Source organism: Lygodium microphyllum, chromosome 28, assembly GCF_053477565.2.
Source record: "Lygodium microphyllum isolate KBCC chromosome 28, Lygodium_microphyllum_v1.1.10, whole genome shotgun sequence".
Classification (NCBI taxonomy): domain Eukaryota; kingdom Viridiplantae; phylum Streptophyta; class Polypodiopsida; order Schizaeales; family Lygodiaceae; genus Lygodium; species Lygodium microphyllum.
This window is the reverse complement of record NC_141162.1, coordinates 105,692,810-106,846,242: the sequence shown is the minus strand read 5'-3', so window position 1 is coordinate 106,846,242 and position 1,153,433 is coordinate 105,692,810. Positions and strand designations below refer to the sequence as shown.

The 1,153,433-nt window shown below is 40.6% G+C and overlaps 2 protein-coding genes across 3 annotated transcripts; one reads left to right on the top strand and one right to left on the bottom strand.

The window, feature by feature from the left end:
* Positions 1–249,771: 249,771 nt before the first annotated feature.
* On the bottom strand, positions 249,772–253,028 carry LOC148011839 (uncharacterized). Its single transcript, XM_087670417.1, has 13 exons — positions 252,926–253,028; positions 252,669–252,761; positions 252,157–252,249; positions 251,704–252,068; positions 251,536–251,613; positions 251,352–251,444; positions 251,192–251,254; positions 251,043–251,105; positions 250,811–250,957; positions 250,689–250,745; positions 250,511–250,588; positions 250,370–250,429; positions 249,772–250,126 (listed from the first exon to the last, which is right to left on the bottom strand). Exons 1-13 carry the CDS (start codon positions 253,026–253,028, stop codon positions 249,857–249,859), a joined length of 1,563 nt encoding a protein of 520 aa, XP_087526543.1. The 3' UTR covers positions 249,772–249,856.
* A 525,476-nt stretch (positions 253,029–778,504) lies between these two features.
* Positions 778,505–785,268, top strand: LOC148011838 (putative methyltransferase PMT3). Of its 2 annotated transcripts, XM_087670960.1 has the most exons (9): positions 778,505–778,786; positions 779,199–779,270; positions 779,464–779,886; positions 779,985–780,149; positions 782,871–783,053; positions 783,299–783,893; positions 784,008–784,120; positions 784,202–784,422; positions 784,508–785,268. In XM_087670960.1, the coding sequence occupies exons 3-9, from the start codon at positions 779,533–779,535 to the stop codon at positions 784,821–784,823; spliced, it is 1,947 nt and encodes a 648-aa protein (XP_087527086.1). In that variant the 5' UTR covers positions 778,505–778,786; positions 779,199–779,270; positions 779,464–779,532; the 3' UTR covers positions 784,824–785,268. The 2 variants fall into 2 exon arrangements, with proteins under 2 accessions (XP_087527086.1, XP_087527087.1); XM_087670961.1 differs by lacking the exon at positions 779,199–779,270.
* The last annotated feature ends 368,165 nt before the right edge of the window (positions 785,269–1,153,433 follow it).

Here is a 1,153,433-nt window from a genome sequence, read left to right as displayed (position 1 = left end):
CAATAGGGGTTTCAGCGTGAACATAAGGTGGTTGTAAAATTGCAGGTCGTGACTGTTCTTGCTCTTGAGTCCTAGCATGAGGAGGGCTTACTTGTTGTCGAGGACCTCTGGAAGGGTGATCATATCTTCTAGGGTGAGGACAATTGTACATGCCATGTCCATTTTCTCCACAGTTGTAACACAACATCTCCCTTGCTTGTCACCGCATTTGTGGTCGATTCCCACCATTCCCCTCGATGGGTCTTCTTGAACCTTGCACAAGATTCACTCTCAAATCCTCTAGTTGATTAGTAAGATTGTTTATTTGTTGGATCATGTCTTCTTGACCTCTAACAAGGCCTGGTGCATTAGATACATTTGGGGGAACTTGAGAGGCCTCCATAGTTGTGATGTTGCTTCCCAAAACTGCTTGGCTAGCTTGGGCTTGGTAGAGAATCTTTCGATTCTTTTCCCTAGTGATTCTCAAAGCATCTTCAAAAGTGTTTGGAAATTTCACCTTTACCTTCTGCCTGAGCAAGGGGTACAAACCTGAAATAAATCGATCCTTTTGAAGGTAGTTTGGAGCTCTCTCACTAGGATTCAGTGAGTCTGACCACTGCCCCAAAAGCTTCAAAAACCCTTCCTCATAATTTGCATAACCATAAGGATCACTTTGATGGAGGGCCAAAAGTCGTTGCCATAACTCTTCAGCTGAGTTAGTTTGTTGAAATCTCTACAAGAAAGCTGCCTTCAATCCCTCCCATTCAGCTGAGTTAGTTTGTTGAAATCTCTGCAAGAAAGCTGCCTTCAATCCCTCCCATTCAGCTCTTTGGGCCGGATTTAGAGTTTGGAACCACATTCTAGCTTCTTCCTTGAGCACCAAAGGAAAAGCCCTCAACTTTAATGCTTCTCATCCCTCCTAGAGACAAGGAAGGCCATTTCAAGGTTGTCCAAAAAATCCATTGCACCCAAAGAAGCTTGGAAATGCCATGTTACCTTAATAGAGTACAAAGATGAACACATCTAGAATTAAGCTGTATTTTATGAGGGGAAGGATGAATGGGTTCACAGATGCATTGATTTCAGCAAGACATCTAGGCCCTAGTATGCTTCTAATAATGCCTTGGAATCTAAGCTTTGTGCTGGCTATAATATGCACAGTTTGCATAGCGAGAGGTTGGATTGGTCCATACAACTCGCTGTGATTCATGAGAAACTATTATAATAAAATAAAGACATGTAAATTGAAGGATGCATTGTAGTCTAGCATTGGGAAGATTATAGGTTCTGGTGATACATTAACTCGGATGTTTTTTACAGAGTGGAAGGTGTAGAAATTCGGGCCATTATTATTATTCATAAGTGGAGACTACTTAAGGGAGTAGAGGGAATGCACTTTCTTGAATTATAAAGGATTTTTCCCAGAGTGTTTCTTTCTAGAACCCACCAACTTTGCTATACAGAGAATTTGCTCACCAGTGATTGTTCTTGCCTTAGTGTGTCCATCCTCGGCAACATATATTCCATAAGGTGTGATGGCCACCTTTTCAACCACACCCAACCTTCGAGCTAGCAACAAATGAAGGTAGTCTCCATACTTTGCACCTCTACAAAACTCCACACCATTCATGTATAGTTGTCCTCCTTTGATGAGAATTAGGGCAGAGAGAGAGAGGGATTTGATGATTTGGAGACGAGGACCTCCCAAAAGAGCCTTCACTTTGTTTGCAAAACACTCACCACAATTATGAGAACCTAGCAATTGATAGCAACATGATTTTTTCCATTGTGAGATAATGGAATTTCTAAGGTGAACACCTTTTGCTCGCATACATGCCATCATCCGATAGGCATACTTCCTTTCTTGGGCTTCCTTGGAAGACCATTGTGGGAGTCGTGGACTTCAACTAGCTTCAAAAAGAGTTGGTGAAGACGTTGGAGAAGATCCAATTGGAGCACTGGTTGTAGAGGATGCACCACTATATATTATATCGTCCTGCATAAGGAGGTACAGAATTGTGGATGAGAATATTCTCAGTGGAGGAACCAATTTATGACGAAGGAAATTCGGTATGGCAGCCTCTATACTATGCCAAACTCCCTTCTACCACAAAGTGAATGAGGTAAGGGCACCACCTAGTCATGGAAGAGCAGATTAGGACGCTATGCAAGAGGGAGAGGAGCTTGTGAGGGAGAATAGAGGAAAACTAAGAGAGAGAGAGAGAGCGTGAGAGAGAGAGAGAGCGTGAGAGAGAGAGAGAGAGAGAGAGAGAGAGAGAGAACTACAAAAAATAGATGAATCAATAAAACTTAAGAGGACACAAGAGATGGAGAACCCTCAAGACATAACCAATATACACAATATGGACATCAATAGCATGGGCTTATTACACTATAGAGCATGCATAAGCTATAGTAAGGGAATGAACTGCATAAGCTCGTGAGAGAGAATGGGGAAGACTCAATAGGGCTGAAGAAGGCCTCTTGGCTCTCTCTTTTTCAAATTACAAGGGAGAAGGCCTCTTTATATAGGCCTGGAGGGTGTTTAGGGAGGCGGTTAAGATAGAATAGGAATTAACACCATCAAAGTTGCATTAAGGTGGTTCCACCAATGTTAAAGCTCCATTTAGATGTTTTGTTGACCCATTTTGTACTTAATCAAGTTCCATCATAGGTGAGTTGTCTCCATTCTCCCCCCCATAGATTAAGTCTAAGAGCTCTCCTATAAAAAAATATAGAGAATCTTCATAAAATAAGATCATATCTAGTAATAATGGAGAGAGAGTAGTGACAATTCATACATTACAACTATAATTAAGGATGATTTGAGGATGATTTACGAGGGAAATTCTAATGGTTTATTAGCTTGAGAGAGAGGAGAAGAGAGGGGAAAGGATTGGGAGTCTAATTAATGATGTTTTATGGAATTGTTAAGTGTGGGGAAGAAAGTGTGGGTGTGTATAAAATTGGGAGGTGGTCTTCACTGTAGTTGAAAAAATTTGGCATCCACCATTTTGGCCATATCTCCTGACTTGTAGATTCAAAAAATTATAAAAAAATACCAAACAAAACTTTACCTCACGGGCTACAACTTTCATGTTGAAAAGTTATTTTGGATCGGAGTGAAAGTATTTTTAAAAAATCTTACAAAATCATGTGCTTGATTTTTCTTCTACTAATGCTTCCAACAAGGGTCCCATTTGTTTGAATTATCATAAGGCTCCAAAGCCATGACATTATGATTCTCACACACCCTTTGGATGGCTCCATGTCTTTTCCTTTCACATTACACATTTTCCCTTCACCTTTCTCCATTGATCTTTACTCTTCACCCCCCCTTGGTAAACCGATCCATAAAATATTTCCATCCAGTGATTTCTTGGATTTCCGAAGAGGTTGTTCCCACCCTTTTGTTTATTTCAAACCTCCAAAATGTACAAAAAATCAACAAAGTGTTAGACAAATATTTGTTTGTGATTTTCTCGGATCACTTATCATTGCATGTATTTTTTGCCCATGATCTACAATGTAATGCATAGATCCTCAAGGTTACCCACTTTGATTAGTGTGAAGAAGTGAGCTAAAGAGAGGGAAAGAGGAGAGAGAAGACTGCAAAAGAGAGAGAAAGAGGGAGACGAGGAGAGAGATATACTAGAATAGGAAAGAGAAAGGCTGAAAAGAAGAAGAGAGATGGCTAGAAGCCATGAAAGGATAGGAGAAGCTAGAGAGAGACGAAGGAAAAATTTATATTTTTGTGTAAAATCGATTACATGTGCATGTGTCCTTTGCCCTTTTATATGTCCCTAATTCAGTTCTTTATGTTGTCGTGTCGGTATGCACAGACTATGTAAAAAAATCTAGAATGTGGCTTTCTTATTGATTTAGAATGTCATTTTAGATAATAGTGTTAGTGTCCATGGTTCAAAAATATTAGATTTTTTGGATAAGTTTCAGTCAATTTTTGATATTTTAGGTATTATCTCTTGTAAAAATCCATAAAACTATATACAACTTCTAGATTAGAATGACATGTAAAAGAAAGCATTTAGTTTTCAGCCAATTTGAAAGGATTTTATGTAAAAAGAATTATTAGCGAAATCGTACGACATGTGATTGCTGTTTTCAGGCAGTGAATAACACTCCAAAGTGGGAGATGAAGAAAGAGTAATATGGCATCATTCTGGCTAGGTGTCTTGGTATTTTATCCCCCTTTTCGAGCCAATGGAAGCATTAGATTGGTGATCTAAGCACTATAGAGGAAAGTATTATTTTATACATGTTTTTTTCTATTATATTTGTATCTTCTCATAATGCAGGAATAAATTGACATGCTTCATCTCTGTTAGTATTCTTCTACATTTTCTAATTCGTTTTGGGAGTATTATTCTATGTCTTCAATTTCTTTGAACCCCTTCTCTTTCGTCTACTCCTGGCCTTGAATCTACCTTCACCTTGCTATCTCTTACCCTCGTGGTGGACTCTTCACACCAAATGCACTGACATCGTGTTAGGGAAAGTTTATGCTCTCATCAGAGGTGAATTATGGAAGATATTTGGGTTGATTTGGGGTTGATATCTTCAGCCATATTCAGAGAATTAGCTACAACATTTTTTTTTTAATTCATTTCTTACTCTACAGAAGTCATCTTGTCAAAATATGCAAGTATTATGTGCCCCTATGGCAGGACAATGTTTGTAGATCATGCATAGATGCTTTGAGTTGAATTAAGAGGAGTCTTTTCTCTTATTTCTTGGCTCTGGTATCTTATTCTTATCAAGAACTCAATTTGAATCTCTCTTGAAGCAAGTCTCTTTGCCCTACAAGCCTTGTAGCTGAATCATAAGCTTTTGTCTCTAACAGTCTACATTGAATGTAATCATGCAAAGTTGATTCATGCTATGGCATCATGTATGAATGATGGGATGCAGAGTTGTTTATGATACATGATAGCATATTGTACTTGATTTTATAATTTGTGGTTGCTCTTATAGTCAAGAAAACAAGCTTGATTTCAGTTAGAGCTTATGAGATAATACTCTTGTGATCTTTGCTAAGAACATGCAGTTGCAAGCTCTGTTAACATATTCAAGAACTTGGCTTGAAACCTTCAACTCTTCTCTTATCTCTACCATCTCTGGAGTCTAATCTCTTGAGCCCCCATGCACTCTTCTCTCTCAAATCCCTGTGGTAATCTTCAACCCTACGTGTGTTGTGACATTGGTGAACCCGACGTGAAGGTTGGTGTAAGAGAACTCCAAGATGGGGGATTCTTCAGGAGATACTCTACAACAGTTGGTGCACATAGTGCAATAGACTCAGCAACAATAAATCCAAATGTTAAAACAACAACAACAAAGGCAATATAAAGAGAAGATTGATTCCACAACTATCAAGGACCTAGAGGAAGTTGGGTGCGAATTAAAACAATTTAATGGTCAAGATGTCTCTGTTTTCATTTGCTTTTATGTTGAGAAAATGCTCTTATTTGGTGTACCGCAACATACATGGAGTTACTATTTTACCAGACTAGCCAAGCATGGTCTTCAAGGAAGATTCCATGGTCATTTTTAGCAAGATGTGGATTGGGTTGCATTCAAAACAGCCCTACATGAAGAAATTTTCGTAGAAGACTCTGGAAAAAGTTTCACTGATTGGGTTGAGAAACCCAACAAAGATTTACCTACAACAGATTTATACCTTGAGTTTGAAAGTAAATTTGGACCGGGATTTGGACAACTTGATGCTGAAGACTAGCAAAGTATGGAAGGTAAAAAGATTGAATTATTCCTTAAGAAGGCTACAGATCCCACTTTGCAAGAGAAGCTTGCTGATCGCCTAGAAGATGCTACCTCCGCATTAGGAGTCAAGACTGCATGGATAGATGTTACTGATGTAGTTAACATGATTGCTTGAAGAGAGCGGATGCGACTCTACTTCAACTTCAACAACTCCATTGATGGAGCTTGTTCCACCTTCAAAATCCCCTATTCCGTTGACTAATCAACCAACTCTTTCTTCTTCTGTTCTTTCTAAAAATGATGTCATGGATGAAATCATTAAAAACATACATGACCTTCATCTGTATCTTACAGAAACTAGTTCCAAGGTGGAGAAGTTGGATATCAAAGTTGAAGAATGAGGATGATCATCAACTCAAAGACACACGAGAGAAGGCTTTAAGAGGCGTTGTATTTGCTGTGACAGCCAACAACATGACAAGAGGGAGTATTTTGACTTCCATGAGGCTGAAGCACAAAAGCTCTCCTTTGGAAAGACGGAAAAATTCATGCAGGTGAAACTAGTCTTCCACTGGAGCTAAATTTTGGCAATGGTGATGCAGCTACCTATGGGCTACAAATTGAACCAAATAAATTAAATTTGAAAGCAAGTAAAGCTAATGTGCAATCTAAAGTATGGATACATGCATTAGATCAACTGGAACGTGATAAAGTAGCCAAAGAAGAGTCAATGCATTTGAGGAAAAATTGGTTGGAAAGAACCAATAGATTCTTTTTCTGCCTTTACACATTTGGCTGACGTCAATCATAAAGAAGTCTTGATTAAAGAAAAGAGAAGATGAACCAGGGCCTTCCTTTTCTGGCCCTCTGAAACGGATAACTAAAAGAACACCTGAACAACCAAATCTTGTTGAAAATATACCCCAGATCAAGAGATGGAAGATGCGCCACAAACAAAGAAGACCGAAGGAAAGAAGAAAGGCAACTAGCCAGGCTACAAATTGCAGAGTCTGACATATAATTTGCAACCAATCTCAAACGATTCCTAGAAGTTTAGGAAAGTTACTATATATATATCCTCTACATCACGTGCATTCAAGGCCTATTTAAAAATATCCTTATCTATGATTTTTTAATGAATAAAACATAACCCTTTTCTATTCAATCTGTAAATAACCCCTTTATATTATACCCTTATGTATGTAAAAAATATAAAAAAATAGTATTTTAAAAATATCTTATTTTAAACCCACATGATGCACACATATATTCATGAGTAATTTACTTGAGCCTAGAAGAACGAATTCTCGAAAGCAAAAATGAATTCACCTTAGGCAAAAATCTTGGAATTGCGAAACGTGAATTCCATGATGTAATTATTAATGTAATCAAAAGAAAAAGACAATATATTGGTGATGATGTTGAAGAAACAGTGCATGGTTTTTTGAAAGCTCTTCGAGTTTTTGTGCAGGATGAAGAGAAGCTGACTTCACAAGGAATTCATCTTCAAGCAGTTAAATAATTAATTGCAGTAATTGAAGTTGAAGATAAAGAAAGCATGAATGCAAAAATTAAAGAAGTGAAAGCTGAAAATGTAATTTGGCAGTCCACCTCTCAAAAAGAAGGACATCTACAACACATGAATGAGGAGGAAGAGGCTCGATTCATTCCAAGCAGTCACTACTCCCATACGCATTGGGCAAGAGCAACAATGAAGACAGTCGTCAAAATTGGAGAAAAAGAAACACCATGTATTGCACTCTCTGAGATAAACGTCATGGCAAGGAGTCTCTATGAAAGCGGCGGCTGGCCCATAGATGTTGATCCAGGTTGGCAAATGAGAGCTGCAAACAACTCTTCTGGAGAGTTATATGCTACATATCCTAATGTGAAGGTAACTATTGGAGACATAAAAGACAAATTTCACTTTTTTTTCCAAGAATCTTGTAGTTACCCTATCATTCTTGGGAAACCTTGCATTTGTGAAGCCTACTTGGAAACAAAAGCTCTTGGTGATGGTTCTTTCTATGCTCGAATCCAAAGCAAGGATAATAAACGAGTTGTCCAATTTCTTACTATGTGTGTTAACCATCATCGAAACTGAGATCAAATGCATGATTACCCTGTGTCTCCTAATGCCTGAGAATTCAAGGGTTTTTGGGCTGCATTGCTATAAAAGGAGGCTATGGTAGTGTATCATGTAAATGCTAGAATATCAAGCTCCCGCTACTCTTCAGTCAGTCTATCTTTATGTGTGTGACCGACATTAATTGGATATAGCTATACACATGTGTGACATTCAATAAGTCGGTGTACTCAGTGACTTAACCCCACAGTTAGTCTTGGTTATTCATAACTATGAGTGTAGGTCTCTTTCAATTAGTATGATGAAAGAATAATGGAAGGAGAATAACAATGAAATGAGACTCATATTTTGCTCTACTCTTTCTCTCCCCCTCTCTTCATACATGGTATCAGAGCTTGAATGCATGAAGCCTGAAGGCTTGGCAGTTGCCATTTGACATCAAGACATCAGATCTAAAGAAAACATTATCAAAGGAGACTGTGCTTGCAGCGCGTTTTTTTGCAGAAGCTATATCTTGCTACATAAATGATTTTTGGAGAGACGGACCATGATGTTTGATCATTTCAACGTGGTCTACAACTTTGCTGAAGAAATTTTTTTCAAATTTCTCACAGATTTTGAGATATTCAACACAGACTTGTGCAGACTGGTTGTTTACTGCAGTAAACATCATGTGATTCTAGGGCACTTGTGGCTTTCATCCTAATAATGTATATACCTTATTATCATGCATTTGAGCATGATATTGGAGTGTTAAATGCTCAAATTTGGAGCTTATTTGTAGGATGGAAAAAGTGAATTGGTTGATGTCCTGGATTTGAAAACAATATACCTACAGGATTGAAGTATATGTGATGCTTATTTGGTACTGACAAATGCTTGGATCATACCACTTGAGTGGTAAATACTTTTTGGGATATTGTGAGTGCTGAAAGTCCAAAGTTTGGACTGATTTGTTGCTGGTTATACTAGTGTATTGACTAGTTATTGTCTACAAGAATGATACCTATCATCTTCACTTGACATACATGCAATATATTCTGACTAGTTGGACATGTATCAACTCCTACATAGAGTGGCAACTGAATGAGATGTTTTGGGGCTGTTTTGAGGTTTGAATACTCTTGTTTTAACACAAAGAATACTACTAATTATAGCAATGGCCTGGCTGTATTTGGTACTGCTGCTTGCATATAGTAGAAACATTGATACTTGTATAGACATACTTTGTTGCTGGGATGTTTTGCCACTACCATAGAATGTTTTGAACTAATTTGAGCTTGGTTTATGCTCAATGGACTATGTTTTTTCATTGTTGCAATACACTTTATAGCAAGCAGATTGCCAGAAAAACTATCCTAAATTGCAGGAAACTATCTTGAATAGCAAAAAACTGATCTTGAACTGTAGGAAAAGGAGTTAGATACTTACAGGTTGTATTGATGTCTGAAAAATTGAATGGGTTGGCTCTTACCTACCCATCCTCCAATCCTCACTAAGAGAACTAAAGAGGGGCACCACCTAGCCAAAGGGAGGATGGGCTAAGATATCCCTTTTCTCAAAGAGAATGGAAAGAACCAAGACACAACTTCACGAGAGACAATATATATACTAGACACCATATTAGAATATGAGAGAGAGAGAGAGAGAGAGAGAGAGAGGGAGACAAGAGGAGAAGAGGTAGAGGAAGCTTGCCATTATGTATTCATGGAATGAGAAGATGAGAAGAGAGGGAGACCAGAGGAGAAGAGGTAGAGGAAGCTTGCCATTATGCTACATAATAAAAGAAACTCACTCATAGCTTACCTCAAAGAGATGGACTAGCATGAGGGTATTCTAGAGTGCTCTCATGTGCTGTCATTGTCCCCTTTACATCTCCATGGGCTCCTTATATAGCCTCCATAAGGGATTAGATTAAGCTAATGTTTTTGTTTAACATAATCCTAGATTATGTGTGGCATCTTTAAAAACATGGAGAATAGTGGATGGAACAAGTCCCCACCTTGGTGATCATACAAGAAGCCAAGAGGGTGATGGTAGACAAAATAGAAAAAGGGAGCTAGATTACAAGAGGTGGGTTCCCAAAGCACATTATTATAATATATTTACAAGAAGGATAGAATGAAAAGTTGATGTGGTGAAAAAGAGAAGAAAATTACATGTAGCCTGTAATCTACGCCTTCGTAACTTCAAATCGGTGAAGAATCTGAAAACAGTTTCTTTTGCAACTCTATAGACCAAGTCGAAATTGATTAAGCCACGTGTGAATTTTCTTAAAATTTGCATTCCCTTGGGAGTTACTGAAATTATAAAAAACTACTTCCAAAAGCTACTTTGACTTTAGTTTCTTATATATATATATATATATATAAATACATATAAGAATATGACATAAGGGGTTCATGCTTGTAAGCTTTTATATGAGATCCAAATGACACCATGATGTGGATATTGACTTGTGTACAAGGGTGAGGTTTCCTCTAATGATAGTGATAGATTCCAAATCTTGGTGATGCAGGCGGAACCCATGTGTAGTTGGAGGCTAGTCCTTTGAAAAGTCTATGCACACACTCAACTCCTAGGTGTAATCCATTTCCATCTTCACTAAGATAACTATCCCTTTTACCCTTTACATCAACATCCCTCTAGAGTTATCATAACCATGAAGCAATGTAGCATACCTGGTGCTTGAAGAGTAAACCCAAAGTGATAAGATGTAGGGTTTAGGCTATGGGTAAGGCTCTTGATAGGGGTTTTAGCCAAATTTTGTGGTAGAAATCCCATTTGTAAATAACCTAGATCATTAGCCCTCCCCTTAAGCTAGAGGAATTAATGTCTCTAGCTTGCGAATGATGGTCCAATAGAGTAGGGAGGACAACACTCCCTCATTGGTGGCTCTTTGTCGAATGACTACTCCAAAGTGTCTCTATTTCTTTGAAAATAAGGTTTGAATTGCCATCCTTTACCCTTTTCTTGTAAACCCTCCCATCCATGTCACCTAGCTTATAACTGCCATTTGGATATCTCCTTATAACCATGAAAGGGCCTTTCCACTTGAACACAAGTTTAGCATCCTTTTTGTTATCAAAGTGGTTATCATAGCGTATCATAAGTGATCCTTCCCTTATGTGTTTGTTAGCTAGCTTCTTATTAAATGTCTTCCTCCTCTCTTCAGCCTGCATGGAATAGTGTTGGATTGCTACTTCTCTATCTAACTCCACCCTCTCTAGATCCAAGATCCTTTCCTCTAACTTCTTATCTTGATTCTTCTCTCGATCGGCTACTAAAACACGTAAGCTAGCCAGTTCTACCTCTATAGGAAGGAAAGCCTCTTGGCCATAAACAAGGTGAAATGGAGTATAGCCAAGCGAGGTCCTGAATGAAGTCCTATAGGCCCAAAGTGTTGCACCCAATTTTTTATCCCAGTGCTTGGGATGCATGTGTACTTGCTTGGTAATTATCTTACAAATCAGCCCATTCACCTTTTTGACCAAACCATTACACTGTGGGTAGTAGAGAGTAGAATGCATACGCTTGATTTTTAGCCTTCCCATTAGCTCCCCCACTAGATTGGCCCTAAAACCAGGACCCTGGTCAGAGATAATTTCTAAAGGTGTGCCAAAGCTACAAAAATTGTTTTCAAACACAAATTTTTCCACTTCTTGGGCTATGACCTTACTAGTTGCTGAAGCCTCTGCCCACCTCGTCATGTAGTCCACACCCATTATGATATATTCCTTGCCAGACTGAGTTCTTGGGAGTGGCCCTATTGCATCAATCCCCCATTTCTCAAATGGGCCATATATAGTTATGGGATTTTGTTCTTCATGCACTAGCTTCCTTGGTTTGGCCTTTTGGCAAGCATAAGAAGTATGGCGTCAATATTACACATCTCGATGTAGACTAGGCCACACAAAATCGGCTTGGAGAACCTTTCTACTGGTTATTTCTTGATGCAAAATGTCTGCCACAAACCCCCTCATGGCAGCTCTTAATCACATCCATAATCTCCTTTGTTGTTGGTACCCTTCTAAGTAGTGCATCCTTTCCTTTGCAATACAACACATCATTTAACACAATATTAGTGAGTTTGGGAATCTCCCAATTCCCATTTTTTGAATATTAAAAAGGTGGCACCCGGATAACATGCCCATAAGTTTCTCAAAACTATATGATGTGACCTATCATTGGAAAGGGCTTGAAAATTGGAATCTATTGAGCTATAGAGCGCTCAATTTGGAGTTATAGTGTTCAAGTTATGAAAAATCCAAAGATTTGACCATGTGTCCCAAACTTATGGAAAATTCCCATATTCCCCAATATGGTGTTATTTATCAAGCGGTATTTAGTGGCCTTAGTAGCCAACCACCTTTTCTCACTCTTACTCATATGTGTAGGTGCCTCACCATGCTCAAGAAAATAAAGCACATCTTGTAGTTGAAACTTACCCTGAAACAAGGGGAGCTTTAGTGCAATGATGCCCACCATTACTTCTTTCACTTTTTCAGCTGCTAGAGCATCTGTGTCGCCCTTTATATGCCTTTGCACAAAATAGATTTGGGCTTTCTGTAGCTTCCTCATGAGATTTTTAGCTTCTCTCATTTTCACGGCTAAGTTATCATTTTTACAAGCCCATATTCCTTTCATTTGCGTAACAATTAGCATAGAATCCCCAAAAACATTAAGTTAAGTGACACCATGTGAGAGACACCACCTCAAACCTAAAAGCAAGGCTTGATGTTTTGCCTCATTGTAGCTGATACCTTCTCCTTAAAGTTTTTCACCTTTGGGACTGAACACCACTATTCCTATTGCTACTCTGTCTTTAATACGCTTGTAGGCCCTATTAAAGTAGTGGGCATGGGCATTCTCCACTTGTGGTGGCGGGTCCACAAGGGGAGCAGTCTCCTCTTTTGCCTTTCCCTTCTCTTTTTTCTTCTTTAGATGGCATCTATGAGTCAAAAAGTTAGCTAGGCAAGCCCAAGTAGAGTCCTCCACCTTGAAGATATAGTCAAACTCTTGGAGTTGTATCACCCACTTAGCAATTCTAACTAAAACATCCGTGTGCTATAAGGCGTAGGGAAATGCTCTTCTGTCATGATCACTATGAACTACCTAGGGAGAAGATAAGGATGAAACTTTCTTACAGCAAAGATTAGAGACAAAACCATCACCTCCACCATCTTGTACCCTCATTCTGATGCTGTCATTACTCTGTTAGAAAAGTAAACCGGCCTCATCAGGCTATCTTTAGCATCCTTTTGTATTAGTACTGCCCCTAGAGCATATTCCCCAAAACTCAGGTTGACAAAAAACTCTTGATCCCAGCAAGGCTATAAAATTATGGGAAGGGTGATGAGAGCCTACTTCACCTCGTGAAACCACCTTTCACTTTCGTCACTCCACATGAGCTCCTCAGAGTGGGTCAACTGTTGTAGTGGAAACACTAATTGGGAGAGAATATGAATAAAACACCCCATATATCGCACTTTCTAAATGAAAGAGGTCATTTTCCTCACAAAAGATAGTGATGGCACCGCAAATAGGGCCTTAATTTTGTTTGGATCTGCTTCAATGCTCCTCTCACTTACAACATGCCCTAACAAAGTTACACTGCTTTCATGAATGTGATACTTCTCATGGTTTAGTTTCCTCCCCATTTATGCGAGGCGGTTGAAACCTTCATCCACATTCCCTAGATGTAGAGAACTATAAATACAAAAATCATCAATAAAGACCCTAGTGGACTTACCAAAATATGATTGGAAGAAATAATTCATGAATTGTTGGAAGGTAGATGGGACATTTGTTAATCCAAATGGCACTAGTTTGTAAGCAAAACACGCCCAATGTGTGATGAAGGTGTTCTTTTGTTGATCCTCCTCAGTTATTCGAGTCTAGAAATAACCTGAATACCCATCACAAATAGTGTATCTCTCATGCCCGGCCACCTCGTTGAGTATTTCATCCTGAAAGGGAAGAGAGAAGTGATCTCTCTTTGTTGCAACTTTTAACGGCTTGTAGTCCACACAAATCCGCCCTTTTCCATTCTTCTTGGGTGTTGCCACTATAAGTGAAACCCACTCCAAGTCACCTACTGGATAGATGAAATTTGCCTTCAAAAGTCATTGCACCTCAGTGAGTAGAGCATTTTGTTGAACTATTTCCAACCATCGTAGTTGCTGCACCACTATCCTTGCTCCATCTTTTAGATTAATGTGATATTGTACTGCTGTCATACCTGTGATGTGTTCATAATCAGAAATAAAAAGTGCAGTGTAATATTTCTGCTGAAAATATGTTACGAAGCCATGTGAATTCTCGGGCAAAAGACAAAGCTGGCATTGGGTCACGGACGGTGCGAATTTAAAACACGATGTATCATAATCTCCATTTGTAGGATCGAAACTATGGTTTAATATAACCGCATATTTCCATGTGGACCTCCTCTTGGAAGGAGGTCAAGAGGAAATTGAGAGGAAAAATTTTTAACCCCCCCTCCCCCCCCCGGCGGTATTTTAACCCTTAAGCTCTTCCCTTGGGCATCTTGAAACCCCCCCCCCCTCGTGTTTAAAGCTCATAAGCCCCCTTTTCCCCCTTAGCCCTTCCCATGCTTCCCGTGGGCTTTGAAACCCCCGTGTTTTATAAATTTCCTTAAGCCCTTTCCCTTGGACCTTGGGATTACTCCCCACCCCCCCCCCCTCGTGTTTAAACCCCTTAGCCCTTTCCTTGGCCTATGCAAAATACCCTTGGGGCTTTGTTTTTTTTTCCCCACTCTCAAAAGGAAAGAGAGTGTTGAGGGTCTTTTAACACCTCCCTTTCCCACTCAAAAACCCTCGTAAGGGATTCCACACCTTGTTATTCCCCGTTCGTGCGAGTCCTTACAAAGGCCATTAAGCCTTCCCCATGGCTTAATGAATCTTAGTCGTGAAAGATTTTGAAACACCCCTTTCAAACTCCCGACTCCAATGAGGAAGCCTTCCAAAACTGTTTTTCACGGACGGTGCAAGTTATTACAAAAGAGAGCCATGGTGGAATATCAAAAAGGAGTTGTAAAGCTCCTTCCACGTCAGAAATGCCTCCTAAGAAAGTCCAAGGCGCAGCTGTAGGAGTGTCGTCTCCTAGCATCCACGTGGACATCTCACCCCAAGCCCACGTTTTCTCCCTAATTTTTATTTGGTATTGTTGTAATCATGCAAGGTTAATTGTTAGAAATAGGATACATTTTTGTCTTAAATGCTCACAACGAACGAATTTAGTCATTAATACTTTCGATAAAATGAGCATAACAAAGGAAGCATAAATGCATCTCTAGCAAATAGCTTTACGCATTGAAATGAATTAAAAATTATATTTTTGTTCATTAAAATAGTATACTTCATTTAAGCCTAGAAGTATAAACTGCATATCACACTATTAACCGATATTCTCTTCGCAATGAATCATCATGGAAAGTGCAAGTCATGGAATGATTCTTACGATGCATAACTCTAGGCAAATTATCGTTATCAATTGCATAAAATATCAAGAAAAAGGTTGCTTTTTTAGCGTGAATTCTATTCGCAAGTTATAGGAAGATTAGTTGGAATTAACCTAATCTATGCCTGACCCTAAATCGGCAAGTTAGGGTTGAAAGAGAAATTTTTGCGTAGACAATGAGTCATGTGCTAATGAAATGATAACGTAGCTATCTTCTAGAGTTAAACAAAATGGCATAAACCTAAAAACCCCAGAGTACTCATTTAGAATGGGCTAAATAAATTAAATAGGAATTTAATACGTAACCTAATCGCTACATATTGCTAAAATTGAAACTCCTATACCCTAAATACTTGCCCACTTTCACCGAAACTTAGGGACAGTGAAACATATTTTGGAAGTGAGCTAGGGTTTGTCCCTAGGAATCTTACAAGATGGAACTTGGAAACCCTAGGACTAACGACGTTAGCCTAATGTAATCAGGAATAGATTGTTTCATGACTCCATTCAATGCGACACTTGTGCAACAAGTGTGGAGTCATATAATCTTGTGATTGGATCACAAGGAAATGGCCAAATTCTCGCAACGAGGATGGCAAGTCCTTATGCAAGTTATCTTGTAAGAGGATGAATAATCATCCCAATTTAGTATCTTTCTTGAGTAAAGAAGATTGATTGGAAACTAATGACCAGCCGATAAATTGAAATAACCAATGAACTTGAGGTTTGATCAAGTCAGGTTAATAGGGTACACCTTAACCCAAGATATAGGGAACCTTGCCAAGTTGCAAGTCATCCCGGATCGAGTGCTGAACGCATTCAAAAGGAAGGATTCATTTTCTTAGCAGTTTGCCAACAAAAACGATCAATGGAAATGTTTGCGCTTGCTACAAATTCTAGAGCACTACTTGGCTTTGTTTGATCAACGAATTAAAAGATAAATGGATATCTATACTTCAGGTTGAAGGCCTGAAGGTAGAGGTAGCTTCAGTTACCCCCAACTTCCTGCCTGACCCTAACCAAGGGGGTTGTTAACCGCGCCGGGTAAGTGGACCGAACCGGCTGCGAGAGGTCTCTCCGTTGAGCGCTACTTGGAGAAGGAGGACGCTTGGGTGCCAGGGGGGCTCTGGCCGTAAATCCCTCGCCTTCCGGGCCCTGCACAAGAGGCTAACGTGACTCGGGATTGGATCTCAAGGCCCGCATACTAGTCTACAGGCGAAAACTTGGATTAGTGATCCCTGTGGATTGCTGGATAGCCTTCGCGCGGATTGTGGATAAGCCTACGGGCTGGACTCTTTGTATTTCAAAGATAAATATGATAACTTGTTAATAAGGAACTTGTCTGATATTGTTTTTCTATGCCAAGTAATAAGATTACGTGAAGGAACTAGTGCCTAATGGGTTAATTAAAGAAGCTGGTTGTTACATGTCCAACTAATGTATTAGGTAATTAAATAACTAAAACAACCCGAGGAAAGTGCGGAGGATGGGCCATAGGTTCATCCTACGGATGGGTGGTCTCGGTTTGCAGGGAACTTTTCTCAAATTACGATGGACAGCAGGAAGATCGTCAAAGAACAGAACAACAAAAGCGTTGACCTAGAGTTATGACTGAACCCAATTTACGCTGTTTTGGGGGAACGGAATGGGACTATGCCTTATGGCAGAGAGGTTGAGCTTTGCATCCCTTTCGTTTCCCATTCTCCTTGAACCAAGTGCAACGTGAATTCACTTTGGACCTGGCGTTTCTGCGTAAAGTAGTTCGCTTGGGTTCGATGCTAGTTTCCGTTAGGAAATGACCAATAAGGAAAAGCCTAATTCAAGTCAATCCTAAGTGGGAACGGCCGGAATACTTCCGTTACGTGGCAGACGCGGAAAGCCCTAGATCGCAAACCTCGTAACATTCCATGGGAGTGCTGGGCAGAGCTTTCTAGACATCCTTTCCAATGGACTGCTAAGACGTGTCCTGAAGATACAAGTGGACACGTTACATGCAGAGTGACTTTATCACCACTTCCATGTAGGCTGCCTTTTCCTTAGCTGATAGATCCTTAGCCAACATTTTTTCTAACCTCTCCTTCTCGAGCTTTGGAAGCTGCTGCGGAATTTCACTACTAAAAGGCCTTTCAATGTAGTCCCCATCACTTCTAGAGAGCTTTCTTCCTCCTCATTAGAAGACTCGACCTCTGTCGTAGATTACCAATCCTCGTTGGAACTCTATTCATCAATGGTGGTCTCTAACACAAGATCCTTATGTCAGCCCTCTTTCATGTTGTAGATAGTGCTCTTTCATTTTTTTGCATCCCCTTCTGTGGCCTTAACTCTAAAGCCCATGTCTCCCAATCTTGTCATGCTTTCATTCCCATTAGCCATGGTCACCCAAGAATGAGTGGATAGCTGCCGTCCCTCTTCACTGGTATCACATACATGTCAAGCTCCAATTGCACTCCACGCACCTTTACCTTGAATCTCTTTATAACTCCCAAACAATTTACTACTACATTGTTAGCCATTTTGGCCCCAATTTTAGTAGTTTCACTTACCTCTAATCCCAAACGATGCATCAAATTTTCCATCATGACACAAATTTATACACCTCCATCCACATATATCTTTGATACTCTCTACCCATTGATTTTAGCTTCCACTAGAGGCACAATATCTTTCATCTTTCTAGCCTTGATTGCATTCACGTGTCTATTATTCAAGGGTCTAATGCTTACCATCTTAGACCTTTGTCATCGCACTATTGGAGATAGATGTAGTAATTGTGGCCATGAAATTTTTGGTCCTTGATCCCTCACATCAGCAAGCAAATCATAAGCTCTAGTACCTTTACCTAGGGAAAAATCATCTAGGTCAATACGTCAGTGTGAGCGAGCCTTTCTCTTTTTACTGTTGCGTGTATTTGTAGCTTTGAAGACTCTACCTCTTTTTCCATATTTTTAACCTCCTCTGGTGGTGTAGGCTCCATCCTCTCAATTCTACAGGCTTTCTTCACTGGCATTGTTAGCCTGTCCACAGGATACCTAGCTCTGGTAGACCTGCGCAAAGTAGGTTCACTCCAGGTGTTCTCAAAACATCCCTGGTCTTCCTTACTCCATGATGGGACCTAAAATGGGCCGGCACTGGCTCATGCACTAGCTGGACCTCTATCATGCACTCAACAACCCCACGACCTTGCGGCCAGGAGTGTGGATGACACATACATCATCTCCCTAAACATCTTGCGTTTGTATCACGTCTCTAGTCCAACTCTAACCCAATTAACACTCCTCAGAGGGAGTCCCTAGCACATTGCCAAATAGCACAAAGTAAAAACATAGGAGGCCCTCCCACGGCTGACTGCCGCTACCTCACTGCGACTCTCCTATACCTTGGGGATTGGCCCCTCAATGCGTCGCTAAACATATATAACACAATATCGCACACATTTCCACTCAAGGTACCGATTGCTCGTATCCAGGATTGTACCTTACCTCACTTTCTTTCCCCTAGACCCAACGCCTAGCCTACAGCTTAGGACAACCTGTCTCACTCAACGTTGGTCATGTCTCTAGAAAGCAATTGCCATGTATCCAGGAGGTATTGTCTGATACTTTTTATAATTTCATACTTCATGCAAATTGTGAATGTCCACGTACTCAAACAATGAAAAATCAGCATGATGCATATGTGAAAAACATTTCTTTCAATTGGCTCTCTTCATTCAGGCTACCATTGTACGGGCAAAGACAGGCGATAAGACTAGCCAAGAGAGGGAAGATCAGCCCCATGATCGGTTGTATGGGTTGCTTTCAGCCTGCATACTCCATCTCCATCATGAGAGGGCGCAAAAAATGGCCGCCATGTTACTCCACATTTTTTCTTCATCTCTCATTCTCTCTCCACGTTTTTTGCTTCATAAGGTGCATAAAATTTTAGAGAGAGTGTCCAAACTCAAAAGGCATGCCCAATTTTGGTCTCCCAAGTGTCCACCTTTCTATATCTTGACCATTTTGTGACCATTTTCCCGTCCTGGCTCCGATTCGAGCTCTGAAAAATCTTGGGCATCCGGCTTGACATCCCGCATTGGCCGGTAACTCCTGACAACCCGCACGGAACTCTAAAAATTATCAAAAATCAACTAGTGTCCCTCGGGTGCCTTTAAAGCACTTTCACGCTTAAAATCGTCCTAGGTCGAGCTGCCGCCTTCGACGTTGAATATTTTTCCCTTGATATTCGTAATTTTTAGCTATTTTTAAGCACTTCTCGGCATCAAAATTCCGCTCTCATTGGCGACCACGGGATAGGGCGACTCAGCCCGTCGAGTCCCACAATAGATCTGCACAAAACAACCAAAGGAAGCATCAAGCTGATACAAAATAGATACATATTAAACACAGCACAATGCTCACCCTACCCCCTGACAAAACCAAGGCATGACATCCACAAGGAGTAGGCCTAGCGTAATCTGACAAAAGATCCGAAGCTAGTCACTAACCAACTGCTCCAACACGGCCAAACTAAGAAGAACTGTTAAAGAGGTTGCCCTAAGTGGTGGTCTGAACTGCCTACCTAACTAAGAACAATACAACTAGGAGCTCCTACTAAGCGAGGACTCCTATAGCCTGATCAAGAAGTATTTTCTTTCAGCACATTTCTTCCTTCAGGTTTTTATTTTATTGACATACTCGGGCATGTAAAAAGAAGGGAGCTGAGCGTAGTGACCCAAGGAGAACAGAGCATCGGCCTCAGGTCCTGTCTCAGTACCCAAGAACCTACCAAGCCCTCGCAAGGTGACACTTAATCCTTTTCTGACGCTCACTTTTATTTTCGCTCCAACCTTCCTTAATTTCTTCTTTTCTAGCAAGATGCCATCCCTAGGAAGACAAAGCATCGGCCCTGGGTCTGACTGGTCGCCAGAAACCTACCAAGCCTTCGCTAGGCAATGATCAACTGTGTATAAAGTTTTGTTTCTTTTCTTTTATTTGATAGGGGTTAGAACCCCTTTTTACACACCTTTGTATATATTTATTGTCTTTAAGATATTCAGGGTTTCTTTCCTCGTATCATCTTTATTTTTCTTTTGGCAGGCTTCTCTAACTACCTCACAACTAACAAGAACTCCTAGAACAGCCGCCTAGCAGGCTAGCAGAATAGGGCCACTAGGACTTCCGTCCAAAACAGGTCTTTTGATGCTTGACAATGTCGTTACAGGAAGCAACAACTACTCAGACCTCCCTCAAACATATTGAACCTAAATCTCAAGACTTCATGCCATGGATGCTGGTCCCCAATAAGAAACAAAAAACCCCCTTAACAAGTACACAAACACATATAGCATAAAAACCACAGTACTCATAAAGGAAAGATATCACCTGGATAGGGCCACGAGAAGCTTCTGTGCAACAAAAGGGTCCTTCCAAGCTCTTCTTCAAACCTGTCTAGCACAAAACTAAAACACGAAAACATTAACCATACCTACAGTAACAGACAACTGGCCCTCTTGGCCTAATGAAATAAAACACTTCACTACAAAACTTAATCGGCCCTCTTGGCCTAACGAGATCTGGACGTAATATCCAAAGCAGCTAGCCTTCCTAGCTTAAAACTAGATAGGTCATTTTAGTCCACGTAATAGTGATGTCCTTGGCATATACATTACACTCTATCAGATTACCCAGGGTGCCAAGGATAGCATATCATAGGTCAACTAACCCCATGCTACTCATGCAAGTTAGCTAAAAGCTTGATCTTGTATGGTTTTCTTTTCTTATAATCTTCGAGTTTTGTAGAGCTACAAGTCCAAGCCTTTCCACAAATAACTCATCAATAAGACCAATCCCTTCTTGGGTACTATAAGCTGAATGAATGGCCTCAGTGGGCTCGCATGTCCCACATTTACTGTAATCTGAATAAACTGGTCATTCAAGCGGCTGAGTGGCTCCTTTGGGAGAAAGAATCATAGCTTTATACTCATTCAAACATCCCCTATTTGGATTTTCACATAAATCAGTGCGGCGACCCAAACTAGGTAGAACTTCAAGCCTAATCACATCACATGGGTGTATCCCAAGGCAGTGTATATGGTCAGATGTATATCCAATCTTACCCTCTTGGGGGTTCGACAAAATATATCCAGATGGGATCCTTGGCCTTGCATCCGACACTCTTGCCATACTTTTGGAGATTTTGGGTCTCCAAACCCATCTCACATTTCCCTTAATATTCTTGCATTCCCTCAATTTGCTGCACTGTTCTGATGAACTCAATGCAAACTTATCCCTATGGCCAAATGGCCTCACATCCTTATGACCTTTATGAAGCACAAGTGGACTTTTAGCACTTTGCATCCTTTTTACAAAAGTTTTTTTTACTTGCTTATGTCCATACTGCAAATTTTTTTCCATAAGAACCATGCTTTCACTGAAGGGAACAACATCCACCCGGAAGCACGATTCCGACACCAAAGGTCTCTCAAGAGCCTTACTAGCAACAAAATTAGAACCACATACAGAATGCTTATCAACACTCATAGGCCCATTGGTGCGATCCATATTTCCATCACAACTATCTCTCGTGGAAGTGTTGCAAGCCCTAATGGGACTTACATGGCTTGGAACCTGTTCACTGAGAGGCATGTTATTACTACTCATAGGATGGCCATTTTCTGCTTTGAGATTTTGGCCACCAAGGTTCCCCTCATAGGTTGCCTTGGTATCAACAAGCGAGTTGTATTCTTGCAGAAATGGTTGGAAGCTAAGATGCACTTGTACTAAGCAGGGAAAACTCCAAAAGTTTTCCCAACATCTCTGAATATGACCCTCATAATCAATGGCATGCATTTTTTCTTCCCTTAACGACTTAGGATTCCGCAATCCCACTTGGATTTGTGTATTAATCTCTAGGCCATTCAGAAAGAGCTCACATAGCACATCATTTGGTAGTGCACTGGCTCTTCTTGGCCAACGCCTAAGAGTCCTATCTAAGGCTCTAGCATACTCTGTAACAGAAAGATAAGACTCCTATCTAAACTGCATAAGCTGCCCTAAGACCTGAATCATAGGGAGTTGCTTTTCATACTCATCTAGAAATCTATCGCAAGACTCCTCAAATAATTTGATCCACCTTCTTGGGAGGCTCCAGTACCATTTCCTTCCCTCTCCCTTTAGGGTACTTGGGAATACGAGCATCCGATGTATATCGTCGAACCCACTTGCAATGCAAGTTAGGTCATATTCTCTTAAATGAATCATTGAATCCTCATCTAACAACCCATAAAACACTGGGAGATCCCTATAAAGAGGAGGAAATTTAGTACTTCCTTTTGGGATCAACACCGGGTCATTAAAATCATCATATTCACCATGATCTGGGTCCAGCCTCTTAGGATCTTTAACCTCTTCCATCCCCACCCTTTCCAGTGTAGGGGGTTAATATCCTCATTGACATCCCTTTCTGCCAACTCACTGAGTGGTCTAGGGAGTCCTATAAGTTTCAACATGTCATTTTGATCCCCTCTTAGAGGGTCTTCCATACCTTTCCCTTTAAAAGGAAAGTCCATAACGGGTTTATATAAGAGCTTTTGGTCCTTATCTACAGCCGATTTATCATTATCACTTCTTAAAACTTGGGAACCGTGCCTTTTAAGCAACGGTTTTCCCTTGACAACTAGGGCTTCTAACATCCTTGTGATACCTACTATGTCGTCATGGTGGCCCATTACACAGGATGTCTTAAGCACAAGCATATTACATCGTATATCAGCACTTTCCCATGGCATCATGACTTTAGCATGATGACCTCTGCTGATGCCATAACTACCCTAGTTTCCAACATGCTTGTTTCATGCCCTCTAGGTTGATGGATGGTTAAACATGATTTCTCTTGGGAAGAGACCACACCAAGGCGAACCTCGGCCCATGCCATCGTATTAGAGGATGGGGTAACCACTAATGGGCTACTCTTTTCATCACATAAATTATCTTCTGCAGAGGACTCATGCTCTACATAACTAACTAAGTCCATTAGTAAGTGTTGTATGGGAAAAGCCAAGTTTTTCCATCCTTGAACAAACCCTATTTTATGGATAATTTGGGGTCCCTTGAAACCCTAGATTCGAAAACCACCACTTATAGGCGGCTCCTGGCAAACACACCACTGATGGGACATAAAACGGGCCGACACAAGCTCATGCACTAGCCGGACCTCTATCATGCGCTCAACAATCCCATGGCCTCGCGGTCAGGAGCGTGGATGACACATACATCATCTTCCTAAACATCTTGCGTTTGTATCACGTCTCATAGTCCAACTCTAACCTAATTAACACTCCTCAGAGGGAGTCCCTAGCACATTGCCAAATAGCACAAAGTACAAACATAGGAGGTCCTCCCACGGCTGACTGCCGCTACCTCATTGCGACTCTCCTACACCTTGGGGATTGGCCTCTCGATGCGTCGCTAAACATATATAACACAATATCGCACACATTTCCACTCAAGGTACCGATTGATCGTATCCAGGATTGTACCTTACCTCACTTTCTTTCCCCTAGACCCAACGCCTAGCCTACAGCTTAGGACAACCTGTCTCACTCAACATTGGTCATGTCCCTAGAAAGCAATTGCCATGCATCCATGAGATATTGTCTGATACTTTTTATCATTTCATGCTTTATGAAAATTGTGAATGTCCATGTGCTGAAACAATGAAAAATCAGCATGGTGCATATGTGGAAAACATTTCTTTCAATGATTTTGACTATCGCTCATATGCGGCTTTGCATGAACCTAGCACCGAGAAACCCTCGTACTACTAGGTTCTTAATTCTTAAGTATCGACCAACCTAAATGGTATGCATAAAAACCAACAAGCTTTTCATCATTTCATTCAGCATTTAAACACCTTTTACACACTCTACCCCCTCACCCGTTTAGGTTGTGCATTATTGATCAGTTTAGGGTTCATTTCCATGTTTTTTGTTGTATGAAAAGCAATAAAAACTCACTAAACGGTCTTCATTGGACAAACATCTGTCATCCATTCTTCTTCTTCTTTTTCACCACATGAATTTGCCCTTAAAGGAGAGAGAAGGAGGAGAGAGAAAGACTAGAATTGGCTCTCTTCATTCAGGCCACCATTGTACGGGCAAAGATAGGTGATAAGACCAGCCAAGAGAGGGAAGATCAGCCCCATGATTGGTTGTATGGGTTGCTTTCAGTCTGCATACTCCATCTCCATCATGAGAGGGCGCAAAAAACGGCCGCCATGTTGCTCCACGTTTTTTCTTCATCCCTAATTCTCTCTACACGTTTTTTTCTTCATAAGGTGCATAAAATTTTAGAGAGGGGGTCCAAACTCAAAAGGCATGCCCAATTTTGGCCTCCCAAGTGTCTACCTTTTCATATCTTGACCATTTTGTGACCATTTTTCCGTTCTGGCTCCAATTCGAGCTCTGAAAAATCCTGGGCGTCCGGCTTGACATCCCACATTGGCCGCTAACTCTTGACAACCCGCAGGGAACTATGAAAAATTATAAAAAATCAACATATGTCGCTCGGGTGCCTTTAAAGCACTTTGACGCTTAAAATCGTCCTAGGTCGCGCCGCCGCCTTCGACGTTGAATATTTTTTCCTTGATATTCGTAATTTTTAGCTATTTTTAAGCACTTCTCGGCATCAAGATTCCACTCTCATTGGCGACCACGGGATAGGGCGACTAAGCCCGTCGAATACCACAATAGATCTGCACAAAACAACCAAAGGAAGCATCAAGCTGATACAAAATAGATACATATTAAACATAGCACAATGCTCACCCTACCCCCTGACAAAACCAAGGCATGACATCCACAAGGAGTAGGCCTAGCATAATCTGATAAAAGGTCCGAAGCTAGTCACTAACCAACTGCTCCAACACGGCCAAACTAAGAAGAACTGTTAAAGAGATTGCCCTAAGTGGTGGTCTGAACTGCCTACCTAACTAAGGACAACACAACTAGGAGCTCCTACTAGGCGAGGACTCCTATAGCCTGATCAAGAAGTATTTTCTTTCAGCACATTTCTTCTTTCAGGTTTTTATTTTATTGACATACTCGGGCATGTAAAAAGAAGGGAGCTGAGCGTAGTGACCCAAGGAGAACAGCGCATCGGCCTCAGGTCCTATCTCAGTACCCAAGGACCTACCAAGCCCTCTCAAGGTAACACTTAATCCTTTTCTAACGCCCACTTTTATTTTCGCTCCAACGTTCCTTAATTTCTTCTTTTCTAACAAGATGCCACCCCTAGGAAGACAAGGCATCGGCCCTGGGTCTGGTCGCCAGGAACCTACCAAGCCTTCGCTAGGCAATGATCAATTTCGTATAAAGTTTTGTTTCTTTTCTTTTATTTGATAGGGGTTAGAATCCCTTTTTACACACCTTTGTATATATTTATTGTCTTTAAGATATTCAGGGTTTCTTTCCTCGTATCATCTTTATTTTTCTTTTGGCAGGCTTCTCTAACTACCTCACAACTAACAAGAACTCCTAGAACAGCCGCCTAGCAGGCTAGCAGAATAGGGCCACTAGGACTTCCGTCTAAAACAGGTCTTTTGATGCTTGACAATGTCGTTACAAGAGGCAACAACTACTCAGACCTCCCTCAAACATACTGAACCTAAATCTCGAGACTTCATATCATGGACGCTGGTCCCCAATAAGAAATAAAAAACCCCCTTAACAAGTACACAAACACATATAGCATAAAAACCACAGTACTCATAAAGGAAAGATATCACCTGGATAGGGCTACGAGAAGCTTCCGCGCAACAAAAGGCTCCTTCCAAGCTCTTCTTCAAACCTGTCTAGCACAAAACTAAAACATGAAACCATTAACCGTACCTACACTAAACAGACAACTGGCCCTCTTGGCCTAATGAAATAAAACACTTCACTACAAAACTTAATCGGCTCTCTTGGCCTAACGAGATCTGGACGTAATATCCAAAGCAACTAGCCTTCCTAGCTTAAAACTACATAGGTCATTTTAGTCCACATAATAGTGATGTCCTTGGCATATACATCACACTCTATCAGACTACCCAGGGTGCCAAGGATAGCATATCATAGGTCAACTAACCCCATGCTACTCATGCAAGTTAACTAAAAGCTTGATCTTGTATGGTTTTTTTTTCTTATAATCTCCGGGTTTTGTAGAGCTACAAGTCCAAGCCTTTCCACAAATAACTCATCAATAAGACCGATCCCTTCTTGGGCACTATGAGCTGAATGAATGGCCTCAGTGGGCTCGCATGTCCCACATTTACTGTAATCTGAATAAACTGGTCGTTCAAGCGGTTGAGTGGCTCCTTTGGGAGAAAGAATCATAGCTTTATACTCATTCGAACCTCCCCTATTTGGGTTTTCACATAAATCAGTGCTGCGACCCAAACTAGGTAGAACTTCAAGCCTAAGCACATCACATGGGTGTATCCCAAGGCAGTGTATATGGTCCGATGTATATCCAATTTTACCCTCTTGGGGGTTCGACAAAATATATCCAGATGGGATCCTTGGCCTTGCATCCGACACTCTTGCCATACTTTTGGAGATTTTGGGTCTCCAAACCCATCTCACATTTCCCTTAATATTCTTGCATTCCCTCAATTTGCTGCACTGTTCTGATGAACTCAATGCAAACTTATCCCTATGGCCAAATGGCCTCACATCCTTATGACCTTTGTGAAGCACAGGTGGACTTTTAGAACTTTGCATCCTCTTTACAAAAGATGTTTTTACTTGCTTACGTCCATACTGCAAATTTTTTTCCATAAGACCCATGCTTTCACTGAAGGGAACAACATCCACTCGGAAGCATGATTCCGACACCAAAGGTCTCTCAAGAGCCTTACTAGCAACAAAATTAGAACCACACACAGAATGCTTAGCAATACTCATAGGCCCATTGGTGCGATCCATATTTCCATCACAACTATCTCTCGTGGAAGTGTTGCAAGCCCTAATGGAACTTACATGGCTTGGAACCGGTTCACTGAGAGGCATGTTATTACTACTCATAAGATGGCCATTTTCTGCTTTGAGATTTTGGCCACCAAGGTTCCCCTCATAGGTTGCCTTGGTATCAACAAGCGAGCTGTCTTCTTGCAGAAATGGTTGGAAGCTAAGATGCACTTGTACTGAGCGGGGAAAACTCCAAAAGTTTTCCCAACATCTCTGAATATGACCCTCATAATCAATGGCATGCATTTTTTCTTCCCTTAATGACTTAGGATTCCGCAATCCCACTTGGATTTGTGTATTAATCTCTAGGCCATTCAGAAAGAGCTTACATAGCACATCATTTGGTAGTGCACTGGCTCTTCTTGGCCAAAGCCTAAGAGTCCTATCAAAGTCTCTAGCATATTCTTTAACAGAAAGATAAGACTCCTGTCTAAACTGCATAAGCTGCCCTAAGACCTGAATCATAGGGAGTTTTTTTTTAATACTCATCTAGAAATCTATCGCAAGACTCCTCAAATGATTTGATCAACCCTCTTGGGAGGCTCCAGTACCATTTCCTTGCCTCTCCCTTTAGGGTACTTGGAAATACAAGCATCCGATGTATATCGTCGAACCCACTTGCAATGCAAGTTAGGTCATATTATCTTAAAAGAATCATTGGATCCTCATCTAGCAACCCATAAAACACTAGGAGATCCCTATAAAGAGGAGGACATTTAGTCCTTCCTTTTGGGATCAACATTGGGTCATTAAAATCTTCATATTCACCATGATGTGTGTCCAGCCTCTTAGGATCTTTAACCTCTTCCATCCCCACCCTTTCTGGTGTAGGGGGTTAATATCCTCATTGACATCCCTTTCTGCCAACTCAATGAGTGGTCTAGGGAGTCCTATAAGTTTCAACATGTCATTTTGATCCCCTCTTAGAGGGTCTTCCATACCTTTCCCTTTAAAAGGAAAGTCCATAACGGGTTTATATAAGAGCTTTTGGTCCTTATCTACAGCTGATTTATCATTACCACTTCTTAAAACTTGGGAACCGTGCCTTTTAAGCAACGGTTTTCCCTTGACAGCTAGGGCTTCTAACATCCTTGTGATGCCTACTATGTCGTCATGGTGGCCCATTACACAGGATGTCTTAACCATAAGCATATTCCATCGTATATTAGCACTTTCCCATGGCATCATGACTTTAGCATGATGACATGCTGATGCCATAACTGCCCTAGTTTCCAACATGCTTGTTTCATGCCCTCTAGGTTGATGGATGGTTAAACATGATTTCTCTTTGGTAGAGACCATACCAAGGCGAATCTTGGCCCATGCCATCGTATTAGAGGATGGGGTAACCACTAATGGGCTACTCTTTTCATCACATAAATTATCTTCTGCAGAGGACTCATGCTCTACATAACTAACTAAGTCCATTAGTAAGTTTTGTATGGGAAAAGCCAAGTTTTTCCATCCTTGAGAAACCCTATTTTATGGATAATTTAGGGTCCCTTGAAACCCTAGATTCGAAAACCACCACTTATAGGCGGCTCCCCGCAGACGCACCACTGATGGGATCTAAAACGGGCCGGCACTGGCTCATGCACTAGCCAGACCTCTATCATGCGCTCAACAACCCCACGGCCTCGCGGCCAGGAGCGCAGATGACATATACATCATCTTCCTAAACATCTTGCATTTGTATCACGTCTCGTAGTCCAACTCTAACCCAATTAACACTCGTCAGAGGGAGTCCCTAGCACATTGCCAAATAGCACAAAGTAAAAACATAGGAGGTCCTCCCACGGCTGAATGCCGCTACCTCACTGCGACTCTCCTACACCTTGGGGATTGGCCCCTCGATGCGTCGCTAAACATATATAACACAATATCGCACACATTTCCACTCAAGGTACCGATTGATCGTATCCAAGATTGTACCTTACCTCACTTTCTTTCCCCTAGACCCAACGCCTAGCCTACAGCTTAGGACAACCTGTCTCACTCAACGTTGGCCATGTCTCTAAAAAGCAATTGCCATGCATCCAGGAGGTATTGTCTGATACTTTTTATCATTTCATACTTCATGCAAATTGTGAATGTCCATGTGCTCAAAAAATGGAAAATCAACATGGTGTATATGTGGAAAACATTTCTTTCAATGATTTTGACTATCGCTCATATGTGGCGTTGCATGAACCTAGCACCGAGAAACCCTCGTGCTACTAGGTTCTTAATTCTTAAGTATCGACCAACCTAAATGGTATGCATAAAAACCAGTAAGATTTTCATCATTTCATTCAACATTTAAACACCTTTTACACACTCTACCCCCTCACCCATTTAGGTTCTGCATTATTGATCGGTTTAGGGTTCATTTCCATGTTTTTTGTTGTATGAAAAGCAATGAGAACACACTAAAACATAAAGGCAGGGCTGAACTGAGGCTAAACCTCATACATCAGACCCCCCATACATCCACAAACATGGTTCTTATTTTTCCTTAATTTTCGGCACTCAAAATCTATTTTTCCCCTATTTTTAATGGTTTTTCCCTATTTTTCTTGTATTTTTTGCAATATTAAATAACTGAAAATAAAAAATGAGTTGTGGGCTATGGCCCTTAGGTTCATTTGCAGAAAAAATACAAATTTAGTTGGTGTGCCTTATTATATTTGCCATTGATATATCAAAAACACCCAATTTCTCCATATTTTGCGTGTTTTACGGGTTTTACACCATTAATTTTAGTCACAACACTTATGATTTTCTGGTTGCATACTCCATCTCCATCATGAGAGGGCGCAAAAAACGGCCGCCATGTTGCTCCACGTTTTTTCTTCATCGCTCATTCTCTCTCCATGTTTTTTGCTTCATAAGGTGCATAAAATTTTAGAGAGGGGGTCCAAACTCAAAAGGTATGCCCAATTTTGGCCTCCCAAGTGTCCACCTTTTCATATCTTAACCATTTTGTGGCCATTTCCCCATCCTGGCTCCGATTCGAGCTCTGAAAAATATTGGGCGTCTGGCTTGACATTCCGCATTGCCCGGTGACTCTTGACAACCCGCACAATAGTCTGAAAAATTATCAAAAATCAACAAGTGTCGCTCGGGCGCCTTTAAAGCACTTTGACGCTTAAAATCGTCCTAGGTTGAGCCGCCGCCTTCGACGTTGAATATTTTTTCCTTGATATTCGTAATTTTTAGCTATTTTTAAGCACTTCTCGGTATCAAAATTTCGCTCTCACTTTAGGTGTAACAATAGAAGGAATACCTAACTCATCATCGATGCTCTGTTCTGAGCCACTGGATTCACGATCCACATAAGAGTGACCTGCATTCACATCAAACATGGGCTGATCTACCTTCTCTTTTCCTTTTCGTGAAACCTACATACCACTATCTGCATTGTTTTGAGAAGATTCTCCTGATCTCAATCTGCCTGTCTCCATGGCGAAGAATGTGAGCCACTGCTAGAGGACACTCAAGATCCACTAATATTTTGTGACTGCTGCTGTGAATTATGTGCAGCATTACCATTTTGTGCATCTACATCATCAATCACATTTACTGGTTTATATCAACTACTCATCTCATAAAAAACAACATCTCTGCTCACTGTAAACTTACGAGTAGAAGGGTTATAGCATCTATACCCTTTTTGCTGCAGAGAATAACCAATAAAGCTGCACTTCTTAGCTTTTGGATCCAACTTGGATCTCAATTCATCTAACACATGAACATAGGCAATGCAACCAAAAATTTTCAAATGAGAAATATCTGGTTTCCTACTAGTATAACTCTTCTCTGGAGTCATGCCATGTATTGCTGCAGTGGGAGTCCTGTTCATTATGTAGACTGCTGTAACAACTGCCTCAGCCTAGTAAAAATCTGGCAGGTCTTTTTCATTGAGCATGGCACGAGATATCTCTCCAATATGCCTGTTTTTTCTTTCTGCAATTCCATTTTGCTGTGGAGTATGACTCCATGAATATTGCTGCTTTATGCCATGCTCCTGCAAGAAACTTGCAAACTCATTTGAGAGGTACTCTCCCCCTCCATCTGACCTTAGGTATTCTATATGGCATGTTTCTTTTTCAACCATAGCTTTAAGAGTTTTGAAATGCCCAAAAACTTCACTTTTCTTTTTCATAAAATACACCCAAACTTTTCTACTATATTCATAAATAAAAGTGACAAAATAATGACAGCCTCCAAGAGATGCAGCTTTAGTAGTCCACATATAAGAGTGGATTAATTCCAATGGCTTCTTACTCTCTTGAACATGTCTAGGAAATGGTTTCCTTGCATGTTTTCCAAATTGACAGGCTTCACATACCTTATGCATTTCTAAAACCTTGAATTTAGGCAATCCTGCAACAATATTTTGGGCTTGCATTGACTTAAATCACTGTACATTAACATGACCAATGCGTTTATGCCAGATATCAATATCTGCAACTACACCGGTCCCGTGTGCAAACATTGCTGCACTCAATTCAGGCATGTCTGCATCCAACGTAAACATTCTGCCCTTCTTCTTTCCTTTTGCTATCAAGCGACCTTTATTTTTCATATCCTCAACAAAGCATCCATGAGAAATAAATCTGACCTGCAAGCCTTGCTCAACCATTTGACCAACAGAAACTAGGTTCTTGGTGATATTCGGGACATGAAATACATCCGACAGGTATTTCTTTTTCCCATCCTGCATAGACAAAGGAAATTTTCCAATCTGCACAATAGGATGTGTAGTATCATCACCAGTCTCTACAAATCCTGGTTTTTCCATTTCCCTTGCATCCTGCATCCATTCTACATGACCTGTCATGTGGTTTGATGCACCTGAGTCAACATACCACACATCGTTGCTTTCTTCTACACTTGTTACAAAATTGGTCATGTGCTGCACCATGAACAAATGCTCATTTCTGTCATCACCCTGTCTACTAGAAGATGCATAATTTCCTTGTTGCAATTTGCCATTCATGATGTCATTCTGCTTTTTATAGCAGTCTTTAGCCACATGACCCATTTTACCACAGTAGTAGCATTCAACATTGCTATTTGCATTTTGACCTCTTTGCTATCCACCACGACCTCTTTGGCTCCCCCTGCCTCTAGAGTTACCACATCCTCCTCCATAGGACTGGTTTTCTTGAGTTTGCTGCATATTCTGATTTCTACCACGACCTCCAGATCGGCCTCCTCTACCTCTGTCTCTACCTCTTCCAGCATTTGAGTAGAAGACAGCTTCTTTTGAAGTTCCTCCTGAAGAAGATGCACCACCATTTCTGTGCTCCTTAGAAATTAGAAGAGCAATCAACTCCTCAAAATCAGGAAATCTTTCACGGACGGAAATGGATGTTCGGAACTGTGCATAATTCTTTCCTAGACCATTCAAGGTCATAGAAACTAAATCATCATCTTCCACTGGCTACCCAATGGAAGCAAGTGCATCTGCAATCTTCTTCACCTTCATGTGGTAGTCATTGATGCTCATACTTTCTCTTTGCACATTATGCAACTCTTGCTTGAGCTGCATTTTCATGGCTTGCGTATTTGTGCTATACATTTTTGACAAAGTATCCCATGCCTCCTTTGGCGTACTTGCATCTTGAATATGCACAATCATAGAGTCTGAAATGCTGATAGACAGCCAATACATAACTTTCTTGGCTCTCTCATGTCATGCTTTAAATGCCTGCATTTGGTGCTGATTGGGAACATCAGGAAGAACTGGTTCTTCTTCATTTCCTGCAACGAATTTCCAATATCCTTTTCCCATAAGGAAATTTGTCATTCTAAACTTCCATGCTTGGAAGTTGTTCTTGTCAAGCTTTTCAGTGACAATCTGTGAAAGAGAATTAGATGCCATTACAGAACACTGCAAAAAATTATGTCACTGCAAAGAACACAGCTTCAACCTCACAAGGGCAAATCTCTAAAACTGACGAAAGTGGTATTTGACCACATAGTCACTTCCTAGTGATGATTTTGCATCAACAGGCAATAAGGATGATTCTGTAACTCCCAATGTCTCCATGCACAGGCATACGATGCAATTTCTACAGTAACTTTTCACCGATCTGTAGAACAGTGGTCGCACAGCATAAAACAGGGCCTTTTCGTGAGTGCGTACAAAAAACTTCCGCCTCCAAAACAAGCCCCGAAATGGCCTCAAATTAAAAAAACAGAGCAACCGAGGGCTAAAGCCCTCGCCCGTAGCATATACTGCCCTCTTGCTACATCGCGAAGGGTGTCTCAATCTGAGACAATTGACTCTTGTACTTTCCGGCTGTGCTACCTGCAGAGACTTGCTCCCAAAATAGAAAAATGAAAGCAACATTGGTCCTCTTACCAGAACACCGCGAACTTGGTTTCCTTTCTTGAGCTCCTTACCACGAACAAGGCTCTAATACCATGTCAAGATTGTGGGAGAGAAGGAAGGAGTCTCACTTGTAGCTTTCTTGCTTGCACAATGGGGGAATACACACAAAGGTGGAGGCTGAAAATAGTTTTCCTCTTCTTAGTTGTGTAAGCCAAAAATAACTCTAGTACATAGAAATAGAAGAACCCTATATATGGGTCTCAAACCAAACTCAACTAACTAAGGTGGCATACTAACTGAGCCACGAACTAGAGTAGATAAGGATAGCTGTCATCTAGCTATTATTCATGGGCGGTGTACCAACCGCATCTGCAACTGACAAGTCGGTGACATAAATGCACAACGGTCACCCTGGCATATCACAAGTGGAGCTCGATATCTCAACATGTGACAGGTCCACTTAGAATAGATTATGAGTTATCTAACAGTGAAAGTTTGGATAGTGAGTTGGGCATTTCGTCTATTATGATGCCTCGAGCAAGGCAGATTCATCATGTACCACCTCATGGGAGGCAAGCTCAGAGTGAGCCAGAGATACGAAGATCTGAGAGAGTCAAAAAACCAATTGACAGGTTTACATACATTGGTTATTCAGCCCGCCATTATGCATCTATGACTAGTGTGACAGGTTATAAAGAACCTACAAAGTTTGATGATGTAGTTACAGATGATAATTGTTGTGCTTCCATGGATGAGGAGTATGTAGCTCTGGCGGAAAATGAGACATGGGAATTGGTTGAGTTGCCTAAAGGCAAAGTCCTCATTGGCTGCAAGTGGGTGTACAAGGTTATGTGCAAGTTAGATGGTTCATTAGAATGTTATGAGGCCATGTTGGTTGCAAAAGGTTATGCACAACAATATGGCCTTGACTATGAGGAGACTTTTAGTCTGGTAGCTAAAATGGTAATAGTCAGAACTGTCATTGCTTTGTAGCATGCAAAGGATGGAAATTATGACAAATGAACATCAAGAATGCTTTCTTCAACAATGATTTGGTTGAGTAAGTATATATGGAGTAGCCTGAAGGCTATGTTCACCCGAACTTTCCTACACATGTATGTAAGCTGATAAAGGTTTTATATGGATTGAAAGATGCACCTAGAGCATGGAATGCTTGGATCAGCAGTTATTTACAGCAACATGAATTTAGATTGGGTGATGCAGATCACAGTCTATTCAGGAAGAAGACAAATCATAGATATGTGTTTCTAGTGGTTTATGTAGATAATCTTATCTCGAGATGATGAAGAGGGCATTGCTGAAATTAAATCATGTTTACAAGCTAAATTCAAAGTCAAAGACCTTGTTGAACTAAAGTATTTTCTTGGGATTTAGATAGTCTCTACGCCTCAAGGTATATGGCTGCTGTAGAAGTAGTATGCTCATGACATGTTACAGAAGTATGGTATGGGTGAATGCAAGCCTATGCAGACACCTCTTGATCGGAATGTCTAGCTACAAATTATTGTTGGGAATGACAAAGGGAATGTGATGATGTATTGATAGATGGTGGGTAGCTTGATATACTTGTCATCTTGACCTATGGTATGCAGTGGGGTTGATTAGTCAGTTCATGCAGAAGCCTTGCAAACCACATTTAGATGCAGTCACAAGGATTATGAGATATGTAAATGATACTACAGATTATAGGCTATTTTATGCATATGGAAAATCTCTTGACTTGACAAGGTTTACTAATGCTAATTGGGATGGTGCCTATAATAGGAGGTCAACCAATGGTTATGCATTTCGATTGGGCAACAGCAGTATGATCAGTGGGCAGAGTAAGAAAGAGCCTACAGCTACATTGCCTAGTACAAAAGCTAAGTAAAAAGGAGTTACCTTAATGGCTTGAAAAGTAATTTGGTTGATGAAACTGCTAAAAGACTTGGGAATATAGTTGGAAAGTAGAGTGAGATTGCATTGTGATAACCTCATGAGTGTTATGTTGGCGAGCAATCCTGTCTACCATGCTAGGTCCAAACATATTGAGGTTCACTATCATTTCATAAGAGAAATTGTTCTTATAGGGTAGATTGACTTGATTCATGTGAAAATTGAAGACCAGGTAGTAGATATATTTATCAAGTCTCTTCGTAAAGAAAAGTTCATATATTTTAAACAGTTACTTGGAGTTTATCAGATGGTTTGAGCTTGAGGGGGGAGTGTTAGAATATAAGGCTCCCGCTACTCTTCAATCAGTCTATCTTTATGTGTGTGACTGACATTAGTTGGATACAGCTTTACACATGTCTGACATTCAATAAGTCGGTGTAGTCACTGACTTAACCACAGTTAGTCTTGGTTAGTCATACCTATGTGTATAAGTCTCTTTTAGTTAGTATGATGGAAGAATAATGAAAGAATAACAACAATGAGCTAAGGCTCATCTTCCGCTTCACTCTATCTCTCTCCCTCTCTTCCAACACTTGTTAAAGAGTATAAAGAATTTGATACATCTATTTCTGTGAGAGCTTAATCCCCTGATTGGGATGAGCTGATTACTTTGTTGCTACATGAGGATGTTAACCTTGGGTTGAATACAGGTTCTAGTACATCTCAAAGCAGAGACACTATTCTTTACTCTAGCCAGCGTGGCAGAGGCGACAAAGATTGTGGTTCTTTTCAAGGTTGAGAAAACACTCGAAAGACTTATGGAGAGCATCAACAGAATGCCTCGCATGGCACAAACACACAAGGCCAACATGAATCTAGCGGCTTTAGAGGCAGGGAGAGATCACCCAATGGTAGAGGTGGTGGATCTGGTTCATGGCAGTCAAATGATCATTCAAGCAAAGATAAGGACTGTCATTACTACGACAGATATGGACACATTACAAAGGATTCTTACAAGAAGCATGAAGATATGAAGGCAAAGGGCCAACAGCATGGGCAGTATGCATCTTCTAGCGGTGCTCATGATGAGTAGGTTGATAGATTGTTTGCCATGTAGCATGTGTTTAAGAATGCATCTAATAGGAAGAATAGAGATGAGAAAGGGTACATTGATTCAGGGGCTTCAAATCATATGACACCCCATGGAAATTGGTTTGATGAGATGGTTGCAGGTTCACATGGTTATGTGTGTACTCCGAATGATACCCAACATGACATTCAACACATGGAAATTGTTCTGTTGTTGATGCTTGATTGCAAGAAAAAGAGCCTGCATGATGTACTACATGTACCTACAATAACCAAGAATCTTTTGTTAGTTGAACAGATGGAAAAACAGAATCTATAGATAAGATTCGATAGAGATGGATGCTTTGTTGAAGAATATGGTAATGGCTACGAATTGATTGCTAGAGGCCGAAGAGATGGCATAATGTTTACTCTTGATGCATCAATTCCAGAATTGAAAGCAACCATGTTAGCACATGATGATGATGCTATACGGGATGTTAAGATATGGCATAAGTGGATTGGCCATGTGAATGCACAAAAGTTGAAATTTAAGCAACAGAAGGAGATTGTGCTTGGACTATCTAAGTTCAAGTATGATGACTTTGGACGTGTATGTGATGCATGTCAGTTTGGAAAGTAAGCATGGTTTCCATTTATGAGACATGTATGTAATAGCTCATGACCCTTACAGTTGGTACATTCCGATATATGGGGTCCGTCTCATAATGCTTTGTTTGGTGGTGCTCATTACTATATATCCTTCATTGATGATTTCAACAGCAAGTACACTCGGCTTTACATACTGAAGCATAAGGATGATGTGTTTGATGCATTCGAGGACTTCAAGAAGCATGATAAAAATGAGTTGAGCTGTAAAATTTCATGTCTTAGATCAGATGGAGGTGGAGAATATGTCTCTAATTACTTTGACAGGTACCTTGCTAAACATGAGATCAGAAGACAGTTAACTTGCAGCTATACACTGCAACAAAATGGTGTAGAGAAAGGAAAATAGGGTACTGATGGAACCAACAAGAGCCATGCTGAATAAGAATAGTTTGCCAAATGGTTATTGGGCTGAAGTAGTAGTGACTGCTGTCTATGTGCTGAGAGTAGAACCCCTACAACAAGAATTCATGATGTAGCTCCATATGAGAGGTTGTATGGTCATAAGCCTGACATTTCACACTTGAAGGTATTTGGTAGCATTGCATATGTGCATGTGCATGATGAAAAGAGAAAGAAATTGGATCCTAAAGCTGTCAAGAGTGTGTTCATTTGTTATGCATAAGACATGAAAGCTTACAAGTATTATGTACCGTCTAATCATGAGACATTGATTAGCACAAATGTTGTTTTTGATGAGTTGGCATCATGGTATGGTAATCCTGTTGCACTGGCTACTAATGGATCAGCCAACACTAGTAATGCCTAAAATACACCTACAATGAGTACATCTAGGAGTGGGCCTATAGGTGATGGGTTACCTATAGTAAGTCCTTGGTGAGGACGCTTAGGGAGTCGTTCTCCTACATCCATTGACAAAGATATGTCAGTGAGGGGGAGATTGGATAAGGGAAAAGAAAATATGCTGGAGGATTTGTTAGGTCCACTTACAGCAGGTTATGAGTTATCAAATAGCGATAGTTTGAATAGTGAGTTGGGCATGAAGATATTTTGAGCTTTTTTTTAAAATTGTTTACTACTGACACATTGACTAAAATATATGCAGCTGCTCATATAGAAAATCACGCTTAAAATCAGACCATAGAAGTATGTACATTGGATTTTTATCAACCAATTGAAGAATTTGTTGAGTAGTAAGGCATTGGTTTACTCAATAAGGCTGAAGCACAAGTGGAGACAAAATACAAGACCGTAGATAAGAAAGTCAAGCCTATGGCAGTCCCACTGCCTCCTGAAAGAGAAGGATTGGATTGACTCCCTTTCCAAACATTGCGATGACATATTTGTTATAGAACTCCAAGCCTAGAATAACTTCAAAATCATCCACGGGGATTATTGAGTTGAGTTTTTCTTTCCATTTCCTAGCATCTACTTATACTACAAAGGCTTGTTTCACTTCCATGGCCTCTCCTTGTGTGAATGTTACTATTAATCCTTCTAAGGCCTTCAACAATTTCAATGCATGTTTGGATGTGCACTTCGATGTGATAAAGTTGTGTGTGGCCCTTGTGTCCACGATACTAGCTTAGTTCCCTTTGCTCACTCTACCCTTGATGAATAGGTGGTGGACTGCTACTACCCAGGTCGCCATGCATTAAGGTCATGAACTGATTGTCCCCACTCTTAGGTGGTCCATGCTTTCATCACTTCCACTTGGGATTTCTTGGATGCGCAAGGGTTGTGGTTCCTCTCCTCCATATGCACTAGTGGTTGCTTGAGTAAGTTACTCATGAATATATGTATGCATCACTTGGGTTCAAAATAATATATTTTTAAAATACCATTTTTATACATTTTTTACACACAAAAGGGTGTAATATAAAGGAGTTATTTAGTGATTGCATAGAAAAGGGATATGTTTTATTCATGAAAAATTCATAGAGAAAGATATTTATAAATAGGCCTTGAATGCACGTGATGTAGAGGATATACATATAGTAACTTCTCGAAGAGTGGTACTTGATGAGGCTATGTCTTCCATGGGACATATGTTTTGATACTGTGTTCCCCCGCATTTGAAACATTTGATCCCTGTGGTTGGTTGGGCCGGAAGGTCTCCACCATGGTGTATGTGATCCCGTGGGGCCATATGATGCAGTTGGGGTTGGCATGTAGTGGTTGTTTCCCCTTCTACCAACTCCTCCTCTTGGTACTAAGGCCGATTGTAATGCGGCTGGGGTTATGCTTGAGGTTTGGCTCTACGCCTCCGTGAATGGGTCTCTAGGAGCATTGTGTCTCGGGGTCCATAAATTGTTGTTGAATCTTTTCTGGTTCCCCTAGGCTGTCCTTCTACCTTCTAGATCCACTGGTCTTTCAGCCATTCTCATGGCTTCAACTAAGTTGGTTAGCTCCAGCCTCTCTACGTCTCTTTTAGCCCATTCTTGCATTCCAAATTCGTATCAATGTCCATGTTGGGTAGTTCCAATATTATTTGCCTGTACTTTGCTGACATACTCTTTCATCTTCCCTTGCATTTGCTTGAGGTTTCTCCATTAATCTCTCACTTTGAATTTCTCCATCTTTGGAATGAAGTAATCTTTGAGTTCCTCTTGGAGTTCTTCCTATGAAAAGATGGTGTGTCATTACTCCTTTTCCAATAGGTACCAAAACTAGCAGCATCCTCCTCCAAGTAGATTGTTGCTACCTCTCCTTTCCTATCTTTGGTGATCATGGCATACTTCAAGTATGTGTCCACTTTTGCGATCCATTTCTTTAGGACCAACTCGTCTCTCTCTCCTTTGTACTTGGTGGGTTGGGGCATCTTGAATTTACTGTTTCGCCTCCAGATTGATTCCAACATGCCTGACATGCCCTCCAACTGCCTCTCCAATCCACCTACCTTCCCCTCTTGGGTTACTTATCTCCATTCTGGCCCTCTACTCTTCTTCCTCTCTTCCATTGGTGGGATGGGTGCATTCTTTCTATCGTCCTAAATGTGGTCGGGGGGGAGTCGTGCCTCAACTTTTGGGGTTGTCGACACAAGGAACCAGCATTTCACATTGGGTAGTGGTTGTGCCGTAAGCTGAAAGTCACGTCACGTCTTCAGATGGTGGATGTGTCGAGGGTTGTCATGCCAAGGTCGACGCGACGTGGGGCATCGTGAAGAGGGGCGACACGACATGGGTTGTTTCGGCTTATTCTCTTTGGGACATTGGATCTTATCTCCTACTTTCGTAAGCACTCTTTCACTCCGAGCAAGAGTTTCTCTGATACCAAGTGTGATGTACATGCACTCGTTACTCACTCAACACAACATAGAAAGATAACACGATATGTGAGAGCAAAGTATACTCTTGTATTATTCAATCAAAGAAACGGTACAACATAGGCACATCCTAAGACTATACCCTCGTGATGTCGCACATAAAAAGGTTCACCAATGTGTAGAGGAAATCGCACATAGAGTGGAAACCAAGTAGGGCTCAGAGTCACTACTACTCTCTATATAGTTATTTTTGGCAACAACACCATGATATAGCTACAAAGCCCTTAAGGGGGGTTGATTTTGAAGAGCCTCCCACTTGGCAAAAAAAGAGATTTGCAAATGTTTAATGCAACCTTTTTTCCTTGGGATATAAAAGCAAAACTAAAAGACTTAATTTTGGGACCATCGTGCACTTGCAGGTTGCCATGTAGGTTGGTGCTAGGCTTGGTAGATTTGTCAATTATAAGATAGTAGCTTAGGTTTTCTCGGGCGAAATATAATATACACCTATATATTAAAAGGCCTGAACGTCTCTGCTTATTCGCGCTCTCGCTCTAGTAGTGTGCTATTCATCCCTCTCTTCTCTCTGTCACATCCTCCACATTATGGCGGTGGCTAGGACTACGTCGACGTACTCTTCCCCGATCAAGAACGCGGTCGCCTTCGCCCTGCTCTTGACGATCAGCAGTTGGCGCGGCTCAAACGCCCAGGATGGCCTGCCGCCAGGCGTGCAGCAGTCGAGTCCGATCAGTACCGTACCAGGCTTGAAGACGGACCAGGACTACTGTATCCTCAACGCTAAGATATGCCTCCAGCGCCTGTTTTGCATCTGCCTGGCGGATATCATCATCGACATCGTCCTGACGTTACTGCTGAGAAGGCCGATGTCGCAGGGAATGGAGGGGATAACGAAGGGATTGCAGGGGATGACGAGGGGAATGGGGTCGATCCCGAAGCTGGATGGAGTTCACGGCCCGGCAATAACAGTTCTGAATTCTGGTACTCGTGTACGCTTGTGTATGCGCCCCAATATGCATCTCTAATCCTTTTCTTCTTCTCATAGAATGATTGCGTTTTGGCCGTACAAAATTCCATTTGTAATATATGGTGGATTGTTTGTCGCTAATCCTTCAATATTATGATTAGCATTACATCACTGCTATCCTTGTGAAATATGACACGGCAGCAGGAGGAGGCTATCTTAACGTAAACGCGTCGTCAATATATAACTCCTCGGGCGCGCCTCCTGATCAAGAGTACTGGTGCGTGCCGCAGAGCTGGACACCAGACAACGTGCTAGAGGTGACCATGGACCTGCTATGCACACACGAGCCAGAGTACTGCGCCTCCAAGCTCTTCGCCGCAGACGGGCCCTGCGCCATCCCCGATCCCAGCAGCATCTCGAGCAGCAACGATCATAGTACTACTTCCACTGCCAAGGACAACAGCAACGACGTCAACGTCCTCACCGCGCCCAATCTCAGCAACAGTACTAGCACATCGTCGACTAGTCCTCGTAACAGCAGTAGTACCAGTACCAGTACTCGTTCTACTATTCCTGTTACTGCTGCTGCTGCTGGCACAGCTAATTCTACTAGCCTGCAAGTCGGTGATAATGATGATTATGATGAGCTGCTGCGATTGCGAGCGTCTTATGCCGTTAACTTGTACTGGCGGAACAAGCTCGGCGGGGAGCCCGCCGCATGCCAACAGTTCAACGCCGCTGCCGAGCTCGTGACAAAAGACCCGAGTAAGTACTGATTTACATTGCGCTACTGCGTATGTTCTATGCAGCGCATATCAATTACTCCATAACTATAAAGTATCGTCGTAGTGCTGGTCGAGGTGGTACTGGATAGTCGGCTTTCCTTCATCTCATGAGTCATCTGTCTTCATGTTTTTAATGGGGTCTAATTGTTGGACGCGTGCAGGTTCCGGCCAATGCAAGTTTCTACCAGGTCCTGCTAAAAATGAGTGATCCACCTCTTTTCTCTTTCTTGAGGCAAGGGCGCTTCTCCTTTTTGGTTTTTGTGGCTGCAGACGCTGCTCCGATCAGCTGAGCCTGGCATGGATCGAAGATTTCTCAGAATTTGACTCTTCCTTTTCTTTTCAATTTAAAGAAAGAAAGCACGCTTCGATGAATATGTGTAAGAATTTGACACTTTTCCAATTTTAAAAATAACTCTAGAAAAAACAAAACTTTCCATCGCGTGACTAATTCCTTCCTCTTGAAGCGCTCAATATTAGAATGCGATACTATATGATGCACACGATTCTTTTTCTATCAAGGGCTCTTGTAGTATGGAGAAGTGGAGAGAGAGAGAGAGAGAGGAGGAGGAGGAGGAGGAGGAGGAGAGCGGTTTTTACATTGTATGAATAAAGAATGGCAGATTATGTTTTTCCTTTGTTTATCTTATGTGTTGTTTTATATTTTAAATTCTGATATTCACCCATTGTGCATATATCTTGTGCGTAAAAAACGTAATGTGTGTGTAAGTGCTAATAAGAAGGTATTCTACATCTTTATATGTCATTATAATTATGTCGCTGCTAAACTTGCTTTGATGTTCTCCAAATTGGGTGAAATTAGATCTATGTGTTAGCAAACTTTCTTTAATGTTATTTAGCCACTTTAGTGCTTTATGGATTGAGTGTTATTCTCTTGAGTAAATATTTGATTCTTCCATCAGTAACAAAGGGAAACGTGTTGTGTTCCATGAATTACAAAAGAGAACTCCGAGGAGTTGACACAAGTTGAAATCTATTAATTGGAAATACCATTCAAATCCATGCTTTACTATAACCTCGGGTAAGTTACTAATGAATATATGTGTGCATCACGTGGGTCAAAATAATGTACTTTTAGAATACAATTTGTATATATATTTTTACATACAGAAGGGTGTAATATATAGGGGTTATTTACAAATTGAATAGAAAAGGGTTATGTTTTATTTAGAAAAAATTCATAGATAAGGATATTTATAAATAGGCCTTGAACGCACGTGATATAGACGATATACATATAGTAACTCCCCCGAGCTCTACGCTCTATGTCTCCCTCTTCTTCTATTTTTTCTCCCTTCTCATGTCTATCTCTTACAAACTCGAATCAAAGCTTAGGTCTTTTATGCATTTAGTTATCTCAATTTCTCCCTATCTGGTCTCCCAGTTCATCTCAAAAAATCCAAGAAGGTAGCAGGTACATCAAGTACATGGTAGGGACTTAAAGGCCTTTCGTATGGTGCAATGACTACCTTTAAAGGCTTTTATAGGTGTCTTGGACAAATTTGGTAGCACCTGGCAGAAATGCCAACTCATTGATCATTTTTCAGCCATGTTAAAAGCATTTTGGACAAAGAAGGCTAACATGGGTTGTAACTACTTTTGAAAGTCAAGGTCTGATGTTCCCTCTTCTCAAGCTTTTGCAAAGTTTTCATGGAGGCAACAAGCAAGGATCTCCTCTTTACCTCCAAACCATAGCCACTATAGGTCAATGAACTCATGAAGGAGCTTTCTCTTTTATTCACTATAGAGTTCATACTATTTATTTGAATTTGTAAGAAATTTAACAAAAAAAAAACCCCAAAGGCATCATTCCTTATTATGTTTGCTTTAAATATCAGTGAGAGGCTTGATCTAACATTTAGCAAGCTAAAGCTTCAAGATTAATCAGTGATTAAGCATTGTTCTTCTCTTTGAATCTTCTACAAACCCTAGCCATGGTAGCCATAAAAGATTGCTCACAAGCTTTGAAAATTTAGAGATTTCTTGGGGAGAACACTTCATTTTAGTCAATGGATTCACCTTTAGCAAGAGTTCTTGAAGAAATTGAAGACACTAGAGAAAATTTGGCTTGTGTGCATTTTCAATGGATCAGTCTCACATGGAATCAAAATTTTCCATAAACAAACATAACACATCAATTTTCTTATCTCAATTTCTTGAATATTGCTTGAGGCCAATGAATGAGTGAAGATTTATCATGAATTCAAACTCCCATTAGAAGTTACTCTAATCCACTCTTAGAATGAGCCTAATTAGAAGCCTCTTGCTTGTATTTATGGATTACTGTTAGGCTTGAATCATACCTAGGAAGGCTTAATTGAGGATGACTCTATCTTGTAAATTTTATTGTTAATCCTTAATCGAAGCTTGATTGCACTCTTGATAAATTTCATGAGAGAGACTAAATATATTATATGGATAGTAGGTCACTAGTCAAAGAGGTACTCTCTATCCAAATCCTTGTCTTATCCTATTGATCCTTTCAATTCCGATTGCATTTTAACAACTTTTGTTTTCATAAAGTAGTATGCCATTGCTTACCATAGTAATATTCTCACTAAGGGAAAGGTGGATGCTAGTGAGATAGTGGGACAAAAGAGTGGTGCCCCTCCCTCACTATTAAAGGTCTTGAAGGAGTGCATAATGTGATACAAGGAGGAGCTTTGCACATCCCCCATAATTGAGATGCCCTTGTAGAGAGCCTTTGCTTACTATTTTATCCCTTATATAGAGAATCTCATGGAGTATTATATATTCAAACTCTCTTGAAGATTTGAGAATCTTGAAGATTGAAATAGGGTCAAACATGACATTTTTAGGGTAATACAAGGTTTGTATAGATCATTACAAGGATACCAATCACTCTAGGAGGTGATACATAGGTGTTATAGGTTTCCACAAGTTCTATTGAAGTTTATATAGGATTTTGTGGCTCGGAATAACCTTTACAAGTCATCTACAACATAAAATAGGGCTTTTACAATTGTAGATAGGGTATAGAACTACACAGTTAAGGTTCAAATTTTTAATTGTGAATTTTTTTGTTGAAAACATATTCTATTGATGTACTCATGTGAATTTTTTTGTTGAAAACATATTCTATTGATGTACTCATATCAAAGAGAGAATTTAGGACTTCAATTTGAATTAGAAATACTTGCAATCAAAGTTGTTAAGCTAAGGATTCATCATTTTTTCTAAAAGGGGATAGTACAAGACTACAATACTATAATAAGCCAAGAAGGCAAGAGTGAGGCTAAATATGAGTATATACAGTAAATTAGAGATCCTAAACACACCCCATGGAACCTTTGAGAACATCTCAATGCAAGGAAAAATATGTTATCTCAACAATATCATATGTGAACATGAGACAAGACATGCTTATAGGCATGGTAAAACTACAATAAATATGGAGTAGTTGGTGTTGTATGGCACTCAAACGAAAACCTCTATACAAAAACTTATTCAGACGAATGTTGAAACCAAAGCCTCTGTAAACCAAAATCTTGAATCAAATTTCTACTCTGTGTCCTGAATTTTTCGAATGGATCTCATTTTGAATGGATAAAAAGGAAAATAAAGAGAAGGCTCAACCAAGCACTAATATGAGAGTTCCATTCTAGCAAAGAGGCATCCCAAATGGCCAATTGAGCATATAACTTGTGGTTCAAAAACATAACATGTATGTCGAATGCATTGATTATATGAAAGGACTCACTAGAATGTATTGATTGTTACATGACTTATGGATCTTGCTTTTTATTTGAGGGCTTTATGAGTGTAGAGAGAGAGAGAGAGAGAGAGAGAGAGAGAGAGTTGATGTATTGGAAATGCCTTCTATTCTAAATTTTGATTTTTTCTCACTTTGCATATGTATTGCATTTCAAAAACATACAACAATGCATATGTATGTGGTAAGTGGACATTGTACATCATTGTGTGGAATTATACCTATATGTTAGTAGACATAATTTAATATTATTCAAACTATATTTACATTTAGTTAAACAAATGTTGATGTTTGTTAAATACTCTAGTTGTTTACAGACTCAATGTTATTCTCTTTAATAGCACCTTTGGCTTAATAAAAGGATCTTGGATGTTATAACATTAACCTTTTGCTTGAAGGTCTTCATTTAACTTATAAAATCTTTTTAATGTGGGTTTAGATCTTAGCATAAACAATATAATCACAAAAGTTCAAATCTTGCTTTGTAAGATAGTTCCAATCAAGTACAAATTTAGTACGACTACTTAGAGTTGAGTTGAATTAGATAAAGTCATCATGCACCAACATAGTGATTATAAGTCTAGATGATGCCAATCCCCTTATCTAATTGGAAACCCCTAGTGTGTCCCTATCCATACCCTTTTTCCATAACAATAAAATAGTATATTGTGCTCATTGCTCATATGTATTGTGTCTCAAAAACTTAAAATAATGCATAGTTAGGTGGTAAGAAGACATTTTTCATCTTTACCTGAAATTGTAACTATGTTAGCAACCTACTTTAATGTTGTTCAAACTATATTTATATTTAGTTTAACAAATGTTGATGTTCATAAAACCTTCTAGTTGTTTATGGACTCAATGGTATTCTTTTTACTATCACATTTGGTTCTACACAAGGATCTATGATGTTATAACATTAACCTTTGGTTTGACGGCCTTTTTGAAACTTATAATATCATTTCTTATTATGTTTGATTTAAATATTAGTAGGAGGAAAAATCTAAACTTTAGTAAGCTAAAGCTTCAAGATCCATCAATGATTTAACCATTTTGAAGCTTCTCCAAACACTAGCCATGGTAGCGATAAAACATTTCTTGCAAGCTCTGAAACTTTAGTGATTTCTTGGGGGGAACACTTTAGTTTAGCGGGGGATTTATCTTTAGCAAGTATCCTTGAAGAAATTGAAGACATTAGAGAAAAATTGGCATGTGTGCATCATTGGCTCAATCTCACATGGAATCAAGATTCACCATAAATGGACATAATATGCCAATTTTCTTATCTCTAATTCTTGGATATTGATTTATTAGGCCTATCAACGAGTGAAGACTAATCATCTGCAAAGCTATAATGGCTATTGGAATGCATTATCAAGTGTTTGGAGCATTTAAGTCTTCTTCAAGTTCTTGAATGAGGTATTCTCTCCCTCATCCTTCTGTCGATATTCCTACACTTATTAAAAGAAATTAAAGAATTGAAACTCCCATCAAAACTTACTCTAACTCATTGTTAGAATCAACCTTTTATCCAAAATAGTAAATTAGAAGCCTCTTGGTAAAATTTATGGATTGCTATTGGTCTTGAATCATACCTAGGAAGGCTTGACTAAGGGTGATTCTATCTTGCAAATTTCATTGTTAATCCTTAATCCATGCTTGATTGAATTCTTGATAAATTTGATCAGAGAGACTAAACATATTGTATGGATAGAGAGCCACTAATCAAAGAGGTATTGTCTATCCCAATCCTTCCCTCATTTCATTAATCCTTTCAATTTCAACTACAATTTTAAAAGTTTTATTCTCATATAGTATGCCATTTCCATATTAGTGTACCCACCAAGGAGAAATGTGGATGCTTAGAGAGATAGTTGGGACAAGAGAGAGGTGCCCCTCCAGTATCAAAGATCCTAAAGGGATGTACAATCTTATCTAAGAGAAAACTTTCACCCCGCCCCCCCTCACGGCGAGCGGGGGGGTGGTTCAAAGTCCATGGAGAGAGCCTTTGCCTATTATTTTATCTCTCACGTAGGTACATCACATGAAGGATTGAAGATTCAAGCTCTCCTGAATATTTAGACTCTTGAAGATTGAATTGTGTCTTAGGGTAATACAAGGTTTGTAGATCATCATGTTGTTAGTGGCCTTCTTTTCTAATCAAAACCATCTTAGAAAAAAATTTATCAGCCTAAAAATTTAATGAAAAATATTGTAATACATATAGTATGTATTCCCTTTAAGAGATTTGTAATTAGATAAAAATTGTCAACTTTTCAAACAGCTCGAAATAATGTTATTGAGTGCTATTTTGATCAATTTTCATGTACTTTTGAGAATCCACTATTTGTAGGAAATGCATTTCCTCTTGAAACTTGTTCCAAATATTATACTCTACTATCTTAAAATGTTGGAAAAGTCCCATCCAATTTTGGTATCATATGCATATATTATTTTAAGTATAGTGAAATAGGACCTGAGCCACTAAAGTAGCTTGTAGCCACTTTTCTGGAAAATTACAAGACTAGTGTTTAGTGACAAAGAGATGGAAATGGATGTATATGACTAGGATCTATATTGTGGTAGATAAATTGAAAAAAGAAACTCACTTTACTCCTACAACGACTCAAATTTAAGCATCTCAAGTGGCAAGCTAATTCATGGAACATGTGTTCGAATTGAATGGGTTACCTCCAGCCCTTCTACAATATCAAAACTCCAAGTCCATAAGTAAGTTTTAGTAGAAAGTTTTTAACGACACGTGCAGGTAAATTTGTGACGCCAATAGCGATAGTAATAGGGAAAAAAATAATTGTGCCAGGGTAGTAAGCTGCCTTGCCACATATAGCACTGTGTGCTTTATTTGGGCCATACAAAATAGTTTTTGCACTGTGTACAATGCTCGTGAAAACAAAAACAAAGTGTACTGAAATCATAACACTGATACATGAAATAAATACATGATCGCATAATGAAAGCGACTGGTACAATCATGACAAGATATCACTACTACATAGAAAATGTCTTCACAGATCAAGCGACCAAAAAAGAAGGGTGTGTGAGCTCATCCCACCACAAAGGAGCATCGAACGGACTCTACAAAAAAAGAAACAACTACACATCAGTCCACTATACAATAATGCATTCTAATTAAACATGGTAACTACGAACAAGAAAGATGAGTGACTTACAGGGCCGCCGCGTCTATGCAATTGGTCGATTACGGCAATGAGACCGTGCCTCTTTACATATCGAGTCTCAAGGCTGGTCAGATCGCGATTTGTAATGGAGTACTGTAAAGAAAAAAAAATACTAACTCTTAGAAACATGATTGTCAGTACAAAGGATATTGCAAAAAAATAAGCAAGTAAAACAAAAGAAAAACTTATAAAGTCCTCCAGATATGTCCTGTGGCCACCACTCCCAAGATGATGGACCACTCCGGCCTCTAGTCATGCCCTCGCCGCCTCGCACTGCTGACTTCAACGTCTTGGAGAATCTATAGCCTCCTCCCTCAATCGATGCCAGTTGTTCGTGTCTAGCCACTTCCGCTTTGTAGCCCCACTCTTCAGTGCCTTGCGTGCATCCGATCGTCTATGTGACATATATGCACGCATGCAATCCATCATCCAGCTCGTAGAAAATCTATCTACTGTGGCTGGAACTAGAAACTCCTCATGCAAGGATGCTACTATATAGTCCTTGCTCCCCTCCAGTATGTTTTTCCAATGATCTAAGACGTTGTGCTGAAAAACTTATTCATGATGATGGCTCCTGACATATCATCGACAAGATAGGCATATCCCTCTAGGGTATGCCTAAGATGGGTCCTCTCCCACCTGCGTCTACGCTCCTGGGCATATCCAGGAGATCCCTGTACATCCGGTGTACTGACCCAGGTAGTATCTATTGGAGTAGCGCCCACAGGGATACCACCTGCAGACAGCTGAGCAAAAGCAAGAGTAACTGGAGTAGACATCTCCACAGGTGTGACAAATCCTGGAGGTGATGCAACTCTAGCAGAACGACGAGATGGAGACACCGCATCCATGCCTCCATAGCATCCACCTGAGCCACGCTCCCTAGAACCGCCACGAGAGCAAGGAGTCGCACCTGTATCCCATGCCAACCGTGGGCTCACTGCCTCGTATCTCTACAGCATCCCCCCGACCCTGAAGCACTCCCTCCCTCTGGCCCAAGTCTGCAGCATCAACCTCATCTGCTCGAAGTTGAAGTATCTGATCGCGCTGAAGTAGATCTAGTAGAGTGGCCTGATGATGTCTGAGAAAGCTCCTGGTCCGCCATGTCTCTGAATCTCGCCATCTGATCTGGAGACATGCATGTGAAGATATCCTGCAACTTCTCATCGCTCATCCCTCGACTCATCCTGAAAAGGTCACCTGCATAGACAAAAAATGATATTAGCATAATCAATTTAAATCATACAAAGCATGGTAATATAAATCCTAAAAAAATGATCTCACTTAAAATGCATATCTTATGTACCCTTATAAGCGATTGGTCAACGAATTGAGTAAGTGGATGCTCCAAGTATGAAGTATCATATGGGCCCATGTCAATCTCCTGACACAACTCCGCATACACTGGAAGGTCGATAGACATGTCACCACAAAAGGATGAGTCCACCTCATTTTCAAGACTCCTGTATTTCCATCATTGTTAGCCAATGCTGGCTCCTCTACATGCTTCAAGCTTTAGGTGGCCTCCACCACTTGCAATATCGACCCCTGTATTTGCATATTGTCCTCATCTATGCTCAGAACATCGGTTTGATCATATACTCTTGTACTTCGAGGAGCTAAAGGTATAACATACCACCATCGAGGTTGTCGGGGATTTGGATAGAAGATTACATGTTCACAAACACGTACAAGAGAGACTAAGCTATTGTAACATGTACCATGTCGTAATATAATTAACAAACAAATGAGTTCATGCACCTGTTCACAATGGGCCGGTAATACAAAGGTGTCGTGCAAATCTGTCCATTTTTTTTTTGGAATCTATTTCGAGAAATCCAAATGGACCTCGTTGAACTGTTGCTCCAGCTTCCTCAAGTACCACTTTGAACCACTGCACATTGAATAGTATCATGGAGAAGCTATACTAATCCACCATAACAATACTTTGCAAGTTTTCAAAATACTCCATCTCATCTATAACCGTGTTTGGATCCGTTGCTCGTCGTCGGCTCTCCTGCTCGAACCTTGCCATGATACCATAGTCCATTGTGGAGCGCATTTTATCAATATGCTCCACGCAAAAGTACCGTCCCTGTGAGCACGCTGCACTATATATTTTGTATTGTACATTGAAACACTCAAATTAGTTGTCACATATAAAATATAGATACAAAAAATCCTAAACACGTCATCACCTTTGGACTACATCCCCTCGAGAATTCCCACTCCTCCATTGAGACCTCCGCCCCTTCGCGAGACGCTGCGGTTAAAGCTGTAATATCCCGCGTTAAATGAATTAGTTAAATAGAAAAAAAAATTATTATTATTCCCCCCCTTATCCCTCCAGCCGACTGACGAGCTGGAGGGGGAGGGGAATAGAAGGAGATACTAGGCTCCTTGGTGGAGCCTGTGGAGGGAGGGAGGACATGCATGTCGACACGCAAGAAGAGAAGATCCCCCTCCCTCCACTATTTAAACGAGGGGAGGGGGCCGCTGTACAGGAGGTAGATGCTTCCGTGCTGCATGAAGAGTAAGGGAGGAAGCCGCAGACGTTGCCGCAGTGGAGAAGGCGCGGCTGGGAAAGCCATTAGCCGTCGGACTAGGGGGATGCCATCGCCTGTGGCATTGACAGCCGCCGCCATCCCTCATGCCATCATCCCTCTTCCACGACGTTCCATTATTTGACCCTCCCTCTTCCACGTTGGATCTGCCCACACCAGAAGCTTCTTTAAGAAGCTTCTAAGGGGGCTTAAGAAAGCCCCCTTCCCACTAAATCCCCCTAAGCCCTTATTACCCCCCCCCCCCCCCCCCCCCCCCGGGGTTTTAAATCCCCCTAAGGCCTTGTTTTTCCCCCCCCCGTCCCGGTATAATTCCCCCCCCTAAGCCTTGTTTTTCCCCCTCCGGATTTTAATCCCCCCAAAGCCCTTATTACCTCCCCCCCTGGGTTTAAATTTTCCCCCCCTTAAGCCCCCTTGTTTTCCCTCCCGGTTTTAATTTTCCCCCCTAAGCCCTTGGCCTTTTCCCCTCCTCATAGCTCTTTAGACTATTCAAGTCTCACCCATAGGCCTACTTTGTCCTTAGGCTACCTTGCAGACTTCCATTCTCTTGCATTAATTCCTTCACTCACTTTTTAGATCTCCTTGAGCAAGTGCTCTCTTAATTGAGCTTTGTGTTCTTAGTTTTATCAAACAAGCCGGTGTCCACACACTCCCATGTCCTAAAAATCCAATTCTTCATCATGGCCTCGTATGGTATTCCGTAAGGGAGAAATAGCCGTGAGATAAAAGATAGGGAGGGAAGTAGAGGGAGTGAAAAGAGGGAGTGAAGGAGGAAGAGTGGAGAAAAGGTAAAGGAAAAGGAAGGAGAAGACGGTGGAATTCCAAGAAGAAAAAGGAAAAGGCTATCTCACATTCGAACTACGATGCCGCCGAAGAAAGTCCAAGGTGTAGCTGCGGGAGGGTCATCTCCGGGTATCCATGTGGATATCTCACCTCAAAGCCAAGTTTTTCTTCTTGGTGTTAATTCGGTTTTAAGTTGATCATGCAAAGAAAAATTGTTAAGGATAGGAGTTAGCTTATGAATGACAATGTATACAAATTAGCTTTCTTCAAATTGCATCAAGCATTATAAAATTATAGGCAAGATTATCCATTTACTATAGTAATATATTCCTAAAGTGTAGAAATTATATCTTGCACCATTAGTCTTATTCCTTTCGCAACAAATCATGGTAAAATGGCTAAATTCATGAAAGGTTTCTTTCGATGCTCAAATTACTAGGGAGTTATCTTTGTTAGTTGCACATCTTAGCAAGGCAACTGTTGTTATTTGGCATGAGTTCATCTTTAAAGAAAACGGAAGTTAAATGTTAGGAATTAACAAGTATAAAAATTAGATATACGAACTCATTTGGAAAGAAAATGTAATGGGGAATTGCTGGATGACACTCTATTAACACTTTTCCCCTGCTATTTGAGGACTTGGGACTAATAAAGTGTGTATACACCAATTTCTCAGCTAGGCCTTTTTGTCCCAAGGAGTATTGTCGCTCTTTGTATCATCTTGGCATTATGCTATATGCCAAATTAAACTGTATTGATTGGGAAAGTTAATTGTCACAAGGATAGTAAAACCGTGACAAGACGAGTAAGATTACCTTCCAAAAGCTAACCGAACCAATCTAAACATAGAAACATTCATACCCTAAACACTTGACTACTTTTCTTACCGTAAGGACAATAATTTCATAAAGATAAGAAACTAGGGTTTGTCCCTAAATGAAGAAACCCTAGGCCTGACATACGTCAGCTTAAAGAATCTAAACAGATTATTCTATCACAGGACTTGTGCAACATGTATGAAATCATTTTGTGATTGATTCACAAGGAGAACAGGGGAAAAAAAAAAAAAAAATCTCATCAAGGACGGCAGATCCTTACGCAAGTTATCTTGCAAAAAGACGTAGTTTTGGATATCCTTCTAAATAAGGAAGGTTGTAAAATAGAAACTAGCATATCTAAGGTACCTTAGGGTTAACCAAGTTGGGTATGCCCTACACCGGAATATAAGGGATCTTGCCAAGTTACAAGACATCTTGTGAATGACTGTTGATACACTCAAAAAGGAAAGAACACTTCCTTAGCAGTTGCCATACAACTGGGTTGATTAATGGAAATGTTTGTGCTTGCTAGAGATTTTTAGGGCTCTGTTTGAATTATGAATTACAAATTAAATAAGTACCTATACTTTAGGTTAAAGGCCTGAAGGGAGAGGCAGTTTCAGTTACCCCCAACTGCCTGCCTGACCCTAACCAAGGGGGTTGTTGACCGCGCCGGGAACGTGGACCGAACCCACCACGAGAGGTCTTTGCGTTAAGCTCTACTTGGAGTAGGAGGACGCTTGGGTGCCAGGGGGGGCTCTGGCCGTAAATCCCTCGCCTTCCGGGTCTTGCACAAGAGGCTAACGTGACTCGGGATTGGATCTTGAGGCCCGCATACTAGTTGACGGGCGGAAGCTTGGAATAGTGATCCCTGGAGATTACTGGTTAGCCTTCAGGCAGATTATGGACAAGCCTACGGGCGGAACTTCTTGTATTTCAAAGATAAAATGATGAGATGTTAAAAGAACTTGCTTGATGTTGTTTTTATATGTCACGTGATAAGATTACGTGAAGAAACCAGTGCTTAACAAGATTAATTAAAGAAGCTGATTGTTATATGTCAAATTAATGTGTTAGATAATTACATAACTTAAACAAACCGAGGAAAGTGCGGAGGATGGGCCATGGGTCCGTCCTACGGTTGGGTGGTCCTGGTTAGCCGGGAACTTTTCTCAAAAATCTCGAAGAACAATGGAATGATCATCATCATAAAAAAGAATAATGAGAACGATGACCTAGAGTTACGTCTTACCCGATTTACGTTGTTTTAGGGGAACGAAATGGGACTATGCCTTATGGCAGAGAGGTTGAGCTTTGCATCCCTCTCGTTTCCCATTCTCCTTGAACCAAGTGCAGCGTGAATCCGCTTCGGACCTGGCGTTTCTGCGTAAAGTAGTTCGCTCGGGTCTGACGCTAGTTGTTGTTAGTTAATGACCCATTAGGAAAACCCTAATTCCGGTCGATCCTAAGTGGGAACGGCCAGGATACTTCCGCTACGTGGCAGACGCGGGAAGAACTAGATCGCAAAACCCGTAACATTCCATGGGACTGCCGGGCGGAGCTTTCTAGACATCCTTTCGGATGGATTGCTAAGACGTGTCCTGGATGATACTAGGGGACACGTTACAAAAGCTCCATGCAACCATCACGTTGACATGAACCATGACATCTCCTCCATGCCCTCGAGATATCGAATTGGTCGATGGTGCGTACTACGTCCTCTCGATCTTGCCTAGTGATCTAGTACTTGGCGAGCCACGTCTCCATAGAGGCATGGTGCAAAATACAAAAGCGATTAACCTTCTCCTTCATTGCAACATCCATTATTTTTTCTACCCCATTTCCAACCACCACATCTTCGATCCGTCTATCATCATCTTTCAGCGACCATAGCATTTTGTTGTTTGGATCCACCGTTGGTAGCCATTGTGAAATATGCACTAGAACCTCGGATACCAACCAACCTTCAGCCATGCTACCTTTTGGCCGAGCTCGTTGTCGCATAAAGCCTTTCAGGGTTTTCATCAAGCGCTCCAAAAAGAACATCCATCACGTATGGATAGGTCTACCAATCTCCACTTCGTCTACAAGATGCTGCATAAGAAGGTGGATTTGTATCATGAGCATGCTGGTAGGCAGGTAAGGCTGTCTCCACTGCTCCTTGCCTCGCGAATTCAATAGAGGACGTCTTAATCTCCTTCTTTGATCCATTGTACCAAAGTTGACAACCTGTAAATGGCCCCATGTATTTCTAGAGTAAGGCATCCTGCGATCGCGATCGGTAGTACAAATTGCCACAAATGAGAAAGCATTATAAACAATGGCTACACTCTATATATCAAAATACGCACGCCAATTACAATCCATTCATAGTACAAACCTGATATATCTTATGCTAGTCATGGGATTTTAGCCCTGATAATTGGTCGTCTTTAGAAAATGCAGACCTGAGAGAATGCATCATACCCGTCGGAGTGCGGATAGACTTGACTACTTGCTTCACAATGCACTCTTTTTTAGTGGATCAAATCCAAGGAGTGGGAGGTAGCTGCATGCGACCATTAGCACTCGACTGTGGCCAAAGCGCCTCTATCTTGCCTAACTCCTTCAAATCCATTCATGCCCCTATAGTGTCTCTCTTTCCTGTGATGTGGTCCCATAGCAAGCTTCCCACATTCTTGAAAATATGCATAGGATCCAACAAGTGGTTGATCTATAAGTGGATCCAATATGGCAACTCGTAGAAAACTGAGAACCGTCACATTCTATTTGGATGTGACTCCGCCTGGACTATTCTCACCTCATACTAGCTTGCGGCATTCTTACGTGTTGGAGGTCGTCCAAGAAAACCTTCCCTGAGTTCATGACCCTCTGGAAAGAAAGTGGTGTGTCCTTGATATATCATATTCTTCATGGTTCGTGACCTTTGGGAGTCTAACTGTGGCCCGCACAATGGACATACATGATAACCTGAGGTAACCAGACCTATTCCAACACCTCTATCCAGTGAATACAAACTTGAATGAGATAAAATATAGATATACGAGAACGAGAACAGAAGCCTATTTACTTGAGCACTCTTCGAATCTCAAAAAGTCATGCATCGTCCACATGAGAATGGCTCAAATATTGGCGGACCGTCGACCATCGCGCTTGCTCATATCTTGCACGGTGATCCCCTCCTCCCACAAAATCTTAAGCTCATCAATTAATGGACGAAGATACATGTCCATTTTTTTGACTTTGTAGCGGTCAAGGATGAGTAAGCTAAGGATGAGATGTCATTTCTTCGTAGAAAGCCATGGAGGGATATTGTAGTTGACAAGGACTATAGGCCACACACTGTAAGAAGTTGAGCGCAGACCGAATGGGTTCACGCCATCCATTGCAATACCGAGCCGAAGATTCCTTGACTCTCGGACAAAGCCTGGGAAGGTAGAGTCAATGTGGCTCCATGCGCGTAAATGCACTGATATTCGTTGAACTCCATCTATGGATCTATTTTGTGCATGCCACATTGTCAAGCTCGCCATGCTGGAAGTACAAAACATGTGTTTTATGCAGGGGATAAGCGAAAAGTGTTTGAGAACTTTTTGAGGGATGGTTTGCCCTTGCAAGTCCTGTCGATACCTGTGAGCACCACACTTTGGACATGTCTCCATAGTCTTGTATTCTCCTTGAAACAGTATGCAATCATTGATACATGCATGGATGCTGTTGTAGTCCACGTGCATCATCATGAGACTCAGGCATGGTATTTGTAGGTGGTAATATATGATATTTCAATAACTTGAATGAAAAAAAATCATAAAACACCTTGAAAAAGCACAAATATTTTTAATAATAGTGCCGAAAAGAAATCAATGAAGCGTACGTACAAGGTATCTGAACAAGTCGGTCACACTTGCATTGCTCCACCCGTATTTTGCTTGTACACTTAGGAGTGCAAGCAGTGTCTTCAGGCGAAATACTCGGCACTCATCATATAATGGTATGGATGCTTCCTCTCTAAGCAGATCAAAAGTCTCGACATCCATGGGAATCAATGCATCGATCATTGCCTCCATCCTAGGCTCCAAGATTGTAGGTAGGTCTGGAAGGCTGACTGTCTCCTCTAGTGTTGATGGTATAGATTGGGTAGTGTCTTCCAAGTGGTGGATTGGCTTATGCAAACTATCCATCGCACACCCAGAAAACTCTTCTAATTGGCTGCAAAGGGTGCACTCCTCCTTGGGATGAGACGTCACCTCCCTGGATAGAAAATTTGCCATCCACACCAAATCCTCTTGTATATGGCAGTCAATTAGCTTGCGAGTACAATGCATGATTGATATTAACTTTTCTTACCGTTTGTTGAAAATCCGCAATCACCTGATCAATGATCTCAGATTGAAACTTGCCAAAGCATCGTACGTGCTCTATAGACAATCGACATTTTCATCTAATTGCCAGCTTGCATTGAGAGCAAGGACATGAGACACACTGATTAAGATACACCTCGCGATTTTGAACAACAAGACCTTCATCGTTTTTCATATTGTCTACGTTATGACAAACAATTTATTCTGGTTATCATTCTTTTTTTCTTTCTTAAATTCTTCTCCTCTCCTTCCATCTCTCTCTCTTTTTCTCTTTATTTATTATGTTGTATGTTTATTCCCTCTCTCTCGTTCCTTCTTCTTTTTTCTCTTCCTCCCCCTCTCTCATTTTCTTTAAGGATCATAGCTACGACTACGATGAAGACCACGACCACGACTACTACTACGACTACGACCACGACAACGACCATGATCACGACCACAACCACGACCACGACCACAACCACGACCACGACTAAGACCATGTGTATGACTATGACGACCACGACCACGACTACGGCCACGACTATGACTACAACTATGACTACAACCACGACCACGACCACGACCACGATGACCATGACCACAACCATGACCATGTCCATGACCACGACCACGACCACGACCACGACCACGACCACGACCATGACCATGACCACGACCACGACCACGACCATGACTAAGACTACGACCATGATGATGACTACAACTATGATGACCACGACTACGACTACGACTATGAATACGAATACGACTACGACTACGACCACGACCATGACCACGACCACGACCACGACCACGACCACGACCACGACTACTTATATACAGAGAAAGAGAGAGACAAGAGTTAGGGAGAGAGTAAAGTTAGAGAAGAAGAGGAGAGAAGTGAGAGAGGTAGAAATAGAAAGAGAGATAGAGAGAGAAAAGAGATAGGGGGAGAGAGAAGGATTTAGGGAGAGTATAGAAAGAGAGAAAGAGGGAAGATTGAGGGAGAAAGAAGGGTTGAGAGAAGAGAGAGGAGAAAGAGAGAGAGATCTGACTAGAGCATTTGACACCCATAGCCAACACACTATGGAGAACACAAGCACAAATTGACATTGACTTATGGCAAGAAAATCCACTACAAAACAATAGTTATAATACTCGAGGTAGGATTTCAAAGTCTTACTGATTTCAATCGGTCATGGATGTCATACTATGGATAGGTTGCACTCACTAAGAATAGAATTGTTTTTTCTACCTCATCTTCTCTCCATCATCAATAGAATTCCCCTTTACCATTTACAACTCACCCACCTTCTCTCCATACTATTGCACACTACAATCTCTATGAGGGCATGAGATTGGGATCTCCACAGATACCAAAGCATGATCTCTAGCTTGATGATTGCATATATACTACTACTCATGGAAGAAACCTTAAAATAGTTATTATGCTCAAGTATATGCTTGCTAGAGCGGAAATTTGTTCCTAAGACTATTCTAAGGATGAAAGAGGGTTAATGATAAAAGAGTATCCTTCCTTGCAAGTGATATTATATTATATTTTTAGATTAAAATTGATAGTTGAATATGAGTTTCCTAAGAGATCTTGTGGTGATGAACATAAGGGACAATCTAGAAGTTATGTAGAAAAGAACCTTTATTACCTAGGCTACTCTTCACCTAATGTACTACCAGGACTAGTAACTTTAAATAATGTAAGATAAATAAAGTACAACGATATACTTGGGATGGAATTGTTTATCTTTAGTATTAGTTATTATTGTACTTAACATAATAAGGGTAAGTTATTGTGGATCGCATCTTCTTTTGCGAAGCATATGAATAATGTTGTTTTAGTTTTTTGTATTAGTCTTTTTAAGAAGAGATTGCTTTTTATGGAATATCCAAAGTTATTTTTGGATTTATGTTATGAAAAATGAATGTTTTTCTAACTGATAGGCTAATTGCCTTCGTTGTATACTTCTACAAAAGTTCTTGTGTCCTCATAGGTGGATATTTGGTTACACACTAAACCTCCCCCAAGGTTAGTGGCAAGATCCCTTCACCAAGGGGATAGTTAGAGCATGGTGGAGGCTAGGACAAGCCCCATGTATGAGAGGTCTCTTTGTAAGAAGGACATTATGCTAGGAGGCGCAAGTGTGCTAGGGTTCTCTAGCCATATATCCCTTAGGTTTGTTGAGGATCGGCCTAACCCTTATGAGCCTAGGATCAACTTATTGTAAGGTCTGATTTTCTTTTCTCTCTTTCTCTCCCTCTCTCACCCTCACCCTCTCTTTCTCTCTTTCCCTATTAGGTTTAATGATTTTTCTCTCTCCTCTCCCTCTCTCATTTCTTTTTCTCTCTCCTCTCCCTCTCTCATTTCCTTTTCTCTCTTCCTCTCCCTCTCTCATTTCCTCTCCCTCCCTCACCCTCACCCTCACCCTCTCCCTGTCTTTCTCTCTTTTTCTCTCTCCTCTCCTTCACTCATTTTTTCTCTCTCCTCTCTCTCTCTCATTTCCTTTTGCTCTCTTCCTCTCCCACTCTCATTTCTTCTCCCTCCCTCACCCTCTCCCTCTCTTTCTCTGTTCCCCTATTATGTTTAATGTTTTTCCTCTCTTTCTCTCTCCTCTCCCTCTCTCATTTCCTTTTCTCTCTTCCTCTCCCTCTCTCATTTCCTGTTCCTCCCTCACCCTCACCCTCTCTTTCTCTCTTTCCTTATTATGTTTAACATATTTTCTCTCGTTTTCTCTCTCCTCTCATTCTCTCATTTTTTTCTTTCTCCTCTCCCTCTCTCATTTCCTTTTGCTCTCTTACCTCTCCCTCTCTCATTTTGGTGCGCAGATCGGTCGCAGAATGCTCACGTAGTGAATCCCGGAAGGTCCCCAAGAACAATGAACTCTACCTTTTTGCACAAAAAACAATGTAAAAGCATAAACGACAAGAAGTAAGAGACCAATTGGGTTCAATCTCCCCCATGCCTTGTGTGAGCGCTTCACAAAGCATGTATTTTATGTATATTTCCATCTTCATGCTCAATAATAGCCCAATTTACAAAAATATGACAAGCTTTTAGCTTTTGAGTTTGCTTTCTACAAAAATAGGAAATAAAGCTAATGGACGGTGCCCATAGAGTCTGGCACGCCCAATCTCAATGTCCAAATAGAAATAACATATCCGTGTGCATAGGCACATACAAAATAATAATCAATAATTGATGTCTCAATAGACATAATAAAATATAGGCGTGGCGCCTATTAAAATATAATCCAAAGGTTGAATACTCGCTAGACTCCAATGCTTTCCTCCGCCACTGCTGCTATCTCTACACATCAACTGAAGCATTCACAATCGTTAGTAAAATAATACAATTAAACCGACAAAAGTGAATACCTAGCAGTCTTCAGCTACATAAATAAATCAACTGGTTAGAAATAAACCCTAACCTTAATTTATTACGAATGCGCACTCTAAACTCATAAACGTTTATTAATTTAATATGCATTTTGCGGAATCACCCGCTATGGAATCACCCATGTACACACTAAATTAATGAAACGCCCGAAAAGGACAGGCGTCCCCATCAACTTCTCGCACAAAGAATCCTCTTTGTGTATGAGCCCCGATCATCTAAGTTTACGGAATCCACCGTAAAACCTCACGGAATCCACCGTGGCACGGAATCCACCGTGGAATATGCCTCCTGGCATCATACCCAATCTCGGGCGAAGGCGGAGCTCCAGGAACGATCGAGCTCTGATACCACTGGTGCGCAGATCGGTCGCAGAATGCTCACGTAGTGAATCCCGGAAGGTCCCCAAGAACAATGAACTCTACCTTTTTGCACAAAAAACAATGTAAAAGCATGAACGACAAGAAGCAAGAGACCAATTGGGTTCAATCTCCCCCATGCCTTGTGTGAGCGCTTCACAAAGCATGTATTTTATGTATATTTCCATCTTCATGCTCAATAATAGCCAAATTTACAAAAATATGATAAGCTTTTAGCTTTTGAGTTTGCTTTCTACAAAAATAGGAAATAAAGCTAATGGACGGTGCCCATAGAGTCTGGCACGCCCAATCTCAATGTCCAAATAGAAATAACATATCTGTGCGCATAGGCACATACAAAATAATAATCAATAATCGATGTCTCAATAGACATAATAAAATATAGGCGTGGCGCCTATCAAAATATAACCCAAAAGTCGAATACTCGCTAGACTCCAATGCTTTCCTCCGCCACTGCTGCTATCTCTACACATCAACTGAAGCATTCACAATCGTTAGTAAAATAATACAATTAAACCGACAAAAGTGAATACCTAGCAGTCTTCAGCTACATAAATAAATCAACTGGTTAGAAATAAATCCTAACCTTAATTTATTCCGAGTGCACACTCTAAACTCATAAACGTTTATTAATTTAATATGCATTTTGCGGAATCACCCGCTATGGAATCACCCATGTACACACTAAATTAATGAAACGCCCGAAAAGGACAGGCGTCCCTATCAACTTCTCGCACAAAGAATCCTCTTTGTGTATGAGCCCCGATCATCTAAGTTTACGGAATCCACCGTAAAACCTCACGGAATCCACCGTGGCACAGAATCCACCGTGGAATATGCCTCCTGGCATCACATTTCTTCTCCCTCCCTCACTGTCACCCTCTCTTTCTCTCTTTCCCTATTATGTTTAATGTTATTTCTCTCTATTCCTCTCCCTCCCCCTCTTTTTCTCTCTCCCTCCCTCTCCCTCCCTTTCTCTCTTTCAATGTTTCCCTCTCCCTCCCTCTCCCTCTCCCTCTCCCTCTCCCTCTCTCATTTCCTCTCCCTCTCTCATTTCCCTACTATGTTTAATATCTCCCTCTCCCTCCCCCTCTCTTTCTCTCTCCCTCTCCGTCCCTCTTCCTTTCCCATTTCCTCCCTCTCTTATTTCCTCTCCCTCCCTCTCCCTCTCCCTCTCTTTCTCTCTCATTTCCTCTCCCTCTCTCAATACACACAAATTATACCAAAGACAAGTAAAAGAGAGAGACAAAACTCCCTCTCCCTCCGCCTCTCCCTCTCCCTCTCTTTCTCTCTCTCTCTCCCTCCCTTTCCCTCTCCCTCTCTCATTTCCTCTCCCTCTCACTCTCTTTCTCTCTCATTTCCTCTCCCTCTCTCAATACACATGGATTATACCAAAAACAAGTAAAAGAGAGAGAGAAAACACAAAAGCAAAGCAAGATCAATGTACAATGTACTCACCATAAAGACTCGAAGAAGGGTTTGGCGTCTCCTCTTCGCGACAGCAGCTCCTCTTCGCCCTCCGTACACCTCCTCCTCTTCTTGGTGAATGACGGCGGCGGCAGCGGTGGCGGTAGTGGCGGTAAGAAGCATTCTTTCTCTCCCTCTCAGCATGGCTCTCCCTGTTGCTCTCTCTTTCATGAATGCGCGAAAAATGACGCGCTCAAGTTTCGGCCCGCTTTTTTTTCTTTGGGTACTGTCGCTATTTGTCGTCGCAAATGCACGTCGCTATAGCCTCATATCCTTGTAGTGACTATAAGAAAATCTATATTGTATTCATCAAAAATCTTATTCAGAAAAGAGAATACTATGCACAACAAATCTTCACATAGCATCATAGAAAGAATCTCCCATGACTTTATCTTCAACAAAATTGATCACATTCTTCATATTCTTCTTAGAATCCATCAAAGAACCAAGAAAACAAAAAATAATGCTCCACTTTGAATGGAATTTCATCACATAGTATTCATCTTCAATGTCTTCATAGTCTTCATAGTCTTCCCTTGGGAAAGTTACTATATGTATATCATCTACGTCATCACATGTGTTCAATGCCTATTTATAAATATCCTTATCTGTGAATTTTCATGAATAAAATATAACCCTTTTCTATTCAATCTATAAATGATCCCTTTATATTACACCCTTTTGTATGTAAAAACTGTATAAAAATGCTATTTTGAAAGTACCTTATTTTGAATCCATGTGATGTACACATATATTCATGAGTAACTTACCCAAGAGTCTCCCTCAATCTCTCATATAGATAAAATGTTATTTAGCATAAAAAATGACTATCTCTCATACTTGATCTCTCACACACACATCCTCACTCAATACTACAATGAAATTACAATCAACAATCCTCAATAAACATCTCTTGGTCGTGGATACCCCTCCCAAGAGATATATCTTATATAAAGAGTCACTAGAGCCACTACAATGTCCCTTGAGAGCTCACTATCATTGTCATTGTAGTCTTCACTTCAAGTCTACTTCAGCTACTTCTTCTGTTTCTTTGAGCTATTTTGAGCTTGCATTATTTCTCATTCAATATTGCAAAACATTCCAAGATAAACATCTATACAAACAAACATTCACAGAGGCAGAAAAAACAAAAACAAAATAGAAACATAAGCTCTATAGAAGCTCAACAATAGAGGATCAATAGAAGGCATAAAAACCATAAAGCTTCAACCAAAGCCACTTCAAAACATCCAAAACCATTCAACCTGCTCTTAATCGATCCTCAAAAGAATTTTCCACTATCCCAATCTCACCAACAGAAAGACAACAAATTCATGAGGGCAACAAGAGGGGAAGGACAGGAGGGCTGTAGCAAGTACGGTAGCCAGCACAAAATGCACCGCAAATTGTGGGGGCTGCCTTGCAGGCCTTCTGGGATACAATCCCCCCACTCCACTACTTGATCTATTGCTTGTGAGGTCAGGAATAGTGTCTCAGGGTCCATTGATGCTGGGAAGCAACTTGAGGCAACAATCTCAAGTCAGATCTTGAAGGTTTTTAGGGGCTGGTAGCCATGGCAGCTTGCAAGAGAAGAGAGAGAAGAAGGGCTGGAGCAAAAAGTAACTGTGGTTATGCCCTCTTCCAACTCCTAGAACTCTAAACTTGGTCAAATATGTCTGAGTTTCTAGCCATAGCTCCTACTTGTGCAAAAAGCTGAGGTTAACTATAGTCCTTCTTATTGTATAGGTACTTGTAAGCTGAGTATTTAGGGTTTTTAAGATTTGAAAAGGAATAAAGGGGAAATGAGAAAATAATCAAAGCTTGAAGCTCTGATACCACTTGTAATATATGAAGCTGAGGGGAGATAGGAGAAGAGTTGAAGAGAGCAAAAAGAAACAGAAAGAAGACTAAAAGAGGAGATAGAAAGATTGAAAAGAGGAGAGAAGAAGGGAGGACACCATGGAAGCTGGAGATAAAGTTGAAGAGTATGTTCTTGATAATAACTTGTTGCCCTAATCTGGGACTCTTACACCTTATATACCTTGATTAGTTTGACTAGGTCTAAACCCTAGTCGATGCATGTGTATCCCACTTGCTACAACATATTTTTTCCTTCAAAACGACTTCTTCTGATGGTTTTTTCCCTAGTTATTTCATGACTTATCTAGTATATAAAGTCATGTCATACTCTTTGATACTTAACTTAATTAATATCATGCTTGTTCTTCACCTTCTTCATCTACCGATTGAGGCTTTTGTGAATTGTCTTATGGTTATGAAATCGATACGATCCTCAATGCATTAAATAGAATCGTGAATGCCAAATCAAATATAATATGGGAAAATTTATATGATCAAGCCCTCGTAATAATATTTACAAGGCATATTTTCTTTTTGTTGGCTGGGATCATTGAGACATTTTCTCATGTCGCGAACTGTGGAATTAATTTAATGTGAGGCTTGATATCAAGAAAATTATGTGTGGTCACTTATGTGACAGCTATATGAGTAATTTTGAAAATGCCTCAAGCCCGAATTCATTTCTTGATATGAAGCATTGTGGTGGGAATATTACACATTCCAAGTGTACAAGATGGCAGTGCATTGACTCATTATCTCCCACGCACTCAATGATAGCCACACATAAAGAGGGGAGTTCTAACTCGACAAGGAAGTTGGATTCTATGCCACATACCAAATGGAAACGTATCTGTCTTCTATAGTAGCCTTATAAGAGGTTCTGTACACCCGAAGGGACTCTTTTAGCTGATTGTCCCAATCACAAAATTGCGTAGCAATCGTTCGTATCAAGATCAAGTAAAGAATATGGTTGATAACTTTGACTTGGCCATTGGCTCTATGATAATAGAGTGTAGATTTGCAATGCAGATCTTGTAAATATCTATCAACTATTCTATAATATTATTTAGAAAATGAGTACCTCCATCACTTACGAGCTCTAAGGGACTAACAAAATGAGTGATGATATTCTCATACAGATTCAAGGTCACGATGCTTCTGTCATCTTATTTGAGAGCTTTATATTTACACCACTTAGTCATGTAATCCATAATACAGAACAAAATGTATATGTTCTTCTTTCTTCTAGTTGACGGAGAGGTGTAAGATGATCTAGACCTCCCTAATGCTTCCTTGTTTTTGGTTGAAATCATAACTCCCTAGTATGCAAACATAGCCAACCTCTTGGCCACTCAACAATATCCTCATGGCATCTCCAACCATGAGAAGAAGAAGCTTGTGTTGGAATGAGCCCCTTACACTCTATTCAATGGTGATCTATACAAGAGAGGCAAAGACGAAGTGATGTGGAGATGTGTTGCAAAAGATGAGATTGGGATTGTTCTAAAAGCATGCCATGACAAGCCGTGTGGGTGACACTTTGCAGAGAAGTAATAGCCAAAAAGGATCCGCTCATACGATACTAGTAGCCTACATTACACAAAGATTCCTATGACTATTATAAATGTTGTGATACTTATCAGAGGATGGAAAAACCTACCAAAACTAGTGCTATGCCACTATAGTCCATCCTTCCTCTAAAGACATTCAAGAAGTGGGGCATTGACTTTGTCAGCCCATTCATCACTCCAAGGGATATACATGAGGATATGTAGCTAGGACATGGGAGTGACTAGGTTTGGTAACCACTTCAATGTTGGACTTCTAGAAGATAAGGAGCCACCTCATCATTTGGTCTGTCACATCTACCTTATTCGTCAAGAAGGACAGCGCCTCATGGTCCACATAAAATTTGTAATGCATCGACAGCAAGTAGTGTTAAAACTTCTCCAAGGTAAACACCATTGTGAGGCACTCTAACTCCATCACTGCGCAGTTTCTTTCTCTCTATAAGTGACTTTTGAGCTTGCATAGTAGATAGTCTGATTGAGCTTCAAGGAGCCTTTTTGACATAAGGTTGTGCCTAACCCTTCTATAGATGCATCAGTGTGCATATGGAATTTCTTTGTCTGCAAGATGGGTACTTCAATCAGACACAGTTTCAGGGTATTGAAATATTCTTCACAATCAATGCTCCAAATAAACTCTACATCTGACCTCAGGAGCTTATGCAAGGTGGCTACTTTCATTGCAAACTGCATAATGAATTATATGTAATAGTACACATGGCCAAGAAATCCTCTCAATTATTTGAGGTTAGTTAGTGTTATTAGAGTTGCAATCTTCTCAATCTTAGGAGGGTTTATTGCTATCCCTTTTGCAAGGACAATGTGACCCAAAAGAACTCTTGAAGAGACTCTAAAGATGCATTTCTCAAGGTTGAGAGATCTCGTACTCTTGACATCTATCAAAAAGTGCTACTCTAGGTATCTTCAATCATCTCATGAATTAGGCTATAGACATACAAGTCATCTAGGTATACCTCAATGAAATCATGTTGGTGATTTTGGAATGCGACCATCATCACTCTTTAAAAGATAGCAAGGGTGTTACAGAAGCCCAAATGACATTACTTTGTAAGCATAGGTTCTCCATTTTGTCGTGAAGCTTGTTTTGGACTAATCATCTTCTGCAATTTGGACTTGATTATATCTGTTGAATCCATCCAAGAGGGAATGTAGCTCATTTTCTACCACTGTATCCAAAAATTGGTCCGTGAAAGGGATAGAAAAATTATAATTCTTTGACTTGGAGTTCAGCTTTCAAAAGTCAACTTATACTTGCAGCTTTCTATTATTCTTAGGTACTATCATGATGGAAAAAACCCATTCACTATTGGCCACTAGATAAATAAACTCAACTTTAAGGAGCTTCAACAATTTGGCTTTTAGCAAGGCTGAGTAATTTGAATTCATATAATTGAGTCTTTGCCTCACATGTATGGCATCAAGCTCAAGGTCGATGTGATGCTCACGCACCATGGGATTAATCCCCTTTAGATCTTTATATGACCATACAAATACATCCAAGTTCTCCTTTAGTAGGTCATTTAGGATCAACAACTCCTCTTTCTGAAAGATTGATACCCACCTTAGGTGATGCTTAGTACCATCTTTATCCACAAAAGTTGATTGCTTTTTACCTTCCACTTTGTGGATGAAGGTCCCACAGACTACTTCTGGGTATAAATCTTCTTCAAAAGAGTGGACTTCTCATTTAATGTTTGGCTAGAAGCGACTTCTTTCTTCCATGGGGGCTCAACTGACTCTTTGGGATGCTAAAATGGTATCATGGCTATTTTGAATTTTATGGGAGTGTAACGTGTCCACTTGTTATCTTCAGGACACGTCTTAGTAGTCCATCGGAAAGGATGTCTAGAAAGCTCCGCCCGGCACTCCCATGGAATGTCAGAGGTTTGCGATCTAGGACTTTCCGTGTCTACCACGTAGCGGAAGTATTCCGGACGTTCCCACTTAGGACCGACCTAAATTAGGGTTTTCCCTATTGGTCATTTCCTAACAACAACTAGCGTTGAACCCGAGCGAACTACTTTACGCAGAAATGCCAGGTCCCAAGCGGATTCATGCTGCACTTGGTTCGAGGAGAATGGGAAACGAGAGGCACGCGAAGCTCAACCTCTCTGCCATAAGGCATAGTCCCATTCCGTTCCCTTAAAATAGCATAAATCAGGATCAGTTATAACTCTAGGTCAATGCTCTTGTAGTTCGTGTTCTTTGAACGATCTTCCTGCTGTCCATCTTGATTGAGAAAAGTTCCCGGCCAATCGGGGCCATCCATCCGTAGGACAAACCTATGGCCACATCCATCGAAATTTCCTCAGGTTGTTTTAGTTATTTAATTACCTAACACATTTAGTCGGACATGTATCAATCAGCTTCCTTAATTAGCCCATTAGGCACTGGTTCCTTCACGTAATCATATCACTTGACATAGAAAAGCAATGTCAAACAAGTTCCTTTTTAACATGTTATCATATTTATCTTTGGAATACATAAAGTCCAGCCGTAGGATTATCCACAATCTACCCGAAGGCTATCCAACAATCCACAGGGATCACTAATCCCAGATTCCGCCCGTAGACTAGTATGTGGGCCTCGAGATCCAATCCCGAGTCATGTTAGCCTCTTGTGCAGGGCCTCGAAGGCAAGGGATTTACGGCCAGAGCCCCCCCTAGCACCCAAGCTCCCTCTTGCTCCACGTAGCGCTTAGGTATTCATGTATAACAAGCAATAAATATGTTAAACTGAGTTAAATTTGATTTATTTTGAAGGATAGTCTCAAAAATTGGGATTCCATTGAGCCATAGTCTCAATAATGGGGATTTTGCCCAGCTAAAGTCTTAGTAATTGGGTTTTCTATGAGCCATACTCTCAAAAATATCATCACAAAGTGGGTGTATATGATGTAGAGGGATTGAGACTAAGATTATTTGCAAAAAATATTAAGTACAATTGATTTTTTCAGTTTCCCAAGAATCAAGTGATTCTTACCTTCATCTTCTATAGTATTTCTTGTCTTTCTTTTTGTAATCTCTTCTTGCCTAGGAACTTGGTGTGGTCTTAGGTAAAACATGACAATTCTCTCAACATCTTTAGTTCTTTGGTGAACATGACGTAAAAGGCCTATACAAGAATTTTACAAGATGGGAGATGCATAGGTAATGCAAATGTATGTTATTCATGGAAAATAGACTAGTAATAACAGCACTTCAAGGGATTGCCTATGAACTGGGTCATTTTGATGGGTAAGAAATATCTAAATATGTTAGAACCTATTGCATCAAAATGGAATTACATGATATTTCAAAAAATCATATGATGAAGCACTTTTGTTGGATTGTGGTGAGTGAAATCCAGGAGTATTTTTAAGACATATAATTAGAATCTAATGCTAGGAAAACTTTGAGCAAGCTCTAAAATAAGATTATTTTATGATGGATCATCCAAAGAAAGAGGTGATCTAGAGTAAGCCTCTACAAGGTCTCAAGAATCAAGTTTAGTGAAAGTGTTACAAGAAATGTATGAGTTTCTATTGAAGACTATAGGAGTTTAAGAAAAAGAGCAAATAATATTGAAAGAGATGATTTGCAGGGATATAGGAATGATTGTACTAGATAAAGTTGAGGATCTTAGACATATTGAAAGGCAGGAGTTACATTTAAAGCTAGAATGACTTAAAGAAGATGCTTAATATGCTAAAGATATTGATGATTTGCTTGATGCTATAAATGTATTCTTGATAGATGCTTTGCCTGTAATATTCCCACTCGAAATATTACCAAACTTGACTTCTCGCACGCCGCGTGAAACCCTGTGCAAGGTTATCTTCCACATTGTAGTTCCCGGCAGTTTGATCCGTAACCCACACGTGCAAAAGCGGGACCCCTGCATTGGAAAATCGAGCCGGGGGGTTCAAATCCGCATAACCGCAGGGAAACACCCTCTTGGGAGGGGGATAAGTGGATAATGTTCAATTTAAATGCAATTTTCAAATCCGCATAACCGCAGGGAAACACCCTCTTGGGAGGCCATGCATTGCCCACGTGGGGGATCTTCTCTCCCCCCCTTGGGCTATTAAACCCCCCCTAGCCTTGGAGGAGGGAATGAAAAGGTTGCGTAGGAGTAGAAGAGTCTGAGAGATTGCCATCCAGGGAGTAGCTGCCACCTATTGTGTGAAGGGCCGCCGCCTGTCGTGGAGGGCGCCAAGTTAGCTACTAGCTGCCGATGCAACCACACTGCCGCCATTTTCCCTTGCCATGCCATCATCAGACATTTTAAGCTCCTCCCCAATCATTTACCTCACAAAGCTTCTTAGAAGCTTCTACGGGGGCTTCTATAAGCCCCATTCACACAAGCCATCCATAAGTCCATTCCCACTAGCCACCTTGGGTTTTTAAGGAATCCCATTTTTGGTGAAAGATTTTCCTGTGCACGGGGGGGGGGGGGGGGGGGGAGCCCCAACTTCCTTAAGGCCTGTCTCCGCGTGGCCACCCCAGGTGTTAAAAACCTTCCCTTAAAGCCCAATTCCCCTAAGTTTTTTCGAAAAGCTCCATTTCCATAGCTCCATTTCCGCAAGTTCTCATAAAGCCCCAATCCCATAAGTTTTTTTTCCCACAAGGCCTCCCATAAGCCTAAGTCTCACAAGCCTCGTCCTTTTAAAGATTCGAAGTTTGGGGAAGGTATCTCCTGTGTACGAGGGAGAAGGGAAAGATCTTGAGGTTGCTTACCAAGGCTGAGGAGATTCACCGATCGCGTAAGGGAAAAGGCAAACTGGAAGTCCATAATCACGCCTACGATGGCCCCCAAGAAGTCGCAAGGCGTGCCTGCAGGAGGTTCTTCTCCTAACATTCACGTGGACATCTCCCCGAGTCCACAAGTCCAGGTTTTTTTGAGTTTATTCTCACATAAAGAAATCGCTTAATTTCATAAGGAAGAATGCATTTTTGCGCTTATCATTAATGCATGTGGTAGCGATAAATGTACACTTGATAAATTATTTCTTTAAACGTTAGACAAGGTTGGTGCATGTCATGAAATTGCAACGTTTGCATTTTTAGAGTTGTCTGTCTTGGAGATTAGCTGCATGTTGCTAGTTTAGTGCATTCCCAATTTAATGAGTCTAAATGCCTATTACTTAGGGCAAAGGAATGAAATTGTTAAGTGCATTGGCGTGAAGGAAAGAAGTATCTTCATTTAGTCAATAATTCCCTTCGTTATGATTTGCATGAGGAAATTGTTAACTTCCATTTCATGGCATGAAAATGAACTCCGGTCTTGTAAGTTGCATGGAAAAAGGATGCTTGGAAATGGATTAAATCAATACTAGTCTTAGTGTCGCATGAACTTCATTTTTGAGGTTGTTGTATCTAAGGGTCGCATGTTACATATTCACAAACTTCATTTCGTCAAGTTGCATTTGGAAATGATTCTATGAGCTTGCATGGAATAGGTTAACTCTAGCTTTAATTGGCACGAATTTCATTTAACTACGTTGTAGATAGGAAATGATTGCATGTTGCACATTCGTCGTGCGCAAAAATTCATTCATCAAGAGTTGTATTTAGGGAAAGGTTGCATGGTTTATTAAAGCATGAAATTGTAAAGCTTAGAAAAAGAATTGCAGGCATGATTCTTGAATGTAAATTCTAGTAGGTCCTATGTAAGTTATTAAGCAAATTATCATGCGTTTTGATTTTAACAAGAAAGGTTAGAGTTATCAAATCTAGTGGTATGTAGCACCAATGAATCGCGTGTTTACGTGAATTGTGACATGTTGCAACTAGTTTTATCCTTTAGATCAAGTTAACATATCTAGGAATGGTTCGTCCTTGTCGCAAGACAAGTAGATCGAATTATCTAAATCACTAACGCGTAAGGGATTCGTATAGGCATGGTTCACTTGATACGATAAATACCCCAAGTGCTAACTAGGGTTTAGCACATTAAGGATTTGGCCTAGTTTCACACTTGTTGCCAAGTCAAAACCCTCATACCCAAAGGTCCTACCCATATTCACGCAATGTTGGGTCAATTAGATGCTCATGCAAGTAAGGATCTAGGGTTTCTACCCTAAGGATCATTCGTTCAAATGCTAAAACTCGGATTGAGTTGGAATCCCTAGGACCGAACGTTGTCGGCTAGTGCAACTAGAATTGGGTTGGGTAAGAAGACACCCTAAACCCTGCTTCTTGTCTAGAGATAATTTCGTAACCAGAAAACGCCGTTCAATGGGTGAAATGATCCCATGGAGTAGATGTGACACTTGTGCAACAAGTTGCAACGTCGCATGGTCTTGTGGTTTGATCACAAGAGAGTTTTGCCATTCCTTGGAAAGAGGTTGGCAGGTTCTTGCGCAAGTTTAACTTGCAAGAGGATGAGTAATCATTCTGTTACATCACCTTTCCTGGGGAAAGTTGCCAAGTTAAGGAAAGTTAGGTATTTGCTTGGAAGCAAAGGATCAATCAAGTTAGAGCAACATGGTCGCCACAATTTATTATCTTAGTTTAAGAAGCACTAAGGTGTTGGTTAATTTGGGTTAATAGGGTATGGCCCTAACCGAAGGACAAAAGGGTGAACAAACAAACCCTTGGGGATCTTTCTAGGTCACAATTGATCCTAGATTGAATGCTGGATGCATTCGGAGAGAAAGATTCACTCCTTAGCAGTTGGCCAAATAAACGACCACTGGTTTGATTGTGCTTGTAACAGTTTAGGAGCACTGTTTGCATTGTTTGCTCAAGGAACTAAAGGATGGAAAGATATTTAATGCTTCAGGTTGAAGGCCTGAAGGGAGAGGCAACTTCAGCTACCCCCGACTACTTGCCTGACCCTAATCAAGGGGGCTGTTAGCCACTCCGGGAACGTGGACCAAACCCGCCGCGTCAGGTCTCTTCGTTGGGCTCTACTTGGAGCAGGAGGACGCTTGGGTGCCAGGGGGCTCTGACCATAAATCCCTTGCCTTTCGGGCCCTACACAAGAGGCCAACATGACTCGGGATTGGATCTCGAGGCCTGCATACTAGTCTATGGGCGGAATATTGGATTAGTAATCCCTGTGGATTGCTGGATAGCCTTCGGGCAGATTATGGATTAGCATGCGGGCTGGACTTTATGGATGTATGCCAAAGATAAATAAGATAACCTGTTGAAAGGAACTTGTTTGAGATTTTTTTTCTATGTCAAGTGCTAAGATTACGTGAAAGAACCAATGTCTAACTGGCTAATTAAGGAAGCTGTTTGATGCATGTCCAACTAAATGTGGTAGGTAATTAGACAACTAAAGCAACCTTGAGGAATGTGCGGTGGATGTGGCAATGGGTCCGTCCTATGGATGGGTGGTCCTCCCCGGTTGGCCAGGAACTTTTCTCAATCGAAATGGATAGGAAGGAGCTCTTCTCAAAGGAAATGAACAGCAAGGGCGTTGACCTAGTGTTTAGGTTACTGGAATCCTGATTCATGCTGTTTTCGGGGAATGGAATGGGACTATGCCTTATGGGCAGAGAGGTTGAGCCTTGCATCCCTCTCGTTTCCCATTCTCCTTGAACCAAGTGTAGCATGAATCCGCTTCGTCCCTAGCGTTTCTGCATAGAGTAGTCCGCTTGGGGTTCGACGCTAGCTGTCGTTTAGGAAAGTGACCATTAGGGAAAACCCTGACTCAGGTCGGTCCTATGTGGGAACGGCTGGAATACTTCTGCTATGTGGTAGACGCGGAAAGTCCTAGATCGCAAACCCCATAACATTCCATGGGAGTGCCAGGCGGAGCTTTCTAGACTCTCTTTCTGATGGACTGCTAGGACGTGTCCTGCAAGGAAACAGGTGGACACGTTACATTGCCTGAAGCTGTAGAGGATACATTCCTTGTGAATAGAGATGTTATAATGACAATGAATGAAAAATATATAGAGAGAGTGGATATAAATGTTTATCTTGAAAATGAAAATGATATAATGACAATCAATACAACTAAGGCACAGTGATAGTACATGTTCATAATGCTTTGACTATGAGTGCATATGATATCTTGAGAGAGAATGTGGATGATGCTTTCATTGATTATGGAGCTTTGAAGGATGCATATGGTATTCAATCTATGCAAGCCAAAGAAAATGATTTTCAAGATATCACCCTACCACAAAACAAAGAGATATCTTATATCATGCATTTTTCTTCTTTATGGATGCTTCATATTAGAATGGAATGCTTTTATATGCATGATGATGAAGCAAACATGGATGTATGCTTTTTTATGCATGATGTTGTAGCAAAATTGAATATGTTTTATGGACCAAGACCATTTAAGCTAACTAAAAGAAGGATATGGGAAGCCTCAATGCTACCTTATGGTTCAAATGGAATTGCAAGTATGGAATGCTATGAAGTTTTGATAGATAACCACTATCATTTGATCTTGGTGGATCTAAGAATTTCTTGGAGTAGGATATAGATGGCTATATGAAATTTGGATTTCATTATCTTTCGATATCCTATGATTTGAGAGGGGTTACTTGGGTTAGTTGCATGATTTTGTGGATTTAAAGTATTTGGGTTTAAGTTCTACCATGATGCTCTTTATGACTTATCCAAGGTCACTATCTAGGTTTTTTATCCTAGAAACGTATCTATATGTTAATATGTATGCTTTTTTGGAGATGATTATTTGGCCTTTTGTTGTGGACGAGCTACATAGTGTGGAATATGCTTGTGGATGTGTAGATTTGGCTGGGCTAAATGTTGTGTGGCTATACACTCAATGAGAAAAAAGTAATGGAAAGACATGATACTTACAAAATACTTACTCATGAATATAGACTCAAAAAGAGCCTTGTAAGAAATTGATTAGAAATCCTTAATATTGAATTAGTCTCTCTTCAATGATCATGATTGCATGCCTTTTTATCCCCTAGTCTTCCTTCTAGCTCCACCCGCTTTTTGTGGTGGATCCTACTTAGAAAGGAGGGGATTCTCTCTTTCTTTTCACCTTATAACTAGCCCTTTCATCCTCCAAGTTGGAACTACCACTCTTTCAAAAGTTCTACATTAGTAAGTCAAATTTATTTTTATCCCCCAAAAATAAAATTTTTAAAATGGTCACAAAATTTGGATTTCTTTTTCTTAAAGGATGCCCAATATTATTGCAAGTTGAACTACTCATTTTCTATAAACTTTTTTGCATTAGAGTCTCTCTAAATTAGTCTATCCACCAAGAAGGTACTAGTACTCTTCCAAAAGTACCACATTATTAAGACCCTCAAAATAAGCTCATATTTTTTAATATCCACACATGTGATATGTAAGACTTTGTAGATGTAGTTATATAGCTACTTTATACTCCATTACTCAATTGCCACATTCGCAAGAGAGACTAATTTTGACCCTTAAAAATAGATTTTTTCTCTCCCTTCTCAAAACATAGTATGTTTCATATCTAGTGGTATCTAAACATATTATATATACATCGAAGCATTTTTCATGCTCTCTTTTATCCTCTAGCCTTTCCAGAGTAATATTATTCTATAAAAACTTAATCTACTATATTTTCTCTCCTTCTCTAATAGAACCACTCAGGAACATAAGCAATCACACAAGAGCCTGAGGGTGAGGGGGGTCTATCTTATAGAACATGTAAGATACCATATGAGTTCAAAAGAAAGGGTATTATATTTAATAAAATTTATGGTATTGTAATTACAAAATTATTTTTTTAGTTACAATTTGAAAAAAATCCATAAGTTTAGTAATGTAAAAGGGATCATCTTAAGGTCTTATAGCATGTAAAGAAATTGTATTTTTTAATATCCTTTGAATGCATGTTATATAGATGATTTCTTATAGCTGGACTCCTTGGACCTAAGAGAAAAGTGGATCTCCATGTTTATGTAGATGAAGAGTATGATATTGCAAATTTGCCTTATAACAAGTGTGGACTAGATGCAACAATTGCTTTTCAATATTTTTTAGATTTAAAAAAAAAAATTGATCTTCAGATGGATGGTTCCTTGTATCCTAGTGATTCTAGCACTAGGCTAAATCTACCTTTCAATTCCACTTTTTTGTTATTTACTTTTATTAAGGATGGTGGAAATGGTCTACTAGGTTATTGCAATTGCTTAGATGGAAATATTCATATATATCAACATTATCAATGTGTAACGTGTCCACTTGTATCTTCAGGTCACGTCTTAGCAGTCCATTGGAAAGGATGTCTAGAAAGCTCCGCTCGGCATTCCCATGGAATGTTACGGTGTTTGTGGTCTAGGGCTTTCCGCGTCTGCCATGTAGCAGAAGTATTCCGGCCGTTCCCACTTAGGATCGACCTGAATTAGGGTTTTCCTTATTGGTCATTTCCTAACGGCAACTAGTGTCGGACCCAAGCGAACTACTTTAGCAGAAACACCAGGTCCGAAGAGGATTCACCTTGCACTTGGTTCAAGGAGAATGGAAAACGAGAGGGATGCAAAGCTCAATCTCTCTGCCATAAGGCATAGTCCCATTCCGTTCCCCTAAAACAACGTAAATCGGGATCAATCATAACTCTAGGTCAACGCTTTTGTTGTTCTGTCCTTTGACGATCTTCCTGCTGTCCATCGTGATTTGAGAAAAGTTCTCGGCCAATTGGGACCACCCATCCATAGGACCTATGGCCCATCCTCCGCACTTTCCTCAGGTTGTTTTAGTTATTTAATTACCTAACACATTAGTTGGACATGTAACAATCAGCTTCTTTAATTAACCCGTTAGGCACTGGTTCTTTCACGTAATCTTATCACTTGACATAGAAAAACAATATCAGACTGTTACAACTATATATATCATCTCTCACTTGACTTGGGTCTCACCTATATATACTAACTCTATATCAATATGAATCATTCTTTGGGAGCATGTCTTGTGTATCTCTCTCGTACTCTCTCTCGCTCAAAACATGGTATCAGAGCTATGGATGCGTAGCAACAACAAGGAAGATAAGTTGTTTCATTGTTTATACTTGATTGAATTCTTTGCACAAGTGATGATTTGATACATGAACTTGTTCAAATTAGAAGTATTAGTTAATTTTGTCTTTAAAAACCACTTGTCAAAACCACTTGTCAAATCCTCTCAAAACCACTTGTCAATCGGAATTGTGTCCAAACCACTTGTCAATCGGAATTCTGGATCAAAAGTTATGATAGTTCAGGATTCAAGACAGCAATTCTGCTCGAATCTGCGATTCTTTATTTAAAACTGTAATTCTAATTATAGTTCGTTAATCCCCAATTATAGTTTGTTAATCGCTCGTCTTCGTTAATGATGTTGATTACGACAAGCAAACATATTGCTATTTTTAGCGATGTTTTATTATCGTTCACATTTTTTGCTCTACCAAAATATCACTTTTCTTATATGCGTCATCTCGTCTTGCACATTACGCCTCTCTATTTCGGGATTTCTTTTTAGTCACTCGATACTTTTCGTCGTTCTTACATGCATCTCCCTATTTTGATTGTCATGTGTCTCAACTACGCTCGTCTTGATCATGGTTTGCAGATTCTGTGATCTCATCTTATTTGTTTTCTCTCGACATACAGGCATGGCCAATTGCGTAATTGTTAATGGATATCCGTCTGGCCAACGTTCGGTTCCCTTCTTCCAAGGACAAGGCTTTCCTGGGTGGAAAGCAAAGATGATGCTAATTCTTGAAGGTGACAAATTATTTGATATTGTTTTGGGCGACCTCTCTTGCCCAGTTCAACCTATTGATGTGATGAATAACAATTCTGTGATTACTGATGGTCCATTATTTGAACAATGGAAAATTGATCATAGTGATTGGATTTGTCATGACAAAGCAGCTCATCGTTATATATTGTCTGCACTTCCTGACTCACTTATGTTGGATGTCTTTCATCTGGAAACCTCTCATGTTGTTTGGGAGTATCTTATCTCAACGTTTGAGAAGAAATCGATCACTGAAATTTTATATCTCCAAACTTGTTTGAAGAATCTTCAATATAAGGTTGGTACTTCTATGCACTCTCATATCGAGGCTTTTAAAGACATTATCAATCAGCTTGGTGCTACCGGCGCTCCTGTTGCTAAAAATCAGATTGTTACTCAACTTCTTTATACCATCAAAGATCCTTTATATGACAATATCATCACTATTTTGTTTAACAAGGATGATATCCACTTTGACAAAGCATATATATCTCTTATTGAATATTCTCAATGTCATGAGCATCATTTGGAAAAATTCTGATGCTATTTTGGTCACTCGCGAACAAAGGGATTTTGATGCTGCTTTTGTTTCTCGCAAGCGTCCCGCTTCACATTTTTAGCAAGGTGGACGCCCTAATCAAGGTAGTAAATTTTCTCGTCTTGCTTATCCTAACAAACATTGTTCTTATTGTGATAAGAAAGGCCATGTGGCTTCTGATTGCTGGGCACATCAATATGATGAGGAGCATGGAGTTACTACAAAGAAACCCAATCTCCTCATGCTATGAATTGGCATCCAGAATCTTTCCCACTGCATCCACAATCTCAGCCAACTTATCATCAGTAAGATCTCTAACATCATCCTGCATTTGAAATCGGCCTGTTTGGAAGGTTTTGTTCCACTAGCTGGCTATTATGTTTTTACATTTATCATTGATCTCCACAATAACAACAGCCTTCAAAATTATACCCAATTTGTGCAATGCCACTTCTTTCCCACCAAGGCTCAAGAATAAGGACAGAACTGTTAAACCTTGCTGATATAATTCTTTCAGTGGTGAAAGACTGTACGCAATAGTATTGACCTGAAATGAGTTTCCCAATGCATCATACCGATCCGAAAGGGTAGAGCAGCCTCAAGTGTGGTCACGATCATATCGAAGCACCAGCTCAATCTCATGGGGTTCAATTGGAGCAGCTTGGCCTAGGCTGACCCAAACCAAGTTCCATATTTTGCATGCCAGGACAATCTCATGTTGAAGATAAGAAGGTATCTTGCTTTCTTTGTGGGAAGAAAATATTTTTCTGATCAATCCACATATAGTGCTAGGGGCACCCCGTGTGTTTATGCAATTCAGCTTCTCTCTCAGATCCCATGGGGGCCAATACTTCCTTGTTTTCGGAAGCATCTCAAAGATTGTCATGGGAGCAGGGGGAAGGATCAACCTTCTTCCATCTACTGGAAGGTTATAAACATAACCACCTCAGCCTAAAGCATGCTGAAAAATATCTAGAGTCTGTGAACTCTGGATCTATGCCATTAAAATGCCGTTTGATGGTCTCCCACTCTGAATTGGAAACGTTCTCAACATTTTCAAAATAGAAAAAGGGAGGGCCTTCCATCAAACTATTCAATGGTTTTGGCTTACCTTTAAAAAAGCCAGGAATTCCAAACCCCATGCTCTTTTTGAACTTGAAGGGTGGGATAAAACGCTCGAGTCTTCACTGGCACTTTTATCCAAGTCTAGAGTAGGAGTAATGCTGATCTTTGTTTTAAGGCCCAAGTAAGTGTACCATAGCTTAAGGGCTCTTTCATCTACCCAGTATATTTTGCTACAGACACCTCGTGAAGGTCCAGCATGTCTAGTTATTTGAACACCTCGTGAGGGTCCAGTATGTCTAGTTTGATCTTTTATGTTTTACGACTAGTGCACATTATTCAATGCACTTTGGTGTGAGGGTAAACATCTTCGAACTCAACGTAAAGATGAAAAGAGAAATACCCAAGATTGTGGTGTCCTTGCTCACTTCGAGGATGCCAATGGTACTTCGAGTAATCATTAACTCTATTTTTTTAATTCAATGATTCAATGTGTATATTTCTTAATTCTATGGTTTTTATCATGCGCACACGTGCATGCTCAAGAATGAATTTTAGGTGGTTAAATAATTATTAAATTTGGTTTTTTAATTATGTGAATTTCAATTTTAGGTGGTTAAATAATTGTGCGTCTGCTGGCGCATCTATATTAGCGTCTATTTGCGCGGATACATAGACGCACAATTTGCGTCTATTTACACACACGTTTACACGCAGTTATAGACGCTATGATAGACGCACCCGACTTTGTGCGTCTAACATGCACGTCTATGCCTCGACGTTTCTGTTGTAGTGAATTGAGGGCAATTGTTATCCCACCCCGGGGGTATGATGCCAGGAGGCATATTTCACGGTGGATTCCATGCCACGGTGGATTCCGTAAATTTTGTTGACCGGGGCTCATACATAAAGTGGATTCTTTGTGCGAGAAGTTGATGGGGACGCCTTTGGGCGTTTCATTAATTTAGTGTGTACATGGGTGATTCCATAGCAGGTGATTCCGCAAAACACATATTAATTTATGAGTTTGGAGTACGCACTCGTGATAAATTAAGGTTAGGATTGATTTCTAACCAGTTGATTTATTTATGTAGCTGAAGACTGCTAGGTATAAAATAAGTTGATTACTAGATTAAAATAGTAGTTGATTTATTTATGTAGTTGATTACTAGATTAAAATAAGTCATAACTCGATACTAACATGAACGCTCACCTACAAAGCCAATAATTTTTATATCTAAAAATAGTAAAATGAAATGGCATCACCCTCAAACCCCTCAACTAAGAATAACATAAGAATGGAAAACCATGGAACCAAACAATACTTTAGCATTCTCACACTATAATAACTTTAAATGATAATGCTTTCCTAAATTGACATCTTCCTAATCTAATATGCAAGTTATTTCCATAGAGTGCAATGTGAAAGATCATGAATCCAAATATCAAGAAATCACTCCTTTTCAACACAAGTTTCTCTTTCTAATCTACTATATAGGCTACTTGCATAGAATGCTTAAAAGTAGAAGAAACCAAACTTGTTGTCTCCTTATTGTGAAGAGTTCACTAGTAGAATTCATGCTTATTTCATGTAGTCTTGGCGTCTCCCATTGTACTACAGATGCTTAAGTTGTCTTACCTTCACAATTTTATCCAAACACAACATCAACTAGTGGTTTTAGTACGCAACTCTCAAATTTATACTACAAGGATATAAGGGCATAGCGATGGGCAGTGCGACACATATTAGTGGCATCGCTATTTGCATCTAGTGACACAACTCAGAGAAATAAAAATTAGCAAAACCCAAGCATGGCATTTTTCCGCAAAGAGCAAAAGAGAGAGTGAAAGAGATCGTGCCTTTGGGAGGAAGAGGGAGAGGAAGAGAGAAAGAGAGAGAAGGAGAGCTTCTCATTGCTTTCACCACTACTATCAACATTCATGAAGAAGAGGAGGAAGTACACGAAGGAAGAAGAGGGGCCATCGTGAAGAGGAGACAAAGAATCCATCCTTGGGCATTTGTTTGTTTTTATTGAGAATGAGGTGCATTGAGGGAGAAAGAGAGGAAATGAGAGATGGAGAAGAAGAAAGGAAAAGAAAGAGAGAATGAGAGAGAGAGAGAGAGATAATAAACATGAAAGATAACAAAAGAAGAGAGAAAGAGAGAGAGGGAGGGAGAGAGTGAGAGAGGAGAATGAGTGAGAAACACGAGGGCGTGGAGAGAAACAAAGAGAGAGTTTCGCGAGATGCGGAAAAACCATCCTCCTCTTGGTTTGTTCTTGTTCTTTTTTTTTTGAGAATGAGATGCATTGAGGGAGAAAGAGAGGAATTGAGAGAGGGAGAAGAAGAAAGGAAAAGGAAGAGAGAATGAGAGAGAGAGAATAAACATGAAAGATAACAAAGAGAGAGAGAGAGAGAGAGAGAGAGAGAAAGGGAGAGGGAGAGAGAAGAATGAGTGAGAAAACAAGAGGGGGTGGAGAAAAACAAAAAGAGAGGTTGTCATCTCACGAAGAGAGAGAATAAACATGAAAGATAACTAAGAAATGGAAAAAGAGAGAGAGGGAGGGAGGGAGAGAGGACAATGACTGAGAAAACACGAGAGGGTGGAGAGAAACAAAGAGAGAGGCAACAAAAAGAAAGAGAGAGAGAGGAAGAAAGAGAAGGTGGAGAGAACATAAAAGGAAGAGTGCAAAGAAAGGTGCAAAAAAAGGGGGAGAAACAAATTAAGAAAGAAAAAGAGAATGAGAACAAAAACAATTATTTGTCGTAATGTAGAAAAAATGGAAAATGATGATGGTCATGATGCTCAAGATCACGAGGCATATCTTAATCAGCGTGTCCTGTGTCCTTGCTCTCAATGCAAGCTATATTAAATAAGACGAAAGCATCGCTTTTCTATAGAACATGGACGACACTTTGGCAAGTTTCAATCAAAGATCTTTGATTAGGAAATCTCAGACTTTGAGCAAATGGTAAGAAAAATGTGTATCAATCATACCTTATATTCACAAACTAATTGAATATCATATACAAAGACATTAGACATGGCCGTAAAATTTATACAAGGAGGTGACATCTCATCCTAAGGAGGAATGCACTTATTGCGGCCACTTATAAGATTTTGTGGGCATGCAATGGATGGAGTACTTGAGCCAAATCCACCACTTGGAAGTCACAACCCAGTCTATACCATCAATACTAGAGGAGACAGGTAGCCTTTCAGACTTTCCTATAATCTTGGATCCTGAGATGGAGGCAATGATCGATACATTGATACCCATGGATGCCAAGACATGGGATCCGCTAAGAGAGGAAGCATCCATACCATTATATGATGGGTGCCGAGTATCTTGCCTGAAGACGCTGCTTGCACTCCTAAGTATGCAAGCAAAATACAGGTGGAGCAATGCGAGTGTGACCGAGTTGTTCAGGTACCTTCTATGTACACTTCATTGATTTCTTTTATGATTTTTTAAAGGTTGCTAAAGTATCATATATTACCACTTGGAAATACCATGCCTATGTCTCGTGATGATGCATGACATGTTTTGCAAAAGCTTAGCATGGACTACCATAGCATCCATGCATGTGTCAAGGATTGCCTGCTCTTTGGAGGAGAGTATGAGACTATGGAGACATGTACAAAGTGGTGCTCGCACGTATCAACCTGACTTGCAAGGGCAAACTATCCCTGAAAAAGTTCTTAGATACTTTCCACTTATTCTGTGTATATGTCACATGTTTCGTATGTCGAGCATGGCCAGCTTGATAACGTGGCATGCATAGAATAGATCCACTGATGGAGTCCAATGAATATCAGTGAATTCACATGCATGAAGCCACATTGACTCTACCTTTTTAGGCTTTGCACGAGAGCCAAGGAATCTTTGGCTCGGTCTTGCTATGGATGTGCTCAACTTCTTACAATGTGTGGGATGTAGTCCTTGTTAACTACAACATCCCGCTGTGGCTTTCTACAAAGAAAGGATGCCTCATCCTTAGCTTGTTCATTTCTCACCACTAAAAAGTCAAGAATATGGACATTTATCTCCATTCATTAGTCGATGAGCTTAAGATTTTCTGGGAGAAGGTGGTCGACATGGAAAATATGAGCAAGTGCGATGGTTGACAATCCGCCAATATAGGAGCCATTCTGATGTGGACCATACATGACTTCCCGAGATTCAGGGAGTACTCAAGTAAGTAGGCTTCCGTTCTCATTGGTCATATCTATCATGGCTCATTAAAGTTTGTGATCACTAAATAGAGGTGATGGGGAAGGTTTGGTTACCTCAAGTTATCATGCAGCACCACAACAGAAACGAGGCGTAGACGCGCATGTTAGACGCGCAAAGTCGGGCATGTCTATCATTGCATCTATATGTGCGTGTAAAAAAACGTGTAAATAGATGCAAATTTTGCGTCTATATATCCGCGCATATAGACGCGAATATAAACGCGTTTGCAGACGCATAATTATTTAACCACCTGAAATTAGACTTAATATAATAAAAAAACCAGACTTAATAATTATTCACTACAACAGAAACGAGCGCGCATGTTAGACGCGCAAAGTCGGGTGCGTCTATATGTGCATGTAAAATTGCGTGTAAATAGACGCAAATTTTGCATCTATATATCCGCGCAAATAGACGCCAATATAGACGCGCCAACAGATGCACAATTATTTAACCACCTAAAATTGGAATTAATATAATTAAAAAACCAAGTTAATAATTATTTAACCACCTGAAATTGATTCTTGAGCATGCACGTGTGCGCATGATAAAAACCATAGAATTAAGAATACACATTGAATCATTGAATTAAAAAAATAGAGTTAATAATTACTTTTTCATTGCTCTCTAATGAATGACAGTTTCTCCAGTTGACAAGCCTGATATAAGTAATTAGCGGCAAGCAACAGAAACCTTACAATTAGTAGCAAGCATTGCAATATGTATCTCGTAATTTCTCTACTTGAAGATGATAAAAAATACTTCCTTTTTATTATGGAAAATTCAATTTAGCTTTAAACTTGACCATTGATTCTTGAGTATGCACGTTTGCGCATGATAAAAACCATAGAATTAAGAATACACATTGAATCATTAAGCAAATTAAGTATGTTACAGTGAATGATCCATGTCATCTTCAATGAGATCGGCCCTTGCTAAACTATCTACTTCTAGGTCTATATGTTACCAAGAGGTAACGAAACAAATAAGTCTATCCCACTATTAGATGTGTTGCTATATTGCTCAATAACTTCATCAATATCATCGACAATCACATTATTGTCTTCTTCTGCGTTTCCTTGAACATCCTCGCGAGGTTCATCTTGTACTATATCATGCATATCATCCATTATGGTGTCATCATGCACATCATCATTAATTGTTGGATTGTCATATGCTATCTCCATGTCGGTAATATTATCGTTTATTGGTTTTGAACGATTAGATATAGGGATGACATACCACCATCAGTTATTGTTTACCATTGGATGATACACAACCTGTATTTGAAAAACAAAAGCAAGAAACTTAAATACTTATTAAATTGTCTATATGTATCACATGTATACATATTAAAAAATTAGCCTTTGCATATATACCTGCTCGCATTGTTGAGGTTGTACTAATGTGTCATTCTTGTTTTGGTGAAATTTTGTAGAGTCAATGATTACAAAACCACTTGGATGATGTCTGATTGTGCAATGCTCACCATTTATTATCACTTCTTTAAACCACTTCACATCCAGTACATATATAAAGAATCGTTTGAAGTCAAGCTTCAGAATATCTTGGATCAAGCCACAATAACCTTCCATGGTACCATTGGCATCCTCGAAGTGGGCAAGGACACCACAATCTTGGATATTTCTCTTTTCATCTATACGTTGAGTTCGAAGATATTTACCCTCACACCAAAGTGCATTGAATAATGTGCACTAGTAGTAAAAGATAAAAGATCAAGCATGTCAATTATTTATATAAAATAAAACTTATAGAAACAAATTAATTGATAGTATGTCTCACCTTTGATAAGCAACCTCGTGTGTATTCCCACTCTTCTTGAGATATATTAATTTCCTCTTTTTCCATTCTCTCCATTTCCTCATGTAAACAATCTATATCAATATGACGTGGGAGCGCATTTAGATGATCTGGAAATGAGACATTACATCCATATCTAGTGCGAAATTCTTGTCTTTCACTTTTTCTTCTTGCCCTTGCTTCATTATATAGTGTCACCCATTTGCTCATTACATCACTATTGAGTACACAAAAACTATTTAACTTACGAAGTTCTTCTTTTGTTAGCACTTTACTCATTCCTTTTCCTTGAGGTACTATAGAGGTCATCCTCAAGTCTTCATCATCTTTCCATAGTCGTGGTTGAGAGGGATCCACTTCAGCAAGATATTCAGAGATATAAACAAACCAACCCTCAGCCATGCTTCCCTCATGCCGTGCTTTTTGCCCCACAAAATCTTTCAAGGTTTTCATGAAGAGCTCAAGAAAAAACATCCACCTTACATGAACTGCCCCACAAAGTGCGATCTCATCAATCAAACATACGAGTAAATGTAATTGAGTAGTCAAAATGGATCAAGGAAAAATTTCCTCCACCAAACAAACCACCTCAACAGATAATACACGAGCATCTTGCAATGTGTTTGGATCAATTTCCTTCGAGCTCACGTATCTATCAGGATGTATTTGAGAATTATTTATTTTTGTGTAGAAATTCAAAGATATATAATGAAAAAATACAATGTATACATACCTCACAAGCTCTCCCATCTTGTAAATGATATCACGTACATCTTTGGATACACAATGGGATATGCTAGTAGGAAGTACGAACTGAATGTAAGCAATATTCATAGATCAAATGATTAGTTAAGGAAAAAGTCATCATACCCCAAATTTTACACATAGTTACTCCAGTAATTACTATATTCATGGTTAGAGATACCCTTACTTGAATCATTTTGTGCCAATCGTAGGACTTCAAACAAGATAGTTGCTCCACACCTCTTTTATTTTTCTTTATGAAGGCTCCCTTGAGACATCTCATAGATCCTGTGGGTGTTTGAAAGCTATATATTTGTTCCTTCACTATTTTTTCCTCGTTCTTTGACAACATCCAAGGTGCATGGGGTAGCTCAATCTTTCCTCTGGGTCCAATGCGTGGCTAGGCTTGTCTCATGCGACCAATGTTACGTAAATCCTCCCTTACATTAACTGAATCACGAGCCCCTATCAAGTGATCCCATAATGTAGATACAACATTTTTGAATATGTGCATGGGATCCAACAGGTGATTGATCTTGAGTTCAGTCCAGTACGGAAGACGAAAAAATATAGAGAATCTAACAAACAAACAATATATTATATAAACATTTCATCATGCTAAATACTTTAAAGTTAATCGAGAGAAATGCACTTCTTACCGACTCATGCCAAGTGGAGGGTGGCTGTTGGCATTAATCCATCTCTCCTTCCAATATTGAATGGTTAGAGATGACTCCTAAGGGCACTGGAGCAGCAGGAACTGGTGGATTTACAACAGGAGGAGTAGGCTTAGGCCTAGAACTTGCAGCAGGGGTAGAAGTAGAGGTCTCCAAGGATTTTTCAGAAGCAGATCCTGTATTACGATGCAATCGTACCCTCCTACGCTGCTTCTTAATAAGAGCATTCATAGCATCAATGGCATGTCTCCACTCAGTCTTTAAACCTGAATCGGTAGCTTGATCTTCCAAAAGATCATCCAACTTTTCCTGTAAATCAGCATCAGCAGCTTGTAAAAATAATTCCACTTTTTGCATCTCCAAAGCTTGCTGCTTAGTTCCATCCAACTGATCATAACGACTCTCAAACTCTTGCAGAAGGGCGGTAATTGAAAGTCCCTTATTAGGCATAGAAACCCATGCAAAGAAATTCCTACGGTTCATAAGACCTGTATCCTCTAGGAAATATTCATCTTTTAATGCCTTCTTAAACTCTGCCCAACCAGCATGTGTTTCTTGAATTTGTGAAATTCGGACTTCAAGAGCGCGAACCACGATCCGCAAGAAGTAATGGCTCCAAACATCTTGAGAAACCCCAAAAAACTTCATCTTTTCTTCATACAAATGCAGGTAAGTTGAAACTTGTTGGCCGTTGAACTGCTTCATCTCCTGTTGGACAGCTTTCAAGGCATCCATGGCATCACTATCACGTTTCGCATGAGCTTTGCTGTGCTGCATATAGGTTGTAAATGACTGAAACAGATGCTTCATGACATTGTCATCTGTCATCTCTTCTTGTGAGTCTCCCATCTTGCTGAAAATTAACGCAGCACTTTCACGTCAGGTTCACCAGAAATGTCGTAGAGTTCATGCAAGAGCTGTAGAACACGGGGTTCAAGGTACAGCAAGGAAAGAGGCTAACAAGAAGATCTCAATAACTCAATATTTGATGCCAAGATCATTATATTTCTTGTCAAGTACATTACAAAAGAAGAGTCAAAATAAATGACAAAGCATGACAATCTGTCCACTGCTTTACAATAAGCGTATGAGCTTGGTTTTCAGGGCACCAAATAATTCAATCAGATTCAGGACTTAGTCATAAACAGCTTGTTCAAACTCTAGGTCCAATGGATAAATCTTCTGATAAGTGCATGCATAGGCTCCAGACATGTATACTGCTCAGGTCAGCAGAGCTGAAACCTATTGCAGAGAGATACAGTCCATAATGGCATAAAGGGCACACTCTTATATCCACTGCATCAAAACTGGTATCCATTTTCCTTGTTTGTATGGTATTCGCTATCCTGAAACGTCTGACACATTCCAAATCCACTCGATTCTTTAAGCTTAGCAACACAATCCCATACTGAGCAAGGAGGACTTGCCATACATTATCAACTGCATCATTCTTGTCTTGTAGACCATAGCATGCACTCCTTAGAGCTTGCTTCACAGCCTCTAATAGAAGCTTATCATGTGAAACATAGCTTTTACGTCTCTGTTCTTTGTTCAGCTTTACTGCATTCTACCCAAAGGGTAGCCAGTTAATAGACCCATTAGATCATTCACACCATTCAAAAATGAAAGACTGTCTGGACCTCTGAGTAGCTGAGATCACAATGTTCCGAGGGCAGAGATACTATGCCTCCTTTGTCTCACTCGTTTTTCCTCCTCCACCTCTTCTGCTGATTTCTCCTTTCTCAGTGATGAGTCCTGGATTTTAAGGGTAGTTCCGTTGATCAAGTAGGGAGGGTAGTCGTGATGTGGCATAAGATACAACAGTCAAAACAGCAAGGGTCAAAGATAGGCTATGGTGATCCGAGGAAATAAGGCGTAACAGAGAACAGAGACTGTCCACTCTGCACATCAGTATTTTTTCCAAAATTTTCTTGAATCCCTTCTGCCCAGATCATTGCGTGGATTCCATGTTTTACCTGTCCTCAAATCCCAGAGTTCTCTTAGCTTGCTCGTTGACTTTTCTGTTTCTCGCCCATGTCTGGGGAAGCCCTGTTCTCCTCAGAGACATCAACAATGGCCTCTACAGAGGTTGTACCTCTCGAAGACAGCAAGCCCCTGTAGTCGTCCATCCTTTGCTGATGATGGCCTCTACCCCTTCTATGGTCACAGCATCTTCACCTTCTTCGTTCTGCGTTGTCTCTTGCCGACTATCCTTCATCTTCACAGCTTTCATGTTCCATCTATGTTTTGTCCTTCTGCTTCATCTTCATAGTTTACCTCCCGGTCCCTCGTTGTTCATCATCCTTAGAGACAATACCATCTTTTTTTTAATGAAGTATTCATGATCTCTGAGCTCACCATCAACGTCTTCTATGTCGTCTGCTGCTTTATGTTGACTCCTTCTCTTGCTTTGAGCTTCAATTGAACTTCGTTATCCTCCTCATCCCCTCTCTGTTGCTGTTAGGACGCCACATAACAGTTCTTCTTGACAGACGCAGTAGACAATCCCATGCGGAGACAAGTTGTAGCTAGTCCTTAGGAAATCTCCAACTGTTCTTACGTCTTCAGCGTCAGACCATCGCAGCCTCCATCGCCCCTCCAATATCGAAGAGCTCCTCAATGCTTCATTCGTCAATTGCTGCAATGTCCTCCAATTAACTCTAGCTCTTCCTTTGCAACATGTTGCACCTCACTGGCTTCTCCATCCTCTGTTCTTGCTCTTCTCAGTCATAGCAGTGACTGAGCCTCCAAGCTCTTCTAACAATAGCGTCCGCATCATGCTTCCTTTTTGTCCTTCTTCAACTTCCACATATCAACTTTGTCTCATCCTCACGTTCCCGTCCTTCATTCAGCAGCACCTTCGTCCTCCATCACATAGCCAGGAAGTACCCATTGGAATCGATGCACCAGCTGCCTTGTAACTTCATAGACCTGCAAGCATAACATATGTGCTTTGTGCCGGGTGATTTTCTTCACGTTTTTCCAGAAAAGCTCTTTCACAGTTTTTCCCTTCCTTGCTTTTTCTTTCGGCTCTCCCCCTAAATTCCATAGCAATGCGTCCCTCTTGAATTTTGAGCACCCCCAATCTCAACTTAGCATTAATAAGGCTATTTTGAGGATACAAAGCTTTTGATCTTTCCTTCCAAATTTTGAAACAGAATGCCTTCTCTCAAAACAGTAGGCTCTATAGGCTTTTCTCCTAGATCTATCCGGATAATCGAAAGATTCTCTGTAAATGTCATTACCATCACAACCCCAAATTTTTAAAAACTTTGTACGAGTCTTCTTGTAGACATCCAAGAGTCCATTGAATTGACGTTCCCCTCCTTTCTTTGCAGTCTTAACTTCATTGGCATGGCGAATTCTAGCATAATCAAGGGAATACACAAGAAGGAGGGAAGAAGCAATCTTTAAGATAGCCGCAAAGACTCCTCCATTCAAAAAGTCTTCGGAAAAGGCATATGAACCCTTCTCCTCCATGGCAGATAAGGCTAATGGATCTTCTTCCAAAATGCTTTAGCCCGCATATTATGTTGACCTTGTTCACGTGCAACTTTTATCTTTATAGCTTAAATGCCGGCTTCTACAAAGCTTCCTTTGATTCCACGATTTCTTGCACTTTTCTTGGAGATCATCATTGAAATTAACAGCTTGATAATGCCCTTTGGCATCAGTTTTTCATATTTTTCTGACACACACACAACATGTATACAAACAGAAACACACACAAACACACACACACACAGGTGGAGTATATACATTGGATACAGGTACTGAAAATGACGGATTATCTTAATGCATCAATCACACACAATGAAACACACGCAAAAAGATAACATAGATGCACAACAAAAATGGAGGTGTTTACGGCTCGGATGTGCAGCAGCACGACACCGGGCTATGAGGATTCGATAGCCAGAGGAGGTATGTTTTTCTTACTTTCCTATTAAAAGTATAGCTAATTATAACTTTTTCTCCACCATGTCTACGTAAGCAACCTTGATATTTTGTGTGTGTAGGCGAACCCGGATGTGGAGCATAGCAAGGAGGGGGATAGCGACGCTAGTAGCCATGGTGGTACTAGCGAAGATGTTTCTTCTTCAGATTTGTAGAGGAGCACCATACCTCTTTTATGGACTTGTTTTCTTGTATATGTATGATCCATCTTTGAGCCTACTACTTGCGGCCACGCTTTAGGTCGCAAGCACTTAAACTTCCCATGTAAATGCTTTTGATTTATAATGAATACATGGACTTTTATTTTCAATTCTCGTGCTTTTAGATACATTGTCTTTTTTCCAAATGCACAATATGATGTATAGGAGGGGGAAAAAAAAGCCAGAGAGCATGTGGTTGCTCTGGTTTTTTTTTTTCCAGTTCTGTTTTGCGCGTCTATCCGTGCATCTAAATTGCAAAAAATGCACGTTTATACGCGCGTCTACAGTACTGAGTACACACGCTTATACACACGCTAGATAATTAAAATTTTAAAAAGAAATTAAATATTTTTTTAAAAAAACGAGATTTTTTGTTTTTCGTTCGCGTCTATGGGTGCTTGTAAAAGCGCATCTATAAGCGTGTCTATATGCCCGTCTAACTGCCAAATAGACGCACAAAATGAATTAAATAAATAGCAATTTTGGTTTATTATGCGCATCTATTCACGTGTGTATATATGCGTCTATTGCGCATCTATTTTTGCATGTAAATTCGTTCATACATGCGATTATAGACGCGACACGGTAGACGTGCAAATAGACGGGCGGATAGATGCGCCCGTAAGATTTTCTCTATATTCAAAAATCGCGTCTAAAAGTGCGTCTATGAGGCCTTTTTGTTGTAGTGATTTTTGCATTGCTCTCTAATGAATGGTTGTTCCTCCAATTGACAAGCCTGATATAAGTAATTAGTGGCAAGCAATGCAAGCGAAACAAACCTTATTATACAATTACTAGTAAGCATTGCATGTATCTCGTAATTTCTCTACTTGAAGATGATAAAAAATACTTCATTTTTATTATGAAAAATTCAATCTAGCTTTAAACTTGAATATTGATTCTTGAGTATGCACATGTGCGCATGATATTTTTCATAGAACTAAGAATACACATTGAATCATTAAGCGAATTAAGTATGTTACAGTGAATGATCCATCTCATCTTCAATGAGAACAGCCCTTGCTAAACTATCTACTTCTAGGTCTATGTTACCAAGAGGTAACGAAACAAATAAGTCTATCCCACTATCAGATGTGTTGCTATATTGCTCAATAATTTCATCATCATCAACCACATTATTGTCCTCTTCTGTGTTTCCTTGAACATCCTCGCGAGGTTCATCTTGTACTATATCACATATCACGCATATCATCCATTATGGTGTCATTATGTACATCATCATTAATTGTTGGATTGTCATCTGCTATCTCTATGTCGGTAATATTACCATATATTGGTTTTGAATTATTAGATATAGGGATGACATACTACCATCGGTTATTGTTTACCATTGGATGATACACAACCTGTGTTTGAAAAATAAAAGAAAGAAACTTAAATACTTATTATATTGTGTATATGGATCACATGTATATATATAAAAAAATTAGCTTTTACATATATGCATGCTCGCATTGTTGAGGTAGTGCTAATGTGTCATTCTTGTTTTGGTGAAATTTTGTAGAGTCAATGATTACAAAACCACTTAGATGACGTCTGATTGTGCAATGTGTCAAGATTGTGGGAGAGAAGGAAGGAGTCTCACTTGTAGCTTTCTTGCTTGCACAATGGGGGAATAAACACAAAGGTGGAGGCTGAAAACAGTTTTCCTCTTCTTAGTTGTGTAAGCCAAAAGAACTCTAGTACATAGAAATAGAAGAACCCTATATATGGGTCTCAAACCAAACTCAACTAACTAAGGTGGCATACTAATTGAGCCACAAACTAGAGTAGATAAGGATAGCTGCCATCTAGCTATTATTCATGGGCGGTGTACCAACCGCATCTGCAACTGACAAGTTGGTGACATAAATGCACAACGGTCACCCTGGCATATCACGAGTGGAGCTCGATATCTCAATACTCCCCATCAAGCTCAATCCCAATTCTTGCACACCAAGCAGGCCTCTGAACCTGTGCAGCTTCTCTATGCCCAATGCCTTCGTAAATATGTCAGCTACTTGATCCTCTGTGCTAACATAAACTAGATCAATAAGACCTAGTAAAACCCTCTCCCGCACATAGTGATAATGCACCTCAATGTGCTTTGTTCTAGCATGATAGACTGGGTTATTTGCCAAGTGTATACTACTCATGTTGTCACAATAAATGACAACTAGCCCATCTTTAGGCTGATGCATATCATAAAGTAGCTTATGCAACCAAGCTACCTCACATGCAGCCATTGTTGTGCCCCTGTACTCAGCCTCTGTGCTCGACAAGGCAACTGTAGGCTATTTCTTGCTGCTCCAAGTGACTGCAGCACTCCCAAAAGAGAACACATATCCACTGGTAGATCCTCTATCAGAAATACTACCAGCCCAATAAGCATCAGTGTATCCATGCAACTGTATCTGAACCCCAGTCTCATAAAGTAGTCCATACTGCAATGTGGACTTCACATACCTGAGTATGCGTCTAGCCGCATCCAAATGTAGTTTCCTTGGAGCCTGCATAAACTGACTTACCAATCCAACAGCATAGCTCAAATCTGGCCTGGTAATAGTCATATAAATCAAACTTCCTACTATGCGTCTGTACATAGCAGGGTCTTCCAGAAGCTCACCTGCATCTGCGCTCAGCTTCACATTCTACTCCAAAGGAACTGAAATAGGCTTACAGCCTGTCATCCCATATTTGGACATCATGTCCAATCCATACTGCCTCTGCAAGAGCCGTATCCCACTTGGTGATCTAATCACCTCAATTCCAAGAAATAACACAGCTCTCCCAAATCCTTCATCTCAAACTTTTGCTTCAATAGCATTTTCACATGAAGGATATCTTCATCACTGTCACCTGTCATAATCAAATCATCAACATAAATGACAAGTAGCATAATACCTTTCTCTGTTTTTCTCACATAAAGTGAGAAATCTGCCTTGGAAATCTGAAAGCCAATAGTGACAAGATACTGTCCTATCTTGTCAGACCATGCTCTAGGTGCTTTCTTCAAGCCATACAAGGCTTTCTTCAACCTGCAAACAAACTTAGGATGAACAGCATGCACATAATCTGGTGGCTGCTCCATATATACCTCTTCTTGCAAATCACCATGCAAGAAGGAATTCTTTACATCCATCTGATGTAAAGACCATTCCTTTGATGCAGCCATAGCAATGACTGCTCTTATGGTTGCCATCCTTGCAACTGGACTGAATGTTTCTTCATAATCAATGCCATATGTTTGTGCATACCCCTTGACTACTAATCTTGCCTTGTATCTGTTCACAGAACCATCTGCATTGTGCTTCACCTTATAAACCCACTTACAACCAATTGCATTCTTACCTTTAGGCAAAGGTACCAATTCCCATGTAGCATTTTCTTCCAAGGCATCCATTTCTTCATCCATGGCTTTCTCCCATTTTTCTTTTTCCATGGCTTGCTCAAAAGAAGCGGGTTCCGGTTCCTGTATCACTTTGACCATATAGGCATAGTGAATGGCTATAAATCCATCATATTTTAGCCTGACCACAGGATACCTAGCTCTGGTAGACCTGCGTAAAGTAGGTTCACTCCTAGGTGCTCTCAAAACATCCCTGGTCTTCCTTACTCCAGGTGTAACAATAGAAGGAATACCTAACTCATCATCAATGCTTTGTTCTGAGCCACTGGATTCACCATCCACATAAGAGTGACTTGCATTCATATCAAACATGGGCTGATCTACCTTCTCTTTTCCTTTTCGTGAAACCTGCATACCACTATCTGCATTGTTTTGAGAAGATTCTCCTGATCTCAATCTGCCTGTTCATGGCGAAGAATGTGAATCACTGCTAGAGGACACTCTAGGTCCACTAATATTTTGTGATTGCTGCTGTGAATTCTGTGTAGCATTACCATTTTGTGCATCTACATCATCAATCACATTTACTGGTTTATACCAACTACTCATCTCATCAAAGACAACATCTCTGCTCACTGTAAACTTACGAGTAGAAGGGTTATAACATCTATACCCTTTCTGCAGAGAGTAACCAATAAAGATACACTTCTTAGCTTTTGGATCCAACTTGGATCTCAAATCATCTGGCACATGAACATAGGCAATGCAACCAAAAATCTTCAAATGAGAAATATCTGGTTTTCTACCAGTATACCTCTCCTCTGGAGTCATCCCATGTATTGCTGCAGTGGGAGTCTTGTTCATTATGTAGACTGTTGTAGCAACTGCTTCAGCCTAGTAAAAATCTGGCAAGTCTTTTTCGTTGAGCATGGCACGAGATACCTCTCCAATATGCCTGTTTTTTCTTTTTGCAATTCCATTTTGTTGTGGGATATGACTGTATGAATATTGTTGCTTTATGCCATGCTCCTGCAGGGACCTTGCAAACTCATTTGAGAGGTACTCTCCCCCTCCATCTGACCTTAGGCATTTTTCCATCCACCACGACCTCTTTGGCTCCCCCTGCCTCTAGAGTTACCATGTCCTCCTCCATAGGACTAGTTTTCTTGAGTTTGCTACATATTCTGATTTCTACCACGGCCTCCAGATCGGCCTCCTCTACCTCTGCCTCTACCTCTTCCAGCATTTGAGTAGAAGACAACTTCTTTTGAAGTTCCTCCTGAAGAAGATGCACCACCATTTCTCTGCTCCTCAGAAATTAGAAGAGCAATCAACTTCTCAGGAAATCTTTCACGGACGGAAATGGATGTTCGAAACTGTGCATAATCCTTTTCTAGACCATTCAAGGTCACATAAACTAAATAATCATCTTCCACTGGCGACCCAATGGAAGCAAGTGCATCTGCAATCTTCTTCACCTTCATGTGGTAGTCATTGATGCTCATACTTTCTCTTTGCTTATTGTGCAACTCTTGCTTGAGCTGCATTTTCCTAGCTTGCGTATTTGTGCTATACATTTTTGAAAAAGTATCCCATGCCTCCTTTGGCATACTTGCATCTTGAATATGCACAATCATAGAGTCTGAAATGCTAATAGACAACCAGTACATAACTTTCCTGGCTCTCTCATGCCATGCTTTAAATGCCTACATTTGCTGTTTATTGGAAACATCAGGAAGAACTGGTTTTTCTTCATTTTCTACAACGAATTCCCAATATCCTTTTCCCATAAGGAAATTCGTCATTCTAAACTTCCATGCTTGGAAGTTATTCTTATCAAGCTTTTCAGTGACAATCTGTGAAAGAGAATCAGATGCCATTACAGAACACTATAAAAAATTCTGTCATTGCAAAGAACACAGCTTCAGCCTCACAAGGGCAAATCTGCAAAACTGACGAAAGTGGTATTTGACCACACAGTCACTTCCTAGTGACGATTTTGCATCAACAACAGGCAACAAGGATGATTCTGTAACTCCCAATGTCTCTGCGTACAAGCATACGATTCAATTTCTACAGTAACTTTTCACCGACCTGTAGAACAGTGGTCGCACAACATAAAACATGGCCTTTTCCTGAGTGCGTGCAGAAAACTTCCCCCTCCAAAAGAGGCCCCGAAATGGCCTTAAATAAAAAAAACAAAGCAACCAAGGCCTAAATCCCTATCTCGCAGCATATACTGCCCTCTTGCTACACCGCGAAGGGCGTCTCAATCTGAGACAATGCACTCTTGCACTTTCCGGCTGTGCTACCTGTAGAGACTTGCTCCCAAAACAGAAAAATGAAAGCAACACTAGTCCTCTTACCAGAACACCGCAAACTTGGTTTGCTTTCTTGAGCTCCTTACCATGAACAAGGCTCTGATACCATGTCAAGATTGTGGGAGAGAAGGAAGGAGTCTCACTTGTAGCTTTCTTGCTTGCACAATGGGAGAATACACACAAAGATGGAGGCTGAAAACAGTTTTCCTCTTCTTAGTTGTCTAAGCCAAAAGAACTCTAGTACATAGAAATAGAAGAACCCTATATATAGGTCTCAAACCAAACTCAACTAACTAAGGTGGCGTACTAACTGAGCCACGAACTAGAGTAGATAAGGATAGCTGTCATCTAGCTATTATTCATGGGCGGTGTACCAATCGCATCTGCAACTGACAAGTCGGTGACATAAATGCACAACGGTCACCTTGGCATATCACGAGTGGAGCTCGATATCTCGACACAATGCTCACTATTTGTTACCACTTCTTTAAACCACTTCACATCTAGTACATACATAAAGAATCTCTGAACTGAAGCTTCAGAATATCTTGGATCAAGCCACAATAACCTTCCATGGTACCATTGGCATTCTCGAAGTGAGCAAGGACATCACAATCTTGGGTATTTCTCTTTTAATGTATATGTTGAGTTTGAAGATGTTTACCCTCACACCAAATAGCATTGAATAATGTGCACTAGTAGTAAAAGATTAAGATCAAACATGTCAATTTATTATATAAAATATAACTAGAAACAAATTAATTGATAGTATGTCTCACCTTTGATAAGCAACCTCGTGTGTATTCCCACTCTTCTTGAGATATATTAATTTTCTCCACTTTTTCCATTCTCTCCATTTCCTCATGTAACCAACCTATATCATTATGACGTGGGAGCACATTTAGATGATCTGGAAATGAGACATTACGTCCATATCTGGTGCGAAATGCTTGTCTTTCCCTTTTTCTTCTTGCCTTTGCTTCATTATATAGTGTCACCCATTTGCTCATTACATCACTATTGAGCACACAAAAACTATTTAACTTACGAAGTTCTTCTTTTGTTAGCACTTTACTCATTCCTTTTCCTTGAGGTATTATAGAGGTCATCCTCAAGTCTTCATCGTCTTTCCATAGTCATGGTTGAGAGGGGTCCACTTCAGCAAGATATTCAGAGATATAAATAATGGATGATTGCACTAACCAACCCTCAGCCATACTTTCCTCAAGCCGTGCTTTTTGCCTCACAAAATCTTTCAATGTTTTCATGAAGCGCTCAAGAAAAAACATCCACCTTGCATGAACTGCCCCACAAAGTGTGATCTCATTAATCAAATGTACGAGTAAATGCAATTGACTAGTCAAAATGGACCGAGGAAAAATTTCCTCCACCAAACAAACCACCTCAACAGATAATACTCCAGCATCTCGCAATGTGTTTGGATCAATTTCGTTCGAGCTCACGTACCTATCTGGATGTATTTGACAATTGTTTATTTTTGTGTAGAAATTTAAAGATATATAATGAAAAAATACAATGTATACCCATCTCACAAGCTCTCCCATCTTGTAAATGATATCATGTGCATCTTTGGATACACAACGGGATATGCTAGTAGGAATTACGAATTGAATGTAAATAATATTCATAGATCAAATGATTAGTTGAGGAAAAAGTCATTATACCCCAAAGTTTGCACATAGTTATTCCACTAATTACTATATTCATGGTTAGAGATACCCTTCCTTAAATCATTTTGTGCCAATCGTGGGACTTCAAACTAGATAGTTGCTCCACACCTCTTTTCTTTTTCTTTATGAAGGCTCCCTTGAGACATCTCATGCATCCTGTGGGTGTTCGAAAGCTACATATTTGTTCCTTCACTATTTTTTTCCTCATTCTTTGACAACATCGAAGGTGCATGGGGTAGCTCAATCTTTCTTCTGGGTCCAATGCGTGGCCAGGCTCGTCTCATGCGACCAATGTTACGTAAATCCTCCCTTACATTGAATGAATCACGAGCCCCTATTAAGTGATCCCATAATGTAGATACAACATTTTTGAATATGTGCATGGGGTCCAACAAGTGATTGATTTTGAGTTCAATCCAATACGAAAGATGAAAAAATATAGAGAACCTAACAAACAAGCAATATATTATGTAAACAATTCATCATGCTAAATACTTTAAAGTCAATCGAAAGAAATATGCTTCTTACCGACTCATGCCGAGTGGAGGGTGGTTGTCGGCATTAATCCATCTCTCCTTCCAATCTCCAATGGTTAGAGATTGTGGAGTCATTCCATTAGTAGGGAGAACATATTTGGGATGGTCAATAGGAAGAAATCGATGATGATTGTCATAGATAACCTTCTTTAAACGTGCTGGCCTAGAGGAAACTAGAGAGGGACCACAAATAGGACATGCATGATATCCTGATGTGGTTAAACCTGAACAAACAAATGAATTAATAGCATGCAATTGATTCAAGTCTTGAATTTCAAATATAGAGTTATATACATGTACCTGAATACTCTCCATATCCTGGAAAGTCATGCATGGTCCATAACAACATGGCCATACACTGTATGATGTGCTTTTGATGCCAAATGGATTGATTCCATCCATACCTAAACCAAATCTCAAATTTCTTGGCTCTTCTTTGAAAACGGGCCACAAATTGTCTATATGTTGCCATGCCGGTGTGTCTGCAGGGATCCTCCATTTTTCATCACTTGAACGATGACTAGCATGCCATGATATGAACTTTCCAATAGACTTACACTTGAACATAAGTTGAATACGTGGAACAATCGGAAAATGTCACAAAACCTTACGAGGCACATCCATTGACTTCACAATATATGACAGATGATGGTTGATATGGGTGATGCAAAGAGTAGCCGAGACCAATCTACCGTTATTATCCTGGACCCATAGGTTAATTAGATAACATGTTATACGTACACCTCTTGCTATATATGTAGGAGGGATGGGTCATAGCCTTATGCATTTAGTTTAGGGTTGCGAGCCCTGTGGTTTTCCTCCTTGGGAAGGAGCATATTATTGTATATCTATACTCTTTCAGGGAGGGATATGTAGGTGCTATTCTGTTTGATCTCGTTAGGCCAAGAGGGCTAGTGTTGCGAGGTTTTGAATGCTTTATTTCATTAGGCCAGGAGGGCCGATCAGTTTTTATAGTTAAGTGTTTTATTTCATTAGGCCAAGAGGGCCAGTTGTATGTTTAGTACACGTGCGGTTAATGGTTTCTTGATTTAGTTTTGTGCTAGACAGGTTCGGAAGAAGAGCTTGGAAGGAGCCTTTGTTGCATGGAAGCTTCTCGTGGCCCTATCTAGGTGATATCTCTCCTTTATGAGTACCGTGTTTTTATGCTATATGTGTCTGTGTACTTGTTGGGGGATTTTCTTTTCTTGTTGGGGACCGGAGTCCAAGGCATGAAGTCCCAGGTTTCGGTTCAGTATGTTTGAGGGAGGTCTGAGTAGTCGTTGCCTCCTGTAAAGACATTGCTAGGCATCAAAAGACCTGTTTTAGAAGGGAGTCCTAGTGACCTTGTTCTGCTAGCCTGCTAGGCAGTCGTTCAAGGAGTTCTTCTTAGTTGTGAGGTAGTTAGAAAAGCCTACTAGAAGAAAAATAATTATAGTAGAAGGAAAGAAACCTTGAATATCCCAATCAACAATAAATATATACAGAGGTGTGTAAAAAGGGGTTCTACCCCCTATAAAAATAGAAAAGAAAAGAAAGGAAAATTTATGAGCAATTGATCATCGCCTTGCAAAGGCCTAGTAGGTTCGTAGGGACGAGTCAGACCCAGGGCCGATGCCTTGTCTTCCTAGGGGTGTCAAGAATCGCGTGGTGGGGGGACTTGCTCAAGATGCTACGCCGAACACACACAGAATGCACAAGGAGAAGCTCACTCAAGAGACAAGAAGAGAGATGGAGGCCAAAACGTTTTCTTGCTGATTTCTTCTTCTTCTTCCACACTCTTTACAATGTACACAAAGTATAGATAAGATACAACATAAAGGAAAGTGGCCTACTAAGTCAAACAATGCATAACCGACTACACTAGTCGACTGACGCTATAACTATGCCAGCTGTAAATAGGTGTAACAACCTAAATATAATAAGTAATGAGTCAATGGCCATGTGTGAGTCATAATGACCACCGACGTGCTAAGTGTAGACATGTGGACCCATCTAACCAGGCGGTCCATCATCAATGTCCGCATGTGTTGAGCTTGTCATCTTAACACTCCCCCTCAAGCTCAATTGTATCTCTGCAACTCCAAGTAACCTTCGAAACTTTTGAAGCTTCTCTGTACCCAATGCCTTCGTAAAGATTCAGCTATCTGATCCTGTGTGCTGACATACACCAAGTCAATCTCACCTGCTAGTATCTTTTCTCTCACAAAGTGGTAGTGTACCTCAATATGTTTTGTCCTGGCATGGAGCACATGGTTCCTAGCCAATTGTATACTACTCATGTTGTCACAATAAATGATAACTGGACCTTCCACCTGCATATCCAAATCAGCCATGAACTTTTATAGCCATACTACCTCACATGCTGCAACAACAACACCTCTATACTCAACCTCTGTACTCGACAAAGCAAATGTAGGTTGCTTTTTGCTGCTCCAAGCAACTGCTACACTACTAAGAGAGAACATGTATCCGTTGGTAGATCTTCTATCAGACATACTACCAGCCCAGTCTGCATCTGTGTATCCAAACACTTGTACATCTGTACCTGCCTTATAGAAAAGTCCATAATGTAATGTGGACTTCACGTATCTCAATATGCGTCTGACTGCATCAAAATGTGGCTTTCTAGGTACTTGCATAAACTGACTAACAAGACCAACAACGTAGCTCAAGTCTAGCCTTGTAATGGTCATGTAGATCAAACTCCCCATTATCCTCTTGAACATAGTAGGGTCTTCTATCTCATCCCCAACATCAGCACTCAACTTTACATTCTGCTCCAATGGAACTGAAAGTGGTTTGCATGCTGTCATACCATACTTGGACAACATATCCAAGCCATACTGTCTTTGGGACAACAATATACCATCATCACATCTGATCACCTCAATGCCAAGGAAGTACCTTAGCTCACCTAAATCCTTCATCTCAAACTTATTCTTCAAAAAATCCTTGACTTCAACAATCCCACTATCACTATCACCTGTAATAATCAAGTCACCCACATAGATGACTATGATGACCAAACCTGCATCTCCCTTTCTCACATAAAGTGAGTGATCAGCATTAGAAACATAAAAGCTAATATTGACAAGATACTCTCTGATTTTGTCAGACCATGGTCTAGGTGCTTGCTTGAGCCCATAGAGTGCCTTCTTCAACCTGCACATATACGTGGGATGCTCTAAATCTTCATAACCTGCTGGCTGATCCATATACACTTCTTCCTGCGAATCACCATGCAAGAAGGCATTCTTCACATCCATTTGCTGCAACCTCCAACCTTTGGCTGCTGCCAAAGCAATCATACATCTGACAGTTGCCATCCTAGCAACTGGACTGAAGGTTTGATCATAATCTATGCCATATGTTTGGGCATAGCCTTTTGCAACTAGCCTAGCTTTGTACCTACTAATAGAACCATCTGCATTGTGCTTAATCTTATAAACCCACTTACATCCAATAGATTTCTTTCCCTTCTGCAATGATACTAGATCCCAAGTCTTATTGGCCTCTAATACAGCCATCTCCTCATCCATTGCTGCATCCCAATGAGTATGATCAACAACATCCTCAAAACAAGTGGGCTCAACATCCTCAACTAGTTTCACCATATAAGCATAATGGTGAGCTGCAAAACCTTCAAAACCAAATCTTTTAACAAGGTATCTGACCCTACTAGATCTGCGTACCACCGGATCACTCAATGGAGCCTTTAGATTATTATGAGCCCTCTGTACACTTGGTGTCTTCACAGAAGGAATACCAAGCTCATCATCTAAGCTCTTTGAGCCATTGGAGTCTCCATCAAGAACTGCATCAATGCCATCTGACACTTTATTCTTTCCTTTGTCTTTACCTGTAGTGCTACTAGATGCACCTGAAGATGTAGAGGTACTCCTTAGTCTCCCAGACCAAGGACTACCAGATAATGTCTCTGGTCCACTAAGAGTCCGTGATTCTTGCTTTTCAGCTTGCACATGAGTGTCATGATCATCATCATCATCCAATGCATCACCACTAGATGCATACAAACTGCTCATTTCATCAAAGATGACATCCTTGCTCACTTTGAACTTACATGTGCTAGGGTTATAACAACGATACCCTTTCTACTCTAAAGAGTATCCAATAAAGACACACTTTTCAGCCTTTGGATCCAGTTTCTTCCGCAACTCATCTGGCACATGAACATACGCAATGCAGCCAAACACTTTCAAGTGTGAGACATCAGGCTTCTTACCTGTAAAACATTCTTCAGGAGTCATCCCATAAACTGCAGTTGTGGGAGTTCTGTTCATAATATAAACAGCAATATGAACAGCCTCAGACCAAACATGCTTAGGCATATTCTTTTCAGCCATCAAGGTGCGTGCAACTTCTGCAATATGCCTATTTTTCCTTTCTGCAACCCCATTTTGCTGTGGGGTATACCTGCATGTGAACTGTCTCTTTATCCCATGAGACCTCAGAAAATCACTGAACTCATTTGAGAGATACTCTCCCCCTCCATCTGACCTCAAGCACTTTACATTCAAGCATATTTCTCTTTCAACTGCAGCCTTGAAAGTTCTAAAGTGCTCAAATGCTTCACTCTTTTCCTTTATAAAATATACCCACTACTTTCTAGAACAATCATCAATGAATGTGACAAAGTATGAACTGCCTCCAAGAGATACATTTTCTGCAGGCTCCCAAATGTCTGTATGCACAACATCAAGAATATTTCTACTTACATCTCTGTCATGTGAAAAGGGTTGTCTTGCATGCTTACCAAAGTGACATGCTTCGCATACCTTATGAAATTCTGCAACTCTAAATGTAGGCAAACCTGTAACCAACCCTTTGGACTGCATTAATTTCAGCCTTTGTACATTTGCATGTCCTATGCATTTGTGCCAAATTTCAATATCTGCAACATTTTTTCCTTTAGCATACATAACAGCATTCATAGTAGGAATTCCAGCATCTAGAGTAAACATACGCCCAACTCTACTTCCCTTTGCAACTAACCTACACTTGTCATTGAAGTCTTCTACAAAGCAGCCCTTTGCATTAAATCTGAATTGCAGCCCTTGCTCTACCATCTGACCCACTGACACCAAGTTCTTTGTAATAGATGGCACATGTAATACATCTGAAAGACTCTTTGTCTTACCATCATGCAAGGAAAAGGGAACTTTTCCATTGTGTGAAATTGGGTGGCATGAATCATCACCCGTCTGCACATAACCTGTATTTTGCAAATTCTGCATCTCTCCAAACCATTCTGCATGGCTGGTCATATGATTGGATGCACCTAAATCAACATACCAAACATCATCATGTGTTCCCTTTCCTGTAACAGCATTCAACATATGCTGCATAACAAACAGACGTTCATTTTTGTCTTCATTCTGTCGTGAAGACGATGCATAGTCTCCTTGTTGCAACTTACCACTGCGAATATCATCTTTTTTAGCATAACATTGGGCTGCAATATGACCTGTTTTGCAACAGTGACACACAATACCAGAGTTGTTAGAACCTCTGTTCTACCATTCACCTCTTCTCTAAAGCTCCCCCTACCTCTAAAGTTACCATGACCTCCTGAAACCTACATATCGCCAAATTGCTGATTCAATTACCATGGCCTCTTGAAGAGAACTTGCCATGTCCCCTTTCTGAATTGGAGTAGAAAGCTTGGACCTGTTCACCACTTCTTTCAGATGTCTCACTCTGCATGTTGATCTCTTCAGTGATCATAAGGGAGACCAACTCATCGAAATCTGGGAATGGCTTTCTAACATATACGGAAGTTACAAAAGACTTCCAAGCCTTTTCATTGTTAAGTCCACCCAAGGTAGACGATACCAAATCATCATCATCAGGCATTGCATCAATCACTGCCAATGCATCTGCAATGCTCCTTACCTTCAGTGCATACTCATTGATAGACATCTTCCCTTTCTTCAATGTATTCAACTCTTGCTTGAGTTGAATCTTTCATGCCTTTGTATTTACAGAAAACATACTTTCAAGTATGGTCCAAGCTGCATATGAATTCTCTGCATTTCTAATATGTCCCAACATATTATTGTCAATTACTGTAAATAGCCAATACATGACCTTTTTATCTTTTGCATTCCATTCCTTCCATGCCTTTATCTCTTCTGCAGTTGGAGGATCACTCACCTCTGGCTCCTTTTCTTCACCTGAAACAAACTCGTAGAGGCTTTTTCCAATAAGGATATTCGTGACACAGAACTTCCATGATGGGTAGTTGTTCTTGTCGAGCTTCTCAATGATGGGGCTTCCACTGTTCTTTGCCATTATCACAAAACTAATACCAACAGCAAGCAAATCTTCTGCAACCTTCAACCTGTAGTGCACAACAATACACCAGACATCCTTTTTCACTATTTGCTCAACAATACATGTAATCTGCAACATGTTTGTAGATAAAACTTATGTTTGCTTCCTGCAAACACCTCAAGAATTATAGATTCGCAATCTGTAACCTGTACACCCGCTTTCGGTCAAAACAACCGAAATCACAGTGTACCCTGAAACTGCTGTCCGCAACCTTGCGGCTCTAAAACGGGGCCGGAAACGGCCTCAGATGCCCAAAATAACTTCGCGCACACCAAATCTCACTGCAATCTGAGATTTTTGCTCTGCCCTGCTTCCGGTGCCTCCACAGGCACTATCCAAGAGAAAGAGTGGAAGGATGGGAGAGCTTCTTACCCGTGGCTTGCTTGCTCGAACCTTGCTTCTTCTCCTTCACTTCAGCCTTCGAAATCAGCCTCTGGTACGGCTCTGATACCATGTCAAGAATCGCGTGGTGGGGGGACTTGCTCAAGACGCTGCACCGAACACACACAGAATGCACAAGGCGAAGCTCACTCAAGAGTCAAGAAGAGAGATGGAGGCCAAAACGTTTTCTTACTGATTTCTTCTTATTCTTCCACACTCTTTACAATGTACACAAAGTATAGATAAGATACAACATAAAGGAAAGTGGCCTACTAAGTCAAATAATGCATAACCGACTACACTAGTCGACTGGCACTATAACTATGCCAGTTGTTGTAAATAGGTGTAACAACCTAAATATAATAAGTAATGAGTCAGTGGTCATGTGTAAGTCATAATGATACCGACGTGCTAAGTGTAGACATGTGGATCCATCTAACCAGGCGGTCCATCATCAATGTCCGCATGTGTTGAGCTTGTCATCTCAACAAGGGGTAGCTTCTTGTTGGAAAAGAAGAAATTAAGGAAGGTTGGAGCGAAAAAAAAAGTGAGCATAAAAAAGGATTCAGTGTCGCCTTTTGAGGGCTTGGTAGGTTCTTGGGTACCGAGACAGGACCTGAGGCCAATGCCCTGTTCTCCTTGGGTCACTACGCTCAGCTCCCTCCTTTTTACATGCCCGAGTATGGAAGAATAAAACCCTAAAAGAAGAAGTGTGCTAAAAGGAAATACTTCTTGATCAGGCTATAGGAGTCCTCGCCTAGTAGGAGCTCCTGGTTATGTTGTCCTTAGTTAGGTAGGTAATTCAGACCACCACTTAGAGCGACCTCTTTGATAGTTCTTTTTAGTTTGGCCGTGTTGGAGCAGTCGGTTAGTGACTAGCTTCGGACCTTCTATCAGATTATGCTAGGCCTACTCCTTGTGGATGTCATGCCTTGGTTTTATCAGGGGGTAGGGTGAGCATTGTGCTGTGTTTAGTATGTATCTATTTTGTATCAGCTTGATGCTTCCTTTGGTTGTTTTGTGCTACTGTGGGATTTGATGGGCTGAGTCACCCTATCCCATGGTCGCCAATCAGAGTGGAATTTTGAGCTCAGGATGTGCCTAAAATTTGCCAAAAAATCTGAAATTAATGGAAAAAATATTCAACATCGAAGGCATCGGCTCCAGCTAGGACGATTTTAAGCACCAAGTGAAATAAGACTCTTAAAAGGCGCCCGAGCGACACTTGTTGATTTTTAATAATTTTTCAGACTGCCGTACGGATTTTCAGGAGTTGCAGACCAATGTGGGATATCAAGCCGGACACCCAGGATTTTTCAGAATTCGATTTGGAGCCCGGACGGGGAAATGGCCAACAAATGGGCAAGATTTGAAAATGTAAACTTATTTTTGGCCAAGTGGGAAGTGACCTTTGGGGGGAGTTGGAGCATTTCATGCAACATAAAAAGTGGGCATCAAATTGTGGGCAACATGGAGGAGTAGAAAAACGTGAAGAACTGGCGCCGAAAAATGCGCCCAATCTTGGGAGATCCATCATGCAGCCTGTGAGCAACCCCCCCAAGTGATCATGGGGCTTGACTACCTTCTCCCTACTGATCATATCGCCGCCTCTGGCTCGCATAATGATGGCGTGGATGAAGATTTCTGATTTTAGTCTTTTTCTCTCCTCCCTCCCTCTCCCTTAAGGGGTTATTCTTGTGTGGAAGAAGACAATGAAGAATGGTGGAGGAAAGCTTGTCCGAATGAGGCCAGATTGCTTCCGGATGGATGAAGGCTTGAAGAGTGCTGTTCTTGAAGATGCTGAGCATTAAATGCATGCTGGAAATCAATCCCATAATCAAGACCAAGAAACGGAGATCTGAAAATAAGCGGTAATGCTATTTTTATGCTATTTGCTTTATGAAACTTTGTTCATATGGGATGAAAGTTCATCATGATATTGTTTGCCATGAGTTTCAACTATTTGCAAACTGAAAATCAGAAAATATAAGGCTACATGGCCAGAATTAGTGTCAAAATACATGAAAAACACGTGTTTTAAGAGTAAAATTGGGTGTTTTGCTATACAAATGAGAAATATGATATGTCACACCAACTAAATGATGGACCTAAAAACGGGTCGGCACTGGCTCATGCACTAGCCGGACCTCGTCACTACGCACAAGACAACCCCTCGGCCTCGCGGCCAGGAGCGTCTATCAAAATCTTTGCCTTCCTAAACATTGCGTTTGTAATACATTGTAGTCCAACTGATCCTAGCCCACTACTCCTCAGAGGGAGTCCCTTTCACATAGCCAAAAGGCTCGAATCACATACACATGGGGTTCGTCCTACGGCTGAATGCCGTCAACCCTCTACGACTCTCCTACACCTTGGGGATTGGCCCCTCAGTGCGTCGCTCAACAAATAGACACATCGCACAAACGTCGCTCAAGGTACCACATAAGCTGTCTAGGAATGTACCATTGTCCTTACTTGATCTCCCCTTTAGGACCCGCATCTACCTACAGCATGGGTACCTCACTGCCTCTCATCGTAGGTCATGTTCTAATAAACCAATTGCAATGCATGTCTAGGAGCTGGTCACCGATACTCTTAAATTCTTTTCATGCTCTATGCATTTGGTGGATGTCTAGTGCTCAAACATTTAGCAAAACAGTATCGTGCACAAGTGCAAAAACATTCTTTTAATGGTTTCCAACTACCGTTCGTGCTTCGTTGCATAGGCCTAGCACCGAGGTGATCCTCGTGCTACTAAGCTCTTAAGTTTAATTATCCTCCGTCCTAAATGCTATACATAGAAATCAGCAACTTTTCCATCATTTCACACGGCAGTTAGACATATTTCAACTTCTCTACCCTTCCCCGTTTAAATATTGCATCGTTGCATAGATTTATAGGGTATTTTACCATCATTTTATGTGGAAAAAACAGAAAAAGACACACTAGAACAAGAAGGTGGGGTTGAACTGAGGCAAATCCTCATGCTTCAGTCCCCACAAACATTCACAAACATTGCTCTTATTTATCCTTATTTTTCGGAACCCAAAATGTATTTTTCCCCTATTTTTTAGGGTTTTTCCACCATTTTCTTGTATTTTGCCTTATTTTCCTGCATTATTTAATTGCTGAAAATTAAGAACAGGTTATGGGCTGTGGCCCTTAGTTCCTTCTTGCAGAAAAATGAAAGTTTATTTGATGTTCCTATTTACTTCCCCATTTTTTATGCCAAAAACCCCCATTTTCCCTTGTTTTTCCATGTTTTACGTGTTTTAGCATATTATATTGAACCACAAAATGCATATTTCTCTGATTTTTTTATTATGACCAGCAAGAATTCATAGAAAACAGTAACATGAACAATTTTTATCCCCCATAAACATCATTTCATCCATCAAAAGCCATAAAAGCTCAAATTTCCTTTGAAAATTTTAAATTACCGCTTATTTGTGTGTTTCGGGTTTCATGTCCATGGCTGCAAATTTGGAAATCAGCAGCACTTCATGTCCAGCATAATCACCAATCACCATTTCCAGCCCGTGGAGCAATCCGATCCATGCCGGACAAGCCTCCACCATTCTTTCTTCTTCCTTCTTCTTCCCACATGAACTTGCCTTTAGAAGAGAGAGAGGGAGGAGAGAGAAAGACTGAAATCAGAGATCTTCAAAGAGGGCATCATTCGACGGGCGAAGGGCGGCGAAATGATTGGCATCCAGGAGGGAATAAGGGGCAGTGATCAGTTGCAGGGGTTGTTTGCAGGCAGCATGATGCTCCTCCATCTCCATAGCGCATTTTTCAGCGCCTACAGCCATGCCTTCTCTCCACGATTTCATCTCCTCTCTCTTGCATGAAAAGTTTCATGCTACATTTAAATTTTGGGCTCCCAAGGGTCATGCCCATTTTGGCCAAACTTTGTCCACCTCTTCACATCTTGACCGGTTTCATGGCCATTTCCCCGTTCGGACTCGGAATCGAGCTCTGAAAAATCCTGGGCGTTCGGCTTAGCATCCCGCATTGGCCAGTAGCTCGTGTCAACCCGCATGACTGTTTGAAAAATTATGAAAAATCAACAAGTGTCGCTCGGGCACCTTTAAAGCACGTTGGCGCTTAAAATCGTCCTAGATCGAGCCGCCGCCTTTGACAGTGAATATTTTTCCCTTGATATTCATAATTTTTAGCTATTTTTAAGCACTTCCCGTCACCTAAATTCCGCTCTCATTGGCGACCACGGGATAGGGCGACACAGCCCGTCGAATCCACGAACATATCTGCACATAAACAACCAAAGAAGCATCAAACTGATACAAAACAATTATCATCATGAAACTCAGCACAATGCTCCCCCTACCCTTGGCAGAACCAAGGCATAACATCCACAAGGAGTAGGCCTAGCATCATCTAATAGAAGATCCGAAGTGAGTCACTAACCAACTGCTCCAACACAGCCAAACTAAAAAAACCTATCAAAGAGGCTGCCCTAAGTGGTAGTCTGCACTACTTACCAACTAAAGACAACACAACTAGGAGCTCCTACTAGGCGAGGACTCCTATAGCCTGATCAAGGAGTATTTTCTTGCAGTACATTTCTTCTTTTAGGGCTTTTATTGTATGAACATACTTGGGCATGTAAAAAGGAGGGAGCTGAGCGTAGTGACCCAAGGAGAAGAGGGTATCGGCCTCAGGACCTGTCTCGGTACCCAAGAACCTACCAAGCCCTCGCAAGGCGACACTTAATCCTTTTTTAATGCTCACTTTTATTTTCGCTCCAACCTTCCTTGTTTTGTCATCATTTTTTTTGTTCTAGCAAGAAGCCACCCCTAGGAAGACAAGGTATCGGCCCCGGGTCTGATTCGTCCCCAGGAACCTACCAGGCCTTCGCAAGGCAATGATCAACTGCTTATATATTTTCATTTCTTTTCTTTTCTTTGATAGGGGTTAGAACCCCTTTTTACACACCTTCGTATTTATATTCATCTTTTAGGATGTACAGAGTTTCTGGGCATCATCATTATTATCGTCCGGCAGGCTTCTCTAACTGCCTCACTACTAACAAGAACTCCTAGAACGGCTGCCTAGTAGGCTAGCACGACAGGGCCACTAGGACTTCCTTCTAAAACAGGTCTTTCAATGTCTAACAATGTCGTTGCAGGAGGCAATGACTACTCCGACCTCCCTCAAACATACTCAACCTAAACCTGGGACTTCATGCCTTGGTTGTCGGTCCCCAACAAAAAGTATCCCCTCGACAAGTACAAATACAAATATAACAGGAAAGAAAGATACTCGTAAAGGAGAGGTATCACCTGGATTGGCCACAAGAAGCTTCCATCGCAGCAAAGGCTCCTCCAAAGTCCACAAACCATGGAATCTGTCCAGCACAACACTTAAAACAAAAACCCGATTAAACACACCCACACTAGACAGGGAAATGGCCCTCTTGGCCTAATGAAATCAGACTTGACTTTGCTCCAAAACTGAATCGGCCCTCTTGGCCTAACAAAATCAAACAATATTATGCATAACATCCTCCTGGAAACAACTATGATAGACATCAAAGCACACTATTCCCAGGGACACAAAGGCTCGTAGCCCTAAACGAGGTGCATTAAATTATGACCCATCCCTCTTGCGTATATCGCAAGAGGTGTTCGCATCACATGTCGTCTAATCAGTCCATGGGTCCAAGATAATAAAGGCAGATGAGTCTCGCGTACCCTCTGCATCACCCAAATCAACCATCGTCTGCCAAAGAGGGCATGTTCAGAAAGCATATCCCACAAACGACCAGGTCCTGTCTCAGCATCAATAGATATATTGGGACAAGGGCCACAATTAAAGAAGAGGTCTTCTTCATACGAAAAATTAGCCAATGAATCAGCAAACTGATTCCAATTCCGTGGAATCAGCTGAAAAGACACTCTATCGAATTCGTCTAGCAGGGCTATGGCAGTATGATGGTACATACAAAGGATGGGGTTTCGTACCATGTACGTCCCATTGAGTTGATTTAAAACCAACAGAGAGTCCCCTTTTACCAACAACTGGCGGATACCACCCTTCTTTGCAATATTCAAACCCATGATCAGGGCTTTGTATTCGGCCATATTATTAGTAAAATTCACCCCGAGATAAGCAGCTAACTTCATGACAATGCGTCGTCGGGGGTCTCGGATGACAACTCCTACACTTCCTTTTTTACATGCACCCCTGGACGCCCCATCAAAGTACAAGGTGTACGTCCATAAAGGGTTTACATATCCCGCCATCTCGGACTCTACTCGTAATTATGGTAATCGAAATTCAGCATATTCAACGGGTGGACTGTAGGCTCCATCCCTCCATTATCATTGAATTCAACAGGGATACTCGTCAAAATTTGTAGGCAGTGATGGCAGAAGACCTTGATCTCCCAAATAAATGTCCCGCCTTCTTGCTCAATCACCTTGTATCCTTTGCTCCACCAAATGAGCTTTCCCTGATGATACCTCTGTTCTAAATATGGGTGTTCTAAATAAGGGATCAGACGACCCATCAACCTCTATCACGATTTCCTTGCAGATGTTTGATCGATCTCGCCTAGACCTGCAAGGCAGTCATAGCATTAGTGCAATCAGAAATAATAAGGTTTAATCTTATTAAGATTAACCTTATTTTTAAATTCTGTCCCCTCAAGGTCAGCTAACAAGACTGTGGATTTATTCTTTCCTATCCTAACGATCCTATAGGGCCCATCCCATTTGGGCTCTAGCTTGCCTGGAAATAATTCACGTCGTGCATCATAATACAGAACAAGCTGTCCTTTCTTAAAGGTGTATTTCTTGGCTTTGAGGTCGTGTAGCTGCTTCATTCGGCGCTTCGCCACTTCTTGGTGCAATAAGCTCTGCAACTTAAGCTCATCTAAATGTGCCAGTGTTGTCAAGCGCTCAAAAAGTGCATCTTTATCGCTCAAAGAATGATTGATGGCAAACCGAATGGTCGGCAGCTCAATTTCTAAAGGCAAGACACACTCCTCCCCATATACTAACTTGAACGGGGTATGGCCAGTGGCTCGTTTGAAAGTCGTATTATAAGCCCACACTGCCACGTATAACTTTTTATCCCAATCTCGTTTCTTTTCCGACACAATTTTGGACAGGATGCCCACAAGCTGCTTGTTGGTGCTTTCAACTTGCCCATTGGCTTGCGGATTATATGGGGTTGTCTTGTTATGCTTGATTTGCCACATCTCTGTCAAACCTTTGATCACCTTATTTAGGAAATGGGTTCCGCGGTCCGACACTAATTCTTTCGGCGGACCAAACCGGCATATTATCTGCTCTAAAAGGAAACTAGCAGTTTCTTTAGCATCATCTTTCCTTGTTGCACGTGCTTCTGACCACTTTGTGAAGTAGTCAGTTGCTACAATGATGTACCTCTTTTGTGTAGTCGACGACGGAGTAATAGGACCCACAAAGTCTATTCCCCACTTCTCAAATGGAAGTATCGCCATAATAGGGGTGAGTGGTCGTTTCCTATTCTCTCGACTATCATGTTGTTGACAAATATCACATCTCTTAACATACGCAAACGCATCCTGGAAGATGGCAGGCCACCAATAACCTGCTCTTAAAGCCTTTTTGCTGTAAGCCGTCCAGCAAAATGGCCACCGCAAGCAGAATCATGGCACTCTTCCAAAATGAATGGCACCTCGTCAGGCATCACACACCGGCGATAGATATCATCAACCCCTTGCCGATATAATGTACCTGCGATCAAAGCAAACTTTAATGCTTGCTGCTTAATTTTCCTTTTCTCAGCTTTAGATAATTCGGATCCAGCCTCTCCTGTTGATAAATAATGCGTTATTGCAGCATACCAGGAGGGAATAGATGCCGTGTCTATCTTAAATAACAACTCCATGTCACTACCTTCAGCCACAGATTCTTTCGGCTCCCCAAAGTCCACAAGACATTCCACGATGCCTTGCAACCTTGGTGGCTTACTCTTGATTTCATAATCAAATTCCTGCAAAGTGATTAACCACTTTGCTAAACGATCAGGCTGCTGTAGCTTATTCATCAATAATCGAAGTCCCTCTGCCTTCGTATAAAGCACGACTTTCTCATAGAGAATATAATGCCTGAATTTCTTGGTCCCAAAGACCATTGCTAGACACAATTTCTCCATGTAAGTATAGTTGATTTCGGATACCCCCAGCTTCCGACTAGCAAAAGCAATCGGGTGGTACCACTTCTCTTCCCAAATTTGGGCTAAACAGCAGCTGATACTATACATCGTGGCCGCTGAAAAGATATAAAACACCTCACCTCTTTTAGGTGCTTTTAAAACGGGTGCTCTTGCTAGCTCCTGTTTCACATCCTCGAATGCTACCTTACAAGGGTCACCCCATACAAACGAACAGCTAAAGGACAATAAATTTGTAAGCGGCAACGTTCTTTCTGCTAAGGCGTTGATGAATCTACGGTAGTAACCAACCGAAGACAGAAAGCTATGAACTTCCTTCGGAGTGCGTGGTGGACCCATGGCAACTATAACTTTAACCTTCTCGGGGTCTGTCGCAATTCCTACCGAACTGACCACATGACCTAGCAATAGTCCATAAGGTACTCCAAAAACACACTTCCGTGGGTTTAAGGCGATGCAGAATTGTCTACAGCACTCAAAGCATTTTCTTAAAATGATCAACTGCCTTTCTCTCACGGTGGCAGCCCCTAAGTCATCAATAAACACCTTCAACTCTTCAGGGGATATGTCACCGAATGTCTTATCTGCTGTTCGTTGCCACGAACCAGGCGTATTGCATAAACCAAAGGCCATCACATGGTACGCAAAAGTACCAAATACAGTGATAAAAGTTGTTTTCAACTTATCCTCTTCTGTAATTGCCATTTGGTTATATCCTGCAAAACAATCCATAAACGAATATATCTCCCTACCCGCTAATTGATCCAAAATCTGGTCAATAAATGGCAATGGGTAGTAGTCCTTAACTGTCTGCTTATTTAGCTCCCTAAAATCTACACATAATCGGATTTGATTATTCTTCTTCTTTCTAATCACAACTGGCGAACACCATTCCGTGTGTTGCACAGGAAAAATCAAACCCGCTTTTCGAAGCTTCTGTAACTCTTCAAACAGGCCGTCCCTCAATTCGAAAGGCATACGCCTTATTTTCTGTCGTACAGGACGACTGCCCTCTTTCAACGGAATTGTATGAACAGCAAGACTAGGAGGAATGCCTCTCAACTCATCATAACTCCAGGCAAAAATATCACGGAATTCCTAGATCAAGGCCGTATAGTCCTCCCTTTCTGCTGTGCTGAGCATAGAACCTAATTTGATTGGCCGCGAATCACCAAGCGTACCAAGGTCTAGCTCGATAACATCTGCATCTCTTATACGATCTTGGCCCTCTATCGGCTCATTCAAAGTGATCTGATAGATGTCCTCCGTGGTGGATCCCTCTTTGGACTCATCATTCGATGATGTCTCACTGCCAGATAAATCTTCTAATGTCTCCAATTCTGTAGAAGATAGAGGAGCTCTCTCACTCTGCGGGGACTCAGGATAAGCATCAACCACCACACGCTGGGCACCTCTGCCGAATATCAGTCGACCGGTAGGTATATCTACTTGGCAATCCGCTTGCAAGATCCAAGGTCGTCCGAGTAATACTTGGTAACTTGAACGGCCTGCAAAACGAATCACCCTAGAGTCCAACAGGCATTCTACATTTGCAACAGTGACATGGACCTTAGTAATGCAGCCTTCCGGCTGTCTCAAACTATCATCTGCCATTCTGAGAATTGTGGAGGTATCTTTCTGGATCGCAAGTCCCAACCTTTCCATCAGTTCAGAACTCATAATGTTAATAGATGATCCCGTGTCGACAATGGCATAATCTACTAATATCCCATCGACATAGGCTGCAACCATTGGGCAATGCTTCTCAGCATGCTCGAACCAGTCATCACTAACTCGCGCAATACCCAAAGGTTCTACAATATACCCAGTACGTAGGATCTTTCTAAATTCCTTACGTACTCCTGGGGAAAGCTTAATAAGCTGTAAAAGATTCACATCCGGTTTGACTTCACAAAGAGAGCTTGCCAAATCAAATTCATGATAGTTCGATAGAGCTCGCTTTTCACGCCAAACCTTCCGCTCTTTAGGTCACTGAACCGGCTTTAATGCCTCCTTTTTAACTTTCACCTTCCTCTTTGGTGGTTCCTCATCGGCTTTACTTTCTACAGGCTTCAAAGGTCCCCCTTCCATGGCAGGATCCAAAACTTGCGTTCCTTTGTCGCCTTGTTTAGGGTTTCCGTCGACAGGCTTATCCTTGTCGGCTTCTCTACCCTTTTGACCTCTTGTAAGAACAGCTCGTAAATTAGAGGTTTTAGCATCGTTAACACATACAGCCTCAATCAAACTAACCCCACTACCACTTGGTAGCTCCTCCACTGTAGTCTTTGGTCGTTGAAGTATTTGTTTAGGCCCATCTTCTCGCTGGGAATCATTTCCTTGGGCACGATGATTAACAGGCCCTGGTTGCCGACTTCCTCGCTGGAGGGAACTGATCTTACTCCAGCAAGTAGCTGCTAAATGGCCGGATTTTCCACAAATGTCGCACTTAACATTTGGGCAATTTCTTGGATAGTGCTGCCCGCCACACCATTTGCAACTAAACCTCGACGGTGCACCCTCCTCCGGGTATCTACTTCCTATCAAATTTTGTTGTTTTTTAAGGAAGTTGACATCAACGGCTATTTGCCGATACTGCTCCGTAATCATGTCGGTATAATGCTTCATCATGTCCTTAACCTCGCCAAGAACATTGGAAGAACTCGACTCATAGCCTTGGTCATTACCATGTCGTTCCATCGGCCTAACAATTCGATTAGGCACTGGTTGTTGAGCCACAGGTATGGTGTTAGAATTGACCGCCTGGCCTCCACCATTTGGAGCCATTTGACTGCCCGTAGGCATCGACATGCTACGGGGAGCTGGTAATAAAGGCACATTCTGCATCATGTTCCCTCTCCCATTAGGGTTAGCCATTGCTATCCCTTGGCCACTACTGCCATTGGCCATTGCCATATTATTTCCCAATACTAAACCCACGTTCGAATTGCCTCGAGAAGCATAGGCTGCTTGTAGTCGGGATTCCACCTCTTGTGCTCGTGTAATGGCAGTATCTATATCCCCCAAGGGAACACTACTCAACTGCAATTGGATGTTAAAGTCCAAACCATGTAGGAAATACTGCAATTGGGCAGCTGCGGGGATGGGAATAGAGGTGTCCAACTTACGGAAAACCTCTTTTATTTTCTTCGCATAAGCACGAATATCCTCGTGTGGTTCTTGGCGGGTCACGTTGAGTACACGCAACCAATATTGGGGGCAAACTCCCTTCGAAAAGCTCCATAAAATGCATCAATGTTCAATATGGTTCCGGCTTCTAACCCATGATACCATATAGCGGCTCTTCCTTTGAGAGTCATATTGAAGAACATCATTAAATGTCCTTCCTCTTGAATGCGACAGTTAAACATCAGCTTTTGAAACTTCCTAATGTGGAGTTCCGCATCTTCCTCAACTAACCCATTAAAAATGGGTAGCGGGTAACCTAGAGCCGGCAAATCCGTCGTTCCTGCTGGAATTGCAATAGGCTGCGCCATGACAAGGATTGGATTTGCACTAGGAATAGGGGACGGTGGGGTTACACTTCCCGTACTTGACGTGGACTGGCTTATAGAAGGAAGGGGAGCACTAGAGCTTCCACCTTCTCCTAGCTTACTGCTTGTGGCCCCAAGACCACTAGATCCACTCCCTCGTAAGGGTTCAGTGCCGCTACGCTTAGGAGAATATCTCCTAAAAATTTCAACACGTCACCTAGCTCTTTCGTCTCTTTCTTGCTTTTGGATTTCTGCTAGACCATGCTTATCAATAAATAACGGATCAATCTCTGTATCCTTTGGCATAAACTGCTAGTTGGTCCCTAAACAACCAGGATTCGAGAACCGCCACTTTTAAGCGGCTCCCGGCAGACGTACCACTGATGGACCTAAAAACGGGCTGGCACTGGCTCATGCACTAGCTGGACGTCGTCACTACGCACAAGACAACCCCTCGGCCTCGCGGCCAGGAGCGTCTATCAAAATCTCTGCCTTCCTAAACATTGCGTTTGTAATACGTTGTAGTCCAACTGATCCTAGCCCACTACTCCTCAGAGGGAGTCCCTTTCACATAGCCAAAAGGCTCGAATCACATACACATGGGGTTCCTCCTACGGCTGAATGCCGTCAACCCTCTGCGACTCTTCTACACCTTGGGGATTGGCCCCTCAGTGCGTCGCTCAACAAATAGACACATCGCACAAACGTCGCTCAAGGTACCACATAAGCGTGTCCAGGAATGTACCATTGTCCTTACTTGATCTCCCCTTTAGGACCCACGTCTACCTACAGCATGGGTACCTCACTGCCTCTCATCGTAGGTCATGTTCTAATAAACCAATTGCAATGCATGTCCAGGAGCTGGTCACCGATACTCTTAAATTCTTTTCATGCTCTATGCATTTGGTGGATGTCTAGTGCTCAAACATTTAGCAAAACAGTATCGTGCACAAGTGCAAAAACATTCTTTTAATGGTTTCCAACTACCGTTCGTGCTTCGTTGCATGGGCCTAGCACCGAGGTGATCCTCGTGCTACTAAGCTCTTAAGTTTAATTATCCTCCGTCCTAAATTCTATGCATAGAAATCAGCAACTTTTCCATCATTTCACACGGCAGTTAGACATATTTCAACTTCTCTACCCTTCCCCGTTTAAATATTGCGTCGTTGCATAGATTTATAGGGTATTTTATCATCATTTTATGTGGAAAAAAACAGAAAAAGACACACTAGAACAAGAAGGTGGGGTTGAACTGAGGCAAATCCTCATGCTTCAGTCCCCACAAACATTCACAAACATTTCTCTTATTTATCCTTATTTTTCGGAACCAAAAATGTATTTTTTCCCTATTTTTTAGGGTTTTACCACCATTTTCTTGTATTTTGCCTTATTTTCCTGCATTATTTAATTTCTGAAAATTAAGAACAGGTTATGGGCTGTGGCCCTTAGTTCCTTCTTGCAGAAAAATAAAAGTTTATTTGATGTTCCTATTTACTTTCCCATTTTTTATGCCAAAAACCCCCATTTTCCCTTGTTTTTCCATGTTTTACGTGTTTTTAGCATATTATATTGAACCACAAAATGCATATTTCTCTGATTTTTTGATTATGACCAGCAAGAATTCATAGAAAAAAGTAACATGAACAATTTTTATACCACATGAACAACATTTCATCCATCAAAAGCCATAAAAGCTCAAATTTCCTTTGAAAATTTTAAATTACCGCTTATTTGCGTGTTTCGGGTTTCATGTCCATGGCTGCAAATTTGGAAATCAGCAGCACTTCATGTCCAGCATAATCACCAATCACCATTTCCAGCCCGTGGAGCAATCCGATCCATGCCGGACAAGCCTCCACCATTCTTTCTTCTTCCTTCTTCTTCCCACATGAACTTGCCTTTAGAAGAGAGAGAGGGAGGAGAGAGAAAGACTGAAATCAGAGATCTTCAAAGAGGGCATCATTCGACGGGCGAAGGGCGGCGAAATGATTGGCATCCAGGAGGGAATAAGGGGCAGTGATCAGTTGCAGGGGTTGTTTGCAGGCAGCATGATGCTCCTCCATCTCCATAGCGCATTTTTCGGCGCCTACAGCCACGCCTTCTCTCCACGATTTCATCTCCTCTCTCTTGCATGAAAAGTTTCATGCTACATTTAAATTTTGGGCTCCCAAGGGTCATGCCCATTTTGGCCAAACTTTGTCCACCTCTTCGCATCTTGACCGGTTTCTTGGCCATTTCCCCGTCCGGACTCAGAATCGAGCTCTGAAAAATCCTGGGCGTCCGGCTTAGCATCCCGCATTGGCCAGTAGCTCGTGTCAACCCGCACGACTGTCTCAAAAAGTATGAAAAATCAACAAGTGTCGCTCGGGCGCCTTTAAAGCACGTTGGCGCTTAAAATCGTCCTAGATCGAGCCGCCGCCTTTGACAGTGAATATTTTTCCCTTGATATTCATAATTTTTAGCTATTTTTAAGCACTTCCCGTCACCTAAATTCCGCTCTCACTAAATCTGAGTTTTTGTTGTCAATGAACCTAAGGGACACAACCCACAATCAAATTTCATTTTTAGTCATTATTTATTAGAGAAAAATAGGGAAAATTACCCAAAAAAGAGAAAAATGGGTTTAAAATTAGGAAAAAATAGGAAATGGCCTGAGGAGAATTATATCTATGTTTGTGCAATGTATAACGATGGAAAAGCACGAGGTTGGCCTCGGTTTGTCCCCATTTCTATGTTTTGTGCGTATTTATCGGGTTTTTTTACAGGGAGAAATGCATAAAAACCCTATCTAACCGATCAATGATGCAAAATGCTAAGAGTTGGATGAAGAGGGGCTGAAACACCGAAAGATAAAGAAAAGATTTGATTTATGCATTGCAGTTGGCATATAGAAAACAATTTAAATAAAGAGGATGGTAGCATGAGCATATGGCTCGGTGCCTCCTTTCAACGTAGCACGCGCTAGTAAAATTCATGGAAAGAATGCTTTATGCACCATGCACGATGCTGATCTTTCTTTTGTCTGACCACATAGCCATACACGATTTGCATTAAGCATAATAATTAAAAGGTATCAGAAAAACCTCCTGGATGCATGGCACCTGTTTTTCTTAGGTTGTGATCCACGATGAGCGTGAGAGGATGTCCTAAGCTGTAGGTTAGCCGTTGGGTCCTAAGGGAAAAATGTAGTGAGGAATGGTACATCCTGGAACATAAAATATTGGTACCTTGAGAGGAGTTTTTGTTCGTTTGTGTTATATGTTTAGTAGTGCATCAAAGGGCCAATCCCTGCGATGTAGGAGAGCTGCAGTGGGGCTCTGACTATTAGTCGGTGGAGTGCCTCCTATGTGTGTGTGTCACGAGGCATTATGCTTATGTACCTTGGGATCTCCCTCCGAGGAGTTTAAGGAAAACGTTGGACTATAAACTATAAACACATAAATTAAGCTTTAGGGCAGCTTGTTCTTTAGCATTAGACTGATGCTCTTAGTCCACGAGGCCGTGAGGGTGTTTGTGTGTCATGAGTATCAGGTCCGGCTAGTGCTATAGCCAGTGCCGGCCCATTTTAGGTCCCATCAGCACCCGTAAGATTTTCTCTCAATTCAAAAATCACGTCTAAAAGTACGTCTAAGAGGACTTTTTGTTGTACTGTATGTCCATTGTGTAAGCCGCAATATAGAATCCTAAAGGTCACTAACCATGAAGAAGATGGCATATCAAGGACACACCTCTTTCTTGCCAGAGGATTATGAACTAAGGGAAGGTTTTCTTGAACGACCTACAGTACGAATGAACGCCCAAAGCTCTACAAGTTGAAATGGTTCACACAGAGTTTCCATATTTGACTCATACATAGACAATACATCATGTGGTTACGAAAATGGTATCGTAAATATCTTCAAGAATAGACAAGTAAATTGGTTTAAACCTTAACACCTAAAAACCGCGAGGGACTCGTTTAGGAAGGGTTAAATCAATGCAAAATATCTCAAGTGCTTACTGGGACTTAGCACGTTGAGGATGTGACCTAGTCGCTTTTATTGCCAAAACTAAAACTCTTAAACCTAAAGACTTTTCCACATTCACGGAATGTAGGGACAATGAGACATACTTGCGAGAGACGATCTAGGGTTTCTACCCTAAGGGTCACTCGCTAAGAAGATGAAACTCGGTTTGAATTTGGCACCTTAGGACCGACAATATCGGCCTAGGGCAATCAGGAATGGATTGTTATAAACCTTGTTTCCTATCTAATCATGAATTCATGATTAGAAGACGCCGTTGATGGGAAAAATAGTCCCATGGATTAGATGTGACACTCGTGCAACAAGTTGCAAAGTCACATGATCTTGTGATTTGATCACAAGGGAATGGCCAATTTCTTGAAATGAGATTAGCCAATGGCAATGATTGTGCTTGTAATAGTTTTGAGAGCATTGTTTTGCTTTGTTTGCTGAAAGAATTAAAGGATGAAAAGATATCTAATGCTTCAAGTTGAGGGCCTGAAGGGAGAGGCAGCTTCAGTTACCCCCGACTGCCTGCCTGACCCTAACCAAGGGGGTTGTTAACCGCACCAGGAAGGTGGACCAAACCCGCCGTGAGAGGTCTCTCTGTTGAGCACTACTTAGAGCAGGAGGACGCTTGGGTGCCAGAGGGGGCTCTGGCCGTAAATCCCTCGCCTTTCCGAGCCTGCACAAGAGGCCAACGTGACTCGGGATTGGATCTCGAGGCCCACATACTAGTCTATGGGCGGAATCTTGGATTAGTAATCCCTGTGGATTGTTGGATAGCCTTCGGGCGGATTATGGATAAGCCTACCGACTGGACTTTATAAATGTATTCCAAAGATAAATATGATAAGCTGTTGAAAAGAAACTTGTTTGACATTGCTTTTCTATGTCAAGTGCTATGATTACGTGAAGGAACTAGTGCCTAACGGGCTAATTAAGGAAGCTGATTGATGCATGCCCAACTAAATGTGGTAGGGAATTAGATAACTAAAACAACTAGAGGAAAGTGCGGTGGATGTGGCCATGGGTCCGTCCTACGGATGGGTGGTCCCAGTTGGCCGGGAACTTTTCTCAATCACGATGGACAGCAAGAAGATCATTCAAAGAATACGAACAGTAAGAGCATTGACCTAGAGTCTAAGTTATAATAATCCTGATTTACGCTGTTTTAGGGGAATGGAATGGGACTATGCCTTATGGCAGAGAGGTCGAGCCTTGCATCCATCTCGTTTCCCATTCTCCTTGAACCAACTGCAGCGTGAATCTGCTTCGGACCTAGCATTTCTACGTAAAGTAGTTCGCTCAAGTTCGACACTAGTTTCTGTTTAGGAAATGACCATTAGGGAAAACGCTGATTTTGTCCTCAATGATTTTATAGCTTTCATTATTTAACAGGCAAGGTATTGAGACTCTAGATAATAGTTCTCAAAGGGTTAGCTAAAGACCTTGAATCACAACAAAAGTCATTATACATTGTTAGAAACTCTTAAGGGACTTGCCATCTGCACTATCCCATTAGTAACATTGGCACCATCTTGTTTGCTTCAAGATAGCATAGATTGTAGCATGAGCAAATTGTAGTTGTTGGATGAGGTCCTTTTTGACATTGATGATACCAATTTAAATATTTTTCCTCATTGGAATCATATGGGCTTCATGGTTTCAATAGAGTAGCGATGACAATAAATCTTAAGTAAGGACCATAAAAATCCAACTCAAAGGATATTAGTCCTTAAATAGGTCTTCATCGCATCAACACTTTACTCCCTCACTTGTTAGAGACTTGCTAGGTCATCCCTCAAGGAAGTAGATGCCCCTTATAGAACCATTTAGTGGGTTAACGAAGACTACTTTGTGAAAATTCCAATAGTAGCATGGAGCACTTCCATCCTCCCAAAGGGGAAAGGTGAGCTTAGGCTCTCTAATTTACAAAATCTAGTGGATAAATGAGTAGTTAAGTGGGTAATTAGGAGTGTCTTCTAGTCACAAGAATATAAGGCTCATGTACCACATAGATGTGTGAAAAAATTTCACTTAAAGAGTGCCCCAAATTGAAAACAACCTATCTTTCATCCCAATTGCATTTGCAAACCTCCCTATTTTTTTTAAAAAAAACTACTCTCCTAACAAATGATATCTTAAAATCATGGTTCAAATTCAAAGGACACACTAACCCTACCCACACTCCCAACTCCCTCTTACTTGGGCTATCTCAGAATCCATTTGGTTAAATTGCAACAATATCCCTAGCCACCTACTCCCTTGAACCCATCAAGTATTTAGGAAAGACATATGATTGTGGGAGGATCTATGGGACTTCCAACAAGGAAAATGAATGGATAAAAGAACAATTGGACTACCTATAAGCTGAAAAGAGATGAATGCCAACTAATCATGGATAGAATAGCAATATGGCTCTCACATCACTATAACTCCATACAATAAAATTATCACCATTTTTGGAGCTTAGCTCAATGGAACTACATATTCATAACCTTATGGTCACCCAATTTTCTTCAAAAAATTTTACCCTCCTTTGGTTGATAGTCCATTAAGGGATTTGAATAGAGAGTGTACTCTTACACTTTGTGAGTTTTCAAGGAGTGTGGCATTGCCTATTTTATGTGGAAATGTCTTAATTTAAACTTCATGGTGCCCCTATATGTGATTTTAATGGCTTTTGTTGACATTATGAGGATGTGGCCTATTCATTTAATGCATAGCAGCATGATTAAGGCTTTAAGGCCTTTTTATGATTTAACTTTTCATGCAAGTTTCTACCTTTGATTTGTTCTTTTCTAAAAAAAGAAGATATATTTTCTATCTTTCATCCTCAATATCTTCAAATAGTTTTTACTTTGTACTTTTTTTTCACTTCAAACACCATATTGGAGAATTTGAAAATTTTCCAAGTCCTAATTTCAAATAAGTGATAAATATTTGACCAAATGGCTAAATCTTTATCCGTATTTGAAAGTGGGATTTGGGAAGGTAGCTTACATAGTATTTAGGGTAGACTCCACCTTTAAGTAAGACAACAAGATTTGACCATGTGGTCAAATAATAAAGGTATTAGAGGTTTCCAAAGTGCATGAAAATTCCCAAATTCCATAATATAGTGTTTTTAATGAACTTATAGTTTCTACCTATATTCATGTACACTTTTATGTGCAAATAGAATGTTTTTTTATAAGTTAAACCTTACCATTGACTTTATCTAAATATCTCAACCAACAATTTCATCCATGAATAGAATATACTTCTAAAAGATAAACCTTAATATTTTAAAATAAACACTACAAGGGAATGAACCAATTAACGACGGCCAGTTCCGATGAAAAATATTGGTGTCGCTATTTAAATCACTAATAGCACCACTATTATAGTTGCTATTAGCATCACTAATTTACATTTGTGATGCTATTAGTGACACTATCAATGATACAAATAGTGACATTTCTCTGAGAAAAAAAGGCATCAAGAACCTGAGCATGGCATTTGTGAAAGAGAATGAAAGAGAGAGTGATAGACCTCAAAGCCTTTGAGCAGGAGAGGGAGAGGGAAGGGGACAACTCATCATTGCCTCCACCGCCCGCTGCTGCCATCATATGCAAAAAAGAAGGAGAAAGGTTTTAAGGAGAAGGGAGGGAAGCTGTGAAAGGGAGATGCAATGGGTTTCATCTTCAAGCCTTTGAGGTAGGAACATTACCTCTTCTTTCTTTGTTTTTGTGTTTTCTTCTTTTCTTTCTTTGTTTTTTTGTGGAGAGATACATAGAGAGAGAAAGAGAGAGAGAAACAATGAGGGTGAGAGAGAGGGATGAGAGAAACAAAGAAAGACAGAGAGGGAAAGGAAGGGAGAGTGAAAGGAAGAGAGAGAAGAAAAGGGGGAGAGAGGGAGCTCCATGGAAAATAGAGAGAGGGAGAAGAAGAGGGATATAGAGAGATTAAGGGAGGGAGAGAGAGGGAGGGTGAGGGAGAGAAATAAAAGAGAGAGAGGGGGAGAGATAAATAAAGAGAGAGAAAGAGAGGGAAGGAAAGGGAGAGAGAAATGAAGAGAAAGAGAAGGAAGTAGGAGAAAAAGGATGGGAGAGGGAGGGAGAGACAAATAGAAAGATGGAGGAAAAGAGAAAAAATAGAGAGAGAGATATATATAGAGGGAGAGGAGAGAGTTTTAGAGAGATAGAGCGAGATAGAAAAAGAAATATGGAAGGAAAAAAGAAAAATAACAAGAGACAAAGGGAGGGAGAGGGAAATAAAGATGGAGGGAAAGAGCAAGATAAAGAGAGGGAGAGAGACCTTGCTTTCCATTTCTTTGTTTTTTAAGTTTCTTATTTTCTCTATTTACCTTTATTATGGAGAGATGAATGGAAAAGAAATAGAGAGAGAGGGGGACACAAATAGAGAGATGGAGGGAAATATAAGAATAAAGAATGAGAGAGAGTGAGAAAGAAAAGGAGAGAATAAAATGGGGGAGGAACGATTAGGGAAACAAATGCATAATATTGTCTATTGTAGCATAGAAAGAATGGAAAACACTGATGGTCGTGACATCCAAGATCTTGCAACATATCTCAATTAGTATGTCCCATATCCTTGCGCTCAACTGTGCTAACAATTTAATGAAAGTTTCACTTGTCTATAGACCACATGTGACGCTTCGACGAGTTTCAATTGGAAATCATTGAGTAAGAAATCTCAGACTTTGAGCTAATGGTTAGAAAGTAGTGTATACCAATCGTTCTTTACATTCATACTATAATTGAATATCTTATACAATAATATTAGTTGCGCCCTAAAAATATCTATAGAGAGGTGTCATTCCATCCCAAGGAATGCACCTATTGCGGCCCATAAGAAGAGTTCATGTGAGCATTCAATGGATGGAGTGCTTTAGTTGATCAAACCCCTTGGAGGAAACATCATTAACTACGACTTTGATACTAAAAGAGATAGTGAGCCTTTTGGACCTTCCACCAATCTTGGAGCCTGAGATGGAGGCAATGATCAATGCATTATTTCCCATGGATGCTGAGTCATCTAACCACTAAGAGAGAAGGCGTCCATACCTTTATATGATAGGTGGCAAGTATCTCACTAAAAGATGCTACTTGCACTCCTAAGTGTAGAGGCAAAGTATGGATAGAGTGATGCGAGTGTGATCGAGTTGTTCAGGTACATACTATACTCCTTTATCTTTGACTCCATTATTTAAATGGTTTTTATACTCTTCAAAGATGCTTGGGTTTTTGTTTCAAGTTGCTAAAATATCACATATTGCCACCTAGAAACATAATGCCAAAGTCTTATAATGATGCATGACTAGTGTTATGAAAACTTGGTATGGACTACAATAACATCCATGCATGTGTCAATGATTATGTATATTTTGAGGAGACTACAAGACTATGGAGACATGTTCAAAGTATGGTGCTTATAGGTATCAATAGGACTTGTAAGGGAAAACCGTCCCTTAGAGAAGATTCCCAGCTACTTTTCACTTATATCGTGTATATGTCACATCTTTCATATGTCAAGCATTGTGAACTTAATAATGTGCCATATCCAAAATAGATCCATAGATGGAGTCTAATGAATATCAATAGATTTATGCACATAGAGTCACATTGATCCTGCCTTTCCAGGCTTTGTATGAGAGCCAAGGAATCCTTGGCTTGATCTTGCTATGGATAGCATGAACTCACACTACAAGATATAGGCTTTATATCGACGTTTAAAGCGACGAAAATACAAACAAAAAAATTTGCCCCCGTAACGACGCTTTTTGCGACGCTGATAGCGACACTTTGCGATGCGCATAGCGATGGCAATAGTGACGCGAGCAGTAAATTTGCGACGCTAATAGCGACGGTAACATGGATTTAAAAAAATTTATGGCCTAGCACTCTGTGTTGTATGAGAGCCATACAAAATAGTTTCTGCACTACTGTATACAAAGCGCTTGCAAACAAAAAGAATGTATACTGAAATCATAAAACTAATACATGAAATAAATACATGATTGCATAAAAAGTGATTGGTACAATCATGATAGGATATCACTAATATATAGAAAATGTCTACATAGATCAGGCGACTAAAAATAAAGGTGTGTGAGCTCCAAGGATCCAAGGGCGAGCTACAAATCCTCATCCCCAGAAAGCTCGTCCCACCGCAAAGGAGCATCGAACGGACTCTGCAGAAAAAGAAACAACACATCAATCCACCATACAATAATGCACTCAAATATCTCATGGTAACTACGGACAAGAAAGATGAGTGACTTACAGGGCCGCCACATCTATACAATCGATCAATCAATGCGTTGAGACCGTGCCTCTTTGCATATCGAGTCTCAAGGCCTATCGGATCGTGATTTGTAATGGAGTGCTACAAAGAAAATAAAATGCTAACTGTTAGAAACATGATTGGCAGTACAAAGAATATTTCAAAAAAACAGACAAGCAAAACAAAATAAAAACTTAGAAAGTCCTCCAAATATGTCCTATGGCTGCCACTCCCAAGAAGATGGACCACTCCGGCCTCGAGTCGTGCACTCGCCACCTCGCACTGCTGACTCCAACGTCCTGGAGAATCTATAGCCTCCTCCCTCAGTCGGCGCCAGTCATCTGTATCTAACCACTTGGGATTTGCAGCCCCACTCTTGATTGCCTTGCGTGCGTTGGATCGTCTGTGTGACATGTATGCACGCATGCAATCCATCATCCAGCCCGTAGAGAATCTATCTACTGCGGCTGGCACCGGAAACTCCTCGTGCAAGGATGCTAATATGTAGTCCTTGCTCCCCTCCGGTATGTTCTTCCAATGATCCAGGACGTTATGCCGAAAAACTTGTTGGCATAACTCTCTTATGCGAGCCATCACCCTCCTCCCCTCATCATTCATGATGATGGCTCCTGACCTACTATCGACCAGATATCCATAATCCCTAGGAGTCTGCTTAAGATGGGTCCTCTCCCATCTGCGTCCACGCTCCTGGGCATATCCAGGAGACCCCTCTACATACGGTGTACCGATGGGGGTAATCTCTCTCGGAGTGGCACCTAAAGGGGTGGCACCTGGCTGATGGCTACGCAAAAGCCGGAGTAACTAGAGTAGACGTCCCCACAGGTGTGAAAAATCGTGGAGGTGACGCAGCTCCAGCCGAACGATGAGACAGAGACACCACATCCGTGTCTCCATAGCAGCATCCCCCTGATCCCGATGCACACCCTCCCTCTGGCCCAAGTCATGAGCGTTGAGATCATCTGCTCGAAGCCGAAGTATCCGATCACGCTGAAGCAGATCTAGAGAGCGCCTTGATGAAGAACAAGACAGCTCCTGGTCTGCCATCTCTTTGAATCTCGCGAGCTGACATGCGTGCAAAGATGTCTTGCAACTCCTCATCGCTCATCCCTTGACTCATCTTAAAAATGTCACCTGCACAGATAAAAAATGATGTTAGAATTATCAATTTAAATCATACAAAGCATAGTAATATAAATCATTTAAAAAAAATCTCTCTCAAAATACATATCTTATGTACCTTTATAAGAGATTGGTCAACGAATTGAGTAAGTGGATACTCCAAGTATGAAGTATCCTGTGGTCCCATGTTAATCTCCTGACACAACTGTGCATACACTGGAAGGTCGATAGACATGTCACCACAAAAGAATGAGTCTGCCTCATTCTCATAAAATTCTTAGACTCCTATATTTCCATCATTGTTAGCCGATGTTGGCTCCAAGCTTTCGACAGCCTCCACCCTTGCAATATCGACCCCTCTATTTGCATATTATCTTCATCTATGCTCGGAAAATCGCTTTGATCATATACTCTCGCACTTCGGGGAGTTGAAGGTATAACATACCACCATCGAGGTTGTCAGGGGTTTGGATAGAAGATTACCTGTTCACAAACATGTACAAGAGAGTTCAAACCATTGTGACATAAACCATGTCATAATACAATTAGCAAGCAAATGACTCCATGCACCTGTTCACAATGGGCCAGCAACACAAAGGTGTCGTGCAAATCCATCCATTTTTTTTCGGAATCTATTTCGAGAAATCCAGATGGACCTCGTCAAACTATTGCTCCAGCTCCTCCAAGTACCATTTTGAACCACTGCACATTGAATAGTATCATGGAGAAGCTACGGTAATCCACCGTAATAATACTTTGCAAGTTCCCAAAATACTCCATCTCATCCATAACCGTGTTTGGATCCGTTGCTCGTCGCCGGCTCTCTTGCTCGAACCTTGCCATGACACCACAGTCCATTGTGGAGCGCATTCTGTCCATACGCTCCACGCGAAAATGCCGTCCGCGCGACCACGCTGCACTATATATTTTGTACAGTACATTGAAACACTCAAATTTAAATATGTCGCATATAAATTTAGATACGAAAGATTCTAAACCCCTCATCACCTTTGGACTACATTCCCTCGAGAATTCCCACTCCTCCATTGAGACCTCTGTCCCTTAGCGAGATGTTGCGGTCAAGGCTCTATGCAACCATTGCGTTGACATAAACCGCGGCATCTCCTCCATGCCTTCGAGATATCGAATCAGTCGATGATGTGTACTACGTCGGAATTCAGCTCGCGCTTCCTCTCGATCTTGCCTTGCAATTTGGTACTTGGCGAGCCACGTCTCCATGGAGGCATGGTGCAACATATAAAAGCGATTCACCTTCTCTTCCATTGAGGCATCCATTCTTTTTTCTACCCCATTTCCAACCACCACATCTCCAGTTAGTTTATCATCAACCTTAAGCATCCATAACATTTCATTGTCTGGTTCCACCGTTGGTAGCCATTGTGAAATATGCACTAACGCCTCTGACACCAACCAACCTTCGGCCATGCTACCTTCTGGCCGAGCTCATTGTCGCACAAAGCCTTTCAGGGTTTTCATGAAGCACTCTAGGAAGAACATCCATCGCGTATGGACAGGTCCAGCAATCTCCACTTCGTCCACAAGATGCACAAGAAGGTGGATTTGTATCGTGAGCATGCTAGTGGGTAGGTATTTCTTAAAGAGACAGACCGTATCCACTGCTCCCTGCCTTGTAGATTCAATAGAGGACGTCTTAATCTCTTTCTTGAGATCCATTGCACCAAAGTCGACAACTTGTAAATGGCCCCGCGAATTTTTGGAGTAAGGCATCCTGCGATCGCGATCGGTAGGACAAACTGCCACAAATGAGAAAGCATTATGAATAATGGCCACTTTCCAAATTGCAAAAAGCCCATGCTAATTACAATCCATTCGTAGCACAAACCTGACATATCTTATGCCAATCATGGGATTTTAGCCCCGACAATTGGTCGTCTTTAGAAAATGCGGACTTGAGAGAACGCATCATACCCGTCGGAGTGCGGATAGACATGATTACTTGCTTCAAAATGCGCTCTTCTTTAGTGGATAAAACCCAAGGAGCGCGAGAAAGCTGCACCCGACCATCATCACTCGACTACGGCCAAAGCACCTCCATCTTACCTACCTCCTTCAAATCCATTCGTGCCCCTATAGTGTCTCTCTTTCTTGTGATGTGGTCCCATAGCAAGATGCCCACATTTTTGAAAATATGCATGGGATCCAACAAGTGGTTGACCTGTAAGTGGGTCCAATATGGCAACTCGTAGAAAATTGAGAACCGTCGCATTCCATTTGGATGTGATTCCACGTGGACCATTTTCATCTCGTACCAGCTTGCAGTGTCATACGTGTTGGAGGTCATCCAAGGAAACCTTCCCTGAGTTCATGCTCCTCCGACAAGAAAGCGGCGTGTCCTTCATATACCATCTTCTTCATGGTTCGTGACCTTCGGGAGTCTAACTGTGGCCCGTACAATGGACATGCATGATAACTTGAGGTAACCAGACCTGTTCCAACACCATGACCTAGTGAATACTTGATTGAATGAGATAAAATATAGATATTACCAGTGAGAACAGAGGCCTCCTCACCTAAGCACTCTCCCAATCCCGGAAAGTCATGCATCGTCCACATGAGAATGGCTCGAATATTGGCTGACCGCCGACCATCATGCCTGCTCATATCTTGCACAGTGACCCCCTCCTCCCACAAAATCTTAAGATCATCGACTAATGAACGAAGATACACGTCCATATTTTTTACTTTGTAGCTGCCTGGGACAAGCAAGCTAAGGATGAGATGTCCTTTCTTCGTAGAAAGCCATGGAGGGATGTTGTAGTTGACAAGGACTATAGGCCACACACTATAAGAAGTTGAGCACAGACCGAATGGGTTCATGCCATCCATTGTGCGACCAAGCCGAAGATTCCTTGGCTCTCGTGCAAAGCCTAGGAAGGTAGAGTCAATGTGGCTCCATGCGCGCGAATCCGCTGATATTCGTTGAACTCCATTTGTGGACCTATTCTGCACATGCCACGTTGTCAAGCTCGCCATGCCGGACGTACGAAACATGTGGTTTATTGAGCAGAAAGTATCTGAGAACTTTTTGAGGGATGGTTTGCCCTTGCAAGTCCTGTCGATACCTATGAGCACAACACTTTTGAGGGATGGTTTGCCCTTGCAAGTCCTGTCGATACCTATGAGCACCACAGTTTGGACATGTCTCCATAGTCTTGTATTCTCCTCGAAACAGTATGCAATCGTTGATACATGCATGGATGTTATTGTAATCCATGCCAAGCTTCCGTAAAACATGTCGTGCATCATCACAAGACTCAGGCATGGTATTTGCATGTGGTAATATACGATATTTCAATAACCTGAAAAAAATCATAAAACACCTTGAAAAAGCACAAATGTTTGTAATAATAGTGTGAAAAAAAAAATCAATGAAGCCTATGTGCAAGGTACCTGAATAACTCGGTCACACTCATATCGCTCCACCCGTATTTTGCTTGCACACTTAAGAGTACAAGCAGTGTCTTCAACCGAGATACTCGGCACCCATCATATAATGGTATGGATGCTTCCTCTCTAAGCAAATCAGAAGTCTTGACATCCATGGGAATCAATGCATCGATCATTGCCTCCATCTCAAGCTCCAAGATTGTAGGTAGGTCTGGAAAGTTGTCTGTCTCCTCTGACATTGACGGTTTAGATTGGCCTTGCGAGTGGTGGATTGGCTCTTGCACTCCATTCATCGCACGCCCACGAACTCTTCTAATTGGCCACAAAGGGTGCACTCCCCCTTGGGACGAGACATCACCTCCCTGGATAGAAAATTTTCCAACAAGACCCAATCTTATTGTATATGGTTTTCAATTAGCTTGCGAGTACAATGCATGATTGATATTAACTTCAAATTACCATTTGCTGAAAATCCGCAATCGCCTGATCAATGATCTTAGATTGAAACTCGCCAAATCATCGTATATGTTCTATAGACAATCAAAGTTTTCGTCTAATTGCCAACTTGCATTGAGAGCAAGGACATGGGACACGCTGATTAAGATAATCCTCGCGATCTTGAACAATAAGACCTTCTTCGTTTTCCATATTATCTACATTACAACAAACAATTTAATGACTTGTAATACAATTTGGGAAAACGAGGCTCAAATGGATAGCTTTATGGAGATGTATTGACCAATTCCATGTTTGTGTTTATCAGTTTTCTTGTTTATGAGAAGCATTAGCACTTAAGTTTTATGCTCAATGTCTAAAGAAAGCTCTTTGAAAATGTAGGTAATATATGTTTTTTTTAATGCAAACAAATTTTCATTTTTCCTGTGTTTTTTTGCAGATGTTGTATCCCGGTTCATCTAGCAATGACCCGGATTTGGATCGCATGAGTGATACATTAGCCTCATTTGGCAGGGGGGTCAATGCATTTTTTGGAGGTTTTCCTAGTAGGGAAGACTTCATGGGAGAGATCACTAGACACCTTGGCTGCTCTCCCACAGTGGACGAGGTGTTCAGTGTCATGTCTAGAACACCTCAGACGTCTTTGCCTAGCACTACTTCCCAAATTCCAATTGCAGGTACTCCACATGCAGGTACTCCATATGTAGGTACTCCACGTGCAGCACCTATACCTGCATCGGCTGAAGCACAAGCATCTACAGAAGCATGTACATCTGTAGAAGCATGTGGATCTAGCGAGGCAGAGGGTAGTCGACAGAGAGGGAGGAGGGAGAGTTGAGGGGGAGGACGAGGCTTGTGTGGGGGTTGCCTAGGAGGGTGGCAAGCGATCACCCTCACCAGTAGATCACGTAGAGGAGCTTGTATGCCAGTACTATAGAGTTACAGATACTGGTGGCATCTTCCATGATGATAAAGGAAGGGATGTAATGGCGTACATGAGGAGCGTCATACATGTGACATATAAAGATTGTTTCATTGCCTTCAAAAATCCGAAAAGCGGCTTGTGGCAGGAGGTGTTGAGGGTAGTCCATAGGAGGTACCCAAATCCTGAGGGTCAGCGATTCTCGGATGATTGGGGACGCACAAAAGTGAGGGATTTGCTTCACAACAAAAGATCCCACCTCATGACACGCGCCAGGGACTCACTGCGGAGGTAGGAGGAGGGGCATGGAGCCTATAGTCAACCACCTATGTGCCACCGCATAGAGTGGAAGAAAGCCAAGAAGAAAGCAACAGAGAAAGTGAAGAGTCGCCAGCATGCAGAGGCGCGACGGATCCAAATGGAAACAATGGGATTGTCACATTACAGATCGGGCGGCAGAGAGCCGTGGGAGGCAGAGTTTGTAAGTATATTTTGATTTCTAGTTTTTTAAAATTTATATTTCTTTCAATTCTTTATATAATTTGTTCTAATACATTGTGTCTCATAATTGTTTGTATATATCATAATTATTTTGCAAACTACTATCGTTGGTAGGATACCTACTCATAGAGAGGTAGGTTACCATCGAGGCCATAACCGCGCAGCCACATGGCTTCACTTCTATGAGGAGGGTCTCATCACTGAGGACCAATACAACCGGGCTATGAGGATTCGACAGCCAGAGGAGGTATGTTTTTCTTACTTTCCTATTAAAAGTACAGCTAATTATAACTTTTTCTCCACCATGTCTACGTAAGCAACCTTGATCTTTTGTGTGTGTAGGCGAACCCGGATGTGGAGCATAGCGAGGAGGGGGATAGCGACGCTAGTAGCCATGGTGGTAGTAGCAAAGATGTTTCTTCTTCAGAGTCATAGAGGAGCACCATACCTCCTCTATGGCCTTGTTTTCTTGTATATGTATAATCCATCTTTGAGCCTACTGCTTGCGGCCACGCTTTAGGTCGCAAGCACTTAAACTTCCCATGTAAATGCTTTTGATATATAATGAATACATGGACTTTTATGTTCAATTCTTGTGCTTTTAGATCCATTGTCTTTTTCCCAAATGCACAATCTGATGTATGGAAGGGGGGAAAAAAAAAACCAGAGAGCATGTGGTTACAAAGGCTCTTTGGTTTTTTTTTCCAGTTCTGTTTTGCGCGTCTATCCGCGCATCTAAATTGCAGTGTTTTGCGCGTCTATCCGCGCGTCTAAATTGCAGAAAATGCGCGTTTATAAGCGCATCTACAGTGCAGAGTACACACGCTTATACACGCGCTAGATAATTCGAATTTAAAAAAGAAATTAAATATATTTTTTAAAAAAAGGAAAAAAAATTTTGTTCACGTCTACAGGCGCTTGTAAAAGCGCGTCTATAAGCATGTCTATATGCCCGTCTAACTGCCAAATAGACGCGCTAATAGACACACAAAATGAATTAAATAAATAGCAATTTTGGTTTATTATGCATGTGTATTCACGCATGTATATGTGCGTCTATTGCGCATCTATTTTTGTGTGTAAATTTTTTTATACATGCGATTATAGACGTGACACGGTAGACGCGCAAATAGACGGGCGGATAGACGTGCCCTTAAGATTTTCTCTATATTCAAAAATCGCGTCTAAAAGTGCATCTATGAGGCCTTTTTGTTGTAGTGATTATTTTTTTCCCCCGTTAATTAAAATTTTGTCAATGTAATTACCCCCAAGCTCCTTTGCCAAATTTTCCCTTTTACAATCTCATGATTAAAGACCGTGGTCGCGAAGAAGAAAGCTATGAAGATCACAGAGGCAAGAGTTGTCAATAATGTTGCAGGCACAGTTACTACAAATGGAATGGTGAGTACGGAAATTACAAACGAAGCTGCAAATACCATCAACCAAGTACCCATCATGGATCCTCATGTACTATTTTTCTTAAATAAAAACAACTAGCAGGCCTTAATCCCATGAATAGATAAGAGAAGTTGCATGGGTAAAATAAGATTTTATTCAATTCTTGCATGTAATTTCTTTCAGGAATTCTTAACCACGAATTCCAAGGGGTAACTTAAGTCTGTAAAAGATGAACCTAAGTAAGTATGACAAAGGTACTACGTCCCTAAAAGATTTATTATTTGTAATTTTTTTTTGTATTGATCAAACAAATTCTCTGATGGGTAATCACAAAGGCTAATCCTCTATATATAAGAGACCTTGAGATGCAATTGCCAAATGATATTGTTCATAATGAACTAACCAAGATTTTCTTTTATGGCGGGCAAAGACCCACGAAACTCCAAGGGAGTTATCCTCAAGTATGAAATTCTTACTTAAATTCAATCCAAACTAATCCCCAAGGAAGAGGAAGTCTAGGATGGCTATTGGAAGGTATTGCCACTTATGCTAATTTGTCTCGAAGTTATTTTGCCACTCATACTGATTTGTCTCAAAGTTATTTTTCCACTTAAGCTGATTTGTCTTGAAGTTATTTTGCCACTTATGTTGAATTATCTTGAAGTTATCTTGCCACTTATGCTCGAAGTTATTTTTCCACTTATGCTAATTTGCCTCAATGTTATTATTTTTTGAAAGAAAAGATTTGTCCTGGAAATAAACTTGTTAAAAGATTATGTATAATGCATTCGAGACAAGATGTTTGTGATTGTAAGCTAGGTACTCATCTTTCCTAAAATCATCAGGCTAAAAGATTGATGACTAAGTACAGATCATCGATTGAGGTAGTATTTTGGTGATCACAAAACACTGACTAAGGCAGTGTTCTTGATGGTGCTAGACCTTTCCAAGGCTAGTGTGAATAAAACCTACTGCAAGGGGATTTTCTTTTTTTGATTCATGTTAGTAAGTTTAGACTAGTTGGGGAATGGAAGTTCCAATTTCAAAATTGTATCTCGAAGTTCCAATACTAGTTGGGGAATGGAACTTGGAGAGAATAATACTTTGAATAGAAAACATTGTAAATGTCATTTTTTTCTGAAAGGAACTATTAAGAAGTAATCTCTTAACTCTATTTTTGTGTCGTGAATGAAAGGCATGTAACAAATTTGTATCAGGAGATAATTCAAAGAATATATTTTTATATGTCGAATCTAAATTGGTAGGTAATTAGATAACTAAAATTACTCTCTCAAGGGAAGTGGGAGGACGGATCTAGACCTACGGCTAGGTGGTCTCAATAAGCCGAGAGCTTTCCTAAGAAGGAATAAAAATTGTACTTGATGGACCATTAGAAACCAGAATAACTAACTCGCATCACTTTAGAACCTACTAATATTAATTAATAGCTAGTAATAGATTTGACCACAAAAACTCAGGTCGATCCTCATGGGAGCGGCTGCCCAAAACTTCTACTACGGGGTAGACTCAAGCAAGCCTAGTTAGCAAACTCGGAGGGTTTTATCAAAATATCGGATGTCGCTTCCTAGGATATCTCTTGATGGGCTACTAAGAACATACTGTGAAGGAATAGCTCAGACGACACGTTACATTGGTACAATCCAGAGTTTCTTAAATGTATTGCAAAAAACCCTATAAGATCAACAAATCAAAGCATAGAAACTTGAAGAAGAATTGAAGAAATATAAAGACAAGGGAAAAGACATGGAAATAGACACAAAGAAAGCCAACCTTGGAGAAGGAGAATGCTTCATTAAAAACACTTTTGGAGCAAATGGAGAAGTCTAAGAACATTGCAAAAGCAAAGTTGCAAATATGGAAGAAAACTCCTATGGGTTATAAGGAAAGAAAACATCAATTACTTCCAATACTGTCACTATCCTTGAATGATAAGCATAGAAAAGACGTGTGTAAGCATTAAGACTCGTCATTTTCTATTGAAAGACAATCTTAATTTATTCCCCAAAAATGTCTATTTTTTCTCTGATGATGCTGGAGGCCAAGGTGAGGATCAACAAAAATGGATCTTCTAAAGGCATTCTTAAAATGAAAAGACCCTCAATATTGAGCCCTCTAGCTTGCTTCTTTAAATGAGATTCTGTGATACAAAGCTGAGGTTAGTCAACAAATCCATGTGTAATGTGTCCGGTCCTTGACATGTTTTAGTTTGATCCAAAAGATGCTGCTTGGCACTCCCACGGAATGTCACAAGATTTGTCGGTTAGCAACTTCCGAGTCTACTACGCAACAAAATGTATCGGCCAACCCCGTTAGGATCAACATGGATCTTACTGAGTTTCTAATGGCCAAGTCATTCTACAACCTTCTAGCATTCGGTTTTCAAACGATCTCTTTGCGTAGAGCATTTGAACAGAAGTGATCTTGTATGGTACTTGGTTCAAAGAGAATGGGAAACGAGAGGGATACATTGCTTGAGCTCTCTACCTGTAGGGTAAAGTCCCATTCTGATCCCCTAAAATGATATGAGCCAAGCTCTACATTATCTAAGGTCAATACGTCATCACGATTTGAATATTGAGAAGCCTCCCAGTTTTGGGACCACCCTACCATAGGACAAGCCCGTCAGGGGTTCCACCCACCCGCTTCCCTTGATAGCTTTAGTTTTATACTTACCTAAGGGCACATTAGTGGTAACACATACGAGCAACTTCCTTAAATAACATGTTAGTCACATGTTACTTTACGTAATTTTATGCATTGACATGAAAACAGTTCAAACAAATTCCTTGAAAAAAAACTTTATATTAAAATTTCAACTGAGATACAAATCCCGTCCATAGAACGATTTCCAAAATCCATAAGGATGCATCTTTTTTTCCTCCAAGTTTCCACCCTTGCACTAGTAATAGGGCCTTGAGAATCCATCTCGAGTCATGTAGACCATTTGAGTAGGACCTGGAGGCAGAGAATTTATAGCCAAAGTCCCCCCTCGCATCCAAGTGTCCTCCTATGATCAAACGAATCCACAAAGAGACCTCTCATGGCGGGTTCGGTCCACATTCCCATCATGGTTATTTCAAACCCCCTTGGACAAGGTTGGTGGCCAGCTGGGGGTGGCCTGGCATGCCCCTCCAAGAATTTAACTTGATTCTTTATACAAGATTCTTATGAGCTTAAGTCAAACAATCCTTACACAAATAGTGCTCCTAAAATTACAAGCACAAACAATAATGTTGATAAGTGCTTAGAACACCTGCTAAGGTGGAGTTTCTTTTTGAATGCTTAGCATTCAACCTTCGGATTTTTCTTGCTTTGGTGTAAACTACAATGGCCCACAGTGGGGGTAAGAAATACCCTTGTTTTGTCCCTCATTCTTATGCAATAAGAACAAGAATTTATGCAATTGGTCTTATATCCAATTAGCAACACCCATTAGTTTCGAGATGGTAAATTTTTCCTAGGCTCTATAGCTCATGGGTTGGGTTTTGGGCAAGATCTTTCAATTTCCCTCCAACCTCTACTGTAACACTTTTTTATCTATCTTGTGGTTGAATTCTTGGTTTGATACCGTCAAAAGGATAACCTAAGGAATTTTCCTCTTACATGCTAGCTTTAGTAGTACAAATTACAATGAAGATCACATCCTATGCACATTACAATCAAAATTATATGTGATATCAATAGAGACAAGATGCAAGATTTAACACCCTTGAGAGCAAATGCTTCTTATGTAATGTGCGATCCTTCATGCTTAATATGGAGATGCAAGCTCCCTTTTCTACACACATCTTGAGATGCCATTCATACAATAAATCAATTCTATAATTTTTCTAGGAATGCATCTTACAACCACAAGGTATTGGCACATACACTTAAGAGTGCAACTTTCTGAGTTTAAAGACGAAGATTTTTATCTCTTTCTATGAGTTACTTAATATATATATCTACCCTTTGTGTGCGGATTTATGCAGTCGTTGTTAGTTTTGCGGTTTTACGAGTGTGAATGACCTATGAATTATAGGTAGCTCTTCCACTAAAGTAACTCTAATCTCATGCACCAATTTATTCAAATCCATGCAATAAAACATGATTATTTCAATACAAGGAAGTGTGATATTTCGTAAGTCAAATCTTTTTTTTTCCCCTTTATCTACTATTTGCTATGTACAAAATATTATTGATAGCACTTGGTTATTCAACGACGTATTATCTACACCCGAACCCGAGTTGTTTTTTGTCGTACTGCCTTGACCGGTAAATCCGTTGGTGTTTGTGGGATTTTCATCGACGCAAGGCAATCTTTGCTTGGGGGCCATCCTAGGATACCCTTCCTACTAAGGATGAAGACTCAAACAATCTCTGATCAAGGCAACTTAAATATGCTCCTTGCGTGTGCGTCCTTGGTAGATGGCTTGCTCCTTACAAAAGATAGTGCCTGGTAAGGGGGGGCTTGGAAACTTCTAGAAGTTTTTTCTCTCTCTCTCTCTCTCTCTCTCTCTCTCTCTGTGCACGGCTTGACAAGGTGTGGGCACGGTATCACCTCATCCTAGGGGGGACTGGGTGAACAAAAATGACCCGCCGCCATGCAGCTGTCATTGCAAGCTGGGGGGGAAGGGATAGTGGGGGAAGGGGAGGGAGGTGGCACACGTGTGCCCCTCCTCCTCATTGTCATCATCATCTCCATTGTCATCGTCATCATCTTCTACCTCCTCTCCCTCCCACCAATCGGCAGCGTCAACAGAGGGAGGGGAGTAAAATAACTTTGAAATCATTTTAATTATATTAGGGTGAGGGAGATGGCACATGTGTGCCCCTTCTCCTCATTGTCATCATCATCTCCATCGTCATCGTCATCATCTTCTACCTCCGCTCCTTCCCACCAATTGGCGGTGTCAACAGGGGAGGGGAGTAAAACAATTTTGAAATCATTTTAATTATATTAGGGGGAGGGGTCCTATGGGACACGAAAAAGGGGGGTTATTACATCCTTTCCCCCTTAAGGGATCAAGATGTCCTCATCTCGAAAGGAATTGGGGGTATTGTTGGTCTAGAGTACTCTCATCAATCCATGTGGCATCTTCTTTTGGATAGTCCTTCCACTAGATAAGGTACTCTTTGAGAGTTCTACTCCTCAATCGCTTCTCTCGAATGTGTAGGATTCCATTTGTTAGAGCTCAAGGACTCCTTGGCTTGGCCTTACAACTTATTGATCATTGTGTACATGGCTAGGATTGGATATGTATTTCTTTAGCAGGCTAACATGAAATACATTGTGAACCTTTACATTCTAGGGGAGTTGGAGTTTGTAGGCTGTAATGTGCCCGCCCCTCAAATTGTGGGACACATCTTAGCAGCCCATCGAGATATCAATCTAGAAGATGGCACCCGGCACTCCCAAGGAATGACACTAGGTTTGCCAACTAGGGTCTCTCGAGTCTACCTCGCAACGGAACTTATCTGGCCATTCCTACTAGGATCGACCTGAAGTCCGAGTTCCTAGTAGTCGAGTCTTCCTAACAGCCTTCTAGCGTCAGTCTACAACTGCTCCACTTTGCGTAGATGCAACTGGACCAAAGCAGACTCAAACCGCACTTGGTTCAAAAAGAATGGGAAACGAGAGGGATGCATCACTCGACCTCTCTGCCCGTAGGGCATAGTCCCATTCCGGTCCCCTAAAACGGTATAAATCAGGCTTTAACTTACAAGTTCTAAGGTCCTTGTCTATCTAACATTCGCGTCAAATAAATTCCAGTGAGGAAAGCTCTCGGCTAACCGAGACCACCCTGTCATAAGATAGACCTGACAGACACATCCACCACGCTTCCCTCGGGGGTTGTTTTAGTTATCTAATTACCTACCACATTATGTTTGACACATTAAAGCATCTTCCTTAATTAACCCGTTAATCACAGGTTCCTTATATTTAGGGCACTGACACGAAGACAATATAAAAAAAGATCAAACACTTCCTTAACTTATTTTCAGATTAATGTTTGTCTCCTACCCATACAGGAGAATTAAGTGTCCCTTTCTGCCTCCGCAGAAATAATCCTTCCGTATCCTAGAATACCTCAAGTATCATGCCCAAAGGCTATCCCATCAATCTATAGGATTGCTGCTCCAAGTTCCGTATGTAGACTAGTACACGAGCCTCGAGATCCCATCTAGAGTCATGTCGGCCTCTTGTGTGGGATCTGGTGTCATGATGTTACGAGGACACAGTGTGAAAAAGTATGAAATGCATCATCATCAGACTTCTCTATTGATCTAGAGAGTCAATGTGATCTGAGCCATTAATACTAGTGTGAGTTGCATGGATTATCCAAAAATACTAGATTTTGGGATAATTTTAGTCTATTTTTTATATTATTTATTATAAAAATCCAAAAAAGTTAAAAAAAGCTTCTAGATTAGGATGGCATGCAAAAAGCTAGTTGCTTTTTTAGCTAATTAGGAGATTTTTTATAAAAAAGATAGATTCACAAAATCGCACGGGTCGCGATCACTGTAAACAGGCTGAAAACTGTAGATTGAACTGAAAGAGGAAGGAGTCATCTGGGAGATCCGTGCGCAGGTGTCATGGGGTTTTACCCCCCTTTCGGAGCCAAGGAAACCATCAGATTTGGGTTCCGGGCAGCAGAGAAAGAGTTGATAATTTTAATCTATTTTTTATATTATTTATTGTAAAAATTCAAAAAAGTTAGAAAAAGCTTCTAGATTAGGATGGCATGCAAAAAGCTAGTTGCTTTTTTAGCTAATTAGGAGATTTTTCATAAAAAAGACAGATTCACAAAATCGCATGGGTTGCGATCACTGTAAACAGGCTGAAAACTGCAGATTGAACTGAAAGAAGAAGAAGGAGTGAGCTGGGAGATTCGTGCGCAGGTGTCATGGGATTTTACCCCCCTTTCGGAGCCAACGAAACCATCAGATTTGGGTTCCGGGCAGTAGAGAAAGAGTTGATTTTTCTGATCCACGTTTTTGGTCTACGAAGGAGCTCTAGGAGAACTAATGCCTGGAGATTGCTTCTGAGTAGTGCAAAGGTTCCAGGTTCTTTCAATATATATTGATTAAATTCATTGTGATTTGTTTTTGTCGTGTTTACCACTTGGGTTTTCTCTATCTTCTCTTCCATCTCCTATCTCTACTTCCTTCTACTTCTTAGCCCTGGTGGATTCGACCTTTCGACAAAAACCCCTTCGACATTGGTGAACTCGATGTGAAAGGTCATCACAGAAGAAGGAAAGACAAGATGGGAGAATCTTTGAATACAATCTCCAGTGATGATTTGCAATAGTTGATGCAAAATATGAATATGCTTATGCAGGTACAACAACAACAACAGGTGATGCAAGCTTCAGCTCAAACAAAAAGTGTTGTGATGAATGCTTTGCAAGCAGTTGAGCGTGAGGTGAAGTTATTCAATGGCAGGAATGTATCTGCATATGTCCATACCTATGCTCAGAAGATTGAATTCTTTGGAGTGGCTCAATCTGCATGGATCCGGTATTTTGTATGTGCTACTGTTCATGAGCTAAAAGCATGGATTACTGAATGATACTTGCAGGATGCAGACTGGGTAGCCTTTAAGAAGACACTCAGTGAAGAATTTTACATTGAGGACACTAGTTTGATTATGCGCAAGACTTTTCAGGAGTGGGTTATACAACCCAATAAGGGTCTTGTGGCTACATAATTGTTAAGAGAATTTGAAAGTACATTTGAGCAGTTGGATCTTGCAGAACAACAAGCTCTTGCAAGTCAAAAAATTGAATTGTTTCTACAGGCAGTTGATCCTGAGCTTCAAGAGAAGCTTGATGATTTGCTAGAGGATCAGACTATAGAGATAGCTTTGAAAATAGAGTGGAGACATGTCAAGGAAGCTGTTATTGCGCTTGTGAAGAAGCATAGAAGAATAGAAAGATTGCATGTCTCTAGCTTGCCCACTATTAGGGTAAGACAGTTGAAGTATCCAGTAAGCCACCCGCTTCTATGGCTAACCCTATGGTTGTACCTGCTATTGTTCCCTCTGTTAGGGAAGATGTCTTAGATGATTGGTCAAAGGGATGCGGGATCTTCAATTGAAGGTTGCAAAATTGGATGAAAAAGGACAAGAGGAAAGGGGACAGGCAGTAGCCCTTAAGCCGGGAAAAAGATGTATGTGGTGTGACAGTTTGTAGCATGAGAGAAAGGATTGTGCTGCCTATCAAGAGGCCTTGGCACGACAGCTTATCTTTTGGAAAGATGGCAAGATCCATGCACAAGAAATGAGATTGCCTCTTGCTTTGAATTTTGGAAAGGGAGATATGCAGAAGTTGTTGGAAGACTTGGCTATCCGAAATGCTTATGCACTGGTACATGCTTCTACTTTTGGTTTAAAGTTGGATAGAATGCATGGCCAAGTGATGGTTGGTCCAAAGGCTGAGATATGGACACATGCTTTACATGTAGCTAAAAAGAGAAAGGTCACTGATAGTGAAATGTCTCATGCAAGGCAAGACATTCGTGGCATAACTGGTTGGGAATCACCGGTAGACGCATATTCAGTGTATGCATATTTAACAAAGGTGCAAAACACAGATGTACTCGTGGAAGAAAAATAAAAAAGAGATGAAGATATTGTAGGGACATCTAAAAGAATGACAAGAAGAAGTGTGGATCAGCCTAAAGCTGCAAATCAACCACCTCCTGAGTATGTTATGGAAGAGGTGAAGCAAAAATAGGATAACAAACAAGAAGCCAAAAAGAAGGGCAAGCAGCCAAGATATAAGTTGCAATCTAATATTGAGACAGCCACAGATCTTAAGAAGGTTCTTGAAGAACGGATCTTAAACGGTTGGGTGGAATTTACCGTGGGAGAGGTGCTTGGCATTGCCAAGTGAGAATCATGATGAGATCATTGACATAATTAAAAGGAAGCGTCAGTTTCTTGGTGATACCACTAGTGCATTGCTGCAATTTGAAGAAAAAACTGGTTTGTTGGGTATTCGGGCTGAATATGAGCATGAAGTAAGTACAGGATTATCTATGCATGATGCTACTAATCAGTGGACACCATGTGGAAAAGAGAAGAAAGTGGCTGAAAATGCATTGTCTTATAGCAATATGCATGGTGGAGTAAGGCAAATGCAACAATATGGAGAAGAGACTCTAGGATTTATTCCTCAAAGTCACTACACAAGAAATCATTGGGCTAGAGCTACCACTGAAAAACGGTAGTGAAAATCCTTATGTTGCTTTACTTGACAATGGGTCTGAGATAAATGCCATTGAGCGGGGATTGTATGAAAATGGTGCATGGCCTGTGGACACTGATTATGGTTGGCATATGAGGGCTGCAAATAATTCTTTAGAGCTGCATGTCCTAATGTAAAAGTGACGATTGGTGATATACAGGAAGAGCAACACTTCTTTGTGCAAGATAATTCCTCATATGTAGTGATTTTGGGACAACTCTATATTACAGGTGTGTGTATGGAAACAAAGGTTCTTGATGATGGTTCTGCTTATGCAAGAGTCAGAAGAAAGAATGGGAGAAAAGTAGTCCAATTTCTTACTATTTGTGTTAATCATCCTAGAAATCGTGATATGCTTCAAGAGTCTCCTTTGGTTCCCAATGCAAGTGAATTCAAAGACCTGGATTTTCATTAAGCACTGTTGTAATGCAGGGCTACAGTGGTGTTGTTCAGAGGGTGTACTCGCCTCTTGATGAAATGAAGCATGTATTTATTATTGGTAATTCTCAGTTTACAGCAAGCAGTTCATGTTAGTTTAAGCATATGGAAGCTATGTATAGGGCTGAATGCATATCTATGATTAAGAAACTGAGATCATTGGGCCTATTAGCTGAAAATGATGGCATTTCAAGCATCTTTTATGGGCTGAATATTAGTGACACTATGACTGAAATTTCAGCAACTATACATGCAGAAAATGAGGCTGAAAACAAAGTGTTGTCAGTATGTTCTTTGGATATGTATGATGTTATAGCATTGTTTGCTCAGCAGGAAGGATTACAATGGGCTGAAGCACTTGTGGAGACAAAGTATAAGACAATTGACAAAAAGGTGAAACCAATTGCTTTGCCACTTTCACCAGAGAGTGAGGGTATCTATGAAAAAGTTTCAAGGCAGCCAAGCTTACGGGATCCTAAAGATATAGGTCATCAGTTCAAATTTGAAACATTACAGGTATTGAAAGTTGGTGCAAAAGGGCTTCTTTTGCCTGCTGAGAGAAACTGTTTTATGCAAATGTTGGCTAGACATGGGAAGGCATTTGCATTTCAACCAAGTGAAATAGGTTGTGTGGATCCAAATGTTGTCTCTCCTATGGTCATATTTACTGTGCCACATGTACCATGGAACTTGAGGCCTATTCTAGTGCCTAAAGCTTACTTGCCAAAGCTGATGGATTTGTGAAATGAAAAGATTCCCATGAAGATCTTGGAGCCTTCTTCAACCCCGTACTCAAATCGTTGGTTTACTATGCCCAAAAAGAATGGGGCTTTGAGATTTATTCAAGACATGCAACTGGTCAATAAAGTGACCATAAGAAATGTGGGTGCAAGTCCTGTGGTTGATGAATTTGCAGAGGCTTTTGCACGCAGAGCGATCTATTCTTTGGGTGATCTTTACTCAGATTATGATCAGTTTCAGCTTGCAATTGAAAACAGGGATATCACAACCATGAAGATTCCTTTGGGGTTAGTACGGACGTGTACTCTCCCACAGGGTGCAACAAACTCAGTGGCACACATGACAAATGCTATGAATAGGGTACTCAGGGATTTTATACCATAATTGACTATGCCCTTCTTGGATGATGTTCCAATCAAAGGGTGTGTAGTGGATGAAAAGAATGAAGAGATGGATGCTCATGGATGCAGACAGTTTGTTGCAGATCATATTGTGGATTGTGAGAGGATTTTGACACGTCTAGAAGAGGTGCATTTAACTCTTTCTGGACAAAAGTCCGTCTTTGGAGTTGAAGAGGTTTTGATTGTTGGGCATATGTGTGGGTCTTATGGGCGAAGGCCATCACCAGCAAAAATAGATAGGATTGATAGAATGCGAGAAGTATACATGAATGTATCAGAGTACATGTGTGTTCTATTTGATATGGATTCCTCACTTTGCACATGCACCCGATGCCCTTTATCAGCTTCTAAGGAAAGGTCAGAAATTTCATTGGGAAAGGAAGCATTAGAAAGCAATGAAGAAATTGAAGCAACTCTTAAAAATTGCTCCTACGTTGAGAAAGGCTGACTATTCACATGGAAATCCTATCATTATTACTGTTGATACAAGCCCAATCGGGACTGGATGGGAAATTGGGCAAGATGATGAGGAAGGGCAAATATATGCAATACGCTTTTGTGCAAAAGTATTGACTGAATGGAATAGAAGATATCCACAGGTAAAAAGAGAATTATGGGAAATTGTGACAACCCTTAAATGTGATAAGGAGTATTTTATGGGTGCTGATGTAGTCATTGAAATCGATTGTTTGTCGGTATTGGGTATGATTACTAGTTGTGCTACCCCGGACATTGCTATGATCCGGTATTGGTGGCAAGGTATGTATAAGGATGTTGCTCACTTTGTGGAAACATGTACGACATGTAAAATGTATTCAACTGTGAGACATCGGGATGGATTTCAACCCACATATCCATTGTCTCTTCATTTTAAGTGGGTGGTGGATTTGGTCACAATGCCTACAGGCCTTTGGCAAATGAGGTATCTTGTGCTTGCTCATGAAGACTTGACTAATCAAGTGGAAGGGAGAGCTCTATGAACTAAGACAACAAATGCCGTATGTAATTTTCTCTTAGAAGAGATCTTTTGTCAATATGGCTGTGTGGGAAAAATTACAACAAATAGGGGTGAGTTGGATGCAGATGAAGCTCATGATTTCTTTGGACGGTTGGGGATAAAGCTTGCTTTAACTTCAGCCTATAACCCTAAAGGAAATGGAAAAAGTGAAAGAGGCCATCCACCTATTGTGAAGGCATTGGCAAAAGCATGTGGAGAGAAGATAAAAGAGTGGCCACGATTGCTCCCTTATGATTTGTGGGCTGACAGAACAACTCATAGTGCTGTTACAGGATATATGCCTGCAGAATTGATATATGGTCAACAACCCATCATGCTGATAGAAGAGATGACAGTCACATGGAGTGTGTTACCTTGGGAGGAGGAGTTGAATCGAGAGGAGTTTTTGGTCTTACGCATTAGACAGTTGGAATGAAAGTCAGAAGACATAGAGGCAGCAACTACAAAGTTAAGGGTAGCAAGGATACAAAACAAGAAACGGTTTGACAAAAGATATAGACTGAGACCAAGAACCATACAAGATGGGGATTGGGTATTGGTTTATGATAGCAATATAGATAACCAGCATAGTGCCATGCATAAAGTTTCCAAAAGATGGTTTGGACCCTATGTAACACAATATTAGTGAGTTTGGGAATCTCCCAATTCCCATTTTTTGAATACCAAAAAGGTGGCACCCGGATAATATATCCATAAGTTTCTCAAAACCTTATGATGTGACCTATCATTGGAAAGTTCTTGAAAAATGGAATCTATTGAGCTATAGAGCGCTTGATTTGGAGTTATAGTGTTCAAGTTATGACAAATCCAAAGATTTGACCATGTGTCCCAAACTTATGGAAAATTCCCATATTTCCCAATATGGTGTTATGTGGTAAGACAGGTGTTTGATAATGCTACTTATGCATTAAATGAGCTGGATGGGACAGCCAAAAAACTTTTGGTAGCAGGGAAAAAAAATTAAATTATTCAAAAGGAGCGAATCTACTATTTATGAGTTGCCAGAATTGGAAGAAAATAGTGGCCATGATACAGGGGCTAGCCCGGAAGATATGGAAAATGAAGAAGTAAAGGCTATGGTTGCAGAGGATGAGGAGGACTCAGAATCTGGTGACAACTAGGATTTTGGCACATACTAGAGGATGTGCAGGCTCAGAGGGGGTGGATGTCATGATGTTATGAGGACATAGTGTGAAAAAGTATGGAATGCATCATCATCCGACTTCTCTATTGATCTAGAGAGTCAACGTGATCTGAGCCATTAGTACTAGTGTGAGTTGCATGGATTATCCAAAAATACTAGATTTTTGGATAATTTTAGTCTATTTTTTATATTATTTAATGTAAAAATCCAAAAAAGTTAGAAAAAACTTCTAGATTAGGATGGTATGCAAAAAGCTAGTTGCTTTTTCAGCCAATTAGGAGATTTTTCATAAAAAAGACAGATTGATGAAATCGCGCGAGTCGCGATCGTTGTAAACAAGCTGAAAACTACACATTGAACTGAAAGAAGAAGGAGTAATCTGGGAGATCCGTGAGTAGGTGTCCTGGAGTTTTACCCCCCTTTTGAAGCCAACGGAGCCATCAGATTTGGGTTTTGGGCAGCAGAGAAAGAGCTGATTTTTCTGATCCACGTTTTTGGTCTACGAAGGAGCTCCAAGAGAACTAATGCCTGGACATTACTTCTGAGTAGTGCAAAGATTCCATGTTCTTTCAATACATATTGATTCAATTCATTGTGATTTTTTTTGTCGTGTCTACCACTTGGGTATTCTCTATCTTGTCTTACATCTCCTATCCCTACTTCCTTCTACTTCTGATCCCCTGTGGATTTGACATTTTGACAAAAACCCCTCCAACACCGGAGGCAAGGGATTTACAGCTAGAGCCTCCCCTGGCACCCAAGCGTCCTTTGCTCCAAGTAGCACCCATGGAGAGACCTCTCACGGCGGGTTAGTTCCATATACCTATCAAGATTGTGGGAGAGAAGGAAGGAGTCTCACTTGTAGCTTTCTTGCTTGCACAATGGGGGAATACACATAAAGGTGGAGGCTGAAAATAATTTTTCTCTTCTTAGTTGTGTAAGCCAAAAAAACTCTCGTACAAGGAAATAGAAGAACCCTATATATGGGTCTCAAACCAAACTCAACTAACTAAGGTGGCATACTAACTGAGCCACGAACTAGAGTAGATAAGGATAGCTATCATGTAGCTATTATTCATGGGCGGTGTACCAACCGCATCTGCACAACTGACACGTTGGTGACATAAATGCACAACGGTCACCCTGGCATATCACGAGTGGAGCTCGATATCTCAACACTCCCCCTCGAGCTCAATCCCAATTCCTGCACACCAAGCAGGTCTCTGAACTTGCACAGCTTCTCTGCGCCCAATGCCTTCGTGAATATGTCAGCTACCTGATCCTCTGTGCTGACATAAACTAGATCAATAAGACCTAGTAAAACCCTCTCCCGCACATAGTGATAATGCACCTCAATGTGCTTTGTTCTAGCATGATAGACTGGGTTATTTGCCAAGTGTATACTACTCATGTTGTCACAATAAATGACAACTGGCCCATCTGTAGACTGATGCATATCATAAAGTAGCTTATGCAACCAAGCTACCTCACATGCAGCCATTGTTGCACCCCTGTACTCAGCCTCTATGCTCGACAAGGCAACTGTAGGCTGTTTCTTGCTGCTCCAAGTGACTGCAGTACTCCCAAAAGAGAACACATATCCACTGGTAGATCGTCTATCAGAAATGCTACCAACCCAATCAGCATCAGTGTATCCATGCAACTGTATCTGAACCCCAGTCTCATAAAATAGTCCATACTGCAATGTGGACTTCACATACCTAAGTATGCGTCTAGCCGCATCCAAATGTGGTTTCCTTGGAGCCTGCATAAACTGACTTACCAATCCAAGAGCATAGCTCAAATCTGGCCTGGTAATAGTCATATAAATCAAGCTTCCTACTATGCGTCTGTACATAGTAGGGTCTTCCAGAAGCTCACCTGCATCTGCGCTCAGCTTCACATTCTGCTCCAAAGGAACTGAAATAGGCTTGCATCTTGTCATCCCATATTTGGACAGCATGTCCAATCCATACTGCCTCTGCAAGAGTTGTATCCCACTTGGTGATCTAATCACCTCAATGCCCAAGAAATAACGCAGCTCTCCCAAATCCTTCATCTCAAACTTCTGCTTCAATAGCATTTTCACATGAAGGATATCTTCATCACTGTCACCTGTCATAATCAAATCATCAACATAAATGACAAGTAGCATAATACCTTTCTCTGTTTTTCTCACATAGAGTGAGAAATCTGCCTTGGAAATCTGAAAGCCAATAGTGAGAAGATATTATCCTATCTTGTCAGACCATGCTCTAGGTGCTTGCTTCAAGCCATACAAGGCTTTCTTCAACCTGCAAACAAACTCAGGATGAACAGCATGCACATAACCTGGTGGCTGCTCCATATATACCTCTTCTTGCAAATCACCATGCAAGAAGGCATTCTTTACATCCATCTGATGTAAAGACCATTTCTTTGATGCAGCCATAGCAATGACTGCTCTTACGGTTGCCATCCTTGCAACCGGACTGAATGTTTTTTCATAGTCAATGCCATATGTTTGTGCATACCCCTTGACTACTAATCTTGCCTTGTATCTGTTCACAGAACCATCTGCATTGTGCTTCACCTTATAAACCTACTTACAGCCAATTGCATTCTTACCTTTAGGCAAAGGTACCAATTCCCATGTGGCATTTGCTTCCAAGGCATCCATTTCTTCATCCATGGCTTTCTCCCATTTTTCTTTTTCCATGGCTTGCTCAAAAGAAGTGGGCTCAGGTTCCTGTATCACTTTGACCATATATGCATAGTGAATGGCTGTAAATCCATCATATTTCAACCTATCCATAGGATACCTAGCTCTGGTAGACCTACGCAAAGTAGGCTCACTTCCAGGTGCTCTCAAAACATCCCTGGTCTTCCTTACTCCAGGTGTAACCATAGAGGGGATACCCAACTCATCATCAATGCTCTGTTCTGAGCCACTGGATTCACCATCTACGTAAGAGTGACCTGCATTCACATCAACCATGGGCTAATCAACCTTCTCTTTTCCTTTTCGTGATACCTGCATACCACTATCTGCATTTCTTTGAGAAGATTCTCCTGAACTCAATCTACCTGTCCATGGCGAAGAATATGAACCACTGCTAGAGGATACTCCGGGTCCACTAATATTTTGTGACTGCTGCTGTGAATTCTGTGCAGCATTACCATTTTGTACATCTACATCATCAATCACATTTACTGGTTTATACCAGCTACTCATCTCATCAAAAACAACATCTCTGCTCACTGTAAACTTACGAGTAGAAGGGTTATAGAATCTATACCCTTTTTGCTGCAGAGAGTAACCAATAAAGATGCACTTCTCAGCTTTTGGATCCAACTTGGATCTCAACTCATCTGGCACATGTACATAGGCAATGCAACCAAAAATTTTCAAATGAGAAATATATGGTTTCCTACCAGTATACCTCTCCTCTAGAGTCATCCCATGTATTGCTGCAGTGGGAGTCCTGTTCATTATGTAGACTGCTGTAGAAACTGCTTCAGCCCAATAAAAATCTGGCAGGTCTTTTTCATTGAGCATGGCACAAGATACCTCTCCAATATGTCTGTTTTTTCTTTCTGCAATTCCATTTTGGTGTGGGGTATGACTGCATGAATATTGCCGCTTTATGCCATACTCCTGCAATTATTTACAGGCCTGTTTCTTTTTCAACCATAGCTTTAAGAGTTTTGAAATGCCCAAAACTTCACTTTTCTTTTTCATAAAATACACCCAAACTTTTCTGCTATAGTCATCAATAAAAGTGACAAAATAATGACAGCCTCCAAGAGATGCAGCTTTAGTAGTCCACACATCAGAGTGGATTAATTCCAATGGCTTCTTACTCTCTTGAACATGTCTAGGAAATGGTTTCCTTGCCTGTTTTTCAAACTGACAGGCTTCACATACCTTATGCATTTCTGCAACCTTGAATCTAGGCAATCCTGCAACAATATTTTGGGCTTGCATTGATTTAAGTCGCTGTACATTAACATGATCAATGCGTTTATGCCAGATATCAATATCTGCAACTACACCGGTCCCATGTGCAAACATTGCTGCACTCAATTCAGACATGTCTGCATCCAACGTAAACATTCTGCCCTTCTTCTTTCCTTTTGCTATCAAGGGACCTTTATTTTTCATATCCTCAACAAAGCATCCATGAGGATTAAATCTGACTTGCAAGCCCTGCTTAACCATTTGACCAACAGAAACCAGATTCTTGGTGATATTCGGGACATGAAATACATCGGACATGTATTTCTTTTTCCCATCCTGCATAGACAAAGGAATTTTTCCAATCTGCACAATAGGATGTGCAGTATCATCACTAGTCTCCACAAATCCTGGTTTTTCCATTTTCCTTGCATCCTCCATCCATTCTGCATGACCTGTCATGTGGTTTGATGCACCTGAGTCAACATACCATACATCGTTGCTTTCTTCTGCACTTGTCACAGAATTGTTCATGTGCTGCACCATAAACAAATGCTCATTTTTGTCATCACCCTGTCTACTAGAAGATGCATAATTTCCTTGTTGCAGTTTTCCATTCATGATGTCATTCTGCTTTTTATAGCAGTCTTTAGCCATATGACCCATTTTACCACAGTAGTAGCATTCAACATTGCTGTTTGCATTTTGGCCTCTTTCCCATCCACCACGACCTCTTTGGCTCCCCCTGCCTCTAGAGTTACCACGTCCTCCTCCATAGGACTAGTTTTCTTAAGTTTGTTGCATATTCTAATTCCTACCACGGCCTCTAAATCGGCCTCCTCTACCTCTGCCTCTACCTCTTCCAGCATTTGAGTAGAAGACACCTTCTTTCGAAGTTCCTCCTGAAGAAGATGCACCACCATTTCTCTGTTTCTCAGAAATTAGAAGAGCAATCAACTCCTCAAAATCAGGAAATCTTTCACGAACTGAAATGGATGTCCGAAACTGTGCATAATCCTTTCCTAGACCATTCAAGGTCACATAAACTAAATCATCATCTTCCACTAGCGACCCAATGGAAGCAAGTGCATCTGCAATCTTCTTCACCTTCATGTGGTAGTCATTGATGCTCATACTTTCTCTTTGCACATTGTGCAACTCTTGCTTGAGCTGCATGTTCCGGCTTGCGTATTTGTGCTATACATTTTTGACAAAGTATCCCATGCCTCCTTTGGCATACTTGCATCCTGAATATGCACGATCATAGAGTCTGAAATACTGATAGACAGCCAGTACATAACTTTCCTAGCTCTCTCATGCCATGCTTTGAATGCCTGCATTTGTTGTTGATTGGGAACATCAGGAAGAACTGGTTCTTCTTCATTTCCTGCAACAAATTCCCAATATCCTTTTCCCATAAGGAAATTTATCATTCTAAACTTCCATGCTTGGAAGTTGTTCTTGTCAAGCTTTTCAGTGACAATCTGTGAGAGAGAATCAGACGCCATTACAGAACACTGCAAAAAATTCTGTCATTGCAAAGAACACAACTTCAGCTTTACAAGGGCAAATCTGCAAAACTGACGAAAGTGGTATTTGACCACACAGTCACTTCCTAGTGACGATTTTGCATCAACAGGCAACAAGGATGATTTTGTAACTCCCAATGTCTCTGCGCACAGGCATACAATGCAATTTCTACAGTAACTTTTCACCGACTTGTAGAACAGTGGCTGTACAGTATAAAACTGGGCCTTTTTCTGAGTGCGTGCAGAAAACTTTCGCCTCCAAAACAGGCCCCAAAATGGCCTCAAATCAAAAAAATAAGGTCGCGAAGGGCGTCTCAACCTGAGACAATGCACTCTTGCAATTTTCGGCTGTGCTACCTGCAGAGATCTGCTCCCAAAACAGAAAATGAAAGCAACATTGCTCCTCTTACCAGAACACCACGAGCTTGGCTTGCTTTCTTGAGCTCCTTACCACGAACAAGGCTCTGATACTATGTCAAGATTGTGGGAGAGAAGGAAGGAGTCTCACTTGTAGCTTTCTTGCTTGCACAATGGGGGAATACACACAAAGGTGGAGGCTGAAAATAGTTTTCCTCTTCTTAGTTGTATAAGCCAAAAAAACTCTCGTACAAGGAAATAGAAGAACCCTATATATGGGTCTCAAACCAACCTCAACTAACTAAGGTGGCATACTAACTGAGCCACGAACTAGAGTAGATAAGGATAGCTATCATGTAGCTATTATTCATGGGCGGTGTACCAACCGCATTTGCAACTGACACGTCGGTGACATAAATGCACAACGGTCACCCTGGCATATCACGAGTGGAGCTCGATATCTCAACAATACCCAGCGCGGCTATCGACCCCCTTGGATAGGGCCAGGCAGATAGTCGGAGGTAACTGTTCCTGCCTCTCCTTCCAGGATTTTTACCTGAAGCATTAGGTGTTTTTCCTTGAGTTAGTTCCTTGAGAAAAGGAGATCAAATAATGTACCTAAGTGTAGAATCACAAACATTTTGGAGGACGTTTGTACGACCAACTACTAAAGTGTGATTCCTTTTTCCTGGATGCTCCCAACATCCGATCCTGGATCGTTCGCGACTTGGTGAGATCCCAATAATCTCAAACAAGATCATGCAAGCAAATGTTCTTGGTAAGTTAACTTATTTTGACTTTCTCTTTCCCTTGGGTTTTACCTTATGGTATCTTAACCCTAACCCAAAGCATTAAATGGTTAACCAAGGCAATGGACATGCCTTTATTCGCAACCCGATCAAGGGTTTTTTATTCTTCCAATTCTAACCAAGCTCAGTTAATATACTTGGCAACGCAAGACTCCTCATCTAGGCCTTCAGAATACAGTCTAGATGTATGCGTCCCTTCCATGTCTCTTAGTGTGGTACTATGTAGAGTTTTCCAATCAACCTTACCCATCATGCACATGGTGTGTTTAGTATATTTGTACATCCTAAACGACCTTTAACTCTCTTCATACCTGGCAACGAATACTTGTTCCTAATGCACCGGATCACATGTGACTTGCTTATATGAGAGTCTAGGTTTTTATCCATCGATGTAATTGCATCTCACGAACAGAAACTATCATTTCATGTGTTTCTATTAATCATGATTGCGAAGCATGAATTCGAAATGACTATTCATGCACTGAACTGGTTTAGAAGCTATTATTTTATGTGAAATAATGCAAAAACCTTATCATTCCATGTGTAATCTTATCATTCATAACCTTATCATTCCAAAGTGAAATAATGCGAAAACCTTATCACTCCATACTCTACCATTTCATGCATGCAACCTAGCGCTTAGAGTAACAAAAAGTCCTAAGGCTTGTTCTTGTCCCATGCATGTAGTTACAGAATATGCTTAATCAACATTGATTTAAAAAAACATAGGATATTCAAAAAGAACCTGGGTTTGATTCGTGATCATAGGGGCATTTGTTGCGTTGGTCACTGAGCTCGCCTCTCCCGCATTTCCGGTACCAATGGTAGCTTTGGTACTTACACTTCCCACAACTCTCTTTGTGGGAGTCATTTCCATGTGGAGTTTGGATAGTCCGGTCCTTAATGGCCTTCAAGATGACCGACTCGGGAAGGAAAGGTCGTGGGAAGGGGTCCTTCTCCAATGAGGGATTGGCTTGAGTGTGGCTCCTCGAACCTTCACCACTCACCAACTCTCTCTCTCTTTCTCTCTCCCTCTCCTTCTTCTCTCCTTCTCCTTCTCTTCCTCTTCTTCTCTTCTCTCTCCCTCTCCTTCTTCTTCTCTCCTTCTACCTCTTCTTCTCTTCTTCTCTTTTCTCTCCCTCTCCTTCTTCTTCTCTCCTTCTCCTTCTCTCCCTCTTCCTCCTCTTCTTCTCTTCTCCCTCCCTCTCCTTCTTCTACTTCTCTTATCACGGGGGCAGTTGCCTGGCAAAACGAGGAGGGGGGAGGCGCAGATGCCTGCCAATGTCGAGGGGAGTGCCGTCTACTCACGTTAGAGGGGGGGATCTTGCCCTCCCTGTGGACCACCGGGGGGCCCTTTATAAGGCGAGGAGGGGGAGGCTATATGCCAAGTGGAGGGGAGGGCAACCATGGCATCCCCACTTGGCTACCATGGGGAGGAGGCGATGATCATGGCGATGTCGACTACAGTTAAGGTAAATTTTTTTCTTTTTTTTGAAAATTTAAAATTAGCTTTTTCCTTTTCACCTATCTCCCTCACCCTATAACCAACCTTTCCTACTAACTTATAACTTACTAACCTTACTCAATCAACTAACTCCTTCTAACGCAACTAACCGGTACTAACATATATATATATATATATATATATATATGTTTGAAAAGATCGAGTTCGATCGGGATGAATGCCAATAGATCTTCTCGAGATGGATTTAATCTTTAGGTTTCAACGTAATGTAGGGGACATTACATCCTCTCCCCCTTAGAAGAATCGAGATGTCCTCATCTCGAGAAAAACTGGGGGAGACAAGCACAATTTGGGCTTATAGCCTATGGGTTAAGACCCGCCATGCATCCGCTGTGCTACTCTTAATGTTTTATGTAGTGCACCCATATTATTTGAATTGACCATAGGTAGAAGAGTAGGATTTATTCTCAATTGTTTTACTTGTCGATTAAGCTTCTAGGAATTTTAGTCCTCCCAATAAGGTTTAGTGGGCTCTAGATCTTCCTCTTCATATGATCCGTCTATATATCCATAGACTGCACCTTTGTAGCTTCGTTTTCTTGGAGGCTCAAAATCTTCTGGACTTAGATCAGGGAAGTTTGCTTGAATGTGTCCTAGCTCATTACAATAGAAGCATTGACGGTAGGGACATCTCCTATGGATGTGCCCTATCTCTCTGCACGTATGGCATCTCTTATCCTAAACTCCATAGTCATCTGCAATTGCCCAATTTAAGTTCTTGGCTGATTGGATTCGCTCGGAGTAATGCATCTTGCAAGTCCGTTGGGCGCATTGATTCCAATCAAGTGTTTATGGGTGGATTCAACCCAACACAGAATTTTGACACCTGTTGTGTCATATCGATTGAAGGTGCATACTTTAGGAGTGAAACAAACTTCGAATAATATGCTTCAAGGGATAATCCTAGCTGCTTCAAGCCATAGAATTCATTCATCTTTTGTGTGTGGTAGGCAGGTGGCAAATATCTCCCTCGCACAGCTTCCTTAAGCTTATCCCAAGCGATTATCCCCTCCGAGATTGCTTGGTCTCTGCACCACTATTTCCACCAAAGTCTCGCTTCGTCTGTAAGCTTAAGTTTGGCGAGTATGGCTTGGTTAGCAGGTGCAGTTCCTGCTACCTCAAAATAGTCCTCCATGGACTCAATCCAGATCTCGACGTTGGCTTGAACAGTCCTTTCCTTGCCATCAAACTCGGGTGGCTTAATTTTTTTGAGAAGGAACTTCTTCTCATGCATGTTAGCATTCGTGGGTACAGAAGGTGCCTGACAATCAAGCCATACCACTTAGGTTATTTCTGTTTAGGATATGTCTATGAACCGAACATTAATCAATCATGTATCATTATGAATTTTTGCTCTGATACCAACTGTAACGTGTCCGCCTCTCAAATTGCGGGACATGTCTTAGCAACCCATCGAGAGATCAATCTAGAGGATGCTGCCCGACACTCCCAAGGAATGACACGGGGCTTGCCAACTAGGGTCTCTCGAGTCTGCTTCGCAACGGAACTTATCCAGTCGTTCCCACTAGGATTGACGTGAAGTCCGAGCTCCTAGCAGTCGAGTCTTCCTAACAGCCTTCTAGCATCGGTCTACAACTGCTCCACTTTGCGCAGATGCAACTGGACCAAAGCAGACTCAAATCGCACTTGGTTTAAAGAGAATGGGAAACGAGAGGGATGCATCGCTCGACCTCTTTGCCCATAGGGCATAGTCCCATTTTGGTCCCCTAAAACGGTATGAATCAGGCATTTAACTTACAAGTTCTAAGGTCCTTGTCTACCTAATGTTCGCGTCAAATAAATTCCATTGAGGAAAGCTCTCGACTAACTGAGACCACCCTGCCGTAGGATGGATTTGACGGTCACATCCACCACGCTTCCCTCGGGGTTGTTTTAGTTATCTAATTACCTACCACATTATGTTTGACACATAAAATCAGCTTCCTTAATTAACCTGTTAATCACAAGTTCGTTTACGTAATTTAGGGCACTGACACGAAGACAAGATAAAACAAGATCAAACACTTCCTTAACTTGTCTTGAGATTAATGTTTGTCTTCTGCCCATACAGGAGAATTAAGTGTCCCTTTGTGCCTTCGTAGAAATAATCCTTCCCTATCCCGGAATACCTCAAGTATTGTGCCCGAAGGCTATCCCAGCAATCTACAGGATTGCTGCTCCAAGTTCTGCCTGTGGACTAGTACCATGGGCCTCGAGATCCCATCTCGAGTCACATCGGTCTCTTGTGCGGGATCTAGAGGCAAGTGATTTACAGCAAGAGCCTCCCTTGGCACCCAAGCGTCCTCCCACTCCAAGCAGCATCCACAGAGAAACCTCTCGCAACGGGTTAGGTCCATATACCCAGTTCACCCCCTTGGATAGGGCCACGCAGACAGTTGGAGGTAACTGTTCTTGCCTCTCCCTCCAGCTTTTAACCTGAATCATTAAGTGTTTTTCCTTGAGTTAGTTCCTTGAGCAAAGGAAATCAAATAATATACCTAAGTGTACAATCACAAACATTTCGGAGGCCATTTGTATGACCAACCGCTAAGGTGTGATTCCTTTTTTCCCAGATGCTCTGAGCATCCGATCCTGGACCTTTTTCCTAGATGCTCCCAGCATCCGATCCTAGATCGTTCATGACTTGGTGAGATCCCAATAATCTCAAACAAGATCATGCAAGCAAATGTTCTTGGTAAGTTAACTTATTTTGACTTTCTCTTTCCCTTGGGTTTTACCTTATGGTATCTTACCCCTAACCCAAAGCATTAAATGGTCAACCAAGGCAACAAACATGCCTTTATTCGCAACCCGATCAAGGGTCTTTTATTCTTCCAGTTCTAACCAAGCTCAGTTAATACACTTTGCAATGCAAGTCTCCTCATCTAGGCCTTTAGGATACAGTCTAGATATATGCATCCCTTCCATCTCTCTTAGTGTGGTACTATGCAGAGTTTTCCAATCAACCTTACCCATCATGCACATGGCGTGTTTAGTATATTTGTACATCCTAAACGACCTTTAACTCTCTTCATACCTGGCAAGGAATACTTATTCCTCATGCACCGGATCACATGTGACTTGCTTATATGAGAGTCTAGGTTTTTATCCATCAGTGCAATTGCATCTTATGAATGGAAACTATCATTTCATGTGTTTCTATTAATCATGATTGTAAAGCATGAATTCTAAATGACAATTCATGCACTGAACTAGTTTAAAAGCTATTACTTTATGTGAAATAATGCAAAAACCTTATCATTCCATGTGTGTAAAGCTATCATTTCATGCATATAAACTTATGCGGACTCCATACTCTACCATTTCATGCATGCAACCTAGCGCTTAGAGTAACAAAAAGTCCTAAGGCTTGTTCTTGTCCCATGCATATAGTTATAAAATATTCTTAATCAACATTGATTAAAAGAAACCTAGGATATTCAAAAAGAAATTGGGTTTGATTCATGATCATAGGGGCATTTGTTGCATTGGTCGCTCCGCTCGCCTCTTGTGCATTTCCGGTGCCAATGGTAGCTTTGGCACTTACACTTCCCGCGACTCTCTTTTTGGGAGCCATTTCCACACGGAGTTTGGATAGTCCGGTCCTTAATGGCCTTCAAGGTGACCGGATCGAGAAGGAAAGATTGTGGGAAGGGGTCCTTTGCCAATGAGGGGTTGGCTTGAGTGTGGCTTCTTGAACCTTCACCACTCACCAACTCTCTCTCTCCCCCCCTCTCTCTCTCTCTCTTTCTGTCTCCCTCTCCTTCTTCTCTCCTTCTCCTTCTCTTCCTCTTCTACTCTTCTTTTCTTCTCTCTCCCTCTCCTTCTTCTTCTCTCCTTCTACCTCTTCTTCTCTTCTTGTCTTCTTCTCTTCTCTCTCCCTCTCCTTCTTCTTCTCTCCTTCTCCTTCTCTTCCTCTTCTTCTCTTCTCTCTTCCTCTCCTTCTTCTTCTCTCCTTTTCCTTCTCTCCATCTTCCTCCTCTTCTTCTCTTCTCCCTCCCTCTCGTTCTTCTACTTCTCTGATCACGAGGGCATTTGCCTGGTGAAACGAGGAGGGGGGGAGTAGATGCTTGCCGACGTCCAGGGGGTGCCGTCTGCTCAGGTCGGAGGGGGGGAGCTTGCCTGCCCTGCGGACCACCAGGGGGGCCCTTTAAAAGGTGAGGAGGGGGAGGCTATATGCCAGGTGGAGGGGTGGGTAGCCATACTGCCCCCCACTTGGCTACCATGGGGAGGAGGTGATGATCATGGCGACGTCGACTGTAGTCAAGGTAAGTTTTTTTTTTTGAAAATTTAAAATTAAGACTTTTCTTTTCACGTATCTCCCTTACCCTATTACTAACCTTTCCTACTAACTTATAACTTACTAACCTTACTCAATCAACTAATTCCTTCTAACACAACTAACCCGTACTAGCATATATATATATATATATATATATATATATATATATATATATATATATATATATATATATATATATGTTTGAAAAGATCGAGTTCGATCGGGATGAACGCCAATAGATCTTCTCGAGATGGTTTTAATCTTCGGGTCTCAACATAATGTAGGGGACATTACATAGGCATTGGGCCCTAGGCACTTGAGGATCTTGTACGGTCTACAATATCTTAGACTTAGCTTTTTAAACTCTCCCAATGATAAGGAGCTCTTCTTGTTTTCTTACATGAATAAAAACCATATCAACTTCTTTGAAGAGCTGCTCTTGTCTATTTAGATCCACATAGGTTTTCTACCTACCCTTGGCGGCTTTCATGTCTTGTCTGATGGCCTTGACCTGCTCATCCATTTCCTCTAGCATTTTCTTGGAAGCCTCTAACCTTAAGGTAGGATCTGAAAAATTCAATGGAGTATGAAAATCATGCCCACAAAATGCTTGAAAAGGTGTCATTTGAATGCTTTGCTGGTAAGAAGCATTATAGACGAACTCTACCAATGGTAGATATTGGATCCATTTCTTGAGTTCGCAGGGCAACAATATGCTCTAAGAATATCTTCAATGACTTGGTTGATTCTCTCCATTTGGCCATCGGTTTGAGGGTGATTGACAGATGATTTTTGATGTCGAGAAGTGCTTAAAAATAGCCAAAAAGTACGAATATCAAGGACAAAATAGACTTCATCAAAGGCGGCGGTGGCAATCAATAAAATTTTAAGCAGGAAGTCCCTAAAGTGCTAGTGCTAATCTTCATGGAGAATCAAATGATGGCAGATGGTAGAGCTGGAGTTTTCCTAGATGCAAAATGACGTCAGGAATCCAATGCAAGTGTCAGATCTCAATTCTGAGGTCATTTGATCCCCCATTTAATCCTCGCAAGGTTAGGGGTTGTGAAGCAGCTACTAGATTTTGAAACCGAGAAGAGCATGACAGGGCCGAGATTTGTAGATTTTGATGCCACGGAACCACCAGTCCAAATGGATCTTCAATCTGATGTCGTTTGCCCCTCCAAAAGCGAAAAAACCACTTACCGAAAGTGTGAAAGCAAAATGCATGAACTCGATAATTGGGGAGTAAGCCTTAAAGCTCTAATTAAGAGCCAAAATGCTCATAAAATGAAACGATGGAGGGGGGAGAGTGGGGGTGTCAGTTTTTTGCGCCCCATTTTTCCCCCAAATCTTATGAATTTCTGATCGGGTGAGGGAGAGGGAATCCTCTTGGCCCTAAAATGCTTCTATCCTTTGCCCTCCATCACCACAAATGGACCAAGGAATGATGCACTAAGTAAAGAGATAAAAAACTAGTATTTCTCTCTCCTCCCTCTCTCTCTTGTATAGAGGCAGTTCCTGTGCAAGAAATCAAGAAGAAGAGGGGCTGAAGAATGCTTGTCTGGCTATGATCGAATTGCTTCAAGATGAAGAGGAGGTTGAGGAAGGAGGTTTAGTATTGAAGAATGGTTGCTAGTCGGTCTGTGGGCTGCCCATAATAATTATTAAAAAACCCGCAACACGTAAGACACGCGGTATGCTCCAATTTTACAAAGAAATTTGATTGTTTTTTTTTTGTTTCATGGTCCAAATGTTGTTCATATGCGATCAATTTTTGTTTGAACCTTGTTTGCATCATGTTTGAGGGTTGTAACTATAGAAATACAGAACCCGTAATGATTTAGAGCCGTTATTAATTCTTTAAAACCCGTAAAATATCATTTTTAATGGAAATTAGTGGTTTTTTTTTTAATTTGAGTTGGAAAAAAGGAGTGGAAATGGGATAAACTCAGAGAAAATGTTAAGTTCTAGTCAAAATAATAAGCCAATACAAATAAATCAGAAACCACCTATTTTTTATGAATAATAAATAGGGAAAAATAGTAAAAAATAAAGAAAATTAGAGTTTTCGCACTCAAAAAATGTGGAAAAATAAGATTTATGTGCGTGAATGTTTAGAGAGGTTAAAGCATGCGGTTGAGCCTCAGTTTGGCCTCGTCCTTTGTGTTATAGTATGTGTTTACTGGTTTTTATATACAAAAATGATATAAAACAACCATTTATACCTATGCACCACAGCAACACCCAAACAGTGATGGGGGGGAGGAAGTTTGTGCGACAATCTAATTGCTAAAAAGATACAAATTCCAATTTCCCTCTTTGTGCATAACATTTTGGGATCGTTCCATAATTAAATATAGGCGACTAGTAGCACGGAAGCTCCAATGCTAGTCCCTAAATGTAATATATTAAAGATATAAATGAAGAAAAAAAAAATTCGCCCCACGGCGGCGTTTCGAGCTGGCGTGTGTGAGGGGGATGGAGGAGCCAGCAAGCTCCTCGTTGGAGCTTGCTTGGCTCCCTCGCCATGCATGATGACAGGTAAGGGGGGGATGATTCCTTCCCCTCCCTTATTTAAAGAGGGAGGGTCGCTCGGATAACAGAAAAGGAGGAAGAGGAGAAGAACATATACGCCGCCCTGCCCGATTTCTGCCGGCTGATGCTGCCGCCACCAGCTGCGGCTGCCGCCCATCACCTCCAACTTCCCTCCACAGCGCCACCATTAGACTCTCGTTGCCCCCCCCTCCCCCCCGCCAGATTATCTTTCCCCCCCCCCCCCCCCCCCCAACCCTCCTGCCACGTGATAAAGGAAGCTTCCTAAGGGGGGGGCTAATCAAGCCCCCTTTCACCCCCCTTATATCCCTTTTAACCTTTTCACCCCCCCCCCTCATAACTCTTTTTTTTCACAACCCCCTAAGCTTTTTTTTAATCCCCCGTGTCCCCATTACTTCTTTCTTTCCCCCCCTGGACCCCAAATCCAAACCATCATCATGGGCGCCGGATGTTGTCACGTGAGGAAAATATAAGGAAGGGAAGTAGAGAGAGAAGAAGAAAATAGTGGTGTGAAAGAAGTAGACCGTGAGAAAAAGATAAGGAAGGGAAGTAGAGAGGAGAGAAGAAGAAAATAGTGGTGTGAAAGAAGTAGAGGGTGGGAAAAGATAAAGAAGAGTAAGAAAGGAGTAAAAGAGGAAGAGTAGAGAAGGAATAGAGGGAGGTAGAAGGGTAAAAAGGGAGGGAAAAAAGAGGAGTGAAGGAGGAGGAGTAGGAAAGGAGAAGAAAAAAGTAGAGGAAGTGCAAGGAAAGATAATAATTTCCTTCTATACCTTTTACCCCAAGCCCAAAGTTCTCCAAGGGTTCATGTGGTTGCAAAACCACACTCGCCCATAAACTTTTTGCCAAGTATAGACCCTATAGGGCCTTCTTAGGCTTTGTTAATCTTTCCCTTTCCGAAGAATCTAAGAATCTAAAGGTCCTATCATTCCTTCTCGTGATCAACCATTCAAATGGCACCTTGCCTCGAAAGAGAATCGGTGGAAATCCGGAAGAAAGAGTAAAAGCTACCTTCACATTCGAACTGCGATGCCGCCTAAGAAAGTCCAAGGAGTAGCTGCGGGAGGGTCATCTCCCGATATCCATGTGGATATCTCACCCCAAAACCAGGTTTTTCTTATTGGCTTTAAATCGGTTTTAAGTCAATCATGCAAAGATAAATTGTTAGGGATAGGATATAATTGTCCGAGTTATTATAATGAAGGAGTTTAGCTTATAATGATAATGTATAGAACATAGTTTCCTTCTAATAGCATCATGCATTATAACGAATTACGAGCAATATTATCTATTTACTATAGTAGTATATTTCAGTTAAATCCTGAGGGTATAGAAATTGTATCTTGCACCATTAGTCCTATTCCTTTTTGCAACGAATCATTGTAACTGATTAAATTCATGAAAGGTTTCTTTCGTTGCTCAAATTACTAGGAAGTTATCATTGCTAATTTCACATCTTAGCAAGGGAAATGATTGTTATTTGGCATGAGTTCGTCTGCAAGGAAAAAGGAAGATTAAATTGAATTGTATCAACTGAAAAGTCAATTGTCACAAGGATAGCAAAACGGTGACAAGGCGATCAATATTACCTTCCAAAAGATAATCAAACCAATCTAAACTTAGAAATACCATGCTGAAGAGAAAAATATGCCTTGGAAATGATTTAAAGACCAAAGAAACGTTTATACCTTAAGCACTTGACTACTTTCCTTATTGTAGGGTCAATAAATTCGTAAAGATTAGGAACTAGGGTTTGTCCCTGAGGTTCTTAAAAAGAAACCCTGGGTTCGACATACATCAGCTTAAAGAAACTTAAACGAATTATTTCAACGCAGGACTTGCGCAGCAAGTATGAAGTCATGTAGTCTTGTGAACCAGTCACAAGATGAAAGGGTGAATAACCTCAACAAGGATGGCAGATCCTTACTCAAGTTATCTTGCAAACGGATGTATTCTTGGATATTCTTCTAAATAAGGAAAGTTATAAACCGGAAACTAAAGTATCTAATGAACTTTAAGGTTGACCAAGTTGGGTTAATAAGGTACGCCCTAACCTAGACTATAAAGGATCTCGCCAAGTTACAAGACACCTTGGGAACGAGTGCTGATACACTCAAAAGGAAAGAATAATTCCTTAGCAGTTTGCCAAACAATACGGTCGATTTTAATGGAAATGTTTGTGCTTGCTAGAGATTTTTTAGCACTGTTTGAATTATGAACTACAAATTAAATGAATACCTATACTTCAGGTTGAAGGCCTGAAGGGAGAGGCAGTTTCAGTTACTCCCAACTGCCTACCTAACCCTAATCAAGGGGGTTGTTGACCGCGCTGGGAACGTGGACCGAACCCGCCGTGAGAGGTCTCTCCGTTGAGATCTACTTGGAGTAGGAGGACGCTTGGGTGCCAGGGGGGCTCTGGACGTAAATCCCTCGCCTTCCGGGTCCTGCACAAGAGGCTAACGTGACTCGGGATTGGATCTTGAGGCCCGCATACTAGTCTACGGGCAGAAGCTTGGAATAGTGATCACTGTGGATTACTGGATAGCCTTCGGGCAGATTATGGACAAGCCTACGGGCGGAACTCCTTGTATTTCAAAGATAAAAATGATGATATGTTAATAAAGAACTTGTTTGATATTGTTTTTCTATGTCACATGATAAGATTACGTTGTCGTATTGCTGCGCATTCGAGGTGTGTAAACCACCCAAAAGTTGTGCATGGGATTTGGTACTTTGTACATATTTAGTTGTTGTGATTACATTTCTTCTCAGCGTATGAGTATTGATGCTCACATGAAGGGCTTCACTTCAGAAGTTTTTGTTAATAGCACACTTATTAGTATCAATGGTAAATGTGGTGCTTGTAGCCCTTGGTGGGCAACTCTCTTGTGGATATGTATGGGAAATTTGGCTCCCTTGCGGAAGCGCATCATGTTTTCAACAACTTACCCATTCGTGATGCAGTCTCTTGCCTCAGCTTTATGTTGGAAACAAACTGGTAGACATGTATGGCAGAAGTGGCTTACTTGCTGAAGCACACCGTGTCTTTGACATGCTGCCAGTTCATGATGTAATCTCATGGAATGCCTACATTTCAGGATACGTTGAACTTGGAGCTTGGGGGATTTCTTGAAATCTTTGTAGGATGACTGTTTGCAGGACTCATTGTTGGTGATATTGCAAATATATCAAATATTGAAGAAAGTTTCCTTTTATTTCTGATGAACAGGACAGTGGTGAAGGTTCGACATTATCCAGCTGCCAAGCATAGTCTTATTGCAGGATTCAGAGGGTCTAATAAAGGAAAAAGCAAAGCCATGGATGGCTATTTTTAAAAGGAGGCTTTGCCACGGATGGCTATTTTTTAAAAAGGAGGCTTTTTGGGGGGAAAAAAAACCTTGGAGATTCAGATACGCAGTTTTTTACTGGTTTTTGGGAACTTCATGAAGAAAAAGCTCGGCAATTGGGAAAGAAGGAAAGAAACCGCACAGAAACAGGGCACTCCGGGATCAACGAGGAGAGAAAAAGGGGATTGCTCTCGAATGCTAACTCTGATTTTTGTATGCCGTTATGACCCAATGTATTGTGGATTGGAGAGGCAGGCACAGGACGCTGTGATATGGTGGATTGTACCCTGGGAACGCATGTCATGATGCCTTAATTCCAGGATTGAGGAGATATACGGTACTACTGCTCAATGGGGAAAAAGGTCGACCTACGTGTCCTGAGTGCCTGACAGTGTATGGAACCATTGTTGGGACTCAACCGCCTGGAGAGATGCAAGTTGAGTACATCACATATGGTAGAAAGGCAGCTAAGTATGGTTTGGAAGGTTATGCGGACACAGATGTTATAAAAATTAGTTATTGTATTCCGAGTGGTATTCAGGGGGGCGGAGCCCTGTTCTCTCGGGGAGTTTTTGCTTTAAACCGTGGTGAACAGTAAGATTTGGGGGGATTCAACATCGGAGGTACAGGGCGCTGATCGAAAGAGGAAGCTGCAGAACTTCGCTAGAGTATGGAAGAATTATAAGTTGTAATTAAAGAGCGTGAGGTATCCGACAAGCTATGGAAATATAAGAAGAATGTCATACATGCTGAAGCCTTTCATCCATCTCTACGAACCAAAGCTTCGTTGAAATCACACAATCCGACTCTTTGCCAAGGCATGAAGATTACAGACAGAACAAGGTAGTCTCTGTTTCTATGATGCAATGGTGTTCGATAAAAAGATTACAGACAGAACAAGGTAGTCTCTGTTTCTATGATGCAATGGTGTTCGATAAAGACTGTACGCGATTACAAAGTAAGTGGAGTTGCTTCAATTCATCGGTTACGCCCAATGACAGTGCCAATGGATTGGCGTAATGGTTAAGAAGCCTAATGTACTATTTTAGGCACCGTTCATCTGTAAGGAGCTCCTGTAATACTTACTCATCTGAGGTTTGCACCTGATCGGCATCCTTATATCAGGTTCAGACGTTCAGGCATCGAATGTCCACGGTTTTCTGTCAACATTTCCAGCTTTGGCTCCAATTGTTATGGCGGATTAATCAGAGATTCCCCTCTTATGCAGCTTTGGTCCAAAAGGTTATGGTGGGTAATCCTTCGATTCTTCAGGATCCTTCTCTGCGCTTCTTCCAGAACTACCTCGAGAAACTTGATGCAAAAGTACTACCAGCTGCTTACTCCAAATTGAGTTCTGCTCTACACAACGATTTAAAGCTCACAGGTTGCTAAATCACAGCAATAAGGATGGATTCAGCTCTTCTTTAGAGTTTAGTACCGCCGCTTGTGCCAATCCTTCCTTTGTTGATGATGTTTCTTCAAAGGGAATATACACCCTCTCCCTCAGAATTTTCTTGCCTGAGTATGCTCTTCCACAGGAATATGGACACACAGGCTTAATTGGACACCTGCCCAAGGTTTTCAAGACTGTGAACTAAATATAATGCAGGGATTCAGCACAAGAGCTCACCTGAATGCACGTCATAGCAGCTATGGTGGTGTAGCTCAGGATATGGATGCACTGAGTGGTATGTAAAGAATAGGGCTTACTTCAACTCTTTAGTTTTTGCTTCATGCCAGGGAGTTTTATCCAACAAAGCCACCTTCAAACATGGAATGTGTAGAGAGTACTACAGAGAGTTTAAGTTATGTGCAGGATTCTTTCCTTGTTATGCATCCAGAGACTACAGTTTCTATGAGAGATGAGTAGATAGCTGAGATCACTCAGCAAGAGACAGAGTTTGCTATTGTATGACAACATATTGAGACATAGGCTGTGATTTTATGGTTTCCAAAGTTATTGAGGGCTGATATCTATCAGCGACAGAGTTGAAGACTGATATATATTGGTCAAGAGTTTCATAGATTGTCGAAATATTTAGCTGATTGAATAGTGGATTCTGCAGATTTTTCTGGCACAATATTAGTGCTTTTGCTGCTCTCAAATCCTCTCATCTTGCTTATTTGTATGATTGATCTTCTATCCTGAAATTAATCAAGGTCCTCTGTGGTTGCGACATTGCTTTCACAAACCCTTCGACATCTTTGGTGAACCCGACGTGAAAGCGTCGCAGAAATTTCAGGATGGGAGACACTTCAGCCTCTATTTCAGCTTCCTCTACAACTCCAGCTGCCTCTACTTCAGCTCCCTCAATGACTGCTGCGTCAAGTACTTCAATGGAGGATCTAAAACAGATTTTGCAGAATATGTCCATGTATATGCAGCTCCAAAATCAGCAAACACAAATGTATATGCAGCAGCAATAACAATTGCATCAACAACAGTTGTCTCAGCAAAGGCAACTCTATTCGGAGCAGGAGAATGCAAACAGCGCGACTAAGGCTATTGAAGCAGTTGAGAGTGAGAAGAAGCTATTTGACGAGCGTAATGTTTCAGCATATTTGAAGACATATGAGATCAAGATGGGGTTTTTTGGAGTTCCTGCTGGACTTATGAGTAAGTACTTCCTTCGTCTTGTCACACCTGCTTTGAGGACAAAGGTGACTGATTTATTTATTCAAAATACACATTGGCAAGATTTTAAGAAGGCTCTAAAAGAAGAATACTTCCTTGAGGACTTTGGTATGGCTACTCGGCGGTCATTTCGAGAGTGGGTCTACATGCCAAACAAAGGTCTTGCTGCTTCGGAGTTGATTCGAGAATTCGAAGAGAGGTATAGTCAGCTTGATGTCATTGAACAAAGAGCATTGGATGTTGAAAAAGTTGAGCTTTTCTTGCAAGCTGCAGATCCTGCTCTTCAAGAAGAATTGGGTGAGCTTCTTGAAGATCGCAAGAAGCCTATGGGTCTTAAAACTGATTGGCAGGATGCTCAGGATGCAGTCTCAACTTTGACCAAGAGGAGGATATGGAAGACTCGCCTACAGAATGGTTCCATGACACCTACACCATCATCAGCTCCTATGCCTACTTCTATCCCTATTATTTCTTCTCCTCCTCAGCCAGCTTCTTGGCCTATGCCAGTGCCTACTGTTTCTACTCCACCTATTCCTCCTGTTCCACGACCGATGCCTACACCTTCTGCTCCAAAACCATCTGCTCCATCGGTGCCTACTTCTCTTGATGACATAATCAAAGGTATCACAGATTTGACACTTGAGTCAGTCAAAGCGGAGTTGGTGGGTAAGTTGAAGGAGCAGTTTGCTTCAACTGCGCCTGCTACTTCTTCTAGTGCTCCTATTGCACCTAGGAGTGCTCCTAGTGCACCTAGGAGAGATCGGAGATGTATTTGGTGTGATAGTACGGAGCATCAGCATTGCAGGGATTGTGACTCTTTCCAGGATGCAAGGAGGCAGAATTTGGTATATTGGGGGCAAGATGGTAAGATTTGGTTGACTGAGTCAGGAGCTCCACTTGCTACCAACTTTGGTAAAGGTGGAATGAAGAAGTTAGTGGAGGACATGGCTGCGCGTACTTCTTATGTGACGGCTAGAGGTGATGCTTCTGCATATGGAGTACAGATTGAGAAGGGATCGGAGACTCAGTCCGCACTATGGACTTATGCTATGGAGACTGCAAACAAGGGAAAAATTCAGCAAACTGTTTTGACTAGCGCAGGCTCTAGCATCAGATCAGAGACAGGTTGGGACTCGCCTGTTGACAGGTATTCTATTTATGCTTATTTGGCTAAATCTCATGGTGCAGATGTATTTGTTGAGGAGAAGCGTAAGAGGGATGAAGAAAGTCCAAGTGCAGCTAAGAAGACTAGAGGGGGTGAGTTTGTTACTCCACCTACTGCAGGACCGTCTTCAAGACCAGGGCCAGATCGACAGATGGAGGATGCTCAAAAGAGAGAAAAGAGGCAAGAGCCTAGAGAGAGAAAGCAGCCAGGATTCAGATTGATGTCCGATATTGAGACATCTATAGACATGAAGAAAATCTTTAATGATAAGATACTTGGCAGTGAGGTGACTTTCACTATTTCTGAGATTTTGGGCATCTCAAAAAGAGAGTTTCAGGATCAGTTTCAGGAGGTCCTGAAGAGGAAAAGACATGCATTGGCTACCACTGATACACAGGGAGTTTTGATTGGAGAGTTGGATGAGGATGATGATGAGGTTATGGTTGATAATGCTTCTGTTTTGCCACAGGTAGAGAAGAGGGTTCAGCCTATGCATTATGCTGAAATTGATGAGCCTGTTTTGATACCGCGTAGTCACTTTTCGCGGAGCCATTGGGCTAGGGCAACTACAGAGACGATGGTAAAGATTGGAGAGAAACAGGTGCCTTATGTTGCATTGGTTGATCATGGTTCAGAGATTAATCTCATTGTTCGTGGAGTTTATGAAAGTAACAGATGGCCTATGGATGTAGAGCATGGGTGGCGTATGAGAGCCGCCAATAACACTGCAGGTGATTTATATGCTGCTTGCCCTAGTGTCAGGGTTTCTATTGGTGATGTAGAGGAGGATTTTCATTTCTTTGTGCAGGATTCATGCTCGTATCCCATAATTCTTGGACAGCCATTCATTACAGAGATGCGCATGGAAACAAAGGTCATGGATGATGGATCTGCTTATGCACGGATTCGCAGTAAAGATGGTATGAGAGCAGTTCAGTTTATGACTGTATGTGTGAACCATGTTAGAAACAGGGATACTCTCAGAGATGCACCCTTGCCCACTGTGAGGGATTCGGGTTTTCATTAGGTACCGCCGTTTCGCGAGACGACGGTGGTACAGAGGAGAGGAGATTGGAGTTCTCGCCTCCTGGCAGCAGTGTTTTCTCCTCCGGTTATGTTGGGATTTCAGCAAACAGTTCGATGAGCTATCAGAAGACTTCTAGATTGTCTAGAGCTGCCAGGCAGTATATATGCAGGAAGGAGAAAAATTTGAAAAATGCAGGAATTTTGGAGGATGATGAGCACATAGATGGTATATATGACAGTGTGATTTGTGCAGATACGATGTCAGAGATGGGAGATATACTGAAAACTGATATGCTGAATTGTCATGGTAATGTATTAGTGCAATCCCTGGACATGTTTCATGAAATTGCAGATTTTGTGTCACAAATTGAGTCAGAGGCTGAGGAAACTCAGCAAAGAGTGTTGAGTGCTGAAGAAATTCAGCAAACAGAGTTTCCAGCTGGTTATGATCAGCTTTCAGAGAGACAGAGGGCTGAAAATTTTCAGCCAACAGAGTTTACTGCTGAAATATTTCAGCATTCAGAGTTTGGGGCTGTTTCTATGCAGTCCATAGAGCAGAGGGCTGAGAATATTCAGCCATTGGAGTGCAGAATTGTTGATTTACAGCAAGGTTTATGTAATGCAGAAGAGCATCATGAAGTCAGGGTTGACACGAAATACAAAACTGTGGATAAGAAGGTGAAGCCGGTTGCTGTACCGCTTCCACCTGACAGTGATCAGCAAATAGAGAGAGCTGCTAAACAGCAAATTTTGAGGAATCCGGAGCATATTGGTCATAAATTTTCAGCAGAGACATTTGCTGAATTGAAAATTGGAAATGGTGATTTCTTGTTACCCATGGAGAAGCAATGCTTTCAGGAGATGCTTGAGCGTCATGGAAGGGGATTTGCTTTTGTCCCACATGAGATTGGATGTGTGAATCCTGATATTGTTGCTCCTATGGTCATTTTTACTATTCCTCATATTCCATGGAATCTCCGACCTATTCCAGTGCCTAAAGCACACTTGCCAAAGCTGATTGATTTATTGAATGAGAAAATCAGGATGGGAATCCTCGAGCCTTCATCTGCACCATACTCAAACAGGTGGTTTACAGTTCCAAAGAAGAATGGTACTCTTCGATTTATTCAGGACATGCAGCCAGTGAATAGAGTTACTATCAGGAATGTTGGTATAGGTCCAGTTGTGGATGAGTTTGCAGAGGCATTTGCTGGACGTGCCATCTATTCTTTGGGTGATTTGTATTCAGGTTATGATCAGTTTCAGCTGGCTTTGGAAAGCAGGGACATAACCACCATGAGAACTCCTATTGGGCTTGTCAGGATGTGTACCTTGCCTCAAGGTGCCACTAATTCTGTTGCGCATATGATGAATGCCATGCATAAGGTCCTTCCTGATTATATACCTCAGCTTACTATGCCTTTCTTGGATGATGTGCCCATTAAGGGGTGTGCAGAAGAAGAGAAGAATGAGAGCCTAAATGAGCAGGGATGCAGATACTTTGTGGCTGATCATATTTCAGCATGTGAGAAGATTTTGGCCAGGTTAGAAGAAGTGAACTTGACACTTTCAGGGCAAAAATCTGTTTTTGGAGTGAATGAGGTTGTCATTGTTGGGCATATGTGTGGATATTATGGCAGGAAACCTTCACCTGATAAGGTGAATGCTATAGGCAAGATTGCTGAGTATTGTTCTACTACTTCAGAGGTACGGAGATTCATTGGTGCTTGTGTGTTTTATATGATTTGGATACCTCATTTTGCACACATAGCAGATTGTTTGTATCAGCTGCTTCGAAAGGGGCAGAAATTTTATCGGGATGAGAGCCACACTAAAGCCATGCGGAAATTGAAGAAGTTATTGCAGAATGCTCCTACTCTCAGGAAAGCGGATTATAATTGTGATAGGCCTATTGTATTGACAGTTGACACTAGTCCAATTGGCATAGGTTGGGCTGTGGGTCAAGATGATGCAGATGGAAATAGGTATGCTATTCGGTTTGGGGCGAAAGTCCTAAACGAGAGATAGAGGAGATATCCGCAAATCAAGAGGGAGTTATTGGGGATTGTCACGGCTCTCAAATGTGACAAGGAGTACTTTATTGGAGCTCAGTTGTGGTAGAGACAGATTGCTTGCCATTGATTGGTATGATCACGAGTTGCTCTACTCCGGATATAGCTATGTTGAGATGGATTGCATACATCAAGTCGTTAAATCCGGAATTTAAACACATAGCAGGAAAGGATAATCCAGTGGCTGATATGTTGTCTAGAGCCAGGTATGATGATGAGGAGACTCTACTTGCAGAAGAGGATGATGCAGAAATTTCAGCCACTATGGTTGATCATGTTTGTCATATATTTGATATTATGGCTTTTACAGAAGAACTTTATGTTGGAGATTGGTTGCAGATCGGCAGGTACCTTAGTACACTAGACAAAAGAGATGAATGGACAGATGAAGAGTTTAAGAAGATCAGAAGGAAAGCCTATGGTTATTTTCTCAAGGATGGATTTCTTTGGAAGCATCCGAAGAAAAGAGGCGGATTACCTTTGCGGGTTGTCTGCAATCGAGAGACACAGTTACAGGTGATGAGGGAGTTTCATGAGAGTCCTTGGGCTGGTCATAGAGGAGTATGGGCTACTTATGAGAAAATCAAGGAGAAATATTGGTGGAAAGGCATGTATAGAGATGTTTCTCACTTTGTTGAGACTTGCAAAGACTGCCAGATGTATTCAGTAGTGCGTCATAGAGATGAGCTTCATCCGACTTATCCGCTATGCATTCATTATAAGTGGGTAGTTGATTTGGTTACCATGCGTATGGATCTATGGCAGATGAGATACATTGTTTTGGCTAGAGAGGATCTTACCAATCATGTTGAGGGCAGATCTTTGAGAACGAAGACCACTAGTGCAGTGTGTAAGTTCTTATTGGAGGAAATTTTCTGCAGGTATGGTTGTGTGGGTAAGATCACTGCGGATCGTGGTGAATTGGATGCAGATGAAGCTAGGGAGTTTTTCTCTCAGCTAGGAATCAAATTGGCTCTAACCACAACATACAATCCAGAGGGAAATGGGAAGAGTGAAAGAGGGCATCCGCCAATAGTGAAAGCATTAGCCAAAGCATGCAGAGGACGGATTGGAGATTAGCCGAGACTTCTACCATTTGCTTTGTGGGCTGATCGTACGACCCATAGTGTTACCACATGATATATGCCTGCAGAGTTGATGTATGGTCAGAAACCTGTTATGCCGATTGAGACTTGTGCTTTGACTTGGTCAGTTTTACCTTGGCAGGAGGATTTGACGAGAGAGGAGCTCTTAGCTCTTCGGATTCGACAGTTGGAGAGGAGACCTGAGGATATTCAGCTAGCTATTGACAGGTTGAAAGTTGCTAGACTAAGGAACCAGGACAGGTTTGATAGCAGGCATCGCTTGCGGCCTAGAGCAATAGAAGAGGGAGATTGGGTATTGGTCTTTGATAGCAGCCTTGAAAATCAGCATACTGCACTTCGGAAGATGGTGAAAAGATGGTTTGGGCCATACATAGTCAGACATGTCTTTGATAATGCAACATATGAGCTGACAGAATTGGATGGGACAGTGCTTAGAGTGCCTATTGCTGGGAAAAGAATCAAGATTTTCAAGAAAAGAGATGATGAGGATTATGCATTGGAAGAATTTTCGAGAGAAGAGCAACGACAAGAAACTCCAATGGAAGAGACAGATGATATGGCTGAAAATCTTGTTGATCTACCGGAAATGCATAACGAAGAGATTGATTTGTTTGTGGATCTTGATGATAATGATTATGGGTAGTTGGCCCATCCGGGGGATGCGCAGGATTAGAGGGGGTGGATGTCGTATTGCTGCGCATTCGAGGTGTGTAAACCACCCAAAAGTTGTGCATGGGATTTGGTACTTTGTACATATTTAGTTGTTGTGATTACATTTCTTCTCAGCGTATGAGTATTGATGCTCACATGAAGGGCTTCACTTCAAAAGTTTTTGTTAATAGCACACTTATTAGTATCTATGGTAAATGTGGTGCTTGTAGCCCTTGGTGGGCAACTCTCTTGTGGATATGTATGGGAAATTTGGCTCCCTTGCGGAAGCGCATCATGTTTTCAACAACTTACCCATTCGTGATGCAGTCTCTTGCCTCAGCTTTATGTTAGAAGCAAACTGGTAGACATGCATGGCAGAAGTGGCTTACTTGCTGAAGCACACCGTGTCTTTGACATGCTACCAGTTCATGATGTAATCTCATGGAATGCCTACATTTCAGGATACGTTGAACTTGGAGCTTGGGGGATTTCTTGAAATCTTTGTAGGATGACTGTTTGCAGGACTCATTGTTGGTGATATTGCAAATATATCAAATATTGAAGAAAGTTTCCTTTTATTTCTGATGAACAGGACAGTGGTGAAGGTTCGACATTATCCAGCTGCCAAGCACAGTCTTATTGCAGGATTCAGAGGGTCTAATAAAGGAAAAAGCAAAGCCATGGATGGCTATTTTTAAAAGGAGGCTTTGCTACGGATGGCTATTTTTGAAAAAGGAGGCTTTTTGGGGGAAAAAAAAACCTTGGAGATTCAGATACGCAGTTTTTTACTGGTTTTTGGGAACTTCATGAAGAAAAAGCTCGGCAATTGGGAAAGAAGGAAAGAAACCGCACAGAAACAGGGCACTCCGGGATCAACGAGGAGAGAAAAAGGGGATTGCTCTCGAATGCTAACTCTGATTTTTGTATGCCGTTATGACCCAATGTATTGTGGATTGGAGAGGCAGGCACAGGACGCTGTGATATGGTGGATTGTACCCTGGGAACGCATGTCATGATGCCTTAATTCGAGGATTGAGGAGATATATGGTACTACTGCTCAATGGGGAAAAAGGTCGACCTACGTGTCCTGAGTGTCTGACAGTGTATGGAACCATTGTTGGGACTCAACCGCCTGGAGAGATGCAAGTTGAGTACATCACATATGGTAGAAAGGTAGCTAAGTATGGTTTGGAAGGTTATGCGGACACAGATGTTATAAAAATTAGTTATTGTATTCCGAGTGGTATTCAGGGGGGCGGAGCCCTGTTCTCTCGGGGAGTTTTTGCTTTAAACCGTGGTGAATAGTAAGATTTGGGGGGATTCAACATCGGAGGTACAGGGCGCTGATCGAAAGAGGAAGCTGCAGAACTTCGCTGGAGTATGGGAGAATTATAAGTTGTAATTAAAGAGCGTGAGGTATCCGACAAGCTATGGAAATACAAGAAGAATGTCATACATGCTGAAGCCTTTTATCCATCTCTACGAACCAAAGCTTCGTTGAAATCACACAATCTGACTCTTTGCCAAGGCATGAAGATTACAGACAGAACAAGGTAGTCTCTGTTTCTATGATGCAATGGTGTTCGATAAAAAGATTACAGACAGAACAAGGTAGTCTCTATTTTTATGATGCAATGGTGTTCGATAAAGACTGTACGCGATTACAAAGTAAGTGGAGCTGCTTCAATTCATCGGTTACGCCCAATGACAGTGCCAATGGATTGGCGTAAAGGTTAAGAAGCCTAATGTACTATTTTAGGCACCGTTCATCTGTAAGGAGCTCCTGTAATACTTACTCATCTGAGGTTTGCACCTGATCGGCATCCTTATATCAGGTTCAGACGTTCAGGCATCGAATGTCCACGGTTTTCTGTCAACATTTCCAGCTTTGGCTCCAATTGTTATGGCGAATTAATCAGAGATTCCCCTCTTATGCAGCTTTGGTCCAAAAGGTTATGGTGGGTAATCCTTCGATTCTTCAGGATCCTTCTCTGCGCTTCTTCCAGAACTACCTCGAGAAACTTGATGCAAAAGTACTACCAGCTGCTTACTCCAAATTGAGTTCTGCTCTACACAACGATTTAAAGCTCACAAGTTGCTAAATCACAGCAATAAGGATGGATTCAGCTCTTCTTTAGAGTTCAGTACCGCCGCTTGTGCCAATCCTTCCTTTGTTGATGATGTTTCTTCAAAGGGAATATACACCCTCTCCCTCAGAATTTTCTTGCCTGAGTATGCTCTTCCACAGGAATATGGACACACAGGCTTAATTGGACACCTGCCCAAGGTTTTCAAGACTGTGAACTAAATATAATGCAGGGATTCAGCACAAGAGCTCACCTGAATGCACGTCATAGCAGCTATGGTGGTGTAGCTCAGGATATGGATGCACTGAGTGGTATGTAAAGAATAGGGCTTACTTCAACTCTTTAGTTTTTGCTTCATGCCAGGGAGTTTTATCCAACAAAGCCACCTTCAAACATGGAATGTGTAGAGAGTACTACAGAGAGTTTAAGTTATGTGCAGGATTCTTTCCTTGTTATGCATCCAGAGACTACAGTTTCTATGAGAGATGAGTAGATAGCTGAGATCACTCAGCAAGAGACAGAGTTTGCTATTGTATGACAACATATTGAGACATAGGCTGTGATTTTATGGTTTCCAAAGTTATTGAGGGCTGATATCTACCAGCGACAGAGTTGAAGACTGATATATATTGGTCAAGAGTTTCATAGATTGTCGAAATATTTAGCTGATTGAATAGTGGATTCTGCAGATTTTTCTGGCACAATATTAGTGCTTTTGCTGCTCTCAAATCCTCTCATCTTGCTTATTTGTATGATTGATCTTCTATCCTGAAATTAATCAAGGTCCTCTGTGGTTGCGACATTGCTTTCACAAACCCTTCGACAACGTGAAGGAACCAATGTTTAATGGATTAATTAAAGAAGCTGGTTATTACATGTCAAACTAATGTGTTAGATAATTACATAACTAAAACAAACCGAGAAAAGTGCGGAGGATGGGCCATAGGTCCGTCCTGCAGTTGGGTGGTCGCTGTTAGCCGGGAACTTTTCTCAAAGAACAGCGGGATGATCGTCAAAGAAAACGAATAACGGAAGCAATGACCTAGAGTTATGTCTTACCCGATTTACGTTATTTTAGGGGAATGGAATGGGACTATGCCTTATGGCAAAGAGGTTGAGCTTTGCATCCCTCTCGTTTCTCATTCTCCTTGAACCAAGTGCAGCGTGAATCCGCTTCGGACATGGCGTTTCTGCGTAAAGTAGTTCGCTCGGGTCCGACGCTAGTTGCTGTTAGTTAATGACCAATCAGGAAAACCCTAATTCCGGTCGATCCTAAGTGGGAACGGCCAGGATACTTCCGCTACGTGGTAGACGCGGGAAGACCTAGATCGCAAATCCCGCAACAATCCATGGGAGTGCCGGGCGGAGCTTTCTAGACATCCTTTCCGATGGGCTGCTAAGACGTGTCCTGGATGATACTAAGAGGACACGTTACAGTTGGTATCAGAGACGACCAACAACGGAATTGTCTTTATGAGATCTCAATAAAATGAAGTAAAGAAATTATTGCTGTCCAAACATTTTCTTACCTTCAATACTGTCTTGCAGAGTTACGAAGCGTGGAACAAGTTTTTGGTATTTCGGGTCATGTTTATGACTGCAATGCATTCTCCGCTTTATAGACAAAGAATTGGGATGATGAACATCCTGGAGCAGATTTATAATCCATCACCTCTATACATAGAACAAAGATGGATGGGGTCTTCTGGAATCTACTATATAGCCGCCCACCGGTTTGCTTATCTACAAACCAACCTAAAAAGGATCAAGTGGCTGGAAGACTTGAAAGTCATGAAGCTGTTCGTCTTTGTGGAAGCTCACGTAAATTCGACTTTACATATCCAGGGTCAGAAGGTTGAGATGAACTCATATGTATATGAGGAAGTAACCCGTGTAATCCCAGCCGACAGGATTAAAGTGTTGGGCCGCCATGAGAAGTATGGATTCCAACGGAAAGGGTATCCTGAACTTCCAATGACTTATCGATTCCTAAAGATCCATGACCCAAAACCCTATTATTACTCAGTTCCTATAGACAAATGCAATGCAACGTTGTTCTCCCCAAACTGAATGTAACAATTGGATTATCCTTACATGAAACATTGTATTCGAAAGGGCTATGCCCATGTAAATACAAATAAAGACTTCTTTTTATCAATATCTGGCTGTGGATAAGAGTTGTTAAAAAGTTAAGTAGTTACATTGTTTATGGGATAGCTGAACTAAAAATGAAAGATAAGCTAACGTCGATTATCATATAATAATGTTAAGAAAACCTTTATTCAGGCACAACCCCAGGTACAGGTTCCAAATTCGCCTCCTACATCAAGTACTGCAGTGATCCAGGAGAAGAAGTTCCTCCTCAAGCAGATAAAGCCACCTGAGTTTGACGGGAGAGGCAGATTCGTTCAGGCTGATGCTGAAATTTGGATTGAATCCATGGAGGATTACTTCGAAGCAGTCGGTACTGCACCAACCAATCAGGGTATGCTCGCCAAGTTAAAGCTCACCAGTGAAGCCAGACTTTGGTGGAAGCAATGGTGCGGGGATCAAGGGATCGCAGAGGGATCCATTACCTAGGAGAAGCTGAAGAAAGCCGTGTAGGGTAGATACTTACCACCTGCATATCGCACGCAGAAAATGAACGAGTTCTACGAGCTAAAACAGCTAGGGCTCACTCTTGACGCATACTACTCTAAATTTGTTTCACTTTTAAAGTATGCGCCACAGATGGACATGACACAGCAGGTGTCCAAATTTTGTACGGGATTAAATCCACCAGTAAATACCCGTCTCGAATCTATGCATCCATCAGATCTTCAGGATGCACTCATTCGAGTGGCGCCTATAATTCTGGAGGTGCAAGCTAGACCAAGGGGTAACAAAACTTGTTTTTATAATGACCCAAACAGAGGTGCATTCAGACCTCAAATGAAGAGAGTTCAAGGTCATAATCAGGGACAAAGAAAGAAAGCAAGAACAAATAACGTCAACAACTTTGTTCCTACTCAAGGTAATGGCTGAAACCTCCATTGTTTCTACTACAACGAACACCGGCACTTCAAGAGGCAATGTCCCAAGCTCAGCGGAGGGCATCGCCAAACGCCTTTCCAAGGAGCAGGCCGCGGTCAAGAAGCCACCACCCGTGGAAGAGGAAGAACTGCTTGCATTGCCAATAGGCAAAGATGCAAAGAAGAAGAAGAGGAAGATCCGACTATGGAAGCAGAATTCAAAAGAGCGACAGTCCATGCCGCTTTATACAAGAAAGGGCCGAATCGCCAGTTCTCGGTGATTCAGACACCGTCGGACTATCAAGGTAAAGGTTTCAAAACCTTGATTGATTGTGGCAGTACACATTCCTTTATCTCACCAGCATGTGCAAAAAGATTAGGAATAGCTACAGTAGAAGCACCTACCCTGCTTGTGGAATTGGCAAACGGTCGTGAGGTAACTTGTACCAGGCAAACTGCTAAGGTGGAATTCTTTCTGGGAGGAAAGAAGACTTCAGTCAAATTTAGAGTCATGAATTTAGGTATCCATGAGTGTCTACTCGGAATGGATTGGCTTAAGGCCAACGACGCCCACATTCACTGTGGAAAGGGTCAAGTTTCTTTTCAAAACTCTGAAAGGGAATTTTTTACAACTCAAGGTGAGGCAGGAGTGCCAAGAATTCAATTGGCCAAAGTATCTTGGATCATAAAAGGAGTCAGAAAAGGATTACCTCTTTACTTGATTAAACTCAATAAGTTAGATCAAAAGCAAGAGTCTCATGAAGGACCTTCTTGGCTAAAGGAATACGCTGACGTATTCCCTGAAGAATTGACTGAACTTCCGCCTCAAAGGGAAGTAGATCATGAGATTAGGTTAGTGCCTGGAGCTGCACCAATTGCAAAGAGACCTTATAGAATGTCCATACCAGAAGTAATAGAGTTGAAGGAACAACTCAAGCAACTGTTAGATCAGGGCTACATCCGGCCTAGCAATTCACCGTGGGGAGCTCCAGTACTATTCCAGAAAAAGAAAGATGGGACACTTCGACTATGTATTGATTACCAAGGGTTGAATCAATCAACAGTCAAGAACAAGTATCCTATTTCTAGAATAGATGAGCTTCTTGATCGTCTTCAAGGTGCAAAGATCTTCTCCAAGATTGATCTCAGGTCAGGTTACTATCAGATAAGGATCAGGGAAGAAGATATTCCAAAGACGGCCTTCAATACAAGATATGGGCACTTTGAGTTCCTGGTTATGTCATTCGGGCTTACGAATGCACCTGCTACCTTCAATAGATTAATGCAGGACATTTTTAGACCATATTTTGACTTCTTCGATGACACTTTAGTCTATTCTAAACAGGAAGAAGATCATGAATCTCAACTTCGAATTGTCCTTGAGACAATGAGGTCACATAAACTATATGCAAAAATGAAGAAGTGTGCATTCTTCAAGCGTCAGATTGAATATCTGGGATTCATAGTATCATCAGAAGGAATATCAGTAGACCCAGCCAAGGTCAGAGATGTGCTTGAATTGCCAACACCAGTATCTGTCAGAGAAATACACAGCTTTCTTGGATTGACAGGATGGTATAGGGTCTTCATTAAAAACTGTGCTTTGATTGCAGCACCTCTGATGGATTTACTAAAGAAGCAGACTTCCATTACATGGTCAACTCCCGAACAGAATAGCTTCGACAAATTGAAGCAAAGTTTGGTATCAACACCTACTCTAAAACTTCCTGACCTCAATAAAGAGTTCGAGGTAGTAACAGACGCTAGCATTCTTGCCTTGGGGTGTGTACTTATGCAGGAAGGTTATCCAGTAGCATACTCTTCAAGGAAATTGAAGAGTCATGAAAAGAATTATGCCATGCATGATCTGGAATTACTAGCTGTCATCCATGCCCTAAAGCTTTGGAGACACTACCTGTTGGGTAACAAGTTTACTCTAGTAACCGATCATAAGAGTCTCAAATGGATTTTTACCCAGAACGAGCTCAACATGAGGCAATGTCGGTGGATTGAAGTGTTGGAGGAATATGATTTTGAAATCAAGTACCGACCAGGAAAGGAGAATGTAGTTGCCGATGCACTCAGTCGCAAGGCATTCCTAAATTCCCTAATCTTGCAGAACCCATCAACGGCCAGATCTCTGGCTACAAAAGTATCTATGCCAAACAACCCTATACTTGAACTAGCTAGAGAGGAAGCATGCCATGATTTGGCCTACCAAACAATGCTAAAGGAAATATCTACCAAGGAGTAGAATCAAAAGTTGCAAGCTAAGTATCAGGAATTTTCCATTGATAATGGACTTGTCTACTACAGAACAAGGCTACGTATACCAGCAAGCCAGTCACTTAAGCAGAAGATAATATGGGAAGCTCATGATTCCCCTTTCGCAGGACATCCTGGCTATGCTAAGACTCTTAATGCAGTTAGAAAGAGCTATCATTGGGAGAGGCTTAAAGGTGACGTTCTCAAATATGTCACTGAGTGTTTGTCTTGCCAACGTATCAAAGCCAAACATGTCTTGATGCCAGGGAAACTGCAACAACCGCTTGACATCCCCCAAATGAAATGGGAATTCATCAGTATGGATTTTGTTGTAGGCTTACCCCAAGTCCAGGGAGGATACAACTCCATCATGGTTGTGGTTGACATGCTTACCAAGGTTGCACACCTGATTCCAGTAAACACAAGCTATAAAGCCTCCGACATTGCAAGATTTTTTATCAAGGAGATATTCAAGCTACATGGGTTACCTAGAAGAATCATTAGTGATCGAGATTCTCTCTTCACATCACACTTCTGGAGAGCTATCTTTGAAGCTATTGGGACTCAACTCTGTTTTAGCACCGCCTACCATCCCCAAACGGATGGCCAAACAGAGCGAGTAAATCAAGTCATCGAGGATATGCTTAGGGCATACTGCTGTCGAGAGCCGAAAAGGTGGATTCAATACTTGCCATTGGTTGAATTTGCCTACAATGCTTCTTACCAGCAGAGTATTCAGATGACTCCTTTCCAAGCATTTTATGGTCATGATTGTCGAAGTCCTCTAAACTTTTCTGATCTGACCCTAAGAGTTGAAGCATCAAGGCAGATGTTGGAAGACATGGATGACCAAATAAAGTCAATAAGACAAGACATACAAGCGGCCAAGGATAGACAAAAGGCATACGCAGATTTGAAGCGTAAAGAGAGAGTCTTCGAAGAAGGAGACATGGTCTTCATTCGCGTACGCCATAAAAAGAGTTCTCTATCCCTAGGAGATTGTAAGAAGCTAAGTCCAAGGTATTGTGGGCCGTACAAAATCCTCAAATGCCTAGGACCCAATGCTTATAGATTGCAACTCCTTGAGAACCTAAAGGTTCACAATGTATTCCATATCAGCCTATTGAAAAAATATGTACCCAACCCTAACCATGTACTTGATGACCAACAAATTGTAATGCCTAGTCAAGGAGTCCTTAAACTAAGGCCGGATAGGATCTTAGATGTTAGGGAGAGATAGTTAAGATCTAGAACCTTGAGAGAATGCCTCGTCCAATGGAAAGATTATTCCGAAGAGGATGCCACTTGGGTAGATGAAGGCAGTCTTAGCCATCAACATCCCCAGTTTATCTCGAGATGAGGACATCTCAATTCTTCTAAGGGGGAGAGAATGTAATATATTAAAGATATAAATGAAGAAATTTTTTTTTCTCCCCACGGCGGCGTTTCGAGCTGGCGTGTGTGAGGGGGATGGAGGAGCCAGCAACCTCCTCATTGGAGCTTGCTTGGCTCCCTCGCCATGCATGATGACAGGTAAGGGGGGGAGGATTCCCTCCCCTCCCCTATTTAAAGAGGGAGGGTCGCTTGGATAACAGAAAAGGAGGAAGAGGAGAAGAACGTATACGCCGCCCTGCCCGATTTTTGCCGGCTGATGCTGCCGCCACCAGTTGCCGCTGCCGCCCATCACCTCCAGCTTCCCTCCACAGCGCCACCGTTAGACTCTTGTTTCCCCCCCCGCCAGATTATCTTCCCCCCCCCCCCCTCATAACTCTTTTTTTTCACAACCATCTTTTTTTTAATCCCCCGTGTCCCCATTACTTCTTTCTTTCCCCCGCTGGACCCCAAATCCAAACCATCATCATGGGCCCCGGATGTTGTCCTGTGAGGAAAAGATAAGGAAGGGAAGTAGAGAGGAGAGAAGAAGAAAATAGTGGTGTGAAAGAAGTAGACCGTGAGAAAAAGATAAGGAAGGGAAGTAGAGAGGAGAGAAGAAGAAAATAGTGGTGTGAAAGAAGTAGAGGGTGGGAAAAGATAAAGAAGAGTAAGAAAGGAGTAAAAGAGGAAGAGTAGAGAAGGAATAGAGGGAGGTAGAAGGGTAAAAAGGGAGGGAAAAAAGAGGAGTGAAGGAGGAGGAGTAGGGAAGGAGAAGAAAAAAGTAGAGGAAGTGCAAGGAAAGGGATATTCTTCTAAATAAGGAAAGTTATAAACCGGAAACTAAAGTATCTAATGAACTTTAGGGTTGACCAAGTTGGGTTAATAAGGTACGCCCTAACCTGGACTATAAAGGATCTCGCCAAGTTACAAGACACCTTGGGAACGAGTGCTGATACACTCAAAAGGAAAGAATAATTCCTTAGCAGTTTGCCAAACAACACGGTCGATTTTAATGGAAATGTTTGTGCTTGCTAGAGATTTTTGAGCACTGTTTGAATTATGAATTACAAATTAAATGAATACCTATACTTCAGGTTGAAGGCCTGAAGGGAGAGGCAGTTTCAGTTACCCCCGACTGCCTACCTAACCTAACCAAGGGGGTTGTTGACCACACTGGGAACGTGGACTGAACCCGCCGCGAGAGGTCTCTCCGTTGAGCTCTACTTGGAGTAGGAGGACGCTTGGGTGCCAGGGGGGGCTCTGGCCATAAATCCCTCTCCTTCCTGGTCCTGCACAAGAGGCTAACATGACTCGGGATTGGATCTCGAGGCCGGCATACTAGTCTATGGGCAGAAGCTTGGAATAGTGATCACTATGGATTACTGGATAGCCTTCGGGCAGATTATGGACAAGCCTATGGGCGGAACTCCTTGTATTTCAAAGATAAAAATGATGATATGTTAATAAAGAACTTGTTTGATATTGTTTTTCTATGTCATGTGATAAGATTACGTGAAGGAACCAGTGTTTAACGGATTAATTAAAGAAGCTGGTTATTACATGTCAAACTAATGTGTTAGATAATTACATAACTAAAACAAACCGAGGAAAGTGCGGAGGATGGGCCATAGGTCCGTCCTGCGGTTGGGTGGTCCCGGTTAGCCGGGAACTTTTCTCAAAGAACAGCGGGATGATCGTCAAAGAAAATGAATAACAGAAGCAATGACCTAGAGTTATGTCTTACCCGATTTACGCTGTTTTAGGGGAACAGAATGGGACTATGCCTTATGGCAGAGAGGTTGAGCTTTGCATCCCTCTCGTTTCCCATTCTCCTTGAACCAAGTCCAGCGTGAATCCGCTTCGGACCTGGCGTTTCTGCATAAAGTAGTTCGCTCGGGTCCGACGCTAGTTGCTGTTAGTTAATGACCAATCAGGAAAACCCTAATTCCAGTCGATCCTAAGTGGGAACGGCCAGGATACTTCCGCTACGTGGCAGACACGGGAAGACCTAGATCGCAAATCCCGCAACAATCCATGGGAATGCCGGGCGGAGCTTTCTAGACATCCTTTCCGATGGGCTGCTAAGACGTGTCCTGGATGATACTAAGAAGACACGTTACACTAAAGCAGCGCAGCATGGAACACTTAGTTAAAATTCATGAAAGGGCTGTTTTTCGCATCTCACATGGCTGGTTTTTTAATCATAAAATGGTTGTGCACAATCGTCATACACCTTGCATCAAGCATGCTACGTGATGTCTCTTGGAATGCATTGCAATTGATTGATAAACTTTGACCAACGTTGAGAGGACAGGAAACCTAAGATGTAGGTTTAGACGGGTGCTTCCATGGGGGAAAGTTTTGTGAGGAAAATCAAAATCTCCTGGAACATTGAATTATGAAAGAGTGGAGTTGGTGCGAATGTTATATGTGTTAGCGACGCATCTTGGGGCCAATCCCTGAGGTGTAGGAGAGTCACAGTGGAGCCACAGCAATTAGCCGAGAGGTGATTCCCTATGTGTGTATGACGAGGCATTATGCCTATATGTTATGGGATCTCCCTATGAGGAGAAGGGAAGGTGAATGTTGGACTATATATTGGATATAAACGCAAAATCGTCATAAGCATTTAGTGCAAAGTGATTTTTAGACGCTCCTGGCCCGCGATGCCGTGTGGTGGGGTTGTCTGTCGAATGCATGAGGTTCGGCTAGTGCCATAGCTAGTGCCGACCCATTTTAGGTCCCATCAGTGGTGCATCTGCTGGGAGCTGCCTATAAGTGGCGGTCTCTGAATCTAGGTTGTAAAGGGACCTAAGTTTATAATTTCCATTAGGAGTATGCTGAGCTAACCATAAAATGGGATTCGTTCAAGGATGGAAAACCTTGGCTTTCCCTATACAAAACTTACTGATGGATTTAGTTAGCTATGTAAAGCATGATTCCTCTATAGAAGATAATTTAGGTGATGAGAAGAGTAACCAGTTAGTGTTATCCTATCCTCTAATGTGATGACATGGACTGAGATTCGCCTTGGTATGGTCTCTACCCAAGAGAAATCATGTATAACCATTTGTCAACCTAGAGGGCGTGGAACAAGTATGTTGGACGCTATGGTGGTCATGGCATCAACAAGTGATTATGCTAAAGCCGTAGTGCCATGGGAAAAACTTGACACACAGTGGAGTGTAGTTATGGGCTGAAACATCCCATGTGGTGGGGCATCATGCCAAAATTTTAAGTATCACAAGGATGTTAGAAGCCCTAGATATAAAGGGAAAACCTTTGCTTAAAAGACACGGTCCCCAGGTCCTAAGTGCTAAGGATAAGTTTGCTTTTGATGAGGGGTAGAAGCTCTTGGATAAAGCCATCATGGAATTGCCTAGGAAGGGGGCAACATATGGAAGATCCTCTAAGAAAGGATTGAAATGACATGCTAAGAGCTACAGGTCTCCCTAGACCACTTTATGAGTTGGCAGAAAGGGACATTAAGGATACTATTAACCTCCCTACACTAGTAAAGGTGGAAATGGAAGAGGTTGGAGACCCTAAGACACTAGAGTTGGGTTATGATTATGAGGATTTTAATGCCCTAGTCCCGAAGGAAAGGACTAAATGCCCTCCTCCTTATAAGGATCTCCTAGTGTTTCATGGGCTGGTTAATGAGGATCTGATGGTGCATTTATGAGAATACGGCCTAACTTGCCTTGCAATTGGGTTCAATGATATTCATCGGATGCTTGTATTAAGGGGGAGGCTAGAAAATGGTACTGGAGCCTCCCAAGGGGGTCTATTAAATCCTTTGAGGAGGTGAGTGATCGATTTTTAGATGAATATGAAAAGAATGTGTCTATGACCCAAGTTTTAGGACAGCTGATGCAGATTAGGCAAGAGTCCTATCCTTCTGTTAAAGAATATGCTAGAGCCTTTGATGATATTTTGAGGCTTTGGCCAAGAAGAGCTACTGCATTTCCAGGTGATGTGCTATGTGAGCTCTTTTTGAGTGGCTTAGAGATTAACATGCAAATCCAAGTGGGATTGCGAAATCCTAAGTCATTAAGTGAAGCAAAGATGCATGCCATTGATTATGAGGGACATATTCAAAGATGTTGTGAAAACTTTTGGAGTTTTTTCCACTCAGTACAAGTGCATCCTAGCTTCCAACCATTTCTACAAGGAGACAGCTCACTTGTTGATACCAAGGTAGCGTATGAGAGGAACCTTGGTAGCCAAAATCTCCAAGTAGAAAATAATAATAGTAGGGATAATATACCCTCTGGGGATAAAAAGATTCCAAGCCCAGTAAGTCCCATCAAAGCTTGCAACATTTCCATGAGAGGTAGTTATGACGGTGGAATTGATACAACCATTAGGTCTACAAGCTTAGGTGAGCATTCTATGAGTGGTTCTAGTTGTGCTTCTAGTAAGGCTCTTGAGAGACCTTTCCAATTTATAGATGAATCATGCTTTCAAGTAGATGCTATCCCTTTTAGTAAAAGCATGGTTCCTATGGCTAAGCAGTTGCAAAGTGGAGAAAGGAAAGGGAAGACAACTCATATGAAGAAGATGCAGCATGCCAAAGTTCCACCCATACTAAATAGAAGCCATAAGGCTGTGAGGCCATTTGGTAATGGTGATAAATCCACTATGAGTCAATTGGACCAATGTGGGTAGATGCGGCAGTCTAAGAATATAAAAAGGAATATGAGATGGGTTTGGAGGCCCAAAATCCCTAAAACTATTGTTGATGTGTCAGATGAAGGGCCAGGAATTGCATGTGGACATGCTTTGATGGATTCCCAAGAGGATGCGGCTAAAGGCCATAATGTGACATCTGACAATAGGGACCGCCGCCCTGAGATGCATCTATGTGATGGGTCTAGGCTTGAAGCTCTATCTAGTTTGGATCATATCATCGACATATGTAATGGTCCAATTAGAGAAGAGTTGAATGATCATAAATCCATGATTCTCCCTGTAGGAGGAGTTATTGGAAAGTTGGGACAAGCGATCCGTTTGAATGACAACCAAGAGGATGAGATATATCAACCTAATGGTGTCATTCATTCAGCTCATAGTACCCAAGAAGAGATAGGCATTATTACTGAGATATCAGTAGAAAGGCTTGGACTAGTGGATTTACAAAGAGCGTAGATCAAGCTTTTAACTAACACTCATGAGTAGCATGAGGCTAGTTCTCCTATTTTATGCTATCCTGATTAATTTGATAGGATGTGCTGTATATGCCAAGGAGATCATATATTGCATGGATTAGAATGAACTATCAATTTTAGGCCAAGAGGGCCAGTTAGTTTACAGTGAAATGCTTTATTTCTTTAGGCCAAGAGGGCCAGTTGTCTGTTTAGTATGAGTGCAGTTAATGGTTTCTTGTTTTAGTCCTGTGCTAGAGAGATTCAAAGAAGAGCGTGGACAGAGCCTTTGTCGTGTGGAAGCTTCTCGTGGCCCTATCTAGGTGATATCTCTCCTTTACGAGTGCCTGTTCTTTCACGTTATATGTATCTCTGTACTTGAAGGGGGCTTTCTTTCTTGTTAGGGATCGGCAATCAAGGCATGAAGTCCCAAGTTTAGGCTCTCTACGTCTGGGGGAGGTTTGAGTAGTCATTGCCTCCTGCAAGGCAATATTGTCAGGCATTGAAAGACCTGTTTTTGATGGGAGTTCTAGTGACCCTATTCTGCTGACCTGCTAGGGGGCCATTCTAGGAGTTCTTGCTAGTTGTGAGGCAGTTAGAGAAGCCTACTAAAATAATGATGGAAAGAGACAAAACCCTAAAGATCTGAAAGAAAATATATGAATATACGAAGGTGTGTAAAAAGGGGTTTTAACCATTGTAAAAATAACAAAAGGAAAGAAAGAAAAATCCTTGAGCTGTTGTTTATCGCCATGCGAAGGCTTGGTAGGTTCCTGGGAATGAGACAAGACCCGGGGCTGATGCCTTGTCTTCCTAGGGGTGACATCTTGCCATAAAAGAAGAAAATAAAAGAAGGTTGGAGCGAAAATAAAAGTGAGTGTTAGAAAAGGATTCAATGTCGCCTCACGAGGGCTTGATAGGTTCTTGGGTACCGACACAGAACCTCAAGCCGATGCCATGTTCTCCTTGGGTCACTACGCTCAGCTCCCTCCTTTTTACATGCCTGAGTATGGAAAAATAAAAACCTAAAAGAAGAGTAATGTGCTAAAAGAAACTATTTCTTGATCAGGCTATAGGAGTCCTTACCTAGGAGGAGCTCCTGGTTGAGTTGCCCTTAGTCAAGAAGGTAGGTCAGACCATCACTTAGGATGACCTCTTTGATAGTTTTTTTTAGCTTGGCTATGTGGGAGCATTTGGTTAGTGACTAGTTTCGGGCCTTCTATCAGATTATGCTGGGCCTACTCCTCGTGGATTTCATGCCTTGGTTTTGTCAAGGGGTAGGGTATGAGCTGTGATGTGTATATTTTTTATCAGCTTGACGCTCCTTTTTGTTGTTTATATGCAGATCTACTCGTGGGATTCAACAGGCTGAGTCGCCCTATCCCATGATCGCCAATGACAAATCATTTTTTATGCCAAAAAGTGCTTAAAAATAGCCAAAATTTATGAATATCAAGGGAAAATTAGACTTCATTGAAGGCGATGGTGGCAATCAGTACAATTTTAAGCAGCAAGTCCCTAAAGCGTTAGTGCTAATCTTTATTGAGAATCAAATGATGGCGGATGGCCGAGCTATATTTTTCCTAGATGCAAAATGACGTCAGGAATCCAATGCAAATGTCACATCTCAATTTCGAGGTGGTTTGATCCCTCATTTAATCCCTGCAAGGTTTGGGGTTATGAAGCAGCTACTAGATCTAGAAGCCGAGAAGAGCATGACAGGGCCCAAATTTGTAGGTTAGGATGCCACAGAACCACCCGTCCAGACAGATCTCGAATCCGATGTCGTTTTCCCCTCCAAAAGTAAAAAAACCACTTGCCAAAAGTGTGAAAGCAAAATGCATGAACTAGATAATTGGGGATTAAGCCTTAAAGCTCTAATTAAGAGTCAAAATGCTCACAAAATGAAACGATGGGGGGGAGGGGGGTGTCAATTTTTTACACCCCATTTTTCTCCCAAATCTCATGATTTTCTGATCGGTTGAGGGAGAGGGAATCCTCCTGGCCTTGAGAGCTTCTATCCTTCACCCTCCATCGCCATAAATGGATCAAGGCATGATGCATTGAGTAAAGAGATAAAAAACCAGTCTTTCTCTCTCCTGCATAGAGGCAATTCTTGTGTAAGAAATCAAGAAGAACAGGGGCTGAAGAATGCTTATCTGGTTGTGATCGGATTGCTTCAAGATGGAGAGGAGGCTGAGGAAAGAGGTTCAGCACTGAAGAATGGTTGCTAGTCAATCTGTGGGCTGCCCAGAATAATTATTCAAAAACCCGCAACACACAAGACACGCGGTATGCTCCAATTTTACAAAGAAATTTGATTGTTTTTGTTGTTTCATGGTCCAAATGTTGTTATTATGAGACAAATTTCTGTTTAAACCTTGTTTGCATCATGGTTGAGGGCTGTAACTACAGAAATATAGAAGCCGTAATGATTTAGAGCCGTTATTAATTTGTTAAAACCCGTAAAATGTCATTTTTAATGGAAATTAGTGGTTTTTTTAAATTTTGAGTTGGAGAAAAGGGATGGAAATGTGACAAAATAAGAGAAAATGTTAAGTTTTAGTCAAAATAATAAGCCAATACAAATAAATCAGAAAATACCTATTTTTCATGAGTAATAAATAGAGAAAAATAGTAAAAAATAGAGAAAATTAGATTTTTCGCGCTCAAAAAATATAGAAAAATAAGATTTATATGCGTGAATGTTTGGCAAGGTTAAAGCATGGGGTTAAGCCTCAGTTTGGCCTTTTTCTTTGTGTTATAGTATTTTTTATTATTTTTTACATACAAAAATGATAAAAACAACCATTTACACTTATGCACCGTAGCAACACCTAAACGGTGAGGAGAGGATGAAGTTTGTGCAACGATCGAATTGTTGAAAAGATACAAATTCTGATTTTCCGCTTTGTGCATAGCATTTAGGGATCATTCCATAATTAAATATAGGTGACTAGTAGCATGGAAGTTCTGGTGCTAGTTCCTAAAGCAGCGCAACATGTAATGCTTAGTTAAAATTCATGAAAGAGCAGTTTTTCACACCTCACATGGCTGTTTTCTTAAACATAAAATGGTTGTGCACAATCGTCATACACCTTGCATCAAGCATGTCACGTGGTATCTCCTAGAATGCATTGCAATTGATTGATAAACGTTGACCAATGCTGAGATTACAGGAAACCTAAGCTGTAGGTTTAGATGGGTGCTTCCATTGGGGAAAGTTTTGTGAGCAAAATCAAAATCTCCTAGAATGCTGAATTATGAAAGATGGAGTTTGTGCGAATGCTATATGTGTTAGTGATGCATCTTGGTGCTAATCCTCGAGGTGTAGGAGAGTCGTAGTGGAGCCACGACAGTTAGCTGACAGGTGCTTTCTGATGTGTATATTACAAGGCATTACGGCTATATGTTATGGGATCTCCCTCTGAGGAGAAGGAAAGGTGAATGTTGGACTACATATTGGATACAAATGCAAAATCATCATAAGCATTTAGTGCAAAGTGAGTTTTAGGCGCTCCTGGCCCGCGAGGCCGTGTGGTGGGGTTGTCTGTTGTATGCATGAGGTCTGGCTAGTGCCATAGCCAGTGCCGGCCCATTTTAGGTCCCATCAGTGATAGGTTGTACTAAAACAGAGTTGAGTCCCAATGGCCTCAAATATCCTTCTCCGGAAGTGAGATGTGAAGAGGGAGTCACAGTCACAAATGATCCTTCCGGGCAACCCATGGAGTCTAAATATCTCCTTAATAAATAATCTGGCATTATTTGAAGCTTTATAGTTTGTCTTGGTTGGAATGAGATGTTCAACCTTGGTGAGCATATCTACTATAACTATAATTTAATTGTATCCTCCTTGAGCTCAAGATAACCCAACAACAAGGCCCATGCTGATAAATTCCCACTTCATTTGAGGAATGTCAAGAGATTGTAGCTTCCCAGGCATCTTGACATGCTTTGCTTTAATGTGTTGGCAAGACAAATATTCCGTGACATATTTGAGTACATCTTCCTTAAGTCTTTCCTAATGGTGGCTCTTTCAGACCATGTTGAGGGTTTTAACATATCCAAGATGACTTGAAAAGGGGGAGTCATGTGCTTCCTAGAGTATTCTCTATTTGAGTTTCTTGCTTGAGAAAATGCATAATCTTGTCCTAAAATAGACAAGTCCCATATTGAATTAGAATTATTGATACTTGAGTTTGGGTTTTGGTCATTTTCCAAAATCTCCTTAATCATATTCAAATATTCTAGGTCATAGCTATCTTCCTCAGCTAATTCAAGGATAGGGTTACTAGGCATTGACACCATAGTTGCTAATGATTCCACCATTGAAGGTTCCTCCATAATAAGTGAATTGAGGAACGCCTTACGACTTAAGGCATCAACGACCACATTCTCTTTACCATGGCTATACTTGATCTCAAATTCATATTCTTGTAGAACCTCAATCCAACGATGTTGCCTCATATTGAGGTCAACCTAGATGAAGATCCATTTGAGAGTCTTGTGGTCCGTGACCAAAGAGAACTTGTTGCCAAGAAAATATTGTCGCCAAAGTTTGAGAGCATGAATAACTGCTAGCAACTCCAAGTCAAGAGTAGCATAATTCTTTTCATGGATTTTTAGCTTCCTTGAGGAATATGCTATAGGATGACCTCCTTCCATTAGTACACAACCTAGTGCAATTGAGCTAGCATTCTTGACAACTTCGAATTCCTTGCTCAAGTCATGGAGTTTTAAAATTGGTTTTGTTACTAAGCTATGCTCAAGTTGATCAAAACTTGATTTTTCAGTGAGTGTTCACACTATGGCAACCTACTTTTTTAGTAGATTTGTGATGGTTGTTGAAATTAAGGCATAGTCCTTAATGAAGATATTATGCCATCCTATTAGGCCAAGAAAACTATGCACTTCTTTGAAAATGGTTGCTAGAGGCCACTCTTGGACATCTTTAACCTTTGTAGGGTCTACAGAGATTTCTTCTTTTGACACAATAAACCTAAGATATTCGATCTGTCTCTTGAGAAAGGCACACTTTTTTCTCTTAGCATATAGCTTGTGTGTCCTCATGGTCTTAAGAATGATGTGAACTTAGGGCTCATGATCCTTCTCTTCCTTGGAATAAACCAAGGTGTTATCAAAGAAGACAAGTACAAAATCATCAAGATATGGTCAAAAAATGTCCTACATTAGCCTATTAAATGTAGCAGGGCATTATTCAATCCAAAGGACATTACTGTGATTTCAAAATGGCCATATCTAGTATTGAATGCCATCTTAAGAATATCCTCATCCTTGACAGGGATTTGGTAGTATCCTGACCTCAAATCAAATTTAAAGAAGATTTTTTCTCCCTACAATTGATCAAGTAACTCATCTATCCTTGGGATAGGATATTTATTCTTGATGGTTACTTGGTTCGGGTCTCTATAATCAATGCAAAGGCGAAGTGTACCATCCTTCCTCTTCTTGAACAAGACTAGAGCCCCCCAAGGAGAACTGCTGGGGCTTATGTACCCTTGGTCCAATAGCTGTTTAAGTTGTTCTTTTAACTCAATAGCTTTAGGAATGGACATCTTGTAGGGCCTCTTAGAAAATGGTGTAGCATGCGGCATCAACTTAATCTCATGGTCAACTTTCTAGCCGGTGGTAATTCTGTCAATTCCTCTGGGAATACATCCACATACTCTTTTAACCTTGACGATTCTTCATTGGAGTCCTCTACATGTTCCGGCTTCTTTAGCTTGATTAGATAGATGGGTGATCCTTTCCTTATCCCTTCAGCTATTCATGTTGCCTTGGTTAGCTGGATCTTTGGTTTAATAGCTTCTTCTTGAGTTGTAACTAACTCACCTTTAGGATTCTGAAAGGAAACTTGGTCCTTTCCACAATGGATGTGAGCATCATTGATGACTAGCCAATCCATCCCGAGTAGACACCCATGAAACCTTAGACTCATTACTCTAAACTTAATAGATGTGGACTCTTCTCCGTGTAGAAATTCCGCCTTAGCAATTTGTCTAGTGCAAGTAATTTCTCGCCTATTTGCTAATTTGACAAGAAAGGTAGGTGCAACTACAATGGCTATTCCCAACCTTCTTGCGCAAGCTAGTGAAATGAAAGAATGAGTACTACCACAGTTAATCAGGGTTTTGAATTTTTTACCTTGGTAATTTGATAGATTTTGGATCACTGAAAATTGGCAATTCGGCTTCTTTTTATGGAAAGAGGCATGAATTGATGCCCTCTCAATCTTAGCTTCCATGGACGTGTCTTCTTCTTCATTGATTTCCTTAATGCTTATATTGGAAGCTTTTGCCATTCCCATTGCTATGCGATAGTAGCCACAGGTAGCCGTGGCTTGCCCATTGAACATTCCTTGATGATGAATTTCACCAAGTTTGGGATACTCTCTTTTGAAGTGCCCAAGTTCCTTGCAGTAAAAACATTGCAGATTCTGCTCATTTCTTTGAGTGGGGACAAATTCAGTAACAGCATTTGCCTTCAGTTTCTTCCTTTGGCCTTGAATCTATCCTTGTGCCCTTTTAAATTGAGCCATCAACATCCCTAGATTTTGGTCTTTGTGAGACCAGGGTCTATTATTCCTAGATTTTGGTTGGACTTCTTGGGCAATGGGTTCCGCTCTTATCAATGCATCTTGTAAATACGAAGGACGCATTGATTCCAATCGATGTTCATTATGGTTTTAGCCCATCATAGAACTTAGAGACTTGTTGGGAAATACTCATTGTTGGGGCATATTTTAGCAAGGAGAAAAATTTTGAGAAGTACGGCTCCAGAGACAGGCCCAACAGTTTCAACTTAAAGAACTCATTCATCTTTTGAGTTTTGTATATAGGTGGCATGTACCTTTCCTGCACTACTTCTTTTAGCTTAACCCAAGTTACTGTGATTTCTGTGAGTGCTTGATCTTTATACCACTGCTTCCACTAGAGCCTAGCTTTACCGGTGAGTTTGAGCTTGGCAATCATAGCCTGGTTTGTAGGTGCTATTCTTGCTGCACTAAAGTAATCCTCCATGGATTCAATCCATACTTCAACATTGACTTCAATAGTCTTCCCTCAAATTCTGGTGGTTTTATTTATTTTAGAAGAAACTTCTTCTCTTGTGCCTCTGTCGGGGGCTTAGTGCGGGAATAGGGTTCTGATTTTACGTTTGGGGTTGTATCTGGTTCAATTTAAACTTTGTGTTAATATTTCATTTACACATCTCTTCATAACTTGTCTCAATGCACAAATTATTTTTCATCAATACTCTGCTAAACTTTATATTAAAATTTCAACTGAGATACAAATCTTGTCCATAGGACAATTCTAGCAATCCGTAAGGATGCATCTTATTTTTCTCCAAGTTTCCACCCTTGCACTAGTAGCATGGCCTCGAGAATCCATCTTGAGTCATGTAGACCATTTGAATAGGACCTGGATCTAGGGAAGTTATAGTCACAATCCCCCTTGGCATTCAAGCATCTTCCTATGATCAAACTAATCCAAGGAGAGCTCTCTCGTGCTGGGTTCGGTCCACATTCCTGTCATGGTTATTTAGAATCCCCTTGGACAGGGTTGGTGTTGGGTGTAAAGGCACCTTAGCCTAGCCACCCTTGTATTACTACACTGACAGTAACCACACTACTGCACATTGTAGGTAGCGGGGGCCCATCACCATCACTTTATTCTTTATTCTTTTAGTGATAGTTTGAATAAAGAAAGGCCCGGTCGCACATTGTGATTGTTGGAGTTCCCATTTGGTCTCTCTCTCTTTCTTACTCTTTTTCTACTGCCATAACTCTTCCAAGAAATCTTTGATCCTTCTCTCCCTTCAACTCGTATTAAAGCAAGGTTTCTCGAGCATTCCGACTTGGTTCATGAGTTCTTCAGCTTCCTATCAATTACCTACACTCATTGGGTCTCCTATCTATGACTTTTCCCTTCAAGAGGGAGCTCTTGGGGGTCCTTGACTACTCCCCCAACCTTGCCTCAGCCCTTCCAAAATCCCTAGATCAGTTTGGGCCTACTTCAGCCCTCCCTTGGCACTCATTGGCAGCTTGAAAACACTTCATTTGGCACTTGGGAACACCCCTTGATGCTTGACATTGGTTGCTATCATTGGCATTGATTTGTGGAAAGATTTACCTCAATCTTGAACTATTTTCCATAGTCCACAAGTAGCCATAAACAATGTTACATCAGCACTTTATGTTTATGCTTGGTTGGCATTGACTTTGGTTGCTCGGCTGGTCTCGAATGCTCCGTGAATGCTATGGGAATGTATGCTTATGATATGAGATGATTTTGGGGCTAAATCTACTCAGTCATTGACTGTTTTACACAGTACGTAGGTAGCCCAAAATGGGGCAGCCCTCTCTCATTACACTTATACTCATGCTACATAGTCATTTGATGCCCGATTATGCCTGGTTGGTGCATATACATATGGGAAAGTATGCCTATGGTTTGTCTATGTTTTTGAGCTTGGATTGAGCCACTAATTGCTCACTTTTGGATGTTTATTTGTTGTTGGAATATTCAAGGCTAAAGCTTATTTTCTTATGTTTGGATATGCCTGTTGGATTTTGGGCTATGTCTTGTATGTATAAATTGATGTAGTGACTCTCATGGATCGATATAGAGCTTGGATTTGCTCTCGAATCATTGGTTGAGCTTGAGCTTTCTTCACATAGCATTTGGATATTCATCTTTGACCTACTTATGGAATGTACTTTGCTTATGTCTGACCGGTCTTGCTACTACATACCCGTTACATTGTTTGGAGTTGGATGCTATTGGAGCCTTACATTGGCTTGACATTTTATTTCTTGGAGCTTACTTTTGGCTATTTCTTGACTTGCCAAAGTTACACTTTGGATGTACTTGATGTTTATGGATGCTATATATAGATGTTACACGGCCTATATGCTCATGACATCTTATTGATGCTTGATCTTTGATATTTTGGCACTGGTGCTATCATATGCCCTTGTTGAGCTTCTTTGCTTGATATTTAAGGCTTTTTTGCTAGTGGGAGCATCTTGATACGCTTGATAGAAATCAAGAAATACATTGAGTAGGCAGTTTATGCTATTTGAGCATTCAGATACTTGAGACTAGGATCTTCACTTGGATTTTGCATGCTTGATATGCGGTGGTCCTCAAGATGTACTTGGGATGATTTGGGATTTGCACTCCTTGAGCATACACCTCTTTGTGTCCAGACTTGCCAGTGTTGTGTACACTTTGCCCTATTACACAGGGGGTGTGCCGACTTTTTGACGGAATCATTTGACATGCTTGGGTGTTTTCTCGATGTCTATATGAGTGTCACATGATGATTTATGCCCGCTTTTGGATGCTAGTTATGCTTTGATAGTCCGTGGTTGACTTGGTGCATTCATTTTGCCTATAGTTTACTCTCATTGTACCTGGCTGTAATTTATTACAGCAAGCAGTTATGCATGGATAGACGTGGAATTTTCATAGTGAATCATCTTGATTTTATGTAACCTTTGATGGTACTTGGCGAGCAACACCATTAGCTATTAGTTTTTGTGGTCATTTTCCCTTGGTTTCCGTGGTATTTTGGTTATTTATAACAGAAAACAACAATTAGTTTTGAACTGTTTGCACTATTTTGGACTGCAGTATGACATCTTCTTCCACTGACAATGCTATAGCAGGTATTAGTGCAAAAATCATAGATCAAGCCACTAAGGATGCATGGCGAGCAGCTTGAAACTATGAGTGTTGACAAATAGGATGAGCTTGATGAGTTATGCAAGTGCACCCTCATCTTGTCTCTCACTGAATAGGTGCATTACAATGTGGTTGAGGAAGCACAGAGTGCTTGGCAGCTTTGGGATAAAATTATGTAATATTTCCACTCAAAAAATATTATTAAACTTGACTCCCCGCACACCGCATAAAACCTGTGCAAGGTTATCTCCCACATCGTAATTATTGGCAGCTTAATCCGTACCCCGCACACGCAAAAAAATGAGGCCTTTGCATTGTGAAATCGAGGCCAAGGTTGAAGACCGTAAAAACCCACGGGAGAATACCCTTTTTGAAGTGGCAAATTGGGATAATGATGAAATTTAAGTCAAAATTTTTTATTATTATCCCTTCCCCCAACCGATGCATGGCTGGAGGGGAGGGAGTGGGAGAAGGAGGGGAAGAGGTGGAGTGCATGGGGAGAGGAGAGTAGCATGAGAGCTCCACGTGTGTGGAGTCTCTCCCCCCCCCCCCTTAAGCACTATATAAACCCCCCTTAGCCTTGAGGGTAGGAAGGAACGGGAACACTGTTGTCGCCTGACCACCTGCCACCGTGCCATGGAGAGAGGAGGAGGGACTGCTGCGCCACCACCGTGAGAAACGCCGCCCCCACAGCGCGTGCCTGTTGCCGCCATTTTCCCCACAGCGCGTGCTTGCTGCCGCCATTTTCCCCTGCCGTTGTCCTAATCACCCCCCTCCCTCCCCGGTGTCAATCCTTCCCTCTTCCTAATCATTGGGACCACGTCGACTCTGTTCAAAAAAATCAGAAGCTTCTAATAAAGGGATAAGGCCCATAAGCCTTGTTCCTACGTGCCTTCCCCGATTTTAAAACCGGGTTCATAAAGCTCCTATTCCTACGTGAGGAGGAGGTATCGACCTACAGGCAGTCTCGGAGAGTGAGAGTAGAGGCTAGAAGGAATCCGCGGAGTTCAAGTCATCAACGATGGCTCCCAAGAAGACGCAAGGCGCACCTGCGGGAGGTTCCTCCCCGAACTTACACGTGGACATCACCGTGGATCCACAAGCCCAGGTTCCATGAATTTATTTCCACATAAAGAAATGCTTTAAGCACGCTTAATTCCATAGGGAGAATGCATTTTACACTTATCATTAAATCATGTAGTAGTGATAAAAGTACATTTGAGAAAGTATCTCTGTAAACGATAGATAAGGATTGGTGCATATCATGCAATTGGATCGTTTGCATCTCCAAAGTTATGAATGTAAATCACTTACTATGAACTTAGTCGCAAATTTCCTTGTTGTCATTTTCAAAGTGGAAGTCTAAAACCCATATTGCCTAGGGATAATGAGGAAATTGTTAAGTGCATTGGCTATGAAGAAAAAGAGTATCTTGCATTTAGTCAATAACTTTCTTGTTATGACTCGCATGGAAAGAATTGTTAACGTCTGTTGCATGGCATGAAAATGAAACAATGGACATTGCAAGTTGCATGCAAAAGATGCTTGGAAATGGATTAAGTCAACACTAGCCTTAGTTTTGCATGAACCTCATTCACGATGTTGTATCTAAGGGTTGCATGTTACATATTCGTAAATTTCATTTCATCAAGTTGCATTTAGAAAAGATTGCATGGCTTATCAAAGCATGGAATTCTAAAGCTAGACAAAAGGGTTGTAGGCATGATTCTTTGATGTAAACCCTAGTAGGTTTCACGCAAGTTATCATTTGTCGTGACTTTAGTAAGAAAAGTAAAGGGGTATTACATATTTTATAGAACATAGATGTAAAAAATCGTATACTTGCACGAAATGTGGTATCTAGCATCTGTTTACACCTTTAGAACAAGGTTAGCATCTCTAGGAAAGGATCGCCCTTGTCACAAGACAAGTAGATCAATTTTATCTAAATCACCTAAACCACAAGGGATTTGTATAGGCATAATTAGTAAACACGATAAACACCTCAAGTACTAGCTAGGGCTTGGCACATCAGAAATGCAGCATAGTATCGTACTTGGAAGCCAAGTCGAAGCCCTCAAACCCAAAGGTCCTACCCACATTCACGGAATGTTTGGGTCAATTGAACGCTCATGCAAACAACGATCTACGGTTTCTACCCTAAGGATCATTTGACTTAATTCTAAAACTCGGATTGAGTTTGCAAACCCTAGGACTTGTCGGCCTAGTACAATTAGGGTTGGGTTCGTAAGAAGACACCCCAAACCCTGCGTCTTGTCTAAAAAAAATTCCTTGACCAAGAAACGTCGTTCAATGGGTGAAATGATCCCATGGGATAGGTGCGACACTTATGCAACAAGTCGCAACGTCGCATGGCCTTGTGGTTTAATCACAAGATAGATTTGCCATTCCTTAGAATGAGGTTGGCAGGTTCTAGCGCAAGTCTAACTTGCAAGGGGATGAGTAGTCATCCTGCTACATCACCTTTCTTGGGCTGATTTGCCAAGTTAAGGGAAGTTATGTATTTGCTTGGTAAGCAAAGGATCAATCAAGTTAGAGTGACATGGTTGCCAGGATTTACTGTTAATTTATGAAACCTAAGGTGTTGGTTAAGTTGGGTTAACAGGGTATGACCCTAACCCAAGGATAAAAGGGTTAATAAACAAACCCTTGGGGATCTTGCCAAGTCAAAATTGATCCCGAATTGAATGCTGGATGCATTCGCAGAGAAGGATTCACTCCTTAGTAGTTGGCCAAAACAAACGACCATTGGATTGATTGTGCTTGTAACAGATAGGAGCACTGTTTGCATTGTTTGCTCAAGGAACTAAAAGATGGAAAGTTAATTAATCCTTCAGGTTGAAGGCCTGAAGGGAGAGGCAGCAAGCATCAGTTACCCCCAACTGTCTGCCTGACCCTAACCAAGGGGGTTGTTAGCCGCGCCAGGAACATGGACCAAACCTGTCGCGAGAGGTCTCTCCATTGGGCGCTACATAGAGCAAGAGGACGCTTGGGTGCCAGGGAGGGCTCTGGCCGTAAATCCCTTGCCTTCCAAGCCTTACACAAGAGGCCAATGCGACTCGGGATTGGATCTCGAGGTCCGCATACTAGTCTATGGGTGGAATCTTGGATTAGTAATCCCTGCAAATTGCTGGATAGCCTTCGGGTGGATTATGGATAGCCTTCAGGTGGATTATGGAATTAGCCTATGAGCTAGATTATATGGATGTATTCCAAATATAATAAGATAACCAGTTGAAAAGGAACTTGGTTGACACTGCTTTTCTATGTCAGTGCTAAGATTACGTGAAGGAATCGATGTCTAATTGGCTAATTAAGGAAGCTATTTTATGCGTGTCCAACTAAATGTGGTAGGTAATTGGACAAATAAAACAATCCTGAGGAAAGTGTAGTGGATGTGGCCATGGGTCCGTCCTACAGATGGGTGGTCCCGGTTGGCCGGGAACTTTTCTCAAACAAAATGGACAGTAGGGAACTTCGCTCAAAGGAAACAAACAGCAAGAAACGTTGACCTAGAATCTAGGTTACTAGAACCTGATTTATGTTGTTTTAGGGGAACGGAATGGGACTATGCCTTATGGACAGAGAGGTCGAGCTTTGCATCCCTCTCTTTTCCCATTCTCCTTGAACCAAGTGCAGCATGAATCCGCTTCGACCCTAACGTTTCTGCGTAAAGTAGTTCGCTTGGGGTTCGACGCTAACTGCCATTTTAGGAATTTTACCATTAGGGAAACCCTGATTTAGGTCGGTCCTAAGTGGGAACGACCAAAATACTTCCACTACGTGGTAGACTTGGGAAGACTAGATTGCAAGCCCTGTAACATTCCATGGGAGTGCCTGGTGGAGCTTTCTCGACTCTCTTCCCGATGGGCTGCTAAGACGTGTCCTACAAACAAATAGATGGACGCGTTACAAATTAAGAACCTCTATGACAAGAAAATTCCAGCAAGTCAAATGTATTGACTGAAGCAGCTTATGGACATGTGCATGAAGGAGAATATCACAATGTCTGCTCATTTGAGCTAGTTCCATGCTATTCTCAAGAACTTAACTTCATAGGGCATTACCTTTAATGATGAGGTTACTCTTGTTTTTTCTTGGGACTGTGAGTGAGTCATGGGATGTATTCCGCACTTCCTTATGTGCTCCTGCTACTATTTTGAACTTGCCTGATGTAGAGAGGTCTCTAAGAAGAGATCAATCGTAAGAACCTAGATGCCTCTCATACTTTGACTGTTAGAGGCAGAGATGGTAATGGAAAGAATGACTATGGGTATGGATGTGGCATAGACTCACAGAAGTCTAGGTCTAAGTCGTGTGGTAAGTTGCACAGCAAGTATGGTGCGAGAAATGCTAATGTGACATGTCATCATTCTAGCAAGAAGGGTCATATATGCCCACAGTGTCATGAGTTGTGCAATGAGAAGCACAAAGAGAAAAGGAAAGACAAAGTATAAGAAAATTCCTCTGATCGCATCATTATGCCTGTGAAATCCAATGTGAAAATCAAGGAGATAAATGCCATGCAAAGTGATGACTCTGATGGGGAGTACATACTTGTAGCTAGTACTTGTGCTGCTATGCCATTGATCGAGGTTCAGTCTATGTATGCATAGTGCTAGCTTTTGGATTTTGGTACTTTATTTCATATTACACCATGCCATGGAGTGGTTCCATTCCTACCGCACTGGTTCAATTCACTTGGGGGATGACAAGTCACTTGCTATTGTTGGCATTGGAGATGTACAACTATAGTTTTCTACTGGCGATAATTTTCTGTTACAGGATGTACATCATGTATCTATGCTTACATGCAGTCTTATGTTTGCAGGGCATCTTGATGATGTTGAGTTTCATGTTTCCAATATAGGATGTATGTCATGTACCTACGCTTATATGCAGCCTTATGTTTGCATATAGGGGCAGCTTAATGATGTTGGGTTTCATGTTTCATTTGGGGATTCTGCCTTGAAGATCACACATGCCAGACTTGTTCTTGCTAAAGGTGTCAAGGTTGGCAGCCTCTATCCTCTTGTAGTTGATGGGTCCTCTGTTGACCATGTTTTATCAAAACATGAATAGTCAAGGGACATGCATGGGTGAGCCCCTGGCATTAGTACATTCAAATGTCTATGGGCCAATGCCCTATTAGTCTATGGGTAGTGCAAAGTATTTTCTGAGGTTTTTTGATTATTTCTTGCATAAAGTCTGGGCTTATCACATCAAGCTTAAGTCAAATGTCTTGGCTATGTTTCAAAGATGGCATGCATTGGTTGAGAACCAGACTGTGCATAGGCTGAAATGCCTTAGGACTGACAATGGGGGAGAATATGTGTCATGTGTCTTTGAGTAGCTATGTGATGAGAGGGTTATTAAGCGTCAATTGACCACCCCCTATACCCCACCCCATAATGGTTTGGTTGAGCGGATGAATAGAACCATCTAGGAGTGTATACACAATATGATTAGCCATGCGGACCTACCATAGAGATTTTGGGCTAAGGCAATCAGTACAGTTGTGCATATCATAAAAAGATCACCTTCGATTGGTTTGGATTTCTAGGTTGTAGAGGAGATATGGAGTAGGAAACCTCCATCTTATGTGCATCTACTTGTGTGTGGATGTGAGGAATTCTGCCATGTGCCCACCAAGGACAAGCATAGTAAGCTTGATCCTAAGAGTGTCAAATGCATTTTCCTTAGCTATGGAGATTTAGGTGAAATGGATTACCACCTCTAGGATTCGTAGGCATGGAAAATCATTTGCAGTCATGATGTAGTCTTCCACAAAGACAAGATGCATAGGCAGCCTGAGAAGGTGGTCGAGATACACAAGGTTATATTCCAGGAGGAGCCACATGCTCTAGTACAACCTACACAACCAGATGGTCAGCTTATAGGAGTAGTTGGTACACATGGCCAGGGTGTTGGATAGGCAGTAGAGCATGTCATAAGAAAGTCTACTAGAGCTAGATGTCCACCTGATCGATTTGAGCCCTCGATGCATTATGTCTTGGTTACAAATGTAGGAGTGCCTCTCACCTATAATGAGGCTATGTGTAGGGGTGACAATCACTCTTGGGACAAGGCTATGCAGTTTGAGATGGACTCCTTGCATAAGAATATGACTTGGGATTCGGTTTCCTTACTTGTTGGCAAGAAGGCTCTGCCATGCAAGTGGGTGTACAAGCTAAAAAGTACCCATTTGACACCCCAAGCTAGCTTATAAGGCAAGACTTGTTGCTAAGGGTTTTAAGTAGGAGTATGGAGTTGACTTTGATGAAGTATTCTCTCATGTGGTCAAGATCACCACCCTACGCTTGGTTTTAGCCTTAGTCACACAGCTTCACTTGGACATGTATCAAATGGATGTCAAGACTGCATTTTTGAATGGGGATTTTCATGATGAGATACACATGGAGTATCCTAAGGGCTTTGCAGAACTTGGCAGGGAGCACATAGTGTGCAAGTTGAAGAAAAGTATTTATGGCTTGAAGCAGGCACCTAAGGAGTGGTTTCATAAGTTTGATGCCTTTATGCAGTCACAGGGCTATAGCAGAAATGCTATGGATCCGTGTCTTTACACTAAGAAAGCCCATGATGGCTCATTGCTTATTTTGGTACTTTATGTGGATGATATGCTGATATCAGGGAAAGCTCGTGATGAGCTGGATGCTCTTAAATCTCAGCTCTGAAGAAGAGCTTTGAGATGAAGGATTTGGGATAGGCCTCTCATATTCTTGGTATACACATTAAGCACAATAGGCATAAGAGACTACTCTACCTCTCACACAGGGAGTACATTCATAAAGTCCTTGAGCGTTTTTACATGTAGGATGTGAAGCCTATTGGATGTCCATTATCTTCTTATTTGAAGGTCTCATAGGCCGATTGCCCATAGAAAAATAAGCAGAGGACCCAGATGGCCAAGATTCCTTATGCATCATCCATGGGCACTTTGATGTATGCCATGATAGACACTCATCCAGATATTGCCTTTGCAATTGGTATTGTGGCATGCTATATAGCTACACCTAGAAATAAACATTGGGATGCCATGAAGGGTATCATGAGACACCTAAAAGGCACAACAAATATGTGTATTTGCTATGATAGCTAGGCTATAGGAGTTGTGGGCTATACAGACTCGGATTATGCAGGACATGCAGATAGTAGGAGATCCACTTTTGGCTATGTATTCACCTATGTTGGAGGTGTTGTCTCTTAGATGTCAAGGGTTCAAAAATGTATGGCTCTCTCTACCATTGAGGCTGATTATGTTGCAGCTATTGAGGCTTGCAAAAGGAGGCCATATGGTTAGGCCGTTTGGTTCATGACCTTGGGATTGATACTATATCTACACTGCTTCGGATTCTATGAGTGCTATTCAGCTAGCCAAGAATCCCGACTTCCATGTGAAGATGAAACACATTGAGGTGAGATATCACTTCATACGTGGGGTCGTGGAGGACAATTATGTTGACCTTGTTAAGATCTCCACTGACAAAAATCTTGCAGATCTACTCACAAAAAGCCTCACTATTGAGCGCTTTGCCTTCCTTAGGAGATTGATGGGCATTGGATGAGATGAAGTTTTTTCTCATCCTATTGTACATGTGTACATTGTATTGTCTTTTCTTTTTTTTCTTTTCACTCGTCATTGGGGAAGTTTTTTCTTCAAGTGGGAGATTATTGGGGGTAAAGGCACCTTTGCCTAGCGGCCCGTGTATTACTACACTGACAGTACCTGCACTACACACTGCAGGTGGCGGGTGCTCATCATCGTCACTTTATTATTTATTCTTTTAGTGATAGTTTGAATAAAGGAAGGCCCTCTCCCACATTGTGACTGTTGGATTTCCCATTTGATCTCTCTCTCTTTCTTGCTCTTGCTCTCCCTCCATAGCTCTTCCAAGCAAGCTTTGATCCTTCTCTCCTTTCAGTTGGCGTTTAGTTGGGGGTGGCCTGGCACGCCCCTCCAAGAATTTAACCTGATTCTTTATATAATATTATTATGAGATTTGATGAAACAATCCTTCCACAAGCAATGCTCCTAAAATTACAAGCACAAATAATAATGTGGACGAGTGCTCAGAACACCTGCTAAGGTGGAGTTCCTTTTTGAATGCTTAGCATTCAACCTTTGGATTTTTCTTGCTTTGGTGTCAATGACAATGGCCCACGGTGGGGGTAGGGAGTACCCTTATTCGTCCCTCATTCTTATGCATTAATCTTACATCCAATTAGTAACACCCATTAGTTTCCAGATGGTAAAATTTTCTTAGATTCTATAGTTCATGGGTTGGGTTTTTGGCAAGATCTTAGAGAATCCAATCTGAGATCTTCAAGGACCGTTTGAGAGTGGCTCTACCCGCTTTAGATTTCATTATAAATTTTCAACTCCCCTCCAGCCTCCACTGTAATGCTTTTTGATGTATCTTGTGGTTGAATTCTTGGTTTGATACCATCGAAAGGATGACCTAACAAATTTTCCTCTTGCACGCTAGTACAAATTACGATGAAGACCACATCTTATGCGTAGTACAATCAAAATTATATCTATGATATCAGGAGAATTGTGATGCAAGATCTAACACCCTTGAGAGAAAATGCTTCCTATGTAATGTGTGATCCTTCATGCTTAATATGGAGATGTAAGCGTTCTTTTCTAAACACGCCTTGAGATGCCATTCCTATAATAAATCAATTCTAGAATTTTTCTAGGAATGCATCTTACAACCATAAGGTATTGACCCATACACCTAAGAGTGCAACTTTATGAGTTCAAAGACAAACATTTTTATCTCTTCCTATGAGTTATTTAACACACATATCTACCCTTCGTGTGTGGATTTATGCAAGTGTTGTTACTTGTGTGGTTTTATGAGTGTGAATCACCTATGAATTAGAGGTAGCTCTTCTGTAGAAGTAACTTCAATCTCATGTCCCAATTTATTCAATTCCATGCAATAAAACATGATAATTTCAATACAAGGAAGTGTGATATTTTGTAAGTTGAATTCTCCCCCCCCCCCTCCCCCCTTTATCTACTATTTTCTATGTAGAAAGGATTATTGATAGCACCTGATTATTCAAGGATGTATTATCTACACCTGAACCTAAGTTGTTGTTTGTTGTCTCGCCTTTATCAAAAACTATGTTGGTGTTTGTGGAATTTCCATCGAGGCCGCTTGGGGGCCATCTTAGGATACCCTTCCTACTAAGGACAAAGACTTGAACAATCTCTGATCAACGAAACTTGAATCCACTCCTCACGCGTGCGTCCTTGGTAGATGGCTTGCTCCTTACGAAAGATAGTATGTGGGAACCCCTCTCAAGGGGGGGACTTGGAAACTTCTAGAAGTTTCTTCCCTCTCTCTCTCTCTCTCTCTCTACACGACTTGACAGGGGTTGGGCAAGGTATCACCTCATCGGGGGGGGGGGGGTATTTATAGGGAGGAGGAGTGGTATGGGGTGAGGGTGGCCTTCTTCCCACCCTCCACCTGGGTAGATAAAAATGGCCTGCTGCCATGCAGTTTTCATTGCGAGTTGAGAGGAAGGGATAATGGGGGAGGGGGAGGGAGGTGGCACATGTGTGCCCCTGCTCCTCATCGTCATCATCATCTCCATCATCATCATCGTCATCTTCTACTTCCCCTCCCTCCTACTAGTTGGTGATGTCGACATGGGGGAGTAAAAAAATTTGAAATAATTTTAATTATATTGGGGGGGGGTCCTATTGGACACGAAAAAGGAGGGGGGGATTTATTACACTATGGGGCCATATATGGTATGATAGGAACGATCATCCCATGGAAACAAATATTCATGAAGAAAATTGCATAAAACATCAATTTCCTTTGTAAAAATGGGATTACCGTTCTTTGCGGGTTGCGGGTTTTTATTTGCCATATCTCGGGACTGATTTCCAGTAGCCATTAATGCTCATGATAGTCCACAATTAGCAATCTTCATTCCTCTTGAACCGCGGAGCAATCCGGTCTTCATTGGACAAGCATCCGTCATCCATTCTTCTTCTTCTTCTTCATCAAAGACGGCAGATCCCTACGCAGGTTATCTTGCAAAAAGACGTATTTTTGGATATCCTTCTAAATAAGGAAAGTTGTAAACCAGAAACTAGCATATCTAAGGCACCTTAGGGTTAACCAAGTTGGGTATGCCCTACACCGGAATGTATGAGATCTTGCCAAGTTACAAGACACCTTGGGAACGAGTGCTGATACACTCAAAAAGGAAAGAACACTTCCTTAGCAGTTTGCCAAACAACTCGGTTGATTAACGGAAATGTTTGTGCTTGCTAGAGATTTTAGAGCTCTATTTGAATTATGAATTACAAATTAAATGAGTACCTATACTTCAGGTTAAAGGCCTGAAGGGAGAGGCAGCTTCAGTTACCCCCGACTGCCTGCCTGACCCTAACCAAGGGGGTTGTTGACCGCGCCGGGAACGTGGACCGAACCCGCCGCAAGAGGTCTCTCCGTTGAGTTCTACTTGGAGCAGGAGGACGCTTGGGTGCCAGGGGGGGCTCTGGCCATAAATTCCTCGCCTTCCGAGTCCTGCACAAGAGGCTAACGTGACTCGGGATTGGATCTCGAGGCCTGCATACTAGTTTACAGGTGGAAGCTTGGAATAGTGATCCCTGAGGATTACTGGATAGCCTTCGGGCGGATTATGGACAAGCCTATGGGCGGAACTCCTTGTATTTCAAAGATAAAATGATGAAATGTAAAGAAAGAACTTGCTTGATATTGTTTTTCTATGTCATGTGATAAGATTATGTGAAGGAACCAGTGCTTAACGGGTTAATTAAAGAAGCTGATTGTTATATGTCAAATTAATGTGTTAGATAATTATATAACTAAAACAAACCGAGGAAAGTGCGGAGGATGGGCCATGGGTCCGTCCTACGGTTGGGTGGTTCCGGTTAGCCGGGAACTTTTCTCAAAAATCTCGAAGAACAATAGAATGATCATCATCATAAAAAACGAATAACGAGAACGATGACCTAAAGTTACGTCTTACCCGATTTACGTTGTTTTAGGGGAACGGAATGGGACTATGCCTTATGGCAGAGAGGTTGAGCTTTGCATCCCTCTCGTTTCCCATTCTCCTTGAACCAAGTGCAGCGTGAATGCGCTTCGGACCTGGCGTTTCTGTGTAAAGTAGTTCACTCGGGTCTGACGCTAGTTGCTGTTAGCTAATGACCAAACAGGAAAACCCTAATTCCGGTCGATCCTAAGTGGGAAACGGCCAGGATACTTCTGCTACATGGCAGACACGGGAAGACCTAGATCGCAAAACCCATAACATTCCTTGGGAGTGCCGGGCGGAGTTTTCTAGACATCCTTTCCGATGGACTGCTAAGACGTGTCCTGGATGATACTAGGGGACACGTTACATCCACTCTCTCTATATATTTTGCATTCATTGTCATTATAACATCTCTATTCACAAGGAATGTATCCTCTATAGCTTCAGGTAAAGCATCTATCAAGAATACATCTATACCATCAAGTAATTCATCAGTAGCTTTAGCATACTGAGCATCTTCTTTAAGTCATTCTAGCTTTAAATGTAACTCATTAATTTCAATATGTCTGAGCTCCTCAACTGTATCCTACACAATCATTCCTATATCCCTGCAAATCATCTCTTTCGATATTATTCGCCCTTTTTCTTAAACTTCTATAACCTTCAATAGCAACTCATACATTTATTGTAATGGTTTCACTAAATTTGCTTCGTGAGACATTTTAGAGGCTCGCTCTAGATCACCTCTTTCTTTGGATCCATCATAAAATAATCTTATTTTAGAGCTTGCCCAAAGTTTTCCTAGCATCACATTCTAATTATATGTCTCAAAAATAGTCCTCGATTTCACTCACCACAATCAAACAAAAATGCTTCATCATATGATTTTTTGAAATATCATGTAATTCCATTTGTATGCAATAGGTTCTAACATATTTAGATATTTCCCTTGAAGTGCTTTTATTGCTAGTTTGTTTTCCATGAATAACATACATTTTCATTTCCTATGCATCTCCCATCTTGTAAAAATCTTACAGGCATTTTACATCATGTTCACCAAAGAACCAAAGATGTTGAGAGATTTGTCATGTTTGACCTAAGACCACACCAAGTTCATGGGTAATAAGAGATTACAAAAAGAGAGACAACAAATACTGTAGAAGGTGAAGGTAAGAATCACTTGATTCTTGGGAAACATAAAAAAATCAATAGTAATTTATATTTCTTGCAAAAATCTTAGTCTCAATCCCTCTACATCATAGACACCCACTTTGTGATGATATTTTTGAGAGTACGGCTTAGAGAAAACCCAAATACTGAGACTGTAGCTGAGCAAAATCCCCATTATTGAGACTATGGCTCAACAAAATCCCAATTTTTGAGACTATCCTTCAAAAGAAATCAAATTTAACTCAGCTTAACATATTTATTGTTTGTTATACATGAATACAAAGGATTAAACAATGTATTTATAGCTTGAAATCAAGCCCTTGAATAAGTATCAAATGTTCTAGTATCAAAATAGCCCAAATACATCAAAATACCCTATGTAGAGTAATACGAAAACTTTAATTAAAAAATCATAAAATATTTCCTTATTGTTTACGACACCATATATCCAAGAAGACTAAGTAAATGACATAGAATTATTAAGATAACAGTTGCAAACTCAGATCAAAGTGGACAAACCTATAAAAATTACCTTAAAACACTTGAAAATGCCACTTTTTTTAAAGCACATTACTTTTTAATATATTTAGGCTTGGAGGACTTATATCACTCAAAATAAATCCTTGCATGTGTTTAGATATACCCAGAGTTCTTACTAAGTTATGAGAGCTTAATAATGCAACTTAATTTTGAAAACTAAGTTCTAACTTGAGGAACACAATATTTGAAATACTTGTATGGATGTGTTTCCGTGAAATACTTGTATAGATGTGTTTTCCTTGCTTTTCCTTCACTAAACATATAGCCACATGATATCCATCCCCTCCAAACCTAGACTCCTTTGGCATGTGCCACAATATGTAGCCTGGTTAGGTAGAAATAACAAACACTCATCTCCCAATGAATAATGCATATCAACCTATGAATACCTCTAAGATCAAAACCCCAAATAGTAACCTTGCATAGGTCACAAACAACATAGCTTCCTCCTGGAATGTAAACTTAGAGAATTGACATCCATAAAATCATGTAGCTAGCCCAAATGCTCTCTCTTGCATCATGGGACATCGAAAGCTCATGAAATCCAAATCACATATAGCCATTTGTAACTTGGTTCAAGAAATTCATAGATCCACCAAGATTGAATGATAATGGCATTCCATCAAATTTTTGTAGCACCCCATAGCTTGTAATTCCATTAGATCATATGGTAACATTGAGGCTTCCCACATCCCTTTTACAATCACATGTGATCCATAAAATACATCTATATTTTACCCAATGTCAAGCATAGAAAATCATACATCCACATTTTCCCTATCATCATGCATATAAAATCATATGATACCAATATCAACCATCCATAAAGAAAGAAACTACATGTCGGATATTTTTATATTTTGTGAGCCTAGGAGAAAATCTAGAAAAGAATTTTATTTGGCTTGCACATATTAAATAACATATATTTCATCCTTCATAGCTATATCCTCAATCAAAGCATCATTCACATTCACTATCAAGGTATCATCTACTTTTATAGTCAAAGCATCATAAGATAATTTGAGGAGTCTTTGCTTACTTTTAGGATTTTGCACCATTCTCTATTATTATGAAGTATAGAACTCCAAGAGTTAGCTCTCTATATATGTTATTTAAGCTTAGTTTGTGAGACTTGTACCAATTTTTTTTTTTTCAAATGGAGCTCACACTTCTAAGGGTTGCAACTTGGGTCAAGAAATTTTGAATTTTAAGGCCTCTATTTTGAGTTTGATTGACTAGTTGGATACACTTTGTGATTTTGAAAGTCCATTTTGAATTTCCAAATGGTTGTATGTGGCTTCAAAGATGATAAAAAAAGATGTCTAACATGTGAGAAGCAAAACCATGGATATTTTTTGGGGAAAGCATGGGCTAATCTTAAAGGATTTAGAACAAGTAAATCTTCTATATCACATGTATCCAAGGGATTGTCTATGATCTTTTTCTAAATAAGATAGACTCCCTTTCTATTCAATCTATGAATAATCACTTTATATAGCATCTTTTTGTATGTAAAACATGTATGTGTATGCTACTTCAAAACACCCTTCTTTTGAATCCATGCGATATGCTTACATATTTATGACTAGACCACCCAACGGACTAATGTACAAGACTAGATTGAGTACTTCATACATTAAAAAAGAAAGAAGGAGTACTTTATGCATGTAAAAGCAAGAAGATAAAGATAAGCTTGAGATCATTATAGTATGTGGTTTCTATTGAGCCACGTTCTGTAATATTTCCACAAGAAATATTAATGAATTTTAAACCTTTACACACCCGCGCAAAAGCAGCTTAAAATATTCTCCCCGTGACTAGAAGAACCCTGGGCTAAATACCCCTCCTTCACACGTTAGTAAACCCCACCCGCACGGTGCATAAAGGGCCGCGGCTTGAAGACCGCAAAGCCGCGTGAGAACACCCTTCTTGGAAAAAGGGGCAATTGGATAATGGGTAAGATTAATGAATTTCTTTTTTAAAATTACCCCCTCCCCTCAGCCGATGCATGGTAGGGGGAGAGGGAGTGGGAGAGGAAGATGTAGTGGTGGAGTGCATGGGGAGAAGGGAAAAGGCATGAAAGCTCCACATGTGTGGACCTTCCCCCCCTCCCCCCCCTCAAAGGCTATAAAACCTCCCCCTTAGAGATTGGGGGGAGGCACGAAAAGAGAGAAAGAGGACGATTGATGTTGTTCTGTCATGGGAGCTGCCGCCATCGCTATCGCCATGCCACATAGTCCGCCTACAGCCGCCAGGCTGCCGCCCATACTGCCGTCATCACCCTCCTGTTTGTCGCCAATTTCCTCTTTCCAATCATTACCCCTCCCCTCCACGTCACAATCCATGAGAAGATTAAGAAGCTTCTAAAGGCAGGCTTCCATAAGCCTAGTGCATACGGCTTATCCCTTGGATTTAAAAACCCAAGCCTCTAAGGCCCTGATCCCGCGCAAGAGAGGAAGATTCGCGGACTGTGAGTCTCGAGGACACGCGAGTAACCAAGGAAAGCTACTGCAATAAAAAAATACGCTGCATAAATGGCCCCAAAACAAAAGATGCAAGGTGCACGTGCGGAAGTCTCGAACCCAAGTCTATGCATGGATATTCTTACAAGTTCCCATGCCCAGGTTCTACGAGTTTAATTCCACATAAAAGAAATGCATTAGGCATGTTAAATTTCATGGGAAGAATGCAGTTACGCATGTTTCAAATTCACGTAGCCTAGTTAAATTACATTTGGGAATTTATTCCCTTGGATGATTTACGAAAATTAGTTCATGTCATGCGATTGCGGTGCTTGCATTCCCAAGTTGAAATTCATAAGCGCATATTGCTTAAGGTTAAAAGATGAAAATTTTTAAATGCATCCTTGATTGTCCATGGAAAAGAACAAGCGTATATTGCATTTAGGCAATAACTTCCTCGTTGTGATTTGCATGAGAAAGTCGTTAATGCCAGTTAGATGTTGTCCAAAGAACTGCATAGCATGAAAATGAAACCATGGACTTGCATGTTGCATGCGAAAATGCTTGTAGAATGGATTAAGGTTGCATGTTATATATTCGTCATGCATGAACTTCATTCATCGAAGTTGTATCTAGAAAAGGTTGTATATCATATTAAAGCCTGAAATTCAATTGCATTAAACAGAAGGTTGTAGGCATAGTTCCTTGATGTAAATCTTTGTAGGTTTTATGCAAGTTATTCTCCAATTTGTCATTCGTCATGACTTTAGCAAGAAAAGAAAGGGTTATTGCAAACCTTATAGTACATAGAGGTAATGAATCACATATTTACAATTAATGTGATGTCTTGCAACTATTTACACCTTTAGAACAAGTTTAGCATCTCTAAGAAGAGATCATTTCTTGTCGCAAGACAAGTAGACCGATTTGGTTAGATCACTTGTGAGGGTATAACCCTCAAGGGATTCGTATAAGCATAACTAGTTTTAGTACAACGAACACCTCAAGTGCTAGCTAGGGTTTAGCACGTTAGAAATTCTGCCTAGTATCGCACTTGAATGCCAAGTCAAGAACTTTTGATCCCAAAGGATCCCACCCACATTCATGGAATGTTTGGGTTAATAACTCTATTATCTTCGAGATGGCATAGTTATGGATGTCCAACTTCTCCCCCACAATCTGGGTAATATTGTCTATCCTTTCTGCATTTGCCATGTTGTAGACCCTGTTTGGCTACTTGCAAACCATTTCTTATTAACAGTTGAGTTTCAGCTTGCAACTATTTATGATAGTTTTGAGCACTCTATGTGCTTAGACATTCAATTATTCCAGCCTAAAAATAGTGGTACATATACCTCCTGACACTTGGCAATCACCTAGGTATTGCAGCCTGCATGTACGGACTGCATTCAATGCAAAACCAGCATGTATTTGGGAAACCTGTTCATGTACAAACAAGAAGTCTATAGGCTGAAAAATGACAGTAACCGATAGCTCTTTTTGAGCTCAACACAGAGGGTATGTGCCCCAAGATCACTCACAACAGTTCAGAGTTATATCTTTGCATATGGGGTTCCAGACATATCAGTCTGACACTAAATGCAACATGAACTACAAGTACAAAAGCAAGGTATACTTGCTATAAATTTCAGTCAAGCATAAATAGTCAATGATAGTGTATTTCAGTCCACCAAACTCTTCAAAACATCATAGACATGTACCACCATACATGGGATCCAATACATGAGCCTGGCCACTTCCAAGTTGTCCCGTCTTCAAGAGAAATATTAGACAATGAGTTCAAACTTCATGATCATCCAATAGAGTGTCAAAGAATTTGTTTTCTGATCCAAATTTCAATTTCCAAGAGCATCCAATGCTCATGTCAGTCCTCAAACAATTTTGCAGACATATCCAATGTCATACATGTCATCAAGACCAACAAAAAAAACATGTAATCTTCCAGTGTAGATGAATGCTTATTATAGGCTATGAATGATAGTTTTCAGCCTATCAAGAACTCACAAATCTGAATTCTTTTGACACTGAACTTCAGTCTATAAGCATGGCATTCAATACATATGTCTTCTTTGCATGTATAGAAGCTCAAGTGATTTTTTTGGACATGTTTGAAGGCTCCAATCTCATGTCTGACATGCATGCATGCTATATGTACCCTGTATATAGCAGATAGTGAATATTTCTACACCTGAAAATAGTCCTTTCAGCTCATTGATGAGTCCCTAACAAAGTACCGACATGTCCAAGCTTTCAATAACCTCTCAAAGAGCATATGCAAGCTCTATATCAGTCTGTGAATGGTGTAAGTGATAGTTTGCAGACATTTATGATAGTAGTAGAACCAGGCGCAATAACGCAGGTAGTAGATCTGATGGCAACAGCATATGTTGATGATGATAATAAAGACGAGCACTTGCATGTGCTCAAGGGTGCTCCCCAAAGCTCCCACAAAAGCCTCAAACACTAACATGAAGCATAGACTCCATTTGACCAAAATGCATACCTTGTTGCACAAACAATGGCAGTCAATGGCAATCAACCCTCTTCACTTCAAGAACTTGTTTCTTCACTCCCGAACGCTTCACTCCACAGAGCCTAGTCATGGGTGCTCTGATACCATGTTCAAAGTCAGAGACAAAGACAGAGAGTTGGAGTGTAGAGCAGTGTGCTCTCTCTACCTTCATTATCCATTCTCACACATAACTAAAGTGAATAGTACAACCTAAGGTCTCAAGGACCATTCACACCAAAGACTACTAAGTCCTAAAACACTGACTTATTCAATGTCCGCATAGTGTGGTAGAGCTAGATATCCTAAGTGTCAAGTATAGTCATAACTGAAGACATATAGATGAGCTTGAAGTCTAACACTACGGAATATATCAATCTTCCACCTCATTATGTATTAGATACTCCTGGATTTAATAATGACATCCTCAATCGACTGTAGTGGACTTCACATGATTTTGTATAGGACCTGTATTTAATTGGCTTCTCATTCTTGGGGTCGTGGGAGACTTTTATAGCATGTTTGAACTCCTATCTTCAATTTTCTCGTGTTCATGCTCAATTTGAAGATACTTCTATACATCTTGCTACACATTTTTGTTGGTATCTTGCCTTCATATATCAACAGTAATTTGAACACTCAAAAGACCATTCCAAATTTGACAATAAATCCTAATGAGGATGTGTCTGTTGCTCAAATGAATGTGCTGTACTACTTTGCACAAGTGTTTCCTACTAGATTCATATCTTGTTGGAAAGGATGTGTTGTCTACAATTCCTTCATAGTGTACCTCTCCATTTTCTTGATGAAAGAAAAACCCTAGAACATCAAAAGCATAGCATGAAGTTTAAGAATAAATATCTTCATCCTATATAGCACTGGTCTAGTCTTTGGATGTATCGTCTTTTTAATGGAAGTTCTCCTTCTTTTTAGCTCTCTATTTTTGGGACTCGTGCCATTCAAACTACATTTTGTTGTGTATTTATGGGTGTTGTGTTCTATGTTCCATGATATGTGTACATGGTGTGTATATTATCCTTATCACGAGGAGATGATTAAGTTATTGTTAAAGAAGATTGAAGTTGATGACAAAGCTAGTTGGAGGTTGAAGTTAAAGATTGTCTAGATAACTATGTATTGCAATGCAGAAAAATCTCATATCCTTTACTAATTTATTTGATTCTAGTTTGGTATACTAAGGATTGATCTATACTTTAAGGTGTTGCCCTTTCATCAATATGTTTGCTAGATCTAGGTTCTTTTGAAGATTGATGGGATCAAGGTTGGTTCATGAATTCTAATTGAATGATGTTGAAGATAAAGTGATGAGCTAGTATTTTGAGCTTTTATTCTCCTTTTCTAAGGTCGTGAGGAGGCTCCCTGATTAAGTGTGGGGATATGTTTTTAAAATGACTATCTTTTTACATTTTTTAAATTGATTTTTCAATGGTTTTCTATTGATATGAGGGTGTTTTGATTGAATTTTGATGACTTTGGAAGTGTTTTGGGATAGTTTAATTATATTCGGGAGAGCCATGATTGTTTTTTGTTGAGACTTGATGTTTTGATAGGTTTTGTGATGAAATTGTTTTCTATATGTTGATGAGATTGGGATTGTGAAAAAGTCTCTTGAGGATTGATTGAAAGCAGGTTGAATGGTTTTGGATGGTTTAAAGTGATTTTGGTTGAAGCTATATGGTTTTTATGTCTTCTATTGATCCTTTGTTGTTGAGCTTCTGTAGAGCTTATGTGTCTATTCTGTTTTTGTTTTGTTTGCCTTTGTGAACGTTCTATTGGATAGATGTTTAGCTTGGAATGTTTTGCAATCTTGAACGAGAAAGAATGCAACCTCAAAATAGCTCAAGAAAACAGAAGAAGTAGCTGAAGAAGACTTGAAGTGAAGACTACAATGATAGTGATAGTAAGCTCTCAAGGGACATTGTAGTGGCTCTGGTGACTCTTCATATCAGATATACCTCTTGGGAGGCATATCCACGAGCAAGATAGGTTTATTAAGGATTTTTTATTGTAATTTCATTGTACTATTAAGTGAGGATATGTGTGTGAGAGATCAAGTATGAGAGATAGTCATTTTCTATGCTGAAAAACATTGTATCTATATGAGAGATTGAGGGAGACTATGAAGTCTATGAAGACATTGAAGATGAATACTATGTGATGAAATTCCATTCAAAGTGGAGAATTATTTTTTGTTTTTGTGGTTCTTTGATGGATTCTAAGAAGAATATGAAGAATGTGATCAATTTTGTTAAAGATAAAGTCATGGGAGATTCTTTCTATGATGCTATGTGAATATTTGTTGTACATGGTATTGTTTTTCCTGAATAAGCTTGTTGATGAATAAAATATAGATTTTCTTGTAGTAAGATCAGTGTTTCCTTGGTGTTCTCTCAAGAGCTCCAAATACTTTGATGTAGGCTTTTCACATTAGGTTGAGAGATTTGTCATGTCTGCCCTAAAACCACTAGGGTCATGGCAAGAAGATATTATATAAAAAAGACAAGAAATACTACATAAGATGAAGATAAGAATTAACTAACTCACAAGAAATTTAAAAGTTCCAACTGTGAATTACATTTTTTGTAAAGAAGCTTTGGTTTAATCTTTGTACATGACATGCATCTAGTTTACTATGGCTCGATAAAATCCCTTTTACTGAGATTATGGTTAATTAAAATTCCAATTTCTAAGACTATGATTAGCAAGAAATCCAATTTAAATCATCCCAAAAAGTATAAAAACAACCCACCCATATCAAAATGTCTTTTATAGAGCAATGTCATCCCTCTAAAACATTACAAAACCTTTCCTTTTTCTTCATGACAATATGCATCCAAGAAAACTAAATAATGATCATAGATTCTTTAATACAACAGTCATGTCCTGAGCATGGCTACAACTTGTTTCCCTTGTAACTTTCACATATGAACTCTAAATAGGGTTGTCCAATTACTAATTGAAGAAAAAAAACATGATTGACAAGCCAACATGGCGAGAATCATGGAAATTCCCTTAGCATAGCCAAAAATGATACTTTTTGAAAAAGTATGACTTTTTATATTTTTGGGCTTGGATGACTTGTAGCACTCAAGATAAATCCTTACATGTGTTCATCGAAAGTTCTCATTAAGTTAATAGAGCTTAATAGTGGAAATTTAGACTATTTCATGCTCTATTTGGCCACCATTTTGGGGATAGTATGCTATGTATGGAGCCAGTTTAGTCCCTATAAAACTAAAAACTTTGTACCAAAACTTACTTATGGACTTCGAGTTGTGATCCTGTAGAAGGACTTGAAGTAACCCATTCAACTTGAACACATGCTCCATGAATCAGCTTGCCACTTGACATGCTCAAATTTGAGTCTTTGTAGGAGTAAAGTGAGTTTCTTTTGTCAATTTATCTACCACAACCTAGATCCTAGTCATATATATCCATTTCCATCTCTTTGTCACTAAATACTAGTCTTGTGATTTCCTACAAAAGTGGCTACAAGCCACTTTAGTGGCTCAACTCCTATTTCACTATACTTAAAATAATATATGCATATGATACCAAAATTGGATGGGACATTTCCAACCTTGTAAGATAGTAGAGTAAAATATTTGGAACAAGTTTCAAGAGGAAATGCATTTCCTACAAAAAGTGGATTCTCAAAAGTACATGAAAATTGATCAAAACAACACTCAATAACATTATTTGAAGTTGTTTAAAAATTTGAACATTTTTATCTAAATACAAATCTCTTAATGGGAATACATACTATATGTATTACAATATTTTTCATTAAAGTTTTAGCCTGCTAAAAAAATTTCTAAGATGGTTTTGATTAGAAAAGGGCCTTATAGGCCATTGACAACAAGGTGATCTACAAACCCTATATTACCCTAAAGATGCCCTATTTGACACTATTCAATCCTCAAGAGTCTTAAATCTTCAAGAGAGCTTGAATCTTCAATCCTTCATGTGATGTACCTACGTGAGAGATAAAATAATAGGCAAAGACTCTCTACATGGACTTTGAACCACTCGAAGGGGGGGGGGTTTGAAAATTTCCTCTTAGATAAGGTTGTACATCCCTTCAAGGTCTTTGATAATGAGGGAGGGGTAGATCTTTCTTGTCCCAACTATCTCTCTAAGCATCCACATTTCTCGATGGGGATATTAATATGGAAATGGCATACTACTCTATGAAAATAAAACTTGTAAAATTGTAGTTGGAATTGAAAGGATTAATGGAATGAGGCAAGGATTGGGATAGACAATACCTCTTTGATCAATGACTCACTATCCATACAATATGTTTAGTCTCTCTGATCAAATTTATCAAGAATGCAATCAAGCATGGATTAAGGATTAACAATGAAATTTGCAAGATAGAATCACCCTTAATCAAGCCTTCCTAGGTATGATTCAAGACCAATAGTAATCCATAAATGCAACCAAGAGGCTTCTAATTTACTATTTTGGATAAAAGGCTCATTCTAACAATGAGTTAGAGTAAGTTTTGATGGGAGTTTCAATTCTTTAATTTCTTTTAATAAGTGTAGGAATCTGGAGGACAAAAGGATGAGGGAGAGAATACCTCATTCAAGAACTTAAAGAAGACTTAAATTCTCCAAACACTTGATAATGCATTCCGATAGCCATTATATCTTGACACATGATTAATCTTCACTTGTTGATAGGCCTAATAAATCCGTTTCCAAGAATTAGAGATAAGAAAATTGACATATTATGTCCGTTTATGGTGAATCTTGATTCCATGTGAGATTGAGCCAATGATGCACACATGCCAATTTTTCTCTAATGTCTTCAATTTCTTCAAGAATAATTGCTAAAGATAAATCCCTAGCTAAACTAAAGTGTTTTCCCCAAGAAATCACTAATTTTTTAGAGCTTGCAAGTTATCTTTTATGGCTACCATGGCTAGTGTTTGGAGAAGCTTCAAAGAGAAGAACAATGGTTAAATCACTAATGGATCTTGAAGTTTAAGCTTACTAAAGTTTAGATTTGTCCTCCTACTAATATTTAAATCAAACATAATATGAAATGATATTATAAGTTTAAAACAAGTCTTAAAACCAAAGGTTAATGTTATAACATCACAAAACCTTATTTAGAGCCAAAGGTGAGAGTTAAAAGAAGACCACTGATTCCATAAACAAATAGAAGGTTTTATAAACATCAACATTTGTTTAACTAAATATAAATATAGTTTGAAGAACATTAGAGTAGGTTGCTACCATAGTTACAATTTCAGGTAAAGATGAACAATGTCTTATTACCACCTAACTATGCATTATTCTAAGTTTCTGAAACACAATACATATGAACAATGAGCACAATATACTATTGTATTGTGATGGAAAAAGGGTATGGATAGGGAAACACTAGGAGTTTCCAATTAGATAAGGGGATTGACATCATCTAGACTTATAATCACTAAGTTGGTGCGTGATGACTTTATCTAATTCAACTCAAATGTAAGTAGTCGTACTAAAATTGTACTTGATTGGAACTATCTTACAAAGTAAGCTTTGAACTTATTACAAAGATTTTAAATGTTAAATGAAGACCTTCAAACAAAAGGTTAATGTTATAACATCCAAGATCCTTTTATTAAGCCAAAGGGGCTATTAAAGAGAATAACATTGAGTTTGTAAACAACTAGAGTATTTAACAAACATCAACATTTGTTTAACTAAATGTAAATATACTTTGAATAATATTAGATTATGTCTGCTAACATATAGAACATATAGATATAATTCCACACAATGATGTACAATGTCCACTTACCACCTAGATATGCATTGTCGTATGTTTTTGAAATCCAATACATATGCAAAGTGAGAAAAAATAAAAATTTAGAATAGAAGGCCTTTACAATACATCAACAAAATAAATTTGTAAAATCAAACCTCCCCCACTCTCTCTCTCTCTCTCTCTCTCTCTCTCTCTCTCTCTCTCTCTCTCTCTCTCTCTACACTCATAAAGTCCTCAAATAAAAATTAAGTGCCATAAGTCATGTAACAATCAATACATTCTAGTGAGCCCTTTCACACATAATCAATGCATTTCTACATACATGTTATGTTTTTGAAGCACAAGATATATGCTCAATTGGCTATTCGGGATGCCTCCTTGTTCAATAATATCTTGAGATTTTAATTTGATTGGCAAGAATGGAAGTCTCATATTAGTGCTTGACTAAGCCTTCTCTTTATTCTCCCTTTTATCCATTCAAAATGCGGTCCATTTGGAAAATTCAAGAAACATAGTGGAAATTTGATTCAAGAATTTGGTTTATAGAGGCTTTGGTTTTGACATTTGTCTCAATAAGTTTTTGTATAGAGGTTTTAGTTTGAGTGCCATACAACACCAACTACTCCATATTTATAGTAGTGTTTACCATGCCTATAAGCATGTCTTATCTCATGTTCACCTATGATATTTTTGAGATAATATATTTTTCCTTGCATTGAGATGTTATCAAAGGTTCATGGGGTGTGTTTAGGCTCTCTAATTTACTGTGTGTACTCATCTTTATCCTCACTCTTGCCTTCTTGGCTTATTATAGTATTGTAGTCTTGTAGTATCCCCTTTTAGAAAAAATGATAAATCCTTAGCTTGACAACTTTGATTTCAAGTATTTCTAATTCAAATTGAAGTCCTAAATTCTCTCTTTGAGATGAGTACATCAATAGAACATGTTTACAACAAAAAATTTCACAATAAAAAGCCACAAAATCCTATATGAACTTCAATAGAACTTGTGGAAACCTATAACACCTATGTATCACCTCCTAGAGTGAATGGTATCCTTGTAATGATCTATACAAATTACCTTGTATTACCCTAAAAATGTGATATTTGACCCGATTTCATTCTCCAAGATTCTCAAATCTTCAAGGGGGCTTGAATATATAATACTCCATGAGATTCTCTATATAAGGGATAAAATAGTAAACAAAGGCTCTCTACAAGGGCATCTCAAATATGGGGGATGTGAAAAGTTCCTCCTTGGATCACATTATGCACTCCTTCGAGACCTTTACATAGTAAGGGAGGGTCACCACTCTTTTGTCCCACTATCTTGCTAGCATCCACCTTTCCCTTAGTGAGAATATTACTATGGTAAGAAATGGCATACTACTTTACGAAAAGAAAAGTTGTTAAAATGCAATTGGAATTGAAAGGATAAATAGGATAAGACAAGGATTTGGATAGAGAGTACCTCTTTGACAAGTGACTCACTATCCATACAATGTACTTAGTCTCTCTCATCAAATTTATCAAGAGTGCAATCAAGCTTGGATTAAGGATTAACAATAAAATTTACAAGGTAGAATCACCCTTAATTAAGCCCTCCTAGGTATGATTCAAGCCTAATAGTAATCCATAAATACAAGCAAGAGGCTTCTAATTAGGCTTATTCTAAGAATGAATTAGAGTAACTTCTAATGGGAGTTTGAATTCATGATAAATCTTCACTCATTCATTGGCCTAAAGAAATATTCAAGAATTTGAGATAAGAAAATTGATATATTATGTTTGTTTATGGAAAATCTTGATTCCATGTGAAACTGATCCATTGATGCACACATGCCAATTCTTCTCTAGTGTCTTCAATTTCTTCAAGAATTCTTACTAAAGGTGAATCCATGGGCTAAAATGAAGTGTTCCCCCTAAGAAATCTCTAAAGTTTTCAGAGCTTGCAAGCAATCTTTTGTGGCTTCCACGGCCACGGTTTGTAGAAGATTCAAAGAGAAGAACAATGCTTAATCACTGATTAATCTTGAAGCTTTAGCTTGCTAAAGGTTAGATCAAGCCTCTTCCTGATATTTAAAGAAAACAAAATAAGGAATGATGCCTTTTAGGGTTTTTTTTTGTTAAATTGCTTACAAATTCAAATAAATAGTATGAACTCTATAGTGAATGAAAGGGAAAGCTTCTTGATGAGTTCATTGACCTAAAGTGGCTATGGTTTGGAGGGAAAGAGGAGATCGTTGTTGGTTGCCTCCATGAAAACTTTGTGAAAGCTTGAGAAGAGGGAACAAGAGACCTTGACTTTCAAAAGTAGTTACAACTTGTAGCTCTATTAACCCATGTTAGCCTTCTTTGTCCAAAATGCTTGTAACATGGCTAAAAAATGATCGATGGGTTTGCATTTCGGCCAGGTGCTGCAAAATTTATACAAGACTCCTATAAAAGCCTTTAAAGGTAGTCATTGCTCCATATGAAAGGCCTTTAACTCCCTACCATGTACTTGATGTACCTGCTACCTTCTTGGATTTTTTAAGATGAAATGGGAGACTAGATATGGAGAAATTGAGAAAATTAAATGCATAAAAAACCTAAGCTTTGATTTGAGTTTGTAAGAGACAGACGTGAGAAGGGAGAAAAAATAGAAGAAGAGGGAGACATGAAGCATAGAGCTCAGGGAAGTTACTATATGTATATCGTCTACATCACGTGCGTTCAAGGCCTATTTATAAATATCCTTATTTGTGAATTTTTTCTAAATAAAACATAACCCTTTTCTATTCAATTTGTAAATAACCCCTATGTATTACACCCTTCTGTATGTAAATTTTTTATAAAAATGGTATTTTAAAAATACTTTATTTTGAACCCACGTGATGCACACATATATTCATTAGTAACTTATTCGAGGTTATAGTAAAGCATGGATTTGAATGGTATTTCCAATTGATAGATTTCAACTTGTGTCAACTCCTCGGAGTACTTCTCTTTGGTAATTCATGGAACACAACACTTTTCCCTTTGTTACTGATGGAAGAATCAAATATTCCACTCAATAGAATAACATTCAATCCATAAAGCACTAAAGTGGCTAAAGAACATTAAAGAAAGTTTGCTAACACATAGATCTAATTTCACCCAATTTGAAGAACATCAAAACAAGTTTAGCAGCAACATAATTGTAATGACATATAAAGATGTAGAATACCTTCTTATTAGCACTTACACACACATTACGTTTTTGACGCACAAGATATATGCACAATGGGTGAAGATCAGATTTTAAAATATAAAACAACACATAAGATAAACAAAGGAAAAACATAATCTGCCATTCTTTATTCATACAATGTAAAAACCGCTCTCCTCCTCCTCCTCCTCCTCCTCTCTCTCTCTCTCCACTTCTCCATACTACAAGAGCCCTTGATAGAAAAAGAATCGTGTGCATCATATAGTATCGCATTCTAATATTGAGCGCTTCAAGAGGAAGGAATTAGTCACGCGATGGAAAGCTTTGTTTTTTCTAGAGTTATTTTTAAAATTGGAAAAGTGTCAAATTCTTACGCATATTCATCGAAGCGTGCTTTCTTTCTTTAAATTGAAAGAAAAGGAAGAGTCAAATTCTGAGAAATCTTCGATCCATGCCAGGCTCAGCTGATCGGAGCAGCGTCTGCAGCCACAAAAACCAAAAAGGAGAAGCGCCCTTGCCTCAAGAAAGAGAAAAGAGGTGGATCACTCATTTTTAGCAGGACCTGGTAGAAACTTGCATTGGCCGGAACCTGCACGCGTCCAACAATTAGACCCCATTAAAAACATGAAGACAGATGACTCATGAGATGAAGGAAAGCCGACTATCCAGTACAACCTCGACCAGCACTACGACGATACTTTATAGTTATGGAGTAATTGATATGCGCTGCATAGAACATACGCAGTAGCGCAATGTAAATCAGTACTTACTCGGGTCTTTTGTCACGAGCTCGGCAGCGGCGTTGAACTGTTGGCATGCGGCGGGCTCCCCGCCGAGCTTGTTCCGCCAGTACAAGTTAACGGCATAAGACGCTCGCAATCGCAGCAGCTCATCATAATCATCATTATCACCGACTTGCAGGCTAGTAGAATTAGCTGTACCAGCAGCAGCAGCAGTAACAGGAATAGTAGAACGAGTACTGGTACTGGTACTACTACTGTTACGAGGACTAGTCGACGATGTGCTAGTACTGTTGCTGAGATTGGGCGCGGTGAGGACGTTGACGTCGTTGCTGTTGTCCTTGGCAGTGGAAGTAGTACTATGATCGTTGCTGCTCGAGATGCTGCTGGGATCGGGGATGGCGCAGGGCCCGTCTGCGGCGAAGAGCTTGGAGGCGCAGTACTCTGGCTCGTGTGTGCACAGCAGGTCCATGGTCACCTCTAGCACGTTGTCTGGTGTCCAGCTCTGCGGCACGCACCAGTACTCTTGATCAGGAGGCGCGCCCGAGGAGTTATATATTGACGACGCGTTTACGTTAAGATAGCCTCCTCCTGCTGCCGTGTCATATTTCACAAGGATAACAGTAATGAAATGCTAATCATAATATTGAAGGATTAACGCAGCGACAAACAATCCACCATATATTACAAATGGAATTTTGTACGGCCAAAACGCAATCATTCTATGCGAAGAAGAAAAGGATTAGAGATGCATATTGGGGCGCATACACAAGCGTACACGAGTACCAGAATTCAGAACTGTTATTGCCGGGCCGTGAACTCCATCTAGCTTCGGGATCGACCCCATTCCCCTCGTCATCCCCTGCAATCCCTTCGTTATCCCCTCCATTCCCTGCGACATCGGCCTTCTCAGCAGTAACGTCAGGACGATGTCGATGATGATATCCGCCAGGCAGATGCAAAACAGGCGGTGGAGGCATATCTTAGCGTTGAGGATACAGTAGTCCTGATCCGTCTTCAAGCCTGGTACGGTACTGATCGGACTCGACTGCTGATCCTGGGCGTTTGAGCCGCGCCAACTGCTGATCGTCAAGAGCAGGGCGAAGGCGACCGCGTTCTTGATCGGGGAAGAGTACGTCGACGTAGCCCTAGCCACCGCCATAATGTGGAGGATGTGACACAGAGAGAGAGGGATGAATAGCACACTACTAGAGCGAGAGCGCGAATAAGCAGAGACGTTCAGGCCTTTTAATATATAGGTGTATATTATATTTCGCCCGAGAAAACCTACGCTACTATCTTATAATTGACAAATCTACCAGGCCTAGCTCCAACCCACATGGCAACTTGCAAGTGCACGATGCTCCCAAAATTAAGTCTTTTAGTTTTGCTTTTCTATCCCAAGGAAAAAAGGTTGCATTAAACATTTGCAAATCTCTTTTTTTGCCAAGTGCGAGGCTCTTCAAAATCAACCCCCCTTAAGGGCTTTGTAGCTATATCATGGTGTTGTTGTCAAAAATACCTATATAGAAAGTAGTAGTGACTCTGAGCCCTACTTGATTTCCACTCTATGTGCGATTTCCTCTACCCAATGGTGAACCTTTTTATGTGTGACGTCACGAGGGTGTACACACCATCATCTTTGTAGTGGTGGACTATTTTTCCAAGCAAGCTTACTTCATCCTTGCCAAGCCACCATTGAAATCCAAAGAGGTAGCCCACCTCTTCTTTCCACATGTGTTCAAGCTGCAAAGCCTACTATTAGCCATAGTGTCAGATAGAGATGGAAGTTTCATGCTTGACATGTGGAAGGAACTCTTCAAGGCCCTAGAAACACATTTGCGATTCTTATCATCCTTCCACCTTGAGACAAATTGGCAAACAGAGAGAGACAACCAAGGCATTGAAGACTATCTCAGGAGTTATGCCAGAGTGGACCAAAAGGATTGGGCCTTCTACCTCGATGTGTTGGAGTTCCACTACAATAGCTCCATCTACTCTGCCACATGTTACATACCCTTTGAATTGGCCACAGGAAAAGAATTCATCACCCCCCTTGCCTTAACATCTAGAGCAGCCAAAGATGAGAGATTAAAATATGGAGGATTTCTTGAAGAAATCTGGTGGCCAAACAAGCAAAGCCTAGAATAGAACAAAAACATCATGACAGAGCAAGCCAACAAAAAGAGAAAGACCATAATTTTCACCAAGGGCGACATGGTCCTACTGAGCTCTAAGAATATATCACTCCCAAGGAATATGAGCCCCAAATTCAATCACCGCTATTATGGACCCTACTATTTCACTAAAGTGCTGAATGAGGTCACCTACAAGCTTGACCTACTAGAAAGTATTTGTGTTCATAATGCCTTTCATGCTCAACTTCTGCACAGGTTCTATCCCAATAATCAATGGGAGCGGCACGTACCAATGCTCCATTCCAACGGCCCCTTCGAAGTAGAAGCATTCCTCCAGCATAAGGAACAAAACGGATACCCTAAGTATCTCACCAAGTGGGGTGGGTGTTGTCTCAAGGAAGCCACTTGGATTTTGGAAGCGGAGACGCGTGAACATGACAAAGACGCCTTCACCATCTAGCTCAAGGATAATCCCACCAATTTTTCAAATGCACCTTGATTCATCCCAAACAAATGACCCTCATCATAGGCCCACTGGCGCCTCCACTCCTCAAATGTAATTGAGTCTAGGGTGGACTCGTATGGTAACCTAAACAATAAACTCAAAGAGCCCCTACCAAGTCTAAATGGGCAGACACTAGCCAACTTTCTAGAAAAAGTTGTGATAAGACTCCCAAGTCCTAGTGTAGCAAACACTGGCTAGTTTGATAGTATAGACTGCTTTAAGACCCCACGAATGCCTCACCACAGCAGACAATGACCATCTTGTTAGCAAACGCTATGTTTAGACCTTAGATGAGTCAAATAAATGCTACCCTTAGATTTCCAAGGATAGTGATCTAGTAAGCGGGGGTGAGTGTAAGGGCTTTGTAGCTATACCATCGCATTGCTATTAGAAACACCTAGATATGGAGTAGTAGTGACTCTGAGCCCAACCACTACAACAAGCAGCAGTTATAGCGCGCTTGGTACACGCGCATAGTCGGGCGCATTTAATTGTGCTTATATAAGAGCGTGTATATAGATGCAATTAGTGCTCTATATACATGCACTTATAGACACGCTTTTAGATGCGCGCACAGACGCGCACTAAAATTTTAAAAATTTTTGAAAAATATTGCTGGTGTGTCATTCTTTTCAAAGTAGTCCCATCTTGTGTTTCTTTTGGGTTTTTTTTAATAGGCGCACGACAGAAAGAGAGGAGAAAGGAAGAGGCAAAGAAGAAAGGGTAAAGAGAGGAGGAAGCAAGAGGCAAAGAGAAAGGAGAGGGAGGAGAAGAAGGAGTTTGTAGCCCTGTCGCCGCCCATCACAACATCGATTCAAGGTGAGTCATTCTTCTTCTTCTTTCTCTCTCTCTCTCTCTCTCTTTCTCTCTCTCTCTCTCTCTATCCCTCCCTCCCTCCCTCTCTCTCTCTCTCTCTCTATCTTTGCTTTGAGTTGTATTTTGCTACCTTCTTAGCTTTTGGTATGTTTGTTGTGATGAGGAGAATAACCAAAGAGCAAGGGGATGGAGGAGAAGAAGGAGTTTGTAGTTGTGCCGCTGCCCATCACAACAAATATTCAAGGTGAGTCCTTCTTCTCTTGTCTGTCTCTCTCTCTCTCTCTCTCTCTTTACTCTAAGTTGTATTTTGGTTCCTCTTAGCTTTGGGTATGTTAGTTGTTGCTTGCTTTTTCTAGTTTTATTTTGTGCTTCACTGCTAATTCGCGTCTACAAGCGCATCTGATATACAAAGTAGACGTGCTTGTAGACGCGCAAGTGTTGAAGATCCATGAAACCTCCTAGGCTTTTTTGAGTTTTGTGGAGCTGGCGCATGTAAGAGAGCATTTGATCCACAGAGTAGATGCGCTCGCGTTAAACAACCACACCTCCTCTGAGTTTTTTTTGAGTTTTGTGGACCTGGCGCGTCTAGGAGCGCGTCTAGCCTGCAGTATACACGTACTAATAGACGCACAACTTTGTTGTGCAAAATATGCAAAAAGAGAGAGAGGGAGAGAGAGAGAGAGAGAGAGAGAGAGAGAGAGAGAGAGAGAGAGAAACATATAGAGAGATAAACTGATAGACATGTAGATAGAAATACTCACTACAATGCAATGGCACCTTAAGTGTAACAGATCCTTGCAGCGGATCCTAGCTTATAAAATCACTTTTTTTAAATGTATCAGCTACCTTGTAAAATTACTTATCTCTCACACTGGTACTACACAATCTTTGCAATGGACTTTTACGAGACGGGGCTCATCATAGATAAGGTATGTTTTGTTATTGCATGAGAAGTATGGCTAATATTCTTGAGTAATGTTCTTATGTTTTTCCCAAACACACAAAATTTGATGGGGGGGAGGGGGGGGGGAAGCCAGAGAGCATGTGGTTGCATGGCAACCACACGCTCTATGGTTTTTTTTTCATATACTGTTTTGCACGTCTATATTTGTGTCTAATTTGCAGGTGAAATCGCATCTATGTGTGCGTGTATATGCGCATCTATAACTGCATCTATATGAGCATCTATATTCGGGTGCATATGCGCGTGTAGTTTTTACTATAAGTGCACTTGTAGACGTGAAATTTTAGATACACTAGTAGACACAGTAATAAATGCACCCGACATTTTTAAACACAATTCAAATATTGCGTTTACAAGTGTGTCTATGGAGCCTTTATGTTGTACGCTTAGTTTCCACTGTACGTGTGATTCCCTATACCTAGTGGTGAACCCTCTTATGTGTAGCATCATGAGGGTATAGTCATGGGATGTGCCTATGTTGTATTGTTTCTTTGATTGAATAATACAAGAGTATACTTTGCTTTCACATATCATGTTACCTTTTTGTGCCATGTTGAGTGAGTAAGGAGTGCAGCTGTATCACATTTTACCATGCCCCCCCCACACACACACACACACTCTCTCTCTCCACACATGTCACATTGAACACGACACACGTGGTTGAAGGTCATGCACATAGCTTGAGGGGGTCAATATGTGTAAAAATGTCTATCACATGAGCTCAAAAAAGGGGATTGTAAAAATAGATAAGCTTACAAACATACATTCATAAAGTAAAATATTTTTAAATGTATATATTTATCTATAAAAGGGTGTTTAATCTCTCGAATGCATAGTTTTTACAAAATGATATTATTAATTTATAAAATTGGTATGAATGTTTTATAGAAGGATATGATGAACCACAACAAGTAAACATAACATCCTCATTTTTTAGGGTACTCTTTCCACTTTCCCAAGTCACAACCCTATGGAGTTTAGGTAAGTCTTACATTTCCATGCAATATTCAACTTAATAGTGTCAACATTGTAGGGTGATTTGACGTACATGAGATACGGCTTCTAATATCTCCTTTCATCCCTTAGTTAAATCATTAAAGCCCTCTCCCCCTCTATTATCCCATTCTTGTGATTACCCTATTCCTCCTCTTAAACATTGTAGGGTGATTAGACTTACATGAGATATGGCTTTTAATATGTCCTTTTATCCCTTAGTTAAATCATTAAAGCCCTCTCCCTCTCGATTACCCCATTCTTGTGATTACCCTATTCCTCCTCTTAAAATATCTCTACTCTCTCTTCTTAAATATTTTCTCGCTTTTCCTTGGTCTCTCTCCCCTAAATCTCCTCTCTCTTATATTAGAATCACTTCTCTCTCCTCCATAAATTCATCATGGGAATTTTCTCGGGTCATGGAAGTGCAAGGGGGGAGGGGGGGTGATATCTCAGAAAAAATCGGGCAAAAAGTGCATACATTATAGGTAGATCCCTGTAATTGCACTCCCTAAGCTTCAAAATAAGGTATGAGTAGGGTATGAGACATCTTTAGAACTAAGCAGAGTTAACATCTAATTGGTGAATTTGACATGGTTTGTGTTGAGAGATCGAGCTCCACTCGTGATATGCCAGGGTGATCGTTGTGCATGTATGTCACCGACGTGTTAGTTGCAGATGCGGTTGGTACACCGCCCATGAATAATAGCTAGATGACAGCTATCCTTATCTACTCTAGTTCGTGGCTCAGTTAGTATGCCACCTTAGTTATTTGAGTTTGGTTTGAGACCCATATATAGGGTTCTTCTATTTCTTTGTATTAGAGTTCTTTTGGCTTACACAACTAAGAAGAGGATAACTGTTTTTAGCCTCCACCTCTGTGTGTATTCCCCCATTGTGCAAGCAAGAAAGCTACAAGTGAGACTCCTTCCTTCTCTCCCACAATCTTGACAGTTTGTCTCCTTGGAATCTAAGTTGATGCTTTATAACCTTGTCAAAATAGGCAAAGTTTGCAAAAGAGCCTCATCTAGCAAGGGAAGAAGGCGAATAAACACAAGTGCTTCCATATAGGTCACAATAGTTTTGGGAAAGGAAATATTTTAATCTAAAATTTAAAACAAGACAACATGTATGAGAAAAGTTGTGCTTCCCAACAAATGCAAAACACCAAATGCTATTAACCCTACTGGCATCCTCGTTTCAACCAGTGCTAATAGGAGAGAGTAAAGGTTAAGATAACTCCATTATCCTTGAAAGAACATGGTGTGGCCCAACATTAATGGGGAGAGTGGTGTTTCAATATCCTCAAGCATTGTGTGTAACATAGACCTAACTATACTAGCAGGGTTAGGGTAAATTATAAAACACAATGTGTCTATGTGTATATGTCACGGGGAATTCACTAGTAATAATAAGGAGACGTCACTTGCGTGCAAGAAATATATGAAAATACCCCTTATCTACCCCCTATTTATGGGACCTTACCTTATAAAGTGTACATTTCTTCCCTTATATAACCTCCCTCCCTTACTTTCACGTGGTACTATACGATAAACCCTAGTGGACCCCTCAGGGTATATGTGCATACAAGTTAATGTGTAAGACATGTGTGTATGTATATTTGTGTGTGGACCAATGGCATAATTCAAGCAAGTCACACTACATACATAATAATGGTTACAAATATCAAAAGTCTAGTCCATACTCAATATGCAACTCGAGTTCCACGCTTGGGGAGGTCACTATGTATAAACCCTCGGTATCACATGCATTCAAGGCATGTTTATATATCCCTATGTAATCTATTCTGTGAAATTTTCTTATGCAACTTTTTAGAAATATTCATAAATCATGTGCTGTAAATTTAGTTTTTCAACTAAATAATTTAATAGATCCTTATGTAATAGATACAGAATACTAGTTTATTATAGAATTGATCACAAAGTAGGTCTCAAGGGTTCATAAAAATCTCTTAGTAGTTTTAGTGACTATACAAATATCTTCCTGTTATCTGACATCCAAAGGTAAATTTTAGATTTTTATTAATAAAAATAGGAACTTAAAATTAATTTAAACAACTCTTTAGGGTTGGTCAATTATGTTGATCCAACTACCTTTTGGCAACATAGTTGTGTGCATTGTCCACTATCCAACCACCTATTTATATGTGTAGCAGTCTCTTGCATAGCCACCCACAACTATGCACACCCAAAACAACATTGATGAGTCTCTTTGAGTGGTGCTGGAGACATAGCTAACTTGTGTCCTCTTTATATGTGTTTTACTTAGGGATTGACATACTATTGCTTGCCATTCCACAAGTTCTTAACAGAACATACACTATGATTAGTATTTTCATGAGTGGAGAGAGATTCCAATTTTTGTGCCTAACATAAGGGCAATTAGGACTGCTCTTGAGTTAGTTATCATAAGGCATGATACCAAAATGTCTTACTAAATACAATTGGCATATCATAGTGGAGGAATATCTATAGTTGTATTGCCCTTTCTACAATATAATAATTTCTAATAGTAATGCTAACAAGACCCATGACTCATTATGGAAGGGCATCCACTATGAATGAATCTGACTAGCTAATAAGAATTTCTCACTTATATGATAGTTAACGACCTCACTCAATGATTTACTTGGCTATTATGCATCATTCCCTACACTAAATATGATGCCAGGAGGTATATTTCACAGTGGATTCCGTGAGGTTTTATGGTGAATTCCGTAAACTTTGTTGACTGGGGCTCATACATAAAGTGGATTCTTTGTGCGAGAAGGTGATGGGGACACCTATCATTTTTGGGCGTTTCATTAATTTAGTGTGTACATGGGTGATTCCATAGCGGGTGATTCCGCAAAATACATATTAAATTAATAAACGTTTATGAGTTTAGAGTGTGCACTCGTGATAAATTAAGGTTAGGATTGATTTCTAACCAGTTGATTTATTTATGCAGCTGAAGACTGCTAGATATTCACTTTTGTTGGTTTAATTGTATTATTTTACTAACGATTGTGAATGCTTCAGTTGATGTGTAGAGATAGCAGTAGTGGCGGAGGAAAGCATTGGAAGATAGCATGTATTCGATTTGTCACTTATATTTTGATGGGCGCATACCTTAGGCATGGTGTCTATATTTTGTCGCGCCTATTTATTAAGGCGTTGGATATTTATTTATTATTTTGCATGTGCATGGGCGCATGATTATGATATTTGTATTTGGACATTGTATTGGGTATGCCTGACTCTTTGGGCGTCTGCCCATTAGCTTTATTTCTATTTTGTGCTAAAGCAAACTCAAAAGCCAAAAGCGTGCTATTTTGTAATTTGGGCTATTATTTGAGCTTGAAGATGAATAATACATAAAATACATGCTTTGTGGAGCGCTCACACAAGGCATGGGGGGAGATTGCACCCAATTGGTATCTTGTTCATGTCGTGCATGCTTTCTACCTTGAGTTTTGTGCAAAAAGTAGAGTTATTTTGTTCTTGGGGACCTTCCGGCATTCACTACGCGAGCATACAACGTCCGATTTGTGCATCAGTGGTATTAAAGCGAAGGTGAGATCGAGAGCTTCCAATCGCTACCCATCTTGTGTGAAGGCGGAGCTCCTCGAATGATCGAGCTCTACGGTCAGTCTCATCGCGAACGGTCAATACGGGTGGATTCCTGGCGGTCAAGAAATCGCTAAGGACCGGCTTGTAACGGCGGAGGACCACTCCTACATCCCTCTCTCCAAGTCGCCTTGTACAGAGAAAAGAGTAATTTCCATATCTTTCAGAAAGCTTCAAAGCATAAGTTTAAAGGTTAGAAAGCTTAGTGTTAAGCTTTAAGAAAATTAATTCCATAAAATCGTCATGGGGCGGCGTCAGTATACATCCGCCGTGATTTTTGCGGAGCAAAAACGCCCCCCCTTCCCTAAAATTCAATGTGGTGATCAGCTTAAGCTTGAAGCTTAATCCCATAAGTCAAAGTTACACAAATTTACAAAGTCTCCAAGTTCAGATTCTGCAAGTCTAAATTTACTTACCCAGCAAGTCAATTAAGCAACCAAAAGTCAGAACTGACTTGTGCCCAAAACTCCCATAAGGATTGTTCCTGCGTAGAAGCACCGAACTGCAAAGTTATTCCCTGGAAGGCTCTGTTCGCATACACAAACTTGTTGAACCAGTTTTAGCACACGCAGAAGGTCAAAACGCAGATTTTTCAAAGATTTCAAATCTCACAATTGCCAAAGACGAAGACCGTGAAAGCCCAACAAAAATATATAAGCCTTGTACACTCGATCTTGAGCTACGCTCATCCCGCTAATTGGATTTTGAGAGTGTGAGGTCTTTTGAAGTTTTGCAGGATGATGGAACAAAATATGGATGATTTAATGGCTGAAGGCGATCTTCCTGAACCTACGATGGAACAAAAGTTAGATTTAATTATGATGCAGTTGGATGAAGAATGAAGAGCTCGGCAAGCCTTGCAAGTTCAATTGGCCAATTTACAAAGATCGACTACCGACAAAGATGGACCACAACCTGAAGATCTTATCCGACGAACCATCGATGCGACTCTCGAGGCTCAATCCATCCGCAAAGAAACAAAGATAAGTAAAAGAAAATTCAAAATCCGTACTTTCAATGGTACTCGAGATGGAAAAACTGTTCTTGCATTCATCAGTCAGTTTGATGATTACTTTCATGACGAAACATACGTCGAAAAAGATAAAATCAAGTGTGTCACTAATCATTTAGTGGATAGAGCATCTCTTTGGTGGACTGTGGTTCGTAAGAGTATAGATTGTCCCACTACCTGGGAGAGTTTCAAGAAGAAGTTTATGCAGAATTTCCTTCCTCCACAATTCCATGAAAAAGCCATAAAGCAATGGGACCTTCTTCAGCAAAGAGATCGTGAACCTATTTCTCAGTACACTGAAGGCTTTTGGAATGCCTTACTCCAATTACGCATGCTTGAAGACGTACCTGAAGCGACTCACAAGCGCAAGTATATGTCTGGATTGCTTGGGCATTACTACGCTGAAGTCAATATGTTCAAGCATGCAACTCTTGAAGATGCAATTTCTCTAGCTCATGACACTGAAGACAAGTTTCGAGGAAGAGACAAGCATCCACACCAATTTCAAGCAAATGGTAACTATGGTTCTAAGCAATTCAATTCAAATTTTAGAAGATTCAATCAAGGTCGTTTTTCTTCATCATCTTTCCATAAGTCTTGGACAAAACCACCTGCTTTATCATCGAATATCAATCAAAACCCTAAGCCATCCTCACAGCCAAATCCTAATATTTCTAGACTTCCTGCCATTGCAAACAATGTATCTAAAGCCAAACCTATAGTGTGTTACAAATGCCATCAACCTGGACATCTAGCAGCCAATTGCTAATCGAAGAAGCCACCTGTCCATATCAACTATCTTGGAGCAATGGAAGATGAAGAACATGAAGAAATGCCTGACTTTACGGAAGATGAAGACGACATTACTACTCCTTCGGATACTTTATCAAGTATGCCAACTCCACATTCTTTGTTGACAATGAAATGTTTAGTGCATGGAAAAGAAAAGATCATTTTGCATGATGATGGTAGTACACATGATTTTATTTCTGCAAAGTTAGTGAAAGAATTGAAATTACAAACTGTTCCTAACCATTATCGCATTAAAGCAGCATTCTTAGGCACAAGGTATAATGGAACACAAGAGGTGCATGATTTAGAAATTCAAATTGGTGAATACACTGAAAGAATGAATTTTCTAGTTGCACCATTACAGTCCAGTGATATTATTTTAGGTATGCCTTGGCGTCATCAGTATAATCCTGATATAGATTATTCCACACATTCAATTAATATTCATTTTCAAGGAAAACACACTACATTGTATGGTATGCATGTATCTAATGCTTTTCCCCTGCTTACTCATACTCAAGCTAAATGTGCATTACGCAAAAGTAGTAAATCTTATCTAATTTGGGTGAATGAACTGCAAGATAAAGAAAAACATATGCACCCTAAGCATAAAGAATTCCTTGCACAATTTAAAGATTGTTTTGCTGAAGATCTATCACCTGGATTACCTCCTTCACGTCCTGAAGACCACAAAATAGATTTAATTCCTGGTATACAACCACCTTGTAAAGCACCATATAGGCATAACCAGATAGAGCAAAAAGAAATTCAAAATCAAGTTGGGGAATTATTAAATAGAGGATTGATTAGACCTAGTAGTTCTCCATTTGGTGCACCTATTTTGTTGGTAAATAAGAAGAAGAATACTTATCGTATGTGCATTGATTATCGTGCCCTAAATAAGGTTACTGTAAAGAATAGATATCCAATTCCTAGGGTAGATGATCTTATGGATAAACTACAAGGTTCTGCCATATTTAGCAAAATAGATCTTAAATCTGGTTATCATCAGGTGAGATTAGATAAATCTAACATATTTAAGACTGCATTTAGAACACAATTTGGTCCTTATGAATTTTTAGTGATGCCTTTTGGATTGACTAATGCACCTGCTACATTTAGTAGAATGATGAATCGTATATTTTTTAAATATCAGCATTGTGTTATTGTATTCTTTTGATGATATCTTGGTATTCAGTAAAAATGAGAAAGAACATTATGAACATCTATCTTTGGTTTTCAAGTTGTTGAAAGATAATCAATTGTATGCTAATCCGGAAAAGAGTGAGTTCTTTCAAATAGAAATTGAATATTTAGGTCATATTGGGTCATCAGAAGGTATTAAGGTTGACCGTAAGAAGATAGAAGCAATATTGAACTGGCATATACCTAAAAATGTGCATGAGTTACGTTCTTTTCTAGGTCTTGCTAGTTTTTACAGGAAATTTGTGCGAAATTTTTCATTACTTGCTTTGCCTTTGACAAAAATTTTAAAGAAAGTTATTGTTTATCATTGGTCTGATAATCAACAGAAATCTTTTGATTTATTGAAACATACATTAACCCACGCTCCTGTATTACAACTACCTGATTTTAATAGACCATTCTTTTTAGTAGTTACTGATGCTAGCGGATCTGGAATAGGAGCCGTACTTATGCAAGATAATCATCCCATAGCCTATTCTAGTTGTAAATTGAAACCCTCCGAACTTAAATATTCCACATATGATAAAGAATTATTAGCTGTGGTACAAGCTTTAAGACAATGGAAACATTATTTAATGGGTTCTGAGTTTATGATTAAGACTGATCAACAAAGTATTAGACATTTACTTAGTCAACCTTAAATATCTGACCGACATATCAAATGGGCAGCTTTTATTCAGAGTTTTCATCCCCTTATCCAATATCAACCAAGTAAAGAAAATGTAGTGGCCAATGCATTAAGTAGAAGACCAATCATTCATAATATTTCTGTCATATCATTTGATTCTCTAACTCCTATGAAAGATACTTATCATTAGGACATTACTTTTCATGGTGATTGGAATAAATTAGTTGGAAATAACTGGATTCCTATTGATTCACTATCTTACAATGATGGATTCATGTTTTATGAAAAGAGATTATGTGTTACAGTTCCATTTAGATCTTTTTTTTTGAATGAGATTCATTGTCCTCCATATCAAGGTCATAGAGGTATCATATCTACTTTGCGTACAGTGACTGAAGATTTTTATTAGCCACATATGGACACTGATGTGTCTAACTTTATTTCTGAATGTTTGATTTGTCAAAGAGTTAAGAGACATCATGGTAAAAAGTATGGATTACTTATGCCTTTATCTATTCCATCAAGACCATGGAAATAGATTTATTACTGGTTTACCTAATACTAAAGCTAACCATGATATGATTTGGACTGTAGTAAACAGGTTTAGTAAACAAGCATATTTCATTCCATGTAAGAAAACTTTAACAACATCTCAGGCAGCACAATTGTTTTTGAAAACTGTTAATTTCACTAATCATGGATTATCAAAAGTTATTATTTCTGATCGTGATTCTAGATTTTGTAACAACTTTTGGATTACTTCGTTTGCTAACCTAGGAACAAAGATTGATTTCTCATCTGCATTTCATCCTGAAACTAATGGACAAACAAAAGCCACTAACAGTACTATTTTAGATCTTTTACGTGCTTACACTATTTCTAAACCACAGACATGGGACACACATTTGCATTTACTACAGTTTGCATATAACAATACACCACACACATCTACAAAGAAAGCACCATTTGAAGTGATTTATGGTTATAGATTATCCACACATGTTGCATCTTTATCAAATAGAATTCAGAGTGCTGATGATATTGCTAGTATGCACGCTACTATTTTTGATGAGGTTAAAGACATGATTGCCAAAGCCCAGCAATCGTATACAAAACAAGTCAATAAGAAAAGACAAGCCATGAATTTCAAAGTTGATGACTATGTTTGGTTGAGAATAGAAAAACATAGATTACAAAGTGTAGATAAACACCCAGTTGTGAAATTAGCACCTAGATTCTATGGACCATTTAAGATCATTCACAAAATTAATGACAATGCATTCAAGTTAGAACTACCACCTCACTGGAAAATTCACAACACATTTCACATTAGTTTATTATGACCCTTTAGAGGCCAATTACCTGTACACCCTGTTTATGAAAACCCACCTTTGTTAGATGAAGAGACTGAAATCCTTGAACCTGAAGCTATCATAGATACTGATTTCATGACCATTAGAATTGGACGTAGATATTCTAGATATTTGGTCAAGTTTAAAAACTATCCTATTGAAGAGGCCCAATGGATGCACGCTAGAGACTTAAATGCTTTTCCCACTCTGTTAGTTCCACATTGAGCTAATAACAATCACTACAACAAAAAGGGTTCATAGACGTGCTTGTAGACGCAATATTTGAATTGTGAAAAAAAATGTCGGGCGCGTTTTATTAACGCGTGTATTTGCACGTCTACAAAATTGCGTCTAAAAGCGCGCTTATGATCAGCGTTACACGCACATATAGACGCACCTTTAGATGCGTGTATAAACGCGCTACGCAAATATATAATCATATTTTTTAAAAAGTGGACATATTCATATTGTGCATCTATACAAGCGTGTATCTACGCGTCTAAAACCGCATTTACTCTGAAAGTTTTTGACGAAAATAGACGCGCATTTATCCTGCAATTTAGACGCGCAAAACAGAGGTACGAAAAAAAAACCAGAGAGCATGTGGCCTGCAAGGCCACATGCTCTCTGGTTTTTTTCCCCCCATCAACATCAAATTGTATGCTTAGGGATAACAGAGAAAGATTATTTTGAAGATTGGATACTGAAAACAAAACAATGTATGTAGCACACAAAATTTCATATATATAGATAAAACGTTTTTACATTATGAGTTCTAGTGCTTCTGATGTCATGGTCGCAAGCACTAGCTGAAAGTAATACATATCAAAAATGAAAATTACAAGCCAAGGGGAGGCATGCATGCATGGGGCTCCTCTATATCTCCTCAGAAGAGGTATCATCATCGCTACCACCACCGCTGCCTATGCCGCTGCCGTTGCCGCCACCGCTACTGCTAGTCCCCTCTTCGCTATCCTCAACTGCATCAGGGTTCGCCTACACAAAGGATTAATGTATATAAATACCATTACAAACAATAAATTAGAGTTATCTATACTTTTCATGTAAAAAATAAAACATACCTCTTCTGGTGGTGGAATCCTCATGGCGCGATTATATTGCTCCTCCGTGATGAGTTCCTTCTCGTAGAAATGCTGCGAAGTGGACGCCCAGTTATGACCTCGATGGTAGCCTACCTCTCTAGGAGTAGGCATCCTACCAACGATATGATACTACAAAACAATTTGAACATATAACGTATTAAAACACACTACATAATGAAGTGAAATAAATTACAAAATTTAATTTAAAAAAAGAAATCAAATAATACTTACAAACTCAGCCTCCCATGACTCTCTGCCACTCGATCCATAATGCGACGATCCCATGGTTGCCATCTGGATACGCCGCGCCTCTGCATGCTGGCGACTTGTCATTTTCTCCGCTACTCTCTTCTTGGCCTCTTTCCACTCCTTGCGGTGGCAATTGGGTGGTTGGCCATATCCAGGGCGCCCCTGCTCTTGTCTCTGCAATGACTCCTTGGCACACGTCATAAGAGACCTCTTTTTATGAAGCGCGTCTCTCACCTTTGACCGTCCTCAATCATCTGAGAATCGTGAATTCTCGGGATTAGGGTACCTTTTATGTACTGCCTGCAGCACCTCTTGCCACAAACCATTTTTCTGGTGCTTTAAGGGAATCATGCAATCTTTGTATGTGGCATGCACGACACTCCTCAAGTAGGCTATCGCTTCCCTCCCCTCAAAGTCATGCAAGATACCACCAACATCAGTGATAGAGTAGTACATTTGTGGAGGCTCACCTCTCTCATTTTCCGGTGAGGGTGATTGAGAGCCACTACCTAGGCAACCCCCACAAAGCCCTCGACCTCCTCGTCCTCCCGCACCATTCTCCCTCCTCCCTCGACGTGCACTACCCTCTACCTCATTCAATACACGTGCTTCTGCAGATGCACGTGCTTTGACCGATCCATATACCTCAGTTGATCCCTGTGTAGGCAAAGATGTGATAGGTGTCCCAGATATCACACTGAAAACCTCATCTACAGTGGAAGGGTGATCAAGATAATTGGTCATCTCCCCCATGAATTGCTCCTTGTTGAATGGGGTGCTGGAGGATCCAGGATTCCATATCTACACAAGAAAAATCATATTACCCTGTGCAGATAAAACATATTACATGCAGCGTCTATGCCTACCTCTCTGTGTGCGTCTATACCTGCGTCTCTACCTGCATCTGTCAATGCGTCTATTTATGCGTCTATAGCTGCGTCTACACTGTCATCTGGATGCGCTGACAGATGCGCATAGTCGCACCATTTCTTCTTAAACTTGCTTTAAAAACAAAGCTAAAAAACCTCTATAGATGACAAGATCCAGCATGTGAAGAGAGAGAAGAGAGAGACAAACAAACAGGGAAACCAAACAAGATTGAGAGAGAGAAGAAGAACTCACCTTCTTTGCTTTTTCCAACCGGTGGCGGCGGCTAGGTTGCAAGCTCCTTGTCCTCCTTCTCCCTTCCCTTGGTAAGTTGCTTCAAGCTTGTTCTCTTCCTTGCTGTTTGGCTCTTCTTCTTTACTCTTTGGCTCTTCTTTCCTCCTGTCCTCTTTTTACTCTTATTTCCTTGCCTCATTGTCTTCATGAAGTGATAGATAGACACGAGTAGTGATGTCGAGCTCGAACTGCAGAAAACACGCAAAAAACACAGGAAAGCACAGGTTTGAAAAGAAATGCACAACTTTTTTTAAATTTTTCTATACTTGCGTGGCGCGTTTGTCAGCGCGTGTATATGCGCGTGTATATGCGCAGATAATTCCTGTTACACACGCGTACAGACGCGCAGAAACAATTTAAGAAATCAATGCATGCATTTAGGGAATCAATTGACCTATGTGGTGACATATATAACAAAGCTTGAGGATAAGAGATAACACATTGGCAAGTCAATTGGCACATATATATGTAGTGACTTACTAGACCATCCCACTTACAATTGCATATTATCCCACTTACGTATCAATAGGTGGATAAAGCACGAATGGTTTTTAGCAAGACAAAGATAATGCAATGAAGGTGTATATGAAAGAGATAGAGAAAGGCATAGTATCCATCAATCAATCAAAGATATGTGAGCTATAAGTGCATCCTGACATGATTGGAATAGCTTGCATATGCACAAGCCAACTGATTTACATCAATCTACTCATGCTATGAATTGGCATCCACAATCTTTCCCACTGCATCCACAATCTCAGCCAACTTATCATCAGTAAGATCTCTAACATCATCCTCCATTTGAAATCGGCCTGTTTGAAAGGTTTTGTTCCACTAGCTGGCTATTATGTTTTTACATTTATCATTGATCTGCACAATAACAACAGCCTTCAAAATTATACCCAATTTGTGCAATGCCACTTCTTTCCCACCAAGGCTCGAGAATAAGGACAGAACTGTTAAACCTTGCGAATATAATTCTTTCAGTGGTGAAAGACTGTACGCAATAGTATTGACCTGAAATGAGTTGCCCAATGCATCATACCGATCTGAAAGGGTAGAGCAGCCTCAAGTGTGGTCACGATCATATCCAAGCACCAACTCAATCTCATGGAGTTCAAGTGGAGCAGCTTGGCCTGGGCTGACCCAAACCAAGTTCCATATTTTGCATGCCAGGACAATCTCATGTTGAAGATAAGAAGGTATCTTGCTTTCTTTGTGGGAAGAAAATATTTTTCTGATCAATCCACATATAGTGCTAGGGGCACCCCATGTGTTTATGCAATTCAGCTTCTCTCTCGGATCCCATGGGGGCCAATACTTCTTTGTTTTCGGAAGCACCTCAAAGATTGTCATGGGAGCAGGGGGAAGGATCAACCTTCTTCCATCTACTGGAAGCTTATAAACATAACCACCTCACCCTAAAGCATGCTGAAAAATATCTAGAGTCTGTGAACTCTAGATCTATGCCATTAAAATGCCGTTTGATGGTCTCCCACTCTGAATTGGAAACGTTCTCAACATTTTCAAAATAGAAAAAGGGAGGGCCTTCCATCAAACTATTCAATGGTTTTGGCTTGCCTTTAAAAAATCCAAGAATTCCAAACCCCATGCTCTTTTTAAACTTGAAGGGTGGGATAAAACACTCGAGTCTTCATTGGCACTTTTATCCAAGTCTAGAGTAGGAGTAATGCTGATCTTTGTTTTAAGGCCCAAGTAAGTGTACCACAGCTTAAGGGCTCTTTCATCTACCCAATATATTTTGCTACAGACACCTCGTGAGGGTCCAGCATGTCTAGTTTGATCTTTTATCTTTTACAACTAGTGCACATTATTCAATGCACTTTGGTGTGAGGGTAAACATCTTCGAACTCAACGTAAACATGAAAAGAGAAATACCCAAGATTGTGGTGTCCTTGCTCACTTCGAGGATACCAATGGTACTTCGAGTAATCATTAACTCTATTTTTTTATAACGTGTCCACTAGAATCATCCAAGACACGTCTTAGCAGTCCATCAGAAAGGATGTCTAGAAAGCTCCGCCCGGCACTCCCATGGAATGTTACGGGATTTGCGATCTAGGTCTTCCCGCGTCTGCCACGTAGCGGAAGTATCCTGGCCATTCCCACTTAGGATCGACCGGAATTAGGGTTATCCTGATTGGTCATTATCTAACAGCAACTAGCGTCAGACTCGAGCGAATTTACTTTATGCAGAAACGCTAGGTCCGAAGCGAATTCTCGCTATACTTGGTTCAAGGAGAATGGAAAACGAGAGGGATGCAAGGCTCAACCTCTCTGCCATAAGGCATAGTCCCATTCCGTTCCCCTAAAACAGCGTAAATCGGGTAAGACGTAACTCTAGGTCATCGCTCGTTATTCCTTTTGATGATGATGATCATCCCGCTGTTCTTCGAGATTTTTGAGAAAAGTTCTCGGCTAACCGGGACCACCCAACCATAGGATGGACCCATGGCCTATCCTCCGCACTTTCCTCGGTTTGTTTTAGTTATGTAATTATCTAACACATTAATTTTACATATAACAATCAACTTCTTTAATTAATCATGTTAAGCATTGGTTCCTTCACGTAATCTTATCACGTGACATAGAAAAACAATATCAAGCAAGTTCTTTTTTAACATTTCATAATTTTATCTTTGAATACAAGGAGTTCCGCCCGTAGGCTTGTCCATAATCCGCCCGAAGACTATCCAGTAATCCACAGGGATCACTATTCCAAGCTTCCACCTGTAAACTAGTATGCGGGCCTCGAGATCCAATCCCGAGTCACGTTAGCCTCTTGTGCAAGACCCAGAAGGTGAGGGATTTACAGCCAGAGCCCCCCCTGGCACCCAAGCGTCCTCCTGCTCCAAGTAGAGCTCAACGGAGAGACCTCTCGTGGCGGGTTTGGTCCACGTTCCTGGCGCGGTCAACAACCCCCTTGGTTAGGGCCAGGCAGGTAGTTGGGGGTAACTAAAGCTGCCTCTCCCTTCAGGCCTTCAACCTGAAGCATTAGATATCTTTTCATCCTTTAGTTCCTTGAGTAAACAATGCAAACAGTGCTTTCTAAACTGTTACAAGCACAATCAATTCCAGTGGTCGTTTATTTGGCCAATTGCTAAGGAGTGAATCTTTCTCTCCGAATGCATCCAGCACTCGATCCGGGATCAATTGAGACTTGGCAAGATCCCCAAGGGTTTGTTGGTTAACCCCTTATGTCCTTGGGTTAAGGCCGTACCCTATTAACCCAGCTTAACGAATACCTTAAGTTCTATTGGCAGTAAATATGTTATTTCAATTTACTGGTTGGTCTTTTGCTTCCAAGCAATTATCTAATCCACTTATCTTGGTCACCTTTCCCAAGAAAGGTGTTATATCAGGATGACCACTCATTCTTTTTCAAGATAAACTTGCGCAAGAATCTGCCAATCTCATTTCGAGGAATTGGCCACTCCCTTATGGTCCACCCACAAGGTCATGCAACTCTGTAATTTGTTGCACAAGTGTCGCATCTAATCTATGGGACTTTTTTTCCCATCGAATGTCATCTTCTAATCACGAAATCATGATTAATAGGAAATATGGTTAGGGTGTCCTCATATCCAATACATTTTTTATTGCACTAGGCCAACCTTGTGGGTTCTAGGGTTCCAATTCAAACCGCGTTTCATCCTTTTAGCGAGCGACCCTTAGGGTAACAAACCCTAGATCGTTTCTCGCAAGTATGTCCTATTTTCGCTACATTCCGTGAATGTGGGCAAGTCTTTAGGATATGAGAGTTTCAACTTGGCAATAAGAACAACTAGGTTACATCCTCAATGTTCTAAATCCTAGTTAGCACTTGGGATATGTTGCTTTGATTTAACCTTTTGTAAGCGAGTCCCTCGCGGTTTTAGGTGTTTAGGGTAAACCAATTTACTTGTCTATTCTTGAAGATATTTACGATACCATTCTCATAATCACATGATTCATTGCCTACATATGATTAGATTTACCAACCCTAACTTTCCTGGTTAAGATCAAAGCGTAGGTTAAGTTACGGCATAATTTTCATTGACCCTTCTAGAACATGCATTTCATGATTTACGCTGCTAGGCTTTTGGGGTTTATGTTAAAATGGACCATGCAGCCTTTTCCTAATTTTATTTCTGAATGAATTATTCGTAGGCTAAATGAGTATTACCCAACTTTCGTAACTACTTACGTAATTGATTGAGATTTATGCCAAAAAAACTAGAGTTAACTTATTCTAGTTTACAATCCATGCCACACGCAAATTTATAGAATCATTTCTAGGCTCTTTTATTTTCTACGGGATTAATGACTTTCCCTAATGAATCATTCAATGAAGATTTGTCTAAAAATGCAACATGGGATTAATCTTTCCATGCCTAATCAAAGGTGCACTTTAATAATTTTTGACCTTATAAGGATAGGCAATAGGTGTTCTAGGCCGTCACTTTGACATGCACGCAAGGGAAACTACTAATAAGGTCATGAGATGCATAGATAATTTACGTTATTTTGTTCATCATGTTGGAAATACCAATGACCACTTCATGTCATGAGCTAATTATTCAAGTAGTCAATCTATTTCCAATTGCATTTAACTAGGCTATGTGAATTTGACATGCGTGGGTGCTTCCTAGTCCATGAATTTATCGTGCATGATGCCTTACTTTTGCGACGAATCAAAAATAGTAAAAACCTGGACTTGTGAACTCAGGGAGATATCCACGTGAATGTTAGGAGAAGAACCTCCTGCGGTTGCACCTTGTGGCTTTTTAGGGCCATCGCGAATTCGACCTTCTTGCCTTGGCCGCAGACTCATGATCTTGGCCCGTCTCCCTCGCACGCGCCATTCCTTTTTAGATTCAGCTTCCTTGACCGATTGCACCGGCTTTCGAAATCGTGATTTAGAAGGTTTTATAGGTTTCCTCCTCGAAGTAGAGATTTCACGATTAGGACTTTACAATCGTCAAAAATGACTTTGGGAAATCTAAGGGAAAGGGGAATTGGAAATCCTGGATATAATAAGGTTTCATAAAAAAGGATATAATGGTTTTAAAAAGGCTTGTGTGGGAAGGGTTTAAAAAAGAAAAGAACCGGGCTATGATAGGATTTAAAAGGGAATGCAAGGGGAAAAAGGGTGCTTTAAAAAAACCCGGGGGTAATAAGACCCGCCTGATAAGGCCTATGAAAGCCCAAGGAAGGTAGTTTTAAATGGGCTTTGTGAAAGGCTAAAAGGGCGAAAGGAAAGGGTTTAATTCTTAGGATATGTCAAACTTTAAGGGGACTTGGGTAGGAATTGCAAGAAGAAGGGGACTTACGTGGAAATTGTGAGGGTATGGGTGCTTAAATCCTGGTGGGGGGTATAAAACCCACTTAAAGAAGGGCTTAGGAAAGCCCACAGGAAGGGGGGCTTCCTAAGGGTCCTTGGAAGCTTCCCAAGAAGCTTCCAAGAAGCTTCTGGGAAAGCTTCTATAGGCATGATTTTTGCCACATGGGAGGAGAGAAGATGATTTATAAGGGCGGCTTGTGGCAGGCAGGGTTGAAATAATGGCGGCAGCGGTTCCTCAGCGGAAATCTTCCCTCCCTCACGGCGCACTTAAGGCTTCAGGCGGCGACTTGCTCCTTCTCGGCTTCCCTCAGAATGGCGGTGTCATGCTCTTAGCTCCCCTCCTTCCTTTCTTTCAAGCCTTCTCCCTCTCACACAAGGAACTTTCAATCGATCCCCATATAGGAAAAAAAGAGAATTCCCCATGGAATTCCCTAGTTGAAAATACATATAAGTGGGGAAAGTAAAAACTAGGGAAAATGGGACATTTCCTAGTGAGAATAAGTAGGGAATCACATAAGACCTTTTCTATGTAGGAAATATTTCCTACATAGGAAATTCCTATGTAGGAAATATTTCATACATAGGAAAACACAGAATTTTCTATGTAGGGAATAATTCCTATATAAGAGATATTCCATATATAGGAAAAAAATTCTAGATGTGATTCCCTAGGTACTCTCACTAGGAAATCTCTCATTTTTCCTATTTTTTACATTCCCTACTTATATGTACTTTCAACTAGGGAATTCCGTGGGAATTCTCTTTTTTCCTTATCAATTTATCTACTTTGCCCTTACTCTTAGACATGCTAATGTCAAACAAGAAATTACACAATAAATTTTTAACTAGAAATTTATATAGAGAATATCATCATTTCTAAGTAAGAATCAATAACATACATCTAATGATCAAAATAGATTAAACAAATTAAGACATCAACATCTACTTCTAGTAACCAAAAGAAAAATGAAAATACTTTTAAAGGAGCATAGAACTAAAAACTAATTAGCAACATGTGAGTCTTGAATGTTTTATCCCTTAAATCTCCAATATGTTCCAAAGTAATAAATGTTTGAGTAATTCCTCAAATCTCCAATATGTTGAAAAGCAATAAATTCTTAACTCAAAGTAGAAGTTATGCTAAAACTTCCACATCATCTAGACTAAGCACATTGCTATTTTTGTTTAATACAACTTTGCCATTTCCTAGTAGCCAATAAACAATCTCCTTAATCATATCATCACTTGTTGGCTTCTTTGTATCCTTAATCAAGACTCGAAAGCTAGCTTCAATCTTTTTGAGGTTCATGTATGTACTCTTTAAAGAAAAGTACATATCATGAATTGTAGGCACACCAAGATACTTCAAAAGTATGGTTTCCATGTTCTCTTTTGTCATATTAACCTGCATTGAATAACAAAAAGAGAATAAGTAACTTATTATACTATGTATAGATAATTAAATGACACGAATTATAATATGAAAAGCCATAAATTTAACTACATGACTATTATATATATATATATATATAAACTATAAAGCTACCCTTTAAGCATCATTTGAAATGTTAATCTCAAAGCTATAAATTCAACTACATGACTACAATTATATATATCTAATTAAAATATAAATTAACAATAAAGTTACCCTTTGAGTATCATTTGAAATGTTAATCTCAATGCCTTGGTTTGGGAGATCTTTAAATTCCTAATTCAAATCAAATAAAAAGATTAGATTATGCTTTTCATGTATGACATAAACCAAAATATAAACATTTACATCTAGCACCTTTGGTTCTTTTTCGTTGATACTGGTACCTCGTTTCATGCTCCTTTGTTGCAAAATATCCTTCATCTTCTCACTTGGCTAGTCAACACGTAAAATAAATAGTTATATAATAAATCATATCTTTAGTTATTCACTAAACTATAACGCTATTGTTCTTTCACAAACATATATCAAATACCTTCCTCTTTCTTTGACTTTTTCGAGATGTTTCATTAATGTCATCATCTGGATTAGCCTACATTCAAAAGTAAAATTAGTAATCACATTAAAAACATTTATATAGAAAAAAAAGTTACATACCTTATCATTGCTTGAACTATGGATACTTTGTTCCAGAGTTTCTTGACGTTTAGTTGAGTACATTATTTTGTCTAAACCATGTGACAATAAGTTTGAAAAGCTGGCACAATTTTCCATATCAAGTGTCTCATCTTCATTTTCAACATCCTACATTTTAAGCATGTAAAGGATAAGATACTATTAAGAACATGAATCATATGGTTAATCTTAAATTTAATATAAAGCAAAGAACCTCATCGGATGTATAACATTGAAATTCTTCAAAGCTCTTTTCTTCCTCCACGAACATATTCATCTATGGGAAATGAAAGTTAATGTATAAGTATTTGTATAAGAGACATTCTCAAAGAAAGTTATTAGATATGAGCTCAAAAGCATTACCTGCAAGGATAAATCTGTTTGCTTGTATTGTTGTCCTTCAAAGGAGCTACTTTCTTCAAGAGGCTACATCAACAAAATAAGATCATGTGTATACATCAAATGTCTCCAAAATATATGGAATCAGGTACAAAAATGATAAACATATAAGATTATAAGATACCTTTTTCAAACCTTGTTCATTCGCAATATCATCCATGCTAGGAATGTATACATCAAGTTGATTAGAATCAATAGTAGCAACATATGGTTCACTCTGCCATCAATAGACACCCCTAAATGAGTATGGGAGAAAAAGAGCCAATCCTACACTTATGATATCAAACTTATAAATCATATCATCTTACCATTGATGATGTTATGTCATTTGATACATTTTGAAGCTTATCTATATCATCCACTCCAAGAGATGTGGATAATTCCCTCTATATGTCATAAGATTAATAGTTCAATAACTAAGAATCTACACATCAAATATTAGGAAAGCCAATTAAAAAAAGTAACAATCAACTTACCTTCTTTAAAAAATCTTTTTTCTTCAAATACTTTCTTTCATCTTGCTTTGTACCCTTCCACCAGTCATATATGTCATTCTCTCTCCATATGTACTCACATCCAGTAAACTTCAATGGTAAAATGTCATGGTGATTCTCTGATATAATTTTCATGATATACTTTTTATCCGTATTTTTATAACGTAGATCATCTGGGTTTAAGGATTCAAACCACCTACGTACTCGATGATAATTTTCGAGCATGACAGTGTGTTGACTTTTAAAGTATTCAGCCAAGAGCTTTTTTCCATAAAGTCTACCCTCTTCTCTAAATTTCAACATGGGTGGCCGATAGATATCATCATATGATGGTATGCGTATCACTCCTATTGATACTCAAGTGATCAAATATCATTAGTTAGTATAACCATTTCAAAAAATGACTCATTATCAACATAAGAAAGCTGATAATACCTGATTCTTGGCTTGAAGAAGTGTTAAGGCAAGCAATCTCAATGTCTTCCTTTCTTACATTGTCTCTTGTGTCATCTTTAGTAACTTGTTTACCTATATATACATAGAGTTAACCAAAGCTCACGATAATACAAGGTTATGAAAATTTTCAATAACACAAAAGAAAGTAATTAGATATTGTGTATCAATTTGGGTCACCAAATTTGTACAAGTTTTTTATCCTTAAAGTTGGTACCTGCATCTTGACTTGAAGAAACATTATCGCAAGTAACCTCCTTATCTCCCTTTCTTACATTACCTCTTTTCCCACCTTTTGTTGTTCTTTTATCTATGTTTATATATATACACACAATTACTCAAAGTTTAAAGATATGAATAACTATGAACATTTTAAATTTGGCAAAGAGACTAATTAAAGCTAGTTAATCTCAAAATGAATCACCTAATAAAGCAAGATGTAATATATGTACAAATTTAAATTTTCAAAGTTTAGTAGAAATAAGGACATATACCTGTATCGTGATTTGAAGAGACATTAGGGCCAATGACATCCTTAGCTTTCATTGTTCCATTATCTCTTGTACCTGCATTTGTGATTTTGTTACCTTTATGTAAACATCAACAACCAAAGTTTAGAAACATAAGAGACTTATATTTTTTAAAAAGAAGTACTATATCAAACTAAATCACTTAATTCCTTAGCACTTGGATTAGAACACATAAAATAGTAATAAAATTAGGTATAAATTTAGTTATTAGAGTTAGTTACCTTTCACTTCTTCCACAACTGAATCCACAAGCCCAAGTAGTTTGGGATCCTCACTCATCATTTTTTTCAAAAGAGCCATCATCTCTAGATTAGAAGTCGACATGGCAAACCTACATAGGCATGGTAACAATAAGAAAGTATTTGCAATGTATATTTGAAAATGTATATCACATTAAGCAATACAAAACAAAAGACTTCAATAAACATACCGTCATAATGTTTGAAAATGTAAATTACATTAAGCAATACAAAACAAAAGACTTCAATAAACATACCGTCATAACATTGTTGCCTCATGCTCATGCGAACGCCACATAGTAGGTACAATCTTTCTTTTGTTGCCAATTGCAATTGCTTTTGTTTTGAGTACTTGCCATTGCTTTTTCGTGGATACACATAGCCACCAATCTTTCCAATCTTGATCCTCTATTCTCACTTTCCAAATATTTTCTTGCAAGTGTACATTAGTTAGCCATCCCACTTTTACTTGCTTCATTTCATAGTGTACTGCTCTTATAACCGCATATTTGAGGTCATTTGGCTCACATAAAGCATCTAGATGAGACTTCATATAGACAACATCATTTTCCTCTAGCCAAGGAGGAATGCAACCGATGCAACCTATCTTAATCAAACGTGACCTTGGTCTCAAATCTTTTGTCTCATATGCAATGATATTGTTTCCATGTTGAAGTGGAATAAATTTGTGTAACAATGATTGTATTGGTCTAATACAATCCCATGAAAATGGAACAAAACCATTTTGCAAGACACTCATACCTGTAGTGGTATCCACAACTAGACTTTCATGGCCACTTTCAACCACAATACATTGTCTGTAGTAATAAGCTCCAAAAAATAGTTTCACTTCACCATTGCATTCAAACGAAAAAAATGATGATATGCATGCTTTCCAATGGCCAACATCTATGTCCACTCTAGAGTCTTCATCGCATCTTACCACCACTTTATCTCCCACTTTATAAACTTCTCCCTTTAGAAAAACCTTTTTATATTCTGTCACTGTTTCCACCTCTATGTTGAAGCTATGATGAACATATCTCTTTTCTTCATTAGTTGCATCTCTGCGTCTTAACTTCTTTGCTCCTATGGTTATTCCCTTTGTTAGAGCTACTCTTTTGCATGCACAATCATTAGCCTTTTCTAAAAAACTCCATATTTCTTTTGCTTTCTCCACACATGATACATGCATGAGACCTGATGCATGCCATTCTGGACATTCATCGTACCTATTAGAATCCACTAAGTATCCATCAGGTGGTAGTAAAGCTTTGTGGAGTTCTCTTGTCATCCTTTGATACGGCATAAGTCTATCACGTTGGTCTTTTGTAATATGCATAAATATCCATGTAAAGAATCTTCGTCTTTGGTAGTTTGCATAAGAAATCTCATTATCTTTGTTATTTGTTTTGATATTGACATATACTGAGACCATACGCTCATAAATATAACACCAGAAAGCATCATGACTACCATGTCGAATAATGTCATCCAAGAATTCTCCAAAACCTACATTTAGTGAGGCAAGAAAATATATACGATTAAAGTGAAATATAATTGCTATATATATGAAAAAGTTAAGAAAATAAAAATTATTTATACCTGCAACATGTTCCAAAGGAGCTGAGTTTGATCCTAAGAGCTCCTCAGAGCTTACTCTCCATGAACCAAGCAATTCCCTCAAAGTGTCTATATTTTCTCTAGACCAACCATTGTCGCGAGTGTAGTTGTAAAAAGCATGAGCAATGTCTATCAGAATCAATCCTAGGTCATAGAACACCTTCGGAATACCTTCAATCTCACATAGTACATAAGGCAAACACCATTGAATCCACTTTTGATTTTCCTCAGCCTTGTAGCTCTCACAATACTTACTAGGATATCTTGGCCAGCGACCATAACGAATAGAGTATGGTGTTACTTTAGTGACACGATGTGTTGTCTCATCAATTTTTACTTTCATCCTATTATCCACAGTCCTTACTAGAGCACATATATATTTTGAGAACAAATTTAGAGCCAAAATATGCATGCAATCATAGACAAGGTCCAGGGATAAATCAAAGCCATAGAGTTCATATAGTCTCCACAAGCATGATCTACCAGAAAGTCCCGCATCTTTCAAAATCTCTTCTCTTTCTGCTTGGGTAAGAGCTCGCTCTGCCATAGTCAAAGAACTAAGCATTTCATTGGTTGATCTTTTTATTGGTCTATATCTCAACTGGAATCTATTTTGATCATAAAAGTAACGTCCTGAGCCCTCGCCCTCCAAAGTGGCTATTGCTTTGTCTCTATGACAAAACGATTGACCACCATCTTTGAAAGATCCAATCTTGCACTGAGCTGGATGGTCTCCAGTTACCATCATTAGCATAGCACGTGCAATGAATCTTCGACTAAGAGAATTTTCATGCTCAACAATCTGTGTGACTGGATAATTGAAGTCTACTTCAAATCCATCAACAAATAGACTTTCTAATTCATCTATCAATGGCTGCATGAATATGTGAAAGAGTTTACTAGAGCTTCCAATAACTTTTTTGCAACTGAATGGAATAAATAAAACCGGTATAACTCCAATAAGGAAGCTCTTTCCAACATTGAGAATTTTGATTTCAACAACTCCACAATTCTTTTGGGTTGTCTTTGAGGCTTGGAATCCATCCCAATGTAATAACAAGGCGAAATTGCGTGGATCACCCTATTTATCACAAAACACACCACATTTTAGTAACCTATATCAAATTTCATTTATATTAATTAAAAAGATGAGCATGATAATAAAGTGTACCTTACAAATCCTTTTGTATCCATGTATGTGAGTTCGACATGATTTGCAGATAAACTTGTAGGCACTCTCAATATCATCCCATGAATGATCAAGCAATGGCGACCTTTGGGTAGAAGGCCAAGCTGTATAGACTTGTTTGCAATGCATGTTATTACATATCAATGGAAGCTCAAAGTATGATTCAGGATTCCAAAAATCATTTACACTTTTGCATTTTGTACCATCCCAAAAATCATTTATTGTAGAATCACAAAGTGTATTCTCCTGTGTTAACCATTTGTTTTTATTTCTCCACATTTCCAACAATTCATGGCATAGAGTTCTACTTCTAGTTAGTAGACGCAATTGTTCTCTAATGGAGACATAGTCAAAAGAGAGCATATCTTTTCTCGGTAGAGAACACTTGGAACACTTTTCACAACATTGTGAACAATCACGCTTTAACTTCTTCCTTCCTCCTTTTCTGGTGTTACACAAGCATTCAATTGTGTCTCTAATGTAGTTATCCTCCTTGCTTGGCTGATAAAGCAATGGTGCATGAATAGAGCTCTCACTTCCTTGGCATACCCTGTAACGTTGGGAGTTAACCATACCTAGCCGTGTGAACATGATACCAAGTTTCTCCCAACAAGTAGGAATATTTATACCATTCAAGTCTCCATCCCATGTGTTAGGCATTTGCACTAGTAGTTTGGCCAAGCTTGGCATATATATATTGTCCATATGTGCTTGGGGGGGATTAGAGCTGACCATATCACCAAAAAGAATTTTAAGCATTTTATCTTGAAACTCAATTGAAGCTTGATGCTCATCCCAAAGTTCTTGCAATTGAATTATTCTTTGAATGATTTTGTCAAATAAAGATGGTTCAACATCATCCATCTCGAACGCTTCATGTTGTGGTTCCACCTCATTATCCTCCCTTTCGTCTAAATTGTCAATCTCATCTGATGGGTCATTATGGACCTCGTCTCCCATGTCATTATGCTCTAGTAGAATGTCATCTTGTGGTAGTCCTTGAGAGTCATGTAAACCAAGATTAGTAGCGAGACTCTTAAATCTTTCCTCAATTTTCATGTGTCTTGCATATGTTGAGTGAGGAACCATACGTCCACCTCCACAATATGTTCTGCATGTACACCACAAACGCCTGCGTCTAGGCAAAGAGTGAGATGATGGTTGATCCATAGGAGGGTTATGTTCACTCATAGGAACATCATTGTTAATAGAATTTTGACCTTCTTGATGAGCCAGAACTGATGAATGTATTATCCCATTCATATCCTTGCGACTGTGTGCATAGTAAGTTTGTCTAGTAACATTCTGATAACCAAGGGTTGAATGCCTACACTTATAATTGCACTGACATCTCCTTGAATCATTCATTATGGCTTCCTGAAACATAGACATAAATAAAAACTAATCAATCTATATATTAAAGTTACATATCAAAGGTGGAAGATTGATATGCTAAAGCATATAGAAAAGTTGATTTATACTTTAGAAAAGATAAATACTTCTCAATAAGTGTATGAAGGTTCATTGAATATGTGATTTAGACTTAATAAAAATAAAGATTCTCAAGAACTATACAAGTAAAGCACAACTATACCAAACATACAAGTAGGTTGATACATCTCAAAGAGAGTGTATCTCATATTATTAGATGCAAGAAAAGTGGATTTATTTAGGAAACTCCACCAAATAGAAAACTTGATGAGGAAAACTTGACTTACGATATAGATAAGCAAGGAATGTGAAGAGTTAGTAACCCAGGAGTAGACACCATATGAACAAAAGAAGAGTATCCCATGAAAGATTTACATAAAATCAAGAAAGACAAAAAGTGGATTGATGAAGGATGCACAAAATTAGGTCTCTAATAAGATGGGTATACAAGAAGCTACTAAAATCTCAAGTCTACAATGAAGATACTAGGATTTTTTACAACCCTAGAAAGAGTAAATCTAGTTACTCAAGGCAATCTCAAGCATAACTTTATATATGTGATATCATGTTTTATTGGTTCACAATACCTCTTATGCTATTAGGAGCTTCAGGATATGATAGATCCCTCACCCAACACTAAATGACTTGTAAGTGAGATGTGCCTTGTGCCATTGTACTTAAGATATCTAGGCAGATAGATAGGAAATACATAAATAGAGAAAGAGGCACATGAAGATAGAGAAAATATACATGCATTTGTGAAAGAGACCTCATGCTTGTACTAGCTTGATCAGCAAAAAGACATTAAATATTTATCAAAGCTAATCATTGTATACATTGTTAGAGACATTACTATAATCCTAGATATTAAAGCATTCTTAGAATAAATTAAAGTGATCTCAATATTAGAGACACAAAAAAAAATTGCATTATACTAGAGAGTTTGAGATGGCAAACCAAACACAAAAAGGAAGGTAGTGTCCCTGGGACTTAGTAGTCCGTCACAACAGTTATCCCTTTTGCGTGTGGTTTAACATCTTCATTCTCTGCACTCATTTAAAAGACAATGCCCTGAAATAGTCATCCACTTACTAATTGTTTATCTCTTGTTTGAAACTTCAAACCTAACTAGTGCGCTCTAAAGAAGCACATTAAACTTTTTAGAAGGTGTGGCCTTCTAGGTTTCCTAGACTAGACTTTTGCATTAATTACTCATCTACACAAGTCTATTGTGCTAATTATTACCCTCAATTCATTTGACATTCCTAATCTATTAATATTTGTTGTATGATTGAAACTTATCAAAACAAAGTTATATCTTATTAAAACAAAGTTATATTCATCGCAATCAAATAAAAAAAAATTAAACCTTGAAATGATCAACTATTGAAGCTATTGAAGCTATCGATCGCTTCTCTAAAGTTTCGATATTGGCTTCTCTAATCAAATCGATGAGTACCCCCTTCTCTACAAAAGCTACAACCAAGCCTATCGATCACTAATTGATCTCTAAACCTGATCTGAATCGACTCTGAACTGCTTGATCAAACAGATGACCCATTTGATGACATATTGGATACGTACGATGACGACGCTGAGGCGTAGGTGCAGCATCATAACTAGTGGTAGCTAGTGGCAGCGGCAGTGAGTACGGGAGCGGCAGTGATCATACGAATCATCAGGATAAGTCGAAGAAGCTTGCAGCAGGGGCGCCTTATGTGACGTTCTTGGCCGGGACGGACCACGTCTACGTTATACGTGAAGGGGGTACTACTGGTGCAGGCGCTGGCGAAGAGCCTGCGGCGGGTACTGAAGTCCGCGTACCCGCTGGTGGTGGCGGTGCTGGCGGACTTGCCCCTCGACCACCGCCAGCTCCTGATCCTCTGCCACGGCTGCCTCCTCCGCCCCATCGACCCCATTACCCCCCGTGCCTCCGTCCACTTCTCCGGCTTCGCCATGCCCCAGTACGCCGGCGCCGTTAACTACTGATCCAAGCTCCGCATCTGGTCGATCGTGAGACATAGCTCACATTTTTATGATCAGGGATTCGGATTTGGCCTTATCATAGGCGCAAATATTATATCACAGCCCCCGTCTGATCTCTCTCTCTCTCTCTCTCTCTCTCTCTCATCTTATATCACAGTCCCCCCTCCCTCTCTCTCTCTCTCATCTCTCTCCCCCGCCGCTCCCGTTCAATTAATTTCCCCTAATGCAGAATGATTCTAATAGTATGTTTGCTCGCAACTATACCGATTCATCAATCTGTCTTGTTTGCGAACAGTTCGAGGAATTCGAGAAGCTGGTGTACCTTGATGGCGCAGATTATCAGGAGCACAGCGCGGCGCAGTACAGAATATCCAGTAGCTTCTTGTCGAACAATACTTCGGCGTCGATCAGTTCCCTTCTTGTCGAACAGTCGGCCGGCAGTGCACACAGAAATTATATGGCGCAGAGGATCATGAGGAGTTATAATAACTGGACCGACTACAGCAGAGTATCACCGGAAACAATATACAGCAGAGTATGAGATCAGAGAGAAATCTGGATTATTATCATGCGAACGTGATCAATGTCGGCTGCATATGGTGGGATGGATTAACATATGCTTGTAACGGAATGGCAGGGAAAGGTCACGTTGCGTTATAACACGTCTTGTACCTCAAAATGAAGGGTCAAGTCTCCTTCAAAATGGCGGCAAAATGAACGTTGCCACCAACCCTGTGCATACATCCTAAAAGCACATTAAACGCCTTACGAATTTAATGAAATACATAATCTCTCCCCCTCACTCCTTGGTGACTCCCAGCTAATGTCCAATATCTAAAGAGGGACTCCTAGCTAATGATGACTTTAAAAAGTCTCTTAATGTTTCCTCCTAAGGCTTATCGTATAGTCTCTTAAAGTTTTTAGATTGGGTTGTTTATTTTAATAAATTAAAATGTTATAACTAATCCCACATGTTACTAGTAAAAACAGCTTGGGAAACCAAAAGAATAGGTAACTTTTAGTCCCTCTCTTAGGAAAGAAATTGCAACAAATATAGTTTGGTTTCCATTCATGATGTTGAATTCTTAACCTCACTGTTATTTTCAATCATTATTTATTGCTAGAATCATTTTCTTAAAGTCTCCTTAAGTTGTGCTAGTTATGACATCTTCTTTATATTTCAATTTTGTAGATTTAAGTCTAAAGATTTCTCAACCTCTTCTTTATAGCTCCATTTTCAATCATTATTTATTGCTATAATCATTTTCTTAAAGTCTCCTTAGCTTGTGCAAGGTATGACGTCTTCTTTATATTTCAAGTTTGTAGATTTAAGTCTAAAGATTTCCCAACATCTTGAACTTTAACAAAGTCTAGCCAGGTATAGAATGGTGCTTTGGGACTTTCGAGTATAAAGGTTTCCCAACCATGGAGAGACGTTGTTATGTTCTTTTGGCAACGTCTAGCTAGCCACTTAATTTTTTATTATATGCCTTGTGCCATTAATTGATTTAAAAACATATTTTTTTCTCTCTCTTCTTGCTTCTCTCTCTCTCTCTCTCTCTCTCAGTTAGATATCAAAAGGACATGGATAGCACCACTATAGGATCTTGGGATGAAGATGGCTTTCTATTGGGATCTTCTTTTCATGCTATTGGCAAGTTGCAAACCTCCTCACATCAATTAGAGATTGAGATTAGTATAGAGATTCACTCCCCATAGGAAAGTCAATGTCACATATGTCAACTAGAGTCATAGATTGAGGAGCACTATATCTACCATTTCACAATATACTATGAGATCTAAGGATGATTTCATTGTTTATTCAAAGATGCAATTGGATCACTATCAAGAGGATCATGGATTATATTGACCAGTGATGTCTAGACCACTATCAAGGATCATGGATTATACTAACAAATGATGTTTGGGCCTCTTTCTCCCAGAGATATGACGTTTTAGAGAGGCACTACTTAGGAGCAAAGCATTAGGTCGCCATAGTCCTACCTAGAGGCACCTTATAGATTTCTTTAGGAGTATCTAGAGGATCCCAAAGTAGTCCCTACCCCACTTTGCACCTAATGGAGGCATTGAGGACATCTTGACATTGCCATAGGCATAGCTCATACTTATACAAGGGGTTGTGATACATCAAGTGGTCTAGCTTGGCCAATTGAGGTGTCCCAGACCTCAACATAGGCACCAATGACACATGTAGAGGAGAATACATGGGAGTGTTATTACTGTGCTAAAGCAAGGTATCATACCCCTCAATCATGCCACCCATATATGAGCCAGTTAAACTCATTATAGATTTGACTATATAGTTTTTGTATGGCTATATAGATTTTCTTTCTCCTTTTACAGTTCTTGTACATTTGCATTACTACTACTAGCATGTTTTGGTTATAAATATTGGTTTCATCCATCATTTTTGGCCTCTTGTAAATGTTAATAAGGCATTTATTTTCATTTCTTTGTCTCCCTCCCTCCCTCCCTCCCTCCCTCCCTCTCTACCAAAAAATACACAAGAAAATATAAATCTTTTACTCTTTATAACCTACATTACCCTTAGGTTCATTAGTGTACCTCAGATGACCCAAAGAAGAGGGAAAATTAAAAAATCATGTAGGGTTTGTGGACTTACCTTCAAGCTTGATGGTATCAGATGAAAAGAGAAGAGAAATTGCCAACTATATATAGGTATATTTTACCAATGTTGGAATCATATCCATATAAGCACTAGGAAATTTTTAAATTGCATTGATGTAACATTGACACATGCACTTGTATGTACATGCAAAAATAGTGGCAGTGAATACTAGGGCTTCTTTTTGACATCCATATTAGTGTGCATATCTCTTGTAGTGTAGGAAAGGGTTAGAAACATATTAGCTTTCTTATGAAAGGTACAAAACTTAGAAAATTGTTACATACCTTTCTAAACTCTTTTTTCAAATTTAAAGGCGGACTCCTTCAAACGGCCTTTACAGGCCTCAAATTTGAAGAGTCACCAAACTTCTCATTTGAAAGGTCTAGAAGAGCTCCCCTTTAATTTTAAAAGAGAGATTGGAAAGTTATATAATAATTCTTCCAAGTTTATTATGTTTCATTGGAAGGGTAATGTATTTGTAACCATTCCTTTGTATGGAGCTGTGAGGGCATCACATTTCGAAGAAATATAGGTCTAATGTCTTACTACTATATTATTTATTTCCAGAGGGTTTTTCACGAACCTACCCCCTTTTCCAAACCTCCCTTCTTCAATCAAAATCCCCTCCCCTCCTCTCTTTCTCACGTGTATGTGTCTCTTTGGGTGTGAAGGGGGGACTCGTGGATGAAATTAAAACAAAGGTTGAATAATCTTTACAAAAGCCTTTCCTTTCTCTCGTCAACTGGAGCTGCCTCAAATTGCAATTGAAATATATGTTCCTCGTTGTTTTCTCATTTTTCTTATCCTCATCACCACCGTGATAGTCATCATCACCTTTTTCCTTACCTTCTCGAAACCATAATTATCAACTTGAATTGAGAAATAGAGAATTGTGATAAACATCATCTTTATCTTATGCTCATTGTACCTTTAATTCCCTATTACATAAAAGTAGGGTAGCTACAGCAATGACTGCATTTTATGGAGCAGCCTTGGAAAACTCCACCATGCTACAACCCTTCATCAGCGTAGTCGATCTCCTCTACCACTGTTACCCTGCTCAGTAACACATACCACTCCATCCAAATCTGTAGACCCCTCTATAACCACTCCTCTCTCTACTTGGTATTATATGTAAACTTAGGTTTTTAGCAACATAGCCGAGTTTAAAGAGGGAAAGATAAAGCTACAAGGGTGCCAATGAGTTTGAAGGAAACTATTATTATTTGGAGGAGGAGTTGCCTTGTATTCATGGAAGAGTGGACCACTTAGAGAGCATCCAAATTTGATATGCAAGAACAGGCACGTGAGAGACCAGAGAAGACAACCCTTGAGACTCAAGCCTAGAAGAGAGAATCAACTTCAAGCCTTAACACCTATAGTCCATAACATTTATTTTGAGAGCATGTTAGACCATTAATCTTTTACTACAAGAGTCAAATCATTTTTATCTTTTATCATAAAAATGTTAAAATATGTGTTCTTCTATCATACATAAGATTGGAATGATTTTAATTTACTCGTCATAATAAGGGTGATATTGAAGCTCTATAATGCCTATGATGGTTCATCTTGCCTTCTTTGGAAACTTATTGAAAGTGGAAACGTTTACATTACTCCATACGATGACAAAGTACATGTGAGAGTTTTGTTTTGTTGTGATGGAATATGGTGCACCTTTTTTTCAATTTATAAAGGACAATGCTAAGATATGCATAAAATTTGGTGCCTTTGAGACTTCATGTGGAACAATCTTTTGATCATACAATGAATAGTCCTTTCCTTGAGATGCATACAATGCTCTATACCTCATGTGGCAAATGTGATATATATCATGTGGTGATGTCTAGCTACTAGTTGGCTTATTGAGTTGTTGCCATGTCCAAAATTTCTTTTGGTTCAATCTTAAAAAAGAGAAAGATTAGTATCTTGAATTAAGAGAGTAATGACTCTTTACTTGAGGGATTGATTGCATGAAGAATATTGTGAGAATCAAGAACAACCTACTAGTTCTAGGTGTTTTGACTTGAGAATGTTCTTACATGCTTACAAAACCTAAGATAAGGAAGGTATCATCTAGAGTTTGAGTTGAGTCTAATAACATTAGATTCGGTAATAGAAGGATCCTCATTGGATAGAAAGATTTAAGACTACTTCTTGGAGGAGGGTTTAATTATCTATGTTGGTGGCTTAGGGTTGTAGCACTTGTCAGATATCCTCACAACTTGAAAAGGGATTTTGAGGGAGGTGAGATGTCTGTAAGAGTACTCCACCATTGGACAAAGGGAAAGTTCATATGAAGATTGTTTCCCCTTGAGCATGTAGTTGATGTTGCTAGTTTTATCATGTAAGTCTATCAACACCCAAGTCGATGTTGAGTGTAAATATGGTGAGTGGATGATAGAGCCGCTATAGGTCAAGCAACACTCGAGTTTTTAGCATAGTTGCAAAACTTTTGGGTAAGTTGCATGTTTCTCCCAAGGAGATTCCCTAAAAAATCATGAAAAAACTACTCATTTTCAAAAATTGGGTTCAATATTAACATGTGCTTTCTTTAAAAATCCCAAATCTAGTAGTTTTTTAATTATACTTTTTTTGTGATAAATATTGTTGGTAAATTGGATATTTTTAAGTAGTTTATATTCACACTAGTACATGGTTAACTATCAAGAGTTTTATCCATCACAAAACTATGCATTTTGTTTATCTTCACCTTAGTTTTAAACAAATTTTGATCTTAAAGCTGTCAACTATTTTGACCCCTTAAATAACTCTTTAGATATCCAATGGAGTTTCTACACTTGATATTTGGGATAATATTAATATATATTCTAGGATGTACATATTGATATATTAATACTTAGTAGTATTGCCTAATGAAAACAAGTATTGTATACTAAGTTTTCTGCATCTCAATGAGATACTGACTTTAAGATGCCATATGTGAAGTGAATGTAGTAATTTTTTAATAAGATATTAACTTACACTTATGAAAGTAAGTGCTACATAAGAATTTACCACATATTCTTTGCATGAGAACTTGATTCTAGACCATCAACACATTTATTTGATTTCATAAATAGGAATACCTCATACTGGATGACCCTCTAAATGGAAGTTATGCGGAATAATTGTCAAATGATTTACGAAGCTTTTGGGCACAAGATCCAAACTTGGTCTAGTTTATCAAATCATATTCACAAGATGAAACTTGCTCTACTTTTTCAAATCTCAACGCAAAAGTGGGCATCAATATTGCAAATCCAACAAAATTAATCGAGTTGATTAAAAAGGATTGCAATATTAAGGAGCTACAATGAACAATAAATAAAGGATTCAAATTTAATAAAATGCATCAAGGTAGATTGTAAGAATTGTATTAAATAATCTATATTTTCCAAGGAAAATTTCTCATACTGTGTAACTTTCCACTAAGTAATAGGGTTAAAGCTACATGGCTTATAATCATGTTGTGCACTATTTAAACGTATGTTACAAATATATAAACTCATAAACATGACGACCTACAACTTATAGAAAATATATGATTTCCAAATCTATGTAGGCTTGTTATAAGTTATACATCTATAAAGTACCTTTAATCACGTCATCCTTATAATTCCTTATGTAGGGATTTTCAAAGGAATGTGGGGAATGTTCTATATTCCCTATTATAAGATGTAGGGAAAGTAGGGACTTTCAAAGGAATGTAGGGAATGCTGTATATTCCCTGTTATAAGATGTAGGGAATGCGATTTCCTAGTTATAGATGGGGAATATGTACTTGTGTACATAGGAAATATTGGAGAATTTCCTATATTTCACCAAATTGCCTATGTGGGGAACGATTGAAAGTTCCTTGTGTCACTCGACTGGCAGAGTTATGCTTCCTCCTCCCTCCACGATGGTCTATGGCAGCCTCACGACACCCTTTGCTTCTCTACACTCCCGCCTTCTCACCCCTTAGAGGGATATTTATAGGAAGGGGGTAAGGCCTCCCCTCCCCCCCATGTGGTGCCTACATGTAGACCCTCCCCTCCACGTCTACACTCTCCCATTTTAGCACCATCCTCTTCCCTCAGCCACGCTTCGGTTGGGGGGAAGAGGATTTAAAAAAATTTGCATTAACTCCAATATTATCCTCTTGACCTTCTCCCAAGAGGAGGTTCTCATGAAAATATACGGTTTCATTAGACCATAGTCTCGATTCTACCAATGAAGATCATGACACATCGTGTTAAAGTTCGCATCGTCTGTGACCAAAATGTTGGCATTATCATTTGTCCGGGACTTCATACGGCCTCGTAATATTTTCAATAGAAATATTACATTTTTTAATTCAATGATTCAATGTGTATATTTTTTAATTCTATGGTTTTTATCATGCGCACACGTGCATGCTCAAGAATCAATTTTAGGTGGTTAAATAATTATTAAATTTGGTTTTTTAATTATGTGAATTTCAATTTTAGGTGGTTAAATAATTGTGCGTCTGTTGGCGCGTCTATATTAGCGTCTATTTGCGCCCATGCCTAAGGTATGCGCCCATCAAAATATAAGTGACAACTCGAATACACGCTATCCTCCAATGCTTTCCTCCGCCACTGCTGCTATCTCTACACATCAACTGAAGCATTCACAATCGTTAGTTAAATAATACAATTAAATCGACAAAAGTGAATACCTAGCAATCTTCAACTACATAAATAAATCAACTGGTTAGAAATCAATCCTAACCTTAATTTATTACGAGTGCGCACTCTAAACTCATAAATGTTTATTAATTTAATATGTATTTTGCGGAATCACCCGCTATGGAATCACCCATGTACACACTAAATTAATGAAACGCCCAAAAAGGATAGGCGACCCCATCAACTTCTCACACAAAGAATCCACTTTATGTATGAGCCCCGGTCAACAAAGTTTATGGAATCCTCCGTAAAACCTCACGGAATCCACCATGGCATGGAATCCATCGTGAAATATGCCTCCTGGCATCATACCCTCGGGGTGGGATAGCAATTGTCCTCAATTCACTACAACAGAAATGAGGCATAGACGTGCATGTTAGACGCGCAAAGTCGGGCGCGTCTATCATAGCGTCTATAACTGCGTGTAAACATGCGTGTAAATAGACGCGAATTGTGCGTCTATATATCCGCGCATATAGACACGAATATAAACGTGTTTACAGACGCATAATTATTTAATCACCTGAAATTAGACTTAATATAATATAAAAACCAGAGTTAATAATTATTCACTACAACAGAAACGAGTGCGCATGTTAGACGCGCAAAGTCGGGTGCATCTATCATTGCATCTATATGTGCATGTAAAAGTGCGTGTAAATAGACGCAAATTTTGCATCTATATATCTGCGCAAATAGACGCCAATATAGACGCGCCAGCAGATGCACAATTATTTAACCATCTAAAATTGGAATTAATATAATTAAAAAACCAAGTTAATAATTATTTAACCACCTGAAATTGATTCTTGAGCATGCACTTGTGCGCATGATAAAAACCATAGAATTAAGAATACACATTGAATCATTGAATTAAAAAAATAGAGTTAATAATTACTTTTTCATTTCTCTCTAATGAATGACAGTTCCTCCAGTTGACAAGCCTGATATAAGTAATTAGCGGCAAGCGACAGAAACCTTACAATTAGTAGCAAGCATTGCAATATGTATCTTGTAATTTCTCTACTTGAAGATGATAAAAAATACTTCCTTTTTATTATGGAAAATTCAATTTAGCTTTAAACTTGACCATTGATTCTTGAGTATGCACGTGTGCGCATGATAAAAACCATAGAATTAAGAATACACATTGAATCATTAAGCAAATTAAGTATGTTACAGTGAATGATCCATCTCATCTTCAATGAGATCGGCTAAACTATCTACTTCTAGGTCTATATGTTACCAAGAGGTAACGAAACAAATAAGTCTATCCCACTATCAGATGTGTTGCTATATTGCTCAATAACTTCATCAATATCATCGACAATCACATTATTGTCTTCTTCTGCATTTCCTTGAACATCCTCGCGAGGTTCATCTTGTAGTATATCACGCATATCATCCATAATGGTGTCATCATGCACATCATCATTAATTGTTGGATAGTCATATGCTATCTCCATGTCGGTAATATTATTGTTTATTGGTTTTGAATGATTAGATATAAGGATGACATACCACCATCGGTTATTGTTTACCATTGGATGATACATAACCTGTATTTGAAAAACAAAAGCAAGAAACTTAAATACTTATTAAATTGTCTATATATATCACATGTATACATATTAAAAAATTAGCCTTTACATATATACCAGCTCGCATTGTTGAGGTAGTACTAATGTGTCATTCTTGTTTTGGTGAAATTTTGTAGAGTCAATGATTACAAAACCACTTGGATGACGTCTGATTGTGCAATGCGCACCATTTGTTATCACTTCTTTAAACCACTTCACATCCAGTACATATATAAAGAATCGTCTGAAGTCAAGCTTCAGAATATCTTGGATCAAGCCACAATAACCTTCCATGGTACCATTGGCATCCTCGAAGTGGGCAAGGACACCACAATCTTGGGTATTTCTCTTTTCATCTATACGTTGAGTTCCAAGATGTTTACCCTCACACCAAAGTGCATTGAATAATGTGCACTAGTAGTAAAAGATAAAAGATCAAACATGTCAATTATTTATATAAAATAAAACTTATAGAAAAAAATTAATTGATAGTATGTCTCACCTTTGATAAGCAACCTCGTGTGTATTCCCACTCTTCTTGAGATATATTACTTTCCTTCTCTTTTTCCATTCTCTCCATTTCCTCATGTAACAAATCTATATCAATATGACGTGGGAGCGCATTTAGATGATCTGGAAATGAGACATTACGTCCATATCTAGTGCAAAATTCTTGTCTTTCGCTTTTTCTTCTTGCCCTTGCTTCATTATATAGTGTCACCCATTTGCTCATTACATCACTATTGAGCACACAAAAACTATTTAACTTACGAAGTTCTTCTTTTGTTAGCACTTTACTCATTCCTTTTCCTTGAGGTACTATAGAGGTCATCCTCAAGTCTTCATCATCTTTCCATAGTCCTGGTTGAGAGGGATCCACTTCAGCAAGATATTCAGAGATATAAACAAGGGATGATTGCACTAACCAACCCTCAGCCATGCTTCCTCAGGCCGTGCTTTTTTCCCCACAAAATCTTTCAAGGTTTTCATGAAGCGCTCAAGAAAAAACATCTACCTTACATGAACTGCCCCACAAAGTGCGATCTCATCAATCAAACATACGAGTAAATGTAATTGAGTAGTCAAAATGGATTAAGGAAAAATTTCCTCCACCAAACAAACCACCTCAATAGATAATACTCGAGCATCTTGCAATGTGTTTGGATCAATTTCCTTCGAGCTCACGTATCTATCAAGATGTATTTGAGAATTGTTTATTTTTGTGTAGAAACTCAAAGATATATAATGAAAAAATACAATGTATACATACCTCACAAGCTCTCCCATCTTGTAAATGATATCACGTACATCTTTGGATACACAATGGGATATGCTAGTAGGAAGTACGAAATGAATGTAAACAATATTCATAGATCAAATGATTAGTTGAGGAAAAAGTCATCATACCCCAAATTTTACACATAGTTACTCCACTAATTACTATATTCATGGTTAGAGATACCCTTACTTGAATCATTTTGTGCCAATCGTGGGACTTCAAACAAGATAGTTGCTCCACACCTCTTTTCTTTTTCTTTATGAAGGCTCCCTTGGGACATCTCATACATCCTGTGGGTGTTCGAAAGCTATATATTTGTTCCTTCACTATTTTTTCCTCGTTCTTTGACAACATCCAAGGTGCATGGGGTAGCTCAATCTTTCCTCTGGGTCCAATGCGTGGCTAGGCTTGTCTCATGCGACCAATGTTACGTAAATCCTCCCTTACATTAACTGAATCACGAGCCCCTATCAAGTGATCCCATAATGTAGATACAACATTTTTTAAATATGTGCATGGGGTCAAACAGGTGATTGATCTTGAGTTCAGTCCAGTACAGAAGACGAAAAAATATAGAGAATCTAACAAACAAACAATATATTATGTAAACAATTCATCATGCTAAATACTTTAAAGTCAATCGAGAGAAATCCACTTATTATCGACTCATGCCGAGTGGAGGGTGGCTGTCGGCATTAATCCATCTCTCCTTCCAATCTTGAATGGTTAGAGATTGTGGAGTCATTCCATTAGTAGGGAGAACATATTTGGGATGGTCAATAGGAAGAAATCGATGATGATTGTCGTAGATAACCTTCTTTAAACGTGCCGACTAGAGGAAGCTAGAGAGGGACCGCAAATAGGACATGCATGATACCCTGATGTGGTTAAACCTGAAAAAACAAGTGAATTAATAAAATGTAATTGATTCAAGTCTTGAATTTCAAATATAGAGTTATATACATGTTCCTGAATACTCTCCATATCTTGGAAAGTCATGCATGGTCCACAATAACATCGCCTTCAATGTGAAATCTCTAGAGGATCCAGATGCACTTGTAACTTGCACCTCAATACCTTCTCATAACATTTCTAACTCTTCAATCAAAGGCTTTAAGTAAATGTCCATGTTTTTTACCTTGTGCTTTCCAAGAATCAGAAGGGACAACATTACATGTCCCTTTTTAATTGCCATGGATGGAGGAATATTATAGTTCACCAATACCACTGGCCATACACTGTATGATGTGCTTTTGATGCCAAATGGATTGATTCCATCCATACCTAAACCAAATCTCAAATTTCTTGGCTCTTCTTTGAAAACGGGCCACAAATTATCTATATGTTGCCATGCCGGTGTGTCTGCAGGGATCCTCCATTTTCCATCACTTGAACGATGACTAGCATGCCATGACATGAGCTTTCCAATAGACTTACACTTGAACATAAGTTTTATACGTGGAACAATTGGAAAATGTCGCAAAACCTTACGAGGCACATCCATTGACTTCATCTCCACTTCGTATCTTGATTTGCCACAAACAGGACACTCTTGTGCAAACTCATGAATCCCACGAAATAAGACACAATCATTGACACATGCATGGATCTTGACATAATCGAGGCCTCCCAAAGATGTCAAGTAATGTCTTGCTTTCTCTCTCTTAGTTGGCAATTTGTTTCCTTTTGGAAGCATTTGATATAATAACCTACATGTATTTTTAAAAGTGAGTTAAAAAATCACCAACATATATTTCTGTCTGATTTCAAAATAGAACAATTAATATTATGATTCATAAGCCAAACTGAATTGATGCCTACTTCAATAACGCATCTAAACTGACATTACTCCATCCATAAATTGTTTGCAAATTAAGTATCTCGAGGGACGCACGAAGAACGGAGTACGTACAACCTTCATACAACGGAGTAGATGATGCTACTTATAGTGGATCATCTAGCTTCGTAGAGTGACCTTCTCGCTGAACCGGTTGCGAAAATAGATGGTGTACCATGTTGTCAAAAATCTCATCCTCTATGACTTAATGGGGCATTTCATGAGGGCTACTATCATGTCGTGAGTCTCTACTCTTCTTGAAGACTCTGCCTCCTCACGTCGACGTTTTGCAGCCTCTCGACGCCCGGGAGGGAGCATATGAGGATGTGGCACCGCATCCTGCTCAATCACAAAAGGGAGTTTCATGTACATTGATATATAATTCCCGTAACATAGACTAGCAATCTTAGTGGTAAAAAAAAAACAATGAATACCGGTTATTTTTCTTGGTCCCATTCTCCATACAAGCTGAAGTGTGACATTGCAATTCGACGTGCTCGAAAAATACACCCTCGACAATGATCACACATGCATTTAATTTTTCGTCGTAGCCATGCATCTCGATTATGAAGACGCAATGTTTCATCCTCACTTGAGGATGTGCTCATTGACTCATCAGCATGCACCGTACTAGGTGATGACGACGACATGATTAAACCTAATTCATGACATCATCAAAATATTTGTCATTCATATGTTTACATAAAAAATTAAAGCTAGCATATTAATTATTCTAAGATCTCAATTTTAAATACACAAAAATTATCATAAATACATTAAAACTTATGATAAGAAGTCACTATCAAAACTTATCTTAAAAACAAAAAATTATGATAAAGCCTAAATGCACGTCTATATCCGCGTTTACATACGCGTCTATATTAGCATCTATTTCCGCGTCTATGTTTGCGTCTATACTCGCGTCTACCTGAACAATAGATGCGCATATACACACAAAAATAGACGCACACGTCAAAATTCAAACCATACTTAAATCATTTCTTTTCAAACTGCGCCTTTCGTTTCCTGCGTTTTTTGCGGTTCTGAAGCTTGAGTTTAGCCAATATGCAGTCTCTTCATGCCTCACCTCCCCATGACTCACCTCTTCTTTCATTTCAAACACACAAGAAGGGAAAAAGAAAAGCCAAGGAGAGGAAGAAAGAGAGAACAAGAGAGAGGAGAACAAGAAGAAGCAGTAAGCAAGCATCAAGGGAGGGTAACTTACCAAGGAGAGGAAGCAGGAGAAGGAAAAAGCGCCACCACCCGCCACACCAAACACCCAAGGTGATTCTCTTCCTCTCTCTCGCTCTCTCTCTCTCTCTTTGTTTCTCTCTTTCTCTCTGCTCTGTCTCTGTATTAGGATTTTTGATTCCATTATGTATTGCATTTTGTAAATCATCCATGGCGGTCGTCGGACTAAAATCAGCCGACTGAGCGCGTCTGCTAGCGCTTCTACATTTCAGCGTAGACGCAGGTATAGACGCAAAAAAATGTTTCCTCTCATTACCTCTGAGGGCGCGTCTTAGAGCGTGTGTGCTGGTGCGTGTGTAGGTCAATCTGCACGCGATGATACACACGCGCACAGATTGACCTGGAATATGCGTCTGACAGTGCGTCTATACTGCATCTCAGATGCGAATATAGACACGCTGAATAGAAGGTTGACTTTAGGAGCGCGTCTGAGAGAGCGTCTAACCTGTAATTTAGACGCGGTTATATACGCGCCAGCTCTCCCAGCTCTGATAAAAAACAATATATTTTTGCAATGATGAATGCGACCAATCCCATGTTTGTGTTTATCAGTTTTCTTGTTTATGAGAAGCATTAGCACTTAAGTTTTATGCTCAATGTCTAAAGAAAGCTCTTTGAAAATGTAGGTAATATATGATTTTATGTATACAAACAAATTTGTCTTTTTCCTTCTTTTTTTTTTGCAGATGTCGTATCCTGGTTCATCTAGCAATGACCCGGATTTGGATCGCATGAATGATACATTGGCCTCGTTTGGCAGGGGGTCAATGCATTTTTTGGAGGTTTTCCTAGTAGGAAAGACTTCATGGGAGAGATTACCAGACACCTTGGCCGCTCTCCCATAGCGGACGAGGTGTTCAGTGTCATGTCTGGAACACCTCTGACGTCTTTGCCTAGCACTACTTCCCAAACTTTAATTGCAGGTACTCCATATGCAGGTACTCCACGTGCAGCACATGTGCGTGCATCGACTGAAGCACAAGCATCTGCAGAAGCATGTGTATCCAGCGAGGCAGAGGGTAGTCGATAGAGAGGGAGGAGGGAGAGTCGAGGGGGAGGACGAGGCTTGTGTGGGGGTTGCCTAGGAGGTGGCGAGTGATCACCCTCACCAGTAGATCACGTAGAGGAGCTTGTACACTAGTACTATAGAGTTACATATGCTGGTGGCATCTTCCATGATGATGAAGGAAGGGACGTAATGGCGTACATGAGGAGCGTCGTGCATGCGACATATAAAGATTGTTTCATTGCCTTCAAAAATCAGAAAAGTGGCTTGTGGCAGGAGGTGTTGAGGGCAGTCCATAGGAGGTACCCAAATCCTGAGGGTCAGTGATTCTCAGATGATTGGAGACGCACAAAAGTGAGGGATATGCTTCACAACAAAAGATCCCACCTCATGACACGTGCCAGGGACTCACTGCGGAGGCAGGAGGAGAGGCGTGGAGCCTATAGCCAACCACCTATGTGCCACCGCATAGAGTGGAAGAAAGCCAAGAAGAAAGGAGTAGAGAAAGTGAAGAGTCGCCAGCACGCAGAGGCGCGACGGATCCAAATGGAAACAATGGGATCGTCACATTATGGATCGGGCGGCAGAGAGTCGTGGGAGGCAGAGTTTGTAAGTATATTTTGATTTTTAATTTTTTAAAATTTATATTTCTTTCAATTATTTATATAATTTTCTCTAATATATTGTGTCTCATAATTGTTTGTATATATCATAATTGTTTTGCAGACTACTATCATTGGTAGGATACCTACTCCTAGAGAGGTAGGTTACCATCGAGGCCATAACCATGCAGCCACATGGCTTCACTTCTATGAGGAGGGTCTCATCACTGAGGACCAATACAACCGGGCTATGAGGATTCGACAGCCAGAGGAGGTATGTTTTTCTTACCGGGCTATGAGGATTCGACAGCCAGAGGAGGTATGTTTTTCTTACTTTCCTATTAAAAGTATAGCTGATTATAACTTTTTCTCCACCATGTCTACGTAAGCAACCTTGATCTTTTGTGTGTGTAGGCGAACTCGGATGTGGAGCATAGCGAGGAGGGGGATAGCGACGCTATTAGCCATGGTGGTACTAGCGAAGATGTTTCTTCTTCAGATTTGTAGAGGAGCACCATACCTCTTTTATGGCCTTGTTTTCTTGTATATGTATGATCCATCTTTGAGCCTACTACTCGCGGCCACGCTTTAGGTCGCAAGCACTTAAACTTCCCATGTAAATGCTTTTGATCTATAATGAATACATGGACTTTTATTTTCAATTCTCGTGCTTTTAGATCCATTGTCTTTTTCCCAAATGCACAATCTGATGTATGGGAGGGGAAAAAAAAAAACAAAGAGCATGTAGTTGCTCTGGGTTTTTTTTTCCAGTTCTGTTTTGCGTGTCTATTCATGTGTCTAAATTGCAAAAAATATGCGTTTATACGCGCGTCTACAGTGCAGAGTACACGCGCTTATACACGCGCTAGATAATTCAAATTTAAAAAGAAATTAAATATCTTTTTTTAAAAAAGGAGATTTTTTGTTTTTCGTTCGCATCTACGGGTGCTTGTAAAAGCGCGTCTATAAGCGTGTCTATATGCCCGTCTAACTACCAAATAAACACGCAAAATGAATTAAATAAATAGCAATTTTGATTTATTATGTGCATGTATTCACGCGTGTATATGTGGGTCTATTGTGCGTCTATTTTTGCATGTAAATTCATTCACACATGCGATTATAGACGCGACACGGTAGACGCGCAAATAGACGGCCGGATAGACGCGCCCGTAAGATTTTCTCTATATTCAAAAATCACGTCTAAAAGTGCGTCTATGAGGCCTTTTTGTTGTAGTGATTTTTGCATTGCTCTCTAATGAATGGTTGTTCCTCCAATTGACAAGCCTGATATAAGTAATTAGTGGCAAGCGACACAAGCGAAACAAACCTTATTATACAATTAGTAGTAAGCATTGCATGTATCTCGTAATTTCTCTACTTGAAGATGATAAAAAATACTTCCTTTTTATTATGAAAATTTCAATTTAGCTTTAAACTTGAATATTGATTCTTCAGTATGCACATGTGCGCATGATATTTTTCATAGAATTAAGAATACACATTGAATCATTAAGCGAATTAAGTATGTTACAGTGAATGATCCATCTCATCTTCAATGAGATCAGCCCTTGCTAAACTATCTACTTCTAGGTCTATGTTACCAAGAGGTAACGAAACAAATAAGTCTATCCCACTATCAGATGTGTTGCTATATTGCTCAATAACTTCATCATCATCAACCACATTATTGTCCTCTTCTGTGTTTCCTTGAACATCCTCGCGACGTTCATCTTGTACTATATCACGCATATCATCCATTATGGTGTCATCATGTACATCATCATTAATTGTTGGATTGTCATCTGCTATCTCTATGTCGGTAATATTACCGTATATTGGTTTTGAATTATTAGATATAGGGATGACATACTACCATCGGTTATTTTTTACCATTGGATGATACACAACGTGTGTTTGAAAAACAAAAGCAAGAAACTTAAATACTTATTATATTGTGTACATGGATCACATGTATATATATATAAAAATTAGATTTTACATATATACATGCTCGCATTGTTGAGGTAGTACTAATGTGTCATTCTTGTTTTGGTGAAATTTTGTAGAGTCAATGATTACAAAACCACTTAGATGACATCTGATTGTGCAATGTGTCAAGATTGTGGGAGAGAAGGAAGGAGTCTCACTCTTAGCTTTCTTGCTTGCACAATGGGAAAATACACACAAAGGTGGAGGCTAAAAATAGTTTTCCTCTTCTTAGTTGTGCAAGCCAAAAGAACTCTAGTACATAGAAATAGAAGAACCCTATATATGGGTCTCAAACCAAACTCAACTAACTAAGGTGGCATACTAACTGAGCCACAAACTAGAGTAGATAAGGATAGCTGTCATCTAGCTATTATTCATGGGTGGTGTACCAACCGCATCTGCAACTGACAAGTCGGTGACATAAATGCACAACGGTCACCCTGGCATATCACGAGTGGAGCTCGATATCTCAACACTCCCCCTCAAGTTCAATCCCAATTCCTGCACACCAAGCAGGTCTCTAAATCTGCACAGCTTCTCTATGCCCAATGCCTTCGTAAATATGTCAACTACCTGATCCTCTCTGCTGACATAAACTAGATCAATAAGACCTAGTAAAACCCTCTCCCGCACATAGTGATAATGCACCTCAATGTGCTTTGTTCTGGCATGATAGAGTGGGTTATTTGCCAAGTGTATACTACTCATGTTATCACAATAAATGACAATGGCCCATCTTTAGGTTGATGCATATCATAAAGTAGCTTATGCAACCAACCTACCTCACATGCAACCATTGCTGCGCCCCTGTACTTAGCCTCTGTGTGCTCGACAAGGAAACTGTAGGCTATTTCTTGCTGCTCCTAGTGACTGCAGTACTCCCAAAAGAGAACACATATCCACTGGTAGATCGTCTATCAGAAATACTACCAGCCCAATCAGCATCAGTGTATCCATGCAACTGTATCTGAACCCCAGTCTCATAAAGTAGTCCATACTGCAATGTGGACTTCACATACCTGAGTATGCATCTAGCCGCATCCAAATGCGGTTTCCTTGGAGCCTGCATAAACTGACTTACCAATCCAACAACATAGCTCAAATCTGGCCTGGTAATAGTCATATAAATCAAACTTCCTACTATGCGTCTGTACATAGTAGGGTCTTCCAGAAGCTCACCTGCATCTGCGCTCAGCTTCACATTCTGCTCCAAAGGAACTGAGATAGGCTTACAGCTTGTCATCCCATATTTGGACAGCATGTCCAATCCATACTGCCTCTGCAAGAGCCGTATCCCACATGGTGATCTAATCACCTCAATGCCCAAGAAATAACGCAGCTCTCCCAAATCCTTCATCTCAAACTTTTGCTTCAGTAGCATTTTCACATAAAGGATATCTTCATCACTGTCACTTGTCATAATCAAATCATCAACATAAATGACAAGTAGCATAATATCTTTCTCTATTTTTCTCACATAAAGTGAGAAATCTGCCTTGGAAATCTGAAAGCCAATAGTAACAAGATATTGTCCTATCTTGTCAGACCATGCTCTATGTGCTTTCTTCAAGCCATACAAGGCTTTCTTCAACCTGGAAACAAACTCAGGATGAACAGGATGCACATAACCTGATGGCTGCTCCATATATATCTCTTCTTGCAAATCACCATGCAAGAAGGTATTCTTTACATCCATCTGATGTAAAGACAATTCCTTTGATGCAGCCATAGCAATGACTGCTCTTATGGTTGCCATCCTTGCAACCGGATTGAATGTTTCTTCATGATCAATGCCATATTTTTGTGCATACCCCTTGACTACTAATATTGCCTTGTATCTGTTCACAGAACCATCTGCATTGTGCTTCACCTTATAAACCCACTTACAACCAATTGCATTCTTACCTTTAGGCAAAGGTACCAATTCCCATGTAACATTTTCTTCCAAGGCATCCATTTCTTCATCCATGGCTTTCTCCCATTTTTCTTTTCCCATGGCTTACTCAAAAAAAGTGGGTTCTGGTTCCTGTATCACTTTGACCATATAGGCATAGTGAATGGCTGTAAATCCCTCATATTTCAACCTGTCCACATGATACCTAGCTCTGATAGACCTACGCAAAGTAGGTTCACTCCCAGGTACTCTCAAAACATCCTTGGTCTTCCTTACTCCAGGTGTAACAATAGAAGGAATACCCAACTCATCATCAATGCTCTGTTCTGAGCCAGTGGATTCACCATCCACATAAGAATGACCTGCATTCATATCAAACATGGGCTGATCTACCTTCTCTTTTCCTTTTCGTGAAACCTGCATACCACTATCTGCATTGTTTTGAGAAGATTCTCCTAATCTCAATCTGCCTATCCATGGTGAAGAATGTGAATCACTACCAGAGGACACTCTAGGTCCACTAATATTTTGTGACTACTGCTGTGAATTCTGTGCAGCATTACCATTTTGTGCATCTACATCATCAATCACATTTACTGGTTTATACCAACTACTCATCTCATCAAAGACAACATCTCTGCTCATTGTAAACTTACGAGTAGAAGGGTTATAGCATCTATACCCTTTCTGCAGAGAGTAACCAATAAAGATGCACTTCTCAGCTTTTGGATCCAACTTGGATCTCAAATCATCTAGCACATGAACATAGGCAATGCAACCAAAAATCTTCAAATGAGAAATATCTGATTTCCTACCAGTATACATCTCCTCTGGAGTCATCCCATGTATTGCTGCAGTGGGAGTCCTGTTCATTATCTAGACTGCTGTAGCAACTGCTTCAGCCCAGTAAAAATCTGGTAAGTCTTTTTCGTTGAGCATGACACGAGATACCTCTCCGATATGCCTGTTTTTTCTTTCTGCAATTCCATTTTTTTGTGGGATATGACTGCATGAATATTGCTGCTTTATGCCATGCTCCTGCAGGAACCTTGCAAACTCATTTGAGAGGTACTCTCCCCCTCCATCTGACCTTAGGCATTTTACCATCCACCACAACCTCTTTGGCTCCCCTGCCTCTAGAGTTACCATGTCCTCCTCCATAGGACTGGTTTTCTTGAGTTTGCTACATATTCTTATTTCTACCACGGTCTCCAGATCGGCCTCCTCTACCTCTGCCTCTACCTCTTCCAAAATTTGAGTAAAAGACAACTTCTTTTGAAGTTCCTCCTAAAGAAGATGCACCACCATTTCTCTGCTCCTCAGAAATTAGAAGAGCAATCAACTCCTCAAAATCAGGAAATCTTTCACGGACGGAAATGGATGTTCGGAACTGTGCATAATCCTTTCCTAGACCATTCAAGGTCACATAAACTAAATCATCATCTTCCACTGGCGACCCAATGGAAGCAAGTGCATCTGCAATCTTCTTCACCTTCATGTGGTAGTCATTGATGCTCATACTTTCTCTTTGCACATTGTGCAACTCTTGCTTAAGTTGCATTTTCCTGGCTTGCGTATTTGTGCTATACATTTTTGACAAAGTATCCCATGCCTCCTTTGGCGTACTTGCATCTTGAATATGCATAATCATAGAGTCTGAAATGCTGATAGACAGCCAGTACATAACTTTCCTGGCTCTCTCATGCCATGCTTTAAATGCCTGCATTTGCTGTTGATTGGGAACATCAGGAAGAATTGATTCTTCTTCATTTTCTACAACGAATTCCCAATATCCTTTTTCCATAAGGAAATTCGTCATTCTAAACTTCCATGCTTGGAAGTTGTTCTTGTCAAGCTTTTCAGTGAGAATCTGTGAAAGAGAATGAGATGCCATTATAGAACACTATAAAAATTTCTGTCATTGCAAAGAACACAGCTTCAGCCTCACAAGGGCAAATCTGCAAAACTGACGAAAGTGGTATTTGACCACACAGTCACTTCCTAGTGATGATTTTGCATCAACAACAGGCAACAATGATGATTCTGTAACTCCCAATGTCTTTGCGCATAGGCATACGATGCAATATTTACAGTAACTTTTCACCGACCTGTAGAACAGTGGTCGCACAGCATAAAACAGGGCCTTTTTCTGAGTGCGTGCAGAAAACTTCCGCCTCCAAAAGAGGCCCCGAAATGGCCTCAAATAAAAAAAACAGAGCAACCAAGGCCTAAAGCCCTATCGCGCAGCATATACTGCCCTCTTGCTATACCGCGAAGGGCGTCTCAATCTGAGACAATGCACTCTTGCACTTTTCGGCTGTGCTACCTGCAGAGACTTGCTCCCAAAATAGAAAAATGAAAGCAACACTAGTCCTCTTACCAGAACACTGCAAACTTGGTTTGCTTTCTTGAGCTCCTTACCACGAACAAGGCTCTGATACCATGTCAAGATTGTGGGAGAGAAGGAAGGAGTCTCACTTATAGCTTTCTTGCTTGCACAATGGGAGAATACACACAAAGGTGGAGGCTGAAAACAGTTTTCCTCTTCTTAGTTGTGTAAGCCAAAAGAACTCTAGTACATAGAAATAGAAGAACCCTATATATGGGTCTCAAACCAAACTCAACTAACTAAGGTGGCATACTAACTGAGCCACAAACTAGAGTAGATAAGGATAGCTGTCATCTAGCTATTATTCATGGGCGGTGTACCAACCGCATCTGCAACTGACAAGTCGGTGACATAAATGCACAACGGTCACCCTGGCATATCACGAGTGGAGCTCAATATCTCAACACAATGCTCACTATTTGTTACCACTTCTTTAAACCACTTCACATCCAATACATATATAAAGAATCATTTGAACTGAAGCTTCAGAATATCTTGGATCAAGCCACAATAATCTTCCATGGTACCATTGGCATTCCCGAAGTGAGTAAGGACACCACAATCTTGGGTATTTCTCTTTTAATATATATGTTGAGTTCGAAGATGTTTATCCTCACACCAAATAGCATTGAATAATGTGCACTAGTAGTAAAAGATTAAGATCAAATATGTCAATTTATTATATAAAATATAACTAGAAACAAATTAATTAATAGTATGTCTCACCTTTGATAAGCAACCTCGTACGTATTCCCACTCTTCTTGAGATATATTAATTTCCTCCACTTTTTCCATTCTCTCCATTTCCTCATGTAACCAATCTATATCATTATGACGTGGGAGCACATTTAGATGATCTAGAAATGAGACATTACGTCCATACCTGGTGCGAAATGCTTGTCTTTCTCTTTTTCTTCTTGCCCTTGCTTCATTATATAGTGTCACCCATTTGCTCATTACATCACTATCGAGCACACAAAAACTATTTAACTTACGAAGTTCTTCTTTTGTTAGCACTTTACTCATTCCTTTTCCTTGAGGTATTATAGAGGTCATCCTCAAGTCTTCATCATCTTTCCATAGTCGTGGTTGAGAGGGGTCCACTTCAGCAAGATATTTATAACAAGGGATGATTGCACTAACCAACCCTCAGCCATACTTTCCTCAAGCCGTGCTTTTTGCCTCACAAAATCTTTCAAAGTTTTCATGAAGCACTCAAGAAAAAACATCCACCTTGCATGAACTGCCCCACGAAGTGCGATCTCATTAATCAAATGTACGAGTAAATGTAATTGACTAGTAAAAATGGACCGAGGAAAAATTTCCTCCACCAAACAAACCACCTCAACAGATAATACTCAAGCATCTCACAATGTGTTTGGATCAATTTCATTCGAGCTCACGTATCTGTCAAGATGTATTTGACAATTGTTTATTTTTGTGTAGAAATTTAAAGATATATAATGAAAAAATACAATGTATACACATCTCACAAGATCTCCCATCTTGTAAATGATATCATGTGCATCTTTGGATACACAACGGGATATGCTAGTAGGAATTACGAACTGAATGTAAATAATATTCATAGATCAAATGATTAGTTGAGGAAAAAGTCATCATACCCCAAAGTTTGCACATAGTTACTCCACTAATTACTATATTCATGGTTAGAGATACCCTTCCTTAAATCATTTTGTGCCAATCGTGGGACTTCAAACTAGATAGTTGCTCCACACCTCTTTTCTTTTTCTTTATGAAGGCTCCCTTGAGACATCTCATGCATCCTGTGGGTGTTCGAAAGCTACATATTTGTTCCTTCACTATTTTTTCCTCTTTATTTGACAACATCGAAGGTGCATGGGGTAGCTCAATCTTTCCTCTGGGTCCAATGCGTGGCTAGGCTCGTCTCATGCGACCAATGTTACGTAAATCCTCCCTTACATTGAATGAATCACGAGCCCCTATTAAGTGATCCCATAATGTAGATACAACATTTTTGAATATGTGCATGGGGTCCAAAAAGTGATTGATTTTGAGTTCAATCCAATACGAAAGACGAAAAAATATAGAGAACCTAACAAACAAGCAATATATTATGTAAACAATTCATCATGCTAAATACTTTAAAGTCAATCGAAAGAAATATGCTTCTTACCGACTCATGCCGAGTGGAGGGTGGCTGTCGGCATTAATCCATCTCTCCTTCCAATCTCGAATGGTTAGAGATTGTGGAGTCATTCCATTAGTAGGGAGAACATATTTGGGATGGTCAATAGGAAGAAATCGATGATGATTATAATAAATAACATTCTTTAAACGTGTCGGCCTAGAGAAAACTAGAGAGGGACCACAAATAGGACATGCATGATATCGTGATGTGGTTACACTTGAACAAATAAGTGAATTAATAGCATGCAATTGATTCAAGTCTTGAATTTCAAATATAGAGTTATATATATGTACCTGAACACTCTCCATATCCTGGAAAGTCATGCATGGTCCACAACAACATGGCCATACACTGTATGATGTGCTTTTGATGCCAAATGGATTGATTCCATCCATACCTAAACCAAATCTCAAATTTCTTGGCTCTTCTTTGAAAACGGGCCACAAATTGTCTATATGTTGCCATGCCCGTGTGTCTGCAGGGATCCTCCATTTTGTATCACTTGAACGATGACTAGCATGCCATGACATGAGCTTTCCAATAAACTTACACTTGAACATAAGTTGAATACGTGGAATAATCGGAAAATTTCACAAAACCTTATGAGGCACATCCATTGACTTCACAATATATGGCAGACGATGGTTGATATGGGTGATGCAAAGAGTAGCCGAGACCAATCTACCGTTATTATCCTAGATCCATAGGTTAATTAGATAACATGTTATGCGTACACCTCTTGCTATATATGCAGGAGGGATGGGTCATAGCCTTATGCATTTAGTTTAGGGTTGTAAGCCTTGTGGTTTTCCTCCTTGGGAAGGAGCATATTATTGTATATCTGTACTCTTTCAGGGAGGGATATGTAGGTGCTATTCTGTTTGATCTCGTTAGGCTAAGAGGGCTAGTGTTGCAAGGTTTTGAATGCTTTATTTCATTAGGCCAGGAGGGCCGATCAGTTTTTATAGTTAAGTGTTTTATTTCATTAGGCCAAGAGGGCTAGTTGTCTGTTTAGTACACGTGCGGTTAATGGTTTCTTGTTTTAGTTTTGTGCTAGACAGGTTCGGAAGAAGAGCTTGGAAGGAGCCTTTGTTGCATGGAAGCTTCTCGTGGCCCTATCTAGGTGATATCTCTCCTTTATGAGTACTGTGTTTTTATGCTATATGTGTCTGTGTACTTGTTGGGGGATTTTCTTTTCTTGTTGGGGAGACGGGAGTCCAAGGCATGAAGTCCCAGGTTTTGGTTCAATATGTTTGAGGGAGGTTTGAGTAGTCGTTGCCTCCTATAAAGACATTGCTAGGCATCAAATGACCTGTTTTAGAAGGGAGTCCTAGTGACCTTGTTCTGCTAGCCTGCTAGGCAGTCGTTCTAGGAGTTCTTCTTAGTTGTGAGGTAGTTAGAAAAGCCTGCTAGAAGAAAAATAATTATGGTAGAAGGAAAGAAACCTTGAATATCCCAATCAACAATAAATATATAAAAATAGAAAAGAAAAGAAAGGAAAATTTATGAGCAGTTGATCATCGCCTTGCAAAGGCCTAGTAGGTTCCTAGGTACGAGTCAGACCCGGGGCCGATGCCTTGTCTTCCTAGGGGTATCAAGAATCACGTGGTGGGGGGACTTGCTCAAGATGTTGCACGGAACACACACAGAATGCACAAGGAGAAGCTCACTCAAGAGACAAGAAGAGAGATGGAGGCCAAAACGTTTTCTTGCTGATTTTTTCTTATTCTTCCACAGTCTTTACAATGTACACAAAGTATAGGTAAGATACAATATAAAGGAAAGTGGCCTACTAAGTCAAACAATGCATAACCGACTACACTAGTCGATTGGCGCTATAACTATGCTAGCTATAAATAGGTGTAACAACCTAAATATAATAAGTAATGAGTCAGTGGCTATGTGTGAGTCATAATGACCACCGACGTGCTAAGTGTAGACATGTGGACCCATCTAACCAGGCGGTCCATCATCAATGTCCGTATGTGTTGAGCTTGTCATCTCAACACTCCCCCTCAAGCTTAACTGTATCTCTGCAACTCCAAGTAAGCTTCGAAACTTTTGAAGCTTCTATGTACCCAATTCCTTCGTAAAGATGTCAGCTATTTGATCCTCTGTGCTGACATACACCAAGTCAATCTCACCTGCTAGTATCTTTTCTCTCACAAAGTGGTAGTGTACCTCAATATGTTTTGTCCTGGAATGGAAGACAGGGTTCCTAGCCAACTGTATACTGCTCATGTTGTCACAATAAATGACAACTGGACCTTCTACCTGCATATCCAAATCAGCCATTAACTTTTGTAGCCATACTACCTCACATGCTGCAACAACAACACCTCTATACTCAGCCTCTGTACTCGACAAAGCAAATGTAGGTTGCTTTTTGCTGCTCCAAGCAACTGCTGCACTACCAAGAGAGAATATGTATCCGCTGGTAGATCTTCTATCAGACATACTACCAGCCCAATCTGCATCTGTGTATCCAAACACCTGTACATCTGTACCTGCCTCATAGAAAAGTCCATAATGTAATGTGGACTTCACATATCTCAATATGTGTCTGACTACATCCAAATGTGGCTTTCTAGGTACTTACATAAACTGACTCACAAGACTAACAGCGTAGCTCAAGTCTGGCCTTGTAATGGTCATGAAGATCAAACTCCCCACTATCCTCTTGAACATAGTAGGGTCTTCTATCTCATCCCCAACATCAACACTCAACTTTACATTCTGCTCCAATGGAACTGAAAGTGGTTTGCATGCTGTCATACCATACTTGGACAACATATCTAAGCCACACTGTCTTTGGGACAGCCATATACCATCATCACATCTGATCACCTCAATCCCAAGGAAGTACCTTAGCTCACCTAAATCCTTTATCTCAAACTTCTTCTTCAAAAAATCCTTGACTTTAACAATCCCACTATCACTATCACCTGTAATAATCAAGTCATCCACATAGATGACTATGATGACCAAACCTGCATCTCCCTTTCTCACATAAAGTGAGTGATCAGCATTAGAAACATAAAAGCTAATATTGACAAGATACTCTCTGATTTTGTCAGACCATGGTCTAGGTGCTTGCTTGAGCCCATAGAGTGCCTTCTTCAACTTGCACATATACGTGGGATGCTCTAAATCTTCATAACCTGTTGGCTGATCCATATACACTTCTTCCTGCGAATCACCATGCAAGAAGGCATTCTTCACATCCATTTGCTGCAACCTCCAACCTTTGGCTGCTGCCAAAGCAATCACACATCTGACAGTTGCCATCCTAGCAACTGGACTGAAGGTTTCATCATAATCTATGCCATATGTTTGGGCATAGCCTTTTGCAACCAGCCTAGCTTTGTACCTACTAATAGAACCATCTGCATTGTGCTTAATCTTAAGATGACATCCTTGCTCACTTTGAACTTACATGTGACAGGGTTATAACAATGATACCCTTTCTAGTCTAAAGAGTATCCAATAAAGACACACTTTTCAGCCTTTGGATCCATTTTCTTCCGCAACTCATTTGGCACATGAATATACGCAATGCAGCCAAACACTTTCAAGTGTGAGACATCAGGCTTCTTACTTGTAAAACATTCTTCAGGAGTCATCCCATGAACTACAGCTGTGGGAGTTCTGTTCATAATATAAACAGCAATATGAACAGCCTCAGACCAAAAATGCTTAGGCATATTCTTTTCAGCCATCAAGGCGCGTGCAACTTCTGCAATATGCCTATTTTTCCTTTCTGCAACCCCATTTTGCTGTGGGGTATACCTACATGTGAACTATCTCTTTATCCCATGAGACCTCAGAAAATCACTGAACTCATTCGAAAGGTATTCTCCCCCTCCATCTGACCTCAAGCACTTTACTTTTAAGCCTATTTCTCTTTCAACTGCAGCCTTGAAAGTTCTAAAGTGCTCAAACGCTTCACTCTTTTCCTTCATAAAATATACCCACAGCTTTCTAGAACAATCATCAATGAATGTGACAAAGTATGAACTGCCTCCAAGAGATACATTTTCTGCAGGCTCCCAAATGTGTGTATGCACAACATCAAGAATATTTCTGCTTACATCTCTGTCATGTGAAAAGGGTTGTCTTGCCTGCTTACCAAACTGACATGCTTCGCATACCTTATGAAATTCTGCAACTCTAAATGTAGGAAAACCTGTAACCAACCCTTTGGACTGCATTAATTTCAGCCTTTGTAGATTTGCATGTCCTATGCGTTTGTGCCAAATTTCAATATCTACAACAACACCTTTCCTTTAGCATACATAACAGCATTCATAGTAGGAATTCCAGCATCCAGAGTAAACATACGCCCAACTCTACTTTCCTTTGCAACTAACCTACACTTGTCATTGAAGTCTTCTACAAAGCAGCCCTTTGCATTAAATCTGACTTGCAGCCCTTGCTCTACCATCTGACCCACTGACACCAAGTTCTTGGTAATAGATGTCACATGTAATACATTTGAAAGACTCTTTGTCTTACCATCATGCAAGGACAAGGGAACTTTTCCAATGTGTGAAATTGGGTGGCATGAATCATCACCCGTCTGCACATAACCTGCATTTTGCAAATTCTGCATCTCTCCAAACCATTCTACATGGCTGGTCATATGATTGGATGCACCTGAATCAACATACCAAACATCATCATGTGTTCCCTTTCCTGTAACAGCATTCAACATATGCTGCATAACAAACAGACGTTCATTTTTGTCTTCATTCTGTCGTGAAGATGATACATAGTTTCCTTGCTGCAACTTACCACAGCGAATATCATCTTTCTTAGCATAACATTGGGCTGCAATATGACCTGTTTTGCCATAGTAGTGACACACAATACCAGAGTTGTTAGAACCTCTGTTTTGCCATCCACCTCTTCCACTAAAGCTCCCCTTGCCTCTAAAGTTACCATGACCTCCTGAAACCTACATATCTCCAAATTGCTGATTCAATCTATTTTGTTGGTTGTCACTACCACGTCCTGTACCACGGCCTCTTGAAGAGAACCTACCACGTCCCCTTCCTGAACTGGAGTAGAAAGCTTGGACCTACTCACCACTTCTTTCACATGTCTCACTCTGCATGTTGATCTCTTCAGTGATCATAAGGGAGACCAACTCATCGAAATCTAGGAATGGCTTTCTAACATATACGGAAGTTACAAAAGACTTCCAAGCCTTTTCATTGTTAAGTCCACCCAAGGTAGACGATACCAAATCATCATCATCGGGCATTGCATCAATCGCTGCCAATGCATCTGCAATGCTCCTTACCTTCAGTGCATACTCATTGATAGACATCTTCCCTTTCTTCAATGTATTCAACTCTTGCTTGAGTTGAATCTTTCGTTCCTTTGTATTTATAGAAAACATACTTTCAAGTATGGACCAAGCTACATATGAATTCTCTGCATTTCTAATATGTCCCAACATATTATTGTCAATTACTGCAAATAGCCAATACATGACCTTTTTATCTTTTGCATTCCATTCCTTCCGTGCCTTTATCTCTTCTGCAGTTGGAGGATCACTCACCTCTGGCTCCTTTTCTTCACCTGAAACAAACTCATAGATGACTTTTCCAATAAGAAAGTTCGTGACACAGAACTTCCATGATGGGTAGTTGTTCTTGTCGAGCTTCTCAATGATGGGGCTTCCACTATTCTCTGCCATTATCACAAAACTAATACCAACAGCAAGCAAATCTTCTGCAACCTTCGACCTGTAGTGCACAACAATACACCAGACAGCCTTTTTCACTATCTGCTCAACAATACATGTAATCTGCAACATATTTGTAGATAAAACTTATGTTTACTTCCTGCAAACACCTTAAGAATTACAGATTCACAATTTGTAACCTGTGCACCCACTTTCAGTCAAAACAGCCGAAATCACAGTGTACCTTGAAACTGTTGTCCGCAACCTTGCGGCTCTAAAACGGGGCCTGAAACGGCCTCAGATGCCCAAAATAACTTCGCGCACACCAAATCTCACTGCAATCTGAGATTTTTGCTCTGCCCTGCTTCCGGTGCCTCCACAGGCACTATCCAAGAGAAAGAGTGGAAGGATGGGATAGCTTCTTACCCGTGGCTTACTTGCTCGAACCTTGCTTCTTCTCCTTCACTTCAGCCTTCGAAATCAATCTCTCTCAGTAGTGCGGCTCTGATACCATGTCAAGAATCGCGTGTGGGGGGACTTGCTCAAGATGTTGCGCTGAATACACACAGAATGCACAAGGAGAAGCTCACTCAAGAGACAAGAAGAGAGATGGAGGCCAAAACGTTTTCTTGCTGATTTCTTCTTCTTCTTCTACACTCTTTACAATGTACACAAAGTATAGGTAAGATACAACATAAAGGAAAGTGGCCTACTAAGTCAAACAATCCATAACCGACTACACTAGTCGACTGATGCTATAACTATGCCAGCTGTAAATAGGTGTAACAACCTAAATATAATAAGTAATGAGTCAGTGGTCATGTGTGAGTCATAATGACCACCGACGTGCTAAGTGTAGACATGTGGACCCATCTAACCAGGTGGTCCATCATCAATTTCCGCATGTGTTGAGCTTGTCATCTCAACAAGGGGTAGCTTCTTGCTGGAAAAGAAGAAAGTAAGGAAGGTTGGAGCGAAAATAAAAGTGAGCATCAAAAAAGGATTCAGTGTCGCCTTGCGAGGGCTTGGTAGGTTCTTGGATACCGAGACAGGACTTGAGGCCGATGCCCTGTTCTCCTTGGGTCACTACGCTCAACTCCCTCCTTTTTACATGCCCGAGTATGGAAGAATAAAACCCTAAAAGAAGAAATGTGCTAAAAGAAAATACTTCTTGATCAGGCTATAGGAGTCCTCACCTAGTAGAAGCTCCTGGTTGTGTTGTCCTTAGTTAGGTAGGTAATTCAGACCACCACTTAGGGTGACCTCTTTGATAGTTCTTTTTAGTTTGGCCGTGTTGGAGCAGTCGGTTAGTGACTAGCTTCGGACCTTCTATCAGATTATGCTAGGCATACTCCTTGTGGATGTCATGCCTTGGTTTTGTCAGGGGGTAGAGTGAGCATTGTGCTATGTTTAGTATGTATCTATTTTGTATCAGCTTGATGCTTCCTTTGGTTATTTTGTGCTACTGTGGGATTCGATGGGCTGAGTCGCCCTATCCCATGGTCACCAATCAGAGCGGAATTTTGAGCTCGGGATGTGCCTAAAATTTGCCAAAAAATAAGGAATTAATGGAAAAAATATTCAACATTGAAGGCGGTAGCTCCAACTACGACGATTTTAAGCACCAAGTGAAATACGGCTCTTAAAAGGCGCCCGAGAGACACTTGTTGATTTCTAATAATTTTTTAGAATGCCGTACGGATTGTCAGGAGTTGCAAGACAATGCGGGATATCAAGTCGGACACCCAGGATTTTTTAGAATTCGATTTGGAGCCCGGACGGGGAAATGGCCAACAAATGGGCAAGATTTGAAAATGTGAACTTATTTTTGGCCAAGTGGGAAGTGACCTTTGGGGGGAGTTGGAGCATTTCATGCAACATAAAAAGTGGGCATCAAATCGTGGGCAACATGGAGGAGGAAAAAAACGTGAAGAACTGGCGCCGAAAAATGCGCCCAATCTTGGGAGATCCATCATGCATCCTGTGAGCAACCCCCCCAAGTGATCATGGGGCTTGACTACCTTCTCCCTGCTGATCATATCGCCGCCTCTGGCTCGCATAATGATGGCGTGGATGAAGATTTCTGATTTTAGTCTTTCTCTCTCCTCCCTCTCTCTCCCTTAAGGGGCTATTCTTGTGTGGAAGAAGACAATGAAGAATGGTGGAGGAAAGCTTGTCCGAATGAGGCCGGATTGCTTCCGAATAGATGAAGACTTGAAGAGTGATGTTCTTGAAGATGCTGATCATATCGCCACCTCTGGCTCGCATAATGATGGCGTGGATGAAGATTTCTGATTTTAGTCTTTCTCTCTCCTCCCTCTCTCTCCCTTAAGGGGCTATTCTTGTGTGGAAGAAGACAATGAAGAATGGTGGAGGAAAGCTTGTCCGAATGAGGCCGGATTGCTTCCGAATAGATGAAGACTTGAAGAGTGATGTTCTTGAAGATTCTGAGCATTAAATGCATGCTGAAAATCAATCCCGTAATCAAGACCAAGAAACGGAGATCTGAAAATAAGCAGTAATGCTATTTTTATAAAGAAAAATGATTTTTTTATGCTATTTGCTTTATGAAACTTTGTTCATATGGGATGAAACTTCATTATGATATTTTTTTCCATGAGTTTCAACTATTTGCAACCTGAAAATCAAAAAATATAAGGCTACATGGCCGGAATTAGTGTTAAAATACATGAAAAACACGTGTTTTAAGGGTAAAATTGGGTGTTTTGCTATACAAATGAGAAATATGATATGTCACACCAACTAAATCTGAGTTTTTGTTGTCAATGAACCTAAGGGCCACAACCCACAATCAACTTTTATTTTTAGTCATTATTTATTAAAGAAAAATAGGAAAAAATACCCAAAAAAGAAAAAAATAGGTTTAAAATTAGGGAAAAATAGGAAATGGGCTGAGGAAAATTATATCTATGTTTGTGCAATGTATAACAATGGCAAAGCACGAGGTTGGCCTCGGTTTTTCTCCATTTCTATATTTTGTGCGTATTTATCGGGTTTTTTTACAGGGAGAAATGCATAGAAACCCTATCTAACCGATCAATTATGCAAAATGCTAAGAGTTGGATGAAGAGGGGCTGAAACACCGAAAGATAAAGAAAATATTTGATTTATGCATTGCACTTGGCATATAGAAAACGGTTTAAATAAAGAGGATGCTAGCATGAGCATATGGCTCGGTGCCTCCTTTCAACACAGCACGCACTAGTAAAATTCATGGAAAGAATGCTTTATGCACCATGCACGATGCTGATGTTTCTTTTGTCTGAGCACATAGCCATACATGATTTGCATTAATCATAATAGTTAAAAGATATCAGAAAAACCTCCTGGATGCATGGCACCTGTTTTTCTTAGGTTGTGACCCACGATGAGTGGGAGAGGATGTCCTAAGCTATAGGTTAGCCGTTGGGTCCTAAGGGGAGAGTGTAGTGAGGAATGGTACATCTTGGAACATAAAATAATGGTACCTTGAGAGGAGTTTGTGTTCATTTGTGTTATATGTTTAGCAGTGCATCAAAGGGCCAATCCTTACGATGTAGGAGAGCTGCAGTAGGGCTCTAACTATTAGTCGGTGGAGTGCCTCCTATGTGTGTGTGTCACGAGGCGTTATGCCTATGTACTTTGGGATCTCCCTCCAAGGAGTTTAAGGGAAAAATTGGACTATAAACTATAAACGCATAAATTAAGCTTTAGGGCAGTTTGTCCTTTAGCATTAGACTGACGCTCTTGGTCCGCGAGGCCGTGAGGGTGTTTGTGTGTCATGAGCATGAGGTCCGGCTAGTGCTATAGCCAGTGCCGGCCCATTTTAGGTCCCATTAGCACCCGTAAGATTTTCTCTCAATTCAAAAATCACATTTAAAAGTGCGTCTAAGAGGACTTTTTGTTGTAGTGTATGTCCATTGTGTAAGCCACAATTAGAATCCTGAAGGTCACTAACCATGAAGAAGATGGCATATCAAGGACACACCTCTTTCTTGCCAGAGGATTATGAACTAAGGGAAGGTTTTCTTGAACGACCTACAGTACGAATGAACGCCCAAAGCTCTACAAGTTGAAATGGTTCACACGGAGTTTCCATATTTGACTCATACATAGACAATACATCATGTGGTTACGAAAATGGTATCGTAAATATCTTCAAGAATAGAAAAGTAAATTGATTTAAACCTAAACACCTAAAAACTGCGAGGGACTCGTTTAGGAAGGGTTAAATCAATGCAACATATCTCAAGTGCTCACTGGGACTTAGCACGTTGAGGACGTGACCTAGTTGCTTTTATTGCCAAAATTGAAACTCTTAAACCTAAAGACTTTTCCACATTCACGGAATGTAGGGAAAATAGGACATACTTGGGAGAGATGATCTAGGGTTTCTACCCTAAGGATCGCTCGCTAAGAAGATGAAACTCGGTTTGAATTTGGCACCTTAGGACCGATAATATCGGCCTAGGGCAATCAGGAATTGATTGTTATAAACCATGTTTCCTATCTAATCATGAATTCGTGATTAGAAGACGCCGTTGATGGGAAAAATAGTCCCATGGATTAGATGCGACATTCGTGCAACAAGTTGCAAAGTCGCATGATCTTGTGATTTGATCACAAGGGAATGGCCAATTCCTTGAAATGAGATTAGCAGATTCTTACGCAAGTTTATCTTGCAAGAGGATAATTAATCATCCTGATATAGTACCTTTCTTGGGTAAAGTGACCAAGATACATGGATTAGATATTTTCTTAGAAGCAAAAGATCAATCAGTAAATTGGAATAACTTAAGGTATTGATTAAGTTGGGTTAATAGGGTACGGCCCTAGCCCAAGGATATAAGGGTTAACAAACATACCCTTGGAAATCTTGCCAAGTCGCAATTGATCCCGGATCGAGTGTTGGATACATTCGAAAAGAAGGATTCACTTCTTAGCAATTGGCCAAATAACGACCAATGGCAATGATTGTGCTTGTAACAATTTTGAGAGCACTGTTTTGCTTTGTTTACTGAAAGAATTAAAGGATGAAAATATATCTAATGCTTCAAGTTAAAGGCCTGAAGGGAGAGGCAGCTTCAGTTACCCCCGACTGCCTGCCTGACCCTAACCAAGGGGGTTGTTAACCGCACCAGGAAGGTGGACCAAACCCGCCGTGAGAGGTCTCTCCATTGAGCACTACTTGGAGCAGGAGGACGCTTGGGTGCCAGAGGGGGCTCTGGCCATAAATCCCTCGCCTTTCTGAGCCTGCACAAGAGGCCAACGTGACTCGGGATTGGATCTCGAGGCCCACATACTAGTCTACAGGCGGAATCTTGGATTAGTAATCCCTGTGGATTTTTGGATAGCCTTCGAGCGGATTATGGATAAGCCTACCGGCTGGACTTTATTAATGTATTCCAAAGATAAATATGATAAGCTGTTGAAAAGAAACTTCTTTGACATTGTTTTTCTATGTCAAGTGCTATGATTACGTGAAGGAACCAGTGCCTAACGAGCTAATTAAGGAAGCTGATTGATGCATGTCCAACTAAATGTGGTAGGGAATTAGATAACTAAAACAACTAGAGGAAAGTGCAGTGGATATGGCCATGGGCCTGTCCTACGGATGGGTGGTCCCAGTTGGCCGGGAACTTTTCTCAATCACGATGGACAGCAAGAAGATCATTCAAAGAATACGAACAACAAGAGCGTTGGCCTAGAGTCTAAGTTATAATAATCCTGATTTACGCTGTTTTAGGGGAATGGAATGGGACTATGCCTTATGGCAGAGAGGTCGAGCCTTGCATCCCTCTCGTTTCCCATTCTCCTTGAACCAACTGCAGCGTGAATCTGCTTCGGACCTAGCATTTCTACGTAAAGTAGTTCGCTCGAGTTCGACACTAGTTGCCGTTTAGGAAATGACCATTAGGGAAAACCCTGATTCAGGTCAGTCCTAAGTGGAAACGGCTAGAATACTTCCACTACATGGGAGACACGGAAAGTCCTAGATCGCAAACCCCATGACATTCCATGGGAGTGCCGAGCGGAGCTTTCTAGACATCTTTTCCGATGGACTGCTAAGGCGTGTCCTGATGATAACAGGAGGATACGTGACAAAAGAAGTAGCCCACTCAAGTCAAAATAAAATTGGTATCATCAATGTCTAAAAGGACCTCATCTAACAACTACAATTTGCTCATGCTACAATCTATGCTATCTTGAAGCAAACAAGATGGTGCCAGTGCTGACTGATTCTTTGATCCCTTCTCAATCTGGACTCCATATGCAGAAGCATCTCCTCTAGCTGTCACATAAGAAGTACTTCATCGCATCAGCACTTTACTCCCTCACTTGTTAGAGACTTGCTAGGTCATCCCTCAAGGAAGTAGATGCCCTTTATAGAACCATTTAGTGGGTTAACGAAGACTACTTTGTGAAAATTCCAATAGTAGCATGGAGCACTTCCATCCTCCCAAAGGGGAAAGGTGAGCTTAGGCTCTCTAATTTACAAAATCTAGTGGATAAATGAGTAGTTAAGTGGGTAATTAGGAGTGTCTTCTAGTCACAAGAAGATAAGGCTCATGTACCACATAGATGTGTGAAAAAATTTCACTTAAAGAGTGCCCCAAATTGAAAAAAACCTATCTTTCATCCCAATTGCATTTGCAAACCTCCCTATTTTTTTAAAAAAATCTACTCTCCTAACAAATGATATCTTAAAATCATGGTTCAAATTCAAAGGACACACTAACCCTACCCACACTCCCAACTCCCTCTCACTTGGGCTATCTCAGAATCCATTTGGTTAAATTGCAACAATATCCCTAGCCACCTACTCCCTTGAACCCATCAAGTATTTAGGAAAGACATATGATTGTGGGAGGATCTATGGGACTTCCAACAAGGAAAATGAATGGATAAAAGAAAAATTGGACTGCCTATAAACTAAAAAGAGATGAATGCCAACTAATCATGGATAGAATAGCAATATGGCTCTCACATCACTATAACTCCATACAAGAAAATTATCACCATTTTTGGAGCTTAGCTCAATGGAACTACATGTTCATAACCTTATGGTCACCCAATTTTCTTCAAAAAAATATACCCTCCTTTGGTTGATAGTCCATTAAGGGATTTGAATAGAGAGTGTACTCTTACACTTTGTGAGTTTTCAAGGAGTGAGGCATTGCCTATTTTATGTGGAAATGTATCAATTTAAACTTCATGGTGCCCCTATATGTGATTTTAATGGCTTTTGTTGACATTCTGAGAATGTGGCCTATTCATTTAATGCATAACAGCATGATTAAGGCTTTAAGGCCTTTTTATCCTTTAAATTTTCATGCAAGTTTCTACCTTTGATTTGTTCTTTTCTAAAAAAAGAAGATATATTTTCTATCTTTCATCCTCAATATCTTCAAATAGTTTTTACTTGGTACTTTTTTTTTCACTTCAAACACCATATTGGAGAATTTGAAAATTTTCCAAGTACTAATTTCAAATAAGTGATAAATATTTGACCAAATGGCTAAATCTTTATCCGTATTTGAAAGTGGGATTTGGGAAGGTAGCTTACATAGTATTTAGGGTAGACTCCACCTTTAAGTAAGACAACAAGATTTGACCATGTAGTCAAATAATAAAGGTATTAGAGGTTTCCAAAGTGCATGAAAATTCCCAAATTCCATAATATAGTGTTTCAATGAACTTATAGTTTCTACCTATATTCATGTACACTTTTATGCGCAAATAGAATGTTTTTTTATAAGTTAAACCTTACCATTGACTTTATCTAAATATCTCAACCAACAATTTCATCCATGAATTGAATATAATTCTAAAAGATAAACCTTAATATTTTAAAATAAACACTACAAGGGAATGAACCAATTAACGACGGCCAGTTCCGATGAAAAATATTGGTGTCGTTATTTACATCACTAATAGCACCACTATTATAGTTGCTATTAGCATCACTAATTTACATTTGTGATGCTATTAGCGACACTATCAGTGATACAAATAGTGACATTTCTCTGAGAAAAAAAAGCATCAAGAACCTGAGCATGGCATTTGTGAAAGAGAATGAAAGAGAGAGTGATAGACCTCAAAGCCTTTGAGCAGGAGAGGGAGAGGGAAGGGGACAACTCATCATTGCCTCCAGTGCCCGCGCTGCTGCCACCGTATGCAAAAAAGAAGGAGAAAGGTGCAAAGGAGAAGGGAGGGAAGCTGTGAAAGGGAGATGCAATGGGTTTCATCTTAGAGCCTTTGAGGTAGGAACATTATCTCTTCTTTCTTTGTTTTTGTGTTTTCTTCTTTTCTTTCTTTGTTTTTTTGTGGAGAGATACATAGAGAGAGAAAGAGAGAGAGAAACAATGAGGGTGAGAGAGAGGGATGAGAGAAACAAAGAAAGACAGAGAGGGAAAGGAAGGGAGAGTGAAAGGAAGAGAGAGAAGAAAAGGGGGAGAGAGGGAGCTCCATGGAAAATAGAGAGAGGGAGAAGAAGAGGGATATAGAGAGATTAAGGGAGGGAGAGAGAGGGGTGAGAGATAAATAAAGAGAGAGAAAGAGAGGGAAGGAAAGAGAGAGAAATGAAGAGAAGGAAAGGGAGAGAGAAATGAAGAGAAAGAGAAGGAAGTAGGAGAAAAAGGATGGGAGAGGGAGGGAGAGACAAATAGAAAGATGGAGGAAAAGAGAAAAAATAGAGAGAGAGATATATATAGAGGGAGAGGAGAGAGTTTTAGAGAGATAGAGTGGGATAGAAAAAGAAATATGGAAGGAAAAAAGAAAAATAACGAGAGACAAAGGGAGGGAGAGGGAAATAGAGATGGAGGGAAAGAGCAAGATAAAGAGAGGGAGAGAGACCTTGCTTTCCATTTCTTTGTTTTTTAAGTTTCTTATTTTCTCTATTTACCTTTATTATGGAGAGATGAATGGAAAAGAAATAGAGAGAGAGGGGGACACAAATAGAGAGATGGAGGGAAATATAAGAATAAAGAATGAGAGAGAGTGAGAAAGAAAAGGAGAGAATAAAATGGGGGAGGAACGATTAGGGAAACAAATGCATAATATTTTCTATTGTAGCATAGAAAAAATGGAAAACACTGATGGTCGTGACATCCAAGATCTTGCAACATATCTCAATTAGTATGTCCCATATCCTTGCGCTCAACAGTGCTAACAATTTAATGAAAGTTTCACTTGTCTATAGACCACATGTGACACTTCGACGAGTTTCAATTGGAAATCATTGAGTAAGAAATCTCAGACTTTGAGCTAATGGTTAGAAAGTAGTGTATACCAATCGTTCTTTACATTCATACTATAATTGAATATCTTATACAATAATATTAGTTGCGCCCTAAAATTATCTATAGAGAGGTGTCATTCCATCCCAAGGAATGCACCTATTGCGGCCCATAAGAAGAGTTCATGTGAGCATTCAATGGATGGAGTGCTTGTGCTGATCAAACCCCTTGGAAGAAACATCATTAACTACGACTTTGATACTAAAAGAGATAGTGAGCCTTTTGGACCTTCCACCAATCTTGGAGCCTGAGATGGAGGCAATGATCAATGCATTATTGCCCATGGATGCTGATTCATCTAACCACTAAGAGAGGAGGTGTCCATACCTTTATATGATAGGTGGCAAGTATCTCACTAAAAGATGCTACTTGCACTCCTAAGTGTAGAGGCAAAGTATGGATAGAGTGATGCGAGTGTGATCGAGTTGTTCAGGTACATACTATACTCCTTTATCTTTGAATCCATTATTAAAATGGTTTTTATGCTCTTCAAAGATGCTTGGGTTTTTGTTTCAAGTTGCTAAAATATCACATATTGCCACCTAGAAACACAATGACAAAGTCTTATAATGATGCATGTCTAGTGTTATGAAAACTTGGTATGGACTACAATAACATCCATGCATGTGTCAATGATTATGTACTATTTCGAGGAGACTACAAGACTATGGAGACATGTCCAAAGTATGGTGCTCATAGGTATCGATAGGACTTGTAAGGGAAAACCGTCCCTTAGAGAAGATTCCCAGCTACTTTTCACTTATATCGTGTATATGTCACATCTTTTATATGTCAAGCATTGTGAACTTAATAATGTGCCATATCCAAAATAGATCCATAGATGGAGTCTAATGAATATCAATAGATTTATGCACATAGAGTCACATTGATCCCGCCTTTCCAGGCTTTGTATGAGAGCCAAGGAATCCTTGGCTTGATCTTGCTATGGATAGCATGAACTCACACTACAAGATATAGGCTTTATACCGACGTTTAAAGCGACGAAAATATAAACAACAAAATTTGCCCCCGTAACGACGCTTTTTGTGACGCTGATAGTGACACTTTGCGACGTGCATAGCGATGGCAATAGCAATGCGAGTAGTAAATTTGCGACGCTAATAGCGATGGTAACATGGATAAAAAAAATTTTGTGGCAGGGCGGCTTGTGTTGTATGAGAGCCATACAAAATAGTTTCTGCACTACTGTATACAAAGCGCTTGCAAACAAAAAGAATGGATACTGAAATCATAAAACTAATACATGAAATAAATACATGATCTCATAAAAAGCGATTGGTACAATCATGACAGGATATCACTAATATATAGAAAATGTCTACATAGATCAGGCGACTAAAAAATAAAGGTGTGTGAGCTCCAAGGATCCAAGGGCGAGCTACAAATCCTCGTCCCCCGAAAGCTCGTCCCACCACAAAGGAGCATCGAACGGACTCTGCAGAAAAAGAAACAACACATCAATCCACCATATAATAATGCATTCAAATATCTCATGGTAAATACAGACAAGAAATATGAGTGACTTACAGGGCCGCCGCGTCTATACAATTGGTCGATCAATGCATTGAGACCGTGCCTCTCTGCATATCGAGTCTCAAGGCCTATTGGATCGCGATTTGTAATGGAGTGCTGCAAAGAAAACAAAATGCTAACTGTTAGAAACATGATTGTCAGTACAAAAAATATTTCAAAAAAACAAACAAGCAAAACAAAAGAAAAACTTAGAAAGTCCTCCAAATATGTCCTATGGCCGCCACTCCCAAGAAGATGGACCACTCCGGCCTCCAATCGTGCCCTCGCTACCTCGCACTACTGACTCCAATGTCCTCGAGAATCTGTAGCCTCCTCCCTCAGTCGACGCAAGTCGTCTGCATCTAACCACTCGGGCTTTGCAGCCCCACTCTTGATTGCCTTACGTGCGTCGGATCATCTGTGTGACATGTATGCACGCATGCAATCCATCATCCAGCCCGTAGAGAATCTATCTACTACGGCTGGCATCAGAAACTCCTCGTGCAAGGATGCTAATATGTAGTCCTTGCTCCCCTCTGGTATGTTCTTCCAATGATCCAGGACGTTGTGCCGAAAAACTTGTTGGCACAACTCTCTCATGCGAGCCATCGTCCTCCTCCCCTCATCATTCATGATGATGGCTCCTGACCTACTATCGACCAGATATCCATAACCCCTAGGAGTGTGCCTAAGATGGGTCCTCTCCCATCTGCGTCCACGCTCCTGGGCATATCCAGGAGATCCCTCTGCATCCGGTGTACCGATGGGGGTAATCTCTCTCGGAGTGGCACCTAAAGGGGTGGCACCTGCTGATGGCTACGCAAAAGCCGGAGTAACTGGAGTAGATGTCCCCACAGGTGTGACAAATCCTGGAGGTGATGCAGCTCCAACTGAACAACAAGACGGAGACACCACATCCGTGTCTCCACAAAAGCATCCCCTGATCCCGATGCACACCCTCTCTCTGGCCCAAGTCGTGAGCGTTGAGATCGTTTGCTCGAAGCCGAAGTATCCGATCATGCTGAAGCAGATCTAGCAGAGCGCCTTGACGAAGAACAAGACAACTGTAATATTTCTGCTGAAAATATTACGAGGATGTGTAAAGTCTCGGGCATATGACAATGCCAACATTGTGGTCACGGACGATGCGGTCTTTAAATGGTACACTATCCATTGGCATAAACGAGACAAAAGTAAAAAAAAACTTGCTTATTTACATATGAAATTCCTCTTGGTAGGAGGCCAAAAGGATAATTGATGGATATATGGCTGTTTTTTTTTTTTAATTATTAGCCTTCTTCCCCCCAGCCAAAGGCCGTGCTGGAGGGAAGGGAGTGAGGCGCGGATGACTAAGCTCGTTGGTGGGGCTCGTGGAAGGGATAAGGGCCATGCAACTGGCCACGTAGAGAGAGAGGTCTCCTCTCCCTACCCTTTAAAAACCCCGTGTGGGGGGGGACTAAGGAGGCGAGGGGCATAACACTGCAGCTAAGAGGAGTCATGGAGAAGTTGAGAGGGTTGTGAGGCTGCTAAAGACCGTCCTGGAGAAGCAAAGAGGGCCGTGAGGCTGCTGAAGACCGTTGCAGAGTGGAGAAGGACAAAACGTTGCCGCCATCTGACAAAATGCCGCCGCCTGGCTCGTTTGGCCGCCGCCTGTAGACCTCCACGTCACCACGTTTCATGACCACACGTCCCCCCAGAAGCTTCCTAGAAGCTTCTTGGAAGCTTCTAAGGTATCTTTTTTTAAGCCCCCCTTTCCGTGGTCCATTTAAACCCCCTTCCCGTGGACCTTTTGTTATTGCCTTCTCAAGTGGGTTTTTATTACTTCCCGGTTTTCAAAAAAAAAAAACCATTGTCCATTTTCCCTTCTTGTGCGGTCTTACACCCCCTGGAATTAAGGTCTTTCCCCTTGCATCCTTGTGAATTAAGCCTTTTCCCCCCTTGGTCTCCCCATAAGTCATCTAGCCCGGGGTTTTTTAAGGCATTTTCATAGCATTTCCACAAGGCTAGTTAACCCCCGTTTCCTTTTAAATCCTCCCCTTGCATTCCACAAAGCCATTTTTTAAACCCTATCGTGGATTTCCCCCACACAAGTTTCTTAAAAGGCTCCCATGGCATTCCCACTCAAGCCATATTACCAAGTTTTAAACCCTCTTTCCATTGGTTCTCCTTAAGTTCACTCTAACCGACGGATTCAAAAACCATCTTTTCGATTGAATCTCCCACAAGTTTTTCTAACCGAATTAAAAGGGCCTTCCCTTTTGAACTCTCTGAAAGCCCAAAATTATTTCCCCTCTTAAGCTTGGAGAACAAAGCCTATAAAGCCTTCCAAAGCCCAATTCCGCAAGACGGTGCATCGGTCAAGGAAGCTGAATCTCAAAAGGAATTGCACGTGCAAGGGAGCCGGGCCAAGATCATAAGTCTACGGTCAAGGCAAGAAGGTCGAAGTCATGATGGCTCCTAAGAAGGCACAAGGCGCAACCGCAGGAGGATCATCTCCTAGCATTCATGTGGACATTTCACCAAATCCACAAGTCCAAGTTTTCTTCCTAATTTTAGTTTATGTCGAAGTATTGCAATTGTGCATGGATAATTTATGGAATTAGGATGCACTTTTATGAATGAAATACATTGGCTATTTTAAAGGAAATAACTCACGAATCAAGATTGGTCAATTGTATTTCTTTTAAGGAAATGAACGAAAGATGTTTATGCATTTTTAGCAAGTGGCTTCTGTGCATTGCAAAGTAACGAATCTAGAACAAACAACGATTATCATTTACAAAGTCGGAATTATTATAGTACACCTTTGACTATGCATGGAAAGATTAAATCACATGTCGCATTATTAGACGAATCTTTCTTAGTAATGATTCATTAAAGAAGATTGCTGACAACTGTGGGAATTCGCAAGGCATGGAAATGATTCTAGGGCTGCATGAAGTAGGTTAAACTCTAGTCAATTGGCATAAATCTCAATCAACTACGTAAGTAGTTAGAGAAAGGTTGTGTAATGCTCATTCAGCGTAGGAATATTTCATTCAGAAATGAAATTAAGGAAAGATTGCATGGTTCGTTTTAACAAAAAACCCTAAAAGCTTAGTAGCATGAATCATGAATGCATCAATGGAAATTATGTCGTAACTTAACATACGCTTTGATCTTAACAAGAAAATTTAGGAGTTGTAAATCTAATCATAGGTAAGCAATGAATCGTGTATGGTATCGTAATGCAACTAGTTTTTCTTCTCTTTGATCAAGACAATATCTTCATGAATAGACAAGGATAATGTTTTACCCTAAACACCTAAACCGCAAAGGACTTGCTTAGGACTGGTTAAATCGATGCAACATATCCTAAGTGCTAGCTAGGGTTTAGCACGTTGAGGACATGACCTAGTCGCACTTATTGCCAAGTTGAAACTCTTATACCCTAAAGACTTGCCCTCATTCACGGAATGTAGGGACAATAGGACACACTTGCGAGAAACGATCTAGGGTTTTTACCCTAAGGATCGCTCGCTAAAAGAATGAAACTCGATTTGGATTTGGACCTTTAGGACCGACAATATCGACCTAGTGCAATCAGGAACGGATTGTTATGAAGATACCCTAACCCTGTTTCGTATCTAATCATGATTTCGTGATTAGACAATGCCATTCGATGGATAAAATAGTCCCATGATTTTGATGCGACACTCACGCAATAGGTTGCAGAGTCGCATGATCTTGTGCTTTGATCAAAAGGGAATGGCCAATTCCTCGGAATGAGATTGGCAGATTCTTACGCAAGTTTATCTTGCAAGAGGAGAAATAATCGTCATGATATAGTACCTTTCTTGGGGAAAGTAACCAAGATACGAGGATTAGATATTTGCTTGGAAGCAAAAGACCAACTAGTAAATTGGAATAACATATTTACTGTTAATAGAACTTAAGGTATTGGTTAAGTTGGGTTAGTAGGGTACGGCCCTAACCCAAGGATATAGGGTTAACAAACACACCCTTGGGGATCTTGCCAAGTCGCAATTGATCCTGGATCGAGTGCTGGATGCATTCGGAGAGAAAGATTCACTCCTTAGCAATTGGCCAAATAAACGACCACTGGAATTGATTGTGCTTGTAACAGTTTAGAAAGAACTGTTTGCATTCTTTGCTCAAGGAACTAAAGGATGAAAAGATATCTAATGCTTCAGGTTGAAGGCCTGAAGGGAGAGGCAGCTTCAGTTACCCCCGACTGCCTACGTGACCCTAACCAAGGGGGTTGTTGACCGCACCGGGAACGTGGACCGAACCCACCATGAGAGGTCTCTCCGTTGAGTTCTACTTGGAGCAGGAGGACGCTTGGGTGCCAGGGGGGCTCTGGCCGTAAATCCCTCGCCTTGCGGGTCCTGCACAAGAGGCTAACGTGACTCGGGATTGGATCTCGAGGCCCGCATACTAGTTTACGGGCGGAAGCTTGGAGTAGTGATCCCTGTGGATTATTGGATAGCCCTCGTGCAGATTATGGACAAGTCTACGGGCGGAACTTCTTGTATTTCAAAGATAAAATGATGAAATGTTAAAAAAAGAACTTGCTTGATATTGTTTTCTATGTCACGTGATAAGATTACGTGAAGGAACCAATGCTTAACAGGATTAATTAAAGAAGCTGATTGTTATATGTAAAATTAATGTGTTAGATAATTACATAACTAAAACAAACCGAGGAAAGTGCGGAGGATGGACCATGGGTCCGTCCTACGGTTGGGTGGTCCCGGTTAGCTGGAAACTTTTCTCAAAAATCTCGAAGAACAGCGGAATGATCATCATCATCAAAACGAATAACGAGAGCGATGACCTAGAGTTACGTCTTACCCAATTTACGCTGTTTTAGGGGAACGGAATAGGGACTATGCCTTATGGCAGAGAGGTTGAGCCTTGCATCCCTCTCGTTTCCCATTCTCCTTGAACGAAGTGCAGCGTGAATCCGCTTCGGGCCTAGCATTTCTGCGTAAAGTAGTTCGCTCGGGTCTGACGCTAGTTGCTGTTAGCTAATGACCAAATCAGGAAAACCCTAATTCCGGTCGATCCTAAGTGGGAACGGCCAGGATACTTCCGCTACGAGCCAGACGCGGGAAGACCTAGATCACAAAACCTGTAACATTCCATGGGAGTGCCAGGCGGAGTTTTCTAGACATCCTTTCCGATGGACTGCTAAGACGTGTCCTGGTTGATACTAGGGGACACGTTACAGTTGGTATCAGAGCAAACCAACAAAGGACTTGTTTTTAAGAAATTTTAATAAGAAGAAGTAAAGAAAATGTTATTGTCCCAAACATTTCCTTACTTTCAATGCTGTCTTGCAAAATTATGAAGCATGGAACATGTTCTTAGTGTTCCGAGTCATGTTTATGACCGTGATGCATTCCACGGATTATCGACAAAAGGGTTGAGATGATGAACATCCTAGACCGCATTTACAATCCATCGCTTGTGTACGTGGAATGGAGATGGATGGGTGTTTCAGGGATCTATTACATAGCTGCCCATCGACCTGCGTACCTTCAAATTAACTTGAAGAGAATCAAGTGGATTGAGGATTTGAAGATCGTGAAGCTGTTCCTCTTTGTTGAGGCTCACGTAAAGGCGACCCTACAGGTCAGAGATCGAAGGGTTAACCAGAATAAGTATATGTACGGGGAAGTGATTCGAAGAATCCCTGCCGACCAAATCAAGGTGTTGGGACATCATGAGAAGAATGGATATCAAAGGAAAAGATACTCTAATCTTCCAATGAACTATTGATTCCTGAAAATCGATGACCCCAATCCGTACTACTACTCAGTTCCTGTAGCTGAATGCAACAACATCTTATTCTCCTCGAATTAATGTATCAACTTGTTCCGTGGCCCCAAGAAATAATTGTACCTCGAAAGGCTATGCCGATATGAATGGAATAAAACTCTTTTTTTAAATCAACGATTATCTTGACTGTGAATATTGATAACAAAGAAAAGTGACTTGATCATTTGGCTAAAAGCTGAAGTAGATATGTGATGTAATGTGGAATTCATACTAGGAGGAAAAGTCAACTTCGATCAGATTCGGGATCATGAACCTAGGTATCCATGAGTGTCTACTCGGAATGGATTGGCCTAAATCTAATGATGCCCACATTCATTGTGAAAAGGGCCAAGTTCTTTTCCAAACTCTGAAGGGAAATTGGTTACAAACTCCAGGTGAGGCTGGAAAGCCAAAAATTCAATTCACTAAAAGCATCTCGGATTAAAAAGGGAGTTAGAAAGGGACTACCTGTCTACTTAATTAAGCTCAATAAGTTAGGTTAGAAGCAGGAGTCTAGTGAAGAACCTTCATGGCTAAAGGTATACACGGATGTAATTCTGAAGAGTTAACAGAACTCCTGCTTCAAAGAGAAGTGGATCATGAGATCAAGCTAGTAATAGGAGCTGCGCCAATTGCGAAGAGACCCTATAGAATGTCTATACCGGAAGCAATTGAGCTGAAGGAACAACTCAAGCAACTGGTAGATCAGGGCTACATCCGTCCTAGCAGTTCACCATGGGAAGCACCAGTACGGTTCCGGAAAAAGAAAGATGGAACACGTCGACTATGTATTGATTACAGAGGGTTGAATCAATCAACAGTCAAGAACAAATATCATATTCCTAGAATAGATGAACTTCTTGATCGTCTTCAGGGTGCCAAGATCTTCTCCAAGATTATCTTATGTCTGGTTACTATCAGATAAGAATCAAGGAAGAAGATATCCCAAAGACGACCTTCAACACTAGATATGGACACTTTGAGTTCTAGTTATGTTATTAAGGGCTTACGAATGGGCCTGTCACCCTCAATAGGTTAATGCAGGATATCATTAGACTATATCTTGATAACTTCGTGCTCATCTTCTTCGATGCCACTCTAGTCTATTCCAAACAGGAAGGAGATCATGAACCCCAACTTCGGATTTCCCTTGAGACAATAAGGTCACACAAGCTGTATGCTAAGATGAAGAAATGTGCATTCCTCAAACATCAGATTGGTTATCTGGGATTCATCATATCAGCAGAAGGAATCTCAGTGGAGCCGGCCTAAGTCAGAAATGTTCTAGGATGGCCAAATACCAACAATTGGCAAAGAAATACGCAGCTTTCTTGGATTGACAAGAAGGTATAGGGTCTTCATAAAAAACTATGCTTTAATAGCAGCACCTTTGATGGATTTATTGAAGAAGCAAACATCTATTGCATGATCAACAGCTGAACAAACTAGCTTTGATAGATTGAAGTGAAGTTTGGTATCAGCACCTATCCTAAAACTTCCGGACCTCAGTAAGGAGTTCGAGGTAGTAACTGATGCTGGCACGCTTGCCTTAGGATGTGCGCTCATGCAGGAAGGTCATCCTATAGCATACTCTTCAAGGAAACTAAAGATCCATGAGAAGAATTATGCTACCCATGATCTAGAACTATTAGCTATCATCCATGCTCTAAAGCTTTGGAGACACTACATGTTGGGTAACAAGTTTAAACTAGTGACTGATCATAAAAGTATCAAGTGGATCTTTACCCAAAACGAGCTCAACATGAGACAACATTGGTGGATTGAAGTGCTGGAGGAGTACGATTTTGAAATCAAATATCAACCTGGAAAGGAGAATGTAGTTGCCGATGCACTCAATCGCAAGGCATTCCTTAATTCTCCAATCTTGCAAAATCCATCAACAGCTAGATCTCTAGCCACAAAGGTGTCCATACCAAACAACCCAATACTTGAGCTAGCTAGAGAGGAAGCATGCCATAATCCATCCTATCAAAAGATGCTTGATAAAAATGCCGAACATGTCAAAATGGGAATTCAAAGCCGAACATATCAAAGCCGAACATATCAAAGCCGAACATGTCAAAATGCCAGGAAAGTTACAACCACTCGACATTTCCTAAATAAAATGGGAATTCATCAGTATGGACTTTGTTGTTGGCCTACCCCAAGTTCAGGGAGGATACAACTCCATCATGGTTGTGGTTGACATGCTTACTAAGGTTGCACACCTTATTCCAGTAAATACAAACTATAAAGCCTCAGATATTTCAAGGTTGTTTATCAAGGAGATATTCAAGCTACATGGACTACCCAGAAGAATCATTAGTGATCATGATTCTCTCTTCACATCACACTTCTAGAGAGCTATATTTGAAGCCATTGGAACTCAACTATGTTTTAGTACAGCTTACCATCCCCAAACTAATAGCCAAACGGAGCGAGTCAATCAAGTCATCGAGGATATGCTAAGGGCACACTGCTGTCGTGAATCAAAAAGGTGGATTCAGTACTTATCTTTGGTTGAATTTGCCTACGATGCTTCTTACCAACAAAGCATTCAGATGACCCCTTTTCAAGCATTGTATGGTCATGATTATCGAAGTCCCCTAAACTTTTCAGATCCAACCTTGAGGATTGAAGCCTCTAGGAAGATGTTGGAAGAGATGGATGACCAAGTAAAGTCAATAAGACAGGACATCCAAGCCGCCAAGGATAGACAAAAGTCATACGCGGATTTGAAGCATCAAGATAGAATCTTCGAAGAAGGAGACATGTTCTTCATTCGCGTACGCCCAAAGAAGAGTTCCCTATCCTTAGGAGATTGCAAGAAGCTAAGCCCAAGGTATTGTGCACCATACAAGATCCTCAAGTGCCTAGGACCTAATGCTTATAGACTGCAACTCCCTAAGAACCTAAGGGTTCATAATGTATTCCATATCAGCCTATTGAAAAAGTATGTACCTAGCTAATCCTAACCATGTACTTGATGGCCAACAAGTTGTAATGCCTAGTCAAGGAGTCCTTGAACTACGGCCTGACAGGATCTTAGATGTTAGGGAGAGACAACTGAGATCCAGAACCTTGAGAGAATGCCTCGTCCAGTGGAAAGATTATCCTGAGGAGGATGCCACTTGGATAGATGAAAGCACTCTCAACCATCAATATTCCCAGTTTCTCTCGAGATGAGGACATCTCAATTCCTCCACTAAGGGGGAGAGAATGTAATATTTCTGCTGAAAATATTACGAGGATGTGTGAAGTCTCGGGCATATGACAATGCCAGCATTGTGGTCACGGACGATGCGGTCTTTAAATGGTACACTCTCCATTGGCATAAACGAGACAAAAGTAAAAAAAAAAACTTGGTTATTTACATATGAAATTCCTCTTGATAGGAGGCCAAAAGGATAATTGATGGATATATGGCTGTTTTTTTTAAAAAAAAATTCTTAGCCTTCTTCCCCCCAGCCAAAGGCCGTGCTGGAGGGAAGGGAGTGAGGCGCGGATGACTAAGCTCGTTGGTGGGGCTCGTGGAAGGGATAAGGGCCATGCAACTGGCCATGTAGAGAGAGCGGTCTCCTCTCCCTACCCTTTAAAAACCCCCTGTGGGGGGGGAGTAAGGAGGCGAGGGGCATAACGCTGCAGCTAAGAGGAGTCGTGGAGAAGTTGAGAGGGTTGTGAGGTTGCTGAAGACCGTCCTGGAGAAGCAAAGAGGGCCGTGAGGCTGCTGAAGACCGTTGCGGAGTGGAGAAGGACAAAACGCTGCCGCCATCTGACAAAAATGCCGCCGCCTGGCTCGTTTGGCCGCCACCTGTAGATCTCCACGTCGCCACGTTTCCCTTTCATGACCACACGTCCCCCCAGAAGCTTCCTAGAAGCTTCTTGGAAGCTTCTAAGGGATCTTTTTTTAAGACCCCCTTCCCGTGGTCCATTTAAACCCCCTTCCCGTGGACCTTTTGTTATTGCCTTCTCAAGTGGGTTTTTATTACTTCCCGGTTTTCAAAAAAAAAAAAACCTTGTCCATTTTCCCTTCTTGTGCGGTCTTACACCCCCCGAAATTAAGGTCTTTCCCCTTGCATCCTTGTGAATTAAGCCTTTCCCCCCTTGGTCTCCCCATAAGTCATCTAGCTTGGGGTTTTTTAAGGCCTTTTCATAGCATTTTCACAAGGCTAGTTAACCCCCGTTTCCTTTTAAATCCTCCCCTTGCATTCCACAAAGCCATTTTTTAAACCCTATCGTGGATTTCCCCCACACAAGTTTCTTAAAAGGCTCCCATGGCATTCCCACTCAAGCCATATTACCAAGTTTTAAACCCTCTTTCCATTGGTTCTCCTTAAGTTCACTCTAACCGACGGATTCAAAAACCATCTTTTCGATTGAATCTCCCACAAGTTTTTCTAACCGAATTAAAAGGGCCTTCCCTTTTGAACTCTCTGAAAGCCCAAAATTCTTTCCCCTCTTAAGCTTCGAGAACAAAGCCTATAAAGCCTTCCAAAGCCCAATTCCGCAAGACGGTGCATCGGTCAAGGAAGCCAAATCTCAAAAGGAATTGCGCGTGCAAGGGAGACGAGCCAAGATCATATGTCTACGGTCAAGGCAAGAAGGTCGAAGTCACGATGGCTCCTAAGAAGGCACAAGGCGCAATCGCAGGAGGATCATCTCCTAGCATTCATGTGGACATTTCACCAAATCCACAAGTCCAAGTTTTCTTCCTAATTTTAGTTTATGTCGAAGTATTGCAATTGTGCATGGATAATTTATGGAATTAGGATGCACTTTTATGAATGAAATACATTGGCTATTTTAAAGGAAATAACTCACGAATCAAGATTGGTCAATTGTATTTTTTTAAAGGAAATGAACGAAAGATGTTTATGCATTTTTAGCAAGTGGCTTCTATGCATTGCAAAGTAACGAATCTAGAACAAACAACGATTATCATTTACAAAGTCGGAATTATTATAGTATACCTTTGACTATGCATGGAAAGATTAAATCACATGTCGCATTATTAGATGAATCTTTCTTAGTAATGATTCATTAAAGAAGATTGCTGACAACTGTAGGAATTTGCAAGGCATGGAAATGATTCTAGGGCTGCATGAAGTAGGTTAAACTCTAGTCAATTGGCATAAATCTCAATCAACTACGTAAGTAGTTAGAGAAAGGTTGTGTAATGCTCATTCAGCGTAGGAATATTTCATTCAGAAATGAAATTAAGGAAAGATTGCATGGTTCGTTTTAACAAAAAACCCTAAAAGCTTAGTAGTATGAATCATGAATGCATCAATGGAAATTATGTCGTAACTTAACATAAGCTTTGATCTTAACAAGAAAATCTAGGAGTTGTAAATCTAATCATAGGTAAGCAATGAATCGTGTATGGTATCGTAATGCAACTAGTTTTTCTTCTCTTTGATCAAGACAATATCTTCATGAATAGACAAGGATAATGTTTTACCCTAAACACCTAAACCGCAAAGGACTTGCTTAGGACTGGTTAAATCGATGCAACATATCCTAAGTGCTAACTAGGGTTTAGCACGTTGAGGACATGACCTAGTCGCACTTATTGCCAAGTTGAAACTCTTATACCCTAAAGACTTGCCCTCATTCACGGAATGTAGGGACAATAGGACACACTTGCGAGAAACGATCTAGGGTTTTTACCCTAAGGATCGCTCGCTAAAAGAATGAAACTCGATTTGGATTTGGACCTTTAGGACCGACAATATCGACCTAGTGCAATCAGGAACGGATTGTTATGAAGATACCCTAACCCTGTTTCGTATCTAATCATGATTTCGTGATTAGACAATGCCATTTGATGGATAAAATAGTCCCATGATTTTGATGCGACACTCACGCAATAGGTTGCAGAGTCGCATGATCTTGTGATTTGATCAAAAGGGAATGGCCAATTCCTCAAAATGAGATTGGCAGATTCTTATGCAAGTTTATCTTGCAAGAGGAGAAATAATCGTCGTGATATAGTACCTTTCTTGGGGAAAGTAACCAAGATACGAGGATTAGATATTTGCTTGGAAGCAAAAGACCAATTAGTAAATTGGAATAACATATTTACTGTTAATAGAACTTAAGGTATTGGTTAGGTTGGGTTAGTAGGGTACGGCCCTAACCGAAGGATATAGGGTTAACAAACAAACCCTTGGGGATCTTGCCAAGTCGCAATTGATCCTGGATCGAGTGCTGGATGCATTCGGAGAGAAAGATTCACTCCTTAGCAATTGGCCAAATAAACGACCACTGGAATTGATTGTGCTTGTAACAGTTTAGAAAGCACTGTTTGCATTGTTTGCTCAAGGAACTAAAGGATGAAAAGATATCTAATGCTTAAGGTTGAAGGCCTGAAGGGAGAGGTGGCTTCAGTTAACCCCGACTGCCTGCCTGACCCTAACCAAGGGGGTTGTTAACCGCACCGGGAACGTGGACCGAACCCACTGCGAGAGGTCTCTCCGTTGAGTTCTACTTGGAGCAAGAGGACGCTTGGGTGCCAGGGGGGGCTCTGGCCGTAAATCCCTCACCTTCCGGGTCCTGCACAAGAGGCTAACGTCACTCGGGATTGGATCTCGAGGCCCGCATACTAGTTTACGGGCGGAAGCTTGGAATAGTGATCCCTGTGGATTACTGGATAGCCCTCGGGCAGATTATGGACAAACCTACGGGCGGAACTTCTTGTATTTCAAAGATAAAATGATAAAATGTTAAAAAAAAGAACTTGCTTGATATTTTTTTCTATGTCACGTGATAAGATTACGTGAAGGAACCAGTGCTTAACAGGATTAATTAAAGAAGCTGATTGTTATATGTAAAATTAATGTGTTAGATAATTACATAACTAAAACAAACCGAGGAAAGTGTGGAGGATGGACCATGGGTCCGTCCTACGGTTGGGTCGTCCCGGTTAGCCGGGAAATTTTCTCAAAAATCTCGAAGAACAGCGGAATGATCATCATCATCAAAACGAATAACGAGAGCGATGACCTAGAGTTACATATTACCCGATTTACGCTGTTTTAGGGGAATGGAATAGGGACTATGCCTTATGGCAGAGAGGTTGAGCCTTGCATCCCTCTCGTTTCCCATTCTCCTTGAACCAAGTGCAGCGTGAATCTGCTTCGGGCCTGGCATTTCTGCGTAAAGTAGTTCGCTCGGGTCTGACGCTAGTTGCTGTTAGCTAATGACTAAATTAGAAAAACCCTAATTCCGATCGATCCTAAGTGGGAACGGCCAGGATACTTCCGCTACATGGCAGACGAGGGAAGACCTAGATCGCAAAACCCGTAACATTCCATGGGAGTGCCGGGCGGAGTTTTCTAGACATCCTTTCCGATGGACTGCTAAGACGTGTCCTGGTTGATACTAGGGGACACGTTACAACAGCTCCTGGTCTGCCATCTCTCTGAATCTCGCGAGCTAGTCTGGAGACATGCGTGCGAAGATGTCTTGCAACTCCTCATCACTCATCCCTCGACTCATCTTGAGAATGTCACCTGCACAGATAAAAAATGATGTTAGAATTATCAATTTAAATCATACAAAGCGTAGCAATATAAATCATTTTTAAAAAATCTCTCTCAAAATACATATCTTATGTACCTTTATAAGAGATTGGTCAATGAATTGAGTAAGTGAATGCCCCAAATATGAAGTATCCTATGGTCCCATGTTAATCTCCTGACACAACTCTGCATACACTGGAAGGTCGATAGACATGTCACCACTAAAGAATGAGTCCGCCTCATTCTCAAAAAATTCTTGGACTCCTGTATTTCCATCATTGTTACCTGATGTTGGCTCCAAGCTTTCGACGGCCTCCACCCCTTGTAATATCGACCCCTCTATTTGCATATTATCTTCATCTATGCTCGGAAAATCGCTTTGATCATATACTCTCGCACTTCGAGGAGTTGAAGGTATAACATACCACCATCAAGGTTGTCAGGGGGTTTGGATAGAAGATTACCTGTTCACAAACATGTACAAGAGAGTTCAAACCATTGTGACATAAACCATGTCATAATACAATTAGCAAGCAAATGACTCCATGCACCTGTTCACAATGGGCCGGCAACACAAAGGTGTCGTGCAAATCCATCCATTTTTTTTCGAAATCTATTTCGAGAAATCCAGATGGACCTCGTCGAACTGTTGCTCTAGCTCCTCTAAGTACCACTTTGAGCCACTGCACATCAAATAGTATCATGGAGAAGCTACAGTAATCCACCGTAATAATACTTTGCAAGTTTCCAAAATACTCCATCTCATCCATAACCGTGTTTGGATTCGTTGCTCGTCACCGGCTCTCTTGCTCGAACCTTGCCATGACACCACAGTCCATTGTGGAGCGCATTCTGTCAATACGCTCCACGCGAAAATGCCGTCCGCGCGACCACGCTGCACTATATATTTTGTACTGTACATTGAAACACTCAAATTAGATGTCGCATATAAAATTTAGATACGATAGATTCTAAACCCCTCATCACCTTTGGACTACATCCCCTCGCGAATTCCCACTCCTCCATTGAGATCTCTATCCCTTTGCGAGATGCTGTGGTCAAGGCTCTATGCAACCATCGCGTTGACATAAACCGCGGCATCTCCTCCATGCCTTCGGGATATCGAATCAGTCGATGATGTGTACTACGTCGGAATTTAGCTAGCGCTTCCTCTTGATCTTGGCTTGCAATCTGATACTTGGCGAGTCACATCTCCGTGGAGGCATGGTGCAACATATAAAAGCGATTCACCTTCTCTTCCATTGAGGCATCCATTCTTTTTTCTACCCCATTTCCAACCACCACATCTCCAGTCAGTTTATCATCGACCTTCAGCGTCCATAACATTTCATTGTCTGGTTCCACCGTTGGTAGCCATTGTGAAATATGCACTAACGCCTCTGACACCAACCAACCTTCGACCATGCTACCTTCTGGCCGAGCTCATTGTCGCACAAAGCCTTTCAGGGTTTTCATGAAGCGCTCTAGGAAGAACATCCATCGCGTATGGACAGGTCCAGCAATCTCCACTTCGTCCACAAGATGCACAAGAAGGTGGATTTGTATCGTGAGCATGCTAGTGGGTAGGTATTTCTCAAAGAGACAGACCGTCTCCACTGCTCCCCGCCTTGCGGATTCAATAGAGGACATCTTAATCTCTTTCTGTGAGATCCATTGCACCAAAGTCGACAACTTGTAAATGGTCCCGCGAATTTTTGGAGTAAGGCATCCTGCGATCGCGATCGGTAGGACAAACTGCCACAAATGAGAAAGAATTATGAATAATGGTCACTTTCCAAATTGCAAAAAGCACACGCTAATTACAATCCATTCGTAGCACAAACCTGACATATCTTATGCCAATCATGGGATTTTAGCCCCGACAATTGGTCGTCTTTAGAAAATGCGGACCTGAGAGAACGCATCATACCCGTCGGAGTGCGGATAGACTTGATTACTTGCTTCACAATGCGCTCTTCTTAAGTGGATAAAACCCAAAGAGCGTGAGAAAGCTACACGCGACCATCAGCACTCGATTGCGGCCAAAGCACCTTCATCTTACCTACCGCCTTCAAATCCATTCGTGCCCCTATAGTGTCTCTCTTTCCTGTGATGTGGTCCCATAGCAAGATGCCCACATTCTTGAAAATATGCATGGGATCCAACAAGTGGTTGACCTGTAAGTGGGTCCAATATGGCAACTCGTAGAAAACTGAGAACCGTCGCATTCCATTTGGATGTGATTCCGCGTGGACCATTTTCAGCTCGTACCAGCTTGCAGTGTCATACGTGTTGGAGGTCGTCCAAAGAAACCTTCCCTGAGTTCATGCTCCTCCGACAAGAAAGTGGCGTGTCCTTGATATACCATCTTCTTCATGGTTCGTGACCTTAGGGAGTCTAACTGTGACCCGCACAATGGACATGCATGATAACTTGAGGTAACCAGACCTGTTCCAACAACACGACCTAGTGAATACTTGATTGAATGAGATAAAATATAGATATTACCAGCGAGAACGGAGGCCTCCTCACCTGAGCACTCTCTCGATCCCGAAAAGTCATGCGTCGTCCACATGAGAATGGCTCGAATATTGGCTGACCGGTCGACCATCACGCCTGCTCATATCTTGCACAGTGACCCCCTCCTCCCACAAAATCTTAAGCTCATCGACTAATGGACGAAGATACACGTCCATATTTTTTACTTTGTAGCTGCCTGGGACGAGCAAGCTAAGGATGAGATGTTCTTTCTTCATAGAAAGCCATGGAGGGATGTTGTAGTTGACAAGGACTATAGGCCACACACTATAAGAAGTTGAGCGCAGACCGAATGGGTTCATGCCATCCATTGCGCGACCAAGCCGAAGATTCCTTGGCTCTCGTACAAAGCTTGGGAAGGTAGAGTCAATGTGGCTCCATGCACACGAATCCGCTGATATTCGTTGAACTCCATCCGTGGACCTATTCTGCACATGCCACATTGTCAAGCTCGCCATGCCGGACGTACGAAATATGTGGTTTATGCGGGGGATGAGCAGAAAGTATCTGAGAACTTTTTGAGGGATGGTTTTCCCTTGCAAGTCCTGTCGATACCTGTGAGCACCACACTTTGGACATGTCTCCATAGTCTCGTATTCTCCTCGAAACAGTATGCAATCGTTGATACATACATGGATGTTATTGTAGTCCATGCCAAGCTTCCGTAAAACATGTCATGCATCATCACAAGACTCAGGCATGGTATTTGCATGTGGTAATATATGATATTTCAATAACCTGAAAAAAATCATAAAACACCTTGAAAAAGCACAAATGTTTGTAATAATAGTGTGAAAAAAAAAATCAATGAAGCCTATGTGCAAGGTACCTGAATAACTCGGTCACACTCATATCGCTCCACCCGTATTTTGCTGAGACACTTAAGAGTACAAGCAGTGTCTTCAACCGAGATACTCGGCACCCATCATTTAATGGTATGGATGCTTCCTCTCTAAGCAGATCAGAAGTCTCGACATCCATGGGAATCAATGCATCGATCATTGCCTCCATCTCAGGCTCCAAGATTGTAGGTAGGTCTGGAAGGTTGTTGACATTGACGGTATAGATTGGCCTTACGAGTGGTGGATTGGCTCCTGCACTCCATCTATCGCACGCCCACGAACTCTTCTAATTGGCCGCAAAGGGTGCACTCCCCCTTGGGACGAGACATCACCTCCCTGGATAGAAAATTTGCCAACAAGACCCGATCTTATTATATATGGTTTTCAATTATATTGCGAGTACAATGCATGATTGATATTAACTTCAAATTACCGTTTGCTAAAAATCCGCAATCGCCTGATCAATGATCTCAGATTGAAACTCGCCAAATCGTCGTACGTGTTCTATAGACAATCAAAGTTTTCGTCTAATTGCCAACTTTCATGAGAGCAAGGACATGGGACATGCTGATTAAGATACACCTCACGATCTTGAACAATAAGACCTTCTTCGTTTTCCATCTTATCTACATTACAACAAACAATTTAATGACTTGTAATACAATTTGGGAAAACGAGGCTCAAATGGATAGCTTTATGGAGATGTATGTCAGGTTGCAAGTTGACCATAAGCTCTTGCTTGAGAGGTTTTAGCCTCTGCAAGAGATTGAGAAGCAAATTTTGTAAAACATTGAGGTTGATATTGATGCATCCATGGTGTTGAAATCTAAACTTCAAGATATAAGAAATGCTTTACTGATTGATGTAAAGATACCATGCTCAAGGATTTGTTTATCTCGGTAGATAATTATTCATTAATGTTAAAAAAAAAAGCATTGGTTCATAAGGTTCATGAGTTGAAGACTAAATGTTTGGACTTGACTAAAAGATTGGATAATGCCTTAGATGCTAAAAGAAAAAGTGATGAATATGTTACTTCATCATTGCGACAAAAAGATTGGTGACAAGGATGCTATGATTAATGAAGTTCTTCACGAGGTGAATATAGAGTTGAAGGGGATGGAACACAATTCTTCTTTGGGATCTAGTGGTGATCAGTCAATTATTGAGGTGTCTTCTTGTATGGCCATTATACCTTATATACCTAGCTATGGTCTCTAGGTTATGTACTTTGAGTATCTTAGAGGGGCTCTACTAGGATACAACTACACTAGAGAGCTTTGAGTATAAGTAATCTTAGTCAACAAAATTTATGAGCATCATTGAGGATCTCTTAGTCTAATAATAAATCAGTCTTAACAAAAAGTATCTTACTAATGTGGTTTTTTTGTCCTAGGTCCATGTATAAAAATTAATGCCATCTATAAAATTTATCAACTATAGTTATAAAATTTGTTCCAATCAATTCTACTCATAGTCATAACATTTGAAGAAAATATCCTATGCTCAATTTAAGGGATTCTTCTTCTATAGCAATACTTTTGGGTTCATTTTGATGAAGTACCATAATGACCATTAGCTAGGGTATCATTTTCTTTTAGTCCTTCCATTGACTAGTTGGCATGATTACTAATTTGTTATGCCTATAAAGTTAATACAAAAACAAGGAATTATGCATATCACAATTAGATACCCTATTTGGACATTATGAAGGATATGACCAATTTTAAGCCATCTTAAAGAGTCACCAATGTACGTGGCCCATGGCAAAGCACATTGCATACCATTATCGATAAGTCTATTATCGTGCATCTTAAATCTCCTAATTAGACTTTATAAAGTGTATGACCAATTTTTAGCCCTCTTAAGGATTCGATGTAATGGTACCCATAAAAAAAGCAAAGTGCATACCATTATCATAATCATGGATATGTTATCGTTCCAATATATACACACACAAGTGGACTACATCTTGAGTAGACAAAAGCTATCCATTTGAGTAGACATACATCTCCATAAAGCTATCCATTTGAGTATACATCTCTTTCTCTTTCTCTCCCTCTCTCTCCCTCTCCCTCTCTTTGTCTCTCATTTTCTCTCCCTCTGACAATATATCCTAACACTCTCCAAAAGAAAAAGGGAGAGGGAGAGAGAGAATGCACTCTCCCTCCCTCTCCCTCTCCCTCTCCCTCTCCCTCTCTTTCTCTTTCTCTTCCTCTCTCATTTCCTTCCCCTCCCTCTCCCTCTCCCTTTCTTTCTCTTTCTCTTTCTCCCTCTCTCCCTCTCTTTCTCTCCCTCCCTCTCCCTTTCCCTCTCTTTCTCTCTCATTTCCTCTCCCTCTCACAATATATCCTAACACTCTCCAAAAGCAAAAGGAAAGGGAGAGAGAGAATGCACTCTCCCTCCCTCTCCCTCTCTTTCTCTTTCTCTCCCTCTCTCATTTCCTCCCCCTCCCTCTCCCTCTCCCTCTCTTTCTCTTTCTCTCCCTCTCTCTCCCTTTCCCTCTCTTTCTCTCTCATTTCCTCTCCTAAACAAGCAAAAGAGAAAGTGATTTAAACCTTAAACAAGCAAAGTTTCTCTCTCATTTCCTCTCCTAAACAAGCAAAAGAGAAAGTGATTTAAACCTTAAACAAGCAAAAGGGAGAGGGAGAGAGAGAATGCACTCTCCCTCCCTCTCCCTCTCCCTCTCCCTCTCTTTCTCTTTCTCTCCCTCTCTCATTTCCTCCCCCTCCCCCTCCTTCTCCCTCTCCCTCTCTTTCTCTTTCTCTCCCTCTCTCTCCCTCTCCCTCTCTTTCTCTCTCATTACCTCTCCTAAACAAGAAAAAGAGAAAGTGATTTAAACCTTAAACAGGCAAAAGAAGGAGAGAGGGAGACTCATCGATGAGATATGGCGAGTGTGGGGCGGCTCCTCTTTGCGATGAAGGCTCCTCCTCTCCTTCGCGAACAACGGTGGCGGCGGCGGCGATGGCAAGTCTTCTTCCTCTCCTTCTCTCATGACGGTCGCTCTCTCCCTCGCTCTCGCTCTCAAAACACAAAACGAGAAGACGCAAAATAAAGCCGCGCTCGGTTTCGGCCCGTTTTTTTCCCTGTGGACCGTCGCTATTTGCGTCGGTATTTGCGTCACCGAAAATAGCGACGCCGCTACCAGTTGTCACTAATCGCCGTTGCTATAAGCTCAAATCCTTGTAGTGTCATTTGGTCTTTGCTCAACTTTTTATAATTTGTATCATGTAGTCCTTGTAAACCATCACATCCCACCATGACTTTCTACAAAGAAAGGTTACTTGAGTCTTAGCTTGCTCTTTCTTGAGTGCTGTAAAGTCAAGAACACAAACATCTATCTCCATCCATTAGTTGATGAGCTTAAATTTTGTGAGATGAGAGGATTACTATGGAAGACATGAGCAAGTATATTCATTTATGGTCTGCTAATATACTAACCATTCTTATGTGGACCATGCATGACTTTCCAAGATTTGGGAAGTGAAAGGTAGATGGGATTTTATTCTCGTTTGCTGATATCTAAAATGGCTCATTCATGTTTGCATTGACTAGAGATAAGAATATTCTGACATGTTGCAAACTATGAAGAAGATGGTATATCAAGGACACACTACTTTCTTGCCGAAGGGCCATGAATTGAGGGAAGATTTTCTTAGACAATCTCCAACACAAATGAATGCCCAAAGTTGATATAAGTTGAAAATGGTCCATGAATAGTCACTTCCAAGTGAAATGCAATGGTTCTCAGTTTTCTATGACTTGCCATATTGGACCCACTTATTACAAATCAACCATTTATTGGATCTGATCCACATTTTCAAGATGTGGATAGCTTATTGTGAAACCATATCACAAGAAAGAGAGACATTATAGAGCACAAATGGATTTAACAAAATTTTTGTGAATTTGGAAAACTTTAATCAAGTCTGATTTTTTATTATTTAGAACATTGAAACTCAAAAAAATATGCCTTCAAGTCACCCAAAGTTACTATCTAATACATAATTGGAAATCTTATGAAAAATGGAATCTATCAAGCTATTGAACATCAAATTCAAAGCCATGATAAGAGAGTATAGCAAAGAGAAAGTTTTGATCAGAGTCCTAAAGTTATGGGAAATTTCCAAACTCACTAATAGCATGTTATTTGAAGGAGGTAGATAAGATGGAGGCACTATAGCACAGTCAATGAGCTCTAATGGTTGCTTGCAACTACTCATACTACTTTGGTCCTATCCACTAAAGAAAAGTGCATGGTGAAGCAAATCATTAGGTCTCCCTGACTGGTATGATGCATTCCCTCATGTGTGATTTTTCTAGATATGCTAGGTTTCTATTGACCTTGATAGCAAGTAGAATCAATATTTCACTATTTTATGTCGATTCGATGTTGGTAATGCTTTACATATTTGGCAATTCATATATTAATCACAATTATAGGGTATCTCACTCAAAAATATGTTCAACAATTTATAAGTTTTCAAATTTAGTACAAAATGGATCCTGATCACGATGTCATCTATTGAATCCACAAGGTGATGAGGAATGGAGACAATCTGTCTCTTTGAGAAGCACCTATCCATGAGCTTGTCCACGAGCATGCTCCATGATACAAATTTTCCTCCTAGTGCATCACATGGTGGATGACGTGGAAATTGTGGGACCCGTCCATACCCGATGAATATTCTACCTCAAGTAAGTTACTCATGAATATATGTGTGCATCACATGGGTCCAAAACAATGTATTCTTAAAATGCTATTTTTATATATTTTTTACATACAGAAGGATGTAATATAAAAGAGTTATTTATAGATTGAATAAAAAAGGGTTATATTTTATTCAAGAAAATTTAATAGATAATGACATTTATAAATAGGCCTTGAACACACGTGATGTAGATGATATACATATAGTAACTTTCCCGAGTGTTCTTCTTGGAGCACTTCATGAAAATCCTAAAGAACTTTGTGCTATAATGAGTTCATCCAGAAGAAAGCATGATTGAAGGAGGCTAGTATCAGAGGTATTAGTGCCTATTTTGGAGTGAATGCTGATGGTGGATTCAGATAGCAGTATGCTATGCACGTTGAAGGACAATGATAAACTAACAATAGATGTGGTGATTGGAAACATGATAGAAAAGAGGGTGGATGGTTCCATGAAAGTGAAAGTGAATCATTTTGTATGTTGCATCATGCATCCATGGAGAAGTGGCTTGATAGGTACAAGCAAGCCAAAAGAGAATGGGAGGGAGCACGATCAAAATTTCGACGCAGTATATGCCATCGACTGATTTGATATCCCAAGGGCATGGAGGAGATGCCGTGGTTTATGCCTATGAGATGGTTGCATGAAGCTTTGACTACACCTTTGTGCAAAGGGGTAGAGATCTCTAGGGAGAAGTGGGAATTATCGAGGAGATGTGGTCCAAAAGTGACTGCATGCTTTCTTTGCTGTCATGTCTAGATTTTATATATAGTAACTAATCTAGCCGTTTTGATATATAATATAAAATCTAAATACAACGTGGTCACATGGGCACTGTTGCACATCGACAAAATGTTCTCCAAAATATAGTAGATGAGATAGAGTATTTTGGCAACTTGCAAAGTATTATCTCAATGTATTACCATAGCTTCTCCATGATCATATTCAATGTTTAGTGCTTTAAATTGTTTTTGGAAGGTGTTAGTCGTTTGACAAAGGTCCATCTAGATTTTTGGCAGTAGATTCTAAGAAAAAATGAAAGAATTTGCACAACACATTTGTCTTACTAGGTCATTGTGAATAGGTGCATGATATTGTTTTAAAATTTTTCCATGACACAAAATGATCACTAATGTTGATTCACTCTTTGAGACACTTATATGTGATATTGAACAAGTAATATTCTATCTAAATCCCTAGCAACCTCGTCAATGGTATGTTGTGTTGTCAACACCTTGAAGTGTGTGAGTGTATGATGAAAGGAATGTTCCCAGCATGCAACTAGATGTTGTAGGGGGCAGAGGGCAAGAAGGGCTGGGAGTGTGTAGAGGAGATCGGCACAGGTAATGCAGACGAAGAGACAGAAGGCCAATAAATTTTCAAGAATGAAGTGGACTACTCTTTCTATGGAGACCTATGTATAAACCTTCCAACATTCACCAAAGAGCAATGCCAAGAGCTTGACATGGAGTTGTAGGCCCCTTCATAAATAAAAGTGAATTGTCTACCGTTACTCATACATGTGCTTTGCACCAAACATAATCTAACTTGTAACAAGAAAGTACATTTGTAGAGACCATTGTTGAGTCAAGTCAAGTCTATGTGGGTTTTGGGTTGCAAACTATGACTCATTGTGCATTAAAGGCATAATTTAACAATAAATTGTTGCTAATATCACCTACTAAAAGGAATTCATATAGTTCTCACCCATCCACATCATCGCACTATATATAGGTTGACGAACTGTGCTTATGGGATTAGAGTTTATAAGTCTTGTCAGTCCTTTTTGTGTCAATGGTCCGATCATGAGTCCATTAAGGTTTCTTTGCTTAAGTCACTGTTAGGGATATGGTGTGACTTTATTATATTTTATTTGGATTTCTTGATTATGGGGGATTCGAGTGCCTGTTTGTTTACATAACATGAAGCTATCAGTCACATGTGTACATAGGTCATGTTGAAATTTTATCATAGGCTGTGGTTTGCTTGGGGTCATGAGAGATGGATTTTAGATCCTGAAAAGCAACAAAAATATGCAAAAATATTTTACTCCAAGCAAGATTTGATCCTGGTTGGAAGCAACAGAGACGGATTTGCCAATTTTACAAGCTGCGAAAGACGGGATTTTAAAGTGGTTTTGAAGAGCAATTGTGGATTTTTCATAAGTTTTACAGGCACCTCATCATAATAGTGCAAGTGGCTAGCAGTGCGGGACCCTGAGTCAGGTAGGCAAAAATTTTTAGAACTCGATTTGGAAGTTGGACAGTGAAGATATGAGGCCGAACACTATAAAAGGCCAAAAGGGCCAAGAGTTTTAAAACTTTTGGGCATGCCTTTGGGGGGACCTTAGGCTCCCTATTTTTATTGTTTTGAGCAAAGGCGGGGGGGGCAGGGGGCATTTTTCAAATGGCGTGGCAGATGTAGTTAATGCCCCCTCCTTCACGCCATGATTTTTTGGTTGATGGCATGGTAGGGCAAAAAAAAAACCTCCACAAAGATTTGCAATGGATTCTTTGAATTTTTCACTCTTTAATGCCTGTCTTAGTTCACATAATGGCTGCTCGGATGCAAAGATCAAAACTGAGTCTTTCTCTCTCCTCCTCGTCTCTCCTCTAAGAGGCTGATCACACGCAAAGAATCATGAAGAAGAGGAGATGAAGGATGCTTGTCCCAGCATCAACCAACGGATTGCTACATGATCAAAAGGGCACTGAGAAGTGATGTCCAACATTGTTGGGGAATTGATGATGGGTCCATTGGCTGCCCTGAAACCATTTTTAATAGCGCGCAACACAGCTAAGCGGTATGCTCATTTTTTACAAAGGAAATTTTATTGTTTTGATGTTTGATGACTTAAATGATGTGCGCATGGAAAGAAAATTTATACCAATCATGTTTGGCATATGTTTGAGGGCTGCACATGATAAAATGTTGAACCCGTAGTTATGTTGAGATATCGAGCTCCACTCGTGATATGCTAGGGTGACCGTTGTGCATTTATGTCACCGACGTGTTAGTTGCAGATGCGGTTGGTACACCGCCCATGAATAATAGCTACATGATAGCTATTCTTATCTACTCTAGTTTGTGGCTCAGTTAGTATGCCACCTTAGTTAGTTGAGTTTGGTTTGAGACCCATATATAGGGTTCTTCTATTTCTTTGTATGAGAGTTCTTTTGGCTTACACAACTAAGAAGAGGAAAACAGTTTTCAGCCTCCATCCTTGTGTGTATTCCCCCATTGTGCAAGCAAGAAAGCTACAAGTGAGACTCCTTCCTTCTCTCCACAATCTTGACATGGTATCAGAGCCTTGTTCGTGGTAAGGAGCTCAAGAAAGCAAGCCAAGCTCGCGGTGTTTTGGTAAGCGGAGCAGTGTTGCTTTCATTTTCTGTGTTGGGAGCAGATCTCTGCAGGTAGCACAGCCGGAAATTGCAAGAGTGCATTGTCTCAGGTTGAGACGCCCTTCGTGGTGAAGCAAGAGGGCAGTATATGCTGCGGGTAAGGGCTTTAGCCCTTGCCGACCCTGTTTTTTTTATTTGAGGCCATTTCGGGGCCTGTTTTGAAGGCGGAAGTTTTCTGCACGCACTCAGGAAAAGGCCATGTTTTATGCTATGCGACCACTGTTCTACAGGTCGGTGAAAAGTTACCACAGAGATTGCATCGTATGCTTGTGTGCAGAGACATTGGGAGTTACAGAATCATCCCTATTGCTTGTTGATGCAAAATCATCACTAGGAAGTGACTGTGTGGTCAAATACCACTTTCGCCAGTTTTGCAGATTTGCCCTTGGGAGGGTGAAGCTGTGTTTTTTGCAGTGACAAAATTTTTTTGCAGTATTCTGTAATGGCATCTGATTCTCTCTCACAGATTGTCACTCAAAAGCTTGACAAGAACAACTTCCAAGCATGGAAGTTTAGAATGACGAATTTTCTTATGGGAAAAGGATATTGGGAATTTGTTGCAGGAAATGAAGAAGAACCAGTTCTTCCTGATGTTCCCAATCAACAGCAAATGCAGGCATTTAAAGCATGGCATGAGAGAGCCAGGAAAGTTATGTACTGGCTGTCTATCAGTATTTCAGACTCTATGATTATGCATATTCAGGATGCAAGTATGCGAAAGGAGGCATGAGATACTTTGTCAAAAATGTATCGCACAAATACGCAAGCCAGGAAAATGCAGCTCAAGCAAGAGTTACATAATGTGCAAAGAGAAAGTATGAGCATCAATGACTACCACATGAAGGTGAAGAAGATTGCAGATGCACTTGCTTCCATTGGGTCGCCAGTGGAAGATGATGATTTAGTTTCTGTGACCTTGAATGGTCTAGGAAAGGATTATGCACAGTTTCGGACATCCATTTCAGTTCGTGAAAGATTTCCTGATTTTGAGGAGTTGATTGCTCTTCTAATTTCTGAGGAGCAGAGAAACGGTGGTGCATCTTCTTCAGGAGGAACTTCAAAAGAAACTGTCTTCTACTCAAATGCTGGAAGAGGTAGAGGCAGAGGTAGAGGAGGCCGATTTGGAGGCCGTGGTAGAAATTAGAATATATAGCAAACTCAAGAAAACCAGTCCTATGGAGGAGGACGTGGTAACTCTAGAGGCAGGGGGAGCCAAAGAGGTCGTGGTGGATGGCAAAGAGGCCAAAATGCAAACAGCAATGTTGAATGCTACTACTGTGGTAAAATGGGTCATATGGCTAAAGACTGCTATAAAAAGCAGAATGACATCATGAATGGGAAATTGCAACAAGGGAATTATGCATCTTCTAGTAGACATGGTGATGACAGAAATGAGCATTTGTTTATGGTGCAACACTTGAACAATTCTGTGACAAGTGCAGAAGAAAGCAACGATGTGTGGTATGTTGACTCAGGTGCATCAAACCACATGATAGGTCATGCAGAATGGATGGAGGATGCAAGAAAAATGGAAAAACCAGGATTTTTGGAGACTGGTGATGATACTGCACATCCTATTGTGCAGATTGGAAAAATTCCTTTGTCTATGCAAGATGGGAAAAAGAAATACCTGTCCGATGTATTTCATGTCCCGAATATCACCAAGAATCTGGTTTCTGTTGGTCAAATGGTTGAGCAGGGCTTGCAGGTCAGATTTAATCCTCATGGATGCTTTGTTGAGGATATGAAAAATAAAGGTCGCTTGATAGCAAAAGGAAAGAAGAAGGGCAGAATGTTTACGTTGGATGCAAACATGTCTGAATTGAGTGCAGCAATGTTTGCATATGGGACCGGTGTAGTTGCAGATATTGATATCTGGCATAAACGCATTGGTCATGTTAATGTACAGCGACTTAAATCAATGCAGGCCCAAAATATTGTTGCAGGATTGCCTAAATTCAAGGTTGCAGAAATGCATAAGGTATGTGAAGCCTGTCAGTTTGGAAAACAGGCAAGGAAACCATTTCCTAGACATGTTCAAGAGAGTAAGAAGCCATTGGAATTAATCCACTCTGATGTGTGGACTACTAAAGCTGCGTCTCTTGGAGGCTGTTATTATTTTGTCACTTTTATTGATGACTATAGCAGAAAAGTTTGGGTGTATTTTATGAAGAAGAAAAGTGAAGTGTTTGGGCATTTCAAAACTCTTAAAGCTATGGTTGAAAAAGAAACAGGTCTGCAAATAAAATGCCTAAGCTCAGATGGAGGGGGAGAGTACCTCTCAAATGAGTTTGCAAGGTTCTTGTAGGAGCATGGCATAAAGCAGCAATATTCATGTAGTCATACCCCACAACAAAATGGAATTGCAGAAAGGAAAAATAGGCATATTGGAGAGGTATCTCGTGCCATGCTCAACGAAAAAGACTTGCCAGATTTTTACTAGGCTGAAGCAGTTGCTACAGCAGTCTACATAATGAATAGGACTCCCACTGCAGCAATACATGGGATGACTCCAGAGGAGAGGTATACTGGTAGGAAACCAGATATTTCTCATTTGAAAATTTTTGGTTGCATTGCCTATGTACATGTGCCAGATGAGTTGAGATCCAAGTTGGATCCAAAACCTGAGAAGTGCATCTTTATTGGTTACTCTCTGCAGCAGAAAGGGTATAGATGCTATAACCCTTCTACTCGTAAGTTTACAGTGAGCAGAGATATTGTTTTTGATGAGATGAGTAGCTGGTATAAACCAGTAAATGTGATTGATGATGTAGATGCACAAAATGATAATGCTGCACAGAATTCAAAGCAGCAGTCACAAAATATTAGTGGACTGGAGCGTCCTCTAGCAGTGGTTCACATTCTTCGCCATGGACAGGCAGATTGAGATCAGGAGAATCTTCTCAAAGCAATGCAGATAGTGGTATGCAGGTATCACGAAAAGGAAAAGAGAAGGTAGATCAGCCCATGTTTGATGTGAATGTAGCTCACTCTTTTGTGGATGGCGAATCTAGTGGCTCAGAACAGAGCATTGATGATGAGTTGGGTATTCCTTCTATTGTTACACCTGGAGTAAGGAAGACCAGGGATGTTTTGAGAGCACCTGGGAGTGAACCTATTTTGCGCAGGTCTACGAGAGCTAGGTATCCTGTGGATAGGCTGAAATATGATGGATTTACAGCCATTCACTATGCATATATGGTCAAAGTGATACAGGAACCAGAACCCACTTCTTTTGAGCAAGCCATGGGAAAAGAAAAATGGGAGAAAGCCATGGATGAAGAAATGGATGCCTTGGAAGCAAATGCTACATGGGAGTTAGTACCTTTGCCTAAAGGTAAGAATGCAATTGGCTGTAAGTGGGTTTATAAGGTGAAGCACAATGCAGATGGTTCTGTGAACAGATACAAGGCAAGATTAGTAGTCAAGGGGTATGCACAAACATATGGCATTGATTATGAAGAAACATTCAGTCCGGTTGCAAGGATGGCAACTGTAAGAGCAGTCATTGCTATGGCTGCATCAAATGGATGGTCTTTACATCAGATGGATGTAAAGAATGCCTTCTTGCATGGTGACTTGCAAGAAAAGGTCTATATGGAGCAGCCACCAGGTTATGTGCATGCTGTTCATTCTGAGTTTGTTTGCAGGTTGAAGAAAGCCTTGTATGGCTTGAAGCAAGCACCTAGAGCATGGTCTGACAAGATAGGACAGTATCTTGTCACTATTGGCTTTCAGATTTCCAAGGCAGATTTCTCACTTTATGTGAGAAAAACAGAGAAAGGTATTATGCTGCTTGTCATTTATGTTGATGATTTGATTATGACAGGTGACAGTGATGAAGATATCCTTCATGTGAAAATGCTATTGAAGCAAAAGTTTGAGATGAAGGATTTGGGAGAGCTGCGTTATTTCTTGGGCATTGAGGTGATTAGATCACCAAGTGGGATACAGCTCTTGCAGAGGCAGTATGGATTGGACATGCTGTCCAAATATGGGATGACAGGCTGTAAGCCTATTTCAGTTCCTTTGGAGCAGAATGTGAAGCTGAGCGCAGATGCAGGTGAGCTTCTGGAAGACCCTACTATGTACAGACACATAGTAGGAAGTTTGATTTATATGACTATTACCAGGCCAGATTTGAGCTATGTTGTTGGATTGGTAAGTCAGTTTATGCAGGCTCCAAGGAAACCGCATTTGGATGCAACTAGACGCATACTCAGGTATGTGAAGTCCACATTGCAGTATGGACTATTTTATGAGACTAGGGTTCAGATACAGTTACATGGATACACTGATGCTGATTGGGCTGGTAGTATTTCTGATAGACGATCTACCAATGGATATGTGTTCTCTTTTGGAAGTGCTGCAGTCACTTGGAGCGGCAAGAAACAGCCTACAGTTGCCTTGTCGAGCACAGAGGCAGAGTACAGGGGTGCAGCAATGGCTGCATGTGAGGTAGCTTGGTTGCATAAGCTACTTTATGATATGCATCAGCCTACAGATGGGCCAATTGTCATTTATTGTGACAACATGAGTAGTATACACTTGGCAAATAACCCAGTCTATCATGCTAGAACAAAGCACATTGAGGTGCATTATCACTATGTGCGAGAGAGGGTTTTACTAGGTCTTATTGATCTAGTTTATGTCAGCACATGCCATTTTCAACAGGCTGATGCAAGGTATTTTTTTACCATACCTTGACAACTTCATTCTCATCTTCTTTGATGATATCTTAATTTATTCCAAGAATGAAGTAGACCATGAACCACAACTATGAATAGTTCTTGAAACAATGAGGGCCCACAAATTGTATGCTAAAAAGAAGAAATGTGCTTTTTTCAAGAAGCAGATTGAATATCTAGGATTGTGGTCTTATGCAAGAAGGACATCCAAGAGCCTATGCTTTAAGAAAATTAAAGATCCGTGAAAGAAACTTTGCCACACATGATCTAGGATTACTTGTTGTAATTCATGCCTTTAAACTATGGAGACATTACCTCCTTGGTAATAGGTTTTCTCTAATCACTAATCATAAAAGCCTAAAGTGAATTTTTACTCAGTGAGATCTCAATATGAGACAATGCCGATGGATTGAGACCTTGCAAGAATTTGACTTGAAATCAAGTATAGACCAGCAAGGAGAATGTGATTGCAAATGCCCTAAGCTTTAAATCATTCCTTGTAGTGAAGGATCCAAGCTATCAAAACTTGTTAAGAGAAATTTCCTTCAAGGATTCAAATCCAAAACTCAAGACTAAGTATCAAGATTTTTCCATAAACGAGGAACTTGCCTAGCAAGCTAGAAACTCAAAAGAAAAATACTCTGGGAAGCTCACAATTTGCCATTTTTGGGTCATCCTGGTTATGTTGAGACTTTTAATACAGTCAGAAGAAGCTTCTACTAAGAAAGACTCAAGGGTGATGTGTTCAAATATGTCATTGAATGCCTAAACTGCCAATGAATTAAGGCCAAGTATGTCAAGTTGCCAGGAAAGCTCGAGCCACTTGACATCCCTCAAATGAAATGGGAGTATGTTAGCATTGACTTCATAGTTGGATTACCATCGGTAAAAGGAGGATATAACTCCATAATGGTAGTCATTGCTAATTTATTTATACATAAAATTATGGTATTTTTTAATTTACGTTTATTGACTGGTCATGTTAATTGAATTTTTTAAAATCAATTTTTTATCCCATATGAACTTCATTCCTCCCCAACCTGAAATAGAAGAGACCCTCATTTTCCCTCTTAAAAGGCGCATTTCAAGTTTAAAGTTATTTATTATGACCATGTATAACTTGTCAAGATTGTGGGAGAGAAGGAAGGAGTCTCACTTGTAGCTTTCTTGCTTGCACAATGGGGGAATACACACAAGGATGGAGGCTGAAAACAGTTTTCCTCTTCTTAGTTATGTAAGCCAAAAGAACTCTCATACAAAGAAATAGAAGAACCCTATATATGGGTCTCAAACCAAACTCAACTAACTAAGGTGGCATACTAACTGAGCCACAAACTAGAGTAGATAAGGATAGCTATCATGTAGCTATTATTCATGGGCGGTGTACCAACCGCATCTGCAACTAACACGTCGATGACATAAATGCACAACGGTCACCCTGGCATATCATGAGTGGAGCTCGATATCTCAACACTCCCCCTCGAGCTCAATCCCAATTCCTGCACACCAAGCAGGTTTCTGAACTTACGCAGCTTCTCTGCGCCCAATGCCTTCGTAAATATGTCAGCTACCTCAAATGACATTACAATAAACTCATAATGATCGGACCTTGTGCTAAAATCAGTTTTAGGGATATCTTCCTCCCTAATTCTTATTTGATAATATCCTGGATCTGAGATCAATCTTTGAAAAGACCTTTGCTCCCTGGAGTCAAGCAACTTATCTATCCTGGAGATTGAATATTTATTTTTCAATGTCACCTAGTTTAATCCATGGTAATCGATACAAAGGTGGAGTGTTCTATCTTTCTTTTTTTGAAATAAAACCGGGGCTCCCCATGGTGAATTTCTTGGCCGGATGTATCCTTGGTCTATTAGTTGCTTCAGTTATTCTTTTAGCTCAATGGCTTCACGAGTTGACATTCGGTAGGGTCGTTTGGTGATGGAGGTAGCACTTGGAATGAGTTGAATTTCATGATCTACTTCCCTTGCTAGTGGAAGCTCTGTCAGGTCTTTTGGAAAAATATCTGCATATTATTTTAGCCAAGATGGTTGATCCTTGGCTTCACTATCTTGCACGGTCTTGTTGAGTTTAATTAGATAGACAGATAATCCTTTCTTTATCCCTTTTATTATTCGGGAAGCTTTAGCCAGTTGAACCTTAAGGTTCCCTGCTTCTCCCTGAGTGGTTACTTATTCTACCTTTGAGTTCTGAAATGTGATTTGGTCCTTTTCATAAATGGATATGGGGATCATTTGGAATTAACGAATCCATACCTAGCAGACATTCGTAAGCCCTAAGTTTTATAATTCAGATGTTCATTTTGGAAGAATTGCCACCCAAGCTAAATTCGACCTTGCTAGTTTGTTATTTGATAGAACTTCTTTGCCTTTTTTAGCTCCATAAGCAATCTAGGTGTAAGATTAGTGTTTATGCCTAACCTTTTTGCACATTTTGGTGATACGAAAGAGTGGGTACTTCCACATTGATTAACATTTGAAAGGGCTTACCTAAATAATTCTCTTGTGTTTGAATTATTGAGAATTTGCGATTTGGACCCTTCTTATTGAGAGTGGAATGTACTTTGGGTCTTTCCATATCAAATTCCATTGTGGGATCTTTATCATTACTGACCTCCTTTAGGTTTATTCTAGCAACCTTTCCCCTGGCATCTTGTCTTTTTCCACGAAACTATAACCTTGGCTAAGCTTCAGGCATTGCCCCTTGAAATGTCATAGTTTCTTTCAATAGAAGCACCTTCGAGCCTCATTGCTCTTTCCTATGGGTATAAAATTTCGCACTGCATTTGATTTGGCTTTCTTCGTCCTGTTTGGTTGGTACTGCCCTTGGGCTCTTTTTGCATAACATTGGAAGTTTCCCTTATTTATCTAACTATTTTTGTTCCAAATTTTTTCATTTATTGGCCTTAGTTCAATCTCTTGAACTATTGGAGGTGCTCAAATCAATGCATCTTGTAAATTTGATTGTCTCATTGCTTCAATTCGCATATTTAGGGGTGGATTTAGACCATTGCAAAATTTGGATACTTGCTGTGAAACATCCATTTTCAATGCATATTTTAGAAGTGTTACAGATTTGGAGTAGTAGGCTTCTAATATTAGGATTAGCTGCTTTAGATTGAAGAACTCGTTCATCTTATAGGCTTGATATGTGGGCAAAAGATACCTAGCACATACCGGGTCCTTAATTTTGTCCCAAGTGATAGTGCCTTCGAGCATTCTTTGGTCATGGCACCACTATTTTCACCAAAGACGGGAATCTCATGTAAGTTTAAGTTTGAAAATCATGGCTTCATTTGAGGGTGCAATCCTCCAGTAGCAAAATAGTCTTCCATAGATTCTATCCATGTTTCTGCTTCAGTTTGAATGTCTCGACCTTTACCATCAAACTTTGGTAGCTTATACTGCATGCTTGAGAAGAAATTTCTTCTCTTGGGCTTCCATAGTATTGAGATACGAGGTGACCTTCTAAGGATTATGCAATTTTATGATCAATTTTCTTTCCGACCATATTCAGAAAAAAAATGTGTTTACTTGATTGCTCTACCTCATTAATTTGGGAAGGAAATTATGTACTACTTGTCCTTTTGATAATGATCAGGGTGGTTGATACTTCAAAAGAGAGTTTTGATCAGGAAAAAAAGTCTATCTACTATTTTTGATTTATCAAGGAGACAAACGAATGGAAAAAAATAATTCTTTACATCAATAGAAAGAGGATACATTATTTGAGTAGCTTGGGATCTCACATTGCGATACATCCATCGCATGGTAATTAGGGTTCTTGAGACTAGATATCTAGAAATCTATATTTTAGAGAAAGATTAGGTAATCCATCTTTATTGTAGTTATGACAATTATAGCATCCTACAACCATGACTCGATTAGCTGATATAACCCTTGTAACCTCCTCATAGATATACTGGTTTAGTTTGACATGTCACCCTCTAGTGAATATGTTTGAGTTTACTCTGGCCTCATAGAAGAGATAAATCTTGGCAATCTAAGGACTTCTATCCACCTTACTCTCTTTAAATTATTCTGGAGGTAAGCAAGACAATTTGTGTCAATGTAACAATACCCTCCGCTTAATATCCATCGCCTTTCATAATACATGAGTGAAGGATTGCATATCTGATCTAATATCTGTATCATCGAGTTTCTCTAGCTAAAGCTAGAGGAGTGCATTGCTGACATAAACATAACTTGGAAAATCAAGAATTGTTTCCAAGGTTCGTCTTTCTACAAGAAATCAATAACATATATCAATAAGAGAATATTTCACTATTTAAGAAAATTATATTTTTTTGCTATAAATATCACTAGTTTTATTTACTTGCATCGTCTCCTACATCAACTTGTGCTTTGATACCAACTATAACGTGCCACCCAAGCTATTCCTTAGTGGTATGTTCTTAGTACCTCATCAAGAGATATCCTAGGAAGCACTATCTAGGATCTTGATAACACCCTCCGAGTTTGCTAGCTAGGCTTGCTTGAGTCTACCCCGCACTGGAAGTTATGGCCGCTCCCAGGAGGATCGACCTGAGTTTTTTTTATCAAATCTATTACTAGTAGTTAATTAATATTAGCAAATTCTAAAGTGATGTGAGTCGATCTTTCTAGTTTCTAATGGTCCATCAAGTGCGATTTTTATTCCTTCTTAGGAAAGCTCTCGGCTTACCAAGACCACCAAGCCATAGGTCTGGATCTGCCATCCTCCCACTTCCGTTGAGAGAGTAGTTTTAGCTATCTAATTACCTACCACTTTAGGTTCAACATATAAAAACAACTTCTTTGAATGATCTCCTGATACAAATTTGTTACACACCTTTTATTCACAACACAAAATTAGAGTAAAGCAATTACTTCTTAATAGTTTCTTTCATTTAAAAAATGACATTTACAATGGTTTCTATTCAAAGTATTATTTTCTCCATGTTCCGTGTGACAACTAGTATTGGAACTTCCAAACACAATCTACAAATCGAAGGGTAGTTGGCAGTTTGTAAGAGCTTAAGGAGTTTATAACAAGAGCTGCATCGTATCCTCACCTCCTCCTGCCAACTAGAGTTCCTCTATGACAAGACCTTTCGTGTCATGATTGGTATAAACTCATTAACACGAAACAAAAAAAGAAAAAATCCTTGAAGTAGGTTTTATTCACGCTGGTCTTGGGGAGGTCTAGCGCCATCAAGAACATTGTCTCAGTCGGTGTTTGGTGTTTATCGGAATACTGCCTCAGTCGCGATCTGTACTCATTCATCCATCTTTTAGCCTTATGATTTTAGGAAAGATCAGTACCTAGCTTACAATAACAAACATCTTGTCTCAAATGCATTATACATAAACTTTTATCAATTTTATTTCCAAGACAAATACTTCCTTTCATAAAATAATAACATCGAGGAAAATTAGCATAAGTGGAAAAATAACTTCGAGCATAAGTGCCAAGATAAATTTGAGACAATTCAACGTAAGTGGCAAGATAACTTCTTCAAGACAAATCAACATAAGTGGCAATACCTTCCAATAGTCTTATTGGACTTCCTCTTTCTTGAAGATTAGTTTGGATTGAATTGAAGTAAGAATTTTATACTTTAGGATAACTCCCTTGGAGTTTCGTGGGTCGTTGCTTGCAATAAAAGAAAATCTTGGTTAGTTTAATTATGAACAATATCATTTGGCAATTGCATCTCAAGGTCTCTTATATACGGAGGATTAGCGTTCATGATTACCCATCAGAGATTTCATTTGATCAATTTTAAAAAAAACACAAATATTAAATCTTTTAGGGATGCAGTACCTTCCTCGTACTTGCTTAGGTTCATCTTGTATAGACCCAAGTTACCCCTTCGAATTCATGGTTAAGAATTCCTGAAAGAAATTATATGTAGGAATCGATTTAACATATGCAGCTTCTATTGCCCATTCATAGGATAAAGGAGTCCTAGCAGTTTTTATTTAAGAAAAATAGTGTGCGAGGATCCATGGCAAGTACTTGGTTGATGGTATTTGCGGCTTCGTTTGTAATTCCCATACTTGCCATTCTGTTTGAGTAATTCTGTCTGCAACGTTATTGGTAGCTCTTGCCTCCGAGACCTTCATAACTTTCTTCTTCAGGGCCATGGTTTTTAATTATGAGATTGCAAAAGGGGGAATTTGGCGAAGGATCTTGGGGCTAATTAGATTGATGGAGTTTTGATTTGACGGGGGGGGAAAAGAGATAACCAAGAATTTTGAGAAATCGAGAAGAGTCTTGATTCCATAGGGGGAAATAGGATAGAAGGGAGGGAGGAATTGAATTTGACAGCTCCCGAAGTATCCTCCTTGTCTTCTTGATGAGAAATTCCTATGCTCACGCTTCTCTTGGCCCACTCTATCTTTCTCTATACTCCTAAGAAGGGCCTCTCCCCTCTTACTCAAATTGCTCCCATGCCTCTTATTTATATCTAAATTAGAGAAGAAGGGTTGTGGCTAAGAAGAAGAGCTCTTTGTGGAGGGGATCTTGGCAAAATCAACAATCTGAAGCTCCAAGATGCCATCTGATGCTTAGACAAAAAATCAGATGGTTTGGTTGGCTCCAAAAGGGGGGTCAAACCCCAAGACACATGACGCCTCGAGGACACCTAACGCTTCACACTTAGTTAGAATTATTCCAGATCACTCCTTCTTCTTCTTCCTGTTCGGAGTGCTATTTGTTACCCATAAATTGCGATTGCGACGCACACGATTTTGCTAATCCTTCTTTTTGCATTAAATCTCTAAAACTGGCTAAAAAAGTCACTTGTTTTTTTTACATGACACCCTATTTTAGAAGTTTCCATAGCTTTTTAGGATACTTACAATAAATAATATCCAATATATAAAAAATATACTAGTTTTAACAAAAAATCTAGTAATTTTGAACCATCCATTCTATATACACTGACACTAATGACTAATATGGCTCATAACTCTTGTTCACGCAGTAACTTTCATTGACGGGTGGCTATAGTCCTTGTCAATCCGAAAAAGTCTCGGGTTACAATCCTCAGGTCTTTTTTCCTGAGATATTCTCTTCAATGATTTTAGAGTTCTTGAAGTCCATTTTGCGAGAAGTCGGTAAGATTGAAATTAAAGTGAGGATATCACAACCAAAGATTGATCAGTGTTATATAACATGCATTGATAATATTGATATATATGAATATTTCCATCTAAGCAATTGCAATAACCTAGTAGACCATTTCCACCATCCTTAATAAAAGTAAATAACAAAAAAGTGGAATTGAAAGGTAGATTTAGCCTAGTGCTAGGATCACTAGGATACAAGGAACCATCCATCTAAAGATCATTTTTTTTTTTAAATCTAAAAAATATTGAAAAGCAATTGTTGCATCTAGTCCACACTTGTTATAAGGGAAATTTGCAATATCATACTCTTCATCTACATAAACATGGAGATCCACTTTTCTCTTATGTCCAAGGAATCCAGCTATAAGAAATCATCTATATAGCATGCATTCAAAGGATATTAAAAAATACAATTTCTTTACATGCTATAAGACCTTAAGATGATCCCTTTTACATTACTAAACTTATGGATTTTTTTTCAAATTGTAACTAAAAAAATAACCATTTCTTTTGAACTCATATGGTATCTTACATGTTCTATAAGATAGACCTTCCTCGCCCTCGGGCTCTTGTGTGATTGCTTATGTTCCTAAGTGGTTCTATTGGAGAAGGAGAGAAAATGTAGTAGATTAAGTTTTTATAGAATAATATTACTTTAGAAGGGCTAGAGGATAAAAGAGAGCATGAAAAATGCTTCGATGTATATATAATATGTTTAGATACCACTAGATATGAAACATACTATGTTTTGAGAAGGGAGAGAAAAAGTCTATTTTTAAGGGTCAAATTTAGTCTCTCTTGCGAATGTGGCAATTGAGTAATGGAGTATAAAGTAGCTATGTAACTACATCTACAAAGTCCTACATATCACATGTGTGGATATTAAAAAATATGAGCTTATTTTGAGGGTCTTAATAATGTGGTACTTTTGGAAGAGTACTAGTGCCTTCTTGGTGGATAAACTAATTACAACTTGGAGGATGAAAGGGCTAGTTACAACTTGGAGGATGAAAGGGCTAGTTACAAGGTGAAAAGAAAAAGAGAATCCCCTCCTTTCTAAGTGGGATCCACCACAAAAAGCGGGTGGAGCTAGGAATGAAGGAAGACTAGGGGATAAAAAGGCATGCAATCATGATCATTGAAGAGAGACTAATTCAAGATTAAGGATTTCTAATCAATTTCTTACAAGGCTCTTTTTGAGCCTATATTCATGAGTAAGTATTTTGTAAGTATCATGCCTTTCCATTGCTTTTTTCTCATTGAGTGTATAGCCACACAACATTTAGCCCATCCAAATCTACACATCCACAAGCATATGCCACACTATGTAGCTCGTCTACAACAAAAGGCCAAATAATCATCTCCAAAAAAGCATACATATTAACATATAGATACCTTTCTAGGATCAAAAACCTAGATAGTGACCTTGCATAAGTCATAAAGAGCATCATGGTAGAACTTAAACTCAAATACTTTAAATCCACAAAATCATGCAACTAACCCAAGTAACCCCTCTCATATCATAGGATATCAAAAGATAATGAAATCCAAATTTCATATAGCCATCTATATCCTACTCCAAGAAATTCCTAGATCCACCAAGATCAAATGATAGTGGTTATCTATCAAAACTTCGTAGCATTCCATACTTGCAATTCCATTTGAACCATAAGGTATCATTGAGGCTTCCCATATCCTTCTTTTAGTTAGCTTAAATGGTCTTGGTCCATAAAACATATTCAACTTTGCTACAACATGATGCATAAAAAAGCATACATCCATGTTTGCTTCATCATCATGCATATAAAAGCATTCAATTCTAATATGAAGCATCCATAAAGAATAAAAATGCATGATATAAGATATCTCTTTGTTTTGTGCTAGGGTGATATCTTGAAAATCATTTTCTTTGTCTTGCATAGATTGAATACCATATGCATCCTTCAAAGCTCTATAATCAATGAAAGCATCATCCACATTCTCTCTCAAGTTATCATATGCACTCATAGTCAAAGCATTATCAATATGTACTATCACTGTGTCTTAGTTGTATTGATTGTCACTATATCATTTTCATTTTCGAGATAAACATTTATATCCACTTTCTCTATATATTTTTCATTCATTGCCATTATAACATCTCTATTCACAAGGAATGTATCCTCTACAACTTCAGGCAATGTAACATGTCCACCTTTTTCCTTGCAGGACACGTCCTAGCAGTCCATCGGAAAGAGAGTCTAGAAAGCACCGCCCAGCACTCCCATGGAATGTTACGGGGTTTGTGATCTAGGACTTTCCGCATCTGCCACGTAGCCGAAGTATTCCGGCCGTTCCCACTTAGGACCAACCTGAGTCAGGGTTTCCCCTAATGGTCACTTTCCTAAACGGCAGGTAGCGTCGAACCCCAAGCGAACTACTCTATGCAAAAGCGCTAGGGACGCAGTGGATTCATGCTACACTTGGTTCAACGAGAATGGGAAACGAGAGGGATGCAAGGCTCAACCTCTCTGCCCATAAGGCATAGTCCCATTCTGTTCCCCTAAAACAGCATGAATCAGGATTCCAGTAACCTAAACACTAGGTCAACGCCCTTGCTATTCATTTCCTTCGAGAAGAGCTCCTTGCTGTCCATTTCGATTGAGAAAAGTTCCTGGCCAACCGGGACCACCCATCCATAGGACGGACCCATGGCCACATCCACCACACTTTCTTCAAGGTTGCTTTAGTTGTCTAATTACCTACCACATTTAGTTGGACATCCATCAAATAGCTTCCTTAATTAGCCAGTTAGACATTGGTTCTTTCATGTAATCTTAGCACTTGACATAGAAAAACAATCTCAAACAAGTTCCTTTCAACAGGTTATCTTATTTATCTTTGGCATACATCCATAAAGTCCAGCCCACAGGCTAAATCTGTCCAAAGGCTATCCAGCAATCCACAAGGATTACTAATCCAAGATTCCGCCCATAGACTAGTATGCGGGCCTCAAGATCCAATCCCGAGTCACGTTGGCCTCTTGCGCAGGGCCCGAAAGGCAAGGGATTTATGGTCAGAGCCCCCCGGCACCCAAGCGTCCTCCTGCTCCAAGTAGAGCCCAGTAGAGAGACCTCATGTGGCGGGTTTGGTCCACGTTCCTGGCGTGGCTAACAATCCCCTTGGTTACAGTGAGGCAAGCAGTCGGGGGTAATTGAAGTTGCCTCTCCCTTCAGGCCTTCAACGTGAAGCATTAAATATCTTTCCATCCTTTAGTTCCTTGAGCAAACAATGCAAACAGTGCTCCTAAACTGTTACAAGCACAATCAAACCAGTGGTTGTTTATTTGGCCAACTGCTAAGGAGTGAATTCTTCTCCCCGAATGCATCTAGCATTCGATCCGGGATCAATTGTGACCTCGAAAGATCCCCAAGGGTTTGTTTGTTCACCCTTTTGTCCTTGGGTTAGGTCCATACCCTATTAACCCAAATTAACCAACACCTTAGTGCTTCTTAAACTAAGACAATAAATTGTGGCAACCATGTCGCTCTAACTTGATTGATCCTTTGCTTCCAAGCAAATACCTAACTTTACTTGACAACTTTCCCCAGGAAAGGTGATGTAACAGGATGATTACTTATCCTCTTGCAAGTTAAACTTGCGCAAAATCTTGCCAACCTCTTTCCAAGGAATGGCAAAACTGCCTTGTGATCAAACCACAAGACCATGCGACGTTGTAACTTGTTGCACAAGTGTCGCATTTACTCCATGGGATAATTTCACCCATTGAACGGTGTTTTCTGGTTACGGAATTATCTCTAGATGAGAAGCATGGTTTAGGATGTCTTCTTACCCAACCCAATTCTAGTTGCACTAGGCCGACAATGTTTGGTCCTAGGGATTCCAGCTCAATCCGAGTTTTAGCATTTGAACGAATGATCCTTAGGGTAGAAACCCTAGATCTTTACTTGCATGAGCGTCCAATTGACCCAACATTGCATGAATATGGGTAGGATCTTTGGGTATGAGGGTTTTGACTTGGCAACAAGTGCAAAACTAGGTCAAAACCTTAACGTGCTAAACCCTAGTTAGCACTTGGGGTATTTATCGTATCGATTGAACCATGCCTATACGAATCCCTTGCGGGTTAGGTGATTTAGATAATTCGATCTACTTGTCTTGCGACAAGGACGAACCATTCCTAGAGATGTTAACTTGATCTAAAGGAGAAAACTAGTTGCAACATGTCACAATTCACGTAAACATGTGATTCATTGCTCCTACGTACCACTAGATTTGCAATAACCCTAACCTTTCTTCTTAAAATCAAAACGCATGATAATTTGCAGAATAACTTACATAGGACCTACTAGGATTTACATTTAAGAATCATGCCTGCAATTCTTTTTCTAAGCTTTAGAATTTCATGCTTTAATAAACCATGCAACCTTTCCCGAAATACAACTCTTGATAAATGAATTTTTGCGCACGACGAATGTGCAACATGCAATCCTTTCCTAACTATAATGTAGTTAAATGAAATTCATGCCAATTAAAGCTAGAGTTAACCTATTCCTTGCAAGCTCATAGGATCATTTCCAAATGCAACTTGATGAAATGAATTTTGTGAATATGTAACATGCGACCCTTAGATACAACAACCTCAAAAATGAAGTTCATGCAACACTAAGACTAGTATTGATTTAATCCATTTCCAAGCATCCTTTTTCCATGCAACTTACAAGACCGGAGTTCATTTTCATGCCATGAAATGGAAAACATTTTCCTCATGTGAATCATAACGAAGGGAATTATTGACTAAATGCAAGATACTTCTTTCCTTCACGGCCAATGCACTTAACAATTTCATTCCTTTGCCCTAAGTAATAGGTGTTTAGACTCATCAAATTGGGAATGCACTAAAATAGCAACATGCAGCTAATCTTCAAGACGGAAAACTCTAGAAATGCAAACGTTCCAATTTCATGACATGCACCAACCTTGTCTAACGTTTAAAGAAATAATTTATCAAGTGTACATTTATCGCTACCACATGCATTAACAATAAGCGCAAAAATGCATTCTTCCTTATGAAATTAAGCGTGCCTAAAACATTTCTTTATGTGAGAATAAACTCGAAAAAACCTGGACTTGTGGGCTCGGGGGATGTCCACGTGAATGTTAGGAGAAGAACCTCCCACAGCCGTGCCTTGCGACTTCTTGGGGGTCATCGTAGGCGTGATTATGGACTTTCAATTTGCCCTTTTCCTTATGCGATTGGTGAATCTCCTCAGCCTTGGTAAGTAGCCTTAAGATCTTGCCCTTCTCCCTCGTACGCAAGAGATACCTTCCCCAAACTTCGGATCTTTAAAAGGCCAGGGCTTGTGAGACTTGGGCTTTTGGGAGGCCTTGTGGGAAAAAAAAATTATGGGATTAGGGCTTTACGAGAACTTGCGGGAATGGAGCTTTTCGAAAAAAATTATGGAAATGGGCCTTTAAGGGAAGGTTTTTAACACCTGGGGTGGCCACACGGAGACAGGCCTTAAGGAAGCTGGGAATCCCCCCTCCCGTGCGCAGGAAAATCTTCCACCAAAAATGGGGTTCCTTAAAAACCCGGGATGGCTAGTGGGAATGGACTTATGGATGGCTTGTGTGAATGGGGCTTATGGAAGCCCCTTTAGAAGCTTCTTAAAAGAAGCTTCTAAGAAGCTTCGTAAGGTAAATGATTGGGGAGGAGCTTAAAATGTCTGATGACGGCGTGGCAGGGGAAAATGGCGGCAACATGGCCGCATTGGCAGTTGGTGGCTAACTTGGCACCCTCCACGACAGGTGGTGGCCCTTCATGCACCATGACGGCAGCTACTCCCTGGATGAAAGCCTCTCAGACTCTTCTACTCCCACGCAGCCTTTTTGTTCCCTCCTCCAAGGCTAAGGGGAGGGGGAGGGGTTTATAGCCCAAGGGGAGGGAGAGAAGCTCCCCCACGTGGGCAATGCATGGCTCCCCCCCTCCCCCCCGCCTCATGCAGCCCACATCTCCAACCTAGCCCATCCCCTTCCCTCCAGCCATGCATCGGCTGGGGGGAATTTGCATTTAAATTTGAATTTAAATTGAACATTATCCACTTAGACCCCCTCCCAAGAGGGTGTTTCCCCGCGGTTATGCGGATTTGAACCCCGCGGCTCGATTTTCCAATGTGGAGGTCCCGTTTTTGCACGTGCGGGTAAGGATCAAGCTGACCGCAACTACAATGTGGAAGATAACCTTGCATAGGGTTTCATGCGGCGTGCGAGAAGTCAAGTTTGTAATATTTTGAGTCGGAATATTACATTCTCTCCCCCTTGGAGAAATCAAGATGTCCTCATCTCGAGAAGAACTGGGGGTATTGTTGGTTGAGAGTGCTTTCATCCATCCAAGTGACATCCTCCTCGGGATAATCTTTCCACTGAATGAGGCATTCTCTCAAGGTTCTGGATCTCAATTGTCTCTCCCTAACATCTAAGACCCTGTCAAGCCGTAGCTCAAGGACTCCTTGGCTAGGCATTACAACTTGTTGATCATCAAGTACATGGCTAGGATTAGGTACATACTTCTTCAGTAGGCTGATGTCGAATACATTATGAACCTTTAGGTTCTCAGGGAGTTGCAGTCTATAAGCATTGGGTCCTAGGCACTTGAGGATCTTGTAGGGTCCACAATACCTTGGGCTTAGCTTCTTGCAATCTCCTAAGGATAGGGAACTCTTCTTTGGGCGTACGCGAATGAAGACCATGTCTCCTTCATCGAAGGTTCTATCTTGACATTTCAAATCCGCGTATGCCTTTTGTCTATCCTTTGTGGCTTGGATGTCCTGTCTTATTGACTTCATTTGGTCATCCATCTCTTCCAGCATATGCCTTGAAGCTTCAACCCTCAAGGTTGGATCTGAGAAGTTTAAAGGACTTCGACAGTCATGCCCATACAATGCTTGGAAAGGGGTCATCTGAATACTTTGTTGGTAAGAAGCTAATGCTAGGAGGCATATTTCACAGTGGATTCCGTGCCACAGTGGATTCCGTGCCACAGTGGATTCTGTGAGGTTTTACGATGGATTCCGTAAACTTTGATGACCGGGGCTCATACACAAAGTGGATTCTTTGTGCGAGAACTTGATGGGGACGCCTGTCCTTTTCGCGCATTTTATTAATTTAGTGTGTACATGGATGATTCCATAGCGGGTGATTCTGCAAAATGCATATTAAATTAATAAACGTTTATGAGTTTAGAGTGCGCACTCGTAATAAATTAAGGTTAGGATTGATTTCTAGCCAGTTGATTTATTTATGTAGCTGAAGACTGCTAGGTATTCACTTTTGTCGGTTTAATTGTATTATTTTACTAACGATTGTGAATGCTTCAGTTGATGTGTAGAGATAGCAGCAGTGGCAGAGAAAAGCATTGGAGGATAGCGAGTATTCGATTTATCATTTATATTTTGATGGGCGCATACCTTAGGTATGGCGCCTATATTTTGTCGCACCTATTTATTGAGGCGTTGGATATTTATTTATTATTTTGTATGCGCATGGGTGCACGATTATGTTATTTGTACTTGGACATTGTATTGGGCATGCCACACTCTTTGGGCACCATCCATTAGCTTTATTCCTATTTTGTGCTAAAGCAAACTCAAAAGCTAAAAGCTTGCTATTTTGTAATTTGGGCTATTATTTGAGCTTGAAGATGAATAATACATAAAATACATGCTTTGTAGAGCGCTCACAGAAGGCATGGGGGGAGATTGCACCCAATTGGTCTCTGGTTCATGTCGTTCATTCTTTTTACATTGAATTTTGTGCAAAAAGTAGAGTTCTATTGTTCTTGGGGACCTTCCGGCATTCACTATGGGAGCATACAGCATCCGATCTGTGCACCAATGGTATCAGAGTAAAGCTGAGATCAAGAGCTTCCAATTGCTACCCATCTTATGCGAAGGCGGAACTCCTGGAACGATCGAGCTCTACGGTCAATCTCGTCACGAACGGTCGATATGGGCGGATTCCTGGCGATCAAGAACCTCTGTTTCCATCATCAGACTGCGAAGGACCAGCTTGCAGAGGCGGAGGACCAATCCTATGTCTTCTTCTTCAAGTCGTGGAGTTGCAGAGATAAGTTTCAAACTTGATATCTTTAAAGCTTTAAAATTTAAAGCTTAGAAAGCTTAAGAGAAGCTTAAAGCTTCAAAAATTTCATCGCGAGCTGTCTGAATATCTCTGAAAATTTCACCGCCTGAAGAAAAACGGCCCCCTCCCCATGATTTTGCCATTTTTGACTGATTAAGCCTAAAGTTTAATCACCTAAGCTCCAATCACATTAGTCCTCTCAATCCTGCAAGTCACACACAACCAATCAAATTCTGCAAGTCTATCAAGTCGAAGTTCTGCAAGTTACATAAAGCAACCAAGTTCTGCAAGTCTACAAACTCTACAAGTCACATAAGTCTGCAACTCTGCAAGTCAGACAAGTCATCTGAAGTCAAAACTGACTTTTGTTCAAAACTCATAGAAGGGTTGTTCTTGCGCAGAAACTCCGAACTGCAAAGTTATTCATTGGAAGGTACTCTACACATACACAGGTTTGCTGAAGCAATTTCAGCATATGAAGAAGGATAAAACACAGATTTTTCAAAGATTGCAAATCCCCAATAGTCGAAGACGAAGATTGTGAAAGCCACACCCAAAAACATATAAGCCTTGTATTCCTGATCTTGAGCTACGCTCATCCCGCTAACTTGATTTTGAGAGTGAGAGGTCTTTTGAGTTTTGCAGGATGAGGGAACCACATATGGATGATTTAATGGGTGAAGGCGACCTACCTGAACCTACGATGGAGCAAAAGTTAGACTTAATTATGATGCAGTTGGATGAAGAACGACGAGCTAGGCATGCATTGCAAGTTCAATTGGCTAATTTACAAAGATCGACTACCGACAAAGACGAACCTCAATCTGAAGATCTTATCCGACGTACCATCGACGCGACTCTCGAAGCTCAATCTATCCGCAAGGAATCAAAGATAAGTTAAAGAAATTTCAAATTCCGTACTTTCAATGGCACTCGAGAGGGAAAAACTGTTCTTGCATTCATTAGTCAGTTTGACGACTACTTTCATGAGGAAATCTATGCAGAAAAAGATAAAATCAAGTGTGTCACTAATCATTTAGTGGAAAGAGCATCTCTTTGGTGGACTATGGTACGCAAAAGTATAGATTGTCCCACTACCTGGGAGAATTTCAAGAAGAAGTTTATGCAGAATTTCCTTCCTCCACAATTCCATGAAAAAGCTATAAAGCAATGGGATCTTCTTCATCAACGGGATCGTGAGCCTATTCCTCAGTACACTGAACGCTTTTGGAATGCATTACTCTAGTTACGCATGCTTGAAGACATACCTGAAGCGACACACAAGCGCAAGTATATGTCTGGACTCCTTGGGCATTACTATGCTGAAGTTAACATGTTCAAGCCTACAACTCTTGAAGATGCAATTTCATTAGCTCATGACACTGAAGACAAGCTGCGAGGTAGAGACAGACGTCCACAGCAATTCCAAGTCAATGGTAACTATGGATCTAAGCAATTCAAATCCAATTTTAGAAGATTTAATCAAGGTCGTTTTCCTTCATCATCTTTGCGTAAGAATTGGGCAAAACCACCTGCTTTACCATCCAATATCAACCAAAACCCTAAGCCTATTCCACAGCCAAATCCTAATGTCCCTAGACTTCCTGCCATTGCAAACAATGTAACCAAAGCCAAGCCTATAGTATGTTATAAATGCCACCAGCCTAGACATCTAGCAGCAAATTGCCATTCGAAGAAGCCACCTGTCCATATCAACTACCTTGGAGCAATGGAAGATGACGAACATGAAGATATGCCTGATTTCATGGAAGATGAGGATGACATTACTACTCCTTCGGATACTTTACCAGGTATGCCAACTCCACATTCTTTATTGACTATGAAATGTTTAGTGCATGGAAAGGAAAAGATTATTTTGCATGATGACGGTAGTACTCATGATTTTATTTCTGCAAAGCTAGTAAAAGAATTGAAGTTACAGACTGTACCTACGCATTATCGTATCAAAGCAGCATTCTTAGGCAGTAGGTATAATGGTACACAAGAAGTGCATGATTTAGAAATTCAAATTGGTGAATACATTGAAAGAAGAAATTTTCTAGTTGTACCATTACAGTCCAGTGACATTATTTTAGGTATGCCTTGGCGTCATCAGCATAATCCTGATATAGATTATTCCACACATTCAATTAATATTAAATTTCAAGGAAAACATATTACATTGTATGGTATGCATGCATCTAATGCTTTTCCACTGCTTTCGCATACTCAAGCTAAACGTGCATTACGCAAAAGTAGAAAAATCCTATCTCATTTGGGCGAATGAACTGCAAGTTAAAGAAAATCATATGCACCCTAGGCATAAAGAATTTCTTGCACATTTTAAAGACTATTTTGCCGAAGATCTGCCAACTGGTTTACCTCCTTCACGTCTAGAAGACCATAAAATAGATTTGATTCCTGGTACACAACCACCTTGTAAAGCACCATATAGGCATAACCAGATAGAGCAAAAAGAAATTCAAAGTCAAGTTGAGGAATTACTAAATAGAGGATTGATTAGACCTAGTAGTTCTCCATTTGGTGCACCTGTTCTGTTAGTCAAGAAAAAGAATAATACCTATCGTATGTGCATTGACTATGGAGCTTTAAATAAGATCACTGTAAAGAATAGGTATCTAATTCCTAGAGTCGATGACCTTATGGATAAACTGCAAGGTTCTACCATATTTAGTAAAATAGACCTTAAGTCTGGTTATCATTAGGTGAGACTAGATAAGTCTGACATATTCAAGACTGCATTTAGGACACAGTTTGGTCATTATGAATTTTTAGTGATGCCTTTCGGATTGACTAATGCACCTGCTACATTTAGTAGAATGATGAATCGTATATTTTTAAAATATCAGTATTGTGTTATTGTCTTCTTTGATGATATTTTGGTGTTTAGTCAAAATGAGAAAGAACATTATGAGCATTTGTCATTGGTTTTCCAGTTATTAAAAGATAATCAACTGTATGCAAATCTGGAAAAGAGTGAATTCTTTAAAACAGAAATTGAGTATTTAGATCATATAGTATCATCTGATGGAATTAAGGTTGACCCTAAGAAAATAGATGCAATATTGAACTGGCCTGTACCTAAAAATGTGCATGAATTACGATCACCCTAGGTCTTGCTAGTTTCTATAGGAAGTTTATGCGTAATTTTTCATTACTTTCTTTACCATTGACTAAACTTCTGAAGAAAGGTATTGTTTATCATTGGTCCGATAATCAACAGAAATCCTTTGACTTATTGAAACATGCATTAACCCATGCTCCTGTCCTACAGTTGCCTGATTTTAATAGACCATTCTTTTTAGTAGTGACTGATGCTAGTGGATCAGGAATAGGAGCCGTACTTATGCAGGATTATCATCCTATAGCCTATTCTAGTTGTAAGCTGATGGATTCTGTGAGGTTTTACGGTGGATTCCGTAAACTATGATGACTGGGGCTCATACACAAAGTGGATTCTTTGTGCGAGAAGTTGATGGGGACGCTTGTTCTTTTCGGGCGTTTCATTAATTTAGTGTGTACATGGGTGATTCCATAGCGGGTGATTCCGCAAAATGCATATTAAATTAATAAACATTTATGAGTTTAGAGTGCGCACTCGTAATAAATTAAGGTTAGGATTGATTTCTAACCTGTTGATTTATTTATGTAGCTGAAGACTGCTAGGTATTCACTTTTGTTGGTTTAATTGTATTATTTTACTAACGATTGTGAATGCTTCAGTTGATGTGTAGAGATAGCAGCAGTGGCGGAGGAAAGCATTGGAGAATAGCGAGTATTCAATTTGTCATTTATATTTTGATGGGCGCATACCTTAGGCATGGCGCCTATATTTTGTCGCGCCTATTTATTGAGGCGTTGGATATTTATTTATTATTTTGTATGCGCATGGGTGCACGATTATGTTATTTGTACTTGGACATTGTATTGGGTATGCCAAACTCTTTGGGCACCGTCCATTAGCTTTATTCCTATTTTGTGCTAAAGCAAACTCAAAAGCTAAAAGCTTGCTATTTTGTAATTTGGGCTATTATTTGAGCTTGAAGATGAATAATACATAAAATACATGCTTTGTGGAGTGCTCACAGAAGGCATGGGGGGAGATTGCACCCAATTGGTCTCTAGTTCATGTCGTTCATGCTTTTTACATTGAATTTTGTGCAAAAAGTAGAGTTATATTTTTCTTGGGGACCTTCCGGCATTCACTACGCGAGTGTACAGCATCCGATCTGTGCACCAGAAGCATTGTAGGTAAACTCAACTAGTGGCAGGTATTGAATTCACCTTTTTGGTTCACGGCAGCAATGTGCCCTTAGCATATCCTCGATGACTTGGTTGACTCGCTCCGTTTGACCATCGGTTTGGGGATGGTAAGCTGTACTGAAACAGAGTTGAGTCTCAATGGCTTCAAAGATAGCTCTCCAGAAGTGTGATGTGAAGAGAGAATCACCATCACTAATGATTCTTCTGGGCAACCCATGTAACTTGAATATCTCCTTGATGAATAACCTTGCAATGTCTGAGGCTTTGTATAAGTTTGTCTTAAGAGGAATAAGGTGTGCAACCTTAGTAAGCATATCAACCACGACCATAATGGAGTTGTATCCTCCTTGAACTTGGGGTAGACCAACAACAAAGTCCATACTGATGAATTCCCATTTCATTTGGGGAATGTCAAGTGGTTGTAACTTTCCTGGCATTTTCACATGTTTGGCCTTAATCCATTGACAAGACAAACACTCAGTGACATATTTGAGAACATCACCTTTAAGCCTCTCCCAATAGTAGCTTTTCCTAACTGCATTGAGGGTCTTGGCATAGCTAGGATGTCCTGAGAAAGGGGAATCATGAGCTTCCCAAAGTATCTTCTGCTTGAGCGACTAGCTTGCCGGTATACATAATCTTGTTCTATAGTAGACAAGTCTACTACTGATAGAGAATTCATGATACTTAGCATGTAGCTTTTGGTCCTAATCCTTGATAGGGATCTCCCTTAGCATCTTTTGAAAGATTGGATCATGGCATGCTTCTTCTCTAGCTAGCTCAAGTATTGGGTTGTTTGGCATGGATACCTTTGTGGCTAGAGATCTAGCTGTTGATGGATTTTGCAAGGTTAGAGAATTAAGGAATGCCTTGCGATGACTGAGTGCATCAACAAATACATTCTCCTTTCCAGGCCGGTATTTGATTTCAAAATCATACTCCTCTAGCACTTCAATCCATCGATGTTGCCTCATGTTGAGCTCATTCTGGGTAAAGATCCACTTGAGACTTTTATGATCCGTCACTAGAGTAAACTTGTTACCCAACAGATAGTGTCTCCAAAGCTTCAGAGCATGGATGAGAGCTAACAGTTCTAGATCATGGGTAGCATAATTCTTCTCATGGCTCTTCAGTTTTCTTAAAGACTAAGCTATAGGATGACCTTCTTACATAAGCACACATCCTAAGGCAAGCATGCTGGTATTAGTTACTACTTCGAACTCCTTACTGAGATCCAGAAGTTTCCGGATAGGTGTTGATACCAAACTTTTCTTTAATCTATCAAAGCTAGATTGTTCGGCAATTGACCATGCAATCGATGTTTGCTTCTTCAGTAAATCCATTAGAGGTGCTGCAATCAAAGCATAGTCTTTGATAAAGACCCTGTACCATCATGTCAATCCAAGAAAACTGAGTATTTCTTTGACAGTTATTGGTAATTGGCCATTCTAGAACATCTCTGGATCCATTGAGATTCCTTCCGTTGATACAATGAATCCCGGATATTCAATCTGGCGTTTGAAGAATGCACACTTCTTCATCTTAGCATAAAGCTTGTGTTCCCTCATTGTCTCAAGGACAATGCGAAGTTGGGGTTCATGATCTTCATCTTGTTCGGAGTAGACTAGGGTATCATCGAAGAAGACGAGTATGAAGTCATCAAGATATGGCCTAAAGATATCTTGCATTAACATGTTGCAGGTGGCAGTGCATTCGTCAACCCAAATGACATGACTAGGAACTCAAAGTGTCCATATCTTGTGTTGAATGCCGTCTTTGGGATATCTTCTTCCTTTATCCTTATCTGATAGTATCCAGACTTGAGATCAATCTTGGAGAAGATCTTCGCACCTTGAAGACGGTCAAGAAGTTCATCTATTCTAGGAATAGGGTACTTATTCTTAATCGTTGATTGATTCAACCCTCTGTAATCAATACACAGTCGAAGCGTTCCATCTTTCTTCTTTTGGAATAACACTGGAGCTCCCCATGGTGAACTGCTAGGATGGACGTAGCCTTGATCTAATAGTTGCTTGAGTTGCTCCTTCAGCTCAATTGCTTCTAGGATGGACATTCTATAAGGCCTCTTTGCAATTGGCGCAGCTCCTGGCACTAGCTTGATCTCATGATCCACTTCTCTTTGAGGCGGAAGTTCTGGCAGCTCTTCAGGAAATACGTTTGCGTACTCCTTTAGCCGTGAAGGTTCTTCACTAGACTCCTGCTTCTGATCTAGCTTATGATGCTTAATCAAGTAGACAGGTAGTCCCTTTCTAACTCCCTTTATAATTTGAGATGCTTTGGCCAGTTGAATTTTCGGCTTTCCAACCTCTCCTTGAGTTGTAATTAATTCCCCTTTAGAGTTTCAAAAGGAAACTTGGCCCTTTCCACAATGAATGTGGGCATCATTAGGTTTAAGCCAGTCCATTCTGAGCAAACACTCATGGATACCTAGGTTCATGACCCTGAATCTGACCGAAGTAGACTTTCCTCCCAGAAAGAACTCCACCTTAGCAGTTTTCCTAGTACAAGTGACCTCACTGCCACAATCAATCAAGGTTTTGAAACCTTTACCTTGATAGTCCTATGGTGTCTGAATCACCAAAAACTGGCGATTCGGGCTTTTCTTGTGAAGGGCGGCATGGACTCTTGCCCTCTCGAACTTTGCTTCCATGGTCGGGTCTTCTTCTTCACACATTTCCCTGTTGGCAACACAGACGGTTCTTCCTCTGCCTCGAGTGGTGGCTCCTTGGCCACGTGCGTTTCCTTCGAAAGGTGCTTGACGTTGTCCTCCACCAAGTTTGGGACATTGCCTTTTGAAATGACCGGGCTCATTGCAGTGGAAACAACGGAGATTGTGGCCATTACCTTGGGTAGCGACAAAGTTATTGACCTTGTTGGTCCTCACTTTCTTTCTTTGTCCCCAGTTTTGACCTTGAACTCTCTTGGCTTAGGATCTATATGCTCCTCTGTTCTGATCATTATAAGACCAAGTTTTGTTACTTCTTGGCATGGCTTGCACTTCCTGAATTATGGGCGCAGCTCGAATGGTCAGTTTCCTAAACAACGACTAGCATCGAACCCCAAGCGAACTACTTTACGCAGAAACGCCAGTGATGAAGCAGATTCATACTGCACTTGGTTCAAGGAGAATGGAAAATGAGAGGGATGCAAGACTCAACCTCTCTGCCCATAAGGCATAGTCCCATTCCTTCCCCTAAAACAACATGAATCGGGATTCCAGTAACCTAAACACTAGTTTAGCACCCTTGCTATTCATTTCCTTCGAGAAGAGCTCCTTGTTGTTCATTTCGATTGAGAAAAGTTCCCGGCCAATCGGGACCACCCATCCATAGGACGGACCCATGGCCACATCCACCACACATTCCTCAAGGTTACTTTAGTTGTCTAATTACCCACCACATTTAGTTGGACATGCATCAAATAGCTTCCTTAATTAGCCAGTTAGACACTGGTTCTTTCACGTAATCTTAGCACTTCACATAGAAAAACAATCTCAAACAAGTTTCTTTCAACAGGTTATCTTATTTACCTTTGGCATACATCCATAAAGTCCAGCCCATAGGCTAATCCATATTCCGCCCAAAGGCTATCCAACAATCCATAGGAATTACTAATCCAAGATTCCACTTGTAGACTAGTATACGGGCCTCGAGATCCAATCCCGAGTCACGTTGGCCTCTTGTGCAGGGCCCGAAAGGCAAGGGATCTACGGCCAGAGTCCTCTGGCACCCAAGCATTCGGTCCACGTTTCCGGCGCGGTTAACAACCCCCCTGGTTAGGGTCAAGAAGGCAGTCGAGGATAATTGAAATTGTCTCTCCCTTTAGGCCTTCAACCTGAACCATTAAATATCTTTCCATCCTTTAGTTCCTTGAGCAAACAATGCAAATAGTGCTCCTAAACTATTACAAGCACAATCAAACCAGTGGTCGTTTATTTGGCCAACTACTAAGGAGTGAATCCTTCTCTCTGAATGCATCCAGCATTTGATCCGCGATCAATTGCGACCTGGCAAGATCCCCAAGGGTTTGTTTGTTCACCCTTTTGTCCTTGGGTTAGGGCTATACCCTATTAACCCAAATTAACCAACACCTTAGTGCTTCTTAAACTAAGACAGTAAATCGTGGTGACCATGTCGCTCTAACTTGATTGATCCTTTGCTTCCAAGCAAATACCTAACTTTCCTTAACTTGGATACTTTCCCTAGGAAAGGTGATGTAACAAGATGATTACTCATCATCTTGCAAGTTAAACTTGCACAAGAACCTGCCAACCTCTTTTGATCAAAAGAAATGCCAAAACTCTCTTGTGATCAAACCACAAGACCATGCGACGTTGCAACTTGTTACACAAGTGTCAATCTACTCCATGGGATCATTTCACCCATTGAACGGCATTTTCTAGTTATGGAACTATCTCTAGACGAGAAGCAGGGTTTAGGGTGTCTTCTTACCCAACCCAATTCTAGTTGCACTAGGCCGACAACTCCTGGGGATTCCAACTCAATCCAAGTTTTAGCATTTGAATGAATGATCCTTAGGGTAGAAACCCTAGATCTTTACTTGCATGAGCGTCCAATTGACCCAACATTGCGTGAATATGGGTAGGACCTTTGGGTATGAGGGTTTTGACTTGGCAACAAGTGAAAAACTAGGCCAAATCCTTAACGTGCTAAACCCTAGTTAGCACTTGGGGTATTTATCGTATCAAGTGAACCATGCCTATACAAATCCCTTGCACGTTAGGTGATTTAGATGATTCGATCTACTTGTCTTGCGATAAGAACGAACCATTCCTAGAGATGTTAACTTGATCTAAAGGAGAAAACTAGTTGCAACATGTCACAAATCACGTAAACACGCGATTCATTGCTGCTACGTACCACTAGATTTGCAATAACCCTAACCTTTCTTGTTAAAATCAAAACGCATGATAATTTGCAGAATAACTTACATAGGACCGACCAGGATTTACATTCAAGAATCATGCCTGCAATTCTTTTTCTAAGCTTTAGAATTTCATGCTTTAATAAACCATGCAACCTTTCCCTAAATACAACTCTTGATGAATGAAGTTTTGCGCACGACGAATGTGCAACATGCAATCATTTCCTATCTACAACATAGTTAAATGAAATTCATGCCAATTAAAGCTAGAATTAACCTATTCCATGCAAGCTCATAGAATCATTTCCAAATGCAACTTGACGAAATGAAGTTTGCGACTATGTAATATGCGACCCTTAGATACAACAACCTCAAAAATGAAGTTCATGCGACACTAAGACTAGTATTGATTTAATCCATTTCCAAGCATCCTTTTTCCATGCAACTTACAAGACCAGAGTTCATTTTCATGCCATGAAATGGAAGTTAACAATTTCCTCATGCAAATCATAATGAAGGGAATTATTGACTAAATGAAGATACTTCTTTCCTTCATGGCCAATGCACTTAACAATTTCATTCCTTTGCCCTAAGTAATAGGCGTTTAGACTCATTAAATTAGGAATGCACTAAAATAGCAACATGCAGCTAATCTCCAAGATGGACAACTCTAGAAATGCAAACGTTCCAATTTCATGGCATGCACCAACCTTCTCTAATGTTTAAAGAAATAATGTATCAAGTGTACATTTATCGCTACCACATGCATTAACGATAAGCGCAAAATGCATTCTTCCTTATGAAATTAAACGTGCCTAAAACATTTCTTTATGTGAGAATAAACTCAAAAAAACTGGACTTGTGGGCTCGAGGAGATGTCCACGTGAATGTTAGGAGAAGAACCTCCCACAGGCGCGCCTTGCGACTTCTGGGGGCCATCGTAGGCGTGATTATGGACTTCCGATTTGCCTTTTCCCTTACGCGATCGGTGAATCTCCTCAGCCTTGGTAAGCAGCCTCAAGATCTTTCCCTTCTCCCTCGTATGCAGGAGATGCCTTCCCCAAGCTTCGAATCTTTAAAAGGACGAGGCTTGTGAGACTTAGGCTTATGGGAGGCCTTATGGGAAAAAAACTTATGGGATTGGGGCTTTACGAGAACTTGCGAGAATGGAACTGCGGGAATGGAGCTGCGAAAATGGAGCTTTTCGAAAAAACTTATGGGAATTGGGCTTTAAGGAAAGGTTTTTAACAACCGAGGTGGCCACACGGAGACAGGCCTTAAGGAAGCTGGGACTTCCCCCCCCCATGCGCAGGAAAATCTTCCACCAAAAATGGGGTTCCTTAAAAACCCAGGATGGCTAGTGGGAATGGACTTGTGGATGGCTTGTGTGAATGGGGCATATGGAAGACCCCTTAGAAGCTTCTTAAAAGAAGCTTCGTAAGGTAAATGATTGGGGAGGAGCTTAAAATGTCTGATGATGGCATGGAAGGGGAAAATGGCGGCAGCGTGGCTGCATTGGCAGCTGGTGGCTAACTTGGCACCCTCCATGATAGGTGGCAGCCCTTCACGTACCACGACGACAGCTACTCCCTAGACGGCAGCCTCTCAGACTCTTCTACTCCCATGCAGCCTTTTTGTTCCCTCCTCCAAGGTTGGGGGGGGGGAGGGGTTTATAGCCCAAGGGGAGGGAGAGAAGCTCCCCCACGTGGGCAATGCATGGCTTCCCCCCTGCCCCGCCTCATGCAGTCCATATCTCCACCTAGCCCATCCCCTTCCCTCCAGCCACGCATCGGCTGGGGGAAATTAGCAAAAAAAATTGCAATTAAATTGAACATTATCCACTTATCCCCCTCCCAAGAGGGTGTTTCCCTGCGGTTATGCGGATTTGAACCCGCCGGATCGATTTTCCAATGCGGGGGTCTTGCTTTTGTACGTGCGGGTTAGGGATCAAACTCTCGGGGACTACAATGTGGAAGACAACCTTGCACAGGGTTTCACCGGCGTGCGGGAAGTCAAGTTTGGTAATATTTCGAGTGGGAATATTACAGGCAAAGCATCTATCAAGAATACATTTATAGCATCAAGAAAATCATCAATATCTTTAGCATATTAAGCATCTTCTTTAAGTCATTCTAGCTTTAAATGTAACTCATGCCTTTCAATATGTCTGAGATCCTCAACTTTATCTTGTACAATCATTCCTATATCCCTGCAAATCATCTCTTTCAATATTATTTACTCTTTTTCTTAAACTCCTATAACCTTCAATAGGAACTCATACATTTCTTGTAACACTTTCACTAAACCTGATTCTTGAGACCTTTTAGAGGCTTACTCTAGATCACCTCTTTCTTTGAATGATCCATCATAAAATAATCTTATTTTAGAGCTTTCTCAAAGTTTTCCTAGCATCAGATTCTAATTATATGTCTCAAAGATACTCCTTGATTGCACTCACCACAATCCAATAAAAATGCTTCATCATATGATTTTTTGAAATATCATGTAATTCCATTTTGATGCAATAGGTTCTAACATATTTAGATATTTCTTACACATCAAAATGACCCAGTTCATAGGCAATCCCTTGAAGTGCTGTTATTACTAGTCTATTTTCCATGAATAACATACATTTGCATTACCTATGCATCTCCCATCTTGTAAAATTCTTGTATAGGCCTTTTACATCATGTTCACCAAAGAACTAAAGATGTTGAGAGAATTGTCATGTTTTACCTCAGACCACACCAAGTTCCTAGGCAAGAAGAGATTACAATAAGAGAGACAAGAAATACTATAGAAGATGAAGGTAAGAATCACTTGATTCTTGGGAAACAAAAAAAAATCAATTGTACTTAATATTTTTTGCAAATAATCTTAGTCTCAATCCCTCTACATCATATACACCCACTTTGTGATGATATTTTTGAGAGTATGGCTCAGAGAAAACCCAATTACTAAGACTGTAGCTGGGCAAAATCCCCATTATTGAGACTATGGCTCAACGGAATCCCAATTTTTGAGACTATCCTTCAAAATAAATCAAATTTAACTCAGTTTAACATATTTATTGCTTGTTATACATGAATACAAAGGATTAAACAATGTGTTTATAGCTTGAAATCAAGCCCTTGAATAAGTATCAAATGTTCTAGTATCAAAATAGCCCAAATACATCAAAATATCCTAGTAAAACATCATAAAACATTTCCTTGTTGTTTATGACACCATATATCGAAGAAGACTAAGTAAATGACATAGAGTTTTTAAGATAATAGTTGCAAACTCATACCAAAGCGGACAAACCTATAAAAATTACCTTAGAACACTTGAAAATGCCACTTTTTTAAAAGCACGTTACTTTTTAATATCTTTAGGCTTGGAGGACTTATAGCACTCAAGATAACTCCTTGCATGTGTTTAGATATACCCAGAGTTCTTACTAAGTTATGAAAACTCAATAATGCAACTTAATTTCTTGCATAAGTCACAAACAACATAGCTTCCTCTTGGAATGTAAACCTAGAGAATTGGCATCAACACCATATTGGGGAATATGGAAAATTCCCATAAGTTTGGGATACGTGGTCAAATCTTTGGATTTGTCATAACTTGAACACTATAACTCCAAATCAAGTGCTCTATAGCTCAATAGATTCAATTTTTCAAGCGCTTTCCAATGATAGGTCACAGCATATGGTTTTGAGAAACTTATGGACATGTTATCCGTGTGCCACCTTTTTAGATTTGAAAAAATGGGAATTGGGAGATTCCCAAACTCCCTAATATTGTGTTCATCCATAAAATCATGTAGCTAATCCAAATGCTCTCTCTTGCATCATAAGACATCGAAAGCTCATGAAATCCAAATCACAAATAGCCATTTGTAACTTGGTTCAAGAAATTCATAGATCCACCAAGATTGAATGATAATGGTATTCCATCAAAATTTTATAGCACCCCATAGCTTGTAATTCCATTAGATCATATGGTAACATTGAGGCTTTCCACATCCCTTTTACAATCACACCTGATCCATAAAATACATCTATATTTTTCCGAATGTCAAGCATAGAAAAGCATACATCCACATTTTCCCTATCATCATGCATATAAAAATCATATGATCCCAATATCAAGCATCCATAAAGGAAGAAACTACATGCCGGATATTTTTATATTTTGTGAGCCTAGGAGGACATCAAGAAAAGAATTTTATTTGGCCAGCACAGATTAAATAACATATGTTGCATCCTTCATAGCTATATCCTCAATCAAAGCATCATTCACATTCACTATCAAGGTATCATTTGCTTTTATAGTCAAAGCATCATAATATAATTTTAGGAGTCTTTGCTTACTTTTAGGGTTTTAGTACCATTATCTATTATTATAAAGTATCGAACTCCAAGAGTTAGCTATCTAGATATGTTATTTAAGCTTACTTTTTGAGACTTGTACCAACAAATTTTTTTTCAAATGGAGCTCACACTTCTAAGGGTTGCAACTTGGGTCAAGCAATTTGGAATTTTAAGGCCTCTATTTTGAGTTTCACCGACTAGTTGGATACACTTCATGATTTTCAAAGTCCATTTTGAATTTCCAAATGGTTGTATGTGGCTTCAAAGATGATAAAAGAAGATGTCTAACATGTGAGAAGCAAAACCATGGATATTTCTTGGGGCAAGCATGGGCTAATCTCAAAGTATTTAAATTAAGTAAATCTTCTATATCACGTGTATCCAAGGCCTAGTTAAAAATATCATTGTCTATGATTTTTTTCTAAATAAGATAGATTCCCTTTCTATTCAATCTATGAATAATCACTTTATATAGCATCTTTTTGTATGTAAAACATGTATGTATATTCTACTTCGAAACTCCCTTCTTTTGAATCCATGCAATATGCTTACATATTTATGACTAAACCTCCCAAGGGACTAATGTACAAGACTAGATTGAGTACTTCATACATTCAAAAAGAAAGAAGGAGTACTTCATGCATGTAAAAGCAAGAAGATAAAGATAAGCTTGAGATCATTATAGTATATGGTTACTATTGAGCCACGTTCTTTAAATCTCATATTGCAAACAAAGGGTGATAAAGGATGAGATCAAATCTTTTTAAGGAAAAATATCCCTTCTTAATAGTAAAAAACAAATAAATAAGACTTGTACCAAAATATATTTGATAAAACCCATGCATGACTCTTTTTTACAAACACTCCATTTAAGAATGGTGATTAGGAGGTTGGCAATTAATCTACTTGAGGCTTTGAAGGTCAAGGTGAGCTAGTTAGAGATGGTTTTCTCACAACTAATGCAATTGCAAAACCTAGCGTAATTGTGGCCATACACATCTTGTGAGTCCACAATAGTACAACCTCAAGGGGCTTACTACATATATATCCTCTATATCACATGCGTTCAAGGCCTATTTATAAATATCCTTATTTGTGAAGTTTTCTTAAATAAAAAAGAACCCTTTTTTATTCAATCTCTAATAAGTAACTCCTTTATATGAAACCATTTTGTATGAAAATAGTATATGTAAAACCCCTTATTTGGAACCCACATGATACACACATGTATTCATGAGTGACCCTCTCGAGATTACAACATGAAGCTTCAAGAATAAGCATGGTGGGATTATTTTTCCAATTACTTTTATGAAGTATATCAATATGAGCTTGCATTGGTAGTTCCAATTGATATAAGCAGAGGGAAGACTTTAATAATGACTTGCAATTTTTCTATTAGCAAATCACCTATACATAAAAATTCCCATATTCACCCCATGAACGTAACAATACTATGAAGTTTATTCAAATCCCTTCTTCCACAACAAGATTAAAAAAGCATGGCTCTTGTCACCTTAATTTAGTTTCTGAAGAAAGGACAATGATGATTCACCTTTCCAACAAACACCAATCCAGCAACCCAAATAGAACTCAAATGGTTCCTATTATGTGATGTTCTCAGAGGCCTCCTCATAGAAGATGAGTTCTTGAGTCAAGAGATAAGTAACTCTCCCTATAATATACCCGAATCTAACTACGCATTCCGCATACGAATCTCCTCTTAGGTTAGGATAATAGCAATTTATTTATTTTTTAAATAATTCCTCTCTCCTCTAGCCGACTGGAGGAGAAGAGTTTAGCAAGGCCACTAAGCTCCTTGCTGGAGCTTCTAGGGTGGAGAATCCATGCGTATTGACGTGTGGGGAAGGGAGGATCCCCTCCCCTCACCTATTTAAATTGAGGATGGTGGGAGGATGAAAGGGCGTCGCTGTTGCCATAGAAACGAGAGGGTAGGAAGCCAATTAGCTGTTGCTGCCGTGGTCCTGAGAACAGAGGGAGGCCGCCAGAATTCTAGTGCCACCGAATCGAGGAACAGTTTCCGTAGCAGCACCACCACCACTGCAGTCCCCCCTGTACATCGGACGTCGTCATCTACCGCCCCTTCTCCTTCCACGTGGGGCTTCTGTAATATCCAGAAGCCTTGGAAGCTTCCAAGGTTGGATCTCCTACGCCCCCTTCCACATTAAACCCCCTCAAATCCTTCTTTCCGGCTCCCTCCTAGCCCTAGTTCATGTGGGCTTACTAAAGTACCCGCTGCCCGTGGGAATCCAAAGCCCCTTCTGTCAAGATTGTAGGAGAGAAGGAAGGAGTCTCACTTGTAGCTTTCTTGCTTGCACAATGGGGGAATACACACAAGGGTGGAGGCTGAAAACAATTTTCCTCTTCTTAGTTGTGTAAGCCAAAAGAACTCTCTTACAAAGAAATAGAAGAACCCTATATGGGTCTCAAAACCAAACTCAACTAACTAAGGTAGCATACTAACTGAGCCACGAACTAGAGTAGATAAGGATAGCTATCATGTAGCTATTATTCATCGACGGTGTACCAACCGCGTCTGCCAACTGACAAGTCGGTGACATAAGTACTCAACGGTCACCTTGGCGTATCACGAGTGGAGCTCGATATCTCAACACTCCCCCTCGAGCTCAATCCCAATTCCTGCACACCAAGCAGGTCTCTGAACTTGCGCAGCTTCTCTGCGCCCAATGCCTTCGTGAATATGTCAGCTACCTGATCCTCTGTGCTGACATAAACTAGATCAATAAGACCTAGTAAAACCCTCTCCCGCACATAGTGATAATGCACCTCAATGTGCTTTGTTCTAGCATGATAGACTGGGTTATTTGCCACATGTATACTGCTCATGTTGTCACAATAAATGACAACCGGCCCATCTGTAGGCTGATGCATATCATAAAGTAGCTTATGCAACCAAGCTACCTCACATGCAGCCATTGCTGCACCCCTGTACTCGGCCTCTGTGCTCGACAAGGCAACTGTAGGCTGTTTCTTGCTGCTCCAAGTGACTGCAGCACTCCCAAAAGAGAACACATATCCACTGGTAGATCGTCTATCAGAAATGCTACCAGCCCAATCAGCATTAGTGTATCCATGCAACTGTATCTGAACCCCAGTCTCATAAAATAGTCCATACTGCAATGTGGATTTCACATACCTGAGTATGCGTCTAGCCGCATCCAAATGCGGTTTCCTTGGAGCCTGCATAAACTGACTTACCAATCCAACAGCATAGCTCAAATCTGGCCTGGTAATAGTCATATAAATCAAACTTCCTACTATGCGTCTGTACATAGTAGGGTCTTCCAGAAGCTCACCTGCATCTGCGCTCAGCTTCACATTCTGCTCCAAAGGAACTGAAATAGGCTTACAGCCTGTCATCCCATATTTGGACAGCATGTCCAATCCATACTGCCTCTGCAAGAGCTCTATCCCACTTGGTGATCTAATCACCTCAATGCCCAAGAAATAACGCAGCTCTCCCAAATCCTTCATCTCAAACTTCTGCTTCAATAGCATTTTCACATGAAGGATATCTTCATCACTATCACCTGTCATAATCAAATCATCAACATAAATGACAAGTAGCATAATACCTTTCTCTATTTTTCTCACATAAATTGAGAAATCTGCCTTGGAAATCTGAAAGCCAATAGTGACAAGATACTGTCCTATCTTGTCAGACCATGCTCTAGGTGCTTGCTTCAAGCCATACAAGGCTTTCTTCAACCTGCAAACAAACTCAGGATGAACATCATGCACATAACCTGGTGGCTGCTCCATATAGACCTCTTCTTGCAAGTCACCATGCAAGAAGGCATTCTTTACATTCATTTGATGTAAAGACCATTCCTTTGATGCAGCCATAGCAATGACTGCTCTTACGGTTGCCATCCTTGCAACCGGACTGAATGTTTCTTCATAGTCAATGCCATATGTTTGTGCATACCCCTTGACTACTAATCTTGCCTTGTATCTGTTCACAGAACCATCTGCATTGTGCTTCACTTTATAAACCCACTTACAGCCAATTGCATTCTTACCTTTAGGCAAAGGTACCAATTCCCATGTAGCATTTGCTTCCAAGGCATCCATTTCTTCATCCATGGCTTTCTCCCATTTTTCTTTTCCCATGGCTTGCTCAAAAGAAGTGGGTTCTGGTTCATGTATCACTTTGACCATATATGCATAGTGAATGGCTGTAAATCCATCATATTTCAGCCTATCCACAGGATACACTACAAGGGAATGGGGCAATAGCGACGCCGATTAGCGACGGCGGATATCGGCGTCGCTATTGGCGTCACTATTGGCATTGCTATATGCGTCGCATTTGCGACGCAAATAGCGACGCATATAGCGACGCCAATAGCAATGCCGCAGGGAAAAAAAGCGCGGCCGAAACCAGAGCGCCGTTTTCATTTTCTTTTCTTCCCCTTTCGAGAGCGAGAGCGAGGGAGAGAGCCAGGGCTTTGTGAGAGAAGAGGAGGAAGAGACTTGCTGCCGCCGCCGCCGCCGCCACCGCCACCGTCGTTGTTCGCGAAGGAGAGGAGGAGCCCTTGTTGCAAAGAGAAGCCGCCCACGCTCGCCATATCTCATTGGTGAGTCTCCCTCTCTCTTTCTTTTACTTGTTGAAGGTTTAAATCGTTTATTTTTGTTTGTTTAGGAGAGGAAAAGAAAGAGAAGGAGAGGGAGAGGGAGAGAGAGGGAGAGAAAGAGAGGGAGAGGCAGAGAAAGAGAGTGAGAGTGCATTCTCTCTCTCTCTCTCCCTTTTGCTTGTTTAATGTTTAAATTACTTTCTTCTTTGCTTGTTTAGGAGAGGAAACGAGAGAGTAAGAGAGAAAGAGAGGGAGAGGGAGAGGGAGAGGGAAAGAAAGAGAAAGAAAGAGAAAGAGAAATAGAGGGAGAGGGAGAGGGAGGGGGAGGAAATAGGAGAGGGAGAGAAAGAGAAAGAGAGGGAGAAGGAGGGAGAGTGCATTCTCTCTCTCCCTCCCTCTCCCTTTTGCTTGTTTAATGTTTGAATCACTTTATTTTTTGCTTGTTTAGGAGAGGAAATGAGAGAGAAAGAGAGTGAGAGGGAGAGGAAGGGGAAGGAAATGAGAGAGGGATAGAAAGAGAAAGAGAGGGAGAGTGCATTGTATCTCTCCCTCTCCCTTTTGCTTGGAGGATGTTTAAATCACTTTATTTTTTGCTTGTTTAGGAAATGAGAGAGAAAGAGAGATAGAGAGGGAGAGGGAGAAAAAGAGAAAGAGAGGGAGAGGGAGAGGGAGAGGGAGAGGGAGGGGGAGGGGAAGGAAATGAGAGAGGGAGAGAAAGAGGGAGGGGGAGGGAGAGGGAGCGAGGGAGAGGGAGAGGGAGAAAGAGGGAGAAAGAGGGAGGGAGAGGGAGAGGGAGGAGGAGGGAGGAAATGAGAGAGGGAGAGAAAGAGAACGAGAGGGTGAGGGAGAGGGTGAGAGAAAGAGAGGAAGAGAGGGAGAGGGAGAGAAAGAGAGGGAGAGGGAAGGGAAGGAAATTTAAGATAATATACGTATTGATAATGGTATGCAATGTGCTTTGCATACGGCCACGTACTTCATCAAAATTAACCCAAAATTATTGTTATAGAAGAAGAAACCCTTAAATTGAGTATAGGATAATTTCTCTCAGGTCTTATGACTATGAGTAAAATTGGTTGAAATAAATTTTATTACTATAGTTATAAAATTTCATAGATGGCGCGCATTAATTTTAAAATGGATTACTTATACTCAAAGCCGAGATATAACAAAAAATTATCTACCGGGACAAACAAATCGTTGAGCATGATACAAGGCCGAGATATAACATCGGAAAATCTCTCGACTACTATATACAATGCAAGGTTTATGGTCAACTTGCAACTTGACGTACATCTCCATAAAGCTATCTATTTAAGCCTCGTTTGCTGTAATGTAGATAAGATGGCAAAGGAAGAAGGTCCTATTGTTCAAGACCGCGAGTCGTATCTTAATCAGCGTGTCCCATGTCCTTGCTCTCAATGCAAGTTGGCAATTAGACGAAAACGCCGATTGTCTATAGAACACGTACGACGATTTGGCGAGTTTCAATCTGAGATCATTGATCAGGCGATTGCAGATTTTCAGCAAACGGTAATTTGAAGTTAGCATTTTTCATGCATTGTACTCTCAAGCTAATTGAAAACCATACACAATAAGATTGGGTCTTGTTGGCAAATTTTGTATCCAGGGGGGTGATGTCTCGACCCAAGGGGGAGTGCACCCTTTGTGGCCAATTAGAAGAGTTCGTGGACGTGCGATGGATGGATGGCAGGAGCCAATCGACCACTCGCAAGGCCCATCTATATCGTCAATGCCAGAGGAGGCAGACAACCTTCCCGACTTGCCTACAATCTTGGAGCCTGAGATGGAGGCAATGATCGATGCATTGATTCCCATGGGTGTTGAGACATCTGACCCGCTTAGAGAGGAAGCATCCATACCATTATATGATGGGTGCCGAGTATCTCGGTTGAAGACAATGCTTGCACTCTTAAGTGTGCAAGCAAAATACGGTTGGAGCGATACGAGTGTGACTGAGTTATTCAGGTACCTTGCACACAGACTTCATTGTTTTTTCTTTAAACAGTATTATTGCAAACATGGTTGGATTTTTTAAGGTGTTTTATGATTTTTTCAGGTTATTGAAATATCATATATTGCCACCTGCAAACACCATGCCTGAGTCTCGTGATGATGCATGACATGTTTTACGGAAGCTTGGCATGGACTACAATAACATCCATGCATGTATCAATGACTGCATATTGTTTCGAGATGAATACGAGACTATGGAGACATGTCCAAAGTATGGTGCTCACAGGTATCGACAGGACTTGCAAGGGCAGACCATCCCTCAAAAAGTCCTCAGACACTTTCCGATCATCCACCGCATAAACCACATGTTTCGCACGTCTGCCATGGCAAGCTTGACAACGTGGCATGTGCAGAATAGGTCTACGGATGGAGTGCAACGAATATCAGCAGATTCGAGCGCATGGAGCCACATTGACTCTACCTTCCCAGGCTTTGCGCGAGAGCCAAGGAATCTTCGGCTCGGTCTCGCCATGGATGGTGTGAACCCATTCGGTCTGCGCTCGACTTCTTACAGTGTGTGGCCTATAGTGCTTGTCAACTACAACATTCCTCCATGGCTTTCTACGAAGAAAGGACATCTTATCCTTAGCTTGCTCGTCCCGGGCCGCTACAAAGTAAAAAATTTGGACGTGTATCTTCATCCATTAGTCGATGAGCTTAAGATTTTGTGGGAGGAGGGGGTCACGGTGCAAGATATGAGCAGGCGCGATGGTCGGCGGTCAGCCAACATTCGAGCCATTCTCATGTGGACGATGCATGACTTTCCGGGATTGGGAGAGTGCTCAGGTGAGCAGACCTTTGTTCACGCCGGCAATATCTATATTTTATTTCATTCAATCAAGTATTCACTAGGTCGTGGATCGCCTTGCAGGTCTCGTTACCTCAGGTTATCATGCATGTCCATTGTGTGGGCCACAGTTAGACTCCCGAAGGTCACCAACCATGAAGAAGATGGTATATCAAGGACATGCCACTTTCTTGCCGGAGGATCATGAACTCAGGGAAGGTTTTCTTGGACGACCTCCAGCACGTATGAATGCTGCAAGCTGGTACGAGCTGAAAATGGTAAACCCGGAATCACATCCAAATGGAATGCGACGGTTCTCAGTTTTCTACGAGTTGCCATATTGGACCCACTTACAGGTCAACCACTTGTTGGATCCCATGCATATTTTCAAAAATGTGGGCAGCTTGCTATGGGACCACATCACAGGAAAGAGAGACACTATAGGGTCACGAATGGATTTAAAGGAGGTAGGTAAGATGGAGGCGCTTTGGCCGCAGTCGAGTGCTGAAGGGGGAGTGCAGCTTCCTCGCGCTCCCTGGGTTTTGTCTACCAAAGAAGAGCGCATTGTGAAGCAAGTAATCAAGTCTATCCGCACTCCGAAGGGTATGATGCGTTCTCTCAGGTCCACATTTTCTAAAGATGACCAAATGTCTAGGCTAAAATCCCATGATTGGCATAAGATATGTCAGGTTTGTGAACAGAATGGATTTTAATTAGCGTGGACATTTTGAAATTTGAAAAGTGACCATTATTCTTAATGCTTTCTCATTTGTGGCAGTTTGTCCTACCGATCGCGATGGCGGGATGCCTTACTCCAGAAATTCGCGGGGCCATTTACAAGCTGTCGACTTTGGTGCAATGGATCTCACAGAAAGAGATTAAGACGTCCTCTATTGAATCCGCAAGGCGGGGAGCAGTTGAGACGGTCTGTCTCTTTGAGAAATACCTGCCCACTAGCATGCTCACGATACAAGTTCACCTTCTTGTGCATCTTGTGGACGAAGTGGAGATTGCTGGACCTGTCCATACGCGATGGATGTTCTTCCTGGAGCGCTTCATGAAAACCCTGAAAGGCTTTGTGCGACAACGAGCTCGTCCGGAAGGTAGCATGGCGGAAGGTTGGTTGGTGTCAGAGGCGTTGGTGCATATCTCACAATGGCTACCAATGGTGGAACCAGACAATGAAATGCTATGGACTCTCAAGGACGATGATAGGCTGACTGGAGATGTGGTGGTTGGAAATGGGGTAGAAAAAAGAATGGATGCCTCAATGGAAGAGAAGGTGAATCGCTTTTGTATGTTGCACCATGCCTCCATGGAGACGTGGCTCGCCAAGTACAAGATTGCAAGGCAAGATCGAGAGGAAGCGCGAGCTGAATTCTGACGCAGTACGCATCACCGACCGATTCGATATCCCGAAGGCATGGAGGAGATGCCGCGGTTTATGTCAACACGATGATTGCATGGAGCCTTGATCGCAGCATCCAGCGAAGGGACAGAGGTCTCAATGGAGGAGTGGGAGTTCTCGAGGGGATGTAGTCCAAAGGTAATGAGGGGTTTAGAATGTGTTGTATCTGAATTTGTTTGCTACATCTAATTTGAGTGTTTCAATGTGCAGTACAAAATATATAGTGCAGCCTGGTCGCGCGGACGGCATTTTCGGGTGGAGCGTATTGACAAAATGCGCTCCACAATGGACTGTGGTGTCATGGCAAGGTTTGAGCAAGAGAACCGGCGACGAGCAACGGATCCGAACACGGTTGTGGATGAGATGGAGTATTTTGGGAATTTGCAAAGTATTATTACGGTGGATTACCGTAGCTTCTCCATGATAATATTCGATGTGCAGTGGTTCAAAGTGGTACTTGGAGGAGTTGGCGCAACAGTTCGACGAGGTCCATCTGGATTTCTCGAAATAGATTCCGAAAAAAAATGGATGGATTTGCGCGACACCTTTGTGTTGCCGGCACATTGTGAACAGGTACAACTAGTCATTTGCTTGCTAATTGTAATACGACATGGTTTATGTCACAATGGTTTGAAGACGGTTTGTAAGTGTTTGTGAACAGGTAATCTTCTATCCAAATCCCCGACAACCTCGATGGTGGTATGTTATACCTTCAACTCCTCGAGGTGCGAGAGTATACGATCAAAGCGATGTTCCAGGCATAGACGAAGAAAATATGCAAATAGAGGGATCGAACTTACAAGGGGTGGAGGCCACCGCAAGCTTGGAGCCCGCATCGGCTAACAATGATGGAAATACAGAAGTCATAGAATTTTTTGAGAACGAGGCAGACTCGTTCTTTTGTGGTGACATGTCTATCGACCTTCCAGTGTATGCAGAGTTGTGTCAGGAGATTAATATGGGACCATAGAATACTTCATTCTTGGAGAATTATATTACTCAATTCGTTGTTTAGATCTTCCATAAAGGTAGATAAGATATGTATTTTAAGAGGGATTTTTCAAAAATGATTTATATTAATGTGCTTTCTATAGTTTAAATTGATTATTCTAACATTATTTTTTACCTGTGCAGGTATCGAAATTTTCAGGATGAGTCGAGGGATGAGCGATGAGGAGTTTCAGGAGATGATGGCACGTATGTCTCCAGATCAGCTCGCGAGATTCAGAGAGATAGCAGATCAGGAGCTATCTCGTTCTTCGTCAGGGCGCTCTGCTAGATCAGCTTCAGTGCGATCAGATGCTTCAGCTTCGAGCAGACGATCTCGACGCTCGCGACTTGGGACAGAGGGAGGGACTGCGACTGCAGGAGGATCAGGGGGGTGCTGCTGTGGAGACACGGACGCGGTGTCTCCGTCTCGTCGTTCAGCTGGAGCTCGGTCACCTCCAGGATTTGTCACACTTGTGGGGACGTCCACTCCAGTTACTCCGGCTTTTGCGCAGCCGTCGGCAGATGTCACGCCTTTTGGTGGCACTCCTTTTGGTGGCACCCCCTCCGGTGGCACTCCTTTTGGTGGCACCCCCTCTGGTGGCACCCCTTTGAGTGGCACTGCGGAAGAGGGTACCCCCATCGGTACACTGGATGTTCAGGGGTCTCCTGGATATGCCCAGGAGCGTGGACGGAGATGGGAGAGGGCCCATACGAGGCACACTCCTAGGGATTATGGATACCTAGTGGATGGCAGGTCAGGAGCCATCATCATGAATGATGAGGGGAGGAGGGTGATGGCTCGTATGAGGGAGTTGTGCCAACAAGTTTTTCGGCACAACGTCCTGGATCATTGGAGGAACATACCGGAGGGGAGCAAGGAGTACATAGTAGCATCCTTGCACGAGGAGTTCCCGGTGCCAGCCGCAGTGGATAGATTCTCTACGGGCTGGATGATGGATTGCATGCGTGCATATATGTCACATAGACGATCCAACGCACACAAGGCAATCAAGAGTGGGGCTCCAAAGCCCGAGTGGTTAGATGCAGATGACTGGCGCCGACTGAGGGAGGAGGCTACAAATTCGCCAGGACGTTGGAGTCAGCAGCGGGAGGCGACGAGGGCACGAATCGAGGCCGGATCGGTACGTCATCTTGGGAGTGGCGGCCACAGGACATATTTGGAGGACTTTGTAAGTTTCTCTTTTGTTTTGCTTATTTGTTTTTTTGAGATATTATTTGTACTGACAATCATGTTTCTAACAGTTAGCATTTTGTTTTCTTTGCAGCACTCCATTACAAATCGCGATCCGAAGGCCTTGAGACTCGATATGCAGAGAGGCACGGTCTCAGATCATTGATCGACCGATTGTACAGACGAGGCGGCCCAGTAAGTCACTCATCTTTCATGTCCGTAGTTACCATAAGATATTTGAATGCATTATTGTATGGTGGATTGATATGTTGTTTCTTTTTCTGCAGAATCCGTTTGATGCTCCTTTACAGCGGGAAGAGCTTTCGAGGGACGACGATTTGTAGCTCGCCCTTGGATCCTTAGCGCTCACATACCTTTAGTTTTTAGTCGCCCGATCTATGTAGACATTCTCTATGCATTAGTGATATTGTTTTATGATTGTACCAATCGCATTTTATGCGATATCATGTATTTATTTCATCTATCAATCAGGAGCTATCTCGTTCTTCGTCAGGGCGCTCTGCTAGATCAGCTTCAGTGCGATCAGATGCTTCAGCTTCGAGCAGACGATCTCGACGCTCGCGACTTGGGACAGAGGGAGGGACTGCGACTGCAGGAGGATCAGGGGGGTGCTGCTGTGGAGACACGGACGCGGTGTCTCCGTCTCGTCGTTCAGCTGGAGCTCGGTCACCTCCAGGATTTGTCACACTTGTGGGGACGTCCACTCCAGTTACTGCGGCTTTTGCGCAGCCGTCGGCAGATGTCACGCCTTTTGGTGGCACTCCTTTTGGTGGCACCCCCTCCGGTGGCACTCCTTTTGGTGGCACCCCCTCTGGTGGCACCCCTTTGAGTGGCACTGCGGAAGAGGGTACCCCCATCGGTACACTGGATGTTCAGGGGTCTCCTGGATATGCCCAGGAGCGTGGACGGAGATGGGAGAGGGCCCATACGAGGCACACTCCTAGGGATTATGGATACCTAGTGGATGGCAGGTCAGGAGCCATCATCATGAATGATGAGGGGAGGAGGGTGATGGCTCGTATGAGGGAGTTGTGCCAACAAGTTTTTCGGCACAACGTCCTGGATCATTGGAGGAACATACCGGAGGGGAGCAAGGAGTACATAGTAGCATCCTTGCACGAGGAGTTCCCGGTGCCAGCCGCAGTGGATAGATTCTCTACGGGCTGGATGATGGATTGCATGCGTGCATATATGTCACATAGACGATCCAACGCACACAAGGCAATCAAGAGTGGGGCTCCAAAGCCCGAGTGGTTAGATGCAGATGACTGGCGCCGACTGAGGGAGGAGGCTACAAATTCGCCAGGACGTTGGAGTCAGCAGCGGGAGGCGACGAGGGCACGAATCGAGGCCGGATCGGTACGTCATCTTGGGAGTGGCGGCCACAGGACATATTTGGAGGACTTTGTAAGTTTCTCTTTTGTTTTGCTTATTTGTTTTTTTGAGATATTATTTGTACTGACAATCATGTTTCTAACAGTTAGCATTTTGTTTTCTTTGCAGCACTCCATTACAAATCGCGATCCGAAGGCCTTGAGACTCGATATGCAGAGAGGCACGGTCTCAGATCATTGATCGACCGATTGTACAGACGAGGCGGCCCAGTAAGTCACTCATCTTTCATGTCCGTAGTTACCATAAGATATTTGAATGCATTATTGTATGGTGGATTGATATGTTGTTTCTTTTTCTGCAGAATCCGTTTGATGCTCCTTTACAGCGGGAAGAGCTTTCGAGGGACGACGATTTGTAGCTCGCCCTTGGATCCTTAGCGCTCACATACCTTTAGTTTTTAGTCGCCCGATCTATGTAGACATTCTCTATGCATTAGTGATATTGTTTTATGATTGTACCAATCGCATTTTATGCGATATCATGTATTTATTTCATCTATCAGTTTTATGATTTCAGTATACATTCTTCTTGTTTGCAAACGCTTTGTATGCAGCAGTGCAGAAACTATTTTGTATGGCTCTCATACAGCACACAGTGCTATATGTGGCAGGGCAGCTTGCTGCCCTGCCACAAATTTTTTTTTTCTCTGTTACCGTCGCTATTTGCGTCACAAATTTACTGCACGCGTCGCTATTGTCGTCGCTATCAGCGTCGCAAATTTCTGCAACCGTTGCTATATCCGTCGCATTTACGACGTAAATAGCGACGCATATAGCGACGATTCTATGGCGTTGTCAATAACGACGCTTTTTGCGACGACGGGGGCAAATTTTGTTGTTTGTATTTTCGTCGCTTTAAACGTCGCTATAAGGTCTATATCTTGTAGTGATACCTAGCTCTCGTAGACCTGCGCAAAGTAGGTTCACTCCCAGGTGCTCTCAAAACATCCCTGGTTTTCCTTACTCCAGGTGTAACAATAGAAGGAATGCCCAACTCATCATCAATGCTCTGTTCTGAGCCACTGGATTCACCATCCACATAAGAGTGACCTACACTCACATCAAACATGGGCTGATCAATCTTCTCTTTTCCTTTTCGTGATACCTGCATACCACTATCTGCATTGCTTTGAGAAGATTCTCCTGATCTCAATCTACCTGTCCATGGTGAAGAATGTGAACCACTGCTAGAGGATGCTCCAGGTCCACTAATATTTTGTGACTGCTGCTGTGAATTCTGTGCAGCATTACCATTTTGTGCATCTACATCATCAATCACATTTACTGGTTTATACCAACTACTCATCTCATCAAAAACAACATCTCTGCTCACTATAAACTTACGAGTAGAAGGGTTATAGCATCTATACCCTTTTTGCTGCAGAGAGTAACCAATAAAGATGCACTTCTCAGCTTTTGGATCCAACTTGGATCTCAACTCATCTGGCACATGTACATAGGCAATGCAATAAAAAAATTTCAAATGAGAAATATCTGGTTTCCTACCAGTATATCTCTCCTCTGGAGTCACCCCATGTATTGCTGCAGTGAGAGTCCTGTTCATTATATAGACTGTTGTAGCAACTGCTTCAGCCCAATAAAAATCTGACAGGTCTTTTTCATTGAGCATGGCACGAGATACCTCTCCAATATGCCTGTTTTTCCTTTCTGCAATTCCATTTTATTGTGGGGTATGACTGCATGAATATTGCTGCTTTATGCCATGCTCCTGCAGGAACCTTGCAAACTCATTTGAGAGGTACTCTCCCCCTCCATCTGACCTTAGGCATTTTATTTGCAGGCCTGTTTCTTTTTCAACCATAGCTTTAAGAGTTTTGAAATGCCCAAAAACTTCACTTTTCTTTTTCATAAAATACACCCAAACTTTTCTGCTATAGTCATCAATAAAACTGACAAAATAATGACAGCCTCCAAGAGATGCAGCTTTAGTAGTCCACACATCAGAGTGGATTAATTCCAATGGCTTCTTACTCTCTTGAACATGTCTAGGAAATGGTTTCCTTGCCTGTTTTCCAAACTGACAGGCTTCACATACCTTATGCATTTCTGCAACCTTGAATTTAGGCAATTCTGCAACAATGTTTTGGGCCTGCATTGATTTAAGTCGCTGTACATTAACATGACCAATGTGTTTATGCCAGATATCAATATCTGCAACTACACCGGTCCCATGTGCAAACATTGCTGCACTCAATTCAGGCATGTCTGCATCCAATGTAAACATTCTGCCCTTCTTCTTTCCTTTTGCTATCAAGCGACCTTTATTTTTCATATCATCAACAAAGCATCCATGAGGATTAAATCTGACCTGCAAGCCCTGCTCAACCATTTGACCAACAGAAACCAGATTCTTGGTGATATTCGGGACATGAAATACATCGGACAGGTATTTCTTTTTCCCATCCTGCATAGACAATGGAATTTTTCCAATCTGCACAATAGGATGTGCAGTATCATCACCAGTCTCCACAAATCCTGGTTTTTCCATTTTCCTTGCATCCTCCATCCATTCTGCATGACCTGTCATGTGGTTTGATGCACCTGAGTCAACATACCATACATCATTGCTTTCTTCTGCACTTGTCACAGAATTGTTCATGTGCTGCACCATGAACAAATCCTCATTTCTGTCATCACCCTGTCTACTAGAAGATGCATAATTTCCTTGTTGCAGTTTTCCATTCATGATGTCATTCTACTTTTTATAGCAGTCTTTAGCCATATGACCCATTTTACCACAGTAGTAGCATTCAACATTACTGTTTGCATTTTGACCTCTTTGCCATCCACCACGACCTCTTTGGCTCCCCCTGCCTCTAGAGTTACCACGTCCTCCTCCATAGGACTGGTTTTCTTGAGTTTGCTGCATATTCTGATTTCTACCACGGCCTCCAAATCGGCCTCCTCTACCTCTGCCTCTACCTCTTCCAGCATTTGAGTAGAAGACAGCTTCTTTTGAAGTTCCTCCTGAAGAAGATGCACCACCATTTCTCTGCTCCTCAGAAATTAGAAGAGCAATCAACTCCTCAAAATCAGGAAATCTTTCACGGACAGAAATGGATGTTCGAAACTGTGCATAATCCTTTCCTAGACCATTCAAGGTCACAGAAACTAAATCATCTTCCACTGGCGACCCAATGGAAGCAAGTGCATCTGCAATCTTCTTCACCTTCATGTGGTAGTCATTGATGCTCATATTTTCTCTTTGCACATTATGCAACTCTTGCTTGAGCTGCATTTTTCTGGCTTGAGTATTTGTACTATACATTTTTGACAAAGTATCCCATGCCTCCTTTGGCGTACTTGCATCCTGAATATGCACAATCATAGAGTCTGAAATACTGATAGACAGCCAATACATAACTTTCCTGGCTTTCTCATGCCATGCTTTAAATGCCTGCATTTGCTATTGATTGGGAATATCAGGAAGAACTGGTTCTTCTTCATTTCCTGCAACAAATTTCCAATATCCTTTTCCCATAAGGAAATTCATCATTCTAAACTTCCATGCTTGGAAGTTGTTCTTGTCAAGCTTTTCAGTGACAATCTGTGAGAGAGAATCAGATGCCATTACAGAATACTGCAAAAAATTCTGTCACTGCAAAAAACACAGCTTCACCCTCACAAGGGCAAATCTGCAAAACTGGCGAAAGTGGTATTTGACCACACAGCCACTTCCTAGTGACGATTTTGCATAAACAGGAACCAAGGATGATTCTGAAACTCCCAATGTCTCTGCGCACAAGCATACGATGCAATTTCTACAATAACTTTTCACCGACCTGTAGAACAGTGGTCGCACAACATAAAACAGGGTCTTTTCCTGAGTGCGTGCAGAAAACTTCCGCCTCCAAAACAGGCCCCGAAATGGCCTCAAATAAAAAAAACAGGGTCGCCGAGGGCTAAAGCCCTTGCCCGCAGCATATACTGCCCTCTTACTTCACCGCGAAGGGCGTCTCAACCTGAGACAATGCACTCCTGCAATTTTCGGCTGTGCTACCTGCAGAGATCTGCTCCCAAAACAGAAAATGAAAGCAACACTGCTCCTCTTACCAGACCACCGCGAGCTTGGCTTGCTTTCTTGAGCTCCTTACCACGAACAAGGCTCTGATACCATGTCAAGATTGTGGGAGAGAAGGAAGGAGTCTCACTTGTAGCTTTCTTGCTTGCACAATGGGGGAATACACACAAGGGTGGAGGCTGAAAACAGTTTTCCTCTTCTTAGTTGTGTAAGCCAAAAGAACTCTCTTACAAAGAAATAGAAGAACCCTATATGGGTCTGAAAACCAAACTCAACTAACTAAGGTGGCATACTAACTGAGCCACTAACTAGAGTAGACAAGGATAGCTATCATGTATCTATTATTCATCGGCGGTGTACCAACCGCGTCTGCAACTGACAAGTCGGTGACATAAGTACTCAACGATCACCCTGGAGTATCACGAGTGGAGCTCGATATCTCAACACCTTCATGTGCCTCTTCCATACTTTTCCCCCACACACGAGATCTCCTCTTAAGGGCTCTATAAGCCCCCTTTCCCCCCCAAATTTGCCTTGAAGGGTCTTCATGTGGTCCTTAAGCCCTTTTTTCCCCTTCATATAAAATTCCTCTTTAAGTCCCTTTTTTTTCCCCCATACAAAATCCACTGTTAAGGGTCTTTGACACCTTTTTCCCCCATACAAAAGCTCTCATAAGAGTCTTTTATACCTTTTATTTTCCCTTTTCCTGTGGGTCTTTAAAAGGCCATTAAGCCCTTTTCCATGGCTTTAATGGGCCTTACTTGCGGAGGATTTTAAAACACCTTTCCCCAGATTTAAACCCTTCCCATGGGTTTCTCCCCTCCTCCACAGAAATATTCCTTCAAAGGTCTTTTTATACCCTTTTGCCCCCTTTTTCAATCCGTTAAAAGTCCAGTTAATACCCCTTTTCCATGGGTCCTATCCGAGGCCTTTAAAAAGGCTCATTAAGCTTGTCTCTTTGGATTTCCTTCAACCTTCCAAATTAGCCCGAGTGCTAAACCCCCTTTCCATGTATCCAATTTGCACCAGAGCTTCTACAAAAGGAAGGGAAAAAAAAACATTCATAAGGGATAGTGGAATTACAAAGGGAGCTTTTGCAAAGCTGCATCCAAAACGAAAAGGCCACATTCGCGATGGCGCCTAAGAAAGCCCAAGGCGCAATCGCAGGAGGATCATCTCCTAGCATCCACGTGGACATCTCACCACAAGTCCAGGTTTTCCTTCCTAATTTTTATTTTACGTTGTTATAATTCAATTATGCGTGGATGATTTTTGGAGATAGGATGCATTGTTTGTCTTAAATACTTTGGTTAATTTTGAAAGAATTAGCTCACGTCGGAAGAGTTCGGCCATTAGTATTTTCAATAAAACGAACAAAATAAAGTGAGTAGAAAATTGATATGCATTTCTAGCAGGTAGTTTTATGCATTGCAATAAATTGAAATTTGATTAATCTCCATTTTTACAAAACGGAATTAAGATAGTGCATTTCGTTTAGGCATGGGAGTATAAATTGCATGTCGCATTACTAGGACATATCTTTTTTGCAATGAGTCATTATGGGAAGTGTTAATAATCCATAGGAAATTGCAAGGCATGAAATGATTCTTAAGTTGCATAACTCTAGTCAATTGGTATAAATATCGTTTTTTTAACTACATAATTATTAGAAAAGGCTGCATGATTTAGCATGAATCTTGTTCGCAAGTTATAGGATGATTAATTAGAAATAGGCTATAACCTAATCTATGCTTGATCTTAAACCGAAAAGTTAGGGTTTGAAAATCAACTTACGCGTAGACAATGAGTCATGTGGATTATGGAAATGATAGCGTAATTATCTTCAAGAATAGACAGGTTAAATTGACATAAACCTAAATACCAAAAAAACTGCAGAGTACTCGTTTAGAAAGGGGTTAATTCAATGCAACGTATCCCAAGGAACTGACTAGGGTTAGAACGGTAAAGATATTTACCTAGTCGCACGTATTGCCAAAACTGAAACCCCTATACCCTAAATACTTGCTCACATTCACGGAATGTAGGGACATTAGTACGTACTTGCAAGAAAAGATCTAGGATTTTCCTAAGGATCTCTCACTAAAAAGATGAAACTCGGAACCCTAGGACCGACAATGTCGGCCTAATGCAGTCAAGAACGGATTGTTATATCTAATCATGACACCATGATTAGAAGACACCGTTGATGAATAGAATGTTACAACCATATATATCATCTCTCACTTGACTTGGGTCTCACCTATATATACTAACTCTACATCAATATGAATCATTCTTTGGGAGGATGTCTTGTGTATCTCTCTCGTACTCTCTCTCTCTCTCAACATGGTATCAGAGCTTTGGATGCCTAGCAACAACAAGGAAGATAAGTTGTTTCATTGTTTATACTTGATTGAATTCTTTGCACAAGTGATGATTTGATACATGAACTTGTTCAAATTAGAAGTATTAGTTAATTTTGTCAAAACCGCTTGTCAATCAGAGTTCTGGATCAAAAGTTATGACAGTTCAGGATTCAAGACAACAATTTTGCTTGAATCTGCGATTCTTTATTTAAAACTATAATTCTAATTATAGTTTGTTAATCCCCAATTATAGTTCATTAATCCCTCGTCTTCGTTAATGATGTTGATTACAACAAGCAAACATCTTGCTATTTTTAGCGATGTTTTATTATCATTCATGTTCTTTGCTCGATCGAAATAGCACTTTTCTTATATGCATCATCTCGTCTTGCACGTTACGCCTCTCTATTTTGGGTTTTCTTTTTAGTCACTCAATACTTTTTGTCGTTCTTACATGCATCTCCCTATTTTGATTGTCATGCGTCTCAACTACACTCGTCTTGATCATGGTTTGCAGATTCTGCGATCCCATCTTATTTGTTTTCTCTCGACATACAGGCATGGCCAATTGCATAATTGTTAACGGATATCCGTCTGGCCAATGTTCGGTTCCCTTCTTCCAAGGACAAGGCTTTCCTGGGTGGAAAGCAAAGATGATGCTAATTCTTGAAGGTGATGAATTATTTGATATTGTTTTGGGAGACCTCTCTTGCCCAGTTCAACCTATTGATGTGATGAATAACAATTCTGTGATTACTGATGGTCCATTATTTGAATAATGGAAAATTGATCATACTGATTGGATTCGTCGTGACAAAGCGGCTCATCGTTATATATTGTTTGCACTTCCTGAGTCACTTATGTTGGATGTTTTTCATCTGGAAACCTCTCATGCTGTTTGGGAGTATCTTATCTCAACATTTGAGAAGAAATCGGTCACCAAAATTTTATATCTCCAAACTTGTTTGAAGAATCTTCAATATAAGGTCGGTACTTCTATGCACTCTCATATCGAGGCTTTTAAAGACATTATCAATCAGCTTGGTGCTGCCGACGCTCCTGTTGCTAAAAATCAGATTGTTACTCAACTTCTTCATACCATCAAAGATCCTTTATATGACAATATCATCACTATTTTGTCTAACAAGGATGATATCCACTTTGACAAAGCATGTATATCTCTTATTGAATATTCTCAACGTCATGAGCATCATTTGGAAAAATATGATGCTGTTTTGGTCACTCGTGAGCAAAGGGATTTTGATGCTACTTTTGTTGCTCGCAAGCGTCCCGCTTCACGTTTTCAGCAGGGTGGACACCCTAATCAAGGTAGTAAATCTTCTCGTCTTGCTTATCCTAACAAACATTGTTCTTATTGTGATAAGAAAGGCCATGTGGCTTCTGATTGCTGGGCACGTCAATATGATGAGGAGCATGGAGTTACTACAAAGCAACCTCGCTCATCCAAAAGTTTTCCTCCTTGTGATTATTGTGCACATACAGATCATCCATCTCATCATTGTTATAAACGCATATATGATGAAGAACATTCTCGAGCTTATATTGTTCAACAAACTACAACTGATGATGATCATACTCATCAGGAGCTCAATTTCGTCCATCATGATATCTCTCCAGAAAAGGTACTTCATGTTCATGATGGTTCTCTATTCATCGTTGATTCAGGTGCCACTGGAAACATGACATACCAATCGCAGTGGCTTCACAATTATCATTCTCTTCCTGTCAAGAAGTTTGTTTACCTTGCGGATGATACGACTTGTCAAGTCAAAGGAGTGGGTGATTTATATCTGGGGACTGTTTCATCCACTAGAATATTAAGAGGAGTTCTTCATGTTCCAGATTTGCAAAGAAATCTTCTTTCTGTTGCTTGTCTAGTTGATCTTGGTTTGTTTGTTGGCTTTGATTATAATCAATGTCGTATAGAGAAAGACGGGCATACTATAGCAGTGGCTCCTCGATATGGTAATCTATTTGAGCTATCATTGAACGATACAGTTGCAAATGTTGTTACTGCCCCTGGAGATGCAGATTGCAAATTATGGCATCAACGATTTGCACACTCCGATTTTGCCAAAATTCTTGATCTTCATCGTCATTGTCTTGTGCAAGGTATGGATCTTAAATCTCATCCACGTATGGGAATATGTGAGTACTTTGCACTTGGAAAACACCATCGTTCACCTTTCCACACTTCTACTTCATCACATTCCTGTGCTCTCTTGGATTTGGTTCATACCGATATTTGCGGTCCTTTTCCTGCCTCAAAGTCTCAATATCGATATTTTATAACTTTCATTGATGATTTCTCACGGTACACACATGTCTATCTTCTTCGACATAATTCTGAGGCTTTATCTATATTTAAACAATACAAGATAAGTGTGGAGCTTCAAACTGGATTCTCTATAAAGACGCTTCGCAGTGACAATGGCGGTGAATATGTATCCAATCTATTTGATGACTTCTGTAAGGATCAAGGTATTCAATGTGTAGGGGCTCGGGTTTTTCCCTTGTTCCCCCCAAGGGTTTTTTCACTCGCAGCCAGAGACCTTTGTTTGAGTGGGGATGTTACAACTATATATATCATCTCCCACTTGACTTGGGTCTCACCTATATATACTAACTCTACATCAATATGAATCATTCTTTGGGAGCATGTCTTGTGTATCTCTCTCGTACTCTCTCTCTCTCTCAACATAGAATAGTCCCATAGTTTAATGCGACACTTGTGCAACAAGTTGCAGAGTCGCATGATCTTGTGATTGGATCACAAGGGAATGGCCAATTCCTTGGAATGAGGTTGGCAGATTCTTACGCAAGTTATCTTGCAAGAGGACAAATAATCGTCCTAATATAGTATTTTTATGGGGTAAAGATAATTTCTTGGAAGCAAAGGACCAACCAATAAAATTAGAATAACATATGAACTTAAGGTATTGATCAAGTCGGGTTAATAGGGTACGCCCTAACCCAGGATATAGGGGATCATGCCAAACCACAATTGATCCCGGATCGAGTGTTGGATGCATTCGGAAAGAAGGATTTGCTCCTTAGCAGTTGGCCAAAAATAACGACCAATGGAATTGTTTGTGCTTGTAAAAAATTTTAAGAGCACTGTTTTGCTTTTTTTGATCAAAGAATTAAAGGATAAATGGATATCTAATGCTTCAGGTTGAATGCGTGAAGGGAGAGGTAGCTTCAGTTACCCCTGACTGCTTGCCTGGCCCTAACGAACGGGGTTGTTAACCGCGCCAGAAAGGTGGACCGAACCCCGAGAGGTCTCTCCGTTAAGCGCTACTTGGAGTAGGCGGACACTTGGGTGCCAGGGGGTGCTCTTGCCGTAAATCCCTCGCATTCCGGGCCCTGCACAAGAGGCTAACGTGACTCGGGATTGGATCTCTAGGCCCGCATACTAGTCTACGGATGGAATCTTGGATTAGTGATCCTTGTGGATTGCTGGATAGCCTTCGGGTAGATTGTGGATAAGCCTAGGGGCTGGACTTTATGTATTTCAAAGAAATATGATAACCTGTTAAAAAGGAACTTGTTTGACATTGCTTTTCTATGTCAAGTGATATGATTACATGAAGGAACCAGTGCCTAATGAGCTAATTAAGGAAGCTGATTGATACATGTCTGACTAAATGTGTTAGGTAATTAAATAACTAAAATAACCTGAGGAAAGTGCAGTGGATGTCGCCATAGGTCCGTCCTACAGATGGGTGGTCCCGGTTGGCCGGGAAATTTTCTCAATCAAGATAGATAGCAACAAGATTGTTCAAAGAACACGAACTACAAGAGCATTAACCTAGAGTTATAACTGATTCCGATTTACGTTGTTTTAGGGGAACGGAATGGGACTATGCCTTATGGCAGAGAGGTTGAGCTTTGCATCCCTCTCGTTTCCCATTCTCCTTGAACCAAGTGCAGCGTGAATTCGCTTCAACCTTGGCGTTTCTGAGTAAAGTAGTTCGCTCAGGTTCGACGCTAGTTGCCGTTAGGAAATGACCAATAGGAAAAACCCTAATTCAGGTCGGTCCTAAGTGGGAACGGTCGGAATACTTCCGCTACGTGGCAGACACGGAAAGTCCTAGATCGCGAACCCCGTGACATTCCATGGAAGTGCCGGGTGGAGCTTTTTAGATATCCTTTCCGATGGACTGCTAAGACATGTCCTGAAGATAACAAGTGGACACATTACAGTTGGTATCAGAGCGAACCAACAAAGGATTTGTTTTTATGAAATCTTAATAAGATGAAGTAAAGCAAATGTTGTTGTTTTGAACATTTCCTTACTTTCAATGCTGTCTTGCAGAATTACGAAGCATGGAACAAGTTCTTAGTGTTCCGAGTCATGTTTATGACTGCAATGCATTCACCAGATTATCGACAAAGGGTTGAGATGATAAACATCCTAGAACGTATCTATAATCCATCGCCTTTGTACATGGAACAAAGATGGATGGGTACCTCAGGAATCTACTATATAGCTGCCCATCGGTTTGCATACCTACAGACCAACGTAAAGAGGATCAAGTGCTTGGAAGACCTAAAAGTCGTGAAGCTATTCATTTTTGTGGAAGCTCACGTAAATTCAACTTTACATATTCGAGGTCGGAGGGTTGAACTGAACTCATATGTATATAAGGAAGTGACTCGTGTAATCCCCGCCGACAAAATTAAAGTATTGGGGCGCCATGAGAAGAATGGGTTCCAAAGAAAAGGATACCCTGAACTTCCAATGACTTACCGATTCCTGCAGATCCATGACCCAAAACCATACTATTATCCAGTTCCTGTAGATAAATGTAATACAACATTATTCTCCCCAAACTAAATGTAAAAAGTTGGCTTATCATTCTAAGACATGTTGTATTCCGAAAGGGCTATGCTTATATAAATACAATAAGACTTCCTTTTATTAATGTCTATTTGTGCATGAGAATTGATAAAAGTTAGTGGTTAGATTGCTTAATTGATAGCTGAAATCAAAATGAAATATAAATCATAACGATTATTGATTAATATAGAAACCTTTATCTAGGCGCAACCCCAGGTACAGAATCCCAGTTCGCCTCCTACATCAAGTACTTCTGTAATCCAGGAGAAAAAGTTTCTTCTCAAGCAGATTAAGCCGCCTGAATTTGACGGGAGAGACAGGTCCGTCCAAGCAGATGCTAAAATTCGAATTGAATCCATGGAGGATTACTTTGAAGCAGCCAGTACTGCCCCCGCCAACTAGGCTATGCTTGCCAAGCTAAAGCTCACCGGCGAAGCCAGGCTTTGGTGGAAACAATGGTGCAGAGATCAAGGAATCGCGGAAGGATCAGTTACTTGGGAGAAGTTGAAGAAAGCCATGCAAGGAAGATACTTACCACCTGCGTATCACACACAGAAAATGAATGAGTTCTACGAGCTAAAATAGCTGGGACTCACTCTCGACACATACTACTCCAAATTTGTCTCACTTCTTAAGTATGCGCCACAGATGGACATGACACAGTAGGTGTCAAAATTTTGTGCTGGTTTAAATCCACCAGTAAATACCCGTCTCGAATCTATGCATCCATTAGATCTTCAGAACGCACTCATTCGAGCTGCCCCTATAATTCAGGAGGTGCAGGCTAGACCAAGAGGTAACAAAACTTGGTCTTATAATGACCCAAACAGAGGAGTATTCAGGCCTTAAATGAAGAGAGTTCAAGGTCAAAATCAAGGACAAAGAAAAAAACCAAGAACTAATAACGTCAACAACTTTGTTCCTACTCAAAACAATGGCCAAAACCTCCGTTGTTTCCACTGCAACAAGCCCGGTCATTTCAAGAGGCAATGTCCCAAGCTTGGAGGGGGACATCGCTAAGCACCTTTCCAAGGAACGGGCCGTGGTCAGGGAGCCGCTACTCGAGGTAGATGAAGAACTGCCTGCGTTGCCAATAGGCAGATGTGCGAAGAAGAAGAAGATTGCAACCATGGAAGCAGAGTTTGAAAGGGCGACAGTCCATGCCGCTCTTCACAAGAAAGGGCCGAATCACCAGTTCTCGGTGATTCAGACACCGTCGGACTATCAAGGTAAAAGTTTCAAGACCTTGATTGATTGTGGTAGTACACATTCCTTTATCTCACCCGCTTGTGCAAAAAGATTAGGAATAGCCATAGTAGAAGCACCTATCTTGCTTGTGGAATTGGCAAATGGTCGTGAGGTTACTTGTACCAAGAAAACTGCTGAGGTGGAATTCCTTCTGGGAGGAAAGACGACTTCGGTCAAATTGAGAGTCATGAATTTAGGTATCCATGAGTGTCTACTCGGAATGGATTGGATGAAACCTAATGACGCCTACATTCATTGTGGAAAGGGCCAAGTTTCCTTTCGAAACTGTGAAAGGGAATTAGTCACAACTCAAGGAGAGATTGGAAGTCCAAAAATTAAATTGGCCAAGGCATCTCGGATTATAAAGGAAGTCAGAAAGGGACTACCTGTCTACTTAATTAAGCTCAACAAGTTAAATCTGAAGCAGGAGTCTAGTGAATGACCTTCAAGGCTAAAGGAATACATGAATGTATTTCCTGAAGAGTTGACAGAACTCCCGCCTCAAAGAGAAGTGGATCATGAGATTAAGCTAGTACCAGGAGCTGCGCCAATTGCAAAGAGACCTTATATGATGTCTTTACTGGAAGCAATTGAGTTGAAGGAACAACTCAAGCAACTGCTAGATCAAGGCTACATCCGTCCTAGCAGTTCACCATGGGGAGCTCCAGTACTGTTCCAGAAAAAGAAAGATGCAACGCTTCGACTATGTATTGATTATAGAGGGTTGAATCAATCAACTGTTAAGAACAAGTACCCTATTCCTAGAATAGATGAGCTTCTTGATCGTCTTCAGGGTGCGAAGATCTTCTCCAAAATTGATCTCAGGTCGGGTTACTATCAGATAAGGATCAAGGAAAAAGATATCCCCAAGATGGCCTTCAATACAAGATATGGACACTTTGAGTTCCTAGTTATGTCATTCAGGCTTACGAATGCACCTGCCACCTTTAGCAGGTTAATGCAATATATTTTTAGGCCATATCTTGATGACTTCATGCTCTTCTTCTTCAATGATGCTTTAGTATATTCTAAACAGGAAGAAGATCATGAACCCCAACTTCGGATTGTCCTTGAGACAATGAGGTCACATAAGCTATATGCTAAGATGAAGAAGTGTGCATTCTTCAAGCGTCAGATTGAATATCTGGGATTCATCGTATCAGCAGAAGGAATCTCAGTGGACCCAGCCAAGGTCAGAGATGTGCTAGAATGGCCAATACCAACATCTGTCAAAGAAATACGTAGCTTTCTTGGATTGACAGGATGGTATAGGATCTTCATAAAAAACTATGCTTTGATTGTAGCACCTCTGATGGACTTATTGAAGAAGCAAACATCCATTGCATGGTCAACTCCCAAACAAACTAGCTTCGATAGATTGAAGCAAAGTTTGGTATCAACACCTATCCTAAAGCTTCCAGATCTCAGTAGGGAGTTCGAGGTAGTAACTGACTGCAAGAGGGTCATCCTATAGCCTACTCTTCAAGGAAATTGAAGAGTCATGAGAAGAATTATACTACCCATGATCTGGAATTGTTAGTTGTCATCCATGCTCTAAAGCTTTGGAGACACTACCTATTGGGTGACAAGTTTACACTAGTAACTGACCATAAGAGTCTCAAGTGGATCTTTACCCAGAACGAGCTCAACATGAGGCAACATCGGTGGATTGAAGTGATGGAGGAGTATGACTTTGAAATCAAGTACCGACCAGGAAAAGAGAATGTAGTTGCTGATGCACTCAGTCACAAGGCATTCCTTAATTCTCTAATCTTGCAAAATCCATCAATGGCTAGATCTCTAACTACAAAAGTATCTATGCCAAACAATCCAATACTTGAGCTAGCTAGAAAGGAAGCATGCCATGACCCAACCTATCAAAAGATGCTAAGGGAGATCTCTATCAAGGATCAGGACCAAAAGATGTAGGTTAAGTATCATGAATTCTTTGTCAATAGTGGACTTGTCTACTATAGAACGAGGCTATGTATACCGGCAAGCCAATCACTTAAGTAGAAGATATTGTGGGAAGCTCATGATTCCCCTTTCTCAGGACATCCTGGCTATGCCAAGACTCTCAATGCAGTTAGGAAGAGCTACCATTGGGAGAGGCTTAAAGGTGACGTTCTCAAATATGTCATCGAGTGTTTGTCTTGTCAACATATCAAAGTCGAACATGTCAAAATGCCAAGGAAGTTGAAACCGCTTGACATTTCCCAAATGAAATGGGAATTCATCGGTATGGATTTTGTTGTTGGCTTACCCCAAGTTCAGGGGGGATACAACTCCATCATGGTTGTGGTTGACATGCTTACTAAGGTTGCGCACTTTATTCCAGTAAAGACAAACTATAGAGCATCAGACATTGCAAGATTGTTTATCAAGGAGATATTCAAGCTACATAGGCTACCCAGAAGAATCATTAGTGATCGTGATTCTCTCTTCACAGCACACTTCTGGAGAGCTATCTTTGAAGCCATTGGGACTCAACTCTGTTTTAGCACAGCTTATCATCCCCAAATTGATGGTCAATCAGAACGAGTCAATCAAGTCATTGAGGATATGCTTAGGGCATACTGTTGTCGTGAACCAAAAAGGCGGATTCAATACTTACCTTTGGTTGAATTTACCTAAAATGCTTCTTACCAACAAAGCATTCAGATGACCCCTTTCCAAGCATTGTATGGTCATGACTGTCGAAGTCCCCTAAACTTCTCACATCCAACCTTGAGGATTGAAGCTTCAAGACAGATGTTGGAAGAGATGGATGATCAAATAAAGTCAATAAGATAGGACATCCAAGCCGCTAACGATAGACAGAAGGCATACGCAGATTTGAAGCATCAAGATAGAATCTTCGAGGAAGGGGATATGGTCTTCATTCGTGTACATCCAAAGAAGAGTTCTCTATCCTTAGGAAATTGCAAGAAGCTAAGTCCGAGGTATTGTGGACCGTACAAGATCCTCAAGTGCCTAGGACCTAATGCTTATAGACTCCAACTCCATGAGAACCTAAAGGTTCATAATGTATTCCATATTAGCCTATTGAAGAATTATGTATCTAATCCAAACCATGTACTTGATGACCAACAAGTTGTAATGCCTACTCAAGGAATCCTTGAACTAAGGCCTGACAGGATCTTAGATGTTAGGGAGAGACAACTAAGATCCAGAACCTTGAGAGAATGCCTCGTCCAATGGAAAGATTATCCCGAGGAGGATGCCACTTGGATAAATGAAAGCTCTCTCAACCCATCAATATCCCCAGTTTATCTCGAGATAAGGACATCTTGATTCCTCCAAAGGGGAGAGAATGTAATATACCCGAATCTAACTATGCATTCCGCATATGAATCTCCTCTTAGGTTAGGATAATAGCGTTTTTATATATATAAATAATCCCTCTCTCCTCTAGTCGACTGTCGTGCTGGAGGGGAAGGGTTTAGCAAGGCCACTAAGCTCCTTGCTGGAGCTTCCAGGGGGAGAATCCATGCATATTGACGCATGGGGGAGGGAGGATCCCCTCCCTTTCACCTATTTAAATCGAGGATGGTGGGAGGATGCAAGGGCATCGCTGTTGCCATAGAAACGAGAGGGTAGGAAGCCAGTTAGTTGTCGCTGCGGTGGTTGTGAGAACAAAGGGAGGGCGTCAGAATTCTAGTGCCGTTGAATCGAGGAGCAGCTGTTGTAGCAGCACCACCACCGCTGCAGTCCGCCCTGTATGTCGGACGTCATTATCTACCGCCCCTTCTCCTTCCACGTGGGGCTTTTGTAATATCCAGAAGCCTTGGAAGCTTCTTGGAAGCTTCCAAGGTTGGGCCTCCTAAGCCCCCTTTCACATTAAACCCCCTCAAATCCTTCTTTCGGGCTCCCTCCTAGCCCTGGTTCATGTGGGCTTGCTAAAGCACCCCCTGCCCCTGGGAATCCAAAGCCCCTTCATGTGCCTGTTCCATACTTTTCCCCCACACATGAGATCTCCTCCTAAGGGCTTTATAAGCCCCCTTTCCCCCCCAAATTTGCCTTGAAGGGTCTTCATGTGGTCCTTAAGCCCTTTTTTCCCCTTCATACAAAATTCCTCTTTAAGCCCCTTTTTTTCCCCCCACACAAAATCCACTGTTAAGGGTCTTTGACACCTTTTTCCCCTATACAAAAGCCCTCGTAAGGGTCTTTTACACCTTTTATTTTCCCTTTTCCTGTGGGTCTTTAAAAGGCCATTAAGCCCTTTCCCGTGGCTTTAATGGGCCTTACTCGCGGAGGATTTTAAAACACCCTTCCCGGGATTTAAACCCTTCCCATGGGTTTCTCCCCTCCTCCACAGAAATATTCATTCAAAGGTCTTTTTATACCCTTTTTCCCCCTTTTTTAATCCATTAAAAGTCCAGTTAATACCCCTTTTCCATGGGTCCTATCCGAGGTATTTAAGAAGGCTCATTAAGCTTGTCTCTTTGGATTTCCTTCAACCTCCCAAATTAGCCCGAGTGCTAAACCCCCTTTCCGTGTATTCAATTTGCACCAGAGCTTCTACGAAAGGAAGAGAAAAAAAAACATTCATAAGGCACGGTGGAATCACAGAGGGAGTTTCCACAAAGCTGCATCCAAAACGGAAAGGCCACATTCACGATGGCTCCTAAGAAAGCCCAAGGTGCAACCGCAGGAGGATCGTCTCCTAGCATCCACATGGACATCTCACCACAAGTCCAGGTTTTCCTTCCTAATTTTTATTTTACGTTGTTATAATTCAATCATGCGTGGATGATTTTTGGAGATAGGATGTATTGTTCGTCTTAAATACTTTGGTTAATTTTGAAAGAATTAGCTCATGCTGGAAGAGTTCTGCCATTAGTATTTTCAATAAAACGAACAAAATAAAGTGAACAAAAAATTGATATGCATTTCTAGCAAGTAGTTTTATGTATTGCAATAAATTGAAATTGGATTAATGTCCATTTTTACAAAACGAAATTACGATAGTGCATTTCGTTTAGGCATGGGAGTATAAATTGCATGTTGCATTACTAACACATATCTTTTTTGCAATGAGTCATTATGGGAAGTGCTAATAATCCATAGGAAATTGCAAGGCATGAAATGATTCTTAAGTTGGATAACTCTAGTCAATTGGTATAAATATCGTTTTTTCAACTGCATAATTATTAGAAAAGGCTGCATGATTTAGCATAAACCTTGTTCGCAAGTTATAGGATGATTAATTGGAAATAGGCTATAACCTAATCTATGCTTGATCTTAAACCGAAAAGTTAGGGTTTGAAAATCAACTTACGCGTAGACAATGAGTCATGTGGATTATGGAAATGATAGCGTAATTATCTTCAAGAATAGACAGGTTAAATTGACATAAACCTAAATACCAAAACTACTGCAGAGTACTCGTTTAGAAAAGGGTTAATTCAATGCAACGTATCCCAAGGAATTGACTAGGGTTAGAACGGTAAAGACACTTACCTAGTCGCACGTATTGTCAAAACTGAAACCCCTATACCCTAAATACTTGCTCACATTCACGGAATGTAGGGACAGTAGTACGTACTTGCAAGAAAAGATCTAGGATTTTCCTAAGGATCTCTCACTAAAAAGATGAAAGTCGGAACCCTAGGACCGACAATGTCGGCCTAATGCAGTCAACAACGGATTGTTATATCTAATCATGACACCATGATTAGAAGACATCGTTGATGAATAGAATAGTCCCATAGTTTAATGCGACACCTGTGCAACAAGTTGCAAAGTTGCATGACCTTGTGATTGGATCACAAGGGAATGGCTAATTCCTTGGAATGAGGTTGGCAGATTCTTACGCAAGTTATCTTGCAAGAGGATGAATAATCGTCCTAATATATTATTTTTCTGGGGTAAAGATAATTGCTTGGAAGCAAAGGAACAACCAATAAAATTGAAATAATATATGAACTTAAGGTATTGATCAAATTGTGTTAATATGGTACGCCCTAACCCAGGATATAGGGGATCTTGCCAAACCACAATTGATCCCGGATCGAGTGCTGGATGCATTCGGAAAGTACGATTCGCTCCTTAGCAGTTGGCCAAAAATAACAACCAATGGAATTGTTTGTGCTTGTAAACAATTTTAAGAGCATTGTTTTGCTTTGTTTGATCAAAGAATTAAAGGATAAATGGATATCTAATGCTTCAGGTTGAAGGCCTGAAGGGAGAGGCAGCTTTAGTTACCTCCGATTGCCTCCCTGACCCTAACCAAGGGGGTTGTTAACCACGCTGGGAAGGTGAACCGAACCCACCGCGAGAGGTCTCTTCATTAAGTGCTACTTAGAGCAGGAGGATGCTTGGGTGCCAAGGGGGGCTCTGGCCATAAGTCCCTCGCCTTCTGGGCCTTGCACAAGAGGCTAACGTGACTCGAGATTGGATCTCGAGGCCTGCATACTAGTCTACGGGTGGAATCTTGGATTAGTGATCCCTGTGGATTGCTGGATAGCCTTCGGGTAGATTGTGGATAAGCCTACGGGCTGGACTTTATGTATTTCAAAGATAAATCTAAGGCTCTCAAATAAGATGACAGAAGCATCGTGACCTTGAATCTCTATGAGAATATCATCACTCATTTTGGTAGTCCCTTAGAGCCCGTAAGTGATGGAGGTACTCATTTTCTAAATAAGATTATAGAATAGTTGACAGAGATTTACAAGATCTGCATTGCAAATCTACACCCTATTATTGTAGAGCCAATGGCCAAGTCAAAGTTACCAACCATATTCTTTACTTGATCTTGATACGGACGATTACTACACATTTTTGTGATTGGGACAATCAGCTTAAAGAGTCTCTTCGGGTGTACAGAACCTCTTATAAGGCTACTATGGAAGACAGATACCTTTCCATTTGGTATGTGGCATAGAATCCAACTTCCTTTTTTGAGTCAGAACTCCCCTCTTTATGTGTGGCTATCATTGAGTGCATGGGAGATAACGAGTCAATGCAGTGCCATCTTGTACACTTGGAATATGTAGTATTCCCACTAGAGTGCTTCATATCAAGAAATGAATTCGGGCTTGAGGCATTTTCAAAATTACTCATAGAGTTGTCACATAGGTGATCACACATAATTTTCTTGATATCAAGCCTCACATTAAATCAATTCCACAATCTGCGACATGAGAAAATGCCTCAATGATCCCAGCTAACAAAAAGAAAAGATGCCTTGTAAATATTATTACGACGGCTTGATCATATAAATTTTTCCACGTTATATTTGATTTGGCATTCACGATTCTATTTAATGCATTGAGGATCGTATCGATTTCATAACCATAAGACAATTCACAAAAGCCTCAATCGGTAGATGAAGAAGGTGAAGAACAAGCATGATATTAATCAAGTTAAGTATCAAAGAGTATGACATGACTTAATATACTAGATAAGTCATGAAATAACTAGGGCAAAAACCACCAGAAGAAGTTGTTTTGAAGGAAAAAATATATTGTAGCAAGTGGGATACACATGCATCGACTAGGGTTTAGACCTAGTCACACTAATCAAGGTATATAAGGTGTAAGAGTCCCACATTAGGGCAAAAATTTATTATCAAGAACATACTCTTCAACTTCATCTCCAGCTTCCATGGTGTCCTCCCTTCTTCTCTCCTCTTTTCTATCTTTCTCTCTCCTCTTTTAATCTTCTTTCTTCTTCTTCTTGCTCTCTTCAACTCTTCTCCTCTCTCTCCTCAACTTCATATATTACAAGTGGTATCAGAGCTTCAAGCTTTGATTATTTTCTCATTTCCCCTTTATTCCTTTTCAAATCTTAAAAACCCTGAATACTCAGCTTACAAGTACCTATACAATAAGAATGACTGTAGTTAACCTCAGCTTTTTGGACAAGTAGGAGCTATGGCTGGAAACTCAGACATATTTGACCAAGTTTGGAGCTCTAGGAGTTGGAAGAGGGCATAACCCCAGTTACTTTTTGCTCCAGCCCTTCTTCTCTCTATTCTCTTGCAAGCTGCCATGCGTACCAACCCCTAAAAAGCTTCAAGATCTGACTTGAGATTATGGCTTCAAGTTTCTCTCCAGCATCAATGGACCCCGAGACACTATTCCTGACCTCACAAGCCAAAGATCAAGTAGTGGAGTGGAGGGATTGTTGCCCAGAAGGCCTACAAGGCAGCCCCCGCAATTTGTGGTGCATTTTGTGCTGGCTACCGTGCTTGCTACAGCCCTCCTATCCTTCCCCTCCTGCTACCCTGATGAATTTGTTTTCTTTCTGTTGATGAGATTGGGATAGTGGAAAATTCTTTTGAGGATCGATAGAGAGCAGGTTGAATGGTTTTGGATGTTTTGAAGTGGCTTTTGTTGAAGCTTTATGGTTTTTATGCCTTTTATTGATCCTCTGTTGTTGAGCTTCTGTAGAGCTTATGTTTCTATTTTGTTTTTGTTTCTTTTGCCTCTATGAATGTTTTTTTGTATAGATGTTTATCTTGGAATGTTTTGCAATATTGAATGAGAAAGAATGCAAGCTCAAATTAGCTCAAAGAAATAGAAGAAGTAGTTGAAGTAGACTTGAAGTGAAGACTACAATGACAACGATAGTGAGCTCTCAAGGGACATTGTAGTGGCTCTGGTGTGACTGATCTTTATATAAGATATATCTCTTGGGAGTGGTATCCACGACCAAGAGAGGTTTATTGAGGATTGTTGATTGTAATTTCATTGTAGTATTGAGTGAGGATGCGTGTGTGAGAGATCAAGTATGAGAGATAGTCGTTTTTTATGCTGAATAACATTGTATCTATATGAGAGATTGAGGGAGACTCTTGGGTAAGTTAGTCATGAATATATGTGTGCATCACATGGATTAAAAATAAGGTATTTTCAGAGGGAGAGGGAGGGAGAGGAAATGAGAGAGGGAGAGGGAGAGGGAGGGAGAGAGAGAGAGAAAGAGAGGGAGAGGGAGAGGGAAAGGGAGAGAAAATGAGAGAGGGAGAGGGAGTTTTCTCTCTCTCTTTTACTTGTTTTTGGTATAATTCGTGTGTATTGAGGGAGGGAGAGGAAATGAGAGAGAAAGAGAGGGAGAGGGAGAGGGAGGGAGAGGAAATGAGAGAGGGAGGAAATGGGAAAGGAAGAGGGACGAAGAGGGAGAGGGAGGGAGAGAGAAAGAGAGGGGGAGGGAGAGGGAGACATTAAACATAATAGGGAAATGAGAGAGGGAGAGGAAATGAGAGAGGGAGAGGGAGAGGGAGAGGGAGGGAGAGGGAAACATTGAAAGAGAGAAAGGGAGGGAGAGGGAGAGGGAGGAAGAGAGGGGGAGGGAGAGGAAAAGAGAGAAAAAACATTAAACATAATAGGGAAAGAGAGAAAGAGAGGGTGACAGTGAGGGAGGGAGAAGAAATGAGAGAGGGAGAGGGAGAGAGTAAAAAAGAGAGAATGAGAGGAGAGAGAAAAAGAGAGAAAAGATGTTAAACATAATAAGGAAAGAGAGAAAGAGAGGATGAGGGTGAGGGTGAGGGAGGGAGAGGAAATGAGAGAGGGAGAGGAAGAGAGAAAAGGAAATGAGAGAGGGAGAGGAGAGAGAAAAAGAGAGAAAAAACATTAAACATAACAGGGGAAGAGAGAAAGAGAGGGAGAGGGTGAGGGAGGGAGAAGAAATGAGAGAGGGAGAGGAAGAGAGCAAAAGGAAATGAGAGAGGGAGAGGAGAGAGAAAAAATGAGTGAAGGAGAGGAGAGGGAAAAAGAGAGAAAGAGAGGGAGAGGGTGAGGGTGAGGGTGAGGGTGAGGGTGAGGGAGGGAGAGGAAGAGAGAAAAGGAAATGAGAGAGGGAGAGAAGAGAGAAAAATCATTAAACCTAATAGGGAAAGAGAGAAAGAGAGGGTGAGGGTGAGGGAGGGAGAGGAAATGAGAGAGGGAGAGGAGAGAGAAAAATCATTAAACCTAATAGGTAAAGAGAGAAAGAGAGGGTGAGGGTGAGAGAGGGAGAGGAAATAAGAGTGGGAGAGAAAGAGAGAAAAGGAAATAAGACCTTACAATAAGCTGATCCTAGGCTCATAGGGGTTAGGCCGATCCTCAACAAACTTAAGGGATATATGGCTAGAGAACCCTAGCACACTTGGGCTTCCTAGTATAATGTCCTTCCTACAAAGAGACCTCTCATACATGGGGCTTGTCCTAGCCTCCACCACGCTCAAACTATCCCCTTGGTGAAGGGATCTCTCCACTAACCTTGGGGGAGGTTTAGTGTGTAACCAAATATCTATCTATGAGGACACAAGAACTTTTGTAGAATTATACAATGAAGGCAATCAGCCTATCAGTTAGAAAAACATTCATTTTTCATAACATAAATCCAAAATAACTTTTTATATTCCATAAAAATCAATCTCTTCTTAAAAAGATAAATACAAAAAACTAAAACAACATCATTCATATGCTTCACAAAAGAAGATGCGATCCACAATAACTTACCCTTGTTATGTTAAGTACAATAATAACTAGTACTAAAGATAAACAATTCCATCCCAAGTATATCATTGTACTTTATTTATCTTACATTATTTAAAGTTACTAGTCCTGGTAGCATATTAGGTGAAGAGTAGCCTAGCTAGTAAAGGTTCTTTTCTACATAACTTCTAGATTGTCCCTTATGTTCATCACCACAAGATCTCTTAGGAAACTCATATTCAATTATCAATTTTAATTAAAAAATATAATATAATATCACTTGCAAGGAAGGATACTCTTTTATCATTAACCCTCTTTCATCCTTAGAATAGTCTTAGGAACAAATTTCCGCTCTAACAAGCATATATTTGAGCATAATAACTATTTTAAGGTTTCTTCCATGAGGAGTAGTAGTATATATGCAACCATCAAGCTAGAGATCATGCTTTGGTATTTGTGGAGATCCCAATCTCATGCCCTCATAGAGATTGTAGTGTGCAATAGTATGGAGAGAAGGTGGGTGAGTTGTAAATGGTAAAGGGGAATTCTATTGATGATGGAGAGAAGATGAGGTAGAAAAGACAATTCTATTCTTAGTGAGTGCAACCTATCCATAGTATGACATCCATGACCGATTGAAATCAGTAAGACTTTGAAATCCTACCTCGAGTATTATAACTATTGTTTTGTGGTGGATATTCTTGCCATAATTCAATGTCAATTTGTGCTTGTGTTCTCCATGGTGTGTTGGCTATGGGTGTTAAATGCTCTAGTCAGATCTCTCTCTCTTTCTCCTCTTTCTTCTCTCAACCCTTCTTTCTCCCTCAATCTTCCCTCTTTCTCTCTTCCTATACTCTCTCTAAATCCTTCTCTCTCCCCATATCTCTTTTCTCTCTCTATCTCTCTTTCTATTTTTATCTCTCTCACTTCTCTCCTCTTCTTCTCTAACTTTACTCTCTCCCTAACTCTTATCTCTCCCTTTCTCTCTATATAAGTAGTCGTGGTCGTGGTCGTGGTTGTGGTCGTGGTTGTAGTCGTAGTCGTCGTCATGGTCGTGGTCGTGGTCATGGTCGTAGTCATACTCGTAGTCATGGTTGTGGTCATGGTCATGGTCATGATCGTGGTCGTCGTGGTCATGGTCATGGTCGTGATCGTGGTCGTGGTTGTAGTCGTCATGGTTGTGTGTAGTCGTACTTATAAGAGTACATAAGATATGCATTTTAAGTGAGATCATTTTTTTAGGATTTATATTGTCGTCCTTTGTATGATTTAAATTGATTATGCTAACATCATTTTTTGTCTATGCAGGTGACATTTTCAAGATGAGTCGAGGGATGAGCGATGAGGAGTTGTAGGATATCTTCACACGCATGTCTCTAGATCAGATGGTGAGATTCAGAGACATGGCAAACCAGGAGCTATCTCGGACATCATTAGGCCACTCTACTTGATCTACTTCGGTGCAGACAACGTTGATGCTTCAGACTTGGGCCAGAGGGAGGGAGTGCTTCAGGGTCAGGGGGATGCTGTAGAGATACAGAGGTAGTGAGCCTGCAGTCGGCATGGGATACAGGTGCGACTCCTTGCTCTCGTGGCGGTTCTAGGGAGCGTGGCTCAGGTGGATGCTATGGAGGCATGGATGCGGTGTCTCCGTCTCATCATTCTGCTGGAGTTGCATCACCTCCAGGATTTGTCACACGTGTGGAGACGTCTACTCCAGTTACTCTTGCTTTTGCTCAGCTGTCTGCAGGTGGCACCCCTACGGGCGCTACTCTGATAGATACTATCCGGGTCGGTACACCGGATGTACAGGGGTCTCCTGGATATGCCCAGGAGCGTGGACGCAGGTGGGAGAGGACCCATCTTAGGCATACCTTAGAGAGATATGCCAATCTTGTCGATGATATGTCAGGAGCCATCATTATGAATGATGAGGGGAGGAGGGTGATGGCTCGTATGAGAGAGTTGTGCCAATAAGTTTTTTGGCACAACGTCTTAGATCATTGGAGAAACATACCGGAGGTGAGCAATGACTATATAGTAGCATCCTTGCATGAGGAGTTTCTAGTTCCAGCCACAGTAGATAGATTTTCTATGAGCTCGATGATGGATTGCATGCGTGCATATATGTCACATAGACGATCGGATGCACGCAAGGCACTCAAGAGTGGGGCTGCAAAGCTCAAGTGGCTAGACATAGACGACTGGCACCGATTGAGGGAGGAGGCTATAGATTCTCCAGGATGTTGAAGTCAGCAGCGCGAGGCGGCGAGGGCACGACTAGAGGCCGGAGTGGTCCATCATCTTGGGAGTGGCGGCCACAGGACATATATATCTGGAGGACTCTATAAGTTTTTCTTTTGTTTTGCTTGCTTATTTTTTTGCAATATCCTTTGTACTGACAATCATGTTTCTAATAGTTAGTATTTTGTTTTCTTTGCAGTACTCCATTACAAATCGCGATCCGACCGGCTCTGAGACTCGATATGTAGAGAGGCACGGTCTCACTACATTGATCGACCAATTGTATAGATGCAGCGGCCCTGTGAGTCACTCATCTTTCTTGTCCGTAGTTACCATATCTAATTAGAATGCATTATTGTATAGTGGACTGATGTGTAGTTGTTTCTTTTTTTTGCAGAGTCCGTTCGATGCTCCTTTGTAGTGGGATGAGCTCACACACCCTTCTTTTTTGGTCGCTTGATCTGTGTAGACATTTTCTATGTAGTAGTGATATCTTGTCATGATTGTACCAGTCGATTTCATTATGCGATCATGTATTTATTTCGTGTATCAGTGTTATGATTTCAGTACACTTTGTTTTTGTTTTCACGAGCATTGTACAAAGTGTAGAAACTATTTTGTATGGCCCAAATAAAGCACACAATGCTATATATGGCAAGGCAGTTTGCTACCTTGGCACAAATTTTTTTTTCCTTGTTACCGTCGCTATTAGCATCGCAAATTTACCTGCATGTGTCGTTATTTGCGTCATTATTAGCGTCGCAAAGCATTGTTATCAGCATCGCTATTTGCGTCGGTATCAACATCTGATACTGATGCAAATAGCGATGGTGATAACGACGCTAATACCAACTGTTCTATGGCGTCGACAATAACGACACTTTTTACGACGACGGGGGCAAATTTTGTTATTTACATTTTCGTCACTTTTAACGTCAGTATAAGGCCTATATCTTGTAGTGAGTAAGATCCATGTTTCCTTGATGTTCTCTCGAGAGCTCCAAATACTGTGATGTAGGCTTTTCACATTAGGTTGAGAGATTTTCCATGTCTGCCCTAAAACCACTAGGGTCATGGAAATAAGATATTATACAAGAAAGAAAACAAATACTACATAAGATGAAGATAAGAATTGACTAACTCATCATAAGAAATTTAAAAGCTCCAATTGTAAATTACATGTTTTGTAAAGAAGCTTTGGTTTAATCTTTGTACATGACCTTCATCTAGTATACTATGGCTCGATGAAATCCCTTTTACTAAGATTATGGATCATTGAAATTCCAATTTCTAAGACTATGATTAGCAAGAAATCCAATCTATGTCATCCCAAAAAGTATTTAAACAACCCACCTATATCAAAATGTCTTTTATGGAGCAATATAATCCCTCTAAAACATTACAAAACCTTTCCTTTTTCTTAAAGACAATATGCATCCAAGAAAACTAAATAATGATCATACATTCTTTAATACAACAGGCATGTCCTGAGCTTTGTTTCAACTTTTTTCCCTTGTAACTTTCACATATGAACTCTGACTAGGGTTTTCCAATTACTCAAATTGAAGAAAACAAACATGATCGACAAGCCAACATGGTGAGAATCATGGAAATTCCCTTAGCGTAGGCAAAAATGATACTTTTTAAAAAATGTATAAATTTTTATATTTTTGGGCTTGGATGACTTGTAGCACTCAAGATAAATCCTTACATGTGTTTATCCAAAGTTCTCATTAAGTTAATTGAGCTTAATAGTGGAAACTTAGACTATTTCATGCTCTATTTGGCCACCATTTTGGGGATAGTATGCTATGTATGGAGCCAATTTAGTCCCTGTAAAACTAAAAACTTTGTACCAAAACTTACTTATGGACTTGGAGTTTTGATCTTGTAGAAGGGCTTGAGGTAACCCATTCAATTCGAACACATGTTCCATGAATTAGCTTGCCACTTGAGATGCTTAAATTTGAGTCTTTGTAGTTGTAAAGTGAGTTTCTTTTTTCAATTTATCTACCACAATATAGATCCTAGTCATATACATCCATTTCCATCTCTTTGTCACTAAACACTAGTCTTGTAATTTGCCAGAAAAGTGGCTACAAGCCACTTTAGTGGCTCAGGTCCTATTTCACTATATTTAAAATAATATATGCATATGATACCAAAATTGGATGGGACTTTTCCAACATTTTAAGATAGTAGAGTATAATATTTGAAACAAGTTTCAAGAGGAAATGCATTTCCTACAAATAGTGGATTCTCAAAAGTACATGAAAATTGATCAAAACAGCACTCAATAACATTATTTGGAGATGTTTGAAAAGTTGAAAATTTTTATCTAATTACAAATCTCTTAAAGGGAATACATACTATATGTATTACAATATTTTTCATTAAATTTTTAGCCTAATAAAAATTTTTCTAAGATGGTTTTGATTAGAAAAGGGCCTTATAGGCCACTAACAACATGATGATCTACAAACCCTATATTACCCTAAGAAACAATTCAACCTTCAAGAGTCTAAATATTCAAGAGAGCTTGAATCTTCAATCCTTCATGTGATGTACCTATGTGAGAGATAAAATAATAGGCAAAGGCTCTCTCCATGAACTTTGAACCCCCCCCCCCCCCCCCCCCCCCCGGCGCTCGCCGCAAGGGGTGGCGGGGTGAAATTTTTCTCTTAGATAAGATTGTACATCCCTTCAGGATCTTCGATACTGAGGGAGGGGCACCTCTCTCTTGTCCCAAACATCTCTCTAAGCATCCACATTTCTCCTTGGTGGGTACACTAATATGGAAATGGCATACTATATGAGAATAAAGCTTTTAAAATTGTAGTTGAAATTGAAAGGATTAATGAAATGAGGCAAGGATTGGGATAGACAATACCTCTTTGATTAGTGGCTCTCTATCCATACAATATGTTTAGTCTCTCTGATCAAATTTATCAAGAATGCAATCAAGCATGGATTAAGGATTAACAATGAAATTTGCAAGATAGAATCACCCTTAATCAAGCCTTCCTAGGTATGATTCAAGACCAATAGCAATCCATAAATGCAACCAAGAGGCTTCTAATTTACTGTTTTGGATAAAAGGCTGATTCTAACAATGAGTTAGAGTAAGTTTTGATGGGAGTTTCAATTCTTTAATTTCTTTTAATAAGTGTACGAATATCGACAGAAGGATGAGGGAGAGAATACCTCATTCAAGAACTTGAAGAAGACTTAAATGCTCCAAACACTTGATAATGCATTCCAAAAGCCATTATAGCTTTGCACATGATTAGTCTTCACTCATTGATAGGCCTAATAAATCAATATCCCAGAATTAGAGATAAGAAAATTGGCATATTATGTCCATTTATGGTGAATCTTGATTCCATGTGAGATTGAGCCAATGATGCACACATGCCAATTTTTCTCTAATGTCTTTAATTTCTTCAAGAATACTTGCTAAAGATAAATCCCCAACTAAACTAAAGTGTTTCCCCCAAGAAATCACTAAAGTTTCAGAGCTTGCAAGAAATCTTCTATCGCTACCATGGCTAGTGTTTGGAGAAGCTTCAAAATGGTTAAATCACTGATGGATGTTGAAGCTTTAGCTTACTAGAGTTTAGATTTTTCCTCCTACTAATATTTAAATCAAACATAATAAGAAATGATATTATAAGTTTCAAAAAGGCCATCAAACCAAAGGTTAATGTTATAACATCACAAATCCTTGTGTAGAACCAAATGTGATAGTAAAAAGAATACCATTGAGTCCATAAACAACTAGAAGGTTTTATGAACATCAACATTTGTTTAACTAAATATAAATATAGTTTGAACAACATTACAGTAGGTTGCTAACATAGTTACAATTTCAGGTAAAGATGAAAAATGTCTTCTTACCACCTAACTATGCATTATTTTATGTTTTTGAGACACAATAAGACACAATACATATGATCAATGAGCACAATATACTATTGTATTGTTATGGAAAAAGGGTATGGATAGGGACACACTAGGAGTTTCCAATTAGATAATGGGATTGGCATCATCTAGACTTATAATCACTATGTTGGTGCATGATGACTTTATCTAATTCCACTCAAATGTAAGTAGTCATACTAAATTTTGTACTTGATTGGAACTATCTTACAAAGCAAGATTTGAACTTTTGTGATTATATTGTTTATGCTAAGATCTAAACCCACATTACAAAGATTTTATAAGTTAAATGAAGACCTTCAAACAAAAGGTTAATGTTATAACATTCAAGATCCTTTTATTAAGCCAAAGGTGCTATTAAAAAGAATAACATTGAGTCTGTAAACAACTAGAGTATTCAACAAACATCAACATTTGTTTAACTAAATGTAAATATAGTTTGAATAATATTAAATTATGTCTACTAACATATAGGTATAATTCCACACAATAATGTACAATGTTCACTTACCACGTACACATGCATTGTCGTATGTTTTTGAAATGCAATACATATGCAAAGTGAGAAAAAATCAAAATTTAGAATAGAAGGCATTTCCAATACATCAACAAAATAAATTTGTAAAATCAACCCCCCCACACGCACTCTCTCTCATTCTCTCTCTCTCTCTCTCTCTCTCTCTCTCTCTCTCTCTCTCTCTCTCTCTCTATACACTCATAAAGCCCTCAAATAAAAAGCAAGATCCATAAGTCATGTAACAATCAATACATTCTAGTGAGTCCTTTCACATAATCAATGCATTCTACATACATGTTATGTTTTTGAACCACAAGATATATGCTCAATTGGCCATTTGGGATGCCTCTTTGGTAGAATGGAACTCTCATATTAGTGCTTTGTTGAGCCTTCTCTTTATTTTCCTTTTTATCCATTCAAAATGAGATCCAATCGAAAAATTCAAGACACAGAGTAGAAATTTGATTCAAGATTTTGGTTTACAGAGGCTTTGGTTTCAACATTCGTCACAATAAGTTTTTGTATAGAGGTTTTCATTTGAGTGCCATACAACACCAACTACTCCATATTTATTGTAGTTTTACCATGCCTATAAGCATGTCTTGTCTCATGTTCACATATGATATTGTTGAGATAACATATTTTTCCTTGCATTGAGATGTTCTCAAAGGTTCCATGGGGTGTGTTTAGGATCTTGAATTTACTGTGTATACTCATATCTAGCCTCACTCTTGCCTTCTTGGCTTATTATAGTATTGTAGTGTTGTACTATCCCAAATTGAAGTCCTAAATTCTCTCTTTGATATGAGTACATCAATAGAATATGTTTACAACAAAAAATTTCACAATTAAAAATTTCAACCTTAACTGTGTAGTTCTATACCCTATCTACAATTGTAAAAGTCCTATTTTATGTTGTAGATGACTTGTAAAGGTTATTCGGAGCCACAAAATCCTATATAAACTTCAATAGAACTTGTGGAAACCTGTAACACCTATGTATCACCTCCTAGAGTGATTGGTATCCTTGTAATGATCTATAAAAACCTTGTATTACCCTAAAAATGTCATGTTTGACCCTATTTCAATCTTCAAGATTCTCAAATCTTCAAGAGAGTTTGAATATATAATACTCCATGAGATTCTCTATATAAGGGATAAAATAGTAAGCAAAGGCTCTCTACAAGGGCATCTCAATTATGGGGGATGTGCAAAGCTCCTCCTTGTATCACATTGTGCACTCCTTCAAGGCCTTTAATAGTGAGGGAGGGGCACCACTCTTTTGTCCCACTATCTCACTAGCATCCACCTTTCCCTTAGTGAGAATATTACTATGGTAAGCAATGGCATACTACTTTATGAAAACAAAAGTTGTTAAAATGCAATCGGAATTGAAAGGATCAATAGGATAAGACAAGGATTTGGATAGAGAGTACCTCTTTGACTAGTGACTCACTATCCATATAATATATTTAGTCTCTCTCATGAAATTTATCAAGAGTGCAATCAAGCTTCGATTAAGGATTAGCAATAAAATTTACAAGATCGAGTCATCCTCAATTAAGCCTTCCTAGGTATGATTCAAGCCTAACAGTAATCCATAAATGCAAGCAAGAGGCTTCTAATTAGGCTCATTCTAAGAATGAATTAGAGTAACTTCTAATGGGAGTTTGAATTCATGATAAATCTTCACTCATTCATTGGCCTAAAGCAATATTCAAGAAATTGAGATAAGAAAATTGATGTGTTATGTTTGTTTATGGAAAATTTTGATTCCATGTGAGACTGATCCATTGAAAATGCACACAAGCCAATTTTTCTCTAGTGTCTTCAATTTCTTCAAGAATTCTTGGTAAAGGTGAATCCATCGGCTAAAATGAAGTGTTCTCCCCAAGAAATCTCTAAATTTTCAAAGCTTGTGAGCAATCTTTTATGGCTACCATGGCTAGGGTTTGTAGAAGATTCAAAGAGAAGAACAATGCTTAATCACTGATTAATCTTGAAGCTTTAGCTTGCTAAACGTTAGATCAAGCCTCTCACTGATATTTAAAGCAAACATAATAAGGAATGATGCCTTTTGGGGTTTTTTTTTTGTTAAGTTTCTTACAAATTCAAATAAATAGTATGAACTCTATAGTGAATAAAAGAGAAAGCTGCTTCATGAGTTCATTGACCTATAGTGGCTATGGTTTGGAGGGAAAGAGGAGATCCTTACTGGTTGCCTCCATGAAAACTTTGCGAAAGCTTGAGAAGAGGAAACATCAGACCTTGACTTTCAAAAGTAGTTACAACCCCTATATATTACACCCTTCTGTATGTAAAAATATATATAAAAATGGTATTTTAAAAATACCTTATTTTGACCCACGTGATGTACACATATATTCATTAGTAACTTACCCGAGGTTATAGTAAAGCATGGATTTGAATGGTATTTCCAATTGATAGATTTCAACTTGTGTCAACTCCTCGGAGTTCTCTTTTGTAATTCATGGAACACAACACGTTTCCCTTTGTTACTGATGGAAGAATCAAATATTTACTCAAGAGAATAACACTCAATCCATAAAGCACTAAAGTGGCTAAATAACATTAAAGAAAGTTTGCTAACACATAGATCTAATTTCACCCAATTTGGAGAACATCCAAGCAAGTTTAGCAGCGGCATAATTATAATGACATATAAAGATGTAGAATACCTTCTTATTAGCACTTACACACACATTACGTTTTTTACGCACAAGATATATGCACAATGGGTGAATATCAGAATTTAAAATATAAAACAACACATAAGATAAACAAAGGAAAAACATAATCTGCCATTCTTTATTCATACATGGTAAAAACCGCTCTCCTCCTCCTCCTCCTCCTCCTCCTATAACCTTGAAGTAGAATATAGCCAACCACACTGTCCATGGAAGGAAAACTTGACCTCATCAAATTAACCAAGTTAATTTACTTATACATTTCATAGATAAGAGATTTGTAGTTGGCTTGTTGGTACTGCAAAGTATCCTTACAGTGATCTATTTTAGTCACCAACAAGTGGACACACTGGCTAAAGATGATGAAAAGAGGACATGTGCACATTGGCTACATGTGGTCCACCTTATCTAAAATTATATGTGAGCTATAAGTGCACCTTGACATGATTGGAATAGCTTGCACATGCACAAGCCAATTGATTTACATCAATCTACTCATGCTATGAATTGGCATGCATGGCTAGGTTAACTGCACAACAAATGAGACATGTGAGTGTATTGATCAGTTCTTTCTCTCTCTCTCTCTATATATATATATATATGTATATATATATATATATATATATATATATATATATATATATATATTGCAAATGCACAAGTCAACCTTTGATCTATAAGTTTTAGCCATGGCTAGGTTAAGTGCACAATAGATGCAACATGTGCATATGTCAATCATTTATATGATAATTATGTCGTATATACATCCAATCATCATGCCCTATCCAATCACATTTGTGTAGGGCATGATTGGATGTATATAGGGCATGAAATCACATATATATAATTAGCTTTGAATGATTGGATGTATATTTGTAATACTCAGAAAGAAGTAAAGTTGGTAATGTATATCATGTCCTATACATGTATATCATGTCGTATATACATGTATATCATGTCCTAGCTTATGATCCAGGTGTAATTATGTCGTATATACATCCAATCATGCCCTATGCAATCATGCCCTATTCAAACAAATACTACCTGTTAAGAGGTTTGGTCATATTTAGGGACTTTATGAGAAATGAAAAATACGTGCGTTTATTTTCACATCTATAAGCACGTTTATAAATGCGGATATATAGACGGGTTCTTTATACTAGCGTGAATAGATGCATTGATACATGCGCTTATAAACGCGCCCGCTTTTTCGCTTGTACAGTGCGCGTCTATAGGGCCTTTCTCTTGTAGTGCTAGTTTACTATGGCTCGATGAAATCCCTTTTACTGAGATTATGGATCATTGAAATTCCAATTTCTAAGACTATGATTAGCAAGAAATCCAATTTAAATCATCCCAAAAATTATATAAAGAACCCACCTATATCAAAATGTCTTTTATAGAGCAATATCATCCCTCTAAAACATTACAAAACCTTTCCTTTTTCTTCAAGACAATATGCATCCAAGATAACTAAATAATGATCATTGATTCTTTAATACAATAGTCATGTCCTAAGCTTGGTTGCAACTTGTTTCCCTTGTAACTTTCACATATGAACTCTGACTAGGGTTGTCCAATTACTCAAATTGAAGAAAACAAACATGATCAACAAGCCAACATGGTGAGAATCATGGAAATTCCCTTAGCATAGCCAAAGATGATACTTTTTGAGAAATATATTACTTTTTATATTTTTGGGCTTGGATGACTTGTAGCACTCAAGATAAATCCTTACATGTGTTTATCCAAAGTTCTCATTAAGTTAATAGAGCTTAATAGTGGAAACTTAGACTATTTCATGCTCTATTTGGCCACCATTTTGGGGATACTAAGCTATGTATGGAGCCAATTTAGTCCCTATAAAACTAAAAACTTTGTACCAAAACTTATGGACTTGGAGTTTTGATCGTATAGAAGGGCTTGAGGTAACCCATTCAATTTTGAACACATGTTCCATGAATCAGCTTAAATTTGAGTCTTTGTAGGAGTAAAGTGAGTTTATTTTTTCAATTTATCTACCACAACATGATCCTAGTCATATACATCCATTTCCATCTCTTTGTCACTAAACACTAGTCTTGTAATTTGCCACAAAAGTGGCTATAAGCCACTTTAGTGGCTCAGGTCCTATTTCACTATACTTAAAATAATATATGCATATGATACCAAAATTGGATGGGACTTTTCCAAAATTTTAAGAGAGTAGAGTATAATATTTGGAACAAGTTTCAAGAGGAAATGCATTTCCTACAAAAAGTGGATTCTCAAAAGTACATGAAAATTGACCAAAACAACACTCAATAACATTATTTGGAGTTGTTTAAAAAGTTAATTTTTTTTATATAATTACAAATATCTTAATGGGAATACATACTATATGTATTACAATATTTTTCATTAAATTTTTAGCCTGATAAAAAAATTTCTAAGATGGTTTTGATTAGAAAAGGGGCTTATAGGCCACTGACAACAAGATGATCTACAAACCCTATATCACCCTAAAGATGCCCTATTTGACACAATTCAATCTTCAAGAGTCTTAAATATTCAAGAGAGCTTGAATATTCAATCCCTCATGTGATGTACCTACGTGAAAGATAAAATAATAGGCAAAGGCTCTCTCCATGGACTTTGAGCCAACCCCCCCGCCCATGAGAAATTCCTCTTAGATAATATTGTACATCCCTTTAGGATATTTGATATTGAGGGAGGGGCACCTCTCTCTTGTCCCAACTATCTCTCTAAGCATCCACATTTCTCCTTGGTGGGTATACTAATATGGAAATGACATACTATATGAGAATAAAACTTGTAAAATTGTAGTTGGAATTGAAAGGATTAATGGAATGAGGCAAGGATTGGGATAGACAATACCTCTTTGATTTGTGACTCTCTATCCATACAATATGTTTAGTCTCTCTGGTTAAATTTATCAAGAATGCAATCAAGCATGGATTAAGGATTAACAATGAAATTTGCAAGATAGAATCACCCTTAATCAAACCTTCCTAGGTATGATTCAAGACCAATAGCAATCCATAAATGCAACCAAGAGCGTTCCTAGGTATGATTCAAGACCAATAGCAATCCATAAATGCAACCAAGAGCCTTCCTAGGTATGATTCAAGACCAATAACAATCCATAAATGCAACCAAGAGGCTTCTAATTTACTGTTTTGGATAAAAGGCTCATTCTAACAATGAGTTAGAGTAAGTTTTGATGGGAGTTTCAATTCTTTAATTTCTTTTAATAAGTGTAGGAATATCGACAGAAGGATGAGGGAGAGAATACCTCATTCAAGAAGTTGAAGAAGACTTAAATGATCCAAACACTTGATAATTCATTCCGATAGCCATTATAGCTTGACACATGATTAATCTTCACCCGTTTATAGGCCTAATAAATCAATATCCAAGAATTAGAGATAAGAATATTAGCATATTATGTCCATTTATGGTGAATCTTGATTCCATGTGAGATTGAGCCAATGATGCACACATGCCAATTTTTCTCTAATGTATTCAATTTCTTCAAGAATACTTGCTAAAGATAAATCCCCAGCTAAACTAAAGTTTTCCCCCCAAGAAATCACTAAAGTTTCAGAGCTTGCAAGAAATCTTTTATGGCTACCATGGCTAGTGTTTGGAGAAGCTTCAAAGAGAAGAACAAAGGTTAAATCACTGATGGATCTTGAAGCTTTAGCTTAATAAAGGTTAGATCTGTCCTCCTACTACATTTAAATCAAACATAATAGGAAATGATATTATAAGTTTAAAAAAGGCCGTCAAACCAAAGGTTAATGTTATCACATCACAAATCGTTGTGTAGAGCCAAAGGTGATAGTAAAAAGAATACCATTGAGTGCATAAACAACTAGAAGGTTTTATGAACATCAACATTTGTTTAACTAAATATAAATATAGTTTGAACAACATTAAAGTAGGTTGCTAACATAGTTACAATTTCATGTAAAGATGAAAAATGTATTCTTACCACCTAACTATGCATTATCTTAAGTTTTTGAAACACAATACATATGAACAATGAGCACAATATACTATTGTATTGTTATGCAAAAAGGATATGGATAGGGACACACTAGGAGTTTCCAATTAGATAAGGGAATTGGCATCATCTAGACTTATAATCACTATGTTGGTGCAATGTTGGTGCATGATGACTTTATCTAATTCAACTCAAATGTAAGTAGTCGTAATAAATTTTTACTTCATTGGAACTATCTTACAAAGCAAGATTTGAGCTTTTGTGATTATATTGTTAATGCTAAGATCTAAACCCACATTACAAAGATTTTATAAGTTAAATGAAGACCTTCAAACAAAAGGTTAATGTTATAACATCCAAGATCCTTTTATTAAGCCAAAGGTGCTATTAAAGAGAATAACATTGAGTTTGTAAACAACTAGAGTATTTAACAAACATCAACATTTGTTTAACTAAATGTAAATATAGTTTGAATCATATTAAATTATGTCTGCTAACATATAGATATAATTCCACAAAATGATGTACAATGTCCACTTACCACCTAGATATGCATTGTCATATGTTTTTGAAATGCAATACATATGTAAAGTGAGAAAAAATAAAAATTTAGTATAGAAGGCATTTCCAATACAAAAATCAACCCCTCCTACACACACACACACACGCACACACACACTCTCTCTCCCTCCCTCCCTCCCTCCCTCCCTCCCTCCCTCCTCTCTCTCTCTCTCTCTCTCTCTCTCTCTCTCTCTCTCTCTCTCTCTCTCTCTCTCCACTCATAAAGCCCTCACATAAAAAGCAAGTTCCATAAGTCATGTAACAATCAATACATTCTAGTGAGTCCTTTCACATAATCAATGCATTCTACATACATGTTATGTTTTTGAACCATAAGATATATGATCAATTGGCTATTTGGGATACCTCTTTGCTAGAATGAAACTCTCATATTAGTGCTTGGTTGAGCCTTCTCTTTATTTTCCTTTTTATCCATTCAAAATGAGATCCATTCGAAAAATTCAGGACATAGAGTAGAAATTTGATTCAAGATTTTGGTTTATAGAGGCTTTGGTTTTGACATTCGTCTCAATAAGTTTTTGTTTAGAGGTTTTAGTTTTAGTGCCATACAACACCAACTACTCCATATTTATTGTAGTGTTTACCAAGCCTATAAGCATGTCTTGCCTCATGTTCACATATGACATTGTTGAGATAACATATTTTTCCTTGCATTGAGATGTTCTCAAAGGTTCCATGGGGTTTGTTTAGGATCTCTAATTTACTGTGCATACTCATATTTAGCCTCACTCTTGCCTTCTTGGCGTATTATAGTATTGTAGTCTTGTACTATCCCCTTTTAGAAAAAATGATAAATCCTTAGCTTAACAACTTTGATTGCAAGTATTTCTAATTCAAATTGAAGTCCTAAATTATCTCTTTAACATGAGTACATCAATAGAATATGTTTACAACAAAAAATTTCACAATTAAAAATTTAAACATTAACTGTGTAGTTCTATACCCTATCTACAATTGTAAAAGCCTTATTTTATGTTGTAGATGACTTGAAAAGGTTATTCCAAGCCACAAAATCCTATATGAACTTCAATAGAACTTGTGGAAACCTATAACACCTATGTATCACCTCCTAGAGTGAATGATATCCTTGTAATGATCTATACAAACCTTGTATTACCCAAAAAATGTCATGTTTGACCCTATTTCAATCTTCAAGATTCTCAAATCTTCAAGAGATCTTGAATATATAATACTCCATGAGACTCTCTATATAAGGGATAAAATAGTAAGCAAAGGCTCTCTACAAGGGCATCTCAATTATGGGGATGTGCAAAGCTCCTCCTTGGATCATGTTATGCACTTCTTCGGGACCTTTAATAGTGAGGGAGGGTCACCACTCTTTTCTCCCAATATCTTGCTCTAGCATCCACCTTTCCCTTAGTGAGAATATTACTATGGTAAGTAATGGCATACTACTTTACAAAAAGAAAAGTTGCTAAAATGCAAATGGAATTGAAAGGATCAATAGGATAAGACAAGGATTTGGATAGAGAGTACCTCTTTGACAAGTGACTCACTATCCATACAATATATTTAGTCTCTCTCATCAAATTTATCAAGAGTGCAATCAAGCTTGGATTAAGCATTAACAATAAAATTTACAAGGTAGAATCACCCTTAATTAATCCCTCCTAGGTATGATTCAAGCCTAGCAGTAATCCATAAATACAAGCAAGAGGCTTCTAATTAGGCTCATTCTAAGAATGAATTAGAGTAACTTCTAATGGGAGTTTGAATTCATGATAAATCTTCACTCATTCATTGGCCAAAAGAAATCTTGAAGAATTTGAGATAAGAAAATTGATATATTATGTTTGTTTATGGCAAATCTTGATTCCATGTGAGACTGATCAATTGATGCACACATGCCAAATCTTCTCTAGTGTCTTCAATTTCTTCAAGAATTCTTGCTAAAGGTGAATCCGTCAGCTAAAATGAAGTGTTCCCCCTAAGAAATCTCTAAACTTTCAGAGCTTGCAAGCAATCTTTTGTGGCTTCCACGGCTAGGGTTTGTAGAAGATTCAAAGAGAAGAACAATGCTTAATCACTGATTAATCTTGAAGGTTTAGCTTGCTAAAGGTTAGATCAAGCCTCTTATTGATATTTAAAGCAAACAAAATAAGGAATGATGCCTTTTAAGGTTTTTTTTTGTTAAATTGCTTACAAATTCAAATAAATAGTATGAACTCTACAGTGAATGAAAGGGAAAGCTTCTTGATGAGTTCATTGACCTATAGTGGCTATGGTTTGGAGGGAAAGAGGAGATCGTTGTTGGTTGCCTCCATGAAAACTTTGTGAAAGCTTGCGAAGAGGGAACAAGAGACCTTGACTTTCAAAAGTAGTTACAACTTGTAGCTCTATTAACCCATGTTAGCCTTCTTTGTCCAAAATACTTGTAACATGGCTAAAAAATGATCGATGAGTTTGCATTTCGGCTAGGTGCTGCAAAATTTGTACAAGACTCCTATAAAAAGCCTTTAAAGGTAGTCATTGCTCCATATGAAAGGCCTTTAACTCTCTAACATGTACTTGATGTACCTGCTACCTTCTTGGATTTTTTGAGATGAAATGGGAGACCAGATATGGAGAAACTAAGAAAAGTAAATGCATAAAAAACCTAAGATTTGATTCGAGTTTGTAAGAAACAGACGTGAGAAGGGAGAAAAAATAGAAGAAGAGGGAGACATAAAGCGTAGAGCTCAGGGAAGTTACTATATGTATATCGTCTACATCAAGTGTGTTCAAGGCCTATTTATAAATATCCTTATTTGTGAAATTTTTCTAAATAAAACATAACCCTTTTCTATTCAATTTGTAAATAACCCCTATATATTACACCCTTCTGTATGTAAATTTTTTATAAAAATGGTATTTTAAAAATACCTTATTTTGAACCCACGTGATGCACACATATATTCATTAGTAACTTATTCGAGGTTATAGTAAAGCATGGATTTGAATGGTATTTCCAATTGATAGATTTCAACTTGTGCCAACTCCTCGGAGTACTTCTCTTTGGTAATTCATGGAACACAACACTTTTCCCTTTGTTACTGATGGAAGAATCAAATATTCCACTCAATAGAATCACATTCAATCCATAAAGCACTAAACTGGCTAAAGAACATTAAAGAAAGTTTGCTTACACATAGATCTAATTTCACCCAATTTGAAGAACATCAAAACAAGTTTAGCAGCAACATAATTGTAATGACATATAAAGATGTAGAATACCTTCTTATTAGCACTTACACACACATTACGTTTTTGACGCACAAGATATATGCACAATGGGTGAAGATCAGATTTTAAAATATAAAACAACACATAAGATAAACAAAGGAAAAACATAATCTGCCATTCTTTATTCATACAATGTAAAAACCGCTCTCCTCCTCCTCCTCCTCCTCCTCCTCTCTCTCTCTCTCCACTTCTCCATACTACAAGAGCCCTTGATAGAAAAAGAATCGTGTGCATCATATAGTATCGCATTCTAATATTGAGCGCTTCAAGAGGAAGGAATTAGTCACGCGATGGAAAGCTTTGTTTTTTCTAGAGTTATTTTTAAAATTGGAAAAGTGTCAAATTCTTACACATATTCATCGAAGCGTGCTTTCTTTCTTTAAATTGAAAAGAAAAGGAAGAGTCAAATTCTGAGAAATCTTCGATCCATGCCAGGCTCAGCTGATCGGAGCAGCGTCTGCAGCCACAAAAACCAAAAAGGAGAAGCGCCCTTGCCTCAAGAAAGAGAAAAGAGGTGGATCACTCATTTTTAGCAGGACCTGGTAGAAACTTGCATTGGCCGGAACCTGCACGCGTCCAACAATTAGACTTCATTAAAAACATGAAGACAGATGACTCATGAGATGAAGGAAAGCCGACTATCCAGTACCACCTCGACCAGCACTACGAAGATACTTTATAGTTATGGAGTAATTGATATGCGCTGCATAGAACATATGCAGTAGCGCAATGTAAATCAGTACTTACTCGGGTCTTTTGTCACGAGCTCGGCAGCGGCGTTGAACTGTTGGCAATATGCGGCGGGCTCCCCGCCGAGCTTGTTCCGCCAGTACAAGTTAACGGCATAAGACGCTCGCAATCGCAGCAGCTCATCATAATCATCATTATCACCGACTTGCAGGCTAGTAGAATTAGCTGTGCCAGCAGCAGCAGCAGTAACAGGAATAGTAGAACGAGTACTGGTACTGGTACTACTACTGTTACGAGGACTAGTCGACGATGTGCTAGTACTGTTGCTGAGATTGGGCGCGGTGAGGACGTTGACGTCGTTGCTGTTGTCCTTGGCAGTGGAAGTAGTACTATGATCGTTGCTGCTCGAGATGCTGCTGGGATCGGGGATGGCGCAGGGCCCGTCTGCGGCGAAGAGCTTGGAGGCGCAGTACTCTGGCTTGTGTGTGCACAGCAGGTCCATGGTCACCTCTAGCACGTTGTCTGGTGTCCAGCTTTGCGGCACGCACCAGTACTCTTGATCAGGAGGCGCACCCGAGGAGTTATATATTGACGACGCGTTTACGTTAAGATAGCCTCCTCCTGCTCCCGTGTCATATTTCACAAGGATAACAGTAATGAAATGCTAATCATAATATTGAAGGATTAACGCAGCGACAAACAATCCACCATATATTACAAATGGAATTTTGTACGGCCAAAACGCAATCATTCTATGCGAAGAAGAAAAGGATTAGAGATGCATATTGGGGCGCATACACAAGCGTACACGAGTACCAGAATTCAGAACTGTTATTGCCGGGCCGTGAACTCCATCCAGCTTCGGGACCGACCCCATTCCCCTCGTCATCCCCTGCAATCCCTTCGTTATCCCCTCCATTCCCTGCGACATCGGCCTTCTCAGCAGTAACGTCAGGACGATGTCGATGATGATATCCGCAAGGCAGATGCAAAACAGGCGGTGGAGGCATATCTTGGCGTTGAAGATACAGTCGTCCTGGTCCGTCTTCAAGCCTGGTACGGTACTGATCGGACTCGACTGCTGCACGCCTGGCGGCAGGCCATCCTGGGCGTTTGAGCCGCGCCAACTGCTGATCGTCAAGAGCAGGGCGAAGGCGACCGCGTTCTTGATCGGGGAAGAGTACGTCGACGTAGCCCTCGCCACCGCCATAATGTGTCGGTGATAATGTGTCGGCGACACGACGTAGATCCAGTGTCCCAAAGAGAACAAGCTGAAACAACCTTCGTCGTGTCGCCGGCCCTCTTCACGATGCTCCACGTCGCGTCGACCCTGGCATGACAACCCTCGACACCATCCACCATCTGAAGACGTGGCGTGATTTCCTTGTGGCACAACCACTACCCAAGGTGAAATGCGGGTTCCTCGAGTCGGCAACCCCAAAAGTTGAGGCACGACTCCCCCCCAACCAGATGGAGGATGACAGAGAGAATGCACCCATCCCACCAATGGAAGAGAGGAAGAAGAGTAGAGGGCCAAAATGGAGATTAGTAACCCAAGAGGGGACGGTAGCTCGATTGGAGAGGCAGTTGGAGGGCATGTCAGGCATGTTGGAATCAATCTGGAGACGAAACGGTGAATTCAAGATGCCCCAACCCGCCAAGTACAAAGGAGAGACAGACGGGTTGGTCCTAAAGAAATGGATCGCAAAAGTGGACACATACTTGAAGTATGCCATGATCACCAAAGATAGGATGGGAGAGGTAGCAACAATCTACTTGGAGGAGGATGCTGCTAGTTTTGGTACCTATTGGAAAAGGAGTAATGACACACCATCTTTTCATAGGAAGAACTCCAAGAGGAACTCAAAGATTACTTCATTCCAAAGACGGAGAAATTCAAAGTGAGAGATTAATGGAGAAACCTCAAGCAAATGCAAGGGAAGATGAAAGAGTATGTCAGCAAAGTACAAGCAAATAATATTGGAACTACCCAACATGGACAATGATACCAATTTGGAATGCAAGAATGGGCTAAAAGAGACGTAGAGAGGCTGAAGCTAACCAACTTAGTTGAAGCCATGAGAATGACTGAAAGACTAGTGGATCTAGAAGGTAGAAGGACAGCCTAGGGGAACCAGAACAGATTCAACAACAATTTATGGACCCCGAGACCCAATGCTCCTAGAGACCCATTCAGGGAGGCGTAGAGCCAAACCTCAAGCATAACCCCAGCCGCGTCACAATCGGCCTTAGTACCAAGAGGAGGAGTTGGTAGAAGGGGAAACAACCACTACATGCCAACCCCAATTGCATCATATGGCCCCACGGGATCACATACACCATGGTGGAGACCTTCCGGCCCAACCAACCACATGGATCAAATGTTTCAAATGCGGGGGAACACACTATCAAAACATATGTCCCATGGAAGACATAGCCTCATCAAGTACCACTCTCCGAGAAGTTACTATATGTATATCCTCTACATCACATGCATTCAAGGCCTATTTATAAATATCTTTCTCTATGAATTTTTCATGAATAAAACATAACCCTTTTCTATGCAATCACTAAATAACTCCTTTATATTATACCCTTTTGTGTGTAAAAAATGTATAAAAATGGTATTTTAAAAATACATTATTTTGAACCCAAGTGATACACACATATATTCATGAGTAACTTACTCGAGCAACCACTGGTGCATATGGAGGAGAGGAACCACAACCCTTGCGCATCCAAGAAATCCCTAGTGGAACTGATGAAAGCATGGACCACCTAAGAGTGGGGATAGTCAGTTCGTGACCTTAATGCATGGCAACCTGGGTAGTAGCAGTCCACCACCTATTCATCAAGGGTAGAGTGAGCAAAGGGAACTAAGCTATTATCGTGGACATCGGGGCCACACACAACTTTATCACATTGGAGTGCACATCCAAACATGCATTGAAATTGTTGAAGGCCTTAAAAGGATTAACAGTAACATTCACACAAGGAGAGGCCAAGGAAGTGAAACAAGCCTTTGTAGTATAAGTAGATGCTAGGAAATGGAAAGAAAAACTCAACTTAATAATCCCCATGGATGATTTTGAAGTTATTCTAGGCTTGGAGTTCTATAATAAATATGTCATCTCAATGTTTGAAAAGGGAGTCAATGAGATGATACTAGATATGCAAGGAGAAGGCATCAAAGTATCCTATGAAAGAATGCAGCTACTAGGCAGGACACCAATCAAAGCTTAAATGAAAGAGAATAAGCCTAGAGTCTCATGCCAAATAGTGAAGTTAAGTCCAAACCAACTAGGAGTACCAACCCAAGCACCACCGTATCAAGTAAACCCTATTAGACCATGCATTGTGACATGCAATGCCTTCCAAGCAAGTGGAGAAATCAATTAAGCAAGGAGACATGGTTTATCTATGCATGATTCAACCCATTGAGCAGGAGGTCACCAAGAAGCCCAAACCCTAAACCAGTAACATAGAAGTGGCAGAAATACTTGAGGAGTTCAAGGATGTAGTGCAACTAGAGCTATCAAAGCGCCTACCAACCAAAAGGGACATGGATCACAAAATCGAGCTCATTCTAGGATCCACCCCATCGGCTAGAGCCCCTTATCATAGGAACCACATAGAACTCATGGAATTGAAGAAGTAGTTGCATAAATTATAAGAACAAGGTCTCATCCGCCCCAACAAATCATCCTTTTTTGATGCCCTAGTAATGTTCGTTAAAAAGAAGGATAGTAGGTGTAGACTATGTGCAGACCATAGAGCCCTTAATAAAATCACCATTTTAAAAACAATCCCATGCCCTTAGTGGAGGACATCTTAGAAAGGCTACATGGAGCCAAGTACTTTAGCCACATAGATCTTAGGTCAAGATACTATCAGATTCACATAGCAGAAATAGATATCCCCAAAATAGCTTTCTGCACCCGATATGGTAGTTTTGAATGGTTAGTCTTGTGATTTAGACTAAGTAATGGGCTAGGCACGTTTTGTGGCTTCATGGATGGAGTCTTTAGACTCAAAATAGATGTCTTTGTCATTATCTATATTGATGATCTCCGAGTATACAACAAAACCCTAGAAGAACATAGACAACGCTTACGCTTAGTTTTTGAGAAGCTGCGCCAACATAAGCTATATGCCAAACCAAAAAAAATGTGAGTTTGCAGTAAAAGAGTTAGAACTCCTAGGATTCATTGTAGGAGTAGTTGGTATCAAATCGGACCCTTAGAAAGTAGAAGCCATCCAAAAATGGCATGTATTGGAGACTGTGAGGGAACTGTAGGAGTTCCTCAGCTTCACAATATTCTATAGAAGGTTCAACAAGGATTTGAGCCTCATCACTGCACGTACATTATCCCACCTCACCAAAGAAGATAACACCTTTACATGGGGTAGCAAGCAACAAGATGCTTTTGAACAGATGAAGAAATGCATGAGTCAAATCTCTAACTTGAAAGTACCTAACTTCACCAAACCCTTTGAGATATCCATAGATACATCAGATTATGGCATTAGGGGTGTGTTGGTGTAAGAAGGCTACCCCACAGCTTATGAATCCAAGAAGTTCACATATGCTGAAACTAGATGGAGCACACATGAGAAGGAAATGCTTGTAGTAATCCACTGCCTTAGAAAATGGAAGCATTGTGTTCAAGACAAACACACAATAGTCTTCACCAACAACATCTCCCTCAAATAATTCCAATCCCAACCAAAGCTATTGGCCAAAAAAGCTCGCTCGCTAGACTTCCTACTGAATTTGACTTGGAGATCAAACACAAGCCATGCTCCACCAACAAGATAGCAGATACCTTGAGCTGTGAACATGATTAGTGAAGGAGGCTTTGGAACAGGACCAAGATATGCACAAAACTATACAAGATGTTGAAGTTGACAAGACACCGCATGGAATGTTTACCCTCAAGGAGGGAATCCGATTCGTAGGAAAGAGATTGTATATCCCCAACAATGTGGAGCTAAAGAAACTCGTCTTACATGAAATACATAATGGAAAACTAGGTGGATGCAAAGGATAGAGCAAAACACTTAAGGCCCTTAAGAAGAAACTCTTTTGGCCAAACATGAAAGAAGAAGTCATTGACTACATAAAGACATATCCTATGTGCCAACTTGTGAAGGCATCATGCTCTAAGCTAGCAAGCTTGTTCCAAATAAGGCCAATACCTAGCTACCCATGGGATGTAATCAGCATGGATTTCATTGTGGAGCTCCCCAAATCCCATGGTTACACCATCATCTTTGTAGTGGTGGACTATTTTTCCAAGCAAGTTCACTTCATCCTTGCCAATCCACGATTGAAATCCAAACAGGTAGCCCACCTCTTCTTTACAAATGTGTTCAAGCTGCAAAGCCTACCAGTAGCCATAGTGTTAGATAGAGATGGAAGATTCATGCGTGACATGTGGAAGGAACTCTTCAAGTCCCTAGAAACACATTTACGATTCTTATCATCCTTCCACCGTGAGACAAATTGGCAAACAGAGAGAGACAACCACGGCATTGAAGACTATCTTAGGAGTTACGCCGGAGTGGACCAAAAGGATTGGGCCTTGTACCTTGATGTGCTGGAGTTCCACTACAATAGCTCCATCCAATCTACCACATGTTACATACCCTTTGAATTGGACATAGGAAAAGAATTCGTCAACCCCATTTCCTTAACATCTAGATTAGCCAAAGTTGAGAGATTAAGATACTGAGGATTTCTTGAAGAAATGGAGCGATCGGAATCTAGTGGCCAAATAAGCAAAGCCTAGAATAGAACAAAAATGCCATGATAGAGCAAGCCAACAAAAAGAGAAATACCATACTTTTCACCAAGGGCAACATGGTCCTCCTGAGCTCCAAGAATATATCACTCCCAAGGAATATGATCCCCAAATTCAATCACCGCTACTATGGACCCTACTATTTCACTAAAGTGCTGAATGAGGTCACCTACAAGCTTGACCTACCAGAAAGTATTTGTGTTCATAATGCCTTTCACGCTCGACTTCTGCATAGGTTCTATCCCAATAATCAATGTGAGCGGCACGTACCAATGCTCCATTCCAACAGCCCCTTTGAAGTAGAAGCATTCCTCCAGCACGAGGAACAAAAAGGATACCCTAAGTATCTTACCAAGTGGGGTGGGTGTTGTCTCAAGGAAGCCACTTGGATTTTGGAAGCGGAGATGCATGAATGTGACAAAGACGCCTTCACCATCTAGCTCAAGGATAATCCCACGAATTCTTCAAATGCACCTTGAGTCATCCCAAACAAACGGCCCTCATCACACACCCACTGACGCCTCCACTCCTGAAATGTAATTGAGTCGAGGGTGGACTCGTACGGTAACTTAAACAGTAAACCCAAAGAGCCCCTACCAAGTCTAGATGGGCAGACACTAACCAACTTTCTAGAAAAAGCTATGATAAGTCTCCCAAGTCCTAGTGCAGTAGACACTAGCTAGTTTGATAGTATAGACTGTGTGTTGACCCCACGAATGCCTCACCACAACAGACAATGGCCAGCATGTTAGCAAAAGCTATGTTCAGACCTTGGATGAGTCAAATAAATGCTATCCTTAGATTTCCAAGGATAGCAAGCTAGTAAGCAAGGGTGAGTGTAAGGGCTTTGTAGCTATACCATCACATTGCTACTAGAAACACCTAGATATGGAGTAGTAGTGACTCTAAGCCTAGCTTGGTTTCCACTCTACATTGTTACGCGAGTGGTGATCGAGAGCAAGCCTCACTCATAACCCGATAACGAGATGTTAAGGAGCGCCGGTTGGGATAATTGACTTTGTTGGATGCACAAGACAACTTGAAAAATTCAAATATTTGATAATACACCACGAAAACAAAACAATAAAGAATTTCCTCTTATAGCTCAAACAACTAAAACCCTAATTCGGGTAGAGCATCATACAACCACAACTCAACAAAAAAATCCAACAATTTGAAAACAAACCAAGTGAAAAATATTCTCGCACCTTTACAACCATGATTCGACGCTCAGTGCTTTAACATCCAAAGGCTCCCGACTTTCAAATTAGCATGACAAAAGCTCACTCTAGTAAGCGACCCTCCTCTCTCCTCTCTCACAAAATACAATTATAATCAAGGGGGAAGGCCCTTAACTCTCCATTCTCATCTCCTTATATATTTTTTTATCCACACTCACACACATCAGGCTTTTTGCTTTCAGCTTTTTGGCTTTTGGCTTTTCTACTGCTTTTTACTATTTTCGTTTTTTTCTGCTTTATACCTGTTTGTAACTTGTTTGGATCATAATTTCGTCATTTGAACTCCAAATATAGTTGTTTGGGTACTCAAAACGATCGGAACACATTTGGTCGACAAGTCTATGCGGCAGAATTACAAAAATCAATCAAAATTGAGCAAAATTATTGATTTTCGTAAATTACATCATTTTTCTCCATCTTTTATCTTGGACGACTTATTCCCTTCCTTGGCCTATTGTTATTGTAATTGCACACACTTTCACCACACATGTTCTCTTTTTCTTCAAGAAATACTCACTCCTTTGATCCTTGAGTCTTCAAAATGAATATTCTTTGGATATGAACCTGTTTTTTTATGCAGTGTGCCCTAGCAGGAATATGGTTTTTTGAAATGAACTCCGTGCCCAATCATTCATGATTTGAAAAAACATGCAATATTGGATCCATGATATGCAATCAATCAATCTATGCTCACGCAAAAATAATGTATGCATTTGAAGAATTGTACCTAGTCTATCTACATGTGCCAGTGCGTCATGCAAGATGCAAAAAAAATTTCTTGATTAATTTAAAATTCATTATCCTCGCCTCTCAACTCTCATCAATAAGATATGATATACTCCACTCCACCCATCCAAAATCTTACAATCGCTGTAGAAAATGATGGCCCTCAAGATGTTGACCAGATAAGAACAATCCATGATCTCATAATTGGTGGCATCCTTCACGACCCTCGAACTCTCCCAACCACCTTACACTCTCAACCAGAGGTTCCTAACTTTGTGATGAGCATCCCAAATATTGTGTGTGCAAGAAATATGCATGCTCAATGACAGGTGCTCTCTCATGTGCACATGTATCTAAAATTTATTGCATATAGCTGCAACGGACCTCATGCCGTGCTAGTGCTCAATGATGGTGCAAAATGTACATAACCCCAACCCATGGCATGGAAGTATTTGATAGGAACAGGAGACAACCCCCGAGTGCAGTGCATCAACAAGTGCAACGTGAAGTGCTTATGAACCCATTATCCCCTGTGATGTGCAAAAGTCTCGACAAGAAAACATACCTAGCTCCTCAATGTTTAGTAGCTATTAGCAAACACAAGCTTCATCATGTTCAAAAAAATACCAAGCTCGACCAAGGCTATCAAGTTTCACACTCAACAAATCAAACAAAATGACAGAAGCAAATCCTAGGCTAAACAAACACAAGAAATCCAATTACGAAACAACAAAACAAACTGTCACGCAAACAACTAAGCTAGTAGAAATCAAATCTAACTATAGTTAGACTAGGGGTTTTCACTTTCAAAAAAATGCTTGACATAGTGTGATTCCCTATACCTAGTGGTAGATAACCCTCTTATGTGTGGCATCATGAGGGTGTAGTCATGGGATGTGCCTATATTGTATTGTTTCTTTGATTGAATAATACAAGTCTAGTATCCTTTTCTTTCACATATCATGTTACCTTTTTGTGCCATGTTGAGTGAGTAACGAGTGCAGCTGCATTACATTCCACCATCCTCCCCTCCCCCCCCTCCCCCCCCACACACACACACACTCTCTCTCTCCACACATGTCACATTGAACACGACACACGTGGTTGAAGGTCATACACATAGTAATCCGGGTTTTTTACAACCCGGATTATTACCACAAAATTTTGGCCAAAGCCCCTATCAAGAGCTTACCATATCACTTTGGGTTTACTCTTCAAGCACTAGGTATGCTACATTGCTTCTCGATTACGATAACTCTAACAAATGGGGGGAACAAGTTCTTAGAAGGCATGTCAATGTAAAGGGTCAAAGGGATGGTTATCTTAGTGAAGATGAAAATGGATTACACCTAGGAGTTGAGTGAATGCATAGATTTTTCAAAGGACTAGCCTCCAACTACACATGGGCTCCGGTCTGCATCACTAAGATTTGGAATCTATCACCATCATTAGAGGACACCTCACCCTAGCACACAAGTCAATATGCACATCATGGTGTCACTAAGATTTGGAATCTATCACCATCATTAGAGGACACCTCACCCTAGCACACAAGTCAATATGCACATCATGGTGTCATTTGGATCTTGCACAAAAGCTTACAAGCATGGACCCCTTTTGTCACATGCTTATATGTATTTATATACATATGGGGGACTAAAGTCAAAGCAGCTTTTGGAAGCCGTTTTTTATAATCTCAATAACTCCCAAGAAAAAGGGAATTTCAAGAAAATTCCCACGATGCCCGATCGGTTTCAACCTGGTCTACAAAGTTGCAGAAGAAACTTTTTTCAAATTCCTCACGGATTTGAAGTTACGAAGGCGCAGACTGCTGGCTACATGCAATTTGCTTCTCTCTTTCACCATATCAACTTTCCACTCTATCCTTCTTGTAAATATATTATAATAATGTGCTTTGGGCACCCACCTCTTGTAATCTAGCTCCATTTCTCTATTTTTTCTACCACCACCCTTGGCTTCTTGCATGATGACCAAGGTGGGGACTTGTCCCATCCACTACTCTCCATATTTTCAAAGATGCCATACATCATCTAGGATTATCTTAATCAAGAAGATTAGATTAATCTAATCCCTCATGGAGGCTATATAAAGAGCCCATGGAGAATGAAGGGAGGAGGAAGAACAATGACAAGTCCATGAGAGCACTGATGCCAGGAGGCATATTCCACGGTGGATTCCGTGCCACGGTGGATTCCGTGAGGTTTTACGGTGGATTCCGTAAACTTAGATGACCGGGGCTCATACACAAAGAGGATTCTTTGTGCGAGAAGTTGATGGGGACGCCTGTCCTTTTCGGGCGTTTTATTAATTTAGTGTGTACGTGGGTGATTCCATAGCGGGTGATTCCGCAAAATGCATATTAAATTAATAAACGTTTATGAGTTTAGAGTGCGCACTCGTAATAAATTAAGGTTAGGATTTATTTCTAACCAGTTGATTTATTTATGTAGCTGAAGACTGCTAGGTATTCACTTTTGTCGATTTAATTGTATTATTTTATTAACGATTGTGAATGCTTCAGTTGATGTGTAGAGATAGCAGCAGTGGCGGAGGAAAGCATTGGAGTCTAGCGAGTATTCGACCTTTGGATTATATTTTGATAGGCGCCACGCCTATATTTTGTTATGTCTATTGAGACATTGATTATTGATTATTATTTTGTATGCGCCGATGGGCACGGATATGTTATTTCTATTTGGACATTGAGATTGGGCATGCCAGACTCTATGGGCACCGTCCATTAGCTTTATTTTCCTATTTTTGTAGGAAGCAAACTCAAAAGCTAAAATCTTGTCATATTTTTGTAAATTGGGCTATTATTGAGCATGAAGATTGAAATATACATAAAATACATGCTTTGTGAAGCGCTCACACAAGGCATGGGGGAGATTGAACCCAATTTGTCTCTTGCTTCTTGTCGTGCATGCTTTTACATTGTTTTTTGTGCAAAAAGGTAGAGTTCATTATTCTTGGGGACCTTCCGGGATTCACTACGTGAGCATACTGCGTCCGATCTGCGCACCAGTGGTATCAGAGCGGAGCAGAGATCAAGAGCTTCCAATCGCTACCAATCTCGGGCGAAGGCGGAGCTCCAAGAACAAACGGGCTCTACAGTCAATCTCATCGCGAACCGTCGATACAGGCAGACTTCTGGCGATCAAGAACCCCTGTTTCTACTGTCAGATCACGAAGGACCAGGCTCTGCAGGCGGAGGACCACGCATCCATCTCCTTCATCAAGTCGTGGATAAACAGGGTAACCTCTTCTCAACAAGCTTCAAAGCTTAATTATAATAATCAATAAGCTTACTAGAAGCTTAACAAAGCTTCAAATTTTATCATCGACTGACCTGGAGGAGGTCCGAATTTTTCGCGCGGCGAAAAAAACGGCCCCCCCCACGAAAATCAGATGCCGCCATCATTAAGCTTACTAAGCTTAAGCTTAATCACTTAAGCTTAAGCCATTAAGTTCTCATCAAGTTGCACAAGTCAATCAAGTTGACAAACTCCAGGTCCTGCGCTGCAAAAGTCAAGTTTAGCAAGTCAATTGGAATCAAGTTCTGTAAGTTCTGCAAATCGGCCTAAGTTCAGCAAGTCAGCAACTCTGTAAGTCTGCTAAGTCTGTAACTCTGCAAGTCAGAACTGACTAGTGCTTAAAACTCCTAGAAGACTTGTTCCTATGAAAAAACTCTGAACTGGAAAGTTGTTCGTGGCGAAGTGTTCTACCTATCTACAAGTTCGTTGAAGTATTTTCAGCAAATGGAGACGGAAATATTGCAGATTTTCTGAAAATTGACAAAGAAATACCCAAAAATACATAGCCTTGTAACCCCGAATTTGAGCTACGCTCATCCCGCTAACCTGATTTTAAGTGAGAAAGGTTTATTGAGTTTTACAGGATGACTACCCCACATATGGATGATCCTATGACTGAAGACGACTTACCTGAGCCTACCATGGAACAAAAGCTGGATCTAATCATGTTACAATTGGAAGAAGAGCGAAGGGCTAGGCAAGCACTGCAAGCGCAATTGACAAAATTACAAAGAGCGTCCACCGACAAAGAAGAACCTCAAGCTGAAGATTTGATTCGACGTACCATCGACGCCACTCTTGAAGCACAAACCATTCGCAAGGAATCCAAGATAAGTAAACGAAGTTTCAAGTTTCGCACTTTCAATGGCATACGAGAAGGAAAGACTGTTTTATCATTCATTAGCCAGTTTGATGACTATTTCCATGAGGAAACTTATCCCGAAAAAGATAAAATCAAGTGTGTTACTAATCATCTGATAGACAGAGCATCACTTTGGTGGACTGTAGTACGCAAGAGCATAGAATGTCCTGCTACTTGGGAAGATTTCAAGAAGAAGTTCATGCAGAATTTCCTTCCATCGCAATTTCATGAGAAGGCTATCAAGCAATGGGATTTACTTCAACAACGGGATCCTGAGCCTATTCCACAATATACAGAGCGTTTTTGGAATGCACTCCTGCAGCTACGCATGCTTGAAGACGTACCAGAGATGACACATAAGCGGAAGTATATGTCTGGACTTCTTGGACATTACTACGCTGAAGTGAACATGTTCAAGCTTGCTACCCTTGAAGACGCCATCTCCTTAGCTCACGACACTGAAGATAAGTTACACGGAAGAGACAGACGACCACAGCAATTCCAAGCCAATGGTAATTATGGATCTAAACAATTCAATTCCAATTTTAGAAGGTTTAATCCAGGTCGTTTCTCATCACCATCTTTCCGCAACAATAGGGCTAGACCACCTGCATTACCATCCAATGTCAATCCAAATCCTAAGCCTATTCCACAAGCAAATCCAAATGTACCTAGACTTCCAGCCATTGCAAATAATGTAACCAAAGCCAAGCCAATAGTATGCTATAAGTGTCACCAGCCAGGGCATCTCGCAGCAAATTGTCATTCAAAGAAGCCACCAGCACATATCAACTACCTTGGAGCCATGGACAAAGATGAGCATGAGGATATGCCAGATTTCACTGAAGATGAGGATGATCCTACTACTACTTCCGATACTTTACCAAGTATGCCTACTTCACATTCATTGTTGACTATGAAATGTATGGTGCATGGAAAAGAAAGAACTATCTTGCATGATGACGGTAGTACTCATGACTTTATTTCAGTAAAATTGGTAAAGGAATTGAAATTACAGACTGTACCTACGCATTATCGCATAAAAGCTGCATTTTTAGGCACTAGGTACAATGGCACACAAGAAGTTCAAGATTTAGAAATTCAAATTGGTTCATATATTGAAAGAAGAAATTTCTTAGTTGTCCCATTACAGTCAAGCGACATTATTTTAGGAATGCCTTGGAGACACCAGCATAATCCAAATATAGATTATTCCACACACACAATGAATATTAATTTTCAAGGAAAATCTATTACATTATATGGTATGCATGCATCTCATATTTTTCCACTATTTTCGCATACTCAAGAAAAACGTGCACTACGCAAGAATACTAAATCATATCTCATTTGGGTGAATGAATTGCACGCAAAGGAAAATCATATGCACCCTAGGCATAAGGAATTTCTTGCATATTTTAAGGACTGTTTTGCAGAAGACCTACCACCAAGTTTACCACCTTCACGTCCAAAAGACCATAAGATTGATTTAATTCCTGGCACACAACCACCTTGCAAAGCACCATATAGGCACAATCAAATAGAGCAAAAAGAAATCCAGAGTCAAGTTGAAGAATTACTAAATAGAGGCTTAATTCGACCTAGCAGTTCTCCATTCGGTGCACCTGTACTCTTAGTCAAGAAAAAGAATAATACCTATCGTATGTGTATTGACTACCGAGCATTAAATAAGATCACTGTAAAGAATAGGTATCCTATACCTAGAGTTGATGACCTTATGGACAAACTGCAAGGATCTTCTATATTTAGTAAAATTGACCTTAAGTTTGGATATCATCAGGTGAGGCTAGATAGAACTGACATATTTAAGACTGCATTCAGAACACAGTTTGGCCATTACGAATTCTTAGTCATGCCATTCGGATTAACTAATGCACCTGCTACTTTCAGTAGAATGATGAACCGTATCTTTCTGAAATATCAGTATTGTGTGATTGTTTTCTTTGATGATATTTTGGTGTTTAGTCAAAGTGAAAAAGAGCATTATGAACATTTATCATTAGTTTTTCAATTACTGAAAGAAAACCAATTGTTTGCAAATCCTGAAAAGAGTGAATTCTTTAAGGCAGAAATAGAATATTTAGGACATATTGTATCAAAAGAAGGAATTAAAGTTGATCCTAAGAAAATTGATGCAATATTGCATTGGCCTGTTCCTAAAAATGTACATGAATTACGCTCATTCCTTGGTCTTGCTAGTTTCTATAGAAAGTTTGTACGTAATTTTTCATTACTTGCTTTACCATTAACCAAACTTCTTAAGAAAGGAATTGTTTATCAATGGACTGAAACTCAGCAGAAATCCTTTGACTTACTGAAAAGTGCATTAACTAATGCCCCTGTTCTACAATTGCCTGACTTTAATAGACCATTCTTTCTAGTTGTGACCGATGCTAGCGGATCAGGAATAGGAGCCGTACTAATGCAAGACAATCATCCAATAGCATATTCTAGTTCTAAGCTGAAACCCTCTGAGCTGAAATATTCCACTTATGACAAAGAACTATTAGCAGTTGTACAAGCATTAAAACAGTGGAAGCACTATTTAATGGGTTCAGAATTCATGATAAAGACTGATCAGCAAAGCATTAGACATCTACTTAGCCAACCCCAAATTTCTGACCGTCATATCAAATGGGCTTCCTTCATTCAAAGTTTTCATCCTATCATTCAATACCAACCTGGAAAAGAAAATGTAGTTGCTGATGCATTGAGTAGAAGACCTGCAATTCGTAATATTTCTATCATATCTTTTGATTCTTTGATTGCTATGAAAGATACATATCACCAAGATATTATTTTTCATTCTGATTGGCAAAAATTAGTTCAAAATAATTTCATTCCTATTGATTCATTGTCATATAATGATGGATTTATGTTTTTTGAAAAGAGACTGTGTGTTACTATTCCATTCGGATCTTTTGTTTTGAATGAAATTCATTGTCCCCCATATCAAGGTCATAGAGGTATCATATCTACATTACGCATGTTAACTGAAGATTTTTATTGGCCGCATATGGATGCAGATGTATCTAATTTCGTTTCTGAATGTTTGATTTGTCAAAGAATAAAAAGACATCATGGTAAACAGTATGGATTATTAATCCCTTTGTCTATTCCATCTAAACCTTGGGAACATATATCTATGGATTTCATTACTGGTTGACCAAATACTAAATCTAACCATGACATGATTTGGACAATTGTAGATAGATTTAGTAAGCAAGCATATTTCATTGCATGTAAGAAAACTTTAACAACATCACAAGCAGCACAATTATTTTTGAAAACTGTTTTTACTAACCATGGATTGCCAAAAGTGATTATTTCAGATCGTGATTCTAGATTTTGTAATAATTTTTGGATTACACTGTTTGCAAATCTAGGCACAAAGATTTTTTTTTCATCTGCATTTCATCCAGAAACAAATGGACAAACAGAAGCCACAAATAGTACCATTCTAGATCTTTTACGTGCATATACTATCTCTAAACCTCAGACATGGGACACTCATTTGCATTTATTACAGTTTGCATATAACAATATACCGCACACATCTACAAAGAAAGCACCTTTTGAAGTCATTTATGGATATAGATTATCTACACCTGTTGCATCTTTGTCTAATAGAAATCAGAGTGCTGATGATATCGCTACTATGCATAACAGTATTTTTGATGAGGTTAAGGATATGATTGCTAAAGCCCAACAATCATATACCAAACAAGCTAACAAGAAAAGACAAGCCATGAATTTCAAAGTTGATGATTATGTTTGGCTTAGAATAGAAAAGCGTAGACTGCAAAATGTAGATAGACATCCAGTTGTCAAATTAGCTCCTAGATTCTATGGACCATTTAGAATCATTCATAAGATTAATGATAATGCATTCAAGTTAGAATTGCCATCTCATTGGAAAATTCATAATACATTTCACATTAGTTTATTGAGACCCTTTAGAGGCCAATTACCTATCCACCCTGTTTATGAAAACCCACCTTTATTAGAGGAAGAGACTGAAATACTTGAACCAGAAGCCATCATAAACACTGACTACTTGACCACTAGAACTGGCCGAAGGTATTCTAGATATCTAGTAAAATTTAAGAACCATCCTGTAGAGGAAGCACAATGGATGCATGCTAGAGACTTAAATGCTTTCCCCACTCTGTTAGCTCCACATTGAGCTAATAGCAATTGAGGTCAATTGCTATCCCACCCCGGGGGTATGATGCTAGGAGGCATATTCCACGGTGGATTCCGTGCCACGGTGGATTCCGTGCCACGGTGGATTCCGTGAGGTTTTACGGTGGATTCTGTAAACTCAGATGACCGGGGCTCATACACAAAGAGGATTCTTTGTGCGAGAAGTTGATGGGGACGCTTGTCCTTTTCGGGCGTTTCATTAATTTAGTGTGTACGTGGGTGATTCCATAGCGGGTGATTCCGCAAAATGCATATTAAATTAATAAACGTTTATGAGTTTAGAGTGTGCACTCGTAATAAATTAAGGTTAGGATTTATTTCTAACCAATTGATTTATTTATGTAGCTGAAGACTGCTAGGTATTCACTTTTGTCGGTTTAATTGTATTATTTTATTAACGATTGTGAATGCTTCAGTTGATGTATAGAGATAGCAGCAGTGGCGGAGGAAAGCATTGGAGTCTAGCGAGTATTCGACCTTTGGATTATATTTTGATAGGCGCCACGCCTATATTTTGTTATGTCTATTGAGACATTGATTATTGATTATTATTTTGTATGCGCCTATGGGCACGGATATGTTATTTCTATTTGGACATTGAGATTGGGCGTGCCAGACTCTATGGGCACCGTCCATTAGCTTTATTTTCCTATTTTTGTAGGAAGCAAACTCAAAAGCTAAAATCTTGTCATATTTTTGTAAATTGGGCTATTATTGAGCATGAAGATTGAAATATACATAAAATACATGCTTTGTGAAGCGCTCACACAAGGCATGGGGGAGATTGAACCCAATTTGTCTCTTGCTTCTTGTCGTGCATGCTTTTACATTGTTTTTTGTGCAAAAAGGTAGAGTTCATTGTTCTTGGGGACCTTCCGCAATTCACTACGTGAGCATACTGCGTCCGATCTGCGCACCAAGCACTCTAGAATATCCTCATCTCCTTGAGGTAAGCTATGAGTAAGTTCTTTTATTATGTAGTATAATGGCAAGCTTCCTCTACCTTTTCTCCTATTATCTCCCTCTCTTCTCATCTTCTCATTCCATGTAGCATAATGGCAAGATTCCTTTATCTCTTCTTCTCTTGTCTCCCTCTCCTCTCATCTCCCTCTCTTCTATTCCAATATGGTGTCTAGTACATATATTCTCTCTTGTAAATTTGTGTCTTGGTTCTCTTGATTCTCTTTGAGAAAAGGGATGTCCTAGCCCATCCTCCCTTTGGCTAGGTGGTGCCCCTCTTTAGTTTTCTTAGTGAGGATTGGAGTTTGGATGGGTAAGAGGCAACCCGTTCATCATTTCAGCCCTCAATAGCTTGAGGGGGTCAATATGTATAAAAATGTCTATCACATGAGCTCAAAAAAGAGAATTGTAAAAATAGATAAGCTTACAAATATACATTCATAAAGTGAAATATTTTAAAATGTATATATTTATCTATAAAAGGGTGTTTAATCTCTCGAATGCATAGTTTTTACAAAATGATATTATTAATTTATAAAATTGGTATGAATGTTTTATAGAAGGATATGATGAACCACAACAAGTAAACATAACACCCTCATTTTTTAGGGTACTCTTTCCACTTTCCCAAGTCACAACCCTATGGACTTTAGGTAAGTCTTACATTTCCATGCAATATTCAACTTCATAGTGTCAACATTGTAGGGTGATTTGACGTACATGAGATACGGCTTCTAATATCTCCTTTCATCCCTTAGTTAAATCATTGAAGCCATCTCCCCCTTGATTACCCCATTCTTGTGATTACCCTATTCCTCCTCTTAAACATTGTAGGGTGATTTGACTTACATGAGATATGGCTTTTAATATGTCATTTCATCCCTTAGTTAAATCATTAAAGCCCTCTCCCTCTCAATAACCCCATTTTTGTGATTACCCTATTCCTCCTCTTAAAATATCTCTACTCTCTCTTCTTAAATATTTTCTCACTTTTCCTTGGTCTCTCTCCCCTAAATCTCCTCTCTCTTATATTAGAATCACTTCTCTCTCCTCCATAAATTCATCATGGGCATTTTCTCGGGTCATGGAAGTGCAATGGGGGAGGGGGGATATCTCCAAACAATTGGTCAAAAAGTGCATACATTATAGGTAGGTCCTTGTAATTGCACTCCCTAAGCTTCAAAATAAGGTATGAGTAGGGTATGAAACATCTTTAGAACTAAGCAGAGTTAACATCTAATTGGCGACATTTACATGGTTTGTCTCCTCAGAATCTAAGTTGATGCTTTATAACCTTGTCAAAATAGGCAAAGTTTGCAAAAGAGCCTCATCAAGGAAGGGAAGAAGTCGAATAAACACAAGTGCTTCCATATAGGTCACAATAGTTTTGGGAAAGGAAATATTTTAATCTAAAATTTAAAACAAGACAACATGTATGAGAAAAGTTGTGTTTCTCAACAAATGCAAAACACCAAATGCAATTAACCCTACTGGCATCCTCGTTTCAACCACTACTAATAGGGAAGTGTAAAGGTTAAGATAACTCCATTATCCTTGAAAGCACATGGTGTGACCCAACATTAATGGGGAGAGTGGTGTTTCAATATCCTCACGCCTTGTGTGTAACATAGACCTAACTATACTAGTAGGGTTAGGGTAAATTATAAAACACAATGAGTCTATGTGTATATGTCACAGGAAATTCATTAGTAATAATAAGGAGACGTCACTTGCGTGCAAGAAATATATAAAAATACCCCTTATCTACCCCCTATTAATGGGACCTTACCTTACAAAATGTACCTTCCTGTAACATGTCAACCTGTTCCCTTCAGGACACATCTTAGCAGTCCATCGGAAAGAGAGTCTAGAAAGCTCCGCTCGACACTCCCATGGAATGTTACATGGTTTGCGATCCAGGACTTTCCGCATCTGGCACGTAGCGGAAGTATTCTGGCCGTTCCCACTTAGGACCGACCTGAATCAGGGTTTCCCTAATGGTCACTTTCCTAAACGGCAGCTAGTGTCGAACCCTAAGTGAACTACTTTAAGCAAAAATGCGAAGGACGAAGCGGATTCAGGTTGCACTTGGTTCAAGGAGGATAGGAAATGAAAGGGATGCAAGGCTCAACCTCTCTGCCCATAAGGCATAGTCCCATTCCGTTCCCCTAAAACAACATAAATCGGGATTCTGGTAACCTAAACCCTAGGTCAATGCCATTGCTGTTCATTTCCGTTGAGAAGAGCTCCTCGCTATCCATTTTGATTGAGAAAAATTCCCGGCCAACTGGGACCACCCATCCATAGGACGGACCCATGGCCACATCCACCACACTTTTCTCAAGGTTGCTTTAGTTGTCTTATTAGGCTGATCCCCCTATGAAGATGAATACATATATTGAAGTAGACTTCCTACAGTTAGAATGACCAGCATAGTCTGCATCCATAAAGCCAATGATAGATGCCTCATTCTTACAAAAGTAAATAAACAAATGCTTTGTGCCCTTAAGGTATCTCATGATACCCTTCATTACTTCTCAATGTTTTTTTCAAGGATGTGCCATGTATCTATTAACCACTCCCATCGCAAATGCTATGTTACAACGTGTAGAAACCATAACATACATCAAGCTACCAACAACTAAAGCATACTAAATCTTGGCCATTTCTGCCTTTTCATCATCAGATGTAGAGCTATCCTCTACACGGAGTTTCACATATGGAGGCAATGGTTCACCAGTCACTTTATTCTCCTCCATATTGAAGCACTATGAAATCTTGGATACATGCTCATGTTGTGAGTGATAGATAGGGAAGACTCTTTGATTTGTTCCTAAGTATATGCATCCCAAGAATATGATTTGCCTCACCAAGATCCTTCATGTCAAAGCTACTATGTCAACTTTTTTTCAAGATGTCCAAAGCACGAACATCCTTACCTGTAATCAATATATCATCCATGTACAAAACCAAGAGAATAAGACTGTCATCTATTGCCTTCATGGTGTATAAGCAATCATCTACATGACTCTTTGTTGAACCCTTGAGATTGCATGAGTGTATCAAAATTATGATACCATTCTCATGATGCATGTTTTAGTCCATGCAAACTCTTTTTGAGTTTGCATACTGTATTATCTCTCCATTTTGCAACAAAACCCTCAGGCTACTGCATATAGATGTCATCATGTAGATCACTATGTAAGAAAGCAATCATTACATCCATTCCTATGAGTTCCATATCATCAAATGCAACCAAGACCAAGATGGTCTACAAACTGGTCATTTTGACTACAAGAAGAAGATTTCATTAAAATAAATTCCATGTTCCTACTTGCACCCCTTTGTAACAAGTCGTCCTATATACTTTGGCAAGGAAGAAGAAGTTACTTTCATTTTATAGACCTATTTGCATGGTAGTAATTTCTACCCTTTAGGAAAATGCACTGAATCCCAAGGGCCATTCTTATCTAAAGATTCCATCTTTGACAGCATAGCCTTATGCCATTTCTTATTGTCCTATCTATCCATTGCTTCCTTGAAGCATCACCATTCACCACAGTCTATCCTCACCATGACATAATCAACAACATATTGAGCTCTAGGAGCAAACTTATCTGGATGTCTTAAAGTTCGGGTTGACCTATGGACTAAAGGTTTAGGGTTTGGAAGCTATTGACCCTGCAAATCTACATTTATAGCTTGCCGTCGAGAAATTTCAACATGTTGTCCTATTGGTTTTGGCTATCCTAATTGCATGTTTTCCTACTAAGTCTGTGGTATATCATGGGTTACTCCTGTTTTATCATTTTTCGCATCATTCGCTACATTTTCAGGATCATTTATAGCAAGTATTTGTTGATGTCCAATAGTAATTATTTGCTATCCTACAAGTACCTCTTTCTAGAATACAACCCTTTTGACCTCCTCTATCTTTTGGGGTTGTTTATGCATGCAGTCTTGTCAAAAGATAACATCATTATTGCATAAAAATTTCATTTTCTTGGGATCCCATAATCTATATCCCATTTCACCCTCATTGCCATATCTTAGGAAAATGCATTTACAGGACTTTGGCTCGAGTTTATTGCATTTTCCTCGCAAATGTGTACAAATGCCTTGCATCTAAACACTCTTAAATGGGAATATGAATGTGGCTTTCCAACCACACTTCCTTAGGGACTCTCCTCCTAAAGACTTGTTTAGTGACCAATTTATCAAGTGTATAACCGTCATAACAACCTCTGTCCCCCAAAATCCATGAGAGAATGCAGGACGTGACAACATAGTATGGACCTTATTCTAAATCGTACACTTTGCAACACCATTTTGGGATGGATTATGAGGGGCAATGAGCTCCCTCTTTATCCCTTTATTGTCACAAAATTCCTAAAATAATTTAGACACATATTTGCCACCATTATTAGAGCAAAGACATTTTAATGTCTTATTAGTCATATTTTCTAACAAATGCTAAGAATTTCTTGAATTTATCCAAGGCTCCTTATGATAAATAGGATATACTCATGCTTTGTGTGTAACAAAAGTGATAAAGTACTTCTTTTCCCCTAGACACAACCATGGCATTTGACATACATTTGGATGTATGAACTTAGTAACAATGTTTCAATAAAATAGACTTTTTGTGTGATGTTTGAGCATGTTTACTATAGACACAATGATCACAATGGTCAAAATCAGCATATCTCAAATACAAAAAATAACTCAAACAAGAAATCACTTTCATTCTAGTTTGACTCATGTATCCCAATTTGCCATGCCATAAATAAATACTTTGTTGCTCGGTTATGGCGATTGCATGTCATGCACACAAGATACATGCAATGGATATAAAGTATTACTCTTAGAGCCTCTAGCAATGATTCTAGATCACTTACATATCTTCCATTTTCCATCTTCAAAAGTAGTGTGATAGCCATTGTCATCTAGCTACCCTATGCTTATCAGCTCTTCTTGAGGTAGGATAGATGCCTTACATGATGAAAGGTAAACACCAAACCATGCTAAAATTCCAATTGCACACTATCAATCCCTACAATATCACATTCATAGTTTTCCCCCAAATGGACAACACCATGGCTATCGTGATTGTAGTCAGAGAATTACTCATGATGTTGTGTTACATGGAATGAAGCACTTGAACCAAGAATCCAAGTGTGCATATCATTGCTGAAATCTACAATCAAATATTGTGTACTAAAAGAAGAAGCAAAGAGAATATCACTGCCACTGTCATTCTCATGACTGACTACATTGACTTTATCTATCTTGGCATTGCTCTTCTTTGTAGGTTGACTATCTTTTTTCTCATCCTTGCTATCCTCCATCTTTTTACCCTTCCTTTTTTCACTTATAGTAGTCACGCTTACAATTTTATTTCTTGCCAAAATGATGGCACTTTCCATCTTTCGCATGAGACTTGTTGCATCCTTTATTTAGATTTTCTCTTCTACTAGGATCTTCCTCTAGTATGCAATACACTAGAAGACTTGTTGCCTAGATTGTTTTGTCTATTCAGCTCTTCCATAAGAAAAGTGCTCTTCACATTGGAGTACATCAGCAGGACATTAGAGTTACTCATGATTGAGTTGAATGTATCCCAACTTTCAGCAAAGTGCATAGCAAGAAAGTGGCTTTGAACTCATCATCAATGTTAATTTTAAAAGAAACCAGCTACCTAATGATCAAGTTAAACTCATTGAGATGTACAGATATGGTTGTACCTTCCTTCATGTGAAGATTCATCAATTTCTTCATCCAATAAAACTTGCTAACAAAATTCTTTTGAGCATAGAACTCCTCAAGTCTAGTCCACATAGCATAGGAACAATCCAACTTCTCTATGTTGAACAACAAAGAGTCTAAAATCAAAAGCTCTATTGTAGAGCATGCAAGCTCATCTAGATCTTCCCAATCCTCTTTCTCTATGTCTACAGGTTGTACCCCCTTCGTCTTAATGGGCTTCACTTATTTATTCTCCACCAAGACATTGTAGTAGTGCTTCTGCCATATGGCAAAGTTATGTGCATCCTCAAGCTTCTTGATGTTCAAAAGGTTGTTGGTAGCTACCAACCATGATTACAACCCAAAGATGACACAAATGTTACCAAATACAAGTCCAATCTATCACATAAACGACCAAGATGAAATATGTGTACCAATCAGCAATATTTTTGAAATCTTTGGCTTACTACCACCTACTAATCATGTCCAAGCATAGCGAGGCATATGGGTTCAAAACCACACATCAATACATTACCAAATAGCATTATGGATAACACGTTTGCATGTAAGACTTGCTATATACAATATACATCATGAAAATCTCTACAAAAGTCGATATATTTCAACCCAAAATTAGGACACAAAGCATGTGCAATCATTGTCCAAGCATGTGCCAATGATTCAATATCAAATCAGTACTTGAAGACATGAATAGGAAGCATATAATATGTACCAAATTCTCTACTCAAATGTTGTACCTACAACCTTTAGTTTTACTATAGCCAATGACAATGTTGACAAGCCTAAATCTAAGCTCAAAACATCCCCATAATCAACTTTGAGTGCATAGCATCAATGGTAGACGTCAATGTATTGTAGAAAACACCCAAAATAGTAGCCATAAGCATTAGGCATAACATAATCCCTGTGAAATGCATTCAACCATGTGTATTCCAATATCTATATCACTATCAAACTTGAGCCAATGAATGCTCAAGATGGTGTCAAAATGATGGCCAAAAGCAACAGGAAACATCCCCAAAGTGTCGCAGGCATAAATAAGAATCATGTAGGCATCACCTCTGAGCATGAAACCTTCAGGAAAGGGGGTGCCTTATTTTACACAGCTTGTTTACTTGTAATTTCTAGCCACCAGTGACAGAGAGTGTGGAGCTCAAAGCTCAATGCCAAGTCAATGATCAATGCCAAGAACTAATGCTTCACATCCAAAAATTCAAAATATGATAACAAGTGCTCAATGAGTTGGCCAATGAAGAAGACACGCTATATTATTTGAAAATGAGTTACTATGTGCTCTAGTAGGAGCCTAAAATTAGGTGCAATGTGGTGTGAGTCAGCTAGGGTTGTTAATGGATAGAATTGAGCACTATTTAGTCCTTGGGTAGCTTGAATGGTTACCAAAGAACCTTCACACAAAGCCTCAATAGGCATATATAAAAATAGATGGGACAGCATTGACATTCAAAGGCTGGTCGCATTAAAATTTCTAGCCTCAAACAGACTGAAATCTCATTGATTCATAGCTTCTAATATTGAGGCCAATGCTAACTTGAATGGGCTCAATGCAATGCTTAACAATGCTCTGATGAGGCCTCAACAAGTCCTAATGAATCCTTGGATCAAGAAGAGATCAACTCATACCTCATATATGAGCTACCATGACTGTCAGTCCTGCATGTATTGAACTGTTTGCTAAAACATCAAGGAGCTTCTCTAGATTTCCTATTTTGATACCAATTTGAAGTGAAGGATTCAAGATGGAGATTCCTCTATGCTTCAATGGAGATGTGGTAGGTTGAGAGAGAAGAGAGGAAACACATCATGTGTGGGTACAATGACTTGTACCTCTAAAGGTTTTTTAAATAGATATATCAAACAGAGTACAATATTTGTAAAGGGTATGTTCACATGCGTGTAGTAGGGTGGAGGCAGGGTTGCACTTTGTTCCCAACATGAAGAAGCCAATGATGATTTGTAGTCCCATGGCATTGCTAGCACACTTTTCGTGCCCTCAACCATTCAGCCTAACACTTTTGGGAGACTCACTACTAACCTTGGAGCACAACTATTTTCCCATGATAGTCAATGAAGTTGTAGTATTAGGAAGCAAACCCTATGATTTTGGTTGTCTTAGCCTTTATATGTTTCTTAGTACCGTTAGGCATGCTCTTTAAGAAAAATCCTACTATTGAGACAACATTCAAGACTTGGATTAATGGAAGTGACTCAACCTTTCCTATTGTGGAGAACACGCAAAATCCTATGTCTAGCTCTCCACCTATCGTATCCTTGGTTATCTCGAAGTTGCCATATTCTTGGAGGGTACTAAATGACATGTGACTCTATCTATGGAAGCCCTGGGTGACTTCACGAGAAGAGGTATTATAGGAGCTAGTGTTTGTAACATGAATTAGACAATTCTTATGATGTGGGGAAACCCTTTGATTGAGCTTGTCCACTTTAATGTCACCATTGCCAATGGTTCTAAGGTGCACCCCTAGGTGTGTTAAAGGACGAGAAGGTGAAGATCACTAGTGTCAAGTTCTTTGTCATATTTTTGGTCATGTAAGGATTTGACTATGACCTCTTGCTTGGTTGACCCTTGATGCATAATGCAAGACTCATTAAAGATTGAGACAATAGTTTCGTCTTTTTAGGGAATACTACTTGTAGTTCTACTAGATTAGAGGCAGACTCTTGATTCTTTTGTTGGTCATTAGTCTTGACAAGGGCTTGACTAGGACAATTTTTAGTAGTGTAGCCTTTTCTTTTACATTGAATCTACAGAGAGGCTTGTAATCCATGGATCTTCTAGGGTTTGAACAATTTGGGGAGATGTGACTCTTCTTTTTACATCTGTAACACTCCACTTTTGATCTCTGTCCACCACCAAACTACCTTCCTTTGTAGCTTTGGGTGGGAAACCTCCTTGGACCAAAATTAGAGCCAAATTCTCTAAGACTCGGATGAATGTCATGAGTTGTGATATTAGATTTAGGTAGGTTGAACCTTGTTTCCTCATCTTTCTTCCATGTATGATACATCTCATTCAAAGAGTAGATGTCTTCTCTATGGTTCTTTCTTAGAAATTAAGAAAAGAATGCTCCAAGGCTAGTTGGCTTTTGGGTACATTCAATAGCCAAATTTCCTGGCTAACAGCACTATCCATACCAAATATTTGATTGCATCACATCTATTCCTACTCCTACAGTATTGGATATGCTAGCGGTATTCACTTTTAGTGTCTATAGTTATTTTGGGATCACATCCATAAGCTCTTTCTTCATGCTTGTGTAACTTAATTAGACAAGTAGTTCTTCAAATTTTCTCCTCCTGGAGCACTTGGATTATTTTGGTAAGTCTTGGTAATCTCGGCATAGGCTGTTTGGGTTGATGTAAAGGATCCTCTATTTTGATTGTAATTTGGAGCTCCTATTGGGGCTATTGGCTGTTGATTCCAATTGTTATGGTTCCACTATTATTGCTGATTTTCCATCAAGGAGGCCACTACTATTGTGGTTGGACCATTATTTGAGGCACTATGTGTGGCCACTTTGGATTTATTGCATTGTACTGAGGCATTGTTTGCATTTGAGGGTAGGGGTAGGAGACAATCCCTCGGATTAGGTTTGGTGAGTATATTATTCTTAGAATTGGAGGAAGTAGATGGACCCCTCTTCCTGAGATCATTGATATCCTTGCTTCAACTTCACCTTCCACTACAACTTGTAGATTAACTGGTCTTCTTAGCTTCACAAACTTACAAACTTCTAGTTGTAGAACTTTAGGAAAAACCCCCTTCTAAATGCAATCATTCAAGTAATGATTGGTCCATCTCTTTAGCATGAATTACATTCTAGAGAAATATGCTTCTACCCATCCTTGAGAGGATTGATTTATATTCATAAACTCCTCCTACATCCACTCTATGAAATCTTTGCACCCAAATTTAGTAAGAAAAACCACTTTTAGGTAGTCCCATGTGTTGAAAGTTCCTAGTACTTGTCTCTCATACCACTAAAATACAGCACCTTTGAAAGTGGCAGAAAATATTGTAAACCAATGCTCAGGGATTTTGACATTATTAGCTACATAGGCAACCGTGAACTTGGCTACATGAAGCTCGGGATCTTTTTATTCTCCCTTAAAGATTGGTAATAGGACTACATTTTTTGGCATGTAATCCACATTTCTAGGATAGATGTAGCTTGAAAGGGGACCTTGGTTAGCCATTGGGACTTTGGCAAAGAGTGCCACAAAGGTGTCAAAGGAAGCTTCTGCTACTAGCGTATTCTTGTCATTGATTTTTGCCTTCTCTCTTTTCACATGCCTCAGGATTTGTTCTCATGCTTACCTCTTTATTGCGTCATTCATCATGGATTTGGCTCCACCCAATTTGTTTGTGCTTTACAGAAGGGAAACCAAAGGGCTTTAGTCTTTGGAAGACTCTCTTACTAACATCTCTTCTACTTTTTGAAGAATACTTTGTCTACTAGCTTCCAGTGGGTTGCCAATTGGACAAACACAAGGTTGCAAGTACACCATACATCCCATGGATCCTTTTGCTGTGTATCCATGAACAAGTCCCAACTCTTTTCCTTCTTATTCTTTTGGAGCTCCACTGACCATGACTCATGAAGCTTCTTCATAATCTTCCACTTGATGATGTTTGGAAATTCTTCAATGAATTCAAAATCTTCCATTTATACTCATTATTTTTTCATCTACTTCTTCAATTTTTCTTGGGGAGGTTAAATATGTGTCTGTATCACGTGAGTTCAACATAAGGGATTTTTAAAATACCATTTTTACATCTTTTTTACATATAGAAGGGTTCCGCATAAAGGGGTTACTTACAGATTGAATAGAAAAGGATTAATTTTTATTAAGGAAAATTTCACAAATAAGGACACTTATAAATAGGCCTTGTGAGAATGTATGTGATATAGAGGGTATACATATAGTACTACTGAGGTTGGTTTTCAAGGAGATACTTAGCTAGAATGATACAACTCCCTGTAGCTTCCAAAGATAATGCCAATAGTTGCATAGAGTCTGCATGAAGGTAGTGATGTATTTTCACTATCCATGGATGAAATTCTTGTAGAAAATGTCTTTTGCAAATGGAAATATCTAACTCTTCAAGGATAGTAAGAACTCTATACTTTTTCATTGCTTTTCTTCATTTTCAATAGTGTTATTGCTTTCATTTTTAGCTTTTATGTTGGATCCTTGTTGTTGATGGCAATTTCCTTAGCAGCACAAAAAAAACATGGAGCTACAAGAGAAACACCAATAAAATGAAGAAAATATTACAATAAAATCCATCTTGTAGCAAGAAGCTAGCTCTTCATGCTTTAATCAACAACAAGAAGAAAGAGAACACCAAAAATAACAAATGTTCACACAATATCATAAAATGTATCTCCCACAGATTTATCACAAAAATTATTTAACATATATTTTATCTATTCATAGAAACAAAAAATAATATTGAACTTTGAATGGAATTCATCACATAGTATTCATATTTCATAATCTTTGTAGTCTTTCTCTCAATCTCTCTCATGTAGATATAATGTTTATTCATAGAAATTGGCTATCTCTTATATAAAATCTCTCTCATATATTATCTCTCTAAATAGTACCAAATAATAGCAAAGAATCACACTCAATAATTCTCTCTTGGTCGTGGATACATCTCCCAAAGAGGTATGTCTGATATGAAGAGACACCAAAGCCACTACAGTGTCCCTTGAGAGCTCCTCAATGTTCTCAATGTCACTTCAGTCTTCACTTCAAGTCTTCATTTTGGCTACTTCTTTTTCTTCTTTGAGCTATTAAAAGATTTCACTATTCTCTTTTCAAAATTGGAAATCATTCCCAAGATAAACATCCATCAAATAGAACACTTACAAAAGCAAATAGAAGACAATAAAAGGAATACAAAAACTCAATTGTACACCACATAAGGTCTATAAAAGGTATAAAATCCATATAGCTTAAACCAAAACCAAATCAACCCATCAAAAACCATCCAACACACTCTCCATCATTCTTCAAACTACTCATCTACAATCTGAACCTCTCAAATAGAAAGAAAATAGATCAAAACATGCCTATCAAAACCAAACAGACACACAACAAAACCTAATAGACCATCATGACTCAATCAAAAACCATCATGAGTTTCTCAAACACATTCATTGTAAACTAAATAATCAATCAATCATACCTTAGATCAATAAAAAATCACCCAAAATCCAAAAAAATAGCTACAAATTTAGTCATTTAAACCCTTAACACAATCTTTGCATTGCCATACAAGAGTGTTGGGAAGGCACTATTGCTTGAACCAACCACCTTGTGGAGTTGGAACTATTGACATAGTCAAGCTCTCGTCAGTCATCTACTACCTACCAGCATGATAGTCTGGTGTGTGTAGATGTCAATCATGTGTGTGTTCTTAATAAGTTGATACATGACTTAACCATCGTTAGGTAGTCGATGGGTAGTCAGTGTGGTCACTTAGACCTAGTTCATGTTGTGTGTTATTAAATTAGAAAAAAAAAGAATAATGAAGAATAAGTGTTTAGTTAACTCTGTGTTTCCTCCATCTCTCTGCCATTCTTCTAGCATGGTATCCGAGCCTCAGAGCTCACTGTTGCAGTGAGCAAGAGTTGGAAAGTTGGAGGTGGAAATTGACCTACATCATTAACATGAGGACTACCATTGCATCAATTCGAAAAGGTATGCATTTGTTGTGTGGCTTGCTCAAGGCATCCTAATAAAGATGTCCTCTATTGAATCCACAAGGTGAGGAGCAGTGGAGACAATCTGTCTCTTTGAGAAGTACCTATCCACAAGCTTGTCCACGAGCATGCTCAATGATACAAACTTGCATCCTGGTGCATCTCATGGTGGATGAAGTGGAGATTGTGGGACTCGTCCATACCCAATGAATGTTCTGCCTTGGGTAAGTTACTCATGAATATATGTGTGCATCACATGGGTCCAAAAGAAGGTATTTTTGAAATACTATTTTTATATAATTTTTACATATAAAAGGATGTAATATAAAAGGGTTATTTATAGATTGAATAAAAGAGGGTTATATTTTATTCAAGAAAATTTCATAGATAATGATATTTATAAATAGGCCTTGAACACATGTGATGTAGAGGATATACATATCATAACTTCCTGGAGTGTTCTTCTCGGAGTACTTCATGAAAATCCTGAAGAAATTTGTGCTATAATGAGTTCATCCAGAAGAAAGCATGGCTAAAGGAGGCTAGTATCAGAGGTATTAGTGCATATTTTGGAGTGGATGCTGATGGTGGATTCAGATAGCAGTATGCTATGCACATTGAAGGACAATGATAAACTGGCAATAGATGTGGTGATTGGAAACAAGATAGAAAAGGGGGTGGATGGTGCCATGGAAGTGAAAGTGAATTGTTTTGTATGTTGCATCATGCATCCATGGAGAAGTGACTTGGTAGGTACAAGCAAGCTAGAAAAGAATGGGAGGGAGCATGATCAAAATTTTGACACAGTATACGCCATCGACCGATTTGATATCCCAAGGGCATGGAGGAGATGCCATGGTTTATGCCTATGAGGTTGCTGCATGAAGCTTTGACTACAGCTTTGTGCAAAGGGGTAGAGATATCTAGGGAGAAGTGGGAATTATCGAGGAGATGTGGTTCAAAAGTGACTGCATGCTTTCTTTGTTGTCATGTCTAGATTTTATATATAGTAACAAATCTAGCTATTTCGATATATAATATAAAATCTACAATGCAACGTGGTCACATGGGCAATATTCTTGAGTTGAGCACATAGACAAAATGTGCTCCAAAATATAGTAGATGAGATAGAGTATTTTGGCAGCTTAGAAAGTATTATCTCAATGGATTACCATAGCTTCTCCATGATCATATTCAATGTATAGTGGTTTAAAGTGTTTTTGGAAGGAGTTGGACAATCGTTTGGCAAGGTCCATCTAGATTTTTGGTGGTAGATTCTAAGAAAAGATGAAACAATTTGCACAACACATTTGTCTTACTAGGTCATAGTGAGCAGGTGCATGATCTTTTTTTTTAAATTTTTCCATGACAGAAATGATCACTAATGTATATTCACTCTTTGAGACACTTATATGTGATATTGAACAAGTAATATTCTATCTAAATCCCTAGCAACCTTGTCAGTGGTATGTTGTGTTGTCAACATCTTGAAGTGTGTGAGTGTATGATGAAAGGAATGTTCCCATCATGCAGCTAGATGTTGCAGGGGGCAGAGGGCAGAGGGCAAGAAGGGTTGGGAGTGTGTAGAGGAGATAGGCACAGGTAATGTAGACGAAGAGACAAAAGGCCAAGAATTTTTCAAGAATGAAGTGGACTGCTCTTTCTATGGAGACCTATGTATAAACCTTCCAATATTCACCAAAGGGCAATGCCAAGAGCTTGACATGGAGCTATATACCCCTTCATAAATAAAAGTGAATTGCCTACCATTACTCATACATGTGCTTTGCACCAAACATAATCTAACTTGTAACAAGAAAGTACATTTTTAGAGACCATCGTTGAGTCAAATCAAGTCTATGTGGGTTTTGGGTTGCAAACTATGACTCATTATGCATTAAGGGCATAATTTAACAATAAATTGTTGCTAGTATCACCTACTAAAAGGAATTCATATAGTTCTCACCCATCCACATCATCGCACTATATATAGGTTGACGAACTGTGCTTATGGGGTTGGAGTTTATCAGTCTTGTCAGTCCTTTTTGTATCAGTGGTTCGATCATGAGTCCATTATGGTTTCTTTGCTTAAGTCAGTGTTAGGGATATGGTGTGAATTTATTATATTTTATTTTGATTTCTTGATTATGGGGGATTCGGGTGCCTATTTGTTTACATAACATGAAGTTGTCAGTCACGTGTGTGCGTAGGTCATGTTGAAATTTTTGTGTAGGCTGTGGTTTGCTTGGGGTTGTGAGAGATGGACTTTAGATCCTGAAAAAGCAACAAAAATATGCCAAAATATTTTACTCCAAGGTGGGAATTGATCCTCGTTGGAAGCAACAGAGGTGAATTTGCCAATTTTACAAGCCGCGGAAGATGGAATTTTAAAGTCATTTCGAAGAGCAATTGCGGATTTTTCATAAGTTTTCTAGGCACCTCATGAGAATAGTGCAAGTGGCTAGCACTGCAGGACCCTGAGTCAAGTAGGCAAAAATTTTGAGAACTCGATTTGAAAGCTGGACAGTGAAGATATGAGGTTGAACACTGTAAAACACAACATATTGGGGACTATGGAAATTTCCCATAAGTTTGGGACACATGGTCAAATATTTATATTAGTCATAACTTGAATGCTATACCTCCAACTCAAGCTCTCTATAGCTCAATAGATTTCATTTTTTAAGTGCTTTCCAACGATAGGTCACATCATATGGTTTTGAGAAACTTATGGGCATGTTATTCGGTGCCACCTTTTTAGTATTCAAAAAATGGGAATTGGGAGATTCCCAAACTCATTAATATTGTGTTAAAAGGCCAAAAGGGCCAAGAGTTTTAAAACTTTTGGGCATGCCTTTGGGGGCACCTTAGGCTTCCTATTTTTTTTGTTTAGTGCCGGGGGGGGGGGGGGGGGCGCTTAATAGTCCTGTGGGTGAAGGGAAATGGGGAAAGAAGGCCGGTGCTATCATGCGCAACATATCCAAGAACGGGGACCTCAGTCATGGCATTATTCACCATAGCTTGAGTGCACCCTAGATGGCAACAAAAGCAACTTGACCAGGATACGCTGACACACTTTTCTTGTATGATGTTGTGGCATTTGCATGTATGAGGTGCTTGCTTTGAATTGGATTTGGATTCCTTAAGGAGGATACTCCTAATTTCACTAGCTCTTTTATTCAATGACGAAAGCAATGGTGGAAGACCTTTTGGAGATTACAACAATGTCTGCATGTTGCGTGTGTAGCAAGAATGAAAGTAGCAATATCTAAAGCTCGTACCCAGTTTTCAGAAGCACAACTACAAAGCTAGTTGTAGGTGCTGGACACACAAGGAAAGAAGAAAATTATGGGGCTATAGATTAGCAAGGCACCACCAAGCTAGTAGCTATTCCTCTCAAAGCTCTAGCTTATGCACTCTCTGGCTAGATCTATAGCCACTTCTTTCATTTGAGCCAGTGAACTGTGATGAGTGGATGATCACCGCACCTCTAAGGTTGGCCTATCCCTAACACATGAGCCAAGAGTAGCAAAATTAGTAAGTAGAATCACACTGTATGCAGCAGCAGCATGTCACTAGCACATGTAGTATCAAGGGTAATTGGAGCCAAATATGCAACATGGATAGCATCATCAACAGTTTAGACTATTGTTCTTATTAAACATACGAGTTTTTTTGAACTAAGTACTATAATGCACTAAAGAAGATCTTCAAGACTCAAACTTCCTATGCTATTTGCATTTGTAGCTCCATCATGATCCGTTGTAGCTGTATGCAGAAGCAGAGTCATATGTAGGACCCTATAGGGACATTAATCTAATCATTACTGCTATTGCAGATTTACTATGGAGTCCTATAGACTATACACCTAGAGAGAGTAAGTGACAACTAGCAGCAATTGATGTGCTTTTAGAGGAGTTTTTTTGAGAGAACCAATTCTCACTAGTCAATTTTCCATCATCAACCCTACAATTGAGAATTCAAAGGGTCCATATCTGCTGCCACGTTTGAAGATCATCAACTTTGCAGTAGCTGAGTAGTCACACAATGTGAGGCCCACAAGGCTGTTCTTCAGACTTTGTGTCCTCCAGTTCTTCGTGCTTGACATAATCATGATCTGTTGTAATAGGAGCCACAAAACTTCCAGCAATAGCTTCTTGATAAAAAGGCTCTTTGGTAGTAACCTCTGCAGCATTGACAGCATCTAACTCTACATGTGGGATGCTCTTTAAGATGAAGGATGGGCAGATTGGTATGCAAATCTGATTTTCAGTAGTAACATTAGGGATCTTTTGATGCTCTGATGTGGCAAACAATATAGGTCAGTTGTTGCTGGTGCTAAGCTAAATCACATATGGGCAATTTTGATAACCAAAGCATTATACAATATGACTTTGGGCAACACCTAGGCTATGTACCTTGTCATGAGGGTGGATCATACTCCAATGCATTTGATCAGCAGTATGGCTATCATGGGCAGCATGATTATGGCCATTATGGACACCATGATTACGCTTACAAGCACTCCTTTATGCAGCAACATTGGTCAGCAACATGCATATGGAGATTCTTATGCAATGTAGGAGTAGCAAGCGAGTGATTATGACCAGCATCATGCCGATACCTATGCTCATGGACTTGTCACTCATCATATTTATGGTTAGCCTAGGATGCAATGACACCATTGTAGTCATGTTGGACAATCATCATGCAATCTTGGGAAGCATGTTTATGGGCAACAATATGGCCAAAGTTTTGGTAATATTCAGCAACAATTAGATGTAAATGAGCAGCAAGGCTATTATCACCATATGCAGTATGGGCAGCATAAGTATCATTATGAGCAGTAGCCACATTGGTATGACCCTCCATATGGATAGCCATATGGACAGCATGAGCATTATGGTCATGGGCAGCCATCTGTTGTACATGTATAGCAAGATGACTATGAGTAGCATGTCATAACTATTATTGAGCTGACCAATGGTGATGAGCATGTGTGTAGATTGCTATCTAAGGCTAAACGCATTAGACACCTTACTAGTGATACGATATGGGAACTTCATGTTGCGGGCTTATGCTATCGATGTGCTAAGCCGATATCTTGTGATCATCCAAACAAATGTATAGCACAAAATGCAAAACTCCTATTTGTATTTGAATATCATTATGCCAAGGATAGGACAGATCTTGCTGAAGACCATTTTGATGTGGGTCCAAAGCAAGATGAACTTTCATTCAAGAAAGAAGATCATGTAGATCTTAAAGATCATGTTCATATTACGGATCAAGAAAACATGTATTTTCAGGACACCCTTCAATCTATACACATGTCACATATAAGGGTTGATGCATTACACTTTTCAGCTTATGGAACCCCATGTGTTATTGACAGTATCCAAGCGCAGACTGAGCTTAATCATATGATGATTATGGTAGACTCGATGCAATAGCTAGTGGTACTAACCATTCTAGCCTTACTTGTGGATGGTAACCCAATGCATGGGATAACCACTTTCCATTTGACCCTCGTGGTAGTGTAGAGACCCACACTTGCATGGATGACCTGTATACTGGTGATGCTTACCATGCAGGTTATCCATTTGATCCCGGGGTTTGAAAAAAAGCTCTATCTACATCAACACTCCCCTGGTGCAATCCCCTCACCTTGAGGCGGCAACCTTGGCTGAAGGACAACTCAATTTGGGCCTGTTTTGTAGTAGACAGCCATTTATTTTTGAACAATTTTGGGTCTACATTAATTGCACCCATGCATGACCTACTTGGGCTGAAATTATACTCAACGAGCTCTGTTTTGACATGTGGAACATCTCATTTGGAGTTGCCCATGGCAAGTTATGATCAATTTTCCACTGTAGGCCTATTCGTGACATCATGTTGTCAAGTGTGGTCCAACCCTTCTTGTTTGGAATTGGTGCCTATCCTTGTACTGAGTTACCTTCTTCCCTCATGCTCACACTACATACATGCTCATAGGCCACTGTTCCACAAGAGTTCACCCCCCCCAACCCAGCCATACCAATACACCCTCTTTTTGTTTTCGAGGGCAAAAACCTTCTCGGTTGGGATGGAATGTAAAGAATGGGATTAGAGGGTCTTACATGGGGTTAACACGGGGTTAGCACATGCGAATACTTGGTTACATTGATGGGATATTCTATGCATTCTATGCAAGTAGCCTGTATAGTAGATTAGAAAGAGAAACTTGTGTTGAAAAGGAGTGATTTCTTGATATTTGGATTCATGATCTTTCACATTGCACTCTATGGAAATAACTTGCATATTAGATTAGGAAGATTTCAATTTAGGAAAGCATTATCATTTAAGGTAATTATAGTGTGAGAGTGCTAAAGAATTGTTTGGTTCCAAACAAGGGAAAAACCCGAGCCCCTACACATACCTACGATACAAAAATGATTTACTATAAAGCTTTCTTGAATACAATGATACATGCCTCAATCAGTGAGACAAGAACTTGGAACAATACCAAGTGCATGTCTTAATGAACTAAAGTGAGCTTCACTGAGAGCTTTTGTGAAGATGTGTGCAACCATTTGATCACTGGGACAATGCTCCACCATAATGGAACCTTTCTTGACTTCATGTCGAACATAATGATAATGAATAGCAATATGCTTTGATTTACTATGTTATATATAGTCTTTGGTAAGACTAATAGCACTTTGGTTGTCGCATCAAAGAGGTGTACTAGATGATGAAGGATGTCCTAAATCTGCAAGTAGTTGTCGAAGTCAAACTAGCTCGTGAGTTGCTAATGATGTAGCAACATATTCGGCCTCAGTTGTAGAAATTGCAACACATCGTTGTTTCTTACTGAACCAAGAAACCAAACATCCATTTACAAAGAAACAATTCCCACTTGTAGATCGCATGGATAAATGTGAACTTTCCCAATCAGTATCTATATATCCAATAAGGTCAAGAGAAGTTGAAGAAGATAAAGAAGAATCCTCTCGATGACGATAAATAAGACCAAACTCCTTAGTACCCTTGAGGTACTTAAGAATATGTTTTGCAGCACTCCAATGAATAGTGGAAGGGGAAGAAAGATACTGTCCCAAAAAGTTAGCTGCAAATAAAATATCTGGTCTTGTGCTTAAACCAATAAATTGAAGACAACCAACAAGATTAGCAAAAGGTTGATGAATGGCTGATTCTTTATTGCATGTTGTAGGTGTACCCTTGGTAGAGCTCGAAAGAATGGGAGTGTTGGCAGAGTGCGCATTTGTCAACCCAAACTTCTCAACAATATCATTAATAAACTTTGTCTAGCGAAGAAGAAGAATGCCTTTTTGTCAGTGTCGTTGAACTTGAATACCCAAACAAGAATGTATCTCACCAAGATCCACCATTTCAAATGCAGTCGATAAAAGCTTCTTCATAGCATCCAAGAAAGCAATATTATTTGACACAAGAATAGTATCATCAACATATAGAGCAAGAATAATAAAACATTTGTCCTCCCTTTTAATGGAAAGATTTGGGTCAGCAAAACATGCAACAACCTTTAGATGTGAGAAACTGATCAATCTTGATATACCAAGCACGAGAGGCTGGCTTCAATCCATATAATGCACGATGAAGCTGGCATACAAGATGCTCCTTTCCTGCAATCATAAAACCTTCAGGTTGCTCCATATAGATTTCTTCTTCAAGATCTCCATTGAGAAAAGCCGTTTTAACATCCATTTGGTGAATTTCTAGATCAAATAGTGTTGCAAAAGCTAAAAGCATACGAATACTTGTGGAACGCACAACGGGAGAAAATTTTTCTTCAAAATCTACTCTTGCAATCTGCGTGTAACCTTTTGCAACAAGTCGTGCTTTGAACTTATCAAACGAGCCATTAGCTTTGGTCTTGGTTTTATAAACCCATTTACATTTGATAGGAAGACGATTTGGGGGGAGTTCAGTAAGAATCCATGTACCTTTGGAGATTAAAGAATCGTACTCAGCTTGCATAGCTTCTTGCCATTGATCCCTTTGAGATGAATTGATAGCTTCCATATACGATATTGGATCCTCTTGGACAGACATAGCATCATCAAAGACATCATATTCAATAGAATAGAATCCATGCTCTATCTCAATAGGAAGATCGACATATATCTCCAAATTTTCATCAATCTTCTTTGAAACTACTAAGAGATTTTTATGAACCCTTGAGACCTACTTTGTGATCAATTCTATAATAAACTAGTATTTTATATCAATTACATAAGGATCTATTAAATTATTTAGTTGAAAAAGTAAATTTACAGCACATGATTTATGAATATTTCTACAAAGTTACATAAGGGTCAATAAAATTTCACAAAATAGATTACATAGGGATATATAAATAGGCCTTGAATGCATGTGATACCGAGGGTTTAAACATAGTGACCTCCCCAAGCGTGGAACTCGGGTTGCATATTGAGTATGGACTAGACTTTTGATATTTGTAACCATTATTATGTATGTAGTGTGACTTGCTTGAATTATTCCATTGGTCCACACACGAATATACATACACACATGCCTTACACATTAACTTGTATGCACATATATCCCGGGGGGTCTACTAGGGTTTATCGTATGGTACCACGTGACTGTAAGGGAGGGGGGTTATTTAAGGGAGGAAGTGTAATATTCCTGCTCATAAATATTGACTCCTCGCATGCCGCATAAACCCTATGCAAGGTTATCTTCCGCATTGTAATTGCCAGCAGTTTATTCCATAACCCACATGCGTGAAATCGGGACCTCTGCATTGGCAAATCGACCCGAGGGTTCAAATCCGCATAACCATGGGGAAACACCCTCTTGGGAGGGGCAAAATGAATAATAATAATGTAAAATATTTATGTTTATCCCTTTCCCCCAACCGATGCATGGCTAGACGAGAGGGAGTGAGGGGAGGGATGGCCAAGGTGGGAGTCGTGGCCTGCATGCACAGCCCATGTGGTGGAGCTCCCCTCTCCCCCCTTGGCCTATAAAAACCCTCCCTAGCCTTGGAGTTAAAAACAAAAAAAAAGTTATAATGCATTAAGCACGAGAACTTCATGGACTAGGAAACACCTATGCATATCAAATGCAATTGGAAATAAATCGACTATTTGAACAATTACTAGAATTAATTCATGACATGAAATTGGGTCATTGGTATTTTCAATATGATGAATGAAAAAACATAAATTGTCTATGCATCTCACGACCTTATCAATAGTTGCCCTTTCGTGCATTTTAAAGTGACGAGCCTAGAACACTTATTTCCTATCATTATAATGTTGAATTATTAAGTGCACCTTTGAGTAGACCTGGAAAGATTAATCGTAGGTCGCATTTTTAGAAAAATCTTCATTGTAATGATTCATTAGGGAAAGACGTTAACCCCCGTAGGAAATAGCAGAGCACAAAAATAATTCTATGAACTTGCGTGGGGCATGTGCTTGTAAATTGGAATAGGTTAACTCCAGCTTTGTTTGGCATGAGTTTCACTACGTTATAGTTAGCAAAGGATTGCATGTCGCACATTTGTCGTACGCAAAAAAAGAAAAATTTCATTCATCAAGAGTGGTATTTAGGGAAAGGCTGCATGGTTTATTAAAGCATGAAATCTTAAAAGCTTAGAAAAAGGATTGTGGGCATGATTCTTGAATGTAAGTCCTAGTAGGTTCAATGGAAGTTATTCTGAAATTTATCATGCAATTTGATTTTAACAAGAAAAGTTAGGGTTATTGAAAATTTAGTGGTACGTACAAGCAATGAATCGCGTGTTTATGTGAACTGTGAGATGTTGCAACTAGCTTTCTCATTTAGATCAAGTTAACTTCTCTAGGAATGGTTGGTCCTTGTCGCAAGACAAGTAGATCAAATTATCTAAATCACCTAACCTGCAAGGGATTTTCATAGGCATGGTTCAATCAATACGATAAATACCCCAAGTGCCAACTAGGGTTTAGCACGTTAAGGACTTGGCCTAGTTTCGCACTTGTTGCCAAGACGAAACCCTTGAACTGAAGGTCCTACCCACATTCGTGGAGTGTTGGGTCAATTGGACGCTCATGCTAATAACGATCTAGGGTTTCTACCCTAAGGATCATTCGTTCAAATGTTAAAACTCAGTTTGAGTTTGGAATCCCTAGGACCGAACGTTGTCGGCCTAGTGCAACTAGGAGTGGGGTTGGGTAAGAAGACAGCCTAAACCCTGCTTCTTGTCTAATCATAATTCCTTGACCAGAAAACACCATTCAATGGGTGAAATGATCCCTTGGAATAGATGCGACACTTGTGCAAAAAATTGCAACGTCGCATGGTCTTGTGGTTTGATCACAAGAGAGTTGCCATTCCTTGGAATGAGGTTGGAAGGTTCTTGCATAAGTTTAACTTGAAGAGGATGAGTAATCATCCTGTTATATCACCTTTCTTGGGAAGAATTTCCAAGTTAAGGGAAGTTAGGTATTTGTCTCGAAGCAAAGGATCAATCAATAATTTGGAGCGACATGGTCGCTAGGATTTACTGTTAATAAAATCTAAGGTATTGGTTAAGTTGGGTTAATAGGATATGGCCCTAGCCCAAGGAAAAAAGGGTCAACAAACAAACCCTTCGGGATCTTGCCAAGTCGCAATTGATCCCGGATCCAATGTTGGATTCATTCGTAGAGAAGGATTCACTCCTTAGTAGTTAGCCAAATAAACTACCACTGGAAATGATTGTGCTTGTAATCAGTTTAGGAGCATTGTTTGCATTGTTTGCTCAATGAACTAAAGTATGAAAATATATTTAATGCTTTAGGTTGAAGGCTTGAAGGGAGAGGCAGCTTCAGTTACCCCCGACTATCTGCCTGACCCTAACCAAGGGGGTTGTTAGCCATGCGGGGAACGTGGACAGAACCCACCGCGTGAGATCTCTCCGTTGAGCGCTACTTGGAGTAGGAGGACGCTTGGGTGCCAGGGGGGCTCTGCCCGTAAAAACCTCGCCTTCCAATCCCTGCACAAGAGGCCAACGTGACTCGTGATTGGATCTCGAGGCCCGCATATTAGTCTACGAGCAGAATCTTGGATTAGTAATCCCTGTGGATTGCTGAATAGCCTTCGGGCGGATTATGGATTCGCCTGTGGGCTGGACTTTATGGATGTATTCCAAAGATAAATATGATAACCTGTTGAAAGGAACTTGTTTAAGACTGTTTTTCTATGTCAGGTGTTAAGATAACGTGAAGGAACCAGTGTCTAACGAGCTAATTAAGGAAGCTGCTTGATGCATATCCAACTAGATGTGGTAGGTTATTAGACAACTAAAGCAACCCTGAGGAAAGTGCGGTGGATGTGGCCATGGGTCCATCGTACAAATGGGTGGTCCCAGTTGTCCGAGAACTTTTCTCAATCAAAATGGACAGCGAGGAGCTCTTCTCAAAGGAAATGAACAGCAAGGGCGCTAACCTAGGGTTTAGGTTACCAGAATCCCGATTTATGCTGTTTTAGGAGAATGAAATGGGACTATGCCTTATGGGCAGAGAGGTTGAGCCTTGCATCCCTCTCGTTTTCCATTCTCCTCGAACCAAGTGCAGCCTGAATCCGCTTCGTCCTTGGCCTTTCTTCTTAAAATAGTTCGCTTATGGTTCGACGCTTAGCTACCGTTTCGGAAAGTGACCATTAGGGGAAACCCTGATTCAGGTCGGTCCTAAGTGGAAACTTCTGGAATACTTTTGCTACGTGTCAGACGCGGAAAGTCCTAGATCGCAAACCCCGTAACATTCCGTGGGAGTGCCGGGCGGAGTTTTTTAGACTCTCTTTTCGATGGACTGCTAAGACGTGTCCTGAAGGGAACAGGTGGACACGTTAAAGTTGATATCAGAGCGAACCAACGAAGGATCTGTGTTTATAAGAAATCTTAATAAGAAGAAATAAAGCAAATGTTGCTGTTAAGAACATTTCCTTACTTTCAATGCTGTCTTGTAGAATTATGAAGCATGGAATAAATTCTTAGTGTTCCAAGTCATGTTTGTGACCGCGATGCATTTCTCAGATTATCGACGAAGGATCGATATGATGAACATCCTAGACCGTATTTATAATCCATTGCCTTTGTATGTGGAACGGAGGTGGGCAGGTGACTCAGGAATCTACTACATAGCTGCCTACCGGTTTGCGTACCTTCGAACCAACCTAAAGAGAATCAAGTGATTGGAGGATCTGAAGATCGTGAAGCTGTTCATTTTTGTTGAGGCTCACGTAAACACAACTTTACATGTCGAAGGTCGGAGGTTTGAGCTGAACTCATATGTATACAAGGAAGTGACCCACATAATCCCCGCCGATAGGATCAAGGTGTTGGGTCGCTACTACGAGAAGAATGGGTACCAAAGGAAAGGATACCCTAATCTTCCGATGACTTATCAATTCTTGAAGATACATGACCCAAAACCATACTATTATCTAGTTCCTATGGCTAAATGTAACACAACATTATTCTCCCCGAACTAATGTACCAGTTGCTCTACCATCCCAAGAAATATTGTACTCCGAAAGGGCTATGCCCATATGAATAAAATGAGACTTCTTTTTATCAATGTTTTTCTTGTCTATGAGAATTGATAAAAAGTTAAGTGGCTAGGTTTCTTGGCTGAAAGCTGAAGTGGGTATGAAATATAATCATAACGATTAGCGAGTTGTTAATGTTAAGAATCCTCTACCCAGGCACAACCCTAGGTACAGATTCCCAATCCGTCCCCTACATCAAGTATGGCTGTGATTCAGGAGAAGAAGTTTCTTCTCAAGCAGATCAAGCCGCCAGAATTCGACGGAAAAGGAAGGACGATCCAAGCTGATACTGAGATTTGGATAGAGTCCATGGAAGATTACTTTGAAGCGGCCGGTACTGCACCCACCAACCAAGCAATGCTCGCCAAGCTGAAGCTCATCGGTGAAGCCAGGCTTTGGTGGAAGCAATGGTGCAGAGATCAAGGGATCTCGAAAGGATCCGTTACCTGGGAAAAGCTGAAGAAAGCTGTGCAAGGAAGATTCTTACCAGTTGTGTATCGCACGCAGAAAATGAATGAGTTCTATGAGCTAAAACAGCTGGTTCTGACTCTTGATGCATACTACTCAAAATTCGTCTCAGTTCTAAAGTATGCACCACAAATGGATATGACACAATAAGTGTCAAAGTTTTATGCCGGTTTAAACCCACCTATGAATACCCGCCTTAAATCTATGCACCCAACAGATCTATAGGATGCACTCATTCGAGCTGCGCCCATAATTTAGGAGGTGCAGGCTAGGCCAAGAAGTAACAAGACTTGGTCTTATAATGATTAGAATAGAGGAGCATATAGGCCCCAAGTCAAGAGAGTTCAAGGTCAAAACCAGGGACAAAGAAAGAAAGCGAGGACCAATAATGTCAATAACTTTGTCCCTACCCAAAGTCATGGCCATAATCTCCGTTGTTTCCACTACAACGAGCCTAGTCGTTTCAAAAGGCAATGTCCCAAACTTGGCGGAGGACAACGTCAAGCTCCTTTCCAAGGAACCGCCCATGGCCAAGGAGCCGCCACCTGAGGCAGAGGAAGAACCATTTGTGTTGCCAACAGGGAAATGTGTGAAGAAGAAGACCCGACCATGGCAACAGAGTTTCAGAGGAAAACAGTCCATGCCGCCCTTCACAAGAAAGGCCTGAATCGCCAGTTTTTGGTGATTGAGACACCATCGGACTATCAAGGTAAAGGTTTCAAAACCTTGATTGATTGTGGCAGTATGCATTCCTTTATCTCATTAGCTTGTGCAAGAAGATTAGGAATAGCCATAGTAGAAGCATCTACCTTGCTTGTGGAATTAGCAAATGATCGTGAGGTCACTTGTACCAAACAAACTGCTAAGGTGGAATTCTTTCAGGGAGAAAAGTGGACTTCGGTCAGATTCAGGGTCATGAACCTAGGTATCCATGAGTGTTTTCTTGGAATGGATTGGCTTAAACCTAATGACACCCATATTCATTATGGAAAGGACTAAGTTTCCTTTCGAAAATCTGAAGGGGAATTGGTTACAACTCAAGGAGAGGCTGGAAAGCTGAAAATTCAACTAGCCAAAGCATCTCGGATTATAAAGGAACTACCAGTCTACTTGATTAAGCTTAATAAGCTAGATCAAAAGCAGAAGTATAGTGAAGGACCTTCATGGCTAAAGGAGTACACAGATATATTTCCTGAAGAGCTGATAGAACTTCTGCCTCAAAGGGAAGTGGATCATGAAATCAAGCTAGGGCTGAGAGCTCTGCTAATTGCAAAGAGGCCTTATAGAATGTCCATCTCAGAAGCAATTGAGCTGAAGGAGCAACTCAAGAAATTGTTAGACCAGGGCTACATCCATCCCAGCAATTCGCCATGGGGAGCTCCAGTGCTGTTCCAGAAGAAGAAAGATGGAACGCTTCGACTATGTATTGATTACACATGATTGAATCAATCAATGATTCAGAACAAGTACCCTATTCCTAGAATAGATGAACTTCTTGACCGTCTTCAAGGTGCGAAGATCTTCTTCAAGATTGATCTCAGGTCTGGTTACTATCAGATAAGGATCAAGGAAGAAGATATCCCAAAGATAGCCTTCAACACAAGATATGGACAGTTTGAGTTCCTAGTCATGTCATTCAGGTTGACGAATGCACCTGCCACCTTCAACAGGTTAATGCAGGATATCTTTAGGCCATATCTTGATGACTTTGTACTCGTCTTCTTCGACGGTACCTTAGTCTATTCCAATCAAGAAGAAGACCATGAACCCCAACTTCGGATTGTCCTTAGGACAATGAGGGCACACAAGCTTTATTCTAAGATGAAGAAGTGTCCATTCTTCAAATGTGAGATTGAATATCTGGGATTCATCGTATGAGCAAAAGGAATCTCAGTGGATCTGAGAGATGTTCTAAAATGACCAATACCAACAACTGTCAAAGAAATACGCAGTTTTCTTGGATTGACAAGATGGTATAGGATCTTCATAAAAAACTATGCTTTGATTGTAGCACCTCTGATGGATCTACTGAAGAAGCAAACATCCATTGCATGGTCAATTGCCGAACAATCTAGCTTTGATAGATTAAAGCAAAGTTTGGTATCAACACCTATCCTAAAACTTTCGGACCTCAGTAAGGAGTTCAAAGTAGTAACTGATGCTAGCACGCTTGCCTTAGGATGTGTGCTTATGCAAGAATGTCATCCTGTAGCATACTCTTCAAGAAAACTAAAGAGCCATGAGAAGAATTATGTTACCCATGATCTAGAGCTGTTAGCTATCATCCATGCTCTAAAGCTTTGGAGACACTACCTGTTGGGTAACAAGTTTACCCTAGTGACGGATCATAAAAGTCTCAAGTGGATCTTTACCCAGAACGAGCTCAACATGAGGCAACGTCAGTGGATTGAAGTGCTGGAGAAGTATGATTTTGAAATCAAGTACCGGCCTGGAAAGGAGAATGTGGTTGCTGATGCACTCAGTCGCAAGGCATTCCTTAATTCTCTAATCTTGCAAAATCCATCAACAGCTAGATCTCTAGCCACAAAGGTATCCATGCCAAACAACCCAATACTTGAGCTAGATAGAGAAGAAGCATGCCATGATACAACGTATCAAAAGATGCTAGAGGAGAACCCTATCAAGGATTAGGACCAAAAGCTACAAGCGAACTATCATGAATTCTCTATCAATAGTGGACTTGTCTACTATAGAACGAGATTATGTATACCGGCAAGACAATCGCTCAAGAAAAAGATACTTTGGGAAGCTCATGATTCCCCTTTCTCAGGACATCCTGGCTATGCCAAGACCCTCAATGCAGTTAGAAAGAGCTACTATTGGGAGAGGCTTAAAGGTGACGTTCTCAAATATATCATTGAGTGTTTGTCTTGTCAACGTATTAAAGCTGAACATGTCAAAATGCCAGGAAAGTTACAATCACTTGACATTCCCCAAATAAAATGGGATTTCATCAATATGGACTTTGTTGTTGGCCTACCCCAAGTTCAGGGAGGATACAACTCCATTATGGTTGTATTGATATGCTCACTAAGGTTGTGCACCTTATTCCTGTTAAGACAAATTATAAAGCCTCATACATTGCAAGATTGTTCATCAAGGAGATATTCAAGCTACATGGGTTGCCTAAAAGAATCATTAGTGATCGTGATTCTCTCTTCACATCACACTTCTAGAGAGCTATCTTTGAAGCCATTGAGACTCAAATCTGTTTTAGTATAGCTTACCATCCCCAAACCGATGGTCAAATGGGGAGAGTCAACCAAGTCATCGAGGATATACTAAGGGCACATTACTGCCAAGGTGGATTCAATACTTGCCATTGGTTGAGTTTGCCTACAATGCTTCTTACCAACAAAGTATTTAGATGACCCCTTTTCAAGCATTGTATGGGCACAACTGTTGAAGTCCTTTAAACTTCTCAGACCCAACCAGCTTGAGGGTTGAAGCTTAAAGGGAGATGCTGGAAGAGATGGATGACCAAATGAAGTCAATAAGACAGGACATCCAAGCCGCCAAGGATAGACAGAAGGTATACACAGATTTGAAACGTCAAGATAGAACCTTCAAGGAAGGAGACATGGTCTTCATTCGCGTATGCCCAAAGAAGAGTTCCCTATCTTTAGGAGATTGCAAGAAGCTAAGTCCAAAGTATTGTGGACCATACAAGATCCTCAAGTGCCTAGGACCCAACGCTTATAGACTGCAACTCCCTCAGAGCCTAAAGGTTCATAATGTATTCCATATTAGCCTACTAAAGAAGTATGTACCTAATCCTAGCCATGTACTTGATGACCAACAAGTTGTTATGCCTAGCCAAGGAGTCCTTGAGCTACGGCTTGACAAGATCTTAGATGTTAGGGAGAGACAATTGAGATCCAGAACCTTGAGAGAATGCCTCGTCCAGTGGAAAGATTATCCCAAGGAGGATGCCACTTGGATGGATGAAAGCACTCTAAACCAACAATACCCCCAGTTCTTCTCGAGATGAGGACATATCGATTCCTCCAAGGGGAGAGAATGTAATATTCCTGCTCGTAAATATTGACTCCCCGCACGCCGCGTAAACCTTGTGCAAGGTTATCTTCCGCATTGTAATTACAGGCAGTTTATTCCGTAACCCGCACGCATGAAATCGGGACCTCCGCATTGGCAAATCGAGCCGGGGGTTCAAATCCGCATAACCGCAAGGAAACACCCTCTTGGGAGGGGAAAAATGAATAATAATAATGCAAATTTTTTATGTTTATCCCTTTCCCCCAGCCGATGCATGGCTAGAGGACAGGGAGTGAGCAGAGGGATGGCCAAGGTGAGAGTTGTGGGCTGCATGCGCATGCTGCAATATGGATAGATTACCATCACATGTGAGTTGTTTTTGTGTTTGAGCGGTGGTGCCATTGGCAGCAGACTATGTTGTTTGGCAACAGTGGCCACGGGCTGCACCCCATGATTTGTGGAGTGGCTTGTGTTTGTTTGGCTGTGATATAGGCTGTTGACTGGCACATCCATTGTTGGCCATGTCTGCTGGTGGTCATCTGGTCCACACATGTCTACTTGCAGTTGCATTTCACTGGCACAACTAGCTGTGATTCTGGCTGATTTGGCAACTTGCCTTGTGTTGACCTGCGTTTTCAATTGTATGTGCATGTTGCATATACTGGCATTGTTGAGTGTTTACACCCCCTATTCATGCCTTTTTTGCATGGTAAGCATTTTGAAAATTACATGTTTATTTAGTTCTTTGAAGCTTGTTCCTTGTGGATCCCATTTGCAATTAGTTCTTGCACATGCTCCTTTTGTGTGTTTTTCACTTAAGGGATGGATATTTATATGCTTGTTGGGATATTTTTGCTTTTGATCTTTGAGTTGAAGTGCTTTTCTCCACTTCTCTCTCCTAGTACATACTACAAAACAACGTGCATTTATCACTTTCATTTCATGTGATTTCATGATCTTGGTTAGCTCCTAGGATCAATCTATCCCTCCCCTTTCGGTGGTTCCAAATGTGTATGGAAGGTTCACATGTTAGATCCACCAACAGACCTCAACAATCGGCAACAATCTATAGAAGGTTGGGCATTTTATGTGAACTATGCCCTTATGACCAAGATGATGGAGAATCAAGAACCTACCACTGTTTAAGAGGCTCTTTCATAGGACACCTTGTGCACAGCACCAAACTATGCAAGAGGATCTGAAACCAACCCTCCTTGGAGAGGGTGGTAATTCCCTGATTAAGCACTTAATTACAGCAATCAACAAATAAGCATAAATTGAAATGCACAATTTACCTTAATAATCTTGGACAATAGACACCCAGTTGGCCCCAAAACTGGTGCCCCTTTCAGTATTTCTTTAACTTTAATTGCTAATGGATTGAGTACAAGTTGAGATTCCACAATCTCCTTTGCTGATCCAAAAGCCCCTTGTTGTACATATAATCAACAAGAAATTTGGGCCAATTGCCCCTTGATTTTCACCCGAGAATTGCACAAATGGAACCACCAACTGGCCAAATGTTGCCCTAATTCACAATGGATAGCCTGGCATCTGAAATCTCTGTCAATTCCATGAATTTTAGATGTTGATTTCAGTGTACAATGTCTTCTCCTATTGGTATGGGTTCCAATGTGGCTACTAAACCCCAATTTCTGCAGAAATTTACAGTTTACAGCAAAGGAGGTGTATCACAAGGGTGTGAAATTTTGAGATGTTTTAATCATGCTGATAACATTTAATTAAGTTACTAATCAAATGTGCAAGGTTATTTAGCACGTGTGATGCACATGACAATTACTTGAGGCCTCGATTATGTCAAGATCCATGCATGTGTCAATGATTGTGTCTTATTTTGTGGGATTCATGAGTTCGCACGAGAGTGTCCTGTTTGTGGCGAATCAAGACACGAAGTGGAGATGAAGTCAATGGATGTGCCTCGTAAGGTTTTGCGGCATTTTCTGATTGTTCCACGTATAAAACTTATGTTCAAGTGGTAAGTCTATTGGAAAGCTCATGTCATGGCATGCTAGTCATCGTTCAAGTGATGGAAAATGGAGGATCCCTGCAGACACATCGGCATGGCAACATACAGATAATTTGTGGCCTGTTTTAGGGTGGCCTTACTTCTTGTTGGGCCATTGTAAATTGATGGTCACCGGCATCGATATTGAGAGCATCTCACTCCTATTCTATGTTCTCTCAAATGCTAAAGAAGTTGATACTAAAATTCTTTTAGAGCATACTTTCAAATTTAAGACCAATTGTAATGTCAATTACATTGACAATCGCATTCACTTATAGTTAGTAGACAAATGAATAATTACTACCTTCTTCCCTAAGGGAGCATGGTTTGACCTTTCTCAACCTTGCCCTACCTCTCATTTGTTGAGAATTTAGGCAATCACACCCAGTGTAGCCTCTTTGTATGGAGCAATTGTGTGCTAAGGATATACAGGTTTGCTAAATCCCATAAGCACAGTGGTGGAAAGTGCTTCCTACCCAAAATACTATAATGCATTGTACTTGCCTATCATTTGAATGCAATGTCGTGTACTTTTTTCCTTTCAAGTAGTGTCATTGTCTATACACACAAGATTGTGTTTATGAGTCCAAGCTTCCATCTTGGAACCTAATTCACTTGTGTGATAGTCATTGTCTCTAAGCCTATGTCATCATGAGCCTTGTCTTTCTCTTTCATCCTCCATAGCCATGCTCAAGATCCATGCTTTTCAACATGGTATTAGAGCCATGGTGAGCATGGCTCAAATCAATAAACCTCTCTTTCAGCCTCTCTCCACCTCAGCTCCAGCTCAAGTCCAGCTAATGAGCTCCTTTCTCACCTCCATCTTCATTCTTCCTTTCATGTTTGCCATAGCTGTCTCATTTTCATATGTTTCCATCCATATAGTCGCTCTCCCTCTACGCAATGCGATCTTCCTCGAGATCATAGGGCTTTTGATGCTTATTACCCAGACTGTCTCTACCTCAAATCTTTTCCCAAATGGTCCAACATATGAGCTGGAATTAGTGAAAAATTAGGGCCCGGGAGCCTGGCGCCCTTTTACAAGAGTTTTTAGAGTTTTTTGAGGTGCCTTCTATTTAAAATTGCGCTTTTGCCTCAACTTAGCTTTTAGGGGTCGCCTTTTTTCCCTTGCTCTTTTTCTATTCTTTTTCCACTTTTTGCTTTATATTTTTGCCATCTCGAACTGAGGTTAACACTAGTTGGTACGCTAAGGAAGACAAGGCATCGCCCCTAGGTCCTAACTCGTCCCCACGAACCTACCAGGCTTTTGCAAGGCAATAGTCAAATGCTTGTAGGAAGTTTCTTCCTTTTTCTTTTCCTTTTCTTATTGAGGGGCAAGCAACTTGAGCTTGCAGAGAGATGTGCTCGCTAGGGTTTTTGATGAGGCAATAAGGGTAGATGACCAGCTTAGGGAGAGAAGCACTAGAAACTTGAATTGAGATGGCTCTAGCCAAAGAACCATAGAGAAATCCACAACCTATAGCAAGAGATCAGCCAAGGGGGATCATTGCCCTAGGAGAGGTGGTGATCATGGGAGAGTATCTGCAACAGCGTAAATCGGGTAAGATGTAACTTTAGGTCATCGTTCTCGTTATTCGTTTTGATGATTTCCAATTGACATCCAGCAAATTATAACTCGGTATGACTTGAAACTAAAATGGAGCATCATGATAGACCAATTAAAGACATCATAGCCGATCTCGAGGAAGAGTAAAAGTTGGCAAGGAGACCACTGTAAGGCATAACTGCCTACAATCAAGAGCAAGAAGGGTGGTCCCAGTTAGCTAGGAACTTTTCTCAAATGATGAGATAATAAGACAATGAGGACCTAGAGACTTGCCGGTAGGAAAGGAACCCTGACCTCAGGTCGATCCCAAGTGGGAATAGATGGACTCTTCCACTCAGGGCAGACTCGGGAAGACCTAGATCGAAAACCCTATGTCATTCCCTGCGAGTGCCAGATGGTTGCTCCTATTCCAGGAGTTCGATTTTGAAGTGGTCACTAAGCCTGGACTCTACCCAACTTGTACATCCATTCCTCCAAGTCTGATGGTGAGGGAGATTTCCCATTGTACTTAGTGAGAAAAATCTTGTCACGTAGATCATGAGGGCCTTGCTACCCATAAAAACCTTACTATCCATACATCTCATGATGTCCATACATACCTTGCTTCCCATACATACCATGTGGTGAGTGAAGCAAGTCTTTGCAGTCCAAGTGGAAGCCGACAAGTGGAAAGCGAAACTCAACTTCTTAGTAATACCCATGGATGATTTTGAAGTGATATTAGGCTTGGAATTCTATGACAAGTATGTCATTGCAATGTTTGGTAAGGGTGTGAATGAAATGATGCTAGATATGCAAGGATCAAGTAATGTCTTGCTTGCTCTCTCTTAGTTGGCAATTTGTTTCCTTTTGGAAGAATTTGTGATAATAACCTACATATATTTTTAAAAGACCCATGGACCGCTTATTGCTTCAAGCGTTCGAAGCCGAGCACAAATGGCTACCTCTCACATAGCCGATGCGCCATCCACCATTTGTAAAAGAATAGATGGGTTTAGGCTTAAGGCGTAAGGCAAGAAAAGGGAAATAGGAAAAAGCTATGGTAGAGGGTAGTCCTTGTGACCCTCTCGTCCTGCCTGCTTGCTAGGCAGTTGTCCTAGGAGTCCTTGCTAGTGTGAGGCAGTTAGAGAAGCTTGCCAAAATATGAAGAGAAAAGCAAGTTTTGAATCTATCTTGAAATAAAAAATTACAGCTCTAGCTGTAAATCCCTTGCCTTCGGATCCCGTACAAGAGGCCGACGTGACTCGGGATGGGATCTTGAGGCCCGTGTACTAGTCTACGGGCATAACTTGGAACAGGGATCTTATAGATTGCTGGGACGGCCTTCGGGCATGAGATTGGATGTAATTCAGAATTATGATAAATAAAGAATAGATGCGTGAGAAAAAGATATCAAAACATAATGTGTTAGGTAATTATATAACTAAAGCAAATTGAGGAAAGTGAGGTGGACGTGACTCAGGTCCGTCCTATAGCACGAGAAATTCATGGATGAGGAAACACCTATGCATGTCAAATGCAATTGAAAATAAATCGACTATTTGAACAATTACTAGAATTAATTCATGACATGAAATTGGGTCATTGGTATTTTCAATATGATGAATGAAAAAACATAAATTGTCTATGCATCTCACGACCTTATCAGTAGTTTCCCTTTCGTGCATTTCAAAGTGACCAGCCTAGAACACTTATTGCCTATCATTATAATGTTGAATTATTAAGTGCACCTTTAACTAGAACTGGAAAGATTAAGCGTAGGTCGCATTTTTAGACAAATATTCATTGTGATGATTCATTAGGGAAAGACATTAACCCCCGTAGGAAATAGCAGAGCATGGAAATGATTCTATGAACTTGCGTGGGGCATGTGCTTGTAAATTGGAATAGGTTAGCTCCAGCTTTGTTTGGCATGAATTTCACTATGTTATAGTTAGGAAAGGATTGCATGTCGCACATTTGTCGTACGCAAAAAAAGAAAAATTTCATTCATCAAGAGTGGTATTTAGGGGGAAAGGCTGCATGGTTTATTAAAGCATGAAATCTTAAAAGCTTAGAAAAAGAATTGTGGTCATGATTCTTGAATGTAAGTCCTAGTAGGTTCAATGGAAGTTATTCTGAAATTTATCATACGATTTGATTTTAAAAAGAAAAGTTAGGGTTATTGTGAATTTAGCGGTACGTAGAAGCAATCAATCGCGTGTTTACATGAACTGTGAGATGCTGCAACTAGCTTTCTCATTTAGATCAAGTTAACTTCTCTAGGAATGGTTCGTCCTTGTCGCAAGACAAGTAGATTGAATTATCTAAATCACCTAACCCGCAAGGGATTCGCATAGGCATGGTTCAATCAATACGATAAATACCCCAAGTGCCAACCAGGGTTTAGCACATTAAGGACTCGGCCTAGTTTCGCACTTGTTGCCAAGACGAAACCCTTGAACCGAAGGTCCTACCCACATTCGCGGAGTGTTGGGTCAATTGGATACTCATGCTAATAACGATCTAGGGTTTCTACCCTAAGGATTATTCGTTCAAATGTTAAAACTCAGTTTGAGTTTGGAATCCCTAGGACCGAACGTTGTCAGCCTAATGCAATTAGGAGTGGGGTTGGGTAAGAAGATACCCTAAACCCTGCTTCTTGTCTAATTATAATTCCTTGGCCAGAAAACATCGTTCAATGGGTGAAATGATCCCTTGGAATAGATGCGACACTTGTGTAACAAATTGCAACGTCGCATGGTCTTGTGGTTTGATCACAAGAGAGTTGCCATTCCTTGGAATGAGGTTGACAGGTTCTTGCACAAGTTTAACTTGCAAGAGGATGAGTAGTCATCCTGTTATATCACCTTTCTTGGGAAAAATTGCCAAGTTAAGGGAAGTTAGGTATTTGCCTAGAAGCAAAGGATCAATCAATAATTTGGAGCGACATGGTCGCCAGGATTTACTATCACTACAATAGAAACGAGGCATAGACGCACATGTTAGATGCACAAAGTCGGGCGCGTCTATCATCGCGTCTGTATGTGTGTGTAAAAGAGTGTGTAAATAGACGTGAATTTTACGTCTATATATCCGTGCAAATAGACGCGTTTTCAGACGTGTACACTACAACAAGCAGCAGTTATAGATGCGCGCACAGACACGCACTAAAATTTTAAAAAAAATTTAAAAATATAGACGCAATCGCGCATCTATATTTGCGTCTAATTTGCAGGTGAAATCGCATCTATGTGCGCATGTATATGCGCAATGCGCATGTATATGCACATGTATATACGCATCTATAAGTGCATGTATATGCGCATCTATAAGCGCGCGTATATGCGCATCTATAAGTGTGTTTAATTGTGCATATATAAGCACGTCTATAGCAATTCGTGCTCTATATACGCGCGCTTATAGACGCGCTTATAGACGCGCGCACGGACGCGCACTAAAATTTTAAAAAATATTACTGGTGTGTCATTCTTTTCAAAGTAGTCCCATCTTGCGTTTCTTTTGGGTTTTTTTGACAGGCGCACGACACAAAGAGAGGAGAAAGGAAGAGGCAAAGAAGAAAGGGTAAAGAGATGAGGAAGCAAGAGGCAAAGAGAAAGGAGAGGGAGGAGAAGGAGTTTGTAGCCCTATTGCCGCCCATCAAAACACCGATTCAAGGTGAGTCCTTCTTCTTGTCTCCCTCACTCACTCACTCTCTCTCTCTCTCTCTCTCCCTCTCCCTCCCTCCATCCCTCTCTCTCTCTTTCTCTCTCTATCTTTGCTTTGAGTTGTATTTTGCTACCTTCTTAGCTTTTGGTATGTTTGTTGCGATGAGGAGAATAGCCAAAGAGCAAGGAGATGGAGGAGAAGAAGGAGTTTGTTGTTGTGTCGCTGCCCATCACAATAAATATTCAAGGTGAGCCCTTCTTTTCTTCTCTCTCTCTCTCTCTTCCTCTCTCTCTCTCTCTCTCTCTCTCTTCCTCTCTCTCTCTCTCTCTCTCTCTCTCTCTCTCTCTCTCTCTGTGTGTTTACTCTGAGTTGTATTTTGGTTCCTTCTTAGCTTTGGGCATGTTAGTTGTTGCTTGCTTTTCCTAGTTTTATTTTGTGCTTCACTGCTAATTCGCGTCTACAAGCGCGTCAGATATACAGAGTAGACGCTCTCATAGACGCGCAAGTATTGAAGACCCATAAAACCTCCTAGGTTTTTTTGAGTTTTGTGGACCTAGCGCGTATAAGAGTGCGTCTGATCCACAGAGTAGACGCGCATGTAGACGCACTTGCATTAAACAACCACATCTTCTTTGAGGTTTTTTTTTCATACATTGTTTTCCGCGTCTATAATCGCATCTATGTGCGCATGTATATGTGTGTGTATATGCACATCTATATATGCGTGTAGTTTTTACTATAAGCGCACTTGTAGACGTGAAATTGTAGACGCGCTAGTAGACGCGATAATAAACGTGCCCGACATTTTTAAACACAATTCAAATATTGCGTCTACAAGCGCGTCTATGGAGCCTTTTTATTGTAGCGTATTAATAAAACCTAAGGTATTGGTTAAGTTGGGTTAATAGGGTATGGCCCTAACCCAAGGACAAAAGGGTGAACAAAAAAACCCTTCGGGATCTTGCCAAGTCGCAATTGATCCCGGATCGAACCCCGAATGCATTCGGAGAGAAGGATTCACTCCTTAGCAGTTGGCCAAATAAACGACCATTGGAAATGATTGTGCTTGTAATCAGTTTAGGAGCATTGTTTGCATTGTTTGCTCAACGAACTAAAGTATGGAAATATATTTAATGCTTCATGTTGAAGGCCTGAAGGGAGAGGCAGCTTCAGTTACCCGCGACTGTCTGCTTGACCCTAACCAAGGGGGTTGTTAGCCACCCTGAGAACGTGGACCGAACCCGCCGCATGAGGTCTCTCCATTGAGCACTACATGGAGCAGGAGGACGCTTGGGTACCAAGGGGGGCTCTGGCCGTAAATCCCTCACCTTCTGGGCCCTACACAAGAGGCCAACGTGACTCGGGATTGGATCTCGAGGCCCGCATACTAGTCTATGGGCGGAATCTTGGATTAGTAATCCATGTGGATTGCTGGATAGCCTTCGAGAGGATTATGGATTAGCCTGCAGTCTGGACTTTATGGATATATTCCAAAGATAAATATGATAACCTATTGAAAGGAACTTGTTTGAGACTGTTTTTCTATATCAAGTGTTAAGATTACATGAAGAAACCAGTGTCTAACAGGCTAATTAAGGAAGCTGCTTGATGCATGTCCAATTAAATGTGGTAGGTAATTAGACAACTAAAGCAACCGTGAGAAAAGTGTGGTGGATGTGGCCATGGGTCCGTCCTATGGATGGGTGGTCCCAGTTGGCCGGGAACTTTTCTCAATCAAAATGGATAGCGAGGAGCTCTTCTCAAAGGAAATGAACAGCAATGGCATTGACCTAGGGTTTAGGTTACTAGAATCCCGATTTATGTTGTTTTAGGGGAACGGAATGGGACTATGCCTTATGGGCAGAGAGGTTGAGCCTTGCATCCCTTTCATTTCCTATTCTTCTTGAACCAAGTGCAACCTGAATCCGCTTCGTCCTTCGCGTTTCTGCTTAAAGTAGTTCACTTAGGGTTTGACGCTAGCTGCCGTTTAGGAAAGTGACCATTAGGGGAAACCCTGATTCAGGTCGGTCCTAAGTGGGAACGGCCAGAATACTTCCACTACGTGGCAGATGCGGAAAGTCCTGGATCGCAAACCGTATAACATTCCATGGGAGTGTCGAGCGGAGCTTTCTAGACTCTCTTTCCAATGGACTGCTAAGATGTGTCCTGAAGGGAACAAGTGGACACATTACAGGAAGGTACATTTTGTAAGGTAAGGTCCCATTAATAGGGGGTAGATAAGGGGTATTTTTATATATTTCTTGCACGCAAGTGACGTCTCCTTATTATTACTAATGAATTCCCTGTGACATATACACATAGACTCATTGTGTTTTATAATTTACCCTAACCCTACTAGTATAGTTAGGTCTATATTACACACAAGGCGTGAGGATATTGAAACACCACTCTCCCCATTAATGTTGGGTCACACCATGTGCTTTCAAGGATAATGGAGTTATCTTAACCTTTACACTTCCCTATTAGTAGTGGTTGAAACGAGGATGCCAGTAGGGTTAATTGCATTTGGTGTTTTGCATTTGTTGAGAAACACAACTTTTCTCATACATGTTGTCTTGTTTTAAATTTTAGATTAAAATATTTCCTTTCCCAAAACTATTGTGACCTATATGGAAGCACTTGTGTTTATTCGACTTCTTCCCTTCCTTGATGAGGCTCTTTTGCAAACTTTGCCTATTTTGACAAGGTTATAAAGCATCAACTTAGATTCTGAGGAGACAAACCATGTAAATGTCGCCAATTAGATGTTAACTCTGCTTAGTTCTAAAGATGTTTCATACCCTACTCATACCTTATTTTGAAGCTTAGGGAGTGCAATTACAGGGACCTACCTATAATGTATGCACTTTTTGACCAATTGTTTGGAGATATCCCCCCTCCCCCATTGCACTTCCATGACCCGAGAAAATGCCCATGATGAATTTATGGAGGAGAGAGAAGTGATTCTAATATAAGAGAGAGGAGATTTAGGGGAGAGAGACCAAGGAAAAGTGAGAAAATATTTAAGAAGAGAGAGTAGAGATATTTTAAGAGGAGGAATAGGGTAATCACAAAAATGGGGTTATTGAGAGGGAGAGGGCTTTAATGATTTAACTAAGGGATGAAATGACATATTAAAAGCCATATCTCATGTAAGTCAAATCACCCTACAATGTTTAAGAGGAGGAATAAGGTAATCACAAGAATGGGGTAATCAAGGGGGAGATGGCTTTAATGATTTAACTAAGGGATGAAAGGAGATATTAGAAGCCATATCTCATGTACTTCAAATCACCCTACAATGTTGACACTATGAAGTTGAATATTGCATGGAAATATAAGACTTACCTAAAGTCCATAGGGTTGTGACTTGGGAAAGTGGAAAGAGTACCCTAAAAAATGAGGGTGTTATGTTTACTTGTTGTGATTCATCATATCCTTCTATAAAACATTCATACCAATTTTATAAATTAATAATATCATTTTGTAAAAACTATGCATTCGAGAGATTAAACACCCTTTTATAGATAAATATATACATTTTAAAATATTTCACTTTATGAATGTATATTTGTAAGCTTATCTATTTTTACAATTCTCTTTTTTGAGCTCATGTGATAGACATTTTTATACATATTGACCCCCTCAAGCTATTGAGGGCTGAAATGATGAACGGGTTGCCTCTTACCCATCCAACCTCCAATCCTCACTAAGAGAACTAAAGAGGGGCACCACCTAGCCAAAGGGAGGATGGGCTAGGACATCCCTTTTCTCAAAGAGAATCAAGAGAACCAAGACACAAATTTACAAGAGAGAATATATGTACTAGACACCATATTGGAATACAAGAGAGAGAGATGAGAGTAGAGGGAGACAAGAGGAGAAGAGGTAAAGGAAGCTTGCCATTATGCTACATGGAATGAGAAGATGAGAAGAGAGGGAGATAATAGGAGAAAAGGTAGAGGAAGCTTGCCATTATACAACATAATAAAAGAACTTACTCATAGCTTACCTCAAAGAGATGAGGATATTCTAGAGTGCTCTCATGGACTTGTCATTGTCCTTCCTCCTCCTTTCATTCTCCATGGGCTCTTTATATAGCCTCCATGAGGGATTAGATTAATCTAATCTTCTTGATTAACATAATCCTAGATGATGTATGGCATCTTTGAAAATATGGAGAGTAGTAGATGGGACAAGTCCCCACCTTGGTCATCATGCAAGAAGCCAAGGGTGGTGGTAGACAAAATAGAGAAATTGAGCTAGATTACAAGAGGTGGGTGCCCAAAGCACATTATTATAATATATTTAGAAGAAGGATAGAGTGGAAAGTTGGTATGGTGAAATAGAGAAGCAAATTGCATGTAGCCAGCAGTCTGCGCCTTTGTAACTTCAAATCCGTGAGGAATTTGAAAAAAGTTTCTTCTGCAAATTTGTAGACCAGATCGAAACGATCGGGCATAGCGGGAATTTTCTTGAAATTCGCTTTTTCTTGGGAGTTATTGAGATTATAAAAAACGGCTTCCAAAAGCTGCTTTGACTTTAGTCCCCCATATGTATATAAATACATATAAGCATGTGACAAAAGGGGTCCATGCTTGTAAGCTTTTGTGCAAGATCCAAATGATACCATGATGTGGATATTGACTTGTGTGCTAGGGTGAGGTGTCCTCTAATGATGGTGATAGATTCCAAATCTTAGTGATGCAGACCAGAGCCCATGTGTAGTTGGAGGCTAGTCCTTTGAAAAATCTATGCATTCACTCAACTCCTAGGTGTAATCCATTTTCATCTTCACTAAGATAACCATCCCTTTGACCCTTTACATTGACATGCCTTCTAAGAACTTGTTCCCCCCATTTGTTAGAGTTATCGTAATCGAGAAGCAATGTAGCATACCTAGTGCTTGAAGAGTAAACCCAAAGTGATATGGTAAGCTCTTGATAGGGGCTTTGGCCAAAATTTTGTGGTAATAATCCGGGTTGTAAAAAACCCGGATCACTATGTGCATGATCTTCAACCACGTGTGTCGTGTTCAATGTGACATGTGTGGAGAGAGAGAGTGTGTGTGTGTGTGGGGGGAGAGGGGGGAGGGGAGGATAGTGGAATGTAATGCAGCTGCACTCATTACTCACTTAACATGGCATAAAAAGGTAACATGATATTGAAAGAAAAGTATACTAGACTTGTATTATTCAATCAAAGAAACAATACAATATAGGCACATCCCATGACTACACCCTCATGATGCCACACATAAGAGGGTTATCCACCACTAGGTATAGGGAATCACACTATGTCAAGCATTTTTTTGAAAGTGAAAACCCCTAGTCTAACTATAGTTAGATTTGATTTCTACTAGCTTAGTTGTTTACGTGACAGTTTGTTTTGTTGTTTCGTAATTGGATTTCTTGTGTTTGTTTAGCCTAGGATCTGCTTCTGTCATTTTGTTTGATTTGTTGAGTGTGAAACTTGATAGCCTTGGTCGAGCTTGGTATTTTTTTGAACAGGATGAAGCTTGTGTTTGCTAATAGCTACTAAACATTGAGGAGTTAGGTATGTTTTCTTGTCGAGACTTTTGCACATCACAGGGGATAATGGGTTCATAAGCACTTCACGTTGCACTTGTTGATGCACTGCACTCGGGGGTCGTCTCCTGTTCCTATCAAATACTTCCATGCCATGGGTTGGGGTTATGTACATTTTGCACCATCATTGAGCACTAGCACGGCATGAGGTCCGTTGCAGCTATATGCAATAAATTTTAGATGCATGCGCACATAAGAGAGCACCTGTCATTGAGCATGCATATTTCTTGCACACACAATATTTGGGATGCTCATCACAAAGTTAGGAACCTCTGGTTGAGAGTGTAAGGTGGTTGGGAGAGTTCGAGGGTCGTGAAGGATGCCACCAATTGTGAGATCATGGATTGTTCTTATGTGGTCAACATCTTGAGGGCCATCATTTTCTACAGCGATTGTAAGATTTTGGATGGGTGGAGTGGACTATATCATATCTTATTGATGAGAGTTGAGAGGTGAGGATAAGGAATTTTAAATTAATCAAGAATTTTTTTTTGCATCTTGCATGACGCACTGGCACATGTAGATAGACTAGGTACAATTCTTCAAATGCATACATTATTTTTGCGTGAGCATAGATTGATTGATTGCATATCATGGATCCAATATTGCATGTTTTTTCAAATCATGAATGATTGGGCACGGAGTTCATTTCAAAAAACCATATTCCTGCTAGGGCACACTGCATAAAAAAACAGGTTCATATCCAAAGAATATTCATTTTGAAGACTCAAGGATCAAAGAAAAAAGGTCGTACGTTTTACATCGTCAGTGAGTATTTCTTGAAGAAAAAGAGAACATGTGTGGTGAAAGTGTGTGCAATTACAATAACAATAGGCCAAGGAAGGGAATAAGTCGTCCAAGATAAAAGATGGAGAAAAATGATATAATTTACAAAAATCAATCATTTTGCTCAATTTTGATGGATTTTTGTAATTCTGCCCACGTAGACTTATCGACCAAATGTGTTCCGATCGTTTTGAGTATCCAAACAACTATATTTGGAGTTCAAATGACGAAATTATGATCTAAACAAGTTACAAACAGGTATAAAGCAGAAAAAAACGAAAATAGTAAAAAGCAGTAGAAAAGCCAAAAGCCAAAAAGCTGAAAGCAAAAAGCCTAATGTGTGTGAGTGTGGATAAAAAAATATATAAGGAGATGAGAATGGAGAGTTAAGGGCCTTCCCCCTTGATTATAATTGTATTTTGTGAGAGAGGAGAGAGGAGGGCCGCTTACTAGAGTGAGCTCTTGTCATGCTAATTTGAAAGTCGGAGCCTTTGGATGTTAAAGCACTGAGCGTCGAATCATGGTTGTTAAGGTGCGAGAATATTTTTCACTTGGTTTGTTTTCAAATTGTTGGATTTTTTTGTTGAGTTGTGGTTGTATGATGCTCTACTCGAATTAGGGTTTTAGTTGTTTGAGCTATAAGAGGAAATTCTTTATTGTTTTGTTTTCGTGGTGTATTATCAAATATTTGAATTTTTCAAGTTGTCTTGTGCATCCAAAAAAGTCAATTATCCCAACCGGTGCTCCTTAACGTCTCGTTATCGGGTTATGAGTGAGGCTTGCTCTCGATCACCACTCGCGTAACAATGTAGAGTGGAAACCAAGCTGGGCTTAGAGTCACTACTACTCCATATCTAGGTGTTTCTAGTAGCAATGTGATGGTATAGCTACAAAGCCCTTACACTCACCCTTGCTTGCTATCTTGCTATCCTTGGAAATCTAAGGATAGCATTTATTTGACTCATCCAAGGTCTGAACATAGCTTTTGCTAACATGCTGGCCATTGTCTATTGTGGTGAGGCATTCGTGGGGTCTTAACACAATCTATACTATCAAACTAACTAGTGTCTGCTGCACTAGGACTTGGGAGACTTATCATAGCTTTTTCTAGAAAGTTGGTTAGTGTCTGCCCATCTAGACTTGGTAGGGGCTCTTTGGGTTTACTGTTTAAGTTACCGTACGAGTCCACCCTCGACTCAATTACATTTCAGGAGTGGAGGCGTCAGTGGGCCTGTGATGAGGGCCGTTTGTTTGGGATGACTCAAGGTGCATTTGAAGAATTCGTGGGATTATCCTTGAGCTAGATGGTGAAGGCGTCTTTGTCACGTTCACGCATCTTCGCTTCCAAAATCCAAGTGGCTTCCTTGAGACAACACCCACCCCACTTGGTAAGATACTTAGGGTATCCTTTTTGTTCCTCGTGCTGGAGGAATGCTTCTACTTCAAAGGGGCTGTTGGAATGGAGCATTGGTACGTGCCGCTCCCATTGATTATTGGGATAGAACCTATGCAGAAGTCGAGCATGAAAGACATTATGAATACAAATACTTTCTGGTAGGTCAAGCTTGTAGGTGACCTCATTCAGCACTTTAGTGAAATAGTAGGGTCCATAGTAGCGGTGATTGAATTTGGGGATCATATTCCTTGGGAGTGACATATTCTTGGAGCTCAGTAGGACCATGTTGCCCTTGGTGAAAAGTATGGTATTTCTCTTTTTGTTGGCTTGCTCTATCATGGCATTTTTGTTCTATTCTAGGCTTTGCTTATTTGGCCACTAGATTCCGATCGCTCCATTTCTTCAAGAAATCCTCCGTATCTTAATCTCTCAACTTTGGCTAATCTAGATGTTAAGGAAATGGGGTTGACGAATTCTTTTCCTGTGGCCAATTCAAAGGGTATGTAACATGTGGTAGATTGGATGGAGCTATTGTAGTGGAACTCCAGCACATCAAGGTACAAGGCCCAATCCTTTTGGTCCACTCCGGCGTAACTCCTGAGATAGTCTTCAATGCCTTGGTTGTCTCTCTCTGTTTGCCAATTTGTCTCACGGTGGAAGGATGATAAGAATCGCAAATGTGTTTCTAGGGACTTGAAGAGTTCCTTCCACATGTCACGCATGAATCTTCCATCTCTATCTAACACTATGGCTACTGGTAGGCTTTGCAGCTTGAACACATTTGTAAAGAAGAGGTGGGCTACCTGTTTGGATTTCAATGGTGGCTTGGCAAGGATGAAGTGAACTTGCTTGGAAAAATAGTCCACCACTACAAAGATGATGGTGTAACCATGGGATTTGGGGAGCTCCACAATGAAATCCATGCTGATTACATCCCATGGGTAGCTAGGTATTGGCCTTAGTTGGAACAAGCTTGCTAGCTTAGAGCATGGTGCCTTCACAGGTTGGCACATAGGATGTGTCTTTATGTAGTCAATGAATTCTTCTTTCATGTTTGGCCAAAAGAGTTTCTTCTTAAGGGCCTTAAGTGTTTTGCTCTATCCTTTGCATCCACCTAGTTTTCCATTATGTATTTCATGTAAGACGAGTTTCTTTAGCTCCACATTGTTGGGGATATACAATCTCTTTCCTACGAATCAGATTCCCTCCTTGAGGGTAAACATTCCATGCGGTGTCTTGTCAACTTCAACATCTTGTATATTTTTGTGCATATCTTGGTCATGTTCCAAAGTCTCCTTCACTAATCATCTTTACAGCTCAAGGTATCTGCTATCTTGTTGGTGGAGCATGGCTTGTGTTTGATCTCCAAGTCAAATTCAATAAGAAGTCTAGCGAGCGAGCTTTTTTGGCCAATAGCTTTGGTTGGGATTGGAATTATTTGAGGGAGATGTTGTTGGTGAAGACTATTGTGTGTTTGTCTTGAACACAATGCTTCCATTTTCTAAGGCAGTGGATTACTACAAGCATTTCCTTCTCATGTGTGCTCCATCTAGTTTCAGCATATGTGAACTTCTTGGATTCATAAGCTGTGGGGTAGCCTTCTTACACCAACACACCCCTAATGCCATAATCTGATGTATCTATGGATATCTCAAAGGGTTTGGTGAAGTTAGGTACTTTCAAGTTAGGGATTTGACTCATACATTTCTTCATCTGTTCAAAAGCATCTTGTTGCTTGCTATCCCATGTAAAGGTGTTATCTTCTTTGGTGAGGTGGGATAGTGTACGTGCAGTGATGAGGCTCTAATCCTTGTTGAACCTTCTATACAATATTGTGAAGCTGAGGAACTCCTACAGTTCCCTCACAGTCTCCAATACATGCCATTTTTGGATTGCTTCTACTTTCTAAGGGTCCGATTTGATACCAACTACTCCTACAATGAATCCTAGGAGTTCTAACTCTTTTACTGCAAACTCACATTTTTTTTGGTTTGGCATATAGCTTATGTTGGCGCAGCTTCTCAAAAACTAAGCGTAAGCATTGTCTATGTTCTTCTAGGGTTTTGTTGTATACTAGGAGATCATCAATATAGATAATGACAGAGACATCTATTTCGAGTCTAAAGACTCCATCCATGAAGCCACAAAATGTGCCTAGCCCATTACTTAGTCTAAATCACAAGACTAACCATTCAAAACTACCATATCGGGTGCAGAAAGCTATTTTGGGGATATCTATTTCTGCTATGTGAATCTGATAGTATCTTGACCTAAGATCTATGTGGCTAAAGTACTTGGCTCCATGTAGCCTTTCTAAGATGTCCTCCACTAAGGGCATGGGATTGTTTTTTAAAATGGTGATTTTATTAAGGGCTCTATGGTCTGCACATATTCTACACCTACCATCCTTCTTTTTAATGAACAACACTAGGGCATCAACAAAGGATGATTTGTTGGGGCGGATGAAACCTTGTTCTTATAATTTATGCAACTACTTCTTCAATTCCATGAGTTCTATGTGGTTCCTATGATAAGGGGCTCTAGCCGATGGGGTAGATCCTAGAATGAGCTCGATTTTGTGATCCATGTCCCTTTTGGGCGGTAGGCGCTTTGATAGCTCTAGTTGCACCACATCCTTGAACTCCTCAAGTATTTCTGCCACTTCTATGTTACTGGTTTAGGGTTTGGGATTCTTGGTGACCTCCTGCTCAATGGGTTGAATCATGCATAGATAAACCATGTCTCCTTGCTTAATTGATTTCTCCACTTGCTTGGAAGGCATTGCATGTCACAATGCATGGTCTAATAGGGTTTACTTGATACGGTGGTGCTTGGGTTGGTACTCCTAGTTGGTTTGGACTTAACTTCACTATTTGGCATGAGACTCTAGGCTTATTCTCTTTCATTTAAGCTTTGATTGGTGTCCTGCCTAGTAGCTGCATTCTTTCATAGGATACTTTGATGCCTTCTCCTTGCATATCTAGTATCATCTCATTGACTCCCTTTTCAAACATTGAGATGACATATTTATTATAGAACTCCAAGCCTAGAATAACTTCAAAATCATCCATGGGGATTATTAAGTTGAGTTTTTTTCTTTCCATTTCCTAGTATCTACTTATACTACAAAGGCTTGTTTCACTTCCTTGGCCTCTCCTTGTGTGAATGTTACTGTTAATCCTTTTAAGGCCTTCAACAATTTCAATGCATGTTTGGATGTGCACTCCAATGTGATAAAGTTGTGTGTGGCCCCTATGTCCATGATAATAGCTTAGTTCCCTTTGCTCACTCTACCCTTGATGAATAGGTGGTGGACTGCTACTACCCAGGTTGCCATGCATTAAGGTCACAAACTGACTATCCCCACTCTTAGGTGGTCCATGCTTTCATAAGTTCCACTAGGGATTTCTTGGATGCGCAAGGGTTGTGGTTCCTCTCCTCCATATGCACCAGTGGTTGCTCGAGTAAGTTACTCATGAATATATGTGTGTATCACTTGGGTTCAAAATAATGTATTTTTAAAATACCATTTTTATACATTTTTTACACACAAAAGGGTATAATATAAAGGAGTTATTTAGTGATTGCATAGAAAAGGGTTATGTTTTATTCATAAAAATTTCATAGAGAAAGATATTTATAAATAGGCCTTGAATGCATGTGATGTAGAGGATATACATATAGTAACTTCTCGGAGAGTGGTACTTGATGAGGCTATGTCTTCCATGGGACATATGTTTTGATAGTGTGTTCCCCCGCATTTGAAACATTTGATCCATGTGGTTGGTTGGGTCGGAAGGTCTCCACCATGGTGTATGTGATCCCGTGGGGCCATATGATGCAATTGGGGTTGGCATGTAGTGGTTGTTTCCCCTTCTACCAACTCCTCCTCTTGGTACTAAGGCCGATTGTGACGCGGCTGGGGTTATGCTTGAGGTTTGGCTCTACGCCTCCCTGAATGGGTCTCTAGGAGCATTGGGTCTCGGGGTCCATAAATTGTTGTTGAATCTGTTCTGGTTCCCCTAGGCTGTCCTTCTACCTTCTAGATCCACTAGTCTTTCAGCCATTCTCATGGCTTCAACTAAGTTGGTTAGCTTCAGTCTCTCTACGTCTCTTTTAGCCCATTCTTGCATTCCAAATTGGTATCAGTGTCCATGTTGGGTAGTTCCAATATTATTTGCCTGTACTTTGCTGACATACTCTTTCATCTTCCCTTGCATTTGCTTGAGGTTTCTCCATTAATCTCTCACTTTGAATTTCTCCATCTTTGGAATGAAGTAATCTTTGAGTTCCTCTTGGAGTTCTTCCTATGAAAAGATGGTGTGTCATTACTCCTTTTCCAATAGGTACCAAAACTAGCAGCGTCCTCCTCCAAGTAGATTGTTGCTACCTCTCCCTTCCTATCTTTAGTGATCATGGCATACTTCAAGTATTTGTCCACTTTTGCGATCCATTTCTTTAGGACCAACCCGTCTCTCTCTCCTTTGTACTTGGCGGGTTGGGGCATCTTGAATTCACTGTTTCGTCTCCGGATTGATTCCAACATGCCTGACATGCCCTCCAACTGCCTCTCCAATCGAGCTACCGTCCCCTCTTGGGTTACTAATCTCCATTTTGGCCCTCTACTCTTCTTCCTCTCTTCCATTGGTGGGATGGGTGCATTCTCTCTGTCATCCTCCATCTGGTCGGGGGGGAGTCGTGCCTCAACTTTTGGGGTTGCCGACTCGAGGAACCCGCATTTCACCTTGGGTAGTGGTTGTGCCACAAGGAAGTCACATCACGTCTTCAGATGGTGGATGGTGTCGAGGGTTGTCATGCCAGGGTCGACGCGACGTGGGGCATCGTGAAGAGGGCCGGCGACACGACGTAGGTTGTTTCAGCTTGTTCTCTTTGGGACACTGGATCTTATCTCCTACTTTCGTAAGCACTCTTTCACTCCGAGCAAGAGTTTCTCTGATACCAAGTGTGATGCACCTGCACTCGTTACTCACTCAACACAACATAGAAAGGTAACACGATATGTGAGAGCAAAGTATACTCTTATATTATTCAATCAAAGAAACGGTACAACATAGGCACATCCTAAGACTACACCCTCGTGACGCCGCACATAAAAAGGTTCACCCACTGTGTAGTGGAAATTGCACATAGAGTGGAAACCAAGTAGGGCTCAGAGTCATTACTACTCTCTATATAGGTATTTTTGGCAACAACACCATGATATAGCTACAAAGCCCTTGAGGGGGGTTGATTTTGAAGAGCCTCGCACTTGGCAAAAAAAGAGCTTTGCAAATGTTTAATGCAACCTTTTTTCCTTGGGATAGAAAAGCAAAACTAAAAGACTTAATTTTGGGACCATCGTGCACTTGCAAGTTGCCATGTAGGTTGGTGCTAGGCTTGGTAGATTTGTCAATTATAAGATAGTAGCTTAGGTTTTCTGGGGCGAAATATAATATACACCTATATATTAAAAGGCCTGAACGTCTCTCCTTATTCGCGCTCTCGCTCTAGTAGTGTGCTATTCATCCCTCTCTTCTCTCTGTCACATCCTCCACATTATGGCGGTGGCGAGGGCTACGTCGACGTACTCTTCCCCGATCAAGAACGCGGTCGCCTTCGCCCTGCTCTTGACGATCAGCAGTTGGCGCGGCTCAAACGCCCAGGATGGCCTGCCGCCAGGCGTGCAGCAGTCGAGTCCGATCAGTACCGTACCAGGCTTGAAGACGGACCAGGACGACTGTATCTTCAACGCCAAGATATGCCTCCACCGCCTGTTTTGCATCTGCCTTGCGGATATCATCATCGACATCGTCCTGACGTTACTGCTGAGAAGGCCGATGTCGCAGGGAATGGAGGGGATAACGAAGGGATTGCAGGGGATGACGAGGGGAATGGGGTCGGTCCCGAAGCTGGATGGAGTTCACGGCCCGGCAATAACAGTTCTGAATTCTGGTACTCGTGTACGCTTGTGTATGCGCCCCAATATGCATCTCTAATCCTTTTCTTCTTCGCATAGAATGATTGCGTTTTGGCCGTACAAAATTCCATTTGTAATATATGGTGGATTGTTTGTCGCTGCGTTAATCCTTCAATATTATGATTAGCATTTCATTACTGTTATCCTTGTGAAATATGACACGGGAGCAGGAGGAGGCTATCTTAACGTAAACGCGTCGTCAATATATAACTCCTCAGGTGCGCCTCCTGATCAAGAGTACTGGTGCGTGCCGCAGAGCTGGACACCAGACAACGTGCTAGAGGTGACCATGGACCTGCTGTGCACACACGAGCCAGAGTACTGCGCCTCCAAGCTCTTCGCCGCAGACGGGCCCTGCGCCATCCCCGATCCCAGCAGCATCTCGAGCAGCAACGATCATAGTACTACTTCCACTGCCAAGGACAACAGCAACGACGTCAACGTCCTCACCGCGCCCAATCTCAGCAACAGTACTAGCACATCGTCGACTAGTCCTCGTAACAGTAGTAGTACCAGTACCAGTACTCGTTCTACTATTCCTGTTACTGCTGCTGCTGCTGGCACAGCTAATTCTACTAGCCTGCAAGTCGGTGATAATGATGATTATGATGAGCTGCTGCGATTGCGAGCGTCTTATGCCGTTAACTTGTACTGGCGGAACAAGCTCGGCGGGGAGCCCGCCGCATGCCAACAGTTCAACGCCGCTGCCGAGCTCGTGACAAAAGACCCGAGTAAGTACTGATTTACATTGCGCTACTGCATATGTTCTATGCAGCGCATATCAATTACTCCATAACTATAAAGTATCGTCGTAGTGCTGGTCGAGGTGGTACTGGATAGTCGGCTTTCCTTCATCTCATGAGTCATCTGTCTTCATGTTTTTAATGAAGTCTAATTGTTGGACGCGTGCAGGTTCCGGCCAATGCAAGTTTCTACCAGGTCCTGCTAAAAATGAGTGATCCACCTCTTTTCTCTTTCTTGAGGCAAGGGCGCTTCTCCTTTTTGGTTTTTGTGGCTGCAGACGCTGCTCCGATCAGCTGAGCCTGGCATGGATCGAAGATTTCTCAGAATTTGACTCTTCCTTTTCTTTTCAATTTAAAGAAAGAAAGCACGCTTCGATGAATATGTGTAAGAATTTGACACTTTTCCAATTTTAAAAATAACTCTAGAAAAAACAAAGCTTTCCATCGCGTGACTAATTCCTTCCTCTTGAAGCGCTCAATATTAGAATGCGATACTATATGATGCACACGATTCTTTTTCTATCAAGGGCTCTTGTAGTATGGAGAAGTGGAGAGAGAGAGAGAGGAGGAGGAGGAGGAGGAGAGCGGTTTTTACATTGTATGAATAAAGAATGGCAGATTATGTTTTTCCTTTGTTTATCTTATGTGTTGTTTTATATTTTAAAATCTGATCTTCACCCATTGTGCATATATCTTGTGCGTCAAAAACGTAATGTGTGTGTAAGTGCTAATAAGAAGGTATTCTACATCTTTATATGTCATTACAATTATGTTGCTGCCAAACTTGTTTTGATGTTCTTCAAATTGGGTGAAATTAGATCTATGTGTAAGCAAACTTTCTTTAATGTTCTTTAGCCAGTTTAGTGCTTTATGGATTGAATGTGATTCTATTGAGTGGAATATTTGATTCTTCCATCAGTAACAAAGGGAAAAGTGTTGTGTTCCATGAATTACCAAAGAGAAGTACTCCGAGGAGTTGACACAAGTTGAAATCTATCAATTGGAAATACCATTCAAATCTATGCTTTACTATAACCTCGAATAAGTTACTAATGAATATATGTGTGCATCACGTGGGTTCAAAATAAGGTATTTTTAAAATACCATTGTTATAAAAAATTTACATACAGAAGGATGTAATATATAGGGGTTATTTACAAATTGAATAGAAAAGGGTTATGTTTTATTTAGAAAAAATTCACAAATAAGGATATTTATAAATAGGCCTTGAACGCACGTGATGTAGACGATATACATATAGTAACTTCCCTGAGCTTTACGCTTCATGTCTCCCTCTTCTTCTATTTTTTCTCCCTTCTCACGTCTGTCTCTTACAAACTCGAATCAAATCTTAGGTTTTTTATGCATTTAGTTTTCTGAGTTTCTCCATATCTGGTCTCCCATTTCATCTCAAAAAACCCAAGAAGGTAGCAGGTACATCAAGTACATGGTAGAGAGTTAAAGGCCTTTCATATGGAGCAATGACTACCTTTAAAGGCTTTTTATAGGAGTCTTGTACAAATTTTGCAGCACCTAGCCGAAATGCCAACTCATCGATCATTTTTTAGCCATGTTACAAGTATTTTGGACAAAGAAGGCTAACATGGGTTAATAGAGCTACAAGTTGTAACTACTTTTGAAAGTCAAGGTCTCTTGTTCCCTCTTCGCAGGCTTTCACAAAGTTTTCATGGAGGCAACCAACAACGATCTCCTCTTTCCCTCCAAACCATAGCCACTATAGGTCAATGAACTCATCAAGAAGCTTTCCCTTTCATTCACTATAGAGTTCATACTATTTATTTGAATTTGTAAGCAATTTAACAAAAAAAAAACCTTAAAAGGCATCATTCCTTATTTTGTTTGCTTTAAATATCAATAAGAGGCTTGATCTAACCTTTAGCAAGCTAAACCTTCAAGATTAATCAGTGATTAAGCATTGTTCTTCTCTTTGAATCTTCTACAAACCCTAGCCGTGGAAGCTACAAAAGATTGCTTGCAAGCTCTGAAACTTTAGAGATTTCTTAGGGGGAACACTTCATTTTAGCCGACGGATTCACCTTTAGCAAGAATTCTTGAAGAAATTGAAGACACAAGAGAAGATTTGGCATGTGTGCATCAATTGATCAGTCTCACGTGGAATCAAGATTTGCCATAAACAAACATAATATATCAATTTTCTTATATCAAATTCTTGAAGTTTTCTTTAGGCCAATGAATGAGTGAAGATTTATCATGAATTCAAACTCCCATTAGAAGTTACTCTAATTCATTCTTAGAATGAGCCTAATTAGAAGCCTCTTGCTTGTATTTATGGATTACTGCTAGGCTTGAATCATACCTAGGAGGGATTAATTAAGGGTGATTCTACCTTGTAAATTTTATTGTTAATGCTTAATCCAAGCTTGATTGCACTCTTGATAAATTTGATGAGAGAGACTAAATATATTGTATGGATAGTGAGTCACTTGTCAAAGAGGTACTCTCTATCCAAATCCTTGTCTTATCCTATTGATCCTTTCAATTCCATTTGCATTTTAACAACTTTTCTTTTTGTAAAGTAGTATGCCATTACTTACCATAGTAATATTCTCACTAAGGGAAAGGTGGATGCTAGAGCAAGATATTGGGAGAAAAGAGTGGTGACCCTCCCTCACTATTAAAGGTCCCGAATAGATGCATAACATGATCCAAGGAGGAGCTTTGCACATCCCCCATAATTGAGATGCCCTTGTAGAGAGCCTTTGCTTACTATTTTATCCCTTATATAGAGAGTCTCATGGAGTATTATATATTTAAGATCTCTTGAAGATTTGAGAATCTTGAAGATTGAAATAGGGTCAAACATGACATTTTTAGGGTAATACAAGGTTTGTATAGATCATTACAAGGATATCATTCACTCTAGGAGGTGATACATAGGTGTTATAGGTTTCCACAAGTTCTATTGGAGTTCATATAGGATTTTGTGGCTTGGAATAACCTTTTCAAGTCATCTACAACATAAAATAAGGCTTTTACAATTGTAGATAGGGTATAGAACTACACAGTTAATGTTTAAATTTTTAATTGTGAAATTTTTTGTTGTAAACATATTCTATTGATGTACTCATGTTAAAGAGATAATTTAGGACTTCAATTTGAATTAGAAATACTTGCAATCAAAGTTGTTAAGCTAAGGATTTATCATTTTTTCTAAAAGGGGATAGTACAAGACTACAATACTATAATATGCCAAGAAGGCAAGAGTGAGGCTAAATATGAGTATGCAAGTAAATTAGAGATCCTAAACAAACCCCATGGAACCTTTGAGAACATCTCAATGCAAGGAAAAATATGTTATCTCAACAATGTCATATGTGAACATGAGGCAAGACATGCTTATAGGCTTGGTAAACACTACAATAAATATGGAGTAGTTGGTGTTGTATGGCACTCAAACTAAAACCTCTATACAAAAACTTATTGAGATGAATGTCAAAACCAAAGCCTCTATAAACCAAAATCTTGAAACAAATTTCTACTCTATGTCCTGAATTTTTCGAATGGATCTCATTTTGAATGGATAAAAAGGAAAATAAAGAGAAGGCTCAACCAAGCACTAATATGAGAGTTTCATTCTAGCAAATAGGTATCCCAAATAGCCAATTGATCATATATCTTGTGGTTCAAAAACATAACATGTATGTAGAATGCATTGATTATGTGAAAGGACTCACTAGAATGTATTGATTGTTACATGACTTATGGAACTTGCTTTTTATGTGAGGGCTTTATGAGTGTAGAGAGAGAGAGAGAGAGAGAGAGAGAGAGAGGAGGGAGGGAGGGAGGGAGTGAGGGAGAGAGAGAGTGTGTGTGTGCATGTGTGTGTAGGAGGGGTTGATTTTTGTATTGGAAATGCCTTCTATACTAAATTTTGATTTTTTCTCACTTTGCATATGTATTGCATTTCAAAAACATATGACAATGCATATCCAGGTGGTAAGTGGACATTGTACATCATTGTGTGGAATTATATCTATATGTTAGCAGACATAATTTAATATGATTCAAACTATATTTACATTTAGTTAAACAAATGTTGATGTTTGTTAAATACTCTAGTTGTTTACAAACTCAATGTTATTCTCTTTAATAGCACCTTTGGCTTAATAAAAGGATCTTGGATGTTATAACATTAACCTTTTGTTTGAAGGTCTTCATTTAACTTATAAAATCTTTGTAATGTGGGTTTAGATCTTAGCATTAACAATATAATCACAAACGTTCAAATCTTGCTTTGTAAGATAGTTCCAATGAAGTAAAAATTTATTACGACTACTTACATTTGAGTTGAATTAGATAAAGTCATCATGCACCAACATAGTGATTATAAGTCTAGATGATGCCAATTCCCTTATCTAATTGGAAACTCCTAGTGTGTCCCTATCCATACCCTTTTTCCATAACAATACAATAGTATATTGTGCTCATTGTTCATATGTATTGTGTTTCAAAAACTTAAGATAATGCATAGTTAGGTGGTAAGAATACATTTTTCATCTTTACATGAAATTGTAACTATGTTAGCGACCTACTTTAATGTTGTTCAAACTATATTTATATTTAGTTAAACAAATGTTGATGTTCATAAAACCTTCTAGTTGTTTATGCTCTCAATGGTAATCTTTTTACTATCACCTTTGGCTCTACACAACGATTTGTGATGTTATAACATTAACCTTTGGTTTGACGGCCTTTTTTAAACTTATAATATCATTTCGTATTATGTTTGATTTAAATATAGTAGGAGGACAGATCTAACCTTTATTAAGCTAAAGCTTCAAGGTCCATCAGTGATTTAACCTTTGTTCTTCTCTTTGAAGCTTCTCCAAACACTAGCCATGGTAGCCATAAAAGATTTCTTGCAAGCTCTGAAACTTTAGTGATTTCTTGGGGGGAACACTTTAGTTTAGCTGGGGATTTATCTTTAGCAAGTATTCTTGAAGAAATTGAATACATTAGAGAAAAATTGGCATGTGTGCATCATTGGCTCAATCTCACATGGAATCAAGATTCACCATAAATGGACATAATATGCTAATTTTCTTATCTCTAATTCTTGGATATTGATTTATTAGGCCTATAAACGGGTGAAGATTAATCATGTGTCAAGCTATAATGGCTATCGAAATGAATTATCAAGTGTTTGGATCATTTAAGCCTTCTTCAACTTCTTGAATGAGGTATTCTCTCCCTCATCCTTCTGTCGATATTCCTACACTTATTAAAAGAAATTAAAGAATTGAAACTCCCATCAAAACTTACTCTAACTCATTGTTAGAATGAGCCTTTTATCCAAAACAGTAAATTAGAAGCCTCTTGGTTGCATTTATGGATTGCTATTGGTCTTGAATCATACCTAGGAAGGCTCTTGGTTGCATTTATGGATTGCTATTGGTCTTGAATCATACCTAGGAAGGCTTTTGGTTGCATTTATGGATTGCTATTGGTCTTGAATCATACCTAGGAAGGCTTGATTAAGGGTGATTCTATCTTGCAAATTTCATTGTTAATCCTTAATCCATGCTTGATTGCATTCTTGATAAATTTAACCAGAGAGACTAAACATATTGTATGGATAGAGAGTCACAAATCAAAGAGGTATTGTCTATCCCAATCCTTGCCTCATTCCATTAATCCTTTCAACTCCAACTACAATTTTACAAGTTTTATTCTCATATAGTATGTCATTTCCATATTAGTATACCCACCAAGGAGAAATGTGGATGCTTAGAGAGATAGTTGGGACAAGAGAGAGGTGCCCCTCCCTCAATATCAAATATTCTAAAGGGATGTACAATCTTATCTAAGAGGAATTTCTCATGGGTGGGGGGGTTGGCTCAAAGTCCATGGAGAGAGCCTTTGCCTATTATTTTATCTTTCACGTAGGTACATCACATGAGGGATTGAATATTCAAGCTCTCTTGAATATTTAAGACTCTTGAAGATTGAATTGTGTCAAATAGGGCATCTTTAGGGTGATATAGGGTTTGTAGATCATCCTGTTGTCAGTGGCCTATAAGCCCCTTTTCTAATCAAAACCATCTTAGAAATTTTTTATCAGGCTAAAAATTTAATGAAAAATATTGTAATACATATAGTATGTATTTCCATTAAGATATTTGTAATTATATAAAAAAATTTAACTTTTTAAACAACTCCAAATAATGTTATTGAGTGTTGTTTTGATCAATTTTCATGTACTTTTGAGAATCCACATTTTGTAGGAAATGAATTTCCTCTTGAAACTTGTTCCAAATATTATACTCTACTCTCTTAAAATTTTGGAAAAGTCCCATCCAATTTTGGTATCATATGCATAAATTATTTTTAAGTATAGTGAAATAGGACCTGAGCCACTAAAGTGGCTTGTAGCCACTTTTGTGGCAAATTACAAGACTAGTGTTTAGTGACAAAGAGATGGAAATGGATGTATATGACTAGGATCATGTTGTGGTAGATAAATTGAAAAAAGAAACTCACTTTACTCCTACAAAGACTCAAATTTAAGCATCTCAAGTGGCAAGCTGATTCATGGAACATGTGTTCAAAATTGAATGGGTTACCTCAAGCCCTTCTATAGGATCAAAACTCCAAGTCCATAAGTTTTGGTACAAAGTTTTTAGTTTTATAGGGACTAAACTGGCACCATACATAGCTTACTATCCCCAAAATGGTGGCCAAATAGAGCATGAAATAGTCTAAGTTTCCACTATTAAGCTCTATTAACTTAATGAGAACTTTGGATAAACACATGTAAGGATTTATCCTGAGTGCTACAAGTCATCCAAGCCCAAAAATATAAAAAGTCATACATTTTTCAAAAAGTGTCATCTTTGGCTATGCTAAGGGAATTTCCATGATTCTCACCATGTTGGCTTGTTGATCATGTTTGTTTTCTTCAATTTGAGTAATTGGACAACCCTAGTCAGAGTTCATATGTGAAAGTTACAAGGGAAACAAGTTGCAACCAAGCTTAGGACATGACTATTGTATTAAAGAATCAATGATCATTATTTAGTTATCTTGGATGCATATTGTCTTGAAAAAAAAAGGAAAGGTTTTGTAATGTTTTAGAGGGATGATATTGCTCTATAAAAGACATTTTGATATAGGTGGGTTCTTTATATAATTTTTGGGATGATTTAAATTGGATTTCTTGCTAATCATAGTCTTACAAATTGGAATTTCAATGATCCATAATCTCAGTAAAAGGGATTTCATCGAGCCATAGTAAACTAGCACTACAAGATAAAGGCCCTATAGACACGCACTATACCCGCGAAAAAGCGGGCGCGTTTATAAGCGATGTCGAAGAGTTTTCGAAAGCAAAGTCGCAACCATAGAGGTTATTGAGCAATTCCAAGATAGAAGATCAATCAAGCTGAATTATTCTTATTTACTGTTGACTACTGTTGTAAATGTCCACATTGCAGCTCAGAAAAAGATCAATGGAATCAAGGATGATTATGTCATATAGAGCTGATGACATCCTTGTAAAAACAAATAGTTTAGAAGGTTGGCTCTTCTTTTTCATTCAGACAAGAATAAATTTTTCAGGAGCAGTGTTTGCTTTTAAAATGGTTGAAGAAGTGTCACAGATTTTTGTCAGACGAACAATAGAAATCAGTTCATGATTCTAAAAGGACAAAATAACATGTTTCTTCTAGCTTTGTGACTGCATACACATCTTGTCAAAGTGGATTTCTAGTAATATTGAGGTTCTCTGAACTGAAATGAATGCTGGAATCATCTTCAAATGACAGCCACAGTAATTCAGAAACATATCATCAATGAAGGATAGAATTCTCCGGCAATAGGGAAATCCTTATCTCTCATCTCCTGAGCTGCTACAGGATTAATCATGTTCTGCAAACAATATGCCAAAGCAACCACGTCTTCAAGAGGCCTCCAATGTTCCTCTACTTTGCTGGTGAATGACCCTTCCATTTACATTAGTCAGGCCAGTTCTGAGTTTTCAGGTACGACATGGAATGGCACATTGACTAGAACAACTGCATCCAACAAAGGATCTCTGAGCAATGAGTTTGTACTTCAGCTCGGAGATTTATAAGTAACCTCTTTCCAGTTGTCCGTATAATCAGCAAGATTCCTTTCCAGAGATTTGGCCCATATCACTAAGTAAAGTCCTCCAATAATCAGACCTTCCTAGATAGAGAATCTCTCCCAAAAAGATACATGCTAAGAGAGCTACAATGACAGTTTGCAAAGGTTGATAAGCAACTGTCATCACAGGGCCTCCTCTATGAGCTACCCAACTGTATAGTGTCAAGGCTACACCAGATGTGACGAATCCCCAATCAATGCACAACCAAAGAACTGCAAAAGCTTGCTGGCTGTAAGTTGTGGCCGTTTATTCTATTTCCTGGTTCAAACGAATCAGTGTCGCAATGCTTTAAAGAAGACGGCACGTACATTTCTCTGCGAAGAAGGCGAAAGGGGAGACAAGCAAGGCAGCGATAGCGTTTCAGTAAACGAGGAAGATGTACTTCCGAAGTTGCCTCTTTATTTTGGCACCATCTGATTCTTTCTTCTATCCTGATTCATGACTGTTATTATTGCCACAAATTCTCATCACAGCATATTAAGGCTTTGATTTCAAAAGGACAATTTTTGTGGCACTGATCAAGGCAGTGCAGTCAGGAACATAAAGCTCTCCATGGAAAACAAATGATTGCATGCCTGCCAGATCACAGCTTATTCTGCGTCAATTGAAAAATAAGCAAGGAAGAAAGTCAGCACATATAGAAAGGGAGGACGGACGTCCTGGCACCTCCAAAGCATTCCTTCCCTGCCCTTTTAGTAGTTATATATCTACTTTGCAAAGTTCACGTAGCTTGGGTCGTTTGCCGATTTTCTCCATCTAAAGTAGTCAAGTGTGGACCATCAGGGAAACCACCAAATCACAAATTCTTTGATCGAGACTTGCTCGTCTGGAGCTGTAATCGTGGATGTGTGGGAGGCAATAACAGAAAATGTGGTGAGCTATTTTCCATACTCGTTTCTCCACAACGTCCTCCAAACAAATCGAAGTAGCAGCAGCAACAGAAGTTGTGGATCAAGTGTTCCTCTGAAGTCATCGATCAAGCGTTCCTCCTCTACAACTACTGCTGTGGCTTCCTCCCTCGTGCAAATAACGACTTCGGTAGTCTATTTTTTTTCTGCAAGTCGTTCGCCTCCATCACTTCGATCACAACAGCAACCATCGACTTGATTTAGCTTTGTGCTTTCTTCCCTTCCGCTTCATCGTCCACTCCTTTCATCTTCGTCTTGCTCTCCTTTTAGCAATGTTGCAGAGCTCCTCCGCTACCTCTTCCTTCGAACCTCTGATTCCTCCTCTTCTAGTTGATGCATATTTTTCTTATCTTTCTTTGAACCTGCTTTGCCTTGGCGATTGCTGCTGAAGATGCTTTCCCTTGTGCGTGTGGTTTCGGTTCCTCCTCCAGACCGATTTGAGACAAAGCTCGCGCACTGTTGGGATGACAATGTCCACAAACGCCTGCTTCTCTGCCACCATACTCCACCTTATTCACCGATTGCAGAGCACTTTCCCCTGTTCTCCTCTCTGATTCAGCGCAGAGTATCATTCTCTTTTTTTTTTTCCTTTCTTTTTTAGACTCCTTGCTTTTCCCTCTTTCTTTTCGATTCAAAAAGCTCCCTTTTCAAAAATAGCCATTTGCTTTTCTTTCTTTTTTTAGACCCTGTTCCTCCTCCGAAATATAGGTTGAAGGATAAAAGAAAGCAAGCACTGTCACATGAGCACGGTCCAAACCAATCTTTTTGGATTGTCATTACATCACAAGATGGTGACCAAAGTGCCAGTCATTAATCAAATCATTATCCTTTGCATCAAAGCAATTTCTTAGTCACAACAGCATATACCAATGAACTTTGACAAGAAGCAGCAGAACCACGATATGACCAATTGGGTCACAAGTGAGGTTTTCTTCTATATCTTCCTCGGACTACCAGCTAACCCATTGGAAATGGTGGAGTCTGGCTCAAATACAGTCCAACCAAACAGCACAAGCTTGCATAGTTCCCTCTTCATCCAATTAGGGCGCACCATGACAAGTAGGGAGGAACAGATACAGGCCTACATGTATGGCATTCAAAACCAAACTGACTTCGTTCCCTTGTTCTGAAAGTCTGTCAAATACTTGATAAGCCTCATCCATTTGTAATTATTGGAAACATCCTCACAAAGCCCATAATCGGCATATCTTGAAATAAGTGTAGCCCATGAGGTTGCATCTCGGGTTACCAGTCTACCAAAATTCCTTATTCTTCTCTGTCTTCGGCATAGAATGAAAGAGCAAACATAACAACTAAGTATGTACAAAGTATTAAATCACACACATGACTTTTGGGTGGTTTACACACCTTGAATGCGCAGCAATACGACATCCACCCCCTCTAATCCTGCGCATCCTCCGGATGGGCCAACTACCCATGATCATTATCATCAAGATCCACAAACAAATCAATCTCTTCGTTATGCATTTCCAGTAGATCAACAAGATTATCAGCCATATCATCTGTCTCTTCCATTGGAGTTTCTTGTTGTTGCTCTTCTCTTGAAAATTCTTCAAATGCATAGTCCTCATCATCCCTTTTCTTGAAAATCTTGATTCTTTTTCCAGCAATAGGCACTCTAAGCACTGTCCCATCCAATTCTGTCAGCTCATATGTTGCATTATCAAAGACATGTCTGATTATGTATGGCCCAAACCATCTTTTCACCATCTTCCGAAGTGCAGTATGCTGATTTTCAAGACTGCTATCAAAGACCAATACCCAATCTCCTTCTTCTATTGCTCTTGGCCGCAAGCGATGCCTACTATCAAACCTGTCCTTATTCCTTAGTCTAGCAACTTTCAACCTGTCAATAGCTAGCTGAATATCCTCAGGTCTCCTCTCCAACTGTCGAATCCGAAGAGCTAAGAGCTCCTCTCTCGTCAAATCCTCCTGCCAAGGTAAAACTGACCAAGTCAAAGCACAAGTCTCAATCGGCATAACAGGTTTCTGACCATACATCAACTCTGCAGGCATATATCCTGTGGTAACACTATGAGTCATACGATCAGCCCATAAAGCAAATGGTAAAAGTCTTGGCCATTCTCCAATCCGTCCTCTGCATACTTTGGCTAATGCTTTCACTATCGGCGGATGCCCTCTTTCACTCTTTCCATTTCCCTCTGGATTGTATGCTGTGGTTAGAGCCAATTTGATTCCTAGCTGAGAGAAAAACTCCCTAGCTTCATCTGCATCTAATTCACCACGATCCGCAGTGATCTTACCCACACAACCATACCTGCAGAAAATTTCCTCCAATAAGAACTTACACACTGCACTAGTGGTCTTTGTTCTCAAAGATCTGCCCTCAACATGATTGGTAAGATCCTCTCTAGCCAAAACAATGTATCTCATCTGCCATAAACCCATAGGCATGGTAACCAAATCAACTACCCACTTATAATGAATGCATAGTGGATAGGTCGGATGAAGCTCATCTCTATGGTGCACTACTGAATACATCTGGCAGTCTCTGCAAGTCTCAACAAAGTGAGAAACATCTCTGTACATGCCTTTCCACCAATATTTCTCCTTGATTTTCTCATAAGTAGCCCATACTCCTCTATGACCAGCCCAAGGACTCTCATGAAACTCCCTCATCACCTGTAACTGTGTCTCTCTATTGCAAACAACCCGCAAAGGTAATCCGCCTCTTTTCTTCGGATGCTTCCAAAGAAATCCGTCCTTGAGAAAATAACCATAGGCTTTCCTTCTAATCTTCTTGAACTCTTCATCTGTCCATTCATCTCTTTTGCTTAGTGTACTAAGGTATCTGCCAATCTGCAACCAATCTCCAACATAGAGTTCTTCTGTGAAAGCCACAATATCATAAACATGACAAACATGATCAACCATAGTGGCTGAAATTTCTGCATCATCCTCTTCTGCAAGTAGTGTCTCCTCATCATCATATCTGGCTCTAGACAACATATCTGCCACTGGATTATCCTTCCCTGCTATGTGTTTAAATTCCGGATTTAATGACTTAATGTATGCAATCCATCTCAACATGGCTATATCCGGAGTAGAGCAACTCGTGATCATACCAATCAATGGCAAGCAATCTGTCTCTACCACAACTGAAGCTCCAATAAAGTACTCCTTGTCACATTTGAGAGCCGTGACAATTCCCAATAACTCCCTCTTGATTTGCGGATATCTCCTCTGTCTCTTGTTTAGGACTTTCGCCCCAAACCGAATAGCATACCTATTTCCATCTGCATCATCTTGACCCACAGCCCAACCTATGCCAATTGGACTAGTGTCAACTGTCAATACAATAGGTCTATCACAATTATAATCCGCTTTCCTGAGAGTAGGAGCATTCTGCAATAACTTCTTCAATTTCCGCATGGCTCTAGTGTGGCTCTCATCCCAATAAAATTTCTGCCCCTTTCGAAGCAGCTGATACAAACAATCTGCTACGTGTGCAAAATGAGGTATCCAAATCATATAAAACACACAAGCACCAATGAATCTCCGTATCTCTGAAGTAGTAGAACAATACTCTGCAATCTTGCCTATAGCATTCACCTTATCAGGTGAGGGTTTCCTGCCATAATATCCACACATATGCCCAACAATAACAACCTCATTCACTCCAAAAACAGATTTTTGCCCTGAAAGTGTCAAGTTCACTTCTTCTAACCTGGCCAAAATCTTCTCACATGCTGAAATATGATCAGCCACAAAGTATCTGCATCCCTGCTCATTTAGGCTCTCATTCTTCTCTTCTTCTGCACACCCCTTAATGGGCACATCATCCAAGAAAGGCATAGTAAGCTGAGGTATGTAATCACGAAGAACCTTATGCATGGCATTCATCATATGCGCAATAGAATTAGTGGCACCTTGAGGCAAGGTACACATCCTGACAAGCCCAATAGGAGTTCTCATGGTGGCTATGTCCCTGCTTTCCAAAGCCAGCTGAAACTGATCATAACCTGAATACAAATCACCCAAAGAATAGATGGCACGTCCAGCAAATGCCTCTGCAAACTCATCCACAACTGGACCTATACCAACATTCCTGATAGTAACTCTGTTCACTGGCTGCATGTCCTGAATAAATCGAAGAGTACCATTCTTCTTTGGAACTGTAAACCACCTGTTTGAGTATGGTGCAGATGAAGGCTCAAGGATTCCCATCCTGATTTTCTCATTCAATAAATCAATCAGCTTTGGCAAGTGTGCTTTAGGCACTGGAATAGGTCGGAGATTCCATGGGATATGAGGAATAGTAAAAATGACCATAGGAGCAACAATATCAGGATTCACACATCCAATCTCATGTGGGACAAAAGCAAATCCTCTTCCATGACGCTCAAGCATATCCTGAAAGCATTGCTTCTCTATGGGTAACAAGAAATCACCATTTCCAATTTTCAATTCAGCAAGTGTCTCTGCTGAAAACTTATGACCAATATGCTCAGGATTCCTTAAAATTTGCTGTTTAGCAGCCCTCTCTATTTGCTGATCACTGTCAGGTGGAAGCGGTACAGCAACCAGCTTCACCTTCTTATCCACAGTTTTGTATTTCGTGTCAACCCTGGCTTCATTATGCTCTTCTGCATTACATAAACCTTGCTGTAAATCAGCAATTCTGCACTCCAATGGCTGAATATTCTCAGCCCTCTGCTCTATGGACTGCATAGAAACAGCCCCAAACTCTGAATGCTGAAATATTTCAGCAGTAAACTCTGTTGGCTGAAAAATTTCAGCCCTCTGTCTCTCTGAAAGCTGATCATAACCAGCTGGAAACTCTGTTTGCTGAATTTCTTCAGCACTCAATACTCTTTGTTGAGTTATCTCAGCCTCTGACTCAATTTGTGACACAAAATCTGCAATTTCATGAAACATGTCCAGGGACTGCACTAATACATTACCATGACAATTCAGCATATCAGTTTTCAGCATATCTCCCATCTCTGCCATCGTATCTGCACAAATAGCTCATTGAACTGTTTGCTGAAATCCCAACATAACTGGAGGAGAAAACACTGCTGCCAGGAGGCGAGAACTCCAATCTCCTCTCCTCTGTACCACCATCGTCTCGCGAAACGGCGGTACCTAATGAAAACCCGAATCCCTCACAGTGGGCAAGGGTGCATCTCTGAGAGTATCTCTGTTTCTAACATGGTTCACACATACAGTCATAAACTAAACTGCTCTCATACCATCTTTACTGCGAATCCGTGCATAAGCAGATCCATCATCCATGACCTTTGTTTCCATACGCATCTCTGTAATGAATGGTTGTCCAAGAATTATGGGATACGAGCATGAATCCTGCACAAAGAAATGAAAATCCTCCTCTACATCACCAATAGAAACCTTGACACTAGGGCAAGCAGCATATAAATCACCTGCAGTGTTATTGGCGGCTCTCATACGCCACCCATGCTCTACATCCATAGGCCATCTGTTACTCTCATAAACTCCACGAACAATGAGATTAATCTCTGAACCATGATCAACCAATGCAACATAAGGCACTTGTTTTTCTCCAACCTTTACCATCGTCTCTGTAGTTGCCCTAGCCCAATGGCTCCGCGAAAAGTGACTACGCGGTATCATGACAGGCTCATCAATTTCAGCATAATGCATAGGCTGAACCCTCTTCTCTACCTGCGGCAAAACAGAAGCATTATCAACCATAACCTCATCATCATCCTCATCCAACTCTCCAATCAAAACTCCCTGTGAATGCATGTCTTTTCCTCTTCAGGACCTCCTGAAATTGATCCTGAAACTCTATTTTTGAGATGCCCAAAATCTCAGAAATAGTGAAAGTCACCTCACTGCCAAGTATCTTATCATTAAAGATTTTCTTCATGTCTGTAGATGTCTCAATATCGGACATCAATCTGAATCCTGGCTGCTTTCTCTCTCTAGGCTCTTGCCTCTTTTCTCTCTTTTGAGCATCCTCCATCTGTCGATCTGGCCCTGGTCTTGAAGACGGTCCTGTAGTAGGTGGAGAAACAAACTCACCCCCTCTAGTCTTCTTAGCTGCACTTGAATTTTCTTCATCCCTCTTACGCTTCTCCTCAACAAATACATCTGCACCATGAGATTTAGCCAAATAAGCATAAATAGAATACCTGTCAACAGGCGAGTCCCAACCTGTCTCTGATCTGATGCTAGAGCCTGCACTAGTCAAAACAGTTTGCTGAATTTTCCCCTTGTTTGCAGTCTCCATAGCATAAGGCCATAGTGCGGACTGAGTCTCTGATCCCTTCTCAATATGTACTCCATATGCAGAAGCATCACCTCTAGCTGTCACATAAGAAGTACGCGCAGCCATGTCCTCCACTAACTTCTTCATTCCACCTTTACCAAAGTTGGTAGCAAGTGGAGCTCCTGTTTCAGTCAACCAGATCTTACCATCTTGGCCCCAATATACCAAATTCTGCCTCCTTGCATCCTGGAAAGAGTCACAATCCCTGCAATGCTGATGCTCCGTACTATCACACCAAATACATCTTCGATCTCTCCTAGGAGCACTAGGAGCACTTCTAGGTGCAGTAGGAGCACTAGAAGAAGTAGTAGGCACAGTTGAAGCAAACTGCTCCTTCAACTTACCCACCAACTCCGCTTTGACTGACTCAAGTGTCAAATCTGTGATACCTTTAATTATGTCATCAAGAGAGGTAGGCACCGATGGAGCGGATGGTTTTGGAGCAGAAGGTGTAGGCATCGGTCGTGGAACAGGAGGAATAGGTGGAGTAGAAATAGCAGGCACTGGCATAGGCCAAGAAACTGGCTGAGGAGGAGAAGAAATAACAGGAATAGAAGTAGGCATAGGCGCTGATGATGGTGTAGGTGTCATGGAACCATTTTGTAGGCGAGTCTTCCATATCCTCCTCTTAGTCAAAGTCGAGACTGCATCCTGAGCATCCTGCCAATCATTTTTAAGACCCATAGGCTTCGTGCGATCTTCAAGAAGCTCATCCAATTCTTCTTGAAGAGCAGGATCTGCAGCTTGCAAGAAAAGCTCAACTTTTTCAACATCCAATGCTCTTTGTTCAATAGCATCAAGCTGACTATACCTCTCTTCGAATTCTCGTATCAACTCCGAAGCAGCGAGACCTTTGTTTGGCATGTAGACCCACTCTCGGAATGACCGCCGAGTAGCCATACCAAAGTCTTCAAGGAAGTATTATTCTTTCAAGGCCTTCTTAAAATCTTGCCAATGTGTATTTTGAATAAAAAGATCAGTCACTTTTGTCCTCAAAGCAGGTGTGACAAGACGAAGGAAGTACTTACTCATAAGTCCAGCAGGAACTCCAAAAAACCCCATCTTGATCTCATATGTCTTCAAATATGCTGAAACATTACGCCCATCAAATAGCTTCTTCTCACTCTCAACTGCTTCAATAGCCTTAGTCGCGCTGTTTGCATTCTCCTGCTCCGAATAGAGTTGCCTTTGCTGAGACAACTGCTGTTGATGCAATTGTTGTTGCTGCTGCATATACATTTGTGTTTGCTGATTTTGGAGCTGCATATACATGGACATATTCTGCAAAATCTGTTTTAGATCCTCCGTTGAAGTACTTGACGCAGCAGTCATTGATGGAGCTGAAGTAGAGGTAGCTGGAATTGTAGAGGAAGCTGAAATAGAGGCTGAAGTATCTCCCATCCTGAAATTTCTGCGACGCTTTCACGTCGGGTTCACCAAAGATGTCGAAGAGTTTTCGAAAGCAAAGTCGCAACCATAGAGGTTATTGAGCAATTCCAAGATAGAAGATCAATCAAGCTAAATTATTCTTATTTACTGCTGACTACTGTTGTAAATGTCCACATTGCAGCTCAGAAAAAGATCAATGGAATCAAGGTTGATTATGTCATATAGAGCTGATGACATCCTTGTAAAAACAAATAGTTTAGAAGGTTGGCTCTTCTTTTTCATTCAGACAAGAACAAATTTTTCAGGAGCAGTGTTTGCTTTTAAACTGGTTGAAGAAGTGTCACAGATTTTTGTCAGACGAACAATAGAAATCAGTTCATGATTCTAAAAGGACAAAATAGCATGTTTCTTCTAGCTTTGTGACTGCATATACATCTAGTCAAAGTGGATTTCTAGTAATATTGAGGTTCTCTGAACTGAAATGAATGTTGGAATCATCTTCAAATGACAGCCACAGTAATTCAGAAACATATAATCAATGAAGGATAGAATTCTCCGGCAATAGGGAAATCCTTATCTCTCATCTCCTGAGCTGCTACAGGATTAATCATGTTCTGCAAACAATATGCCAAAGCAACCACGTCTTCAAGAGGCCTCCAATGTTCCTCTACTTTGTTGGTGAATGACCCTTCCATTTACATTAGTCATGCTAGTTCTGAGTTTTCAAGTACGACATGGAATGGCACATTGACTAGAACAACTGCATCCAACAAAGGATCTGTGAGCAATGAGTTTGTACTTGAGCTCGGAGATTTATAAGTAACCTCTTTCCAGTTGTCCGTATAATTAGCAAGATTCCTTTCCAGAGATTTGGCCCATATCACTAAGTAAAGTCCTCCAATAATCAGACCTTCCTAGATAGAGAATCTCTCCCAAAAAGATACATGCTAAGAGAGCTACCATGACAGTTTGCAAAGGTTGATAAGCAACTGTCATCACAGGGCCTCCTCTATGAGCTACCCAACTGTATAGTGTCAAGGCTACACCAGATGTGACGAATCCCCAATCAATGCACAACCAAAGAACTGCAAAAGCTTGCTGGCTGTAAGTTGTGGCCGTTTATTCTATTTCCTGGTTCAAACGCATCAGTATCGCAATGCTTTAAAGAAGACGGCACGTACATTTCTCTGCGAAGAAGGCAAAAGGGGAGACAAGCAAGGCAGCGATAGCGTTTCAGTAAACGAGGAAGATGTACTTCCGAAGTTGCCTCTTTAGTTTGGCACCATCTGATTCTTTCTTCTATCCTGATTCATGACTGCTATTATTGCCACAAATTCTCATCACAGCATATTAAGGCTTTGATTTCAAAAGGACAATTTTTGTGGCACTGATCAAGGCAGTGCAGTCAGGAACATAAAGCTCTCCATGGAAAACAAATGATTGCATGCCTGCCAGATCACAGCTTATTCTGCGTCAATTGAAAAATAAGCAAGGAAGAAAGTCAGCACATATAGAAAGGGAGGACCGATGTCTTGGCACCTCCAAAGCATTCCTTCCCTGCCCTTTTAGTAGTCATATATCTACTTTGCAAAGTTCACGTAGCTTGGGTCGTTTGCCGATTTTCTCCATCTGAAGTAGTCAAGTGTGGACCATCAGGGAAACCACCAAATCACAAATTCTTTGATCGAGACTTGCTCGTCTGGAGCTGTAATCGTGGATGTGTGGGAGGCAATAACAGAAAATGTGGTGAGCTATTTTCCATACTCGTTTCTCCACAACGTCCTCCAAACAAATCGAAGTAGCAGCAGCAACAGAAGTTGTGGATCAAGTGTTCCTCTGAAGTCATCGATCAAGCGTTCCTCCTCTACAACTACTGATGTGGCTTCCTCCCTCGTGCAAATAACGACTTCGGTAGTCTATTTTTTTTCTGCAAGTCATTCGCCTCCATCACTTCGATCACAACAGCAACCATCAACTTGATTTAGCTTTGTGCTTTCTTCCCTTCCGCTTCATCGTCCACTCCTTTCATCTTCGTCTTGCTCTCCTTTTAGCAATGTTGCAGAGCTCCTCCGCTACCTCTTCCTTCGAACCTCTGATTCCTCCTCTTCTAGTTGATGCAGATTTTTCTTATCTTGCTTTGAACCTGCTTTGCCTTGGCGATTGCTGCTGAAGATGCTTTCCCTTGTGCGTGTGGTTTCGGTTCCTCCTCCAGACCGGTTTGAGACAAAGCTCGCGCACTGTTGGGATGACAATGTCCACAAACGCCTGCTTCTCTGCCACCATACTCCACCTTATTCACCGATTGCAGAGCACTTTCCCCTGTTCTCCTCTCTGATTCAGCGCAGAGTATCGTTCTCTTTTTTTTTTCCCTTCTTTTTTAGACTCCTTGCTTTTCCCTCTTTCTTTTCGATTCAAAAAGCTCCCTTTTCAAAAATAGCCATTTGCTTTTCTTCCTTTTTTTAGACCCTGTTCCTCCTCCGAAATATAGGTTGAAGGATAAAAGAAAGCAAGCACTGTCATATGAGCACGGTCCAAACCAATCTTTTTGGATTGTCATTACATCAGAAGATGGTGACCAAAGTGCCAGTCATTAATCAAATCATTATCCTTTGCATCAAAGCAATTTCTTAGTCACAACAGCATATACCAATGAACTTTGATAAGAAGCAGCAGAACCACGATATGACCAATTGGGTCACAAGTGAGGTTTTCTTCTATATCTTCCTCGGACTACCAGCTAACCCATTGGAAATGGTGGAGTCTGGCTCAAATACAGTCCAACCAAACAGCACAAGCTTGCATAGTTCCCTCTTCATCCAATTAGGGCGCACCATGACAAGTAGGGAGGAACAGATACAGGCCTACATGTATGGCATTCAAAACCAAACTAACTTCGTTCCCTTGTTCTGAAAGTCTGTCAAATACTTGATAAGCCTCATCCATTTGTAATTATTGGAAACATCCTCACAAAGCCCATAATCGGCATATCTTGAAATAAGTGTAGCCCATGAGGTTGCATCTCGGGTTACCAGTCTACCAAAATTCCTTATTCTTCTCCGTCTTCGGCATAGAATGAAAGAGCAAACATAACAACTAAGTATGTACAAAGTATTAAATCACACACATGACTTTTGGGTTGTTTACACACCTCGAATGCGCAGCAATACGACAGCGCGTGTATCAACGCGTCTATTCACGCTAGTATAAAGAACCCGTCTATATATCCGCGTTTATAAACGCGCTTATAGATGCGAAAATAAACACACATATTTTTCATTTCTCATAAAGTCCCTAAATATGACCAAACCTCTTAACAGGTAGTATTTGTTTGAATAGGGCATGATTGGATAGGGCATGATTGGATGTATATACGACATAATTACACCTGGATCATAAGCTAGGACATGATATACATGTATAGGATCATACAGACATGATATACATGTATATACGACATGATATACATGTATAGGGCATATACATATATAGGACATGATATACATTACCAACTTTACTTCTTTCTAAGTATTACAAATATACATCCAATCATTCAAAGATAATTATATATATGTGATTTCATGCCCTATATACATCCAATCATGCCCTACACAAATGTGATTGGATAGGGCATGATGATTGGATGTATATACGACATAATTATCATAGAAGTGATTGATATATGCACATGTTGCATCTATTGTGCACTTAACCTAGCCATGGCTAAAACTTATAGATCAAAGGTTGACTTGTGCATTTGCAATATATATATATATATATATATATATAGAGAGAGAGAGAGAGAACTGATCAATACACTCACATGTCTCATTTGTTGTGCACTTAACCTAGCCATGCATGCCAATTCATAGCATGAGTAGATTGATATAAATCAATTGGCTTGTGCATGTGCAAGCTATTTCAATCATGTCAAGGTGCACTTATAGCTCACATATAATTTTAGATAAGGTGGACCACATGTAGCCAATGTGCACATGTCCTCTTTTCATCATCTTTAGCCAGTGTGTCCACTTGTTGGTGACTAAAATAGATCATTGTAAGGATACTTTGCAGTACCAATAAGCCAACTACAAATCTCTTATCTATGAAATGTATAAGTAAATTAACTTGGTTATTTTGATGAGGTCAAGTTTTCCTTCCATGGACAGTGTGGTTGGCTATATTCTACTTCAAGGTTATAGGAGGAGGAGGAGGAGGAGGAGGAGGAGGAGGAGGAGGAGGAGGAGGAGGAGAGCGGTTTTTACCATGTATGAATAAAGAATGGCATATTATGTTTTTCCTTTGTTTATCTTATGTGTTGTTTTATATTTTAAATTCTGATATTCACCCATTGTGCATATATCTTGTGCGTAAAAAATCTAATGTGTGTGTAAGTGCTAATAAGAAGGTATTCTACATCTTTATATGTCATTATAATTATACCGCTGCTAAACTTGCTTTGATGTTCTCCAAATTGGGTGAAATTAGATCTATGTGTTAGCAAACTTTCTTTAATGTTATTTAGCCACTTTAGTGCTTTATGGATTGAGTGTTATTCTCTTGAGTAAATATTTGATTCTTCCATCAGTAACAAAGGGAAATGTGTTGTGTTCCATGAATTACAAAAGAGAACTCCGAGGAGTTGACACAAGTTGAAATCTATCAACTAGAAATACCATTCAAATCCATGCTTTACTATAACCTCGGGTAAGTTACTAATGAATATATGTGTGCATCACGTGGGTCAAAATAAGGTATTTTTAAAATACCATTTTTAGATATATTTTTACATATAGAAGGGTGTAATATATAGGGGTTGTAACTACTTTTGAAAGTCAAGGTCTGATGTTCCCTCTTCTCAAGCTTTCGCAAAGTTTTCATGGAGGCAACCAGCAAGGATCTCCTCTTTCCCTCCAAACCATAGCCACTATAGGTCAATGAACTCATGAAGCAGCCTTCTCTTTTATTCACTATAGAGTTCATACTATTTATTTGAATTTGTAAGAAATTTAACAAAAAAAAACCCCAAAAGGCATCATTCCTTATTATGTTTGCTTTAAATATCAGTGAGAGGCTTGATCTAACGTTTAGCAAGCTAAAGCTTCAAGATTAATCAGTGATTAAGCATTGTTTTTCTCTTTGAATCTTCTACAAACCCTAGCCATGGTAGCCATAAAAGATTGCTCACAAGCTTTGAAAATTTAGAGATTTCTTGGGGAGAACACTTCATTTTAGCCGATGGATTCACCTTTAGCAAGAATTCTTGAAGAAATTGAAGACACTAGAGAAAAATTGGCTTGTGTGCATTTTCAATGGATCAATCTCACATGGAATCAAAATTTTCCATAAACAAACATAACACATCAATTTTCTTATCTCAATTTCTTGAATATTGCTGTAGGCCAATGAATGAGTGAAGATTTATCATGAATTCAAACTCCCATTAGAAGTTACTCTAATTCATTCTTAGAATGAGCCTAATTAGAAGCCTCTTGCTTGCATTTATGGATTACTGTTAGGCTTGAATCATACCTAGGAAGGCTTAATTGAGGATGGCTCTATCTTGTAAATTTTATTGTTAATCCTTGATCGAAGCTTGATTGCACTCTTGATAAATTTCATGAGAGAGACTAAATATATTATATGGATAGTGAGTCACTAGTCAAAGGGGTACTCTCTATCCAAATCCTTGTCTTATCCTATTGATCCTTTCAATTCCGATTGCATTTTAACAACTTTTGTTTTCATAAAGTAGTATGCCATTGCTTACCATAGTAATATTCTCACTAAGGGAAAGGTGGATGCTAGTGAGATAGTGGGACAAAAGAGTGGTGCCCCTTGAAGGAGTGCATAATGTGATACAAGGAGGAGCTTTGCACATCCCCCATAATTGAGATGCCCTTGTAGAGAGCCTTTGCTTACTATTTTATCCCTTATATAGAGAATCTCATGGAGTATTATATATCCAAACTCTCTTGACAATTTGAGAATCTTGAAGATTGAAATAGGGTCAAACATGACATTTTTAGGGTAATACAAGGTTTTTATAGATCATTACAAGGATACCAATCACTCTAGGAGGTGATACATAGGTGTTATAGGTTTCCACAAGTTCTATTGAAGTTTATATAGGATTTTGTGGCTCGGAATAACCTTTACAAGTCATCTACAACATAAAATAGGACTTTTACAATTGTAGATAGGGTATAGAACTACACAGTTAAGGTTCAAATTTTTAATTGTGAAATTTTTTGTTGTAAACTTATTCTATTGATGTACTCATATCAAAGAGAGAATTTAGGACTTCAATTTGGGATAGTACAACACTACAATACTATAATAAGCCAAGAAGGCAAGAGTGAGGCTAAATATGAGTATACATAGTAAATTCGAGATCCTAAACACACCCCATGGAACCTTTGAGAACATCTCAATGCAAGGAAAAATATGTTATCTCAACAATATCATATGTGAACATGAGACAAGACATGCTTATAGGCATGGTTAAAACTACAATAAATATGGAGTAGTTGGTGTTGTATGGCACTCAAACGAAAAACTCTATACAGAAACTTATTGTGACGAATGTTGAAACCAAAGCCTCTATAAACCAAAATCTTGAATCAAATTTCTACTCTGTGTCTTGAATTTTTCGATTGGATCTCATTTTGAATGGATAAAAAGGAAAATAAAGAGAAGGCTCAACCAAGCACTAATATGAGAGTTCCATTCTACCAAAGAGGCATCCCAAATGGCCAATTGAGCATATATCTTGTGGTTCAAAAACATAACATGTATGTAGAATGCATTGATTATGTGAAAGGACTCACTAGAATGTATTGATTGTTACATGACTTATGGATCTTGCATTTTATTTGAGGGCTTTATGAGTGTAGAGAGAGAGAGAGAGAGAGAGAGAGAGAGAGAGAGAGAGAGAGAGAGAGAGAATGAGAGAGAGTGCGTGTGGGGGGGTTGACTTTACAAATTTATTTTGTTGATGTATTGGAAATGCCTTCTATACTAAATTTTGATTTTTTCTCACTTTGCATATGTATTGCATTTCAAAAACATACGACAATGCATATGTACGTGGTAAGTGAACATTGTACATCATTGTGTGGAATTATACCTATATGTTAGTAGACATAATTTAATATTATTCAAACTATATTTACATTTAGTTAAACAAATGTTGATGTTTGTTGAATACTCTAGTTGTTTACAGACTCAATGTTATTCTTTTTAATAGCACGTTTGGCTTAATAAAAGGATCTTGAATGTTATAACATTAACCTTTTGTTTGAAGGTCTTCATTTAACTTATAAAATCTTTGTAATGTGGGTTTAGATCTTAGAATAAACAATATAATCACAAACGTTCAAATCTTGCTTTGTAAGATAGTTCCAATCAAGTACAAATTTAGTATGACTACTTACATTTGAGTGGAATTAGATAAAGTCATCATGCACCAACATAGTGATTATAAGTCTAGATGATGCCAATCCCCTTATCTAATTGGAAACTCCTAGTGTATCCCTATTCATACCCTTTTTCCATAACAATACAATAGTATATTGTGCTCATTGATCATATGTATTGTGTCTCAAAAACATAAAATAATGCATAGTTAGGTGGTAAGAAGACATTTTTCATCTTTACCTGAAATTGTAACTATGTTAGCAACCTACTTTAATGTTGTTCAATCTATATTTATATTTAGTTAAACAAATGTTGATGTTCATAAAACCTTCTAATTGTTTATGGACTCAATGGTATTCTTTTTACTATCACATTTGGTTCTACATAAGGATTTGTGATGTTATAACATTAACCTTTGGTTTGACGGCCTTTTTGAAACTTATAATATCATTTCTTATTATGTTTGATTTAAATATTAGTAGGAGGAAAAATCTAAACTTTAGTAAGCTAAAGCTTCAACATCCATCAGTGATTTAACCATTTTGAAGCTTCTCCAAACACTAGCCATGGTAGCAATAAAAGATTTCTTGCAAGCTCTGAAACTTTAGTGATTTCTTGGGGGGAACACTTTTGTTTAGCGGGGGATCTATCTTTAGCAAGTATTCTTGAAGAAATTGAAGACATTAGAGAAAAATTGGCATGTGTGCATCATTGGCTCAATCTCATATGGAATCAAGATTCACCATAAATGCAGTGTCCACGATGGCATGCTCTACTAATATTCTATCCACGTATGCTCAAACCCTAGGGCAATGCTTTTCAGCACAATCAAACCAATCTTCTCCCACTCTAGCTATTCCCAAAGGTTCTACAATATACCCAATACGCAAGATCTTCTTGAATTCCTTGCATACTCCTGGAGACAGTTTAATCAATTGCAGGAGATTCATGTCTGGTTTAACTTCACAAAGAGAACTTGCTAAATCAAAGTCGTGGTAGTTAGCCAAAGTTCTCTTCTCTCGCCAAACCATTCTCTCCTTTGGTCTTTGGACTGGCTTTGGTGCCTCTTTTTTAACTTTTACCTTCTTTCTGGGCAATCCTTTATCCTTCTTGGGATCAGCTCAATTTTTCTTTGAGCTTCTATAAATTGATTTGTTGATCTTTTAGGGCTTTTTATAGGCATCTATTCATCTATGCATCATCAAAGATGCCTTGTACCTTGAGGTCTTTAATTTGAAAAGATACCTAATTTTGAAGATAATTTCAATATCCTCTACAACTACATGAGAGATATTAAAATTAGTCTACCATGCTGATGTGGCACTTAGGAGTAGTGGAGCATAAAGAAGGTATATAAGTACCTCTGCACAATCCCAAGTATCATATGTGTGGGTATTAAAAAATAGAGTTGATTTGGAGGGTCTTCAATGTAAAAAAGTGTATGGAAAATGAGTATTTCAACTTGAAATATGATTGGGTTCCTTTTGAGAAAAATAAACCTTTTCTTTTGAATTTTTAAAAAAGTTGTTTTTAGAAAAAAATTATTTTGTTTGTTGATGTGGTAGTTTTGAAAGAGTGGTGGTCCCTTCTTGGAGGATGAACTGATTTAGAGGGCCTTGATAGCAAATAAGTATATAGAAAATAAGTAGTGCAACTTGCAATATGATTGGGTACCTTTTAAGAAAAAAAAATCTAAATTTTGTAAAAAAATTTAAAAAGTTATTTTTTGGAACAAAAATGAATCCAAGTTGCTGATATGGCACTTTTAAAAGAGTGGTGGTTTCAACTTGGACGATGAAAAGGGCAAGTTACTAGGGTGACAAAAAGGAAGACCCCCTTCCTTTCTAGGTAGAATCCACCACAAAAAGTGGGTAGGGCTTAGGAATGTAGAGGGACCATGGGACCAAAAGGCATGCAATAATGACCATTTAAGAGGAGCTAATCCAAGATTAAGAAATCTTAATCAATTTCTTACAAGGCCCTTTTCGAGTTTATATTCCCCCTAATGGGCAATAGAGGTGTTCTTGATTATGCTATAGACAAGTGTTCAACATGGTTAAGTAGGTTGTGGAGCTTGTTGTTAGATATGATCAATGCCCCACCCTCATTAGGTGCTACCAATGATCCATGGTGCTCAAAGTTGTAAGGCCCCCATTATGAGGAGAAGCCAAATGTGAGCCCGGACATTGGTGGAGTCCTGACTTGTATATCAGATGAGGTCTATGTGACCGGATGGCAAAAAGGTGACCATTGTGGGTCTAATCTTTGGGTTAGACAGAGTGGTTAAGCTGGTAGCAGCTCGAGGCACATTGCATTGAGTTGCGTGGTAAGGGAGTTAAAAGGGGCCCCTATTGTGGGGTCCGGGGGCCGCGGAAGCGGCCCCTGGCTGGGGGGTCCCAGGGGGGCCAGCGGCCCCCCTGGCGGGGGTCCGGGGGCAGCGCCCCCGGCCCGATGGTAAAGGGAATATTCCCTGGAATATTCCCTGGCCGACTAGTGGAGGCTCATATGGTAGGTCGGTCAGCAGGCCGACCTAACGACCTTCGCGGGCTATAAAAGCTAAACCCCTTCGCAGCCATCTGACACTCATCTTTCACCCAGTCAGAGTTGTTGTTCCAGCTAGCCTTAAGCTCTTCACCTATCTTCTGTCTAGATCGCCATCTAAGCTTCATTCATTGGAAGCGCACGGGTGGACAGAGCCATCTTTGTATCAGTTGTTTGGAGTTAAAGAATTTTACTGATTCTCCTCTTATCTGTTGTGTACTCTCTATCTCTTTCTCAGATTCTGTTCGCTGCGCCGTGTAATATTTTACATGGTATCAGAGCCCAGGGGGCTCTAGAGATCGGAGAGCGTGCAAGAGGCAAAGGCTTCAACAGCAAAGAGAAACGATGTCGACTCCGGGAAGCAGTTCTGGCGCATCAGGAAGCGGTGCAGGAGGTGGTGCTGCTGTACCGGCTATTCAAACACTGAGGATTCGTCCACCAACCTTCAGCGAAGGCAAGTTAGATGGTACAAACTACACCTTGTGGAAGTTCAAAATTACTACTATCCTTGATTCTTATGAGCTTCTGGAGACTGTGCTGGGGACTGACGCAGAACCACAGCCTACCCCCGACCCATCAAATCCTAGTGTGATGATTCCTCCGAATGCAGATCTTCTACGAGCTTGGAAACGAAGGAATGCAGATGCATTGTGTGCCTTAGTTACAAGCTGTTCTGACAGTGTTTTGACTCTGATTCAGCATACAACCAAAGCGTCAGAGGCTTGGAATGTACTAAGGAGTCAGTATGAAACACGAAACCAAACAAGGATTCAAAACTTGGAGAATCAACTAGCAGCGGAGAAGTTTGCTGAAGGAGAGACGGTTGAAGCATTCATCACTCGGATTAAGAATCTGCGCGACCAGATGGCTGGCGCTGGGATACAAAAGACTAGCGAAGAGCTAGCTCGGAGGTGTCTTCGGATTTGTCCACAAAAGTTTGATGGACTAGTAACTGCCCTTAATACTCAGGTGAGACCTCAAGCTTTGACTTTTGAGGAGTTTTGTGCATTATTAATGGAGGAGGAGTTAAGGCTGAAAGCCCGAGAAGGAAGCAACAATGGAGATGCTGCATTCTCTGCCAATGCAAAAGGCAAAGGTGTTTCCTCCACCAAAAATGATGGTGACAAAAAGAAAAAGGGCGGCAAGAAGAAGTTTCAAGGAGAGTGCTTCTACTGTAAGAAGAAAGGACATGCAATTGCAGATTGTCGTGTCAAGAAGGCAGATGAAAAGAATGGTACCCTTAAAACTAAAGGGAAAGAGACAGCCAATACGGCTGAAGCAGAGTTGGAATTATTCATGGCGACCATTGAGGAAGTGTGCTCCTCGGCGCAAGAAGAATCTACCACTGACTCTTGGGTGTTGGATAGTGGGGCCTCCCGTCACATGACCAACAAGAAAGGTCTATACAGTTCTATGCAGCCTCTACAAGAATCCATCACTGTGACGGTTGGAAATGATGCTAAATGCCCTGCTGCGGGCACAGGTACTATTTCTTTTGTTGCTGCAAATGGTGAAGTCAAAAAGCTTTCAAATGTGTTGTATGTTCCCGAAATCAGGAGAAATCTCTTATCAGTTGCTGCCATAACTGATCTTGGTCATGAAGTGAGGTTCAAGAAGACAGGTGCAGAAATTATTGATAGTGCTGGCACAATTGTTGGCAAAGGAGAAAGAAGGAACAACCTGTATGAGCTAAGTGCTCTTACAGCCACCGCTGGAGTGGGCACAAGTAAGCTTTGGCATGAAAGGTTTGGACACATCGGATTTGCAGTATTGAAGGAGATGCAAAAGCAAGGTATGGTTGCTCACCTACCTACAATAACTGAATTGAAGGAACCATGTGAAGCTTGTATGATGGGCAAGCAACAGAGAAAGGCATTTCCACAAGAAAGCAAGAATAGAGCACATGCTCCTCTAGAGTTGGTGCATGCTGACTTGTGTGGTAAGATGCCTACACAGGCCTTGGGGGGATCTTCTTATTTTATGTTGATTGTCGATGACTACAGTAGGAAGATGTGGGTGTACTTCCTTCGTGATAAGGCTCAAGCTTTTGGTAAGTTTAAAGAATGGCTAATGCTTGTTGAGAATGAAACAGGGAAAAGTGTGAAGAAATTTAGAACAGATGGTGGTGGTGAGTTCAACTCAAAGGAGTTTGAAGGCTTTTGCAAGAGCAAAGGGATCAAGCGTCAATTGACGACGCCTCACACACCTCAGCAGAATGGTGTTGTGGAACGCAGGAATCGTACCATTGTGGAGATGGCAAGATGCATGCTAAAGGGCAAGGGATTGCCTAACCATTTTTGGGCTGAAGCTGTTAATACTGCAGTCTACATTCTAAATCGGAGCTACACAAAGGCTCTCAAGGGAAAAACACCTCATGAGGCTTACACTGGTAAGAAACCATCTGTTTCACATTTCAGAATTTTTGGATGTGAATGTTATGCACATGTTCCAGATGAGAAGAGAAACAAGTTACAACCAAAAAGCAGAAAATGTATCTTCTTGGGTTATAGTGATGAGCAGAAGGCTTACAAGTTATATGACCAAGAGGCAAAGAAGATCATCGCGAGCCGTGATGTGGTGTTCAAGGAGGAGCCGCATACAGTGGAGGAGGAGAAGGCAAGGTCTTCCACTTTATCATCAAGCGAAGAAGTAGTCCACTATGAACCTGTCCCGAGAGCTATCCCTATCCTTAAGGAGGAGGAAGCATCATCTTCAGATGATGAGGAAAAAGTTCACCAACCTGACATCACCCCACCGGAAAAGCCATTGCCGCGCTGGGTGAAGCAGCTCTATGACCACAATAATCCTATGCCTGCATCTGTTGAGGAGAAGGCAGACGGACCAAGGAGGTCTCAGAGAATAGAGGAGCAAAGGAGGGCTTCTGCTCACATAGTCAACATGGCCTTGATGGTTGAGATTATGAGAGAAGTAAAGGAGCCAACTGACTTAGAAGAAGCACTTGCAGATCCATCATGGAAGGCTGCTATGCAGGCGGAGTATGACAGCATAATGAAGAATGACACTTGGGAGCTAGTGGATCGGCCAGCAAAGCGGAAGATTATTGGCACCAAGTGGATCTGGAAGGTAAAGTACAAGGCTGATGGTACCTTAGAAAAGTACAAAGCTAGACTGGTTGCCCAAGGATTTTCACAAGTTGAAGGGTTTGATTTTCAAGAGTCATTTGCCCCAACTGCCAGAATGACCACTATTCGCACGGTACTTGCAGTGGCTGCCCACAAGAAGTGGCCAGTGTACCAAATGGATGTTAAGTCAGCGTTCTTAAATGGTGACCTCAAGGAGGAGGTGTACGTGGCTCAGCCACCAGGGTTTGAGGCCCCCCATTCTGAGAACAAAGTGTGTAAACTAAAGAAGGCATTGTATGGGCTGAAACAAGCCCCCAGAGCATGGTACCAGCGGATAGATAGGTTCTTTTTAAACCTAAACTTCAAAAGATGTGCCTCAGATGCTAACTTGTATGTTTACAGGGATGGTAAAAAGTCTGTAGTGATTGTCCTATATGTGGACGACCTTCTTATTACAGGTGACTATGAAGATATGATCAACCAAACTCGAAAGGCTTTGAGTTTTGAGTTTGAAATGACAGACTTGGGCTTGCTGCACTATTGTTTGGGGATTGAAGTCTGGCAAGAGCCAGGAAAGATCTTCATCTCTCAGAAGAAGTATGCATGGGAGATCTTGAAGGCATTTGGCATGACCGAGTGCAAGGAGATAGCTACACCTATGGAGGTGAATGTAAAGTTATCCGTTGAGGATACATCAGCACTAGCAGACATTGGGAGGTATAGGAGGTTGGTCGGCAGTCTAATCTACTTGTGTAACACCAGACCAGATATCAGTTTTGCTGTTGGTGTTTTGAGCAGGTTCTCAAACAAACCTCATGAGAGTCATTGGAATGCTGGGATGCGGGTGCTCAGATACTTGAAGAAAACTCTTGACTATGGTATCACATACAGTTTCGGAACTTCTCTTGTGGGGAACTGTGACTCAGATTGGGCAGGAGACATTGATTCCAGGAAGTCAGTTTCTGGTTATTGTTTCTCTTTGGGTTCAGGAATTTTCTCTTGGATTAGTAAGAAGCAACCAACAGTGGCATTGTCTTCTACCGAAGCAGAGTACAAGGCAGCTTGTTTTGCTGCATGTGAGGCCGTATGGTTGAGAAGGATTCTATGGCATATGGGAGTGCAGGATGAAGAACCAACTGTGCTGAGATGTGACAATCAGAGTTGCATCGCCATTGCCAAAAATCCAGTGTTTCATGCACGCACCAAACATATAGAGATCCAGTATCACTATGTGCGTGATTTGATGGAGGATGGGATAGTGGAATTGGTCTACTGTCCAACAGAGGAGAATGGAGCAGATATCTTCACCAAAGCACTTACGAAGGATCTGCTTCAAGTTCATCTTCAGAGACTTGGCATTGGGCCGAGGAGATAGTTCACCTATAGGTGGACATTGAGGGGGGGTGTTAGATATGATCAATGCCCCACCCTCATTAGGTGCTACCAATGATCCATGGTGCTCAAAGTTGTAAGGCCCCCATTATGAGGAGAAGCCAAATGTGAGCCCGGACATTGGTGGAGTCCTGACTTGTATATCAGATGAGGTCTATGTGACCGGATGGCAAAAAGGTGACCATTGTGGGTCTAATCTTTGGGTTAGACAGAGTGGTTAAGCTGGTAGCAGCTCGAGGCACATTGCATTGAGTTGCGTGGTAAGGGAGTTAAAAGGGGCCCCTATTGTGGGGTCCGGGGGCCGCGGAAGCGGCCCCTGGCTGGGGGGTCCCAGGGGGGCCAGCGGCCCCCCTGGCGGGGGTCCGGGGGCAGCGCCCCCGGCCCGATGGTAAAGGGAATATTCCCTGGAATATTCCCTGGCCGACTAGTGGAGGCTCATATGGTAGGTCGGTCAGCAGGCCGACCTAACGACCTTCGCGGGCTATAAAAGCTAAACCCCTTCGCAGCCATCTGACACTCATCTTTCACCCAGTCAGAGTTGTTGTTCCAGCTAGCCTTAAGCTCTTCACCTATCTTCTGTCTAGATCGCCATCTAAGCTTCATTCATTGGAAGCGCACGGGTGGACAGAGCCATCTTTGTATCAGTTGTTTGGAGTTAAAGAATTTTACTGATTCTCCTCTTATCTGTTGTGTACTCTCTATCTCTTTCTCAGATTCTGTTCGCTGCGCCGTGTAATATTTTACACTTGTTGACTCAGGATTGCACTTCATATCCCCAAAATTATGGTTTGCAATTTTTTTAATATATACCAAAACACTACCCGCATGAACCCCCTTTTAAGTAATGGGGATAATGATATAGCAATTTTGATAATTTCCTAAGGATAATGCAATTTCTTTTTTCTTATTCCCCTCCCCAGCCGACTGTTGTGCTGGAAGGGAAGGGGAATAGAAAGGATGCGGAAGCTCCTCGGTGGAGCTCGCAGGGTGATATGGCCATGCCCGTCGACATGTTAGGAGAGGGAGGATCCCCCTCCTCTCCCCTCCCCTATTTAAACAGAGGGGGGCTGCTGCCGTGAAGGAGGGAAGAGGAAGGAAGAAAAGCCGCCATGACACATGCTGAGTGTGAGAGGGGAAGGCCTTGAGAGAGAGGAGGACGGCTGCGGAGCTGCTAAAGGAGGATACGCCGCCGCAACCAGGCCATCTTCCGCCTTCATTCGTCGTTGACGTCGTCGTTGAAGCTTCCCCCTCCCACGTGGCGGAAGTTTTAGAAGCTTCCTGGGGGGGAAGCTTCTAAAGGGCTAGACAAGCTCCCTTCTTAGACCCTTACTTACAACCTTTAGAGTTACTTTTTCCTTGGAGTTTCCCCCTTAGGGTTTCCCCCCATAAAAGGTTACTCCAAATAACCTTTCCTTTTCCCCCCATGTTTTGTTAAAAATCCCCCTTAGGCCATGCAAAAATACCCCTTGGAACTCTCCCGCACCTTGTTTCTTTTCCCACACGTAAAAGAAAGAGTAATGTTAAGGGTCGTTTGACACCTTCCTTTTCCACTCAAAAAGCCTCGAGGGAGCCTTCTAAAACTACTTTCGACGGACGGTGCAAGGGAGCGACGGTGGAATTCCAAAGAGGAGTTGTAAAGCTGCTTCCACGTCTGAAATACTACAATTGCGATGCCTCCTAAGAAAGTCCAAGGTGCAGCCATGGGAGGGTCGTCTCCTAGCATCCACGTGGATATTTCACCCCAAGCCTAGGTTTTCCTTCCTAACTTTTATTTGATATTTTTCTAATTCAATCATGCAAGGTTAATTATTAGAAATAGGATATATTTTTGTCCTAGATACTCACAACGGAGGAACTTAGTCATCAATACTTTTAAATGAAACATGCAAATTAAGGAAAGTATAAACGCATTTCTAGCAAATAGCTTTATGCATTGAAATGAATTATAAACTAGATTATTATCCATTAAAATAATATACTTTGTTTAAGCCTAGATGTATAATCTACGTATTGCACTATTAACCCATATCCTCTTTGCAATGAATCATCACGGAAAGTGCAAGCATGAAATGATTCTTATGATGCAAAAAACTCTAGGAAAATATCGTTTGTCAACTGCATAAATTATCAAGTAAAAGGTTGCTTGTTTAGCATAAATTTTGTTCGCAAAGTATAGGAAGATTAGTTGGAATTAACATAACCTATGTCTGGCCTTAATCGATAAGTTAAGGTTAAAAAATTAATTTACGCATAGGCAACGAGTCATGTGGAAATGATCACGTAATTATTTTCTAGAGTTAACAAAATTGGTATGAACCTAAAACACCTAAACCGCGGAGTACTCATTTAGAAAGAGTTGAATTCCAAGAACTCACTAGGAAATTAACACGTGGCCTAATCGTTACATATCGCTAAAACTGAAACTCCTATACCTTAAATACTTGCCCACATTCACTAAATGTAGGGGACAGTGAAATGAAATTGGAAAGTGAGCTAGGGTTTGTCCCTAAGAATCTTACAAGATGAAACTTGGAAACCCTAGGTCTAACAACATCAGCCTAGTAACCCGAAACAAATTGTTTTGTGACTCCATTATAGTTCGATGCGACACTTGCGCAACAAGTGCGGAGTCATACGATCTTGTGATTGGATCACAAGGGAATGGCCAAATTCTCGCAATGAGGATGGCAAGTCCTTACGCAAGTTATCTTGCAAGAGGATGAATAATCATCCTAATTTAGTATCTTTCTTGAGTAAAGAAGATTGATTGGAAACTAAAGACTAGCCGATAAACTGAAGTAACCAATGAACTTAAGGTTTGACCAAGTTGGGTTAATAGGGTACGCCCTAACCCAGGATATAGGGGATCTTGCCAAGTTGCAAGTCATCCCGGATCGAGTGCTGGATGCATTCGAAAGGAAGGATTCATTCCTTAGCAGTTTGCCAACAAAAAAACGATCAATGGAAATGTTTGTGCTTGCTACAGATTTTAGAGCACTGTTTGGCTTTGTTTGATCAATAAATTAAAAGATAAATGGATATCTATACTTCAGGTTGAAGTCCTAAAGGGAGAGGCAGCTTCAGTTACCCCCGACTGCGTGCCTGACCCTAACCAAGGAGGTTATTAACCGTGCCGGTCATGTGGACCGAACCCGCCGCGAGAGGTCTCTCTGTTGAGCGCTACTTGGAGCAGGAGGACGCTTGGGTGCTAGAGGGGGCTCTGGCTGTAAATTCCTCACCTTCTGGGCCGTACACAAGAGGCTAACGTGACTCGGGATTGGATCTCGAGGCCCGCATACTAGTCTACGGGCAGAAACTTAGATTAGTGATCCTTGTGGATTGCTAGATAGCCTTCGGGCAGATTGTGGACAAGCCTATGGGTTGGATTTCTTTGTATTTCAACGATAAATATGATAACATGTTAATAAGAAACTTGTCTGATATTGTTTTTCTATCTCAAGTGATAAAATTACGTGAAGGAACCAGTGCCTAATGGGTTAATTAAAGAAGCTGGTTGTTACATGTCCAACTAATGTGTTAGGTAATTAAATAACTAAAACAACCTGAGGAAAGTGTGGAGGATGGGCCATAGGTCCATCCTACAGATGGGTGGTCCCGGTTGGCTGGGAACTTTTCTCAAATCACGATGGATAGCAGGAAGATCGTCAAAGAACACGAACAACAAAAGCATTGACCTAGAGTTATGATTGAACCCGATTTACGCTATTTTAGGGGAACGGAATGGGACTACGCCTTATGGCAGAGAGGTTGAGATTTGCATCCCTCTCGTTTCCCATTCTCCTTGAACCAAGTGCAGCGTGAATCCACTTTGGACCTGGCGTTTCTGTGTAAAGTAGTTCGCTTGGGTCCGATGCTAGTTGCCGTTAGGAAATGACCAATCAGGAAAACCCTAATTCAGGTTTGTCCTAAGTGGGAACGGTCGGAATACTTCCGCTACATGGCAGACGCGGAAAACCCTAAATCACAAACCCCGTAACATTCCATGGGAGTGCCGGGGACGGAGCTTTCTAGACATCCTTTCCGATGGACTGCTAAGACGTGTCCTGAAAAATACAAGTGAACACGTTACAATTTTGAAGGATATAAGAATAGCCAAATCTTTATTTCACATACCTTACATGGTAATTAAGATCTTAGAGTCAACATCCACATGGTTATAATTCTTGGGATGATTTCATATGCAAGGGGTCTTTATGCAAATGAGAGGAACAAAGGTCCAATTAAAAAGCTAATAGTAGCTTAGTCTTTCATGAACTTCATGGGGCCTCAAGCATGATGCCCTTAGAATCAAAAGGAAAGATTGAGAGGCTAAAGCTTAAGCTACTTTCTCAAAAAAAACCCTTGGATTAGTCTCTTGATGGAATTATTCAAGTTAGTGGCACATGATATCATGGAAAAGTTAGTGAAAATAATTGTCCAACTAGAAAATAGTAAATTTCATGGTGCAATATTGACAATATTTACCAACCATTCAATTGTACATGTTATTAGGAGGTCTTTGGTGTAGTTTAAGATGATCTAAAGTACGCTTGGTTTATTAGTATAAGTCATTCTACACTTCCATCAAGCATCTCTTTAGCACAATTGTGATTGCTAATGGTTTTTTCAAAAGGTTATTCAAGGATCAAAATATGAAGATTCATATGAAATTTTAAGAATCTTCAATCTATATTAAGAAGATGAAATGAGCCATTTAAGTATCATGAAGAAGCTCTTCAAGGATAGGTTTGATGATATCAGGACTAATCCAATGTCAAGAATGGGTTTTTCCAAGAAAACAAAACCACCAAGGTATATGCTAACACTACAAGATACATGCTTCCACTACAAGATACATGCCTCATATCGACGTTCAAAGCGACAAAATTGTTTTCATAAAAAATTGCCCATGTCCTCGCTAAATGCATCGGTATTAGCATCTTCATGGAATCGTTGGTATCACCATCGGTATTTGCATCGATCTGATGCAAATACTGAGGCTGATAGCAATGGCTTGTGATGCCAATAGTGACGCTAATAGTGACGGTTATAGAGAAAAAAAAATTGTGGCAGGGCAGCAAGCTACCCTACCACATGTAGTACTATGTGGTGTATTTACATTCTACAAATGGATTACATGTTAAGTGTACAATGGTCATCAAAATGAGTGTAAAATGTACTAGAACCCACAAGATTGAAACATAGAATAAATACAAGATCGTTGATGAAAACTCATGAAATCATGGCAAGATACAAACGATGATAATAACATAGTACATACAATATGCCTACATAAATCACATGACCAAAAAGAAAGAGGATGTGTACTCCACAAATCCAAGCACGAGCTAGAGATCCTCACCATCTGAAAGCTCATTCTGGTACAAATTAGTAAGACAAAACTACACATCAGTCCACCATACATAATGCATTTTAGTAAAAATAGTAACTACGAACAAGAAAGATGAGTGACTTACTGAGCCGCCGCATGCACATAGTCTATTGATCAATGCAATGAGAGCGTGTCTCTCTACATATCAAGTCTCTAAGCCAGTGGGATCGTGGTTTATAATGGAGTGCTATAAAGAAAATAAAATATAATTGTTAGAAACATGATTGTCAGTACAAGCGATATTGCAAAAAAGAAAGCAAGAAGACCAAAAGAGAAACTTACAAAGTCCTCTAGATAAGTCTTGTGGCTGCCACTCCCAAGATGATGGACCACTCCTGCCTCCAGTTGTACCCATGTTGCCTCTGGTTGCTTTCTCCAATGTCCCAAAGAATCTATAGCCTCCTCCTCCCTAAGTCTATGCCACTCATTTGCATTGAGCCACTCAGGCTTCAAGGTGCCACTCTTGAGTGCCTTGCATGCGTTGATCATCTATGTGACATGTATGCATGGATGCACTCCATCATCCAACTTGTTGGAAAACTCTCTGCTATGGTGAGTACTAGAAAATCTTCATGCAAGGATGCTACTATGTAGTCTTTGCTCCCCTTAGGTATGTTTTTCCAATGGTCTAAGACGTTGTGCCAAAAAACTTGTTGGCACAACTCTCTCATACGAGACATCACCCTCCTCTCCTCATCATTCATGATCAGGACTCTTGTTTTATCATCTACAAGGTATCCATACCCCTTTGGGGTATGTCTAAGATATGTCATCTCCGACCTAAGACCATGCTCCTGGGCATAACCAGGAGACTCCTTATACAACTGGTGTACCTGCGGGGGTGGTATCTCTCGGAGTAGCATCCATAGGGATGCCATCTATGGATGGCTGAGAAAAAGTTGTGGAGTCACTAGAGTAGATATCCCCATAGGTGTGACAAATGCTACAAGTGATGAAACTCCACCAGAACGACGAGATGGAGACATTACATTGGTGCCTCCACAACAACCACCTCAGCCACCCTCTCTTGAACCTACATGAGAGCAAGGAGTAGCACCTGTATCTCAAACTGACTGTGGGCTCACCACATCCACGTCTTCACAACATCCCCCAGAACCACTCCCTCCATCCTGCATCAAAATTTCAATTATGCTTTTTCCCGATCTTTCCTGGCTTACTTCTACCTAGTGGGTCATATCTCCATGGATGCATGGTGCAACATATAAAAATGATTCACTTTCTCCTCCTTTGTAGCATCCATCTTTTTTTCTGCCCATTTCCAACCATCACATATCCGGTCAGTCTATCATCATCCTTCAATGACCATAGCATACTGTTGTCTAAATCCACCATTAGTAGCCACTGTGAAATATGCACTAATGCCTCAAATACCAACCAATCTTCAACCATGCTACCTTTTGGCTAAGCTCATTGTCGCACAAAGCCTTTAAGGATTTTCATGAAGTGCTACAAGAAGATCATCCATCACGTATGGATAGGTCCCACAATCTCCACTTCATCTATAAGGTGCACGAGAAGATGGGTTTGTATCGTGAGCATGCTGGTGGGAAGATAATTCTCAAAGAGATAGACCATCTTCACTATTCCCTCCTTTGCGGATTCAATAAAGGATGTCTTGATATGCTTCTATGAGATCCACTGTACTAAATTTGACAAGTTGTAAATCGCCCCGCGTATTTCTGGAGTAAGGCATCCTACAATCACGATTGGTAGTAGAAACTGCCACAAATGAAGAAGCATTACGAACACTGACCAGACTCCAAATAGCAAAATACGGAGGCCACTTACAATCCATTCATAATACAAAACTGACATATCTTATACCAATCATTGGATTTTAGCCTTGATCGTTGGGCATCTTTGGAAAAAGTGGATCTAAGAGAATGCATCATACTCCTCAGAGTGTGGATAGACCTAATAATTTTCTTCACAATGCACTATTCTTTAGTAAACAAAACCCAAGGAGTGCGAGGTAGTTGCAAGCGACCATCAACACTCAACTGTGGCCAAAGTGTCTCCATCTTGCCTACCTCTTTTAAATCCATTTTTGCCCCTGTAGTGTCTCTCTTTCCTGTGATGTGGTCCCATAGTAAGCTATCCACATTCCTGAAAATATGTATGGGATCCAACAAGTGGTTGATCTATAAGTGGGTCCAATATGGCAACTCCATGTGAACCATTTTCAACTCGTATAACTTTGGGCGTTCATTTGTGCTATAGGTCGTCCAAGAAAACCTTCCCTTAGTTCATGATCCTCTGGCAAGAAAGAGGTGTGTCCTTGATATGCCATCTTCTTTATGGTTAGTGACCTTCAAGAGTCTAACTGTGGCTCACACAATGGACATGCATAATAATCTGAGGTAACCAAACCTGCCCCAACACCTCTACTTAGTGATCACAAACTTTAATGAGCTATGATAGATATGACTAATGAGAATGGAAGCCTACTTACGTGAGCACTCCCTGAATCTCAAAAAGTCATGCATGGTCCACATGAGAATGGCTTGTATATTGGTGGACTATCAACCATCGCACTTGCTCATATCTTCCACGTCGACCCCCTCCTCCCACAAAATCTTGAGCTCATTGACTAATGGATGGAGATAGATGTCCATATTCTTGACTTTGTAGCAGCGAGAAATGAACAAGCTAAGGATCAGGCGTCCTTTATTTGTAGAAAGCCACAGTGGGATATTGTAGTTAACAAGGACTACATGCCACACATTGTAAGAAGTTGAGCGGAGACCGAATGGGTTTAATCTATCCATAGCAAGATCGAGCCAAAGATTCCTTAGCTCTCGTGCAAAGCCTCAAAAGGTAGAGTCAATGTGGCTCCATGCTTGTGAATCCACTGATATTCGTTGGACTCCATTAGTGGATGTCAAGAATCACGTGGTGGGGGGACTTGCTCAAGAAGCTGCGCCGAATACACACAGAATGCACAAGGAGAAGCTCACTCAAGAGACAAGAAGAGAGATGGAGGCCAAAACATTTTCTTGCTGGTTTCTTCTTCTTCTTCCACCCTCTTTACAATGTACACAAAGTATAGATAAGATACAACATAAAGGAAAGTGGCCTAGTAAGTCAAACAATGCATAACCGACTACACTAGTCGACTGGCGCTATAACTATGCCAGCTGTAAATAGGTGTAACAACCTGAATATAATAAGTAATGAGTCAGTGGCCATGTGAGAGTCATAATGACCACCAACGTGCTAAGTGTAGACATGTGGACCCCATCTAACCAGGCGGTCCATCATCAATGTCCGCATGTGTTGAGCTTGTCATCTCAACACTCCCCCTCAAGCTCAACTGCATCTCTGCAACTCCAAGTAAGCTTCGAAACTTTTGAAGCTTCTTTGTACCCAATGTCTTCGTGAAGATGTCAGCTATCTGATCCTGTGTGCTGACATACACCAAGTCAATCTCACCTGCTAGTACCTTCTCTCTCACAAAGTGGTAGTGTACCTCAATATGTTTTGTCCTGGCATGGAACACAGGGTTCCTAGCCAACTGTATACTACTCATGTTGTCACAATAAATGACAACTGCACCTTCCACCTGCACATCTAAATCAGCCAATAACTTTTGTAGCCATACTACCTCACATGCTGCAACAGCAGCACCTCTATACTCAGCCTCTGTACTCAACAAAGCAACTATAGATTGCTTTTTGCTACTCCAAGCAACTACTGCACTATCAAGAGAGAACATGTATCCGCTGGTAGATCTTCTATCAGACATACTACCAGCCCAATCTGCATCTGTGTATCCAAACACCTGTACATCTGTACTTGCCTCATAGAAAAGTCCATAATGTAATGTGGACTTCACATATCTCAATATGCATCTGACTGCATGCAAATGTGGCTTTCTAGGTACTTGCATAAACTAACTCACAAGACCAACAACGTAGCTCAAGTCTGGCCTTGTAATGGTCATGTAGACCAAACTCCCCACTATCCTCCTGAACATAGTAGGGTCTTCTATCTCATCCCCAACATCAGCACTCAACTTTACATTCTGCTCCAATGGGACTGAAAGTGGTTTGCATGCTGTCATACCATACTTGGACAACATATCCAAGCCATACTGTCTTTGGGAGAGCCATATACCATCATCACATCTGATCACTTCAATGCCAAGGAAGTATCTTAACTCACCTAAATCCTTCATCTCAAACTTCTTCAAAAAATCCTTGACTTCAGCAATCCCACTATCACTATCACCTGTAATAATCAAGTCATCCACATAGATGACTATGATGACCAAACCTGCATCTCCCTTTCTCACATAAAGTGAGTAATCAGCATCAGAAACATAGAAGACAATATTGACAAGATACTCTCTGATCTTGTCAGACCATGCTCTAGGTGCTTGCTTGAGCCCATAGAGTGCCTTCTTCAACCTGCACACATACGTGGGATGCTCTAAATCTTCATAACTTGCTGGCTGATCCATATACACTTCTTCCTGCAAGTCACCATGCAAGAAGGCATTCTTCACATCCATTTGCTGCAACCTCCAACCTTTGGCTGCTGCCAAAGCAATTACACATCTGATAGTTGCCATCCTAGCAACTGGACTGAAGGTTTCATCATAATCTATGCCATATGTCTGGGCATAGCCTTTTGCAACCAGCCTAGCTTTGTATCTGCTAATAGAACCATCTGCATTGTGCTTAATCTTATAAACCCACTTACATCCAATAGCTTTCTTGCCCTTCGGCAATGATACTAGATCCCAAGTCTTATTGGCCTCTAATGCAGCCATCTCCTCATCCATTGCTGCATCCCAATGAGTATGACCAACAGCATCCTCAAAACAAGTGGGCTCAACATCCTCAACTAGTTTCACCATGTAAGCATAATGGTGAGCTGCATAACCTTCAAAACCAAATCTTTTAACAGGGTATCTCACCGTGCTAGACCTGCGTACCACTGGAACACTCAATGGAGTCTTTGCATTGATGCGTGCTCTCTGCACACCTGGAGTCCTCACTGAAGGAATGCCAAGCTCATCATCCAAGCTCTCTGAGCCACTGGAGTCTCCATCAAGCACTACATTAATTCCTTCTGACACTTTATTCTTTCCTTTGTCTTTACCTGTAGTGCTACTAGATGCACCTGAAGATGTAGAGGTACTCCTTTGTCTCCCAGACCAAGGACTACCAAATGATATCTCTGGTCCACTAAGAGTCTGTGATTCTTGCTTTTCAGCCTACACATGAGTGTCATGATCATCATCATCATCCAATGTATCACCACTAGATGCATACCAACTGCTCATTTCATCAAAGATGACATCCTTGCTCACTCTAAACTTACATGTGACAGGGTTATAACAGCAATACCCTTTCTGCTCTAAAGAGTATCCAATAAAGACACACTTTTCAACCTTTGGATCCAGTTTCTTTCGCAACTCATCTGGCACATGAACATACGCAATGCAGCCAAACACTTTCAAGTGAGACATCAGGCTTCTTACCTGTAAAACATTCTTCGGGGGTCATACCATGAACTGCAGCTGTGGGGGTTCTGTTCATAATATAAACAGCAGTACAGCCTCAGACCAAAAATGCTTAGGCATATTCTTTTCAGCCATCAAGGCACGTGTAACTTCTGCAATATGCATGTTTTTCCTTTCTGCAATCCCATTTTGTTGTGGGGTATACCTGCATGTGAACTGTCTCTTTATCCCATGAGACCTCAGAAAATCACTGAACTCATTCAAGAGGTACTCTCCCCCTCCATCTGACCTCAAGCACTTTACTTTCAAGCCTGTTTCTCTTTCAAGTGCAGCCTTGAAAGTTATAAAGTGCTCAAACACTTCACTCTTTTCCTTCATAAAATATACCCACAGCTTTCTAGAACAATCATCAATGAATGTGACAAAGTATGAACTGCCTCCAAGAGATACATTTTATGTAGGCCCCCAAATGTCTGTATGCACAACATCAAGGATATTTCTACTTACATCTCTGCCATGTGAAAAGGGTTGTCTTGCCTGCTTACCAAATTGACATGCTTCGCATACCTTATGAAATTTTGCAACTCTAAATGTAGGCAAACCTGTAACCAACCCTTTGGACTGCATTAATTTCAGCCTTTGTACATTTGCATGTCCAATGCGTTTGTGCCAAATTTCAATGTCTCCAACAACACCTTTTCCTTTGGCATACATAGCAGCATTCATAGTAGAAATTCCAACATCTAGAGTAAACATACGTCCAACTCTACTTCCCTTTGCAACTAACCTACACTTGTCATGGAAGTCTTCTACAAAGCAACCCTTTGCATGAAATCTGACTTGCAGCCCTTGCTCTACCATTTGACCGACTGACACCAAGTTCTTTGTAATAGATGGCACATGTAATACATCTGAAAGACCCTTTGTCTTACCATCATGCAAGGACAAGGGAACTTTTCCAACATGTGAAATTGGGTGGCATGAATCATCACCCGTTTGCACATAACCTGCATTTTGCAAATCCTGCATCTCTCCAAACCATTCTGCATGGCTGGTCATATGATTGGATGCACCTGAATCAACATACCAAACATCATCATGTGTTCCCTTTCCTGTAACAGCATTCAGCATATGCTGCATAACAAACAAACGTTCATTTTTGTCTTCATTCTGTCGTGAAGACGATACATAGTTTCCTTGCTGCAACTTACCATTGCGGATATCATCTTCCTTAGCATAACATTGGGCTGCAATATGACCTGTTTTGCCACAATAGTGACACACAATACCAGAGTTGTTAGAACATATGTTCTGCCATCCACCTCTTCCTCTAAAGCTCCCCCTGCCTCTAAAGTTACCATGACCTCCTGAAACATGCATATCTCCAAATTGCTGATTCAATCTATTTTGTTGGTTGTCACTACCACGTCCTGTACCAGGACCTCTTGAGGAGAACCTACCACGTCCCCTTCTTGAATTGGAGTAGAAAGCCTGGACCTGTTCACCACTTCTTTCAGATGTCTCACTCTGCATGTTGATCTCTTCAGTGATCATAAGGGAGACCAACTCATCAAAATCTGGAAATGGCTTTTTGACATATACAAAAGTTACAAAAGACTTCCAAGCCTTCTCATTGTTAAGTCCACCCAAGGTAGACGACACCAAATCATCATCATCGGGCATTGCATCAATCGCTGCCAATGCATCTGCAATACTCCTTACCTTCAGTGCATACTCATTGATAGACATCTTTCCTTTCTTCAATGTATTCAACTCTTGCTTGAGTTGAATCTTTCGTGCCTTTGTATTTACAAAAAACATACGTTTAAGTATGGTCCAAGCTACATATGAATTCTCTGCATTTCTAATATGTCCCAGTATATTATTGTCAATTACTGCAGACAACCAATACATGAGCTTCTTGTCTTTTGCATTCCATTCCTTCCCTGCCTTTGTCTCTTCTGCAGTTGGAGGATCACTCACCTCCGGCTCTTTTTCTTCACCTGAAACGAACTCGTAGAGGCCTTTTCCAATAAGGAAGTTCGTGACACGGAACTTCCATGAAGGGTAGTTGTTCTTATCGAGCTTCTCAATGATGGGGCTTCCACTATTCTCTGCCATTATCACAAGAACAATACCAAATATCAAGCAAATCTTCTGCAACCCTCAACATGTAGTGCACAGCAATACACCAGACAGCCTTTTTCACTGTCTGCTCAACAATATATGCAATCTGCAACCAGTTTGTAGATAAACCTTGTGTTTACTCTCTGGTAAATACCTTTGAACTTACAGATCTGAAATCTGTAACCTGCGCACCCACTTTCGGTCAATACAGTCGAAGTCACAGTGTACCCTGAAACTACTGTCCGCAACCTTGGGGCTCTAAAATGGAGCCTGAAACGGCCTCAGATGCCCAAAATAACTACGCATAATGCACAGCGCTCTTCGCGCACACCAAATCTCACTACAATCTGAGATTTTTGCTCGACCCTGCTTCCGGTGCCTCCACAGGCACTATCCAAGAGAGAGAGTGGAAGAATTAGAGAGCTTCTTACCCATGGCTTGCTTGCTCGAACCTTGCTTCTTCTCCTTCGCTTCAACCTTCGAAATCAGCCTCTCTCAGTGGCGCAGCTCTGATACCATGTCAAGAATGGGGGGATTTGCTCAAGATGCTGCACCAAACACACACAGAATGCACAAGGAGAAGCTCATTCAAGAGACAAGAAGAGAGATGGAGGCCAAAACGTTTTCTTTCTGGTTTCTTCTTCTTCTTCCACCCTCTTTACAATGTACACAAAGTATAGATAAGAGACAACATAAAGGAAAGTGGCCTACTAAGTCAAACAATGCATAACCGACTACACTAGTCGACTGGCGCTATAACTATGCCAGTTGTAAATAGGTGTAACAACCTGAATATAATAAGTAATCAGTCAGTGGCCATGTGAGAGTCATAATGACCACCAACGTGCTAAGTGTAGATGTGTGGACCCATCTAACCAGGCGGTCCATCATCAATGTCTGCATGTGTTGAGCTTGTCATCTCAACAATGGATCTATGCTATGCATGCCACGTTGTCAAGCTGGCCATGCTCGACGTATGAAACATATGACGTATACAGGGAATAAGTGGAAAGTGTCTAATAAATTTTTGAGGGATAGTTTTCCCTTGTAAGTCTGGTCGATACCTGCGAGCACCACACTTTGGACATGTCTCCATAGTCTCGTACTCTCCTCAAAATAGCACGCAATCGTTGACACATGCATGGGTGGTAGTCCATGCTAAGCTTTTGCAAAACATGTCGCGCACCATCACGAGACTCAAGCATGGTATTTCCAAGTGGTAATATATGATACTTTAGCAACCTAAAAGAAATCATAAACCACCTTGGAAAAGAATTTTTTTAAAAAATATTGGTACCTAAAAGAAATCAACGAAGTGTACATAGAAGGTACCTGAACAACTCGAACAGACTCGCATCTCTCTACTCGTATTTTGCTTGCATACTTAGGAGTGCAAGCAGCATCTTGAGGCAAGATACTCGACACCTATCATATAATGGTATAGATGCTTCCTCTCTTAGCGGATCAGATGTCTCGATATCCATTGGTATTAATGTATCGATCATTGCCTCCATCTCAGGCTTCAAGATTATAGGAAAATCTGAAAGGCTACCTGTCTCCTTTGGTATTAACAGTATAGATTGGGTCATGACTTCCAAGTGGTGGATTGGCTCAGACACTCCATCCATCGCATGCCCACAAAATCTTCTAGCTAGCCGCAATAGGTACATTCCTCCTTAGGATGAGACGTCACTTCCATGTATAAATTTTACAGCCATGTCTAATGTTATTGTATACGATATTCAATTAGTTTGTGAATATAAGGCATGATTGATACACATTTTTCTTACTGTTTGCTCAAATTTTGAGATCGCCTAATCAATGATCCCTAATTGAAACTCGCCAAAGTGTCGTATGTGTTCTATAGACAAGCGACGCTTTTGTCTGATTTTTAGCATACATTGAGGGCAAGGACACGGGACACACTGATTAAGATACGCCTCGTGATCTTGAACATAAGGACCATAATCATTTTCCATTTTTTCTACGTTACGATAAACAATTGGTTTTTGTTCTCATTCTCTTTTTCTTTCTTAATTTGTTTCTCCCCCTTTCTTTGCACCTTTCTTTGCGCTCTTCATTTTATGTTCTCTCCACCTTCTCTTTCTTTCTCTCTCTCTCTTTCTTTGATGCCTCTCTCTTTGTTTCTCTCCATCCCCTCATGTTTTCTCACTCATTCTCCTCTCTCCCTCCCTTCCTCTCTCTCTTTTTCCATTTATTGGTTATCTTTCATGTTTATTCTCTCTCTTCGTGAGACGACAAACCCTCTTTTTGTTTTTCTCCACCCCTCTTATTTTCTCACTCATTCTCCTCTCCCCCTTTCTCTCTCTCTCTCTCTCTCTCTCTCTCTCTCTTTCTGTCTTTCTTTGTTATCTTTAATGTTTATTCTCTCTCTCTCTCTTTCTTTCTCTCTCCCTTTCCTTTCTTCTTCTCCCTCTCTCCTTTTCTCTCTTTCTCCCTCAATGAACCTCATTCCCTTTCCTTTCTTTTCTTCTTCTCCCTCTCTCCTTTTCTCTCTTTCTCTCTCTCTCTTCCCTTTCCTTTCTTCTTCTCCCTCTCTCCTTTTTTCTCTTTCTCCCTCAATGAACCTCATTCTCAAAAAAAAAAAGAACAAACCAAGAGGAGGATGGTTTGTTCGCATCTCATGAAACCCTCTCTTTGTTTCTCTCCACACCCTCGTGTTTTCTCACTCATTCTTCTCTCTCCCTCCCTCCGTCTCTCTCTTTGTCTCTTTCTTTGTTATCTTTCATGTTTATTCTCTCTCTCTCTCTCTCTCTCTCTCTCTCTCTCTCTCTCTCTCCCCCTTTTCCTTTGATCTTATTCTCCCTCTCTCATTTCCTCTCTTTCTCTCTCAATGCACCTCATTCTCAATAAAAACAAACAAAAGAAAAGAAGAAAAATCAAGAACAAACCAAGAGGGAGCAATGTACTCACCACAAATGCCCGAGAATGGATTCTATCTCCTCTTTGCAACGGCCCCTCTTCTTCCTTCATGCACTTTCTCCTCTTCTTTGTGAATGGTGACAGCAGTGGCGATAGCAATGAGAAGCTCTCCTTCTATCTATTTCTCTCTTCCTCTTCCTCTCCCTCCCAAAGGCACGATCTCTTTCGCTGTCTCTTTTGCTCTTTGCAGTAAAATTCCATACTCGGGTTTCGTTTGCTTTTTTTTCTTTGAGTACTATCGCTAGATGCAAATAGCGATGCCGCTAATATGCTCCCAACTTCCTGTCGATATGCCCCTATATCCTTGTAGTAATTTGAGAGTTGCACACCAAAAACACCAGTTGATGTTGTATTTGGATAAAATTTTGAATATAAAACAACTTAAGCATCTGTAGTACAATGGGAGACACCAAGACTACATGAAATAAGCATGAATTTTACTAGTGAACTCTTCACAATAAGGAGACAACAAGGTTGGTTTCTACTATAACTTTTAAGCATTCTATGCAAGTAGTCTGTATAGTAGATTAGAAAGAGAAACTTGTGTTGAAACAGAGTGTTTTCTTCATATTTAGATTTATGATCTTTCACATTGCACTCTATAGAAATAGCTTGCATATTAGATTAGGAAGATTTCAATTCAGGAAAGCATTATCATTTAATGTTATTATAGTGTGAGAGTGCTAAAGTATTGTTTGGTTTCATGGTTTGCCATTCTTATGTTATTCTTAGTTGAGGGGTTTGAGGGTGATGCCAATTCATTTTACCATTTTTAGATATAAAAATTATTGGCTTTGTAGGTGAGCGTTCGTGTTAGTATCGATTTGTGACTTATTTTAATCTAGTAATCTTATTGTCCATTTGTGACTTACAGTAAACTAGCAAGAATTGGATAGTCAACAATTTGGTGCATCATTTGAAGGTATTTAGTATAGGGAATGATGCATACTAGCTAAGTAAATGATTGAGTGAGGGTGTTGCAGACCATCATATAAGTGAGAAATTCTTACTAGCTAGCCAGATTCATTCATAGTGAATGCCCTTCCATAACGAGTCATGGGTCTTGTTAGCATTACTATTAGAAATTATTTTATTGTAGAAAGGGTAATAAAACTATAGATATTCCTCCATTATGATATGCCAATTGTATTTAGTAAGACATTTTGGTATCATGCCTTGTGATAACTAACTCAAGAGCAGTCCTACTTGCCCATATGTTAGGCACCAGAAGTGGAATCTCTCTCCACTCATGAAAATACTAATCATAGTGTATGTTCTGTTAAGAACTTGTGGAATGGCAAGCGATAGTATGTCAATCCCTAAGTAAAACACAAAAAAAATAGGACACAAGTTAGCTATGTCTCCAACACCACTCAAAGAGACTCATCAATGTTGTTTTGGGTATGCATGGTTGTGGGTGGCTATGCAAGGGATTGCTACATATATAAATAGGTGGTTGGATAGTGGACGATGCAAACAACTATGTTGCCAAAAGGTAGTTGGATCAACATAATTGACCAACCCTAAAGAGTTGCAAAAAAATTTATTTTAAAATCCTAGTTTTATTAATAAAATCCCAAATTTCACCTTTGGATGTCAGATAACGTGAAGATATTTGTATAGTCACTAAAACTACTATAAACCCTCGAGACCTACTTTGTGATCAATTCTATAATAAACTAGTATTTTGTATCAATTACATAAGGATCTATTAAATTATTTAGTTGAAAAATTAAATTTATAGTACACGATTTATGAATATTTCCAAAAAGTTAAATAAGGGTTAAGAAAATTTCACAAAATAGATTACATAGGGATATATAAACATGCCTTGAATGCATGTGATATCGAGGGTTTATACATAATAGTGACCTCCCCAAGCATGGAACTCGGGTTGCATATTGAGTATAGAGTAGAATTTTGATATTTTTAACCATTATTATGTATGTAGTGCGACTTGCTTGAATTATGCCATTGGTCCACACACAAATATACATACACACATATCTTACACATTAACATGCATGCACATATACACATTGACACATCGTGTTTTATAATTTACCCTAACCCTGCTAGTATAGTTAGGTCTATGTTACACACAAGGCTTAGGGAGATTGAAACACCACTCTCCCCATTAATGTTGGGTCATGCCATGTGCTTTCAAGGATAATTGGTGCACAAATCGGATGCTGTAAGCGCGTGAAGTGAGCGTCAGAAGGTCCCCAAGAACAAAAGAACTCTACTTTTTGCACACAAATCAATGTAAGAAGCTTGCACAACATGAACAAGAGACCAATTGGGTGCAATCTCCCCCCATGCCTTGTGTGAGCGCTCCACAAAGCATGTATTTTATGTATTAGTCATCTTCAAGCTCAAATAATAGCCCAAATTACAAAATAGCACGCTTTAGCTTTTGAGTTTGCTTTTGTGCCAAACAGAAATAAAGCTAATGGGCACCCAATAAGTCAGGCATACCCAAATACAATGTCTAAATACAAATGTCTAAATCGTGCATCCATGCGCATACAAAAGTAATAAATAAATATCAAACGCCTTGATAAATACAAAATATAGGTGCCATGCCTAAGGTATACGCCGATCAAAATATTGACAATAACTCGAATACACGCTATCCTCCAATCTTTCCACTGCCACCGCTACTATCTCTACACATCAACTGAAGCATTCACAATCGTTAGTAAAATAATACAATTAAACCGACAAAAGTGAATACCTAGCAGTCTTCAGCTACATAAATTAATTAATTGGTTAGAAATCAATCCTAACCTTAATTTATCACGAGTGCGCACTCTAAACTCATAAATGTTTATTAATTAAATATGTATTTTGTGGAATCACCCGCTATGGAATCACCCATGTACACATAAAATTAACAAAATGCTCGAAAAGGATAGGCATCCCCATCGACTTCTCGCACAAAGAATCCACTTTGTGTATGAGCCCCGATAATAAAAGTTTACAGAATCCACCGTAAAGCCTCACGGAATCCACTGTGGCACGGAATCCACCGTGTAATATGCCTCCTGGCATCATACCCCCGGGGTGGGATAGCAATTGACCTCAATTGCTATTAGCGCAATGTGGAGCTAACAGAGTGGGGAAAGCATTTAAGTCTCTAGCGTGCATCCATTGGGCCTCTTCAACAGGATGGTTTTTAAACTTGATCGAATATCTAGAATATCTACGACCAGTTCTAGTGGTCATAAAGTCAATATCTATAATAGCTTCAGGCTCTAGGATTTCAGTCTCATTATCTAATAAAGGTGGGTTTTCATAGACAGGGTATACAGGTAATTGGCCTCTAAAGGGTCGTAATAAACTGATATGGAAGGTATTGTGAATTTTCCAATGTGGTGGTAGTTCTAGTTTAAATGCATTATCATTGATTTTGTGTATGATCTTGAATGGTCCATAGAATCTAGGTGCTAATTTCACAACTTCGTGTTTATCTACACTTTGTAATCTACGTTTTTCTATTCGTAACCAAACATAGTCATCAACTTTAAAATTCATAGCTTGTCTTTTCTTATTTTCTTGTTTTGTATATGATTGCTGGGCTTTGGCAATCATATCTTTAACTTCATCGAAAATAGTAGCGTGCATGTTAGCAATATCATCAGCAGTCTAAATTTTATTTGATAATGATGCAACAGGTGTATGCAATCTATATCCATAAATAACTTCAAATGGTGCTTTCTTTGTAGCTATGTGTGGTGTATTATTATATGCAAACTGAAGTAAATGTAGATGTGTATCCCATGTGTGTGGTTTTGAAATAGTGTAAGCACGTTATAGATCTAAAATAGTACTGTTAGTAGCTTCTGTTTGACCGTTTGTTTCAGGATGAAATGCAGATGAAAAATCAATCTTTGTTTCTAAGTTAGCAAACAAAGTAATCCAAAAATTATTACAGAATCTAGAATCAGGATCAGAAATAATAACTTTTGGTAAACCATGATTAGTAAAAACAGTTTTAAAAAACAATTGAGCTGCTTGAGATGTAGTTAAAGTTTTCTTGCATGGAATGAAATATGATTGTTTGCTAAACCTGTCTACAATAGTCCAAATCATATCATGGTTAGTGTTAGGTAAACCAATAATAAAATCCATAGAAATCTGTTCCCATGGTCGTGATGGAATAGATAATGGCATTAGTAAACCATACTGTTTACCATGATGTCTCTTAACTCTTTGACAAACTAAACATTCAGATACAAAGTTAGATACATCAGTGTCCATATGTTGCCAATAAAAATCTTCAGTCAATGTACGTAAAGTAGATATAATACCTCTATGACCTTGATATGGAGGACAATGAATCTCATGCAAAACAAAAGATCTAAATAGAACTGTAACACATAATCTCTTTTCATAAAACATGAATCCATTATTGTAAGATAGTGAATCAATAGGAATCCAATTATTTGCAACTAATTTATTCCAATTAGCTTGAAAAGTAATATCTTGATGATAAGTATCTTTCATAGGGATAAGGGAATCAAATGATATCACAGAAATATTATGAATTGTCGGTCTTCTACTTAAAGCGTTGGCTACAACATTCTCTTTTCCTGGTTGATATTGTATAAGGGGATGAAAACTTTGAATGAAAGCTGCCCATTTAATATGTCTGTCAGATATTTGGGGTTGACTAAGGAGATGTCTAATACTTTGTTGGTCAGTTTTAATCATAAACTCAGAACCCATTAAATAATGTTTCCATTGACGTAAGGCTTGTACTACAGTTAGTAATTCTTTATCATATGTAGAATATTTAAGTTCGGATGGTTTTAGTTTATAGCTAGAGTAGGCTATGGGATGATTATCTTGCATAAGTACGGCTCTTATTCCAGATCCACTAGCATCAGTAACTACTAAAAAGAATGGTCTATTGAAATCAGGTAGTTGTAATACAGGAGCATGGGTTAAAGCATGTTTCAATAAGTCAAAAGATTTTTGTTGATTATCAGTCCAGTTATAAACAATACCTTTCTTTAAAAGTTTAGTCAAAGGTAATGCAAGTAATGAGAATTTTCTCACAAACTTTCTATAAAAACTAGCAAGATCTAGAAAAGAACATAACTCATGCACATTTTTGGGTATGGGCCAATTTAAAATTGCTTCTATCTTTTTAGGGTCAACCTTAATACCTTCTGATGAAACAATATGACCTAGATATTCAATTTCTATTTGAAAGAATTCACTCTTTTCTGGATTAGCATATAATTGATTGTCTTTTAACAACTTGAAAACTAAAGACAGATGTTCATAATGCTCATTCTCATTTTTATTGAATATCAATATATCATCAAAGAATACTATAACACAATGCTTGATATTTCAGAAATATGTGATTCATCATTCGACTAAATGTAGCTAGTGCATTAGTTAATCCAAAAGACATGACTAGAAATTCATAGTGTCCAAATTGTGTTCTAAATGCAATTTTGAATATATCAGATTTATCCAATCTCACTTGATGATAACCAGATTTAAGATCTATCTTACTGAATATGGCAGATCCTTGTAGTTTATCCATAAGATCATCTATCCTAGGAATCGGTGTCGTATTGCTGCGCATTCGAGGTGTGAAAACCACCCAAAAGTCGTGTGTGTGATTTGATACTTTGTACATACTTAGTTGTTATATTTGCTCTTTTATTCTATGCTGAAGACGGAGAAGAACAAGGAGTTTTGGTAGATTGGTAACTCGAAATGCCATCTCATGGGCTACATTTATTTCAAGATATGTCGATTATGGGCTTCGTGAGGATGTTTCCAACATCTACAACTGGATGTACTATGTGTGAAATGGTAGTAGTATGGGCACAGAACCAATTGACCATGATGAGTCTGGAGAGCTTATCAAAGCGTATCTTAGCAAGATGTGCGAATGCCTTCAGTGTGATCAAGTTTCTTCTGTGCTCACAGTGACCTTTATGATAGGAGGGAACATTTTGATCTTACGCTTGAGTAATATATCTTGAAAGTTGGAGAGGGTAATGAAATGTAATGTGTTAGTGGGTTTATGGGTCTGGATGTTTCTTCAAAGTCTCTATGGATTTTTGGAGATGTTTTCATGGGCGCTTATCACACGGTTTTCGATTATGGAAAAACACGTGTAGGCTTTGCAAGGAAAGAGCTTTGTTTTGAATCGGAAAGGGGGGGAAAAAGATGATACTCTGTGGCTAATTAGAGGAGAGCCCAAAAAGGAGATGATTAACGGGAACAGAGGAGGAAAAATAGACGGATGAGGAGGAAAATAGAGAAAGGAGGGAAAAAAAAAGAAAAAACACGCAGGAAGTTGGGGAAGGGGGCTTTTCTCTGAAAAAGGATTGGAATCGAAAAGGATTTTTTTGGGGGAATAAGAAGATCATACATATGGTGCTCTGGGGAGAGATGGCGGAGAAGAAGACCGACAGAGCTGAAGAAGACGAGGGAGGAAGGCAAAAGGGGACGGCTACTATGGCAGAACGGGGAAGGAAGATAAGCAAAAGAAGAAGGGACATGGTACTCTGGAGGAGGACAGAGAGAGATGCCGATGGGGGAAATTCTGTAAGAGCCGGTTCGCTGATCATCAAAAACATGGCAAAAGCATACGAAATTGTGAATGATTGCTTATGGCATTATAGGGGAGGAAGGTTGCAGAGATGAGGCATCAAGAAGAAAGGTTGAAGATTGACGAAGAAGAGAGAGGTAAGGATTTAGAAGCCGTAGTTGAGGAAGGACCAAGGACTGGAAATCGGAGACGACGAGTCGAAGAGATCCTTCTGAAACAGTTGTATAGAACTGCCACACCTTCACAGACCAGCAAAATATCGAACGTTCGTCAGAGTCCTTCAAATACATTGATTGGGAGTACCGACATTAGGAACCAGTTCTCAAGCTTCTTGCAGAAGCCACATGGGAGCACTTGTCTGGGAAGGCGAGGCTAATCTAAGAGGGGAGAAGTCTGACGACGGGTGAGGAGGCTTCATCAATGAAAAATATTTCGGAATCCTGGACTCTGTTTTCCAAGATATACTGGCATTCGATGTTTCTGAATTGGCACCTTATGTATTTCAAATTCTGGCTCAGCTCAATGAAGTTCACAATCCACCACTTCTTGCAACTTAAAATCAAATAACGAAAAAGATTCTCTGTTCCTATCTCCTGCGGCCTTGAATTGAAAGAGAGAGGGGGCGGGGGCACCAAACACTCGTGGTGACGTCCCTGACGAACTATGATGCAAGAGGTATAAAAAGGTGGTTCATTGCTGAGAAAAGAAAAATGGTGGCTTCCTGTTCCGCAGATTTGTTCTGATGGTCTTTCTGGTAATGCCTGAAGACATCTAGAACAGCAGAGGGCATGCATGAACAAAATTTTGAAAGTTGCATTAGCAGTTAATACTCAAGTTCCCTCTGAGATGGAGGTGCTCTGTCCGGGTTATGGATGGCAAGACCATGTGTGAGAAACATTACTACCAGATCCAGAATAGATTACAAAGGTATTCTGCACAGAAGAAAGGTAAAAAACAGGTTGCCATGGGAGGCAACTATGGAGCTAGACAAGAGGGTGGAGTCCCTTTGAATGTTCAAAAGAATGCAGGGTATCCTGAATTATAACAGATTTGACCAACATATTATCAACTGTTCCATGCTCAGATGCAACAATCACATCAAGGAAGGAAAGTCCTGTTTCAGTGAGGGCAAGTCTTATAGATGTTGGCAGCTCAGTTCAGTATGAAGCATAAGAGAAAGGAAGGATAAATAGATGGTCTAACGAAGAAGGGAGGATGCTCATGCAAAGTGATGTCTTTAAATTAATCTTACCAAGTGCAAAGGAGATTGCGTTTGGACAGTGTACAAGAAGCTGAAACCATGAGAAACTATCTAGCAGAAATTGAAGCTGTAGCAACTGGCCTTTAGTCACATGTCAAGGAGCTAGAACTTTCAAATAGTGGATAGAGTGCTGCTCTGTGGAAGCGTGCATAAATAGAAGATTTAGTCAGAATCAACAAGTCCTTCTTGATAACATCTCATCCATATGCCGCTTTTTCACCCCATCTACTCCATCACCAAAACACATTAATTATTCTAACAGAGAAACACACATGATATATACTATGCAGAACTCTTCTATGTTTTTAAAGATGGTTCATTCAATACAAAGAATTCTATATGATCATGATCATTTTTTATCTTTCCAACTGATCAACATCACAGGAAGTTTTTGCAGTCATAACTGATTTGACTTCATTCTCTTGCTTGATCTTCTAGCCTGAAATTTATCAAGGACTTTTGAAGTTGCGACATTGCTTTCGAAACCCTTTGACATCTTTGGTGAACCCAACGTGAAAGCGTCGCGGAAATTTCAGGATGGGAGATACTTCAGCCTCTATTTCAGCTTCTTCTACAATTCCAGCTGCGTCTACTTCAGCTCCATCAATGACTGCTGCGTCAAGTACTTCAACGGAGGATCTAAAGCAGATTTTGCAGAATATGTCCATGTATATGCAGCTCCAAAATCAGCAAACACAATTGTATATGCAGCAGCAACAACAATTGCATCGACAGCAGTTGTCTCAGCAAAGGCAACTCTATTCGGAGCAGGAGAATGCAAACAGCGCGACTAAGGCTATTGAAGCAGTTGAGAATGAGAAGAAGTTATTTGACGGGCGCAATGTTTCAGCATATTTGAAGACATATGAGATCAAGATGGGGTTTTTTGGAGTTCCTGCTGGACTTATGAGTAAGTACTTCCTTCGTCTTGTCACACCTGCTTTGAGGACAAAAGTGACTGATCTTTTTATTCAAAATACACATTGGTAAGATTTTAAGAAGGCCTTGAAAGAAGAATACTTCCTTGAGGACTTTGGTATGGCTACTCGACGGTCATTCCGAGAGTGGGTCTACATGCCATAGCTGCTTCGGAGTTGATTCGAGAATTCGAAGAGAGGTTTAGTCAGCTTGATGCCATTGAACAAAGAGCATTGGATGTTGAAAAATTTGAGCTTTTCTTGCAGGCTGCAGATCCTGCTCTTCAAGAAGAATTGGGTGAGCTTCTTGAAGATCGCACGAAGCCTATGGGTCTTAAAACGGATTCGCAGGATGCTCAGGATGCAGTTTCGACTTTGACCAAGAGAAGGATATGGAAGACTCGCCTACAGAATGGTTCCATGACACCTACACCATCATCTGCTCCTATGCCTACTTCTATCCCTGTTATTTCTTCTCCTCCTCAGCCAGTTTCTTGGCCTATGCCAGTGCCTATTGTTGCCACTCCACCTATTCCTCCTGTTCCACGACCGATGCCTACACCTTCTGCTCCAAAACCATCCGCTCCATCGGTACCTACTTCTCTTGATGACATAATCAAAGGCATCACAGATTTGACACTGGAGTCAGTCAAAGCGGAGCTGGTGGGAAAGTTGAAGGAGCAGTTTGCTTTGACTGCACCTACTGCTTCTTCTAGCGCTCCTACTGCACCTAGGAGTGCTCCTAGTGCACCTAGGAGAGATCGGAGATGTATTTGGTGTGATAGTACGGAGCATCAGCATTGCAGGGATTGTGACTCTTTCCAGGATGCAAGGAGGAAGAATGTGGTATATTGGGGACAAGATGGTAAGATTTGGTTGACTGAGACAGGAGCTCCACTTGCTACCAACTTTGGTAAAGGTGGAATGAAGAAGTTAGTGGATGACATGGCTGCGCGTACTTCTTATGTGACAGCTAGAGGTGATGCTTCTACATATGGAGTACAGATTGAGAAGGGATCAGAGACTCAGTCTGCACTATGGACTTATGCTATGGAGACTGCAAACAAGGGGAAAATTCAGCAAACTGTTTTGACTATTGCAGGCTCTAGCATCAGATCAGAGACAGGTTGGGACTCGCCTGTTGACAGGTATTCTATTTATGCTTATTTGGCTAAGTCTCATGGTGCAGATGTACTTGTTGAGGAGAAGCGTAAGAGGGATGAAGAAAATCCAAGCGCAGCTAAGAAGACTAGAGGGGGTGAGTTTGTTACTCCACCTACTGCAGGACCGTCTTCAAGACGAGGGCCAGATCGACAAATGGAGGATGCTCAAAAGAGAGAAAAGAGGCAAGAGCCTAGAGAGAGAAAGCAGCCAGGATTCAGATTGATGTCCGATATTGAGACATCTACGGACATGAAGAAAATCTTTAATGATAAGATACTTGGCAGTGAGGTGACTTTCACTATTTCTGAGATTTTGGGCATCTCAAAAAGAGAGTTTCAGGATCAGTTTCAGGAGGTCTTGAAGAGGAAAAGACATGCATTGTCTACCACTGATACACAGGGAGTTCTGATTGGGGAGTTGGATGAGGATGAGGATGAGGTTATGGTTGATAATGCTTCTGTTTTTCCGCAGGTAGAGAAGAGGGTTCAGCCTATGCATTATGCTGAAATTGATGAGCCTGTCATGATACCGCGTAGTCACTTTTCGCGGAGCCATTGGGCTAGGGCAACTACAGAGACGATGGTAAAGATTGGAGAGAAACAGGTGCCTTATGTTGCATTGGTTGATCATGGTTCAGAGATTAATCTCATAGTTCGTGGAGTTTATGAGAGTAACAGATGGCCTATGGATGTAGAGCATGGGTGGCGTATGAGAGCCGCCAATAACACTGCAGGTGATTTGTGTGCTGCCTGTCCTAGTGTCAGGGTTTCTATTGGTGATGTAGAGGAGGATTTTCATTTCTTTGTGCAGGATTCATGCTCTTATCCCATAATTCTTGGTCAGCCATTCATTACAGAGATGCGCATGGAAACAAAGGTCATGGATGATGGATCTGCTTATGCACGGATTCGCAGTAAAGATGGTATGAGAGCAGTTCAGTTTATGACTGTATATGTGAACCATGTTAGAAACAGAGATACTCTCAGAGATGCACCTTTTCCCACTCTGAGGGATTCGGGTTTTCATTAGGTACCGCCGTTTCGCGAGACGACGGTGGTACAGAGGAGAGGAGATTGGAGTTCTCGCCTCCTGGCAGCAGTGTTTTCTCCTCCGGTTTTGTTGGGATTTCAGCAAACAGTTCGATGAGTTATCAGAAGACTTCTAGGTTGCCTAGAGCTGCCAGGCAGTATATATGCAGGAAGGAGAAAAATTTGAAAAATGCAGGAATTTTGGAGGATGATGAGCACATAGATGGGATGTATGACAGTGTGATTTGTGCAGATACGATGACAGAGATGGGAGATATGCTAAAAACTGATATGTTGAATTGTCATAGTAATGTATTAGTGCAGTCCCTGGACATGTTTCATGAAATTGCAGATTTTATGTCACAGATTGAGTCAGAGGCTGAGGTAACTCAGCAAAGAGTGTTGAGTGCTGAAGAAATTCAGCAAACAGAGTTTCCAGCTGGTTATGATCAGCTTTCAGAGAGACAGAGGGCTGAAAACTTTCAGCCAACAGAGTTTACTGCTGAAATATTTCAGCATTCAGAGTTTGGGGCTGTTCCTGTGCAGTCCATAGAGCAGAGGGCTGAGAATATTCAGCTATTGGAGTGCAGAATTGCTGATTTACAGCAAGGTTTATGTAATGCAGAAGAGCATAATGAAGCCAGGGTTGACACGAAATACAAAACTGTGGATAAGAAGGTGAAGCCGGTTGCTGTACCGCTTCCACCTGACAGTGATCAGCAAATAGAGAGGGCTGCTAAACAGCAAATTTTGAGAAATCCGGAGCATATTGGTCATAAATTTTCAGCAGAGACTCTTGCTGAATTGAAAATTGGAAATGGTGATTTCTTGTTACCCATAGAGAAGCAATGCTTTCAGGAGATGCTTGAGCGTCATGGAAGGGGATTTGCTTTTTTCCCACATGAGATTGGATGTGTGAATCCTGATATTGTTGCTCCTATGGTCATTTTTACTATTCCTCATATCCCATGGAATCTCCGACCTATTCCAGTGCCTAAAGCACACTTGCCAAAGCTGATTGATTTATTGAATGAGAAAATCAGGATGGGAATCCTTGAGCCTTCATCTGCACCATACTCAAACAGGTGGTTTACAGTTCCAAAGAAGAATGGTACTCTTCGATTTATTCAGGACATGCAGCCAGTGAACAGAGTTACTATCAGGAATGTTGGTATAGGTCCAGTTATGGATGAGTTTGAAGAGGCATTTGCTGGACGTGCCATCTATTCTTTGGGTGATTTGTATTCAGGATATGATCAGTTTCAGCTGGCTTTGGAAAGCAGGGACATAACCACCATGAGAACTCCTATTGGGCTTGTCAGGATGTGTACCTTGCCTCAAGGTGCCACTAAGTCTGTTGCGCATATGATGAATGCCATGCATAAGGTCCTTCGTGATTACATACCTCAGCTTACTATGCCTTTCTTGGATGATGTGCCCATTAAGGGGTGTGCAGAAGAAGAGAAGAATGAGAGCCTAAATGAGCAGGGATGCAGATACTTTGTGGCTGATCATATTTCAGCATGTGAGAAGATTTTGGCCAGGTTAGAAGAAGTGAACTTGACACTTTCAGGGCAAAAATCTGTTTTTGGAGTGAATGAGGTTGTCATTGTTGGGCATATGTGTGGATATTATGGCAAGAAACCCTCACCTGATAAGGTAAATGCTATAGGCAAGATTGCAGAGTATTGTTCTAGCACTTCAGAGGTACGGAGATTCATTGGAGCTTGTGTGTTTTATATCATTTGGATACCTCATTTTGCACACATAGCAGATTGTTTGTATCAGCTGCTTCGAAAGGGGCAGAAATTTTATTAGGATGAGAGCCACACTAGAGCTATGCGGAAATTGAAGAAGTTATTGCAGAATGCTCCTACTCTCAGGAAAGCAGACTATAATTGTGGAAGGCCTATTGTATTGACAGTTGACACTAGTCCAATTGGTATAGGTTGGGCTGTGGGTCAAGATGATGTAGATGGAAATAGGTATGCTATTCGGTTTGGGGCGAAAGTCCTAAACGAGAGACAGAGGAGATATCCGCAAATCAAGAGGGAGTTATTGGGGATTGTCACGGCTCTCAAATGTGACAAGGAGTACTTTATTGGAGCTTCAGTTGTGGTAGAGACAGATTGCTTGCCATTGATTGGTATGATTACGAGTTGCTCTACTCCGGATATAGCCATGTTGAGATGGATTGCATACATCAAGTCATTAAATCCGGAATTTAAACACATAGCAGGGAAAGATAATCCAGTGGCAGATATGTTGTCTAGAGCCAGATATGATGATGAGGAGACTCTACTTGCAGAAGAGGATGATGCAGAAATTTCAGTCACTATGGTTGATCATGTTTGTCATGTCTATGATATTGTGGCTTTTACAGAAGAACTCTATGTTGGAGATTGGTTGCAGATTGGCAGGTACCTTAGTACACTAAGCAAAAGAGATGAATGGATAGATGAAGAGTTCAAGAAGATCAGAAGGAAAGCCTATGGTTATTTTCTCAAGGACGGATTTCTTTGGAAGCATCCGAAGAAAAGAGGCGGATTACCTTTGCGGGTTGTCTACGATCGAGAGACACAGTTACAGGTGATGAGGGAGTTTCATGAGAGTCCTTGGGCTGGTCATAGAGGAGTGTGGGCTACTTATGAGAAAATCAAGGAGAAATATTGGTGGAAAGGCATGTATAGAGATGTTTCTCACTTTGTTGAGACTTGTAGAGACTGCCAGATGTATTCAGTAGTGCGTCATAGAGATGAGCTTCATCCGACCTATCCGCTATGCATTCATTATAAGTGGATAGTTGATTTGGTTACCATGCCTATGGGTCTATGGCAGATGAGGTACATTGTTTTGGCTAGAGAGGATCTTACCAATCATGTTGAGGGCAGATCTTTGAGAACGAAGACCACTAGTGCAGTGTGTAAGTTCTTATTGGAGGAAATTTTCTGCAAGTATGGTTGTGTGGGTAAGATCACTGCGGATCGTGGTGAATTGGATGCAGATGAAGCTAGGGAGTTTTTCTCTCAGCTAGGTATCAAGTTGGCTCTAACCACTGCATACAATCCAGAGGGAAATGGGAAGAGTGAAAGAGGGCATCCGCCGATAGTGAAAGCATTAGCCAAAGCATGCAGAGGACGGATTGGAGAATGGCCGAGACTTCTACCATTTGCTTTGTGGGCTGATCATACGACTCATAGTGTTACTACAGGATATATGTCTGCAGAGTTGATGTATGGTCAGAAACCTGTTATGCCGATTGAGACTTGTGCTTTGACTTGGTCAGTTTTACCTTGGCAGGAGGATTTGACGAGAGAGGAGCTCTTAGCTCTTCGGATTCGACAGTTGGAAAGGAGACCTGAGGATATTCAGCTAGCTATTGACAGGTTGAAGGTTGCTAGACTAAGGAACAAGGACAGGTTTGACAGCAGACATCGCTTGCGCCCTAGAGAAATAGAAGAGGGAGATTGGGTATTGGTCTTTGATAGTAGCCTTGAAAATCAGCATACTGCACTTCGGAAGATGGTGAAAAGATGGTTTGGGCCGTACATAGTCAGACATGTCTTTGATAATGCAACATATGAGCTGACTGAATTGGATGGGACAATGATTAGAGTGCCTATTGCTGGAAAAAGAATCAAGATTTTCAAGAAAAGAAATGATGAGGATTATGCATTGGAAGAATTTTCAAGAGAAGAGCAACGAGAAGAAACTCCAATGGAAGAGACAAATGATATGACAGATAATCTTGTTGATCTACCGGAAATGCATAATGAAGAGATTGATCTGTTTGTGGATCTTGATGATAATGATCATGGGTAGTTGGCCCATCCGGAGGATGCGTAGGATTAGAGGGGGTGGATGTCGTATTGCTGCGCATTCGAGGTGTGAAAACCACCCAAAAGTCGTGTGTGTGATTTGATACTTTGTACATACTTAGTTGTTATGTTTGCTCTTTTATTCTATGCTGAAGACGGAGAAGAACAAGGAGTTTTGGTAGATTGGTAACTCGAGATGCCATCTCATGGGCTACATTTATTTCAAGATATGTCGATTATGGGCTTCGTGAGGATGTTTCCAACATCTACAACTGGATGTACTATGTGTGAAATGGCAGTAGTATGGGCACAGAACCAATTGACCATGATGAGTCTTGAGAGCTTATCAAAGCGTATCTTAGCAAGATGTGCGAATGCCTTCAGTGTGATCAAGTTTCTTCCGTGCTCACAGTGACCTTTATGATAGGAGGGAACATTTTGATCTTACGCTTGAGTAATATATCTTGAAAGTTGGAGAGGGTAATGAAATGTAATGTGTTAGTGGGTTTATGGGTTTGGATGTTTCTTCAAAGCCTCTATGGATTTTTGGAGATGTTTTCATGGGCGCTTATCACACGGTTTTCGATTATGGAAAAACACGTGTAGGCTTTGCAAGGAAAGAGCTTTGTTTTGAATCGGAAAGGGGGGGAAAAAGATGATACTCTGTGGCTAATTAGAGGAGAGCCCAAAACGGAGATGATTAACGGGAACAGAGGAGGAAAAATAGATGGATGAGGAGGAAAATAGAGGAAGGAGGGAAAAAAAAAAGAAAAAACACGCAGGAAGTTGGGGAAGGGGGCTTTTCTCTGAAAAAGGATTGGAATCGAAAAGGATTGTTTTGGGGGAATAAGAAGATCATACATATGGTGCTCTGGGGAGAGATGGCGGAGAAGAAGACTGACAGCAGCTGAAGAAGACGAGGGAGGAAGGCAAAAGGGGATGGCTACTGTGGCAGAACGGGGAAGGAAGATAAGCAAAAGAAGAAGGGAGATGGTACTCTGGAGGAGGACAGAGAGAGACGCCGATGGGGGAAATTCTGTAAGAGCCGGTTCGCTGATCATCAAAAACATGGCAAAAGCATACGAAATTGCGAATGATTGCTTATGGCATTATAGGGGAGGAAGGTTGCAGAGATGAGGCATCAAGAAGAAAGGTTGAAGATTGACGAAGAAGAGAGAGGTAAGGATTTAGAAGCCGTAGTTGAGGAAGGACCAAGGACTGGAAATCGGAGACGACGAGTCGAAGAGATCCTTCTGAAACAGTTGTATAGAACTGCCACACCTTCACAGACCAGCAAAATATCGAACGTTCGTCAGAGTCCTTCAAATACATTGATTGGGAGTACCGACATTAGGAACCAGTTCTCAAGCTTCTTGCAGAAGCCACATGGGAGCACTTGTCTGGGAAGGCGAGGCTAATCTAAGAGGGGAGAAGTCTGACGACGGGTGAGGAGGCTTCATCAATGAAAAATATTTCGGAATCCTAGACTCTGTTTTCCAAGATATACTGGCATTCAATGTTTCTGAATTGGCACCTTATGTATTTCAAATTCTGGCTCAGCTCAATGAAGTTCACAATCCACCACTTCCTGCAACTTAAAATCAAATAACGAAAAAGATTCTCTGTTCCTATCTCCTGCGGCCTTGAATTGAAAGAGAGAGGGGGGGGGGCACCAAACACTCGTGGTGATGTCCCTGACGAACTGTGATGCAAGAGGTATAAAAAAGTGGTTCATTGCTGAGAAAAGAAAAATGGTGGCTTCCTGTTCCGCAGATTTGTTCTGATGGTCTTTCTGGTAATGCCTGAAGACATCTAGAACAGCAGAGGGCATGCATGAACAAAATTTTGAAAGTTGCATTAGCAGTTAATACTCAAGTTCCCTCTGAGATGGAGGTGCTCTGTCCGGGTTATGGATGGCAAGACCATGTGTGAGAAACATTACTACCAGCTCCAGAATAGATTACAAAGGTATTCTGCACAGAAGAAAGGTAAAAAACAGGTTGCCATGGGAGGCAACTATGGAGCTAGACAAGAGGGTGGAGTCCCTTTGAATGTTCAAAAGAATGCAGGGTATCCTGAATTATAACAGATTTGACCAACATATTATCAACTGTTCCATGCTCAGATGCAACAATCACATCAAGGAAGGAAAGTCCTATTTCAGTGAGGGCAAGTCTTATAGATGTTGGCAGCTCAGTTCAGTATGAAGCATAACAGAAAGGAAAGATAAATAGATGGTCTAACGAAGAAGGGAGGATGCTCATGCAAAGTGATGTCTTTAAATTAATCTTACCAAGTGCAAACGAGATTGCGTTTGGACAGTGTACAAGAAGCTGAAACCATGAGAAACTATCTAGCAGAAATTGAAGCTGTAGCAACTGGCCTTTAGTCACATGTCAAGGAGCTAGAACTTTCAAATAGTGGATAGTCCTTCTTGATAACATCTCATCCATATGCCGCTTTTTCACCCCATCTACTCCATCACCAAAACACATTAATTATTCTAACAGAGAAACACACATGATATATACTATGCAGAACTCTTCTATGTTTTTAAAGATGGTTCATTCAATACAAAGAATTCTATATGATCATGATCATTTTTTATCTTTCCAACTGATCAACATCACAGGAAGTTTTTGCAGTCATAACTGATTTAACTTCATTCTCTTGCTTGATCTTCTAGCCTGAAATTTATCAAGGACTTCTGAAGTTGCGACATTGCTTTCGAAACCCTTGGACATCGGATATATATTCTTAATAGTAATTTTATTTAGGGCACGATAATCAATGCACATGCGATAAGTATTATTTTTCTTCTTCACTAATAAAACAGGTGTGCCAAATGGAGAACTACATCTAGGTCTAATTAATCCTCTGTTAAGCAATTCTTCTATTTGATTTTGAATTTCTTTTTGTTTAATTTGGTTGTGCCTATATGGTTCTTTACATGGTGGTTGTGTACCAGGAATTAAATCTATTTTGTGATCTTCAGGACGTGACGGTGGTAGTCCAAGTGGTAAATCATCAGCAAAACAATCTTTAAATTGAGCAAGAAATTTTGTATGCCTAGGATGCATTTGTTTTTCTTTAGCTTGAAGTTCATTCACCCAAATTAAATAAGATTTGCTACTTTTACGTAATGCGCGTTTAGCTTGAGTACGAGTAAGCAGTGGAAAATTATTAGAAGCATGCATACCATGCAATGTGATTTGTTTTCCTTGAAAATAAATTTTAATTGAATGCGTAGAATAATCTATGTCAAGGTTATACTGATGACGCCAAGGCATTCCTAAAATAATATCACTAGACTGCAAATGTACAACTAGGAAATTCCTTCATTCAATATATTCACCAATTTTAATTTCTAAATTATGCACTTCTTGTGTTCCATTATATCTTGTGCCTAGGAATGCTGCTTTAATACGATAATGTGTAGAAACAGTTTGTAAATTCAATTCTTTAACTAACTTTGCAGAAATAAAATCATGTGTGCTACCATCATCATGCAAAATACTCTTTTCTTTACCATGCACAAAACATTTCATTGTCAACAAAGAATGTGGAGTTGGCATACCTGGCAAAGTATCTAAAGTAGTACCAATGTCATCATCATCTTCCGTAAAGTAAGGCATTTTCTCACGTTCTTCTTCCATTGCTCCAAGATAATTGATATGGATAGGTGGCTTTTTCAATTGACAATTGGCTGCTAGATGTCCATGTTGATGGCATTTGTAACAAACTATGGGTTTGGCTTTAGATACATTGTTGGTAATGGCAAGAAGTCTAGGAATATTGGGATTTAACTGTGAGGATGGCTTAGGGTTTGGATTGGTATTTGATAGCAAAGCAGGTGGTCGTGTCCAAGACTTACGGAATAAAGATGGAAGAAAACGACTTTGATTGGATCTTCAAAAATTTGAATTGAATTGCTTGGAACCATAGTTACCATTAGTTTGAAATTGTTGTGGACGCTTGTTTCTTCCGCGAATCTTGTCTTCAATGTCATGAGCCAAAGAAATTGCATCTTCAAGGGTTGTTGGCTTGAACATATTGACTTCAGCATAGTAATGTCCAAGTAAGCCAGACATAAACTTGCGTTTGTGAGTCGCTTCAAGTACATCTTCGAGCATGCGCAGTTGCAGTAGGGCATTCCAAAAACATTCAGTGTATTGGGAAATAGGTTCACGATCTCTTTGCTGTAGAAGATCCCATTGCTTAATGGCTTTTTCATGGAATTGAGGAGGAAGGAAATTCTGCAAAAACTTCTTTTGGAAACTCTCCCAAGTAGTGGGACAATCAATGCTCTTGCGAACCACAGTCCACCATAGAGATGCTCGATCGACTAAATGGTTAGTGACACATTTAATTTTGTCTTTCTCAGCATATGTCTCTTCATGAAAGTAATCGTCAAAGTGACTGATAAATGCAAGTACAGTCTTTCCATCTCGAGATCCATTGAAAGTACGAAATTTGAAGTTTCTTTTACTTATCTTTGTTTCTTTGCGGATGGATTGAGCTTCAAGCGTCGCATCGATGGTACATCATATAAGATCTTCGAGTTGCGGTCCATCTTTGTCAGTGGTAGATCGTTGTAAATTGGCCAATTGAACTTGTAAAGCTTGTTGGGCTCTTCGTTCTTCATCAAGCTGTATCATAATCAAATCCAATTTTTGTTCCATCGTTGGTTCGGGTAAATCACCTTCAGCCATAAAATCGTCCATATTTTGTTCCCTCATCCTTTAAAATCCAAAATACCTCACACTCTCGAAATCTGATTAGCGGGATGAGCGTAGCTCAAAGTTGGGTATACAAGGCTTATAAATTTTGTTTAGCTTTTACGGTCTTTGTCTTATGTGGTTGTGGTATTCGTTATCTTCGTAGAAGTTGCGTATAATCTTTGTATGACCTGCGTATGACCTTCTGCGTTTTCTGAAACTAGTTCAGCAAGTCTGCAAATAGGAACAGGGTCTTCCAGAGAGAAATTCTATGATTCTGTGCTTCTGTGTTGAACAGTCTTTATGGGTATAGTTGGATAAGTCTGTTTTGAACCTCTGTGACTTACAAAACTTGCAGGAGTAAGAGAACTTGGTGAACTTGAGTGATTAAGCTTTTTTTTAAAAGCTTAAGTGACTTAGGCTTTAGGAAAGAAACTGATCAGCGTCGCCGTTGGATTTTTGAGGGGGTCCATTTTTCACACCACCGTTGTTGACGAATACATGCCGCGTTACCAGTCGGACAGAATTCGTTTAAGTAAGCTTTGTAAAGCTTACTATTAAGCTTACTAATTAGCTTTATTTCAAAGCTTTTGAACTTTTGGATATGGAAGAAGAGCTTACTGTTAGTTTGGTTCAAAATGACTTGTAGAAGGAGATGTCTACGTGGTCCTCCACCTTCTCAGGCCGGTCCTTCGCGATCAGAGGATGTAAATAGGGGTTCTTGACTGCCAGGAAGTCACCGGTATTGACCGTTCGCGATGAGCTCAATCATTCCAGGAGCTCTGCCTTCACGCAAGATGGTAAGCGATTGGAAGCTCTCGATCTCAGCTTCGCTCTGACACCACTGGTGCACAGATCGGATGCCGTAAGCGCGCATAGTGAGCATCAGAAGGTCCCCAAGAACAAAATAACTCTACTTTTTGCACACAAATCAATGTAAGAAGCTTGCACAACATGAACAAGAGACCAATTGGGTGCAATCTCCCCCCATGCCTTATGTGAGCACTCCACAAACCATGTATTTTATGTATTAATCATCTTCAAGCTCAAATAATAGCCCAAATTACAAAATAGCACGCTTTAGCATTTGAGTTTGCTTTTGTGCCAAATAGAAATAAAGCTAATGGGCGCCCAAGAAGTCAAGTGTACCCAAATACAATGTCCAAATACAAATGTCTAAATCATGTGTCCATGTGCATACAAAAGTAATAAATAAATATCAAACACCTTGATAAATAGGCGCGACAAAATATAAGCGCCATGCCTAAGGTATACGCCCATCAAAATATTGACAGTAACTCGAATACACACTATCCTCCAATGCTTTCCACTGCCACCGCTGCTATCTCTACACATCAACTGAAGCATTCACAATCGTTAGTAAAATAATACAATTAAACCGACAAAAGTGAATACCTAGTAGTCTTCACCTACATAAATAAATTAATTGGTTAGAAATCAATCCTAATCTTAATTTATCACGAGTGTGCACTCTAAACTCATAAATGTTTATTAATTAAATATGTATTTTGTGTAATCACCCACTATGGAATCACCCATGTACACATAAAATTAACAAAACACTCGAAGAGGATAGGCGTCCCCATCGACTTCTCGCACAAAGAATCCACTTTGTGTATGAGCCCCAGTAATAAAAGTTTACGGAATCCACCGTAAAACCTCACGGAATCCACCATGTAATATGCCTCCTGGTATCAATAATGGAGTTATCTTAACCTTTACATTCCCCTATTAGCACTGGTTGAAACAAGGATGCCAGTAGGGTTAATAGCGTTTAATGTTTTGCATTTGTTGGGAAGCATAACTTTTTTCATACATGTTGTCTTGTTTTAAATTTTAGATTCAAAAATTTCCTTCCCCAAAACTATTGTGACCTATATGGAAGCACTTGTGTTTATTCGCCTTCTTCCCTTGCTTGATGAGGCTCTTTTGTAAACTTTTCCTATTTTGACAAGGTTATAAAGCATAAACTTAGATTCCAAGGAGAAAAACCATGTCAATGTTGTCAATTAGATGTTAAATCTGCCTAGTTCTAAAGATGTCTCATACCCTACTCGTACCTTATTTTGAAGCTTAGGGAGTGAAATTATAGGGACCTACCTATAATGTATGCACTTGTTGCCCAATTGTTTGGAGATATCCTCCCCCTCCCCCATTGCACTTCCATGACCCGAGAAAATACCCATGATGAATTTATGGAGGAGAGAGAAGTAATTCTAATATAAGAGAGAGGAGATTTAAGGGAGAGAAACTAAGTCAAAGTGAGAAAATATTTAAGAAGAGAGAGTAGAGAGATTTTAAGAGGAGGAAGAGGGTAATCACAAGAATGGGGTAATCAAGAGGGAGAGGGCTTTAATGATTCAACTAAGGGATGAAAGGAGATATTAAAAGTCATATCTCATGTAAGTCAAATCACCCTACAATGTTTAAGAGGAGGAAGAGGGTAATCACAAGAATGGGGTAATCGAGGGGGAGAGGGCTAAACTGATTTAACTAAGGGATGAAAGGAGATATTAGAAGCCGTATCTCATGTACATCATATCACCCTAAAATGTTGACACTATTAAGTTGAATAGTGCATGGAAATGTAAGACTTACCTCAATTCCATAGGGTTGTGACTTGGGAAAGTGGAAAGATTACCCTAAAAAATGAGGGTGTTATGTTTACTTGTTGTGGTTCATCATATCCTTCTATAAAACATTCATGCCAATTTTATAAATTAATAATATCCTTTTGTAAAACCTATGCATTCGAGAGATTAATCACCCTTCTATAAATAAATATGTAAATTTTAAAATATTTTACTTTATGAAAACATATTTGTAAGCTTATCTATTTTACATCCCCTTTTTTGAGCTCATATGATAGACATTTTTATACATATTGACCCCGTCAAGCTATGTGCATGACCTTCAACCACGTGTGTCATGTTCAATGTGACATGTGTGGAGAGAGAGAGAGAGAGAGAGAGGTGTGTATGTGTGTGTGTGTGTGGGGGGGGCGGGGAGGGGATGGTGGGATGTGATGCAACTGCACTCGTTACTCACTCAACATATTGGCACAAAAAGATAACACGATATGTGAGAGCAAGGTATACTCTTGTATTATTCAATCAAAGAAATGATACAACATAGGCACATCCCATGACTACACCCTCATTATGCCACACATAAGAGGGTTCACCACTAAGTATAGGGAATCACATGCAGAGTGGAAATCAAGCTAGGCTCAGAGTCACTACTACTCCATATATAGGTGTTTCTAGTAGCAATGCGATGGTATAGCTACAAAGCCCTTACACTCACCCCCACTTACTAGATTGCTATCCTTGGTAATCTAAGGGTAGCATTTATTTGACTCATCCAAGGTTTGAACATAGCTTTTGCTAACAAGCTGGCCATTTTCTATCATGGTGAGGCATTCGTGGGGTCTTAACACAGTCAATACTATCAAACTGGCCCCAGTGTCTACCGCACTAGGACTTGGGAGTCTTAACACAGCTTTCTCTAGGAAGTTGGTTAGTGTCTACCCATCTAGACTTGGTAGGGGCTCTTTGAGTGTATTGTTTAGGTTACCATATGAGTTCACCCTTGACTCAATTACATTTGAAGAGTGGAGGCGTTAGTGGGCTTGTGATGAGGGCCATTTGTTTGGGACGACTCAAGGGGCATTTGAAGAATTGGTGGGATTCTCCTTGAGCTAGATGGTGAAGGCGTCTTTGTCACTTTCACGCATCTCGACTTCCAAAATCCAAGTGGCTTCCTTGAGAAAACACCCACCCCACTTGGTGAGATACTTAGGGTATCCTTTTTGTTCCTTGCACTAGAGGAATGCTTCTACTTTGAAGGGGCTATTGGAATGGAGCATTGGTATGTGCCGCTCCATTGATTTTTGGGATAGAACCTATGCAAAAGTCGAGCATGAAAGGCATTATGAACAAAAATACTTTCTCATAGGTCAAGCTTGTAGATGACCTCATTCAGCACTTTAATGATACGATAGGATCCATAGTAGTGGTGATTGAATTTGGGGCTCATATTCCTTGGGAGTGACATATTCTTGGAGCTCACTAGGACCATGTTGCCCTTGGTTAAAAGTATGTTCTTTCTCTTTTTGTTGGCTTGCTCTGTCATGGTGTTTTTATTCTATTCTAGGCTTTGCTTGTTTAGCCATTGGATTCAGGTCTCTCCATTTCTTCAAGAATTCCTCCATATCTTAATCTCTCAGCTTTGGCTACTCCAGATGTTAAGGCAAGGGGGGTGATGAATTCTTTTCCTGTGGCCAATTCAAAGGGTGTGTAACATGTGGCAGAGTGGATGGAGCTATTGTAGTGGAACTCCAACACATCTAGGTACAAGGCCCAATCTTTTTGGTCCACTCAGGCGTAACTCTTAATATAGTCTTCAATGCCTTGGTTGTGTCAGGGTGGAAGGATGATAAGAATCACAAATGTGTTTCAGGGACTTGAAGAGTTCCTTCCACATGTCATGCATGAATCTTCCATCTCTATCTAACACTATGGCTAATGGAAGTCCATGTAGCTTGAACACATGTGTAAAGAAGAGGTGGGCTACCTCTTTGGATTTCAATGGTGGCTTAACAAGGATGAAGTGAGCTTGCTTGGAAAAACACTCAACCACTACAAAGATGATGGTGTAACCATGGGATTCGGGGAGCTCCACAATGAAATCCATGCTGATTACAGCCCATGGGTGACTTGGTACTGGCCTTGGTTGAAGCAAGCCTCATGGCTTAGAGCATGGTTCCTTCACAAGTTGGCACATAGGACATGTCTTGATGTAGTCAATGACTTCTTCTCTCATGTTTGGACAAAAGAGTTTCTTCCCAAGCCGGCCTTAAGTGTTTCGCTCAGTCCTTTGCATCCACCTATTTTTCCATCATGTATTTCATGTATGACGAGTTTCTTTAGCTCCACATTGTTGGGGATATACAATCTCTTTCCTATGAATCGGATTCCCTCCTCGAGGGTATACATTCCATGGGGTGTCTTGTCAACTTCCACATCTTGTATAGTCTTGTGCATGTCTTGGTCCTGTTCCATAGCCTCCTTCACTAATTCAAGGAAGTTGCTGCTACTAACCACATTGACTATGAAGTCAAATTCAACTATGAAGTCTAGTGAGAAAGCTTGTTTGGCCAATAGCTTTGGTTGGGATTTGAAGTATTTGAGGGAGATGTTGTCGGTGAAGACTGTTGTATGTTTATCTTGAACATAATGCTTCCATTTTCTAAGGCAGTGGATTACTACAAGCATTTCCTTCTCATGTGTGCTCCATCTAGTTTCAACATATGTGAACTTCTTGGATTGATAAGCTATGGGGTGGCCTTCTTGCACCAACACACCCCAATACCATAATCTGATGCATCCGTGGATATCTAAAAGGGTTTGGTGAAGCTAGGTATTCTCAAGATAGGGGTTTGACTCACGCATTTCTTCATCTATTCAAAATCATCTTGTTGCTCGCTACCCCATGTAAAGGTGTTATCTTCTTTGGTGAGGTGGGATAGTGGTGCGGTGATGAGGCTATAATCCTTGTTGAACCTTCTACAGAATATTGTGAAGCCGAGGAACTCCTACACTTCCCTCATAGTCTTCAATACAGGCCATTTTTGGACAGGTTCTACTTTCTTAGGGTCCAATTTGATACCAGCTACTCCTACAATGAATCCTAGGAATTCTAACTCTTTTACTACAAACTCACATTTTTCTAGTTTGGTATATAGCTTATGTTTGTGCAACTTCTAAAAAAATAAGCGTATGTGTTGTTTGTGTTATTCTAGGGTTTTGTTGTATACTAGGAGATCATGAATGTAGATAATGACAAAGACATCTATTTTGAGTCTAAAGGCTCCATCCATGAAGCTACAAAACGTGCCTGGTCCGTTACTTAGTTTGAATCACAAGACTAACCATTCAAAACTACCATATCGGGTGTAGAATGCTGGTTTGGGGATATCTTCTTCTGCTATGTGAATCTGATGGTATCTTGACCTAGGGTCTATGTGGCTAAAGTACTTGGCTTCATATAGCCTATCTAAGATATCCTCCACTAAGAGCATGGGATATTTGTTCTTTATGGTGATTTTATCAAGGGCCCTATAGTCTACACATAGTCTAAGCCTACCATCCTTCTTTTTAACAAACAATACTAGGGTACCAAAGGATGATTTGTTGGGGTGGATGAAACCTTGTTCTTCTAATTCATGCAGCTACTTCTTCAATTCCATGAGTTCTATGTGATTCATACAGTAAGGGGCTCTAGCCGGTGGGGTGGATCCTGGAATGAGTTTGATTTTTTGATCCACATCCCTTTTGGGTGGTAGGCCCTTTGGTAGCTCTACTTGCATTTATACATCCTTGAACTCCTCAAGTATTTCTATCACTTCCGTGTTGCTGGTTTAGGGTTTGGGCTTCTTGGTGACCTCCAGCTCAATGGGTCGAATCATGCATAGATAAACCATGTCTCCTTGCTTGATTGATTTCTCCACTTTCTTGGAAGGCATTGCATGTCATGATGTGTGGCCTAATAGGGTTCACTTGATACAGTGGTGCTTGGGTTGGTACTCCTAGTTGGTTTGGACTTAACTTCACTATTTGGCATGAGACTATAGGCTTATTCTCTTTCATTTGAGCTTTGATTGGTGTCCGGCCTAGCTACTACATTCTTTCCTAGATTACTTTGATGCCTTCTCCTTGCATATCTAGCATCATCTCATTGATTCCCTTTCCAAACATTGCGATGACATATTTGTCATAGAATTCCAAGCCTAGAATAACTTCAAAATCATCCACGGGGATTACTAAGGAGTTGAGTTTTTCTTTCCATTTCCTCGCATCTACTTGTACTGCAAAGACTTGTTTCACTTCCTTGGCCTCTCCTTGTGTGAATGTTACTGTTAATCCTTCTGGGGCCTTCAACAATTTCAACCCATGTTTGATTGTGCACTCAGATGTGATAAAGTTGTGTGTGGCCCTTGTGTCCACCATAATAGCTTAGTTCCCTTAGCTCACTCTTCCCTTGATGAATAGGTGGTGTGAATAGGTGGTGGACTGCTACTACCCGGGTTGCCATGCATTAAGGTCACGCATTGATTGTCCCCATTCTTGGGTGGTCCATGCTTTCATCACTTCCACTTGGGATTTCTTGGATGCGTGAGGGTTACGGTTCCTCTCCTCCATACACACTAGTGGCTGCTCGCGTGAGTTACTCATAAATATACGTGTGCATCACGTGGGTTCAAAATAATATATTTTTAAAATATCATTTTTATATATTTTTTACACTCAAAAGGGTGTAATAGAAAGGAAAAATTTATTGATTGCATAGAAAAGGGTTATGTTTTATTCATGAAAAATTCACAGAGAAAGATATTTATAAATAGGCCTTGAATGCACGTGATGTAGAGGATATACATATAGTAACTTCTTGGAGAGTGGTACTTGATGAGGCTATGTCTTCCATGGGGCATATGTTTTGATACTATGGTCCCCCGCATTTGAAACATTTGATCCCTATGGTTGGTTGGGCATGGGGGTCTCCACCATGATGTATGTGATCCCGTGGGGCCATATGATGCAGTTGGGTTGGCATGTAGTGCTTGTTTTCCCTTCTGCCAACTCCTCCTCTTGGTACTAAGGCCGATTGTGACGCGACTAGGGTTATGCTTGAGATTTGGCTCTGCACCTTCGTGAATGGTTCTCTAGGAGAATTGGGTCTCGAGGCCCATAAATTGTTGTTAAGGTTGGTGTTGAATCTGTTCTGGTTCCCCTGGGCTATCCTCTTACCTCTTAGATCCATCAGCCATTCTCATGGCTTCAGTTAAGTTGGTTAGTTCCTGCCTCTCTACGTCTCTTCTAGCCCATTCTTGCATTCCAAATTGGTGTCAATGTCCATGTTGGGTAGTTCCAGCATGATGATTTGCTTGTACTTTGCTAACATACTCTTTCATCTTCCCTTGCATTTTCACGAGGTTTCTCCATTCATCTCTCGCTTTGAATTTCTCCATCTTTGGAATGAAGTAATCTTTGAGTTCCTCTTGGAGTTCTTCCTATGAAAAGATGGTGTATCCCTGCTCCTTTTCCAATAGGTACCAAAACTAGCAGTGTCCTCCTCCGAGTAGATTGCAGCTACCTCTCCCTTCCTATCTTCGATGATCCTGACATACTTCAAGTATGTGTCCACTTTTGTGATCCATTTCTTTAGGACCAACCCATCTCTCTCTCATTTGTAATTGGCGGGTTGGGGCATCTTGAATTCGTCGTAGTCGTTTTCTAAATTATTATCCTCCTCTTCTCTATGGTTGTGTTTTTTATCCTTCTTCTTACTTCCGGTTTCTACTACCTTCTCCTTGTCTTTTCTGGTATCTTGCATCCTCCTAGAAGTTTCCTCTCTCCCTAATCTATCCATCTTCTCTTGTATTTTTTTCATTTTCTCTTCTTGTTGTTGTAACACCCACTCTCTATAGCCCTACTCCACTTCTAATTTTATTTTCCTTTCCTCGTCTTTTTCCTTCATCTGCATGTTCCTCAAGATTGACTCCAACATGCCTGACATGCCCTCCAATTGCCTCTCCAATCCGACTACCTTCTCCTCTTGGGCTACTGATCTCCATTCTAGCCCTCTACTCTTCTTTCTCTCTTCAATTGGTGGGATGAGTGCATTCTCTCCGTCGTCCTCCATGTGGTCGGGGGGAGTCGTGCCTTGGCTTTTGGGGTTGTCGACACGAGGAACCCACGTTTCGCCTTTGGGTGGTGGTTGTGCCGCAAGGAAGCCACGTCACGACTTCAGATGGTGGATGGTGTCAGGGGTTGTCATGCCGGGGTCAATGCGACATGGGGCATCGTGAAGAGGGGCAACACGACGTGGGTTGTTTCGGCTTGTTCTCTTTGGGGCACTGGATCTTATCTCCTGCTTTCGTGAGCACTCTTTCACTCTGAGCAAGAGTTTTTCTGATAGCAAGTGTGATGCACCTGCACCTGTTACTCACTCAATACATCATAGAAAGGTAACATGATATGTGAGAGCAAGGTATACTCTTATATTATTCAATCAAAGAAACAGTACAACATAGGCAAATCATAGGACTACACCCTTGTGATGCCACACATAAAATGGTGTGGTATAGGAAATCGCACGTAGAGTGGAAACCAAGTAGGGCTCAGAGTCACTACTACTCTCTATATAAGTATTTTTGGCAACAATGCCATGATATAGCTACAAAGCCCTTAAAGGGGGTTGATTTTGAAGAGCCTCGCACTTGGCAAAAAAAGAGATTTGCAAATGTTTAATGCAACCTTTTTTCCTTGGGATAGAAAAGCAAAACTAAATTTTGGGAACATCGTGCACTTGCAAGTTGCCATGTAGGTTGGTGCTAGGCCTGGTAGATTTGTCAATTAGTAGCATAGGTTTTCTCAGGCGAAATATAATATACACCTATATATCAAAAGGCCTGAACGTCTCTGCTTATTCGCGCTCTCGCTCTAGTAGTGTGCTATTCATCCCTCTCTCTCTGTGTGATCACATCCTCCACATTATGGTGGTGGCTAGCGCTACGTCGACGTACTCTTGCCCGATCAAGAACGCGATCGCCTTCGCCCTGCTCTTGACGATCGGCAGTTGGCGCGGCTCAAACGCCCAGGATGGCCTGCCGCCAGGCGTGCAGCAGTCGAGTCCGATCAGTACCGTACCAGGCTTGAAGACGGACCAGGACGACTGTATCTTCAACGCCAAGATATGCCTCCACCGCCTGTTTTGCATCTGCCTTGCGGATATCATCATCGACATCGTCCTGACGTTACTGCTGAGAAGGCCGATGTCGCAGGGAATGGAGGGGATAACGAAGGGATTGCAGGGGATGACGAAGGGAATGGGGTCGATCCCGAAGCTGGATGGAGTGCACGGCCCGGCAATAACAGTTCTGAATTCTGGTACTCGTGTACGCTTGTGTATGCGCCCCAATATGCATCTCTAATCCTTTTCTTCTTCGCATAGAATGATTGCGTTTTGGCCGTACAAAATTCCATTTGTAATATATGGTGGACTGTTTGTCGCTGCGTTAATCCTTCAATATTATGATTAGCATTTCATTACTGTTATCCTTGTGAAATATGACACGGCAGCAGGAGGAGGCTATCTTAACGTGAACGCGTCGTCAATATATAACTCCTCGGGCGCGCCTCCTGATCAAGAGTACTGGTGCGTGCCGCAGAGCTGGACACCAGACAACGTGCTAGAGGTGACCATGGACCTGCTGTGCACACACGAGCCAGAGTACTGCGCCTCCAAGCTCTTCGCCGCAGACGGGCCCTGCGCCATCCCCGATCCCAGCAGCATCTCGAACAGCAACGATCATAGTACTACTTCCACTGCCAAGGACAACAACAACGACGTCAACGTCCTCACCGCGCCCAATCTCAGCAACAATACTACTAGCACATCGTCGACTAGTCCTCGTAACAGTAGTAGTACCATTACCAGTACTCGTTCTACTATTCCTGTTACTGCTGCTGCTGCTGGTACAGCTAATTCTACTAGCCTGCAAGCCGGTGATAATGATGATTATGATGAGCTGCTGCGATTGGGAGCGTCTTATGCCGTTAACTTGTACTGGCGCAACAAGCTCGGCGGGGAGCCCGCCGCATGCCAACAGTTCAACGCCGCTGCCGAGCTCGTGACAAAAGACCCGAGTAAGTACTGATTTACATTGCGCTACTGCGTATGTTCTATGCAGCGCATATCAATTACTCCATAACTATAAAGTATCGTCGTAGTGCTGGTCGAGGTTGTACTGGATAGTCGGCTTTCCTTCATCTCATGAGTCATCTGTCTTCATGTTTTTAATGGGGTCTAATTGTTGGACGCGTGCAGGTTCCGGCCAATGCAAGTTTCTACCAGGTCCTGCTAAAAATGAGTGATCCACCTCTTTTCTCTTTCTTGAGGCAAGGGCGCTTCTCCTTTTTGGTTTTTGTGGCTGCAGACGCTGCTCCGATCAGCTGAGCCTGGCATGGATCGAAGATTTCTCAGAATTTGACTCTTCCTTTTCTTTTCAATTTAAAGAAAGAAAGCACGCTTCGATGAATATGTGTAAGAATTTGACACTTTTCCAATTTTAAAAATAACTCTAGAAAAAACAAAGCTTTCCATCGCGTGACTAATTCCTTCCTCTTGAAGCGCTCAATATTAGAATGCGATACTATATGATGCACACGATTCTTTTTCTATCAAGGGCTCTTGTAGTATGGAGAAGTGGAGAGAGAGAGAGAGAGAGAGAGGAGGAGGAGGAGGAGGAGGAGGAGGAGAGCGGTTTTTACATTGTATGAATAAAGAATGGCAGATTATGTTTTTCCTTTGTTTATCTTATGTGTTGTTTTTTATTTTAAATTCTGATCTTCACCCATTGTGCATATATCTTGTGCGTAAAAAACGTAATGTGTGTGTAAGTGCTAATAAGAAGGTATTCTACATCCTTATATGTCATTATTATTATGTTGTTGCTAAACTTGCTTTGATGTTATGGATTGAATGTTATTATATTGAGTGGAATATTTGATTCTTCCATCAGTAGCAAAGGGAAACGTGTTGTGTTCCATGAATTACCAAAGAGAAGTACTCCGAGGAGTTGACACAAGTTGAAATCTATCAATTGGAAATACCATTCAAATCCATGCTTTACTATAACCTCGGGTAAGTTACTAATGCATATATGTGTGCATCACATGGGTTCAAAATAAGGTATTTTTAAAATACTATTTTTATATATTTTTTACATACAGAAGGGTATAATATATAGGGGTTATTTACAAATTGAATAGAAAAGGGTTATGTTTTATTTAGAAAAAATTCACAAATAAGGATATTTATAAATAGGCCTTGAACGCACGTGATGTAGATGATATACATATAGTAACTTCCCTGAGCTCTATGCTTCATGTCTCCCTCTTCTTCTATTTTTTCTCCCTTCTCACGTCTGTCTCTTACAAACTCGAATCAAATCTTAGGTTTTTTATGCATTTAGTTTTCTCAGTTTCTCCATATCTGGTCTCCCATTTCATCTCAAAAAATCCAAGAAGGTAGCAGGTACATCAAATACATGGTAGGGAGTTAAAGGCCTTTCATATGGAGCAATGACTACCTTTAAAGGCTTTTTATAGGAGTCTTGTACAAATTTTGCAGCACCTAGCCGAAACGCAAACTCATCGATCATTTTTTAGCCATGTTACAAGTATTTTGGACAAAGAAGGCTAACATGGGTTAATAGAGCTACAAGTTGTAACTACTTTTGAAAGTCAAGGTCTCTTGTTCCCTCTTCGCAAGCTTTCACAAAGTTTTCATGGAGGCAACCAACAACGATCTCCTCTTTCCCTCCAAACCATAGCCACTATAGGTCAATGAACTCATCAAGAAGCTTTCCCTTTCATTCACTATAGAGTTCATACTATTTATTTGAATTTGTAAGCAATTTAACAAAAAAAAACCTTAAAAGGCATCATTCCTTATTTTGTTTGCATTAGGAGAAATATGGACTCTCTTTTTTGCCCCTTAAGGAGTGAATAAACAAATATAGGCCTAACCAATGAGAGAGCTGGGATTCCAGATTCATGTAACATGAATCTTCTAGGCATATCTTGGACCAAATCTTCCCTCAGCAATAAAATAAGGGAAAATGTGGGGAGTACAAAGTTGTCACTTCTTGGAACTTTGTGCCTCGAATTTTCATTTTCTTATTTTTTATGTTTGACTTTTCTTTTCTCCCCTTTTCAGTTTCCCCCTCTTTCTTAGGCGGAACTCAAATTTGTCATATCTCTTTCCCCGCTTCTTCTTTCCTGACGAAATTTTACAGCCTCACTGTTGCTTGCCCTGTCTGTAACCCTGTAAAATTTCATTTGCTTTGCACAAGCATAGAGAGAGTTTCATGTGTTTTATGAGAGAAGAGCTTGTTTTACCAAAGCCCTAAGATTCTCTTCACAAAACTCTACAGGTATATTTTTCTCTTCCATAGATGTTCTATGGTAAAGTTTTATCTCGTTTGGAGAAAACCTGTGCAAGTTATGTGCATTCTCTGACATGTAATTTCTTTTGTTTTGATGCTCTAGGAGTCTCTTACAGTCAAGAATAGTGATATTTTGAACACTCAACTTCTTCTTCAACATCTTAGGGTTTCTCTGTAAACAAAGTTATAGGTATATTGTCTTGTTTTTTTGTTGCTCCACTGTTAAATTTTATCTCGTTTAGACAAAATGTATACAAGTTACATGCATACTGAGCTTTCCTTTGTTTTTTTACTCCAAGAATCTCCGAGGGTGAAGAACAATGATTTATTAAGAACTCAACTTCTACAACATCTTTGGGATTTTGAACACTCAACTTCTTCTTCAACATCTTAGGGTTTCTCTGTAAACAAAGTTACAGGTATATTGTCTTGTTTTTTTGTTGCTCCACTGTTAAATTTTATCTCGTTTAGACAAAATGTATACAAGCTACATGCATACTGAGCTTTCCTTTGTTTTTTTACTCCAAGAATCTCCGAGGGTGAAGAACAATGATTTATTAAGAACTCAACTTTTACAACATCTTTGGGATTTTTTGCAGAGAAAGCCACAGGTATATTGCCATTTTTTACTACTGTTCTATGGTTAAATTTCAACGCATTTGGACAAACCCTATATAAGTTATATGTATGCGTTGACCCAAGATTTCTTTTGTTTTTGTACTGCAGGAATCTGTCAGTGAAGGAACAATGGTCTTACTATAAGTCAACTTCTTGTTCAACATATTTAGGGATCTTTGTGAAAGAAATTACAGGTACAATGTTTCTTTTTTAAATTGATCCATTTAAATTTAATTTCATTTGGAGAGAACATTTGCAAATTATACACATGTTGATAGGTAACTTTTGTATTTGGTTGTTACAGATGTCTTCACAGAGGAAAAATATCAGTAGCATACTTGCAGTGGAGGTCTTCAACAGGAAAGATAATGGTGGTAATTGGATTTGTGATAAGTATTATAAGTTGGATTGGATTTTGATGCACCCAAGTACTCGAGGGAGTTTCAAGGTCAAGCGCAAGGATGTTGCAAACCCTAGCAAACATTGGAAAGGTAGAATTCTAGAGTTCAAAAAAGTGTTTAATGGCACAAGTGCAGTAACAGAAGTGTTGATTCAACATGTTTATATGCATAAACAAATCTCTGTACACGACGAGAACAACATTGCAAATTATAAACAAAATAGTAAGTTGTTAAATTTTATCATTGATTATTCTTTTGTATCAGAGTTGTTTTTAAAAGTCTTTGCAGTATTCTAATTCAGTCTTGTTTGATTGACAGCTCTATATCCATCGACTTTGCATGAATGGCAGAATGTGGAATGTTTAAGCAACAAGATACATGTTTGGCATGAAGAGATAGGTTCTTTGATCTATGATAATACCTCTACAAGTCAACTTGCCACTCAAAATATCTTTTTTTATAATTTATTGTATGTGGTAGAAAGCCAGATATTGCAACATGTCCCATTCCCGCCACTGTCTAGTGGTGAATGGTTCATTGGTAGCTTGGAGTTGTTAGGAGCTTGCAAGTCGAAGATAAAATCCGACATCAATAGTGCTATGAAACCCACCACAGGCTCCAAAGATGTGCATCTTAGTTGGTTTATTCCATTCTCATTGTTTGCATATTTGTTTGGTTCATGTGATGTTTTGAAGAAAACAAAGATTACTTATCAATGCAAGTGTCCATCCGAGGAATGGATGAGTCAGCTATTGGGTGAGTCTTGGCAAGTCAAAAGAACATATTTTGATGAGACGATTGAGTGCAGGGTCAACCAATCTGATATTACATTCAGGTAAAACTTTTTTACTACTTTGCATACCTTGATTTAATTGACATAGATCTCGCTTAGATGAATTGTTATGTTAGTCGCATCGATCACTTACCATTATTTTTGTTTTTATTACAGGTATTTCATTGCTAGACAAACTCTGTGCGTTCGCTTTCGATATAGAAGATGGCGACTTTTGCGAGGGGAGTGGATCAGCTTGGATCAAGATATCCGAGATGACACATATACAACGCTCGTAGATGTGGTAATCTTGTGGAGTGGTCATAATCCTTTCGTAGTCAGCGCAGAGAGTCATTGGCCCATTTATTTTCTGAGACAAGAAATCCAATTAATGTCCAGTGAGCCCCTCTACAACTTCTATTTCAAGTTAGATAATAGAAAAGTCAGGACTCGTAGTGAGCAATCCATGACATGTAAACAATGTGCTTCTCCACATATCCTTGAGATAGTGGAATCCTTGTAAAAAAACTTTATAAAGAGCGAATACATACCTTTTTTGAACTTCTGAGTACTTTAAATTTTAGTTTACTGTGATCCAAGCGTGCGATAATACATACTGTAATTACTCAATCGTGCAGTTAAAAATCATAATTAAATTCCAGGTTAGAGGTCTATAATCTAGAGAATATTGTCTTTGCACAATGCTATATTGTAGCGCATCTCTGCTGCTCGTTTCTTACATTTTAATATTAAATTGGATCCAAAGGGAATTTCAAGGCCTTTTAGATTTATTTTCTTTAAAAAATTATATATTTTCTCTCGTTAGACTTGAATATACTCAGCGACCCAAACATATTCGAGGATATAATAATGTAGAACGAAGCGTTTGTCTGTATGAGTAATTTTAACAGTGACTTTAAAGTACTGAAATAAAGAAACTAAGGTAAGAGTTTTAATTTGAAACTTTAGAGTTAATAACTTTATAAAGAACCTTTATTTAAAACCCTAGACACATAAAAGCTATAACTCCAAACTCATTTTCACTTTCATTCTCCACTTCCCTACACTTGTGCTCTCATTCCTTCTCTCTTTGTGTGCCATGGCTACCACTCCCGCCTTCACCGCATGGATCAGTTCCACATGCTACGCGCACATAGGGGACCAGATATACCCTAGGTTTTGCGTGACCTTGAGTCTAGAGAGCTCGCTTTCCGCTGTAGACCCTGACTCTAGTATACTAGCATCGTTTTGTGATGCAGTGAACCCTCTCACTTGCTCTATTCCCGACTCCACTCTCAGGTGGGTTCCCATGGATTTTTTGTATAGTTTGTGTGCCGGATCCAGCCATGCAAAGGTGATAAGTCAAGCCGTGGTGCATGTGGGGCAACATCTCCGCGCTAGAGCAGTGCCCACCTCGTCACAGGACCACGTCACGATGGATCTCATTGAGAGGGATGCCGCCTTTGCCATATATGTTATGTGCACTGAGGTGTAAGAGGACAGTGACGAGGACATCGACGCACCCTCTCGGCCACTATTAGAGTACTTTGAGAGGGAGCCTGAGGAGATCACTCTCGATCTAAGTGTTGAGGTAGCACAGAGCTTGGCCATTGTGCACCCACCTCCCTGCCCTGATGAGATGCCCACGAGCGAAGAGCCACCCCTCTCTTCTCTCCATGCTATCACCATCGAGGGGGTGGAATATCTACTCATGCAGGATCTGCTAGAGTTGTTGGAGCTTAGGGAAGAAGAACTATACTGTATCATGGTGCGTGATGCACCTAGTGATTTCATAGATTTTGATTTACAGGATGCCCCACCACATGTTGATGAGGTGGCTCGTTATGATGGCATGAGCATCGATGACATCTCTGCCATTGTGAGCATCCAGGAGCAGATTGAGGATGCGGCGCCACAGTATCAGATCTCTGATGAGGAGTTCGAGCGGTTGTAGGAAAGCCTTTTTGGTCCTCGACCTGACTATGCAGTGCCTAGCCAGGAGAGAGACGAGGGCAGCCCAATGGCAGGAGCAGACCTGGATGCTCCATTACAGCGGCGGCAGATAGATGATGTAGAGAAGGTAATGTTCTCGGTTTCATATGAAACTTAACCAGTAGGGCCTCTAGGGCATCGGGAGCGCACACATGTGTTTTTGTCGGGATCGGGCCCCCAGATGTGCCCTGGCCCTCTAGGGCATCGGGAGCGCACACATGTGTTTTTATCGGGATCGGGCCCCCAGATGTGCCCTGGCCAGACTCTCGCGTCTGGGGGCCTGAATCGGCCAGGGCACATCTGGGGGCCTGAATCTGCAGATTCAGGCCCCCAGACGCGAGAGTCCGGCCAGGGCACATCTGGGGGCCCGATCCCGATAAAAACACATGTGTGCGCTCCCGATGCCCTAGAGGCCCTACTGGTGAAGTTTCATATGAATATGATTTATATATCTTCAGCACACTCCATCCATAGTGAGTCTGATACTGAACTTGTGTGTTGCAGGAGATTGTCTATATAGATGAGTTTTCATCTAGGCAAGGTGGCCAATCTGGTAGCCAAGGAAGGGTGCAAGACTCGGCATCCCCAGATGTGCCCTGGCCGATTCAGGCCCCCAGACGCGAGAGTCCGGCCAGGGCACATCTGGGGGCCCGATCCCGATAAAAACACATGTGTGCGCTCCTGATGCCCTAGAGGCCCTACTGGTGAAGTTTCATATGAATATGATTTATATATCTTCAGCACACTCCATCCATAGTGAGTCTGATACTGAACTTGTGTGTTGCAGGAGATTGTCTATATAGATGAGTTTTCATCTAGGCAAGGTGGCCAATCTGGTAGCCAAGGAAGGGTGCAAGACTCGGCATTGAAGGAGTACGTTGGGCAGCTTGTCAACGACATTATTGTATTTCATAAGACATGCTTCCCTGCTTTTGCCAAGAACTACTTGAAGTTGAGGGCACTAACAAAGGCTGGGCCCTTCAAGACCATCCCGACCAACTCCAGCCTGGAGAAAGTAGTGTTGCTTTGACGTTCGAAGCTACTCTACTTATTCACGAGTACTAAGTATGACCCACTTTTCTCCATGGTGGCCCGTGGCATGGTTGCTGGTGTTGAAGACCCCACTGTCATTAGACAGGAACTATTGGGGCAAAATGTATTGTTGCCTATGATCAAGAATAGCTCTGACCATGGGGAGCCTAGCTCGAAGAAGCCTAGGAGAGAATAGATGTACTTATTGCCTACTGATATTGCATCACTGATGTACTGCACTTTGTAATCTTCTCTTCAAGTAATGAAAACCGATGTTTGTTGGATTCGCGTGCAATGTATTTTGTGATACGTGTCATTTACTGTTGTTTTTTACTTGAATGTTACGTTTATTTGTCGAATTTATACGTAACACGATTCGTACCCTAAATTTAATACACAGTGCTTTATCGAATTCGTGCGCAACATGTATTTGTTCGAACGCATGTAACGATAACTCAACGATGTAAATAAAATAAATATCAAGCGACTAAACAAAAATAAGACGTGCCAAAAACTTTGTATTTGTATTAATAACAATTTTACATGGGGTCCATTACAACCAAGGCTTTACAAAATATCTTCAGAAGCTACATTCCATGTGCTTTTGAGTTGTACACCTCTATCCTTGCTGACCTCCACGAGGACTATCTTTCCATCGCCGAAAGAACCTGACTATCCACAGATCCCTGTCGGTGACGGTGACCCTCCTTGCATGCACCGCTGCATAGACTGTCTCCAAATAAGTCGATGAGGTAGGCTTCAGCAGCTTCTTGTAGTGTGAGGAGGGCCTGGGCAGTCCAGCGATCCGGTTGTTTCGCGGGTGATATATCTGGAAACTGGTCCTGTTGTTCCTGATCAGTATGCCCTCCATGATCTCCCGCACCAACTTCTGGAATGGAGCCTTCGGTATCAGGAGGTGAGTGGTCTTCTGGTAGTGGCGGATCTCGCGAAGAGCCACTATGCCTGGCTTCCATCGACGCTTGCGATGCTGGCGTCGTGGTGGTGGTGGTGGAGCTGGAGGACGTGGCTGTCGTATGGAATTTCCAGGGGGATATCTTCGGGCCGCTTGCTTGGTGCGTACCATGTCTTCTAGGAGAGAGAACTCAGAAATCAAAAGTGAAATGTGTAAAATGAGGTGAAACTTTAAACTTATAGCCAAACTTTTCAAAAACCCTAAAATTTCAATTAATGAATCCATGCTTAGGAAAAATATCACTAGTGCTCCGATTCACATGAAATTTTACCTGTAGGCTCCTCAAGGACACATCAACCACCCAAAATTTGGCCAACAGAAGCCTCTGGGTCACCTGTCCGGAGGCTCGCGTCTGGGGCCCTGAATCCCCAGGGCCCCAGACGCGAGCCTCCGGACAGGTGACCCAGAGGCTTCTGATGGGGCCAAATTTTTAATATAAATGAGTTTTTCTAATGCCCAGCATGAGGGTGAAGTTTCACCAGATTCCGATTTATAAATTTGACGGTTCAATCTTTTTTTGAAAATGCGTTAACTGCATTATACTGCACTGATAATGTATTGTCAACCTCGCAACAGTAGATTAAATGTACTGATAATGAGTGTGCGCAACTGCAGATTAAATGTATTGTCAACCTCGCAATGCGAAACATTGGAAACTTAAAAATTGACAAAAAATAAATCATGGGTAAAATGGAATATCGCATATCGGATATACTGTTGCCAAACCACTAAATATAGTAAGGATATAGTGCATCGGCCCATGTACAACCGATCACCGACGTGTACGTGGTTGCACATTGAATTTATCCTCAACAAAACTACTTACAAAATTGGAAACTTGAAAATTCACACAATGCGAAACATGGTCAAAATAGAATATCACATATTGGATTTAGCATTGCGAAACTATGAAATACACGGTAGATAGTGCATCGCACCAAGTACAACTAGAGCTAGGGAAAATTTAGCTCCATTTTGCAGGCTACTACTATCAAATACTTGAAGGTCTACTGGAAAGATAACCCAAAACTAAGCTCCTTACAATCTACAACCAAACCTTAGCTAAAAACATAGATCCAATTACAAGGTAGCTTCTCAAAGCATATTGTTGACATTAAGATTAAATGCATCCTTGTTATTGCGGATCCTGCGAACAAGAACCAGATCTATGGGCTTAATAGTGATACATCGGGCATGAATGGCTAAAAGTTGACCATCACTCATTAGATCAATCAAGTAGCTTTCAGCTGCTTCTTGGAGAGCAAGCAAGGCTTGGCTTGTCCATCGCCCCACATTCCTTGCCTGGTTCCTCGAAATGAACTTGTGATGATGCCTTGACTGTAGTAATGATACAACTCCCTATAACTTCCAAAGATAATGAGAATAGTTACAAAGAGTCAGCATCAAGGTAGTGATGTATTTTCACTATTAAGGGATGAAATTCTTGTAGAAAATGTCTTTCGCAAACAAAAATTTCTAACTCTTCAAGGGTAGTAAGAACTCTATACTTTTTCATTGCTTTTCTTGATTTTCAATAGTGCTACTGCTTTCATTTTCAGTCTTTGTGTTGGATGCTTGTTGTTGATGCCAATTTCCTCGGCAACACACAAAAAACATGGAGCTACAAGAGGAACACCAAGAAAATGAAGAAACTATTACAATAAAATCTATCTTGTCATAGAAATAAGCTAGGTCTTCATGCCTTAATCAACAATAAGAAGAAAGAGAACACCAAAAATAACAAATGTTCACACAATATCTTAAAATGTATCTCCCACAAATTTATTACAACAAGTCTTTAACATATATTTTATCTTCTTCATAGAAACTATAAAATAATTTTAAAAACACAAAATAATACTCAACTTTGGAGGTAATTCATCACATAATATCCATATTTCATAGTCTTTGTAGTCTTTCTCTCAATCTCTCTCGTGTAGATATAATATTTATTCATAGAAATTGGCAATCTCTCATATACAATCTCTCTCATATATTCTCTCTCTAAATAGTACCAAATAATAACAAAGAATCACACTCAATAGTTCTCTCTTGGTCGTGGATACATCTCCCAAGAGGTACATTTGATATGAAGAGGCACCAAAGCCACTATAGTGTCCCTTGAGAGCTCCTCAATGTTGTCAATGTCACTTCAATCTTCACTTCAAGTCTTCATTTTGGCTATTTCTTTTGCTTCTTTGAGCTATTAAGAGATTTCATTATTCTATTTTCAAGATTGGAAAGCATTCCCAATCTAAACATCCATCAAATAAAACACTTACGAAAGTAAATAGAAGTGTACACTACAAAAGGTCTACAGAAGGTATAAAATCCATATAACTTAAACCAAAACCAAATCAACCCATTAAAAACCATCCAACACACTCTCCATCATTCCTCAAACTACTCATCTACAATCTGAACCTCTCAAGTAGAAAGAAAATAGATCAAAACATGCCTATAAAAAACAAACAAACATACAACAAAATCTAATAGACCATCATGACTCAATCAAAAACTAGCATGAGTTTCTCAAACACATTCATTGTAAACTAAATAATCAATCAATCATACCTTAGATCAATCAAAAATCACCAAAAATACAAAAAAAATAGCTACAAATTTAGTCATTTAAACCCTTAACACAATCTTTGCATTGCAATACAAGAGTGTTGGGAAGGCACTTTTGCTTGAACCAACCAGCTTGTGGAGTTGGAACTATTGAGATAGTTAAGCTCTTGTCACTCATCTACTACCTACCAACATGATAGCCTAGTGTGTGTAGATGTCAATCATGTGTTTGTTCTTAATAATTCGGCACATGACTTAACCATAGTTAGGTAGTCGATGGTTAGTCAGTGTAGTCGCTTAGACCTAGTTCATGTTGTGTGTTGTTCAATTAGGAAAAAAAAGATAAATAATGAAGAACAAGAGTGCAGTTAACTCTATGTTGCCTCCATCTCTCTCCCATTCTTCTAGCATGGTACCAAAACCACAGAGCTCACCATCGCAGTGTGTAGGAATTGGAAAGCTAGAGGTGGAAATTGACCTACATCATTAACATGAGGACTACCATTGCATCAATTGGAAAAGGTATGCATTTTTTGTGTGGCTTTCTTAAGGCCTATTGAGGCATCAAATGGAGGATTCAATGGCTTGCAATGGAACTCAAGGAGTTAACTAAGTGATCAGCATCAATCGAAGAGTAGCAACATGTGTTTTTATCCAATGTGGACAACACCAATAGTAGCCTTAAATATGTGTGGACAGCACATGGAGAAGGTGCATATTCAAGCTGTTGACTACATGGAGTTTGTGGTTGACGCCATTCATAGTTACTGTAGAGTAACATGTGTGCAACAACTTGAGTATTTATGACTGAGTATTTTGCAAAAATCAACATGGACAACATGTAAAATGCGCAATTTTTTCCCTGAACTGTGAAGACAAATTCAATAAGTCAAATGAAGAGGGTGTCTTATTGAGATACTAAGGAGCAACAATGAATGTAACAAAGCAGTCCTAGTAGTGACGAGTAGACACTTGATCAGCGAAAGGTTGGTTGAAGACTACATTTGAAAAAAAAAACTTCAATTTTAGAAATGGCAAATGCTGAGAGGGGTGATAACATTACCCAAATAGTGGGTGAGAAATTAGACAACAATAACTATGCTGTTTGGAAGTTTCAAATGGAGAAGAACTTCTAATCGAAAAGGGCTATTGGGACTTAGTCACAGGTGTTTAGGCTAAACCCAAACTTCCAAACAAAAACTATATTACTAAACAGATATGGGAACATCGAGCATGGATGGAAAGATCTCGAAGAGTGTTTCATTGGTTATCTTTGTGCATCTCTGACGCAATTGTGCTTTGAATATTTTGATGTGATATTATGGCACGACCGCTAGTGCTTGCAAAATCCAACTAAAGAAGACGTTTAACACTATGGACAGGAAAGGTTGATGCATACAAGATTATGTGACTGAAATCAAGACTATTGTAGATTAGCCAACTCTACTAGGAGGATTTGATGAGTTTGATGATGAGGATTTAGTGGCTATTACCCTAAATGGTGTAGGACCTAAGTACAAATCTTTTGACAACTCTATATCAGTGCGAGTTGAGATGCCAGATTTCAATGAGCTTGTTCCATTGCTCATACATGAAGAATTTAAATTGGGGATACCTATACTGGATCAAGTAGCTCTAAAAGCAAATATGCAGTGTTCTATTCTAATCAATGACGTTGTGGCAGTCATGGAAGAGGGTTTTTTCATGGAAGAGGAACATAGCAGCATCTCAAAGTAGTAATGCCTAGAAAGGCCAAAATGCAAGAGGTAGCGAACATTTTAGAGCGAGGGGGAGATCCAGCCCTAGGGGCAGAGGATCTTGGCAATCGCAAGCACACTCAAGATAATTGGAATAAATATAAGGATTCTCACTACTATGGAAAGTATGGCCACATTCCAAAGAGTGCTAGAAGAAGCAAGCTAATCAAAAAGGCAAACAATAGGGACATATGCATCATTGAGTCATATAGAGGGTGTTTCCACTGGTAGAGTGTTTGCCATGATGCATGTTCGGAACCATGCGACTAAGGAGAATAAAATTGATGATGTCTGGTATATTGATTCTTGAGCTTCAAATCATATGACACCTCAGGGGGATTGATTTACAAAAATGGTTCTTGAAAAGAATGGATATGTGTGCATGGGAGATGACACTCAGCACAACATTGAGAATAAGGGGGTAGTACCATTGGTTATTCATGATGGGTAGAAGAAAAATTTGCATGATGTATTGCATGTACCCTCTATTACAAAATATTTCTTATCAATGGGATAGATGATAGAGAAAAACTTGCAAGTTTGCTTGAATAAGCATGATTGTTTTATAGAATAGTTTGGTAATGGTTGCAAACTCATTGCTCGAGACAATAGACATGGTAGAATATTCACTTTGGATGCTACATTACCTCAACTAAAATTAGCAATTTTTGTGCATGGTCAAGGCACTGTTAGAGACTTGGAAATATGGCACAAAAGGATTGTGCATGTAAATATTCAGTAACTACAAACTATGTAAAAAAAAGCAACTCATGATAGGTTTGCCAAAGTTTGCATACAGTCATGTGTGATGCATATGCCAATTTGGCAAACAATATTGCTTTTTGTTTGCAAAGTAAGCATGTTTGGAATAGCTTGAGGCCATTACAATTGACACATTTTGATGTACAGAGAGCAACCTATAATGCATCCCTTAGCGGATCCAAGTATTACATAACTTTCATACATGATTTCAGCAAGTATACTTGGGTGTATATCCTAAAACACAAGGATGAAGTGTTTGCTATGCTTAAAGATTTCAAGAGATAAGTTGAGAAGGATTTTTATTGCTTTATCTCATGTTGGAGATCCGATAGTGGTGGGGAATATGTATCTAATGAGTTTGATAGATACTTTGCCAAAAATGGCATTCACAAGCTCACATGCAATTACACTCCATAGCAGCAGCAGAATGAAGTGGCTGAAAGAAAGAATAGGGTGCTTATGGTGGAGATGGCTCATGTAATGCTAAATGAAAACAACATGCCACTAAAATATTGGGTTGAGGCTATCATGATATCCATGTATGTGCTAAATTGAACTCCCACTGTAGGTATCATGACATAACCTTGTACAAGAACTATGGGTACAAGCCAGACATTAATTACATGAAACTTTTTGGTTGCATTGTCTATGTTCATATCCCTAATGAGAAGAGAAAGAAATTGGATACCAAAACACACAGTGTGTGTTCATTGTTTATGCGTAGGAGAGGAAGGCATATAAATGTTATGATCCATCTACTAGAGAGACACTATTCAACAACAAAGATGTCATATTTGATGAAATGGCTTCTTGGTATGCATGATCTACTATTGTCCCTACTAATATGCCTTCAAAACATGGTTCTAATGTTGTTTTGCACTTGAGTGCTTCTTTGTCTAGGCCTATAGGTGACGTATCTTCCAATGTAACTCCATGGGCTAGCAGACTGAGATGTTTTGCATCACCATCCACTGACAACAATATGTAAGTAAGGGGGAGAAATGAGATAGAAAGCAGAGGAAAAGAAATAGTTTCTGATGATATTTTTGGTATGATGACTTCTAGTTATGATTTGGTCGATAGCCTTGATAGCAAACTTGGAATTCCATTTGTATATACTCCAGGTGTTGAGCAGAGCAAGTATGTTCCACCTCATGAAGGAGGGAAATCAAGCAGTGCTACATGGAAGTTGACACACTCATAGAGACCGAGATACCCAGTTGACCAACTCACATTCAGTGGATATTTTGCAAAGCATTATTCATACATGACTAAGGTCATGGAGTACAAAGAACCTACTACATTTGCTGAAGTTGTCATGGATAAGAACTGGTGCAAAGCCATGGATGAAGAAATGGCTACATTGGCAAAAAACCCAACTTGGGAGCTTGTTCCATTGCTAAAAGACAAGAAGACTATAGGCTATAAATGGGTATATAAAGTAAAATGCAAGTCTAATGGCAACATAGAGAGATACAAGGCCAGGTTGGTCCCCAAAGGATATGCTCAAAAATATGATTTAGATTATGAAGAAACTTTCAACCTTGTTGCCAAGATGGAAACCGTCAAAACTGTGATTGCATTGGCTACAACAAAGGGCTAGAAATTACAATAGATGGATATAAAGAATGTGTTCTTGAATGATGACTTGGAAGAGGATGTATTGATGGATCATCCTAAGGGGTATGTACACACGCAGTTTCCTAATTATGTCTGTAAGTAGAAGAAAACTCTTTCTGGGATGAAATAGGCTCCAAGCCTAGCATGCATGCATTAGCAGATACTTGTTGTAGAGTCTTAGTTTTATAGTTGGTAGGGTTAATCACCATTTTTTTAACTAAAAAAATAGATACAAGTTTGGTTTTGCGAGTTATTTATGTGGATGATCTCATTATTGTAGGTGATGATAACATTGGAATACATGCTCTGATGGCTATGCTAAAATCAAAGTTTGACATGAAAGATTTAGGTGAGCTGATATTTTTTTGGGCATTGAAGTGGTAAATTCAACCAATGGAATTTGGCTTATGTGCACAAACAGTACGCATTGGAAATGCTAAAAACGTATGGCATGATAGAGTGTCAAATACTTGATGCTTCTTTGGATCAGAATACCAAATTGGATGTAGACACTGGAGCTATGATTGCAGATGTTACTATGTACAAGCAGATGGTTGGAAGTTTGATACACTTGGCTATCACTCTAGTAGGCGTGATCGGAGCTATGCAGTTGGGCTTATTAGCCAGTTTATGCAAAAGCCCAAGAAACCACATTTGGAAAGAGTGAGGATAATGTGATATTTCAAGGCAACGGTAGACTATGGTTTGTTTTATGAGAAATATAACGACCTAAAGCTCATTGGTTACACTAATGCAAATTGGGCAAGATATCCTTATGATCACTAGTCTATACTATAGTGGGATGATTATCTAGAGTAGCAAGAAGCAACCGACTATTGCACTATCTAGTATTAAGGTAGAGTACAAAGGTGTTGCTTTAGCCACATGTGAGATTGCATGGTTGCATAAGTTGATGGCAGATTTGGATATGCAGGTGTAGTGGCTCTAGTAACATTATACTGTGATAACATTAGTGTACTTTTGGCAACAAATCCTGTTTACCATGCCAAAATGAAGCATGTAGAGGTGCACTATCATTTCATCTGTGAGATGGTACTTGCAGGAAAAGTTGATCTCCTGCATGTGAAGATAGATGATCAAATAGTGGATATCTTTACCAAGCCACCAGCTAATACTTTAGATAGCTACTTGGAATACAATACCTCACTTGAGCTTGAGGGGGAGTGTTGAGATAGTCAAGCTCCCAACACTCATCTACTACCTACTATCAAAATGACAGCCTGGTGTGTGTGTGTTGTAGCTGTCAATCATGTGTGTGTTCTTAATAAGTCAATACATGACTTAATCATAGTTAGGTAGTTGATGGTTAGTCAATGTGGTCACTTGACCTAGTTCATGTTGTATGTTATTCAATCAGAAAAAAAGAAGATGAATAATGAAGAACAAGAGTGCAACCAACTCTCTCTTTCCTCTATCTCTCTCCCATTCTTCTAACAAGAACACCTCACTAAAACTTGTCTTTTAGCCATAGATTCCCTTCTTGCTAAAAGGGCCTGATGTAAGTCTTGATTTGATAGCCATGCCCAAAACCATTCCTTTGATAAAGGTGACCTAGTGCTCTTGTACTCTCTTAAAGGCCATAAGCAAAAATTGAAACTCCAAGGCCTAGGACCATATTGCATTCTTCAAATGGGCAATGTTGATCTTGAGAGCCTAGAGAAGGCATTGGACAATGCCACAAGAAATCTTTCCAGCTTTAGTTTTCTCCACTTCTATTTTGTTAGCGATAAAAAAATATTCTCCTATTCAATCAGTAATGAATATATTTTGTGCTTGTCTTACAACTGTGAGACAAAATGGACAAGGTAAAATCATGTGCTTTATTTTTCTACAAGCCAATGAAGTTGCTATCATATGGTATATGGCATTATAGCCTTTTCGACTAACCTTGGCTATATCACATGGTATTTGAACTTCTTTCACAGATAAACTATTAAGAACATCTATAAGAGCCTCATTAAAAGGAGCAAGCTGGAGGGTTTGATGTGTTGAGGTTTTCTGAAAATTCCAATCATATACTTGTGTTTTGCAAATGGTTGCGTGCTTTAGAAGCTCCATTTGTTGATCCTTACCTTGGCCATTAGTATCATTGAAAAAGTTCGTAAGACAAAATATACATTTTTAGAAAATAAAGTAGATATAGATTGCCTTTCAATAGAAAATAATAAACCTTAATGATTGCATACGTCATTTCCACACTCCACCATTCAAGGATAGTAATAGCATTAATTGTAATGGATGCTTTATTTTCTTATAACCTATGGGAGTTTGCTTGCACCTTTGCAACCTTGCTTCTTCAATGTTCTCCTCTAAGGTTGAATTTCTTTGCATATTCTTTTCCATATCTTATCTCTTGTCCTTATATTGCTTCAATTTTTCTTCAAGCTTCTATAAATTGATTTGTTGATCTTGTAGGGCTTTTTATAGGTATCTCTTCATCTATGCATCATCAAAGATGCCTTGTACCTTGAGGTCTTTAATTTGAAAAGATTCCTGATTTTGAAGATAATTTCAATATCCTCTAGGACTACATGAGAGATATTAAAATTAGTCTACCATGCTGATGTGGCACTTAGGAGTAGTGGAGCATAAAGAAGGTATATAAGTACCTCTACACAGTCTCAAGTATCATATGTGTGGATATTAAAAAATAGAGCTGATTTGGAGGGTCTTCAATGCAAAAAAGTGTATGGAAAATGAGTATTTCAACTTGCAATATGATTCGATGCCTTTTGAGAAAAAGAATCCTATTTTTAATGAAAAAAATTTAATTTTTTTTTGGAAAAAAATAAATTTGATTTGTTGATGTGGTAATTTTAGAAGAGTGGTGGTCCCTTCATGGAGGATGAACTGATTTAGAGGGCCTTTATAGGAAACAAGTATACAGAAAATAAGTATTGCAACTTGCAATATGATTGGATACCTTTTAAGAAAAGAAACTCTAAATTTTGTGAACATTTTTAAAATTTTATTTTTTGGAACAAAAATAAATCCAAGCTGCTGATATGGTACTTTTGAAAGAGTGGTTTATATTCCCCCTAATGGGCAATAGAGGTGCCTCTCAAGAGTACAACATGATCCTTTAGGAATAAGCATGGTGGGATTATTTTCCAATTACTTTTATGATGTATGTCAATATGAGCTTGCATTGGTAGTTCCAATTGATATAAGCAGAGGGAAGACTTTAAGAACGACTTGCAACTTTTCTTATAGCAAATCATCTATACATAAAAATTTCCATGTTCACCCTATGAACATAACAGTACTATGAAGTTGTAACGTGTCCACTTGTATCTTCAAGACACGTCTTAGCAGTCCATCGGAAAGGATGTCTAGAAAGCTCCGCCCGGCACTCCCATGGAATATTACGGGGTTTGCGATCTAGGGCTTTCTGCGTCTGCCACATAGCAGAAGTATTCCGACCGTTCCCACTTAGGATCGACCTAAATTAGGGTTTTCCTTATTGGTCATTTCCTAACGGCAACTAGCGTCGGACCCAAGCGAACTACTTTACGTAGAAACGCCAGGTTCGAAGCAGATTCACGCTGCACTTGGTTCAAGGAGAATGGGAAACGAGAGGGATGCAAAGCTCAACCTCTCTGCCATAAGGTATAGTCCCATTCCGTTCCCCTAAAACAACGTAAATCGGGATCAATCATAACTCTAGGTCAACGCTTTTGTTGTTCGTATTCTTTGATGATCTTTCTGCTGTCCCTAGTGATTTAAGAAAAGTTCCCGGCTAACCGGGACCACCCATCCGTAGGACGGACCTATGGCCACATCCACGCACTTTCCTCCGGTTGTTTTAGTTATTTAATTACCTAACACATTAGTTGGACATGTAACAATCAGCTTTCTTAATTAACCCGTTAGGCACTGGTTCTTTCACGTAATCTTATCACTTGACATAGAAAAAGAATATCATATAAGTTTCTTATTAACAAGTTATCATATTTATCTTTGAAATACAAGAGTCCAGCCCATAGGCTTATGCACAATCCGCGCGAAGGCTATCCAGCAATCCACAGGGATCACTAATCCAAGTTTCCGCCCATAGACTAGTATGCGGGCCTCGAGATCCAATCCCGAGTCATGTTAGCCTCTTGTGCAGGGCCCGGAAGGCGAGGGATTTACGGCCAGAGCCCCCTCTGGAACCCAAGCATCCTCCTGCTCCAAGTAGCGCTCAACGGAGAGACCTCTTGTGGCGGGTTTGGTCCACTTTCCTAGTGCGGTTAACAACCCCCTTGATTAGGGTCAGGCAGGCAGACGGGGGTAACTGAAGCTGCCTCTCCCTTCACGCCTTCAACTTGAAGTATAGATATCCATTTATCTTTTAATTCATTGATCAAACAGAGCCAAACAATGCTCTAAAATCTATAGCAAGCACAAACATATCCATTGGTCAATTTTGTTGGCAAACTGCTAAGGAATGAATCCTTCCTTTCGAATGCGTCCAGCACTCGATCCGGGATGACTTGCAACTTGGCAAGATCCCCTATATCCTGGGTTAGGGCGTACCCTATTAACCTGACTTGGTCAAACCTTAAGTTCATTGGTTACTTCAGTTTATCGACTGGTCTTTAGTTTCCAATCAATCTTCTTTACTCAAGAAAGACTACTAAATTAGGATGATTATTCATCCTCTTGCAAGATAACTTGCGTAAGGATCTGCCAACCTCATTGCGAGAATTTGGCCATTCCCTTGTGATCCAATCACAAGATCATATGACTCCACACTTGTTGCACAATCGCATTGAATGGAGTCACGAAATAATCTCTTCCTGATTACATTAGGCTGATGTCGTTAGACCTAGGGTTTCCAAGTTCCATCTTGTAAGATTCTAAGGGACAACCCTAGCTTACTTTCCAAATATGTTTCACTGTCCCTATATTTCGGTGAAAGTGGGCAAGTATTTAGGGTATAGGAGTTTCAAGTTTAGCAATACGTAGCGATTAGGTTACGTATTAATTCCTAGTGAATTTCTTGGAATTTAACTCATTCTAAACAAGTACTCCGCGGTTTAGGTGTTTTAGGTTTATGCCAATTTGTTTAACTCTAGAACATAATTACGTTATCATTTTCACATGACTCGTTGTCTATGCGTAAATTGATTTTTCAACCCTAACTTATCGATTTGAGGTCAGGCCTAGGATAGGTTAAATTCCAACTAATCTTCCTATAACTTTGCGGACAAAAATTCATGCTAAACAAGCAACCTTTTACTTGATAATTTATGCAGTTTGACAAATGATAATTTCCTAGAGTTATGCATCGTAAGAATCATTTCATGCCTTGTACTTTCCACGATGATTCGTTGCGAAGAGGATATGGGTTAATAGTGCGATATGCAGTTTATACTTCTAGGCTTAAACGAAGTATACTATTTAAATGGATAATAATCTAATTTGTAATTCATTTCAATGCATAAAGCTATTTGCTAGAAATGTATTTATGCTTTCTTTATTTTGCATATTTTATTGAAAGTATTAATGACTAAGTTCCTTCTTCGTGAGCATTTAGGACAAAAATATATCCTATTTCTAACAATTAACCTTGCATGATTGAATTACAACAATACCAAATAAAAATTAGGAAGGAAAACCTGGGCCTGGGGTGAGATATCCACGGGATGCTGGGAGACGACCCTCCCGCATGCGCCTTGGACTTTCTTAGGAGGCATCGCAATTGTAGTCTTTCCGTCGTGGAAGTAGCTTTACAACTCCTCTTTGGAATTCCACCGTTGCTCCCTTTTTGCAATAACTTGCACCGTCCGTCGAAAGTAGTTTTAGAAGGCTCCCTCCTTGAAGTAGGGATTTCGAAAAAGGGGGTATTTCAAAATCTTTTGCGGATAAGACCCATTAAAGCCATGGGAGGGGCTTAATGGCCTTGTAAAGGCTCGCACAAACGGGGAATAGAAAGGTGTGGAATCCCTTACGAGGGCTTTTCTAGTGGGAAAGGGAGGTGTCAAAAGACCCTCAACACTCTATTTTCTTTTACGAGTGGGGGAAAAAGACAAAGCTCCAAGGGTATTTTGCATGGGGAAAGAAAAGGCTAAGGTAAAATTTTCTTGGGGAAAAAGTGGGCCTTATAGAATCTTAAGGGAGAAACTCCGAGGGGGGAACAAGGTAGCCTTAAAGGCTATGGGCCTAAGGGGGTTTTTTTTTTAAAAACACAGGGGAAGAAGGAAAGGCCCTTTTGAGTAACCTTTTATGGGGGGGAAAGTAGCCTTTAAAGGCTATACCTTTTGGAAGGAGGGAGAAGGCCTAAGGGCCCTTAAAGGCAAATTCAGAGGGAGGGGATAATCCTAAAAGCCATAGGAAGGGGGGCTAAGGGAAATTAAAACACGAGGGGGGGGTTTCAAGAGGCACAGGAATGGGGGCTTGGAAGGTTTTAAGACACGGGGGGTGGTAAGACCTTTTAAGGTCAATTTTTATTGGGGGGGGAAAAGGGGCTTATGAAACCCCTTAGAAGCTTCCCCTAGGAAGCTTCTGAAGCTTCAGCGCCACGTGGGAGGGGGAAACAAGGTATAGTTGAGAGCTTCGTGGCCAGCTCGCGGCCTATATGCAGCAGCACATGGCGTGCTCCTAATTGAAGAGGGAGAGAGAGAGAGATGGCACTCTGCCCGATCTCTGCCCTTGGTTAGCGTCATGGCGGCCCTCCCTCCTTTATCTTTTGCAGGGCGGCAACAGGGATAATGGCAGCGCCTCATTCCTTACCCCTTGCTTGTATTCCCCCATGGTTTAAATAGGGGAGGGGAGGGGGATCCTCCCTCTCATACGTGTCGATAGGCATGGCTCCAAGTGTGAGCAAGCTCCAACAAGGAGCTTGCTCAACATTCTATTCCCCTCCCCCCCTCCAGCACGACCGTCGGCTGGGGGGGGGAAGATAAGGAAAAAAAAAATCCATTATCCTTAGTAAATTGTCAAAAATGCTATATCATTATCCCCATTACTTAAAAAGGGGGTTCATGCATGATTTACAGTGTTTGGTATATTACAGAAGTTTATTGAAATCCCTTCTGCCACAACAAGATTAAAAAAGCATGACTCCCTTTTGAGATTGAGGATTCCATTTTTCATCAAATTTTGAAAATGTCCATTAGAATGTGTAATCTAATCATTAATTTTGAAAATGACCATCAAATTTGAATTTTTTGTAATAGAGTCTTGGTCAGTGCATGCTGCTTTTTCCTCTCTCTCTCTCATCTTATGACATCAATTTTCTAACAATGGAGATAAAGGCTTACCTCTCTCTCATCAATTTTCCTCTCTCTCTCTCTCTCTCATCTTATGACATCAATTTTCTAACAATGGAGATAAAGGCTTACCTCTCATTGTTGTTATAGCTAGTACTTGTGCAACTATAACTATTGTGCCAAGGCTTACACCACATAGTTGAATGTGTTTACCACTACTACGAACACATTGTAGAGCTTCATTGTGTAGCTTCTATATTTACTCATTGGGCATACCCATAAAAAATAGCTGGGATGTATTTCCAACCTTCATTCTTGAGTCATTAGGTATATGGATCAGCAACCTATGGGAAGCATTGTGCACCTTCTTTTTCCAACTATGCTAGATGTGCTTTAAAATGAAATGTGATTTTTCTTACCACTAGCTAGGCACCTAATAACAACTACTCCAAATTCTTTTTGTTGAAGTGGTGTTGTAGGTAAAGCTATTGAACCCAAAATTCCAAAACTAGAATTAGCTAAGTCTTCCACTCACCCATATGCTTCTCTTTCTTGTGTTGAGTAGCACATGTATCTCAAACCAACCATGGGCTCACCACATCCACGTCTCCGTAGCATCCCCCAAAACCACTCCCTCCGTCTGCCTAGAGCGTCGACCTCGTCTACTAGAAACCAAAGCATCAAAGCATGCCGATGTAGATCTAACGGAATGGCCTAATGGTGTTTAAAATATCATCAAAAGCCACCTCTATAGACAAAAAGTGTTGTTAGCATAATCAATATAAAGATTCAAGTAAGGCACGATAATATAACTCTGAAAAAAATGATGTTACTTAAAATTCATATTCTAGAGTACCCTTATAAGTGATTCATCAACAAATATGGTGGATGCTACAAGTATGATGTAGCCTATGGTCCCATGTCAATATCTTGGTACAACTTTACATACAACACTAGAAGGTCGATAGATAGGTCACCACAAAAGGATGAGTCCACCTCATTATCAAAGAATTCTTGGCCCCTTGCCTTTTCGTCATCGTTACCCGATTCTGTCTCCTCTACACACTCCAAGCCATCTTCGACCTCCACCCCTTGCAATATCAAACCCTCCATTTGCATATTGTCCTCATCTACGCTAGGAACATTGCTTTCATCATACACTCTTGCACTTCGGGGAGCTGAAGGCACAACATATGACCATTGAGGTTGTCGAGGGTTTAGATAGAAATTTACCTATTCAAAATCACATATGGAGAGATTCAACATTTGTGATATATACCATATCGTAATAAAATTTAAAAAAACAGTTCATGCACTTGTTTACAATGGTCCGGAAAGACAAAATGTCATGTAGATCTGCCCATATTTTTTCAAAATCTATTTTGAGGAATCCAGGTGGACCTCGTCGAATGGTTGCCCTGGCTCCTTTCAGTACCACTTTGAATCACTACACATCAAATATGATCATGGAGAAGCTATGGTAATCCACCGTGATAACACTTTGCAAGTTTCCAAAATACTCTATCTCATCTATAACGGTGTTTCGGTCTATGGCTCACCGTCGACTCTCTTGCTCAAACTTCTCCATGATGCCACAATCTGTTGTGAATCACATTTTGTCAATACGCTCAATGCAAAAATGTCGCTAGTACGACCACACTGCAGTATATATTTTGTATTGTACATTGAAACAGTTAGATTAGTTGTCACATTTAAAAACTAGATACGAAAGTTTATAAAAAATGTGGTCACCTTTGGACTACATCCCCTCGAGAATTCCCACTCAGTAGAGACCTCAACCATTTCGTAAGAGACTGTGATCAAAGCTCCATGTACCCATCACATAGACATAAACTATGGCATCTCCTCTATGCTCTCAGGATATCGAATCAGTTTATGGCGCATACTATGTTGAAATTTTGATCGTGCTTCTTCCCGATATTTTCTAGCTTGCTCGTACCTAGCGAGTCACATCTCCATAGATGCATGGTGCAAACATACAAAAACGATTCACTTTCTCCTCCATTGTAGCATCCATCCATTTTTCTACCCTATTTCCAACCACCATATCTTCGGTCAATCTATCATCATCCTTCAATGACCATAGCATACTGTTGTCTGAATCCACCATTGGTAGCCACTATGAAATATGCATTACCATCTCAGACACCAACCAACCTTCAACCATGCTACCTTTTGGCCGATCTCGTTGTCACACAAAGCCTTTAAGGGTTTTCATGAAGCACTCCAAGAAGAACATCCATCACCTATGGATAGGTCCCACAATCTCCACTTCATCTACAAGATGCACTAGAAGGTGGGTTTGTATCATGAGCATGCTGGTGGGAAGGTACTTCTCAAAGAGACAGACCATCTCTACTGCTCCCCACCTTGCGGATTCAATAGAGGATGTCTTGATCTGCTTCTATGAAATCCATTGCAAGCTGTAAATCACCCCACGTATTTTTGGAGTAAGGCATCCTACAATCGTGATTGGTAGTATAAACTGCCACAAATGAAGAAGCATTACTGACACCGACTAGACTCCAAATAGCAAAATACGGAGGCCACTTACAATCCATTCATAATACAAACCTGACATATCTTATGCCAATCATGGGATTTTAGCCCTGATTAGTTGATTGTCTTTAGAAAAAGTGAATCTGAGAGAATGCATCATATCCATCAGAGTGTGGATAAACCTGATAATTTGATTCACAATGTGCTCTTCTTTAGTGGACAAAACCCAAGGGGTAGGAGGTAGTTGCAAGCAACCATCAGTACTCAACTGTGGCCAAGGCGTCTCCATCTTGTCTACCTCGTTCAAATCCATTCGTGCCCCTACAATGTCTCTCTTTCCTGTGATGTGGTCCCATAGTAAGCTACCCACATTCTTGAAAATATGCATGGGATCCAACAAGTGGTTGATTTGTAAGTGGGTCCAATATGGCAACTCCATGTGGATCACTTTCAACTTGTACAGCTTTGGGCATTCATTTGTGCTCTAGGTCATCCAAGAAAACCTTCCCTCAATTCATGATCCTTCGGTAAGAAAGAGGTCTGTCCTTGATATACCATTTTCCTCATCTTTAGTGACCTTCAGGAGTCTAACTATGGCCCACACAATGGACATGCATGATAATTTGAGGTAACCAGACATGTCCCAACACCTCTATTTAGTGATCACAAACTTTAACAAGCTACGATAAATATGACCAACGAGAACAAAAGCCTACTTACCTGAGCACTCCTCGAATCCCAAAAAGTCATGCATGGTCCACATGAGAATGGCTCGTATATTGGCAGATTGTCGACTATCGCGCTTGCTCATATCTTCCATGGCGACCCCCTCCTTCCACAAAATCTTAAGCTCATTGACTAATGGAAAGAGATAGATGTCCATATTCTTGACTTTGTAGCATTAAGGAATGAACAAGCTAAGGATCAAGTGTCCTTTCTTCGTAGAAAGCCATGACGGATGTTGTAGTTAACAAGGACTACAGGCCACACACTGTAGAAAGTTGAGCAGAGACCAAATAGGTTTATGCCATCCATAGCAAGATTGAGCCAAAGATTCCTCGGCTCTTATGCAAAGCCTGGAAAGGTAGAGTCAATGTGGCTCCATGCACGTGAACCCGCTGATATTCATTGGACTCCATCACTGGATCTACTCTGAGCATGCCACTTTGTCAAGCTGGCCATGTTTGACATACGAAACATATGACGTATACGAGAAATAAGTGGAAAGTGTCTAAGAACTTTTTGAGGGATGGTTTTTCCTTGCAAGTCCTGTTGATACCTATGAGCACCACACTTTGGACATGTCTCCATAGTCTCGTACTCTCCTCGAAACAGCACGTAATCCTTGATACATGCATGGATACTGTGGTATTCCATGCTAAGCTTTCGCAAAACATGTCGCGTATCATCATGAGACTTAGGCATGATATTTTTAAGTGGTAATATATGATACTTTAGCAACGTGAAAAGAAATCATAAAACACCTTGAAAAAGCACAATTGTGTTTTATAATGATACCGAAAATAAATCAACAAAGCGTACGTAGAAGGTACCTGAATAACTCGATCACACTCCCATTTCTCCACCCGTATTTTTCTTGCACACTTAGGAGTGCAAGCAGGGTCTTCAGGCAAGATACTCGGCACCCATCATATAATGGTATAGATGCTTCCTCTCTTAGCAAATTAGATGTCTCGAAATCCATGGTATCAATGCGTCAATCATTGCCTCCATCTTAGGCTCCAAGATTATAGGAAAGTTTGAAAGGCTACTTGTCTCCTCTAGTATTGATGGTATAGACTAGGTCATGACTTCTAAGTGATGGATTGGCTCAGGCACTCCATCCATTGCATGCCCACGAAATCTTCTAACCCGTCGCAATAGGTACATTCCTCCTTGGGATGAGACGTCACCTCCCTATATGAATTTTACGGTCGCATCTAATATTTTGGTATATGATATTCAATTATTTTGCAAATATAAGGCATGATTGATACACATTTTTCTTACCGTTTGCTCAAAGTCGGAGATCACTTGATCAATGATCTCCGATTGAAACTCGCCGAAGCATTGTACATGTTCTATAGACAAGCGATGCTTTCGTCTGATTGCTAACTTGCATTGAGAGCAAGGACACGGGACACACTAATTAAGATACGCCTCGTGATCTTGAACATCACGACCATCATCATTTTCCATTTTTTCTACATTATGACAAACAATTGGTTTTTGTCTCATTCTCTTTTTCTTGCTTAATTTGTTTCTCCCTCTTTCTTTGCACTCTTCATTTCATGTTCTCTCCACCTTCTCCTTCTCTCTCTCTCTTTGTTGCCCCTCTCTTTGTTTCTCTCCACCCCCTCATGTTTTCTCACTCATTCTTCTCTCTCTCTCCCTCTCTCTCTCTCTCTTTTCCCATTTCTTGGTTATCTTTAATATTTATTCTCTCTTTTCATGAGACAACAAACCCTCTTTTTGTTTTTCTCCACCCCCTCGTGTTTTCTCACTCATTCTCCTCTCTCCCTTCCTCTCTCTCTCTCTCTCTCTCTCTCTCTCTCTCTCTCATCTTTCATGTTTATTTTCTCTCTCTCATTCTCTCTTCATTTTCCTTTCTTCTTCTCCCTCTCTCATTTCCTCTCTTTCTCCCTCAATGCACCTCATTCTCAAAAAAAAAAAGAACAAGAACAAACCAAGAGAAGGATGGTTTGTTCGTCTCCTCTTCGTCTCATGAAACCGTCTCTTTGTTTCTCTCCACCCCCTTATGTTTTCTCACTCATTCTCCTCTCTGATCCCTCCCCCCTCCCTCTCTTTCTCTCTTTCTTTGTTATCTTTCATTTTTATTCTCTCTCTCTCTCTCTCTCTCTCTCTCTCTCTCTCTCTCTCTCTCTCTCTCTCTCTCTCTCTCTCTCTCTCTCTTGTTATCTCGTCCTTTTCCTTTCTTCTTCTCCCTCTCTCATTTCCTCTCTTTCTCCCTCAATGCACCTCATTCTCAATATTTAAAAAAACAAAAGAAAAGAAGAAAAAAACAACAAACCAAGAGGGAGCAATGTACTCACCATAAACGTACGAGGATGGATTCATTGTCTCCTCTTCACAACGGTCCCTCTTTTTCCTTTGTGCACTTCCTCCTCTTCTTCGCGAACGCACGGTGGCAGTAGCAATGAGAAGCTCTCCTTCTCTGTCTTTCTCTCTTCCTCTCCCTCTCCCTCCCAAAGGTACAATCTATTTTTCTCTCTCTTTCACTCTGTGCGGCAAAATTCTGCACTCAGGATTCACCTGCTTTTTTTTTCTCTGAGTACTATCACTATACACAAATAGTGATGCCGCTAATATGCATCGCAATTGCCCGTCACTATGCCCCTTTATCCTTGTTGTGTAAATTCGAGAGTTGCATACCAAAAGTAACAGTTAATGTTGTGTTTTGATAAAATTATGAAGATAAGAAAACTTAAGCATCCGTAGTACGATGGGAGATGCCAAGACTACATGAAATAAGAAAAAGAGTGGTTTCTTGATATTTGGCTTCATAATCTTTAACATTGCACTCTATGGAAATAGCTTGCATATTAGATTAGGAAGATTTCAATTTAGGAAGGCTTTATCATTCAAAGTTATTATAGTGTGAGAGTGCTAAAGTATTGTTTGGTTCCATGGTTTACCATTCTTATGTTGCTCTTAGTTGAGGGGTCTGAGGGTGATGCCAATTCATTTTACTATTTTTAGATATAAAAATTGTTGGCTTTGTAGGTGAATGTTCATGTTAGTATCGAGTTGTGACTTATTTTAATCTAGTAATCTTATTTTCCATTTGTGACTTATTGTAAACTAGCAAGAATTGTATAGCCAACAATTTGGTGCATCGTTTGAAGGTATTTAGTGTAGGGAATGATGCATACTAGCCAAATAAATCATTGGGTGAGGGTATTGACCATCATATAAGTGAGAAATTCTTACTAGATAGCCAGATTCATTCATAGTGGATGCCCTTCCATAACAAGTCATGGGTCTTGTTAGCATTACTATTAGAAATTATTGTATTGTAGAAAGGGTAATACAACTATAGATATTCCTCCACTATGATATACCAATTATATTCAGTAAGACATTTTGGTATCATACCTTGTGACAACTAACTCAAGAGCAGTCCTAATTGCCCATATGTTAGGCAGACCAAAAGTGGAATCTCTCTCCACTCATGAAAATACTAATCATAGTGTATGTTCTGTTAAGAACTTGTGGAATGGCAAGTGATAGTATGCCAATCCCTAAGTAAAACACATACAAAGAGGACACAAGTTAGCTATGTCTCCAGCACCACTCAAAGAGACTCATCAAGGTTGTTTTGGGTGTGCATAGTTGTGGGTGGCTATGCAAGGGGTTGCTACACATATAAATAGGTGGTTGGATAGTGGACGATGCACACAACTATGTTGCCAAAAGGTAGTTTGATCAACATAATTGACCAACCCTAAAGATTTGCAAATAAATTTATTTTAAAATCCTAGTTTTATTAATAAAAATCCAAATTTTACCTTTTGGATGTCAAATAACACGAAAGTATTTGTATAGTCACTAAAACTACTAAGAGAATTTTATGAACCCTCAAGACCTACTTTGTGATCAATTCTATAATAAACTAGTATTTTGTATCAATTACATAAGGATCTATTAAATTATTTAGTTGAAAAAGTAAATTTATAGTACATGATTTATGAATAATGCTAAAAATTTACATAAGGGTCAAGAAAATTTCAAAAAATGGATTACATAGGGATATATAAACATGCCTTGAATTCATGTGATACCGAGGGTTTATACATAGTGGCCTCTCCAAGCGTGGAACTTGAGTTGCATATTGAGTATGGACTAGACTTTTGATATTTGTAACCATTATTATGTATGTAGTGTGACTTGCTTGAATTATGCCATTGGTCCACACAGAAATATACATATGCACATGTCTTACACATTGACATGCATGCACATAGGCACATTGTGTTTTATAATTTACCCTAACCCTACTATTATAGTTAGGGCCATGTTACACACAAGGTTCTTAACCTTTACATTCCCCTATTAGCACTGGTTGAAATAAGGATGCTAGTAGGGTTAATAGCATTTGGTGTTTTGCATTTGTTGGGAAGCACCACTTTTCTCATACATGTTCTCTTCTTTTAAATTTTAGATTCAAATATTCCCTTCGCTAGCACTATTGTGAGCTATATGGAAGCACTTGTGTTTGTTCGCCTTCTTCCCTTGCTTGACGAGGCTCTTTTGCAAACTTTGCCTATTTCGACAAGGTTATAAAGCATCAACTTAGATTCCAAGGAGACAAACCATGTCAATGTTGCCAATTATATGTTAACTCTACCTAGTTCTAAAGATGTCTCATACCCTATTTGTACCTTATTTTGAAGCTTAGGGAGTGAAAATATAGGGACCTACCTATAATGCATGCAATTTTTTCCTAGTTGTTTGGAGATATCCCCCATCCCCCATTGCACTTCCATGACTCGAGAAAATGCCCATGATGAATTTATGGAGGAGAGAGAAGTGACTCTAATATAAGAGAGAGGAGATTTAGGGGAGAGGGACTAAGGAAAAGTAAGAAAATATTTAAGAAGAGAGAGTAGAGAGATTTTAAGAGGAGGAAGAGGGTAAGCACAAGAATGGGGTAATCGAGAGGGAGAGGGCTTTAATGATTTAACTAAGGGATGAAAGGAGATATTAAAAGCCATATCTCATGTATGTCAAGTCACCCTACAATGTTTAAGAGGAGGAAGAGGGTAATCACAAGAATGGGGTAATCGAGGGGGAAAGGGCTTTAATGATTTAACTAAGGGATCAAAGGAGATATTAGAAGCCGTATCTCATGTATGTCAAATCACCCTACAATGTTGACACTATTAAGTTGAATAGTGCATGGAAATGTAAGACTTACCTCAACTCCATAGGGTTGTGACTTTGGAAAGTGGAAAGAGTACCCTAAAAAATAAGGGTGCTATGTTTACTTGTTGTGGTTCATCTTATCCTTCTATAAAACATTCATGCCAATTTTATAGATTAATAATATCCTTTTGTAAAAACTATGCATTCAAAAGCTTACACATCCTTCTATAAATAAATATTTAAATTTTAAAATATTTCACTTTATGAATGTATATTTGTAAGCTTATCTATTTTTACAATCCCCTTTTTTGAGCTCACGTGATAGACATTTTTATACATATTGACCCCCTCAAGCTACATGCATGACCTTCAACCATGTGTGTCATGTTCAATGTGACATGTGTGGAGAGAGAGAGAGAGAGATAAAGAGAGAGAGAGAGTGTGTGTGTGTGTATGTGTGTGTGGGGGGGGGAGGGGGGGATGGGGGGGGATGTGATGCAGTTGCACTCGTTACTCACTCAACATGGCACAAAAAGGTAACACGATAGGTGAGAGCAAGGTATAATCTTCTATTATTCAATCAAAGAAACAATACAACATAGGGACATCCTAGGACTACACCCTCATGATGCCCCACATAAGAGGGTTCACCACTAGGTATAGGGAATCACACGTTGTCATATTGCTGCGCATCTGAGGTGTGAAATCCACCCAAAAGTTGTGTGTGTGCGATTTGATACTTTGTACATACTTAGTCGTTATGTTTGCATTTTTATTCTGCGTGGGTAATATAGTAAAGAGGGGCTAGAAAAGGATACTGTTGTTGGCAGTGCATTGGTTGGTATATATGCCATGTGTGGTTTATTTGCAGAAGCACAAAAAGTGTTTGACAAGCATTGACTTTGTAGCATAATCTAGTGGAACATGTTAATTTCTGGATACATCCAACAAGGAGTTGTTGAGAAAGCACTTCAGTGTTTTGTTGAATTTTGAAAGCTTGTGGAATGACAAGAGCTATAAAAACGGGCCAAAAAGTACATGCTCAAATTATCGAAGGAGGTTTGCTAGTGAAAGAACTTTTTGTTGGCAATGCTATAGTCGACATATATGCCAGATGTGGCTTAGTTGCAAAGGTACAAGAAGTCTTTGACAAACTTCCAGTCCGAGAAGTGGCTACATGGAGTGTGCTAATACTAGGATATGTACAACAAGGTTATGCTGAAGAAGTAGTGAGTTTTTTTTGAACGGATGGCTATTTTCAAACGAAGGACTATTTTGAAAGAAGGTTTTTTGGGGGGAAAGAAGAAAGCGGAGAGGAAACAGGGAGCTCTACTGAGGAAAAAGGGGAAATTGAAGACGATCAATCAGAGGAGCAGCGATCAGATTGACAAAGAAGGGGCAATTTGTCTCCTCAGCAATTTGGGATCATCATGGCATCGTAGGCTAATCCACTAAGCAGCAACATCAGCTGAGTAAGCCACAAAAGCTCTCTACTTCAGCTTCTTTTATGCAGGCCTAGGGTTCATAATTTTGCGTCCCTCCTTCGATCGGAGGAAGGACGCTGAAGGAAATCAGAGAGAAGAGCAAGAGGAGATGTATGAGAGCTCAAAATGAAGAAGAAGATGAGAATGTTGCTATGAAATCTAGCAAAGGGTGGAGGAATCGGCAGTTTCATCGGACTGTGATGGCAGACTAAAGCTGTTGTAATATGTGAGGCAATCAAAAACCACACTCAGTTATGGGTGATGAAGAAGCTACGAATGAAGAAAAAGCATCATCAAAAGACTGCAACGACGGACGATACAGAGCTCGGCAGGACGGTTGGAACAAGCCAGAAGGTGGTGACGTTGACGACAAAGTGGCCCATGATGAATGTCTAACCAACAGAAGACAATGATGAGGTTCCAAAGAAGCAGAAGATCGAAAGTAAATAACAAATAGACAACAACCAAGCATAGCCCATTATTACGTTGTCTTGGATTCGAGCATGTGTCGTCTACTTGCTTCTCTTCTATCTTCTAGCAGGCCGCTTCTGTGAGCCTTTTGTATCTTTTGTCCTTTCGTTCAAGAATGGCACATGCAGTTTCCCATTCGCTGCTCTGCATCAGATGAAAAACACATTGCTGTTACAACATTCATAGCCATAGCCTTTTAACCTTCAGCCCAATCCCCATTTCAATTTAGGCGAGTCATGATTTTGGGGATATTGTCTCTATCCTTATACGTAAGGAATTCAAGCAGAACTTCAGCATCATAGCTTTTCTGGAGCACAGTAAAGAATTACAGCAGAACTTCAGCATCATAGATTTTCTGGAGCACAGTAAAGAATTACAACAGAACTTCAGCATCATAGCTTTTCTAGAGCACAGTACAACAAAGAAAAGGAGGAGACCTGCTGAAGGTTTGTTCAAAGGAAGGACTGTTAAAACTGACAGGACAGCAATTCTTTACTAAAAGAAAATTACACAGAGATAATGTTTTTGGTTACTCTGTTTTAACAACAGTAGACAGCAGCAAATAAGAACAGTTCACTCATGACTTGAGGGTACATTGAATGAAGTTTGAATGTGCTTGAATGATCTTTCATCTTGAAATTTATCAAGGTCTTCTGTAGACATGACTTTGCTTTCGAAAACCCTTCGACATCTTTGGAGCTGAAGGTTTGTTCAAAGGAAGGACTGTTAAAACTGACAGGACAGCAATTCTTTACTAAAAGAAAATTACACAGAGATATTGTTTTTGGTTACTCTGTTTTAACAACAGTAGACAGCAGCAAATAAGAACAGTTCACTCATGACTTGAGGGTACATTGAATGAAGTTTGAATGTGCTTGAATGATCTTTCATCTTGAAATTTATCAAGGTCTTCTGTAGACATGACTTTTCTTTCGAAAACCCTTCGACATCTTTGGTGAACCCGACGTGAAAGCGTCGCATACATTTCAGGATGGGAGACACTTCTGCATCCATTTTAGCCTCTTCTACGGTTCATGTTGTGTCTTCTACTTCAGCTCCATCATTGACTGCTGCTTCAAGTACTTCAACGGATTATCTAAAGCAAATTTTGCAGAATATGTCTATGTATATGCAGCTTCAAAATCAACAGACACAATTGTATATGCAGCAGCAGCAGCAATTGTATCAACAACAGTTGTCTCAGCAAAGGCAACTATATTCGGAGTAGGAGAATGCAATCAGCGTGACTAAGGCGATTGAAGCAGTTGAGAATGAGAAGAGGATATTTGATGGTCGTAATGTTTCAGCATATTTGAAGACATATGAGATCAAGATGGGATTTTTTGGAGTACCAGCTGGACTTATGAGTAAGTATTTCCTTCGTCTTGTCACACCCGCCTTAAGGGAAAAAGTGACTGATCTTTTTATTCAAAATTCGCATTGTCAAGATTTTAAGAAGGCCCTGAAAGAAAAGTATTTCCTTGAGGAATTTGGGATGGCTACACGGCGGTCATTCCGAGAGTGGGTCTACATGCCAAACAAAGGTCTAGCTGCTTCAAAGTAGATACAAGAATTTGAAGAGAGGTATAGTCAGCTTGATGCCATTGAACAAAGAGCATTGGATGTTGAGAAAGTTGAGCTTTTCTTGCAAGCTGCAGATCCTGCTCTTCAGGAAGAATTAGGAGAGCTTCTTGAGGATCGCACGAAGCCTATGGGTCTTAAAACGGATTGGCAAGATGCCCAGGATGCAGTCTCGACTTTGACCAAGAGGAGGATATGGAAGACCCGCCTACAGAATGGTTCTATGACACCGACACCGTCTCCTGCTCCTATGCCTACTTCTATCCCTGTTATTTCTTCTCTTCCTCAGCCAGTTTCTTGGCCTATGCCAGTGCCTACCGTTTCTACTCCTCCTATTCCTCCTGCTCCAAGACCGATGCCGGCTCCTTCTGCTCCAAAATCATCCGCTCCGTCGGTGCCTTCCTCTCTTGATGATATAATCAAAGGCATAACGGATTTGACACTAGAGTCAGTTAAAGCAGAATTGGTGGGAAAATTGAAAGAGCAGTTCGCTTCGACTGCACCTACTATTTCTTCTAGTGCTCCTATTGCACCTAGGAGTGCTCATAGTGTACCTAGGAGAGATCGAAGATGTATTTGGTGTGATAGTACAAATCATCAGCATTGCAGGGATTGTGAATCTTTTCAGGATGCAAGGAGGAAGAATTTGGTATTTTGGGGACAAGATGGTAAGATTTGGTTGACTGAAACAGGAGCTCCGCTTTTGTTACCAATTTTGGGAAAGGCGGAATGAAGAAGTTAGTGGATGACATGGCTGCGCGTACTTCTTATGTGGCAGCTAGAGGAGATGCTTCTGCATATGGAGTCCAGATTGAGAAAGGATCAGAGAATCAGTCGACATTATGGACTTATGCTATGGAGACGGCAAACAAGGGAAAAATTCAGCAAACTGTTTTGACTAGTGCAGGCTCTAGCATCATATCTTAGACAGGTTGGGATTCGCCTGTTGACAGGTACACTATTTATGCCTACTTGGCTAAGTCTCAAGGAGCAGATGTACTTGTTGAGGAGAAGCGTAAGAGGGATGAAGAAAATCCAAGTGTAGCTAAAAAGACTAGAGGGGGTGAGTTTGTTACTCCACCTACTATAGGACCGTCTTTGAGACCAGGGCCAGAACGACAGATGGAAGATGCTCAAAAGAAAGAGAAGAGGCAAGAGCCTAGAGAGAGAAAGCAGCCAGGGTTTAGATTGATGTTTGATATTGAGACATCTACGGACATGAAGAAAATCTTTAATGACAAGATACTTGGCAGTGAGGTGACTTTTACTATTTCTGAGGTTTTGGGCATCTCGAAAAGAGAGTTTCAAGATTAGTTCCAAGAGGTCCTGAACAGGAAAAGACATGCATTGCCTACTACTCATACACAAGGAGTTTTGATTGGGAAGTTGGATGAGGATGAGGATGAGGTTATGGTTGAGAATGCTTCTGTGTTTCCACAGATAGAGAAGAGGGTTCAACCTATGCATTATGCTGAAACTGATGAGCCTGTCTTGATACCGCGTAGTCACTTTTCGCGGAGTCATTGGGCTAGGGCAACTACAGAAACGATGGTAAAAATTGGAGAGAAACAGGTGCCTTATGTTGCTTTGGTGGATCATGGTTCAGAGATTAATCTCATAGTTCGTGGAGTTTATGAAAGTAACAAATGGCCTATGGATGTAGAGCATGGGTGGCATATGAGAGTCACCAACAACACTGCAGGTGATTTGTATGCTGCATGTCCCAATGTCAGGGTTTCTATTGGAGATGTAGAGGAGGATTTCCATTTCTTTGTGCAGGATTCATGCTCTTATCCCATAATTCTTGGACAGCCATTCATCACAGAGATGCGCATGGAGACAAAAGTAATGGATGATGGATCTGCTTATGCACGGATTCGCAGTAAAGATGGTATGAGAGCAGTTCAGTTTATGACTCTGTGTGTGAACCACGTAAGAAACAGGGATACTCTTAGAGATGCACCTTTGCCCACTGTGAGGGATTCGGGTTTTCATTAGGTACCGCTGTTTCGCGAGACGACGGTGGTACAGAGCAGAGGAGATTGGAGTTCTCGCCTCCTGGCAGCAGTGTTTTCTCCTCCAGTTTTGTTGGAATTTCAGCAACAAACAGTTCGATGAGTTATTAGAAGACTTCTAAGTTGCCTAGAGCTGCCAGGCAATACATATGCAGGAAGGAGAAAAATTTGAAAAATGCAGGTATTTTAGAGGATGATGAGCATATAGATGGGATGTATGATAGTATGATTTGTGCGGATACGATGACAGAGATGGAAAATATGCTGAAAACTGATATGCAGAGTTGTCACAGTAATGTATTAGTGCAATCCCTGGACATGTTTCATGAAATTACAAATTTTGTGTTACAAATAGAGTCAAAGGCTGAGGTGACTCAGCAAAAAGTATTGAGTGCTGAAGAAATTCAACAAATAGAGTTTCCGGCTGATTATGATCAGCTTACAGAGACACAGAGGGCTGAAAACTTTCAGCCAACAGAGTTTACTGCTGAAATATTTCAGCATCCAGAGTTTAGGGCTGTTTCTATGCAGTCCATAGAGCAGAGGGCTGAGGATATTCAACCACTGGAGTGCAGAATTACTGATTTATAGCAAGATTTGAGTAATGCAGAGGATCATAATGAAGCCAGGGTTGACATGAAATACAAAACTGTGGATAAGAAGGTGAAGCCGGTAGCTGTACCGCTTCCACCTGACAGTGATCAGCAAATAGAGAGGGCTGCCAAACAGCCAATTTTGAGGAATCCATAGCATATAGGCCATAAATTTTTAGCAGAGACTCTTGTTGCATTAAAAATTGGAAATGGTGATTTCTTGTTACCCACAGAGAAGAAATGCTTTCAAGAGATGCTTGAACGACATGGGAGGGGGTTTGCTTTTTTCCCGCATGAGATTGGATGTGTGAATCCAGATATTGTTGCTCCTATGGTGATCTTTACTATTCCTCATATTCCATGGAACCTTTGACCTATTCCAGTGCCTAATGCACACCTGCCAAAGCTGATTGATTTGTTGAATGAGAAAATCAGGATGGGAATCCTAGAGCCTTCATCTGCACCATACTCAAATAGGTGGTTTACGGTTCCAAATAAGAATGGTACTCTCCGATTTATACAGGATATGTAGCCAGTAAACAGAGTTACTATCAGGAATGTTGGTATAGGTCCAGTTGTGGATGAGTTTGCAGAAGCATTTGCTAGACATGGCATCTATTCTTTAGGTGATTTGTATTCAGGATATGATCAGTTCAGCTAGCTTTGGAAAGGAGGGACATAACCACTATGAGAACTCCTATTGGGCTTGTCAGGATGTGTACCTTGCCTCAAGGTGCCACTAATTCTGTTGCGCATATGATGAATGCCATGCATAAGGTCCTTCGTGATTACATACCTCAGCTTACCATGCCTTTCTTGGATGATGTGCCCATTAAGGGGTGTGCAGAAGAAGAGAAGAATGAGAGTCTAAATGAGCAGGGATGCAAATACTTTGTGGCTGATCATATTTCAGCTTGTGAGAAGATTTTGGCTAGGTTAGAAGAAGTGAACTTGACACTATCAGGGCAAAAATCCATTTTTGGAGTAAATGAGGTTGTCATTGTTGGACATATGTGTGGGTATTATGGCAGGAAACCCTCACTTGAGAAGGTGGATGCTATAAGCAAGATTACGGAGTATTGTTCTACCACTTCAGAGGTACGGAGATTCATTGGAGCTTGTGTGTTTTATATGATTTGGATACCCCATTTTGCACACATAGCAGATTGTTTATATCAGCTGCTTCTAAAGGGGCAGAAATTTTATTGGGATGAGAGCCACACTAGAGCCATGTGGAAATTGAAGAAGTTATTGCAGATTGCTCCTACTCTCAGGAAAGCGGATTATAATTGCAGAAGGCCTATTGTATTGACAGTTGACACTAGTCCAATTGGCATAGGTTGGGCTGTCGGTCAAGATGATGCATATGGAAACAGGTATGCTATTCAGTTTGGGGCAAAAGTCCTAAACGAGAGACAGAGGAGATATCCGCAAATCAAGAAGGAGTTACTGGGGATTGTTACGGCTCTCAAATGTGACAAGGAGTACTTTATTGGAGCTTTAGTTGTGGTAGAGACAGATTGCTTGCCATTGATAGGTATGATTACGAGTTGCTCTACTCCGAATATAGCTATGCTGAGATGGATTGCATACATCAAGTCATTAAATCCAGAATTTAAACACATAGCAGGGAAGGATAATCCAGTGGCAGATATGCTATCTAGAGCTAGATATGATGATGAGAAGACACTACTTGTTGCAGAAGAGGATGATGCAGAAATTTCAGCCGCTATGGTTGATCATGTTTGCCATGTCTATGATATTGTGGCTTTCATAGAAGAACTCTATGTTGGAGATTGGTTGCAGATTGGCAAGTATCTTAGTACACTAAGCAAAAGAGATGAATGGACAGATGAAGAGTTCAAGAAGATCAGAAGAAAATCCTATGGTTATTTTCTCAAGGACGGATTTCTTTGGAAGCATCCGAAGAAAAGAGGTGGATTACCCTTGCGGGTTGTCTGCGATAGAGAGACACGGTTACAGGTGATGAGGGAATTTCATGAGAGTCCTTGGGCTGGTCATAGAGGAGTGTGGGCTACTTATGAGAAAATCAAGGAGAAATATTGGTGGAAAGGCATGTATAGAGATGTTTCTCACTTTTTAGAGACTTGCAGAGACTGCCAGATGTATTCGGTAGTGCGTCATCGAGATGAGCTTCATCCGACCTATCCACTATGCATTCATTATAAGTGGGTAGTTGACTTGGTTACTATGCCTATGGGTCTATGGCAGATGAGGTATATTATTTTGGCTAGAGAGAATCTTACCAATCATGTTGAGGGCAGATCTTTGAGAACGAAGACCACTAGTGCAGTGTGTAAGTTCTTATTGGAAGAGATTTTCTGCAGGTATGGCTGTGTGGGTAAGATCACTGCAGATCGCGGTGAATTGGATGCAGATGAAGCTAGGGAGTTTTTCTCTCAACTAGGAATCAAGTTGGCTCCAACCACAGCATACAATCCAGAGGGAAATGGGAAGAGTGAAAGAGGACATCCGCCAATAGTGAAAGCATTAGCCAAAGCATACAGAGGACGGATTGGAGAATGGCCGAGACTTCTACCATTTGCTTTGTGGGCTGATCGTACGACTCACAGTGTTACCACATGATATATGCCCGCAGAGTTGATGTATGGTCAGAAACCGGTTATGCCGACTGAGACTTGTGCTTTGACTTGGTCAGTTTTACCTTGACAAGAGGATTTGACGAGAGAGGAGCTCTTAGCTCTTCGGATTCGACAGTTGGAGAGAAGACCAGAGGATATTCAGCTAGCTATTGACAGGTTGAAGGTTGCTAGACTAAGAAATAAGGACAGGTTTAACAGCAGGCATCGCTTGCGGCCTAGAGCAATAGAAGAGGGAGATTGGGTATTAGTCTTTGATAGCAGCCTTGAAAATCAGCATACTGCACTTCGGAAGATGGTGAAAAGATGGTTTGGACCATACATAGTCAGACATGTCTTTGACAATGCAACATATGAGCTGATAGAATTGGATGGGACAGTGCTTAGAGTGCCTATTGCAGGAAAAAGAATCAAGATTTTCAAGAAAAGAGATGATAAGGATTATGCCTTGGAGGAATTTGCAAGAGAAGAGCAACGAGAAGAAACTCCAATAGAAGAGACAGATGATATGATAGATAATCTTGTTGATATACCGGAAATACACAATGAAGAGATTGATCTGTTCGTGGATCTTGATGATAATGATCATGGGTAGTTGGCCCATCCGGAGGATGCGCAGGATTAGAGGGGGTGGATGTCGTATTGCTGCACATCCGAGGTGTGAAATCCACCCAAAAGTTGTGTGTGTGGGATTTGATACTTTGTACATACTTAGTCGTTATGTTTGCATTTTTATTCTGCGTGGGTAATATAGTAAAGAGGGGCTAGAAAAGGATACTATTGTTGGCAGTGCATTGGTTGGTATGTATGCCATGTGTGGTTTATTTGCAGAAGCACAAAAAGTGTTTGACAAGCATCGACTTTGTAGCATAATCTCGTGGAACATGTTAATTTCTGGATACATCCAATAGGGAGTTATTGAGAAAGCACTTCAATGTTTTGTTGCATTTTGAAAGCTTGTGGAATGACAAGAGCTATAAACACGAGCCAAAAAGTACATGCTCAGATTATCGAAGGAGGTTTGCTAGTGAAAGATCTTTTTGTTGGCAATGCTATAGTCGACATATATGCCAGATGTGGCTTAGTTGCAAAGGTACAAGAAGTCTTTGACAAACTTCCAGTTCGAGAAGTGGCTACATGGAGTGTGCTAATACTAGGATATGTACAACAAGGTTATGCTGAAGAAGTAGTGAGTTTTTTTTTGAACGGATGGCTATTTTTAAACGAATGACTATTTTTGAAAGAAGGTTTTTTGGGGGAAAGAAGAAAGCGGAGAGGAAATAGGGAGCTCTACTGAGGAAAAAGGGAAAATTGAAGGCGATCAATCGGAGGAGGAGTTCTGCAACTTTGGGAGGAGGGAGGATCGTCAAGAATTTCCCTAAGCAGCAATCAATTTGACAAAGAAGGGGTAATTCGTCTCCTCAGCAATTTGGGATCATCATGGCATCGTAGGCTAATCCGCTGAGCAGCAACATCAGAGCTGAGTAAGCCACAGAAGCTCTCTACTTCAGCTTCTTTTATGCAGGCCCAGGGTTCATAATTTTGCATCCCTCCTTCGATCGGAGGAAGGATGCTGAAGGAAATCGGAGAGAAGAGCAGGAGGAGATGTATGAGAGCTCAGAATGAAGAAGAAGACGAGAATGTTGCTATGAAATCTAGCAAAGGGTGGAGGAATCGGCAGTTTCATCGGACTGTGATGGCGGACTAAAGCTGTTGTAATATGTGAGGCAATCAAAAACCACACTCAGTTATGGGTGATGAAGAAGCTACGAATGAAGAAAAAGCATCATCAAAAGACTGCAACGACGGACGATACAGAGCTCGGCAGGACGGTTGGAACAAGCCAGAAGGTGGTGACGTTGACGACAAAGTGGCTCATGATGAACGACTGACCAACAGAAGACAATGATGAGGTTCCAAAGAAGCAGAAGATCGAAAGTAAATAACAAATAGACAACAACCAAGCACAGCCCATTATTACGTTGTCTTGGATTCGAGCATGTGTCGTCTGCTTGCTTCTCTTCTATCTTCTAGCAAGCCACTTCTGTGAGCCTTTTGTATCTTCTGTCCTTTCGTTCAAGAACGGCACATGCAGTTTCCCATTCGCTGCTCTGCATCAGATGAAAAACACATTGCTGTTACAACATTCATAGCCATAGCCTTTTAACCTTCAGCCCAATCCCCATTTCAATTTAGGCGAGTCATGATTTTGGGGATATTGTCTCTATCCTTATACGTAAGGAATTCAAGCAGAACTTCAGCATCATAGCTTTTCTGGAGCACAGTAAAGAATTACAGCAGAACTTCAGCATCATAGCTTTTCTGGAGCACAATAAAGAATTACAACAGAACTTCAACATCATAGCTTTTCTAGAGCACAGTACAACAAAGAAAAGGAGGAGACCTGCTGAAGGTTTGTTCAAAGGAAGGACTGTTAAAACTGACAGGACAGCAATTCTTTACTAAAAGAAAATTACACAGAGATACTGTTTTTGGTTACTCTGTTTTAACAACAGTAGACAGCAGCAAATAAGAACAGTTCACTCATGACTTGAGGGTACATTGAATGAAGTTTGAATGTGCTTGAATGATCTTTCATCTTGAAATTTATCAAGGTCTTCTGTAGACATGACTTTGCTTTCGAAAACCCTTCAATATCTTTAGAGCTGAAGGTTTTTTCAAAGGAAGGACTGTTAAAACTGACAGGACAGCAATTCTTTACTAAAAGAAAATTACACAAAGATACTGTTTTTGGTTACTCTGTTTTAACAACAGTAGACAACAGCAAATAAGAACAGTTCACTCATGACTTGAGGGTACATTGAATGAAGTTTGAATGTGCTTGAATGATCTTTCATCTTGAAATTTATCAAGGTCTTTTGTAGACACGACTTTGCTTTCGAAAACCCTTTGACAATGTAGAGTGGAAACCAAGCTGGGATCAAAGTCACTACTACTCCATATATAGGTGTTTCTAGTAGCAATGCTATGGTATAGCTTCAAAGCCCTTACACTCACCCTCGCTTACTGAATTGCTATCCTTGGCAATCTAAGGATAGCATTTATTTGACTTATCCAAGGTCTGAACTTAGATTTTGCTAACAAGCTGGCCATTGTCTGATGTGGTGAGGCATTCATGGGGTCTTAACGCAGTCTATACTATCAAACTGGCCAATGTCTACCTCATTAGGACTTGGGAGTCTTAACACAACTTTTTCTAGCAAGCTAGTTAGTGTCTACCCATCTAGACTTGGTAGGGGCTCTTTGAGTTTATTGTTTAGGTTACCATACGAGTCCACCCTCGACTCAATTACATTTGAGGAGTGGAGGTGTCAATGGGCGTGTGATGAGGGTTGTTTGTTTAGGATAACTCAAGGGGAATTTCAAGAATTGGTGGGATTATCCTTGAGCTAGATGGCAAAGGAGTCTTTGTCACATTCATGCGTCTCCACTTCTGAAATCCAAGTGGCTTCCTTGAGACAACACCCACCCCACTTGGTGAGATACTTAGGGTATTTCTTTTTTCTCAGTGCCAGAGGAATGCTTCTACTTTGAAGGGGCCTTTGGAATGGAGCATTGGTACGTGCGGATTCCATTGATTGTCAGGATAGAACATGTGCAGAAGTCGAACATGAAAGGCATTATACACACAAATACTTTTTGGTAGGTCAAGCTTGTAGGTGACTTCATTCAGCACTTTAGTGATATGTTGGGGCTCATATTCTTTGGGAGTGATATATTCTTGGAGCTCACTAGGACCATGTCGCCCTTGGTGAAAAGTATGGTCTTTCTCTTTTTGTTGGCTTACTCTGTTATGGTGTTTTTGTTATGTTCTAGGCTTTGCTTGGCTACTAAATTTGGGTCTCTCCATTTCTTCAAGAATTCCTCCGTATCTTAATCTCTCAGCTTTGGCTACTCTTGATGTTAAGGTAAGGGGGTTGATGAATTCTTTTCCTGTGGCCAATTCAAAGGGTATGTAACATGTGGAAAAGTGGATGGAGCTATTGTAGTGGAACTCTAGCACATCGAGGTACAAGGCCTAATCCTTTTGGTCCACTCGCGCATAACTCCCGAGATAGTCTTCAATGCATTGGTTGTCTTGCTCTGTTTGCCAATTTGTCTCGGGTGGAAGGATGATAAGAATCACAATTATGTTTCTAGGGTCATGAAGAGTTCCTTCCACATGTCACTCATGAATCTTCCATCTCTATCTAACACTATGGCTAAGGGTAGGCCATGTATCTTGAACACATGTTTAAAGAAGAGGCGGTTTACCTCTTTGGCTTTCAATGGTGGCATTAGGAAAAAAATGAACTCACAAATGGGCCTTTTAGCCCCCCTCTCTCCTCCTTAAAACAAGGAAAAGAGGAGAGAAGAATAGTAAAATAATGCTCCTCTCTCTCCACTTTTGCAATCTCATTTTGCCTTTTTTATATTATCTACAAAGATATACTCAGATTCCTACTCTCTCCTCATTGAAGAAGTCTTTTTCAACCAAATTTTATATTAAAAAAGGAGTTAGTTACGGGAGTGTGAGGCTTCGTTATCAATGCAAAATGATTAGTAGATACAAGGTAATTGATTTTTTAATTGAGAACAAGGAAAATGAAATTTTGGAAGTTCCTTTTAAGATATTTTGGGGATTTTTTAATCCTAGCTTTTGGTCAAAAAACAAACCAACTGGTCAAATTTCGTGTTTTTTGGAGATGTTTTTGGAGGCAAAATAGAAATATCTAAAATACGAAAAATCTTGGACATCCCTACCCTCTGAGCTATTTCCCCCCATATCTATACTCTCTCATGGCTCTATTGTGACCCCTTCTCTGTGTTTATGCAACCTTCATTGACAGAGTGAATTACTTACACCCTCCTTTCCCTTGGCACCTTTGTGCCCCTCTCTGTGCATCTCCACTCTACCTCTTGTGACAACCAAGTAGACTCCCCATTTCTATTAATAGTAAAATGAATATAGAAAAGAAGGAGCTGCATATTGAGGTAGAGATTGAATATGCCCCATTATTCAAAAGAACCCAGCGTACCAGTGTCAACCCTCAGGTTTTGCAGAGTTACAGACAAATTGGATTAAAACATGTGGATTTGTGGGTTGATGGGGGAATCTACCAATTTACCCCTTAAACAATAGACCTCCAACTTTCTCAGGAATCGCAAATTTGCTGAAGTATGTGTGCGAGGGTGAAAATGGGTTACTTGGTTATACTAGGCGGCTCAATGATCAGCCGTTCAAAGTATTTACAACTTGCCAGGCAACCATTAAAAATTGCCATGATGTGATCGTTGCACATCAATTTCATATACAACAGCTCATAGGAAAAGTGGTACAACTGAATGACACTATAATTCAACAAAACAATCAAATTATTTCAATGCAGGATATTATCCATGACATTCGTATCTCATATGAGGAGGAAAAGGCACAATTGGAAGACTTGAGAAAGATCAACAGCAAGCTAACACAGGAGTGCAAACGAAAGAAGAAGCCAATCAATGAGTTAATTGTGAATAGTGGCCAGTGGAAGCGACGTATCAAAGCATGTAAATTAGCTCAGAAAGAGAACCTACGTGAGGGTGAGATTGGATCGTGTATTAGTAGATTGCTGAAGGCAAGTATACTGGAAAACACTTTGAGCAATCGTAAGTTTAAGGCTCTGAAGGAAAAGGTGATTGAGTGCACATTAAAAGATGTGTCAAATGAGTTCTCAACTGTGGAAGCACAATCTATTTGTGACAGGGCGGACATTAGCACAACGAATTACTCAAAGATATTCAAAGGTGTGAAGGATGGGTTTGGTTGTGTGTTGAAGAGAAATAGAATCATGCCTCTTCCTCAACCTTCAAAGTTAATAGAGGCCCAACAGCAACTTAATATAAAGGTTTTGGAGTTGATAAGAGATCCCATGCATGCTCAATGTGTGGCAACACTAAAGGTTGAGAGCAAAAATGCATATGAGGTAAAGTTCACCAAACTCAATAATTACTATTTAGATTTGAACAAGGTGCAGTCGGCAATGGTAATGTACTACAATATGTCTATTGAGGAATATAATGGTAAATTACAGTTTGTTATAAAATTAGATGAAAGTGAGGTCGTCAAAGGAGTAAAGCTTGAAAGAGTTAGTGTAACTCTGATGAATAGAGCTCTACAATTCGACAAGAACAACCCAGGGAACTTTAGTGTTCAATCTAAGCGCCATGTGTGGTGGCTCACTGCATTTGAAGTTCCTAAGGAAAAATTTGAGGTATTGTAGCTATTCTTTATGCACATAAGCATTCCAAGCATCATCGATCGTCAGGAACATGGTGAGATGCTCTCAGTTGAAGGGTATGGTCAATGCTTGGTTAAATGGCATCTTGCAGGAGACTTGAAAACTTTAAAATGCATGTGTGGAATCTCCAATGGTGCAAATACAAAGAATCCATGCCTATATCTCTTGACAGAGATGGTGGAAGGAAAGGATAGAAAGAAGAACTGGCGAAAGGTGATAAGTGCTGCACCGACGCGTAATAGAGAAGATCCAACTTGGAAGCCCATCTTCAACATTTCCTTGGATCGTATTCACATTTGTTCATTGTATGCTTTTGTTAGAATCATGGAGAAACTTGTATATGAATACATTTTCTTTGCTTATAGGATGTAACCAGAAAAAGAAGCCATTGCAATGTGTAGGAATGTGGAGCGAGTGCTATCAGAAATTGGGCTACACAAGCATCAAGTGACGATTGAAAAAGATAAGAAGAGATCAGGAAAATCTGGTAACTTGCCAAAAAAGCCTTGCTTTGGAGGAGCAAAGGCTAGGAAGTTTCTCTCAGTACCCATCAATGAGGAAGGGAATGTCATGGTTCATAGGCCGCAGGACTACGATGGGTGGAAAAAGTTACATTTTGCAGTTCTTGATCGAAGTAATGGAGGAAAAACAAGATAAGATTTGGATAATCTTAACAAATTGGCTCCCTTACTTCACAAGATGGTGTTTAACAATGAAGATAAGTAAGAATTTATCAATGCTGTGCAGAGCTTCTACAAAAACATGGTGAAAGCATGGGGCAAAAGCTATATCACACATTACATGGTGCGTACAAAGTTAATATTTTAAAATTGTATGGACTGTATAAACTATTGAGCATAGTTTTACTCATGTGTTATATGTGTCTTTGTAGCATATCCTTGAGGCACATGGACCATACTTTGCAGAAAAGGTAAGCATTGGAATTTGATCCACACAAGGGATGGAAAATTCACATTGGACAACGTGTGGTGCATACCAAAGAAAAACTGATCATGGTGGAGGGGTGAATGGTAGCAATCCAATGATCCAATTGCTATCTTGGTGGTATAGGATTATAGTAGCAGATGAAACTAACTCTCGCAAAAGAGAGCAAATGAAAGTGCTGATGAATCGACTGCAGACATGATGGAATCACATCATGTCACTAAAAGAGTGTGGTATGAAGCCTCAAGTGCCAAATAAAACCATGCCAAGTGGCTAGAAACAAGGCTTTGACAAGGTAGCAAATGAGTTCGAAAAGAGCTAAGATAGTAAGATGAAAAATGTGAGTCAATGTGAATGCAATTCATAGTTTAAGAGATAAAGAGAGAGTGTGCAACTATGTGAATGAGTCTCACAGTTTAGGGTTATATAAAAGAGGGTTTCACTTTCTATCTTATTCATTGAGTTCTCACATTTCTTGTGCAGGAAATATGTGTAGGTCTAAGGCAGTTGCAAATAAGCTTCCGCTCAGAGCCCCATATCGTGTTCAACCCCTTGGAGCATCTACTAGCTCAGATACACCCCCTTCTCAACCTAATCCACCTTCCTCAAGTCACCCTCACAAGGGTCCTCCTCAGCATCCCCACAAGAAATGCAAGTGGAAGCCAGGTACAATGGCCTTGAGAGAAATTAGAAGGTATCAATACTATTTTGATCTCATCATTCCGAAGGCGAGCTTCTCGAGACTTGTTTGTGAGATTGTGCAAGACCTCTATCGCACAGAAAGCAGGAGGTGTTTTTTGGTACAAGGTCAGGATAGACCTGATCGCTTCTCAACAGAATGTCTTCATGCTCTACACTGTGCTGCAGAGGTCTTTTTAGTTCACTTGATGACTGATGCTTAATGTTGTGCAATACATGCGAAGCGCATCACTGTAACTCCCAAGGACTTCCAACTTGTAAGAAATCTTCAAGTAGTGAAGGATGCATTCATTCCAATGGAATGAACATAGTTTGCAATGTTATCTTTTTTGGCATAGTGCTATCCTCGTGCATTAGACATATGACTATGTCCCAGTGCAAAACTATTGTATGCACCCTTAAAATATGAATTAAAATTTTACACTTGTCCTTTGCTCTCAACTTTGACTGTGCATCTTCGCTGTATTTTCAATTCTTACTTACATTTTTTGTTAGCACTGTCAATTTCAATAGGAATAACATGCAAAAATTTACCATTTCTTGTTGTAGACTTTACTCCTAATGCCTGTGTATAGTTTATGTGGTGCGAAGTTTCTAAGGGCCAATAGTCGCAATGTAGATTTCTCAATTATCAATCCATCCATAATTTTGGTGTGGGATATTCTTAAGATACTAAACTGTATCGGAATGTGACGAAACTTCACCCACACACTCGTTGGGTGGCCAAGAGCCCTTTTTTTTTGGAAAAAAAAGTGCCTACAGACCCCTGGTCCGAAGTCTGGCTCATCTGGAGCCACTTTCCTGGGCAGAAAAGTGTTTTTAGATGCCAAACTTCGGACCAGGGGTTTGCAAGCACTTTTTTTTCAAAAAAAAATAATTTGGGCTCTTGGCCACCCAACAAGTGCACGTGTGAAGTTTCAATGCATTTCAATACAAGGTTATGGATTTACGATCACACAATGGACAGTGCGCATGAAGCTCCATTAATCGGATTTTGGGGTTTAAATGGGTTAAAAGTTCATTCTTCTTCTCATTTTTACATCTTGATTTCTTTGCTTCCTCCATTTTCACATCCCCAACCTACGTCTCTTCTCCATCTTGCCCTCCTTACATGGCACGAACCAAGCAAGCATGTCGCCATTTTGGCCCCGGGAAGACATCATGCCAAGGCACACCACCTAGAGCACAAGGTGGAGGCTTCTCAAGTGCAGCAATAACAGGTGCTCCCCGTAGAGCACAAGGACCACCACAAAAGAAGAGGAGATGTAAACCGGGCACTATCGCTCTTCGAAAGATAAGGAGAATCCAACGCGGATACAAGCTTCTCATCCCAAAAATTTCTTTTCATAAAGTTGTTCGAGAAGTCATGCAAGACTTGGAGCTAAAAGGGATGGGAAGATTTTGGGCACGAGTGTGGGATGGCCCACCAGCAAGAAGGTGGACTGCTGCAGCCATGGAGGTCCTACAAATCGCTGCAGAGGGGTTTCTCATCGACTTGTTCTATGATACACAGCTTGCAGCCATCCATGCAAAGCGTGTTACAATCACAGACAAAGATATGAACTTTATCATTCGGCTTCGACACGGTAAGGGGACCTCGCCATAGTTCACTAGATTAATGATGTAAGGTTTGTAATGGGTGTTACAGCACCATAACATCTTGGAAGCCCAAAATATTTTGTACTCTGCCACATTGTAATATTTATTTATATATACATAATATCTCGTGTGATGTGTACTGAATTCAAATAATTGAGTAAAGTTGTTTTGTTTTGTATCTTGAAATGCATCACTCTTAATTTTTGTTTAACGTACGAACGCATCAAAAGTAGTAATACCAACGCATCAAAAGTAGTAATACGTGTTGAATTATGTTAATATATGCGGATGCGTCATTCACGTACCACACATTATCGTCACACTTACACAATCGCAAGTGTAGTACTACGCGTTGAATTATGTTAACATATGCGAATGCATCAGTCACGTACCACACATTATCGTCACACTTATATGAACCGTACATTTATTTAATAAATATTTATTTGTAGGGACAAAGTAAAGTATCTTATATTCATCAAGAAAAATACATGTGATGGTTGTTAGTGATGGTAGATACAAAAAGTCGATAGCCAACAAGAGCTCTCAATTGTTCCTTGGCTTTTTCTTCAGTGGAGAGGAGGGGCTAGCTTCCGATGAAAATATAAGTTCCTTATTTGCTTCAAAAATGATGCGCTCCCCCTTCAGCTCTTTCTCCAGGAGAAGCGAATCTGACACTTTAGCGAGGTCGCCTAATGTTGCAAGCACACACATAGCTCCACCCCGTGTTTGATCAAACAAATAAAGAAGCTTTGACCGCTTGATTAGCACCACTTTCTCTAAGCTAGATGTCACAGGTATCGCTCGAAAAGGTCCAAACTTGGTCAAAGCTCGAATTTTCATAATTATTTCTTGCCCTCCTAGTGAGCAATTCTTATGGAAAACCACCAAATCTGTAACAAGGTTACCGATATACTCCTTAAGAGCTGAATCCTTGCATCAGTCCGCATGTCGAGCTCCTCCTTGCCTTGATGCAAAGTCATCTATATACAGTATGTCCTGAATGACAAAGTCAAATCAAACAATATATTTAGCGACTAACCTAGAGTTATCAAAAAGTGATAAAACTTGATGGTAGGGTGTGTCGGGTCCCCCGGAGTCCACCGGTGAAATCTTGGCAAAAAATGATGCCTACAACTACCCTTAGCGTCCGGGGCCGCTTTTTGGCCCATGAAATCTTGGCCAAAAATGATGCCTGTAGCTGCCCTATCCGAAGTCGGGCATCTGGGGCCACTTTTTCAGCCAGAAAGTAGCCCCAGATGCCAGACTTTGGATAGGGCAGCTCTGCAGGCATCATTTTTTTCCAAGATTTCACCGATGAACTCCGAGGGACCCAATGCACCCTACCATAGAAATCTCACCTTCTCCAGATCATCCTGTATCTTCATTTTCTCATGTGTCAAGGAAGCACCTCTTTGGGCAGAGGGATCTACAAACTCCTTGGTAGGAAGCTGGGGCCTTGGTTCGAACAAATCATGCTATAGTGCTTCAAATTCAACATCGGGCACAAGGTAATCTTCTTCAACTGAGGTTATATGCTTCTGTGTTGCTATGATCGCACTCACAGTATCTAAGCTTGTGCCATCATATCTTCCAATCTCTGCCATTGTTGGATGCACATCTGTGTAATCGTAATCGATCCAGTCTTCCATTGAATCCCTGACTAGGATAGAAAACAACTCTTCTTCCTTCATTTCCAAGTATTGTAGTACATCTGATAGAAGTATTGTACACCATCTACTTCAATGGGTGTCAAGGAGGCAAGGTTGAGTTTGTCGACTTGTGGCTGTTCTAAAGAAGATGGCACCATGAGAGCCAACCCTTGCTCTATCACCACTCAATGTTCCTCTTAAACATTTATGAGCTCTTCAATCGGTTCTTCTCCCGAGTATGTGATAGAAACAACTTGTGGAGTTATATCTTCATCGCTCTCCTCCTCTAGGGGTCTATCCAATGCAAGGAGGTAAATTGTCAATGCACAATCACACTCCATAAGGTCCAAAGGTGATGTACCTGGTGCACTTCCCATTGGAACAGTGCATACTCTATGTGAAGGATCCACATAGACAAGACACCTACTCACCACTTTTTGGTGATTCTTCCCTGCCTGAAATACCATGAGTTGTTTCAAAGGCACCCAAGTCATGTCGGATCCCTCGATGGAGTATGTGCATGTAGCAATGGTGCTCACAAAGTCTTCCAAAACCTGAAGGGGGGGATCCAACGATGAGAGCATGCTTTCAAGGTTGAAGTTCTTAGAGAAAACCTAGAATATCTCGTCACCCTGGTTGGCAAAGATAGTCTCGTGGATCCACTCATCAAAGTGTGCGCGAGCATCCATCATAGCAGGTAGGAGGGATGTGGTGGATATAAAGAGATGAAGAGAGAAAGTGTGAAATGAAACAATGAAACAAGAACTAAACTAGTTCTACCTTAAAAACCTTAAGTTTTAAACCATTAAGGGTTGTTCGCATACAACATTTAGTTATGGCTTTATTTACATCTTTGTAAAGTTTACATGCATATGTAAATGTGTTGATGTGGAAAGTGTGTAACAAGTGTATGATTTTGCATAAATACCATAATTTTTAAATATTGCAAGTTTGTAAGAGACAATATTCTATTGGCCAAAAAATCCAAAAATTTACAAGTGTTGGATATTACAACTTGTGGTGTTGGGATTTTTAGGGAGACTCTATAATTTCTAAAAGGTATGGAGCCACACACTTTCCGCTGGTAATAGTATCCTCAGCTCGGCTTCGAATTTTCCTACCTTCTAGTTTAAAATAGAAGCTAATAGGTGGATTCTGCATTAACATTGTAATTTCTTGGTGCATTATACTCAAGGGCCAATCATCCTCCATTTGCAACACTTATGGCTCACGGCCCTCACAAATGACAGTAACATCCACAGCTGCACGTTCACGCATGTCTTGATCAAGGCACAACCATTTACCCTTTAGCATCCTCCATTTAAGATAGTTGAACACTAGGCATAAAGTTTGTCGTGCGACAAAGTACTTGTAATTGGAAAGGAAAGTTACCCGATTCATCCCAAAGTAAGATAATAGTCAACTAAGAGAGAAAATTTTTACCTGAAAGCCATGTCCCTTGTTGTGACTCGACACTCCATTGTGTCAGGACTATGAGTTATTTTTTACATCCAAGTTTTGCCTAGAATCCTTGTTACATAGTCCTTTGATGTATTTTTTATGACGTGCGTGCTTTTGGTACATCTCAAACCCTTACATTCCTTGAACATGTGTGCAAAAATTGCAATTGGTTAGGATTCCCTCCTCAAGGGTATACATTCCATGCAATGTCTTGTCAACTTCCACATCTTGTATAATTTTGTGCATGTCTTGGTCGTGTTCCAAAGCCTCCTTCACTAATTTAAGGAAATTGCTAATGCTGACCACAATGACAGCTTTCAAATCATCTTTACAACTCAAGGCATCTGCTATCTTGTTGGTGGAGCATGGCTTGTGTTTGATCTCCAAGTCAAATTCAACTAGGAAGTCTAGCAAGCGAGCTTGTTTGGCCAATAGCTTTGGCTGGAATTGAAAGTATTTGAGGGAGATGTTGTCGGTGAAGACTACTATGTGTTTGTCTTGAACCTAATGCTTCCATTTTCTAAGGCAATGGATTACTACAAGAATTTCCTTCTCATGAGTGCTCCATCTAGTTTTAGCATATGTGAACTTCTTGGAGTCATAAGCTATGGGGTGGCCTTCTTGCACCAACACACCCCCAATGCCATAATCTGATGCATCTGTGGATATCTCAAAGGGTTTGGTGAAGTTAGGTACTCTCAAGATAGGGGTTTGACTCATGCATTTCTTCATCTACTCAAAAGCATCATGTTACTTGCTAGCCCATGTAAAGGTGTTATATTCTTTGGTGAGGTGGGATAGTGGTGTGGTGATGAGGCTATAATCCTTGTTGAACCTTCTACAGAATAGTATGAAGCCAAGGAAATCCTGCACTTCCCTCACAATTTTCAATATAAGTCATTTTTGGATGGCTTCTACTTTCTTGGGGTCCACTTTGATACCAACTGCTCCTATAATGAATCCTAGGAATTCTAACTCTTTTATTGCAAACTCGCATTTTTTTGGTTTGGTATATAGCTTATGTTGGCGTAGCTTCTCAAAAACTAAGCATAAGTGTTGTTTGTGTTCTTCTAGGGTTTTGTTGTATACTAGGAGATCATCAATGTAGATAATGACAAAGATATCTATTTCGGGTCTAAAGACTCCATCCATGAGACCAAAAAATGTGCCTAGCCAATTACTTAGTCTGAATCCCAAGACTAACCATTCAAAACTACCATATCAAGTGCAGAAAGATATTTTGGGGATATCTTCTTCTGCTATGTGAATTGGATGGTATCCTAACCTAAGGTCTATGTGGCTAAAGTAGTTGGCTCTATGTACCCCATCTAAGATATCCTCCACTAGGGGCATATTAAGGGCCCTATAGTCTACACATAGTCTAAGCCCACCATCCTTCTTTTTAATGAACAACACTAGGGCACCAAAGGGTGATTTGCTAGGGTGGATGAAACTTTGTTCTTCTAATTCATGCAGCTACTTCTTCAATTCCATGAGTTCTATGTGATTTGTACGATAAGGGGCTTCTTCCAGGATGAGAAGTCCTCAAGTATTTCTGCCACTTCTGTGTCACTAGTTTAGGGTTTGGGCTTCTTGGTGACCTCCTACTCAATGGGTCGAATCAGGCATAGATAAACCATGTCTCCTTGCTTAATTCATTTCTCCACTTACTTGGAAAGCATTGCATGTCATGATGCGTGGCCTAATAGGGTTCACTTGATATGATGGTGCTTGGGTTGGTACTCCTAGTTGGTTTGGACTTGACTTCATTATTTGGCATGAGACTCTAGGCTTATTCTCTTTCATTTGCACTTTGATTGGTATCCTGCCTGGCAACTGCATTCTTTCATAGGGTACTCTGACACCTTCTCCTTGTAGATCTAGCATCATCTCATTGACTCCCTTTCCAAACATTGCGATGAAATATTTTTCATAGAATTCCAAGCCTAAGATAACTTCAAAATCATCCATGGGGATTACTAAGAAGTTGAGTTTTTGTTTCCATTTCCCAACATCTACTTGTACTGCAAAGACTTGTTTCACTTCCTTGGCCTCTCCTTGTGCGAATGTTACTATCAATCCTTCTAGGGTCTTCAACAATTTCAACCCATGTTTGGCTATGCACTCCAATGTGATAAAGTTGTGGGTGGCCCATGTGTCCACCATAATAGCTTAATTCCCTTTGCTCACTTTGCCCTTGATGTATAGTTGGTGGACTGCTTCTACCCAAGCCGCCATGCATTAAGGTCGTGCACTGATTGTCCCCACTCTTGGGTGGTCCATGCTTTCATCACTTCCACCTGGGATTTCTTGGATGGGTGGAGGTTGCGGTTCCTCTGCTCCATACACACTAGTGGCTGCTCGGGTAAGTTACTCATGAATATATGTGTGCATCACGTGGACTCAAAGTAATGTATTTTTAAATTACCATTTTTATACATTTTTTACACATAAAAGGGTGTAATATAAATGAGTTATTTACAGATTGAATAGAAAAGGGTTGTGTTATTGATGAAAAATTCACAGAGAAACATATTTATAAATAGGCCTTGAATGCACGTGATGTAGAGGATATACATATAGTAACTTCTCGAAGAGTGGTACTTGATGAGGCTATGTCTTCCATGGGGCATATGTTTTGATAGTGTGGTCCCCCGCATTTGAAACATCTGATCCCTATGGTTGGTTGGGCCTGGGGGTCTCAACCATGGTGTCTGTGATCCCGTGTGGCCATATGATGCACTTGGGGTTGGCATGTAGTGGTTATTCCCCCATATGCCAACTCCTCCTCTTGGTACTAAGGCCGATTGTGATGCCAGCAGGGTTATGCTTGAGGTTTGCCTCTGCACCTTCGTGAATGGGTCTCTAGGAGCATTGGGTCTCGGGGTCCACGAATTGTTGTTGAGGTTGGTGTTGAATTTGTTATGGCTCCCCTGGGATGTCCTCCTGCCTTCTAGATCCACTAGTCTTTCAGCCATTCTCATGGCTTCAGCTAAGCTAGTTAGCTCTTGCCTCTCTACATCTCTTCTAGCCCATTCTTGCATTCCAAATTTGTGTCAATGTCCATGTTGGGTAGTTCCAGCATGAGTTGCCTGTACTTTGCTGACATACTCTTTCATCTTCCCTTGCATTTTCTTGTGATTTCTCCATTCATATCTCATTTTGAATTTCTCCATCTTTGGAATGAAGTAATCTTTGAGTTCCTCTTGGAGTTCTTTCCATGAAAAGATGGTGTGTCCTTGCTCCTATTCCAATAGGTACCAAAACTAGTAGCGTCCTCCTCCAAGTAGATTGATGCTATCTCTCCCTTCCTATCTTTGGGTGATCCTAGCATACTTCAAGTATGTGTCCACTTTTGCAATCCATTTCTTCAAGACCAACCCGTCTCTCTCTCCTTTATACTTAGCAGGTTGGGCATCTTGAATTCGCCATAGTTGTCTTCTAAACTGTTGCTATCCTCCTCTTCTCTATGGTTGTGTTTTTTGTCCTTTTTCTTACTTCCGGCATCTACTACCTTCTCCTTGTCTTTCTTATATCTTGCACCCTCCTAGAAGTCTCCTCTCTCCCTAATCTATCCATCTCCTCTTGTATTTTTTGCTTTTCTCCTCTTCTTGTTGTTGTAACACCAACTCTCTATAGCCTTGCTCCACTTCTAATTTTTTTTTCCTTTCCTCATCTTTCTCCTTCATTTGCATGTTCCTCCAGATTGACTCCAACATGCCTGACATGCCCTCCAACTGCCTCTCCAATCCGGCTACCTTCTCCTCTTGGCCTTTTGATCTCCATTTTGTCCCTCAACTCTTCTTCCTCTCTTCCATTGGTGGGATGGGTGCATTCTCTCTGTCATCCTCCATGTGGTTAGGGGGGAGTCATGCCTCGGCTTTTGGGGTTGTCGACACGAGTGACAGATGATTTTTCATGCCGAGAAGTGCTTAAAAATAGCCAAAATTTACGAATATCAAGGGAAAAATGGACTTCGTCGAAGGCGGCAGTGGCAATCAGTACGATTTTAAGGGGCAAGTCCCTAAAGTGCTAGTGCTTATTTTCATGGAGAATCAAATGGTGGCGCATGGCCAAGCTGAAGTTTTCCTAGATGCAAAACGACTTCAGGAATCCAACACAAGTCCCAGATCTCAATTCCGAGGTCGTTTGATCCCCCATTTAATCTCCGCAAGGTTCAGGGTTTTGCAGCAGCATCGTGAAGCCGGGAAGAGCGTGACAAGGCCCAGCTTTGTAGATTTCGATGTCATGGAACCACCCGTCCTGACGGATCTCAAATTCCATGTCGTTTGCCCCAGTGAAAAAGCCACTTGCCGGAAGTGTGAAAGCAAAAGGCATGAACTAGATAAGTTGATTAAGAGTTTAAAAGCTCTTAACAAAGAGGTTCAGAGGCAAAATGCTCATGAAATGAAATGTTGGGGGGGGGGGGGGGGGAGAGGGGAGGGCGTCAGTTTTTTGCGCCCCATTTTTCCCCAAATCTCATGATTTTCTAATCGGTGGAGGCAGAGGGAATCCTCTTGGCCCTGAGATGCTTCTATCCTTCACCCTCCATCGCCACAAATGGATCAAGAAATGATACACTAAGCAAAGAGATAAAAAACCAGTATTTCTCTCACCTCCCTCTCTCTCCTACATAGAGGCATTTCATATGCAAGACATCAAGAAGAAGAAGGGCTGAAGAATGCTTGTCCGACTATGATCGGATTACTTCAAGATGAAGAGGAGGCTGAGGAAAGAGGTTCACCATTGAAGAATGGTTTTTGATCGGTCCGTGGGCTGCTCAGAATAATTATTAAAAAACCCGCAACACGCAAGACATGTGGTATGCTTCAATTTTACAAAGAAATTTGCTTGTTTTTGTTGTTTCATGATCCAAATGTTGTTCATATGTGATGAATTTTTGTTTGAACCTTGTTTGCATCATGTTTGAGGGTTGTAACTACAAAAATACAGAACCCTAATGATTTAGAGTCGTTATTAATTTGTTAAAACTCGCAAAATGTCATTTTTAATGGAAATTAGTGGTTTTTTTCGATTTTGAGTTGGGAAAAAGGAATGGAAATGGGATAAACTCAGAGAAAATGCTAATTTTCAGTCAAAATAATAAGGCAATACAAATAAATCAGAAAATACCTATTTTCCATGAATAATAAATAGGAGAAAATAAGAAAAAATAGAGAAAATTAGGGTTTTCGCGCTCAAAAAATATGGAAAAATAAGATTTATGTGCATGAATGTTTGGCGAGGTTAAAGCATGAGGTCAAGCCTCAGTTTGGCCTTGTCCTTTGTATTAATAGTACGTGTTTATTGGTTTTTACATAGAAAAATGATACAAAACAACCATTTATACCTATGCACCGCAGCAACACCTAAACGGTGAGGGGGGAGGAAGTTTGTGCGATGATCTAATTGCTAAAAAGATACAAATTATGATTTTCCTCTTTGTGCATAGTATTTAGGGATTGTTCCATAATTAAATGTAGGCGACTAGTAGCACGGAAGTTCCGGTGCTAGTCCCTAAAGCAACGCAGCACGTAATGCTTAGTTAAAATTCATGAAAGGGTTGTTTTCCGCACTTCACATAGCTGGTTTTTTTAAATCATAAAATGGTTGTGCACAATCGTCATACACCTTGCATCAAGCATGTCACGTGGTATCTCCTGGAATGCATTGCAATTGATTGATAAACTTTGACCAATGCTGAGAGGACAGGAAACCCAAGTTGTAGGTTTAGACGGGTGCTTCCGTTGGGGAAAGTTTTGTGAGGTAAATCAAAATCTCCTGGACGGCTGAATTATGAAATAGTGGAGTTTGTGCGAATGTTATATGTGTTAGCAACGCATCTTGGGGCCAATCCCCGAGGTATAGGAGAGTCGCAGTGGAGCCGCGGCAATCAACCGAGAGGTGCTTCCCTATGTGTGTATTATGAGGCATTATGCCTATATGTTATGGGATCTCCCTCTGAGGAGAAGGGAAGGTGAACGTTGGACTACATATTGGATACAAACGCAAAATCTTGATAAGCATTTAGTGCAAAGTAAGTTTTAGATGCTCCTGGCCCGCGAGGTCGTGTGGTGGGGTTGTATGTCGTATGCATGAGGTCCGGCTAGTGCCATAGCCAGTGCCTGCCCATTTTAGGTCCCATCAATGAGGAACCTGTGTTTCGCCTTTGGGTGGTGGTTGTGCCGCAAGGAAGCCACGTCGTATCTTCAGATGGTCAATGGTGTTGGGGGTTGTCATGATGGGGTCGATGCAACGTGGGGCATCGTGAAGAGGGGTGACACAACGTGGGTTGTTTCGGCTCGTTCTCTTTAGGGTACTAGATCTTATCTCCTGCTTTTATGAGCACTCTTTCACTCCGAGCAAGAGTTTCTTTGATACCAAGTGTGATGCACATGCACTCGTTACTCACTCAACACAGCATAGAAAGGTACACGATATGTGAGAGCAAGGTATCGCTTTAGTAATGTGCTATTCATCCCTCTCTCTCTGTGTCACATCCTCCATATTATGGCAGTGTCTAGGGCTACGTCAACGTACTCTTCCCCGATCAAGAATGTGGTCCTCAGGACTATCTCCCACGGGGTCTTTGTGACCCCCAAGAGATGGAATCAACGGTGCACGAGCCACCTCAAGATCCCTCCTCCATCTACGTCTTTGATCCATGGGGTAGTAAACCCGTATTGCAAAAGTAAACCCAGCACCAAAATTTAAACTTAGATGCCCAAGAAACTGCCACAAGGTGAAGGACATTCGTGGACCCCACCTGTGCCGCTGTCCAGATGTGCCTTAACTAACCATGATTGGTCAAAATCTTCGTAATTCTCGCCATGGAAGTGACCAACTGATGTGATCAACAGCCGAACTGGAGTTGGAACTGAAGATCGAGGAGGCCCCATCATTCCTTTCCTTTCGATTCTCCCCTTCTCTACCTCGACTCTGCACTGCCTAACTCCATCTCTAGAGATGCCCCTACTCAAGACTATCTCCGCCCCATCTCCCACCCATCCCCACCAACTCAGTACTATCTTTGTGCAACACCACGAAATGACACCCCCATGCTATCTCCAACGAAACGACGCCCCCGCTCATGACTAGCATGGTTGGCGATCAGCGCTCGTAGGACTACTCCGCGACACAAGGCTGGGTTTACTCTCCCTAAGGCTTTTCCATGCGTTGGGTTTGTCCAAGCTAACTACATGAGGTCACACACACTTTCTAACAAACGGCTAGAGGTCACATGCTCGTGAAAACTACTGGAGGTTACACACTCATGTAAACAACTAGAGGTTACACGCTCCTGGAAAATTGTTCGAGGTCGTGACACTGTAGCTCTGAATAGGGGGGGGGCCATCTTCTTTACTTTCCTTCATGAAGAGTCCAATATTGATCCCATAGCTCGCAGGTAGCAGAGGTTTTGTCATTGATTATACTTTCCATTGTCATTGATCATGTATGTATTTAGAAAATTAAGAGAGAAAGTGGATTTACACCTAAAATTTGATTTAAGAGAAAACATGTTTTACACCCAAAAATCGATTTAAGACCACATGCTTTAGATGGTGACCTAGAATTGGTTGTAAATAGACTTGCAATAGCTAGTTAGAAACAAATAAATTTGAACTTTATGAAAAAAGGCTTTGGGGGGTAAGATGCCTCTTCCACAAGTTCTACTCACTATATGTGTTATTTACTTATACTGTTTCAATCATGTTCCACCAAGAACCACTTAGGGCCATGCCCTCATCCACTGGCCATTATGGTTTCTGGTTCACAAACAAATTGTGAACTCTCCAACTATGTGAAATTGTGAATTGAAGAAGGAAGTTCTGAACTTGATTGTGAATCGAAGTGTGGTGCGAATAGGTCCTAAGCTAACCTTGTCGAAGCTCCTTTTAGCCTTCCTTATCATCATGACCATCATCATCTCATCAACATGATCATCATCACAACATCCTTAAGCCTATTTTCCCCCTTTACCTTAGCCTACATGTATCTTTTTGAGATCTTGGGCTAGGGTATCTTGTAGCTTTGTGATTTCTTTCAATGTCATGTGGCCCTGGGCCAAGACATTAGGTGCAACTTGTGAGCTCTTTTGTCCAAGTCTCTCTCTCTCTCTCTCTCTCTCTCTCTCTCTCTCTCTCTTTGGTTTTGTGTCCTGACTCCTTTGTCTCTCTCAAGAGGATTCCCTTAAGCGTATGGCACTTTGCTCTCTCTGGAGTCGAGGACAACCCACCTCTCTCTCTCTCTCTCTCTCTCTCCTCTTGACACAAATCTCTCTTCATACTTTCCATTGTCATTGATCATGTATGTATTTAGAAAATTAAGAGAGAAAGTGGAAATCAAGTGTACAAGAACATTGGACTAGCATGGAATTTCCATGTCATTAGACTAACATGGAATTTCCTTATAGAGTAGTAGTGACCATGTATAATCTATGTATTTAGAAAATGAAGAGGGAAAGTGGAAAGTGGAAATTAGAGTAGTGTCCAAATGATGTGATATGTAAAATGTATCTAAATTTCCATTTATGTAGAGTAGTGTGTGTGTGATGTATATGTGGGTATGTGCTGGTAGAAGAATATCCTTTATGAAAACAAGAAGTTGAAAACAAGTGGCTAGTTTGAGGAGCATGAACAATTTAGGCCTTGGTAGAAATGATGGATTTACCTCTTCCCTCAATAAAAATGGTAAACTTTCATATTTTCATGATACATTTTTTGATTCCCTATCTAAAAATTCACTTAACAACATGTTGCACCCACATGAAATTTCCTTGGAAAATGGTAAATTGGGTTGTTCTAACATGATACATTACATCAAGATCACAATAAAACATAACAAATTTCTTGTAATATTAATAACTTGTACTAGAAATTCCGAATTCTCGTAAGGATTTATAACCAACTTGATGATATGGATCAAGTTTCCCTTTTAAATATTACTTTTATAAACTTTTTGAACCTAGATTGTTAAAACATGAAGAGTCATTCACCTAACATCATTACTTGGTGCAAAGTCAACTATACAATCTTGACGCATTATGTTTTTGTTTGGAAGACTATTTATTTGATTTACTACATCAAGTTCATTTATGATTCACCTATGTTTTGAGGCATTCAATGAAATCTATTTCAACTAATCAAGTTATTTACATCAATCATGTATGATTTAGTTGAAAGAATCAATGTTACTATGTTATGTTCAAAGTAAAAAGTTACTATGTTTTACTTTTTTGCAAATTCAAAACTCTTTGGGTGTGATTTTTCAATGTTTATGAGTTTTTGCTATAGGATAAACTACTTAAAGAATGTAGCATTTCAACAAGAAAAGTAATTTGTAGAAAGAGGTAGGAAAGCTATAGAAGGTATGTAAGCAACGTTTGTTTGAATAGGACACAATATGACTATAAGTTGTGTAGCTTTTACCTTTTTCACTTGAACATTTATGTGCCTAGGACCTAGAAGTAAACCCAGAATTGAAAGTATGCATTCTAAGGATGGTAAAGGAACCAAAAATGAGTGTGTCATGGATTATGATTCTTGTTTAAGATAGTGGATTATTGGGATTTAGCTTTGATTCCTCTCTTCTTTTGTGCTTGGTATTTGGTTTTGTTGGGGTTTTAGGGTTTATCATTCACTTATCTTGTGTAACATGAATCATGACGCTTGTTCAGGTTTGGGTTTGATAGGCACTTAGTTATGGCACCAAGCACACGATCAAAGAGGACTGTAAGTTTCATTTATCTTTCAATTTCTACTTTCAATGAATTCTATTGATTTATAATGATTTCATGAGGGGTATCTCCATTTTTTTTTGTAGGTAACATTACCTTCTCAACCTACTTGTGAAAGCCATGATGAGTGTGTTGCACCTCCGCCACACAATGATGGTTCTATCTTCAAGAATCACTCACCGGTAAGAGTTTTGCAATACCATGCATAGTGTTCAATGGCATGGTGGTGCTCTCTAAGATTTTGGCATTGTGATGTGGTGACCACTCACTACGCATGTGCTTGCTTAGGGTCAAGCACCATATGTGGAGATCACTCTCCTTGATGGCTCTCAAGTCCGGCAGTGCCATGCTGATATCCTTTTCCCAAAGAGACATGTGAACATGAAGAGGAGGGTCATCATGGTCGTCCACTTGAGGGATGAGCATGACATCCATATAGATATTCCTCCGTGAAAGACTGGTCGCCCTGTTGGTACCACACACACCCATGTCGTTGTTGATGCATGGCTTCTCCAGGCCGACACTCATTTTGGAAACTTGGGGAGAAAATTAGAGCTAGCTTGCAAGAAGTTTGAGAGAGGGTAATATGCAAGAGCAAGACACTTATGGGACTTGCTAGAGGAGGAGGAGTGTACCATGACACAAGAAGAGTTCGTAGCTGCTTTTGTGAAAAGGGTTATGGGCCAGTACGATTCAAAGAAAGAGCATCGCATTCAATGCACACAAAAGCATATTGCTAAGGGATATGATAAGCATGTGAGTATCTACTCTCTATTCTCTTATGAGAAATGCAATACAGTGGTTTAATTATCTCACATTTATTTTAATACATGTTTAAAAATGACTTGGGTGTGGCATAGAGACAGCCCCACACTAGAGAGCCTAAGGGATTGGCAAGTGGTGATATTGATGGGGCTGACTGTGGGGTGAGGGTGATGCCATCGACCATCACCATGAGTTGGAAGTAAATGAGTAGAACTTACAAATGGAGGTAGATGGCTTGTTGCAGCATGGTCCTTCCACTAGTGATGAAGACATGGTTCCCCAGGTTAGTATTTATTGTTGATGCTTATGGATAATTTTGAGAAACACGTGGCTTATGAGTCTTGAATCGTGGCAAGTTGATAGGAGGAAGCTATTCACATCCCTTCTTCTCTCACCTAAATCACCTGCACCTAGCCCCATCACCATCTCCTCCCCTCATGGGATTATTAGCCACATATCACATTGCAGTTATACGATTGGCAATGGCATGATAGATGTTACGAAGAATGGGTCTCCTATCAAGACAAGAGCCTAAAAAAATGTCACATCAAGGTATGTTCATATCTCTTGGTATGCTTGTCATTGTGTATGTTATATCTATGTGAAAGCATAATGGAGGATTTGCATTTAGGTTGGAGAGTTGTGTGTACACAGAGCTTGTGGGATCATGGTTGAGGCTACATGTTGATATTGACTAGGCCTTGATTGATGCCTTGCTTTTCCCTGAAGAGCCATCAACATGCACATTGAACCTATTTGCCATGTGAGTAGTGCATTGTACAATATGTGATGTTGAGAGTTTAGGTTAATATCATAGTTTACATTACTAACGATGGTTTTGGTTCTAGATGGATGGAGCATGTGCTTCCGAGAGAGCACACACATGACATGTGCTTTGTCGATAGTTTGTGGTATCTGTACTTGTCCATGATTGAGGAGCATGACACAGTGGCCTTGAAGAATTACTTTGACGGCACCAATCCCACGACAACCACTTTTATTTTCTTTCCAGTGGTTTTGAGGTTTGTACCCATGCGATCAAATTGTTATTTGCAAGGGACTTCCATTTGATCTTGATGGCATGACATGCATTCTTGTTTTGTTGCAAGTCACATTGGAGCCTATTTGTTGTCTACAATCCTAGACTGAAAAGGGTTGAGAAATTGCCTGAAATCGCCCGATGATCGAGGTGCCATCTTATATCCACTACAACAAAAAGGCCTCATAGACGCACATTTAGACGCAATTTTTGAATATAGAGAAATTCTTACAGCCACGTCTATCCGCCCGTCTATTTGCGCATCTACCGTTTCACGTCTATAATCGCATGTATCAACGAATTTACACACACAAATAGACACGCAATAGACGCACATATACACGTGCATATAGACACGCTGGTAGACACACTTTTACAAGCACTGATAGACGCGAACGGAAAACAAAAAATGTCCTTTTTTTAAAAAAGATATTTAATTTCTTTTTTTATTTGAATTATGAAGCGCATGTATAAGCGCGCGTAGTCTACATTATAGACGCGCGAATAAACACGAATTATCTGCAATTTAGACGCGCTGATAGACGCGCAAAACAAAACTGGAAAAAAAAAAACCAGAGAGCATGGTTTTTTTTTCCCCCTCCCATACATCAGATTATATATTTGGGAAAAAGACAATGTATCTTACGGGCACGAGAATTGAAAATAAAAGTCCATGTATTCATTATATATCAAAAGCATTTACAAGGGAAGTTTAAGTGCTTGCGACCTAAAGCATGGCCGCAAGCAGTAGGCTCAAAGAGATATCATACATATACAAGAAAAGAAGGCCTTATGAGGAGGTATGGTGCTCCTCTACGAATCTGAAGAGGAAACATCTTCGCTAGTACCACCATGGCTACTAGCGTCGCTATCCCCCTCCTCGCTATGCTCCACATCCGAGTTCGCCTACACACACAAAAGATCAGGGTTGCTTACATAGACAAGGTGGAGAAAAAGTTATAATTAGCTATACTTTTAATAGGAAAGTAAGAAAAACATACCTCCTCTGGCTGTCGAATCCTCATGGCCCGGTTGTATTGGTCCTTCCCCCACACAAGCCTCGTCCTCCCCCTCGACTCTCCCTCCTCCCTCTTTGTCGACTACCCTCTGCCTCGCTGGACGCACGAGCTTCTGCAGATGCACCTTCTTCTGCAGATGCTTGTGCTTCAGCCGATGCACGTGGAGCACGTGGAGTACTTGCATATGGAGTACCTGCATATGGAGTACCTGCATATGGAGTACCTGTATGTGGAGTACCTGCATGTGGATTCTGGGAAGTAGTGCCAGGCACTGAACACCTCGTCCGCTGTGGGAGAGTGGCCAAGGTGTCTGGTCATCTCTCCCATGAAGTCTTTCCTACTAGGAAAACCTCCAAAAAATGCATTGATCCCCCTGCCAAAGGAGGCCAATGTATCATTCATGCGATCCACATCTGGGTCATTGCTAGATGAACCAGGATACGACATCTACAAAAAAAACACAGGAAAAAGACAAATTTATTTGTATACAAAAAATCATATATTACCTACATTTTCAAAGAGCTTTCTTTAGACATTGAGCATAACACTTAAGTGCTAATGCTTCTCTTAAACAAGAAAACTGATAAACACAAACATGGGATTGGTCACATTCATCATTGCAAAAATATATTGTTTACTATCAGAATTGGGAGACCTGGCGCGTGTATCCCCGCGTCTACATTGCAGATTAGACGCGCCCTCAGACGCGCTCCAGAGTGAACCTTCTGTCCAGCGCGTCTATCTGCGCATCTAATATGCAGCACAGATGTGTTGTCAGACACGCATCCCAGGTCAATGCGTGTGTATAATCGCATGTAGACTGCAGGTCAACCTTCTGTGCAGCGCGTGTATCATCGCGTGTACACTGTAGAGCACGCGCGCCAGCACACGCGCTCTAAGACGCGTCCTCAGACGCTCTGAGAGGAAACATTTTTCGCGTCTGTATCTGCGTCTACACTGAGATGTAGACGCGCTATCAGACGCGCTCAGTCGGCCGATTTTAGGCCGACGACCGCCATTGATGATTTACAAAATGCAATACATAATGGAATCACAAATCCTAAATACACAGACAGAGCAGAGAGAGGGAGATAAACAAAGAGAGAGAGAGAGAGAGAGAGAGAGAGAGAGACTCACCTTGGGTGTTTGGTGTGGCGGGTGGTGGCGCTTCTTCCTTGTCCTTCTTCCTCTCCTTGGTAAGTTACCCTCCCTTGATGCTTGCTTGCTTGCTGCTTCTTTTTGTTCTCCTCTTTCTTGTTCTCTCTTTCTTCCTCTCCTTGGCTTTCCTTTTTCCCTTCTTGTGTGTTTGAAATGAAAGAAGAGGTGAGTCATGAGGAGGTGAGGCATGAAGAGACTGCATGTCGGCTAAACTCAAGCTTCAGAACCGCAAAAAACGCAGGAAAGGAAAGGCGCAGTTTGAAAAGAAATGATTTAAGTATGGTTTGAATTTTGACGTGTGCGTCTATTTTCGCGTGTATATGTGTGTCTATTGTTCAGATAGACGCGAGTATAGATGCGAATATAGACGCGTAGTTAAACGCGGATATAGACGCGCATTTGGGATTTATCATAATTTTTTGTTTTTAAGATAAGTTTTGATAGTGAATCCTTATCATAAGTTTTAATGTATTTATGATGATTTTTGTGTATTTAAAATTGAGATCTTATGTAAACATATGAATGACAAATATTTTGATATTCTCATGAATTAGGTTTAATCATGTCGACATCTTCATCACCTAGTGCGGTGCAAGCTGGTGAGTCAATGAGCACATCCTCAAGTGAGGATGAAACATTGCGTCTTCATAATCGAGATGCATGGCTACGACGAAAAATTAAATGCATGTGTGATCGTTGTCGAGGGTGTATTTTTCGAGCACGTCGAATTGCAATGTCACACCTCAGCTTGTATGGAGAATGGGACCGAGAAAAACATGGTACACCATCTATTTTCGCAACCGGTTCAGGGAGAAGGTCACTCTGCGAAGGCAGATGATCCACTATATATAGCATCATCTACTCCGTTGTATGAAGGTTGTACGTACTCTGTTCTTCGTGCGTCCCTCGAGATACTTAACTTGCAAACAATTTATGGATGGTAATGTCAGTTTGGATGCGTTATTGAAGTAGGTATAAATTCAGTTTGGCTTATGAATCATAATATTAATTGTTAATTCTATTTTGAAATCAGACAGAAATATATGTTGGTGGTTTTTTAACTCGCTTTTAAAAATATATGTAGGTTATTATCACAAATGCTTCCAAAAGGAAACAAATTGCCAACTAAGAGAGAGCACGCAAGACATTACTTGACATCTTTGGGAGGCCTCGATCATGTCAAGATCCATGCATGTGTCAATGATTGTGTCTTATTTCGTGGGATTCATGAGTTCACATGAGAGTGTCCTGTTTGTGGCGAATCAAGATACGAAGTCGAGATGAAGTCAATGGATGTGCTTCATAAGGTTTTGCGACATTTTTTGATTGTTCCACGTATAAAACTTATGTTCAAGTGTAAGTCTATTGGGAAGCTCATGTCATGGCATGCTAGTCATCATTCAAGTGATGGAAAATGGAGGATCCCTGCAGACACACCGGCATGGCAACATATAGATAATTTGTGGCCTGTTTTCAAAGAAGAGCCAAGAAATTTAAGATTTGGTTTAGGTATGGATGGAATCAATCCATTTGGCATCAAAAGCACATCATATAGTGTATGGCCAGTGGTATTGGTGAACTATAATATTCCTCCATCCCTTCTTATTCTTGGAAAGCACAAGGTAAAAAACATGGACATTTACTTAGAGCCTTTGATTGAAGAGTTAGAAATATTATGGGAAGGTATTGAGGTGCAAGATACAAGTGTATCTGCATCCTCTAGAGATTTCACATTGAAGGCCATGTTGTTATGGACCATGCACGACTTTCTAAGATACGGAGAGTGTTCAGGTACATGTATATAACTCTATATTTGAAATTCAAGACTTGAATCAATTGCATTTTATTAATTCACTTGTTTTTTCAGGTTTAACCACGTCAGGATATCATGCATGTCCTATTTGCGGTCCCTCTCTAGTTTCCTCTAGGTCAGTACATTTAAAGGAGGTTATCTACGACAATCATCATCGATTTCTTCCTATTGACCATCCCAAATATGTTCTCCCTACTAATGGATTGACTCCACAATCTCTAACCATTCGAGATTGGAAGGAGAGATGGATTAATGCCGACAGCCACCCTCCACTCGACATGAGTCGGTAAGAAGTGCATTTCTCTCAATTGACTTTAAAGTATTTAGCATGATGAATTGTTTACATAATATATTGTTTGTTTGTTAGGTTCTCTATATTTTTTCATCTTCCGTACTGGACTGAACTCAAGATCAATCACCTGTTGGACCCCATGCACATATTCAAAAATGTTGTATCTACATTATGGGATCACTTGATAGGGGCTCGTGATTCAGTTAATGTAAGGGAGGATTTACGTAACATTGGTCGCATGAGACGAGCCTGGCCACACATTGGACCCAGAGGAAAGATTGTGCTACCCCATGCACCTTGGATGTTGTCAAAGAACGAGGAAAAAATAGTGAAGGAACAAATATATAGCTTTCGAACACCCACAGGATGTATGAGATGTCTCAAGGGAGCCTTCATAAAGAAAAAGAAAAGAGGTGTGGAGCAACTATCTGGTTTGAAGTCCCACGATTGGCACAAAAGATTCAAGTAAGGGTATCTCTAACCATGAATATAGTAATTAGTGGAGTAACTATGTGTAAACTTTGGGGTATGATGACTTTTTCCTCAACTAATCATTTGATCTATGAATATTGTTTACATTCAGTTCGTACTTCCTACTAGCATATCCCATTGTGTATCCAAAGATGTACGTGATATCATTTACAAGATGGGAGAGCTTGTGAGGTGTGTATACATTGTATTTTTTCATTATATATCTTTGAATTTCAACACAAAAATAAACAATTCTCAAATACATCTTGACAGATACGTGAGCTCGAAGGAAATTGATCCAAACACATTACAAGATGCTCGCATATTATCTGTTGAGGTGGTTTGTTTGGTGGAGGAAATTTTTCCTCGATCCATTTTGACTACTCAATTACATTTACTCGTACATTTGATTGATGAGATCGCACTTTGTGGGGCAGTTCATGTAAGGTGGATGTTTTTTCTTGAAAGCACGGCCTGAGGGTTGGTTAGTGCAATCATACCTTGTTTATATCTCTGAATATCTTGCTGAAGTGGATCCCTCTCAACCACGACTATGGAAAGATGATGAAGACTTGAGGATGACCTCTATAGTACCTCAAGGAAAAGGAATGAGTAAAGTGCTAACAAAAGAAGAACTTCGTAAGTTAAATAGTTTTTGTGTGCTCAACAGTGATGTAATGAGCAAATGGGTGACACTATATAATGAAGTAAGGGCAAGAAGAAAAAGTGAAAGACAAGAATTTCGCACTAGATATGGACATAATGTCTCATTTCCAGATCATTTAAATGTGCTCCCATGTCATATTGATATAGATTGGTTACATGAGAAAATGGAGAGAATGGAAAAAGAGGAGGAAATTAATATATCTCAAGAAGAGTGGGAATACGCACGAGGTTGCTTATCAAAGGTGAGACATACTATCAATTAATTTGTTTCTATAAGTTTTATTTTATATAAATAATTGACATGTTTGATCTTTTATCTTTTACTACTAGTGTACATTATTCAATGCACTTTGGTGTGAGGGTAAACATCTTCGAACTCAACATATAGATGAAAAGAGAAATACCCAAGATTGTGGTGTCCTTGCTCACTTCGAGGATGCCAATGGTACCATGGAAGGTTATTGTGGCTTGATCCAAGATATTCTGAAGCTTGACTTCAGACGATTCTTTATATATGTACTGGATGTGAAGTGGTTTAAAGAAGTGGTAACAAATGGTGAGCATTGCACAATCAGATGTCATCCAATTGGTTTTGTAATCATTGACTCTACAAAATTTCACCAAAACAAGAATGACACATTAGTACTACCTCAACAATGCGAGCAGGTATATATGCAAAGGCTAATTTTTTTATATGTATACATGTGATACATATACACAATATAATAAGTACTTAAGTTTTTTGCTTTTGTTTTTCAAATACAGGTTGTGTATCATCCAATGGTAAACAATAACCGATGGTGGTATGTCATCCCTATATCTAATCGTTCAAAACCAATATATGGTAATATTACCGACATGGAGATAGCAGATGACAATCCAACAATTAATGATGATGTGCATGATGACACCATAATGGATTATATGCATGATATAGTACAAGATGAACCTCGCGAGGATGTTCAAGGAAATGCAGAAGAAGACAATAATGTGATTGTCGATGATATTGATGAAGTTATTGAGCAATATAGCAACACATCTGATAGTGGGATAGACTTATTTGTTTCGTTACCTCTTGGTAACATAGACCTAGAAGTAGATAGTTTAGCAAGGGCTGATCTCATTGAAGATGAGATGGATCATTCACTGTAACATACTTAATTTGCTTATTGATTCAATGTGTATTCCTAATTCTATGCTTTTTATCATGGGCACACGTGCATACTCAAGAATCAATAGTCAATTTTAAAGCTAAATTGAATTTTCCATAATAAAAAGGAAGTATCTTTTATCATCTTCAAGTATGTAGAGAAATTACGAGATACATATTGCAATGCTTGCTACTAATTGTAAGGTTTCTGTCGCTTGCCGCTAATTACTTATATCAGGCTTGTCAACTGGAGGAACTGCCATTCATTAGAGAGCAATGAAAAAGTAATTATTAACTCTATTTTTTTAATTCAATGATTCAATGTGTATTCTTAATTCTATGGTTTTTATCATGCGCACATGTGCATGCTCAAGAATCAATTTCAGGTGGTTAAATAATTATTAACTTTGGTTTTTTAATTATGTGAATTGCCAATTTTAGGTGGTTAAATAATTGTGCATCTGTTATTTGCGCAGATATATACACGTAAAATTCACGTCTATTTACTCGCACGTTTACACGCACTTATAGACGCTCTGATAGACGCGCCCGACTTTGCACATCTAACATGCGCGTCTATGCCTCGTTTCTGTTGTAGTGATCTCGATTCATTGGGGTGTACTGATCCCATGGAATACTTGCCCCTCGTATATAGGTATGCTAAATCTGCCCAACCCCATTTTCTTGTGTGGGTTGTGATGTTGTTTTACATATTATTTTTTGATCACTCGTGTGTATGTGTTACAGGGCTGTGTATGCATTGGCTAGGCATTGCACAAACACGGAATGTGCCAACATGTTGTCAAAAGTGGATCAAATGAAGCTTGTGCACATAAAGGTTGTACTTTATGAACGTTGCATAAGGGTTGCTCATGGTTTAGGGATTAGGTTAAAAGGCCACACTAACCTTATTTTTGTGTTTTGAATGCAAGTTAGTGTTTGTAAGTTTCATGTATGACTTGATGAAATATGGATTTGGAACATACTTTCAGGATGTCTCATGCTTATGGAATTGGATCACTATTATTGTGGAATTTGAAATATACTTTCAGGATGATTTGGATGTGTTAAGGGAGAAAAAATGCCAATATATGAATCCTCACTTTTTGTGAATTTGTAAAAGTAGTAATATCTATGAGATTACTTGCCATGAACAACCACTTGTTTGGATGAGGATTGATAATGAATAGTTCAAGTGTTTCCAACATATTCAAGTGTTTCCAGCATATAGTAAAAATATACTTGTACGATCCTTTGTCAATTGCACGACCATAAAGAAAAAACATACACTCAACAACAAAACAACTAAAATCCTAAAGTAAATATATATGTGTTGAAAGATTAGTGCAAAAAATGTGTAAAATACTGTACGGTTTAGCATGGCAACTTATTGTATATACATATTTAAGGGGAGATGTTGATGGTTAATACAATCATCTTCAAGTTGATAGTTATTTAATGATGTGTTTATGTTGACATGTACCAAAATTATACTTGTATGATAATGTGTTCAAGATTGAACAAGCATAAATAGGAGAAATAAACTAGCTGATGAAACACCCAGACTAAATACTGCTTGATAAATGATGTGTTGTATTGCAAAGGAAAGGATGCAGTGCTTAGAAGGGTGCCAACAGCAAAGGAGATTATAGATGTGATTAAGAGCTACCATGAGGGGGTTTGTGGCGGACATTTTGCTCAAGAAATAACCAGCAGGAAGATTCTCCAAGCCGGTTTTGTGTGGCCTAGTCTACATCGAGATGTGCAACATTGGTACCGCACTTGTGACAATTGCCAAAAGGTCGGACCAAGGAAGCTAGTGCATGAGGAACAAAATCCCATAACTACATATGGCCCATTTGAGAAATGGGGGATTGATGCAATAGGGCCACTCCCACGAACTCAATCTGGCAAGGAATACATCTTAATGGGTGTAGACTACATGATGAGGTGGGCAGAGGCTTCAGCAACTAGTAGGATCACAGCCCAAGAAGTGGGAAACTTTGTGTTTGAAAATATATGTTGCAGGTTTGGCACACCTTTGGAAATTATCTCTGATCGGGGTCCTGGTTTTAGGGCAAACCTAGTAGGGGAGCTAATGGAAAGGCTAAAAATCAAGCACAGGCATTCTACTCCCTACTATCCACAGTGTAATGGTTTGGTCGAAAAAGTGAATGGGCTGATTTGTAAGATAATTACCAAGCAGGTACACATGCACCCCAAGCACTGGGATAAAAAATTGAATGTAGCTCTTTGGGCCTACAGGACTTCATTCAAAACCTCACTTGGCTATACTCCATTTCACCTCGTTTATGGCCAAGAAGCTTTGTTTCCTATAGAGGTGGAACTGGCCAGTTTGCGTGTTTTAGTAGCGAGTCAAGAGAAGAATCAAGATAAGAAGTTAGAGGAAAGGATCTTGGATCTAGAGAGGCTGGAGTTAGATAGAGAAGCAGCAGTCCAACACTATTCCATGCAGGCTGAAGAGAGGAGGAAGACCTTTAATAAGAAGCTGGCTAGCAAACACATAAGGGAAGGATCACTTGTGCTACGCTATGATAACCGCTTTGATAACAGAAAGGATGCTAAACTTGTGTTCAAGTGGGAAGGGCCATTCATGGTCTTAAGGAGATATCCAAATGGCAGCTATAAGCTAGGTGACATGGATGGGAAGGTTCACAAGACAAGGGTAAATGGATGGCGACTGAAGCCTTATTTTCAAAGAAATATGAACACTTTGGAGCAGTCATTCAATGAAGAGCCACCAATGAGGGGGTGCAGTCCTCCTTGCTCTATTGGACTATCATTTTCAAGCTAGAGGCATGAATACCTCTAGCCTAAGGGGAGGGCTAATGATCCGGGTTTTTTACAACCCGGATTATTACCACAAAATTTTGGCCAAAGCCCCTATCAAGAGCTTACCATATCACTTTGGGTTTACTCTTCAAGCACTAGGTATGCTACATTGCTTCTTGATTACGATAACTCTAGCAAATGGGGGGAACAAGTTCTTAGAAGGCATGTCAATGTAAAGGGTCAAAGAGATGGTTATCTTAGTGAAGATGAAAATGGATTACACCTAGGGGTTGAGTGAATCCATAGTTTTTTCAAAGGACTAGCCTCCAACTACACATGGGCTCCGTCTGCATCACTAAGATTTGGAATCTATCACCATCATTAGAGGACACCTCACCCTAGCACACAAGTCAATATCCACATCATGGTGTCATTTGGATCTTGCATAAAAGCTTACAAGCATGGACCCCTTTTGTCACATGCTTATATGTATTTATATACATATGGGGGACTAAAGTCAAAGCAGCTTTTAGAAGCCGTTTTTTATAATCTCCATAACTCCCAAGAAAAAGCGAATTTCAAGAAAATTCCCACGATGGCCGATCGATTTTGACCTGGTCTACAAAGTTGCAGAAGAAACTTTTTCCAAATTCCTCACGGATTTGAAGTTACGAAGGCGCAGACTGCTGGCTACATGCAATTTTCTTCTCTCTTTCACCACACCAACTTTCCACTCTGTCCTTCTTGTAAATATATTATAATAATGTGCTTTGGGCACCCACCTCTTGTAATCTAGCTCCATTTTTCTATGTTGTCTACCACCACCCTTGGCTTCTTGCATGATGACCAAGGTGGGGACTTGTCCCATTCACTATGCTCCATATTTTCAAAGATGCCATACATCATCTAGGATTATGTTAATCAAGAAGATTAGCTTAATCTAATCTCTCATGGAGGCTATATAAAGAGCCCATGGAGAATGAGGGGAAGAAGAAGGACAATGACAAGTCCATGAGAGCACTCTAGAATATCCTCATCTCTTTGAGGTAAGCTATGAGTGAGTTCTTTTATTATGTAGCATAATGGCAAGCTTCCTCTACCTCTTCTCCTATTATCTCCCTCTCTTCTCATATTCTCATTTCATGTAGCATAATGGCAAGCTTCTTCTACCTCTTCTCATCTTGTCTCCCTCTCCTCTCATCTCTCTCTCTTATATTCCAATATGGTGTCTAGTACATATATTCTCTCTTGTAAATTTGTGTCTTGGTTCTCTTGATTCTCTTTGAGAAAAGGGATGTCCTAGCCCATCCTCCCTTTGGCTAGGTGGTGCCCCTCTTTAGTTCTCTTAGTGAGGATTGGAGGTTGGATGGGTAAGAGGCAACCCATTCATCATTTCAGCCCTCAGTAACTTACTTGAGGTTATAGTAAAGCATGGATTTGAATGGTATGAATAGCTCAATGAAGCAATAAGGTGAAACTTGTTAGCTTAAAAATAATTCTTATTGGAGTAGGATGCGCAAAGAACATTAGTTGTACTTTTGAACCAATATGTACTAGAATCTTATTCAAGATGTTTATGTGTTTGTTAGAGAGTTTGTAGTCTAAAGTTGAAAACATGCCAAGGAGAGTTCCCAACAAGACTTAGAGGCCCTCTCTAGCATCGTTTTGGATGATCCTTTTTGTTGGCACACGAGCAACCTTGATGGTAGGAGATGTACTCAGGCTGCCTGCCACATAATACTTTGTTGGTTTCACACAATCAAGGCATGGGTTGAGAATCTCCTACCCAGGTACGAAATAGATTCATTTGATGTAGTTTGATTAGCTTGGGATTTATATTTAAGATTCTATACATCGAGGTTCATACATGTGTGGCCATTGAAGAATGAAGGTTCTTGTAGACAAGCGTGACCATGTTTATGCATCACTATGCAATCTAATGAACTTCCCAATAGAGGAATGACTTGAGGAACTATTTGAGCAGCTAGTGCGTTGTTATTCCTCTCTCCCAAACATGGTGCGATATGTGACCAATGGATGGTGTGGGCATGCTTGCATTTGGCAAAGAAGGTGGCCCAAGTTTTGGTCGGATGTTTCCCCATGGCAATGTAGACACCACTAATCTCATTGAGAGGTTATGACAATTCATAAAGTACATGCTCCTTGATGCGCAAATCAACAAGTCTGCCTTGGATCTACTACACGCCTTGGCAGGTAGCTCAACCTCGGGTTCCAGGATGGTTGGAACCCTTATCGAGTTTTTCTCACAAAAGCATGAGATAGGTAGCATATTCAACCTATAATAGAACTTGTTTTATGACTATAAGAGTGATTGAGTGACTTTAAACATGATTACTTGTGACAGCTGACTCCATGCGCTTTGTGGTCTATGGATTGAGCAAGAGTCACATTGCTAGGCTAGCTTCAGGGGAGAGGATACTCCAATGGTATGAGAGGGATCAATCCTCTCTTCAAGTCATAAACGAGGGAACGATGCTCTTCAAGATGGCCAGTACAACACAACAAGAGAAATGGTACCATGTGAGTATGCAATCAAATTATTGTGATTGTGCTGATTGGGTCACTGACTGCAAACACTTATACGGCCTGAGGCTGATCTTAGAGAGGCACTTTCCACACCTTCACCAAGTTTTACCCATCATTGATAACTTGCAGGAAATTGGTGATGCACCAATTGGCATACCTACATCCGAAAGGCCATGATTTAGAGGAGGTTTCTGCACAGGAGGGGGTGCATGAGGAGGATCTTGTGTCTTCTATAGAGAGGACCTAAGGGGGCTTCTCAAGAGGATTGAGAACGAGGTTCCTTCATATGACTCATCATAGAAAGTGGCTTGCTTGCAGAAATCACTACAGAGTGTCAAGAGCTCTCTTGTCCATATGGAGATTGACATGGCAACAAAGGGTGGGATCCATAAAATCCAAGAAAATGTGACATAGACACACCTAGGCCATGGCAGGAGATCTCACTGTTGCCCAAATGAGGAGTTGGATTCTTCCATGCAACCCATGTGTCCTCTTGTCATAGGTGTGCTAAAACGCAAGCATCAGAGAGGAAGGGACCGAGTGAGGTTCAACACCAAACCTCACATATATTGCAGTCACTGTTGCACAAAAAAATTCTTGGTCGACCTATGGTCATTTTTTCATGCCATATGCGCCATGCTTTGCTCCCTCTCACCTTATGGCATGCTCCACATGATGTGGCATCGATCTTGGTAGGTAGATTAGTGCGAGTCTATGATGAGGCGTGTAGTGAGACTCTCACTATTTTAGATTGTTTCTATACGGAGCCTTATGAGGAGTAACATTTCTCCCTCATGTCTCACAAGGGGCAGGTGATCACTCCGATGCGGGCATCTAGATGTTCAATTTTGCTACTGTATACTTGAGATAGCTTGTTTGGATTCCACCAATTTTTCTTCTATATAGTATATTTATTGTTAATAGTTGTCATTGCATTAGCTAGAAACTAGTGGACCTATTTTTGGTATATGAAAAAATCAACATGTTTGCGCATAACCAAGACGAGGCTTATGTAATAAAGGAAGAAACCAATGATCTGAATTTATGCTACAATAAGAGTGTATCGTAATTTCATATTAGAATGAACCAATCATCTAAATCCATCAACTAGTTCCAATACTCTACAATGTGTAACTGCTCAATTATTTGAAAACAATCGCCATCAAAACAAAGAAAATTTTTGTGAGAATAATTGCACTCCATTAATATGGAATTATAAAATAAATAAATCTCACATTATAATGTACTAATAATGACAAAATAGTTCTAATTAGCTCATATGTCTTGCTTATTATTTTAAAGCACTTATTATCAAATCCTTGTTGTTAAAAAGAGTAGAGTAGGTAAATTTGTGGAATGAAAATTTTGAATGTGGTCAAAGATATAACATTGGAAAAATATATCACAAGTTGCTAAAACTTATCACAAGCACTAGTGAGCTTGATAAGCATGTTAAAAAGAGTAGAGTAGATAAATTTGCGGAGTAGAGTAGAGTAGAGTAGAGTTATCAAATCAAAACAATATAGAGTCTTGCCCATTCTTTGGGCCAATATTTTTATGCATTTATATTGACTTCAGGTTAAACCTTATTATTTCTGAGCATACTAAAGCGATAGATGCATTGTAGGTCCATGCTGGGGTTGATTTGAGACCTACTGGAGAGCTTAAAGTGGTTGATGGGGCAGTTAATCCCTTATTTGGAGCACCCATATCTAGAGCAAAGATATCATCGGGGAAGCTTATCTGGTGGAGCAAAGGATATAAAGTGATTGAGCAAGAAGATGGAACCTTTGCGTAGGAAATCAATGTTTTCTGCCATCACTGCTTACAAATTTTGACAAGCATCCTTGTTGAGTTTAATTATGAATAGGGGAGTCCTTGATGGCTGGCTATGTAAACCCATTGTGGACGTACACAATATACTTTGATGGAGCATCCAGGGGCCCTAATAAAAAAGGGAGTGTTGGAGTAGTTATCTGAGATTCTCGACGTAGAGTTACAATGAAATTAGCTATTTATCTCGGGGTAGGATTCACTAACAACATGGCGTAGTATAAAGCCTTGATTATGGGAGTGAATATTGTGAAGAAAGGTGGTATTTGGTGGTTGCTAGTAAAAGGGGATTCATTAGTTGATTCTGGACTGTATGTTTAATGGTTTTCTATTTTAGTGATTGAGCTTTTTGTGGCCATTCCAAGTGGTCTTGTCCCCTTTTCGAGTCTTTTTTCCTTAAGCAGATAATGATATATGTGTGTGTAAGGGGGTACTTTCTTTTCATTTGTTGGGGACCAGCAATCAAGGCATGAAGTCCCAGGTTTAGGTTAAGTATGCCTGTGGGAGGGCTGAGCAGTTGTTGCCTCTTGCAAAGGCATTGTTAAGTGCTGAAAAATCTATTCTAGATGGGAGTCCTAGTGACCCTATTCTGCTGACCTGCTAGGCAGTCATTCTAGGAGTTCTTGTTAGTGTGAGGTAGTTAGAGAAGCCTGCTCTTAAATATCACGAGAAGAACATGTTATGAAGCTATCCAAAAGTACATATACAGTGTTGTGTAAAAAGGGGTTCTAACCCCTTTAAAAACAGAAAAAAGGAAAGAAAGAAAAATCCTTGACCAGTGTTTCATTGCCTTGCGAAGGCTTGGTAGGTTCTTGGGGACGAGTAAGACCCAGGGCCGATGCCTTGTCTTCCTGGGGGTGGCATCTAGCTGACAAAATAAAAATAAGAGAAGGTTGGAGCGAAAATAAAAGTGAGAGTCAGAAAAGGATTAAGTGTCGCCTTGTGAGGGCTTGGTAGGTTCTTGGGTACCAAGACAGGACCTAAGGTCGATGCCCTGTTCTCCTTGGGTCACTACGCTGTCGTGCCGCTACGTGCACACCGTGTAAAAAAATCTAGAGTGTGGCTTCCTTTTAGATTTAGAGAGCCAATGCCACTTTAGGCATTAGTGTTAGTGTCCATGGTTCAAAATATTAGATTTTTTTTTGACAAGTTTTTAGTCAAATTTTGATATTCTAGATAATATCTCTTGTAAAAATCCATAAAACTATAGATAACTTCTAGATTAGGAGTACTTGTAAAAGAAAGCATGTATCTTTCAGCCAATTGGAGAGGATTTTGTGTAAAAAAAGAGATTAGCGAAACCGCGCGCTACGCGGTCGTTGTTTTTAGGCGCAGTGAACAGCACTCCGAAAGTGGGAGATGAGGAAGGAGTGATTTGGCAGGATTCTGGCCAGGTGTCCTGGTATTTAACCCCCCTTTCGGAGCCATTGGAAGCATCGGATTGGCGATCTGAGTAGCATAGAGGAAGGTATTATTTTGTATAAGTTTTTGTCTATTAGAGTTATATATTCTCATAATGCTGAAAGAAACTGACAGGCTTCATCTCTATTAGTATTCTTCTATATTTTCTAATTCTTTTTGGGAGTATTCTTCTACATCTTCAATCTCTTCAAACCCCTTCTCTTCTGTCTACTCCTCTCCTTGAATCTACCTACACCCTGCTATCTCTTATCTTCAAGAACTTGGCTTGAAACCTTCAACCCTTCTCTTATCTCTACCATCTTCGAAGTCAAAGCTCTTGAACCCCCATACATTCTTCTTTTGCCAAACCGCTGTGGTGACCTTCAATCCTACATGCTACGACATTGGTGAACCCGACGTGAAGGTCAGTGTAAGAGAACTCCAAGATGGGGGATTCTTCAACAACAACAAATCCAAATGTTACAACAACAACAACAAAGGCAAGATGAAGAGAAGATTGATTCCATAGCTATCAAGGCCCTAGAGGAAGTTGGGCATGAATTAAAACAATTTAATGGTCAAAATGTATCTGTTTTTATTCGCTTATATGTTGAAAAAATGCTCTTCTTTGGTGTACCACAACATGCATGGAGCTGTTATTTTGCCAGACTGGCCAAGCATGGTCTTTAAGAAAGAATCCATGGTCTGTTTCAATAAGATGCGGATTGGGTTGCATTCAAAAAAGCCCTACGTGAAGAATTCTTCTTAGAAGACTCTGGCCTAATGATAAAGAAAAGTTTCACTGAATGGGTTGAAAAACCCAACAAAGGTTTAAGCTGCAACAGCTCTATACCATGAGTTTGAAAGTAAATTTTGACAACTTGATACTGAAGACCAACAAAGTATGGAAGGTCAAAAGATTGAATTATTCCTTAAGGCAGCAGATCCCATTCTATAATAGAAGCTTGTTGATTGCCTAGAAGATGCTACCTTCGAATCAAGAGTCAAGACTGTATGGACAGATGTTACTGATGCAGTTAACATGATTGCTCGAAGAGAGCGGATGCGACTAAGATTGGGCTCTACTTCAACTTCAACAACTCCATTGATGGAACTTGTTCCACCTTCAAAATCCCATATTCCTTTGACTAATCAACCAACTCTTTCTTCTTCTGTTCCTTCTAAAAATGATGTAATGGATGAACCCATTAAAAGCATGCGTGATCTTCATATAAATCTTACAAAAATTAGTTCCAAAGTAGAGAAGCTGGATGTCAAAGTCAAAGAGCGAGGACGAGCATCAACTCAAAGACCCATGAGAGAAGGCTTTAAGAGGCGCTGTATTTGGTGTGACAGCCAACAACATGATAAGAGGGAGTATTTTGCCTTCCATGAGGCTGAAGCACAGAAGCTTGTCTTTTGGAAAGACGGAAAAATTCATGCGGCTGAAACTGGTCTTCCATTGGAGCTAAATTTTGGCAATGGTGGAATGAAGAAAAGATTAGAAGATTTAGCTATAAAGAATGCCTATGCAGCAATTGATGCAGCTATCTATGGGTTGCAAATTGAGCCAATTAAATCAAGTTTGAAATCATGTAAAGCTAATGTGCAATCTAAAGTATGGATGCAGGCACTAGATTAAATGGAACGTGGTAAAACAGCCAAAGAAGATTTGGCTAACGCCAGGTATATTCGAGGAATAATTCGTTGCCCGTAGATTCTTTTTCTGTCTTTGCACATTTGGTTGACGTCAATCATAAAGAAGCCTTGATTGAAGAAAAGAGAAGATGAACCAGGGCCTTCCTCTTCTGGCCCTCCAAAACAGGTAACTAGAAGACCACCTGAACAACCAAAGCTTGCTGAAAATATAACCCAAAATCAAGAGATGGAAGATGCGCCACAAACAAAGAAGACCGAAGAAAAGAAGAAAGGCAAGCAACTATGCTACAAATTGCAGTCTGACATAGAAACTGCAACCGATCTCAAACGAGTCCTAGAAGAATGAATTCTAGGAAGCAAAATTGAATTCACTTTAGGCGAAATTTTTGGAATTGCCAAACGTGAATTCCATGATGTAATTATTAATGTAATCAAAAGGAAAAGACCATATGTTGGTGATGAAGAAACAATGCATGCTTTTTTGCAAGTTCTTCGAGTTTTTGTGCAGGATGAAGAGAAACTGACTTCATCAACTTGAAGCACTTAAAGAATTAATTGCAGCAATTAAAGCTGAAGATAAAGAAAACATAAATGCAAAAACTAAAGAAGTGAAAGCTGAAAATGTAATGGTCGAATGGTCCAAACCAGTTAGGCAGCCCACCTCTCAAAAAGAAGGCCATCTACAGCACATGCATGAGGAAAAAGAGGCTCGGTTCATTCCAAGCAGTCACTACTCCCGTACTCATTGGGCAAGAGCAACAATGGAGACAGTCATCAAAATTGGAGAAAAAGAAACACCATGTATTGCACTTTTAGACCATGGCTCGGAGATAAACGTCATGGCAAGAAGTCTCTATGAAAGTGGCGGATGGCCCATAGATGTTGATCCAGGTTGGTGAATGAGAGCTGCAAACAACTCTTCTGGAGAGTTATATGCTGCATGTCCTAATGTGCTAGTAACTATTGGAGACATAAAATACAATTTTCACTTTTTTTTTCAAGATTCTTGTAGTTACCCTATCATTCTTGGGCAACCTTACATTTCTGAGGCCTGCTTGGAAACAGAAGCTCTTGATGATGGTTCTTCTTATGCTCGAATCCAAAGCAAGGATAATGAACGAGCTGTCCAATTTCTTACTGTGTGTGTTAACCATCATCGAAACAGAGATCGACTATGTGATTATCCAATGCCTCCTAATGCCCGAAAATTCAAGGGTTTTCGGGCTGCACTACTATAAAGGGAGGCTATGGTAGTGCATCATGTAAAAAGATTGAACCTCCTCATGCAACAGAAACTGTGTCTCTAGCAAATTTATATGTATGTATAGCCAATAGTATGGGCTATTATAAGTCTCTTCCGACCATGACTAAGGTTGAAAGAAAATATTTATGTCATGTAAAAAGGGAGCTGAAAACTTATGACATAATGGCTGAAAATGAAGATATTGTGGGCATTTTTTTTGGACTAATTACTATTGACACATTGGCTGAAATATATGTAGCTGCTCATGCAGAAAATCAGGCAGAAAATTAGTCCATAGAAGTATGTAGATTGGATTTTTATCAAACAATTCAAGAATTTGTTGAACAGTCCATAGAAGTATATACATTGGATTTTTATCAAACAATTCAAGAAAATCGGGCAAAAAAATCAGGCAGAAAATTAGTCCATAGAAGTATGTACATTGGATTTTTGTCAAACAATTCAAGAAAATTAGTCTATAGAAGTATCTACATTGGATTTTTATCAAAAAATTCAAAAACAGGAAGATAATGGTTTACTCAACAAGGCTGAAGCACAAGTGGAGACAAAATACAAGACAGTGGATAAGAAGGTCAAACCTGTGGCAGTCCCACTACCTCTTGAAAGTAAAGGGCTCACGGATAGGGCAGTAAATCAGCCAAGTCTTCGTGATCCTTCTAACATTGGTCACAAGTTCACATCTAAAAGTATAAAAAAGCTCGAAATAGGTGAAAATTCTTTCCTTTCACCGGCTAAAAAACACTCTTTTATGCAAATGCTAATGAAATATGGAAAAGCTTTTGCATTTCAACCAAGTGAAATAGGATGTGTGGATCCAAATATTGTGGTTCCTATAGTCATTTTTACAGTCCCACATGTGCCTTGGAACCTCAAGCCCATTCCTGTTCCAAGGGCGCATCAGCCCAAATTATTGAAACTTCTAAACAAGAAGATCAAAATGAAGATTTTAGAACCATCTTCAGCACCTTACTCAAATCGATGGTTTACTGTGCCTAAGAAAAATGGATCTTTACGATTCATTCAAGATCTACAGCCTGTCAATCGTGTCACAATCCGAAATGTTGGTTCGGGTCTAATTGCTGATGAGTTTACTGATGCTTTTGCTGATAGAGTAATTTATTCTATGGGTGACCTATATTCAGAATATGACCAATTTCAAATTTCATTAGAAAGCCGAGACATTACCACAATGAAGACACCTCTTGGATTGGTCCACATGTGCACTCTACCACAAGGTGCAACAAACTCCGTAGCCCATATGATGAATGCCATGCACAAAGTCTTAAGGGACTTTATTCCACAACTTACTCTTCCATTTCTTGATGATGTACCTATCAAGGGTTGTGAAGTCAATGAAAAGAATGAGGAGCTTGACAAAGATGGTGCAGGACATTTGTAGTTAACTGTGGGAGCTTTCACTCAACCGCCAAGACCCTCGGACCGCTTATTGTTCAAGCGTTCCAAGCCGAGCACTAATGGCTACCTCTCACATAGCCGACGCGCCATCCATATCTACGGGTGTAGTGAGCTTACCTCCGTGCCGGTAGAGTTACCTCCTCTCCCGCACACTTCGATAGCTCCACGATCCAAGTGCAAGCTTCAAGCAAGCTCCATCCTCAAGCTCCACACTCCAAGCTCCATTGCCGTGAGCAAGACAAGGGAAGAGAAGAGAAGAGAAGAAGAGAGGAGAAGATGGAGAGCTTCTCCTCCTCGGTCCCTCACCCTCACACACTCACTCCCTCACACCCTCACACTCCCTCTCTCAAGCACAAGCTCAAGCAAGCAAGAACAAGAAGAAGAAGAAGAAGAGGAGAGCTACTTTTGGCCACACACAAGAATGAGCTTCTCATTCACTTTTCAACTTTATATACAAAACCCTAAATCCCTTTTGGGCGGTCATCCCCTTTTTCCCTTTTTACATGGCCGGCCGTAGCCTTGGCCCTTTTTCCCATTGTCCTTCTATCTTCCTATCTTCCTTTCCACCGCCCGTCTACATTTACAAATTGCACGGGTGAGAGCCCGTGCTCTTTTACAAGATTTCAGGGTGTGCCTTTTTATTTTAAAATGCGCCTTTCCCCTTTTGCCTTTGCCTTGGACTTTTAAGGTTGCCCTTGCACTTTTGGCCTTTTCTCCTTTTCTTTCTTCAGTTGGGCTACCTTTTTTCCGCCTTTGCCCTGCGTCTTTTCTATTTCTTTTTGCTTTCTTCATGTTGGGGTTAACATTACCCCCTCCCAGACGAGTGCCAGTCCCATGGCACTCACCGTCGTAGGTAGCAGGCTGTAGCATGCACCGAAGACGTGGGTAACAAGGACGCCTGTGGTTTCCATGGAGGAGTGTTGGTGGTGGTGTGGCAGAAGGTCCTGGGGCCTGTTGGTGGCTCAGGTGGCTGGTGGAAGGTTGTTGGAGTTGGTGGTAGGGCTATGCTGTGTTGGGGATTGCATTGATGGCCAGCACAAGTGTTGGTTTGTTAGGGATTCTGCACATGACGATTCTTTGCGGGCTTGTCGGATGGTAAGGGACAAGCATTCAAAGTTGAGTGTTGATGAAGAGCGAACAACACCTTATACCTGCAATTGGAAAACCTCACATGTGGTCTCTCCTTAAGGGGTAGTGCTAGTCTTCTTATCGTGCACAAGACATATTTGATTAGTTTGGGAGACAGGTCGAACTGTAAGCAAGCTGAGAGTATTGCCCTGCACTTGAGGACCCAAACTGTGCATATACTTTGGTGCAGATATTATGTAAGTGCTTGTGCATAGTTAGGTATTACGTAGTTAGAAGACCGTGGGCTAGTTTCTCATAACAATGTGTGGATGAAGCAAAGTTGTCCGTGTTGAGAAGAAGTACACGTGAAGGTATATGAGACATCCTTTGCATTGTGACTGCACGATGGAGCATAATTGAATACAGGGACACCGCACTTTCAGTAGCTGGAAACTATTGGACTTGCTTGATGAGTACGGTGTACTTTTCATGGCCAATCGTGCGGTGCTTATCACCACTGATTGCAATGGTACTAAGGCTGAGTGCAAAAGAAAATTGTGCAAGTGGGTCAGGGTGATAGGTCTAACCCTAGGCGAGACAAGCTCCCCAGGTATGTCCTGCTCTTGATGTGCCCTGAACAATTGTGGATGATTGTAGGGGGCTAGGGGACTAGGGACGAAGCCGGTCGACCAAGGTCACCAGACGTACCTAATTTGAGGACCCCTAGGTACTGTGCTGTGATCGTGGGTGCTTCTTATTTTTCCATTCATTTCTTTTCCTTTTCTTTTTCTTTCTTTTCGTTTCTTTTTTTTTCTTTCTTTCTTTCTTTCTTTCTTTTTTGCCTGAGTACAACCATTACAATATGTTGAGGCTATCAGCCTTTCCATGGGCTGAAAAATGTCAAGCTTCGAAGGCTTCGAAAATGAATAGTACCATGATGATGGTGCCCTAGCCTCGTTGTTAGAGAAGCAGTTGGCGAAAGGGGGAGATACACTTGAGATATTGCAACCCTCCTTGCGGCACATGCGATGTGGGTACAATTGAGGTGACGACTGCCGTGAGCCAACTATAGAGCTTGTCCCAGAAAGGGGGCATGGCCTAGGAATGTTTTGTGGGCCATGCAATGTGGGCGATTGGCAAGGGTGCTTTTGGCAGCGTGGCTTTGCCGCGGCTCGTTGTGGGGTTGTGGGTGTTGCGGTGATTAGGCATTGAGCATTTTCGCACAGGGACCTGTATTATCCTGCATTCACTTGTCGCTTCATAAGAGCATATGCATTGTGTATGCCGCAACTATTATAAACCAGTGCAATGCAAGGAGACATCACTTATTTGAATTCTATGGTGTTGACTAGACTTTTATCACCTGCGCTTGATTAGCTTTTTCTTTTGCTAAAGGCGTAGCATATATTAAACGCAGATATGATAAGTTCATACAAGTCAGGAACATGTCAACACTTAACAAGTCGGGAACACTCAATCATTTAAAAACAAAAAGTCCTGGCCAGTTATCATTTGATAAGCCCCTTATGCATTATGGGCTACTCGATTTGTACGAGGCGGGGCGAGTCTGGATGGCCGGGTGATGGGGGCTCTGCTGGTGTGGGACTCCCGCGGGGGTGAGCAGGGAACATGTCGGCCGGGACATGAATGGTGTAATCCCGGCCCGCTACCGTCTCCAGAATATCTTTAAATAATTCATTAAATTCATCTCTTTCCCGAGCTGCCCTTTCTGCCTTTGAGCGTCTGGGGCCCGAGCGGGAGCTGGGAGTGCGTACCACTAGTGCTGCCACCTGTTGTGTGTTTTGAGTCTCGACTTTCCTAACTCGAGGATTCTTCGGCCTTCATCCTGGGTAGTGTCGCTTAGGGCCTCGATTCTTGGCATACCTCTTGATGGTGGGCACATAGCGCTCCGGTGGAGGGGCGCGTGCCACATGCTCCCGTCTTTTGTGAAGAGCATCTTTGCATGCTAGCTCTCCATGATTCTCCATGTGTTCCGCCACAAAGGGAAGCCTGCAAGATGCAATCCAAAGGTCAGGCCTGGATATAGGATACAACTGTTTGCATGGAAGGGATTTTAATGTGGTTTATCAAGCGCATGTGACAAGAAGGGGAGGGGTGAGGCATGCAGCGTTTTGTCGTAACGGGATGGCCCCCATGATGGTGTTCATTTTGCCTCCAGCCATTAGCCAATATTGGCTTATGCTAAGTTGTGTGGACTGGTTTTCATGGAGTGGGATAGGGCACATCCTCGGAAGGATAGACCAAAAGGGAAGAAGGTGCATAGAGAGGGGCTGCACCCTGTCTACACCATCAGTGTTGTTGGTCAAGGCTTCCTATGGCAGTAACGTGGGTTGCATGCCCTTCACTTGGAGGTGGGAGTGGTCACACGGCTTTTAAATGTGTGATGAGAAGAGGACTTGAGGAGGTTAGCCTGTTAGAACCAACTCTTCTCCCTGTGCTTGACTATCATTGCTTGTGTGTGTTGATATTGTTTATACATGGTGACACAAAAATCAGTGTTTATTTATATACATATCTATAAATCCATGTCACATCACGAGGATAAGAACCAAGTGTAGAACTCGGGGTTGTACCGGAGCATGGCACACGCATCTAGTATTCGTGGCAGCTGACTTAACTGATAGATATTTTGCCACGTCGAGTAGCATGGAACCTTGACCGAGTCTACTGGCAATATGTAACTCCTCTTCGGTGAGAACCTTATCAATCAAAGGGCCCTGTAGCCTAGTCCCAGCCAAGTCCGCACCCCGAATGTCAGTGAGCACTCGAAGGGAAGTTGTTGCCACGTAGGTTGGGTCTCTTTGAGACCGCCATTTGGCCAATCGCTCTTCTGAGACCGTCATGATCTGAGCCCCTAGTTCGGCCATTACGACGCGGCTTTCGCACCAACGCTGCTCAAATTGACTCTGGCCTGCTGACAGTCGCTTTAATAGCTCTATGTCCACGAGATTCGGTCGATAGAGCACTTCATTGAACGTGATGGTTAAGCGTAGTTCGTCAGCCTCCTCGTCAGGGATGAGTCGCATCTGTTCATCAGGAGCCTATCGTAGTGCCCGTTAAGATGTTCTTGTTCTTCCCATGATAGAGGAAAGGTCAAGTACTCTCCAAGCTGCTCCTTGGGGATCGTGCCCACGTCCGCAAGGACGTAGACACGTGCGACCACTTTGAGCTTAGCCTCCAACTCAGTTAAGCATTCTGCGACATTTCTATGTTCAACGAGGGCTTGCTCGGTTGCTATCTCATGCAAAGTTCTAAGAGTTTCCTTAGGCTTTAGCATGGCTGGGGGCTCAGGCCTAGATGAGCAAGATTGGTCAACGCTAGGATTTCTTATGCTCTTGGGGTTCTCACGTTTCTCCTGAGGTTTTGCTACCATTTTGTCATGGTTTTTCTCGGATGTGACTGGTATAGATTTGTCACCCTGTTGTGACAGCGTTGCATCCACTCTTGATTGATCAATGTGAGTTCTATTGTCAGTGGATAGAGTGTTGCAAGCAACTGTTGATGGCAACGGTTGCTTTGGTTTCTCAGAGCACACGGATGTGTCTGGGGTTTCACCGCTATTCGGAGAGGCATCAATGAGTTCATTGGTGGATGGACTTGAGGCTTTATTCATCGGCTCTTCGGCGCTCTTCGTCTCAATGTTCTTGGGGTCCACAACCACCTGCAATTGTTGATGTTTTCTCTGCTTTCTCCTCTTTTTCTTGGTCAATGAAGGTGCCTCTCTCGACGACTCAGGACCCTGGGCTATATCGACCGTTGATGTGCTTGGTCGGGCCTCAGCATTTCCCTTCTCTAGTGTGTCCTTATGGGACATAGCCGCGGTTTGCTGAATGGCCTTGCCCGATTGTGAGGGCACAACTGCCGCTCTTTTCGGAGAGTCTAGCTTTTCAACCAACTCCCTTGCGTTTAACTTCTCCGTCCTAGGCTTTAGGCACTTTGAAAGTGCTGGAGCTATCGAGGGATTTGGTTGCGACACCTCCTCCACAGGTAAACTACTAAGGACACGTTCCACAAGGGGCATTGTCACGGCCAAGGGCTGTGACTGCTGTGATCCCTGATTGGAAGTAGTAGCAACTAGTTCAGTGGGCTGGCTACCCTTGGTGGATTGCGGTGTCCAGTCCCTAGGGCGATCAGAAGTGGCTGTGTCTTTCGTTGGCCTTTGAGCACTCATTTGTGTAGATCGAACATGAGTTGATCTAATCGCATTAGGTGGCTCAGGCACATCCTTGGGTGGAGAGGTACAGATGGCATCATGTCCCGCCTCTTTGACGGTTGGAAGCTTAGATGGAGGCAGCGATTGGAACTGAGCAGTTGCCCTTGACAACTGCTGTGGTGCTTCCTGTGTCTGTTTGGGAGAAGAGGGCATAGGAGATCTAGGACTCTTAGGTGGACTTGGCACTCGCTGAATGGTCTGCTCGAGGTTACTAGACGATTGTGCCATTTTCTTTGTTGAGCGATCAGCCTTGCCTTGAGCAAGGTTGTGCATATGATGCTTGTTCTCCCCTTGGGGAATCAAAGGCTCCTTGGGCACTAACGATTTTTGTGCCTGCTCAATGGCTACGTATGACATCTGATGGTCAAGCATGCTAGGTTGAGGCTCTTTCTTTCGAACACTCATGTCCGGTTTCTTACCTCGAGACCTAGAGTTTCTCTTAGATTTCCTCCTGTGCTTCATTGCTTTTGATGCACTCTGGCCTTCAGTCGACCAGGGAGGTTTGGCAAGGGGTTTTGGCACCCAAATCCATCGGTTGCCTGCATAATACCCTTGAGCCCGAAGCAACGCCTTGGATATCCATCGTGGCGTTGTGCTGGCTCTCCATCGTCGCCTCCGTCTATAAGGCTTGGGCTTCTTTTGGGGTCTTCTACGATATTTGTAAGTCCAAAGCCCGTCCTTGGCATTGTCTCTTGACCTTCTTGTTTCCGACAAGGCCTCACTCACTGGTTCTCGTTGTTCGACCTGTGCTTGTATCAACTCTTCCAACAAGTCATTGCCCTCGTTAGTAGGCTTGACTGTTACGTCAGCACCTTCCTTGCCTTTCCCTCGAGGTTTGATGAGGTCACCCTTGCTAAAGGTTGTGACTATCCTCACACCCGGTAGTGTCAGGTGTATCCTCTGTGCTACATAGTCAGCCTCACACTTGGTCGCCCTTTTGAAGGGTCTTCCTAGGAGGGTTTCTTTCCCGCAGCCAGCACTATTTGGAGGAACATGAAATAGAATAGGCAAGCTTTCTGTTTCAATTGTCGCAAGGATTTTGCACTTCCCTATGAGTGCTTGTGGGTGTCCCCCATAAGGGCTAAGAGTTGCACTAGTCGGTGTCAGCTCTGGTTGGCCTAGTAGGGTCCATGATTCATAGGTCAAGATATTAAAATCTGCTCCTTCATCAATTAGAGCATCAATAGTATGCTCTCTTTTTACAGTGAGTTTGACCCTAAGATAAGCAGGTGGTACTATGTCTTCATCTTCCGGGTCCTGGCTTGTAAATTTAAGCCTTCTGACAGATGCCCTTGAGTTCTCGACTGCACGACCAGATGTGGATTCTCCACTGCTGTCTTGGATCGTCAGTGCAGTGCTATTCAAGGTACATCTCTCGTCAAGAGTGTTATGTCTAGTCATATTCGCATTTGTAGCTTGCTGAAGTTGCATTTTGCTCTGACTAGACACAGTCTGAACACAATGTCTTTGTGTTCTCGTGGTGTGGCCTTTTTGCCCTTGATGGCTAGATTGGCCCATTGATGTTCTAGGGTCTCTGTTTCTCTCTGTTCGGGTATGGGCTTTTGGTTGCTCTATTACAAGTGAGACTCCATGCTGGTGTAGAGCCATTACTTCACTAGGGTCCAATTTGGAAGGCCTATCACAGCACGCGTTTTCTCTCCAACCTACTCGGGGGAGGTGCGGAGGGGGCAGGGCTCCCTCTGCAGGGGTCTGGGGGGGGCAGTCCCCCCCGGCCCGCAGGGCCGTTACGGTAGACGCCATATGCAATTTGGAGGACCGTTTATAGCCAAATTTTGAACTACGTGCTCTAAATTTTAGCCCAGTGAAGATCTGTGATGTGCTTTTAGCTCTACGTAGCCTTTTGGGTCAATTTCGGGGTTTAGATGCGTCAGAGTCTGTGTTCAAGATACATGTCCGATTTTGACAGTTTTTGGTCCGATTCTAAGATGTCCGATTATCAGAAGTCCGATTATCAGAATCGGACGTCCGATCTTGGGTGGGTCCGATCGGACCAGTGGTCCGATTTTGGTCACATCCGATTCTAGGAGTCGGATCAAAAGGTGGTCCGATTCTGGGAATCGGATCGGACAGGGTGGTCCGATTCTGTTTGGTCCGAGTCTAGGACTCGGACGGCCTGGTCCGATTGTGAGTGGTCCGATTATGGACTCGTCCGAGTGTCCGAGTCGGACGGATTGGTCTGAGCATCCAATTCTCAAAACTGGACGGGTTGGTCCGAGTGCCACGTGGCAGTCCGATCGGGCCGGTCCGATTCTGGGAATCGGACGGTCCGGCTCCCGAACTCGGGTGGTCCGATTCTGGGAATCGGACCACAGCGAGTTGGTCCGAGTGCGTCGACGGGCGGATGCGATTCCCGCGTGTTTGTCCCCTCTGGTGCACAAAATCACCACATACTTTCTAAATCTGATCAGGGCACTTGTTGGAAAACATCAGACTCACCTGGAGCAGCACGAATCACCGATGCCTAGGAATCGGGGCAGCGCTTCCTCGTCCTGTGAACCAGAAGTTCTCTCTCTCTCTCTCTCTCTCACACAAGGCAAACCAAGGAAATGAGGTCTGTCCTGGCCTCCCAGGCCTCTTAAGGTCCTTCTCAAGCACTGCAGAACCTCACAGCTAGTTCCTTGTCCGTATCTTACCCAGAAACTTGAATCAGGTCCCCTGTTTCCCTGTTTTAGCCTGTTATACAGCAACAAAAAACCCCACTGTTTGCCTGTTTTTTTTTCTTCTTTTTCTTTGTTTTTTCCTACCCTAAATGCATCCAAATCACAAAATAAATACCTACACTACTCCATTCCACAATATAAATCTCAGAAAGCAACAAACCTACTTTCCAAGGAGATCGAATACCGTCTTCCACCCCCTCGCTTCCTACCTATCTACCTCAAGCACCGGTTCGGGGAAAACCCCTTACTTTGATGCTCGATTCGAAGCGCGCAAGCGCTCAAGGCTTGAATCCGTTGGTCCCGGCAACGGAACCAAAATGTGGGAGCTTTCACTCAACCGCCAAGACCCTCGGACTGCTTATTGTTCAAGCGTTCCAAGCCGAGCACTAATGGCTACCTCTCACATAGCCGACGCGCCATCCATATCTACGGGTGTAGTGAGCTTACCTCCGTGCCGGTAGAGTTACCTCCTCTCCCGCACACTCCGATAGCTCCACGATCCAAGTGCAAGCTTCAAGCAAGCTCCATCCTCAAGCTCCACGCTCCAAGCTCCATTGCCGCGAGCAAGACAAGAGAAAAGAAGAGAAGAGAAGAAGAGAGGAGAAGATGGAGAGCTTCTCCTCCTCGGTCCCTCACCCTCACACACTCACTCCCTCACACTCCCTCTCTCAAGCACAAGCTCAAGCAAGCAAGAACAAGAAGAAGAAGAAGAAGAGGAGAGCTACTTTTGGCCACACACAAGAATGAGCTTCTCATTCACTTTTCAACTTTATATACAAAACCCTAAATCCCTTTTGGGCGGTCATCCCCTTTTCCCCTTTTTACATGGCCGGTCATAGCCTTGGCCCTTTTTCCCATTGTCCTTCTATCTTCCTATCTTCCTTTCCACCGCCCGTCTACATTTACAAATTGCACAGGTGAGAGCTCGGCGCTCTTTTAAAAGGTTTCAGGGTGCGCCTTTTTATTTTAAAATGCGCCTTTCCCCTTTTGCCTTTGCCTTGGACTTTTAAGGTTGCCCTTGTGCTTTTGGCCTTTTCTCCTTTTCTTTCTTCAGTCGGGCTACCTTTTTTCCGCCTTTGCCCTGCGTCTTTTCTATTTCTTTTTGCTTTCTTCGTGTTGGGGTTAACATTAACAATATTCATGATTATGACAAGATTTTGACAAGGCTAGAAGAGGTACATCTTACCCTTTCTGGAGCTAAGTCAATTTTTGGAGTAGAAGAAGTCCTAGTGGTCGGTCATCTATGTGGCCCCTCTGGATGCAAACCTTCTCCAATCAAGATAGATGCCATTAGCGGAATGCAAGAAAAATGCACAAATGTTTCAGAGGTGAGAAAATTTCTTGGCGCATGTGTATTCTATCTCATATGGATACCACATTTTTCTCATGTAGCCGAAAATCTTTATCAATTATTAAGAAAAGGCCAAATATTCTCTTGGAATAAAGAGCATACTCTCACTATGCGTAAATTAAAGAAGCTATTAATTTCAACCCCCACTCTCAAAAGGGCTGACTATTCAAATGGTCAACCCATCATCCTTACTGTGGATACAAGTCCCATTGGGATTGGATGGGCTATTGGCCAAAAGGATCTTGAAGGTAACAGGTATGTAATTCGTTTCGGAGCAAAAGTTCTCAATGAATATCAAAGAAGGTATGCACAAGTAAAAAGGGAATTGTGGGGAGTTGTAACAGCATTAAAGTATGATCGTTGTTAGAGAGTTTTTTGTTCATAATATAAATCATAGAATTCTTATGTTTACAGTAGAACTTTATTAGGATTTATATGAGGAATTTTCATACATAACTCAGTCATTGTTACCCAACAACCAACTTAGATATCACTTAGTTTCATAAGTTTTTTTTTGTAACTGTCATACAATTTTCAGTTGTACCATGTATATTGACAAAAATTAAGTCTATGGGAACCCACAACTTGATCAGCTAGAAGTAATTGACAGTTTGCAGGCTAAGTCACATTGGTTCAAAAGGAAAATTTGGTTGGAAATCAAGAAAAGTGCCAAAAGTCCACTAAGTTCATGTGGGACCTGAAATAATGGACTTAAATGACTTGTAAGTGACCTAAATGGTCAAAATGAAGAGTGGGAGCTGAGCAGGATGTAGCCCGCATTTTTCGATGCAAAAAACGGGCCTGCACACCTGTGGCAGATGGAGGATGAGCTGTGGGCTATGGTGCATGCTCCAAAGCATGCAAACTCAAGGCAAACTGAAGCTGAAGAATGAGATACAAACAAGAAAGGTGAGAGCTCTTCTTACCCGTCCATTTGATATAACAAAAATGAGTGGTATGACAGTCCATAAAAGGGGGAAACCTGAGAAAAAGTATTCAGTCTGCTCTTATGTACGTCTTTTCTCATTCTTTTACCATATTCATGGTCCAATGAAGCCCGTCTTGTACCCAAGTACTTGAGTGACTTTGGGGGCAAGCAAAGGGGAGGATTTTGAAGGTGTATGGCCTGTTTTGGACTGAAAAAACCAGTCATAAATAGGGCAGCCCACTGCTCTTATCCATTTTGATGAGCAAATAAGCGTTCTATGTGGTTGTAAGAGAAGAAATTGACCTCTTAACATCAAGGCTTCACTTGTGAATGATTAGAGGAGCTTATTCTTGGGATTATGTGCACTTTTGGAGCTTGATTATGGGCTGAAAATTACTATTTTAAAATAGGGTTGAAGTTAAATTTATGATTTTTTAATGCATTTCATGAGTTTTTGATCTATGTCTTGGATGTAATTGAGTCTACCATCAAAATACTTGTATCTTGGAGTTGTCATCCATCCATGTTCATGAAATGAAAACCATTTGAGCTTGCATTTGAAATATGCATTTGGATTAAACTGAGATTATCCCTAAATGTATTGGCATATTATCCGTATATACATTTGATGTAATCAAGACAAAGTCTTTCATTCCATTCATGTATGCTAAATAAAAAGAAAAAGCTTGATATCTTCTTCTTCAACTAAGTCATTTCTAAAACCCAAATCTTATCAAACCCCAATCTTTTCTCCTTCTCCAAACCTTGAATCCCACACTCCTCTTCTGCTCTAAACCCCAGTGGAAGACCTTCAACCCCCAACACGACGACAGTGGTGAACCCGACATGAAGGTCAGCTCTGCGAAAGAGGACGTACAATGGGAGAATCATCAAGTTCGAGAGCAGATGCCTTGTAGTAGTTGGTTCGTCTGATGCAAGAAAGCCAACAACAATAGTTGCAATTTCAGCAGCAGTTGCAACTGCAACAGCAGCAGAGACAAGATGAATAGCGGAATGATGCCGCTGCCATTAAAGCTTTGGAAGCAGTTGGGCAGGAGCTCCAAGCAATTTAATGGGCAAAATGTTTCCTCTTTTATCCACCTCTATACTGACAAGATGGTCTTCTTTAGAGTTCCTCATCATGCTTGGAGTCGATACTTTGCCCGTTTGGCCGTGCATGGCCTCCAGGACCGAATTCAAGGTCTGTTCCAAAAAGATGTGGGATGGTCTGCATTCAAGAAGGCTCTTCGAGAAGAAATTTTTCTTGAAGATTCTGGCCTCATGACAAAGAAAGTCTTCACTGAATGGGTTGAAAGGCCCAATAAGGGACTAACCGCCACTGCTCTTCACCGCGAATTTGAAAGCAAATTTACTCAACTAGATCCTGACAATCAGCAGGGTATGGAAAGTCAGAAGATTGAATTATTTCTAAAGGCTGTGGATCCTTTTCTTCAAGAGAAGCTAACTGATCGGCTTGAAGATCCTGACTCTGAGACGGGATTGAAGACTGCTTGGAGTGATGTCACTAAAGCAGTTAATATGATTGCTCAGAAGAGAGCGGATGCGCCTAAGGTGGGGATCTACCTCTACACCAACTGAATCCATGAAGGAGCCTGTTCATGTATCTCGACCTCCTGTCTCTATGGCCGAGCAACCAAGAAATCTTGCTATTCCACCTCCAAAGAAGGATGTCATGGATGAGCTAATTAAGAGCATGCAGGATCTCCATCTTAATCTAACGGAGATTAATTCCAAGGTGGAAAGGCTTGATGTGAAAGTGGAAGAAAGAGGACAGACAACTTCCCAAAGACCCGTACAAGAAGGCTTCAAAAGACGATGTATCTGGTGTGATAGCCTACAACATGATAAGAGGGAGTATAGTGCATTCCGTGAAGCTAAAGCGCAAAAATTATTCTTTTGGAAGGATGCTAAAATTCATGCAACCAAAACCGGGCTTCCTCTTGAGCCAAATTTCGGTAACGGTGGTATGAAGAAAAGACTGGAGGATTTGGCAACAAGAACAGCCTATGCAGTTGTTGATGCAGCTACCTATGGGCTACAAATTGAGCCAACTAATGAAATTGTTAAAGCATGTAAAATTGATGCAAAATATAAAGTATGGATGCAGGCCTCAGATCGCATGGAGCAAGGCAAGGCAACCAAAGATGATTTAACTACTGCCAGTCAATGCATCCGAGGAAGAACCGGATGGACCGAGCTAGTTGATTCATTTTCAGCTTTTGCTCGGTTGGCTGAAATTAATAATCATGAAGCTTTGATAGAAGAAAAGAGAAGAAGAGATGAAGATGTTGCCGGTCCCTCCTCTTCGGGGCCAACTAAACGTTTGACAAGAAGTAAACCGGATCAGCAGAAGGCTGCTGAAAATCCACCACCGCAAAAGCTTGATATGGGAGATGCCCCTCAAGCAAAGAAGACGGAAGGAAAAAGAAAAGGCAAACATCCTGACTACAAGTTGCAGTCTGACATAGAGACTGCGATGGATCTCAAGTGGATCCTAGAAGAAAGGATTCTTAGAAGTAGAATTGAATTTACATTAGGTGAAATTCTCAGAATTGCAAAACGAGGATTTTATGACGTAATAATTGATGTAATTAAACAAAAACGACAATATGTTGGTGAAGAAACTGAAGAATCTGTGCATGCTTTTTTGCAAGCACTTCATGTGTATTTCTAGGATGAAGAGAAGCTGAAAACTCAAGGGATTCGATTGGAAGCAATCAAAGAATTGATTGCAGCCATAGAAGCCAAAGATGAAGACATCTATGAAGCAGAAATTGAAGAAGCTATTGCAGAGAATGTTATGGTGGGGTCTTCTCAATCCAAAGAGCAGCCCGTGCATAAGAAAGAAGCTCATCTTCACAACATGCAAGAAGAAAATGATGCTTATTTTATTCCTAGTAGTAACTACTCCCGTACCCATTGGACAAGGGCGACCACCGAAACCATTGTCAAGATTGGAGAAAAAGAGACTCCATGCATTGCCCTTATAGACCATGGCTCGAAAATCAACGTCATGTCAAGAACTCTCTACGAGAATGGCAGATGGCCCATAGATGTGGACCCAAGATGGCGCATGAAAGCAGCCAATAACTCCTCTGGAGATCTCTATGCGTCATGCCCTTATGTACAAGTTACTATTGGTAATGTAAAAGATGAATTTCATTTCTTTGTTTAAGATTCCTGCAGCTATCCTATCATTCTTGGTCAACCTTTTATTTCTGAGTCTCGTTTGGAGACAAAGGCCCTTGATGATGGTTCATCATATGCTCGGATAAGAAGTAAGGATAATGACAAAGTTGTCCAATTTTTTATTGTATGTGTAAATCATCACCGGAATAGAGATCGATTGAGAGAACATCCTGTACCTCCTAATGCCCGAGAATTTAAGGGTTTTCAGGTAGCACTGCTGTAAGTGGAGGCTATGGCAGTGCTTCATGTCATAAAAATTTGCCTCCACATGTAAAGGGGGCTATGCCAAAAGCTGACTTGCAGGTTTTTACGGCCAACAGTGTGGGCTGTTATAAACAGTTTTCAGCCATGAATAGGGCTGAAAGAAAGCATTTATGTCATGTGGAACAAGAGCTGAAGAAAATTGATGTTTTGGATGAAAATGAAGAAATTTCAGGACTATTTCATGGGCTGATTTATAATGATATATTGGCTGAAATACATGCAGCTGTTCATGCAGAAAATCAAGCTGGAAATCAGTCCATACAGGTATGCACATTGGATATTTATGACATAATTCAAGAATTTGCAGATCAAGAAGCTTTTGGACAGCCAAATAAGGATGAGGTAAGAGTAGAAACAAAGTATAAGATAGTTGACAAGAAGGTCAAGCCGGTGTCTACTCCACTACCTCCCGAAAGTGAAGGACTAGCAGAAAGGGCATCCAAACAGCCAAGCCTTTGTGATCCCAAAGATATTGGTCACCAATTTACAACTAAAAGTTTACAAGAGCTAAAAATTGGTGAAGACTCTTTTCTCTTGCCAGCTGAAAAGCAAATCTTCATGCAGATGTTAAAGAAACATGGAAAAGCTTTTTCATTTCAGCCACATGAAATTGGCTGTGTGGATCCAAGTGTTGTGGCACCAATGGTAATTTTCACGGTCCCACAGGTTCCTTGGAATCTTAAACCAATTCCAGTAACAAGGGCTCATTTGCCTAAGTTGCTGGAGCTTTTAAATGAAAAGATAAAGATGCGAATATTGGAGCCATCTTCAGCTTCATATTCCAACAGATGGTTTACCATGCCTAAGAAGAATGGATCTTTGCGATTCATTCAAGATTTACAGCCTGTCAATAAAGTCACTATTAGAAATGTTGGTTCGGGGCCAATTGTTAATGAATTTGCTGAGGCTTTTGCAGGTAGAGCAATTTATTCCATGGGTGATTTATATTTGGGCTATGACCAATTTCAGCTTGCTTTGGAGAGCCGAGACATTACCACAATGAAGACACCTCTTGGTTTAGTCCGCATGTGTACTCTACCTCAAGGAGCTACAAATTCAATAGCTCACATGATGAATGCCATGCATAAAGTATTGAGAGATTATATTCCCTAACTAACTCTTCCTTTCCTGATGATGTACCGATCAAAGGATGTGAAGTTCATGAGAAGAATGAAAAACTCAATGAGCTTGGATATTGCAAGTTTGTTTTCGATCATATTAATGATTGCGCTCAAATCTTGTCTAAATTGGAAGAAGTCCATCTTACTCTTTCAGGTGCTAAATCTGTTTTTGGAGTCGAAGAAGTTCTTGTGGTAGGGCATATGTGTGGTCCATATGGCCCAAAGCCTTCTCCAACCAAGATTGATGCTATCAGCAAAATGCGGGAAATATGCACAAATGTTTCGGAGGTGAGAAGATTTCTTGGAGCATGTGTCTTCTATCTTATTTGGATCCCACATTTCGCTCATGTTGCTGAAAATCTTTATCAACTGCTAAGAAAAGGCCAAAGGTTTATATGGGAAAAAGAGCATACTCAAGCTATTCGAAAATTGAAGAAATTGCTGATTTCTACCCCACCTTAAAGAGGGCTAATTACTCTAATGGACAGCCTATCATACTCACAGTGGACACAAGTCCTATTGGAATAGGATGGGCAGTCGGTCAAGATGACCTTGAGGGCAACAGATATGCAATTCACTTTGGAGCGAAGGTTCTTAATGAACGTCAAAGAAGGTATGCTCAAATTAAAAGAGAACTTTGGGGAGTTGTAACTGCATTGAAATGTGATTGGGAGTACTTCATGGGTGCACATGTAATAGTTGAAACATAGTGTCTTCCACTCTTGGGCATGATTGCTAACTGCTCCACTCCCGACATAGCTATGCAAAGATGAATCGCCTATATTAAATCCTTAAATCCTGATTTGAAACATATTGCAGGAAGAGATAATCCAGTTGTTGACATGCTTTCACGTGCCAGATATAAGGATGAAGAAGAGATGATGGATGAAGAAGAATCAGAATCTATATTTGCTAAAAATGATGTTGTAATTGCAGGTTTAGATCTGAAAACAACAAGTATAGCTGTACCTAATGATGGTTCAGCTGTCAAAAATGTAGGTACAACATTGATTACAGCAAGTACAACAGGTTCAGCTACTGAAACAAAATTTACAGCAGCAAAGAAAGAAGAAACAACCATGGAAGGATAGTGGGCAGCTGAAAGACAGCATGCTCAATGTTTTGTTATGGTTTGTTTACACTTTAAAGAAGAATATTATGCAGGTGATTGGCTAAAAATTGGCCAATTTCTAAGCACTATGACAAAGAAGGAAGATTGGACTAATGAAGAGGTCAAGAGAATCAAGAGAAAAGCTTATGGCTTCTTTCTCAAAGATGGCTACCTTTGGAGGCATGCGAAAAAGAAAGGAAGGGCACCTGTTCGTGTCTTAGGAGACAAGAAGACTCAAAGACAGGACATGCAAGAATTTCATGAAAGCCTATTGGCTGGTCATAGAGGCACATGGGGCACTCTTGCCAAAATAAAAGAGAAATTTTGGTGGCAAAACATGTATAAAGACATTGAGCATTTTGTTGAGTCTTGTCATGTTTGTCAAATGTACTCTATGGTTAAGCATAGAGATGGGCTTCAGCCTACCTTTCCTTTATCCATTCATTACAGATGGGTTATTGATTTAGTAACCATGCCTACAAGAATTTGAAACATGAGATATCTAGTACTTGCTAGAGAAGATCTCACAAATCAGGTGGAAGGAAAAGCCTACTCAAGCTGTTTGTAGATTTTTACTTGAATAAGTATTTTGCAGGTATGGTTGTGTTGCCAAAGTAACTACTGATAGAGGAGAATTGGATGACAATGAAGCTCGTCATTTCTTTGCTCAATTGAGAATCAAGCTATCTCTTACATCAGCCTACAATCATGAAGGTAATGGTAAGAGTGAAAGAGGTCATCAACCAATTCTCAAAGCATTGGCGAAATCTTGTAGAGGAAAGATGAGAGAATGGCCTAGAATGCTTCCATTCGCATTATGGGCTAATAAAACTACCCATAGTGCAGTAACAGGTTATATGCCGAGGTTATATGCCGGCTGAACTAATATATGGGCAGCCACCTATTATGCCTATTGAGGAGTCTATTGTCACATGGAGTATCTTGCCTTGGGTTGAAGGCATAAATAGAGAAGAGGTGCTGATTTTGCCCATAAGGCAGCTTGAAAGAAGGCCAGAAGATGTCAAGACAGCCATTGAAAGGTTGAAGGCAGCAAGACTGAAGAATAAGAAAAGGTTTGACAAGCATCATTGACTCCATCCAAGAGCTATTCAAGAGAATGATTGGGTACTTGTCTATGACAGCAGCCTGGAGAATCAATATAGTGCTCATAGGAAGTTAGCCAAGCGATGGTTTGGACCATATGTGGTGAAAGTAGTACATGATAATGCTACTTATACTTTGGCTAAAATGGATGGGACCATGGTCAAGGTACCAATAGCCGGTAAACATATCAAGCTCTTCAAACGAAGAGAGTCTTCTACTTATGAGCTTGATGACTTGGATATGAACCATCTACTTGAAGACAAACAAGATGAAGGAGACTTAGAGGATGAAGATGAATATATGTCAGAAGAAGAGCCTCCTTAACCTGTAATTTTGTGAAATGGCACATGCCGGAGGATGTGCAGGTTAGGAGAGGATGAATGTCAGAGAGTTTTTTGCTCATAATACAAATCATAGAATTCTTATGTTTACAGAAGAACTTTATTAGGATTTATATGAGGAATTTTCATACATAACTCAATCATTGTTACCCAACAACCAACTTAGATATCACTTAGTTTCATAAGTTTTTTTTTGTAACTGTCATACAACTTTCAGTTGTACCATGTATATTGACAAAAATTAAGTCTATGGGAACCCACAACTTGATCAGCTAGAAGTAATTGACAATTTGCAGGCTAAGTCACATTGGTTCAAAATGAAAATTTGGTTGGAAATCAAGAGAAGCTCCAAAAGTCCATTAGGTTCATGTGGGACCTGAAATAATGGACTTAAATGACTTGTAAGTGACCTAAATGGTCAAAATGAAGAGTGGGAGCTAAGCAGGATGCAGCCTGCATTTTTCGGTGCAAAAAAACGAGCCTACACACCTGTGGCAGATGGAGGATGAGCTGTGGGCTATGGTGCATGGTCCAAAGCATGCAAACTCAAGGCAAACTAAAGCTGAAGAAGGAGATACAAACAAGAAAGGTGAGAGCTCTTCTTACCCGTCTATTTGGTATAACGAAAATGAGTGGTATGATAGTCCATAAAAGAGGGAAACCTGAGAAAAAGTATTCAGCCTGCTCTTATGTACGTCTTTTCTCATTCTTTTACCATATTCATGGTCCAATGAAGCCCGTCTTGTATCCAAGTACTTGAATGACTTTGGGAGCAAGCAAAGGGGAGGATTTTGAAGGTGTATGGGTTGTTTTGGACTGAAAAAACCAGTCATAAACAGGGCAGCCCACTACTTTTGTCCAATTTGATGAGCAAATAAGTGTTCTATGTGGTTGTAAGAGAAGAAATTGACCTCTTAATATCAGGGCTTCACTTGTGAATGATTAGAGGAGCTTATTCTTGGGATTATGTGCACTTTTGGAGCTTGATTATGGGTTGGAAATTACTGTTTCAAAACAGGGTTGAAGTTGAATTTATGATTTTTCAATGCATTTCATGAGTTTTTGATCTATGTCTTGGATGTAATTGATCTACCATCAAAATACTTGTATCTTGGAGTTGTTATCCATCCATGTTTATGAAATGAAAACCATTTGAGCTTGCATTTGAAATATGCATTTGGATTAAACTGAGATTATCCCTAAATGTATTGGCATATTATACGTATATGCATTTGATGTAATCAAGACAAAGTCTTTCATTCCATTCATGTATGCTAAATAAAAAGAAAAAGCTTGATATCTTCTTCTTCAACTAAGTCATTTCTAAAACCCAAATCTTATCAAACCCCAATCTTTTCTCCTTCTCCAAACCTTGAATCCCACACTCCTCTTCTGCTCTAAACCCCGGTGGAAGACCTTCAACCCCCAACACGACGACATTGTGAATACTTTATAGGTGCTTCCATAGTAGTAGAAATTGATTGTCTTCCACTCTTGGGCATGATTGCCAACTGCTCTACACCTGACATTGCTATGCTAAGATGGATTGCATATATTAAGTCTCTCAACCCCCGAATTAAAGCATATTGCAGGAAAGGCGAATCCAGTTGTTGACATGCTATCACGTGCAAGATATGACAATGAAGAAGAGCCGATGGAAGAAGATGAAGCTGAAGAATCTATTCTTGCTGAATTTCATTCCATGGCTGCTGAAAATACATTTTCAGTTAATGCATATACTGGTCCAAAGCTGAAAACAATAGGATGGTCAACTAGAAGCTAGCATGCTCATTGCATTGCTCAAGTTCTAGTTCATTTCCTTGAAGAAGATTATGAAGAAGATTGGCTAAAGATCGGCCAATATTTGAGCACAATGAAGAAGAAGGAGACTTGGATTGATGAGGAGTTCAAACATATCAAGAGGAAAGCTTATGGCTTTTTTCTTAAAGAATGACATCTATGGAAGCACACAAAGAAGAAGAAAGGAGCGCCTATCCGAGTTTTAGGTAACAAAAGATTGCAACAACAAGTAATGAAGGAATTTCATGAAAGCCTGTGGGCCGGCCATAGAGGCCATAGAGGCATATGGGGAACCTTTAGTAAAGTCAAAGAAAAATATTGGTGGCAAAACATGTATCAGGACATAGCACATTTTTTTGAAACCTGTTATGTGTGTCAAATGTATTCTATGGTCAAGCATCAAGATGGGTTACAACCAACTTATTCTTTGTCTATACATTATAGATGGGTTATTGATCTTATAACCATGCCTACAAGAATATGGAATATGTGGTATTTAGTGCTTGAGAGGATCTAACCAATCAAGTTGAAGGCAAAGCCTTAACAACCAAATCCACTCAAGCTATTTGTCGTTTTTTTCTTGAAGAAGTGTTTTGTAGATATGGTTGTGTGGGTAAAGTAACTGCAGATAGAGAAGAGTTGGATGCTGATGAGGCATGCAACTTCTTTGCTCAATTGGGTATTAAGTTGGCTTTAACATCATCCTACAACCCTGAAGGCAATGGAAAGAGTGAGAGAGGTCATCAACCTATTCTCAAAGCTCTAGCAAAGTCTTGTAGAGGAAAGATCAAAGAATGGCCTAAAATGCTACCTTTTGCATTATGGGCTGACCGGACTACTCACAGTTCAGTGACTAGCTATATGCCAACTGAACTTATGCATGGACAACAACCAATTATTCCAATTGAAGAATGTATTCTCACATGGAGTCTTCTACCTTGGGAGGAAGGCATCAGTAGAGAAGAGTTGCTGACTTTGCGCATATGGTAGCTAGAAAGAAGGCCTGAAGATGTTCAAGCAGCTATTGAGAAGCTGAAGATTGCAAGACTAAAGAACAAAAGAAGATTTGATAAGCGACATCGACTTCGGCCAAGAGCAATTCAAGAAAATGATTGGGCGCTTATCTATGACAGCAGTCTAGACAATCAATACAGTGCTTCTAGGAAGATGGTAAAGCATTTGTTTGGCCCATATGTGGTAAAGGTCGTTCATGACAATGCCACATATTCATTGGCTGAATTGGATGGAACAAGCATGAAGATACCCATAGCTAGAAAAAGAATCAAGCTCTTCAAACGAAGAGAAAGTTCAACATATGAGCTAGAAGACTTGAATATAATTCAAGAGCATGAAGACATAGAGGAAGAAGAAGAGGCAGAAGATGAAGACATTGACATGGCAGAAGATTTCTTCTGACACTGCAAATCTGTAAGACTTTGGCACATGCCAGAGGATGTGCAGGTTAGGAGGGGTCGGATGTCATGCCGCTACACGCACACCATGTAAAAGGGATTAGTATTAGTGTCCATGGTTTAAAATATTAGTTTTTTTTGACAAGTTTTTAGCTAATTTTTGATATTCTAGATATTATCTCTTGTAAAAATCCATAAAACTATAGATAACTTCTAGATTAGGAGGACATGTAAAAGAAAGCACGTAGCTTTCAGCCAATTTGAGAGGATTTTGTGTAAAAAAAGAGATTAGTGAAATCGCGCGACACGCGATCGCTGTTTTCAGGCAGTGAACAATACTCTGAAAGTGAGAGATGAAGAATGAGTGATGTGGTAGGATTCTGGCCAGGTGTCCTGGTATTTAACCCCCCTTTTGGAGCCATTGGAAGCATCAGATTGGCGATCTGAGCAGCATAGAGGAAGGAATTATTTTGTACACGTTTTTGTCTATTAGAGTTATATTTTCTCATAATGTTGAAAGAAACTGACAGGCTTCATCTCTGTTAGTATTCTTCTATATTTTCTAATTCTTTTTGGGAGTATTCTTCTACATCTTCAATCTCTTCGAACCCCTTCTCTCCCGTCTACTCCTCTCCTTGAATCTACCTACACCCTGTTATCTCTTATCTTCAAGAACTTGGCTTGAAACCTTCAATCCTTCTCTTATCTCTACCATCTTCGAAGTCAAGCTCTTGAACCCCCATACATTCTTCTCTTGCCAAACCCCTGTGGTGACCTTCAACCCTACACATTGCAACAATGCTCAACTCCCTCCTTTTTACGCGCCCGAGTATGGAAACATAAAGGCCTAAAAGAAACAAATATGGTAAAAGAAAATATTTCTTGATCAAGCTATAGAAGTCCTCGCCTAGTAGGAACTCTTAGTTGAGTTGTCCTTAGTTAGGATGGTAGTTCAGACTATCACTTAGGGCGACCTCTTTGATAGTCCTTTTTATCTTGGCCGTGTTGGACTAGTTAGTTAGTGACTAGCTTTAGGCTTCCTATCAGATTGTGCTAGATCTACTCCTCGTGGATTTTATGCCTTAGTCTTGACAGGGGGTAGGGTGAGAGCTGTGATGTGTTTTGTTGAGTATATTTTGTATTAGCTTGATGCTGTTTGTGGTTGTGTTGATGTGCAGATTCGTTCGTGGGATTCGATGGGATGTGTCGCCCTATCCCGTGGTTGCCAATGAGAGCTAATTTTTGAGCTTGAGAGGTGCTTAAAATTTTCCAAAAAATCCAATTTTCAAGGGAAAAATAAACTCTGTCGAAGGCAGCATAGGCAATTAAGTCGATTTTAAGTAACAAGCAGTTGACAAGTGCCAAAAGTGCTTTAAAGACCCACCAAATGACGGTTGTGGATATTTCATAATTTTTTCGACTGCCAGATTGGATCTCGAGAGGTGTCAGGCAGTGCGGGACTCCAATGCAGATTGCCTAAAATTTACAGAGATAGGCCGGAAAAGAGGGCCAAGATTGAGAACTAAAAGGGTGTGACCCTTGGGGGGACCCCTTCGAACCCCAAAAATTTGAGGAATGGGGGGGGGGGAAGGGGCGCATTTTTTGCAGTCATGTGAAGAAATGGAGGATGCCATCGTTAGGCGACGTGATTTTGGAGAAGGGGGGGCTATGCCACCTCAATACAACCCTATGAAGTGAATCCACCCGGCAAATGCTACTTCTCCTCGCTCTCTATTGCCGCCCTTCTCTCCTCCAATGGCTACCCAGATTGAAAGATGTTATTTTAGTATTTCTGTCTCCTCCCTCTCTCTCCCTTAAGAGGTGGAAGAAGCCCGATTGATGAATGCTCGTCCGAGGGTATATCGGATTGCTTCCAAATTGAGTGGGGTTGAAGATGGATGATTGGAGAAGGGTTGAGCATCAATGTTGGATTGTTTTGCTATCCTGAATTAGATTTTAAAAACCTGCAACAAAAGGAAAAAAAACCCGGTAACTCTCTTTTATGAAGAAAAATGGATTTTTTGATATTTTATTGGCCAAATGATGTTCATATTGGATGAAAATTGGTAGGAATGTTGTTTATTGTATGTTTGATGAGTCTATGTCAGAAAATCTAGAATACATAATGCCATAATACTGAAATTTTTTTTCTAAAACCCGAAAAACACACATTGTACAAAAAAGGGGTTTTTTGTCATTTCGGGTTTAATAAAAAAGATGCATATGGGATGATGAAATGTGGAAAATGAGTAATTCTCAGTTTTCATAATAAAAAAACCAGTAAATACTTTATTTTCTTGAAGAAAAAATAGGGAAAAAATAGCAAAAATGGGGAAAAATGGATTTTTGTGCTTCGAAAAATAGAGAAAAATATGATTAATGTCCATGGATGTTTGGCAAGGTTGAGGCATGAGGTATAGCCTCAATTCACCCTTTTTTGTATGTTCTAGTGTGTTTTTTTTTGCTTTATACATCGAAAATGGCAAAAAATAAAACCCTACACCTATGCAACGATGCAACACATAAGCGGTAGGAGGAGAGAAGGGTTGTTGAAGTGTTTAAGTGCAAAAAATGAAGTAAAGTCTGATCTTTTGTTTATGCACGTCATATAGGATGATAATAATTTAAGTTTTAAGGGGTAATAGCACGAGAAATCGGTGCTAGTCTCCATACATCGAAGCATACGTTTAGTAAATATAATGAAATGGCTCTTTTTGCACATCACAAAATGCTGATTTGATAAATATTTTTTGTGCACAATAGGTATACACTTTTGCATTTTGCATGCCATATATTATAATCTCCTCGATGCATAGCACTTGTATGCTGAACACTGACCAACACTGAGAGTGTGAGGAAGTCCTTTGCTGAAGGTTAGACGAGCAGTTCCTTGGGATAAGTTTAGTGAGGAAATATAAACTCCTGGATTGTTCGATAAATCAAAGAGTGGACTATGTATCGTGTGTCTTATATGTTGAGGCAACACATCTTGGGGCCAATCCCCTTGATGTAGGAGAGCTGCAATGGAGCCGCGGCAATCAGTCAAGAGGTGCTTCCCTATGTTTGTGCTACGAGGTATTATGCCTATATATTATGGGAACTCCCTCTAAGGAGTAGGAGAAGGAAAACATTGGAATGTGTCATATTACAAATACAAGATCGATATTAGGGTTTGGTGTAGTGTGAGCCTTAGACGCTCCTGGTTGTGAGGCCGTGTGGGGTGTCTTGTGTGTCTTCGAGGTCCGGCTAGTGCTAGAGAGCCAGTGTTGGGCCCGTTTTAGGTCTCGAAAAGTATCAAGAATTCTCTATCAATAGGGGACTTGTCTATTTTAGGACAAGGTTATGCATTCTCTCAAGCAAGAAACTCAAATAGAGAATACTCTAGCAAGCACATGACTCCCTCTTTTCAGGCCATCTCGGATATGTTAAGACCCTCAACATGGTTAGAAAGAGCTACCAACTTGGAAAGACTAAAGGGAGATGTACTCAAATATGTCACGTAATATTTTTCTTGCCAGCACATTAAAGCAGAGTATGTCAAGTTGCCTGGGAAGCTACAACCTCTTGACATTCCTCAAATGAAGTGGAAATTTATCAGCATCATGGACTTTGTTGTTGGGTTACCTTTAGTTCAAGGAGGATACAATTCAATTATGGTCATAATAGATATGCTCACCAATGCTGCACATCTCATTCTAGTCAAGACAAACTATAAAGCTTCAGATATACTTACGAAAGATCACACTTCCTTGTATTGAAATAATCATGTTTTATTGCATGGAATTGAATAAATTGGCGCATGATATTAGAGTTACTTTTGCATGAGAGCCACATGTAATTCATAGGTTATTTTGCCACTTACGCTGAATTTTCTTGAAGTTATCTTGCCGCTTATGCTCGAAGTTATTTTGCCACTTATGCTAATTTGCCTCGATGTTATTATTTTTGGAAAGAAAAGATTTGTATTGGAAATAAACTTGTTAAAAGATTATGTATAATGCATTCGAGACAAGATGTTTGTGATTGTAAGCTAGGTACTAATCTTTCCTAAAATCATCAAGCTAAAAGATGGATGACTGAGTACAGATTGCTGACTGAGGTAGTATTCTGATAAACACAGAACACTGACTAAGGCAGTGTTCTTGATGGTGCTAGACCTCCCCAAGGCCAACGTGAATAAAACCTACTCCAAGGGGTTTTTCTTTTTTTATTTCGCGTTAGTGAGTTTAGACCAATCATGACGCGAAAGGTCTTGTCATAGGAAACTCTAGTCAGCAAGAGGAAGTGAGGATACCAGGGGGCTCTTGTCATAAACTCCTTAGGCTCTTATAGATTGCCAACTACCCTTCGATTTTCAAATTATGTCTAGAAGTTCCAATACTAGTTGGGGAATGGAACTTGGAGAGAGTAATACTTTGAATAGAAAACATTGTAAATGTCCTTTTTTAAAAGAAACTATTAAGAAGGAATTGCTTTACTCTATTTTTAGGTTCAATATATAAAAACAATATAAAGTGGCAATACCTTCCAATAGTCTTCTAGGACTTCCTCTTCCTTGGGGATTAATTTGGATTGAATTTAAGCAAGAATTTCATACTAGAGGATAACTCCCTTGGAGTTTCGTGGGTCTTGGCCCGCCATAAAAGAAAATATTGGTTAGTTTAATTATGAACAATATCATTTGGCAATTGCATCTCAAGGTCTCTTATATATAGAGTATTAGCGTTCTTGATTACCCATCAGAGATTTCGTTTGATCAATACAAAAAAAAATCACAAATATTAAATCTTTTAGGGATGCAGTACCTTCGTCATACTTGCTTGGGTTCATCTTATACATACCTAAGTTATCGCTTGGAATTCACGGTTAAGAATTTCTAAAAGAAAGTATATGCAGGAATTGAATAAAATATTATTTTACCCATGCAACTTCTGTTGCCTATTCATGGGATATAGGCTTGCTAGTCGTTTTTATTTAATTAAAATAGTATGTGAGGATTCATGACGTGTACTTGGTTGATGGTATTTGTGACTTCATTTGCAATTTTCCTACTCGCCATTCCGTTTGTAGTAATTGTGTCTGCAACGTTATTGACAACTCCTGCCTCCGCGACCTTCGTAGCTTTCTTCTTTGGGGCCATTGTCTTTAATAAAGAGATTGTAAAAGGGGGAATTTGGCGAAGAAGCTTGGGGGTAATTAGATTGACGGAATTTTGACTGACGGGGGGAAAAAGTAATCACCAAGAATTTTGAGAAATTGAGACGAGTCTTGATTCCATAGGGGGGAATAGGATAGAAGGAATGGAGGAATTGAATTCGAGAGCTCTCGGAGTACCCTTCTTATCTTCTTGACGAGAAATTCCCGTGCTCCCGCTTCTCTTTCCCTACTCCCTCTTGCTCTATACTCTTGAGAAAGGCCTCTCCCCTCTTGCTCAGACTTCTCTCAATGACCCCCGTGCCTCTTATTTATAGCTAAATTAGAGAAGAAGGATTGTGGCTAAGAAGAAGAGCTCTTTATGGAGGGGATCTTGGCAAAATCAGCAATCTAAAGCTTCCAAGATGCAATCTGATGCTTAGACTACAAATTTGATGGTTCTGTTGGCTCCAAATGGGGTAAAGCCCTAAGACACTTGAGGCCTGCAAGGATGCCTGAGGCCTAGTCAGAATTCTTCCAGATTACTCATTTTTCTTCTCCCCGTTTGGAGTACAGTTTGTTGCCTATAAAGTGCAATTGTGACCCACAATATTTTTCCAAATCCTTATTTTTGCATTAAATCTCCAAAATTAGTTGAAAAAGCCACTTGTTTTTTTTTTACATGACACCCTGTTCTAGAAGTTTCCATAGCTTTTTAGGATATTTACAATAAATAATATGCTAGTTTTGCCCAAGAATCTAGTCTTTTTGGATCATCCATACTATAGACAATGACACTAATGACTAATATGGCTCATAACTCTCGTTCACGAGGTAACTTCCGTGACAGGTGGCTACAGTCCTTGTCAATCTCGAAAAATGTTGGGTTATGATCCTTAGGTCTTTTTGCTCGAGATATTCTCTATTTAATGATTTTAGAGTTCTTCAAGTCCATTTTGTGAGAAGTCGAGAAGATTGAAATTAAAGTCGGGATATCACATCCTCTCTCCCTTAGAGGAATTAAGATGTCCTCATCTCAAATGAAACTGGGGATATTCGTTACATAGTCACTCATGGCAATCCAAGTGGCATCCTCTATAGGGTAGTCTTTCTACTAGATGATATATTCTCTAAGGGTTTTGCTTTTGAGAGTCTTATACTGCATGTCAAGTATCTTTCTTGGTTGAACTTTGAGGATTTTTTTTATTGGGAATTACAATTTTTTGGTCGTTTAGTACATGGTTTGGGTTAGGGACATATGCTTTCAATAGACTGACATGAAATACATTATGTACTTTCAAGTTGTTAGGGAGTTGTAGCTTGTGGGCATTTGGTCCTAGACACTTTAGCATCTTATATGGCCTACAATACCTGGGACTTAGTGTAATGTCCCCATAGTTTATTTTAATGTGCATATACATTCCAAAGAAATTTGATTTATGTTGCACATTTTAAAAAAAACTAGCTCTAATTATGAAACTGACTCTCATTATGAAGATAATAATAATTATTAATGAGATATTATATGCCAGTTCATGGAAAAAAGACTTGGGAGACCCTCCCAAGACTAGCTTATTAAAACTATATTTATAGTATAGAATAACAAAAAGAACTAGCCTAGTGGATAGTCACTTGTCAGTTAAGTGCACTTGGGTGACGACACTGCCGGGATGGGTGACCTCCCAGGAAGATTTTCCTACAAGCTAGTGGGAGCTTCTTACGTGTAGCCCGTTGTTAAGTGTGCCAAGGCCAAGATGCCAAGATCTATGCCTTGGTTGCTGCATTGGAGTGACGGCTGCCCAACGACGCGCCACGTGGTGCTTGCCCATATATTCGCAAATTTTTATCTTCGCACTACAAAAATGGAGCTCCCTCTCTGATGTTGTCAATAATGTAATTAGAAGCGCTAAAAGAAAGCATTCTCTCTTTGTCATCAATGATATCATTAAAAAATGCTAAAAAGCAAGAGTCCTCTCTTTCACCCCCCCCCCCCCCTACAAAACTATAAATTGAGAGCTTGGGGATGACCATGAAAGAGCGACAAGAGCAATCTTGATGAGGAGAGATGCTGATCGAGAAGGAGGGGACGCTATTCTATGAGACGAAGAGACATTATTTCATTCAACCCAAGAAAGGAGATACATAGAAGGTCTCTCATCCTCTTCTACTCTAATCTGAGAAGAGAAGACATCCTATTCTATCAATCTGATTAGAAGTCATACCTCTACTCTCATCCCTATTCCATCTACTAGAGAGAGAGAAGTATTGCTCTCCACGAGGCAGAAAGAACCATCCATGAGGCCTACATCATTGAATCCTGCAATAACCATCATCATCATCGAGAGTCTTACACACTTGCCAACTGGTATTACTGGCATGTTCTTCTTCTTTTATGAATCATTGTCCGTCATGGCCCCAAAGAAAAATAATTCAAAAGTAAAAATCACGAATGACCCTACTAATGTGGAAGCAACAATTGGAGTTGCGAGCACGGGCGTCACTAACAGAGACACGTGCGCGTATAACAACCCTTTACCAATTTCGATACCACATGTTTTTTCCTAAAAATTTCTATGCGAATTCAATAGAAATAAGATAAGTCTCTTAAGAAATACTACGATCTTAGAGTATTCACTTGGTAAATTATTAGAACATCTTATAGGCTAGAAACTATTAGGGAAACTACAAAATTCTAGAACTCAAGAGAAATCATGAGAAAATTTCCAAGACGGATTTATTAAGAACTAACCCCGAAGAAATAAGTCAAGGATATAGTTTAATCTAGAAGCTTTGATAGAAGATTTTAAGACTAGAAATATCTCTAAGTTGAAGAAACAGACTTAAGGCCAAGAAACTTGGTTACAAGAATAAACCTTAAATTGGGAAGTTAGAGAACCCAAAATCTAGATACCCTTAGTTAAATTCCAAGGGGAAGAGTTCATTATGTGAAATTCAAGTATCGATTGCTACAAGATTAATCATCATTTGAAAGTTGCATGATTGATTGAAGTCATAATTGCTTGAAGACATCAATCTTTTTGTGATTTTTTAGATTAGATCCTAATTGAATTAAGTATTCGAACATATATAAATTGAGGAGCCCTATACCTCCCCCATGGATAGGTGTTGAATCCCCATACCAAGGGGGGATGTTTTTACTGCCGTAGAAGCATGGACTGACTCCAATGGTGAGAGGTCTCCCAATAGGGATCATATTAAGTAGGAGGTGGTTAAGGTGCCAGGGGGGCTCTGGCTAGTTAATCCTTTACGCACCTAGGAACTATTTGGTCCCCTGTGACCCAAGTTCTACTTGGGACACCTAAAAACGCTAGCTATAGGTGGATTTGATCTTGGTGACGTGCAGATGGGCCGGATGAGGAAGCACATGAAATTGTATATTTTCTCTCGGATGGGCGGGAGAACACACATTATGGAGCATAATCAATGAATTTGTTTTATTCTGATTGTATGTCTGTGAGTAAATTATGCAAACGAATTGTAACAAGTGGGATACACACCGACTAGGGTTTAGATACCCAGTCACACTGATCTTTTTTTTTGTCTTTCTCTCTCCTCTTCTAGTCTTCTTTTCTCTTCTTCTTGCTCTCTTTCTCTCTCCTCAGCTCTTCCCCTCTCTCCTCTTAGCTTCATTCATTACAAGTGGTATCAGAGCTTCAAGCTTTGGTCATTTTCTTCTTTCCCCTTTTGGAGCTCCAAGGGAGACACCAAGGAAAAGGGGTTTCTAGAGCAAGAAAATCTATCTTGTGACTTCAACAAGCTTTTATTTCATTCTTTTGATAGCCAAAATAAGAAAAACAATAAATCTTCACGCAATATCATAGTAGATATCTCCTACGAATTTGATAGAATCAACCATAATCTTCAACATCCTCACAGAATCCATCATAAAAAACAAGAAACACAAAAGAATACACCACTTTGAATGGAAATCAATCACATAGTATTCATCTTCAATGTCTTCATAGTTTTCTCTCTCAATCTCTCATAGAAAGATACATTGTTTTGATAGAATTGACTATCTCTGACTCTCTCTGTCTCTGTCTTTGTCTCTCTCTCTATCAATAGTACATCATCTCCTCACTACAATGCTCAAGAATGGCACTTAATAATCCTTCTTAGGTCGTGGATGCACCTCCCAAGAGGTATGGAAGGTATGAAAGGGCACCAGAGACACTACAATGTGTCTTTATAGCTCACTACTGTCATTGTCACTTTAGTCTTCTCTTCAGTCTTCAGCAGCCGCTTCTTCCATTTGTTTTAGCTCTTTTGAACTTAGATTTATCCTTTCCAAAAGTTACAAAACTTTCCCAAAGTCACACATACATTCTACAAAACTCTTACAAAAGATCTACAGAACAAAACAGAATAGGAATAGAGTAGAGACATAGGCTCTACAGAGGGTTACAAAAGGTCATCAAAGAACAACAGATCCTCATAAATCATACTAAAACCATTCCAAACTATTCAATAAGCTTTCAAAAGATCTTAGCCTTCATCAATTATCAATCCATGCTTCATACAGAAGAAAATCAAAACAAAACAGAAGCTAAACAGAAGATATCAGAACCAATCAGAACCTCAACAGAACCTATCAGAACATTACAGAGCTTCATATTTCCACTAAGAATCATCATGAGCTTCCAAAACATAATCAATATTATCCAAAACACTGTCAATTACTTCTAAAAACGACCAATCATCACTCAAAATCCATAAAAAATCAACCATTTAGACCTTAAAAACAACAAAAACCAGTCAAAAATTTAGTATTTTTTCCACTCTCACCATATGCCCACACTTAGAAAGGAAGTGTCCTCGTGACCTAAGGAAAAGAAGAATATAAGTTCAGTAAAGAGCTTAACTCGATCTTCTTTAGTATCTTCAATAATCACCCAAGCATGACCCCAACTTATCACCTGTATCTAAGAAAGAATACTACTAAAGGAAAGCATTGTTATGCATTAACACATCTTATAAACAATAGAAAGTCATGACAAATTTATAAAGGATATAAGAGGTTACTCAGCTTTGCATCATGGATTTTCCATCCACTATCACCATCAGTGTCAATAGTCGAAAAGAGAACTCTTGAACAAATTATTCAACCAGTACGAACTCATCACATAAAAATTAATATATCACAAACAAAAAACAACCATCTGAATGGCACCTCCAATATCATTAAGAAGCATAGAAGATACATTCAGGGATATTAGTGAAGATGATCCCTCTTGAAAGCTTGATGATTACGAAAGCGATCTATGGATAAAGACTGATCTACAAAAGATATTGGAGGATTCTGAAAGAATTGAAGGCAGCACATCCGTTCTAGCAAAACAAGGTATCTGCTAGGTAAAGGGCATGAAAATAAAGGACATCCAATTGTTGGGAATCAATGTTTACATTGACATTCATACAAAGCTTGGGAATGGCCTTTTGATCATTATGGGAATGCCTATGCATATATGCTAGGTACCAAGCAAAACGGGTTGTCAATCTCACTGAAGAATCGAGAGATTGTGAATATTGTTGGAAAAACTAGAGATAATTTTGGTAGCTTGACTAGCAGTTGTCCAGTCTCCTGGAATTAATGGCCAATTAATTTTTGGTCCCGTGAGAGAATCAATTGAGCTCCATCCTCTTCTTCTTGGAATTTGCTGATCAAATCCTTCATACCCACTAACCAACTAAGGGGGTTGAGAAATAGAAGTGGTAGGAGATGGAAGAGGAATGAGTAAAAGAGGATGAAGAGATGAGTAGGCAAAATCATAAAATGAGGAATAAGCTAAAGAATGATTAGCTGAAAATTTAGGTGAATCAGTTAGGAAAGGTGTTAATTGATAAGCATGAAAAGTAGAAGGTATATGGATAGATGGGGAAGGACAAGGTGGAGAAGGGAAAAAGACTCGAGCTTGAATGAAAGAACAATAGGTAAATATTGGAATTTGAAGAAAAACCTGAGGTTGGAAAAGGAGAGGTAAGATGACTGCTAAGTTGGATTGATAAAGGGAAAAATAAGCATCATAGCGATAGGCCAGTTGTTGATAATACAATAAGTTAGGAATAGAGGGACCTAAAACATATCGTCAATGGTAGGCATCAAAGAAGGATGAATCAAAGGGATGGTTCTTGGAAAGATAAGCTAAAATATCCACCCTTAGTTGGTTAGTGTTCTGCACATGAGTAGAGGTTGTATTTTGTCGTTGGTTCAGGACTACAGAATCAATCATTGAATGCCATAAAGTGTCAGGGCAAGTAGCCACTTTAGAAGAATAGCACTGGAACATTTCATCTATCCTCAACTAAAAATGATTGACATATAAGGCAGCTTGTAAGACCACATCCCCTACATACCAAGCCAGATCTGCATCATCTGAAATTAACATATCACCTTGTAGATACATATAAGACAACAACATGGTATCCATCATCACAGAATCTTCAAAGACCATACGGACAACTTCTGTCAACAAATTAGAAGACCAGACTCCACTCCAACCATCCTCTAAAAGATAGAGATCCATCGTTGAGAGCTTAATATAGAAGGCCAACTTCTACAGCTGATAGTGGACAAAAAAGGAATGGTTAGGAGGAATATACTCCTGAAATTGCTCAAATGTAGACCATAATAAATCCATCGTGGACTGCAATCTTTCCACTTTAGCTTGAAATAACGGACATAATGTGGCCTGTCTTTGGAGAACTACCAAGTCCTACTGAGATATAGAAGAAATCATGGGGACACTGGGACTTGGAGGGATGGACTGTGACTATGCCAGTTGGTCCTTCAACTGTTTAAACTGGGAAGCTTGGGATTCCACTGTATTGTGAGCAGTCTGCAAAGTTGATAGTTTCGTATCCAGAAGAGTTTTAAACTCTTGAGCTTCTTTGGACATTTTATCTTTCTCTTCTAGTACTCTAGTAACCTCTAATTGAGCTTTTACTAACTGAGTTTTCAAAGAAGATATTTATTCTCTCTAGGTCTCAATCATTTGTATTTGCTGCTCCATCTGCTTAAATAGATAAGAAAGAGTGTCTTTAGCAGATGCTAACTCTGTGGTTGCCTTATGCATCTGGTCGTTGGATTGCATCAATTCTTCATAGAAAGAAGCATATAACTATTGAACACAAGCTGTCACACTGAGAGTTCAATAGAACTCCGGATGTCATTATAAAGGAAAAGAATGGCATCCCCTGTCACTAAGCTATTTCAACAAAGGAACTGATATATCCAAAGAACCCTTTGGATGTGCCCTAAATAAGTTGTTACATGTGAGGTAGGCAGGGAGGTCACTTCTAGAGATAGCAGGAACTGACACTGAAGGAATGACTGGTGGAATTGTCTCTGCTACACGCTTCAAGCGCTTCCGCTGAATGACCAATGGAGGAGGGGAGTCAATATCCTCTATGCCAATGGGTTCTGAATCTTCTAAAGGTGGAGGGGGAAGGACTGGATCAGATGGAGGAGGAGGTAAAAAACCCTTCTTAAGGCCTGAATGTGGCAGGAAAGCATAAAAATATGAACCATAGGTTACACTGGTAACATTCCCTCTAGTCACCTTGACAAAATGCTAGTCCATCTTCGTAAGAAGGTAAGTACTCTAGTCAATGGCAACCCATTTTAAAACCATCTTGGAGGCTATGAAGAGCTCCTTGGACAAATAGTGAGATGGTGTCTTGGCAAGCATCAACCTGTCCTGGAGAAATTGGCAAACTAGCTTCTAGAGAGGATCAGTGATCATTAAGAAAGACACTCCTGAAGTGTTAATCACCTTCTTGACATCGAGGACCTCTTTAGTCTGCTTCTGTAACAGCTTAAGGATCTCTTCATTTGAGAATAATTGTCTGGCTATGATTAAGGGTTCTCCTTTGTAGGGAAGAGACAAAGCCTTCCCTAACCCTCTAGCTGTCAAGAGCATGGAAGTACCACGAACCAAGCCCGATTTCTTACTGTATGACGCGAGAAACTCATCATAAAGGGCTGGATTGTCTAGAATCAGAGGGAGTGGAGTAGCCACAAAAGATGTAAGGCCAGCTTTTGCAATAGGCTCAAAAGTCAATAGGTTCAACATGGTTAAGTAGGTTGTGGAGCCTGTTGACTCGAGGTTGCACTTCATATCCCCAAAATGACAGTTTGCTATTTTGAAGGATATAAGGATAGCCAAATCTTTATTTCATATACCTTACATGGTAATTAAGATATAAGAGTCAACATCCACATGGTTATACTTCTTGGGAGCATTTCATATGCAAGGGGTGTATATGCAAATGAGAGGAACAAACGTCCAGTTAAAAGTTAGTAGTAGCTTAACCTTTCATGAACTTGGTGGGGCCTCAAGCATGATGCCCTTAGAATCAAAAAAACAAGATTGAGAGGCTAAAGCTTAAGCTACTTTCTCAAACAAAGTCCTTGGATTAGTCTCCCATGGATTTATTCAAGTTAGTGGCACATGATATCATGGACAAGTTAGTGGAAATAATTGACCAACTAGAAAATAGTAAATTTCATGGTGCAAGTCTGACAATATTTACCAACCATTCAATTGTACGTGTTGCTAGGAGGGCTTTGGTGTAGTTCAAGGTGATTTGATGTACACTTGGTCTATTAGTATAAGTCATTCTACACTTCCATCAAGCATCTCTTTGGCACAATTGTGATTGTTAATGGTTTTTCCAAAATGTTATTCAAGTATCAAAATATGAAGATTTATATGAAAATTTAAGAATCTTCAATCTATATTAAGAAGATGGAATGGGCCATTCAAGTATCATGAAGAAGCTCTTCAAGGATAGGTTTGATGATATCAAGGCTATCACACTATCGAGGAAGGGTAAAAAAATGTGCTGACGGCTCCTTTCTAGTAGAACACAAGAAGAGTTTAAAGATTGCAAAATCCAATGTCGAGAATGGATTTTACCAAGAAAAGAAAACCACCAAGGTATATACTAACACTACAAGATACAAGCCTCATGCCGATGTTCAAAGTGACAAAATTGTTTTCATAAAAAAAATTGCCCTTGTCATTGCTAAACGCATCGATGTTAGCGTCTTCATAAAACCATCGCTATCAGCGTCGGTATTTGCATCAGTCCGATGCAAATACCGACGCCGATAGCGACGGTTTGCGATGCATATTGCGATGCCAATAGCGATCTATACGGTTTTAATTGCAACGCTAATAGCGATGGTTCACTACAAGATATAGGCCTTATACCGACGTTTAAAGCGACGAAAATGCAAATAACAAAATTTGCCCCCGTCGTTGCAAAAAGCATCATTATTGGCGACGCCATAGAACAGTCGGTATTACCGTCGCTATGAGCATCGGTATTGGCGTCGGTATCAGCGATATTGACGCCAATGCCGACGCTGATAGCGACGGTTTGCGATGTATATAATGACGCCAATAATGATGCAAGCAATAAAATTTGCGACGCTAATAGCGATGGTAACAGGGAAAAAAAAATTTGTGTGCTTTATGAGAGCCATACAAAATAGTTTCTGCACTACTGTGTACAATGCACTTGCAAACAAAAACAATGTATACTGAAATCATAAAACTGATACATGAAATAAATACATGATCGCATAATAAGCGATTGGTACAATCATGACAGGATATCACTAATACATAGAAAATGTCTACATAGATCAGGCGACTTAAAAATAAAGGTGTGTGAGCTCCAGGGATCCAAGGGCGAGCTACAAATCCTCGTCCCCCGAAAGCTCGTCCCGCTACAAAGGAGCATCGAATGGACTCTGCAAAAAAAGAAACAACACATCAGTCCACCATACAATAATGCATTCAAATATCTCATGGTAACTACGGACAAGAAAGATGAGTGACTTACAGGGCTGCCGCGTCTATACAATCGATCGATCAATGCAGTGAGACCATGCCTCTCTGCGTATCGAGTCTCAAGGCCAGTCGGATCATGATTTGTAATGGAGTGTTGCAAAGAAAACAAAATGCTAACTGTTAGAAACATGATTGTCATTACAAAGAATATTTCAAAAAAATAAACAAGCAAAACAAAAGAAAAACTTACAAAGTCCTCCAAATATGTCCTTTGGCTGTCGGTCACTCCCAAGATGGTGGACCACTCCGGCCTCGAGTCGTGCCCTCGCCGCCTAGCGCTGCTGACTCCAATGTCCTGGAGAATCTGTAGCCTCCTCCCTCAGTCGGTGCTAGTCATCTGCATCTAACCACTCGGGCTTTGCAGCTCTACTCTTGATTGCCTTGTGTGCGTCGGATCGTCTATGTGACATGTATGCACACATGCAATCCATCATCCAGCCCATAGAGAATCTATCTACTGAGGTTGGCACCGAAAAATCATCGTGCAAGGATGCTACTATGTAGTCCTTGCTCCCCTCTGGTATGTTCTTCCAATGATCCAAGACGTTGTGCCGAAAAACTTGTTGGCACAACTCTCTCATGCAAGCCATCACCCTCCTCCCCTCATCATTCATGATGATGGCTCCTGACCTACTATCGACTAGATATCCATAACCCCCTAGAGTCTACCTAAGATGGGTCCTCTTCCATCTGCATCCACGCTCTTGGGCATATCCAAGAGACCCCTGTGCATCCGGTGTACCGACGGGGGTAATATCTCTCGAAGTGGCACCCACAGGGGTGCCACCTCTGCTGACGGCTGTGCAAAAGCTGGAGTAACTAGAGTAGACATCCCCATAGGTGTGACAAATCCTTGAGGTGACGCAGCTCTAGCTAAACGATGAGACAGAGACACCACGTCCGTTTCTCCACAGCATCCACCTGAGCCTAAGCCACGCTCCTTGGAAGTCGCACCTGTATCCCGTGTCGACCGCAGGATCACTACCTCTGTATCTCTGCAGCATCCCCCTGATCCCGATGCACTCCCTCCCTCTGGTCCAAGTCGTGAGCATCGAGCTCATCTGCTTGAAGCCGAAGCATCCGATCACGCTGAAGCAAATCTAGCAGAGCACCCTGACGAAGATCGAGACAGCTCCTGGTCTGCCATCTCTTTGAATCTCGTGATCTGGTCTGGAGACATGAGTGCGAAGATGTCCTGTAACTCCTCATCGCTTTTCCCTCGACTCATCCTGAAAATATCACCTGCACAGACAAAAAATAATGTTAGAATAATCAATTTAAATCATACAAAGCACAATAATATAAATCATTTAAAAAAAATCTCACTTAAAATGCATATCTTATGTACCCTTATAAGCGATTGGTCAACGAATTGAGTAAGTGGATGCTCAAAGTATGAAATATCCTATGGTCCCATGTTAATCTCCTGACATAACTCCGCAAACACTGGAAGGTCGATAGACATGTCATCACAAAAGAATGAGTCCACCTCGTTCTCAAAGAATTATTGGACTCCTATATTTCCATCATTGTTAGCCGATGCTGGCTCCAAGCTTTCGATGGCCTCCACCCCTTGCAATATCGACCCCTCTATTTGCATATTATCTTTATCTATGCTCGTAACATCGCTTTGATTATATACTCTTGCACTTCAGGGAGTTGAAGGTATAACATACCACCATCGAGGTTGTCAGGGGTTTGGATAGAAGATTACTTGTTCACAAACACGTACAAGAGAGTTCAAACCATTGTGACATAAACCATGTTGTAATACAATAAGCAAGCAAATGAGTCCATGCACATATTCACAATGGGCCGGCAACACAAAGGTGTTGCGCAAATCTGTCCATTTTTTTTCGAAATCTATTTCGAGAAATCCAGATAGACCTCGTCGAACTGTTGCTCCAGCTCCTCCAAGTACCACTTTGAACCACTGCACATTGAATAGTATCATGGAGAAGCTACGGTAATCCACCGTAATAATACTTTGCAAGTTCCCAAAATACTCCATCTCATCCACAACCGTGTTTGGATCCGTTGCTCGTCGCCGGCTCTCTTGCTCGAATCTTGCCATGATACCACAATCCATTGTGGAGCGCATTTTATCAATACACTCCACACGAAAATGCCGTCCGCGCGACCATGCTGCACTATATATTTTGTACTATACATTGAAACACTCAAATTAGATGTCGCATATAAAATTTAGATATGATAGATTCTAAACCCCTCATCACCTTTGGACTACATCCCCTCGAGAATTCCCACTCCTTCATTGAGACCTTTGTCCCTTCACGAGTCGGTGCGGTCAAAGCTCCATACAACCATCGCGTTGACATAAACCGCGGCATCTCCTCCATGCCTTCGGGATATCTAATCAGTCGATGACGCATACTACGTCGAAGTTCAGCTCACGTTTCCTCTCGATCTTGCCTAGCGATCTGGTACTTGGCGAGCCACGTCTCCATAGAGGCATGGTGCAACATACAAAAGCGACTCACCTTCTCTTTCATTGAGGCATCCATTCTTTTTTCTACCCCATTTTCAACCACCACATCTCCAGTCAGTCTATCATCGTCCGTCAACGACCATAGCATTTCATTGTCTAGTTCCACCGTTGGTAGCCATTGTGAAATATGCACTAGCGCCTCAGACACCAACCAACCTTCAGCCATCCTACCTTCTGATCGAGCTCGTTGTCGCACAAAGCCTTTTCATGAAGCGCTCCAAGAAGAACATCCATCGCGTATGGACAGGTCCAACAATCTCCACTTTATCTACAAGATGTACAAGAAGGTGGATTTGTATCGTGAGCATGCTGATGGGCAGGTATTTCTCAAAGAGATAGACCATCTCCACTGCTCCCCGCCTCAGGATTCAATAGAGGACGTCTTAATCTCCTTCTGTGAGATCCATTGCACTAAAGTCAACAACCTGTAAATGGTCCTGCGTATTTCTGGAGTAAGACATCCTGCGATCGCAATCGGTAGTACAAACTGCCACAAATGAGAAACCATTATGAATAATGGCTACATTCCAAATAGCAAAATGCCCACGCTAATTACAATCCATTCGTAGTACAAACCTGACATATCTTATACTAGTAATGGGATTTTAGCCCTGATAATTAGTCATCTTTAGAAAATGCGGACCTGAGAGAACGCATCATACCTGTTGGAGTGCGGATAGACTTGATTACTTGCTTCACAATGCACTCTTCTTTAGTGGACAAAACCCAAGGAGCGCGAGGAAGCTGCACGCGACCATCGGCACTCAACTGCAGCCAAAGCACCTCCATCTTACCTACCTCCTTCAAATTCATTCGTGCCCCTATAGTGTCTCTCTTTCCTGTGATGTGGTCCCATAACAAGCTACCCACATTCTTGAAAATATGCATGGGATCAAACAAGTGGTTGACCTATAAGTGGGTCCAATATGGCAACTCATAGAAAATTGACAACTGCCGCATTCCATTTGGATGTGATTCCACGTGGACCATTTTCAGCTCGTACCAACTTGGGGCATTCATACGTGTTGGAGGTCATCCAAGGAAACCTTCTCTGAGTTCATGATCCTCTGGCAAGAAAGAAGCGTGTCCTTGATATACCATCTTCTTTATGGTTTGTGACCTTCGGGAGTCTAACTGTGGCCCGCACAATGGACATGCATGATAACCTAAGGTAACCAGACCTCTTCCAACACCACAACCTAGTGAATACTTGCTTGAACGAGATAAAATATAGATATTATCAGCGAGAATGGAGGCCTGCTCACCTGAGCACTCTCCGAATCCCAAAAAGTCATGCATCATCCACATGAGAATGGCTCGAATATTGGCTGACCGTTGACCATCGCGCCTGCTCATATCTCACACGATGACCCCCTCCTCCCACAAAATCTTAAGCTCATCGACTAATGGATGAAGATACACGTCCATATTTTTGACTTTGTAGCGGCTGGGGACAAGCAAGCTAAGGATGAGATGTCCTTTCTTCATAGAAAGCCATGGAGGGATATTGTAGTTGACAAGGACTATAGGCCACACACTGTAAGATGGGGACGCCTGTCCTTTTCGAGCATTTCATTAATTTAGTATGTACATGGGTGATTCCATAACGGGTGATTCCGCAAAATGCATATTAAATTAATAAACGTTTATGAGTTTAGAGTGCGCACTCGTAATAAATTAAGGTTAGGATTGATTTCTAACCAGTTGATTTATTTATGTAGCTGAAGACTGCTAGGTATTCACTTTTGTCGATTTAATTGTATTATTTTACTAAGAATTGTGAATGCTTCAGTTGATGTGTAGAGATAGCAGCAGTGGCGGAGGAAAGCATTGGAGGATAGCGAGTATTTGATTTATTACTTATATTTTGATGGGCGCATACCTTAGGCATGGCGCCTATATTTTGTCACGCCTATTTATTGAGGCGTTGGATATTTATTATTATTTTGTATGCTCATGGGCGCACGATTATGTTATTTCTACTTGGACATTGTATTGGGCATGCCAGATTCTTTGGGCACCGTTAGCTTTATTTCTATTTTGTGTTAAAGCAAACTCAAAAGCTAAAAGCTTGCTATTTTGTAATTTGGGCTATTATTTGAGCTTGAAGATGAATAATACATAAAATACATGCTTTGTGGAGCGCTCACACAAGGCATGGGGGGAGATTGCACCCAATTGGTCTCTTCTTCATGTGTTCATGCTTTTTACATTGAATTTTGTGCAAAAAGTAGAGTTCGTTTGTTCTTGAGTACCTTCCGGCATTCACTACGCAAGCGTACAGCATCCGATCTGCGCACCAGTGGTATCAGAGCAAAGCTGAGATCAAGAGCTTCCAATCACTACCATTCTTATGCGAAGGCGGAGCTCCTGGAACGATCGAGCTCTACGGTCAGTCTCGTCGCGAACGGTCGATACGGGTGGATTCCTAGCGATCAAGAACCTCTATTTCCATCATCAGACTGTGAAGGACCAGCTGGCAGAGACGGAGGACCACTCCTACCTCTTCTTCTTCAAGTCGTCAAGAACCAGAGATAAGTCACAAACTCCATATTTTCAAAGCTTAGAAAGCTTAAGAGAAGCTTAAAGCTTCAAAAACGTCATCGCAAGGTATCTGAATACCTCCGAAAATTTCGCCGCCTAAAGAAAAACGCCCCCCCTCCCCCACGATTTCACGTTTTTGGCTGAGTAAGCTTAAAAGCTTACTTATCAAAGTTCTAAGTCACTTAAGCCTTACAACTCAGCAAGTACTGCAAGTCTTCAGAGTTCTCCAAGTTCAAATTCTGCAAGTTTATTAAGTCGAAGTTCTGCAAGTTACATAAAGCAACCAAGTTCTGCAAGTCTACAAACTTTATAAGTCACATAAGTCTGGTACTCTGCAAGTCAGACAAGTCATCTGAAGTCAAAACTGACTTCTGGTCAAAACTCATAGAAGGGCTGTTCCTGCGCAGAAACTCCAAACTGCAAAGTTGTTCATTGGAAGGTACTCTATGCATACGCAGGTTTGCTGAAGCATTTTCAGCATCATACAAAGAAGGATAAAACGCAGATTTTTCAAAGATTACAAATCCCGCAATAGTCGAAGACGAAGATTGTGAAAGCCACACCCAAAAATATATAAGCCTTGTATACCCGAACTTAAGCTACGCTCATCCCGCTAACTTGATTTTGAGAGTGAGAGGTCTTTTGAGTTTTACAGGATAACGAAACCACATATGGATGATTTAATGGCTGAAGGCGACCTACCTGAACCTACGATGGAGCAAAAACTGGACTTAATTATGATGCAATTGGATGAAGAACGACGAGCTAGGCAAGCATTGCAAGTTCAATTGGCAAATTTACAAAGATCGACTACCGACAAAGAGGAACCCCAATCTGAAGATCTTATTCGACGTACCATTGACGCGAATCTCGAAGCTCAATCCATCCGCAAGGAATCAAAGATAAGTAAAAGAAATTTCAAATTCCGTACTTTCAATGGCACTCGAGAGGGAAAAATTGTTCTTGCATTCATTAGTAAGTTTGATGACTACTTTCATGAGGAAACCTATGCAGAAAAAGATAAAATCAAGTGTGTCACTAATCATTTAGTGGATAGAGCATCTCTTTGGTGGATTGTGGTATGCAAGAGTATAGATTGTCCCACTACTTGGGAGAATTTTAAGAAGAAGTTCATACAAAATTTCCTTCCTCCACAATTCCATGAAAAAGCCATAAAGCAATGGGATCTTCTTCAGCAACGGGATCATGAGCCTATTCCTCAGTACACTGAGCACTTTTGGAATGCATTACTCCAGTTACACATGCTTGAAGATGTACCAGAAGTGACACACAAGCGCAAGTATATATCTGGATTACTTGGGCATTACTACGCTGAAGTTAATATGTTCAAGCCTACAACTCTTGAAGACGCAATTTCATTAGCTCACGACACTGAAGACAAGCTGCGAGGTAGAGATAGACGTCCACAGCAATTCCAAGCCAATGGTAATTATGGATCTAAGCAATTCAACTCAAATTTTAGCAGATTTAATCAAGGTCATTTCTCTTCATCATCTTTCCGTAAAAATTGGGCAAAACCACATGCTTTACCATCCAATATCAACCAAAACCCTAAGCCTATTCCACAGCCAAACCCTAACGTCCCTAGACTTCCTGCCATTGCAAACAATGTAACCAAAGCCAAGCCTATAGTGTATTATAAATGCCACCAGCCTGGACATCTAGCAGCAAATTGCCATTCGAAGAAGCCACCTGTCCATATCAACTACCTTGGAGCAATGGAAGATGACGAACATGAAGAAATGTCTGATTTCACAGAAGATGAGGACGACACTAATACTCCTTCGGATACTTTACCAGGTATGCCAACTCCACATTCTTTATTGACTATGAAATGTTTAGTGCATGGAAAGGAAAAGATTATTTTGCATGATGATGGTAGTACTCATGATTTTATTTCTGCAAAGCTAGTAAAAGAATTGAAGTTACAGACTGTACCTATGCATTATCGCATTAAAGCAGCATTCTTAGGCACTAGGTATAATGGTACACAAGAAGTGCATGACTTAGAAATTCAAATTGGTCAATACACTGAAAGAAGAAATTTTCTAGTTGTTCCATTACAGTCCAGTGATATTATTTTAGGTATGCCTTGGCATCATCAGCATAACCCAGATATAGATTATTCCACACATTCAGTTAATATTAAATCTCAAGGAAAACATATTACATTATATGGTAGGCATGCATCTAATGCTTTTCCACTGCTTTCGCATACTCAAGCTAAACGTGCATTACGCAAAAGTAGTAAATCTTATCTCATTTGGGTGAATGAACTGCAAGTTAAACAAAATCATATGCATCCTGGGCATAAAGAATTTCTTGCACATTTTAAAGATTGTTTTGCCGAAGATCTACCACCTGGTTTACCTCCTTCACGTCCAGAAGACCATAAAATAGATTTGATTCTTGGTACACAACCACCTTGCAAAGCACCATATAGGCATAACCAGATAGAGCAAAAAGAAATTCAGAGTCAAGTTGAGGAATTACTAAATAGAGGATTGATTAGACCTAGTAGTTCTCCATTTGGTGCACCTGTTCTGTTAGTAAAGAAAAAGAATAATACCTATCGTATGTGCATTGACTATCGAGCTTTAAATAAGATCACTGTAAAGAATAGGTATCCAATTCCTAGAGTCGATGACCTTATGGACAAACTGCAAGGTTCTGCCATATTTAGTAAAATAGACCTTAAGTCTGGTTATCATCAGGTGAGATTAGATAAGTCAGACATATTCAAGACTGCATTTAGGACACAGTTTGGTCATTATGAATTTTTAGTGATGCCTTTCGGATTGACTAATGCACCTGCTACATTTAGTAGAATGATGAACCGTATATTTTTAAAATATCAGTATTGTGTTATTGTCTTCTTTGATGATATTTTGGTGTTTAGTCAAAATGAGAAAGAACATTATGAGCATTTGTCATTGGTTTTCCAGTTATTAAAAGATAATCAACTATATGCAAATCCGGAAAAGAGTGAGTTCTTTAAAACAGAAATTGAGTATTTAGGTCATATTGTATCATCTGATGGAATTAAAGTTGACCCTAAGAAAATAGATGCAATATTGAATTGGCCTGTACCTAAAAATGTGCATGAGTTACGATCATTCCTAGGACTTGCTAGTTTCTATAGGAAGTTTGTACATAATTTTTCATTACTTGCTTTACCATTAACCAAACTTCTGAAGAAAGGTATTGTTTATCATTGGTCTGATAATCAACAGAAATCCTTTGACTTATTGAAACATGCATTAACCCATGCCCCTGTCCTACAGTTGCCTGATTTTAATAGACCATTCTTTTTAGTAGTGACCGATGCTAGTGGATCAGGAATAGGAGCCGTACTTATGCAAGACAATCATCCTATAGCCTATTCTAGTTGTAAGCTGAAACCCTCTGAATTGAAATATTCCACATATGACAAAGAATTATTAGCTGTTGTACAAGCCTTAAGACAGTGGAAACACTACTTAATGGGTTCAGAATTTATGATTAAGACCAATCAGCAAAGTATTAGACATTTACTTAGCCAACCCCAAATATCTGATCGACATATCAAATGGGCTGCCTTTATTCAAAGTTTTCATCCTATCATTCAATATCAACCCGGTAAAGAAAATGTAGTGGCTGATACATTAAGTAGAAGACATGCCATTCATAATATTTCTATTATATCTTTTGATTCTTTGATTGCTATGAAAGATACTTATCATCAGGATATTACTTTTCATGCTGATTGGAATAAATTAGTTCAAAATAACTTGATTTGATTCATTATCTTATAATGATGGATTTATGTTTTATGAAAAGAGATCATGTGTTATAGTTCCATTCAGATCTTTTGTTTTGAATGAGATTCATTGTCCTCCATATCAAGGTCATAGAGGTATCATATCTACTTTACGTACATTAACTGAAGATTTTTATTGGCCGCATATGGACACTGATGTATCTAACTTTGTTTCTGAATGTTTGATTTGTCAAAGAGTTAAGAGACATCATGGTAAACAGTATGGATTACTTATGCCTTTGTCTATTCCACCAAGACCATGGGAACAAATTTCTATGGATTTTATTACTGGTTTACCTAATACTAAATCTAACCATGATATGATTTGGACAGTAGTAGATAGGTTTAGTAAACAAGCATATTTCATTCCATGTAAGAAAACTTTAACAACATCACAGGCAACACAATTATTTTTGAAAATTGTTTTCACTAACCATGGATTACCAAAAGTTATTATTTCAGATCGTGATTCTAGATTTTGTAACAACTTTTGGATTACTTTGTTTGCTAACCTAGGCATAAAAATTGATTTCTCATCTGCATTTCATCCTGAAACTAATAGACAAACAAAAGCCACTAATAGCACCATTCTAGATCTTTTACATGCTTATACTATTTCTAAACCACAGACATGGGACACACATTTGCATTTATTACAGTTTGCATATAACAATACACCACACACATCTACAAAGAAAGCACCGTTTGAAGTGATTTATGGTTATAGATTATCTACACCTGTTGCATCTTTGTCAAATAGAATTCAGAGTGCTGATGATATTGCTAGTATGCATAATACTATTTTTGATGAGGTTAAAGACATGATTGCCAAAGCCCAACAATCATATACCAAACAAGCCAATAAGAAAAGACAAGCAATGAATTTCAAAGATGATGACTATGTTTGGTTGAGAATAGAAAAACGTAGATTACAAAGTGTAGATAGACACCCAGTTGTTAAATTAGCCCCTAGATTCTATGGACCATTTAGGATCATTCATAAAATTAATGACAATGCATTCAAGTTAGAATTACTACCTCACTGGAAAATTCACAACACATTTCATATTAGTTTATTAAGACCCTTTAGAGGCCAATTACCTGTACACCCTGTTTATGAAAACCCACCTTTGTTAGAGGAAGAGACTAAAATACTTGAACCTGAAGCTATCATAGACACTGACTTTATGACCACTAGAACTGGCCGAAGATATTCTAGATATTTAGTCAAATTTAAGAACCATCCTGTAGAGGAAGCACAATGGATGCACGCTAGAGACTTAAATGCTTTCCCCACTCTGTTAGCTCCACATTGAGCTAATAGCAATTGAGGTCAATTGCTATCCCACCCCAGGGGTATGATGCCAGGAGGCATATTTCACGGTGGATTCCGTGCCACGGTGGATTCCGTGAGGATTTACGGTGGATTCCGTAAACTTTGATGAACGGGGCTCATACACAAAGTGGATTCTTTGTGCGAGAAGTTGATGGGGACGCCTGTCCTTTTCGGGCGTTTCATTAATTTAGTGTGTACATGGGTGTTTCCATAGCGGGTGATTCCGCAAAATGCATATTAAATTAATAAATGTTTATGAGTTTAGAGTGCGCACTCGTAATAAATTAAGGTTAGGATTGATTTCTAACCAATTGATTTATTTATGTAGCTGAAGACTGCTAGGTATTCACTTTTGTCGGTTTAATTATATTATTTTACTAACGATTGTGAATGCTTCAGTTGATGTGTAGAGATAGCAGTAGTGGCGGAGGAAAGCATTGGAGGATAGCGAGTATTCGATTTATTACTTATATTTTGATGGGCGCATACCTTAGGCAAGGCGCCTATATTTTGTCATGCCTATTTATTGAGGCGTTGGATATTTATTATTATTTTGTATGCGCATGGATGCACGATTATGTTATTTCTACTTGGACATTGTATTGGGCATGCCAGACTCTTTGGGCACTGCCCGTTAGCTTTATTTCTATTTTGTGTTAAAGCAAACTCAAAAGCTAAAAGCTTGCTATTTTGTAATTTGGGCTATTATTTGAGCTTGAAGATGAATAATACATAAAATACATGCTTTGTGGAGCACTCACACAAGGCATGGGGGGAGATTGCACCCAATTGGTCTCTTATTCATGTCGTTCATGCTTTTTACATTGAATTTTGTGCAAAAAGTAGAGTTCTTTTGTTCTTGGGGACCTTCCGGCATTCACTATGCAAGCGTACAGCATCCGATCTGCGCACCAGACTCAGGCATGGTATTTGCAGGTGGTAATATATGATATTTCAATAACCTGAAAAAAATCATAAAACACCTTGAAAAAGCACAAATATTTGTAATAATAGTGCCGAAAAAAAAATCAATGAAGCATATGTACAAGGTATCTGAACAACTCTGTCACACTCATATCGCTCCACCCGTATTTTGCTTGCACACTTAAGAGTGTGCAGTGTCTTCAGCCGAAATACTCGGCACCCATCATATAATGGTATGGATGTTTCCTCTCTAAGCGAATCAGAAGTCTTGACATCCATGGAAACCAATGCATCGATCATTGCCTCTATCTCAGGCTCCAATATTGTAGGTAGGTCTAGAAGGTTGCCTGTCTCCGACGATATAGATTGACCTTGCAAGTGGTGGATTGGATCCTGCACTCCATCCATCGCACGGCCACGTACTCTTCTAATTGGCCGCAAAGGGTGCACTCCCCCTTGGGACGAGACATCACCTCCCTAGATAGAAAATTTGCCAACGAGACCCAATCTTATTGTATATGGTATTCAATTAGCTTGCGAGTACAATGCATGATTGATATTAACTTCAAATTACCGTTTGCTAAAAATCCACAATCGCCTGATCAATGATCTCAGATTGAAACTCGCCAAATCGTCGTACGTGTTCTATAGACAATCGACGTTTTCGTCTAATTGCCAGCTTGCATTGAGAGCAAGGACATGGGACACGTTGATTAAGATACGCCTCGCAATCTTGAACAACAGGACCTTACTCATTTTCCATTTTGTCTACATTACAACAAACAATTTGTTTTTGTTATCATTCTTTTCTTTTCTTATATTGTTATCCTCTCCTTCCATCTCTCTCGTTTTCTATGACCTAGCATATAGTATCATAGAACACTAGTATTTAGTACCTAGTACTCAGTACCTAGCACATAATATTTCGTTTTTTCTCTTCCTCTCCCTCTCTCATTTCCTCTCCCTCCCTCGCCCTCACCCTCTCTTTCTCTCCTTCCCTATTAGGTTTAATGATATTTCTCTTTTTCTCTCCCTCCCTCGCCCTCACCCTCTCTTTCTCTCCTTCCCTCTCTTTCTCTCCTTCCCTATTAGGTTTAATGATATTTCTCTTTTTCTCTCTCCTATCTCTCTCTCATTTCCTTTTCTCTCTCCTCTCTCTCTCTCTCATTTCCTTTTTCTCTCTCCTCTCCCTCTTATTTCCTGTCCCTCCCTCACCTTCACCCCCTCTTTCTCTCTTTCCCTATTAAGTTTAATGGTTTTTCTCTCTTTTTCTCTCTCCTCTCTCTCTCTCTCTCTCATTTTTTCTCTCTCCTCTCCCTCTCTCATTTCGTTTTCTCTCTTCCTCTCCCTCTCTCATTTCCTCTCCCTCCCTTGTCCTCAGCCTCTCTTTCTCTCTTTCCCTATTAGGTTTAATGATATTTCTCTTTTTCTCTCTCCTCTCTCTCTCTCACATTTCCTTTTCTCTCTCCTCTCCCTCTCATTCCTCTCCCTCCCTCTCTCCTTTTCTCTTTCCTCTCTCTCATTCCTCTCCCTCCCTTGCCCTCTCTCATTCCTTTTTCTCTCTCCTCTCCCTCTCTCATTTCCTTTTTCTCTCTCCTCTCCCTCTCTCATTTCCTCTCCGTTCCTTGCCCTCACCCTCTCTTTCTCTCTTTCCCTATTAGGTTTAATGGTTTTTCTCTCTTTTTCTCTCTCCTTTCTCTTTCTCATTTTTTTCTCTCTCCTCTCCCTCTCTCATTTCATTTTCTCTCTTCCTCTCCCTCTCTCATTTGCTCTCCCTCCCTCGCCCTCACCCTCTCTTTCTCTCTTTCCCTATTAGGTTTAATGATATTTCTCTTTTTCTCTCTCCTCTCTCTCTCTCATTTCCTTTTCTCTCTCCTCTCCCTCTCATTCCTCTCCCTCCCTCTCTCATTTTCTCTCTCATCTCTCTCTCATTCCTCTCCCTCCCTTGCCCTCTCTCATTCTTTTTTCTCTCTCCTATCCCTCTCTCATTTCCTCTCCCTCCCTCGCCCTCATCCTCTCTTTCTCTCTTTCCCTATTGGGTTTAATGGTTTTTCTCTCTTTTTCTCTCTCCTCTCTCTCTCTCTCATTTTTTCTCTCTCCTCTCCCTCTCTCATTTCGTTTTCTCTCTTCCTCTCCCTCTCTCATTTCCTCTCCCTCCCTTGTCCTCACCCTCTCTTTCTCTCTTTCCCTATTAGGTTTAATGATATTTTTATTTTTCTCTCTCCTCTCTCTCTCTCTCTCATTTCCTTTTCTCTCTGCTCTCCATCTCATTCCTCTCCCTCCCTCTCTTTTTCTCTCTCCTCTCTCTCTCATTTCTCTCCCTCCCTTGCCCTCTCTCATTTATTTTTCTCTCTCCTCTCTCTCATTCCTTTTTCTCTCTCCTCTCCCTCTCTCATTTTCTCTTCCTCCCTCGCCCTCACCCTCACCCACACCCTCTCTTTCTCTATTTGCCTATTATATTTAACATCTTCTCTCTTTTTCTCTCTCCTCTCATTCTCTCTTTTTTTCTCTCTCCTCTCCCTCTCATTTCCTTTTGCTCTCTTCCTCTCCTTATCTCATTTCTTCTCCCTCCCTCTCCCTCTCTCATTTCCCTATTATGCTTTTGTCTCTCCCCCCTCTCCCTCTCCCTCTCTCATTCCCTCTCTCTCTCCCTCTCCTTCTCCCTCTCTCATTTTCTCTCTCTTCCTCCCCCTCCCTCTCTCATTTCTTCTCCCCCTCCCTCTCCCTCTCCCTCTCCCTCATTTCTTCTCTCTCTCTCTCATTACATACAAATTATACAAAAAATAAATAAAAAAGAGAGAGAATACACTCTCCCTTCCTCTCGTTCTCTCATTTCATCCCCTCGGTCTTCAATTTCCTCCCTCTCCCTCTCCCTGTCGCTCCCTTTCCCTCTCCCTCTCTTTCTCTATCTCTCTCCCTCCCTCCCCCTCCCTCTCCCATTTCCTCCCTCTCCCTCTCCCTCTCTTTCTCTCTCATTTCCTCTCCCTCTCTCAATATATATACACAAATCATATAAGCAAAAGTAAAAGAGAGAGAGAAAGCACTCTCTCTCCCTCTCCCTCTCTCATTTCCTCCCTCTCCCTCTCCCTCTCCCTCTCCCTCTCCCTCTCCCTCTCCCTCTCTTTCCCTTTCTCTTTCTCTTTCTCTTTCTCTCCTCTCACTGTCTTTCTCTTTCTCTCCCTCTCTCATTTCCTCCCCCCTCCCTCTCCCTCTCTCTCTTTCTCTTTCTCTCTCCCTCTCTCATTCCCTCTTTCTCTTCCTCCCTCTGCCTCTCCCTCTCCCTCTCTCATTTCCTCCCCCTCCCTCTCCCATTTCCTCCCTCTCCCTCTCTTTAATTTCACTCTCTTTCTCCCTCTCCCTCATTTCTTCTCCCTCTCTCATTATGTACAAATTATACAATAAATAAATAAATAAGAGAGAGAATACACTCTCCCTCTCTCTCGTTCTCTCATTTCATCCCCCTCCCTCTTCCATTTCCTCCCTCTCCCTCTCCCTCCCTCCCCCTCCCTCTCCCTCTCTTTATCTCTCATTTCCTCTCCCTCTCTCAATATATATACACAAATTATAAAAGCAAAAGGGAGAGGGAGAGAGAGAATGCACTCTCCCTCCCTCTCCCTCGCTCATTTCCTCCCCGTCCCTCTCCCTCTCCCTCTCTCTCTCCCTCTCCCTCCCCCTCTCTTTCTCTTTCTCTCCCTCTCTCATTTCCTCCCCCCTCCCTCTCCCTCTCTTTCTCTTTCTCTTTCTCTTTCTCTCCCTCTCTCTTTCTCTTTCTCTCCCTCCCTCTCCCTCTCCCTCTCTTTCTCTCTCATTTCCTCTCCTAAACAAGCAAAAAAAGGAGAGAATTATACTCTAAACAAGAAAAAGAAGGAGAGAATGGACTCACCGATGAGATATGGCGAGGGTTTGGCGGCTCCTCTTCACGATGAAGGCTCCTCCTCTCCTTCGTGAACGGCGACGGCGACGGCGACGGCGGCGGCGGCGGCGGCGGCGGCGGCGGCGGCGGCGGCGGCGGCGGCGGCGGCGGCGGCGGCGGCGGCGGCGGCGGCGGCGGCGGCGGCGGCGGCGGCGGCGGCGGCGGCGGCAAGCGTTCTTCCTCTCTCTCTCTCTCACCCTATGTAAGACGGTCGCTCTCTCTCTCCTTCGTGAACGGCGGCGGCGGCGGCAAGCGTTCTTCCTCTCTCTCTCTCTCACCCTATGCAAGACGGTCGCTCTCTCTCTCTCTCTCTCTCTCTCTCTCTCTCTCTCTCTCTCTCTCTCTCTCTCTCTCTCTCTCTCTCTCTCTCTCAACGTTCAACGAAAATGCACGAAATGAATCCACGCTCGGGTTTCGGCCTGTTTTTTCCCCTGGGCGTCGCTATTTGTCACTATTTGCGTCGCAAATCCGATGCAAATAGCGACACCGCTACTTGTGTCGCTACCCGATGTCACTATACGTTTCAATCCTTGTAGTGCTTATAGAGAAAAAAAATTTATGGCAGGGCAGCAAGCTATTGTGCCTTATGTAGCACTATGTGCTGTATTTACATTCTACAAATGGATTACATGTTAAGTGTACAGTGGTCGTCAAAATGAGCGTAAAATGTACTAAAACCCACAAGATTGAAACACAGAATAAATACAAGATTGTTGATGAAAACTCACGAAATCATGGCAAGATACAAAGGATGATAATAACATAGTACATAGAAGATACTTGCATAAATCACATGACCAAAAAGTAAGAGGATGTGCACTTCACAAATCCAAGCACGAGCTATAGATCCTTGCCATCCGAAAGCTCCTCTCAATGAAAAGGAGCATCGAATGAAGTCTATAAGAAAAAAACAACTACACATTAGTCCACCATACATAATGCATTTTAGTAGAAATAGTAACTACAGACAAGAAAGATGAGTGACTTACTAAACCGCCGTGTGCATACAGTCTATTGATCAATGCAGTGAGACTGTGTCTCTCTGCATATCGAGTCTCTAGGTCGTTGGGCTCGCTGTTTGTAAAGGAGTACTATAAAGAAAATAAAATACAACTGTTAGAAACATGATTGTCAGTACAAGCAATATTGCAAAAAAGAAAGCGAGAAGACCAAAGGAAAAACTTACAAAGTCCTCCAGATAAGTCTTATGGCCACCACTCCTAAGATGATGGACCACCCCTGCCTCCAGTCGTGCCCTCGCTGCCTTGCGCTACTATCTCAAATGTCCCGAAGAATCTATAGCCTCCTCCCTGAGTCTCCGCCAATCATCTGCAACGAGCCACTCGGGCTTCAAGGTGCCACTCTTGAGTGCCTTGCATGTGCTGATCATCTGTGTGATATGTATGCATGCATGCACTCCATCATCTAACCTGTGAAAAACCTCTTTGCTATGGTGGGTGCCAAAAACTCCTCATGTAAGGATGCTACTATGTAGTCCTTGCTCCTCTCGGGTATGTTCTTCCAATGGTCCAAGACGTTGTGCCGAAAAACTTGTTGGCACAACTCTCTCATATGAGCCATCACCCTCCTTCCCTCATCATTCATGATCATGGCTCATGTCTTGTCATCTATAAGGTATCCATACCCCTCTAGGGTATGTCTAAGTGTCATCTCCCACCTATGACTGTGCTCCTAGGCATAACTAGGAGACTCCTATACATTTGGTGTACCCACGAGGGTGGTATCTCTTAGAGTAGCACCCATAGGGGAGCCACCTACGGACGACTGAGCAAAAGCTAGAGTCACTAGAGTAGACGTCCCCATGGGTGTGACAAAGCCTATGGGTGATGCAATTTCACTAAAACGACGAGACGGAGACACTGCATTGGTGCCTCCACACAACAACCACCTGAGCCACCCTCCCTCAAATTTCCATGTCCCCATAAATCTGATGATAAAATGATAAAAGAAATTATGATGAATGAGATGATAATGATATCATAAAAGAGAAAAAGACAACCAACTGACTTGGATCATTTCCCATGAGACTTTATACTTGATAGCACATAGTGGGCATTGCCATGGTGTCCCACAAGTTTTGTCTTGGCCACCCTTTCTCACCATTCTATGAATAAATAATTTTTGCATTGATAAATTTCACTCTTTTATCTTGAAGTTTTAAGTTTTCTTTAGTTAAACTGTAGACCTTACCATTTTATGTGATTCATTGTCACCCATTAGGTAGAGTAAGTTAATGATTGAGCCTCATGAGCTATTCCATCAATTAGAGCTATATTATTGGAATGGAAATGTGGCCCAATCTTAACATTGATCCTCATCCACCTTTATTGGCTCAACCTTAATAGATATGAAGCTCCATTTCAACTAGACTTGCACTATCTAAATGGAAGTGAACTTGCTGAGAGTGGAGTTTTGAGCCCAGAAGGTGCCTAAAATTTGCCAAAAAATCCGGAATGTAGGGGAAAAATTTTCGACATCGAAGGCGACAGCTACAGCTAGGACGATTTTAAGCACCAAGTAAAAGATGGCTTTTAAAAGGTGCCTTAGTGACACTTGTGGCCGGGAGCTACCAGTCATTGCGGGATGCCGAGACAGACATGCAAGATTTTTCAGAGGTCAAATCGGAGTCCGGACACGGAAGATGCCAGAAACTGGCCAAGAATGAAAAGGTGGACAAAAACTAAAGGCCAAAAGGGGGTGCCCTTTGGGAGGGGGCAGGCCCCCCTCATTTTTTTTCACGTGGCGACAGCATGGCGATGCTGATCAGATGGTGCAAAAATTGCCCCCCCCCCCCCCCCCCCAACACACACACACACAAATCATGCATGGAGCTTCAAAGCAACCTATCTAACAGATCATGGCCGAAAAATTCTCCTTCTCCCCTGATCCTATTGCCGCCCTTCGCACGAGATATGGCTGACTGAATGGAGAGATCAGAATCTAGTCTTTCTCTCTCCTCCCTCTCTCTCCTCTCTATGGGCTGTTCATGCGCACTATCTTGAAGGAGGAATCGGGAGGGAGATTGAAGAAAATGGGGATGGAGATTGATGGGGATGCTGAAGATTGATGTGCAGCATTGGATTGAGAGCAATGGAGGCTCCGTCCACTGGTCACGCAGTCATTTAATGCATCTCGAGTTTCGTAAAAACACGGTATGACCATTTTTATGAAGAAAATGAAGGATTTTTTGTATTTTATAATGGTAATGATGTTCTTATTGGATGAAAATTTATTTGAGTGCTGGTTGCATCATGATTAATTGTTGTTTATTAGAAAATTTTGATTTTGCAATGATTTACATGTGCTATTTAATTTCCATAAAACACGAAATGCGGTTTTTAAGTGGTAAAATGATAGTTTTGTCGTTTCGGGTGGGTGAAATGTGTTCCTATGGGGAGAAAATGAAAAATAAATTGAATGTTAGTATGCTGAAGTGATTGAAACAAGAAAAATCAGAGAATAGCATATTCTATTGACAAATAAATCAAGAAAATAGAAAAAATAAGGAAAAAAATAGAAATACGCTTCAAAAAAATAAGAAAAAATATAATGATTTTTTGTGGATATATCGTAGTGGCAAAGCATGAGGTTTAGCCTCAATTTTCCCTATCTCCTTGTCAAAGTTTGTGATTTACCGCTTTTTATACATCAAAACATGACAAAATGAACCTCTACACCTATGCAACAAAAGCAATACCTAAACGTAGGGGGTGGGATGTTTGAATGGTGCGATTTGCGTGCTGATTATTGCTGATTTGCTGATGCATATCATGACATAGAGTTTGTTGTATTTTAATTAAGAGGATAGTAGTATGGGCGTTGTCTCGGTGCTATCCTTACATCGCCGCAACGAGTTAGTGAATGAGCATTGGAAAACCTGGTTGTGCACAACACGTTTCTGATTGAAAATTATGTTTGAGCACTTTAGGATCATCCACTTTGGCATGTGCATGTCGACCATGGTATCAGAATACAAATGATTGGATGCATAGCACCTGTTTTTGATGACGATGACCCACGCTTGAGTGTGGAAAGGCAACCTAAGCCATAGGATAGACGTTCGTTTCTTGGGGGATCATTTGGTAAGGACACATGGTATCTCCTGGAATATTTTCAAAATGAAAGAGTGGAGTTTGTTCGTTTGTTCTATATGTTGAGCAGCGCATCAAGGGGCCAATCCCTGCGATGTAGGAGAGCTGCAATGGGGCCTTGGTGATTCCACCAAGAGGTTGCCTCCCATGTATGTGATTATCGTGGCATTTATTGCCAATGTGTATGGGTTCTCCCTCTGTGGAGTTTATAGAAAGGGAAACGTTGAACTACAAAACCATAAACGCATAGATTAGGCTTTAGGACAGTTCGTCCTTTAGCAGCACATAGACGCTCTTGGTCCGCGAGGCCGTGTGGGTGTGTTTGTCTGTTATGAGCATGAGGTCCAGCTAGTGCCATAGCTAGTGCCATAGTTAGTGCCGGCCCATTTGAGGTCCCTTCAGTGGTGCGTCTGTCGAGAGCTGCCAACAAGTGGTGGTTCTCGAATCTAGGGTTTTTAGGGACCAAAAATTTGGTTTATGTCCTCTGACAAGGACCGTCAAGCCGAAATACAAAAAGCAGAATGTGCTGAGAGGGCTAGACGGCGGTTGGAGATTGTAAGACGCTATTCTCCTCAAAGGAGTAGCCCGGTACGCATAAAAGGCAGTGGTCTTAGTAACCCAACTGCTACACATAGTCCTTTAGGTGTAGGAGGAAGTGCAAGTTCTTCCTCTCTTCCACTAAGTCAACCTTCTTCAAGTGGGGGTGTGATCCCATCAGTTCAAACTCCTATTGTCAATCGGATTGTTGTCATGGCACAACCCATTGCAATTCCTACAGGGACGCCGGATCTGCCAGCTTCTTTAGGAGTTCCTTTGTGCATTTTTAATGGGTTAGCCGTAGAAGATGCGGAGTTTCACATTTGCGAATTCCAAAGACTAATATTTAATTACCGCATCCAAGATGAGGGACATCTTATGATGTTCTTTAACATGACGTTAAAAAAAGGAAGGGCTATAGTATGGTATCATAGTATAGAAACTGGAACCATAACCACAATCGACCAATTTTATGCAGCTTTCCAAGGAGAATATGCCCTTGAAAGAGGTGGCCAATACTGGTTGTGTGTTTTGAATGTAACACGCCAAGACCACCATGAGAATGTGAAAGCCTATGCCAAGAAGCTTAAGGAAGTGTTTCGTATGTTACAAACTTACATTCCTATTCCGCCGGCTACCCAATTGCAATACTTCTTGCATGGATTGGATTTCAATATTCAGGTACAATTGAGCAGTGTGGCTTTGGCTGATATAGACATCCCCATCACGCGGGCAGAAGGAGTAGAGTCAAGATTACAAACGGCCTACTCCTCTCGAATAAATGTTAATGCGGGTCTAGTACCTGGAGGCAATTTACCATTGATAAATGGAAGTCAAGGGATGCCTATGAATAACCCTAATGGGAGAGGAAGCATGGTTCAAAATGTACCTTTGCTGCCAGCTCCTCCGAGTGAGTTCCATCTCAACATGATTTCTTCTTGTATCCTTGTGTTAAGGTCTCGGACCATCTTCAATTGCTACAACCTCACACACACACACACTCTCTCTCTCTCTCTCTCTCTCTCTCTCTCTCTCTCTCTCTCTCTCTCTCTCTCTCTCTCTCTCTCTCTCTCTCTCTCTCTCTCTCTCTCTCTCTCTCTCTCTCTCTCTCTCTCTCTCTCTCTCTCTCTCTCTCTCTCTCTCTCTCTCTCTCTCTCTCTCTCTCTCTATTTTCTCCCCTTTTTGTGTGCTGAAGAATGGAGTGAAGCTAACGAAAGAAGAACCAAGGACCAAGAAAAAAAGAAACGAATAAAAGAAAAAAAGAGTTTTAGTCAAATGAAGATGATGAAGAAGAAAAGGGAGAGGATGAGCTCAACCTAGATCTTCAAACACCTCTTTCCCAACAAGAAGGAGCCAATTGCTACTATCCCAACTACTACCATGAAGACTACAAGGCAACTCTAAAGACCAATACCTCTACAATGACTGCCCTCTTGAAGGAGATTAATACTACTACCTTGGGTAATGAATATATGTGTGTATCACGCGGGTTCAAAATAAGGTATTTTTAAAATATCATTTTTATATATTTTTTACATACAAAAGGATATAATATAAATGGGTTATTTATAGATTGAATTAAAAAGGGTTATATTTTATTCAAAAAAATCACAAATAAGGACATTTATAAATAGTCCTTGAACACATGTGATGTAGAGGATATACATATAGTAACTTCCCTGAGATTACTACTTGGAAGATTTTCCCATCAACTACCACCTGGAAGGAGAATACCTCTACACCAACTACCCCTATCCCTAAGGATGCCAACTCGAAGGAGTCCAAGAAGAGAAATAAATAATGGATTATTATGTGAAAGGAGAAGGATATAGAATGGATATGCATTCAAATATAGAAAGCATTATGATGGAGTTAGGATACAAGAAAGAAGATGAAGATAGGTGGACGTGTCAAAAGGATGAACCCTTGCACCCACAGGTTGCAGCTCAAGAAATGGAGTTTCAGTAGGGGGAGGATGAGCTTGATCCTCATCTTGAACACCTCCATCCGTTGAGATTAAGGGTAAGGCCAGGTTGGCACCCTCTTGTGAGGCGTGATGCCTTTGATGAAGAGGATGATGAAGAAGTAGATAAGGAGATAGACTTAGAAGGCGAGAATGGAAGGGCAAAAGCACCTTGGGCAGGGCATGTACTACATTGATCTAACACTTCTTTTTTAGATGACAGGATAGGTAAAGGAGAAGAGAAACATGAAGAGTTAGAAAATAAAGCAGAAGAAAAGGGAGAGGATGAGCTCAAACCAAATCTTAGAACATCTCTACCCCAAGAACTCAAGGAAGAAGAGAACGGCGAGGAGGAGCTAAGTCCATATCTTAGAACACCTTGACCTCAACAACCCCAACCTCAACAACCAACCAAACCCACAAGATCCAATGATGATAGGATTGGAAGAGAGTTGAACGAGAGAAACATGGAAATATGGCAGGAGATCAAAGAAGTTCATAGGGAAGAAGAAGAAAAAGACTCATTAGATGGAGCCATAAAGAAGATCAAGGAAAAGATGAGATAAGAAAAGAGAAGAAAAGACATTTAAAAAACAAGTAGAGTTGGCTAGGAAGAAGCTACAAGAGAAAGAAAAGCTAGAGCAAAATATATGGAAACAAGTAGAAGAAAACAAGAAGAAGAAATTTAGGAAAAAGATTGAGCAAGCAAAAAGAGGCAGAGGAGCCAAGCTAGAAGATAAGGATCCATGCAACCTCTATAGTTATCCTTTACCCTATTTGATCTTTAAAATAATATTTTCCACTAGTATTTTAAACCAACATTGTCAGAGAGTGAACTAGGGAGAGAGAAAGAGGAGAGAGAAGACTGCAGAAGAGAGAGAAAGACTGCAGAAAGAGGGAGAAAGAGAGTGACGAGGAGAGAGAAAGATAGGAAAGAGAGAGAAGCCATGAAAGCTGTGAGCAAGATGGGAGAGAAGGACAGTAATTGTATTAGTATATCAAAAAGATATGAAAATTTGCATGTTCTCCTTTTATACCAATGTCAGTGTGACATGGCATAATATCAATATTATTTACACTAAATCCTTATTCCCAACTTCTTACAATCCATCCCTTCCCAAAAGTTTTTGTCCTCAAAAACAAACCTGGAAGACCAGAAAAAGATGGATAGAATAGAGTACTACTCTGTTTTTACAGCTTTATAAATGGAAAATGAATGAAGTATGACCAACTATATGGACTGAGGTTGAAGAATGAGAGTAAGCCTCAGCTATATACATAATCTGGAGTACTTCAAAAGTATATGGAGCCATAAATTCTTCAACAAATAATCTCAAAACAAAGTAGATAGCTTGCTGTGTAAACAGACCCTACTGGACCAAATCTGCCATAACTTCTAGTAGAAGTGTCCAAATGAGGCATACCATATATCAAAATGAAGCTCTTGAAGAGTACTTTAAGATCATGTAGATAGCTTAATTCTGAAAATTAGGCATGATAAAAACTGTTCTAAAATAGCATGATGTCCTGATCCTGTCTGCATCATCACTAGCTCCATAATCAATAGGCTTCAGCCACCAATGTATCCCTTAAGAAAGGAAACTCATCCAATATAGAATCGGGCCTCCAAGAAGCTTCCTCAGGTGGTAAACCTCTCCATTTGATCAAATATTCCATGATAGAATGAGATCAAAGCTTCTTCTCACACTGACAGCCTCTGGAATGTACTGAATAAGACCTTCTTCATCAAATAAGTGGCAGCTCATCAACTATATCCACTGGATCACCATAAAAGGGCTTGAGCTGACTAACATGGAAGACATTATGAATCTTTGTGGAAGAGGGAGGCTCTAATCTATATGCCAAATCTCCAATTCGCTTAAGGATCCGGTAAGGGCCATAAAACCTGTGGGCAAGCTTATTACTAGATCCATCTTTTAATGTAGAGTTCTAGGACTTGGTCACTCTAAAGGCCGCCTCTTCTCATCAGCATACATCTTCATTTGGTCTTGAGCCTTCCTAAGATTCATCTTACATTGCTGAAGAAGGGTCTCCATTCTTTCTAACTCTTCCTTCCCATGAGGATTGATCCTTTCATTAAAGATGACTGTGGGTAAGGGCACCTTATAACCATACAAAGCCTCAAAAGGTGAAACTCCGATACTAGCGTGGGTAGAATTGTTATAAGCAAACTCAACCAAGTGTAACCAAGAATCCCATAAAGTTTGGACATCATAACAAAAATGGAAAAGATAAGTCTCCAACCATTTATTGACTCTTTCTGTCTGTCCATCAGTTTGGGGATGATAGGCCGTAGATGGAGCCAATTTAGTGCCCATAAATGTAAATACCGCTTGCCAAAAGTTACTCATAAATTTTGAGTCTCTATCATGAACAATCACCTGCGGTAATCCATGTAGTCTAAAAATCTGCTCCATAAACTGACTTGCCACTTGAGAAGCAGTAAACTGAATCTTGGTTGGAATAAAATGGGCTGCCTTGGTGAGTTTGTCTACCACCACATATATACTATTCCATCCCTTCTTCAAGCTAGTAATGAAATCCATAGTAATATGAGTCCATTTACCTGTAGGAATAGGTAATGGCTATAACAAACCTCCTGGCTTATGGGTGCTATCCTTATTCTGCTGACAAGGCATACACTTCATAACAAAGTCCTTGACATCTTTCCACAGTCCTTTCCAATAGAAACTTTTGTTGATCCTGTCATAGGTCTTGAAAACTCCTAAATGTCCAGCTAGAGGTGAAGAATGTAGTTTCTCCATAATTTTCCGTGTAAAAGGAGAGGTAGAAGGAATAACAATCTTGCCTTTCAACCAAATAAGGCTATTTTTGAACTAGTAATGCGAGTTTTCTTTCATAAGACCTTGCTGTAATTTCTAAAAAATATGGCTGAATTCTTCATCCAGAAGATAAGCCTCTTGTAATTCTTCAATTCTGTCATAGCTGAAACTTTGCAAGCCCACATATGAGAAAGAGAATCATCCACTATATTATCTTTGCCCCTTGTATGAGTGATGTCAAAATCATAATTCTGTAATGTAGCTACCCAACGACGTTGCTTCGAAGTAAGATTGGACTGAGAAAGGAAATACTTAAGTACCCTGTGATCACTGTGTACTCTAAATCGGCTGCCATACAAGTAATGGTGCTACTTCTTAATTTCATGCAAGATAGCCAACATCTCTTGGTCATAAACATTCATGGCCACTTTCTTATCTGTAAGCTTATGGCTCTCAAAGGCAATCACTCCATGCTCCTGTAACAAAACAGCCCCAATACCACTGCCACTAGCATCACACTGTATAGTAAATTCTTTGGAAAAGTCTGGGCATACTAAAATAGGAGCAGAGGTAAGGAGTTCCTTTGACTGGTTGAAGCTGCTATCTGCAAGAGCATCCTATTTTGTGCCATGGCATCAGTTGATAAAGATGCCTCTAAACCATACATATACTTGTGGAGCTTAGCCTCATCACTGATGCTTTCCACATACATGGTTAGGTTGAGGAATTGGTTAGTGTACTCTCTTACACTTAGGCCTCTTTATTCCAAACCATACCATCTCCGTGCCAATTTCTCTTTTTCAAGAGGGGAGACAAACACTTCAGCCATAAGTACCTTGAAAGCTTCCCAATTCTCTACAAGTATGTTTTCTTTTTTTATATACCTCCACCAATTATGGGCAAATCCCTCCAAATGCAAGGAAGCAAAATGAATCTTCGTGTCATCAGTTTTAGGGAATATGTCAAAGTAGGATTCCATCTTAGAGGTCCACTCCTCTAAATCAGATGGTGAAGATGACTGACCATTAAATTTAGCTAGAACAATCTTGTCCTTTAGCTCTCTTTCATGAAATGGTTGCTGTCCCAAAATAGGCTGATCATGAATACCATGTATGGAACCCCCAAATTGAGATGGAAATCTCCCAACATGTGGCTGAGAACCACTATGTAATCTTCCTGTTGGTAGAGAACCCCTAGGAATTTGAGTATTCAGCCCAAAAGCTTGAGAATTAGCTCCATTCAAACTGCCCAAATAGTCATCATGCCGTTGTGAAGCCTCTCCTACTTCATACTGGCTATTTGGAATGCCTCTTCTTCCAATAATCCCATGTCCATAACCATTTTGGTTAGATGGCTGAAGTGGGACTGAAGGCTCACTGTTTGAATAAGCTTTCTCCTTAGCTTCTTTTGATCCCATTTGCATTTGCATCCATTGGGAGAATTGTGCCATAAGTTGAGCATTATATTCCACCAACTTATCAATAGAAGCCTTTGTTTGAGTCGTTGAATCCACCAACTTCTCAATGGAAGACTTCGTTTGATCAGAAGACAAAACCATTTGCTCCATTCTTGATAATATGGTCTCATGTCATTCCATATGTCTTTGTTCATGACGCACAAGGTATTATTGAGTATACTAACTTCCCCTTGTTGTTGAGGCTCTTCAGGGCTCTCTTGAGGTGTATCATTCAACATGAAATCCCTGATTTTCTGATCATAATCTTCCTAGACCTTATTTTTACCCTTATGTCCTGCCATAATAGTGTAGTCCTGCAGTACCCCTTGTCAGAAAAATGGCTATAACTTTTGCTAGGGAACTCCAATTTCAAAACTTTTTAGTTCAAATCGAATCCAGGAACGCCTTCTTCGAGATGAGCTATAGCACGCTATATCAAATTTAGGACAAAAAATTCTGTAGCTCAATTTCTGAGTCTGAATTGTCCAGGCATGCACCCTGTCTAAACCTATAAGTGCCTTGTTTTGACCCTGTAAGGCAAGATAGTAACCCCAAATGGTTACCAAACCCTATAGAAGGCTGGATAGGACCTGTGGGTATTCTGTAGTACTTGCACATGTACTTCAATAATGAAGGGTATACCTGTAACCACCTATAAATGCCTTGTAGTACCCTGTATATTCCCTGTTTTACCCTGTTTTGAACCTATAGGTACTTGAGCCTTTGGAAAGTCTTTAGTCTTCAATTCTCCACTCAATGTACCTGTGTGAGGGATAAAACGGCATGACAGGCTCCGAATCATTGGGAGGTGGGCAAAGTTCCCCCCGGGTCGATTGGTTGCACCCCTTCAGGATCTTTGATAGTGAGGGAGGGTCACCTCTCTTTTGTCCCACTATCTCCCCCGGCATCCACCTTTTTTTTTGGTGGGTATATCAACATGGCAGTAGCTTGCTAATCTAATCAATCAACATGAGATGCATTTCTAAAATATTCATTCAATCTTTCATGAGATGCAATTGAATGGAATCTTGAAAGTTTGGATAGGGAAAGGGTCTTACCAATGCAACTCAGTGACTCACTGATTGCTTTAGTACTTACCCTTGTACAATATTTCAGCTTGGGCAAAATATTTCAACCAAAACAAATCAAGGTTATGCATCAAGCTTGACAAATGATATCTATGATGAAGTAATGATTGAATCAAGACTGAAATTCAATGGAATAGGCTAAAATCAATAAAAATTAACACTAATATTTGATCTATTGATCAATTCAGTGAACTAATTGATCAATAATCTCCCATCAACAAGTGGAAAAGCAATAGCAAGTGGATTATTGAGAGATTTCAAAGATTAGTAAAAGAAATACCTCAATTAAGCTTGAAGAATATGGTAGATGTCAGCTCCAATCCCATTGATGGAAGAATTCTTCAAATTCCACCATAAATCTATCATAAAGCTTGAAATCTCCATAGAATCAGTCCATACAAGCTCCAATATGATTAAATCCGTGAAGAATCAATGCTCCAGACTTGCTTGAACACTTGAATATCAAAGATTCAAGCCTCTTGAAGAAAAGCCCCAAAATAATCCTTCCATTTGAGCTCCAATGTCCTCCACGGGCCGAAATCTCCTCAATGTCTTTAATCTTGAAGTCTATCCGACTTGTACATAGCACTAGAGAAGCCTTGGAGGTCGGGGAAGTCCAAAATTTGAAGAAATTTGAGCTTCCAGATCTGTGGCTATGGCTGCCCTAGTGTATTTTAGGGTTTTTAACCAAGAAGCTGATGATTAGAGTTCTCCTCCAGCTGAGAGTTTCTGAAATAGAGGCTGATGAAATGCTTCAAGGCATGAGATCAATCAGTGGGAGATCTAGAGCAGATCAGGAAGAGATTGAGAGCAGGAAATTCAATGCAAATTTCGAGCTGTATACTGCTCCATTTCTTGCATCACTACCTGACCATGATACTCCTCTTGAAGCTCAGGTGACAAGGAATCATTGCCCCATGGTTTGGCTGTGAAAGATGATCAGTAGAGAGAGATCTTTGAAGATTTCTTGGTAGCCACCATTGAAGCTTCAACCAAAAGCTTGAAAGAGATAGAAGAGAAGCTCCCTTTTGAAAAGTAACTAGAGTTTAACCTCTAACTAAGCCCGGTTAACCTTCTTTTACCCTAGTTACCTCCATTTTTGCATGAAATTTGATAACAACCTGTCACTTAAGCCATCCTCTGCCATATCTGACCTTGGATATCTCCAAATGTAGTCTCTTACTAACTGTAGGTGATCTGTAGCACTCCACTAGTCACTGTCTTGTACAATTTTTGTCTGGAATTGATTTTGATGGAGGAAAATAGGACTGAAAATAGAAGAAAAAGAATGGATCAAAGACCAATGCTCTGATACCACTTGTCAAAGAGTAAACTAGGGAGAGAGAAAGAGGAGAGAGAAGACTGCAGAAGAGAGAGAAAGATTGCAGGAAGAGAGAGAAGAAGAGTGATGAGGAGAGAGAAATACTAGATTTAGAGAGAGAAAGATAGGAAAGAGGGAGAAGCCATAGAAACTGTGAGCAAGATGGGAGAGAAGGACTGTAATTGTATTAATGTGTCAAAAAAGATATGAAAATTTACATGTCCTCTCCTTTTATACCAATGTCAGTGTGACGTGGCATAATATCAATATTATTTACACTAAATCCTTATTCCCAGCTTCTTACAAACATTGCATTTTTTAAGTACAAGATGTGCACTTTATCGATTGTATACTTTTTATCGAGCTCCTACATTTGCACAAGTACTTTCTCGTCTAGCACCTATCTTCCATCGCTTGGGGCCATCATGATACAACAAGTTTCTGTGAGAGAGAGAAGAAAATTTCTTGTGTGTCTTACTCACCTCCCAACCAAATATACCCTCTTTCCACCTTCTAATCAGGTCTCTACGGCCTATTTTCATGGTGCACCCGACCAGTGTTTCCAAATAGACAATTTAGCAAGAAATCTGAGGGTATCCCCTGAGCTTTGGACCTTGCCACTTCTTGCCCTTGTCTAGGACACACTAATTAATAGCCATCTTGGGCTACTTGCCCCGTCGAAGGTTATTATGTCTGACATTCTCTCCCCCTTTCAAAAAATCATTATCCTCAATTATTAGTGATGGGAAGTGTCGTCGAATCAGAGCTTCTAATTCCCATGTAGCATCAGTAACTGGTAGACCCTTCCACGCAGCTAGATACTCGTGGAGAGTACAATTACGCAATTGTTTCTCTCTCCGATCTAGTATCTTGTCTGGTCCATGGTCAACAACTGAATCCTATTCCTGCAAAGGTACCATACCATCAATTAGATTATCATCACGTGAGATATACTTTCTTAATTTGCTAACATGAAACACAAGATGAACACGGCATCCAAGGAGGAAGCTCCAATTGGTAAGCTACATCACTTAGCTTCTGAATAATTTTCCATAGTCCATAATATCTTGGAGATAACTTTGGACATTTTCCAGTCAATAAACTAGACGACTTGGCTAGTACTTGGAGAAAAACTTTTTCTCCTAATTCAAAGATCCTACTTGGCATTTTCTTATCTGCAAAATGCTTAGCCCTATCAACAACTTGCTATAACTTGGCTTAAGAAATTTTAATATTAGCCTGTATGTCAGTAAGAAATTTTTTTGCAACTGGGAATTTCTCATCTGACCTTACTATACTGGGAAAACTTGGATTCATTCCTTAATTTATTTCAAAAGGAGACAAACATGTCGCCTTATGAGGTCTATTGTTATACGCAAATTCTAACAAAGACAAATGCATATCCTAATCTGTTTGTTTATCAGATACATATGCTCTCAGCATGTCTTCTAGTATCCGATTTACTCTTTCTGTTTGACCATCTGTTTCTGGGTGATCACCACTTGACATGTTTAAAGACACATTTAAACTACCAAAGACATGATGCCAAAAATGACCAATAAACCTGACATCCCTATCACACACAATGGACATAGGTAGACCATGCAACCTAAACACATGATCAATAAACAAATCTGCAATGACTTGTGGAGCTTCTACACTTTCGAGAGTGGCTATAAAATGAGCCATTTTACTGAAGCAATCCACTATCACTAGGATAGTGTCTTTTTGTCCCTGGGTTCTAGGTAAGCCAACAATGAAATCCATGGAAATACTTTTCCAATTAGATTCTAGAATTTGTAATGGCATTAGTAAACCTGGTAACTTCACCTTTTCTACTTTATTAACTTGATATTGAAAGCATTGTTGGACATATTGGCAAACATCCTTGCCCAACTTTGGCCACCAAAATGTCCTTCTAACAAGCTGTATGGACTTATCAATACCAAGATGTCCTGCACAAGACACGTCATGGTTATCAAGCAAAACTTTCTTTCCTAGTTCCCGTGTACTAGGAGCACAGATCTTTCCTTTTCGTTTAAGAAACCCATTCTCAATTAAAAGGTTCTTAAATGAGCTTGCCTTATTAGAAATAACAGTAGGTAATGAAATAGAAGTATTTGGTCCATCCCTACTCAAAGAGTCTCATTCTATGGTGTGATAAATTTTTGCCATATAAGAGTCCTCTAACTGTGCTTCCTTTATTTCTTAAAGCAATGAGCTTTCTAAAATTGTAAAGCTCATTTGATACATTATATGAAATAATGCATCAGCAAAGACATTATGCTTGCCCTTCTTGTATAGAATTTCCATATGAAATTCTTGCATCATTTCATCCCATCGAGCTTGGCACCCTTGAAGATCTGGTTGACTACAAAAATACTTAAGGGTATGGTGATCTGTATAAACTTTAAAATCTACACCATATAAATAGTGCTGCCAAACTTTAAGGCAATGAACAATAGCATAAAGCTCTTGTTCATGAACTGGCCAATTCTATTGACTTGGGGAAAGCTTCTTTCTTTCAAAAGCTACAAGCCTGCCTTCTTAGCTAAGGACTACACCTATCACGATGCTACTTGCATCTGTTTCTAAAATAAATGGTTTCTCAAGATCAACTATCTTGAGAATAGGGGTAGTAGAAACTACTTGTTTCATAGCCTCAAAACTTTCTTGTTGCACTGATGTCCACACATAGGGCACCATAGCTTGCAACAAATCTGTCATTGGAGCAACTATATACGAGTATGCATATATAAATCTCCTATAGAATCCTGACAATCCCAAAAAAGGAACGAAGAGCTATTTCATTTTGGGGTGTCAGCCAGCTAAGTATCACAACAACCTTCTTGGGGTCCATCTTGATCCCATTGGCAAATAAAATATGACCTAAATACTCTATCTCTGCTAAACATAGAATCGTCTTGTCTGGGCTAGCATAGAGTTTTGCTTCCCGCAAAGTTTCAAAGACTGTCACCAAATGTGACTCATGTTCATGGATACTCTTACTATACACAAGCACGTCATCAATAAAATCTACAACGAACTTGCCCATGTACGGTCTTAGTAAATCATTCATTAACATCATAAAAGTAGCAAGAGCATTTGTTAAACCGAAAGGCATAATCAAATACTCATATTGGCCAAATCTTGTTCTAAAAGCAATTTTAAAAATATCTTCATCACTTACTCTAATCTGGTGATAACCACTTTTTAAATCAATCTTACTAAAGATAGAAGCACCACCTAGAGCATCCAAGAGATCATCAATACGAGGCATAGGATATCTATGCTTGATAGTTATTTTATTTAAAGCCTTGTAGTCTACACACATTCAAAAAGAACCATCTTTCTTTTTTACAAGTAAAATAGGGGCTGCAAAGGGTGAAAAGCTAGGTCTAATCAATCATTTGCTTAAGTACTCATCCATCACCTTACTAAGGACTTCATTCTCCTCTTGTAGACTTATCCTGAACGAGGGACTAGCAACCGGATTAGCTCCTGGGATGAGCTCAATCCTATGCTCCACGTTCCTATGAGGAGGTAAACCAAGAGGTAGTTCAGATTTAAATACATCAAAAAACTAGGCTCTTGTTTTAGGGATACTTGTGGAACTTCCACCTTTATCCATGTCATCCTTTAACACACATTTAGAAATATTTAAAATATAACAAAAGTAAAGATAGTTACAGTCAATCTTAAGCGCCTTGGTCATCGATAAAATCTTCACTTCTTGGATATTTGGTTCACCGCGAATCAACAATCGTTGGCCCTTGTGCTCAAATTGATAAATATGAGAAGAGGAGTCAATGATAGGTCTCTTCTTTGTGTGCCACTGCTTGCTCAACACCAGATCGAATCTTGCAAGTTGTGTAATTTCAAAATCCAATATGTCCTCATAGGACTGGATTTGTACAAGGAGGTCAACAACTCGTTGATCCCATGTCTCTGTACCCATCCCGTCAGCTAGCTCTATCGAATAACTATATTCTGAGGGGTAGTCTTGAGCTTCAGCTTCTTAACAAGATTAGAGCTAATAACATTGTGTGAAGAGCCCGTATCAAATAAAGTACGCACAAGGCATCCTGCCACTATGCCTTTCATTACAATGAGCTCGGTGTCAACAAACTGGTACCCCTTTTGTGCCTCGGGCGATGACAATGCATCTGGCTCAGTTGGTACTTTCTTTGTTACTGTGGTGGCTAGGATCCATTCATGATAATTAGAGTCATGTGTGGAGGTGACTCATCTAGGTCATCTCTCACCTTATCCACATCCTGCATTGGATTAAGCACTATTTGAGTACTAACCCTTGCCTTCTTGGGACAAGCCTTAAATTTATGCTGCCGCAGGCATCTGTAATAGAGTCCTTCTCTCATTGCTTTCTCCCTTTGTTGTGGAGTGAGCATGGATTTATTGTAGGCTCTCTCAGCCATAGCAGATACCTTCCTCTTGGTACCTAACACCATCTTGATCATATGCACCTCTCTAGTGTCCTTTGCACGAGGAGCACTAGATGTAATTGCAGGAGTAAAGATAGGGCGTGCACCTCTAGTCCAAGGAAATATCTGGGCCTTCCCATCTTCAAGGACCAATGCAAGCTCCACTGCCTCATTCAAGGTTTTACATCTCTCCTTCCTGACAAGTGGCCTTAAGGTTTCTTTTAAGCCCATGACAAATTTATGCACTTGCAGAAAGTCAGGAATATGTTCAGGGACCTTTAACAGAATCTCTCTATACTTGTCTGCATATTCCTGGACAAAGTATCTCTTCTTAGCTATGAAGAACCACGCATCTAGAGCCCTTGTCCACTCATCTGGAGGGACAAAATTATTATAAAAACAATATCTTAAATGCAATACAAGTAGAGGACTCTGCATGATCCTGCTCAATTTTCTACCACCAACGGCATCCATGAGATTATATGTAGCTTACTGTATCTTTAAAGCATCCTCATGAATATGGCATAACTTAAAACACTGCTCCCATTTAGAGAGCCATTGTTCCACCGCATCTGTAGACCTTTGTGCCACCGTGCCATTGAACTTAGGCAGCTTAAGGTCTTTAAGCTGCCACTTAGCTTCTGGCAACAGAGGGATGACTACGGAGGAGTCATGTACAACTTGTGTGTCAGGAATACATGCATCAGGTAAACTCTCATTTAAAGGTCTCTTGCCTTTATCCAAAGCATTTTGAGTTAAAATTTGCATTTGTTCAAGAAAAACTTGCATACTGCCTTGCAAACTAGAAAGATGATTATGCACATCACTAGATGAAGAGGGCAACTCATCATCATGCACATAAGAGGTTCTTCCTCTACATCAATGTCGCTCAAAGGCATATCTTCAGTGCTTGACATGATTGATTAATTGTTTTTTCTTTTTGGATTGATAATTCAAACCAACAAAAGCAAGGCAAACATAAATACAATGTGCTTTCAGAAAACTGTTATGTTTTTGCATAAGTACTATCCACAAGAAGCATACATGTCAAAAGCAAGCCTCTTTGTACATTTCGAGAACAAAAGTGAAAAGCTGAATAAGTCACCAAATCCTCTTTGAAACCATGCATAAACATCCAAATGCGTAGAATCCACACTCTCAAGCATACATAGACGCACTTAAAGTAGTGAATTTTAAGCCCCAAAAGGTAGAGATAGTGCGTATCTGGCACCACAAAAGAAATTTGAAATGTCCTCGCCACTCAAAACTAGAGGTCAAATATGCTGAAATTTGATACTCATCGATGCGAGAAAACCACAGGAACTGACAGCACTTGAATCGGAGTCTGTTGGAGCCCAAACAATCCCAAATTTTGCCGCCTCAAGCGATCACTTTGGCGCAAAATTTTGGAAGTTCTCCCAAGCTCAATTGACGATGATAATACTTTAGAAGCTTTTCTTCAAATCATTCTCAAAGCTCGTGAAATTGGTTTGCAATTTGGATGTTGTACCAAGAAGTTATAGATCTCAGAATATGTGCTCAGAAAGAGGAGAAAACACCCTTCTTTTTTAAACAACGTGATGGAGGGCTCACAAGCTTGGTAAAAAGGGGATTCTATCCCACATGCAAAGTGCCACAAGGAATTTACCAAGGATAAAAGGTGAGAGGGAGATGGTCATTCTCTCAAGAAAAAGAGAGAGAGCTCTCTTGGTGATTGTGTGTGACTTGGCCTTGGTGGTGCTATTGGCTAATGTTGGCTCACGTGATTGGCTCGCTGGGTTGCTATTGGGTCTTGTGGTGGGTGCCGCCACCTACAAATAAAGAGGCTTTTCACTCTACGCTATCTTCTATGGTGTGTTGCAGAGATGCCTTCACGTTGCCCACTCGTGCGCTCTCACGACTGTAGCATGATCTCACTTATGTGGCCATAACAAAAAACCCCCAAATCTTTTTTTTTTGGAAACCCGCGAGCTCTGATACCAAATGTGAGAGAGAGAAGAAAATTTCTTGTGTGTCTTACTCACCTCCCAACCAAATATACCCTCTTCCCACCTTCTAATCGGGTCTCTAGGGCCTGTTTTCATGGTGCACCCGACCGGTGTTCCCAAATAGACAAGTCTTGCCCAATTTAGCAACAAATCTGAGGGTATCCCCTGAGCTTCGGACCTTGGCACTTCTTGCCCTTGTCCAAGACCCACTAATTAATGGCCATCCTGGGCTATTTGCCCAGCTGAAGGTTATTATATCTGACAGTCTCCTAGTGCATTCATTGTACTTTGTCCAAGACACACTAATTAATGGGCATCCTGGGCTACTTGCCCAGCTGAAGGTTATTATGTCTGACAGTCTTGAATACTTTGTACACCCTTGAATTCATCATAGAATTCTAACTTGTTGCACATGTGAACATGTAGCACTAGTCGCATTGTGCAAGAGGAATGAAGCATTGGATGGAGATGAATAATTTTTTGGCACAATAAGATGTTTTTGCACATGAAGTACTAGACATTTTGTTGTATGCTTCTAAGATTGGGTACGTTATTACTTTTGAGCCCAAGATATTATACAGATCTTTAAATTCTATCTTAATATTAGGGAGTGGAAAGTCACTCACAAAAAGTGAATAAACCATGGATGCAATATGGTATTTTGGGCACATATATCTTCTGGGACCATTTCTCTTTTGAGTCTTTTGATTATCTTTAGAACCTCATTCATGTGAAGATTTTGGAGGTTAGATTATGAGTGATTAAATTTTGGCCAAGTCAAGTGTACATTATTGTAACCTTAACTACTTAAATATTTTATAGCTATCTCTTAAGCATCATTTCTATGGAAAAGGGAGCCCTTTTTCTAGAAGTTGTTCATCATCTTGATTTATTGCACTAATGAAAGCTTTAGTTCTAATAGTCAATAACTATTCATTTTTCTTTTTATCCATGTGCATCATAGACACCTAGAATACAGACACAAAATAGGATTGTAGTATTTTAATCAAAAATCAATCTTTAATTAAAACAAGATTATTTGATAATCATATTTTGAAAAAAATTGAATGGTTAAAATTTTTCATAGGCTAATCATTTATTAGTGGACCAATATACATGGATGTCCACATAATTGATGATATGTGATGCACACTAAATTTTATACCTAAGTACATCAAGTTCACAACTTTTATTCCTAATCCTAGGATGCTTCTAGTTCAAGCACATTGGTGTACAGCACAAGCATGCTATACTATGACTACTATGATACAAGTACATTGGTGTGTGACATAAGCATGCAACATTATGGCTACTATGACACAAGCATGTTGGTGTATGAAAGAAGCATTCTACACCACACTTATACTAAGTTGGTGTTATTAAGGGTTTAAATATGGTTTTTCATCTCATTCTAAACATGGACATGATCCAAGAAAATTGCACCTATGTATTCTAACATATTCATTTGACATCCATTATTAAGTTTTAATAACTTAATGAGAAGTTTGGGTGGATTAAAGTACATGCAAGGACTTATCTTAAGTGGTACTAGTTGTCCAAATCTAAAAATGTAAAACAAGTATGTACTTTACGAAAAGTAATTATTTTGGCTATTTTGTTAAGATTTTTGCAATTCTACCTAACTAGCTTATAGATCAGGAGTGTTCTGAGTACTTGGATGACAATATTCTAGGTTTATATGTCAAAGGTATAGTCAAAACAAGTCATGGCCAAAACTTAGGACCTGCACAAAAATGAAAACAAGGAAAAGCAAAAGGCAAGGTATAAAAATCAAAAGTCTAAGTGTTTGGCATGAAAAGCAAGGCAATGAACTTCTATATAAGATGCATAGTTTGATGTATGAAGGCTTGGGCAAATAAACAAGTGATCTACTATGGGCAATCAAGAGAGCTGGGCAATTTGAGAATTGATCACCAAAATTGGATGCCTTAGCCTAGAAAGGCTTGCTCGAAAGTGACTTAAATTGGATTATTTTGTTTGGGTTTATTTGTATACTCTTTGTATTGTTGTGGTAGAGATTTGAGGTTTCACAAAGTGGATGGACTTTTTTGCCATCAAGAGTTGAGCTCAAGCTAATAACTTGAGACAAGGTTCGTGATTTCCAAAAAGTAGTTTACAATGTATAAAGATTGTATAGGGTTTATTTATTCATCATAATACATTAGGTTTCTATTTTTCATATATTTTCTTTCATCTTGTTTATTCTCAAGAATCCCCATGGTTAGTGGCTTGATACAATCCCCCCCCCCCCCAAAACAATGGAACATTTCAAATTTGACAAAGCTAGTGTGTGCCATTAAGTTTCAATTTCGTCGTCTTCTACATCTAAAATTGACTAGCCTCATATAGAATTTGATGACATTTGAGTAAGAAATTCAAATGCTTTGGGTAAGCTACATAGTGCATCAAACCTTCTCGTGCAATTGAATTTGAGATTTCAAAACTCCCCACCACCCTCTCCTCTCTAAATATTCAAGCATAATACAAATCTTCCACCAATGTGCTTCTTCATATGTTGAATCTCTATTTTCTAAACATGAATAATTTACGAGCTTGTGACAAATCATTAGTTTTATGCCAAATCATCATCTCTCTATCAATTATTGAGATAGTTAGGCTATTTTTATGATAAGATGATGTCAAAATTAAGAATGAGTTCTCGAATCATGACTACAATTTTTATCTGCAAATTAGGATGGTTGTAGACACACACATGGTCCTATATCTTTGAGTTTCCTTATATTGGAAAGTAGTATCAGGTCATAATGTGGACTCTTGTTCATGCCCCTAAAGAAGAAATCCTAATGTGCAAGCATAAGGTCACATTTAACCTTGCAAAGGAGTGATCACATCCTTTTTACACTACAAGAATCAACAATCTAGTAAGTTGGTTGATTTGAAGGTATCAAAATTTTGATATCATTGTGAAATTTGTATGCCAGCTAGCCTCGATGTTAAAAATGGGTCCGAAGAGTATGGTTGAATTGAAGAAAACTCTTTTGAGCTATAGAATCATGAGCATGCCTTGAACTAATAGCCTTTCTCGTTGCTTTTATTTATTGTTTACCGCAGCACAGAGGAGCGGGAAATGGAAAAAAGAAAATAGCAAAAGGCACAGGACAAAAGGAAGAAAAAGGCGCCTTAACCGATAACCAGACCCTGAAAAAATTAAAAGCACGGGCACGACCCTCAGGAAGTCTTAGAGTCGACCAAGGAAAGTAAAAGAGTAAAAAGCGCACCATTAAGTGTGAAAACGCTCCCGAATCCTTGTAAGAGAGCGCCAAGCTCACTCCTGTGCAAATTGTATGCATTAGTTGGGAATAGGATAGACTAGAACAGTGGGAAATGAGAAATGGGCCTAGGCTAATGGCCGGCCATGTAAAAAAGGGGATGACCACCCATGAAAGGTAGGGCATGTATATAAAGTTGAAAAGTGAATGAGAAGCTCATTCTTGTGTGTGGCCAAAGCTTCTTCTTCTTCTTCTCTTGTTTCTTGCCTTCTTGCTTGTGCTTGAGAGAGGGATTGAGAGAGTGTGAGGGAGTGAGGGAGTGATTGTGTGAGAGTGAGGGATCTTGGAGAAGAAGCTCTCCATCTTCTCTCTTCATCTTCCCCTCCTCTCTTCTCTTCTCTTGTCTCACACGTGGCTATGGAGAATGAAGCTCATGGGAGAGGGATTGAGGTTGCTTGAGCTTGCCTCAAGGATCGTGGAGCTACCGGTGTGCAAGAAAGAGGAGGGAACTCGATCGAGCATCAAGGTAAGCTCACTACACCCGTAAGGTAGGCTATGTGAGAGGTAGCCATGGCCGCTCGGTTCGAAACACTTGAGCAATAAGTGGTCCGTAGGTCTCGGGGTAGAGCTTGAAGCTCCCCTTCATTTTGGTTCCGTTGCCGGGACCGACGGAATCGAGCCTTGAGCGCCACGCGCATCCAATCGAGCATAGAAGTAGGGGTTGCAGCCCGAACCGGTGCTTGAGATAGTTAGGAGATTTAGGAGGTTTTAATCCGTGAAACAAGTAAGTATTTTGGTTTGTTGGAAGCATTAGTGTAGGACTACCATTCTGCATCTTTGTTTTGCATTTTGGCTGCATTAGATTAAGGTTAGATTAGGTTAAGAAAAGAGAAAACAGAGGTTTTGGCTGCTGTTGGAAACAGGGAAACAGGGGACCAGATTCAAATTTATGGGTAAAATTGGGAAAGAGAACTGGCTTTGAGGTTTTGCAGTGCTAGGAAAGGACCTTAAGAGGCTTGGGAGACCAGGACAAACCTCATTTCACTGGTTAGCTTTGTGAGAGAGAGAGAGAGAGAGAGAGAGAGAGAGAGAGCTTCTGGTTGCCAGGAAGAGGGAGCGCTATCACGATTCTGGGTGCCATCGATTTGTGCTGCTCCAGGTGAGTCTGGTATTTCTTAGTAGTGCCCTAATCAGATCTGTAAGGTCTCTTGTGATTGTGTGTAGCAGGCATCAAGTGGGATTGAAACGCGTCGGAATCGCACCTGCCGCCAGACGCAGTCGGCGGACCAGGTCTCAGTGGTCCGATGACCACCCAAGTCCTGGAGTTCGACCGTCCGACTACTAGAGTCAGACCAGCCTTGTCCGATTCCCAGAATCGGACAGTCCGATCGGACGTGCCACATGGCACTCAAACCGCCCATCATAATCAGACCACTCTGTCCGCCCATCATAATCGGACCGTCCGACTACTAGAGTCAGACCAGACCTGTCCTACTACAAGAATCGGACCACTGTGTCCGACTGCAAGAATCGGACCACTGTGTCCGACTGCAAGAATCGGACCACTGTGTCTGACTATAAGAATTGGACCGTCCGACTCCTAGAGTCGGACCAGCCTTATCTGATTCCTAGAATCGGACCATCCTGCCAGAAAGAAAAAAAAATGAGGATCTTTAGTTTACCCTGCCACAGATCTGACCCCCAGGACACAACCCTAAACACCCCCAAGACCCAATTTGACCACTAGAACCTCAGAGACCAATCGAACTTAGAGCAGAATAGAAAACGCAACACGGACCTTCAAAAAGAACATAGAATAGGCGGGAACCGAGCTTAGAACTCAAATCAAGCTAAGAATGTGGAGAGAAACAGAGTGGAGTTCGCATTAAACGCTTTTTGCATCGGCACTTCACTCTTGTGTTCCACTAAGTTTACACTGCAAGAAAAGAGAAAAGCCTGTTTTTGCACCAAGCACCACGAAAGCACTAAGCATAACGTGTGAATAAGGATTGAGGTGCTTTCAAATAACAAGGAACACATCATGATATCTAATAACATTAAGGAACCCACTAGTAGGAGAAGACCCCAAGATTTAGACAGGTGCCTGAGTACCCTACTAGTAGGACCTGGAGAAGACACGAAGACACGGAAAGCAACAATATAGAGGATTGGACGCTACTGGAGCTGCTTGGATTGATTGACAACCTCGTGGAGCTGGAAGCAGAAACAATGTCGGGATCAAGAGGCGAACGAGGAGAGGACCAATTAGACTTAGGATAATTTCCAACCTCAGTCCAGGAACTGGTCCACAACTATGATCTACTCACTAGGACCATGATCCAGGGCAGACCTGTAGCGGAAGTGGTAGCAAACCTGGAAGAAGAGAGAAGAGCGATCAAGAGAGCGCTAGAATGCATAATTGCCTACAACCATGAGCAAAGGGCTAGAAGGCTACAGCAAGACGTAGATATGTACGAGGCTAGACGAGTGCTAGACCTAGCTGGAGCGGCCAAATCCGGACTGAATGTAGAGAGGGAACGGGCAACAGAGGCTGACATGACATTGAGCGAACTGGTAGCAAAGCGACTCATGGACAATATGTCCGTTGAACAGAGCACTACTTCCCTAGCCACCGCGCTACTATTGGGATTGGGAGTCATGCAAGGGGCTAAAGGGCAGGCTAGAATCCCCATTGTAGCAAAACAACTAGCTAGATACGAACCTAGCAGTGACCCGTACAGCTTCATGGAGCAGTTCGAGCAAGTATGTGAGGCAAATGGTCTTACTGACCCTGCACAGCGAGCTCAAGCTTTTAGCCTGTGCTTAGGCGATAAGGGGAGGATCTTGCATTCTAGTCTAGATGATGCAAAACGTACGAACTTTGCTCTCCTTAAGGGCCTCTTCATCAAGAGGTTTTCGGAGGCAGGGTATTCGGATAACATCATCGTTAGGTTGATGAATATCAGTCAAAGGGAGAAGGAGGACGTTAGGGATTATGTCACTCAGGTGCGTAGCCTTTACAAGAGAATCCCTGCCAATGAGTGACCTACCGAGAGGGCAGTGTCTACAATGTTCATGAACGGGATTCGGAGCAAGGAGCTCTACAAGGCTTTGGCCAGTAACTCCACCTTGCAACGAGACGTGCTAGCTAGAGTTTTCAAGGCAATACGTGTAGATGATCAACTCAGGGAATGCAGCATGAGGACTACCAACCGAGAAAGTGCAAGCCAGAGGGACCCTGAGAGATCAACTACTTCGGGGGGGAAAGCAACTGCTAGTGTGCAGGATAAGGAAAAGAGTGTAGACCATGACCAGGGGATGGCAAAAATGAGAATGGAGATTGCACGGTTGCAAGAGATCGTGAGGAAGCCTATGAGATCGCATGTACAATGTATATACTGCGGCGGCAATCACCTCCCAGTTGAGTGCCAAGATCCTAGATCTCGGCCGTGCTCAAATTGCGGTAGATTCGGTAATGATGCAGTGCATTGCAGAATGCCAAGGAGATTCCCATATGCACAGCAGTACAACCCTCCATACTTAGGTAATAGGCCACCCAATTTCTTTGGGAGGGGAGCCCAATTAGCTCTTCCAGCATTGACTGACTCAAGACCTGCCGTGCCTAGGCTGGAGATAAACCCAACTGGTATACCCAGACCACTAGGGCCTTTTGTAACCCACCCATCTAGCGATGCTCCTGTTCACTTTGTGGAGAAGCCTAATGAGGAAGAAACATATGTCAACCCGTACATATCCTATGACGAGGAGAGCAATAGTCCTGATGGACTATCGACCGGTGCCGGTGATGGCTTTAGGAAGAGGAAGAGGCAGGGGCTTTGGAGGGCCCAGCCAAGATCCAGTCACATGCTGGACTTGCGGCCACCCAGGCCACATTTCATCACACTGCCCAGAACGAGAATAAGTTAACAAGGACAAAGCGGATCTCCGATGTACAGAGTGTGGAATCACACATCTGTTTCCTGACTGTCCTAGGCAGAAGCCATCAACCAGCTCTGCCAACATGCCATCAGTGCCTTTGGGGCTCTTTGGAGTAGAAACCTTTAACAGTGAGGATACACCCATCCCACTACAGGTTATGATGTGAGCGCAAACAAAACAGGCATGTATCTCTTTGCCAGGGCCAAGTAACCTTGATGCAACCTCAATAGGAAAGAAAAGCCGGAGGAGACGGAAAAAGAGAACCGATGCAAAGATAACTCTTAAAATCGAGGAAGCGACTACGTTAGTAATGGGAAAGAGGGTCACAGACGCAGAGGCGGAGACCTTAGCTCCAAAGAAAGCCGAGCTAGGGAGTGCCAAGGTAGGGGAATATCCCCACCCCCAAACGGCAGCTCGAAGCTATAGCTAAGGTCAAGGAGTGGGTCAAGGACGCCCAAAACACCTCAAGGATGCCGAACCCATATTAGGAGATCCTATTGACGATTTCTCTAGCGTGAGCACACCAGTCTCATCTTCAAAACCACAAGCTACGAGCATACCTGCACCACTGGGGGCAACTCAGTAGGTAGCAAGGCCAAGGGGAAACTTGCCAGGGAAGACAGAACGCATGGCCTAGAAATGCTAGCCTCAGGGGAAGACAAGAGCCTAGTAGCCTCCTCACAACCTTGTTTTCTACTCCAGTAACTCTAAGCTTGGAAGACCTGCTTAGGCAGAATCATTCCTTATGGCAGGAGTTAAAAGACTTGATGGAGGGACACACAGGACTTGTGGGTGCTGATCCGCAAGATCATGATGCGGTTACACAGATCCCAAGTCTGACTCTACACTCAATTCCTAAGTCTTTGCACACCAATGTTTTTTGGGAAGGCACTGAAATGCATGCAATTTTGCCCGTCCTAGCCTTAGGAGATATGACGCGAAAAGGAATTGTAGACACAGGCGTAGGTGTTAGCGTACTAAACCATGCAATCTTAGAGACATGGGGAAACCCTCCTGTAGAGACTGCCAGGTTTAACGTCACGTTGGCAAATGGAATGAAGGTAAGACCATTCGGGGTTTTAGAGAATTGGCCAGTAAAGATTGCCAGTGTGCAATTTTCAGTAAACTTCATTGTCATGAAGGGAGTGGATTACGATATATTATTAGGCCGACCTTGGATGAGGAATGCGTGTGTCATTGAGGACTGGGGCAATGGTTTGATTTTCCTAGGGAATAGAACTAATGCAGTAAGGGTAGAGATGGACACTTGGAAGACGACCCCTGTTGACCTAGATGCCATCTCAGCTATGCTGAAAGGCGATATTCAAACAACCAAACCCTATGGATCACTCACTAAATATATTCCTTGCCCTGATGAGAGCGGAATTTTGATGCCGAGAAGTGCTTAAAAATAGCTAAAAATTACGAATATCAAGGGAAAAATATTCAACGCCGAAGGTGGCGGCTCAATCTAGGATGATTTTAAGCGTCAAGTACTCTAAAGGCGTCCGTGCGACACTTTTGGATTTTTAGTAATTTTTTCATGCGACTGTGTTAGTCCGTGGAGCTAGTAGTCAGTGTGGGATGCCAAGACAAGCTCACAGAAATTTTCATAACTGAATTCGGAGGCCGGACGCGCAAAGGGCCAAAAGACCGGTCAAAACTTGGAAGGGTGGACATTTGAGGTATGAAGGGGTGCCCTTCAAAGGGGGCACCCCCCCAATCTCAAAAAAAAGGAGGGCGGCATGTCATGCAGACAGCCACGTAGGAAAAAAACGGCACCCCCCCAAAAATCGATTTCATGGTGGCTGTTAGGAAGCCATAGCAATGATGAGGCAAGGCTGCTCCACTACTTCTTCGCTCCGTATCGCCGTCCTTCGCGCGCAAAATGGTGAACTGTAGAGAGAGAGAGAGAGAGAGAAAATCAATATTTCTCTCTCCTCCCTCTCTCTCCTCTAAGGGCAGATTCGTGCGGTAAAGAAGAAGAAGAAGAATGGATAACGGATGCTTGTCCAATGAAGACCGGATTGCTCCGTAGTTCAAGAGGAATGAAGATTGTTGATTGTGGACTGTCATGAGTATTAATGGCGGCTGGAAATCAGTCCCGCAATGAGGCATAAAAACCCGCAACCCGAAAATACAATTGGTAATGCGTTTTTTATAAGAAAATTTGATTCTTTATGCTATTTGATACATGAGACATCGTTCATATGGGCTATATATTGATAATAATGTTGTTTGCAATGTCTTCCAACTGTTTGAAATCAGAAAACCAGAAAATCATGAGCTGTATGGCCGAAAACAATAAAATAAAGCATATAAAATACGCGAAATAGGGGGAAATTGGGTGTTTTTGATATATAAATGGAAAATATAATAAGACACACCAACTAAATTTCTATTTTTGCTGCAAATGAACCTAAGGGCCACAGCCCACAACTCATTTTGCATTTTTAGTTATTTAATATTGCGGAAAATACAAGAAAAATAGGGAAAATGGGTAAAAATAAGGGAAAAATAGGATTTGAGTGTGCGAAAAATACTAAAAAATAAGATTCATGTTTGTGTATGTATGGGGGGTCTGAAGTATGAGGCTTAGCCTTAGTTCAGCCCTACCTTTATGTTTTAGTGAGTTTTTTTTTGCTTTTCATACAACAAAAAACATGGAAAAATATTACCCTAAACCTATGCATCGTGCACAATCTAAACGGCGAGGGGGTAGAGAGAATGAGAGCGGTGTTTAAGTGCTGAGAGAAAGAAAAGGCTGATTTTTTTCATCTATGCATATCATATAGATCGATCGTTAATTTAAAATAAGGATCTAGTAGCACGAGGTCTCCTCGGTGCTAGGTTCGTGCAACGTAGTAATTACGCGTCAGAGAAATTCATTGAAAGAATGCTTTTGCACTAAGCACAATGCTAATTTTTCTTTGTTTGAGCACATGGACATTCACAATTTGCATGAAGCATAAAATGATAAAAGGTATCAGACAATACCTCCTAGATGCATAGCACCTGTATTCTCTGGATCGTGACCAATGTTGAGTGAGTAAGGTTGTCCCAAGCTGTAGGCTAGGCGTTGGGTCTAAGGGGAAAGTAAAGTGAGGTATGGTACATCCTGGAACAAAATAATTGGTACCTTGAGAGGACTATGTGTGAAGTGTTATATATGTTTATCGACGCATCGAGCGGCCAATCCCCAAGATGTAGGAGAGTCGCAGTGAGGTAGCGGCAGTCAACCATGGGAGGACCTCCTATGTTTGTACTTCGTGCCATTTGGCAATGTGCTGGGACTCCCTCTGAGGAGTGTTAATTGGGCTAAAGTTGGACTATAAGACATGATACAAATGCAAGATGTTTAGGAAGACAATGTATGTGTCATCAACGCTCAAGGCCGTGGGGTTGTTGAGCGCATGATAGACGTCCGGCTAGTGCATGAGCCAGTGTCGGCCCGTTTTAGGTCCCATCAGTGGTGCGTCTACCGCGGGAGCCACTTATAAGTGGTGGTTTTCGGATCTAGGGTTTCTAGGGACCAAAAGGAAGTTGGTTTATGTCCTCTGACAAGGACCGTCAAGCTGAAATTCAAAAAGTCGAACGTGCTAAGAGGGCTAGACAGTGGTTAGAGATCGTAAGCCGTTATTCTCCTCAAAGGAGTAGCCCAGTACGTATACGAAGCAGTGGTCCTAGTCACCCAACTGCTCCACCTATTCCTTTAGGTGCAGGAGGAAGCATAAGTTCTTCCTCTTCTCCACCAAGTCTACCCACTTTAAGTGGGGGTGTGAATCCGTCACTTCAAGCTCCTACTGCTAATCCGATTATCACCATGGCATAGCCTATTGCGATTCCTGCAGGGACGCCGGATTTACCAGCCTTAGGAGTTCCCTTGCCCATTTTTAATGGGTTAGCGGAAGAGGATGCAGAATTTCACATTTGTGAATTTCAGAGATTGATGTTCAATTATCGCATCCAAGACGAGGGACATCTCATGATGTTCTTCAATATGATGTTAAAAGAAAGGGCTGCGGTATGGTATCACAGCATAGAGTCTGGAACCATAACCACCATTGATCAATTCTATGCAGCTTTCCGAGTGGAATATGCCCCTGAAAGAGGTGGCCAATATTGGTTGCGGGTCTTGAATGTAACATGTCAAGATCCTCACGAGAATGTAAAAGCATATGCTAAGAAGTTGAAGGAAGTATTCCGTAAGTTGCAAACTTACATTCCCATCCCACCAGCTGCCCAATTGCAATAATTTTTGCATGGGTTGGACTTTAATATCCAAGTACAATTGAGCAGTGTGGCCTTGGCAAATATAGACACCGCTATTACGCGGGCAGAGGGAGTAGAAGCACGATTACAAACGCCCTACCCCTCTCGAATGAATGTTAATGGGGGTTTAGTACCTAGCGGCAATCCATCATTGACGAATGGAAGTCAAGGGATGCCTATGACTAACCCTATTGGGAGAGGGAGTGTGGTTTCGAATGTACCTTTATTGCCGGCTCCTCCTAGTGTGACTATGCCTATGGCAAGTCAGTTGGCTCCGTCAAATGTTGGAGGCCAAGTTTCAAGTTCTAATGTTGTTCCTGTGGGTCAATAGCCAATGCCAAATCAGATTGTTAGGCCAATGGAATGACGAGTTGACGATCAAGGCTACGAGTCGAGTGCATCTAATGTCCTTGGTGAAGTCAAGGATATGATGAAGCATTATACCGACATGATTTCCAAACAATATCGAAAAATAGCCATCGATGTTAATTTCTTGAAGAAACAACAATATTTGATAGGGAGTCGTCGCCCTGAAGAGGGTGGACCCTCTAGATTCAGTTGTAAATGGTGTGGTGGACAGCACTTCCCCAGAAATTGTCCAAATGTGAAATGTGACATCTGTGGGAAGTCGGGCCATCTATCTGCTACCTGTTGGAGCAAGATTAGTTCTCTCCAACAAGGGAGTAAACAGCCGGTCCCGGTGAATCATAGAGCGCAAGGAAATAATTTGCACCAGAATGATGCACCTAGGCAAATATTGCAGAGGGGAAAAACAACTATAGAAGAGTTGCCACAAGGCAATGGAGTCAGCCTTATTGAGGCTATACGAGTTAACGATGCTGAAACCTCTAACTTAAGAGCCGTGACAAGAGGCCAAAAGGCTAAAGAGGTTGGCAAAGATAATACAAAACCGGTTGAGGCAAACCCTAAACAAGGGGATAAGGGGACGCAAGTCTAAAATCCTAGCATAGAAGGGGGACCGCTAAGACCGGTTGACAAGAAAGTTGACCCTAAAAAGGATGAGGAAGGGCCCAAAAAGAAGGCAAGAGCCAAGAAAGAAGCACCAAAACCGGTCCCAAGACCAAAAGAGAGGATGGTTTGGCGAGAAAAGAGAGCTTTGGCTACTTATCATGACTTTGATTTAGCAAGTTCTCTTTGCGAAGTCAAACCAGATATGAATCTCTTGCAGTTGATCAAATTATCTCCAGGAGTACGCAAGGAATTTAAGAAGATCCTGTGTATCGGGTATATTGTAGAACCCTTGGGCATAGCACGAGTAGGGGAAGATTGGTTTGACCATGCTAAAAAGAACTGCCCTAGGGTTCCAGCTTATGTGGATGGAATATTAGTGGAACATGCCATTGTAGACACTGGATCCTCCATCAATATCACGAGTTCAGAATTGATGGAGAGGCTGGGTCTAGGCATCCAGAAAGACAGCTCCACCCTTCTGAGAATGGCTGATGATAGTTTAAGACAACCAGAAGGTTGCGTTACTAAGGTCCATGTTACAATTGTGAGTGTAGAATGTTTCTTGGACTTTAGGGTGATAAGATTTGCAGGACGTCCTAGCTATCGAGTTTTGCTAGGTCGAAAGACTATTAAGTTGATATACCCGCCGGTCGAGTGGTCCTAGATCGAGGTGCTAATCGAGTAATAGTCGATGCTTATCCTGAGTCTCCTCAAAGTGAGAGAGCTCATTTATCTTCTACTGAATTAGAAATAGCAGACGATCCATCTGGTAGTGAGACATCATCTAGTGATGAATCTAAAGAGGGGTCCACTACAGAGGACATCTATCAGATAACCCTAAATGAGCCGATAGAGCCGCAAGATAGGATAAGAGATGCGGATGTGATTGAGTTAGACCTTGGCATGCTGAATGATTCGCGGCCAATTAAATTAGGTTCCATGCTAGCCTAGCTGTTCATACTATTCCTATAAAAGAGAGCAGTCATCCTGTGTGTCAGAAGGTAAGGCATATGCCTTTTGAACTGAGGGATGGCCTGTTTGAGGAGTTGCAGAAGTTAAGGAAAGCTGGGTTAATCTTCCATGTACAACACACAGAATGGTGTTCACCAATTGTTATCAGGAAGAAGAAAAACAACCAGATCCGATTATGCGTAGATTTTATTATCAGGAAGAAGAAAAACAACCAGATCCGATTATGCGTAGATTTTAGAGAGTTGAATAAGCAGACGGTTAAAGATTACTACCCGTTGCCATTTATTGACCAAATTTCGGATCAATTAGCAAGTAGGGAAATATATTCATTCATGGATTGCTTTGCAGGATATAACCAGATAGCAATTGCAAAGGAAAACAAGCTGAAAACGACTTTTATTACTGTCTTTGGTACTTTTGCATACCATGTGATGGCCTTTGGTTTATGCAATGCACCTGGATCATGGCAACGAACAATGGACAAGACCTTTGGCGACATCTTCCCAGATGAGTTGAAAGTATTTATTGATGACCTGGGGGTAGCCACTGTAAGGGAAAGGATGTTGGTTATCTTAAGAAAGTGCTTTGAGCGTTGCAGACAATTTTGTATCTCTCTTAACTCACGGAAGTGTGTCTTTGGAGTACCTTATGGGCTATTGCTGGGCCATGTGGTCAATTCAGTAGGGATAGCAACTGACCCTGAAAAGATCAAGGTTATAGTTGCTATGAGTCCACCATGCACTCCGAAAGAGGTTCATAGCTTTCTGTCATCGATAGGGTACTATCGAAGGTTCATCAATGCTTTGGCAGAAAGAACGTTGCCATTAATGAATTTATTGTCTTTTAGCTGTTCATTTGAGTGGAGCGACCCTTGTAAGGTAGCTTTTGAGGATGTGAAGCAAGAGCTAGTAAAAGCACCTGTTCTAAAAGCACCTAAAAGAGGCGAGGTGTTCTATATATTTTCAGCAGCCACCATGTATAGTATCAGCTGTGTTGTTTAGCCCAAATCTGGGAGGAAAAGTGGTATCACCCGATAGCTTTTGCTAGTCGAAAATTGGGCATTTCAGAGATCAATTATACCTACATGGAGAAGTTGTGTCTTGCGATGGTCTTTGGGACTAAGAAATTCAGGCACTACATCCTCTATGAAAAGGTAGTGTTCTATACGAAGGCGGAAGGGCTGAGATTGCTTATGAACAAGCTACAGCCGCCTGATCGTTTGGCAAAGTGGTTAATCACTTTGCAGGAGTTCGATTATGAGATTAAGAGTAAGCCACCGAGGCTGCAGGGTATTGTGGAATGCCTTGTGGATTTCGGGGAGCCGAAAGAGACTTTGGCTGAAGGAAGTGATATTGAGAAAATGTTTTAAATTGATACAGCTTCTATCCCATCGTGGTATGCTGCTATTACACACTATCTATCAACAGGAGAGACGGGAGCTGGTTTATCAAATTCTGAAAAGAGGAAAATCAAACAACAAGCTTTGAAGTTTTCTTTGATCGCAGGGACACTCTATCAGCAAGGTGTTGATGATATCTACCGCTGATGTGTGATGCCTGACGAGGTTCCTTTTATCTTGGAGGAGTGCCATGACTCTACATGTGGAGGGCACTTTGCGGGACGGTTGACGGCGCAGAAAGCTTTAAGAGCTGGATATTGGTGGCCATCCATCTTCCAAGATTCTTTTGAGTATGTAAAGAAATGTGATACCTGTCAAAGGCATGACAGCCAAGAGAATAGGAAATGCCCACTTACACCTATTATGGCTATTCTTCCATTTGAGAAGTGGGGCATTGATTTTGTGGGTCCTATCACCCCGTCGTCTACTACCCAGAAGAGATACATTGTAGTAGCCACTGATTATTTCACAAAATGGTCAGAAGTGCAGGCGATGAGGCAGGACAATGCAAAAGAGACTGCAAGTTTCCTGTTAGAGCAGATTATCTGCCGCTTTGGTCCACCGAGTGAATTAGTTCGGACCGTGGAACCCATTTTTTGAATAAGGTGATCAAAAGCTTGACAGAAGCTTGGAAGATCAAGCATAATAAAATGACTCCTTATAATCCGCAAGCAAATGGGCAAGTTGAAAGTACTAATAAACAGCTTGTGGGTATCTTGTCTAAGATAGTCTCTGAGAAGAAACGAGACTGAGACAAGAAGTTGTATGTGGCAGTATGGGCGTACAATACAACGTTCAAGCGAGCTACCGGCCATACTCCATTCAAATTGGTTTATGGGGAAGAGTGTGTGTTACCCCTCGAGATTGAGTTGCCAACCATATGGTTTGCAGTTAACCATTCTTTGGGAGACAAGGATTCCCTTTTTGAACGTTTCATGACTATAGCCCACCTGGACGAGCTGAAGTTGCAGAGCTTACTACACCAGGAGGTTGCTAAACGTTGGATGAAGCAGTTGCATGACCTTAAAGCAAAGAAATATACCTTTAAAATAGGCCAATTAGTTCTATATTACGATGCGCGTAGGGAGCTGTTTCCAAGGAAGCTGGAACCTAAATGGGATAGCCCCTACAAGATTGTTAGGCTTGGGAAAAATAGGTCTACAGCCCTATTAGTTGATCTACAGGGAGTAGAGTTTAAAAATAAGGTTAATCTTAATAATATTAAACCTTATTATTTCTAAGTATGCTAAAATAGAGAAATGCATTGCAGGTCCATGCTGGGGATGATTTGAGACCTGCAAAAGAGCTTAAAAGTCGGTTGATGGGTCGGTTAATTCCTTATTTGGAGCACCCATATCTGGAGCAGAGATACCATCAGGGGAAACTTGTCTGGTGGAGCAAAGGATACAAAGTGATTGAGCAAGAAGACGGAACCTTTGTGTGGGAGATTAAAGTCTTTTGCCATCACTGCTTACGACTGTTGACAAGTATCCCTATTGAGTTCAATGAAGGTGGGATGGAGCCGTCAGTTCATCCTCTAAACATGCTAAACTTTGATTACCATAATTACGAATAGAGGAGTTCGTGATGGCAGGCTATGTAAACCCATTGTGGACGTATACATTATATTTTGACGGAGCGTCTAGGGGCCCTAATAAAAAAGGGAGTGTGGGAGTAGTAATCCGAGATCCCCGACGTAGAGTTACGATGAAATTAGCTGCTTATCTTGGGGTAGGATTCACTAACAATATGGCGGAGTATAAAGCCTTGATTATGGGATTGCAAATTGCCAAACAAGGTGGTATTCGTCGGTTGTTAGTAAAAGGGGATTCCCAGTTGATCCTGAATCAGCTAGATGGGACATACACAGTGCGGAATCCCATTCTTTGTATGTATCATCGAACTGCTATGACCCTACTTGAAGAGTTTGAGAGAGTGTCTTTTCAGCTGATTCCACGTTATTGGAATCAGTTTGCGGATTCATTGGCAAATCTTGCTTATGAGGAAGACCTCTTCTTTAATTGTGGTCCTAGTTTGGATATTGTGATCAATGATAAAACAGGACCCGGTCGCTTGTGGGGGAATGTTATCAGAGCATGCAATATATGGCAGATGATGGTTGATATGGGTGATGCAAAGAGTAGCTGAGACCAATCTACCGTTATTATCTTGGACCCATAGGCTAATTAGACAACATGTTATGCATACGCCTCTTGCTATCTATGCAGGAGGGATGGGTCATAACCTTATGCATTTAGTTTAGGGCTATGGCTGAAGTGCTACATAGCTATGCAAAATTTTCACTTAAGGAGTCCCCAAAATTTTAAAAACATATCTTTCATCATAATTACTTTTTGCAACGTCCCTATTTCAATAACCAAAGTTACTCTCCTCACCAAGAATGTCTTGGAGGCATGGCTCAAATTCAAACTACACATTAACCCTACCCACACTCCCAGCTCCCTCTCCCTTGGGCCATCTTAGACCTCATGTGGTTACATTGCAAGTATACCCTAGCTACCTACTCCCTTCAACCCATCCAATATTTAGAAAAGGCATATAATTGTGGAAGCATCTATGGGAGTTCCAATAAAGAGAGTAGATGGATCAATTAGGAATACCTACAAGCTGAAAAGAAATGAAATCCAATAGATCATGGACATAATAGCATTATCGTTAGAGATTCAGATGGAGAGAGAGAGAGACAAAGACATGGAGCTATAACAGAGAGTAGTGAACTATCATTGTTCTCTTCTTCTCATTCTTCCATAATGCTTACTAAAGTCTAATCACACCTAACTGATAAACACACTAGGTCACTAACTGACCATACCACTAGTTGTAGTTGAGTCTAACTGACTTAGTTATTACAACACACATGTAGAGTGACAACTAAGACGATAGTTGTCTAGATAAGTTCGGTCATGTCGGTGATACTGATCATGAGCTTGATTCTCAACACTCCCCCTCAAGCTCAAGCTAACTGTTGTACTCCAAGTAGCTCCCTGAAATGCACAAACTTCTCTTTACCAAGTGATTTGGTAAAGATATCTGCTGCCCGGTATTCTGTATTCACATGGAGTAGATCAATCTTTCCAGCAAGTACTATCTCCCTGATAAAATGGTAATGAACTTCTTGTTTTTGGATCTAGCATGATAGACGGGGTTGCTAGCCAACATCACACTACTGAGATTGTCACAATGCAATGTGACTTTGCTATCCAATTGTATACCCAAGTCATGTAGCAGTTTCACAAGCCAAACTACTTCACATGCCGCTAAGGCTGCACCCCTATATTCTACCTTTGTACTAGATAAAGCAACAGTCAGTTGCTTCTCACTACTCCAACTGATCATACTACTACCCAAACTAAAAGCATAACCACTAGTTGACCTCCTTTCATAGAGACAACCAACCCAATTAGCATCTGTATGACCTATCAAGTCAAATGATTTCCCATGCTCATAAAACATCCCATAATTAGCAGTACCCTTCACATACCGCATAATCCTCCTAACTGCATCTAAGTGTGGCTTATGAGCTTTCTGCATAAACTGACTAATCACCCTCACTGCATAACTCAAGTCAAGATTGGTAATAGTAAGGTAAATCAAGCTACCCATCATTTGTCTGTACATAGTGACATTCTCGATCTCAATCCCAACATCAACTGCAAGTTTGACAGTCTAATCCAATGGTGTTTCCATGGCTTTGCACTCCATCATGCCATATTTCAGCAACATATCATGAGCATATTGTTTTTGTAATAGCCATATACCTTAAGGTGTAGACACAACCTCAATCCCGAGAAAGTAATTCAGCTCACCAAGATCCTTGACTTTGAATTTAGCCTGTAACATTGCTTTAATTTCAGCAATCCCATGATCATCATCTCCAATGATGATCAAATCATCAACATAAACCACCAGAAAAACATAACCATGCTCTGTCTTCTTTGTAAACAGGCTGTGATCTACATGACCTATTTGAAAACCAAGTTGTTGCAAATAAGTGCTTATGCGAGCATTCCATGCTCTTGGTGCTTCTTTCAGTCCATACAAGGCCTTTTTCAATTTACACACATACGTCAAATAGTCAGGGTGTGCATAACCTTCAAGCTGCTCCATATACACCTCTTCAAGCATGTCACCATTCAAGAATGCATTTTTGACATCCATCTGCCATAATTTCTAGCCCTTAGAAGCCGCTAATGCAATAATTGTTCTCATCATTTCCATCTTGGCAACCGTGCTAAAAGTCTCCTCATAATCTAGGCCATACTGCTGTGCATATCCCTTTGCAAACACCCGGGCTTTATACCTTTCTAATGAACCATCTGACTTGCATTTCACTTTATAAGCTAATTTGTAACCTATGGGTACTTTACCTTCAAGAAAATAGACCAATTCCCATGTCTCATTTTCAACCAGTGTTGTGTATTCTTCATCCATTGCGGCACACCAATTCTCATATGTAACTACCTCATTGAACTTCATAAGCTCTTTGTAGCCTGACAGTTTAGTCATATATGCATAATGTCTAGCTAAATACCCACTATATGTCAACCTATCAACTAGTTTTCTGACCCTTTCAGACCTCCTCAACTGCGGTGCACTTTGGGCTTGCCTCTCATGAGGCGGCACATACTTGCTTTGCATTGCACAGGCGTCATAATTGATGGTATGCCCAATTCATTATCAAGACTATCACTGCCAAGTGACTCATATCCAGCTTTAAGCGGGTCAGCCACATCATCAAACATCTTTTCTTTTCCTTTATCTAATCTCCCCCTCACTGACATATCTATGTCAGTGGATGCAGTAGCACGATTGCGAAGTCATCCTGTCCAAGGACTAATAGTAGATGAACCATCACATGTCGTTCCACTCATAGACATACTAGGTGAAGGATAATTCTTAGCATAAGTAGGGATGGCTGGTCCATCAGAGACCACTACATTTGGATTACCATACCATGAGGCCAGCTCATCAAAAACTACATCCCTATTGATCAGGGTTTCTCGAGTGGATGGATCATAGCATTTGTAAGCCTTTCTCTCCTTTGCATAGCCAAGAAAAACACTTTTGACAATGTTCAGGTCTAAATTCTTCCTCTTTTCATCGGGCACATGTATGTAGGCAATGCAACCAAATACTTTTAGGTGACTAATGTCTAGCTTGTGCCCATACAGTTTCTCATATGGGGTCAAATCATGAATCCTAGTTGTAGGTGTTCGGCTTAGCACATAAATTGCAGTAACCACTACTTCGGCCCAATAAATTTGGCAAATTCTTTTCATTAAGCATTGTCTTGGCAACTTCCATACGCACCCAATTTTTTCTCTCTGCCACACCATTCTGCTGAGGTGTGTAACTGCATGTGAGCTACCTTTTTATGCCATATTTAACAAGGTACATGTCAAACTCTCTAGATACATATTCTCCACCTCCATCATATCTCAAACATGAAATATAACATCCAAGTTCATTTTCAACATGCTTCTTAAAGTCCTTAAAGACATTGAGCACCTCATCCTTGTGCTTCAGAATGTATAGCCATGTGTATCGGCTGAAATCATCAATGAAGGATACATAATACCTAGCACCACCAAAAGATGCATTATGGGTAGGACCCCATACATCAAAGTGTATCAATTGCAAAGGCCGAGAACTATTTCTCACATGTTTCATGAAATGAAATCTCGCTTGTTTCCCAAATTGACAAGCAGAGCATACATGTCCAAGATCAGTGTACTTGAACTTTGGCAAGCCAAGTACAACCTCTTTCTACTACATATTTTTTAGTTTTTGTATATTAACATGATCGATGCATTTGTGTCAGATTTCTACATCTTGAACTACTCCATTATCATGGGCAAACATGGTTGCCTTCATCCAAAGTAAACATTCTGCCATTTCTCTTGCCTTTAACAATCAATTTACAACCATTGCCATATTCTTCAATAAAACAACCATCCATGTTGAATCTGACTGCAGATTCTATTCTACCATCTGTCCAACCGACAGTAAATTCTTGTAATAGAAGGTACGTGTAGTACATCATGTAGGCCCTTCTTTCTACCATCAAGCATGAGCAACGGAACCACACGTATGTTGAATATCATGCTATGTATCATCACTAGTACATACAAATCCATGAGACCCTACTACTAACTCATCAAACCATTCACCATGAGGAGTCATATGATTGGATGCCTACCTTTTGCCTTCATATTAGCTTGCTTTTTATGGAAATCCTTTGCAATATGCCCATATCTTTTGCAATAATGATAGTCTTTATCCATGTTAGACTGCTCATGTGACTACTAGGAACCACCTCTGCCTCTAGGTGATCTTCCCCTGCCTCTAAAGGCTCCAAATCCTCGTTGTCCTTGTGTATTTGAGCTATGCCAAGCATTCTGCTGTTGATATCCATATGTGTTTCGAGTGTCTCCTCGACCCGAAAAGCTCCATGAGCTCTACCACCTTTAGCTCAGTTACTAGAGTAAAAGACAATGTCTCTGCCTTGAGATGTGCTTGAACCTGTATTTAAGCTAAGTTTTACTTCTTCATATAGTAATAGTGCAAGTAACTCATCCCAATTAGGGGGTTCTATTCTCATAGAAATAGACATATCAAACACCTTATACTCCTTGCCTAACCCATTCAATGTCACTACAATCATATCCTCTGAAACACGAGATCCAATAGTAGCCAGCTAGTCAGCTAGGGTCTTTATTTTTATTGTGTATACTTGAATGTTCCTACCATTCCTAGACATGTTGTTGAACTGATGCTTCAATTGTATCTTCCTTACATGTGTGACATTACCATAATTCTTCATGAGTGCATCCCAAGCATCCTTCGGGGAATAGCAATTGGTAAGCTACATAGCCATCGCATCAGAAATGCATAAAGAAAACCAATGTAGTACTTTACTAGCTCTTTCTGATCACTGTCGATGTGAGCTCTCCACTATTCTTGTGTAGGATTCCGTTCAGGCAATTCAGGTTCAGCTTCAACCCCCGTACATAAATCCCAATTGCCTCTGCCAATCAAGAAATTTTGCATCCTGAACTTCCATAGATCAAAGATTTTGTTATCAAGCTTCTCTCCCACAATTTGAGTGATATTGTCAATGCCTTGAGCATTTTCCATATTTACAACTAAGGTATTCAATGCTATATGGAATCTGTAAGTGCTTGACTCCTTGCAGTTCAAGAAAGGACTTTCTATAGTTCAGGAATAGTTTTCATGTAGATCAGGAACAGACTTCCTGTAGTTTAGGAACAATTTCCCGTAGTTCAAGAACTATCTTCTTGCAATTTCTGAACAGTTTTCTGATAGCCTACTTGCTATAAATTGTATTCCAGCAATGAAAAAACAGAGTCAACTGAGCATAGATCAAGCTCAAAGGAGTTCAAAACATTCTCTGGTAGTGGCAAAACATCCCAGTAATAAACTATGTCCATACAAGCATCAATGTTTGTATTGTATGCAAGTAGCAATACCAAATACAACCAGTCCACTGCTATAACCAGCAATATTTTCACTATTAAAATAAGAGTATTCAGACCTCAAAAAAGCCCCAAAACATCTCATTCAATTGTCACTCTATGCAAGAGTTGATACATGTCCAACCAGTTAGAATATATTGCATGTATGTCAAGTGAAGATGATAGGTATCCTTCCTGTAGACAATAACCAGTCAATACCCTGGTATAACCAACAAAAAATTAGTCCAAACTTTGGACTTTCAGCACTCATAGTATCCCAAAAAAATATCTACCACTCAAGTGGTATGATCCAAGCATTTGTCAGTAGCAAATAAGCATCACAAATACTTCAACCTTGTAAGTATATTGTTTCCAAATTCAGGACAGCAACTAGTTCATTGTTTCCAACCTACAAATAAGCTCCAAAACTGAGCACTTAACACTCCAATATCATGCTCAAATGCATGATAATAAGGGCATATACATTGTTAGGATGAAATCCACTAGTGCCCTGGAATCACCTACTATTTACTGTAGTAAACAGCTAGTCTGTACAGGTTTGTGCTAAATATCTCAAAATCTATGAGGAATTTGAAAAAACTTTTTCTGCAAAGTTGTAAACCATGTTAAAATGGTCAAGAAGCTGGGGTCGATTCTCCAAAATCCATTTCGAGATATAGCTTCTGCAAAAAAACGGGTTGCATGCATAGTCTACTTTGATGATGTTTTCTTCAGATCTGATGTATTGATGTCAAATGGCCACTGCCAAGCCTTCAGGCTTCAAGCGTTCAAGCTCTGATACCATGTTAGAGATTCATAGTGAGAGAGAGAGAGACAAAGACATGGAGCTATAATAGAGACTAGTGAGCTCTCATTGTTCTCTTCATCTCATTCTTCCATAATGCTTACTAAAGTCTAATCACACATGACTGATAAACACACTAGGTCACTAACTGACCATACCACTAACTGTAGTTGAGTCTAACCGACTCAGTTATTACAACACACATGTAGAGTGACAGCTAAGATGGCAGCTGTCTAGATAAGGTCAGTCATGTCGATGATACTGATCACGAGCTTGATTCTCAAAAATTATGGCCCTTATATCTCTATAATTCCAATACAAGTAAGGGGATACCAACCATCTAAAACATCGCAAAACCTTTCATTGTTCTTAAGGACAGCATACAACCATGAAGACTAAGTAAATGTCACAAATTCTTTAAGACAACAATCCTATCCTTAGCGTAGCTACAATTTATTTCTTGCATAACTTTCATATATGGACTCTAAATAGGGTTTTCCACGTACTCAAATCAAAGTGGTCAAAACTACAAAAATTCCTTTAGAATTGCAAAAAATACCACTTTTTGAAAAATGCATCACTTTTTCATAATTTTTGACTTGGACAACTTATAGCACTCAAGGTAACTCTTTTCATGTGTTTAGATCTACCAAAGTTCTTATTAAGCTATTAGAACTTAATAATGGAAACTTAGACTATTTTGATGGATTAGTTTTCATGCTAGAAAAACATTTAGGATCATGAGTAAGTATCCCATAAGCATATATCTAAAATACTTGTATAGATGTGTTTCCCTTGCTTTTACGTCACTAAATGTATAGCCACATGACATCCATTGGGTATGCAATTGACCTGGGTCAAAAGGAAAAATATTCATCTCCAAAAAATCATGTATATCAACATACGGATATCTCCATGGTCAAAAACCCGAATAATCACCTTGCATGAGACAATATATCTTCCTCTTAGATTGTAAACCTAGAGATTTGACATCTAGAAAAGCATGAAGCTAACCCAAGTGCTCCCTCTTGGATCATAGAACATCAAAAGCTCATGAAATCCAAATCATATATATCCATATGTTCCTACTTTAACAAATTCATAGATCCACCAAGATCGCATGGTATCTTATGCAATTCCACTATATCATATGATAGCATTGAGGCTTTCCACATCCCTTTTTCCATAATCTTAAATGGTTTTGATCCATTATATATATATATATATATATATATATATATATGCCCCAATATCAAGCATACAAAAGCAAACATCCACATTTTCCCTATCATCGTGTATATAAAAGCATATGATTCCAATATCAAACATCCATAGAGCAAAAAATTGCATGACAAATATATTTATGTTTGGTGCCAAGAAAACATCTAGAAAAGCATTTTCCTTGGCTTACATAGATTGAATAACATTTGCATCCTTCATAGCTACGTCATCAATCAAAGCATCATCTATATGCTTTGTTAAGATATCATCTACACTCGTAGTCAAAGCATCATAAGACAATTTTAGAAGGTTTTGCACAATTTTTATGATTATCACCATTTTCTCTTATAATAAAGTATAGAACTCCAAGAGTAAATTCTCTGTATATATTAAAAAGCTTGGTTTATAAAAGTCTTATCAACAAAGAAAGTTTTCAAATGGAGGTGGAACTTCTAAGGTTGCAAATTGGTTCAAAAAGTTTGGAATTGTTAACGGTATTTTGAGAAGGCTGCAGAAAGCACAAGTTCTGGATACTATTTTTTGGTGGATTACTATTTTGTGGAGCTTCATTGTATTACTTTGGGCACTTGTGTATTACTTTTTACTCATGGACATCATCAGACTATCATGGTTGTATTATTTTGTGAGAGCCGGGCTCACTCCCATGCACATTGTATTTATCACCCGTAGTTGTATTTGTCGCACCCGCATGTGTTGCGTGGGTTGTGCACATATAATTGTGATTAGAATAGTGTAGGCTTGGTCTATTTAGGCTAAGGTTCAAGCATATTTCAAGGATTGACCGGCCTAAAGCCCACTATGTGGGTAGGATGCCCAAAGAGGGTGCAAATCCTAATTCACAGTTGTGGAAACCCTAAACGCAAAAGGGGCGCAAACCCTAACCCTAACCCTAAACGCAAAAGGGGCGCAAACCCTAACCCTAATTCTATGTCTATATAAGGGTGGGAGGTCTCAGTTGTATTCACCCCCTTTGGCACATTCATGCTGCGGAAGCTCTGTTAGTGCAACCATTCAATCTTTCTATTCTATCATCTTGCTTCCATTGTGTTGAGAGTGACTGAGAGGGAGAGAGAGAGAGGTGTGTTGAGCGAGGGACTGAGGGAAGGTGAAGCTCTTCGTCGTCTTCTTGCTTTTCTTGTCGTCTCTGGTGGTGGATGCGAAGGAGCGACGGCATCGGATCGTGTTGATCGTGGTCGTGGAACTATCTTCGAGCCTTTGAAAGGTAAGTTAGGTGAGTTCACTATAACTCGAGCTAGTCTTGTGTTCTTGCTTCCTTGGGTTGGAGAGGAGAATGCTTGGTTAGTTAGAGCGGAGCATGAGAGACAAGGTGAGAGATTGTCGCCAACGTAAGTTGCAGCTTCTGAAAGAATAGAAGTCCGTCCAAAGTCCCGACTGTTGGTGCGTTTGCCTCAACAGGAATTATAAGCACTCTATTTTGAGTTTCACCAATTAGGATATGTTTTATGATTATGAAAGTCTATTTTGAGTTTCCAAATGGTTGTATGTGGCTTGGAATATGATAAGAGAAGACATCTAACATGGGAGAAGCCAACAGACCATGGATATTCCTTGGGGCACTCTTGAGCTAATCCCCTCCCCCCCCTTAGGGAGTTCAATATATATAAATCCTCCATATCACATGTGTTCAAGGCCTATTTAAAAATACCCTTATTGATTATTTTTTCCTAAATAGACCACATTCCTTTTCTATTCAATCTATGAATAAGCACGTTATATAGCACATTTTTGTATGTAAAAATTTGTCATGAAGGGACTTGAGAGGAGAGAGAAAGAAAAGACAGAAGACTACAAGAAAGAGAGAAGAAGAGTGCAAAGGAGAGACAAAGTCTTGATGAGGAGAGAGAAATACTAGAAATGAAGAGAGAAAGACAAGAAATAAGGAGAGAGATGGCTGGCAGCCATGAAAGGACAAGAGAAGCTAGAGAGAAGAAGGACAAAGTTGTATTATTGTGTTAAAAAAATGATATCCTATACATATGTCCTTTGCCCTTTTATATGCCCCTAATTCATCTATTTACGTTCCATCCCCACTCAGATGTTTTTGTCCTCAAAAACAAAAATGGACTTATTACAATTTCCCAAGTGGTGGAAAGGGGCGGTGTAATCTACATGGACTAAAAATAAATTGGCCTAATCTTCAAGGGTTCACGAAATAAGTATAACTAGAGGGCTAAAAATTAAGTGGAAAGTATTAGCATCCATTTGGAAATATAAAAATGAAATCTTGGATCAAAATGTTGTCATTAAGAGCTCCTCCTAGATTGAGACACCGTGCTATCCTATACAAACCTTGTTATACTAAATATGTAATAACTTCGGATTGGCTAATCTTAATTGGACATGCTATAGCTCTAAACTAAGCTCTCTTTAGGTACTTTCAATCCATTTAACTCACGCATCTCTGACATTAATCAAGCATTCTATTTAGCCCAAAATAGAGATTTGTTCTGCAGTGAAATAAGGTCCACTAGTTAGCATGATGTTGTCTCAAAATTCATGAAGTTAAGGACATCAATCCCATAGTAATATTGGTCCACACAAACAGTTAAGTGCAGCCCTTAGCCTCCCAAGTCAAAAGGAAAGGTGATATCCCATCCATGATGTGATATTCTGACTTTATTTTCAATCTTCCCAACTTCTTGCAACTTGGACTTGAAGAATTCTAAACCATTAAATAGAGGAAGTCTCGAGCAAAATAGTCCAAGGATCGTAACATGACATTTTCCCCGGTTGATAGGGATTGTATCCATCCTTCACAAAAGTTACCACGCGAACACGAGTCATGGGCCATCAGTTGAAATTGATCGAACACATTTAAAACTTAGTAAAGCAAACAAGTCTCAAAGCTTTAAGCATTAAAGCTTTAAAAAAGCTTATGAATAAAAAGAAGAAGAGGATGAAAACGATGATGGCATGCTGCCGCCCCCTCCCTCCTTTTTTTAATAAAAAAAATAGTGCATGATGATCCCAATTTTGGAGTCTCTGATTGCTAAATAAAAAGCCTGAATTCTCCTTCTGTATTACAGCAGATAACTCCAACAATCTCCCCCTCTTCGTAGTTCGACGAGAGGCTTAGATTGAAGCAATATCATCTAAAAGCCATGCAAATCAATCATGGCATCTTTGGCAACCTCTCTAGACCTCAAAGATTGAATTGCCAGCATCAGTTTGCATCTTGAAAGCTTCTAGATTGTTGATTTGCCAAGATAGCCTCCATAAAGAGCTCTTCTTCTTGGCCATAACCCTTCTTCTTCAATTTAGCTATAAATACAAGGCATGAGGAGCCATTGGGGGGCAGCCTGAGCAAGAGAGGAGAGGCCCTTCTCATGAGTATAGAGCAAGAGGGAGTGGGGAAAGAGGAGCATGAAGACAAGGAGGATACTCCACGAGCTCTTGGATTCGAATCCTTCATCCCTTCTATCCTATTTCTCCATGGAATCAAGACTCTTCTCGATTTTTCCTAAATTCCTAGTGATTGCCAACCCCCATCAATCAAATTTCCATCAATCCAATTGCAACAACACCAAACTCTCTTGCCAAAATCTCCTTTTACAATCTTGTGATTAAAGATCTTAGTCCCGAAGAAGAAAGTTACGAAGGTCGCGGAGGTAACAGCTGCCAATAATGCTGTGGACACAATCACTACAAATGGAATGACAAGTACTAGGATCATAAACGAAGTTGTGAATACCATCAACCAAGCACTCATCATGGATCCCCAAGTACTATATTTTTTAATAAAGGCAACTAGCAGGCCATCATCCCATGAATTTGCAACAAAAGCTACATTCATAAAATAGGATTTTATTCATTTCCTGCATATAATCTTTTAAAGAAATTATTAACTGCAAATTCCAAGGGATAACTTGGGTTTGTACAAGAGGAACCAAAGATAATACAATGAATTTATTGTGTCTCTAAAAGAATTAATATTTTTTATTTTTATTGTGTTGAGATATCGAGCTCCACTCATGATATGCCAGGGTAACCGTTGTACATTTATGTCACCGACTTGTTAGCTGCAGATGCGGTTGGTACACCGCCCATGAATAATAGCTAGATGACAGCTATCCTTATCTACTCTAGTTCGTGGCTCAGTTAGTATGCCACCTTAGTTAGTTGAGTTTGGTTTGAGACCCATATATAGGGTTCTTCTATTTCTTTGTACTAGAGTTCTTTTTGGCTTAGACAACTAAGAAGAGGAAAACTGTTTTCAGCCTCCACCTGTGTGTGTATTCCCCCATTGTGCAAGCAAGAAAGCTAAAAATGAGACTCCTTCCTTCTCTCCCACAATCTTGACATGGTATCAGAGCCTTGTTCGTGGTAAGGAGCTCAAGAAAGCAAACCAAGTTCGTGGTGTTCTGGTAAGAGGACCAGTGTTGCTTTCATTTTTCTATTTTGGGAGCAAGTCTCTGTAGGTAGCACAGTCGAAAAGTACAAGAGTGCATTGTCTCAGATTGAGAGTGGTGCGCAGATCGGACGCAGTATGCTCACGTAGTGAATCCCGGAAGGTCCCCAAGAACAATGAACTCTACCTTTTTGCACAAAAAACAATGTAAAAGCATGAACGACAAGAAGCAAGAGACCAATTGGGTTCAATCTCCCCCCATGCCTTGTGTGAGCGCTTCACAAAGCATGTATTTTATGTATATTTCCATCTTCATGCTCAATAATAGCCCAATTTACAAAAATATGACAAGATTTTAGCTTTTGAGTTTGCTTTCTACAAAAATAGGAAATAAAGCTAATGGACGGTGCCCATAGAATCTGGCACGCCCAACACAATGTCCAAAATAGAAATAACATATCCGTGCGCATAGGCGCATACAAAATAATAATCAATAATCAATGTCTCGATAGACATAACAAAATATAGGCGTGGCGCCTATCAAAATATAATCCAAAGGTCGAATACTCGCTAGACTCCAATGCTTTCCTCCGCCACTGCTGCTATCTCTACACATCAACTGAAGCATTCACAATCGTTAGTAAAATAATACAATTAAACCGACAAAAGTGAATACCTAGCAGTCTTCAGCTACATAAATAAATCAACTGGTTAGAAATAAATCCTAACCTTAATTTATTACGAGTGCGCACTCTAAACTCATAAACGTTTATTAATTTAATATGCATTTTGCGGAATCACCCGCTATGGAATCACCCATGTACACACTAAATTAATGAAACGCCCGAAAAGGACAGGCGTCCCCATCAACTTCTCGCACAAAGAATCCACTTTGTGTATGAGCCCCGGTCATCTAAGTTTACGGAATCCACCGTAAAACCTCACGGAATCCACCGTGGAATATGCCTCCTGGCATCATACCCCCGGGGTGGGATAGCAATTGACCTCAATTGCTATTAGCTCAATGTGGAGCTAACAGAGTGGGGAAAGCATTTAAGTCTCTAGCGTGCATCCATTGTGCTTCCTCTACAGGATGGTTCTTAAATTTTACTAGATATCTAGAATACCTTCGGCCAGTTCTAGTAGTCATGTAGTCAGTGTCTATGATGGCTTCTGGTTCAAGTATTTCAGTCTCTTCCTCTAATAAAGGTGGGTTTTCATAAACAGGGTGGATAGGTAATTGGCCTCTAAATGGTCTCAATAAACTAATGTGAAATGTATTGTGAATTTTCCAATGAGATGGTAATTCTAACTTGAATGCATTATCATTAATCTTATGAATGATTCTAAATGGTCCATAGAATCTAGGAGCTAATTTGACAACTGGATGTCTATCTACACTTTGCAGTCTACGTTTTTCTATTCTAAGCCAAACATAATCGTCAACTTTGAAATTCATGGCTTGTCTTTTCTTGTTGGCTTGTTTGGTATATGATTGCTGGGCTTTAGCAATCATACCCTTAACCTCATCAAAAATACTATTATGCATAGTAGCAATATCATCAGCACTCTGAATTCTATTAGACAAAGATGCAACAGGGGTAGATAATCTATATCCATAAATGACTTCAAAAGGTGCTTTCTTTGTAGATGTGTGCGGTGTATTGTTATATGCAAACTGTAATAAATGCAAATGAGTGTCCCATGTCTGAGGTTTGGAGATAGTATATGCACGTAAAAGATCTAGAATGGTGTTGTTTGTGGCTTCCGTTTGTCCATTTGTTTCTGGATGAAATGCAGATGAGAAATCAATCTTTGTGCCTAGATTTGCAAATAGTGTAATCCCAAAATTGTTACAAAATCTAGAATCACGATCTGAAATAATCACTTTTGGCAATCCATGGTTAGTAAAAATAGTTTTCAAAAATAACTGTACTGCTTGTGATGCTGTTAAAGTTTTCTTACATGGAATGAAATATGCTTGCTTACTAAATCTATCTACAACTGTCCAAATCATGTCATGGTTAGATTTAGTATTTGGTAAACCAGTAATGAAATCCATAGAAATATGTTCCCAAGGTTTAGATGGAATAGACAAAGGCATTAGTAATCCATACTGTTTACCATGATGTCTCTTTATTCTTTGACAAATCAAACATTCAAAAACGAAATTAGATACATCTGCATCCATATGCGGCCAATAAAAATCTTCAGTTAACATGCGTAATGTAGATATGATACCTCTATGACCTTGATATGGGGGACAATGAATTTCATTCAAAACAAAAGATCGGAATGGAATAGTAACACACAGTCTCTTTTCAAAAAACATAAATCCATCATTATATGACAATGAATCAACAGGAATGAAATTATTTTGAACTAATTTATTCCAATCAGAATGAAAAGTAATATCCTGGTGATATGTATCTTTCATAGCAATCAAAGAATCAAAAGATATGACAGAAATATTATGAATTGCAGGTCTTCTACTCAATGCATCAGCAACTACATTTTCTTTTCCAGGTTGGTATTGAATGATAGGATGAAAACTTTGAATGAAGGAAGCCCATTTGATATGACGGTCAGAAATTTGGGGTTGGCTAAGTAAATGTCTAATGCTTTGCTGGTCGGTCTTTATCATGAATTCTGAACCCATTAAGTAGTGTTTCCACTGTCTTAATGCTTGTACAACTGCTAATAGTTCTTTGTCATAAGTGGAATATTTCAGCTCAGAGGGTTTCAGCTTAGAACTAGAATATGCTATTGGATGATTGTCTTGCATTAGTACGGCTCCTATTCCTCATCCGCTAGCATCGGTCACAACTAGAAAGAATGGTCTATTAAAGTCAGGCAATTGTAGAACAGGGGCATTGGTTAATGCACATTTCAGTAAGTCAAAGGATTTCTGCTGAGTTTCAGTCCATTGATAAACAATTCCTTTCTTAAGAAGTTTTGTTAATGGTAAAGCAAGTAATGAAAAATTACGTACAAACTTCCTATAGAAACTAGCAAGACCAAGGAATGAGCGTAACTCATGCACATTTTTAGGAACAGGCCAATGCAATATTGCATCAATTTTCTTAAGATCAACTTTAATTCCTTCTTTTGATACAATATGACCTAAATACTCAATTTCTGTCTTAAAGAATTCACTCTTTTCAGGATTTGCAAACAATTGATTTTCTTTCAGTAATTGAAAAACTAATGATAAATGCTCATAATGCTCTTTCTCACTTTGACTAAACACTAAAATATCATCAAAGAAAACAATCACACAGTACTGATATTTCAGAAAGATACGGTTCATCATTCTACTGAAAGTGGCAGGTGCATTAGTCAATCCGAATGGTATGACTAAGAATTCGTAATGGCCAAACTGTGTTCTGAATGCAGTCTTAAATATGTCAGATTTATCTAGCCTCACCTGATGATATCCAGACTTAAGGTCAATTTTACTAAAAAAAGAAGATCCTTGCAGTTTGTCCATAAGGTCATCAACTCTAGGTATAGGATACCTATTCTTTACAGTGATCTTATTTAAAGCTCGGTAGTCAATACACATACGATAGGTATTATTCTTTTTCTTGACTAAGAGTATAGGTGCACCGAATGGAGAACTGCTAGGTCGAATTAAACCTCTATTTAGTAATTCTTCAACTTGACTCTGGATTTCTTTTTGCTCTATTTGATTGTGCCTATATGGTGCTTTGCAAGGTGGTTGTGTGCCAGGGATTAAATCAATCTTATGGTCTTCTGGTCGTGAAGGTGGTAAACCTGGTGGTAGGCCTTCTGCAAAACAGTCCTTAAAATATGCAAGAAATTCCTTATGCCTAGGGTGCATATGATTTTCCTTTGCTTGCAATTCATTCACCCAAATGAGATATGATTTACTACTCTTGCGTAATGCACGTTTTGCTTGAGTATGCGAAAGCAGTGGAAAAACATTAGATGCATGCATACCATATAATGTAATAGATTTTCCTTGAAAATTAATATTCATTGTGTGTGTGGAATAATCTATATTTGGATTATGCTGGTGTCGCCAAGGCATTCCTAAAATAATGTCGCTTGACTGTAATGGAACAACTAAGAAATTTCTTCTTTCAATGTATGAACCAATTTGAATTTCTAAATCTTGTACTTCTTGTGTGCCATTGTACCTAGTGCCTAAAAATGCAGCTTTTATGCGATAATGCATAGGTACAGTCTGTAATTTCAATTCCTTTACCAATTTTGCTGAAATAAAGTCATGAGTACTACCGTCATCATGCAAGATAGTTCTTTTCTTTCCATGCACCAAACATTTCATAGTCAATAATGAATGTGGAGTAGGCATACCTGGTAAAGTGTCGGAAGTAGTAGTAGTATCATCCTCATCCTCAGTGAAATCAGGCATATCCTCATGCTCGTCTTCGTCCATGGCTCCAAGATAGTTGATATGTGCTGGTGGCTTCTTTGAATGACAATTTGCTGCGAGATGCCTAGGCTGGTGACACTTATAGCATACTATTGGTTTGGCTTTGGTTACATTATTTGCAATGGCTGGAAGTCTAGGTATATTTGGATTTGCTTGTGGAATAGGCTTAGGATTTGGATTGACATTGGATGGTAATGCAGGTGGTTTAGCCCAATTCTTGCGGAAAGATGGTGATGAGAAACGACCTGGATTAAACCTTCTAAAATTGGAATTGAATTGTTTAGATCCATAATTACCATTGGCTTGGAATTGCTGTGATCGTCTGTCTCGTCCGCATAACTTATCTTCAGTATCGTGAGCTAGTGAGATGGCGTCTTCAAGGGTAGCAGGCTTGAACATGTTCACTTCAGCGTAGTAATGTCCAAGAAGTCCAGACATATACTTCCGCTTATGTATCGTCTCTGGTACGTCTTCAAGCATGCGTAGCTGTAGAAGTGCATTCCAAAAACACTCTGTATACTATGGAATAGGCTCACGATCCCGTTGTTGAAGTAGATCCCATTGCTTGATAGCCTTCTCATGAAATTGCGGTGGAAGGAAATTCTGCATGAACTTCTTCTTGAAAACTTCCCAAGTAGCAGGACATTCTATGCTCTTGCGTACTACAGTCCACCAAAGTGATGCTCTGTCTACCAAATGATTAGTAACACACTTGATTTTATCTTTTTCTGGATAAGTTTCCTCATGGAAATAGTCATCAAACTGGCTAATGAAAGATAAAACAGTCTTTCCTTCTCGTATGCCATTGAAAGTGCGAAATTTGAAACTTCGTTTACTTATCTTTGATTCCTTGCGAATGGTTTGTGCTTCAAGAGTGGCGTCGATGGTACGTCGAATCAAATCTTTAGCTTGAGGTTCTTCTTTGTCGGTGGACGCTCTTTGTAATTTTGTCAATTGCGCTTGCAATGCTTGCCTAGCCCTTCGTTCTTCTTCCAATTGTAGCATGATTAGATCCAGCTTTTGTTCCATGGTAGGCTCAGGTAGGTCGTCTTCAGCCATAGGATCATCCATTTGTGGAGTCGTCATCCTATAAAACTCAATAGACCTTTCTCACTCAAAATCAGGTTAGCGGGATGAGCGTAGCTCAAATTCGGGGTTACAAGGCTATGTATTTTTGGGTATTTCTTTCTCAATTTTCAGAAAATCTACAATATTTTCTTCTTCGTTTGCTGAAAATACTTCAGCGGACCTGTAGATAGGTAGAATACTTTGCCACGAACAACTTTCCAGTTCAGAGTTTTTGCGCAGGAACAAGCCTTCTAGGAGTTTTGAGCACTAGTCAGTTCTGACTCCAGTTGACTAGTCTGACTTGCAGAGTTGCAGACTTAGCCGACTTACAGAGTTGCAGACTTGCAGAACTTAGGCCGACTTGATGAACTTGCAGGACTTGATTTCCAGTTGACTTGCAGAACTTGACTTGTGGTACGCAGGACCCGAAGTTTATGAACTTGCTTGCCTTGTATGACTGGAGTGATTTAGCTTGGACTTAAGAGATTAAGCTTGAAAAGCTTAATGAAGGCGTCGACTGATTTCGTGGGAGGGGGGGGGCCGTTTTTCAGCACGGTGCGTTTTTCGCGGAACCTCCTCAGATACCACGTCGAAAAATTGTGAAGCTTGAAGCTTTTTGAAGCTTCTAAGCTTAGTCTTAAGCCTTGTTGTAGTAATTAATTATGACATGAAGAAAGCTTATCTCTGGTTTTTCCACGACTTGATGAAGGAGATGGATGCGTGGTCCTCCGCCTGCACAGCCTGGTCCTTCGCGATCTGACAGTAGAAACAGGGGTTCTTGATCGCCAGAAGTCTGCCTGTATCGATGGTTCGCGATGAGATTGACTGTAGAGCCCGATCGTTCCTGGAGCTCTGCCTTCGCTCGACATGGGTAGAGATTGGAAGCTCTTGATCTCAGCTCCGCTCTGATACCACTGATGCGCAGATCGGACGCAGTATGCTCACGTAGTGAATCCCGGAAGGTCCCCAAGAACAATGAACTCTACCTTTTTGCACAAAAAACAATGTAAAAGCATGAACGACAAGAAGCAAGAGACCAATTGGGTTCAATCTCCCCCTGTGCCTTGTGTGAGCGCTTCACAAAGCATGTATTTTATGTATATTTCCATCTTCATGCTCAATAATAGCCCAATTTACAAAAATATGACAAGCTTTTAGCTTTTGAGTTTGCTTTCTACAAAAATAGGAAATAAAGCTAATGGACGGTGCCCATAGAATCTGGCACGCCCAACACAATGTCCAAAATAGAAATAACATATCCGTGCGCATAGGCGCAGACAAAATAATAATCAATAATCAATGTCTCGATAGACATAACAAAATATAGGCGTGGCGCCTATCAAAATATAATCCAAAGGTCGAATACTCGTTAGACTCCAATGCTTTCCTCTGCCACTGCTGCTATCTCTACACATCAACTGAAGCATTCACAATCGTTAGTAAAATAATACAATTAAACCGACAAAAGTGAATACCTAGCAGTCTTCAGCTACATAAATAAATCAACTGGTTAGAAATAAATCCTAACCTTAATTTATTACGAGTGCGCACTCTAAACTCATAAACGTTTATTAATTTAATATGCATTTTGCGGAATCACCCGCTATGGAATCACCCATGTACACACTAAATTAATGAAACGCCCGAAAAGGACAGGCGTCCCCATCAACTTCTCGTACAAAGAATCCACTTTGTATATGAGCCCCGGTCATCTAAGTTTACGGAATCCACCGTAAAACCTCACGAAATCCACCGTGGAATATGCCTCCTGGCATCAGAGAGACCCTTCGCGGTGTAGCAAGAGGGCAGTATATGCTACGGACGAGGCCTTTAGCCCTCGGTTGCCCTGTTTTTTTGATTCGAGGCCATTTTGGTGCCTATTTTGGAGGCGGAAGTTTTCCGCACGCACTCAGTCCTGTTTTTTACTATGCGATCACTGTTCTATAGGTCGATGAAAAGTTACTGTAGAAATTGCATCGTATGCCTGTGCGCAGAGACATTGGGAGTTACAGAATCATCCTTGTTGCCTGTTGATGCAAAATCGTCACTAGGAAGTGACTGTGTGGTCAAATACCACTTTCGTCAGTTTTGCAGATTTGCCCTTGTGAGGCTGAAGCTGTGCTTTTTGCAGTGACAGAATTTTTTGCAGTGTTCTGTAATGGCGTCTGATTCTCTTTCACTGATTGTCACTGAAAAGCTTGACAAGAACAACTTCCAAGCATGGAAGTTTAGAATGACGAATTTCCTTATGGGAAAAGGATATTGGGAATTCGTTGCAGGAAATGAAGAAGAACCAGTTCTTCCTGATGTTCCCAATCAACAACAAATGCAGGCATTTAAAGGATGGCATGAGAGAGCCAGAAAAGTTATGTACTGGCTATCTATCAGTATTTCAGACTCTACGATTGTGCATATTCAGGATGCAAGTACGCCAAAGGAGGCATGGGATACTTTGTCAAAAATGTATAGCACAAATACGCAAGCCAGGAAAATGCAGCTCAAGCAAGAGTTGCACAATGTGCAAAGAGACAATATGAGCATCAATGACTACCACATGAAGGTGAAGAAGATTGCAGATGCACTTGCTTCCATTGGGTCGCCAGTGGAAGATGATGATTTAGTTTCTGTGACCTTGAATGGTCTAGGAAAGGATTATGCACAGTTCCGAACATCCATTTCCGTCCGTGAAAGATTTCCTGATTTTGAGGAGTTGATTGCTCTTCTAATTTCTGAGTAGAGAAATGGTGGTGCATCTTCTTCAGGAGGAACTTCAAAAGAAGCTGTCTTCTACTCAAATGCTAGAAGAGGTAGAGGCAGAGGTAGAGGAGGCCGATCTGGAGGCCGTGGTAGAAATCAGAATATGCAGCAAACTCAAGAAAACCAGTCCTATGGAGGAGAATGTGGTAACTCTAGATGCAGGGGGAGCCAAAGAGGTCGTGGTGGATGGCAAAGAGGCCAAAATGCAAACAGCAATGTTGAATGCTACTACTGTGGTAAAATGGGTCATATGGCTAAAGACTGCTATAAAAAGCAGAATGACATCATGAATGGAAAATTGCAACAAGGGAATTATGCATCTTCTAGTAGACAGGGTGATGACAGAAATGAGCACTTGTTTATAGTGCAGCACATGACGAATTCTGTGACAAGTGCAGAAGAAAGCAACGATGTGTGGTATGTTGACTCAAGTGCATCAAACCACATGACAGGTCATGCAGAATGGATGCAGGATGCAAGAAAAATGGAAAAACCAGGATTTGTGGAGACTGGTGATGATACTACACATCCTATTGTGCAGATTGGAAATATTCCTTTGTCTATGCCGGATAGGAAAAAGAAATACCTGTCGGATGTATTTCATGTCCCGAATATCACCAAGAAACTAGTTTATGTTGGTCAAATGGTTGAGCAGGGCTTGCAGGTCAGATTTAATTCCCATGGATGCTTTGTTGAGGATATGAAAAATAAAGGTCGCTTGATAGCAAAAGGAAAGAAGAAGGGCAGAATGTTTACATTGGATGCAGACATGCCTGAATTGAGTGCAGCAATGTTTGCACATGGGACCGGTGTAGTTGCAGATATTGATATCTAACATAAACGCATTGATCATGTTAATGTACAGCGACTTAAATCAATGCAAGCCCAAAATATTGTTGCAGGATTGCCTAAATTCAAGGTTGCAAAAATGCATAAGGTATGTGAAGCCTGTCAGTTTGGAAAACAGGCAAGGAAACCATTTCCTAGACATGTTCAAGAGAGTAAGAAGCCATTGGAATTAATCCACTCTGATGTGTGGACTACTAAAGCTGTATCTCTTGAAGGCTGTCATTATTTTGTCACTTTTATTGATGACTATAGCAGAAAAGTTTGGGTGTATTTTATGAAAAAGAAAAGCGAAGTTTTTGGGCATTTCAAAAGTCTTAAAGCTATGGTTGAAAAAGAAACAGGCCTGCAAATGCCTAAGGTCAGATGGAGGGGGAGAGTACCTCTCAAATGAGTTTGCAAGGTTCCTGCAGGAGCATGGCATAAAGCAGCAATATTCATGCAGTCATACCCCACAACAAAAAGGGATTACAGAAAGGAAAAACAGGCATATTGGAGAGGTATCTCGTGCCATGCTCAACGAAAAAGACTTACCAAATTTTTATTGGGCTAAGGCAGTTGCTACAGCAGTCTACATAATGAACAGGACTCCCACTGCAGCAATACATGGCATGACTCCAGAGGAGAGGTATACGGGTAAGAAACCAGATATTTCTCATTTGAAAATTTTTGGTTGCATTGCCTATGTTCATGTGCTAGATGAGTTGAGATCCAAGTTGGATCCAAAAGCTGAGAAGTGCAACTTTATTGGTTATTCTCTGCAGCAAAAAGGGTATAGATGCTATAACCCTTCTACTCGTAAGTTTACAGTGAGCAGAGATGTTGTTTTTGATGAGATGAGTAGCTGGTATAAACCAATAAATGTGATTGATAATGTAGATGCACAAAATGGTAATGATGCACAGAATTCACAGCAGCAGTCACAAGATATTAGTGGACCTGGAGCGTCCTCTAGCAGTGGTTTACATTCTTCACCATGGACAGGCAGATTGAGATCAGGAGAATCTTCTCAAAGTAATGCAGATAGTGGTATGCAGGTATCACGAAAAGAAAAAGAGAAGGTAGATCAGCCCATGTTTGATGTGAATGCAGGTCACTCTTATGTGGATGGTGAATCCAGCGGCTCAGAACAGAGCATTGATGATGAGTTGGGTATTCCTTCTATTGTTACACCTGGAGTGAGGAAGACCAGGGATGTTTTGAGAGCACTTGGGAGTGAACATACTTTGCGCAGGTCTACTAGAGTTAGGTATCCTGTGGATAGGCTAAAATATGATGGATTTACAGCCATTCACTATGCATATATAGTCAAAGTGATACAGGAACCAGAACCCACTTCTTTTGAGCAAGCCATGGGAAAAGAAAAATGGGAGAAAGCCATGGATGAAGAAATGGATGCCTTGGAAGCAAATGCTACATGGGAATTGGTACCTTTGCCTAAAGATAAAAATGCAATTGGTTGTAAGTGGGTTTATAAGGTGAAATACAATGCAGATGGTTCTGTGAATAGATAAAAGGCAAGATTAGTAGTCAAGGGGTATGCACAAACATATGGCATTGCTTATGAAGAAACATTCAGTACGGTTGCAAGGATGGCAACCGTAAGAGCGGTCATTGATATGGCTGCATCAAAGGGATGGTCTTTACATCAAATGGATGTAAAGAATGCCTTCTTGCATGGTGATTTGCAAGAAGAGGTCTATATGGAGCAGCCACCAGGTTATGTGCATGATGTTCATCCTGAGTTTGTTTGCAGGTTAAAGAAAGCCTTGTATGGCTTGAAGCAAGCACCTAGAGCATGGTCTGACAAGATAGGACAGTATCTTGTCACTATTGGCTTTCAGATTTCCAAGGCAGATTTCTCACTTTATGTGAGAAAAACAGAGAAAGGTATTATGCTACTTGTCATTTATGTTGATGATTTGATTATGACAGGTGACAGTGATGAAGATATCCTTCATGTGAAAATGCTATTGAAGCAAAAGTTTGAGATGAAGGATTTGGGAGAGCTGCGTTATTTCTTGGGCATTGAGGTGATTAGATCACCAAGTGGGATACGGCTCTTGCAGAGGCAGTATGGATTGGACATGCTGTCCAAATATGGGATGACAGGCTGTAAGCCTATTTCAGTTCCTTTGGAGCAGAATGTGAAGCTGAGCGCAGATGCAGGTGAGCTTCTGGAAGACCCTACTATGTACAGACGCATAGTAGGAAGTTTGATTTATATGACTATTACCAGGCCAGATTTGAGCTATGCTGTTGGATTGGTAAGTCAGTTTATACAGGCTCGAAGGAAACCGCATTTGGATGCAGCTAGACGCATACTCAGGTATGTGAAGTCCACATTGCAGTATGGACTATTTTATGAGACTGGGGTTCAGATACAGTTGCATGGATACACTGATGCTGATTGGGCTGGTAGTATTTTCGATAGACGGTCTACCAGTGGATATGTGTTCTCTTTTGGGAGTACTGCAGTCATTTGGAGCAGCAAGAAATAGCCTACAATTGCCTTGTCAAGCACAGAGGCTGAGTACAGGGATGCAGCAATGGCTGCATGTGAGGTAGCTTGGTTGCATAAGTTACTTTATGATATGCATCAGCCTACAGATGGGCCAGTTGTCATTTATTGTGACAACATGAGTAGTATACACTTGGCAAATAACCCAGTCTATCATGCTAGAACAAAGCACATTGAGGTGCATTATCACCATGTGCGGGAGAGGGTTTTACTAGGTCTTATTGATCTAGTTTATGTCAGCACAGAGGATCAGGTAGCTGACATATTTACGAAGGCATTGGGCGCAGAGAAGCTACGCAAGTTCAGAGACTTGCTTGGTGTGCAGGAATTGGGATTGAGCTCGAGGGGGAGTGTTGAGATATCGAGCTCCACTCGTGATATGCCAGGGTGACCGTTGCGCATTTATGTCACCGACTTGTTAGCTGCAGATGCGGTTGGTACACCGCCCATGAATAATAGCTAGATGACAGCTATCCTTATCTACTCTAGTTCGTGGCTCAGTTAGTATGCCACCTTAGTTAGTTGAGTTTGGTTTGAGACCCACATATAGGGTTCTTTTATTTCTTTGTACTAGAGTTCTTTTTGGCTTAGACAACTAAGAAGAGGAAAACTGTTTTTAGCCTCCACCTGTGTGTGTATTCCCCCATTGTGCAAGCAAGAAAGCTACAAGTGAGACTCCTTCCTTCTCTTCCACAATCTTGACATATTGGTCTAACGAAACCTCCGCTAGATAATCACAAACGCTAATTCTCAGTATATAAAAGACCTTGAGATTGAATTGTCGAATAATACTTTCATAATTAAACTAACTAAGACTTTTTTTATTGCAAGCAAGGACCCACAAAACTCCAAGGGAGTTATTCTCAAGAATAGAATTGTTGTTAAGTCCAAACTAGATCCTGAGGAAGGGAAAATCCGAGAAGACTATTGGAAGGTATTGCCACTTATGCTAAGTTTTTCCTTGATATTATTATTTTTGGAAATAAAATATTTATCTTTGAAATAATTTTTTTATATATAATGCATTCGAATTAGGATGTTTGTGATTGTAAGCTAAGCATTGATCTTTCCCAAAATCATCAAGCTAAAAGATGGATGATCGAGTACAGATCATCGATTGAGGTAGTATTCCGATGAGCACAAAAGGTCGACTAAGGAGGCAATGTTCTTGATGGCACTAGACCTCCCCAAGGCTAGAGTGAATAAAACCTACTCCAAGGGGTTTTCTTTTTGTTTCACGTTAGTTAGTATAGACCAATCATGACGCAAAAGGTCTTATCGTAGGGAACTCTAGTCGCCATGAGGAGGTGAGAATACCATGGGGCTCAAGTCATAAACTCCATAGGCTCTTACAAACTGCCAAATACCTTCGATTTCCAGACATTGTCCTGGAAGTTCCAATACTAGTTGAGGAATTAAACTTGGAAAGAATAATACCTTTGGGTTGACTTCATTCCAGTTAGAATAGAAATCATTGTAAAAAGTTATTTTTCTTAAAGGAACCTGTTGAGAAGGGATTTCTTTACTCTATTTTTGTGTCGTGAATTAAAGGCGTTATCAAGTGTTTTTCTGAAAACTGAAAAGCCCTATCTAAACAGTAGTTAGGTTTGATTTTTGCTAGCTTAGTTATTTGTGTGACAATTTGTTTTATTATTTCGTAGTTGGATTTCTTGTGTTTGTTTAGCCTAGGATTTGCTTCTATCATTTTGTTTGATTTGTGGAGTGTGAAATTTGATAGCCTTGGTCGAGCTTGGTATTTTTTTGAACAGGATGAAGCTTGTGTTTGCTAATAGCTACTGAACATTGAGGAGCTAGGTATGTTTTCTTGTCGAGACTTTTGCACATCACAGGGATAATGGGTTCACGAGCACTTCACGTTGCACTTATTGATGCACTACACTTGGGGGTCATCTCCTGTTCTTATCAAATACTTCCATGCCATGGGTTGGGATTATACACTTTTGCACCATCATTGAGCACTTGCATGGCATGAGGTCCACTGCAGTTATATGCAGTAAATCTTAGATGCACACACACATGAGAGAGCACCTGTAATTGAGCACGCACATTTCTTGCATGCACGATTTGGGATACTCATCACAAAGTTAGAAACCTCTAATTGAGTGTGTAAGGAGGTTGGGTGAGTTAGAGGGTCATGAAGGACGCCGTCAATTGTGAGATGGGTTGTTCTTATTTGGTCAACATCTTGAGGACCAACATTTTCTAGAGTGATTGTGAGATTTTGGATGGGTGGAGCGGAGTATATCATATCTTTTTTATGAGAGTTGAGAGGTGAAAATAAGGAATTTTAAATTAATCAAGAAATTTTGTTTGTATTTTGCATGACGCACAATCACATATAGATAGACTAGGCACAATTTCTTCAATGCATACATTATTTTTGTGTGTAGCATCGATTGATTGGTTACATATCTTGGATCCAACATTGCATAATTTTCCAAATCATGAATGATTAGGCACAGAGTTCATTTCAAAAAACCATATTCCTACTAGGGCACACTACATATAAAAAAACAGGTTCATATCCAAAGAATATTTATTTTGAAGACTCAAGTATCAAAGAAAAATATCGTACGTTTTACATCGTCAGCGAGTATTTCTTAAAGAAAAAGAGAACATGTGTGTTGAAAGTATGTGCAATTATAAGAACAATAGGCCAAGAAAGGAAATAAGTCATCCAAGATAAAAGATGAAGAAAAATGATACGATTTACGAAAAATAGTATTTTTTGCCTGTTTTTGATAGATTTTCGTAATTCTACTCACACAAGCTTGACGACTAGATGTGTTCTGATCGTTTTTAGTACCTGAACAACTATATTCGGGGTTCAAATGATGAAGTTATGATCCAAACAAGTTGCAAACAGGCATAGGGCAGAAAAAACAAAAATAGTAAAAAGTAGTAGAAAAGCAAAAGCCAAAAGTTGAAAGCAAAAAGCCTAATGTATATGAGTGTGGATAGAAAACTATATAAGGAGAGGAGATTGAAGAGTTAAGGGCCTTCCCCCTTGCTTATAATTCTATTAAGATATGAGAATATAGTTCACTTGGTTTGTTGTCGAAATTTTGATACTTTCATTGTGAGTTATCTTGTGTGGTTCGTGGTGTATTGTCGAATATTTGAATTTAAGTTGTGTTGTGCATCTAACAAAGCCAATTACCCAACCGGCACTCCTTAATATCTCGTTATCAGGTTGTGAGTGAGGCTTATTCTCGATCACCGCTCGCGTAACAACTTGTTGAAAGGGAGCAACGGATCGAAGGTTGGACTCGAGAGCTATGGCGGGAGAGCAAGAGCAAAAAAGGGAGAGACTAGAAATGGAAACTCCAACAGTCACAATGTGTGACCGGGCCTTCCTTTATTCAAACTGTCACTAAAAGAATAAAGAATAAAGTGATGGTGGTGGGTACCCGCCACCTGTAGTGTGCAATGGCAGTGATTATCAGTGTAGTAATACACGTGCGGCTAGGCAGAGGCACCTTTACCCCCAACAACCTCCCACTTAAAGGCGAATCTGCCCCAGTGAGGAGTGAAAAGAAAAAGAAAAAAGACAATATAACATGTACACGTGTACAACAGGATGAGGAAAGACGTCATCTCATCCCATGCCCATCAACCTCCTGAGGAAGGTAAAGCACTCTGTAGAGAGGCTTTTCGTGAGCAGATCTGCAGGATTCTGGTCAGTCGAGATCTTGACAAGATCAACAAACTTGTCCTCAATGACCCCAGGTATGAAGTGATACCTCACCTCAATGTGTTTCGTCTTCGCATGGAAGACCAGATTCTTGGCTAACTGAATAGCACTCATAGAATCCGAATGCAATGTAGGGATAGCATCAATACCAAGGTCAGCAAATGAATGACCCAACCAAATGGCCTCCTTGCAAGTCTCGGTGGCTGCAACATACTCGGCCTCTGTAGTAGAAAGGGCCGTGTATTTCTGTACCTTGGACATCCAAGAAACAACACCTCCAGCATAGGTGAATACATAGCCGGAAATGGACTTCCTACTATCTGCATGTCCTACATAATCAGAGTCAGTGTACCCCATGACTCCTGTATCCTAGCTACCATAGCATATGCATATATCTGTAGTGCCCTTCAGGTACCTTATGATACCCTTCACGGCATCCCAATGCTTCTTGCCAGGTGTAGCCATATAGTGTGCCATAACACCAACTGCAAGGGCAATATCTGGACGAGTGGCTATCATGGCATACATAAGACTGCCCACTGCGTATGCATAGGGAATCTTGGCCATCTTAGCCCTCTGCTCATCTGTCTGCTGACAATCAGCCTGTGATACCTTCATATAAGAAGGCAATGGACAGCCAATAGGCTTTACGTCTTGCATGCGGAAGCGCTCAAGGACTTTATGAATGTACTCCCTCTGTGACAAGTAGAGGAGTCTCTGATGCCTGTCACATCTAATGCGCATACCAAGTATGTGAGCAGCCTGTCATAGATCTTTCATCTCAAAGCTCTTCTTGAACTGAGCCTTAAGAGCATCTAGCTCATCATGAGCTTTCCCTGCTATCAGCATATCATCCACATAAAGTACCAAAATCAATAAAGAACCATCACAGGCTTTCTTCATGTAAAGACACGGATCCATAGCACTCCAGCTGTAGCCCTGTGACTGGATAAAGGCATCAAACTTATAATACCACTCCCTAGGTGCTTGTTTCAAGCCATAAAGACTTTTCTTCAATTTGCACACTAGGTGCTGCCTGCCAGGTTCTGCAAAGCCCTCAGGCTGCTCCATATAAATCTCATCATGCAAGTCCCCATGTAAGAAAGTCGTCTTGACATCCATCTGGTATAAATCCAAGTCAAACTGAGCAACCAAAGCCAAGACTAAGCACAGGTGGTCATCTTAACCACAAGAGAAAAGACCTTGTCAAAGTCCACACCATGCTCCTGCTTAAAACCCTTTGCTACCAATCTAGCCTTGTATGGCGGCTTGGGGTGTCCAGGGGTACTTTTTAGCTTATATACCCACTTACATGGCAAAGCCTTCTTGCCCATAGGCAAGGAAACCAAATCCCAAGTGTCATTCTTATGTAGGGAGTCTATCTCAGACGGCATAGCCCTCTCCCAGGAGTGACTTTCACCCCTGCGCATAGCCTCATCATAGGTGAAAGGCTCTCCTACATCTGTAACCAAGACATAATGCATCGAGGGCTGAAATCTATCAGGTGGACGTCTGTCTCTATTAGACCATCTCACGGGAAGCTTTGCTGCCTGCCCAGCTGCCTATCCGACACCCTGACCATGAGCATCTGCTACAACTGTAGGCTGTCCAACTGGTTGTGCGGGAGCTCTCGGCTCCTCCTGAAATATGACCTTGCGGATCTCAAAAACTCTCTCAAGCTACCTATGCATTTTGTCTTCATGGAAGACTACATCATGGCTTTTCATGAAAGCAAACACACAAGCTTTTTGCCTTTCTACTTCCTCCTTGGCTTGCTTTAATCGTGCGGATGACTTTTCGCGCATGCGGATCCCAAAGATGGTAAGCCATCTCACCTGCATCCCCATAACCAAGGAAAATGCATTTGACACCCTTGGGATCCAGCTTACTTCTCTTGTCCTTGGGCACATGGCAAAATGCCTCATATCCAAAGACATGGAGATGCGCATAAGGGGAAGGTTTTCCAGTCCATACCTCCTCTCCAACCTGGAAATCCAAACCACTAGAGGGTGATCTGTTTATGACATGCACAGCTGTACTAACTTCCTCAGCTCAAAAGCTCTGTGGTAGGCCTGCATGGCTAAGCATACTGCGTACACGATCCTGGATGGTTCTATTTATCCGCTCAGTCAAACCATTCTGGGGGGGGGATATAGGGGGCGGTCAACTGACGCTTAATACCCCTCTCATCACATAACTGCTCTTAAGCACGTGAGACTTTCTCACCCCCATTATCTGTCCTTAGGCATTTTAGACTATACCTAGACTGGTTCTCAACCAATGCAAGCCATCTCTCAAATACAGCCAAGACATCGAATTTCAGCTTAATGGGATAAGCCCAAACTTTCCATGAAAAATCATCTATGAACGTAATAAAATACTTTGCACCACCTATAGACTGACAACGCATGGGCCCACAGACCTCCAAATGTACCAATGCCAAGGGCTCACTCATGCGTGGCCTACCAGACTTCTTATGCGTAGACCTAGTCTACCTGCCATAAAGACAATGCTCACATGAATCAAAACATGTATAATCAAGGGGCGGTAAGTACTGCAAACCAGAAAGCATTTTCATTCCCTTCAAAGACATATGGCCCAAATGGGCATGCCAAAGAGATACATGTGGGATAGAACCCACAGAAAAAACATGATCAAGGGAAGAAGCTGATACAATCAAGGGGTAGAGATTGCCAGCCTTGGCACCTCTCGCAATCATAAGTCTGCCACGAGTGATCTTCCATGCAGAGTCTCCAAAACATACATGATATCATGCATCATCAAGCTGTCCAGCTGACATGAGACTGCATGTCAAAGCAAGTACATGACGTACATCCTGCATAACAAAACTGCTGCCAGAAGGAAACTACAGCCTAACATCACCAATGCCCACAATATCAAGAGAGCTGTCATCACCCAAGCGCACAGAACCCGAAACAGTATGATATGAATGAAACCACTCTTGGCAAGGTGTCACATGAAAGGACGCACCTGAGTCCAAGAGTCAACACTGTGCATACATAGAGTGTATCTCTGTCATCTGCAAAGCACTAGAAGAAGCCGCTAGGATATAATCATCATCATCAACATTCTCACGCTGCATAACATTGATCTCTTCAATTTTAACACTGGACTTTGCAGGTACTATGCTGCGATCAGAAGAGTTATTATGCACTTTGTCTTTCCCCTTATCTTTGCGCCTTTCATTGCGCAATTCATGGCATTGTGGCCTAATATGGCCCTTTTTCCCACAATGGTGACAAGTAACATCTGCATTCCTGCCACGGGATGTGCTACGTGACTTCCCACGAGACTTGGACTGAGATTTCTCAGAATCCCGTCCATGGCCATTACCACTGCCATGCTTTCCATATCCATCATTCCTGCCTCTAACTATCATAGCATAAGACACATGAGAGGCATCCAAATTCTTACGGTTAACCTCTTCCTGTAGAAGAGCACTCTCAACATCAGATAATTTCAAGGTAGTAGTAGAGGCACATAATGCAGTGCGGAATACATCCCATGACTCATTAAGAGTACCAAGCAAGAAAAGAGGAGTGACATCCTCTACAAAAGTGATGTCCTGCGAAGTCAAGTTCTTGAGTATAGCATGGAACTGGCTCAAGTGAGCAAACATTGTCACATTCTCCTTCATGCACAGATCCATAAGCTGCTTCTCACAACTGCCATGCACTTTGTTCTTCCTCAAAGACATTATAGAGAACATGTTCTATGAGAGACAATACAATAGTGGACTTGCATAACTCATCAAGCTCAAGCCATTCCTCATCTGGCATAGTTGCAGGCGGATGCTCGCTTAACCTCAAAGGTTTGATCTGCGATTTCTGCACCAACACTTGCCAAATCTGGCTCTTCCAATAAGAGTAATTCGTACCATCAAGCTTAGTGATGTTGAAAATAGCATGATCAGTGGACGAACTCGCCATAATGCAGGTTGGAAGACTGTAGACAATTCAAAACTGCTTGTTGTTTACTGCACAAAATGACCAAAAAAATCACCAAAATCGAGGAAAAATGGCAAAGAAAGTGGAACCAAAGCTGCTGCCCACCAAGTACTAATGAAAGTACATCATTTCAGAGTGTTTCAGCATGAAAAATCCATGTCAGTCCATACATATATGCTTGCTGTAATAAATTTCAGATTTCAGTAAAAGAGAGCTAACAGTGCCAAAATCGGATCCCAAGGCAATCAGATACTACCAAGACCAAAGCCGGCATCATGTGGGCATAGCATAAGCATATGACGGTCGATAAGCATGAATCCAACACCCAAGTATGTCATACAAACATCTACCAGTGAGTAGGCACACCCTCCAAGGCAACGGGGCAAAGTGTTCCTGCCACTACCAAAACTTGACACAAGTAGGTGTCAGTTCACAAAGATACAGATCCAAAACTGAGACTTAGCTCATAAGCATACAGTGAACCAAGACATATGATGTATCATCCCAAAAGGTAAGAAGTCCCAAAGTCTCAAGTGTCTGTAATAACTGCTCAATAGCATGTAACGGCTCAATGCATAAAAGTACCACCTGCTCAATGTCTGATAAGCATTCAAGAATGCTCCCACTAGCACAAAAGCCGTATGTACGAGCTCAAGAACTCAAGCCAAGGCAAGACACAATGCCAATGATATAAGTCTAAGACAATACATCAATAGTACATCCCTAACATGTAGGCGGTAGAGCATCTGTATGTAGCATCCATAAGCATGCAAGACATCAAGTACATCCCAAGATACAACTCTGGCAAGCCAATAAATAGCTCAAGTAAGCTCCGAGAATCCAAGGTCAAGCCAAGACCGAGCTCCAGTAGCAATAGGCTCCAAACAATGTAACTAGCATGTAGTAATGGCATAGGCTAAGCATGTCAAGACTGGTCAGATAGAAGCAACATACATGCCATAAGTACATCCAAGACGGAGCATCCAAATGCTTTGCAAAGTGAGCTCAAGCTCAACCAATGATCCCAAATCAGAACCAAGCTCTATGTTGAGCCCCAAGTGTCAATACATCACCATATATGTCCGAAACATAGCCTGAAAAGCATAGGCATAAGTATACATGAGTAAAATGACTTCAGCCCAACTGTGTACAGCAATGATTTACTATTCAAAACTGATAATTTCAGCACCAAAATCAGCTCCAAATGGTTGCTAAACAATAGGCATACATTCCCCTAACATCCGGGCATCAAACGGGACCAACCGAGCATCAAATGACAATGCCAAACAAGCTGTAGCATCAAATGTCAGTGTAACACTATCATAAACTACCTATGGACTATTATGATAGTCCCAAAATAGTGTTAAATCAGTTCAAATTCTATGCCAACACATCAACCATCAAAACCAAGCATCAAAGCATGTTCATATGCCCGAAATGGAGCCTTTCCAAGTGCCAATGGAGGGGGAGAGCTGTTGTTGTGACTGTCAATGCTGAAGACACATATGGGAGGGCTGCGTGATTCCACCAACTGTAAATGCTGGTCCTGGGGCTGCAAAAAATGGTGGCCAAGCTTCGGAGGGGTTCGGTTAAGGCCAAGGAAGGCCTCAAACAAGCTCCAGCAAGTCTTGTTCAAAGGCAAGTGAGATATGAAGCAAGGGAGCTTCAATGGTGGCTGCCCCAATCTTGTTTGCAGCATGTGAGACCTGAGAATTGAAGTAAACCCTGAAGAAAATGATCAAATACCTCTAATGTAATGCCTTGAAGGTACCCAACAATGTCGAGAAGCCGGGGAGTGATGAGAGCTCAAAGGAGTCGAATATGGCTGCCGGGAAGGAGACCCAATGCAAGTAGGGAGTCGATGGGATGCTGAGAATGCCACAAACCAAGCTCAAGAGTCAGAAAGAAAAGCTCTGATACCAGTTGAAAGGGAGCGACGGATCAAAGGTTGGACTCGAGAGCTATGGCAGGAGAGCAAGAGCAAGAAAGGGAGAGACTGAAATGGGAACTCCAACAGTCACAATGTGTGACCGGGCCTTCTTTTATTCTAATTGTCATTAAAAGAATAAAGAATAAAGTGACGGTGACAGGCGCCCACCACCTGGAGTGTGCAGTGGCGATGACTGTCAGTGTAGTAATACACGGGCAGCTAGGCAGAGGCGCCTTTACCCCCAACACATGTAACAAATTTGTATCAGGAGATAATTCAAAGAAGCCTAGCTGGCAAAGTCTGAGGGTTTTCATCAAAATCCCGAACGGCACTTTCTAGGACATCTCTTGATAGGCTACTAAGAACGTACCGCCAAGGAAAGCTCATGTAGGCATATTACAATTGGTATCAGAGCGCACATTGATATAGGACATGACACAAGCAAATAACATAAAATATATTTCCCTTAAGTAGTGAAAAACTTCTCTTGTTAATATATGTTCTTGATTTCTGGTAGAAAGATTAACCTTGGGAACAATTCTTGATTTTCCAAGTTATGTTTATGTCAACAATGCACTCCTCTAGTTTTAGCTAGAGAAACCAGATGATACGAATATTGGATCAAATATACAATCCTTCACCCTTGTATTATGAAAGACGATGGATGTTAAGCGGAGGGTATTGTTACATTGACGTAAACCGTCCTGCTTACCCCTAGAATAATTTATAGAGGCTAAGGGGGATGGAAACCCTTTAGCTTGCCAAGATTTATCTATTCTATGAGGCTAGAGTAAACTCAAACATGTTCACTAGAGGGCAACAGGTCAAATTAAACCGATACATCTATGACGAGGTTACAAAGGTTATATCACCTGATCGGGTCATGATTGTAGGACACTCCAATTGCCACAACTACAAGAAAGATGGATTACCTTATCTTCCCCTAAAATATAGATTTTTGGATATGCATTCTCAGAATCCTAATTACTATGTGATGGATGTATCGCAATGCCATGCCTAGATTGTGGTAGAAAAACCTTTTCCAAGAATAATATGAGCTCCTGAACTACTTGAATAATGTATTCCCTTCTTATTAATGTAAAGAATTATTTTTGTCCATCCATTTGTCTCCTTGGGATAATCAAAAATAGTGGAAATATATTATGTGTTTGATGAGTTTTTTTTTATTAAAAATTAAAACTCTCTCTTGAAGTGTAAACCTTGATCATTATCAGAAAGGCAAGTAGTACATAATTTCCTTCCTAAATTAATGAGGTAGATTAAGCAAGTAAACATCATTTTTTAATCATTATGGTTGGATAGAAAATTGATCATAAAATTGCATAATTCCCTAGAACGTCACCCCAAATCTCAATATTATAGAAGCTCAAGAGAATAAATTTCTTCTCAAGAAGTACAAGCCATCAGAGTTTGATGGTAAAGGGAGGGACATTCCATCTGAAGCAGAAACATGGATAGAATCTATGGAAGACTATTTCACTACTACAGGGAGGACTGCACCATCAAATCAAGCCATGATTGCCAAACTAAAACTCATAGGATATGCCTCTCTTTGGTGGAAATAGTGACGCAAGGACCAAAGAACATCCAAAACCTCTATCACTTGGAACAAGATTAAGGACGTTGTGCGTAGGAGATATCTTCTGTCCACATATCAAGCCCAAAAGATGAATGAGTTCTTCAACCTAAAGCAATTGAGCCTTAGCCTAGAAGCTTACTACTCCAAATTCGTAACACTTCTAAAATATGCACCTATGATGGATGTTTCACAGCAAGTATCCAAATTTTGCAATGGTCTAAATCTACCCCTAAATACGCATCTTGAATCAATGAGACCATCGAATTTACAAGATACTTCAATTCGAGCAGCTCCAATAGTTCCAGAGATCGAACAAAGGCCAAGGAATGCAAAAATTTGGAACATAAATAATCAGAATAAGGGCAAATTCCAAGGTTATGAAAAAAGAGCCCATGGGAAATACCAACCAAACATGACAAAGAAAGTCAAATCAAATGCAGTGGGAAACTTTATACCCACAGGGAGGAGCAATGAGACTCCAAGGTGCTTCTATTGCAAGGAACCATGACATTTCAAGAGGCAATGCCCGAAGCTTGGCCAAGGTCAATTTCTCAAATAAAGCCAAGATGCTAGGGGAAAGGTTGCTGGAATAAAGCTAAACGAGGTTAGTAATGATAAAGAACCCACAATGGAATCTGATATGGAAAGAGCCAAAGTATACACCACTCTTAATAAGAAGGGTCCAAATTGCCAATTCTCAATAATTCAAACACAAGAAAATTATCAAGGTAAACCCTTTCAAATTTTAATCGACTATGGAAGTACCCACTCCTCCGTATCACCAAAATGTGCAAAAGGCCTAGGCATAAACACTACTCTTGCACCTAGATCGCTTATGGAGCTAGCAAATGGCAAAGAAGTTCTATCAACACAACAAACTAGCAAGGTCAAATTTAGCTTGGATGGCAATTCTTCCAAAATGAACATCCAAATTATGAACCTTAGGGTTTATGAATGTCTGCTAGGTATGGATTAGTTAATTCCAAATAATGCCCATATCCATATACAAAAAGGGCCAAATCACATTTTAAAACTCAAAGGGAGAACACGTAACCACTTAGGAAGAAGCAGGGAACCCTAAGGTTCTGTTGGCCAAAGCTTTCTGAGAAAGGATTATCTGTCTATCTAATTAAACTCAACAAGGCCGTGTAGGATAGTGAAGCCAAGGATCAACCATCTTGGCTAAAAGAATATGTGGATGTTTTTCCAAAAGACCTAACAGAGCTTCCACTAGCAAGGGAAGTAGATCACGAAATTCAACTCATTCCAAGCACTGCCCCATCACCAAATGGCCTTACCAAATATCAACTCCTGAAGCCATTGAGCTAAAAGAACAACTCAAGCATGTATTAGACCAAGGATACATCCAGCCAAGTAATTCACCATGGGAAGCCCTGGTATTCAGAAAAAGAAAGACAAAATACTCTACCTTTGTATCAATTACCATGAATTAAACCAGGTGATAGTGAAAAACAAATACCCAATTCCTAGGATAAACGAGTTGCTTGACCGACTCCAAGGAGCAAAGGTCTTTTCAAAGATCGATCTCAGATCAGGATATTATCAAATAAGAATTAGGGTGGAAGATATCCCTAAAATTGCTTTTAACACAAGGTACGGTCATTATGAGTTTATTGTGATGTCATTTGGATTAACAAATGCTCCTGCCACCTTCAGCAGGTTGATACAAGACATTTTTGGACCTTACCTTGATGACTTTGTCCTTGTCTTCTTTGATGATATCTTAACATATTCCAAAAATGAAGAAGACCATGGACCACATCTACGAGTACTTCCTAAAACAATGAGAGCCCACAAACTATATGCTAAAAAGAAGAAATGTGCCTTCTTCAAGAAGCAAATTGAATATTTAGGATTCATAGTATCAATAGATGGCATTTAAATGGATCTTACCAAGGTCCAAGATGTACAAGGTTGGCCACCCCCAACAATGTCAAGGAAGTGTGAAGCTTTCTAGGGCTAATGGGTTGGTATAGAGTCTTCATTAGCGACTATCTCTCAATCACCGTACCTCTCACCGGCCTTCTCAAAAAGTAGGTATCCATTACATAGATGTCCATTGAATAATCTAGCTTTGAGGATCTTAAGTAGAGTTTGGTAATCGCCCCTATCTTAAGGCTACCTGACCTAAGCAAAGAATTCAAAGTCATAACTGACACAAGCTCCTTTGCTTTGGGTTGCGTACTTACACAAGAAGGATATCAAAGAGCCTATGCTTCAAGAAAAGTAAAGAACCATGAAAGAAACTATGCCACACATGATCTAGAATTACTTGACGTACTTCATGCCTTTAAATTATGGAGACATTACCTGCTTGGTAATAGGTTTTCTCTAGTCATTGATCATAAAAGCCTAAAGTGGATTTTTACTCAATCAGATCTCAATATGAGACAATGGCAAAAGGAGAATGTGATTGTGGATGCCCTAAACCGTAAATCATTTCTTAATGCTCTAATCCTAGAAGAACCCTTTAGGGCTGGAACTCTTCCTACAATGATTTCAATGCCCAGTAATCCTCTCATAGGAATGGCTAAAGAAGAGGCAATGAACGATCCAAGCTATTAGGGATTGTTAAGAGAATTTTCCGTCAAGGATTCAAATCCAAAACTCAATACTAAGTATCAAGATTTTTCCATAAACAAGGAGCTTGTCTATTACATGAAAAGACTATGTATTCCTACAAGTCATGAACTCAAAAGAAAAATACTCTAGGAAGCTCAAGATTCTCCATTTTTGGGTCATCCTCGTTATGCTAAGACTCTTAATACAGTTAGAAGAAGCTTCCATTGGAAAAGACTCAAGGGTGACGTACTCAAGTATGTCACCAAATGTCTAAACTACCAACGAGTTAAGGCCAAATGTGTCAAGTTGCCAAGAAAGCTCCAGCCACTTGACATCCCTCAAATGAAATGGGAGTATATCAACATGGACTTCATAGTTGGATTACCCCCAATACAAGGAGGATATAACTCCATAATGGTAGTCATTGATATGCTAACAAAAGTTATGCACCTTGTTTCTGTAAAAACCAATTACAAGGCTTCTGATATCTCCAAGCTTTTCATTAAGAAAATTTGTAGGTTATATGGATTACCCTAGAGAATCATTAGCGACCATGATTCTCTTTTCACTTTTGGAAGAGTTTGTTTGAAGCTCTGGGAACCTAACTCTAGTTTAGTATTGCTTACCATCCCCAAACCGATGGTCAAACAGAACGGGTCAACCAAGTTATTGAAGACATACAGAGAGCTTATTATAATAGGGAACCCAAATGGTGGATCCAATACCTACCCTTAGTTGAATTTGCCTACAATGCATCATACCATTAAAGTATTCAAATGACATTTTTTCAGGCACTATATGGGCAAGATTGTCTTACACCATTAAATTTTTTCGATCTTACCCTATGAGTAGAAGCAGCTAGGCAAATGCTGGAAGAAATGGATCAGCACAAGTGAAAGCTACAAGGCAAGATATTCAACCGCCAAGGATCAACAGAAGGCATATGCTGATCAACGAAGGCAAGAATGCATTTTCAAAGAAGGTGACATGGTTTTCCTACGAGTTTGTCCAAAGAAAAGTTCCTTATCTTTGGTGGAATTCGAGAAGCTAAGTCTCAGGTATTGTGAGCCATATAAGATACTAAAGTGTCTAGGACCAAATGCCTACAAACTACAACTCCCTAATAACATGAAAGTACATAATGTATTTCATGTCAGTTTATTGAAAGCGTATGTTCCTAACCCAGACCATATACTTAATGACCAACAAATTGTGATGCCAAGTCAAGGAGTTCTCAAACTTCAACCAAAAAAGATACTTGATATGCAGGAGAAGAATCTAAGAAGCAAAACCCTTAGAAAGTATCTCGTCCAGTGGAAATACTACCATGAAGAGGATGCCACTTGGATTGACCAAAAATCACTATGTAATCAATATCCCGAATTCCATTCGAGATAAGTACATCTTTATTCCTCTAAGGGGAAGAGGATGTGATATTTCGACTTTATTTTCAATCCTCCTGACTTCTCGCAAATTGGACTTGAATTCTAAACCATTAAATAGAGGAAGTCTCGAGAAAAATAGTCTAAGGATCATAACACGACATTTTCATGAGTTGATAGGGATTGTAGCCATCCTTCATGGAAGTTAGCACGTGAACGCGAGTCATGGGCCATAAGTCAAAATTGATCAAACGCATTTAAAACTTAGTAAAGCAAACAAGTTTCAAAGCTTTAAGCATTAAAGCTTTAAAAAAACTTATGAAGAAAAAGAAGAAGAGGAGGAAAACAACGACAATAGGTTGCCACCCCCTCCTTTTCATTTAAAAAAATGGTGCATGATGATTGCTGAAGAAAAAGCATGAATTATCCTCCTCTATTATTACAGCAAATAACTCCAGCAATCTCCCCTCTCCTGAGTTTGACGAGAGGCTTGGATTGAAGCAAGATCATCCAAGAGCCAGGCAAATCAGTCATGGCATCTCTACCAACCTCTCTGGACCTCAAAGATCAAATCGCTAGCATCAGATTGCATCTTGAAAGCTTCTAGATTGCCGATTTGCCAAGATAGCCTCCATAAAGAGCTCTTCTTCTTGGCCATAGCCCTTCTTATTCAATTTAGCTATAAATACGAGACATGGGGAGCCGTTGGGGGCAGCCTGAGCAAAAGAAAAGAGGCCCTTCTCAGGAGTATAGAGCAAGAGGGAGTGGGGCAAGAGAAGCACGAGGACATGAATTCTTATCACAAAGACAAGGAGTATACTCCGTGAGCTCTTGGAATTGAATGCTCCATCCCTTCTATCCTACTTCCCTGTGGAATCAAGACTCTTTTTTATTTTTCCTAAATTCCTAGTGATCACTAACCCCCATCAATCAAATTGCGACAATCCTAAGCTCTCTTGCCAAAATCCCCTTTTCAATCTTGTGATTAAAGACCATGCCCCCAAAGAAGAAAGCTACGAAGGTCGCGAAGGCAAGAGCTACCAATAAGGCTACTGACACAATCACTACAAATGGAATGATGAGTACTAGGATTACAAACAAATATGCGAATGCCATCAACCAAGCACTCGCCATGGATCCCCATGTACTATTTTTTATAATAAAGGTAGCTAGCACCACGCCATCATCCCATGAATTGGCAACAAAAGTTGCATTCGTAAAATAAGATTTTATTCATTTCCTCCATATAATCTTTTAAAGGAATTCTTAACAACAAATTCCAAGGGGTAACTTGGGTTTGTACAAGAGGAACCAAAGATAGTACAGTGAAGGTATTGTGTCCCTAAAAGACTTAATATTTGTATCCTTTAATGCAATAGCTTCTACCCATTTGGTACAATAATCTGTAGCAACCAAAATATATTTGTTTCCTAAAAGTTCTACTGCTGGCTTGAATGGACCCATAAAATCCATTCCCCACTTCTCAAAAGAACCCAATGGCAAAACTGGATGCTGCCTCATTCTGTCCTGATTCCTTGGATATCCATCCCTTTAACATTTATCATAGGCCCTTGCATATTGATGTGAATCTCTGATTACTGTTGGCCACCATAAACCACTCTAAAATATTTTCCTATTGGTTATGTCACACCTGAAAAGTGACCTCCAAAACTTCCTGTATGAGCTTCAGTTAACACTGCTACTTGCTGAGTATTAGGAACACATCTCTTGATAATCTGATCCACTCCTCTCTTGTACATATATCCTCCAATTACTGAATAAGTTGCACTTCTTAATACCAGCTTCCTCCTGTGGTCTTTGGTCATTTTCTCAAGGAATATACCTTCAATAAGGCAATTAAGCATATGTTCATACCAATCATCTGACTTGGTTGCCTGAATCTGAAATAAGTCTACATTAGGTAAATCATCTGGTATCCCTTCATGAGGTTCTCCTAACTCCAATATCTACTTAAATAATCAGCAATCAAATGTTCTCTTCCATGTCTATGCACAATGGAATAATCAAATTCCTATAATAGCAGAATCCATCTAGCCAATCTTCCTGTTGGTTGTGGTTTGTTGACCAAATAGATAAATGCCTGATGATCCACATGAATTATGATTGAATTGCCCAACAAATAATGCCTGAACTTTTTCAGTGCAAAGATAACTCCTAAGCACTCCCTTTCAATAAAATAGAATAATTTCTTTTTGCTCTTTTCAAGCCAAATACCATTACATTACTAGCATAGACTCCCCTTTCTATAACAAAGCAGTCTTCTCTTTGTCTTCTTTTGCCACATCAATATCTAATTGTAACCACTAAATCCATCCAAGAAACTATACATATCTGATGACCTGCAACTACATCCAGCTGAGTATCCTGAAATGGTAATGGGAAAGGATCAGTTATAGTGGCTGCATTTAGTTTCCTATAGTCAACAAAGATTCTGAGTTTTCCATTCTTCTTTGGCACCACCACTATAGGTGATAATCGTGTCACCTTCTCCAAAGGATAAATAAATCCCACTTTCAGAAGTTTATCCAACTCCTCCTTAATAGCCTTTGCATAATTTGGATTCATCCTATATCTTTGTGAAATAACAGGAACTGCATCTTTTTTGGGATTGATCATGTGCATACAAAACCTAGGATCCACTCCCTTCATATCAGTGTAAGTCCATGCAAAATATCTTTAAATTGCTGTAATTGCTGACCCAAATCTGTTTTGAACTGGCCTTCCACATGAACACTGACTTTGACCATCTAAGGATCCTCTACATAACCTAAATTAAGATCCTGTAAATCATCTTCTTGGACTCTTGTTGTTTTAGCCGCAGCTATGCAAGCCGAGTATGGCAACATAATGAAGAATGACACTTGGGATCTAGAAGGTAAAGTATAAGGCTGATGGTACCTTAGAAAAGTACAAAGCCAAACTGGTTGCCTAGGGATTGCCACAGGTTGATAAGTACTGGAAGGTAAAGTATTATGCGAATAGTGGTCACAAATTGGCACCAAGTGGATCTGGAAGGTAAAGTATAAGGCTGATGGTACCTTAAAAAAGTACAAATCCAGACTAGTTGCCTAAGGATTTTCATAGGTTGAAGGGTTTGATTTTCAAGAGCCATTTGTCCCAACTGCCAGAATGACCACTATTCGCACAGTACTTGCAGTGGTGGCCGCCCACAAGCAATGGCCAGTTTACCAAATGGATGTTACGTCAACGTTCTTAAATGGTGACCTCAAGGAGGAGGTGTACATGGCTCAGGCACTAGGGTTTGAGATCCCCCATTCTGAGAGCAAAGTGTGTAAGCTGAAGAAGGCATTGTATGGGCTAAAACAAGCCCCCAGAGCATGGTACCAATGCATAGATAAGTTCTTTTTAAGCTTAAACTTCAAAAGATGTGCCTTAGATGCTAACTTGTATGTTTACAGGGATGATGAAAAGTCTGTAGTGATTGTCCTATATGTGAACAACCTTCTTATTACAGGTGACTATGAAGATATGATCGACCAAACTTGAAAGGATTTGAGTTCTGAGTTTGAAATGACAGACTTGGGCTTGATGCACTATTATTTGGGGCTTGAAGTCTGGCAAGATCCAGGAAAGATCTTCATCTCTCATTAGAAGAAGTATGCATGGGAGATCTTGAAGGCATTTGGCATGACCGAGTGCAAGGAGGTAGCTACACCTATAGAGGTGAATGCAAAGTTGTCTGTTGAGGATACATCAGCACTAGCAGACATTGGGAGATACAGGAGGTCAACAGTCTAATCTACTTGTGTAACACCAAACTAGATATTCGTTTTGTTGTTGGTGTTTTGAGCAGGTTCTCAAACAAACCTTGTGAGAGTCATTGGAAAGCTGGGATGCGGGTGCTCAAATACTTGAAGGAAAATCTTGACTATGGTATCACATACAATTCCGAAACTTCTCTTGTGGAAAACTATGGCTTAGATTGGGCAGGAGGCAGTGATTCCAGGAAGTCAGTTTTTGGTTATTGTTTCTCTTTGGGTTTAGGAATTTTCTCTTGGATTAGTAAGAAGCAGCCAACAATGGCATTGTCTTCTACCGAAGCAGAGTACAAGGCAGCTTGTTTTGTTGCATGTGAAGCAGTATGGTTGAGAAGGATCCTGTGGCATATGGGAGTGTAGGATGAAAAACCAATCGTGCTGAGATGTGACAATCAGAGTCACATCACCATTGCTAAAAATCCAATGTTTCATACATGCACCAAACATATAGAGATCCAGTATCACTATGTGTGTGATTTGATCGAGGATGGGATAGTGGAACTGGTCTACTATCCAATAGAGGAGAATGGAGCGGATATCTTCACCAAAGCACTTACAAATGATCTGCTTCAAGTTCATCTTCAGAGACTCGACATTGGGCCGAGGAGATAGTTCACATTGAGAGGGGGTGTTAGATATGCTCAATGTTCCACCCTCATAAGGTGCCACCAATGATCCATGGTGCTCAAATTTGTAAGGCCCCCATTATAAGGAGAAGCCATATGTGAGCCCGGATATATTGGTTGAGTCCTGACTTGTATGTTAGATGAGTTCTATGTGACTGGATGGCAAAAAGGTGACCGTTGTGGGTCTAATCTTTGGGTTAGACAGAGTAGTTAAGATGGTAGCAACTCGAGGCACATTGCATCGAGTTGCAAGGTAAGGGAATATTCCATGGCCAACTAGTGGAGGCTCGTATGGTAGGTTGGTCAGGTTGACCTAACTACCTTCGCAAGCTATAAAAGCTAAACCCCTTCACAGCCATCCATCATCTATCTTTCACCCAGTCAGAGTTGTTTTAGCTAGCCTTAAGCTCTTCACCTATCTTTTGTCTAGATGGAAGCACATGGGTAGGGATAGAGCCATCTTTGTATCAATTGTTTGGAGCTAAAGATTTTTTTTTTAATTCTCCTCTTATCTGCCATGTACTCTCTATCTCTTTCTCAGATTCTATTTACTGCGCCCTGTAATTTTTATAGTGATTGTATATTTAAACCGTTCGAGATTATACCTTTTTGGAGATTCATGGTGATGTTAGATGGATGGATGCAGATGAAAATACTCTCATATCCTTTAAGAGCTTGTTTAAATTTGGTTGGTTTGATTAGATATTTTCATGATCTCTCTTATTTTGGGGTTTTTCCTTGAATAATGGATTAGATACAAGTTTTTTTTTCTTGAGATGAAGCTAGAGCCCTTCTTGGTTATTGATTGGATATTTGAAGATACATTGACGAGCTATTATTTTGAACTTTTATTCTCTTTTTCTAAGGTTGCAAGGATGCTCCCTAATTAAGTGTGGGGATAAACATGGAGCCCTAAGACAGACACCAAGAAAACAGGGAATCCATTGCAAAAAAATCTATATTGTATCATCAACAAGCATGTTCTTCATATTTTAATCAACCACAAGAAGAAAAACAATACCAATCATCTCAAATCTTTTAGCAACATCATATAATAATTCTCCCACGAACTTATTACAACAAAACTTCAACATATTCTTCATATTATTTATCGAATCCATCAAAAGAACAATAAATTGGCTATCTCTCACTCACTCTCTCACACACACATATTCTCTCTCTCTCAATAGTACATTGGAATAATGAAGAATAATCATCCATAATCCCTCTTTGATCGTGGATACCCCTCCCAAGAGATATGTTTGATATGAAGAGTCACCAAAGCTATAACAGTATCCTTTTGTAGCTCAATAGTGTCACTGTCACTTTAGTCTTCACTTGAGTCTTCAGCAGCTACTTTTTCTGCTTCTTTGAGCTATTTTGAACCTGTATTCATCTCTTCCAAATATTAGAAAACTTTCTTAAGCTAACATTCATCTCACAGGACACTTACTGAGGTATACATAGCAACACTAGGATTTTCATCAACCCTTAGGTTAAGTATTTACCTAGAAAGATATTACAACCTAAGCATTTAGAATAGATGGAATGAATGAAGAAGCGATCAATGGAACGAATAAAGAAGAAGTGATCAATTCTGCACTACATCTTTGTTATTTTCTTCGCACTCAGTATGATGTTTCTACCATGTTTCTTATTCAAGTTTTGATGTTAATGATGTGTTAGAGTTCCTTGTCTTATTTCAGTTTCAAAATATATATTTGTTTGGTTTAGTATTCCATATGTGTTGCATTTGACATTAGGATAGTTTCTTGGAAAGTGCTAACCACCACACCACTTACAACTAAATCTTGATGGAGCACCCTCCTCAAGATGTCGACTTCCTATCAAGTATCAACAGATGGTCCACAGATTGGATTCTTATCTATCCATACTAAAAATAACTCCCATGTTTATTCTCCTCCTCTTTTCCAACCACAAGGTTCTTCTCAAATTCCTATCTTTACTCATTGCCATTTATTGTCGATTATGTTTTCTCTCCTCCTCCTCCTTGTCCTACAATGTCTATCACACTCCTTTCCACTTTTTCAGCCTATTTTCTAAACCCTTTCTATCGAATTTAGTAAATTACCCAAATTCCATCTTCAACCCTTTCTTCTTTTTATAAATTTTCCTATCCATCTCTTCATTACTTGGTGTTGATTCCCTCCATCTACCTCTTTTATTCCTAGCTTCCCTTAGTTGATTAGTAGCCACTCTAGTTTTGATCTACAAATACAAAGCTACGGAGGGTGAAGCCAGAGTGATTCATTGATAGGACCTCAAATTAACTGGCATGTAATTCCAGGGGATTGGCTAACTCCTATCTAAGCTTATCAGAATTATTTGTAGTTTGCCTACATCCATCATCAATCTATTGATCCTTCAGTAAGATTGATTGATTATTTTGCTTGGTACCTAGCGTACATACATCAACACTCTCATAATGATTAGAAGCATGTCCCAAAGTTATGCTTGAATGCCAATGTGGATATTGATCCTTGCCAATTAGACATCTTTTACTTTCATGCTCTTTGTCTTCCAAGCAAATATCTTGTCCTTGTAGAGAGGATGAGTTGTTTGCAGTTCTTTCAAAATCCTCCCAATATATTTGTAGATGAATATCTTTCTATGGATAGGTTCCAAAATCATCAAGCCTTTAAAATGGAATATATTCATTGATGATTTCTTTATGGATATAATAGGTGGATTGAGCTTTAATGAAATATCTTCTTTTTCATTCTCCCTTATTAGGGTGTCATTCAGATTCTTTCTATGTTGTGTGTGTGTGTGTGTGTGCGCGCGCGCGCGCGTGTGTGTGTGGCTGTGTTTGATTTGTGTTTATCTGGTTCGAGAAAGCAAAAAAGAATTAAAGAGGTTGATTTATGAATTTGGCTAAAGTTTTGAAGACTTCTGAAGGAATGAAAGAACTTCTTATATCCTTTACTAAAAATTTTTGTTCTATTTTTAAAACTAAGAATTGGTTTATGCTTTAAGGTGTTTTCCTTTTGTCAATCAATTTGATAGATCCGGGTTATTTTAGAGATTGATGGCATTGCGGTTCGTTTGTGGATGCTAATTGATTGTTGTTCGAGAAAGTAATGTTGAGCTAGTTTTTGGGCTTAGTATTCTCCCTTTTTTCAAGGTCATGAGGACACTCCCTGATTAAGTGTGGGGATATGTTGAGGTTTGACTTAACTTATTTTTCGGGTTGATTTTCATTGTGTTTGTGAGCTAAATGGTTCATTTTGAAGTTTATTGATTGATTTTTGTTGAGTTGAAATTTTTTTGAAATGTTTTGGGATGGGTTGAGTATGTTTGAGAAGCTCGTGATGGTTTTTGGTTGAGATATGATGTTCTTATAGGTTATGTAATATGTCTATTTGGTTCTTATAGGATCCATTTTACATTTTTTGTGATCTAATTTCTTTCTATTTGTGAGGTTAATATTATAAGTGAGTCTTTTCAGTAATGACTAAGAGTGTATTGAATGGTTTTTTGATGGTTTGAAGTGGTTTTGGTTGGAACTGTATGGTTTTCATGCCTTCTATTGACCCTTTATAGTGTTCTGTAGAGCCTCTATCTATGTTCTATAAGCCACTGTTTGCTTCTATATCTATTCTATTTGATGGATGGATGTTTAGCTAGGGTAATGTTTTGCAATCTTTGAAGAAAAATAATATAAGCTCAAAATAGCTCGAAGAAGTAGAAAAAGTAGCTAAAGAAGACTTGAAGACTATAGTGATAGTGACAGTAGTGATCTCTCAAGGGACACTGTAGTGACTTTGGTGACTCTTCATATTAGACATACCTCTTGGGAGGGGCATGCACAATCAAGAGAGGGTTTTTTAGGATTATTCATTGTAACTCCAATGTACTATCGATAGAGAGCATGTATGATAAAGATAGAGTATGAAAAATGGCCAATCGTTTGTGAGAAACATTATATCTATATGAGAGAGAGATTATGAAGACTACAAAGATGATGAAAGATGAATACTATGTGATGCATTACATTCAAAGTTGATATTTCTTTTGTGTCAGTGATTCTTTTATGGTTTCTATGAAGAATATATTTAAGATTTGTCGTCGTGATAAATCTATGGGAGAATTGCTATGTGATGTTGTGTGAAGATTTGTGAAGATTGGTATTGTTTTTTATATTGTGATTGACTAAAATATGAAGAGCATGCTTGTTAATGTGACAAGATAGATTTTCTTGTTGATGTGACATGCTTGTTCCTCTTGGGCCTTCATATTTTTGCTTTGCAACTAGGGAATACTGCCCTCATACTGCCATCAATAAGCAATAACAGAGGCTGAAAATGGAAAAAGTGGCACTGTTTAAGAGGAAGAAAAGCAATGGAAGATTGCAAAATCGTTCCTACTATCGAAGAATTGGAGATTTTCATTGCCAAAGCCACTTTCTACAAGAAGTGCATCCCTTAATGGCAGAAACATGTCACTATCTTGATGTGGGGTCTATGTGATAAACTAATCCCACTGTCTTCTAAAGCTATATAAAGTTGTATCACAATAGCCAATTGTTTCTCACAAAATTTAAAAGTGAAGCAGAAATAGAGAGAATGACCATCCATGGGAGATTTGGCCTTCATTAAAGAATTTTCAAACATTATCAAGTGGGAGATTATGGAGAAGCTTTAAGAGTTGCAGTTAGTAGAAGTTCATAAGAATTAAAAGGAAAAGAGTTGGAATTTGTTCGTGGATGCTCAACAACAAGATATGTGGGATACTTGATGCATTGACAATCTTTTTTTGTCCAATTGGTAACTCACTGAAAGTTAGTAGACATAGTGTTCTTCACAATCTATGCTATTAAAACCCTTCGAAGTTGGTATTATCAAGACAATGGCACCATGGCAATCCTCAAAAGAATGAATTTTGATACCTTCAAAACTGAATATCTTCCCTTCTATAGTGGAATAAAGGCCGAATTCAGAGATGTTGAAAAGAAGGAAGTAGAAGAAATTGTTTTGGCCTCTCAAGGCCACAACAGAAACACAGGACACACTGGTCTGCCTGAAATAACCCTAATACTACATGAAACTTCTTGAACGAATTTAAAGCCATTATACGCACATAATATTCAAGAAAAATACTCAAACATGAAACACATATCATATTCATGAATGGAGAATTGCTGTCCAGAAAGATATGACATAGTTTACTACCATCACGACCATTCGTGATGAAATAACTCGAAGTAGATAGCATTAATATTCAAGCTACAAACACAGATAGATATAATCAACAATCATCTACATGCTTTGCCTACTGAAGAATCTCTCATTCCTGATATACAAGATCTCAATGAATACAATTTCCTCACGTTTTTTACCTGCACTTACCTTTTAGGTGAAACATCATATGAAAGCACAGAAATGTTGGCAAGAGAGTTCTCCAAAGAGTGAAGCCCTTTTGACCCCCTTTTGATTATATTCAAACACGTTGGGTGAAGCTAGCTCCCTGATGAATGACACGATCAAGGGGCAAGCACTAGAACGAATCAATAGATATGTGAGAAGAGAGAAGACAAAAATCAAAATTGCGAACAAGCTAGTAGTAGAAGCATCCTTGGATACCCTTGTGGCACTCTTTAAAGATGTCCCCATGGTGAATCAAAGTTCCCTTTTTAGCCAAATCCATCCTAGAAAGATTGATGAAATAAATATAGCCTCATTGTTATCTTTAAGGGAGAGTACAATGAAGACCATGATCTTCATGTAGCTGAGTTCATGGTAGTGTGTGTAGCCAACAATGCTAGAACCCCCAAGCATTGGTTGGCAATATTTCGTGCCACTTTCAAAGGCATGGCGTTTCAGTAGTATGAGAGACAAGCAACATGAACTTTTGGCATATGGGACGACCTGAAGGTGGCCTTCCTCACCAAATTCAAGCATGAAGGTTTTGAAGATCGAATGTGAGAGGAGTTCATAAATCTAAGCCAAACCTCTATACAATGGATGGGAGTATGTGTCTCTAGAATGGAATCCATACTAAATAAATGGACCAACCATCACTTAGATGAAGGCATCCAGAAGGGAGTTTTTCTTAGAGGCCTACAACCAGAAGTTCATAAGTTTGTGGAGTTGAAAAGATCAGTTAACCTATAAGCTGTAGTGGAAGATGTGAGACTGTATAATAAAATTGAAGCAAGTGGAAAAAAGATAAAGGAAAAGTGCATGATAATGCCAAATCTTTTGATGATCATAGAATTATTCCTAATTCTAGTGTAAAGATAGAAAACATAAATGCCTTAGAGTATAGCTTAGATGACTACATATGTGGTGCTTCATCACCACTTAATGTTACTCAGTTGACCAATGTTCCATCTTATTACTCTTAGTGTTGGCTTCTTGATTTAGGAGCTTCATTTCATGTTACCCCACTTCGTCGTTTGTTCTATATCTACCATATTATTACATGTTTGGTTAGGTTGGGAGATACCACTGCATTGGATATTATTGGTATAATTGACCTAAGATTGTAGTTTGGTACTGGTGCTCCATTTGTGCTTCATGATGTACATCATGAAGCACAAATTTGTACTGGTGCTCCATTTGCGCTTTACGATGTACATCATGTCCTAGCTTTGATGACTAAAAGCCTTATCTTCGCTGGACAATTGGATGATGATAGATACCGTGTCTCTTTTGGTGATTTTGTATGGAAGATTACTCGTGGGCAGTCATGTTTTTGCTTAAGGTTCCAAGGTTGGCAACCTCTATTCTTTGTTTGTATCTAGATCTATCGATCATTTTTTGGTCGTGTGACTGATCTTCCTCATGTGTCTCTTTGGCATTGTCATCTTGGGCATATGTCTCTTAAAGAAATAAAAGTACTCACTCATTTGCAATATTTGCTGTCTTTTGACTACTCATATTCTGATTGTCATCGCGATCATTGTTTATATGGTAGGTAGACACGTAACTCTCATAAAAGTTATTGCTCTGTGTGCACAAGTGAGCCTTTGGCAAAGTGGACATGTAACTCTCATAAAAAGTCTAGCTATATGCACACAGGTGAGCCTTTGGCTCTTGCTCATTTACATGTTTGTAGTTCCATGCCCTGTCAATCATCATTAGGTGGTGCTAAGTACTTTGTAATGTTCATTGATGACTATTCACATAAAGTTTGGGCATATCCTATATTAAGCAAAAGTTAAATGTTTTACCTACATTTCAGTGCTTTCTTGTTATGGTGAAGAACTAGTCTAGGTTAGGTTGAAATGCCTACGATCTGACAATGGGGTGAATATGTCTCTAAGGCATTTGAACAATTTTGTGATGAGAGGGGTATTAAGCATTAGTTGGCTGCCCCATACACCCTACCCTAGAATGATGTTGTAGAGTGCATGAATAGAACTATTCAGGAGGAGTCTACAATATGCTTAATCAGGCACGCTTACCGCAATATTTTTAGGTTAAGGTAGTTACTACTGCCATTCATTTGATATAGATCTCCATGCACTGCTCTTAATGGTAGAGTTGTAGATGAAAAGCATAGCAATTGTTGATGTCATTTCCTTCAAACAACCTTATTAAGGCTTCATTAAAACCTTATTTTCATTTTATGACAACCCCCATTCAAGTGCTATAGGTGTTAAACCCTCTTTGAAGCTTCAAAACAATGCATTCCTATGTTAAAAAATTTCCAGATACTTCATTGCTCCTTAATAAGTATAAATACCTTATGAGTTCTTGAGTCATCCTGGGGCTACCTTGCCTTGAACTACCCTTATAATCTCTTTCCGCCAACTCTAAGTTCCTTGAAACCTAATGTGTCGATTTCCAAGAAGGGATTAAATGCTTATCATAATCATTTCTTGAGGCTTGCATGCCATTTGGAATTGTGACAAGACAACTATAATACAAAGTCCAACACCTAATTTACAAAAGTTCTTGAGGCATATGCACAGTTCCTAGTTGTGCTTCCTAGCTACTTGTGCATCTAACACTAGTGAAAAACCATAGCATGCATCATTTATGAGAGCTTTCTTTAGGGTGGCAACCCAAAAAGAGCCCATCAACGCATATGTAGCTTTGTAACTGTGGCAATTTCTACTTGTATTCAAATTTTGAACCGATGAGAAGTTTGATTCCAAGCTTGACAATGTTCCTAGCTCTTAATATAGACGAGTTTGTGAAAGGCATCGAATACGGTGTAGAAATGCTTAGCAAGTTAGCATTTGTTGTTCTACCCCTCATGTGCACATTCTATAAGTAAGATGCATATGTTTTATATGCTGTAATTATTCTCTATCAATGGAAATTTTCTTTCCTCGCATTAAAAAGGATGGCAAGGGCCATCGTTAAGGAAGCAAACGGTTGCTAGTACACTAATGGGCGTGACCGACAAAAGTGTAGGTTGGGAGTCTCGACTCTCAACTCAAGGACGAAGCCAGCCACAAAACAAAAGGAGCCACGAGTGCATTAAAGAAAAGGCTACGAAAAGTACATGAAGGGGGACCTCGACGCCCTCTGTCTGTCTCATGGAGGGAGTAGGTGGGCCACAGCCGTTGTGGGTTGCGCATGATCAAGATGGTGCCATGCCCTCTCGGCTACACAGTTTCTCCTTTAAGAAAGTCCTCCCTTGTAAAACATTTTTAAAATTTAAAAACAAACGCCATGGACCGGGATCCGATTAATACCGTCTTATACTCACATCACTTTTATAATTACCAAAAGAATACAAAGATTTAGCAAGTCGATGCTTCGGATAAAAATTCCAAATGAAAAAAAAATAAAAATCCTAGGCTCCTCTCTCACTCTCATAGCTCCCCCTCCTCTTTCTTTTTCTTCTTCTTCTCTCTCTCTCTCTCTCTCTCTCTCTCTCTTTATGTGCCCTTCTGTCTGTGACTGCACGCAAATGCGTGCTCATCCTGCGGCTATGGCGTAGTCCATTGATCATCCCTGCGCAGTGCTGTTCGGAGGGGTTTACTGGTGCCAGCGTCTTCTCGAGCTCAGCCTGCCTAGGTGGAAAAGTGTACTGTCCCTGCCAACGAGAGAGGAAGAACGACCTCGCGATTTAAGGGATTCGCTGACAAGCAGGTTAGAGTTTCCACACTCCGGCAGGGGAGAGAGAGAGAGAGGGAGGGGGGGGGGGGGAGAGCGAGCGCAACAGGGAGTCGACTTTTGCATCTTTTTCTGAAAGAGCTAGACGTTTTCCTTTTTGGCATATTATTGCGACATTGGGTGGCCTGAAAGGAAGGGATCAACATGAGAGAGAGAGAGAGAGAGAGAGAGAGAGAGAGAGAGAGAGAGAGAGAGAGAGAGAGAGAGAGAGAGATGAGTGTGTGTGTGTGTGTGTGTCTGTGCGCGCGCGCGCGCTCTCTCGCTCTCTCTCTATTTTCAAGGTTAATAAGTCGTACCTAGGGTTTTTGGAACCGATTTCATTTAATGAGCATTGTTAACTCGTTTCTGGAGGGGATGTGATGGAAACATCAGCTATTATTCTCTGCAGGATTATACCGCTTCCCTGGTCACCTAAAACTTGCCTCTTGTAATGCTGTGACTTACGGCCATTCAAGTTGAGGTACCGCATTGCTCGTCTGTACTTTCCGGATATGTCTCGTGTATCACCTAACGGTGGCTTGGAATCTCCCGCTGTCTTTCTGTGACTTCCCATTGGAAGTCCAAAGTCTGTATGTAGCAAAGTGTGCAAGTAGATCTGGTAAGGATAATCTGTCTCCGAGTCTAATCGTGTGCAAGTTGAATTCTGTGAACAGGAGTTCCATTTATTTCAGATCTGTTTGCGCATTCGATCCATTTTACAATCATCTTCCCTGGATCTGAAAATGAGGGGACGGAATGAGGTTTCACAGAAGAGACATGTGGCAGTGTCAATATGTCTCCTGTTGGTGGCCCTTTCTCTTATTTGTGTATATTATGGGTCATTCTTTAAGACTGCACTTCAGAACAGAAGAGAGTTGTCATCCTCAGCAGATCAGGGAACAAGGATATCTAGAAAGTTCAGGGAGAAGCTGGATGAGGAGGATGAATCCGAGAATGATTTTGATTCGAGTAAAGAGATTATGAAAGTCGCTGATGAAGATGAAGAGGAAAAACGAGTCAAGATTGGGCGTAAAAAGCATGAGACTGCTAATGACAATGATGATAGCATGTTCGACATTTCAGTAAAGACATTCCCTGTGCGTGTATTAACATTTGCTGGAGATATTGAGAATCTGTGCAAACAGCATTCTGTTAGTTAGTTGAAACCATGATCATGCATCATCCTGTTGTGCAGGTTTGTGACTCTCGTCTTTCGGAGCTTATACCATGTTTAGACCGCCAATTACACAGCCAGTTGAAGCTCAAGCTAAATCTCTCACTTATGGAACATTACGAGCGTCATTGTCCTCCTGTGCATCGTCGTTTAAATTGTCTGATTCCTCCGCCTCCTAAGTACAAGGTTTGTAATTTGTAAGTTAGAGCATTTCACTTAAAACACCTCTTATTCCTTTTATGAGGGTTTATTTGATAGGAATCTCTTAAAGGTTTTCTACCTTGCTCTATGATGTGTAGCAATTTGCAACAGTGCTTGTTATATTCGAATACATTGGAGTGCTCCTCTTTCATGAGACTGTATATGTGGCTTTTTGGTACCTATTTCTAAAGTTATGTTATTTGATCAAATGAGCTGATTGTATTGTCCAATTTATTTCTTGTGAGCAACCGGATATATCCACACTTTTGTGCTGCCTGAAGTTAAAGAACCTGTAGTATGCAGAGCCTGAAGCAAAATGTTGTGCTCCTTACTAATGATGATTTACATTGAAGTGTTTATAACATGCAGAGATTGAAATATCAGACTCTGAACCACAATGCTGTGCTCTAGCTTTATTGGAAGAAAACACTTATCTTCTACACTCTGAGAATGTCCGGGTGAGGCATAAATCAGGCCTGTCACAGACCTGAAAATATACTAGTTATAGTGTATTATGATAGCCTTTGTTGCAATTAGCTTCAGAGATTTCTCTGACTGAAGCTCATGAACAGCATTGGAAAATTCTTAGATATCTAATGAGCCCCCTCAGTTGTACTTTTCTCTTGAGCTTTTAGTCACTTGCAAACTAATCACATACTGCATGTCGTGTTCTATTTCTGGTGGGAAGAGGAAGCAAGGTAGAAAACACTCTTTTATCATCATCGAATGAAAGCAATGGGAAGGAGGAAGGGAGGGATTCTGTATAGCACTCTACTCGTAGATAAATGAAAATGGGGTTTGTTGTTTGTAATGTTTTAGTTTAGGTTAGGCTAGGATTGCACTTCTTTGTTAAGTGCTGTAACAACCACTCCTTGCATCTCAGGCTAGGATTGCACTTCTTTGTTAAGCACTGGACTCTTTGGGTTGATCCATGCAAAGGTGGATCTTTTTAAGTCAGGCTTGTAAGTTGAGTAAATGGTTTGGACCAACTACAAGCTGCACAACAGTTGGATGTGGTTTTCAGCAAATCCCGGAGCATCAAAGATTTTCTTTTGTTAGTGTTATTTAAAAGATTGGTTAAGACTCAAACATATAGTGTGCACCCTCATACACAACACAGAGGGGGAGGGTTGGACACTCGAAAATACTCTAATTGTACATAATGCAAGCTGCTGGTTGCTGTCTCTATTTTGTTGGTTGAGCTCAGGCAAGGGGTTGTGCCATCTTTATGTTGGTGCTGGGTGTTATAGTTGGCAAGCTTATCTTTGCAACCAATGATTCTGTTGGAGCTATCAGTATTTAATGGGTATCTTTGGAAAGATGCGATTGAAGAGAGGTGGGATGAGGCCTTGTATGACAGGATTAGATGACATCTGGGTGTGGTTGTGCAGCATGCTACATGGAATGGCTGGCTTGATGTGCATGAGGGCAGGTTGATTGGTGAGGTGGGCGCAAGATGCACAAGTGGTGGAGTAAGAGGAAGCACTTCAGTGGATTGGAGCTGCGAAGAAGGGATAGAAGGTTGCATGGGGTAGAGCTCCTGGCATTTGAGAGGTAGCCATAAGAGTGGAATGAAAGTCTTATACTTGCCGCTTACTTCTGTGGCAAAATAGATAGTGTGGAAGGAATTAGCTGGCTCTGATACCAACACGTCATCTGATCTGAATTGGGTGCCCGGATTGCAATATACCTATGCTGCATATGTACACATGAATTAAGGTTTGTATTGGAGTCATTAGAGAGTGGCTGCTTAGGCACCACACACCACACATTGGTTCACATTACATGTCCTGAAAATGGGGTAGTCCCCTGACATCCCTTTCACTGCTTAGACACCAACTGACTGGCTGCATGAATTTACTATGGTGTGCACCCACTCTAGTCTGAGGACTTAGCTTGTGAACTGAAGGTAACGGCCACTCCTTGCATTTCACTGTAGAAGCGCACATCCAAATAGTAAATCCAAAAATTGGCTTGCCTGTTGAAGAAATAAGGGTCTGTTCTCAGGAACTTTGGTAAGCTTGTAAAGGTATATTATGCAGCACTGCAGAGGTAAATCGTTTCATTTGTATATCCATGTGATATATGTATGGTATCACAGCTGTCAGATGGGAACTTTGAATCTACTTGGATTGTTTAAGCTTTGAGATTAAAGATGCTTAATGCTAGTCAGAGCAAATCCAGCTATTCATTTATAACATATTGAGACTAGATTTTCCCTCTAGAGCAGTGTGCTGATCATTCTTTCAAAAAATGAGATGAGGACTAAAGTGCATTGACTGGAGGGCCTTTTGGTTGGGTCTCTAGCTTCCCCCTCTTTGTTGTTTTCTTTTTGGGTATTAATGTGATGTATATTGTCCCCCCTTCTGCAAATCACAGATTAAAGTAGCCTTCCTACAACATATTCTGGCACATGTCATACATACATCATGGGCTTAAAATTGGGGACTGGATCCTGAATTCAGGTCCCACATCCAGGTAACAGGAGCACATTCACATTTTCTATTGACACGGTTTGTGCATGCCAGCTCATATAGCTCTCTAATTTGGATGTTTCATTTCATGCGTGTGAAGTTTTGACTTGCACTGTGTCAAATCTTTAGGCTACTACCTTGGCTTTGGTTGACATCTACTTTTACCCAACCAAACAGTGGGATGTATCAACATCACACTTTATGATTGATGCATATTCCATTGCATTGGCAGGTTTCCATCCAGTGGCCTGCAAGCAGAGATGAGGTCTGGCAATCTAATGTACCTCATACATTTCTTGCAATGGAAAAGTCAGATCAACATTGGATGGTGATCAATGGTGATAAAGTAAACTTCCCTGGAGGAGGAACTCACTTTCATGATGGTGCTGACAAGTACATTGCTTCACTTGCTAAGGTTGGTGGCAAAGTAATTGCTGCCGTTATTGTTCCTGAAGTGTCATGTAATTGTGTCCTGTAGCCTCTGTTCAGTTGATAACATGTGCTTTAGATGTACTTCTATGGGACATCTGCTTGTTTGTGAAGGCCAAACATCTGTATCTTTCAGGTTCTCTGTGCATTTGTTTTGTCTGGAATGAGCTGTCAAAGTGGTTGCCACTTGGTGTCGTTTATTTCGAGTAAAGATCTCTTTGACTTTTACAGATGCTGAAATATCCAGGTGCAAATCTGAGCAATCATGGTAGGATCAGGACAGTCTTGGATGTAGGTTGTGGTGTTGCAAGTTTTGGTGCTTATCTGCTACCTTTAGACATCTTAGCCATGTCTATTGCTCCCAATGATGTACATGAGAATCAGATACAGTTTGCTTTGGAGAGGGGTATTCCATCCACTCTTGGTGTGCTAGGAACCAGGAGGCTCCCTTTTCCAAGCAAGTCATTTGACTTTGCTCATTGCTCTCGTTGTCGAATAGATTGGCTTCAGCGAGATGGGATACTGCTACTTGAAGTTGATAGGTTACTAAGGCCAGGTGGTTATTTTGCTTGGTCCTCTCCACCTGCATACAGAGACGATGCAGAAGATGTTCAAATATGGAATGATATGTCTGACCTTGTGAGACAAATGTGCTGGACAATTGCTGCCAAAGAAGGTCAAAGTGTGATTTGGGTGAAACCCTTAACAAATGAATGCTACAAGAGTAGAGCAGAAGGGACAGAACCTCCCCTGTGTGGTGAAGAAGAGGATCCTGATGATGCTTGGAATGTGCCTATGAAAGCCTGCATAACCCCTTTATCAGCATGTGAGAATGTTGGTTCTTTATGTGGTTTTGTTGCTTCCAGTTGAATGTTATCCTGGGCTGAGAATAGCACCACTCAGAGTTTTTCTTACAGGTTCTGTATCTTTATTTTTGCAGACAATGACCGTTCTCAAGGAATCGGATTGGCACCTTGGCCAAGGAGACTTATATCTGCTCCTCAGCGTTTGCAGGATTTAGGCGTCAGTGAGAAGCACTTTCAAAAGGATAGAGTATGGGACACCCTTCCAACTCTGTTATACTTTTACTGGTGAAGTTACACCTATTTTTGATATTGTGATTTTGATAATCAGATGACTTGGCGGTCACGAGTGGATTTTTACTGGAAGCAACTAAGCCCTCAAATAGAGCAGTCCACGTTCAGAAATGTAATGGACATGAAAGCACATTATGGTAGTTTTGCCGCTGCTTTGAAGGACAAGCCGGTTTGGGTCATGAATGTTGTTCCTCGTTCTGGGCCTAATACCTTGAAGATTGTTTATGACCGTGGTCTCATAGGTTCTTTACATGACTGGTGAGTTTATGGTTGATAAACGCTATTTGTTTGGCAACCATGCAAATCATAAAATTTTACTGAACTGGTTGATTGTGATGCACAGGTGTGAGGCCTTCTCAACTTACCCACGGACTTATGACCTCTTACATGCATGGTCCATCTTCAGTGACATAGAAAATCAGGGTTGTAGCATGGAAGATCTACTTCTGGAGATGGACAGAATCGTGAGGCCCATGGGCTTTGTGATTATTAGAGATAAATCATCCTTGGTTGAACAAATTCAGAAATATGTAGCAGCTTTACACTGGGACGCCTGGTCAAAAGTAGTAAAAGCAGAGCCCGACAGTCTTTCAACCGACGATGAGAAGATACTTTTTGCAAGGAAACAGTTGTGGAAACCAGATGAAGATGCTCTGTAGCTGGAGTGGTGTCCCATTGTGTGCTGCATACAAGTTAACTCATTTGGTACACATCAGACATCAACGTAAATGCTCCTGTGAACTGCATTATAAACACCTGGAGTACCCATGAAAGCCAGAACTGTAGCTTCAATGTGAGAATCCTTTCATCACCTGGCTACACGTTCTATTATCGGTGTCATTATCCCTGGTTGATTCTTTATGATGTTTCACAATTGTAAACAAATGGAGTACGGTTAAGCCGATGAGGGTTGCCGCAATTATCATTCTTTATTATTTACTCAACTCTTTCCCTTGACGTTGCCTAGCTTGCTGGCCACGAGTTTCCTTACGTTGGATCTCCTGTGTGGACTTCATTTTTCGTGTTAAATATTTGCAGAAAACATGGTCTGTTATGATGTCTTTTGTAAGCATAACGGGATACAGTTGCTCTAGGTTTTACTGCGATCGTTGTGCTTGTATCTATTTGGCTCTTTCTTGCACAGATTGCTGGCCATGAGTATCCCTTGGTTGTTTGTGGCTTACTGAGTCGGCTTTATTCGTGCTTAAATCCTCAATAGAAAGAGTAGCCATATCGAGTCATACCTTCAACGGTCTGGATTGCCGCCCTTGGGATCAATTTGGATTCTAGTAAAGTAGAAGGCGCTGTTTAAGATGGCGAGCAAATTGTTATTGTTATGTAAATGACGTAACTTTTGGCAGCTCTCAGAAATTCAAAGATCATTGAGGGTCGTGCAAATGTTGATAATGGTCCCCTGGGATATTAACAACATTGAAGATCGATAGGGCCTATGCTATTACAATGGTAGTGACAAGGCTATTCCTCCATGAAAGTATTAAACAGCCTGCCAGATCTGGAAGATCAAGAAGCAGAAGATTGGCATTCTTGCATCATGGCCTCGGGTCTGAGACGCTCAGTGCTAGCTAGTGTCAAGCCACCACCTGCATTTAGGAGGAGCATAAGAGTGATGTTTCTGCGTCTGCCACTTTTTCCTTCTGCAGTCTGCACATGTCATCTTCAGATGGTGTCTGGTCCTCTTTTGTGCCATATAATGTCGTATTCTTTTGGACGCACCAGTTGTGGTATGCTAAGAGCTAGTTCTAGTTCAGACTTAGGATAAGGGGGACCGAATAAATGATGCACCCCCCTCCCCCCCCCCCCCCCCCCCCCCCCCCCAAATTTGTGACACCCAGGCCCTGCCAAAAACCGAAGGCCCTTGCTTCACCAGTATACTGAGAGCTTAAGCTCATGAACGATATGTCTGTAGTCATATTTCAACCCCCCTTCAGAGTTTCCTGCTCTTGCATGTCTGTCCATGTATGGTTGAGTCATATACGTCCGTTTAAGCAGTTGCCTTCGGTTCATAGCCGTGCCTTCCTTGCCCATGAGAGTATATACCATTATAATGGTACGTGACAAGTGATTCTTCTTTGAAATATTACCCTTGAGTGGCCTACTTATTAAAAAAAATGCTAATAGCAAAATGGCAATACTCTTGTGCATGCTTGTGTATCCGTGTTACTTTTATGTAGTTTGGCATCTTTATTTTCTATTATGTTGGTATAAGGGTAAGGCATTAGGGTATCAACTTTTGTTGGTAGTAGGGTGTCAACTTTGCTGGTAGTGTAATGCTCTCAACTCTCACCATAACTCCTTAATTCAAGAATGATATGATCTCACAAAGCAAGAGACTAGAATGGATTGCACAAAATTGGGTTCAATTCCCCTTTGCATTGAGGGGACTCTCCTCAGCACGTATACAAGGGTAAATCTTCTGATAACAGCAATAATAATAATAATCCACTATAAGGTGCCTTATAAAAAAAAAGAGGTGATTATGTACATGCAAATAGATCTTTTGGCATGTCTTTGAAATAATAACCTTGATGACATTGACAAATATAAATAAATACTTTGATAAATAGGGATTTTATTAGCCTATCCAAGAATTGATGGGGTCTCCATAGCAATGAAAGCAACAAAGAAAATGGCAACAAGCAAAACATTTTAGTATAAGGTAGTAAATGGATGTGTGAGTAAGGGCTTTTCATTACCCAAGAATGCATGGTGTTCTTATTGTTGTTGCTTCAAATGGTGAAGATTTTGCAGTTCAACACTTGAATATGTATTTGTCTCTATACATCAATTGAGTTGAAAAAAAAAAAGTGAGAACTAGTGATACTAAATAATTCTTTGTCACATGTACTATACTTAAAAGCTTTGAAGGTTTAAGTTTACAACTTGAAAAGACAATTGGATATGAGTTTTGCATGAAAACAACACCAAAGCTTGAACCACTTGCATGGTAAGTAGAGTAAAATCAAGCAATTGTAGAACATGTTCATGGGTTGGCATATGCTTCAATAAATCAAAAGATTTTAGCTAACTTTCATCCCAACAAAAAATAAATCCTAATCTTTTCGCAAGGAATGTTGCCAAGGGTAGAATAAGCAAAGTGACACTATGAACAAACTTATAATAAAGATTGGCAAGCTAATCCTAAGAAAGATGTAGCTTCATGCACATTTTTGGGTTTTCGCTAATTTAAAATTGCTTCAACCCTCTTAGGATCAACTTTAATGCACACTCTTGAAATATATGACTTAGATATTCAAGTTTTGATTAAAAGCATGACTTGAATTTTGATTAAAAGTATTCTTTTCCAAATTGACACGATTTTTGTTTTAGTAAATTCAACGCTAGAAATAAATGTTTCTCTATGTCCCCCTTCATTTTCAGTGAAAATAATAGTGTTAAGAAACGATACCACCACATTGAAATTTTAAGAGAGTGTAGTTCATCATGCAACTAAAAGTAGTTGGGGTGTTAGTTAAATCAAAGGGCATAACTAAAAACTCATAATGGTCAAATTGGGCTTTGAAAGATGTCTTATAGATGTCATGAGTAGCCATTTGAATTTGGCTACAACCCATGTTTGAGGTCTATTTTGCTAAATGCACTTGTCCCTTTGAAGTTTATCCAAGAGATGATCAACTTGAGAAATAGGGCGATGATTCTTAATGGTGATCATGTTAAGTGCTCTACAATCAATAGACATGTGGTAGGTTTGACTCTTCTTCTTAACCAAGAGAATATGAGCTTCAAAAGGTGAATTGCTAGGTCTAATGGCTGGCTATGTAGAATCAATAGGTGAACTACTAGGTCTAACTATTGATTATGTAAAGTCAAATCTATAGTGTCATCTTCAAGTCTAGATGGGGCTAAATTAGATGGTAGATCATCAATACAACAATTGGAAAATTGTGAAGAAATTGTTATATTGTAGGAATTATATGAGAGTCTTTGACTTGAATTTGATTGATTAAAATCAAAAAAGTTTTAGACCCCTTTCTTATTGCCATCCTTAGCTTGTGTATGGCTAATCAAAGGATAAATTTTTAAATCTTTAATACCATCCAAGTTGATAGCTTGGTTAGTATGTATGATTGTTATTATGTAAAGACTCAATAAGAAAGTCTCTCTTTTCAATATAAGTTCCCACATAAATTTCTAATCCTTTCACCTCTTTAGTGCCATTATAACTTTAGTGCCTAGAAATACTTTTAAGTTTATAATTAGAAGATACAATCTCTAGGTTCAATTTCTTAATAAATTTCTTTGAAATAAAATAATGTGTGCTATCGTCATTTGCAATATGAGCATTTGGTGACCTTAGACCAAGCAATCCATTTTAACCAAAGAGTGATAAGAAAATGTACTTGGATTTTGAGCCATTATGTTTGATGGCTCTTAGACTCAAGGGCATCTTGATTAAATTAGGCATATACTCCCCCTGCTTCCAAGAAATTTCATTGAGTATGTGGCTTTCTCTAATTGTTTGAAAAATTACAATTTTTGGTAGTATGACCTAGTTGGTTGCATCTATAATAAATAATGGTTGAAAGCTTTAGCAAAAAAATTAGATAGTATTGTTCAGCCATTCTTTACATCATGAGATTTGGATAAATTGAAAGATTTTACATTAGTATTGTTGTTACCTTTTGAATAATTTTCATTTTTTCCAAGACTATTTAATATTTCACCACTATTAAGGTTGGTGTTTGAAAAATAATTGAAAGAATTAGAAGCATTGAAAAATCTTGAAGGAAAAATACACAGCAATTATTGTGGGAGCTTTCATCCCTTGTTGCTCTTCCTTTCAACATCATGGGATTGATGCCAGGAGGCATATTCCACGGTGGATTCCGTGAGGTTTTACGGTGGTTTCCTTAAATTTTGATGACCGGGGCTCATACACAAAGTGGATTCTTTGTGCGAGAAGTTGATGGGGACGCCTATCCTTGTCGGGCGTTTCATTAATTTAGTGTGTACATGGGTGATTCCATAGCGGGTGATTTCGCAAAATGCATATTAAATTAATAAACGTTTATGAGTTTTGAGTGCGCACTCGTAATAAATTAAGGTTAGGATTTATTTCTAACCAGTTGATTTATTTATGTAGCTGAAGACTGCTAGGTATTCACTTTTGTCGGTTTAATTGTATTATTTTACTAACGATTGTGAATGCTTCAGTTGATGTGTAGAGATAGCAGCAGTGGCGGAGGAAAGCATTGGAGGATAGCGAGTATTCGATCTATGGATTATATTCTGATAGGCGCCACGCCTATATTTTGTCATGCCTATTTATTGAGGCATCGATTATTTATTATTATTTTGTATGCGCATGGGCGCACGGTTATGTTATTTCTATTTGGACATTGTATTGGGCGTGCCAGACTCTTTGGGCACCGTCCATTAGCTTTATTCCTATTTTTGTAAAAGCAAACTCAAAAGCTAAAAGCTTGTTATATTTTTGTAAATTGGGCTATTATTGAGCATGAAGATGAAATATACATAAAATACATGCTTTGTGAAGCGCTCACACAAGGCATGGGGGGAGATTACACCCAATTGGTCTCTTGCTCTTGTCGTTCATGCTTTTTACCTTGTAACTTGTGTAAAAAGTAGAGTTCATTGTTCTTGGGGACATTCCGGCATTCACTACGCGAGCATACAGCGTTCGATCTGCGCACCAGTGGTATCAGAGCGGAGCTGAGATCAAGAGCTTCCAATCGCTACCCATCTCGTGCGAAGGCGGAGCTCCTGGAACGATCGGGCTCTACGGTCAATCTCGTCGTGAACCGTCAATACAGGCAGACTTCTGGCGCTCAAGAACCCCTGTTTCTGTCATTGGATCGCGAAGGATCGGGCTACAGAGGCGGAGGACTACTTCCAAATCTCCTTCATCAAGTCGTGGGAAAACAATGAGAAACATATCCAATCTTTTCATAAGCTTAATAGTAAAGCTTATAAGCTTTAAAGAAGCTTAAAAGCTTCAAAACTGGTCCGCGAGGTCTCTGAGGACCTCCGAAATTTGCGCGACGGTACAAAAACGCCCCCCCCCCCCCCCCCCCCCCCCACGATCTGCGCTGTTTTATCTTCATTAAGCTTAAGCTTAATCAATTAAGCTAAGTCATCTAAGGCAAGTCACTTCTGCAAGTCACAAACTTCAGGTCACACCCAACAAAATCAAGTTCAGCAAGTATTTTCTGATCAAGTTCTGCAAGTTCCATAAATCGACTAAGTTTTGCAAGTCTGCAACTCTGCAAGTCAGACTAGTCAACTGGAGTCAGAACTGACTTGTGCTCAAAACTCCTAGAAGGATTGTTCCTGCGCAGAAACTCTAAACTGCAAAGTTGTTTGTTGGAAGGTATTCTATCCATACGCAGGTTTGCCGAAGCATTTTCAGCATACGAAGAAGGATAAATCACAGATTTTCCGAAGATTGAGAAAGATATACCCAAAAACACATAAGCCTTGTATTCCCGAACTTGAGCTACGCTCATCCCGCTAACTTGATTTTGAGTGAGAAAGGTCTTTTGAATTTTTCAGGATGACGGAACCACATATGGATGACCTTATGGCTGAAGGCGACTTACCTGAGTCTACGATGGAGCAAAAGCTGGACTTAATCATGATGCAATTGGAAGAAGAACGAAGGGCTAGGCAAGCATTGCAAGCTCAACTGGCAAATTTACAAAGAGCGTCTACCGACAAAGAAGAACCTCAAGCTGAAGATCTGATTCGACGTACCATCGACGCAACTCTCGAAGCCCAAACCATCCGCAAGGAATCAAAGATAAGTAAAAGAAGTTTCAAATTTCGTACTTTCAATGGCATACGAGAAGGAAAAACTGTTCTAGCATTCATTAGTCAGTTTGATGACTATTTCCATGAGGAAACCTATGCAGAAAAAGATAAAATCAAGTGTGTCACTAATCATTTAGTAGACATAGCATCTCTTTGGTGGACTGTAGTACGCAAGAGCATAGATTGTCCTACTACTTGGGAAGATTTCAAGAAGAAGTTCATGCAGAATTTCCTTCCACCACAATTTCATGAGAAAGCTATTAAGCAATGGGATCTTCTCCAGCAACGGGATCGTGAGCCTATACCTCAGTATACAGAGCGTTTTTGGAATGCACTACTCCAGCTATGTATGCTTGAAGATGTACCAGAAGCGACACACAAGCGCAAGTATATGTCTGGACTCCTTGGGCATTACTACGTTGAAGTTAACATGTTCAAGCCTGCTACTCTTGAAGACGCCATTTCACTAGCTCATGACACTGAAGATAAGTTACGAGGTAGAGACAGACGTCCACAGCAATTCCAAGCCAATGGTAACTATGGATCTAAACAATTCAATTCCAATTTTAGAAGATTTAATCCAGGTCGTTTCTCTTCATCATCTTTCCGCAATAATTGGGCAAAACCATCTGCATTACCATCCAATGTCAATCAAAACCCTAAGACTATTCCACAGCCAAATCCTAATGTACCTCGACTTCCTACCATTGCAAACAATGTAACCAAAGCCAAGCCAATAGTATGCTATAAATGCCACCAGCCTGGACATCTAGCAGCAAATTGTCATTCAAAGAAGCCATCTGCCAATATCAACTACCTTGGAGCAATGGACGAAGACGAACATGAAGATATGCCTGATTTCACTGAAGATGAGGACGACATTACTACTACTTCCGATACTTTACCAGGTATGCCTACTCCACATTCTTTATTGACTATGAAATGTTTGGTGCATGGAAAGGAAAAGACTATTTTGCATGACGGCGGTAGTACTCATGATTTTATTTCAGCAAAATTAGTAAAAGAATTGAAGTTACAGACTATACCTACGCATTATCGCATAAAAGCTGCATTTTTAGGCACTAGGTATAATGGTACACAGGAAGTGCAAGACTTAGAGATTCAAATTGGTCAATACACTGAAAGAAGAAATTTTCTAGTTGTTCCATTACAGTCGAGTGACATTATTTTAGGTATGCCTTGGCGTCACCAGCATAACCCAGATATAGACTATTCCACACACTCAATGAATATTAATTTTCAAGGAAAATCTATTACATTATATGGTATGCATGCATATAATGTTTTTCCACTGCTTTCGCATACTCAAGCTAAACGTGCATTACGCAAGAGTAGTAAATCTTATCTTATGTGGGTGAATGAATTGTAAGTAAAAGAAAATCATATGCACCTTAGGCATAAATAATTTCTTGTACATTTTAAGGACTGTTTTGCAGAAGACCTACCACCTGGTTTACCTCCTTCACATCCAGAAGACCATAAGATAGATTTGATTCCTGGCACACAACCACCTTGCAAAGCACCATATAGGCATAACCAGATAGAGTAAAAAGAAATCCAAAGTCAAGTTGAGGAATTACTAAATAGAGGATTGATTCGACCTAGCAGTTCTCCATTCGGTGCACCTATTCTGTTAGTCAAGAAAAAGAATAATACCTATCGTATGTGCATTGACTATCGAGCTTTAAATAAGATCACTGTAAAGAATAGGTATCCTATTCCTAGAGTTGATGACCTTATGGACAAACTGCAAGGATTTGCTATATTTAGTAAAATAGACCTTAAGTCTAGTTATCATCAGGTGAGACTAGATAAGTCTGACATATTTAAGACTGCATTTAGAACACAGTTTGGTCATTACGAATTTTTAGTCATGCCATTTGGATTGACTAATGCACCTGCTACGTTTAGTAGAATGATGAACCATATATTTCTGAAATATCAGTATTGTGTAATTGTCTTCTTTGATGATATTTTGGTGTTTAGTCAAAATGAGAAAGAGCATTATGAGCATTTGTCATTGGTTTTTCAGTTATTGAAAGAAAATCAACTGTATGCAAATCCTGAAAAGAGTGAATTCTTTAAAACAGAAATTGAGTATTTAGGTCATATTGTATCATCTGATGGAATTAAAGTTGATCCTAAGAAAATTGATGCAATATTGAATTGGCCTGTACCTAAAAACGTGCATGAGTTACGCTCATTCCTTGGTCTTGCTAGTTTCTATAGGAAGTTTGTACGTAATTTTTCATTACTTGCTTTACCATTAACCAAACTTCTGAAGAAAGGAATTGTTTATCATTGGACCGAAAATCAACAGAAATCCTTTGACTTACTGAAACATGCATTAACCCATGCCCCTGTTCTACAGTTGCCTGACTTTAATAGACCATTCTTTCTAGTAGTGACCGATGCTAGTGGATCAGGAATAGGAGCTGCACTTATGCAAGACAATCATCCTATAGCCTATTCTAGTTGTAAGCTGAAACCCTCTGAGCTGAAATATTCCACATATGACAAAGAACTATTAGCAGTTATACAAGCATTAAGACAGTGGAAACACTACTTAATGGGTTCAGAATTTATGATTAAGACCGATCAGCAAAGTATTAGACATTTACTTAGCCAACCTCAAATCTCTGACCGTCATATCAAATGGGCCTCCTTTATTCAAAGTTTTCATCCTATCATTCAATACCAACCTGGAAAAGAAAATGTAGTGGCTGATGCATTGAGTAGAAGACCTGCCATTCATAATATTTATGTCATATCTTTTGATTCTTTGATTGCTATGAAAGATACATATCATCAGGATATTACTTTTCATGCTGACTGGAATAAATTAGTTCAAAATAATTTGATTCCTGTTGATTCATTGTCATATAATGATGGATTTATGTTTTATGAAAAGAGATTGTGTGTTACAATTCCATTCCGACCTTTTGTTTTGAATGAAATTCATTGTCCCCCGTATCAAGGTCATAGAGGTATCATATCTACCTTACGTACGTTAACTGAAGATTTTTATTGGCCGCATATGGATGCTGATGTATCTAACTTTGTTTCTGAATGTTTGATTTGTCAAAGAGTTAAGAGACATCATGGTAAACAGTATGAATTACTTATTCCTTTGTCCATTCCATCTAAACCTTGGGAACAAATTTCTATGGATTTCATTACTGGTTTACCTAATACTAAATCTAACCATGATATGATTTGGACAGTTGTAGATAGATTTAGTAAACAAGCATATTTCATTCCATGTAAGAAAACTTTAACAGCATCACAAGCAGCATAATTGTTTTTGAAAATTGTTTTTACTAACCATGGATTGCCAAAAGTTATTATTTCAGATCGTGATTCTAGATTTTGTAACAACTTTTGGATTACTCTATTTGCTAACCTAGGCACAAAGATTGATTTCTCATCTGCATTTCAGCCAGAAACTAATGGACAAACAGAAGCCACTAACAACACAATTCTAGATCTTTTACGTGCATATACTATCTCTAAACCACAGACATGGGACACACATTTGCATTTATTACAGTTTGCATATAACAATACACCACACACATCTACAAAGAAAGCACCGTTTGAAGTGATTTATGGATATAGATTATCTACACCTGTTGCATCTTTGTCAAATAGAATTCAGAGTGCTGATGATATTGCTAGTATGCATAACACTATTTTTGATGAGGTTAAAGATATGATTGCTAAAGCCCAGCAATCATATACCAAACAAGCCAACAAGAAAAGACAAGCAATGAATTTCAAAGTTGATGATTATGTTTGGTTGAGAATAGAAAAACGTAGACTGCAAAGTGTACATAGACATCCAGTTGTCAAATTAGCCCCTAGATTCTATGGACCATTTAGGATCATTCATAAAATTAATGATAATGCATTCAAGTTAGAATTACCATCTCATTGGAAAATTCACAATACATTTCACATTAGTTTATTGAGACCATTTAGAGGCCAATTACCTGTACACCCTGTTTATGAAAACCCACCATTATTAGAAGAAGAGACTGAAATACTTGAACCAGAAGCTATAATAGACATTGACTTTATGACCACTAGAACTGGCCGAAGGTATTCTAGATATCTAGTTAAATTTAAGAACCATCCTGTAGAGGAAGCACAATGGATGCACGCTAGAGACTTAAATGCTTTCCCCACTCTGTTAGCTCCACATTGAGCTAATAGCAATTGAGGTCAATTGCTATCCCACCCCGGGGGTATGATGCCAGGAGGCATATTCCACGGTGGATTCCGTGAGGTTTTACGGTGGATTCCGTAAACTTTGATGACCGGGGCTCATACACAAAGTGGATTCTTTGTGCGAGAAGTTGATGGGGACGCCTGTCCTTTTCGGGCATTTCATTAATTTAGTGTGTACATGGGTGATTCCATAGCGGGTGATTCCGCAAAATGCATATTAAATTAATAAACGTTTATGAGTTTTGAGTGCGCACTCGTAATAAATTAAGGTTAGGATTTATTTCTAACCAGTTGATTTATTTATGTAGCTGAAGATTGCTAGGTATTCACTTTTGTCGGTTTAATTGTATTATTTTACTAACGATTGTGAATGCTTCAGTTGATGTGTAGAGATAGCAGCAGTGGCGGAGGAAAGCATTGGAGGATAGCGAGTATTCGATCTATAGATTATATTTTGATAGGCGCCACGCCTATATTTTGTCATGCCTATTTATTGAGGCATCGATTATTTATTATTATTTTGTATGCGCATGGGCGCACGGTTATGTTATTTCTATTTGGACATTGTATTGGGTGTGGCAAACTCTTTGGGCACCGTCCATTAGCTTTATTCCTATTTTTGTAAAAGCAAACTCAAAAGCTAAAAGCTTGTTATATTTTTGTAAATTGGGCTATTATTGAGCATGAATATGAAATATACATAAAATACATGCTTTGTGAAGCGCTCACACAAGGCGTGGGGGGAGATTGCACCCAATTGGTCTCTTGCTCTTGTCGTTCATGCTTTTTACCTTGTAACTTGTGCAAAAAGTAGAGTTCATTGTTCTTGGGGACCTTCCGGCATTCATTACGCGAGCATACAACGTCCGATCTGCGCACCAGGGATAAAGAGATAACCTCATCTAAACTAGTGGGTTTGAATATGTTTACCTCTAATCATATTGAGAACATACATAGAGTATGGCGATAGACATCTTTAGATACTTCATGCATCATACACATTTGTAGTAGAGAATTGCAAACACACCTAGTGCACTGGAAAACTATTTCTTGCTCACATTGAGTAAGAATATCCCATTATTATTAGGCTTGAATAAGAAGATAGGAAACATTCAAGAATATTTGCTTAAAAGGTGTCCTAAGTAAGAGGGTGATGAAGGCTCTTATATTAACACTCCACTGTAAAGAAGCTTTATCCACTAGACGATGTAAAGCACATTTCATATTCAGAAGCTTTATCCACTAGACGATGTAAAGCATATTTCATATTCTCTTGCCTGGAATACTTCTTGTCATGGGAATAATAATATAATCGACTAATCAAAGAAAGAATACAATGATTATCTTTAGCATAATCAGAACTACATAGTTTGCATGTGTGCTAGCTTCTTTGTGTTGAGCTTGAGTAGAAAGAGTTCCAATTGTGGGAATAGCAATTTGTTTTCTATAATCTTCATGTGGTCTTTTGAGCATGGAGAGTTGTTTGTGTAGTCGGGCCTATTCTTTGTGCTCTTCTATGAATTGCATACGTAGGAGATCTAGACATTGCTCCATAGTTGATGGTGGTGTTGGCGAATCAAAACCTTCTTGCATTAATGCAGAGGATGTGAGATCTCCGATGAGGAAAATTGTGTGCAGTGATCATGGAGCATGTTGAAAAAACCGAAAAAGGTTGAAATTTAGATCAATGGGTTGTTGAAACTCTTTATAAAAATATTTGTAGCTCAACAACTAGTATATGGTGCTTGGCATTAGGGCCAAAAACGCTTCAAAAAATGCACTTTTGTTAATCACGGGATTAATGAAAGGGCCAAAGAGAGTTCGCCACGTGTGCAAGAATATGGTATTCTTGTCTCCTCTTTTTTAGAGATAGTGGAGTCCATTTCGTGATTCTCTCTTCTTTTTTAGCCAAAACCCCTAAAGTCTGACATGTTTTGGAGTCCCAAAGACGTTATTTACTTACAAATCTGACAAAATACGTGACAGAGATGTGATGAAATTAATAATGAGTTTTTTGAAAGTCGGGAGATCTTTCAATATTGTTTTTGGTGCCCAATACATACTCATTTGTGTTCTTGGCGCTACTTTTTAGTTCATTCACCCCTCTTTGAGCTTCTTTCTCTGCGCTTTCATTCTTTTCATGGCTTCCTCCAGGCGCCCTTCTCGTTTAATACACTCTTGCACAGTCTATAGCCAGGGAGTAGATGGAAATTTTGAGCCCAAAACCTTTGCTGTAAACGATTGGGTTACCATGCTGCCATCTTGCAAGGGCTCTCATAAGGTGAAAAGAAGAAAACGAGATGATATAAAACATCACTAGAAGGGGCGTATCATTGCCTTCAAAATTATGCCCGAAGGTTGGTTTGTCAAGGTGTAACATGTTTACATGGCCAAGGATATGCAGTTGCCTCCAAACGAACGTGTTCCCCAACAAACACATTGTAAGTTATTAGTTGAATAACGTATATAATTCTTTTCCATTTATGCAAGTTCTAACAAACGGTTCGTCATTGTAGATATCTTTCCGTCAACAAGTATTGAATGGCAACCTATGGAAAGCCTAAGTGGGACTTTTCATGCCATTCATAAGGCATTGACAGACATTATTTATGCCGATCAAACTGTGTCTTTTTTTAGTGAATGCAAGGTTTTTATATATTATGCACAGTATGTGGTTCCCTCTAAAGCGGATAGGTATGGGAATATCGAAGATTTGCCATTGCCAAGTCTTTCATCTCTAAACTGGGAGATTCCTGACAAGGTAACGGTGCAGAGTTTCAAATTCAAAATATATTAGGATATTAAAAAGTCCATGACAGCCGGAAGGATCTCAAGAAGAATACGTTTATCATGGTTTGTACCCCTCCATATCTTCGTGGCTTGCTTCAAAACAGCAAATTTACAAAGAATGAAGGTATCCTGGCTAAGTAGAAACTTTTCGGAAGAGGATTTGGACAACACTATAGGGATGCATTGGAAATCTAGAGAGTGCGACCATAAGGGTGATATCTTGAGGTGCAGTGCATGCCCTCAATCCTTGGCTTTGGCTTATCGTATCCCTCACCAAACTCTTGCTTTGGGCTTTGATTACAGGAGATACAAACTAAGATTGGGTATTTGGGTTCCCTTGGATTCCGATACAGATTACACACCATATAAACTTGCGGTGCACGTTTTGCCGCATGAAGAAGTAAAGAAGGTGAATGTTACTTCCAATTGGAGTCTGAAAGATGTGAGGGATACCTTGGAATTGCTAGACAATACATCCCCTAGATATAAGTTCAAAGTGAATGGCGTAACAATTGGTAAAAGAGCCGAGCGCTCTTTCTCTTACGAGTTGTTTGTCTCCCACAATTGTGAGTTTTGAGCCTTGAGAATGAAAACTTTGCAGGAATTTATCTTAATAGACTGTCCTTAAGATATTTTTTAGTGGGAACTCATAAGCTATCATGAAGCAAGTTGCCTTTCGAATGTATATAAATAAAATGTACATTACATTCGATTTATAAGTGAAAATTTTCATTACACCATGAGGTACAAAAATTTCATATAAATGTACAAAGCCAAAATAATAAGGCTCGTATATGCTTATGTTTGCTATTTTAATTCTTTATCGATTTCTTCAAAGATATTTTTTCTCACAGGGCCTTTCTTTGATTGTTGAAAAAATTTCACCTTTACAGGTAGTCTCTTTTCTTGGGGCTTAAGAGGGGATGGATCAAATTTCAGAGGAGAGAGCATTGGCATTCCTTTTTTTTTTAGACTCTGCAGCAATGGTCCCATTGCCTTTGCCCTTGCCCTTGCCTTTACCATTGCCATTGTCCTTACCCTTTCCCTTGCCGTTTCCCTTGCTTGTGCCCTTGGCCATTGAAGTTTTGGGAGGAAGAGGGGTGATGCCAGGAGGCATATTCCACGGTGGATTCCGTGCCACGGTGGATTCCGTAAACTTAGATGACCGGGGCTCATACACAAAGAGGATTCTTTGTGCGAGAAGTTGATGGGGACGCCTGTCCTTTTCGGGCGTTTCATTAATTTAGTGTGTACATGGGTGATTTCATAGCGGGTGATTCCGCAAAATGCATATTAAATTAATAAACGTTTATGAGTTTAGAGTGTGCACTCGTAATAAATTAAGGTTAGGATTTATTTCTAACCAGTTGATTTATTTATGTAGCTGAAGACTGCTAGGTATTCACTTTTGTCGGTTTAATTGTATTATTTTACTAACGATTGTGAATGCTTCAGTTGATGTGTAGAGATAGCAGCAGTGGCAGAGGAAAGCATTGGAGTCTAGCGAGTATTCGACCTTTGGATTATATTTTGATAAGCGCCATGCCTATATTTTGTTATGTCTATAGAGACATCGATTATTGATTATTATTTTGTATGCGCCTATGCGCACGTATATGTTATTTCTATTTGGACATTGAGATTGGGCGTACCAGACTCTATGGGCACCGTCCATTAGCTTTATTTTCCTATTTTTGTAGAAAGCAAACTCAAAAGCTAAAAGCTTGTCATATTTTTGTAAATTGGGCTATTATTGAGCATGAAGATTGAAATATACATAAAATACATGCTTTGTGAAGCGCTCACACAAGGCATGGGGGAGATTGAACCCAATTTGTCTCTTGCTTCTTGTCGTGCATGCTTTTACATGGTTTTTTGTGCAAAAAGGTAGAGTTCATTGTTCTTGGGGACCTTCTGGGATTCACTACGTGAGCATTCTGCGTCCGATCTGCGCACCAGTGGTATCAGAGCGGAGCAGAGATCAAGAGCTTCCAATCGCTACCAATCTCGAGCGAAGGCGGAGCTCCAGGAACAAACGGGCTCTACAGTCAATCTCATCGCGAACCGTCGATACAGGCAGACTTCTGGCGATCAAGAACCCCTGTTTCTACTGTCAGATCGCGAAGGACCAGGCTTTGTAGGCGGAGGACCAGGCATTCATCTTCATCAACAAGTCGTGGACAAACAGTGAGGAAAATTTCATATTTCTTTTCTATCTCAAGTTTAAGCTTGAGTTAAGCTTTAGGAGAAAGCTTAATACTTCATAAACTTTATCACGAGCTGTATGAGTGGGTCCGAAATTTCCGCGACGGCATCAAATCCATACTCTTGTCCTCCACGAATTGCGCCGTTTCCTGACGATTCTCCCTCCCTAATAAGCCTAAGTTATTAAGCTTATTAAGCTTAAGCTTAATCACTTAAGCTTAAGTCACTCAATTCTCTGCAAATCACACAGGGCAGATAAGTCGATATACTCCGGGTCCTGCGCTGCAAAAGTCAAGTTCTACAAGTCAAATGGAATTAAGTTCTGCAAGTCGGCCTAAGTTCAGCAAGTCAGCAACTCTGCAAGTCTGCTAAGTCAGCAACTCTGCAAGTCAGAACTGACTAGTGCTTAAAACTCCTAGAAGACTTGTTCATATGCAAAAACTCTGAACTGGAAAGTTGTTCGTGGCAAGGTGTTCTACCTATCTATAAGTCCGCTGAAGTATTTTCAGCAAACGAAGACGGAAATATTGTAGATTTTCTAAAAATCAAGAAAGAAATACCCAAAAATACATAGCCTTGTAATCCCAAATTTGAGCTACGCTCATCCCGCTAACCTGATTTTGAGTGAGAAAGGTTTATTGAGTTTTACAGGATGACTACCCCACATATGGATGATCCTATGACTGAAGACGACCTACCTGAGCCTACCATGGAACAAAAGCTGGATCTAATCATGTTACAATTGGAAGAAGAGAGAAGGGCTAGGCAAGCATTGCAAGCACAATTGACAAAATTACAAAGAGCGTCCACCGATAAAGAAGAACCTCAAGCTGAAGATTTGATTCGACGTACCATCGACGCCACTCTTGAAGCACAAACCATTTGCAAGGAATCCAAGATAAGTAAACGAAGTTTCAAGTTTCGCACTTTCAATGGCATACGAGAAGGAAAGACTGTTTTATCATTCATTAGCTAGTTTGATGACTATTTCCATGAGGAAACTTATCCAGAAAAAGATAAAATCAAGTGTGTTACTAATCATCTGATAGACAGAGCATCACTATGGTGGACTGTAGTACGCAAGAGCATAGAATGTCCTGCTACTTGGGAAGATTTCAAGAAAAAGTTCATGCAGAATTTCCTTCCACCGCAATTTCATGAGAAAGCTATCAAGCAATGGGATTTACTTCAACAACGGGATCGTGAGCCTATTCCACAGTATACAGAGCGTTTTTGGAATGCACTCCTACAGCTACGCATGCTTGAAGACGTACCAGAGACGACACATAAGCGGAAGTATATGTCTGGACTCCTTGGACATTACTACGCTGAAGTGAACATGTTCAAGCCTGCTACCCTTGAAGACGCCATCTCCTTAGCTCACGACACTGAAGATAAGTTACGCGGAAGAGACAGACGACCACAGAAATTCCAAGCCAACGGTAATTATGGATCTAAACAATTCAATTCCAATTTTAGAAGGTTTAATCCAGGTCATTTCTTATCACCATCTTTCCGCAAGAATTGGCCTTAACCACCTGCATTACCCTCCAATGTCAATCCAAATCCTAATCCTATTCCACAAGCAAATCCAAATGTACCCAGACTTCCAGCCATTGCAAATAATGTAACCAAAGCCAAGCCAATAGTATGCTATAAGTGTCACCAGCCAGGGCATCTCGCAGCAAATTGTCATTCAAAGAAGCCACCAGCACATATCAATTATCTTGGAGCCATGGACGAAGACGAGCATGAGGATATGCCAGATTTCACTGAAGATGAGGATGATCCTACTACTACTTCCGACACTTTACCAGGTATGCCTACTCCACATTCATTGTTGACTATGAAATGTATGGTGCATGGAAAGGAAAGGACTATCTTGCATGATGACGGTAGCACCCATGACTTTATTTCAGCAAAATTGGTAAAGGAATTGAAATTACATACAGTACCTACGCATTATCGCATAAAAGCTGCATTTTTAGGCACTAGGTACAATGGCACACAAGAAGTTCAAGATTTAGAGATTCAAATTGGTGCATATATTGAAAGAAGAAATTTCTTAGTTGTCCCATTACAGTCAAGCGACATTATTTTAGGAATGCCTTGGAGACACCAGCATAATCCAAATATAGATTATTCCACCCACACAATGAATATTAATTTTCAAGGAAAATCTATTACATTATATGGTATGCATGCATCTCATATTTTTCCACTGCTTTCGCATACTCAAGCAAAACGTGCACTACGCAAGAATACTAAATCATATCTCATTTGGGTGAATGAATTGCATGCAAAGGAAAATCATATGCACCCTAGGCATAAGGAATTTCTTGCATATTTTAAGGATTGTTTTGCAGAAGACCTACCACCAGGTTTACCACCTTCACGTCCAGAAGACCATAAGATTGATTTAATTCCTGGCACACAACCACCTTGCAAAGCACCATATAGGCACAATCAAATAGAGCAAAAAGAAATCCAGAGTCAAGTTGAAGAATTACTAAATAGAGGCTTAATTCGACCTAGCAGTTCTCCATTCGGTGCACCTGTACTCTTAGTCAAGAAAAAGAATAATACCTATCGTATGTGTATTGACTACCGAGCATTAAATAAGATCATTGTAAAGAATAGGTATCCTATACCTAGAGTTGATGACCTTATGGACAAACTGCAAGGATCTTCTATATTTAGTAAAATTGACCTTAAGTCTGGATATCATCAGGTGAGGTTAGATAAATCCGACATATTTAAGACTGCATTCAGAACACAGTTTGGCCATTACGAATTCTTAGTCATGCCATTCGGATTAACTAATGCACCTGCTACTTTCAGTAGAATGATGAACCGTATCTTTCTGAAATATCAGTATTGTGTGATTGTTTTCTTTGATGATATTTTGCTGTTTAGTCAAAGTGAAAAAGAGCATTATGAGCATTTATCATTAGTTTTTCAATTACTGAAAGAAAATCAATTGTTTGCAAATCCTGAAAAGAGTGAATTCTTTAAGACAGAAATCGAATATTTAGGTCATATTGTATCAAAAGAAGGAATTAAAGTTGATCCTAAGAAAATTGAAGCAATATTGCATTGGCCTATTCCTAAAAATGTGCATGAATTACGCTCATTCCTTGGTCTTGCTAGTTTCTATAGGAAGTTTGTACGTAATTTTTCATTACTTGCTTTACCATTAACCAAACTTCTTAAGAAACGAATTGTTTATCAATGGACTGAAACTCAGCAGAAATCCTTTGACTTACTAAAACGTGCATTAACCAATGCCCCAGTTCTACAATTGCGTGACTTTAATAGACCATTCTTTCTAGTTGTGACCGATGCTAGTGGATCAGGAATAGGAGCCGTACTAATGCAAGACAATCATCCAATAGCATATTCTAGTTCTAAGCTGAAACCCTCTGAGCTCAAATATTCCACTTATGACAAAGAACTATTAGCAGTTGTACAAGCATTAAAACAGTGGAAGCATTATTTAATGGGTTTAGAATTCATGATAAAGACTGACCAGCAAAGCATTAGACATCTACTTAGCCAACCCCAAATTTTTGACCGTCATATCAAATGGGCTTCCTTCATTCAAAGTTTTCATCCTATCATTCAATACCAACCTGGAAAAGAAAATGTAGTTGCTGATGCATTGAGTAGAAGACCTGCAATTCATAATATTTCTATCATATCTTTTGATTCTTTGATTGCTATGAAAGATACATATCATCATGATATTACTTTTCATTCTGATTGGCAAAAATTAGTTCAAAATAATTTCATTCCTGTTGATTCATTGTCATATAATGATGGATTTATGTTTTTTGAAAAAAGACTGTGTGTTACTATTCCATTCCGATCTTTTGTTTTGAATGAAATTCATTGTCCCCCATATCAAGGTCATAGAGGTATCATATCTACATTACGCATGTTAACTGAAGATTTTTATTGGCCGCATATGGATGCAGATGTATCTAATTTCGTTTCTGAATGTTTGATTTGTCAAAGAATAAAGAGACATCATGGTAAACATTATGGATTATTAATGCCTTTGTCTATTCCATCTAAACCTTGGGAACATATATCTATGGATTTCATTACTGGTTTACCAAATACTAAATCTAACCATGACATGATTTGGACAATTGTAGATAGATTTAGTAAGCAAGCATATTTCATTGCATGTAAGAAAACTTTAACAGCATCACAAGCAGCACAGTTATTTTTGAAAACTGTTTTTACTAACCATGGATTGCCAAAAGTGATTATTTCAGATCGGAAAATTCATAATACGTTTCACATTAGTTTATTGAGACCATTTAGAGGCCAATTACCTATCCACCCTGTTTATGAAAACCCACCTTTACTAGAGGAAGAAACTGAAATACTTGAACTAGAAGCCATCATAGACACTGACTACTTAACCACTAGAACTGGCCGAAGATATTCTAGATATCTAGTAAAATTTAAGAACCATCCTGTAGAGGAAGCACAATGGATGCACGTTAGAGACTTAAATGCTTTCCCCACTCTGTTAGCTCCACATTGAGCTAATAGCAATTGAGGTCAATTGCTATCCCACCCCAGGGGTATGATGCCAGGAGGCATATTCCACGGTGGATTCCGTGCCACGGTGGATTCCGTGAGGTTTTACGGTGGATTCCGTAAACTTAGATGACCGGGGCTCATACACAAAGAGGATTCTTTGTGCGAGAAGTTGATGGGGATGCCTGTCCTTTTCGGGCGTTTCATTAATTTAGTGTGTACATGGGTGATTCCATAGCGGGTGATTTCGCAAAATGCATATTAAATTAATAAACGTTTATGAGTTTAGAGTGCGCACTCGTAATAAATTAAGGTTAGGATTTATTTCTAACCAGTTGATTTATTTATGTAGCTGAAGACTGCTAGGTATTCACTTTTGTCGGTTTAATTGTATTATTTTACTAACGATTGTGAATGCTTCAGTTGATGTGCAAAGATAGCAGCAGTGGCGGAGGAAAGCATTGGAGTCTAGCGAGTATTCGACCTTTGGATTATATTTTGATAGGCGCCACGCCTATATTTTGTTATGTCTATAGAGACATCGATTATTGATTATTATTTTGTATGTGCCTATGCGCACGGATATGTTATTTGTATTTGGACATTGAGATTGGGCGTACCAGACTCTATGGGCACCGTCCATTAGCTTTATTTTCCTATTTTTGTAGAAAGCAAACTCAAAAGCTAAAAGCTTGTCATATTTTTGTAAATTGGGCTATTATTGAGCATGAAGATTGAAATATACATAAAATACATGCTTTGTGAAGCGCTCACACAAGGCATGGGGGAGATTGAACCCAATTTGTCTCTTGCTTCTTGTCGTGCATGCTTTTACATGGTTTTTTGTGCAAAAAGGTAGAGTTCATTGTTCTTGGGGACCTTCTGGGATTCACTACGTGAGCATTCTGCGTCCGATCTGCGCACCAAGGGGAGTCAGGATCATATGGTGTGATTGCCTTGTCCAGAATAAGCTCAATGCATCTCTCCCTTATCCACCAAACATATGAATCAGGATAGTCTCTACATTGTAAGAATAAATGTTATAAGTTAGTGAAAAGAAATCATGATAAGGGTTACACAAACATCAAATGAAATTAACTTACATTCACTCCTTCTATTTGTAACAACTTTGAATCCACTGTTCTGCAAATATTTGAGATAACTCTGCATCCACAAGAATGCGCATCGCTTTGCAATGGAACTTCTTGTAGAAGAAAAGTATAAGGCCTTTGAGGATCAGCAAGATCCTCGTATGTTGTATCCAAAAATGTAGAAACGAGTCTACCAGCACTGCAAAAGGAAGCTTTGTAAGTTCAAAATATTTTTTATAAATACAATCAAAGTAAGTAATTTTCTTTCAACATACATTCGTGCTTGACCATGAACACCGCTGAGAGAATTCATAAAGATAATTTCTCTTGAAAGACAATTAATGTAGATGAGACTCCAATGCCCTCTGCAAATTCATAAAAGAGGTGAGTAGAAGGGTGAAAGCAAATGAATATAAATTTTCCTCTACAGAAAATGAAAAATACCTTTCTACATAAGGGAAAAAGATGTGGTAATTTGTCACACTATCGAAGCTACGAAAAAACGGTGAAATATTAGAACCAGATTTTGCAAATAGTTCCACAGAGAGAAGTGGATCAACAATATATATGGTTCTACGGATATCAAGAGTGAGAGAGGAGACCAATGCCCTGCAGCCAATAGCAAAAGCTATTCAATACAAATTTCATCCAAAATATACTTGAACCTATAAGACTTTACTTACGCAAAAAAAAACAAAAAATATAAGCCTTACCTTATGCAACAAAAAACAACGGAGTCAGATAGTTGGACATCCCTTTTTTCTAACATGGGCTTGTCCTCGGGAGATATACTAAGATATTCCTCCTCAGGTTCCGCAGAAACATTCACAAGAATCTGCCCATACACTTTGCCCATCCTCTCGTTGTTGACGGGAGCAAGTGATGCGGCTTTCCTATTGTAAACTTCGTCTTCAGTTTCAAACACCTCCTGATTTTTTTCACTCAAGAAAGACTCCTGCTGGGTGGCACCCCTTGTAGAGTAAAGGCGAGTTACATCCTCAACCTTTAGCTTTTTCTCTTTCCTGGACAATTTTGGGGGAATGTTAAGGATTTCAAGGGCTTTTTGATCGTTGGAAGGCAAGGGCCTCAGCACTTTGTCAAACCTATACCTGATTCTGCTGATGATGCTGAAATATTTATTCATAAGGGTGATTCTATGAGTATGGGCGGCAGCAATGTAAGCATCGTTCATGAAATCAATAACAAAATCTTCTGCAGCCTCTTGCAGGGCAAGAATGGCTGAGAGTTGCCACTTCTTATTTAGACCAGAGACAGTTGCCACTTGAGACAATCTATCAGAGATCTCTTTAACGACTCTTATAAAAGCAGCCTTTGGAATGACATGCTGTGTAGCTCTCTGGGCTTTCCTGATCTCACTGAAACATCTCTGCATATAGAAGAACCTAGACTTCCTCTTTCTCTTTTGTGGCTTGGGAGGTTCAGTGGCTTCAGTAGATGTAGGCTCAGGTGCAATTGTAGGGGATGAATCTTTCACAGTGCAAGCCTCACCCTTTGCTTCCTCAACTTTAGGAGAAGAAACATTCACTGCACTCAAATTCTTTAACTCCATGGAAGATGTTAGGCCAACACCTGGTGTAGGGGGGATTTCTGTGGTAAAATGCTCTAGGGCCTATGATGGCCCAGCTTCAGGAAACTTTGAAGAGGGCTCCTCCTCAGATTCATCAAATTGTAACTTTCTTCTACCCCCACTGTCCTTCCCATCCAGATACACTCTTCTTGCAGTTTGCTTTGTCCTTGCCATCCAGAAAAGCAAATACAACAACCAGAAGGACAATAACTGAAATAGCCAAAATCTGTAAACCCAACAGGCTAATCGGCGCGAGAAGGGACGAAATGAGAAATTCTGATACGGCGCGATATGAACAAAACGATGAGAATGGAACCACGCCCTCGCTCCGTATTGGAGATTACAAGAGGAGAAATTCCGAAATGGCGTGATAGGAGGAATGCGTAGACGGCGGAACCACTCCCTCGCTCCGTATTGGAGACAGCAATGCTGATACGGCGCGATATGGAGGAAACGAAGGCAGCGTAGAGACGCCCTCGCTCCGTATTGGCAATGACATAAGGCCGATATGACGCGAGGGGGAGGTTATGAAAGCCTCGAACGAACGTACTCGCTCTGTATCGGCACACCTCGTTTTGACCAGCGAAGCAAAGGACTCATCAAAAAGACCACCGATACAACGCGAGAGATTAGAGACGCAGAAGACGCAAGACTTGGATCGCACCATATCGGCAAGCAAGGCGGGAGAGCTCGAGAAATGTAAAGTGTACACGTAGGAAAAATAACCCCTTATATACCCACGTCAATCATGACAAGTGTCGGACACGTGTCCGACGCTGATTGTGCCACGTGTCTGCACATATCATGCATATGCTACGTGTGAACTAACGACCGGTCCACGTGTTTGCCACGTGGTTATCGGCCACGTGTTGGCCAATGGCTACTGCCACATGTCGAAGACCAACGGATAGTGCCAGGTGGCATAATTCCGCGCCTACATAAGGGTGTGTCCCTAATCCGTACGACTTTTTTCGGTTTTTTCTGGACCTCTGTCTCTTATCCTAATACGGTGCGAGAGCGAGTGTTTGCCTTCTTTGCTTTCGTCTGTTCGCATCGTTTTTGAGGTTCTGCAGAGTCTTCCTTCAGCTTTCCTCCCAAGCTCATAGTGCCCAAGCTCGTGTGACCATCGTTGTGGCTCTTTCATTAAGGTTCTTACTGGAATCACCGATACGGCGCGAGGGGGCACATCCGTCTGAATCGTTTCACTCTTATCGCGCCGTATCGGCAGAAGCTATAAACATGTCTGAACCCACAGAATTCCTAGGCTCCAAGGTTTCTCCAGTAACTGGTAAAAGAAGAAGGCTTTCAAAAGGCTCAAGGGCATCAACGTGTGATGAGCCTGTGCATTCTTTTTCTTCTCCATGCTCTACCACCAGTGTGAGAATGCCAAGTACATCTCCAGGGAAGCGAACGTCGGTAATGAGAGGTCAAGGAGTATCAGAGCTTACTGATATCACTCCATCAGAGAGGCTACTTGATTTTATCCTTCAGAATGGAATGGATCTCTCATTCTATGGAGTTGTGAAAAATGTCTTTAATCCTGATTGGGACCTTGACAGTGTTCTGAAATCTTGTGAAAAATATATTTTGGAGGACTTTTTGGAGTTTGAAAATCTTGCAGGTCCTTCTGTTGAAGTTGGCATAATTGAATATGTCCATGTTCCCATTGGGTCAACAGGAAATGAAAAGTTAGTATTTACTAAGAAGTGTGGTGCCCACTCTCTGGAGAGGTTTTATTCAAGAGACATATTTTGCTCCACTCATTCCAAAAACTGTAAGATGATGAGAAAATCTGCTGCTTTTATTGTTTTCACCCTTGTCAAATACCCTGTGAAAGCTGAGGAGCAACAGTTGGAAGGAGCAAAGTCTGCCATCTTTTGCATGCTAGATGATCTGGTAGATGAAAAGGAAACAGAGGAGGTTGTAGATGCAGATTTTGAGGCTTCTATTGTTGCTGAGAATTTGGATGTTGCTCACTTCAAAGCTGAGACTATCATTGAGGAGAGCCAAGGAGATACAAACCCTCCAACTGATGAGAGTTCTCACCATATTGTTCCTTCTCTACCATCTATACCTTTCAAGGACAAGGAGTACATTTTACTGTCAGATATTCAAAAACTTTTTAATCTCAGGGAAGATTATTTTCTAGCAATTATTGCAGAGGCTTCTGATGCTGCAAATGGGATAATTGACACAGAGAATGAATCAAAGGAAGAGATTCTCAAACTTGATAAAGAAACTCTAGACGATAAGTTTATTGATGCTGGTGAGGCTCTCTCTCTTTGTTTTGAAAAGGCCAAAGAAGCTGAGAAAGAGTTGAGTATTACTGATGAGGACTTCGATCGCATTCAAAGAGAACTTGGGATTTCCAATTTTGGAAGAGAGGAGTCTGAATATGTTAAAGAATTGATTAACACCAATGAGACAGCATCATCAATTAATTTATGGAATCCATTTAAATTGGAGTACGATGAAAATCAAGTGGTAAGATAATTTTGAATTTGCTTTTACACATTGGTAGGTTTACATTTCATGCTCATTCAATATGGGTTTTATTTGCAGTTGGAGATTGCTGATACAGATAACTTCTTGGGGCGTGGCAAAGGATCGAGAGCTGCTAGTAACACATTCAAAGACATTGCACTCGGCCACTACTTGGCTAGGATTGACCCTGATTCCTTTTTAGTACTTCATAGTAGTTTCTCAGAGGATGCAGCATGGCCCATACTTTGTATTAAAGCTCTTACAAGGCTTCTAGGTTTCTCAGGATTACAATATAATGCCCACAAAGTAATGTTTTTGGAAAAGACTGCAGCAATTAGGATTTTTGGCTACGGTCCAGGTTACTCTGCTTCTAGAGCAGGATACTTTTTGGCGTTTTCATCCTACGCCTTGGCTACAAACCGAACTGATGTAAAATCTATAGCTGGCTACAAGAGAAAAAAATTTCTACGTTATAGAGGAAAGATTCCTGAGGAGGAAGAGAATGTGAGAGTTTTGGAAAACTAGCTTTGTATATATTCTTTCTTATATATAAAAGTGCGATTGCTTATGTGTCATTGCCGTCTTTTATCTGCATTCTTTGAAGTTGTCGTCGAAAAAACCAATTGAATAGCTCCTCCAAAGCATTGCTTTTTGTAACTCCTCCCCCATGCCTTGTGCTTCGAAAATAACTTATGCGTGCTTGATAGTGGGATTTTTCCATGCCTTGGTTACTATAAGTTGCTAAGGGGCAATGCTCCTCCACAAAGTAAGGTCCATGAATATGAAGAATATGCTGCAATACAAAGTAACACTAATTTTATACCAATTGAAAAACCTATCAAAATAAGCCCATATTAAATAATTATTACTTTACCAGATAAAAAGTGATATCTTTTTCTCCCCATGCCTCTTTTATCGCCTGAACAAGCTTTGTGATTGATCTTTTGAACTCTTCCGCATATGTATATGTTGTCTTATATTGCCTGAGGAGTTTCAGAAAAACATCAAGGTGTATCCAAACCTCCATTCTAAGAAACGAAAGCCTCGACGTGCTTGCAACATTTGTTGTGATCTCATATAGCTCTCTCCAACACTCCCAAGCTGCATTCACCTGCCTTCCTGAATGGTTTCCTAAGAATCGTCTAGCTTTTGAGCCTCCATAGAGACATCGGCTAAGATATCTCTTGTTTTTCCTGAAAGTATTGGATCCTTTCTCAAGTGAACTTGGCCCCCATGAAATCCCATTTTCGATAGCAATGCCTCGCATTTATCAATACACTCATCTGATAAAGATAATGGCTTAATGGAATATGCGTAGTCAAGATGCAACCTGAGAAGCTTATCGATTATTCTAATCTCTGCATGCAAAGTACAAATATGAACATTCTTAAGAGAGATGGAAAGAATGGGATTCCAGATGTCTTCTATGTTTTTAAATTTACTCAAATCTATAGAGTCTCTATTTGGGGCTCTTCTTACTGGTCGCAAACTACTCCAATCTTTGGATCCAATACTTTCCATGCAATAAATGCAAGGATATTTTGCATTTGCACCATTACATATTCCAAGCATACATTTGATAGTTTTCAAATTAGCACTCATATGCCATTCCACATTAAATTTACCAACCCCATCAACTACCAACATTTTGCCTTCACTTTGAGACTTAATGATATTTGGAATACCTGTATGGTTGAACAACCATTTCAACGTTTGATGATTTTCAATTGGTACCTGGGCTGTACCAATCCACCAAATCTCCATCTCGGATTGGATCTTATGCAATGGAGCTTGGCCCTCACCATTGCCATGGTCCAATGCCATGTTCATGAGGCAAATGCTAATTCTTTCCATCTTCTGTCCCTTTTGAATCTGTGCTTCATCCAACTTCAAGGCAAACTTTAGAACACCATAACTTTCTTCTACTGTGATTTTATACATGTGAACCATTGCAATTTGCACCTTTTTTAGATCAACCCATATATTGTTAAACTCATTGTAATAAAAAACTGCCTGTTTTTTTTGTTTTTCATAGGACATAGACCTTTTGATGTGAATGTAATCTCCAAAAACATGTGGAATCTTGCGATTCATGGCAATTCTTGCAGTCGAAACTGCAAGGGCTCAGGGCAATCCAAATATAGTTACCCTATTGCGTTTAAGATTTTTAAACCATAATCCAGAGATAGCATGATAACCTTTTCGACTTAACATTTTTCAAAATATCAATCTGACTTGTCAACTCTAAAATATTTGTTTGTGTAGTTTCTAGTGCTTTTTTCATTTCGTGCATTTGAGCTATATATGTGTAAGATGCAGAGTATAACCTCATACAGTAGCCAAGCATTCCATTGTAACCTTCTCCAGCATATCTTATATAGTCATGGACATTCAAAAAAGGAGGTGGTTTACCTGTAGAAGGATCCCTGGGATAAATATTTCCATCTACCCACAAATCTATATGCTTCATTCCTTGTGTTCGCAACTTGTTGGCTTCAATCTCATCTATCAATACTCGATGATGTATACTTCTCCAAGATGTGTAAATCGGATCTAGCTGAATAGATAGCTTGTATTTACGTGTGCTTGCGCCTGTGTTATTTGAAGTAGTATTGCTAGACATTCTAGCAAATGAACCGAGCAAGAATTTCACAGTGATAGGAAGCAAGTGCAACAAAAGGAATGGTAAAAGAGAATAGTGTGTAGAAAGAAAACGCGGGAGCAAACAAATGCAAAGTTCGTATGAAAATCTCGAAAATACAAAATCTCTCGAGTTCCAAGACAATAAACGGCCGAAAAGGTGACCCCTGACCTGGATTAAAAGATGAGGGCAATTAATGGCCGACCTCTTCAATGAACCAAATATTCTCTCATTAATCACATCTGGACAACTAAATTTAGAGGTTTTATTCTTCCTAAATCTCAACTAATTAGCAACTTAATCACTTTCTTACAAGTGCCATTTTTGAAGCGTTTTTGGTCCTAATGGATTTTGGTCCTTGATAGGAATATGGCTCACATAAATTGAGATTATGAATCCTTGCCTAGAAACAACCACTTGAGGCTTTTGATTTAAGCCTTCGTCATAGGTTTTGATTTAGGCCTTAGGTAATGTTGGCTGAAAAGCTAGTTTAGGCTTGAATTAAAGCCTTTTAAAGGCTTGAGAAGCATATCTCCCATTGTTGAAGATTAGTAAACCGATGATTAAGGAATGTTCGCGGTCATTGGCTTGAGTGATGGCGGTGGGTGTTGGTGCGAGGAGGTTCTGAATGCATTTTTGACGCATTTAGGGACCTACCATCCATGGCTACCCCTAGCATTTGATAGGAAGATGAAGAAAAACCGCCCTTGGAATACCTTATGATTAAGGAAACAAAAGCTTTTGCAAATCGTTAGGCTTGCCATCATCGTCTTCTGCAGCTCGACGTCATCTTCGTCATCATCAACGTCCAATGCTTGGTTCCTACTGCTCGCAAAAACAACGAGATCACCTCCACCTCCTAGTCATCAACACGTAAAGATCGACTATAATCGTCAAGGATCAGTCCGAGTGAGAAAAAGAAGGATGAGAAGGGAGACAGACTACTAAGGCCATATAAAGCCTTGACACCAAGGTTGAGACTACTAAGGCCATATAAAGCCTTGACACCCAGGTTGAGATTGTTCATAATTTAGAGAGTGCTAGACCGAGAGAGAGAGAGAGAGAGAGGAAGTTAAGAGGAATTTGCCAAGTTTGCCAAATCAACTCTCTCTATTTATACCAACCCCTCATCATTCCATCATGTCACTATTTTATCCAATTAGTTTCTTTACCCTTTTTCTGTCTCCTATTCTGTATTTTAATTTCACCCACAAAAAGAAAAACATCAAAACTCTCTCAAAATCCATCATATCTCTCTATCTTACTATCAAAGCTTAGTCATAAGTCGAGACTTTCTTCTTGCCCAACTCAAACTCCATACCTTTCTTGGAGCTTATCCTTCTACCTCATCAACTCTTGACTCAAGGACATACAAATTATGAATGGATCAGTCTCATTGGCAAGAAGGGTGCTAAGAAAAGGAGAAAAAGAGTCGAACTCAAACACAAGAGTGAAGGACTCATAACATCACCTCAAATGACTGCCGCTTCCAATGCAAAGAGTGCTACAACAACATCTCAGACTCTTAAAGAAACCATTGACAAGGGTAAGGTATATCTTGACCCAATTCAACATAGCTAGTTGCAATTGACAAGGTTAAGGAATGGGTAAAGGCGACTCAAGATGAGTTACATATATGGTAGACCGACGATATCTTAAGCATTCCAAGCCTGTCCTGCACATCTCTTTAAGAGAAGGTATGACAACCCAATGAAATCACAATTGAAACCTTGAATGACCCACAACCCATAGAATAAGAGACTTCTCTTGTTTTTTATGCAAATATATAGCATTATATCTATGAGACCATTGAGCCTACCATCATTGGCCCTTGTGCCCACAAAAGTTACAATTCCACTCGGAACTCTACTCAAAGATAGCCCATTGACTTGGTAAGGATTGAAATATTGGGTAGAAGGAGCAAAACCCACCAGATCTCACCACATTCCACAACTTGTCTTTAGTGCATCTCTAATCTTGAGTGCTTTAGAGGTTAACACATTCTGGGAAGGGGCTGAGTGACACATTGTTCTTCCCATAAAAACCCTTGGAGATACTATATAATGAGGAATTGTCAACACTTGAGCCAATGTGAGCATAGCTCCAATCCTATGGAAATTCACTTTGAATCGGTGCATTTTAATTCGATGATCCTTGACGGGTTGAAAGTTAGGGCAATGGGAGTCTTACACTACAAGATATAGACCTTATACCGACGTTTAAAGCGACGAAAATACAAACATCAAAATTTGCCCCCGTTGTCGCAAAAAGCGTCGTTATTAACGACGCCATAGAATCGTTGCTATATGCGTCGCTATTTGTGTCGTACGCAACCAGAGAATTTGCGATGCTCATAGCGATGCCAATAGCGACGCGAGCAGTAAATTTGCGACGCAAATAGCGACGGTAATAGAGAAATTTTTTTTTTTGTGGCAGGGCAGCACTGTGTGCTGTATGAGAGCCATACAAAATAGTTTCTGCACTGCTGCATACAAAGCGCTTGCAAACAAAAAGAATGTATACTGAAATCATAAAACTGATACATGAAATAAATACATGATCGCATAAAATGCGATTGGTACAATCATGAAACGATATCATTAATACATAGAAAATGTCTACATAGATCAGGCGACTAAAAACTAAAGGTGTGTGAGCTCTAAGGATCCAAGGGCGAGCTACAAATCCTCGTCCCCCAAAAGCTCGTCCCGCCGCAAAGGAGCATCAAACGGATTCTACAGAAAAAGAAACAACATATCAATCCACCATACAATAATGCATTCAAATATCTCATGGTAACTACGGACAAGAAAGATGAGTGACTTACAGGGCCGCCGCGTCTATACAATCGGTCGATCAATGCCCTGAGTGTTGAGATATCGAGCTCCACTCATGATATGCCAGGGTGACCGTTGTGCATTTATGTCACCGACGTGTTAGTTGCAGATGCGGTTGGTACACCGCCCATGAATAATAGCTACATGATAGCTATCCTTATCTACTCTAGTTCGTGGCTCAGTTAGTATGCCACCTTAGTTAGTTGAGTTTGGTTTGAGACCCATATTTAGGGTTCTTCTATTTCTTTGTACAAGAGTTCTTTTGGCTTACACAACTAAGAAGAGGAAAACTGTTTTCAGCCTCCACCCTTGTGTGTCTTCCTCCATTGTGCAAGCAAGAAAGCTACAAGTGAGACTCCTTCCTTCTCTCCCACAATCTTGACATGGTATCAGAGCCTTGTTTATGGTAAGGAGCTCAAGAAAGCAAGCCAAGCTCGCGGTGGTCTGGTAAGAGGAGCAGTGTTGCTTTCATTTTCTGTATTGGGAGCAGATCTCTGCAGGTAGCACAGCCGAAAATTGCAGGAGTGCATTGTCTCAGGTTGAGACACCCTTCGCGGTGAAGCAAGAGGGCAGTATATACTGCGGGAAAGGGCTTTAGCCCTTGGCGACCCTGTTTTTTTGATTTGAGGCCGTTTCGGGGCCTGTTTTGGAGGCGGAAGTTTTCTGCACGCACTCAGGAAAAGGCCCAGTTTTATGATGTGCGACCATTGTTCTATAGGTCGGTGAAAAGTTACTGTAGAAATTGCATCGTATGCTTGTGTGCAGAGACATTGGGAGTTTTAGATTCATCCTTGTTGCCTGTTGATGCAAAATCGTCACTAGGAAGTGACTGTGTGGTCAAATACCACTTTCGCCAGTTTTGCAGATTTGCCCTTGTGAGGGTGAAGCTGTGTTTTTTGCAGTGACAATATTTTTTGCAGTATTCTGTAATGGTATCTGATTCTCTCTCACAGATTGTCACTGAAAAGCTTGACAATAACAACTTCCAAGCATGGAAGTTTAGAATGACGAATTTCCTTATGGGAAAAGGATATTGGGAATTTATTGCAGGAAATGAAGAAGAATCAGTTCTTCCCGATGTTCCCAATCAACAGCAAATGCAGGCATTCAAAGCATGGCATGAGAGAGCCAGGAAAGTTATGTACTGGCTGTCTATCAGCATTTTAGACTCTATGATTGTGCATATTCAGGATGCAAGTACGCCAAAGGAGGCATGGGATACTCTGTCAAAGATGTATAGCACAAATACGCAAGCCAGGAAAATGCAGCTCAAGCAAGAGTTGCACAATGTGCAAAGAGAAAATATGAGCATCAATGACTACCACATGAAGGTGAAGAAGATTGCAGATGCACTTGCTTCCATTGGGTCACCAGTGGAAGATGATGATTTAGTTTCTGTGACCTTGAATGGTCTAGGAAAGGATTATGCGCAGTTTCGGACATCCATTTCTGTCCGTGAAAGATTTCTTGATTTTGAGGAGTTGATTGCTCTTCTAATTTCTGAGGAGCAGAGAAATGGTGGTGCATCTTCTTCAGGAGGAACTTCAAAAGAAGCTGTCTTCTACTCAAATGCTGGAAGAGGTAGAGGCAGAGGTAGAGGAGGCCGATTTGGAGGCCGTGGTAGAAATCAAAATATATAGCAAACTCAAGAAAACCAGTCCTATGGAGGAGGACGTGGTAACTCTAGAGGCAGGGGGAGCCAAAGAGGTCGTGGTGGATGGCAAAGAGGTCAAAATGCAAACAGTAATGTTGAATGCTACTACTGTGGTAAAATGGGTCATATGGCTAAAGACTGCTATAAAAAGCAGAATGACATCATGAATGGAAAACTGCAACAAGGGAATTATGCATCTTCTAGTAGACAGGGTGATGACAGAAATGAGCATTTGTTTATGGTGCAGCACGTGAATAATTCTGTGACAAGTGCAGAAGAAAGCAATGATGTATGGTATGTTGACTCAAGTGCATCAAACCACATGACAGGTCATGCAGAATGGATGGAGGATGCAAGGAAAATGGAAAAACCAGGATTTGTGGAGACTGGTGATGATACTGCACATCCGATTATGCAGATTGGAAAAATTCCTTTGTCTATGCAGGATGGGAAAAAGAAATACCTGTCCGATGTATTTCATGTCCCGAATATCACCAAGAATCTGGTTTCTGTTGGTCAAATGGTTGAGCAGGGCTTGCAGTTTAATCCTCATGGATGCTTTGTTGAGGATATGAAAAATAAAGGTCGCTTGATAGCAAAAGGAAAGAAGAAGGGCATAATGTTTACGTTGGATGCAGACATGTCTGAATTGAGTGCAGCAATGTTTGCACATGGGACCGGTGTAGTTGCAGATATTGATATCTGGCATAAACGCATTGGTCATGTTAATGTACAGCGACTTAAATCAATGCAGGCCCAAAATATTGTTGCAGGATTACCTAAATTCAAGGTTGCAGAAATGCATAAGGTATGTGAAGCCTGTCAGTTTGGAAAACATGCAAGGAAACCATTTCCTAGACATGTTCAAGAGAGTAAGAAGCCATTGGAATTAATCCACTCTGATGTGTGGACTACTAAAGCTGCATCTCTTGGAGGCTGTCATTATTTTGTCAGTTTTATTGATGACTATAGCAGAAAAGTTTGGGTGTATTTTATGAAAAAGAAAAGTGAAGTTTTTGGGCATTTCAAAACTCTTAAAGCTATGGTTGAAAAAGAAACAGGCCTGCAAGTAAAATGCCTAAGGTCAGATGGAGGGGGAGAGTACCTCTCAAATGAGTTTGCAAGGTTCTTGCAGGAGCATGGCATAAAGCAACAATATTCATGCAGTCATACCCCACAGCAAAATGGAATTGCAGAAAGAAAAAACAGACATATTGGAGAGGTGTCTCGTGCCATGCTAAATGAAAAAGACCTGCCAGATTTTTATTGGGCTGAAGCAGTTGCTACAGCAGTCTACATAATGAACAGGACTCCCACTGCAGCAATACATGGAATGACTCCAGAGGAGAGGTATACTGGTAGGAAACCAGATATTTCTCATTTGAAAATTTTTGGCTGCATTGCCTATGTACATGTGCCAGATGAGTTGAGATCCAAGTTGGATCCAAAAGCTGAGAAGTGCATCTTTATTGGTTATTCTCTGCAGCAAAAAGGGTATAGATGCTATAACCCTTCTACTCGTAAGTTTACAGTGAGCAGAGATGTTGTTTTTGATGAGATGAGTAGCTGGTATAAACCAGTAAATGTGATTGATGATGGAGATGCACAAAATGGTAATGCTGCACAGAATTCACAGCAGCAGTCACAAAATATTAGTGGACCTAGAGCGTCTTCTAGCAGTGGTTCACACTCTTCGCCATGGACAGGCAGATTGAGATCAGGAGAATCTTCTCAAAGCAATGCAGATAGTGGTATGCAGGTATCACGAAAAGGAAAAGAGAAGGTTGATCAGGCCATGTTTGATGTGAATGCAGGTCACTCTTATGTAGATAGTGAATCCAGTGGCTCAGAACAGAGCATTGATGATGAGTTGGGTATTTCTTCTATTGTTACACCTGGAGTAAGGAAGACCAGGGATGTTTTGAGAGCACCTGGGAGTGAACCTACTTTGCGCAGGTCAACCAGAGTTAGGTATCCTGTGGATAGGCTGAAATATGATGGATTTACAGCCATTCACTATGCATATATGGTCAAAGTGATACAGGAACCAGAACCCACTTCTTTTGAGCAAGCCATGGAAAAAGAAAAATGGGAGAAAGCCATGGATGAAGAAATGGATGCCTTGGAAGCAAATGCTACATGGGAATTGGTACCTTTGCCTAAAGGTAAGAATGCAATTGGCTGTAAGTGGGTTTATAAGGTGAAGCACAATGCAGATGGTTCTGTGAACAGATACAAGGCAAGATTAGTAGTCAAGGGGTATGCACAAACATATGGCATTGACTATGAAGAAACATTCAGTCCGGTTGCAAGGATGGCAACCGTAAGAGCAGTCATTGCTATGGCTGCATCAAAGGGATGGTCTTTACATCAGATGGATGTAAAGAATGCCTTCTTGCATGGTGATTTGCAAGAAGAGGTCTATATGGAGCAGTCACCAGGTTATGTGCATGCTGTTCATCCTGAGTTTGTTTGCATATTGAAGAAAGCCTTGTATGGCTTGAAGCAAGCACCTAGAGCATGGTCTGACAAGATAGGACAGTATCTTGTCACTATTGGCTTTCGGATTTCCAAGGCAGATTTCTCACTTTATGTGAGAAAAATAGAAAAAGATATTATGCTACTTGTCATTTATGTTGATGATTTGATTATGACAGGTGACAGTGATGAAGATATCCTTCATGTGAAAATGCTATTGAAGCAGAAGTTTGAGATGAAGGATTTGGGAGAGCTGCGTTATTTCTTGGGCATTGAGGTGATTAGATCACCAAGTGGGATACAACTCTTGCAGAGGCAGTATGGATTGGACATGCTGTCCAAATATGGGATGACAGGCTGTAAGCCTATTTCAGTTCCTTTGGAGCAGAATGTGAAGTTGAGCACAGATGCAGGTGAGCTTCTGGAAGACCCTACTATATACAGACGCATAGTAGGAAGTTTGATTTATATGACTATTACCAGGCCAGATTTGAGCTATGCTGTTGGATTGGTAAGTCAGTTTATGCAGGCTCCAAGGAAACCACATTTGGATGCGGCTAGACGCATACTCAGGTATGTGAAGTCCACATTGCAGTATGGACTATTTTATGAGACTGGGGTTCAGATACAGCTGCATGGATACACTGATGCTGATTGGGCTGGTAGTATTTCTGATAGACGATCTACCAGTGGATATGTGTTCTCTTTTGGGAGTGCTGCAATCACTTGGAGCAGCAAGAAACAGCCTACAATTGCCTTGTCGAGCACAGAGGCTGAGTACAGGGGTGCAGCAATGGCTGCATGTGAGGTAGCTTGGTTGCATAAGCTACTTTATGATATGCATCAGTCTACAGATGGGCCAGTTGTCATTTATTGTGACAACATGAGTAGTATACACTTGGCAAATAACCCAGTCTATCATGCTAGAACAAAGCACATTGAGGTGCATTATCACTATGTGCGGGAGAGGGTTTTACTAGGTCTTATTGATCTAGTTTATGTCAGCACAGAGGATCAGGTAGTTGACATATTTACGAAGGCATTGGGCGCAGAGAAGTTGCGCAAGTTCAGAGACCTGCTTGGTGTGCAGGAATTGGGATTGAGCTCGAGGGGGAGTGTTGAGATATCGAGCTCCACTCGTGATATGCCAGGGTGACCGTTGTGCATTTATGTCACCGACGTGTTAGTTGCAGATGCGGTTGGTACACCGCCCATGAATAATAGCTACATGATAGCTATCCTTATCTACTCTAGTTCGTGGCTCAGTTAGTATGCCACCTTAGTTAGTTGAGTTTGGTTTGAGACCCATATTTAGGGTTCTTCTATTTCTTTGTACAAGAGTTCTTTTGACTTACACAACTAAGAAGAGGAAAACTGTTTTCAGCCTCCACCCTTGTGTGTCTTCCTCCATTGTGCAAGCAAGAAAGCTACAAGTGAGACTCCTTCCTTCTCTCCCACAATCTTGACACTGAGACCGTGACTCTCTGCATATCGAGTCTCAAGGCCTTGCGAATCGCGATTTGTAATGGAGTGCTGTAAAGAAAACAAAATGCTAACTGTTAGAAACATGATTGTCAGTACAAAGAATATTTCAAAAAAACAAATAAGCAAAACAAAAGAGAAACTTACAAAGTCCTCCAAATATGTCCTGTGGCCGCCATTCCCAAGATGATGCACCGCTCCGGCCTCGATTCGTGCCCTCGCCGCCTCCCGCTGCTGACTCCAATGTCCTAGCAAATCTATAGCCTCCTCCCTCAGTCGGCGCCAATCGTCTGCATCTAGCCACTCGGGCTTTGGAGCCCCACTCTTGATTGCTTTGCGTGCGTCGGATCGTCTATGTGACATGTATGCACGCATGCAATCCATCATCCAGCCCGTAGAGAATCTATCTACTGCGGCTGGCACCGGAAACTCCTCGTGCAAGGATGCTACTATGTAGTCCTTGCTCCCCTCCGGTATGTTCCTCCAATGATCCAGGACGTTGTGCCGAAAAACTTATTGGCACAACTCCCTCATGCGAGCCATCACCCTCCTCCCCTCATCATTCATGATGATGGCTCCTGACCTACTATCCACTAGGTATCCATAACCCCTAGGAGTCTGCCTAAGATGGGCCCTCTCCCATCTCCGTCCATGCTCCTGGGCATATCCAGGAGACCCCTGTACATTCGGTGTATTGACGGGGGTACCCTCTTTTGGAGTGCCACTCAAAGGGGTGCCACCAAAAGGCGTGCCACCTGCCGACGGCTGCGCAAAAGCCGAAGTAACTGGAGTAGACGTCCCCACAGGTGTGACAAATCCTGGAGGTGATGCAGCTCTAGCTGAACGACGAGACGGAGACACCACGTTGTCAAAGGGTTTGTGAAAGCAATGTCGTAACCACAGAGGTTCTTAAGAAATTCCAAGATAGAAGATTAAACAAGTGAGATCAGGCTATGCCATAGTAAACACCAGACTCTTCATATTGGATGTAAAGATTGCTGTTGTAACATGCATATGTTCAATAAACTTCAACCAATAATATAAAAGCTTCTTTAATCCCAAGTGTTTTTCTTGCTTTGTAGGAACTCTTCATATGTAAAAAAAACTGCTCTTCACTGTCTAGATACCATTCGGAAACAAGGATCATACTTAATAAATGAAACCCGCATGAGACATAGTTATGCTAAATCCTTTGGAAGGCCTAGAATCAAAACTCCAGATTGAGTTGTTTATTCTGTACATAAAGACTCTGATGAAGAAAACCAATTCCACTGACAATTGGAAGGATCATACGGGTATGGTTGAACCCAATTTGTTGCTTTTGTAGACGAATTCCACTCTAGATTAAGAAGGGTAATTGGAAATTCCTCACATGGAACAGAATCAGTTGAGGAAAATCTAGACCAGGCATCCTGGGAAAGAAAGCCAGGAATGGACTCTGAAAGAGAAGGGCTATAGGGAGATTTTAAGCCATCTCCAAATGAGGCACAAGATCTTGTTATATAGGACTTCTCAGAATCAAAGGATTGTCCTACTGAGGTTGATGGAAACCTTTCCAAAATTGGGGTACATGGAGAGACATCAGATGAGATGGCAGAATTTTCTCATAAATTTCAGAAAAAAAGATGTTACTGTACTTATGACTTCACTGAAACCAGAACTTGCAGGTGTAAATAACTGTAATTTCTCCTTGCAGGTCTCCAGATTGATGCAGCGTAAAGGCCTTCACTCTTGCTCTGGACATAGCTTACAAGGATTTCCTTTTTCCAGATTGACTAAGAAAGGTATGCACCAAGGCTGATCTTCTTGAGGCAAATAGAGAGAGAGAGAGAGAGAGCGAGAGTCCAGCCTCCAGGTATGAGGAATGCCTGGAGATATATGTCGACAGCATACGAGGATTAAGAAGAAGGTCCTTATCATTAAGGAGAGAAGTGTTACCCAATGAGCAGTTCAAGAAGCAGGTGTAAGCGCCATCCTCAGCAAGCAGTGGTAGGGGTCTGCTCTCAGTGCTTGAAAGAGAGTCTGCTTGGCTTAGTAGAAGAACTACAGCAGCAGCAGCAAGGAGCAGTTCATGCTCACAGTAACCATGAAGGTCACCCCGCAGCATCGACTACGCCATTCTTCAGAGCTAATATGCATCCAGCAACATGCAATAACCCCCGCCATGATCATTCAATTCATCACCATGAGAACCAGGGCCTCAAAGATGCTATCGCTGCTCATCATAATCATTATCATCATTGTCATTATCATAAGAAGCACTTTGATGATGTAGGAGGGGCAGTTCAATTCTGTACTCATCCCACAGGACACCATGGGAGCATGTGCTCTACGGCAATGCCAAGGTTCAAAGGATCTCCTCTTCCAGGTCCATCTGCACTTCCTGATCCTGAGTATTTATTGCAGGAACCGTCCCGCCGCCCAGTAGCTGTCGATGTGCCCCACAAGAAGAAAAAGACCTCTCTATGGTCCCTACTGCAGAAGCATGACAATGCTTGTGATCTGCCCTTTCAGAAGCATAGAAAGAGTGCCGATGCTAAGCTCTCCTGTAAGGACAACAGCACGTAACAGCTTCGTCTCGTCTACAGTAGTGCCGAGTTTCTCCTCATAACCATCAACTGCATTCCTGCACACAGCTCGACTGCTCTGTCTTCAGCGACACTTCGAAAAAAAAATCACAGCTTCATCAAGCCTCCACTTTGACGTATGTTGCTATCAGCCTGAAACATTGGCGTCTCTGGACTCCCTCATAAACCATGTCGATCCGCTTGCACTCCCCACCAATCCTCCTCAACTCCCTGCGACCTGTTCTTCATTCGTATCCTCTGTTCTCCTTTTTTTCCTCCCGTCTATTTTCTTTCCCCCTTTTCTATTTTCTTTCCTCCTTTTCCTATTTTCCCTCTCTCTCCCGATTCAAAAAGCTCCTTCTTTTTCTAGAAAAGCTTCCTTCCCACAATAGCCCCATGTCATCTAAAAGGCCACAAAAAGCACACAGAAACCGCAGAGGAAGTGTTCACTAGAACAAAAACAATAGCGCTGCAATACTGGTCCACTTCACTTTTGGGAATGAATGTTTAAAAAAAACTAGTGAAGTCTGCAGGCAAAGCCTCGTAGTCTCCATTTTCAAGACCTGCTTCACAAGGTGCACACCAAGTCTTTTCTTCCTTAACCACCCTCTTTTCAAGTGTCTCCTTCTTCCATAAAGAGATTCCATTGAAGAATGTTTTCAATGAATTCCCAGTGAAAAGCACTAAGAGCAGAATAGTGACTATCCAATTTGGAAATATCACATTGAAGACCACCCCAATGCTGATTCCCAACATCAATATTGCAGGTTGGAAAATCAGAGCAACATCATAATCAATAATTGGAGAAAAAAGCCCAAAATTGTACAAGAGAGATGTAGCAGCACTTCCCATGATCATACATTCAGAAAGAACTGTAGAAGACTTTTGATCAAATCACATCACTAGTGTCAGCATTGGAACAAAGATCCCACCTCCACCATACTGCCCACGCAAAACAAAATACAAACACAACAACTAAATATGTACAAAGTAATAAATGTCACACACACAACTTTGTGGTGGATTCCACACCTCGGATGCGCAGCAGTACGACAACGTCCGTGTCTCCACAGCAGCACCCCCTGATCCTCCTACAGTCCCTCCCTCTGGCCCAAGTCGTGAGCGTCGAGATCGTCTGCTCGAAGCTGAAGCATCTGATCGCGCTGAAGCAGATCTAGCAGAGTGCCCTGACGAAGAACGAGACAGCTCCTGGTCTGCCATCTCTCTAAATCTCTCGAGCTGATCTGGAGACATGCGTGCCATCATGTCCTGAAACTCCTCATCGCTCATCCCTCGACTCATCCTGAAAATGTCACCTGCACAGATAAAAAATGATGTTAGAATAATCAATTTAAACTATACAAAGCACAGTAATATAAATCATTTTTGAAAAATCCCTCTTAAAATGCATATCTTATCTACCTTTATGGAAGATCTAAACAACGAATTGAGTAATACAATTCTCCAAGAATGAAGTATTCTATGGTCCCATGTTAATCTCCTGACACAACTTTGCATACACTGGAAGGTCGATAGACATGTCACCACAAAAGAATGAGTCTGCCTCGTTCTCAAAAAATTCTACGACTTCTATATTTCCATCATTGTTAGCCGATGCGGGCTCCAAGCTTGCGGTGGCCTCCACCCCTTGTAATATCGACCCCTCTATTTGCATATTTTTTTCATCTATGCCTGGAACATCGCTTTGATCATATACTCTTGCACCTCGAGGAGTTGAAGGTATAACATACCACCATCGAGGTTGTCGGGGGTTTGGATAGAAGATTACATGTTCACAAACACTTACAAAGCGAGTTCAAACCATTGTGACATAAACCATGTCGTATTACAATTAGCAAGCAAATGACTATTTGCACCTGTTCACAATGGGCCGGCAACACAAAGGTGTCGCGCAAATCCGTCCATTTTTTTTCGGAATCTATTTCGAGAAATCTAGATGGATCTCGTCGAACTGTTGCTCCAGCTCCTCCAAGTACCACTTTGAACCACTGCATATCGAATAGTATCATGGAGAAGCTACGGTAATCCACTGTAATAATACTTTGCAAGTTCCCAAAATACTCCATCTCATCCACAACCGTGTTCGGATCCGTTGCTCATCGCCGGCTCTCTTGCTCAAACCTTGCCATGATACCACAGTCCATCGTGGAGCGTATTTTGTCAATACGCTCCACCCGAAATGGCCGTCCGCGCGACCACGCTGCACTATATATTTTGTACTGTATATTGAAACACTCAAATTAGATGTAGCAAGCAAATTTAGATACGACACATTCTAAACCCCTCATTACCTTTGGACTACATCCCCTCGAGAACTTCCACTCCTCCATTGAGACCTCTGTCCCTTCGCTGGATGCTGCGGTCAAGGCTCCATGCAACCATCGTGTTGACATAAACCGCGGCATCTCCTCCATGCCTTCGGGATATCGAATCGGTCGGTGATGCGTACTACGTCGGAATTCAGCTCGCGCTTCCTCATGATCTTGCCTTGCAATTTGGTACTTGGCAAGCCACGTCTCCATGGAGGCATGGTGCAACATACAAAAGCGATTCACCTTCTCTTCCATTGAGGCATCCATTCTTTTTTCTACCCCATTTCCAACCACCACATCTCCAGTCAGCCTATCATCGTCCTTCAACGTCCATAGCATTTCATTGTCTGGTTCCACCGTTGGTAGCCATTGTGAGATATGCACTAACGCCTCTGATACCAACCAACCTTCCGCCATGCTACCTTCTGGGCGAGCTCGTTGTCGCACAAAGCCTTTCAGGGTTTTCATGAAGCGCTCTAGGAAGATCCACAAGGATTTGTTTGTCCCGGTAGATAATTATTTGTTATATCTCGGCTTTGAGTATAAGTAATCCATTTTGAGCATCATTGAGGATCTCTTAGTCTAATAATAAATCAGTCTCAACAAAAAGCATCTTAGAAATGTAGTTTTTTTGTCCTAGGATCGCGTATTAAAATTAATGCGTGCCATCTATGAAATTTAATAACTATAGTAATACAATTTATTTCAATCAATTCTACTCATAGTCATAAGACCTGAGAGAAAATGTCCTATACTCAATTTAAGGGTTTCTTCTGGACATTATGAAGGAATTGACCATTTTTAAGCCACCTTAAAGAGTCACCAATGTACGTGGCCCATGGCACAGCACATTGCATACCATTATCGATAAGTCTATTATCTTAAATTTCCTTCCCCTCCCTCTCCCTCTCTTTCTCTTTCTCTCCCTCTCTCTCTCTTTCTCTCTCATTTCCTCTCCTAAGCAAGCAAAAAAGAAAGTGATTCAAACAACAAACAACCAAACCCGTCGTGAGAGAGAGAATGCACTCTCTCTCTCTCACCCTCACCCTCACCCTCTCGTTCTCTTTCTCTCCCTCTCTCATTTCCTTCCCCTCCCTCTCCCTCTCCCTCTCTTTCTCTTTTTCTCCCTCTCCCTCTCTATCTCTCTTTCTCTCTCATTTCCTAAACAAGCAAAAAATAAAGTGATTTAAACATCCTCCAAGCAAAAGGGAGAGGGAGAGAGACAATGCACTCTCCCTCTCTTTCTCTTTCTATCCCTCTCTCATTTCCTTCCCCTCCCTCTCTCTCTCTCCCTCTCTTTCTCTCTCATTTCCTCTCCTAAACAAGCAAAAAATAAAGTGATTTAAACATTAAACAAGCAAAAGGGAGAGGGAGAGAGAGAATGCACTCTCCCTCCTTCTCCCTCTCTTTCTCTTTCTCTCCCTCTCTCATTTCCTCCCCCTCCCCCTCCCCCTCCCTCTCCCTCTCCCTCTCTTTCTCTTTCTCTTTCTCTTTCTCTTTCTCTTTCTCTCCCTCTCCCTCTCCCTCTCCCTCTCTTTCTCTCTTACTCTCTCGTTTCCTCTCCTAAACAAGCAAAAAAGAAAGTGATTTAAACATTAAACAAACAAAAGGGAGAGGGAGAGAGAGAATGCAATCTCCCTCTCTTTCTCTTTCTCTTTCTCTCCCTCTCTCATTTCCTTCCCCTCCCTCTCCCTCTCCCTCTCTTTCTCTCTCTCCCTCTCTATCTCTCTTTCTCTCTCATTTCCTAAACAAGCAAAAAAAAAGTGATTTAAACATTAAACAAACAAAAGGGAGAGGGAGAGAGACAATGCACTCTCCCTCTCTTTTTCTTTCTCTCCCTCTCTCATTTCCTTTCCCTCCCTCTCCCTCTCCCTCTCTTTCTCTCCCTCTCTTTCTCTCTCATTTTCTCTCCTAAACAAGCAAAAAAGAAAGTGATTTAAACATTAAACAAGCAAAAGGGAGAGGGAGAGAGAGAATGCACTCTCCCTCCCTCTCCCTCTCTTTCTCTCCCTCTCTCATTTCCTCTCCCTCTCCCTCTCCCTCTCTTTCTCTCTTACTCTCTCATTTCCTCTCCTAAACAAGCAAAAAAGAAAGTGATTTAAACATTAAACAAGCAAAAGGGAGAGGGAGAGAGAGAATGCACTCTCCCTCTCTTTCTCTTTCTCTTTCTCTCCCTCTCCCTCTCCCTCTCCCTCTCCCTCTCTTTCTCTCCCTCTCTCTCTCTCTCCCTCTCTTTCTCTTTCATTTCCTCTCCTAAACAAGCAAAAGAGAGTGATTTAAACCTTGAACAAGCAAAAGAAAGAGAGAGGGAGACTCATCAATGAGATATGGCCAGCGTGGGGCGGCTTCTCTTTGCGATGAAGGCTCCTCCTCTCCTTCGCGAACAACGGCGACGGCGGCGGCGGCGGCGGCATGTCTTCTTCCTCTTCTTCTCTCACGACGGTCGCTCTCTCCCTCGCTCTCGCTCTCAAAACTCGAAGCAAAAGAAATGAAAACCGCGCTCGGGTTTCGGCCGTGTTTTTTCCCTGCGGCCCGTCGCTATTGGCGTCGCTATTTGCGTCACAAATAGCGACGCTATTAGCGATGCCAATAGCGACGCCAATAGCGACGCCGCTATCCGCCGTCGCTAATCGGCATCGCTAATGGCCCAAATCCTTGTAGTGTTAAGAGATTGGCCGATGAAGATTTTTGGGGTATAGTTCAAGGGTAACTTTGTTATCATGAAAGGAGTTGACTATGACCTATTGCTTGGCCAACCATGGATGTGCAACAAACATCTCATTGAGGATTGCAGCAAGGGTTTAGTCTTTCTAGGAAATAGAAAAGATGTAGTCTGTATTGAGATGAAGTCTTGAAAAACCTAATTTTTTGTCTTAGATGCTATCTTTACATGATTACATGGAGATTTTAATGACCCTCCAACCTTACAACTATTGGTTAGATATATTCCCTCTTCTAAGGATGAGCAGGATTGGATGTATCTTCTCGGCATCTTGGACTTTCCATTTACAAATAAGCTCAAATATTGATCAACCCATGAACGTATGGGTTAGAAAGATGCACGAGATACTTCAGTCCTCATTGTAGAACCTCACTTAGAATCAATCTCAGTGCTACCCTTTATGATAGTCCCCCTCGCTCAAGAGCACAACATCTTAGGGCTATCCTACCCAATGGATAGGCTTGCATTATGCAAAATTCTTAGCCACCAATGGTGGCCATGTTTCCATGAATTAAGCACACATTAATCTGACCATCTTAAAAGAATTATTAAATAACCCCACATGACAATTGGCGAATCTATACCAAGTCTTGTTTAATTTTCACAATAGCCTCTTCGTCTTGTTGATACAAGAGCAAGGCATAGATGTTAAGAAAATAAGTGAATTTCAGGACTACCAATAAGTTCATGAATCTGATTCCAACATAGTGGATTATATTATTGATGGACCATTAGGGGAGATTTGAGGTCTCGAAAATAGCATTTTTGAGATCCTAGAGATAGAAAATACTTTTTTTGAAATAAAATCATTTTGAGTTTTTTAAAAATATTTTATATTTTGAAAAAATATCTAAAATCGTTAAAAAGTCATTATCATAACATTATTGTGGCTTGTATCAAACCTAGAAATGTATACCACTATAAAGATGATAATGATTAACTTAATGAAGATTCTACCTTCTCTTTATAGAAGCGAACGTGAATATTTATTTTGACATTTGGTTACCTCCCTCCATCCTCATTCTCTTTTTTCTTTCTTCTTCTCCTTGCTAGTTACTTTCTCATTCTTCTTTTTTTTCATACTTATACAATATTCCTACTTCTTCTCCTTGCTAGTTACTTTCTCATTCTTCTTCTTTTTCATACTCATATAGTATTCCTACTCAAAGTTGTAGATCACATCCTTAGCTATGGATCAATCATACAATGATCTTTGTAATATTCATCAAAGAGCTCTCTATCATCTTCACATTGGGCTAGATTGTGAGTATGAATCAATCATGAAAATAACAAAACAAAACACAATTTTAGGTATTTTGATTTGAAGGAAAGGAAAATCTTGATCTTTGGTTGGATGGAAGGTTACATCCTAGAGATCTTATAAAAAGTAGTAATACTCTTTATAATAACTCTTCACTAATGAAGTTTATTGCCATGCTTACAATGTATTTTTAGGCTATATGCTTAATGTTATTTCAGAGAAGGATGTTCTTAGATTGAAGAATCACTTATTAACAAAACATAGAGATGAGTTATTGCAAACACTACATGATTGTTAATATACGAATCATTCATTGGAGAAATGCATCAAAGCATACCAACCAAAAAAACTATTTTAGGCCATTAAAATCGACAAAGAACTCTTATGAATATTAAGAATCTCAAATGTGGAGGTGACAACTGCAATAAAAGAATCCAAGTAGCAAGGTATACCTTTTTACTCAAGAAATATTAAAAATAACTTTGCTTATAGTAGTATCTGCTTTATTGTAAAGTGCCTACCTAAGGAATATTGATAGCACATATTTTAGTAGCCCATCAAAAAGTAATCAAGACTACCATCATCCGAAACTCATTAGAATAATTAGACATTCATAATATTGAGCTACTTGAGTCTAGCCGTAGGGAAAGCTACGCCTCAACCCCACAAGGATTGCACTGCTATCATCCCTCAAGTTGAAGCCAACCATTGTTGCACTTGGTTCAAAAAGAGTAAGAAATGAGGGGGAGCAATGCGTATCAACTTCTCTAGTCATTGGGAAAAGTCTCAACTTCAGTCCCCTAAAATAACAATGATTGGATTCTAATGATGACATGCTAGGATAGTCAACATTCTGCTCTTGCTAGACTTACCTAAACTAATGCTTAAATTGTGATCAAAGCCCTCAGTGAACCAAGACCACTCTACCTTCGGCAAGACACGCTACCACCCGCTTCCATCTAGGGTTTTTTTAATTTGCTAATTATTCTTAGCATGATTTGATTTGATAAATAGGAACCAACTTTCTTAATTTGCCATCTAAAATAATGTTTCTTCTTGTAAATTAGGCACATACATAAACACAATTTCAAATAGTCCTTTGCAAACAATTACAAGCAGTATATTTATCTGCACCTTCTCCAAGGTGCAATGCCGTGTTGACATTCTGTTCCTTACATCGAGACTCGTATCCAAGTACTCGAATACTTTTGCATGGGTACAATCTAGCAATCCACCCTTATCTAGAATTAGGGAATTTTAGAAAGACCATCTCAAGCTCACAACAGTTAGGCCCATCATTGATACCCAATAAATTTATAGCTAGAGCCCCTTAGCATGCTGGTCATTTCCTAGCCTAACATCCTCCCTATGGAGAGACCTCTCATATCTAGGGCAGCTGGTCCTAGCACCTATTGCAAACAAATCTAGCCCCTTCATGAAGTGCTTCGTCAATAGTCTTGGAGGAGACCTAGGGCATATCCAAGAATCCACCCAAGTGGACAAATATCTCTTTTTAAAACCCACAAACAAGGCAATCAGCCTATTTTTAGCTAGGAAAATAGCCATTTTCCAAGCAACAAGCAATAACTTAAAACATTTTCTCAAAATCAAAGTATTTTCTTCTGAATAATCCATGAGAGAAGGTACAATCCATGCCTTATTTCTCCTTAGGGTGCAGTCATATACATGATAAATCCCCTAGTGTTTTAGAGTACAATACTTCTCAACCCTCTTCATAGTTTCCAAAGGTCATCATAAGATTTTTCCCTAGATGATATAACACGTTAGCATGCAACACTTTAACATGCACGAGCATGGTATCTATGTACTCCTAGCAGTTCCATCCTTTAAGGTGTGATCATAACTAGTTCCTAATGAACAATTCATTTCCATATCCTAAGGTCATTGTAAGTTGCAACTCCCTCTTGAATGCATAATAACATAAGGATATTCAAGGTTCTTGGCTACATGAATAGAAATACCCTTTTTCCTTCATTGTTGCAAGTAATAATAATAAACTAATCAATCATTTGACTTGAGTAAAATTTCTTTAAATCTATCCAAGACACCTGAATAGAAGTTGGTGCAGATGGAACCTTGTTCACGCGTGTAACCTCTCGTTTGCATAGCCCTCTCACAGGAGTGATTGTCACCCCTGCGCGCATAGCCTCATCATAGGTGAGAGGCTCTCTTGCATCTATAACTAAGACATAATTTATGGAGGGCTCATAGCAGAGGTCATCTATCTCTACTAGAACGACTCAATGCAGGCTGTGCTGCCTGTCCAATATCTTATCTAACATCCTGTCTAACATCATGTCTAACATACTGGCCATGAGGATCAGCTAGTGCAGACTGTCTAGCTAGCTGTGTGGGAGTAGGGGGGCTCCTCTTGAAAGATAACCATGTGTATCTCAACAACTTTCTTAGGTTGCATATGCATTTTGTCCTCATGGAACACAACATCATGGCTGCGGATAACTTTTCGCATGCTTGCGAATCCCAAAGACAATATCCCATCTCACCTATATCTCCATAGCCAAGGAAAATGCATTTTACACTTTTAGGATCCAGCTTACTACTCTAGCTCTCTACCACTTTGGGGTCATCATATCAAGCAAACTTCCTCTTGCACCTCCAAACCTATATGTGAAGCTTGGAAAGATACAATGGAGTACTTAGAGTCTGATAAAGAAAAATAGTATCTTTGACTAGGAGAAAGGATAATCCTTAGAGAGGATGGTTGCATTATGAAGCTTCCATATGTTGGGAGCGTATCTCGAATGGATAAATAGATGGGAGTTTAATGATGATGAAGATCCAAGAGGCATAAATTGGTATTATTTGTGAGGAGGGGTCACAAGTAAGTCAATTGGTAGTCTTTTGAGGTATTCTCTTCATTTGATCGTTCTTTTCCCTTCTATCTATCTATCTATCTATCTATCTATCTATCTATCTATCTATCCATCCATCCATCCATCCATCCATCCATCCATCCATCTATCTATCTCTATGTTTGTTTGTCTGTCTATCTCTTCCTTAAACTCCTCTATCCCTATCTCTCAGTATCCCTTCTCTCTCTCTCTCTCTCTCTCTCTCTCTCTCTCTCTCTCACTCACACTCTCTCTCTGTTTGTCTCTCTATCTCCTTCTACTTTCCTCTCTCTCTCTCTCTCTCTCTCTCTCTCTCTCTCTCTCTATTATATATGTATGTATGTGTCGGGACCTAAAATGGGTCCGACGCTGGCTCTCTAGCACTAGCTGGAACTCTAAGACACACAAGACACCCTGCATGGCCTTGCATCTAGGAGCGTCTAAAGCTCACACTACACTAAAATCTAATATCGATTTTGAGTTTGTAATAGGACACAGTACAACATTTACCTTCCCTTGATCCCCAGAGGGAGATCCCATAACATATAGGTATAATACCCCTTGCATCATGTACACAGGAGGAGGCAACCTCTCGACTAAAACACCGTGGCCTCACTGTAGCTTTCCTAGATCTCGAGGATTGGCCCCAAGATGCATTGCTTCAACATAAAGAACAAGCATACAAGCTCCACTCATTGGTTTATCGAACGATCTAGGAGTTGATACTTCCTCACACTGAACTTATCCCAAGGAACCGTTGTTGCGACGCTGTGCATCTACCACTACAAACCTGAGGGCAGAGTTTTTTCCCAGGATTTTGGACTCTTTAGTAAGTGTCGTTATGAGATTATTTTCCATTGTGTATATCTTTTGTGTTTGCATTTGCATGACACATGAGCACATGTAGTTAGGCCAGGCACACGTTCTTCAATGCATTCATACTTTTTTTTGTGGAAGCATCGCTCGATTGATTACATAGCATGGATTCTAATTTGAAATCTGCATATTAAGTGATGGAAGATGCGATGTGACTTGTATTTCGGATGTTGCCAGCATAGATAAGGAAGAAGGAAGAGGCAATGGCAGAGCTGTTACATGCGACTACTATGGGTAATCTCTTGTAAGCTTCACTAAGACCGGTATTGACATTACAATCTCTTGTAAGCTTCACTAAGACCGGCAAAAGGTGAAGGGTTATGGGGTCAATCCCCTGCTCATGACATCACAATACTTCATGAAGATACGGCTCCAGCAAATGATTAAGAAAAACAAGTGCTGAGATTGGATCAGTCCAAGCTGCATCAAAGTGTAGCCCACCCCTACTAAAGTTTTAAACCAGATTTCTTTTCAGCAAGAAAAGGCCTCAGTTTGGCTGAGCTAGGCAAAGAATTCAAATTACAAAATATCAATGATCACTATTATAGCTACCATAACTTTTGAAAAGTTTAAAGGACCATGGGAAAGCATAACGCTCAAGAAGTCATGCATGATGATGCAATTTATGACGCCAATCAAAGATGAAATAAAAGAATGATTTTTTGGGCATCTTAAACAAAAAAAGCCGAATGATTTTGTTTGATCCAAGATTTTTTAAAGCTTTTTTGTTAAAAGGATAGAATCGACGGATGCTGCTATGGGAGGTGAAGGGAGATCATCGGCGGATGTTGCTGTGAATGGGGTGATGAAGGCGTGGACGAGGCTAAAGTGAAGGCGAAGAAGAAGAACAAGAGGGGAGGATCTCGGGAGCCGAAACGGTACTGCTCAGACGACGAGAAGAAGAATGACGAAGGCGCCGATGAAGGTGGCGCCGACTGAAGTTGACAATGAAGGACAAGTTGAAGTAAGAAGACAATGCTAAAGTCGAAGTTGCACACGAAGTCGAAGCTCTACCAGTCAGCTATGAATGCAACGGAGATCGAAAAGTGAAACGACCGAAAGAAGACGGCACGAGTCAATGCTGAGCTAAAGGTGACGAAGGAAGGAACATAACATATGACGCAGCTGAGGGGGGGAGCAAAGCGGACGATGGGATGATGAAGAGCCCGGCACACTCTGCCATAGCCACCCTCCTCTCCACTCTGATGAGTATCATTCTATCCTCCTTGGCATCATCCCAAACATACTCCATTTTCACAACCTGCAGTGTGAGCAGCGTCCACGGATTCATCCCTTAGTCTCCAAAAGCAGCAACTGTAATAGAGCATTATTGTCATCAAGTCTTTGGACATCTCGCAACTCCGCAGTTGCAACACGCTCCCTTTCGAGGTCGTGAAGAAGAACGAAGCTTCGACGATAAGGGAGAAAGCAATCCGATTTTTGAAGCCTGCAAGAATAATGGTGGAGTCAAGACAAGAAGCTGAATTGTTGTGGAAGTAGACCAGCAGAGCATCTACAAAGCTTGATGGAATCTTTGTCAAGGGAAAAGATCACTTCCAGCAGAGTTGAGGCGTCAATATATTGAGATCATGAGAAGCCAATCAAACTTGTAGTTGTCATACGTAGTTGATTGCTTACTAGCCTGTGTTTGAAGCACCCCTAAAATTACAGTGGGCCAACACTAGACACTCAAATGACTACTGTCCACCTTGGATAAGGTGTCCCAGGCCATAAGATATCCTCCACCTGGCTCTCACATCTTTGTCTTGGTGCATAAAGCGGCAACAATCAAATAGCCGAACATTGATTCAAGGTACAAGATGCCACTATTTCCTAGTTTGCTTTCAAAGCATCCTTTTACCAACCTAACCCCTTGTATTACCACATGTGAGATGACCTTATAAACCTATAACTGCCAAATCCTCATCTAAGCTCTTCAAACTCCTTTTGAACTATTCCTTCTCTTAAAACTCCACTTCTTTAAAGAAGTAATGTATTAAAAGTTGACTAGAGCTTTCACAATTACATATTGAAATCTATGTATCATGCTGACACATGAAATTGTTTGAATGAGAATCCTAACCATTTCTTCACTCCATGTATTTATTTGGATTTGAGTACACTTGATCCATTATTCTCATCTCCATTAGTGTCCCTGCGACGAGCAGCATTCACGAACTCTCCACATGAATTTCTGTGCGACACATGGTGAATCCAATGTGAAAGCGTCACTTTTGATTATCGAGATGGGAGACTCTTCGAATACTCCACCCACTACATCATCGAGTGCTTCTTCCTTTTCGACCGATGAGATGAAGAATTTATTGCAAACTCTTTCTTGAGCCATTATGATGTAGAATCAACAGATGCAGTTATCTATGCAACGACAACAGAGCAGCTACATCAGAAACAATTGGATCAACAAGGAATGCTACATCAAGAACAAGAGCACACACATGGAGCAACCAAAGAAATCTAGGCCGTGGTAAGTGAGCGTAAATTATTTGATGGCCGTAATGTCTCAGTCTATCTTAAAGCTTTTGAAAGCTAGATGCGCTTCTTTGGAGTTCCTACCAACTTAAGCAACTATTTCCTACGGCTTATCACAACTGCCTTGTGGGTCAGAGTGGCTGATTTATTTGTACAAGATTCAAATTGGAATGTCTTCAAGAAGGCACTCAAAGATGAATATTTTCTGGAGGATTATGGTATTGCTACGTGGAAGACATTCAGAGAATGGGTCTATTAGCCCAGCAAAGGACTTGTTGCTCCAAGTTATTGTGCGAGTTTGAAGAACGTTGCAACTAGTTGGATGCACTGAAGCAAAGAGCCCTAAACTCAGAGAAAGTGGAGTTATTCTTTCAAGTGGCTGATCCTGTACTTAAGGACAAGTTGGGAGAGCTTCTTGAAGACCGTTCGTAGCCTATGGGATTGAAGACAGATTGGTAAGATGTTGTTGAACACCATATTAGAGAATTTGGGAATCTCCCAAGTCCCACTTTCAAATGAGGGGTAATGATTTGGCCATGTGGCTAAATCTTAACCCATGCTTCAAAGTGGGACTTGGAAAGACAACCTATATAGTAATTAGGGTAGACTCCACTTTCAAGTAAGGGGATAAGATTTGACTATGTGGCCAAATATGAACTATATTGGGAATTCCCAAACTATATGAAAGTTCCTAAATTTCCTAATATAGTGTTGTTGAAGCGGTTTTCACATTGACAAAGAGGCGGAGATGGAAGGGTCGCTTATAGAACGGTATGCAAACACCTCTAGCGATGTCTTCTCCTACCTCGACTTCTCCTACTTCTCCTATTGCTCCTTCCACTTCTTCTCCTACTTCTCATCCCACATCTATGCCTATGCTTATGCCTATTCTTGCTGCAGTTATCATACCATCTACCAAACCAACTGTTGAAGACATGATGGAGAAAATTTCAAAGAACTTGAAAGATCTTCAAATTAAGATGACTAGAACAGAACAACAACCACGTAACCGAGCTCCAACTTCTATTCCAACCTCTTCTACTCCTATGAATTCTTCCAGAAATGATCGTGCTTGCCATTGCATGTGGTGCGATAGTCCAGACCATGAGCGAAAGGATTGTCAAGACTTTGAAGAGGAGAAAAGACAGAAGTTGGTGGTTTGGAAGGATAGGATGATATGTTTTGGAGATACAAAGAAATTGCTTAAAACGAATTTCAGCAAAGGAGGTATGAAGAAATTACTGGAGGAATCTCTTTTACGCTATTCTTATGTGAAGCAAGAGGTGGCAAGAGAAGCTGCTGCTTATGGACTTCAATTGGATCTTGCCGAAAGATAAGTCTCCTTTATGGTCCTATGCACTGCAAGCAGAAAAGAAAGGTAAAGCTTCATCATCTGAAATTTCATTCATAGGAGATGCAATTAGAAAAGGGACTAGATGGAATGATTGCGTAGATGTCTTCTCTATCTATGCTTACATTGCAAAATCTCAAGGATTTGAAGCACTTGTCGAAGAAAAGTGCAAAAGAGATAATGATCAACCTAAAGGATCGAAGAGGGAAACTAAGAGGAGTGAACCAGTTCTTTAGTCTTCTTCTTCAAGATCAGAGCAGAGTATGGCCGATGAATAGAAGCCAAAAGTACAAGAAGACCAGAAGACCCCAAAGACAAAGGATTCGAAGCCGAAAAAGCAACCTAGATTCAAGCTACTATCCGACATCGAGACATCCCACAGACTTGAAAAAGACACTTGAGGATCGAATTCTTAATTGCAAAATTGAATTTACATTTGGAGAAGTCTTGGAGATTGCCAAAATAGAGTTTCATGATGTTATTATTGACATCATAAAAAGAAAACTGCAAATTATTGAAGAGCCAACATAGGATATGATCCATCAAGAGGCTTTAGCTATTGTCGAGGCTATAACACCATATTGGGGAATATGGGAATTTTCCATAAGTTTGGGACACGTGGTTAAATCTTTGGATTTGTCATAACTTGAACACTATAACTCCAAATTGAGCACTCTATAGCTCAATAGATTCTATTTTTAAAGCGCTTTCCAATGATAGGTCACATCATATGGTTTTGAGAAACTTATGGGCATGTTATCCGGGTGCCACCTTTTTAGTATTAAAAAAATAGAAATTGGGAGATTCCCAAACTCACTAATATTGTGTTCTATTCTCTATGGGTTGCAGATTGAGGAGATTGATTTAGAAGAGGATACTATTAAGGAGTCTATAGATGGAGCTCTATGTCAGTAGTCCAAGAAGTCTCTTCATTCTTTACTTCAGCTCGTATAGTATGATGAGAGCGAAGATGTACCTAGATTGGTGCCTCGTAGCCATTTTTCTCAAAGTCGTCAAGCTCGGTGAGACTAAGACTCCTTGTGTTGCTCTTTTGGATCATGGTTCCGAGATTAATATCATAGTGTGAGGTTTATATGATACTGGTAGATGACTAGTTGATATGGATCATGGTTGGCGCATGTGTGCGGCTAACAACACTACAGGAGATTTATATGCTGCTTGTCCAAACTTGAAGATTTCTATTGGAGATGTGGGTGAGCCTTATCATTTCTTTGTACAAAACTCTTGTTCTTATCCTATTATTTTGGGACATCCATTTATTGAGTCTCGGATGGAGACTAAGGTCCTGGATGATGGGTCTGCCTATGCACGGATCCGAAGTAAGGATGGAAAGAGAGCTGTTCAGTTCATGACCGTTTGCATCAATCATCAGCAGAATAAAGATTCTTTGAGGGATTCCCCAGCAGGAGAGCACAATTTTTGCTAGGTACCATTGTCTTGCGAGACCAGGGTGGTGGTATGAGTCAGGGAAAGCTCTCACCTCCTGGCAGTGGCAATTTTTTCTCATATGTTTATGGTGTATCCACCACTGAAAGTACTTTGTGTTTTCAATATATTTTAGACATGCCTAGAGCTTCTAGGTAGTATGTAAAAAGAAAAGAAAAAGAATTGATGATTGCAGGTGTTTTACAAGAAGAAGACCGGATAGATGGTCTCTATGATGGCCTTTCATGCTCAGATACCATGGAAGAACTTTCGGTATTATTAAATGCTAACAATCAAGATTTATCATATGTCTTACAGGTCCATTCTCTAGCGATATATTGTGAAATTGTTGATTTCATGCTTCAAAAGAATTTGGGTGCTGAGAATTCTCGACAAAAAGTATTATTTGCTGACATATTTCAACAAAAAGATTTGGGTGTTGCTATTTATACACAACAAAATTTGTGTTTACCAGGGTATTTTCATCAAGGGGTGAAATTTGCAGGCTGTAGCAATGAAGCTAGAGTTCAAAAAAAATGTAAGACAGTTGACAAGAAGGTTAGACCAGTTGTAGGACCGCTACCTTTGGACAGTGACAAGATGATCAGGAGAGCTGCTATGCAACCTCCATTGTGAGATCTTGCAGCTATCAGACATAAGTTTTCAGTTGAGACATTGAAAGAGATGAAGATTGGGACATAATATTTTCTACTTCTTGAAGAGGTAAGATGTTTTGAAGAGATGTTATGCAGACACGAAAAAGCTTTGCTTTCTTTCCATATGAGATTGGATGCATTAATCCTAGGGTTGTGACGTCTATGGTTATTTTTACCATTCCGCATGTCCCTTGGAATCTATGGTCTATTCTTGTGCTAAGGGCTCACTTGCCCAAATCGGTATAGCTTTTGAATGAGCGGATCAAGATGGGGATTCTAGAACCATCTTCAGCTCCCTACTCTAATAGATGGTTCACAATTCCTAAGAAGAATGGGACACTCAGATTCATACAGGACCTACAGCAAGTAAACAAGGTCACTATTCGAAATGTTGGTGTAGGACCTATTGTGGATGAGTTCGTTGAAGCTTTTGTTGGACGTTATATCTATTCTCTGTTGAGATGATAGGCTCAACATGTGTGAATATTGATGATGGACAACTTGGCTAGATGGGTCGGTCACTTATTATATTTAGTTTGTTACACCTACCTATAATTGGCAAAGATATAGCGCGAGTCGATTGGTGTAGTCTCTTATGCACTGTTTGACTTAGTAGGCCATTTTCCTTTATGTTGTATCTTATCCATACTTTGTGTACATTGTATAGTGTATGGAAGAAGAAGAAGAAGAATTCAACAAGAAAACGTTTTGGTCTCTATTTCTCTTCTTGTGTTCTTGAGTGAGCTTCCTCTTGTGTATACAATGTGTGTTTGGCGCAACAGCTCAAGCAAGTCCCCCCACCACATGATTCTTGACATGGTATTAGAGCCGTGCCACTAAGAGAGGTTGATTTTGAAGGCTGAAGTGAAAAAGAAGAAGCAAGGTTCAAGCAAGCAAGCAACAGGTAAGAAGCTCTCCCATTCTTCCACTCTCTCTCTTGGATAGTGCCTGTGGAGGCACCGGAAGTAGGGTAGAGTGAAAATCTCAGATTGCTATGAGATTTGGTACGCAAGCAGAGCACTGTATACTCTGGAGATAAGCCTTCAAGACTTGCTCAAAGTTTTTTTGGGCATTTGAGGCCGTTTCAGGCTCTGTTTTAGAGACGCAAGGTTGCGGACAACAGTTTCAAGGTACATTGTCATTTCGGCTGTATTGACCGAAAGTGGGTACACAAGTTACAGATTGCAAATCTATAATTTTTGAGGTGCTTGCTAGGAAGCAAACATAAGGTTTACATGAAAACAGGTTGTAGATTACATGTACTATTGAGCAATCAGGGAAAAAGGTTGCTTGGTATATTGCTGTGCACTTGTTATGAAAGGCTGTAGAAGACTATCCTTTTTTGTGATAATGGTAGAGAACATTGAAAACCCCATTATTGAAAAGCTCAAAAAGAATAACTACCCTTCATGGAAGTTCTGTGTGATGAACTTCCTCATTGGAAAGGGCCTTTATGAGTTTGTTTCAGGTGAAGAAAAGGAGCCAGAGCTAGGTATCCCTCCGAATGTAGATGAATTAAAGGCATGGAAAAAGTGGAATGCAAAAGACAAAAAGGTGACTTACTGGCTATTTGTAGTCATTGATAATATGATGTTGGGACATATCAGGAATGCAGAAACTTCACATGCAGCTTGGATAATTTTTGAGAATATGTTTTCAGTAAATACAAAGGCACGGAAGATTCAACTCAAGCAAGAGTTGAATACCTTGAAGAAAGGGAAAATGTCTATCAATGAGTATGTTTTGAAGGTGAGAAGCATTGCAGATGCTTTAGCAGTGATTAATGCAATGCTTGATGATGATGATTTAGTTTCATCCACTTTGAGTGGCCTTAATAATGAGAAGGCATGGAAATCATTTATTACTTCAATATATGTACGGAAGCGATTTCTAGATTTTGATGATCTGATCTCTCTCATGATTACTGAAGAGATCAATATACAGGGTGACTCATTTGAAAAAAATGGTGAACATGTCCAAGCATTTTACTCAAGTTCATGAAGCAGACATGGTAGATCCTCTTCGAGAGGTTGTGGTATGGGACGTGCTGGCGATAACCAGCAAAATAGATTCAATAAGCAATTTGGTGAAATGCAAGTTTCAAGAGGCCGAAAACTTTAGAGGCAGAGAGAGCTCTAGAGGAAGAGGTGGATGGCAGAATAGAGGTTCTGAAAATTCTACTATTGTTTGCCATAATTGTGGCAAGGCAGGTCATATTGCAGCCCATTGTTATTCTAAGAAGGATAATATTTACATTGGTAAATTACACCAAGGAAACTATTGTTAACCCCAAGCCGAGAAGGCAGAAGAACGAATGAAAAAACAAAAAGAAGATGGAAAAGGAGCAAGGACACGCAAGCGGGCTCCAAAGCTAAGCCGGGGCCAAAAGCGTAGTTTTAAATAAAAGGCGCCTCAAAAACTCCAAAAACTCTTATAAAAGAGCGCCAATCTCCCTCCTGTGCCAGCTGTAAAAGAATAGTCGAATATAGGCCTAGGGCATGAAGCAAAAAGAGGGAATTAGAAAAAGGGACCTTGCCACAATGGCCGGTCATGTAAAAAAGAATGGATATCCATGGGGTTTTAGGGTTTGTATATATAAAGTTCAAAAAGTGAATGGAAGCTCATTCTTTGGTGTGTGCCTAACAAGAGCTCTTCTCTTCTTCTCTTCTTCTCCTCTCCTTGCTTGTGTGTGCTCTTCAGAGAGGGAGTGATTGTGAGTGTGAGGGAGGGAGTGAGTGGGAGTGAAGGATCAAGGGGGTGAAGCTCTTCACCATCTTCTCTTCTCTTCTCTTCTCTTTCCTTCCCTTGCGCGTGCGGCTATGGCGGTTGGAGCTTGGAGAAGGAGGAGGCTTGAGCAGCATGCTTGAGCTAGCATCTAGGATCATGGAGCAACCGGAGTGTGAAAGAGAGAAGGTAACTCATATCGGCATCAAGGTAAGCTCACTACACTCGTAGGATCGAGGGCGCATCGGCTATGTGAGAGGTAGCCATTAGAGCTTGCTTGGAATGCTTGAAACAATAAGCGGTCTGTGGGTCTTGGCGGTTGAGCGAAGGCTCCCACATTTTGGGTCCGTTGCTAGGACCAACGGATTCAAGCTTGAGCACTTGTGCGCCCCATATCAAGCATCAAAGTAAGGGATTCTCCCCCAAAACGGAGCTTGAGGTAGGTAGGAAGGTTGGGTGTTTTGATCTTCGAAACAAGTAAGTATTTTGGGTTAGTTAGTTAGTTTGATGATTGGAAAATAGAGAGAAATCATGTCAGTTTGTTGCTTTTGATTCTCGTTGCATTTAGTGTAGGATAGCATTAGGAAATCGAACCGAGAAAGGGTAGTATTTACTGTTGCAAACAGGGCAAAACAAGGCATAAAACATGCAAAAAACGGCAAAAAGCTAGCTTGGGATACTTAATGTCGGCAAGTGAGTGATTGAGAGTGTCAAAGCCCTGCCCGAGAAGGGGTTTAAGGGCCAGGAGGCCAAGGGAGAGCTCATTTGCAACCATTGCACAGAGAGAGAGAGAGAGAAAGAGAGAGAGAGAGAGAGAGAGAGAGAGAGAGAGAGAGAGAGAGAGAGCATCGTCAAAGAGCCTACCGCTCACCCCAGGTATATCTATCACTTCCCTTGGTGCCTTAGCCAGGATCTAGAAGTTTATGCAGGGAATGATTGCCTGACTAGGGAGATTTGATCGAAATCGTCATTGCACGGCATTCATCGCACTGCGTTCGGTCCGTTCGAATGGCCCTTGTTGGTCGAGTCCTAGACTCGGCCCTCGGACCCGCCCATTCAGACCTCGACCCGAAAACCCTACACGGCCCTTGGACCCGATACTCGATTCGGCCCGTCCGAGTTACTCACTTTAGCCCATCCGAGTTACTCCACTCGACCCTTTGACCAAACTAACACTCGGTCCGAGTATCCATTCGGCCCAGGACACGATACTCGGCCCTCGGCCCAACATCTGGCTTGGCCTGTTTGAGTTACTCCACTCGGACCCGGGTCTACAAAAAAACTTTTTGCACTCGGACAGGCAAGATTCGGCCCGTCCGAGTCACTCTCTCGGCCCCTGCAATTCGGACCAATTGGGCCGAGTGTGTGCCCAACTCAGTCTCAGAGATTTAACTTGATCCAATTGGAGCTCAGCGGTGCAACCTGTCGTGAGCCTTTCTGACGTTTAAAGCCTGATTCTGGCACACCGAGTAGACAGAATCGTAAGGCATGGCCGCTTAGCAGTTTGAGTGGGCTGTTGCGATACCTAGAAACCCAGAGACCTAGAGGTAACATGCCGAGCCATAAAACCCTGATCGAGCCCAAAAGAAACGGCAAGGCAACGTAGCCGAGAGGCCCTAAATCCCGTCTAGATGGCCAGAGAATTGATCTACCAAGCCTATCAGGCCCAAGGGTGTATGAGACGCTTAGAGGCTATTTGTCGCACCCACCTTGAATTTCCGCACTTGAAGTGCACTTAAGAAAAATTGAAAGCCTAATTGAACACACGTGCACAAGAAAGAACACACGCACGGAGTGGAGATAACTTGAGAACTACATTTAATAAGTCAAGGAACTCACTCAGATAAGCCACTCGAGGAACCCACGAATAGGAGAGAACCCACGGACGGAGACAAACCATCAACACGCAAAGTAGGAACAAGCAAGTGGCGCAAGCAAAGGGGATTTGGCAAACCCACTCAATCCGATTGATAGCTTAGCAAAGCACAAGAACTCGACTATGGCAGAGGAAAGCTCGGACCTCAGGTCTAACGAGGAGCTCGACTTGGGCGTCTTCCCAGAGGTTATTCAACAATTGGTCAGTAGTTATGATGCACACACTTGATATGAGCACCGCGGTTGAACAACAGATGCTATCATCTCGCAGACTTAGAAGAAGAGAGGAAGCTAGTCCATAAGGCGTTGCAAGGCATAGTCGCGTATAATAGAGGCCAGCAGGTCAGGAGTCAAAGGCAAAGCATGGAGTTGCATGAGGTACAACGAGTGTTGAACTTAGCCGGCAGAAGCCGAATGGATCACGAGAGAGCCCTAGATAGAGACTTAACGTTGAGCAAACTTCTTATGAAGCGATTGTTAGACAACATAGCAGTAGAGCAAAGTGCTGTAGCATTAGCAACCTCACTGTTGGCAGGGTTAGGAGTAACCCAAGGCTCTGACAGCTAGTCTAAAATCCCGATAGTCGCAAAGCAGCTCGACAAGTACCAACCCTATGACGATCCATATAGCTTTGTAGAGCAGTTCGAGCTAGTTCGCGAAGCCAACGGCCTCAACGACCTAACTTAGCGTTCTCAAGCGTTTGGACTCTGCTTAGGTGACAAGGGAAGGATCTGGTATACAAGCTTAGATGTTGCAGAGCGGGCAAACTTCAATAGCCTCAAGAATCTCTTCATTAAGAGATTTGCCGAGCCTGGATACTCCAACAATCTGCTGGTGCGATTGATGAATGTCAAGCAGAAAGAGAAGGAGGATATTCATGATTACGTAACCCATGTAAGGAGCCTCTTTAAGAGAATCCCTATAGGTGAACGACTGACTGAAAGAGCAGTTTCGACTGTGTTCATCAGCGAAATTTGAAACGAGAAACTGTATAAGGCTTTGGCAGCCAACTCGAGCTTGCAGCGAGACACGCTAGCTAGGGTTTTTGAGAAAGTTATCAGAGTTGATGATCAACTAAAAGAGAGGAGCTCCAAGAACTCCAACTCAAAAGAAACTATCTCGCGAGTTTTGGATAGAGCACCAACCTCTGGTGAGCGATTAGCACCATCATCCCAAGATAAGGGGAAGGCCATCGGGACGAACCACGACTTGGCTGATGTCAAGATGGAGATAGTCAAGCTACAAGACCTGTGGAGATGACCAAGCCACACATCCAATGTGTGTAATGTGGTGGAAATCATTTGCCAGCCGAGTGTCAAGACCCTCGGTCGAGACCTTGTGCTAATTGCGGCAGGTTCGGTCACGACGCAATGCACTGCAGATTTCCTAGGAGACTTCCGTACTCCCAACCATATGGTCAGCCTTACCTAGCAAACAGATTGCAACCACTTTTCGGAAGGGGACTTCCATTGGACCTTCCTGCGCCTATCGAAATGAAGCTGGCTGTCCCTAGGATGGACATAAACCCTACAGGTATACCTAGGCCACCCGGTCCCTATGTGACCCATCCATTGAGTGACGCTCCAGTCCACTACGTGGAAGAGCCAAATGAGAAAGAGACTCACTTATACCCTTATGTCTCTCACGACGAAGAGGGCAATGCCGTCCTCATGGAATATCGACCAGTATCAGTGATGGCGTTAGGAAGAGGATGAGGTAGAGGCCTGGGGGGGCAGACGCAGGATCAATCATCTGTTAGACCTGTGGACACCCAGGCCATATCTCATCACGTTGCCCTGAGAGGGAGCAACAGAACAGAGACAAAGCTGACCTAAGGGGTGTAGAGTGTGGAATCACCCATCTCTTTGTCGATTGCCCAAAGCGGAAACCTTCTACAAATTCAGCCGAAGTACCATCTGTCCCATTGGGGCTGTTCGGCATCGAGAACCTTGATTGGGAGGCCACACCCATCCCGTTGCAGGTCATGACTCGTGCCCAGACAAAGCAGGCCAGCAGGGGCCTAGCAACCTTGATGTAGCCTCGATAGGAAAAAAGAGCCGCAGACAAAGGAAGAGGAGGCCAGAGGTTAAGATCGCACTAAAGGCTAAGAATGCTACAACTCTACTTGTTGGAAAGAAAGTCAAGGACGTAGAGACGGAAACTTCAACCCCCAAGACAGCTGAAAAGCGGAATGCCAAGGTAGGGGAGTACCCGCATCCGAAGAGCCAACTCGAGGCTATAGAGAAGGTGAGGGACTAGGTAAAAGAGGCACAAGCACACTTAAGAGACATTGAGCCCATCCTAGAGGATGGGAGCGAGGATCTCATCAGCATGACCACGGAAGACTCACCCCCTCAACCAAAGTCAGGAAGGGAAACTACACCCCTTAGGGCAAACCTTGATACTGAAGGTCAACAAATTAGTCACGGCCATTGGCTAGGACAATTCGGCACATGAGAGGGACGATCGACAGCCTCCTCACCACGCTAGTGACCACCCCAGTGATGTTAAGCCTAGGAGACCTGCTTAAGCAGCACCCCACCCTATGGCGAAACCTCAAGCAGTGGGTCGAGGAATCACGAGAACAGGTGTCGGATCTGCAGGATCAGGATGCAGAAACACAAATACCGAGTCTAACGCTACATTCTGTGCCAAAATCCTTGCACATTAACGCTTTCTGGGAAGGCACCAAGATGCATGCAGTATTACTAGTCCTAGCCTTAGGAGACACAACAAGAAAGGGAATCGCAGACACGCGGGCCGGGGTTAGTGTGCTAAGCCATGCAGTACTGCAAACCTGGAAAAACCCACCTGTTGAGACCGCTCGGTTTAATGTCACGTTAGCAAACGACATGAGGGTGAGGCCATTCGATGTACTTAAAAACTGGCCAGTGAAAATCACAGGTGTCCAGTTCTCTGTTGACTTTATAGTCATGAAGGGGGTGGACTACGATGTCTTGTTAGGCCGGCCGCCCTGGATATGCAATGCCAGAGTTATTGAAGATTCTGATAATGGCTTGATATTCTTAGTCAACAGGACGGAAGCTGTGAGGGTGGAGATGGACACTTGGAAAACCTCACCAGTCAACTTGGATGCCATCTCCTCGATGCTCAAGGGCGACAGTCAGGTCAAGAAGTCTTATGGGTCCTTGACCAAGTATATCCCATGTCCAGAAGACGAGCGAGATTGGATGCATGTCCTTGCTACAATTGACTTGCCGTTCTCGGACCAAGAAGCGCATGAGCAAGCCATCAAGATGATGGGCACGACCGACGGCACACCCTTTATACCAATGTGCATGATGGAAGGAACCCATCTTGGGAGACTTAAGCCCGTCACCTTCCAAGTGCCAAGCAACAAGAGAGAACTCCAGGAGGCCCTGGAATACTTAACAGACAAGCTTGTTGACAACTCAGCAGCAAACCTCACACCACTCTAGGGCCTCTTAGGCGAATCCGAGTGGCAATGGACCAGAGTGCATAACTTGAACCTTATGTACAACTGAGCCTTAGTCTCGGATCAGCGAAGAGAAGTACCAAGCCCTACGGGACGACCAACCGACTGACGTAGAGGACTCTGACGATGAGTACGAAGATTGCCAACCCTTTAGGGATGAAAGTGAGGGTGAGGTGGATTCGGTAGAGTACGACACAGAGGGACATGAAATAGAACAAATACAGGCAGATTCCAAGCCGCAGCAAAGAAGTGCCTACAAGACAGAGCGAGGACTCATACACATAAATTGTGACTGTGCCTGATTAGAACATGTAGCAGCCATAGACCGTGCCTGATTAGAACATGTAGCAGCCATAGACCCTGAGCAAGCAGGCCTAGCTCAACCAGGGGCGACACAAGTGTTTAGAGCAGAGTCACCATCTGAACTGTGACTACCAGGGGAGACCCCCTCTTTTAGCAAAGACGATAGTTCAAATCTGAGTCAGAAGTGAGCTCAAATAGTGATCCAGAAATACCTAGGCTGCCCAAGACCCGATGCACAGTCGGGGACTTACATGTCCACCTGCGGCGCAAACGATTGAAGCAAGAAAGGGCAAACCAACCTAGGGACACACGAACAGATGAGCAACGAAAATCACAGGACCTTCCAAAATGATTTACAAAATTCAAGAAAGGCGATAGGGTAGTGATCTTGCTGGGGGCCAAACGGCAAGGGCAAACAAGCGAACCAATCGAGGGACTAGCCAAGGTCAAAGAGATGAACTTGCTGGGGGCCAAATGGCAAGGAATGAGCGAACCAATCGAGGGACCAGCCAGGGTCAAAGAGGTGAACTTAGCCCGGGAAGGGAAGACAACCTGACTAGTCTTCGTTGCCGATGACTTGGCTGAGGACGAGGAGGCGAGTCTCGTCACCCTCTTGTGAGAGTATGTGGACGTGTTCGCATGGTCCTTGGAAGAGCTTAAAGGTGTAGATCCGAGTGTGGTGACTCATCACCGGTGAAGCAGCAACCGTACCCAATGAATCCTAAGCACGCTCATGCTGTCAAGGAAGAAATTGATAAGCTGATGAAAGCAGGATTCATTTACGAAATTGAGGACACAGACTGGGTATCACCCATAGTCATTGTGATGAAGAAAAATGGAAAAATTAGAGTGTGCGTCAATTACAAAAAGGTGAACGTTGCTACCAAAAGGGATAATTATCCATTGCCATACATCGAGCACATGCTTGAAAGAGTGGCAGACAAGGAGGCCTACAGTTTTTTGGACGGCTTCTCAGGATACAACTAGGTGCAAGTGCATCCTGCCGATAGGCATAAGACTGCCTTCGCCACCAAGTGGGGCATCTTTGCGTACATAGTCATGCCTTTCGGGTTGACTAATGCCCTTGTTACCTTCCAACATCTCATGTGCACCATATTTAAAGACATGCTTCGCAAGGAGTTAGAAGTCTTTGTCGATGACCTCTGCGTTCACTTGACCTGGATGGAACACTTGAACAAAATCCAAGCAGTCTTTGATCGGTGTCGCCTATATCGTCTCTCCCTGAACCCCTTGAAATGCAAGTTTTGGGTGAAACATGGATGCATCCTTGGCCATGTGGTGTCGAAGAACGGCATTGCCACTGACTTCTCGAAGGTCAGGGCTATTGTTGACCTTCCATCCCCAACCAACTACAAGGGAGTTCAATGCTTCTTAGGCCATACGGGATACTATCGATGATTTGTATTGAATTACACATTGATAACAAGACCTTTATACAAACTGCTGATTGTCTTTGAATGGACTGAAGCTTGCCAACGCACATATGAAGAGCTGAAGAAGGCTCTAACTACAACAACATCAATTGTACGAGCCCCGGATTGGACCATAACCTTCCACGTGCATATCGACGCTTCTAAAATCGCTGTGGGGACAGTGTTGTGCCAACCTGGCGAGCATAGCCTAGATTATCTAGTGAGCTTTGCTAGTCGACAAACTGACGAGGCAGAAATGAATTACTCGACGATCAAAAGAGAGGGCTTGGCCATGGTATTTGCTGTAAAGAAGTTCCGGAATTATCTATTAGCTACACCCTTTACCTTCTTTGTAGACCATCAAGCCTTGCTATACTTAGTGAACAAACCTTGCGCTATAGGACGCATAGCTCGGTGGCTCCTTCTGCTTTTGGAGTTTGACTTCTCTGTGGTTGTATGGAAGGGGAAACAACACTACATGGCTGACCATATGTCACACATCCCCACATGGGAATCCGCTGGAGAAGGCATTACTGATGAATTGCCAGATGCCCATCTCTTTAACCTCTCCAATGGGAGGGATTTATTCAAGGACAATTTAACACCATATTGGGCAGATGACATAGTCCAACTGCTTGAGCACGGACTACCTAAATGACCAATAGAGAAGGCAAGACTGAGGTGACTTATTCTCAAAATCCAACCCTACCAGTTGATAGCAGGCCAGCTATATCGCTTAGGGCAAGATGGATTGATGCGTAGATGCGTGTGCGAACATGAGATGCACGACGTGCTCTCGGAGGCACACAATGGGATTGCTGGTGGACACTTTTGCGGAGACACAATGGCCCGCAAGGTGTTGCAATCTCAACTATGGTGACCAACGCTGTTTCGTGATGCCGCACGATTTATTAAAAATTTGAAATATGTCAGTAAACGAAGGTCTCGATTTGCAAGGATCAGATGGAGTTGACCCCAGTCATTGCACGACAACCCTTCAAAAAATGGAGGATCGACTTCATGGGACCCATCAGCCCTGCTATACAGTATTCTCAGGCCAAATACATCATTGTGGCCACAGACTATCTAACAAAGTGGGAAGAGGCGAGAGCAACCCGAAAGAACAATGCTCAAACGACTACCAAGTTCTTATGGGAGCAGGTGATCTCATGATTCGGATGCCCCATCGAACTAGTTAGTGACCAGGGGACACACTTCATCAATGAAGTGATAACTCATCTCCTATCCACCTTCCTAATTATCCATTGGAAATCCTCTCCATACTATCCTCAAGCAAACGGCCAGGCGGAATCCACAAATAAGATTCTTGTCAACGTCCTAACCAAGATAATCTCGGCCTCACGCAGCGACTGGGATAACAAGCTGATGGCGGCCTTGTGGGCTTACCGCACAGCTTACAAAACGGCCGTCAGACAGACCCCCTTTAGGCTGACATACGGAACCAAAGCAATTCTGCACGTAGAATTCTTTGTGCCTAGCAGGTGATCTCATGATTCGGATGCCCCATCAAACTAGTTAGTGACCAGGGGACACACTTCATCAATGAAGTGATAACTCATCTCCTATCCACCTTCCTAATTATCCATCGGAAATCCTCTCCATACTACCCTCAAGCAAACGGCCAGGTAGAATCCACAAATAAGATTCTTGTCAACGTCCTAACCAAGGTAGTCTCGGCCTCACGCAGCGACTGGGATAACAAGCTGATGGCGGCCTTGTGGGCTTACCGCACAGCTTACAAAACGGCCGTCAGACAGACCCCCTTTAGGGTGACATATGGAACCGAAGCAATTCTCCGCTTAGAATTCTTCGTGCCTAGCCTACAAATTGCACTTCAGGAGCGATGGGAAGGAAAGGAAGCATGGACGCAATGCCTAGTAGAACTCGAACGCCTCTCGGAGACCCGTCTTCTAGCCACTCATGCACTCATATGCGAGAAGGCACGACGCAAGAGCTGGTTTGACAAGCATGTCAAGCAACGCGACTTCGAACAAGGCAACCTAGTGCTCCTATACTTAGTCAAGGGGCACAAGCAAAAAATGAAGTTTCGGGGTCTTGGACCTTTCAAGGTCCGTGCGATCAGCCGAACGGGCAACGCTGAGCTCGAAACTCTAGCTGACGAAGGAATAGGCTTCTTCAATGGCAGCCGTGTCAAGAAATACTATCCCCCCACACATCCTTTGCATGAACCACCAATGTTGGAACCACCAGTCACAACGTCCGAGTAGCCACCATCACCGAAATCGATGACATGGATGAGGAAATCATGGAACTTGCATACCTGCACATTATGGTCACTACCAAGAGAACATGCATCTTCAATGCCTTAATTGACGAGGGATCGGACTTCAATGTCCTGACCCACGATCATTGGACCCAACTTGGCAAACCACCACTACAACCCACTAACGCCAGGTTAAATCCATATGGGGGCCGCTCCTATGCACTCCTTGGCAAGTGCACGGCTGCCATTTTTATTGAGATTGAAACTGTACTAATGATTTTCTATGTGCTACCAAACACCAAGGACGCAGGCACGGAGACGCTGCTAGGGCGAACCTTCAAGAAGCAAACTCGTTGCCACGTCAATTATGAGTCACAACACGTTCACCTCGCCATAGGCAACATCCACATTGATACACCTTTTAGCAAGGGTGGCGCGATGGAATAGTCTGCACGACCACCGATAGAACTATTAGCATCCGGATCTAAGGAGAAGGGTAGTACCCGGCCGCCCCCCCACCACCTCTCAAGAACCACTACTCGTGGTGACAAAAGCTAAGGCTCAACAACCTAGTTTCCAATGGAGGCCTAAACAGCCACAACCACCGCCTAGGAGTTGTCACACATGACACAAGGCGTAGTTACAGAGATCAGGGCATGATCCCGGCGCAGGTGGGTCTCCAAAGCTCTCCTACAAAAACTCTTGTAAAAGAGTGCCAGGCTCCCTCCTGTGCCACCTGTAAAAAAATAGTTGAATATAGGCCTAGGGCATGAAGCAAAAAGAGGGAATTAGAAAAAGGAGTCTTGCCACAATGGCCGGTCATGTAAAAAAGGATGGATGCCCATGGGGTTTTAGGGTTTGTATATATAAATTTCAAAAAGTGAATGGAAGCTCATTCTTTGGTGTGTGTCCAACAAGAGCTCTTCTCTTCTTCTCTTCTTCTCCTCTCCTTGCTTGTGTGTGCTCTTGAGAGAGGGAGTGATTGTGAGTATGAGGGAGGGAGTGAGTGGGAGTGAGGGATCAAGGGGGTGAAGCTATTCACCATCTTCTCTTCTCTTCTCTTCTCTTTCCTTCCCTTGCACGCGCGGCTATGGCGGTTGGAGCTTGGAGAAGGAGGAGGCTTGAGCATGCTTGAGCTAGCATCTAGGATCGTGGAGCAACCGGAGTGCGAAAGGGAGGAGGCAACTCATATCGGCATCAAGGTAAGCTCACTACACTCATAGGATCGAGGGAGTGTCGGCTATGTGAGAGGTAGCCATTAGAGCTCGCTTGAAATGCTTGAAACAATAAGCGGTCCGTGGGTCTTGGCGGTTGAGCGAAGGCTCCCACAGCTATGCATCATCTTCACGACAGAATGAAGAGAAAAATGAGTGCTTGTTTGTTATGCAGCATATGATGAATGCAGTTACAGGAAAGGGGACACATGATGATGTATGATATATTGATTCAGGTGCATCTAATCATATGATCAGTCATGTTGAATGGTTTGGAGAGATGCAAGATTTACAAAATTCAGGTTATGTGCAGACAAGTGATGATTCATGCCACCCAATTTCACACATTGGAAAGGTTCCTTTGTCCTTGCATGATGGCGAGACAAAGAGTCTAACAGATGTATTATATGTGCCATGAATCACAAAGAATCTAGTGTCTGTTGGCCAAATGGTAGAGCAGGGGTTGTAGGTCCGATTCAATGCAAAAGGTTGTTTTGTAGAAGACTTTAACGATAAGTGCAGGTTGGTTGCAAAAGAAAGTAGAGTTGGCCGCATATTCACTTTAGATGTTGGAATTACTGCAATGGATATTGCTATGTATGCTAAAGAAAAAGGAGTGGTTGCACATATTGAAATATGGCATAAACATATTGGACATGCAAATGTACAAAGGCTGAATTAATGCAATCCAGAGGATTGGTTATAGGGTTGCCTTCCTTTAGAGTTGCCGAATTTCATAAAGTTTATGAAGCATGCCAATTTGGTAAGCAGGCGAGACAACCCTTCTCGCATGATAAAGAAGTGAGCAGAAAAATACTTGATGTAGTGCATACAGATTTTTGGGGGCCTACACAAAATGTATCTCTTGGTGGTAGCAAATACTTTGTCACATTTATTGATGACTGTTCAAGGAAGCTAGGGGTATATTTCATGAAGAAAAAGATTGATGTATTTGAGCACTTCAAATCTTTCAAGGCAGCTGTTGAAATAGAAACAGGCTCGACAGTGAGATGCTTGAGATTAGATGGAGGATAGAGTACCTCTCTAATGAGTTTAGTTGCTTCTTGAGGACTCATGGGATAAAGAGATAATTTACTTTGCAGGTATATCCCACAACAAAATGGGGTTGTAGAAAGATAAAATAGGCATATTGTAGAAGTTGCACGAGCATTAATAGCTGAAAAGAATATGCCAAAATATTTTTGATCTGAAGCTATTTATACTACTATCTATATTATGAACAGAACCCCCACAGCTGCAGTTCATGGGATGACTCTTGAAGAATGCTTTATTGGCAAGAAGCCCGGATGTATCACACTTGAAGGTATTTGGCTATGTTGCATATGTTCATGTGCCAGATGAGCTATGGAAGAAGCTTGATCCAAAGGCTGAAAAATGTATTTTTATTGGATACTCTTTAGAGCAGAAAGGGTATCGTTGTTATAACCTTGTCACACGTGAGTTCAGAGTGAGTAGGAATGTTATTTTTGATGAGATGAACAGTTGGTATGCACCTACTAGTGATGTATTAGATGATGATAATGATCATGATAGCTATGTGCAAAAAGAAAAGCAAGAATCACAGATTCTTAGTGGACCAGAAATATCATCTAGTACTATGCTTATAGTGAGCCCTTGGTCTAGAAGACTAAGGGGTAGCCCCACATCTTCAGGTGGATCTATAAGTGTTGCAGGCAAAGATAAAGGAAAGAAGAAAGTGCTGGATGGTAATGATGCATCTACTAGTCATTTTGAATTTGATGAAGATTCTAGTGGTTCAGAGAGTTTGGATGATGAGCTTGGTATTCCTTTAGTCAGGACACCAGGTATACAGAGATCTCATAGTAATGTAAAGGCTCCATTGAGTGATCCAGTGGTACTCAAATTTAGCAAGGTCAGATACCCCGTTTAAAAATTTGGTTTTGAAGGTTATGCAACTCACCATTATGCTTATATGGTGAAACTAGTTGAGGATGTTGAGCCCGCTTGTTTTGAGGATGCTATTGGTCATGCTCATTGGGATGCAGCAATGGATGAGGAGATGACTACACTAGAAGCCAATAAGACTTGGGATTTGGTACCCTTGGCTAAGGGTAAGAAAGCTATTGGTTGTAAGTGGGTTTACAAAGTCAAGCATAATGCACATGGTTCAGTTAGCAAGTATAAGGCTAGGCTAGTTGCAAAAGGCTATGCTTAAACATATGGCATAGATTATGCAGAGACATTCAGTCCAGTTGCTAGGATGGAAACTGTTAGGTATGTGATTGCCTTGGCAGCAACCAAAGGTTGGATTTTGCAGCAAATGGATATTAAGAATGCCTTCTTGCATGGTGAATGGCAAGAAGAAGTGTATATGGAGCAGCCAACAGGTTATGAGAATTTAGAGCATCCCATATATGTGTGCAGGTTAAAGAAGGCACTCTATGGGCTGAAGCAAGCACCTAGAGCATGGTCTAATAAGATTGGAGAGTATCTTGTCAATTTTGGATTTTCTATTTTTGATGCTGATCACTCACTTTATGTGAGAAAGGGAGATGCAGGTTTGGTCATCATAGTCATCTATGTGGATGACTTGATTATTACAGGTGATAGTGACAATGGGATTGCTGAAGTTAAGGACTTATTGAAGAAGAAGTTTGAGATGAAAGATTTGGTGAATTGAGATACTTTCTTGGTATTGAGGTGATCAGATGTGATGATGGTATATGGCTATCCCAAAGGCAGTATGGATTGGATATGTTATCCAAGTATGGTATGACAGCATATAAGCCTCTTTCAGTACCATTGGAAAAAAATGTGAAGTTGAGTGTTGACGTTGGGGATGAGATAGAAGACCCTACTATGTTCAGGAGGATAGTAGGGAGTTTGATTTACATGACTATCACAAGGCCAGGCTTGATCTATGCTATTGGCCTTGCTAGTCAGTTTATGCAGATGCCTAGAAAGCCTCATTTGGATGCAGTTAGACATATATTGAGATATGTGAAGTCCACTTTACATTATGGACTTTTTTATGAGGCAGGTAAGGATGTACAGGTCTTTGGATACATAGATGCAGATTGGGCTGGTAGCATGTCAAATAGAAGATCTACTAGTGGATTTATGTTTTCCCTTGGCAGTGCAACAGCTACGTGGAGCAACAAAAAGCAACCTATAGTTGCTTTATCAAGTACGGAGGCTGAGTATAGAGGTACTGCTATGGCAGCATGTGAGGTGGTATGATTGCAAAAGTTATTAGGTGATTTGGATGTGCAGGGAGATGGTCCAGTTGTCATTCATTGTTACAACATGAGTAGCATACAGTTAGCTAGGAATCCCGTGTTCCATGCTAGGACAAAACACATTGAGGTGCACTACCATTTTGTAAGAGAGAAGGTACTTTCAGGAGAGATTGACTTGGTATATGCCAGCACAAAAGATTAGATAGCTGACATTTTCACAAAGACATTGGGTGTAGAGAAGCTTCGAAAGTTCCGAAGCTTACTTGGAGTTGCAAAGATAAAGTTGAGCTTGAGGGGGAGTGTTGAGATGGTAAGCTCAACACGTCCGGACATTGATGATGGACCGCTTGGCTAGATGGGTCCACACGCTTGTCCGAATGTGTACATTTCCGCAAGGAGCTACTAATTCGATTGCTCATATGATGAATGGAATGAACAAGGTTCTATGAGATTTTATTCCTAAGCTTACTATGCCTTTCATTGATGATTTACTTATCAAGGGTTGCTTGGAAGAAGGAAAAGATGATTCTTTAGACGAACATGGATGCAGATTCTTTGTGGCTTCACATATTAAATATGTTGAGAGGATTCTTTGCAGATTGGAGGAAGTGAATTTGACCTTGTTAGGGTTGAAGTCTATTTTTGGAGTTAGAGAAGTTTTGATTGTTGGTCATATGTGTGGATATTATGGCAGGAACCCTTCTCCTACGAAGGTTGATGCCATAGAGAAGATTGCGGAGACTTGGTCTTCCACTTCGGAGGTTTGCAGGTTCCTTGGAGCTTGTGTATTTTATCTTATTTGGATTCCTCATTTTGCTCATATTGCAGATGATCTCTACCAGCTTTTGAGGAAAGGGCAATGTTTTTCTTGGGCGATAAAACATACTAGAGCCATGCAAAAACTGAAGAAATTATTGAGAGCTGCTCCGACTCTTTGAAAGGCAGATTATGAGTGTGGGAGACCTATTGTTCTTACTGTTGATACTAGTCATATTGGCATTGGATGGGCTGTTGGCCTGGGCTGTTGGCCAAGTTGATGTAGATGGGAATAGGTATGCTATTCGATTTTGGGAAAAAGTCCTAAATGAATGGCAATGAAGGTATCCACAAGTTAAAAGAGAGCTCTTGGGAGTTGTCACAGCTCTCAAAAATGATAGAGAGTACTTCATTGGTGCTGCTGTGGTGGTTGAGACTGATTGTTTGCCTCTTCTAGGTATGATCATGAGTTGTTCTACTCTAGATATTTCCATGCTGAGGTGGATTTGATACATAAAATCCATGAATCCTGAGTTCAGACACATAGCAGGTAAAGTCAACCCAGTAGGCTGATATGCTTTCACGAGCGAGGTATGATGATATGGATTTTTTTAACATTGATGATGCTGATGATGGGGTTGATCTTTCAGCCATCCATACTAGCCATAATTGTCATGTGTGCCATTGAGAGTTGTTTGTGATAGAGCTTCACAAGTGCGGATCATGACAGAGTTTCATGAAAGTCTTTGGGCTCGGCGCATCGAGCTATTTGGGCAACCTATGAGAAGATCAAAGAGTGCTATTGGTGGAGAGGCATGTATAGAGATATCTCACAGTTTGTTGAGACATGCCCTGATTGTCAGTTATTCTCTTCAGTGAGGCATAGAGATGAGCTTCATCCTACCTACCCACTATGTATTCATTACAAGTGGTTCTTGATTTGATTACTATGCCTGTTGGTTTATGGCAGATGCACTACATTGTTTTGGCATGAGAAGATCTCACAAATCAAGTGGAAGGAAGAGCATTATGAACAAAGTCTACTTCAGTGGTTTGTAAGTTTCTATTGGAGGATGTTATTTGCATGTATGGATGTATTGGGAAAGTTACAGCAGATAGAGGTGAGTTGGATGCTGATGAGGCTAGAGAGTTTTTCTCTCGCCTTGGCATTAAACTTGCTTTGACTTCGGCATACAATCCAGAATGCAATGACGAGAAGAGCGAAAGAGGCCATCCACCGATCATGAAAGCCTTGGCTAAAGCATGCGGTGGTCGCCGGGTTTCGGGAGTGGCCTAGGTTGTTGCCTTATGCCTTATGGGCTGATTGCACTACTCATAGTGTGACTACAGGATACATTCCCGCTAAGTTGATGTATGGGTAGAAGCCAGCCATGCCTACAGAGACTTGCACACTTACTTGGAGTGCTTTACCAGGGTAGCAAGAAGAGACGACAAGAGAAGATCTTTTGTCTCTTTGTATTTGTCAGTTGGAGAGAAGACCTAAAGATATTGAGAGAGCAATTCAAAAGCTTAAAGAGGCCAAAATTCGCAACAAAGACCACTTTGATAGCAGACACACATATTGAGGCCTAAAGAGATTAAAGAGGGAGATTGGGTGTTGGTCTATGATAGCAGTCTAGACAACCAGTATAGTCCAGACGCTGGTTTGGGCCCTATTTAGTGCAGCATGTGAGAGCGGAATTTTGGTGCCGAGAAGTGCTTAAAAATAGCTAAAAATTATGAATATCAAGGGAAAAATACTCAACGTCGAAGGCGGCGGCTCGATTTAGGACGATTTTAAGTGCCAAAGTGCTTTAAAGGCGCCCGAGCGACACTTGTTGATTTTTCATAATTTTTCAGACAGTCGTGCGGGTTGACACGAGTTAGTGGCCAATGCGGGATGCCAAGCCGGACGCCCAGGATTTTTAAGAGCTCAATTCCGAGTCCGGACGGGGAAATGGCCAAGAATTGCTCAAGATTTGAAAAGGTGGACATGAGTTGGGCCAAGTGGTAAGTGACCCTTGGGGTCTTGGGTGGCATTTTATGCCACAAAAAATCGTGGTATGAAAGAGAAGGCAAAAAAAAACGTGAAGAGAGGGAGAGAAGACTGCGCCCGAAAATCACGCCATGTGGGGGGATGAGGGTGATGGGGGGCTGCAAGCAACCCACCCAACTGATCATTGGCCTTGTCTTTCTTCTCCCTGCTGGTCATATCGCCGCCTCTCGCCTGTCAAATGGTGGCCTGAATGCTGAGATAGAAATCTAGTCTTTCTCTCTCCTCCCTCTCTCTCCCCTAAAGGCAGATTCATGTGGTGAAGAGGAAGAAGAAGAATGGATAATGGATGCTTGTCCAATGAAGACCGGATTGCTCCATGGTGTAAGAAGATTGAAGATTGCTGATTGTGGGCTGTCATGAGCATTAATGGTGGTTGGAAATCAGTACCCGAGATATGGCAAATAAAAACCCGCAACCCGCAAAGAACGGTAATCTCATTTTTACAAAGGAAAATGATGTTTTTATGTAATTTGCTTCATGAATTCTTGTTCCCATGAGATGATTATGCATTATAATGTTGTTTGCAATGTCTTTCAACTGTTTATGCTCAGAAAATCAGAAAATCATAAGTGTTGTGGATGAAATTAGTAGTGAAAAACCTGTAAATATGCAAAATATGGGAAAATTGGGTGTTTTTGAGATATCAATCGAAAATATCATAAGACACACCAACTAAACTTGTCTTTTTGCTGCAAATGAACCTAAGGGCCACAGCCCACAACTCATTTTGAATTTTTAGTCATTAATTATTGCAAAAAATATAAGGAAAATAGGGGAAATAAGGAAAAAATAGGAGAAAATGGATTTTGAGTGCCAAAAATTAAGGACATGTTTGTGGATGTACGGGGGGTCTGAAGTATGAGGTTTAGCCTCAGTTCAGTCCTACCTCTATGTTTTAGTGAGTTTTATGGCTTTTTATGCAATAAAAATGTGGAAAATGAACCCTAAACCTATGCAATATGCACAACCTAAACGGGTGAGGGGTTAGAGTGTATAAAAAGCGTGTAAGTGTTGAATGAAATGATGAAAAGCTTGCTGGTTTTTATGCATATCATATAGATCGGTTGATAATTAAAAATTAAGGACCTAGTAGCACGAGGGTTTCTCGGTGCTAGGTTCATGCAACGCCGCATACGAGCGATAGTCAAATCCATTGAAAGCAATGTTTTCCATATGTGCACCAATATTGATTTTCTTAATTGTTTGAGCACGTGGACATTCACAATTTGCATGAAGCATGAAATTTAAAAGGTGTTGGACAATACCTCCTGGATGCATAGCAATTGCTTTTTAGAGGAACATGACCAACGTTGAGTGAGTAAGGTTGTCCTAAGCTGTGGGCTAGGCGTTGGGTCTAAGGGAAAGAAAGTGAGGAAGCATGGTATATCTCCTGGAAATACGCGGATCATAAAAGAGAGAAGTTTGTGTTTGTATGTGTTATATATGTTTAGCGACGCATCGAGGGCCAATCCCCAAGGTGTAGGAGAGTCGCAGTGAGGTAGCGGCATGCAGCCGTTGGAGGACCTCCTATGTTTGTACTTCGTGCTATTTGGCAATGTGCTGGGACTCCCTTTGAGGAGTGTTAATTGGGTTAGAGTTGGACTACGAGACGTGATACAAACGCAATATGTTTAGAAAGATGATGTATGTGTCATCCACGCTCCTGGCCGCGAGGCCGTGGGGTTGTTGAGCGTATGATAGAGGTCCGGCTTGTGCATGAGCCAGTGCCGGCCCGTTTTAGGTCCCATCAGCATGTCCATGACAATGTAGCATACTCCTTAGGAGAGCTTGATGGTACAACATTGCGGATTCCAATTGCAGGGAAGAGAATCAAACTATTCAAGAGAAGAGATGATACAGCCTATGCAGCCGAGGAGTTGGATGATGCGATTTATGATGAGCTTGAGCTAGTAAAAGGATGAAGATGAAGATATGGACATTGAAGGTGCTTTTACAGAAGATGAAGAGATTGCATTGACCGTTGAGCTTGGAGGTGATGAGGATGGGTAGTTATGGCCCATCCAAAGGATGTGCAGGTTTGGAGGGGGCGGATGTCGTGACGCTGCGCATCTACCATTGCAAACATGAGGGTGGAGTTTTCTGCCAAGATTTTGGACTCTTTAGTCAGCGTCATGAGATTATTTTCCATTGTGTGTATCTTTTGTGTTTGCATTTGCATGACGCATGAGCACATGTAGTTAGGGGGCTAGGCACAAGTTCTTCAATGCATTTATAATCTTTTATGTGGAAGCATCACTTGATTGATTGCATAGTATGAATTCTAATTTGAAAATTGCATAAGTGATTGGGCACAAAGTTCTTTTCAAAGCATGTTCTTGATAGGGCACAATGCATGGGAAAACAAGTTCATATGAAGGTTTCTAATTCAAGAACTTGAGGAAAATATTACAATATTGATCCTTCGTTTTAGTCTTTTCCCATGTGACTTGTATTTTGGATGTTGCCAGCATAGATAAGGAGAAGGAGGAGGTGATGGCAGAGCTGTTACATGTGACTACTACGAGTAATCTCTTGTAAGCTTCACTGAGACGACATTGACATCAAGCACGTCCCAAATGGTAGAAAGAAATTCATGTGATCGTGTTCTAATTACTAGTGTGCTTTTTTGGGAACATGCCCTCCTTGCATATATTTTCATGATATCTTGAGATAATGATTTTGTAATTCTCCTCCACAAACTAAAGATGCTGAGAAACAATATGTTACTTGCTTGTCAAACCCACTAAAGGATGACTACAGCTCTTGCTACTACTGCAAGTAAATTCTGGGAATGGCTAGATATCGCAAAAGGTGAAGGGTTATGGGGTCAATCCCCTGCTCATGACATCATAGTACTTCATGAAGATACGGCTCCAGCAAATGATTAAGAAAAACAAGTGCTGAGATAGGATCATTCCAAGATGCAACAAAGTGTAGCCCACCCCTACTAAAGTTTTAAACCAGATTTTTTTTCAGCAAGAAAAGGCCTCAGTTTGGCTGAGTTGGGCAGAGAATTACAAAATATCAATGATCACTATTATGGCTACCATAACTTTTGAAAAGTTTAAAGGACCATGGAAAGCATAACGCTCAAGAAGTCAGACATGATGATGCAATTTATGACGCTAATCAGAGATGAAATAAACAAATGATTTTTTGGGCGGCTTAAACAAAAGAAGCTGAACGGTTTTTTTCGATCAAAACTCTTTAAAAGCTTTTTTATAAGCTTTGCGAGAGATATCGAATAGTTAAAAGGACAGAATCGACGGACGCTGCTATGGGAGGTGAAGGGAGATCATCGACGGATATTGTTGTGAATGGGGTGACGAAGGCGTGGCGAGGCTGCAGTGAAGGCAAAGAAGAAGAATAAGAGGAAGAGGGGAGGATCTCGAGAGCCGAAACGGTGCTCAGACGACGAGAAGAAGAATGACGAAGGCGCAGACGAAGGTGGCGTCGACTGAAGCTGACAATGAAGGACAAGCTGACGTAAGAAGACAATGCTAAAGTCGAAGTTGCATACGAAGTCAAAGATCTACCAGTCAACTATGAATGCAACGGAGATCGAAACGTGAAACGACAGAAAGAAGACGGCACGAGTCAATGCTGAGCTGAAGGTGACGAAGGAAGGAACACAACATATGACGCAGCTGAGGGGGGGAGCAAAGCGGACGATGGAATGATGAAGAGCCAGGCACACTCTGCCATAGCCACCCTCCTCTCCACTCTGATGAGTATCATTCTATCCTCCTTGGCATCATCCAAAACATACTCCATTTTCACAACCTGCACTGTGAGCAGCGTCCACGGATTCATCCCTTAGTCTCCAAAAGCAGCAACTGTAATAGAGCCTTATTGTCATCAAGTCTTTGGACATCTCGCAACTCCGTAGTTGCAGCACTCTCCCTTTCGAGGTCGTGAAGAAGAACGAAGCTTCGACGACAAGGGAGAAAGCAATCCAATTTTTTAAGCCTGCAAGAATAATGGTGGAGTCAAGACAAGAAGCTGAATTGTTGTGGAAGTAGACCAGCAGAGCATCTACAAAGCTTGATGGCATCTTTGTCAAGGGAAAAGATCACTTGCAGCAAAGCTGAGGTGTCAATATATTGAGATCATGAGAAGCCAATCAAACTTGCAGTTGTCATACATAGTTGAGATCATGAGAAGCCAATCAAACTTGCTTCCTGGCCTGTGTTTGAAGCACCCCTGAAACTATAGTGGGCCAACACCAGATACTCAAATAACTACTGTCCACCTTGGATAAGTTGTCCCAGGCCATAAGATATCCTCCAAGTGGTTCTCACGTCTCTGTCTTGGCGCATAAAGCGGCAACAATCAAATAGCCGAACATTGATTCAAGGTACACGATGCCACTATTTCCTACTTTGCTTTCAAAGCATCCTTTTACCAACCTAACCCCTTGTATTACCACATGTGAGATGACCTTATAAACCTATAACTGCCAAATCTTCATCTAAGCTCTTCAAACTCCTTTTGAACTATCCCTTCTCTTAAAACTCCACTTCTTTAAAGAAGCACTGTATAAAAGCTGACTAGAGCTTTCACAATTACATATTGAAATCTATGTATCATGTTGACACATAAAATTGTTCGAATGAGAATCCTAACCATTCCTTCACTCCATGTATTTATCTGGATTTGAGTACCCTTGATCCATTATTCTCATCTCTTAGTGTCCCTGCGGCGGCAAGCGACATTCACAAACTCTCCGCGTGAATTTCCATGTGACATCACTCATCGAACTTATAGCAAGGACTTCCTCACACTCAATGTTGGTCAATGTTGAGCATATAGTTGTTGCTATACATCAAGGAGATTATACCATGTGGCATGAAAAATACAAAAGTGGATGCTTATTGTGCACAAACATTTTATTCTTAAAAAAATAAGCAAATTGGAGTGTAAAAATTAGTCCTTCAATGATTTTCAATCTATGCATTGTTGTTGTATTGCTAAAGACTAACATTGAACTTAATCATGCTACTAGGCTCTTTAGACTTAAATGATTATCGCTCTATATGACGTGCACAATTAAAAGATTAGATTTTACTTCATGTTCTGTACTTAAACTCTTCCACAACCCTTTCTTTCCCCCTACTGTTATGTATTGCATCGTTGCATTGTTTTTTTGTCATTTTTAATGTATAAAGCAATAAAAACACACTAAAACACAAAGACACAAATTAAACTGAGGCTATAACTCATGCTCCAACCTTTTCACACATGCATGGATATTAATCATATTTTTTTGCATTTTTATATCTCAAAAACCATACATTTCTCCATTTTCTCTATTTTTTACTATTTATTAATGCATAAAAATAGATTATTTTCTAATCTACGATTATTAGCTGATTATGACAGCTAAAAGATGGTTTTTTAATCAGAATTTTATTTCATGCCCATCTTTTTTCCCCACCCAAAACCAACAAAATCTTCATTTTTCCTCTGAAATGCGCTTTTCGGGTTGTAATTTAATTATTGCTACCATTTATCATCACAGTTCTATGTTTTTTTAATGCACAACCCTCAATCATGATGCAAAAAAGATCCGAACAAATTTTTATTCCATATGAATTTTATTTAAACCATCAAACATAAAAAAGAAGCAAATTTCCTTTATAAAAATGAGGCCTACCGCTTATGCATGTGTTGTGGGTTTTTTGATAATTAATATGGACTGCCAATGGACCACTCGACGATCATTTATCAGTGCTGAACACCTTCCCTCAGCCTCCTCTTGATCTTGGAGCAATCCGATCACCGCTAGACAAGCATCCTTCAATCCCTCTTCTTCTTGATTTCTCCCACATGAATTGCTGCTTGGAAGAGAGAGAGAGGGAGGAGAGAGAAAGACTAGATTCTGATCAGACCATATTCGGGCAACCATTTCTGAAGCCAAGAGTGGTGATGGAGAGCAAAGATCTTCGGTATCTTGATGGTAAGATCAGTTCATAGGGGTACATTGAGATAGGAGATGCCTTATAGCCCCCCCCGCCTCTCCCCCATTGTTCGTCATCTGTAGCCGCCCCATCCTTTTTTTTCTCATCGCCAAACAACCCCCCTCCCATGCCCCCCATTGCATGAAAAATTGGGGGTGGAGGACCCAAAGGTCACACCCCCTCTCACCCCTCAAGCCCATTTCACACTTGGCCTCTTTTGGTCTTGGCCTCTAGCACTCCCATTTCCGCGTCCGGCCTCCGATTTGACTCCCAAAAATTATTGCATGTCCGTCTCGAAGCCCCCCACTACCGGCATTTCTTGAGGTCCCATTTGACATCTTGAGGAATTATGAAAATTCCACAATAGGCACTTGGTGGGTCTTTAAAGTAGTTTTGAAACCCGTCTGTCACTTGACGCTTAAAGTCGACCCAATTTCTTATGTTGCCTTTGATGGAGTTTGATTTTTCCTTGAAAATAAAAATCTTTGGCAAATTTTGAGCACTTTTCTAGGGTAAAAATCCACTGCTTATTATGTATGTATCTCCTTCTACTTCTCTCTTGTTCTCTTGCTCTCTCTCTATCTCCTTCTATTTTTCTTTATATCTCCCTATATATATATCTCTCTCTCTTTATGTTGACGATGGGGGTGAAAAAAGGATGAAGTGATGGCCATTATTATTTTTTAACATTTAAAAAAAAGTTCATTAGTAAGATGTTACATCCTCTTGTATAACGGGCCTAACGAATATCGATAGCACATATTTTAGAAGTCTATCAACAAGAAGTAATCAAGACTACCATCATCTGAAACTTGTTAGAATAATTGGACATTTGTAATCTTGAGCTACTTAAGTCTAGCCCATAGGGAAGCTTTGCCTTAACCCCACAAGGATGGACCTGAAATGGTGACCTAAGCTATATGCTATAGTCTCCTATCAACTATCTAGCATTGGCTTTTGGGGTTATTATATTGCTATCATCTCTCAAGAAAAAGTGAACTTGCTGCACTTGATTCAAAGATAGTGAGAAACAAGGGGGAGTGCTATGCATCAACCCCTCTACTCGGGATAAAGTCTCAACTTTGGCCCCCTAGAATTGCATTGGTTGGATTCTAATGATGCCACTCTAGGATAGTCAACTTTCAACTCTTCCTAGACTTACCTAAACTAATGTTTAAATTGTGATGGAGGCATGTCCATGACGAACGGAGACTATCTTGCCTTTGGCAAGACTTATTGGCAATCTAGCCATCCGCTTTCCTCCAGGGTTTTCTTTAGTTTTCTAATTATTCCTAGTGCGATTAAATTTGACATATTGCAACCAACTTCCTCAATTCTCCATTTAAAATGATGTTTCTTCACGTAAATTAGGCATGGATATAAATACAATTTCAAATTTATATTTTTTAAATAATTACAAGAAGTATATTTACTTGCATCTTCTCTAAGGTGCAATGCCATGTCGGCATTTTTTCCTTTACAGTGGGACTCACATCCAAGTACTCGGATACTTGTACATGGGCACAATCCACCAATCTACCATTATCTAGCAATAGGTCCTTTTGAGAATACCATCCCAAGCTTGCAAGGGTTAGGAAGGTCCTCAACACCCAAGGAATTTACAACCAAAGCCCCCTGGCACCCTTAATGCCTTGTAGCCAAATGTCCTCCGTACAGAGAGACCTCTTATATGTCTTTGAAGGGAATGAAAATTCTTTTTGGTTTGCAGTACTTACCGCCCCTTGATTATGCATGTTTTGATTTACATGAGCATTGTCTTTATGGCAGGTAGACTAGGTCTACGCATAAGAAGTCTGGTAGGCCACGCATGAGTGAGCCCTTGGCATTGGTACATTTGGATGTCTGTGGGCCCATGCCTTATCAGTCTATGGGTGGTGCAAAGTATTTTGTTACTTTCATAGATGATTTTTCATAGAATGTTTGGGCTTATCCCATTAAGCTGAAATCCGATGTCTTGGCTGTGTTTCATAGATGGCTTGCATTGGTTGAGAATCAACCTGGGTATAGGCAAAAAGGCCTAAGGACAGATAATGGGGGTGAGTATGTCTCACGTGCTTTTGAGTAGTTATGTGATGAGAGGGGTATTAAGCGTCAGTTGACCGCCCCCTACACCCCCCCAGAATGGTTTGGCTGAGTGGATGAATAGAACCATCCAGGAGCGTGTACGCAGTATGCTTAGCCATGCAGGCCTACCACAGAGCTTTTGGGCTGAGGTAGTTAGTACAGCCGTACATATCATAAATAGATCACCTTCTAGTGGTTTGTATTTCTAGGTTGCAGAGGAGGTATGGACTGGAAAATTTCCCTCTTATGCGCATCTCCCTGGATTTGGATGTGAGGCATTTTGCCATGTGCCCAGGGACAAGAGAAGTAAGCTGGATTCTAAGAGTGTCAAATGCATTTTTCTTGGTTATGGGGATGTAGGCAAAATGGGTTACTGTCTCTGGGATCCATAGGTATGAAAAATCATCCGCAGTCATGATGTAGTCTTCCATGAAGACAAGATGAATAGGTAGCCTGAGAGAGTTATTGAGATCCGCAGGGTCATATTTCACAGATGCAGTAGATGCTCATGGTCAAGGTGTTGGACAGGCAGCTGGGCAGACAATAGAGCCTGCCGTGAGACGGTCTGCTAGAGGCAGACGTCCACCTGATAGATTTTAGCCCTCGATGCATTATGTCTTAGTTACAGATGCAGGAGAGCCTTTTACTTATGATGAGGCTATGCGCAGGGGTGACAGTCAATCCTGGGAGAGGGCTATGCAGTTTGAGATAGACTCCTTGCATAAGAATGAGACTTGGTATTTGGTTTCCTTGCCTAAGGGCAAGAAGGCTTTGCCATGCAAGTGGGTGTACAAGCTGAAAAGTACCCCTGGACACCCCACGCCGGCATACAAGGCTAGATTGGTAGCAAAGGGTTTTAAGCATGAGCATGGTGTGGACTTTGATGAGGTCTTTTCTCATGTGGTTAAGATGACCACCCTGCGCTTAGTCTTGGCTTTGGTTGCTCAGCTTGACTTGGATTTATACCAAATGGATGTCAAGACGGCTTTCTTACATGGGGACTTGCATGATGAGATTTATATGGAGCAGCCTAAGCTTAGGGCTTTGCAGAACCTGGTAGGGAGCACCTAGTGTGCAAATTGAAGAAAAATCTTTATGGCTTGAAGCAAGCACCTAGGTAGTGGTATCATAAGTTTGATGCCTTTATGCAGTCATAGGGCTACAACAGGAATGCTATGGATCCGTGTCTTTACATGAAGAAAGCCCGTGATGGTTCTTTATTGATTTTGGTACTCTATGTGGATGATATGCTGATAGCAGGGAAAGCTCATGATGAGCTATATGCTCTTAAGGCTTAGCTCAAGAAGAGCTTTGAGATGAAAGATCTGGGACATACCTCTCACATACTTGGTATGTGCATTAGACGCGACAGACATCAAGGACTCCTCTACTTGTCACAGAGGGAGTACATTTATAAAGTCCTTGAGCGCTTCCGCATGTAGGATGTAAAGCCTATTGGCTGTCCATTGCCTTCTTATGTGAAGGTATCATAGGCCGATTGTCCGCAGACAGATGAACAGAGGGCTGAGATGGCTAAGATTCCCTATGCATCTGCAGTGGGCAGTCTTATATGTATGCCATGATAGCCACTCGTCCAGATATTGCCTTTGTAGTTGGTGTTGTGGCACGCTATATGGCTACACCTGGCAAGAAGCATTGGGATGCCGTGAAGGGTATCATGACGTACCTGAAGGGCACTGCAGATATGTGCATATACTATGGCAGCCAGGATACAGGAGTTGTGGGGTACACTGACTCTGATTATGCAGGACACATGTAGATAGTAGGAAGTCCACTTTCGGCTATGTATTCACCTATGTTGGAGGTGATGTTTCTTGGATGTCCAGGGTGCAAAAATGCACGGCCCTTTCTACTACAGAGGCCGAGTATGTTGCATCCAATGAGGCTTGCAAGGAGGCCATTTGGTTGGGTCGTTTGGTTGCTGACCTTGGTATTGATACTATCCCTACACTGCATTCAGATTCTATGAGTGCTATTCAGTTAGCCAAGAATTAGGTCTTCCATGCAAAGACAAAACACATTGAGGTGAGGTATCACTTCATACGTGGGGTCGTTGAGGACAAGTCTATTGACCTTGTCAAGATCTCGACTGACTAGAATCCTGCAGATCTCTGCTCATGAAAAGCCTCTCTACAAAGCGCTTTGCCTTCCTCAGGAGGTTGATGGGTGTGGGATGAGATGACGTCTTTCCTCATCCTGTTGTACATGTGTACATGTTGTACTATATTTTTCTTTTTTCTTTTCACTCCTCACTAGGGCAGATTTGTCTTTAAGTGAGAGGTTGTTGGAGGTAAAGGCGCCTCCACCTAGCTACCCGTATATTACTACACTGACAGTCACCGCCACTGCACACTACAGGTGGCGGGCGCCTATCACCGTCACTTTATTCTTTATTCTTTTAGTGACAGTTTGAATAAAGAAAGGCCCGGTCACACATTGTGACTGTTGGAGTTCCCATTTATTGTCTCTCTCTTTCTTGCTCTTGCTCTCCCGCCATAGCTCTCATGTGCAAGCTTCGATCCTTCTCACCTTTCACTCCTTGTCCTCTATTTACTCCTTGTCTATTGTAGTTTGTATGACCACCTGACCCTCTCCCCTAAGGCCTTCCCCTTTGCTCTTAGACTACTTTCAAGGTAGGGTCTCTCAATTCTAGTATAGATCTTTCTTCTTTCAAACTTTCTATAAATTTCCTCTCCTTTATTTTTTCCATTTTTCTTTTCTTTTCTATGGCTATAATCACAACCTTCTCAAAAATACTAGACTCCTTGATCTCCAGCTTCATCTTGATTTCTCCATAGAGTTTATTAACAAAATGTTCAACTTTGAGCATGCCAAGTGCTCCTTCCCCATTCACTAAGGAAATATTCCACCTATGCCAATGTGTCCTAAATTATGAAGGACATTCTTCTATAGATAGTCCCTCCTTTTATTGATACATTTCAATTATTCTCCACAATTCTTGGGGAGACCCTATTTCTCTAAATCTATAGAAGAGAAATGCTTTCTTAGTTGCTTCATACTCTCCATAGGAACAAGTGGTCTTTGTCAAATTGAGTGCCTTTCATGATCATCATACCACTCCCTTCATTTGTTGAGAAGTTGTTATTTAGAGTTTTGCATCTTAGCCAAGGATCTCTTATTTGATGCATTACATATCCTAGTTCCAACAACTTGAAGAATCATTTTGAAAAAATAATTAGTAATTTTATATTCTAAAAAATTATTTCTCTCAAACACTAGAATTTATCACAATTCTCCTCAGTGTGTGGGGGCACCAGAAAAGACCATACATGCTTTGCTATTAGAGTAAACCTTCTCTAGCATGCACAATTGAGATAATAAGGAGTGTTGGTGGAGTGAAATTACTAATTCTATACTCTATTGACATGAGATTTGATATGAAATTCTTGAGAGTTTCTTGAAATAAACCCTATGGATCCTAGGTAACTCTACAAATAGAGTCTTTTATCTATCTTAATTTGCCTCTATGCCTTGTGAATCTTTTGCAAACATAAGCACTCTTTCATATACCAAACTCATTACCCTAAGGACAACATGTAGCCTATAGTCCCATCTAACAATATGCCCTTCGAAGTATTCATAGAGTGATATGTTTTTCTTTCAATGCCTGAAAGAAACTTACCCATTCACACTCAAGGATTAAAAATTAGTATTTGATTTTACTTTTCAATTTGCAGCTCTATTTGATCCTTTTGAAAATGTATTGAGGTCCAATGGGTTTGTTCTCAACTTTTAGGGATGTATTTATCTCTTTCAAGTGTAGAATATCCCTTAATTTTCTCTTAAAATTTTTAGAATGAAAGAACTTTTAAAAATTTAGAATAAAAGAACACTTTCATTAAGGGAACCATTCAATAGTAGAGAACATGAGGATATGCCCCAAGCTTGGATTCTTGAAACACCTTGACGTTTACATAGAAGACACAAAGGAAAGGCTTTCAAGTTTTATAGATATAAACACAACCTATTGCTACAGAGCTTTCTATTAGCTATGCATAGATTCAAAAATAAAGAAAAGGAAACTCATCAACAATGATTTTGCATGATAGATGGTTGAGAAAAATCAAGAATACATTATTTAAGTGAACCATGAAACATATGAAAGTATGTTGAAATTATCTTACAAAAATTAAGCAGGAGCTTATGGTAAAATAGAACATGCATCCACCTAATCTTAGAAGCTCCAAGAGCATACAACGTAGATGGTACCAAGAAACATAAGATAGCTTATTTCAAGAGACATTGTAGTAAGGGAACAAGGATCAAGAAGTAGAAATCTCCACCATGCCTAAACATAGTTGGGCATGTAAAAATTGACACTCTTCTTCTTCTCTTGGGCATAGATGTAACAACCACCCTTCTTGATGATCATTGTTGTGTACACGGGCGATGAGTTCAAACCTTGGGCATACCTTTGAGGCATCTTTCAAGCCTTTCTCAAAAACACACACACACCTTGTTAGACCCAATGATGATGCCCTGAAATCATTTTGATAAACATTGGTGTCCTTTTTCACACTCAAATTCCTTGTAGGAAGCATTAATTTCACTGAGTGGCTAGCACATGGCATGGAACTATTATTCATCTTGAAGCCAGCCCTTTGATAAGTATTCCTATCAATATTCCATTGGAAACCTCTTTGGCTTGCTTCAAAGGGAGTGCTATAGTTGTCATTAATAGTTGGAGACCACCTTGATTCTAGCTTTAGCATGACAATACTCCTTCCATTAGGCTTGATATTTGGCTTGAAATGATATTTGGACTCATATAATGAAGGCCAAATCTAATGAGAAGATGCTCATCTCCTTCTTGGGCATACACCCAAACATTTTTTTTTCTTTGTCACGCCAATAGTACCTTTAGCATCCTACACATTGAATCCATGAGAAGCTTTCAAAAGAAAATATTTTCAAGGATAGCCAAACTCTTTACTATTAGAGTATGTTCTTCAACAGTTGAAGTAACCCTCTTATGGATTGCAATCGATCTCTGAGAAGGTCTACACCTTGAGTTGCTGACTCTCTCCATGTCTCCACATGGCCAACTCACCATCTCTCAAGTTATACCATTTGCTCTCTTGACGTCCCTCTTGCTTTATCACTCTTCTAGACTTCTCCCTTTTTGAATCCCCTAAGATTCTATAGCCTCTACCAGCATCACCCTACTTCCTTCTTCCTTCCTTGGACACTGATTGCATTTGCTGATAATCTCATGTCTCCTTTAAAGATTTTCTCCTTCTTTTGCAAAGTATAAGAGTCTCATGATACACTCACCACTCTATTATTGTTGTTGTAGGCAGGTATATAAGCTTCTTGGCACCTTACGATATTGTTCCCCTCTTACTCAGTAGGGTTTATATCACTTCCACTATGAGATGACTTGCTTTCTTACCATTTGCACCAATGCAAAACTCTTTAGTTACTCTTTAACCAATCTCTAGTTTGCCACCCTGAAGATTTGTGTTGTGAAAGAAGAGCCCAAAATCAAACAAGTCTTTGACTACCCATGGTCTTCTGCATCTCTATTGGTTTGTAGGTTATCCTTCCTTCAAAACAATCGTTGCCTACACTCGATCAATCTCCTTCCATCCCCCATACACCTCCCATCTTTGCTCTCTCTCTCTCTCTCTCTCTCTCTCTCTCTCTCTCTTTGTTTTCCTCACCACCCTACCTTTTCATCTCACAGTAGAGGTTTCCCTTTTTTTTCATCCAACGCTTCTTCCTTCTTCCACCACCTATTGCAACAATCCTTGAAAAACTATCACACATTTGAAAACAAAAGAATTAGTTCAATGTTATTTTGCAATTCACCATCTTTTGAGTGAAATATTATCTTAAAGTTAACATCTTCCACATCACCTTTGTAAATTTATCATCATTAAGATAAATAAACTTAATGATAACAAATGATCAAGGAGCCTTGGAGTATTCAACTTATATCTTAGCATCTTCATGGATTCTTTTCACATAATTGATTTAAAAGCATTGCTTATCTACATAGTCTATGACAATTAGGCTCCAATGAGATATGAAAATAATCATAGGTAAATAATTTAGTATATCTTAATGATGAAAAATGATCAAGGTGTCTTGGATTGTTCAACTTATATCTTAGCGTTTCCATGGATTATTTTCAAAGAATTGATTAAAAACCACTACTTATCTACATAGTCTATGGTAATTAGGCTCTAATGAGATCTAGAAAAAACCATAGGCAAATAATTTAGCATAATAAAATCTTTTGAAACTAGAAACAATAACAAAACTACTTATTTTTAATGGTATGGATTCAACACAAGCTCTAAAGTATTAAAATCAATTCAACTAAGCCAATGTGGTAAAATCCATTTTCTTCAAGCTCGCTAAATCTCATGTAACAGGAGATTGAAAGATCAATAATCTCAAATTTTTGTTATGTATTGAAAGGGAGCTCATACATCATACATATAGTAAAAGCAGTAAGATAGTGAGTACATAGGAAAAAAGTTATTGCTAGAAAAATATCATTATCAAGAACAAATAAATTTGGATATGTTATACCTCAACCCAACAAGAAGAATGGATTAATTTAATTCTCTCTTTTTATTCTTGAGGATATAAACAAGATCTAAACACATTCTGAGTCCAAAGCAACAATATCATTTCTCTTGCCTATATCACTAGGTAGGTAGCAATATATATTGAAATCTACAAGTTTAACCCTCTCAAACATGTCAAAAAGCTCATCCTCTAGTGGTCCTAGCTGCTGTATTTGTTTTTCTTCTACTTTCTTCCTCTTATGCTCCCTCCATTTGCTTGTTCTATTGTAGCCTCTTCCTCCTTCTCATGCAGTCTTGTGTCTCTCTCATGTGTAATATCCTCCACTTTAGAACGTGTGTTCTCCTTTTTCTTCCTATATGGTGGCACACTAAGAATATTGTATGTCTTTTCGTCTATTAGAGAAATTGGATCTAAAGCCTTAGAGAATCTATATCTCAAACTTCTTAAGATAGTCATAACCTTATCCATAAGTATCACCCTATGTGATGGGTAGCACAGATGTATGCATCTTGGAAAAACTCAATCAAGTAAACTTCGGGATGAAATTGAGGGCACTCCTTGTCATCTAAAAGTATTGAGAGTATGCCTATCACATATTTCCTTGACCACCCTTTGGAATGGTAGCTTTGGGATTGTATTACCAAGGGCCTTCATTGCCTTTTTGATCTCTCTAAGACATCTTGCAACCTATGAAAATCTCCTCTTATTCTTTTTTAGTGGCTTGGATGTCTTGCAAGATTGATGTATCTTCTTAGTAATATTCCTAGGATCAACCTTCTATTTCCTTATAGTAGCTCTAGTTCTAGCTGTAGCTTAATACACCAACTATTAAAAAAAGATGCGGTAATATATTCAATCGCCACTCATATCCATAATGACATGATGCACAAAAACACAACCTTAATGCAGTATTAAGACATCTCTCAAAATTGTGTTTCACACTATATGAATCAAAATATGAACCCAATACATTGTCAAGAGGCTCAATGATAAGCTACAATCCATAGGGGGTCAGAAAGCGATAATACAAGGTAGGAGATGAATAGTAAATATTCAAAGAATTGCTTCTGCAAGATATAGTGCATTGTCTAGGACAAAGTTTGAAACATAGAGATATTGAAACCAAAAACTCAAGAAATCCTCTCAAGATCCCAAAGAAAACCTTGAATCCATAATGTCGCAATACATAGAAAATGTTGATGATGGCTTGATGTGGGATGGCGCCACTATATCAAAATAATTCTGGGTCCAACTAAAGTTTGCTAACAATGGAGAATATGTTGGGCTATGTTACCATAATCACATCAAAATATATTGTCATTCAACTTCTCCTTCTACGCTTTCAGGCCACCATACATATGGAATATACCTCCCCACTCAATTAAAAACTAACAGTCATTGATAGAGAACCCATCAATCATGGCCATTTCCAAGTGCTTTTAACACAATATCAAAGTCAAGATGATGATAGTAAATAGATTATATATGTTGCAGGTTGATAATTACAACATATTCAAAACACAGAGAGTAGTTGTAGATTGTATATTTCTATAGATAGTAACTTTGTTATCCCACAAATCATATTGATGACTAAGCACATTAAGTCCATTATCAAGACCTTGAAAATGATGGCATTCAATACTCTTGTCTTCACACTTTTCTTTCTTCATGTGAATAATGATATTGTTGCTCCACTAAAGATAAATATTCAATCTTGAAGATGGTTGTCTTATCACAACAAAATAGCTAATGTTTTGGCTCCCAAAAATCATGATGGTTGCAATCCTAGGAATGCAAAAATCAATGCTTCTTTCAATAGGCTAGCAAGCTCCAAACATATAGCTTGGCCCTAGAAACATTTTGGTTGTCTCATAGCAAACATGCACATAGCCCTTCTTCCCAAAAACATTACATCACAACATCGTCTCCTCCATCTCAACTCCTTTCTCCCTCCATACTACAATTGGCTTGTCCTCTCGCTATCATATGTAGAGCTCCAGATTACACAAGTAAGCAACCTTAATTAGCACTCCAACGATCATTTTATTTCCCCAAAACATGTAGAGAAACAACAAAAGCACGGGCCTCCTCCTATACTTCACCTTCTCCTGATCACCTTTTTCCAAGACATACTTTTTCTTCTTGAAAAAACATGTTACCTTTTAGAAAAGCATTCCTCTCCTCTATTATCTTTCCTCCCATGCATAAGATTCCCTAGTTTTGTTATCCCTTTATGATAATAATGGTGTATTTTCACCTATTCATACAAGACTTATTTCCCCTTAGGTCATTCTCAATATCCACATTACCACTCTTAGAGCCTTCAATCACAAAGACTTATGAAGAACCCGAAGTAATTATATGGAAAGGGAATGCCTTTGGAATCATCATAGCAATAGTTTTTATGCATGATAATCCTCATGACATCCACACTTTTTAACCTACACATCCCCCAAATGTGCCACACTATGCAGCCCACCAAGATCAAACATCCATATGATCATCACCCAAACGAACATATGCATAATCATCCTTCCTCTAGGATCATAAATGCGAATCACGAGTATTCTCAAAGACATACAACAATTCCAAACACTCCCACTCAAATCGTAAGGCACCATTAGCTCATGATATCCATCAGATAACCCTCTGCCAACCAAATCCGCGAACTTATTAGACCCTCTAGGATCAAATGGAAATCCATAATCCCATTGCAACATCTTGTATCTTATAGCTTTCCCTACATAAATCATGGTTGAATCGATCATCTACGCAACTAAATGCTCTTCCAAAGCATATATTTACTTTTGCATCCTCAAGTACCATAGCATATGCCCTCTCTTGCATGATAGAATGTGTGCACTTCATCATTGCATCATCAATAGACACTTAGCAATCACCTTGTACTTGGTTTGGACCCTTGCATTACTCTTTTCCACTAGTAAACCCAACTCTTGCTACAAATGCATATGACCCAACTTTGTTGGCTAAAATGAATTAGTCCTCTTCTCTTTGGACTGCATACAAATAGGCCCCAAAATCTATATGTTGACACAAACTAGCATCAAACTCTTGCGACACCTTATGGAAACAAACAAAACTCTTAATTGTAACACCAATTAAGCTTGAAGAAAAAGCATTGCTACCAAGAGGTAAGAGATTTTCCCTCCATGTACTACCATTGTCTCGTAAGACAGTGATACCTAATGAAAAGTTGGCTCTTTTGTGGCGAGAGGGGAGTCCCACAATGTATCTTTGTTTCATAGATGATTCACATAGATTGTCATAAACTACATAGCTCTTCTCCCATCTTTGCTTTGAACCTATGCATATGCAAAACCATCATCTACAAATTTGGTTTCCATCTATCCCTTGGTGATAAAGGGTTGTCCCAAATAACAACATAAGAACATAAATCCTACAAAACATAATGGTAATCATCTTGAACATCTCATATAGTCACCATCATACTTGAACATGTTGCATAAAGCTCTCCTACATTATTATTGGCAACTCTCATTTGCCATCCGTACTCTACATCTATGGGCCACTTCCCACTCTTATACGAACTGTGAACTATGACATTCATCTCCAATCCATGATCTAGTAAGGCAACACATGGTCTCTTGATGTCTCCAACTTTAACTAGTGTCTTACTTCAAAAAAAAGAGGCTACAAGGAGTCATTATAGGTGCATCATCCTCTGCCTAGTGCACTGGCTGTACATTCTTCACAATTGTTAGACATTTTGTAAATAGCATCATCCTCACTACCCTCAATCAGCTCTTCAATTGTGATACATTGCATGATAGGTTCCTTTGTAGTCTGAATCACATGTTTCTTTCTCTTAATAATATCTATAATTTCCTCATGAATCTCTCTTTGCAATCCCTAAAACCTATCCTAGATTGAATTCAACCTTGCTATTCAAGATCGTCTCTTCTAATATTTTTTCAAATCTATCATGAACTCAACATCTAAAACAGTCTTATAACCTAGTTGTTTCTTTGGTCTACCATTCTCCTTTTTTTCTTCTTCTTTACTTTGATTAGGCCTTGATCTAGAAGGTGGTGCTATAGGCTCACCTCCTCTAGTTGTCTTTGAAGTACTAGGAACATTGTCATTCCTCTTTCATTTTTCCTCAATAATCACCTTTGTGCCCTAAATAAGCATAAAGAAGCATGAGAAGTAGAAGTAGGAGAAGTAACAATAGAAGTAGAAGCAAGAGAAGTCATAGGAGCAATAAACCCATTCTACAATCTAGTTTTCCACGTTATCTCTTAATCAACATAGAGATGGCACCCTTGGCATCCTACCATCAGCTTAGTTTTATCCTCAAGAATTTTACCTAATTCCACTTGTACTTGTAATGGTGGATCAACAACTTGTAAAAATAATTTAACTTTTTTTAGATTGTAAAACTATGTACTCTACAATATCCAAATGACTGAATTTCTCTTTAAAAGTCCACAGCAACTCCAATGCAAATAACCCTTTATTAGGCTTGTAAACCTACTCCCTAAATGTCCTTTGGGTATCCAACCCTAGGTCTTCCAAAAAATACTCCTCTTTCAATGCTTTCTTGAATGCATTCCTCCATGTAACATACTGCCCATAGATCTCATTTATATGCATCTTGAGTTTAGAAGTCGAAAGACAATTGACTCATCAAACGTGTAGGGACCCCAAAGAAATCCATTTGTGCTTCATGCAATTTCAAGTAACTAGAGATATTCCTACCATCAAACAATTTCATTTCATTAGCCACATCTTCCATAGCTTTAGTTGTTGCATTCTCATATCATGCATTAGCTTGCAATTGCATATATATTGCATTATTTGATGTAGATGCAATTGCTCCTACTGCTACAATTTCTACCAATGTTGTTGCTGCTATTGCTACATATACATGTTTAAAGCATGGAAAAGATGCCTCATGTCATCAATAGACTCACATATTTTCGTAATTCCTTGAAGAATCTCTAATCTTACAATCTTGATGTGGCTTTTCACATTGAGTTCACCGAAAATGTCAAGGGGTTCAACCACAATCCATAGGGGATCAGAAAGAGAAAATAGAAGATGCAAGATTAGTAGATAGCTAGAAACCAAAAGAGACTCTATATATTCAAAGAATTCATCATGCAAGATACATTGCACTATCCACAAAGATATTTCAAGGACCAACAACTCAAGAAATCCTCTCAAGATTCCAAATCAAACCCTAAATCCATAATGTGCCAATACATAGAAGTCCCAAACTCTTTTTACTGATAGAATAAGTTATCCCATTGACAAGACAAGGTTTCTAGAGAGACATTCCTCATTCTCCTCTAATGGAGGATTCTTGCTAGATCTTAGGAAAGCATGCATAGACATAACAAATCTAGGTATGAAAAATTCACATTGTGGTCCTTGCCTTCTTGCAAGAGCAACCTGTATAGGATGTAAGCTTTGAAGACGATTGTTAGTGCCCTCCATTGTTATAACATGTGTACCTTCAACTGAATATAACGATGACAAGCATGCTTTTACTACATAGTATCTTGAAGATATTCAAGGAGATTTTGATGCACTAGATTAGATGGTTATATTCATCATTTTCCATTAATGTAGATGATGACTCGACATGGGATGATGTCATTGCAACAGATAATGCCACATCCAACTAAAGTTTGATGATGATGAAGAATATGCGGGGCTGAATTACCATAATCACATAAAAAAATACTATAACCAACTTTTGCTTCTACATTTTCAGGCTGCCATATATTTGGAATACACTTTTCCACTCGGTGAAAAAGCGATAATAATTGATAGAGTAGCCATCAATCATGGCCATTTCCAAGTGATTTTAACATAATACCTCAAAGTCAAGATGATGATAGTAAGTGTATTATATATGTTGCAAGTTGATAATTGCATATGGACAACTAAGCACATTGACTCCAATATCAATATCTTGAAGATGATGTCATTCAGTATTCTTTTCTTCATACTTTTATTTCTACATGATGCAAATCATGATATTGTTTCTCCACCAAATATTAATATTCCATCTTGAAGATGGTTGCCTTCTCAGCATGATAGGTGATGCTTTGGCTCCCAAAAATCACGACGATTGCAATTTTGGGATGCAAAAATCAATGCAACCATCTCTTTTGAACATGCTTCTAAGCTCCAAAAACATAGCTTGGCCTTGAGAACACATTGGTTGTCTCCCAACAGACATGCACGTAGCCCTTCTACCCAAAAACATTACATAACAACATCATCTCCCTCATCTTGACTTCTTCCTCCCTGCATATTGTAGTCGTCGACCTGTCCCCCCACTATCATATGCAAAGCCCTAGATTACATAGGCAAGTACCCTCAATTAGCACTCCAACAACCATTTTCTTCCCCCAAAACACATAGAGAAAAAACAAAAGCATGGGCCTCCTCCAATACTTTACCTTATCCATGATCATCTTTCTCCAAAACATGCTTTCCCCCCCAAAGAAAACATATTAGCTTTTACCCAAGCCTTTCTTTCCTTTATTAGCTTTTCCCCCATGCATACAATTCCCTATTTTTGTTATCCCTTTATGCTAATAATGGTTTCTTCTCACCTATTCATACAAGACTTGTTACCTCCTTAGGTCATGCTCAATATCCACATTACAATTCGTAGAGCCTTCAATCAGAAAGACATAAAAGAACCTAAAGTCATGACTTGGAAAGAGATTGCCGTCAGAATCATCCTAGCAAGATTTTTCATGCATTGGATGATAATCCTCATAATAAAAAGGTATAAAATACAAAAGTAACACAGTTGCAGCACAAAGTGGACATATCATTTCACATTTCACACATCAAAAGGCAATGCAAGCAAGTAGGAAAATTCAAACAAATGAAACACAATTAAAGGGCTCTATGCAAAAGGTTAACCACTCTAGTCACATTTCATTTGATAGGTTTGCATCAAAACACCAAGAAGTATAGATTCCTTGGCCCATACCTTGTGATTTGATGAAGTTTCTAACTTGGAGGGTTAAGTGTTGCTTGTGGAGGTGTGAGGTGTCTGCCAAGCTCATTCCAAGGTGCATCTTTTCGTAGTCCATTAGTAGGTTTTCCAAATAACATGGCCCGATGCTCCCTTGGAACATCAGGGGGTTTGTCACTTAAACCCATTGAGTCTACATCACAACGGAAGTGTTCTAGCTGAACCCACTAGGATCAACCTAAATTTTTGGGTTCCCAAAATCAAGTCGATCTTTTAACAGCCAGCTAGCATTAGTAACTTGGAGTTCCCACTTCTACAAGATTACTCTTGAAGCAGACTTGCAATATGTAATATTTCCGCAACGGAATATTCAAGATCCTAAATATCATGCAAAAGTGATTCAAAGCAACTTCTCGCAACAAAAAGACCCTGGGCTAAGTGCTCCACCCTCGCGCAATAACAAACTCCAGCTCCGTGTCGCGTATAGGAAGCCGAGGCTCAAAAGCCGTAGTTCCACGCAGGAACACCCCTTCAAGGGGGAGAAAGAGATAATGGATAAATTTTTGGCAAATTTTTTAAATTAAAACTCCCTTCCCCTTCAGTTGTTGCATGGCAGGGAGAGAGAGTATGAGCTAAGTGGGGGAAGAGCATGGAGAGGGGAACATGCTTCCCGCCACTTGTGTGGCTACCCCCCCCTCTTCTACCTATATGAACCCCTCCCTCTCAAGCTTGAGGGGAGGAGAGAGGGAATCGTGCTACTGCCCAGGACGTGGTGCTGCCTGCCATAGCTGCCACCACCGTCTGTTTGCTGCCGCCGGGCTGTTGCGCCATCGCCTCCACCTTCCCCATCATCATCAACATCATCATCAACATCGTCATCATCATCTTCATCTCCCTCATCGTCATCTTCATCCTCCCAATCATTTTCTCTCTCCACGTCATCTTCCTGAGACAAAAGCTAGGAAGCTTCTAATTTGGAATCTTCCATTAAGGCTTCCATAAGCCTTATTCACCCATACCTCTCGGGTTTTTAAAATCGAGTTTATAAGGCCCGATTCCTGTGAAGAGGAGTAAATTCGTGGGCAGAAGGCAGTTTTGGAAATTGGAAAAAATGCAAGGAGAGTTCGCGGAGTCCAAGTCCACTGCGCCAATGGCTCCTAAACAAAAGGCGAGAGGAGCACATGCGGGAGCTTCCACCCCGAGTACGCGAGTGGACAACGCCCCAAATCTTAATGCCCAAGTTCCGATAAAATGCCTGCATGAAAAGGATGCACTAAGCATGTTTAATTCTTGTAGGCAAGTTTAAATACATTGGGAAATTTATTTGCTCACTCGATTTACAAAAATTAGTTGCATGTCGTGCATTTGCAATTGCTTGGACTTTCGTGGTCAAGATGCAATCCTAAATGCATGATGCATAAGTAAAAAGACGAAATTGTGCAAAGGCATCTTTGTTGCGCCTCGCAAAGGATATGACATATAACTCGTAATGCATTTATGTAATAAATTATTGGTTGTGTCTCACGATTAAGGTAATCATAGATAGACATTAAATGATGTCTGAATAGTTGCAATGCATGGAAAGGATTTATGTACCTTGAAAATTGCATGCGATGATAGTTCATTTTGGGTCGGGTTAAATGCTAAAGGAAGGATTAATTTAATGATGGACTCATGGTATTCGCTCATGCATGGAGTCCTTTTATCAAAGTTGAATGCATCTTCATTAAAAGTATTAAAAGTTTGACTTCGTTGCATCAACGTAGGGTTTATAAGAGTTAGCTCTGAATGTCAATCATTATAGTCTAGGGCAAGGAAAAGAATGATCTCTAAGTTGCATAAAAGCAAAAGGTCTATGTTTGAAGTTGCATACCCGCATGAAATGATGCAACTCACCTATCTTCTAGTTACTTACATCTTTTAGGGGAAAGTACTTGCAAAATTAGAAGAATGTATTTGTATCTTTAAAGTGAAGATAATCTTTACTCGTTGGTTGGATGGATCTACTAAGTAATCCACTTATAGTTGAGTAGCTCACGTGAAAATAATAAAGGTACGATTAGATTGCATATGACGATCACCTCAAAGTGCTAGGTAGGGTTAAGTTACATTAAAATTCTGCCTAGTATCGCACTTAGGATGCCAACCTAGTATTTCCGATCCCAAAGATCCTACCCACATTCTTGGAATGTTGGGGTTATCTAAATGCCCATGCAAGAACGATCTAGGGTTCTCACCCTAAGGATCAATTGACCAAATACTAGACTTCCGTATGAATTTAGGGGTTGGATTGGGTCAAGAGGAATCCCAATCCCTTATCTTGATCAAAGGCGCTCTTGATCAAGAAAGACCATATGAAGAAAGATATAATCCCACAAGTCAAATGCTGACCCCTATCTCGTGCAACAAGTTGCAACATCGCATGGTTTTGTATCTAAATCTCAAAATAGAATTGCCACTCCTTAGAACAAGGTTGGCGAGTTCTAAGTACAAGTCTAATTTTCTAGAGGATGAGTAGTCATCCTGCTACATCACCCTTCATTGGGGCTGATTGCCAAGTTAAGGGAGTTACAAATTTGCCAAGAAAGTAGTTGACCAACCAGGTTAGGGCGACGGGGTTGTCCAGGATTGACTGACCATAATATATGGAAGCCTAAAGTATTGACAATTTGGGTTAACAGGGTATAAACCCTAACCCAAGGAAAAAGGGGTATACAAGCAACTCAGCTTACAAAACCCTTTGGATCTTGCCAAGTTGTGATTGATCCCATATCGAATGCTGGATGTATTCGGAGGGAAGGATCCACACCTTAGTAGTTGGCCGTACAAATGACCACCGGAATGCTCGTGATTGTACACTTAGGAGCACTATTTGTACTTATTTGCTCAAGGAACTAATGCCAAAAAAATAATTAATGCTTCAGGTTAAAAGCCTAGAGGGAGAGGCAACTTCAGTTACCTCCGACTGTCTCCCTTATCCTATCCAAGGGGGTTGTTAGCTGGGCCGGGTATGTGGACCGAACCCGCCGCGAGAGGTCTGTCCATGGGTGCTACTTGGAGCACGAGGACGCTTGGGTGCCAAGGGAGGCTCTGGCCATAAATCCCTTGCCTCCGGATCCTGCACAAGAGGCCGACGTGACTCAAGATGGGATCTCAAGGCTCGCATACTAGTCAATGGACGGAACTTGGAATATCGATCCCTGAGGATTGCTGGAATAGCCTTTGGGCAGGATTATATGATGTATTCCAAAGACTGATAAATAAAGATCAAATGTTTAAAAAGGAACTTGCTTGACATTGTTTTTCTATGTCAGTACCTAAGTTAGGTGAAGGAACCAGTGATTAATTGGTTAATTAAAGAAGCTGTTTTGGCTTGTCAAACTAAATGTGGTAGGTAATTAGATAATTAAAGCAACCCGAGGAAAGTGCGATGGATGTGACCTTGGGTCCGTCCTACAGAAGGGTGGTCCTGATTGGCCGAGAACTTTTCTCAAAGGAATTGACAGCGGGATAACAATGACCTAGAATCTAGAGTGCTAGAGTCCCGATCTATATTGTTTTAGGGAAATGGAATGGGACTATGCCTTACGGGCAGAGAGATTGAGCTTCGCATCCCTCTCGTTTCCCATTCTCCTTGAACCAAGTGCAGTATAAATCGACTTCGACCCTGATGTTTCTGCGCAAAGTAGTTCGTCTAGGGCTCTCGACGCTAGCTAGCTTCTAGGAACTTGACCATTAGGAAAACCCTGATTCAGGTTGGTCCTAAGTGGGAATGGCCAGTATGCTTCCGCTTCATGTGGTAGACTGAGGAAGACCTAGATCGCAAACCCCGTGACATTCCTTGGGAGTATCGGGCGACACTTTCTAGACTCTCTTCCTGATGGGTTGCTAAGACGTGTCCTACAAGTGGACAGGGGGACACGTTACAGTTGGTATCAGAGTGAACCAACGAGATCTAATATTTACAAGGGAACTTAATGAGGGGAAGTAGAGCAATGTTTCTGTTAAGAACATTTTCTTACTTATTTGGATGCTGGCCTGCAGAGTCGTGAAGCATGGAACAAATTCTTGGTGTTCCAAGTTATGTTTATGATTGTAATACGTGCTTCGGATTATCGACGGAGGCTAGGTATGAATATCCTAGACCTCATCTACAATCCTTCACCCCTGTACATGGAACAGAGATGGACGGGTGAATCAAGAATATATTACATAGCTGCCCACAGACTTGCATACCTTTGGACCAACTTGAAGAGAATTAAGTGGATGGAAGATTTAAAAATCGTGAAGTTGTACATCTTTGTTGAGGCTCATACAAACACAACCCTACATGTCAGTGGACAAAAGGTCAAGCAGAACAAGTATGTATACGAAGAAGTGACTCGAGTAATCCCTGCCGACAGAATCAAGGTTTTGGGACGTTATGAGAAGAACGAGTATCAAAGGAAAGGATACCCTAAGCTTCCTATGACCTATCAATTCCTGAAAATCCATGACCCCTCTCCATATTATTACTCAGTCCCCGTAGCCGAATGTAGCACAATCTTATTTTTCCCAAATTGATGTACCAATCAGTTTGTTCTACCTTCCCAAAAATAATTGTACTCGAAAAGGGCTATGCCCACATGAATGAATAAGATTTTTTACTGTCTTTCATGGTTGTAAGTGTTGGTAAAGGAGTTAAGTGATTAGGTCACTTGGCTAAAAGCTGAACTGGGCAGTAACGTAATGTGAGAAACGTCTAGCAAGTTTTTAATGTAAGGAATTTTATTGCCCAGGCGTAACCTCAAGTGCAGATTCCTAGTCTGACCCCTACACCAAGTACAGCTGTAATTCAGGAGAAGAAGTTTCTTCTCAAACAAATCAAGCCACAAGAATTCGATGGTAAGGGAAGGACCGTCCAAACTGACACTGAGATCTGGATCAAATCCATGGAGGATTACTTCGAAGCAGCAGGTATTGCACCCGCTAACCAAGCTATGCTCACCAAACTAAAGCTTATCGATGAAGCAAGACTTTGGTGGAAGCAATGGTGCAGAGACCAAGGGATCTCGGAAGGGTCAGTTACTTGGGAGAAACTTAAAAGAGCTATATGAGGAAGATATCTACCACCTGCCTATCGCACACAGAAGATGAACGAGTTCTATGAATTGAAATAGCTTGGTCTATCTCTTGATGCATACTATTCAAAATTCGTCTCTCTCTTAAAGTATGCACCACAAATGGACATGACACAACAGGTGTCAAAGGTTTGTGCCAGATTAAACCCACCCATAAACTCCCGCCTGGAGTCAATGCGCCCAACGGACCTTTAAGACGCGCTCATTCGAGCTGCACCCATAATACAGGAGGTGCAGACCAAGCCAAGAAATAACAGGACTTGGTCTTACAAGGATCAAAACAAGGGAGTGTATAGGTCTCAGGCCAAGAGAGCGCAGGGCCAAAATCAGGCACAAAGGAAGAAAGCTAGGGCGAATGATGCTAACAACTTTGTTCCTACCCAAGGTAATGGCCGCAATCTCCATTGCTTCCATTACAACGAGCCTGGTCACTTTAAAAGGCAATGTCCTAAGCTTAGCAGAGGACAAAATCAAGGGCCATTCCAAGGAGCCGCCCATGGACAAGGAGCCACCGTTAGGGCCAGAGGGAGAACCTTCAGTGTTGCTAGCAAGGAGTTGTGTGATGAAGAAGATCCAACCATGGAAGCTGACATTGAGAGGGCAATGGTTCATGCCGCTCTTTACAAGAAAGGCCCGAATCGCCAATTCTTGGTGATTCAAACACCATCGGATTATCAAGGTAAAAGCTTCAAAACCTTGATTGATTGTGGCAGTACACATTCCTTCATTTCACCAGTTTGTGCAAAAATATTAGGAATAGCCACAAAAGATGCACCTACCTTACTTGTGGAATTAGCAAATGGTCGTGAGGTCTCTTGTACTAGGAAAACTGCTAAGGTGAAATTCCTACTGGGTGGAAAGTCGACTTCGGTCAGATTCAGGATTATGAACCTAGGTGTCCACGAGTGTTTACTCAGAATGGATTGGCTAATACCCAATGAAGCCCACATTCACTGTGGAAAGGGCCAAGTCTCCTTTCGAAAATCCTGAAGGGGAACTAGTCACAACTCAAGGAGAGACTGGGAGGCCAAAAATTCAATTGGCCAAAGCAACACGGATAATAAAAGGAGTTAGGAAGGGCCAACATGTCTATTTGATTAAACTAAATAAGCTAGATTAAAATCAGGAATCTAGGGAAGAACCTTCCTGGTTAAAGGAATATGCAGGCGTATTTCCTGAAGAACTAACAGAACTCCCTCCTCAAAGGGAAGTCGATCACAAAATCAAGCTGGTGCTAGGAGCTGCACCAGTCGCAAAGAGACCATATAGGATGTCCATCGCAGAAGCGATTGAGCTGAAGGAGCAACTCAAGCAATTGTTAGACCAAGGTTACGTCCGTCCTAGCAGTTCGCCATGGGGAGCCCTAGTGCTATTCCAGAAGAAGAAAGACGGAACGCGTCGGCTATGCATTGACTACAGAGGGTTGAATCAATCGACCATTAAAAACAAATACCCCATTCCAAGAATAGATGAACTTCTTGACTATCTTCAAGGTGCAAAGATCTTCTCTAAGATAGATTTTAGGTCTGGATATTATCAGATAAGGATCAATGAAGAAGATATCCCAAAGACGGCACTCAGCACAAGGTATGGACACTTTGAATTCCTAGTCATGTCATTCGGGCTGACAAACGCTCCTGCTACCTTCAACAGGCTAATGCAGGATATCTTTAGGCCCTATCTTGATGACTTCGTACTCGTCTTCTTTGATGATACCCTAGTCTACTCCAAGCAGGAAGAAGATCATGAACCCCAGCTTCGCATTGTTCTTGAAACAATGAGAGCACACAAGCTTTATGCCAAGAAGAAGAAGTGCGCATTTTTCAAGCGACAGATTGAATATCCAGGATTCATTGTATCAGCGGAAGGAATTTCAGTAGATCCAGCCAAGGTCAGAGACGTTTTGGAGTGGCCAACACCAACAACTGTCAAAGAAATATGTAGTTTTCTTGGATTGACAGGATGGTATAGGGTCTTTATCAAAAACTATGCTTTGATTGCAGCGCCTTTGACTGATCTACTAAAGAAGCAAGTTTCAATTGTATGGTCACCTACTGAATAGTCCAGCTTTGACAAACTAAAGCAAAGCTTGGTATCAATACCCATCCTGAAACTTCTTGATCTTAGTAAGAAATTTGAAGTGATAATTGATGCTAGCACACTAGCCTTAGGATATGTGCTCACGCAAGAAGGTCATCCTGTAGCATACTCTTCAAGGAAACTGAAGATCCATAAAAGGAACTATGCTACCCACGATCTAGAGATGTTGGCTGTTATCCATGCTCTCAAACTTTGGAGACACTACTTGCTGGGTAGCAAATTTACCCTAGTGACGGACCACAAGAGTCTTAAATGGATTTTCACCCAGAATGAGGTCAATATGAGGCAACATCGATGGATTGAAGTGCTGGAAGAATATGATTTTGAAATCAAATACCGGCCTGGAAAGGAAAATGTAGTTGCTGATGCACTCAATCTCGCAAGGCATTTTTGAGTTCTCTGATTTTGCAAGATCCATCAACAACAAGATCTCTAGCCACAAAGCTATCCATGCCAAACAACCCAATTCTTGAGCTAGCTAGAGAAGAGGCATGTCATGACCCAACCTATCAGAAATTGCTAAGGGAGATCCCCATCAAAGATCAAGACCCGAAGCTACAAACAAAGTATCAAGAATTCTCTATCAATAGTGGACTTGCCTACTATAGGACAAGGTTATGTATTTCGGCAAGCCAATCACTCAAGCAGAAGATACTTTGGGAAGCCCATGACTCTCCTTTCTCAAGACATCCTAGCTATGCCAAGACTCTTAATGCAGTCAGGAAGAGCTATTATTGGGATAGGCTCAAAGGTGACATTCTCAAATATGTCACGGAATGTTTATCTTGTCAACGCATTAAGGCCGAACATGTCAAAATGCCAGGGAAATTGCAACCACTTGACATTTCCCAAATGAAATGGGAATTCATTAGTATGGACTTTGTTGTTGGCTTGCCCCAAGTTCAGAGAGGATACAACTCCATTATGGTTGTGGTTGATATGCTCACCAAGGTTGCACATCTTATCCCTGTTAAGACAAACTATAAAGCCTCAGACATCGCAAGGTTATTCATCAAAGAGATTTTCAAACTACATGGGTTATCCAGAAGAATCATTAGTGATCGTGACTCTCTCTTCACATCACACTTCTGGAGGGCTATCTTCGAGGCCATTGGGACTCAACTCTGTTTCAGTACAACTTACCATCCCCAAACCGATGGTCAAACGGAACGAGTCAACCAAGTCATCGAGGATATGCTTAGGGCACACTGCCATCACGAACCCAAAAAGTGGATTCAATATTTGCCACTAGTTGAGTTTGCCTACAATGCTTCTTACCAACAAAGCATTTAGATGACCCTTTTTAAGCATTGTATGGGCATGATTGTATGGGCATTGTATGGGCAGATGCTGGAGGAAATGGATGACTAAATCAAATCAATAAGATAGGACATCCAAGCCGCCAAGGACAGAAAGAAGGCTTATGCGGACCTGAAACGGCAAGATAGATGCTTTGCTGAAGGTGATATGGTCTTCATTCGCATACGTCCAAAGAAGAGTTCCCTATCCTTGGGTGAATGCAAAAATCTAAGTCCAAGGTATTATGGACCCTACAAGATCCTCAAGTGCCTAGGGCCTAATGCTTATAGACTTCAACTCCACGAAAACCTAAAAGTTCATAATGTATTCCATATCAGCCTACTGAAAAAGTATGTGCCTAACCCTAGTCACGTGCTTGATGATCAACAAGTTGTAATGCCCAGCCAAGGAGTCCTTGAGCTACGGCTTGACAGGATCTTAGATGTTAGGGAGAGACATTTGAGATCCAAAACCTTGAGAGAATATCTCATCCAGTGGAAAGATTATCCCAAAGAGGATGCCACTTGGATGGAAGAAAGTACTCTCAACCAACAATACCCCCACGTCTTCTCGAGATGAGGACATCTCGATTCCTCTAAGGGGGAGAGAATGTAATATTTCCGCAACATAATATTCAAGATCCTAAATCTCGTGCAAAAGCGATTCAAAGAAACTTCCCACAACAAAAAGACCCTGGGCTAAGTGCTCCACCCTCGCGCAATAACAAACTCCAGCTCCGTGTCGCATATAGGAAGCCGAGGCTCAAAAGCTATAGTTCCACGCGGGAACACCCCTTCAAGGGGGAAAAAGAGATAATGGATAAAGTTTTGGCAATTTTTTTAAATTAAAACTCCCCTCCCCTTCAGTCGTTGCATGGTGGGGAGAGGGAGTATGAGCTAAGTGGGGGAAGAGCATGGAGAGGGGAACATGCTGCCCGCCACTTGTGTGGCTACCCCCCCTCCCCCTTCTACCTATATGAACCCCTCCCTCTCAAGCTTGAGGGGAGGAGAGAGGGAATCGTGCTGCTGCCCAGGACGTGGTACTGTCTGCCATAGCTGCCTGCCGCCCGCTGCCCGTTTGCTGCCGCCAGGCTGTTGTGCCATCGCCTCCACCTTCCCCATCATCATCAACATCATCATCAGCATCGTCATCATCATCTTTATCTCCCTCATCATCGTCTTCATCCTCCCAATCATTTTCTCTCTCCATGTCATCTGCCTGACAGAAGCTAGGAAGCTTCTAATTTGGAAGCTTCCATTAAGGCTTCCATAAGCCTTATTCACCCATACCTCTCGGGTTTTTAAAACCGAGTTTGTAATGCCCGATTCCTTCGAAGAGGAGTAAATTCGCGGGCAGAAGGTAGTTTTGGAAATCGGAAAAAAGGCAAGGAGAGTTCACAGAGTCCAAGTCCACTACGCCAATGGCTCCTAAAAAAAAGGCGAGAGGAGCATACACGGGAGCTTCCACCCCGAGTACGCGAGTGGACAACACCCTGAATCTTAATGCCTAGGTTTCGATAAAATTCCTGCATGAAAAGGATGCACTAAGCATGTTTAATTCTTGTAGGCAAGTTTAAATACATTGGGAAATTTATTTGCTCGCCCGATTTACAAAAAATAGTTGCATGTCGTGCATTTGCAATTGATTGCACTTCCGTGGTTAAGATGCAATCCTAAATGCATGATGCATAAGTAAAAAGATGGAATTGTGGAAAGTATCTCTGTTGCACCTCGCAAAGGATAGGACATATGACGATCACCTCAAAGTGCTAGGTAGGGTTAAGTTACGTTAGAATTCTGCCTAGTATTGCACTTAGGATGCCAACCTAGTATTTCTGATCCCAAAGATCCTACCCACATTCTTGGAATGTTAGGGTTATCTAAATGCCCATGCAAGAACAATCTAGGGTTCTCACCCTAAGGATCAATTGACCAAATACTAGACTTCTGTATGAATTTAGGGGTTGGATTGGGTCAAGAGGACTCCCAAGCCCTTATCTTGATCAAAGGTGCTCTTGATCACGAAAGACCGTACGAAGAAAGATATAATTCCACAAGTCAAATGCTGACCCCTATCTTGTGCAACAAGTTGCAACGTCGCATGGTTTTGTATCTAAATCACAAAATAGAATTGCCACTCCTTAGAACAAGGTTGGCGAGTTCTAAGTACAAGTCTAATTTTCTAGAGGATGAGTAGTCATCCTGCTACATCACCCTTCCTTGGGGCTGATTGCCAAGTTAAGGGAGTTACAAATTTACCAAGAAAGCAGTTGACCAACTAGGTTAGGGCGACGGGGTTGTCCAGGATTGATTGACCATAATATATGGAAGCCTAAAGTATTGACAATTTGGGTTAACAGGGTATAAACCCTAACCCAAGGAAAAAGGGGTATACAAGCAACTCAGCTTACGAAAACCTTGGGATCTTGCCAAGTCACGATTGATCCCAGATCGAATGCTGGATGTATTCGAAGAGAAGGATCCACACCTTAGCAGTTGGCCGTACAAATGACCACCGGAATGCTCGTGATTGTACACTTAGGAGCACTATTTGTACTTCTTTGCTCAAGGAACTAATTTCGGAAAAATAATTAATGCTTCAGGTTAAAAGCCTGGAGGGAGAGGCAACTTCAGTTACCTTCGACTGTCTCCCTTATCCTATCCAAGGGGGTTGTTAGCCGCGCCGGGTATGTGGACCGAACCCGCCGCGAGAGGTCTCTCTGTGGGTGCTACTTGGAGCAAGAGGAAGTTTGGGTGCCAAGGGAGGCTTTGGCCGTAAATCCCTTGCCTCCGGATCCTGCATAAGAGGCCGACGTGACTCGAGATGGGATCTCAAGGCTCGCATACTAGTCAATGGGCGGAACTTGGAATAGCGATCCTTGAGGATTGCTGGAATAGCCTTTGGGCAGGATTATATGATGTATTCCAAAGACTGATAAATAAAGATCAAATGTTTAAAAAGGAACTTGCTTGACATTGTTTTTCTATATCAGTGCCTAAGTTAGGTGAAGGAACCAGTTATTAATTGGTTAATTAAAGAAGCTATTTTTGCTTGTTAAACTAAATGTGGTAGGTAATTAGATAATTAAAGCAACCCGAGGAAAGTGCGATGGATGTGACCTTGGGTCCATCCTACAGAACCATCTGCATTATGCTTGACTTTGTAAACCCACTTATAGCTTTCTTACCCTTAGGTAGGGGTACCAAATCCCAAGTCTTATTGGCTTCTAATGCAGCCATCTCCTCATCCATTGCTGCATCCCAATGAGCATGACCAACAGCATTCTCAAAACAAGTGGGCTCAACATCCTCTACTAGTTTTACCATATAAGCATAATGGTGAGTTGCATAACCTTCAAATCCAAATCTTTTTACAGGGTATCTAACCCTGCTAGATCTGTGTACCACCAGATCACTCAATGGAGCCTTTACATTACTATGAGCTCTTTGTATACTTTGGTGTCCTAACTGAAGGAATACCAAGCTTATCATCCAAACTCCCCGAACCACTAGAATCTCCATAAAATCCCAAATGATTGGTAGATGCATCATTACCATCCAACACTTTCTTCTTTCCTTTGTCCTTCCCTACAACACTTATAGATCCACTTGAAGATGTGGGTTTACTCCTTAGTCTCCCAGACCAAGGGCTCACTGTAGGCATAGTACTAGATGATGTTTCTAGTCCACTAAGACTCATGATTCTTGTTTTTCTTTCTGCACATAGCTATCCTGATCATTGTCATCATCCAATATATTAGCAATCAGGTGTATACCAGCTGCCCATCTCATCAAAGATAACATCCCTGCTCACTCTAAACTCACCTTGACAGGGTTATAACAGTGATACCCTTTTTGCTCTAAAAAGTACCCAATAAAAATACATTTTTCAGCCTTTGGATCAAGCTTCTTCTGTAGCTCATCTGGCACATGAACATATGCAACACATCCAAATACCTTTAAGTGTGATACATCGGGCTTCTTGCCAATAAAGCATTTTGCAGGAGTCATCCCATGAACTGTAGCTGTGGGAGTTTTGTTCATAATGTAGACAGAAGTATGGACAGTCTCAGAACACAAATGTTTGGGCATGTTCTTTTCAGCCATTAATGCCCGTGCAACTTCTGCAATATGCCTATTTTTTCTTTCTACAACCCCATTTTGTTGTGGGGTATACCTGCAACAAGTAAATTGCCTCTTTATCCCATGGGTCCTCAAGAAGCCACTAAACTCATTAGAGAGATACTCTCCCCTCCATCTGATCTCAAACACTTCACTTTTAAGCCTGTTTATGTTTTAACAGCTGCCTTAAAATATTTGAAGTGCTCAAATACATCACTCTTTTCCTTCATGAAGTATACCCATAACTTCCTTGAACAGTCATCTCAATAATTGTGACAAAGTATTTGCTGCCACCAAGAGATACATTCTGTGTAGCCCCCCAAATATCTATATGCACTACATCAAGTATTTTTCTACTCACTTCTCTATCATGTGAGAAGGGTTGTCTTGCCTGCTTACCAAACTAGCATGCTTCACAGACTTTATGCAATTCTGCAACTCTAAATGAAGGCAACCATGTAATCAATCCTCTCGACTACATTAATTTCAGCATTTGCACATTTGCATGTCCAATACGTTTATGCCATATTTCAATATCTGTAACTACTCCTTTTCCTTTAGTATACATAGCAACATCCATTGCAGGAATTCCAGCATCTAAAGTGAACATGCGACCAACTCTACTTCCTTTTGCGACCAACCTGCACTTATCATTAAAGTCTTCTACAAAACAACCTTTTGCATTGAATCGGACCTGCAACCCCTACTCTACCATTTTGTCAACAGACACCAGATTCTTTGTGATTGATGGCACATGTAATACATCTGTCAGACTCTTTTTTTGGCCATCATATAAGGACAAGGGAACCTTTTCAATGTGTCAAATCGGGTGGCATGAATCATCACCCGTCTACACATAACCTGGATTTTGTAAGTCTTGCATCTCTCCAAACCATTCAACATGACTAGTCATATGATTAGACGCACCTGAATTGACATACCATACATCATCTCGTGTCCCCTTTCCTATAACTACATTCATCATATACTGCATAACAAACAGACGCTTATTTTTTTCTTCATTCTATCGTGAAGACGATGCATAGTTTCCTTGCTGCAATTTACCATTGCGAATATCATTCTTCTTAGCATAGCACTAGGATGCAATATGGCATGTTTTGCCACAATAATGACAAACAATAGTAGAATTTCTAGAACCTCTATTCTGCCATCCACCTCTTCCTCTAGAGCTCCCCCTGCCTCTAAAGTTTCCTCCGCCTCCTGAAACCTGCATTTCACCAAACTGCTAATTGAACCTGTTTTGCTGGTTATCGCTAGCTCATCCCATACCACGGCCTCTTGAAGAGAATCTACCATGTCCCCTTCCTGAACTTGAGTAAAATTCTTGAACCCGTTCACCATTTTTAGACGAATCACCCTGCATATTGATTTCTTCAGTAATCATGAGAGAGATCAACTCATCAAAATCTGGAAATGGCTTCTGTACATATACTGAAGTAACAAATGATTTCCATGCCTTTTTATTATTAAGGCTACTCAAAGTGGATGAAACCAAATCATCATCATCAGGCATTGCATCAATCACTACTAAAGCATGTGCAATGCTCCTCACCTTCAACACATACTCATTGATATACATTTTCCCTTTCTTCAAGGTATTCAACTCTTGCTTGAGTTGAATCTTTCATGCCTTTGTATTTACTGAAAACATGTTTTCAAAAATTGTCCAAGCTGAATGTGAAGTTTATGCATTCCTGATATGTCCCAACATTGTATTATTGATGACTGCAGATAACCAGTACATCACCTTTTTGTCTTTCGCATTTCATTATTTCATGCTTTTAATTCATCTGCAGTTAGAGGGATACCCAGCTTTGGCTCCTTTTCTTCACCTGAAACAAACTCATAAAGACCCTTTTCAATGAGGAAGTTCGTCACACGGAACTTCCATGAAGGGTAGTTGTTCTTGTCGAGCTTCCCAATAATGGGATTTCCACTGTTCTCTGTCATTATCACAAACAAGGATACAACACATCAAGCTAGTCTTCTGCAATCTTTCACAACACGTGCACAGCAATACACCAAGCAAACTTTTTCATTGATTGCTCAATAATACATGTAATCTACAACCTATTTGCAGATAAAACTTATGTTTGCTTCTTGTAAACACCTCAAAAATTACATATTCAAAATTTGTAATTTTTACCTATGCATCCACTTTCAGTCAATACAGTCGAAATCACAATGTACCCTGAAATTCTTGTCCACAACCTTGCAGCTCTAAAACGGGGCTTGAAATGGCCTCAAATGCCCAAAATAACTACGAGAAAGCCCTAAAGAGCTTATCTACAGAATATATAGTGCTATGCTCGCACACCAAATCTCACAGCAATTTGAGATATTCGCTCGACCTTGCTTTTGGTGCCTCCACAGGCACTATCCAAGAGAGAGAGTGAGCTTCTTACCCATTGCTTGCTTGCTCGAACCTTGCTTCTTCTCCTTCACTTCAGCCTTCAAAATTAGCCTCTCTCACTGGCGAGGCTCTGATACCATGTCAAGAATCGCGTGGTGGGGGACTTTGTTTGAGCTGCTATGCCAAACACACACTATATACACAAGAGGAATCTCACTCAAGAACACAAGAAGAGAGATGGAGGCCAAAACGTTATTTTACTAATTTTTTCTTCTTATTTTACCCACTATACAATGTACACAAAGTATATATAAGATACAACATAAAGGAAAGTGGCCTTCTAAGTCAAACAGTGCATAAGTAACTACACTAATCGACTGGCATTATATCTTTGTCAACTGTAGGTAGGTGTAACAAACTAAATATAATAAGTGATAAGTCAGTGGCCATGTGAGTATCATAATGACCACCAACGTGCTAAGTGTAGACATGCAGACTCATCTAGCCAAGCGTTCCATCATCAATGTCCGCACGTGTTGAGCTTGCCATCTCAACATATATTGAGCTATTTTACTAATCTCGAGTGCGCATAAAGTCACATGTGCAATAACCTCTTGCAACTGTTTCCATCATGATTCTATGATTTAGAGTCTCAATTAATCTAACTACAAGTCATAGCAATTAATCGTTTTTGCATGTACTAGTATGCTTTTTAGATGAAACTATCAATTCGTATAAGTGTAAAATATAGAAGCTAATATTTTATGTAATTATTTTATGTGGAAAAATAATAACCTAGTAATGAATAACCTGGTTTGGCACGAAGACATTGAGAATTGTCTTTTCTCACGCTTGCGTTCGCCATACTGATGTTCCGTTGTTGGTAGTGGCAACTCTCCGGCCTCTCCGGCAACCTCGGGTACTCCCGTATCTTTGGCAATACCCATTCCTTGACCGATTGTAGTGGTTCTCACCATGGTCATTCCACCTCGTCGCTTTGGAGACATCCTTCACAAGTGGATTTGAGAGATAAAGAAGGATGAATGACTTCAAGATGGGATAGTGTAAGAGAAGATGGCTTATTCGAAGACTAAGATAGGGGGATTGAGCTAACTTTCTCCCTCGCAGTCTCTTGGGGTAACTCCTCTCTCTCTCTCTCTCTCTCTCTCTCTCTCTCTCTATCCTCGATAGCTCTGTCCCATAGCCTCTTGGAGGGATATCCTTCTACCTCCCTCTCTCTACCTTTCTCTTGCAACCTCTCGTGGTCTCCGTGTGCTTCTCTAAACTGCTACCCATGCCTCATATTTATAGCTGAATTAGAGAAGAAGGGTTGTGGCTAAGAAGAAGAGCTCTTTATGGAGGGGATCTTGGCAAAATCAACAATCTGAAACTTCCAAGATGCAGTCTGATGCTCAAATCACAAATCTGATGGTTTGTTGGCTCCGAAAGGGGGTAAAGCCCCAAGACACTTAATTAGAAATCTTTGAGATCACTCCTTCTTCTTTTCCTTGTTTGAAGTGTTGTTTGCTGCCTGTAAATTGTGATTGCGACACGTACGATTTTGCCAATCCTTTTTTTCATTAAATCTCCAAAACTTGCTGAAAAAGCCACTTACTTTTTTTTACAGGACTTACTATTCTAGAAATTTCCATAGCTTTTTAGGATATTTACAATAAATAATATCCAATATACAAAAAATATGCTAGTTTTATCCAAAATCTAGTATTTTTGGACCATCAATACTATACACATTAACACTGACTAATATGGCTCATAACTCTCGTTCATTTCGTAACTTCCATGATGGGTGGCTACAATCCTTGTCAATCCAAAAAAAAAAAAGGTTATGATCCTTGATTTTTTAATTCTTTTATTTTTAAAATTGTTAATTAGTTAGTTATTAATGTTAGTTAGTATTTAGTTAGTAACCTTACTAACTTATTAATTGACTAACTAACTTTCGAACTAACCAACTAACTTTTAATTGTATAGAAGTATTACATCATCCTCGCCTTAGAGAAATCGAGATGTCCTCATCTCGAGAGAAACCGTGGGTAGTGTTGATGAATATCATTCTCATCTATCCATGTAGCATCTTCTTTAGGATAATCCTTCGACTGGATGAGGTATTCTCTAAGGGTTCTACTTCTTAATTTTCTCTCCCTTACATCAATTACTCTGTTAGGTTGTAGCTCAAGGACTCCTTGGTTAGGTATTACAACTTTTTGATCATCAAGGATATGGTTAGGGTTAGCTACGTATGTGTAACACGCCACTGTTCCATCGCCAAAAATGACATCACCCCCCCTTTCGGTTTCTGTCGTCGTCGACATCATTTCCCCCTCCCCCCCATTTATTCACTAAATAAAAATGAATAATTATTTTTTTTCTAACCCTTCCCCCCCCCCATGTCACCGCCGTCAGTGGGTGGCGGGAGGGGGAGTTAAACTACAAGAGGAAAGGGGAGTCGATCTGAGGCTGAGAGGGCCGTATTGATGATAATGGAGGGGAGGGGATGAATTCGGAAATAACGAAGGCGAAACTAGAGGTGACTTGCAGTCGATGGGGGTAGATGAGGAGATCACGATCGTTGACGCGGCAGTAGAGGAGGCCAACGATATTAACAACAACCCCCCACCCCTATCTTTACCCACCTGACCCTTATAAAGCCCCCCTCCTTGAGAGGACGGATGGAAAAAAAAAATTCCTCTCTTCCTTTCCTCCCTACCTATTGCCCTTCCTTCCTTGTAAATCTCCTGCTTCCCTACCACGTATACACTACTCGTCCCCTTCCCTTGTGGCCATCCTATGAGAAAGAGAATAGAGGAAGAGATAGTGAAGGAGAGTAAGAGAGAGAGGGAGAAGAGGCTCAATAACTAAACCCTTGGAAAAAGGCTCGAATACTGTCTTTCCCCCATTGCGAGCCTTGTAACCTCTCCATCGATTGCCTCAAATTGACAAGGAATCCGTGAAAGGAAAGACAAGGCATAGTAACTTCGGCACCAAGGAGTTCTTCGAAGGAAGCGAGGACCACCTCCGAATCCACAATGGCCCTAAAGCGTAAGCTATCCCAGGAGACTGGAAAAGTTGCGACTACATGGGAACGGTCAGGAAAATACGCCACTATCAACATGAATGGTTTATTAGGCAGAAACGCTAACTCAACTCTCCAAAACCAGGTACTGCTACCATGTTAGAAATTGAAATCGAATATTTAAGCATAAGCATTATTAGAAATAAAGTCATGCCTCATGTCGAGTAGTTTGCATATTTTGAAAGGTAGCCAAAAAGGGATTTAATAATCATGGAATGTCGAAAATAAAATGGGTATTTACGAGTGTAACGAAAATAAGTCAAGAAATAAGATCTAACTTCCGTAGATGCATCATAGATGGTCAAGGTACATAAATATTCCATCTAGGTCAATTATACTCCATAGACCATCGTAGAGAATTAACTTGCATTTTCAATGGATGCATATACACTTGCATTTGAGTAATTAAGTCATGCCTTTTGAGTTGCATAAATGTACTGGAAGGGATTTCAACGAATAGGGATCTCGCATCGCATTGACAATGTAGGGGAGACTTGCATTGGGACTTGCATGGCATCATGAATAGCTTCAATTGCACCACAGAATGGGGTATGCATCTAAAAAGGTAGATTAGGATGCACACATGAGTTGTTGAGCTCGTTTGAAGGAATAGTTTGGTAAATAAGGTCCTGATCGATAAGAGAAGCCAAGGTTTAGCTCAACCCACCTAGGACCCTAGTCACAAGATGAATCAGCTCGTCCTTACAACCATATTTTGACTTGAAGCCAACACGCTTGTTGGCCTCTACCCCAATAGCCAACTACAATGAACCCAAAACACGCTTAGGTATATCATTTCCGGAATATGAAACACCCCGAAACAAACATAAGGAAGCTCAAATGTAGTACCTACAAGGAGAATGACTACTCACCAAGCTACATTAGATGCTCATAGCTATCTCAAAATGGTAAGTAGACTTGGTCTATGTTGTCCGAAAAAAGAAAGTAAATATAAGTATCCATTATCTTGAAGACAAGGAGAACCTAGGGTGAGCCTAGAACCCGATAGAGTTCTAAGGTAGGAAAATATGATTACCAATTAACCCAACAAAATCTTAGACTAAAATCTTAAGATTGGGGGGGGGGGGGGGGGGGGGGGGGGGGGGCGGGGGGGGAGGGGGGATCAAAGGATAGTAACCTAGGGAAGCCCTCATTTAAAACTATTGTGAAATTGCCCTACCCTAATACATAGTAGTGAGGTAAAGCAGAGGGTATTCCCCATTCCCGAAAAATAATGGAAAATGATGCCAAGGCAGGTATGATCAAGAAAGGCAATGTTACTGTCAAAGATGAGGACTCCACCTTAGCAAATGTCTCGAGAGAACTTGCCTTCGTTGTTTGTTTGTGCTTGTAAATCTAGGTTCAATGTTTGTTAAAGGAATGAATGACCCAAGCTCACAACGGGAAATTGAATAATAAATCGGGTTGAATTCAAGGAGGGCGGGCCAAGCTACCCCCAGCTAACCACCAACCCTAGCCAAGGGGGTTCCAAATAACTCTGACGAGAACATGGACCGAACCCACCACGAGAGGTCTCTCTGTAGGTTAGTTTGAATGTAGGAGGAGACTTGGATGCTAGGGGGGGACTCTGGCCATAAATTCCTTGCCTTCGGGTCCTACTCAAACAATCTACGTGAATCGGGATAGAATCTCGAGGCCTTGTTACTAGTGCAAGGGCGGATACTTGGAGGAAATAAGACGCATCCTCAGGGATCGCGAAATCCATCCCTTTTGGAAAATAGTTGTATTTGAATTAAGATGATAATATAAATTTTACTTCCAAAGAACTTGTCTGAATTGTTTTTGTATCAATGCCAGAAGTTGCGCAAATGAACTCTATTTCTTAAAAGGCTTAATTAAGAAAGTTGTTTTTAAATGTACTACATAAATGTGATAGGACCTAATTAGGTAACTAAAGAACGCCCATTGAGGGAAGAGGGTGGACGAAATCCCCAACGGGTCCGTCCTACATAGCAAGGTGGTCCCTGAGAACTAGGAGGCTTCTCACAAGGATTTATCGCCGGGTTGACTTTAGGAATTGTTAAGTTAGAACCCGATTCATTCCATTTTAGGGGACCAAAATGGGACTATGCCCTACGGGCAGAGAGGTTGAGCGGTGCATCCCTCTCGTTTTCCATTCTCTTTGAACCAAGTGTAGTATGGATCTGCTTCAGATTGGGTATCTTTGTGTATAGTAGGATATCCAAAACTCGATGCTAGAATGCTGTTAGAAGACCTTGACAACTAGGAACCTAGATTTCAAGTCGATCCTAGTGGGTTTCTGTCACAAATGTTATGTTGTGAGGCGGACTCAAGAAACCCTATGTGAAAAACCTCATAACATTCCATGGGAGTGTCGAGCGGTGACACTTAGATTCATTTCTCGATGGACCGCTAAAACGTGCTTAGATAGCTAATAGAGGTGGGCACGTTACAGTTGGTATCAGAGCCGATCCAGACATGATTAAACAATGGAGAGTGAAGCAATGTTTTCACTAGGAAATAATTCTTCTCTTTTTTTCCTTTCACTTGCTTGTGGACTGTTGCCGCTTCCAGACTTATGAGGCATGGAGCAGGTTCCTTGTATTTCACATCATGTTCAAGACGGCTATGAACTCTTCAAGTTATCACCGGCGATCCAACATGATGAGGATCCTGGATCAACTTTACAACCCTTCACCATTGTATGTGGAAAGGCATTGGACTTGGAGCATGGGATATTGCTATTGATGCCAACCAACTCGCCTATCTTCAAAACAACTTGAAGAGGCTAAAATGGTTGGAGAACTTGAAGGTCATCAAGTTATTCATCTTCCATGAGGCCCGTGTAAATTCCATCCTACACATTAAATCCCGGAAAGTAGAACAGAATAGCTATATCTATGACGAAGTGGTCAAAAGTAATGGGGTGAAATGAACATCATGGCTATAAAAAACGGGGACTTTCCGAACTTCCCACGACTTATCGCTTCTTGAGAATCCATTCTCCCAACCCATATTACTATTCTGTCCCTGTAGCTAAATCCAATAGGGAATTATTAACTTGGCATAAATGTATCTATTGAAAAAGAAATTCATCCTAGCCAATCCTTATCTATTCCCGAATAATTGTACTTGAAGCTTATGCTTCTTTATGGATAAATAAGAATTTTATGTTTATTTGATTTGTCGCGCGCACAGCGGTTACTAAAAAATAAATTGCGCATTGATTCAAGTTGTGTAGATATGTAAATGTAATCTTAATGCAATCCAAAACTAGATATAACCCCAACTTTAGAACCAGAGTCTTGTGTCTGCACTAAGCCCAGCCGAGGCACAAGAGAAGAAGTTCCTCCTCAAACAGATTAAACCACCATAATTCGATGAAAAGGGGAAGAATGTTGAAGCTGATGCTGAAGTATGGATTGAATCCATGGAAGATTACTTCAGTGCAGCAGGAATAACACTTATGAACCAGGCCATGATTGCCAAGCTCAAACTTACCAAAGAAGCTAGGCTCTGGTGGAAGCAATGGTGTAAGGACCAAGCAGTCTCCGAAAGCACAATAACCTGGGACAAGCTAAAGGAATCCATGCACGGAAGATACATGCCACCTGCATACAGAACTCAGAAGATGAATGAGTTCTTCAAATTGAAACAATTAGGCATGTCATCACTGGAGGTGTACTACTCGAGATTTGTCTCCTTGCTGAAATACGCTCCGATCATGAGCATTCCCCAACAAGTTTCAAAGTTCTGTGATGGGCTAAACCCACCATTGAACACTCAGTTGGAATCAATGCATCCTATGGGTTTGCAAGACTCACTAATAAGAGCGAGACCTATTGCCAAAGAAGTCCATCCCAAGCCTAGGAATAATAGACCATGGTCTTACATGGACTAGAATCTATTGCAAGACTCACTAATAAGAGCGAGACCTATTGCCAAAAAAGTCCATCCCAGGCCTAGGAATAATAGACCATGGTCTTACATGGACTAAAATCTAGGAATGTCAAAAGCTCAATTCAAGAGGGCTCAAGGACAAAGTTAAGGCCAACGGAAGAAGCCAAGGGCAAATGCAATCAGTGACTTTGTCCCCACTCAAAGAAGTGATCAAAGCATGCAATGTTTCCACTGCAATGAACATAGACACTTCAAAAGGGAATGCCCCAAACTTGGCAAAGAGCATCGCCAAGGAAAATTCAATGGCCAAGCCAGAGCTACCCGTGGCCGCGGTCGTGCAGCAATGGGAAGAGAAAAAACTTCCAATATCTCCACTAAGGGACTCAATGAAGAAGAAGACCTGTCCATGGAAGCTGAGATTGAGAGGGCATCCATTCATGCCGCTCTCCACAAAAAGGGGCCAAACCGCTAGTTCTCAGTAATCCAAACACCATCAGATTACCAATATAAGAAACTCAAAACCTTGATTGACTGTGGTAGCACTCATTCCTTCATTTCACCTGCTTGTCCAAGAAGATTAGGAATAGCCACTGTAGCTGCACCTACCCTGCTTATTGAACTAGCAAATGGGGGAGAAATCACTTGCACTAGACAAACTGCTAAGGTGGAAATCCTACTAAAAAACGAGCCCACATATGTTAAACTCAGGGTAATGAGTCTAGGAGTTCATGAGTGCCTACTCGGGATGGATTGATGCTCACATTCATTGTGGAAAGGGACAAGTCTCCTTTCGTAATCCTAAAGATGAGCAGGTGACAATAGAGGGAAAATCAGGTAAACCAAAGATCCAGCTAGCTAAGGCAACATGAATAGTTTAGGGGATAAGGAAAGGATTACCCGTCTACCTAATCAAGCTAAGCAAACCAAAACAAGTAGAGGACACCAATGAAGAACCATCTTGGCTAAAAGAGTATGTGGATGTGTTTCCAAAAGAATTGACTGAATTACCACCACCAAGGGAGGTGGATCATGAGATTAAGCTAACACCAAGAGCTGCATCAGGTCGCAAAAAGGCCCTACAAGATGTCCATTCCTGAAGCTATTGAATTAAAGGAACAACTCAAATAGCTATTGGACCAAGGGTACATATGGCCCATCAGTTCTCCTTGGGGAGCTCCAGTCCTATTCCAAAAGAAGAAGGATGGTACACTTCACCTTTGCATCGATTATAGAGGCCTGAGAACTAAGTAACCATAAAAGATAAATATCATATCCCAAGGATAGACAAGTTACTTGATCGATTGTAGGGAGCAAAAATCTTCTCCAAGATCTAGTTAAGGTGAGGATACTACTAGATCCGCATCAAAGAAGAAGATATTCCTAAGACGGCATTCAAGACAAGATATGGTCATTTCGAATTCACAGTCATGTCTTTCGGATTCACTAATGCCCTTGCCACCTTTAACAGACTAATGCAAGACATTTTTAGACCATATCTTGATGATTTTGTGCTTGTCTTCTTTGATGATACCTTGGGTTTATTCCAAAAAAGAGGGGGACCATGAATCCCAAGTTCGCATCGTCCTTGAAACCATGAGAACTCATAAGCTTTATGCTAAGAAGAAAAAGTGTGCCTTCCTCAAGAGGCAGATTGAATACCTTGGATTTATTGTGTCAAGTGAGGGAATCTGTGTGGATCCTACAAAGGTCAAGGATGTCCAAGAGTGGCCTCCACCAACTACTATTAAAGAAGTGCGTAGCTTTCTTGGATTAACAGGTTGGTATAGGATCTTCATTAAGGACTATGCCTTAATTGCATCCCCCCTTACAAATTTGTTGAAGAACCAGGTTGCCATAGCATGGACACCCACTGAACAATCAAGTTTTGATCAACTCAAGCATAGCTTAGTGACAGTGCCAGTTCTAAAGCTCCCTGACTTGAGCAAGGAATTTGAAGTTGTCACGGATGCCAATTCACTTGCATTAGGCTATGTACTAATGCAAGGAGGTCACCCTATGGCATATTCTTCGAGGAAGCTAAAAACCCATGAAAGGAATTATGCTACCCATGACTTGGAGCTATTAGCAGTTATTCATGCTCTCAAGCTTTGGCGATATTATTTGCTTGGAAACAAGTTCTCTTTGGTCACAGACCATAAGAGCCTTAAATGGATATTCACGCAGACCGACCTCAATATGAGGCAATGAGATTGGATTGAAGTTTTGCAAGAATATGATTTTGATATCAAATATCGACCTGGTAAGGAGAATGTAGTTGCTGATGCCTTAAGTGGCAAAGCATTCCTCAACTCTCTTATTATGGAGGAACCCTCGATGGCAGAATCATTGGCAACTATGGTATCAATGCCTAGCAACCCTATCCTTGAACTAGCAAAGAAGGAAGCTAGCCATGATCCAGAATATCTAAAGACGATGAAGGAGATCTTGGGGAAGGACCAAAACCCCAAACTTAAGGCTAAAAATTAAAAAAAAATTGTCAATGAGGGACTTGTCTACTTTAGGACAAGATTATGCATACCCTCAAACAGAAAACTCAAATAGAGAATACTTTGGGAAGCACATGATTCCCCCTTTTCAGGCCATCCCAAATATGTCAACACCCTTAACATGGTTAGGAAGAGCTACCATTGGGAAAGGCTTAAGGGAGATGTGCTCAAATATGTCATAGAATGTTTGTCTTGCCAGCGCATTAAAGCAAAGCATGTCAAGATGCTTGGAAAGTTGCAACCTCTTGACATTCCCCAAATGAAGTGGGAATTTATCAGCATGGAATTTGTTGTTGGATTACCTTCAATCCAAGGAGGATGAGACTCAATTATGGTTATAGTAGACATGCTCGCTAAGGTTGCACATCTCATTCCAGTCAAGACAAACTATAAAGCTTTAGACATTGCCAGGTTATTGATCAAAGAAATATTCAGACTCCATGAGTTATTGAGAAGGATTGTTAGTGACTGTGATTCCCTCTTCACATCTCACTTTTGGAGAGGGATATTCGAGGCCATTGGGACTCAAATCTATTCTAGTACAGCCTATGACCCTCAAATTGGTGGCCAAATAGAGAGGGTCAATCAGGTCATTGAAGATATCCTTAGGGCATATTGCTGTCGTGAACCCAAGAAATGGATCCAATATCTACCATTGGTAGAGTTCACCTATAATGCTTCTTACTAGCAAAGCATTCAAATGACACCTTTTCAAGAATTGTATGGGCATGATTGCCGTACTCCATTGAACTTTTCAGATCCTACCTTGAGGGTAGAAGCTTCCAAAAAAATGCTTGAGGAGATGGAGGAGCATGTCAAGGCCATCAAACAAGACAATAGAGCTTCCAAGGATAGGCAGAAAGCCTATGCAGATCTAAATAGATAGGAGCGACTCTTCAAAGAAGGTGATATGGTCTTTATCCAAGTACACCCCAAGAAGAGCTCATTATCACTGGGAGAATTTAAGAAACTAAGTCCAAGGTATTGCGGACCCTATTGGATCCTCAAGCGCCAACGCCTACAAAATCCAACTCCCTGAGAACGTAAAGGTTCACAACGTATTCCATGTTAGCCTACTAAAGAAATATGTATCCAATCCTAGCCATGTACTCAATGATCAACAAGTTGTAATGCCAAGCCAAAGAGTCCTTGAGCTCTGGCAAGATAGAATCCTAGACACCCGGGAAGAGATTGAGGAGTAGAACCCTCAAAGAGTACCTCATCTAGTGGAAGGACTATCCAAAAGAAGATGCCACATGGATTGACGAGAACACTCTCAACCAACAACACCCCCAATTCCTTTCGAGATGAGGATATCTCAATTCCTTAAGGGGGGAAGGATGTAATACGCTGCCATTCCGTTGCCAACACGATGTCGTTCCGCTGCCAAAAATAATGTCACCCCCCCTTTCGGTTTCTGTCATCGTCGATGTCATTCCCCCCCCATTTATTCACTAAATAAAAATGAATAATTTTTTTTTTCCAACCCTTCCTCCCCCCCTTTCACTATCGTCAGTGGTGGGTGGCAAGAGGGGGAGTTAAACTACAAGAGGAAAGGGGAGTCGATCTGAGGTTGAGAGGGCCGTATTGATGATAACGGAGGGGCGGGGACGAATTCGAAAATAACGAAGGGAAAAGTAGAGGTGACTTGTAGTCGATGAGGGTAGAGGAGGAGATCATGATTGGTGATGTGGCAGCAGAGAAGGCCAATGATATTAACAAGAACCCCCCCCCCCCCCATCTTTACCCACCTAACCCTTATAAAAAACCCCTCCCTTTCAGGGAGGATGGAAAAAAAAAATCATCTCTTCCTTTCCTCCCTACCTATTGCACTTCCTTCCTTGTAAATCTCCCCCTTCCCTACCATGTATACACTACTCGTCCCCTCCCCTTGCGGCCATTCAGTGAGAAAGAGAATAGAGGGAGAGATAGTGAGGGAGAGTAGAGAGGGAGAGAGTAAGAGAGAGAGGGAGAAGAGGTTCAAGAATCAAACCCTTCCTTAGGCAAAGGCTTGAATAATGTCTTTCCCCCATTGCAAGCCTCGTAACCTCTCCATCGATTGCCTCAAATTGACAAGAAGTCCACGAAAGGCAAGACAAGGCGTAGTAACTCTGACACCAAGGAGTCCTTCAAAGGAAGCAAAGGCTGCCTCCAACTCCACAATGGCCCCAAAGCATAAGCTCTCCTAGGAGACTGGAAAAGCCGCGACTTCTACAGGGGAAGGGTCGACAAAAGATGCCACTATCAACACGAACGATTTATCAAGCGGAAACCCTAACTTGACTCTCCAAAACCAAGTACCACTACCATTTTAGAATATTTAAGCATAAGAATGATTAGAAATAAAGTCATGCCTTGCGTCGGGTAGTTTGCATATTTTGAAAGGTAGCCGAAAAGGGGTTTAATAATCATGGAATATCAAAAATAAAATGGGTATCTATGGGTGTAGCGAAAACAAGTCAAGAAATAAGATCTAACTTCTACAGGTGCATCATAGATGGTCAAGGTACATAAATATTCCATCTAGGTCAATTATACTCCATAAACCATCGTAGAGAATTAACTTGCATTTTCAATGGATGCATGTACACTCACATTTGAGTAATTAAGTCATGCCTTTTGAGTTGCATAAATGTACTGGAAGGGATTTCTACAAATAGGGACCTTGCATTGCATTGACAACATAGGGGAGACTTGCATTGGGACTTGCATGGCATCATGAATAGCTTCAATTGCACAACATAATGGGATATGGATCTAAAAAGGTAGATAAGGATGCGCACGTGAATTGTTGAGCTCGTTTGAAAGGAGTAGTTTGGTAAATAAGGTCTTGATCAATAAGCGAAGCCAAGGTTTAGCTCAACCAACCTAGGACCCTAGTCGCAAGATGAATCGGCTCGTCCTTATGACCATATTTTGACTTGAAGCCAACACGCTTGTTGGCCTCTACCCCAATAGCCAACCATGATGAACCCAAAACACGCTTAGGTATATCATTTCTAGAATATGAAACACCCCGAAACTAACACAAGGAAGCTCAAATGCAGTACCCACAAGGAGAATGACTACTCGCCAAGCTACATTCGATGCTTGTAGCTATTCGAATGGTAAGTAGACTTGGTCTACATTGTCTGGAAAAAAAGAATAAATATAGGTATCCATTATCTTGAAGACGAGGAGACCCTAGGGTGAGACTAGAACCCGATAGAGTTCTAAGGTAGGAAAAGATGATTACCAATTAACCCAATAAGACCCAATACTAAAATCTTAAGATAGGGGGGGATCAAAGGATAGTAACCCAGGGAAGCCCTCATGTAAAACTATTGTGAAATTGCCCTACCCTAATACATAGTAGTTAGGTCAAGTAGAGGGTATTCCCCATTCCCCGAGAAATAATGGAAAATGATGTCAAGGCAAGTATGATCAAGAAAGGTGACGCTAGCATCAAAGATAAAGACTCCACCTTAGCAGATGTCTGGAGAGCACTCGCCTTCACTATTTATTTATGCTTGTAAATCTAGGTTCAATGTTTGTGAAAGGAATGAATGACCCAAGCTCACAATAGGAAATTGAATAATAAATTAGGTTGAATTTAAGGAGGGCGGGCCAAGCTACCCCTAACTAATCGCCAATCCTAGCCAAGGGGGTTCCAAATAACCTAACAGGAATGTGGACCGAACCCGCCATGAGAGGTCTCTCCGTAGGTTAGTTTGAATGTAGGAGGACGCTTAGATGCCAGGGGGGGCTCTGGCCGTAAATTCCTTGCCTCCGGATCCTACTCAAACAATCTACGTGAATTGGGATAGAATCTCGAGGTCCTGTTACTAGTGCAAGGGCAGATACTTGGAGGAAATAAGACACATCCTCACGGATCTCGGAATGTGTCCCTTTTGGGCAAGACTTGTATTTCAGTTAATATAATAATATAAAGTTTACTTTCAAAGAACTTGTCTGAATTTTTTTTGTGTCAGTTCCATAAGTTGCGCAAACAAACCCTATTTCTTTAAAGGCTTAATTAAGAAAGTTGTTTTTAAATGTCCTACATAAATGTGATAGGACCTAATTAGGTAACTAAAGAATGCCCATTGAGGGAAGCGGGTGGATGGAATCCCCAATGGGTCCGTCCTACGGCAGGGTGGTCCTAGAGAACTAGGAGGCTTCTCACAAGGATTTATCGCCGGGTTGACTCTAGGAATTGTTAAGTTAGAACCAGGTTCATGCCATTTTAGGGCACCGAAATGGAACTACGCCCTACGAGCATAGAGGCTGAGCGGTGTATCCCTCTTGTTTCCCTTTCTCTTTGAACCAAGTGCGGTATGGATCTATTTCGGATTGGGTATCTCTGCGTAAAGTAGGATGTCCAAAATGCAACGCTAGAATGCTGTTAGGAGACCTTGACAATTAGGAACCCAAATTCCAGGTCAATCCTAATGGGTTTCTACCGTGAACGTGCCGTTGCAAGGCAGGCTCAGGAAACCCTAGGCGAAAAACCCCGGAACATTCCATGGGAGTGCCAGGTGGCAATGCTTAGATTTATTTCTCAATGGACCACTAAAATGTGCTTAGATAGCCAATAGGCGGGCATGTTACAATATGCTTTCAATAAGCTAACATGAAATACATTGTGGATTTTTATATTCTCTCAAGGAGTTGTATCTTGTAAGCACTTGGTCCTAAGCACTTGAGAACCTTATAGGGTCCACAATACCTTCAACTAAACTTCTTAAATTCTCCTAAAGACAAGGAACTCTTCTTTGGATGGACATGGATGAAGACCATGTCTCCCTCTTTGAAGATTCGTTCTTGCCTTTTTAGATCAGTATATGCCTTTTGTCAGTCCTTGGTAGTTTGAATATCTTGTATGATAATCTTGATTTGATCATTCATTTCTTCTAACATTTTTCTTGAAGCTTCTACCCTTAGAGTAGGATCGGAAAAATTAAGTGGCATACAGAAATCTTGACCATATAGTGCTTGAAATGGAGTCATTTGAATACTTTGATGATAGGAGGCATTATAAGAAAATTCCACTAAGGATAGATACTGAATCCACCTTTTAGATTCCTTGTTGCAATATGCGTGCAAAATATCCTCAATCACCTGATTAACTCGTTTTTTCTACCCATTAGTTTGTGGATGATAAGCAGTATTGGGTCCCAATGACTTGAAATAAACTCTTCCAGAAGTGTGATGTGAAAAGAGAATCATGATCACTGATGATCCTTTTAGGTAACACGTGTAACCTAAAAATCTCTTTTACAAAAATTCTTGCAATATGTGAAGCTTTGTAATTGGTTTTTGTTGGAATATGATGAGCGACCTTTGTTAGCATGTCTAGTATTACCATTATTGAGTTATATTCTCCTTAGATAGAAGGTAGCCCAACTACAAAGTCTATGCTAATAAACTCCCATTTCATCTGGGGAATGTCAAGTGGCTTGAGTTTTCATGGTAACTTGACATGTTAAGATTCTACCCTTTGGCAATTTAGACATTCAGTAACATACTTAAGTACATCGCCCTTGAGTCTTTGCCAGTAATAGCTTTTCCTGATAGCATTAAGAGTTTTTGCATACCTGGGGTGTCCTGAAAAAGGAGAGTCATGTGCTTCCCAAAGTATCCTTCTCTTGAGAGTTTGACTTGAAGGAATGCATAGTCTCATTCTGAAATAAACAAGTCCTTCGTCTTCATCTATAGAGAATTCTTGATACTTACTCTTGAGTTTGGGATCTTGTTCCTTAATCTAAACTTCGCAAAATAATTGTTGATAGTCTAGGTCCTTATTTGCTTCATCCTTAGTCAACTCGATGATAGGATTAGTTGGCATTGATATCATTGTTGCCAAAGTTTCTTCCTAGATGGTTCTTCAGCGATAATAGCACTAAGGAAGGCTTTACAACTAAGGGCGTCTACTACTACATTTTCTTTACCAAGTCTAAACTTAATTTTAAAGTCATACTCTTGCAAAATTTTGGTCCAATGTCGTTGCCTCATATTAACATTAGGCTACGTAAAAATCCACTTAAGACTTTTATGATCCGTGACTAAGGAAAACTTATTTCCAAGCAAGTAATGTCTCCATAAGTTGAGAGCATGAATCACAACTAACAACTCTAGGTCATGAGAGTAGCATATAGTATGCATCCCAATGCAAGAGAGTTGGCATCTGTGATAACTTCAAATTCCTTGCTTAAGTCAGGTATCCTTAATATAGGAGCACTGTAACGTGTCCGCTCATCCACTTGTGGGAAACGTCTTAGCAGCCCATCGGGAAGAGAGCTCATCCGCTTGTGGAGCACTATAACGTGTTTGCTCATCCACTTGTGGGACAGTCTTAGCAGCCCATTGGGAAGAGAGTCTAGAAAGCGTGCCTGGCACTCGCAAGGAATGTCACAGGGTTTACGATCTAGGTCTTCCCAAGTCAGCCCCGAGCGGAAGTGTCCGGCCGTTCCCACTTAGGATCGACCTGAAGTCAGGGTTCCTTTCCTATCAGCAAGGTCTCTAGGAAGAAGCTAGTGACAAGCTCCAAATGAACCACTTTGCGTAGGAACAACAGAGTCAAAGCGGATTCATGCTGCACTTGGTACATGGAGTGGGAAACGAGAGGGATGTGAAGTTCAACCTCTCTACCATAAGGCATAGTCCCATTCCTTTCCTCTAAAACATCATAAATTGCGATTCTAACTCTACTAATGCTAGGTCTTCATAGTCTCGTTATCTCGCCTTTTGAGAAAAGTTTCCAGCTAACCGGGACCACCCTTCCGTAGGACGGACCTAAGTCACGTCCACCGCACTTTCCTCAGTTTGCTTTAGTTATCTAATTACCTACCACATTACGTTTGACATGCAAAAGCAGCTTCCTTAATTAATCAAATTAATCATGGGTTCCTTCACATAACTTAGACACTGACACAAAAACAATGTCAAGCAAGTTCCTTTTCCAAATATCTGACCTTAATTTATCATAATCCCGGAGTACATCAAGTATCATGCCCGAAGGCTATCCCGGAAATCTACAGGATTGCTGCTCCAAGTTCCGCCCATAGACTAGAACATGGGCCTCAAAATCCCATCTTGAGTCATGTCGACCTCTTGTGCAGGATCCAGAGGCAAGGAATTTATGGCCAGAGCCTCCCCTAGCACCCAAGTGTCCTCCCGCTCCAAGCAGCACCCACGAAGAGACCTCTTGCGGCGGGTTAGGTCCATATACTCGCTGCAGCTAACAACCCCCTTGGATAGGGCCAAGCAGACAATCGGAGGTAACTGTTCCTGCCTCTCCCTCTAGGCTTTTAATCTGAAGCATTAAGTGTTTTTCCTTGAATTAGTTCCTTGAGCAAAGAAATCAAATAATGTACCTAAGTGTACAATCATGAACATTTCAGAGGCCGTTTGTACGACCAGTTGCTAAGGTGTGATTCCTTTTTCCGCGATGCTTCCAGCATCCGATCCTGGACTTTTTTCCCGGATGCTGCCACCATCCGATCCTGGATCGCTTGCAACTTGGTGAGATCCCAATAATCTCAAACAAGATCATGCAAGCAAAAGTTCCTGATAAGTTAACTTATTTTGACTTTCTCTTTCCCTTGGGTTTTACCTTATGGTATCTTAACCCTAACCCAAAGCATTAACTGGTCAACCAAGGCAACGGACATGCCTTATTCACAACCCAACCAAGGGTCTTTTATTCTTTCAATTCTAACCAAGTTCAGTTAACACACTTAGCAATGCAAGATTCTTCATCTAGGCCTTCAAGATACAGTCCAGATGCATGCATCCCTTCCATCTCTCTTAGTGTGGTACTATGTAGGGTTTTCTAATCATCCTTACCCATCATGCACATGGTGCGTTTAGTATATTTGTACATCCTAAACAACCTTTAACTCTGGCAACGAATACTTATTCCTAATGCATCGGATCACATGCGACTTGCGTATATGAAAGTCTAGGTTTCTATCCATCGGTGAAATTGCATCTTACGAACGGAAACTAACATTTCATGTGTTTCTTTTAATCATGATTGCAAAGCATGAATTCTAAATGACTATTCATGCACTAAGCTTGTTTAAAATCTATTATTTTATGTGAAATAATGCAAAAACCTTATCATTATATGTGTGTAAAAGCTATCATTCCATGCATATAAACTTATGCGAACTCCATACTCTACCATTTCATGCATGCAACCTAGCACTTAGAGTAAACAAAAAGTCCTAAGGCTTGTTCTTGTTTCATGCATGTAACTACCCTTTATTTCTTCTTCTAGAAATAATACGGAATATGCTTAATCAACATTGATTATAAAACCTAGGATATTCAAAAAGAACCTAGGTTTGATTCATGATCACAGGGACATTTGTTGTGTTGGTTGCTCTGCTCGCCTCTCCCACATTACCGGTACCAATGGTAGCTTTGGCATTTACACTTCCCACGACTCTCTTTTTGGGAGTCATTTACCACGCGGAGTTTGGATAGTTCAGACCTTAACAGGCCTTCAAGTTGATAGCCGTGAGAAGGTGACCTTCGTCGATGAGGGGGTGGCTTGAAAAAAAATGGCTTCTCGAAACCAGCTCCTCAAAACACAGCCCTCGACACCTTCTCTACTTACCAACTTTCTCTCACTCACTCACTCACACACTCTCTCTCTTCTCCTTCTCTTATTCTCCTCCTCTCTCTCCCTCTCCTTATTCTCCTTCTTTTTCTTCTCTTCTTCTCCTTTCTCTCTTTCTCTTCTTCTTCTCCTTCTTTTTCTTCTCTTCTTCTCCTCTCTCTCTTCCTCTTCTCCTCTTCTTCTCCTCTCTCTCTCCCTTTCCTTCTTCTTCTCTTCTTCTCCTTCTCTCCCTCTTCTTCTCTTCTTCTCTTCTTCTCCTTCTCTCCCTCTCCCTCTTCTTCTCTTCTTCTCCTCTCTCTCTCCCTTTCCTTCTTCTTCTCTTCTTCTCCTTCTCTCCCTCTTCTTCTCTTCTTCTCTTCTCTCTCCCTCTCCTTCTTCTTCTCTTCTTCTCCTTCTCTCCCTCTCTCTCTTCTTCTCTTCTTCTCCTCTCTCTCTCCCTTTCTTTCTTCTCTTCTTCTCCTTCTCTCCCTCTTCCTCTTCTTTTCTTCTTCTCCTCTCTCTCTTCCTTTCCTTCTTCTTCTCTTCTTCTCCTTCTCTCCCTCTTCCTCCTCTTCTTCTCTTCTCTCTCCCTCTTCTTCTTTTTCTCTTCTTCCCCTTCTTCTTCCTCTCTATTCTCTCTCTCTCTCTCTCTCTCTCTCTCTCTCTCTCTCTCTCTCTCTCTATTCATCGAGGGGGGGTTCCACCTATAATGACGAGGAGAGGGGAGGTTCTTAACGAAGCCCAGGGGGGCACTGTTCTCCACCGCGGAGCTAGGGGGCATACTGACAGAATGACCAGGGGGCGTTGTACCATCAAGGGATGAGGGGGAGCCTCTCTTTTATAGGAGGGGGAGGAGGGTGGCATGGCTGCCACCCCTCCCACGTGGGGGGCTGCATGCCCCTCTATCCTCCACTTCACTCCCTTTGTCTCTCTCCCCGACGTGGTGTCTACGGGGGGAGAGAGAGGGATTAGAAAAAATTGCACTAAAAATAATAATAATTTTTTTCATTAAGGGGGGGGAGTTCCTATGGGGGGGGAGGCATGGGGGGGTGGGGGGGGGGGGAGCACTTGAATATTACATCCTCTCCCCCTTAGAGGAATCGAGATGTCCTCATCTCGAGAGGACCTGGGGGTATTGTTGGTTGAGAGTATCTTCATCCATCTAGGTGGCATCCTCTTCTAGATAATCCCTCCACTAGATGAGGTATTCTCTCAAGGTCCTTGATCTCAAATGCCTCTCGCTGACATCTAGGACTCTATCAGGCCGTAGCTCAAGGACGCCTTGGCTAGGCATTATAATTTACTGATCATCAAGTACATGATTCGGATTAGGTAAATACTTTTTCAATAGGCTGACATGGAATACATTATGAATCTTTAGGGTTGCGGGCAGTTGTAGTCTATAAGCATTAGGCCCTAGGCACTTAGTGATCTTATAAGGTACACAATACATTGGACTTAGCTTCTTGTACTCTCCCAAGGACAGTGAACTCTTTTTAGGGCGTACACAGATGAAGACCGTATCACCTTCAACGAAGGATCTGTCTTGCCATTTCAAGTCAGTGTAAGCCTTCTATATATGCTTGGCAACTTGAATGTATTGTCTTATTGACTTGATTTGATCATCCATGTCTTCCAGCATCTGCCTTGAAGCTTCTATCCTCAAGGTTGGGTCTGAGAAGTTCAAAGGGGTACGACAATCATGTCCATACAATGCTTGAAAAGGGGTCATCTGAATACTCTGTTGGTAAGAAGCATTTTAGGCAAACTCAACCAGTGGCAAATATTGAATCCACTTTTTGGGTTCGTGATAATAGTATGCCCTAAGTATATCTTCAATGGCTTGATTGACTCGTTCTGTTTGACCATCAGTTTGGGGATGGTAAGCTGTACTGAAACAGAGTTGAGTTCCAATAGCCTCAAAGATAGCCCTTCAGAAGTGTGATGTGAAGAGAGAGTCATAATCACTAATAATTCTTCTGGGTAACCCATGCAGTTTGAATATTTCCTTGATGAATAATCTTGTGATGTCTGAAGCTTTATAGTTTGTCTTGACAGGGATGAGATGAGCATATCCACTACAACCATAATAGAGTTATATCCTCCTTGAACTTGGGGTAGGCCAATAATGAAGTCCATACTAATGAACTCCCATTTCATTTGTGGAATGTCAAGTGGTTGCAATTTCCCAAGCATTTTAACATGGTCTGCCTTAATACGTTGACAAGACAAGCATTCCGTGACATATTTGAGAACGTCACCTTTGAGGCTTTCCCAATAATAGCTCTTTCTGACTGCATTAAGGGTCTTGGCATAGCTAGGATGTCCTGCGAAAGGGTAGTCATCGGCTTTCCATAGTATCTTCTGCTTGAGAGTTTGGCTTGCAGGGATACATAATCTTGTCCTAAAGTAGACAAGTCCACTATTGATAGAGAATTCTTGATACTTCGTCTTTAGCTTTAGGTCTTGATCCTTTGATGGGGATCTCCCTTAGCATTTTCTGATAAACTGGGTCATGATATGCCTCATCTTTTGCTAGCTCAAGAATCGGGTTGTTTGGCATTGATACCTTTATGGCTATAGATCTTGTTGTTGATGGATCTTGCAAAATAAGAGAATTTAGGAATGCCTTGCGATGACTGAGTGCATCGGCAACTACATTCTCTTTTCCAGGCCTATATTTGATTTCAAAATCATATTCTTCCAGCACTTCGATCCATCGACATTGCCTCATATTGAGCTCATTCTGAGTGAAAATCCATTTAAGGCTCTTGTGGTCTGTTACTAAGGCAAATTTGTTACCTAGCAAGTAATGTCTCCAAAGTTTGAGGGCATGGATGACAACCAACAGCTCCAGATCTTCAGGAAATATGTTTGCGTATTCCTTTAACCATGAAGGTTCTTCCCCCAATTCCTGATTCTGATCTAGCTTATTCAGTTTAATCAGATAGACAGGTAGGCCCTTTCTAACACCTTTTATTATCCGTGTTGCTTTTGCCAGCTATATTTTTGGCTTTCCAGCCTCTCCTTGAGTCGTGACTAGTTTCTCTTCAGAATTTCAGAAGGAGACTTGGCCCTTCCTATAGTGGATGTGGGCATCATTGGGTATTAGCCAATCCATTCCGAGTAAATATTTGTGGACACCTAGGTTCATTACCCTGAATCTCACCAAAGTTCGCTTCCCACCCAGTAGGAATTTCATCTTAGCAATTTGCCTAGTACAAGAGACCTCATGACCGTTTGCTAACTCCACAAGTAAAGTAGGTGCATCTATTGTGGCTATCCCTAATCTTTTTGCACAGATTGGTGAAATGAAGGAATGTGTACTGCCACAGTCAATCAGGGTTTTAAATCTTTTAGCTTCATAATTTGATGGAGTTTGAATCACCCAGAATTGGCGATTCGGACCCTTCTTGTGAAGAGCGGCATGAACCGTTGCCCTCTCAATGTCAGCATCCATGGATGGATCTTCTTCATCGTCCAGCTCCTTGTTGGAAACACTAGAGGCTCTTCCCCTGGCCATAACGGTGGTTCCTTGGCCATGAGCAGCTCTATTTTGACCTTGGAATTGCCCTTGGCGATGTCCTCTGTTAAGCTTGGGACACTGCCTCTTGAAGTGTCTGGGCTCATTGCAATGGAAGTAACGTGGGTTGCGGTCATTACTTTGTATAGAAACAAAGTTGCTGACAGCATTGGCCCTAGCTTTCTTTCTTTGGCCCTGATTCTGACCCTGCGCTCTCTTAGTCTGAGCCTTAGACATACCCTTATTCAAATCTCTGTAAGGCCGAATCCTATTGTTCCTTGGTTTGGTCTGCACCTCCTGTATTATTGGAGCAGCTCGAATGAGTGCATCTTGTAGGTCCATTGGGTGCATTGATTCCAATCGAGTGTTTATGGGTGGATTCAATCTAGCATAGAATTTTGACACCTGTTGTGTCATATCCATTGGAGGCTTTTACTTTAGGAGTGAAATGAACGTTGAATAATATGCATCAAGGGATAACCCTAGCTACTTCAAGTCATAGAATTCATTCATCTTTTGTGTGCGGTAGGCAGGTGGCAGATACCTCCCTCGCACAGCTTCCTTAAGCTTATCCCAAGTGACTGTCCCCTCTGAGATCGCTTGGTCTTTGCACCACTATTTCCACCAAAGTATCGCTTCGCCTGTAAGCTTAAGTTTGGCGAGCATGGCTTGGTTAGCAGGTGTAGTTCCTGCTGCCTCAAAATAGTCCTCCATGTACTCAATCCAGATCTCGGCGTCGGCTTGAACAGTCCTTCCCTTGCCATCAAACTCGGGTGGCTTAATTTGTTTGAGAAGGAACTTCTTCTCTTGAACCACACCTGTACTTAGTGCAGGAGTCGGACTTGGAACCTGCACATGGGGTTGCGTCTGGGGACAATAAGATTCTTTATGTTAACATCTTATCAAAAGTTTCCCATATTATGTTAAGATGACTAGCACAGCTTTTAGCCAAGTGATTTAATCACTTAACACATTAGCTAACATTTATAATCAAGATATACAATAGTAAAAAGTCTTATTTATTCATGAGGGCATAACCCTTTGAGTACATTTATTTTGGGTAAGTAGGGAAAGCTGATTGATACATCAGTTTGGGAAAAATAGGATTGTGTTACAATCGGCTACAGGGATGGAGTAATAATATGGAGTGGGATCATGGATTTTCACGAAATGATAAGTCATAGGAAGCCTGGGATATCCCTTCCTTTGATATCCATTCTTCTCATAGCGCCCTAACACTTTGATCATGTCGGCAAAGATCACCCAGGTCACTTCTTCATAGACATACTTGTTCTGCTTGACTTGCCGACCGCTAACATGCAAAGCTAAGTTTGTGTGAGCTTCGACAAAGATGAATAACTTCACGATCTTTAAATCCTCCATCCACTTGATTCTCTTCAAGTTGGTCTGAAGGTACGCGAGTCGGTGGGTTGCTATGTAGTATATTCCTGAGTCTCCCGTCCATCTTTGTTTCGCATACAAGGGTAAAGGATTATAGATGCGGTCTAGAATGTTCATTATGCCAAGCCTTTGGCGATAATTTGAAGCATGTATTGCAGTCATGAACATGACATGGAACACCAAGAACTTGCTCCATGCTTCGTGACTCTGCAACCCAGCATCCATAAGTGAGTAAAGAAATGTTTTCAATAGAAAACACTGCTCTATTCCACTCACCTTCCCCTGACTATACCCTTATTCCCTTTATTTTCCTCCATTAAGTTCCCTTCTAATCTTAGATCCCGTTGGTTCGCTCTGATACCAATCGTAATGTCTCCACTCATCCGCTTGTGGGACACGTCTTAGCAGTCCATTGGGAAGAGTCTCTAGAAAGCGCCGCCTGGCACTCGCAAGGAATGTCATAGGGTTTGCGATCTAGGTCTTCCCGAGTCTGCCATGAGCGGAAGTGTCCGGCCGTTCCCACTTAGGATTGACCTGAAGTTAGGGTTCCTTTCCTATCAGCAAGGTCTCCAGGAAGAAGCTAGCGACGAGCTCTAGATGAACCATTTTGCGTAGGAACAACAGAGTCGAAGCAGATTCATGCTACACTTGGTTCATGGAGAATGAGAAACAAGAGGGATGTGAAGTTCAACCTCTCTGCCATAAGGCATAGTCCCATTCCTTTCCCCTAAAACAACATAAATCCGGATTCTAACTCTACTGATATTCAAGAAGCATGACAATTGTCAAAATCAGCCCTAAATACTATGCCTTTAGTGTTTAGATGATGGAGTGGTCTCAGTGTCAATAATGTGGGGAGAAGAGAATATTTTCATAACACATGTCTATGGTTCCACTGACAAAAGAATCAGAGTCAAGTAGTGGCAACACTTATGCAAGTACTTGTCGATCATCACCTCCTTGGGGGGGACTTCAACATGGTCTTATGCTCTCTGGATACATCATCCCTATTTGGAATTCTGTAGCAAAATTGCACAAGCTCACAAATATGGTGGAACACTACAATCCTCATACTCCCTTCTACACATACAAATCCCTAAGTAGTAAGGGCTAGATGGTATGCATCAAAATGTATAGAGTGGCTACCAGCAATTACATAATTGCACATTGATTGCTCCTATATTTTATCAAACCACCTTTTAGTCATACTAGAGCTAAAGATGGTCCCCCTCTCAATAGCTAAGGATGGTCCCCCTCAATAGAACTAGAGGAGAGCACAAATGGCTCAATATTAATGCAAGGCACTTCAAATGGCTTGCCTTCAACTATATGTTAGTAGGAGCAACCCAAAAATTAGTAACAGCTTTTGAAATAAACATCTAAATCCCTAGGGCTGCTTCACAAATACCTTACATTGCATGGTCTCCCTATAGGTATCATGGCTCTACATTATGGAAAGAAGAGAACTAGGCGAATTAAGTCCTCACTAGCATAACTGAGGTTGCCAACTACAAACCCCTTGAAAGCAAAGAGCTCCAACTCCTAGTTAAATGTCATGCAATTAGATAGGCAGCTCTAACACAAGAGCTTGAAAAAATAAGCTACTTCTTCAACAAGAGATTATTTTCTTATGTCAACTACATCTCCCCTAAATTCATAAAAGGTCTCCATAGACAAAGACTTAAGGAAAGTTTGGTAGAAGTTCAAGATGAGGAGGGAAAATTAGTCACACAGACCAAATGCAAATAGGGTCACTATGCACTAAATTCTATACTAATCTATATAATGGTGTATTGTAGGTTGCCAATGATCAAGCGATGAATGCCCTCCTTGATGTGATACCCCACGGTCATCACAGAAGAGGACAACGGTTGCCTTCTACAACCATTCAGCCTAGAAGAAATGGCAAAAATGATCAAAAGCTTTAGCCCCCACAAATCTCTTGGTCATGATAGATTCACAATAGAATTCCTCAAACATGGCTAGAGCATCATAGGAAGGAGCATCTAGGCCCTAATAAACAACTATTAACTCGGAGGGGAACTCTCATAGTCTTGGACCAAAAGCATCACCCTCATTCTGAAGCAAAAACAATGCTTGCAGCTCACATGTTGGAGACCCTATGCACGATTTACAAGTTTTTGGCCAAAGCTTTGGCCAATAGATCAATGCCACTCTTCAGCAAGCATGTTCATAAGCACCAATATGGATTTATTAGGGGGTAAAATCTCATACACAACATGCTAAATGCTATGCTAGCAATAGAATGGGCTCAAACCTCCAAATAAGAGGTGATATTCCTCCAACTAGACATTAAAAAGGCATTTTATAAGGTCTCTTAGACATACATCCAGAAAGTACTTAGCAAGATGGGTTTCCACAACAAGATAACGAGTCTCCCTTCATGGTTGGCCAAGCATAGATCTCCTTAAATGGGACACTTCTAAGTGCATTCTTTGTCTCCAAGGGAATGAGGCAAGGCTACCCTCATAGCCCTCTTCTTTTTGCTACTGCCACCCACCCCCTATTTTGCCTCATGGAAAAGTTAACAGAGAAGGGAAAGCTCCATGGGATCTACTACAAGTTGGGCAAGGATTCATAAATGACCTATTGATGTCTCTCTTGGCCAAGAAAGAGAATATAGAGCAAGCACTTAAACTCATGGAGGCTTACAGTCAAGTAGCATCATTCACCATCAATGTCAAGAAATCATCTTGCATAAGCATCATAGAAACACACCTAGCCAATTTCGGATGGGAAGGAAATATTGTAAACAAGGGAGTAATCTTTTGGTACCTTGGTGTGTACCCATCAAGATAGCTTCAACAAAATTTTCCAGTTCCTCCTAGGCACTACAAAAAAATAGGGCCAAGATCAATTGCTAGAAACTAACAAGTTGGCCACTACATGTAAATCTCAAATACTTAAATATTTTCATCAACCCCATGCTCTCATTCTATCACCCCTTCATAAAATGGGGATCCAAAAATCAATGACAAGCCACTTTCTATGGGGCAAGAAAGTAAATGTCAGATACCTAGACCCCATCTAAATGAAATTAATCAAGATGAAGGATAGAGGAGGGCTAGGGCTACTTTACTTAGCCATAGAAAGCATAACCCTCAAAGCCAAGTTTTAAAAAAAATGTTGGATGCCATGGGCGATCATGTTAGTAGAAACTATTTCTGCCTCCAACTAGAAATTCTATAGTACATGGGCCATAGATGGGCTAGAGATCACACAATTGCATGCACTCAACAAGGTTAAAGCACCAAAAATGCTGAGCAATCTTCTTACATGTTGGGCATTCATTATAAACAAAGCAGAGGGCCAACCAACCCTAGAGGGCATAGGTTAGAATGAGAATGTCTTCTAGTCCAAACATTTCAACCCTCCTCTAGCAATACTACTTGGTAAGCAAGGAATGCATTTGGTCAAAAAGCTGGGCATTACCTTTTCAAGCACTGCATTGAACCCAATGATGGCAATCCCCAAGAAATCCATGTAACGAGTGAGATACACATGAACTAGGGATTAAATACCCAATCACATTGATCAAGGTATACTTGGTGTAAGAGACCTAGTTTAGGGCATCTAGACATAATCAAAAACTAATTCTTCACCTTTTCCATGGCTTCCTTCCTCCTTCTTCATCTTTCATGTTTTTCTCTCTCATCTTCTAGTCTTTCTCTCTCTTCTTCTTCCTCTCTTCCTCTCTTTTTTGCTCATTCTTCTCTCTCCTCTCAATCTTTTTCATTACAAAGTGGTATCTGAGCTTTAGGCTTTGGTCCTTTTCCCCTCTCCTCTTTCTCTATCCATTTCCCTTTTCAAATCTACAACCCTAGTTACTTAGGCAATAGGTACAAATACAACAAGTAGGACTACATTTAGTGATAGCTTTCTTGAAGCAAGTAAAAGCTATGGCTAGAGCCTCTTACATATCTGGAGGTACAATGGTTGACTTAGCAAATCGTTACTAATTTTCATGCAACTTTTAGGGGTTCCAAGACAATGTTGGAGGCTCAGGAGTCAGAGGAGGGCAAAAATCCCATTTACTTGTGCTCCATCCCTTTTCTCTTTCTTCCCCTACAAGCTTCCATGGTTGCTACTCCCACCTCTCCAAGGCATCAGCTACCACTTGTACTTAGCCCCTGGCATCCCTAGCTTGAAATTAGTTGGTATCAATCCTACGTGGCCTCAAGGATAGCCCCCACAATTTTTGACGCATTTCACACTACTTAGGACTGTCCTCCTCTTCCTACTCCCCCTTAGCTAAACACTTCTTAGCTATTGCCCCATTGGCCTTCAAGCTCCCATTTGAGGTCCATAACACTGTGATTGTAGTTCTTCTTCTCCTTTTTCTGACACTCCTTCTCTAAGGCATGCAAACCTTGTTGTACCCTATTTCAATCAACCCCCATTAAAGCTTAGTTCAAGCTCCCCAACTTTGAAATCTTAGCCCTTAGGAGCTCCTTCAGCTACTCTTGGCCTCATTCACCCAAATTGAAGACATGGAGCTCGATATGCAAAAATTTCTTATGGATAGCCATGCAAGCTCCACTTAAAAGCCTTCATTTATTGAAGAGCAAACTTGAGATCAAGGATAGGAGTCCCCCACCATTAGAGGAAGCACCAAGCTCTTGAAGATTGTACCTATTGGAGTGCTTTGCCTACTCAAGCTAACCTAATGGGGAGAACTTGAATCATTGTGGGATCATATTTCATGCATCTACTCGAAGCATGAAGAGGTATGTTAGTTCAATCTTAATTTCTCATTTTAATTAGTCCTTTTGTTGGAGAGATTAAAGATGCATATTTCTCACATTGAAGATTCCTTCATTGAATGCATGCTACCCACATGGAATCAATAGCCTAATTGCTTCCCACTTGCTTCCCAATGCATCATGTTAACCCTTCTCTATTGATTATTGCTGACTTTAACACCTATCTAATCATGTGTGTGTCGAATCGATCACAAATGGATAATAAGTCATTGTAAAAGGATAAGTGGTAGCTATGAGTCATTGGACTACCAAGATATGCCCCACCCAAGCTCTTATTCAATCTTTGCATCTCATAAAAATGTGGAATGTCTATTTTCCAATGCATCTCATGTTGGTTGCATAGTTAAAAAAGTTTGCCATGTATACTCTAGTTGAGGTAAAAGGCAAATTCTAGGTGAGAGGTGGTAAGACAAAAGAGAGGTGACCCTCCCTTACCACGTAAGACCTTGAAGGGGTGTGCAACCAAGCCTTGGGGGAACTTTTCTCACCTCCCAATGATTTGAAGATTTATACTTGTATATAAGTGCATGTATGCTCCATGGTCCCTACATTCCTGATGAGATATCCCCTAATTTGACACACTCTCAGTGTGCTTAAATATACTTGGGATCATACTTAGAATACTCAAGACATTGCTTATTATGATGTTTAGGCTGCTAAGCCCATGAGCCACTCATATAGTGCATGTTGGAATTGGGACAGATAGTGATTTAGTCATAGGCACTCAAGATAATCACATAAAGCTTAGTATAGTAAATTTTTTATTGAATTTGAGAGTAAACCCTATAGCTCATCTCAAAGAGGCTTTGTTTTCTTTGATTTGAATAAAAAATCTCCCCAATCAGAGCTACTCTCTAAAAGATATGGCCTTTTTTGTGCATCAAGGTCATTGTGGACAAGGTGTAGATCGCTCCAAGACAAGTACATAGATCCAATTGCAGAATTCTCTCATTATCTTCTATCACATAGCTTTATAGCCCAACTCAAATATTTAAATAAAAAATCTCATCGATTAGAGTTTTCTACTAGAAATTATGTCCAATTTACTAACACTGAGTCCTTTGGATTGCACTTAGATGGTAGGACAGAAAGGCAAAAAGGCAAGGCCCATGAGGACAATCCAAAGGAAGATTCAAGGCTCCTGAGTCTCAATGAATGAAGAACCCAAATTTGTAAAAAATTTTAATGGTGAGATGCAAGAGAAAGTACCTGATATGGACCCTTATAGCATGCTCAATTGCATCCTTTGGCATGATATCTTCCATATGGAAATGCACAATGATATGGTTGTCAGTCATCTTCAAATGCTCTCAAAAATAGATATTGCAATTGAATAAATGGACCTTTCCAACTCTCAAACTCAACACACATTGAAACGCCTCACTACCATTGTAGTCCGCCGGTTGGCCACCACCCCGACAAACGAGTCCAAGTGTGAATCATGACTGCCTCCACCATTAAGGTTATTCTTGGAGCTAAGGCTATGCCTCCTCATTCCATATTTCGAGATTGTTCAGCCTTATCATAGTCAAGATGAGCCTCTCTTGAGCTCTCCCATCATCCATGCAGCAGATTCCCCCATAAGATCCTTGCCCCACACTAGCTACTTCACTAAGATTGATTTGTGCTCTAACTATCATAAGATATTGATGAGGGAGGGTGATGAGATCAAAATAGCTTTCAAGATAGATCATGGGCTTTATCATTTTCTAGTGATGCCTTTTGGATTGATTGACTAATTTCCCCACCACATTTCAAAGCCTCATGAATAAAATCTTACACCCCTTCCTATTCAAGTTTGTGCTCATTTTCTGTAATGACATTCTCATTAATAGACCAAATCACAAGAGGAGCACTTGGCATATGTCAGAAGGGTGTTTGATGTCTTGAGAGAGTATATGCATTTGTTAAGGAAAGTAAGTGTATCTTCATGTAGACATTAGTGGAGTACTTGGGGCACATTGCTAGGCAAAACGGCATATAGGTGCAATGTGTAAGGGATTGGCCACACCATCCACCACTACTTTATTACATGGTTTTCTTGGTCTCTCTTTATTTTATAGATGCTTCATCAAGAATTATGGCACCATTGCAGTACCTTTGACTAATTGGTTAAAGAAAGAATCATTCTTTTAGGATGCTATTGCTAATCACATCTTTACACAATTGAAAGAAATGCTTACTTTAGCCCTAACTTCTCAAAGGAGTTTACCATTCAGTGTGATGCTAGTGCTTGAGTGAGTATTGGTACTATATTGCTACAAGAGCATGGTGCGATTGCTTTTGAGAGCTATAGGCTTGATGAAAAGGAGAAAAATAAATGTTTATGTTGCGAGCAACGGATGCGTGGTTTGCGCGTAGCAAATGGAAGAAGCTCCCTCTTTCTCTCTTTTACTCATAAAATTGCGTACGACTCATGAGAAATTAAAAATAGGCTAAAAGAGAAGGTAAAGTAAGATGAAGCGACTCAAGATTGGGTTCAATCTCCCCTCGACATGAAGTGAGCAGCTCCCTTCATACCGTATTTATAATAATATTATGAAATCTTCTTTGCCCAAGATTTAGGCCCTTTACAATCACTCTTTGCATAAAGAGTTTGAGTGAACTAGAAAAGAGATAGAGTAATCTAAATTAATGGATGCTAGCAGTTATATATCCCATAACTCTCTAGAACCATTAATATTTTATTGGACATATCTTCTAAAAATCTATTTTGCTAATAAATATTTACATAGAGGCTATGCGCACGCTTTATAAGAAATAGCAGTGCGTCTAATACAATAATCCAATAATTGCTAAATAAATTCTTGAGGAAATAATCTTTAGAATGCTTGCGTGTGGCGTGCCTTTCCAATTCTCCTTGCTCTACACATCAGCTGCCAAAAATTCAAAAAATCATGTTAGAATAATAACCAACTGAATAATTGCAACTAGCCACATAAATCAATTAATTTGGAATTCTATACAATAATTAATTCACGAAGATGTTAATACTCGTGTGGATAAAATGGTACCACCCACGTTCACACTTGCATCGATGCCCGGAAAGGATAGGCGTCCCCATCAACCTTCCGCCTAAGACAATTCTTAGGAACGTGCCCCGCATTGATGGAGAACCATTTAAGGTCCTCGTCCCGCCAATGTACACACAAAGGAGAACCATTTAAGACGCTCATCCCTTTGCGCAGGTGCCACCTGGCAACATACCCCCGGGGTGGGATAGCAATTGTCCTCAATTGCTATTGGCTGGATGTGGAAACAATAAATTGGAAAACGGTTGCAAATCACGAGCATGCATCCATTGAGCTTCCTCAACAGGATGATTGTGGAATTTGACAAGATAATGAGGATAAGTATTTCCAGTTCTAGTGGTCATATAGTCAACATCAATAATTGTTTCAGGGATTAGGATTTCATGGTCATCTGCAATCAAGGGTGGTGATTCATAAACAGGGTGAACAGGAAGAGAACCTTTGAAGGGACGTAAAAGACTAATGTGAAAAGTGTTGTAAATGAGGTAACTCTAATTTGTAAGCATTAGGATTAATACAATGGAGAATTTTAAAAGGTCCATAGAAATGAGGAGCTAATTTACATTCGGGTTCTTTTCTACACTATGGAGTCTATGTTTTTTCAACACGTAACCAAACATAATCTCCTTCTTTATAAATCATAGCTTGCCTCTTTTTATTTGCTTGTTTCACATATGATTGTTGGGCCTTAGCCAGTATTTGTTTAACTTGCTCATAAATACTTGAATGATTTTGAATCCAATCGTCAACAGAAGGTATTTTTTGAGTTAGACGAAATGTGGGAGTTGGCAATTTGTGACCATAAACAATTTCAAAAGGTGCCTATTGTGTAGCAGTGTGAGTGGTATTATTGTAAGCAAACTGTAGAAGGTGCAAATGATTATCCCATGTGGCTGGAGAAGAAATTGTGTAAGCACAGATTAAATCCAAAATTGTGCTATTTGGCCTCTGTTTCACCATGCAGAGCTAAAATCAAGCTTAGTTCCTAAGTTAGTAAACAATGTAATCCAAAAATTATTACAGAATCGAGGATCTCGGTAGGACACAATACTTTTCGGCAATCCATGGTGCATAAAAATATGCTTGAGAAATAAGTTAGTGGCTTGTGCAGCACTTAAGGTCTTTTTACAAGCAATGAAGTAAGCTTGTTTACTAAATCTATCAACTATGGTCCATATCATATCATTCTGTGAAGAAGTTTGTGGTAAACCTGTAATGAAGTCCATAGAAATCTGCTCCCAAGGTGAATTAGGGATAGGTAATGGAAGTAATGAACCATATAACTTACCATGATGTCTTTTTATGTGTTGACATACAATGCATTCAGAAACAAAATTAGAGACATCACGTTGCATATTTGACCAGAAAAAATCTTCATGTAAATTTCTAAGTGTGGAGATAATACCACGATGTCCCATATAAGGAGGCTTGTGTACTTCTTGCATAATGAAATGACGAAAAGGATTAGTAATACATAACCATTTTTCATAAAACAGAAAATCATCGGAAACATAAAAGTTATTAGTAGGGATCCATTGATTGTTAGATAAATTTACCCAAATATCATGAAAATCGGGATCTTGAAGATAAGTATTTTTCATTGTGTCTAACGAAGAAGTAGAAATTACAGAAATATTGTTTAATAATGGCCTACAGCTAAGTGCTTCGACTACTACATTTTCCTTACCTAGTTGATATTGAATGAGTGGATGAAAGAATTGAATAAATGATGCCTGCTGTATGTGTCTATCAGATATTTGTGGTTGTGACAATAAATGTTTAATACTCTATTGATCGGTTTTAATCATAAACTTTGAACCCGTTAAATAATGCTTCCATATGCGCAATGCATGAACTACATCTAATAATTCTTTGTCATATGTACTATATTTAACTTTAGAAGGTTTCAGTTTACAGCTAGAGTATGCTATAGGGTGATTGTCTTGCATCAATACTGCACCGATGCCAGAACCACTTGCATCACCACAAGAAAGAATGGTCGATTGAAATCAGGTAATTGCAAAACTGGTGCATGTGTGAGTGCATGCTTAAGTATTTCAGACGATCGTTGTTGGCTGTCGTCCCAATGATAAACAAGATCTTTCTTTAACAAAAAAGTTAACGATAAAGCAAGCAATGAAAAGTTTCTAACAAATTTTCGATAAAAGCTAGCTAGTCCTAGAAATGGACGAACTTCATGTACATTTTTAGGTGTTGACCAAGACTTAATTGCTTTAATTTTATGTGGATCTATGTGTATGCCTTTGGCAAACACGATATGACCTAAATATTTAGCAAGGTCTTCAGGTTCGTTAGAATTTTCGCCGATAAGTGTAGCCTCATCGAAGTTGGGCATTGCTTTAGGGTCTTCGTTGGATTCTTTAGCTCCAAGAAAATTTAGATGTGCCATGGGTTTCTTCCAATCACGGGTGTTGCCCATGGGACAACGACTCGCAATATGACCAGGACGCTTACAATTATAACAAATTACATTTTTGGAAATGGCATTGGAGACACTTGGGTTAACAATTTTAGGTTCACCAGATTTAGGCAAATTTGAAGGTAGATTGGGAGGTTTAGAATTGGAAACTGATTGACCATGATTATTAAGAACATTTCGCATCCATGGCCGTCGATTAAAATGATTCTTTCCATATTGAGAATTGAAGTTATAGAAAGAATCAAAACAAAATTTGTTACCCATGTTGTTACTGTTGGATGCCAAAAATTGCCTTCGGTCTTTAGACTGCTTCTTTTCATCATCGTGAGCTAGGGATATGGCTTCGTCAAGTTATTGGGCTTGAACATGTTGACTTCAGCTTGGATGGATGGAATTAAGCTAGACATATACTTTCTCTTGAAGGTAGACTCAGTGCTCCAAAATCTTTCTGTGTATTGAGGGATAGACTCACGTTCCCGTTGCATGAATAGATCCCATTGTTGTTGCATGCGGAGCTCGAATTGTGTAGGGAGAAAATTTGCAAGAACCTTCTTGCGAAAGTCATTCCATGTGAGAGGATGATCAATGCTTTTACGCGTGACATCCCACCATAATGCATCTTTCTCAATAAAATAATGAGATGCACATTTAATTTTGTCACTTTCTGAGTATTTCTCATTGTCAAAATGAGCTTCGAACTGACTTAATCATGACAGAATTTTGCGACCATCTTTAAGACCATCAAAAGAATTAAATTTGAATGTACGCTTGCTTATCTTGAACTCCTTTCGACTAGCGTGGACATCCATGTTGAGAAACACGGGATCTAGGACATGGCAGTGAGTTATGGTGGATGGAAGGAGAAGTGTGGACTCATGATGGTGAAGACAAAGACACTGTTTGTTACACAAGTGAATTAGGTTCCAAGATTGAGACTTGGACTCATAAACACAATCTTGTGTATGTGGACAATGACATTGACACTTCACTGAAAAGGAAAGAGTACTATCATTGCATTAAGAAAAGGAAGCAAGTACAATGCTTTATAGGAAAGTAGGAAACTGCAGTAGGAACCACTGTGCATATGGGATAGGTAAGCCTGCATGTCCTTGGCCCTGAAGCTCCATACAAAGAGGTTGTTTAGTGAGTGTGATTACTGAATCTCAACAATCCAAAGTAGTGTTGATGGTGCGAACTAGCTTGTCGTTGTTGGTAGAAATTTCAGTGGCAGGACGCTTGAGGGACTTCAGTTCTTGCTTCAGTTGTATGCGGTGTTGATGCTCTTCTTCAAGTTGCATGGATATTAAATCCATACGCTGCTCCAAGCTTGGCTCAGGAAGTGGTGATGCAGAATAGAAATTGGCCATGATTGCTTGATGGAGAAATCCAGAGATGTAGGATGCCTTGCAAATGAAAAGATGCCTTGCTTGTCGTTGAAGAATTTTTGGCGTGTAAGACCAAAATTTTAAACAGTCTTTGGACAAGAAATTATGGATGGAAGTAGGCAATTAGAAAGGTGAGAATTTTTTATGGGAATTTTGTGAAATTTATGAAGCTGGAAAGAGCTGCGCAAGAATTGCCTCTATGGAAGAGATAGTCAGCTGTGACTTGTGAAGATTTGCAGAGTCTATTTATGACACGGAGTAAGAGAGGTTGAAGTTGATTATGTAAGTTAGTAATGTAACTTGCTTGATAAGACTTTAAGCCTTTAAAAAAAACTTGACGTTTTAGGACAACAGGACGTCGTGGATGCTGTCGTGGCGTCAAAAAACGGCCCCCCCACGAAATCAAAATAGAGCTTAAGCTCTTGATTAAGCTTAAATAAAGATTTTAATTAAGCTTTAATGAAGCTTGCTAATCACCTTCAGGCTCCGGTTCTTCACGAAACATGGTGTCATGATGTAGGAATGGGTCTTCTTCAATGTCTGGGAAAATAACAGAATTTCTTGACTATGATAGAGGGGTTGGGGGTTTTGAAGGCCTAGGAATCCAGCCGTGTAGTCAGTTCGCAATGAGATGGACCATAGAGCCCATTTGTAGCAGAGGGCTCGCCTTCACGCTAGAGGGTAGGCGATTGGAAGCCCAAGAGGTAGGCTGGGCTCTGATACCACTGTTGCAAGCAACGGATGCGTGGTTTGCACGTAGCGAATGGAAGAAGCTCCCTCTTTCTCTCTTTTACTCATAAAATTGCATACGACTCATGATGAATTAAAAATAGACTAAAAGAGAAGATAAAGTAAGATGAAGCGACTCAAGATTGGGTTCAATCTCCCCCCGACATGAAGTGGGCAGCTCCCTTCATGCCGTATTTATAATAATATTATGAAATCTTCTTTGCCCAAGATTTAGGCCCTTTACAATCACTCTTTGCATAAAGAGTTTGAGTGAATTGAAAAAGAGATAGAGTAATCTGAATTAATGGATGCTAGCAGTTGTGCATCCCACAACTCTCTAGAACCATTAATACTTTATTGGAAATATCTTCTAAAAATCTATTTTGCTACTGATAAATATTTACATAGAGGCTATGTGTACGCTTTATAAGAAATAGCGGTGTGTCTAATACAATAATCCAATAATTGCCAAATAAATTCTTGAGGAAATAATCTTTAGAATGCTTGCGCGTGACGTGCCTTTCCAATTCTCCTTGCTCTACACATCAGCTGCCAAAAATTCAAAAAATCATGTTAGAATAATAACCAATTGAATAATTGCAGCTAGCCACATAAATCAATTAATTTGGAATTCCATACAATAATTAATTCACGAAGATGTTAATAATCATGTGGATAAAATGGTACCACCCACGTTCACACTTGCATCGACGCCCAGAAAGGATAGGTATCCCCATCGATCTTCCACCTAAGACAATTCTTAGGAACGTGCCCCGCATTGATGAAGAACCATTTAAGGCGCTCATCCCTTTGCGTAGGTGCCACTTGGAAATAGTTTATGACCAATAGATGTTGGCTATCCTCCATGCTATGAAGAAATGGTACCATTACCTATATGGCAACTAGTTTAGAGTGATGAGCAACCATTGAGTCCTCTGGTACTTTCTAGTTCAATCTACTCTGACTCCTAAGTAGAGTAGATGGGTGGAAAATCTACAAAATTATGAATTTTACATATCTCACACTAGGGGCAAAGATAACATAGTGGTTGATTTACTCTTAGGGATGTGGGCATGCAGAGTGTCTTCCATTTTAGAGTTGCATAGTGATTGGATTGAGGAACTTCAACAAGCCTATTTTTTGGATGAGGACTTCAGTCATATATTTCAAAATTTTGTAGCATGAGATAATGGATGAAATCTCCCAATATTAGCTCAAACATGGCCTCATTTGATCCCATGGTAAGAATGTCATCCCCCCCCCCCCCACACTTCTCCCTTCACATGAAAGATCATGAAAGAGATGCATTATTGCCCCATTGGTGGTCATTTGGGTGTTTTCAAAACATATGATAGGATTTCCAAGAGCTTTCACTAGAAGGGCCTATAGAGGGATATCAAGGATATTGTGGCCAGTTGTATTCCATGCCAATAGAACAAGGGCATTATGCTTAGACCCATTGGTCTCTTGCAGCCCCTGCCTATTCCTGATGGGAAATGGACACATATCACTATGGATTTCATTAGTGGCCTCCCCATCACCAAGAAAGGATGGAATAGTATATATGTTGTAGTTAGCCACATCACTAAGGGTGTCCTTTTTATCCCAACTAAGACCCAATATACTGCCTCTCAAGTGACCCCTCAGTTTATGGAGCATGTATTGAAGTTGCGTGTGTTATTGCAAGTCATAGTACATGATCAGGATGCCAAGTTTATGAGCAACTTTTGGCAAGTGGATTTCACATCTATGGGTACCATTCTTATTGCATCCAGTACATATTACCTGTAGATTAATGGTCAGACCAAAATGGTAAATAAATGGCTTGAAACCTACCTACGACATTTTTGCTATGATGTACAACATAGTTGGGATATGTGACTCCACTTGGCTAAATTTGCATATAATAACTTCACCCACTTTAGCATTGGGGTTTCTCCTTTTGAGGCATTATATAGGTATAAGGTTCCCATCCCTATATTCTTTTTCAATAATAAGATCAATCCCCAGAGTAAAGAGGAGTTAGAGTGCATGTAGGCCTTGCTTGAGTAATGCAAAGTGAATCTTTAGAAGGCACAAGTCCACATGAATATTTGTATTGATTGATGAGAAAATAAGGAATTTGGAATTAAAAGAGGGAGAGCTAGTCCTCTTGAAAGTGCCTATATCCCATTACTCCACTCTCGTCAAAAGGAGGGTAGCATTAAACAAGCTATCCCACCATTTCTATGGCCCCTACTGAATCCTCAAGAGAGTTGGTGACTTGGCTTCCTGATTAGATCTCCCTCCCCTCCCACCACCACCAAGATTTACATTGTGTTTCATGTCAGCCAAATGAAGCCTTTCATTGGCACCTCAATGGACTATGCGGGAGATCTCTCTCCCATAGATGAAGAAGGCATTATTTAGTACATCCTTGAGGCAATCATTGGGCAACGAGATAAACACTTGAGATCTCGATCCATAAAATGATATCTCATCAAACGGCAAGGCCTCTACCCCTAGAAGAAGCCTTGTAGTGCTTAGCTACCATTGTGGATGATTTTTCTCACCTCAAAGAGGCCCAATGGAGCTAGGTATGGCCCCTTTTGATCCCACACTACTTGTAGATTGGACACTATTTTAGAATAGTTTTGTACCTACCTCAATTATAGTCATGTGCTTCTTACATGCACTGAAAATTCTCATCATAAGATCTATTTTGATAGGTGGCACGCCCCATTTAGAGCAACCCATCAAAAGTTATGGCAGATTTACCTCAACATGCTTGTAGTAGACAACATGCTATCCATAGTCTTCAGCTAATCTTTTCATTGTAATGTGGGTTCGAGTAGTACTTTGCACCCCCACTCCTTAACCACTCTTTCAAGTCCCTCAAGTTGTCTTTTCTTTTTTAGGGCAAAAAATTTCATGGTTGGGATGGAATGTAATGGGATGAATGTAACAAGCAGGATATATAGAAACTAAGGGTTAGATACCCAGTCACACTGATTGGGATATATAAGGTGTAAGAGACTTAGTTTAGGGCATCTAGACATAATCAAGAACTAACTCTTCACCTTCTCCTTTAGCTTCCATGGCTTCCTTCCTCCTGCCCTCTTTCCTATCTTTCTCTCTTTTCTTCTAGTATTTCTCTCTCTCCTTCTACCTCATTTTCTCTCTCTTCAGCTCATTCTACTGTCTTATCTTAGCCTCTTTTGTTACAATCTAGGCCCCCAGGCCACTAGACATATCTAAAGCATTGAAAATTTCATGGCTCTAGGTAGCCCAAAAGTGCATTGAATTAAACAGTCCCTTGGCAAGTGAGAGAGAAATAACAACACTCTATCTTAATGGAAAAGAAATCTCTATAGCTTGTTCCTCTAAGCACATTAGGAGGGCCACATTGGATAATGTAATAGCCATCCTAGACTAGGGGGTGGACATAAGAAGCGGCACCTTGCAGAATTGACTTGCCATGAGCCAATCCCTACCTACCCCACTCAAAGATAGGGTCTTCTTATGGAGAGTAATGATTGGAGCATGGGTCTATGGTTCAAAGCTAAGAAAAAGAGGCATGACAAATGTCCTATGTGGATGCAAATAGGAACAATCCCTCATACACATCTTTTGGGATGGTTGCAATGCACTTATCATCTAGTCGCAAGTACATTAGCATTTCAGTGTGCTTGGAACCCCTTCTTGACTCATGAAGACCTAGATTTTTGGAGAAATTGGTGGCATGAGCAAGTACAAATCACAAGCACTTCATGTAACAAGGCTATAACACTCAGATCAATTCAGGACATAGGAAATGCCAAGGTCTTTGAAGGAGGAATGATAGAGCTTGCATGGTGGGAAATAGCTCTTAAAGTGTCTTGGCTTTTGGAAATGGGATGCAAGCTTGGCAATTTGGTCAAAGTAGATAAAGCTAAATGTTTGGCTTTCATTCTATAGCCCCAAAAATTTTGTAACCATATATATTCATTATTAATACAACCATCTTTTTTCATTAAAAAAAGAAAGACCATAATGCTATCCAAATATTAAAGGGAGAATTTTTCTTGTTAGGAAAAAGAGAGGAAGCCTTTAGAGAAGGTTTTCTTGTAGAGGAAGCCTTTGGGGAAGGGATATTCTTAACAAAATAATGGAGAGGAAAAATGGTATAAGAGCATTGCAACATTGTATAAACGGGGTAATGATAATATGTTTAAAATATGTTTAGTGGAGAATATTTATCTTCAATGGTGATGAGGTGCAATGATCTACATAATGGTCCTACCTATATATCAACATCTTGATTGTCAAAACCTTCTTCATGTGCCAAGAAGTTGAGACTCAAACATTTCATCTCTTCTTTGTAGTATATTTTGTGCCCTAATAATTATATTTAAACAATCTATGGACACTAAAGAATGTGAATTCACGCGAACAAGATTAAAAGCTAGTCTCAAGCTTCGAAGAATGAATATGAATTAGAGTATTAGTGACATAGAGCACTCATTTCCTTAAGCTATCTAAAAGTAGATGAAGATATATAATAGGCATGGCTTTATAGCCTACATCACATGTCAACTTTAAATGATTTTAAACTAAAATTTTGACAAAGAGTATTTTATTTATTTTGCTACTTTTCTTTTCCCTTTAGTGGTGCTTAACGATTTTGATTGCCTAAGTTTATGCTTATTAGATGGAGCTTGATACAAATATTCAAATTACAAGGCTAATTGAAGCATAAGAAATGAGTAGAATGTTATTTATTCAAGTGGAGTAACAATTTAGAAGTGTTCATAATTATGAAGATTTGGGAAATTTTCTAGGTATAACCAAAATATGCAAAAAACTTGTATTATCTAGGTTGAAGAAAAAAAACTTGGTTGCAGCTTACAATTGTACAAATTCAACAAAAAAAAGTGAGAACATTGAAAGGACACATGTTTGCAACTCACGTGGTCATGAATTTCAAGGATGTGACTTGGTTAGTAATTCTTGATTGAAGGTCACATTGAACTACTTAGCCTCACTCAACACAAAATGTTATGCATAAACTAATACACGCATTGTCAATATGAAAATTGAACTTGAAATGCCATTAGCTTAAACTACTATTTTAATCAGCAGAAGGGACCACAATTTGTAAATTTAAAATATCAATCAAGCTATCAACTATTAAAAAGCAACCAACAATATGTTGTCTTTGATTGAATTACTTATGAGACAGATTATACCTCCAAACTTGATCTTTGACTGACATGTGGAGCAACAAACTAGAAGTACATCAACTAATTAGTTCAAGAGCAAGAAATAAATTATAAATCTAGTGAAAATTATCATTAATTTGAAGCTTATTTCATCTAGTATTGAAGTGAAATTTTCATTTCAAATAACAACACAGATAAGTTCCCATGGAAAACTTTCCATTAAATGTGTTTAAAATGCCAAGTGGAATACATATGTAACTATAGTGCACATATATTGAGCTCTATATTTTCCAGAAGTGCGAGCCCATTTCTTTCCTTTAATTTTTAGAAAAGTTGTCTTGGCTACCACAATCTCTACATCTCTAGACATTGTAGCAGGTCAAGGTGCCAAGAAACATGTTAAAAAAAACTCAAATAAAGGCATTGCCAAGAGTTGGCACCAAAATGAAATTTGATTTTTGAGATGGAGCCTACAAATTTTTATTTGGTTGCACTCCTAAAACAAGAAGAAAAGATAATGATGATGACGTGGGACAAACAAATTAGCGCTTGATAATGAGGTACAAGAGGCCTGTGAGGGTAAGCACTTGGTGGAGACTTGAGAACTTATTTTGCATTTCTCTTAATGTTTTACTTTCTAGAGAGTTTTTGGTGACATATACAATGATATAACCAAAATAGTACATGGCATAGACATATCCAAGATCAAGACCCTTTCAATCTCTTTAGGCAGGCCCCATTTTCAAAGACAAAAAACTACTACCAATCTCACTATTAAATATTTTCTTACTAACAATTCTTATAGACCTTAAAGCATACTTGACTCCAACAGGTGATTCTTATACACGAAACACAAATCAACTATAAGGCTTTACTTAAGGAAAGATACATGAGATCATATTAAAGTGCTCATCTTGTTACAAAGTAGAAGTGGTATTGCAATTTGACCTTCCCAAAGAATTTGCAAAAATATTTGGCATGTTGATCTCAATCTTCTTGATTTGCATATGGAAAACACCTTTGTGAGTTCCAAACACAACAGAACATGAAATATTTGGGATATGCACAAATACAAGCATGCATTCACAAAAAAAGGTAATGGACACACCATGCTTAGTGACAATCACAATGTTTTCTCATTGTCTTTTCTTGAGAGAGTCAAATAGGGAGGAAAAAAAAAGAATTATTACTTAGGTAGATAATCATTCAAAATAGTTAAAATGGAAGTTACGAAGCATAACAAATCAAATGAGAGGCCTCCTCCATGTCAAATGAGAGGCCGTCTACTCATTTGGCAACTTAGGTTCTATCATGCTCAGTTCTAGATGCCTAGCATGTTGCTCAAGCTTATATGCCACTACTTTAGTTGCCTATGAGGCCACCTATCCATTGATGAGCCTTGATTTATTTGCTATGACTTACTTTTATAGATGATGACAATGGAGGAGGACTACAATTTTCTCTAACAACATGTTACACTTATGCTCTCTCTCTCTCTCTCTCTCTCTCTCTCTCTCTCTCTCTCTCTCTCTCTCTCTCTCTCTCTCTCTCTCTCTCTCTCTCTCTCTCTCTCTCTCTCTCTCTCTCTCTCTCTCTCTCTCTCTCTCTCTCTCTCTCTCTCTCTCTCTCTCTCTCTCTCTCTCTCTCTCTCTCTCTCTCTCTCTCTCTCTCTCTCTCTCTCTCTCGGCCCCCCACTTGATAAAAAACAAGCTTGAAAAAAAAAACTTCCCACTATCCTTCTTGGTGCATTCATTAAGTAACATAATAGAAGAATATATTGACCTAAGTAACTTGTAAGAGGGTATCCAAGGTTCATGACTAAAAGAATCTATGTTTATAAGAGTGAGGGTTTATTGTAAACCATAGCTTAATGGTAAAACTCCTAGTAGGGCTAAATTGTAGAGACAAAAAAGATTTAAAAAGTAATTTATATTAAACATTTGCATGTCTTTTTTACTTTTTGTTACATTACTTTTCATTCTTGTGGTCAAGGTTCAGGTCTTTGCAACATGAGTATATGGAAATGTAGGGGTCTCATAAATGGCATGCGATATTGTAAGTTGTTCTATATGAATGGCCTCCGCTATGATTTTCAAGTGTAAATTTTCCCCTTCCCACTGAAAATTTGAGCTCAAAAGTCATGACAATGTTGGTTCTAAAGTGTCAAGTAATCAACCCTTTACTAACCTTGTACCTAGTGTATGTGGCCAAATCTATAACTCGTCAGTGCTAAAGAACCACTTAACTAAATTAGAATCCCATATTTGCAACCAATAACATTTAGAAGTTGTCATCAATCTTATTTGCAACTAAGATTTGCCACCAATCTTTAGAAGCAAGACATTGGCGATTTCAAGCTCCTTCCAACAACAATTTTTACATAATACGATGATGTATGTGATGGATCAAAAGCCATCAAAGTCAACTTCAAAATTTCAAAGATGGAAATAAGGGTTTCATATTTCTAAATAGGAAACAACTTGAAAATTTTAAGTGTGAACAAGAAGAAGAAGCAATCCTCTACCTCAATCCAAACATGCCAACAATGATTGAGATCTTTGTTTATTTCAAAAATCATATATCCTTCATAGTTCTTAGGAATTTTTTCTTCAAACATATACATAAGTTTCTTTTTCAAATACATGCATAAGTTCACGATCTTTACATATAATATATCTTAGAAATGTCCATGTATAAAAGGAAAAACTTCAAGCTATCCATACAAATGGATAAGGCTTCAAGCATGTTTTTTTAATTTTAATATTTGATAAGCTATACATGCCCTTTTTTATGGCATTCAAATAATGTTAAGCTCTACTTTGGCCACAAGTCTTAAAGTATGAACTAGAAAGGTCCTGACTTATTGTAATTACTAATGTAGTAAAGGGTTTACTACGTGGATCTGCAATGACGAAAGACCTATAGGAGCATCTCATCAATAACTTCCACGTGTCCTAGTAGTAGCACTCTTGATAGAGTTTCCTGACCAAAGTGAAGAAAGGAACCATCTTGAAGATTCATTGATTACTGCAGGAGACAATGATATTCAAATAGAAAAGTGGGAATTGAGGATGAGATACTTGGTAATGTGAATGCTATAAGTATGCATGTTTAGTGTGATTGTTCTAATTGTATTAAAGTGGAAGAGTGTTCTGAAGAATCTTTAGTCATAGCAATTAATTGAAGTCGGGTTCAACAAATAGTCATAGGAAGAGGATCGTGTCAATATAGCGCAAAAATTTACCAAATACACCAAAAGGACTAATAATCAGGTATATATCATCTTCTCTCTTCCCACCCCTCAAGTCCATCTCCCCTTCCTTTTAAACGTGGAAGGAGAACCAATGGGGGCATATCTCTAATATACACACTTATGCACTTTTTGAATAAAAAACCCTTCCCTACACTTACATGATTCCATAAATTGTTCATGGTGAATCCTCTGCTTTTAGGGGTGAGGATATGCTTGAAGATGCTATCTCATTTGGGTTGCTTTTCTTCTCTTGTTTTTTTAAATCTTTTTGTTTCTGTGCATTATATATGGAAAGCAAGAATATTCAAACCATGAGAAAAACTTAAACAAAAAAATGAGTCATTGCTAGACTTATTGCACAATGATGGGTTTATGTCTACAAAGTCTATGGGTGGCATCCTATTTTATTACTGTGACGTGTCCGATTGTCCACTTTGGGACACGTCTTAGCAGCCCATCGGGAGGGGAGTCTAGAAAGCGCCACCTGGCACTCGCAAGGAATGTCACAGGGTTTGCGATCTAGGTCTTCCCGAGTCTGCCCCGAAGCGGAAGTATTGGCCCTTTCCACTTAGGACCAACCTGAAGTCAGGGTTTCTTTCCTATCAGCCAAGTCTCTAGGAAGTAGCTAGCATCGAGCTCCAGATGAACCACTTTGTATAGGAACAATAGAGTCGAAGCAGATTTATGCTACACTTGGTTCATGGAGAATGGAAAATGAGAGGGATGCGAAGCTCAACCTTTCTGCCCATAAGGCATAGTCCCATTCTGCTCCCCTAAAATAGCATAAATCGAGATTCTAACTCTACTGGCTCTAGGTCTTCATAGTCTCGTTGTCACGTCTTTTGAGAAAAGTTCCCAGCTAACCGGGACCACCCTTCCGTAGGACAAACCCAAGTCACGTCCACCGCACTTTCCTCGGGTTGCTTAGTTATCTAATTACCTACCACATTATGTTTGATATGCAAAGGCAGCTTCCTTAATTAATCAATTTAAACACAGGTTCCTTCACGTAACTTAGGCACTAACATTAAAAAAAAACCATGTCAAGCAAGTTTCTTTTCCAAATATTTGACCTTTATTTATCATAGCCTTGGAATACATCAAGTATCATGCCCGAAGGCTATCCCAGCAATCAACAGGATTGCTGGGGTAGACTAGTACACGGGCCTCAAGATCCCATCTCGAGTCACATTGGCCTCTTGTGCGGGATTGGGAGGCAAGGAATTTACAACCAAAGCCTCCCTTGGCACCCAAGCATCCTCCCACTCCAAGCAGCACCCACAGAGAGACCTCTCGCAAAGGGTTCGGTCCATGTACCCGGCGCGGCTAAACAACCCCCTTGGATAGGGCTAGGCAGACAGTCGGAGGTAACTGAACCTGCCTCTCCCTCTAGGCTATTAACCTGAAGCATTAAGTGTTTGGCCTTGAATTAGTTCCTTGAGCAAAGAAGTTCAAACAATGTACCTAAGTGTACAATCACGATCATTTTTGTGGTCGTTCGTATGACCAACTGCTAAGGTGTGATTCCTTTTTCCCGAATACTCCTAGCATTCGATCCTGGATCGTTCACAACTTGGCGAGATTCCAAGGGCTTGGCAAGCTAGGTTGCTTGTTTCCCCTTTTTCTTTGGGTTAAGGTTTGTACCCTACTGACCCTAATTATCCTTACCTTAGGTCTCCTTGTAAAATAGATATTGGACAACCCCGTCGGTTGGTCAATTTGCTTCTTGGCAATTCACAATTTTCCTAAGTTTGACAAATCTGTCCCCAAGAGAGAGAGTTGTAGTAGGGCGACTACTCGACTTCTTAACGAATCTAGCTTGTAATTAAATCTCGCCTCCCTTGGCCTAAGATGTAGTAGTAGCATCTTATGATTTAGTTGCATCTGACCTTGCAAACTAGTCGCTCGAGATAGGTAGCAGTGCTTGTCTTAAGGAATTACATCCCTTTGTCTGTCGATATTACTAGTATTCGTGTCCTAAGGCCTGGTACCCTCTCTTACTCACAACATAGAGCGATCTAAGTACGAGAATGCTGGATTAACTCTGCAAGTGCAATGCTAAGCAACATTTTAACTTAACTTAACCTATCTTTCATATTGAATGTAACTGTCATTTCATGCGTATTATATGCTTTTCATCAAATGAAATATAACCCCTTTCTCTTTTCATACATCTACTTATGCATGCAAGTTTCTTATGCGTGCAAGTTATGCTACGTAAATTTATAATGTTATAAAAACATAATCTTTTCTTTTCCCATGCAAGTCACGCGAATAAGAATGCAGTTGCTTATGCAAATTCTAAATAAAATATAACTCTTTTATTCCTCCCCATAGCAGCTATCTATTCTTTAATTAAACATCCTTCTATGAATTAACTATTTACGGTCGTCACAAGGGATTTTTATTGCTCAATTGCATTGTATACAACATAATTCATTTTTTTCCCACGTAAATCACCCGATGCAAACCTTCCAATGCACAAGGGCATTGCAATTTATATTTAACCTATATGCGAGATGCAACTAGGACATTATTGCATAAGTGCACCTTTTAACACATGAACCATATATTCAAAAAATGCAACAACCTTTCGTCATGATGGTGCAAGAAATATAAGTACCTTGTGATGCGATTTAAAACTTTTCCGAACATTCCTATGATCTTTTTAAAACAAAGCGTTCTAATAATGCAATTAAGTTTTCCCTATGCGAATTTAAACTTAATGCACCCATATCATGCCAAAATGAAAAGGGTGAATTTGATGGAACCTAAACATCTGCAGGAGGGGTATTATCGATTCTTGTGCTTTGGGTGGGGACTCCTACATGTGCTCCTCTTACTCCCGTGTGTGCTCCTCTTGTGTGGCGCTTTGGGCCATCACAATCGGGACTCAGGAATAAGTTAGGTGGAGGGTGTGCTGAAATTATTTGCAAACTGGCAGTCCTTCCTTCCCGTGAGGGAACTCACTTTGCAAACGAGTTGTGCCCTTCTGCGGTCTGCGAGTGAAACACCCCTTAGGAAGTTTTTTTGTGGAAGCTTCTTGGAAGCTTTTTTTAAATTTCTTGTTTTTTTTTTTGACAGCGGCCCTAACAGCGTCGTGCTGAGATTGGGGATGAAAACGAAAATGATGATGATGATGAGGGAGGTGGCGATCCTGGCAGCTTGGCAGCGTTGCTGCATGTTAGGCAGAGCAGGGGGCGGCGTCGCTGCTAAAGACCAAGGGGGGGGCTCTCCCCTTAAATAGTGGGGGGGGTGGTTCATGAGGGGGGGAAGACAGCCGTTCAACGGCTGCCACCCCACACCCGGGGGTGCATGCTCCCTCTCCCACTCTACTACCTCTCTCTCTCTCTCTCTCCCCAACATGCTGTCGGTAGGGAGAGAGAGAGAGGTTTAAAAAAATTAAAATTTTTGAAAAAAAATGGGGGGTTTCTCATGGGGGAGGCACAGAGAGATATTACAATTACATTCATTACAATGTAACTATGAACATGTCGACTTTCACTATGGTAGGAAAGATGAGGCATTGTCTTGTTTTCATGAATTTTTGAAACTTTGTAGAAAATCAATTTGGGGAGAGGTTCTAAGTGTCTCAGAACTAATAATGGTGGAGAATATGTATCTTATGAGTTCAAATATTTTTGTGAATAATGTGGGATCAAGAAGCTTGTTATACCTAGTAAGCCTACCCAAAATGAGATTGCAAATCATATGAATAGGATTATAAATGAAAGGAAGTTGATAATGTTATCTAATGCTGGTATTACTCAAGGATTTTGGGCAAAGGCTATGAAGCTTTTGCTTATGTAACAAAGAAAAAGCACAACAAGTTAGAGTCAAAATCCACTAAATGTATATTTTTAGGCTATGGACAAAGTGATGAGATGCGTTATTGCCTTTGGGATCCAAAATGTAGAAAAATTATCCATAGTAATGATGTGATCTTTAATAAGATGAAGATGCATAAGAAACCTCTTAAGGAAGTGGAAACAAGGAAGGTTACTTTTCAAGATATAGTGCCACCTATTATTTTGCTATGTTGGGTAAGTGCTAATGCATCAAGTGTGCAAAAAGAGGGCACCAGTGATACTTCAACTTAGTGAGTAGGAAGCAAGGATATTTATTGAGAAACAAGAGAGCCCTATGGTTCCTCAGGAAGAAAGAGAGGAAATCGAAATTCTCACTTCACCTCAGCTCTTTGTGTTTTGCAATTCTACTCATATCTCTCATCCCCCTAAGAGATAACATAGACCTTGTACAATTTTATGCCAAGACAACATTTCTACAGATGGACTTTCATGATGAGATCTACATGCAATAGCTAGAGGATTTTGTGGTACATGGAAAAGAAAAGATTTGTTGTAAGCTAAAAAAGAGTCCATATAGATTAAATAAGTCCCCACAAGAATGGTAGAATAAGTTTGATGTCTTTATGAAGACTCATGGCTACAAAGGCACAGACAACTGCTTATACATAAAAAAAGCTATACATTAGAAAGGCTGAAGATAATAGCTTGATAGTATTGATCTTTTATGTGGGTGATATGTTGATATAGCTAGAAAAAATATATTTGACATTAATTCCTTGTAGAAAAGGTTAATGGAAACCTTTGAAATGAAGAACTTGGGATCTATAAGTCACATTATTGGCATCACATATTCAAGTGTAGAACAAAGAGATTGCATTGCATATCTCCAAAGAATTATGTTAGCAAAGTGTTGCAGCATTTCAATATGGAGGGGGGAGGCAATTAATACTCCATTGCCTCAGTATATGAAATTTAGTCCGAATTATTGTCCCAAATTTGATGAGGAGAGGACTAAAATAGCTAAGATTTCATATTCATCATGTGTGGCAATATCATATATGCTATGATTGCCACTCGCTTTTGCAATGGGAGGGCATACCTAGAGAAAACCAGTGGGAAGCAATGAAAGGCAAGTTGAGGTACTTGAGTGGTACAAGAGATATGTTTGGGAGTAGTAGTGGTATACTTAGGTACACAAATGCAAACTATGCAAAGAATGTTGCCAGTAGAAAGTCAACCATAGAATATGCTTTTACCTAGTATGATGATGCAATCTCATGGATATCCATTTGCAAAAAAGGTGTAACATTATCTACATTGAACCTAAATATATTTTAGCCATAGGGGCATACAAAGAAACCATATGACTTACTCATCCAATGAAAAATTTGGACCTTGGTGTGGAGACATGCCATTGTTTTATGATGATAGTCAAAGTGCCATTGTGTTGGCATTGAATCCTATGTCTCATGCCAAAACCAAGTATATAAAAGTGAAGTATCACTTTATTTGTCAAGTGCTTAAGCACAAGCGAGTTGGGCTTGTCACAATTCATACGAATGATAATCTTGTAGACTTTATCACCAAGATTTTTCCCTTTAAAAAGTTTGGACATTGCAGGGAGTTGATGCACATTGGATGAGGTTAACTGGCATGTATGTACCCCATATGTTCTCTTATTCTTTTGTCTTCCATAAAGATAGATTGGCGTTTAAGTGGGAATTTGTTGGGGTAGAGGCCATTGCAACCATTTGTCCATCTTACTCACTAACCCTAAATATATACACACTCTCTCATTCTTTATTCTTTGAATGATATGACAATAAGGTGCCACTCACAAGAGAGCTATTAGAGATCCACAAACACAACATCCTCTCTCTCTCTCTCTCTCTCTCTCTCTCTCTCTCTCTCTCTCTCTCTCTCTCTCTCTCTCTCTCTCTACACACACACACATAAAATCTCCATTCTTCTTGTAGCTCCAATACTATCTCTTTGCCTAACTTATTAATGGTAAGTATCTTAGTATCCTCGATATCTATGTCTTTGAGAGATTCTTTTTTAATAGTAATCATTGTTGCAAGCATTTCACTTTTTTCTAATTCACAATACAAGCCCAAATTTCTACAAAATTAGGTATTATCTCCTTTTTAAGTTTCTCAATTATTGGGGATAGGGCACCTATGCCTACACCACCCTATATTTACTTCAGACACACCATGATTACCTGTGCCTACACCACCCTATATTTACTTCATACATCATGACCACACACATGTACATTGTAGGTGATGAGCATCCATCAGTCTCACTTTATTCTTTATTATCTTAGTGACTATTGAATAAGGAAAGACCAATCATACATTGTGACTATTGGAGTTCCCACATACGATATCTCTCACTCTTGCTCTCTTGCTCCATCTGCCATAGCTATTGCTTTTGCTTGTGTGCTTTCACTTAGGCTTTGCCTTTCAATTGGTATCAAATCCAACCATTCCTCGGATGATTTTCTAATCGATGACCTAACTTACATTACCCAAGTATGCGTTAGCCCTTGTAATCTTGATCATCATGCCCACTTGGAATACAACCCTTAGTTCTACGATTGTCTTATGCCAAAGTAGATAGCACCATACTATGCTCAAATGCCCTTGCCTCTCCCATGTCCAATCCTAGGAAGGATTCTCATCATTTCCCGAGGGGGGAGGGGGTAAGGTGAAGGTGACCAAGAAAGTATAGGAAAAAAGAAGGAAACAAAAAGCCTTAATCAAAGTTAAAAGCAGGAAATAATAAAAAGGGTTCAAAAGAAAGTGTCAAAATTGTTTTGGAATGAATAGGTTATTGTTCGAAAATTTCATGTCTTTAATTCAACTTGTTCATTCTCTTCATGGAAGAAAAATCAATTTCCTGCTTACCGAAAAGGCATATGAGGAATACTAATGTTGGACTATGGTAAATGATAGGTAACCCACAATTGCAAGGCAAGATAAAGGTGGCAAACTCCCCTTCACAAAGGAAGAACAAACGAGATATGGCCTAAGTGTAGAAACAAGGGGCTTCTGTCAATTCACCTTCAAGCACACACTGAACTTGGACGAAGCTATCTTGAAGGAGACGACTGTGAAGTAGCTAGTGGGCAAGTGTGCCCTCTGGAAGTATGTGGAGAAATTAGGGCAAGCAGTTGACTATAGCATGTGTGTAGAGTTCTTGAGAAGTTTTGATGATGCAAGGAATTGCAACACAATAATAGTTAGGACAGGAGAAGAAGAACATCAAGTGGAGGTACCACTAAGCGTTGCAATGATCGAGAAGGCCCTAGGCTTGGCTGTCAAGAAAGAAAGACGCCCTTGAAGAGATGTATATGCCATGCTAGGAGTGAATCAGCATGATGTGCACACAATGGACAGGATAAGTTTGGCAAACATCCCAAATCCATAAGTAAGGATGCAAGTGAAGTTGGCCCATGCCCTCTTCTCGGGACAAAGGTACAATGCATTGATGAATAGAATTGGCATGCCGTTGTTGGAGAGCATAGCCGCAAGGTCCCCTAAAGAAGTGGACTAGAATGGATTTGTCCTGAAAACCATCAAGAACTTGGCAGTCATCCTAGTCACAAGTGCAGCACCAGCAAGAGGGGAATCCCCAGTCTCAACGGCCAGATCAATACGAAAGAAGCCCGCTTCTAAGGCATCCACGATCAGATTTGGTGGAGTCTTAATGGCCATCATCCAAGAGGCCATAAAAGGAGGCAGAAGGAGTTGAGACGAAGGTAGGAGAGACACCCCACTAGTCACCACGCCTTGACGTAGAGCAATCCATTGAGAGAACCGTCAGTGTCGGGGAGAGCAGGAAGTGAAGACTACCCAAAACACACATGTAATTTTTTGGAATTTTCCTTTTCCTGTTTCCTAATTTTCCCCCATTTAAAACCCATTTTTCACCATTTTTTGGTATTTTTCCTCTATTTTCTTTAATAAAAAATAACTAAAAATTAAGATTGATTGTGGGTTGTGGCCCTTAGGTTTCTTAATATCAAAATTTCAAGTTTTGTTGGTATTTTGTCTCATATTTTCCGTTTATTTGCAAAAACCCCATTTTTACCCCTTAAACGCATGTTTTTCGGGTTTTATAACATTAATTTCAGCCATATCACTTAAGATTTTCTGATTTTCAGATATAAACTGTTGAAACTCATAACAAACAACATCATAATGCATAATCAGCCCATGGGAACAATGTTTCATCAATCAAATAGCATAAAAACTCATTTTTTCTTCATAAAAATTGAATTACCACTAGGCTCCATGTCTCGGGATCTCGGTTTTGGTGCGGGACTGCGGGTCAGCCCACATTCAATGTCCACATCTTCACAATCAGCAATCTCCATGTCTACATTGATCCGGAAGCAATCTGCTCCCAACCGGACAAGCTTTCCTTCACCATTCTTCATTTTTCTCTTGCACACAAGAACAGCCCCTTAGGGGAGAGAGAGGGAGGAGAGAGAAAGACTAGATTTGGCTCTCTTCATTCAATCCATCATTCCACGAGTAAAGGGCGACGATAAGATCGGCCAAGAAGGAGAAGATCAGCCCCAATGTCTGTTCCATGGGGTACATTCGGCCCCCAATCATGATGAGAGAGGAGAGAGGGCGAAAAATGTGTTGTTTTTTTTATCACGCCATGTCTTCCTTCTCTCTCCACGTTTTTTGATCAAGGATGCATAAAATTTTTGAGGGGGAGGGGAGGGGGCTCCAAAGGGCACCCCTTTTGGTCTTCTCCAATGTCCACCTTTTCATATCTTGTCCCATTTGTGGCCATTTCCCCGTCCTGGCTCCGATTCGAGTGCTGTAAATTTCTGTGTGTCTGGCTTGACATCCTGCATTGACTAGAAACTCCTAGCAACCTGCACAGCAATCTGAAAAATTATCAAAAATCCGCAAGTGTCGCTCGGGCGCCTTTTAAAAGCCGTCTTTCACTTGGTGCTTAAAATCGTCCTAGCTGGAGTCGCCGCCTTCGATGTTAAATATTTTTTCCCTAAATTCCAAATTTTTTGGTAAATTTTAGGCACATCCGAGGCTCAAAACTCCGCTCTCATTGGCGACCACGGGATAGGGCAACTCAGCCCATCGAATCCCACAACAGATCTGCACAAAAACAACCAAAGGAAGCATCAAGCTGATACAAAATAGATACATACTAAAACGTAGCACAATCTCACCCTACCCCTTGACAAAACCAAGGCATGATATCCACAAGGAGTAGGCCTAGCATAATTTGATAGAAGGTCCGAAGCTAGTCACTAACCAATTGCTCCAACACGGCCAAACTAAAAAGAACTATCAAAGAGGTTGCCCTAAGTGGTGGTCTGAACTACCTTGCGAACTAAGGACAACACAACCAGGAGCTCCTACTAGGTGAGGACTCCTATAGCTTGATCAAGAAGTATTTTCTTTTAGCACATTTCTTCTTTTAGGTTTTTTATTTTCCATACTCGGGCATGTAAAAAGGAGGGAGCTGAGCATAGTGACCCAAGAAGAATAGGGCATCGGCCTCAGGTCCTGTCTCGGTACCCAAGAACCTACCAAGCCCTCGCAAGGCAACACTTAATCTTTTTCTGACGCTCACTTTTATTTTCGCTCTAACCTTCCTTACTTTCTTCTTTTCCAGCGAGACGCCACCCCTAGGAAGACAAGGCATCGGCCCTAGGTCTGACTCGTCCCCAGGAACCTACCAGGCCTTCGCAATGCAATGATCAACTGCTTATAAATTTTCCTTTATTTTCTTTTCTACTTTGATAGGGGTTAGAACCTCTTTTTACACACCTTTGTATATATTTATTTTCTTTGGGATATTCAGGGTTTTTATCATCATCATTATGTTCTTCTTCTTGCAGGCTTCTCTAACTGCCTCACAACTAACAAGAACTCGTAGAACGGTCGCCTAGTAGGCTAGCAGAACAGGGTCACTAGAACTACCTTCTAAAATAGGTCTTTCAATGTCTGACAATGTCTTTACAGGAGGCAACGACTACTCAGACCTCCCCCAGACATATCCAACCTAAGCCTGGGACTTCATGCCTTGGAGGCCGGTCCCCAACAAGAAAAGAAAATCCCCTATAAGTACACAGACACATATAGCATAAAAACACGGTACTCATAAAGGAGAGATATCACTTGGATAGGGCCACGAGAAGCTTCCCCGCAACAAAGGCTCCTTCCAAGCTCGTCTTCGAACCTGTCTAGCACAGAGCTAAAACAAGAAACCATTAATCGCACCTGTACTAAACAGACGACTGGCCCTCTTGGCCTAATGAAATCTGGACGTAATATCCAAAGTAGCTAGCCTTCCTAGCTTAAAACTAGATAGGTCATTTTAGTACACGTAGTACTGATGTCCTTGGCATATACATCACACCTTATCAAACTACCCAAGGTGCCAAGGCTAGCATATCATAGGTCAACTAGCCTCATGCTACTCATGCAAGTTAGCTAAAAGCTTGATCTTGTATTTTTTTATCTTAGGTTTTTTTTTTTTGTAGAGCTATAAGTCCAAGCCTTTCCACAAATAACTCATCAATAAGACCGATCCCTTCTTGGGCACTATGACCTGAATGAACAGCCTCAATGGGCTCGCATGTCTCACATTTATTGTCATCCGAATAAACTGGTATTTCAAGCGGCTGAGTGGCTCCTTTGGCAAAAATAATCATAGCTTTGTACTCATTCGAACCTCCCCTATTTGGGTTTTCACATAAATCAGTACTGCGATCCAAACTAGGTAGAGCTTCAAGCCTAGGCACATCACATGGGTATATCCCAAGGCAATGTATATTGTCAGATGTATATCCAGTCTCATCCTCTTGGGGGTTCGACAAAATATATCCAGGTGGGATCCTTGGCCTTGCATCCGACACTCCTACCATACTTTTGGAGATTTTGGGTCTCCAAACCCATCTCACATTTCCCTCAATTTGCTACACTGGTCTAACGAACTCAATGCAAACTTATCTCTATGGCCAAATGGCCTCACATCCTTATGACCTTTGTGAAGCACAGGTGGACTTTTAGCATTTTGCATCCTCTTTACAAAAGATGACTTTACTTGTTTACGTCCACACTGCAAATTTTTTCCCATAAGAACCATGCTTTCACTGAAGGGAACAACATCCACCCGGAAGCATAATTCCGACACCAAAGGTCTCTCAAGAGCCTTACTAGCAACAAAATTAGAACCACACACAGAATGCTTATTAGCACTCATAGGCCCATTGGGTCTATCCATGTTGCCATCACAACTACCTCTCATGGAAGTGTTGCAAGCCCTAATGGGACTTACATGGCTTGGAACCTTTTCACTGAGAGGCACGTCATTACTGCTCGTAGGATGGCCATTTTCTGCTTTGAGATTTTGGCCACCAAGGTTCCCCTCATAGGCTGCCTTGGTATCAACAAATGAGCTGTCTCCTTGCAGGAATGGTTGGAAGCTAGGATGCACTTGTATTGAGTGGGGAAAACTCCAAAAGTTTTCCCAACATCTCTGAATATGACCCTCATAATCAATGGCATGCATTTTTGCTTCCCTTAGCGACTTAGGATTCCGCAATCCCACTTGGATTTGCGTATTAATCTCTAAGCCATTCAGAAAGAGCTCACATAGCACATCATCTGGTAGTGCATTGGCTCTTCTTGGCCAAAGCCTAAGAATAGTATCAAAGGCTCTAGCATACTCTTTAACAGAAGGATAAGACTCCTGTCTAAACTGCATAAGCTGCCCTAAGACCTGAATCATAGGGAGCTTCTTTTCATACTCATCTAGAAATCTATCACAAGACTCCTCAAATGATTTGATCGACCCTCTTGGGAGGCTCCAGTACCATTTCCTTGCCTCTCCCTTTAGGGTACTTGGGAATATGAGCATCTGATGTATATCGTCAAATCCACTTGCAATGCAAGTTAGGCCATATTCTCTTAAATGAATCATCAGATCCTCATTTGGTAACCCATAAAATAGTGGGAGATCCCTATAAAGAGGAAGGCATTTAGTCCTTCCTTTTGGGATCAACACCGGGTCATTAAAATCTTCATATGCATCTTGATCTGGGTCCAGCCTCTTAGGATCTTTAACCTCTTCCATCCCCACCCTTTTCGGTGTAGGGAGGTTAATATCCTCATTGACATCCTTTCTGCCAACTCACTGAGTGGTCTAGGGAGTCCTATAAGTTTCAACATGTCATTTTGATCCCCTCTTAAAGGGTCTTCCATACCTTTCCCTTTAAAAGGAAAGTCCATAACGGGTTTATATAAGAGCTTTTGGTCCTTATCTAAAGCAGATTTATCATTACCACTTCTTAAAACTTGGGAACCGTGCCTTTTAAGCAACGATTTTCCCTTGACAGCTAGGGCTTCTAACATCCTTGTGATGCCTACTATGTCGTCATGGTGGCTCATTACACGGGATGTTTCAACCACAAGCATATTCCATCGTATATCAACACTTTCCCATGGCATTATGGTTTTAGCATGATGACCTACTGATGCCATGACTACCATAGTTTCCAACATGCTTGTTTCATGCTCTCTAAGCTGATGGATGGTTAAACATGATTTCTCTTGGGTAGAGTCCACAGCAAGGCGAACCTCGGCCCATGCCATCGTATTAGAGGATGGGGTAACCACTAATTGGCTACTCTTTTCATCACATAAATGATCTTCTGTAGAGAACTCATGCTCTACATAACTAACTAAGTCCATTAGTAAGTTTTGTATGGGGAAAGCCAAATTTTTCCATCCTTGAATAAACCCCATTTTATAGATAATTTAGGGTCCCTTGAAACCCTAGACTCGAAAACCACCACTTATAGGTAGCTCCCATCAGGCAGACGCACCACTGATGGGACCTGAAATGGGCTGGCACTGGCTATGGTACTAGCTGGACCTCATGCTCATAACAGACAAACACAACCTCACGGTCTCGCGGACCAGGAGTGTCAATCTAATGCTAAAGGACAAACTGCCCTAAAGCCTAATCTATGCGTTTATAGTTTCACCATTTTGTAGTCCAACATTTCCCTTTTTTATAAACTCCTTAGAGGGAGAAACCATACACATTGGCAACAAATACCACGATCACACACATGAAGGCAACCTCTCGGTAGAAACACCGCGGCCCCACTACACCTCTCCTACATCGCAGGGATTGGCCCTTTGATGCGCTGCTCAACATATAACACAAATGAACACAAACTCCTCTCTTTTATATTTCTCGTATTTCCAGGAGATATACCATGTGTCCTCACTTAACAGTCCCTTAGGAAACCCCCCCTCTATCCTACAACAAGGGATAACCTTACGCTCTCAATCGTGGGTCAAATTCCTAAGAAAACAATTGCTATGCAGTCCAGGAGATTTTCCTTTGATACCATGAACTATACATAGTGCATAATGTGAATGGTTTAGTGCACAAACAAAAGAAAATCAGCATTGTGCATCATGCGAAACCAATCTTTTCATGATTTCCATGCTAACGTTTATGTAATGCGAAGAGCAAAGACACCCTCATGCTGTCTTTCCCTTTATTTTAAAACGACATCCTGTAGGCATGATGCAACACATAAAATAGATTTTAATTTATATTTCAACACTCAACCTCCCCTCTCACCCTATCATTTAATGTTTTGCATTCGTTAATAGGTGAAAGAGTCGTTTTATGTATATTTCTTTATAAAGAAAGTGATAACCACGAACGAAAACATAGAAACGAGGGTAAACCAAGGCCAATCTCATGTTTTACCTTCATTATACGCTGCACAAACACACATGTAATTTTTTGGAATTTTCCTTTTACCGTTTCCTAAATTTTTCCCATTTAAAACCCATTTTTCACCTTTTTTGGTATTTTTTCTCTATTTTCTTCAATAAAAAATGACTAAAAATTAAGATTGATTGTGGGTTGTGGCCCTTAGGTTTCTTAACATCAAAATTTCAAGTTTTGTTGGTATTTTGTCTCATATTTCTCGTTTATTTTTCAAAAATCCCATTTTTACCACTTAAACGCATGTTTTTCGGGTTTTATAACATTAATTTCAGCCACATCACTTAAGATTTTCTGATGATTTTCAGATTATAAACTGTTGAAACTCATAAGAAACAACATCATAATGCATAATCAGCCAATGGGAACAATGTTTCATCAATCAAATAGCATAAAAACTCATTTTTTCTTCATAAAAATTGAATTACCTCTTAGGCTCCATGTCTCGGGATCTCGGTTTTGGTGCGGGACTGCGGGTCAGCCCACATTCAATGTTCAGCATCTTCATAATCAGCAATCTTCATGTCTACATTGATCCGAAAGCAATCCGGTCCCAACCAGACAAGCTTTCCTACACCATTCTTCATTTTTCTCTTGTACACAAGAACAGCCCCTTAGGGGAGAGAGAAGGAGGAGAGAGAAAGACTAGTTTTGGCTCTCTTCATTTAGTCCATCATTCCACGAGCGAAGGGCGGCGATAAAATCGGCCAAGAAGGAGAAGATCAGGCCCAATGTCTGTTCCATGGGGTACATTCAGCCCCCAATCATGATGAGAGAGGAGAGAGGGCGAAAAATGCGCCTGTTTTTTTATCACGCCATGTCTTCCTTCTCTCTCCACGTTTTTTGATCAAGGATGCATAAAATTTTTGAGGGGGGTGCCAAAGGCTCCAAAGGGCACCCCTTTTGGTCTTCTCCAATGTCCACCTTTTCATATCTTGCCCCATTTATGGCCATTTCCTCGTCCTGGCTCCGATTCGAGTGCTGTAAATTTCTGCGTGTTCGGCTTGACATTCCGCATTGACTGGCAACTCCTAACAATCCACACGGTAGTCTGAAAATTTATCAAAAATCCGCAAGTGTTGCTCGGCTCGGGCGCCTTTTAAAAGCCATCTTTCACTTGGTGCTTAAAATCGTCCTAGCTGGAGCCGTCGCCTTCGATGTTAAATATTTTTTCCCTAAATTCCAAATTTTTTGGCAAATTTTAGGCACATCCTAGGCTCAAAACTCCTCTCTCACGGTGCTTCATGTCACCCAAGTTGAAGGTGAGGATTTAGTGAAGAGAATGAAAAGGAAGTTGGAGTTGACGATTAGAGCCTTGAGGTATGGCCTGTAAGAGCGCTCACTCCCAACTCACACAGGCATAATCAAGGAGTAGCAATATAGCTAATTACGACAAGCTAGCCTCTCCATTGATGAGCTCAAGGAACTTGGATTCAAAGAACAAGAGCAGCCCCATCCACCCCTAGTCCAACCCATGATGGAACAACCCATCCACCCTCGGTCAACCCATGATGGAACAAGACATCGAGGAAGGGCCGAACTTTGAGCAGGAATTCGAAGAAGAACCGCAAACCAGAGAACCCAGTAAGCCCTTGCCTGCCGCCCTTGCCTGATCTACCCCGTGAAGAGCCAAAGGGTGCCCAAGTCCCTGAACACATCATTGCTACTCTAGAAGAAGAAGACAAGAACTTATGGAGCAAGCCGCCTAGCAAAGAGTGCAAGCACGGCCATGGTAGCTTCCTAACGAGCTCATGCCACTACATGAGGATCACCATCCCGTCAATTGGCCGCAGGAGCTGACCATCTGGCAATAGCATGGACTCCAATTCCGACCCTTCAAGTTCTCCTTCCTCTATCCACGAGCCTTGGACCGAGTCTCCCTTGGAGTTAGTGGAAAGGATCATTCGTTTGGGAAATACTTTAGCAAACTGATGGTTCAAGGAGTGGAGCATCGTAATCACACAATGGAGGCAGGAACCTGCAGAATACTGGCAAGATAAGGTCTATAAGGTTCCCAAAACCATCCGAGGCTACGAGGCACAGCCAAAGTGGTAGAGGAAGATTTGGGACACCAATCTTGATGCATGGATGGCCTTTTGCAGTATGCTACCGAAAGAAAGGAATGATCCTATCTACATGCCCTACCCTCGCAGACATGGAGTGGATTACGATAGGGGGTGCATGGCAGATACGACTTTCCAAAGATCTACAATGTCAATGCAGCAACTGGTGCGCAGATCGGACGCAGGTAGCTCACGTAGTGAATTCCCAAAGGTCCCCAAGAACAAAGCACTCTACTTTTTAGCACAAAAACCAATGTAAAAACAAGCACGACATGAGACAAGAGACAAATTGGGTTCAATCTCCCCCATGCCTTGTGTGAGCGCTTCACAAAGCATGTATTTAATGTATATTTCCAATCTTTTTGCTCAAAAATAGCCCAATTACAAAAATATGACAAGCTTTTAGCTTTTGAGTTTGCTTTCTACCAAAAATAGGAAAATAAAGCTAATGGACGGTGCCCAAAGAGTCTGGCACGCCCAATCTCAATGTCCAAATAAAAATAACATATCCAGGCGCATAAGCGCATACAAAATAATAATAAATAATCGATGTCTCTATAGACATAACAAAATATAGGCGTGGCGCCTATCAAAATATAGTCCAAAGGTCGAAAACCCGCTAGACTCCAATGCTTTCCTCCGCCACTGCTGCTATCTCTACACATCAACTGAAGCATTCACAATCGTTAGTAAAATAACACAATTAAACCGACAAAAGTGAATACCTAGCAGTCTTTAGCTACATAAATAAATCAACTGGTTAGAAATAAATCCTAACCTTAATTTATTACGAGTGCGCACTCTAAACTCATAAACGTTTATTAATTTAATATGCATTTTGCGGAATCACCCGCTATGGAATCACCCATGTACACACTAAATTAATGAAACGCCCGAAAAGGACAGGCGTCCCCATCAACTTCTCGCACAAAGAATCCTCTTTGCGTATGAGCCCCGGTCATCTAAGTTTACGGAATCCACCGTAAAACCTCACGGAATCCACCGTGGAATATGCCTCCTGGCATCATACCCCCGGGGTAAATTTGGGGTTGGCTAAGTAGATGTCTAATGCTTTGTTGGTCGGTCTTTATCATGAATTCTGAACCCATTAAATAATGCTTCCATTGTTTCAATGCTTGGACAACTGCTAAGAGTTCCTTGTCATAAGTGGAATATTTAAGCTCAGAGGGTTTCAGTTTAGAACTAGAATATGTTATTGGATGGTTATCTTGCATTAGCACGGCTCCTATTCCTGATCCGCTAGCATCAGTCACAACTAAAAAGAATGGTCTATTAAAGTCAGGCAATTGTAGGACAGGGGCATTGGTCAATGCACGTTTAAGTAAATCAAAGGATTTCTGCTGGTTTTCAGTCCATTGATAAACAATGCCTTTCTTAAGAAGTTTGGTCAGTGGTAAAGCAAGTAATGAGAAATTACGTACAAACTTCCTATAGAAACTAGCAAGACCAAGGAATGAACGTAATTCATGTACATTTTTAGGAATAGGCCAATGCAATATTGCGTCAATTTTCTTAGGATCAACTTTTATTCCTTCTTTTGATACAATATGACCTAGATATTCTATTTCTGTCTTAAAGAATTCACTCTTGTCAGGATTTGCAAACAATTGATTTTCTTTCAGTAATTGAAAAACTAATGATAAATGCTCATAATGCTCTTTTTCACTTTGACTGAATACTAAAATATCATCAAAGAAAACAATCACACAATACTGATATTTTAGAAAAATACGGTTCATCATTCTACTGAAAGTGGCAGGTGCATTAGTTAATCCGAATGGCATAACTAAGAATTCGTAATGGCCAAACTGTGTCCTGAATGCAGTCTTAAATATGTCGGATCTATCTAGCCTCACCTGATGATATTCAGATTTAAGGTCAATTTTACTAAATATAGAAGATCCTTGCAGTTTGTCCATAAGGTCATCAACTCTAGGTATAGGATACCTATTCTTTACAGTGATCTTGTTTAATGCTCGGTAGTCAATACACATCCGATAAGTATTATTCTTTTTCTTGACTAGGAGCACAGGTGCACCGAATGGAGAACTGCTAGGTCGAATTAAACCTCTATTTAGTAATTCTTCTACTTGAGTCTGGATTTCTTTTTGCTCTATTTGATTGTGCCTATATGGGGCTTTGCAAGGTGGTTGTGTGCCAGGTATTAGGTCAATCTTATGGTCTTCTGGACGTGATGGAGGTAAACCTGGTGGTAGGTCTTCTGCAAAACAATCCTTAAAATATGCAAGAAATTCCTTATGCCTAGGGTGCATATGAGTTTCTTTTGCGTGCAATTCATTCACCCAAATGAGATATGATTTAGTATTCTTGCGTAGTGCACGTTTTGCTTGAGTATGCGAAAGCAGTGGAAACATATGAGATGCATGCATACCAAATAATGTAATAGATTTTCCTTGAAAATTAATATTCATTGTGTGCGTGGAATAATCTATATTGGGATTATGTTGGTGTCTCCATGGCATTCCTAGAATAATGTCACTAGACTGTAATGGGACAACTAAGAAATTTCTTCTTTCAATATATGGACCAATTTGAATTTCTAAATTTTGAACTTCTTGTGTGCCATTGTACCTAGTGCCTAAAAATGCAGCTTTTATGCGATAATGCGTAGGTACTGTATGCAATTTCAATTCTTTTACCAATTTTGCTGAAATAAAGTCTTGGGTACTACCGTCATCATGCAATACAGTTCTTTCTTTTCCATGCACCATACATTTCATAGTCAACAATGAATGTAAAGTAGGCATACCTGGTAAAGTGTCGGAAGTAGTAGTAGGATCATCTTCTTCTTCAGTGAAATCCGGCATATCCTCATGCTCGTCTTCGTCCATAGCTCCAAGGTAGTTGATATGTGCTGATGGCTTCTTTGAATGACAATTTGCTGCGAGATGGCCTGGCTGGTGACACTTGTAACATACGATGGGCTTGGCTTTGGTCACATTATTTGCAATGGCTGGGAGTCTGGGTATATTTGGATTTGCTTGTTGGATAGGCTTAGGATTTGGATTGACAGTGGATGGTAATGCTGGTGGTTTAGGCCAATTCTTGCGGAAAGATGGTGATGAAAAACGACCTGGATTAAACCTTCTGAAATTTGAATTGAATTGTTTAGATCCATAATTACCGTTTACTTGGAATGGCTGTGGTCGTCGATCTCTTCCGCGTAACTTATCTTCAGTGTCGTGAGCTAAGGAGATGGCATCTTCAAGGGTAGCAGGCTTGAACATATTCACCTCAGCGTAGTAATGTCCAAGAAGTCCAGACATGTACTTCCGCTTATGTGTCGTCTCTGGTACGTCTTCAAGCATGCGTAGCTGTAAAAGTGCATTCCAAAAACGCTCTGTATACTGTGGAATAGGCTCACGATCGCGTTGTTGGAGTAGATCCCATTGCTTGATAGCCTTCTCATGAAATTGCGGTGGTAGGAAATTTTGCATGAACTTCTTCTTGAAATCTTCCCATGTAGCAGGACATTCTATACTCTTGCGGACTACAGTCCACCAAAGTGATGCTCTATCTATCAGATGATTAGTAACACACTTGATTTTATCTTTCTCAGGATAAGTTTCCTCATGGAAATAGTCATCAAACTGGCTAATGAATGATAAAACAGTCTTTCCTTCTCTTATGCCATTGAAAGTGCGAAACTTGAAACTTCGTTTACTTATCTTGGATTCCTTGCGAATGGTTTGTGCTTCAAGAGTGGCGTCGATGGTACGGCGTATCAAATCTTCAGCTTGAGGTTCTTCTTTGTCAGTGGACGCTCCTTGTAGCTTTGTCAATTGCGCTTGCAAGGCTTGCCTAGCTCTTCGCTCTTCGTCCAATTGCAACACGATAAGATCCAGCTTTTGTTCCATGGTAGGCTCGGGTAGATCGTCTTCAGCCATAGGATCATCCATATGTGGGGTAGTCATCCTGTAAAACTCAACAAACCTTTCTCACTCAAAATCAGTTAGCGGGATGAGCGTAGCTCAAATTTGGGGTTACAAGGCTATGTATTTTTTGGGTATTTTCTTCTTCAATTTTCAGAAATTCTGAAATATTTCTGTCTCTGTTTGCTGAAAGTACTTCAACGAACTTGTAGATAGGTAAAACAGCTTGCTGCGAACAACTTTCCAGTTCTGAGTTTTTGCAAACGAACAAGTCTTCTAGGAGTTTCGAGCGTTAGTCAGTTCTGATTTAGTCTGACTTGCAGAGTTGCAGACTTAACAGACTTGCAGGGTTGTTGACTTGCTGGACTTAGCCGATTTGCAGGACTTGCAGTACTTGATTAGTGTCGACTTGCGAAACTTGTCTTCTGGAGTGCGTGACCGAGAGTTTGCAAACTTATTGGCCTTCGCTGACTTGCAGAGTATGGTGTGTCTTAACCTTAATTGAACTTAGTAATTAAGCTTAATAGCTTAATTGTTGACCACAGAAGCCGCCGTTTTTTATCGTGGGGGGGGGGGGGGCGTTTTTTGATTCCGCGTGATTTTCGGACCTCCCAGGATGCATCGATTTGTTGATTTGAAGCTAATCAAGCTTCTCTAATACCCTTAAGCTTTATGATTAAGCTTTTGATTAATAGGATTAAGAGCTTTTCTCACAGTTTTATCACGACTTGTTCATGGAGTTGAGGGAGTGGTCCTCCGCCGACAGAGAGTGGTCCTTCGCGATCTGAGAGTGGAAACAGGGGTTCTTGATCGCCAGAAGTCTGCCTGTATCGACGGTTCGCGACGAGATTGACTGTAGAGACCGTTTGTTCTTGGAGCTCCGCCTTCGCCCGAGATTGGTAGCGATTGGAAGCCCTTGATCTCTGCTCCGCTCTGATACCACTGGTGCGCAGATCGGACGCAGGTAGCTCACGTAGTGAATTCCCAAAGGTCCCCAAGAACAAAGCACTCTACTTTTTAGCACAAAAACCAATGTAAAAACAAGCACGACATGAGACAAGAGACAAATTGGGTTCAATCTCCCCCATGCCTTGTGTGAGCGCTTCACAAAGCATGTATTTAATGTATATTTCCAATCTTTTTGCTCAAAAATAGCCCAATTACAAAAATATGACAAGCTTTTAGCTTTTGAGTTTGCTTTCTACCAAAAATAGGAAAATAAAGCTAATGGACGGTGCCCAAAGAGTCTGGCACGCCCAATCTCAATGTCCAAATAAAAATAACATATCCAGGCGCATAAGCGCATACAAAATAATAATAAATAATCGATGTCTCTATAGACATAACAAAATATAGGCGTGGCGCCTATCAAAATATAGTCCAAAGGTCGAAAACCCGCTAGACTCCAATGCTTTCCTACGCCACTGCTGCTATCTCTACACATCAACTGAAGCATTCACAATCGTTAGTAAAATAACACAATTAAACCGACAAAAGTGAATACCTAGCAGTCTTTAGCTACATAAATAAATCAACTGGTTAGAAATAAATCCTAACCTTAATTTATTACGAGTGCGCACTCTAAACTCATAAACGTTTATTAATTTAATATGCATTTTGCGGAATCACCCGCTATGGAATCACCCATGTACACACTAAATTAATGAAACGCCCGAAAAGGACAGGCGTCCCCATCAACTTCTCGCACAAAGAATCCTCTTTGCGTATGAGCCCCGGTCATCTAAGTTTACGGAATCCACCGTAAAACCTCACGGAATCCACCGTGGAATATGCCTCCTGGCATCAGCAACTCTCTCAAGGAATGCATGACATTTAAAGAATGGGACTTGCGCCCATCCATCAATTGCTTCCTCAAAGATTTCTCTTCTTGCCTAGACCCAGCCTTCATAACTACTTGTAATTACCTTAGGACCATTAGGTTTTTGCTTAAGCAAAAGCCAGTAGTAGCTGAGGAAGCCCACCGTCCCCCTACTCTTTTTTTACATTAACCTAGGCATAGATTGCTGCACTATGGCTAGATTCATGATGAGGACAACCCAGCTTCCCTCTTTTTGCATGAAGATCCTTGAGGACATGAGTGATAGGCACTTCACGAGGTGCAATCATCCTTTCTTGTCAACCACACCTCTTAATGCAAAAGCTAGCATCAAGGAATACCTGCAGAGCTGCACCTTTTTTACTAAGTCCCTAAGAGCACCTCGCAAATTGTCCGAGGAGGATCGGGGCACAACCTGAGTGCACCCCTGTGTTAGAATGCCGGCTATAAACATCTAATTCCTTTATAAAAAAAGAAGAAAACAAAAATAAAAGCAAAGAAAACAAAAAGCGAAAACATTGGATCCCCCAAAAGCAGCTTGAGTGCCGCAATCACTGCACCTAGGGTTTCCATACATAGCCTTGGTCCCCCACAGCACATACTATGGGCACATCAAGGGTAGGACATTTCCAAGACATGTCTCCCTAAGCGATGCACCACGCTTACAACCATGCGCGAACTAGGTCCTCAAGTGTGGGACACCACTGAGGGCTTACCCAAGGTTAGTAGACCCATCTCCTAGTTTTGTTAAAATATTGAGAATGCATGCTATGGAGTATCACTGATGAGCAAATAGACAATCATAATGAGGCAGAAGCAATGACAAAGAAGAACAATTAATATTATCCAAGCATAATGAAAGTACATATGATTGATAATGACTGATAGAATGAGTCTGGGAATGAGTGCCTTTTATGGGCTTATAGTAGGTGGTATTGGTAGGTGGAGATAGGTGGAAAGGGACCATGGTATTCAACAACAGTGGTTTTAATAAACTGTGCATACATGACCTAGTCTAAGGCTTTATTTGTAGTCTGTTTCTTTGCCTTGTTTGTTGAGGCTATGGTGGATTGTTAGATATGCTCAATGCCCCACCCTCATTAGGTACTACCAATGATCCATGGTGCTCAAAGTTGTAAGGCCCCCATTATGAGGAGAAGCCAAGTGTGAGCCCGGACATTGGTGGAGTCCTGACTTGTATATCAGATGAGGTCTATGTGACCGGATGGCAAAAAGGTGACCATTGTGGGTCTAATCTTTGGGTTAGACAGAGTGGTTAAGCTGGTAGCAACTCGAGGCACATTGCATTGAGTTGCGTAGTAAGGGAGTTAAAAGGGGCCCCTATTGTGGGGTCCGGGGGCCGCGGAAGCGGCCCCTGGCTGGGGGGTCCCAGGGGGGCCAGCGGCCCCCCTGGCGGGGGTCCGGGGGCAGCGCCCCCGGCCCGATGGTAAAGGGAATATTCCCTGGAATATTCCCTGGCCGACTAGTGGAGGCTCATATGGTAGGTCGGTCAGCAGGCCGACCTAACGACCTTCGCGAGCTATAAAAGCTAAACCCCTTCGCAGCCATCGTACACTCATCTTTCACCCAGTCAGAGTTGTTGTTCCAGCTAGCCTTAAGCTCTTCACCTATCTTCTGTCTAGATCGCCATCTAAGCTTCACTCAGTGGAAGCGCACGGGTGGACAGAGCCATCTTTGTATCAGTTGTTTGGAGTTAAAGAATTTTACTGATTCTCCTCTTATCTGTTGTGTACTCTCTATCTCTTTCTCAGATTCTGTTCGCTGCGCCGTGTAATATTTTACATGGTATCAGAGCCCAGGGGGCTCTAGAGATCGGAGAGAGTGCAAGAGGCAAAGGCTTCAACAGCAAAGAGAAACGATGTCGACTCCGGGAAGCAGTTCTGGCGCATCAGGAAGCGGTGCAGGAGGTGGTGCTGCTGTACCGGCTATTCAAACACTGAGGATTCGTCCACCAACCTTCAGCGAAGGCAAGTTAGATGGTACAAACTACACCTTGTGGAAGTTCAAAATTACTACTATCCTTGATTCTTATGAGCTTCTGGAGACTGTGCTGGGGACTGACGCAGAACCACAGCCTACCCCCGACCCATCAAATCCTAGTGTGATGATTCCTCCGAATGCAGATCTTCTACGAGCTTGGAAACGAAGGAATGCAGATGCATTGTGTGCCTTAGTTACAAGCTGTTCTGACAGTGTTTTGACTCTGATTCAGCATACAACCAAAGCGTCAGAGGCTTGGAATGTACTAAGGAGTCAGTATGAAACACGAAACCAAACAAGGATTCAAAACTTGGAGAATCAACTAGCAGCGGAGAAGTTTGCTGAAGGAGAGACGGTTGAAGCATTCATCACTCGGATTAAGAATCTGCGCGACCAGATGGCTGGCGCTGGGATACAAAAGACTAGCGAAGAGCTAGCTCGGAGGTGTCTTCGGATTTGTCCACAAAAGTTTGATGGACTAGTAACTGCCCTTAATACTCAGGTGAGACCTCAAGCTTTGACTTTTGAGGAGTTTTGTGCATTATTAATGGAGGAGGAGTTGAGGCTGAAAGCCCGAGAAGGAAGCAACAATGGAGATGCTGCATTCTCTGCCAATGCAAAAGGCAAAGGTGTTTCCTCCACCAAAAATGATGGTGACAAAAAGAAGAAGGGCGGCAAGAAGAAGTTTCAAGGAGAGTGCTTCTACTGTAAGAAGAAAGGACATGCAATTGCAGATTGTCGTGTCAAGAAGGCAGATGAAAAGAATGGTACCCTTAAAAGTAAAGGGAAAGAGACAGCCAATACGGCTGAAGCAGAGTTGGAATTATTCATGGCGACCATTGAGGAAGTGTGCTCCTCGGCGCAAGAAGAATCTACCACTGACTCTTGGGTGTTGGATAGTGGGGCCTCCCGTCACATGACCAACAAGAAAGGTCTATACAGTTCTATGCAGCCTCTACAAGAATCCATCACTGTGACGGTTGGAAATGATGCTAAATGCCCTGCTGCGGGCACAGGTACTATTTCTTTTGTTGCTGCAAATGGTGAAGTCAAAAAGCTTTCAAATGTGTTGTATGTTCCCGAAATCAGAAGAAATCTCTTATCAGTTGCTGCCATAACTGATCTTGGTCATGAAGTGAGGTTCAAGAAGACAGGTGCAGAAATTATTGATAGTGCTGGCACAATTGTTGGCAAAGGAGAAAGAAGGAACAACCTGTATGAGCTAAGTGCTCTTACAGCCACCGCTGGAGTGGGCACAAGTAAGCTTTGGCATGAAAGGTTTGGACACATCGGATTTGCAGTATTGAAGGAGATGCAAAAGCAAGGTATGGTTGCTCACCTACCTACAATAACTGAATTGAAGGAACCATGTGAAGCTTGTATGATGGGCAAGCAACAGAGAAAGGCATTTCCACAAGAAAGCAAGAATAGAGCACATGCTCCTCTAGAGTTGGTGCATGCTGACTTGTGTGGTAAGATGCCTACACAGGCCTTGGGGGGATCTTCTTATTTTATGTTGATTGTCGATGACTACAGTAGGAAGATGTGGGTGTACTTCCTTCGTGATAAGGCTCAAGCTTTTGGTAAGTTTAAAGAATGGCTAATACTTGTTGAGAATGAAACAGGGAAAAGTGTGAAGAAATTTAGAACAGATGGTGGTGGTGAGTTCAACTCAAAGGAGTTTGAAGGCTTTTGCAAGAGCAAAGGGATCAAGCGTCAATTGACGACGCCTCACACACCTCAGCAGAATGGTGTTGTGGAACGCAGGAATCGTACCATTGTGGAGATGGCAAGATGCATGCTAAAGGGCAAGGGATTGCCTAACCATTTTTGGGCTGAAGCTGTTAATACTGCAGTCTACATTCTAAATCGGAGCTACACAAAGGCTCTCAAGGGAAAAACACCTCATGAGGCTTACACTGGTAAGAAACCATCTGTTTCACATTTCAGAATTTTTGGATGTGAATGTTATGCACATGTTCCAGATGAGAAGAGAAACAAGTTACAACCAAAAAGCAGAAAATGTATCTTCTTGGGTTATAGTGATGAGCAGAAGGCTTACAAGTTATATGACCAAGAGGCAAAGAAGATCATCGCGAGCCGTGATGTGGTGTTCAAGGAGGAGCCGCATACAGTGGAGGAGGAGAAGGCAAGGTCTTCCACTTTATCATCAAGCGAAGAAGTAGTCCACTATGAACCTGTCCCGAGAGCTATCCCTATCCTTAAGGAGGAGGAAGCATCATCTTCAGATGATGAGGAAAAAGTTCACCAACCTGACATCACCCCATCGGAAAAGCCATTGCCGCGCTGGGTGAAGCAGCTCTATGACCACAATAATCCTATGCCTGCATCTGTTGAGGAGAAGGCAGACGGACCAAGGAGGTCTCAGAGAATAGAGGAGCAAAGGAGGGCTTCTGCTCACATAGTCAACATGGCCTTGATGGTTGAGATTATGAGAGAAGTAAAGGAGCCAACTGACTTAGAAGAAGCACTTGCAGATCCATCATGGAAGGCTGCTATGCAGGCGGAGTATGACAGCATAATGAAGAATGACACTTGGGAGCTAGTGGATCGGCCAGCAAAGCGGAAGATTATTGGCACCAAGTGGATCTGGAAGGTAAAGTACAAGGCTGATGGTACCTTAGAAAAGTACAAAGCTAGACTGGTTGCCCAAGGATTTTCACAAGTTGAAGGGTTTGATTTTCAAGAGTCATTTGCCCCAACTGCCAGAATGACCACTATTCGCACGGTACTTGCAGTGGCTGCCCACAAGAAGTGGCCAGTGTACCAAATGGATGTTAAGTCAGCGTTCTTAAATGGTGACCTCAAGGAGGAGGTGTACGTGGCTCAGCCACCAGGGTTTGAGGCCCCCCATTCTGAGAACAAAGTGTGTAAACTAAAGAAGGCATTGTATGGGCTGAAACAAGCCCCCAGAGCATGGTACCAACGGATAGATAGGTTCTTTTTAAACCTAAACTTCAAAAGATGTGCCTCAGATGCTAACTTGTATGTTTACAGGGATGGTAAAAAGTCTGTAGTGATTGTCCTATATGTGGACGACCTTCTTATTACAGGTGACTATGAAGATATGATCAACCAAACTCGAAAGGCTTTGAGTTTTGAGTTTGAAATGACAGACTTGGGCTTGCTGCACTATTGTTTGGGGATTGAAGTCTGGCAAGAGCCAGGAAAGATCTTCATCTCTCAGAAGAAGTATGCATGGGAGATCTTGAAGGCATTTGGCATGACCGAGTGCAAGGAGATAGCTACACCTATGGAGGTGAATGTAAAGTTATCCGTTGAGGATACATCAGCACTAGCAGACATTGGGAGGTATAGGAGGTTGGTCGGCAGTCTAATCTACTTGTGTAACACCAGACCAGATATCAGTTTTGCTGTTGGTGTTTTGAGCAGGTTCTCAAACAAACCTCATGAGAGTCATTGGAAGGCTGGGATGCGGGTGCTCAGATACTTGAAGAAAACTCTTGACTATGGTATCACATACAGTTTCGGAACTTCTCTTGTGGGGAACTGTGACTCAGATTGGGCAGGAGACATTGATTCCAGGAAGTCAGTTTCTGGTTATTGTTTCTCTTTGGGTTCAGGAATTTTCTCTTGGATTAGTAAGAAGCAACCAACAGTGGCATTGTCTTCTACTGAAGCAGAGTACAAGGCAGCTTGTTTTGCTGCATGTGAGGCCGTATGGTTGAGAAGGATTCTATGGCATATGGGAGTGCAGGATGAAGAACCAACTGTGCTGAGATGTGACAATCAGAGTTGCATCGCTATTGCCAAAAATCCAGTGTTTCATGCACGCACCAAACATATAGAGATCCAGTATCACTATGTGCGTGATTTGATGGAGGATGGGATAGTGGAATTGGTCTACTGTCCAACAGAGGAGAATGGAGCAGATATCTTCACCAAAGCACTTACGAAGGATCTGCTTCAAGTTCATCTTCAGAGACTCGGCATTGGGCCGAGGAGATAGTTCACCTATGGGTGGACATTGAGGGGGGGTGTTAGATATGCTCAATGCCCCACCCTCATTAGGTACTACCAATGATCCATGGTGCTCAAAGTTGTAAGGCCCCCATTATGAGGAGAAGCCAAGTGTGAGCCCGGACATTGGTGGAGTCCTGACTTGTATATCAGATGAGGTCTATGTGACCGGATGGCAAAAAGGTGACCATTGTGGGTCTAATCTTTGGGTTAGACAGAGTGGTTAAGCTGGTAGCAACTCGAGGCACATTGCATTGAGTTGCGTAGTAAGGGAGTTAAAAGGGGCCCCTATTGTGGGGTCCGGGGGCCGCGGAAGCGGCCCCTGGCTGGGGGGTCCCAGGGGGGCCAGCGGCCCCCCTGGCGGGGGTCCGGGGGCAGCGCCCCCGGCCCGATGGTAAAGGGAATATTCCCTGGAATATTCCCTGGCCGACTAGTGGAGGCTCATATGGTAGGTCGGTCAGCAGGCCGACCTAACGACCTTCGCGAGCTATAAAAGCTAAACCCCTTCGCAGCCATCGTACACTCATCTTTCACCCAGTCAGAGTTGTTGTTCCAGCTAGCCTTAAGCTCTTCACCTATCTTCTGTCTAGATCGCCATCTAAGCTTCACTCAGTGGAAGCGCACGGGTGGACAGAGCCATCTTTGTATCAGTTGTTTGGAGTTAAAGAATTTTACTGATTCTCCTCTTATCTGTTGTGTACTCTCTATCTCTTTCTCAGATTCTGTTCGCTGCGCCGTGTAATATTTTACATGGATGTGATTGCACATTTCTCAACACCCCTCCTCAATCACAACTAGAAAAGACATTGAGTATACAAAGGATGTTGTGAGTTTGCTAAGTGTAGACATGGAAGAAACAAAAAAACAACCATATAAAGCTAGAGGCTGTTACAAGGTCTCACTAAGTGTGTAGAGGCTGTAGTGTGCAAAGGTTACATGAGGAGTTTAGGAGCCTATGGAGGGAACATTAGGCAAGTCCACATGTTAAACTTTAAAAACGTCTATCAGAAAATGAGCTACAAAAGAGGGACTGGTGAGTCCCATCCTTTTGTTCTTGGGGTTCTTCTTCTCTTCTTCTTCAATGTTGTCTTCATCTTCTTTGACTGTAGCAAGTTATGCTCTTTGAGACTTTTTCTTAGCATAGCAAAATTTCTCAATATGCCCAGATTTCTTACAAAAGTCATAGACTACGCTCTTCTTCCCTTTCACATAGAGGAGTTGTTGGTCTCCTCTTGGGATGCTTGTTTCTCCCTTGTTCTTGATCTTATTTTCCTCTTCCAGGAGAGGCTTTGATGTCCACAAGTTTCGGCTTTGACATGTTGATTAATGTGGTAGACACATTATCAAACTCAGATGGAAGACTTTTGAGAAGCACTCCAATGCAAATGTCTTCATCCATCTTCAAGTTGGTTCCTGCAAGTTGTGTCAACAAGCTTTCCATATAATTCAAATGAGTTGCAAGTGAGGTATTACTTTGCATGTCAAGCCTAAAAAATTCAATTAGTAAACCATATTTTGAGGATTTGGAATGAGCTCCAAATAAGGTTTCTAATCGATCCCATGTCGCGTAAGAGGTTTCACAATCATCAACATGATGAATGTACCTGTCATCAAGTTCGAGCTTGATAATAGCTTGAGCCTTATCATCATTTTTATCCCATACAACTGAAAGTGCAGCTTCCCTTGGTTTCTTCTCTTGACCACTTGTGATTGACCACAAGCCTTTCTTCATTAGAATCAGTTTGATCCTAGTTTTCCATGTATGGAATCCAACACCATTAAATCGGGATGTCGATGAGTCCTTGCCCATTTTGAGATTGCAAGATTAGCAGCAGCAAATTAGTTTCAAACAATTCAAATTTTAGTTGAGCACAAGTGCTAAAGAAGCACTAGGTGATTAGTATCAAGTGATACTAGGTGATTTGGTGACTATGATGCCCTTGAAGTTGGATTCCTCAAGATCTTGCAAGTCTGAGTCTTCCCCTCCTTGATTTGATACTGGAGTTGCAAAAAAAACTAAGAATAGTCTAGCAGAAGTGTTGAATTTGAGTGTATCAAAGGACACAAGAGGATTACTGTTAATCAACACTAGTATTAAGAGATACAATGTAGTTGGCACTTGATGTTGAATCTTCTTCTTCCTGATTTGAAGTGGTAACTTAGCTGAGAAATCAATGTTGTAGTAGATTAGAGGGTCAGTGACATTACTGAGCCAAAGGAAGTAGGAAAATGAAGAAAAATTTTGAGCTTTGAGGATGATGGCTATGAAGTTTGCATTAGGGTTTCTAGGGGCAACCTGGTTTTTCAGCTCCTGTGAACTAAATACTTGATCATTTTCAAAACTTTCTTGATAGAAATGAAGCTTAAGAGGTAGGCTATCAAAGCCCTGTGAAGCTCATTAGCATCGCGACGTGTACAGGCGGAATGAAACATACGAACAACAAAAGGCGCAATTTGGACAACGAGCTGTTTCAGGCACAATGCTAGAGCAGAGAGGTAGCAATGTTGGCGTTTGAAGTGATAGGGAGGAGCATTTAGAGCAAAGGAAGAGTTCTCCAAAAGAAAAAACGAGCTAAAATGGCCCGGTTTGAGAGATTCAAGCCCTCCACTAAAGGTGGGTAGCTATGGAGATAGGTGAGAGATTCATGGAAAAGTGGAGGGAGCCAAAAATTCAAACTGGAATGACTCAATTAGTGGCCTGATGACTCACTAACTTAAAACCTACTTTGATAACATGTTAAAATATTGAGAATGCATGCTATGGAGGATCACTGATGAGCAAATAGACAATCATAAATAATGAGGCAGAAGCATTGACAAAGAAGAACAACTAATATTATCCAAGCATAATGCAAGTACAACTGATTGATAATGACTGATAGAATGATTTTGGGAATGAGTGCCTTTTATTGGCTTACAGTAGGTGGTAATGGTAGGTGGAGATAGGTGGAAAGGGACCATGGTATTCAACAACCGTGGTTTTGATAAACCATGTATACATGACCTAGTCTAAAGGCTTTATTTGTAGTTTGTTTCTTTGCCTTGTTTGTTCCAAACAAAGAAGCTATGGTGGATGTGATTGCATATTTCTCAACAAGTTCCACAAGAACGTGCACCATGCACTACACGGTAAGGCAGACACACCCCTTAGGAAGTGCACAAATTTGTCTTGTAGGTTAAGATTGTGTCACATTAAAGGAGAGGGCACAACGAGGGAAACCTGTCCAACAGCATCTTCAACCTCAAGGACAGGTCCACCATCTTCAGCTTCTTCAAGGAGGATCCACCCAACTCCATTTTTAATCAAGGGTAGATTCACCCATGGCCAACCTTAAGAAGGAGGTTTGCCTTAAGACCACATTGTCAATTTCAAAGGTAGACCTCCACCACAACCAACTCCCCAGAGGGACCCAGTCCAACGCCATCTTTAATTCCAAGCATAAATCCCTCCAACACATCCTCAACTAGGGCTTGTATACAAACTCAAAAAGCCAACCGACTACCCCATCACCACCGTCCAACTCACACCCAGTAGTGCCATGGGACTAGCACTCGACTAGGAGGGGGTAATATTTATTGCAGAGCAGAGAAAGTGGAAAAAGAGGCATCAAGAGGAAAAGTGCAAGGCAAAAAAAAGGAAAATTTTCCTCATAAGAGAATGGGCTCGAAAAAAATCTAAAAGCATGGGAAGAGTCCAAGATGCAACCATGGAAGTTGCAAAAAAGCCAAAAGCAAGAAGGCACACCTTTAAATATAAAGGTGCAGCCAAAATCTTTGTAAAAGAGCACCAGGCTCCCTCCTATGCAATTTGTAACCATGGATGGGTAGTAGGACTAAGCTAGGAAATTAGGGCAAAGGGAAAAAGGGCCTAGGCCACAGTCAGCCATGTAAAAAGGGGATGAGCGCCCAAGGGAAAGAGGGTATGTATATAAGCCAAAAAGTTAATGAAAACTCTCATTCTTGGTGTGTGGCAAAAAGCTTATTCTTCTTCTTCTCTTCTTGCCTTCTTGTGTGTGCTTGAGTGAGGGAGTGAGTGTTTGAGAGTGAGGGATCAAAGAGAAGAAGCTCCCCATCTCCTCTCTTCATTTTCTTCTCTTCTCTTCTATTATATTCTCTTCTCTTCTCTTGTCTCGCGCAGCTATGGAGGATGGAGCTTGATAGAGAGGGATTGAGGTTGCTCGAGCTTGCATCAAGGATCAATTGAGGTTGCTCGAGCTTGCATCAAGGATCATGGAGCTACCGGTGTGTAGGGAGAGGAGGGTACTCAATCGGGCATCAAGGTAAGCTCACTACACCCCATAGATAGAGAGAGTGTGTCGGCTATGTGAGAGGTAGCTTGGCCCATAGCCATGGCCACTCGGCTTGAAACACTTGACCAATAAGCGGTCCGTAGGTCTCGGGGGTTGAGCAAGAGAACCTCCCTTCATCTAGTCTGATTCTCCAAATCAACAAGCTTAAATCAATAAACCACTTTCAAATAAAATTCTTCCATTTTTTGTAATATTTATGTGTCCACTTATAAGCACACAAATACTTGCCCGCCTTGTCTAAAACATATTGTATAAAATTTGCCTACATTGAGCTATTCTTGGCCTATTTTAAAGGATTTGACAATATTACTTGCATTTAGCAATGAGTAAGACTTTCCTATGGCCTCAGCCTATACTGACATTCATCCACAAATCTGAAAATTTAATGGAAATGACTTCTATCCATGGAAAGTGCTTATCAAATACAAGATCATGGAAAGGGATTACTGACCTCTCATTGTGGGGACCATACTTGTTAATCCTTGCAACTCAAATGATGGAAAGGGGTTACTGGCCTCTCATCGTGGGGACTAGACCTTTTAATCCTTCCAACCCAAATGATGTGGAAAAAAATCAAGGAGCTCATGCTATTATCATGCTCCACCTTGATGACAGTTTGATACACCATGTAGATCAACACTCTATTGCCAAGGCTAAATGAGATGAGTTGGAAAAACTCTATGGTGCCTATGGAAAAAATTTACAAACTTTTCTTAAAATTAAAATTTTTAGCCTAGAATATAATGAAGGGGAGGATTTGGAAAAATTCGTCTCCCATATGAAGGGGCTTATGGCCCAACTGGCTTCCATACAAGCACCAATAGGCACAACCTAATGCTATTGCTATCCTTTTGCATTTACTTTTCGTGAACAAATGTTAGTTCATACAGTTTTCACAGAGTGTTCTTTCTATCATAAAAAAGGACACATTATAAGTAATTGCTGGAAGAAGTACCAAAAAAAGAAGAAGTAAAAATACAAAAAGACTGGGCATAGTACTAGTAAGTATCCTAGTGTTCCAGAACCACCTAAGGAATTGGAGGCTAACTTTGCCTCCTATCAACTGAAGATTGACTCTTCTGAGTCTTATGAACTCTCTACCTGTAACTATCTTTGTAGCTTTGATTTATAAAGGCATCTCATTGTGGATTAAGGGGGGCATCTTGTCATGCTTTGTAATCCAATGCCACTTGGCATTGAGGGGGGTGTTGAGAGTGCAAGCATGTGAATCCTCCTTATGCTAGAGGGGATAAGGGTAGCTGAGTGTGAATGCTCCTAAGGGGAAGGGGAAATCGTAACCCTAGCCATTTGGGGCTATATAAATAGCCCATGGGTCTACAACTGATGAGTGAGAGTGACCCAAGTTGTACTTTCATAAGCAACTTAATAAGCAAGACTTGTTCTTGTACTTTTGAGCTTGTCTCTCCCTCTTGGACATATCTCAATGCTGCTTCACTCTGATTTTGCACACCTCGGAAGGTCTTCGATAAGTATAGAGAGGCCTGAAGAAAGTTGAGCATCAATGGTTACCTTGACAGGCTGAAGCCATGGCTGCTATCAATGGTTACCTTGATAGGCTGGAACCATGGCTGCTATGAAGAGCTGAAGCTTTTCAAATCTGGATTGAAGTAACCTGAAGGGGAAGAGCTCCTCAATTCACTGCAATGGCTCTAATACCAATTGAAGCAAGTGAACCCTGAAGTAGAATCACGGAGTGGGAGCAAGAGCTATGGTGGGTGGAAAGAGCAAGAGCAAGAGCAAGAGCGAGAGCGAGAGCGAGAGCGAGAGCGAGAGCGAGAGAGAGAGAGAGAGAGAGAGAGAGAGAGAGAGAGAGAGAGAGAGAGAGAGAGAGAGAGAGAGAGAGAGAGAGAGAGAGAGAGAGAGAGAGGATGTGAAAACTCCAACAATCACAATGTGTGACTGACCTTCCCTTTATTCAAATGTCACTGAAAGAATAAAGAATGAAGTGACTGTGATGGGCACCTGCCACCTACAATGTATAGGTGTGCGGGTACTATCAGTGTAACTAATATACGGGTGGCTAGGCATAACGCCTTTACTCCCCAAAAAATATATGTATCAACATATTTGATGTTGTTCACATAGATATTTGGAGACTTATACAAAATGTATCTATTTATAGCAATACATATTTTACTACATTTATTGATGATTGTTCTAGAAAGTTGTGGATATATTTTATGAAAGAAAAGAGTGAAGTATTTGAAGGCTACTATTGAAATATAAACACGTTTGAAAATTAAGTGCCTGAGGTTAGATTGAAAGGGAGAATATATTTGTAATAAGTTTAGTGATTTTTTGAGATCTCGTGGAATAAAAATGTACTTTACTTGCAAATATATCCCACAAAAAGAATGGAGTTGAAGAAAGAAAAACTAAGCATATTATAGAAATTATATGAACCTTGATGGTTGAAAACAATATACCAAAGTATTTTTAGTGTAAGTTAATTCGCACTCCTATATATATTATGAGTAGAAACCCCATAGCTTGCTATTTATGATATAATCATTGAAGAATGCTTTACAAGTAGAAAGCGCAATATATTATACTAACAAGTACTTACTTGAATGGTGTATATTTATGTACCTAAAGAGTTGTGGAAGAAACTTGACCCAAAGATTGCAAAGTATATCTTCATAAAATACTCTATTCAGCAAAAAGAGTTTCGTTGTTGGTGAGTTCAGAGTGAGTAGGAATGTTGATTTGGATGAGATGAGTAGTTGTGTGCATCTAGTGGTGATGCACTAGTGGATGTGAATGATGATCATGGTAACTATGTGTAAAAGCCAAAGAAAGCTCATTATTATTTGCATGATGGAGATGGAGTTATAAGACAAGATGATAGGTCTTTTCATGGTCATCATTCTTACGAGCAGCCTTCTTATGGACAGCCTTACCATAGACAATACTCTTATAGCAATAATTTTCATGGGTAATTTTATGGAAAATATACATTTAAAGAGCAACATTATGATGGATCCATTCTTACTCTAACAAAGAGTATTTCTATTACCAACTTCAAGGGAGATCTTCCCCTATTGATTTAGAGAAGTGGATTAGCAAGTTGTAAATGTATTTTTCCCTCTACCCAAGGACTCATGGAGCGAAGATTTGTTATTCATTCCTATACCTAGAGGGGTATGCACACACATGGTATAAGATTGGTCATAGATTTTCAACTTGGAATGCATTTAAGACTGCTATGGTTGAAGTTTTTATTTCTCCCATGGAGAAGGAGAAGTTAGAACTCAAGTGGTGTGGCCTACAAGAAAGAGGTTCCACGATAAGTGACTAATTCAATCTTTTTCTAAAGTTGTCCATGTATGTTGAGAGGATTTTTTACTCGACCTCCAAACTTAGCAAATATATTTTTGGACTTGATTTGGTGCTCTCATCGAGGGTTGGAGCTATGGATCTTGCTACTATTTATGAGGCCATCTAATTGGCTTGAGGTGTACAATGAAAAGTATAGGAGAAAAATGGCAAAATTTCAGCCCAAAATAGGGGATCTCTACCATTACACACTACCACATATGAGTGGGGTAGTGGCGAAAATAAATTTTCACACCATGTGGCAATATCGAATTGACTTTGCATGCTTAGCATGGCAAACAATTTTGGCTATAGGATGTCATTAGCCAAGTTTTCATATCTGTGCCTAGGTTACAAGAAGACAAAAGCCTCACTTACAAAATGGCAAAGAGGATGAATGCGCAGCTTGGCAGGTCTTGAGACTCAACGAATCATCTTTGAGTGGTTAGATTTAAGCAGTATGCCAAAGGTTGCTAGCTGTTTTAATAGGTGTGGAAAATTTCTACGGTAAATGACACTCTGTTTCCATTGCTCAAAGGTGTTTGGGGTAGTGCGTAACTAGCCTTAGGTAAAGAGGTCTAATCGACATAATGATGGTAATGGCCTAAGCCTGCCAAATTGCCCTAAACTTTCTATGGTTATCTTTGCATGTGTAAGCAAGCTTGATTAGAGGAGAAGTGAGTGACTAGATAGTGTGGTTTGGATGTGGAGGCATAGTCAGTAGGCGGAGCAAATTTTTCAGGAGAAGTGTGTGTTCCAAGGGCCTTGAAAGAACCCATGTTGAGAAAAACCCTAGGGAATCAACTTTAGGGTTTCTGAAATGTTAAGAGAGCGCGTTTCACAGGCAAAGTTGTGAGGCGAGTCGCTTCTATCTCCTCGTCCTCTTCATTTTCCTCTTCTTATTTCTACACGCTAGTGATGCTCTGCAGGGTCTTCTCCTTCGAGAGTGGGTGATGAACGAGACACTAAATCGGATTCCCTTTGATGCCAAATGCTGCACAGGAGAAGGATTTGTCTCTTTCTGACACTACCTCTGAGAGAGAGAGAGAGAGAGAGAGAGAGAGAGAGAGAGAGAAAGAGAGAGCGTGTGTGTGAGTGAGATTCTGAATGCTTAGCAGATCTGGGAAATGCCTCGCTGTTTGATCAGTTGTATTGCTGTATCAGTCGTCTTTCTCTCTGAACCGTTGATTGGTTTCTCAACAGTTATACCGGCTGGGAACTTACCCTCTCACTACCCATCATAACTGCTGTGCGAGGACGATGAAGGCAAGGCAACTAGTATGAGTCCTGCTGGCCATGGTCATGGCTTGCCTTGAGCGACTCTAGCATCCTTAGGCTGTATAATGGGTCCAGCAAACATCACCATTTACGCAACCTGTTGTTATGCTGTTAGAGGTCTCTCTGTCTACAACCCCGGAGAGCTTCTATCCACTATCTTGATGCTGTTATCTGAATGAAGTGTAGAATAGCCAATTGGCTATGCTTTAGATCCAGGTCTAGAAAATGCATCTTTCTTGTTTATGGGGATAAACTTGCTTTGCTTTAGATTTAACTCTAGAAAATGCATATTTCTTGGTTATGGGGATGTAAGTGAGATGGGCTATCACCTATGAGATTCACAGGCAAACCTCAACCTATGAGATTCACAGGCAAACCTCAACCTAATGTTTGCCTCAACCTAATGCTTTTGTGTCTGCACTCACAAGGTAGCTTTACATGAAACATCTCTCCATCTATACAACTCTTCCAAGACCTGTCTTTGAACACCACTACTATGGAAGTTTGGTTAATAAATCTTTGCTTGGAAGCAAATAACCTCTCATAAGGTAGCTTCATCTAGGTACACCTATGCAGACTTAACTTAAATACTCCCTCTTCATTGTTGGTCTAACCTCGAAGTATTATAAAGAAGCTGCAGTCCTTAATCCTAAAGTAAAAATACTTGTTTTAGGATGCATAGCTACTTCTAAAAATCTGTTTTCAATCTGTCCCCAAGGAAAACACCGATTGGGATGAAGACAATCAAGTTTTCAAGCACAAAAGATTCAATTACAATTTTAAAAGTGGTCCTAATCCAAGCAAACATAAAAAATTTAGCTAGAAAGGAACAAGAGAAGCATTTATGCAAATGATTAAGCATAGAAAGTCCCATCTACATGATGTATTACTAGAGTATTTTAATTTATGTAAAATGCATGACATATGTAGCCCTTCTTCTGTTGTGCAAGCATTTATGTGCAATAGTAGCCTTTATAATGTGATACTATATTAATCATCTATTCAGTTTCTTTATTCTTTAGCTTTTCTTGAGAATTGATGTGTAGTAGTAGCCTCCATAAAGTGATGTTACATCATTTACTTTTCTTGATTATGTTTGCTCCACTCTTTTCATTTAATTTTCATCAATCTCAATATATATATCCATTGATTGTTTGTTTATGTGCTTTTCTATCTAAGAGTCTTTTAATGTGTAAGTTCCATTTTTGTATATTCTAATTACTCTAAATAGTCTATTTTATTTAGATAGAAATTCTTTTAAAAATAGGTGATCTAGTTTACTATTATGTTTTAAAAGTAAGCTTTTAAAAATATTTTTATTTTTTAGATTATGATTATAAAGTTGAATATTGTTTTTGTGACTTCTTTCGTAATAATCACAAGCTTCTTACTTGTTTAATTATGCTTCTAGTAATTGCAACAATCCCTCTTTCAAAAATTTTTGATACTCATTCTCACTTAGCTTTTCAAGCATTTTGAAAGTAGATATTTTTACTTTTATGGCAATAAAGCTTCTCTTCTATACACCATCTTATATGAAGAAGACATAGTATTATCTTTCTTTGATAAATGATAAACTCGTAAAGCGCTCAGAAAGCTCAATATCCCATGATCTTGTCAATTTTTACAACATCCTAATTAGCTTACCATTAAATGTCTCACTCAATCCATTACATTAAGGATAATAAGGCGAAGCAAATTGTTTTGTTATTTTCATTTCCTTACAAAGATAATATATCAAATTTCCCTTGAAGTTAGGTTCTCTATTAGATAAAATTTTGAAAACGTCTTAAACTTGCATCAAATGTCCTCAAATATAAAATTTTCCATATCAGTTATAATATTCTTAATCACTTCAGCTTTTGCCCAATGGGAAAGCCAATCAATTGTAGTTACAATATAAATCTTTCCTCTTGAAGCTTTAGACCAATAGCATCTACTCTCCATTTTCCAAAGATGTCATAAGCAAGCATTCTCTATCTTGTTTATGGTTTTAGAATTTTCTTGCTCATTCTTTGACCTTCATGACAAGATCCACATTAATGATTTTCATCTTTATGCAAACTTAGTCGCATATATCCCTCAGGCAAGATTTTTTAGATTGTAATTTTGTAGGTATAATGTCCTTTGGAAGCTCTCATTCTAAGGTAGTCTTCGAGGAACGAGGAATCAAATCCACTCCTTTTGAAAATAGAATGTCAGTCACTAATTTATACCTTCTAGTCCTTCTCAAAAACCCCTACTTTTGTATCGTTAGGGATACTAGATGATACCTTCCTAATCAAAAGTAAGTCTTCTTCTAGCTCGAGTGTTTCTCTTCCTCAGTACAAATGAAAATCTACTCTAATAGCAAACAAGTGATAAATTGTAGCTTGGAAAGCATTATGAGCTTCTTGATTATTTTCTTTGACTATGTGTTTCAAACTCCAAGCTTCAAAATACTGAAAATCTCTCATAATCTTATTACACATTTTCTTAAGTTCGGGATTCTTGATTTGCCATACTTTGAGAATTTGTTTTACTAAAAGTAAAGCATCACCTCTAATCCTTAATCTTCGAATTCCTATTCTTTGACACATTGAAATAGTTCCGTACAAAGTTGCATATTCAGCTTCATTGTTATTGGTTGCCCCAAGCTTTACAATTTCTTTCCTTATCAAATTTCCTTGTGGATCATAAATTGCAATCCAACCCGATGATGCTTGACGTGCCTTATAATAAGAACCATGAAAGTACATTCAAAATGAATTTTCAATCTTTGGTCTTGCCTCTTTTTTATCCCTAAATTTTTCTTTGAGTAATAATGAAATCCCCATATAGGTCAAAAGGTTTGCTATTGTTGCTTGAGTTGAATCCTCAACTTGGAATTTATACTAAAATTCCTCAAGCTCAACAATCCACCTCATTATTCTCCTCAAAAGATTTGAGTTATTTTCTAACTTTGGCAACACCATATAGTTAGTCAAAATTGTAGAGGGCCTAGGTAACAAACAACTCCTAAACTTTTTGCCAGCAAAGATTACATTGATCATCGCTAATTCGATTGCAATATAAGTTCTTTCTACTTGCAACTTCACACTCAACTAGTAAAATAAATGGGTCTCATATATTGAGTTCCTTCCTTATTGCATGAGAAATGCTCCAATAGCATCTTTCTCCTACTAAAGCCTTCACAAAGAAAAAATTTCCCTAGTCAGATCCTTGAATAAATGAAGTATGACCTACAATTTCTTTAACATGCTGAAACACTTCCTTAGCTTCTATTGTCTAGTCTAAAGGATCCTTCTTAGTTACCATCTACAATGGGTAAAGCAAGTGAGGAGCTTCAGGTATGAATCTTGAAAGATATCTTATCTTATGAATGAAAGTCATAAGCTCCTTAGTATTTTTGTAGGTGACACTAAGGTAACCAAAGCTTTAACTTTTTCAAGATCTGGCTCTATTCCATTTTTTGAAACCACATGACCAAGAAGTTTCACTTTAGATTGAGCTATCTTACATTTTTTTGGATTTAGTTGTTTGACAACCATAACCATCCAATCTCTCAAACACTTTATAGCCTGCATCATTCCTAATACAAAATAGTCATTGGCTTTAAGAATGCTGGGCCACCAACCAGCTGCCTATGTCGAGCCCACCTTCCTCCTTTGAGAGAGCCACAATAGAAGAAGCACCCAATAGCTCTCTAGATTCTAGTCTCAAAGTGACCTTCAAATGGCCAACTTTGTTGTACAAAAAATTTCTCAAATAAGCTCTGGGGGACTAGACATGGATGGGTAGCACTCCTTGATCACCCATATCCAAAAGACTAGTTGATCACCACTTTGAGATTGTTAATGATTCCACACTCAAAATCTACTTACTTCATATGTACAATACTTTCTCCTTGGTCTTTTCTTGCCATCCTCATTCTTCTTATTAGTAGCAACCAAAAGGATCCCCAACAAGTCATTTCCAATTGTGTTGCTTGCCTTACTTTGCTCTACTCCGTATGATGTTCGTCTTGAGTGTTTCTATATCTCCATGATTCTCTTAGCACAAGATTTTGAGGAGTGGGCAAAAATCTGTATCCCAAAATGTAAGTCAAGCATCTAAGCTTTGCAACCAAAATCTGTTGCTCTTGTGGTAGCTTAAAAATTAAATTTCCTTCTTCCTAACTACTTCCAAAAGCTATATGCGTAAGTATGTCTATGGTCAACATCTTGAACTCTTCTTGCATGTTAACCTCAAAGCTCCTTGAACTTGGTGTAGTGCTTGCTTCATTAGCGAGAAAATATATCCATTTGACCAACATATGATTCTTTGGTAACTTAGCACTCATTTCCTAATGTTAAGAAGTGGATTGGAGAGAGAAAGAGGAGAAAGAGAGAGTGCAAAAGAGAGAGAAAGACTGTAGGAAGAGAGAGAAAGAGAGTGACGAGGAGAGAGAAAGGCTAGAATTAGAGAGAGAAAGACATGAAAGAGAGAGAAGCCATAAAAGCTATAAGCAAGATGGGAGAGAAGGACAATAATGTATTAATGTGTCAAAAAGATGAGAAATATAACATGTCCTCTCCTTTTATACCAATGTCAGTGTGACATGGCATAACATCAATATTATTTACACACTAAATCCTTATCAATCCATCCCGTCCCAAAGGTTTTTGCCCTAAAAAATGAACTTAAAAAACTAGAAGAGGATGGATAGAACAGAGTACTACTCTGTTTTTACAACTTTACAAATGGGAAAATGAATGAAAAATGACCAACATATGGACTAGAATGGAAGACCAAGAGTAAGCTCAGCTGTATACATGATCAAGAATGCTTCAGAAGTATATGGAACCATAAAATCTTCAACAAATGAACTCAAAATGAAGTAGACAGCTTGCTGTGAAAACAGACCTTGTTGGACCAAATCTACCATAACTTCTAGTAGAAGTGTCCAAATAAGGTGTACCACATGTCAAAACATAGCTCTTGAAGAGTATTTTGACCCTATGTAAGTGGCTTATTCTGAAAATTAGGCAAATTGTTCTAAAACAACGTTGTCCTGACCTTGTCTACACCATAACTAGCTCCACAAACAACAGGCTTCAACCACCAATGTAACCCGTAGAAAAGGAAACTCATCTAATATAGAATCAGGCCTCCAAGCACATTCCTTAGGTGGTAAACCTCTCCATTTGATCAAATATTCGATGATAGAATCAAGATCGAATCTTCTTCTCTCGTTGACCTATGACAACCTCTGGGATGTACTGAATAAGACCTTCTTTATATATAGGTGGCAGCTCATCAATTGTATCAATTGGATTACTATAGAAAGGATTGAACTGACTAACATTGTAGACATTATGAATCTTTGTAGAAGAGGGCAGCTCCAACCTATATGCCAAGTCTCCAATGCACTTAAGGATCCGATAGGGACCATAAAATCTATGAGCAAGCTTATTACTAGATCCATCTTTCAAAGTGGAATACCTAGACTTGGGCACCTTCAATAAGACCAACTCTCCTTCTTAGAACTCTAAAGGCCGCCTCTTCTCATTAGCATACATATTCATTTGATCTTGAGCTTTCCTCAAATTCATCTTACATTGTTGAAGAAGGGTTTGCATTCTTTCCAACTCTTCTTTCTCATGAGGATTGATTCTTTCATTAAAGATGACTATGGGCCCTTATACCCATACACATAGCCTCAAAGGGTGAAACTCCAATGCTAGCATGAGTAGAGTTGTAGGCAAACTCAGCCAAGTGTAACTAAGAATTCCATGAATTTTGGACATCATAGCAGAAATGGCGAAGATAAGTCTCTAACCATTTATTTACCCTTTCTGTCTGTCCATCAGTTTGTGGATGATAGGCCATAGAAGGAGCCAATTTAGTACCCATAGATGTGAATACCGCCTGCCAAAAGTTACTCATGAACTTTGAGTCTCTATCATGAACAATCACCTGCGGTAATCTATGTAATCTAAAGATCTGCTCCATGAATTGACTAGCCACTTGTGAAGCAGCAAACTGGGTCTTGGTTGGAATGAAATGGGCTGCCTTGGTCAGTCTATCCACCACTACATATATACTATTCCATCCCTTTTTGATAGTAGGCAAGCCAGTAATGAAATCCATGGTAATGTGCGTCCATTTTCTTGTAGGAATGGGTAATGGCTGCAACAAACCTCCTGGCTTATGGGTGCTGTCCTTATTCTGCTGACAAGGCATACACTTCATGACAAAGTCCTTGATATCTTTCCACAACCATTTTCAATAGAAACTTTTACTGATCCTGTCATAGGTCTTGAAAACTCTAAGGTGTCCAGCTATAGGCGAAGAATGTAGTTCTTCCATAAATTTCAGTGTAAAAGAAGAGGTAGAAGGAATGACAATCTTGCCATTTAACCAAATAAGGCCATTTTTAAGTTGATAATGCGAGTTCTCTTCCATGAAACCTTGCTGTAATTTCTAAAAAATATGGCAAAGTTCCTCATCCAAAAGATAAGCCTCCAGTAGTTCTTCAATCTAGTCACTATGCAACTCAATCATTGCTGAAACTTTGCAAGCCCACATACAAGAAAGAGAATTAGCCACTATATTGTCTTTACCCCTCGTATGAGTGATGTCAAAGTCATAATTTTACAGTGTAGCTACCCACCTACACTGCTTAGGAATAAGATTGGACTGGGTAAGGAAATACTTAAGAACCCTGTGATCACTCTGGACCCTAAATCGGTTACCATACAAATAATGGTGCCATTTCTTTATTACATGCAAGATAGCCAACATCTCTTGGTCATAAACATTCATGGCTATTTCTTTATCTATAAGCTTACGGCTTTCAAAGGCAATCACTCCATGCTCCCATAACAAAACAACCCCAATGCCACGACCACTGGCATTACAATGGATAGCAAATTCTTTGGAGAAGTCCGGGCATACTAAGATAGGAGCAAAAGTGAGGAGTCCCTTTAACTGGTTGAAGCTACTATTTGCAAGAGCATTCCAAAAGAAAGCCTCCTTCTTCAACCTGTCAGTCAAAGGAGATGCAATAGCCGCATAATGCTTGATGAATCGGCGATAGAATGCAAATAGACCAAGAAATCCTCTAAGAGAAGTAGTAGTAGTGGGTGTTGGCCAATCTTTGATACATTGCACCTTCTTGGGATCAGCATGTATCCCTTTTTCACCGACAATATGGCCCAAGTATTCCACTTCAGTCTGCATGAAAGAACATTTCTTCTCCTTAGCAAAAAGCCTGTGATGTCTCAATACATCAAAAACCCTCCTCATATGTGCTAAGTGATCCTGTAAAGTCTTACTATAAATCAGAATGTCATCAAAGAACACCATGACAAACTGAAAGAGAAAAGGTTACAAAATCTTATTCATCAGGCTCTGGAAGGTAGTTGGAGCATTTGTAAGTCCAAATGGTATCACTAAGAAATGATAGAGCCCACAATCAGTCTTAAAAGCAGTCTTGACTTCATCACTCTCTCACATGCGGATTTGATGATACCCCGACCTCAAATTAATCTTCATAAAGAAGTCATCAAGCAAATCATCAATCCTGGGTATCAGATATTTGTTCTTCACTGTGATCTTATTAAGATTCTCATAATCAATGCACATACTCAAATATCCATCTTTCTTTTTGACTAACAAAACTAGAGACGCATAAGGTGAAGTACTTGGTTCTATGAATCCCATCTCAAGAAGTTCGTTGATTTTCTTGGCTACTTCCTCCCGCTCACATTTGGATAATCTGTAAGGTGGCTTATTGATTATCTTTGAGTTGGACTCAATAAGAGTTGTTAAGACTGGATGACTTGCTAAATTATTGGGCTGATCATCCATCTCTTTATTCAAATGTAAAACAAATATTTGTGAACTCCTCTTGTACTCCCTTTTGAGTTGTTGAATGATGATAAGCTAAAAATCTGATCTACTAGGAAATCCCTGTAAATGGATGAGCTCTCCATTGAAGATAAACTCCACATACAACTGTGAGAAATCCATAGTGATTTTACCTAATGTCATCAACCAATCACAACCGAGTACAATGTCTATAGGCCCCATTTCCAAAGTAATCAGGTTTACTTTTGCTTCAAAATTTTCAGTTGATTGTAAAGAAACCTATGGGTATATTTGTGTGCTGATTTCTTCTTCACCATTGGCCACTTGAACTCTAATGGACTGTTATAAATCAGTGGGAATACAATTCAGCTTGTCCATAATTATTCACAAAACTATGGGTACCGCCACTATCTATTAGGATGAACACAACCATTCCATGAATGTTACCCTTTATACGGAGTGTATTAGGGCTCTTAGAACCTGTCGAGGCATCCATGGAAATGGAACAACTAGTGGCAGCAAGTGGCTCATGAGAAGTCCCACTATGATCAAAAGAAACAATCCCACCTAGATCAAAAGGGAAAGAGTCGATTGGATCATAAAAATAATCTTGCCCAGTTTCTTCCTCAAGATCTTCATTTTTAGCATTAGGTGCAATTGCATTAGCTTCATCAATCTCATCTTCAAGATCCTCAAAGACTAACATAATCTGAATCTTGGGTTTGATATTTTTGTATACACACTTTGTGGCATGATCAGGTGTATACTTTTCTCCACACTTGAAACATAGGCCTTTTTCTTTTCTTTCTTTGTAGAGATCCATAGGGATAGACTTAGGATTCATGTTGGTGGCTAAAATGGATTTAGGCTTGATGTCCCCTTGTTTGAAGTCAACTCTAGGATTGCTTGCTATCCTGAAATTGCTTTGAGGTCTTGAAGCATTGAATGGTGGATAAGTTGGCACTCTTAAGCCCCCATTTGGCACATGATTGCTGCCATGAATGTTACCAACTTGTCCCTATTTTAAAACAGTCCTTGGCTATCCAAAACCAGGCTAAAATGAAGATTCTCTTCTATATTTTCTTCCATAGCACTCCGCAAGCTCAATAGCTTCAAAGAGAGAAGCATGGTTTTGTGTCATGACATCAACTGATAAAGATGGGTCTCAACCATACATTTACTTGTGGAGCTTAGCCTCATCACTGATGATCTCTACATACATGGTTAGGTTGAGAAATTGGTTAGTGTACTCTCTTACACTTAGGCCTCTTTGCTCCAAACCATACCATCTCTATGGGTGCCAACTTCTCTTTTTCAAGAGGAGAGACAAAGACTAATGCAAGGAAGCAAAATGTATCTTCATGTCATCAATTCTAGGAGATATGTTAAAGTAAGATTCCGTTTTGGAGATCCACTCCTCTAAATCTGATGGTAAAGATGACTTACCATTGAACTTGGCCAAAATGATCTTGTCTTTCAGTTCCCTTTCATGGAATGGTTGTTGTCCCAAAATAGACTAATCATGAGTGCCAGGCATTGAACCCCCAAAATGAGATGGAAATCTCCTACTAGGTGGCTGAGAACCACTAAGAAATCTTCCCATTAGTAAAGGACCTCTAGAAAGTTGAGTATTCAGCCCAAAAGCTTGGGAGTTGGCTCCATTCAAACTGCCCAAATAGTCATCATGTCTTTGTGAAGTCTCACCTACTTCATATTGGCTATTTAGGATACCTCTTTGTCCAATAATTCCATGACTATGACCAATTTGGTTAGGTGGCTGAAGTGGAACTGAAGGCTCACTGACTGAATAAGCTTTCTCCTTCGCTTCTTTAGATCCCATTTGCATTTGCATCCATTGGGAGAATTGAGCCATAATTTGAGCATTGGATTCCACCAACTTGTCAATAGAAGCCTTTGTTTGAGTTGTTGAATCCACTAACTTCTCAATGGAGGACTTCGTTTGATCAGTAGATAGAACCATCAGTTCCATTCTTGATAATAGGGCCTCATGATGTTCTCTATGCCTTCGTTCATGTGCACACAAGGTATCATTGAGTACATTGATTTCCCCTTGTTGTCGAGGCTCTTCAGGGATCTCTTGGGGTACATTCTCCAACATGGAATCTCTGATTTGCTGAGCATAATCATCCTGGACATTATTTTTGCCTATATGCCCTGCCATTATAGTGCAGTCCTGTAGTACCCCCTATTAGAAAAATGGCTATAACTTGGGCTAGGAAATTTCGACTCTAAATTTTTTTAGTTCAAATTGAAGCTAAGAATTCCCTCTTCAAGATGAGCTATAGCATGCTATAACAGGATTAGGACAAAAAATTCTGCAACTCAATCTTTGAGTCTGAACTGTCTAGGCTTGCACCCTGTTTTAACTAGTGAATACCCTGTTTACACCCTGTAAGGTAAAGTAGTAACCCCAAATGGCTACCAAACCCTATAGAAAGTTGAGTAGGACCTATGGGTACCTTGTAGTATCTACACATGTACTTGAGTAATGAAGTCTGTACCTATATGGACCTGTAAATGCCTTGCAGTGTCCTGTAAAATCCATATTTTACCCTGTTTTGATCTTGAAAGTACTTGAGCTCTTGGAAACTCTTCAGTCTTCAATTCTCCACTCGTTGTATCTTTGTGAGGGATAAAACGACATGACAGGCTCCCTACACGAGCTCCGAATCACCGGGAGGTGGGCAAAGTTTCCCCTGGGTCGGAGAAGAATGAAAAGATGAAGAATCCTCAAGAAATTGTTGAAGAATGAAAGCTTGGGCTGAAGCTTTCATGGTTGCCCATGGACTGTTTATCTAGGGTTTCAAGAGAGTGAAAAGATGAAGAATATGGCCTCATTTGAGAGTCTACACATCAGAGAGTTGAAGTAAACCATGCTAAAGATCATTGAGAAGCATCAGTGCTGGAGATTAGGTGAAGATTGATGAAGAACATGCTAAAAAAAATCAGCACAAATTTTGGGTTCCTGTCCTGCACACATGGCTATTCATACAGTCGTGAAAACGGTTTTCAAAATATAGCATTTGATGCCTAGAAGGCCATTATGCATGCCATTGTTAAAGAGAAGCAAGGATCAGTGAAGGAAGAGAAGATCTCTACTGAAAACTCCATGGAAGCTTGGCCAAAGCTTGAAAGAAGAGGAAAGGAAGACCTCTTTTGAAAAATAACCACAGTTTAACCCCAAACTAAGCCCGATTAACTCTCATTTCACCTTGTTACCTCCAGATTGCATGAAATTTTGATGATGACCTGCTACTTTAGCCTTCTTCCACCATATCTGACCTTGAAGATCTCCAGATGTAGTCTTTTACTAAATGTAGACGGTCTGCAATCCTCCACTAGTCACTATCTTTACCAAGTACTTGTCTGAAATTGATTTTTGATGAAGAAAATATGACTGAAAATAGAAAGAAAATTGGATCAAAGACCAATGCTCTGATACCACTTGCCAATAAGTGGATTGGAGAGAGACAAAGAGGAGAAAGAGAAAGTGCAAAAGAGAGAAAGAGTGCAGGAAGAGAGAAAGAGAGTGACAAGGAGAGAGAAAGACTAGAATTGGAGAGAGAAAGACAGGAAAGAGAGAGAAGCCATAGAAGCTGTAAGCAAGATGGGAGAGAAGGACAGTAATGTATTAATGTGTCAAAAAGGTGAGAAAAATTATATGTCCTCTCCTTTTATACCAATGTCAGTGTGACATGGCATAACATCATATTATTTACACACTAAATCCTTATTCTTCCTAGCTTCTTACACCTAAAGGCTCAGAATGTGCTTCATAGAATGACATGACCATGGAAATCTCCTCTTTATATTTTGACTAAAAATTTAAAGATATTTTTCTTGACTTCTTTCATAATAATCACAAGCATCTTGCCTTTTTAATTGTGCTTCTAGTAATTGCAACAATCTCTCTTTCAAAAAATCTTTATCTTCATCCTCACTCAACTTTTCAAGCATCCTCAAAGTAGGTATTTTCACTTCTATAGGCAATAAAACTTGTCTTCCATACACCATCTTATAGGGAGAAAACCCACTACTTTCTTTCTTGGATAAACGATAAGCCAATAATGCACTTAAAAGCTCAATATCCTACGTTTGAGGACAATGTTTTGTCATCTTTGACAACATCCTAATTAGCTCACCATTGAATCTCTTATTCAATCCATTACATTGAGGATAAGATGCCGAAGCAAATCATTTTGTTATTTTCATTTCCCCACAAAGGTAATATCAATTCTCTTTTGAAACCAAGTCCCCTATCATATAAAATTTCTAAAGGTGCTCCAAACTTGTAGCATATATCCTCATATGTAAAAATTTCCACATCAATTGCTTTGATATACTTAATTTCTTTATCTTTTTCCCAATATAAAAGATAATCAACTGTAGTTAAAATATAAATCTTTCCTCTTGAAGTATGAGGTAAAGGACCAATTGCATGTACTCCCCATTATCCAAAGATGTCATAAGCAAGAATTGTCTTTCTTGTTTCTAGTTTTAGAAGTATCTTGCTCATTCTTTAACGTTCATAACAAGATTTGCATCAATGATTTACATCTTTATGTAGACTTGACCACATATATCCCTCAGTCACGGTTTTTTGGAATGTAATTTTGTAGGTATAATATCCTATACAAGCTTCCTCATTTCAATGGACTCTTCTAAGAATCAAATCCACTCCTTTTTGCAAATAGAATGTCATTCACTAATTTATACCTTCCATCCCTTCTCCAAAACCCATACTTTTTTTCTTTAGGGATACTAGATGGTACCTTTCCAGTCAAAAGAAATTCTTGTTCTAACTCAAGTGTCTCTCTTCCTCGATACAAAGGAAAATCGGCTCTGATAGATTATAGCTTGGGCAACATTATGAGCTTTTTGATTTTCTTCCTTGAGCATGTGTTTTAAACTCCAAGCTTCAAAATGATTCAAATCTCTTCTGACCTTATTAAAAATTTCACAAGTTTGGGATGCATGATTTGACAAACTTTGAGAATTTACTTTACTTTTTAAAAAAAAGCAAACATAACCTCTAATCCTCAATCTTTGAATTCCCATTCTTTGACACATTGAAATAGCTACGTGCAAAGTTTCATATTTAGCTTCATTTGGTTGCCTCAAGTTTTATAGTTCCTTTCCTTATAAAACTTCCTTGTGGATCATAAACCACAATCCCACCCGATGATGCTTGATGTGACTTACAATAAGAACAATCAAAGTACATAAAAAATAAGTTTTCAATATATGGTCTAGCCTCTTCTTTGTCCCCAAATTTTCCTTTCAATAAAAATGAACTTTTCCTATAGGTCAAAGGGTATGCTATTGTTGCTCGAGTGGAATCCTCAACTTGGAATTCATACTGAAATTCCTCAAGCTCAACAATCCATTTCATTACTCTCAATGAAAGATTTGAGTTATTTACTAGTGGCCACAATGTATAGCTAGTCAAAATTGTAAATGGCCTAGGCAACAAGTACCTCTTGAACTTTCTACAAGCAAATATCACATTGATAATCACTAATTCAATTTCAATATAAGTTCTTTCTACTTGCAACTTCACTCGATTAGCAAAATAAATGGGTCTCATATATTGAGAATTATTTCCTTGTTGCATAAGAACTTCTCCAATAGCATCTTCTCTTAGTGAAGGATTCATAAAGATTTCCTTTTCCCAGTCAGGTGCTTGAATAGATAAACCATGATCTATAGTTTCTTTCACATGCTGAAACACTTCCTTAGCTTCTACTATCCATTCTATAGGATCCTTCTCAGCTACCATCTACAATGGGTAAAGCAACTGAGAAGCCAAATATATGAATCTTAAAAGATACATTACTTATGAATGAGAGTCATAAGCTCCTTAGTATTTTTGTAGGTGACACTAAGGTGACCAAAGCTTAGCTTTTTTAGGATCTGACTCTATTCCATTTTCAAAAACCACATAACTAAGGAGTTTCACTTTAGGTTGAGCTATCTTACTTTTTTTTGGGATTCAATTGACAACCATAACTATCCAATCTCTCAAACACTTTATCCAATTCTTCACAATGATCAAGTCTTGATCTATGCATAGTGACATCATCAATGAGATCCCTCACAAATTTTCCTAGGAAAGGACACATTGTTTACCCTTCCCTGATACCATGTCCGTCCATTACTAAGTCCAAAAGGTTGAATTCTATAGCAAAAACATCCCCAAAGTGTTATAAAAGTTGTTTTCCTTTGATCTTTAGGAGCAATGGGTAATTGAAAATAACTTGAATAGCCATCACACACACAATACCTTTCATAACTAGCAACAATTGAATCCAAAATCTCATCGGATGAAGGGAAGTGGATAATGATCTCACTTTGTAGTTGCATTTAAAGGTTTATAATTTACACAAATATGCCAATCTCTTGTCTTCTTTGGGGCTATAACTATCATGCTTAACCATTCAGAATATTCAATAGGATAAATAACTTATAACAATTTATCAACCTCTTCTTTCAAAACAATCATTTGTTCTAAAGTTAAGGGCTTTAAACAGGTTTTGCATATTCTTTAAGTTCAATTTTTAGCCCTTCCCCTTGCATACCTCTAATTTCTATGTAAGAGGTTAGAAAGAGATCTAGATACTTATTACTGATAATGGTTTGGTATTGTTGTTTTCTCTCTCTCTGTAAAGTCAAGACTCAACATTTTTTCCAATAACTCTCTTTTCTCTATTGAAACTTGAGATCCTCCCATCAAATTCCTCTAACTCCTCTAGTTTCCCTTCTTTATCTTCTGCAATCATTTTGCTATCCTAAACTTCCTACATTTTTACATGTGATATTTGAATACTAGACTACCTCTCTTTTTCTCCTTCATCTTCTTTTGTAGACTCTTGGTCTTTAGATGCTCTCTCATCCTTGAGAAAAAATAAAAGTCCCTTCTCTTTTACTGAAGGAATTGTCTTTCCTTTACCTAACATGTCAGAAACTCTTGCAATTGTTATTTTTGTTTTTTGTTTGATATATGAGTGTCCATGATTCTTCTCTAATTTTTCTGTTTTATGTTTTTCTACAAGGTTTAAGGTTTTCTTCTCCTTTTCTTCCTCTCTAACACTTTCTCCACTATTGTTGATGATACTTTTGAATCCAAATCACTTTTTGAACTCTCATCCTCACTAAATCTTCCTCAATATTATCATTCTCTTCCAACTTTTCTTCTTCACTATCATCTTCATTTACCATTTCTCTTCTCGATGCCATGTCGAATTTTCTTGCTATCCTTCTTTGGTCATAAAGAATTATGGTTCCTCTACCCCAATCTTGTATAGCTCTAGCCTTTCTAAGCCAAGGTCTACAAAGAATAAGAGGAAAAGTCCCTAACCCTACTAGCATAATATGGCAAGTTATTTTCATGGCTACACCATAGACATTTATCTCCAAGTCTTGAATTATAGATATGCATTTTTCTTTGGTATGATTTGCAAGCCTAATTTGAAATCCCGACCTTGCAATTATTTGGGGATCAAGTTGTCCCAAATAATCTTGAATAATCACACTAACTTGTCCTCCTCCATCTACATATGCCTCCCCTATATTTTGATTTTAATACCATGCATCTACAATAGGGCATATATTTGATAGTTCTTCTACACTTGAAACTCTTAATGTTCCCTCCTTTTTTCCTTCTCTTTTGGATTTACAAACTTTTTCCAATGTCCCCTCATCCTAGGACAGATCTGCATTAATTGTACAAAAGTTATATCTACTTTTCTACCCATCATACCCCTTCTTAAGTCATAATCACTTTTTCCCTCCCCTAAAGGAATGTTAGAAGTATGATAATGTTTCCTAGGTTTCCTATTTTTTTTTCTCTCCTTCTCTTTCTTCTCTCCCTTATTCTCCTTTTTCCCTCTTTCCTCACAAGTCTTATTGGTTTCAGGTTCCTCTCTCTCTACATCTTTTGTTCTTTTGTTGTTGCAGGCATTACATTGACTGTCTTATTTTTCTCACTTTTTCTTTTCAATAAGGATACAATCTATGATTGTCTTATCTTTCCCCTCCTTTGTTTCTCTTGGTGCTTGGGATGTAGAATGATGTCTAATTTCAATATCATAATCATTCTATTCAGAATATTTTGGTGTAATGATACATGTCTCCTCCTGCTCTAGGTGCATAAAGACAATTTGTGCTTGTGTGTCCTATCTCTCTACAAGAACAACAAATCAACAGTCTCGTGAAATAACCTCTTTCATTTCCTTCTTTCCTCCTCTTGTATTTTCTTAATTGGTTTGTCCCATAGATCCCCCATTACCTCTTCCTAAAGGCCTTCCTCACAATGCTCCCAACCTCATGTTTTGTGTTTGCCCAGATAGTTAATTTGCCCCTTCAAGAACTAGTTGTGCATTCTATCTTGCTAATAGTTGATAATTTTGTTCACTCCCTTGTAAAGTTTGATCTTTATTCTCAATATTTGGTGTTTTAAATTTCTATTTTTTTAAAATTCCTCAAATTTTCATTCTTTTTCATTTGTAGCCATCATTTTTTCTCAAAAGTGCTTGGTTTTCTTAATCTCTAGTTTAGTTCTCACTTCTCCCTAAAATGTTTCCACAAATTTTTTTACTTCTAACATTGTAGGTGATCTCTCTCCTATGCCGAGAGATGTGTTCCAACAATCTCAAAGTTGGATGAATTCTACGGCAAAAGTTTCTACAGTCTAGTATTTTTTTTTTTGTAAACTTCTATTTTTTTGCCAAAGGTCTTGAGAAGTCTTAGTCTCATTAAATCGGTTAAGGAACGCTTGTTTGGTTGTTTCATACTCTATAGGAACTGGGGGATTTCTCAATCGTAAATGTTTTTAATAATCCTCAAACCAAATTCTACCTTCATCCAACAATTGAATTTTTAAAATTTGTAGTTTTAGGGTAGGGTCTGTGATACGTTGAATTATGCATCCAAGCTCTAGTTTTTTGAGGAATGACTGATGATCCTCTCCTTTTGAACCATGAAATTCAAGAAAAAATTTGGACATTGTAAACAATCACTATTGCTCAGTAAACATTCAAGAACAAAGTCAATGCTGGAACTCCTCCATTGGGGGCACAAAAAAAGATATCACACAAGTGGTGAAATATGGAAACGACCTCACAACCTAAAGACTAGATGACAAGGAGTGTCAGTAGAGATATATCACTTTGCCTAAAAACTTAACTCGACAAGAGACTTAAACATAACACTAGTAATCCAACCATAAAACAATGACAATGCCTCTTGTAGCTTCTCAATCAAATAAAAAACTTAACTCGACAAGAAACTTAAATAGAACACTAGTAATCCAACCATAAAATAATGACAATGCCTCTTGTAGCTTCACAATCAAATAAAAATTATAGCATGCTTTCCACAAAACCAACTAAATTCCTTGAGTTTGATTTCATTTATTCTACTTTACAAAAGTCTGGCAGTAACAAAATATTAGCAAAAACTTCACAATCACAAAACTAAATTTTGCCAGTAAAGAATGCTAGGCCAGCCATTTGCCTATGTTGAGCCCATCTTCCTCCTTCAAGAGAGGCAACATAATCATCCACTAGATCTCTACATTTTGGTCTCAAAATGAACTTCTTAAAATGACCAATTTTGTTAGACAAAGTTTGTCAAATAAGCTCCGATTTACACATAGGTTGTATAGCTTGATAACACATCCAAAAGGCAAACCGATCTGTTAGTGAATCCACACTCAAAATCTGCTTGCCACATATAAAAAACACTTCCTCCCTGGTTATTTCTTGCCATTCTCATTCTTATTAGTAGCCAAAAGGACCCCTAGCAAGTCATTTCCAACAATGCCTTGCTTTGCTCTACTTTGGATGATGTTCTTCAAGTGTTTATGTGTTTTCTTGTTTATTCTCTTAGCATAACAATTTTGATGAGTGGGCAAAAATCTATATCTTGGAATGTAAATTTAGTGTCTATGCTTTGCAACCAAAATCAGCTACTCTTGTGGTAGCTTTAAAAAAAAAATCCTTCTTCATAACTACTTCCAAAAGCTATATGCATAATTATGTCTACAATCAATATCTTGAACTCTTCTTGCACATTAACCTCAAAAATTCTTGAAGCAGGTGTAGTGCTTGCTTCATTAGCGAGAAAATATCCATCCCATTTGTCCAACATAGGATTCCCTAGTAACTTAGTACTCAATTTCTAAAAGCTTAGAATGTGCTTATAGAAGGCCATGACCATAGAAATATCCTATTAATATATGAGTCACCTGTGTGATGCATGGTAACCTCCTCTTTAGATTGGTACTACTACTCATGATGCTTCAATTGAGCTTCTCTACTATTGATAACAATATTCATCTTTCTCACCCTTGTCTACATGAATTGCTCTCTCTTGCTAAATGGAAATGGCCACTTTCTTCTTGCTTCAATGAGCCCTCTCCCCACCATCATTTGCATAGGTTCTTGGCTATGGCTATCTCCCTCTTCTCTACTTCCTCCTCTTTACCAACAATGCCCCTCTTCTTAAAACTCTCCAAAATTGCACTTTGTGATAGAATCTCTTCCCTTCCAATAAGTTTGCACCTTTAAAAAGTTCACAACCTTCTTTATCCTCTAGGCAAAACAACTTCAAATAAAATATAACTATGTGCTGAAGGAATCCGATCTTAAAAATGTATCCAAATACAAGTGTTGTAGCTCCATACATAATCAACCTTCTCCAAAGAATAGTCTAGCTTCTCTTAGGTCTACAAAAGAGTGTTGATTCTTCATGATGTACCCACTTTTTTCTCATGGTTATGTGTATTAGCAAAAAACATGCTTTGAAAATGAAATTTGTGACCAATGACATATGATTTGAGAAAAAGTGTAAAATCTTAACTCATGCCATGCAATCACACAAACCATGCAATACACGAAATGATGAATGCACGGAAAAAGTTTGGCCTAGCTTGACTATAGGTGCTTGTTCGTCCTGCATGATGCAAACACAATTCCTTCATTAAATTAAGTTTTTTATTCTCAACTCTCATCACTTAGTGGAAAAAAATAATTGTTGCACTACACTCCACCCACACAATTCTCATAATCACTCAAGAAAATAATAGTCCTCATGATGCTGACCAACTTTCAACAACCCAACTCACAATTGAAGGAGTCTTACACAAATCTCAAACCCACCCAACCACCTTTTTCTCTCAGCTTGAGACTCCTATTAGAGTGATGAATATCCTAGTTCTCGTGCATGTAAATAATAGTGTGTGTATAATAAAAGGCACTCTCTCAAGTAGTGTACTTGCATCTAAGATTTACTACATATAGTTCCAAGGGCATCATACCGTTCTAGTGCTCAATGATGGTGCAATAAGTGCATTAACCCAACCCATGGCATGAAAATAATTGAAGAGAATCAGGAAGACGAGCCTTGAGTGCAATGCATCCAACAAGTGCAATGTGAAGTGCTCGTGAACCCATTGTCCTTGTGATGTGTAAAAATATAACGAGTGGGATACATAGAAACTAGGAGTTAAATACCCAGTCACACTAACCCCAAGGTATGTAAGGTGTAAGAGGTCCAGTTTAGGGCATGTCGACATAATTAAGAACTCACTCTTCTCCTTTAGCTTCCATGGCTTCCTTCCTCCTTCTCCCCCTTTTCTTGCCTTTCTCTCTCCTCTTCTAGTTTTCCCCTTTTTCCTTCTTTCTCTCTTCCTCTCTCTTCTACTCATTCTCCTCTCTTTTCTCTCATCTCAACCTCATTAATTACAAGTGGTATTAGAGCTTTAGGATTTGGTCAATTTCCCCCTTTCCTTTTTCTCAATCTAGTTCCCTTTTCAAATATGAAAACCCTAGTTGCTCAGGCAATAGGTATAGATACAACAAGACGACTACAATTATAGTAACAACTTTCTTCAAACTAGCAAGAGCTATATATGGAGACTCTGACACATATGGAGATAAAATGTTGAACTTAGCAGGTTGTCACTCTTTTTTATGTAACTTTTAGGGGTTTTAAGACAAAGTTGGAGACTTAGGAGTTAGAAGAGGGCAAAAAATCATTTACTTTTTGCTTAGGCCCTTTTCTCTTTCTTCCCTTACAAGCTCCCATTGGCTGCCAGGCCCAAGAAACCCCAAGAGCTTGCTCCATCCCTCTCCAAAACAACACCAACCATCATAATCAAATCCCTTACATCTTAGGCAACATATAGAGCGGATGATTGGTGGAGATTGATCCTAGGAGTGCCTTAGAGAATAGCCCGCAATTTGCAGTGCATTTCATGTTGTTCTCTTCTTGCTCCCCCTCAGTTAAACTCCTCTTGGCCATTGATCCTCTACTCCTCAAGCTCCCATTTGGGGTCTATTCCACTAACATTGCACCTCTCTTACCTTTTTTGTTGACCCCCTTCTCTAAGCCATGCAAACCCTATTGCACCCTATTTTGATAAGCCATTAAAGCTCACCCCCAACCTTTGAAATCTTTGCCCTCAGGAGTCCCTTCAACCATTCTTGATCTCACCTACCCGGATTAAAGACATAGAGCTTAGCATATGTAGGGATTTCTTGTGGGCAGCCATGAAAGCTCCCCTTGAAGTCTTCAACCCTTGAAGAGCAAGCTTATGATCCATCATGGGAGGCCCCATCATCAGAGGAAGCATCAAGCTCTTGAAGATTGTACCCATTTGAGTGCTTGCCTTACTCGGGTTAACTTTATGGAGAACTCAAATCATTGTGGGATTATGCTTCATCCTTCTACCTCTAACATTAAAGAGATATGTTAATTCAATCTCAATCTCTCATTTTAATCCACTTGCTGAGCTTAGTCCTTTTGTTGGAGAGATTTTAAGGGTGCACAGTGTCCACATTGAAGAGTCCTTCATTGAATGCATGCTACCCACATGAAATCAGTAGCCTAATTGCTTTCCAATGCATCATGTTAAATATTCTTCATTGATTATTGTTGATTCTAACACTTACCTAATCATGTGTATTATGAATTGATCCCGAGTGGATAATAACCCATTGTAAAAGGGTAATGGCAGCCATTGAGTCACTAGACTTCCAAGGTAAAGCCCCACCCAAGCTCTTGTTTAATCTTTGCATCTCATGAAGAGGCCCATGTCTATTTTCCAATGCATCTCATCCTAGTTGCATAATTAAATTTTTTTTCCATGTATACTCTAGTAAGCCAAAAGAGAGGTGACCCTCCCTTATCACTTAAGACCTATAGGGGTGCATAACCTACACGAGGGAAACTTTTCCCACCTCCTGGTGATTTGGAGCTTGATATTTTTATGTAGGTGCAGGTGCACTCCATGATCAATCCATTTTTTATGTGATACCCCTTGATTTGATACACTCTCAATGCTCAAGACACCCATTTATGGCACTTAGCATATTTGTAACGTATGATACTTAGACATCCTTATGTAGTGATGGTGGAAAAAATGTATAATTAAATGTACTTGGAATCATGATTAATATGCTCAAGTTGTTGCTTATTATGATGCTTAGGCTCTTCATCCCATGAGCCACTCATATAGTGCATGTTGAAATTGGGACATATGGTGTTTTAGTCATAGGCACTTAGGATAAAAAGCTTGATGTACTAAATTTTGTATTGTATCTAGAAGTGAACCTTATAGCTTATCTCAAAGAGGGCTTTGTTAACTTTTATTTGAATGAAAAATCTCCCAAATCAAAGCTACGGTCCAAAAGATATGGCCATTTTTGTACAATGAGCCCACTATGGACACCGCTCTATGATAGGCATAGAGATCCAATTGTAGAATTATCTAGTCATTTTCTATTACAAAGCTTTATAGCTCATCTCAAAGAAGGATTTGTCACTTCTATTTGAATAAAAAAATCTCATCGATCGGAGTTTCCTACTAGAAGTTACACCCATTTTATTGACAGTGGGTCTTATAGATTGCATTTAGATGGCATGATAGAAAGGTAAAAGAAAGGCCCACTAGGAGGTCTAGAGGGAGATTAGGGACTCCCTAGCCTCAATGAGTGATGAACCCTACTTGGCACAAGACTTGAATTGTGAGATGCAAGAAGAAGTGCCCAATATGAACCCTTATAGCATGTTAAATCACACCCTTTGTTAGCATGAGATCCCCCATATGGAAAGGCACAATGATATGGTTGTCAACCATCATTAGATGCTCTCAAAAATGGACCTTGTAATTGAAAAAAATGGCCCTTTCCAACTCTCAAAGTCAATAGACATTGGAAATTGGAATGCCTCACCACTCTTATAGTCCAGTTGGTCACCATCTCTCCAAGGCAAATGAGTCCAAGTGTAAATCACGATGACCTCCACCATTGGACTCGCTCCATGGCCCACAAGATATTCTTGGAACTAAGGGTACCCCTCCTTCCACATTTAAGATTGGTGAGCCTTCTCACAATCAAGATGAGCTTCTCTTGAGCTCTCCCATCATCTATGCAGCCAATCCCCATGTAAGACCCTTGCCCCAAAAACCTCGCCCACTCTTCCGCCACCAAGAGCCCCAATGGGCCTTATCTGGATTAGCCCCATCATGGACAACATGGTGTTAATGGCCATCAAGGTGACAATGGGAAGCATGGGTTTAATATTCAATGTGGCATGTATGGACATCATGGTATGTATGGGCAACATGGTATGCATGGACATCAAGGCTATCATGGGTAACAAGGCCCTAATGAGCTATGTGATAAGAGAATTCTTACCAAGTACAATAGGTAATCACCATCCCCATCAAATTCGGAAGAATGGACCTCAAAATTAGAGTCCTACTTTAATATTTACCCATACACTGATGATGAAAAAATTCTCTTTGCTTCTCTCCATTTAGAGGTATTTGCCCACACATAGTGGTGCTACATTAATTGCCGTAAAAATAATTAGCTCATTGATTGGAAAGACTTTAAGTTGCATATGATTCAGATCTTTGTTCCCTAGTGGAAAAAAATGGTTGGCAAGATGATGGTATTAGCTTGACCAACGTAATCTCATAGTACGAGAGTATACTAATCAGTTCATAAACTTGATTATGTATGTTGAGACTGTTAGTGATGATGCAAACTTACACAAGTACATCTATGGGTTAGAGCCTAGCTTGTCGGTTGGTGTAATGGCTCAAAAGCCTTCCATTTTACTCAATGCAATTGACTTGGCTGAAAGATATTCAAGAAAGTATCGTAAAAATGTGAATTTTCAACAAGGTTATGGACAATCCCAGATCCCATTGAGGTCAGCCCCATATGGTGGTGTTTGTAGAGGCAATCCCATGCCTAATAGCTGCACCAAAATACCTACTTGCCCCCCCTTTCATGATGTAAGAAAATAGGGTACTTTTTGGGACAACACTTGTCTTCTACATTCAAAATAATCCACGGAGAGACCTCTCATGGCGGGTTCGGTCCATGTTCCTGTCACGGTTATTTAGAACCCCATTGGATAGGGTTGGCGGCCAACTGGGGGTGGTTTGGCATGCCCTCCATCAATTTAACCTGATTCATTATTCCAATTTCTTTTGTGAGCTTGGGTCATATAATCCTTTCACTGAAGGTGTTCCTAAATTTACAAGCACAAACAACAATGAAGGCGAGTGCTCATGACATCTATTAAGGTGGAGTTTCTATTTTTTGAACACTTAGTGCTCACCCTTTTTGGGTTTTTCTTGCCTTGCTATCAACTGCAACCTTCTGAAGGATATCATTATGACCCTCATTCTTATGTGATAGGAGCAACCAATTACGCCATTGGGTTTATCTCCAATAGTTCCTGGATGGTAGTTTCCCTAATTAGCTAACCTCTAGACCCGGGGTTCTTGTCTTGAGATCATAGATCTTAGATGATTCAATCTAGGATTCAAATTGGTCATTTGGTAGCCGTTTTCCTCCTTATAACTTTATCAGGGTTTTCTAAGTTTACCCTATGGTTTCACTCCCTCAAGATTTCATAACATAAACTTTTTCTCATTCCTCCTACCAGCTAAGAGTAAACTAAGTCCTTTGCAATCCTTGAGTAGTTGCAAGCATCGAATGTCACGTAGTGAATGGTTGTTCTTTCTTGCGGATACGACATTCTAGTTTTCTTGTATTGACATCAAGTTGTATCATGGTTTAAAATGATACCTCTAAGCGTGTTATTGGACTTATTATGGCTAGTTGCTAGGCTAGAGACCTATGAGCGTGTTTACTTGACTCTATGTCAACCTATGATCATAACAATAATTTGACTTATTTACAATTGAATCGTAAATAAGTTAAATTAAAACCCAGTCTTACTTATCATATAGGGTCTTATTTACCAAACTACCTCTTGCAACTAAGTTTAACAACTTACATGCGCATCTTAAATCTATCCTTTAAGATGAATCTCTATCATGTAGTGCATTTGAAACTATCCACGATGCCACACAAATCTAGATGCAAGTCTTTCCTGAGTTGATGATACAATGCGGAGCTTTTATTCTTGAAAATTCATTTCAATGAATTTATACCAATCATAAATCGCGACTCATGTTTTTAAGTACGAGGTACAGGAATTCGTCACGCTTTATGTAAGTGGAAGCTAACTCTCTTTAATGGTTCCAAGGTGTACTCCTCATTTTTATTATGTAATTCCTCCTCATTATTATTCCAATTTTCCATTATATACATGCTATGAACTTTGACCTTGTCTATCTTGTAAGGGAATTTTGATACATGGTCGGTTGTGTACTTGTCATCACATTTAAAACATAGACCTTTTTCTTTCTGCTCCTTCACAGTACCACTTGCCTTGATATTGTTTCCAATGATTACTTAAGGAAGCAACTTGTCAAAGGCCTTAACCATATCCCCTCTAAACCATTTAATCACAAAACACAAAATCCTTGCTAATTCATAGTTTTCGTGATTTCTTGAAGCTCCTAGGATTGGATGAACACATTCATTTAACTAAGTTTGATAGCTTCATTGATAAGAAGCTTGACCTCAAATGACACCTTTTCAAGCATTGTATGGGCATGATTGTCATACTCCATTGAATTTTTTAGATCCTACCTTAAGGGTAGGATCTTCCAAGAAAATGCTTGAGGAAATGGATGACCAGGTCAAGGTCATCATACAAGACATTAGAGCTGCCAAGGATAGGTAGAAAGCCTATGCAAATCTAAATAGAAAAGAGCGACTCTTCAAGGAAGGAGATATGGTTTTTATTCGGGTACGATGACCCAAGAAGAGTTCCTTATCATTGGGAGAATTCAGGAAAATAAGTCCAAGGTATTGCGGACCCTACAGGATCCTCAAGTGCATAGGGTCCAATGCCTACAAACTCCAACTTCCCAAGAATGTAAAGGCTCACTATGTATTTCATGTTAGCCTACTAAAGAAATATGTATCCAATCCTAGCCATGTACTCAATGATCAACAAGTTGTAATGCCAAGCCAAGGATTCCTTGAACTCTGGCAAAGATAGAATCCTAGACATTCGGGAGAAGAGATTGTGGAGTAGAACTCTTAGAGAGTACCTCATCTAGTGGAAGGACTATCTAGAAGAAGATGCTATATGGATTGACGAGAGTACTCTCAACTAACGATATTCCCAATTCCTTTCAAGATGAGGACATCTCGATTCCTTAAGGGGGGAAGGATGTAATATCCCTGTGACCCATAAACCCCCCCTTAATAATTAAATTTAATTGATTTTTTTAAACGCCCCCTGTTGGTGTCACCAACTGGTGGAGGGAGGGGGAGTTGTAGTGACCGTCGATACTAGTAAAGTATGAGGTGACGAGGAGTTGGAGGCGATAGTAGCAAGGTTGACGGGGACGACGAGGACATCGATTGAAGATGAGGATGACGACGAAAACAATGATGGGGAGGAGGGGTTAGAACCCCTTTTTACACAAATCTATATCTTATATATTTCATATATATGCATTGTTTGTTCTCTTTTATTTTGTAGACTTTCCTAAATGTCTCACAATTAATAGGGATTCCTAGAAATAGATGCCCAGTAGGCAATAGAACATGGTCACTAGGGCTACCCTTTGAAAAAACTCTTAGATTGCTCGACCAATGTCTTTACAGGAGGCAAAAAACTGCTCAAACTCCCTAGACATACCAAACCTAACCCTAGGACTTCATGCCTTGAATGTTGGTCCCCAATAAAGGAAACATTTCCCATATACATATACACATAAAGCACAAAGGGAAATAATGTGTAAAGGAAAGATATCACTTGGACTTGGCCACAAGAAGCTTCTATACAACAAGAGACTCCCTCCAGGTGCTCCATTGAATCTGTTTAGTGAATACTAAAACAAAAAACCATTAACCGCACCCACACCAAATAAACAAATGGCTCTCTTGGCCTAATGGGATAATTAATTTCACAATAAAATAAATAGCCCTATTGTCTAATGAAATCAAATATTAAATCCGACAAGAATGGCCCTCTTGGTCTAATGGGATAAACCATTTCAATGCAAAATAAATGGCCCTCTTGGCCTAACAAAATCAAACATTAAATCCAATATGAACAACCCTCTTAGCGTAATGAAAATATAGCTATAAAGCACACCATTCAGCATTCTACTGCTGAAAGCAAATCCTCGAGCCATACATGAACGATACTGAAGTACCAAACTAGACCAAGGGGATGGCCATTCAAGCCCTACATTAAATGCATCAAATTATTAGCTAACCCCCTACATAGATAGCAAAGGGGTGTTTGGTGAATATGATGTTGAACAATTTAATACATCCATGATAGAATAGGAAGATGTTAACCGATAGACGAACAAGGTGGACAATCTTGACAAGCTAAAGCAGAAGACAAAGGCCAAGGAAAAGTGGAATGGAAGATGAAGGCACGTCATGAAAAACTTAGAAACACAAGAAGCGCAAAAAAATCCTAAATAAGAGAAAAAGGTGCACAAGGAAAAGTGCAAGTCAATACTTTTGTAAAAGAGCGCAAGCGCATCATGATTTAATTTAAGGAGTGCGAGGCACTCACCCGTGCAAGGAAAGGAAGCTAGGAAGATAGAAGGACAATGGGAAAAAGGGCCGGCCATGTAAAAAAGGGGATAAGGGGATGACCGCCCAAAAGGGATTTAGGGTTTTGTATATAAAGTTGAAAAGTGAATGAGAAGCTCATTCTTGTGTGTGGCCAAAAGTGGGTCTCTTCTTCTTCTTCTTCTTCTTCTTCTTCTTCTTCTTCTTCTTGCTTGCTTGAGCTTGTGATTGAGAGAGGGAGTGTGAGAGTGTGAGGGTGAGGGACCGGGGAGGAGAAGCTCTCCATCTTCTCCTCTCTTCTTTTCTTCTCTTCTCTTCTCTCGTCTTGCTTGCGGCGATGGATCTTGGAGCGTGGAGCTTGAGGATGGAGCTTACTTGAAGCTCGCACTTGGATTGTGGAGCTATCGGAGTGTGCGGGAGAGGAGGTAACTCGATCAGCATGGAGGTAAGATCACTATACCCGTAGATATGGATGGCGCGTCGGCTATGTGAGAGGCAGCCATTAGTGCTCGGCTTGGAACACTTGAAACAATAAGCAGTCCATGGGTCTTGGCGGTTGAGTGAAAGCTCCCACATCTTGGTTCCGTTGCTGGGACAAATGGATTCAAGCCTTGAGCGCTTGCGCGCTTCGAATCGAGCATTGAAGTAGGCTTTTCCCCAAACCGGTGCTTGAGGTAGATAGGTAGGAAGCGAGGGAGTTTGAAGAGGTATTCGATCTCCATAGCAAGTAGGTTTTTGTTGTTTTGTACTTTGGAAAGCATGATGGAGTAGTGTAGGTATTTTTCTTATAGATTTTTCTTGCATTTAGGAAGGATAGGAGCAAAACATAAGAGCAAACAATAGGGTTTTCTATTGCTGTATAACAGGCTGAAACATGGAAAAGAAGGGCAAGAAATGAAATTTTGGGTTAAATGTTAGTGAGGGAAGCAATATTGAGGTGAGTGCAGGCCTAGACAGGGTGATAAGGGGCAAAGAGTGGCAAGAAAGGCCACATTGTGCATTGCAGGGTTTCAGGAGAGCAGGAGAGAGGAAGAAAGCTTCGTGAGTGGATCTTCTTCGATCTTGCCATCTGGGAGATATTTGCCCAACCCAGGTAATTCTACACCTTCTCCTACACGAGTAGGTTGGATCTGGAGCTGCTTGACCAGGGGGAAGGCCTCCAACGCTCGGCGCGGTGAATTTCGTGAAGTCCAGTGTGCGTCGCGCTCGGCGTGTCCGAGTGACAAAAATTCTGGGTCGAGTCCTAGAATCGGCCCTCAGACTGCTCAAAAATTTGGCCCTCGGCCCTGCCGACGCGGCCCACTCGACTTGGACACGCACCGCTCGGCCCATCCGAATTGAGCATGCGAATCAACCTTGAAACTTGGCCCTCGGCCCACTTGATCCTCGGACAACCAGACTCGGACTGGCCGAATTTGACATTCGGACCAGTTAAATTCGGCCCTTTTTACTCGGCGGGCCAAATCAGACACTCGGCCCCTGCAATTTGAAACTATTGGGCCGAATTTAGATTTTTTCAAATTTTAGCTTGAAGACAGTGAAACTGATCGAGAGACCTAGAGCCGAAACCATATCGTAGATCGATCACGGGACTGAAACTTAGAGCAAGTAGTTTAAAATTTGGCTATAAATGGTCTTTCAAATCATGTATGGCATTTACTGTAACGGCCATGCGGTCCGTGGGGGACTGCGTCTCCCCCCCCCCCCCCCCCCCCCTCGAACCCCTGCAGAGGGGGGCTCTGCCCCCTCCACACCTCTCCCAAGTAGGTTGGAGAGAAAACGTGCGCCATGAAAGGTCCTCCAAATTAGACCCTAGTGTAGTAATGGCTCTACACGAGCATGGTTTTTCACTTACAAAAGAGCAATTGAAAGCCCATACCCGAACAGAGACAAATAGAGACCCTAGAACCTCAATGGGCCAATCTAGACAACAAGGGCAAAAAGGCCACACTGCAAAAACACATACGTGTTGCATTCGGAGTGCATCTAGTCAAAGTGTAAAGCAACAACATCAAGCTACAACAACGAGAATGACTAGATATGACAGTCTTGACGATAGATGCTCCTTGAATAGCACTGCACTGACGATCCAAGACACCAGTGGAGAATTCACATCTGGTCCTACAGTTGGGGACTCAAGGGCATTTGTTAGAAGGCTTAAATTCACAAGCCAAGACCCGAAAGACGAAGACGTAGTACCACCTGCTTATCTTAGGGTCAAACTCACCACGAAAAGAGAGTATACTATCTATGCTTTGATTGATGAAGAAGAATATTTTAATATCTTGACCTATGAAGCATGGACCCTACTAGGCCAACTAGAGCTCACACCCACTAATGCAACTCTTAGCCCTTACAGGGGACACCCACAAGCACTCATAGGGAAGTGCAAAATCCTTGCGACAATTGAAACTGAAAGCTTGCCTATCCTATTTCATGTTTCTTCAAATAGTGCTAATTGCGGGAAGAAAACCCTCCTAGGAAGACCCTTCAAAAGGGTGACCAAGTGTGAGGCCAACTATGTAGCACAAAGGATACACCTGACACTACCAGGTGTAAGGATAGTCACGACCTTTAGCAAGGGTGACCTCATCGAACCTCGAGGGAAAGGCAAGGAAGGTGCTGACATAACAGTCAAGCCTACTAACGAGAGCAAGGACTTGTTGGAAGCGTTAATACAAGCACAGGTCGAACAACGAGAACCAGTGAGTGAGGCCATGCCTGAAACAAGAAGGTCAAGAGACAATGCCAAGGACGGGCTTTGGACTTACAAATATCGTAGAAGACCCCAAAAGAAGCCCAAGCCTTATAGACGAAGGCATCGATGGAGAGCCAATACAACGCTGAGATGGATTTCCAAAGCATTGCTATGTGCTCAAGGGTATTATGCAGGTAACTGATGGATTTGGGTACCAAAACCCCCTGCTAAACCACCTCTATTAGCTGAAGTCCATATTGCATCAAAAGCAACAAAGCACAGGAGGAAATCTAAGAGAAACTCTAGGTCTCGAAGCAAGAAACCAAACATGAGTGTTCGAAAGAAAGAGCCTCAGCCTAGCATGCTTAATAAGCAGGTGTCATATGTAACCATTGAGTGTGCACAAAGACCACTAGTGCTTAAGGAGCTTTTGACTTCCCAAGAGGATAATGACCACCAGAGGCACAGCATTGCTTGTGAGACGGCTGATTGCTCAACAAAGAAAATGGCACAATCATCTAATAGCCTCAAGCAAATCATTTAGCCAGTGCCATGTCCACCCAAGAGTCCTAGATCTCCTACACCCTCTTTTCCCAAACGGACATAGGAAGCACAATAGCAATCGTCAAGGGTGGCTGCTCAATCCCAATCTCTATCTCCATCTAAGCTTCCAAATATCCAAGAGGCAGGACATGACACCACCCTTAGCTCTCAACCTAAGGAGATGCCTGTGCAACCTAATGTGACTAGATCAACTCATGCTCGATCTACACAGGTGAATGCTCAAAGGGAAACAAAAGACACGACCACTTCTGATCACCCTAAGGACTTGACACCACAATCCACCAAGAGTAGCCAGCCCACTGGACTAGCCGCTACTACCTCCAATTAGGGATCACAGCAGTCATAGCCCTTGGCTGTGACTACGCCCCTGGTGGAGCGTATCCTTAGTAGTTCACCTGTGGAGGAGGTGTTGCAACCAACTTCCTTGACAACTCTAGCACTTCCAAAGTGCCTAAAGCCTATGCTGGAGGAGTTAAATAGAAGGGAATTTGCTGAAGAGCTAGACTCTCCAAAAAGGGAGGCAGCTATACCCTCACAACCTAGCAAGGCTATTTAGCAGGCCAGGCTATGTCCCATGAGGAAACACTAGAGAAAGAGAATGCTGAGGCCTAACCAAGCACGTCAACGATTGACCTAGTCCAGGGTCTTGAGTTGTTGAGAGACGCACCTTCACTGACTAAGAAAAAGAGGAGAAAACAACGAAAACAATAGCAATTACAAGTGGTTGTGGACCCCAAGAACATTGAGACCAAGAGCGCTGGAGAGCTGAGGAATAAAGCATCGAATCCATCCACCAATGAACCCATTGATGTCTCTCCTAGTAGCGGTGAAATCTCAGACACATCCGTGTGCTCTGAAAAATCAAAGTAGCCACCATTGCCATCAACGGTTGCTTGCAACACCCAATCCACCAAGAACAAAACTCACATTGACCAATCAAGAGTGGATACAACGCTGTCACAACAGGGTGACAAATCTACACCCGTCACATCCGAGGAGAACCATGACAAAATAGTAGCAAAACCTCAAGAAAAATGCACAAACCCCGAGAGCGTAAGCGATCCTAGTGTTGACCAATCTTGCTCGTCTAGGCGTGAGCCCCTAGCTATGCTAAAGCCTAGGCAAACTCCTAGAACCTTGCATGAGATAGCAACCGAGAAAGCCCTCGTTGAACATAGAAATGTCGCAGAATGCTTAACTGAGTTGAATGCTAAGCTCAAATTATTTGCACGTGTCTATGTCCTGGCAGACATGGGCACATTCCCTAAGGAGCAGCTTGAAGAATACTTGCCATTTCCCCTATCCTGGGAAGAGCAAGAACATCTTAACGAGCACTATGACAGGCTCTTGCATGAACGCATGAGACTCATCTCTGACGAGGAAGCCGACGAACTACGCTTGACTGTAACATTCAATGATGTGCTCTACCAACCAAATCTCTTAGAGATAGAGCAGCTAAAGCGACAATCAGAGGGTCAAGTCAATTCGAGAAACGTTGGTTTGAAAATCGTGTTGCAATGAACTAGGAGCCCAAATCATGATAGTCTCAGAAGAGCGATTGGCCAAATGGCGGTCTCAAAGAGACCCAACCTATGTGGCACCAACTTCCTTTCGAGTGTTGACAGCCATTCGGGGTGCGGACTTAGCTGGAACTAGCCAAGAGAACTCTTTGGTTGATAAGGTTCTCACTGAGGAGGAGTTACATGTTTCCAGTAGACTCGGACAAGGTTCCATGCTACTCGATGTTGCAAAATATCTATCGATATTGAGTAAGCTGCCACGAATACTAGATGCTTGTGCCACATTTCAGTACAATCCGAAGTTCTACAATTGGCTTTTATCCTCGTGAAGTGACATGGATTTGTAAATATGTATATAAATAAACAATTATTTTTGTGTGACCCTGTATAGACAATATCAACACACACAAGCAATGATAGTCAAGCCCAGGGAGAAGAGTTGGGTTTGACAGGCTAAGCTCCTCATGTCCTCCTCTCATCACACATTTAGAAGTCGTGTGACCATTCCCACCTCCAAGTGAAGGGCATGCAACCCTCATTACCGCCATAGAAAGCCTTGACCAACATCTCTGAGGATGTGGATAGGGTACCGTCCCTTCCTATACACCTTTCCCCTTTACGGTCTATCCTTCCAAGGATGAGCCCTACCCCACTCCCTGACAACCAGTCCATGCAACTTAGCATAAGCCAAGATCTGCTAATGGCTAGAGGCCAAACGAACATAATCATAGGGGCCATCCCTCTACTACAACCACTGCATGCCTCACCTCTCCCCTCCTCGTCATATGCGCTTGATAACCCATTGTATAATCCCTTCCATGCGAATGGTTTTATCATGTCTCAAGGCCTAATCCTTGGTTCACATTTTGCAGGTCCCCCTAGTAGCAGGCATGGAGCACCCAATGCAGCTGGCTTGCAAAGACGCTCTCTGCCGTCGAAGGGAGCATGCTGCACAAGCTCCTCCGCTGGAATGCTATGTGCCTAGCCTCAAAAGGTATGCAAAGAAACAAGGCCCCAAGCGACATCGCCCCAGACATAGGCCAAAAAATCTCCAGGCCAGGGGAATAGAAGCTCAAGGGAGCACACAAGGCATGGCAACACCAGTTGTGTGGGCTCCCAACAGACAGTCGGGCACTAGGTGCTCGAAAGCGGAGAGGGCAACTTGAGACAAGGAAGAATTTGATGCATTGTTTAAAAGCATTTTGGAAACGGTTCGCCTGACCACCTGGACTCACCCCACCTCGTGCACATCGAGTAGCCCCTATGATATATAAGCAACTTAACAAAGGCCATCTTGCCATAACTTTTTGTCTTTAAGTGGTTAAAGAGGCAGGATCCCCACCTGTATACACTTTCCTTACCTATTGCTAATATATGCCATGTCTTTAACAAGCACCAGAATATGCATCACAATCAGCATCATAGGATTTTGATAAAATAATATCTTAACATGATTGCATCTATTTGTTGTACTTGATACATGCGACTGGCATATACTCTCATAAAGTGACAAGTGGATGCAGGATGACGCAAGCTTTCATGCGAAAGTGTTCAATGCCCAAGCACCGCAAGACCACCGGCCCCACAAAGAGCCGCGACAAAGCGACGCTGCCGAAAGCAAAAATCACCTGTGCGAGTGCCCACATCGCATGGTCTAAAGCATAGTCATGGGCTACGCTCTCTTTCTAGGTCAAGCTCTACATTTGGCTCACGGCAGTCGTTACCTCAATTATACCAACATTGGTGTCGCAAAGAGGTTTGCAAAATCTCAAGTGTATCTCCCCATCTCAACAACTGGTGCTCTAACAACGAGGCTAGGGCACAATCATCGATGTAATATCCATTTCCTGAGCCTTCGAAGCTCGACATTTTCCAACCCATGGAAAGGTTGATAGCCTCAACATATTGCAATGGTGGTACTCAGGCAAGTCCAAAAAAAAAAAGAGAACAAGAAAAAGAAACAAAAAAGAAAAGAAAAGAAAAGATACGAAGCACCCATGATCACATCACAGCACCTAGGGGTTCTCAAATTAGGTACGTCCAGTGACCTTGGTCAGCTGGCTCCGTCCCTAGTCCCCTAGCCCTTTAGCATCACCCACAATTGTTTAGGGCGCATCAAGGACATGACATACCTAGGGAGTTTGTCTCGTCTATGGTTAGACCTGTCACCTTGACCTATTCACACGATTCCCTCTTGCACTCTGCCTTAATACCATTGCAATCAATCGTGGTAAGCACTGCACGAATGGCCATGAAACGTACACCGTCCTCATCACGCAAATCCAATAGCTCCCAACTACCAAAAGTGAGGTGTCCCTATGTGCAATTATGCTATGTCGTGCAGTCACAATGCAAAGGCTGTCTCATACACCTTCACGCGTACTTCTTCTCCACATAAACAACTTTGCTTCACCCATACATTGTTACGAGAAACCAGCCTGCAGTCTTCTAACTACGTAATGTATAAGTATGCACTATCACTTATATAATATCTGCACCAAAATATATACATAGTTTGGGTCCTCAAGTGCAGGAAAATACTCTTAGCTCGCTTAGAGTTTGACCTGTCTCCCAAACTAATGGAACTATGTCTTGTGCACGATAGAGAAAACTAGCACTACCCCTAGGGAGAGACCACTTATGAGAGGTTTCCAAATTGCAGGTATTGAAGACTCCAACGACAATGTTGTTCGCTCTTTATCAGCACCCAACTCTGAATGCTTATCCCTTATCATCCTGCAAGCCCGCAACGAATCGTCATGTGCAGAATCCCCAACAAACCATAACTTGTGCTGGCCATCAATGCAATCCCCAACAAAGAACAACCCTACCACCAACTCCAACAACCCTTCCACCAGCCACCTTGGCTACCAACGTGCCCCCAAGGACCTTCTTCCACACCACCACCACCACTCCTCCACGGAAACCACAGGCATCCTTGCCACCCACGTCTTCGGTGCATGCTAAAGCCTGCTATCTACGATGGCGAGTGCCATGGGACTGGCACTCGTCTAGGCGGGGGTAATGTTAACCGGTAGACGAACAAGGTGAAAAATCTGGAAAAGCTAAAGCAAAAGACAAAGGCTAAGGCAAAGTGGAACGGAAGACGAAGGCGCGCTAAGAAAAACCTAGAAACACAAGAAGCGTAGAAAAGTCCTAAATAAGGGAAAAAGGCACACAAGGAAAAATGCAAGTCAATACTTTTGTAAAAGAGCACAATAGCATCATGATTTAATTTAAGAAGCGTCGGGCTCTCACCCGTGCAATTTGTAAATGTAGACGGGCGGTCGAAAGGAAGCTAGGAAGATAGAAGGACAATGGGAAAAAGGGCCTAGGCCACGGCCGGCCATGTAAAAAAGGGGATAAGGGGATGACCATCCAAAAGGGATTTAGGGTTTTGTATATAAAGTTGAAAAGTGAATGAGAAGCTCATTCTTGTGTGTGGCCAAAAGTGGGTCTCTTCTTCTTCTTCTTCTTCTTCTTCTTGGTTGCTTGCTTGAGCTTGTGCTTGAGAGAGGGAGTGTGAGAGTGTGAGGGAGTGAGTGTGTGAGGGTGAGGGACCGGGGAGGAGAAGCTCTCCATCTTCTCCTCTCTTCTTCTCTTCTATTCTCTTCTCTCGTCTTGCTTGTAGCGATGGAGCTTGGAGCGTGGAGCTTGAGGATGGAGCTTACTTGAAGCTTGCACTTGGATCGTGGAGCTACTGGAGTGTGCGGGAGAGGAGGTAACTCAATCGGCATGGAGGTAAGCTCACTAAACCCATAGATATGGATGGTGCGTCGACTATGTGAGAGGTAGCCATTAGTGCTCAGCTTGGAACGCTTGAAACAATAAGCGGTCCGTGGGTCTTGGCAGTTGAGCGAAAGCTCCCACAGAAGATGGTCATTCCCTACCTGGCTCATAACCCATACTACCCATCGGCAACCAAAACAAGACTTGTTAGCAAGTAGCTTGATAGTAGTCCTAGACTAACATCGGAAGGCAATTATAAAATCCCCTTGGGACTAGAGTTAAGAAAGAAATATTTAACAAATGCATTATTCATAAATGTAGTGTCTAAATACACTCCTATTTTTAAAATCGCTTGATGATAGGGATCTTTCATAACAAACCCTATACTCGCATGTGTAGTAGGTCCTTAGAAGCTCCATCAAAATATAATGTGTAAACAAAGGCTTTATTGATATGATTTGCCATGGCAATCAACCTATTCATACTTATGATAGTCAAAATCTAGCTGAGAGAAGTGGTGTAAGATAGGTATAGTCCCTCCTTATTCATAAACTCAATAGAGACTCTAGTAAGAACCCAATGACAATGGTGGAAATAAACTCAAATGCCCCACGTAAAAGATATGTCTTGTGACTTAGTAATGTGATAACCCTTACTCCGCCAGATTACTTTGCCTTGGTGGTAACACTATTTTAAATATGGATATTCAAGATAAGGAATAACGTTTTCCATCCAATAGTCTTAGTTTCCTTTGCAAGTTTGAGCTGTTGGATCTTGAAGGACTTGCAAAGCCACCAAGTTCAACATCAGTCCCTATACATAACATGGCTTCTATTAATTGAAATTTACTTTAGTTTTGAACTTTATCCCTGCAAATCCACTAAAATGGCTATAGATCCATTCTTTCCTATATGAAAAATCTTATAAGGACCATCCCATTTGGCTTTCAACTTACTTGGGAAGAGCTCACAAGACTGGCATCATAATATATATAGGACCAATTGACCCTTAGCAAATTTATACTTCTTAGCTTGAATATCATGAAGCATTTTCATTTTCTTCTTTCCTACTTCGTGATGTAACAAGGATTGCAATTGAATCTCATCAAGTTGTGTAAGGTAAGTTAGCCTTTCTTGCAATGCTTCCTCTTCTCCTAAAGAATGATTTAGAGAGAACCTTATTGTAGGTAGCTCAATCTCCAAAGGTAAAACACACTCTTGCCCATATATTAATTTAAAAGGGATGTGGCTTGTAGCCCTTTTGAATGTCATATTATCATCCCGAATGGCCACATACAACTTCTTATCCCAATCAGCTTTCCTTTGGATACAATCTTGGATAAAATCTCCATAAGTTGCTTATTAGTCTCTCTACTTGCCCATTAGCTTGGGGATTATAAGGCATGGTCTTATTATGCTTAATCTTTAGAGCTTCCATCAAAGCCTCAATCACTTTATTTAAAAAATGTGTCCCACAATTAGACACAAGCTCCTTAGGTGGACCAAAACAACAAATAATCTATTTTAGAATAAAACTAGTTGTTTCCTCGGGATTATCATTCATCGTAGTGTGGGCTTTGGACCACTTTGTGAAATAGTCTATTTTCACAATGATATAACACTTTTGTGTAGTTGACAAAGGATGTATAGGTCTAATGAAATCAATTCCCCACTTATAAAATGATAGTATAGCCATGATAGGAGTTAGTGGGTGCTTTTTATTCTCCATATCATGTCTCTAACATGTATCATATCTCTTGACATATGCAAATACATCTTGGAAAATGGATGGCCATCGATATTTGGCTCTTAAAACTTTATGTGCAATTAACCATCCAGTTGATGATAAACATAATCGAGCCCTTGGCCTATACAGTATCCCTAAAAATCAAGGTAAACTTCAAGGCTTGCAACCTAAATTTTCTCTTTTTAGCATTTGACAAAGAGGCTATGGATAGATAGTGCCTTATGGTAGCATACCAATATACAATGGAGGTTGTGTCGATTTTGAATAGACCCTCGAGGTCACTACCTTCAATTGAGACTTCCTTAGGCTCCTTGAAATCCACAAGACATTCAATGATACTCTACAACTTTGGCAACTTACTCTTAATTTTATGATAAAACTCCTACAAAGTGATCAACTACTTTGCTACATGGTCAGCTGGTTGCAGCTTATTTAGCAATAGTCTCAGCCCCTCTACCTTTACATAAAATACTATCTTTTTATACAAGATGTAGTGCATGAATTTATTTGTTATAATAAAGACCATCCCAAGGCATAGTTTTTCCATATGGGTATAATTAATCTCGGACACCCCCGATTTGCAACTGGCAAACACAATCATATGGTACCACTTCTCCTTCCAAATATGGGCTAAACAACAACTAATGACACTATATATTCTAGCCCCTAAAAATATATAATTTGCTTCACATCCTCAAAGGATACTTGATATAGATCACTCCAACCAAATAGATAGTTAAAGGACAATAGATTCTTCAATGGCAATGTCCTCTCAGTTAGTGCATTAATAAATCATAGATAATATCTGACTGATGATAGAAAGCTATGCATTTCTTTAGGAGTACATGGTGGCAGACTCATAGCGACGATAAACATTATCTTTTTAGAATTGGTTGCAATACCAGCCTAGATAACCACATGGCCCAATAGCTCACCCAATAGCAATCCATAGGGCACTCCAAAGACATACTTTCTTAGATTGAGAGCAATGCAGAACTGCCTACAATGTAAAAGCATTTTCTTAAAGTGTGAAATTTTGAGTTCTTGCTCTTTCAAGCATGATTAAACTCTTAACCAACAAATTATCTAGTTCAAAATTGCATGTTCACACTTGGCCCTCCGCAAGTGGTTTCAAGTCAGTCAGAGGGGCAAACAAACTTGGATTCAAGATTCAGCTGGACAACGGATTTTTGGCATCGAAATACCTTAGTTTGGCCTTCGTCCCATGCTTTTCAGCTTTCGATCCAATAGGTGCTTCATTATGCCAAACCTTGCGGCCATTAAATGGGGGTCAAATGGAATCCAATTGACAGATGGACAATTGTGTTGGATTCTTAGCATCAAAATGCATCTAGAAAATTCTAGCTCCTTGATCCATGATCATTTTATTTTTCACCAAAAACAACTCTTTTATGGGTCTTAGGCCAATATTGCACTTGAATTTTGGATTTAAAATCAGCTCTCAAGCATATGTGGTGTGCTCTCTTTTCTCTATGAGTTTGATCCTTATACAAGTAGGTGGTATTAGCTCTTCATCATTGGGTTCAATTATGATAGTAGCACTTCTTATCAAAATGGTTGGCCTTGTAGACCCAAATGCAATGCAATTGGATGCCTTATGTTTAGGATAGTCTCTCAATATATACAAGCACTATCACACTATTGGCCCTTCTTATCAAAATGATTGGACTTGTAGACCCAAATGCAATGCAATTGGATGACTTATGTTTAGGGCAGTCCCTCAATACATACAAGGAGTACCACACTCATTACATCTTAGGTCAAATTTATCTTCTTGGTAATATCTTAATCCTAGTTTTTTGGTATCACCTACTTTGGATGGCCTTGGTTTTGGAGAGTTAAAAAACTAGCCTTGGTCTAATAATTTTACTAAGTAAATTAGGTCAATGTGAACAAACAATCAAGTTGTTTGAGTAGGACACTTGGAGAAGTCTCTCGCATCGTTAATCAATTGAAGCAAATGTGACTTAGGACAAGTCACCTTGACAAGTTTAAGTCAAATCAATAGGATAGAATTTCTTCAATTGGGGCTAGACAGGTATCTAATTGGTTGGATCTTCTGCAAGTAAGCTATGATTGTCTTTGTTAGGGCAAGTGGCAACTCAAGCTAAGAACTTTGTAGACTTGAGACTAGATTTGTGACCCCAAGTGGATTCAGTCTAAGTGCATCTTGCCTATGTCTTTGAGCAAACTAGAATGGGTCTAAATGAGTCTATGTGGTTCCTAAAGGGAGTAGGTCACAAGTCTAAATAGGTCAGTACATTTGGCCTAAGTGAGGTGAGCCTAAGTGGCTTAAGTGAGGTTAATACTCATGATTGGATGAATCTAGCTATGCCTAAGTTGGAAAAGTGGGTTGAATCCTACGTGGATTGGAATAAGTGAATTGAACCTAAGTTTTGTGAGTGTCACAATGTTGTCTAAGTGTGACGGAAGAGTTTAAGCTCCCTATATATGTGCATGATTGATTAAACCTAAGGGACTAGCTTCAGATTTTTGAGTGTAAGTAGGGCCTATTGGTCTAGATCTTTGTGAGTCTTGTGAGTGTGCCCAAGATTTTGACTAAGTGATCTTGCTTAGTAGCCTAGGCCATTGAGCCTAGATGACTAAGTGCTCTTGCTTAGCAGCCTAGGGCATTGAGCCGAGATGGTATTGACCCTAGGGTATTGAGCCTCGGCTATTAACTAAGTGTTCTTGCTTGGTGGCCTAGGATATTGAGCCTAGATGGATTTATACTAAAAAGTGAATGGTGGAGTCCTAGCACACATGTGATGTATGAACCTAGTAGGCTAAAATGGGGTGTCATGGTTGTTTTGGGAATCGGCATTGTGCCAATGTGAAAGTAGGTAGGCTAGGGATCATATCATGAGTGGTATTACTAGTGGCGAGAATTGAGATTTTGGGGGGATTCTTGGAAGATAAAATGAGAGAAATCTTTCAAAATTGTGATAATTGAAAACTAATTGAACACATAGACTTGTGACCGCATCATGGTGGGGAAGTCATATCAATAGACATCAACTCATGGGCTACATGAGTGGTCAAAATCATGACCACTAACATAAAACTCGAAGATAATTAGTGATTGAGGTGGAATACAAGTCATAGGTTGACTAATTAAGTCCTTGATAGCCCCTCCATGGAATCATAATTATGGAAAGCTGCTCATGGCTATGGCCTAAATGTGGTTTTTTGTAGTATTATTGACACTACTTTGTAAGTTTTTATTTTTATAGTCCTATCTCATTTTCACTCAATAGATGGAATCCAACCACATTGTATTTTCTAAAAATATCAATATATTAAAGAAAACCAAAATCCCTCTTTTGCACAATGATTAGACTCAACCATGAAACAAACTAAGTGTACATAGAGGTAGACTCAACACAAGTACACACAACTCAAATAGATGCAAACTAAACTCAAGCACACATAAACTCAAAATTTTCCAATAACCCTTTGTTTGATACACAAATTTTTGCAACAAATGATCATGAAGCACAATAACCCTAATATAGCAATGAGTAAATCTTCAAACAAAAGATTGCAATAGAAGACCCGTGACTTCATTTTTAAAAAAAGCTTTTAAGGGGTTTTCTTCTTATTCAATGGTCCTAATCTATACTTCTCAATTATAATCAGAGCTCCCATTTATTTTGATCAATTCAACCTCCCAATATAATTGTGTGTGTTTTGGAGTGAGCAAGGCATGAAAGCAGGAAATTGGTTCAACATCCTTCCTTCCCACTACAAGCCTCCTATTTTACCAAACATTGACAATTCAACTCGGGGGGGGAGGGGGGGGGGGGGCTCACTCATGAATATATGTCTGTATAACATTAGTTCAAAATAAGGGGTTCTTAAAACACCATTTTTTACATAAACAAGGGTGCCATATAAAGGGATTACTTATTATAATTTGAATAAAAAAGGGTTTTGTTTTACTTAATAAAAATTCATAGATTAGGATATTTATAAATAGGCCATGAACGCACATTATATAGAGGATATATATATATATATATATATATATATATAGTGAGAGAGAGAGAGAGAGAGAGAGAGAGAGAGAGAGAGAGAGAGAGAGAGAGAGAGAGAGAGAGAGAGAGAGAGAGAGAGAGAGAGAGAGTGTGTGTGTGTGTGTGTGTGTGTGTGAACCCCCTGAGGGATTCAAGCAATAGATGATCATGAAGCACAATTAGCCTAGTATTTAAAGCCAAAATTGCACTAGAAGACTAGTGAGTTGATTTTTTTTAAGTGTTTATAGGGATTTTATTCTTGTTCAATGGTCCTAATCTATCCTACTCAATGACAATCAAACCTCCAATTGACTTTAGATTATTTCAACCTCCTAATCTAACTGTTGTGTTTTGGAGTGAGCAAGGCACTAAAGCGAGAGATTGGTTTGTCACCTTTCCTTCCTACTTAAGTGCACAAGCCTCCTATTCTACCACATGATGAGGATACAAATACCTTGGAGTGAGTTGATTTTTTCCTTCATTCTTACACTAGAAACCAAAATCTTGGTCTCCACAAGCACTCAACAATAGGAAATTGAAAGAAACTCTTATTCCTTCAAGAGATTCAAATTACCTTAGCTCAACTATCTCTCACCTAGTTGGCTCCTAACCTTGCTCCAAGCCAACAACTCTCAATCTATCTAATTCGCATAAAAGACAAGAAAGAATGAAGACTCAATGTTGTAGGAGGTGTCAAGATTGTGGGAGAGAAGGAAGGAGTCTCACTTGTAGCTTTCTTGCTTGCACAATGGGGGAAGACACACAAGGGCGGAGGCTGAAAACAGTTTTCCTCTTCTTAGTTGTGTAAGCCAAAAGAACTCAAGTACAAAGAAATAGAAGAACCCTAGATATGGGTCTCAAACCAAACTCAACTAACTAAGGTGGCATTCTAACTGAGCCACGAACTAGAGTAGATAAGGATAGCTATCATGTAGCTATTATTCAGGGGCGGTGTACCAACCGCATCTGCAACTGACAAGTCGGTGACATAAATACACAACGGTCACCCTGGCGTATCACGAGTGGAGCTCGATATCTCAACACTCCCCCTCGAGCTCAATCCCAATTCCTGCACACCAAGCAGGTCTCTGAACTTGCGCAGCTTCTCTGCTCCCAATGCCTTCGTGAATATGTCAGCTACCTGATCCTCTGTGCTGACATAAACTAGATCAATAAGACCTAGTAAAACCCTCTCCCGCACATAGTGATAATGCACCTCAATGTGCTTTGTTCTAGCATGATAGACTGGGTTATTTGCCAAGTGTATACTACTCATGTTGTCACAATAAATGACAACTGGCCCATCTGTAGACTGATGCATATCATAAAGTAGCTTATGCAACCAAGCTACCTCACATGCAGCCATTGCTGCACCCCTGTACTCAGCCTCTGTGCTGGACAAGGCAACTGTAGGCTGTTTCTTGCTGCTCCAAGTGACTGCAGCACTCCCAAAAGAGAACACATATCCACTGGTAGATCGTCTATCAGAAATGCTACCAGCCCAATCAGCATCAGTGTATCCATGCAGCTGTATCTGAACCCCAGTCTCATAAAATAGTCCATACTGCAATGTGGACTTCACATACCTGAGTATGCGTCTAGCCGCATCCAAATGCGATTTCCTTGGAGCCTGCATAAACTGACTTACCAATCCAACAGCATAGCTCAAATCTGGCCTGGTAATAGTCATATAAATCAAGCTTCCTACTATGCGTCTGTACATAGTAGGGTCTTCCAGAAGCTCACCTGCATCTGCGCTCAGCTTCACATTCTGCTCCAAAGGAACTGAAATAGGCTTACAGCCTGTCATCCCATATTTGGACAGCATGTCCAATCCATACTGCCTCTGCAAGAGCTGTATCCCACTTGGTGATCTAATCACCTCAATGCCCAAGAAATAACGCAGCTCTCCCAAATCCTTCATCTCAAACTTTTGCTTCAATAGCATTTTCACATGAAGGATATCTTCATCACTGTCACCTGTCATAATCAAATCATCAACATAAATGACAAGCAGCATAATACCTTTCTCTGTCTTTCTCACATAAAGTGAGAAATCTGCCTTGGAAATCTGAAAGCCAATAGTGACAAGATACTGTCCTATCTTGTCAGACCATGCTCTAGGTGCTTGCTTCAAGCCATACAAGGCTTTCTTCAACCTGCAAACAAACTCAGGATGAACATCATGCACATAACCTGGTGGCTGCTCCATATAGACCTCTTCTTGCAAGTCACCATGCAAGAAGGCATTCTTTACATCCATCTGATGTAAAGACCATTCCTTTGATGCAGCCATAGCAATGACTGCTCTTACGGTTGCCATCCTTGCAACCGGACTGAATGTTTCTTCATAGTCAATGCCATATGTTTGTGCATACCCCTTGACTACTAATCTTGCCTTGTATCTGTTCACAGAACCATCTGCATTGTGCTTCACCTTATAAACCCACTTACAGCCAATTACATTTTTACCTTTAGGCAAAGGTACCAATTCCCATGTAGCATTTGCTTCCAAGGCATCCATTTCTTCATCCATGGCTTTCTCCCATTTTTCTTTTCCCATGGCTTGCTCAAAAGAAGTGGGTTCTGGTTCCTGTATCACCTTGACCATATATGCATAGTGAATGGCTGTAAATCCATCATATTTCAGCCTATCCACAGGATACCTAGCTCTCGTAGACCTGCGCAAAGTAGGTTCACTCCCAGGTGCTCTCAAAACATCCCTGGTCTTCCTTACTCCAGGTGTAACAATAGAAGGAATACCCAACTCATCATCAATGCTCTGTTCTGAGCCACTGGATTCACCATCCACATAAGAGTGACCTGCATTCACATCAAACATGGGCTGATCAACCTTCTCTTTTCCTTTTCGTGATACCTGCATACCACTATCTGCATTACTTTGAGAAGATTCTCCTGATCTCAATCTGCCTGTCCATGGCGAAGAATGTGAACCACTGCTAGAGGACGCTCCAGGTCCACTAATATTTTGTGACTGCTGCTGTGAATTCTGTGCAGCATTACCATTTTGTGCATCTACATCATCAATCACATTTACTGGTTTATACCAGCTACTCATCTCATCAAAAACAACATCTCTGCTCACTGTAAACTTACGAGTAGAAGGGTTATAGCATCTATACCCTTTTTGCTGCAGAGAGTAACCAATAAAGATGCACTTCTCAGCTTTTGGATCCAACTTGGATCTCAGCTCATCTGGCACATGTACATAGGCAATGCAACCAAAAATTTTCAAATGAGAAATATCTGGTTTCCTACCAGTATACCTCTCCTCTGGAGTCATTCCATGTATTGCTGCAGTGGGAGTCCTGTTCATTATGTAGACTGCTGTAGCAACTGCTTCAGCCCAATAAAAATCTGGCAAGTCTTTTTCATTGAGCATGGCACGAGATACCTCTCCAATATGCCTGTTTTTCCTTTCTGCAATTCCATTTTGTTGTGGGGTATAACTGCATGAATATTGCTGCTTTATGCCATGCTCCTGCAGGAACCTTGCAAACTCATTTGAGAGGTACTCTCCCCCTCCATCTGACCTTAGGCATTTTACTTGCAGACCTGTTTCTTTTTCAACCATAGCTTTAAGAGTTTTGAAATGCCCAAAAACTTCACTTTTCTTTTTCATAAAATACACCCAAACTTTTCTGCTATAGTCATCAATAAAAGTGACAAAATAATGACAGCCTCCAAGAGATGCAGCTTTAGTAGTCCACACATCAGAGTGGATTAATTCCAATGGCTTCTCACTCTCTTGAACATGTCTAGGAAATGGTTTCCTTGCCTGTTTTCCAAACTGACAGGCTTCACATACCTTATGCATTTCTGCAACCTTGAATTTTGGCAATCCTGCAACAATATTTTGGGCCTGCATTGATTTAAGTCGCTGTACATTAACATGACCAATGCGTTTATGCCAGATATCAATATCTGCAACTACACCGGTCCCATGTGCAAACATTGCTGCACTCAATTCAGACATGTCTGCATCCAACGTAAACATTCTGCCCTTCTTCTTCCCTTTTGCTATCAAGCGACCTTTATTTTTCATATCCTCAACAAAGCATCCATGAGGATTAAATCTGACCTGCAAGCCCTGCTCAACCATTTGACCGACAGAAACCAGATTCTTGGTGATATTCGGGACATGAAATACATCGGACAGGTATTTCTTTTTCCCATCCTGCATAGACAAAGGAATTTTTCCAATCTGCACAATAGGATGTGCAGTATCATCACCAGTCTCCACAAATCCTGGTTTTTCCATTTTCCTTGCATCCTCCATCCATTCTGCATGACCTGTCATGTGGTTTGATGCACCTGAGTCAACATACCATACATCATTGCTTTCTTCTGCACTTGTCACAGAATTGTTCATGTGCTGCACCATAAACAGATGCTCATTTTTGTCATCACCCTGTCTACTAGAAGATGCATAATTCCCTTGTTGCAGTTTTCCATTCATGATGTCATTCTGCTTTTTATAGCAGTCTTTAGCCATATGACCCATTTTACCACAATAGTAGCATTCAACATTACTGTTTGCATTTTGACCTCTTTGCCATCCACCACGACCTCTTTGGCTCCCCCTGCCTCTAGAGTTACCACGTCCTCCTCCATAGGACTGGTTTTCTTGAGTTTGCTGCATATTCTGATTTCTGCCACGGCCTCCAAATCGGCCTCCTCTACCTCTGCCTCTACCTCTTCCAGCATTTGAGTAGAAGACAGCTTCTTTTGAAGTTCCTCCTGAAGAAGATGCACCACCATTTCTCTGCTCCTCAGAAATTAGAAGAGCAATCAACTCCTCAAAATCAGGAAATCTTTCACGGACGGAAATGGATGTTCGGAACTGTGCATAATCCTTTCCTAGACCATTCAAGGTCACGGAAACTAAATCATCATCTTCCACTGGCGACCCAATGGAAGCAAGTGCATCTGCAATCTTCTTCACCTTCATGTGGTAGTCGTTGATGCTCATACTTTCTCTTTGCACATTATGCAACTCTTGCTTGAGCTGCATTTTCCTGGCTTGCGTATTTGTGCTATACATTTTTGACAAAGTATCCCATGCCTCCTTTGGCGTACTTGCATCCTGAATATGCACAATCATAGAGTCTGAAATACTGATAGACAGCCAGTACATAACTTTCCTGGCTCTCTCATGCCATGATTTGAATGCCTGCATTTGCTGTTGATTGGGAACATCAGGAAGAACTGGTTCTTCTTCATTTCCTGCAACAAATTCCCAATATCCTTTTCCCATAAGGAAATTTGTCATTCTAAACTTCCATGCCTGGAAGTTGTTCTTGTCAAGCTTTTCAGTGACAATCTGTGAAAGAGAATCAGATGCCATTACAGAAGAGTGCAAAAAATTCTGTCACTGCAAAAAACTCTGCTTCACCCTCACAAGGGCAAATCTGCAAAACTGACGAAAGTGGTATTTGACCACACAGTCACTTCCTAGTGACGATTTTGCATCAACAGGCAACAGGGATGATTCTGTAACTCCCAATGTCTCTGCGCACAAGCATACAATGCAATTTTCACAGTAGCTATTCACCGACCTGTAGAACAGTGGTCGCACAGCATAAAACAGGGCCTTTTCCTGAGTGCGTGCAGAAAACTTACGGCTCCAAAACAGGCCCCGAAATGGCCTCAAATCAAAAAAACAGGGTCACCGAGAGCTAAAGCTCTACCCCGTAGCATAGACTGCCCTCTTGCTTCAGCGCGAAGGGCGTCTCAACCTGAGACAATGCACTCCTGCAATTTCCGGCTGTGCTACCTGCAGAGATCTGCTCCCAAAACAGAAAATGAAAGCAACACTGCTCCTCTTACCAGAACATCGCGAGCTTGGCTTGCTTTCTTGAGCTCCTTACCACCAACAAGGCTCTGATACCATGTCAAGATTGTGGGAGAGAAGGAAGGAGTCTCACTTGTAGCTTTCTTGCTTGCACAATGGGGGAAGACACACAAGGGCGGAGGCTGAAAACAGTTTTCCTCTTCTTAGTTGTGTAAGCCAAAAGAACTCAAGTACAAAGAAATAGAAGAACCCTAGATATGGGTCTCAAACCAAACTCAACTAACTAAGGTGGCATTCTAACTGAGCCACGAACTAGAGTAGATAAGGATAGCTATCATGTAGCTATTATTCAGGGGCGGTGTACCAACCGCATCTGCAACTGACAAGTCGGTGACATAAATACACAACGGTCACCCTGGCGTATCACGAGTGGAGCTCGATATCTCAACAGGAGGATCATCTATTACTAATCTTCTTTTTGTAGTCCACCTTCAAAGGGAGAAGGAGATGGATGCATGATCCATGTGAGTACTTTTTTAAATCAAAGCCTTTGATTTGCTACCATAATACTTTCCCCCAAGCCACCAAGTAAATGTAGATAAGAAAAGAGAAGTAGAAGCTTCTCCATCATGCTCCCTCATGCTCTAAATTTCTTGAAAACTCTCAAAGATTTGTGGACACCTCAAGATGTATAAAATGCATGGAGAAGAGGAGGAGGAGGAGGAGGAGGAGGAGGAGGAGGAGGAGGAGGAGGAGGAGGAGGAGGAGTGGTGCAAGAAAGGGCTTCACTCTCCAAGTCTCTCACACCCTCTCAAAGCAACCACTCTCACTCTTTCTTTCTCACCATAGCAAGTGTGGAAGCAAGAGATTGAGAAGAAAGGTTGAACTCAAATTTAGGTACCCTATCCACTTTTATATCTCATGACTAGTCATTCTCTTAATGTATGCATATAGTATTTGCTTAATAGGATCAAGATTTAGGTAAAAGTACATAGACATTTTCCAAAACCCTCACATCTATTATGAGTCTTCTAATCTAAAACCAAGTTATGCTACAAATTGCATGGGGGTGAGACCGATTCTCACAAAATGTTACAAAAAGGCAATATTTTTGGGCTAAATACGCAATAGTCACGACATTGGATGCATTTCTATTCTTTCAAAAATTTTAAGTCACTTTAGTGTCAATATCTCACCTTGTCTTCTTGACACTCCACTCTAACTAACCATAGATCCTTCTCACCGACCCAAGCCTAAAGTTGGTGAATCCAGTATTTTGATGTCCATGAAGTTAAAAAATAATAGAAGTGCCTAAAGATAATCACCAAAGTGCTCTAAAAATAATATAATTTCAAAATTAATTTTTGACACTTACACTTTGGCTATCTTTGATCATAGCAATCCACATTTACTACTAACATTATCCCCCTCCAAGATGAGTGCCAATCCCATGGTACTTACATGAAAGGTAGACATGGAATGTTGGGAATAGGTGATTAAGAAGTAGTTCTAAAAAAGTAAAAGTTCTTATGGAGGAGTAATTCTTTCTCCTTATCAGTGCTGATGAAGAACTCTTGATCAAGTTACAGATGCTCTGGCTAATTGTACAAATGATGATGAGTTGATACTATGGTAGATGGCAAGGATGACAGTGTTGTGGGTGATAACTTATAAAAGATGGTATTGGTGATGAAAAGGCTCTTCACATTATTGATCCTTCCTGTTTGATAAATCTTGAATGGCTAGGAAAAAGAGTACGATGTTACAAAGGATGGAAAATCTAATATGGATGCAAAAGTGATGGCTCATGAGTCTCCATGAACTACTACACCTACAAAATAGAACCTCATATACATTCACTTAATAGGGGAGAGTGTTGCACACATTATATTGTTGGTTTGAGAGATAGGTTTGTTGAGATATCGAGCTCCGCTCGTGATATGCCAGGGTGACCGTTGTGCATTTATGTCACCGACTTGTCAGTTGTAGATGCGGTTGGTACACCGCCCATGAATAATAGCTACATGATAGCTATCCTTATCTACTCTAGTTCGTGGCTCAGTTAGTATGCCACCTTAGTTAGTTGAGTTTGGTTTGAGACCCATATATAGGGTTCTTCTATTTCTTTGTATGAGACTTCTTTTTGGCTTACACAACTAAGAAGAGGAAAACTGTTTTCAGCCTCCATCTTTGTGTGTATTCCCCCATTGTGCAAGCAAGAAAGCTACAAGTGAGACTCCTTCCTTCTCTCCCACAATCTTGACAAGGTTGAGATCTAAGAAAGCTTGAAGCGTTATCCCACACTTGAGGATCTGAAACTATGAATAAGTTATGGTCCAAATACTATGTGAGTGTGCATGCTTACTTAGGCTAATAATTAGTTAGAAGACTACTCCATGGGTTCTACTAGCGATGATAGATAATGAAGAAAGGAATCTTGCACTAATGAAGATGGGAAGAAGTAGCATTGTTGAGGGAAAAGGGAGCTGTTAATGGATGGAGAACTAAAACGTAGAATGGACAAAAGGTAGAGTCCAATCAAAGTAGCTCTTGAAGCACATGGTTCTCTACTAGATCAAACATGCGGTAGTTAATACACATGGTTCTCTACTAGATCAAACATGTGGTAGTTGATGTAGTTGGCCCTTTTTGCTCAGAGTACCTTTCCTTATTGCTTTGAAATTGATTTAATGGCACTAGAAAGAATGAATTGAAAAGGGAAAAACTATAAGTGACTCAAGGAGATAGGTCTAACCAAGGAGAGTTGAGACTCCATAGGTATATTGTGACCCTAATGTGCCTTGGGTATATGTGGGGAATGTTCAAAAAAGGACTAGAGAGTTAGAGATGGATCCTACCAATTAGGGTCACCAGACACATCTAAACTCAATGACCCCTAGGTGCAGTGGAGTACTTGTTAATGCATATTTTTTCTTTTTCTTTTTTAATGGTTTTTTAATTTGATCTTTTTTTCTTATGAATTGTCTCTTTTTTTCTTCTTTCTTCTTTTTCTTTTTTCCCCTTTTACTACTATGAATAATCACATTGCCATACAACTAGATATATAAAGATAAGTAGATCTATGAAATATTCAAAGGATGACTACAAATAGTAAATGTGGCTCAAAGAGTGAAATTGTACATTGAAATATGCATGCTAAAGATTGAATACTTAGCTTGGAAATTACAATCATAATGCCTCTTTGTTATTGAGGTTATTATTGAAGAAGAACCCAATGATTGATGAAGACTTGGGTGGCTCATGAAGCAATTTGCAACATGCCCTTTAGAAGTGGATGACCATTGGATATTATCATCAAGCTATATCATGATTGAAGAAACTAGGATATATGTCCTTGTTAATCACTCTTTGATGCCTTTTTCTCTTGTTAGAGTCTCTCAGGTGATCTTGGTAGCTTGACATTATGATGATCTACCATTTGGATAATTCTAGTCCTTGAGATTTCTAGAAAGTTTTTGGTACCATTTCCATCTTCAAGTCTTGGACATTCGTTGCTATGATTTGTAATATTGATGTGATCTATCAAGTTCTTGCATTCACTTGGTGAAACTTTAAGAGTAGCATGCAATGAAAAAGATAAAACATGGTACTCTTAAAGTTTATGTGAGGATTGTGTAGGGATTTTAGCTCTATTAGTGCAACACATTGAGCAAAAGAATGAAAAAGGTATACTCTAACTAGTGCTAGTTATATACAAGAGTCCATGTGTTATTGTTTGGTAATCCGCTAGTTGTAGCAATTGGGGTTGTACTCCAAGTTAGCAAAAGCATCTTGGTTTGGTAGCTAGTCAACAAAGATAAGTAATTGGATCATTAAGAAATGAAGGTCTTACAAAGTAACTAGCTATATGTAGCTCTTCTTCAATTATAACCTTATCAATCAATGGGTGATATTGCAAATGTGATGGCATGTCTAGGCTTTAAGCTAGGATGATAGACCATAATGAATCGTTCCTATCGTAATTTGGGTTAGATTGAAGAGTACTAAACTATATGTCTCATCTCTACTATTTTCATGAGGCAATTATGTAAAAGGGCCACTTACTCATATTAAAAAAAACACATAATATGCACAAGAAATATGAACAAGCCATGATCCAACAATCATAGTTGTAATCTTTGATTTCGTGAAGGGTAAAAATATAACACATAGCAAGTCACTCATCCCTTGCAATGGTGGTGCAAGGTATTCATCCCTTACAACCATGGGAGGTCCAAGAGAAGAAATACTCAACAAGATGATTTGATTGATGGCAAAAAGATAATAGCTATGTAATTCCCACAATTTTAAATACCCCCCCTCTCTAGCAAAGTCATATGCTTCATTACAAGCCTACTCTGCATAAAGAAGCATTTTCCTCAAAGATTTTGAAAGAAAAATGATATTTACAAGGGATATGTAAGAGGTTGTAGGGAAGTAGATCCATGCAAAATAGATAAGTCCATAAGATTAAGAAGAACCCATATGAACATAATGCTCAAGAAGGTGAAATAGGTACAATTATTGAAACTGTCCAAACTGGGTATCTAGTAAGAAATTTATCAGAACTTGATGTAGATAAGTCCAAATCCATCAAATGATGTGTCATTAGAAGATAGATACCAAGAAAAAGTTGCTCCATTCATAAAGGTGCAGCTTTGACCAAGTTAGGCCAATTAACTTCATGGCAAAAATTTATGATACATGAAGTTGTCCTATGGAAAAAATTCACAGTTCTTCATATGCAAAAGCCATGAAAAAGAGTCAGGATAGGAGGATGGCTACCAAGTAGACTCTTCAAGATATAACCCTTCCATTTAATAAGATATTCCAACAATGTTCAGTTCCTAAAAAATTTCTCTCGCTTACCAATGACTTTTTTTGGCTCATAAATGATAAGAGAATGATCCATTGGAGGTAACTCTTCCAAAACTATAATGGTTGGACCTATGTACTTCTTCAATTGAGGGACATCACAAATACATCATGAATGCATATTGAAGAAGAAAATTCAAGCTAATAGTAGAACAACTCCTGATTCATCAATGGCTTCTCCATTTACTACAAATCATGCCTCAGTGCAACTAACTATTGACTTTATTTGCCAAGGAAGAAGCACTTTAGTCACCACACTACAAATGTTCAAGATTCTAGGGTGGAATTGTTTTGCAATGTCATTATTTCACACATTCGAGATGAGCACTAGAAGTCAAGAACAAAGTATGATAATCCAAGAATTACAACTACATGAAGTGTTAAAAAAGAAAATGGCATTTTGGAACGACATTAAGTAAAGATGGCGATGGAAAAATCTTAAATAATCGTAAGCTTTTTGAAGCTCATGATGGCCGCATGACTGACATAATTGTTGACGTCAGGATATCAAAAGCTTCTTCTGAGGAAAAAAGTTGTCTGAAATCTTCCTTGCACTAAAATATAGCCATAGATAACCAATCTTCATCCAAAAGAGCCTACCTAAAAATAATCAATTGCCTGCAAGATGGATATTGGTCTAAATGAGATCCCCAAGCAATCCATTAACCTCTTGGATCAAAAGGTATTCTATCATAATGATTGTCCAAGGGAAGAGAATGGTCATCAACCACATACTCCATGTAATATTTCCGCAACGAAATATTAATGACTTTTGATCCCGCGCAAAAGCAATTTCAAGTGATCTTCCGCAACAACGAAACTCTGGCCTAAGAACTCCAGCCTCGTGCATTAACAATACCATACCCACATGGTGCATATGAATCCGTGGCTCGAAACTGCAAGCCACCGTAGGAACACCCCTTCACGAGAAAAAAAAAGGGATAATTTTTGCAAATTTTTTAATGTATTAACTCCCTCCCCTTCAGCCATTGCATGGCAAGGAGAGGGAGTATGTGTGGAGCTTGAGTGGTGGAGGGGCATGGGGAGGAGGCATGCAACCTGCCACTTGTATGGCTATCCCCCCCACCTTCAGCCTATAAGAACCCCCCCTCCCAAGCTTGAGGGGAGAGGAAGGAGGAGATCATGCTGTTGCCCGCCGACCGTGTTGCTGCTCGCCGTCAGTCCGCTACCGCCGCCATCCACACCACGCCGCCTGGCTGCTGCGTCCCCATCATCATCTTCATCATCATCATCATTATCATTATCATCATCATCATCATCATCATCATCATCATCATCATCATCATCATCATCATCATCATCATCATCATCATCATCGTCATCACCTCCCTCATCGTCATCTTCACAATCATCTCCCCATCCACGTCATCTCCCTATGTTACAGAAGCTTGGAAGCTTCTATTGAAGCTTCCTTAGGTCTAGTTCACCCCTGCCTCCTGGTTTTCTTAAAATTGTGTCTTGCAAGGCCCGATTTTTGCGAAGGGAAGGAGATCTTGGGCAGTAGTAACCTTGAACTCGTAAGGGGTGCCAAGGGGGAGTTCGCTGAGTCGAAATCTGCTGTGTCAATGGCTCCTAAGCAAAAGTCAAGAGGAGCGCACGCGGGAGCTTCCACCCTAAGTACGAGAGTGGACAACGCCCCGATTTTGAATGCCCAGGTTAGGAAAATTATTTCCGCATGGAAAGAATGCATAATGCATGTTTTAATTCACATAGGAAACTTAATTGCATTGGAAAATTTATATATACTCGCTCGATTTACAAGTGTAGTTACACGGCAAGTACTTGCATTTACTTGCATTTCCATGGTCAAGGGTAGTTGAAATTTTGAATGTATAAAGATGGAATAGGGCATAACACATAATACACTTACGTAATAAATTCCTGGTGGTGACTCATGTATAAGATATTCGTAGATGATCATTAAATGATGTCTAAATAATTGTTATGAAAGGAAAAGATTTATAGTCTTTGACAAAAACATATATTATGCAATTCACGTGCAAATGGTTAGTTACATTTTAGATTGAGATAAGCGGTAAAAGAAGGATTAAATCAATGATGGAATCATGGCATCTGATCATGAAGAAATGATTCACTCATGCATGGAGTTCTTTTATCAAAGATTGAATTTGGGAAAGGATGCATCTTCATTAAAATATTAAAGCTTTGAATTCGATGCATCAACGTAGGGTTTATAAGAGTTAGCTCTGAATGTCAATCATTATAGTATAGGGCAAGAAAAAGAAAGATATCTATAGATCCTTTAGTTGCATAAAGGCAAAAAGGTTTATGGTCTCGAATTTTCATGGAATGATACATCTCACTCATCTTGCAGTTACTTACATCTTTTAGGGAAAAGTACTTGCAAATTTAGAAGAAAGTATTTGCATATTTAAAGGAAAGGTTATCTTTAATCGTGGGTTGGTTAGATCAACAAAGTAATTTGCGTATAATTGAGTAGCTTACATGAAAGCCATAAAGGTACGATTAGTTAGGATATGACGATCACCTCAATGTGCTAGGTAGGGTTAAGCTATGTTAAAATTCTGCCTAGTATCGCACTTAGGATGCCGATCTAATATTTCTGATCTCAAAGGTCCTACCCACATTCTCAAAATGTTAGGACTATTTGATCACCCATACAAGGATGATCTAGGGCTCTCACCCTAAGGATCAGTTGACCAAAATGCTAGACATGCGCAAGGAATCTAAGAACCCTAGGGCCAAAACGTTTATCGGCCTAGTAGGTTAGGGTTTGGATTTGGGTCAAGAGGAATCCCAAGCCCTTATCTTGATCAATGGTATTCTTGATCAAGAAAGACCGTACGAAGAAAGGTATAATCCCACAAGTCAGATACTGACACCTATCTCGTACCACAAGCTACTATGTCATATGCCCTTGTGTCTAAATCACAAAATAGTATTGCTACACCTTAGACCAAGGTTGGCAAGTTCTAATTACAAATTAGCTTCTCTGAGAATTGAGTAGTTGCCCTACTACAACACTTCCCCTTGGGAACTGTCTTGTCAAGTTTGGGGCAGTGGTGAGTTGCCAAGAAGCAATTTGACCAATCAAGTTAGGGGGGCAACGAGGTTGCCCAAGATTTATTGACTTTAAAACAAGGAAACCTAAGGTGGTGACAATTTGGGTCAATAGGGTATAAATCCTAACCCAAGGAAAAGGGGGTAAACAAGCAACTCAGCTTACGAAATCCTTGGGATCTTGCCAAGTCACAAATGATCCAGGATCGAATGCGAGAAGTATTCGAGGAGAAGGAATCACACCTTAGCAGTTGGCCGTATGAACGACCACTGGATTACTCGTGATTGTACACTTAGGAGCATTGTTTGTACTTCTTTTCTCAAGGAACTAATGCCAGAAAAATAACTAATGCTTCAAGTTGAAAGCATGGAGGGAGAGGCAGTATCAGTTACCTCCGACTGTCTGCCTGACCCTATCTAAGGGGGTTGTTAGCCGCGCCGGGTACGTGGACCAAACCCGCCGCAAGAGGTCTCTTCGTGGGTGCTACTTGGAGTAGGAGGACGCTTGGGTGCCAGGGGAGGCTCTGGCCGTAAATCCCTTGCCTCCAGATCCTGCACAAGAGGCCGACCTGACTCGAGATGGGATCTCGAGGCCCGCATACTAGTCAACGGGTGAAACTTGGAATAGCAATCCCTGAGGATTGCTGGAATAGCCTTTAGGCTGGATATTTGATGTATTCCAAAGACTGATAAATAAAGATCAAATGTTGAAAAAGGAACTTGCTTGACATTGTTTTTCTGTGTTAGTGCCTAAGTTACGTGAAGGAACCAATGATTAATTGGTTAATTAAGGAAGCTGTTTTTGCTTGTCAAACTAAATGTGGTAGGTAATTAGATAACTAAAGCAACCCTAGGAAAGTGCGGTGGACATGACTCTGGGTCCGTCCTATGGAAGGGTGGTCCCGATTGGCCGGGAACTTTTGTCAAAGGATTTGATAGCGAGGTAACAATGACCTAGAATCATTAGAGCTAGAGTCTTGATTTATGCTGTTTTAGGGGAATGGAATGGGACTATGCCTTACGGGTAGAGAGGTCGAGCTTTGCATCCCTCTCATTTTCCATTCTCCTTGAACCAAGTGCAGTATAAATTTGCTTCGACCTTGATGTTTCTGTGCAAAGTGGTTCTGAGGCTCGATGCTAGCTACCTCCTAGGAACTTGACTATTAGGAAAACCCTAATTCAGGTCGGTCCTAAGTGGGAACGGCCGGAATGCTTCTGCTTTGTGGCAGAATCGAGAAGACCTAGATCGCAAACCTCGTGACATTCCTTGTGAGTGCTGGGCGGCGCTTTCTAGACTCTCTTCTCGATGGGTTGCTAAGACGTGTCCTACAAGTGGACAGGGGGACACGTTACACTCCAATCCACACAGATCAAGTGGATACAAGGAAGTATCCCCATAATCAAGTCCATAATCACATCCATAATCTCCCAAATCATAGGGAAGCAAAATGCCATCTTCATCTTCATGTATGCCCAAATTATGTATTACATCATCATCAGACATATACTAGTCATCGCAACCATGATCAAGGTACTCATTATCAAATGTGTTCAATGGATATTGTAAACCTTGATTAAGTGTAAACTGAATCTCAAGAAGATTATCATGAGGTTTCTCCAAGAGTCTAAAGCCTTGACCATAATCATCTACATTTGTGAGTGCCTCATGTGATTCTTCAACTAATATGTCATCATCTTGTAGATCTTGCTCTTCATTGTTCCCTTCTTGTACATCTTCTTGGTTATTATCTTCTTCTTATTCATCTTCTTGTTGATAATGTTGAGCATTATCCCATTCTTGTTGTTCAATTTCTTGAACATTGCTATCTTCATCATCATCAACACCTTAAAAAGAACTATCATTACATTTGGGTGATCATGAGGTATAAATTGATTAGGATACATGATACCATGATAGTTATGAACTTACTGATGGATGAAAGCTAAAAGAGTATGGATAAGCATGATCATTATCATCATGTCCATAAGGACTAGGCTATTGAATCAAGGAAGGCTCATAGGTATAATCATGACTATGTTGCTAAAAACATGGATGCTCACACACATAGGAATGTTTCCCATGATAGCCATTCGACTGCCAAGGTTTAGTGGAATGATAATCTGCATTATGGCATGGTGGATCATATCTATAAGAATTAACATGCTATCCAAATATACTTGCATACTGCTCATGTTCATTTGCATGTTGCTACTACCCATACTCATAAGATGCATGCAAATCATAGTGTGTACCATCAGCATATCCATATTGGCCATAAGCATAAGCATCAGGTGCATAATGCCCATGAGAATACTTATCATGACCATAATACTCATCATGCTATTGATAATACTCATGGTGATGAGAATCCATACTTGATTCAAGTCTTACTTTATTTTCTCTATCTACCTTCATAAGAGAAATATGCCAATCAATTAAAGCTCCAAGTTTATCAATATTAGCATGTGTGTGAAGCCAACCTTGTTCAATAGAGCTAGAGCTATTGATCTCAATTGCCATAACTTGTATAGTATGTTTCGTAGCCAAGATAATTCAAACGAAAAAAATCCAAATACCAATGCTGTGATGAAAGAAGCAATGACTCTGCCGCTTCGAGTGAATGGAGTAAATTCAAGTGTATTCCTATCTGATGCAAATCCTCAACATCAATGTAGCCTCTTCATTATTCCAGCTCATGTTAAAGTCTATAGGAAGTGTACTTGAAGGGAAATATCTTGGAAAGTTGCTAGAGAAACTAAAATTTCTAGAGAGGGGAGCTGACACAATTTTAGCATTGGAGCATAGCTCATTGCAGTCTTATTTTGGTGAAGAAGGTATGAATGATCTCTAGAAGATTGTTGAACTGGTAGCCCATCTAAAGCTCAAAGAACTGTCAGTAAAAGATCCTCAATCCCTTTGTCCCCCTCCTTGGGGTCCCCACAATCTCCAACTTTCCGTTTATGAGCTTCTTGGAGCTAGTCATCTAGGAAAGTCATCTAGTTTGCCCATTGTTAGTGGTAATCAAAGAACTACCAGCAAGAGGTGGTGGGTTAGCAGGCATTTGTCCTGAACTCAGAGTTGGAGTCTATTGGGGCAAATTGCTTACATTGCTTCCACTAGATAGGCTTGGAGTCAATCCAATAGAAGTCTACATGCCCCCCCATAGTTGTCATGCCACTTTGAGAAGATTAAGAAACTTGTGGCCACACTTGAGGTTGAGTAAGGCCTAGATTTGTAGGCAATCCTTGAGTTCGTGAAGGATGTTGCATAGTTAGCCTAGAATCTAGAGATTTGGTAATCATGTTGGCTTTGAGATGCATAGAAAATCTTATCCTCAAACTGAGATTTAGATGCATTAAAGACTTGCATGGGTGATATTTGATATGTCATCTGCAACAAGTGGACCAACAACACCACTTTCTCCAGGAGCTTCAATAGCATCTGTTCCAGTTTTGAGTTAGGCGTTAACTGGGGGTTTTGATGCCTTTTCCTAACCAACCAAATGGGAATGCTCAATGGGCAACACAATAGCCTACCATGCCAACTACATCTGTACCACTTTCACTTGAATCTAATGCAGATGATTGGACATCACTTGTGGGGCCATCATCTTCTATTTCCAACTCTCAGCCTTGGAGCTCTTTTCCAACAACTCTAGTAACAACAAATGTTGCAACTTCACATGTATAAGTGACACAGGAGGCAAGAAACGCTAATAATTCTGCAGGTGCAATATCACAGGCACTACAGGGACAAAAATATTCAAGACTAGAAATTCTAGTGGATCTTTTTAGTGCACCACAACTAGGACTAAAGTTTCTAGGAGCTCCATTTGGTCTACCATATGTAGTTGTAGGAGGAATGGGCATGCAAGTGGGAAGCTATTATCAACCACCATCTATATCAAGAAATCCATTTGATCTTCCTAGAGACTCATTGATGAGTGTAGCTACTGTTGGTGGAGGGTTTCCTAGTATGGACCCACTTTAAGTAGCCCTTCCAAACATGAATATAGGCTCAATGGCAATGCTTGGATTTGGATTAAGTGGCTTCAGTCATCAATGGAACCAAACTAACACCATGGTTCCCCCACCGGTATCTTATCCTCCTGCTCCTATGTCTTCAGTGAGTGGATATTATTATGTAGGTCAAACACTATCAAATGCTCTACCTCAAGCAATGCAAGGTCATGGTTCATCTTCCATGAGAATGGGCATACTAGGAGGTTTTGTTACTGCTCCTTAGTTTCCTTCTCAGAGTGCATTTGGTGCAATTAGAGATTTTCCTTCCCAGGGGGTTGCTATTTGAATACCATTGTAAAATCGTATTAGTTCTTCTGGCACATATGCTTTATTTACTGGCTACTTAGATGGTACTCCCGTCACATATTCCTCACACCTACAAGTGACTCTAGCTTCTTCCAAAAGCGAGAAACACATTCTTCACACCTACAAGTGACTCCAGCTTCTAGCGAAGAGAAGAGACACATCCTTCACACTTCATGTCCGCCATGAACTCTGTCAACATATCTGGTGATGAATCTTCTGTAGCAGTAGGAAAGGCTGTTTTGAGACGATGGAGTGTAGTAGGTCTTCCAAGTAGGAGGACTCCTCAACAAGACACAAGTCCAATTCTGAGAGTCAAGACCAGCCTATTAACGAAAACAAAGCACCACCAAGACAAGAACCATCTTCAACTGTATGTTTGCAATTGAATAATTCAAAGTAGCCAAAGCCTTTGGTTGCTAACCCTCCTGCAATTGAGGTTGTTCAACCTAGAAGATCAGGCATGCAAGCTCTTTGTGGTTTGCATTGGGCCTTGGATAAGGCAAAATCCTTTCTTTAGTAGATTGCTCATTCTAGCAAACTTTACTTGATCATCACAAGTGCCTCAGTTGCAATGAAGTTTGAGAAAGTTTAAGACACACAAAATGGCAAGGTCTTCTGCCTACTCTAGACCTGTTGTCCATTCTCCAGTTTTCAATGCTGCCAATCTTCAATGTTGCCTACCATGTCTGTCAATGTTGCGTGCCATGTCTATACCTGTGTACCCGAAGCTCTTGGATTTGTGTGTTTGAAAAGGGAAAACAATTTTTTTTTTGACTAAGTGGATCAAGAACCTAAGAAGCTTTGATACCACTTGTCAGGGAGTAGACTGGAGAGGAAGAAAGGGAAGAGAGAGACTATAGAAGAGAGAGAAGATGAGGTGTAGAAGAGAGAGAAAGAGAGTGATGAGGAGAGAGAAATACTAGGAAAGGAGAGAGAAAGACAAAAAGAGAGAGAAGGCAACCATGAAAGCTGAGAAAGAGAGAAGATGAAGGAGATTGTATTATAATAATGATGGTTCAAAAATCGAGTCCCTTACACCTTTTATACCGGCTAGTGTAGTTGGTATATTACCCTCATTATTTTATTTCCCCTCTCTTATATCTAGTTCGAATCTTCATTAGTAGTTACTTCTTTTACTTCTTCGAGCTATTAAGGGCTTCCATTCTTTTATTTCCAAGATTAGTAAATATTCCCAAGCTAGAGATGTTACACACAAAGAGTGGATTTGAAGGAGTTTGAAAACTTTGAATGTTGATAAAATTTTGAAATGCCCTCTTGTATCATATCTCAAATACATTAGGATGATATAATGCTAGAAGAGTTTTGCAAAAGACTTCTTTAGCTAGATTATAGAAAAATTAACAAATTCATAACAAACTTTGACATAGTTCCTCTCTTTTGTGGAAAAAGAACCCCTCAACTAAATTTCATGCGAAATAATTGAAGTTTATGCTTTGTAGCCTCATGCTAAATCTTTATGTAATTTCCATCACCTACTAACATATTTGAGAACATAGATTTTAAATAAAATTCTACTTGCTTCAAATTAAAAAAAGCCTTTACTAATCAAAATTGGTTTCAAGATGTGAACAAATATCAAAATTCTAATTATAGAGAAGCCCTATTTAGCATTGCTTATGAATAAAGCCCCTCCTAGCTTCTCGTAATCTATTTGTGCACATAAATACTTCATCTTTGCCTTGCATTACATAAATATATGGTATCATAAAAATAAATCTTGGATGCATTGCACTTGATTGTTACAATTATTGACCCACATTGAGAGCATAAGGAGTCCCATGTTGTAGGACAATACATTCGTTCTCTTTGGGGCTTTATCTGGTATAGATGTAATTATCTCTTGGAATGAACTTTTAAAGAGTGGACTATATTTTGCATGTGCTATATGTTTAGATGGCACTCTTGGGGCCAATCCATGAGGTGTAGGAGAGCCATAGTGGGGCTGTAGTAATACGGTAGGGAGTGCTCCCTGCCTGTGTATGTGATACGATCTATTTGGGAACTCCAATTTCTTGGAGTTAGGATGGGATTTGTTGGACTATGAATAGTACAAATGCGTGTCTAAGTTAGATCATTGTGTTTAGCCTCCAAATTCTCTTAGCACATTGTTGGGTAAAAATGAGCGACCGAGGACATGATGCTGTGTGGGGTCAAATGGGGTAACACATGCAAATATCATTTTTAAAATCTTTTTAACACCTACCCATAGTGAGAGTCAGGTTGATAAATGGAAATCCCAAGTGGTATCATGCATGTTCGACAGGTGGTTGTGATATTTTAGTTTTGAGACACGCACCTTATGCAAGAAGAGAAGGTAAAGTATTCTCGCTTCCCATTTTGAGTCCCTGATTAGAATTTTACATGGCAAGGGGCATGCCTGCCATCTAACAACTAAGGAGAAGCAAGGGGTAGCTTTGTAAAATAGGAAAAAAAGCAAACATGTGAGGAGTTCAAACAAAAAGAAAAAACGAAGAGAGGGGGGTTGACACAACATAATGAGAGAGAGAGAGAGAGAGAGAGAGAGAGAGAGAGAGAGAGAGGAAGGGAGAAGAATCTTTTAGCCTGAAGAGAAGGGAGAAATTTGAAGCTCAGAAGAAGAAGAACAAGTGTTTAGAAGAAAGAGACCGTGAAGGTGAAGTTATTGGAGCCGTGGAGCATGATGGTAGGGTTGTTGCTGAAGTCAACGGGGTGATGCAAGCTCTCAGTTTTCAGATGGTGGTAATAAGAGTCTTCTTTTTGTCTTGTTTTCTTCTATTGTTGCGTGGGGCAGAGAGTATGCAAATTAGGTCTGATGTATGGATATGAGTAAAAGACAATAGAGGGTTGTTCTTCATCATGTTGAGAGTGATGTATGTTAGTTGTTGTGTGAGATTTCTCGTCAGCAGAGAAGAATGAAAGTAAGGAATCTCTACATCTGAAATTGGGTATGTGGTAGAGAATATGTATTATGGGCAGGTGTTGAATGCACAGACTCAAGTTAGTGGAAATTTGGAAGGATTTGTAGCCATAAAATCAAAGTTCATAAAGTTTGAAGCTCCCTCAACTCTTCATCAATGCAAGATATGCTGAGATGTATCTGCTGGTATGTTGAAATGACAAATTGAAATCAAAGAAAGTGTCTTTGCATTTGCAAGTTTGTGCTTTTGGAATGTAGAAGTTGTATTTGTTGTATAGAGCAGCAATAAATTTAGGACTGCAAGCTGTGTAGAGCTGTTTAAGGACAACTGATCCAAGAATTTGGCTCTGAGTTGTTCTGGACATTATAGATTGGAAAGAGAGCTATAACTTTTCTTTTTCAAGCTTGGTGATTCGAGATCTAGTTGTGAAAAGTTATGAACTGTTCTGTGTAGTGGAGGAAACAAGTGAATTCAAAATCTACATCACCAACTTGGTTTCCCATGAAAGTCATCATGATTTTCCATTGCTATATCAGTGTAAAATCTCTTTTGATGCAATAATGGAATGTCTACAATAGCGAAATGCTTGTAGCCATTGAATTGGCATGAAAATTTTCCATATAAAGCTTTGGTAATCTATGCTTTTTGGTTTGTATTTATGTGTGCTCTGAGAAAAGAGGAACAAAAAGTATCTACAATTGATTTTGCATTGTTTTAGGCAACCACACTTTGTGGGGCAGTTTGCTGCATGGGGTTGCCATCCCTAAAAAATAGGAGTTGTGTGAATTTGAAAGCTTGTGTTGTCAGAGTCTCTACCATGGTTGTTTCAGCATCAAATTCTCTCTAAAAATGGTAATTTTGAGCTTGAAGGTTTAAATTGCTTAAGTGTTGAGTTGAAGTCTCAATGAGGAGTGAGTGATCAGAAATATTTGATCATGTGTTTAGTGGTTGTTAGATATGATCAATGGCCCACCCTCATTAGGTGCTACCAATGATCCATGGTGCTCAAAGTTGTAAGGCCCCCATTATGAGGAGAAGCCAAATGTGAGCCCGTGAGTCCTGACTCGTATATCAGATGAGGTCTATGTGACCGGATGGCAAAAAGGTGGATGTTGTGGGTCTAATCTTTGGGTTAGACGGAGTGGTTAAGCTGGTAGCAACTCGAGGCGCATTGCATCGAGTTGCGGTGTAAGCGAGTTAAAAGGGGCCCCTATTGTGGGGTCCGGGGGCCGCTTCCGCGGCCCCTGGCTGGGGGGTCCCAGGGGGGCCAGCGGCCCCCCTGGCGGGGGTCTGGGGGCAGCGCCCTCAGCCCGATGGTAAAGGGAATATTCCCTGAAATATTCCCTGGCCGACTAGTGGAGACTCATATGGTAAGGAGGAGCCGCATACAGTGGAGGAGGAGAAGGCAAGTTCTTCCACTTTATCATCAAGCGAAGAAGTAGTCCACTATGAACATGTCCCAAGAGCTATCCCTATCCTTAAGGAGGAGGAAGCATCATCTTTAGATGATGAGGAAAAAGTTCAGCAACCTGACATCACCCCACCGGAAAAGCCATTGCCGCGCTGGGTGAAGCAGCTCTATGACCACAATAATCCTATGCCTGCATCTGTTGAGGAGAAGGCAGACGGACCAAGGAGGTCTCAGAGAATAGAGGAGCAAAGGAGGGCTTCTGCTCACATAGTCAATATGGCCTTGATGGTTGAGATTATGAGAGAAGTAAAGGAGCCAACTGACTTAGAAGAAGCACTTGCAGATCCATCATGGAAGGCTGCTATGCAGGCGGAGTATGATAGCATAATGAAGAATGACACTTGGGAGCTAGTGGATCGACCAGCAAAGCGGAAGGTTATTGGCACCAAGTGGATCTGGAAGGTAAAGTACAAGGCTGATGGTACCTTAGAAAAGTACAAAGCTAGACTGGTTGCCCAAGGATTTTCACAAGTTGAAGGGTTTGATTTTTAAGAGTCATTTGCCCCAACTGCCAGAATGACCACTATTTGCACGGTACTTGCAGTGGCTGCCCACAAGAAGTGGCCAGTGTACCAAATGGATGTTAAGTCAGCGTTCTTAAATGGTGACCTCAAGGAGGAGGTGTACGTGGCTCAGCCACCAGGGTTTGAGGCCCCCCATTGTGAGAACAAAGTATGTAAGTTGAAGAAGGCATTGTATGGGCTGAAACAAGCCCCGAGAGCATGGTACCAGCGGATAGATAGGTTCTTTTTAAACCTAAACTTCAAAAGATGTGCCTCAGATGCTAACTTGTATGTTTACAGGGATTGTAAAAAGTCTGTAGTGATTGTCCTATATGTGGACGACCTTCTTATTATAGGTGATTATGAAGATATGATCAACCAAACTCGAAAGGCTTTGAGTTCTGAGTTTGAAATGACAGACTTGGGCTTACTGCACTATTGTTTGGGGATTGAAGTCTGGCAAGAGCCAGGAAAGATCTTCATCTCTTAGAAGAAGTATGCATGGGAGATCTTGAAGGCATTTGGCATGACCGAGTGCAAGGAGATAGCTACACCTATGGAGGTGAATGCAACGTTATCCGTCGAGGATACATCAGCACTAGCAGACATTGGGAGGTATAGGAGGTTGGTCGACAGTCTGATCTACTTGTGTAACACCAGATCCGATATCAGTTTTGCTATTGGTGTTTTGAGCAGGTTCTCAAACAAACCTCATGAGAGTCATTGGAAGGCTGGGATGCGGGTGCTCAGATACTTGAAGAAAACTCTTGACTATGGTATCACATACAGTTTCGGAACTTCTCTTGTGGGGAACTGTGACTCAGATTGGGAAGGAGACATTGATTCCAGGAAGTCAGTTTCTGGTTATTGTTTCTCTTTGGGTTCAAGAATTTTCTCTTGGATTAGTAAGAAGCAACCAACAGTGGGATTGTCTTCTACCGAAGCAGAGTACAAGGTAGCTTGTTTTGCTGCATGTGAGGCCGTATGGTTGAGAAGGATTCTATGGCATATGGGAGTGCAGGATGAAGAACCAATCGTGCTGAGATGTGACAATCAGAGTTGCATCGCCATTGCCAAAAATCCAGTGTTTCATGCATGCACCAAACATATAGAGATCCAGTATCACTATGTGCATGATTTGATGGAGGATGGGATAGTGGAATCGGTCTACTGTCCAACAGAGGAGAATGGAGCAAATATCTTCACCAAAGCACTTACCAAGGATCTGCTTCAAGTTCATCTTCAGAGACTCGGCATTGGGCCAAGGAGATAGTTCACCTATGGGTGGACATTGAGGGGGGGTGTTAGATATGATCAATGCCCCACCCTCATTAGGTGCTACCAATGATCCATGATGCTAAAAGTTGTAAGGCCCCCATTATGAGGAGAAGCCAAATGTGAGCCCGTGAGTCCTGACTCGTATATCAGATGAGGTCTATGTGACCGGATGGCAAAAAGGTGGCTGTTGTGGGTCTAATCTTTGGGTTAGACGGAGTGGTTAAGCTGGTAGCAACTCGAGGCGCATTGCATCGAGTTGCAGTGTAAGCGAGTTAAAAGGGGCCCCTATTGTGGGGTCCGGGGGCCGCGGAAGCGGCCCCTGGCTGGGGGGTCCCAGGGGGGCCAGCGCTAGCGGGGGTCTGGGGGCAGCGCCCCCGGCCCAATGGTAAAGGGAATATTCCCTGGAATATTCCCTGGCCGACTAGTGGAGGCTCATATGGTAGATCGACCTAACGACCTTTGCGGGCTATAAAAGCTAAACCCCTTCGCAGCCACCTCTCACTCATCTTTCACCCAGTCAGAGTTGTTGTTCCAGCTAGCCTTAATCTCTTCACCTATCTTCTGTCTAGATCGCCATCTAAGCTTCACACAGTGGAAGCGCACGGGTGGACAGAGCCATCTTTGTATCAGTTGTTTGAAGTTAAAGAATTTACTGATTCTCCTCTTATCTGTTGTATAATCTCTATCTCTTTCTCAGATTCTGTTCGCTGCGCCTTGTAATATTTTACAGTTTCGTGGGTTTTGTTGAGGGGAGATCCTTGGTCTTTATCTTGTGGTATTGTCTTGGGGGTTGTTAGAGGCTGACTAACCAATTCACCTACCATAGATTGGTGCCCCCAGTAAGGATCTCCTGTGTTGAAGATATTTTACTAATCTTATCAGTTGGGAAGTGTAAGGTTTGGAAACTAACCTATACACACACTCAAGCATGGCAGCTTTTGGATATGAACCTATCTTTGGTACTAAAAATGAGGATGCTAATTAGTTTATCAAGAGATTGGAGTGGATGGCTTACTAATATCAAAGGGACACTGATGCAGATAAGCTTCGAATGATCAACATGCTACTTGAAGGTTCTGCAAGATTATGGTGGAACTCACTAAATGATGAGACAATGATAAATTGGAATGAAGTAAAAAATGAGTTCCTTACAAGGTTTGCAACTAAGAAAACTCTTGAGAGTTTATGGAAATCTTTGGAAAGGATGTTTCAAGGAGAAAATGAGGAAGTATCTAAATTTTCTCTACAAGATTTGAAGCAAAATGAATAGAAATTGCACAGAGTATGGAGCAACCTCCCATGATGTTCTTGGAAAAGGACAAGTTTGTTTCATTGCTCAAACCTAAAATTAGAGAAAATATTCTAATTACCCTGATATATATGAAGATGCAATCAAAATAACCAAAGAAAAGCAAAGGAAAATACAATTAGGTCGGATCAATCAAGAGGTATTGCTGTGCATGCATTTTTACGGCCTAATCAAGTTGACACTGTTGCAGGAAACGCAAGACATCAAGCTGTGAATCTTCATGGGGCATGTGAAAGAGTGGAGAATGGGACTCAACAAGACCATAGGAAACTTGATGATGATGTGATTAATAAACTGTACGAAAAGTTGGCAGATTTGAATTTGAATATGAGCCTATTATAGGCAAGGCCACCTCAAATGCAACCTAGATTTAGAGGACCTCCAAGAAATAGACGAGAAATCTTTGAATGCTTTAATTTCAAGGAGAGAGGTTGTATTTCTCCTGATTGCCCTTATCCAAGAAGAATCGGAGGGGAGATGTATCCCATGCCACAACAAAATGCTAGGCAAGATACTAGACCTCAATAGGAATAAAGGCCACTTGAACCACCTAATGAAGGCACATCGGGTGTGAATCTGATCCAAACCAACATGTTTGATGATGGGGAAAATGAAGATGTTTTTAGTAACAAGAGAGTCAAAGAGAGGGATACTGAAACTGAAACTTAAAGGGAAGCAAGGATTAAAAAGGAAAAACATGTTGTAGACGATCCAAAAACTAGCATGAAAGCTAGACAACAAAGGAAGATTCAAATGGGGGACTTTGCTTTGGGAGTCAATCAAGTTCCTTACAACCTGCTTGAGGATTTAAAAGGTAAAAAGGCTGATGTTACATATGTTCAGCTGCTACAGATGAACTCATCTCTGAGGAGGTAATGGCATGGATTGGTTAGCATCAGGAAAGGAAAAACCCAAACTAGGCATGTTGGAGTGGTATACCTATCGGATGTGAAAGACATTATACTTGTCTTGGATGCATGGATACAAGGAAGGAAAATTGATCAAGTTTATGTTGATGGTGGTGTGCAAGGTTGTGTAATGATTTAAGAAGAAATGTTGTAAATACATCTTAAAATGATAGGGAAGTCATTGTTTAAGGTTAAAATGGCAAATAGCTCAAAAGTGAAATGTTTGTTGGGAGTCATTAAAAACTTGGAAGTCAACATTGGAGGCCAAAGAGCATGTTTGGATTTCCATCTTATGCCTCCAAAAATTGGGGCATATCCTCTCATTTTGGAAAAAGCGTGGTCGATTGGTATGAGATCTAGACAAGACTGGTATAGAGGTCAATTGGAACTCTATCTAGAGAAGCAAGCTCATAAGAGGGTGATCTTTGACATGAAAACAAGGCCTGCCATTCAAAATGGACATGAAAGTGATGTTGGAGGTGATGAAAGTAGTGATTCAGAAAATTCCAACCTTGATGAGGAAGATAGAGAATGGGAAGCTAGCCTATTTTCTAGGGATGTTGACCTCTTTGGGTTGTCAATCCAGGGTTCAAAAAGAGAGGAAAAAGCTGTAAATATTGCTGTAGGAAGTACAGACCTCATGTAGGAAACATGTGATCAACAATCTGAAATGAATGTTGGACTACCTAAGCTTATGGATATGTTGGGAAATGACTTGGACTAATGATGAAAGACATAAATATTCTACCATTTTTCAAAAATATCGAAACTGTTTGCTACAGAATATCACCAATTGAGGGGTACTAACAGCATTGTGCACCATATCAAATTGAAAGAAGGGTATAAACCAGTGGCTCAAAAACTTAGGAGACTTGGTACAATTCAGGAAAATGTACTTAAAACTAAAATTCAGAAGTTGCTTGAGATGGGATTTATCTATCCTATTGATGATGTAGAGTGGGTGTCTCCTGTTGTAATCAGGCCAAAGAAGAATGGAAAGTGGAGAGTATGTGTTGATTTCAAGCCTTTTAATGCAGCTACTAAGAGGGACTAGTACCCTCTTCTGTTTCAGGATGAGATATTGGATCAAATGGCTGGTCATGAATTTTACAGTGTGTGCGATGGATACTCTAGAAATTTCCATATCAGAATAGCAGAAGAAGATCAAAAGTTCATTACCCCATGGAGATGCTTCTACTATAGAGTAATGCCTTTTGGTCTAATGAACACATATGCCAGATTTTCAAGATGGGTTAGTTGGGTATTTGCCCCTTTCATTGGAAAATCTTTGTGGGTGTTTATGGACAAATTTTGTGTGTACAGCTCAAGGGCATTGCACTCTAAAAAACTTGATAAAGTTTTCTACAGACTTGATGAGGATGGCAGTCAGCTGAACCTTGATAAATGTAAAATAAGAAGAACTAGAGTGATACTCTTGGGTCATGAAGTGTTTGCTAATGGTATTTCACCTGAGCCTAGTAAAGTTGAGGCTTTACTTCTTATGGATTCTCCAAAAACAATAAAAGAATTGATGAGCTTTGTTCAAAAGTTGAGATATCTATCAAGATTATTCCATATGCTGGCTAAGTATGTATATCCTTTACAGAAAGCAACTCAAAGGGATCCTTTAGTTTGGACACAAGTTGAAGAGGATGCATTCTTGTAGATTAAAGAAAAGTTAAGCACTTTACAAGTTCTTATGCCTCCAAACTAGGATGAACATTTCTTCATTAGCATCAGTGTTGGGAAAAATGAAGTGGGAGCCATTTCAATGTTGAAGGGAAAGGGGATGTCCTATATGAGTCCTATGTTTTATATAAGAAGATCCATTGGAGTGACTGAAAAATCTTGGATGGAAGAAGAATTGTTGGTATGGGGGCTAGTATATGCAGTTGAAAGATGGAAATCATACTTGATTCAAAAACCATTTGTAGTACTTACTAGTTCCCAGTTGCTTCCACATAAGTTTTACGATGTACTGAAAATGCTCCAAGAGTTACTAAGTGGATGCTGGCTTTGCAAGAATTTGAATTTACATGTTTGAAGCAGGATATTGTAAGAGATAGCTCAGCTGATATTTTGACTCATAAAGAACCTATTGAAAGTGCATCTGCTATGAGATAGAAACTGATTCCACATTCGTAAATTCATGAGGAGATGAAGGATAAAGATGCTACCTTGTTTTTTGATGGAAGTTATAGAAGAGTGCTGAAAAAGGGAGGATTGGGCTTTGTCATTATGGATGCTAAAGATCGATAAGTATTTTTTGGAAGTCAAGAAAGTAAAGAAATACAAAGTAACAATGAAGCTGAATATGTGAGTTTACATGCTGGCTTGAAATAGTATATTTAGCTGGGATACAGGAAGATAGTTGCAAAAGGCGATGCTATGTTGGTGGTTAGACATGTTCAAAATGTTTGGAAAGTCAATAAATATATTTTGAAAGACTGGTTGTTTAAGATAAAAGGCCTCATGAGGTAGGTGCAATAATTTAAATTTGGCATATTGGCAGGGATAACAACCGTAGAGCTCATGAATTGGCTGAAAATGCTCTTTCCCAACATGTTGCCATGAGGGTGGATAATCCTAGATATGAGGGAAGGGAGAGTCTTCACCTGATTGAAGAGTTTCTAAAAATTGGAGAGTTAAAGTCATTGGCTGATATGTGCTCATAAATGATCAGTTGTACATGAAGGGGATTGATAATGTACTAAGAAGGGTACTGGATAGTTCTGAGATTCTTGCTTGCTTATCTTCTTGTCATGAGGAAGCATGTGGCGGTCATTTTGGTTTTGAGCTTACCAAAAGGAAAATTTTGCTAGCAAGACTTACTTGGCCCAATCTGAGTGTGTTGATGTTGCTCATTGGTGTAAAAGTTGTCATGCTTGCCAGCCATATGAAAAAGGGTACTAATTCTAAAACCTGCTAAAGTGTAATATTTTGCCATCCGTCATCACCATAAGCCGTCCGCCCATCGCCATAAAGCTTTCCCTTTTTTTTTACAAAATAAAAATGAATTTCTTTATTGCATTCCCTCTCCCTATCAACATCATTGGTTGGCAGAGGGAGGGGGAGTTAAACTATGACATGGAGGGGGGAGTTGACCCGAAGTAGGAAAAAGAAGATGATGGCAGGGGGAGCCGTAAGTATTAGGTGAAAAGGATGATAGGGAGTTGCAGTGGAGCACTGGCACTGGGACACGGGTAGAAGTGGAGCTGCCGAGGTACAAGGAGTCAACGAGGATGATGATTACAATGGGGGGAGGGGCACACATGCGCCACCTCCAAACCCCCACTACCCCTCTTTTGGTGAGGCCACATGGCGATAAGTATCGGTCACCACACCCCTTATAAATCCCCCCTCCTTAGCAAGGGTACAAAAATTTACTTCCTTTCCCCCCCCTCCTTGAGCAACAATTGCCATTCTTCTTTACCCCCTGTTGCTAAGCTTGAGAGAGAGAGAGAGAGAGAGAGAGAGAGAGAGAGAGAGAGAGAGAGAGAGAGAGAGAGAGAGAGAGAGAGAGAGAGAGAGAGAGAGAGAGAGAGAGAGAGAGAGAGAGAGAGAGAGAGAGAGAGAGAGAGAGAGAGAGAGAGAGAGAGAGAGAGAGAGAGAGAGAGAGAGAGAGAGAGAGAGAGAGAGAGAGAGAGAGAGAGAGAGAGAGAAGGAGAGAAAGAAAGAGAGAAAGGAGGGAAGGGAAATCTAGAATGAGAGAGAGAGAGAGAGAGAGAGAGAGAGAGAGAGAGAGAGAGAGAGAGAGAGAGAGAGAGAGAGAGAGGAGGCCCAAGGGCAATTCCTTCCTTGGGCGAAGGCTCGAGTACCCTCTCTCCCCATGGAAACTTCATGAGACCTCTCCATCAACTTCCTCAAATTGACAAGCAGACCGCGAAAGTCAAGACAAGGCATAGGGAACTCTGGCACCAAGAAGTCCTTCAAGAGAAGTGAAGGTTGCTTTCTAGTTCCAAAATGGCCCCAAAGCGTAAACTCTCCCAAGTAACTGGAAAAGCCGCGACTACAGAGGAAGGATCAGGCAAATATACCACCATCAACATGAACGAGGTATCAGGTGTGAACGCTAACTCGACACTCCAAAACTAGGTACCGCTACCATGTTTAGTAATTGAAATAGAATATTTAAGCATGGACATTAGTAGAAAGAGCCATATCTCGCATCGCGTAAACGTACATAACTGGAAAGGTAGTTGAAAGGGCTTAATAACCATGAATTGTCATGAATAGATTACGCATCTACAGGTTGTCGCAGTAATTAGGTCAAGTATTAGGTTTGAACTTTTGCAAATGCATCATAGATTGCTGGGGTACATAAAAAATCCGTATAGGTCAATTGCATCTCGTAGACCATTGTAGTGAATTAACTCGCATTTACAATGAACTTATGAACACTCGCATTTGAATAATTAGGTCATGCCTTATGAGTTGCATAAATGCAGTAGAAGGAAATTTTATGAATGGGGATCTCGCATTTTATTGATAACTCAAGGAAGACCTGCGACTAGATTTGCATGGTATCATGAATAGCCTCAGTTGCACCACATAATAAAGGATGCACCTAAAAAGGTAGATTTAAGATGCAAAGTGCTAAGTTTGATTGCAAGGGCTAGAATGGTAGATGAAACCCTACATGCCGAGTGAAGCTAAGATTTAATTGGACTAAACTAGGATTCTAATAGCAAATAGGTCAAGTTGCCCTTGCATCAATATTTTTATTTAGAGTCAACATGCTCTTTGGTTCCTAACCCAATAGCCGACTGATGGGACTTGAAACGGGTCGGCACTGGCTCACGCACTAGCCAGACCTCTATCATGCACTCAACAACCCCACGGCCTCGCGGCCAGGAGCGTGGATGACACATACATCATCTTCCTAAACATATTTCGTTTTTATTACGTCTCGTAGTCCAACTCTAACCCAATTAACACTCCTCAGAAGGAGTCCCAACACATTGCCAAATAGCACGAAGTACAAACATAGGAGGTCCTCCCATGGCTGATTGCCGCTACCTCACTGCGACTCTCTTAAACCTTGGGGATTGGCCCCTTGATGCATCGCTAAACATATCTAACACATTATCGCACACATTTCCACTCAAGGTACCAATTGATCGTATCCAGGAATGTACCTTACCTCACTTTCTTTCCCCTTAGACCCAACGCCTAGCCTACAGCTTAGGACAACTTTACTCACTCAACGTTGGTCATATTCCTCTAGAAAGCAATTGCCATGCATCCAGGAGATATTGTCTGATACCCTTTATCATTTTATGCTTCATGCAAATTGTGAATGTCCACATGCTCAAACAATTAAGAAAAACAACATTTGTGTTTAGTGCAAAAGCATTCTTTCAATGATTATGGCTATTGCTCGTATGCGGCGTTGCATGAACCTAGCGCTGAGGAACCCTCGTGCTACTAGGTTCTTAATTTTTTAATTATCAACCAACCTAAATGGTATGCATAAAAACCAGCAAGCTTTTCATCATTTCATTCAGCATTTAAACACCTTTTATACACTCTACTCCCTCACCCGTTTAGGTTGTTCATTATTGATCGGTTTAGGGTTCATTTTCCACATTTTTATTGCATAAAAAGCCATAAAAACTCACTAAAACATAAAGGTAGGGCTGAACTGAGGCTAAACCTCATACTTCAAATGCCCTATACATCCACAAACATGGTTCTTATTTTTCCTTAATTTTGGGCACTCAAAATCGATTTTCCCCTATTTTTATCCATTTTTCCTATTTTTATTGTATTTTTTATAATATTAAATAACTGAGAATACAAAATGAGTTGTGGGCTGTGGCTCTTAGGTTCATTTGTAGCAAAAACACAAATTTAGTTGGTATGTCTTACTATAATTTTCATTTATATATCAAAAACACCCAATTTTCCCCTATTTTGCGTGTTTTACGGGTTTTACATTATTAATTTCAGTCACAACACTTATGATTTTCTGATTTTCTGAGCATAAACTGATCAAACTCATAGCAAACATCAACAGGATGCATAATCATCCCATGGGAACAAATACTCATGAAGCAAATCGCATAAAACATCAATTTCCTTTGTAAAAATGAAATTACCGTTCTTTGTTGGTTGCGGGTTTTTATTTGCCATGTCTCAGGACTGATTTCCAGCAGCCATTAATGCTCATGACAGCCCACAATCAGCAATCTTCATTCCTCTTGAACCACGGAGCAATCCGATCTTGGTTGAACAAGCATCCGTCATCCATTCTTCTTCTTCTTCTTCACCACATGAATCTGCCTTAAGGGGAGAGAGAGGGAGGAGAGAGAAAGACTAGATTTCCATCTCTTCATTCCCACAGTCATTTCACGGGCAAAGATAGGCGATAAGACCAGCCAAGAGAGGGAAGATCAGCCCCATGATCGGTTGTATGGGTTGCTTTCAGCCTGCATACTCCATCTCCATCATGAGAGGGCGCAAAAAATGGCCACCATGTTGCTCCATGTTTTTTCTTCATCCCTCATTCTCTCTCCACGTTTTTTACTTCATAAGGTGCATAAAATTTTAGAGGGGGGGAGGGGGGTCCAAACTTAAAAGGCATGCCCAATTTTGGCCTCCCAAGTGTCCACCTTTTCATATCTTGACCATTTTGTGGCCATTTCCCCGTCCTGGCTCCGATTCGAGCTCTAAAAATTGTGGGCGTCCGGCTTGACATCCCGCATTGGTCGGCAACTCCTGACAATCCGCACGACAGTCTGAAAAATTATCAAAAAGCAACAAGTGTCGCTTGGGTGCCTTTAAAGCACTTTGACGCTTAAAATCGTCCTAGGTCGAGCCACCGCCTTCGATGTTGAATATTTTTCCCTTGATATTCGTAAGTTTTAGCTATTTTTAAGCACTTCTCGGGATCAAAACTCTGCTCTCATTGGCGACCACGGGATAGGGTGACTCAGCCCGTCGAAGCCCACAATAGATCTGCACAAAACAACCAAAGGAAGCATCAAGCCGATACAAAATAAATACATACTGAACACAGCACAACGGTCACCCTACCCCCTGAAAAAACCAAGGCATGACATCCACAAGGAGTAGGCCTAGCATAATCTGATAGAAGGTCCGAAGCTAGTCACTAACCAATTGCTCCAACACGGTCAAACTAAAAAGAACTATCAATGAGGTTGCCCTAAGTGGTGGTCTGAACTACCTGTCTAACTAAGGACAACACAACCACGAGCTCCTACTAGGCGAGGACTCCTATAGCCTGATCAAGAAGTATTTTCTTTAACACATTGCTTCTTTTAGGGTTTTTATATTTCATAATCGGGTATGTAAAAAGGAGGGAGCTGAGCGTAGTGACCCAAGGAGAACAGGGCATCGGCCTCAGGTCCTGTCTTGGTACCCAAGAACCTACCAAGCCCTCGCAAGGCGACACTTAATTCTTTTCTGACGCTCACTTTTATTTTCGCTCCAACCTTCCTTATTTCTTCTTTTCCAGCAAGAAGCCACCTCTAGGAAGACAAGGCACCGGTCTGACTTGTCCCTGGGTCTGACTCGTCCTAGGAAGACAAGGCACCGGCCCCGGGTCTGACTCGTCCCCAGGAACCTACCAGGCCCTCACAAGGCGATGATCAACTGTTCATAAATTTTTCTTTCTTTTCTTTTCTATTTTTATAGGGGTTAGAACCCCTTTTTACACACCTTGGTATTTATTTAGTTTCTTGAAGATATTCAGGGTTGTATTTCCTTGTATCATCATTATTTTTCTTCTGGTAGGCCTCTCTAACTACCTCACAACTAACAGGAACTCCTAGAACGGCTGCCTAGCAGGCTAGCAGAACAGGGTCACTAGAACTCCCTTCTAAGACAGGTCTTTTAATGCCTGACAATGTCGTTACAGGAGGTCACGACTACTCAAACCTCCCTCAAACATACTGAACCTAATCCTGGGACTTCATGTCTTGGACGCCGGTCCTCAATAAGAAACAAAAAACCCCTTAGCAAGTACACAAACACATATAACAAAAAACCCACAGTACTCATAAAGGAAAGATATCACCTGGAGAGGGCCACAAGAAGCTTCCACGCAACAAAAGGCTCCTTCCAAGCTCTTCTTCAAACCTGCCTAGCACAGAACTCAAACAAGAAACCATTAAATGCACCTGCACTAAACAAACAACTGGCCCTCTTGGCCTAATGAAATAAAGCACTTCACTACCAAACTGAATTGGCCCTCTTGGCCTAATGAAATAGAACACTAAAACCTCGCAAACTGGCCCTCTTGGCCTAACGAGATCAAACAAAATAGCACCTACACATCCCTCCCTGGAAGAATCCAGATACACAATAATAAGCTCCTTTCCAAGGAGGAAAAACAGGCTCGTAGCCCTAAACTAAATGCATAAGGTTATGACCCATCCCTCCTGCATATATAGCAAGAGGCGTACGCATAATATGTTGTCTAATTAACCTATGGGTCCCAGATAATAAAGGTAGATTGGTCTCGGCTACTCTTTGCATAACCCATATCAACCATCGTCTGCCATATATTGCATGTTCTGATAACATACCCCACAAGCGACCGGGTCCTGTTTCATCATTGATCACAATATCCAAACTAGGACCACAATTAAAGAAGAGGTCTTCCTCATAAGCAAGATTTGCTAATGAATCTGCAAACTGATTCCAGTAATGTGGAATCAGCTGAAAAGACACTCTCTCAAACTCCTCTAGTAGGGTCATAGCAGTCCGATGATACATATAAAGAATGGGATTCCGCACTATGTATGTCCCATCTAGCTGATTCAGGATCAACTGGGAATCCCCTTTTACTAACAATCGATGAATACCACCTTGTTTGGCAATATACAGTCCCATAATCAAGGCTTTATAATCCGCCATATTGTTAGTGAATCCTACCCCAAGATAACCAGCTAACTTCATCGTAACTCGACGTCGGGGAACTCAGATTACTACTCCAACACTCCCTTTTTTATTAGGGCCCCTGGACGCTCCGTCAAAGTATAATGTGTACGTCCATAATGGGTTTACATAGCCGGCCATCACATACTCCTCTATTCGTAATTATGGTAATCAAAGTTTAACATATTGAGAGGATGGACTGACGGCTCCATCCCACCTTCTTCATTGAACTCAACAGGGATACTCGTCAACAGTCGTAAGCAGTGATGGCAGAAGACTTTAATCTCCCACACAAAGATTCTGTCTTCTTGCTCAATCACTTTATACCCTTTGCTCCACCAGATGAATTTCCCCTGATGGTATATTTGCTCCAGATATGGGTGCTCCAAATAAGGGATTAACCGACCCATCAACCAACTTTAAGCTCTTTAGCAGGTTTCAGATCATTCCTAGCATGGACCTACAATGCATTTTCTTTGTATTAGCATACTTAGAAATAATAAGGTTTAATCTTATTAAGATTAACCTTATTCTTAAACTCTACTCCCTGTAGATCAGCTAATAGGGCCGTAGACTTATTCTTCCCTAACCCGACAATCTTGTAGGGCCCATCCCATTTAGGTTCCAATTTCCCTGGTTTAGGTTCCAATTTCCCTGGAAACAGCTCCCTACGCGCATCGTAATACAAAACTAGTTGTCCTTTCTTAAAGGTATACTTCTTCGCCTTTAGGTCATGCAACTGTTTTATGCGACATTTAGCCACCTCTTGGTGTAACAGGCTTTGCAACTTAATTTCATTGAGGTGCGCTAAAGTCGTAAATCGCTCTAATAGGGCGTCCTCATTACCCAAAGAATGGTTTATTGCGAATCTAATGGTTGGCAACTCAATTTCTAAGGGTAAAATGCACTCTTCACCATAAACTAGTTTAAACGGCGTGTGGCCAGTGGCTCGCTTGAACGTGGTATTATATGCCCATACTGCCACATACAGCTTCTTGTCCCAGTCTCGGTTCTTCTCAGAGACTATCTTGGACAAGATACCCACAAGCTGTTTATTAGTACTTTCAACTTGTCCATTTGCTTGCGGATTATAAGGAGTCGTTTTATTGTGCTTGATTTGCCAACAAGCTTTTGATCACCTTATTCAGGAAATGGGTTCCACGGTCTGACACTAATTCTTTCGGGGGACCAAAATGGCATATTATCTGCTCTAAAAGGAAACTAGCAGTTTCTTTAGCATCATCTTTCCTTATTGCACGTGCTTCTGACCACTTTGTGAAGTAGTCAGTTGCTACAATAATATACCTCTTTTGCGCAGTCGACAACAAAGTAATAGGACCCACAAAGTCTATTCTCCACTTCTCAAATGGAAGTATCGCCATAATAGGGGTGAGTGGTCTTTTCCTATTCTCTCGACTATCGCATCTCTTAACATACGCGAACGCATCCTGGAAGATGGCAGGCCACTAGTAACCTGCTCTTAAAGCCTTTTGTGCTGTAACCGTCCAGCAAAATGACCTCTGCACGCGGAATCATGGCACTCTTTCAAAATGAATGGCACCTCGTCAGGCATCACACATCGGCGATAGATGTCATCAACCCCTTGCCGATATAATGTACCTGCGATCAAGGAAAACTTTAATGCCTGCTGCTTAATTTTCCTTCTCTCAGCTTTAGATAGTTCGGATCCAGCCTCTCCTATCGATAAATAATGCGCTATTACAGCATACCAGGAGGGAATAGATGCCGTATCTATCTTAAATAACAACTCCATGTCACTACCTTCAGCCACAGATTCTTTCGGCTCCCCAAAGTCCACAAGACATTCCACAATACCCTGCAACCTTGGTGGCTTACTCTTGATCTCATAATCAAACTCCTGCAAAGTGATTAACCACTTCGTTAGACGATCAGGTGGCTACAGCTTATTCATCAATAATCGAAGCCCCTCCGCCTTCGTATAATGCACAACTTTCTCATAGAGGATATAGTGCCTGAATTTCTTGGTCCCAAAGACCATCGAAAGACACAACTTCTCCATGTAGGTATAATTGATCTCTGAAATGCCCAATTTTCGACTAGCAAAGGCTATCGGATGATACCACTTTTTCTCCCAGATTTGGGTTAAACAGCAACTGATACTATGCATGGCGGCTGCTGCTGAAAATATATAGAACACCTCACCTCTTTTAGGTGCTTTTAAAACGGGAGCTTTTACTAGCTCCTGCTTCACATCCTCGAAAGCTACCTTACAAGGGTCACCCCATATAAACAAACAGCTAAAGGACAATAGATTTGTAAGTGGCAACATTCTTTCTGCCAAGGCATTTATGAATCTATGGTAATAACCAACCGAAGACAGAAAGCTATGAACTTCTTTCGGAGTGCGTGGTGGACCCATGGCAACTATGACTTTGACATTCTCGGGATCTGTCGCAATACCTACCGAATTGACCACATGGCCGAACAATAGCCCATAAGGTACTCCAAAGACACACTTCCGTGGGTTAAGAGCGATACAAAATTGTCTGCATCGCTCAAAGCACTTTCTCAAAATAACCAACATCCTTTCCCTTACAGTGGCTGCCCCCAGGTCATCAATAAATACTTTCAGCTCATCTGAGGAGATGTCACCAAAGGTCTTATCTGTTGTTCGTTGCCACAAACCAGGCGCATTGCATAAACCAAAGGCCATCACATGGTACACAAAAGTACCAAAGACAGTAATAAAAGTTGTTTTCAACTTGTCCTCTTCTGCAATTGCCATCTGGTTATATCCTGCAAAGCAATCCATAAACGAATATATCTCCCGACCCGCTAATTGATCCAAAATTTGGTCAATAAATGGAAACGGGTAGTAATCCTTAACTGTTTGCTTATTCAGCTCTCTAAAATCCACACATAATCGGATTTGATTATTTTTCTTCTTTCTGATCACAACTGGCGAACACATTCCGTGTGTTGCACAGGAAAAATCAAACCCGCTTTCCGAAGCTTCTGTAACTCTTCAAACGCCTTACTTTCTGTCGTACAGGGCGGCTTTCTTCCTTCAACAGAATTGTATGAATGGCGAAACTAGGAGGAATGCCTCTAAGTTCATCATAACTCCCAGGCAAAGATATCGCGGAATTCTTGGATCAAGGACACATAGTCCTCCCTTTCTGCTGAACTGAGCATAGAACCTAATTTGATTGGTCGCGACTCATTAGGCGTACGAAGGTCTAGCTCGATAACATCTGCATCTCTTATACGATCTTGGGCCTCTATCAGCTTGTTCAAAGTGATCTGGTAGATGTCTTCCGTGGTGGATCCCTCTTTGGACTCATCACTCGATGATGTCTCACTAGCGGATAAATCCTCTAATGTCTCCAATTCTGTAGAAGATAGAGGAGCTCTCTCACTCTGCGGGGACTCAGGATAGGCATCAATCACCACGCGCTGAGCACCTCTGCCGAATATCAGCCGACCGGCGGGTATATCCACTTGGCAGTCCGCTTGCAAGATCCAAGGTCGTCCAAGTAATACTTGGTAACTTGGACGCCCTACAAAACGAATCACCCTAAAGTCCAACAAGCATTCTACATTTGCAACAGTGACATGGAACTTAGTAATGCAGCCTTCCGGCTGTCTCAAATTATCATCCGCCATTCTGAGAATTGTGGAGGTATCTTTCTGGATCGCAAGACCCATCCTTTCCATCAGTCAGAGCTCATAAAGTTAACAGATGATCCCGTGTCGACAATGGCATAATCTACTAATATCCCATCGACATAGGCTACAACCCTTGGGCAATGCTTCTCAGCATGCTCGAACCAGTCATCACCAACTTGCGCAATACCCAAAGGTTCTACGATATACCGGGTACGCAGGATCTTTCTAAATTCCTTGCGTACTCCTGGGGAAAGCTTAATAAGCTGTAAAAGGTTCACATCTGGCTTGACTTCGCAAAGAGAGCTCGCCAAATTGAATTCACGATAGTTCGACAGAGTTCGCTTTTCACGCCAAACCATTTGCTCTTTAGGTCACTAAACCGACTTTATGGCTTCTTTTTTAACTTTCACCTTCTTCCTCGGTGGTTCCTTATCCTTCTTAGCATCGGCTTTACTCTCCATGGGATTCAGAGGTCCCCCTTCCATGGCAGGATCCAGAACTTGCGTTCCTTTGTCGCCCTGTTTAGGGTTTCCGCGACAGGCTTATCCTTGTCGGCCTCTCTACCCTTTTGACCTCTTGTAAGGACAACTCGCAGATTAGAGGTTTTAGCATCATTAACACGCACAACCTCAATCAAACTAACCCACTACCACTAGGCAGCTCCTCCACTATAGTCTTTGGTCGTTGGAGTATTTGTTTAGGTCCGTCTTCTCACTGGGAATCATTTCCTTGCACACGATGATTAACAGGCCCTGGTTGCCGACTACCTCGCTGGAGGGAACTAATCTTACTCCAGCAAGTGGCTGCTAAATGGCCAGATTTTCCACAGATGTCGCACTTGACATTTGGGCAATTTCGTGGATAATGTTGCCCACCACACCATTTGCAGCTAAACCTCGAAGGTGCACCCTCATCTGGGTATCTACTTCCTATCAAATTTTGTTGTTTTTTAAGAAAGTTGACATAACCGGCTATTTGTCGATATTACTCCGTAATCATGTCGGTATAATGCTTCATCATGTCCTTAACCTCTCCAAGAACATTGGAAGCGCTCGAATCGTAGCCGTGATCATTATCATGTCGATCCATCAGCCTAACTATTCGATTAGGCGCTGGTTGTCGAGCCACAGGCATAGTGTTAGGGTTAACTGCCTGGCCTCCACCATTTGGAGCCATTTGACTGCACGTAGGCATCGTCATGCTAGGGGGAGCTAGTAATAAAGGCACATTCTGCATCATGTTCCCTCTCCCATTAGGATTAGCCATCGCTATCCCTTGGCTACTACTGCCATTGGCCGTCGCCATATTATTTCCCAATGCTAGACCCATATTCGGATTGGCACGAGAGGCATAGGCCGCTTGTAGTCGATATTCCACTTCTTGTGCTCATGTAATGGCAATATCTATATCCCCCAAAGGGACACTACTCAACTGCAACTGGATATTAAAGTCCAAACCATGTAGAAAAATTGCAATTGGGCAGCTGCGGGGATAGGAATAGAGGTGTCCAACTTACAGAAAACCTCTTTTAGTTTCTTCGCATAAGCCCGAATATCCTCGTGTGGTTCTTGGCGGGTCACGTTGTCGAAGGGTTTTGAAAGCAATGTCGCAACTTCAGAAGTCCTTGATAAATTCCAAGATAAAAGATCAATCGAAACAAGTAATCAAGACAAATATGATGCCAAGTAACAAATATATTACTGCCAAGTTATCTCTGAGCATAGAGAAACATCATTTCAATCCACATGTGATCTATGCAACTAACCCACGTCATATATACAAGCTCTTATTAGAATCCAAGTATTTGTGATTGCATCAGTTAACAAGAGCAATATGAAAACTGAGAATAACTCTTCAAATCATGACAATTTGATTGAACTCTTCAAACCTTGAAATACAGAATTATTCATTACTGTTGCTCTTCCAAAGTCTGGATTTTGAACATATACAGAACAGGTTCAAAAAGTTCTTCTTGTACAATGGATGCATCATGAGAAATTTCCACAACTGTAGGTTATACAAAATACCCTTCTCTTTTCAAGACACTGAGATTGTATTCTGTCATTCATGTAGTAGGTATAGTACCTTATATGCTTTACATTCTGAACAAAACCTGCAAGGAAGCATATTGCTGCAATGATAAAGTAGAACCAGTTCAGAAGGTGGCCTGACCAGCTAGCAGAAATAAGAGGGCCCTGGCCATTGTGCCTAATCCAGTTGCAATGTCAGAAATTTAGTAACATGATACCCAACCATTTTTCTAATTTATATGTTTCCTTGGAGCGCCTCTGCTTAGCCACGATGCCAAACACTCAAAATATATTACTGTAAGAACTTGTAGCTGCTCTAGAGCCATCTCCAGCCCAAACACGTTCATAGCCTCTTCTCCTATGCACGATGACGGCCTGTAATTATTGCTTTGAACTATAGCTGCGATAGCCTCAGTCAGCCACCTCGATCTCTGATCTCTTTCAGCGACTGCGACAGCAGTTCAACATGAAGCCATGATGCCAGAAAAATCTGCAATATGTCTTCCTCCTGGTAAGCAATTGTCATGGAATCTTTGGAGCCTTGGTGCTTCTTCCATGATTGCCCGTCATGTGTAGTTGCTGTTGTCATAGAGCTTTTGTCTTCATGTAGCTTATAACATCAAAATTGTTGTCTAACTTCATACATTGTGAAGAAGGATGCACTGGGGCTCTGAAGTTTTGTATCACTCTTGGCGCAGCTGTGAAGCCGCCTGTTTTATATCAAAGCGGCGCAGTGCATGAACTGCATCTGTATCACGCTGGAAGGAGTTGACTAGTTCAATAACTAGCAGAATCATGAGCCACGACCAAGCCCTTCCCTGATCAACTTCCATCTGTTGTCGTTTCCCTCCTTTTCTTTACGCATTGAATTCGGCACCCTTCTGTAGCCACATCACAATATTTTGATCCTGCGGAGAGTGTCTTCCTACTTGACCTTGAAGTTTTTTTTTTTTCATGAATTGAGGTACTCAAAACCTCATTGCCCACCAAAAGTAGAATTCTCCCGATCAAGGAAGCCCCAATTTAGCTTTTTTCCTGTCCTTAGAAAAGCATCCCTACCAAAACAACAATTGATGCCGTTGAGCCCCTGCATGTCTCATAGAATGTAGGAAGTTTATGTAGCCTAAAGACTTCATTCACACTGTGTATCTGCCTGCAGATTTCAGACATCCCCTTGCCTAGTACTTCAACATAACCCACAACTCTTTCAAACACTTTCTTTTGGCTGCATTGTTGCTTGCCATATACAGTATGTTTGGCATCCAATCTTACATTCAATTCTACTGAAAAGGTGCAACCACATCGATGTTTTGTTTGCCCCTCTTCATCTTCTCAAAGAAGTCATGAGATTCCCACATATACTCATACTTATCACCCTGATTCTCCATTGAGCATAATGCGAAACTCCTGTGAACTGTTGATCAAAACCTCCTCATCTAAATTGACTGACCACTTGGCAAGGCATGCCAATTAGAACATTATTGATAAGTTCCTCTTGCTCCAAACCCTTCTTCACTTTATTACCCACGCAGAACAAAAGTACAAACACAACAACTAAATATGTACAAAGTATCAAATCACACGCACAACTTTTGGGTGGTTTACACACCTCGAATGCGCAGCAATACGACATCCACCCCCTCTAATCCTGCGCATCCTCCGGATGGGCCAACTACCCATGATCATTATCATCAAGATCCACAAACAGATCAATCTCTTCGTTATGCATTTCCGATAGATCAACAAGATTATCTGTCATATCATCTGTTTCTTCCATTGGAGTTTCTTCTCGTTGCTCTTCTCTTGAAAATTCTTCCAATGCATATTCCTCATCATCTCTTTTCTTGAAAATCTTGATTCTTTTTCCAGCAATAGGCACTCTAAGCATTGTCCCATCCAATTCTGTCAGCTCATATGTTGCATTATCAAAGACATGTCTGACTATGTACGGCCCAAACCATCTTTTCACCATCTTCCGAAGTGCAGTATGCTGATTTTCAAGGCTACTATCAAAGACCAATACCCAATCTCCCTCTTCTATTGCTCTAGGCCGCAAGCGATGCCTCCTGTCAAACTTGTCCTTATTCCTTAGTCTAGCAACCTTCAACCTGTCAATAGCTAGCTGAATATCCTCAGGTCTCCTCTCCAACTGTCGAATCCGAAGAGCTAAGAGCTCTTCTCTCGTCAAATCCTCCTGCCAAGGTAAAACTGACCAAGTCAAAGCACAAGTCTCAATCGGCATAACAGGTTTCTGACCATACATCAACTCTGCAGGCATATATCCTGTGGTAACACTATGAGTCGTACGATCACCCATAAAGCAAATGGTAAAAGTCTCGGCCATTCTCCAATCCGTCCGCCGCATGCTTTGGCTAATGCTTTCACTATCGGCGGATGCCCTCTTTCACTCTTTCCATTTCCCTCTGGATTATATGCTGTGGTTAGAGCCAACTTGATTCCTAGCTGAGAGTAAAACTCCCTAGCTTCATCTGCATCTAATTCACCACGATCCGCAGTGATCTTACCCACACAACCATACCTGCAAAAAATTTCCTCCAATAAGAACTTACACATTGCACTAGTGGTCTTCGTTCTCAAAGATCTGCCCTCAACATGATTGATAAGATCCTCTCTAGCCAAAACAATGTATCTCATCTGCCATAGACCCATAGGCATGGTAACCAAATCAACTACCCACTTATAATGAATGCATAGCGGATAGGTCGGATGAAGCTCATCTCGATGACGCACTACTGAATACATCTGGCAGTCTCTGCAAGTCTCAACAAAGTGAGAAACATCTCTGTACATGCCTTTCCACCAATATTTCTCCTTGATTTTTTCATAAGTAGCCCACACTCCTCTATGACCAGCCCAAGGACTCTCATGAAACTCCCTCATCACCTGTAACTGTGTCTCTCTATCGCAGACAACCCGCAAAGGTAATCCGCCTCTTTTCTTCGGATGCTTCCAAAGAAATTCATCCTTGAGAAAATAACCATAGGCTTTCCTTCTGATCTTCTTGAACTCTTCATCTGTCCATTCATCTCTTTTGCTTAGTGTACTAAGGTACCTGCCAATCTGCAACCAATCTCCAACATAGAGTTCTTCTGTGAAAGCCACAATATCATAGACATGACAAACATGATCAACCATAGTGGCTGAAATTTCTGCATCATCCTCTTCTGCAAGTAGAGTCTCCTCATCATCATATCTGGCTCTAGACAACATATCTGCCACTGGATTATCCTTCCATGCTATGTGTTTAAATTCCGGATTTAATGACTTGATATATGCAATCCATCTCAGCATAGCTATATCCGGAGTAGAGCAACTCGTGATCATACCAATCAATGGCAAGCAATCTGTCTCTACCACAACTGAAGCTCCAATAAAGTACTCCTTGTCACATTTGAGAGCCGTGACAATCCCCAATAACTCCCTCTTGATTTGCGGATATCTCCTCTGTCTCTCATTTAGGACTTTCGCCCCAAACCGAATAGCATACCTATTTCCATCTGCATCATCTTGACCCACAGCCCAACCTATGCCAATTGGACTAGTGTCAACTGTCAATACAATAGGCCTTTCACAATTATAATCCGCTTTCCTGAGAGTAGGAGCATTCTGCAATAACTTCTTCAATTTCCACATGGCTCTAGTGTGGCTCTCATCCCAATAGAATTTCTGCCCCTTTCGAAGCAGCTGATACAAACAATCTGCTATGTGTGCAAAATGAGGTATCCAAATCATATAAAACACACAAGCACCAATGAATCTCCGTACCTCTGAAGTAGTAGAACAATACTCTGCAATCTTGCCTATAGCATTCACCTTATCAGGTGAGGGTTTTCTGCCATAATATCCACACATATTCACTCCAAAAACAGATTTTTGCCCTGAAAGTGTCAAATTCACTTCTTCTAACCTGGCCAAAATCTTCTCACATGCTGAAATATGATCAGCCACAAAGTATCTGCATCCCTGCTCATTTAGACTCTCATTCTTCTCTTCTTCTGCACACCCCTTAATGGGCACATCATCCAAGAAAGGCATAGTAAGCTGAGGTATGTAATCACGAAGGACCTTATGCATGGCATTCATCATATGCGCAACAGAATTAGTGGCACCTTGAGGCAAGGTACGCATCCTGACAAGCCCAATAGGAGTTCTCATGGTGGTTATGTCCCTGCTTTCCAAAGCCAGCTGAAACTGATCATATCCTGAATACAAATCACCCAAAGAATAGATGGCACGTCCAGCAAATGCCTCTGCAAACTCATCCACAACTGGACCTATACCAACATTCCTGATAGTAACTCTGTTCACTGGCTGCATGTCCTGAATAAATCGGAGAGTACCATTCTTCTTTGGAACTGTAAACCACATGTTTGAGTATGGTGCAGATGAAGGCTCAAGGATTCCCATCCTGATTTTCTCATTCAATAAATCAATCAGCTTTGGCAAGTGTGCTTTAGGCACCGGAATAGGTCGGAGATTCCATGGGATATGAGGAATAGTAAAAATGACCATAGGACCAACAATATCAGGATTCACACATCCAATCTCATGCGGGAAAAAAGCAAATCCCCTTCCATGACGCTCAAGCATCTCCTGAAAGCATTGCTTCTCTATGGGTAACAAGAAATCACCATTTCCAATTTTCAATTCAGCAAGAGTCTCTGCTGAAAATTTATGACCAATATGCTCCGGATTCCTCAAAATTTGCTGTTTAGCAGCCCTCTCTATTTGCTAATCACTGTCAGGTGGAAGCGGTACAGTAACCGGCTTCACCTTCTTATCCACAGTTTTGTATTTCGTGTCAACCCTGGCTTCATTATGCTCTTCTGCATTACATAAACCTTGCTGTAAATCAGCAATTCTGCACTCCAATGGCTGAATATTCTCAGCCCTCTGCTCTATGGACTGCACAGGAACAGCCCCAAACTCTGAATGCTGAAATATTTCAGCAGTAAACTCTGTTGGCTGAAAATTTTCAGCCCTCTGTCTCTCTGAAAGCTGATCATAACCAGCTGGAAACTCTGTTTGCTGAATTTCTTCAGCACACTCTTTGCTGAGTTTCCTCAGACTCTGACTCAATCTGTGACATAAAATCTGCAATTTCATGAAACATGTCCAGGGACTGCACTAATACATTATTGTGACAATTCAACATATCAATTTTCAGCATATCTCCCATCTCTGTCATCGTATCTGCACAAATCACACTGTCATACATCCCATCTATGTGCTCATCATCCTCCAAAATTCCTGCATTTTTCAAATTTTTCTCCTTCCTGCATATATACTGCCTGGCAGCTCTAGGCAACCTAGAAGTCTTCTGATAACTCATCGAACTGTTTGCTGAAATCCCAACAAAACCGGAGGAGAAAACACTGCTGCCAGGAGGCGAGAACTCCAATCTCCTCTCCTCTGTACCACCGTCGTCTCGCGAAACGGTGATACCTAATGAAAACCCGAATCCCTCACAGTGGGCAAAGGTGCATCTCTGAGAGTATCCCTGTTTCTAACATGGTTCACACATACAGTCATAAACTGAACTGCTCTCATACCATCTTTACTGCGAATCTGTGCATAAGCAGATCCATCATCCATGACCTTTGTTTCCATGCGCATCTCTGTAATGAATGGCTGACCAAGAATTATGGGATAAGAGCATGAATCCTGCACAAAGAAATGAAAATCCTCCTCTACATCACCAATAGAAACCCTGACACTAGGGCAAGCAGCATATAAATCACCTGCAGTGTTATTGGCAGCTCTCATACGCCACCCTTGCTCTACATCCATAGGCCATCTGTTACTCTCGTAAACTCCACGAACTATGAGATTAATCTATGAACCATGATCAACCAATGCAACATAAGGCACCTATTTCTCTCCAATTTTTACCATCGTCTCTGTAGTTGCCCTAGCCCAATGGCTCCGCGAAAAGTGACTACGCGGTATCATGACAGGCTCATCAATTTCAGCATAATGCATAGGCTGAACCCTCTTCTCTACCTGCGGAAAAACAGAAGCATTATCAACCATAACCTCATCCTCATCCTCATCCAACTCCCCAATCAAAACTCCCTGTGTATCAGTGGTAGACAATGCATGTCTTTTCCTCTTCAAGACCTCCTGAAACTGATCCTGAAACTCTCTTTTTGAGATGCCCAAAATCTTAGAAATAGTGAAAGTCACCTCACTGCCAAGTATCTTATCATTAAAGATTTTCCTCATGTCTATAGATGTCTCAATATCGGACATCAATCTGAACCCTGGCTGCTTTCTCTCTCTAAGCTCTTGCCTCTTTTCTCTCTTTTGAGCATCTTCCATCTGTCGATCTGGCCCTGGTCTTGAAGACGGTCCTGCAGTAGGTGGAGTAACAAACTCACCCCCTCTAGTCTTCTTAGCTGCGCTTGGATTTTCTTCATCCCTCTTACGCTTCTCCTCAACAAGTACATCTGCACCATGAGACTTAGCCAAATAAGCATAAATAGAATACCTGTCAACAGGCGAGTCCCAACCTGTCTCTGATCTGATGCTAGAGCCCGCACTAGTCAAAACAGTTTGCTGAATTTTCCCCTTGTTTGCAGTCTCCATAGCATAAATCCATAGTGCGGACTGAGTCTCTGATCCCTTCTCAATCTGTACTCCATATGCAGAAGCATCACCTCTAGCTGTCACATAAGAAGTATGCGCAGCCATGTCCTCCACTAACTTCTTCATTCCACCTTTACCAAAGTTGGTAGCAAGTGGAGCTCCTGTCTCAGTCAACCAAATCTTACCATCTTGCCCCCAATATACCACATTCTTCCTCCTTGCATCCTGGAAAGAGTCACAATCCCTGCAATGCTGATGGTCTGTACTATCACACCAAATACATCTCCGATCTCTCCTAGGTGCACTAGGAGCACTCCTAGGTGCAGTAGGAGCGCTAGAAGAAGCAGTAGGTGCAGTCGAAGCAAACTGCTCCTTCAACTTACCCACCAACTCCGCTTTGACTGACTCCAGTGTCAAATCTGTGATGCCTTTGATTATGTCATCAAGAGAGGTAGGCACCGATGGAGTGGATGGTTTTGGAGCAGAAGGTGTAGCATCGGTCGTGGAATAGGAGGAATAGGTGGAGTGGAAACAGTAGGCACTGGCATAGGCCAAGAAACTGGCTGAGGAGGAGAAGAAATAACAGGGATAGAAGTAGGCATAGGAGTTGATGATGGTGTAGGTGGCATGGAACCATTATGTAGGCGAGTCTTCCATATCCTCCTCTTGGTCAAAGTCGAGACTGCATCCTGAGCATCCTGCCAATCAGTTTTAAGACCCATAGGCTTCGTGCGATCTTCAAGAAGCTCACCCAATTCTTCTTGAAGAGCAGGATCTGCAGCTTGCAAGAAAAGCTCAACTTTTTCAACATCCAATGCTCTTTGTTCAATGGCATCAAGCTGACTATACCTCTCTTCGAATTCTCGAATCAACTCCGAAGCAGCGAGACCTTTGTTTGGCATGTAGACCCACTCTCGGAATGACCGCCGAGTAGCCATACCAAAGTCCTCAAGGAAGTATTCTTCTTTCAAGGCCTTCTTAAAATCTTGCCAATGTGTATTTTGAATAAAAAGATCAGTCACTTTTGTCCTCAAAGCAGGTGTGACAAGACGAAGGAAGTACTTACTCATAAGTCCAGCAGGAACTCCAAAAAACCCCATCTTGATCTCATATGTCTTCAAATATGCTGAAACATTATGCCCGTCAAATAGCTTCTTCTCATTTTCAACTGCTTCAATAGCCTTAGTCGCGCTGTTTGCATTCTCCTGCTCTGAATAGAGTTGCCTTTGCTGAGACAACTGCTGTTGATGCAATTGTTGTTGCTGCTGCATATACAATTGTGTTTGCTGATTTTGGAGCTGCATATACATGGACATATTCTGCAAAATCTGTTTTAGATCCTCTGTTGAAGTACTTGACGCAGCAGTCATTGATGGAGCTGAAGTAGACGCAGCTGAAACTGTAGAAGAAGCTGAAATAGAGGCTGAAGTGTCTCCCATCCTGAAATTTCTCCGACGCTTTCACGTCGGGTTCACCAAAGATGTCGAAGGGTTTTGAAAGCAATGTCGCAACTTTAGAAGTCCTTGATAAATTCCAGGATAAAAGATCAATCGAAACAAGTAATCAAGACAAATATGATGCCAAGTAACAAATATATTACTGCCAAGTTATCTCTGAGCATAGAGAAACATCATTTCAATCCACATGTGATCTATGCAACTAACCCACGTCATGTATACAAGCTCTTATTAGAATCCAAGTATTTGTGATTGCATCAGTTAACAAGAGCAATATGAAAACTGAGAATAACTCTTCAAATCATGACAATTTGATTGAACTCTTCAAACCTTGAAATACAGAATTATTCATTACTGTTGCTCTTCCAAAGTCTGGATTTTGAACATATACAGAACAGGTTCAAAAAGTTCTTCTTGTACAATGGATGCATCATGAGAAATTTCCACAACTGTAGGTTATACAAAATACCCTTCTCTTTTCAAGACACTGAGATTGTATTCTGTCATTCATGTAATAGGTATAGTACCTTATATCCTTTACATTCTGAACAAAACCTGCAAGGAAGCATATTGCTGCAATGATAAAGTAGAACCAGTTCAGAAGGTGGCCTGACCAGCTAGCAGAAATAAGAGGGCCCTGGCCATTGTGCCTAATCCAGTTGCAATGTCAGAAATTTAGTAACATGATACCCAACCATTTTTCTAATTTATATGTTTCCTTGGAGCGCCTCTGCTTAGCCACGATGCCAAACACTCAAAATATATTACTGTAAGAACCTGTAGCTACTCTAGAGCCATCTCCAGCCCAAACACGTTCATAGCCTCTTCTCCTATGCACAATGACGGCCTGTAATTATTGCTTTGAACTATAGCTGCGATAGCCTCAGTCAGCCACCTCGATCTCTGATCTCTTTCAGCGACTGCGACAGCAATTCAACATGAAGCCATGATGCCAGAAAAATCTGCAATATGTCTTCCTCCTGGTAAGCAATTGTCATGGAATCTTTGGAGCCTTGGTGCTTCTTCCATGATTGCCCGTCATGTGTAGTTGCTGTTGTCATAGAGCTTTCGTCTTCATGTAGCTTATAACATCAAAATTGTTGTCTAACTTCATACATTGTGAAGAAGGATGCACTGGGGCTCTGAAGTTTTGTATAACTCTTGGCGCAGCTGTGAAGCCGCCTGTTTTATATCAAAGCAGCGCAGTGCATGAACTGCATCTGTATCACGCTGGAAGGAGTTGACTAGTTCAATAACTAGCAGAATCATGAGCCACGACCAAGCCCTTCCCTGATCAACTTCCATCTGTTGTCATTTCCCTCCTTTTCTTTACGCATTGAATTCGGCACCCTTCTGTAGCCACATCACAATATTCTGATCCTACGGAGAGTGTCTTCCTACTTGACCTTGAAGTTTTTTTTTTTTTTTTCATGAATTGAGGTACTCAAAACCTCATTGCCCACCAAAAGCAGAATTCTCCCGATCAAGGAAGCCCCAATTTAGCTTTTTTCCTGTCCTCAGAAAAGCAGCCCTACCAAAACAGCAATTGATGCTGTTGAGCCCCTGCATGTCTCATAGAATGTAGGAAGTTTATGTAGCCTAAAGACTTCATTCACACTGTGTATCTGCCTGCAGATTTCAGACATCCCCTTGCCTAGTACTTCAACATAACCCACAACTCTTTCAAACACTTTCTTTTGGCTGCATTGTTGCTTGCCATATACAGTATGTTTGGCATCCAATCTTACATTCAATTCTGCTGAAAAGGTGCAACCACATCGATGTTTTGTTTGCCCCTCTTCATCTTCTCAAAGAAGTCATGATATTCCCACATATACTCATACTTATCACCCTGATTCTCCATTGAATACCTCACTGCGACTCTCCTACACCTTGGGGATTGGCCCCTTGATGCGTCGCTAAACATATATAACACATTATCGCACACATTTTCACTCAAGGTACCAATTGATCGTATCCAGGAATGTACCTTACCTCACTTTATTTCCCCTTAGAGCCAACGCCTAGCCTATAGCTTAGGACAACTTTACTCACTCAACGTTGGTCATATTCCTCTAGAAAGCAATTGCCATGCATCCAGGAGATATTGTTTGATACCTTTTATCATTTTATGCTTCATGCAAATTGTGAATGTCCACGTGCTCAAACAATTAAGAAAAACAACATTTGTGTTTAGTGCAAAAGCATTCTTTCAATGATTTTGGCTATTGCTCGTATGCAGCGTTGCATGAACCTAGCACCGAGAAACCCTCGTGCTACTAGGTTCTTAATTTTTTAATTATCGACCAACCTAAATGATATGCATAAAAACCAGCAAGCTTTTCATCATTTCATTCAACATTTAAACACCTTTTATACACTCTACCCCCTCACCCGTTTAGGTTGTGCATTATTGATCGGTTTAGGGTTCATTTTTCACATTTTTATTGCATAAAAAGCCATAAAAACTCACTAAAACATAAAGGTAGGGCTGAACTGAGGCTAAATCTCATCAAACCCCCCATACATCCACAAACATGGTTCTTATTTTTCCTTAATTTTTGGCACTCAAAATTCATTTTTTTCCTATTTTTACCAATTTTTCCTATTTTTATTGTATTTTTTACAATATTAAATAACTAAAAATACAAAATGAGTTGTGGGTTGTGGCCCTTAGATTCATTTGCAACAAAAACACAAATTTAGTTGGTATATCTTACTACAATTTCCATTTATATATCAAAAACACCCAATTTCCCCCTATTTCGCGTGTTTTACGAGTTTTACATTATTAATTTCAGCCACAACACTTATGATTTTCTGATTTTCTGAGCATAAAATGATCAAAATCATAGCAAACATCGACATGATGCATAATCATCCCATGGGAACAAATACTCATGAAGCAAATTGCATAAAACATCAATTTCCTTTGTAAAAATGAAATTACCGTTCTTTGCGGGTTGCGGTTTTTTATTTGCTATGTCTCGGGACTGATTTCCAGCAGCCATTAATGCTCATGACAGCCCACAATCAGCAATCTTCATTCCTCTTGAACCACGGAGCAATCCGGTCTCGGTTGGACAAGCATCCGCCGTCATCCATTCTTCTTCTTCTTCTTCACCACATGAATCTGCCTTTAGGGGAGAGAGAGGGAGGAGAGAGAAAGACTAGATTTCCATCTCTTCATTCCCACAGCCATTTCACGAGCTAAGACAGGCGATAAGACCAGCCAAGAGAGGGAAGATCAACCCCATGATCGGTTGTATGGGTTGCTTTCAGCCTGCATACTCCATCTCCATCATGAGAGGGCGCAAAAAATGGCCGCCATGTTGCTCCATGTTTTTCCTTCATCCCTCATTCTCTCTGCACGTTTTTTGCTTCATAAGGTGCATAAAATTTTAGGGGGGGGATCCAAACTCAAAAGGCATGCCCAATTTTGGCCTCCAAGTGTCCACCTTTTCATATCTTGACCATTTTGTGGCCATTTCCCCGTCCTGGCTCCGATTCGAGCTGTGAAAAATCCTGGGCGTCTGGCTTGACATCCCGCATTGGCCGAAAATTCCTGACAACCCGCACGGCAGTCTAAAAAATTATAAAAAATCAACAAGTGTCGCTTGGGCGCCTTTAAAGCACTTTGACGCTTAAAATCGTCCTCCTTCGACGTTGAATAATTTTTCCCTTGATATTCGTAAATTTTAGCTATTTTTAAGCACTTCTCGAGATCAAAACTCCGCTCTCACCGATCGGGATGGATCCAAAACACTCTTGGGTATATCATTTTCAAACTATGATACATGTCAAAGCTAGCTCAGGAAAGCTCAAATGTCGTACCTATAAAGAAGAGTGACTATTCGCCAAGTTACATCCAATGCTCCCAACTATTTCAAAATGGTAAATAGACTTATTTTATGCTTGACTTATGAGAGGAGTGAACACTAGTTCGTGCTATCTTGAGGGAAGGAAAACCTAGGGAAAACTTAGAACCCCGATTAAATTCTAAAGATGGGAAAATTGGTTACCAACTGACCAAATAAGATCCTAGATTGAGATCTCAAGATAAGAACAAGAGGATAATAACCTAGGGAAGCTATCATCTGTAACTATAGCGTAATTGCTCACCCATATTACATAGAAGAGAGGTCGAAAGGAGGGTATTCTCTATCTCTCAAAAGATAATGGAAAATGACGCCAAGGCAAGAAAGACCCAATAAGGGAAACGCTAAGTGTTTAAGATGAGGACTCCACCTTAGCAGATGTCCAAGCATTGGGCTTCATTGTTGTTTGTGCTTGTAACACTAGATTCAATGTCTGTGAAAGGAATGTATGAACCAACTCACAAAGGAAATTTAAATAATGAATCAGGTTGAATTCATGGAGGGCATGCCAAGCTACCCCCAGCTGACTGCCAACCCTAACCAAGGGGGTTCCAAATAGCCGTGACGGGAATGTGGACTGAACCTGTCACATGAGAGATATTTCCATGGGTTAGTTTGAATGTAGGAGGACGCTTGGATGCCAAGGGGGCTCTGGTTGTAAATTCCTTGCCTCTGGGTCCTACTCAAACAATCTACGTGACTTGGGATAGATTCTCGAGGCTCTATTACTAGTACAAGGGTGAAAACTTGGAGAAAATAAGACGCATCCTCACGGATTGCAGAATTTGTCCTTTTTAGACAAGACTTGTATTTTAGTTAAGATGATAATATAAAGTTTACTTTCAAAGAACTTGTCTGAACTGTTTTTGTGTCAGTGCTATAAATTACACAAACAAATCCTGTTTCCTAAAAGGCTTAATTAAGGAAGCTCTTTTTAAATGTCACACATAAATGTGATAGGACCTAATTAGATAACTAGAGAATGCCTACTGAGGGAAGAGGGTGAGCACAACCCCGATGGTTCTGTCCTACGAAAGGGTGGTCCCAGAGAACTGGGAGGCTTATCACAAAGTTCTATAGTCGTTTGACTTTTAGGTAATATTAGGTTAGAACTTGATTCATGCCATTTTAGGGGACCAGAATGGGACCTATGCCATATGGGCAGAGTCATTGAGCGGTGCATCCCTCCCATTTCCCATTCTCTTTGAACCAAGTGCAGCATGAATTTGCTTCAACTTGGGTATCTTTGCGTAAAGTAGGATGTCTAGGATCCATGCTAGAATGCTATTAGGAGACCTCGGTAACTAGAAACCCAAATTTCAAGTCAATCCTAGGCCGCGAACGTTCTATTGCGAGGCGGACTTGGGAAACCCTAGGCGACACACCCCGGAACATTCCATGGGAGTGCTAGGCAGTGACACTTAGATTCGTTTCTCGATGGACCGCTAAAACGTGCTTGGACAGCTGATAGGTGGGTATATTAGATAAATCTAATGTTGCCTATGGACCGCTTGAGAAGTGGGGTTTGGAATTTATTATACCTTTTCCTAGTACAAAAACAAGAAAGTCTTACATCATTACTACACTTGATTATATGAACAAATGGCTTGAAGCTAAGGCTACAAGGAATTGCAAGAAAGAGGATGTAACTCAGTTCCTCATGGAGGATATATGCTGAAGATTTAGAATACCACTAGAAATAGTGAGAGATCAAGGTCATGGCTTCAGAAATAAACTATTGAGATAATTAACAGGGAAATTAGACAAAACTTAGATTTGCTACTCCTTATTATCCTCAGTGCAACAGACTGGTGGAAGCATTCAATGGAACATTACGGAAGATTCTCTTTAAGCTGGTGGAAGATAATTCTAAAGACTGGGACAATTATCTACATCAAGCTTTGTGGCTTTGTAGAACAACGCAAAAGACAAGTAGAAGATTCACCCCTTTTTAGTTAGTATATGGCCAAGATGTTTTATTACCTATGAATGTCGTGTTCCCTATGATAGAGTTTGTAAGAAAGCATCAGTTAGATCAAATAGAATTAGGAGTTGATAGAGGATTGTTGCATACCCTACAGTTAGATAGGCAACAAGCAATGAATTGTTATATGAAAAAAAGATTTTAAAGAGAAGGGAATAGTTCAATACATAGTTGAAGAAGAAAAATCTTGCAAAGGAAATGCTGGATATGAGATATGACAGTAGCTTGGACACCACTTTTCAAACCAAATTTTGAGTTAGATGGAAAGGACCTTTCCTCATCAAGCAGAAGTTTGAAAATGGCACTTACTTGCTACAAGATTTAGATGAGACTATTCACAACAGTAGAATCGATGGGTTCCTTCTCTAAAGAAATATATATACAGAATCCTATAACTAAAGGGGATGTAAGTAATGTACATACTATACATAGAGTAGGTTGCTTCGAGTTTACTGTTTGGGGAAGATTCAAATTTTTTGAAATTTGGTGTTGATCAGATGGTTGCAAATGATGGAAAACATATTTAAAGTGTGCTTTGACACCTACTAAAGGTCTCTGTAAAGTTGGTGTTGATCCAAGCAATAATGTAAAAGTTATGGTCTTTGGAAGGTCAATGTCTGAAGCAAACTACATGCAAAAATTTAGGACTGCAAGCTGTGTAGAGCTATTTTAGGATAGCAAATCAAAGAATTTGGCTCTTGCTTGTTCTAAAGAGTTCTAGATTGGAAAGAGAACTAAAAATTTCCTTTTTGAAGCTTGGTGATCAGAGACATGGTTAGAAAGTTATGAGCTATTCTATGCACTGCTCTATGAGGCAGATTTTTAGGAAAAGGAGTATGTCTTTGTTAGCTATTTTCAAAGCTTTTAATAATTTAGGTTTGTTCACACTTTATGTTCCAAATGAGGGGGTGGCTAATCTTGTTGGGTGAAAATGAGTGACCGGGGACATGATGCTGCATGGGGTCAAGTGGGGTAACACATGCAAATATCATTTTTTAATCTTTCTAACACCTACGCGTAGCAAGAGTCAAGTTGATAAATGGAAATCCCAAGTGGTATCATGCATGTTCGACATGTGGTTGTGATATTTCAGTTTTGAGACATGAACTTCATGCATGAAGAGAAGGGAATGCGTTCTCGCTTCCCATTTTGAGTCCTCGAGTGGAATTTTACATGGCAAGGGGCATGTTTACCATCCTAGCAACTAAGGGGAAGCAAGGGGAAACTTGGTAAAATAGGGAAAAAAGCAAAAACATGAAGAGTTAAAAAAAAAAAAAGGAATAGAGGGCGGTCGACACAACACAATGAGAGAGAGAGAGAGAGAGAGAGAGAGAGAGAGAGAGAGAGAGAGAGAGAGAGAGAGAGAGAGAGAGAGAGAGAGAGAGAGAGAGAGAGAGAGAGAGAGAGAGAGAGAGAGAGAGAGAGAGAGAGAGAAGCATCTTGCAGCCTGAAGAGAAGGGAGAAATTTGAAGCTCAGAAGAATAAGAACAAGTTTTTAGAAGAAAGAGACCGTGAAGCTGAAGTTGTTCAAGTCGTGGAGCATGATGGCAGGGTTGTTGAAGTCAATGGGTTGATGCAAGTTCTCATTTTTTAGGTGATGGCAATAAGAGTCTTCTTTTTGTCTTATTTTCTTCTACTATTGCGTGGGGCAGAGGGTATGAAAGTTAGTTCTAATGTATGGGTATGAGTGAAAGATAGCAGAAGGTTGTTCTTCATCATGTTGAGAGTGATGTATGTTAGTTGTTATGTGAGATATCCTATCAGCAGAGAAGAATGAAAGTAAAGGATCTCTACATATGAAACTGGGTATGTGGTAGAGAATATGTATTATGGGCAGGTGTTGAATGCATGGACTCAAGTTAGTGGAAATTTGGAAGGATTTGTAGCTAGGAAATCAGAGTTCATAAAGTTTGTAGCTCCCTCAACTCTTCATCAATGCAAGATATGCTGAGATGTATTTGCTGGTATACTAAAATGACCAAAATCAAAGAAAGGGTCTTTTTGTTTGCAAGTTAGTGCTTTTGGAACAAGGAATTTGTGTTTGCTATATAGAGCAGCAGCAAATTTAGGACTGCAAGCTGTGCAAAGCTATTTCAAGATGGTAGATCCAGGAATTTGGCTTTGAGTTGTTCTAGAGAGTTATAGATTGAAAGGGACACAACTTTCCTTTTTGAAGCTTGGAAATCCGAGATCTAGTTAGAAAGTTATGAACTATTATGTGTAGTGCTCTATGAGGAAACAAGTGAATTCAGCAATATCTACGTCACCAACTTTGTTTCCCATGAAAGTGATCATGATTGTCCATTGCTATATTAGTGTAAAATCTCTTTTGATGTAGTAATGGAATGTCTACAATAGTGAAATTCTTGTAGCCGTTGAATCGGCATGAAAATTTTCCATATAAAGCTTTGGTAATCTATGCTTTTTGGTTTATATTCATGTGTACTCTGAGAAAAGAGGAACAAAAAGTATCTACAACTGATTTTGCACTGTTTTAGGCAACCACACTTTGTGGGGCAGCTATTGTGTAGGGCAGTTTGTTGCGTAGGGTTTCCATCCCTAAAAAATAGGAGTTGTGTGAATCTGAAAGCTCGTGTTGTCAGAGTCTCTGCCATGGTTGTTTGAGCATCAGATTCTCTCTAAAAATTGTAATTTTGAGCTTGAAGGTTTAAATTACTTAAGTGTTGAGTTGAAGACTCAGTGAGGAGTAAGTGATAAAAAAATATTTGATCATGTGTTCAGTGGCGTTGTTTCATGGGTTTTGTTGAGGGGAGATCCTTGGTCTTTATCTTGTGGTGTTGTCTTGGGGGTTGTTAGAGATTGACTACCCAATTCACCTACCAACGTGAGGCCATGGGGTATTTTGGGTTGAGCATAGAGGCTCGACTAGAGTGTTAGAGCTAGTGTCAAGCCCGGTCTCTTGAGTCTTCCCCGCAACGGAACTTATCCGACCGTTCCCACTAGGATCAACCTGAAGTCCAGATTCCTTGTAATCGGGTCTTCCTAGCAGCCTTCTAGCATCGGTATACAGCCCCTCCACTTTGCGTAGATACAACTGGACTCAAGCAGACTCATACCGCACTTGGTTCAAAGAGAATGGGAAATGAGAGGGATGCATCGCTCGACCTCTCTGCCTGTAGGGCATAGTTCCATTCCGGCCCCCTAAAACGGTATGAATCAGGGTTCTAGCCAACATTGTCTAAGGTCATCGTCCAACTTTTCCTAACATTCCTCGTTAACACTTTCTTTGAGGGAAGCTCTCGGCTAACCGAGACCACCCTTCCGTAGGATAGACCCATTGGTCACATCCACCACGCTTTCCTCGGGGGTTGTTTTAGTTATCTAATTACCTACCACATTATGTTTGACACATAAAAGTAGATTCCTTAATTAACCCGTTAATCACAGGTTCCCTTACGTAAATTAGGGCACTGACACAAAGATAAGATAAAACAAGAACAAACACTTCCTTAACTTATCTTCAGATTAATGTTTGTCTCCTGCCCATATAGGAGAATTAACTGTTCCTTTCTGCCTCCGTAGAAAAATTCTTCTGTCTTTCGGCAATAAAAACCCGAAGGTTTATCCTACCAAGATTCGGCCTTGTAACTAGTATCAAGGCCTCGAGACCCCATCTCGAGTCACGTAGAACACTTGTGTAGGGCCCGGAGGCATTGTGATTTATGGCCAGAGCCCCCACTGGCACCCAAGCGTCCTCCTATGCCAAGTAATTTCCACGGAGAGACCTCTCGTGGCGGGTTCGATCCACATTCCCGGCGTGGATTCATAACCCCCTTGGTTAGGATTTGGTGGTTTGCGGGGGGTAGCTAGCGCCATCCTTCCTTAATTATCCCTTTAGGAAATCAACCACAGATGAAGCAACCAACTTAATAACATTTACTAGGGAAAAAATCCATTTTGTTTCCATGGCAATCAGTTATCTCAAACCCCGCCATGCAATCATCAATCACAAACAACTTGGATTAGCATCCAAAACCACATTAAGCAATCACCTTGCTTATGATCCACCTGTGACTAGTGGAAATCAAGGGGCACCTATGATTAATCTGAATGGGAGAGGAAGCATAATGTAGAGTGTTTCCATGATACTGCCAACTCTCTCTAATGTGACCATGTCAATGGCTAGCTAGATGGCTCCATTAAATAATGGAAGCCAAATGACAAACCCTAATGTCATTCCAATTAATCAAAGTTAATCCCTAATTAGCTAGTTAGACCAACTAAATGGTAAGTAGATGATCACGACTATGAGTCTAGTGCATCAAATATTCTTAGCGAAGTCAAGATATGATGAAGCATTATATCGATATAATAGCAAAATAGTATAGACAAATAGTTGTAGATGTGAATTTCCTAAATAAGCAGTAAATAGGAAGTCGAAGTCTTGAAGAGGGTGGTCAATAAAGATCTAGCTAAAGTGGTGTGGTGGTCAGTACTTTCCAAGAAATTGACCTAATGTCAAATGCAACATATATGGGAAGTCCAGTTATCTAGCTCGTACTTGCTAGAGTAAGATCGGCTCTCTTTAGCAACAAGGGAGTAATCACCTATCCAAATCATCGAGCACAAGGAAATAATCTTCAATAGGATGAGAGACCAAAACAAATACTACAAATAGGAAATGCTGTCATAGAGGAGCTGCCTAGTAGTAGCGGTATCAATCTTATCAAAGGTGTGCCATTACAATTGTGTCAACCTTCCTCCTATAACTGAGGCTTCCAATTTGTGAGCCATTACAAGAGGAAAAACAGTTAAAGAATGTGACAAGGATAATGTAAAACCTGTTAAGATAAACCCTAAATAGGATGATAAGGGACACAAGTCCTTAACCCTGATGTGGAAGTCGATCCTCTAAAAGCTGTTGATGGAAAAACTAACCCCAATAAGGTGCTGTTAAGGAAGAAGGTAAAAGCTAAGAAAGAGGAAAAAATCCTGTTTAGTAATGACAAGGGAAAGAATGGGTTGGCATAAGAAGAGAACCATTTCTAATTATCATGAATTTGATTTAGCACATTCTCTTTGCGAGGTAAAGCCTAATGTGAATCTCTTGCAATTGATCAAGTTATCCCCAGGAGTGTATAAAGAGCTCAATAAGATTCTTCACACTGGGTATATCATTGAGCCCTTTGGAATAGCTCATATGGGAGATGATTGGTTTGAACATATTGAAAAGCATTGCCAAAGGAGAGCAGCATACATTGACAACATATTGGTGGAACATGCCATTGTGGACACGTGATCCTCCATCAACATTATGAGTTGAAAATTGATGAAAAGTCTAGGATTGGTAATTCAAAAGATTGCCTCCACAATTCGCCAAATGGCTGATGATAGTTTAAGGCAACCTAAGGGTTGCATTACCAAAGTCCACATGACTATTGCTAATGTGGAATGCATTGTGGACTTTAGGGTTATCAGGTTTTAGGGTGGCCAAGCTATCAAGTATTGTTAGGAAGACCAAGATATCTACTTTTTTGCATTGGTGCCTAGTGTGTGATAATGGATGCATATCCTGAATCTCCTCAAAGTGAGAGAGTACATTTATCTTCATCAAAATTAGATGCATTAGAGTATCTATCTGGCAATGAGACTTCATCAAGTGATGAATCAAAAGAGGCATCCACTTCAGAGGATGTCTATAGGTGAATCTAAATGAGCCAATAGAAGTTCAAGACAGAATCAGAGATACAGATGTGATTGAGTTGGACCTCGGTAGGTTGGATGATCCATGACCAATTAAATTAGGGTCTATGCTCAGTCTAGAAGAAAGGAATGATTACATGTCCTTGATCCAATAATTTTATGACATTTTCACCTGGATCCTATGATGAGTTTAGGGGTATCCCTCCTAGTTTAGCTATGCATACCATTCCCTTGAAGGAAGGTAGCCACCATGTGCAAAAAAAGTGAGGCATATGCCTTTTGAGCTAAGGGATAGACTATTTGAGGAGCTAAATTTTTTTGCGTAAGGCTAGCTTGCTATTTCTTATACAACACATAGAGTGGCATTCACCGGTAGTTATAAGGAAAAAGAAGAATAATCAAATCCAACTTTGCATAGATTTTAGGGAGCTCAATAAATAGATGGTCAAAGATTACTATCCACTATGATTTATTGATTAGATTCTGGATTAGTTTTAATAGGTAGAGATATCTATTCATTTATGAACTGTTTTGTTGGATATAATAAAATGGCTATTGCAAAGGAAGATAAGGTGAAAACAACATTTATCATTGTACCTTTGCATATCATGTTATGGCATTTGGATTATGTAATGCACCAAGGTTCTTGGCAATGTACAATTGATAATACTTTTGGCGATATTTCCCCAGAGGAGTTGAAAATCTTTATTGATTTTTTTGGACTAGCCACCACAAGAGAGAGATAACTAATTATTTTAAGGAAATGTTTTGAGTGTTGTAGGCAGTTCTACATTACTCTCAATTTGAGAAAGTGCATCTTTGGAGTGCCCCATGGATTGCTATTGGGCCATGTGGTTAGCTTGGTTGGTATTGTGACCAATCCTAAAAAGATAAAGGTTATTGTCATTATGAGTCCGCCACATACTCCTAAAGAAGTGCATAGCTTTCTATCATCATTAGTGGGATACTATCAAAGATTTATCAATGCAACAGTAGAGAGGAAGTTGCCGTTGATGAATCTATTATCTATTTGTTTGGACTGAACCATATCAAGTATCATTTGAGGATATAAATTATGAACTAGCAAAAGCACTAGTCTTGAAAACATCCAAAATGGGTGAGGCCTTCTATTTTTAGCAACCACAATACATAGTATTAACTGTGCTGCTATTTAGCCTAGATTTGGGAGAAAAAGTGGTATCATCCAATTGCATTTGCTAGCTACTATGAATTGGGGATATTTGAGATTAATTATATCTACATGGAGAAGCTGTGCCTTGGGATGGTATTTGTGACAAAGAGATTCAAGCATTACATCCTTTATGAAAAGGTGGTATTTTATATAAAGGCAGAGGGGTTGAGGCTTTTGATGAATAAGCTGCAGCCGCCTGACTGTCTAGCAAAATGACTGATCACCTTGTAGGAGTTTGACTATGAAATTAGGAGTGAGCCACCAAAGTTGTAGGGAATCCTTGAATGTCTTGTGGATTTTGGGAGCCAAAGGAAGTCTTGGCTGAAGGTAGTGACCTCCTCGAGGGTCTATTCAAAATTGATACAGTCTCCATCCCATCTTGGTATGTTGCCATAATGCACTATCTATCTACAACATGAGAGGCTATTCAAAATTGATACAGTCTCCATCTCATCTTGGTATGTTGCCATAATGCACTATCTATCTACAACATGAGAGGCTTGAGTTGCTTTATCAAAGTCTGAAAATAGAAAAATTAGGCAACAAGTCTTGACATTTTCCTTGATTGTAGAAACACTACACTAGCAAGGATCAACCAATGATGTTTATCACTGATGTGTCTTTCCTAATGAGGTCCTATTTGTTTTGGAGGAGTGCCATGACTCTACTTGTGGAGGGCACTTTGTTGGACGGTTGACTACATAGAAATCTTTGAGAGCTAGATATTAGTGGCCTTCCATTTTCTAGGATGCTTTTTTGTATGTCAAGAGATGTGATACATGTTAGAGACATGATAGTAGGGAGAACAAGAAGCACCCACTGACTCCTATCATGGCTATACTACCATTCAAGAACTAGGGCATCAATTTCATTGGACCTATACATCCTTCATTCACTACCAGGGAATCTCACAAGGTGGTCTGAAGCTTGAACTACTTCACAAGGTAGTCTAAAGCTCGAACTACGATGAAGGGCACTGCCAAGGAGATAGCTAGTTTCATTATAAACAAATTGTTTGCCGTTTTGGTCCATTGAAAGAGATAGTGTTTGATTATGGGACACAATTTCTAAACATGTTGTAGAAGCCTTGACAGAAGCTCTAAGAATTAAACACGATAAAACTACCCCATATAACCCCTAAGAAAATGGACAAGTAGAGAGTGTCAACAAATAGCTTATGGGGATTTTATCTAATACAATATCCAAGGGTAAGAAAAAAATTGGGATAAGAAACTTCATGTGGCTATTCGGGCTTATAACATGACATTCAAGAGAGTAGCAAGCTACACCCCATTCAAGTTGGTATATGGGGAGAAGTTGGTATATGGGGAGAAGTGTGTTTTACCCTTGGAAATCAAGTTACCTAGTATGAGGTTTACTCTAAATCATTCATTGGGTGAGGTAGAAGCATTGCAAGAAAGGTTCAATTCCCTTGTACATCTTGATGAAATACAATTGTAGGCTTTATTACATCAAGAGATAGGGAAGAAGAGGATGAAAGCACTCCATGACCTTCGAGCTAAAAGATATAAATTCATAAAGGGTCAATTGGTGCTATTCTATGATACTTGTCATAAGTTATTTCTTGGCAAGCTAGAACCTAAATGGGATGGTCCTTATAAGATTGTTTGAATAGGAAATAATGGCTTTGTGGCCCTCTTAGCAAATTTTGCAAGGGGTAGAGTTTAAAAATAAAGTGAACTTTAATAAGTTGAAACCTTACTATGTGTAAGGGCTAATGTTGGACTTGGTGCCTTTGCAAGTCCTTTAGGATCCATCTTAAACTTATAGTGGGTACCAAGACAATCAGATGGGAAGAATCATTCCTTATCTTAAACATATGTATTTAGAGCAATGCTACCACCAAGGTCAAGCTATTTGGTGGAGTAAAGGTTATCATATTACTAAATGGCAAGATAGATATTTTACTTGGAATATTACAGTCTACAACCACCATTGTCATAGGGTTCTTGTTAGCATCCCTATTGAGTTTGGTGAGGAAGGAGGGATTGTACATGTTATACATCCTCTCTCTCAACTCAACTTTGACTAACTTTGACTATCATAAGTACAAGTAGGCTAATTGATATGGCATGGCATATCAATGAAGAATGGGCCTATACTTTGTGTTTTGATGAAAGCTTCTTGAGGGCCCGCTAAACATGCAAGTGTCTTAGTGGTCATTAAAAATCCCCAACGTGGATAGTGCAATCGAGAATCGAGAAGATAGTTGTGGGCGTGTGATTGGTGGGATCATTGGAATTATCTCCGTGCGATTGCAAGCAAGGTTTTCAGCCGACAAAGACCACTGCTCTGCCAGTAAAGCAAAAGGCAGAGTCATAGTGATGAAGAATGTCATTGCTCCTGAAGATCAAAGAGAAACAACTTATATATTATCTTGGGGATGTTTTTGCTATAGAGTTTTACCTTTTGGACTTAGTAATGGACATGCATGGTATCAGAGAAGGGTAAAGAAAGTGTTGGCTCTTCTCCTAGGAAAATTTGTGAGGGATTTCATTGATGACGTATATGAACATAGCTCAAGACTTCATCATTGTGAAAAAACAATTATTATGAAAATTGGAGTATATTTAGGAAATTCTTTTACTAATAGTATGGTAGAATAGAAGGCCTTAATCATGGGGTTGAATATAGCCCGACGTGGTGGAATCCACCATTTATTAGTGAAAGGAAACTTGCAACTAGTGATCAACCAATTGAATGGAACCTATAGTGTGAGGGATCTCATTCTGTGGATGTACCATTGTGTAGCCTTGGATATGTTGCATATTTTTGAGACACTGACTTGCCAGCTGATTCCTTGACAATGGAATCACTTTAAAGACTTGGCCTTTTTTTTTTTGAATATATTTTTTTCAATTATGGTCCTAAGAGGATCTTACAATTTCCTTTAGATATTATCCAAGGACTACTATGGGGACTTCTTATGGACATGTCCTATTTTGGCTGCTGATGGCTAGTTTGGGTTATGAGTCATGTAGTACTTGATCACCTTCCTATTTTATCATGGATGCATAGGATCATTCAATGCCATATTTTTCAGACACCCCTTGCCATTTATGTAGGGACGTTGGCCAATAATTTGATGCACTTAGGGTAGGGCCTGTTCAGGCCCATATCCTTGGTCTAGTTTGTGTTTCAATAGAGTTATGTGGAACCAAAGGGTTATTTTTAGCATTAAGCTGGTGCTCAATGGTGCAATTTTTGGTTTATTTCATTAGGCCAAGAGGGTCATTTCTATTGAATTTAATGCTTGATTCCAAGTAGGCCAAGAGGGCCCTTCATTCTTACACAAAAATGTTTTATCATGTTAGGCCAAAAGGGCCTTGAATTTGTTTGGTGTGGGTGCAGTTAATGTTTTTTTGTTTTAGTGATGTACTAAATAGATTCGATGGAGTACCTGGAGCAAGCCTCTTGCTATGCAAAGGCTTCTTGTGACCAAGTCTAGGTGATATCCTTTCTTTATGAGTTCTTTCCCTTTATACTGAATGGTTATGTATATGTGGGGATTTTTATTTTGTTGTGAATTGGCATTCAAGGCATGGAGTCTTAAGGTTAGGTTAAGTGTGTCTAGGGAGGTTTAAGTAGTTGTCTGCCTCCTGTGAAGATTTGGTCGAGCACTCTAAGAACTATTTTAGAAGGTAGTCATGGTGACCTTATTTTGCTACCCTACTAGGCAATTGTTTCTAGGAGTTTCTATTAATTGTGAGGCATTTAGAGAAGCTTGCCAAGATAAAAAGAAGAAAAATCATGAATATATCTAAAATATTTTTAAAAATAAAATAATAAATATACAAAGGTGTGTAAACAGAGGTTCTAACCCCTAGACTAGAAAAATGAAAGAAGAGAAAATAAAATCACAGAGCAAATAATCATCACCTCTTGCAAAGGCTCGATAGATTCATGGAGACAAGTCAATGTCTTGTCTTCCTAGAGGTGATGTCTAGCCGCCAGACAAAATAAATAAGGACGTTTGGAGAAAAAATAAAAGTGAGCGAAAGAAAAAAGAGTTTAGTGTCACCTTACAAGAGCTTTGTAGGTTCTTGGGTGCCAAGACAGGACCTAAGGCTAATGCCGTATTCTCCTTTGGTCACTACGCTCAGCTCCCTCCTTTTTACACAATGAGTATCAAATAATGAAGTATTAAAAACTAATGAATCAAAAGTATCTAAAAATGAAAGGCTAGGCTATAAGAGTTCTCGCCTAGTAGAAGTTCTTGGTCCAATTGCCCTAGGTCATGTAGGCAAGTCAGACAACCACTTCAAATGACTCCTTTGACAAATTTTTAGCCTCTTTGTGTTGGAGTAGTTGGTTAGCAACTAGTTGTAGATCTCTATCAAGCTATATTTGGCCTATCCCTTGTAAATCTTCATGCCTTGATTTGGTTAGGGGGTAGGGTGAGAGTTGTTCTTGTGGTTTATTGTATATTCTTTGTGGTAGCTTGATGCTTTTTATGGTTGTTGTTTGTGTAGGTCATATCATGGATTTGACAAGTTGAGTTGCCCTGTCCCGTGGTCACTAATGAGAGTTGGATTTTGAGGCTCATTTTTTAGCACAAAAGTGGCCTTGGAGGCATAAAAGAGCAAATTTTCATGAAAAATAAAACAAGCGCAAATTGATGAACTAAAGATTTTCTAGATAGATTTCAATGCCAAAAACTTAACGTCTTCATTCATTAATCAGAGGTCTTTTGACCCCTTGTTTAATCTCCGCAAGGTATTATGTTATAAAGCAGCTATTGGATCCAAGAGCCAAAAAGAGCATGGCAGAGGCCAACTTGATAGATTTCCATGCCACAAAGTCAGGCATCTAGTCATTTTGCAATTTTGAGCTCATTTGGGCCTCCATGTAGGCCGGAAGAACCACTTTCGTTCAAGTGTGAATAGCCAAAGATGAACTAGAAATTTCAAAGCTTAAACTTAATAAATACCTTAAGATCTAAAATTCCCACAATTTGGAGAGGGGGGAAGGGGCATTAGTTTTTTGGCACCCCATTAAAATCATCGATTTGAGGAAATGGTGGTGGTTGTTCGAATCAAGGGGAGGCATTAGGGTAGTGAGATGCACAATTTTTTCACTTTCTATCGCTTGTACTATCACACAATATGATGGAATGAATAGAAAATTTCTATTTGATTCTTTCTCTCTTCTCTCTCTCTCTCTCTCTCTCTCATCTTAATGCTTATTCTTATGACTGACTTTATGCGAGAGAGGGGTGGCCTGAGATGAAAGATTGTGTGGCCATTTCCCCGTCCTGGCTCCGATTTTGTGGCCATTTTCCCATCTTGGCTCCGATTCGAGTGCTATAAATTTATGCACGTCCGGCTTGACATCCCGCATTGGCTGGAAACTCCTGACAACCCGCACGACAGTCTGAAAAATTATCAAAAATCAACAAGTGTCGCTCGGGTGCCTTTTAAAAGTAGTATTTCACTTGGTGCTTAAAATTGTCCTAGCTGGAGCCGCCGCCTTTGATGTTGAATATTTTTCCCCTAAATTTAGGATTTTTTGACAAATTTTAGGCACATCTTGAGCTCAAAACTCCGCTCTCATTGGCGACCACGGGATAGGGCGACTCAGCCCGTCAAATCCCGCAACAGATCTGCACAAAACAACCAAAGGAAGCATCAAGCTGATACAAAATAGATACACACTTAAACACAGCACAATGCTCACCCTACCCCCTGACAAAACCAAGGTATGAAATCCACAAGGAGTAGGCCTAGCATAATCTAATAGAAGGTCCGAAGCTTGTCACTAACCGGCTGCTCCAACACGGCCAAACTAAAAAGAACCATCAAAGAGGTTGCCCTAAGTGGTGGTTTGAACTACCTACCGTACTAAGAACAACACAAGCAGGGGCTCCTACTAGGCGAGGACTCCTATAGCCTGATGAAGAAGTATTTTTTTTAAACACATTTCTTCTTCTTTTAGGTTTTTATTTCCATACTCGGGCATGTAAAAAGGAGGGAGCTGAGCGTAGCGACCCAAGGAGAACAGGGCATCGGCCTCAGGACCTGTCTCGATATCCAAGAACCTACCAAGCCCTCGCAAGGCGACACTTAATCCTTTTCTAATGCTCACTTTTATTTTCGCTCCAACCTTCCTCAATTTCTTCTTTTCCAGCAAGAAGCCACCCCTAAGAAGACAAGGCATCGGTCCTAGGTCGGGCGGAATCATCCCCAGGAACCTACCAGGCCTTTGCAAGGCGATGAACAACTGCTTATAAATTTTCCTTTCTTTTCTTTTCTAGTTTTATAGGGGGTTAGAACCCCTTTTTACACACCTTTGTATATATTTATTTTCTTTAAGATATTCAGGGTTTCTCTTCCCTTATCATCATTATTTTTCTTCTGGCAGGCTTCTCTAACTGCCTCACAACTAACAAGAACTCCGAGAACGGCTGCCTAGCAGGCTAGCAGAACAGGGTCACTAGAACTAATTTCTAAAACAGGTCTTTCGATGTTCAGCAATGTCTTTACAGGAGGCAATGACTACTCAGGCCTCCCTCAAGCATACCCAACCTAAACCTGTGACTTCATGCCTTGGACGCTGGTCCCCAACAAGAAAAGAAAAATCCCCCAACAAGTACACAGACACATATAGCATAAAAACACGGTACTCATAAAGGAGAGATATCACTTGGATAGGGCCACAAGAAGCTTCCACCGTGACAAAGGCTCCTTCCAAGCTCTTCTTCGAACATGTGTAGCACAAGACTAAAACAAGAAACCATTAACCACAACTGTACTAAATAGACAGCCCTCTTGGCCTAATGAAATAAAACAGTTCAATACAAAAACTGGATCGGCCCTCTTGGCCTAATGAAATCTGGACATAATATCCAAAGTAGCTGGCCTTCCTAGCTTAAAACTAGATAGGTCATTTTAGTCCACGTACTACTAATGTCCTTGGCATATACATCACACCCTATCAGACTACCCAGGGTGCCAAGGATAGCATATCATAGGTCGACTAGCCCCATGCTACTCATGCAAGTTAGCTAAAAGCTTGATCTTGTATTTTTTGATCTTAGGGTCCTTTTTTTTTAATAGCTACAAGTCCAAGCCTTTTCACAAATAACTCATCAACAAGGCCGATCCCTTCTTGGGCACTATGAGCTGAATGAATAGCCGCAGTGAGCTCGCATGTTCCACATTTATTGTCATCCGAATAAACTGGTCGTTCAAGCGGCTAAGTGGCTCCTTTGGGAGAAATAATCATAGCTTTGTACTCATTCGAACCTCCCCTATTTGGGTTTTCACATAAATCCGTGCTGTGACCCAAACTAGGTAGAGCTTCAAGCCTAGGCACATCACATGGGTGTATCCCAAGGCAGTGTATATTGTCAGATGTATATCCAGTCTTATCCTCTTGAGGGTTTGACAAAATATATCCAGATGGGATCCTCGGCCTTGCATCCGACACTCTTGCCATACTTTTGGAGATTTTGGGTCTCCAAGCCCATCTCACATTTTCCTTAATATTCTTGCATTCCCTCAATTTGCTGCACTGGTCTAACGAACTCAATGCAAACTTATCCCTATGGCCAAATGGCCTCACATCCTTATGACCTTTGTGAAGCACAGGTGGACTTTTCACATTTTGCATCCTCTTTACAAAATATGTATTTACTTGTTTACGTCCATACTGTAAATCCTTTTCCATAAGAACCATGCTTTCACTGAAGGGAACAACATCCACCCGAAAGCATGATTCCAACACCAAAGGTCTCTCAAGAGCCTTACTAGCAACAAAATTAGAACCACACACAAAATGCTTATCAACACTCATAGGCCCATTGGTACGATCCATATTGCCATCACAACTACCTTTCGTGGAAGTGTTGCAAGCCCTAATGGGACTTACATGACTTGGAACCTTTTCACTTTGATAGGCATGTCATTACTACGCATAGGATGGCCATTTTCTGCTTTGAGATTTTGGCCACCAAGGTTCCCCTCATAGGATGTCTTGGTATCAACAAGTGAGCTGTCTTCTTGCAGAAATGATTGGAAGCTAGGATGCACTTGTACTGAGCGGGGAAAACTCCAAAAGTTTTTCCAACGTCTCTGAATATGACCCTCATAATCAATGGCATGCAGTTTTGCTTCCCTTAATGACTTAGAATTCCGCAGTCCCACTTGGATTTGCGTATTAATCTCTAGGCCATTCAGAAAGAGCTCACATAGCACATCATCTGGTAGTGCACTGGCTCTTCTTGGCCAAAGCCTAAGAGTACTATCAAAGGCTCTAGCATACTCTTTAATGTTAAACGATATGGATCTAGGACATGACACAAGCTATGGTGGATCAAAGATGTAAACCAAGTTCATAATGACATGGACAAGTAGAGATAAACTATTACACAAGTGAATTAGGTTCCAAGATAGATTAGCTTGGACTCATAAACACAATCTTGTGTAGAATTGACAATGACAGACACTTAACTGAAAGTACAAAGCATCATGATATTGTGTTCATTTCATAGTCAAGTACAATGCTTTGTAAGCTTTGAGTTGTTCCACTCTCCTCACTATGCATATGGGATTCAAGATAGCTCCTCTTGGAGCATACATCATTTGTCTATTTCTCAACACCCCCCCTCAAATGATGAGTCCCTACACTTGCTGGCTTTTGCCCCCCCTACATGATAACATGGCCCGGAAGACTAGCTCATAGGCAGCCTAGTCAAGTTAAAGCTTGAGACTTTACATCTTGGCAAGGGTTTTACAAATCAAATCCACTAAGGAAAATAAAGATCCACTATGGGAAAAACATATGAAAGATACAATGAAAGTTCTTCAAAACAATCTGCCAGAGTTGTTGATGGTAGCGGAAGCATATTCTTCTTCTTCTTCTTCTTCCATGAATTGGTTCTGGTGATGATCACTTTGCAATTGTTGGGCTCTTTTCTTATGGAAACATTCACTGGCTACATGGCCAGTCTTACCACAATAGTGACATGTAATCCGATCCTTGTTGTTGTTGTTGATGAATCCTTGACCTCTTCCTTTAGGTCCAGCAGCTCCTTTGGTGTACAAAAGATTATCCCTAGATGATGAGACATTGTCTTTTGCATTCTTGGTTTTTACTTTGCATTCTTCATCGAGTACTGAGTGCTCAATATCTTTAAGTGTGAGTATTGGAACATTACTCAAAGTGGACACAAGATTTTCATATGGATCCTTGTTTACACTTGCAAGCAATTCGGCTATTGCTTCATCTTCCTCAATATTCTTTTTAAGAGATGCAAGATGAGTTTTTAAACTCTTAAACTTATTAATGTGTATGGTCATAGAAGCACTGTCTTTGATATCTAGTTTATAAAACTGCATGAGAAGTTTTACCTTTGAATTCTTTGCTTGAGTACCAAACATTTTATCAAGTTCCTCCCAGGCGGTTTTAGAATTTCTAATGCCAGATATATGGTGTAACACATCATCACTTAATCCCCAGGAAATGATGCCTAGTGCCTTATTATTCATCTTCTTCCATTATTTGGATTTGAATTGGTCTTCTTCAACAAACCCATCTTCATCATCTTCCTTCTTGTTATCTGCATCAACTTCAAACAGGTCCCATAAGTCCTTTTGCATCAGGTGATACATGGTCTTTTCCTTCCAGGCATGAAATCCTTCACCGTTGAATTTAGCTATTTGCTCAATCTCTACCATGTTGCTAAACTTCAGTTAACCAGCAAAAGATTGTATTTTAATGTGTCAAGAGACACAAGAGAATCAGTGTCAAATTGACACTAGTTGAGTGTTAATGGATACTAGTCGGTACTTGATCTGCTTTCTCTCAAGAACTTCGTGGATGGCTTCTGAGCTTCCTTGGACACTTCCAAAGTAGTAATGATCTTCAAAGAGTATTCCTCAGTGATTAAAATCACTGTTGATGATGGTAATGAGAAAAGGAACAAGGTTGCCAAGCTTTCCAAATTTCTGGATATGGCTTCCTCTAGGGTTTCAGACAGCCGGCTGTTCTTTCAGTTCGTGCAGCTCAACGAGTTGACCATTGCCCAAGATATTGCATGGGGAGTAGGCTTGCATAGTGAGCTTCAAAAGCCCTATGCTCACAGGGTCGATTGCGAACTGTACTATTGGTGCCAGTAGTACGACCGTGGACAGGCACATACAGGACATCGTGTTTCGATTTGTGTAATGCTGGAGCTAGGAAGTAGTAATGTCATCGATTGAAGTGCTAGGATGAAGCGTCTTGAGCAAGGGAAGATACCTCCAGAAGGAATCACTTGAAGATATGGCTTGTAGAGAGAGATCCAAGAGCTCCAAGGTGGGTAGGTGCAATCTGGCTATGGCTACCACAAGGTCCAACTGAGATTTGAAGTTGAAACTGAAGATATGAGCTGAATGTGGGCTGGCTAGAGATCACCAGAGATGAAGAGAGACTAGAGATTCAGAGTGTGAGTTGTGCCATGCCCAACTGGGCTCTGATACCATGTTAAACGATGTGGATCTAGGACATGACACAAGCTATGGTGGATCAAAGATGTAAACCAAGTTCATAATGACATGGACAAGTAGAGATAAACTATTACACAAGTGAATTAGGTTCCAAGATAGATTAGCTTGGAATCATAAACACAATCTTGTGTAGAATTGACAATGATAGACACTTAACTGAAAGTACAAAGCATCATGATATTGTGTTCATTTCATAGTCAAGTACAATGCTTTATAGGCTTTGAGTTGTTCCACTCTCCTCACTGTGCATATGGGATTCAGGACAGCTCCTCTTGGAGCATACATCATTTGTCTATTTCTCAACATTTAATAGAAAGATAAGACTCCTGTCTAAACTGCATAAGTTGCCCTAAGACCTGAATCATAGGGAGCTACTTTTCATACTCATCTAGAAATCTATCACAAGACTCCTCAAATGATCTGATCGACCCTCTTGGGAGGCTCCAGTACCATTTCCTTGCCTCTCCCTTTAGGGTACTTGGGAATACAAGCATTTGATGTATATCGTCAAACCCACTTGCAATGCAAGTTAGGTCATATTCTCTTAAATGAATCATCGGATCCTCATTTGGCAACCCATAAAACACTGGGAGATCCCTATAAAGAGGAGGACATTCAATCCTCCCTTTTGGGATCAACACCGGGTCATTAAAATCTTCATATTTATCATGATCTCGGTCCAGCCTCTTAGGATCTTTAACCTCTTCCATCCCCACCCTTTTCGGTGTAGGGAGGTTATTACCCTCATTGACATCCCTTTCTGCCAACTCACTGAGTGGTCTAGGGAGTCCTATAAATTTCAACATGTCCTTTTGATCCCCTCTTAGAGGGTCTTCCATACCTTTCCCTTTAAAAGGAAAGTCCATAACGGTTTTATATAAGAGCTTTTGGTCCTTATCCAAAGTAGATTTATCGTTACCACTTCTTAAAACTTGGGAACCGTGCCTTTTAAGCAATGGTTTTCCCTTGATAGCTAGGGCTTCTAACATCCTTGTGATGCCTACTATGTCGTCATGGTGGCCCATTACACGGGATGTTTCAACCACAAGCATATTCCATCGTATATCAGCACTTTCCCATGGCATCATGGCTTTAGCATGATAACTTGTTGATCACGGCACTACTGATGGGACCTAAAATGGGCTGGCACTGGCTATGGCACTAGCCAACCTCATGCTCATGACACACAACCACCCTCACGGCCTCGCGGACCAGGAGCGTCAATCTAATGCTGAAGGACAAACTGCCCTAAAGCTTAATTCATGCGTTTATAGTTTATAGTCCAACGTTTCCCTTAAACTCCTCAGAGGGAGATCCCAAAGTACTTAGGCATAACGCCTCATCACATACACATAGAAGGCACTCCACCGAGACTAATAATCGGAGCCCCACTGCAGCTCTCCTACATTGCAGGGATTGGCCCTTTGATGCACTGCTAAACATATAACATAAACTAACACAAACTCCTCTCTTTTATATTTCTCATATTTCCAGAAGATATACCATGTGTCCTCTCTTAGCAGTCCCTTAGGAAGCCGACCCTCTATCCTATGGCAAGGGATAATCTCACACCCTCAATCATGGGTCAAATTCCTAAGAAAACAATTGCTATGCAATCCAGGGGATTTTTCCTTTGATACCATGAACCATGCATAGTGCATAATGTGAATGGTTTAGTGCACAAACAAAAGAAAATCAGGATTGTGTATCGTGCATAGAGCATTCCTTCCATGAATTTTACTAGTGCGTGTTGCGTTGAAAGGAGACACCAAGCCATATGCTCATGCTACCATCCTCTTTATTTAAACCGTTTCCTATTTGCCAAGTGTAATGCATGAATTAAATCTTTTCTTCATCTTTCAGTGTTTCAGCCCCTCTTCATCCAACTCTTAACATTTTGCATCATTACTCGGTTAGATAGGGTTTCTATGCATTTCTCCCTTATAAAACAACAATAAATACGCACAAAACATAGAAACGGGGACAAACCGAGACCAACCTCATGCTTTGCCATCATTATACATTGCACAAACATAGATATAATTTTCCCTAATTTTTCTCAGCCCATTTCCTATTTTTCCCTAATTTTAAACCCATTTTTCTCAATTTTAGGCAATTTTTCCTATTTTTCTTTAATAAATAATGACTAGAAATTAAAATTGATTGTGGAATGTGGCCCTTAGGTTCCTTGACAGCAAAAACTCAGATTTAGTTGGTGTGACATATCATATTTCTCATTTATATAGCAAAAATCCAAATTTTACCCTTAAAACGCATGTTTTTCATGTATTTTAACACTAATTCCGGCCATGTAGCCTTATATTTTCTGATTTTCAGGTTGCAAACAGTTGAAAATCATGGGAAAAAATATCATAATGAACTTTCATCGCATATGAACAAGGTTTCATAAAGCAAATAGCATAAAAAGATCATTTTCCTTTATAAAAATAGCATTACCGCTTATTTTCAAGTCTCGATTTCTTGGTCTTGATTACGGGAGTGATTTCTAGCATGCATTTAATGCTTAGCATCTTCAAGAATAGCACTCTTCATATCTTCATCCATCAGGAAGCAATCCGGTCTCATCCGGACAAGCTTTCCTCCATCATTCTTCATTGTCTTCTTCCACACAAGAACATCCCCTTAAGGGAGAGAGAGAGAGGAGAGAGAAAGACTAGATTTCCATCTCTTCATTCAGGCCACCATTGGACGAGCCAAGATAGGCGATAAGATCGGCCCATAGAGAGAAGTTGCCCCCTATTGTCCATTCCATAGCTTCTTCACAGCCAAAAAATCATGATGTGGAGAGAGGAGGTGCAAAAATCGGCCGTTCTTTATCACGCCATGCCTTCACATTCTCTCTCCACGTTTTTTCATCAAAAGGTGCATAAAATTTTATGGGGGGGTCCAAACTCAAAAGGCATGCCCAATTTTGGCCTCCCAAATGTCCACCTTTTCATATCTTGACCATTTTGTGGCCATTTCCCCGTCTTGGCTCCGATTCGAGTGCTGTAAATTTTTGCGCGTCCGGCTTGACATCCCGCATTGGCTGGCAACTCCTAACAACCCGCACGGTAGTCTGAAAAATTATCAAAAATTAACAAGTGTTGCTCGGGCGCCTTTTAAAAGTCGTATTTCACTTGGTGCTTAAAATCGTCCTAGCTGGAGCCGCCGCCTTCGATGTTGAATATTTTTTCCCTAAATTTTAGATTTTTTGGCAAATTTTAGGCACATCTCGAGCTCAAAACTCCGTTCTTAGTGGGACTACGTTGAAGCATTATGGAGGATAGATCAATGGTCAAAGAGGCATCAAAATCCATGGATGAGTGTTAGTGGCTTCTTAAACATGAGTTACGTATGGATTTTTATGCAGTTTAATGTATAATTGGGATTTTTCATTGTTTTATGATGCATTTTGGTTTCATATGATTGGAACTGATTGCTATTGCTTGGAAATGATTTTTTAAATAAAAAACATCAGAAAGAATAGCAAGTATTGCTCATTTAATAATTTTATGCTAAACATGCAAAATTCGCAAAGTGCGGTTTCATGATAAATCATGAGTTTTACGGGTTTTGTTAAGTCATATTGTGTTCCTATGGTATAAAATGGTGAAGGATGATAAATCTTAGTATTCCTAATCATCTTATGTGAGAAAAATTAGAAAATTATATATAATAAATAAATAAATCAAGAAAAATAGGTTTTATATAAAAAATAAATTTTATGTACTAAAAAATCAAAAAATTTATGAATGTGTCTGTGAATGTATGATGAGGCTAAGGCATGAGGTTTAGCCTAAGCATATCCCTATTTTTATGTTACAGTGCATATTTACTATTTTTTATATATGAAAACACATAAAAAATACTCTTTACACCTATCAATAACTGCAAACCATAAATTATAGGTGAAAAGGGTTGTGGGAAGTTAAGAATGCATTGCAATATGATTCTATGTATTTCTTGACATATAGGATTTTCTTGTTTTAACACAAATTACTTTGGTGTTGCCTTAGCAACGATGCACCGCATTAGGGTAAAATCATGAAAAGAATTATTTGTACACAATCCATGCAATTTTATCTAAAAGTTTACATGTTTATGCACTTAAAGGCATTCACCTTTGCATTGTATTACATATACATATGGTATCAGAAAAACAAATCTTGGATGCATTGCACTTGATTGTTACAATTATTGACCTACATTGAGAGCGTAAGGAGTTTCATGATGTAGGATAGTATGTTAGTTCTCTTTGGGGCCTGATTTGGTAAGGATTAAATTATCTCCTAGAACAAACATTAAAAGAATGGACTATGTTTCACATGTGCTATATGTTTGGATAGCGCATCTTAAGGCCACTCCTCGAGGTGTAGGAGAGCCCTAATGGGGCCACAACAATTTGCTAGGGGATGCTCCCTCCTATGTATATGATACAATCTATTTGGGAACTCCAATTGCTTGGAGTTGGGAAGGGATTTGTTGGACTATGAATAGTAGAAACACGTGTCTAAGCTACATCAATGTGTTTAGTCTCCAAACACTCCTAGCCGCCATGAGACCCTAGGATGTTTTGATTGGTGATAGAGGCTTGGCTAGAGCCTAAGAGCCAGTGTTGGGCCCATTTCTTGATTCCAAGAACAATGGATGATCTCTCTACACATCTAAATCACCCAATAACTTTTGCAACCATACCATCTCACACATTACCATAGCAAAACTTTGTCCTCAGCCTTTGTACTCGATAAACAAATCATAGATTTCCTTTTGTTATAACATGTAACTGCTGCACTACCAAGAAAAACAATGAATTTGCTAGTAGATCTTCTCTTAGACCCAATTTTCATCTATGTATTCAAACACTTATATATTCTTACCTGCCTCAATATAAGCATAATGGTGAGTTGTATAACCTGCCAAACCAAATCTTTTAAATGGTATTTGACCCTGCTAGACCTATGTACCACTAGATCACTTAGCGGAGCCTTTATATTACCATGTGCTCTCTCTCTACACCTAGTGTCCTGACTAAAGGAATACCAAGCTCATTATCCAAACTCTTTGAACTACTAGAATCTCCATTAGACTCCAAATGAATAGCAAATGCATCATTACCATTTGATACTTTCCTTTTGTCTTTACTTGCAATACTAGTAGATGCACCTAAAGATGTGGAACTAATCTAACTAACTGTCAATGTAGTACCAGATGATGTTTCTAGTACACTAAGGCTTCATGAATCTCACTTTTCTTTCTTCACATAACTATCATGATTATCATCCAATGCATCACCACTAGATGCATACCAACTTTGTATCTCATAAAAAATGACATCCATGCTTACTCTGAACTCAAATGTGAAAGAGTTATGGCAATGATATCCTTTTTGCTCTAAAGTGTATCCAATAAAAATACAATCTCTAACCTTTGGATCAAGCTTCTTTTGTAGCTCATCTAATACATGAATATATGTCATACAATCAAATACTTTAAAGTGTGACATATCGGGCTTCTTGCCTGTAAAGCATTCTTTAGGAGTCATCCCATGAACTGCAATTGTGGGAGTTTTGTTCATAATATAGAAAAGAGCATGAAGAGCTTGAGACCAAAAATATTTTTGTCATATTCTTTTCAGCCACATCAATGCCCATGCAACTTCTGTAATATACCTATTTTTCCTTTCTGCAATCCCATTTTGTTATGGAGTATACCTGCAAACTGTCTCTTTATCCCATGAGACCTCAAGAATTCATTGAGCTCATTAGAGAGGTACTCTCCCTCTCCATCTGACCTCAAGCACTTAATGTTTAATCATATTTTTGTTTCAATAGCAACCTTAAAGGTTTTCAAGTGCTCAAAATACATCACTCTCTTCCTTCATGAAATGTACCCACAACTTTCTCGAACAATCATCAATAAACATGACTAAATATTTGCTACCACCAAAAGAGATATTTTGTATAGGCCTCTAAACATTTGTACACATACCATCACATCAAGTATATTTTGTCTCATATCTTTATCATGTGAAAAAGATTGTCTTGCCTGCTTACCAAATTGACATGCTTCAACACTTTAGAAAATTATGTAACTCTAAAAGCATGCAACCCTGTAACCAACCCTAATCAAGCCGAGAGAGAGGATGTATAGTAGATACAATCCCTCCTTCCTTGTTAAACTTGATAGGATCGCTAGTCAGAATTCTTTGACAATGGTGGTAGTAGACCTTAATCTCCCATGTGAAAAATCCATATTGCCACTCAATTACTTGATAACCTTTACTCCACGAGTTGATAACATTTCTCTAAATATGAATGCTCAAGATAAGGAATGTTTCATCCCATTTGATCATCTTGGCACCTACTATAAGTTAAAGCTAACTCATGAAGGACCTGCATAGGCACCAAGCCCGACGTCAGCCCTTACATAGTAAGGCTTTAGCTTATTAAAGTTAACTTTATTTTTAAATTCTACCCCTTGTATTTTTCTAAAAGGGCTATGGAGCCGTTCTTTCCTAAATGGATAATTTTATATGGTCTAATCCATTTGGGTTGTAATTTACCAGGGAATAGCTCACAACGAGCATCATAGTACAATACCAACTCATCCTTCACAAATTTATATTTCTTAAATCGAAGGTTGTGAAGTGCTTTCATTTTCTTCCTCCCTACCTCTTGATATAATAAAGCCTACAACCGAATTTCACCAAGATGTGCAAGAGAAGTATATCTTTTTTACAATGCTTTTGCCTCTCCAAACGAATGATTAAGAGCAAAACGCACGGTGGGTAGTTCTATTTCCAATTACACTTTGATGGAGTGTCCAGGGGCCCTAATAAAAAAGGGAGTGTTTGAGTAGTTATCTGAGATCTCCGACGTAGAGTTACAATGAAATTAGCTATTTATCTCGGGGTAGGATTCACTAACAAGATGGCAGAGTATAAAGCCTTGATTATGGGACTAAATATTGCCAAGAAAGGTGGTATCTGGTAGTTGCTAGTAAAAGGGGATTCTCAACTAATTGTAAATCAACTAAATGGGACATATACAGTCCAGAATCCTATTCTTTGTATGTATCATCAAACTGCTATGACCCTACTTGATGAATTTGAGAGCATATCTCTTCAGCTGATTCCACGTTCTTGGAATTAGTTTGTGGACTCCCTAGCGAATTTTGCTTATGAAGAGGATCTCTTCTTCAATTGTGGTCCTAGTTTGGATATGGCTATTGATAATGGGGCAGGACATGGTTGCTTGTGGGGAGTTTTATCAAACCACACGTTATATGGTAGGCGATGGTTGATATGGGTAATGCGAAGAGTGGCTGAGACCCATCTACCACTACTATCTTGGACCCATAGGTTGATCAGACGATATGTTATGCGTACGCCTCTTGCTATATATGCAGGAGGGATGGGTTACAACTTGATGCATTTAGTTTAGGGTTAAGAGCCCTATTTTTTCCCTTAGAATGGAGCGTATTTTTGTATATCTGCCTTCTTCCAAGGAGGGATCTATATGAGTTGGTTTGCTTGATTTCTTTAGGCCAAGAGGGCCAATTGCTTTTAGGTTTAAATGATTGATTTCTTTAGGCCAAGAGGGCCAGTTAGTTTGTAGTAAAATGTGTTATTTCTTTAGGCCAAGAGGGCCCTATGTCTATTTAGTGTAGATATGTTTAATGGTTTTCTATTTTAGTGATTGCATCATACAGGATGACGAAGTCACTAGAGGGAGCCTTTGCTGTGGAGGAGCTTCTTGTGGCCATTCCAGGTGGTTTCATCTCCTTTTTGAGTATTTTTCCTTAAGCAATTAATGATACATGTGTCTATAATGGTGTTTTATTTTTGTTGGTTGGGGACTGTCAATCAAGGCATGAAGTCCCAAGTTTAGGTTAGTTATGTCTATGGGAGGTTTGAGTAGTCATTGCCTCATGTATCGGCATTGTTAGGCATTGAAAGACCTGTTTTGGATAGGAGTTCTAGTGACCCTATTCTGCCGACTTGTTAGGAGGCCGTTCTAGGAGTTTCTATTAGTTGTGAGATAGTTAGAAAAGCCTGCCAGACCATAATGATGATTCCAAGAGGAAAAACCCTACATATCTGAATGAAAATATATGAATATACAGATTCATGTGCATCATCTTGCAGGAGGAATCGGGAAGGAGATTGAAGCAAATGATGATGGAGATTAATGGATATGGTGAAGATTGATGTGCAGCATGGAATTGAGAATAATGGAGGCTCTATCCACCCACTGGTCACACAGCCATTTAGTGCGTCTCGAGTTTCATAAAAACACAGTATGACTATTTTTTATGAAGGAAATGAAGTTTTCTTGACATTTTATGATGAAAATGATGTTCTTATACGATGAAAAATTATTTGAGTGCTAGTTGCATCATGTTTAATTGTTGTCTATTAGAAAATTATGATCTTATAATGATTTACATGTGCTATTTAAATCCCGTAAAACCCAAAATGTGATTTCTAAGGGTAAAATGATAGTTTTGTCATTTCGGGTGGGTGAAATGTGTTCCCATGGGGGAAAATGGAAAATAAAATTGAATTTTAGTATGATAGAATGATTGGTATATGAAAAAATAAGAAAATAATAGTAATTATTGACAAATAAATGCTAAAAAATAAGGAAAAAACACTTCATAAAAATTTTAAAAAAATGAGTATTTATATTCAATATGGTAGTGGCGGAGCATGAGGTTTAGCCTCAGTTTGCCCTATCTCTTTGTCAAAGTTTGTGATTTATCACTTTTCCTACATCAAAACATAACAAAATGAACCCTTATACGTATACAACGAACGCACTACCTAAATGTAAGGGGTGGGGTATTTGAATGATGCGATTTAGGTGCTATTTATTGCTAATTTTTTTAAATGCATATCATGATATAGGGTTCGTTGTATTTTAATTAAGAGGATAGTAGCATGAGCATTGTCTCGGTGCTATTCTTACATCGTCGTAACGAGTTAGTGAATGAGCATTGGAAAGCCTGGTTGTGCATGACACGTTTCTGATTGAAAATTATGTTTGAGCACATTAGATACATCCACTTTTGCATGTGCATATCAACCATGGTATCGGGATATGAAGAATTGGATTCAGGGCACATGTTTTTCACTATGATGACCTACGCTTGAGAGTGTGAGAGACGACCTAATCCATAAGCTGGTCGATCGGGTTTTTTTTGGGAATTATTTGTTAAGAATACATGGTATCTCTTGGAATACATTCAAGATAAAAGAGTGGAGCTTGTCTCGTGTGTACTTTATGTTGAAGTGACGCATCTTGGGGCCAATCCTCGAGATGGTGAACATTGGACTATGACTCAATACAAACACATAATCGATTAGTGTAGAGTGAGGCTTAGATGCTCCTGGCCTACGAGGCCGTGTGGTGGGGTTGTCTGTTGTGTGCATGAGGTCTGGCTAGTGCCATAGCCAGTGCTAGCCCATTTTAGGTCCCATCAAGCATCGTTTGCTTCAAAATCGTCATCACCTCCCATCCCCTTCTCTCTTTCATTGATGCATATGAACATCCCACAAGAGGAGAGACGAAAGAGGAGAGAGGAAGACTAAAAATTATAATTTTATTCCCTTCATCATATTACCCATGGTTACCACCAAAATCTTTCCCTCTCTACATAGATCAGCGATCTCCCTCTCTCTCTCTATACATGATTGAGCATCCAAGAGACACGAAACCCCCCAAAAAATGGGGCGTCAATCAAAAAATGCCCCTCCCTGCATCTCGACATGTTTTTGCATATGTTTTCTTCATTTAGAGTTTCATTTCATTTCATTTGTAAAATGTCCCCATTGAGAAAAAAACCACTTTCACACCACTACGGAAGGGTTTTCGGCCGAATTGGGAATGCAAACGAACTCTGATGCACAATCCGACTGGACAGGTTGCTTCATGGCTTCGAAATCTATAAAGTTGGGCCCCATTGCACACTTTTTGGATCCCGAATCTAGTGGCTGCTTTACAATGCCAAACCTTGCGGGGATTAAATAGGTGGTCAAATGATCTTTGATCGACAAACTGAGACTTGTGTTGGATTCCTGATGTCAAAATGCATCTGGGAAAACTCCAGCTCAGTCATTCGTCACCATTTTATTTTTCATAAAAATTGGCTCTTTAATGCCTCTCGGGCACTTTTTGTTCCAAAATGGGCTCTAGCGCTTAAAGAGCGGGTCCAAATCAGGTCCTAAAATCTAGCTCTCAAGTACCTATTGGAACTTTATACATTGTTTATGCTATGCATGAATTTTATAATATCTAGTCATGGTTTTACTTCTCTTGATATGAGTACTTTGAAAACTGCATCTTTCGAATATTTGGGATGAACTTTATTTTTTCAATTAAACAATCCTTGTGCGGCATAGTATGGGTCTTATGCATCTCATGCGGAAATCAAAGCAAGCATCCATAAATTTGGAAAGGCATTACTTACAACCGGTACCACAGTTGGATTGGCAGTGAGGTCCTCACACCGATTTTCTCCTGCACTCAATATTCTTTACTTCAGGGTCCACTCCCAGTCTTCCTCGTTCCTAGGCGCAACCTTTGCAGGGTTTTCAGCAGTCTCTTGCCCGAGAGAGGGGGGAAACAATTGGGAGGAAGTCGGCTTGTGGGGTAGGGTATACACTAAGAAAAAGAAAAGTGCGTATGGCCACCCTCTAAGGAAGGGAAGAGAAGGAGAACCTTTTGGGGGGGTTCTCTCTCTCTCTCTCTCTCTCCCTCTCTGTTGTCACACACATACTCTTTCTCCCTCTTCTTCTTCTTCTTCTTCTCTCTTCTCACCTCTCTTTCTTCCTCTTCTTCTTCTTCTTCTTCTTCCTCTCTCTCTTCTCACCTCTCTTTCTTCTTCTTCTTCTTCTTCTTCTTCTTCTTCTTCTTCTTCTTCTTCTTCTTCTTCTTCTTCTTCTTCTTCTTCTTCTTCTCCTCTATCTCTTCCTTCTCTCTGTCTCTCTCTCTCTCTCTCTCTCTCTCTCTCTCTCTCTCTCTCTCTCTCTCTCTCTCTCTCTCTCTCTCTCTCTCTCTCTCTCTCTCTCTCTCTCTCTCTCTCTCTCTCTTCCTTAGCCCCCGCAGTAGGGGGGAATGAAGAAGTGGCTATCTCCTTCACTTAAGGGGGGGTTTTATAGGGGGAGAGGAGTATTATTGAAGGGGAGGGGGGAAATGATAGTGGGGGACGGGGACGTGGTGTTGCATGGTGGTGACAGGGCCACCATGGGGAAGGTAGTGGGCCACATGGCCTCCCCCTTTACCTTCATTGTCGTCTTCTCCATTTCCCCTTGTCTTCTTTGTCAACATTGTCATTGCCTCCCTTCCAATGTCATGACGCCATCTTTGTTTGAAACTATAATGTCACCATCGACGGCCTCCTCATCCATGTCATCGACATCTTTCCACCTCATCTTCTTTCCCCCATTGCCACTTGTCGACAACAATGGGGGGAAGGAGATTAAATAAATTTCCATAATTAAAAAAAGAAGAAGGGGGGCTTTTTATCTAGTGGGTGGGGGATATTACATCCTCTCCCCCTTAGAGAACTCTAGATGTCCTCATCTCGAAAGAGCTGGGGAAGACAAGCATTAGTGGGGCTTAGGGCCTGTGGGTTAGGATCCACCATGCATCTGCTGCGCTGCCCTTAATGACTCAAGTAGTGCAACTCATAGTATTGTAGTTAACCGTAGGTACAAGAGTAGGATTTATTCCCGATATAAGTTGTATTACATGTTGGTAGAATTTCTAGGATTGCTAATCATCATGAAAAGGTGTAGTGGGTTCTAGGTCTAAGAGACCTAGAACCCACTACACCTTTTCATGATATAGGAATTTGATGAAGATGAAGACTCTTAGACCTAGAACCCACTACACCTTTTCATGATATAGGAATTTGATGAAGATGAAGACCTAGAACCCACTACACCTTTTCATGATGATTAGCAATCCTAGAAATTCTACCAACATGTAATACAACTTATATCGGGAATAAATCCTACTCTTGTATCGGGAATATAGACTGTGCTTGTGTAGCTTTGTTTTCTTGGAGGATTAATGTCTTCTGGACTTAAGTGAGAGGGTAGTCTGCTTGGATGTACCCTAGCTCATTGCAGTGGTAGCATTGATGGTAGGGACATTTCCTATGGATGTGCCCTTTCTCTCTGCTCGTATGGCATCTCTTGCCCTGATCTCGAGAATTAGGGAAATTGGGCTAGGATCCACCATGCATCCGCTGCACTACTCTTAATGACTCAAGTAGTGCAACTCATATTATTGCAGCTAACCGTAGATACAAGAGTAGGATTTATTCCCGATATAAGTTGTATTACATGTTGGCAAAATTTCTAGGATTGCTAATCATCACAAAAAGTTGTAGTGGGTTCTAGGTCTTCATCTTCATCTAATTCCTCTATATATCCATAGTCTGCGCTTGTGTAGCTTTGTTTTCTTGGAGGCTCAATGTCTTTTGGACTTAAGTCAAAGGGCAGTGTGCTTGGACATGCCCTAGCTCTTCGTAGTGGAAGCATTGACAGTAGGCACATTTCCTACGAATGTGCCCTTTCTTTCCACACGTACGGAATCTCTTGCCCTGATCTTGGGAATCATCTTGGTCACAATTGCCCGAATTAAGTTCTTGGATGATTGACTTTGCTCGAAGTAATGCATCTTGCAAGTCCATTGGACGCATTACTTCAAGATGGTGGTTCAGAGGAGTGTTCAGGCAATGGCAAAACCTGGATACTTGCTGCACAATATCCATAGGTGGCACATATTTTAGTAGGGTTAGAAATTTCAAGTAGTAAGCTTCCAAGGTTAATTCCAGCTACTTGAGCTTGAAGAATTCATTCATCCTCAAAGTTTGGTAAGTTGGTGGAAGGTATTGTCAGCATACAACATATTTTAGCTAAGCCCAAGTGAGAGCTAAAATACCTTGATCTTTGCACCATTGCTTCCACCATATCCAAGCCTGGCTAACTAACTTAAGTTTGGGTATCCTTGCTTGATTGGTAGCAACAATTCCCACAATAGAGAAATAGTCATCCATCGACTCAATCCATATCTCCGCCTCAACTGCGATGTCTATCCCTTCTCCATCAAACTCGGGTGCCTTAATTTGCTTGAGAAGGAATTTCTCCTCTTGCATGTCCGTATTTGTGAGTGCAAAAGGTGTGTGACAATCAAGTCATACCGCTTTGGTTATTCCATTTAGAATATGTCTATGAACCATACATTGATCAATCATGTAGCATTATGAAGTTTTGCTATGATACCAACTGTAACGTGCCCTGTCCAGGCACATTTTTAGCAATCCATTGAGAGACTAATCTAAGCGACGTTGCCCAACACTCCCATGGAATGTTACGAGGTTTGTCACCTAGGGTTTCTTGAGTCTGCCTCCAATGGAACGTTCGCGGCTGAACCCACTAGGATCGACCCAAAATTTGGGTTCCTAGTGGTTAAGGTCTCCTGGCAGCATTCTAGCCTCAATCCTGGACATCTTACTTTGCACAGAGATACCCAAGCTGAAGTAGATCCATGTTGCACTTGGTTCAAAGAGAATGGGAAACGAGAGGGATGCGTCACTCAATCTCTCTTCCTATAGGGCATAGTCCCATTCCGGTCCCCTAAAATAGCATAAATCAGATTCTAACATAACAATATCTAAAGGTTGAACGATGGAAAAACCTTGTGAGAAGCCTCCCAGTTCTCTGGGGGACCACCTTGCCATAGGATAGACCCGTCGTGGGTTCCACCCTCCCAATTCCCTCAGTAGTAGGCATTCTTTAGTTATCTAATTAGGTCCCATCACATTTATGTGTGACATTTAATATTAGCTTCATTAATTAAGCCTTTTCAGGAACATGGTTTGTTCACATAACTTATAGCACAGACACGAAAAAAGTGCAAGTAGTCCTTTTGAAAAACAAGTTCCTTAACTTATCTTCAAGTTAATCTTTGTCTCCTATCCATAGAGGAGAAATTATGTATCCCTTTTTTCCACCAAATAGAAGTACCTGATCCAAATCACATGGTACCATAATTTCCATCAATTATCTAGAATAGGATCTTCTAATGCCACAGACGTTGGGGGCAGTCTTCAGCTCTGTTTCAAACAGCAGGAAAGGGGTGTCTAGAGCTCCACTTGACCCCAAGCAACTTAGGAGTGAGACACAACTTCCGTGGTTGGCCTTTTCACCACTCGACCTTTGGCCCATGAATCGAGTAGTGCCCTTCTCGAGTCGAAATGTGGCGTGACCTTGGAGATAATCCGCCCACAAAAAAAAAAACATTTTCTTAATTAATCCAATTAAGAATCAAACACAATAGAGGCAATCAACCTAATATCATTTTCCAAGAAAACATTCATTTATCCCCATGGCAACTTGTCATCACAGATCCCTGCCATGAATTTACCAACAAACTCAAGTACTTGGAATAATCATCCAAACCACATCCCAACAATCAGTTTACTGCAAAAAAATTTAAGAATTGTTTGATCAATCATAAAAAAACAATGGTATCCTTTTTCCAAACATTGCACGAATAGTCGCGATAACCTTTCCATCGCATTTTTTCTCTCCCCCTTGGGATCAGGAGTAGTTCCATTTAAAATTTACTTAACAAACCCTTCTTTTGACTAAGGCATATATTAACGTTTCAAACATTGTACTAGACATAAGTTTTATTAATCAATTACATTGATGATACCCCAGCCTTCTTCCCAACAAGTACAAAAGCATCAGTCTTTCCTTTGACTTAGGGTTTCCTACTCCTTGAGCTCTTCATTTTCCCTAGATTTGTTGTTGCATCTAGCCCCACCCTGAATATGATTGATAAACATAGTAGCTATTGGATAGATCTCAAGGCATCTTAATTTTAATCCTTATGATCGTTTTTTGTGTTAAGTACTCACAACATCAAGATCCCAATGAACTAAAAGTTTGAGATATAAGCGAGAGCTTGGGCAAAGATCTTAGATTTTTCGGGAATGGATTTCCTTTAGGCTAGACTACCTACCATGCAATCCATCAAGTGTGCAAGCTACAACATACCTTCAGTGGGGTAAAAAACATTACTACCAATTTGCAAGAAGGGAAAATGGAACTTTATATGATGTTTATGCTATGCATGAATTTTATAATATCTAGTCGTAGTTTTACTTCTCTTGACACGAGTACTTTGAAAATTGCATATTTCGAATATTTGGGATGAACTTTATCCTTTCAGTTAAACCATCCTTGTGCGGCATAGTATGAGTCTAATGCATCTCATGCGGAAATCAAAGCAAGCATCCGTAAATTTAGAAATGCATTACTTACAACTGGTACCATAGTTGGATTGGCAGTGACGTCCTCGCTCGAGGCTTCATTGCGGATGATGGGATTTTCTCTTGCACTCGATATCCTTTGCTTTGGGTCCATTCCCAATCTTCCTCATTCCTAGGTGCAACCTTTGCAAGGTTTTCAACAGTCTCTTGCTCGAAAGAGGGGGGAAACAATTGGGGGGAAGTTGGCTTGAGGGGTAGGGAATATACAAAGAAAAAGTAAAGCGTGTGTGGCCACCCTCTAAAGAGGGGAAGACAAGGAGAACCTTCTAGGGGGTTGTCTCTCTCTCTCTCTCTCTCTGTTACACACTCTCTCTCCTTTCTTCTTCTTCTTCTTCTTCTCTCTCTTCTCACCTCTCTTTCTTCCTCTTCTTCTTCCTCTCTCTCTTCTCACCTCTCTTTCTTCTTCTTCTTCTCCTCTCTCTCTCCCTTCTCTCTCTCTCTCTCTCTCTCTCTCTCTCTCTCTCTCTCTCTCTCTCTCTCCCCCCCCTTAGTTTGGCAGTAGGGGAAAAGAAGAAGTGGATATCCCCTTGCTTAAGGGGGGGTCTTATAGGGGGAGGGAGGAGTATTATTGGGGGGAGGGGGGGAATGTGGTATTGCATGGTGGCGACGGCTTGTGGACTACTGGCCATCATGCTCTAAGGGAGGGGAAGGTAGTGGGCCATGTGACCTCCCCCTTACCTTCATCGTCGTCTTCTCCCTTTCCACTCGTCTTCCTCGTCGACATGGTCATTTCCTCCCTTCCAATGTCATCACACCATCTTTTTTTGCAACTGTGCCATCAACATTGATGGCCTCCTCGCCCACATCGTCGAGATCTTTCCATGTCATCTTCTTTCCCCCCTTGCCACTTGTTCGCCGACGACGAGGGGGAAAATATTAAAAAAGTTTCCATTATTATAAAAAGGGGGGGGGGCTTTTTATGCGGCAGGCCGAGAATATTATAGAGACCCTAGAGCATGATCAAGAAATGCACAACCTAGAAAAAGAAGTGAAAGCTAATAAAATGGCACTTGGCATGTATACATTGGAAGAAGAGATCCTTTTTGTGGGAAAGAAATTGTATATCCCTAATATTATGGAGTTAAAGAAGATCATCTTACATGAGATGCATGATGGGGAACTAGAGGGACTCAAAGGACAAAGAAAGATCCTAAAGGCCTTAATGAAAATAAATCTTTTGGCCAAATGTGAAAGAGGAGGTCATAAACTATGTCAAGACATGTCCCATTTTCCACCTAGTGAAAGCTTCATGTGCCAAACTGGTTGGCTTAGTTCAACCAATGCCAATGCCAAGCCACCCATGAGACATCATCAGCATGGATCTCATTGTAGAACTTTGAGAATCCTATGGCTATATCATCATCTTTGTAGTGGTGGACTATTTCTTCAAGCAAACACACTTCATACTTGCCAAGCCACCATTGAATGCCAAGGAGATACCTTGCCTCTTCTTTGCTCGTGTCTTCAAGCTACATGAGCTACCCTTAGTCATTATGTTAGATCAAGATGGTTGCTTCATGAGTGACATGAAAGGTGAGAAGGATCGAAGCTTGCTTGGAAGTGAGCTATGGTAGAGAGCAAGACCAAGAAGAGAGAGAGAGACACAAATGGGAACTCCAATAGTCACAATGTGTGATCGAGCCTTCCTTTATTCAAACTGTCACTAAAAGAATAAAGAATAAAGTGATGGTGATGGGCGCCCGCCACTTGCAGTGTGCAGTGGTAGTACTGTCAGTGTAGTAATACACGGGCGGCTAGGTAGAGGTGCCTTTACCCCCAACAACCTCCCACTTCAAGGTGAATCTACCCTAGTGAGGAGTGAATAGAGAAAGAAAAGATAGTACAATGTACACATGTGCAATAGGATGAGGAAAACGGCATCTCATCCAACGCCTATCAATCTCCTGAGGAAGGAAAATCGCTTAGTAGTGAGGATTTTTGTGAGCAAATCTGTAGGATTTTCATCAATGGAGATCTTGACAAGGTCAATAGACTTATCCTCCATGACCCCACGTATGAAGTGATACCTCATCTCAATGTGTTTTGTTTTCGCACGGAAGACCAGATTCTTGGCTAGCTGAATAGCACTCATACAATCCAAATGCAGCATATGTATAGTATCAATCCCAAGGTCATGAACCAAATGTCCCAACCATATGGCCTTCTTATAAGCCTCAGTGGCCGTAACATACTCGGCCTCAGTGGTAGAGAGAGCCATACACTTCTAAACCCTGGACATCTAAGAAACAACACCTCCACCATAGGAAAAAACATAGCCGGAAGTGGACTTCCTACTATCTGCATGTCTTGCATAATCGGAGTTTGTGTAGCCCGTAACTCCTGTATCCTAGCTGCCATAGCAAATGCATATATCTGTTGTGCCCTTCAGGTATCTCATGATACCCTTTACGGCATCCCAATGTCTTTTTCTAGGTGTAGCCATATAGCGTGCCACAACACCAATTGCAAAGGCAATATCTGGATGAGTGGATATCATGGCATACATCAAACTGCCCAGGCTGATGCATAAGTGATCTTGGCCATCTCGGCCCTCTGCTCATCCATCTGTGGACAATTGGCCTATGAAACCTTCACATAAGAAGGTAATGGATAGCCAATAGGCTTTACGTCCTACATGCGAAAACACTCAAGAACTCTATGAATGTACTCCCTCTGTGAGAGGTAGAGTAGTCCCCCTGATGCCTGTCGCACTTAATACGCATACCAAGAATGTGAGAGGCCTGTCCCAAATCCTTCATCTCGAAGCTCTTCTTCAGCTGAGATTTAAGAGCATCTAGCTCATCATGAGCTTTCCTTGCTATTAGCATATCATCCACATAAAGTACCAAAATAAGCAATGAGCCATCATGGGCTTTCTTCATATAAAGACACAGATCCATAGCACTCCTACTATAGCCCTGTGCTAGATAAAGGCATCAAAATTATGATACCACTCCCTAGGTGCCTACTTCAAGCCATAAAGACTTTTCTTTAACTTGCACACTAGGTGTTCCCTGCCAGGTTCTGCAAAGCCCTTAGGTTGCTCCATGTATATCTCATCATGCAAATCCCCATGCAAGAATGCTGTCTTGAAATCCATTTGGTACAAGTCCAAGTCAAGGTGTGCGACTAAGGCCAAAACCAAGCATAGGGTGGTCATCTTGACCACAGGAGAAAAGACTTCATCAAAGTCAACTCCATGCTCATGTTTAAAACCCTTAGCGACAAGTCTTGCCTTATAAGCCAGCTTGGGGTTTCCAGGGGTACTTTTTACCTTGTATACCCATTTGCATGGCAAAGCCTTCTTGCCTTGAGACAGTGCAACCAAATCCCAAGTCATATTCTTGTGTAGGGAGTCTATCTCAGACTGCATAGCCCTCTCCCAGGAGTGACTATCACCCCTACGCGCATAGCCTCATCATAGGTGAGAGACTCTCCTGTATCTGTAACCAAGACATAATGCATCGAGGGCTCAAATCTATTAGGTGGATGTCTATCTCTAGTAGACCCATCTCATGGCAGGCTCTGCGGGCCAGTCCAACACCCTAGCCATCATGTGTACCAACTGCTACTACAGGCTGCCCAACTGGCTGTGCAAGAGCACGTGGCTCCTCTTGGAATATAATCCTGCGTATCTCTATCACCTTCTCAGGCTTCCTATGCATCTTGTCTTCATGGAAGACTACATCATGGCTGCAGATGACTTTCCACGCTTACGGATCCCAAAGGCGGTAACCCATCTTGCTTGCATCCCCATAGCCAAGAAAAATGCATTTGACACTCTTAGGATCCAACTTAGTATGCTTGTCTTTGGGCACATGGCAGAATGCCTCACATCCAAAGACATGTAGATGTGCATAAGACAGAGGTTTCCCAGTCCATACCTCCTCTGCAATGTGGAAATCCAAACCACTAGAATGTGATCTATTTATGATATGCATAGATGTACTGTCTGCCTCAACCCAAAAGCTTAGTGGTAAGCTTGCATGGCTAAGCATACTGCATACATGCTATTGGATGGTTCTATTCATTCGCTCAGCCAAACCATTTTGGGGTGGGGTATAGGGGGCAGTCAACTGCCGCTTAATACCCCTCTCGTCACATAGTTTCTCAAAAGCATGTGACACATATTCTCTCCCATTGTTAGTCCTAAGGCATTTTAGCCTATGCCCAGTCTCGACCAATGCAAGCCATCTCTAAAACACAGCCAAGACTTCTGACTTAAGCTTAATGGGGTAAGCCCAGACTTTATGCAAAAAATCATCAATGAACTTCACAAAATACTTTGCACCACCCATAGACTGACAGGGCATGGATCCACAGACATATGAATGTACCAATGCCAGGGACCCACTCATGCGTGTCCTACCAGACTTCTTATGCGTATTCCTAGTTTGTCTGCCATACAATGCTCACATGAATCAAAACATGCATAGTCAAGGGGTGGTAAGTACTGCAAAAAACAGAAAGTATTTTCGTTCCCTTTAAGGACATAATACAGCCCAAACGGGCATGCCAAAGAGATACATGTGGGATGGAACCCACTAACAAAACATGGTCAATAGATGAGCAATCAACTATAAGAGGATAGAGGCGGCCAGCTTTGGCACCTCTAGCAAGCAGAAGTCTACCACCATGGGTGATCTTCTGGGCAGAATCCCCAAATGAAACCTTGAAACCCAACATCATCAAGCTGCCCTTGCAGACATAAGACTGTGTGGAAGTGCAACTACATGACATACATCCTGTAACAGAAAAGTACTACCAGTAGAGAACTGCAGCCGTACATCCCCAATGCCAACAATAGCAAGTGACCTGTCATCACCCAAGCAAACTGAACCAGAGACAGTGTGTTAGGATTGGAACCACTCACGGCATGGTGTAACATGAAATGAAGTGCCAAAATCCAGAATCCAACACTGCATATACATAGAGTGAACATCGATCAATGACGTAGCATCACAAGAACTAGCTACAAGCATGTACTCCCCATCAAAGTCTTTAGTCCGCATGACATTTATCTCCTCGATTTTCACATTGGATTTCACAGGCATAATGTTGCAATCAAAGGAAATTTCATGTACTTTGTCCTTCCCCTTCTCTTTGCGCTTCTCATTGCACAACTCATGACACTGTGGGTGTATATGACCCTTCTTGCTGCAATGATGACATGTCACATTAGCATTTCTCCCACGAGACTTGCTACGCAACTTACCACGCAACTTAGACCTAGACTTCTGTGAGTCTTTGCCACAACCATTCCCACGATCATTCTTGCCATTACCATCACTGCCTCTAACAATCAAAGCATGCAACACACGAGAGGCATCCAAGTTGTTACGATTGATCTCTTCCTACAGAAAAGCACTCTCTACATCAGGCAAGTTCAAAATAGTAGCACGAGCACATAAGGCAGTGCCTAATACAACCCATGACTCACTTAGAGTCCCAAGAAAAAACAATGCAGTAACCTCATCATTAAAGGTAACACCTTGCGAAGTCAAGTTCTTGAGAATAGCATGGAACTGACTCAAATGAGCAAAAATTGTCATATTCTCCTTCATGCATAGGTCCATAAACTGCTTCAGCCAATACATCTGACTTGCTATAATTTTCTTGTTATAGAGGTTCTTAATTTTATCCCAAAGCTGCCAAGCACTCTGTGCTTCCTCAACCACATTGTAATGCACCTGTTCAGTGAGAGACAAGATGAGGGTGGACTTGCATAACTCATCAAGCTTATCCCATTCGTCTTATCAGTCATAGTTTCAGGCTGATCGCCATGCATCCTTAGTGGCTTTATCTGTGATTTCTACACCAATACCTGCCAAAGTTGGCTCTTCCAATAGGCATAATTCATACCATCAAGCTTAGTGATGTTGAAGATAGCACTGTCAATGGAAGAAAAAACCATAATGCAGTCCAAAACACTGCAGACAGTTCAAAACTTCTTGTTGTTTTTTGCTGTAAATAGCCAAAATACCACCAAAACCAAGGCAAAATGACCACAAACTGATAGCTAATGATGCTTCCCACCAAGTACCATCAAAAGTACATAAAATTAGGATGATTCAGCATGAAAATTCCACATCAGTCCATACATAACTACTTGTTGTAATAAATTAGAACTAGATACAATGAGAGCAAACTGTACGCAAAATCAATGCACCAAGTCAACCGCTGACTGTCAAAGCATAACCAACATCAAGCGGGTATAAATCAACATATGACAGTCATACCAACATTGAGAAAACACCCAAGCATGTCAAATGAATCTGTAAGTAAGCCGGAACACCCCCTGTGTAATAGGGCAAAGTGTACACAACACTAGCAAGACCTGACACAAAGAGGTGTATGCTCAGGGAGTGCGAAGCGCAAATCAGTCCAAGTACATGTATGCGGACCATGGCATATCAACCATGCAACATCCAAGTAAAGAAGATCTCAGTCTCAGAAGACTCAAAGCTCAATAGCATAAACCACTTGCTCAATATCTATCAAACATCCAACGATGTTCCCACTGGCACAAAAGCCATATAGATCAAGCCAAGAAGCTCAAGAAAGGCATATGAGAGGACTAATGATGAAAGTTCAAAGACCAGACATCAATAAGACATCATTAGCATATAGAATCTGTAGCCTCCAATTAGAGCATCCATAGACATCAACTCTATCCCAAATACAACTTTGGCAAGCCAAGAAATATCCCAAGTAAGTTCCTAGAAGCCAGATGCAAGCCAAGACAAGGCACTAGTCGCAATCGGCTCCAAACATGTAGTAGTGGCATAGGCCAAGCATGTCAAGACCGATCAGACATAGGTAACATACATGCCATATGTACATCCAAGACGGAGCATCAAATGCATTCCAAAGCCAAGCTCAAGCTCAAATGAAGATTTGGAACTAAAGACAAGCTTGATGTCAGACCCCGAAGGTCAATACTTCATTGCATATCCCAAATACATAGCTTGAAACCAATGGTATAACCAAACCGGGGGTAAAATAACATGTCAACCAAGGTAGCATAAATCCCAACCAATAACAAAGTGTTTGCATCTAAATCAAGGCTCAATATCTCTCAAATAGCATATCCAGGCATAAACCATGATGACCAAGCATCAATACATCCAACAGGACACCCGAATGTCAACAGAGAGCCTGGATGCTTGGTCATCATGTCAAAACCCCAAGTTAGACTCTTACCTTGCCTAAATCGGGTTTCGAATGCCCGAGATATGAGAAAAAATGGGATTTTTGAGCTAGATTTTGAAATAGGTGCAAAACAATGTGAGCTGCTACTGTGGGGCCTGCTGGTTATGTTGAGGATAAGGGGGCATACAAGATGCCCAATAAATCCAAGAAACAGATGCAAAGAGCCTATGAGGGCCGGGGAGAGGTGGGAGATGAAGTCTTACCTCTCGAGGGGGAAGAAGCCATGGCTGACATTGAAGCTCCAAGCTCTAGATCTTCAATCCGGGCTGAAGTAATGTTGGGCCAAGCTCCATGATCAAGCTTTGATCCAAAGCTTTGATACCAATTGAAAGGTGAGAAGGATTGAAGCTTGCTTGGAAGTGAGCTATGGCAGAGATCAAAAGCAAGAAGAGAGAGACACAAATGGGAACTCCAACAGTCACAATGTGTGATCGAGCCTTCCTTTATTCGAACTGTCACTAAAAGAATAAAGAATAAAGTGATGGTGATGGGCGCTCACCACCTGCAGTGTGCAGTGGTGGGTACTGTCAGTGTAGTAATACACAGGCGGCTAGGCAGATGCATCTTTATCCCCAACACATGTGAAAGGAACTCTTCAAGACTCTAGAAACACAACTCAAATTTCCTCATCCTTCCACCTAGAGATAGATGGACAAACAAAACGAGTGAACCAAGGTATTGAAGACTATCTTAGAAGCTATGCCTGGGTGTACCAAAAATATTGGGCCTTGTATCTTGATGTGTTTGCGGTCCACTACACCATCTCAATGAATTCAACAATAGGATATATCCCCCTTGACTTAGCCATAGGGAAAGAAGTCCTCACACCATTGGCCTTAGCCTTAGGAGCTACCAAAGCAAGAGATTAGGAGGAAAAAGACTTTGTAAGGAAATAGAGAGAGAGAACTATAGTAGCCAAGAAAAGTTTAGAAAAGAGCAAAATCACCATGACTAAACAAACCAACAAGAAGCACAAAAGTAGTTCTATTCACTAAGGGAGACGTGGTCCTTGTCAATTCAACACATATGTCCTTGCCAAAGAATATGAGCCCTAAGTTCAACCATTGGTACTATGGACCATATTGCATCACCCAAGTTTACCTTGTGCGGTCTTCAATTATTAGGGTGTTTAGGAAGTCATTCTAATTGACAATGTCAACTATCACATTCTCTTTGTTAGAGCGATAATGAATTTTGAAGTTGTGAGACTTCTATCCACCTTCTTTGTCTCATATTGAGATATGGTTAGGTGAAGATCCATTTTGAGCTTTTGTGATTGGTGATGATGGTAAATTTGCAAATACGTTGATAATGGTGCCACAACTTAATAGCATGAATGACTACTAAAAGCTCTAAATCATGTGTAGCATAGTTATTCTCATAAGGTTTGAGTATTTGAGAAGAGTAAATAATGGGGCCTTCTTGGAAAAGCACATAGCACACTATAATAATACTAGCATAGGTAAGGATGACTTCTAATTTTTTCGAGAAGTTGAGAAGATTTAATATTGGTGCCATACTAAGGCATTTATTTAGTTTATTAAATCTCTTTTACTCTGTAGGGGTCCATACTATCTTGGTTTATTTCTTAAGAAGTTCAGTTAGGAGAGTGGCAATAAGGGCATATCCTTGATGAAAATATGGTACCATCAAATGAGCCCTAGGAATCCTCAAAAATTTCAGACATTTTGGAGAGGTAGCCACCCTTGGACATCCCTCACTCTTATTTAGTTTATCAAAACTCTTTTTCTTTGTAGGGATCCATATTATCTTGGTTTATTTCTTAAGAAGTTCAGTCAGGGGAGTGGCACAATAAGGGCATATCCTTGATGAAAATATGGTATCATCCTATAAGCCCTAGGAATCCTCAGATTTTTCAAACACTTTGGAGAGGTAGGCACCCTTGGACATCCCTCACTTTTATAGGATCAAGCAAGATTCCCTTAATTGACACAATGAATCCTAAGTACTCGATCTTTCAAAAAAAAAAAGATACGTTTGCTCTATTTTGTATATAGCTTATTTGCCCTCAAGGTTTTGAGGATGATTTTGAGGTGGTTTGGATGGTCTTTCTCTTCCTTGGAATAATCTATGATGTCATAAAAAATACAATGATAAATTCATGGACGTATGGTCTAAAAACGTCTTGGACTAATTTGTTAAAAGTAGCCATTGAATTAATCAACCAAAAGGACATTGTAGTAAATTCAAAATGGCCATATCTCTTGTTAAAAGTGATTTTTGGAATATCCTTGTCCTTAATCTATATTTGATAGTAGCTTAACCTTAGGTCAATTTTTAAAAATGGATTTATTTCTTGAAGTCTATTAAGCAACTCATCAATGTGGGATGGGGCACTTATTTTTTATAGTTACTTGATTCAGTCCACAATACTTGATGCAAAGCCTTAAGGTTCCATCCATTTTCTTTTGGAAAAGTATGTGAACACCCCATGGCGACTTGCTAGGTCAAATAAATATTTGAGCTATTCTTTTAACTTTATGGCCTCAAGAATAAACATTTTATAGGGCCTCTTTGCCACTGGTCCAACCCCAAGCTTAATTTAGTGTTATGATCTACATCTTGGCTAAGAGGTATCTCAATAAGATATTTGAGAAACATGTCTACATCTTTGCTAAACCATTATGGTTCTTATGAGTCCATAGGTGGATCGGTCTTATTTGATTTAATTAATAAATACAATAGTTCTTTCCTTAGACCCTTAATTAACTAATTGGATTTTGCTAATTATAATCTGGGTTTCCTTGCCTTTCCTTGAGCTTGAACTAAAGTTCCACCAATGTCATTAAAGGTGATTTTTCGTTGCCCATATTGGGTACTTGCCTATAGGAGCAAGACAATATAGTCATATGTTTCCAAGGATAGAATCCTAAAATTTGTCTTTGTGTATTGATTCTATAAGTGAAGATCAATATTTTTGTTAGTTTGATTTGAGTATACATCTTTCCTATTTGCTAGCTCAACTACAAGTTTTCTAGTAGGCTCAAGTTCCAATCATAATTTCTTAATTCAATTAGGTGATATGAAGGTTTCTTACTTGGACAACTTCCTTAATCTATTCCCAGGTTTGGGATGTCTTAATAAGAGCTTTGTCACAACACCATTGTTTCCACCATGGATAGGCTACTTTAGTGAGACATTGTCATGTGATCATAGTTTGATTAGCTATGCTCATCCATGCCACCGCAAATAAGTAGACTTTCATTTGCTCAATCCATGTCTCGGCATTTGTTTCTACTCAATTGGCTTAACTTGATTTAATAGAGATTTCTTAACTTGTTGTTGATCAGCCAAGGAAATTTGTGATGGGAGTACATAAAATGTATAAAGTAATGTTAGATGAGATTATTCATACTATCAAAGGATCAAGTTTTATTACTTCAATATGTATAGTATGTAGCTTTTTGAAAAGAGCTTTTTAATACATTGTATACGGCTTTTATTTGTGAAACTTTCCCACATGTATCTCTTTGTATATTGGAGGTTTGTCGTGGACTTTAAGAAGTCAATAGTAGCTTGGTTGTTAGGAGAATCACTTGACAATGTAGTCATTTCATTTTGTCTACCTATGTGAGGCATTCTATTAGGAGGTAAGATGCCAATACTTGATCATAGATATACTGAACTTGATGGATACTTGGATCATATAGTTTTTACTTGTGGCTCTCTAAACAAAAGCATCTTGATAAGTTTGGGTTCCTCCATCCATCATTAGATTCCTTTAAGATTTCTTTGAAGATAGGCTAACTTTTCGTCGTTAGTAAAGTAATAGAAGTCATGTCGGGTCCATCACCCCTTTCTATAGTATCCAAAAGGGCAATAAATACTTTCTAGGATTTTCATGAAGTCTTCTCACCAAGTACAATCCAATGAATGCATAGTGGGTTCATACATAGTGCAAAAGACTAGGAAGTATAGGAAGGCTCACCTTGAATCTATATGTGACAAAGTAGATTAATTTAACACAATTATATATATATATCGAAGACAAGATAAATTATTGAAAAAAAAGAAAACAAACTAGATTTTTTAATATATATACAAGGGCTTTGTTTTATTCTAAATTCATATGATATATAAAATCAACCATAGAATCGCTGAAGGGAGATACTCTTATATTTGGGTGGCTCAATTTAGGATATTTAGGGCTAGATATTCAACGGGTAGAATGGAAAATCCCTCCACTTGATAAGAGCGGGTTCTATAAACAAATACAACTCGCTTGGTTTGTATGACCCAAATAATTCTATTGTAGATCCACTAGGTTCAGATCATAGCCTTGCCCTTATGATACTCTACAGGACTTGGAGGACCTCATAGAAGGTATAAAGTTAAAATATATTGAGCCTCTTGGCCCGACGGATCCTCCATAGCTTGTACTCAAGGTTGCCGATGTGATTGACATGCATGAGATAGTTGATAGAAGTCCAAACCATATACCACATTTTTCCATTGGCAAGCATGAAAGAACTAGTAGTTGGGTGGTACAAAAATCCAATCCATAAAATGGAATACATGCTCTTGCCAAGGCAGCCTTTGCATTGCGAGTCCACCTAGTATACTAGGGAAAATATCAAACGGAAGTCCTCATGTACAAAATATCAAGTGTATGAAAGTGCCCTAAATAAAATTTTCTACAATCTTGTACTAACTTATGATGCTCATGAATTGCTTAAAACTATCCCCTTATTAAGTGAAAGTTATAATTTTTTTGGATTATATACATTATTCCCCTCTTGTAATTTCTTATAAATTTAGTCGGCCTAAATTTATATTCTATTGGTGAACAACAGTGGTTTGCTAGGCTCAACTACATATGTTTTAGGATGATTTTAATTTACATCCATGGCCAAGAGGGGATAATCAAGGCGACTTGATAATTTTAGGTTGGGGATAATGGAATTATGAGGTCACATTCCAATGTGATTAGGGTTTACAACTCCTATGAGTCATGGATACACATACTGATTCTCATAAACCAATCACTTATTTATAACAATTGTCAGGGAGAGAACTAGGGAGAGAGAAAGAGGAGAGAGAAGGACTGCAAGACGAGAGAGAATAAGAGTGACGAGGAGAGAGAAAGACTAAATTTAGAGAGAGAAAGACAAGAAAGAAGGGGAAGCCATAGAAGCTGTGAGCAAGAAGGGAGAGAAAGACTGTAATTGTATTAATGTGTCAAGAAGATGTGAAAATTTACATCTTCTCTCGTTTTATACCAATGTCAGTGTGACATGGCATAACATCAACATTATTAACACTTATTTGCTATTCCCAGCTTCTTACAATCCATCCCTTCCCAAAAGTTTTTATCCTAAAAAACAAACCTAGAAACAGAGAGGAAATGGATAGAATAGAGTACTACTCTATTTTACAGCTTTACAAATGGAAAATGAATGAAGAATGACCATTACAAGAGTTGAATTTGAAGAACGGAAGTAAGGCCCAACTATATACATGATTTGAAGTACTTCAGAAGCAAATGGAGCCATTAAGTCTTCAACAAATAGTCCCAGAACAAAGTAGACAGCTTGTTGAATAAACAGTCCCTACTGGACCAAATCTGTTATAACTTTTGATAGAAGTGTCCAAATGAAATGTACCATATATCAAAACGAAGCTCTTGAAGAGTACTTTAAGCCCATATAGATAGCTTAATTCTGAAAATTGGGTACGATAAAAATTGTTCTAAAACAGCGTGCTGTCCTGAACTAGTCTGCATCAATACTAGCTCCATAAGCAATAGGCTTCAGCCACCACCAATGTCTCCCTCAAGTATGGATACTCATCCAATATAGAATCATGTCTCCAAGAAGCCTCTTCAGATGGTAAACCTCTCCATTTGATCAAATATTCCACAATAGAACGTGATCGAAGCTTCTTTTCGCGCTGACCTATAACAGCCTCTGGGATGTACTGAACAAGACCATCTTCATCAATAGGTGGTAGTTCATCAACTATATCCATTGGATCACCATAATAGGGCTTGAGCTGACTAGCATGGAAGACGCTATGAATCTTTGTAGAAGAGGGAAGCTCTAGTTTGTATGCCAAATCTCCAATCCGCTTAAGGATCCTGTAAGGGACATAAAACCTGTGGGCAAGCTTATTACTGGATCCATCTTTCAACGTAGAGTACTTGGATTTGGGCACTTTCAACAAAACCAGCTCTCCTTCTTGGAACTCTAAAGGCCTCCTCTTCTCATCAGCATATATCTTCATTTGATCTTGAGCCTTCCTTAGATTCACCTTGCATTGCTGAAGAAGGGTCTGCATTCTTTCCAACTCTTCCTTCCCATGAGGATTGATCTTTTCATTAAAGTTGACTGTGGGTAAGGGCACCTTGTAACCATACAAAGCCTCAAAGGGTGAAACTCCTATGCTCGCATGAGTGGAATTGTTGTAAGCAAACTCAGCCAGGTGTAACCAAGAATCCCATGAGGTTTGGACATCATAGCAAAAATGGCAAAGATAAGTCTTCAACCATTTATTAACTCTCTCTGTCTGTCCATCAGTTTGGGGATGATAAGCCGTAGATGGAGCCAACTTAGTGCCCATAGATGTAAATACCGCTTGCCAGAAGTTACTCATAAACTTTGAGTCCCTATCATGGACAATCACCTGCGGTAATCCATGTAGTCTAAAAATATGCTCCATAAACTGGTTGGCCACTTGAGAAGCAGTAAACTGAATTTTTGTTGGGATAAAATGAGCTGCTTTGGTGAGTCTGTCAACCACCACATAAATACTATTCCACCCCTTCTTAGTAGTAGGTAAGCCAGTGATAAAGTCCATAGTAATATGAGTCCATTTACCTGTAGGAATAGGCAATGGCTGTAACAAACCTCCTGGCTTATGGGTGCTATCCTTATTTTGCTGACAAGGCATACACTTCATAACGAAGTCCTTGACATCTTTCCACAGTCCTTTCCAATAAAAGCTTTTGCTTATCCTGTCATAAGTCTTGAAAACTCCCAAGTGTCCAGCTAAAGGCGAAGAATGTAACTCCTCCATAATTTTCCGCTTGAAAGAAGAAGTAGAGGGAATAACAATCTTGCCTTTCCACTAAATAAGACCATTTGTAAGCTGGTAATGCGAGTTTTCTTCCATAAGACCTTGCTGTAATTTCTGAAAGATTTGGCTGAATTCCTCATCTAAAAGATAGGCCTCCTGTAATTCTTCAATCCAATCATTATGTAGTTCTGTCATGGCTGACACTTTGCAGGCCCACATACGAGAAAGAGAATCAGCCACTATGTTATCTTTGCCTCTTGTATGAGTGATGTCAAAGTCATAATTCTGTAATGTAGCTACCCATTGTCGTTGCTTTGGAGTGAGATTTGATTGAGTAAGGAAATACTTGAGTACCCGATGATCACTATGTACTCTGAATCGGCTGCCATATAAGTAATGGTGCCACTTCTTGAATGCATGCAGGATAGCCAACATTTCCTAGTCATAAACATTCATGGCCATCTCCTTATCTGTAAGCTTACGGCTCTCAAATGCAATTACTCCATGCTCTGAAGCAAAACAGCCCCAATGCCATGGCCACTAGCATCACACTGTATAGTAAACTCTTTGGAGAAATCCGGGCATACTAGGATAGGAGCAGAAGTAAGTAGTTCCTTTAACTGGTTGAAGCTGCTATCTGCAAGAGCGTCCCAAAAGAAAGCCTCTTTCTTCAACCTATCAGTCAAAGGAGCTGCAATTGCCGCATAATGCTTTATAAATCGGCGATAGAATGAAGATAGACCAAGAAATCCTCTAAGAGAGGTAGTAGTAGTAGGCGTTGGCCAATCTTTTATGCATTCCACCTTCTTGGGATCAGCCTGAATTCCTTTTTCACTGACTATATGTCCCAAGTATTCCACTTCAGTCTGCATGAAAGAGCACTTCTTCTCCTTAGCAAAAAGCCTATGATGTCTCAACACATCAAAAACCTTCCTCATATGTGCCAAGTGATCCTATAAAGTCTTGCTATAGATCAAAATGTCATCAAAGAACACCAAGACAAACTGAAAGAGGAAAGGTTGCAAGATCTTATTCATCAAGCTTTGAAAGGTAGCTGGAGCGTTTGTAAGCCCGAATGGCATCACTAAGAAATGATATAGCCCACGATCAGTCCTAAAAGCAGTCTTGACTTCATCACCCTCTCTCATGCGAATCTGATGATACCCTGATCTCAAATCAATCTTCGTGAAGAATCGAGCCCCCTTAAGCTCATCAAGAAAATCATCAATCCTGGGTATAGGATACCTGTTCTTCACTGTTATCTTATTGAGATCCCTGTAGTCGATACACATTCTGAAAGATCCATCTTTCTTTTTTACTAACAAGATTGGAGATGCATAAGGTGAAGAACTTGGTTCAATGAATCCCATTTCAAGAAGCTCTTTGATTTGCTTGGCTACTTCCTCTCGTTCACATTTTGATAGTCTGTAAGGTGGCTTATTGATTGTCTTTGAGTTGGGCTCCAAATCAATGGGGTGATCCACCGCTCTCTTAGGAGGCAATGAAGTAGGTACTTCAAACAAATCTCTATACTCCTCAAGAAGAGCTGTCAAGGCTGGATGGTTTGCTGAATTATTGGGCTGATCCTGTGTTTCCTTGTTCAAATGCAAAACAAATATTTGTGAGCGCTTCTTGTACTCTTTCTTGAGTTGTTGAATGGTGATAAGCTGAAAATCAGATCTACTAGGAATTCCTTGTAAATGGATGAGCTGTCCATTGGAGATAAACTCCATATATAACTGTGAGAAATCCATAGTGATCCTTCCTAATGTCATCAACCAATCACAACCAAGTACAATATATATGGGCCCCATTTCCAAAGTGATCAGGTTTACTTTGACTTCAAAATTTTCATCCAACTGAAAAGAAACCTGTGGGCAAATCTATGTGCTAATTTTCTCTTCACCATTAGCCACTTGTACTCTAATGGGCTGCTGTAAGTCTATGGGAACACAATTCAACTTGTCCATGATGGAGTTATTGACAAAACTATGAGTACTGCCACTATCTATCACGATGAATACTGGCTTTCCACATATGCTTCCCTTCATATGAAGTGTATTAGGGCTCTTAGATCCCATCCAAGCATCCATAGAGATAGAACAATTAGTGGCAGCAAGCGACTCATCACAAGATCCACCAGGATCAAACGGAACATCTCCACCTGGATCAAAAGGAAAAGAGTCGGATGGATCATAAAAGTACTCCTGTCCACCATCATCCTCAAAATCTTCATTTTCAGCATTGATTGCCATTGCATTAGCTTCATCTATGTCATCTTCAAAGTCCTCAAAAACTAGCATACTTTGAAGCTTTGGCTTGACATTTTTGTATACACACTTTGAAGCATGATCACGAGTATACTTTTCTCCACACTTAAAGCATAAGCCCTTGTCCTTCCTTTCCTTGTAAAGATCCATGGGAATAGATTTGGGATTTGTATTAGCTGAAGTGGACTTAGGCTTGTTGTCACCCTGCTTAAATTCAACCTTTGGACTGTTTGTTGTCCTGAAATTACTTTGAGACCTAGAAGCATTGAATGGAGGATAAGTTGGTACCCATAAGCTCCCACTAGGCATGTGATTGCTACCATAAAAGTTACCAACTTGTCCCTACTTTAAAACAATCCTTGGCTGTCCATAACTTGGCTGAAATGAAGACTCTTTCCTATACTTTCTTCCATAGCGCTCCGCAAGCTCAATAGCCTTGAAAAGTGAAGTAGGATTTTGCGCCATAACATTAGCTGACAAAGATGGCTCTAAACCATACATAAAATTGTGGAGCTTGGCCTCATCACTGATGCTTTCCATATACATGGTCAAGTTGAGGAATTGGTTTGTATATTCTCTTACACTTAGGCCCCTTTGTTCCAAACCATACCATCTCCGTGCTAGCTTCTCTTTTTCAAGAGGCGAAACAAAGACTTCAGCCATAAGTGCCTTGAAAGCTTCCCAATTCTCAATAAGTACATTCTCTTTCTTGATATACCTCCACCAGGTATGGGAAAATCCTTCTAGATGCAAGGAAGCAAAGTGAATCTTCATATCATCAGTTTTAGGATATATATCAAAGTAGGACTCCATCTTAGAGGTCCATTCCTCTAATTCTGATGGTGAAGATGACTGGCCATTAAATTTGGCTAAAACAATTTTGTCCTTGAATTCTCTATCATGAAAGGGTTGCCGTTCCAAAATTGGCTGATCAGGATTTCCAAGTATAGAACCTCCAAATTGAGACTGAAATCTTCCAACAGGTGGCTATTACCATGTAATCTTCCTATTGGTAAAGTACCCCTGGAATTTTGAGTATGCAGTCCAAAATCTTGAGTATTGGCCCCATTCAAACTGCCCAAATAGTCATCATGCCTTTGTGAAGCTTCTCCTACTTCATACTGACTATTTGGAATGCCTCTTCTTCCAATGATCCCATTTCCATGACCATTTTGGTTAGATGGCTGAAGTGGGACTGAAGGGCCACTGTTTGAACAAGCCTTCTCATTGACTTCTTTTGATACCATTTGCAATTGTATGAATTTAGAGATTTGTGCCATGAGTTGGTCGTTGGATTCTACCAACTTATCAATAGAAGCCTTGGTCTGATCAGTAGATTGAACCATCTGCTCCATTCTTGATAAGATGGCCTCATGTCGTTCCCTATGTCTTTGTTCATGGGCACACAAAGTATCAGTGAGTATACTGATTTCTCCTTTTTGTTGAAGATCTTCAGGTTTCTCTTGAAGTGTTCTATCCATCATGGAATCCCTGATTTGCTGAGCATAATCCTCCGGGACCTTATTTTTGCCTTTATGTCCTGCCATATTAGTGCAGTCCTGCAGTACCCCTTGTCAGTAAAACGGCTATAACTTTGGCTAGGAAGCTCCAATTTCAGAAATTTTTTGTGCGAATCGAAGCTAAGATTGCCCTCTTCGAGATGAGCTATAGCATGCTATAACAGGTTTAGGACAAAAAATTCTGTAGCTGGATTTCAGAGTCTGAACTGTCTAGTCCTGCACCCTATTTAGACCTGTAAGTGCCCTGTTTTGACCTTGTAATGCAAGATAGTAACCCCAAATGGCTACCAAACCCTGCAAAAGGGTATATAGGACCTGTGGCTACCCTGTAGTACCTGCACCTGTGCTTCAACAATGAATGATGTACTTGTAACCACCTGTAAATACCCTGTAAGTGACCTGTAAATTCCCTGTTTTACCCTGTTTTGGTCCTGTAGGTACTGGAGTCCTTGGAAAGTCTTCAATCTTCAATTCTCCACTCGTTGTACCTGTGTGAGGGATAAAATGGCATGACAGGCTCCCTACACAGGCTCCGAATCACCGGGAGGTGGGCAAAGTCCCCCCTGGGTCGGTTGGTTGCACCCCTTCGGGATCTTCGATAGTGAGGGAGGGTCACCTCTCTTTTGTCCCACTATCTCCCCGGGCATCCATCTTTTTCCTCGGTGGGAATATCAACATGGCAGAGGCTAGTGTGCTAAGCAATCAGCATGATATGCAATTCAGAAATATTCATTCAGCCTTTCATGAGATGCAATTGATTGGGATTAGAAAAAAATTGAGATGGGAGAAGGGTCTTACCTATGCAATTCAGTGACTCACTGATTGCTAGTACTTACCCTTTTGCAATATTTCAGCTTGGGTGAGAAAAATTCAACAAAACAAATCAAGGTTATGCATCAAGCTAATCAAATGATACCTATGATGAGTAATGGTTTGAATCAAAATGGAATTCAATGAAATAGGCTGAAATTGAGGAAAATTAACACTAATCTCTGATCTATTGATCAATTTAGTGAATTAATTGATCAATAACCTCCCATCAACAAGTGGAAAATCCATTAGCAATAGGATTATTGAGAGATTTTAGAGATTAATAAAAGGGAAATACCTCCATTAAGCTTGAAGAATATGATGGATGTCAGCTTCAACCCCGTTGATGCAAAAGTTCTTCATAATCCATCATAAATCCATCATAAAACTTGAAATCTCCATAAAATCAGTCCATACAAACTTCAATATGATGAAATCCTTGAAGAATCAATGCTCCAGCCTTGCTTGAACACTTGAACCTCAAAGATTCAAGCTCCTTGATGAAAAGCCCCAAAATAATCCTTCCATTTGAGCTCCAATGTCATGCACGGGCTGAAATCTCTTCAATGTCTTCAATCTTGGAGTCTATCTAGCTTGTACTTAGCTTTAGAGAAGCTTTGGAGGTCGGGAAGGTCCAAAATTTTGAGAAATTTGAGCTTCCATGTCTGTGGCTATGGCTGCCCTGCTGTGTATTAGGGTTTGAGCAAGAGAATGATTGATCAGAATGCTTCAGAGGCTGAAGATTATTGCCAACAAGTGCTTGATGAATCCTTTAAGAGCTGAGATCAATGGCTGAGGATGTGGAGCAAGCTGAGTAGGGAGGAGAGAGCAGGAAATCCAGCGCAATTTTTGGCGCAATTTTCGAGCTGTTCCTGGCTGATAATCAGCATCACACCTCAATCATGGTACTCCTCCTGAAGCTCATGCAGTAAGGATCCTTTGCCCCATGCTTTGACAGAGAGAAATGTTCAGCAGAGAGAGATATTTGAGGACATTCTTGACAGCCACCATGAAAGCTTCAGCCAAAAGCTTGAAGGAGAGAGAAGAGAAGCTCTCTTTTGAAAAGTAACTGTAGTTTAGTCTCTAATTTAGCCCGGTTAACCATCCTTTACCCTAGTTACCTCCATTTTTGCATGAAATTTGATGACGTCCAGCCATTTAAGCCTTTACCCGCCATATCTGACCTTGGATATCTCCAGATGTAGTCTTTGCTAACTGTAGATGTCCTGCAGCACTCCACTAGTCACTATCTTATACCATTTTTGTCTGAAATTGATTTTGGAAATTGGAAAATGGGATTGAAAATGGAAGAAAATAATGGATCAAAGACTCAAGCTCTGATACCACTTGTCAGGGAGAGAACTAGGGAGAGAGAAAGAGGAGAGAGAAGACTGTAGAGGAGAGAGAAAGACTGCAGGAAGAGAGAGAATAAGAGTGACAAGGAGAGAGAAAGACTAGATTTAGAGAGAGAAAGACAAGAAAGAAGGGGAAGCCATAGAAGCTGTGAGCAAGAAGGGAGAGAAAGACTGTAATTGTATTAATGTGTCAAAAAGATGTGAAAATTTACATCTTCTCTTCTTTTATACCAATGTCAGTGTGACATGGCATAACATCAACATTATTAACACTTATTTGCTATTCCCAGCTTCTTACAACAATAAGGGCTTTCGAGTCTTTAGTTTTGAAGAACTAAATGGCTTCAATCAAGCTAGGCTCTTCCAGAGTTTGAGCTCTTAGAATACCACTTTCAATGTGGTTAATCTTCTCAACATCCACTAGGTAAATTCCATTACCTAATTTCCAACACTCCTCTTGGATTGCTTGCCAACCTGATCCGAGGATGGTCATGAGAATAATCAAGGAAATGTTATGACTAAACTAGAAATTGTTGGATCAATAAGTGGTAGTATAAGGCAATGTTATCCCTTGTGGGAAACTCACGCTACTCAAGCGCCAAGACCCACAGATTGCTTATTTTAAGCATTTCAAGCCGAGTACTAATGGCTACCTCTCACATACCTAATGCGCTATCCCTCTCTATGAGTGTAGTGAGCTTACCTCAATGTTCAATTGAGTACCGTCCTCCCTCAGGGACACCGATAACTCCACAATTCGTGATGTGAGCTTGAGCGACCTCAATTCCTCTCCCTCAATCTCCATCCTCCATAGCCATGTGAGACAAGAAAAGCAAAGAGAAGAGAAGAGAAGAGAAGAAGAAGAGAGGAAATGATGGAGAGCTTCTTCTCCAAGATCCCTCACCCTCACACACTTACTCCCTCACACTCTCACACTCCCTCACTCCCTTGCTCAAGCATAAGCAAGAAGAAGAAGAAGAAGAAGACGAAGAAGAATTTTTTCCACACACCAAAGAATGAGCTTCTCATTCACTTTTTGAGTTTATATACAAAACCCTTATCCCTTTTGGGCATCATCCCCTCTTTTACATGGCTGGCCTTGGCCCTCTTTCCTATTGTTTTTCTATCTTCCTAGATTCCTTTCTACCACTTGTCTACCCTTCCTTTTTAGCACTTTTTGGGCTCTCATGGCTACGCCTTGGACTTCTTGTGGCCATGCATGCACTTTTGGGCTCTTCCAGGTCTGACTTCCTTTTGGGCGGCCTCTTTTGGCTCCTGAATTTCACTTTTCCATTTTTTCCACTTTCTTCACTTTTTCTTGTGATGAGATTAACAATATCTTGTGTTGAGGTTAACATTATCCCCCTCCTAGTCAAGTGCCAATTCCATGGCACTGATGGATAGTAGCCGGATGACTTTTTGGGTTTGTATACAAGCCCTTTCCAAGGATGGTGTGGGATAGATCTGCCCTTTGAAATTAAAGATGGTGTTGGGGTGGGTCCCTCCCTGGCCTTGACGGTGGGCAGATCTATCATTTGAAATTGAAGATGGTGTTGGATGGGTCCTTCTTGGTGAATGACGGATGGATGGATCTGTCCTTGAAATTGAAGATGGTGTTGGTATTGGATAGATCCTTCCTCTGAGGTCGATACGACACGATCTTAACTTGCAAGAAAAAGTTGTGCACTTCTTAGGGGGTATATCTACCTCTCTGTGTAGTGCATGGTGCAGGTGCCAATGGAACTAGGAGTTGGGTTGAGAACCTCAGGCAAGCCTGCAATGTTGTCCCACACTTGAGGACCCAATTCATGCATCATTGTAGGTGCAATGCATGGTTTAGGGAGATACGTCTTGAACTCCTGCCCTTCAAGTGCCCTAAGCGTAAGGTGGGGAATCGGGCTAGGTAAAAAAATCCTAGGTGCAATGATTGTGGCAATCGAATGGTTTTAGGGACTTAGTCTTTTTGTTTTCTTTCTTTTTCTCTTTTAAAAAAATAATTTTTCTTTTTTTTCTATCTTTAAATTTTTTTAAATAATAGATAAACACAATCGACACCATAGATACTGTTAGCAGATGAGAGAGAGACAGGGTTGAGCACTAACTGAACCATTCAGGTTCCACACACCTTCTTCTCATTATTCCATAATAGAGTAAAACACACATACAAGAGTAACATAGAGTAAGTGACCCACTGACTAGACAGACTAACCATAGCCAGGTCACCGACTAGCTAACCAACTTATTTAATGTAGTCATAAGCAGGAGACAGCTATACACTAGCTGTCATGTCGGTAGTACATAAAGACAGTCACACACTACACGGGGAGCTTGACTTCTAACACTCCCCCTCAAGCTCAAGACAGCATCTGCACACCAAGTAGCTGTCTAAAACTACAAAACTTATCTTTACCCAGAGACTTGGTAAAGATATCTGCTACCTGCTCATCAGTCCTCACATGCATAAGATCAACCTTTCCTGCAAGGACCATCTCACGAATAAAGTGGTAGTGTACCTCTATGTGTTTTGTCCTGGCATGGTAAATTGGATTCATGGCCACGAGTACACTACTCAGCTTATCACATAACAATTTCACTGGAGCATCAACCTGAATATCCAAGTCAGCCATAAGCTTGAGCAGCCAAGCAATCTCACATGCTGCCAATGCAGCCCCCCTGTACTCTGCCTCAGTACTGGATAAAGCAACCGTAGGTTGCTTCTTGCTGCTCCAACTGATCATGCCGCTACCAAAGCCAAAGGCATAGCCACTGGTAGATCGTCTGTCAGTTGAGCATCCTGCCCAATCTGCATCTGTGTATCCAATCAGTATCAAGGGCTTATCTCTGACATAGAACAGCCCATAGTCTACAGTGGACTTAACATACCTCATGATGCGTCTAACTGCATCCAAGTGCGGCTTTCTCGGCTTTTGCATAAACTGGCTTATCAACACTACTGCATAGCTCAAGTCAGGCCTAGTGATGGTTAAGTAAATCAGACTGCCGACCATCTGCCTGTACATAGTCACATCTTCTACTTCAGCCCCAGTGTTCATGTCTAGCTTTACATTCTGGTCCAGAGGTGTATCCAGTGGTTTGCATTCAGCCATGCCATACTTCTTAAGCATTTCCATGGCATAGTGCTTCTGCATCAGCCATAAGCCATTTTTAGCTGGTACGACCTCAATACCCAAGAAATACTTCAGATCTCCCAGATCTTTCATGTCAAATTTAGATTTCAGCATCTTCATAGCATGCTGAATTCCCATGTCATCATTTCCAGTGATTATCAGGTCATCAACATATATGACCAGCACTACCAAGCCACTATCAGTCTTCTTTGTAAACAGGCTGTGATCAGCCCTGCCAACAACAAATCCAAGACTCTGCAAGTAACTGCTGATCCTAGCATGCCAGGCTCTCGGAGCCTGCTTCAGCCCATACAGTGCCTTTTTCAGCCTGCACACATAATGCTGAAAATCAGGGTGCTCATACCCTTCCGGCTGAACCATGTATACATCCTCTGTTAAATCACCATTGAGGAATGCATTCTTAACATCCATCTGCTGCAATTTCCAGCCTTTTGCAGCAGCCAAGGCAATAACAGTTCGTATGGTTGCCATTTTTGCAACCGGGCTGAATGTTTCATCATAATCCAAGCCATACTACTGAGCATATCCTTTAGCGACCAGCCTTGCTTTGTACCTTTCTACACTGCCATCAGACTTACATTTGATTTTATAAACCCATTTGCAGCCAACAGGCTTTTTCCCTTCAGGCAGTGGTACCAAATCCCAAGTCTGATTTTCAGCCAAGGCTTTCATCTCTTCGTCCATAGCCATGCACCAGTTTTCATCCTTTGCTGCTTCAGCATAAGTACCTGGTTCTTTGATCTCCATCACTTTTGTCATGTATGCATAATGCTTTGCAGAATAACCAGAGTACGTCAACCTGTCAACAGGGTATCTGACCCTCTGCGATCGTCTAGGCTGTGGTGCACTACTCGATTCACCTCTCTCATGAGGCAGAATGTACTTGTTCTGCCTCGTGCCAGGCGTATAGACAGTCGGAATACCAAGTTCGCTGTCTAAAGTATCACTAGACTCATAGCCCGAAGTCATTCTGCCAGGTGTCATCATACCATCCTCACTAACTTTCTCTTTTCCTTTGCTGTCCAAGACAGAGTGGAAGGCAAATCGAATGGCACTGCAACTGGTGAGACATACCAAGAGCCCAGCTCATCAAAGATGACATCCCTGCTTACCAAAGTCTCCCTGGTAGAGGGATCATAACATTTGTATGCCTTCTTCTCCTGCGAGTATCCAATGAACACACTCTTATGCGCTTTGGGATCCAACTTTTTCCTTTTCTCATCTGGAATGTGCACATAAGCAAGGCAGCCAAAGACCTTCATGTGTCTTACATCCGGCTTATAGCCATAGAGCCTCTCAAACGGTGTCATGTCATGAATGCCTGCAGTGGGAGTCCTGTTCAGAATATATGCGGCTGTCACAACAGCCTCTGCCCAATAGTAAAGTGGCATATGCTTCTCATTCATCATGGCCCTGGCAGCTTCCATTAGAACCCTGTTCTTCCTTTCAGCTACTCCGTTTTGCTGCGGAGTGTAGCTGCAGGTTAGCTGCCTACGAATGCCATTTTCAGCCAAAAAATCAGCAAATTCATTGGAGACATACTCCCCACCGCTATCAGATCTCAAGCAAGAGATGTAACACTCAAATTCCTTCTCAACCTGTGCCTTAAATTTCTGAAAAACAGCAAAGACTTCATCTTTTGTTTTCAATATGTGAAGCCAGGTATATCGACTGTAGTCATCAATGAAGGATACATAGTATCTGGAACCCCCCATAGATGCATTATGAGCTGGTCCCCAAACATCAGAGTGCACTAACTGCAGTGGTCGTGTACTCTGTCTTACATGCCTGACAAACGGCAATCGTGACTGCTTACCAAATTGGCAAGCCTCGCAGACATGACCAATATCTGAATATTGGAATCTAGGTAGTCCTGTTACCAGCTGCTTCTTCTGCATGGTCTGCAGCCTCTGCAAATTGACATGCCCCACTCTCTTGTGCCAAATCTCTAAGTCCCTGATAGTGCCAGAACCCTGAGCAAACATAGCGGAATTCAGCTCTGGCAGTGTAGCATCAAGAGTGAACATTCTTCCATTTTTGTGGCCTTTCGCGATCAACTTGCATCCATTGCCAAACTCTTCAATAAAGCAGCCATGCTTATTGAAGCGAACCTGCAAGTTTTGCTCTGTCATTTGACCCACAGACAATAGGTTCTTCGTAATCGAAGGAACATGCAAAACATCATGAAGATTCTTCTTCCTGCCATCATGTACAACCAGAGGCACTTTGCCTTTATGCTCAATGCTATGTTGCGTGTCATCACCTGTGCATACATAGCCATGCTTTTCAGCCACCATATCCGTGAACCAATCACCATGAGGGGTCATGTGATTCGACGCCCCCGAGTCAATGTACCACACTACATCATCAGGTGATTTTTCAGCAGCCTTATCTTTGACATATTGCATGGCAAACAGTCTATCACCAGAGTCATCTGCCTGACTGGACGTAGCATAATGTCCATGCTGCTTGCCCTTCTGATTTCCCTGCTTCTTCCAGCAATCCTTTGCAATATGCCCATACTTTCCACAGTAGTGACAATCCTTATCTTTATTTGGATTGTCTGACTGACGCTTCTGCTGCCATGAGCCTCTGCCACGGGAGTTAGATCTCCCCCTTCCTCGAAAGTTGCCACCACCTCTTGCATGTGATGACTGTTGATTGCTATTACTATAGGATGCATTCTGCTGGCCTCCTCTGCTAGATCCATAGCCTCTACCACGGCCACCACGACCACGCTGATTCGAATAAAAAACTGCATCCTTATTCTTTGAGCTGCTTGACCCTGTAACTAAGCCAAGCTTCACCTCTTCATGAATCAACAACGCAACCAGCTCATTAAAATCAGGCATCTCAGCCCGCACAGATACTGAAGTGTCAAAGGACTTATACTCCGGACCCAAGCCATTTAAGGTCACTGCAACCATATCCTCATCTTCTACCTGTGAGCCAACAGATGCGAGCTGATCTGCTAAGGTTTTAATCTCCGTGACATAGTCCTGTATGGATCTGTTCTTCCTCTCTATGTTGTTGAATTTTTGCTTCAGTTGTATCTTCCTGGCACTCGTAGTTGTGCCATAGTACCTGACCAATATGTTCCATGCATCGGCTGGGGATTTACAGTTCATGATCTGCATCACCATAGCATCCGAGATACATAATGACAGCCAATGTAAAACTCTGCGAGCTCTTTCCGTCCAAGCTCGATGCGCTCGTCTTTGATCAGCTGTAGGATTCCTATCTGGAACTTCAGGTTCAGCCTCAACACCTGTCACTAAGTCCCAGTATCCTTTGCCTATCAGAAAGTTCTCCATGCGGAACTTCCATATTGCATAATTGTTGCTATCAAGCTTTTCTCCCACAATCTGGGTTACATTATCAGTTCTATCAGCATTTGCCATGTTGCAGACCTTGCCTGACTACCTGCAAACCAAGATTTTCTTAACAGTTCAACTTCAGTCCGGAACTGTTTATGACAGTTTTCTGCAATTAATTGCAGGAAAAAAACCAGTAAATTTCAGTCAAATATCAGCCCAAACAATGTCCCAATCGGTTGATCCAACTCATAAAGACAATTGCCAATACATATGCCTGATGTTCGGTTCAGATTTAACTCCTGCAGATCCACTGCCAGGTTCCAAAAGCATGCAGTCCAAACCTGTAAACTGCAATTACAGCAGCCTTTCCAAAGTCAAACTCCACCTGGATACATGTAATGCATGTTCCAAAGCTGCTAAATTGACTCCTGGTACATATGCCACTTCAGACATAAGCATAGAGACATCAGCCAGTGTATTCTTAACAAGTGCCAATGCTAACAGTTTATGTAAAGATTGCAGTCAATAAACCAGCATAACCCGCTTCAACTAGCTCAAAAAAGTCCTTAAATCAGACCATACATTTGTTTCAGTATGTCACCGTCAGTACATGACTATGTAGTGACAATACCCTGTCTATATCTGACAAGCAAGTCAACCAAAAATGTCTGCAATTTATATTCATCCCAAGAAGACAAGATTTCTTTTATTTCAGCTGCAAACTTCCAGTATTCAGTGGATTTTGATGCTCCTCTCAACCCAAGACAATTCTAACATGCATATGACAGTATATATGTCTTTCAGATGTCTGCATCTGTCACTCTGTGCTTCAGTAGAAAGCAAAATGCTTACTGCCCACAATCCAAGACAGTTTCCAGCCACAAAAGAAGCTTCAGATCTGTGTATTTCAGCTACCAAACTCAGCTTGCAATTGATCAAGACAAGTACATGTAGCCTCCAGCATGTACCTATACTTCACAGGTGCTTCTGGGCATACTCAAGAGCTTCCAATGCTCTTCAAAGTGTTGTAGACTCCATGTATGCTGTGTATACAGCAGTGCAGACAATTTACACAGTTCTGCCCACTCTGTTTCAGCTCATATCAGAGCTCAACCACAAGTAGTTACTCCATGTACTTCACAAAGACCTTTTTCAATAGCCATACATGCTTCTCATGACCCATTTATGGTCACCAGTGATTGCAGTAGACAGTGCAGGCCTTCAGCCCAAACAGGCGCAATCACGCTGATTGCAGACCTCTGTTTCCAGTTCCTGCTAATGAAGATGATGATGGTGATGTTGATGCCACACCCAAATGCACTCTAACCAGCCTCCTCAGGGCTCTCAAGAAGCCACAAGCTCTGATCTTGACCCTGGAGTGTGTAATGAACAAATGCCTACCTGCAGTCCACAATGGCAGCCTGTCTGCACAAAAGAAAAATGAGTCTTCACTTCCTGGAAGTAGATCTTCACTTTCTCCAACTCTTAGAGATCCACCAAGTCCTGCTCTGATACCATGTTAGCAAATGAGAGAGAGACAGGGTTGAGCACTAACTGAACCATTCAGGTTCCACACACCTTCTTCTCATTATTCCATAATAGAGTAAAACACACATACAAGAGTAACATAGAGTAAGTGACCCGCTGACTAGACAGACTAACCATAGTCAGGTCACCGACTAGCTAACCAACTTATTTAATGTAGTCATAAGCAGGAGACAGCTATACACTAGCTGTCATGTCGGTAGTACATAAAGACAGTCACACACTACACGGGGAGCTTGACTTCTAACAGATACAGGGGTGCTCTCAGGTTGTACCCCGATCCTCTTCTGATGATGCATTATGGGGTGGCCTAAGGGATTTGCTAAAAAAGGCACGGCTTTGTATATAGCTCTTGAGATTATCCTTGATGTTTAGAGGTGTGGTTGATAAAAAGGGATGTTTATACCTTGTAAAATGACTATCGTTCATGTCTTCGAGTATCTTTATGCAAAAAGAGGGTAACAACGTGGCCGCACACTATCTATTCCTAGGTTGAGATAAAAAAAGAGTGGAGGGAGGTGGGCTTCCTTGGCAACTGGCTTTTGCTTTAGGAGAAACCTAATAGTTCTAAGATAATTACAAGTTGTATGAAAGTGGGGTCCAGATAGGATGAGATGAGAGTGGAGTTTTGAACCCGGGATGTGCCTAAAATTTGCCCAAAAATTCAAAATTTAGGGGAAAAATATTCAACATCGAAGGCAGTGGCGGCTGCAGCTAGGACGATTTTAAGCACCAAGTGAAAGACGACTTTTAAAAGGCGCTCGAGCGACACTTGTGGATTTTTGATAATTTTTTCGATTGTCGTATGGGATGCCGGGAGCTACCAGTCAGTGCGGGATGTCAAGACGGACACGCAGGATTTTTCAAAGGCTAAAACGGAGCCCGAACGAGGAAGAGGCCAAAAAGTGGCCAAGATTTGAAAATGTAGACAAATTTAAGGCCAAAGGGGGGTTCCCCTTTGGGACCTTTAACACCCCCCCTCCCCTCCCTCAATTTTTATGAAAAAACGTGGAGCATGGCGTGGAGAGATGGCGAGATGCATGCGCCGAAAAATGCACCCTCCCCCTCATGGATCATGATGTTGGGCTGCAAATAAGCTATGCAATAGACATTGGGCCTCAACTTCCTCCTCTTGCCTGACTCTATCGCCGGTCTTCACGCGAGGAATGGCTGTCTAGATGAAGAGATCAGAATCTAGCCTTTCTCTCTCCTCCCTCTCTCTCCCCTCTATGGGCTGTTCATGTGCACCATCTTGAAGGAGGAACCGAGAAGGGGGTTGAAGGAAGCGGCGATGGAGATTGATAGAGATGCTGAAGATTGATGTGCAGCATTGGATTGAGAGCAATGGAGACTCCATTTTCTGGTTATGCAGTCATTTAAGGTGTCTCGGGTTACCTAAAAACACGGTATGACCATTTTTATGAAGAAAAATGAAGGATTTTTTATAGTTTATGACAGTAATGATGTTCTTATTGGATGAAAATTTGTGTGAGTACTGGTTGCATCATGATTAATTGCTGTTTATCAGAAAATCTTAATTTTTCAATGATTTACATGCTCTATTTAATTCACGAAAACCCAAAATGCGGTTTTTAGGCGGTAAAATGGTAGTTTTTCCATTTCGGGTGGATAAAAAGTATTCCCATGGGGGAAAAATGAAAAATAAATTGAATGTTAGTATGCTAAAGTGATTGGAACAAGAAAAACCAGAAAATAGCATATTTTATTGCCAAATAAATCAAGAAAATGAGAAAAATAAGGGGAAAAAAAGAAATACGTCTCACAAAAATAAGAAAAAATATAATGATTGTTTGTGGATGTATGGTAGTGGCAAAGCATGAGGTTTAGCCTCATTTTTCCCTATCTCCTTGTCAAAGTTTGTGATTTATCGCTTTTTATACATCAAAACATGACAAAATGAACCTCTACACCTATGCAACGAAAGCAATACCTAAACGTAGGGGGTTGGGATGTTTGAATGGTGTGATTTGCGTGGTGATTGTTGTTGATTTTTTGATGCATATCATGACATAGAGTTTGTGGTATTTTAATTAAGAGGATAGTAGCATGAGTGTTGTCTCGGTGCTATCCTTACATCGCCGCAACGGGTTAGTAAATGCATTGAAAAGCCTAGTTGTGCACCACATGTTTCTGATTTAAAATTATGTTTGAGGACTTTAGGATCATCCACTTTTGCATGTGCACGTTAACCATGGTGTCAGAATAAAAAGGACTGGATGCATAACACCTGTTTTCAATGACAATGACCCATGCTTGTGTGTGGAAAGGCATCCTAAGCCGTAGGATAGATGTTTGTTTCTTGGGGGATTATTTGGTAAGGACACATGGTATCTCCTGGAATGTTTTCAAAATGAAAGAGTGGAGTTTGTTCGTTTGTTCTATATGTTGAGCAGCGCATCAAGGGGCCAATCCCTGCGATGTAGGAGAGCTGCAGTGGGGCCACGGTGACTCCACCGAGAGGTTGCCTCCCATGTATGTGATTATCGTAGCATTTATTGCCAATATGTATGGTTTCTCCCTCTGTGGAGTTTATAGAAAGGGAAAGGTTGGACTATAAAACTATAAACGCATAGATTAGGCTTTAGGATAGTTCGTCCTTTAGCAGCAGATAGACGCTCCTGGCCCATGAGGCCGTGAGGGTGTCTTTGTCTGTTATGAGCATGAGGTCCGGCTAGTGCCATAGCCAGTGCCGACCCATTTGAGGTCCTATCAGTGGTGCCTCTGCTGGGAGTTGCCAACAAGTGGTGGTTCTCGAATCCAGGGTTTTTAGGGACCAAAAAGTTGGTTTATGTCCTCTGACAAGGACCGTCAAGACGAAATACAAAAAGCAGAACTTGCTGAGAGGGCTAGACGGCGGTTTGAGATTGTAAGTCGCTATTCTCCTCAAAGGAGTAGCCCAATACGCATAAGAGGCAGTGGTCTTAGTAACCCAACTACTGCACATAGTTCTTTAGGTGCAGGAGGAAGCGCAAGTTCTTCCTCTCTTCCACCAAGTCAACCCACTTCAAGTGGGGGTGTGATTCCATAAGTTCAAACTCCTATTGTCAATCCGATTGTCATCATGGCAAAACCCATTGCAATTCCTACAGGGACGCTGGATCTGCCAGCTTTAGGAGTTCCTTTGCCCATTTTTAATGGGTTAGCCGAAGAAGATGCGGAGTTTCACATTTGTGAATTCCAAAGATTAATGTTTAATTATTGCATCCAAGATGAAGTACATCTTATGATGTTCTTTAACATGACATTAAAGGGAAGGGCTGCAGTATGGTATCATAGCATAGAGACTGGAACCATTACCACAATCGACCAATTTTATGCAGCTTTCCGAGGAGAATATGCCCCTGAAAGAGGTGGCCAATACTGGTTGCATGTTTTGAATGTAACACGCCAAGATCCCCATGAGAATGTGAAAGCCTATGCCAAGAAGCTTAAGGAAGTATTTTGTAAGTTACAAACTTACATTTCCATTCCACCGACTGCCCAATTGCAATACTTCTTGCATGGATTGGATTTCAATATTCAGGTACAATTGACCAGTGTGGCTTTGGCTGATATAGACACCGCCATTGCACGGGCAAAAGGAGTAGAGTCATGATTATAAATGGCCTACTTCTCTCGAATAAATCTTAATGCGAGTCTAGTACCTGGAGGCAATTTACCATTGATGAATGGAAGTCAAGGGATGCCTACGAATAACCCTAATGGGAGAGGAAGCATGGTTCAAAATGTACCTTTGCTGCCAGCTCCTCCTAGTGTAACCATGCCTATGGCTAGTTAGTTGGCTCCACCAAATGTTGGAGGCTAAGTTTCGAACCCTAATGTTAATGCCCAATCAAATTGTTAGGCCAATGGAACGACGGATAGACGATCAAGGCTATGAGTCGAGTGCCTCTAATGTCCTTGGCGAAGTTAAGGATATGATGAAGCACTACACCGACATGATTTCTGAACAATATCGGCAAATAGCTGTTGACATCAATTTCCTGAAGAAGCAGCAGAATCTGATAGGGAATCGACGCCCTAAAGAGGGTGTCCCTCAAGATTCAATTGTAAGTGGTGTGGCAGATAACATTTCCCTAGAAACTATCCAAATGTTAAATGTGATATTTGTGGGAAGTCGGGCCACTTAGCCACTACTTGTTGGAGTAAGATTAGTTCCCTCCAACAAGGGAGTAAATAGCCATGCCTAGTTAATCATAGAGCGGAAGGTAATAACCTCCGGCAAAATGATGGACCAAGACAAATATTGCAAAGGGGAAAGACCACTGTAGAGGAGTTGCCACAAGGCAATGGAGTCAGCCTTATTGAGGCCGTACACATCAATGGCGCTGAAACCTCTAACCTAAGAGCCATGACAAGAGGCCAAAAGGCTAAAGAGGGTGATAAAGATAATGCAAAACTAGTTGAGGGAAACCTTAAGCAAGGGGATAAGGGGACGAAAGTCCTGAATCCTAGCGTAGAAGGTGGACCTCTAAGGTCTGTTGTGACAGAAAAGTCGATCGTAAGAAGGATGAGGAAGTGCCAAGAAAGAAGAGAAGAGCTAAAAAAGAAGCACCAAAGCCGGTCCCGAGACCAAAGGAAATGATGGTTTGGCAAGAAAAGAGAGCTTTGGCTACCTATCATGATTTTTATTTAGCAAGTTCTCTTTGGGAAGTCAAACCAGATGTAAACCTCTTATAGTTGATTAAATTATCTCCAGGAGTACGCAAGGAATTCAAGAGGATCCTACGTATTGGGTATATTGTAGAGCCTTTAGGCATAGCAAGAGTAGGGGAAGATTGGTTTGATCATGCTGAAAAGAATTGCCCTAGGGTTTCAGCATACGTGGATGGAATACTAGTGGAGCATGCTATTGTAGACACTGGGTCCTCCATCAATATCATGAGTTCAAAGTTGATGGAGAGGTTGGGTCTAGGCATCCAAAAAGATAACTCCACCCTTCTTAGAATGGCTAATGATAGTTTAAGGCAACCATAAGGTTGCGTTACTAAAGTCCATGTTACAGTCGCAAGTGTAGAATGCTTCTTGGACTTTAGGGTGATAAGATTTGCAGGACATCTAGCTATCGAGTCCTACTAGGCAGGCCTTGGATCTTACGAATAGACTGTCAAGTTGATATACCTGCTGGTCGAGTGGTTCTAGGTAGAGGTGCTAATCGAGTAATAGTCGATGCTTACCCTGAGTCTCCTCAGAGTGAGAGAGCTCCTTTATCCTCTACTGAATTAGAAACAGTAGATGATCCATCTGGTAGTGAGACATCATCCAGTGATGAATCTAAAGAGGGGTCCACTATAGAGGATATTTATCAGATAACTCTAAATGAGCTGATAGAGCCGCAAGATAGGATAAGAGATGCGGATGTGATTGAGTTGGACCTTGGCACGCCGAATGATTCATAGCCAATTAAATTAGGTTCCATGCTCAATTCAGCAGAAAGGGAGGACTATGTGTCCTTGATTCAAGAGTTCCGCGACATCTTTGCTTGCTGAGAGGCATTCCTCCCAGCTTGGCTGTTCATACTATTCTTGTAAAAGAAGGCAGTCGTCCTGTGTGTTAGAAGGTAAGGCGTATGCCTTTTGAATTGAGGGATGGGCTATTTGAGGAGTTACAGAAGTTACAAAAAGCTAGTTTAATCTTCCCTGTATAGCACACAGAATGGTGTTCACCAGTTGTTATTAAGAAGAAGAAAAATAACCAGATCTGACTATGTGTAGATTTTAGAGAGCTGAATAAGCAGACGGTTAAGGATTACTACCCGTTTCCATTTATTGACCAGATTTTGGATCAATTAGTGGGTAGGGAAATATATTCATTTATGGATTGCTTTGTAGGATACAACCAGATGGTAATTGCAAAAGAGGACAAGTTGAAAACAACTTTCATTACTTTCTTCGATACTTTTGCATATCATGTGATGGCCTTTGGTTTGTGCAATGCACCTGAATCATGGCAACGAACAACAAACAAGACCTTTGGTGACATCTCCCCAGAAGAGTTGAAAGTATTTATCGATGATCTTGGGGTAGCCACTGTAAGGGAAAGGATGTTGATTATCTTAAGAAAGTGCTTTGAGCACTACAGACAATTTTGTATCACTCTTAACCCACGGAAGTGTGTCTTTGGAGTGCCTTATGGACTATTGCTAGGCCATGTGGTCAGTTCACTAGGGATAGCAACTGACCCTGAAAAGATCAAGGTTATAGTCGCTATGAGTCCACCACGCACTCCAAAAGAGGTACATAGCTTTCTGTCATCGATAAGGTACTATCGACAGTTTATAAATGCCTTGGCAGAAAGGACGTTGCCATTAATGAACTTATTATCCTTTTGCTGTCTATTTGTATGGAGCGACCCTTGTAAGGTAGCTTTCGAGGATGTGAAATAGGAGCTAGTAAAAGCACCAATTTTAAAAGCACCTAAAAGAGGCGAAGTATTTTACATATTTTCAGCAGGCACCATGCATAGTATCAACTGTTGTTTAGCCCAAATCTGAGAGGAAAAGTGGTATCATCCGATAGCTTTTGCTAGTCGAAAATTGGGCATATCAGAAATTAACTACACCTATATGGAGAAGTTGTGCCTTGCGATGGTCTTTGCGACTAAAAAATTTAGGCACTACATCCTCTATGAGAATGTAGTTTTCTATACAAAGGCGGAAGGGCTTAGATTGCTTATGAACAAGCTATAACCGCCTGATCGTCTGGCAAAGTGGTTAATCACTTTGAAGGAGTTTGATTATGAGATTAAGAGTAAGCCACCGAGGTTGCAGGGGATTGTGGAATGCCTTGTGGATTTCGGGGAGCCGAAAGAGACTTTGGCTGAAGGAAGTGATATTGAAGAAATGTTTAAAATTGATACAACTTCTATCCCATCTTGGTATACTGCTATCATGCATTATCTATCAATGGGAGAGACTGGAGCTGGTTTATCAAAATCTAAAAAGAGGAAAATTAGACAATAGGCTTTGAAGTTTTCCTTTATCGCAAGGACACTATATCAGTAGGGTGTTGATGATATCTATCGCCGATGTGTGATGCCTGACGAGGTTCCTTTCATCTTGGAAGAGTGCCATGACTCTGCATGTGGAGGGCACTTTGTTGGACGGTTGACGGCACAGAAAGCTTTAAGAGCTGGATATTGGTGGCCGTCCATCTTCCAAGATTCCTTTGAGTATGTTAAGAGATGTGATACCTGTCAAAGACATGACAATAGAGAGAATAGGAAACGCCCACTTACGCCTATCATGGCTATTTTCATTTGAGAAGTGGGGTATTGATTTTGTGGGTCCTATCACCCCGTCGTCTACTACCTAGAAGAGGTACATTATAGTAGCAACTGATTATTTTACAAAATGGTCAGAAGCACGGGTGAAGAGGTAGGACAATGCAAAAGAGACTGCAAGTTTCCTCTTAGAGCAGATTATCTACCGTTTTGGTCCACCGAAGGAACTAGTATCGGACCGTGGAACCCATTTTTTGAATAAAGTGATCAAAAGCCTAACTGAAGCTTAGCAAATCAAGCATAACAAAACGACCCCCTATAATTCGCAAGCAAATGGACAAGTCGAGAGTAGTAATAAGCAGCTTGTGGGTATCTTGTCTAAAATAGTCTCGGAGAAGAAACGAGACTGGGACAGGAAGTTGTATGTGGTAGTATGGGCGTACAATACAACGTTCAAGTGAGCTACCGGCCATACTCCATTTAAATTAGTTTATGGGGAAGAGTGTGTGTTACCCCTCGAAATCGGGTTGCCAACCATACGGTTTGCAATTAATCACTCGTTGGGAGACGAGGATGCACTCTTTGAGCATTTCACGACCATAGCCCACCTAGATGAGCTGAAATTGCAGAGCTTATTACATCAGGAGGTAGCTAAACATCGGATGAAGCAGTTGCATGACCTTAAAGCAAAGAAGTATACATTTAAAAAAGGGCAATTAGTTCTGTATTATGATGTGCGTAGGGAGCTGTTTCCAAGGAAGCTGGAACCTAGATGGGATGGCCCCTACAAGATTGTCATGATAGGGAAAAATAGGTCTATGGCTCTACTAGCTGATTTGCAGGGAGTAGAATTTAAAAATAAGGTTAATCTTAATAAGATTAAACCTTATTATTTCTAAGTATGCTAACACGGAGAAATGCATTGCAGGTCCATGCTAGGGCTGATTTGAGACATGCAAAAGAGCTTAAAGTTGGTTGATGGGGCGGTTAATTCCTTATTTGGAGCACCCATATCTGGAGTAAAGATACCATCAGGGGAAACTTATCTGGTGGAGCAAAGGATACAAAGTGATTGAGCAAGAAGACAGAACCTTTGTGTGGGAGATCAAAGTCTTCTGCCATCACTGCTTACGAATGTTGACAAGTATCTTTGTTGAGTTTAATGAAGAAGGTGGGATGGAGCAGTCAGTTCATCCTCTAAACATATTAAATTTTGACTATCATAATTACGAATAGAGGAGTTTGTGATGGCAGGCTATGTAAACCCATTATGGACGTACACATTATATTTTGACGGAGCGTCCAGGGGCCCTAATAAAAAGGGGAGTGTTGGAGTAGTAATCCGAGATCCCCGACATAGAGTTACAATGAAGTTAGCTGCTTATCTCAGGTTAGGATTCACTAACAATATGGCGGAGTATAAAGCCTTGATTATGGGATTGCATATTTCCAAACAAGGTGGTATTCGATGGTTGTTAGTAAAAGGGGATTCCCAGTTGATCTTGAATCAGCTAGATGGGACATACACAGTGTAGAACCCCATCCTTTGTATGTATCATCGAACTGCCATGACCCTACTTGAGGAGTTTGAGAGCATGTCTCTTCAGCTGATTCCACGTTATTGGAATCAGTTTGTGGATTCACTGGAAAACCTTTCTTACGAAGAAGACCTTTTCTTCAATTGTGGTCCTAGTTTGGATATTGCTATCAATAATGAGACAGGACCCGGTCGCTTGTGGGGAATGTTATCAGAGCATGCAATATATGGCAGGCGATGGTTGATATGGGTAATGCAAAGAGTAGCCAAGACCCATCTCCTGTTGTTTTTCTGGACCCATAGGCTGATTAGACAACATGTTATGCGTACGCCTCTTGCTATATATGCAGGGGGATGGGTCATAATCTTATGCATTTAGCTTAGGGCTACGAGCCCTATTTTTTCTTCTTGGAAAGGAGCATATTATTGTATATCTGTACTATTTCGGGGAGGGATGTGTAGGTGCTATTCTGTTTTATTTCGTTAGGCCAAGAGGGCCAGTTTTGTGAGGTTTTAAAGGATTTATTTCATTAGGACAAGAGGGCTAGTTGTCTGTTTAGTACGGGTGCAGTTAATGGTTTCTTATTTTAGTCTTGTGCTAGATAGGTTCAAAGAAGAGCTTGGAAGGAGCCTATGTTGCACGGAGACTTCTCGTGGCCCTATCTAGGTGATATCTCTCCTTTACAAGTACCATGTTTTTATGCTATATGTGTCTGTGTACTTGTGGGGGACTTTCTTTTCTTGTTGGGGACCGGTGTCCAAGGCATGAAGTCCCAGGTTTAGGTTAGGTATATCTGAGGGACCTGTAAAGACATTGCCAGGCATCGAAAGACCTGTTTTAGAAGGTAGTTCTAGTGACCTTGTTCTGCTAGCCTGCTAGGCAGTCGTTCTAGGAGTTCTTGTTAGTTGTGAGGCAGTTAGAGAAGCCTGCCAGAGGAAAAAATGATGATGATAGAGAGGAAAAACCCTGAATATCTCAAAGGGCAATAAATATATACAAAGGTGTGTAAAAAGGGGTTCTAACCCCTATAAAAATAGAAAAGAAAAGAAAGGAAAATGTATAAGCAGTTGATCATCGCCTTGCGAAGGCCTGGTAGGTTCCTGGGGATGAGTCAGACCTGGGGCCGATGCCTTGTCTTCCTACGGGTGGCATCTCACTGGAAAAGAAGAAAGTAAGGAAGGTTGGAGAGAAAATAAAAGTGAGCGTCAGAAAAGGATTAAGTGTCTCCTTGCGAGGGCTTGGTAGGTTCTTGGGTACCAAGACAGGACCTGAGGCCGATGCCTTGTTCTCCTTGGGTCACTACGCTCAGCTCCCTCCTTTTCACACGTCCGAGTATGGAAGAATAAAAACCTAAAAGAAGAAATGTGTTAAAAGGAAATACTTCTTGATCAGGCTATAGGAGTCCTCGCCTAGTTGGAGCTCCTAGTTGTGTTGTCCTTATTTAGGTAGGTAGTTCAGACCACACTTAGGGCGACCTCTTTGATAGTTCTTTTTAGTTTGGCCGTGCTGGAGCAGTCGGTTAGTGACTAGCTTCGGACCTTCTATCAAATTATGCTAGGCCTACTCCTTGTGGATTTCATGCCTTGGTTTTGTCAGGGGGTAGGGTGCGCATTGTGTTGTGTTTTAGTATGTATCTATTTTGTATCAGCTTGATGCTTCCTTTGGTTGTTTTGTGCAGATCTATTTTGGGATTTGACGGGCTGAGTCGCCGTATCCTGTGGTTGCCAATGAGAGCGGAGTTTTGAGCCTCGAATGTGCCTAAACTTTGCCAAAAAATCCAGAATTTAGGGAAAAAATATTCAACATCGAAGGTGGCAAGACCCACAGATTTCTTATTTTAAGCATTTCAAGCCGAGTACTAATGCCTACCTCTCACATACCCGATGCGCTATCCCTCTCTATGAGTGTAGTGAGCTTATCTCAATGTTCAATTGAGTACCCTCCTCCCTCAGGGACACCGATAACTCCACAATTCGTGATGTGAGCTTGAGCAACCTCAATTCCTCTCCCTCAATCTCCATCCTCCATAGCCATGCGAGAGAAGAGAAGAGAAGAGAAGAGAAGAGAAGAGAAGAGAAGAGAAGAGAAGAACAAGAGAGGAAATGATGGAGAGCTTCTTCTCCAAGATCCCTCACCCTCACACACTTACTCCCTCATACTCTCACACTCCCTCACTCCCTTGCTCAAGCACAAGCAAGAAGAAGAAGAAGAAGAAGAAGAAGTTTTTCCACACACCAAATAATGAGCTTCTCATTCACTTTTTGAGTTTATATACAAAACCCTTATCCCTTTTGGGCATCCCCTCTTTTACATGGCTGGCCTCGGCCCTCTTTCCTATTGTTTTCCTATCTTCCTAGATTCCTTTCTACCACTTGTCTACCCTTCCTTTTTAGCACTTTTTGGGCTCTCATGGCTACGCCTCGGACTTCTTGTGGCCATGCATGCACTTTTGGGCTCTTCCAGGTCTGACTTCCTTTTGGGCAGCCTCTTTTGGCTCCTGAATTTCACTTTTCCATTTTTTCCACTTTCTTCACTTTTTCTTGTGATGAGATTAACAATATCTTGTGTTGAGGTTAACATTATCCCCCTCCTAGCCAAGTGCCAATTCCATGGCATTGATGGGTAGTAGCCGGAATGTGGGGTGGATGTAGCTGGATGACTTTTTGGGTTTGTATACAAGCCCTTTCCATGGATGGTGTGGGATGGATCTACCCTTTGAAATTAAAGATGGTGTTGGGGTGGGTCCCTCCCTTGCCTTGACAGTGGGCAGATCTATCATTTGAAATTGAAGATGGTGTTGGATGGGTCCTTCTTGGTGAATGACGGATGGATGGATCTGTCCTTGAAATTGAAGATGGTGTTGGTATTGGATAGATCCTTCCTCTGAGGTCAATACGACACGATCTTAACTTGCAAGAAAAAGTTGTGCACTTCTTAGGGGGCATATCTACCTCTCTGTGTAGTGCATGGTGCAGGTGCCAATGGAACTAGGAGTTGGGTTGAGAACCTCAGGCAAGCCTGCGGTGTTGTCCCACACTTGAGGACCCAATTCATGCATCATTGTAGGTGCAATGCATGGCTTAGGGAGATAGGCCTTGAACTCCTACCCTTCAGGTGCCCTAAGCGTAAAGTGGGGAATTGGGCTAGGTAAAAAAATCCTAGGTGCAATGATTGTGGCAATCGAATGGTTTTAGGGACTTAGTCTTTTTGTTTTCTTTCAATATCTCTTTTTAAAAAAATAAACTTTCTTTTTCTTTTTCTATCTTTAATTTTTTTTTTAAATAATAGATAAACACAATCGACACCATAGATACAGGGGTGCTCTCAGGTTGTACCCCCATCCTCTTCTAATGATGCATTATGGGGTGGCCTAAGGGATTTGCTAAAAAAGGCACGGCTTTGCATATAGCTCTTGAGATTATCCTTGATGTTTAGAGGTGTGGTTGAAAAAAAGGGATGTCCACACCTTGTAAAATGACTATCGTTCATGTCTTCGAGTATCTTTATGCAAAAAGAGGATAACAACGTGGCCGCACAACTATCTATTCCTAGGTTGAGATAAAAAAAGACTGGAGGGAGGTGGGCTTCCTTGGCGACTGGATTTTGCTTTAGGAGAAACCTAATATTTCTAAGATAATTACAAGTTGTATGAAAGTGGGGTCCAGATAGGATGAGAAATCCTCGAGGAAGTGCATGATTGAAGGATGGATGTCTCCTGCCTTAAAGGTTAGGCACTTCTTGGGATTCTCTGCATTGGCATTGTAGATTTTGGGAAAGTCATACCTACCATGCTCCTCCTTGTTGTAGTCCACCCCATGCCACGAGGGTAGGGCATGTAGATAGGATCATTCCTTTCTTCAGGAAGTGTGTTGGAGAATGCTGTCCATGAATTAAGGTTTGTATCCCAGATCCTTCTTTGCCACTTGGGCTGTGCTTCATAGCCTTGGACCATCTTGGGGATTTGGTACGCCTTGTCCTACCTGTAGTCTTGGACCTCCCACCTCCATCGAGTGATAACCATGCTCCGCTCCTCAACCCATGAATTCACCAAGTTGTTGGCCATTTGAATTATGTTGTCCACTAGTTCCACTTATAGAGGACTCGGTACGGGGCCCGTGGGTAGAGGAATGATAGCTCGAGGGGCCGGTTTTGGAGTTCTCCTTGCTCCCAAATGCTCAATTCTTGGGGCCATTTTTGACGGGATAGCAATCCTTGCATTGTGGCACAGGCTCTCCAAGAAACTATTGGGGTTGCGCTCTAGCTCTCGGTGACACATGCTCCATCAATTCATGTCTTCTTCTTTGAGTTGCAATGATGTGCTTGGGTACTTGGCTGCCTTCTGGATCTTCTTGAGGCACATCCAGTAATGGTGGGCTAAGCTCTCAAACCTATTGCTCTTCTTCTAGCTCCTACTCAAAGTTTGGTCCCTCCTCTTGTGGTTGCTCTTCTGGGGTCAAAGAGCTAGGGGTGGATGCGTCTGCTCCTGCTCTTCAAAATCTAGCTCCTTCAGCTCATCAATGGAGAGGCTGACTTGTCTCAAATATTGGTATTGTTCTTTTCTCATTAGGCTAGTGCCAATTGGAAGAGCATACTCTTGCAAGCCATTTCTAACTTCCTTTTTGTCCTCTCCATAGAATCCTTGCCATCCACTTGCATTACATGGAGCACTGCCCTTAAGAAGGCTTTCTCTTACACATCGAACTTGCTTCTACAGCTTTGGTTATGGCCTCTGCCACACTTGCTCACATTCTGCTATGGCCAAGCACTCTTGCACACATTCGAAGTTGTGCTCTTCCCACTGTTTGGCTCTCTCTTTTAATTCCTCCTTACCCTTCTCCATGCTTTGAGACAACATCATTACCACCTATTGTTGTTCATTCCATACTTCTAGCATGTGTGTGTTTTCCTTGTTTCGACAGTTCAGCTGCTCCCCTTTGCTATCTTTTGGACTTTTTGCTCCACAAAGAGCTGTATGGAAGTTTTTGATAGCCTTTTCGATAGATCTTCACTGTGCATCATGGCTTCATTCATGTCGTTGTCTTTCATATTCAGCCATGGTTTTTATCTCCTCCACCTCTTGTTCTAGGTTCTCTATCTCTTCATGCAACCCTTGGGCTGCTTCTTTGATGGTTTCTTCTTTCTCTTTCTCCAAGCATTTGATTTCCCTTTACAGTCTCTCCTGTCCCTCCAACTCTAGGCCAGTCTTCTTCTTCAAGTCTTCTATTTCTTTTTGATACTATGTGCCCTCTCTTCTCTTGTTGCCTCTAGCCCCTCCGTGGCATCCAGGATGTTTTTCATATCTCTTTACAACTCTTCATACAAATTTTCTAGCTCCTCATTAAGTCCATGCATGCTCACAAGGTTCTATTTCTCCTCAACTAGTCTATGCTTCCCACTTTCCTTCTTCTCCTTCCTTAGCTTTGAGTTGCTCTTTTAGCTCTTGGATTTCTCATTGATGCTTTGCTGCCTGCTAGGTTACTTCCAACTTGAGTGCTGTTGAGGCTTCTATTTTAGTCTCTAGCTCAATTATTGCTCCTCTCTTCTCTTCCTTGGCCTTTTCTAGCTATGCCAGAAGCTCTTTAACATACTCATCATATGTTGTGACCGTGGGCATCATGGGAGATGCTGTAGTCATAGAGGCCTCTAGCTTCTATCCCTTGGGATCCTACCTTGACTTGGTGTCAGCTAAGCTGTGGCTAGTCTTTTAGCTCCTGTGGTGGGGACCCTACTCCTGAATCCAAAGCTATCTCCTGCATCTTACCAAAAATTGCATCATGGACATTAACTTGCTATTGTCCATGGTAGCTACAATGTCTTGGGTAGTTGAGGTGGTCATGATGTGGGATGCGAAGATTGATGGGAGGGGGTGAATTGGTGTAACATGTCTGCTTGTAATCTTCAGGACATGTTTTAGCAGTCCATCGGAAAGAATGTCTAGAAAGTTCCGCCTGGCACTCCCAAGGAATGTCATGGGGTTTGCGATCTAGGACTTTCCGCGTCTGCCACATAGCAGAAGTATTCTGGCCGTTCCCACTTAGGACCGACCTGAATCAGGGTTTTCCCTAATGGTCATTTCCTAAATGGCAACTAGCGTCGAACCCCAAGCGAACTACTTTAGGCAGAAACGCCAGGGCCAAAGCGGATTTACACTGCACTTGGTTCAAGGAGAATGGGAAACAAGAGGGATGCAAGGCTCAACCTCTCTGCCATAAGGCATAGTCCCATTCCGTTCCCCTAAAACAGCGTAAACCGAGATTATTGTAACTTAGATTCTAGGTCAACGCTCTTGCTGTTTGTGTTCTTTGAACGATATTCTTGCTGTCCATCATGATTGAGAAAAGTTCCCGGCCAACCGGGACCACCCATCCGTAGGATGGACCCATGGCCCTAGTTTTTATAGCCGTGAGGGAGAGGTACCTCCCTCCCTCCACACGGCCATTTGCATGGGATTCACCCCCCCATGGCATCCAGTGCGATGTTGAATCAACCTCCTTCACTCATCCATGACCTCTAGCAAGGCTTACGTGCCCATGCTTTACTCCCCCTCCTCCAGCACAGCCTTCGATTGGGGAGAAAAAAAAAGATTAAAAAGAATTTTTTTCCATAAATCTTCTCAATTTCCTCTTGACCTCCTCCCAAGAGGAGGTTCACACAGAAATATGCGGTTTCATTAAACCATAGTCTCGGTTCATCGTGTTTTAAATTTGCACCGTCCATGACCCAATGCCGACATTGTCTTTTGCCCGAGAATTCACACGGCTTCGTAATATATTTTCAAAAGAAATATTACATTCTCTCCCCCTTGGAGGAATCGAGATGTCCTCATCTCGAGATAAACTGGGGATATTGATGGTTGAGAGTGCTTTCATCTATCCAAGTGGCATCCTCCTCGAGATAATCTTTCCATTGGGGAAGAGGCATTCTCTCAAGGTTCTAGATCTCAGTTGTCTCTCCCTAACATCTAAGATCCTGTTAGGCCGTAGTTCAAGGACTCCTTGACTAGGCATTACAACTTGTTGGTCATCAAGCACATGGTTAGGATTAGGTACATCCTTCTTCAATAGGCTAATATGGAATACATTATGAACCTTTAGGTTCTCAGGGAGTTGCAGCCTGTAAGCATTAGGTCCTAGGCACTTAAGGATCTTGTATGGTCCACAATACCTTGGACTTAGCTTTTTTCAATTTCCTAAGGATAGAGAACTCTTCTTTGGGCGTACGCGAATGAAGATCATGTCTCCTTCCTCGAAGATTCTATCTTGATGCTTTAAATCTGTGTATGCCTTCTGTCTATCCTTGGCAACTTGGATGTCCTATCTTATTGACTTTATTTGGTCATCCATCTCTTCCAACATCTGCCTTGAAGCTTCAACCCTCAAGGTTGGATTTGAGAAGCTTAGGGGACTTCGACAGTCATGACCATACAATGCTTGAAAAGGGGTCATCTGAATGCTTTGTTGGTAAGAAGCATTGTAGGCAAATTCCACCAAAGGCAAGTATTGAATCCACCTTTTTGGCTCACGACAGCAGTGTGCCCTAAGCATATCCTTGATAACTTGATTGACCCGCTCCATTTGGCCATCAGTTTGGGGATGGTAAGCTGTACTAAAACAGAGTTGAGTCCCAATGGCTTCAAAGATAGCTCTCTAGAAGTGTGATGTGAAGAGAGAATCATGATCACTGATGATTCTTCTAGGAAACCCGTGTAGCTTGAATATCTCCTTGATAAACAACCTTGCAATGTTTGAGGCTTTATAGTTTGTCTTTACTGGAATAAGGTATGCAACCTTAGTAAGCATGTCAATCACAACCATGATGGAGTTGTATCCTCCCTGAACTTGGGGTAGGCCAACAACAAAGTCCATACTGATGAATTCCCATTTCATTTGGGGAATGTCAAGTGGTTGCAACTTCCCTGGCATTTTGACATGTTCGGCTTTGATACGTTGACAAGACAAACACTCAGTGACATATTTGAGAACGTCACCTTTAAGCCTCTCCCAATAGTAGCTCTTCCTAACTGCATTGAGAGTCTTGGCATAGCTAGGATGTCCTGAGAAAGGGGAATCATGAGATTCCCAAAATATCTTCTACTTAAGTGACTGGCTTGCCAGTATACATACTCTCGTTCTATAGTAGACAAGTCCACTATCGATAGAGAATTCATGATACTTAGCCTATAACTTTTTGTCATGATCCTTGATAGAGATCTCCCTTAGTGTCTTTTGATAGGATAGATCATGGCATGCTTCATCTCTAGCTAGCTCAAGTATTGGGTTGTTTGGCATGGACACCTTTGTAGCTAGAGATCTAGATGTTGATGGATTTTGCAAGATTAATGAGTTAAGGAATGCCTTGCGACTAAGTGCATCAGCAACTACATTCTCATTTCAAGGTCGGTATTTGATTTCGAAGTCATACTCTTCCAGCACTTCAATCCACTGACATTGCCTCATATTGAGCTCATTCTAGGTAAAGATCCACTTGAGACTTTTATGATCAGTCACTAGAGTAAATTTGTTACCCAACAGGTAGTGTCTCCAAAGGTTTAGAGCGTGGATAACAGCTAACAGTTCTAGATCATGGGTAGCATAATTCTTCTCATGGTTCTTCAGTTTCCTTGAAGAGTATGCTCTAGGATAACCTTCCTACATGAGCGCACATCCTAAGGCAAGCGTGCTAGCATTAGTTACTACCTTAAACTCCTTACTAAGGTCTGGAAATTTAGGATAGGTGCTGATACCAAACTTTGCTTCAATCTATCAAAACTAGATTGTTCGGCAGTTGACCATGCAATGGATGTTTGCTTTTTCAGTAAGTCCGTTAGAGGTGCTGCAATCAAAGCATAGTTTTTTATGAAGACCCTATACCATCTTGTCAATCCAAGAAAACTGCGTATTTCTTTGACAGTTGTTGTATTGGCCATTCTAGCACATGCTCGGTCCACTGAGATTCCTTCCGCTGATATGATGAATCCCAGATATTCAATCTGACGCTTGAAGAATGCACATTTCTTCATCTTAGCATACAACTTGTGTGACCTCATTGTCTCAAGGACAATCCAAAGTTGGGGTTCATGATATTCCTCCTGTTTGGAATAGACTAAAGTGTCTTCAAAGAAGATAAGTACGAAGTCATCAAGATATGGCCTAAAGATATCTTGCATTAACCTGTTGAAGGTGGCAGGTGCATTCGTAAGCCCAAATGACATAACTAAAAACTCAGAGTGCCCATATCTTCTGTTGAAGGCCGTCTTTGGGATATCTTCTTCCTTGATTCTTATCTGATAGTAACCAGACTTGAGATCAATCTTGGAGAAGATCTTCGCACCACCCTAAAGATGATCAAGAAGCTCATCTATCCTAGGAATAGGGTACTTGTTCTTGATAGTTGATTGATTCAACCCTCTGTAATCAATACACAATCGAAGTGTTCCATCTTTCTTTTTCTAGAACAGTACTGGAGCTTCCCATGGTGAACTGCTAGGACGGATGTAGCCTTGATCTAGAAGTTGCTTGAGTTGTTCCTTTAGCTCAATTGCTTCCAGGATGGACATTCTATAAGGTCTCTTTGTAACTGGCGCAGCTCCTGGTACTAGCTTGATCTCATGATCCACTTCTCTTTGAGGCGGGAGTTCTATTAACTCTTCAGAAAATACGTCCGCGTATTCCTTTAGCCATGAAGGCCCTTCACTAGACTCCTGCTTCTGATCTAACTTGTCAAGCTTAATCAAGTAGACAGGTAGTCCCTTTTTGACTCCCTTTATAATCTGAGATGCTTTGGCCAATTGAATTTAAATGGAACTTGCAGTAGGAAAGAGGCTTAGGGAGGCCCACCCTTAGAAGCTTCCAAGAAGCTTCTTGGAAGCTTCTGTGGTTAACAGAAACCATGTGGAGGGAAGGGAATGACTTCAATGGCGGCATGTTGGCGGCATCGACAGCTTCGGCAGTTTTCCCTGCTCCTCATAATCTCCTTCACGACTCCAAATCGGCGGCAGCTGGCGCAAAATTACTCCTCTCACATAGCTTCCTCCATGACTCCACCTCAGGCGGTGTTACACAGTCTCCTTCCACTTCAACGGCGGCGCCCCATCCTATATCACAGCCTCCCTCTTCCTACTCACCTCTTGGTTACCCATAGCCCTGGTTTTTATAGCCGTGAGGGAGAGGTACCTCCCTCCCTCCATGCGGCCATTTGCATGGGATTCACCCCCCCCATGGCATCCAGCATGGTGCTGAATCAACCGCCTTCACTCATCCATGACCTCTAGCAAGGCTTACGTGCCCGTGCTTTACTCCCCCTCCTCCAGCACAGCCTTCGGCTGGGGAGAAAAAAAAAGATTAAAAAGAATTTTTTTTTTCCATAAATCTTCTCAATTTCCTCTTGACCTCCTCCCAAGAGGAGGTTCACACAGAAATATGCGGTTTCATTAAACCATAGTCTCGGTTCATCGTGTTTTAAATTCGCACCGTCCGTGACCCAATGCCGGCATTGTCTTTTGCCCGAGAGTTCACACGGCTTCGTAATATATTTTTAGCAGAAATATTACAATTGGGGCCTTGCCCTTGCCTGATACTATCAAGATTGCTTCAACCTTTGAGGCCATGGCAATGCTGCTTGGCTCTCCTTCCCTCTTATGGCTCATGGTGGCTAGCTCTTCTATGCCAAAAGTCTCCTCCACTGACTTGTGCATGGCCTTGGCCATGTCTTCATCTTCCTTTCTCCTCAACTCTTCTGCCTCTTCCTCTACTTTTCTTTTTCTCTCTTCTTTGGCCCTCTTGGACTCTCTTTGGGCCCTCTTCAGCTCTTTGGTCTGTGGTCATTCTTTCTTTTGTTTCCTTCTGTGGCTTCAATGGGGTTCTCTTCTTTGGTGCCTCGACTATGTCTCTTGCTCTTCCCTATCACTTAGAGTCCTCTCACTGGATTGCTCCTGCTTGGGTGTGGCAATCTGTCAGGGGTCTCCCCTACTTTCTCTTGACCTCATTCTACGTCCTTTAGGGCTTCTTGGATGATGGCCATTAGTAATCCACCAAACCTGATGGTGGATGCCTTGGAGGAGAAATTTTTTCTAGAGTTGACCTTGTTGTGGAGGCTGTGGGGGATTCCCACCTGCTACTACGCATGTGCCCAAGGATTTTACTGAGTTTTCAATGGTCTTGCGCTGAAGGCGTTCCAGTCCACCTCATTTAGGGATCCAGTTGCAATTCTTTCCATCCTTGGTACCCTGATTATGTTCATAAGGGCTTTGTAACTTTAACTAGAGAAGAGGGCATGAACCATCATTGCCTAAATTTTGATTTCACGGCTTGGATCCACAACAGCCTTGCTCACCCCTACTAGCATGTTATACACATCCCTCCTTGGGCGTTTCTTAGTCTTGCTGGCTAAACCCAAGGCCTTCTCCACTATCGTAGGGCTCAACTTCAACTCTACTTGGTGGGCTTCTTCTCCTCTTCTTATCACGTGGAGCCCCAAGAGAGACACCAAGGAAAATGGGTTTTTACTGCAAGAAAATCTATATTGTAACATCAAAAAACTTTTATTTCATTCTTTAAAGAACCACAACAAGGAAAACAACAATTCTTCATGCAGCATCATAGTAGATATCACCCCCACAGATTTGATAGAATCAACCATAATCTTTAATTTCTTCACAAAATCCATCATAACAAAAAAGAACACAAAGAAATACACCACTTTTGAATGGAAATCAATCACATAGTATTCATCTTCATTGTCTTCATATCTTTCTCTCTCAATCTCTCATAGTAGATATATTGTTTTTGGGCATAGAACTGAGTTTCTCTCACTTCTCTCTCTCACATACTCTTGCTCTCTCAATGGTACATCATCTCCTCACTAAAATACTCAAGAATGACACTTAATAATCCTTCTTAGGTCATGGGTGCACCTCCCAAGAGGTATGGGAGGTATGAAAGGGCACCAG

Bases quoted from the DNA above. Each gene is read 5' to 3' on its own strand.
- LOC148011839 (XM_087670417.1), bottom strand. From the start codon at position 253,028: ATGTCGACTTCTAATCTAGAGATGATGGCTCTTTTGAAAAAAATGATG. The intron at 251,445-251,535 runs GTAAGATGATAT...TATTGATGGCAG, and splicing joins ATGACATAACATCATCAATG to AGTGAACCATATGTTGCTAC. The intron at 250,589-250,688 runs GTATTTGATATA...CGTGTTGACTAG, and splicing joins AAAGTCAAAGAAAGAGGAAG to CCAAGTGAGAAGATGAAGGA.
- LOC148011838 (XM_087670961.1), top strand. From the start codon at position 779,533: ATGAGGGGACGGAATGAGGTTTCACAGAAGAGACATGTGGCAGTGTCA. The intron at 783,894-784,007 runs GTGAGAATGTTG...TTATTTTTGCAG, and splicing joins CATAACCCCTTTATCAGCAT to ACAATGACCGTTCTCAAGGA. The intron at 784,121-784,201 runs GTATGGGACACC...TTTGATAATCAG, and splicing joins AGCACTTTCAAAAGGATAGA to ATGACTTGGCGGTCACGAGT.